At 41.1% G+C, this 1,153,433-nt stretch overlaps 47 protein-coding genes and 3 long non-coding RNA genes across 124 annotated transcripts in view; 27 read left to right on the top strand and 23 right to left on the bottom strand.

The window, feature by feature from the left end:
- LOC141772547 (microphthalmia-associated transcription factor-like) overlaps nt 1-31,043 on the bottom strand; it is a 38,178-nt gene extending 7,135 nt beyond the window's left edge. The window contains exons 1-9 of one of the 3 annotated variants that reach the window (XM_074643631.1): nt 30,729-31,043; nt 13,795-14,035; nt 3,465-3,680; nt 3,263-3,358; nt 2,302-2,410; nt 1,925-2,017; nt 1,791-1,841; nt 1,513-1,588; nt 837-893 (exon numbers count right to left, since the gene is read on the bottom strand). In XM_074643631.1, coding sequence (XP_074499732.1) covers nt 837-893; nt 1,513-1,588; nt 1,791-1,841; nt 1,925-2,017; nt 2,302-2,410; nt 3,263-3,358; nt 3,465-3,680; nt 13,795-14,035; nt 30,729-30,832 — 1,043 coding nt within the window. In that variant the 5' untranslated portion in view covers nt 30,833-31,043. The remainder of the gene's footprint in view (nt 1-836; nt 894-1,512; nt 1,589-1,790; nt 1,842-1,924; nt 2,018-2,301; nt 2,411-3,262; nt 3,359-3,464; nt 3,681-13,794; nt 14,036-30,728) is intronic. The other 2 variants (XM_074643633.1, XM_074643632.1) reach the window with 2 other exon arrangements.
- LOC141772554 (serine/threonine-protein phosphatase 4 regulatory subunit 2-like) overlaps nt 1-98,544 on the bottom strand; it is a 146,785-nt gene extending 48,241 nt beyond the window's left edge. The window contains exon 1 of the mRNA XM_074643653.1: nt 98,539-98,544. The gene's annotated coding sequence lies outside the window, so the exon portion shown is untranslated. The remainder of the gene's footprint in view (nt 1-98,538) is intronic.
- Nucleotides 38,743-65,487, top strand: frmd4bb (FERM domain containing 4Bb). 2 transcript variants are annotated; one of them, XM_074643628.1, is made up of 24 exons: nt 38,743-38,903; nt 48,090-48,155; nt 50,455-50,549; nt 50,664-50,756; nt 51,088-51,172; nt 51,520-51,576; nt 51,679-51,701; nt 53,589-53,672; nt 54,259-54,324; nt 54,596-54,653; nt 54,746-54,832; nt 56,347-56,423; nt 56,610-56,748; nt 56,847-56,988; nt 57,691-57,824; nt 58,000-58,116; nt 59,454-59,682; nt 59,760-59,813; nt 59,919-60,063; nt 60,269-60,436; nt 60,621-61,399; nt 62,832-62,970; nt 63,366-63,485; nt 64,598-65,487. In XM_074643628.1, the coding sequence occupies exons 2-23, from the start codon at nt 48,090-48,092 to the stop codon at nt 63,481-63,483; spliced, it is 2,955 nt and encodes a 984-aa protein (XP_074499729.1). In that variant the 5' UTR covers nt 38,743-38,903; the 3' UTR covers nt 63,484-63,485; nt 64,598-65,487. The 2 variants fall into 2 exon arrangements, with proteins under 2 accessions (XP_074499729.1, XP_074499731.1); XM_074643630.1 differs by lacking the exon at nt 63,366-63,485.
- On the top strand, nt 67,135-70,231 carry lmod3 (leiomodin 3 (fetal)). The gene is made up of 3 exons (XM_074643627.1): nt 67,135-67,556; nt 67,700-69,301; nt 70,093-70,231. Exons 1-3 carry the CDS (start codon nt 67,269-67,271, stop codon nt 70,138-70,140), a joined length of 1,938 nt encoding a protein of 645 aa, XP_074499728.1. The 5' UTR covers nt 67,135-67,268; the 3' UTR covers nt 70,141-70,231.
- LOC141772544 (PRA1 family protein 3-like) lies at nt 70,884-75,660 on the bottom strand. Its single transcript, XM_074643626.1, has 3 exons — nt 75,368-75,660; nt 73,737-73,954; nt 70,884-72,255 (listed from the first exon to the last, which is right to left on the bottom strand). Exons 1-3 carry the CDS (start codon nt 75,547-75,549, stop codon nt 72,080-72,082), a joined length of 576 nt encoding a protein of 191 aa, XP_074499727.1. The 5' UTR covers nt 75,550-75,660; the 3' UTR covers nt 70,884-72,079.
- On the top strand, nt 78,443-87,836 carry LOC141772541 (NEDD8-activating enzyme E1 catalytic subunit-like). Of its 3 annotated transcripts, none has more exons than XM_074643622.1 (18): nt 78,443-78,529; nt 78,633-78,671; nt 81,452-81,575; nt 81,729-81,809; nt 81,918-82,000; nt 82,940-83,020; nt 83,119-83,162; nt 83,251-83,315; nt 83,400-83,555; nt 84,114-84,216; nt 84,323-84,433; nt 84,600-84,653; nt 86,611-86,647; nt 86,733-86,814; nt 86,934-87,034; nt 87,118-87,181; nt 87,271-87,325; nt 87,432-87,836. In XM_074643622.1, exons 1-18 carry the CDS (start codon nt 78,510-78,512, stop codon nt 87,518-87,520), a joined length of 1,389 nt encoding a protein of 462 aa, XP_074499723.1. In that variant the 5' UTR covers nt 78,443-78,509; the 3' UTR covers nt 87,521-87,836. The 3 variants fall into 3 exon arrangements, with proteins under 3 accessions (XP_074499723.1, XP_074499724.1, XP_074499725.1); XM_074643623.1 differs by having other exon boundaries at nt 78,466-78,529; nt 78,633-78,700; XM_074643624.1 differs by lacking the exons at nt 78,443-78,529; nt 78,633-78,671 and adding an exon at nt 78,708-78,814.
- LOC141772542 (chemokine-like protein TAFA-2) lies at nt 90,518-93,442 on the top strand. Its single transcript, XM_074643625.1, has 3 exons — nt 90,518-90,724; nt 92,846-93,001; nt 93,247-93,442. The coding sequence occupies exons 1-3, from the start codon at nt 90,577-90,579 to the stop codon at nt 93,390-93,392; spliced, it is 450 nt and encodes a 149-aa protein (XP_074499726.1). The 5' UTR covers nt 90,518-90,576; the 3' UTR covers nt 93,393-93,442.
- A 2,999-nt stretch (nt 98,545-101,543) lies between the features above and the next one.
- LOC141772556 (uncharacterized) lies at nt 101,544-179,360 on the top strand. The gene is made up of 4 exons (XM_074643655.1): nt 101,544-101,787; nt 174,431-174,476; nt 178,843-179,031; nt 179,108-179,360. The coding sequence occupies exons 1-4, from the start codon at nt 101,621-101,623 to the stop codon at nt 179,300-179,302; spliced, it is 597 nt and encodes a 198-aa protein (XP_074499756.1). The 5' UTR covers nt 101,544-101,620; the 3' UTR covers nt 179,303-179,360.
- Nucleotides 111,036-141,173, bottom strand: LOC141772559 (chemokine-like protein TAFA-1). 4 transcript variants are annotated; one of them, XM_074643658.1, is made up of 6 exons: nt 140,673-141,169; nt 139,340-139,484; nt 113,560-113,700; nt 112,354-112,478; nt 112,094-112,180; nt 111,036-111,932 (listed from the first exon to the last, which is right to left on the bottom strand). In XM_074643658.1, the coding sequence occupies exons 2-5, from the start codon at nt 139,479-139,481 to the stop codon at nt 112,148-112,150; spliced, it is 441 nt and encodes a 146-aa protein (XP_074499759.1). In that variant the 5' UTR covers nt 139,482-139,484; nt 140,673-141,169; the 3' UTR covers nt 111,036-111,932; nt 112,094-112,147. The 4 variants fall into 4 exon arrangements, with proteins under 4 accessions (XP_074499759.1, XP_074499760.1, XP_074499758.1 ...); XM_074643659.1 differs by having other exon boundaries at nt 112,060-112,180; nt 139,340-139,481; XM_074643657.1 differs by having other exon boundaries at nt 139,340-139,481; nt 140,673-141,167.
- LOC141772551 (monocarboxylate transporter 2-like) lies at nt 162,708-176,136 on the bottom strand. 4 transcript variants are annotated; one of them, XM_074643648.1, is made up of 6 exons: nt 172,204-172,887; nt 171,849-172,079; nt 171,495-171,638; nt 164,907-165,770; nt 164,608-164,802; nt 162,708-164,396 (listed from the first exon to the last, which is right to left on the bottom strand). In XM_074643648.1, exons 2-6 carry the CDS (start codon nt 172,063-172,065, stop codon nt 164,386-164,388), a joined length of 1,431 nt encoding a protein of 476 aa, XP_074499749.1. In that variant the 5' UTR covers nt 172,066-172,079; nt 172,204-172,887; the 3' UTR covers nt 162,708-164,385. The 4 variants fall into 4 exon arrangements, with proteins under 4 accessions (XP_074499749.1, XP_074499747.1, XP_074499748.1 ...); XM_074643646.1 differs by lacking the exon at nt 172,204-172,887 and adding an exon at nt 176,002-176,136 and having other exon boundaries at nt 162,708-164,802; XM_074643647.1 differs by lacking the exon at nt 172,204-172,887 and adding an exon at nt 175,980-176,115 and having other exon boundaries at nt 162,708-164,802.
- Nucleotides 179,361-188,302: 8,942 nt separating the features above from the next.
- Nucleotides 188,303-198,731, top strand: LOC141772540 (calcium-independent phospholipase A2-gamma-like). The gene is made up of 9 exons (XM_074643621.1): nt 188,303-188,445; nt 190,319-191,857; nt 192,134-192,286; nt 192,830-192,987; nt 193,551-193,645; nt 193,760-193,931; nt 194,214-194,271; nt 194,480-194,674; nt 196,343-198,731. The coding sequence occupies exons 2-9, from the start codon at nt 190,415-190,417 to the stop codon at nt 196,799-196,801; spliced, it is 2,733 nt and encodes a 910-aa protein (XP_074499722.1). The 5' UTR covers nt 188,303-188,445; nt 190,319-190,414; the 3' UTR covers nt 196,802-198,731.
- A 234-nt stretch (nt 198,732-198,965) lies between these two features.
- nfascb (neurofascin homolog (chicken) b) lies at nt 198,966-222,012 on the top strand. 3 transcript variants are annotated; one of them, XM_074643618.1, is made up of 28 exons: nt 198,966-199,012; nt 199,255-199,464; nt 205,562-205,698; nt 205,796-205,901; nt 206,011-206,201; nt 206,433-206,555; nt 206,707-206,925; nt 208,046-208,157; nt 208,322-208,509; nt 208,583-208,714; nt 208,792-208,935; nt 209,755-209,866; nt 209,951-210,114; nt 210,197-210,344; nt 210,470-210,594; nt 210,679-210,780; nt 210,905-211,102; nt 212,459-212,529; nt 212,632-212,854; nt 213,638-213,753; nt 214,388-214,598; nt 214,728-214,850; nt 215,173-215,346; nt 216,077-216,208; nt 216,294-216,363; nt 217,872-217,883; nt 218,129-218,164; nt 218,283-222,012. In XM_074643618.1, exons 3-28 carry the CDS (start codon nt 205,608-205,610, stop codon nt 218,512-218,514), a joined length of 3,555 nt encoding a protein of 1,184 aa, XP_074499719.1. In that variant the 5' UTR covers nt 198,966-199,012; nt 199,255-199,464; nt 205,562-205,607; the 3' UTR covers nt 218,515-222,012. The 3 variants fall into 3 exon arrangements, with proteins under 3 accessions (XP_074499719.1, XP_074499721.1, XP_074499720.1); XM_074643620.1 differs by lacking the exon at nt 198,966-199,012 and having other exon boundaries at nt 199,040-199,464; nt 212,465-212,529; XM_074643619.1 differs by lacking the exons at nt 198,966-199,012; nt 199,255-199,464 and adding an exon at nt 203,475-203,732.
- A 710-nt stretch (nt 222,013-222,722) lies between these two features.
- Nucleotides 222,723-230,236, top strand: LOC141772553 (acidic mammalian chitinase-like). The gene is made up of 12 exons (XM_074643649.1): nt 222,723-222,812; nt 222,960-223,014; nt 223,099-223,128; nt 223,236-223,440; nt 225,409-225,465; nt 225,582-225,747; nt 226,602-226,726; nt 226,818-226,941; nt 227,425-227,607; nt 227,775-227,891; nt 229,689-229,821; nt 229,942-230,236. The coding sequence occupies exons 2-12, from the start codon at nt 222,990-222,992 to the stop codon at nt 230,208-230,210; spliced, it is 1,434 nt and encodes a 477-aa protein (XP_074499750.1). The 5' UTR covers nt 222,723-222,812; nt 222,960-222,989; the 3' UTR covers nt 230,211-230,236.
- Nucleotides 230,237-230,886: 650 nt separating this feature from the next.
- LOC141772538 (chitotriosidase-1-like) lies at nt 230,887-235,716 on the top strand. The gene is made up of 11 exons (XM_074643617.1): nt 230,887-231,020; nt 231,101-231,127; nt 231,229-231,433; nt 231,518-231,574; nt 231,667-231,832; nt 232,334-232,458; nt 232,543-232,666; nt 234,421-234,603; nt 234,735-234,851; nt 234,965-235,097; nt 235,214-235,716. The coding sequence occupies exons 1-11, from the start codon at nt 230,912-230,914 to the stop codon at nt 235,492-235,494; spliced, it is 1,527 nt and encodes a 508-aa protein (XP_074499718.1). The 5' UTR covers nt 230,887-230,911; the 3' UTR covers nt 235,495-235,716.
- A 20,947-nt stretch (nt 235,717-256,663) lies between these two features.
- LOC141772537 (uncharacterized) lies at nt 256,664-263,688 on the top strand. Its single transcript, XM_074643615.1, has 11 exons — nt 256,664-256,744; nt 257,062-257,093; nt 257,536-257,562; nt 257,694-257,922; nt 258,762-258,818; nt 259,341-259,491; nt 259,619-259,867; nt 259,961-260,140; nt 260,279-260,395; nt 260,530-260,662; nt 260,822-263,688. The coding sequence occupies exons 2-11, from the start codon at nt 257,069-257,071 to the stop codon at nt 263,089-263,091; spliced, it is 3,438 nt and encodes a 1,145-aa protein (XP_074499716.1). The 5' UTR covers nt 256,664-256,744; nt 257,062-257,068; the 3' UTR covers nt 263,092-263,688.
- A 17,485-nt stretch (nt 263,689-281,173) lies between these two features.
- LOC141772536 (uncharacterized) lies at nt 281,174-288,198 on the top strand. Its single transcript, XM_074643614.1, has 11 exons — nt 281,174-281,254; nt 281,572-281,603; nt 282,046-282,072; nt 282,204-282,432; nt 283,272-283,328; nt 283,851-284,001; nt 284,129-284,377; nt 284,471-284,650; nt 284,789-284,905; nt 285,040-285,172; nt 285,332-288,198. The coding sequence occupies exons 2-11, from the start codon at nt 281,579-281,581 to the stop codon at nt 287,599-287,601; spliced, it is 3,438 nt and encodes a 1,145-aa protein (XP_074499715.1). The 5' UTR covers nt 281,174-281,254; nt 281,572-281,578; the 3' UTR covers nt 287,602-288,198.
- Nucleotides 288,199-305,683: 17,485 nt separating this feature from the next.
- On the top strand, nt 305,684-321,356 carry LOC141771970 (chitinase-3-like protein 1). Its single transcript, XM_074642521.1, has 12 exons — nt 305,684-305,764; nt 306,082-306,113; nt 306,556-306,582; nt 306,714-306,942; nt 318,548-318,604; nt 319,472-319,622; nt 319,750-319,874; nt 319,966-320,089; nt 320,183-320,365; nt 320,502-320,618; nt 320,753-320,885; nt 321,163-321,356. Exons 2-12 carry the CDS (start codon nt 306,089-306,091, stop codon nt 321,354-321,356), a joined length of 1,365 nt encoding a protein of 454 aa, XP_074498622.1. The 5' UTR covers nt 305,684-305,764; nt 306,082-306,088.
- A 10,476-nt stretch (nt 321,357-331,832) lies between these two features.
- Nucleotides 331,833-339,205, top strand: LOC141771969 (uncharacterized). The gene is made up of 18 exons (XM_074642520.1): nt 331,833-331,843; nt 332,519-332,675; nt 332,810-332,934; nt 333,020-333,143; nt 333,622-333,804; nt 333,947-334,063; nt 334,198-334,588; nt 335,846-336,040; nt 336,179-336,281; nt 336,414-336,508; nt 336,899-336,979; nt 337,124-337,202; nt 337,341-337,450; nt 337,589-337,675; nt 337,814-337,916; nt 338,064-338,161; nt 338,321-338,397; nt 338,885-339,205. The coding sequence occupies exons 1-18, from the start codon at nt 331,833-331,835 to the stop codon at nt 339,203-339,205; spliced, it is 2,457 nt and encodes an 818-aa protein (XP_074498621.1).
- A 37,507-nt stretch (nt 339,206-376,712) lies between these two features.
- Nucleotides 376,713-392,987, bottom strand: LOC141772550 (N-fatty-acyl-amino acid synthase/hydrolase PM20D1.2-like). Of its 2 annotated transcripts, none has more exons than XM_074643644.1 (13): nt 392,706-392,987; nt 392,505-392,591; nt 390,321-390,556; nt 390,123-390,209; nt 389,897-390,030; nt 389,566-389,685; nt 388,471-388,546; nt 388,313-388,374; nt 388,149-388,227; nt 387,969-388,040; nt 387,710-387,875; nt 387,519-387,618; nt 376,713-376,938 (listed from the first exon to the last, which is right to left on the bottom strand). In XM_074643644.1, exons 1-13 carry the CDS (start codon nt 392,923-392,925, stop codon nt 376,848-376,850), a joined length of 1,530 nt encoding a protein of 509 aa, XP_074499745.1. In that variant the 5' UTR covers nt 392,926-392,987; the 3' UTR covers nt 376,713-376,847. The 2 variants fall into 2 exon arrangements, with proteins under 2 accessions (XP_074499745.1, XP_074499744.1); XM_074643643.1 differs by lacking the exon at nt 376,713-376,938 and adding an exon at nt 383,606-387,164.
- Nucleotides 378,881-381,224, top strand: LOC141772555 (uncharacterized). Its single transcript, XM_074643654.1, has one exon. It carries the CDS (start codon nt 379,181-379,183, stop codon nt 380,195-380,197), a length of 1,017 nt encoding a protein of 338 aa, XP_074499755.1. The 5' UTR covers nt 378,881-379,180; the 3' UTR covers nt 380,198-381,224.
- A 2,914-nt stretch (nt 392,988-395,901) lies between the features above and the next one.
- lemd1 (LEM domain containing 1) lies at nt 395,902-410,026 on the bottom strand. 5 transcript variants are annotated; one of them, XM_074643611.1, is made up of 11 exons: nt 409,888-410,026; nt 400,427-400,523; nt 400,101-400,244; nt 398,665-398,729; nt 398,324-398,371; nt 398,050-398,205; nt 397,750-397,834; nt 397,511-397,605; nt 397,280-397,369; nt 396,865-396,938; nt 395,902-396,647 (listed from the first exon to the last, which is right to left on the bottom strand). In XM_074643611.1, the coding sequence occupies exons 1-11, from the start codon at nt 409,930-409,932 to the stop codon at nt 396,335-396,337; spliced, it is 1,212 nt and encodes a 403-aa protein (XP_074499712.1). In that variant the 5' UTR covers nt 409,933-410,026; the 3' UTR covers nt 395,902-396,334. The 5 variants fall into 5 exon arrangements, with proteins under 5 accessions (XP_074499712.1, XP_074499714.1, XP_074499711.1 ...); XM_074643613.1 differs by having other exon boundaries at nt 400,427-400,520; nt 409,888-409,947; XM_074643610.1 differs by lacking the exon at nt 409,888-410,026 and adding an exon at nt 403,138-404,219 and having other exon boundaries at nt 400,427-400,520.
- A 14,592-nt stretch (nt 410,027-424,618) lies between these two features.
- On the top strand, nt 424,619-429,825 carry mfsd4ab (major facilitator superfamily domain containing 4Ab). The gene is made up of 10 exons (XM_074643597.1): nt 424,619-424,994; nt 425,104-425,302; nt 425,504-425,746; nt 426,652-426,814; nt 426,964-427,079; nt 427,210-427,383; nt 427,482-427,629; nt 427,710-427,780; nt 427,908-428,028; nt 428,113-429,825. Exons 1-10 carry the CDS (start codon nt 424,765-424,767, stop codon nt 428,205-428,207), a joined length of 1,560 nt encoding a protein of 519 aa, XP_074499698.1. The 5' UTR covers nt 424,619-424,764; the 3' UTR covers nt 428,208-429,825.
- On the bottom strand, nt 428,742-721,938 carry LOC141772528 (acidic mammalian chitinase-like). Its single transcript, XM_074643598.1, has 12 exons — nt 721,934-721,938; nt 433,769-433,806; nt 433,568-433,597; nt 433,243-433,444; nt 433,048-433,104; nt 432,792-432,957; nt 431,814-431,938; nt 431,132-431,255; nt 430,812-430,997; nt 430,516-430,635; nt 430,052-430,193; nt 428,742-429,237 (listed from the first exon to the last, which is right to left on the bottom strand). Exons 2-12 carry the CDS (start codon nt 433,791-433,793, stop codon nt 428,927-428,929), a joined length of 1,488 nt encoding a protein of 495 aa, XP_074499699.1. The 5' UTR covers nt 433,794-433,806; nt 721,934-721,938; the 3' UTR covers nt 428,742-428,926.
- On the top strand, nt 437,383-439,708 carry LOC141772523 (CMRF35-like molecule 1). The gene is made up of 4 exons (XM_074643579.1): nt 437,383-437,500; nt 437,600-437,959; nt 439,205-439,259; nt 439,422-439,708. Exons 1-4 carry the CDS (start codon nt 437,392-437,394, stop codon nt 439,567-439,569), a joined length of 672 nt encoding a protein of 223 aa, XP_074499680.1. The 5' UTR covers nt 437,383-437,391; the 3' UTR covers nt 439,570-439,708.
- On the top strand, nt 442,304-449,404 carry LOC141772532 (cell division control protein 42 homolog). Of its 5 annotated transcripts, none has more exons than XM_074643607.1 (6): nt 442,304-442,451; nt 444,811-444,933; nt 445,061-445,133; nt 445,236-445,345; nt 446,964-447,161; nt 447,997-449,404. In XM_074643607.1, the coding sequence occupies exons 2-6, from the start codon at nt 444,829-444,831 to the stop codon at nt 448,084-448,086; spliced, it is 576 nt and encodes a 191-aa protein (XP_074499708.1). In that variant the 5' UTR covers nt 442,304-442,451; nt 444,811-444,828; the 3' UTR covers nt 448,087-449,404. The 5 variants fall into 5 exon arrangements, with proteins under 5 accessions (XP_074499708.1, XP_074499706.1, XP_074499705.1 ...); XM_074643605.1 differs by having other exon boundaries at nt 447,330-449,404; XM_074643604.1 differs by having other exon boundaries at nt 444,788-444,933.
- LOC141772530 (F-box only protein 6-like) lies at nt 449,278-455,664 on the bottom strand. Its single transcript, XM_074643600.1, has 6 exons — nt 454,994-455,664; nt 453,656-453,905; nt 453,420-453,534; nt 453,227-453,322; nt 451,925-452,060; nt 449,278-451,828 (listed from the first exon to the last, which is right to left on the bottom strand). Exons 1-6 carry the CDS (start codon nt 455,099-455,101, stop codon nt 451,682-451,684), a joined length of 852 nt encoding a protein of 283 aa, XP_074499701.1. The 5' UTR covers nt 455,102-455,664; the 3' UTR covers nt 449,278-451,681.
- On the bottom strand, nt 456,842-462,252 carry LOC141772531 (F-box only protein 6-like). Its single transcript, XM_074643601.1, has 6 exons — nt 461,907-462,252; nt 460,561-460,810; nt 460,207-460,321; nt 460,014-460,109; nt 458,809-458,944; nt 456,842-458,711 (listed from the first exon to the last, which is right to left on the bottom strand). Exons 1-6 carry the CDS (start codon nt 461,985-461,987, stop codon nt 458,565-458,567), a joined length of 825 nt encoding a protein of 274 aa, XP_074499702.1. The 5' UTR covers nt 461,988-462,252; the 3' UTR covers nt 456,842-458,564.
- dnajc11a (DnaJ (Hsp40) homolog, subfamily C, member 11a) lies at nt 465,114-475,727 on the bottom strand. The gene is made up of 16 exons (XM_074643578.1): nt 475,584-475,727; nt 473,827-473,956; nt 473,626-473,699; nt 472,444-472,545; nt 472,209-472,337; nt 471,917-472,039; nt 471,262-471,335; nt 470,977-471,166; nt 470,778-470,863; nt 470,537-470,653; nt 469,090-469,245; nt 468,897-468,966; nt 468,619-468,676; nt 466,176-466,318; nt 465,898-466,027; nt 465,114-465,561 (listed from the first exon to the last, which is right to left on the bottom strand). Exons 1-16 carry the CDS (start codon nt 475,653-475,655, stop codon nt 465,536-465,538), a joined length of 1,680 nt encoding a protein of 559 aa, XP_074499679.1. The 5' UTR covers nt 475,656-475,727; the 3' UTR covers nt 465,114-465,535.
- On the top strand, nt 480,982-827,081 carry camta1a (calmodulin binding transcription activator 1a). 14 transcript variants are annotated; one of them, XR_012594914.1, is made up of 25 exons: nt 480,982-481,201; nt 484,880-484,981; nt 497,292-497,395; nt 638,124-638,191; nt 680,178-680,313; nt 750,803-750,874; nt 778,884-779,037; nt 784,931-785,071; nt 785,598-787,909; nt 791,525-791,651; nt 792,359-792,493; nt 808,070-808,260; nt 808,382-808,578; nt 808,686-808,764; nt 809,889-810,237; nt 810,325-810,800; nt 812,465-812,643; nt 813,855-814,098; nt 814,918-814,989; nt 815,220-815,240; nt 815,385-815,584; nt 817,000-817,074; nt 817,441-817,471; nt 821,122-823,623; nt 823,928-826,877. XR_012594914.1 is itself a non-coding variant. In XM_074643590.1 (25 exons), the coding sequence occupies exons 3-25, from the start codon at nt 497,391-497,393 to the stop codon at nt 821,152-821,154; spliced, it is 5,379 nt and encodes a 1,792-aa protein (XP_074499691.1). In that variant the 5' UTR covers nt 480,982-481,201; nt 484,880-484,981; nt 497,292-497,390; the 3' UTR covers nt 821,155-826,877. The 14 variants fall into 14 exon arrangements, 13 of the variants coding, with proteins under 13 accessions (XP_074499691.1, XP_074499692.1, XP_074499684.1 ...); XM_074643590.1 differs by adding an exon at nt 540,843-540,924 and having other exon boundaries at nt 821,122-826,877; XM_074643591.1 differs by lacking the exon at nt 484,880-484,981 and adding an exon at nt 540,843-540,924 and having other exon boundaries at nt 821,122-826,877.
- A 90-nt stretch (nt 827,082-827,171) lies between these two features.
- On the bottom strand, nt 827,172-830,669 carry LOC141772533 (urotensin-2-like). Its single transcript, XM_074643608.1, has 4 exons — nt 829,630-830,669; nt 828,831-828,956; nt 828,015-828,055; nt 827,172-827,920 (listed from the first exon to the last, which is right to left on the bottom strand). The coding sequence occupies exons 1-4, from the start codon at nt 829,733-829,735 to the stop codon at nt 827,807-827,809; spliced, it is 387 nt and encodes a 128-aa protein (XP_074499709.1). The 5' UTR covers nt 829,736-830,669; the 3' UTR covers nt 827,172-827,806.
- Nucleotides 830,670-834,802: 4,133 nt separating this feature from the next.
- Nucleotides 834,803-855,537, top strand: ccdc187 (coiled-coil domain containing 187). Of its 2 annotated transcripts, XM_074643594.1 has the most exons (13): nt 834,803-835,326; nt 835,868-835,960; nt 842,346-842,408; nt 842,949-843,087; nt 843,274-843,364; nt 848,778-848,856; nt 850,649-851,992; nt 852,437-852,558; nt 852,661-852,732; nt 852,827-852,961; nt 853,115-853,209; nt 853,296-853,390; nt 853,473-855,537. In XM_074643594.1, the coding sequence occupies exons 2-13, from the start codon at nt 835,909-835,911 to the stop codon at nt 853,619-853,621; spliced, it is 2,436 nt and encodes an 811-aa protein (XP_074499695.1). In that variant the 5' UTR covers nt 834,803-835,326; nt 835,868-835,908; the 3' UTR covers nt 853,622-855,537. The 2 variants fall into 2 exon arrangements, with proteins under 2 accessions (XP_074499695.1, XP_074499697.1); XM_074643596.1 differs by lacking the exon at nt 850,649-851,992 and having other exon boundaries at nt 834,995-835,326.
- A 974-nt stretch (nt 855,538-856,511) lies between these two features.
- tnfrsf9a (tumor necrosis factor receptor superfamily, member 9a) lies at nt 856,512-860,015 on the bottom strand. Its single transcript, XM_074643599.1, has 7 exons — nt 859,593-860,015; nt 858,560-858,679; nt 858,315-858,452; nt 858,162-858,234; nt 857,969-858,072; nt 857,692-857,877; nt 856,512-857,585 (listed from the first exon to the last, which is right to left on the bottom strand). The coding sequence occupies exons 1-7, from the start codon at nt 859,726-859,728 to the stop codon at nt 857,464-857,466; spliced, it is 879 nt and encodes a 292-aa protein (XP_074499700.1). The 5' UTR covers nt 859,729-860,015; the 3' UTR covers nt 856,512-857,463.
- A 4,536-nt stretch (nt 860,016-864,551) lies between these two features.
- On the top strand, nt 864,552-877,324 carry LOC141772521 (uncharacterized). Its single transcript, XR_012594913.1, has 3 exons — nt 864,552-864,683; nt 875,621-875,754; nt 877,201-877,324. It is a non-coding gene; the product is annotated as an uncharacterized LOC141772521 (long non-coding RNA).
- Nucleotides 867,887-897,998, bottom strand: LOC141772520 (segment polarity protein dishevelled homolog DVL-1-like). Of its 6 annotated transcripts, none has more exons than XR_012594912.1 (17): nt 897,526-897,998; nt 890,136-890,205; nt 887,025-887,146; nt 883,469-883,587; nt 878,724-878,862; nt 877,230-877,323; nt 877,006-877,075; nt 876,724-876,863; nt 874,978-875,054; nt 874,351-874,418; nt 874,098-874,175; nt 873,827-873,961; nt 872,902-873,069; nt 872,569-872,784; nt 872,287-872,336; nt 871,591-871,629; nt 867,887-869,921 (listed from the first exon to the last, which is right to left on the bottom strand). XR_012594912.1 is itself a non-coding variant. In XM_074643577.1 (16 exons), the coding sequence occupies exons 1-15, from the start codon at nt 897,693-897,695 to the stop codon at nt 871,625-871,627; spliced, it is 1,725 nt and encodes a 574-aa protein (XP_074499678.1). In that variant the 5' UTR covers nt 897,696-897,997; the 3' UTR covers nt 869,781-869,921; nt 871,591-871,624. The 6 variants fall into 6 exon arrangements, 4 of the variants coding, with proteins under 4 accessions (XP_074499675.1, XP_074499676.1, XP_074499678.1 ...); XR_012594911.1 differs by having other exon boundaries at nt 869,781-869,921; nt 874,044-874,175; nt 897,526-897,997; XM_074643577.1 differs by lacking the exon at nt 872,287-872,336 and having other exon boundaries at nt 869,781-869,921; nt 874,044-874,175; nt 897,526-897,997.
- A 1,739-nt stretch (nt 897,999-899,737) lies between these two features.
- Nucleotides 899,738-914,013, bottom strand: LOC141772519 (matrix remodeling-associated protein 8-like). The gene is made up of 10 exons (XM_074643572.1): nt 913,860-914,013; nt 907,505-907,531; nt 906,371-906,682; nt 906,183-906,284; nt 905,625-906,086; nt 902,298-902,456; nt 902,115-902,145; nt 901,085-901,164; nt 900,936-900,989; nt 899,738-900,839 (listed from the first exon to the last, which is right to left on the bottom strand). The coding sequence occupies exons 1-10, from the start codon at nt 913,885-913,887 to the stop codon at nt 900,814-900,816; spliced, it is 1,281 nt and encodes a 426-aa protein (XP_074499673.1). The 5' UTR covers nt 913,888-914,013; the 3' UTR covers nt 899,738-900,813.
- Nucleotides 914,014-914,768: 755 nt separating this feature from the next.
- Nucleotides 914,769-917,362, bottom strand: aurkaip1 (aurora kinase A interacting protein 1). Of its 3 annotated transcripts, XM_074643571.1 has the most exons (5): nt 917,234-917,284; nt 917,067-917,136; nt 916,640-916,745; nt 915,420-915,883; nt 914,769-915,098 (listed from the first exon to the last, which is right to left on the bottom strand). In XM_074643571.1, the coding sequence occupies exons 3-5, from the start codon at nt 916,689-916,691 to the stop codon at nt 914,982-914,984; spliced, it is 633 nt and encodes a 210-aa protein (XP_074499672.1). In that variant the 5' UTR covers nt 916,692-916,745; nt 917,067-917,136; nt 917,234-917,284; the 3' UTR covers nt 914,769-914,981. The 3 variants fall into 3 exon arrangements, with proteins under 3 accessions (XP_074499672.1, XP_074499670.1, XP_074499671.1); XM_074643569.1 differs by lacking the exon at nt 917,067-917,136 and having other exon boundaries at nt 917,234-917,362; XM_074643570.1 differs by lacking the exon at nt 917,234-917,284 and having other exon boundaries at nt 917,067-917,225.
- A 2,442-nt stretch (nt 917,363-919,804) lies between these two features.
- Nucleotides 919,805-981,024, bottom strand: rap1gapa (RAP1 GTPase activating protein a). 16 transcript variants are annotated; one of them, XM_074643557.1, is made up of 26 exons: nt 980,800-981,017; nt 967,692-967,727; nt 949,340-949,433; nt 940,746-940,781; nt 939,626-939,673; nt 939,152-939,190; nt 938,855-939,046; nt 937,065-937,168; nt 935,539-935,617; nt 935,385-935,438; nt 934,384-934,467; nt 933,284-933,384; nt 932,978-933,107; nt 931,079-931,234; nt 930,928-930,999; nt 930,728-930,814; nt 930,479-930,619; nt 928,562-928,693; nt 926,618-926,695; nt 924,693-924,802; nt 924,386-924,505; nt 924,082-924,217; nt 923,852-923,972; nt 922,393-922,472; nt 922,175-922,222; nt 919,805-921,512 (listed from the first exon to the last, which is right to left on the bottom strand). In XM_074643557.1, the coding sequence occupies exons 1-25, from the start codon at nt 980,841-980,843 to the stop codon at nt 922,214-922,216; spliced, it is 2,283 nt and encodes a 760-aa protein (XP_074499658.1). In that variant the 5' UTR covers nt 980,844-981,017; the 3' UTR covers nt 919,805-921,512; nt 922,175-922,213. The 16 variants fall into 16 exon arrangements, with proteins under 16 accessions (XP_074499658.1, XP_074499652.1, XP_074499656.1 ...); XM_074643551.1 differs by lacking the exon at nt 922,175-922,222 and having other exon boundaries at nt 980,800-981,020; XM_074643555.1 differs by lacking the exons at nt 922,175-922,222; nt 926,618-926,695 and having other exon boundaries at nt 980,800-981,019.
- Nucleotides 981,025-999,095: 18,071 nt separating this feature from the next.
- nt5dc2 (5'-nucleotidase domain containing 2) lies at nt 999,096-1,011,475 on the bottom strand. Its single transcript, XM_074643568.1, has 14 exons — nt 1,010,961-1,011,475; nt 1,007,081-1,007,265; nt 1,006,910-1,006,984; nt 1,006,772-1,006,827; nt 1,006,527-1,006,620; nt 1,004,626-1,004,754; nt 1,003,241-1,003,301; nt 1,003,035-1,003,137; nt 1,002,837-1,002,938; nt 1,002,666-1,002,747; nt 1,002,349-1,002,435; nt 1,000,654-1,000,794; nt 1,000,223-1,000,287; nt 999,096-999,676 (listed from the first exon to the last, which is right to left on the bottom strand). The coding sequence occupies exons 1-14, from the start codon at nt 1,011,358-1,011,360 to the stop codon at nt 999,415-999,417; spliced, it is 1,842 nt and encodes a 613-aa protein (XP_074499669.1). The 5' UTR covers nt 1,011,361-1,011,475; the 3' UTR covers nt 999,096-999,414.
- A 4,690-nt stretch (nt 1,011,476-1,016,165) lies between these two features.
- LOC141772512 (protein bicaudal D homolog 2) lies at nt 1,016,166-1,038,086 on the bottom strand. 2 transcript variants are annotated; one of them, XM_074643548.1, is made up of 11 exons: nt 1,037,630-1,038,086; nt 1,035,118-1,035,450; nt 1,032,438-1,032,650; nt 1,032,061-1,032,213; nt 1,029,691-1,030,200; nt 1,025,984-1,026,862; nt 1,024,571-1,024,750; nt 1,024,301-1,024,351; nt 1,022,898-1,023,049; nt 1,020,761-1,021,115; nt 1,016,166-1,019,300 (listed from the first exon to the last, which is right to left on the bottom strand). In XM_074643548.1, exons 2-11 carry the CDS (start codon nt 1,035,367-1,035,369, stop codon nt 1,019,295-1,019,297), a joined length of 2,751 nt encoding a protein of 916 aa, XP_074499649.1. In that variant the 5' UTR covers nt 1,035,370-1,035,450; nt 1,037,630-1,038,086; the 3' UTR covers nt 1,016,166-1,019,294. The 2 variants fall into 2 exon arrangements, with proteins under 2 accessions (XP_074499649.1, XP_074499651.1); XM_074643550.1 differs by lacking the exon at nt 1,024,301-1,024,351 and having other exon boundaries at nt 1,037,630-1,038,084.
- LOC141772515 (uncharacterized) lies at nt 1,024,685-1,027,415 on the top strand. The gene is made up of 2 exons (XR_012594910.1): nt 1,024,685-1,024,774; nt 1,025,970-1,027,415. It is a non-coding gene; the product is annotated as an uncharacterized LOC141772515 (long non-coding RNA).
- Nucleotides 1,038,087-1,039,529: 1,443 nt separating the features above from the next.
- apex2 (APEX nuclease (apurinic/apyrimidinic endonuclease) 2) lies at nt 1,039,530-1,045,418 on the top strand. The gene is made up of 6 exons (XM_074643543.1): nt 1,039,530-1,039,726; nt 1,039,824-1,039,907; nt 1,040,872-1,041,052; nt 1,042,065-1,042,208; nt 1,042,541-1,042,610; nt 1,043,609-1,045,418. Exons 1-6 carry the CDS (start codon nt 1,039,612-1,039,614, stop codon nt 1,044,737-1,044,739), a joined length of 1,725 nt encoding a protein of 574 aa, XP_074499644.1. The 5' UTR covers nt 1,039,530-1,039,611; the 3' UTR covers nt 1,044,740-1,045,418.
- Nucleotides 1,045,419-1,046,286: 868 nt separating this feature from the next.
- Nucleotides 1,046,287-1,060,111, top strand: LOC141772511 (sodium-coupled neutral amino acid transporter 3-like). Of its 2 annotated transcripts, XM_074643546.1 has the most exons (17): nt 1,046,287-1,046,711; nt 1,048,216-1,048,340; nt 1,050,034-1,050,149; nt 1,050,302-1,050,386; nt 1,050,525-1,050,640; nt 1,053,134-1,053,207; nt 1,053,313-1,053,405; nt 1,053,495-1,053,576; nt 1,053,685-1,053,767; nt 1,053,935-1,053,993; nt 1,054,093-1,054,230; nt 1,054,421-1,054,500; nt 1,054,607-1,054,707; nt 1,054,849-1,054,973; nt 1,056,959-1,057,103; nt 1,057,256-1,057,359; nt 1,058,759-1,060,111. In XM_074643546.1, exons 3-17 carry the CDS (start codon nt 1,050,109-1,050,111, stop codon nt 1,058,861-1,058,863), a joined length of 1,431 nt encoding a protein of 476 aa, XP_074499647.1. In that variant the 5' UTR covers nt 1,046,287-1,046,711; nt 1,048,216-1,048,340; nt 1,050,034-1,050,108; the 3' UTR covers nt 1,058,864-1,060,111. The 2 variants fall into 2 exon arrangements, with proteins under 2 accessions (XP_074499647.1, XP_074499648.1); XM_074643547.1 differs by lacking the exon at nt 1,048,216-1,048,340 and having other exon boundaries at nt 1,046,570-1,046,711.
- Nucleotides 1,060,112-1,060,282: 171 nt separating this feature from the next.
- wasb (WASP actin nucleation promoting factor b) lies at nt 1,060,283-1,065,268 on the top strand. 2 transcript variants are annotated; one of them, XM_074643544.1, is made up of 11 exons: nt 1,060,283-1,060,527; nt 1,061,290-1,061,430; nt 1,062,465-1,062,551; nt 1,062,682-1,062,778; nt 1,063,438-1,063,467; nt 1,063,566-1,063,601; nt 1,063,696-1,063,888; nt 1,063,986-1,064,161; nt 1,064,252-1,064,805; nt 1,064,919-1,065,021; nt 1,065,108-1,065,268. In XM_074643544.1, the coding sequence occupies exons 1-11, from the start codon at nt 1,060,426-1,060,428 to the stop codon at nt 1,065,164-1,065,166; spliced, it is 1,578 nt and encodes a 525-aa protein (XP_074499645.1). In that variant the 5' UTR covers nt 1,060,283-1,060,425; the 3' UTR covers nt 1,065,167-1,065,268. The 2 variants fall into 2 exon arrangements, with proteins under 2 accessions (XP_074499645.1, XP_074499646.1); XM_074643545.1 differs by having other exon boundaries at nt 1,060,304-1,060,520.
- Nucleotides 1,065,269-1,066,812: 1,544 nt separating this feature from the next.
- Nucleotides 1,066,813-1,079,427, bottom strand: sema3ga (sema domain, immunoglobulin domain (Ig), short basic domain, secreted, (semaphorin) 3Ga). 3 transcript variants are annotated; one of them, XM_074643542.1, is made up of 18 exons: nt 1,079,262-1,079,427; nt 1,076,341-1,076,478; nt 1,073,412-1,073,572; nt 1,072,318-1,072,380; nt 1,072,106-1,072,225; nt 1,071,822-1,071,915; nt 1,071,590-1,071,709; nt 1,071,323-1,071,468; nt 1,071,099-1,071,213; nt 1,070,931-1,071,000; nt 1,070,102-1,070,246; nt 1,069,789-1,070,011; nt 1,069,617-1,069,705; nt 1,069,476-1,069,517; nt 1,069,234-1,069,391; nt 1,069,077-1,069,144; nt 1,068,857-1,068,984; nt 1,066,813-1,067,412 (listed from the first exon to the last, which is right to left on the bottom strand). In XM_074643542.1, exons 2-18 carry the CDS (start codon nt 1,076,450-1,076,452, stop codon nt 1,067,005-1,067,007), a joined length of 2,262 nt encoding a protein of 753 aa, XP_074499643.1. In that variant the 5' UTR covers nt 1,076,453-1,076,478; nt 1,079,262-1,079,427; the 3' UTR covers nt 1,066,813-1,067,004. The 3 variants fall into 3 exon arrangements, with proteins under 3 accessions (XP_074499643.1, XP_074499642.1, XP_074499640.1); XM_074643541.1 differs by having other exon boundaries at nt 1,066,813-1,067,382; nt 1,079,262-1,079,395; XM_074643539.1 differs by lacking the exon at nt 1,079,262-1,079,427 and adding an exon at nt 1,079,145-1,079,164 and having other exon boundaries at nt 1,076,341-1,076,477.
- Nucleotides 1,079,428-1,086,515: 7,088 nt separating this feature from the next.
- Nucleotides 1,086,516-1,093,345, bottom strand: tspy (testis specific protein Y-linked). 2 transcript variants are annotated; one of them, XM_074643537.1, is made up of 8 exons: nt 1,091,895-1,093,345; nt 1,091,702-1,091,779; nt 1,091,501-1,091,612; nt 1,090,055-1,090,209; nt 1,089,481-1,089,557; nt 1,089,039-1,089,220; nt 1,088,185-1,088,232; nt 1,086,516-1,087,957 (listed from the first exon to the last, which is right to left on the bottom strand). In XM_074643537.1, the coding sequence occupies exons 1-8, from the start codon at nt 1,092,879-1,092,881 to the stop codon at nt 1,087,920-1,087,922; spliced, it is 1,677 nt and encodes a 558-aa protein (XP_074499638.1). In that variant the 5' UTR covers nt 1,092,882-1,093,345; the 3' UTR covers nt 1,086,516-1,087,919. The 2 variants fall into 2 exon arrangements, with proteins under 2 accessions (XP_074499638.1, XP_074499639.1); XM_074643538.1 differs by lacking the exon at nt 1,088,185-1,088,232 and having other exon boundaries at nt 1,091,895-1,093,341.
- A 2,633-nt stretch (nt 1,093,346-1,095,978) lies between these two features.
- On the top strand, nt 1,095,979-1,107,399 carry LOC141772506 (protein phosphatase 1 regulatory subunit 3A). Of its 7 annotated transcripts, none has more exons than XR_012594909.1 (5): nt 1,095,979-1,097,168; nt 1,102,263-1,102,315; nt 1,102,722-1,102,810; nt 1,103,139-1,104,082; nt 1,105,585-1,105,690. XR_012594909.1 is itself a non-coding variant. In XM_074643535.1 (5 exons), the coding sequence occupies exons 1-4, from the start codon at nt 1,096,300-1,096,302 to the stop codon at nt 1,104,060-1,104,062; spliced, it is 1,035 nt and encodes a 344-aa protein (XP_074499636.1). In that variant the 5' UTR covers nt 1,095,979-1,096,299; the 3' UTR covers nt 1,104,063-1,104,082; nt 1,105,585-1,105,724. The 7 variants fall into 7 exon arrangements, 6 of the variants coding, with proteins under 6 accessions (XP_074499636.1, XP_074499634.1, XP_074499637.1 ...); XM_074643535.1 differs by having other exon boundaries at nt 1,104,039-1,104,082; nt 1,105,585-1,105,724; XM_074643533.1 differs by having other exon boundaries at nt 1,103,139-1,103,165; nt 1,105,585-1,105,723.
- A 5,605-nt stretch (nt 1,107,400-1,113,004) lies between these two features.
- Nucleotides 1,113,005-1,118,120, top strand: LOC141772505 (putative G-protein coupled receptor 173). Its single transcript, XM_074643529.1, has 3 exons — nt 1,113,005-1,113,339; nt 1,113,930-1,114,002; nt 1,114,988-1,118,120. Exon 3 carries the CDS (start codon nt 1,115,156-1,115,158, stop codon nt 1,116,371-1,116,373), a length of 1,218 nt encoding a protein of 405 aa, XP_074499630.1. The 5' UTR covers nt 1,113,005-1,113,339; nt 1,113,930-1,114,002; nt 1,114,988-1,115,155; the 3' UTR covers nt 1,116,374-1,118,120.
- Nucleotides 1,118,121-1,122,823: 4,703 nt separating this feature from the next.
- On the bottom strand, nt 1,122,824-1,131,820 carry wdr13 (WD repeat domain 13). 2 transcript variants are annotated; one of them, XR_012594908.1, is made up of 11 exons: nt 1,131,691-1,131,820; nt 1,130,675-1,130,762; nt 1,130,304-1,130,535; nt 1,129,776-1,129,885; nt 1,129,387-1,129,517; nt 1,128,996-1,129,303; nt 1,126,330-1,126,510; nt 1,126,034-1,126,175; nt 1,125,757-1,125,875; nt 1,123,435-1,123,769; nt 1,122,824-1,123,299 (listed from the first exon to the last, which is right to left on the bottom strand). XR_012594908.1 is itself a non-coding variant. In XM_074643528.1 (10 exons), the coding sequence occupies exons 2-10, from the start codon at nt 1,130,713-1,130,715 to the stop codon at nt 1,123,585-1,123,587; spliced, it is 1,449 nt and encodes a 482-aa protein (XP_074499629.1). In that variant the 5' UTR covers nt 1,130,716-1,130,762; nt 1,131,691-1,131,820; the 3' UTR covers nt 1,122,824-1,123,584. The 2 variants fall into 2 exon arrangements, 1 of the variants encoding a protein (XP_074499629.1); XM_074643528.1 differs by having other exon boundaries at nt 1,122,824-1,123,769.
- Nucleotides 1,131,821-1,134,496: 2,676 nt separating this feature from the next.
- LOC141772073 (uncharacterized) lies at nt 1,134,497-1,135,570 on the top strand. The gene is made up of 4 exons (XR_012594842.1): nt 1,134,497-1,134,556; nt 1,134,724-1,134,755; nt 1,134,844-1,134,913; nt 1,135,115-1,135,570. It is a non-coding gene; the product is annotated as an uncharacterized LOC141772073 (long non-coding RNA).
- Nucleotides 1,135,571-1,136,767: 1,197 nt separating this feature from the next.
- LOC141772502 (protein-serine O-palmitoleoyltransferase porcupine-like) lies at nt 1,136,768-1,153,071 on the bottom strand. 4 transcript variants are annotated; one of them, XM_074643527.1, is made up of 18 exons: nt 1,152,785-1,152,980; nt 1,152,531-1,152,618; nt 1,150,874-1,151,033; nt 1,150,652-1,150,735; nt 1,145,765-1,146,140; nt 1,144,127-1,144,269; nt 1,143,840-1,144,032; nt 1,143,651-1,143,694; nt 1,143,319-1,143,500; nt 1,143,060-1,143,190; nt 1,141,518-1,141,538; nt 1,141,001-1,141,126; nt 1,140,815-1,140,915; nt 1,140,602-1,140,678; nt 1,140,428-1,140,491; nt 1,140,135-1,140,220; nt 1,138,399-1,138,509; nt 1,136,768-1,138,068 (listed from the first exon to the last, which is right to left on the bottom strand). In XM_074643527.1, exons 6-18 carry the CDS (start codon nt 1,144,260-1,144,262, stop codon nt 1,137,967-1,137,969), a joined length of 1,374 nt encoding a protein of 457 aa, XP_074499628.1. In that variant the 5' UTR covers nt 1,144,263-1,144,269; nt 1,145,765-1,146,140; nt 1,150,652-1,150,735; nt 1,150,874-1,151,033; nt 1,152,531-1,152,618; nt 1,152,785-1,152,980; the 3' UTR covers nt 1,136,768-1,137,966. The 4 variants fall into 4 exon arrangements, with proteins under 4 accessions (XP_074499628.1, XP_074499627.1, XP_074499625.1 ...); XM_074643526.1 differs by lacking the exons at nt 1,150,652-1,150,735; nt 1,150,874-1,151,033; nt 1,152,531-1,152,618; nt 1,152,785-1,152,980 and adding an exon at nt 1,141,219-1,141,233 and having other exon boundaries at nt 1,144,127-1,144,264; nt 1,145,765-1,145,895; XM_074643524.1 differs by lacking the exons at nt 1,136,768-1,138,068; nt 1,138,399-1,138,509; nt 1,140,135-1,140,220; ... (9 more) ...; nt 1,144,127-1,144,269; nt 1,145,765-1,146,140 and having other exon boundaries at nt 1,149,251-1,150,735; nt 1,152,760-1,153,071.
- Between the last annotated feature and the right edge of the window lie 362 nt (nt 1,153,072-1,153,433).

Raw genomic sequence — 1,153,433 nt, 5'->3', positions numbered from 1 at the left:
ATCAGACTATAATAGACCGCTCGCTACCATTTAGCTCTGCTCAGTTAGAAAAACAAGAGAATAATGAGGAGGAGCAGAGCTGCTCCGGAAGGTCACAGAGGTGACCAGCAGTTAAAAGTCTGCATCATAAATGTGTACAGGGGAGGTCACTGAGATCACAAGCCGTCATAAGGATGACCCCGAGCTCCCTGAAGAATTGAGGGTCGCAGCGGAAGTTTTGCAGGGTTTAAAATCGATCTTTACGAGACTAAACAGGAAAAATCTACATTATAGATCCAACAATTATGCTGAGAGGTGTTTTAGTTTTGAAGTGGTTGGAGGGAACAGAGAGATGTTTTTGTTTAATGATTGTATTGATTAAATTCAAATTTAAAGTAGTTCTAATGCTAACAAGTACATGAACAGCATGTTTTGTTATTCATTGTGTGTTTATCTATAATAAGAATTATGTTAAGCCAGGTCTGTTTGTGAAAGGCAGTCTCTGAGTTTGTGTGTATGTATATGTGTGCTGGGATTTAGCAAAACAACCCTGGGTGGATAGCCGCAATAAAAAGGGGGCTGCTGGGATTTTCCCACGCCCAAAGCAAGGTCAAAGGGCAGAGGAAAAGAAGAGTGAGCTCAAAGTAGTCAATACGTACAGAAAATACGATCAATATACCCATAATCTGATCATTTTGTGTATAATTTATATTGTATGTGTGTATCAGAGTTTATTCCTTTAACCACTTTGTGATTGATTTAACAAATTCAAATTATGTAAAAACCAACAGATCTGTGTAGCCAAATAGGTCCATTGATTAAAGGATAGGTTCACTCTTTTTTAAAAATATACTCACATGGAATAGGAGATGGGGGATAAAATCGACAAATCCTCTTTGTGTTCCCTTGATTGGCTGTGTTGGAGGCATAGTAACACAAAGAGGGGAATTTGTACTAAGAAGATGGCAACTTTGGTAAAATGTTGAATTGATTTGTCCAACTCAGAATACTGAAGCCTCATATGAACTTTAGTTGAACTTTAGAATACACTTTTACACAGAACAGGGTCCGTGTATTACAATAAAATCACATTAGGAAGGGATCTCTTTGCGGAGGAATGATTACAGTGACTAGTAACTCTTTCAATGAACATATACAGTATGGGCATGTCAGTATAGTTTGAAGACACTCTTTCAATACTCTATTTGGTTGTCTCTGAGCTAAAACATAATTGTTGGAATAATCTCCTCTACCCCAGCCTATTTTGCCATTATGATCATGACTAATAATGTAATAATTAATCATTTCTTGCAGACAGGCTACTCATCTTATGTTAGATTGATGGCTGAACTGGGTGTTCATGGTAGCCAGTAACTGTAGTACAACTACAGGGTGAATTACTCAACTGTATATAAGCATTTCACTTTTTAAGTGACAAATGGTGAGTCTTGTTGTCAAGGAACGTTACTAATTATGTTTTAAATAAGAACTAAAGTTTAATAATCATGAGAGTGAATAAAATAAGTAACTTACGGGTCGTTGGATTTAGGAATTAAAGTGCCCAATTCCTTGATTCGATCATTGATGTTAAACCGTCGTCTTCTCTCAACTACAGAATAAAAACAGAAGAGAAAAAAAATCAATGTTTAGCTGACAAAACACCATCTTAAAATGTATTTTCATATTTTTTTGTATAGAGTAACAAAGAGGATGAGACTATTGCAACCATAACCACATCGAAGTATTTAAAACATTCACATTTACAGAGTATATATAAAATTAAGAACAATTAAAATGCAATTAAAACTCACTCAAATTATGATTATCCTTCTTCTGCCTTTCCTTTGCCATCGCTCTTACCTCTGCGAAAAAAAAAAGTTTTGATTGATCAATATAATCAATAGTGTACGGTAAATATGCTTGAAGCTAAATTAACCCTACGTACCCACAGGGAACCCTTCAGGTCTTTGATAGTTGTCAAACTTGCCGCAGGATCCAGACTTATCCAGCATGTGCATGATGGCCGGGGATTGTGAAACTGTGATAAATAATGTTGTTTTCAATATCAAAATGTGCAGAATGGATAGAAATACATTGAAAAACATGTCAGTGGTGCACACAGAGGAGGATTACAAGATTATTTATAAAACGCTACATTAGTTGTAAAGCTTCATGTGTGGGTGTTTTCCACGCAATAGAGAAGCTGAATGGATATTACTGTTTATTTTAACAGCTCACAGATCTGTATTAACATTTGATATATTTTGAGGACAGAAGCCAAGCGTTTGTACGTCTCTTGCTGTGACAGATTGCGCTGCTTACCGGAGTATTCCCTTTTGATGTTGGCAGGGCAGGAGTTGCTGATGGGCAGACACTGCTGGGACATCCCCTGATTACCGTACATGTCCATGAGGTTAGCATTCAGAGGGTTCTGAGGGGACAAGGCAAAGACATTAAGCAAGAATCACACCCCCATGTATAGATGAGCATGATAGGTAGGGTGGTGACATAAAACAAGCCTATTATGCAGAGAGAAAAGATGTTATAATATACAAATATTTGTGATGTCACTGTTAAAGGAATAGTTCTACATTTTGGGAAATTTGTTTATTTGCCTTCACCATAATGTGTAATAAAAAAATGAATTCAACCGGCTAAACCGATCCCATACCAGTGTTTAATTAATAAGCTGTATGCCTCACTGTGTGGAAGTGACTGGATCAGGCTTGATTTAAACATTACTTTTCTAACTTTGTAAAACAAAATGTAACAAATAAATACATAGATAACATTTTTACTGAATTTTATTAAAATAATAAAATCGTACACCAGCAACTTAGTAAAAAATAAATTATAATTCAATTGTAAAGCTTTTTAATGCAGCAACAAATTAGTCAAAACTTAAAAATTCCAGTATATAATGTATATTGTATACAAACATAGAATTTAACTGAATAAATCGGGCCCCATACCACCGATACCCGATCCAGCTATTTGAGTAATCGGCCCAATATCAGATCTAGTATCGGTATTGGTGCTTCTCTAATTTCTTTAAATGTGGGCAGCTACAGATTGTTGGTCTTCCAGGTAGTAGAGCAGCGGTTAGCTTTAACATTCAAATAACTGTAGCCACAGGATTGAGATTTTATTTTTTCACAAGTTTCATAGAATTATTTTTTTTTACCTCAAAACACACCAAACGAGACGCCCTAATTAAATATGGTGACCCTTTAAAAGAAGTGCCTGGTCTGATGCAGGCTAAGCACACATCACACATACATACCGTGTTAGCCATCTGAAGCCCTGGGTCCATCAGGCCGAGGATTTCATCACTGTAACTGGACTCCAGACTAATAATGTCATCGATGACATCATCCATCTAAAACAAGGCGACATGATGGGAAAGGACATTCAGATGAAGCCTGATTAAATGAGAGAAAGATCACAAAAAGGCATATTCCATGTGTCAAGTCACAAGCAGTCACCTCTTTCTCGCAGTTAGCGTTGAGGGTCAGTAAGGCCATAGGGCTGTTGGGGGCGCTGTTGCCCGGCCCTGGCGGCATGCCCCCGTGGTCAGAGGACTGGTTGTGGCAGGGCAAGCTCAACACCTGAGAGCCGAGCTTTCCCAGGTATCGCTTCACCTGCTGCTGCTGGGAGTGCTGGATGTGGTACTTGGTTGGGTTCTCCAGGTGAGTCTGGACCTATTGGTGGGAGCAGAGAAGGACGATGGGAAAATGAGAAGACAAAACCAATAAAAGATGTGTATTGGACAGATATTGTTGGATGGTTACAGGTGCAACATGGGAAATAAATCACATAAATGTTCATTTCAAATAATTCCCCTTTAAACAGAAACTATATTATTCTTGTAGTCTTTTATTAGATTAAAAAGACTAAATATTTTTAGATATATACCGAATAAAAACACTAAATATACCTCAAAGACTAGTACTGCACTGAACAGACTGCAATATTAAAATAAACTTGGCACAAAGTTCAAATCAGAAAATGCATTATGCATTTTTCCTTTGAGCTGTCAAGTGCTGTTATCTCAAAGAGCCTCAGTAGAAAACTATTTCTACATATTTTTCTTGCGTTCTGCTTTTTTTTTTTTTTTTACATTTTACAGCCCGTATATTTTAAGTAACAAAAATTACACGCACGCCCGTCTCTGCACTCCACCGGTTACGGATGCATTTGATTTCTGTGGATCATTAATCCTCACACGCAGCATTAATGATCCAGAAAAAGCTACTGCAGAGGCACATAAACAAACTTCAGAGGCTGTGTTTGTCAGGCTGTAACACATTTTAAATGGAGCAGTGCTGCTGCATTCCAGCTGACATTTGGAGTCTATATTTAAACCTTCTGTCTGTCTATTGCCTGAATGTTTTGACGGGTTCTGTGGTTTATGAAATAACGACACAATAGATACATAACACATGCAGTAACGTGTAGATAGAGAATTTACTCTCATACTGTCATGCTATTTTCCAAATACCCCTCAAAAGTTAACTTTCATTTTAAAACATACCTCATAAGGTTGGTATCCAAGCAGCTCAAGCATCATTTACAGTAAACTGATACGTCCAATTTAAAAAAAACTTCTGTGTTTAACTTCTATCTAATCTAAGAAGTGCTGCAGTTGCTTCCCTCTTGCTTGCACCAGAAGACTACTAAGGAGAGACACATCCAGCTTGTCTTTTAAAAAGACAAGAAAAGTGATTAGTTATGCACATCAGTGAAGCACAATGAGCTTTTTCAAATTTGTGTTGTTTTATGTAAAATCTGAATTTATCACTTGATGTCAGGATGTGCTGCTATAACAGTTAGTGCCTTTGTATTGCAAGGCCACCCTCTTTTACTGAGACTCGCCCGGGGCTGTTGCTTTGCCGCATCCACTTTTTCTTTTTTTGTATTAACCCTGTGGATGCTAGCCTGAGAGTTCCCAGTTCAACACAGCACAAAGAGTAGAGTCTCTTACATCCGTGTGTGTGTGTGTCTGCATCTTGCCTCGCCTCTCCTCGTGTCTCTAAAAGACATTTTTAATTGGCAACAACAGGCATACCGTGTCTCAAAAGCAACGGATAACAGCCATTGCTACTTCATTTTATAAATTTGTGTATTTGTTCTGCTTAAGCGCAGAGGTTCATTATTAAAAGAGCTGAGGAGGGCACAGACTCCAGACAAACTCTAAGCTACCTCTGACATTTCCTCTGCTCCTGTGAAAACCCCCGTAGTCTGCACACTGCACTCGACAGTTTAGATGATATGGTTATTATTACACATGGAGAAAATGAACAAAAAGGCATTGACATGCTGTATTGCTGAGAATGGATACTCAATATCTGTGACTGCGAATTAAACTTAGCGATGATTACAATAACATAATGTGACTAAACTAGGGATGTACAGGTCCGGCTTTTTTAGTCCCGATAGTGATACCTGGGCCTTGGGTATCGTACCGATCCGAAAATTAACAGGAATTACAATTCAAGTGTAAACCTTTTTAATGCAGCAACGAATTGGTCAAAACTTAAACAGGAATGAATGAATAAATATAAATATAAAGTCTATAATGTATATAGTATATAAACATAGAACTGAATTTAATAGATCTGCCCCATTGTCACCGATACCCGATCCAGCTATTTGAGTCAGTATTGGCCCGATATCCAATCCGGTATCAGTGCACCCCTAGACTAAACACAATCATGCATCTGTCTAGTTCATCACCTGTCACACCTGCCATCTCTTTGATTGTACTTCTTATATATTAATATTAGAATCAGTCAGGTTAAGTTGTCTTTCTGTGACTATTCCATTTCTCCCCTCCTCACCAGAACAGACACTCTTTGACAGTCTCTTCTCCATGCTAAGAGATAGTAACATTGTTCTACGGGGGGATGCTCATGTGAGAGGTGCATTAACATTCATCACGCAGGTATGACGTCATTACAGGGTTGTAAAGCCGGCATATTTAACTCAATTAACTCATTGAGAAGAGCCGCGTCACGCTTTGGGCTAAAGGGCAAAACAATGACATTCATTAATGTCAGTCACTACAGTCTGTCAGTCTTTACTTTGCTCTCATTATGGTGTTTAACTCAACTGTGGTGTCGTTACTCATGATTATGTCTTGAGGAGCGTTTCCATCGTTGTCAGATCATCAACAATAAATCAACTCCTCTGCAAATCCACAGTCATCACCATCCGGCACGCAGGCATTACTTTATCCAAAATGATACGCTTTATACATTACGGAGCACACAATGACGTTGATCCTGAAAATAGACTGAATGCTTGTAATGAGTATTTAGAAACCTAATCCAGATGGATAATACTTAAGCCATGAATGAGCGGTTCAGGTTGTTTGCACTCACATGCGTAAACAATGGCTAAACAAACCATGACTACTAGTTAACTATTACTATAGACCCACTGATTCTGATACACAAGTTGGCACAATACTCTGAGTCTAATAAATCGTAACGTATTTTTAGCATCATTTTTTGTTAGGTGTACACCGATACTGATTTACTGACTCAAATAGTTGGATCGGGTATCGGTGACAATGGGGCTGATCTATTCAATTCAATTCTAAGTTGATATACTATAAACATTATAGACTGTGATTTTTTATTTCTGTTTAAATTTTGAAATCAATGTTGAAGTCAAGCGTGATGTTGCCTTGCACATAAAAGAATGATCCCAGTCACTTTCAAAGTGAGAAATACAGCTTATTAATTGAAAAATTCAGATCGGTGCATCCCTACTTTTTTCACAATTTTCATTTTCATTTCTCTCTCTTATATCTCTGTGTTTTAGGTCTGTTGATTTTTTTCATTAATCTGTTGATTATCTTTTCGATTAATTGATTAATCATCTGGTCCATAAAATGTCAGAAAAGTTGACATTTAAATTGCTTGTTTTGTTCGACCCACAGTCCAACCCCCACATACTGTAAATTAGGATTAATATCAAAGAAGACAAAGAAAAGCAGCAAATATTCACATTTGAGAAGCTGGACGGAGTGAATTTTTGTCATTTTTTATTTAATAATAAAATGAAATAAAAATGAAATAATAATTTCAATATTTTGTTGAAAGCCAATTGAAAGTCCAACTTAAATAGATTGAATAAGGGCTTTGAAATGATTCATGTTGAATAAGGATATTTGAAAAAGTAAAGTGCTGTTGAACTTCAAGTCTAGAGTGAATACCAAAAACAATATGCATATATTATGTGGTTGAATTGTGTGTTAATAGTTTATTTTATTTTATTTGATATGGACATCACAGTAGCATTAGAATTGTAACATACATGTATGCACAAGGACGAGATGCACTGTGTTTAGTATTTGTAGAGTAATGCTAATTTATAGCACCTGTCCACCGGAGGCTTTTTAAAAATAATATAATATAATAATAATAATAATAATAATAGTGTTAAAATAGAAATGTTTTGAATGTCATTTCATTTATTTTTTCCAACAAAAGCTTTCTTTCCTTCAGTCTAAGTGGCATCTTTTAATTAGCGGTCAGTCAGCTACTGTCATAATATTGAAATTTAATATTTAGCTTGCAGGAAAATGTACATAAGAAAATAGTTAATCCTGTCCGTCTCATCGGTTGGTTCCCGCCAACACTTGAGGTGTTCCCACTGAGTCTGCTGCCCTTCTCTGTGTGGGAACAATTGCTATTTTATAGCAGCTGCTGTAGCAGAAAAACAGTGACCAGAGCAACGGCAACTTTTGTTATTTATCCTGCAAACACGCAGACAAGGGCAATTAGTAGTATTGTGTAGTATATACAAATATTAAAGTATGCTTTTTCCTACTTCCACATCCTGTTAATCACCTTATGACTCTTCAGATTTATTTTAGGACCACCAGGTTGGATACTTCTGCTATATGCATTCATGTTGCCTACAGCAAGATTTTTGTTACAAGGACCCAATGACCCTGTATCTCTCTCTCGGTATGTTCACGTGCACTTACAGAGAAGTTCACACATCCACAGAACTGATAGCTGTTACTGTCTAAAAATAGAAACAACCCCGATGTATAAAGGATTACTGCAGGAGCCCCGTACAACCATCTTTCTCTCCGTCTCTCACTGAGATTAGAAACAACCAGGTCATTAAGGACATTACAGGTGTCCCCAGTATGACTATATGAAACTAGTATTTCAGTAGATGCAACAGTGTCAGTCTGTAAAGTCTTCTCTTTATGATTTCCTCACTGCAGAAGTTATGTTTATGTCTAAAATTATTAATCAAACGATTTGTCTACTGATGGAAAATGAAAATGCTACTCTATTTTATCAATTAATCATTTAAGTCAAGGCTTAGGAAATCATGAAGGGCATTTTTCACAATTATCTAACATTTTACAGACTGAGCGATTATTCGCTAAATCCAGAGAACAATCAGCAGATTCATCGATGAAGGGAATTGTGGGTTACAGCCCTAAATGGATTCATCATTCAAGCATGTTTCTTTGCTGGTTTCAGCTTCTCAAATGTGAGGATTTGCTGCTTTTCTTTATCGCATATGGACTGAATAGCTTTGGGTTTTGGACAGTTGGTCGAACAAAACAAGCTGAATTGCATCAACTTGGGTGCACATTTTCCTTTATTTTCTAAATCTATAAAGACCAAATGATTAATCAATTTGTTTAGAAAATAATAAGCAGATCAATCAATTATGAAAATATAAAAGCCCTAAAATCTGTATGTCATTGATATAGTAAATCGCAGCCTACAGTAGACCTCTTATATTTACTTAAAGCTAAAGTTTGAACTTCTTCAAAAAATGTTTTTTGATATATTTGTTGAAATTCTCTTTAAATCCCAACAGCCATCAATAAATCAAATGCGCTGACAAAAAAAAAAGAAAAAACGGTATCTGTGGCTGTCACCGGACTGTAATAAATCCGTCCAATCATTTCATTCAGCCTTCCTGCGTGCACGGAGGCCTGAAGCGACAGGCTGCCAGTGTTTCTGAATTGGCAATTTTCTCGCTATATTTAGTGACTTTTGGAGCTGCTGCTGCTGCTAGCTACTTTTATTGGAAAAGAGTTGGCACCACTGGGCTCGGTTTTTCAGTTGGATAATTAATCAAATTCAGTGTACCCTTGATAGTTTCTTAGGATTACCAACCCCAGCTTTAACTAGCTGAGGCAGTTAGTTTTATCTTTACGTTCATGTGCAATTGTTATTTTTTCAGAATGTTTTTGTCCGGAGGGATTTCCTAAATTATCACAGATAATTCATTCGAGCCCCCTGGGGGTCACAGACCTCAGGATGGACCATCAGTATGCTGTAACTTTTGTCAGGATGAACTGGTCTGAGGGTGAAAAAATATCTGTTTTTAAAGACCTGGGAGGAGGATCCGTTTCTTGGTGTGTTTACAAAGTTGTCACAGTATATAAAGTATGCATAAGGAGTCTAAACACGGTGGTGTGCATATAATAAGCCTTGGTTTAAGTCTGAGATACACTGCGATACATCTGTAATAATGCTAATCATTCAGTTTGTCAGCTTGGTTAAGAGCCAATGAGCTGAACAATGGATTATAGAGAGATCTTAGCGCCAGCGGGACTTGAACTTTCCTTCGCCCAACTTCACTTAATGTACTCTTTCCCAAAATACACAGTTTGGAAACGTGACGTCAACTGCTAACTAACGGCAACTGCAACCACAGCAAACAAGCCAGCTTGTTGTTTATCAGCTCGTTTTTTAGCCTGCGACAGCGCCGAGGGCATCGGCAACATCAACCCTCAAAGAGTCCGAAAACACTCCGCAGAAACGCACACAAAGCGCCCCGCTGTACTGAGAGAGGACGCAGGGTGAAAGCTGACAAACACTGATCTGTGTTTTATTTTATGACTTGCATGCTTTGGGCATTCCATGATGGGCCTACCAGGATACATTAACAAGAATGCCCCCATTTGCTCTGCAGCCTAGAAGAATAGGCCACTTTGTCTCACAGTTAAGCTGCTAACGTGCTCTGTGAAACTTGCAGACAACAACTGTGATGCTAATGTGAAGCAGCTACATCAGTGCAACCTGTGGTCACCTGCACCTCTGATGTTTTGTCATGCTGTTATGCAAATTACCCACGGAACGCAAACCTGGTGTCCTTCAATGGTAGATGTTAAAACCTTAGAAAATATGTCTTGACTGTGTGGTTTGCTGTTTTAAACACTCATAATGCACAGCTGTAACATTTAGAAGGCTAATAATAAATTGCTAGGGGTAGGGGAAAAAATCTATACGGCATAGTATCGCGAAATGTGTGCGTGGGAATATTGTACTGACACATGGACGTCTTGCGATATCCAAGTGTGATATTCTGTCTTTCAGAGGTTGTAGCGGGCTCAGTCTTAAAGAAGAGTGAAAGTACTGACATCATATGAATCTAGAAATCCTAAGAAATCCTAAAATCGCAACAAGATCGTATTGTGACTTAAGTATCGTGATAATATCGTATCGTGATAATATCGTATCGTGATGATATCGTATCGTGATAATATCGTATCGTGATAATATCGTATCGTGATGATATTGTATCGTGATAATATCGTATCGTGATGATATCGTATCGTGATGATATCGTATCGTGATAATATCGTATCGTGATGATATCGTATCGTGATAATATCGTATCGTGATGATATCGTATCGTGATGATATCGTATCGTGATAATATCGTATCGTGATGATATCGTATCGTGATAATATCGTATCGTGATGATATCGTATCGTGATGATATTGTATCGTGGGGCCTCTAGTGATTCCCACCCCTTTAAATAACAGTGACTAAATTTATTAAGCAATATTGTAGACAACAATGCACGTAAGGTTTTATTTCATGAAATGATTACACTGCACAATACACACTACATATTTTTACACCAGTGTTTTACCAAATAAAAAGTTTGTTTTAGATTTATAGGTCCAGGTTGTAGGATCTGGCGGTATCTAGCTCTGAGGTGAGGAGATTACAACCAACTGAAGTCTCTCCTGTGTGCCAGGCGTGTTGGAGAGCTACGATGGCCGACGCGAAAACGTGTATGGCCTTCTCTGGAGCCATTTGGAGCAGAGACAGTGCATAGAGTGTGTGTGGGAAGTGAGTGGTGAACTGCGATGCACTGTGTGTTCTGACACCTTTCTATCGGAACCAGCATTAACTTTTTCAGCAATTTGAGCTACAGTAGCTCTTCTATTGGATCGGACAACACGGGCCAGCCTTCGCTGGTTCCCCGGTTTTCCTTCCTTGGACCACTTTTGGTAGGTCCTGACCATTGTAGACCGGGAACATCCCACAAGAGCTGCAGTTTTGTAGATGCTCTGACCCAGTCGTCTAGCCATCACAATTTCACAACACAATCCTTACGCTTGACCATTTTTTCTGCTTCCAACACAAAGTTCAAAGTTCAAAATGTTCACTTACTGCCTAATATATCCCACCGACTGCCAGGTAGCATTGTAACAAGATAATCAATGTTATTCACTCAGTGGTCTTAATATTATGGCTGATCGGTGTAAACGGCTCATTCTAAGGTAACAAAAAACACGACGGTTCCTATAAGGTGATTATACACTAAAGAAAACATACCTGTTAATATTCCATTTTGCCAATAGATCCCCTAATTGTTGCACACTGGTCCTTTAAGATTACAAAATGTGCATTTTCTGTCAAATGTCCTGTTGCATTAGCTCACAAATCAACCGAAATGAGACAAAGTGTGGCATCTTTTGCAAACTTTCTGATGCGTACTGGTCACGAGCTGCACCGATTTTATAATCCAAAAGAAATGTACATTTTGTACAGGGTTGAAGAATACTTTGTTCTTTTCATGGCACCATAAATCCTTTGAAAAAGAAATCATTTTTTAACCCTTTTAGGAAGTTATCCTACATACATTTCAAAGCAGTGTTTTTTTTTTTCTTCTCTTAAATATGCCAAGGAATGAAGGCTAATTACGAGCATTCTTTGCTGAATTAGCGTTCGGTGTGTGGTAAGGCTGTGCTCGCCTTTGTCTTGATCCCTAAACTGATCCCTTACTTAGTCCCTGGGGGGTCAGAGGTCACTTGGTTAATTAAGGGTCCAATCAGTCTTTAGATAAACTCATCTGAGCTTAATGTTTGCACTTTTTGAGGTCCAGCAGCTCTGCCTGGTACCCCTGAGCTTTTTGTGGACTCTGCTAATCTACCCACAGACAGGGGAGTAGGTTAACCCAGCTCAACAGCGCCAAGCTGGAACGGCCTTTTCATTTGACGACTTCAGTCAATGAAGAATGTCTGTAAGCTCTCGCCAAAGCGGAGAAATTACTCTAACTTGATGTATTGTACGCGGGGCGAGGGTTCGGGGGGTGGGGGGGTGCCCTAAACCTCTCAAAGAGCTCCTGCAGATTATGGGGAGTAAGTAATGTTTATGCTGCGTGTTTTTCAATGGATACACTGTATTTGTCCGTCGCTGCTGGCTCATGCCACACACATCCAGGGTGATGAAAGTGTGGCTGAGCAAGTAACCATGAAATCTCTGGCTGTGTTGTGGATGGATTTAGTTCAACAGTGATTACTCAATGGCCCCTAGCAGTACTTTATACAACACCTAATGTGAGGTTATACAATTAAAACTTTGATGATAATTAAAGCTCCTCTTTTCCATCGAGGGGTCTAAACAACTGCTTATGAGTTTAAGTCGTTATAATCATCATCTTGGAAAGTCAAATGCACAAACACAACTATATATTTGTGCAAAGATTTCCCTAAAGTGTCACAATATTTTCATCTATAATAGCACAGCCTTTAAAAAATCAATGTAGTGGAACAACACATGTAATTCTCTCACAAAACCAAAGCTTAATTTGTGTCTTTCTTAGAGATATGGGAAGTCTAAAACACATGGAAAAGCAAATACATAGACTATACAGGTATGCATAAACTCCACAAACATTTCCATCACCTTCACAATCACAAAATACTTAAAAAAAGTACAAACACAAAACTGAAATTGAAGCGACTCACTAAACTGTTTTGTCAGAAACACACAAAAAAAATCCTTAAAATCTTTGTATTGTGCAAATCTTTCCAAATCACAATCACACACCAAGTTTTAAATCCCATCAATCGCTTAAATTAAAGAAAAATGTGCGAGAAAAAAAAGTAAGGAAGTGACCACAAAATAGAAATAACACATAAATTCTCATACACATGTTCGCCGCCACACAACACAGCCAAACACATTTCTATTGATATTTTAAAAAAAGGCTACTAACTCTAAGAGAAGACAAACTTACCAAACTGCCTCGTTAAAATGATCCCTCAAACAAAACAGTCTCTACTCGTACAGAAAATCTCCACGGTCTCCTGTCCCTCGGACTGCCAGGGAATCAAAGCTATGAAAAGATGTGAATCTAGCTGAGCAAATAGGATTAAAGATGGCTAAATCCAAATGGCTGGAAGCACAGCATGCATTAAAGAGGAATTCTCTCAGGAAAGATAATCCCCATATACGCATTTTAACACACTTCACTCACTCCTGTGTTTTTTTTTTGTTTTTTTTTTACACACTCATAGTAAAACCACGATTGCCTGACTGTCCACACACACACGAGTCAATAAAATCTATAAATACAGCGGCGCTGCCTGGACTGTTCAGACTGCAACCATGACACATGCGTCCTCTAATTCCAGAGGTGGAAACTTTATATGTACACTGTTTGACAGCATGCTAATATTACATCTTGCCATATATAAAGTATATTATTCTCCTACCATGACAAACTAGAACAAAGGTTTTACCTTGAGCACCTCCATTGGCACCTGGGAAGTCGGCTGTAAACTGACTGGGACGCTGACATTGATGGCAGGGGTCTGGGCCGCTGTGGTTTGTGGGTACTGGGAGGCCTGTTGTCTCTGCTGTTCCCGCCGCTCCTGCTCTTGAAGCTGCTCCCGCATCAGCTGCTGCCGCAGCAGGATGCGTGATGTCATGGCCGAGGAGCTCAGCGGGGGCTTGGAGGAGCCGTGCTGGTCCGTCGGGCTGCTGCACGGGGAAGAAAAGATACCAGATGAATGAGCAGAGACGGCGAGAGATGTGAAGATAGCGAGAGAAAGGTGAAGAGAGCCGAAAAGACAGAGAGTGATAACAGAGAGGGTAGAGAGAGGTCAGACAGGGAGGGAGAGGTTAAGCAAAAGAGACGAGAGAGGAGGAAGATTAGAGAGCAGGAACGATAGAAGAAGATGAAGGGAAAGTAGATGGGATAAAAGGTTAATATGAAGATGACTGAAGGGGCAATGATCAAAAGAAACATCTTAACTGTAGAGCTGCAACAACTAGTCCATTAATTTGAAAAGAAAATTAATCTAGGGCTGCAACTAACGATTATTTTCATTGTTGATTAATCTGACGATTATTTTCTTGAATAATCGATTAGTTGTTTGGTCTATAAAAAGTCAGAATATGGTGAAAAATGTCGATCAGTGTTTCCCAAAGCCCAAGATGACGTCCTCAAATGTCTTGTTTTGTCAACAACTCAAAGATATTCAGTTTACTGTGATAAAGGAGTAAAGAAACCAGAAAATATTCACATTTATGAAGCTTTAATCAGAGAATTATTTTTTTTTTCCTTATAAAATGACTCAAACCGATTAATCGATTATCAAAATAGTTGGCGATCGTTTAATCGTTGCAACTCTTAATTAATCCGCAACTATTTATATAATCTTCTAGTCATGTTTAAAGCACAAATGTCAAACATTTGTAGGTTCCAGCTTCTCAAATTTAAGGATTTTTATAGCTTTTCTTTGTCAGTTATGAAAGTAAATTAATTGTTTTGGGGTTTTGGACTGTTAGTCGGACCAAACAACAGTTTGAAGATGTAGCTTTGGGCTCTAGGACATTGTGATCTGTATTTTTTAAATGTCTTTTGACATTTCATAGATAATTAAGAAAATAATTGGTGAATTAAATTAATTAGTTGCAGCCCAGTATTTCTTAGAAAGACAAATACTACAAATTAAACCACTTTAGCGTCAAATTTCAAACAGCTGAACCGTCTGATTCGGATGATTTTGGAGAGCAACAAGCTTCCAGCTGAACACTCGCTTTATATTAGCAGAATTAAACTCAGCAGAAAAGAGGAACAGTTCTTCTCATAAAAAGGTTGCTTCAGTTTTCCCACTCTCTTAAATTTAGACGGCGACTCCCCAGACAGAGCCCTGCACTCCTAAAATAGAGCGACTCTGCTGAAGCAGAAGTGGTCGGGACGAAGCCTTCATCGAGTGAGTGATCCCTTTGACAAAACTCAGTAAAACGTCTGGCCAATCCAGCTGTGCAGTAATCGCACTAATTAGCCAGCGGAGTCAAACACAGCTTCGGTCTGCAGCGTATTCACTGGGTGTTGAGCCCTCAACATACCATAATTCTCCCCCCAGCGCTGCATATAATCTCATTGTCTGATACCACACCCACTGAACCCTGCACAAGAGCAATACTACTGTAAACTAAGGTATAACATGATGAAGCCACATTATCAGATCATTATCTACAAGATTACACCAAGGACTTTAACATAGATAATGCTGATGTTGATAAACAGATTATTGATCCTGGATAAATCAATTGATAAGTAGATTTAATGGCTGAATTACAGCAGAACAACGACTCTGAAAGTACTGCAGCAGTTTAGATCTCAAACTTGTTTTTGGTCAAGTTTCTTTGTACTTCACCCAGTACATAGAATCAGTGTTTATATGCATAATAATTCATTTGTCTGTGTGACTTTGGCTGATTGTGTTTCCTTTCATCCACTAAAAATAGTCACTGGATGTAATGTTAAAATAGCTTTATTTGTTAATTTCCATTCCAGACCTTTGATTTTTCTTTCTTTAATCTGCTTCACTGTTTGAGTGGTTGAATTTCAAGAGAACAGTAGTTTCATTTCTTTCTCCTGCTCGTATCTAGTTAGAATAAACTGAGAAAAAAAGTCAATTTCTTTCAAAATCAAAAATTTTGAAATACAGATGACATTAAAAATATTGAATATATGCTGATCAGCTTTATGATCTTTACCATATTACGTCTTAAATAGTGTCTTGTAATGTCAAATGTAACAAAGGACAAGTACAGTGAGGTACTTTACTTGAGTATTTCCATTTCATACTTTATACTTCTTCATTACAATTGTGAGGAAAATAAAGTAGTTTTTACTCCACTACATTTATCTGACAACTACTTTGCAGATTCTGATTAAACTTTCTATTTTATTTATTTATTTTTAAAACTTTTTATTTATACAAATACAAGCAACAAATAAATTATGATGTATTATTACAGAATATAAATTAGGTTTTCAAGCAGTATATAAATTAGTTAAAATAGGCAGCTGCCACATTAAAGTGATGCTTACACATTAATGCATCAATAATTATAATCCAATGATATAATATATATTATTCTGAAATAATAGGTACTTTTACTTTGAATATATTTTGATGCTAATATTTGTGTATTTTTACTTAAAGGTACCCTATAGAGTTTTTACAAGTGGGTCCTCGTTTTGTTTGTGTCGCTCAAGCATGCGGGCATCGCGATTAACATCCTGTCTTTGGTTTCGCGCTATTCTGCTGATGAGGAGTTGCCGGCGATAATGCACCAACAAAAACAGTGAAGAAGAAGAAGACTGCAAGTCAGCATACATGTATACAAACACTGCACAATTTCAAATATTCAAAAATATTGGCTTTGCAAATGTTTTATGAGGAAGGAAATACATCCAACATGCCGGTTATACCTCAAAGATACACACAATGTGCTCTGGTGAGAAACACTCAATGTAAACACAACTTTTGTTTGTTTACGATAAAACTCCACAGGGTGTCTTTGAGTAGTAGCCGCCGCTAACAATCTGTCTGTCCTCTGTTTGAACATGAGGAAGTTTATTTTTATCAAGGTGGATAAAAGTGTAGTAAAAATATAAAAATGTAATGTTTACACACTTCACTGACAGGCTATGCCTGATACAGTTTGAGTTTTAATAGTTTTGTTATTGACTCATCTGATTACCCTTAGGCAATCTGAGCGAAAACAACTTCTCCGTCACCTAAACAACAACCTGAAAGCGTAGTAGTGCTTCCAGGCACAAGAGACGATACACCAGTTTCTGTCTCCACAGACACACAACTGCTGTCTTTCACCACATGGACCCCAACGTCTCTTTAAAATCAGACTATACAGATTCCCACACTGCTGCGCAAAATTATATATATTGCAAATATAACACACATCCGTTTTATCCACTACATTTAAATTGAGCTACGTAAACAAATCCAAGAGAGCGTTCTTACTAGCTGCACCCTGACCTGTCATTTCACACATTTCCTTTCACCTTGACTTTGGAATGATAATATAATAATTATAAATAATAAAGTGGAAATTTTAAAGGGAGTAAATGACAGTATTGTGAGGCTTGGGAAGGCAGACATCGTGACATTAACCCAACAGACACAAGATTTTTTTTTAAGGCAAACTCTGATATTTACCGTAATTAAAGCTTAAAACATACTGTATGTGAAATAATGCACAGCTCAATGCTAACACCAGCACCAACATGTTTAGCAGTTGTAATGTTTACCACCTTCCCCATTTTAGTTTAGCATGGTAGCATGCTAACATTTACTAATTGTCACTAAACAAAAAGTACATCTAAGGGGAATATTGTTAGCTTTGGATGTAGTTGGTCATAGACCAAAGCATGATCTGGTGGCGCTAGAGAAAAAGTGAGGGGATCACCGAAGTTATTAGGACTCATCGTGTGGCCACTATGTATATCTGTACAGTATTTCATAGTATGGTGTAGCATGTACTGAGCGGGACATGATTTTACAGTTATAATATCAACTTATCAGCACTCTCTGGTGGACAAAAATGGCGACACTGTTTTCTAATCTTTGTTTTTTCTGAATTTTCTTATTTCTTGTTGTTATCAGCCAGCACATACTGTACATCAATATCAATATATCTGTGATAAGCTAATATCAGCCGATAAAATCAGCCATGTCAACGAACCAGTCAGGTTAAATGTCACAAAGTTTACAATATCAACCCCATCAAAGGTCTGAATAGCTACACTTGGATGATTACTGGAATTCAATCCCAACCTGTTTCCAAATAGAGGAGATCTATTGAGAGTTGTAGCCACCTCATGATTTTCTTTAATACATTCCTGATTATCAGATTGACTTGTGTGTGTTTGTGTGTGTTTGTGTGTGAGCATGAATGACCAGAAATCCTCTCTACAAAGCAAAGCTCCACTTTTCTCTCTTTCTGTTTCTTCTTTTTCGACTGTTTGGTGGCTTTTTTTGCCAAACACTGAACACATAAAAAGCTCTTTTGTCCTTTTTAACCTTTTCACTCTTGTGTGTGTGTGTGTGTGTGTGTGTGTGTGTGTGTGTGTGTGTGTGTGTGTGTGTTTGTGTGTGTGTGTGTGCACTTCCTCTCATGTTTATGTGTATCTCAAAGGAAAAAAAAACAACAAAAAAACAATGGCTGTACAGTGCTGAAGAGCCCCACCCACCCAACTCATGATTCCTCTGATTCTGCTCACTATGCTACTCCATCATCCTCCATCATTGGTCAAACAGTCAGAGCTGCTGCGTCTTTGATACAGGTTTTAGTGACACACAGCAAACAGGGAAATTAAGTAACTCTGCATCAAGAGAGAAGAGATGGCAAGCGACAATATTCAGTGCAGCGACAGAGGTGGGATCAGAGTCAAAACACTGAACTGTTAAAGGAAAACTAATGTGCAGAACAGACACACTGCAACACTAATACTGCTGATGGTATTACTGTAGTTAGTGCTGGAGCTAATAGCTCTGCATAATAAACAATAATGGCAAAACAGCATCCTTATCTAAAAACTAATGGCATTATATTAAGAACTTATTAATTTTACTGTTACAAACGTATACTGTATATAAGAAGTGGACGTAGTCACCATGACGTCACCCCATTGGTTTGTGGACTGCCGTTTTGAAGCCTTGAGTTTGGCATTTTAGCCGTCGCCATCTTGGTTTTTTGCAACCAGAAGTGACATGAGAGGTTGAAGCTAAGTACAACCAAACGCTGCAAGGCCTCGATCAGACAGAGACGTGTCGCCTCAAAAACACCCCTTGGCCAAATGAGTCGGGTTAAACAGCTCATTAACCTGGCTATCAAATGTGAATAACAGAAATGTGCGCTCTCTTTCTCTCAAAGACAGCAGTGAAACTATCACGACATGAGGTATGAATTCGCCCTTCCCTCTCACATACTAAGCAACTCTACTACAGTCCAACAGCTAACTAGCTAGCTAGCTGTTAAGGAATTCCCACAAGTTTTGACGCCATCTACTGGAATCAAAACAAGAGGAAGGAAGTGGTAAAGTAGTAAAGCCCGCCTCTTGCTTGATTTGATTGGCTGCCTGGATCAAGTGTGACATTGACGAGCGGTGCGGAGCGTTGAAAAGTTGAGAATATTTTAACTTTTATTCCCATCTAAAAACCACTAGAAAAAGCGGCGCAAGAAAAGAGTGCATGCCAGGCGTGCCGTACCACAGGAAAACAATGGTTTTGCGAGCGATGGGTCTCAGTGAGATCAGGGCCTAAGACACAAAAACATGGACAACTCCCAGACCGGACAACACCGTGGTAGCGAACCTGTCAATCAGAAAGTAGCCCTAAATCATACCCTGCTTTATGGTGTATTTGACTCTAAATGGGACCATAATTTACTAAATGAACATCATGCTGTATTGAAGAAGACTTGAAACTAGCGATTGAGACCATAAACTCATGTTTACAATGTTTACTGAGGTAATAAATCAAGTGAGAAGTAGGGTCATTTTCTCATAGACTTCTATATAATTAGACTTCTTTTTGCAACCAGAGGAGTCGCCCCCTGCTGGCTGTTAGAAAGAATGCAAGTTTAAGGCACTTCAGCATTGGCTTCACTTCTCAGACCCGGTGGTAGCCCACTGGTTACAAACATCTTCAAACTCCTTTTGTGGGCACTCAAAAAGGGTGAGTATTATTTGTCGCACAAAATCATTATAGGTATTAAAAATCAATAACCAACTTTAATCAAGTCTATGCTTGTTTGACAAACAACTAATTATGATGTTGACTATTAACCAGAACCAGTTTAAGCCCAAACTATTTGACACAAAACACACAAGGAGAACCGTGCTAAAGCTGTGATTGTATATACTTCCCACACATAGCTCTGTGCATGTCCTTCATGTGTACATAATAGCATTGTACACACACCAAAACACTCCAAAATCCTGCCTTAACACACGCCAGCATGCCGAGGCACCATACTCACAAACGGTCAAATGAGCAGGGTCTGTACACTTGCACTCCTACGGCCTCCATATTTGTTTGTTTTTTCCTGAAGGTGCACCACCCGCCCTTGGAGAGCAATGAAAGTCATGCTGGTGGCGCAGCGCTGAAAGTGTGTCAGAGGGGGGAGGCTCCGGGGCCCGGCCTGAAATCTCCAATCGCCACACAGAGTCCCAGGCAGAGGACCAGCCCCGTCCAGTGCAACAGCAGAGGACAAGGCATGCTCCCACTGTAAACACACTGCCCATCAACACGCTGCTTGAAAACCACACAGATACTGTTTCATTTGGAGACATGTGTCGTCACCGTTCAGTGGAAGGCCTGCAGACAACTTTTAGCCACTGCATGTATCCAAAATGTCAACTTTTTCAGCGCTGTTTTCACCTTTGTGATGCATTTCTCAGATAATACAATTGTTTTTAAATTAGCTTAAAGTTCAGCTCCTCTCAAAAATGTGTTTTGCTTCACTGTGCAGAATGATGTTTGTGCAGATGTTGATGCTAGAGGGCTGTTTTTACACTTATCTGCGGAAGGGGGAAAGTTTCTCTGTGCTCACCTTAACCTACGTACATGCATGATTTGTGCCATCTCAACTATTTAGTGGAAACCAGGGTTATTTTAGTAAACTAAAACTAAAACTAAAATAAAAATAAGCAGTGAAAAATATTTTTAATAAACTGAAACTAAATAAAAACAAAATCCTTTAAGAAAAAAACTAAAACTAAATTAAAATTATATTTCCTGGTTAAGAACTATTGAAAATAAAATTAAAATGAACGTAAATTCATTTCAGTTTTAGTTTTTTTTAGCTATAAGATATTCACTACCTAAAAAAAGGAGATGGCATGAATTAACTAAATACATAAAAACTAAAACTAATCCTTTCTGAAAAACTGAAAGTAAACTAAAACTATCAGACACGCTCTGAAAACTGAACTGAACTTGAAAAGTCAAAACTAAAATAAAATAAAAAAATGAAAATTCAAAACTATTTTGGTGGAAACTTGAAGCCTCCAGTATACATACACTGACTGGGGATGGACTTTTCAGTGAAGTATGAGACATCTTGTGTCCAGTAGAGCTGCAACAATTAGTCGTTTCATGAATTTACTTACTGATTTACTTACTGATTTACTGCTTAGTCATTTTTTAAGCAAAAAAAGCCAAACATTTGCTGGTTCCAGCCTCTCAAATGTGAGGATTTGAGTGTGAGTACCTCACTTACACACACGCATGCTTACTTTTAGCATAATACATGGTGATATACAAAGTATAAATATAACGGTATAAAAACTTGAACAGCACACTGTGATTGATTTAAATATCTTCAAATTAGTTTTACATATCTCAGAAAAAAATACCCCAAATTATATAAATAACAACCCCTGAAATCCAGACATAAAACGCCATTTAAGCCCTTAACTGCTCTCCCACCAGGGGGCTGCTCTTTCATCTCTTAGCTCAGTGCAATTTCACTCACATATCATTCTGTAATTGTGTACTGTGGGGGGAAAAAAGTGGCAATACACAATAACTTGTGAATATCACATAGCTATGAAGGGAATGCAGTGTAAAAACAATGAGAAAGGACAAACCAATCTCATGTTAGACTGTAGCCAAGAAATGGCACACTGCTAAAACACCGTCCTGCAACAAGCTGCGCTACTCCTTTTGCTCGTCTCTACCAGTCTGCAGGTGCAGAGTGGATCAGGCCCTCCCGGCTGACTACACTACACAACCTCTCAGCTGGAACACAGCTCGGTGATTACGACCCTACATGACAGCACATTGATCCGCTCGCACTCCCCTGCTGATCACAACACCCCCGCGTGCTGCAGCTGGCATCACCCCCCAGGAGATACTAGCAAGCAAATCAGTGATAATGGGAAGCATCTGTATGCAGGTGTCAAGTCTAAACCGTCAATTATGTAGGCTTTGCAGCCAGGGGGAGGTGAGAGAGAGGGAAGAAAATAACAGTACAAACAACTACAGCGAGGTACAATAGTTGAACCGAGTAAACTACTCTGAGTACAAGCTCTGTATTTACATATAGTAAGTGAGACTAGTTAAATACACAGTTTCACACAGTCAACATCACCAAATAAACCAACGCAGCATAGTGTCAAATGATAAAACATGTGCATCCTTCAGCTGACAGGCCAAACCAATATAGCCTTGCATCTAGAGTTGAGATAATTTGTCCATCAATGAATTAATTCACTGACAGAAAATCATATTTCAAGCAAAAAATTATAGAAATGTATCTGAAGTGATAATAAATTGAGTATATTTGGGTTTTTAACCAATTTTGGAGACGTCACTCTGGGCTTTAGGAAATGGTAATGCACATTTTTCACAAAATGTCCAACATTTTAAACAATTACTCAAGAAAATAATTGGCAGATTAATCAATGAAATATTAATATTGTCAGTTGAAGCCATGCATATTTGCATAACACGTTATTGTTTAGTGCAATTTACTGTGAAGTTCATAATAATATCAAACAGACATGGACAAATCTATAATTAGGTGGGTTTTTTGTGACAATTATTTATCTGTATGAAGTATAAAGGATATAGATACAAAGTCATATAATTAAGAGATTCACAATAATAAATCCTATTGCTTAACACATCTAAATGTAGATATTTCCCTATCTGTTTGAAGTCATATGTAATGTGCATACATCACACGACACAAAAGTGTGTGATGCAAGTATGGCAGCAGTTTATGATTATTTTCATCACTGATTAATCTGCCAATTATTTTCTCAATTATTAGTATATTAGTATAAAATGTCAGAAAATGGTAAAACAAAATATGCCTATCACAATTTCCTAGAACCTAAGGTGACATCTTTAAATATAGATATGTCCAACCCAGCATAAAATCAGTTTGAGAAAGTCTTAATTCCTCCAAGAGAAGTAGCTCAACCTGCCCCTCTGGTAAAGAGCAAAACAAAGCAGGGTGAGCTGTTAAAGCATCCAAAGAGATAATCAGGTCCTTTCCAGGAATCCAGGAGCGGTTGGGATAACTTGAACTTGCCGGGTCTTATTTCTGTAATTACGTTATGTGCCCTGCTTCATAATTCCCTTTCCAGTAGGACGGCCCTTTGCTTGCTCCTATACTCCCATCTCATCCCTCTGTGCTTCAGTACGGATAAAACAGAGCATCCAAGGACAGTTCATACACTTTCCATAAGGTTTCCAGGTTCATTCAAATAAGGACGTCGTTCAAACACAACAAAGCAGCTTTTTCCCAAAACTCTTAAGGCTGATTTTTCCTTGATTTTCCTTGAATGTGACAATAACAGACAACCAACACATCCTCACATTGTAAAGGAAACAGTTCACATCTGAAAAATGTGCTTAAGCCCCCATTTTGCACACACAATAACCATGAAAAAAAACACATGTAACTGATTGTGATTTTCTTGACCTTTTGTGAAAATGACTAAAGTGCGTCTGAAAGAGTTTTTTAGAGTTGTGACCACCACAACTGTGAGGGGAAGAGTATATAAATTAGATGGTTTAATACTAAAAGCCCTGGTAAGGTTAAACTATCCTTGTCATCCATGCTTTTACTTGTTTGCCATGTATAGTTTCCAGTGGCTAACTCTGGTCAGGTGGTCTGTTGCTCACAGGTGTGAAGGGGCGTGGCGTGGAGAACAAAGGGAAGAGAATTGTTTGGGGCAGGGAGAAGGAAACATGCTTTTGGAGGTAAACAGAGGAGTTATATGAGATTCATGGCTGCCTACAAGGGAGATGGGAAAATGCATTCAGCTCTTTATTTAAAATGGTTCCTCATCCATGTGAAGAAAAAAGGGATCCTGTGAGATGTGAGGACTGGAGATCAACTCTAGGCCGGACTACTTATTCCCAGTTCTACGTCTGGTAAGTTTGATTCTTTCGTAATTTCCACAAGGTTAGTTAAAAAAACAAAAATTGTATATATGTTCATCTTTCAAAATGCACCCAAACTCTTTAAATTTCCTCATTTGACCAGATCTTAATAAATAGATCACACTATGGCTCTCAAATTAGAATTGTAACTGGGTTTAAAACTTCAGCTGGTTGTTAGAGAGTTGTTGACTGATATCTTTATTTTTCTAAATGCTGAGCAGTGGAGGACGTGCAAGGCTGCAGGCTCTCACAGAAGCTCGCAGAAAGCAATGGGTCATTGTACTCATAGTCACATCATTTTAGAGCTAAAGCGATGAATTAATGGTCTCAGCTTCTCAAATGTGAGGATTTTCTGCTTTTGAGTGTCTTTGGGCTTCTGGGTTGGCCAAAACGAGCAATTTGAAAACGTCGCATTGGATCTCTGGGATGTTTTGCTCGTCATTTATCACTATTTTTCAGACCAATTTCATTAGATCATTCTGCAGACGGACCAGTTCAGAAAATAATAGTTACAGCTCTACAATATTTAGCATCAGGCAGGATGTGACCTAGGAAGTGTTTTCAGTGATGACGCAGTCCCTACTGGTCACCAACAGAGGCTGACAAAGATCACATATTGCTATTATTAATACTCATGAAGCAACACCTGTCTCTCTTAGATCATGGATGAAACCCTTCACCCTCAGGCATCTCTGTCTGGGACTCCCCCATGGGAACAGGCCGTTCCCAACGCTGACTTTCATAGCCCTCCAGCTCTGACTCAGCTTTCTGACACAGGCAGATTTAAATGTCATTATTTTTCTATGGCCAATTTCATAGACAAATCTTGACACAGGTTTATAGACAAACTGCAGCCTACTATAAAGGTACAATAACCATGTATGTCATATTGCAACATTTTAGTATTAAGTGATACGTCTTCTACAAAGGCAGCCATATTGAAATATGAGTATTTAACCTCAATGCTCTCGACATACTGACTGATTTTCATCTATAGCAACCTGTCAAGTACCTAAAGTTGTCAATGAATGTTTGATGACATTATCAGTCTTGTTTGTCTATTCTCTGATCAAATATTTCCCGACTTAAATCCGAATTTTGTTATATTTCAAACTGAATATTTTTAGGCAAAGCTATTGCACGGGTCATTGTGTTTATACGGTATTAACCTTTTCCACTTTCCACCTTTTTTTCATAGACCCGTTTTTGTCTTTTTTTTAGGGGGGTACAGGGTGTCTATAAGGGGAGATAGCAAGTCAGCAGTAGATGTCACATAGAAGTGGTGTGCACCATCTGAAAGCTGGGAACCTGAAGATTAATTTGAGATGCAGCTCAGCACTGTGTAGTTGTTCTAGTCATAAATCCTAAATAAAAAATAATTCATTCATTCATTTAAAAAAATGTTGAAAGTGTATAAGAGCGTAGAATATTATGATAGAAGTATATGATGGTCATTCCCATGCTCACTTATGTCTCATAAGTTGTTGCAGCAATTTTGGGGTTGAAACCATTTGTTACACAGATTTGGTGCTAAATTTAAACATTTTTTACCACTTGAGAATTAATAAAAATGATCACTAATCCCTCCAAAATACCACATTAAGACACCAAGACCTTGAGGGACACCATAGAAAAAGTCATGCTGTGATTTGGTATCAAAAACTTCTGACATTTGGAGATTTCTACAAGAAGTGCATTTTTTGGCGATTGGATGGCGAGCACTGGAAACTGCTCAGAAACCCCCTTATTGTCAATCTACCTAGGAAAGCCATACCTCCTCTGAATGCCCTTAGTCTGTAGTTTGTGGTTGTAAAGTTCCATGAGGCTGTGATTATCCTAGAGGTCACCACAGGTCATTTTATACAGTGAGGTCAAGTTTCAGAAAATAGTCTCACTATATGAAATGGCTACTATGGGGATTAACATCATCACACATGAATACAGTTGGGCTCATTGGATCCACAAGAGTCTCAGCTTTACAGTGATACCCAATTCATGTAATTCCAAGACTGTTTAAGGACCCCAGTATGCAAAAATATTAAAATTCACCATTTTCGAATATAGGCGAAAATAACACATTTATACTGCATTAAAGAAACCACATGGTTTTTGCCCCAAACTGCATGTGACTATCATAAGTGGGCATGTCTGTAAATGGAAGACTCGTGGGTACCAATAGAACCCATTTTTATTCACATATCTTGAGGTCAGAGGTCATGGGACCCCTTTGAAAATGGCCATGCCTGTTATTCCTCGCCAAAATTAGCATAACTTTGGAGCGTTATTTATCTATTTATGATTCCAGTATCTTCACTCTAGCTCTAAAACTGAGCCAGCTACAGCCTCTGGAAAAAGTTAAGTCGGCCGAGGGCACCGGCGCGGTTAAACAATATTACACATCAAAGGTTTGGCCTCGTATGAAGTAAGTAAGTAAGTAAGAAATAGGCAAGTTCAGCATAGTAAATAATCTCTTTTTGATGCTGCTGATGCAAAAACTCTGAGATAATATCTGGATTATGACCATTTAAAAAAATATCCAGCTTCTGTCATAATTTTGCCGCATTGCTATAGAGAGCCTAAGACTTTCAGCCTCAATTTCACTTTGCATGCCAAGTAAGCCTGCACATAATGATCCACCGACTCCCAGTTTCACACATCCCCTGCTAAATTTACACAGCTTATTTACACTGCATAGAAGACGAGTTTCACCGTCTGTCTCGCGTCTATGTTTGGCTCATAATGTCTGGCACGTCGTCTGAGCGCTCTGTCACACTGATAAATGAATATCTTCAAAAAGCTAAAATGACATTTTGTCACACTTCATATTTTATACTTAGAAAACAGCATGGGAGTAGACATGACGAGACATCACACACCTCAATAATCAATCAAACTATAATTATATCCGTTTTGCGCAACAAAGTCCCACATCGAAACACAGTCATCGTGACTATTTTTGTGAAGCATCATCCTCATGTGATGGGAAGAGGAAGTGGGATACCTTCAATCGAAACAAGACAACTTCACATATTCCAAAGTAAATGGCACGACATGAAATAATCTGTGATACTTCACTTAAACAGAGAGACTGACTTGCTCTGCTGCTCTGCCAGCAGCAACACAACACAGCTCAGATTCAGTGTAACAGTATAATGACATTTCACTAATGAAGAAATTAGTTTAAAAAATGCAGAAGTGGGTTAAAGGTTAGGACTGTGCAAGATGACAGCTTTCTTTTTTCCTCCCTGAACTGGTGTTTTGGTTGAATTTAGAGAAAAAGGAGATAAACTTCCAATCTGCAACAAAATGCCCAGAGGGGGAAAAAATAACCGGAGTCTAAGCAAACGTCTGCAATAAGAGCTCTGTCTGTCTGAACACAGAGGCGTACTGTCTTCTGTATGTCTCGCCCTGACAATGAAGCCATGTATTACTACCGCTGAACGACATAACGGAGACGCGTGGACACAAAATACAGATAATGAGACACCATTCTGTTAATAGATGTATTGTCGTCATCGTCGCCGTCATCGGCATCGCAGAGGCAAAGTGTTGAGTTTCGCAACTTCCCAGCTCTCAGCATCACAGCTGAAAAGTGTTGCATAATGTATTAAAAACACCCAGCATAGGGGGTCATATTTTTTCATCATAACTAAAAATAAACCTGGTTATACTTTGTTAGTCAATAACTCAAAATATTCCGATATTTATCTATATTTAGCACTAACTGAGGTCACAATGCATCCATTACATGATGAGCGTATATTACAGGTCTGTGCCAGCTAGTAAGGAGAGCATTGACTAAGTTTATACTCTTTTCCCTAAAGAAACAGTTTGACATTTTGGGTAATACTTTTTCTGCTTTCTTACACATAGTTAGATGAAAAAATTGATATCACTCAGGTCTGTCCATTTAATATGAAGCTACAGCTAGTTAGCTTAGCCCCCCGACTCGACTGTTATCAGGCCATTAAATAGGTGTTATCAGTCACTATAAGCACCATAGATGTGGGTCATTAGGGGCCTACTACGCCTACTACGTTGTAAAAGTGAAAGTGAAACTTCCAACACACTATAAAACTGCATGAAATGTTACGTTTAGAACACAAACAAAAGGGCTTCTTTAGGTTTAGACAAAAATAATACAACTTCTTTAGGTTTAGACAAAAAGACTACAACTTCTTTAGGTTTAGGCAACAAAACTGCAACTTTAGGTTTAGACAAAAAGACTACAACTTCTTTGGTTTTAGGCAATAAAACTACAACTTCTTTAGGTTTAGGCAAAAAAAACTACAACTTCTTTAGGTTTAGGCAATAAAACTACAACTTCTTTAGGTTTAGGCAACCAAACTACAACTTCTTAAGGTTTAGGCAACAAAAAATACTTAGTTAAGTTTAGGGAAAAACACAGTGTTTTGGGTTAAAATAACTACGAACACAAAGACAACTATATATTGTTGGTTTCACACAGGATGCAAACTCCGGTCTGCTGGGTGAAAACCCTGTGTTTTGTGGCTGTTGTGTTCTTTTATACCTTCTTACGGGGATCTACCATGTGACTAAATGATAAGACCTACTGGTGGGTGTAGCTGGCCCCTACAGTATTGACCCACATCAATTGGGCTTATAGCAACTGATAACGCCTATTTAATAGCCTGACAACAGTCTAATCGGCTAGCATAGCATAAATCCTCTTTATGACAGCCCTAAAGCTCTCTAATTAACACATTATATCTTGTTTGTTTAAGTTGTACAAAAACTGAAGTGTTAAAATTATATGTTGGGGTTTTTATGGGAGTCTTGTCTCCAGCTTCACATTCAACAGACAGACAAAAGAGCGTTATCAATCTTCTTCTAATAACTCTCTGCAAGGAAGCAAATAAGCGTATCGCCCCAAAATGTCAAACTGTTCCCTCAGTGAATTCCAAAGATCCCGGGACAGATTACGACTGCACTGATAGCCTATGGATATGACATCAAACAGACATATCAGACAACACACAGTACTTCCAGAGGAAAGGGTGAAAGGTCAAATCAGACCACATAGACCTGACTCAGCTCAGTGCTGACTGTTAGGAGAGGCCTCGACATGTCAAAGCTGAAAATAGCTTTCTGATAAGTCGGTGTGTGTGTTCATGTCCACAGACACCTTCATGTTTGCAACATTTATTCTAGGTTTGTTTCATCTGTAATACTATGATAATTAATATAAATGCACACAATAGGCCAACATTTGATTCAAAAAGAAGATTGTCTGTTTACACTATTAGAGCTCTAACCAGCTATCAAATAGTTGATATTAACTGCATTTTTTTGCAGTGTATTTCAGGAAAAGTTATTCCACTGTAGATGGATTTTAGGTATTCAACCACACAATATTGTTTGACTAATCAAACCAACCTGTGGGGTGATCGCGCTTTTGCTGTCGCTGCTCCTAAACTATGGAACAAGTTACCCCCAGATATACGCACTGTCACTGACCTAGTGCTTTTTAAATCTAAGCTCAAACTTTTTTATTTAGATTGGCTTTTAATATCTAGTAGCGCTGTGACATTTTTCCTATGCTTTTTATGTACCTTTTTATGATTTTATGATATGTTATGTTTTTATTCCTGTTATTTCTTGATATTGATGTAAAGCACTTTGGGTAACTTTTGGTTATTGTAAAGGTCTATACAAATAAATGTTGATTGATTGATTGCTATTCTGCAGATTGCATTTTTTTTTCTATGCACATTGCCACACAGAGATAGCCTATAATGTCCACAGACACCTTAAATGTTTGCAACATTTATTCTAGGTTTGTTTTCATCTGTAATACTATAATAATTAATATAAATGCACAAATAGGCCAACATTTGATTCAAAAGATTGAAGATTGTCTGTTTCCACTATTAGAGCTCTAACCAGCTTTCAACTAGTTTTTTTGCAGTGTATTTCAGGAAAAGCTCCACTACAAGAAGCATATATTATATATTCCACTGTAGATGGATTTTAAGTACTCAACCACACAATATTGTTTGACTAATCAAACCAGTTATTGCTATCCTGCAGATTGCATTTTTTCCATGCACAGAGATAGCCTATAAAAAGTATTTTTTAGGAGAATCCATCAGCTTTAGCAGCACACCAGAGTGTATGGCATCAAAGTGACCTGTCTGCTCCTCTACAAGCTAATATTTGAAGTTCATGTTGACAAGACAACACCCAAGTGTTGCATAACCATCATGCCAGCAGCAGCAGCAGCAGCAGGAGGAGGAGGATAACCAGAAGGAATGCCGGGCAAGTTGGATCCCAGTACAGAGAGCTCAGCACCAGCAGCTCCAGTAACATCAGTGCAGAAAAGCCTCATACATGCTGAACAACTCCTCAAGTCTGCAGCCTAATTATCACCTCAACACCAAAAGCGCTCCGGCTGTGGGAAATAACTGTCCTCAGCTACTAAAACAACTGACCTGTTTTTCAAGGGTTGACTCTTCAACTCGTAATATGTTTTCGGCTCCTCTTGAAACTCCTCTCCGACCTCGAAGTCAGGAACTATTCCCGACTCGGACTGCATACTTGCAGATGTGCAACTTTTTGGTAAAAAAACCCAAAACCCAGCAGCAGACGGACGATATTTGTGCTCGTACTTCGCCTCAGTACCAACCGCTGTCAACGCTGTGAGCCGCCTCTGTGTCCAGGACCCGGAGCTGTGTAGTTCCTCTAGGGCGGAGGACACAGCGCTGCTAACGGGCTGCAGGCGGAGAACGGACTACGACTCCCAGGATGCACCTGGGCTGTCAATGTCAGCATGGTTCTCATTGGCTGCAGCCTTTATTTGCTCTGCACTGTGAAACTCGACCGTCATAAAGTTTAATTTCCTTCAATGATAACTATTAATAAAAGTGAACAGCTGTTTTTTTTTATTTTATGTATTAAATCTAAACATTTTTTAGTTAGAAAAAAGAGGTTGATAACACTGATGACACTTTATTAGCCTATACCTTTTACAGACAATAACCTCACATAACACCTGACTGCACTGTAATAAATAGGCTACATATTTTTTTTAAATATTGATATCAAAAACGTATACAATCTGAATTAAGGTGAATTATCCTGCATTATATCCCTGGGCAATTTCACAAACAAATGGAGGGAATTAAAGCACATTTGCATGAGAGGACAAAATCAATAAATGGTCAATTATTATAATTTTGTTATGCTCAAGGGACCAAACTCCCAGCATATGTATAGAGTGACCTTGAAAAAGCACTACACACCCAAAGTATGAATCAGCCACTGATGATGATGTCATGCTCAATAGATTTCTCTTAATAGAAAAAAAACCAGATTGCAGTTCGCCGCTGCATCTATTCTGATTAAAAGCAACAACAAATTTCCACTTTTGCGTCCAAAACAACACACAATCATCACTCCATTGTTAATAAAATATAGCCTGGATCTTGCATTTCTCTTATCAGCAGCTCAATTATGCAGGTATTACACCCAAATCACAACAAACCTGGAGACTCTGTCGACCCTCATGTTTCCCCTCCGTTTCCTGTGCAGACAGACTGACCTGACTTTGCTGCTCGTCTCCTCGCGCAGCTCCTCACTCCTTCCTCTCTCTGCTCACCAAGTTTGGTCTCCTCACTGATCTCCTCTCCTATGATCCACCACGTGGTGGCAGTATATAGCTGGAGAAGACCAGTGTTGTGGGCTCACTGGGGGGGCACTTTCTATTACAAAATGGAAATTCAACTTCAATATTTGCATTCGCCTCATCCTGCTGAACTGGTTTCAGTCTGCTTTTTACTTATGCAAAATATCATGCAAATGTGCTTCTGCATGGAAAGCACAGACTTAAAAAACACCTTAAATGACACGATCATGGATGAAGACAGTCATATCTAGAATAGGAAACAGAATTTGCCAGAGGTTTTGTGACAGAGAAAATGAGCAAATACAGAGTCCTATATTGAAAGCAAACTGAGTTACAGTCAGAACAGGAGATGTGATGCAGGACCTGCAGGGCTTCACGTTCAGTCAAAGAGAGCCAGACGCACAATAGACGAGACAACACATATTATTCTTGTGTTGTTGGTGGGTGAATGGCAGCGCTGATTACAAAAGGCCTCCAGCTGAGGGAGGCCCCCAGAGTTTGTAGACTACAATGCCCTTTGTAATTCCTCAAGTGGGTATAGTGTATAAATATTTAATACTTCAGTTCAAATTGTTCGGTCTTTTGAAGCATGATGTGGTTGAAACCTATAAGAATATCATTCTGGGTTTCTTTTCAACCCTAATGGGCTGTTTTGACCCACGTGTTAGTGTTCTAACTAAAATATGGTTTGGTGTGTTATTATCTACTCAAGTTCTTTTTAAACTTACATATTACTGTTTGTCACCGATTGTTAATAGTGATGCAAAATGGGAGGGATGGGATACTTTGAGTAAGGGTGAAGATTGGAGTTAAACAAAATAAATAATGTCGATAAAGGTCAACTAAAGGGATGTAAATATGTCCTTTTTTTGTCAGCTGAATGGAATAGATAATTCTGTAAGCGAATGTATCTAAGTGGATATTTATATGAACGCGTGTTTAGAAATAGACATATGTATATACTGTATGTATATGTATCTATATATGAGGTTGGTTGTATGTAATATGAATATGTATGTATATTAATATGAACTTATCTCTTGACACTGCACTATTACAACGGGTAGTACTATTTTTTCTTTTCCTTTTTTATGTTTTTTTTGTTTATATATGTTGCTGCTGCTGCTGTCTGTATGTCCCTTTACATGTATGTGTATGTATTCCTTTAACCTTAAATAATAATTTAAAAAAAATAGTGGTGCAAAACTGAACCATAAAAAAACGAGCCATTCAATGACCGTACAAACCGAGCTGTGGGCTTAATGAACCGTTGCACCACTATTAAATACAGGCCTGCTAATTATCTGACGAGGTGCTGGAGACATTGAAGAGGAAACCAATAAGTAGCCTGCCTTATTTCATGTATAAAATTAGTCTTATGGCTTCATATAATGTAGAAATATCATTCATTACTATATCTATTTATATATTTTGGAGTTCATACACATTGGAAATGGTTGTTTTTCTTCTCCTTAATGTGCAAAACAAACTGAACCAAAACCGTGATACAAAAACCGCAATACAAACCGAGCACTGGGATTGTTGAACGGTAGCACCACCAAGTAAGGGATAATGTACACAGCTAGCTTATTACACGGCTACTTACTTAAGAAATCAATAATTTGACACAAAAATGGTCCTCCAGAGTCCGAGATCATAACTGCGCCCATAGCAACGGCCTTTTATACATAGCAACGGCCTGCTATAATGAAATAACAGACCGTAGAAAGCCGTGATTGACTTATCAGAGTTGAGTATTCAACAAAGTTGTGTAATAGGTGTTAATAAGACATATCCTTTGCAGTTTGGAATGTCATGTTCACACTGTTTTGTTCAACTAACAATAAATCTTTTTTAAGGTAAAATCTGAGCTTGTTGTGTCTAACACAGGGTCAAAATAACCAAATTGTAGTTTGGGTAAATAAGAAAACAGTAATATTAAAAAAACTATCACTAAAACTGGATCAAAACAGCACACTGTTTTAAGATTGACTGGTGACCCAGTGGTTTCCTAACTTTGAATAATGAGATAACGTATTGTGTCGCTGCTATATTGACCCAAATTGAATTAGATTATAGCATTATAGCAAAACTGACATATTCTGAACCAGGGACTGATTACCTTTGACAGACAAAACGTACAATCAGGGTTATATCAAACCCAAGAAATTCAACAGGTTACATACAGTATGTGATAACTGATTAAGCCCCTTATTGTGTGCAATCATTTCAAAACCTCTCCCTCCTGCGTCCACATCACACATTCTACCATTACAACATGTGCATGAAGGCTGTAGCACACAAATGCAGTGGTGGAGACTGACATACTGACATACACATGAGATGACTGAACACATGGATGTAATTACAAGCAAGATTATTACATCATCGTTTACACACTGTTGTGCAGATTTAATAAGCTGCCGCAGCCAGTGCAAACACTGCCGGCTAATGAGACAGAGCATGACCTGAAATGTAGGCTAACAACATCAGAGAAAGGTGTGAGACAAGACAGTTCTCTTTACCTTTTTTGTGTTCATGGGAGACAGCCGTCAGCCAATCATCAGACAAAGAGCTCTTCCTGTTTATTGCAGTCAAAACAAGATCCTGGAGCCAAAGGTGTCCGGGTGCTCCAGGATATAAGTGAAGTTTCATGTTGACTGTCATCTACTGATCTGTTTGTCCTGGAAGGGAAACTGAAAAACGGCCAGGAAGCAGAGCCAACAGCCAGTACGGATAACAAATAAAGACTATGATAGAAAATGAATTGGTCCATACAACTGCAGTGTTTCACTTGCATTTTAAGTTTGTTTCTCTTGGGAAAGTTTAAATATATAATACACATTATTTAAAATTATCTATGCAAGCTAAAGTTAAACCTGAAATTCCTCTATGCTTCTTCCAAATCTCAGTTATAATATGCAGCATTTCCAAAACCAGACACATTTATACAATTCTGGTGGGCATCATTGCTCGCTCTGTAACTATTTCAAAATGTTGATCCCACATGTCGCACCGTATTTGCTGATGGAGACGCGTCCAACTTTCCAAAACTCTCTGATCACGTAAATGAGATTATTTTCCACTCATTGCAAATGTTTTTAGACTTTTTGTACATAACATTGGCAGCACTCTTATTCAAAGTATTTCTGTATGCGACCACAGATAGTTATGTTGTTGTTCAGCTCCTTCAGTTTCTATTGTTGTTATGGGTGTGGTTGCGTTTGCATAAAGCATTTGCCAGGCAACATTTGACTATACTTAAATGGGGACTGAAAAGTAATTACACACAGTGAAATTATGCATAAAAATACATCCACACATCACACACAGCACATTTTGCATTTTTTTTGTTGCAAAATGATGAAAATATACAATATCCTGCAGATTCAAACTAACTTGGCATACAAATGAAGAGCAACCAACAGTGTTAAATGCATACGTTCCTTCTGACTTAAGCTTGTACTATAACATGTACAGGATCTGGTGAGAGTTTTACATGCCAGTTACAACAACAAAAGCACTGTCTTGGATGTATTCCCTGCATTTATTAAAAGTCCAGCTTGCCATTGATGATATAATTAAATTCCTAATGAGGGTAACGAGGGAATCCTACTCTTTTGTTTATGGGAAGATTTTCCTGTAAGGAGGCGACTCAATGGACAGATGGTTTTGGGGGATCTTAATGAGATACTTATTCATGTCTGATGTCAGAAATCCAAAAGGGGGGGTGGGGAAGCCTCGCTCTGCTCTGCTGACAGCATTTACTGTAGAGACTGTGAGGACGTACTGTAGCAATACAGCTCCTTTATCATTTATTTGAATTGTTAGGTGCTGATTGTCAGAGTATCCATCATATATACTATCTCAATATTTACTTGTGTAACAGAATTATATTTTGGGGACTTTAACAAGGCCGCTGTGCTTTGCGTCTTTGGGAATTTACCAGCGGAGTAAAGAATAAAGACGGCGATGAATATTTCAGAGGCACCGTCACTCCTGAGCTGAAATGAATATCACATGTGAAACACACACCAGTAGTCTGGTTCAACAGTATTGTGTCTTTCGAATCGGACGTGTCAAAGATGTTATCTGATGTGTAAAGTGACATAACTTAATAACAGCGACCAAACTGGTTTTATTGTAAATTTGCTCAGCATACACAGTATATATCTTCTGCACAACATGAAGCAAACAGGGACATTCAGTTTTTCCTATTGAACAACATGTAAACTTTCTTCTGCTGAATGTTGACTTTGACCCATATTTCAATGTAGGTCAACTTAGGTTAAAGCTGTAAAGTCCTTTTAAAATATGGCGGTGGTTTTTGACTATTAAATATGCTGAAAACAAACCTCAGAGTCAGGGGCATACATCACAGTGCCAGTGTTCATCAGAGAATAGTCATTTCTTGAAGCTAGTGTTGATGGTTATACACATTGTGATAAAAATGATGTGTGAACTGTCAATGGTTACCATTTCCTGTGTTTTGTTAGTTAAATAATCCTTCTCAGTAGCTCACGTTTGTTTTACCTCTTAGATCCTGTTTTATAGCCACGGGTCAATGTAAGTAAGGAAAAAAAAGTCCTTTGTGCAAATAGTGCATCCAAGCAGACTAAAACATACATAAAAACCTGTTAGCTTGATTGTTGGGAATCCCCTTTAGTCACATTTACTAAAAGACAGAAACAGCACGATACATATTTAAAAGAAATGTGTTAAAATACCACAGGGATGCAGTAAAACATGATTATTTTCTGGAGGTGCCCACAGTTATTGAACAAGGCAGGTGAGGAGAGGTCACATTATGCTACCTCAACCACAGACTAATGCAATAAAACACACAAGGGTAACAAATGTGCATTTAGGGGGATATAGAACGATAATACACTGTAAGTACTTTAATTACCCAGTACATATTGAATAGTTACAAGGTACAAACAGGGTCCTTTTCACAACAGCTGCGTCATGAAAAGGAGATAAACTATACTGCACTTAAACTCAGCTAAAAAGAACAACAGACAAACTTTACAAAATATACTTTAATGTAATGTAATTTCCAGTCAGGTATTTGATCATTAAAAAAAAAGAGAAAATTAACCTATAAAAGAGAAATTTGACATGCAATTTCCCAAAGTAATTTAGTAAACATATTATTTTGGAAAAGAAAGATAATATAAATAATTTCACTTCAATATCAGTGTTACCCCACATTGTTCCTGCCTCGTTCTAATAATTATAGTACTGTACCCTGTAATTGTTAAATAGTCATTTTAAAAAAGAAATACTTGCAATGTAATTTATTTCTAGGTCCCTCTTAAAGGGACAGTGTGTAACATTTCGGGGGACCTATTAGCAGAGATGGAATATAATATTCATAACTATGTTTTCATTAGTGTATAATCACTAGAAACTAAGAATCGTTGTGTTTTCGTGAGCTTAGAATGAGCCCTTCATATCTACATAGCGAGCGGGTCCTCTTTACGGAGTCCGCCGTGTTTCTGAGGGGAGGGGAGGGGTATTCAGTCGGTTGCAATCTGCAACCACACCACTATTCCGCCAAATCCTACTCATTGTACCTTTAAACATAAAGTCTTTACACTCTTTGTTCCCCAACCCTTTGTCTTCTTTACTTACAGTACACACAGCTACCCAATAATTAAAAGTATTTTATTGATACTCTGTATACACGAAATAATTACACAGTAATTTGCTAACTGTAATCTAAAGCCTTACCTGATTTATTGTTACGGTTTATTGTCATGTTTTATTTGTTTGCCTGTCATATATTTGGTTTTGATATCATGTTATTGGGTAGGGTGTAATGGTAACAGTGTAATTATTTGTTAATTACAGTATAGTTTTTAATATGGACCCTAGGATGAGTAGCTGTTGTCATGGAAACAACTAGTGAGCAAACCTAATAAACAATAAACTGATGTTATATGATACAATAAGGACTCTTGTAATTAAATATTGAGTGTTATAGACATAAGGTATCACCATATGAACATTGTGAGAATTTTTTTTTTTTTTTGCTCAAAGTCTTTTTATTGGTATTCTGTACAAAATCCAATAAATAATTATATAAACAAATTATACCCACCCCCCATCCCTAAAACAAAATTACTGCACCATTAGATAAGCAGAGTTAATTTCATAAACAATTACATTTATACATATAAATTAATTAAATCCAAACCAACATAAATGAAACATATATCAAACAAGAACTAAAAAAAAAGAAAAAAGAAAAAAGAAAGAAAAAAGAAAAAGAAAAAAAAGAAAAAGAAAAAAAGGAAAAGACCAAAAAAATACAGAAAAATAAGTAAATTAAAAATAATAATAATAATAATAAATAAATAATAATAATAAAAAAAACTAAATAAAAAAAACTAAGTAAGGGTTGTGAATTATGGGATCAGCAGTTTAAAACTTCAATGTCAATTGTATCCATTTTTTCATTGTGAGAATTTTGAACACAAAATCCACTTATGAGGTCACTATTGATCAGAATAAATAGGGAATACATATTCAGCTTTAAAGGCCTGTCATAAGACATAATAAAAAGTGTAATATACAATAATGTATGTATGTATTTACTGTATGTATAGGCTATAATATGATATAGGGGTGCAGCCTTGAGGCCATATTTGCTTCATTATTATGAGGATTGAGTGTGAATCAGACCGGCCGGCAGCTGCTGGATGAGAGGAGGAGGGAGGAGGGAGTAAGGGAGGAGGATGGAGGAGGAGGAGGGATGCTGGGCTTGTTCACATAATAGCCGGCGGGTGAAGGCGTGGTGAGTGTGGCTCAATACGAGGCTGGTGTGTGTGTGTGTGAGCTACAGTATAGTACCGGAGGATGAACATGGACAGCGGCTGCAAGGAGCCTCCCTTCCAGAGCTGATCAGGGAGGGTGAAGTGATCAATATGCAGCGATACCTTATCGATACCTAAACGGGGATACAAGGAGAGCGAAGGTAAGGCGATATATATACATGATGATGTGATGGGAGGCAGACTGAAACCGCCTCAGTGGAGCTGTGAGGAGACAAAGTAGACCGAGTCATGGACGCATGTGTGATCATCAATGAGAATTACAAACAGCATGGGTTTGGCTCTCTGCAGTGTTTCCTCCTCAGTGAAATAAGGGAGGAGTGAGCTTTTTATTTGGCACATCTGTCTTAGTCATGCACGGGGCTCAGGTGGAAACCACCCATCTAACAGTATACAGTATAGCCCACGGTATAGCTCATTCATTGTTCTCCTCTGCACAGTGGAAACCGGCCCTGAGGTGGGCTATAGTCTCATTAAAGGAGGATGCTGTGGACAATACTGCTATGTGTAGTAGTGGATGTGAGACGGTTTTATTAAAGGGGTTTGAGTAAGAAAAAAAAAAAAAAAAGTAGTTTTATAATAAGATATTTGTCTGGTTTGATTGAAGCTAATAAGGAGATGCAGGGTGTATAATACATTGGTTTTAGGTATAGGGTATGTATTGGCAGGAATCTGGCAATACGTACCACAATACGGAGTTACAATTCAATATATCGCAATACTGTAAGCAAGGCGATATATTGCGATAAAAAAAAAGAAAAGAAATCGGAGTAAAGTTTACTTTTTTAATGCAATCAGAACAGTGGGATCTGTGATTGCATTCATCACATCCAGCATCATACTACTACACACCACTTTGAGAGGGCACAAACACTGAAAGGACGCATATCTTTGCAAATGAAATGTCTGAGTTGAAGGTTCAGTAGGCAACAATTTTTCAGCGTTATTGTAATACAAGTGTTCTGAGAGACTTCTGCACCTCCTCGTGGCTCTGTTTTCAGGCTTTAAAAAATTTCCAGCTGGTGGGCGGTGCTTGGTATTTCCTCAGCAGATCTCAACATGGCTGCCGGGTCACAAACGTTCTCATGTTACAGCTAAACAGTACACTACAAGATGTTTCTGAAAACATTTGAGGAGAGAAATAGTTACCGTAACAGAATATTGATTCATATTTGATCAGCGCTGCCTAGTTTGATCGGAGTTTGCGAGTGATTGACTCGTGGCTCTCATAAACAGCAGCTTGACAGCAGACCTCAGATCAGCTCTGACTGGTTGTTTTCTTCCGGTCTGTGAAATCCTGCAGATGCCTTTAGGAGCACCGGAGGACACCAGAGGCACATGATTTTTTTTTTCAGATTATCTGTCTTATGTACTACTGTCAGGATATGAAGCGCTTTGAGTGGTCGGAAGACTAGAAAAAACTGTAAGGACGTTGATACTTGAAAACTGTATCAAGTCCATATAGTGACCGTTTTATAAGAAAAACCTTTTTTTATCATATTGGCTCCATTTCTACCCACTGCTGCTTTAATCTTTGCATGTAAACTACTAATTAAAAATCTATACAGCATTTTGGTGAATCGATACAGTATCACAAAACATAATATCGCGATATTCAATTTTTTTAAAAATATTTTCTTACACCCCTATTAGGTAGTATTTAAAAAAAAAAATGCTTGTCCAAAGCATTGCCTAATTTTTAGAGTTTTTTTGTGCATTATTTTGTGCCTAATTATCATTTTCTATTTCGAAGCGTATGCGATTTGTGACTATGGTGACTACTGGTGAACCAGGTCAAGCTTACAAGGACAATAGTTATTATACTTTTGGTGCAGGTTGGCCTCCTTGGTACCTTTGTGATTTTTCCATGTAAATGTCTTGTTCTGGCAGATTCTGGATCTCTATTTTTACTCCACTGGTAAAAACACGGATGAGCCCCGCAAAGACTGACACTGACCTACTGATATTATCTCAGAGTTGAAGGAAGAGACGCACACGTCTGTGTGTATTTAAAGCGCCATACGTTGTAAACAGGAATTGTTGCTGTGGTGGTTGCGTCTGCACATGTCCAGTGTGAAACTTTGTTGCTCTTCCTTGTTGGACAGGATGTCCTGTGTCATTTGTCACACCTTGTCAACTTTTTGAGGGGCAAGGGTCACTAAAGTTCTTGTTAACTCCTTCAATACATCTTCAACAGAAATTTTTCTTGAGCATCCTCACTTGTTTGTCAGTCTGAGAGCCTAAAGAGGCAGGTGTTTGATGCTGCTGCTGAGAAATGTCTCAGCGCTGTCGGTTGGCAACCGTCCATTTATGAATCAAAGCCTCCTGAGACTTTCTGAGAAATGTGCTAAAGACAGAGAGAGGGGGGGGGGAATCTATTTTTGGACAGGCAAATAATCTTGTACTCATACACTTCACACAGATGGAATGAATCTGATATACTATATTATAATAAGGTGCAAGCATAGCAGCATCGCTGAGGTGAAACAGGTTGTCAGGTGAGGATTTGGGGTAAGAAAGCATGTAGCTCTCCTGAAAATCCAAACTGATTAATCCAGTTTCAACATATCATAGCTGATCTTTGACATTTAGTTAAGGTTAAATCAATAAATATAACTTGATTACATCCCTATTATTCCTATGATAATGATGATTTTCACTGGGCTGCAGACACTCTGGTTCTTCGTCCAGATCTGGATATTTGGTCATGTTCCATTTTCTCCGCCCGTTCGTTCAACGTTATGCCTCAGTGCCTCGTCCCTGAGCTCTGCAGAAAGTCACCGCAGTTCTCTGTAATGAAACTCTGCAGTTTTGTGATAGCAGGAGTGTCAGTGGGGACAGCAGAGAATGACGGCAACTGGTGGTAAAGCTCTCATGATTGCTTTAGACTAGTCAGTGTTTTGAATCAGTCCTATATGCACTACTGTGTGCTTTTAAGGTATTTCGATTTTACACTGAGACACTGCAGTTAGACAGTTTGGGGCTTTTGAAATATTTTTGACTTGAGCATCTTCACTATGATCAATAAAAGTGGAGAGATCCAAAAAACAAATGTATCTAGGATCCAGGAATAAATATATAAAAATGAAATTCTACATGTTAGAGTCTTTTGTTTAAACTCAAGATATCCCAACAAACGCACTCATGTTCCTCAGATGATGAACCCACTGAATAATTTTGGAAACTTCATGAGCTTTTTAGCACTACCTTTAGACCAAAGTAGAATCTTTGCACACAGATAATAGTACATAGTAACATTATAGATGGTTCCCCATGAACTGCTGAGCACTTTTATATTTCCTTGGATAAAAACTGTAAGGCTGCCCCCTCTTAGTTGACTGATCGGTCGTTTTGGTGTTAGTCGGCTAAGATTTCTTTAGTCAATTAGTCCTTTTTTATGCTTTTTCATGCTGAATGACTTATTTCTAAGAAACTTATGAGCACACTTCAAGGTTAAGCATCGACCTTGAACAATTAAGGTTAAGATAAGTCGTTGGGCAATGAGTCTCGCTAGAGTTTTTGCCAGTTTTCGCAATTTGCGGGTTACCTTCTAGACACGACTCTTGGACAAATGCTAAATGAAATTCCCCTCAGCAGCAACTAGCAAATGTTGGCATGCAAACATGCTAAACTAAGGTGGTAAATATACCTGCATTTAGCTCAAAGCACTGCTGTGTCTACGTACAGCCTCACAGATACGCTAGAATGGCTGTAGACTATTAGTCTTGTTTATTTAAAAAATACTTTTTAAGTGTTTGTTGTGTTTAAGTGCCGAATCATCATTTTGAATTTCTCTGCAAATGCTATTACAGGTTTGTCGTGATCTAACAGACACTGAGCAGGTGTTTAAGTCGCATTGTTGCCTAACAGCACAGATGAAAGCCTTTCTTTGATTATGTGGCTTTTCTTCGTTTTAACACGCAGTCACAAAGGCTCAAGGTCGGTTCTTACGACAGCAGCTGAAACTATGTGCCTTCGAGCAGGACGCTCTGGAGAAAACACATGGTGATGGAAACTTTAATCTTATAATATATATCTTGTACATCTGTAAAATGAAAATATCTTTAAGGCTAACTTGAATATTTCGCTCCTACTGCTAGCATTACAGTCCTACAGACTGATAGAAGCAGATTTGACCACTACCGTCAGCCTTGAGTAAATATATCACAATGTCCTACTGCCTTTGTAGACGTCCTTTTCTGGGTGAGAATAAGAACTTGTACTGCATGATGACATCATTCATATGAATCACTCCTCTGTGATCCCCCGCCCTTGTAGCCCATTACAAGAGGTGCTGTGATTTATAAAAACAAAATGCATATTTCTTCTTCCAGGTTCTAATTTCTCCATAATATCCTGAGCCTCATTGTGCTCATGAATTTCCCGGATATCACAAACAGCCAGACTGGTGTTCTTTGGGAGATGCTGCTAGACAGATTACCTTTTGACCGCTGACAACATGAGTCATGATGAGATATCAGATGAGGTTTCAGATAATCCTGCGCTGTATCCTTCAGCCCTCAGCTTCTGTAACCATGCAGGGCTTCTTGCTGCAGACTGTTGAGTGTTTCATTTATTATTTTTCACTGCCAATACGCCTACTAATTAAGCATCCTGTCAGTGAGATTTCTTTAGGAGAGCTGAGACTTTCTTGCCATAATGTAAGACCAAAAATAATATAAATAAAATAAGAAGAGTGAAGTAATCATTAATCATGCAGGTCTCTCTGTTGTCAGGGTCAGAGGTCAGCTACATCAGCTACAGCTATTGTCCTAACATTATAGAGGAACTGTGTAAAATATCATGTACTCAAAACACAGAACTTAGCGTGTTTCCCTTTACCGTCACCAGTGTATTGGGTGTCACATCCTTGATTTCACAGCTTTTATTTTGATTTCTGTCTTTGTTTGTTTAACCCATTTGTGCCCAAAGACTAGTATGATGAAGGAAAAATGCCACAACATTTGTTTTGATTGGTTAAAAGTCTATGTTATGGACATACTTTGTATATAAGTATCTAACAGTACAACTTTGACATTTTTAGATTAAATAAAAAATCTAAGTTTTATTAACGGTCAAAGAAAATAACACAAAATAACACTTACATTGTGTTTATTGATTATTTTACACTGCATATGTGTGCATATATTTGATATTCAACTTGTTATGAGTTCATAGATATTAAATACTTGATTGCGCTTCTTGTCGTTTATGAGATACTGCCATTTTATTATCATACTATATTTAGTATTTGGGCCGATGGGACGACTGTTTCTATTGCAAAAAAACAGTAGTTCCATGTGCTCAAAGACTAGACATAGTATGATGGAAAAATTCATTTTTTCAGCCAAACAGTTTGACCGAGTTTGGAAATTTCTTCACATTTGTGCTTATGCAAGCCCGGAGAACACTGAACACGAAACACATTTTTAAAATTCACTGGCAAGCACAAATGGATCAATGGGCGTAGCCAGTCACTAGTTTCTTTATTGTGGTACTGGTGTTCTCAAAAACAAATCTAAAGTAAAAATTTTTGTGAATGTGTAAACTATAATAATTTCCGGCTTTGTCTGATTGCAGTGGGCGTCTACATAAGAACATGTAACCATAGAGAGCAGACACCGACTTGTGCGTGATACAATCCTTCATCAATAATGCATGAAAACGGGAAACTGAGATAAGAAGGGCTGCAGTCTGGACATGACATTTAACCAGTGTGACGTCTTAAACACTGACAGCCAGGTTACTCGGAAGACGGAGAACTTCTCCTGTTAGCTTATTGTACAACTTTCAGGTGTGATATGGTGTTATTTTGTTATAATTTCCATGTATTGAGGGATTTACATGTCTACATCTTACCAGGCTGTGTCTTATTATAATGAACATGGCTATTCTTTGTTTCTTTGTGAAGGAGGCCACATCTGCACATTCTCCAAGTCTCCACCGGGATATTTCACTGTAGCACAATATATAACAAGCTGTCTATATGCCAACCTCAGGCTCCAGTCTCGAGCCAAACCCGCACCCTGCAGCGTCTCTGGAGAGACGAACACAAAGACTGACAGCTCTTTCATCTCTTCCCTCCGTGTCTCTTTTACATGAAGGTTCAGTGCTTGTTTTAACCCCACAGGGTCCAAGGCTGGCCTTTTTTACCGAGGTTGAATAGGTTGTGTTTGGTTGACTAAGCAGCGCCGTCTGCTGTGCTGTGACGAATACATCATGAGATGACAAATGATGAATGATTAGTCGTTTTAATCGATCAACAGAAAATGAATCTGCAACTATTTAGGTCACTTTTCAAGCGATTGGCTGCTTTTCTTTGTCTTATGCGAGTGTAAACTTGTTGTCTTTGAGTTTTGGACAGCTAGACTGACAAAACAAGCCATTTGAAGATGTCAAGTTGGGCTTCCAGCATATTGTGATGTGCATTCTTTACTATATTTGGACATTTAAATGTTATATTAATAACATTTTTATGTAGGCGAATAATAATAATAAAGAAAATACATCCACAGAGCTTTTAGAAAGGCAAATAAAGGCATCACTTTTCCTAAAAAAAATATTAGGATTTTAATCATTTAAAAGATTTTGGAACAAAATTAATGTTTTGTTTATCTCTGTAGATATCTAACGTTTGGTTCCCACTTCTAACAAGGCTTGTGAGACAATAGCAAAACAACATTGGTATCATGTGCCTGAGTCTCACTCCACTTGACCATAAAATATGCCAGTTGTGCCTAAATGTAATCAATAGCACCTTTAATCAGTGAAGAACATAATCACAAGCTGCCGCTCCAGTTGCTCATGTGCATTGTTGATTATTATTGTGTTTCCACCATAGTTTTAAATCCCAGCCTGTTACTGGTGACTTCTGTGTGTTGTGACAGAGAAACTGTTGTGCCGTCAGATATATAAATAGCGGGTCTTGTAATGATTATATAGCTCTCAGATGATTAATAGTGTAGATTCCTCCAACTCGCGGCTCCTCCTCCCACTCTCTTCATCTATATTGCATAAGCACAAGTCATCCCAGCTGAGTTTGACTCTCGTCTGCTGAGCTAATAACTGCTTATGAAAATTCCTCAGCGGCTTGTTTAAGAAGCCATTTTCTCCATATGAACTTCTTCTTCTTCTCCATATAGAAAAATAATAATCCCTGCACCATCTAGTGGCCAGTGCCTTTACTGTACACGCTTATTCCAGAGACATTGTGTGACCCCACCACGATGCAGTCATAACTTCAAGCTCAAATCAATGCAATAATATTCCTCCACGCTCCACAAATTAATTGAATTGATTGAATGTGCACTTTTAATTTAGATCATGAAAGAGAATTTATGAGTGTGGCGAAAAAGACAGACGCATTATTCGGAGGCAATAATTGACAAAGTGCTCGTTAAAACATTACAGACGGCGTAATTTAAAGAAGTGACCACGGGTGTGTCCCCATCCTGACCCATTCAGGAAGCAGGGCAGTTTGTTTAATCATTTATTAGTGCAGCAGTGTGAATGAGAAGTGTGTAGAGTAAAGCCTCCTTTGAGTTGTTTCAATCACTTTAGTGGCTCTTTTATCAAATCACTCAGTTAAAATGTACACGAAAAGGAAGTATAGGAGAAACCTGATATCCAAGATCCACAGAGCAGCACACAAAGTGAGATAAGCATTCAGCAGACAATATAGACATTAACCACCTCATATCGACCTCTTGTGTTTCCTGTCTGACCCCAATTGTTGGTATTAAGAAGCAGTAAACCCCAAAGTGTGGTTAGGATTCTGCCCCAGCCTTCAGTCAGCTGTTGATTTCTCATAAACTGGCTACGCTGTATATAAGCCGTCGCTGCACACAGCTCAGGCCCGGCTGCTCAGTCAATAACCTGGAACCTGGAACAAGTTGCCGGTTAATCCTGACAGTCTGTTACTGCTCACTCCAAGCCAACAATTTCATGGTCTGGATCCGTAATAAGAGTCTCTTATTAAAGGATGAGGTCTGGTCAGGGATGCATCCACACCTGCACGCTCCCCGGAGAGGTTTACCAGGTACAGCAGCAGCTGCACGGTTCACTGTTCAAGTGTTAGAAGTTGTGATCAGCCTCATTCTGTCAGGAGAGGAAAGGCTTTTGAATCTGTCTGAAGTGTTGCCTTTTTTTTCAGTTTGTGAGAAGGTTTTGTTGTGAAACTGGTTAACCTCAATCTGTCATTTTTACCAGCTATTTGATTTATCGGGCGTACAGACAGTTTCTCTCAGTGTGTCTTAGTAGGCCGAGCTGATTCTGTGATCTAAGAATCGTTGTTTGGAGAGCATTGTGGTCCAAAATGATCTTGCACAAGGAAACATGATTTAGGTACGAATACCAGAGAACTGGATTCAATGGATGCAGAGTTTAGTCAGAATCTGATATGAGGTTGCAGGTTATGGCTATAAACAGTTGCATGCTGGTTGGAACTTGATGCATAAATGTTTTATTGAACAACAGGGTGCAAAGCTTGCCACATATTCCAATTATGAAGATATTAGCAGTGGTGAAAGACACATTCAGATCTTTTACTTAAGTGGAAGTAGCAATACAACAGCGCAAAATACTCCATTACATGTTAAAGTCCTGTTTTCCACATATTTCTTATGTAAAAGTACATAAGTATTACTGACAAAATGTACTTAAAGCATCAAAAGTAAATGTACTCATTATGCAGGAAGTTTCCCCTTATATTAGTACATATTATGTTATATTATTATGTTTGCATTCATGTCTGAACAGCATTTTAATGTTGTGGCTAGTGGAGGTGAAACTAATTTTAATTACTTTATATATTGTTGGGTAGTTTCATCTGTAGAAATGCATCATATTTTATATACTGATCATGTGTTTTGTGTGTGAGTTAAAAGTACAATATCTCCCACTGAAATGTATTGGAGTAGAAGTATAAAGTAGTAGAAGTACAGTAGTAAATGCTGTAAAGGCTGAGAGACTGAAAGAGCAAAAGTTAAATGTGAAAGGTTCAAAGTGGTACAAATCCTTCCTTTGGTTGCTAAGGCAACAAATCCTTGAGACAAGGTTTTTATTGTCCTCGACAACGTCAGTGTTTATTTTTTATGTATTTACCACCGAGGCTTTTGCTCAGTTTGGCTACTGATAGTTTATATAGTAACTCTTTAAGACACTTTAGATATTTTAGTGTTCCAAGACTTTATTATCAGGCCTTATGTGTGCAGTATGGCTGTAAAAACATCACCAATACACGGGACCTGATGTTATTGTTCCTCGTGATGATGAACAGCTTGCAATCTGTTGTCACAAGCTCTGAACTTCCTCTTTTCTTCTCCCTGCAGATGACTGAGGGCAGACTGTGCCAAGTGCAGCTGCTGGACGACAGGAAGCTAGAGCTGCTGGTTCAGGTATGAATGCTCCCGACGTAAAGCGCCTATAATCAATGTTTTTACAACAACAATTGATCGAATGGCTATGTGTAATGTGAAAGGGGCTGCTGGTAATAATGGACCCACACAAAATGATCACCCTCAGCAGCTCGAATAAGCATCTTTCAGCTCATTGTTTTGTGTTTTTGGTTGCACCTGTACTGTTTTAACTCACTCCCACTGCGTTGTTTTTGCCATTGTTTTTAGCGAAAAGGCTCTAAACACCAACTTTACACTACATGCTACGTACCAAACATCAGACAGACAGTCAGCAACTAGCTGGTGAACATAGTGGGGCATTTAGTAGCTAAAGAGCCAGATATTTCCCTCAGGAGTTGGTGGAGACCAAACCAGAGCTAAAAGGAGAGTGAATATTGAACTTTATTTATCAGGGGGTCAGAAATTATGACTCCAAATAAATGCTGATGTTGCTCCGTATAGATCTGGACGTGTAAATATAAGCAGGTGTTTTGCTAAGACGTTCGCCAACTTAAAATATGATGTCAGTGTTGTGGTTTGTTTCCTCTCCCCGCAACTGGCCAAGTGACCTGTTTTTGCAAGTTTAAAGGTGCGCTATACAATATTCAGAGCATTAATACAGCATCAAACAACTATTTGCTATGTAAAGATATAGAGGAGTAATGTCTACCTGAGCGGAGAATGAAGCCACTCTCATTCTGTGTGTGAGCTTCTCCTTGCTTTGTTGCCTTTTAGTGTATGTTCGTGCATGTGAGATAGATAGATAGATAGATAGATAGATAGATAGACTTTATTGTCATTGTCATTGAAAACAACGAAAAACAGTTTAGCAGCTCTTTGCAGTGAAAAAACCCATTAAAAACATTCAGTCACAAAGTAGAACAATAAATAAGTGGATCATCATAAAGTGCAGGTGCCACGATTATGGTTCAGCAGCTAGTGTCCTCAGCCTTTGAGGGCGGGCTGGGGGGGGTTCTACACACTTGACAGCCTGTGGGTAAAAGCTGTTTCGTAGTCTGTTTGTGTGTGTTTTAATTGTCCTGTATCTCCTTCCGGATGGAAGGGGAGTAAACAGTACATGTCCAGGATGGGTGGGGTCTTTGGAGATACAGCTGGCTTTCTTACAGAGCCGGCCAGCGTATAGGTCACTGAGGGGGGGTAATGTGGTCCCAATCACCCTTTCCGCCATCCTCACCACCCGCTGCAGGTCCCTCCTGTTCTCCACTGTGCAGCTAGCAAACCACACAGTGCAGCAGTAGGTCAGGAGGCTCTCAATGGTTGCCCGATAGAAATTGATCAGCAGGTGTTGAGGAAGGTGAGCCTGCTTCAGCTTCCTGAGGAAGTAGAGTCTCTGCTGGGCCTTCCTCACCTGATGAGAGATGTTTTTGGACCAGGTGAGGTCTGATGAAGTGTGGACTCCGAGGTACGTGAAGCAGTCCACCCTCTCTACCTCCTCTCCACGTACGCAGAGGGCAGAGTGCTCCACCCGCCTGGCTCTCCTGAAGTCTATTATCATTTATTTTGTTTTAGTTGTGTTTAAATCCAGGTTGTTATGGGAACACCATTGTGTCAGATGTTGGATCTCCTCCTTGTAGGCTGTCTCGTTGTTGTTTGTTATCAGTCCTACTACAGCAGTGTCGTCTGCAAATTTGACCATGGTGTTGGTGGGGTGAGCGTGCCCTACTGGCCGCCGCTCTGCACTGCTCACATACGGCGGTTACAGCTGATAACGCTGTCCCAACCGACGGTGCCGTGGTGGAAGCGTGGCACCCACCCTCCGGTTACCCTCAGGTTAACACAGTTAGCTCAGCCAGCAATAGAAATGCTCCCAATCTCGCATTTAGCACCTTTAGAAATAATAATGTCATAGAGATGTTTCTGTAATGTAATGATATAATGTGTGTGGCATATTTTCAGTGGGAACATACTACAAACATTTGTAAAAATGTTTAGAAGGGAGGTATATTTCCTCCATCCCATTCCCCCAAAATATATATGATTAGGCAGCATGTTGGTGAGTAGGAATACCAGCCTCCAGCAGCATGACCTGGGTTAAATCCCTGAATATGAGTGCTGTTGAAGTGTCCTGGAGCACAACACTAAATCCTCATTCCAGTGCTACTGTCTGCTCTCTAGTTGCTCTTTCAGTCTTACGTCTCTTTGGAGGGAAGGAGGCAACAGAAAAAACAATTTACTGAAGTATCTGTGACACATTTATCAATTATTGTACAAGGTTTTTTTCTGCTACTATTTTGAATTCCAGTTGGTTTACAGCTAAATCTGAAATCTTCCTCCACAGCCTAAGCTGCTGTCGTATGAACTCCTCGACTTGGTTTCCTCCCACTTCAACCTCAAAGAGAAGGAATTCTTTGGACTCGCATTTTGTGATGACAAGTATGTAAATTGTTGAGTTTATTTCTTTTCAGTGGTTTGAATATTCACAGATTTCCATAAATGTGTGTTCAAAAGGCAACTTTTTCTGAGGCTTCAGCCTGTTTGCTTTTGCAGTGGTCAACGTAAGTGGTTGCAGATGGACCGCAGAGTTCTTGAACATGACTTTTCAAAGAAGTCCGCGCCCATCGCCCTCAACTTCCTGGTCAGGTAATAATTCATTTTTCCCATGCAAGTCACAAGATCTCCAGCAGGGAGCACCACTTTGTTGACTTGGAAGTATTAAAGCTGTTAGCTGTCAAACAAAATGTCCAGGGTAGTTCCTATCCTGATGTCTTCAACTGGTGGCTGAAAAAGCTTTGACTTTAAAGTGTCTTTTGGTAGTGTTCACCCTCACTCTCACCTACACTTCACACTTCTAACATTCACTAGGCAGAGAAAAGTGCTTTGAGGATGTCCTATAATAAGCAGCAATAACCCAGTTCAGTTATCTTCATTTAACCTTAAAATTGTTGTGTGCATCTGCTTTTATCCTCCATAGGTTTTATGTAGAAAACATAACAATGCTTAAGGACATCATAACAGTCGAGTTATTCTTCCTGAATGCAAAATCTGCTGTCTACAACGTAAGTGTTTTTCTCCTGGTTTTTGAAGCAATGAAAAATGATGCGGCTAGTTGTTTTTGTTCTCCGCAGCTCCCCGATGATTCACTGTCTCTGGACCCCTTGCAGCTCAGCAAACAATGGCTGCAGGGCACAGTTTCCCTACTCTGCCGGCTGGAATGTAAAGTAGACAGTCTAAGAAAATAGAAAAAAAAACACAAGGCTTCATTTCATCCTGAGAAAAAGCAGAGGTTATTAGGGCAACGCAGAGATTATTCTATGTTTGGATCTAGAAAGCTTTCTCCACATGGACCACATTTTCTGCATCTTGCTCATTTTGTTTCCTAATATTGATTTATTATGTCTCTCAGGGGATTATAGAAGTGGAAAGTGAGAACGTCTTCAAATTAGCTGCAAATGCTTTGCAGGTTAGTGCCTTTTAATTGCCTCATATACACACGTTAATTACTGCATCTAAAATCCCTTTAAAGTATGTAATCTAATAAAATGCATTTCCCTTTTATAACTAGGAGGCGAAGGGAGACTACACGAGGTAAGTGCATATTATCAGCTGGGTATTAAGAAGTATTTAACAGCAGTCGGACAAGTTAATAGTAAGCTTTTAGCGAAGGCATTCAATAGGTCAAAGCAAAAATCAATGGCAGTGTTATGTGAGGTTTACCACAGACTGCTGAGAAGCTTGCACCATGCAACTAATGAATCTCATAGTGCTGATAGAGGCCAAGTATTGCAAAGCAGAGACATTGCAGAGGGTTAGAGACTGTGATCTGCGTTTAACAGGACTGTCTTTTGATATTACACATGTAGTGATCAGAGGGAACAGTGCAGGTCTTTGTGCAGGTCGCCACCTGGCTCTGACTGGTGAAGTGAGATGGTCTAGGGCAGGGGTCAGCAACCTGTACTATCAAAAGAGCCTTTTTAAGCCAAAAGAAAAAAAAATCTGTCTGGAGCTTTAAAACATTAAAGCATTGTAATGAAGGTGGTAAGTCTAATGTGTGAGGGCCTAAGTGCAAATGAGCGGCAGGACATTGAAGAAATATTCTCAGGACATTTGGCTGGAAGCTGTCGCTGGCTTTTCAGCAAATCTAGTGTGCTTGTTCTGGAAATGTCTTTAAATTTCGGAGCCGCAGGTTGCTGACCCCTGGTCTAGGCTTACAGACATCTATGTTTATATGAGTAAATTCTTTATTATGGTAGCTGTTAGGGTTGTAACTACCAGTGAGGGCACTGAGGTCATGTCCTCTGTATTTCTTCTGGGATTTTGGGGGGGATTTAAGCAACTTCAGGAGTAATCTACAATTTAAAACCTACTCATTTATAGGCTGATTCCAGAGTTTTTTTTTTAATATATTCAATATATTTACATTTGAGTGCTGGTAGGCCAAAGAATAAAGGATTAAGTATTCCTGGAAATGTGAAGAATACAATTTACACAGATTGACAGTGCTGGGAGAAGTATTCAGATCAATTACTTAAAAGTACAGCGTATGGGATTCGGCGGCATCTAGTGGTGTGATTGCAGATTGCAACCAACTGAGTACCCCTCAGCTCTCTCCTCCCTTTCCAAGACTGAGGTAACGTGAGCCGCCGAGTGCAAAACTGTGGTAACGCTGTTTGCCTCACTCAGTGGCCATTCTTAACCCATAATAACACTACTTTGGAGCAACAGAAGTCCGACGGTGGCTGGCAGTACCACGGTTTTACACTCTGCGGGTCACATTACCACAGTTTCACAAGCGTGTCTGCGAACTACGGTGGCCTTCAGGTAACGTCAAAACATGAAAGGCTCTCTCTAGAGCCAGTGTTTGGTTTGTCCGTTCTGAGCTACTGTGAAAACATGGTGGACTCCGTGAAGAGGACCTGCTCCCTGTGTAGATATGAAGGGCTCATTCTAAGCTAACGAAAACACGATTCATAGTTTCAGGTGATTATACACAAATTAAAACATAGTTGTGAATATTATATTCCATTTCTGCTAATAGATGCTACACACTTTTCCTTTAAATAAAAGTTGCAATACCACAGTGTAAAAAAGTACTTGTTATGCAGAATGGGCCCTTTAATGTTAGCGCAGCTGTTAGAGCTCATTTTAACTTCTTTATTTACTGTTGGGCAGTTATTCTTATCACTTCATATGATTCAAAGTAACTCCAGCTGTCAGATAAATGTACTGAAGGCCAACTGTTCACAATGTGCTTCTGAAATGTAGTGGAGTAGAAGTTGTAGAGTATCAAAATACTCAAAAACATCAAAATTGTGCTTAAAGCCAATAATTGAGTGAATGTACTAGGTTACATTCAACCACTGGTAATAATTAGCTGACAAAAAATATGAAAAATCCAAGAAGTGCAGTTAAGAGGGAGATTGCCCACTCCTCTTCCAAAAGTGTTCTCATAGCTATGTTTCTTCTCTGTTTCAGTGATGAAAACACCAGAGCTGACTTGAAGAAACTACCAACTCTTCCCACCAAAGTACTCAAGGAACACCCATCACTTGCATACTGGTACGCTTACAGGAAAATGCCTATACTTGTGTCTTAAAGAAGACCTATTATGCTCATTTTCAGGTGTATACTTGTATTTTGAGTTTCTACTAGAACATGTTTACATGCTTTAATGTTCAAAAAACGCTTTAATTTTCACATACCACCTTATTTCACCCTCTGTCTGAAATGCTCTGTTTGAGCCCCTCCCCCTCCTTCCAAAAAGCCCTGTCTGCTCTGATTGGTCAGCTGGCCCACTGTTGTGATTGGTCAACCGAACCAAACTCGTCAGACTCTGCTCCAGCTCCGCTCTAACTAGCTTTGTTTGAGGGCGCGCCAAACTAGAAGCCAGGCAGGTATTATGTAAATGTGTTACTTGGTGACATCACTACATTACGGAAGAAAAGACTTCAAGCAAGGCGTTTTAGGCAGTTCAAGAGCAGTGTTACTGTGGGGGAAAAAAGCACAATAGGTCCTCTTTAAAAAACACCTTAAAAACATTCACTGATTTTAGTTTTTACATGCAGCTAAAATACATTCATACAGAATGGTTTGGTCTTATACTGTCCATCAGTTTAAACGGTGTCTTCTTTGTGTGACATTGCAGTGAGGATCGCGTCATTGAACATTACAAGCCGCTGAAAGGAGTCTCCCGAGGACAGGCCATTGTGCAGTAAGTACTGAAGAAAATGGTTCGACCCCAGTAATGAGACGATGAATGCTATTAAGCTTTAAGTTCATTAATCTTCCTCTCACCTCTATTAGCCCTCCCTTCTCTCCGTCTCTCTCTGGCACTCCTTTTCTCATCATCTGATAGAAATCAATAGCTCCCCTTCAGTTGCCGTCCAGTGAATCACCCTGATTCACACGTCTATCTTTTCACATTTCCAAGGTAAACCACAAAAAGCAGCTGGTGGTTTTAATAAAGGTTGTTTTTGTTCTAGGTATTTGACGTTGGTGGAATCGTTGCCCACGTATGGCGTGCACTATTTTGAAGTAAAGGTAAGGTTTTCTGCTGTGATTTAATGGGAAGTGACAGCTGTTGCTCCTGAAACTGAGTCCAACCATCAAGCTGTGTTCTTGGCTCACTGCAGGATAAACAAGGGATCCCGTGGTGGCTTGGAATCAGCTATAAGGGCATCGGCCAGTACGACCTGCAGGATAAATTAAAACCTCGAAAGGTAAATATTTCCTGCTGCACTGTCTCCAGAATGGCTGCTGCTATTTCTCTATTTCACTAAACCGACAGTTGGACATGATAGCACAGGGTTAAGGATTGCTGCTGTGATGATTCACCACCTCAGAATCATGCATCATCTAATTCACTCCAGCAAAAGGCTGGGCTTCAGCTGCTGCAGCAGACGAGGCCAGACTTGACTTGACAAAATTGGAGCGAAATCTCAGTCTAGAGAGTTTAATGAGGCTGGAGAGTTTTCTATAAAGTCTGTGCCAATCGCACATGCAGTGTGAACCTGCTTTTCTTGTTTCATTGGTGTTGTTTTAGCGTATGGGTTGATGGGAGAAACACCCATGTGAGTGATCCATCAGCTATGTCGTCCAGTCAGGTATATCTACAGGGTGCAGAGGTGCAGCGCAGGAGGACGAAAGTTCAAAACAATTCACATTAATTTATTGGCTCTGTCTTCCTGTTCGAGCCTGGCAATCGCTCGACGTGGTGCAATCCATCTTTGGCTGCGGAGTTCCAAAGATTGTGCAAGCAGCAGCAGCCGGCTGTGCAGGGCAGGCAGCTGTGTGTTTTTGGGAGTGGAGAGGAGGGAGTGAGCTGGTGATGTCAAAGAGAAAGGGGGCTGGATTTGGGGCGTTATAGTGCATGTTCTCTGAGAATACCTGAGGAGACAAGATAGGAGCTGACGGAAGAAGGAACAAAGTGTTTTTTGTTGACGGCAAAGTAAAGGAGGATTTAAAAACTTAAGAAACGGGACCTGTGAACATACATTAAACTGGTAAGACTGCATCTCTTTGTCTGGTTGGAAGTGTTTACTGCAAGTAGACTGAGATTTTGTTCTTTAAATAACATTGACTAACATTTAAAATATTCAATCAACAATCAATCTTTAAAATTATGTATATTTTTTATAGTAAAACTGGGTGTTTTCCTCTTCATTCTTGTTACCGAGTGATATAAAAAATACCCCCCAAAGCAGCCACATGTTGGATCGTTTTCCGTGCCTCATTCAGATCTTGTCCAGACACACAGTGAGTCACTGACCCAAATAGATCGTTCATTTGTCAGTGAGCACCTGGGTGATAACAGGGATGGACGTGATGAGCCATGGAAAGTGTTGTGTATATTGCGATGAGTCTGTGCGTAATGTACCCTTGTGGCATTTCTTAGCTTTCCAACACCTGCGTTATTGCAGACTTGGCATCCCAGACTGTAAATGACAGCTCATGTTACAGTCTGGCTTTATTTTAATGACAGGCTAGCCAAAACACCTGCACTGATAATCTTTTTTTTTTCTAATAGTTTATGTGATGTCAGTCATGATGGTCGTGGCAGTAATGCTACAGATGGTTTTGGTAATAAAACGTGAATTTTCACCAGGACTAAAGGCTCAAATGGACACATTTTAAAGCCATTATCCCTGACGCTCGTCTCTCTGCATATCAGGTTGTGGATTACAGAGCATAATATCCATTTCCCTTATCAGATATTTCTTATTTCTACCCACAGCTTTACCAGTGGAAGCAGCTGGAAAACTTGTACTTCCGGGAGAAGAAATTTGCTGTAGAAGTTAATGATCCACACAGGTGAGCAGCAGGAGAGATTCTTCTTTGTAAACCGCCTATAAGTTGATTATTTTGTTGATTATTTTTGTGTTTTCTAGCCTCTAATTGAGTCTCTCTCTCTTCAGTATTTATCTAAAGAGATCATTCATAGATCACTGTTGCTTTTATTTGAATTGTGATTTAAAAACCTCTGATTTCTTGCAACAGGAGAGCAGTAACAAAGCGCACCTTTGGGCAGACGGGCCTACTCATCCACACGTGGTATGCCAGCCATTCTCTGATCAAAACCATCTGGGTCATGGCCATCAGCCAGCATCAGTTCTACCTGGACAGAAAGCAAACCAAAGTAAGTGTCAGTCATCAGCCAGTACATTACTTTTAATACTTTACTTTTTTAACACCATCCACTAATCTTTGTTGTACATTTCTTTTGAATTCTTTTAGACTAAATTAGGAACAGCAAGAAGTGTGGAGGAAATCGCCATGGATCTCACGGAGCACGGAGGAGCCAAAATAAACCGACTGGGAGACGCAGGCCTGAAGAATAACTTCATAACAGCCAGCAACGGGAGCCTGGTGTCTACAGGTATGACAGTTCATGAAGCAAGTATCTATTAAGCAGTGGTGGAATGTAACTAAGTACATTTACTCAAGTACTGTACTTAAGTACAATTTTGAGATACTTGTACTTTACTTGAGTTCCACTTTATGCTACTTTATACTTCTCCTCCACTACATTTCGGAGGCAAATGTAGTTTATACTCCACTACAATTACTTGATAGCTTTAGTTACTAGTTACTTTGCAGATTCAGATTAATAATAACAAATAAAAATAAACTAATACAATTATGATATATTATTTAAGATTAAGCTACCCAGAAGTATATACAGTCATTGAAATGAGTTCCACCTTTACCAGCTGCAACATTAAAGTAATGAGCACATTGATTGACCCAGTTATATAATATAAATTTTTCTGAAATGGACCATTCTGCATAATGACTACTTCTGGTAACTAAAGTATATTTTGGCGCTAATACTTTATTAATTTTGAGTACAGGACTTTTACTTTTTTAACTCTACTGATCTGAATACTTCCTCCACCACTGCTATGAAGTTTTTTTTGTTGTTGTATTTTTAACAACATTCTTCATTTCAGATCTGATAAACTCTGAGCTGTTTGTGAATTGAAAAGTAAAGGTGACATGTTGAAAAGTCAGCTCCCAGTATCATAACTTGGATGTCATTTTTAGATGCATGTTGGCAGTAAGAACATTGTGTTCACAGGTTCTGCCGACTCTGAAATGAGTGAAGAACAGAAGAAAGAGAAACTCTCTGAGCTGAGAAAGAAAGAGCAGGAGATCCAAGATATCCTGGCCAAGAAAACAAAAGAACTGAAGAAGATTTGCCTGAGAGAGGCGGTGAGAAATCATTTTTAATTAACACTTCTTCTGCTCTGGTGCTATGTTTTGCACGGCACATGTACATTTTTTTCCAGTCAGCTGAACTGTTATTAAGATTGATGGTTTCTGCTGCTACGTTCGGTTCAAAGCCTTCTAGGTATTTTAAAGGGCTTGTTTTTTTTTGTGCTTTCAGGAGCTTACTGGCAAGCTGCCAAAAGAGTATCCCCTCTCCTCAGGTGAAAGACCGCCGCACGTCAGACGGCGAGTTGGCACCACTTTCAAGTTAGATGACCTTTTCCCCTACAATGAGGTCTGTATTTAACGGTTTGTCTGTAGCATGCATGTTAAAGTTCATATGTTTCACTCTTTGGCTTTAAACAACAACAAATCCCACAAAAAGATCACAACCAACAATGAACTGATCCTACTAACAAATATATTTTGTGTAGCCATAGAATGGAGCATTGGTACATTTTTCTGTATAAGGCCATATTACAGGATCTGCCTCCGTGTCTGTGTTCTCTACTGAAGCCTAAAACTATCAGTAGCTGCAACCTTCAGTCATGTGGACAAATTATGTACGGCATTCCTTGAACCTGTGCCATTTTTGGTGAATGTGCTCTTCAATTTTTTGCACCCTCATCATAGTGTGAGCTACAGAGACGTTTTAAACTAGATTATTTTATAAGCATGCACGATTGTAAAAACAGGATTAAGGACTTGTCCTGTTACCGAACGACAGACACTGCTAAATCATTGGTTGATGCAATTTGCTGTTTGTTTTAAGTCTGTTACTTGTCTCTTTTATGTGAATTTTTCTATGTTGTTTTTAACTTTTTGCTGTTTTATTTTTAAGTATGTTATTTGTGTTTTTATGTGGGAAATTGTCATGCTTCTCTTTTGGCCAGTACTCCCTCGGAAATAAGATTCTAAATCAAGATTAGAAAAACTTCGTCTATCACATAAAATTGTCTTAAATTAGGGGCTTACAAACAACATATAAACATACACCCACGAAAGACACAAAAAAATGCATTAAAAACACAAACAATTCCATATATAAATAAGAGCCGGTGTGCAAAGCTGCATTAAAAATGCAATGGGACTAAAAATCGTATACCCCTGTGCAATTAGAGCTCCGTTGTTTTCCGAAAAAGTATTAAAACTACATCAATGAGCCACACTGTTGCGCTGGGTGACTGTTTGTTCCTTCATTACAATCAACATGAGCACTGTAGTTAATCCCACATTTTGTTAGTGCTACAAATACTTGCTGAATCCGCAGCTAAAAATAGTCCCCAACTAATATAAACTACTTACTCTTGTTTGAGTAACATTTGCTGAAGAGTGCAGTGTTTTAGGAAAGTATCCAGCCTTTTAAAAAAAATTAAACTATATCCATTTTTAAAGATTTACCACTACAGTAGGAACCAACTGTCTACTGCAACAGAGTAGGGAAGTCAGAAAGTATTGAGAGTGCTGTTGGTTTCAGTCTTTTCATGGAATTTGTTCACAATATCTAAAATACAGAACATCGTCAGCCTTTTCCTGTACAGTACGTACACTCAGATATCATGAAGACCTGATGATATACTTATTGTTATCTCTGATATACTTATTGTTATCTCTGCTTGTGTTTGGCTGCAGGATCCCTTCCTGAGGAACCTGGAGAGCAGGTTCGCCCTGCAGCAAAAGATCGTGGAGGCGGCTAAGAAGCTCGCAAATGAGTCCGAACTGTGCAAAACCGTCAAGAAGAAGAGGAGGAGAAACTGTTTGGACGCCATGCACAAACTCCAGCAGATAGAGGACGAGATGAACCAGTACAGGATCAAGAAGGGGAAAAAACCCACACAGCGGGCCTCGGTGATCATTGCAGGTACGGTGCAGCTTAATCTGGGATTATCATTTTAGTCATATTCAAAGTAAACATGGATATATTTCCTCTTTCTCCAGATGAACTTATCCGTTCAGACTGTAGCTCTCTGTCTAGTCTCCCACTGGATGACGGTGAGTCAGACATCTGACCTGTTAATGACCTGCATAATAATGATCATTATGACTACTTTTTAAAAGATCATCAGTATTGTTACTGTGTATTTTCTGTGTATTCAGATGACTCAGACGGTGCCAGTCAGAGGCCACGGTCACGGTCTGTCCAAGGCTCCCCTCAGCTCAGTCCGATGCGATCGCTGGGAGCTGAATATGATGAAAGACAGGGATCTCCGCGGGAAAATCACCATAACAAGAACCACAGCAGGTGGGGAAACAGATTTCCTGTCTATAGTCTAGTATAACTTGTTTCACAACTTTGGATTTTATTGAAAAGCTTTCCTTGGAATGAAGCAATTATTTCATGATTTGGCAGAGAGTCTGTAATATTTGTCGTGTCATGAAACCTCATTCCTTTCCTCACATCTCATCCCTTCCCTTTTTAATTTTTGATCCTCTCCGCACCCTTTTAGATTAGCTTTTGAAGGCCAGGATGCTTCCCACTACTACCAGAATCCGAGAGAGGTCTCCTCCACCCACAGTAGTCCCTATAAAACCCTTCCCAGACCTCCTAGAGATCCACGCAGCATGCCTCCCACCCCGGTTATGACCCGCAATGCCTACAGCAGCAGCCAGCTCAGGTGTGATCCGCTGCATTACCAACACTCCTTCTCCTCAACAATAACTTCACTTTAACCTAACCCTCACTTCTCTCAACCCCCAAACTTTTCACCATACAAATCCCTAACCTTTATTTGAACTGATAAATCCGGAAATATTATTGTTCTTTTAGGAGACAGTTTAAAAGTTGTGTCCCTTCTCCAGGTCGGAGGGGTCTCCTCATTGCTTCAGGCATCGCAGCGGAAGTCTGGAGTCGCAGCCCCGGCTAAGAAAAGATGGTGACTCCGAGAAGCCCGTCTTTATCTTGTCGCCGGCCCACCGCAGCAACAGCACAGAGGTGTTAGAGGACTGCTCGTCCTACACCAGCCAGTCCAGTCTGGACTACTACGGGGCTGCCAACACCCACTACAGCACGCTGGACTCCCGATCCTCAACCATGCATCGCCTCCACAGGAAGGTGGAAGTGTATGGAAATACCGGGAGCATGCCCAACTTGGTCCAGCATCATTCTTCTGGTTGTAGTTATTCATGCGACACCTCACCACACTATGCACCCAGTGCCTACTACGTCGCCGGCTACCCCTGCCCCGACATGGAGCCTTACGCTAACGGTGCCTACGTGTATGAGAATGAAGTAGAAGGCCACTACAACGTCAACCCTTCCTACCAAATAAATGGCTACCACGGACACGACAGGTTCAGGAATTACAGCAGTGACCGGGCGGATAGTCTTTCCCAGAATCCGTACGCGACAGTGAGGCCGCCGCGGAACAGAGAGGGGCCCAGGAACGAGCTGTTGGCCAAGAACATGCAGAAGGCGCTGGTGGCGGAGCATCTGAAAGGCTGGTACCAACGGAGCAGGGGCGGAGGGAGGGGGATGCTGGCTGGATACGACTTTGACAGCGGCTCCCAACTCAGCCTGGGCTACCAGACCATGCCGGCGGCCTTCAGCCACTCCAGCAGAACCACCTCCTTTTCATCAGGTGAGATGACATCCCTGGGCAGTGTGAAAAAGTCTTGGCGTTGGCAGGAAAATATAATAAATAACATTACAACCCCCAACATGCCTCAAAGAGCTGCCAACCCACCCAATGTAATTTAATTTATGTAGGTTTCAGTGGAGAGCTGTGTCCAAAGCTTTTCCAGGCTGCCAATAATAGAAGAGAAAATTAGCCCCAGTTTGTGCCTCTAATGTCATTACAGTCACAGAGCAAAGCATCTCTGTTTTCTGAAAGATAAACGCTTGGTGGTTGACTTACTGCTGATCAAAAGGTGTTACCAGAATCTCCAAAGACTCTTCTAACCATCTGGATTTATGAAAAAATGTTGTGTTCTGCACATTAAAAAGGATGTTTAAGTTCAATTCAGACATGTTGGCAAAGGGGTTGAAAGTCTTTTTTATTGTATGTAATAGTGAGATATGAGATGTATAAACTGGTACTAGTAATGTATTAAAATGGTATTAAAAGGTATACATTAGGGCTGTCAATCAATTGGAATATTTAATCATGATTAATTGCATGATTAGCCATGATTAATTGCGATAATCACAAATTTTTTATCTGTTCAAAATGTATCTTAAAGGGAGTTTTGTCAAGTATTTAATACTCTTATCAACATGGGAGTGGGCAAATATGTTGCTTTATGCAAATGTCTGTATATATTCATCACTGAAAATCAGTTAACAACACAAAACAATGACAAATATTGTCCTGAAACCCTCACAGGTACTGTATTTAGCATTAAAAAAAATGCTCAAATCATAACATAGCAAACACATGGCATTTGATTATCATAAAGTGGGCATGTCTGTAAAGAGGAGACTCGTGGGTACCCTTAGAACCCATTTCCATTCACATATCTTGAGGTCAGAGGTCAAGGGACCTCTTTGAAAATGGCCATGACAGTTTTTTCTCATCAAAATGTAGTGCAAGTTTGGAGCATTATTTTCCCTTCTTCACGACAAGCTAGTATGACATGGTTGGTACCAATGGATTCCTTAGGTTTTCTAGTTTCATGTGATGTCAGTATCTTCACTTCACTAGCTTTAAAATTGAGCCCGCTACAACCAACGAAAGGTCGATTGCATTAACGTGTTAAATCAGTGGCATTAGAACGAATTTGCGTTAACGCGTTATCATTGACAGCGCCAGCGTGATTACATGTTAACTTAGATATTGGTCCAAAAAACAAACAAAAAAAGGTTTAGCATGTCTATATCCCAAAATTATGAGTTTTTTTGTAAAGTGGCAGCAACAGCGCTGTAATAACACATTGCCATATCATGTGAAGGGTAATTGTTTGTTTTGGCAATAGTGAAGTTAAGCAGTACTTAAGAGTGTTTCCAATAACAACAATTATTTTGAGTTCGACTCCAACATTAGCTGAGTGTTTTTGCTTTTGTCTTGTTTGCAGTGTCCTCAGTGGAAAGTGCAGGTAACTGGCGCAACCAGCTGGCAGTCGGCCTGACAGAGTACGATACGCCCGACACACCTCAGTACCCGCACCCTGCAGCGCCTGCTTCTCCGTACAACCGCAGTCCCTCGCACAGCAGGTGAGTGCTGCAGATCACTAAATCTCCACACTGAGCCGTGGATGTCAAGTCAATTACAGACAATTGGGGGTTGTTCTTTCAGTTTAATTATTAGTGGAATTTTAGATAAAATCCTGCTTGCTATCTTAAGGCTACAATAATTCGATGCTCAGTGGCAAGATATCAGTGCCACTATTGTTTCCTGTAATGCACGTTGCGATTTAAGGCCTTTGTTTTGTGTGCTGCTCTGCCTCTGGATAAAACATCACATTGTATTTCTGTGCCAAGAGGTTTTATCTTGTGTGACCTGAATCTATTGAGCTAGTAAAAAAACCTAACCTCAAGGACCTTCTCTCTCTTTCTTCCTGCCTTTCCTCTTTCCTTTCTTGACTTATGATTAACGTTCATGTGTGCAGATTGCCTCCAGAAAACAAAGTGTCTGACACAATGCCTAAACAATCAGAGTCAGTAGAGGTGGTTGGCTCTGAGGCCACTAGTACAGATGAACCGTCAGACAACCATTCTAGCACTTAAGGGTGAGACCAATCACAGCGGGCTGCTTTGTGTCGTGGTGCCAGTCATCTCCATTTTGACATCCCATCTTCATTCGTGTCCTGTAGCTTTAGTCAATTCATGCACATTTTCGTATTGTGATCCGTCGATCTTTTTTTACAGCACCGCCTTCTGTATTTGCACAAAAATGTTTCACTCATTATCTTGATGATCTTGCACCTGACATACAGCGAGGAGAGGACATACCTGATTGTGGTTCATCGCAATGGCAATGCAATGGATGGCAATCCATCTTACAGTATCTTATAGATATTTCAGTCTGTACCAAAGTAGTGGACCGACCAAACGACATTGCTATCCCTAGAAACGTCCAACTTTTTAGCCGCTAGCATGACTTAAATGTAAGTTAACATTACTCCATGTAGCCAAAGTCATATTTCATGTCTTTTTCTCAGATGTGTGGACTCGAGTCACAAATTTGAAGACTTTAGAATTGACAAAGTCAAAAAAGACTTGCAACTCAACTTGGACTTTAACACCAATGACTCGTGACTTCTCTTGGACTTGAGCCTTTTGACATGAAAATACTTGATACTTTAGCCCGAAGATTAAAAAGTATGTTATTTAAAAAGTGTGATGGTTCATTTCCTGAACCGTTAACGCTATTAATTCCCAGCAGGTCAACACTTAATTCCCCAAATCCACTTTGTTTGAACCAATCCGACAGCATCCAATCAAGTTGCAGGAGAGAACAATGAAGAACTAATGTTACGTTACAGAGCGCCAGTTGGAAAAAGTAATACCAAAGATGGCATACAAAAACTATACGGTGGTCAAAAGAAAACGCAGTATGCAAAAGTGCGGGTCGAAAATGGCATTAAATCTGATGAAGAGTGCATTATGACTTCTTTAGGACTTGAAACTCAAAGTTTAGGACTTGGGACTTGAGTGCAAAGACTTGAGACTTACTTGTGACTTGCAAAACAATGACTTGGTCCCATCTTTGCTTTTTGGTGTATTGCATTTCCATTTCCATCCCTCAGTTTTTCCCCAAAAGGTTCAGTCATTTGTTCCTTGTTCTCAAACAGTTGAACTACGGTAGATTTGACATACTCTTGTCTCACTATGTGTACAGATTCCACCTGGACGGAAGCTACATGAGCATCCGCTGAAGAGGACCAAACCAAACTTTGGCACAAATAAAGCCATGGCCAGCAGCACATGAAGGGGGTGAAGTTGAAACAATAGGCTGTGCGCACCAACTTTTGTTGCTGCCAGACAAGACAGGGCCTTGGGAGATGTTCTGTCTGCAGAGTCTATGTGTACGCTGTCCTCTGAACACAGTGATGATGACACTCTTGAATGACTTTCCCATGTGCCTTGGATTGGATGAATTGTACAGGCAGATGAGAATGTGTCTAGGAACTTTAAGGTGTTGCACAACCACACTGGATTCAAACCCTACTGTGTTTTAAAGAAGAAAAAAGAGGCAACGTGTGTTTTACTGCGTGTATTTTAACAGGAACTGGCTACTGCCTTATACAAAAACAGTAGGTTATAGAATAAAAATGATTTTCACCACTTTCATCTCAGTACAGTATGATAAAATCGTCTTAAATATGACATTCAAATTGAAAACAAAGCTTGAACATGTTCACAATGTGACATTACATGAACTGAATTGATCATTCATTAGAGCAGACTGTGTATTTGATGAATTTCCATTTCTTCCTTTAGTTCAACTTTTAATCAGAATCTATCATGTCAATATTGTTTATAGAACCATTTGTCTTTGTTGGTGGCGTAATGTGTTTTAAATGCATGGTAAGGATATTGGTTTTTTTTTATAACAACTTCTTTTTATAGCCTATTAACAGAAGACCACTGCCGTAAAAAACATATTCATATCTTGTTTGTTTTCTCACATATTTGTACAGTCAGTGTGTAGTTATATGTTGTTAGATGTTGTCATAAAATATTTTCCACTGGGAACAAGGATGTGAATAAATACATGTGTGACATAGACGGCTGTTGTCACTTTATTTGATAGGCTTGCGTGGCTGGTAAACAGCCGGTTCAGGTTCTGTTATTGAGTACGTGAGTAAGCCTTAAAGGAGGAGTTCAACTTTTTGGTATTCGTATTTGCTTTCTTGCTGCGAGTTAGATGAGAAGATTGACACCACTCTCATATCCAATACGTTCTCATCCCAACTCGTCACTTTATTTTTGGCATCAAAACTACTGTAGTTCCCCTTGGTGTCACTTTAGGATTAGGCAACAAAACCACTTAGTTCGGTTTAAGGAAAAAAACTACATGGTTGGGCTTAAAACTACTATGTTTGTTAAGTTAAAATTAAACTGAACATTGTGAACACGGGATACGAACGAACAGCTGGTTGCAAAGTGAAAAGTGAAACAGCAGTCTCCTGGATGAAAGTCCTGTGTTTTTTGGACCATCCACCAGGGCTGCACAATTAAAGTGTCTGTAGGCAGAATATTTTTGGCATCATTGGGCAAAAATTCCATAATAACCTTTTAGTATATTGTTATTCAAGTGTTCTGAGAGAAAACTAGACTTTCGCACCTCCTCATGGCTCTGTTTTCAGGCTTAAAAAAATATAGTCTGTGACGGGAGACTTTGGCCAATAACAAGTCATTTCAGAGAGAGAGCGTTCCTATTGGCTGTTCATTCAACGGAGGCAGCTGTCAATCACGTGCAAACTGATAAAACGGTCAAACTAGGCAGCGCTGATCAAATATGAATCAATATTCTGTTACTGGAATGCCTATTTCTCGCCTCAAATGTTTTCAGAAACATCTTGTAGCGTACTGTTTAGCTGTAAAATGAGAGTTTGCTCCGGCTGGTGGGCGGTGCATGGTATTTCCTCAACTGATCTCAACATGGCGGCCGGGTCACAAATGTTCTCATTTTACAGCTAAACAAACCGAGCACACTTTCTATTCTGTGCGTTTACTATTGCCCCTGATGGGTTTACATTGTAGTTAATAGAATGCCCAGTGCGTCTCATGCTTGCGCTACAGTAAAGGGTGCCTTGTGCAGCGGTATCATACACCGATGGACGTGAAAAGGAGTTGCTATTTGATGCCCTGAAGTGAGAACGAGGTGTCATATCTGTCTATAGCTGTTAGCTTAGCTTAGCATAAAGACTATAAAAAGGGGGAAGCATCTAGCCTGGCTCTGTCCAAAGGTAAGCACATTTCTTCTATAAATAAAACCTGAATTTTCAAGGCACCAAGAAATTCCTGCGACAGTAGCTATGTATCAAACTGGGCTTTGATGGTGATCTAAAAAAACATATAACTGTTAATATCTATTCCCCTAATGACAAATGACTTCTTAATTACCTCTTCTGGCTCGATCTCATGTGTTTATTGTGCAGCACTTCAGAGACTATGAGCTGCGGGAGACTGGGAGGAGCTCTGTGTGCAGTGGAGACTTTACACGCCCCCCACCCCGCCAGCCCAGTGAAAATAGTCCACCTGCTGCTGTCAGTCCTCCACTTCCCTTTGCCTGAAGCAACTGTCATCCCCAAAAGATCCTGACAGCAAGGCCAGCTGGGAGCCGGCGCTTAAAAGAAGAATGTTAGCATGTCTCCTTGCCTGCAACTTAAATATCTTCCATGCAGTTCACAGGGTTTAATTTTAGACTCCACATGCGGCCGGAGCAATTGGTTCCTGGCTGTAGTCAAAGCCAGAAGCTTCTCAGTGTGCTCTCTCCTGAGTCATAAATTGGACAGAAGTTGTCCTTCCTTTTGATATCAGCAGAAGAAAGAAGTTACGCAAACATGTCAGACAGTAAAGACCTCGAGGATCTCAATGAAGAGGATATCGACGAGGATGAACTCCTTGCTATGCTTTCACCGGAGGAGCTTAAGGAGCTCCAGAGTGAGATGGATGTTATTATTGCCCCAGATGAGAGGGTACCGGTGGGACAGAGACAAAAGGACCAGACGGAGAAGGCTCCGACAGGGACGTTCGACCACAGATCCCTGGTTGGTTACCTCTACTGGGAGAAAGAGTCGAACCGTATGCTGGAGGAAGAAAGAGTGCCTGCTACGCTGCTGCCCAGTGAGGTAAGAGGTCAAACTCTCAAATGTTTGGGTACAGATCAATTTAAAGTATTAATATTTCTTTAGAAACTATGTGAACCTTCTACTTGTGAGATGTTAAAAGGCAGAATAGCACAGTTCTAACCTTGGCCTGATGTTTTCATCAGAAAATTTTGAGGGAGGAAATTGAACAGGACAAAGAGGAAGAAGATGTGGAATATGAAGTGATAGAGGAAATCATCGAGGAAGAAGCTGTAGATGGTACGGATGGAGAGGAAATTATAGAGGAGATCATTGAGGAAATTGTTGAAGAGGTTGATGAAACAGATGAAAAGGACAAAGGAGTGTATGTGAAAGAAGAAGAAGAAGAAGAAGAGGTGAAGTCACCTGTGAATACAGACAAACAAGAAGATCTTCTAGAAACTAACACAGAAAAAGTATCAGAAAACAATACAGATGACAATCCGCCTTTTTCAGACACAAAGGAGAAGAGTGAGAGCGTAGCCCCAAAACACAGCCCATCACAAGTTGAAGAGAAGGAGGAAGTTAAACCTACTGACTCTTCGCTTCCCAAAGAGGCTCCAGAGGAGCCAGAGATAAATGAACCCAATGAAAAGCTCCCGCAAAAAGAAGAGAGAAAAATTAACAAATTAAATATTCCAAAGCTGGCATTCAATAACATAAAAATGACATCAAGACCCTCGGGAAATGAGACGAACTTGGAGTCGACTCTTGACAAAATACGCAACAACAACCCCTCCATCACGGAGGTGAACCTCAACAACATAGAAAACATCCCCAAAGAAATGCTCTTAGAATACGTCAACGCCTTGAAGAAGAACAAACATGTGAAAACCTTCAGTATAGCCAACACGGGTGTCGATGAAAACATAGCTTATAACCTGGCCAACATGTTACGAGAGAATCGCGGCATCACGACTTTGAATATCGAGTCCAACTTCGTAACCGGGAAGGGCATCGTCGCCATCATCCGCTGCCTCCAGTTCAACGAGACTCTCACGGAGCTGCGTTTCCACAACCAGAGGCACATGTTGGGTCACCACTCAGAGATGGAGATCTCGCGCCTGCTCAAAGCCAACAATACCCTCCTGAAGATGGGCTACCATTTCGAGCAGCCGGGGCCCAGGATGGTGGTGACCAACCTTTTGACCCGGAATCTCGACCGCCAGAGGCAGCTGAGGAAGGAGGAGCAGCGGCAGCAGCAGGTGAAGGAGCAGAGAGAGCTCATGCAGATGTACGAGAACAGTCTGAACCTGCCTCCTGGTTTACTGGAGATGCTCGGCTACATACCGCCTCTAGAACTCCTGCAGGAGCACGGGCTTGTCCCACCCTCGTCAGAACTGAATGCTGTACCACAAATGCAACAGCACATGGAACAGCACACGGAACAGCCACAGCATCAGAAGAAGCTCAAACACAAGAGTGCTCCCACACAAGCCAGCACCGAACCAGCAAGCACAGTGAAGGAAGTCCAGCTGAAGAGAACTCCCAAGAAACGCGACCCTTTTCTGGACCTGGACCCAAGAGATAACAAGGGACCAGAGAGAGCAAGTTTCCAACTGAGGAAGACTCCCAAAGGGAAAGATGTAGGCAGTGGAGCGGCGATGGATGGAAAAGCAAACCTGACTGACGTGATTAAGACTTTGAAGCCCGTCCCTCGCAGACGATTGCCAGCTAAGGTTGACCTCACGCCACGTGATGAACTTCTAACTGAGATCCAAAAGAGCAACGTGGCCTATCTCAAATCTGTGAGTATCCACAAAGTTGTACTGTGAAATCAATCAAGTTGGGATCCTGTGTTTAGGAGAACTTATAACATTTGACAAGTTGTTTTTTTTTAACTGATAAAAAAGGGTAACTGTTGATGGTGTTAAAGGAACAGTGTATAACATTTCCAGGGATCTATTAGCAGAAAAGGAATATAGTATACATTACTATATCCTTCATATCTACATAGGTAGTCCTTCATATCTACATAAGGAGCAGGTCCTCTTCACAGAGTCCGCCATGTTGCTCCACCATGTTTCTACAGTAGCCCAGAATGGACAAACCAAATACTGGCTCTAGCGAGAACCTTTCATGTTTTTACGTTACCTGAAGGCCACCATAGTTCTCCGACACGCTTGTGAAATTGCGGTAACATGAGTCTTAGATTGCAAAACTGTGGTAGCGCCAGCCGCCGTCTGACTTCAGTTGCTCCTAAAGTAGTGTTATTATGGTAAGAATGGCTTCTGAGCGAGGTGAATGGCTTTACCAAGGTTTTGCACTTGGCGGCTAACGTTACCTCAGTCTTGGAAAGGGAGGAGTAAGCAGAGCGGTACTCAGTTGGTTGCAATCTGCAACCACACCAATAGATACCACTGAACCCTACACACTGTACCTTTAAAGCTCTCAAAACAAAAGAGCATTTATCGCATGTGACTGTATTAAATTATCATACTTGTTTTACAGTTTATAAGGTGTTAACTATTAGGATTTTACACCGCTGTCCTAGAAATCTAAGTCATCTTTTAATTTTTTCCTTTGTTGCTGCTTGCAGGTGCCGCTCCCTAAAGAGCTGGAATCAAGTGAAACGAGTCTCCTCTGAGGCGGCAACTTCAGCTCTTTGTTTTTCTCACAATACTGTATGTTTATTTTACACCTATTCTCAAATGAATTATGCTAAAAAAATGAGTGAACCGTACTTTCATTACACAAAAAAAATATTGTCTGGTTGTTGTTCCACTCTTGTGTTGTTAACACTCTAAATGCTGTTGTCTTTAGGAAGTCGTAACAATAAAGGTATAAAAATGAAGAACACCCTATGTTCAATTTACATTTAAATGTATAACCTTTGATCATTTGCATATTTCTTAATATTTTGTGCTAAAAAATAGATTTTTAAAGTAGGTTTGTTTGATTAAATGTTAGATATTTGCATTTTGCTATTAAACAATCTTCCACTCTTTAACCAGGGATTCTTTTTCCTTCTTTTTTAAAAATGGAATAGCTCTATGTCAAACTACATGGATCCCCAGTGACTCATTGCAGCTACTCCCAGTTGCTTTTTGTTGTTTTTCTGATTCTTAAAAGGTGCAGATATGACAAAAAGACAAATTAATTTAAGGGAGAGAAGTCAGAATCCTGAAAAACGAATGTGATGCGGATAATTAGTCAAACGGAATTGTGTACAATCCTGGAGGGGATATTCGTTAGTTCACATTCAGTGGTGTTATAAATAGCTTTTCATTTCACTACTTTGTTTCACAGAAAGATTAAATATAAATAAGATGAGAAACACTTCATTTTGTGATAAATAATTATCTATATATTCACACTGAGACTGCAACATAAATCAGGTTCTCTTTATTTATTTATTTTTATAGAGGACAGCCATATTTTACTTCTAGTTCTGTGATTTCATCATCACTTTTAAAGAATGAAAAAGTCACATAAAAACATAGAGAATATATAATATAGCATCCGTATAACATAAACAGTCGTTCTGAACTGCCATTTTGTGAAGGTAGCATGCACAAACTGCAGTCAAAGTGCACGTGTGGAGAAGCAACAGCAAAACAACTGCTCCTACTATCAGGAGTAACGGTATAAAATGAACACTAAACATTACAGATGACAGATTTAATTTAGATTTTTAATTTTCAAGAAAAAGGCCCAACAAAGAATAGGGAAAATAGCATGGGAGGTTAATCAATTTAATATATATATATATTTTTCTCAATGAAAGTTATGTTCTTTGTATCCTGTAGCCATTTTATACATTTCCACATGCTATATCGTGAAAATAAAGACACCAGAATTAACAACAAACATGTACATATCATGACATAATATTGAAACAATAAAGCTGCACTTGCCATTCATTTTTTTTTTTTTATATTGCATAGCTGTGATCAGAAGGGATACGCTCAGGCCAGCCTGTATGGTCAGGAATATTTAAACTCCAGAGTTAGGCCATATAACCATGTCTACACAAGAAGCAAACTGGTCTCAGATCAGTATTCATAAAGATCCAGAGGAGTGACAAGATGGAATTTATTGCTGTTTAATAAGCAGTTAACAGTTCACTGTGTGTTGGGTAAATTAAACATGCTTGTTTTGAGGTAGCAAACTGAAAGGATCAGATTTTTTTTTCTACAATTGGTATCTAATAACAGCACATTCTGATTTGTTTTTGCTGAAATAAATAACCGTCATGTGGAACAAAGTGCGTCGTCGACAAAGATACGATTTGCTTTTGGAACATTTTTTTGACACAGGAATGACCTTTGGTAACATTTGGTGCCTTTCAACATCCAATCCACGCTGTGATTGTGTTATAATGTTACTATCTGTGAGTAAAGTCACACTAAAGTATGAGAGAATAAAGTAAACCAAATGAATAAAAAGAGTGGGAATGCAAACATCAGTAACTTTTACATGTATAGGGGGGGTTAAAAACTCAACACATGGGACAATATGCTATGGAAATTTTAAATCCATACTGTATGACACTGACTTCCCTTGGCACGCGTTTGGCTAGAGCCTTATTCCTTCAGCTTGCTCTCAATGAAATCCCGAACCTTGTTCATTTTCTCCTCCTGCTGATCCAGGAGATCCATGATGACGCCCATGGGGGTCTTCTTCAGCCCGGCGCCCTCGATATTGTTCTCCAGTCTGTTCTTCATGTTGCGCAGTCTCAGAGAGGCGTGGATCAGAATTACTACAAGAGAAAAACAAGAAGTTATTTATATTATGTGAGAATAAAAACAGAAATGTTTGTGTCTGGGTGATTTTTCTCTGAAAGACATCTTAGGAAATAAGAAAACATAATGTGATACTGTTGCAACTCAGACTGTAAAGCAGGTGGAAGGATCGGCGTGTCCTTTATTCCCATGGCAGGCAGATACTGAATGCATGACATCAGCCAGCAAATGGAGTTCTGTCCAAATCAACAACCCATAGCAACCCGTCAACACAGGCAAAAGTGGGCAGGCCTCCTGGGAAGCGATCACACTGCCTCATCTATCCGCCATGACGTTAGAACTGTAACGATCCAACCCATCAATTATCTAAAAACCACTCTGCTGACTGCCTCCCTGACTCAAAACGTATTTAGAGAGCCGTAACAAATCCCAAACTACACCTCTGAACTACAGTATAGTTTGCCCTGTAATGCTGACTTTATTTTGCAATGTGTGTCATCTGTGACTGTGAATGCATGTCAGTAGTTCTGTACACGCTGTCCAATCCCTGCACTGACTCAGAATGACAGAGTGGGCTTGGAAAAACTTGTTCACCCACAGAAAAAAACCTCAATTATGCATCGCTGTGTGACTCACCATCCCCCTTAACGGTTTATCATATAACATTAGCCAAAGAGTGTTTGCAATATACTGTAGGGAACACAAGTTACAATTCTAATTAGACTAGGCCAAGCCCTAACTATAAATATACGTAAAGTATACGTAGTACCCAGAGAGAATACATATATCACATCATTTAAGTTTAAAGGTTGTGAAGTCGCAAGTAAAACAACTGGTGCTAACCAGGGAACTTATCTGATGCCTCAAAATTAGCAGATGTTTTGCATTTTGGTGTCAAAAACACAGCGTTGTATAAGATGCAGGCAGAGAGTGAGGAATGTGTGTGTGTGTTTTCTCGTAACTAAATGTAATTTAACAAGGGCCACGCCCTTAAATTACATGTGGGAGTGTGTGGGGACCTAAAGAATACAATGAAGAATAACTGACAGCTCAGTTTTTTCTATTATGTTCTATTATGTGATGTAAGTGTCTTTAATTTACCAGGGCAAGCACCTACTGGAGAGGTAATAGCAACATTGACTATAATAAATAAATAATAAATAGAAAAACAGAACAATGTCGAACTTGAATGTTCATTATTGATCTTGGAAACAGCAGTTTCATGTTATCACATGACCAAAATTCCTTATTCATGTGGTAACAATTAAAAACCATCTGAAAAAAAAACAGTTGACAAACTTTTTTCATTCCATTGAGGGAATTTTTTAGGGCACTGTATAGTGCAGAAATGTCACACTTAGAAATAATTCAGACACTCAAATAAAATGTGTGTGGGGGGAGACCGTAAATGTAGTGCACTATATGACAGCCTAAATATAATTTCATAACTGAATTCTCCATTCCCTTTTATTAACGTAAACAGAACCCTGTGACTTACACAGCAAAGGGAAGGTGATTCCAAAGATGAAGACCATGACGCCGCCACACAGCGACAGCAGAAAGTAACTGGTGCCCATGACCACGATGATAAACAGAGTGGGGTTCTTCCTTTTGAAGCTCTTCACCATGGCCTGGTTCTCTCCTGCCCACACCGAACCCATGAAGACCAGAGTCACCACAGATCCTCCCAGGAGCATGCCAAGTGGGTTCAGGAACCTGGATATTGGGGAAAATGAAAGTGGCATATTGTATGTACATGATGAGCTTCAGTGGGTGTGGGCCAGGCATTGTTTTAAATAGCACAACCTGGTGGTGGTAATAAACAATAGCTGATATCCTGGCCTGCTGGTGTACACTATAAGAGGGCCTGCAGTAAGGCCTATACTCATCATGACTACATCATGACCTATTCAAAGTAAACTACCAAACCAGCTTCATATTATGCAAAATCACCACCAGCTAGCAGCAGTGATGTGTGACTGTAGTCCTCTTGTCACCACAAACTGTCTCCTTACTCTTTATTATAGTCTAATTTATCCCTATCTTTCATATTGTAATATAGTTTGGGCGAGTACTTTTCCTCCATTTAAGAAACTCCAGATTCTTACTATTTATGATATCAATATTTCTCAAATATGTGTTTTTATTTATAAGATACTTTCTGGTGAAGGGAATATTCCTGAGCAGTTCTATTTTTAAAACAAATTATCAGGTCCATTCTTACTCAACCCGTCAATCTCTAGATCTTCATCCTCCTAAATTCCTCACTAGTAGAGGTCAATTTTCGATAAGATTTAGGGGAACCAAATTATGGAGTAGCTTTTCACATCTATCAATAAACTGTTCATCTGTCAAATGTTTCAAAAGTCGCTTAAAGGGTCATTTAATTGCTGTTTTGTAATTGCTTTTCCCCATGTTGTCCGTGTATGTTTTTATGTTTTTTTTCCCCACTCACAATGTTGTTTGAAGAAGTCTTTATAGATATTTAAACCAATATCCTCCTCACAAACACTAACCATACACTTCCATACTTCTTTTTTTGATATATTTACTGTACTGTTATTGTTATTATTATATATAATTGTTTTGTTATCACTAATATGTAGTCATATTATTTCTTTATATTAATCCTGTCTCTAAAGGTGGAGGCTTCAGATAAGCCCAGTGGGGTTTTTGCCTCTTCCTGCACTGTATATTATTCTTTTTTTTTTTTTGTTATGTTGTATAGTCTTAAATTGTGCAAAACAAATAAACAATAAACAAACTGTGGGAGCTCCAGATCCAATGTAGCATCACTGGCTCTCAGAAACACAAAAAAACAACCTGGTAAAGTAACATAAGTAACGTTTTAAAGTAAAGAGGATGTGTGGTTGACCGTATATGAAGCACTTGCACATATTTTAAGCTATAGCTACAGCGTTATTGCTGCTAAAGGAAACAAAACGTGTAGCTTAACTGCTAACGTCATAGGCCACGCTAGGTAAAGAGGCTCCACAGTGTAAAGGTTAGCACAACAGTACAGGAATAGCCTGTGTGGTCATGTTGGGTGTGGATGTGAAGGTATGCAGGCTGATTAAACACACAACCAGATGATGGTAGCTCGCTTCCGTTAGCATGCTGACGACTCACCCTACGATGAGGAAAACCACCACAGCCACGGCGAAGTAATTGGTCTGGTAGTAGAGCAAGTTACTGATCACTCTGTTGTTCCACTTGGTTAAATCTCCGAACTCCGGTTTGGAGAACCGGTCGGTACCGGGGTAGAAATCATCCCACGGTCTGAGGGGAGCGAGCTCCATCTTGGCTGCCATGTCTAGTTCAACGTGGAGTGAAGAGACAACACGGACACAAACATTACCCACACACACATGCGCGTAATGCTGCGTAATATTATGACAGGCCAGCTGATCAGCGTCCTCTGAGCGTGGAGGAGGAAGAGGAGGAGACGTCCAACAACTAGTGAGAACGAGTCGGTTCAAAGAGCCGGCTCTTTTAAGTGAACGATAGGAGCCGGCTCTTTTTTTAATTATTATTATTAATTCAAGGCAGAATGATAGGACGATTTTCTCCGCGCCACGGGCACTCCATGCACGAGTGATGTTACGTGCTGTGCCGAGGCTTCGGAGCGTGTGTCGAGTAATCCAGGAAGTTTTCCGCGATGCGCGTATCGAGGCTTGTATCGTTTTAGACCAATGACGTCATTGATGACGTCCCAAGCCCTGCTGACCGGCCATACCACGTGACTGGTTCAGGAAGTGGTTCAGATCTTCACTGGTTAAACCAATGCCACTTTCCAGAAGTGACACAGAACACTAATATTACCCCTCCTGCCATTATTATATTATATTACACTACACTACAATACAATTATTGACCAAAGGATTGGTTTACACACATAAGATGCATTACTCATAAAACAATTACATTTTATTATACATGTATTTTATATACTCATAATATACTTACTAGAAAATAGACATTATATTATATATTATATAGATATAAATTGATTACATGGTAATATGTATATTTTTCAACAGCCTTTACTGGCGCAAAATACAGCATATCACAGATCACATGGTTAAGATCATATCTGCCTGTTTGACACTCTTTGACCACCAGGTGGTTTCATGTGCACATGAAGCCTCGAGAAATGAACCCTTTTCCGAACCAATTTGCTGGAAAGCTTCAATGCTTTATGAAGCTTCAGCTCGCCATCACTACCATGCACCGACTGTGACTGAATGTTGAGTTAATGACGTCCGTGCGACCAATCAGGTGATGACAGACAAGGATCATACCATCAAGCAGGGAGGGGCAGGGATTTGCGGCGTGCTGGCAGTCTACAGGTACAGAGCAGGAGGGAGAGGAGGAGAGAAAGAGAGAGAGAGGAGTGCGGTGCACGATAGCAGACAAGATGAGTGATGGTCGGAAACTAAGCAGCATGTAAAATTATGGTATTTTGGAAATTATAAGGTTTAGTATAATTGTATTGAATAATTTAAGTGATACATGTGCACACATACTAATCAAAGGTCAAAATAGCGCTACATGTGGCTGAATTATAAAAGGCAGAATTGATAAAATGAAGAGCCGTTTGGGAGCTGAAAGAGCCGGCTCTTTTCTTGGTGAGCTGAGCCAAATGATCTGGCTCACTAAAAAGAGCCTGAATTCCCATCACTGCCAACAACAAAGCCGTACTCTCGCTCAAGATCTCGCGCGAGAGAGTCAGATTCTCGGATAAGTGTTTGGAGTGTTACACTTGCGTTCTAGAATGCGCAGCAGCACCAATCAGTGTGAAGATTCCAGTGAAAAACAATAGTATATATATAATAAATAATATAAATCAACATCTAAAAGAAACAAATAACCCATGACAGTTATTTAAATAACAATGTAGAGCGTAAAAAAAAAACTCCAGAGCGGTTGTTGATTCAGACAAATTAAATAAAGAATTTACTAATGCTACATACATGGAATTTTTTGTTGTTGAAAGAAGAGCTCGATTTCCTTTCAGGAATTAAAAAAAGTGCTATATAAATAAAGTTATTTATTTATTTATTTGTACATATTTAAAACTGCACAAAATCCAGTCAATGAAAAAAAACAAGAAATGTGTCAGGAGAGGTCAAGAAGCCACAGGCTTATACAAAGGACCTCCCCCAAACCCCAGGAGGAAAAAAAACAATAACAAAAAAGAAAAGAAAGATCTAAACTAACATAATTTTAAAAATACAACAAAAGTTAAACAACAACAAGAAGTACACAAAATGTGCAGAAAAAACTAACCAAACAGTGGAAAACAATCCAATAAAAACAATGAAAGTTAATTTCTATTATTAAATCACTACAAATATTATCAATAGTAAATACAGCAATCTCGCACATATATAAATATCAGTAAATAAAAAATAAATGTAGCAGTGTTTTTTAGATGTGCATTCCAATATCCGATTTAAATGTGCTATTGATAACATTCAGCCACTAGATTTGCATTCTCCCTCCCTGGTTCCATTGCATTTACTTCACAACAAGTGGTTGCCAGGCACTTATATCGTCAATCTCAGCCATTTATCAGTTTTTTTTCCCCACACGAACTGATACCAACGTTGTTTTACTATTGGCTCACAAGCCTTGTTAGAAGTGGGAACCAAATGTCATATATATTCTACAGAGATAAACAAAACAAAAAATGTAGGACCTGCCAAATGTTTTTTAAAATGATTAATTCACATCAACATTTTTTTTTCAGGAAAAGCTATATATTTGTATACATCAAAATGTTATCAATAAGACCTTTAAGCTTTCTATCATATATATATATATATATATATATATAGAGAGAGATATATATACATATATACATACATACATACATACATATATATGTGTTTATATATATACATATACATACATACATATATATAAACATATATATACATATATATGTATATATATGTATATATATATTTATACATACACATAAATATATATATATATATATATATATATATATATATATATTTATACATACACATAAATATATATATATATGTATATATATATATAAACACATATATATATATATATGATACGGCACTTCTATTTTAATCATGGCCATTTTTTTAAGGCCAGTATAAATTGTATTATACATGTATAATAATATACAATAAAAGTATATTTTCCCTATATGGTTACTTGGCGCTGCTGTGCGCAGCTTTGACTCTCAGAAACACAGCAGACACAATCGGGGACATGGGACCGTGAAAGTATGGCGGATGCCGAGGAGCCGTAAGTCTCAATGGACGAAAAATATGCATTTTAATCGTAGTTACCTCTCGACTTCTGTCTCTTACCCGGCATGCTTGAACCCTGTTTCACTTTGTGCTTCCAGGGAGAAGAAAAGAAGGCGAATAGAGGACGTGACTGAGAAGTTAGTGACGAATGACTGGCAGAATAAAGGTCTCTGACTGGCAGCAGGTTTGCGTTGCAGCTCTGAGCAGCGACTGCTGGTTCCAGGAGACACCAAAATAAACCTTTCAGCAATAAGGGACATCCTGAATAACCCAGTTAGCTGTTTGTACAATGCATCCGTTTACATAGTTTATCCATTCACAGTATATAAAACATACAGCAGAGAGCCTGCACTGCACCAAAAGGTGTCTTCCAGCACATTATAGCTGTGTACCAATTCCATACTATACATACTAATCATAACATGGTTGTATATAGTGTTTTCAAACTGGAAGACTGACAACAAGTAAACAAGTCAAGTAATGCAACCTAATAAACATTTCACTCCTGAGTGTGATGTGCACTAATGTCCCACAATGCAATGCACACAATAAAAGGAGGAGCTTCTTACAGCTGCGCATGCAGCAGGTACAGTGGCATTCCAGATGTGCATATTGATGTGTGATGGGGCATTTATTGTAAAATTCCCTTGTTTGTATAAAACAGTATTGATTTCTTGTATTCTAACAGCAAAAACAGTATACTGTAAAGCAGGGGTTCTCAACCTTTAGTAACTTGAGGCCCACTTCTCATTGTTAAAACATTTCTGAGGACCACTTTACCAAATAAATGACAAACAGGGCTATAAATATGTGTTATGCCACCATCAGGTGTAATGACCCACATAAATATTCAGCTTACCCTCAGCCATCACTGCCTTCCATTATGAATCTAAACTATTCAGGGTCATGCTTCCTCACCACACGCTTTGGAGCTTTTACTGGTGCAGGGTTGTCTCCAACATCACTTTTCGTTTCAGAAAATACTCCATTTTGTGTCACTGCATCCGAGACATGTATGTCAGTAAAGGGGAGACTCGAGGGTACCTATAGAACCCATTTACATTCACATATCTGGAGGTCAGAGGTCAAGGGACCCCTTTGAAAATGACCATGCCAGTTTTTCCTCGCCAAAAATTTAGCGTAACTTTGAAGTGTTATTTAGCCTCCTTCCCGAAAAGCTAGCATGGCATGGTTGGAACGGATGGATTCATTAGGTTTTTTCAGTTTCATATCATTCCAGTGTCCTTCCTCTAGCTTTAAAACCTAACCATTTGTCAGTACCTCCGCGGCCCTCTAGGTGGCGCTCTGAGGCCCACCAGGGGGCCCCGGCCCAGTGGTTGAGAATAGCTGCTGTAAAGTATACCTGTATACCAGTGATTCTCAAAGCGGGGTCTGTGGACCCCCAGGGGTCCGTGGCACTCTGTCAGTGGGTCCGCGAAATGATTTGCTCTAAATAATAAAATTGTGCTGTATCCTTTAAAAAGTGCATATCTGCAGATGGGGACCATTTGCACCAATAAAACAAGCATATTGTGTCCATTACTCCCACCCCATGTTAGCTTCGAGCCAATAGAAACTCTGATATGCTTGTGACACGCAGCAATAAGTTCATTATTTTTAAGTTGAAGCTCTTACTGAAAGTCAGTTTTAGACTGGTAAGTTTAAATATCTGGATTTATTAGGACTACATGTACTGTATGCCAGTCTTGCTACTGTTCATTTTCTGAAAGCTTTTGAGATCAATTACTTGAAATGTAGGCTATTAATGCTGTCAAGTTTAGTCAAAATGCAATTTGAATAACACCCCCCTCTATTTAAAGGTACATAAGTGGTTTTAACATTCAATAACATTGCAAATTTCGCTGCTGTGGTACTAATAAAGTATCATCTTATTTTAACTTAACATGATTCAAACTGAAATGTGTTTCTGTTTATCACTGTGAAACAGGTCTGAAGTATTTAGGTTGAAATGTTTTAGAATACAAATAGTTCCAATAACATCTAAGAGTATAAACGGTAGTAAGCATTATGTTTAATCGGCGTTACGATTAAGAGGGGATCCTTGGAAAATGTTCTCTGGCCCCAAAAAGTTTGAGAATCCCAGCTGTATACAATTAATATGTAGTATGGAATTGAAACAAGGCACGTGTTTATGAAGATTCTCTGGAAAATTTGGTTTTACGATGAACTTGCTACACTGTTGTCAGTTAGTCACATCTCTTAGTCCAGTGGTTCTCAGCTTTTTGTCATTTCTGCTGTGTGTCTCCTGAGTGCATGTCTGTGAGATATGAGACATTTAACTGAAGAGGGATTTTCTCCTCACACTGTTTATTATCTTTTTTTTAGAGATCACAAGAATAACAGATTACAGGAATCAGAAAACAAACCATTTTGTTCCATTTGTTGCAGAATTGTATTATTTCCTACGTAGGTAATCATCTCGTGGTCGCTTAAATCCACCTCTTAACCCCTTATGGGGGTCCTGACTCACAGGTTTGGAACCACGATCCCTAGCAGACAGTCAAAGACAACTAGGCTGTTGTAATCTCAAGAGATTAGTATACATGCACCATTTTCATCTAAATAACACGATTTTTCACATCAAGTCCAGGTGATGTTGACTCATATGACCAAATTAGGGTATTTCCATAAATCAGTGATCAATAGTAGTTTAATAAGCTGGTTTAGTTGCTGTAATTTTTTGCACAGCAGATAAAATCTAGTATGGTAGCCTGTTAATCCCTATGACTGTTATCAAAACTGCTTTTTTCCACTGCCTTCATACCAGTTTCAGGAAATTTCTCCCTTGGAATATTTAAAAATGCATGTAATAAGGGTTAAATGGCTTTATTAGAGGGATAAGTAGGGAGGAAGTGGTGGTACAAGTTCAGTATATGATGGTGTGTTGTGTGTCCAGAATGGCTGTAGATGGTGTACACAGGGATGGTGGTTGCGACTGGGATGGCCGGTGGAATCATGTGAGGAAGTTTTTGGAGAGACCTGGCCCGTTCACCCATCCGGACTTTGAGCCAAGCACTGAGGTGACGTAGAAATATACTTTCATGGAAACGGAGAGCATCCTTTTCATATGTTAAACTGAAGTCTGTAGCTTCACACTATCCAGTGACAGTGACATTTCAAATCACAGTACATTTTTATTCTTTAAATAATGTGGTGTTTTTCTCTCATCTCAGTCTCTACAGTTCTTGTTGGAGACATGCAAGATTCTGGTCATTGGAGCCGGAGGGCTCGGATGTGAACTCCTCAAAAATCTGGTATAAAATAACTTTAATTTATGTTAAATTATTGAACTACTGAAGTGTAAGCTGAGCAAACACAAGCTTTATTTAGAGAAGTTCTTACGCAGTCTTGTTGTGCTTTAGGCCCTGTCTGGGTTTCGACTTATTCATGTGGTTGACATGGACACAATTGATGTTTCCAACCTCAACAGGCAGTTTCTTTTCAGGTAGGTCTTCACCTCTGTTTGTCCTCCTCTTTATAGTTTTCACAGTAATTTAAAGGTCTATATGATATCCAGAGCATTAATGTAGCATCAAACACCTATTTGCTATGTAAAGATATAGAGGAGTAATGTCTACCTGAGCAGAGAACATAGACTATATATAAGTTAACACTGCAACGTTCAGCTGTAACGTTACTGCTAACTTTACTCTCCCCCTCTCTCCCGCACACTCGCTAACGTTACGGGCCGTCGGGCTTGCAATACACTGGCTGGCAGAAACCAGTGTACTTTGTCACCCCGAAAAACACATGCACTTTAAAGTAAACAAACACAACGTGCCCCTCGGCTTGGCACAGATTGCTGATGTAGGCTACATTTTAATTAATCATAATGACACCGGTTCAGCCGCTTGGCATAAAAATCTAACCGGTGTAAGATCGTACACCGAACCGGCAAAACTGGAAATCGACCCAACTCTAGCGGTTACAGGTGATAATGTCATCGCGGAAGCATAGCGCCCTCCCTCCAGTCCAGGCTAACACTGTTAGCTCTGCCAGCACTGTCGATGCTGTTAGCACCGTTAGCTGCGAGCCGTCACCATGTTGAGAGCCGTGTGGAGGCAATAGATATGCTCTGAATTTCACATTGAGCACCTTTAATATTTGAGTAATACAGTAAGTGGTGAGAAAAAATAAAAAAAAAGATATATATATACACCGATCAGCCATAACATTAAGACCACTGAGAGGTGAAGTGAATAACATTGACTATCTTGTTACAAGGGCACCTGGCAGTGGGTGGGATATATTAGACAGCAAGTGAACATTTTGAACTTTGAACTTTGTGACAGTAGTACTGTAACAATACCAGTGTGATAAAATCAGATTAAATTCAGCATCTCATATGTCTTAAAATGAATAACTGTTACATGCCTCCATTTAGGCCCAAAGATGTTGGACGACCAAAGGCAGAAGTGGCTGCTGACTTCATCAACAGTCGTATCCCTGGATGTAAAGTTGTCCCGTATCCTTTGCAGCAACAGTTTTTACAGCTGGGTTTAGTTTACAGTGTATAACATATCTTGACCATGATGATTTTGATTCCTTATTAATAACATGCAGTCACTTTAAAAAGATCCAAGACTTTGATGACTCTTTCTACAGGCGTAAGTGTTTTTTCTTACAACATCTGTGCGTTAGCGGAGCTTATAGCGAGCACCTCAGAGGTTTAAAACACTTTACATCTCTTTGCAGAGTTCCACATCATTGTGTGTGGACTGGACTCCATCATTGCCAGACGCTGGATGAACGGGATGTTGGTAGGAAAGAGAGATTTGAGTGTTCACTTGACACACTTTTGCTTATTAGTGTAATCTGTGATGAGTTATAATTGCCTTCTCTAGATATCCCTCCTGAGCTATGACGACGGAGTCCTGGACCCCAGCTCCATCATCCCTCTCATTGATGGAGGAACGGAGGGCTTTAAAGGAAACGCTCGCGTCATTCTCCCCGGCATGACTGCATGCATCGACTGCACATTGGAGCTCTACCCGCCACAGGTGTTTTTTTCAATTTATCTTCCAGTTTCACTTTAAAAGATTCATATAAACACGGTAACAGGCAGTTCTTTCTGTTATTAAAAGATGAATAATATGACAGATAGTTAATCAACCTATTAACTTTTAATAAAGCGTTTCACATCTGCTGTTCGGCTTGTCTTTTGGGTGGGAGAAAGCATCTGTGGTGCACAGAAGGTGATGTTTCACATTTCCATCTGCACCAACAGCTGTTCGCTTAGGGGGAAAAAAGGAAAAGATTTGGGTCATAAACGTAAGCAGTGATAGCTACCAGACTGAACAGGCAAAGAAATGGCACCAGAAAATTAGAGAAAACGAGTCACATACAGACAGAGAGGTGAAGTGCAAAACCAGCACAGCGGTGACTATTTTGATAAAAACACTCAAAAACTGAATTATTAAAATATGTAAGAATTTGATGATTCAACTTTTTCATGCAGTTATTTTATAGTTTTGATATTATAGCTGTCCGGTTTTTCTGTGCAGAGCAGAAAAAAATAATTAAAATTAAATTAAATTCATAATTTTTCCTATCCACAGATTAATTTCCCCATGTGCACCATTGCGTCAATGCCTAGGCTACCAGAACATTGCATTGAATATGCCAGAATCTTACAGTGGCCCAAAGAAAAGCCATTTGGAGGTAAGCAATTTTTTTTTTTTTTACTTTAACTCATCTAATCACATTACTTAACCTTCTGCCTGTATACATTATTTAGGCTAACTACAAGGGTCTTTTTCTCGCCTAGATACCAGCTTAGACGGAGACAGTCCAGAGCACATCCAGTGGGTGTTTGAAAGAGCCCAAGAAAGAGCTGCAGAGTTTAACATTACAGCAGTGACATACAGACTCACTCAAGGTGAAGTTGTGAATTGAAACACAATCATTTATCCAACACTAATCACAATCACAGTCAGTCTTTTTTTCTGACAACTTTCTCATTATAATTGACAGCCCTCGAGTTCACAAGTATCTATAAATGTGTGCTGGAGTGAAACCGATAACCGTTTTTTGTTGTGCCACAGGAGTTGTGAAGAGGATCATTCCCGCTGTGGCATCAACTAATGCTGTTATTGCTGGTATGTTTTTGAGCCAGTAGCTGTTGCTCTTGACGGAAAGAAAATATTTGAAGACATTTTTTGTTATATCTTTGCTGAAATGTCAAAAGAAATAGACCGTTGTCTGAGCCCCCTGCAGCTACTGTTGACTGTCCTGTCAAGCTAGCTGAAAATTCGTTTTTAAAGTCACTATGAGGAACTTTTAACTGGTTATGAAACAGTCTCAATTCAATACTGATGCCTCTATACGACCTACATAAGTAAAGCATCAGCGACCAGCCCGCTGTGGACTGACCCAGATCCGGTTTCGCTGCCGCCTGCGATCTGCAATCGGAACTCCAGCGGGAGGTGATGAGCTCCACGCTTGGACGAGGCAGCTCCTCCTCCGGCCAGGAGCAGAGCTTCAGCTCGCTGCTCCGCTGGTCCTCGCAGGGAGCCAACACCGACCCCACGCTGCTGGAGACCCCGGCCATATTGCTGGGCAGGGAGGTGGGAGTTGGGAAGGGAGGCACGGGAGAACCAGAACCAGGACTGAGCGGGGAAGACTGTCAGACCCTGCTGCAGTACTAAAGGGACTCTGGTGCTTGAAAACACTACCGCTTCTGTCCACAGGGACCGCCAAAATCAACACAAAATGGAAATTCCTCATAGTAGCTTTAAACTATGGGTCCTCAATTACACAGACTTAAACAAGAGCAGGCCTCTTACATCTAGCAAACGAGCGGGATTTTGTTGGTTAAAATGATTTCATCAGCTACAGCTAGCTGGCTAGTTATTGCTATTTCCATTACTTGAACACTCTGTCTCTAGTTGAGGTTTTAATGCTACCCACTACTGTAGGTAGTAAGCTAGTTAACATCATTAGCTGGTCAACAAATACAATGTTTAAAGCTGCAGTTGGTAACCTTGAACAAATATGATTAAAAGTTATTTTTATAAAACTGTCACTATATCCTTAATGGCATTTGTAAGATTTCACCACGTTCGAATGAAAAACAACCAATCAGAGCCGAGCAGTCTCTGAGCAGCTGTCAATCACTGCTTGCGAAACTCGATCAAACTCGCAAACTAGACAGCGCTGATCAAATATGGATCAAGATTCTGTTACTGTAATGCCTATTCCTTTTCCTCAGATGTTTTGAGAAATATTTTAGTGTACTGTTTAGCAATAAAATGAGAAAGGGTTGTTAGGCATTGATGTTGAATGGTTAAGGTTAGGATAGGTCGCTGGGCAGCAAGTATCAGAAGAGTTTTCACATGTTTTCACAACTTGCGGGTTAGCTTCTAGACACGACCATGAAAAAGTTTGTGACACGGCCACAGTCGAGCCAAAACCAAGCACCCTCCACCGGCCGGAGCAAACTTTCGCATTTTACAGCTAAACAGTACACTACAAGATGTTTCTGAAAACATTTGAGGCGAGATATAGGCGTTACAGTAACAGAATATTGATTCATATTTGATCAGTGCTGCCTAGTTTGACAGTTTGATCGGAGTTTGCGAGTTTCGTGAGCAGTGATTGACAGCTGCTTAGAGACTCCTCGGCTCTGATTGGTTGTTTTCCTTCGGGCACGTTGCAAATGCCATTAGGAGCACAGGACGAGGCAGAGGAACATGACTTTTTTTCACAGATTATCTATCTCATGCACTACTGTCAGGATATAGTGACAGTTTTTCAAAATTACTTTTTTTATTATATTTGCTCAAAAGTTACTAACTGCAGCTTTAATCCATTCCAGACTGTTGGCCTTGGAAAGGCAAAAAAAGAGACCATCCTACTATCGCTCTTACTGCAGCACCATGCACACTGACTCAGCATGTGGAGAAATCCAAAGCTTGACAGGGCTGCTGTGCCTAGTTACGGTTGCTAAGATATGATTGGACAATGGCTGTTTGGAGGATGGGTTTATGATATATTGTACTTAAATAATTGTATAATTCACAAAACCAGACTTAATTTTGCCTTTGTTCTCCATAGCTGCCTGTGCCACTGAAGTTTTTAAAATTGCTACAAGGTTAGGAGCAGAAAACAATTCTTAATCTCTCATCCCAATTGATTTGTCAAATGAACATTACCTAACATCCGATTTTATTTTGCAGTGCGTATATTCCTTTAAATAATTACCTGGTCTTCAATGACGTGGATGGACTGTACACCTACACTTTTGAAGCTGAACGAAAGGTTTGTCATGCCCTAATTGTCCGTAACCATAACCATAGCAACTGTCTTGTCAGCAGTGTAATGTACATTCATCCATATAGGGAATAACCAGTGTACTCTGCATCATCTTTTATTGGCAGGAAAATTGTTCGGCCTGCAGCCAGGTACCTCAGGATCTCCAGTTTCCTCCTTCTGCCAAATTACAGGAGGTTTTAGAGTACCTTACAGAGAACGCCTCTCTGTGAGTATGCAGAAGAAAACATTTTGTAATGCTTCTTTAGGAAAAATAACATCAGGTTAAAATTGTGTATAACTTTTTTCCAGACAAATGAAATCCCCGACTATCACCACAACTCTGGAAGGGAAGAATAAGACGCTGTATTTGCAGGTAATATACAGTTTTTGATATTTGAGAATGCTGCATTGTGTTTGGTCACCTACATTTTCTTATAAACTACAATTCCATTTTTATTCCAGTCTGTTAAGTCCATTGAGGAACGAACAAGGCCAAACCTCTGCAAGACTTTGAAAGGTAATAAGAAACGCTACTCCAGTCTGTCCAAAGTTGCCTGTAGCTGCACAACTTTCATGATAACATAATATATAATAAAATGTGTTTTTTTTTCCTCTTGATTCAGAGCTGGGCTTGTCGGATGGACAGGAACTAGCCGTAGCCGACGTCACCACGCCCCAGACGGTTCTCTTCAAGCTCAATTTCACCAACTGAACATTCATTACAGCACTGACGTCAGATCGACCGCATCTGAATGCAAACTGGGTCTTGCATCTTCACTCTGTGATGTTGCAGTAGCACATTTGACATGATAATGTAAATAAGACGAGTGAGGTCTCGCTTGTGGGATTGGATCGGTTGTCATACGAACATGGAATCATTTAACGGAATTGTTTTCTATTAGTACAATAAGTTTACTTCTTGATGTACTTGTCCTGTTTTTGACTGCTATTGTAGCGATTTCCCTGTCAATCATATGAGAATAATGATGTGCACTATTCTCTAATAAAGTTTTATTATTATGGTTGTAGAGGAAGCCCCTGTTGCCAGACTTTTTTTTGTCATCTTAGAAGCAACAGGGCAGCTTTACTGTCTATCTTAAATAACTTTAACTGTATTAAAATATTAAAACTAGATTACATCCACACCACATAAATCTGTTGTTAAGATTAAAATTGATGTTTTATTTATTGAAATAAATGTTTTATGTGACAGTCTTAAAGGAGTGGTATCAGTCAGTGGGTTACCTCCGGGTCTGAAAAGAAGCCAATGCGGAAGTACCTTTAACTTGCATTATTTCTAACAGCCAGCAGGGGGCGACTCCTCTGGTTGCAAAAAGAAGTCTGATTGTATAGAAGTCTATGAGAAAATGAACCTACTTCCTACTTGATTTATTACCTCAGTAAACATTGTAAACATGAGTTTATGATCTCAATTGCTAGTTTCAAGTCTTCTTCAATACAGCATGATGTTCATTTAGTAAATCATGGTCCCATTTAGAGTTAAATAGACCATAAAGAGAGTATGCTTTGGGGTGTGGCTGCTTTGTGATTGACAGGTCGCTACCACGGAGTTCCGGTCTGGGAGTTGTCCATGTTTTCGTTTTAGAAATTTAAACCTTTCACGGTGTGTTTTCAGTTCATGAAAGTTAATATTAACATTTTCGTCACCTAAAAATCTTTCATTCAGCTTTCGGTTGTACTTATCTCTGTCCTCTCGTCACTTCTGGTTGCAAAAAAACAAGATGGCGATGGCCGAAATGCCGAACTCAAGGCTTCAAAACAGCTGTCCAACAAAAAGCAACGGGTGACTCCACTTCTCATAAACAGTCCATCTCATCTACCTCTCGCTTAATGAGCGAATTTCCCCATAACGTCAAACTTTTAATTTAATATGAATCACTGAGCTATTAAAATATTTTTGTGGGTTTTTTTTTGTGAGAATGAAACTGTTACTTATATACCTCAGTTTGACATTTTACTTTGAGTGGTGTGATATGCTTCATTAGTGGATTGCAAATATTAATAATTTGCATCCCCAGGAGGCTATGAAGCAAAACAAACAGGTGTGAGATCTCACCTTTTGCTGTTTGGCAAAGTGACAGCAAAAATAAATAAATAAATCTGTTATCAAATATGAGCTTAAAGCAAATATGTGGTGAGAAGAGAGGGCAGAGCAGAGCAGGGCCTTCAGATGCAGTTTCTATCCTCTGTCTGTCTGCTGTGCTGACAGGACGTCGATACTCACTTTAAGCTTCTTAGGGCTCTAATGAAAGTGGCCGCGTATTGTCCGGGGATGGACAGATGGTTTCTGTCTTGATTAAGTTTTAATTTTCCTGACGAGGGGGAAAAAGCTGGTAGGATGTGAATAATCCCCGCTGTGCTCACAGAAACAACACATCTCTCACATCACATCCTGCCTTCTGAAAGGTATACTATAGTAACTCCAGGTGGAGGAGCTGGAGTGTGAAGCTGCAGGTTTCCACTGAGTCGACGTGTTGACTGTTATCTCAGCCGTGGGTCGTTATTCAGCAGCGGACTGGAGGGAGGTCTCACGCCTTTTCTCTCTCTCTGAATATTCTGATTTGAGGCAGAAAACTTGTGAAACTGGAGGATCATATCTTGCTGCAAACTTTTGCATCCTTGCTTGAAACGATTGCTATAGTATGCATAGCATACTGAGGCAGACACTGATGGAGACTCCTGTAGCAGCTTATCATGCATATCAATAACCTGAGCAGAGGTAAGTGGTGGAATATTCATAAATTCATCAATCACAGGCAACAGTCTGGAAAACTTCTTTTATTTTGAAATATGATTTTGTTTATTCTGTAGTTAAATTTTAAAAGGCAGGCAGATTATTTGTTATTGATGATGGTAATATTATACAAAAGTATGCTACATGTGTGTAACAATGTAATGTACTGGCATAGTGTTTTGGCAAAAATATGAATAATAATAAATAAGTTAAAAGTTAAAAAGATAAAGGAATGACACCTTTATTACTGAATATAAATTAATATATTATATAATGTATAAATGTAAAAAAAATAAATAGATTACTTGAGTAGCCCATCAACAAAAAATGAATGGCCTACTATTTTGATAATCGATTAATTTAAAAATTGATTAGAAATCAATCAAAATTGCATTTTAAAGCTTTTTCTCTGTTTTACATGATTGTAAATTGAATGTTTTTAAGCTTTGGACTCTAGACTTTGGGTTCTGGGAAAATTGCGAAGGACATTTATATTATTGACTGAACGATTAATCGAGAAAAAGAATTGACAGGTTAATCAATAATGAAAATAATCTTAAATTGCTGCCCTAAACTGTAGCCTATGGGGTTCAGTTGTGAATGAAAACGCCTCAAGCAAACTTGTGAATTAAGCAGTGATGTCTCACTTTGTCCTGCATTAGTTATTGCTGCGATTTGACATTAAAGTCCACGTCCCAGTTTTTCTGTGACTCATGTGGAATACAACTTGTTTTAGAAGGAGAATTTAGCTTTCAATGCAGACTTGTTTGCAGCTGAAGGGTCAATATGAGTCAGAAATGAGTGCAAGGAACCACTCTCATCTGCCTCCAAAGATCGGGCCTCTGATCCAGCTTTTATTGGCATTTCTTTGATTTGCCTTGGCTTAGCTCATGTGAGAGTCACAATTGTGCAAATAGATGCAATGATCTCATGAACCACATATCAGGAGATGTTATGAATTTACGATACGATCATACACTTTAGGGGAAAACTATTGACCTAATTCTGATTAAATGTGCATCAACCTCTTTGTCTGTGCAGGCAAGATGATGCTGAACATATTGGGTGGGTCATTGCACCAGGGACTTCTGCTTCTTTGTATAGTAGGCCTCTGCAGCCAGCTTGTGTCCACTGGCAACCAAAGCTCCCGAGGACAGACAGGTAGGTGTCAGACCCAACCAGACCAGTCACACTCCCTGAGGAACTCATGGCCCCTGGTCACCAGTCTGGTCGCCTGGTAGAGAGTTCAAGCAACAAGAGCCTGAAACTCACTTATATGCTTCTCATTAGAAACAGAAATGAATATGGATAATGTAGTTTTTCATGTTTAATGTTATATGACTGAACATTTAACCTCTGCAGTATCACATGAGAGACTGATTGTTTAATTACTGCAGTGAGGAAGAAGCATCAAAATCTTTTACTTTGATAAAAGTAGAGATAAAATAATGGAAAAGTACTATTAAGTCATTGATTTAAAAAAAAAAATGCAGACGTATCATCATAAAAATCAATCTCAGATCCCATTGGCTGTCTGAGCCTCTGGGGGCAAAGGGTCGTGTCTAGAAGGTAACCCTCAAATTGCGAAAACTTGCAAAAAACTCTTGCGAGACTCACTACCCGATGATCTATCCTGACCCTAACCATTCAAGATCAATGCCTAACCTTTCTCGCAAGAGTTTACGCAATTTGCGTGTTACCTTCTAGACACGACCGGGGAACGGGCTATATTTCTGGGGTTCCGGTGTAGCCAGCGGATATCCGGGTCAAGACTTCCTTTTTTCTGTGCGCTGCTCATTGTTTACTGTCCGATTAGCAACTCGAGATGCGAGACTGGAGTTGATTTTGAGAGACGACGCGGATTGTTTCACAAGTAGCCAGTTAACAAGCTAATTTTGAACCAATAAAAAGCTGAATCATCGTCAAGCGATAGTCGGTGGCGGCGGGTTCCCAGATTGCATTATGACCAATGCATACCGCGTCTTTTGCTCTGCACATTGACTGTTTACCTGCATTCAACCAAAGCCTGCTCGAACGTGATTGGTCAATACTACTCAGACTACAAACGGAAACCCGAACGCTTCCAACACCAAAATGATGTCCCGTTGCCTCCAGATTCTACATGTGAATGCAGAATCTGTTTATAGAGAATACATGAAAATTGACTTAAAAACTGCTGAATCAATACATGAGCAGTATTTTACTTTAGATCGTTCAATTCAGCAGTTTCCAAACTAGGGGTCTTGGCCCATATACAGTCTATAGTCAGGCTCCCTCCAAGGAGGGATTGTGAGATAATGCAACCCAAATTTATAATCAGTTGCTTTTTTGTAAGGGGTCACAAGCTGAAAATGTTGGGAACCGTTGGTTTAATCCATTAGATTTCAATGTATTGTATAAGCCTATCCAGTGTTTTGTAAAAAGTAGAATATTTAGAAATGTAGAAGCATAAAGTGGCATGAAATGGAAGTACCTCTAAATTGAAGTTAAGTCCAGAACTTGAGTAAATGTAGTAACTTTCCACCCATGCCACGCATGGATAACTCCAAACTGAAACCTGAGATTTGTCTTTGTTTTGTATAATTACGTGTTTCATCTTTTGATCTCTGCTTTGATTGTATAGTCCAATTTCAAACCCCACTTTAATTATGAATTAACCTTCCTCTCCTGCAGCTGTCGTCGGTCATGCAGCCACACAGACGCCTCAGAGATAAATTAGCAATATGCATGCATGGGGTTTTCTCTTTATCTTTTTACTTCTGCTTTGTTGCACCCTCTTCTATTGCAAGTTCAGTTTAAGTGTATCAGCATGAATCATCAGAGGTGTAATAATCACCAATTAGCTGTGTTAAATTCCCTTTTTTTGTGTGAAATGATGCAGAAGAAGCAGGTGTGGGGCATATTTCTGTTCATGCTTTTTATTCAGGTCATTTGTATTTATTCACGCAAATGACATTTTAAATTAGGTAGCTGAACATGTTGATTGCTGCTAATATGTTTTGACACTTGAATGTGTTTTTGCATGACTGTGGCATAAGTGCTGATGCTTTTTATCCACTTGGTGGTGCTGTAGCTTTAGATACATCCAAATTAGGGTTGAAGTATTTTATAACTTTGCTTATTTGGTCATCTGAATGAGTGTAACAAAACTGTATTTAACTAAATTTAACATCTAATTAAGCCAAGAAATAATTACAATTCGACTATAATACTGCCATCTGTAAAGGCTGAAGTCACAAAACACAGCATAAAAATCCTTTTCCTCTAAATTCTCTTCCTCAGGGTCATCGCAGGAGAGGACAGGGACTTGTGAAGTGGTCGCCGCTCATCGTTGCTGCAATAAGAACAAGATTGAGGAACGCTCTCAAACAGTCAAGTGCTCCTGTTTCCCAGGACAGGTGGCGGGGACAACAAGGGCTCTGCCCTCTTGTGTTGAAGGTAATATTATTGGGACCCTCTTCTACCTCTCTTAATCAGAAACATTCTGACATGACAGGAATATATTATTTTTAAAAGTAGAATCGGGTTAGTCAGTTTCACCAGAGTCCTCTGATTCCGAGGCTGTCAAGGACCAGAGAGTGTGACATCTGATGAATGTTTTTTTTCCAAACAAGGCTTTTTTCTTAAGTCTTTCCGTCTAAAAAGTGACCTTCGGCTGTGCGTGGTGTGTTTTTTTTCTCCAGCCTCCATTGTTCGTCAGAAGTGGTGGTGTAAAATGGAGCCGTGTCTGGAGGGGGAAGAGTGCCGAGTTCTCCCTGACCTCACCGGTTGGTCATGCATCTCTGGAAACAAAGTAAAGACCACAAAGGTAGGGCCTGCATTAGTCTGAGTCACAGTGGCACCAATACTGTACAAAAGACATAACACAAAATGGCTTCAATTTAAGGCACAGTATTTATAGACGCTTAAATGCAGTCATACGGTAAATCTTCTCCCTTTTTTATTGTGTTGCTCTTATGCAAAACAGGGGCCGACAGACTTGTGAATACTCATCATAAAGCTTTATTTTAGTAAGCCCTCCTTTGATGCTCAAAGATTCCACAATCGAGCATAATCACCGCTCCCATTGGCCGTATCAGCCCTCTTGCTCTGTGCCAGGCACAGTTGGCTCACAAAACCCAATTCTATAATCTGGTGAATGATGGGGCCAAGAGGACAAACATGAAATAAGCTGTAAACTAATGCTGAACAGTAAAACCCATGTAATTAAATCTGACGGCCAAAGGAATCCCCGCTGCGTTTAGAAATGCACTTTCTCATAAGTTGCCTTGTTGTCGAGCTCTTCTATGTGTACGATTCCTGGGGGAAACATTTACAGTGAAGCAGGGGCAAGTTGGCACTGGCAGCCTGCAGTGATCAAAAGATACCCAGTAGTTATGTGGTCCATCCGATTTTACTATTGAACAATACAATAAAACAGAAGACAACAGTGATGGAAGAAATACTCTATGACTACTATGAGGAACTCTTAACTGGTTATAAAACAGTCTCAATGTAATACTCATGCCCTTATATGACCTACATAAGTAAACAAGACCATCAGCAAGAAGATTGGCTATTTCGTTATAGTTATTCTTAATGCTTGTCATTGGTGCCACCGGGTCCAATTCTGGTGAAATCAGACAAAATCATGCAGCTCAGACTCTAGCGGGGCTAGAGCTACCAGCCCGCCGAAGACGGATCCAGATCCAGCATTGCTTCATCTTCAAACCTGCAGTTGGAGCTCCGGTGGAAAGTGGAGAGCTCCGCGCCTGATTGAAGCAGCTCCTCCTACGGCCAGGAGCAGAGCTTTGCCTCGCTGCTCCATCGGTCCCTGCTGGGAGCCAACACCGCCACCACGCTGCTGGAGGCCCGGGCCCGTTAGAGGGACAGGAGGCACGGGAAAACCAGAACCAGGACAATGCGGGGCAGACTGTCCCTGCTGCAGAAACATGAGAGGTTTTCTAAAGGGACTTTTGTCCACAGGGACCGCCAAAATGAAAATTCCTCGTAGTATCTTTAAAGGTTCTCTAAACGATATCCAAAGCATTAATATAGCAGCAAATAACTATTTGCTATGTAAAGATATAGAGGAGTAATGTCTACCTGAGCAGAGACGAGCTTCTCCGTTCTTTGTTGACATAGCCGGGCCGGCCGCGTGTGCTTTTAGTGCATGTTCATGCATGTGAGCGTGCCCCACAATTTCACCGTTATCTCCATCAGCAGTGTTACCTTTGCTTTCACTGTTAGCGCTGTTAGCACCGTTAGCTACGAGCCGCTGGCTCACCTGTCACCGCTTTGAGAGCCGTACGGAGGCGATAGAAATGCTCCCAATCTCACGTTTAGCACCTTTAAGTGAATGCAGTAGTACTTCAGTGTATACTGTTCTAACTTACACAGGCCCCGCCCTCTACTGGACTCTATGGAGGGCTCCGGCTGTGCTTATAGAACTAGGGTTACAATATCGTAACCTTTGTTACAAGTAAAAGTCCTGCATTCAAAATTTTAATAAAGTAAAAAAGTACAAGCTTCAAAATATACTTAAAGTACCAAAAGGAAAAGTACTTATTATGCAGAATGGCCCATTTCAGAATAATGTCTATTATTGGATTATAATTACGGATGCATTCTGGGGCTAATTACTTTATATACTGAATATAATACACATTTATCATATCCCTCAGTTTTATATTGTGTAAAATACATTGAAATAATTGTGATGGAAATGAACAAAACCAGAGTTGTGAATGTTTGTACTTTCATATGTTTTTAGGTGGCGCGGTAGCAAGACAGAAGCTCCATTTAATCAGTACAAGCCTGTCCCGGCCTGCTGCAGTCACCTTAACTAACACTGGACTCTGAGGACAGTGAACGCCCCGTCAGATAGAGCAAAGAACAATATAGATTTAATTAGATATCTACTGGCTCAGCTTTAAACCGCAGGAACTCATTATTTTAATTTCCTTTTTGCTTGAACACAATTTTAGTTGGGGTTAATCCCATGGAGTGGACAATCTATTAGCAACTGACTTAAGATAAAATGAAGCAGACCTTCCTTTCCACAGTCCAAACAGGCAGCTACTGCAAACGTCTGTATCATTGTCTCAGTGCTTGATATGCTGGGCACATTGTGATGCACTCAATCAAAGTTTGGATGGGCCTGCTGGCAGTCACTTAAAAAGAGATTTTGTGGATTTTCAGGAGGCAGAATGTGAATCCAGTCAGTTACTTGTGACTGTCTCCGCCGATCAAAGCAGAAAACCACAAATACTGAGAAATTTATGATTATGTAGCATGTGTAACAATGCCGTCCCGTAGACTCACTCTGAGCTTTGCAAAGAGGTCAGATCCCTTTGGACTACTTCTTACCACGAAGAGGCACTCTTCCAAACACGCCTGCACGCACACACACACACACACACACACACATACACAAGCTGCTTTTCGACTCCACTGCTTGGACAGGCCACCACCTGCAAGGCTGCGGTGGCATGCACACAAGCATGAAGCTCTGATGCAAAACAAGGACTGTTTGAAATGCTAATCATGGGGAGAAAGGGGAGAGAGAAGAGAAGAGGAGAGGAGCTCCTTCACTGCTGAGAGTATTTACACCATGCTTTTGTTTGTCTCTCTAAACTGAGTACTCATGTGGAGGGAACTCTGCTTATAGTAATAATTGGAAATATTGGAGATTCTCTGCCTTGAAGCAAATTGTAGCCACTAACAGAACAGAATATTTACCGTTATTACCGTTTCATCAGTTGTCCTCTTCATATGAATAATATTCCTTCTGGACCCGCCCCGATTGCCTCTCTTTTATCTCTCGAGTTCAGTCAGACATTTTTGCATTTTACCTTAGCAATGAAGAGGCATTTTATAATAACACTTACACGGCGACTGCTAAATCATCCCATCTGAGGCAGCAGACTTGTATGAATGCCACATGCTGTGCCAGTTGAAAGCGGCTGAATTCTAAGCAGTTTGCTCAACATTTACTTAATGCAATTATGCATTATGGTTGTCTCGGCGGTGACAAGATTCTTCACTGAGCTGTCATGCAGTCCGAGGCACTTTATGCATGGCTTTGCTTTGTAAACATTCAATTTCTGATTGCTATCTAATGTTTACAGTGCTGCGAATGTCATCAAAATCCTGTAATTTCAAGATAATGATATTGAATATGTCGGATATTTCTGGAAAACCCCTCCTCTAAATCATCCACTTGTAGATGATAGATTAATATCCCTTTGGTGAAGCTTATCACATAACAAATTCTGTTCATGGGTGTCTCCAACATAACTGTGTCATATCGTAGCTGCTTTTATAAACCCATCAGAAGCTTGTGATGCAGCCGACAACAGTATTATAAAAACGATCTGACAAGATCAGTCAGGAAGATGGTGGATCAACATATTGTTTACAGAAGAGTGTATTTAATTCAGCCCGTTTGCACGAAAAGGCGTATGAATACCACGATAATGCGCAAGGCTTTTAGCGTGCCATACGGACGCCTTTCTTGCTTTTGGTGTGTCATTTGTACGCTATGTAGTCTGTATGTAAAGGCACCAATGTAAATATAGCCTAGAACTTTTCACCAGGAGACTGGTGTTTTGTTTTGTTAGTTACGTTAGTGACGTTTGTCACATGTTTTTTAGTGATTTATTTTTTTGTGATGATTTTTTAGTGGTTTTCCGTGCTTATGTTACGTTGTTTCCGTACGTATTTTACTTAGATAACATACTTATTTTAAGCCCAACCATGACGTTTTTACTAAACCTAACTGAGTGGTTTTGTTGCCTTAACCTAACGTTACTGTAGTTTTGTTCGAGAAAAGTGGCGCACAAATGACACGTAAAAAGGCTAAAATGCATCTATGACACGCGGAATGTCCGTGTATTGTCATGCTCTTTATACGTCATCCCGTGAGACCGGGTTGATTTAATTTAAGTGCTGACTGTAAAATTTAATACTATACAAATGGTGGATGCAATAACAGAAACTCTTTACAATATAATGCAATCCACTCCAACCATTCCACAAACTGCAGTATGGCATCAGAGCGACCTTAGATTTGAATCAACATCTCTGTGGCACAATATCAGCTTGACAAAGGCACAGCTGTTGTATTGTATTGTTCCCTGGTTAAGATTTCAAGGAGTGCTACAATGACCTATGCTTAAACTGCAGTTATTCAGTATTATTTCAGAATATAATACCAGATGAATTACTCAACATATAACTCCACCTTTTAACTGTGTGAATCGTTTTTCAATGCCAAATGTCACATGGTTCCAGCATCTCGATTATGATTTGCTGCTTTTCTTTGTCTTATGTGGTTGTTAATTCAATATTTCTGGGTCAGTGTTTCCCAAATGTTTTTTCTAGGGACCAAATTTTTAAAAATGACAAACCATTGCCACCGACAATAGTCTATAAATCAAATTAAATGAATGTTCATGACCATTTTCACCGCCATTTCTGCATCAACTTATATTATCTTGAATCGGTAAACCAGCCATGTTGAAGAGATACGTTTGATAAATCAAATAAATGCATTTTGGAGTTAACAGGCTTTCGTTTTTTCCCTCTCAGCAGTAAAACAAACAGAATGTACGCTAGCCTTTCATATTAGATTCAATGTTATAAGTAGGCTACAATTATCAGAATCATTCGAACATTCAGGCTCCTTCATGTGGCTCAAAGGTGTACTGCAGATATAAATGTTGAATAAAAGATTATGGAAGAAATTCTGCAAATTTATTTGGCGACACTAATAAAATCTCCTGTGACCCACCTGTGGGTCCTGACCCAGTCTTTGGGAAAGGCTGCTCTAGGAGGTAATTCTTAAGGAAATCGGGAATTGACTTACCAATGAATGCTATATTAATTATGCTATATAGTTTTTTGTGTATGTAAAAGTTCTGCAAAGTTAAAAGCCCGAAGTCCACGCCAAAGGGAGTTACTCTCCCCCACAGAAACACTGCTCCTGAACTGCTTGAAACGCCTCACTTGAAGTCCCACATTTTGTTCCGTAACATGATGATGTCACCAAGTAACACATTTACATAACGGCTAGTTTGGCATGCCCTCAAACAACGCTAGTTATAGCGGAGCTGGAGCGGGGTCCGAAGAGTTTGGTTCAGGTGACCAGTCACAACAGAGAGGGCCAGCTGACCAATCAGAGCAGACTGGGCTTTTCGGGAGCTCAAACAGAGCGTTTCAGACAAAGGGTGAAAAGAGATGCTTCAGCACAGCCGGTATGAGAAAAAATAAAGCGTTTTTTTGAACATTAAAGCCTGTAAACATGTTGTAGTAGAAACCCAAAATACAAGTATGGCCTGAAAATAAGCATTATACTGTATAGGTCCTCTTTAATCGAGGACCGGCAGATTAAGCAATAATGAGAATAATCGTTTGTTGTTTTTCATAATTTATCATATTTGATTTTGTTCAGTTTTGGCAACTGAAGCTTCTCTTGAATGCAGACAGAATCTTGTTAATGATGTAACTCTGGGAATAAACCAATAAATACAATCAAGTATTCGTAACGTCTTCATGCAAGTGGGTTGAGATTGCTATATTGTTAAAGATGCTTTTCAGTGACTGATTTAACTTCTCAGGCTTGAAAATGAGGTTTACACAGAGGAGTTAGATTTCATATATTACTACTGCAAGTTAAACTCAAGAGCTGGTTGGGCTTCTCTAGGAGTCCAACAGTAGTCTTATCCCATATTCCTACTCATTGAACCATTTCCCATCTCGTATTTATGTATTCACATTGTACAGAAATGCAAAGCTCATTGAAGTTAAAGGTCCCCAGATTCCCCTCACTGTTCTTCAAATCTGAGTAGATCTGGACAAGAAAGCTTCGGAAAGATCAGGAACTCACGGAGCTACATTTTCTCACCGACTCGACAGAAGCTGCAGAAGAGATGAATCCACGGGGAATTGAGCAGAATAAGTTGATGTGTGACTTCCATATTATTACCATCCTTACACTCACTTCTGTGTTTACTTTTTCACATATTGAGATTTTTTTTTTTGATTCCTGTATACTGTACACAGTATATATTATAGCTACTGTCATGTTTGCATATTGTTTATAACCTTTATGGCCGTATTTGTTCATAACAGATTTTGTTTTTCAAATTCTCAAAAACTTTTTGGAATAGAAGTTTGAAATAAGGTAAAAATCCTCTATGCCCCAGTGGGCTTTATGTCGACGCTGACAGCACGCATCTTCAAATTTGTGCCTATATTCCTAAAATACCAGAAGCGCTCATAACTTTCTTTTTCTGATTTGTTTTCAAAGGAGCCGGTGTGACATTCATTAGGTGACTTTCAGATGTGTCTTCGATAAACTCTGTGATTCATACGCACTCGCGCGGGTTCTTACAAAAGTTTAAGGAATCTTTCCGTGCTGCTTGATTACCTTTTATCTTTAAAATAACCTTAAAGCCAGTCAAAAGAGCTTTATCTCCGTTAGTCTGGAGAAATTGAGTAGAAACCCTCTGAGCGCCTGTCATAATGCGTGGCTTTAAAATCACATCCTGATTTCTAAATGAAAGCAGCCAAAATAAGGTAATTAAGGTAGGAGTTATGGGATCCTCAATCTCAGCTGGAAAATGCTTTACAGATGAGGCAACAGCAGATGAACAGAAGATTAAGTAAGTTCACAATTTTATCCATTTCATCCACAAAATGAGACAGAAATCACCTCAATTTCGAGTTGTTATTTACAAAGGTCTGAGCAATTATTGGGATTTGAGTCTCGTACTTCAAACCGCCCACAAATAACACGTTTCTGGCAGCTTCTTTGATATCAGTTTGCAGGTGATATAAGGCAGAGAAACCTCCCCTCTCTTGTGACCCTCTGTTGGGGACAGTAGTTCATGTTCACTAATAGAAAATCAACTGTCCTGGGGCACATGAAAAACATAATGGAAACACTGTTCTATTCCCCGTTAACAACTTTTTCCTCATATGGAGTTGACACTTGTAATAAAAAATGTAAACACAAATCTCCTTGTCTCTCTCGCTTTGTGTATAATGTGTGTGTGTGTGAACTAAATTAGCCTTCTTTTACTGCAGGCAACTATATAGGAGACTCAGAGCAATAGACTGAAAGTAGTTTGGTCACAGCTCAGGGGTTTCATCTATTCGCTTTGGCATTATACATACATACTATCTGGAGCAGAGATTACAGTTTTGTGCTTAATTAAAATAGAGAGCTGAACAATTACACTTTAACGAACAAACATTAATTGGACGATATTAATGTTATCAGCCGCGTGCGATGTATTCATATGCATTCACGCCTCATGGCTGCATGTTACGCTAATGAAACAGACAGTGTTATGCACCCGTACAGGGAGCCTGGAGATACAACTGCACGGAGAATCTTTCTATATGTGAAGCTTTTTGACATTTATTGTTTGAAATGTTTTTCGTTTATTTCTGCAACAGGGTAAAAGAAAATGTAATGGATCTCATTTTATCATTTCTCTCTTCACCCAAGTGATAATAAGGTTTCATTTAACTGGTTTATGTGTAAATCATTCCATTTTTTTCATCAAACTGGTGATATTATGAGAAAAGAGGTCATTTTAATTCTGTTTAATAAAAATGTAATGGCAGGAGATGAAACTGAACAGCTTTTGAAGATCAAGGTTTTTGCAATGTGGTTTTAGAACCAGCAAACTAAAGTCACTCTGCCTGAAAGTAAGTACAACGCAATGGATTTTCTGGAGGTTCTACTAGGCACATGTTTTTTCCAGATTATCTGTCTCATGCACTACTGTCAGGATATAGTGACCGTTTTATAAAAACAACTTTTTAAAATCATATTTGCTCCATTTCTACCTTTCCTTTAAACACCACCCGCCAAGCATGCTAAGTGACTCAAATCAAACGCACCCATGATCATTTGAGTCACCAACAGGTAGCAACACCCAGCATGCACCATGCTTAAATGCTATCCTCCAGGTGATTTCTAACTCCAGTGAGGCATGTGAGGACTTTCTTCTGTTTGTGACTGATAATTCCTGATGTGACCTTCAGAGCCTCATTCAGCTCAAAATGTTTGAAAACTTTGAGGAGCACAGCGGGACAGAGAAGCTGAGTAGTTTATATACTGGGACAGAGAGGATTCATGGACTGGTTATCTTCAAAGATGAAGGAGCAGAGAAGTTGAAGCTTGAGCAGATGGAGGACTACACAAGACTCACAATGTGCTGTTCAGACAGGTGAGTACAATAACAAACTGAGCTGTTGTTACTCACTGCTGGCTACAGATGAGAGCGTTGCCTAGTAACTTTGTCTATGTCTCTCCTTTGCTGTGATGCAGTTGCCATGGAGTTTATATTGTTGATCCATCTCTGTGTTGTGTCTGCCTTGGTGATGTTTTATTCTGTTGTTGATTATAAGAAGTGTCAGGCTAATTTATGTAGCTTAATAATGCTTGCCCTCCATGGTGTCCAGTGCTCCTTTTATTTATTGCCTGTCATTTTTGTTTAATCGTCTGAGTTTTGTGCTAATTTCTGGTTAATTCTAGAAAGGCTGCTGCACTGAGGAACGTTATAATTGATAATCGGCTGAATGCACAGGCTGCAAAGTGCAGTATATCTTAGAAAATAATGGAACTTATTGTTGGTTAGGACATAAATGCTCTTGTTGCTGATGTTGTTCCACTTGTGTGTACTTAACATTTATTGAAATTTATCTTGCAGCCTTAAGCTGTTCTTTTATTTTACAGTATTTTCATATATCATCATGTTTCTTTACCCTGAGTACATTTTTACACAAGTACTTTTACTTCAGTATAATATTCTAGGACTCTTTCTGCACTCTTTCAATAGAAATAGTGCTGTATTTCTTTCTTTCTATTCATATTCACAGTTGAATATTTCTGTTAGCAACATCTCTCCATATGAGACTCCTTCAGAGAGTGTCGAAGAGTCCTTGAGCAAGAACCTCTAGCGTCTGCCATCAGTGTATAGATGTGCGTGTGAATGTTGGCATGTGTTGTAAAATGCTTTGAGTGGTCAGTAGACTAGGAAAGCAGTCCATTTACCATTTAAATTATATTCTGGAATTTACAGGGACCCGGCGCAGAGAGCCAATATGGGAAAAATATGATCTCTTTTTGTAGTTCTTGTCGGTACATTTGCGGCAGCAATCTGAATCAGCTGGAGAGTTTTAAAGGTCCAGTGTGGAGCAGAAATGAAAATATATTCACAGCTATGTTTTCATTAGTGTATAATCACCTGAAACTAAGAATCGTTGTGTTTTCGTTAGCTTAGAATGAGCCCTTCATATCTACATAGGGAGCGGGTCATTTTCACGGAGTCCGCCATGTTGCTCCGCCATGTTGCTATGGAAGCCCAGAACGGACAGCCCAAACATGTTTTTACGTTACCTGAAGGCTACCGTAGTTCTCCAAAACTGCGATAACGTGAGCCGCAGAGTGCAAAATTGTGGTACTGCCAGCCGCCGTCTGACTTCTGTTAAGTAGCGTTATTATGGTAAGGATGTCCTCCGAGTGAGGCAAACGGCTTTACCATGGTTTTGCATTTTGCCACTCATGTTACCGCAGTCTTGGAAAGGGAAGAGTGAGCGGAGGGGTACTCGGTTTGTTGCAATCTGCAACCACACCACTAGATGTTGCCAAATCCTACACACTGTACCTTTAAGGGACTTGTTGGGGCAGCCTGATAATAAGGTTTTTGCAATAATCCAGCCTAGAAGTAACACATGTATGGACTAGTTTTTCTGCATTGTTTTGAGACAGGATGTGCCTGATTTATTTTCAACGTTGCGTAGTTGAAAAATCCTGGTGGTCATCCAGGTTTTTATGTCCTTAAGGCATGCTTGAAGTTTAGCTAACTTACGGACTTCCTTATAAATGGAAGGGGAAATTAAACAGAAGAGTAAATAAATAAGAGAATTAATAAAAAGATAAATGAATAAATAAGCAAATTAAAACAAAAAATATAAATTTGTCACATTTTATCAATGAATTAATGTCTACATTTATTTTTAATATTTTTGCTACATTTAATGACACATTTATTTATTTAGTCATTTATTTTTGATTTTGTCAGGTTCCGTCCTCCATGTAAATGAGTGTCCACTGAACTTTCAACTTTCATATGACGTGTCCGCCCCTTACAGAACGCCGTTTGGCGAGGGCCATGTGTTCATGTGTTCACCCTTCGGATTAGGGCAGCCTAATTTCCTAAACTATTTTTAAAGTGTCTTGTATGGGTAATTGTGATTTACCGTCAGTCTCCATTAAAGTCAAGTGTAAGGGTGAGGCCAGAGTGGTGAGGAAGAAAATAACCTACAGCAAGACACCACGGTCGGGGTGAAGGATTGGACATGAGTCGGTCGCTGCTCATTTCACGTCCTTCGCCTCAGAAGATGACGCTCACATTATGTCATTATCTGCCATGAAACTTACAAACTAATTAAAATCTAAGATAGACAGTTTCTTGGTGATAAACACAATAGTATCCCCATCTGATAAAATGTTTTAAGGATAGATATTGTGAAAAGGTGGATCTTAGAAGACATTTCAGTCCCTTGTAAGCCACAAACCTTTTTATGAAGACAATGGAGAAAAAGCGCTGCTGGGTCTTTGTGGTAATCAAATACAGGTGCTCTTTGGATCCACCAGGTGTATTGTCCTCATTCAATCTTGTGAAAGGTTCATTGCATGGGTGGAATATGCTCTCAAAAAAGTACAAAATATAAGTCTCCCTCAAAAATAATCCAAGGCACACTGTAGTGTTTGAACAAAATTAAAATGCCTTTATTTTACATGGCAATAATTGTTTAAAATGATCAACGCATTGCGACCAACATAGGTCTTCATCTGGGTCTCAGTACCCTGATGAAGGTCGCAACATTGGTCGCAATGTGTTGGTCTTTTTAAACAAATATAGCCATGTAAAATAAAAGGACAAACCTTTTTATTTCCAAGGCTGAGACATTAGAAACCCAATCTACTGGCCTCGTTAAAGTTGTTAATATTCATTTGCAGCGCAACTCATTTTTGTTTTTTTCAGAGACAAAATTTTCAGCCAGCAATTCCAATATACCAATAATAAGAGCACACAGCCCACTTACTCAGCCTTGAGGCACTTCCATGTCACGGTAAGTCTGTTCAGCTTCTCCACAAAGCTCAACTATTATACCAAACCTATTTTTGCATACCTGTAGTTATTGTGTACTATATGCTGTGTTGTTCACAATAGCCCGACAAAATGCAGGGGTAGCTCATCTTTAATTCAAGGGAGTCTTTCTCGCAGAGATAAATCCTCTTCGCACTTATAAAAAGAAGAAGGAAAAAAGCCTCCAAGTATTCATTTTTGTATTCGGCAATTATTTAGCCTACCTGTGTCGTCTGCAATTTCGGAGAAGGATTCAATTTTCTGTTTCCGTTTAGCTGATGCTCTTACCCAGAGCGACACCCGAGTTGCTTAAACTGATCCTCTTCCACAATGCCAGAGTTCCAGCCCGCAACATATGGCCGACACACACTTGTCACGTTCATTTCCAAACAATCACTTCAGGTTCACAGCAGGTCTCGCCCTATTCAAATTACCACACCGGGAAACTTAACATTTTGTTGTATTTTGTCTTCACGGCGCAGTGTGATTCTATTAGAAACCCATTTTTAGCCCTCTGATTAAATTTCCTCTCTCATATTTGTCAGCATGAATATCTGTAAAAACGTCCCTGCAAAAACACAACATGTCAGCTGAGTGCCTCGGCATTGGCCTGACATAACTTGATATAAGTCGGTGCAACAGACACTGTGCCGGTGTCATTGTAAATCTGTCTATGTTTGCTTTGTGTGATCAAGTTGTTATTCCTTTGCGAGGACCTAACGGCATGAAAGGCCTGGTGTTCTCTGCATGAATCATTTAGATGAAAGCCCGAGGAGGAGGGGGGGAGGGAAGGAGCATGAGGCACCTGATGTCAACTTTAATTAGAATCCAGTTTGGTCGGCATTACCTTGACTTTAAAATCTCAGAATCCTGCAGGGGCAGTGGAGACAGTTCTCGGTTACAGGATGTGATTAGACTGGGTAATCGTGGCGATTGCTTGATGCCACAGAAAACAACTGGAAAGAGGAGTTAATGACTTTTATCTTGTTAAATGCTGTGTGTACACTGTATGTGCATACCTTGCAGTTTCTTGTACAGATCTATTGTTCGAAACAGCCACGCAGTTAATTTCACACGCTACTAATAAAAAAAGCATCTTCAGCATTGATCTTCTCTCAAGCAGATTATTACCAGTGTGTGGGGATTTTGTCTCGATAGGAGTTATTCCACTCTTAACACCTTATCATCATATCCTGTTGCTTTAAGTTGCACCTTGATATTCATGGAAACAGAGCAGCGACTTCCAAGTGCGGAGAATGGAGCATGACTAGACTGTCTGAGTGTTTTGAATGAAATGTGTCTTCAGAACAAACCCATGGGAGCCTCAATTCCCAGGATGTCCCTGGTGCATCATAAAAAGAAGTCAGGGCACATCACCATCACTTGTGTCTTATTTCTCACTGTTTTGCAGCTTGATGTGAGACATCAGAGCCTACAGCGGCAGCCCAGGGAGCCACTCCGCAGACTGACAGAAAATGAGATGCTTCTCGCTGCCATCTTGCACATATTATGCCCATTTAGCAATCCCATGTTGGACAGGAAGCATTATTTCAAAGGCGAGTTTGAATTGCGATAGCCTGAAGCAAATAAAACGCAACCTAAACAGCATCTTCATGTATTCGTGCAGCCATGTGTTTACATTGAACGGCAGCTGGATTCTCGAGATGTAACGAAAAACAAAAATCCATCTTGTCAGGCTTCAAGTAGTGCGTTTGCATCTGGCAAGTCAGTGAACAGACCAGTCGGCGTCCTGTAAGGAGCTACTGGCAGCTACGGGAATGGTTTAGGTGTTTGAGATGACACGGAGAGGCGACTGTTCGTCCTAAACAACAATGGCGACCATACATGCCAACCCTCCCGATTTTCCTGGGAGACTCACGTTTTTTATTGCCCCCTCCCAGTTTCCTCCTGGGGTAACAATTCTCCCGATTTATCGCAAATTATCATACTTTTTTTTTTTTCGTTATTTGAACCTGTTTCTTGCACTGTACAGCATCTATAAGCTCTACTGTTTCCACCCGAACGACAATAGAGCTACACCAATTGTTTACCGGCGGAAGAGAGCAGTCTATGCCCGCGTCACCGCGCAGTTTGAGCTTATGTTTGATGATGTGCCGCTGGGTTCAGTGCACATCACAGCCTGCAGCGCCCGAAGTGGGGCTTTGCTCGACTCAGTGAAAAGCCGGCGTGGAGCGACGCAAGCCATTGGAAATAATGGGATTGTTGGGATGGTGCCGCTGTCGCGTTGTGGCTGAAAGGGCCTTCAGTGAGTGAGAGACAGAGAGAGAAATTGTGAGTACTATCTGAAATAAATACTCAAGCATGTGCAAAAAATCTATAAAAACTGATGAATATTAGTTTATGCTAGAGATTCACACAAGTTTACACCAAAGGGGTGAATTATTCAGTAAAATTAAAAGTTTCACCTAAAAATGCTGCTGCAGCGTACTCATTAGTTTGTTATTTTCATTCTTTTAAAGTCCTCCTGAAGAGGTTATTGTAGCTGCAATAGCATCAGTTACTGTATATCAGAACTGGAGGGTATTTCTTCATTGAAAGATGAGAAAAGAACGGCACTGAAGGCTTTTCTCGATGGAAAAGGTGTTTGCTCTTCTCCCGACTGGCTTCGGCAAGAGTTTGATTGACAGATGGTTCATCGCATCACTTGCCATGTATTTTTTTGAACGTGCCTGCCCTTTTTCCAAACACTTTCCAATGACGGCATCTCAGATGGTTCTGTGTAACAAACCATCTGGCGGGTCAGGTTAGCCATGTTTAGCAGTCACTGCAGCCTTGGACAACTGTTGTATTTTCAGTACAATGGATGATGGACAGTGTGTGCTGTAATTTGGCATCTGTGTTTATTCTGCACGATCCACAGCACAGATGGAGCCAACAGACAACATGTGCAGTGGCAGACACCCAGCAGGGAAACAGTGAATACACATGCCTATTCATTTACCATTGATCACTAATATAAGTACACCTGGATTTACAGTCCATTGTCCTCCTTCTCATTACAGCCGAACATGGTTGTCTCTCCTCATTAAAGTTTATAATTGAGTTAAATCCACAGTCTGCATGGTAATGAATGGGGCCGACAACTGCTAGTATGACAAGTACTGTAGCAACTGTGCAAGTTGACTCTAGTTGCCATGCAAATAACATTAGCATGTGTTTCATTTAGAGCCAAAGTGTCACCCCACTTCCAGGTTAGCTTCTGCTCCGCTTGCTTTTGCTACTGTATTTTTTGCACAATGGGTTTCTTTCACAAGTCTTTCTAGAAAGCTAAAATTTATAGTTTGGTTTGGGGTTTTGATTTGTGATCTCAGCGCCATACTCCATACGTCACTCTGTGATTCTGTCACATACTGTACAAGAGCACAACTTATGGGAAAAGTCAAACCGTATTTTTTTTTTTAACAGTTATACAGCGGCAGGTTCTATCCTCAGAGGTATTTTCCTGACCCCACAGATTTTCTACTGTCAGCCCAGAAAGATAGAATATTTGCTCTGGGGCAAAACCAACGTTTAAATCCTATATTTCCACAGACTGCCACAGTCTGTGCAATGGACTTAACGCATGTTCTTGCAAAGAGCAGAACAACACAGTCTGAAAATATTGGATTCAAACATTGGTTTTGCCACGGGTAACCATTTTATCTCTCCGAGCACGGCAGTAAGTGGACATCTGTGAGATCAGGACAATGCATTTGAAGATGCAGTCTGCCTCTGGATAACAGGCACAAAATAACGTTTTGACTTTCCCCCTAAGGTCTGCATAATGCAGTGTGACCGAATCACAAAGTCCCAAAAATGCAACCAGGGTTTTGAGAGACTCGTGGGAGCTGTCATTGTTGAAGGCTACCAAAAATAATCACTGTTTTATCTTGGTTGAAATGACAAGATGATCAAGTGTCACTCACAGGTTCAATGGTAGCTACCTAGCATCATATCAGAAAAAAATGATCAAAGGAACCTCTTGAATGCATAAATAAACTGTGCAAGAGGCTATTGAAACAGAGGCTCTCTATTCCTGTCAACACTGTTGATGTCGGCAGATCATTGGTCAGATGGCTGTGGCAAATTTATTTTTAAGTTTAAAAGCAGATGACAAAAAATCAAGCATTTATATTTTTATCTCATGAATGGGAGATGCAGCGCGTTTGAATGAACAGACAAACAGTTCTTTTAAACACAGCTGAATATAGCCAGGTGGACAGTGGGAAATAATGAAACAAGTGGAAGGTCCAGGAAAAACTTTCATTTTTCCAGAAGATGGATGACCCACAGCGCCAGCAGTCACCCCGAGTTCCTCCTGGAATAATTCCCGAGGGGCAGAGGCTGTGAAAGCAATGGCCAGCATCCCACTGTGATAATGCATCAAAGTGTTGTAAATACAGGAGCGAATCCTGTTTCCCATTCATCTGCTGTATGTGTGTAATCGTTCTTAGCTTTCTATACCTGTGTGTACAGAGAGCAAGAGTAACTCCGGTTGATAATCTGGGTGTCTGGTTTAAAGATGCAAGTCTATAGGGGTGATTGAGATGTTTTCGGTTGAGATAATTATGATTAAAGGTAGTTTGACATTTTCATTCGCTTTCTTGCTGAGAGTTGGACGAGACGATTGATACCACTCTCATATCTTTCTATTAGATATAAAACTATAGTCACATTATCCACTACATGCTATTAGAAATTGCAACCTGCGTGATTTTAATAAACTCCAACCGCAATTACTTTAGCCATGTTTCCACTGCATGGTACGGCTCTGCTCGACTCACTTTTGGTACCATTCCTTTTGTCTATGCTGTATTAGTGTACAGCTGATCGCCGTTGTGACGGCTTGTGAAACTGCCGTGACATCATCTTCAACGAGACACTCGCTGCATCATTTCAACGGCAACCAAACTGCACTTTGTCAATTGTACGGCGTAGTGTACGTAGTGTGTCCAGCGTAGTGTACGTAGTGTACGGTGCAGTTTTGCGAGCTGCCATTTTTCAAAATCTGGGTTGAGTGAATTAAAAATTGCGGTCGCTATTGACGGTAGCTTGGGTATTTAAAAACGGTGGGTTTGTGCAGGATGTCCCATGTCCGTGACGCGCTAGTGGTGATACTCTCTGACCAATCAGTGATCTGCAGTGTTTTATCACCACCTTCTAGTATTGGCTCAGCTTGCTTGGAACCTCGACTGAGGTGAAAACGCAAAAATAGCCTTTCTAATGTGCCACAAACTGGACTCGACTGGGGCTGCCTGGTGAAATTGTGTGCCATTTGTGAACATACAAAAACTCCAGCTCCTGTGGAAATTTCCCAGCATGGTTCCTGGGAAACGTGTTCGTTAAAGTCCTCTAAAAACAGAAATATTGAATAAACAATATTTACCAGGCGCGACAGCGACACTGATATTGTTTTCACCTTGTGAGTCAGTATGTGAGTCATCATGGAAAAATGTGTTCCTGGAGACACCTACTGTAGCGTGAACTACTACAGAGGTGGTTTTGAGCACTTTGCCAGGTGTTTATATTTCTGTCTCTGTCTGTGGACAGAATTTGTCACTGCGATAGCGTCACAACCGTGCAAGATGCAGTCACGAAACTTTACAGATGTGTAGTTTAGATCAAAATGAAGGCAGAGTTTGAAGATGGGTGTGGTTTGAGCAAGGACGGCGGAAGCAGGGAGGTAGGAAGTGAAGGGGCCCACCCAATTTACACCCCTGGTCCGATTTGGCGTCGCGACTGGTGTGATCCCATTGCAAGATGGTCTCTAGTGTATCTTGCTATTTTCTTATCCACATGACATACTGTTGAGTCGGGCTGGATTTTTAGTTATTTGTAAGTTATTTACAGGATTTTGAATGAGGTTTACCTCAGATCCCTGAAGTTCCGGTTTCACTTCGGCTCCCTATAATCCGACCGATTATTAAAACAACAATTTGTCATTTTTACAGTTTGGTTTTAGTCGGATTAAACAAATGAGAGATGTGCTAATTAGTGAGCTTTAGAGGTGCTGGTTGGCAGATTTTGTTACCTTTGGAAAGAGCCAGGCTTGCTGTTTCCACCTGTTCCAGTCTTTATGCTAAGTTAAGCTAAATCTTCCTGATCTTCATATTTACCATACAGACATGAATGGTGTTAATCTCCTCATGTAGCTCTCAGTAAGAGGTATTTTGGGAAAATGTATTTCCCAAAATGTCAAACTCTCCCTTTAAAGCAGTGGTTTGGCTACTTTAGCATCAAGGTGTAATCAGATTAATATGACTGAATGCTGGTAACTGACCTGACCTGTGAGGGCAGCGGCAAGGATGCACTCACGTTAGTTACAGGAACAATGACTTTAATGAAATTTCAGCACATATCAATAGATGGCTTCATATATACAATATCATCTTTGAATGATTTGACACAAATAAGGCATTTCAAGTATCGAAAAACAACCTACTGGTATCACATTTTTGGGTGAATCGATCAGTTTCAGGGTAGCTGACGCGTTACCAAGTTCGACTGGTAGAGCCATTTAAGAGGTGATCAAAGGCATACAAGTACCATACAAACAAAATGGTAAAATGTACAGTATCAAGACACACAAGCTTAAAACATCTCCCTCACAATGTCCTCTCTTTTATCTTAACATCACATCCTTGAACTGGTCCAACTTTGGCTGTGTTGGGTTTTGTGGGTAACAAGAGGGAAGATCAGGACTGCATTCAGGGACTCGAATGATCGTTTTTTCCATAAACCACCATAAATAAAGCTCATGTACACAAGAAAAGGACAAACAATTTATGTACAATATTTTTCCTCTTACAGTATTTAAAAAAAAAGAAAAAAAGAAGAAAAACCTGAGGGCTGTCAACTACTGTACTTGCTCATCCCGCGTCCTTTGATGTATTCCTCTCCCATTTGGTGCTTCGTAGTGAACATCTGTCTTAACTGATGTCTGAGGAGGGACGTCGGATGCTCTTCAGAGATTAATTCAAATGCACAGACATTCACGTTCCATCTCAAAGTCGGAAAGAAACGATGAAAATATATTCATTACAAGGTTATGATGAAGTTCCCCGCAGGCATCTTGGAGCGTCAGTATTTTCAGTAGCCTTGAGCGGGATGTGCTTTATGTATTCTACATCTTTTTACACTTTAATCTGAGAAGTGTTCACATTTCTGAGAGCAACAATAGGTTCATTGTCTTTGTGATAATTGGTCCTGTGACGGCGCTGAAAACAAGAAGGAAAAGGCTTACTTAGGATGATGTGGTTATCACAGAAATGAATACAACTTGTGTGTTTTGCCCTCCACAAAGCTCAGCAACTGAGACAGTTTGAGAGAAATTAATTAGCATACCGGTGTGTGTCCCGGTATAAATGAAGAGGCTGACCTGCAGATTAACCTTTCCACCAGAGGCGTTCCCTTGCATCCTTCCCGCCAAGTGTTAATATGTTGATGTTGTGTATGGCTGAGTGTTCTGACAAGAAAAAGAAGGAGGAAATTGAGGGGTTAGACGGTGTTGTTAACAAGTCAATTTGCAGTGAAATGCAATCCCGATAACTATGCTGTGTTGTCGCGGCGCTGTGCCTTTCTCTCCCACTGTTCTGCTGTAACGTCTCGTTTACCCGCGGTCAAGATAGATTATCTTACCCTTGTGGTTTTGATCTTGTTGCCGGCGTAACACATCCAGCCCGAGTTGTCAGGGAGCGTCTTGCATTCCTCCCCCTCCAGGCAAGGCTCCATCTCACACCACCACTTCCCAATTACTATGGATGCTACAGGCAACAAAGACAAGAGAAATGGTGATGCAGGTGCCTTTCACCATTAACAGAGTGCAAAACCAGATAGCACACACCAGCAATTTGCAGATAGATGGCCATTAGGTGGGGGGGCAGCTAATCCTAATTATCAAATGTGTCGTGGCAGTAAGTAAGTTGGCATGTATGTGCTTCAGACAACTTGTTACAGTGCAAAACTGTTGCCTATTACAATGCGGTTTCTTTATTAGATGCAGTTATAGGCTGCACCAAAGCGGTGGGTGGAACTGGGGCTTTTCATTGAGTGAGTGGATCGGTAGATGTGACTTGACTTTAATGCACGCCACATTTCCGGCATCGGGAGAGAAAATTGCCTTAAATACAGGGTAAGTAGACAGTAAATGGTTTGTAATGTGTGACAGAGGAAAGGAATCTGTCAGAGCTGACATCGAGCAACCTCATATTCCCCCAGTCCGCTCAGAGATTTCAGTAATATTTGCAAAAGGATTTAAGATAAAAGCTGCAGGTGAGAGGTTTTCTGAAAAGCCAATATGTGTTTTTAGTTGTGCTAGACCTGAGCACCAAATCCATTTCTTACAAGGGATTGAGCCTGTGTAGCAGACATTTGTCAAAGTAAAAAAAAAAACATCATGAAATATCTGCGAGGTACCTATGTAATCAACCACCGCTTTCCTCTGCATCTCCTTGCTTTATGCTGTTCTTTATTTCTTTACTCTTCCCCGAGGTGTGCTACATTCAGCAGTTGTGTTTGACTGTTGGAGTAAAGCTTACCCCTGCAGATACCTTCTGCTGTCTGTCAGCAACAGAATCTGGATGTGACATTATCCCCGGTAATGTTAATCTTATCTGGGACAAGGCATTGCATGGGTGACTTAGGCTTTTATTTGAACAGATCTCTGTATCTTTACAAAACATAGCAGGTTTTGTCTGTCAGGACTTTTTGTATGATACCGTGCATGTTTAGTTGAATGGAAACCTTTCTTTTCCTGCACTGTGGCTTGCATTCAAATCAAATATTTGTGTTCCTCGTGCAACCTTTGGACGGCTTCGTAGTAAAACCTGATATTAAAATACTCACCGTCGACACATGAGGGTCTGTTTCTGGTGGTTCCAGCCACCTTCCCCGGGAGACAAGAACACTTGACCGTCTGTGACCGCTCCTCAATACGATTCTTATTACAGCACCGGTGAGCAGCGATTACTTCACATGTGCCCCCCTCTGATAAGAGAAAAAAAAAAAAAACTACATGAAGTCAGCATCTCAAGGTTGATCAAACAGCTCACTGTGTGGACATTAGACTGTCATCAGTGGTGGAAAGTAACTAAGTACATTTAGTCAAGTACTAATTACCATTTTGAGGTATTTTACACTACTTTATACTTCACTACATTACAGGAGGAAACGTTGTACTTTTTACTCCTCTAAATTAGAGCTGTCCAGATTAGTCGATTTATGAGAAAATTAATCACAACTGCAAGGTTTTCTCTGATTTCCTCTTTTCTATATCGTTGAACGCTAAATATCTTTGAGTTTTGGATTGCTGGACATTTGAAGATGTCTCAATTTTTGAGAAACTCGATTTTTCACAGTTTTGACACCAAACAATGAATTGAAAAAATAACTGACAGATTAATTGTTACACCTGCAGTAGGCAGAATATTTCTGGCATCATTGGGCAAACATTTCATAATAACCTTTCAGCATATTGTAATTCAAGTGCTCTAAGAGAAAACTAGACTTCAGCACCTCCTCGTGGCTCTGTTTTCAGGCTGTAAAAAATCTAGCCAGTGACGGGAGACTTTGGCCAATTACAGGTAATTTCAGAGAGAGAGCGTTCCTATTGGCTGTTCATTCAACAGAGGCAGCTGTCAATCAGCAAACTCCGATCAAACCGTCAAACTAAGCAGCGCTGATCAAATATGAATGCCTATTCTGTTACTGCAATGACTATTTCTCACCTCAGATGTTTTCAGAAACATCTTGTAGTGTACTGTTTAGCTGTAAAATTAGAAAGTTTGCTCCAGCTGGTGGGTGGTGCTTGGTATTTCCTCAACTGATCTCAACATGGCTGCCGGGTCACAAACTTTCTCATTTTACAGTTAAACAGTACACTACAAGATGTTTCTGAAAACATTTTATGCCAGAAATAGGCATTACAGTAACAGAATATTGATTCGTATTTGATCAGCGCTGCCTAGTTTGACCATTTGGTCGGAGTTTGTGAGTGATTGACAGTTGCTCAGAGATGGCAAGGCTCCAGATCGGCTCTGATTGGTTGTTTTCTTTCGGTGTGTGAAATCTTGCAGATGCCATCAGGAGCACCGGAGGACACAGAGGCACATGTTTTCTTTTCAGATTACCTGTCTCATGCACTACTGTCAGGATATAGTGACAGTTTTATTAAAAATAACTTTTAAAATCATATTTGCTCCATTTCTACCCATTGTTGGTTTAATTGCAGACCTACATGAAATTAATCCGACAACTGTAGTTACTAGTTACTTTTCAGATTAAGATTTAACATACGGTAACCTTATAAAATGCATTGTTAAAGATTAAACCAGTGGTTTTCCAAGCTTGTTGGCTTGAAACCCTTCATTAAAAAGCAGTGCCTGGTTGTGGCCCCTCGTTTTGTTTCAGATGTGAGTTGTTAGCAGTTCCACCAAAGACACAATTCCCCTCGAAAATACTCTAAGGTTTTAATATAAAGGGCGAGTGCAGTATTATTTCTTTTAGGTTTTTATATCATTCTGTAGTTTCCCAGTAGTGTTCATTATGTATTCAAATCAGAACATTCAAATTTTGGTCAAAGTATGTACGTTTTGGCATCAAAATGCCATTTTCACAAGCTCTTTTAAAATCTTTTTCCCACGTGACCTGATGATACTACATATACAGTATCCATGCATCACAATAGTCGGTGTATTAAGGTTACAGTAACTTAGACGGCTGTCGGCACGCTACCAGTTTTGAGAAGCAGACAGGATTACTGGCATGGAAGCTAAACAATGTACTGCCGTGGACGCCATGTTAGTTCAGATCCAAAAGTCACAAAATAACACAAAAAAAACGAATCGATCTTTGCAGCGGTAGACCAGCAACTCCTGTGTTCTGCGAGGTAAAATGACTGTTTTTGTGAATGTAGTCTGGTGGTTATGAAGACTGTGATATAACTGCTTAATTTCCCTGTCGAAAAAGGGCTGTCTGATGGCAAAGTGAAGTGGTGAAAGTATTCAAAATGTAACATAGCTACACTTAATGGGACTGTTTGTAACTTCTTACACATATAAATCATTGCGGGTCAGTGTCCCATGCGCGCTCGCGTGTGGCTACGCTGTTCAGACGAGACTCCAACACAAACTACACGGAAGCACCAAAACTGCAAAGTTATATCTAGTGAAGCCCGTCTTGCAAAACAGTGTTGGCCGCGGTCGCACTTCACACACCACGCTCGTTCTCACTCTTTCGCTCCACCTCTCACGTGCATGCGCGCACACTACACACTGCAGAAGAGTTAGTTTAACTCTGAGAATATGTAGTGAATGTACAGTGGACGTTTGTGCAGAAATAACTGCTGCAGCTCCTCCAGACCAACAGAGGTTTCCCGTGTCTTGTGAAGTGACGGGGCTCTGCAGCGAGAAATGTTATCGTCTACGACCAAAACTCCGGTGTCTCCCCTGTTCCCTCCGGCCGCGGTCGGGAGGCTGAGGCAGGAAAAGCCAACACTAGGATCAGCAGTGATTCATGGAGAGACCTTCGTCTGGTCAGCTAACATTACTGCCAAGCAGGTGAAATATAGAGTGATATTGTGGTTTTAGCTGACGTGTGTCGCCTCACTGTTTTGAGCGATACTCGTTCATGTCTATGTAGAGCGAGCACAAGCGCGAGCAACAGGACGCTGACTTTCGTTGACTTAACGGCCACAGGTGTCGCTGTTAACAAGCAATTTCTGATTCTTACAAACAGTCCCTTTAAACTGATATTGATTTATTTTTTTAGGTGGCTGAAATCCGTTTTACTGCTGCTCCCATCCACAGCCGCTTTACCTCGCCGTCAGACAGCCCTTTCCAACATTGTATCGCTCTCTTCAAAGCCACCAGACTACATTCACAGAAGCAGCAATTTTACCTCGCAGAACACAAGAGCATTCATACAACCCCACTTCCAAAAATCCAAACTAACCCCTTCAATTATTTCCAAGGTTCGATTAGCTTAGTACGGCCTTTAAATAACTGCTCATATTATCCAATATGTGATGCAAAAAGTGAAGATTAGATTAGGTAAATATTAGGTATAATAGCTGTGAAACATTACACAAGTGTGCTGTAAACAAGAATAATTGTGCTTTACACTCTTTGAGTGAGCGAGACCCCTGCAGCTTGTTGAATGTTGATGAAGAGGTGTGAAAGCGGGCAGGAAAAAAAAGACATCTATTCGCAGGAGGAGAGGCCTGCTTCAGGGTTATCATGAATATGAACACTGGCTCCACCATGCAATTATCACCGAGCTACTGGCTTTGCCCCGAAGGCTAAGAGGACTGGACCGAACGGACTCGACCCACCTCAACCGCTGGCCTCTGCCACCCACTGTGCTCAGACTCTCCACATATGAGAGCTGTGCAGCAAAGGACCATCTGACAATTACACCCGTCAGCATGACACAAGATCAAGGAGGTTGTAGAGAGAAAGAGCCGAGAGAGAGGGGAAAAAGTAGCTAGTATTTTGGCAGCAAAGTGATTTGAAGTAATGTTTGACAATGAGCCGTGGGTTTGTGAAATGTGTCATGGCCAGATTTGCATATATCGCTTTACTACATTTGAATATTTTGGTTTGTGAGGCCCTCCCGATGCCGAGCAGTTTTCTTAGAGGCAGGAATGCAGCATCTTGGAAGAAAACCTGCCGTAATTAGGACAGCAAGCATGCCACTGCAGCTCAGTCAATCATAATTCAATCAATATAAAAGCCAAGTGGTGACATTAAACAGTCCTTATTTCAACATCTCCTCATTAGCATTTAGAAGCAGTATAAACACACTTAATAACACACAATAATAACGTAGTTGCAAGCAGATATAAAGACATTCTTATTTGTAAATAACTATAACGCCTCCTTTACACCTCGTTCTATGAAGCATCCATAGCTGGTATATAAATGGATAATTACTGCTAGGAAACACAATAGTGGTCAATTAATTGATAATTCGACTGAGAGAAAATTAATCTGCAACAATGTTGATACTAAATCATTAATAAAAATATTTTCTTGTTCCAGCTTCTTAAATGTGTGGATTTGTGACTTTTCTGTGTGTTAATGTTATATAAATTAAATATCTTTGGGTTACGAGTCACACTTAACTTGAGCACCCCATATTTAGCATTTATTAGCAATTTATAAACATTTAACAAATGGTTTATAACACACTCTAGAGGTGTTTTTTTTAATGTATTGGTCAAACGATATAACTCCTCCTGTGGGCACTCATAAGTGGGAGAAGTTATAATTGTTAACAGATTCTGTATAATAATGAACGATTGTCCTTATATCTGCGTACAACTACATTATAAACCATTTATTAAATGTTTGTATACTGCTTGCAAATGCTAAATAAGGGGGTTAAATTGAAGTGTTACAGGGGTTGGTGACTGTTGGTCGGACATTTGAAGATGTCATCTTGGATTCTCAGAACTTGTGATGGTTTAATCGAAAATAGTTCTTAATTCAAGCCCTAATGATTATGTCCTCATGGATTTTAAACACCCTAACACTTTATAAACATTTTGAAACTGGCATGTGAATGATTTGTACAAGTGTATGAACAGTTAACAAAAGTTTTATAACACAGGGTGAGATTTGGTTCATATATTGTCATATATGATTACAGCTACGCTATTCATTAACTGATTGATCACCAGTTATGGATGCTTCATACGATGAGTTAAAAGAATGTTTTAAAGCGGGAACTATTTAACTATAACTATTTATTATACCTCCGCACCAGCCGTGGCCAGACACATTTTGTTTTCAGGTTGTCCGTCCGTCCGTACCATTCTCGTTAACACGATATCTCAGGAATGTCTTGGGGGAATTTCTTCAAATTTGGCACAAACATCTACTTGGATTCAAGGATGAACTGATTCGATTTTGGTGGTCAACTGTCAAAGGTCACTGTGACCTCAAAAACACATTTTTGGCCATAACTGACAATTTTACCCAAATGTCTAATAAGATGAAATTATGAAGTGATGACATTTTGGACTGACATGGATGTAAACTGCAACTTGACTGGTTGGCGGAGGCATCCAACCGTGAGGCGGTAATTCTAGTTTTCATTATGCATTAATTTGCAGCTGATTCTATCAAACCATTAATCGTTATGTCTATAATATGTAAAAAAAAATTGCCGTTACAAAAAACAATTTCACCCGAGGTAATGCACATTATTCAGATTACTTGTTTTATTGAACAAACAGTCCAGAACCCAAGGAGCTTACTATGATATATGACAAAGAAAATGATTAAAGCAATGAGTCATGTATCAAAATGTTCTGTCAATCGACTAACTGATTAATCTATTAATCATTTATTTACTGCCTATAAATGCTAAATGGGGGCTAAAATGAAGTGTTATCATTTAGCTTTGAATCTCTGAATCTCAACAAGTCATTTGGGATTACAAGAGTGTGGACGCATCAATTTTGAGATTGTTGCGTTACATAGAACATTTGTTCAGACCACAGTTTTAAAACAGCCAAACTAAGCCATAAAGTAGCTTAAAGTCAGAGAGGACGGAGAAAGAGAGAGAGAGAGAGAGAGTTGAGTGTCAGTTTCTGGGTATAATTGAACCATCATGTGAGCTCCTGTGGGGATTAACCAACAGGGCCCCACTTGACCTGCTGGATAGAAGTAGATCAGTTGGCTTCTCTCACACTTGATTCTCTCATTTCTACCGCATTGTATTACAAAAAACATCTTCCCTTATGTCCATAAAACTTGATAAACTTGATTGCAGTTCATTTGGGAGTCAGTGTTTCTCGAGAAGAGTGGCAGAATATATGCAGCGCCTGGTTGTAAATCTGCTCGCGCAGAGGTAAATGACAAGTAATAATAAACAGAGCTGGTGTCAAGGTGTTGATTGGATAAGGTGGTTTTAAATATCAAAATTAATAGTCAAATTTCAATACAGGAGGAGGAAAAGAATTAAGAAAGCATGTCTTGTTCCTGCTTGTTGCCAAGCCTGTTGAGTTTCTTGGGGTTATCATGACTCCTGGCTCTGTATTTGAGAAAACATCAACAGCCTTTGGTTTAACTGAAAAATATCCAGATCTTGTATCTGGTCTAGGAGAATGTTGCCTGCTGTCTGATGCACTCAACAAAAGGGCATGTCTGCACAACGTTAATCGTGATGTACCAGTGGAAGCAGTGGGGCATCATTTGAAAACAACAGCCCACAGGGGTTTGTTCTTCTTAATGCATCTCCTTAATTGCATAAGACAGCCCTAGATTTCCTCTTTGATCTATTAAAAACACACTACGCAACTGAATTAACTTGCATTGCTCGTTGCTAGCAAACAGAGCAAAGAATCGGGATACTCTATATTTGGAAATCATCACCTCCGAAGAATACATTAAAATCAAATAAAAATGCAAATCGGTGTGGTGTTGCCAGCTGGCAGGTGTACTGGGTACCTTTTAAACAAAAGCAATGCAACACGGATGAGCACGCCTCAAGTTCGCCCATGGTTTCAGCCTGCGACTACAACGCGCTGCATGCTCCGAGACCCCATCTTTGCATTATAAATATTTCAGAGGGAGACGGAGAACAACATGGCTGGGGATGAGCGCTCTCATCAGGTGGAGGCTGGAGCCATGCAAGGGTATAATTGTTTTCTGTATTTCCATTTTCCCCCATTATCAGAGACAAAGTCAGTCTCCCAGATGACAGCTTCAGAGTGCGAGCGTGAGTGTGTGTGCGCTTGTGTTGCGTCTCCAGCAACATTTTTGATCGACAGCGAACAAGGGTCACACAGAAATTGTCATCCGTGGGGGTCAGAGGTCACACAGAAGCAGAGGGTCTCAACTGGAACTGCCCTGTTTTTGTTGCCATGCTCTGTGCTCCTGCCTCTTTATTACTCTGAGAAGGAAAAAAAGAGGCTGTCAGGAAACAAGGTGACCACCTAAGACCTGCGGCCAACAGGGCACGGCTCATTCTCAGTCCTAAAAAGGAGCTGAAAGAGTCCTAACTTTGTGCTGTATGAGTGGAGGTTCTGTCGTGGTTTCTGGGTTGATTTGTTCCTGGTGTATGTTTCTTATGTTGATTCATTTCTTGTGCTGAGATTTCTTTTGTGGGTCTGTTCTGGCTGTGGAAAACTAAAATTACCGCCTCACAGTTGTATGCCTCCGCCAGCCCGTCAAGTTGCAGTTTACATCCATGTCTGTCCAAAATGTCATCAATTTATCCTATTAGATATTTGTGTAAAATTGTCATAATTAGCATAGGAATTCTTGAGTTATGGCCAATAACATGTTTTGTGCGGTCACAGTGACCTTAACCTTTGACCTTTGACCACCAAAATCGAATCAGTTCATCCTTGAGTCCAAGTGGACGTTTGTAACAAATTTGAAGAAATTCCCTCAAGGCGTACACGGCTGTCGCCGGCGCGGAGGCATGAAAAAAGTAATCCTCCTCCACCCACTGTATTTAGTTTTGCAGTGCATGGTCCAAATTTCTGTTCTCAGTCTCGTCTGTACTCATCTTGACTTGGTCTCGGATTAAAGTGACTTGACCAAGTGGACTATTGGCCTTTTCATGAATTGCACGCTGTACGGATGTCATGTCTCATTTTTATTCCTCCGTGCCGGGGATAGCCGTGGCCGAAGGCATTAAGTTTCCGGGTTGTCTATCTGTCTGTCCGGTCCATTCTAGTGAACCCAAATGCCTGGAGGGAATTTCTTCAAATTTGGCACAAATGTCCACTTGGACGCAAAGATGAACTGATTCGAATTTGTTGGTCCAAGGTCAAAGCTCACAAATCATGTCATAACTCAAGAATTTATACGCTAACTAGAATGGCACTCAAAACAGATCACAGCTCACAGCTGGCGGTACCGTGAGGTGGCCGGCTTATTATTACCACGGTGTGTTTCTGTGTAACGTATCGGCGGATGCCTCTCTCATTCAGCAGCCTTGTTATGTCTGTATAACGTTACACTACGTTGTCTCTCATCCTGTCATGTAATGCTTTTTTCTTTCTCACCGCGGACGGCCAGCAGCTCCACACATCCACACACGTATCTCTCTGCTCGAAGAAGGAGGCGGGGTCATGCGTCATCAACGTGTCATCAGTTACACTACGCATGTGTTATACCCAGAGGTCTTAATGTTCTGGCTGAACATACAGAATCCGTAAAAAAAATCCTGAATCCGGATCATGATCCCGATCGCCACCAAAATTGAATGGATTGTTCATTGTGCCACACCACACCCCTCCAAAACATTTCATTCAAATCCATCGCGAACCTTTGGAGTAATCCTGCTAACAGACAGACAGACAGACAGACAGACAGACAGACAGACAAACCAACGCCGGTGAAAACATAACCCCCTTCCTAGGCCTTTGGCATTGGCGGAAGTAATTATGACAATTTCACACACGTCTAATAGGCTGAAATGATGAAGTGATATAATTTTGAACAGACATGTAAACTGCAACTTGACTGGTTGGCGGAGGCATCCAACCATGAGGCGGTAATTCTAGTTATGAATTAAAATGAATTCAACATCCGTGCCAAATATTTAGCCAAATTAAATTGAATTGGAAAGCACTTTTCTGCAATTGCATGTTCATTCAAGAATTGCTAAAGTACATGCAAAATGACATAATTGCTTTGTTAATTTGTTTTCTGCAGCATTTCAATTTACACAGAGGTGGAAAGGGGTTAATGATAAGGATACTATCGTGACTTTTAGTCCCCAATATGGGTTAAACTCCAAAAACACTGGATCTTACATTTCCCATAATGCAATTTGATAGCATCTTTCATTAGATCCCCCACTGCCTAGTCATTTTAATGAAAGACAAAGAATAGAATAGAAAGGACCCACACAGACTGAAAAATGGGCTCAAAATTAGTGCAGAATTAATCTTAATCAATCTTTTTTAACATTTCTTTTGGTGTGATATTAAAGTTGGGGCTCAAATATGATACATTTCACATCATTATAGAAGTGACAAAATTATTTACACATTTTGGAAAACTCAAGTCGTCATACACCCTTTGTTTCTATACGGAAGACGTATAAGTCAATCAATCCCTGTTATGTGAAACTCTGTGAGAATGTTTTTCTAACTTTGGAAAAGCTCCAGAGTTGTTTCAGTGAGACAGAAGAGTCTGACAGCTTGCTATAGCATTAGACAGGTCTGCTATTCAAGTAAGTTATTCATTGTTGACCTTGGAAACAGCAGTTGAGAAAACACCACAAGGTTTATTCGTGATATTTCTACTTTTTCTTTCTGAGTGCTTCTTCCAAGTCTGCATTTACAATTTAAATGATATTTCATTATTATTATAAGTAAGATACATACAGCAGTGATGGAGTTATAAAAACAATCTCACCACTATAGCTCCATTTTGTAAGTCTTCTGGGGCTTTCGATCATGTCACATGGTCTTCATCAGCAGAGAGCAGCCAATTTTTGTTCACAGCGGTGTAATGTATATTTACTGTACTTAAGTACAAGTGTGAGGAACTTGTACTTTACTTGAATGTTTCCATTTCATGGTAGATTGCACTTATACTTCACTACATTTCAGAGGGAAATGTCATACGTTTTACACCACTGCATTTATTTTAGAGCTTTGTACTTTACTATATACAATTGTTTTTATAGAAAACATATGATCACCTTTCAAAGTTATTTTAAAGGTTTGTTCTGTGCAAAACTCTCCTTCTTATCAAGCCATTTTAGTCTATATTGAGTTTTTTTTTATAAATCTACCGCAACGATATGCGTTGTGCGCTCTTGTTTAAACATACAGTCAGTTCTTTAGACATGTTAATTGAATAAAAAAAACAGTTGCAATACTGAAATCTTCCTACACTAACAGATTTATTTACTTGTTTTATGAAAATACAGTTTTTAGGACCTAATTATGCCCAGAATTGTCTTTTAAAGATTAGTTTAAAGATGGAGCTGCCCAACAGTATATAACGTAAAATGCTACTTGTATAATTTATGCAACACTATGAAATGGGCCATTCTACAGTACATTTACTTTAATGCGTACTTATTTACTTTTACTTATTTACGAGTACTTGTAACAGAGTATTTTTTTTTTTACATAATTGTAATAGTAGTTTTTTACTTAAGTAAATGATCAGAATATGTCTTTCACCACTGAAAGCACTTTGAGGACATTCTTCTTTTTAAACTGGGCAGAATCCATTTGCTGATGAAGACAATGTGATATGATCGAAAGTTCCAGAGCTCCTGCTACTAAGCGGACATAGTGGCGAGATTGATTTGATAACTACATCCCTGCTGTATATATTACTAAGTCACTATCTCTCGAAGATCTCCGTTTTGTCCTCTTTGGCGGCACCTAGGGCGATAAGCGGTAATTGCATGTGTGTTTTTAGATCTCACTTCCCAGATATCCAAACTGTGTCGCCGATGGTTGTTTTTCCTGGTAATGTTGCCACATACGATCACTTCGTAATACTGCAAATGCAAGGGCTTTCGTCAGTGGGCCATAGGCTCAATCTCAATTCATTCAGTGATAGATTGTGACTTAAGGGTAGGGTTGGTAAAGATTTTAGAAACATGTTTTGTTAGTTGAAATTCTCATTACATCCCGACAGCAATCAATAAATCAAATGTTCCGACAACAAAAAGTAAAACAAATGGTATCTGTGGCTGTCACAGGACTGTAATAAACCCGTCGGGTCATTTGGCCCCGATGAAATGATTGGACGGACTACCTGTCTATCTGTCTACCTGTGTGCACTCTGCCCCTGCACTCATTGCGTGTCACCGGAGTCTTCCACAAGCTGCTAGCTTGACAGCTGTGAGTACTAACAATAACCATGTTTGCAGTTCACGTTCATTATGATATGTTTATGTTCATAATGATGATAGTGGGGGAGTGGCTTTGGAAGGAGGCCTGATGGGACAGACTGTCCGTGTTGCCGACTTGGTGAATTTCTCCTGGTGCTGCTAGCTACTTTTATTGGAAAATAGTTGACAACACTGGACTTGGTTTTTTGGTTGGATCATTTTTAAAAATCTAGTGTACTCTTGCTAGTTTCTCAAGATTGCCAACCCAGCTTCTAACAGACATTTATATAAATAAAAATCTTGGAGATTAGTACTTTAACTTGTAGAATATCATTTAAATTGTAAATGCAGACTTGGAAGAAGCGCTCGGCAAGTAAAAGTAGAAATATCACGAATAAACCTTGTGGTGTTTTCTCAACTGTTGTTTCCAAGGTCAACAATGAATAACTTTCCTCAATAGCAGACCTGTCTAATGATTTTCTCATCATCTGACGCGATAGCAAGCTGTCAGACTCTCCTGTCTTACTGAACCAACTCTGGAGCTTTTCCAAAGTTAGAAAAACATTCTCACATCAAAGGATTGATTGCTTTGCTGTATAGGAACGTGAGTTGTTTGTCTACTTGTGTTTTCCAAAATGTGTAAATATTTTTGTATATAATAACGTGAAGTTCATTACATTTGATATCCAACCAGTAGGCAACCTCAGGGTCTGAAATGTGAATGCAGAAATGCCTTAAACCTGCATTGTTTCTAATAGCCAGCAAGGAGCGACTCCTCTGGTTGCAAAAAGAAGTCTGATTGTATAGAAGTCTATGAGAAAATGACCCTACTTCTCATTGTAAACATTGTAAACATGAGTTTATTGTCTCAATCGCTAGTTTCAAGTCTTCTTCAATACAGCATGATGTTTATTTAGTAAATTATGGTCCCATTTAGAGTCAAATAGACCATAAAGCAAGGTATGCTTCCGTGTTTTCGTCTCACAACTTTAACCCTTTCACAGTGTGTTTTCAGTTCATGAAAATTAATTATAACCCTTGAAAATGTCTTATTCAGCATTCGGTTGTACTTAGATCCTCCCTCTGGAGTCACTTCTGGTTGCAAACACACCAAGATGGCGACGGGCAAAAACCAAGATTGTGACGGCCAAAACGCCAAATTTGAGGCTTCAAAACGGCAGTCCATAACGTCGACGTCATGGTGACTACGTCCACTTCTTATATACAGTCTATTATCACACCAAAAGAAATATGAAAAAAGCTCAATTAAGTTTAAGATTAATTCTGAACTCATCTTGACCTCATTTTTCCGTCTGTCTGGGTCTTCTCTTCTATTTTATTCTATTCTGTTCTTTGCCTGTCACAAAGTGGCATCTTTTATATTCTGCAAATCAAGATGTAACAGTGTGTTGACACAGTTACTGTAAAAATAAATTGAATAGTGAGAGTAAAAAATGACTTTTGTGAAACCTAACAAACCCTCTGGCACGCTCCACAACTTCTCACAGAGGGATCTGCTTTTGTTGGAGTCCGCCGCGTGGAATTCTGTCAGGGCACTTATCTGTAATGCTATTATCTACACAAATGACAACACCTGGCATCAGCAGTGTCTCAGCTGCCGGCTGGAGAGCGAGTGCCACTGAGTCGACGCCGGTCTCTGGCACAATGAGTCAACACTGCATCAGAATCGGATGAGTTATGGACAGCAAAGCCTGGGTGAAGGCGAATGCTGTCAAATCATGCGTGACATGAACGCGTACAGCGCCGATTCAGAATTTGTGTGGATCTGCGGTTCTGCCTGCCTAATGAATGTGAGCGCAGTTCACGTGGGACCAGTAAATGGTTCTTCAAACGTGATGTAACAGCCATTGCGCAGAGGCATATAGTCGGTCCATCTCAATAGAAATGTCAGAATGCAATAAGTATGCAATGACTCGCTGTCTACTGTAATGAGCCCAGACTGTGGTTGTCTCCGGAGGACGCTGATAGCAAGTATATCGTCTGAATGGCAACACTCCTCTGCCATCTGTTCTGTTCGTTCGACACATGCAGAATACTATATGTGCAATTTATAGAGGGATTCGGACATCTATCATTTGGGTAAAACCTAATAATACAAGTGGCATATGGATTTAATGAATACATTGTGTGAGTGAAAGGATAGCAATGAGAGTAGTCACTGTTACACTCCATATACAAACCAAATGGAAAGCCTGAGGGACTCAATTTAGCAGGTAACCTGTCTCTCTGGGGCTTTTGGATGCCGGTGATTGGCAGCCAGTGGCACTATTTGTACAACCTTTGCTGAATGTGCACGCACACATATTTAAGTGGCGATAGAACTGATAACTGTGTGACATCTGAATACCTGTAGCTCACTACAAGCTCCGTCCATGTCACATGTAAGTCCTCATAACACGCGGTAATTGTTCTGATGCTTAAAAGTCATTTACAAGCGACAGCAGGCCCTGATTTCCAAAACACAGCAGTTTGTGTTTTGGAGCAGCATGCCTGTCACCTTTTAATGGGAAATTCATCCAAGGTGACCCATAATAGGCTCCTCTTCCTCCGTGCATGCTCTCCGCAGACATCCAAGCCAGCAGGCTACGGCAGTTCTGCCGCTGACAGCAAATGGGAGCGCCAGATTAGAGAATGTCAAATTAATGCAGATGGAAGACAGTGAGAGGTACAAAACATGTGACTGCATGGTGTCAAATTGAGTGACTATTTTTTTCTCCCCGTGCCTTCTGTGAAAACATCTGAAGCCCCAGTAGTACTGTTGTTATTCCAGACATAAATGCTGGGGTGAGAGTGAGTGACATATTGCTCGATAAACTCCGAGGCAAATTTGTTTTTCGAGGCTGAAGAAAAATGCAGAGGACGCGTGTGAACGATTGCAAAACGCTTGAGTAAACTTGAGAATTTGAAATGTTTCGAGAATTAACGGGGGGGAAACGCTTCAGATGGCAAAACACGTGAGGGTATTTTTTTCCTTAAACTAGATTTCCTTTTTTTTTATGCATGTGTGTGTTTTAAGTTTACGTGAGGAGAGGAGTGCATGTGCTTGCTGGAGAGAATCAAAACAATTTACAAAGCGTACCACTTGCTACTCTAAAAAAAAATCCCTGTCCATGACAATAAAAGCATAGACAGTCTTGAAATATGGCTGGCGGTTTTGACAGCGTGTCACACGAGGAGGCCGTGAGATTGGTCCTGTGCAGCGGGCCAAAGACGGGTGATACTTTATTGAAATGCAAAATGACTACTCGCAGAGCAGAGCTGGTGTTGTTTTTAAGATGCATGAAAACTGCATGGAACAGAGGAAGCAGCGAGTAGTAAAGGGAATGGGTTCTGCATCTGCATGTGCAGCCTCAAAGGCTGTCGTCTCTGTTGTCACACACACACACGCGCAACACAGGCCCAGGACACACCACCGCGAGTCTGGTCCTGATCAAGGGCATTAAATACTATTCAGATTCACACAGGAAAAAAAACGCCCGTGGTTATTTGGTTTTTATGGTGGCTTGTTGAGCATGACAGCGATTTACTGTACAACAGCAATCACACAGCAGCTTTCATGTCCATTAAACACATATAAACACTCCATCTACGTTATCCTCTTCTAACACACATTCACATTCTGAGATTTTAGAAAAAAATAACAATGCAAAAACACGTCTTCTGTCAGCGAGATGTCATTCCTTTTTAAATGTCAAGCTGTCCCCGTCCTGCGTCCCCCCGCACCCCACAACTGGCAAACGTCCAGAACTGGTATTTCATATTTTTAGATCGCCGGCGCTGATGAAAGAGTTACATTCAGAGGGAAGAAAAGGAAACCGAGATAGAGTCAAGTCAGAGAGCCTTTAGAGAACAGCTGCTAGCCTCTGATGTGACTGCTGGCCTTCTCGCTGTCAGCCAGACAATCGACGCAGGACGCCAATGCGCCTGCAACATGTAAAGCCGTGTATTAATCCATAATACAAAGGCGAAATGACCTTTCGTGCTGTATGATGTGCTCCGAAGGGGTCGGCGGTGACGATTACGCAACACCTGCTAGCTGATAACGGGAGAAATTGGCGGGGAGGGTTCTTCACTTATTCAGCATGATGCAACAGAGCAGAGGGTGTCACATGATCAACATTTTGATCACATCTTACTGCAGTTAAGGGATGGTATAGAACACGTGTTGCTGTGTGGTGTGATATTTTCAGCACCTATGCAACATGTTTTATATTCTAGATATGTTTATTTTACTGTGTCATTTTTGTTAAATTACAGGATACAGCATCAAATCATAATAGGAAGCTATAAAAAATTATGACATATACATGTTTTTTTTTATTGTAGGACATAAAATCTTTCAGTCAATCCTGCCATCATGTTGTTCATATTTGACAAAATATATTTCCCCACTTTTCCCCCCCGTTTTTACACATGAACACCCCGGTCTCTCCAGGAAAGGTAATTGGATCTGTTCTGTGTAAATATGCCAGATGACTTATGGCACACGAAGGAGATATTAGAGCAGAGAAATCTGCAATAGAGCCTGATAAACCCAATATTAATTACTTTGCTTATTTCTCCTACTACCCTCCCCCTTGGAACCAATTAGTAAGTTGAGATGCTTCTTTTCAGTTTAATGAGGTCTAAGTAGTGATAATGAATTTCATATTCCTGCCAAGCATTTAAAATAGGCTCGTGGAGCCACAAAGGCAATTCCATATGAAATGATCTCTCAAGCATAATTCCCATTCTGCAAGAAGTATATTTCTTTCATTGAGAAACTAAAAAAATTAGGAAATTAGGTCCCATTTTCACCACAAATGCAGAGGATGAATTAATATAAGTACTTTTTTCCCTCACGCTGATGCCGTTTGGGGACGATAGAGCATTAGTCACATCAGAATTTACAGACCCGGTTTTAATTAGATCTTAATAAACGATGTGTCTCACAAGTGGGTCACCAAATCTTCAAAAATCACATCTAAATCTCACCACGAATGGCCAACAGTGAAGTGACAAAAACCCTGTTCATCATCTAAAGAGCAGGGAGAGCCCGAGGACCGCCACACCTTGAAAAATCCTCCACAAAGGCAAAAAGCAAAGAGAGGAACAAAAGCGCCCTGTGACAAACTTGTTATGTCGCTCTATATAATGTGGGTTAGCAGGAAAAGTAGGCAGCGGGGTAGCCTTTTACCTCGGCAGGGGTCATATTTGCAGGACTAATCCTCAGTGCACATAAGACAAGAAGGTCTGATCCGCCTGATATAATATTTACAAACAGTGGGGACACAAAGCTCTCATTAATTTTACAGTAGCTTTTGTTTCATGGGGAAAATGTTGAATTAAAGAGGAGCAGCGCTCACACATGAACCCGCACAGGCTTGTGCAGCCACTGACATCAGCAATTACTGTGAAGTGTGGTGATGATGGGATCCTTTCCATTGTGAGGGCTTGTTTTGATTCTCTGGCATGGGAACAAAAGAGAAAAGAGGTTGGATTGAATTTTTTTTTGTTATTAATCAAGAGAAGTGCTATCATTGTGGCGGGCACAATATTTACTGTAGTCTGTCATCCTGTAACTCAGTGCTGTAAAGTGCTTCGGATTTGTGGTGTTCTCTTTCCTATCATTTTTTAAAGGGGAACTATGCCAATTTTAAAAATTCCAAACAGTCGAAAGAAATATTAGTAAACATGAACAACTCCCGCTCAAATCCAAAAACTAGAGTGCTTAAATCAAATTTGTGATGTCATAGAGTATAGGAGCTGCTCCATAGACAATGAATTGGGAGAGGTGTTCTAGATGACCGAATGTGTCCTGGGCCACATAAAGGACTGACTACTCTACTGATGTCCTGCTGGGATCCACCGGGTCTCACTGCGCTCTTCAGGTGAACAGACAGGCAGACGGTTGTTTTTTGTTGATTCCTGTAATATTACGTCACCACGTCTGTGTTTACTGCGTGTTTATTTGCATATAGAGCAGGGAAGTGAGATCCGATCACAAGATGTCACTCAAGAATTCTAATGCCAGGTGTGAACAGACGTACTTAAAACTGTCCACTTGTGATCCGATCACTCAGGGCGCATGTTAATACCAGGTCTGAACAGGGCCTGAGACTCTACATTTTCTGTTTCACAGCTGAGAACACTACAATAGAATAAAGCTAATTTGGGTATAAAACAGAAAACAAACATCTTGTGTGTCTACGAAATCAGTCTCCCATTCATTGTCTATGGAGCAGCTCCAGATATTATACCCTATGACATCACAAGTTTGAGACTTACAGTACATCTCTGGTTTCTGGCTTTGAGAGAGAGAGTAGCACATGCTCACACACATTGATTGAATTTTCCTAGTGCATGGAAATAACTTAATTTGGGTGGTGTTCCCCTTTTAATGAAAGGACTTTTTTTCAGTAACACGATGACTTCTTGCTTCTGCACAGAATATTTTGTCTGTACGCCCCCAGGCGTTCGGAGAATACTGCAGCGGAGAACGCGTCGAGCATAAAAAGCCTCTGTGTGCGCTCGTAGCTCACGCACCATCTGTGGTCGCCCCGGCCACAGTGTATTGCATAGCGAGCATAAACAATCTTTAGTATCATGGATGTATTACTGAACGGGCCTACCCGATACAGGCTCAGGGAACCTGGACCAGAACCTCTGTATGAAGTGACTGTTAACAGTTCTTCTTGGAAAGTCACTCAAACTCACTGCAAAGAGACCCAGATCTGGTCCTACTCTACCCACATATGGTCCTTTTCTACCCAGATCCGCTCCTATTCCACCTAAATCTGGTCCTATTCTACCCAGATATGGTCCTTTTCTACACAGATCTGGTCCTTTTCTACGCAGATTTGGTTCTACTCTACCCAGATCTGGTCCTACCCTACCCAGATCTGGTCCTACCCTACCCAGATCTGGTCCTTTTCTACCCAGATCTGGTCCTATTCAACCTAAATCTGGTCCTATTTTACCCAGATATGGTCCTTTTCTACACAGATCTGGTCCTTTTCTATGCAGATCTGGTCCTACTCTACCCAGATCTGGTCCTACTCTACTCAGATCTGGTGCTTTTCTACGCAGATCTGGTCCTACCCTACCCAGATCTGGTCCTACCCTACCCAGATCTGGTCCTACTCTACCCAGATCTGGTCCTACCCTACCCAGATCTGGTCCTACCCTACCCAGATCTGGTCCTACTCTACCCAGATCTGGTCCTACCCTACCCAGATCTGGTCCTACTCTACCCAGATCTGGTCCTACCCTACCCAGATCTGTGAAACAACTACAAAGAGAAGCAAAGACACCCCCATGTAACGCAAAGGGGCCCATTGACTCATAATCTGTCTACAGTATGGTTGTGAACTATTTGGAGTTGCAAATAGCAGCTATTTATTAATATTAATTCAACCAATATTTTAATTTTAATCTAATACAATGAATAGACAATGTAACTATTAATAATGTACCATTTATTATCGCCCAGAACCAGGACTTCATGTGAATCTTAACACATTTGTATTCTAATTTTACAAATGTACCCCCACACCCCTCTTTAAAACTGTGTCCCAGTCTACCCTCCCCCCTTTCAAATGTTTCTAAACCCCTGATCTAATGCAGAGGCACGATTCACAGAAGTCGAAGTTTAACACTAATTACACATTAACATCATCATTACACATTTATCAATATGAAAAATTAATGAAATACATAAACTCTGTTAAGAAGCCGCTAATTTATTTATTTTTATAGTTCTAAGTGCTCTTCAGGCTCAATAAGTTTCCAGAACATTGTTTAATATCAGCAAAAGCACTTATTTGGTTTGTCGTTTGCACACACAACAAAAAGAATAGTGTCTGTAATAGCTTGGCTTTGTTTTGGACTATTTCTGGATTAAAGCAAGCGGAGCGCTTTTATCAGGACTCAGGGTTTCAGAGTCAACTATCCTTCAGCTATGTCAGCTGTCACAACAACATATTTAGAAAACCGCTGCTAACTACTAAACAAAACAAGGCTCTTAAAATCTTGCTAATGACCCTAAGAGGATGCTCTGCTACTTGGAGCAAAGTGGTTTGAAACGATCAACTAATAATGCCATTCTGAGGCAAAATGTGTTTTGCAGTTATTAAAAAGCAAACGTCTCTTAACTACAAGCCTCCTTTATGTGCAGTCATGATTATTTTTTCTGGCCAGGGGCTGCAATTCATGCAGCAGTGCTCTAACATAAATGTGCTTCTTAATTTGGGTTGCAACAGTATATTCCCCATTAGCTGGAACAGGACATTTGGTTTAGTACACAAAGTGTTTCAGTTCACTCTATCCTGCAATCCAAATAATTACATACTTATTAGTATAATACAACCTACTTACAGTTCACATCTTACAAATTGTCCCACAAATAAAACGTTGGTGTCAGTGTGTCGACTAGCCCAGTTCATATACGGCTGTTTAATGTTGACATTTTTTTCAGGTCAGTGTTCCACCCTGTCTTATTGATTCAATTAAGTCCCAACTGTTTGTTTCTAACAATTCTCTTGTGTCAGAATCATAGACTGTATATAAAGATGGACGATGTGTCTCAAGTGAAGCCAAAATATCCAAGATATGGGAGCTGCCATCTTGAGATTTTGACGTCATTTGGAGCCTGCGCAGTAGTGATGGGGGCGGCGGAGCCGTGGTATCGAGGTCACCCGCCCGAACCAATCGTGAGCCGAGCACGGCTGCAGCTTGTCAGCGGGAGAGAATCACAGCTGCCAATCATGATGTTTCACCCCCTTTTTATAGTATCAAATAACTAAATAAAACCAAACTTATCCGAAAAATTAACACTTGAACATACATCAGCGTGATAAGAATTACCTAAAATGATAGAAACCATCTTTGGGAAAATTGTATTTGACGTGAACTTTGACTTTTTAGTTTGGCCCATGTCGCATCCGCTAACATGGAGGAGGTGGGATTTATGACCTATACTGCTGCCAGCCACCAGGGGGCAATCTAGATGTTTTGGCTTCACTGTTGGGAGCTATCATTTGGTCCATCTTTATATACAGTCTATGGTCAGAACGCTGAAGTTGTTGGAAATCCATTTTTCTGTAGCTTTGCTAGCAGCGAGGCTTCGTGGATGGCAATGTCAATTTGTCGGTTGGTCGGTCCACCACTTTGGTCCAGACAGAAATATCTCAACAACTATTGGATCGATTGCCATAATATTTTGTAAAGACAGTGATGGTGTCTGGAGACTTGGTCCATTTCCTCTATTGCCACCATGAGGCTGACACACACACATATATGACTGGGGTATAGTTAATGCATCGAATGCGCTAATAACATTCCCATCAGCCTCAGCTGTACTTTGTTTTTAGTGCTAATTGGAAAGTATGATGGTGAACATGTCCCTGATTTTAGCATTTAGCTCAAAGCACAGCTGTGCATACACTAAGTACAGCCTCGTCGTTGTAGACACTATATCCTGGTATGGTAGTACCAGGTAATGTTATGTTTTCTATTCTTGTTGGGCCTCACTTTGTATAACTGGTACTGTGAATTAACGCAAACACAAGAATGAAGAAGTTGTTACCTTTCACAGTAACATAATGGGGACAGGAATCAAGCACTTGTAGGGTTTTGATGACCGTAAATATAAAAAAAGATGACGTGCCTGATGATGAGGATCATATTTGTGGACACAAATAAATGGTAACTACAATTACTGTCTCGCAGTTGTATGCCTCCGCCAACCAGACAAGTTGCAGTTTACATCCATGTCTGTCCAAAATATCCTCACTTCATCATTTTTCCTGTTAGACATTTGTGTGAAATTGTCATAATTAGCATATGATTTCTTGAATTATGGCCAAAAATGTTTTTTGTGAGGTCACAGTGACCTTGACCTTTGACCACTAAAATCTAATCAGCTCATCCTTGAGTCCGAGTGGACATTTGTGCCAAATTTAAAGAAATTCGATCAAGGCGTTCCCAAGATATCAAAAGAATGGGATGGGCGTGAGGTCACAGTGACCTTTGACAACCAAAATCAAATTGGTTGATCTTTGAGTCCAAGTGGACATTTGTGCCAAATTTGAAGAAATTTCCTGAAGGCATGGAGGACAGACAACCCGAAAACCATCGCTCCCATGCATGAACATGCAATAAAGCAGGCACGGCCGGCCTGGCAATCGCAACAAAGCACGGAGAAGCTCAGATTACGACACACAGAGGGAGAGTGACTTCATTTTCTGCTCAAATAGACATTGCACCTCTATATCTTTACAAAGCAAATAGTTGTTTGCTGCTATATTTATGCTCTGGATATCATATAGAGTCATATATATGTAGGAATTTTGGAAAAACACAACACTCACTCAAATGGAAAAGAAATTCATAATTCCCACTGCACCAAAAACAACTGTGACCTCAACACAGCGATATGTATCGAGCCGTGAACGTTGTCTGCCGTTAACACCCCTTTTATTAATGCTTGGGGATTCTGGCTAAGACAAGAAACAGCTGGTGTAGTGTTAAGAGAGAACGCTGGCTAATTAATTAAGCTGTGGGCCACAGAAATTCATTTTGCATATAAGCATTGTGACCACAAACCATAGCCCCTGCACAGAATTGGCTGAAAGACCTCAATTAAACATGCTGTTTAAACAAATATCTACAAGCTTAGAGGAGCTCTCTCTTATGAATAATTCAAAGCCTGGAAGAGGAAATAAATGGGAAATACTGAAATATGTAAAACCTATTTGTAGCTGTGAGCATACAGTAATAATTATGGCGCTGATTGTCCTTAGATTCATTTACTTAAATATGTATTTTTCTTTCAGGCCTAAGCAATTCATTTATTTCTGGGAAAATATATGATACAACACCGGCAAAGTAAACAAGCTTACTACAGAGCCAATAAAGCAAAGGAAATCTTCACTTTGAAGGCTATATAGGGGAAGTTTGTGGTGTTTTACAGAGTGGTCCTTCGATGTCACAGTGGCATGTGCAACAACATCAGGACAGAGTGGGTTTACTGAGCTCCAGATGTGGCGAGGCCTCGGGCTGAGGCTGCACGCCACTTCCCATTGGCGCTGCAGTGGAGCAGCGATGACACTAGTGAGAGCACGGTTGAGAGGAGGTCTAAGGGAGGGGTGGAGGAAGATGTATGTCAAAATAATGTGCCTCCAGGACGCATTATATAAGGCTATTAAATTGTCAGTGTCTAAAACCGCGCATAGAGGATACAACCTTTGTTTGTGACAGCCGAAAATCAATTTTTCATGTTTGTTTCATTGTGAGCTTTGCCAGCGAGTGGTTTCTTTTGTTGGAGCGCACTGAGGAAAAAAAAAAAGCCCTGATCCTCTACTCCTCATTAAAGCTCCTGAAGGGGAGACATGAGGGATTTAAATGATATTTTCACTCTGGAAAGAAATGAAACTATAGGAGCACTCCATATTCTGGATATTAAAGTTGCTTAACATTGAAATGACATCCATGTTGAAAAGGATCAGCTGACAGGGTCGAGGAGGAAGGGCAGCTATAGCTGCTATAATGGACTATCATTGTAGGTAACAGTGTGAGGTGAGAGGACGACAGTGAAACGGATATTACACAGAGTAAAGTATTTATGACTTAAGTCTGAATAAATTATAATATACAGTGGATACTTACAAGTGAGTTGCTTCTGCTTGTATCCCCGCTTCTGCTGCTCTGAATATCTTATCTGCTTCTCGTTCCCTGGCAGCTGCACATTTTACAGCAAACCACTAGGTAAGAGATTATCCGCACAGCGTTGAGAATAGATGACCTTTCATTTATGAGCAGGTTGACCCCGCAGAGCCGACTGTTGGTGGGAGTAAGTTCACGAGGGAGCAAGGCCACCTCCGGCAGCCTCTATCTGCTTTTTGTCTCCGTTATCACCTGATGCACTGCATCACCAGTGGTATGATTTCCTCCACAGGAAACAGACTGCTGCTCGACACATTCAATGCACCTTTGTTCTCACTGCGGTGAGCGTATGTTTCAGTCGAATATCATACAAGAGCTGAGATGTTACTCCTGAAAAAGACGTGATTTGTCACACCTGCAAAGCATATTTTCATGTTTTCAGTAGCCGGATTAAGTTTGAAAAATCAATGTAAGCAGGAGGTTAGTTTTTCTTTAGCAAGTCAAGAAGAATTTCTGTGGTTTCCTCTGGACATGTTCAGGGGTCGAGAAATGCGTGACCCCAAAAGCAACATCTCTGCCCGGCACTTTACAGATGCACGAAAAAATAGGTTCTCTTTTGTGCACGCTCTTTGCACCAAATGAATACAGCACCTTATCATACCGCAGAGAGCAACGCTGCCTGTACAAGGGAGGCAGAGAACAGCCGTGAGCATATCCAAGAGAGTGGCAGGCAGCAATCTGTAAGTAGAGCTGCAGGGTGCGAAGCAGGCTGCCTTGTCCGAATCACTCAGCACACACAAGCACCTACTCAAGGGTCATCCGGCTAATGGACCTCTGGACACACATTCGTTGCAATAAGGCTGTCAATATCTGGGTGCACGAGTGGAACAGTTGCTTATATGCTGTCAAAAGAAATGATTGCGTTCGGAGAGAGCCAAAATCTGTAATCTTCCTGTCTCGTATGCCTTTTCACGCTGCAGGTGTTCTTATTCACAGCTAATAATTTATCTAGAGTTTGAGTGTGTCTGAACATCAGGTCAACATTTTCCCAAATGTGGTTGACTTGTTTTCCTAAACAAAATCCCCTCAATAGATCTAAATTTCTATCGGCAAGGACACAACTGATCTCTCGGCCTCAGTAATCTCGATTTCCGCTGGCAATACCAGTCACCGTGAACTTGTGGCATTTCGCTGCCTTTAATGATTGGCCCGATGGTCTGCAACCAATGGCCTCCTTGCCACCAATTCATGACCCGTCAACCCCAATCCTCCCACCAATCCAACAGGCACACGACACGCAGCGCAGAACAAATGTCCCAGTGTCAGAATCAATCCAGACAGGCTTCCCATCTTCCTCTCATAAAACTGGCATCTCATTTATCCAGGAGTGAGGACTAGCCAAATGGAATGACAGGGCATTTACACTTTTAGTGGCAAAGGGGTCCTGAAGGATTCGAATTGTTCGCTTTGAACTCGTCTGAGGCGCCCGAATGCACGTTTGAAATATTAATTCCATTTCCCTTTTGTTGACATGAGACCACTTCCTAGAAGATATCTTATTTGTGAGTGCATTTTTTTCTCATTTTAAACATTTTTTCTCCTCCAATACACACGTGAGTAATGAAATAAAGGTGTTGGAACAGAAAGTCTCCTGACTCGCAATATTGAGAATATTGAAAAGACCCCTTGCTGATATGCTTGAGGTGCACCGGCGCATAGAGGAAATAACGCTCATGCAGCTACTTCTCCCTTTGAAGTTCTTCTGACAGCATTCGGCTTCCTCTCCTCTGCTGAATCCCGGGATCATAATTATTTACCATAACAGTGACGCGCATCCGCCTGATGAAAACAAAAGTTCGACCGCAGTGATTCGGTCGTATTCTATTCAGTGCAATTTCACAGGGGCCCGCAATCGCACAGATCAAATTGAGAAGGAGCAGTGTAGCATGAATATCAACTGTAATAGCTCAAGAAGGAAAGCAGCAAAGGCGTTCATTGTCTGCCTTTGTGATCTTCAGTACAGAAATTCTCGTGCTATCAAGAGCAAATCTTAATGAAAAACAGCCTCTGTAAAATGTGCTCGCTGAATAATTGGTTGTTAGTCCAAGCTTAACCAATAATATATCAATGAAGGTAATGAAATCAAGATGGAAATATAAACCCAGAATGAAATAAAGGGTTATTTTCTTTGACAATCTAAACACAACCACACCCAGGATAACAAGTGGCGATGGTATCAACTGAAAAGGTGACACTTAAAGCTGCAGTGGGTAGAATTGAAGCAAATATGAATATAAAAAGGTTATTATATATTATAAAACGGTCACTATATCCTGACAGTAGTGCATGAGACAGGTAATCTGAAAAAAATCATGTGCCTCTTTGTCCTCCGGTGCTCCTAATGGCATCTACAAGATTTCACAGACCGGAAGAAAACAACCAATCTGGAGTCTTGCCGTCTCTGAGCAGCTATCAATCACTCGCAAACTCTGATCAAACGGTCAAACTAGACAGCACTGATCAAGTATGAATCAATATTCTGTTACTGTAATGCCTATTTCCTGCCTCAAATGTTTTCAGAAACATCTTGTAGTGTACTGTTTAGCTGTAAAATGGGAACATTTTGACCCGACAGTCGTGTTGAGATCAGTTGAGGAGATACAAAGCACCGCCCACCAGCCGGAGCAAACTTTCTCATTTTACAGCTAAACAGTACACTACAAGATGTTTCTTACAACATTTGAGGAAAGAAATAGGCCTTACAGTAACAGAATATTGATTCATATTTGATCAGCGCTGCCTAGTTTGACTGTTTGATCGGAATTCGTGAATGATTGATAGCTGCTTGTTGAATGAACAGCCAATAGGAACACTCTCTCTCTGAAATGACCTGTGATTGGCCAAAGTCTCCCGTCACAGGCTAGATTTTTTAAAGCCTGAAAACAGAGCCATGAGGAGGTGCAGAAGTCTAGTTTTCTCTCAGAACACTTGAATTGCAGTATGCTGGAAGGTTATTATGGGATTTTTTTCCCAATGATGCCAAAAACGTTCTGCCTACTGCAGAAAAGGAAACATTTTGATGCTTTCAAGAGATCTGTAGCACCCAGAGCGGGAGAGAAAAAATCTCAGAGGGACTCACCGATCGTGTGGATGGTGGTCCGTCCGGGCCTCGTCCCATGATGCTGTTGGATGGTGTCGTAGAAAGTGGCCTGACACAGCTGAATAGCAGTCACGCTGACCCAGAGGCACAGGCAGAGCAGCCAGGACATGACAGGACACATCTGCTAAGGACCGGCAGAGGTGGAGTCAAAGCAAAATACATCATGTTCTCAACCTATGACCTCAACCACCCTCCCCTCCCCAACAAGCGCACACACACTTCATGAGTCGTGTGCAAAATAAATACAAATAAATACATTTTGCACAAGCACTCTGGTCTATAATTGGCCTTAACGCTCCTCAGCGTTCGTCTTTTAGTCATCGGAATTTATCATTAGCATGATTATATAAGTATGACTTCTTCACTGTTTCGTCTTCCTAGTTTGCCCTGTCTTGTCCCTGAGCCACATCGCTGCAAATGTGGAGTGATCCCTGGGGAGTTTTTCCCATGCAGCAGAGATTTCCCCTGACAGGCCGACTCCCTTCAACTCCTGAGCTGTGCTCCTGCCTTCCGAACCTAAATCAAACTTAAAGAAAGATACGATTTTTGCAAGCAGCTGGCTGCCGAGGCTTTTCTGTATCTGTCAGAATAATGTGACAGTGACACAGCAGTAATGGGAATCAAAAGCCTTGTAATGTTTCACCATGCTGTTCAGAAAAAAAGAAAGAAATAGAACAACAGCGAGGAATGCTCCTGGTCATAGGAGAAGGGTTGCTGTGAAGGAAATCTATGCAGGAGAAAATAATAGAAAATGTTTCATCAGGTTAATTCACAGCAGCATCAAACTGCCAAGCATTAGATTATTAACCATCTCGTTAAATGCATTAATTCAGCCTAAAATTTATGATTGGATTTAATTCTTCAGGATATGATTTCAACATTTTTTCAAGTGCATACAAACTTTTATCAAGCCTTAGGAAGACAAAAATATGTATTGCATCCATTTGTACTATTAAGGTCATAAAAGAAGTGCATTCTCCTGATTCTACTCATGAGTGCAGAATACTTTACAGCCCTTTCACATGTATACTGTGCTTTTAAGCATCTAAATATACAATTGTTCAAAAAATGGCTTAATTAACATCTTAAATGAAATTGAAATTCTCTGTATAGTCAATATTAAGTCATATCATGGAATAAGATAACAGAAAAAATGCATCTCAACAATTAATGTGGTCAGATTTCACATTTAAATACAAACTGATTTTATGGAAAACGTATGATTTGCCAGTTTTATGCAAAAAGCTAAATCTCTTGACAATGCCATGATTTATTTTTTTTGCCCCAGAGAGGAGAAAGAAGAAAATCTTACCTGAGCAACCCAACAAAGAGTATATAAATATCTCAACAGAATGACATAAATCCATCCATAATGCCGCTCATGTTGATCCCATCCAATAACTCTGAATTTAGCTCGAGGAGGGAACTCCAGTGACTCTGCCTCCCCGCTCCGCACTTTGATAGCAACAGTCCAGTGATTCAGAAATGACCGTCAAGCCGGAGTCAGGAAATAGATTTACAGCTCTTTCAATTCCACCTTTGAAATATCACTGCTTCCCCTTGAGGAGCTGCTCCCACTGACACTGAATTCATTTGCCCCTTCGCGTTTATAGGCACGTGCGGAGTGCTCCTTAATTAACTGTAGTGGAATCTCTCCTTTCACCGTCTGCATCCTTCCAGTGAGAGGCAGCCTCTGAGCGGCGGGCTCTCGCCGAGTCCCCCCCCACCTCAGCGAGCACCAAGAAACAAATGTTCCCGTGCAGCCTCGCTGTGTGTAAAGACTGTATCACATGTCTTAAAGCCAGACTGCCTCTGGATTAGATGGCATGGTGGGACTCCACCTGATCATATGCTTCTGACAAATGCAAATCAGGGAAAACTGGCAGCACTCACGTCACTGTGACCACATGATTAACAATTATTTACATTTAGAATGGATTTCTTTTTTTCTCCTGAGGGAACATATCCTTTTATTCTTTTCCTTGTTTTGCTGTTGTCAGTTTCTACTCTGCTCCGACATAAAGAGAACATCTTTTAAGTGATTTAAAAGTTATTCCGAGACATAACGAGAAAGTCAGGATGTGATATTACCAGAGAAATGGAGTAAATCCTCGGCCCTGAGCTTACCTTTTTGTTTGTTAGAGGAAAAAAAGATTAGGAAAGAACATGTTTTAACAAGCTGAGCAGATTGTGACGAGATATAACAATGCCCATTCAGCTGAAGGTAATCTTCACCTACAGTGGGGGAGTTCTCCAGTGTATGATGGAGATGTAATGGTGATCGTAGGGGAGGCGAGTGCTGTTATTTGGAGTAAATCAGTGCCAATCTGTGTATGTGTGGGGAAACGGCTCCATCCTCCCCGCTCCTCGCCACCTTCACTATACGTGGTGAGCTCTACTTTTGCATTGTGTCTGGATTTTTTATCGCTGGCATGCAGAACATGCCCAAGGCCTGCAACTCACACTGCCATCTCTACGGCATAAAGACTTCACATTTTTTATTTTGATGCTTGCTCAGGAAGACAGGGTGCATTCCCAGTTCAGGAAGGAGTGAAGAATACGCAGAGTGAGAGGAACAGCGAGAAACTGCCTGAGATGTAGGCGCACGGAAACGCCGCATTAATGTGTGAGGCTTTGGCAGAGTCAACTCTGTGCAGAGGGGATTTGGGACATATAGGAGGAAGCCAAATAGCATAAATTGCTGAGTTGTTCTGAACAGAACAATAGTTTCCGAAGACGGGGTGGTCATTAATTGTTCATAGGGATTTTCCCATGTTGACACTGTGCTTTGACACGCTAGGACTGGATTTCATCCGAGCCATCTGTTTCACAGGGAGTTTGTTCAGAAATATATCGAATTGTCGGAGCACGTCGGAGGTCGTTCCACAGGACCCATTAGAGCTGGAGTGTGGAGCTTTTGTCCCCCCCCTCTGGCGGCAAGAGGAATAACCATGGGAGAGACCATAGAGTGGTGCATCATTGAGCCCTAAAACCCGGAAATAAGTTAGCATTTTAGCACTTCCGGTTCCCTCATCTCGAAGTCAATGGGTTTTTTGAATATGTTTTTGATTAGATGCCTGAAATAAGGTCTGTGGTCAACACAAGCTGAAGAGATTTTAACGTTTTGTTCTACGATATAAAATACGTAAATACCCCACTTGTGAATTTTGAAGCTTTTAAAACTATTACAGTAAACGTCAACACACTGACACGTCCGCCTTTTCAGCAAACGTTAGCTTTTTACTTCTGGCGATCGCATTTACGCTACAAAAATCATAAAAGTCGTGTCCATTTGTGGAGATTATCTTGCTGAACAAAACGTGTAAGTATCATAAACATGTGTTTGCAACAGAGTTTATATTTGCAATAATCCAAAACCCAATGGAAAAAATCCCATTGGCTTTGTTTAGTGGGAACCCGTGCGATGCTAACGTCCTGGTTGGCCTACAAAAATACGTCATCCCTGGAAAACTCGCTTAGCCTTAAATGGTTCCATTTGTAGCGGGTTTAGACAGCTAACATTTGTTTCTTTGTATCTTTAATCTGTTCTGTGTTGGCGGATGTGATTACCCCCGTGACCCTGTTGCTAAGCAAACCTTGACAACACATTAAGCCATCCACACATGATCAGCTGTAAAATCGCTCTGCGCTGACTGTGCCATTGTTTCCTATGGGGAGAACGGTTCAACTTTGACCTCGGTTGCCGCTGACCTTTGAAAGCGCTTCCAATGAGAACAGATGCAACTGTTGTTGCCTAGAAACAGTGAATGGCGTTCCTTACGCTCTTTTTGTTGACATATTTTACCTGTTGCCTACGGAAGGCTCTGCGCCCGACCTCGCGGTGAGTGAGGAGCAAATGTCTTACGTGAAGGCAGCTTCAGTCTAATGTTTTTCTCAGACGCAGAGTGATACTGAAAGTGCTAAATAATTATTATATCACAGTAGGTGTTATTTCCATCTTAAATTAGTGATCTCCCAGTTCATGCGAAACTTACCCTGTCTGTGGCACAGCCCCGAGTACATTGGTTCCTACAGAAGACGTAAATCTTTAAAAACTGGCCACAGATTTTTTCTTTTTAAAAAGTGTTATGATTTCCTTAAACAGCTGGGCTCTGCAGTTCTTTTAAGCAAAAATGACTCAAACAGGAGTAAGTAGTATATAAATGTTGGACTATTTTCAGTGGCGGATGAATAAACACTTTGGTGCCCTAGTGCAGGAGTTCACTTCTGATTGTTAACACATTTCCAAGGACCACTTTCCAAATAGATGATAAAAACAACGACATAACATGACAAAAAGGGGAGAAAAATAAACTGGGCGTGTGTAAAACCAATGTCAGCCGTAGTGACCAAAATAATGATCTAATTACCCTCAGTGAGTGATTTTTGGTTGCAGCTGCCTCCCCCAGTAACTCCACAGCGCTAGGCAAGATAAGCTCCTCTGCGATCGTAAGCTACGAGCTACACGAGGAGCAACCATATAGCTAGCTTTCAAAGTGGCTTTTGACTGAGTTGTTAAGCTTGTGATGACTCTCTGCTGTCCCTTTTCTTCAGGAAATATTCATTTGGCTTCCCAAGGCATCCCGGGTGCTTTGTGTTTAAGTGTCTCTGGAGCTTCGATGGTTTTAGCGCCTCATTCAACAGGATTTCACCACATTTAACACACTGTGCTGTCGGCTCAGCATCACTGCCTGCCATCAGGAATCCAAATGTATTCAGGGCCATAGTTCCTCATCACACGATTTGGAGCTTTTACTGGTGCAGCGTTGTCTCCCACATCAATTTTCCGTTCCAAAATCCATTTTTGTGTCCCTGCATCTGAGGGAACGTTAGCTAGCTAACAGTGGCAAAACACGCTCGTCTCTACCGGATGATGTGTCGTGATTGTCGCGGTGATATTCAAACATAACTGGTCTTTAAAACTATGCATGTTATATTCAAATGTTTTTATTGTGTTTTTAAACATTTACACATTATACAGTATGGCAGCATTGAGTGAATCCCATAAAGGCACTTTAATTTGATGTTTTTCTTAAGCATGTTTGTATATAAAATTAACTGGCTTTGTAAGATAATAATAATTACATTTTAAATTGAATGTAACCATTTGGCAGTACCTCCGTACTGGTTGAGAATAGCTGCTCTAGTGTGTTTTTATGTGGGATTGAGTTCAAAATATACTACAGTGCCCATATTCATGGATGCATTCAGTGCAACGGCCCTGTCTGTCTCTCACCACCAGCCCTCTCTGTGTGCCTGTCATTCTCCTTGTGTGTTCCAGGACTGGGCTCACTGGCCAATCACAACCAAGTCAGTTAAACTTGAGCTTACGCCATAGGCTCCACCGTATAGCCTACTCCATTGTTGCGGCTGTAAAACGGTGGATAAATTGTTTTTTAAGCGTCACAACCTCCTGCGAAATGACTCGTTTCATCTCTTCGGCCCGATAAGATTTAGAAAATTAAGATCCGCATGATTGAATTATTTTATCCCCATTTAAGTTAGCATAGGGCTGAACCGGAAGTTAGCCGACTCAATCTGCACAAGTAGCAGATTTGTCAATAATTTAATACTCTTATCAACAAGGGAGTGGGAAAATATGCGGCTTTATGCAAATGTATGTACATATTTATTATTAAAAATCAATTAACAACATAAAACAATGACAGATATTGTCCAGAGACTCTCACAGGTACTGCATTTAGCATAAAGAAATATGCTCAAATCATAACATGGCAAACTGCAGCCCAACAGGCAACAACAGCTGTCAGTGTGTTAGTGTGCTGACTTGACTATGACTTGCCCCAAACTCCAGCATAAAGTGGGCATTTCTGTAAAGGGGAGACTCTTGGGTACCCATAGAACCCATTTTCATTCATATATCTTGAGGTCAAAGGTCAAGGGACCCCTTTGAAAATGTTAGTTTTTCCTGACCAAGAGAGTTATTTAGCCTCCTGCTTGAAAAGCTAGTTGGTACCAATGGATTCATTAGGTTTTCTAGTTTCACATGTGAGTATTTTCAGCTTTCAAACTGAGCCTGTGACAATCTAAAAATCGCAAATTGTTTTGTTATTGTAATTTTATATACCTGGTGATGTTTTTAATCAATCAAATTTGGCCCGGTGGTTAATAACACATTTTCCTGTGATGTGACAAACTCAGAACACATATTTATTTTTGCGTTACCCGGACTTTAACTTAAAACTGAAAAATTACCATGTAGATATAATCAATACAAATCAATCCTTCATTTGCTTGTTTTGTTTAAATGGTAATATGATTCTGCCCTTAAAGTGTGTTGAGTTGCATTAACAAGGCTGAGTATGCTTTCCTGTGACACCCCTTTACTTCAATGTCTAAAAATGGGTTAACAATTTCGAATCTAGTTTTCAGAAATGTACATTTCAATGACTCACAGTCACTTCGCCCACAACAAAACGCAAACTTTAATGTGAAATCATTCCAATTCTGAAAAAACACAAACGCCCCTGAATCTATGCCTATCATTCTTGCAGTGCAACAAACAAATCAAACAGACTTTTTCCTAACCTGCAGACCACCAGTTTCTGTCTGAAGAAGGTTCATGCACTGCTGATTCAATGGACTCCTCCCTGAAAGGTTCTGACGGCTGCTCTCTGAAAAGCAACCCTGAAAAAAAGAGAGACGACTTTTGCAAGAATGTTCACAAGAGTTGTCTCCTAAATCTAAAACGGTCGGTACAGATATGGCCAGGAAGCAGACAGCCCATAAGCTCCCACGGGCTTTTGGCCTGAATGTTACATACCTACAGTGATGAGATTCTCAGGGACGCGTCCGAGGCATCGCGCTCCTTCTTACATCTGCAGAAAGACAACAGAAAGTCATGTATTTTACAAATAATGGCAGCAATATGGGTCTACTCTTAACGCCTGTCTGATTCCATGTCAAATTCCCTTTCCAAATGGCATGCCCACGAGATAAGGTGTTGGTTGCTACTTTATGCCGAGGGTGGCTAAGCAGAGTAAAAATGTCAATAAATCGTTGTGTTTGGCTCAGGGTGGGAGAGCCGGAGATGTCTCGGGAAAAACTATGGAGCAGTTTTCTATTTCGCTCCCCCCTCAGCTGTGCCTACTCTTGTCATGACAGGAATCACTAAAGGTTTAGCTGCCCTAAAAAATACGTGACATTTTAAGATGATATTACTGTTGATTGCAGTAACTCCATTACCTGGAGGCCGATTTCTATTAGACATAGAGGTTATGCCATACTGTAGATCATGTCACGCATGAGCACACAATGCCTTTTGAAGAATAAAGGAGCAGGGGGGGAGTTCTTGTAGATAAAAGTCATATATTTCTACAGGCATTTTCCTGCTATAATTTCACACAAATCCTCACATGCACCTCCCGCTTGCACAGGCTGCATGGCTGTGACAAGAGGCGTTAAAACAGTTTCAAAGATTCAACAAAAGAAAGGAGATATTATCTCGCTGTTGGCTTAACAACTCAAATATCTTTTTCCTCTGAGATCAATAAATCACTGCCAGGAAATTACTTACAGTGGAACAGTGAGGGATCCCTTTCAAGTGATTCATTTGCATTTTCATTGAGTGTTTTTGTTTTCTGAAGCATTCTCTGCTCCTCTCTGGAAAGGTCAATGGGAAACTGTTGGTGTCTACTTTATCTGCATGAGCCAACTCACAAGTTCAGCCAAGTAAGAAATAAGATTATCTTTAGAGAAGGCAGTGTGAGAATCTGGCCTTTGAATCTTATTCAGTAGAGTATTAATGTCTTAGTGGGCAGAACCAGCCCAAACTGTTATTAAAATAACTGAAAGTCTTGAGCGGGATCTTTTTTCAATTCGCTGAGCCCCTCATGTTTAATGGAAATTGAGTGTCTCACCTTTTACATCAGCTGATCTCACCATTTAATAGATTCTTTTAAGGATATTAATCTTTTCCATTATATCTTTGTCGTGGATAGGAGTGAGGCATATTTCTCTCAGGCCAAACAACTCATTAATTTCCCAGACACAAACCTTTCTACACCTCAGGTGTGATGTGAGAAAACTCAGGTGAAAACGTAATGCATGCCTCGCTCTGTTATTTTTTAAAAAGCAGACCACTCAGAACTGGAAATGCCTCCATTATTTCCCCGAGTCCGATTGACATTTACTGAGAGCTACACTATTTGATCCCACCATTAAGCCAAATGTCATTGCATGCACATTATGAAAATTTCAAATTAACAAAGAGGGCTACGGTATTGCAGTGTCAGGAGGAAAAGAAAAAAATAGAGCTAGCATTTCAACATAAGTAGCCATTCTTTTAGCCCAAACTGCTGATGACAGTCTCCAGAGAGAGAGCAGATGTTGTTGCCTTCTGGCTTCGGGCTTCACCGTTCCATTCCAGTAACCGCTTCTGTGCCTCCTGAGATTTGCTACTGTAAAACCTGCTCCCTCTCTCATGGCAGGTGACGAAAAAACACTGATACAATAGGTGGCTTTTCTACCTGCCTTTTAAAAGTGTCATCACCCGTCGGCGGTTTATCTGGGTTAAGTGCCCGGGACCGTGCTAATAATTGAGATTAAACGTATATGTGTATCTTCAACTTCGTAGAATCAGATAAGAAAACATTAAACAGGCAGATTACAGCTTCTTCTTTGAGGGATTTTGAAAATCTTTTCCTTCCCTAAAGTCACACAATCAATCATTTCCGTCGCCTTTCGTGTCCTCCTCGTCTCATATGGTTGACATGGCGCATTGAAGTCATGTTGGCTCCATCGCATCACATGACAACCCCCGAAATTGTGGTAGCTCATGTAATTGAACTTGCCAGTCCTCCTCTGATGCCTGTATTCATCTCCTCCTGAGATGAAACCACATTTGCCCTCCAGATGTTTACATTAGCACATGAATGGCGTGAACATAATAATTTGGTCATGTTCCTGTAAACGCCGTATGTTATATGACAGGGATGCACGCGCCAGATCACACCTGCAAAGGCGTTGTGTCTGTGCTTATGCTGTTAGTTGATGCTGGATTGTGTAAATACATCCTCTTTTCTTTTTCTGCTGCCAAAAACTAGTCAGAAAACTGGTATAATGCAGAGAAACCCCCCTCTGACATTCATACAAGGACAGACAATTGTTTTGTGTTTTCTTTTTTGTGATATCAGGTGACTGCTACAGCAAGTTAAAGCTCCATAATTCAGGATGAAATCAGTGAGACACATGTCAAATCTCTGCCGGTTTTGAAGGGATTCAGCAGAAATCTCAGTGTGACCCTCCTGACAAGGTCAGAGTGCCTCGTGCAACCCTTTGTGGAAAGCACTCAGCACAACAAATGGACACCAAACGGTTTGATACCTGCTGTTTGCACTCTAAAGCTCAGCTCACTTGGGTCGACTATGGAGAGGCACCCCCGACACGCTCCGTCCGAGACTCGCAGTACTTTGAATTGAAATTCATTTTTGAATTGAATTTGAAAGAATTGGTGATTGGCGATATTAGAGAGGTTGATCATTTTTACATCATTATTCTCATTTTCAGTGAAAAACGTAAAACTTAAAATGATTTTTGCGGGGATCTGTACCAAAAAATATGTTTTTCTTAGGTCAGTAGAATATGATGTGCAGGCCAAGACATCTCTGCAGTACGACAATGTTTAATTTAAAATGGTATTTTGACTCACATTTCACATTTAATAAGTATTGCGCCTCCTGTGATTTGAAAATTGCAGTAGACCATATTGCGATTTTGATAAATATTCGATTAATTGTGCAGCACTAGAGTGAATTGACACTGTCAGTCAGTACTTTAATTTGACTAGTAATTTAGTATGATTTCTGTGTGGGCATTACAACACAAACAACTCACTACAACTCAATTAAAATCACACTGACATTTGTAAAAAACGCAAATAACAAAAACATCCAGCCTTATGTAAGTAATTACAAAACACAAATCTAATATAGTTATAATAGTCATAATTACCATTACAACAGCATGTGGCTGGTATTGTTTCACCTATTGAGTTTGTGTGTAAGTGACTCATCATAGCAAAATGTGTTCATGGGGATACCTACTGTAGCGGAAACTACCATGAGGCAGTTTATAGTGCTTTGCCAGGTGTTTATTTGTCTGTGGACAGATTTTGGCATCACAATTGCGTCACAACTGTGCAAGATGTAGTCAGGAAACTTGGTCACAGGTGTGTACTTGAGATCAAAATGAAGGCAGAGTTCGAAGATTACTTCCTGTGTGTTTTAGCCCACACAGTCCGTAAATATTTAAGCCCAGCCTGTTCCTGGCTTAGAACTTTTACAATTAAGAATCATTGCACCTTATTTATTATTATTTATTTATTGACAACTTCACTGAGGATGTCCCCTGTCCGTGCAATCAATGCAATTCTTAATGTGTTCTTCATATTCAAGACGGACAGATATGAGAGTGGTCTCAATCTACTCATGTAACTCTCAACAAGGAAGTGAATTTAGGATATTTCTTTAATATGACTTTGGTAAAGTTGAGAGAAACATCCTGACTTTATGTTACTGTAAAGACAATGCAATACTTTCTTGCCCAGGAAGAACAAAGAATTACCCATATTTGAAATAATAATACAAATGGTTAAATGGAAAGGTCCACTACAAAGCCGGTCTACAAAGCAGGCTGCACAGAAGGATTAGAAGATGGTCGAAGCGAAAGAATTACTGCAAGTCTTTTTTGAATATTTTCCCGAGCTGTTCAAGTGAACTTCATTCCGCCATTACTGCGCTCACCATTTCTCCCCACCTCCACAGGAATAATAGGAAAATAGCTAATATAAAAACTGAAATTGTATTCTTTCCTCTGTAAAGAGAGATGATTGCATATCAAGTTGGCTGGTTGAAGTACCTCCTGTGTATGACTCCTGTGTGGTGGGAGAGGAAGCATTTTTCTTCCAACCAATGGAAGAGTGAGTCAGGTTTATGACTATGGGGAGCAGAGGGTGGCCTTTATTTCCCTGAGAAGAGTCATTATTATTGCCCTGCAAATTTATGGCTTGCTTCTGGAGAGAGCCTACCAGCAGAGTGCCTGTCATTTCTCTCACTATCTTATGCATTATTGATAAGTCTATGGTCCCATCATCCATTGTGTGCTGTTGCCATAACTCAACAGCGGAAAACAACATATACAGTATACTGTAGGTGTGTAGAGCGAGTCTCTCTTTTGTTCTCTCTACTGTATTTTACACCACTATTTTATGAGGACTTTCAGCTGTTAAAGTTATGGTGAAACCAAGCATGATATTAACTTTGACCCCTCCTAAAGAAAATATCATCACTTGTCTCATAATAAAAATATAAATTTATAATAAAAATATAAATTTTTATTAGGGCTGTCAATCGATTAAAATATTTAATTGTGATTAATCACATCATTGTCCATAGTTCACAACTTAATCGCACATTTTTCATCTGTTCAAAATGTACCTTAAAGTGGCGGTAGGCAGTATATTTTTGGCATCATTGGGCAAAAATTCCATAATAGCCGTTCAGAATATTGTAATTCAAGTGTTCTGAGAGATAACTAGACTCCTGCACCTCCTCATGGCTCTGTTTTCAGGCTTTAAAAAAATCTAGCCAGTGACAGGAGACTTTGACCAATCACAGGTCATTTCAGAGAGAGAGCACTCATGTGACAGGAACTTGGCGTTCCTTCAAGAGATTTCCCCGAGATTTCACAATGGCTGCCGTGTCACAAACTTTCTCATTTTACAGCTAAACCGTGCACTACAAGATGATTTTGAAAACATTTGAGGCGAGAAATAGGCATTAACGTAACATAATATTGATTCATATTTGATCAGCGTTGCCTACTTTGACCGTTTGGTCGGAGTTCGCGAGTGATAGACAGCCGGCTCTCATAGACAGCAGATGGACAGTAGACCTCAGATCAGCTCTGACTGCTTTTTTTCCTCCAGTCTGTGAAATCTTGCAGATGCAGAGGCACATGGTTTTTTTTCAGGTAATCTGTCTCATGTACTACTGTCAGGATATAGTGACCGTTTTATAAAAATAACTTTTTTTAATCATATTTGCTCCAATCTCACCTACTTCAGCTTTAAAGGGAGATTTGTCAATACTTTTATCAACATGGGAGTGGGTAAATATGCTCGCTTTATGCAAATGTATGCATATATTTATTATTGGAAATCAATTAATAACACAAAACATTGACAAATATACCCTCACAGGTACAGCATTTAGCATAAAAAATATGCTCAAATCATAACTTGTCTCGTGGGTACCCATAGAACCCATTTTCATTCACATATCTTGAGGTCAGAGGTCAAGGGACCCCTTTGAATATGGCCATGCCAGTTTTAACTCGCCAAAATGTAGCGTAAGTTTGGAGCGTTATTTAACCTCCTTCGTGACAAGCTAGTATGAGATGGTTGGTACCAAAGGATTCCTTAAGTTTTCTAAGGAACTTCAACCTAAAAATCACATCAAATTAAAGTCAGTGTCATGAACCAGTTTACTTGGGTTTGACGCTCTGGTTCACATGAAGGTCAACGAGACACGGAATGATGGCTTTAAACAGAGTCGACGTGTGCTGTAATGAGCACGCTTATCCACAGCAAGAAGCTCTGGATAAGACACAAGGAACAACAGTAGTTTCTCCTTTCAATAATGCAGTTGAACTCGGCTAGAAAAACAGAATAAAGTTAGTCATTAAAACACTTATTATAAAACCAAAATGACATATTTAAATGTGATTACCACTGGCTATCATGTGGTTAGAAATGCTTTATTTGGCTGTGCAAAAGTAATGCGTCACGTCGCATGACAGTAGCCATAACAACTGATTAATCGTGGAAGTCTGCTTCAATTAATATGTCCTGATAAATGGTTGCTATTAGCCATATACGCAGCAGTTACATGGGGAGATAATTAGATCATCATGCTGTTAAAGGATAATAAGGATCAGCCTCTTGCAACAAAGGATGCCCTCCTTTGACTCTGTCCTTCACCTGGCCGTGAACGCTGCTCAAAGAAGAGAGAGGAGAAAAAAAGCGTCCATAGGCTCAAACATCTTTCATTTTCCTTTTATCAAAAGTGCCAGTAAGTCTGCAATCTTTAGACATGTGGACACGCACAAATTGTAGCTGTATGTATAGGCCACGAGGGCAACCACACACACACACACACACACACACTCGTACATCAAAATCACTGCTCAGTACTAAAGAAGTTAATCAGCGATGTTTTATTTGGCACATCCCACATGTGCTGCCTCTTTCTCTCTGTCTCTTTCCTACAAAGCTCCTCTCACTGAAGGACCCTTCAGACCTGCAGCAATCATCCTATTTAGACAGCTGAGAGGGCTGCTTTTCGAAACACGGTATTGTATAATGCGGCCTGCACTTGCAATCATGCTCTTCACTCTGTGATGATGAGGTTAATTTCGCTCTTTTGTGTATATTTTGTTGTTTTATATAAGCAGTTTAATTCAACTGCAAAACAAGCTTGTTTTTAATGTTTTCTCATGTCAGATTATGAATCGATCACATTGGCCTTGTTTTTAATTTGGGCTTTTTTTGTTGCCAAAGCATTGCTGTAACAATCATTCCCACCATATTTTATGTGCTTTCTTCTTGATTTGATAATAAAAATATGTCTGAGGGACATATTTAAAGCTTTTCGTGCGGTGATGCATCCTGAGCTGCATCAGTAAAGGAGGATAAAGACTTAACAAATTTGTTTATTAGCTTCCCACTTTCTGAAGCTCAGCCAATCCATCACCACCGAGCGACCTTATGAATACATTACAATACATTAAAGCTGATTGGCTGCACAGGAGTCAGTTTGTGAGTTATGTGGTTTGTCATTCTGTTGCATTAGCTCTTAACTCTTCTCCATTAAAAAGATAGATGCTGCGGTGGCGGCGGCTTGCTAAAAATCTCTGAAAATCTATGGCAAATAATTCGTTGAGGTGTAATTTTCCACATGAAAGAAATAAAGGAAATGATTTCTAATTCTTACTTTAGGCTTCAGTGGAGCCTAATATACATGGATTGCGGAACCAACAAATACTTGAAAAGGTTGATCATTGATTTGTGTTGCCTGGCAGTAACAGGAGTGACTGGGCTGATTTTAGAGGGGAAACAAAACAAAAGTTAGAGTTGAAATGACGTGGAAAATATACATATAGGTTATATAAATTAACCAAAGCAGCGTCTAAAGCAGCAATAATCTCTAATTATCACTGTTAACAGAAAGGTTTAGAAATGCAAACTGCTGCAGTTGAGCTGCCACTGAAGGCAGTTCAGTTACAGAATAAGTCCTCCTTTCCTGGTAAAGATCCAGTATCAAGAAAATACTTTTAAATCTTAGATGCACCCAAGCAAAATGTGATATTTTGACATTGTGACATCAGTTACAGCAGTAGTTCTCAACCTTTTTAGTGTCAATGACCCCTAAAGTGATGCACATTAGGTCATGGACCCCCATTTTTTAAAGTTCCGATTCAGGGACCTCCATCTGAAAAAGATTTTGGTTGTTAAAGACCAGAATTAGTTGTCAACTACAGTTGAGGAGATAACCGTAGAGGGAGTGAAACCTATTATCACAGTATGACTCTTACTCACATTGGGCTCACTTCTATATAGGGCTGTCATAATAATTGCAATATTGCAATACCGCGATATTATTGATAAGCCATCCCATTTTTTTATTTTTTTTATTTTTTGCAATGGGAGCACAGCGTTTTTACATGTTGCTACAAATGGCAGCAGTGCGACGAGATGCTGAGCATCTATTCTGCGCTGAGCGCTGCACATATGGTGTTTCTTTCCGGTCGCCAAGAGTTGAAAAATGTTCAACTTTGGGTAAAACTCCACGATGACCAACCGTCACATCCTACATGTAGGCTACAAGTGAGAAAATGAATACACATAGACCGGCGGGTCCATCCTCTCTCTTCAGCCTTCCCTTCATCCAGAGCAAGTACTCTACCTTGTGCTGACATTTTGATATTCCATATCATACTGTAGCAACCAAAGCGCAGCTGAAAAAAGTGCTGCGCCTCATTGCCCTTCTGTGTTCTGCATTTAACAATAAACAAGTTTTAAATTAGTTTTAAAACTTTCATCTGTCATTTAAAAAGCAACAATATACCTAATAATAGCCTAACGATAAAGCGTATTTATAGAGCACAAAAATCAGGATGAATAAAGTAATTTGCAAAAAAAAAAAAAAAGATTTGCAATAATACCATAATACCCGTATACCACGCTGTTGAGCCAGTCATTATCACCGCAGGGGAAATTCCATCACAGTGACAGCCTTACTTCTATAGTGAATTAAATATTGAAAATAAACTATTCATCAAGGACCCCTGGTTGAGTTACAGGGTCCGACAGACCTCAAATAACATAGCAACTATACTACAACCATAAGGAATGTCTTTTAAATTAATACATATTCATTTTAAAATTGAATTAAACAGCAAAATGTTTACCTAAATGTGTATTAGTTTGCAAAAGTAAACCAGCAATATGTTACTGTGTTTTCTCATATCTTATCAAACTGATGCAGAAAGAGATCTGTGACAAGGCAGAGCTGCTCTGTGTAATAAGTGCTAAAAGCTATTATGACGAGCTGTATTGAAAATCTTTGATTTACTGTTTTTAGTTTTCATTAGAAATGAACTGATCTTTTTCTTAACAATTTAATTGAAGCACTACTGGACAGATACATTAAACTGAGGCTTTATTACAGTAAAATATGTATTGCTTAAGAGAAAACCTGCCAATTAATTTTCATGGGAAATAGGAAGTCATTATAGTATTGTTTTTTATTCAGAAACGGTATGGGTTAAGACAAACAAAAGGTGTGAGAACTGACATCATCGACACAGCTGTGCTTCTGTTGCTTTGTTTCCCATACTGCTAAACCACAAATCTTCTGCTTTACACTGCACAAATACTTTAAATGATTACATGTGCACTAGGTGATGACAGTATGTTTATTTCTAACAGAGAATGTATAAATAATGTTTCTAATTAGGATTTTAATATTTCAAGCCATTTACTCAAGTCAACTTTCACACTTCGAGCTTAATATTCCCCTTCACAATAATACATATAAGCATCGGCTGGACAACATATTTCATATCAGTGAGTGTCATAGTTGCAAAATAAAACTTTTTTCTGATCTCACTGCTACGGTTAAGGTTTGGTTAGGTTTAGGTACAAAAACTGCTTGGTTACTGTTTGGGAAAGGTTGTGGTTTGGGTTGCAATAATCTCTTGAGTGAAGAAAGGAGGTTAAACACGCTTTCACAATTGGACTGTAAACGAGCAGCGCAGGAAACAGGAAGTCTTGGCCCGGATATCCGCTGGCTACACCAGAACCCCAGATATATATCCCGTTCCGAGATTGGGGTTACAATGACTTCTTGATTAAGGTTATGGAATGATGGCTGTCATGGTTAAAAGAAACCAATATTGACTGTCATTAGGAAATGGGAAGCGAACCGTAGAGTCCCATGTTACAGTACAACACTTTGTTGACCTATCTCTGTAACAACGTGACACCATTTCCTCCCTTGCTCCTGATGAACGACAATCATAATTTCCATTTAATAACAGTCTAATAAGTAAAGCAAGCAAGTTGAACAATGACAGCATCTGTTGTTTCCTCATTGCCCAAATACAACATCCCTATATACAATTTATTTAAATTCAAGTGACAAAACCCTCTAGCAGCTGTAAAAAGGTGATGATACTATAGTGAGACAAAGTCATAGGGAAGAGAATGGGGTGGGTGGATGGGTCAACAAAATATTGGACATGGGAGATTATACCCCCGCGACAACGTCCTTCCGTCTGTTCGTTTTCCGGAGCAGAACTCAGAAACTATTTAACTTAGGAACTTCAAATTTGGTATGATGGTTGACAGTGTGGTCTAGTTGTGCTTTTGGGTTTAGAAGTCCAGGGTGCCAAAATTTTTTAAAAAATTGGCCATCCTGGACTTGAGGAAGGTGAGATAATAACAAGCTAGATTGTGCTCAATAGACTAATTCCATTAGTTCCAAAATGGCAAAACCTTTGGGCCTACTTTAGTAGGGGTCAAGCGGTGAGCGGGGGTATGTGAGCCATGCTCACTTTGGCCTTGTTCTATGATTTGGTTATTTATTTCAGTTTCACCTTGAAGCTGAAATTTATCCTGCCACTTCTGTTAAAAAACAAAATGGAAAGCCTAATTGAGTCAGCAGGATTATGTTTAATTAAAGCAGCACAGTAATGGGAATTTTTCAAAATGACTCAAAGACAAAGCAAGATAATGAAATTCAATGAAGCTGTCCTTAAACGCATCTGCAGTTTAAGAAACCGTGACTCTCAAAGAGAGGTTGGAATTTACCATTGGATGTCACAGCACAATTAGCATGGTTTGGTTTTTCCATTATGCCAGTCATGTGTGACATGAAGAACTCAGGTTATAACATATATATATATATATATATATATATATATATGTAAACCATGCCCCTGCACCTAATCTGTCTTGTTAACAGAAACCATTATGTCAAACTGTAAATGATTTACTGGCTGAAGGACGGGAGGACGTTTTTACAACAAATCCATTGAAAGGTCTAAAACTAACAATGGATTAATCCATTTCTCAAGACTACTTCCGTATCATCTGTGTGGCACTTAATTCTCCCCTTTGGGCCTGTTAACAATACCAAAAATATGGAACAACAGCACAACAATCAACAGCTTTATCCTGTAATAGTGGTTTAATTCTAGTAGTTTTAGCATTGTGCTAGTCCTTGAAACAGTTTTTCAAAAATAATAAAGAATACTATTGAAACCTTCAAACAAGAAAATTAGGTTTTGAATGACTTTCTCTCGACCTGTGTCGCTATTGACAACTCCTTTTTAAGAACGGTTGCTCAACTACATGAAATGTGAAAAAAAACCATTGTGTTCATCCACACTGTGTGCTGCACACAAACGCATCCAGTTTCTATTGTCATTTCCTTCAGAGAGAACCTATAGGCTCTACTTTAAAGACACTTTATTGACTTGTCCATATGGTTTATAGGTTTCTAAATGGCTCCACTTCTCTTTAGGACAAGAATGGGAATTTAATCACACACCTTTGGGGGGGTTTAGCGAGGCAGCTGCGACAGTCAACAACCTCGTCATGTCAGCCTCAGACTCAGGAGAGACTGTCCTTGAAACACAAAGAACCCCTGATGACATTGATTCACTCCAGCTACTGTAGCGCTCATTCGCAGTTACAAAGGCCAGTGTGCTCAAAAACCTTTTCAGCTCAGACATGCGACAATAAAGGTTGTGTATCAAAATAAGTTAGTCATTAATGCCTCCCACATTCCCAGAGACGGCTGCCATCATCACGGCTTCCTGCTCATCAACAATTTTGGTTCAGTGTAATGATACATTTAATTATTCTGGGTCTTGGCCAGAAACGTGCAGATGACACAATTTGGTAACAGAATCTCGGTATTACAAGGTTCCTGATGTGTAATTACACAGATGTTATGAGTGAATCATCAGGTACTGTATTAAAGCTTGCAGTTGATTTGTGCCATCATGTTTCATCCTGCTTTTCATTTTGAGCCAAGGACAAGCCGATACGCCTCACTTGCTCTTATAATTATTTCTGCTCCTCTCCCTTTTCCATGCCCGGTCTCTCTGTCATGCTCTCAGTCTCAGCCCAGGCCTGGGTGTCGATCCCTGGGGACTTGACGCTGGAATGACTATCTCAGGCGTCTGCACATGGGGATTGGGAACGATCTCAGATTCAATACTATTTTCCAAATCAAGGCTGAGGAATTAAATGAAATCTTACAATGTTATCTCAGGTCGAATTGGTCACTCAAGTGTGCTGCCCTGATAGACTGATAACACAAGCCACTTACTTTTTATCATCCACATGCCACAGATTACATTAGAGGCTGCGTGTGTGCACAATGTGTAAATGCTACAGCGCTTCCGGGTAGTTTATGTCATGAACTCCTTACGCTCTTCAATCAAAATTGTTTATGTAGCAGTGCAATTCAGTGTGGTATTCAAAGGATAGATTATAATCCACAGGACAATCCTTGTATTCTTCCTGTAATATGCACACAACAGCACCACCGTCCCCCAGACATGCAAGCTTTAGTGGTTGTCTGTGTTCACCAGATAAAGACGAACAATGGTTCTAATAAGCAGCGGAGAGTCTCCACAACCAGTGTTTCAGCGGCGCACATTTGTTCTCACAAAGGCTAAATGTATTTTGAGTGGCAGATTAAGGATATTGGTCAGGGGTTCTGCATTGTCAGCTCTGAAAAGTGGGGTAAATGTGTGTTTGGATGATAATTCACACATTCTTAGGCTCGACGGCGAACAAAAAAGCCGTAGTGTCCTCGGTTTTGGGAAATGTGTTTCACAGATTGCTAATTATGGGAAACATAATCTCATTAAGTCCTTTTGCTTTGCGACTCAATTTCTTTTACAAGCATTAGTCATGATTGAGTAGTTTAGGGGTTTAAGTTCCTCTTTTGTTTGAGTTAAAAAAATGGCCGTCTTCATAAGGGCCTGTTTTGTCCAATTTGTATTCCACAAGGATGACTGGTGTCCAGCAGCAGCAACAGCACAGTTTGCCTGGTCGAGTGTCTGTAATACCAAACTGTCTTGGCCTGGTAAAGATATTCAAAAATGCTATTCATCCAAGGATTGTTGAGAGACACTTTTCCAGTATAGTTTTGGCATGTTTCAAACCTCTTGTACATTCTCAGTACAAAACAGCAGTGGTGGAAGAAGTATTCAGATCCTTTACTTAAAGCTATAATCTATATGTTAGGATACAAATGTATCAAATGAAAGACGACGCTCATAGTGATGAACCTACAGAGAGCTCCCCTCGGCATTAAAGGAGCATTGTGTAGGATTTGGCGGCATCTAGCGGTGAGGTTGCAGATTGCAACCAACTGAAACTTCTAACGTGTGCCAAGCATCTAGGAGAACTATGGTGGCCAACGTGCAAATGCGAAGAGTCAATGCTTGGTTTGTCCGTATGTAGATATAAACGACTCATTCTAAGCTAACGAAAACAACGGTTCTTAATTTCAGGTGATTATACAATAAAGAAAACATACTTATTCATATTATTCAGCAAAATAGCTTTAAAAACTCATAGTACACTTCCTGCTCAGCACCAACCAGCAGACAGACACCGTGAAAACTAGCTGGTGAACATAGTGGAGCATTTAGAAGCTAAAGAGACTGATTTCCCTCATGAGTTGGTGGAGACCAAAAACCGAGCTAAAAGAGAGTGAATTATTGGACTTACATTCATCAGTTAGTCAGAAACACGACTCCAAATGAATGATAATGTTGCTCTGTCACTGCTAGATAAGCAACTGTAAAACATACCGTTGGGATGAAACAATTAGTTTATTAATCGACTAATTCATAAACAGAAAAGTAATCAACAATTTTATAAAAAATATCCCAAAAATGTCAGTTTCCCCGCTGTAAGGATTTGCTGCTTTTCTATGTTTTATAATTATTGTTAACTGAATATCTTTAGTTTTTGGAATGTTGGTTGGACAAAACAAGATATTTGAACATTTGAATATGAAACCTTGGACTGGAGGAAACTGGGATGGAAATTTCACTTTTTGTTTTACTTTTTGAAGGCTAAACGATTAATGAAAAAACTGTCAACGGATTGCTAAATATGTATTACTCTCACCTCTAGTTTAGTCTTTAATAATGGATTGTATTTCGTAAGGTAAAATCCTATTTTGCAAAGTAACTCGTAACTACAGCAGCTAGATAAATGTAGTGAAGTAAAAAGTACATTACCTCTGAAATTTAGTTAAGTAGAAGTATAAAGTAGCAGCAAATTGAATACTGAAGTAACAGTCACATGCAAGTACCTCAAAATTGTACAGTACTAAATTTACTTAGTTTCCACCACAGCAATAGACAGCGCACTGTACATATATCTGTTTACAAATGTCCTTTCAAGATGAACATTAACGAGTATAATGAGCTATCTGAGTATTTTGTAGAACAGACATTTCTCATCTGATTCAGGCTTCCTTCCAGGGATTAGAGACACTGAAACAAAATCTACACTTTCTCTTTTTTTTTTTCCTTCTACACATTCAGATGTTGACTGCTTTGTGCTAGAGAGATTCTATTTTTCAAAAGATACCAGAGAAATAAAGATGATTTTACGCCACAAATATCGAGGTGACCATGATCGATGTTACGGTAGCTGTTTGCAAAGATTATTGATTTTGAGAGTAGGGTACTCTGTACATTGTTTTCACCAAATGATGTGTAAATCTTGTGTTTCGTCAGGGGCGACAGTCGGTTAAGGCACACTGCAGGACATGGTGTCTCTAGTCTCGGGAAGGTGTGATTGAGTCCATGAGAGCTCCTTGGATAGACTGACATGGTAATTGCTCCTCTGTCGACATGCCCTGTGTATCCGAGTTAGCTGCCCTGGCTATTGATGTTTATTTTAGATCAGCGATGTGTCATTAATAGCGCCGTCCACAGGGCTGATGAATAAACTCTTAAGTCTCTCGTATTCACATGACGTTGCCTTCCCTCCGAGTGCAAACATTGTGAAGACAGATTAGTTCTGCTGCTGTGGGTAAAGAAGATTAGCAGAGATTATTAACAAACATGTTGGATTAAATAGACAGTATCACTCCCTGTCTTTACAGACATCACAACCACGTGGTTAAAACAGAACCTCGGGTTCAGCATGGTTAAAACATCTTGTCTCAGCACGGTAGCAGTCATCACAGGGATTGGACGCAGAGCCGCCCTGGATTTAATCGTCTCGGTCCCAATTAAAGTCAGATTTACTGACATCAGTCACAGTTCATCACAGTGATTATGCTCAAGCTGTTCAGTGAGGAGTCGATACAGAGTATATGGGAACTGCCACTAATTGGAGGTCTCACTTTGTGTCGACTCATCAATATTTTCCATTGGAATAGATGAGAAATTTGTCACATATCTACATAATCGTATTTTTCTCTATTTTTTTTAAGACAGCTTTAAATAATTTGTTCATGTTTCACTTCACTAAAATATGATTTGGTTTGCAAACTGCATTTAATCCAGCCATTTTAAACTTTCATGTCACTAAGGGCTGTCAATTAATAAAATATTAATAATATTATATTATTAATAATATTATTATTAATTATATTAAAATATAATTAGGAATATTATTAATAGATTTTGGCTTCCCACATTTAAACCTGCAGTAGGCAGAACGTTTTTGGCATCATTGGGCAAAAAATAACCTTTCAGCATATTGTAATTCAAGTGTTCTGAGAGAAAACTAGACTTCTACATCTCCTCATGGCTCTGTTTTCAGACTTTGAAAAATCTAGCTCGTGACAGGAGACTTTGGCCAATTACAGGTCATTCCAGAGAGAGAGCATTCCTATTGGCTGTTCATTTAACTTCGGTAGCTGTCAATCAATCGGTCAAACTAGGCAGCACTGATCAAAAATGAATTAATACTCTGTTATGGTATTGCCTATTTCTTGCCTCAAATGTTTTTAGAAACATCTTGTAGTGTCCTGTTTAGCTGTAAAATGAGAAAGTTTGCTCCGGCTGGTGGGCGGTGCTTGGTATTTCCTCAATTTATTTCAACATGGCTGCCGGGTCATAAACTTTTTCATTTTACAGCTAAACAGGACACTACAAGATGTTTCTAAAAACATTTGAGGCAAGAAATAGGCAATACCGTAACAGAGTATTGATTCATATTTTTATCAACGCTGCCTAGTTTGACCGTTTGATCATAGTTTGCGAGTGATTGACAGCTGCTCATATAGACGGCCGGCTCCAGCTCGGCTCTGATTGGTTGTTTTCCTCCAGTCTGTGAGATCTTGCAGATGCCATTAGGAGCACCGGAGAACACAGAGGAACATGACTTTTTTTCAGATTACCTGTCTCATGCACTTCTGTCAGGATGTAGTGACCGTTTTATAAAAATAACATTTTTAATAATATTTGCTCCAATCTTGCCTACTGCTGCTTTAATCAAACACTCACTTTTTGATAATTCACTAATCATTCAAGTATAAATGCCAAAGAGTTGTTGGTGGTTTCAGCTTCCCAAATGAGACAATTTGCTGCCTTTCCTTGTATTAAATTAGAGTAAACTTAAATATCATTGAAGTTTGGACTGCTTGTCGGACAAAACAAGACATTTGTGGATGTCACTTTGAGCTCTGGGTAATTGTGATGGACATTTGTCACTATTGTCTTACATTTTACATAACACACAAGGAATTGACTGATCAAGAAAATAACCAGCAGATGAATCCAAAATGAAAATATTTATTAGTTTTAGCCTAATATAACATGGTTAACAATTAGCTCCACCTCAACCGAGAGTTTAATACCACTTACACATTAACACATGAGTAATACTAATACAATGTTGTATGTATAATAGCATATACAGTATATAGTACAGATTTATCGTTAGACAAGGGCTATTTCTCTGCAATGAATACTTCTGATACTTAAAACACATTTTTCTGATAATACTCTTTGTACTTTTACTACAGTCACATTATTAGTGTAGTGCAGAACATTTACTCATAATGGAGCTATTTTAGTGTGGTCTTGTGTGATATGTGATTTTGTACAACTGAAAATACATTAAAAACAGTTTTATAGTCAAACTTTAGCTTGTTGTGTCTAACATTGGATAACCACTTTGGGTAAACGGTAATATATTTTAGTTGATTTAAATTAAACCAGCATCCAAAGATAAGACCACCGACCCATAAGCCATGGATTTACACTGTTTATCTGATTTTCAAATAACGTTGTCTAAGGTTATAAATAAACTTATCGATTCCCTCACTTAAGCAATTTTCATCCGTCTGAAAAAGGAAGTCAATATGCACCTTGCAGGGACATGATAAGAATGGATCATTTAAGCATACATCTCTTATAATGGCATTGTTCTTTTCCTGAATGTCTCCACTGTGTATCTTTTTATTGCAGTTGCTTAAGGCCTGGCACTAAGAGGCTGCAATCAGGCTGTGTGTTAGAATATAAAGTTTGACCTGTGATGTGTTGATGTGACCTGGCATGGGATTTCAAATTTTGTCTGCTGTTAAATATGTTCTATGCGGTGTGCTAGATGAGGCAGAACCTTTGATTTATATGTATTATTAGGTTATTAGGTTCTTCACAACACACATAAGATAAATATGTATCGACTGAGAAACAACTAAAAATAGCACTTTAAAATACTGAAATATTTGGACGCTACAGTAACTACAGTATGATAAATGTGCGGGTGTTACATGCACAAAACATTTTTATGTCAGTGAGGGTAAGTAAAACATTTCAGTTTGTCACCTGCACATGCAAATGCAGTCTTTTTTATTAAAGGCACATAGGGTTCCCAAAACGTATTTAAAAGTTCAATGCTAAAACATTTCCAGAACCTAATACTGAATTTTTACGACTGTACTAAAGTGATGCCGCAGTGAAGCAACTTGTACAGATCCCCATGGCACTGAAAATGCTTTTTTACTGTCGACTAAAACTTGAAGAATGGATAAAGAATTTTAAAGAAAAAAAAGAGTGGGAGTTAAAGTTATGGGCAGCAGGAGGGGATTTCAGGGCAGGTATTTTAAGAGAGGAAGGGTGTAGTCTTTACAACAGACATTTCATTTTCTCATATTTAAATTGCTTCGCCCCATGCAACACATATTCATATTATTTGCCAGCCCATGGGTGGGGGGTCACGACCCAGACTTTGGAAAACAAATCTGTAAAGAACCAAACCACCAATGAAGATGTCTGTTGTTTTAATTTTAGTTTAATAGTTGAGATGTGTTGCACCTTGAGTTCTCACATGATGGTGTCCGGTGCCATCTAGTGGTGACAAGATGGCAGTAAAGAGTAGTGGTATGGCTCTGTGTTGTGGGGGTTCGACTCGTTATTTTATATCAGTCCCTCAGGAAAATTACTTTTTATTCAGCCACTGAAGAAACAAAGAGGAACCATATTAGTTTATAGAGCCATTATGAGAATTGCATTGGAAGGAACTGCAGCATTTCTGGATGATTTATGAACGAGGGCCAGTAGAGTTACAATGGACGTGTGCTGTAATACTAACATATATAAAATAAACCATTAAAATACCAAATGTTATAGTCAGCATGTTCATCCATCTGTTTCATGTGCTGTTTTACCATCTTGGCTCGTTTTGAGTTGGACTGCCTCTTCACAAGTCCTCATCTCCGCAGCCACACCCTGCCTCCGCTCCTCGTCCAGTTTCTTGTAGTTGTAGTAATGCATGAAGAAGAAATATATGCCAGGCACCAGCATGAACACTCCGCACGCGTAGTACATGTATTTGTAGTCCCCTAAAATATCAACTAGAAGTCCTGAAAGAGAAGACACACACTTCATTGGTTGTCATTTTATAAAAAATGTTGTTTATGCATTTATAATCTGAAATAAAATATCTTTGTCTCCAAAGTTCACAAACCTGACATTGGAGGTCCAAGAAGCACCGGTCCACATTCGACGATGGTGACGAGTCCGACTGCACTGGAGAAGCGCTGAGCTCCAACAAGGTCCATCAGAACTTCAAAAAGCAGTGAGCAAACCATCCCAAACGCCACACCAAAGATGATTGCATAAGTAACCAGACCCCAATATCCAGGTAACAGTGGGCATAAAAGGTGGCACACGCCATTGTATGCAACTGAAAAACTGAAAAAGTATTGGATCCGTGGCCGAATCCACTTGGTGTTGCCAATGAGGCCAGTTGCTGGTCTGACAATCATGTCCACCAGAGCAAAAATAGAAAGCAAGAAAGCTGCTGAATATTCATCAATCCCTTGATGTTTGGCGTACGGAGCCAGAAAGACCACAGGCGCGAAAAACCCAAAAAACATGAACACATTACCAATGAGATAAATGAGGAAGCCCCGGTGTTTGAAAAGTGAGAGATCTATGAATGTGTGCAAGCAGCCCTGACTCCTGCTCTCGTTTTGCTTTTCTTCAGTCAGAAGGTTAGCTGACTGTGCATTGGCGTCTGAAGTAGCAGCTTCCTCGGTGGCTGCCCTGTTACACTCCGGTGGTTCAGCCTTTAGTTTGGGTTGGGCATTTTTATTGACTGGTCTCATCAAAGCGCCAGCTACACAGCAGTTCAAAACAATGCCTCCCAGGATGAGGAAGCTCCCTCTCCAGCCAAAAGAATCAAAGAGAAACTGATTGAGAGGAGCCAGTGTGAACAGGAGAACTGGACTTCCTGTCATGGCGAGCCCGTTCGCCATTGGCCTTTTGACCTGGAAGTAGGTACCTATGATCGTCAGGGCCGGCTGTAGGTTGAAGGCGAGGCCAAAACCTGTTGAAATAATGAAATGGTTCATTAACATACCATAAATAATACAATATGTGATCATATAATACGATATACAGTAAAACTTGTGATGCTGATGTCTCATTTAAAAAAAAAAAGAAAATTTAAAGACAGACAGAGAGGCATGTGGATATCTAACAAAAGTCTTCTTCATCAGCAGCAGCTTTATCAAAATGTTAACATTCAGCGTCACACATTGTCCAGAGAGGAATTCAGATTTTAATTGCATCATAAAACTACACCATAAAACCATCACGTCCACCTTGAGGGGATTAGATAATGGCATTTTTAGCCGCTATAATAATTCAATATTATTATTTAATAATATTTGCAATAGCTGTGTAAAGGTTTCAAAAATGTACTAAAAAATCAATATACTGTATGCACTGTAGAGCGTTAATATGAATAGCAATTAGATTATGAATTAGTCCAAGGCTCGTCTGATACAAAACTACACATTTCTTCCTGATTCATTTCCAACAATTTCTATTATTAGTATTAGAGCTGAGACGATTAGTCAATTAGTTGACCAGTTGATCGACAAAATGCATCGGACGGTAAATATTTTGATAGTGGATTATTAGTTTGACACTCTGAGAGCAGTAGCAGTTTGTTTTAGAGCTAGAGTGAAGGTGCATATGCCATATGAAACTAGAAAAAAAACCAAGTAATCCATTGGTACCATCCATGTCATACTAGCATGTCACGAAGAAGGCTAAATAATGCTCCAAAGTTGGGCAAACTTTTGGCGAGGAAAGACTGGCATGGCCATTTTCAAAGGGGTCCCTTGAGCTCTGACCTTAAGATATGTGACTGAAAATGGGTTCTATGGGTACCCATGAGTCTTCCCTTTACAGACATGCCCACTTTATGATAATCACATGCAGTTTTGGGCAAAAAACATGCAGTTTTTTTTTCATGCAGTATAAATGTGTTATTTTCACCTATTCTAAAAATTGTGTATTTTTATATTTCTGCATACTGGGGTCCCTAAACAGTCTTGGAATTACATAAATTGGGTATCACTGTAATGCTGAGACTCTTGTGGATCCAATGAGCCCAATAGTATTCATGTGTGATGATGTTAGTCCCCATAGTAGCCATGTCATATAGTGAGGCCATTTTTTAAAATTTGACATCGTTGTATAACATGACCGGGAACCATCACCTTAACGTGGTGGAGAGGTTTGTGTGTCCCTATGACCCTGAGGGCTGTGTTGTCTGGAGCCTCGTGCTCCTGGTAGGGTCTCCCATGGCAAATTGGTCTTAGGTGAGGGGCCGGACTAAGAATGGTTCACAAAAAACCCAATGACGACACGAGGCAGAGGAGGAGTTACCCGGCCCGGAGGAAGCCCGGGGCCCACGTCTGGAGCCAGGCCCAGACGGAGGGCCCGTCAACGAGCGTCTGGTGGCCGGGCTTGCCACGGAGCCCGGCCGGGGATACCCCGAAAAAGGAACGTGGCACCCCCCTCCTCTCCATCCTGTGGGCTCACCACCTGCGGGAAAAACCGCTTGGGTCGGGTGCGCTGCCACACGGGTGGCAGTGAAGGCCAGGGACCTCGACGGACCGGACCCGGGCGGCAGAGGCTGGCTCTGGGGACGTGGAACGTCACCTCTCTGTGGGGGAAGGAGCCGGAGCTTGTGCGGGAGGTGGAGCGCTATCAGTTGGATCTGGTAGGGCTTACCTCTACGCACAGCCTCGGTTCTGGAACCGTACTCTTGGATAGGGGTTGGACCCTATTCTTCTCTGGAGTTGCCCATGGTGTGAGGCGCCGGGCGGGTGTGGGGATACTCACAAATCCCCGGCTGAGTGCCGCTACGTTGGAGTTTACCCCGGTGGACGAGAGGGTCGCCTCCCTACGCCTTTGGGTTATGGGGGGGAAAACTCTGACTGTTGTTTGTGCGTATGCACCAAACAGCAGTTCGGAGTATTCGGCCTTCTTGGAGACCCTGAATGGAGTCCTGTATGGGGCTCCAGTAGGGGACTCCTGGGAGACTTCAACGCGCACGTGGGCAACGATGGAGACACCTGGAGTGGCGTGATTGGGAGGAACGGCCTCCCTGATCTAAACCCGAGTGGTCGTTTGTTGTTGGACTTCTGTGCTAGTCATGGATTGTCCATAACGAACACCATGTTCGAACATAAGGATGCTCATAAGTGTACGTGGTACCAGAGCACCCTAGGCCGAAGGTCGATGATCGATTTTGTAATCGTATCATCTGATCTGAGGCCGCATGTTTTGGACACTCGGGTGAAGAGAGGGGCGGAGCTGTCAACTGATCACCATCTGGTGGTGAGTTGGGTCAGAGGGTGGGGGAAGACTCTGGACAGACCTGGTAAGCCCAAACGTGTAGTGAGGGTGAACTGGGAACGTCTGGAGGAGGCCCCTGTCCGAGAGATCTTCAACTCACACCTCCGGCGGAGCTTTTCTGGCATCCCTGTGGAGGTTGGGGGCATTGAACCCGAGTGGACGATGTTCAAAGCTTCTATTGCTGAAGCTGCGGCGGTGAGCTGTGGTTTTAAGGTCTTAGGTGCCTCAAGGGGCGGCAACCCTCGAACACCGTGGTGGACACCGGTGGTCAGGGAAGCCGTCCGACTGAAGAAGGAGGCCTTCCGGGATATGTTATCTCGGAGGTCTCCGGAGGCAGTTGCAGGGTACCGACGGGCCCGAAGAGCAGCAGCCACTGCCGTGACGGAGGCAAAGCAGCGGGTGTGGGAGGAGTTCGGAGCAGCCATGGAGAAGGACTTTCGGTCGGCACCAAAGTGCTTCTGGAAAACCATCCGGCACCTTAGGAGGGGGAAACGGGGAACCATCCAAGCTGTGTACAGTAAGGATGGGACACTGTTGACCTCAACTGAGGAGGTAATCGGGCGGTGGAAGGAGCACTTTGAGGAACTTCTGAATCCGACCAATACGCCCTCTATGGTAGAGGCAGAGCTGGAAGCTGATGGGGGACCATCATCAATTACCCTGGTGGAAGTCACTGAGGTAGTCAAACAACTCCACAGTGGCAAAGCCCCGGGGGTTGATGAGATCCGCCCTGAAATGCTGAAGGCTCTGGGTGGGGAGGGGCTGTCTTGGATGACACGTCTCTTCAACACCGCGTGGAAGTCGGTGACAGTGCCTAAGGAGTGGCAGACCGGGGTGGTGGTTCCCCTTTTCAAAAAGGGGGACCAGAGAGTGTGTGCCAATTACAGGGGTATCACACTGCTCAGCCTCCCTGGTAAAGTCTACTCCAAGGTGCTGGAAAGGAGGGTTCGGCCGATAGTCGAACCTCGGATCGAAGAGGAACAATGCGGATTCCGTCCTGGCCGTGGAACAACGGACCAGCTCTTCACTCTCGCAAGGATCCTGGAGGGGGCCTGGGAGTATGCCCATCCAGTCTACATGTGCTTTGTGGACTTTGAGAAGGCATATGACCGGGTCCCCCGGGAAATACTGTGGGGGGTGCTGCGGGAGTATGGGGTGAGGGGGGCACTTCTCAGGGCCATCCAATCCCTGTACGCCCAAAGCGAGAGCTGTGTTCGGATCCTCGGCAGTAAGTCGGACTCGTTTCCGGTGGGGGTTGGCCTCCGCCAGGGCTGCGCTTTGTCACCAATCCTGTTCGTGATATTCATGGACAGGATATCGAGGCGTAGTCGGGTGGAGGAGGGTTTGCAGATCGGTGTGCTGAGGATCTCATCGCTGCTTTTTGCAGATGATGTGGTCCTGTTGGCATCATCGGTCTGCGACCTCCAGCACTCACTGGATCGGTTCGCAGCCGAGTGTGACGCAGTCGGGATGAGAATCAGCACCTCTAAATCTGAGGCCATGGTTCTCAGCAGGAAACCGGTGGATTGCCTACTCCGGGTAGGGAATGAGTCCTTACCCCAAGTGAAGGAGTTTAAGTATCTCGGGGTCTTGTTCGCGAGTGAGGGGACGATGGAACGTGAGATTGGTCGGAGAATCGGAGCAGCATGGGCGGTATTGCATTCGCTTTACCGCACCGTTGTGACGAAAAGAGAGCTGAGCCGGAAGGCAAAGCTCTCGATCTACCGTTCAATCTTCGTTCCTACTCTCACCTATGGTCATGAGTGTTGGGTCATGACCGAAAAAACGAGGTCGCGGGTGCAAGCGGCCGAAATGGGTTTCCTCAGGAGGGTGGCTGGCGTCAACCTTAGAGATAGGGTAAGAAGCTCAGTCATCCGTGAGGAACTCGGAGTAGAGTCCTTGCTCCTTTGCGTCGAAAGGAGCCAGTTGAGGTGGTTCGGGCATCTAGCACGGATGCCTCCTGGGCGCCTCCCTTGGGAGGTGTTCCAGGCACGACCAGCTGGGAGGAGACCACGGGGAAGACCCAGGACTAGGTGGAGAGATTATATCTCTACTCTGGCCTGGGAACGCCTCGGGATCCCCCAGTCAGAGCTGGTTAATGTGGCCCGGGAAAGGGAAGTTTGGGGTCCCCTGCTGGAGCTGTTGCCCCCGCGACCCGATCCCGGATAAGCGGTTGAAGATGGATGTATAACATGACCTGTGGTGACCTCTAGGATAATCACAGCCTCAAGAAACTTTACAGCCACAAACTAGAGACATAGGGCATTCAGAGGATGGATGGCGTTCTTCTTATTCATTACTTTTTCTATGGTGTTCCTCAAGGTCTTGGTGTCCTAATGTGGTACTTTGGAGGGATTATTGATAATTTTTATCAATTCTCGAGTGGTAAAAAATTGTTAAATTTAGCACCAAATCTGTGTAACAAATGGTATCAATCCAAAAATTGCTACAACAACTTATGATACACAATAGAGTACTTCTATCATAATGTTCTAAACCTTTATACACTTTTAGAATGAATTTATAACATATAAATAATTAATTAATTTATGTTTACTTCTGATTTATTACTAGGAAAACTTGACACACAGTGCTGCATCTCAAATTAATCTTCAGGTTTCAGATGATGTACACCACTTCTATTTGACATCTACTGCTGACCTGCTATCTCCCCCTAAAGACCCCCTGTACCCCCCCTAAAAAAGACAAAAACGGGTCTATTGTGGGTCTCAGAGTGTTAAATAACTTTTGAAAAAGTTTGGTTTTGGACTGTTGGTCAATGATTAATTGATGAATCGATAAAGATATCTGCATATTAATCACTAATGAAAATAAGTTAGTTGCAGCCTTAATTACTATGTCCATAGTGGTCGAATACCTTTTCATTTCTAGATAAAATCCAGCAATTCACTCATGTACAGTTGTTTTCTGTGCCACAGTAGGTAGAGTATCTCCACGTGATTAAAAGCCTGAGAGGTTTGTTTTCTCGCTGGTATTAGCGTGATCATGTGGTCTGGCGTACATTCAGGCATGTGGGGATTTTCTAAATGCTTCTAAGTAAGTGAGGCATTTACAAAAACAAAAACAAGGTCCAACCTAAGCCTGTGTATTGTTCTGATAGCATTGTTTTAACAGGGCGTAATTATTTCATTGTGATTTGAGAAAATATTTACTGATTGCACACAATGGCCCAAGTTAACCCCCCACAGGGGCGCAAACGTGTCTAGTGGACTGACTCTGAGGATCAAAACACACCTGCATCCTCCTGAGTCAGCCGGTCACAACATAAAGCAAACATTACAAGAAACACCAGCAACCTTACTAGTAAAAGTCCTCAAAATCCAAATGAACTCTATCTTATCTATTATGATTGATAATGAAAAATATAAAAATGTACCTCCAATTACTCCAACGCAAAGATAAAGATGCATGATAGTCCTGCCAAAAGAAGCAAGCACCATGCCAGCGCTAACCATAACCCCGCCGACCATAACCACAGGTCTGCTGCCGTAGCGGTTGACAAGTACGCTGCTCACAGGTCCTGTACAGAGGAGAGAAATATCTAATTTTCTTGGTACAATCATTCCCTTAAGGTTTACAGCACTGAGGCTATATCTGTATTAGTTAAATAAAGGACAAAACATGTATGATAGAATAACTTTGCTCATTCAAAAATGTTAATGGGAAACATCAGAAACATTTTTCTAAATGCTTTTTGTCAAATTTTTGAAAAGGTATGATTGCCACTGACCTCCTGCATACATAGAAGCGAGCATGACTGAGGACAGCCAGGCAATCTCACTGTAGGAAACTGAAAAATATTCCTGAATCTCCTTAAAGTAGATGGTTAGGGACTTGGGAAAGGCATAGGAGAATCCTATGGAGAGGAAAGCGCCAAAGACGACAGCCCAGCCCCAGCCTCCATCGGGAGGTGTGTAGCCCAGTTTGGCAGCTGCTGGAGGGGGCATGATCGATCCGCCGGCTGGATAGTGGGAACAGGTAAAAGAAGTGAACAAAGTAAAAACATCTTTGCATTTTCAAAGCTGTGGCAATGCTCACACGATGCAGACCGTAAAACATACATTCTACATATCACAAGAGCTCACCTCTGCACAATCCTTGGAACAGTCAGGCTATGAACCCTGTTGTTGTACCAAGCTGTGTCTGCCTCAGAAGCATAGCTCAGAATAGAAAGACCCCGCTTTAAGGCTTTTGATCCCATCACGTGTGCTTGCATGACAAATAGGTGTGACCATATACAGAAAAAGCAACACCCCTCCTGGAGATGAAATTTATTTTGTTAGCGCTCAACACTAAAATGAGTTCCTGGAATCACAGCAATAGATGTGCCGTCAAAGCCTTGCGGGACTTGTGGTTGTTGAATAAAGAAAAGCTGTCTTTGCCGTCTTTTATCTTAATTAAAACGAGGAGGTGCTCAAATTTAATTAGACATTACAGTAGATACACATTTAGCTTAGAATATAACCAGAAAACCCCAGTATTGTGTTTCAGCTATTCAGAAAGAATTATTCAAAGTATGGAGTTATTTTTGTGCCTTTATTGTGCAAGCAAACAGAATAGGTTTAAGAACAAAACTGTCGACATGCAATCAAAACATGTTTTATTTCAAGTAAAATCAATTTTGTGTATCCACAAGTTTTGTTTGAATCCAAAAGTTTTGTTTAAGAATCCAAAAGTTTTGGTTGGGAATCCTAAAGTTTTGTTTGCAAATCTAAAAGTTTTGTTAACGAATCTAAAAGTTTTGGTTGGGAATCCAAAAGTTTTGTTTGCAAATCTAAAAGTTCTGTTAACGAATCTAAAAGTTTTGGTTGTGAATCCAAAAGTTTTGTTCGGGAATCCAAATGTTTTAGTTGGGAATCCAAAAGCTTTGGTTGCGAATCCTAAAGTTTTGTTTGCGAATCTAAAAGTTTTGGTTGCAAATCTCAATGTTTTGGTTGCGAATCCACAATTTTTTTTAGGGAATCCAAAAGTTTTGCTTGCAAATCCGACAGTTTAGTTTACGAATCTAAAAGTTTTGTTTGCGAGTCTAAAAGTTTTGTCTGTGAATCTTAAAGTTTTGGTTGCGAATCCAAAAGTTTTGCTTGCGTTGAGCTGAATCTCATGGGCGGGACCTACGCTGAAAGACGTAAGACTCATCTCTATTGGCCAGTCTAGATCGGAGTGATAGCTTGGCAACATCCACTGTTAGTAAACGAGAGAGGGAGTATTGAAGTCCATGTAGAAGACAGAGTAGGAATGGAGAAGACAGAAAATGAATGTGTTTATTTAATTAATTGCCCATAACTTACATCTTAGTAATGGGAAGCATGTTATGTTTGAACTGATACATGCAGATTTCTTTTGTTTGAAAACAAAACTTGTGGATTTGTAAACAAAACTTTTGGATTTGCATTAGTATATGTTTATTCACAATTTTATTTTAACTTGCAATAAAAACTTTTTTTATTGCAGTGTCGTTATTTTTGCTCTTTATTCTATTTTTTTTATTACAATGTGGAAATATTTACTTTCCACCACTGAGTACATGTTATACTGTTGTGTTTTTCTAAGCATTCTTTAATGCTCCTATTAGAATAAAATAATTGTTGGTTATTTAACTGAAAAGTAGTAATGTGTTTTTGAAATCATACCGGGATGTTTGCTGAAATTGATTGGATGTGGCACAGCCCTACCTAGAAAAAAATCCACCAGCCGCCATTGCTGCCTACTGAAGCTTTAATGTGTATTTAGTTAACGAGGACAAGTTAAATGAAACTAATACACTTAAAAGATGCTCATTTATCTCATCTATCTGCAAAAGCCCAATAAAATATCCCCCCCTATGAGAAACTGGGGTGTGAGTTCACCTTTGTTCCAGTAACATTTGTCTTGTTAAAAAGCAGCAGAGTGAGACCTCTCATAGCAGAGTTACACAATAACCACGCCCCCTTCAGTCAGGCTTCCGGTTAGCTGCAGGAGGATGAATGAATTTAACTTTCTCTGACTAAATTATGCCAATGTGAAGACGCGACTGTCGAGATAACGAGGTGTTCTGACCACCGTCAGCGGGTAACCTTTGCTTGTGTTACTCAACCGCTTGTGTAACACGTGTATAGTTGGCTGGCGTCCAACGTTATCTAATGTTTGCTGCACCGGTGATGTCATGTACAGCATGGATGTGGCTCACTAAACTATCTGTGTAGCTGTAGTTCACCGCTGTGGTAGTCAGGTTCAGTGTATTTATGAGATGTTTTCCCGAATTGGAGTATGTTTGGTTTCGGGTTTGACCAGATTTCCCTTAAACTCAATGAGAGTGGCACCTGTCCTCTGCAGACATCAGCATCGGACCTGCAGCAGCTCGGAGTCTGCAGATGTCAGGGTAAGCTTTTAAGCGTTTTCTCTGTTATATTATTGTCAGTAACATATAAACGTTGTGACTTTTATTAAAAGCTAATTGGCCGAATAAATAATAACATCAACAAGCATTGGTAGGCACTTTGAAAATGTCACTAACTTGAAAAATATTAGTGAAATCTCTTTGTAGAAGCTTGAAGTTGCTATTATTTAAAGGGGGTCTGTTTTTTTTTTTTTAAACTTTCCAATGATCTACAGTCTTGCAGTCTTAGGTTTGTTTTGGATATTTTCTCTGTAAACTGTAGCACATTCAGATCTTTTTGCTTTTATGCATTATTTAGTTTAGTAGCCAATTAATATTATTAATAATAAAATAAAAAATTAGAAGTATGATGGTATGAATCATATTGAAGTCATATTATTTCTTTATATTAATCTTGTCTCTAGGTGGAGGCTTCAGATAAACCCAGTGTTTTTTTTTGCCTCTTCCTGCACTGTATATTATTCATTTATCATTTATTAATTTATTTATTTTTGTTATGTTGTATAGTCTTAAATTGTGCCAAACAAATAAACAAACAAAAACAAAAAATTCCCCGCAAAGGGACAAATAAAGTACAGTATCAGTTGTAATCAGGGTCTAAAATTACATTTTTTCCAAACGTGTCACTGTGGCAGGTCATTGAACATGTTCTACTAGCCACACATTTTTTTGTCTGCCACTTCTGAAATCTATATACAACACTTTAGGTTAATTAAAAAAAATAAAATATATATATATATATATATATAAAAACTTTTTTATGCAATCATAATAGTAGGATCTGCATTTAAATTTATCACAGAGGATGCCTATCTTTGCAAATAAAATGAAGTATTGACTGAGTTAATCTTTGCATATAAACTGTTAATTAGTTTGCAATGTATTGCAATAATCAATATTTTAGATATTTTCTTCCACTCCTAGTAGACACTGAGTCAGTGGTAACAGACAGTAGAAATATGGATCATGTAACCTTAATCCCTGACTATTTTGTAATTTAGGAATTTCTTTTAAAAAAAAAATTCTTAATATAAGGAAAACCTGTCTGACCTGAAATGTTTACCTGCCACAGCCAACATTTACCTGTTATTTGGCAGGTTGCAGGTGCTAATTTCATTCCCTGGTTGCAAGTCTGGTAAACGTGCCTTATAAGCAGTCTGTGTTCAGCCAAAGATGTTTGCTAGAAAAAGACCACCACTCTGTCGTTTTAATAGAGTAGTAGAAGATAAGGGATTTAAGTGCGTGTACTGTTATTTTCTGTTATTGCAAAACACCAACGGAGTGGTACGTCTGTCTATAAGAAAACACCGTGACACACAGCGTGCAGTCGCGTGCAGTCACGTTCAGTCACGAGTTGATTTGTGCAAAGTGTGCTCGTCTTTTCAGAAAGTTAGCAGCTAACAGTTAGCTAGATGGCCAACAGCTAACACCAGCGGATAAAACAACAAGTTCTCCCAGTTAACTTCACTTTTATGCAAACATTACCTCAGTATCTGAAGCTTGTCACCTTTTTAAAGCTGTGAATCTGGAGCAGCAGAGTGTGTAGAGCCGAGCAGCAGCAGCAACAGCAGTGTGTCCTGTCCTGGGAAACTACAATGTCAACTTCGGCACAGCTGCAAAAGTTGAGACTGCATGAGAATACGATGTACCACATACTGGGAATGAGAGAGGTCCCATACCAAGCTTCAAATGTCAGAAGTGACAGCAGTTAGTCATCAATACCAGGTGGAAAATAATGCTAAATATAATGCAGGGATATACCAATCAAAATTATGATATACAGGTGCAGCTCAAACAATTTGAATATCACGAAAAAGTTCAATATTCTTCATCAGTTATTTAAGAAAGTGAAAATGTAATATATTATAGACTCATTGCACATAAACTAAAATGTTTCAAGCATTTTTTCATTTTAATTTCGATAATTACAGCCTAAAGCTCAAAAAAGGAAGAAAAAGGTATCTCAAAATATTTGAATATTTCATTTTGAGTTTCAGTAAATTGCTATTCATACAGAATAAATACCATATATCTCTCGGTCTAGTTTAGTACACGCGACCACAATCATGAGGAAGGCTGCTGACTTGACAGTTGTCCAGAAGACGATCATCGACACCCTCCACAAGGAGGGTCAGTCACAGAAGGTCATCGCTGAAAGGGCTGGCTGTTCGCAGAGTGCTGTATCGAAGCATGCTCACAGAAAGTTGCCTGGAAGGGAAAAGTGTGGTAGGAAAAGGTGCACAAGCAACAGGGTTGACCGCAGCTTTGAGAAGATTGTCAAGCAAAGCCGATTCAAGAACTTGGGAGAGCTTCACAAGGACTGGACTGATGCTGGAGTCAGTGCATCATGAGCCAGCACTCACAGATGTTTTCAGGAAATGGACACAGCTGTCGCATTCCTAGTATCAAGCCACTCCTGAACCAGAAATAACGTCAGAAGCATCTAACCTGGGCTAAGGAGAAGAAGAACTGGACCATTACTCAGTGGTCCAAAGTCCTCTTTTCAGATGAAAGTAAATTTTGCATTTCATTTGGAAATCAAGGTCCCAGAGTCTGGAGGAAGAGTAGAAAAGCACAGAATCCAAATAGCTTGAAGTCCAGTGTGACGTTTTGGGGTGATGATTTGGGGTGCCATGTCATCTGCTGGTGTTGGTCCACTGTGTTTTATCAAGTCCAAAGTCAACGCAGACGTCTACCAGGACATTTTTAGACCACTTCATTCTTCCGTCTGCTGACAAGCTTTATGGAGATGCATATTTCCTATTCCAGCAGGACTTAGCACCTGCCCATGGTGCCAAAACTACTGCCAACTGGTTTGCTGACTATGATATTACTCTGCTTGATTGGCCGGCCAACTCGCCTGACCTGAAGCCCATAGAGAATCTATGAGGTATTGTCAAGAGGAATATGAGAAACATCCAACCCAACAATACAGATGAGCTGAAGGCCGCTATCAAAGCAACCTGGGCTTCAATAACACCTCAGCAGTGCCACAGGCTGACCGCCTCCATGCCACGCCGCATTGATGCAGTAATTTTTGTATTTATACACTCAATACCAAGTATCTAGTGTATAAATGCACATACTTTAAAGAAGTTGGACATTTCTGTATTGTAAATCCTTTTTTTGATTGATCTTATGAAATATTCTAATATTTTGAGATACCTTTTTCTTTCTTTTTTGAGCTGTAGGCTGTAATTATCAAAATTAAAATGAAAAAATGCTTGAAATATTTTAGTTTGTGTGTAATGAGTATAATATATTACATTTTCACTTTCTTAAATAACTGATGAAGAATATTGAAATTGACTTACTATCCCACAATTTTTTTTTTTTTCCTTAAGAACTTTCCATCTATTTTGTTTTCTTTTCCTGGTAGTTCAAATTATTGTCTTTCAAGTTCTGATGAAAAAATAAACTGTTGCTTATAATAAAGGGTTTTAATTTTAATTTTATCCACATTTTGCAGTCATTCATTTAATTATGATGTACTAATTATCCAAATTATGACTTACTATCCCACAATTATTATTATTTTTTCCCTTAAGAACTTTCCATCTATTTTTTTCTTTTCCTGGTAGTTAAAATTATTTGCAGTTGTCTTTCAAGTACAGATGAAAAAATATACAGTTGCTTATCAATCAATCAATACTTTTATTGCCATGTCAACCCACAGTTGATTGGAATTTGTTTCGGTGCAGTGCTCATTAAAAAAAGACAAGCACACACATATAAAAAACATAGTGTACATAGGAGACAACCAACTACATTTATACAATCATTCAGACCAATAAAATGCTAAAATACTGTGAAGAGCCTTGTGCTATTGCAACTTTCCCTAAAGTGTCTATTGCAAAACATTCCTAAGTGCGTGTTGGCTGGAGCGCAATTCCTTCTGCAAAGAGCCCATTCATTAGAGTTTAGGTGCCTAATAGCATCATTATAACAAAGGGTAATTAAAATTTTATCCACATTTTGCATTCATTAATTTTTTCTAAAGGTTTTCATTTGATTATTAGCGCTATATAACTGTTATGTTCATAATATATCTAGCTCACATTTCATTTTGTGTACAGTATACAGTTTTCACAGTATCATTTATGGAGAGATGAAGTCCCTCCCCTTCCCTTGGACCCCATTGGACCTTATTTCGGAAAAAAATATGCATGGTAGTCAATAGGGGTGTAAAAGAATATCGCAATATTTTGTTTTGTGATACTGAATCGATTCTAAAAAATACTCCTTTTTATTATTTTTATTTTTTTTTTACATGCAAAGATTAACTCAGTCAATACTTATTTAATTTGAAAAGCAGTGGTGTTGTCATTTGTTCCGTGCTCTCTTTCAGGTGCTGTATGATGGGCGTTGTCCCATATGTGTGACGGAAATCCGGTTCCTCCAGTTTCTGCAGAGAAAGCAGCCAGGGAAAGTAGATTTTATAGATATTTCCCTGCCAGGCTATGATGGAGAGAAATACAAGGATGTCAGCTACGACATGGCCATGGAGGAAATGCATGTGATTGATGAGAAAGACAAGGTAAACTTACTTTTTTTGCAGATTTTAACCTAAATGTAGCATTATGCCTTCAGGCTAACCTCCTGTGTATTGGCAGGTTCACCGTGGGATCCCAGCATTTGCAGTCATGTACAGTGCAGTGGGGCTTGGCTGGTTGGGTCGCCTGATGATGTGGTCACCTGTGAGACCATTCATGGACAAGTCCTATGCCATCTTTGCCAGAAATCGCTTAAAGTGGACCGGACGTGGGGACGAGTGCACCACAGGATCCTGTGAAAAGAAAACACATTGACTCTTGACCACAGAAAAAAAAGTATGTTTAATAATCCATTAAAATATTTAATCGCAAATTACACATTTTTTTCATCTGTTCAAAATGTACCTTCAAAGGGAGATTTGTCAAGTATTTAATACTCTTATCAACATGGGAGTGGCAAATATGCTGCTTTATGCAAATGTATGTGTATATTTATTATTGAAAATCAATTAACAACACAAAACAATGATAAATATTGTCCAGAATCCATTTAGCATAAAAAATATGCTCAAATCATAACATGGCAAACTCGAGCCCAACAGGCAACAACAGCTGTCAGTGTGCTGACATGACCATGACATGGCATGTCTGTAGAGGGGAGACTCATGGGTACCCATAGAACCCATTTTCATTCAAATATCTTGAGGTCAGAGGTCAAGGTATCGCTGTGAAAATGGCCATGACCGTTTTTCCTCGCCAAAATTTAGCGTAAGTTTGGAGCGTTGTTTAACTTCCTTTCCGACAAGTTAGTATGACATGGTTGGTACCAATGGATTCCTCAGGTTTTCTAGTTTCATAAGTTCTCTGTACTTTCACTTTACCTACTAGCTTTAAAACTGAGCCCGCTACAACCTAAAAATCGCGTTAAAGAAATTAGTGGCGTTGAAACGATTTTGCGTTAATGTGTTATTATCGTGTTAAGTTATTTGAACGTGAAGAAATGTATACTGTAGATACCAAATGGTTTTCCCAGTTTAACCATCAGTTTATTGTGAACCTGTCTGATACGGTTTAAAGACTGTTCTTAGCTAAAGGGACATATTGCATGCCTTATTAAATGTGTATGTTTTGAAGCCATCATTTGATGCAGTATTTCTTTATTTGTAAGACTGTAAGTTTGATTAAACATACTTTAGTTAAAGTGAAGAAAACATCTACTAAAAAGTGATCCAAAAATGAAAATGATGACCGTAATAGAGATGTTGATATTGCAAGATTAAAGCAAAAGAAAAAGATGCTAAAAGTCATAGACTATTTAAAAAACTGCTCTCTCTGACTAATAACACAATTTTCTCAGGGTTTTTGTGATCATTAATTCAAACTTGTATTTTCATCATCTAGAACTCTGAGCTGTGTAACTCAGTCTGATGTTTCTTCTAACATGAACACTGGTTAGATGACAGATGGGCATACAACAGAGACATTGGATACCGGAAATAATACCGAGCCAAACCATAACAAACTTGACCGTGCAGAGAAAAGCTTTACTGCAAAAGACAAAGTAATGGTGTACTGTATACAAGACTGTCATACTATGACAAATATACAGAACAGAGAAAATTGCTGAAGCAAGATGCAGTCAATTTCCTGTCGCACACAGCGTCTCAGATTGAGGTTCATTCAAAAGCAGCTAAAGAACCAAACTGTCAGCAAACTGCCACTAGATGTCAATGTAAGTCTAAAATAATCAGCCGTGAGAGTGAAATTGTTCCTCGGGGATTGTGTTAAGCCTGGTGCACACATACGTCAGGAGCGCGTGGCGGCTGCGTGATCCACGCGTCTGGTATTCACACCAGCTGCGTGTCGGCTGTGATGTCTATCTGTAGAATATGTTATGGAGAAGAAAAAAAGTAAAGACTTATTTTTAAATCAACACTTCCTGCTTTCATTTAAAAATAAAAGCCCTCAAGCGTTTTTTCTGTGGACAGAATCCCTGCATTTGTTAACACGAGGCTTTTATTCTGAAATAGGTGCCGGACAGTGTTCTAGAACATGCTGTGACTTGGAGAGTTCCATGAATGAATATAGTACGGAGTTTTAATTGTGGATTATTACTATTATTTACAAATTACCACACGTTTCTGAACCTTTCTCTGTCTAAAATAAATATAAATCACATTTATCATGAAGTTAAATGGCCATTAAAAGGCAAACTCTATGTAGAAAGAAAGGGCTGGCAGCAGCAGCCAACACGCAGCTGGTGTGAACACCCGACGCGTGTATCACGCTGCCACCACGCTACGCAGCCACCACGCCACACAGCCACCACGCCACGCAGCTGCCACGCGCTCCTGACGTTGTATGTGTGCCCCAGGCTTTAAGGTTGTCCATGCTGCTTTTCATAAACGTTCTGTGGCTGCTTCTTCTTCTTTTTCATCTTCGTTGGTGTTTTGGCAAACAACTTTATAGTGCATTACCGCCACCTACTGGTATAAATGGAGTGTGGATTAGGATTCGCACTACTCACTATAAAGAAAGAAAGAAAGAATACTTTACTTACTTTACATTTCCAAATTAAATAAACCGTGGATTTGGAAGCTACCTGCAGGCCTTAGTCATGTGATGATTACGCCCTTGCTTCAGTAAGATTGCCACCTTTTAAAGCTCTGAATCTGTATAGGGCCGAGCAGCAGCTTCTTCTGTCCTGTGAAACTATGATGTTAACTTCAGTTTAGCTGCAAAGGTTGAGACCGAGAATGTAATGAATTTGGGGTCGACTCTTCAGATATCCTAAACCTAGCTTTAAATGTCAGAAGTGACAGCCTTAAGTCGGATAATATGTTACAGTATTCAGTAATTCTAAATAATGCAGCTTTTGAATGTATAAAATGTGTAATAGATCAGGGTAAAAAATTATGAGATAGGCCTACTAAATCCAAATTATGACATAAGTCAATTTTGACTTAAGTCTCGATTTGATGTCATAATTTTTTACTTAACGTGTCATAATTTAGCAGCCAAGAAATATGACAAAAAACATAGGTTAGGCTATTAAATAAAATAAAAAAAAAGTTTTAAAACAGCTCTGACTAATAACACCATTTTCTCAGGGATTTTATGATCAATAATTGTGATCAATAATTATTTTACAATTTAATCAAATAAAAGAACTCTGAGCTGTGTAACTCAGTCTGATGTTACTTCTAACATGAACACTGGTAAGATGACGGATGAGCAGACGAAAGAGACTTTGGATACCGGTGTTACACCGAAATCTGTGACCGCAGAGAGCCAGCAACACATGAGGTCACAATTTCTGATGGCCGTCATCAGAAATGATGACCCCACTGTACCTGTATAATAAATGAGGCAAATATGTGACAGAAAACACACAAAACTAAATTGTTAAAAAAACTAAATTTATTTTAATATTTTTTGTATTTAAAGATATAGTCACAAAACTGTAAAAGAAAGTAAAGATATGTACTGTGGGGTCACATTGTCTGACGACAGCCATCAAAAATGGTGACCTTATGTGTTGCTGGCTCGCTGCAGTCACAGATTTCGGTGTAACACCGGAAAAAATATTGAGCCTAACAAACATGACGGTGCAGAGAAAAAGCTTTACTGCAAAAAACAGAGAGCAATGGTGTACTGTATACAGTACAAGACTGTCATAATATGAGATATATGAAATATTCAGAACAGAGAAAATCGCTGAAGCAAGATGCAGTCAATTTCCTGTCGCACACAGCGTCTCAGATTGAGGTTCATTCAAAAGCAGCTAAAGAACCAAACTGTCAGCAAACTGCCACTAGATGTCAATGTAAGTCTAAAATAATCAGCCGTGAGAGTGAAATTGTTCCTCGGGGATTGTGTTAAGCCTGGTGCACACATACGTCAGGAGCGCGTGGCGGCTGCGTGATCCACGCGTCTGGTATTCACACCAGCTGCGTGTCGGCTGTGATGTCTATCTGTAGAATATGTTATGGAGAAGAAAAAAAGTAAAGACTTATTTTTAAATCAACACTTCCTGCTTTCATTTAAAAATAAAAGCCCTCAAGCGTTTTTTCTGTGGACAGAATCCCTGCATTTGTTAACACGAGGCTTTTATTCTGAAATAGGTGCCGGACAGTGTTCTAGAACATGCTGTGACTTGGAGAGTTCCATGAATGAATATAGTACGGAGTTTTAATTGTGGATTATTACTATTATTTACAAATTACCACACGTTTCTGAACCTTTCTCTGTCTAAAATAAATATAAATCACATTTATCATGAAGTTAAATGGCCATTAAAAGGCAAACTCTATGTAGAAAGAAAGGGCTGACAGCAACAGCCGACACGCAGCTGGTGTGAACACCAGACGCGTGTATCACGCAGCCACCATGCGCTCCCGACGTTGTATGTGTGTCCCAGGCTTTAAGGTTGTCCATGCTGCTTTTCATAAATGTTCTGTGGCTTCTTCTTCTTTTTCTTCTTCGTTGGTGTTTTGGCAAACAACTTTATAGTGCATTACCGCCACCTACTGGTATAAATGGAGTGTGGATTAGGATTCGCACTACTCACTATAAAGAAAGAAAGAAAGAATACTTTACTTACTTTACATTTCCAAATTAAATAAACCGTGGATTTGGAAGCTACCTGCAGGCCTTAGTCATGTGATGATTACGCCCTTGCTTCAGTAAGATTGTCACCTTTTGAAGCTCTTAATCTGTATAGGGCCGAGCAGCAGCTTCTTCTGTCCTGTGAAACTATGATGTTAACTTCAGTTTAGCTGCAAAGGTTGAGACCGAGAATGTAATGAATTTGGGGTCGACTCTTCAGATATCCTAAACCTAGCTTTAAATGTCAGAAGTGACAGCCTTAAGTCGGATAATATGTTACAGTATTCAGTAATTCTAAATAATGCAGCTTTTGAATGTATAAAATGTGTAATAGATCAGGGTAAAAAATTATGAGATGGGCCTACTAAATCCAAATTATGACATAAGTCAATTTTGACTTAAGTCTCGATTTGATGTCATAATTTTTTACTTAACGTGTCATAATTTAGCAGCCAAGAAATATGACAAAAAACATAGGTTAGGCTATTAAATAAAATAAAAAAAAAGTTTTAAAACAGCTCTGACTAATAACACCATTTTCTCAGGGATTTTATGATCAATAATTGTGATCAATAATTATTTTACAATTTAATCAAATAAAAGAACTCTGAGCTGTGTAACTCAGTCTGATGTTACTTCTAACATGAACACTGGTAAGATGACGGATGAGCAGACGAAAGAGACTTTGGATACCGGTGTTACACCGAAATCTGTGACCGCAGAGAGCCAGCAACACATGAGGTCACAATTTCTGATGGCCGTCATCAGAAATGATGACCCCACTGTACCTGTATAATAAATGAGGCAAATATGTGACAGAAAACACACAAAACTAAATTGTTAAAAAAACTAAATTTATTTTAATATTTTTTGTATTTAAAGATATAGTCACAAAACTGTAAAAGAAAGTAAAGATATGTACTGTGGGGTCACATTGTCTGACGACAGCCATCAAAAATGGTGACCTTATGTGTTGCTGGCTCGCTGCAGTCACAGATTTCGGTGTAACACCGGAAAAAATATTGAGCCTAACAAACATGACGGTGCAGAGAAAAAGCTTTACTGCAAAAAACAGAGAGCAATGGTGTACTGTATACAGTACAAGACTGTCATAATATGAGATATATGAAATATTCAGAACAGAGAAAATCGCTGAAGCAAAATGCAGTCAATTTCCTGTGGCACACAGCGTCTCAGATTGAGGTTCATTCAAAAGCAGCTAAAGAACCAAACTGTCAGCAAACTGCCACTAGATGTCAATGTAAGTCTAAAATAATCAGCCGTGAGAGTGAAATTGTTCCTCGGGGATTGTGTTAAGCCTGGTGCACACATACGTCAGGAGCGCGTGGCGGCTGCGTGATCCACGCGTCTGGTATTCACACCAGCTGCGTGTCGGCTGTGATGTCTATCTGTAGAATATGTTATGGAGAAGAAAAAAAGTAAAGACTTATTTTTAAATCAACACTTCCTGCTTTCATTTAAAAATAAAAGCCCTCAAGCGTTTTTTCTGTGGACAGAATCCCTGCATTTGTTAACACGAGGCTTTTATTCTGAAATAGGTGCCGGACAGTGTTCTAGAACATGCTGTGACTTGGAGAGTTCCATGAATGAATATAGTACGGAGTTTTAATTGTGGATTATTACTATTATTTACAAATTACCACACGTTTCTGAACCTTTCTCTGTCTAAAATAAATATAAATCACATTTATCATGAAGTTAAATGGCCATTAAAAGGCAAACTCTATGTAGAAAGAAAGGGCTGACAGCAGCAGCCGACACGCAGCTGGTGTGAACACCAGACGCGTGTATCACGCAGCCACCATGCGCTCCCGACGTTGTATGTGTGTCCCAGGCTTTAAGGTTGTCCATGCTGCTTTTCATAAATGTTCTGTGGCTTCTTCTTCTTTTTCTTCTTCGTTGGTGTTTTGGCAAACAACTTTATAGTGCATTACCGCCACCTACTGGTATAAATGGAGTGTGGATTAGGATTCGCACTACTCACTATAAAGAAAGAAAGAAAGAATACTTTACTTACTTTACATTTCCAAATTAAATAAACCGTGGATTTGGAAGCTACCTGCAGGCCTTAGTCATGTGATGATTACGCCCTTGCTTCAGTAAGATTGTCACCTTTTGAAGCTCTGAATCTGTATAGGGCCGAGCAGCAGCTTCTTCTGTCCTGTGAAACTATGATGTTAACTTCAGTTTAGCTGCAAAGGTTGAGACCGAGAATGTAATGAATTTGGGGTCGACTCTTCAGATATCCTAAACCTAGCTTTAAATGTCAGAAGTGACAGCCTTAAGTCGGATAATATGTTACAGTATTCAGTAATTCTAAATAATGCAGCTTTTGAATGTATAAAATGTGTAATAGATCAGGGTAAAAAATTATGAGATGGGCCTACTAAATCCAAATTATGACATAAGTCAATTTTGACTTAAGTCTCGATTTGATGTCATAATTTTTTACTTAACGTGTCATAATTTAGCAGCCAAGAAATATGACAAAAAACATAGGTTAGGCTATTAAATAAAATAAAAAAAAAGTTTTAAAACAGCTCTGACTAATAACACCATTTTCTCAGGGATTTTATGATCAATAATTGTGATCAATAATTATTTTACAATTTAATCAAATAAAAGAACTCTGAGCTGTGTAACTCAGTCTGATGTTACTTCTAACATGAACACTGGTAAGATGACGGATGAGCAGACGAAAGAGACTTTGGATACCGGTGTTACACCGAAATCTGTGACCGCAGAGAGCCAGCAACACATGAGGTCACAATTTCTGATGGCCGTCATCAGAAATGATGACCCCACTGTACCTGTATAATAAATGAGGCAAATATGTGACAGAAAACACACAAAACTAAATTGTTAAAAAAACTAAATTTATTTTAATATTTTTTGTATTTAAAGATATAGTCACAAAACTGTAAAAGAAAGTAAAGATATGTACTGTGGGGTCACATTGTCTGACGACAGCCATCAAAAATGGTGACCTTATGTGTTGCTGGCTCGCTGCAGTCACAGATTTCGGTGTAACACCGGAAAAAATATTGAGCCTAACAAACATGACGGTGCAGAGAAAAAGCTTTACTGCAAAAAACAGAGAGCAATGGTGTACTGTATACAGTACAAGACTGTCATAATATGAGATATATGAAATATTCAGAACAGAGAAAATCGCTGAAGCAAAATGCAGTCAATTTCCTGTGGCACACAGCGTCTCAGATTGAGGTTCATTCGAAAGAACCAAACTGTCAGGAAGCTGCCACTAGATGTCATTGTAACTTACAATATAAGTCTATAATAATCAGCCTTGAGAGTGCAATTGTTCCTCAGGAATTGTGTTATAAGGCAGTGCAACCCCTGCCTGATCATGATTCACCTGTCATTTAAAGTTGCCTACAGATATAAGCAGAAATTACAGGCTAGGTGAAATCAATATTTAGTGTTTCTCACAGTAAAGGAAACTCAAAAAGCAAAACTGACTGAAATGGCATGATATGTGTACTTTGAATTACTCTTTGTAAGTAATTTCTGTGCGCTGGCGGACAGATACAGACACAAGAGTTTTTGATCTCACATGGAGTCTCTCCTGTCGTGAGCATGTTTCATCAACATTGCAGTGCAGAACAGCGTGTGCTCGTCAAAGGTTATGAGTTGCGGCTGTACAGCTATGTTGACTAAACACACGTGTTATGAGGCAGATACATTTTTGATTTACATTATTTTTGTATTTTGCTTTTCTTTTCCACAACAGTAATCTAAATGACTGTAATGCATTTCAGGTTTGCTTTAGATTACAGCCTGTAAATTACTGGATAATTATTTATACACACAGTATCAGTAAAATACTTATTGGCTACGACAAATGTTAGGGAATAAGGGGGTGTTTGTGCATTTTGTGTTTAAGAATGACGTAGAAATAAAAGTATTTTTTTTTTTTTATTTTCAGTACCTATTAAGTAATTGCAGGGTACAGTTATGTTTTTACTGAGTAACAGGGTACAATGGGGTAACAGCGTTGGTATAGAAATAAAATAAAATAATGATTTATTTTAAAATTATGATATTTAGTATTTACAAAAAAGGACATACTATAAAATACCTTATAGTTTTATAGGTTATGATTTTTTTAAATTATAATTAAATACTAATATATTATGGCTGTAAGAAACTGTTGCATTGTTCACACCTTTTTCACTGCAATTAGTGACAGTATATATTCAAGTTTATTATCAAATGCCCTTTTCATGACATAGCTGTTGTGAAAGAACCTGTTGTAATTACTCAATATATACCAGGTAAATAAAAATATCCTACAGTATACGTACAGAAGTATAACTTGTAGGCTGAAATCGTAAGCATTACTGCAATTTATAATAAACTGTATATTAATAACTATAGACATTGTTTTGTATCACATGTTGTGGCCTGTGCACAGTTTCTACAAAGCCTGTTTGTTTAGGAGGGCGTTGTGTTTGTGTGTGTTCTGCTGTGACGTGAGAAGGAGTCTCACTGAGACCCTTGAGTTGTCACCCCCTCCCTAATTTTAGACGACTTGTGCTTCCAGTCCGGCAGTCAGCAGGGACAGCACATGACTTTAAGCCTGTGTTGTCTTACAAAGCATTGGTCATGCTTGTCCACCCCCAAGCCCAGCTGAACCAATGAGATTAAAGTACCGCATGTGAGAGGGGTTGAATTAAGGATCAAAACACAGAAGAAATAGTGCTTCTGACAGTTTGTCAAAAGTGGTGTACTGGATTTAAAAAAAAAAAAAACAGAGACTTGGTTGAAGAGGAATTGTGAAGACAGAAGAACTAGGTGTTGTGTTTCAGGTAAATCTTCTGTGTATGTTTGTACCTGACATGTCCTGTCAAGGTTAGAGTAGCTATAAGCTACTTTGGTTCATGACCTTCCCCCACCTAGATGTTTGACTATTACATAGCTAAGCTGTTTGCCTTTCTCTTTGTGAAGACACTGCAGAAAGTGTTAATGAATGCACTTTATTTTACATAGTAATTAAGAATACAAGTATTTTGTTAAGGATTTTAGAGCAACTAAGCACGAAGCTGTCCATGATCTCAAATTTCTATGTTGCATTGCAGACATAGCCAGATCTGTTGGCAGAATGTAGAGAGTTATTTACAGGTCATGTCACGAATGTATTTGCTATGAGGTTTCATGTTACATTTATGAGGAGACACAGTACTAGGAAAAGGTGGAAGTGTAAGGTTACTGTGAAACATAATGTTTGTACACTATCGGCTCAACCTGAAAGCCCACACTCTCTGTTAAGAGTGACAATGTGCCTCTGCTCTGAACAGAGGAAATATTGATATACCAAACTTACCTGATGCTTGGACACTTTTGTTTTTAAGTTTGTGCCATTTGTTTTGCAAGGTAATTCATTTGTTGAAATTGTATGCTTTGTATAAATGATTTGATTCAAAATAGTATAATTTGCATGTAGTGTTCTGTAGTGCAATGGTTCCCAATGTTCCTTAAAGGACCCCTTTTTCTATCATTGAGTAAACTGACGACCCTTAACTAAGTTGTCATATTTTATGGATATTTCATATTCTATTAATGCATAACAGTAACAGTACAGAACAAGTGATAAACTGTGCAATCAACTCAAATAGTGAGCGCAATACCTGCAGGACGTTTGTGTAAAGCGAGCGATTAATTTTGAGGAGATAATTTCCTGTAAATATTGCATCAGAGATTTTCCTGTTATTTTTAGGAACTTTGAAATACAATTCTCAGTATTATGTATTTTTCTTTATTTTTAACAACCATATACTTATTGTTGGACAAATGCAGTGTTTTCTTCTCCCTGATGCTTGGCCGTTAGCTCTTCAGTTGTCTAATTTTTAAGTTTATATCTTAAATAATAATCCATACTTTGAAAATAACAATTTAATTTAGTTGTCTTCACAGAAATGAATGAAATGCTGAGATATAGGCCAATTGTATATTTAAAAAAAAAAGTTGTCTGACGCCCTTAAAATCAAGAAGTCCTCGCAACCCCCCCATCAAGCTTTGGCGACCCCTAGTGGGGGTCAGGACCCCCAGGTTGGGAACCAGTGCTGTAGAGGATGAATTCTAATAACTTTGGTGTTCCCCTGACTTTTCCTCTAGCGCCACTAGCAGGTCAACATTTTCACTTATTCAGTGAAAGGCTTGTATCTTTTCATCTACCTGATAGATTGGCACAACATTTTGAACAGACATTTATGGTTTACAGATGATGTATCCTGCAGACTGGTGATTCCTTGACTTTTCCTCTAGTGCCACTAGCAGGATGACATTCTTTGTTGTTACTGAAATGTCTCTACAATTATTGGATAGATTGCCATGAAATGTAGTGCAGGCATTTTCATTTGGCGGCAGGTAAAATTTCAAATTGTCTAATATTTAGTTTACCTGCGATACCTCTCCTAATACCTGCAAAAATGACATTCCCATCAGCCTCAGCTGTACTATGTGCTACTTAGTGCTAATTAGAAAATGTTAGCATGCTTATATGCTAAACTAAGGCGGAGAACATGCTCAATATTATACCTTCTTAACATGAACATGCTTCATTGTCATTCTGAGCTTGTTAGCATGCTGATGTTAACATTTAGCTCAAAGCATCACTGTGCCAAAATACAGTGTCACAGAGCTGCTAGTGTTCTAATGTGTTTCTCTTGTGTATTTTCCTAGATTTCTTTTGAAAATGCGGCTGCGGCCTAAATCAATTTAATCTCAAGAGTGACATTTGGACTTTGACTGATTGCCGCTCACCACATCTGGTCAAACATGGGTCGCTACCTCAACACCAACTTGTGTTCAAGTTCTGTGAACAAGACTTTGAGATCATACTGCAAAATTAGGTACCTAATGAGCCTTCTCAGAAAGTGCCCTCGTCTGGCCAAAGCACCTCTCAGCCTGGACCTCCACAGATATTCACTGCTGTCACCGCCTCCTCATACGTCCAGATTCACAAGAAAAGCTACTTTTAAAAATTTAAACCACAGCGATACAGGCTCTACCTCTGATCACTTCCTCAGACATATCACCAAAGAACTACAACATCTCCAGGTGGTGCGTTTTTACTCGTCCTCCAATAGAAATACATTCAAACCTGAAGCTCCAATTGGGATCTTTGAGGAGGCTCAGAACAGTTTTCTTTTTAGTTCACTGGGAGGACGCCTTGGTCAGTCATTTAATAGATTGTCCAGACACATTAACATTTATTTTAAGAGAAAGTATGTTGCACCTCTGGCTGAAAACGCCAGCTTTGTTGTCACAACTCCAGAATATCTTGGCAGGTCACAGAGGCGTAGTCACAGTCAACGGGTGGCCAGAGAGCGAAATATATCCGAGGGCAAAGACACAAAGCAGACCTTGAAGTACAAAGACAAACCGGAGAGCTCAGGAATAAGTCCTTCAACACAGGACAACTCTGGACTGCAACTCTTTCACATCAGCTCTTTGGCGACAACATTCGGAGAGAGCTACAGTTACGTTGCTGGTCACATTAACTCAGTCTTCTCTCGCGGTTTTGCAAAAGTTCAAATGCAGGAGGATTTGGAAACCATGTCGTCCACCAGAGGGAAAAGCAAGAAGCAGACGAAGAGAAAAATGCTTAACACTTATATCATAAAGTCTAAAGAAGCTGATGTGTCCCAAGTAAAATTGGGTGCCGATCAGGCAACAGTGGAACCTAACAATATCTCCAGCAGCTGGGAGGAGGGCTACCTCCACTTTGCAAGACACATCAATAAATACTTTGGTGCCAAGGTTACCGAAGAGGTTGACCAAGATCCGAATAAGAGAGAACAACTCCCTGTGGGAAAGAACAGCCACTTTTCAACACAGTCTAGCTCACAAACTCAAGGTCCCATGTCCCAACTGAAGCAAGACAAACCTATCACCCATGGAACTGGAGGTCTTTTCCACAGCAGCCGTAATACGACTGACTTTGGGGAGAACCATTTCCAAATGGTGGGTCACATCAATCAGTATTTCAAGGGTCAAAGTGATTTGGATGAGGACATAGATGAAAATCTCCTATCAGAGATAGACCCTGGATCTGCTACCTCTGATAAACCGAAGCCTGCATCCTTTATGGACTACCTTCGCTACCCCACAAGCGCCATCCCTGACTTGCTGGGTGCTTATCTAAACCTGGGCCCCTTGACCCAGACTGGTAAGCCAAAACCTGCCATGACTTCACCAGAGGCAATGCTGAAGAAAAAGGTGAGTTGAGGGTTACATGTTCAGTGCTAATAAGCTGATCAAGAATATGAGAAACTGAAAATAAAAAAAGAAAGTGATTGTTAGTCTAGAAAGCTACACAGTGTGTCCCTTATAGCATAAACGGATATGTCTCATCATGCCTAATCTCATTCTTTAAGGTTGTACAGTCTTGCTGTTCAAAATGTAATTTTAATTTTAACTAGTGCGCAGATCCCCTACAGGTTACAATTTTTTTTTTTAAATGTTTACTCTTAATGTCTGGTTGTATGTTCTCAGCTTGTCTGGAGTCGGAGGGAGGCAGAGGAAATGACACGGCGGCTGATTAGTACTCTGTCACAGGCTTCGTCCCCAGAAGCTCTGACTGCCTGCGTGGAGGCACTCAATGAACACCTCATCCATTACCCATCATGCAAAGCTATAATGTGGCAGGTCTGTTGGACGTGAAACAATCACACTTACAAGCGTTTAAAGGACCAGTGTGTAACAATTAGGGGTATTTATTGGCAGAAATGGAATATAATATTAATAAGTGTTTTCTTTAGTGTATAATCACCTGATAACAAGAATCGTTTTCGTTACCTTAGAAGGAGCTGTTTATATCTACATAGGGAGCAGTTCCTCTCCACGGAGTCTGCCATGTTGCACGGCCATGTTTCTACTGTAGCCCAGAAGGGACAAACCAAACTCTTCCTGCTTGGGCCGGAGTCCATAACGTTACTTGCTCCCATCGCCGCCGCCTCTTTCTCTCTCTTGCTTCACCACTCACTTCCCACGTACACCCACACAATCTACGCAGTAGCTCTGCTCCAAATGACTCTAGAGAGGGCCATTTGCGTTTTCGCGTCACGGGAGAGGCTTCAGTTGGTTGCAATCTCCTCACTTTACTGCTAGATACTGCCAGATCCTACACACTGGACCTTTAACAAACCTGATGTGACCTCAGTAAATTCTTAAAGATGTTTCCGTTTCCAGGAGAAAACTGCAGTCACGTTGTTAAGAAAGCGACGAACCTGCAGAGATAACCAGGTGCTTCAGAGCGCCTTAAGAGAGAGCTTGGCTCAGATCGGCTACGTGGATCCAGTCAAAGGTCGTGGCATTAGAGTGCTCTCAATTGATGGTGGTGGCACAAGGTAACTGTAAGAAGATTGATCATTAATGAATGATGGCACTTCAACAATGCAGAGTGCATGAACTGCACTAGAGCGGCAACTCGTGATTATTACTTATTATAATTACTTACTAATACTATGCTATTACTTATTATTACTATCAATTAATCTCTAATTTATTTTCTCGACAATCGATTCGTTTTTTTGTATATAAAACGTCAGCAAATAGTAAAAAATGTCTATTAAGTCTTCAAATTATCTGACCAACAGTGCAAAACACAGAGATATTTAGTTTACTATCATATAGGAGAAAGAAAAGTAGCAATACCTCACATTTAAAAAGCTGGAAAGAGGGAATATTTGACATTTTTGCTTGAAAAATGACTCAAACGATCAATCGATTGTCAGAATAGTGTCCGGTTGATTTTCTGTCTATCGACTAATTGTTTCAACTCAACTCAGAACCCTGTTCACACGGTCTCTGTTCTGTGCTTTGCATACAAATACTTATTCAACTCATCATAATATGTTTATTCTTCATTTAATATTCATTATGTTCGATATTTTGTCTTTGCCTTTTCCAGAGGTGTGGTGCCTTTGCAGGTATTAAAGCTACTGGAAGCTGAGACAGGCAGGAAAATCCACCAGCTGTTTGACTACATCTGTGGAGTGAGCACAGGTGACAAACAACAGAACTAAGAGTTACTAAACATATACTGTACATATGTATTTCTGAAAACATCTCGATGCTTCTCAGTCTGAATCTGTCAGTCTCTACATGTGTTTATTAAAGGTGCCGTTCTAGCCTTCATGCTGGGTCTGGCCCATTTTTCTCTGGAGGAGTGTGCTGACATGTATCAACGTTTTGGCTCAGAAGTGTTTCGGCAGAACCCGCTGGTTGGCACCGTGAAGATGGGCTGGAATCACTCTTACTACAACACTGAGACCTGGGAGACAATACTACGGTATTCACAGTATATAGTCCAACACTATACAAGTACTCCAGTGAATGTAGTTAATTCTCAACATGTGAAAGGGGACCTATTATATAGGAGCTCAAACAGAGTGTTTCATATAGAGGGTGAAAAGAGTTGCTTTAGCACAGCCGGTATTAGAAAATTAAAGCATTTATTTTTTATGTTTCTAGTAGAAATCCAATATACAAATATGCACCTGGAAATAAGCATAATAGGGTCCTCTTTAATAAAACAGAAATACAATTTAATTTCTGTTTTCATCCTATTTAGAGAAAAGATGGGAAATAGAGTACTTATCAAAACAGCCGGAGATGAGTTAAGTCCCAAGGTAAGAACATTGCAATCACTGTGGTAGTTGATTTTATGAAATTTTACAAAATCACCATCAGGCTCAGGGCACTGATAAAATAATGTTGGACTGATGCTGTGGAATACAGAATACATATAGCAGCGTCTTTGTGTTTAAAGCTTTAAAATAGTAGTTTGCATTGTAGTTTTGAAGCATTTCACAGAGGGTATTTTTGGTATCTGCTCAGGTTTCAGCAGTCAGCGCAGTGGTAAACTGGGGCACCAGCCCAAAGGCCTTCGTCTTCCGCAACTACAACCACAAACCAGGCTCTCTCAGCCGCTACGCAGGAGGCTCAGTCTGCCAGATGTGGCAGGCCGTGCGAGCATCATCAGCTGCCCCGGGATACTTCAAGGAGTTCCCCTTACAAAGTGACATTCACCAGGTAGGAAACTCAAAATGATGCTACTAAAGACAGGGAAGAAAATGATTCATAAGGGCCTGTGCGAAAAATAATTTAAGTGGGGAGCAGGGCTGAACCTTATGTGTCACTTCATAAAAAACACAAGGCCCTCCCTAGCATCAGTACATTTTTCTTTGGCCCTTCCCATTAACTAAGAGAGAAAAAAATATAATTGTTAAGAAAATAGGCTTTCAGGCCCTGTTTGCCCATAATAGCTTAAGAGAAAGGTGGTGTAACCCAATTATAAGTTAATGGTACAATGATTTCCAAACAGCCACCCATTATTGAAATTATGAGAGGATTGTCATCATGGCCAAACACACCTTTATGACCTTCATGAGCTCAAAAACCATGTTTTTGATGTAACGTAAAAGAAAACAGGTAAGATCAGGGATGAGAATAAGTTTAAAGACCCTTGCCTGCTCTCCCTAAAAAATATATTTCTGCCCCCTCCCCACCACCTTATAATTTGTATACAGTATTACAATAGTGCAGTTATTAATGAAGCTGTTGAGTTACATTTTCTATATACAAGCTTTAAAGGGACTCAATGTAAGAATCAGAAATTGCTTGTAAACAGTGACACCTGTGGCCGTTAAGTCAACGACAGTCAGCGCCCTGTTGCTCGCGCTTGTGCTCGCACACCTGACTGAACGTGATCGACAGGCATCATGTTGATTAATGTTAGCAACATTAAACAGCTAAAACCACAAAATCACTATATATTTCACATGCTTGCCAGTAATGTTAGCTTACCAAACGAAGGTCCCTCCATGAATCGAAGGCCCGGCCGATGTTGATCCTAGTGTTAACTATTCCTGCTTCAGCCTCCTGACCGTGGTCAGAAGGCACAGGGGAGACAAAGTCGATAAATCGCTCTGGAATTAACCCCCGTCACTCCGCAGCAGGGAAACAACACACGGGAAACCTCTTTTGGTCTTGAGGAGCTGTAGCATTTATTTCTGCACAAACTACAACTTCCGCTGTATATTCACTCGATATTGTCAAGGCTAAACTAACTCTCTTCTGCTCCGCTGCTCGCTCGTTTTCTCACACACTCGCCGCTGCTCTCTCTCTCTTGCTTCACCACTCACTTCCCACATGAACACACTTTTCGCACTGGCTCTGCTATTCTCCCACAACACTAGTTTTCCCCCCCGACGTCGGTCACATTCCTGGGCTTCACTAGATGTAACTTTGCGTTTTTTGTGTTTCTTGTGTAGTCTGAGTTGTGGCGGAAGCTGGTCATTTGTTTGCGTTAGCGGACTCCATTTCTAACCAATCGTTGGCTATCGATAGCTATCCCTGTAGCTGCGCTGAAGAGAGAAGGCAAACGCGAGCGCACATGACGTCACGTCCGCTGGGACACCGGCCGAAGTTCTTCACATAAAAAAGCAGTCTACAGGCTAATAGAGGAAACACAGAAGGTCGTGAAAAGTCAAATTCTAGGTTAGGTTACAACCTATTCACACATTTGCAATAAAAAATGATTTATATGAGTAAAAAGTTACATACAGTCCCTTTAAGTTAAATACATAGAATCAGGATGTTGAAAGGGCTCCGTGTTTTGGCTCACACACATGGCTTTGAGTGGGTTAGAATTGAACAAAATAATTATCCTCTACACTTTTTGTTTCTGTGTCTTTGTAGGATGGAGGAATTATCCTGAACAATCCCTGTGCCTTGGCTGTCCATGAGAGCCGTCTATTGTGGCCCAACCAGCACTTCCAGTGTGTGCTGTCCCTTGGCACCGGTCGCTATGACAATGCCAAGAAGGGACCTGCCACTTCTACCAGCCTGAGGGCCAAAATCAGCAACCTGATCTGCAGTGCTACTGACACTGAAGGGGTCCACACCCTTTTGGACGATCTGCTGGCTCCAGACATCTACTTCCGATTCAACCCCATGCTGAGTGCTGTGGTGTCCCTGGATGAGAGCCGGCCACGGGCCATGGCCCAGCTGCAGAGAGACACCCAGAACTACCTGGAGAGAAACCGGCCTAAACTGGCCCGGCTCTGTTTGGTGCTCGGGGCGGAGCGCTCAGCTGCTTGCAGAACTAAGGACTGGATGAGTGAGCGGGCCTGGGAGATGAAGCAGAGATGGGTGTGAGTAGGTAGGCTACAGTGGGTATGTCTACATGAAGACCCCATAGGCTACCCCATGCACAGACGCACACCTATACAGGCTGTGGACAAAACAACAGAAACACCTTAAAATAGGCCTACAACAACCACCCTGATGTACTGATGCACCTTGGTTTGTTGGAAATGTGTCCTCTTTAGCTATGCTAGCGCCGTGGCTCTATGGATGGCAATGTCAGTCTGTCAGTTTGTCCACCACTTTGGTCCAGACTGATTTATCTCAACAACTATTGGATAGATTGTCATTCAATTTTATACAAACATAAATGGTCTCTAGAAGATAAAACCCATTGACTTTGGTGATCGCCTGGTGATTTCATTTAGCGCAACCATGAGGGGATTTGGAGTGAAATATCTCGTCAACTGTTGAATGGATTGCCCTAAAAGACCTCAGAATGAATTGCATTCACTTTAGTGATCCCTTCAGGTCAAAATGTGTATTTGAGTTAGCATTTTAGCACTTCCGGTTCCCTCATCTGGAAGTAAATGGTTTTTTTGAATGGCTTTTTAGTTAGATGCCTGAAATAAGGTCTGTGGTTAACACAAACTTAAGAGATACAACTTCGTTAAATTTGTCAGTAAATATCCCACTCGTGAATTTTGAAGCCTTTATGTGTTTTAAAAAAGGCGGTTGCTAACAAGTGGCTAATCATGCGACCGTGGAGTAGTTAGTTTATAGCCTCACGTTAGCTTTTTACTTCTGACGATTGCATTTACACTTCAAAAATCCTAGTGGTGTTGCTAATTTGTGAAGATTATCTTGCTAAACAAAACTTGTAACTATCATAAACATGTGTTTTCCAAACCCAATGGAAAAATCCCAATGGCTTTTTGTAGAGGGAACCCAGGGTGATGATAACTTCCTGGTTGGCCTAAAAAATACGTCATCCCTGGAGCACTGATACTACCTTCAAAACTAATGACATTCCCATCAGCCTCTTTGTTGTTGTATTTTAAGTTTAGTACTCATTAACAAATGTTATTTTGCTAACACGCTAAACTAAGATGGTGAATATTATGCCTGCTAAACATAAGCATGTTAGCAATGCTATTGTGAGCAGGTTAGCATCCCGCTGCTTAGCACTTAGCTCAAAGTAAGGTACAGTCTAACAGAGCCGCTAGTGTGAATTTTATGGCGTGTGTCTACACATTTCATGTGTAAATGAGACCAGAGCCATGTTTTTATGCCTCAAGCCTATTTTGTTCTGATTTACACGCTACAGCGATTGTGTGTTGGGCTCTGAGCACTGCCTAAACTGTTCTACAGTCAATAGGCCTACTGTTCCTGAAAACATCCTGTGTAGACAGTGAAGCTGCTGGTCTGCTAATGTATTGCTTTCACTACGCAGGCTGTGTAGACACATCAGGCTGTAGTTTGTAGTCTTATTAATCAAATATCTTGTTAAGGGTCTGTGTGACTACAGCTCTCTTTATTTATTACAATTTTCTGTCTTTGGCATCTGTTGTTGTGAAACTTGCCCCCCTGAAACTGACAGATAGTTGCTGCTAAGCTTCATCAAATTCATCAAGGTTAATATATTATACGGTGTTTCTGCTGTTTTGTCCACCTCCTGTTATACATGTACTGTATACCAAATCAATATGATGTTGTCAACATGCCTCAATTACATAATAGCATTTTGTTTTGATGACTTCTTGACATAGATGCACAGAACATTCATGAAATAAGCACTTTCAGGCACTTTATTAATAAAAGCATTGTGCACATGTGACCAGATTCACTATCAGATTATTAATGTTGCACTTCTCTGTGTTGTTGAATGTAATAATAAGCTATAAATCATACTTTCATGTGACATTACAGCTGATGTAGTATATTATTGTGCTATTGGGCATTGTATGAGTATTTGTTTTGAATAAATTCATATTTATGAAGACTCTTTTGTCATTGTCATTAAAACTTTGATATGTAGGCTATTGTCTCATTACCATTAAAACCACCACTATTTTTTTATATACCCAATAAATAAATCACAAGTGATGTAAGTCTTTATCAATGAAGTAAAAGCCATCCAGTCACTTGAATGCGACGGGTTAAATCCCCCCCATGTGTGTGGAAGCTGTGCCCTCCCTGCCCACAATAGACTTACTTTGTTCCAGACAGAAACGCTTTGTGTGGGAGAGCGTGCGTTCGTGCCAGCCAGAACGAAGATACAAGGTCAGTAACCCACCCCCCCATCTAACACACTGCAAATCAGCAGCACACATGAAAACGTACAAAAATGATTTGACTTTTAAGCAAGCTGCAGTTGATTGTTGCTAGATACGAGCTGGATGACACCTAAATCTAATCTACCAACGAGTGCATGGCATGACAATTGTGGTTAACTTTACTCTCCCATCACTGTGGAGATGACGTTATATTTATGTGAGGATTTCACAATGGATTTATTATAATAGGCTCTCAGGCCCTGTTTGACAGGCGTGGGACCCAGGCTCAGGATGGGCCACATGAGCCTCTGTTATCTTGCCTGTCACCTGCTTTAAGCTGATGGAGTGACAAATAGCACAAAAAACAGAGGCTGTGACAGGAAATGAGAGGAAAGTAGGAGTCCGCTTTCACTGCAACGAGGGGAAAAAGGGACCAAGGAGCAGAGAAAACACTCAAAGGTAGGACCCCTAACATTCACCACTTTGTACTTTGTTTAGCTCATTTGGAATATCAGTTTTTTGGATATTAAGCACACAGTATTGGAGCACATTTAGGCACTTTAGAGTAACATATGTGAGGGGAGTGTTTTAGTCCTTGCAGCTGTAGTTCAAGACAGCTATCAATGGAAGTCAAGGTTTTGATGATGTCATAGGCTGAGTTGAGAAGTGGGATGGGTCAACAGCTGCATCAGCAGATTTGTATAAGAGTGAACACAAGATTGTTCCGCACTCACACCTGCCATTGAGATGACTGGCAGGAATTTGCATCAGTTTTTATGTGGCAATGTTTCAGTGACAAATGTGATGTGCATTTGACTTTAAGATCTACATATCTTACTGTATAATGTTAGGAAAGTAACTAAGTTTACCATGATATTGCACATTTATTGCACTAAATATCCATCTGTCTTTATATTTTTTTAGGGCTGTCAAAGTTACCTCAATAATAAAGTGTTAATGCAAATTTGCTTTAACGTCACTAATTTCTTTAAAGCATTAATGCACCTTGCAATTTCTAGGCTATAATGGGCTCAGTTTTAAAGCTAGAGTGAAGATACTGACATTGTATGAAACTAGAAAACCTAAGGAAATCATTGATACCATGTCACGAAGGAGCACTCCAAAGTTACGCAAAATTTTGGTGAGGAAAAACTGGCATTGCCATTTTCAAAGGGGTCCCTTGACCTCTGACTTCAAGATATGTGAATGTAAATGGATTCTATGGGTAACCACGAGTCTCCCCTTCACAGACATGCCCACTTTATGATAATCACATGCAGTTTCGGGCAAATCATAGTCAAGTCAGCACACTGACACACTGACAGCTGTTGTTGCCTGTTGGGCTTGAGTTTGCCATGTAATGATTTGAGCATATTTCTTTATGCTAAATGCAGTACCTGTGAGGGTTTCTGGACAATATTTGTCATTGTTTTGTGTTGTTAATTGATTTCCAATAATAATATGTACATACATTTGCATAAAGCAGCATATTTTCCCACTCCCATGTGGATAAGAGTTTTAAATATTTGACAAATCTCCCTTTAAGGTGCACTTTGAACAGATGATTGATATGTGCAATTAATTTGCGATTAATCATGATTAAACATTTGAATCTATTGACAGCCCTTTTTTTTATTTAACAGTGTGGCTCTATAGATGGAAATGATGGTCTGTCGATTGGTCCACCACTTTGGTCCAGATATACTTTATAACACCAATTTAATGGATAGTCATGACATTTTGTACAGACATTCATGGTCCTCAGACGATAAATCTGATTTAGGTGATCACCTGACTTTCCTAAACAACTAGGTTGAATTGAACTTGGTTCAAACATTCATTTTCCCCACGGGATCGTTATAACTTTGGTGATCCCTTAACATTTCCTATAGTGCCACCATCATGTCAAGTTTTTTATTTAATTCATATTTAACCAATACTTCGGTTTATGACTATACCGGCTGTGGACAAAATGTCTCTATCTGCAAAACTCATGACAATTCTCTTCAGTTTCAGCTGCATTCTGTGTTTAGTGCCAATTGGCAAATGTTAGCATGCAAACACACTAATCTAAGATGGTGAACACGGTAAACATTATACCTGCTAAACATCAGCATGTTAGCATTGTTATTGTGGGCATGTAAGCTCAAAGCACTGTTGTCCCTACAAGAACAGCCTCACAAGTCCCTGGCATGGCTGTAGATTCCTGTTACAGGATGCTCTTGAGAAAAAGCGTTTGGTTTCTGTAGTTTACCTCACCATAAAGTCAGAATCACACTGCTCAAGCTTGTGAGACAATAATGTTTTGATAACTCAGTGGTGATGACTGAATGCAGTGCAGTGTCCTGGAGTTTCTCTCCGGCCTCTTTTTGTGCTCCCCCTGATGCAGTGACGTCAAAGTGTAAATGATAGGTGCTCCGAGTCTGAACAGGCAGCTTGTGCGGCCGAACGCTCCCTCCCACTTGCCATCTGCTTTTACACGAGTCCTGGGCACACGTGCCAAAGGAGACCCGTGAGCATAGAGACCTTTTTGTCGTCACTGAGCTGGCTCTGTCCGCCTCTCTGCCTCTTCACTGTGCAATCTGGTGCATGGCACTGATCACTGCTCACTGCCAGGCCTGCTTCAGTCCAATGTATGGGAGGGGAAAAAAGCCCATTCTGAGAGCCAAGAAGCTCAACATACCACTTCTGCTTTTGTTTTCTGTGTGAGGCAGGTCAGGTTGTGTTTCTCTTGTGAACACAGAGGAGGGGAAACCACGCCAGAGGATGCAGCGCGTCAGCTACAGAGCAATGGGTGTCTTAATGGTTTACGTCACAAGTGGTCTGATACGCTTTTCAAATGTGAATGAAAAGATGTTCAAATCCATTAAGATGAAGAATATATTCAGAACTTTTACACTTTTAAGTCATTTTTATTATAAGACTTCTAAATACAAATCCTAATCACAAGTTTAATTTCGTCTGTAGGTAGAGCCACCTCATTTGATCCCCCCCTCCCTCCCAAGCTATTGTTTAGCCCAGTCAGTGCTGGTTTGTATATGCAGCCCCGTGTGGATGCCTGAAAGCCTACACAGGTCAGGACTCTGTCGACATTCGTGAGATGGCTTTTGTTTAACACAAATACAGCTTCTCCTGCGACTTTGGCACCATTTCTAGAAAAGAAAATTGCTGCTTCCCCCCCGTAGGATTTTCTCAGCTGAATGGTAATGACCTTTCCCTCCTCTGAGGATATGCATGTGAATGGCTGAGTGTAGAAAAAAAAAGTCTTACAAAACAGACATTGTAATTGGTATTATGGGAAATGAGGAAAATTTAAAATACAGGAGGTGTGAAGAGGGAGTTTAAGATGTATTATTTCTACTTCTTATATTGTATGGCTCGATTAATCGCAAATTCATCACACGTTTTTGTATCTGTTCAAAATGTACCTTAAAACGAGATTTGCCAAGTATTTCATATTCTTATCAACATAGGAGTGGACAAATATGCTGCTTTATGCAAATGTATGTATATATTTATTATTGGAAATCAATTAACAACACAAAACAATGACAAATATTGTCCAGAAACCCTCACAGGTACTGCATTTAGCATAAAGAAATATGCTCAAATCATAACATGGCAAACTGAATCCCAACAGGCAACAACAGCTGTCAGTGTGTCAGTGTGCTGACTTGACTATGACTTGCCCCAAACTGCATATGATTATCATAAAGTGGGCATGTCTGCAAAGGGGAGACTTGTCTGTACCCATAGAACACATTTTCATTCACATATCTTTAGGTCAGAGGTCAAGGGACCCCTTTGAATATGGCCATGGCAGTTTTTCCTCACCAAAATTTAGCGCACGTTTGGAGCGTTATTTTAACCTCCTTTGCGGCAACCTAGTTGGTACTAATGGATTCCTTAGGTTTTTCTAGTTTCATATGATACCAGTATCTTCACTCTAACTTTAACACTGAGCCCGCAACAACCTAAAAATCGCAAGTTGCGTTAATACATTAAAGAAATTAGTGGCGTTATTATCACGTTAACTTTGACAGCCCTAATTATTTCATATCACAGAAGGTCAACAGTAGAAAGTAATAGTCAGATTGTTATTGAGAAAGATGTGAGTTGCATATTTCCATCCTTTGTCATGTGTCTTGACATGTAAAATTCATATGAGAGAAACAAACATTGCTTTCATACTCTGTTTCCCCGGTTCTCTCCAGTCAACAATAAAGCCCACATTTTGATGTCATCAAATCCAACAAGAATGCAAATAGTTGTTGCTTTGAGAAATAGAAATCAGGCTCCAAAAAGTAAAACCTGCCTTTCTCAGTCCAAATCACATAATAATAAATCCAAAAATATATTTAGTTTCTTGAGAACTTCCGTTTGTGTATTGTGTGAACAAACTTTGTGTTTGATTGAGGTCAGAATCATGAGAGCCTGGTCAGAACAGTGAAGTGATGTGGGTGAGGAGTAGGTGGTGTATGGCGCTCATTCATTATTCATGAGATGGGTGGGCAGAGTGTAAGTGGCTGTGACAGAGAAACTGTATTACTGGAGTGTATCAACTCCTCTAGGGTTCTTGACCTGATATTTGAAGGACTGAGGCTTTAATTGGTATACTGCACAAACAAGAATAATTTTGTTGAGAAGAGTCATTGGAATTATCGATGCATTGGGGAAGCCACAGAGATGGGGAGGATAGAGCCCTGATTTGACATTGCATGAGAGAGGTTGGTACTGACAACTTTTTGTTCTGATCAAACTAACATGACTCGTGGTTCATTGCATATTTACAGCAATAATGTGGTGAAAAGATTTGTCATCTGATGAAACATTTTCACTACAATCTACTCCTGTCGGACATTCAGGGGGATCATTTTCATGGCAGCTTGAGACACAGTTTAATCACCTGTTCTTTTATTTGTACTGTGTGACGATGATGATGATAAACTATTCAGTTAGAGATTGTGATGACATTCAATGTGATCTAAGTAGTGGAGATATCACTGGTGGGAATAACTAAATACATTTACTCAGGCATTGTACAATTTTGAGGTATTTTCAATTATTTCAAGATTAAGATTTTTCATTAAAATACATTGGAGAAGCTTATAAAATATAATACATTGTTATATTGAACCAGTTGTTCCCAACCGTTTTGGTTTACCATGTGTCAAATGTTTCAGAAGTCTATAAATTGTTAGGAGATTCACCCAAGAGGGACCTCCTCTGATTTCCTCTCTAAACTTTAAACTTTCATTTAAATTAGGGCTGTCAATCGATTAAAATATTTAATCGCGATTAATTTCATGATTGTCCAAAGTTAATCGGGATTAATCGCAAATGAATCGCACATTTTTTATCTGTTCAAAATGTACCTTAAAGGGAGATTTGTCAAGTTTTTAATACTCTTATCAACATGGGACTGGCAAATATGCTTACTTTATGCAAATGTATGTTTATATTTATTATTGGAAATCAATTACCAACACAAAACAATGACAAATATTGTCCAGAAACCCTCACAGGTACTGCATTTAGCATAAAAAATATGCTCAAATCTTAACATGGCAAACTCAAGTCCAGTAGGCAACAACAGCGTCAGTGTGTCAGTGTGCTGACTTGACTATGACTTGCCCAAAGAAAGATAAAATTTGTTAATGCGTTAAAGAAATTAGTGGTGTTAAAACTAATGTGTTAACCTGTTATTATCGCATTAACTTTGACAGCCTAATTTAAATATATGTTTGACACTCAAAGAGTTATCGAATTATCCAATAGGTTATTTTACAAAAAAATAAAGATTAGCAAGAAATCACAAAAAATGAATAAAAATGTATGCTGCAGAGCTTTTTTTTTTTTTTTTTTCTTCTCCCATTAATCATCTCAAAGTCCCTCAGATTTATCTATCGACCATTTGGAGGGGGCCTGACCCTAGGTTGAGAACCACTGACTAAACTACTGAACTACAGAAACTAGCTTCACCTTGACCTACAACAGTCATAAGCTACTTAAACATTAGTGCATGAGTTATAATGAGCTAGTTCTAAATAATATATAATAAAACAACAATCACAGGGGCCATTTTACTGTAGAATGAGTACTTTGATACTTTATGATGATATGATATATGATTTAAGTACATTCTGCTGATAATATTTATGTTTTTTTTTTTACTTAAAGGAACAGTGTGTAACATTTCGGGGGATCTATTAGCTGAAATGGAATATAATATTCAAAACTACCATAGTCTTGGAGGGGTGAGCAGAGGGGTACTCAGTTGGTTGCAACCTGCAACCACACCACTAGATGCCGCCAATTCCTACACACTGTACCTTTAAGTAGGATTTTGAATGAGGGACTTTTACTTACAATTTTGACATTGTGGTATCACTTTTTCCACCACTGTGAGATATTAGTTGCTGCATTGCAGATGCTTTTAGTGAAATCTGTAGTAAGACGTTTAAATTACAGTAATCTACTCTAGATTTTATCTGCATGACATGAATGTATCGTACAGTAGATATCGTCTATTTTTCTTCATTCAATTTGAAAACAGGAGAACTGGTGAAGATAAGAGTTGCTTGGTTCCATGCACTGTAACGATGGGGACACTGGTCAAACCAGCGCTGCTGCTGCTGCTGCTGCTGCTGCTTTTATGGCAGAGTGTTTGGGCTTTGGACATCCCTCTGGAAAGTGAGTCAGTAACTTAACTTGCATGTCATTTGTAATTTGTATTGTCTTACCATATATGTTTCTAATATACTAAACTGATTTATTTCTCTGCCTGCAGTCAGGCAGCCTCCAACCATCATAAAGCAGTCAATGAAGGAGCATATTGTTGACCCCAAAGACACCATGGTCATAGAATGTGAAGCCAAAGGAAACCCTCATCCCATGTAAGAGCTGATGTAGCCCAGTGAACAGTTTTGTCAAAGACATCATTGTCTGCAAACCACCTCACTGTTTTTTTTTCTTCTGTCTTTGTTTACACTTTTCATCATGAAGTTTCTCATGGAGGCGTAATGGGAAGTATCTCAACGTGGCACGTGACGCTCAAGCATCGATGCGAAGGCGCTCAGGGACGCTGGACATCTACGCCTGGAACAATCCAGAACAGTATGAGGCAGAGTATCAGTGCATTGCCTCCAATGAGTATGGATCTGCATACTCCAACAAGATCAGACTACAACTATACAGTAAGATCAATAAGAGCTTTATGGCTTTAGCTACACAGGCAATACATCATGGTAGTATCAATTGACTGCTTGTTTTGGTCTTTTTATGCGATTCAGAGTATCACCAGACCCGTCTTATCAGATAATATACTTATATGTGGAAGTTGATTAGCTCAGTATATAATATGTTGCTGTTCAGATTTGATTCATGTGCAAACCCTGACTTTGCTGCTCACATCTGTGTTTGTGTAGGAGCTCCTGTGTGGCCGAGGGAGGTTCAGGAGCCTGTGGTGGTCAGTGCTGGCTTGCCTCTGGTCCTGTCCTGTGACCCGCCACCAGGCCCGCCGAAACCTGAAACCTATTGGATGTCCAGCTGTAAGTGTCTTCTGGAGTTACCCCTCTAAATGTTTGGATCAATAAGCCTCAACAAGGAAGCATTTTAATGATCTGCTAAACAAACACGCTTTCAAGAATTCTAGCCGTTGAAATCCATCTCCTGAGAGCTGTGACTTTATTTTCATTGCAGGCTCATATGCGAGACCTTTCAACTGGCCCATTCAGACAGCTTTCCCTACCATGCAGCCTGTGCGGCCGGACCGCAGGGTATCCATGGGAGTAAACGGAGACCTGTACTTCTCTAACGTCCTGTACAATGACTCTGCTGCTGATTTCTGCTGTAATGCCCGCTTCCCCTACAAGAATGTCATCCAGCAGAAGATGCCCCAGGTTGTTAAAGTGCTTACAAGTGAGTATGATTGTGTGTTTACAGTGTCCAGTGTCTTTTGGGTGACATCTACTTTTTTTTAAACACATTTTTAAACACAAGTGTTTACACTTATAACCTGCAGTGGTGGTACATTTACTCTAGTACTGTACTTAAGTAAAATTTTGAGGTACTTGTACTTTACACTTCTACTCCACTACAATTCAGAGGGAAATATTGCACTTTTTTACATTACACTACATTACATTTACACTACATCTATTTGATTACTTTAGTTACTAGTTACTTTACAGATTCAGATTAATAATACAAAATATAATCAATAAACAAATTATCATGTATTATGTAAGGGATAATGTACAGCGAGCCGGTCTTTGTTGTGAAATAAACCCAGACAGGGCGATGCACGCTCCGCTTCGCGTCTCTCGCTGTACATTATCCTGCTTATTACACGGCTACTTTTTAAAGAAATTTATAATTTGACACAAAAATGGTCAGCCAGAGTCCAACATTAGAACTGCGCCCATATTAACGGTCTGTTATATATAGCAACGTTCTGCTATAAAGAAATAACAGACCGTAGAACGCAGAATAATAATAAAGTCAGAAAAGAGAAAATACAGGGAGAGGGTCTCTGCCGAAACAGACACCACCACACACTTTTAGTGGGGCATAAGTGATGATTGAGAAAGATTATTTTCAGTCTATACATTGTTTTTTAGTAAATTCTTGCATATTATACCTTTAATATACATGTAGCATTGGATACATACTATGGCATCACACAAGCAAAGGCTGGACTAGTGTAAGAATACGGACGGACGGGTTACACACTAACACTATCTGTTCTGTTCATCTTTGCTACCATGACTTTTTCTAACCACACTAATAACAATAAATTCTAATGTCTTTTTTCCATTAACTCCCTGTGCTTTTGCGATTATTATACCTCTAAACTGGACAATTTTGTTTTATTCCAGACTATACCCTAAAACGACTCCTCGTTTGCTCCAACTAAACTCACTAATTGTGGTGAGTGTGTGTTCTGCTTCAGTTCAGAGTTAACTTGTTTCATGGTCAGACAGGGTTTGTGAATGTTCGTGTGACTGGTGTGCGTGTTCTGGTTTTATTTCCTCGGCAGCTCGCACAGTGTCCGAGGCTGCCCCCACCTGGCTGTCTCCCACGGGCTCGACCAGCTCAATACTGGTTCTGCAAGGGGAAGAACTGCTCCTGGAGTGTATCGCTGCAGGAGTGTGAGTGTCAACTCAAAATCACAAGATATACTCAAACTGCAGGCCTTTTTAAAAAAAAAACCAATATTAAATGTTACAGTTTCAAAAAGCCTTCTGTTCAGTACAATTTTGACTTTGATTTCATGAAAGTCGTCCTGTGTAAAGCCTTGTTTATCATCATCAAGGCCAACTCCTCATATTACGTGGACCAAGAATGGTGATGACCTGGGGGTGACGCCGCGCATGAAAGTAAAGAACTTCAACAAGATGATTAAAATCCCAAAGGCGTCTTTTGATGATGTCGGTGAATACACTTGCTCTGCTACCAATAAGATTGGATATATTGAGCACACAATAACCGTCAGGGTCAAAGGTGAGAGACACTTTCAGAAACGTTTCTTAATGAACAATAGTGTTGAAACAACTAAAATATTTGTATTTGACAGCGGCTCCTTTCTGGCTGGAGAAACCCACTGATCTGGTCTTGGCCCCGGAGGAAAATGGACGGCTGGTGTGTCGTTCTGATGGCGCTCCTCGTCCCACAATCAGCTGGTTCATCAATGGGGAACCAATTGAAAGTACGTGTTTGGAGATCATGCCTACTAGCTGTAAAAGTGAATCTAAATAACTTCATTGTGTTTTTCTTTTTCTCTAGCTGCTACACCGCAGCCTAACAGACAGGTATCAGGAGACACGCTGACTTTACGCAGTGTGACCGCTGCAAACTCTGCAGTCTACCAGTGCAATGCTTCCAATCAGTATGGATACTTAATGGCCAATGCTTTTGTCAACGTGCTGCGTAAGTTACCACTTTGTCGTCCATGACAGTTACTGTGTAAAACATTGTTTCTCAATCAACCATGAGGTGTGGAAGATTTGGAATGGTTTGCCAAGGGGTCAACAATAAATATAAAATAATAATAATAATAATAATAATAATAATAATAATAATAATAATAATAATAATAATAATAGACAACTTTTTGCAAAATATTATTATGTAGATCAAGCAAGACCAGCCTATGTGTAAACTACTTAGATTTTTGTACGTAAAAAAATTATTTACGAGTAAAGCCAACTTAATTTTATTTTGTTAATCAAACAAAACAAGTATTTTGCAATGATTTTTAGCCATTTTTCTGAAAGCCAAGTTACTTGAGAAGATAATTGTTTCAAACCACACACCACACCTCCAGTTTCTATTAAGATAAGTTATACATTGGGACCAGTGCTGCCAGATCTCGTGAGAGAAACAAGCAACCAGATGGATAGAAACAAGCAACTCCCTCCCCCCAAAAAAGGCCAAAACAAGTGACCTTACCTACCTACCACAATATGAGAGAGAGAGGGAGCCACTTGATCACTTCATATATATGTATGAATTTGTTTTGGATTGCATGCATTGCATTGCATTTTTGCATCCATTTCTAGCTTGTAACTTTACATTTTTCAAGAAATTAGTGCCATTAAAACAAATTTGCATTAACACGTTATACATAAAAGAGATGAGGTAAAATATGTATCTGTTTCTAAAGTGGAAGTGCTGTACAGTTTTGTGCAGGAATGTGCAAAAATTCAAAGACTAAAGTAAAATGATTAATTGTCAATGTTTCTGTAGATGCAACGCCACGTATTCACGGGCCCAGGAATGAACTCATGAAGGTGGTAGAGGGCAGTCGTACCCTCGTAGACTGCCGCTACTTTGGTTCTCCAGTCCCTGAATTGCGATGGTGAGAACACACTGTTTGACATTTTAATTTCAAAGACATCAGCTCACAGTGTATGTGTGTGTGTTTCTGGGTCTGCTCACACAGGTCCAAATATGGACAGGGGAATCTTGAAGGAAATCGTTTTAAGACCCACGGTAACGGGACTCTGGAGATCAAACGCATACAGATAGAGGACCAGGGAACTTACTTATGTATAGTCAGCAACATCGCCGGAAGAGATGAGAGTCAAGTCCGAATAGAGGTCAAAGGTGATCACACTGCTTCATACTAAAAATATTTTACTTTATGTTTGTGTGATCCGTCATAGTTTTTTTCATCCACTCTTCTCAGAGCCTACTTTAATCGTCACAAGACCACAGAGTATGAAAGTCATCCGTGGGAGCGATGTGCGCTTTGAGTGTGGAGTAAAAGCAGATGTCACTACTCCTGTCACAACCATCTGGATGAAAGAAAAAAAGCACGTCAGTCTCGGCTGGAGGTACGTCCTATTTTGAATGAATTCTAAAGAGATATACACCAAAAATATACACTATTTTTATTATTGTTTTATTGTGAACCAATGAGCATCTTGATCTCACCAATTTCACTCGCTTCTATACTCAGAATCGCTCTGGATGAATCAAATCTGGTCATCACTAATGTAAACAGAGGCGATGAGGGCAATTATACCTGTGTCATCAAGAGCGAACTGGACCAAAAGTCTGCCTCAGCACGCCTAATGGTGATGGGTATGACACGTTTAAAATAAATGACATTTCATCAACAACACAACATGTTTGGCTTCTTAATTGTTCATGTGCGTTTGTGTGTAGACCGTCCAGATCCTCCCACTAAGTTGGTGTTGTCAGATCCATATGAACGTAGTGTAAGACTCAGTTGGGTCCCTGGAGAAAGCAACCACAACCCTATAACAGGTAAGGAGCCTGAATGAACTCTCAGAAATAAAACTATTTTGTAAGTGTTATTGTTTTTAGGGAATTCTTCTTGTATTTACCATACAGATTTGGCTATATTTCTCCATCTATTGCTCTGTTACAGAGTACTTGGTGCAGTATGATGATGATGACTGGTTGCCTGGGAAATGGAGAAATCTCTCGACGTACCCAGGGAACCTCAACTCTGTCATTCTGCATCTTTCACCTTTCACCTACTACGAGTTTCGGGTCATCGGTATCAATGAAATCGGAATGAGTCGCCCTAGTCGTCCATCTACGCGCTTCCAGAGCAGCGGCGCACGTGGGTTTGATGCTCCTGATATACATACTTATTGTCAGAGACACATTACAAGCTAGCAAACAACAGCCATATGTGTAACACATTTTTAAAGAACAGTTTGACATTTTGGAAAAACGCTAATTCTTTTTGTTTTGCCAAGAGTTAACCCTCTGAGACCCACAACAGACCCATTGTTGTCTTTTCTAGGGGAGTACAAGGGGGTCTTTAGGGGGAGATAGCAGGTCAGCAGTATACATCACATAGAAGTGGTGTATATCATCTGAAAGCTGGAAACCTGAAGATTAATTTGATATGCTGCTCAGCACTGTGTGTCAAGTTGTTCTGATCATGAGTCAGAAATAAACATGAATTAATTAATTAAATAATTAATTAAAATAAATTGTGAAAGTGTATAAGAGCTTAGAACAGTATGATGGAAGTATATGATGGCCATTCACATGCTCACTTATGTCTCATAAATTGTTGCAGCAATGTTTGGGTTGATACCATTTGTTACACAGATTTGGTGCTAAATTTAACCAATTTTTACCACTCAAGAATTGATAAAAATGATCAATTAGCTCTACAAAATACCACATTAAGACACCAAGCCCTTGAGGAACACCATAGAAAAAGCCATGTTGTGATTTGGTATCAAAAACTTTTGACATTTGGAGATTTCTGCAAGAATTGCATTTTTTACCAATTAGATGGCGAGCACTTCTGTTCTCGAAACTGCTCAGAAACCCCCTTATCGCCAATCTACCTAGGAAAGCCATCCATCCTCTGAATGCCCTAGGTCTCTAGGTTGTTGTTGTAAAGTTCCATGAGGCTGTGATTATCCTAGAGGTCCCCGTAGGTCATTTTATACAGTGATGTCAAGTTTAAAAAAATGGTCTTACTACAATGAAATGGTTACTTTTTTAATACAGTTGGGCTCATTGAATCCACAAGAGTATGTTATTCAAGACTGTTTAGGGGCACCAGTATGCAGAAATATTCAAACACTTCATTTTTAGAATAGGTCAAAATAATACATTCATATGGCATTCAAAAAACTGCATGTTTTTTTTGCCCCAAACTGCATGTGATTATCATAATGTGGGCATGTCTGTAAAGGGGAGACTCGTGGGTACCCATAGAATCCATTTTCATTCACATATCTTGAGGTCAGAGGTCAAGGGACCCCTTTGAAAATGGCCATGCCAGTTTTTATGCTAAGATATGCTAAGATCTCCTGGCTATAGCTTTATGTTTCACTGATATACACGAGTGGTATTAATCTTCTGCAAGAAAGCAAATAAGAGTATTTCCCAAAATGCTGAACTCGTCCTTTAAAGCTAATGATCCTACCATTGCATTGGTTTTCCTGCACAGCCCCAGATGTCATCCCAAAGAACGTAAAAGGTGTGGGTACATGGAGGAATAACATGGAGATCAGCTGGGAGGTAATGAACCCATCAAAAACTGTTTTATCTTGACAGTTGATTATTTTCATTTCCACCACAATGAAATCAAACTATGCCGGTTGCTGTTAACCATGCTTTCAGCCCCTGACCTGGAGAGAGTGGAACGGGCCCCACCTGAAGTACCTGGTGTGGTGGAGAAGGAGAGATTCCCGAGAGGAGTGGAAGAACGCAACCACTAAATGGCTGAGATACTACATCTACGATGCTGATACCTTCACTCCTTATGATATTAAAGTCCAGGCTGTCAACGACTTTGGGCTGGGTCCAGAGTCTCCTGTTATCGTTGGTTACTCTGGGGAAGACCGTAAGTACCTAAATCCTCTGCATTACAATATATGGATGAGTAACAAAGGAAGGACAAACTAACTTCATGTGTCTTGGGCATTAAGCATTTGCCACATGGTTTTTGTTCATTTGATGTTTGACTGGCACTCTTTTAATTGCATCATCTCATTGCACGCTCTTCTCCTGCAATGATTTGATGGCACCCGACGGGTGTTTATCTCAATGAACCCAACTCCTTGGCCTTACCTAACAATAGTGGATGACAATGCTCATTAATTTGCATCGTCCTTTGCCGATTTTCTGAAAATTTGTTTTAAATTAGTGTCTCCAAAGTGTAAAGGGAAAGACCTACAATACTTTCTTTGTATTACCTAATTGTTTTTTGTCCCATTTTCATATTGTCTAATTATAAATGAGAGAGAAAATATGTATTTAACTTTTTTTTCTCTTATTTACAGTACAGTCTCTCATAGCTCAGGTGAACCCTGTTAACGTGCACCTCTTCATATTTAGATTAACATTTTTTTATGTTTGTAGTTAGGGTCCCGTAGGTGTTCGATTAAGCAATTTGGTTGAGATCCGGTGACTGCAAATGCCAAAGCATAAGATTCACATTCAATGACCAGGTCTGACCTGAATGGATGCATCCAATGTTATGTTTCTCCACTAATTTAGTCCTTCGATTTGTTACCCCTCTCTGAATCTTAATTTTTTCCTCCTTCTTTTTAACATGTTGTCCTTCTCATCACCTCTATTTGTGTTCACTGATCAGCAAATATTAAGTCATCTCTGTTTTCCTTAGGTCCCTTAACTGCACCCTTGAACCTGAGATTGTCCGACATCGAGAGCACTCAGGTGACTTTGTACTGGGACTCTGTGACGCGCGGCTCTATGATGGGAGAACTGAAAGAATACAAGGTGTGTCTATCGTGGATTCAACATCGGATAATGCATTTTGATTACAGCTTACATTTATGTTGAGAAACAACAATAGAAACTGAGGGCATACTGTACTTCATGAGAGAGTCCACCAGTGATAGTGGTGTAGACTGGTGAGCTTCAGTTGATGTAATAGTGGGGAAAGTAGTAAGAATTTCTTGGTAAGGTGAATCCGTAGCCCAGAGATCTCCCTGCATCGTCTGTTGACTCCGCAATTGAAAAGAGACCTAAGGCAAAGAATGGGCCAGCACATGTCACTCAAAACCTTCCTTGGTTACAAGCATATAAGCACTCCTGACATTAGAGAGAAAACAATTAGGGAGTGTGAGCCAGACCAACTCCCAGAGGGAAAGCACCAAAACCGAAAGTTACCCAAGTAGTTATGTTGCTCCCTCTTCCTCTCAATACATAATAACATGTACACTCTCATACAGGCCAACTGAATAGAACGCAACGAAACAAAGTACAACATTATTATAAGTATATATACAGTATGTATGGATACCTGGAGCTGAACAGACAGTGTGCAGGAATTCAACCTTTTCTTGAAAAATAACAATCCAGTGCTTTCAGCATAATCAAAATGCTGGGTGTGTTGCTTCTCGTCTCACAGGCCTACTACTGGAGGGACAGCAGCCAGCTGAGGTGGCTGAGGGTCAATAGAGCGATGAAGTCTAAAGCATTTCCAGACAATGATCCAGAGCCCTCTGGGGTCCTCACTGGGCTCATCCCCTATAGCAACTACAAGTTGTATATAGTGGTGGCAAACAATCGATATGAAGGGCCGCCCAGTAATCATATACACTTCTCAACGCCTGAGGGAGGTAAGAAAAGCCACTAATTTACCATCCGAGGAACAAGAGAACATCGGTGTGTTCTACCAAGCACAAGCATTTCACAAATGAATGTTTGTTTCCAGAGCTTATTGTCTCCTGCTGTGTTTTTGTCTGTAGTACCATCTGTTCCCAGATCCTTCAGGATCCAACAGCGACATCTGGACAGTATTTATGTCGACTGGGACCTGCCAGCAGAACCCAATGGCGTCATTACTGGATATTCCCTCAAGTACCAGACAGGTACGCCAACCCAACATCTGAAACACTGTCAAATACTTCATAATGTAGTATTAGACTGCAGTCCTCCTAGGACAAACAACAAAGCTTTAATAACAGAGAAGAAAACCCTTTATTGCACTAAATCTGACAAAGATTTCTACATGACACTCAAGTCCACATCCCAGTAGCACATAATAGCACACTTAAATATGCACTCAAAGACCAAAATACCACTGAAGTATGCCCTTGAGAGGGTAATGAACGCTTGTGTAGGCTTACTTGTGTGCACTCAACCAGCATCAAGAGTCCTCCTAACACACTTGAATTTCCACTCTCTCCACAGTGAATGCCACCAGGGGAGAGGAGCTGCAAGTTGAGGAGTTCACTCCAAATGTAACAAGTTTCTCAGTCCGGCGATACGACCGCTACACTCGATACAGATTCTCCGTGGCGGCACGAACTCGGATCGGGATAGGGGAATGGCATACAGAGGAGTCACCCCACTACACCACTGAAAGTAATTTACGGCCTGCTCCATGCGTCAACACATTTGGTGGTCTACCAAATAAACTTTTTGATTGGATGGTAGGGGTGTCACGATTTCAATGCTAAATCGGAAACTGGACAAAATTAGCTTCCGATCTCAACTATCAAAATCAAATGCAGGACCATCGATTAATTTTACTTTCTCTCCGCCCCTTCTACACGCGTGTGAAAAATGGAAAAATACAGCTTTTGCATTTTGGAACATCAAACTTAAACTACTCATGGATGTATAAAGAGAACTGGATACAGCGTTGGAGGCGGGGCCCCGTTCATTCCTATGAAAGTTGCTCAGTGGCGCATGATGCCAAAATGGCCCGACTTCCTACTGTAAAAGTAGTAGAGCACAGCACACTTATAATGGTCTGCAGAAGGATTTATGTTTTTGTAATGATTATGTACTGAGGTGGGTCACACAGATACTGATATTGAAAAGATGCAGCTTTTTATATTGTAGACTGTTGTAGTCTAATTTTTGAAACACTTTCTAAACAAAAAGGGGAGTTCTCTTTGTATAGAATTTGAAAGTGTAAATGACTGTTGTCAGGGCATAAAAGCAATGAAATCGAAAATCAAATCAAATCGTGACCTTAAAATCGAAAGTCAAATCGAATCGTGGATTTGGAGAATCGTGACACCCCTAGTGGATGGTGATTTTGACGTGTGTGCTTACATGTGTGCTTACATGCTTGTGTGTGTCTTAGCGTATGCTCAGGACCAGGTGGACATCACCACTCAGGGCTGGTTCATTGGGATTATGTGTGCTGTGGCTCTCATCGTGCTCATCCTTCTCATAGTCTGCTTCATCAAGAGGAGCCGAGGGGGGAAATACCCAGGTACGGTGGTGCTTCCTCATATTCTATGATGTCTAATTACATCACGCTGTATCTGTTATTGCAGTGTAGCTTGTTTTAATTTCAGTTCGGGAAAAAAAAGACATTTCATTGGAGCCAGTGGATGACAAAGATCAGGAAGGATCGTTTGACTACCGGTAAGCATTAAGAGTGGACAGTTGGTGGAAAATACACGAATAAGGAAAACACACTCACTGCAAACTCCCCTGCTACCACCAGACAAAAGAAAAAAGATCTTATTGTCATGCTATCAGTCTGTAATGTCTTATCTACCAAACTGTTCAGGTTTCCAAGGTGTGTTACATCATGTATTATTATTCATATAATAGCATGGTAATAATACTCAACACTGAATCCATCATTATGTGACCCATAACACTGTTCAGCACAATCATTATTGAAAACTACATGTCTAACAACAGTAGCCATGTATTTACATTCATTTGCTCTGTAGCTGTGCATTAGCTTTCTGTCTGGTGATGTAAAGCGAGTTATCTTGTAAACAGACAAACCTGATGTTTGCATTCAGGAGTTACTTATCTCAACGCACTGATGGGAGCACTCACAAAGAATGGTTTGCGACCGCTGAGAGAACCATGAATTGCGCATGACTTGCAACCGCTATCTGCCGTCTCCATCCATCCATCCATTATCTGTAACCGCTTATCCCATTCAGGGTCGCGGGGGGGAGGGCTGGAGCCGATCCCAGCGGAGATTTGGTGATGGCGGGATACACCCTGGACAGGTCGCCAGACTATAATAGGGCTGGCACATAGAGACAGACATCCATTCACGCTCACATCCATACCTACGGGGAATTTAGAGTCAACAATTAACCTAACCTGCATGTCTTTGGACTGTGGGAGGAAACTGGGGAACTCTGAGAAGACCCACGCTAACACGGGGAGAACATGCAAACTCCACACAGAAGGGCCACTACACCACCGTGCCGCCCCTATATGCCTGTCTGCATTTTTATTAATCTAATTTCGTGGGTGCAATGGATAGAGTTAAAGCACCCCAAAATGGGGCTAATGAATGAATAACATTAGCAAGAAACTCTCTTTTAGATGCCTAGAACACAATCACTACGGTCTAATCCTTCCTACATCCTTTGTTTTGTGATCATTCTCGAACGAAAGCTGTTTTGCAATCACCTGCCACAATCTATCTTTAAATTCTGCATCACTGTATTCTTTTATTTCTTTATCATAGCTTTCTATCGGGAAATAAAGTGAACGTGGTGAATGTTTATTATGCCATGCTGGATGATGACGTTTGCATGGACGGTTGCTCTGAGTGATCAAACAACCCTCTTCTGCCTTTTGACGGATGTGAAAAGACGCAGAACATTTAACCTGCAATGTAAACTTCAATGATGCCTCTCTATACAAACAAAATGGAGACCCACTCATAAAAACATTGTTCCATAGCGCTACTAGTGGTCAAAGACTCCACAGGGTGCCTTTAGCATGGTGCTGCACAGCTACAAATCAAATCTGTTTACAATATTTATGGCCTTATTTATGATAACTCATACTTACATCATTTTCTGTTTTTTTTCCTATTTACTCTACCTTTTCTTTCTAAACCTTTATTCCCCCCAAAACCTCAACCCTGTTCTTTTCCCATTGAACCACTCAAGGTCTCTTGAAAGGTATGACAAGACTGAATATTCACACTATTGACATTTAAATTGAACAGCCCTACATGGGTTGTTATTTATTCATTTGTTTATACAGTATATAACTGACAGATGTTTGGAGCTATAAATAGTATATTCACAACAGAATATTGGAACTGTTACAAGCATTTTATGACTGGATGATCAATGAAATGTGATAAAACCATCTATTCATCATAGCAAATGATGATCTCATAAAAACTCTCTTCATATTTTAGGATAGCACGTGTCTCCACTCTGCCTTACCCCCGGCGGTAAGTACAGGACCATCTAAATGTATTGATACATCAGGTTGAGTTTTATCCTCCATCCTTCCTGTCTTCCAGTGCTGACATAATGCATCAAGTTTTTAGTTTTCATACTATTTTGCAGAGAGGAGGAAAGAGGGCTTCAAAGAGGCCAGCCGTCTATGGAGGCAATGATGAAGCGGTCAGACAGTGATGACAGTCTGGTGGACTACGGCGAAGGAGGCGAGATACCGTTCAACGAGGACGGCTCGTTCATCGGCCAGTACACAGGAACCAGGAGAGATGTCAGGGAGTTGGAATTTGGTGGAAGTCTGGAGCTCCACTCTCCAATGAATACCATCTACTCCCTGGCGTAAAACTCAAAATTCAAACTGCTTTCCTTGTCACGTGACTTTACCATGCTTGTACCCTCCACCTTCAATTAAGAACTTATGGTGCTTGTGGTTTGTCTGCAGGAGGGAACAGCTGGATGTAACCCTCTATGTCCATGCAGACAAAGCCACTTTCACGCATTTAAAGAAGAAAATGGTGGAATAATTGGGACAATACTAGAGATCAGATGCTTATTCATCTGATGAAAAGCAAGCTTTGCCTTTTGTGTTTCGTATAGGGAATGGGAATGTGACGTCACCGACAGCAAGTTGGCCATTTTTGGAGGCTGTTTAAGGCAAGTGTCAAAAGATGACACAAAACACTGCACAGTGAATGAGATTTAAAAGCCGACTTGTACATTATAGATAGTCAGACACTAAGGTCGGCTAACGTTATGGGTTTTATTTTGCAAGATACTGGAAGATTAAATATGCAGTATTAGCCAACGTTTTGTTAGTATTCAGTTAGCATAACATTATAGCTTATTTTTGTCCGTATGATTGTGTAGATAGCATTTGGCTTGTAGATCTTAATGTCATTTACCTACCCGTTTGTAAATTGGACATGGGCCTCCAAAGATTTACATATTTTGAATTGACAGGTTTTCACTAACGCCAAAACACATCAGTGACCGTAATGTGTGGCAAGCTGTCAAGGTCCTCCTAGCTCGTAAGGATCGATATCATTAACTAACTTAAATTTTGTAATATATCGCTCCTTTGCCTCTGTCAGCTTCTCTTTATACATCATGTGTATTTGTCTTTTGCCCATACTTTATACATTTCTGATGATGAACGATTGACAGATGACAGATTAATGGTCTGGTGACAAATGACTAGTCTACCGTAGCTCCATACGCTACACTCCAAAAATGGCAGCACACCCCAGAATGCTCTGCGATTCCCATTTCCTATTGCATTTCCTGTAAATAAAAATGCTGCGTGTTTGTGCATGTGCATACGCGTGAGTACATGTTCAGTTATCCTGTCAATGGAGGGACGCAGGCTGCACATCAGAGGAGACAGAAGTGGATCAGTTTATCATGTTGATAAAAGCAGTTGCACAGACTAACTTAACTACTGTTATTGCATCTTTTTCTTTCAGCTAATTTCAATAATGGCATTTGTGTTATTTTTGTGTGTTGGCCGCATACCATACTTTCACGATCAAGGGAGCCACAATGTACTCCCTGAACTTATTATTGCGTATATTTTGTTTTATACACTGGTGTTTATGGTGCAATGTGAGAATATAAAAGTGTTGATAGGTGAAGGATAATAAAATATCTCCAGGGACTAATGATTCATCTGCACGGTCAGTTTGCGAAATGTGCTCTGCTCCGAGGCAAGAGGTCAAACCATTTGGGGAATCAGCAAGCAGCCATAAACCAGCTGTAAAATCAGAAGTTGCTCATGTTTTTCTATACACTTGCCTTAACTGTCCCCATTTCTCTCACCATGGAGAGGGACAGAAATCATTAATCCAGACGTAACAGCTTTAGTTTATTTGACCCCTAACATCATCTGTGTATTACCCCAGTTATGTCCTAAATGTAAATAAAGTGGAAATATTTATTTCTAGCATGTTTGATATGCCTCTGAATGTTGAATTCAACTGCTCGGTTTCCTAATTATAAAGGGGTGATTTGTGGTTTTTGACTATGATTCTTAGAATTAGTTTTGAACCATTTGCAGATGTCTTTTGGTGACTTCAAATGGGGTCGTGTTTGCCATGTTTACAGGAAGAGTCCATATGAACGCCCCCCCCTCTTGTGGTATTCACGACCTCGTAAATGGAAAGTTTCTGAAAGCTCAGAGTTCACGACTTATGACATTTTTGTTGATGTCAGAAATGGCGGACGACATGGAAGTTCATTTTTTGGTGCATAATAAGTGAATATATTGTAATTTTAGTCATATATTGTTTTTTCTTCGTACTTTTATAATAGATCTGAAGAAAATGTTGATATTCTCAAGGGCCTCATCTTTTTCTTCTGTCATTATACCTTTGCACTTCCTGCATTATGTTTCCCGCTTGCTAGCTTGCTAAATTGTTAGCTTCTGTGGCTTCTAGACGCCGACAGTTACGTTAATATTGCTGTTGTTTATCAGAGGTGTTCTCATGACGCCAAGCATATCATGTACATGACTTCCCATATTGTAAACACAAGCTCACGAGTTTCATTTGAAGGCATTTGTTTAAACCATCAAGACAGTTTATATAATGCTTTTGAATCAAAGCATACCTGTGTACCTAATTTACTTTAAAAGGTTAAAGGAAACGTTCAAGACTTTGGGAAAAATGTTTATTTGCTTTCTTGCAGAAAGTTAGTTGAGATGAGATGATACATATCTGTATGCTACTTATGAAGCTACCACCAGAAGCTGGCTAACTTAGTTTAGCATAAAGACTAGAAATGAGGAAACAGCTAGCCTGGCTCTGTACAAAGGTAACAAAACCACCCACCAGCATGTGTAAGAAAGCGAATAAGCATATCACCCTAAGTGTTCCTTTTAAGTTAGCTGCATTAATTGGTCTTTCAAACAGTATAAAGTGAAACCTAAAAAATATTCATATCTAATTGAACTCTGGCCTTTTTGCTGCGATATGAGATAACTCATAGTTACATCATCAAGGGATCCTACAGCCTAATGGAAAAGAACATCTTATCTAACAACCTCTGACGTTTATCAGACCTCTGATATGATACCGTAGTCCCTGATATTGAGTTTTTATTATTGCACCCCTCTGATTACAGGATATGATGACTAAATCGTAAAGTATAGATTAACATACAAGGCTTTTCCTTTGTTGAGTTCCGAGTTGATGCAAAGTCAAGGAGGTCAAGACAAAGCAAACAATGATATTCCAGACTAAGACCTAAACAAGCCAAAGTGTCGTTCCAAATATGTTGCTCTTAGATTTGTTTGGTAAGGATCAACCTATATCAAATTGTAGTCCGGAAATTTTTCAATCATTCAAATTAAAATGCAAAACATTTGCTGGTTCCAGCTTCTCAAATGTGAACATTTGCATGCTTTTATTTGTCATATATATATATAAAAGTAAATTAAACATCTATGGGTTTTGGACTGTTGATGTGAAACAACCAATTTGAAGACATCACTATTTGGATGTGAGAAATGATGGGCATTGTCTCAGTTATAAAGCTAGAGTGAAGATACTGGTATCATATGAAACTAGAAAACTTAAGGAATCCATTGGTACCAACCATGCCATACTAACTTGTCGCAAAAGAGGATAAATTACGCTGCAAACTTGCACTACATTTTGGAAGGAAAAACTGTCATGGTCATTTTCAAAGGGGTCCCTTGACCTCTGACCTCAAGATATGTGAATGAAAATGGGTTCTATGGTACCCACGAGTCTCCCCTTTACAGACATGCCCACTTTATGATAATCAAATGCAGTTTGGGGCAAGTCATAGTCAAATCAGCTCACTGACACACTGACAGCTGTTGTTGACTGTTGGACTTGAGTTTGCCATGTTATGATTTGAGCATATTTCTTTATGATGAATGCAGTACCTGTGAGGGTTTCTGGACAATATTTGTCATTGTTTTGTGTTGGTAATTGATTTCCAATAATAAATATAAACATACATTTGCATATAGCAATCATATTTGCCCTACCCCATGCGGATAAGAGTATTGAATCATTAATCCGCGATTAATCTGGACAATCATGCGATTAAATATGTTAATCGATTGACAGCCCTAAGAGAAAGTTTTAGATGGATAAAAAGGCCAACAGTGGCCGAGCTGAAGATGAGTTCAACTCAAGAAGAGTTTTCTACAGCTTATAACGCAAACGACTTGCAACCACAAAGGTGAGTGTAAAATCTATTAATCTAAATGCTACTTTAGTTGTTGATACCATGAAAACCTTTTTGATCCTGAAGTTATATAAAATGCAGGGCATCAGTTCGTATGTTTATCAAGGGTCATCTTATCTGCATGAACTGGCAAGCTCTTCTGATCTGAGTGACTTTACAAAGGCAAGTTTGCATAACCCTGTGTGCTCTGATCCAGATTTATCTGGCAATAAAAACAGATATCATCTTCATGTCATGTCATCTTCAGCAGATCATTGTAGTTTACAGTATATGTGACCAATTTTTCACAGCAGCACTTAAAGTATGCTCTCCAGAGGAATCCATTACACCTCACTGTCATGCAGCCTTTGTCCCTGCCTTATCACGTCTATAAAAATGACTCCCCCCATGGATCATAGGCACATCCAGCCAATCACCTGGGAACAGGTAAGCCATCAGCACACAGAGGTTTTAGTAGCCTACGGTACATATTACAGGAATACAGCAGATTCTTGGTGGTAAAGTGGTTGCAGTTTACAAGAACTATAACGCAATCTTATAAAGATTCATAATACACTTTTTTTATCATTGCAGCTTTGAGGAAACGGCTCAGCTGACCACAACATGGCTCGGCTAACAATCTTGGCTGGTAAGTTACATTCTTTCAGTTAATTTATTCAAAGGCAGTGATCTTGTGAAAATAAATAAATAAAGAAAATGTTTTTTTTATTAGGACTGTCCCTTTTGATGTGTCTCCAGATGGGTATGCATTCATTATTTAACTTCTTTATATTACATTGCCATTTGCTTCTTAATCACCATGACCTAGAATGGAAACTTAATTCTAATCATTTCTCCCCTCTCTAAAAGTGTCTTCTACCAAACTGGTGTGCTACTTCACCAACTGGTCCCAGTATAGACCGGGTGTTGGCAGATATCTGCCTGACCATGTAGACCCCAACCTCTGTACACACCTGATCTACGCCTTTTCAATAGTCAGCCCTTCCAACGAGCTGGCGCCCTACGAGTGGAATGATGATGTTCTCTACAAATCCTTCAATGGATTGAAGAATCGGTGAGTTGTTCCTGCTTGCTGTATCAATCTATCTGCAGTCATATCCATGGTAATTTCACAACAACTAATCACATCAGCAGTTCAGAGGACGTTGGATGTTTTAGTGTGACCGGTTAAGTGGTATCACTCTGTTTTCCACATAGGGAGAGTGGGGTGATTTAAGCCTTGGTAAAAGTTTAGCCACCCCTTGTTTCTAGGCAACCATAGACAAAATCAGTCATGTGACCACACATTTTGAAGGGTCATCGAATTTATTGACCCTGTGATGGAGAGAGGTCCATGGAATAAGTGGTAACCACATTAGGGATGCTAATTTTGAAATACAATTTTAACCAATAACCGGCCCTCTAACCGATTATTAACAGTTAACCGACAAGATTAGTGCCTCGCATGCAGCGGTGTGTTTAGTAATTTGAGCCTAAAGGCCTGTGGGAAGTTGAGAGCCATTTAGATATAATTAGATTATAGTTTTAACTTGTTACGTAAATCTCAATGTAAACTGCAATGATTAAAAAAAGGAGAAATAAAAAGATGATAATATAGGCTAATAAACTTTTAACCTTTTCTAGGATGTGATTGTTCACGTTTTAGGGTGTGTCACCATCTGTCATGCCGCACTCCTGAAAACCTCTCTCTGAAGAGTCTTCACCTTTGATAGACAAGGCGTCCCAATATGGCTCAATTTATTCTCTCCTTAGGCTCAACTGACCCCCCATCAGGTGCAAGTTGAGCCAAGAGACCACTTTGTTTTGTAAAGTCACATGAAAACCGTTAATTTTAGATCCAAGTGATTATTCCCAAGGTTGCACCACACCTTGAAACATGTGTACATGTTTTAGTTGGAGACATTGCTGTCATGTCCTCACTTAAAAGCCCACTTGAAAAACCTTGATAATAAAATTAATTAAACTTTTAAAGAATAAAAATGGCAAAATAATAAGTATGCTACAACAGCATTTTTAATCTTCAATACTTAAAATTTTACTTTTAATTCTCAGGAAAGAATTAAAAGGCATGAACTTGTGTGAATCTCTGGCATAAACTAATCATCAGTTCATTCATGAATTTTTCGCCCCTGCTTGAGTATTTCTTTCTCTTATTACTCTCCATTACTCTCTCCGTCTCTCATTCACTGAGGGTCCTTTCAGACACAATGTGACAATGGCACCACTGCACTCTGAAACCTGTTATTTCTAGTGGCTTGCGCCGCGCCACAAACACTTTTTGCTGCATCGAGCAAAGCCCAACTTCGGGCACTGCGCGTTGTGATGTCTGGCGAGCACAGCTCAAACTGCGTTGTGTCGCGAGCAGCTCTCTTCTGCCAGTAAACAACATTAGGTGTAGCTGTATTATCGTCCGGGTAGAAACAGCAGGGCTTATACACGCTGTACAGTACCAGAAATAGGTTGAGATAATAAAAAGGTAAAAAAAATGTGAACATTTGTCATAAATCAGGAGAAATGCGGGAGAATTGTGACCCCGGAAGGAAACCGGGAGAGGGCAATGAAAAACGGGAAAATCAGGAGGGTTGGCAAGTATGCCTAAAAGTCGCCTCAAATAAAAACCGGCTCAACTCACCCCACTCTCCCCTAAGGAGATTGTAAAAATCACTTAACTGTTACATTAACTGCAGCGGTGGAATTTTAACTAAATAGAAAGAAGAGGTCACAAGAAAACACAGACCTATGCACGAAAGAAGAAAAAGATGAAAAAAAGCAACAAAAAAAAGGGAGAGATAAATATAAACAAAAATATACTATATAAAATTAAAAGAAATGTTTTGCAGGAGAAGCTGAGCGTGGGTAAACTATGAAATCAGGAAGATTTTTAGTAAGATTTTGCATGCAGGACTTTCACTTGTAATGGAGTAATCTTGCTTTGTGGGACTGTTACTTTTACAGTGGAAGTAAAGGATCTAACTTCTTCCTTCACTAGTTACTTGTTAATCTACATGTTTATCCTGCACAGAAACCCCCGGCTGAAGACTCTGCTGGCTGTTGGTGGGTGGAACTTTGGAACTACACAGTGAGTCCACAAGGATTCAACAGCAAGGAATCATGAGGCTGTTGAATGACATTATCTCACATAATAATGAGAGCATTATCAACGGTGTTGCTATAAAATGTATTACATGTTTACAGATTTACCATCATGGCTGCGTCCCCTGACAACCGCCAGACATTCATCCAGTCTTCTATCAGATTCTTGAGACTGCATGGCTTTGATGGGCTGGATCTGGACTGGGAGTATCCTGGAGCACGAGGAAGCCCACCAGAGGACAAGAAGAGGTTCACAGTCCTCTGCCAGGTCAGTTTGTAAAACCTATACCTCCCCTACTGCCACACCAACACAGCATCCAGATTTGAGATAATACAGTGATGAGACTTTAAATATTTTCACATCGTACACATACGTGGTTTCTGTCTTTGTTTTCTTATAGCCCCTCTCTCTATTATATTGTTGTCTTTTGGCATTTTGCACTTGAAAAATGTTGGATAAACATGTTTAGAAAAAGTTGCTCAAATAAATATGTACCTGCTGTATTTTTCATTCATTGTGATCTTTTGAACCAACTTGAGTAAGCTGTAGCACCAAGAAGGCATGCTATTGAGTTCATTAGACATAAAAAAAATGATGGCAACAAAGTGACATTCAATTTGATACCGAGGTAATATCATTTATTTTATTTAGTGAATCCAAATAATTTTTATCCAAATATTTAGTAAGATAATATCAATTCCACCCAGATAATTAGTAAATCTAAATAAATTCCACCCAGATAATTAGTAAATATAAAAAATTTAACCTGGCTTATTAGTAAATATAAATCAAATTAACTCAGATAATTAGTACATTTAAATCAATTAACCCAGACAATTGGTAAATATGAATCAATTTCACCCAGATATCTAAATTACTTTTGCTCAGTTTCTCAGTAAATATACATCAGTTAACCTTGTGAAATTGATTTGGATTTACTAATTATTTTTGTTTAAATTTAGTTAATTTATTCAATAATATATTTTTAATCAAAATTGCAGTACTTAAAAATCTATTCATTGTATTACGTGCCACTTTGTTAACATAGTTTTTTTAAGTAACCATTGGTCACAGTTTTTAGGGTGCCTGATTATCCTTGACTATTTCCCTGTTGCGTTTAGGAATTACTCACCGCCTTTGAAAAAGAAGCCGCTGAGACCAAAAAACCACGGTTGCTGCTCACAGCTGCAGTGGCTGGTGGGAAAGGAAACATCGACAATGGATATGAGATTGCTGACGTTTCAAAGTGAGTTCCTGTGACGGGGAGTTTCTTTAGCTTTAAAGGTGAAAAAAATATATGCTTTTTTTAATTTTGTGACATCATACTTATCTAACAGGTTCCTAGACTTTATAAATGTCATGACCTATGACTTCCATGGAGCATGGGACCCGTTCACTGGTCACAACAGCCCTCTGTATCGCAGCTCTTCTGATCAGGGTGACAACATCTACTACAATGTGGTGAGTAAAATCCTCAACAAACTCATCCTCGGTACCCAAGAAGCTGAATACCTAACATGTTTTTGTTTTTAAAGGCACAATGAGTAGGTTTTTTCTAAAACACAATAGACTAAAAAAAAAAAAAAACTTGCTCAATCATCACTTATGACTCGCTAGACGTGTGTAGTTCGGGACGTTTCTGGGCGTCAGCCTCTGTAAAAATGTATAGTGACCAGCTGCCAGATCATAAGCACGCATCGAAGAGGAAGCTATGAAAATGTTGGACACAGCGGTGAAAGAAATCCACCAAATATATATCTAGCGAGGCGAAATGCCAAGCGGACAAAGCTCGTTCTAAAATGAGAGCGAATCTAGGGCTGGCAAGCACCGTAACCCTCGTCGAGCCGGGGAGGAGGTGCCAACTTTGAATGTTGTGTTTGCAAACCGCAACTGACAAATCATTGTGCCTTTAATATTATTATTTTTGAAATTTTCTTTCCACAGGACTTTGCTATAAAATACTGGAGAGACAAAGGAGCTCCTCTTGAAAAGCTCATACTTGGTTTTACTACGTATGGACGCACATTTCGCACATCATCAGCAGCTAACGGTGTTGGAGCGCCAGCCAGCGGACCAGCCTCTGCTGGGCCCTACACCCGTGAAGCTGGGTTTTGGTCCTACTACGAGGTCAGTGAAGGTTCAACACAAGAGCAACACTGAGACACAATTTAATTCATAACTAAATTGAAGTCAGTGCATATTTAATTAAGCCCAACATAAATATAAAGTTTCAAACTAAGACATCACAAATCATGTCGAGGATGTTTAAGTATAATTTTCTTCCATTTCTACAGATTTGCACTTTCCTCCAAGGAGGCAGTGTCCACTGGATTGATGAGCAAATGGTGCCCTACGCCATTAAAGGAAATGAGTGGGTTGGGTTTGATAACAGGCAAAGCTTTGAAATCAAGGTAATGAATATCCTCCACATCTATGTTATATAAAGATAATATGAACAAGATAAAAGGAGCGTATCACTATCAGTACTTGCCAGCTATCAGTATCTTTGCTTCCTAAATTAGCACATGCAGTAAGTATAGATGATTAAATGAAGCTGCACAGGCAGCACAAACAGTTTTTAATACCTTACATTGAGCAGAAGGTGGCACTCTAACTTCAAACTGTTTGGCAAACATCACCTCTGGAATCGTATTGTGTGGTGATGACAGTGTTTTTTGCATTTTTGCTTTGTCATGTAAACACCCCAAAAAGCAGAGCAAACAATATTTAACCTACTTTAAAGTAGGCACAATATGCATGATTGAGTCAATCTACTCTCAGACTGGACCAATGACAGCAGAGCTGGATAACACTATCAGATACTCACATATAGGAAACAACATGCTTTTATGGGAAAAAAAGAGCATCGCATGATTGTCGAGGATTAATCGCAAATTAATAGCACATTTTTTACAAGTTCAAAATGTACCTTAAAGGGAGATTTGTTAAGTATTTAAAACTGTTATTAACATTGGAGTGGGAAAATATGCTTGCTTTATGCAAATGTATGTATATATATATATTATTGGAAATCAATTAACAACACAAAATAATGACAAATATTGTCCTGTCCTGTTGTGAGACTCGTCGGTACCCATAGAACCCATTGTCATTCACATATCTTGAGGTCAGAGGTCAAGGGACCCCTTTGAAAATGGCTACAACTGTTTTTCTTCGGCAAAATGTTATTTAGCCTCCTTCCCGACAAGCTAGTGTGACATGGTTGGTACGATTGGATTCTTTAGGTTTTATAGTTTTGTATGATGCCAGTATCTTCACTCTAGCTTTAAAATTGAGCCTGCTACAACCTCCGCAAGATCGTTAATGCGTTAATGAAATTAGTGGCGTTAAAACTATTTTGCGTTAATGACGTTTACATATATATGAGTGTAAAGGAAATGAGTGGATTGGGTTTGATAACAGGCAAATCTTTGAAATCAAGGTAATGAATAACATATCTTCCTCCACATCTACAGTATGTTATATAAAGATAATACGAACAAGATAAAAGGAATATCTATCAATACTTGCCAGCTATCAGTATCTTTGCTTCCTAAATTAGCACATGCAGTAGGTACAGCTGATTAAATGAAGCTGCACAGGCAGCACAAACAGTTTTTAATACCTTACATTGAGCAGAAGGTGGCACTCTAACTTCAAACTGTTTGGCAAACATCACCCCTGGAATCCTTTTTTTGTCGGGTCATGGCAGTGATTTTTACATTTTTGCTTTATCATGTAAACACCACAAAGCAGAGCAAACAATATATACCTTACTTTACAGTAGTATATATACATATATTTATTTATATATATATATATATATATATATATATATATATATATGTATATATAACACATGTATTAGATAAATTATGTTGTTGGATTATGATGTTTATTTGACAATGTCTGACAAAGATCTCTTTTCGTTAGAAACTTGCTTTGTTGCTTTGTTAAATTAAATCATATTCTGGCATGAGGCCATGCTAGACTATTCAGGGGCATAGTTTCTCCTTCAGCTGGATTGCAACTATATTCTTCCCTCTGGATGCAAACTTCTCCCACATGGGCTTTGACCCAACTAATCTCTAACCTCTGTATTTCCTATTTATGTTTAAATAATGTGTTACACTTGCACTGGTTATATGTATCAAAACAACACAACTTGCATTTAAACTGACGCAATCTCTATAACTTAAATCCCACAGGCACAGTACATGAAAGATAACAAATTTGGAGGAGCCTTCATCTGGTCTCTAGATCTGGATGATTTTGCTGGACAGTTCTGTGGCCAGGGAAACTATCCCCTCATTAGTTATCTGCGCTCTCTTCTGGATTCAGGTAAACAGAAATCAGACCTCAACACTGCACCTCATGTAAAACTTTAATCATCTCCACTTAACAAGTAAAAGCTTCCATAATCTCTTGAATTCAAATTGTTTTTTTCTTTTATCTTACTAGATTTTCCACCTCCACCTCCTGTAACCACACATCCACCAGGGATCAGCAGCACGACTACTGCCACTGCTCCTACAACTACCAATGCCAAAACGACCACCCCAGGTGTTGAGTCTGGAAGTGGTTTCTGTGCTGGGAAGGAGAACGGCCTCTACAAAAATGACAAGAACCCCAACTCCTTTTATCAGTGCGTCCACGGAATCACATACGTCCAGCTATGTCCAGCTTATCTTGTTTTCAGTGAAAGATGCAAATGCTGCGACTGGCCTTAAATAAATGTCTTCTTCGTGAAACAAAATAGTGTCTTTTATTTCTAAAAAAAATATTTCATTTAATTTAAATAATTAAATTAGTACAGACTATTCCAATGAATAAAAACATGATTACATCATTCTGACATGGAATTTAATTAAAATTGAATGGTAATGAGGACTTTAATTTGTTAACACATTTGAATGGTGCCTCTCTGTAGTTGGGGGTTGAGTAAGTGAATTGAATTTTAAGTCAAACATATATGTTTTATATTTTCTACTCTTGTGGGATAAGAACTTTGAAAATCAATAAAATATGTTTACAAAAAAAAGGAGTGGGATTCACTTCCCAGCAGGACACAGACCCTGAACAAACAACGCTGTGCCTGGTCTGTCTAAAGTCCAAAGAAACACAAAAAATGCAGTCATCTGACTTCAATGCCATTAATGCTGAAATACTGTAGATTGAAAGCTTGTGAAGAAATTGTTGAATTGATGCCAATCAAAGTGGGAGATGCATGATTAATATACATGTCAGACAAGCCAAATAATTAGAAATTATCAGCGACAGAATGACTCGGACTGTAAAGATGGTCACGCACAGGTTGTTTTCTGACTTGGATTGGCTTCTGTTATTTGACGAACTTGGATGACGCAACAGCTTAGTGTTCTAAACTTTGGAATGAACAACTTGTCAATTTGTTCCTGGTTAATGATTAATCATGGTTTGTGTAATTTATAAGCAGAAGAAAGCTATTCAGTTCCCTCTTTTTGACATGACAAGAGCCCATCCAAACACAACCACCATGAGCAGGTTAATTCTAATTGCAGGTAAGGCACAATGAAAATTAAATTGTTTTCACAAAATCTGTTTTATCCAATATTTACTAACTAAATATGTAACTTTGAAGGTCTCTGTCTTTCCTTTGGCAGTTTTGGTGAGCTCACAAGTTATATCAATAATTAATATTGAACAATCTTAGTAGCAACTGGACAAAGTCTAAATTGTTTAAAACAATTTCTGCTCTTCCATGAATAGTGTCATCCTCCAGACTGGTGTGTTATTTCACTAACTGGTCCCAATACCGACCTGGCAATGGGAAGTTTATGCCTCTAAATATTGATCCAAACCTGTGTACCCACCTGATCTATGCCTTTGCTGGTATTAACGAGGCCAATGAGTTGGTCACCATAGAATGGAATGATGATGAACTCTATAAAACCTTTAATGGACTCAAACAGAGGTCAGTCCGACGTTTCTAGCATTATCTCTCCAAGATGTGGTGCACAGTAGCAATTGAGGCAACTAAATGTATAAATTTCCACAGGAATCCGAATCTTAAAACACTGTTGGCTGTTGGAGGCTGGAACTTTGGAACACAAAAGTGAGTTATTTACCATAAAACAATTGATAAAGATCAATGTATTGTATTTATGTCTTCTTGAAAGCAGTTTCTTTTCTCAAAATTCTACCTAGATTCACAACAATGGTGTCAACACAAGCCAACCGAAATGCATTTATCCAGTCTTCTGTCAACCTACTGAGAAAATATAGTTTTGATGGACTTGATTTGGACTGGGAATACCCCGGTTCAAGGGGAAGTCCTCTGGAGGACAAGCAGAGATTCACGCTGTTATGCAAGGTCAGGTCAAATGACTGCTCAGGAGCCTCATTTATAAAACTCCTCACTAAATGTTTGCGTATGTACAAATGACAAAATTCACGTACGCCAAAAATATTCTGATTTATAAAACCAAGCCTGTCAGATATAAATCCCAAATCAACTTGGATTCGTCCACATGTGGATCGGCCTCATATCCCGCCCTATACACGCCCACACTCAACCATAAATGCTCAATGCATGTTGATACATACACTGTAAATGAGCCTGCTGATCAATGCTTCTTTACGGTGAAATCACAGCAACTACCGAGAGAAAGGAATTTTTCTGATTAGTTGACAGTTGAAGTTAATCGGTATCGGGAAGGAAAAAATGGTATTGGAACATTTTATTTGAAAATGGAATTTGCGCATTTCAAGCCCTTTTTTGTGTGTATGCATGGTTAGAAATGAGGCCCCTGGTGTTCACATGCTGTTTAACATGAATGACAAAGTGACTTTACCATGATTCCATGGTGTACAGGAACTCCTAGAGGCCTATCAGGCTGAGGGAACAGCAACTGGCCGGCCCAGATTAATGGTCTCTGCTGCTGTGGCGGCTGGCAAAGGAACTATTGATGCTGGTTATGAAATCGCAGAGATGGCAAAGTACACCAAAATGTTTCTCACATTATCCCCATTATTAGCTGTCATCACGTTTTGGTGAACATGATCTCACATGCATTTCATCAGGTACCTGGACTTTATTAACGTGATGACGTATGACTTTCATGGCACCTGGGAGAGCGTGACAGGACATCACAGCCCCTTATACAACGGATCCCATGACACCGGGGACCATGTCAACTTAAACACTGTGAGTATGGGGATTCATTTTTTAGCAGCATAACAAACGTTAAGACGTAGGCTACTTTACTCTCCTCTAATGTCAACTCTCTCTTTCTGTTTCTTTCTCAGTAAGTGCATTTCCATACACCTGTTTTTATGCACATTTTCAATTTGCATGTTTTGGAAATCCTGAAAATCTAAAAACAAAAGTTGAAACATTGCAAAAAGCTTTTAAGCTTGGCCGAGGTGGAAAAGTCCGGGCATCGATTAAAGCAAATTGGAAAACAACTTTGCAAATAAATCGCAATTCACATAAAGCATGTAACTTAAATGTCCACTGAAGCTTCCGCTCAACTGAGATGAAAAATAGCAGCAGACGAAAACATCAGATCTGTGAGGAGCGTTGAGGAGACTATAACAGTCCTCAAATTAAAAATGAATCAAACATAAATGCCATATTTCCATCTTGTCCATCTCTTTTATTTATGCCATCTCAAAGAGTGCTGCTAGAATGAATCCTAAAAAACGGAAATTAGTTAGCATTTTAGCACTTCCGGTTCCGTTGTCTCAAAGTCAGTGGTTTGTTTTGAATGGGTTTTTAGTTAGATGCCTGAAATAAGGTCTGTGATTAACACAAGCTTGAGAGATTTTAATGTTTTAATTATGATATAAAATATGTCAGTAAATATCCCACTTGTGAATTTTTAAGCTTTTACGTGTCTTAAAAAAGGTGGTTGCTAACAAGTGGCTAAATGACACTACAAAACGTCATCACGCCGACTCGTCCGCCTTTACAGCCTCGATGTGTATACTCGTGCTCATGCGACCGTAGTGTAGTTAGTTTATAGCCTAACGTTCTTTACTTTTTACTTCTAGCGATTACATTTTCGCTTCAAATAATAATAATTTACAAGATTATCTTGCTGAACAAAACGTATAAGTATCATAAACATTTGTTTGTCACAGAACTTATTTTCTGCAATAATCCAAAATCCTTTTTGTCGAGGGAGCCATGGCAATGCTAACTTCCAGGTTGGCCTACAAAAATACTTCATCCCTGCCGCACTCTATTGTCTTCTCCTGCAATGGTTTAATGGCGACCGGAGAATACGCGTTAGGAACTGATTTATCTCAATAGCCGTAGCCGTGTTTCCGTTTACATATCTTTATGCACATTTTGAAGTATGGCATTAGAAAATCTGTATGGAAATGGCAAAATTTCGATAAATCTCGTTCAATTGCGGAAAAAAAGTTTTCACGCTCGCATGAGGTGATCTTTGCCTTTGCCGGAAAAAAGTTGAAGCGCTAAATGGATTATGGAAACGCCTTTGCCGAATAAATTCTGACGTGGTGAACATGTAACTCACATGACCAATCAGCTGTTCTGGATATCCCCATAACGTGCAATTGCTTGTGTTCGTATCCAAACAGCATAAAACATGGCCAATGCTATCTGACATGAAAGAACAATTAAAACTTGCCCGATTTAATTTAATTGACTTCCGAGCAAACTATGCTGTAACCAAGTTTATGCGCCTCAAACCAGTTGATGGAAATGCGCGTAATTTGTGTTTCTTACTTTTTGCGACAAAAGTTTGCCTAAAATTCGCTTGACAATTGAATGGAAACACGGCTAATGAGCCCAACTTCTTATATTCACATAAAAATAGTAGATGGAAACACGCATTCATTTGCAATTTCTCCTGCAAAATTTGGTTAAAATTTGTGCTACATTTGGTTTGAAACTTGACTTCTGTCTGTCTCTTTTCATTCACATTTCAGGACTTTGCCATGAGATATTGGAGGGACAAGGGAACACCTGTAGAAAAGCTAAATATGGGCTTTGCTACATACGGGAGAACATTTCGACTGTCTACTCAATCCTGTGAGGTTGGAGCACCAACCAGTGGTGCCGCTGCTGCTGGTGTTTTTACAAGGGAGGCTGGCTTCTGGTCCTATTATGAGGTGAAACCTGCAACAACTCATTGAATTTAATGTTTTAATAATGTTACTGATGAAAATTAAATGGTATTTTATCATGAAGTCATCAGCTTTAATATATTAGTTTCAAATTTTGCATTTAACTCTCTTTTCAGATTTGCACTTTTCTTCAAGGGGCCAGTGTCCACCTGATTGAGGATCAGAAAGTTCCATATGCGATCAAACTAAATGAGTGGGTTGGATATGACAACAAAGAAAGTTTTGAGACGAAGGTAGTTATGTGTTTCTACAAAAATGTTGCTCATTTCTTTTGCTAGTTAACAAAACTTAAATACAATGATAAAGTGCATACATTGTTGAAGTGTTTCTATCATTATTTATTCAGGTCCGTTACCTAAAGGAGAATAGATTTGGAGGAGCTTTCGTCTGGGCTCTGGATCTGGATGACTTTAAGGGACAGTACTGCGGACAGGGGAACTACCCCCTCATCAGCTATCTCCGCTCTCTTGTAGCCCCAGGTGAATGGAAATTATATATTGCTGGTTGAAATAGTTTCTTTCATAATCCACACAGCATTCCTTTATTGACAGTTGTGAACTTGTAGACTACTGATAATTTACTATTATTTCTACAGATCTTCCTGCCCTTCCCACTACAGACACCACCCCAGATCAAGTGACTCCATCTACAAACATAGATCAACCTCACACCTCACCTCGCCCCAGACCAGTAATCACTACTTCATCCAATATCCCGGACAACTTCTGTGCTACAAAGGCTGGTGGCATTTATGCCAAACCTGATGCCCCAGGTTCCTTTTACAGTTGTGCCAACGGCATCACCTGGGTCCTAAACTGCCCAGCTAATTTGATCTTTCAAGATAGCTGCAAATGCTGTAACTGGCCTTATTTGTAGTTATCAACAGTGAGCAAAAGTAATTCTTGTTGATTTACAATTTTAAGTTAAAGGGGACCTATTATGCTTATTTTCAGGTGCATACTTCTTGTATTTGGGCTTTTCTTTTCTCATATCGGCTGTGCTGCAGTACCTCTTTTCACCCTCTGTTTGAAATGCTCTGTTTAAGCTCTATAATATATACTATAATAAAAATATACAAAGTTGACATTAAGAACTTCATCAGAGGCCTGAACTTTCATGGCTCACATCCTCTGAGACCTGATGATCTCACACATGTCGAAACAACACTGTGCCCTACGTTAAAAACACCATAAATAAGTTAACAAATATTGTCCACAGGTACTGCATTTAGCATAAAAAACATGCTCAAATCATAACATGGCAAACTCAAGCCCAACTGGCAACAACAGCTGTCAGTTCAACTCAAAGGACCCCTTTGAAAATGGCCATGCCAGTCTTCCTTCGCCAATATTTAGCATAAATTTGAAGCGTTATTTAACCGTCTTCGCGACAAGCTAGTATGACATGGTTGGTACAAATGGATTCCTTAGATTTTCTAGTCATTCCAGGTGCAAAATCTGGATCTTGGTCCTGAGCTCTGGAGTTGAGTTGAGGACGCACCTGCGCACATGAGGTATCATCCGTGTCTCTGTTATGAAGTATGCCGGTTGGGATCATATTATATTGTTTGAATGGAACATTATAACATAGATGTAACATAACAGTAACCTGGTTATCCATACACGATTTTAAAAAGCGGTGTGAGTAAATTAAATGTGGGGGTAGCAAAATAAGTGGCTGGTAGTATGACAGTGAGAGTCAGCCCCAGTCATCAAGTGTTTAGTGCTGTGTTTTTTTGTAATACGCCCATTGGAAGAAGTGACCTTTTAAAAGTAAATTGGGCATCTGAAATTAATTACAAAAGGTGAGCCTGCAGCTGGTGGCACCCTCGGCCACCGCCTAACTCCTAAGCCTACTTATGGGTGTGGATCTAGAGGCCTTAACCACATAAGATTATTTTCAAATTAGCCTGCAATGTCTGACACACCAATGAAGTAAATGGCACAGCTCATTTCAATGGGTGATTAGGCTGCCCTAACCTAACCTTGCTGTTCTACACCTCATTAGATTGTTTCCCGAGAGTACAAACTGTTTTCATTAGTCATATTCTCATGCTTTCGCTTTCAAAACAGGTACAACAGCACGTGTGTGCGTGACATGCACTTACAGGGAAGGGATTATGAATGTACAGATATCATTAACAGTTTGGGTATTTTTGGGTATTTCTTACAACGTATCTTTGAGTTTCAATCTGATCCACCACAACTAGATGGCGTAAGTGATATTATTAAACATAAAAAAAATACACCTCTGCTGACAAAGTTAGTAGGTTATTAGTTCTCTAAGAGGTCAAAAGTTATCCAAGTATATTCTGGAACCTCTTATATTACTCATATTTTGGAAGATCCATGGAGGCATTGTCGCTAAAGATCTTTTAAAGAGCTAAAATTATTATTATTATTTTTAAAATCTGGTGTTCCTAGTAACTCCAGGGGTTAGGGTTAGGGTTCTCTTCCTATATCTATTCTACCCTGCATACCTACTGTACATGGCGCTTTTACAACATGTTGATAAAATATACATAGCTATAAATGACACTAAAATGAGAATTAAATTAGAAAATTAAATTTGCACTTGGTATTTATTTGAACTTTCTAAAATTCTAAAACCATTAATCATGATAATTTGTTTGCAAAATTAAAACAAGAGATGTAAACAAGTCGTAAAACAGTAAGTAAAAGTGACAATACTGATGAGCTCAAGAGCTCAAAAGTCTTAAGGCCTGCGGGATGAATCTATCCCTGAGCCTGTTGGGACCAGATACTGCGGGACCAGATACCATGGTACTGTCTGACGGACGGCAGTAGGCAGAATCGTTTGTGGCTGGAGTGGTTGGGGTCCCTGATAATCCAGGTGGCCTTCACGTACTGCAAAAAGATTATTAAGAGTGCCAATAGATATTCATCAGATATGTGGGTTTACTTATAAATATATTTTCTTGCCACTTTCTCTCCCTTCACTTTTTTAGCAACTTCTTCAAATGTAGACCAATTCTCAAATTCATTGTCATAATGATACAGGCTGACCATCTTCCATCAAGTAATAACATTTAAAAAAAACAAAAAACTATCACATTTAATAAATGTCTGAATAAATCTGGGTTATATGTAATTCTTTCTTTTCTTTACTTCTATAGGCTACATGTATTTTCTTTCTTTTTATATGAATGTTGTCTGCTGATTTGGTGAACTCTTGTTCCTTTTGTGTGTTTCTTATTGCCATTTGTATGTTTTCTTGTTGACCAAGTCAGAACTTCACATGTATGCTAATGTCTACTACTGGGTCCATACAATCTAAAGTTAGTCATTGGTTAAAAAAAAAAAGGCGCACCGCTGGCCACAGCTAGCCACCAATGACGTAAATGCCACAGCTCATTCCAATGGGTTAATAGGCTGCATCTTTACTGTTCTACCCTCATTAGAATGTTTCCTGAGAGTACAAACTGTTTTCATTAGTCATGTTCTCATGAATTTGCTTTCGAAACAGGTACAACAGCACGTGTGTGCGTGGTATGCACTTACAGGGCAGGGATTGTGATGGTACCGATATCATGTGAAACTAGAAAACCTAAGGAATCCATTGATACCAAACAAGATACATTTTCGCGAGGAAAAACTGGTATGGCCATATTCAAAGTGGTCCCTTGACCTCTGACCTAAAGATAAATGACTGAAAATAGGTTCTATGGGTACCCACGAGTCTCACTTTTAGAGCCATGCACACTTTATGATAATTACACACAGTTTTGGGCAAAAATCATGCAGTATAAATGTGTTATTTTCACCTATTCTAAAATGGTGTGTTTGAATATTTCTGCATACTGGGGTCCCTAAACAGTCTTGAATTACATAAATTGGGTATCACTGTAAAGCTGAGACTCTTGTGGATCTAATGAGTTCAATTGTTTTCATGTGTGATGATGTTAGTTCCAATAGTAGCCATTTCATATAGTGAGACCTATTTTCGGGAATTTGAAATAGATTTGGAAATAGATTCACAATAAGGGGGTTTCTGAGCAGTTTCCAGAACAGAAGTGCCATTCAATTGCCAAAAAATGCAATTCTTGCTGAAATCTCCTCATTGTTTTTATACCAAATCCCAGCATGGCTTTTTCTTTGGTGTTCCTCAAGGTCTTGATGTCTTAATGTAGTATTTTGGAGAAATTATTGATAATTTTTATCAATTCTCTATTGGTATTATTATACTATTGAAGCTATGCTACCAAACCAGTATTCACAAAACGTTAACACTGAAACTAGGTTGACTATTTGGCCTGGGCTATACTATGCTATTAATTACACCTGTGCACTTCCTGCTCCGACATGTCAAAATGCCTGCCACAAAAAAGACCTGTTGTTTCTTCATGAAGCAGATTAAATGACGTAATAATATTGGGTTACAGCTGTTATGTGACTTTTCCTAATTTGTTTTGCTAATCTTGACGCTTCCCTCTCTAATAAAATTGATAACACTTTGGGTATTTCTTTAGATTTCTTATAACTTATCCTTGTGAGTTGCAATCTGATCCACCACAACTAGATGGCGTAATGATATTATTAAACATAAAAAACCTCCTCTGCTGACAAAGTTAGTAGGTTATTAAACATTATCCAAGTATATTCTGGAACCTCTTATATTGCTCATATTTTGGAAGATACATGGAGGCATTGTCGCTAAAGATCTTTTAAAGAGCTAAAATTATTATTATATATATTTTTTTTTTAATCTGGTGTTCCTAATAACTCCAGGGGTTAGGGTTAGGGTTCTCTTCCTATATCTATTCTACCCTGCATACCTACTGTACATGGCACTTTTACAACTTGTTGACAAAATACACATAGCTATAAATGACACTAAAATGAGAATTAAATTAGAAAGTTAAACTTGGTATTTATTTGAACTATTTATTTGAACTCAAAAAGATTCTTAAGAGTGCCAATAGATATTCATCAGATATGTGGGTTTACTTATAAATATATTTTCTTGCCACTTTCTCTCCCATCATTTTTTTAGCAACTTCTTCAAATGTAGACCAATTTTCAAATTCATTCTCATAATGATACATGCTGACCATCTTCCACCAAGTAATAACATTAAAAAAAAAAAAAAAACTGTCATCACATTTAATTCATGTCTGAATAAATCTTGATTATATGTAATTCTTTGTTTTCTTTACTTCTATAAGCTACATGTACTTTCTTTCTTTTTATATGATTATTGTCTGCTGATTTGGTGAATTCTTGTTCCTTTTGTGTGTTTCTTATTGCCATTTGTATTTTTTCTTGTTGACCAAGATGGAGCTTGCAGGCTCCTCCTGTTTGCATGTCGAAGTGTCCTTGGGCAAGATACTGAACCCCAAATTGCTCCCGAAGGCTGTGCCATTGGGGTGTGAATGAGCATTTAGATTAGATCCTGATGGGAAGGTTGGCACCTTGTATGGCAGCCTCTGTCATCAGTGTATGAGTGTGTGTGTGTGTGTGTGTGTGTGTGTGTGTGTGTGTGTGTGTGTGTGTGTGTGAATGGGTGAATGCTGACATGTAGTGTAAAGCGGTTTGAGTGGTCAAGAGACTAGAATGGTGCGATATAAATGCAGTCCATTTATTTAACCTAACCAAGTAGTTTTGTTTGAAATCACAACGTTAACCAAATGTTGAAGTCTATAGACTACCCTGCACGTTGAAAAATAACGCTAAAGTGGTACTCAGTCTGTCAAAAAGTGACGCCCTCACTGTGCCTTTGAGCTCTGCAGGGAGTTCTCTAGTTTGTTGCTCTGATAAACATTGTCAGCTGTGAGACCTTATATAGACAGGTGTGAGCCTTTCCTTATCATGTTCAATCAGTTAAAAAGTACTATAGGTGGACAACAATCAAGGTGTAGAAACAGCTCAGAGACGATGAGAAGAAATGGGTGTCATAGGGTCTGAATACTTGTGTGATTGTGATATCTTAGTTTTTCTTTTTAATACATTTGTTTTAACATTATGGGTATTCAGTTTAGATTGGTGAGGCGGAAAGGAATTAAAACGATATTAGTGAAAGTCTTTACCATAACAAAATGGGTCTGAATACTTTCTGAATTCACTGTATATGTAGCGCATACGAGGTTGAAATTCTTGTTTTGTTAAGCAATCATTGCCGAGTACGGAGCTCAGGAGTGGCCATGGAGAGAAGAAATATCCAGGCCACAATTTAGTAATTCATGCGCACAAGATATCATTTGTTTTCTCAATTTAATTAAAACGTTCCCACTTTTGATTAATTTGTGGGCACACATTAAATAATGTTGGCCATTTTTGATGTCCTTGATGGCGGGGGTGTGGCTACATACAAAAATGGCTTCTTAATTAGAGAAGGGAATGTCATAAATTACACTTCATCAAATGAATAGTGTTTGTACTAATGCTCACCTAATGAGCTGAATGTCCTAAATTAAGACTCCTGAGAACAACATGTTTGTCTGTATCACCTCACCCATAGGTGTGCTTATAATAGCAGCTGGAGAGGGATAAAAGGTAGCAAAAAATTAAAATAAACGCACAATGGGGCTCATGCAGTAACATTCTCTTAAATTTCTCTCATCCATCGATCCATTCATTATCTGTAACCGCTTATCCTATTCAGGGTCGCAGGGGGGTGGGGCAGCTGACATTGGGCGAAGGCGGGGTACACCCTGGACAGGCCGCCAGACTATCACAGGGCTGACACATAGAGACAGACAACCATTCACGCTCACATTCACACCTACGGGCAATTTAGAGTCAACAATTAACCTGCATGTCTTTGGACTGTGGGAGGAAACTGGAGAACTCTCAGAAAACCCACGCTAACACGGGGAAAACATACAAACTCCACACATACAGACGTAGGCAAAATTGTTGGTACTCTTCCGTTAAAGAAAGAAAAACCCACAAAGGTCACTGAAATAACTTGAAACTGAGAAAAGTAATAATAAATAAAAATTTATTGAAAATTAACTAATGAAAATGAGACATTGCTTTTGAATTTTGGTTCAACAGAATCATTTCAAAAAACAAACTAATGAAACTGGCCTGGAAAAAAATGATGGTACTCTTAACTTAATATTTAGTTGCACAACCTTTTGAGGCAATCACTGCAAACAAGTGATTTCTGTAACTCTCAATGAGACTTCTGCACCTGTCGACAGGTATTTTGGCCCACTCCTCGTGAGCAAACTGCTCCAGCTGTCTCAGGTTTGAAGGGTGCCTTCTCCAGACTGCATGTTTCAGCTCCTTCCACAGATGTTCAATAGGATTTAGATCAGGGCTCATAGAAGGCCACTTCATAACAGTCCAATGTTTAGTTCTTAGCCATTCTTGGGTGTTTTTAGCTGTGTTTTGGGTCATTATCCTGTTGGAGGACCCATGACCTGCAACTGAGACCAAGCTTTCTGACACTGGGCAGCACATTTCGCTCCAGAATGCCTTGATAGTCTTCAGATTTCATTGTACCCGGCACGGATTCAAGACACCCTGTGCCAGATGCAGCAAAGCAGCCCCATAACATAACCGAGCCTCCTCCATGTTTCATATTAGGTACAGTGTTCTTTTCTTTGGATGCTTCATTTTTGCGTCTGTGAACATAGAGCTGATGTGACTTGCCAAAAAGCTCCAGTTTTGTCTCATCTGTCCAAAGGACATTCTCCCAGAAGCTTTGTGGCTTGTCAATATGCATTTTGGAAATTTCCAGTCTCGCTTTTTTATGATTTGGTGTCCTCCTGGGTCGTCTTCCATTAAGTCCACTTTGGCTCAAACAGTGACGGATGGTGCGATCGGACACTGATGTACCTTGACCTTGGAGTTCACCTCTAATCTCTTTGGAAGTTGTTCTGGGCTCTTTGGTTACCATTCGTATTATCCGTCTCTTCGATTTGTCATCAATTTTCCTCTTGCGGCCACGTCCAGGGAGGTTGGCTACAGTCCCGTGGACCTTAAACTTCTGAATAAGGAGGGGGCGACGTTCCCTCACATGAGCTGACAGAACAACAGTCTAAAGCTATATAAGTAGAGTCTAAGGACACAACTAACAGCCTGGCTTCTGGAGGTGAAAGACGACGCGGAATATCTTTATTTAACACGAGCCAGCGTCAATGACAAAATCAGTTTGATTGTATTTTTTTCTATTAGAATAAACTAACTGGCCGTGAGAGACAAAGCGCTGCGCAGCATGCGTGTTTTGTCAGACAATTGTCCTGTTTCAATTTATTCCTTATTCCAAAAGATGAAGAAAGGCTCATTGATGAAATTGAAATGATATAAATATATATCAATGATGTTATCTGATACGATACCTCCTCATTTCACTACAAATACCCATCTTTTAAGTGGTTACGTCTCTAGTCTTGACTGCACAGCTGATAGGTACGTGGTTTGTGTACATGGCGTAACATAAGTGCATATTTGACGGTGTGTAGAGAGAGCGTCTGATGTTATTAGACTATAACTAAATAAAAAGACAAATCTATCTTCTTATCTTGTTTACTTAAAGACGTATTTGCAAATCGCCCTGTATTTTTGTGGATGTGACTTTACACAACACAAATACAAAAATACGTTTGTGGGTAGTGAAATATTTGCAGATCATAGTATATATTTGTGAATTGTCTTCTGTGGATTAGAACTATTATCTACAGGTCTGCTGGGGTACCAATTGGACGAAATTCTGTAAACAAACAGGAGGAAAGTTACAAATGTCATGTGGCCCATAAATCCACAGGAAACGATCTGCAAATGCGCAAATATCATTCCACGTGTAGAAATAGATGCACAAATGCGTATATATCACTTTACATGTAAACCTTAAAATACGTATTTACAGACTAAGTTATGCATATTTGCAAATCGCCCTTTATTTTTGTGGATGTGACTTTACACAACACAAATACAAAAATACATGTTTGTGGATAGGGAAATATTTGGAAATCATGGTACACATTTGTGGAATGTCTTCTGTGGATTACAACTAATAAAGTCCAAAAAAGACTTCCATATTCCTCAAGGTCTTGGTGTGTTAATGTGATATTTTGGACGGATTGTTGATCATTTTTATCGAGTGGTAAAAAATGGTCCTATCTCATTTCCTCTCACTTACTTATCACAAATAGAACATCTTTTCTGTTCAAACAAAAAATGTATTATGGTTCATCCTTGCAGCTTTGCCATTTAATTTAGGTCATATCTATTCTTAATTCTCATGGAACGCACTGTTGTGTTATGTAATAATGCGTCTATATAATTATAGATAACAATAATAACGAGAGCTGCACGCAGCTATGAAAGGGCCCTCGCCCCTGCTCACGGGTCGGGGTTGCTGGCGGGACGCCGACCGACGCGGCCGGGCACCGCGAAACCGAAACTCTGACGAGCGCCACGACGCCTGCCGCAAGGCTCTACGACAAGCGGTTCACGAGTTATGAAGGGGGGCGTGGCTAATGTGTAGGGGGCGGGCATAACATTCACCAATGAAACAGGAACTCTCTGCTGAGTTATATGACACTTCCCACAAGACTCTACGACAAACGGATCATGAGTTATGAAAGGGGGCGGGGCTAATGTGTAGGGGGCGGGGCTACCCTTAACAAATAAAACAGGAACTCTCTGCTGAGTGATATGACACCTCCCGCAAGACTCTACGACAAACGGTTCATGAGATATGAAAGGGGGCGGGGCTAATGTGTAGGGGGCGGGCATAACATTCACCAATGAAACAGGCACTCTCTGCTGAGTGATATGACACTTCCCACAAGACTCTACTACAAACGGATCATGAGTTATGAAAGGGGGTGGGGCTAATGTGTAGGGGGCGGGCATAACATTTACCAATGAAACAGGCACTCTCTGCTGAGTGATATGACACCTCCCGCAAGACTCTACGACAAACGGTTCATGAGTTATGAAAGGGGGCGGGGCTAATGTGTAGGGGGCGGGGCTACCCTTAACAAATAAAACAGGAACTCTCTGCTGAGTGATATGACACATCCCACAAGACTCTACTATAAACGGTTCATGAGATATGAAAGGGGGCGGGGCTAACGTCTTAGGGCGGGGCTATGAGTATAATTTTTCATATACTTGTCCTCAAGACTGTACCACCATCATACCTGAGAAATCTGGGGCAGATCGGACTATGTACAGTTGAGTTACAATAACTCCCTGTTTCATGGCGAATGGCTCAAAATGGCCGCCACGCCACGGTCCGCTCGTTAAGTGAACGCTCATCATTTTAATAACTTTTCATCCTCGAGGTCTTGAGATGGTCCTAACCAAATTTCAAATCGATATGATCAAATCTGTAGGAGGAGTTCGTTAAAGTACGCGGCCAATAAAACGCAAAAATTACATAAAAATCCAATATGGCCGACTTCTGGGTGGGCGGAGCTCATTGAGTATGAGTATATTTTTTCATATACATGTCATCAGTACTGGAGCAACATCATACCTGAGAGATTTGGGGCAGATCGGACTATGTACAGTTGAGTTATAATAACTGGCGAATGGCTCAAAATGGCCGCCACGCCACGGTCCGCTCGTTAAGTGAACACTCACCATTTTAATAACTTTTCATCCTCAAGGTCTTAAGATGGTCCTGACCAAATTTCAAATCGATATGATCAAATCTGTAGGAGGAGTTCGTTAAAGTACGCGGCCAATAAAACGCAAAAATGACATAAAAATCCAATATGGCCGACTTCTGGGTGGGCGGAGCTAATGAAACCCAATTTGGAATATGTTTCAAATGATGAGTGGGATATGCATACCAAATTTCATGAGTATCGGATGAACTTTGACAAAGTTACGATTTCAACGCGCTAGGGGGCGCTATGGAGCCAGCTGGCGACGAAACACTACAGAACATTGCAATTTTCGCCACTCCCGACGCATGTTCCAATTTTCGTGAGTTTTTGGGGATGGGAAAGGCCTCAAAAACGCGATCTCGCAGCAGAAAAATAATAATAATCTGCAGAAAAACAATAGGTTCCTTGCACTTCGTGCCAGGACACCGTTGGGTCCTGGCACTTTCGTGCTCGGGCCCTAATTATATACTACAAAAGTTGTTTAGCCAGACTGACTTATTAGGGCAGAGAGAGTATCATGGTGTTAACGCCTGAAAAAAAGAAAACAACAAGAGAGGAAAACACACTCGACCAGGTCTATACCAGCATTGCAGTTGCCTATAAAGCCACTCCACTCCCACATCTTGGACTGTCAGACCATCTGTCCCTGTCTTTGACTCCAGCATACAAACCTCTGATCTGCAGACAGAAACCATCTATTAAAACAGTTCAGGTGTGGACTGAGGAAGCCACTTCAGCTCTACAGGACTGTTTTGATGCCACAGACTGGTATGTATTTGCTGAGGGGACAGATCTGGAGGGACACACAACAGCTGTCCTCTCCTACATAAACCTTTGTTCTGAGGGTGTGGCTGGGTCAAAGAGCACCAAAGTGTTTCCAAATCAGAAACCGTGGCTCAACGGCGAGGTGCGGACCCTGCTCAGAGCACGGGACTCTGCCTTTAAATCTGGGACCTCGCAGGAATACAAAGAGGCGCAGACGAGACTGAGGAGGGGGATCAGGGAGGCCAAGCGCAGATACAAACAGCACATAAAGGAGCACTTTAACAACAACGAATACAAGTGCATGTGGCAATGGATAAAAGCCATCACTGGCTACAAAGACAACTGCACAGCCCTAAGTCCCACAGACAACACTCTTCCTGATACCCTGAATCAGTTCTTCGCTTGATTTGACCGGAAAAACAAAGAGACCAACATCCAGCCTGCACTACCAGAGAAGGACCACCCGATAAAGCTCAGCCACTACCAGGTCAGATCCGTCCTGCGCGGAGTCAACATCAAGAAAGCGGCAGGATCGGATGGGGTCTCCGGACGAATCCTTAAGGCCTGTGCAGACCAGCTAGCAGGGGTATTTACCAACATCTTCAACCTCTCGCTTGAACAGTCTGTTGTTCCCACATGCCTTAAGGCAACCACCATCGTCCCTGTACCCAAGAAAACCACAGTGAACTGCCTGAATGACTATCGGCCAGTTGCTCTAACCCCCATCATCACAAAATGTTTTGAGAGACTAGTTCTCTCCTACATAAAAGCTGCCATCCCTGCCGATCTTGATCAACACCAGTTTGCATATTGGACAAACAGATCGACAGATGATGCAATCATAACAGCTCTTCATGCAGCCTTTACACACCTGGATCACAACAACACATATGTAAGGATGCTGTTTGTTGATTTCAGTTCTGCATTCAATACAATAATTTCACACAAACTGGTTCAAAAACTGAGCAACTTGGGCTTAGGCAGTTCACTGAGAATATGGGTGCTGGACTTCCTCAGGAACAGACCCCAGTGTGTCAGGATGGGTGGCCACACCTCAGCCACTCTGACCCTGTGCACTGGAACACCACAGGGGTGCGTCCTCAGTCCTTTCCCCTACTCCCTCTTCACGTATGACTGCTCGACTATTCACCCCACTAACACCATTGTAAAATTTGCCGACGACACTGCCGTGGTAGGACTGATAACCAACAACAACAAGACAGCCTACAGGACAGAGATCCAACATCTGATACAATGGTGTTCCCATAACAACCTGGATTTAAACACAACCAAAACAAAATAAATGATTATAGACTTCAGGAGAGCCAGGCGGGTGGAGACTCTAACCATGCCAATTTAAAATCTGTCATGCCTAAGTTCTTTAAAAATGTAAACTTCCCTACAAGAGAGGAAAACACACTCGACCAGGTCTATACCAGCATTGCAGTTGCCTATAAAGCCACTCCACTCCCACATCTTGGACTGTCAGACCATCTGTCCCTGTCTTTGACTCCAGCATACAAACCTCTGATCTGCAGACAGAAACCATCTATTAAAACAGTTTAGGTGTGGACTGAGGAAGCCACCTAGAAATAATGAAGATACTAAATACATGCAATAGGAAAAAACAGTAATTACTCTACAGCAGAGGAAGGACCCTGAAAGGATTATTTGCTCCTAAGTCCATTTCATACCGCCGGGGATGGAGCTGAAAGAATAAGGCTAAAATAGTGTCACGCACGCCATAAGAATACATCTAAGCAACACATTCATTTAACGGAATACACAAATGCAACTATAGTCAGATCTATTGTGCTCTAGATGGGGCAGTGATAAGTCTATTAATTTACTCATTCACACAGTCTGCGTTTTTTTTGCCTATTCTCCTTCCTGTATTTGGCAGTTTAAACTGTGTTGCTCTTAGCCTGGATTATGACTTTAAAGGCAGGGTTGGCAATATTGAGAAACTAGCAAGAGTACACTAGATTTTTAAAAATGATCCATCGAAAAACCAAGCCCAGTGTTGTCAACTAGCTGCTTACTAGCTCCAAAAGTCCCTAAATCTAGCAAGAAAGTCACACACTGACAGTCCGTAGCTTCAGGCCTCTGTCCAAAGCTACTCCTCCACTTCTATCATGACAAACATAAACATATTATAAAGAATGTGAATGGGAAACATGGCTATTTTTAGTACTACAGCTGTCAAGCTAACAGCTTGTGGAGGACTCCGGTGACGAGCAATGAGTGCACAGGCAGAGAGCGTGCAGGTAGACAGCTAGATAGGTAGACAAGTAGTTCGACCAATCATTACATTCAGGCCGAGTTAAATGATTTTAAGGGTTTATTACAGTCCTGCGACAACCACACACACCGTATTTTTTTCTCTCTTTTTTGAGCATTTGATTTATTGATTGCTGCCGGGATGTAATGAACATTTCAACTAATATAACAAAAAGTATTTCTAAAATCTTTACCAATCCTGCCATTAACTTCTTCGTATTTGTGTAATATTGTCTTACCATCCGCACACCATTGGTCAGTTGGCGGTGCTTTTATATGAGCTGATCTGTTATCTCAAACATAACCTGCTCTGGAGCAGATTAGGTGTGCAGCATAAGTTATCATGTTGATCAACCCCGGTAAGAAGTGAACCACCATCCTAGGACTGAAAGTTACCTCACCAACCTCAAATTCTGCTTTGTAGTACATGGCCCAAAACTGGGTAGAATAAGACCAGATCTGGATAGAGCGAGTGTGTGTCTGACCATATGTATTTATATGACCAAGTATATTACTGAGTGTCTTCTATGTGTCATTCACAATCAGGGACAAAAATCTATATTGAGTGTGAACCTATTATCTTTTAATACTTAAATCTCAGGATTAAGTAACACATAAACTCTGGATTATATCCAACCCGGAAAAGTATTGTGTTTCTTTCCCGTCAGATAATTAACATTGGATCTCGTCCAAATTGGCACATTAGAGATTTCCTCGTACCTGAGGAGTGGCATTAGGTGTGTCTAAATTGTGACCTGCAGTAAATCATGTCCTTACACAAACACAAACACTTAAATAGAACTCTGCTCATTATGTCAAAATAGTCCAGAAATGTGACATTCCTGCTTATTCATGACTCTACAATGTGTCTCTCTGCTCTGACGCTAATGAATCTGTTAACCCTATGAGACCTGCGATCCCAACCGACTATACTGTCTTTCTGAGGCTGTAGCAGGTTCAGTTTTAGGGCTAGAGTGAAGGTACAGATGTCATATGAAACTAGGAACATATGAAAACCCAATGAATCCATTAGTACCAACCTTGCCATGCTAGCATGTCGGAAAGGAGGTTAAATATCTCCATAGTAGCCATTTCCTTCTAGTGAGACCATTTTTTTAAACAACCTCACTGTATAAAATGACCTGTGGTGACCTCTAGGATAATCACAGCCTCATGAAACTTTACAGCCACAAAACTACAGACCTAGGGCATTCAAAATATGGATGGCTTTCCTACGTAGATTGACAATAAAAGGGTTTCTGAGCAGTTTCCAGAACAGAAGTTCTTTGGAGAAAAATGCAATTCTTACAGAAATCTCCAAATGTCAAAAGTTTTTTATACCAAATCAGAGCATGGCTTTTTCTATGGCATTCCTCAAGGTCTTGGTGTCTTAATGTGGTATTTTGGAGAGATTATTGATCATTTTTATCAATTTTCGACAAGTAAAAAATGGTTAAATTTAGCACCAAATCTGTGTAATAAATGCTATCAACCCAAAAATTGCTGCAAAAACTTATGAGACATAATAGAGCATGGGAATGGCCATCATATACTTCCATCATAATGTTCTAAGCTCTTACACACTTTTACAATTTATTTTCAATAATTAATTAATTAATTAATTAATTCATGTTTATATCTGATTTAAGACTAAAACAACTTGACTCACAGAGCTGAGCTGCATCTCAAATGAATCTTCAAGTTTCCATCTTTCAGATGATGTACACCATTTCTTTGTGATGTATACTGCTGACCTGCTGTCTCCCCCTAAACACTCTCTGTACCCTCCAAAAAAAGACAAAACGGGTCTATTGTGGGTCTCAGGGGGTTTAATGCACTGTTTCCCAAACATATTTTTTTTAAATGACAAACCATTGCAATCCACAATGCCTTATCTATAAATTGTGAGATGAGCGAATATGTGCATAAATTATTGTTCTCGGCCATTTTTACTGCCATTTCCGTATCACCATATATGATCTTGAATATGTAAACCAGCCATTTTGAAGAGATATAGGTTTGATAAATCACAACTTCAATGTATGCATGTATAATAAATACTTCAAATGATACCAAATAATTAGGCAGAGTTAACGGGCTCTCGTTTTTTTTTTCCTCTCATCAGTAAAACAAACAGAATGTACATTAGCCTACATTCAATGTTATAAGTAGGCTACAATTATCAGAACGAACATTCAGGCTACCTCATGTGGCTCAAAGGTGTACTGTAGATAAAAATGTTAAATTAGGATGGGTGAAATTCTGCTAATTTATTTGGCGACCCGAATAAAACCTCCTGCGATCCACCTGTGGGTCCCGACCCAGTATTTGGGAAACACTAGCATTAATGCAGCATTTATCTCCATTCTCTTTCTCATTAAAGTTCAGTGTAGAAAACGTTCAGGTAGCAGCTTCTCATGAGTCAGTACTCACCGTCACTTTCACCGGTTCAAATGACAAACGCTGCCAGCGGCAACACCACTGTAGCCGATAGGCGGTTTGAGGGGGGAGTTCTATTACAGTGTGTATGTTTGTGTTCCGTCAACATTTGTAGCAAGTCAATTTAGACTGATGGCACACCTCATTCGACTTCTCAGGTACGCAACAAGGAAATCTTTAATGTGTCAGTTTTGACGAGCTCTAATGTTAATTATCTGACGGGAAAGACACACTAGGCTTTTCCTGTTTGGATATAATCCAGAGTTTATGTGTCACATAGTTCTGAGACTTCAGTATTCCTATGTTAATAGGGTCACACTCAAAGAAAATAAAAAAATCCACCATGCAGGTGCAAAGTAGTTTCTGATATATATATAGTGTGACAAAGACTCCGACCCTGATTGTGGATGACACATGGTAAAGAAGACAGTAATATACCAGCCCAGTCGCACAAAAAGGCGTGTGAATGACACCATAATGGGCAAGGTGAAATAAGAACGCCGTTCTTGCTCTAGGAGTGTCATTTGTAAGCCATGTGGTCTGTATGGACAGCAATGTAAATGCATCTGTGTAAATATGCTATGATATGACGTAGAATAAAAAATGAGAAAGACGGGCGGGCGACAGGGGAGGTGGATGGGTCCCACAATCGCAGGACTTCCAACAAAGAGACCGGTGTTCGACACCAGTGTTTTGTTTTGTAAGTTACGTCAGTGAGGTTTATGCCGTGTTAGTGACGTTTCTGACATGTTTTTCGTACGTGCTCGAATTGTTGTGATTGCAACTGTTTTGATGTTTACTAGCCATGGCTTGTCATAATATTCTGATTGTAAAACTTCCTTTAATACTTTACAACTACAATGTTATAGTTGTAGTTGACCAATCACACCGTGTTCTTCACTGGTTTTCTTTCTACCTGTTGTAAAGGAGCTGCTCTGTTTCAATTGGCCATTTTATTTCTGTTAAAAAAAAAGTTTATAAGGGTTCGTCCTCGCTTTGCCATTTCATTAATAAAGGGCAAATTTAATTCTTAATTATCATGGTACTCACACTGTTACGTTATGTAATAATGCATATATATAATTATAGATAATAGTAACAATTAAAATTATTATAGTAATTATAGTCATTTAGCAGTCCTTCAGTGACATATTGCCGAAATATTTAGTTAACCATCCAACGTCCAATCATAAATACACCACAAAAGTTGTAGGAGAGAGTATCATGGAGTTAGCGCCTGGCAAACCGAAAATATGAAAATTTGAGGTACAAGAATCAGCAATAATGAAGATACAAAATACATACAATAGGAAAAAACAGTACTTACTCTACAGCAGAGGAAGGACGCCTGAAAGGCTTATTCAGAGCAACAAACAAGCAACAAACGAACAACCAAAGAACACATAGCACAAACGCTGGCAAAAAAAGAGCTGTGTTAGTCAATCAAATACATGCAAACAAAACATTTCTTGTTATGTTACTTTGTTTGTTTGTTTGTTTGTTTGTTTGTTTACACAATACAAAATAGTGGAATAAAATATAAAAAGTCTGAGCAAAAATCGAACAGGTTAAAACACACGGAAGGAATCATGCGGTAACAACAGATGTGCAGGCAGAGTCAAAAAGCCAAAAGGCTTATTGTGGGAGGAGAATACATAACAATTCAGGAGCAAAATAACTACAACAATAATATTTTTTAGAAAAATATAAATGGTATAACAGCCTACTTTAAATTCTAAGTCCACTTTGTGCATGTTGAAAAGTGTATATATATGTATTTGTGTGTGTATGTATATGTGAAAGTGTATATGTATATATGTATTTGTGTGTGTATGTATATGTGTATGTGTATATATGTGTGCTTGTATGTGTATGTATATATATATATATATATATATTTGGGGGTTTATGAATATCTATATGGCTATGGGTATGTATATGTGTATGTATGAACATATGCGTCTTGAGATAACTTCTGTTGTGATTTGACGCTATACAAAAATAAATTGATTTGATTTGATGTGTATGTTTATATGTCTATATAAATGTAGAGGTATAAGTGTAGATATTGAAATGTATGTGTACATATATACGCCAGTATCCATGGTATATGTGAATTAATCTAATATACAAACTTGTGAACAGCATCCAACCTAGTTGTTATATCTCTGTCACCCCTTTATTTTATTTTATTTATGTCATCTATTTTGTTTCTATTTAGTTTTCTTCATGCTGATGTTGTTTTCTTTTGTGTACATCTTGTTTTGTCTCTGTTTGTTTCATTTTGACTTAAAAATGTGTTTAGTATTAACTGTAAATTGAAAATGTGAAAACTATCTCGAAAAGAAATAAAGTATATATATGTAAAAAAAAATTCTAAGTATTAACTATTACTGGCTGCTAAAATCCTATCACAAAAGTCAGGAAAAATAAGTAGGAGCTGCTCCTTTGTCTTGTGCTGTGGTGCTGAGTGGATGGCACTGGTAAAGTAACTTTATAATGCATCTTTCAATTGTTCGTTGTCCTTCTAGCTCACTCACTTTTTGGATCTGGCTATAAACTTTAAACTTTAACTTTATTGTCACCGAGGGGAACATTTTTTGGAGCCAGTTAAAGTAGAACATACACACTTGGACACATGGACTAGGGTAAATAAAACATGATAAAATACAGTATATAAAACATGAATGCATCAAGTAAAAAACAAAAAACTAAGTAGTATGTTTGGCCATCGTCATTCAATCCAACCAGTTATAAGGGAAACTAATCAGCTCAGTCATCATGAGTATTTAACAGTTCGGTGGCCTGAGAGATATTCACCCTGTTAGACCTGGCCTTTGGAAGTCTGGTCTCAGCCCGGAGGGAAGAAGCTCAAGCCCTCCTCAAGCTCCATACAGAGGATGAAGAGGACACTGTAAAATATCTCAAGCCTTTGAAACTGCTTTCTTACAGAAATGTGAGACAGATCAGGCAGTTTAACACCATTGATGATATGTTGCAACCTGTGGAGAGATTACCAAACAAATTAATAATAGAGAAGGTGATAACTAACTCTACCATGGAGCTGTAGCAGAGCGCCATTAACTAACTACACACCCCAAACCAGTTTACCAGTCGATAATGGGCTTTTTTTTACAAACTGCCACTACATTGAATGTCAGCTTATAATCATTTATGGTACCCACATATTTGTAACACTGAACCTGTTCAACGATCTGACCCTTAATGTATGAATGGGCGCGTAAGACTTGCTTCTAAAATTTACACACGTATCTTTAGGTTTGGTGTCATTCAGTTATAAAAAGCAGTTATCACTATAGAAAGTCATTAACCACTGGGCCGTGAGCATAATCACTCTCCTGTAACAGGCTCACTATGACGGGGTCATCTGCAAACTTCGAAATGTGTCTACCAGGATGGGAACTTCTACAGTCGTTAGTGTATAATATGTATAAAATAGGTGACAGGACACAGCCCTGGAACGATCCAGTGGAAAAGCACAACATATCAGACATAGTGCCATTTATCTGTCAACCAGAAAATGTAAAATCCATCCAACTATGCCAGAGTTCAAATTCAAATTAGACATTTATTGGCTAAAATGTGGGGCTGAATTGTGTTAAAAGCAGATTATAAATCTAAAAACAATAAACGTGTGTGTGTGTGTGTGTGCGTGTGTGTGTGTGTGTGTGTGTGTGTGTGTGTGTGTGTGTGTGTATGTGTGTACCTGGGCCTTGTTTAAAAATCCTATTAAGAAAGTAACAGCACCATCAACCCCTCTTTTGTTCCTATATGCAAACTGCAGAGGATCCAGTGAATCCTTAACAGCTCCACAGGTGGAATCTTGCAAATGCCATTAGGAGCACTAAAAGGAGGTAGAGGAACCTGATTCTTCAACAGATTATCTGCCTCTGGTACTACTGTGATGATATAGTGACAGTTTGAGCAAATATGATGAAAAAGTTATTTCTATTAAAGTTACCGACTGTAGCTTTAAGATGCTGACCATGTAACTGCACCATCCCCGGTTATGGATGGAGATCTTCGTTGCATGTCATTTCTAAGCTAAAAAAATACTCAAGTGCATTGCTATTATCTTATATTGGGCGAGTGTTTTTATTATTCTGGTCACTCAGTTTAAATATCAAGTATTACACAGGTAATATAAGCAACTGACATCTCCCCATATTAAATTATATTAATGATACAAAAAAGTTCTTTGCTGTTGTCCTTTTGTTGTTCTTTAACTACATACTTAATATTTCCACATCAACAATTTTTAATGATGATGATGATGATGATGATGATGATGTGATGATGATTATATTATTTTATTATTTTATTTGTTATTTATAAGTCTGAAATTTTTCTTGCAGGGTTCTCGAATATGACAGACAGAAATTTGACCATGGTGCTATTTCAGTGACTACATTTTTAATTCAATGTGACCTGGCATGAGGTGACTTTGTTCTGTTGTCCCAGATTCCATCAGAGGACAATTGCTCATAGGACATTGGAACATTACAGTAATTATCCATCCATCCATCCATCTGCAACCGCTTATCCCGTTAGGGGTCGCGGGGGGGCTGGAGCCGATCCCAGCCGACATTGGGCGAAGGCAGGGTACACCCTGGACAGGTCCATCGCAGGACACAGAGAGACAGACAACCATTCACGCTCACATTCACACCTACGGGCAATTTAGAGTCCACAATTAACCTAACCTGCATGTCTTTGGACTGTGGGAGGAAACCGGAGTACCCGGAGAAAACCCACGCTAACACAGGGAGAACATGCAAACTCCACACAGAAGGGTCCCAAGCCGGATTCGAACCTGCAACCCTCTAGCTGTGAGGCGCCAGTGCTAACCACTGCACCACCATTACAGTAATTATCCCCACCCTAATTAATTGCCACACCCTGTCCTTTATCTACGTATTTAAAAACAGCACAGCCTAATATCTGTCAGTCATCAGTCACAGTTTATGCTTGACTGTGTGTTGTAATACCTTATAAAGCAAAGTGAAAATAATAATATGGATCCAGGAAAAAGAGGAATATTTCTGAAGCTGGTGCTTGGGTTTGACTATGTGATGGTACGATTGTGTTTTTCAGCCATATTTCTCACAGTACTTTCAAATCAGCTTTGCCAAAGTAGATAATTAAACTATGCTGAGTAACAAACATCCTGCTATGCAACATTTTTTTCACAAGACAAATTATCTGCCCAAACTTGTGGTATGAGGACTCATCACAACTCAAGTGTCATCTTGGAGAATGTCACCTTGCTAATTGACAGTCAAGAAAGGCAGCTATCACAGGGGACAAGGTAACAATATCTAGGCCTCAACAAGTTACAGTCTCAACACTATAAAATAGTATTACAAAATAAATGTCCTAGTTATCCATACCTGGCTTTTTGGTTGAGAAATGGTGAAATAATGCAAAAAAATACCTCCTGAATCCAGCTCAGCACTATTGACTTTGTGTGCCTCATGAAACTTAATACAATGTTGTGTGCTCCTGTTTAAATGTTGTGTCTGATTTGTGCTAATTGTCCTGTTTTTCTGGTCACTTTGTATAGATATAAGGTTTAATGCTGGCAATTACAAGCAACTGACAGCCCACAATCTGTCCATTTGTTGTTCTTTAACTACATACTTGTCTTAATCAAAATCAACAGTTTTAAGTAGTCTGAATCAATCTCTGGTGCACAATAATACTGGTGACTACAAGGTTCTCAGTCCCCTTATTAGAGTGAAAACACCTCCTGAACAGACAGTAATGTGAACATGTTGGTATCATGCTGTTCCAGTGAATACAATTTTAATTAAAAGTTAATAGGGCCTGGCGTGAGGTGACCTTGTTTTGTTGTCATAAATTCCATCAGTGTACAATTGCTCATAGGACATTGGAACATTAAAGTAATTATCCCCACACCCTAATTCATTTCCAAACCCTGTCATCTATCTACTTATAAAAGCAGCGGGACAACTGTCAGTCATCAGTCACAGGGGAGAGACAGTATACACTTCTTTGACCATTAAAATTGTAAGTATCCATTTAACTCTGACTATTATTATTATTATTATTATTATTAGCAATTATTACCAATTATGTACATCTTGTGCTCATTTTAAGTCTTAAATTGGTGTTGTTGCATGACACAGGCAATTATTGATTATTGATCAAATGTGATTGATTTTGAGCATACAGTAATATTTTCAATTTTTTTGTGGGAACAATTTAATACTATTACTAATAGTAAGTACTACTACTACTAATAGTAGTAATAAAACATTAATATTATCTTTATATTTTTCAGCTGTATATTAATAAAATTGTTCTATTTCTGCTTATCCACATAGTAGCAAAATGGGCAAGCTGACTGTAACTGCAGGTAAGGCATGCTGGTCAAGTTCATGTTTCTTTAAAGGGTATCTTATCTTATCTTATCTTATCTCAAGTCGTATCTAGCCAAGCAGATTGTTTTTGTTTTGTTTACCCACAGCAAGAGTGAATATAATTTACTCTACACTCTGGATAACCAACACTGTGTGTGTTGTGTGGATTATTCAGAGTACAAAAATAAATTATATTCATCATCAATAAACTTTCCTCTTGAATTTTTTTAAATGTAAAACAAAATTACATTCACCTGCAATGTATTGGAGTGACTGCAGAAATCTCAGAGAGTAATATCTCATTAAACTAGACAAATACAATAAAACCTATCTGTAGAAGAGGAAATCTTTGGGGTTTTATAATATTTTGTAATTTGGGTGAATTTATCTGTTAAACTTTGTTTGTAACCTAATACTAACCAGTCTGTCACTTTGAAGGTCTCTGTTTGGTCATCGCCAGCTTGGGTAAGTCTTTAACATGCATTGATCATAATCAACAGTCTTACTTGCATATAAATAATGTCCTTAAATCAACAATTGTTATAAATAACGATGTCTTCAAAAACTAATTAAAGCCATCATGATTTTCTTCCAAGTCTCCGTCTCAACCGCATCCACAGCCCATTCCCCGAAGCTGGTGTGTCACTTTAACCTCGATGCTAAAAATAGAGCGCACTACGGCAGGTTCACGGTTTCAGATATCAATCCGAACCTGTGTACCCACCTGATCTTTGGCTCTGCTGACATTAACAACCTAAAGCATCTGGCCTACAACCATCAAAATGAAGAAGAACACTATTGGTCTTGTAATGCACTCAAAACCAGGTCAGTGCTTTAGCCTATACAGTGCATTTGAATGTATTCAGACTCACATTTTGTTATGTTGCAGCCTTATGCTAAAACAATTCAAATACATTTCCCCCCTCATCAATCTACACTCAATCTCTCAATGATGTTCAATTGGGTTCAAGTCCAGGCTACAAAGTCTGGGCCACTCATGGACATTCACAGAGTTAGTTGTCCCTTAGCCACTCTTGCATTATCTTGGTCGTGTGTATAGGGACATTGTCCTGTTGGAAGGCCAGCTGTAAGAAGAGCCCTGGTTGTTCTAAACTTCTTCCATTTAAGAATTATGGAGGCCACAGTGCTCTTGGGAACCTTCAATTCAGCAGATTATGTTGTAGTCTTCCCCAGATCTGTGCCTCAACAAAATCCTGTCTCTGAGCTCTGCAGGCAGTTCTTTCGACCTCATGGCTTGGTTTTTGCTCTGATAAGCATTGTCAGCTGTGAGACATTATATAGACAGGTGTGTGCCTTTCCCAATCATGTCCAATCAGTTAAAAAGTACTATAGGTGGACAACAATCAAGGTGTAGAAACAGCTCACAGCACAAGCTACATTTCAGTGTGTTAAGGGTCTGAATACTAATGTCAATGTGATAATTGTGTTTTTTTCTTTTTAATAATTTACCAAACATTTCTAAAATCCTGTTTTGGCTTTGTCATTATGAGGTGATTGAGTGAAGAATTTAGGCTGTAACAACAAAATGTGGAAAAAAGTGAAGGGGACTGACTACTTTCTGAATGCACTCTAAATATTGAGCAAATAAAGTTGAATATTGTGTTTTGTTAAACAATCATTAATGAACTTTTATGCTCCCACAGAAATACAGAGCTCAAAACAATGCTGGAGGTTGGTGGCTCGCCCTTTGACAACCTAAAGTAAGTTACTTACAAGAACATTTAGTTCTTTTTGTGTCAGCGCAAAAGTGTAAGCAGCACTTCAACAAGTTAGTATTTTCTTGACCATGAAACTTGCTTTCCCCATTCATGCTGTATTTTTATGCTTTGCACAACATGCATGGTGCATGGTTTCATACAAACGGGGTAGCAAAAGGTGAGATATTGGTATTTGATGACATAAATAAGTTAACTTCATCATTCCATCTGCACACGCAAACAAAATATGTGATGTCAATTTTTAGCAACAAAATATTAATGCAAATAAACACTTTTATAATAGTTCAGGGAGATATATTTATACCTGATACCTTCACTGCATTATGTGAAACTCAGTGAATAGCATGGTAACCAGACCATTTGCCTATGGCTGTTTATTTGTCTTTACACACATGACCTTGTGCTTTATGTTGCTCTTTGAGTTTGTGCTATTAAACCCGAACCCTTAAATGTAGTATGTGGAGTGACTTCTTGAGAACACTGTTTTGTTCAAATGTTTACCAGATTCACTACAATGGTGGCAACAGAAGCAAACAGAAAAACGTTCATCGAATCTGTTATCAGACTACTGAGATACTATGGGTTTGATGGGCTAAACGTTGACTGGAGGTACCCTGGAAGCGCGTACAAGGATAAATTCACACTGCTGTGCAAGGTCAGATCCTGAATTTCTCTTCTGTAACAGACACTGTCAAAAATATGTCATACTGTATATACTGTGTATGCAATTATTAGAGTTTAAATATTCAAAAGTGACTGAACCATGTTTCTGTGTTGTATAGGAGCTCAAAGAGGCCTTTTTGGCTGAGTCAAAACTAACTGGCCGTGACAGTTTAATCGTCACTGCGAGTGTCTCTGCTGTGAAAGCAACCATCGATGAAAGTTATGAAGTCGCACAGATTGCAGCGCAATTGGATTTCATTAATGTGATGACATATGACTTTGCTCACTCCTCGGGAGCTGTCACATTTCATCACAGCGGCTTATACCAGGCATCCCTACACAATGGAGCCGATATATACTTGAACGCTGTGAGTACTGGAATTCATATTTTACCTGCCTAAACACCTTTCTACCTAGAGATGTCCTTTCATCCTAATCGTTTATTTTTCACCACATTATAGGCCTTTGCAATGTCATACTGGAGTACCCAGGGAGCACCTAAATACAAGCTAAACTTGGGGATTGCGGCATTTGGGAAAACGTATGAGCTCTCCTCTGCACCCAGTCTCGGAGCATCAGTTAATGGTCCTGGTGAAGCAGGCCCATACACCAGTAAAGCCGGATTCTTGGCCTATTATGAGGTAAAACTGCAAGCTGTGAATATATTTAATTTCTATCAATAGCCTTATTATAGGCTAGCCACTTTTAACGCTGTAATAACTTTCTGTTTATTTTAACACATTAAATCTAAATGTGACATTTGACCCTTTTTTTTTCAGATTTGCCAGTTTCTTCCTGGTGCTACAATCCAGTTCATTCCTGATCAGAAAGTTCCATATGCCACTAAAGGAGATCAGTGGGTTGGATATGACAACCAAAACAGCCTTGCTTATAAGGTAATCATCTGTTTAATTCAAACTCCTGCTCAGTAATTCCTTTCCAAATGACTGGTTGTACACAAATCTGGTTAAATAGATATTTTGTAAACATGACTTCAGCTGCTGAAGTGTTTTGTTCTTCATCCTCTCAGGTCAAATACATTAAAGACAACGGCTTTGGAGGTGCCTTTCTCACGTCTTTGGACCTGGATGACTTTAGTGGATATTTCTGTAAGCATGGCAACTACCCCTTCACCAGCCACCTGCATTCTCTCCTGATTCCAGGTAACCAAAATGCTAAATGTTTATCCTGTCATGGGGTGGTGGTCATCTTTAATGTAATCACCCTTCATTTACATTATTACATTTTAATATGTAGAGTGTAAATGTGTACTCTTTCTATTAAGAAATCTCAGCAATTGACACAATATCTCATTCTTTTAGGTTTTCCTAACCTCTGTATTGGTAAGGCAAATGGGCTCTACTCCAACTCTCTTGATCCAAGCACTTATTTCAACTGTTGGGAAGGAGTGGGCCACATCCAAAAATGCCCAGCAGATTTGGTCTTTACACAATACAGTCAAAGCTGTGAACATCCAACAACCACCTCCACTGAAAACCCCTGTTATGGTAGGCTATATGGGCTCTACCCCCACCCTCATTACCCACATTGTTATTACAACTGTGGTCATGGAATAGCCCACCTCCAATGTTGCCCAGCAAATTTGGTCTTTAAAAGTTCCTGTCAATGCTGTGACTATGACACAACCACCTACAATGCAAACACCTGTTTTGGAAAGAACAATGTACTCGTCCCTAACCCACAAGACCCATATTCTTATTATAAATGTATAACTGGATATGCCCACCTCCTATATTGCCCATCATATTCAGTCTTTAAAACATCTTTGTGTGTCTATCCCACACCCATTGCAAACCCCTGTCATGGAAAGCCAAGTGGGGTCTACGCAAACCATAATGACCCATATTCTTTTTATCACTGTGATCATGGAATAACCTACCACAAATACTGTCCAACATATTCGGTCTTTAAACAATCCTGCCGTTGCTGTGCCCATCCCACAACCACCCACACTGGAATCCCCTGTAATAAATTGAGCAATGGGCTCTTACCTTACCCTGGGGACAACCATTGCTTTTACCACTGTTCTAATGGAATAGCCTACAAGAAACGGTGTCCTGCAAATTTGGTCTTTAATCCATCTTGCCATTGCTGTGACTATCCCACATCCACCCCCACTGTAAACCCCTGTATTGGAGTGAGCAATGGGTACTACGCCTACACACCTGACCCACATTGTTTTTACAAATGTGCTAGTGGAAATCACCACTTCCTAGTATGCCCAAAAAATTATGTCTATAAACATTCCAGCCATTGCTGTGTCTATGGCATAACCGGCCCCACTGGAAACCCTTGTCATAATAAGGCCTATGGGTACTTCCCCTTCCAATATGACCCACATTATTATTACAACTGTGCTCATGGAATAGCCTACCTCCAAAAATGCGCAGCAAATTTGGTCTGGGATTCATCTTGTACTTGCTGTAACTACCCCCCATCTACAAACACTGGATTTTGTTATGGAAAGCCAAGTGGGCACTACGCCCACCCTAGTGACCCACATGCTTTTTACCAATGTGATCATGGAATAACCCACCTAAAATATTGCTCAGACACGTTGGTCTGGGATTCATCCTGTACTTGCTGTAACCATCCCCCAGCAACAGGACCCTGTAGTGGAAAGGGAAATGGGCTCTACTACAACCCTTACGGCGCAAGCTATTATTACAACTGTTGGAATGGACATCACTACGCCCAAAAATGCCCAGGAAACTTGGTCTTCACACAATACCTTCAAAGCTGTGGACATCCCACAACCACGCCCCCTGCAAACCCCTGTCATGGAAAGGCACATGGGCTCTACCCCAACCCACATGACCCACATTGTTTTTACAACTGTGGTCATGGAATAGCCCACCCCCAATGTTGCCCAGCAAATTTGGTCTTTAAAAGTTCCTGTCAATGCTGTGACTATCACACAACCACCTACAATGCAAACCCCTGTTCTGGAAAGCACAATGTACTCGTCCCTAACCCACAAGACCCATATTCTTATTATAAATGTATTTATACAAATGCCCACCTCCTATATTGCCCATCATATTCAATCTTTAAAACATCTCTCTGTGTCGATCCCACACCAATTGCAAACCCCTGTCATGGAAAGTCAAATGGGTTCTACGCAAACTTTCATGACGCAAGTTCTTATTATTACTGTGATCATGGAATATCCCACAAAAAATACTGTGCTTCAGGTTCGGTCTTTAAACACACCTGCCATTGCTGTGCCCGTCCCACAACCACCCCCACTGGAATCCCCTGTAATGGACTGATCCATGGGCTCTTACCTTACCCTGGGGACAACCATTGGTTTTACCACTGTTCTAATGGAATAGCCTACAAGAAACAGTGTCCTGCAAATTTGATCTTTAATCCATCCTCCCATGTCTGTGACTATCCCACATCCACCCCCACTGGAAACCCCTGTAATGGAGTGAGCAATGGGTACTACCCCTACCAGCAGCATTCACGTCTGTTTTACCACTGTGTTGGGGGAAATCACATGATGGTATCCTGCCCAACAACTTATTACTTTAAACATAGCACCCATTGCTGTGTCTATGGCCCTTGAAAACCCTGTAATGGAAAAAGAGAAATGGGCTCTACCCCAACCTTCATGACCCACATTCGTATTACAACTGTGGTAATGGAATAGCCCACCTCCAACAATGCCCAACAAATTTGGTCTTTAAACAATCCTGCACTTGCTGTAACCAGTCTTTAAGGAGTTGCACATAAATCATTTCACTGTCTAAAAGGGGTTATATGTATTCTTATATAAATGGGGGGCATTGTCAAAAGCTGTTGTAGGTACAATTTCTTCTGATTCTTCACAGTTGTTATATGTGGAAAAAATATAGATAATGGTTAAGTACTGTATGTTCTTGGGTTTTTTTTCTTGCATAATTTAATCTGACATCCCTTACTTAATTATATGGTTGTTGCATATATAGGCCTATGTAATTGTTGGTGTATCTAATGGTATGGGTGTGTTCTTGGTGGTTGATATTTAGCTAATGGTGATTGGATTTGTCTTCCATAATGACACAGATGTTACATATTGCATAAACAGTATTTATGTGCTGTGTGTCTAAATGTAAACAAAAAAAATTACGTGAATAATAATGAAATAATGAATCAATAAAATACCACAAGTTTCAGAGACTAATATTGGCGCATTGTGTTTGGTTTTGTTCTATGCTTGGTTGTTCTATGTTTGTTGCTCTTTGTCTATCAGGTTTTTGTGAGATAAAAGACACAATATAGTGTGGAAACAAGCAGTGTAGTAACTCATAATGTAGTAACTGTGCATAATGTAATCATTTAAATGTAATAAAAGCTCATAATGTAATAATCAGCATATGATGTAAGAACACCATGAGCACATATCATTTGTGCATGTCATAAGTTATTACATCATGAGAAAAGTATGACATTATAAACTAAGGGCATAGTGTAATAATTAAAAAGATAAAAAAGATTACTCTCCTTGTCTTCTTAAAGTATAGGAGCCCTTCTAGTTTTACATGACAAGTAAATTAAGGCCTTAACCTCAACTGAACTTATCTATTTGGTCTAGAGGACATTATGATCAAACAGTTCCAAATTGATGAAGCCTCTTCGATGTGTGACAAAATTCAGGGCTACAAGATATCCAGATGAGAACCTTCACAGAGATGATGCTGAATTTAATACACTGGGTGATTCTTAGCATGTAAAATATTTTTTTCATACATAAGTAAACCAATTACCGCAAGTGGAAAACCATCCTCACAAAGGAGCATTGCTGCTCTACAAGTACACAGAACAATAGGCCTATCAGAGAACAGAAAAGCATCCTCACGAGGAAGCATTTCTGCTTTGCGTTCACAAATGCGGTGCGGCGAGCACTGGGCTGTAAGGAGCGCTCACTCGACCCTCCCTACCCGCTTGCAACTGCTCAGCACTCGCTCGCTCGATGACTTTTGAGACTTTGGAGACGGGGATGGAATATACAGTGGTTGATGTCTCCACTCCTTTGATTGGTCACTTTCAATACTGACCATGACCTTTGATTGACTATTTGTTTTCTTATAGCTAATCGTTTGTTTCTTATATAGCTAATGGTAGGTTAGAACCTAGCCTGACTAGTGGGGCTACAAACAAAGCGGAAACTTCCAGAGCTGAGAAATGAAGTCAACGTGGAAGTGCCAAGATCTACAGTTCTTCAAATGACCATTTGAAGCTGGCTCCAAAAGCGAGTCAATCCCCATAGACCTCCATGTCAAAATGCCCAACTTTACAGAAGAAATAAACATGTTTACAGCCTGGTACAAAAATGGTTTTAGTCACTATAGCTAATTTCCCTGTTCATGACAACTGTACGGGGGGACCTTATATTACATTAAAATTATTACATTATGCACAGTTATTACATTATGATTTGGTAAAAGCTGCCTAACTGCCACTAATGGAAAAGCCATTCAAATTAAGGTATGAATTAAAACAGCTATTCTCATCCAGTGGGCGATCCACTGTAGAAGGACTGCCAAATGGTTGGATTCAATTTTAAAAAATGTTTTGGTAATTAACAAAGGAGGTCATTTTTATATCTAAATGTGCTCAGGAATCAAAAAACGTCAAATTAAAATGCATAATTTCAATGACTTGTTACATTTGAATATCACCATGACGCATCATCAGGTAGAGACAAATGTGTTCTGCCACTGTTAGCTACTTAACGTTCCGTCAGATTCAGGAACACAAAATGGATTGTTTTTTCAAACGAAAAAGTGATGTAGGAAACAACACTGTGCCAATAATAGCTCCAAAGTGTGTGGTGAGGAAATATGACCCTACATGCATTCATTTTGGATTCACAATGGCAGGCGGTAAAGGGTGAGGGTTAGCAGCAGGGTCGGCTTAAGGCATAGGCCATATAAGCGGTCACCTAGAGCGCCACCTTATGGGGGGTGCTGGTTGCCCTCCAAAAAAAATAATAATAATAAGTTAAAGGGACTGTTTTTAACTTCTTACACGTATAAATCATCCACGCGCTCGCATATGCGCGCACGCGTGTGGCTACGCTGATCAGACAAGACTCCAACACAAACTACACGGAAGCACCAAAACCGCAAAGTTATATCTAGTGAAGCCCGTCTTGCGTAGCGAGAAACGTTATCGTCTCCTACCGGGTGTCGGTGTCTCCCCTGTTCCTGGTCGGGAGGCTGAAGCAGGAAAAGCCAACACTAGGATCAGCATTGATTCATGGAGAGACCTTCGTCTGGTCAGCTAACATTACTGCCAAGCTGGTGAAATACAGAGTGATATTGTGGTTTTAGCTGACGTGTGTCGCCTCACTGTTTTGAGCAATGCTCGTTCATGTCTATTTAGAGCGTGCACAAGCACGAGCCCGACGCTGACTTTCATTGACTTAATGGTTAACAAGCAATTCTGATTCTTACAAACAGTCCCTTTAAAAAAACGTTTTCATCTGCTTTTTTCCTGTCTTTTTCAAGAGCATGGTCTTTCAATTTGAGAGCATGACTTATTGGCCCTGTTCAGACCTGGTATTCACATGCGTCCTCAGTGATCGGATCACAAGTGGACAGCTTTAAGTACGTCTGTTCACACCTGGCATTAGAATGGGTCTCCACATGCGTCTTGAGTGGCCACTTATGATCCGGTCTCACTTCCCCACTCTATATGCAAATGAACACGCAGTAAACACATGGCTAATACAGCAGCCAGAAAACAAAAACACAAACAAATCTCCGACAGTATGATAATAATGCGCTTCCTGTTCCCAGTCTGACAGTCTGTAGACTATGTAGCCTATAGATAAGTTATATTTTAATAAAATACAGTTGTACTGACAGAATACAGTAGCAGGCCGTTTCCATGCTGTGAGGCAGACGAGCGCTCGCCTTGTCTGTTCACCTGAGGAGCGCAGAGATCCTGCGAATCCCAGCAGAACATCAGATGAGTAGGCGGACCTTAATGTGGCCAAGGACACATTCGGGTACACACTGCTAAAAGAATGTGACCATATGTGGCCCAGACACATATGAATGTGGTCTGAAAGATCCGATCTCAATGTTTCCTCAATGCGTTTTGAGTGCATTCACACCTGTACTTACAGCTGTCCACTTGTGATCCGATCACTGAGGACGCATGTTAATACTTGGTCTGAACAGGGCTTCAGACCACATTCAGAGGTGGTCTGAGCCACATACGGCCACATTCTTTTAGCAGTGTGTACGCGAATGTGTCCTTGGGATCCGTTGGGTCTCTGCGCTCCTCAGGTGAATAGACAGGCAGACGCGAGCGCCTGTCTGCCTCACGGCATGGAAACGGCCTCTGTGCTCTACTGTATTCTGTCGGTACAACTGTATTTTATTAAAATACATCTTATCTATGGGACACATATACAGACTATCAGGCTAGGCATGCAAAGTGCATTATTATCATATTGTCAGAGATGTATCTGTGTTTTTGTTCCTCTGTTTTGCAAGGAGCTGACACCCACCCGCCCGCTCGCCTGCCCGCCCTCTCTCATCCACGATTTCTGAAGCTCTGTACCCTGCTGTTGCCTGGCAAAGGCAGCAGTGCCGGCGGAGCGTGCAGAGGTCCTTGGGAACCGCCAGTACAATAACCTTTAATTTTGGTGTTAATAAAATTTACCCAAATTCATAAATATGTAGGATATTATGACTGACATTCATGTAATATTACGTAACAACATCTGCTGTATTAGCCATGTGTTTACTACGTGTTTATTTGCATATAGAGCGGGGAAGTGAGATAAGATCACAAGTGGCCACTCAAGACGCATGTGGAGACACATTCTAATGCCAGGGGTGAACAAATGTTTTCAGAAACATCTTGTAGTGCACTGTTTAGCTGTAAAATGAGAAAGTTTGTCACCCGGCAGCCATGTTGAGGTCAGTTGAGGAAATACAAAGCACCGTCCACCAGCCGGAGCAAACTTTCTCATTTTACAGCTAAACAGTACACTACAAGATGTTTCTGAGAACATATTAGGTGAGAAATAGGAATTACAGTAACTGAATATTCATTAATATTACTATAATAATATATATTTCTTTCTTTCTTTTTTTATAAATTAATAGATCAATAGGAATGCTCTCTTAATGAAATGACCTGTGATTGGTCAAAGTCTCCCTTCATGGGCCAGATTTTCTAAAGCCTGAAAACAGAGCCATGAGGAGGTGCAGCAGTCTAGTTTTCTCTCAGAACACTTGAATTACAATATGCTGAAAGGTTATTATGGAATTTTTGACCAATGATGCCAAAAACGTTCTGCCTACTGCAGGTTTAACAGACATATTTAAATGAAAATCTTTGAGATTGCCACTTTAAGTTACAAAAGTTTAAATCCCGAATTAGAAGATATAGGATCAAAACATATTTGTCAAACATTCTTGACATCATTGTAAGATGAACTACTCCACAATACATTCAAGAAAAAAAAACGTTGAGGTTTTAAGTCACTTGTGAAGAGATCTGAACCTGAGTGAGGGTTTATGTCCATCATCATTGTTTTTCCTACTGACACATAGGGCACATTAGGTGCTAGTTTAAAATGAATGTGAGAGACTAATTTGTATATACATGACTCCCTGTAATGTGAAAAAGCTGCTTACTGCCATTCTTAGAGAATTAATACCCCAGTCAGCTGCACTATGTTGTTTTCAACTGTTTTCAGGTCACTGTTTCAGTTTGCTCTACCAACAAACTAAAACAATGCTGGCTCATACAAAACAGCTACTAATGAGCTACTGTAAATCGTCTCTCTGAGTGTTCGTCAGAGGGGATAGAAGGTGTAAAACTTTTTCTTAATGGTATCTATTGATGGGACTTCATCATCCTGAGTGGTTTGATTTCATTTTTTTAATTTATTATTTTAATTTTTAGTTATCTTTGTGATGTTTTATCTGTAGCAGTTGATTCATTGATTTAGCACCTTAAAGACACTGACGGTACATATTTGGAAGTCAGTGCTCTAAAGAGATCTCCATCCAATTTAACTTTCATTACATGTCATGACATGATATACTGTATTTAGGAATCAATTTGTGTTGTCAACTAGTCCTGTAGTATTTGTTAAGGTGGGTTCACATATTGAAACGGAAGCGCCACTCTATGTTAATCGTCCTACAAGACAGAGGAACTTCGCATGTGTCTTGAGGAGTTGAGGCATTTATTCACCGACAGCCTAAACTGTACACACGCTGCACCGCTATGCTCACAGCTAGTTACAGCTGCCTTCATCTCACCGTCACTCCGTCACACACAGTACACTACAAAATGTTCTGAAAACAATTGAGGAGAGAATAGGCATTACAGTAACAGAATATGATTCATATTTGATCAGCACAGCCTAGTTTGAAAGTTCGGTTGGAGTTTGCAAGTATTGTCTCGTGGCTCTCATAGACGGCAGCAGGAGGCAGATTGCGACCTATGCTCGAAATAAATAAATAAAATTCTAATATCTTAGTAAATGAAAAAACGAGTGCCTCTCATACAAACACTAAAGCCTTAACGGTCAATATATAATACGATGGCTGCGACAAGCGTCGGTATTCAACGCCCTGGAATGAGAACGGGGCGAAATAATATGATCAAAATCTACGAGCTTAAAAGAAGGTTTGTCTGAATATATTGGACGCGGAAACAACGTCACCTTCTGGCGTCACCTCATAACCACGTTGCAGCTACGGCGTTCAACTGGAACCATGTTGGCCAGGGACACGTCACCTTCCGACATATGCTCGATCACACGGTCCACTTCAAACAGTGTTTAGTCATGGCTGACGTCATCACAACATCACACACAACTGTGCAGCGGCATAACGACATACATTATCCACAAGCAAGCGAATTCCTCCGACTCAAAGTTCCAACGGTTCATCCGTGTTTTTTTTGGGGGGAGTATATCACGGCATGAATCTCAGCACCAGCCTCCCTCTTACTCCAGTATTCATATTCGCTCGTTAAGCTACATGTCTGGGCCTTCATTGGAACACAATCACATTAGTTCATGTGACTATCATTCGTTGGCATCCCAATAGTACACACTTAAGATCGAAGGGAAGCATCACGCGATCATCTGCACACAAAGTCATCACAACCTGTCATAGTAACGACAACAAAATGCTAGCTCCTCTAATGGCGTTCAACAGATCCTCTATACTCATGCATATAACTGGTGGTGGTGTTTCAGCTTAGCGGCTACATTGCTGCTAATCGTCAATCTATTTTATCTGGCTCCGGTCACAGCTGACCTCAGCATTCATCAGGTCATCTGTTCAGATTAATTAGTTCAGATCATTACAAGCAATTCATAGCAAATTTTGGCTAATTGCTCAATTATGCGTCTATTAATTACTACGTGCGTACTCATTGTTTTATTTTGCAAATGTTTATATTCATCATACCTCAGTAAGTGCTTCATATCATCATATTCTAATCGTCGTGACCTCTCTATTGCTCTAGTCTATGGTGACCTCTCTATAGCTCTGGTCAAAGAGTGACCTCTCTATTGCTCTGGTCTAAATGTGACCTCTCTATTGCTCTGCTCTGGTCTATCGTGACCTCTCTATTGCTCTGGTCTGTCGTGACCTCTCTATTGCTTTGGTCTATGGTGACCTCTCCATAGCTCTGGTCCAAAAGTGACCTTTCTATTGCTCTGGTCTAAATGTAACCTCTCTATTGCTCTGCTTTAAAAACAAAAAAAAGGTTCAGATTGACCCTCGCATTACTCCGGTCAAAGACAGAAAGAAAAAAAAAAGCAGAATAACTATAACTGTTTTACTTTTGAAATTTTTCTTCCATGTCTAATTTCTAATTCTGCTTAGGAATTCACAACTGCAGTAAGGTAATGTATTTCCGTAGTGTAGAAAACACTCCTTTCTACACTAATTATTTTGGGGGAAGATACCTAATCTCATCACGGCACCACTACCCCCTTTGATATACTAAGTCACTATGGAGTCTAATCGGAAACATTATCAATGTTCCTATATGACATCTCTCATCGCACTGGTTAATGGGTCTTTGTTCATACATCATGGGGTCATGCCATCATAACTATAACTGTTTTACTTTGGAAACTTTTTTTCCATGTCTAATTTCTGAATCTGCCTAGGAATCCGCAAAGGCAGTAGGGTAATGTATTTTGTAGTGTAGAAAACACTCCTTTCTACACTACTTCTTTTGGGGGGAATATAGCTAATCTCAACACGGCATCACTACCCCTTTTTATATTCTATGTTACAATGGAGTCTAATTGCCAAAGAGATTGCACTATTCTTCTATCATGTACAATGTAATAAATTGTTGTTCTTTCGATACGGGGTCTTTCCTGATTGAAATCACAAGAACCCATATTTTCTCATTTGCCTCCAGTGGTATCTAGCCATGCAGATAGTTTTTGTTTTGTTCAGCCATGTTTTTGTCTCTCAGATTACAGTGAGAGTGAATGGAATTTGGTTTGTGTAGTTTAATGGCTAAAACATTGCGTTTAGAAAATTCACTGGCAACTCTTTGCAGAGACGATGTCCCCCTTTACTCTGGAAGATCCACACAACACACATGATTATCCAGAATCCATGTTGCTGTTGAATTTTTTAAAATGTAAAATGAAATTCCATTCACCTCCAATGTATTGGGGTGGCTGCAGAAATATAAGAGAGTAATACCTCATTAACCTGAATAAATAAAAGCAAGCCTAACTGTAATGCTAGAGACCAGTAGAAGAGAGTGAGAAAACTTTTTTTGCATTATTACATTTCAGCCCGTTCTCATTCCAAGAGCGTCAAACACTGAGGCTGGGTTCGATATCCCCGCACAAGGCACCCTTTACCGGTATGAAATGCACCGGGTGATCCATTAACTACAATGTAAACCCATCCGCGGCAACAGTAAACACTCCGAGAAAGTGCGCCGGGATTTACTATTGTGACGTGTCGTCAATGAGCTGTTTGTTTGTGTCCGTGTTCACAAGGTTCAGTTTCATTTTCACTGTACAAACGTAGTAGTTTTAAGCCCAACCATGTAGGTTTTTCGTGAACCTAACTGACGCCAAGGGTAACTATAGTGGTTTTGATGCCCAAAATAAAGTGACGCCAAAGGGCGGGACAACGTGAGAACGTTTTGCATATTTTGTAATTTGGGTGAACTGACATGTGAAGCTTAATTTTTAACCTAATACTAACCAGTTTCTCACTCTGAAGGTCTCTGTTTGATCATCGCCAGCTTGGATAAATTTATAACATGCATTAATCATAATCAACAGTCTTACTAACAGATCAATAATGTCCCTAACCAGTTGGAAACTCCGGGATCTGAGAAGTGAAGCCAATGCAAAGTGCCGTAAACTTGCATTCTTTCTAATTGCCAGCAGGGGGGCGACTCCTCTGGTTGCAAAAATAAGTCCGATTGTATAGAAGTAACCAAATAACCAAGATGGCGACGGACAAAAACCTAGATGGCAATGGAAAAAATGCCGAGCTCAGCTGATTACTGATCAGAAAGTTCCATATGCCACCACAGAAAACCAGTGGGTTGGATTTGACAACAACTACAGCCCTGGCATTAAGGTATTAATTCAAACTACTGCTCAGTAATTCCTTTACAAATTACTTCAGCTTTTGAATTGTTTTGTTCTTCATCCTCTCAGGTCAGTTACCTAAAAACGAATAACTTTGGAGGAGCCTTTGTCTGGTCTCTGGACCTGGATGACTTTGTTTAACAGTTCTGTAAAGAGGACAACTACTCCTTCATCAGCCACCTGCACTATCCTGGTTCTAGTTCATGAGCCTGACCCCCAAAATGTGGTCGCCGTGCCACTTTGGAGGGACCAAGTGCACTCCAAATGCCCTTATAACCAGCTTTAAAATTATATATTACATGAATAACAACAACTACATTTCTTATAAAAAAAAATTTACTTTGTGCAGATGGTATCTGATAGAATGATCAGAAGAACTTTACATTGAATTCTGTTATTGGGGCAGTTGAAAATGGCCTCTAAGCAGCAGAAATACAAAATAATACAAAAACTCAAAAAACTTTCCTAACAAATTAATTCTCTATCCATTATTTTACGTTATCCCACTCTTACCTCATTGTCAATTTAAACATGTTACAACTGATGAGGCCCCGATTCAGTAGCAATGGGTTATATTCCAGGTGATATGTGGAAATGATGTTCACTTTTTCACAAAGGCATGAAACTTTCAGATATGGAGCCATCACAAAAACGCCTCGTGGCGGCCATTTTACTTTCCACCATAACCAAATTATGTATTTTGCATCATATCTCCTGAGCAAAACATGATAACATAGAAAAGTTGATGTCTACCTCTATGTTTTGATGGGCATTGATACGATTCACAACATCATAAACTGTTCAGGTGAATAGTTAATGGTGAATTCAGTGATGAATGAAAGTTGTATGAGGCAAATCACAGTATCTGAGAACCTAGGTTAGACTAGGCTAAACTACGACGACTTAACTAGACTATAATATCATGTCTGTTATGTGCATTAATGTTGTATAAAGTTTTAAAAGCTTAATCCTTTTGTTCATTAACCCTGACAGTACAGTGACTGTAAAGAGTAGAGTAATATTCAATATGACCTTAACAACTTAAAGCTTAAAAAGAACGTGTCAAACACAAAAGATGAAAGATACATCCTGCAGATGTACCGGGACGCGTCATCAGTGATGGAACCTGGGTTCATCGGGTATTTTGGGTGTTTCAGCATCAGAAACCCTCGCCCAAGCAACCCAGCCAGGGTTGATCACAACTGCCACACCCTGTCATCTGTCTACCTTTATAAAAACAGTGCAGTCAGACATCTGTCAGTCATCAGTCACAGTATATGCTTCTTTCACCACTATATTAGTTTCCCTTTTACTCTGATTTTAATAAACCACATTTTTACTAATTTCTTTGTTGCAGATCAGATTAAAACACAAGATAAGAAAAGTATCCCCCCCCCCGTTCCCATTACACTGGTGCAGCACCTCAAAAGAGGTGGCACCAAAAATCTCTAGCAGACTGGGTTTGGATGGACCCTTTGTCCAAGACTGGAGTGTAACAGCACGCAATAAGAACCTTCTTGGACGACCTGACTGTCACTACTACATCTATCCCGGGCAGCATGTGGATACTCCAAGGCCTAGAGAAGTTCATAAATATTTGTGTTTCATATATTCTTTTTAAGCTAAGTTGTTATGGTCATATTGAAAATTGTTAAACTCTTCTGAGTCACTGTATTGTCAGGGTTAATGAACAAAAGGGTTAAACTTTTACATGCAACAGACACGATATTATAAAGTCTAGCCTAGGTTCTCAGATATTGTGATTTGCTTCATACAACATCACTGAATTCACCATTAACTATTCACCTGAACAGTTTATGATGTTGTGAATGGCATCATTGGCCATCAAAACATAGAGGTAGACATCACCTTTTCTGTGTTATCATGTTTGGTTCAGGAGATATGATGCAAAATACATAATTTGGTTATTGTGGAAAGTAAAATGGCCGCCACGAGGCGTTTTTGTGATGGCTCCATATCTGAACATTTTCAGGGCCCCAAACTGAAGTCAAAGGTCAAATTCTGTTGACCTCAGTTTCATGACAATGTGACCGATGGATAGATTATAGTCTAAGCTTTACAATGATATATGACTTCATGACATTGTGGGTTGGTTACTCTTTTTTATACTGGATCTATGTGTAAAATGGCCGAAGAAGCCGAATACTCCTCCGCCGGCCGCCTGTGTGCCGAGATCATCCAAACACCGTCCAGAAGAGTGAGTCCAGCCAGCCTCAACACAGTCTCTTCCACGCTCACCTTCCTCGCCCGAAAGGACAGGACGAGGCACGGACAGTCATCGCCGTCACCACAGTTCTACTCCCTCGCCTCCGTGGACAACTCTCAACTCAATAAGACAAGATAAGATAAGATATTCCTTTATTAGACCTGCAGTGGGGAAATGTGCAGTGTACAGCAGCAAAGGGGATAGTGCAAAAAACAAGATGCATCAGCTAACACAGTAAAAAAGAGCTAAACAAAGTGTAACAAAATATGAAACATTTAAATAGAAGGAAGTATAAAAATAGGAGCAGTATATATAGTATTGATAATAAACAGACTATTAACAAAATTGCACAAGTGGAAAATGATATTGCACAGTGAGAATGAAATGAAATTCCACCTGAAAATGTTGCACAGTATGAATTACACCTTAGTAGTATTAATGATAATGATATTGCACAGTCATTATACAGTATAGTGCAGTTATTGTCAGTTTTTGGTGTGTAAGTGTAAGTGGTCTACTGGGAGCAGTGCTGGTTGTGGAGTCTGACAGCTGCAGGAAGGAAGGACTTGCGATAGCTCTCCTTCACACACTTTGGGTGGAGCAGCCTGTCGCTGAAGGAGCTCTCCAGCGCTGAGATGGTGTCCTGCATGGGGTGGGAGTCATTCTCCATCATGGATGACAGCTTAGCCATCATCCTCCTCTCTCCCACCACCTCCACTGTGTCGAGGGGGCATCCCAGGACAGAGCTGGCCTTCCTGATCACTCTGTCTAGTCTCTTCCTCTCCACAGCCGAGATGCTGCTGCCCCAGCAGACCACTCCATAAAAAATGGCTGATGCTACCACAGTGTCATAAAAGGTCTTCAGGAGTGCCGCCTGCACTCCAAATGACCTCAGTCTCCTGAGCAGGTAGAGTCTGCTCTGGCCTTTCTTATAAAGTGCCGTTGAATTGACAGTCCAGTCCAGTTTATTGTTCAGGTGAACACCCAGGTACTTGTAAGATGTCACCATCTCAATGTCCATTCCCGGTGTCGGGGGGAGTGTGTGCGTCTGCGGAAATCCTCCACCAGCTCTTTTTTGTTTTCCCCGCGTTGAGCTGGAGGCAGTTCCGCTGGCACCAGTCCACAAAGTCCTGAGTGAGTACTCTGTACTCCCTGTCGTCCCCATCTGTGATGAGGCCGACGATTGCAGAGTCATCAGAGAACATCTGCAAATGACAGGTTGGTGAGTTGTGGGTGAAGTCTGCAGTGTAGATGGTGAAGAGGAACGGGGCCAGGACTGTTCCCTGCGGGGCCCCCGTACTGCAGAGTACCATATCGGACACACAGTCCTCTGTCCTCCCATACTGTGAACGGTTGGTGAGGTAGTCCAGTATCCAGGATGTGAGGTGAAGGTCCACTCCTGTGTTCTCCAGCTTGTCCCCCAGAAGTGCAGGCTGTATGGTGTTGAAAGCACTGGAGAAATCAAAGAACATGATTCTCAGTGCTCCCAGGCTTCTCCAGGTGAGAGAGAGCTCGGTGTTGGAGGAAGATGACGGCGTCGTTCACCCCGATGCCAGGTTGGTAGGCAAACTGTAGTGGGTCCATCGATGGGCTCACTAGGGGGCGGAGATGAGCAAGGACCAGCCGTTCCAGGGTCTTCATCCGGTGGGATGTAAGTGCCACCGGCCTGTAGCTGCTGAGGTCCTTTGGGTGCGGAGTCTTGGGCACTAGTACCACGCAGGAGGTCTTCCACAGCTGTGGCACTCTCCCCAGGCTCAGGTTGAACATGTGTACAACAATCCCACACATCTGGTCTGCGCAGGACTTCAAGAACCTGGAGCTGATGCCGTCAGGACCCGCAGCCTTCCTAGCCTTCATCTTCCTGAGCTGATTCCTCACCTGGAGTGTAACAATATTGTTTGTTTGTTTTTTTTGTTTTTTAAAGTTATTTTTTGGGGGGCATTTTCCATTTTTATTGAGAGGACAGTGGATAGAGTCTTGGAAAGGGGGGAGAGAGAGAGTGGATGCGGAAAGGGCCACAGGCCGGATTCGAACCCGGGCCGCCGCGGTCAGGACCAAGCCTTGTTACATGGGCACCCGCTCTACCAACTGAGCTAACCCAGGCGCCCTACAATATTGTTTTTATAGTTGAAACAAGGTAATAGCACAAAGGACTATTATAAAAGAATGATAATCTAACAAAAAGAAATGGAAACAAAATGTAAGTGTGTTAAGTAAAACAAACATCTTCCTGAAGATAGTTATAAACTGTACAGTACAGTATAGTACACAAAAAGGGGGATGTAGTGTTGTCAGTGTTGTGTTGTGATACGTTACTGCCACCTGCTGGAGACATACACAAACAGAAACCTGTAAAAGGTTTTGGGCAAAATAAATGTTACCGATTGGAATACCAGATGTGGGGTCCCGAGCTCTCATTCTACATTCCTTTCTCGCCATCCTAACATAACACAAAGGTGCTCAGGAAATTTGTTCTTTAAACAATCCTGCACTTCCTGTACCATTCCCTAAGGAGTTGCACATGAATCATTTCACTGTCCAACAGTGGTTATATGTATTCTTATCAACAACTGGGGGGCATTGTCAAAAGGTGTTGTAATGTACAATTTCTTCTTATTCTTCACAGTTGTTTTATGTGGAAAAATGGTTGATAATGGTTAAGTACTGTATGTTCTTGTTTTTCTTTTCATTTGTGCATTATTTAATCTGACATCCCTTACTTAATTATATGTTTGTTGCATTTATAGGCCAATGTAGTTGTTGGTGTATCTAATGGTATGCGTGTGCTCTTGGTTTATATTTAGCCATTGGAGATGGGATTTGTCCTCCATAATAAAAAATATTTAAAAAAAATAATATATCCAAAAAGTATTATGTTAATAATAATAAAAAAAATAAATCAACACGAAAATATATACTAAACGATAAATCAATAAAATACCACAAGTTTCCCAGACTAATATTGGCACATTTTGTTTGGTTTTTCTATATTGGTTGCTCTTTGACTATCAGGTTTGTCTATCAGATAAAACAAACAATATAGTGTGGAAACAAGCTGTGTAACAACTCATAATCTAATAACTGCTCAAAATGTAATAATTTAAAATGTCATAAAAGCTCATAATGTAATAATCAGTATAAACAGTAAGAGCACCATGATCGCATAACGTTTGTGCATGATGTAATATTATTATAATGTTATTACATGTAATGTTATTACATTATGAGAAAATTATAACATTATGAACTAAGCAAAAAAAAGTTTAATAATATAATAAATTCAGAGCAATAATTTTAGACTACTCTACCAGGATTGTAACTTCTGCAGTTGTTAGTGTACGATAGGCTCCGTATAAAATAGGTGAGAGGACACAGCCCTGCAGCGATTCAGTGGAAAAGCACAACATATCAGAGAGAGGGCCATTTATCTGTCAATCAGAAAATCTAAAATCTATCCTACAATGTCAGAGTGAAAATTAGACAGTCATTTATTGGCTAAAATAAATGGCTAGTGATTTTAGAGAATGTAATTAGATATGGCATACAAGTGTGGTACTCAGACGCCAATGAAGATCATAAGCAAAAAAGGACATCACTATCTTCAACCTTCAGGTAGACGGTTCTAAATGGTGATTTGCAGGCTACAGAAATTCATTCATTCCGTTGTCAATCAAAATATTAAACAGCAAAAAGTAGGTCTAATATTATATGATAGGATTTTATTGAGAACTAATTTATTGTAAATTGATTATTTATTATCTGGTATGATTATACATGGTTTTAGTATTTAAAACTACTGTCTTTTATTACCTTTTATTATTTTAAAGAACTGCTGTCTCACCCTCAACATTTGAATTTAAGCAAGTTCATGTATGCGTGTATGTATGATCTATGTTTAATGCGCGTATGTACATTGTGACTTTGGTATGTTGTGATGCAGTGGGTTGGAGCCCAGGACAAATTTCCATGCGGGACAATAAATCTTATCTTATCTTATCTTATCTTAAAATGCAGGGCTGAATTTTGTTAAAAGCAGAAGAGAAATTTAAAAACAATAAATGCATGTGTGTACCTGGGTCGTCAAGGTGTTTAAAAATCCAGTTTAAAAGGTAAAAGCACCATCAACCCCTCTTTTGTTACTATATGCAAACTGCAGAGGATCCAGTGAATCCTCAACAGCCTTAATTAAAATGAGTAAATGAGTAAAATGAGAAAGTTTGCTCCGTCCGGTGGGTGGTGCTTGGTTTTGGCTCAACTGTTTTCAATATGGCTGCCGGGTCACAAACTTTCTCCTTTTACAGTCAAACAGTAAACTAAGATATGTTTCTGAAAACATGTGAAGTGAGAAATAGGCATTACAGTAATTCATATTTGATCAGCACTGCCTAGTTGAACGTCTGATCAGAGTTGGAGCTTCGCGAGCAGTGACTGGCAGCTGCAAGAGAGACTCCTCGGCTCTGAGTGGTTGTTTTTTTTCAGGCGTGGTGGAATCTTGCAAATGTCATTAAGAGCACTAGAAGGAGGTGGCGGAACCTTATTTTTTCCCAGACTGTCTCATGTACTACTGTCAGCATATAGTGACGGTTTGAGAATATGACAAAAAGTATTGTCTATTAAAGTTACCGACTGTAGCTTTAAGATGCTGACCATGTAACAGCACCATCCCCGGTTATAGAAGGAGACCCTCGTTGCATGTCAATTTTCATAAAAAGATGCTTATATTATTATCTTATATTGGGCGAGTATTTTTATTATTCTGGTCACTCAGTTTAAATATTGAGTTTTACGCAGGCAATACAAGCAACTGAAAGCTCACAATGTGAAAGTATATTATGATAAAAAAGTTTGCTGCTGTGTTTTTGTTGTTCTTTAACTACATACTTAATACTTAATCTTTCAAAATCAACAGCTTTTAATTAGCCTGACTCAATCTCTGGTGCACAATAATACTGACGACTACAAGGTTCTCAGTCCCCATATTGGAGTGAAAACACCTCCTGAACAGACAGAAATTTGGACATGTTGGTATCATGCTGTTCCAGTGAATACAATTTTAATTAAAAGTGAATAGGACCTGGTATAGATGACTTTGTTATGTTGACCCATATTCCATACATTGCACAATTGCTTATGACATTACAGTAATTATTCCTACCTCTAGTTAACTGCCACACCCTGTCATCTGTCTACCTTTTTAATAACAGTGCAGTCAGACATCTGTCAGTCATCAGTCACAGTAGAGAGACAGTGTATGCTTCTTTCACCACTATATCAGTTTCCCTTTTACTCAGATTTTAATAAACCACATTTTTACTCACTTCTTTTGTTGCAGATCAGTTTAAAACACAAGATAAAAAAACATTCTGATATCCAAGCAAGAGCTTTACTGAAAATGCAGAGCTGTAACTAAGACCGAATATGCAGCAGTTGGCTCACACGTCTGGAGATGTTTACAAAACGAGTTCTTCTTCTATGTTGTCCAATTCATACCTTCATTTATACATCTGTGGTTACAGTGATTCTGTACTGTATGGGTGGGTGGCTGCAGCACCATGTCATTCCCACTCTATACCTACCTATTCATGTTCTTGTGTAAACGATATCTCAAGAAAGCCTGGGGGGAATTTCTTCAAATTTGGCGCAAACATTCAACTGGACTCAAGGATGAACTGATTTTGGTGCTGCTGGTTTTGGTGGTCAAAGGTCAAGGTCACCGTGAACTCACATCCGTACCATTCCCGTGATATCTCAGGAACGCATTGAGCAAATTTCTTCAAATTTAGCAAAAACGTCCACTTGGACTCAAAGATGACCTGGCGAGATTTTGGTGGTCACAGGTCAAAGTTCAAGGTACCTGTGACCTAACGTCCGTCCCCTTCTTGTGAAAGCGATACCTCAGGAACACGTGGAGGGAATTTTATTACATCTGACGCAAACATCCACGTTGACTCAACGATTAACTAATTAGAATTTAATTATCACAGGACAAAAGTCATTGTGACTAATTAAACTATGCTGAGTAACAAACATCCTGCTATGCAACATTTTTTTCACAAGACAAATTATCTGCCCAAACTTGTGGTATGAGGACTCATCACAACTCAAGTGTCATCTTGGAGAATGTCACCTTGCTAATTGACAGTCAAGAAAGGCAGCTATCACAGGGGACAAGGTAACAATATCTAGGCCTCAACAAGTTACAGTCTCAACACTATAAAATAGTATTACAAAATAAATGTCCTAGTTATCCATACCTGGCTTTTTGGTTGAGAAATGGTGAAATAATGCAAAAAAATACCTCCTGAATCCAGCTCAGCACTATTGACTTTGTGTGCCTCATGAAACTTAATACAATGTTGTGTGCTCCTGTTTAAATGTTGTGTCTGATTTGTGCTAATTGTCCTGTTTTTCTGGTCACTTTGTATAGATATAAGGTTTAATGCTGGCAATTACAAGCAACTGACAGCCCACAATCTGTCCATTTGTTGTTCTTTAACTACATACTTGTCTTAATCAAAATCAACAGTTTTAAGTAGTCTGAATCAATCTCTGGTGCACAATAATACTGGTGACTACAAGGTTCTCAGTCCCCCTATTAGAGTGAAAACACCTCCTGAACAGACAGTAATGTGAACATGTTGGTATCATGCTGTTCCAGTGAATACAATTTTAATTAAAAGTTAATAGGGCCTGGCGTGAGGTGACCTTGTTTTGTTGTCATAAATTCCATCAGTGTACAATTGCTCATAGGACATTGGAACATTAAAGTAATTATCCCCACACCCTAATTCATTTCCAAACCCTGTCATCTATCTACTTATAAAAGCAGCGGGACAACTGTCAGTCATCAGTCACAGGGGAGAGACAGTATACACTTCTTTGACCATTAAAATTGTAAGTATCCATTTAACTCTGACTATTATTATTATTATTATTATTATTAGCAATTATTACCAATTATGTACATCTTGTGCTCATTTTAAGTCTTAAATTGGTGTTGTTGCATGACACAGGCAATTATTGATTATTGATCAAATGTGATTGATTTTGAGCATACAGTAATATTTTCAATTTTTTTGTGGGAACAATTTAATACTATTACTAATAGTAAGTACTACTACTACTAATAGTAGTAATAAAACATTAATATTATCTTTATATTTTTCAGCTGTATATTAATAAAATTGTTCTATTTCTGCTTATCCACATAGTAGCAAAATGGGCAAGCTGACTGTAACTGCAGGTAAGGCATGCTGGTCAAGTTCATGTTTCTTTAAAGGGTATCTTATCTTATCTTATCTTATCTCAAGTCGTATCTAGCCAAGCAGATTGTTTTTGTTTTGTTTACCCACAGCAAGAGTGAATATAATTTACTCTACACTCTGGATAACCAACACTGTGTGTGTTGTGTGGATTATTCAGAGTACAAAAATAAATTATATTCATCATCAATAAACTTTCCTCTTGAATTTTTTTAAATGTAAAACAAAATTACATTCACCTGCAATGTATTGGAGTGACTGCAGAAATCTCAGAGAGTAATATCTCATTAAACTAGACAAATACAATAAAACCTATCTGTAGAAGAGGAAATCTTTGGGGTTTTATAATATTTTGTAATTTGGGTGAATTTATCTGTTAAACTTTGTTTGTAACCTAATACTAACCAGTCTGTCACTTTGAAGGTCTCTGTTTGGTCATCGCCAGCTTGGGTAAGTCTTTAACATGCATTGATCATAATCAACAGTCTTACTTGCATATAAATAATGTCCTTAAATCAACAATTGTTATAAATAACGATGTCTTCAAAAACTAATTAAAGCCATCATGATTTTCTTCCAAGTCTCCGTCTCAACCGCATCCACAGCCCATTCCCCGAAGCTGGTGTGTCACTTTAACCTCGATGCTAAAAATAGAGCGCACTACGGCAGGTTCACGGTTTCAGATATCAATCCGAACCTGTGTACCCACCTGATCTTTGGCTCTGCTGACATTAACAACCTAAAGCATCTGGCCTACAACCATCAAAATGAAGAAGAACACTATTGGTCTTGTAATGCACTCAAAACCAGGTCAGTGCTTTAGCCTATACAGTGCATTTGAATGTATTCAGACTCACATTTTGTTATGTTGCAGCCTTATGCTAAAACAATTCAAATACATTTTCCCCCTCATCAATCTACACTCAATCTCTCAATGATGTTCAATTGGGTTCAAGTCCAGGCTACAAAGTCTGGGCCACTCATGGACATTCACAGAGTTAGTTGTCCCTTAGCCACTCTTGCATTATCTTGGTCGTGTGTATAGGGACATTGTCCTGTTGGAAGGCCAGCTGTAAGAAGAGCCCTGGTTGTTCTAAACTTCTTCCATTTAAGAATTATGGAGGCCACAGTGCTCTTGGGAACCTTCAATTCAGCAGATTATGTTGTAGTCTTCCCCAGATCTGTGCCTCAACAAAATCCTGTCTCTGAGCTCTGCAGGCAGTTCTTTCGACCTCATGGCTTGGTTTTTGCTCTGATAAGCATTGTCAGCTGTGAGACATTATATAGACAGGTGTGTGCCTTTCCCAATCATGTCCAATCAGTTAAAAAGTACTATAGGTGGACAACAATCAAGGTGTAGAAACAGCTCACAGCACAAGCTACATTTCAGTGTGTTAAGGGTCTGAATACTAATGTCAATGTGATAATTGTGTTTTTTTCTTTTTAATAATTTACCAAACATTTCTAAAATCCTGTTTTGGCTTTGTCATTATGAGGTGATTGAGTGAAGAATTTAGGCTGTAACAACAAAATGTGGAAAAAAGTGAAGGGGACTGACTACTTTCTGAATGCACTCTAAATATTGAGCAAATAAAGTTGAATATTGTGTTTTGTTAAACAATCATTAATGAACTTTTATGCTCCCACAGAAATACAGAGCTCAAAACAATGCTGGAGGTTGGTGGCTCGCCCTTTGACAACCTAAAGTAAGTTACTTACAAGAACATTTAGTTCTTTTTGTGTCAGCGCAAAAGTGTAAGCAGCACTTCAACAAGTTAGTATTTTCTTGACCATGAAACTTGCTTTCCCCATTCATGCTGTATTTTTATGCTTTGCACAACATGCATGGTGCATGGTTTCATACAAACGGGGTAGCAAAAGGTGAGATATTGGTATTTGATGACATAAATAAGTTAACTTCATCATTCCATCTGCACACGCAAACAAAATATGTGATGTCAATTTTTAGCAACAAAATATTAATGCAAATAAACACTTTTATAATAGTTCAGGGAGATATATTTATACCTGATACCTTCACTGCATTATGTGAAACTCAGTGAATAGCATGGTAACCAGACCATTTGCCTATGGCTGTTTATTTGTCTTTACACACATGACCTTGTGCTTTAAGTTGCTCTTTGAGTTTGTGCTATTAAACCCGAACCCTTAAATGCAGTATGTGGAGTGACTTCTTGAGAACACTGTTTTGTTCAAATGTTTACCAGATTCACTACAATGGTGGCAACAGAAGCAAACAGAAAAACGTTCATCGAATCTGTTATCAGACTACTGAGATACTATGGGTTTGATGGGCTAAACGTTGACTGGAGGTACCCTGGAAGCGCGTACAAGGATAAATTCACACTGCTGTGCAAGGTCAGATCCTGAATTTCTCTTCTGGAACAGACACTGTCAAAAATATGTCATACTGTATGTACTGTGTATGCAATTATTAGAGTTTAAATATTCAAAAGTGACTGAACCATGTTTCTGTGTTGTATAGGAGCTCAAAGAGGCCTTTTTGGCTGAGTCAAAACTAACTGGCCGTGACAGTTTAATCGTCACTGCGAGTGTCTCTGCTGTGAAAGCAACCATCGATGAAAGTTATGAAGTCGCACAGATTGCAGCGCAATTGGATTTCATTAATGTGATGACATATGACTTTGCTCACTCCTCGGGAGCTGTCACATTTCATCACAGCGGCTTATACCAGGCATCCCTACACAATGGAGCCGATATATACTTGAACGCTGTGAGTACTGGAATTCATATTTTACCTGCCTAAACACCTTTCTACCTAGAGATGTCCTTTCATCCTAATCGTTTATTTTTCACCACATTATAGGCCTTTGCAATGTCATACTGGAGTACCCAGGGAGCACCTAAATACAAGCTAAACTTGGGGATTGCGGCATTTGGGAAAACGTATGAGCTCTCCTCTGCACCCAGTCTCGGAGCATCAGTTAATGGTCCTGGTGAAGCAGGCCCATACACCAGTAAAGCCGGATTCTTGGCCTATTATGAGGTAAAACTGCAAGCTGTGAATATATTTAATTTCTATCAATAGCCTTATTATAGGCTAGCCACTTTTAACGCTGTAATAACTTTCTGTTTATTTTAACACATTAAATCTAAATGTGACATTTGACCCTTTTTTTTTCAGATTTGCCAGTTTCTTCCTGGTGCTACAATCCAGTTCATTCCTGATCAGAAAGTTCCATATGCCACTAAAGGAGATCAGTGGGTTGGATATGACAACCAAAACAGCCTTGCTTATAAGGTAATCATCTGTTTAATTCAAACTCCTGCTCAGTAATTCCTTTCCAAATGACTGGTTGTACACAAATCTGGTTAAATAGATATTTTGTAAACATGACTTCAGCTGCTGAAGTGTTTTGTTCTTCATCCTCTCAGGTCAAATACATTAAAGACAACGGCTTTGGAGGTGCCTTTCTCACGTCTTTGGACCTGGATGACTTTAGTGGATATTTCTGTAAGCATGGCAACTACCCCTTCACCAGCCACCTGCATTCTCTCCTGATTCCAGGTAACCAAAATGCTAAATGTTTATCCTGTCATGGGGTGGTGGTCATCTTTAATGTAATCACCCTTCATTTACATTATTACATTTTAATATGTAGAGTGTAAATGTGTACTCTTTCTATTAAGAAATCTCAGCAATTGACACAATATCTCATTCTTTTAGGTTTTCCTAACCTCTGTATTGGTAAGGCAAATGGGCTCTACTCCAACCCTCTTGATCCAAGCACTTATTACAACTGTTGGGATGGAGCAGGCCACATCCAAAAATGCCCAGCAGATTTGGTCTTTACACAATACAGTCAAAGCTGTGAACATCCAACAACCACCTCCACTGAAAACCCCTGTTATGGTAGGCTATATGGGCTCTACCCCCACCCTCATTACCCACATTGTTATTACAACTGTGGTCATGGAATAGCCCACCTCCAATGTTGCCCAGCAAATTTGGTCTTTAAAAGTTCCTGTCAATGCTGTGACTATGACACAACCACCTACAATGCAAACACCTGTTTTGGAAAGAACAATGTACTCGTCCCTAACCCACAAGACCCATATTCTTATTATAAATGTATGACTGGATATGCCCACCTCCTATATTGCCCATCATATTCAGTCTTTAAAACATCTTTGTGTGTCTATCCCACACCCATTGCAAACCCCTGTCATGGAAAGCCAAGTGGGGTCTACGCAAACCATAATGACCCATATTCTTTTTATCACTGTGATCATGGAATAACCTACCACAAATACTGTCCAACATATTCGGTCTTTAAACAATCCTGCCGTTGCTGTGCCCATCCCACAACCACCCACACTGGAATCCCCTGTAATAAATTGAGCAATGGGCTCTTACCTTACCCTGGGGACAACCATTGCTTTTACCACTGTTCTAATGGAATAGCCTACAAGAAACGGTGTCCTGCAAATTTGGTCTTTAATCCATCTTGCCATTGCTGTGACTATCCCACATCCACCCCCACTGTAAACCCCTGTATTGGAGTGAGCAATGGGTACTACGCCTACACACCTGACCCACATTGTTTTTACAAATGTGCTAGTGGAAATCACCACTTCCTAGTATGCCCAAAAAATTATGTCTATAAACATTCCAGCCATTGCTGTGTCTATGGCATAACCGGCCCCACTGGAAACCCTTGTCATAATAAGGCCTATGGGTACTTCCCCTTCCAATATGACCCACATTATTATTACAACTGTGCTCATGGAATAGCCTACCTCCAAAAATGCGCAGCAAATTTGGTCTGGGATTCATCTTGTACTTGCTGTAACTACCCCCCATCTACAAACACTGGATTTTGTTATGGAAAGCCAAGTGGGCACTACGCCCACCCTAGTGACCCACATGCTTTTTACCAATGTGATCATGGAATAACCCACCTAAAATATTGCTCAGACACGTTGGTCTGGGATTCATCCTGTACTTGCTGTAACCATCCCCCAGCAACAGGACCCTGTAGTGGAAAGGGAAATGGGCTCTACTACAACCCTTACGGCGCAAGCTATTATTACAACTGTTGGAATGGACATCACTACGCCCAAAAATGCCCAGGAAACTTGGTCTTCACACAATACCTTCAAAGCTGTGGACATCCCACAACCACGCCCCCTGCAAACCCCTGTCATGGAAAGGCACATGGGCTCTACCCCAACCCACATGACCCACATTGTTTTTACAACTGTGGTCATGGAATAGCCCACCCCCAATGTTGCCCAGCAAATTTGGTCTTTAAAAGTTCCTGTCAATGCTGTGACTATCACACAACCACCTACAATGCAAACCCCTGTTCTGGAAAGCACAATGTACTCGTCCCTAACCCACAAGACCCATATTCTTATTATAAATGTATTTATACAAATGCCCACCTCCTATATTGCCCATCATATTCAATCTTTAAAACATCTCTCTGTGTCGATCCCACACCAATTGCAAACCCCTGTCATGGAAAGTCAAATGGGTTCTACGCAAACTTTCATGACGCAAGTTCTTATTATTACTGTGATCATGGAATATCCCACAAAAAATACTGTGCTTCAGGTTCGGTCTTTAAACACACCTGCCATTGCTGTGCCCGTCCCACAACCACCCCCACTGGAATCCCCTGTAATGGACTGATCCATGGGCTCTTACCTTACCCTGGGGACAACCATTGGTTTTACCACTGTTCTAATGGAATAGCCTACAAGAAACAGTGTCCTGCAAATTTGATCTTTAATCCATCCTCCCATGTCTGTGACTATCCCACATCCACCCCCACTGGAAACCCCTGTAATGGAGTGAGCAATGGGTACTACCCCTACCAGCAGCATTCACGTCTGTTTTACCACTGTGTTGGGGGAAATCACATGATGGTATCCTGCCCAACAACTTATTACTTTAAACATAGCACCCATTGCTGTGTCTATGGCCCTTGAAAACCCTGTAATGGAAAAAGAGAAATGGGCTCTACCCCAACCTTTATGACCCACATTCGTATTACAACTGTGGTAATGGAATAGCCCACCTCCAACAATGCCCAACAAATTTGGTCTTTAAACAATCCTGCACTTGCTGTAACCAGTCTTTAAGGAGTTGCACATAAATCATTTCACTGTCTAAAAGGGGTTATATGTATTCTTATATAAATGGGGGGCATTGTCAAAAGCTGTTGTAGGTACAATTTCTTCTGATTCTTCACAGTTGTTATATGTGGAAAAAATATAGATAATGGTTAAGTACTGTATGTTCTTGGGTTTTTTTTCTTGCATAATTTAATCTGACATCCCTTACTTAATTATATGGTTGTTGCATATATAGGCCTATGTAATTGTTGGTGTATCTAATGGTATGGGTGTGTTCTTGGTGGTTGATATTTAGCTAATGGTGATTGGATTTGTCTTCCATAATGACACAGATGTTACATATTGCATAAACAGTATTTATGTGCTGTGTGTCTAAATGTAAACAAAAAAAATTACGTGAATAATAATGAAATAATGAATCAATAAAATACCACAAGTTTCAGAGACTAATATTGGCGCATTGTGTTTGGTTTTGTTCTATGCTTGGTTGTTCTATGTTTGTTGCTCTTTGTCTATCAGGTTTTTGTGAGATAAAAGACACAATATAGTTTGGAAACAAGCAGTGTAGTAACTCATAATGTAGTAACTGTGCATAATGTAATCATTTAAATGTAATAAAAGCTCATAATGTAATAATCAGCATATGATGTAAGAACACCATGAGCACATATCATTTGTGCATGTCATAAGTTATTACATCATGAGAAAATTATGACATTATAAACTAAGGGCATAGTGTAATAATTAAAAAGATAAAAAAGATTACTCTCCTTGTCTTCTTAAAGTATAGGAGCCCTTCTAGTTTTACATGACAAGTAAATTAAGGCCTTAACCTCAACTGAACTTATCTATTTGGTCTAGAGGACATTATGATCAAACAGTTCCAAATTGATGAAGCCTCTTCGATGTGTGACAAAATTCAGGGCTACAAGATATCCAGATGAGAACCTTCACAGAGATGATGCTGAATTTAATACACTGGGTGATTCTTAGCATGTAAAATATTTTTTTCATACATAAGTAAACCAATTACCGCAAGTGGAAAACCATCCTCACAAAGGAGCATTGCTGCTCTACAAGTACACAGAACAATAGGCCTATCAGAGAACAGAAAAGCATCCTCACGAGGAAGCATTTCTGCTTTGCGTTCACAAATGCGGTGCGGCGAGCACTGGGCTGTGAGGAGCGCTCACTCGACCCTCCCTACCCGCTTGCAACTGCTCAGCACTCGCTCGCTCGATGACTTTTGAGACTTTGGAGACGGGGATGGAATATACAGTGGTTGATGTCTCCACTCCTTTGATTGGTCACTTTCAATACTGACCATGACCTTTGATTGACTATTTGTTTTCTTATAGCTAATCGTTTGTTTCTTATATAGCTAATGGTAGGTTAGAACCTAGCCTGACTAGTGGGGCTACAAACAAAGCGGAAACTTCCAGAGCTGAGAAATGAAGCCAACGTGGAAGTGCCAAGATCTACAGTTCTTCAAATGACCATTTGAAGCTGGCTCCAAAAGCGAGTCAATCCCCATAGACCTCCATGTCAAAATGCCCAACTTTACAGAAGAAATAAACATGTTTACAGCCTGGTACAAAAATGGTTTTAGTCACTATAGCTAATTTCCCTGTTCATGACAACTGTACGGGGGGACCTTATATTACATTAAAATTATTACATTATGCACAGTTATTACATTATGATTTGGTAAAAGCTGCCTAACTGCCACTAATGGAAAAGCCATTCAAATTAAGGTATGAATTAAAACAGCTATTCTCATCCAGTGGGCGATCCACTGTAGAAGGACTGCCAAATGGTTGGATTCAATTTTAAAAAATGTTTTGGTAATTAACAAAGGAGGTCATTTTTATATCTAAATGTGCTCAGGAATCAAAAAACGTCAAATTAAAATGCATAATTTCAATGACTTGTTACATTTGAATATCACCATGACGCATCATCAGGTAGAGACAAATGTGTTCTGCCACTGTTAGCTACTTAACGTTCCGTCAGATTCAGGAACACAAAATGGATTGTTTTTTCAAACGAAAAAGTGATGTAGGAAACAACACTGTGCCAATAATAGCTCCAAAGTGTGTGGTGAGGAAATATGACCCTACATGCATTCATTTTGGATTCACAATGGCAGGCGGTAAAGGGTGAGGGTTAGCAGCAGGGTCGGCTTAAGGCATAGGCCATATAAGCGGTCACCTAGAGCGCCACCTTATGGGGGGTGCTGGTTGCCCTCCAAAAAAAATAATAATAATAAGTTAAAGGGACTGTTTGTAACTTCTTACACGTATAAATCATCCACGCGCTCGCATATGCGCGCACGCGTGTGGCTACGCTGATCAGACAAGACTCCAACACAAACTACACGGAAGCACCAAAACCGCAAAGTTATATCTAGTGAAGCCCGTCTTGCGTAGCGAGAAACGTTATCGTCTCCTACCGGGTGTCGGTGTCTCCCCTGTTCCTGGTCGGGAGGCTGAAGCAGGAAAAGCCAACACTAGGATCAGCATTGATTCATGGAGAGACCTTCGTCTGGTCAGCTAACATTACTGCCAAGCTGGTGAAATACAGAGTGATATTGTGGTTTTAGCTGACGTGTGTCGCCTCACTGTTTTGAGCAATGCTCGTTCATGTCTATTTAGAGCGTGCACAAGCACGAGCCCGACGCTGACTTTCATTGACTTAATGGTTAACAAGCAATTCTGATTCTTACAAACAGTCCCTTTAAAAAAACGTTTTCATCTGCTTTTTTCCTGTCTTTTTCAAGAGCATGGTCTTTCAATTTGAGAGCATGACTTATTGGCCCTGTTCAGACCTGGTATTCACATGCGTTCTCAGTGATCGGATCACAAGTGGACAGCTTTAAGTACGTCTGTTCACACCTGGCATTAGAATGGGTCTCCACATGCGTCTTGAGTGGCCACTTATGATCCGGTCTCACTTCCCCACTCTATATGCAAATGAACACGCAGTAAACACATGGCTAATACAGCAGCCAGAAAACAAAAACACAAACAAATCTCCGACAGTATGATAATAATGCGCTTCCTGTTCCCAGTCTGACAGTCTGTAGACTATGTAGCCTATAGATAAGTTATATTTTAATAAAATACAGTTGTACTGACAGAATACAGTAGCAGGCCGTTTCCATGCTGTGAGGCAGACGAGCGCTCGCCTTGTCTGTTCACCTGAGGAGCGCAGAGATCCTGCGAATCCCAGCAGAACATCAGATGAGTAGGCGGACCTTAATGTGGCCAAGGACACATTCGGGTACACACTGCTAAAAGAATGTGACCATATGTGGCCCAGACACATATGAATGTGGTCTGAAAGATCCGATCTCAATGTTTCCTCAATGCGTTTTGAGTGCATTCACACCTGTACTTACAGCTGTCCACTTGTGATCCGATCACTGAGGACGCATGTTAATACTTGGTCTGAACAGGGCTTCAGACCACATTCAGAGGTGGTCTGAGCCACATACGGCCACATTCTTTTAGCAGTGTGTACGCGAATGTGTCCTTGGGATCCGTTGGGTCTCTGCGCTCCTCAGGTGAATAGACAGGCAGACGCGAGCGCCTGTCTGCCTCACGGCATGGAAACGGCCTCTGTGCTCTACTGTATTCTGTCGGTACAACTGTATTTTATTAAAATACATCTTATCTATGGGACACATATACAGACTATCAGGCTAGGCATGCAAAGTGCATTATTATCATATTGTCAGAGATGTATCTGTGTTTTTGTTCCTCTGTTTTGCAAGGAGCTGACACCCACCCGCCCGCTCGCCTGCCCGCCCTCTCTCATCCACGATTTCTGAAGCTCTGTACCCTGCTGTTGCCTGGCAAAGGCAGCAGTGCCGGCGGAGCGTGCAGAGGTCCTTGGGAACCGCCAGTACAATAACTTTTAATTTTGGTGTTAATAAAATTTACCCAAATTCATAAATATGTAGGATATTATGACTGACATTCATGTAATATTACGTAACAACATCTGCTGTATTAGCCATGTGTTTACTACGTGTTTATTTGCATATAGAGCGGGGAAGTGAGATAAGATCACAAGTGGCCACTCAAGACGCATGTGGAGACACATTCTAATGCCAGGGGTGAACAAATGTTTTCAGAAACATCTTGTAGTGCACTGTTTAGCTGTAAAATGAGAAAGTTTGTCACCCGGCAGCCATGTTGAGGTCAGTTGAGGAAATACAAAGCACCGTCCACCAGCCGGAGCAAACTTTCTCATTTTACAGCTAAACAGTACACTACAAGATGTTTCTGAGAACATATTAGGTGAGAAATAGGAATTACAGTAACTGAATATTCATTAATATTACTATAATAATATATATTTCTTTCTTTCTTTTTTTATAAATTAATAGATCAATAGGAATGCTCTCTTAATGAAATGACCTGTGATTGGTCAAAGTCTCCCTTCATGGGCCAGATTTTCTAAAGCCTGAAAACAGAGCCATGAGGAGGTGCAGCAGTCTAGTTTTCTCTCAGAACACTTGAATTACAATATGCTGAAAGGTTATTATGGAATTTTTGACCAATGATGCCAAAAACGTTCTGCCTACTGCAGGTTTAACAGACATATTTAAATGAAAATCTTTGAGATTGCCACTTTAAGTTACAAAAGTTTAAATCCCGAATTAGAAGATATAGGATCAAAACATATTTGTCAAACATTCTTGACATCATTGTAAGATGAACTACTCCACAATACATTCAAGAAAAAAAAACGTTGAGGTTTTAAGTCACTTGTGAAGAGATCTGAACCTGAGTGAGGGTTTATGTCCATCATCATTGTTTTTCCTACTGACACATAGGGCACATTAGGTGCTAGTTTAAAATGAATGTGAGAGACTAATTTGTATATACATGACTCCCTGTAATGTGAAAAAGCTGCTTACTGCCATTCTTAGAGAATTAATACCCCAGTCAGCTGCACTATGTTGTTTTCAACTGTTTTCAGGTCACTGTTTCAGTTTGCTCTACCAACAAACTAAAACAATGCTGGCTCATACAAAACAGCTACTAATGAGCTACTGTAAATCGTCTCTCTGAGTGTTCGTCAGAGGGGATAGAAGGTGTAAAACTTTTTCTTAATGGTATCTATTGATGGGACTTCATCATCCTGAGTGGTTTGATTTCATTTTTTTAATTTATTATTTTAATTTTTAGTTATCTTTGTGATGTTTTATCTGTAGCAGTTGATTCATTGATTTAGCACCTTAAAGACACTGACGGTACATATTTGGAAGTCAGTGCTCTAAAGAGATCTCCATCCAATTTAACTTTCATTACATGTCATGACATGATATACTGTATTTAGGAATCAATTTGTGTTGTCAACTAGTCCTGTAGTATTTGTTAAGGTGGGTTCACATATTGAAACGGAAGCGCCACTCTATGTTAATCGTCCTACAAGACAGAGGAACTTCGCATGTGTCTTGAGGAGTTGAGGCATTTATTCACCGACAGCCTAAACTGTACACACGCTGCACCGCTATGCTCACAGCTAGTTACAGCTGCCTTCATCTCACCGTCACTCCGTCACACACAGTACACTACAAAATGTTCTGAAAACAATTGAGGAGAGAATAGGCATTACAGTAACAGAATATGATTCATATTTGATCAGCACAGCCTAGTTTGAAAGTTCGGTTGGAGTTTGCAAGTATTGTCTCGTGGCTCTCATAGACGGCAGCAGGAGGCAGATTGCGACCTATGCTCGAAATAAATAAATAAAATTCTAATATCTTAGTAAATGAAAAAACGAGTGCCTCTCATACAAACACTAAAGCCTTAACGGTCAATATATAATACGATGGCTGCGACAAGCGTCGGTATTCAACGCCCTGGAATGAGAACGGGGCGAAATAATATGATCAAAATCTACGAGCTTAAAAGAAGGTTTGTCTGAATATATTGGACGCGGAAACAACGTCACCTTCTGGCGTCACCTCATAACCACGTTGCAGCTACGGCGTTCAACTGGAACCATGTTGGCCAGGGACACGTCACCTTCCGACATATGCTCGATCACACGGTCCACTTCAAACAGTGTTTAGTCATGGCTGACGTCATCACAACATCACACACAACTGTGCAGCGGCATAACGACATACATTATCCACAAGCAAGCGAATTCCTCCGACTCAAAGTTCCAACGGTTCATCCGTGTTTTTTTTGGGGGGAGTATATCACGGCATGAATCTCAGCACCAGCCTCCCTCTTACTCCAGTATTCATATTCGCTCGTTAAGCTACATGTCTGGGCCTTCATTGGAACACAATCACATTAGTTCATGTGACTATCATTCGTTGGCATCCCAATAGTACACACTTAAGATCGAAGGGAAGCATCACGCGATCATCTGCACACAAAGTCATCACAACCTGTCATAGTAACGACAACAAAATGCTAGCTCCTCTAATGGCGTTCAACAGATCCTCTATACTCATGCATATAACTGGTGGTGGTGTTTCAGCTTAGCGGCTACATTGCTGCTAATCGTCAATCTATTTTATCTGGCTCCGGTCACAGCTGACCTCAGCATTCATCAGGTCATCTGTTCAGATTAATTAGTTCAGATCATTACAAGCAATTCATAGCAAATTTTGGCTAATTGCTCAATTATGCGTCTATTAATTACTACGTGCGTACTCATTGTTTTATTTTGCAAATGTTTATATTCATCATACCTCAGTAAGTGCTTCATATCATCATATTCTAATCGTCGTGACCTCTCTATTGCTCTAGTCTATGGTGACCTCTCTATAGCTCTGGTCAAAGAGTGACCTCTCTATTGCTCTGGTCTAAATGTGACCTCTCTATTGCTCTGCTCTGGTCTATCGTGACCTCTCTATTGCTCTGGTCTGTCGTGACCTCTCTATTGCTTTGGTCTATGGTGACCTCTCCATAGCTCTGGTCCAAAAGTGACCTTTCTATTGCTCTGGTCTAAATGTAACCTCTCTATTGCTCTGCTTTAAAAACAAAAAAAAGGTTCAGATTGACCCTCGCATTACTGCGGTCAAAGACAGAAAGAAAAAAAAAAGCAGAATAACTATAACTGTTTTACTTTTGAAATTTTTCTTCCATGTCTAATTTCTAATTCTGCTTAGGAATTCACAACTGCAGTAAGGTAATGTATTTCCGTAGTGTAGAAAACACTCCTTTCTACACTAATTATTTTGGGGGAAGATACCTAATCTCATCACGGCACCACTACCCCCTTTGATATACTAAGTCACTATGGAGTCTAATCGGAAACATTATCAATGTTCCTATATGACATCTCTCATCGCACTGGTTAATGGGTCTTTGTTCATACATCATGGGGTCATGCCATCATAACTATAACTGTTTTACTTTGGAAACTTTTTTTCCATGTCTAATTTCTGAATCTGCCTAGGAATCCGCAAAGGCAGTAGGGTAATGTATTTTGTAGTGTAGAAAACACTCCTTTCTACACTACTTCTTTTGGGGGGAATATAGCTAATCTCAACACGGCATCACTACCCCTTTTTATATTCTATGTTACAATGGAGTCTAATTGCCAAAGAGATTGCACTATTCTTCTATCATGTACAATGTAATAAATTGTTGTTCTTTCGATACGGGGTCTTTCCTGATTGAAATCACAAGAACCCATATTTTCTCATTTGCCTCCAGTGGTATCTAGCCATGCAGATAGTTTTTGTTTTGTTCAGCCATGTTTTTGTCTCTCAGATTACAGTGAGAGTGAATGGAATTTGGTTTGTGTAGTTTAATGGCTAAAACATTGCGTTTAGAAAATTCACTGGCAACTCTTTGCAGAGACGATGTCCCCCTTTACTCTGGAAGATCCACACAACACACATGATTATCCAGAATCCATGTTGCTGTTGAATTTTTTAAAATGTAAAATGAAATTCCATTCACCTCCAATGTATTGGGGTGGCTGCAGAAATATAAGAGAGTAATACCTCATTAACCTGAATAAATAAAAGCAAGCCTAACTGTAATGCTAGAGACCAGTAGAAGAGAGTGAGAAAACTTTTTTTGCATTATTACATTTCAGCCCGTTCTCATTCCAAGAGCGTCAAACACTGAGGCTGGGTTCGATATCCCCGCACAAGGCACCCTTTACCGGTATGAAATGCACCGGGTGATCCATTAACTACAATGTAAACCCGTCCGCGGCAACAGTAAACACTCCGAGAAAGTGCGCCGGGATTTACTATTGTGACGTGTCGTCAATGAGCTGTTTGTTTGTGTCCGTGTTCACAAGGTTCAGTTTCATTTTCACTGTACAAACGTAGTAGTTTTAAGCCCAACCATGTAGGTTTTTCGTGAACCTAACTGACGCCAAGGGTAACTATAGTGGTTTTGATGCCCAAAATAAAGTGACGCCAAAGGGCGGGACAACGTGAGAACGTTTTGCATATTTTGTAATTTGGGTGAACTGACATGTGAAGCTTAATTTTTAACCTAATACTAACCAGTTTCTCACTCTGAAGGTCTCTGTTTGATCATCGCCAGCTTGGATAAATTTATAACATGCATTAATCATAATCAACAGTCTTACTAGCAGATCAATAATGTCCCTAACCAGTTGGAAACTCCGGGATCTGAGAAGTGAAGCCAATGCAAAGTGCCGTAAACTTGCATTCTTTCTAATTGCCAGCAGGGGGGCGACTCCTCTGGTTGCAAAAATAAGTCCGATTGTATAGAAGTAACCAAATAACCAAGATGGCGACGGACAAAAACCTAGATGGCAGTGGAAAAAATGCCGAGCTCAGCTGATTACTGATCAGAAAGTTCCATATGCCACCACAGAAAACCAGTGGGTTGGATTTGACAACAACTACAGCCCTGGCATTAAGGTATTAATTCAAACTACTGCTCAGTAATTCCTTTACAAATTACTTCAGCTTTTGAATTGTTTTGTTCTTCATCCTCTCAGGTCAGTTACCTAAAAACGAATAACTTTGGAGGAGCCTTTGTCTGGTCTCTGGACCTGGATGACTTTGTTTAACAGTTCTGTAAAGAGGACAACTACTCCTTCATCAGCCACCTGCACTATCCTGGTTCTAGTTCATGAGCCTGACCCCCAAAATGTGGTCGCCGTGCCACTTTGGAGGGACCAAGTGCACTCCAAATGCCCTTATAACCAGCTTTAAAATTATATATTACATGAATAACAACAACTACATTTCTTATAAAAAAAAATTTACTTTGTGCAGATGGTATCTGATAGAATGATCAGAAGAACTTTACATTGAATTCTGTTATTGGGGCAGTTGAAAATGGCCTCTAAGCAGCAGAAATACAAAATAATACAAAAACTCAAAAAACTTTCCTAACAAATTAATTCTCTATCCATTATTTTACGTTATCCCACTCTTACCTCATTGTCAATTTAAACATGTTACAACTGATGAGGCCCCGATTCAGTAGCAATGGGTTATATTCCAGGTGATATGTGGAAATGATGTTCACTTTTTCACAAAGGCATGAAACTTTCAGATATGGAGCCATCACAAAAACGCCTCGTGGCGGCCATTTTACTTTCCACCATAACCAAATTATGTATTTTGCATCATATCTCCTGAGCAAAACATGATAACATAGAAAAGTTGATGTCTACCTCTATGTTTTGATGGGCATTGATACGATTCACAACATCATAAACTGTTCAGGTGAATAGTTAATGGTGAATTCAGTGATGAATGAAAGTTGTATGAGGCAAATCACAGTATCTGAGAACCTAGGTTAGACTAGGCTAAACTACGACGACTTAACTAGACCATAATATCATGTCTGTTATGTGCATTAATGTTGTATAAAGTTTTAAAAGCTTAATCCTTTTGTTCATTAACCCTGACAGTACAGTGACTGTAAAGAGTAGAGTAATATTCAATATGACCTTAACAACTTAAAGCTTAAAAAGAACGTGTCAAACACAAAAGATGAAAGATACATCCTGCAGATGTACCGGGACGCGTCATCAGTGATGGAACCTGGGTTCATCGGGTATTTTGGGTGTTTCAGCATCAGAAACCCTCGCCCAAGCAACCCAGCCAGGGTTGATCACAACTGCCACACCCTGTCATCTGTCTACCTTTATAAAAACAGTGCAGTCAGACATCTGTCAGTCATCAGTCACAGTATATGCTTCTTTCACCACTATATTAGTTTCCCTTTTACTCTGATTTTAATAAACCACATTTTTACTAATTTCTTTGTTGCAGATCAGATTAAAACACAAGATAAGAAAAGTATCCCCCCCCCCTTTCCCATTACACTGGTGCAGCACCTCAAAAGAGGTGGCACCAAAAATCTCTAGCAGACTGGGTTTGGATGGACCCTTTGTCCAAGACTGGAGTGTAACAGCACGCAATAAGAACCTTCTTGGACGACCTGACTGTCACTACTACATCTATCCCGGGCAGCATGTGGATACTCCAAGGCCTAGAGAAGTTCATAAATATTTGTGTTTCATATATTCTTTTTAAGCTAAGTTGTTATGGTCATATCGAAAATTGTTAAACTCTTCTGAGTCACTGTATTGTCAGGGTTAATGAACAAAAGGGTTAAACTTTTACATGCAACAGACACGATATTATAAAGTCTAGCCTAGGTTCTCAGATATTGTGATTTGCTTCATACAACATCACTGAATTCACCATTAACTATTCACCTGAACAGTTTATGATGTTGTGAATGGCATCATTGGCCATCAAAACATAGAGGTAGACATCACCTTTTCTGTGTTATCATGTTTGGTTCAGGAGATATGATGCAAAATACATAATTTGGTTATTGTGGAAAGTAAAATGGCCGCCACGAGGCGTTTTTGTGATGGCTCCATATCTGAACATTTTCAGGGCCCCAAACTGAAGTCAAAGGTCAAATTCTGTTGACCTCAGTTTCATGACAATGTGACCGATGGATAGATTATAGTCTAAGCTTTACAATGATATATGACTTCATGACATTGTGGGTTGGTTACTCTTTTTTATACTGGATCTATGTGTAAAATGGCCGAAGAAGCCGAATACTCCTCCGCCGGCCGCCTGTGTGCCGAGATCATCCAAACACCGTCCAGAAGAGTGAGTCCAGCCAGCCTCAACACAGTCTCTTCCACGCTCACCTTCCTCGCCCGAAAGGACAGGACGAGGCACGGACAGTCATCGCCGTCACCACAGTTCTACTCCCTCGCCTCCGTGGACAACTCTCAACTCAATAAGACAAGATAAGATAAGATATTCCTTTATTAGACCTGCAGTGGGGAAATGTGCAGTGTACAGCAGCAAAGGGGATAGTGCAAAAAACAAGATGCATCAGCTAACACAGTAAAAAAGAGCTAAACAAAGTGTAACAAAATATGAAACATTTAAATAGAAGGAAGTATAAAAATAGGAGCAGTATATATAGTATTGATAATAAACAGACTATTAACAAAATTGCACAAGTGGAAAATGATATTGCACAGTGAGAATGAAATGAAATTCCACCTGAAAATGTTGCACAGTATGAATTACACCTTAGTAGTATTAATGATAATGATATTGCACAGTCATTATACAGTATAGTGCAGTTATTGTCAGTTTTTGGTGTGTAAGTGTAAGTGGTCTACTGGGAGCAGTGCTGGTTGTGGAGTCTGACAGCTGCAGGAAGGAAGGACTTGCGATAGCTCTCCTTCACACACTTTGGGTGGAGCAGCCTGTCGCTGAAGGAGCTCTCCAGCGCTGAGATGGTGTCCTGCATGGGGTGGGAGTCATTCTCCATCATGGATGACAGCTTAGCCATCATCCTCCTCTCTCCCACCACCTCCACTGTGTCGAGGGGGCATCCCAGGACAGAGCTGGCCTTCCTGATCACTCTGTCTAGTCTCTTCCTCTCCACAGCCGAGATGCTGCTGCCCCAGCAGACCACTCCATAAAAAATGGCTGATGCTACCACAGTGTCATAAAAGGTCTTCAGGAGTGCCGCCTGCACTCCAAATGACCTCAGTCTCCTGAGCAGGTAGAGTCTGCTCTGGCCTTTCTTATAAAGTGCCGTTGAATTGACAGTCCAGTCCAGTTTATTGTTCAGGTGAACACCCAGGTACTTGTAAGATGTCACCATCTCAATGTCCATTCCCGGTGTCGGGGGGAGTGTGTGCGTCTGCGGAAATCCTCCACCAGCTCTTTTTTGTTTTCCCCGCGTTGAGCTGGAGGCAGTTCCGCTGGCACCAGTCCACAAAGTCCTGAGTGAGTACTCTGTACTCCCTGTCGTCCCCATCTGTGATGAGGCCGACGATTGCAGAGTCATCAGAGAACATCTGCAAATGACAGGTTGGTGAGTTGTGGGTGAAGTCTGCAGTGTAGATGGTGAAGAGGAACGGGGCCAGGACTGTTCCCTGCGGGGCCCCCGTACTGCAGAGTACCATATCGGACACACAGTCCTCTGTCCTCCCATACTGTGAACGGTTGGTGAGGTAGTCCAGTATCCAGGATGTGAGGTGAAGGTCCACTCCTGTGTTCTCCAGCTTGTCCCCCAGAAGTGCAGGCTGTATGGTGTTGAAAGCACTGGAGAAATCAAAGAACATGATTCTCAGTGCTCCCAGGCTTCTCCAGGTGAGAGAGAGCTCGGTGTTGGAGGAAGATGACGGCGTCGTTCACCCCGATGCCAGGTTGGTAGGCAAACTGTAGTGGGTCCATCGATGGGCTCACTAGGGGGCGGAGATGAGCAAGGACCAGCCGTTCCAGGGTCTTCATCCGGTGGGATGTAAGTGCCACCGGCCTGTAGCTGCTGAGGTCCTTTGGGTGCGGAGTCTTGGGCACTAGTACCACGCAGGAGGTCTTCCACAGCTGTGGCACTCTCCCCAGGCTCAGGTTGAACATGTGTACAACAATCCCACACATCTGGTCTGCGCAGGACTTCAAGAACCTGGAGCTGATGCCGTCAGGACCCGCAGCCTTCCTAGCCTTCATCTTCCTGAGCTGATTCCTCACCTGGAGTGTAACAATATTGTTTGTTTGTTTTTTTTGTTTTTTAAAGTTATTTTTTGGGGGGCATTTTCCATTTTTATTGAGAGGACAGTGGATAGAGTCTTGGAAAGGGGGGAGAGAGAGAGTGGATGCGGAAAGGGCCACAGGCCGGATTCGAACCCGGGCCGCCGCGGTCAGGACCAAGCCTTGTTACATGGGCACCCGCTCTACCAACTGAGCTAACCCAGGCGCCCTACAATATTGTTTTTATAGTTGAAACAAGGTAATAGCACAAAGGACTATTATAAAAGAATGATAATCTAACAAAAAGAAATGGAAACAAAATGTAAGTGTGTTAAGTAAAACAAACATCTTCCTGAAGATAGTTATAAACTGTACAGTACAGTATAGTACACAAAAAGGGGGATGTAGTGTTGTCAGTGTTGTGTTGTGATACGTTACTGCCACCTGCTGGAGACATACACAAACAGAAACCTGTAAAAGGTTTTGGGCAAAATAAATGTTACCGATTGGAATACCAGATGTGGGGTCCCGAGCTCTCATTCTACATTCCTTTCTCGCCATCCTAACATAACACAAAGGTGCTCAGGAAATTTGTTCTTTAAACAATCCTGCACTTCCTGTACCATTCCCTAAGGAGTTGCACATGAATCATTTCACTGTCCAACAGTGGTTATATGTATTCTTATCAACAACTGGGGGGCATTGTCAAAAGGTGTTGTAATGTACAATTTCTTCTTATTCTTCACAGTTGTTTTATGTGGAAAAATGGTTGATAATGGTTAAGTACTGTATGTTCTTGTTTTTCTTTTCATTTGTGCATTATTTAATCTGACATCCCTTACTTAATTATATGTTTGTTGCATTTATAGGCCAATGTAGTTGTTGGTGTATCTAATGGTATGCGTGTGCTCTTGGTTTATATTTAGCCATTGGAGATGGGATTTGTCCTCCATAATAAAAAATATTTAAAAAAAATAATATATCCAAAAAGTATTATGTTAATAATAATAAAAAAAATAAATCAACACGAAAATATATACTAAACGATAAATCAATAAAATACCACAAGTTTCCCAGACTAATATTGGCACATTTTGTTTGGTTTTTCTATATTGGTTGCTCTTTGACTATCAGGTTTGTCTATCAGATAAAACAAACAATATAGTGTGGAAACAAGCTGTGTAACAACTCATAATCTAATAACTGCTCAAAATGTAATAATTTAAAATGTCATAAAAGCTCATAATGTAATAATCAGTATAAACAGTAAGAGCACCATGATCGCATAACGTTTGTGCATGATGTAATATTATTATAATGTTATTACATGTAATGTTATTACATTATGAGAAAATTATAACATTATGAACTAAGCAAAAAAAAGTTTAATAATATAATAAATTCAGAGCAATAATTTTAGACTACTCTACCAGGATTGTAACTTCTGCAGTTGTTAGTGTACGATAGGCTCCGTATAAAATAGGTGAGAGGACACAGCCCTGCAGCGATTCAGTGGAAAAGCACAACATATCAGAGAGAGGGCCATTTATCTGTCAATCAGAAAATCTAAAATCTATCCTACAATGTCAGAGTGAAAATTAGACAGTCATTTATTGGCTAAAATAAATGGCTAGTGATTTTAGAGAATGTAATTAGATATGGCATACAAGTGTGGTACTCAGACGCCAATGAAGATCATAAGCAAAAAAGGACATCACTATCTTCAACCTTCAGGTAGACGGTTCTAAATGGTGATTTGCAGGCTACAGAAATTCATTCATTCCGTTGTCAATCAAAATATTAAACAGCAAAAAGTAGGTCTAATATTATATGATAGGATTTTATTGAGAACTAATTTATTGTAAATTGATTATTTATTATCTGGTATGATTATACATGGTTTTAGTATTTAAAACTACTGTCTTTTATTACCTTTTATTATTTTAAAGAACTGCTGTCTCACCCTCAACATTTGAATTTAAGCAAGTTCATGTATGCGTGTATGTATGATCTATGTTTAATGCGCGTATGTACATTGTGACTTTGGTATGTTGTGATGCAGTGGGTTGGAGCCCAGGACAAATTTCCATGCGGGACAATAAATCTTATCTTATCTTATCTTATCTTAAAATGCAGGGCTGAATTTTGTTAAAAGCAGAAGAGAAATTTAAAAACAATAAATGCATGTGTGTACCTGGGTCGTCAAGGTGTTTAAAAATCCAGTTTAAAAGGTAAAAGCACCATCAACCCCTCTTTTGTTACTATATGCAAACTGCAGAGGATCCAGTGAATCCTCAACAGCCTTAATTAAAATGAGTAAATGAGTAAAATGAGAAAGTTTGCTCCGTCCGGTGGGTGGTGCTTGGTTTTGGCTCAACTGTTTTCAATATGGCTGCCGGGTCACAAACTTTCTCCTTTTACAGTCAAACAGTAAACTAAGATATGTTTCTGAAAACATGTGAAGTGAGAAATAGGCATTACAGTAATTCATATTTGATCAGCACTGCCTAGTTGAACGTCTGATCAGAGTTGGAGCTTCGCGAGCAGTGACTGGCAGCTGCAAGAGAGACTCCTCGGCTCTGAGTGGTTGTTTTTTTTCAGGCGTGGTGGAATCTTGCAAATGTCATTAAGAGCACTAGAAGGAGGTGGCGGAACCTTATTTTTTCCCAGACTGTCTCATGTACTACTGTCAGCATATAGTGACGGTTTGAGAATATGACAAAAAGTATTGTCTATTAAAGTTACCGACTGTAGCTTTAAGATGCTGACCATGTAACAGCACCATCCCCGGTTATAGAAGGAGACCCTCGTTGCATGTCAATTTTCATAAAAAGATGCTTATATTATTATCTTATATTGGGCGAGTATTTTTATTATTCTGGTCACTCAGTTTAAATATTGAGTTTTACGCAGGCAATACAAGCAACTGAAAGCTCACAATGTGAAAGTATATTATGATAAAAAAGTTTGCTGCTGTGTTTTTGTTGTTCTTTAACTACATACTTAATACTTAATCTTTCAAAATCAACAGCTTTTAATTAGCCTGGCTCAATCTCTGGTGCACAATAATACTGACGACTACAAGGTTCTCAGTCCCCATATTGGAGTGAAAACACCTCCTGAACAGACAGAAATTTGGACATGTTGGTATCATGCTGTTCCAGTGAATACAATTTTAATTAAAAGTGAATAGGACCTGGTATAGATGACTTTGTTATGTTGACCCATATTCCATACATTGCACAATTGCTTATGACATTACAGTAATTATTCCTACCTCTAGTTAACTGCCACACCCTGTCATCTGTCTACCTTTTTAATAACAGTGCAGTCAGACATCTGTCAGTCATCAGTCACAGTAGAGAGACAGTGTATGCTTCTTTCACCACTATATCAGTTTCCCTTTTACTCAGATTTTAATAAACCACATTTTTACTCACTTCTTTTGTTGCAGATCAGTTTAAAACACAAGATAAAAAAACATTCTGATATCCAAGCAAGAGCTTTACTGAAAATGCAGAGCTGTAACTAAGACCGAATATGCAGCAGTTGGCTCACACGTCTGGAGATGTTTACAAAACGAGTTCTTCTTCTATGTTGTCCAATTCATACCTTCATTTATACATCTGTGGTTACAGTGATTCTGTACTGTATGGGTGGGTGGCTGCAGCACCATGTCATTCCCACTCTATACCTACCTATTCATGTTCTTGTGTAAACGATATCTCAAGAAAGCCTGGGGGGAATTTCTTCAAATTTGGCGCAAACATTCAACTGGACTCAAGGATGAACTGATTTTGGTGCTGCTGGTTTTGGTGGTCAAAGGTCAAGGTCACCGTGAACTCACATCCGTACCATTCCCGTGATATCTCAGGAACGCATTGAGCAAATTTCTTCAAATTTAGCAAAAACGTCCACTTGGACTCAAAGATGACCTGGCGAGATTTTGGTGGTCACAGGTCAAAGTTCAAGGTACCTGTGACCTAACGTCCGTCCCCTTCTTGTGAAAGCGATACCTCAGGAACACGTGGAGGGAATTTTATTACATCTGACGCAAACATCCACGTTGACTCAACGATTAACTAATTAGAATTTAATTATCACAGGACAAAAGTCATTGTGACTAATTAAACTATGCTGAGTAACAAACATCCTGCTATGCAACATTTTTTTCACAAGACAAATTATCTGCCCAAACTTGTGGTATGAGGACTCATCACAACTCAAGTGTCATCTTGGAGAATGTCACCTTGCTAATTGACAGTCAAGAAAGGCAGCTATCACAGGGGACAAGGTAACAATATCTAGGCCTCAACAAGTTACAGTCTCAACACTATAAAATAGTATTACAAAATAAATGTCCTAGTTATCCATACCTGGCTTTTTGGTTGAGAAATGGTGAAATAATGCAAAAAAATACCTCCTGAATCCAGCTCAGCACTATTGACTTTGTGTGCCTCATGAAACTTAATACAATGTTGTGTGCTCCTGTTTAAATGTTGTGTCTGATTTGTGCTAATTGTCCTGTTTTTCTGGTCACTTTGTATAGATATAAGGTTTAATGCTGGCAATTACAAGCAACTGACAGCCCACAATCTGTCCATTTGTTGTTCTTTAACTACATACTTGTCTTAATCAAAATCAACAGTTTTAAGTAGTCTGAATCAATCTCTGGTGCACAATAATACTGGTGACTACAAGGTTCTCAGTCCCCCTATTAGAGTGAAAACACCTCCTGAACAGACAGTAATGTGAACATGTTGGTATCATGCTGTTCCAGTGAATACAATTTTAATTAAAAGTTAATAGGGCCTGGCGTGAGGTGACCTTGTTTTGTTGTCATAAATTCCATCAGTGTACAATTGCTCATAGGACATTGGAACATTAAAGTAATTATCCCCACACCCTAATTCATTTCCAAACCCTGTCATCTATCTACTTATAAAAGCAGCGGGACAACTGTCAGTCATCAGTCACAGGGGAGAGACAGTATACACTTCTTTGACCATTAAAATTGTAAGTATCCATTTAACTCTGACTATTATTATTATTATTATTATTATTAGCAATTATTACCAATTATGTACATCTTGTGCTCATTTTAAGTCTTAAATTGGTGTTGTTGCATGACACAGGCAATTATTGATTATTGATCAAATGTGATTGATTTTGAGCATACAGTAATATTTTCAATTTTTTTGTGGGAACAATTTAATACTATTACTAATAGTAAGTACTACTACTACTAATAGTAGTAATAAAACATTAATATTATCTTTATATTTTTCAGCTGTATATTAATAAAATTGTTCTATTTCTGCTTATCCACATAGTAGCAAAATGGGCAAGCTGACTGTAACTGCAGGTAAGGCATGCTGGTCAAGTTCATGTTTCTTTAAAGGGTATCTTATCTTATCTTATCTTATCTCAAGTCGTATCTAGCCAAGCAGATTGTTTTTGTTTTGTTTACCCACAGCAAGAGTGAATATAATTTACTCTACACTCTGGATAACCAACACTGTGTGTGTTGTGTGGATTATTCAGAGTACAAAAATAAATTATATTCATCATCAATAAACTTTCCTCTTGAATTTTTTTAAATGTAAAACAAAATTACATTCACCTGCAATGTATTGGAGTGACTGCAGAAATCTCAGAGAGTAATATCTCATTAAACTAGACAAATACAATAAAACCTATCTGTAGAAGAGGAAATCTTTGGGGTTTTATAATATTTTGTAATTTGGGTGAATTTATCTGTTAAACTTTGTTTGTAACCTAATACTAACCAGTCTGTCACTTTGAAGGTCTCTGTTTGGTCATCGCCAGCTTGGGTAAGTCTTTAACATGCATTGATCATAATCAACAGTCTTACTTGCATATAAATAATGTCCTTAAATCAACAATTGTTATAAATAACGATGTCTTCAAAAACTAATTAAAGCCATCATGATTTTCTTCCAAGTCTCCGTCTCAACCGCATCCACAGCCCATTCCCCGAAGCTGGTGTGTCACTTTAACCTCGATGCTAAAAATAGAGCGCACTACGGCAGGTTCACGGTTTCAGATATCAATCCGAACCTGTGTACCCACCTGATCTTTGGCTCTGCTGACATTAACAACCTAAAGCATCTGGCCTACAACCATCAAAATGAAGAAGAACACTATTGGTCTTGTAATGCACTCAAAACCAGGTCAGTGCTTTAGCCTATACAGTGCATTTGAATGTATTCAGACTCACATTTTGTTATGTTGCAGCCTTATGCTAAAACAATTCAAATACATTTTCCCCCTCATCAATCTACACTCAATCTCTCAATGATGTTCAATTGGGTTCAAGTCCAGGCTACAAAGTCTGGGCCACTCATGGACATTCACAGAGTTAGTTGTCCCTTAGCCACTCTTGCATTATCTTGGTCGTGTGTATAGGGACATTGTCCTGTTGGAAGGCCAGCTGTAAGAAGAGCCCTGGTTGTTCTAAACTTCTTCCATTTAAGAATTATGGAGGCCACAGTGCTCTTGGGAACCTTCAATTCAGCAGATTATGTTGTAGTCTTCCCCAGATCTGTGCCTCAACAAAATCCTGTCTCTGAGCTCTGCAGGCAGTTCTTTCGACCTCATGGCTTGGTTTTTGCTCTGATAAGCATTGTCAGCTGTGAGACATTATATAGACAGGTGTGTGCCTTTCCCAATCATGTCCAATCAGTTAAAAAGTACTATAGGTGGACAACAATCAAGGTGTAGAAACAGCTCACAGCACAAGCTACATTTCAGTGTGTTAAGGGTCTGAATACTAATGTCAATGTGATAATTGTGTTTTTTTCTTTTTAATAATTTACCAAACATTTCTAAAATCCTGTTTTGGCTTTGTCATTATGAGGTGATTGAGTGAAGAATTTAGGCTGTAACAACAAAATGTGGAAAAAAGTGAAGGGGACTGACTACTTTCTGAATGCACTCTAAATATTGAGCAAATAAAGTTGAATATTGTGTTTTGTTAAACAATCATTAATGAACTTTTATGCTCCCACAGAAATACAGAGCTCAAAACAATGCTGGAGGTTGGTGGCTCGCCCTTTGACAACCTAAAGTAAGTTACTTACAAGAACATTTAGTTCTTTTTGTGTCAGCGCAAAAGTGTAAGCAGCACTTCAACAAGTTAGTATTTTCTTGACCATGAAACTTGCTTTCCCCATTCATGCTGTATTTTTATGCTTTGCACAACATGCATGGTGCATGGTTTCATACAAACGGGGTAGCAAAAGGTGAGATATTGGTATTTGATGACATAAATAAGTTAACTTCATCATTCCATCTGCACACGCAAACAAAATATGTGATGTCAATTTTTAGCAACAAAATATTAATGCAAATAAACACTTTTATAATAGTTCAGGGAGATATATTTATACCTGATACCTTCACTGCATTATGTGAAACTCAGTGAATAGCATGGTAACCAGACCATTTGCCTATGGCTGTTTATTTGTCTTTACACACATGACCTTGTGCTTTAAGTTGCTCTTTGAGTTTGTGCTATTAAACCCGAACCCTTAAATGCAGTATGTGGAGTGACTTCTTGAGAACACTGTTTTGTTCAAATGTTTACCAGATTCACTACAATGGTGGCAACAGAAGCAAACAGAAAAACGTTCATCGAATCTGTTATCAGACTACTGAGATACTATGGGTTTGATGGGCTAAACGTTGACTGGAGGTACCCTGGAAGCGCGTACAAGGATAAATTCACACTGCTGTGCAAGGTCAGATCCTGAATTTCTCTTCTGGAACAGACACTGTCAAAAATATGTCATACTGTATGTACTGTGTATGCAATTATTAGAGTTTAAATATTCAAAAGTGACTGAACCATGTTTCTGTGTTGTATAGGAGCTCAAAGAGGCCTTTTTGGCTGAGTCAAAACTAACTGGCCGTGACAGTTTAATCGTCACTGCGAGTGTCTCTGCTGTGAAAGCAACCATCGATGAAAGTTATGAAGTCGCACAGATTGCAGCGCAATTGGATTTCATTAATGTGATGACATATGACTTTGCTCACTCCTCGGGAGCTGTCACATTTCATCACAGCGGCTTATACCAGGCATCCCTACACAATGGAGCCGATATATACTTGAACGCTGTGAGTACTGGAATTCATATTTTACCTGCCTAAACACCTTTCTACCTAGAGATGTCCTTTCATCCTAATCGTTTATTTTTCACCACATTATAGGCCTTTGCAATGTCATACTGGAGTACCCAGGGAGCACCTAAATACAAGCTAAACTTGGGGATTGCGGCATTTGGGAAAACGTATGAGCTCTCCTCTGCACCCAGTCTCGGAGCATCAGTTAATGGTCCTGGTGAAGCAGGCCCATACACCAGTAAAGCCGGATTCTTGGCCTATTATGAGGTAAAACTGCAAGCTGTGAATATATTTAATTTCTATCAATAGCCTTATTATAGGCTAGCCACTTTTAACGCTGTAATAACTTTCTGTTTATTTTAACACATTAAATCTAAATGTGACATTTGACCCTTTTTTTTTCAGATTTGCCAGTTTCTTCCTGGTGCTACAATCCAGTTCATTCCTGATCAGAAAGTTCCATATGCCACTAAAGGAGATCAGTGGGTTGGATATGACAACCAAAACAGCCTTGCTTATAAGGTAATCATCTGTTTAATTCAAACTCCTGCTCAGTAATTCCTTTCCAAATGACTGGTTGTACACAAATCTGGTTAAATAGATATTTTGTAAACATGACTTCAGCTGCTGAAGTGTTTTGTTCTTCATCCTCTCAGGTCAAATACATTAAAGACAACGGCTTTGGAGGTGCCTTTCTCACGTCTTTGGACCTGGATGACTTTAGTGGATATTTCTGTAAGCATGGCAACTACCCCTTCACCAGCCACCTGCATTCTCTCCTGATTCCAGGTAACCAAAATGCTAAATGTTTATCCTGTCATGGGGTGGTGGTCATCTTTAATGTAATCACCCTTCATTTACATTATTACATTTTAATATGTAGAGTGTAAATGTGTACTCTTTCTATTAAGAAATCTCAGCAATTGACACAATATCTCATTCTTTTAGGTTTTCCTAACCTCTGTATTGGTAAGGCAAATGGGCTCTACTCCAACCCTCTTGATCCAAGCACTTATTACAACTGTTGGGATGGAGCAGGCCACATCCAAAAATGCCCAGCAGATTTGGTCTTTACACAATACAGTCAAAGCTGTGAACATCCAACAACCACCTCCACTGAAAACCCCTGTTATGGTAGGCTATATGGGCTCTACCCCCACCCTCATTACCCACATTGTTATTACAACTGTGGTCATGGAATAGCCCACCTCCAATGTTGCCCAGCAAATTTGGTCTTTAAAAGTTCCTGTCAATGCTGTGACTATGACACAACCACCTACAATGCAAACACCTGTTTTGGAAAGAACAATGTACTCGTCCCTAACCCACAAGACCCATATTCTTATTATAAATGTATGACTGGATATGCCCACCTCCTATATTGCCCATCATATTCAGTCTTTAAAACATCTTTGTGTGTCTATCCCACACCCATTGCAAACCCCTGTCATGGAAAGCCAAGTGGGGTCTACGCAAACCATAATGACCCATATTCTTTTTATCACTGTGATCATGGAATAACCTACCACAAATACTGTCCAACATATTCGGTCTTTAAACAATCCTGCCGTTGCTGTGCCCATCCCACAACCACCCACACTGGAATCCCCTGTAATAAATTGAGCAATGGGCTCTTACCTTACCCTGGGGACAACCATTGCTTTTACCACTGTTCTAATGGAATAGCCTACAAGAAACGGTGTCCTGCAAATTTGGTCTTTAATCCATCTTGCCATTGCTGTGACTATCCCACATCCACCCCCACTGTAAACCCCTGTATTGGAGTGAGCAATGGGTACTACGCCTACACACCTGACCCACATTGTTTTTACAAATGTGCTAGTGGAAATCACCACTTCCTAGTATGCCCAAAAAATTATGTCTATAAACATTCCAGCCATTGCTGTGTCTATGGCATAACCGGCCCCACTGGAAACCCTTGTCATAATAAGGCCTATGGGTACTTCCCCTTCCAATATGACCCACATTATTATTACAACTGTGCTCATGGAATAGCCTACCTCCAAAAATGCGCAGCAAATTTGGTCTGGGATTCATCTTGTACTTGCTGTAACTACCCCCCATCTACAAACACTGGATTTTGTTATGGAAAGCCAAGTGGGCACTACGCCCACCCTAGTGACCCACATGCTTTTTACCAATGTGATCATGGAATAACCCACCTAAAATATTGCTCAGACACGTTGGTCTGGGATTCATCCTGTACTTGCTGTAACCATCCCCCAGCAACAGGACCCTGTAGTGGAAAGGGAAATGGGCTCTACTACAACCCTTACGGCGCAAGCTATTATTACAACTGTTGGAATGGACATCACTACGCCCAAAAATGCCCAGGAAACTTGGTCTTCACACAATACCTTCAAAGCTGTGGACATCCCACAACCACGCCCCCTGCAAACCCCTGTCATGGAAAGGCACATGGGCTCTACCCCAACCCACATGACCCACATTGTTTTTACAACTGTGGTCATGGAATAGCCCACCCCCAATGTTGCCCAGCAAATTTGGTCTTTAAAAGTTCCTGTCAATGCTGTGACTATCACACAACCACCTACAATGCAAACCCCTGTTCTGGAAAGCACAATGTACTCGTCCCTAACCCACAAGACCCATATTCTTATTATAAATGTATTTATACAAATGCCCACCTCCTATATTGCCCATCATATTCAATCTTTAAAACATCTCTCTGTGTCGATCCCACACCAATTGCAAACCCCTGTCATGGAAAGTCAAATGGGTTCTACGCAAACTTTCATGACGCAAGTTCTTATTATTACTGTGATCATGGAATATCCCACAAAAAATACTGTGCTTCAGGTTCGGTCTTTAAACACACCTGCCATTGCTGTGCCCGTCCCACAACCACCCCCACTGGAATCCCCTGTAATGGACTGATCCATGGGCTCTTACCTTACCCTGGGGACAACCATTGGTTTTACCACTGTTCTAATGGAATAGCCTACAAGAAACAGTGTCCTGCAAATTTGATCTTTAATCCATCCTCCCATGTCTGTGACTATCCCACATCCACCCCCACTGGAAACCCCTGTAATGGAGTGAGCAATGGGTACTACCCCTACCAGCAGCATTCACGTCTGTTTTACCACTGTGTTGGGGGAAATCACATGATGGTATCCTGCCCAACAACTTATTACTTTAAACATAGCACCCATTGCTGTGTCTATGGCCCTTGAAAACCCTGTAATGGAAAAAGAGAAATGGGCTCTACCCCAACCTTTATGACCCACATTCGTATTACAACTGTGGTAATGGAATAGCCCACCTCCAACAATGCCCAACACATTTGGTCTTTAAACAATCCTGCACTTGCTGTAACCAGTCTTTAAGGAGTTGCACATAAATCATTTCACTGTCTAAAAGGGGTTATATGTATTCTTATATAAATGGGGGGCATTGTCAAAAGCTGTTATAGGTACAATTTCTTCTGATTCTTCACAGTTGTTATATGTGGAAAAAATATAGATAATGGTTAAGTACTGTATGTTCTTGGGGTTTTTTTCTTGCATAATTTAATCTGACATCCCTTACTTAATTATATGGTTGTTGCATATATAGGCCTATGTAATTGTTGGTGTATCTAATGGCATGGGTGTGTTCTTGGTGGTTGATATTTAGCTAATGGTGATTGGATTTGTCTTCCATAATGACACAGATGTTACATATTGCATAAACAGTATTTATGTGCTGTGTGTCTAAATGTAAACAAAAAAAATTACGTGAATAATAATGAAATAATGAATCAATAAAATACCACAAGTTTCAGAGACTAATATTGGCGCATTGTGTTTGGTTTTGTTCTATGCTTGGTTGTTCTATGTTTGTTGCTCTTTGTCTATCAGGTTTTTGTGAGATAAAAGACACAATATAGTGTGGAAACAAGCAGTGTAGTAACTCATAATGTAGTAACTGTGCATAATGTAATCATTTAAATGTAATAAAAGCTCATAATGTAATAATCAGCATATGATGTAAGAACACCATGAGCACATATCATTTGTGCATGTCATAAGTTATTACATCATGAGAAAATTATGACATTATAAACTAAGGGCATAGTGTAATAATTAAAAAGATAAAAAAGATTACTCTCCTTGTCTTCTTAAAGTATAGGAGCCCTTCTAGTTTTACATGACAAGTAAATTAAGGCCTTAACCTCAACTGAACTTATCTATTTGGTCTAGAGGACATTATGATCAAACAGTTCCAAATTGATGAAGCCTCTTCGATGTGTGACAAAATTCAGGGCTACAAGATATCCAGATGAGAACCTTCACAGAGATGATGCTGAATTTAATACACTGGGTGATTCTTAGCATGTAAAATATTTTTTTCATACATAAGTAAACCAATTACCGCAAGTGGAAAACCATCCTCACAAAGGAGCATTGCTGCTCTACAAGTACACAGAACAATAGGCCTATCAGAGAACAGAAAAGCATCCTCACGAGGAAGCATTTCTGCTTTGCGTTCACAAATGCGGTGCGGCGAGCACTGGGCTGTGAGGAGCGCTCACTCGACCCTCCCTACCCGCTTGCAACTGCTCAGCACTCGCTCGCTCGATGACTTTTGAGACTTTGGAGACGGGGATGGAATATACAGTGGTTGATGTCTCCACTCCTTTGATTGGTCACTTTCAATACTGACCATGACCTTTGATTGACTATTTGTTTTCTTATAGCTAATCGTTTGTTTCTTATATAGCTAATGGTAGGTTAGAACCTAGCCTGACTAGTGGGGCTACAAACAAAGCGGAAACTTCCAGAGCTGAGAAATGAAGCCAACGTGGAAGTGCCAAGATCTACAGTTCTTCAAATGACCATTTGAAGCTGGCTCCAAAAGCGAGTCAATCCCCATAGACCTCCATGTCAAAATGCCCAACTTTACAGAAGAAATAAACATGTTTACAGCCTGGTACAAAAATGGTTTTAGTCACTATAGCTAATTTCCCTGTTCATGACAACTGTACGGGGGGACCTTATATTACATTAAAATTATTACATTATGCACAGTTATTACATTATGATTTGGTAAAAGCTGCCTAACTGCCACTAATGGAAAAGCCATTCAAATTAAGGTATGAATTAAAACAGCTATTCTCATCCAGTGGGCGATCCACTGTAGAAGGACTGCCAAATGGTTCGATTCAATTTTAAAAAATGTTTTGGTAATTAACAAAGGAGGTCATTTTTATATCTAAATGTGCTCAAGAATCAAAAAACGTCAAATTAAAATGCATAATTTCAATGACTTGTTACATTTGAATATCACCATGACGCATCATCAGGTAGAGACAAATGTGTTCTGCCACTGTTAGCTACTTAACGTTCCGTCAGATTCAGGAACACAAAATGGATTGTTTTTTCAAACGAAAAAGTGATGTAGGAAACAACACTGTGCCAATAATAGCTCCAAAGTGTGTGGTGAGGAAATATGACCCTACATGCATTCATTTTGGATTCACAATGGCAGGCGGTAAAGGGTGAGGGTTAGCAGCAGGGTCGGCTTAAGGCATAGGCCATATAAGCGGTCACCTAGAGCGCCACCTTATGGGGGGTGCTGGTTGCCCTCCAAAAAAAATAATAATAATAAGTTAAAGGGACTGTTTGTAACTTCTTACACGTATAAATCATCCACGCGCTCGCATATGCGCGCACGCGTGTGGCTACGCTGATCAGACAAGACTCCAACACAAACTACACGGAAGCACCAAAACCGCAAAGTTATATCTAGTGAAGCCCGTCTTGCGAAACAGTGTTGGCCGCGGTCGGAGACCGTAGCTTTGGTCTCCAGGGCCGGAGTCTCTGCTGTACTCTGCTCCTCGTGCAAAAGCACGAGCCCAACGCTGACTTTCATTGACTTCATGGTTAACAAACAATTCTGATTCTTACAAACAGTCCCTTTAAAAAAACGTTTTCATCTGCTTTTTTCCTGTCTTTTTCAAGAGCATGGTCTTTCAATTTGAGAGCATGACTTATTGGCCTTGTTCAGACCTGGTATTCACATGCGTCCTCAGTGATCGGATCACATGTGGACAGCTCTAAGTACAGGTGTGAACGCACTCAAGACGCACATTCAGAGGTGGTCTGAGCCACATACGGCCACATTCTTTTAGCAGTGTGTACGCGAATGTGTCCTTGGGATCCGTTGGGTCTCTGCACTCCTCAGGTGAAGTATTGTAAAACTGCTTTCGAATCAGCATTGCTAAAATAGATAATTAAACTATTCTGAGTAACAACCATCCTGCTATGCAACATTTTTTTTCACAAGACAAATTATCTGCCCAAACTTGTGGTATGAGGACTGATCATAACTCAAGTGTTTATCTAGGTTAATACCCGTTTTTGGTTGGGTGCCGACAACATCAGTGGCTGTTGCCTATACATCTTAAAAACAAAAAAACACCAGCTCTGTGGGACATCCAAATAATCGTTCCAATACTTTTAAGTAAACCCACAAACTGGCCCCAACTAGATTCGTAGTGGCACTGATGAACACACCACAGAATATAAAACTGACCTTCTGATGAAAGACGATGCTAATTGACATTCAAGAAAAGCAGCTGTCACAGGGACGAGGAGAAACTCATTGTTGAGGTAACAATATATATACCTGGCTTTTCGGGTGAGAAATGGTGAAATAATGCAATAAAACAAATAAAAACACTCCTGAATCCAGTGCAGCACTCGATATTGACTTTGTGTGCCCCATTAAACTTAAAGTGGCAGTAGGCAGAATATTTTGAGCATCATTGGGCAAACATTCCATAATAACCTTTCAGCATATTGTAATTCAAGTGTTCTGAGAGAAAACTAGACTTCTGCATCCCATCATGTTTTCAGGCTTTAGAAAATCTAGCCTGTGACGGAAGACTTTGACCAATCACAGGTTATTTCATTGAGAGAGCGTTCCTATTGGCTGTGCTCCGGCCATGTGACCAGAACTTGGTGTTCCTTCACCAGATTTAACAATGGCGGCGGCGTCACCAATTTTCTAATTTTACAGCTAAACCGTACACTACAAGATGATTCTGAAAACATTTGAGGAGAGAAATAGGCATTAACGTAACATAATATCGATTCATATTTGATCAGCGCTGCCTAGTTTGACCGCTTGGTCGGAGTTTGCGAGTGATGACAGCCGGCTCTCATAGACGGCAGCTGGACATTGGACCTCTGATCAGCTCTTACTGCTTGTTTTCCTCCAGTATGTGAAATCTTGCAGATGCTGTTAGGAACACCGGAGGACACAGAGGCACATGATTTTTTTCAGGTTACCTGTTTCATGTACTACTGTCAGGATATAGCGACCGTTTTATAAAAATAACTTTTTTTAATCATATTTGCTCCAATCTCGCCTACTTTAGCTTTAATACTATGTTGTGTGGTCCTGTTTAAAGGTCGTGTCTGATTTGTCTTTTTACCGGTCATTTTGTATAGATATAATGTTTTATGCTGGGAATTACAAGCAACTGACAGCTTGTTGTTCTTTACCCACATGCTCAGCTTAATCAAAATCAACAGTTTTAAGTAGTCTGAATCAATCTCTGGTGCACAATAATACTGGTGACTACAAGGTTCTCAGTCCCCCTATTAGAGTGAAAACACCTCCTGAACAGACAGTAATGTGAACATGTTGGTATCATGCTGTTCCAGTGAATACAATTATAATTAAAAGTTAATATGGCCTGGCGTGAGATGACCTTGTTTTGTTGTCCCAGATGTACAATTGCTCATAGGACATTGGAACATTACAGTAATTATCCCCACACCCTAATTAATTGCCAAACCCTGTCATCTATCTACTTATAAAAGCAGCCGGACAACTGTCAGTCATCAGTCACAGGGGAGAGACAGTATACGCTTCTTTGACCATTACAATTGTAAGTATCCCTTTTACTCTTGCTGATATTGATATACTGACTCCATCTCTTAAGTTCGCTAGTTCGCAACTGTATATTAATCAAATTCTTCTATTTCTGTTTATCCACGTAGTAGCAAAATGGGCAAGCTCACTGTAACTGCAGGTAAGGCATGCTGGTCAAGTACATATTTCCTTAAAGGGTATCTTATCTTATCTTACCTCAAGTCGTATCTAGCCAAGCAGATTGTTTTTGTTTTGTTTACCCACAGTGAGAGTGAATATAATTTACTCCACGCTCTGGACAACCAACACTGTATGTATTGTGTGGATTATCCAGAGTATAAAATAAATTATTCATCATCAATAAACTTTCCTCGAATTTTCATTGAATTGAATTTTTAAAATGGAAAACAAAATTCCATTCACCTGCAATCTGTAATGCTACAGACCAGTAGAAGAGAAAACCTGTGGGGTTTTATATTTTGTAATTTGGGTGAACTTATCTGTTAAACTTTGTTTTCAACATAACACTAAACAGTCTGTCACTTTGAAGGTCTCTGTTTGGTCATCGCCACCTTGGGTAAGTTTTTAACATGCATTGATCATAATCAACAGTCTTACTTGCAGATAAATAATGTCCCTAAATCAAAAATTGTTATAAATAATGATGTCTTCAACAACTAATTAAAGCCATCATGATTTTCTTCCAAGTCTCAGTCTCAACCGCATCCAAAGCCCATTCCTTGAGGCTGGTGTGTCACTTTAACCTCAATGCTAAAAATAGACCGACCTACGGGAAGTTCACGGTTTCAGATATCAATCCGAACCTGTGTACCCACCTGATCTTTGCCTCTGCTGACATTAACAACCTAAATCATCTGGCCTACAACCATCAAAATGACGAAGAACACTATTGGTCCTGTAATGGACTCAAAGCCAGGTCAGTGCTTTAGCCTATACAGTGCATTCGAATGTGTTCAGACCCACATTTTGTTATGTTGCAGCCTTATGCTAAAACAATTCAATACATTTTCCCCCTCATCAATCTATACTCAATACTCCTATAATGAAAAGGCGAAAAAAGGATTTTAGAATTTTAAGGAAGTTTACCAAAAAGAAAAAACTGAAATATTACATAGACGTAAGTATTCAGACCCTTTACTCAGTACTTACTTGAAACACCTTCGGCAGCAATTACAGACTTGAGTATTCTATGACACGACAGGCTTTGCACACCAGGATTTGGGGATTTCCTGCCATTCTTCTCTGTAGATCCTCTCAAGATCTGTCAGGTTGGATGTGTACCTTAAGTGGACGGCCATTTTCAGGTCTCTCAGTGATGTTCAGATGGGTTCAAGTCCGGGCTACAAAGTCTGGGCCACTCATGGACATTCACAGAGTTAGTTGTCCGTTAGCCACTCTTGCATTGTCTTGGTCGTGTGTAAAGGGACATTGTCCTGTTGGAAGACCAGCTGTAGGAAGAGCCCTGGTCACCGACCCGGGTGATTTATACGTGTAAGAAGTTACAAACAGTACCTTTAATAATTTACCAAACATTTCTAAAATCCTTGTCATTATGAGGTGATTGAGTGTAGATTGACGAGGGGACCAATTTAGGCTGTAACAACAAAATGGGGAAAAAAGTGAAGGGGACTGACTACTTTCTGAATGCTCTGTAAATATTGAGCAAATAAAGTTGAATATTGTGTTTCGTTAAACAATCATTAATGAACCTTTATGCTCCCACAGAAATCCAAAGCTCAAAACCCTGCTGGCGGTTGGTGGCTCGACCTTCCACACACAAAAGTAAGTTACTTGCAAGAACATTTAGTTATTTTTGTGTCAGCGCAAAAGTGTAAGCAGCACTTCAACATGTTAGTATTTTCTTGACCATGAAACTTGCTTTCCCCATTCATGCTGTATTTTTATGCTTTGCACAACATGCATGGTGCATGGTTTCATACAAATGGGGTAGCAAAAGGTGAGATGTTGGTATTCGATGACATAAATAAGTTAATTTCATCATTCCATCTGCACATGCAAACAAAATATGTGATGTCAATTTTTAGCAACAATATATTAATGCAAATAAACACTTTTATCATAGTTCAGGGACATATATTTATACCTGATACCTTCACTGCATTATGTGAAACCGACAGCAAGTTGCTGGGAAATAATCACACAAGTATGTGCATATAACAGTGGTCAGTAGTCTTGGTATCTGCAAACATCAAATAGATTTGTGTTTGTAAGATTAAACTTAACATATTTTCATTTTTATTTTCTTTATTTCACAAAATAACCCTAAAAAAGAAATGTTGAAATTAAATTCATTTCTTTATGTTGCAAACCATTTGGTGTCTTCATTAAATCTAGTGAAAACTGAATGCAACTCAATGAATCACTGAAGGCCCATAGAAAAACAAATTAACATGCATTTTTATTCCACTCCTACAGTTTTACTTTTACTACTTTACTGATACAAGATGTATTTTAACTCAGTGAATAGCATGTTAACCAGACCATTTGCCTATGGCTGTTTATTTGTCTTTACACACATGACCTTGTGCTTTATGTTGCTCTTTGAGTTTGTGCTATTAAACCCGAACCCTTAAATGCAGTATGTGGAGTGACTTCTTGAGAACACTGTTTTGTTCAAATGTTTACCAGATTCACTACAATGGTGGCAACAGAAGCAAACAGAAAAACGTTCATCGAATCTGTTATCAGACTACTGAGATACTATGGGTTTGATGGGCTAAACGTTGACTGGAGGTACCCTGGAAGCGCATACAAGCAGAAATTCACACTGCTGTGCAAGGTCAGATACTGAATTTCTCTTCTGGAACAGACACTGTCAAAAATATGTCATACTGTATATACTGTGTATGTAATTATTAGAGTTTAAATATTCAAAGTTGACTGAACCATGTTTCTGTGTTGTATAGGAGCTCAAAGAGGCCTTTTTGGCTGAGTCAAAACTAACTGGCCGTGACAGTTTAATCGTCACTGCGAGTGTCTCTGCTATGAAAGCAACCATCGATGCATGTTATGAAGTCACAGAGATTGCCAAGTAAAACAAATTGAATGTAATTCTTGACATTATACCCATCATTAGCTGTTTTCATTTTATAGTGAACGTGATCTCCTCTGCATTTTATCAGGCACTTGGATTTCATTAATGTCATGACATATGACTTTCATGACTCCTCGGGACGTTTCACAAGACATCACACCCCCTTATACAAGGGATTCCAAGACAATGGAGACAATATATACTTGAACGCTGTGAGTACTGGAATTCATATTTTACCTGCCTAAACACCTTTCTACCTAGAGATGTCCTTTCATCCTAATCGTTTATTTTTCACCACATTATAGGCTTATGCCATGTGGTACTGGAAGAACAGGGGAGCACCTAAATACAAGCTAAACTTGGGGATTGCGTTACATGGGAACACTTTTGCGCTCTCCTCTACATCCAGTCATCTTGGAGCATCAGTTAATGGTCCTGGTAAAGGAGGCTCATACACCAATACAGCCGGATTATTGGCCTATTATGAGGTAAAACTGCAAGCTGTGAATATATTTAATTTCTATCAATAGCCTTATTATAGGCTAGCCACTTTTATCGATGTAATAACTTTCTGTTTATTTTAACACATTAAATCTAAAAGTGACATTTGACCCTTCTTTTCAGATTTGCCATTTTCTTCCTGGTGCTACAGTCCAGTTCATTCCTGATCAGAAAGTTCCATATGCCACTAAAGGAGATCAGTGGGTTGGATATGACAACAACTACAGCCTTGTTCATAAGGTAATCATCTGTTTAATTCAAACTCCTGCTCAGTAATTCCTTTCCAATTGACTGGTTGTACACAAATCTGGTTGAATAGATATTTTGTCACCATGACTTCAGCTGCTGAAGTGTTTTGTTCTTCATCCTTTCAGGTCAAATTTATTAAAAACAACGGCTTTGGAGGTGCCTTTCTCACGTCTTTGGACCTGGATGACTTTAGTGGATATTTCTGTAAGCAGGGCAACTACCCCTTCACCAGCCACCTGCATTCTCTCCTGATTCCAGGTAACCAAAATGCAAAATGTTTATCCTGTCATGGGGTGGTGGTCATCTTTAATGTAATCACCTTTTATTTACATTATAATATTTTAATATGTAGAGTGCAAATGTGTACTCTTTCTGTTAAGACATCTCAGCAGTTATGCTCAGTGGTATGGAAATATGGAAAAAATATGATGTTATGATCAAATCGGCAATTGACACAATATCTCACTCTTTCAGGTTTTCCTAACCTCTGTACTGGAAAGGCAAATGGGCTCTACCCCAACTCTCTTGATTCAAGCACTTATTACAACTGTTGGGATGGAGCAGGCCACATCCAAAAATGCCCAGGAGATTTGGTCTTTAGACAATACAGTCAAAGCTGTGACTACCCAACAACCACCACCACTGAAAACCCCTGTTATGGAAGGCTATATGGGCTCTACCCCCACCCTCGTGACCCACATTGTTATTACAACTGTGGTCATGGAATAGCCCACCTCCAATGTTGCCCAGCAAATTTGGTCTTTAGAAGTTCCTGTCAATGCTGTGACTATCACACAACCACCCACACTGGAAAACCCTGTTTTGGAAAGCCAGATGGAATCATCCCCAACCCAAATAACAAATATTCTTTTTTTAAATGTGTTAATGGAAATGCCCACCTCCTATCATGCCCATCATATTCAATCTTTAAAACATCTTGTGTCTATCCCACACCCATTGCAAACCCCTGTGATGGAAAGCCAAGTGGGGTCTACCCAAACCATTATAACGCACATTCTTTTTACATCTGTGATCATGGAAAACCCAACCTCATATACTGTCCAAAAAATTTGGTCTTTAAACAATCCTGCCGTTGCTGTGCCCATCCCACCACCACCCACACTGGAATCCCCTGTAATAAATTGAGCAATGGGCTCTTACCTTACCCTGGGGACAACCATTGCTTTTACCACTGTTCTAATGGAATAGCCTACAAGAAACGGTGTCCTGCAAATTTGGTCTTTAATCCATCTTGCCATTGCTGTGACTATCCCACACCCACACCCACTGGAAACCCCTGTAATGGAGTGAGCAATGGGTACCACCCCTACACACCTGACCCACATTGTTTTTACAAATGTGCTAGTGGAAATTCCCACCTCCTATTTTGCCCAACAAACTTTGTCTATAAACATTCCAACAATTACTGTGTCTATGGCATAACCGGCCCCACTGGAAACCCTTGTCATAATAAGGCAAGTGGGCACTTAACCTACCCATATGACCCACATTATTTTTACAACTGTGCTCATGGAATAGCCTACCTCCAAAAATGTGCAGCAAATTTGGTCTGGGATTCATCTTGTACTTGCTGTAACTATCCCCCATCTACAAACACTGGATTTTGTTATGGAAAGGCAAATGGGCTCTTCCCCAACCCTTCTAGCTCACATTCTTTTTACCACTGTGATAATGGAAGAACCCATCTAAAACAATGCCCAGCATCTTTGGTCTTTGATTCATCCTGTACTTGCTGTAACCACTTCACATACATTGGCTACACTGGACCCTGTACTGGAAAGGCAAATGGGCTCTACCCCAACCCTTACGGCCCAAGCTATTATTACAATTGTTGGAATGGACGACACTACTCCCAAAAATGCCCAGGAAAGTTGGTCTTTAGACAATACTGTCAATGCTGTGACTTTCCCACAACCACGCCCCCTGCAAACCCCTGTCATGGAAAGGCCCATGGGCTCTACCCCAACCCTCAAGACCCACATTGTTATTACAACTGTGGTAATGGAATAGCCCACCTCCAATGTTGCCAAGCAAATTTGGTCTTTAGAAGTTCCTGTCAATGCTGTGACTATCCCACAACCACCTACAATGCAAACCCCTGTTTTGGAAAGCCAGATGGAATCATCAGAAACCCACAAAACCAATATTCATTTTTTAAATGTATTAATGGACATGCCCACCTCCTATCATGCCCATCATATGCAATCTTTAAAACATCCTGTGTCTATCCCACACCCATTGTAAGCCCCTGTTTTGGAAAGCAAAGTGGGGTCTACCCAAACCATTATAACGTGCATTCTTTTTACATCTGTGATCATGGAAAAGCCCACTCCATAAACTGTCCTAAAGGTTTGGTCTTTAAACAATCCTGCCGTTGCTGTGCCCATCCCACAACCACCCCCACTGGAATCCCCTGTAATGGACTGATCCATGGGCTCTTACCTTACCCTGGGGACAACCATTTTTTTTACCACTGTTCTAATGGAATAGCCTACAAGAAACAGTGTCCTGCAAATTTGGTCTTTAAACCATCCTGCCATTGCTGTGACTATCCCACACCCACCCCCACTGGAAACCCCTGTAATGGAATGAGCAATGGGTACTACCCTTACCTTTCGAACTCAAGTTTGTTTTACCATTGTGTTGATGGAGTTTCCCAAATCTTACAATGCCCATCAAAATATTACTATCAACATAGACAACATTGCTGTGTACATTAAGGCCCTTGAAAACCCTGTGATGGAAAGATAAATTGTTTCTACCACAACCTTCATGACCCACATTCTTATTACAACTGTGGTAATGGATCGTCCACCTCTTTGAATCATTTAATCTGACATCCCTTACTTAATTATATGGTTGTTGCATATATAGGCCTATGTAATTGTTGGTGTATCTAATGGTATGGGTGTGTTCTTGGTGGGTGATATTTAGCTATTGGTGATTGGATTTGACTTCTATAATGACACAGATGTTACATATTGCATATACAGTATTTATGTGCTGTGTTTTCTAAATGTAAACAAAAAAAAACAATTACACTCATAATAATGAAATATTAAATCAATAAAATACTTGAAATTTCCCAGACTAATATTGGCACATTTTGTTTGGTTTTGTTCTATGTTTGGTTGTTCTATATTGGTTGCTCTTTGTCTATCAGGTGTTTGTGAGATACAAGAAACAATATAGTGTGGAAACAAGCTGTGTAACAACTCATAATCTAATAACTGCTCAAAATTTTATAATTTAAATGTAATAAAATCTCATAATGTAATTATCAGTATATACAGTGAGAGCACCATGATTGCATAATGTTTGTGCATGATGTAATGTAATTATAATGTTATTACATGTAATGTTAATTAATCATGAGAAAATTATAACATTATGAACTAAGCAAAAAAAAGTTTAATAATATGATAAATTCAGAGCAATGGGACTAATAATTTTAAAAAAGAGTACTCCACCAGGTTTGGAACTTCTGCAGTTGTTAGTCTACGATAGGCTCCGTATAAAATAGGTGAGAGGACACAGTCCTGCAGTGATTCAGTGGAAAAGCACAACATATCAGAGAGAGGGACATTTATTTGTCAACCAGAAAATCTAAAATCCATCCAACAATGTCAGAGTTCAAATTAATTTCCAAATTTCCATGCGGAACAATAAATCTTATCTTATCTTATCTTATCTTATCTTAAAATGCAGGGCTGAATTTTGTTAAAAGCAGAAGAGAAAATTAAAAACAATAAATGCATGTGTGTACCTGGGTCGTCAAGGTGTTAAAAAATCCAGTTAAGAAGGTTACAGCACCATCAACCCCTCTTTTGTTACGATATGCAAACTGCAGAGGATCCAGTGAATCCTCAACAGCCTTAATTAAAATGAGTAAATGAGTAAAATGAGAAAGCTTGCTCCTTTCGGTGGGTGGTGCTTGGTTTTGGCTCAACTATTTTCAATATGGCTGCTGGGTCACAAACTTTCTCCTTTTACAGTCAAACAGTAAACTAAGATATGTTTCTGAAAACATGTGAGGTGAGAAATAGGCATTACAGTAACCAAATCTTGATTCATATTTGATCAGCACTGCCTAGTTGAACGTCTGATCAGAGTTGGAGCTTCGCGAGCAGTGACTGGCAGCTGCAAGAGAGAGTCCTCGGCTCTGAGTGGTTGTTTTTTTTCAGGCGTGGTGGAATCTTGCAAATGTCATTAAGAGCACTAGAAGGAGGTGGTGGAACCTGATTTTTTCACAGACTGTCTCATGTACTACTGTCAGCATATAGTGACGGTTTGAGAATATGACAAAAAGTATTGTCTATTAAAGTTACCGACTGTCATTTTAAGATGCTGACCATGTAACCGCACCATCCCCGGTTATGGAAGGAGACCCTCGTTGCATGTCATTTCACCTCTCTGCGCTAATTTCCAGAAAAAAATGCTTATCAGTGCATTGCTATTATCTTATATTGGGCGAGTATTTTTTAGAATTCTGGTCACTCAGTTTAAATATCGAGTTTTACACAGGCAATACAAGCAACTGACAGCTCACAATATGAAAGTATATTATGATAAAAAAGTTTGCTGCTGTCCTTTTGTTGTTCTTTAACTACATACTTTATACTTAATCTTCCAAAATCAACAGCTTTTAGGTAGTCTGAATCAATCTCTGGTGCACAATAATACGTCAGTATTACTACAAAGTTCTCAGTCCCCCTATTGGAGTGAAAACACCTTCTTAACAGACAGATATTTGAACGTGTTGGTATCATGCTGTTCCAGTGAACACAATTTTAGTTCAAAGTGAATAGGACCTGGCATAGATGACATTGTTATGTTGACCCAGATTCCATACATTGTACAATTGCTTATGGGACATTGAACATTGCAGTAATTATTCCAACCTATAGTTAACTGCCACACCCTGTCATCTGTCTAACTTTTTAATAAAAGTGCAGTCAGACATCTGTCAGTCATCAGTCACAGTTTATGATTCTTTCACCATTCTATTAGTATCCCTTTTACGCTGATCATAAAAAAATACATTTCCACTCATTCCTTTGTTGCTGCTATGTATATTGCTATACTGACTCCATCTCTCTAACTAGCTAAACTACACACATTTTTGGGAGGTCGATGAACCAGCAGACACTGTGCAGACTGTTTCTCTTTCAATTTAGTTGTATCTAATGTTATTATTGTGTGGTGTACCAATTATGTACATGTTGGGATCATTGTCAGCCTTAAATCAGTGTTGTTGCAATATTTCTTTTACAAGACAAATTATCTGTCCAAACTTGTGGTATGAGGACTGATCTCAACTCAAGTGTTTATCTAGGTTAATACTCTTGGAGAATGTCCCTTAAATGTTTTTGGTTGGGTGCTGACAACATCAGTGGCTGTTGCCTGCAACTTAAAAGCAAAAAATTACCAGCTGTGTGCAACATGCATCCAAATAATCGTTCCAATATTTTTAAGTAAACCCACAAACTGGCCACAACTAGATTTGTAGTGGCACTGATGAACACACCACAGAATATAAAACTGACCTTCTGACATAAGACAATGCTAATTGAGAGTCAAGAAACGCACCTGTTACAGGGACAAGGAGAAACTCATTGTTGAGGTAATAATATCTATGCCTCAACAAGTTACAGTCTCAACACTATAAAAATAATATTAAAAAAATGAATGTCCTAGTTATCCGTCCCTGGCTTTCCGGGTGAGAAATGGTAAAATAATGGAAAAAAAACACTCCTGAATCCAGTGCAGCACTCAATATTGATGTTGTGTGCCTCATGGAACTTAATGCTGTGTTGTGTGCTCCTGTTTAAATGTTGTGTCTGATTGGTGCTAATTGTCCTGTTTTTCTGGTCACTTTGTATAGATATAATGTTTTATGCTGGCAATTACAAGCAACTGACAGCTTTATATTATGATAAAAATGTTTGCTGCTCTCCTTTTGTTGTTCTTTAACTACATACTTAATACTTAATCTTTCAAAATCAACAGATTTTAAGTAGTCTGAATCGATCTCAGGTGCACAATAATACGTCAGTATTACTACAAAGTTCTCAGTCCCCCTATTGGAGTGAAAACACCTTCTTAACAGACAGAAATTTGGACATGTTGGTATCATGCTGTTCCAGTGAACACAATTTTAGTTCAAAGTGAATAGGACCTGGCATAGATGACATTGTTATGTTGACCCAGATTCCATACATTGTACAATTGCTTATGGGACATTGAACATTGCAGTAATTATTCCAACCTATAGTTAACTGCCACACCCTGTCATCTGTCTAACTTTTTAATAAAAGTGCAGTCAGACATCTGTCAGTCATCAGTCACAGTTTATGATTCTTTCACCATTCTATTAGTATCCCTTTTACGCTGATCATAAAAAAATACATTTCCACTCATTCCTTTGTTGCTGCTATGTATATTGCTATACTGACTCCATCTCTCTAACTAGCTAAACTACACACATTTTTGGGAGGTCGATGAACCAGCAGACACTGTGCAGACTGTTTCTCTTTCAATTTAGTTGTATCTAATGTTATTATTGTGTGGTGTACCAATTATGTACATGTTGGGATCATTGTCAGCCTTAAATCAGTGTTGTTGCAATATTTCTTTTACAAGACAAATTATCTGTCCAAACTTGTGGTATGAGGACTGATCTCAACTCAAGTGTTTATCTAGGTTAATACTCTTGGAGAATGTCCCTTAAATGTTTTTGGTTGGGTGCTGACAACATCAGTGGCTGTTGCCTGCAACTTAAAAGCAAAAAATTACCAGCTGTGTGCAACATGCATCCAAATAATCGTTCCAATATTTTTAAGTAAACCCACAAACTGGCCACAACTAGATTTGTAGTGGCACTGATGAACACACCACAGAATATAAAACTGACCTTCTGACATAAGACAATGCTAATTGAGAGTCAAGAAACGCACCTGTTACAGGGACGAGGAGAAACTCATTGTTGAGGTAATAATATCTATGCCTCAACAAGTTACAGTCTCAACACTATAAAAATAATATTAAAAAAATGAATGTCCTAGTTATCCGTCCCTGGCTTTCCGGGTGAGAAATGGTAAAATAATGGAAAAAAAACACTCCTGAATCCAGTGCAGCACTCAATATTGATGTTGTGTGCCTCATGGAACTTAATGCTGTGTTGTGTGCTCCTGTTTAAATGTTGTGTCTGATTGGTGCTAATTGTCCTGTTTTTCTGGTCACTTTGTATAGATATAATGTTTTATGCTGGCAATTACAAGCAACTGACAGCTTTATATTATGATAAAAATGTTTGCTGCTCTCCTTTTGTTGTTCTTTAACTACATACTTAATACTTAATCTTTCAAAATCAACAGATTTTAAGTAGTCTGAATCGATCTCAGGTGCACAATAATACGTCAGTATTACTACAAAGTTCTCAGTCCCCCTATTGGAGTGAAAACACCTTCTTAACAGACAGAAATTTGGACATGTTGGTATCATGCTGTTCCAGTGAACACAATTTTAGTTCAAAGTGAATAGGACCTGGCATAGATGACATTGTTATGTTGACCCAGATTCCATACATTGTACAATTGCTTATGGGACATTGAACATTGCAGTAATTATTCCTACCTATAATTAACTGCCACACCCTGTCATCTGTCTACCTTTATAAAAGCATCACAGCCATACATTTTGTCAGACATCAGTTACAGAGACAGTACATGCTTCTTTCACCATTATATTTGTAAGTATCCCTTTTACTCTTTTCATTGATTTTAACAAACCACTTTTTTACTGATTTCCTTGTTACTCACAGGTGTATTGATAAGCCTGCTCCATCTCTCTACTCGCTAGAATACACATTTTAGGAAGGAGGGGGGGCTGAACCAGCAGGCACTGAGAAGACTTTCTCTTTTAATTTTGATATACCTAATGTTATTATTATTATTGAATGTTGTACCAATTGTATAGATGTCGTGATCAGTCCTAAATCGATGCTGCTGCATGACACAGGCAATTAATTGATCAAACTCGATTGGTTATAAGCATACAGTATTGCACCTGTTGAGTCAGATCAGACCAGATCTGATCACGTCTTCTAGGGTTAAAAACACACCTTTACTGACAATGCAGAGCTGTAACTAAGACCGAAGACTGATTTACAATGCAGCAGTTGGCTCATAAGTTTGGAAATGTTTATGAGAGTAGTTCTTCTTCTGTGTCTTCCAATTCATACCTTCATTTATACATATGTGGTTAGAATGACACCGTGTGTGTGGCTGGCTGCAGCACCATGTCCTTCCCAGTGGACATCCTATACTTTTGGCATTTGAAAGCTGTATCATTACATTTTTCTCTAAAGCTTGATCACCTAATTTCTCTTTTAAAGTAATTGCTTACATGTATGAAAGGTTTTGAGTGTGTACTGTAATACCTGATGAAGGGAAGTGAAAATATCATGGGTCCAGGAAAAAGAGAAATATTTCTGAAGCAGGTGCTTGGGTTTGACTAGGTGATGGTGCAGCTGTGTTTTCCAGCCAGTATTCTCACAATTGCTAAAAAAGATAATTAAACTATGCTGAGTGACAACCATCCTGTTTTGCAAAATGTTTTGACCTACTAAAGACAATGCTAATTGACACTCAAGAAAATCAGCTGTCACCGGGGAGGAGTTTGTGCAGAAAGATGTGCAGTTTTCTGCCCTGAAATCCATTTTTTTGTGTGAACAATAAAATCATAATAATAGCTGTGTGAGGTTTTGTTTAATTAATAATTTTGTGTATATATATTTCCAGCTGTATATTAATCAAATTCCTCTTTTTCTGCTTATCCACATAGTAGCAAAATGTGCAAGCTCACTCTAACTGCAGGTAAGGCATGCTGGTCAAGTACATGTTTCCTTAAAGCGTATCTTATCTTATCTTATCTTACATCAAGTCGTATCAAGACAAGCAGATTGTTTTTGTTTTGTTTACAGTGAGAGTAAATATAATCTATACTCTGGATAACCAACACTGTGTGTGTTGTGTGGATTATCCAGAGTATATAATAAATTAGATTCATCATCAATAAACTTTCCTCTTGAATTTTGAAAATGTAAAACAAAATTCCATTCACCTGCAATGTATTGGGGTGACTGCAGAAATCTCAGGGAGTAATATCTCATTAAATACAATCAAACCTATCTGTAATGCTACAGACCAGTAGAAGAGAAAACCTGTGGGGATTTATATTTTGTAATTTGGGTGAACTGATCTGTTAAACTTTGTTTTTAACCTAATACTAACCAGTCTGTCACTTTGAAGGTCTCTGTTTGGTCATCGCCAGCTTGGGTAAGTTTATAACATGCATTGATCATAATCAACCATCTTACTAGCAAATTAACAATGCCCGTAATTTAGCAATTGTTGATGGAAAAGATCTTGATATAATTGATGTCTTCAAAAACGAATTAAAACCATCATGATTTTCTTCCATGTCTCAGCCTCAGCCTCAGCCTCAGCCTCAGCCTCAGCCTCAGCCTCAGCCTCTTCCTTGAGGCTGGTGTGTTACTATGCCAGTGGAGCTAAAGACAGGGACGGCGCGAAGGTCACGGTTTCAGATATCGATCCGAACTTGTGTACCCATCTGATCTATGCCTCTGCTCAGATTAACGAAAAATACAGGCTGGCCCCCACATATACAAAGGAACGAAAAAATTACCGGTCCTTTAATGCACTCAAAACCAGGTCAGTGCTTTAGCCTATGCAGTGCATTCAGAATGTGTTCAGACCCACATTTTGTTATGTTTCAGCCTTATGCTAAAACCATTCAAATACATTTTCCTCCTCATCAATCTACACTCAATACTCCTATAATGACAAGGCGAAAACAGGAATTTAGAAGGTTACTAAAAAGAAAAAACTGAAAAAATTACATAGACGTAAGTATTCAGACCTTTTACTCAGTACTTACTTGAAACACCTTCGGCAGCGATTACAGACTTGAGTTGTCTATGACACGACAGGCTTTGCACACCAGGATTTGTGGACTTTCTGACATTCTTCTCTGTAGATCCTCTCAAGCTCTGTCAGGTTGGATGTGTACCTTAAGTACACGGCCATTTTCAGGTATCTCAGTGATGTTCAATTGGGTTCAATTCCGGGCTACAAAGTCTGGGCCACTCAAGGACATTCACAGAGTTACAGTAGTTGTCCCTTAGCCATTCCTGCATTGTCTTGGTCGTGTATTTAGGGATATTGTCTTGTTGGAAAGTGAACCTTCAGGCCAGTCTGAGGTCCTGGGTGCTCCGGATCAGGTTTTCACCTGATCAGTCCCCACTGCCGGAAAACATCCCCATGATGCTACCACCAACATGCTTCACTTTTGGCATGGTATTACGCATGTGATGAGCGGCGCCAGACATGATGCTTAGAATTGATGCCAAACAGTTCAATCTTGGTTTCATCAGACCAGAGAATCTTGTTCCTCACAGTCACAGAGAGTCCTTGAGGGACTTGAGAATGTTTTTTTTTGCATTTTCCAAGCACCCTTTTATGTTTCTTTCACTGAGGAGAAGCTTCCATCTGGCCACCATAAAGCCCAGATCGTGTGTTGAAGTTATGGGTGTCCTTCTGGAAGTCTTCTCCACACAGGATTTCTGGAGTTCAGCCAGAGTGCCCATTGGGTACCTTGTCACCTCTCTTACCAAGGCCCTGGTTGTTCGAAACTTCTTCCATAAGAATTTTGGAGGCCACTGTGCTCTTGGGAACCTTCAATGCAGCAGATTTTTTTGTAGCCTTCCCCAGATCTTTGCCTCGACACAACCTGTCCCTGAGCTATTCAGGCGGTTCTCTTGACCTCATGGCTTAGTTTTTGATCTGATAAGCATTGTCAGCTGTGAGACCTTATATAGACAGGTGTGTGCCTTTCCAGATCATGTCCAATTCATTAAAAGTAGGTTACTACAGGTGGACAACAATTAAGTTGTAGAAACATCTCAAAGATGATAAAGAGAAATGGGAGGCACAAGCTAAATTTCAGAGTGTCAAGTGTCTGAATACTTATGTCAATGTTACTTATTTTTAATAAATTACCAAACATTTCTAAAATCTCGTTTTGGCTTTGTCATTATGAGGTGATAGATTGATAATGAAAAATTACTAAAACAATTTTAGCATAAGGCTGCAACATAACAACATGGGGAAAAGGTGAAGGGGGCTGAATATTTTCTGAATGCACTGTAAATATTGTGCAAATAAAGTAGAATTTTGTGTTTTGTTAAACAGTCATTAATGAACTTTAATGCTCCCACAGAAATACAATGCTCAAAACCCTGCTGAGCGTAACAGGGTAAGTTACTTACAAGAACATTTAGGGCTTTTTTTGTGTCAGTGCAAAAAAGACAACTGTAAGCAGCTCTTCAACATATTAGTATTTTCCTGACCATGAAACTTGCTATCATAGTTCAACAGGCATATGTACAGTATTTATAATAGATACTTTCATTACATTATGTGAAACCAACAGCAAGTTGCTAGAAAATAATCACACAAATGTGTTCACATAAAAGTGGTCAGTAGTCTCGGTATCTGAAAACACCAATTGGATTTGTGTTTGCAAGATGACTTAAGGCCCATAGAAACAAAATGTAACATACATTTGTATTTCCCTCCTACATTTTTACTAATACTACATTAATAATACTTAATATAAACTAATATATAATTTATTTTAGCTGAGTGAAAAGCATGGTATATTTGTCTTTGCATACATGATTTTGTCCTTTACGTTGCTCTTTCAGTTTGTGCTATTAAACAAGAACCCTTAAATGCAGTAGGTGGAGTGTCTTCTTGAGAACACTGTTTTGTTCAAATGTTTAGCAGATTCAGTGAAATGATGTCAAGACCACAAAGGAGAGCAAGGTTCATCAGGTCTGCTATGAGACTACTGAGAAACAATGGGTTCGATGGGCTAACCCTTGGAAATGAAGAAGCTGGAAGCCAACCACAGGACAAGCAGCGATTCACACTGCTGTGCAAGGTCAGATCCTGAATTTCTCTACTGGGACAGACACTGTCAGAAATATGCCATACTGTATACACCATGTATGAACATATGAAGTATGAAAAAGATGTTACTTAATGGAGACTGAACCATGTTTTTGTGTTGTATAGGAGCTCAAAGAGGCCTTCGTTGATGAGGGAATAGAAACTGGCCGTGACAGATTAATCGTCACTGCTGGTGTCTCTGCTGAGAAAGCAACCATCGATGCCAGTTATGAAGTCGCACAGATTGCCATGTAAAGCTAATTTACTGTAATTCATAACATTGTGATAAGATGTTGACATGTTTTGGTGACCTTGATCTCCTCTGCTTTTAATCAGGCACCTGGATTTCATTAATGTGATGACAAATTGCTTTGCTCACTCCTCGGGAGCTGTCACATTTCATCATAGCCCCTTATTCCGGGGATCCCAAGACACTGGAGACAATATCTACTTGAATGCTGTGAGTACAGGGATTCACATTTTAACTGCTTAAACACCTTTCTATTTAGAGATATCCTTATTTTTATGCCTCTACACCAACAATAGCCGTGACTGCAGGCATTATGTTTTTGGGTTGTCCATCCATCCATCCGTACGTCTGTACGTAGGTACGTCCGGTCCATTCTCGTGAACGTAATATCTCTGGAACGCCTTGAGAAATATCTTCAAATTTGGAACAAAGGTCCACCCTGACTCAAGGATGAACTGATTAGATTTTGGTGGTCAAAGGTCAAGGTCACTGTGACCTCACAAATCAAGCTTTTGGCCAGAACTGAAGAATTCATATGCTAATTATGACAATTTGAAAGAAATGTCTAATAGGATAAAATGATGACGTGATCACATTTTGGACAGACATGGATGTAAACTGCAAGGTGACTGGTTGGTGGAGGCATACAACCACAAGGCAGTAATTCTAGTTTTTTTCCACATTTTAGGACTATGCCATGCGGTACTGGCGGGACCAGGGAGCACCTACACAAAAGCTAAACTTGGGGTTAGCGGCATATGGGATCACTTTTGAGCTCTCCTCTGCATCCAGTGATGTTGGAGCACCAGTTAATGGTCCTGGTGAAAGAGGCCCATACACCAGAACAGCCGGACTCTTGGCCTATTATGAGGTAAAACTGCAAGCTTTGAATAAAATTAATTTATATCAATAGCCTTATTATAGGCTAACCACTTTTACTGTATTTGGTTTAATACATTTCTGTTTATGTTAACAAGTTAGGTCTAAATGTGACATTTGACCCTTCTTTTCAGATATGCCCTTTTCTTGCTGGTGCTACAATCCAGGTTATTACTGATCAAAATGTTCCATATGCCACTAAAGGAAATCAGTGGCTTGGATTTGAAAACAAATACAGCCTTGTTCATAAGGTAATCATCTGATTTATTCAAACTGCTGCTCAGTAATTCCTTTCCAAATGACCAATTTGACACAAATCTGGTTAAATAGATATTTTGTCAACATGACTTCAACTGTTGAAGTGTTTTGTTTCTCATCCTCTCAGGTCTGTTACCTAACAACTAACAAATTTGGAGGGGCCGCTGTCTTGACGTTGGACTTGGATGACTTTAGTGGACAGTCCTGTAAGCAGGGCAACTACCCCTTCATCAGCCACCTGCATACTCTTCTGAAAAAACCTTGTGAAAACCCCTGTATTGGAAACATTAATGGGCTCTTCCCCAACCCTCATGACCCAAATTCTTTTTACAACTGTGGTAATGGAATCGCCCACCTCCAACAATGCCCAACAAATTTGGTCTTTAAACAATCCTGCAAATGCTGTGATTATCCCACAACCACTCTCACTACCGTGATCCCTCCTACAAACCCCTGTGTTGGAGGGATCAATGGGCTCCATCCCAACCCTGATGATCCAAATTATTTTTACAACTGTGGTAATGGAATCGCCCACCTCCAACAATGCCCAACAGATTTGGTCTTTAAAGCATCCTGCAAATGCTGTGATTATCCCACAACCACTCTCACTACCATGATCCCTCCTAAAAACCCCTGTGTTGGAGGGATCAGTGGGCTCCATCCCAACCCTGATGACCCAACCACTTTTTACAACTGTGCCAACGGAATCGCCCACCTCCAACAATGCCCAACAAATTTGGTCTTTAAAACATCCTGCAAATGTTGTGACTATCCCACAACAACCGACTCCACAACAATGACCACTCCCACTACCATGACCACTACCACTACCACAACTAAACAACCTTCTGTAAACCCCTGTGTTGGAGGGATCAGTGGGCTCCATCCCAACCCTGATGACCCAACCACTTTTTACAACTGTGCCAACGGAATCGCCCACCTCCAACAATGCCCAACAAATTTGGTCTTTAAAACATCCTGCAAATGTTGTGACTATCCCACAACAACCGACTCCACAACAATGACCACTCCCACTACCATGACCACTACCACTACCACAACTAAACAACCTTCTGTAAACCCCTGTGTTGGAGGGATCAGTGGGCTCCATCCCAACCCTGATGACCCAACCACTTTTTACAACTGTGCCAACGGAATCGCCCACCTCCAACAATGCCCAACAAATTTGGTCTTTAAAACATCCTGCAAATGTTGTGACTATCCCACAACAACCGACTCCACAACAATGACCACTCCCACTACCATGACCACTACCACTACCACAACTAAACAACCTTCTGTAAACCCCTGTGTTGGAGGAATCAGTGGGCTCCAGCCCAACCCTGCTGACCCAACCACTTATTACAACTGTGCTAATGGAATTGCCCACCTCCAACAATGCCCAACAAATTTGGTCTTTAAAACATCCTGCAAATGTTGTGACTATCCCACAACAACCGACTCCACAACAATGACCACTCCCACTACCATGACCACTACCACTACCACAACTAAACAACCTTCTGTAAACCCCTGTGTTGGAGGGATCAGTGGGCTCCAGCCCAACCCTGCTGACCCAACCACTTTTTACAACTGTGCTAACGGAGTCGCCCACCTCCAACAATGCCCAACAAATTTGGTCTTTAAAACATCCTGCAAATGTTGTGACAATCCCAAAACAACCACTTCCACAAAAATTAACAATCCCACTACCACTACCATGACCACGCCTACTAAAACAGCTAAACAACCTTCTGTAAACCCCTGTGTTGGAGGAATCAGTGGGCTCCAGCCCAACCCTGCTGACCCAATCACTTATTACAACTGTGCTAATGGAATCGCCCACCTCCAACAATGCCCAACAAATTTGGTCTTTAAAACATCCTGCAAATGTTGTGACTATCCCACAACAACCGACTCCACAACAATGACCACTCCCACTACCATGACCACTACCACTACCACAACAAAACAACCTTCTGTAAACCCCTGTGTTGGAGGGATCAGTGGGCTCCAGCCCAACCCTGCTGACCAAACCACTTTTTATAACTGTGCTGACGGAATCGCCCACCTCCAACAATGCCCAACAAATTTGGTCTTTAAAACATCCTGCAAATGTTGTGACAATCCCACAACAACCACTTCCACAACAATGACCACTCCCACTACCATGACCACTCCCACTACCATGACCACCCCCACTACCACAACTAAACAACCTTCTGAAAACCCCTGTGTTGGAGGGATCAGTGGGCTCCAGCCCAACCCTGCTGACCCAGTCACTTATTACAACTGTGCCAACGGAATCGCCCACCTCCAACAATGCCCAACAAATTTGGTCTTTAAAACATCCTGCAAATGTTGTGACTATCCCACAACAACCGACTCCACAACAATGACCACTCCCACTACCATGACCACTACCACTACCACAACTAAACAACCTTCTGTAAACCCCTGTGTTGGAGGGATCAGTGGGCTCCAGCCCAACCCTGCTGACCCAACCACTTTTTACAACTGTGCTAACGGAGTCGCCCACCTCCAACAATGCCCAACAAATTTGGTCTTTAAAACATCCTGCAAATGTTGTGACAATCCCAAAACAACCACTTCCACAAAAATTAACAATCCCACTACCACTACCATGACCACGCCTACTAAAACAGCTAAACAACCTTCTGTAAACCCCTGTGTTGGAGGAATCAGTGGGCTCCAGCCCAACCCTGCTGACCCAATCACTTATTACAACTGTGCTAATGGAATCGCCCACCTCCAACAATGCCCAACAAATTTGGTCTTTAAAACATCCTGCAAATGTTGTGACTATCCCACAACAACCGACTCCACAACAATGACCACTCCCACTACCATGACCACTACCACTACCACAACAAAACAACCTTCTGTAAACCCCTGTGTTGGAGGGATCAGTGGGCTCCAGCCCAACCCTGCTGACCAAACCACTTTTTATAACTGTGCTGACGGAATCGCCCACCTCCAACAATGCCCAACAAATTTGGTCTTTAAAACATCCTGCAAATGTTGTGACAATCCCACAACAACCGACTCCACAACAATGAACAATCCCACTACCATGACCACTACCACTACCATGACCACGCCTACTAAAACAGCTAAACAACCTTCTGTAAACCCCTGTGTTGGAGGAATCAGTGGGCTCCAGCCCAACCCTGCTGACCCAACCACTTATTACAACTGTGCTAATGGAATTGCCCACCTCCAACAATGCCCAACAAATTTGGTCTTTAAAACATCCTGCAAATGTTGTGACAATCCCACAACAACCACTTCCACAACAATGACCACTCCCACTACCATGACCACTCCCACTACCATGACCACCCCCACTACCACAACTAAACAACCTTCTGAAAACCCCTGTGTTGGAGGGATCAGTGGGCTCCATCCCAACCCTGCTGACCCAGTCACTTATTACAACTGTGCCAACGGAATCGCCCACCTCCAACAATGCCCAACAAATTTGGTCTTTAAAACATCCTGCAAATGTTGTGACTATCCCACAACAACCGACTCCACAACAATGACCACTCCCACTACCATGACCACTACCACTACCACAACAAAACAACCTTCTGTAAACCCCTGTGTTGGAGGGATCAGTGGGCTCCAGCCCAACCCTGCTGACCAAACCACTTTTTATAACTGTGCTGACGGAATCGCCCACCTCCAACAATGCCCAACAAATTTGGTCTTTAAAACATCCTGCAAATGTTGTGACAATCCCACAACAACCGACTCCACAACAATGAACAATCCCACTACCATGACCACTACCACTACCATGACCACGCCTACTAAAACAGCTAAACAACCTTCTGTAAACCCCTGTGTTGGAGGAATCAGTGGGCTCCAGCCCAACCCTGCTGACCCAACCACTTATTACAACTGTGCTAATGGAATTGCCCACCTCCAACAATGCCCAACAAATTTGGTCTTTAAAACATCCTGCAAATGTTGTGACAATCCCACAACAACCACTTCCACAACAATGACCACTCCCACTACCATGACCACTCCCACTACCATGACCACCCCCACTACCACAACTAAACAACCTTCTGAAAACCCCTGTGTTGGAGGGATCAGTGGGCTCCATCCCAACCCTGCTGACCCAGTCACTTATTACAACTGTGCCAACGGAATCGCCCACCTCCAACAATGCCCAACAAATTTGGTCTTTAAAACATCCTGCAAATGTTGTGACTATCCCACAACAACCGACTCCACAACAATGACCACTCCCACTACCATGACCACTACCACTACCACAACAAAACAACCTTCTGTAAACCCCTGTGTTGGAGGGATCAGTGGGCTCCAGCCCAACCCTGCTGACCAAACCACTTTTTATAACTGTGCTGACGGAATCGCCCACCTCCAACAATGCCCAACAAATTTGGTCTTTAAAACATCCTGCAAATGTTGTGACAATCCCACAACAACCGACTCCACAACAATGAACAATCCCACTACCATGACCACTACCACTACCATGACCACGCCTACTAAAACAGCTAAACAACCTTCTGTAAACCCCTGTGTTGGAGGAATCAGTGGGCTCCAGCCCAACCCTGCTGACCCAACCACTTATTACAACTGTGCTAATGGAATTGCCCACCTCCAACAATGCCCAACAAATTTGGTCTTTAAAACATCCTGCAAATGTTGTGACAATCCCACAACAACCACTTCCACAACAATGACCACTCCCACTACCATGACCACTCCCACTACCACAACTGAAAAACCTTCTGAAAACCCCTGTGTTGGAGGGATCAGTGGGCTCCATCCCAACCCTGCTGAGCCAACCACTTATTACAACTGCGCTAATGGAATCGCCCACCTCCAACAATGCCCAACAAATTTGGTCTTTAGAACATCCTGCAAATGTTGTAACATCCCAAAACAACCGACTCCACAACAATGAACAATCCCACTACCACGACCACTCCCACTACCATGACCACTTCCACAACAATGACCACTCCCACTACCATGACCACTTCCACAACAATGACTACTCCCACTACCATGAAATATCCCACTACCATGACCACTCTCACTACCACGACCACTCCTACTACCACAACTAAACAACCTTCCGAAAACCCCTGTGTTGGAAGGATCAGTGGGCTCCATCCCAACCCTGCAGACCCAACCACTTATTACAACTGTGCTAATGGAATCGCCCACCTCCAACAATGCCCAACAAATTTGGCCTTTAAAACATCCTGCAAATGTTGTGACAATCCCACAACAACCACTTCTACAACAATGACCACTCCCACTACCATGACCACTCCCACTACCATGACCATTCCTACTATCACAACTGAAAAACCTTCTGAAAACCCCTGTGTTGGAGGGATCAGTGGGCTCCATCCCAACCCTGCTGACCCAAGCACTTATTACAACTGTGCTAACGGAATTGCACACCTCCAACAATGCCAAACAAATTTGGTCTATAAAGCATCCTGCAAATGTTGTGAAAATCCCACAACAACCACTTCCACAACAATGACCACACCCACTACCATGACCACTCCTACTACCACTACCATGACCACTCCTACTACCACAACTGAAAAAACCTTCTGTAAACCCCTGTGTTGGAGGGATCAGTGGGCTCCATCCCAACCCTGCTGACCCAAGCACTTATTACAACTGTGCTAACGGAATCGCCCACCTCCAACAATGCCCAACAAATTTGGTCTATTAATTGTTGAAGTATTTAATTTTATGTGGGTGTTCCTGTTGTGTTATATTTAGCTAATGATGATACATATGTTGTATGTTGCATATTGCATATATCTATGTGCTGTGTGTCTGTGAATAAATATAAAAAGAGTATGTTAATAATAATAAGATAATAAATCAATAAACGTTTCCCAGAGTAATAATGGCGCATTTTATTTGGTTTTGTTCTATGTTTGATAGTTCTGTGTTGGTTGCTCTTTGTCTATCAGGTTTTGTGAGATTAAAGACACAATATAGTGTGGAAACAAGCTGTATAGCAACTCATAATTTATTTATTTTATTTACTGTGCATAATGTAATAACTGGGCATGATATGATGTAATATATATGTAATAAAAGCTCATAATGTAAACATCAGCATATAAGAACACAATGAGCACATAACATTTGTGCAAAATAGTGTATATATGTATATATATATATATATATATATATATGTTTATCAGTGGCGGCTGGTGACTCAAAAAATTGGGGAAGACAGGAGGAAAACCAAACCATGGCATCATGTTATTTTACACTCGTTGGCTACTTATCTCTACATGCTTTATTTATGGATCAACATAAACATAAGAACATAATTCACATTCAGTATAACAATAACAAAAGAGCCAGGGATTTTCACTCAAACAAAAATATTAAAACCTACATATATTGAGCGTCTTAATAGCCTTTTTCTTAGTCAAATTAGAAAGTGGTTTCTCATATTGCTAATTTTATTGAGCAGTATTTATTGTTAAATTTATATTTATGAATAAAAGATTAAAAGTAAACATGTCAAATTTATTATGAGAAAATATTGTTTTGGGGTTTTTGAATAAACCAAACACCACATTATCCAATAATAATGTCTTTAAAGATATGATCAATGACAAATCTGCAAAGGTCTTTTAAATTTCTGCATGTAGTGACTGAGAGGGTAATATTTATTAATAGTTTTGAAAGACACTTCCTTAACCTTATTCACTATTAGGTAATTATGAAGAAGAATCCAGACCTTCTTCCAATAGTCTATATATATATATAAAGTTATCTGACACCCCTTAAAATCAAGGCCTTGTGACCCCCTGTGAAGCTTTGGCGACCCTTAATGGGGGTCGGGACCCCCAGGTTGGGAACCAGTGGTTTATATGTATCATAAATAGATTAAAATTACATTTAAATTAGGGCTGCCAATTGATTAAAATATTTAATTGTTATTAAACCCAAATGAATCGCACATTTTTTATCTGCTCAACAGGGAGATTTGTAAAGTATTTAATAATCTTATCAACATGGGAGTGGACAAATATGCTTGCTACAAGAAAATGTATGTTTATATTTATTATTGGAAATCAATTAACAACACAAACAATGACAAATATTGTCCAGAAACCCTCACAGGTACTGTATTTAGTATAAAAATATGCTCAAATCATAACATGGCAAACTGCAGCCCAACAGGCAACAACAGCTGTCAGTGTGTCAGTGTGCTGACTTGACTATACTTGCCCCAAACTGCATGTGATTATCACAAAGTGGGCATGTCTGTAAAGGGGAGACTCGTGGGTACCCAGAGAACACATTTTCATTCACATATCTTGAGGTCAGAGGTCAAGGGACCCCTTTGAAAATGGCCATGCCAGTTTTTCCTCGCCAAAATTTAGCGCAAGTTTGGAGCGTTATTTAACCTCCTTCCTGACAAGTTAGTACGACATAGTTGGTACCAATGGATTCATTAGGTTAGTTTCATATGATACCAGTATCTTCACTCTAGCTTTAAAACTGAGCCACAACAATCTAAAAATCGCAAGTTGCGTTAATGCGTTAAAGAATTTAGTGTTGGCAAAACAAATTTGCGTTAATGCATTATAAACGCGTTAATGACAGCCCAAATTTCGATTTAAAATATACGTTGTTAACGTGTTATTTATGTGTTATTAATGTGTTAACTTTGACAACCTTAATTTATATTTATGATGCATTAATTGTGGCCAAAAGGTTTCATACAAAACATCAACAAACCAGCAGATGCACATTCACCACCATATCTTGGTTGTTATGGATGCGCAAATCATAGCTTATTTATGCATCTAGCATACTTTGAGCAAGATTAACCTGGATTTGTAATGGTTTTCACCAAATCCTATTGTTTTTTGCTGCTAAATGCTTCAGTATATTCACAAGATGATTACAATTACAGTATCATTTCAATAAATAAAAAATAGTGCTTAATGCTAGATTAAGGGAATTTAACTACTCACCCCTCTTACATCACTTCTACATGTCATTTAATTGTGTTAATCTCTCTTCTATATTTTACAGTCGAAAATGATGTCTCTCTGGAGGATATTCTTGTTTTCTTCACTGGATGTGACAGCATTCCAGCCAGCACTGGGTTTTCTCTCCAAAGCCGAGCCTTGAGGTCATCATCCATTCCCGATTTCCAGTGGCCAATGCTAGCGAAAATATTCTTTGCATACCAGTTCATGCAGTATACACTGCTTTCAAATCTGACATGCTTTTTGGCATACACAATTCACCAGAATTTGGAAGAGCGTAAGAGGCAATGTTATGGAGGGCTTTACGAGCTGGAGTTACGTTGAGGAGTTTTAAGTTTTTTTTATTGATAGTGTTATTTATTTTTGTTATTCCCTGAGACAAAATTCAGCTTTTACTGTACTAAATAAAGAAATGTACAGTAAAATAATTGATGTTCTTTGTTACATTTCAAGATATATTGTGGTTTTCAGATTTAATAATGCAAACTTGGTGAATTTGTTTTGAATTGATAATGTGAGGCACTCTTCTTCCTCGTGTCCAGCCATCTTCTATATCTCGTCTTTCCAGGGGTTGCTTAGGCAAGCGCAGCGGCATTTGGTTGGGCCAGGTCATCTTTGGTACATTGTGGAGCTTGGCTACATCTCATGATTCAATTTCAATTCAATTCAATTCAATTTATTTTTGTATAGTGTCAAATCACAACAGAAGTTATCTCAAGACGCTTTATATATAGAGCAGGTCTATGACCGTACACCATAGTTTAGAGACCCAACATGATCCACCAAGCGCGCTGGTGTGTTCCATGGTTTGGGTTTCACCACACACATGCATTGGAAGTTGTTATTTTCCATTTCTTCATGGACACCTTGCAGTGTCCTTCGCCGGCCCTGTGAGGCACAACATTTTGCATTGTACTCAATTCTCCAGCCTGAACTACCATGTATATTTTTTGTCTCCACCCTCTGATAAAACCAGCGTTTGACTAATTAGCGCCCCTACAGGCAGCAGGAGAAAGTACACAATATACCACTGAATGTTAAAATGTACAAAATCACTGTTGCATTTGGGCTGTGACAATGCCATGGTTAAGGTTTGATTAGGTTTAGGTAAAAGAACAATTTGGTTACGGTTAGGAAAAGATCATGGTAAGGATTAAAATAAGAATGTTACGTGACAGTTGTCATCATGGTTACAATAATAAACACATATATTTGATTTGAAACGTGAGATGAACAATGGTCTCCTGTGTTGAAGTCCAACCAGGCCCTTGCTCAATTTGGGTGTTGAGTGCTAGATTTAGCTAAACGGTACGTAACTATGGGTCATAATAAACAGGTTGCTCAAACAACCTATGAGCATGTTTTTTACAAGAGGACAGGCTCATTGTAGTATATTGTGTTGCCCAGCCCCATTGCAATGATAGATTATTTCCTCTATAGATTTTGGTAAAGCCATCTAACAATAAAGTGTTCTATGTTCTGGTCTTTGATGCTGAGGAAGTTGGAGCATTCCAACTGTCCACAGTTGTAGTAGGGTTGTCCTTAAGCTGTGTTGGTTCCACTGGCTTACAAACTCATCCACAGATCTGTTTATTCTTGAAAGGTAAACATGGTGAAGAGCCCTAATGTGAAGTGGGTCAGTGCTATCTAAAATTTCAATGTTTTCCATAAAGAGGAAAAGGTCTTTGAAGTATGCTGACCCTGTTTACCTCTCCCCACAATCTTTCAATTCTTTGATTATGGACATTACGTCCAACCATAAAACTTCCTCTGTTTGCCCCTCAATTTTCAATAATATTGCGTGCAACATCAATATTCTCACTACCAGCATCACCCCTGACATGATGCGGGAGTTCAAATCGATGAACAGCACACTGGAAAAGTTGCACGGCAGTTGATGCTCTATTGTCAGTGCATCTCACGTAGGTAATGCAGCGACTTTGCCTGGAATAAGAAGAAATGTATTATTATTATTATTGTAAACCACACAGGATGTACATCAAAATGTCACTTCTTTGGCATTGCTGTCCTACTTTTTTTTCTATCGAGTAGGCTATTGTACTTCTTACAAAAGTATATAAGGTTGCATTTTACATTACAACTATATAATAACATGGTAATAGTGAAGTAATAGTTTGGTAATAAAGAGGTAATATGTAATACCATGTAATTAACAAAGTAATAACCAGATAATAGTTTGGCCTTAACAATGGGTATATCTGGGTATTATTAGACTGAAATTTATGTAACAGGGTAATAAGGGACCAAAAACAAAGGGTAATAATGGGGGAAACACAAAGATAGCAATGAGGCAAAACAATTTATTAATAGTAAAGTGAAATGAAAAAAAATGGTTATATCAGTGCAATATTTGGATTACAAAATGATAATATGGCGGCATTACTGGGTTAATAACCTGATAACAATGAGGTAATATAGGTTGATGTTTTCAAAATAGTATAGGCTATCAGCGTAATACCTAAATCACATGAAAATTACATCACCATAATGGCGTATTATTTATTTATTTACCATAGTTTTGGTCCTCAAAATTCTTACATCAATCTTCATTACTTGCCTCATTGACGAGCTAGGGAGTAATGACTGAAATGTTTATCAAATTTACAAAACAACACTTACCACACTTGATTTGGGACAGAGACATTGTAGACCCTCTGTTGAATTACCCTTCGTCTCTTCCCACTGGATCTACTGTTCTTAATCGCTCTCGCACTCGCACTCGCCATCGCTGAACTCTGATCCCTCTCAAACTGCCAGTGATGTAGGTCTCTCCTGAGCCAGGGGTTTGTTTAAGAACCTCCATAATAAGACGATCACGATCATCATTTGAAGTGTTGGTGAAACTCCCATAGTCAACTAAACCAAGTTGTGTCCTGTGGTTGTACAGTGTTTGAATGTTTACAGACAGCATTTGAACGCACATACAAATACTCTGTTCCATGTAAAAGTCCTGTAACTTGTGACCTGTAAATGCAACTTAAGTAAAAGTACAAAAGTATAAGCATCATAATATACTTTACCAAAAGTAAAAGTACTCATTATGCAGAATGGCCGATTTCATTATAACTATGCTTATAGGGCTATTATATTCAGAGGTGGACAGCAATGAAGTACATTTACTTGAGTACTGTACTGAAGTACATTTGGAAGCTTATGACTTTTACTCCACTACATTTGAAAGACAAATATTGTACTTTTGACTCCACTATATTTGTATAAAGGTTCCCTTTCCTAGAAATGTTATAGGTTTACATGTAAAATGATATATATATATGCATTTGTGGATGGGAAATGACTTTTGCACATTTGTGGATCGCTTCCTGTCGGTTTGTGGGCCATGTGACATTTGTGACTTAAAGGGACTATTCGTAACTTTCAGAAATGCTTCTTAACAGCGACACCTGTGGCCGTTAAGTCAATGAAAGTCAGCGTCGGGCTTGCGCTTGCTCGCTCTAAATATACCTGAACGAGCATCGCTCAAAACGATGACGTGCTTACGGTAAGCGTATTGCCTCATTTCCGGTTGCCTGTCTTTCTGTGTGCTGCTGTGTTCTGTAGCTGCTCTAGCACATCCAGGGCAATATAGTTATATACTCTTCATTACAGCGGCTAAATTACCCGCTACATTTATATCTACACTAGTTCTGCTTAAGCACTCACAACTCGCTCCTCTTTAGAGACTTAACCACACATTCAGCTCGGCTAACGCTAGCTGGGCTATCGTATCGTAGCATAACAGTAGCTTAGCAGTAGCTTAGCCGTTAGCGATGGCTTCTCCTCTCTCCTGCTCTCCTGTTCTCTCTCCTTCTCCTGCTCTCCCCTGCTCTGTGTGTCTTATGTTTAGTTATTCCTCTGCCTCCTTTAGAGCTAATGGTACATGTATTAGGTGTAGTGCATTCGCTGCATTGGAGGCGAGGGTTAGCGAGTTAGAAGCCCGGTTCTGCACTTTAGCTTTAGCTTCTTCTGTAGTTAGCCAGCCCCTAGCCGGTGCAGACCGGCCAAGCTTAGCTTCTGCTAGCCGTCCCCCGGCAACCCCCGAGCAGCCGGGAGGCTGGGTGACTGTCCGAAGGACGCATAGTCGTACCCTGAAGCCCACGGTTAACCACCAACCACTTCACGTTTCTAACAGATATTCCCCTCTCAGCGACACACCCGCTGAGAAACCAACTCTGGTTATCGGCAGCTCCATTTTGCGGAACGTGAAGTTAGCGAAGTCAGCTGCCATAGTTAATTGCATCCCGGGGGCCAGAGCGGGCGACATTGAATCATATTTGAAACTGCTGGCTAAGGATAAGCGTAAATACAGTAAGATTGTTATTCACGTCGGCGGTAATGACACCCGGTTACGTCGATCGGAGGTCACTAAAGTTAATGTTCAGTCGGTGTGTGTGTAGCCGGAACGGTCTGCAGGTCCCGACCACACTGCGTTGTGTTCTGGTGCACAATCAGACGCTGGACACTGGCATGTCTTGTTGAACTCAGGTTTATTCCTGTTTTGAGCCCAGAGAGAGCAAAATGCTGTCATATGGTTTTTATCCTCATAGAAACACACCTCTCGCAGTCAGGTTCAGTGCAGACTCATTATAAACATGAAAATAACTCAAAACATGTAAATCAAATAAGACACAATAAAATATAAATGAGTGTGTCATTACTTTGTGTCTCCAATTACATAACATTCAATTATATTATCAATAACAATTGGCTTTAGGCTTAGCCTACATCGCCATGACATGTGAAATAAATCATATAGATGTGTGTTTGTCATTAAATGACACACACACACAAAAAAAAATACATATTCAATAAAAAAAAGATTTTACAGACCCCTATGGCTGTCATGAAAATTACACTGTTCCACAATCACCTCACACAATATACTTAAAATGAATACTATAATTACTGAACACGGTAATGGGAGTACAACACATATACACATACCTGTTTTAAGCCCAGAGAGAGCAAAATGCTGTCATATGGTTTTTATCCTCATAGAAACACACCTAACATGAGAAAAGGACAAGATTAAATGTGGATCCCACGGGAAGATAAAACGGCGACACCAGCACACACACATGTTTAGCTAGTTAGCTTAGCCTCTCAAAACTCACTTTACAAGTAAAAAGCACGACAGAAAATTACCCAGTTCGTCTGTCCTAATGATACTATGAAAGAGTAAACTGCTCTGTGTAATTAAATCAACATTAAAACATTAGAATTCACACTTTACATCGCGCCACTTTAGATACATACCTCTCGCAGTCAGGTTCAGTGCAGACTGACGAGAGAGCGGAGGAGACGCAGTACGTCTGCTAACAACCACTAGAGGGCGCTGTAGCACAAACTAAAACAACCACTAGAGGGCGCTGTAGCACAAACTAAAACAACCACTAGAGGGCGCTGTAGCACAAACTAAAACAACCACTAGAGGGCGCTGTAGCACAAACTAAAACAACCACTAGAGGGCGCTGTAGCACAAACTAAAACAGTACTCCCAATACCAAGGATAAACTTAGGAACAACACAACAAGTGAGGGATTTTGGTGAAATTAATACATATTGCAATAAAACACATAACATAAGAAATAAAAATTACAAATATTATTTACTGTCACTTCTTCTATCTGTTACATGTGCATATGCAAAAACAATGTCGGACTCCGTAGTTTTCTCTGGTCCCCTCCCCAATTTGACCAGTGACGACATGTATAGCCGCATGAAGTCATTCCACAGCTGGCTGTCGTGGTGGTGTCCAGCAAACGATGTGGGCTTCATTGACAATTGGAACCCTTTCTGGGGAATTCCTGGTCTGATTAGGAGAGACGGCATTCATCCTACTTTGGATGGTGCGGCTCTCTTATCCAGAAATCTGACCAAGATTGTTGGTGGAACAAATCCATGACAAACCAGGGGTCATTCCAGGACGCAGAGCTGTAGTCTTACACACTTCTCTGCTCTTCCATTAGAGCAGTTACCCACCCATAGCTTAACCCCAAACCTAACTGAGACTGTGTCTGCCCCACCTAAATTAATTAAATCAAAAGTAAACAGAAGAGGAGTTAAACATAACAATCTAATAAAATCTAACACTAGCACTGCAATAAAGCAACAAAACAGGAGAATTAAATGTGGACTCTTAAATATCAGATCTCTGTCATCTAAAGCTCTACTAGTAAATGATTTAATATCAGATAATCACATTGATTTATTTTGTCTTACTGAAACCTGGCTGTGTCAGGAAGAATATGTCAGCCTAAACGAATCCACTCCCCCGAGTCATATTAATACTCACATTCCTCGAGACACCGGCCGAGGAGGTGGAGTTGCAGCCATCTTCGACTCAAGCCTATTAATAAACCCTAAAACTAAACTAAATTATAACTCATTTGAAAGCCTTGTTCTTAGTCTTTCACACCCAACCTGGAAAGCACTACAGCCAATTTTATTTGTTATAGTGTACCGCGCTCCAGGCCCATATTCTGAATTTCTATCTGAATTCTCAGAGTTTCTATCAAGCTTAGTCCTGAAAACAGATAAAGTCATTATAGTAGGTGATTTTAATATTCATGTGGACGTTGATAATGATAGCCTCAGTACTGCGTTTATCTCTTTATTAGATTCAATTGGTTTCTCGCAGAACGTGCATAAACCCACTCACCGCTTTAACCACACCCTCGACCTTGTTATGTCATATGGCGTTGAAATTGAACATTTAATTGTTTTTCCACAGAACTCTCTTTTATCAGACCATTATTTAATCACTTTTGAATTCTTATTACTAGACTATACACCATCAGATAAAAGTGTGTACACTAGATGTCTATTCGATAGTGTTGTAGCTAAATTTAAGGAAGTGATTCCATCAGCATTAAATTCAATACCATGTCTCAATATAACAGAGGACTCGTATGTTAATTTTAGCCCTACCCAAATTGATCATCTTGTAGATAGTGCTACAGACTCACTGCGAGTCACACTTGATTCTGTTGCCCCTCTAAAAAAGAAGTTAGTAAAACAAAGGAAGTCAGCTCCATGGTATAACCCTCAAACACGCAAATTAAAGCAAGCATCGAGGAAACTGGAAAGGATATGGCGTACTGAGGAGAGATGCTGGACAGTGCTGGCTTTCCGATAGTTGTATTATCACTCTTTCCATCCACCACTATTGGTTTTGTGTTATCAGTCCTACTTGTATTAGCTATTACAGCTGCTAGACTGCTATTGTGTGTGTCTCTCTCTCTCTCTCTCTCTCTCTCTCTCTCTCTCTCTCTCTCTCTCTCTCTCTCTCTCTCTCTCTCTATCTATCTATCCCCCCAGCCGGTCTCGGCAAATGGCCGCCCGCCCTGCGCCCGGTTCTGCTCCAGGTTTCTTCCCAGTAATCGGGGAGTTTTTCCTGGCCACAGTGCGCTTGGTGGATCCTGTTGGGTCTCTAAACTATGGTGTACGGTCATAGACCTGCTCTATATATAAAGCGTCTTGAGATAACTTCTGTTGTGATTTGACGCTATACAAAAATAAATTGATTTGATTTGATTTGAAAACAGTGAGGCGGCACACGTCAGCTAAAACCACAATATCACTCTATATTTCACCTGCTTGGCAGTAATGTTAGCTGACCAGACAAAGGTTTCTCCATGAATCGCTGCTGGCTTTTCCTGCAGGGGAGACACCGGCACACGGTCGGAGGCGATAACGTGTCTCGCTGCGGAGCTCCGTCACTTCACAAGACACGGGAAACCTCTGTTGGTCTGGAGGAGCTGCAGCATTTATTTCTGCACAAACGTCCATTGTACATTCACTAGATATTCTCAGAGCTAAACTAACTCTTCTGCAGTGTGGAGTGAGCACGCGTTCACGTCTAGAGGTGGAGCGAGTACGCAAGAACGCGCGCGCTGTCTGAGTGAAGGCGAGCAGGCAGAGGAGGAGAGGCCACGCACGAGCATGCATATGCGAGCGCGCATGTGTCCCGACCCGGTACATTTATACACTTAAAAAGTTACAAACAGTCCCTTTAACTCAAATTTTATTAGAGTTGTACATATAGGTACATAACCTATTTTTTACTTCCACTCTAGTTAGTTCTTTTATTGACACAAAATGATAAAACATTTAATTCCAAACAATATACAAAACAAAGAAAAAGTATAATATACACAAAAAACCCGTTAGTAGAAATAAAGAAATATTAAAAGGTAATACAATTACCACCCCAAAATCCCATCAGTCAGTCAGAAGACACTTGCTGGTGCTCCAATAATGCAAGGCAAGTGTTTAACATAAATATAATTATTTTATCAGTGCCCACAAAGAGTGAGCTCAATTCAGTGAGTCATGTCCATATTTTACATGGATATCCTGTGTGCGAGGGCACACAAGTATGTGTTCTTCATTTCGTATGCCAGTCTAACAGCAACACACACGTTGCTCAAGTGGTGTACGGCTCTACCTCCCCATTTCCACTCGCAGTCTGTGAGATGACAACCGGAACCGTGTAAAGGTTATTCTCAAATGGTCTTCAATATACAATGCATTACTGGTGTAAAGTGGATGAACGGACATATCTGGGTTGATGGCTTGAGATTGTAATATCTCAATCATCTCCCTACGGTCACTCTCTATATGATTTTGTTTCTCCATTATCTCAGACAAATATGAATTCAAGGCTTGGTTCTCTTTTCTCGTTAATTCAAGAACATACCACAAGGATGTTATTGTGGTAGAGCCTAAGATACTTGTTGTCACATTGTACATTGACATCAGAGCCACAAGCATAATAGCTCCACACCCCAAACGTCTTAACATTTTAAACAGTTTTCCTCTCGGGACCCTGTCATAGCCTTTGGAGAAGTCTATAAAAACAAAAATGTAAAATTGGACCTTCTTTCTGCCACAATATTCCACTATAAGCTTAAGTGCCACAATATGTTCAATGCAGTCTCTTCAATCTCAGGCTCCTGCCTGCTTCTGGAATGGCTTATACCAGGACATCAGTCTATTGTTAAGCACATACTGTAGTCGTACATCACACTGTTGATCACACTTATCCCCCGGTAATTATCACAATCAAGGAGTTACCTTTCTTGAATAGCATGATCAATCTAGCAGGGGCCAAGCTCATTGGATAGCCAGTCACAAAGATTTAGTTTTACAAATGTGCATACAAATATTAACCATTCACTTGGCAGAAGTTTGAACAGGCCTGGGCTTACCCCATCAGGGCCCGCTCCTTTTCCTGGCTTTAGCTGGTGGTCAATCACATGTTGAACTTTTGCTATTGTGATAGGGTTATCTGTCAAGTCAGCAAACTGACAGCTGTTGTTGCCTGATGGGCTTGAGTTTGCCGTTTTATGATTTAAGCATATTTTTCATGCTAAATATAGTACCTGTAGGGGTTTCTGGACAATATTTGTCATTGTTTTGTGTTGTTAATTGATTTCCAATAATAAATATATAAATACATTTGCATAAAGCAAGCATATATGCCCACTCCCATGTTGATAGCATTAGACTCCATCGTGACGTAGTATATAAAAGGGGTTAGTGATGCCGTGATGAGATTAGGTATATTCCCCCTCTGGAGTCTAGACACTGGTGGTGGTGGTGAAGGGAGTACTGAAGATCCAATGAAAGGATGTGGAGCAGGCCTGGGCACTGAATATGATGAAGACTGGAGGTGATGGAGTGTAGGCGGGTTGCTTCGAGCCACACTGAAATGACGACTGACAGCAGCAGAGAGAAGAACAGTTTTAAAATCTGATTGCAACAATATGATTGGCTCAGAGAGAGCGTGGCAGAATCTGTTTGGTTATCTAAGAGTGAAGCACCCACAGTCAGCTGGAAGAGTAGGAGCCAGTAGATATAAGAGAGACAGAAAGATTGTGAATGAAAGCGTATGGAGAGGGTCTTCCTGTCTGAACTTTCGTCTAAGCTTCATTAAATACTTGACAAATCTCCCTTTGAGGTACATTTTGAAAAGATAAAAAATGTGCGTTTAATTTGCGAGTAATCGTGATTAATCATAGACAATCATGCAATTAATCGCAATGAAATATTTTAAATAGATTGACGGCCCTCCTTCAGTTCTTTGGAACACAAATTTATTCATCAATTCATTTTGCAAATTTGGTTTAGGTGACTATTTCTGTAAATCCATAAAAACACTCAAATTGTACTCAAATCATACTCAAATTGTAATTCTTCAATCAAACCTAAATATGGTACCTCACCCCTTTTTAAGTTATCTTGTGTTGTTCGTCAAGGCTGCCCAGTCTCTCCTTATTTATTTTTACTTGCTGCCCAACTCCTCTCCAAATCTTGAAAGTAATATTCAAGGTATCTCTATTGCTGACAGATTACCAAGTCAGGTGGCTGATGACACTACATTAAAAAAAAAAAATCCATGTAAATTCCTATTGCAATTAAACACATTCAAATATTGTTTGCAGCACCAGGTCAGTTAAAATATAAATACATGGGAACTGTTGCCCATTACACAGTGTAAGCATACATATTTATATGGCAATCCTGTGAAATCCCAGGTATCATACAGTATTTAGGTATTGATATTGGCATTGGTAGTGATAACCAAAACTGAAGATGAGTGATACAATTTGAACTTCAGCCCCATTATCAGTAAAACTTAGAAAAGATTCAATCTGTGGGACCAGAGAGATTTGTACTTAAGAGGTAGAACTCTATTAACAAAAGCTGAAGGTATATCCAGGTTGACATACACCACACTTGCTTTAAATGTTGATTCCTCTGTTTGTAAACCTATTGATAAGATGCTATTTAAAGTAGGCAGTGTATTTTTGGCATCATTGGTCAAAAATTCCATAATAACCTTTTAGCATATTGTAATTCAAGTGTTCTGAGAGAAAACTAGACTTCTGCAACTCCTCATGGCTCTGTTTTCAGGCTTTAAAAAATCTACTTTGAAAATCTATACTTTGACCAATCACAGGTCATTTCAGAGAGAGAGCGTTCCTATTTGCTGTGCTCCGCTCATGTAACTTGGCATTCCTTCAACAGATTCCACAAGGCGGCGGCGTCACAAACTTTCTAATTTTACAGCTAAACCGTGCACTACAAGATGATTCTGAAAACATTTGAGGCGAGAAAGAGGCATTAACGTAACATAATATGGATTCATATTTGATCAGCGCTGCCTAGTTTGACTGTTTGGTCTGAGTGATTGACAGCCGGCTCTCATAAACAGCAGCTGGACAGTAGACCTCAGATCAGCTCTTCACTGCTTGTTTTCCTCCGGTATGTGAAATCTTGCAGATGTGTTAGGAGTACTGGAGGACAGAGGCACATGATTTTCAGGTTACCTGTTTCATGTACTACTGTCACGGTATAGCGACCGTTTTATAAAATGAACATTGAGATTAACTAATTTCCACAAACAAATGCTTTTAGCTTGGTCTCTTATTTGCAAGCACTATTCTCTCCGCATAAATATCTAATTTGGAATAACCGGGACATACTATTCAAAAACAAATATAGATTTTTCCCTAATTGGCTTAACAATAATATTCGATTTGTAAAACAGTTATTTAATTCTGAGGGTCTTGTAATGAGTTATTCTTAATTTTCTGTCTATTTATAATATTATTGTCACCCCATTGCTATAGTAATGGATGCCATTCCCAAAGGTATGTTGATGTTATTTAAGGACAACACTGAACCACTTCTTTTTCTTTGTCCGTTAACCTCAAATGACACCATAATAGGAAAAATATGTCTCTTATCCAGCCCTTCATCTGGGAACAGAAGGATCAGATCCCTGTTTCAGAAAGACATTGTCACCATCCTATATGTAATCCATTACTGGGGAAGGTTTGTCTCAAATGTTCGGCCGAAAAAAGTTTGGACCTTATCTTCAAGATGCTTGATCACAAACCTCGAGATGTCTTTTTCAAACGTCTCCATCAATGCTATTCATCAAAGCGTTATTTGCGAAGAATACAAAATGACATTGACAGCTACCAATTGCTCTTTCTGTGGACTTGATAGTGAAATAACCATACACTTGTTTTGGAGTCCTTATATTGTTTTTTTTGGAAAGAATTTGCCCAATATATTCACTGTCACATTTCTGTTCATTTTCATTACTATAAAAATATTTTATTTTTGGTTTATATATATTGTCTGCAGCTCAGAACAAAAACAGTATTATTTTATAAATCTTTTTATCATTATTATTATTATTAAAATGTCACATTCACAGAAATATATTTTCTAACAGAAAACCTTTATTTTAAGTTTTTATAAATGAAATGCAACAATACATACTATCTATTCAGCACTCCACTCCAACGCTTTAAAGACCTTTGATTCATGTACATTTTATAATTGTCTGAACTGCTGAATTCTTTTTTTTTTATATAATTTTTTTTAACCCCCTGAACCCTGGTATACTGTATGTTGTAAATGACTATTGTTTGTTACTGTATTACAATTGTTTTGTATTGCACTTGTTTTGCAATAAAGTAAAAATAAAAAAGAAGATGTGTAGAAAAAATTCCACAAATATGAAGTGCAGTTACTAGCTACACCAGAAGGTGGCGATGATCCCTCACATGAGCTGATGGAACTACAGTCTGTTGGGTCGGCCACTAAAGCAGATACTGTGCGTGCTGGACTTTCAAATAAAAAAAAAAATACATGTATTTAAGGCTAATTGGCCTTGCTTTATATTTTCACTTTCTTACAAAATGTATGTTATTTTTATGAGCCTATATCAGTGTGAACAGAATCCTTAAACATGGGAAATCCATAATGATAACTAGATACTCAGACCTCCTGATCACCAAGGAGGCAGTTCACTGGGGAGTGATGGTTGGAATCTGTAATTACAGAAATGTAATTGCAGAATGCAATCTTATAATTCCTGAACTGAGTTTGCACTTGTTTATACTGTATAGGGCAGGCACCATCAGACAGACTAAAATGCACATGTAAAGGCACAGCGGGGCTCAGGCACTTTGATCATAAGTGTTAATCAGTGCTTGAAGTGGAAAAAAATAAGCGCTGGTACTCCCCTTATTCACGAGTTGGAGTGTGTATCGGCCGGTATCAGCAATCTCTTGTGACTTACTCCTATATATTAATTATTTCTTTAAGCGTGTTAACACTGTGTCAGTCATAATCAGTCGTGATTTCATTCCTATATTATTATAATACTTGGGTGGGCTACACATCTTGGCTTATAATATTCCTGGAACATTATAGGGTTAAGGTGGTGTGTTTGTATATAGTGTTAATACCTAAAGTGCTTTCCTGTGTTATTTGTAGTATTGTTCTATAATGTATTATAGGATGCATAGCCTGGAATCAACACCAGCCAGCCAGACAGGCAGGCAGGTATGCAAGCAGAGCTAAGGTGTTAGAGCTATTCATTCAGGTTTTAGTAGCAGTGTCCTAGTCAGGATGCTCCTACATATTATGCAGCAGGATAAAGTGACACATTCTGAATTTCGACAGTGAATAAAAGATACTAGGAGATATTGTGTTTGGGGGACCACCCCCGAGGAAATGTAACGGTTTTTGACTTGAAACTATGCAATTTTACATTATTATTACTAATTAAAAGATGTTTTACTTATCACAGCCTTCATCTGAACATTCAACTCTTCTGAAAGTGTTTGCCCTGTAAAACCATATTCTATAAATCAAAATAGCAGATTCAGAAAACTTTAGATTATTTTTCCTTAATTATATTTGTTCAAAATAAAAAAATGATGAACAGTTCACCAATTATTTTACAAAAAAGGACGTGAACATTGTATCGATAAAGTGCAGCACTCTCGTTCTCAACCCATAGTTTTTATGTTCGTAGGGCTTGTGAGGCGCGGCATAAAAATGCAGGCGCGGCGCCGTTATGAATTACCATTATGAATCTCCCAGAGAACCTGGAGAGGGCAAAGAAGAGTAGCGACAACTTGTGACTCCAGTAGGCAAGAAAAAGTCACGGTACACCAAGGAGTAAAATGTAGAAGTGCCAGTATTGTGTACCGGTGAGTACCGGCCCACTTTGAGCACTGGTTTTAATTTGATATTGTCTGCAATTAAGTGTGGTCACATACACAGCGTTGACCACTCTTATAGCAGTAGTTATTATTTTGGCAGAGTCTAAATCTGCAGTGGGAGGCTGCCTGAATGCTGTAGAGAGAAGGACTCGCCATCCAGTCTATTCCAGGGCTGTGGTCGAAAAGTCAAAAAATGACTTTTTCTTGACCTAAATGGAAAACGTCATGAGGACAAGGAAAGATGTGAATGAGAATTCTTAAGGACTACTGCAGCACTCAGAGAATCCGACTGCACTATTAAGCAGTTAACACATGATCAGCAGTAAAATCGCTCTTTGCTGGCTATGGTGCTGCCTGACCAGGCGCCACCATTGATAGCTTGATATTGTCACCGAGCGCTGAGCACAAAGTTCAAATTATATCAACTTTGACCTAGGCTGCCGCTGACCTTTCCAAGCCTAACCCATGAGAACAGCTGCATCTGATGTTGTTGCCTAGAAACAGTGAACGGTGCTCCATGCACTCTTTTTGGGGAGATATTTTACTTGCTGCCTCCTCAAGGCTCCCCACCCTACCTCACGGTGAGTGAGGAGCAAATTTCTAATCATGTGAAGGCAGCTTTAGGCTCGGCCACGCTGGGAACGTGAGCAGCATGTGACGGCTGCTTCGTTGAACTTGTGCGTCTCTCATGCGTATGGTGTCCACATTGGCAGTGAACTGCTGTTGCACTGCTACTGCTAGCTGTTTCTTTCTACATAGAGTTTACCCTTCATAATGGCTATTTCATTGCATTATAAATGTCATTTACATTTATTTTAGACAGAAAAACTTTAAGAAGCGTGTGCACATTTGTAATTATCCACAATTAAAAGCCGGTACTATTCATTTATGGAACCGTGCAAGTCACTGCATTTTCACCAACATTGTCCTGCAAATATTTCAGAATAAAAGCCTTGTGTTAACAAATGAAGGAATTCTGTCCACCAAAAAAAAAATGCTTAAAAAAAAGGGATTTTATTTTGGAACAGGAAAAGTTGAGTTCAAAATAAATGTTGACTTTTTTCATGTCTGTGACATATTCTACAGATATAGACATTGGAACTGTAGTAATGCTGCTGGTATGATGTTAGTATATGGCAAAGATGGGGTCCGTGACTTGGACTCAAGTCGCACACACAGTCACTTGAGACTCGACTTCAGACTCGTCCTCAAAAGACTTGAGACGTGTCTCGGATTCGAGATTTGGGATTCGTGAACAATCATTGATCATTACATCATTATGGATACACCAGTATCAGCTGCGATTTCTCATCCTCTCTCATCTCTCCGACAGCCAGCTGATACACCAACACAACCGCACACACCACTGCAGTGCCCACATAGCCCCGCAGTCCTCACTTACTCACAGTGCTGTCTTCTCGACACTCATCTCATTTGCTCCGGTGATAAAAATGTGTGGGTCGTAGTTATCATGTTTGACCTTCAGTGTTTCCCATATACAGTCTAAATAGACCCATCACAGTTTCATAATAAACCTAAAATATTTTTACACTTCAATCTCTTTGACAGCGCGCCTGAAACCGGCCCTGGATGACTTGTTGCTCCGACTGTGAGCTATACAGCATCCCTTCTCGTTTACCATTTACTTTGTGTATGACTTTTTTTTGCCATCACCATTCATATTTATACAACCACTGTGTTTATGATTACATTATTTACTAGATCACCAAAATTGCAAAAAAAAATTTGTAAGAGCACAAAGTTCTTCATAGCCTCTTAATTTTCATCTCAAACTGTACCAGATTGATGCATTTAACTTGGACTTGTTATATTTAGTTTTTAATAAAAATCCCAAATGTTATGCCCTTAATGTTGTTTTAATTGTCGGTGGTATCGAAAATGTAATCGAATTTCAATATTTTTCAAGGTATAGTATCAAAATTAGAAATTTCGGTATTGTGACAACACTAATACTGTCTATGCTAATAGATAAAGGAGTGATAACACAGGAAATGTTTAGAATTCCTTAGATATAGCTATGCAGTGTTCTAAGTAGACCGGATGGCATGCAGCGGATGACAGAACAGCAGCGGAATAGATATCGGTACCGAATGCCGATGGCCATGACAAAGCCTCAATATTTAAGGCCCTGGGAATGAGAAGGGCAGAATTTTTCTCCTTGCTCTGCCTAAGATTACTTTAAGATTGTTCTCTTTTCTATGAGCAGTTTTTTTCATCTTTAAGAGCATCTTAAAGCTTCAGTAGGCAAGATTTTTTGACATCATTGGGCAAAAATTACATAATAACCTTTCATCATATTGTAATTCAAGTGTTGTGAAAACTAGACTTCTGCACCTCCTCATGGCTCTGTTTTCAAGCTGTTTAAAAATCTAGCCTGTGATGGGAGACTTTGGCCAATCACAGGTAATTTCAGAGAGAGAGCGTTCCTATTGGCTACTCTGGCTGGTGGGCGGTGCTTGGTATTTCCAGAACAGATCTCAACATGTCTGCCAGGCAGGGTCTGAAATTAACTTTGTTCACTGCCTGCCACTGTGGCATGTAAGTATTTTTTTTTGTCTGCCAATCAGAAATTTTATCTGCCACTTTTGAAATCTATGCGCTAAATGAAGGAATAACATTTTTGATCTGGTGTAAGTCAATGTTCGATATATTTTACATGAAAAAACATTATAAATGGTAAATTACAGTGTTCAAATTACACCATAGCTTCCGGGGGAGCCCCGTTTTTGGGGGGTGGGAGGGTACTGTAGCCTACACAGTACTGTACTGTAGTTTGTTATTGCCATCTGTAGTGGTTATTCTCATAAAAACAGAATTATTCATTGTGATTATTTAAATATATTATTTATAATCAGGTCATAATTCCCTTTCTATTATCTATTTTATATTGCTGTGAAAAAAAATTGTATTCGGTCGAAAAACAAGATTTTGCATAGGGCCCCCAAAAATGTAGGACCGGCCCTGCTAGCTGCTCCTAAAGCTTGACGAGCTGCTGGACAAGATGCTGCTGTCATGAGGAGAGACGCAGCATGTTGGTACGGACAAAATTCATTCATTGCAGCCTTATTACCCAAAGGGGAGGAAGTAAGTAAATAAGTGGTTAACATTAGCAACATGATTTGAGCTGTTGCGGAGTTTTGACTCCTCATAGTTAACGTAACGTTATCATAAGCTCACTCACTGTAATTGCGAACGTCGGCTGCCAGCTCGTTAGCGAGCGTTAACTGTAACTTTATCGTAACATCAGACAGTCTAACGTTAGCTAACTGGTAACATTAATACTAGAAAGTTGACCTCATTTACTTGGGAATAATTCCCCGTTTCCGCTGCAGCTGTCCTGAGATCAGAGACAGGCGGTATATGTTGTGTGTGTGTGTACATGTGGGACGGATCGGGCGCATACCGTGTGTATGCGTGTGTGTTTATGTTGTCACAGAGGTTTAATGATAACGGTGCGCTACACAAAACGTGCAGTCATTTTCATCATCGTTCATTCTGATGTAACGGGTATTTTTCTTTCAACTCTCGTCCCAAATTCGTCCCAAAATTAATTTTCATCCTCCCCGATCATATTTATTTCAGCCCCGGGACGACGGGACGTCTTTAGCGTTTTTCCTTCCTAACAAAGTGGTAGGTTGCCTGATGATTTTATCTGCCACGGCCAACAATTTAACCGCATTTGGCAGGTGGCGGGTGCTAATTTCAGACCCTGCTGCCAGGTCACAAACATTCTCATTTTACAGCTAAACAGTACACTACAAGATGTTTCTGAAAACATTTGAGGTGAGAAATAGACATTACAGTAGCACATTGATTCATATTTGATCAGCGCTGTCTGGTTTGACCGTTTGATTGGAGTTTGCTAGTGATTGACAGCTGCTCACTAACGGCAGGCTCCAGCTTGGCTCTTATTGGTTGTTTTCCTCTGCTCTGTGAAATCTTGCACATGCCATTAGGAGCACCGGAGGACACCGGAGGACACGGGAGGACACCGGAGGACACGGGAGGACACCGGAGGACACAGGCACATGATTTTTTTCAGATTACCTGTCTTATGCACTATTGTCAGGATATAGTGATCATTTTATATAAATAACTTTTTGTTAATCATATTTGCTCCAATCTCGCCTACTGCTGCTTTAAGGTTCCCTGGACTTTCTAACTGTGACACTGATGGCACTTGGCTTCTTAATTTTTTGACATAGACATGTATTTGCATGCAGTGCTCTACATAGATCTCCATCCAATTTAACTTTCATTACATGCCATGATATATCAATTGGTGTTGTCAATTAGCCCTGTACTATTTGTTACAGTTTTACTATGTTTTGTCAAGGTCACTGTAAAAGTTAATTTGACTAACGATTTCAAAGAAAATCTTGGATCCCTGAGTTCTATGCTTCATTCATCATCAGCAGACCTAAGGAACTGCTTTGCTGCAATGTTTTTTTGTTGTTTTTTTATCACTGCTGTTGTTGTTATTGACATTTTTTTTACTCCTTTCTACTGCCTTTCTTACTTCTTCTCACTTTCACCTACTTTCTACAAATAGGACATCTAGATTAAACAAGCACAACTCTCACATAACAACCCACACCAACCCCACCGTTAACCATGCTCAAATTGTTGTGATTGCATCGGTTTTGATGTTTACTAGCCTTTTCATGGTTTGTCATAATATTCTGATTGATTTATTCTGTTTCCATTGGTCATTTTATTCTGTTCAAACAAAGCTGTTATTAGTGTTCGTCTTTAGAGCTTTGCTATTTAATTTATACAGTATATGCTCCCACTTCACAACAGTATGAGGAAACATAATATATCCTACCACTCATTGTGAATAATTCACAGTTGCACAATTATCTATCATATCTTATCATTCCTGTAAATGAGATAAACTGTATTTATAAATTACTAGATATTCAGACAACTGAATAAAGAAACGACTGAGATATTAGTCATTTTGGACATTGATCTTAAATTTGAAAGCTCCTTGAGTGACAGTTGTATATCACTTGAAACATCAAAAGTTAAGGATTCATATAGCTGATTCTGAGAAATTGTGTCATGCATTCATCTCAAACAGGTTAAACTACTCTAATGACCTCTTTGCTTGATTACCCAGACAAACAACAGAATGGCTCCAGCTCATTCAAGAAACAACAGCCATAGTCCTTAGTCATACACGCAAATGTGAACATATTATTCCAGTAATTAAATCATTACCCTTTCTCTTAGTGCAATACAGAATTTATTTTAAAATTCTTCTAAAAATGCTATCGAGCACCTAGTGGTTTCTGACCTGCTCAGACAAGAACCAAATCAAACCTCTCGGGTTATTAAAAATGGTGGTTTTCAAACTTTATAGAATAAGATCCAGTTCTGGTGAGTTGCTTTTGGTTTCTTTGGTTCTGCTATCTGAGTAAAACTGCCTGAAGACCTGAGGTGTGTCGTGTCTGTTGGTTGGATGAGGGGTTCATTAATTGGGTGTTTTTTCTTGTCTTCTTGTTTGGCATGAATGTGTCTATATAACCACATACAATCCCTCAGTGGCATATTAGCCTGTTAGCCAAAATATTTAGTTAATGATAGTTAGTTAGTTAGTTAATTAGTTAGTTAGTTAGTTAGTGTTACACAGTAGCATTCACTATAAACACTATGATACATTGCATTGGATATCTGTTTTCAGTTTGTCTATGTATTTTGTATCTGTCTCTACCAAATAAACCATACATAATAATAACAATCATCCAACTTCATAGACCAGTAACAAACATACTACATAGGTGTTATGAAAGACCCACCTGATAGGATAGGAGAAAGTATCACGGTGTTAGCGCCTGGCAAACCGAATATATGAAAAAGTGAGGTACAGGAAACAACCTTGCTGACTTGGGATTTGTTCAACCTGTCAATAGTGTTGCATTAAAAACACAGCCTCCTCATTACTCATTAATTTCACTAAGACCACTGAGTTGGCATAGCCCATCCAAAGGGCCTTGGCAATAAAGTTCAACTCAACTTTTGCGACAACAACGCCACGTCATCTGGCAAAAAAGAGCTGTGTTAGTCAATCAGATAACTGCAAACTAACATGACTTTGTTTGTTTACAAGATACAAAATATTGAGATAAAATATAAAAAGTCAGAGCGAAAAACAGGTTAAAACACATGCCCGAATCATACAGTAACAACAGATGTGCAGGCAGAGGCAAAAAGCCAAAAGGCTTATTGTATGTGTCTCCCTTTGAGGAGAAAACATTCCTCCAAAGACACAGTTCAAGAACAATATAACTACAACAACAATTATTTTTGTAAACATAAAAATTAAATAATGGCCTACTGAGGCCTACTTGAGGCTCCGCTTCGACAGATAATGGAGGGAGAGCTGGCTGCTGCAGGAGGAGGAGTCTTGGGTGTTGACTGGAGTCCTACTCTTTTACCAAACTACAATTACTCCTACCACGACAACAACAAGTCCCCCTACCATGACCACATCAATGCCCATTACCACAGCTACCTCTACCACAACCTTGACTATGCCCACCACCACAGTTTGCCCTTCCACAACTCCCGCAACTACAAAAACAACCGCACTAAAACCCATTACCACAACCAGCCTGACTACTATAATAACACCCACTACCACGACCACAACCACAACTCCCTCTACCACACCCACGACAACTTCTCCTACTACAACAACTCCCACTCCCACAACCACAATAACAACATTACGAAACTCACGACCACAAGAACAACCATTCCAACTGTCACAACAACTCTCCCTACCTCAACCACAACTGAGTGCTGTAAATTAATTTGGACATGAACTATTTCACTGTCCATAAGGTTTATTCGTATCAACGAATAGGGGTCATTGTCAAAATCTGTTATACAATGTCTTCTGATCTGTCACTGTTGAATTATATGTGGAACAATTTAAAAACACAATTTACGAATCAAACGGAAGTACTAATATTTTCAGATGGATTTCCATAAACTCCCTGTGCCCACTGAAATGTCAAAAACAATCAGAAAATAGTTAAATCTCTTTTACTTCCTCCTCTTTTCAGTTAGCAAACAACAAAAATGATGCATTTACACCATGACACCAAACCTTTATGCATTAAGTTAAATGTATTTTCATCAATTTGCGACTGCGTGTACATGTTAAGGGTGGCTATGACCTCCCATCCATGTCTGTCAATATACAATATTATTTATAAACACATACTACGGACAACTTGTACTGTGTATTCATGACTGTTGTTCTGTTGCTGTCTGTTAATTGCAGGTGTATCTAAACCAGTTGGATGAGTATGTTCTTGTTTTTTCACTGACATCATTTAATCTGACAGGCTTTAATTATATGGTTGTTGCATATCTATGTCATTGTTGGTGTATCTTACCCTATTGTGGGTGTGTTTTTGGTTTAACCGAGAACATGTGCATCGATTTCAGACGTCACCAACCAACTATAATTAAACACTATAATTAACGGACAAAATGTTGACATTGTTGAAAACAATTGACACTGAGTTAACCTTTGATAGGAATGCAGATATGCTGAGTAAGAAAAGCCAGCAACATTTTTTTATCTGGGGAAGCTAGCCAAATTCAAGGTTGACAGATCCCTGATGACATTGTTTCATAAGTCCGTTTACACTTTTCCTTTCATTTGCTACTGTGCATCCCTCAACCTCAAACAGAAAAACTCATTCTCATTTCACAAGGCTGAAAGTCAGCAGCAAAATCATTGTCACTCAGCAGAAATGTCTATCTTAACTGTACAACAAACAATTTTAAACAACCGCTCAAGTCATCAAAAATGGTGGCTTTTTCTTACTGTACATCAAATAGGATCCAGTTCTTTGTTTCGGCTATTTGAATAAAACTGCCTGATCGCCTCAGATGTGTCTTGCCTGTGTTTGTGCTTTGTGTCTGTTGGCTAGATGAGGGCTTCATGTCAGGTATTTTGGTGTTTTTTCTTGTATAGTTTTTATCTTTCGTTTTGTGAGCATTGAATTTACTTGTATTTTCATATTCTGCTTTTCATGTTATAATGTTGTGTGCATTTTAGTATAAAGCTGTGTATTGTTAGCCAAAATATTTAGTTAGCCATCCAACTTCACAGAACAATCACAAACACACAACAAAGTTGTTAAGCAGGAGAGAGTATCTTGGCATTAGCGCCTGCCAAACGTGAGGTACAGGAAACAGCCGTGCTCACTTAGGACTTGTTAAACCTGTCAATAGAGTTGCGTAAAAAAGCGCAGCCTCCTCATTTATTTCACAAAGACCACCGCATTGGCACAACCCAAAGGGTCCTGGCAAATGAGTTCAACTCAAGTTTTACAAGATACAACGCCACATCATTTGGCAAAAAAAAGAACTGTTAGTCAGTCAAACATGTGCTAACTCGCATTTCTTGTCAGATTACTTTGTTTGCACAACACAAATAGCGAGATCAAATATAAAAAGTCAGAGCAAAATCCTAAAAGGTTAAAACACATGGAGAGAATCACACAGCAACAACAGATGTGCAGGCAGAGCCAATAGGATTATTGTGTAGCTCCGCTTGAGGGGAAAACATACCAATTCAGAAGCAAATTAACTGCAACCCTGCAATCTTCAGTGAAATCCTCATTGTACAATCCTGCCACAATTCAAAACAGCACAGACAGACATCTGTCAGTCATCCATCAGCCATAGTAAATGCTTCTTTCACCATGATTATTGTTTGTATGTATCCCATTTACTTATTTTAATAAACCATGTGTTGTCCTAATGTTATGAATATTATATGTTGTACATACCAATTATGTACATGTTGCAACCATTCAATATAACAGTGATAAACCTATGGAAGTTTTTATTGGACTTTATTAGTTTTAATCCACAGAAGACAATCCACTAATGTGTACCATGATTTCCAAATATTTTACTATCCACAAACATGTATTTTTGTATTTGTGTTGTGTAAAGTCACATCCACAATTTGCAAATACACATAACTTACTCTGTAAATACGTATTTTAAGGTTTACATGTAAAGTAATATATCCGCATTTGTGCATCCATTTGCACACCTGGAATGATATTTGCACATTTGCAGATCACTTCCTGTGGATTTATGGGCCACGAGACATTTGTAAACTTCCTCCTGTTTGTTCTACGGAATTTTGTCCAATTCGTACCGCAGCAGATCTGTGGATAATAGTTGTAATCCACCGAAGACAATTCACAAATATGTACCATGATCTACAAATATTTCACTATCCGCAAAACGTATTTTTGAATTTGTGTTGTGTAAAGTCACATCCACAAAAATACGGGGCGATTTGCAAATACACATAACTTACTCTGTAAATACATATTTTAATGAATTCAGCGCGTGACAGCATGTGCTACGTAGCCTATAGATGGAAGGATGTGATTATGATTGTATAATCAGCCTGATTAATACGCTCAAGTGCCGGCATCAACTCTTGTGTTTACATTGGGCCCACTCACAGAAGTCAGATGCCCGGCCACGGATTTATGTCTACCGCTGGGTCCTAACGCGAGCTAGCTTGGACACAGCTAGCTAACGTTACCACCGCTTACACTAAGCTAGCTAACTGTAGGTAACGGCACTAAAGGCTAAGCAAGCACAGCACAGCACACTCACCTGGATATGATTAACCCAATCCCACATCACAACCGTTGGGTTAAATAAAGATGTTCCACGTCGTCTTTCACCTCCACAAGCCAGGCTGTTGGTTGTCCCCTGGTGGTGAGACTGACTCTTCTTCTAGCTTTCTGCCAGCAGTTGTAGACCGTAGATCCGTCAGCTCATGTGAGGGAATGTCTTCACCTCCTGGTGGAGCTAGTAAATGCACCTCATACTTACAGATTGTTTCTACAGATCTGCTGCAGTATGAATTAGACAAAATTCCGTAAACAAACAGGAGGAAAGTTACAAATGTCTTGTGGCCCATAAATCCACAGGAAGCAATCTGCAAATGTCATTCCACGTGTACAAATGGATGCACAAATGCGTATATATCACTTTACATGTAAACCTTAAATTACGTATTTACAGAGTAAGTTATGCTTATTTGCAAATCGTCCTTTATTTTTGTGGATGTGACTTTACACAACACAAATACAAAAATAATTTTATTTGTGGATAGGGAAATATTTGGAAATCATGGTGCACATTTGTGGATTGTCTTCTGTAGATTACAACTAATAAAGTCCAATAAAAACTTCCATATAAACTAGGCACTGTGGCTATTTGTATGAGTTTTCATTCAAGGGCGGCTGTGGCTCAGAGGGTAGAGCAGGTTGTCCACCAATCGGAAGGTCGGTGGTTCGATCCCCGGCTGCTCCGGGTCACATGTCGATGTGTCCTTGAGCAAGACACTTAACCCCAAATTGCTCCCGGAGGCATAGCCATCGGTGTGTGAATGAGTATTTAGATTAAATCCTGATGGGCAAAGTTGGCACCTTAGTAGCCTCTGCCATCAGTGTATGAATGTGTGTGTGAATGGGTGAATACTGACATGTAGTGTAAAGCGCTTTGAGTGGTCGGAAGACTAGAAAAGCGCTATATAAGTCCAAGTCCATTTACCATTCCCTCTTCCAATATTGTGCGCCTCTTAACAGGAATGCCTTAAAATACAAGATGCATTAGACCAAACATGCAATCTTTTAATAACAAAGGGATAAATGCAATTTCAATGTTGAAATAAAAGAGCTGCAAATCTTTAGCAAACATCCCCTTAAGAGTCTACAGCCATTCTAGTAGTTTGCACCTATTTGGTCATACACCAAAGTATTTGACAAATTCAATTGATTGATAAATTAAAATGATTCATAACCTGATTATGGTGCTAAATGAAAAGTTAGGGATCACCTAAGTTATTATAATTCAAACGGAGGTGAACATTAATATGCATCCAGTAGATGTTGAGATACTGTGTTGCAGTCAGGATCAAAGGGGAGGAGACCGGCAGAGAAACTGACAGACTGACTTGTCATCCATTGAGCATGGCTAAAAATACGACTGCAGTATGCATGCAGTACGTCATCTTACTTTATCAGATGTGGCATACTCCTCTTCTACAGTGCTTTGTGAGCCACTGTAAACACACGCCAGTTTATAAGAGGAATCACGGGAGTGGGCAACTTTAGCAGATTTAGCAGTATTTATGATCAGTCTGTCTAATCAGTTAAAGCAGTAAAGAAACAGAATGTTGTACTGGTCCATGTAGGAAAGCAGCAACTGCATTTCATTACAGCCAATGCTTGTCAATACACAGCAATGTTCAGTACTGTTTGTCAATAGAGAATAATAACAACAAGGTGGTAGGTAGGTGTTTCGAACCCAGTTGGGTGTGTGTGTTATTTGTTTGGTTGCAACGCTGTTTCAGGACATGCCTTATTTGATGATAGTGCTTCATTATGTCAATAATTGCTTTCCTTGTCATTGGAATGTCTTGTGTGGGTGTGTTCTTGTTGGTGAATTTGTATCCACTATGTAATTAGATGTGCCTTACATAACAATGCTTGTAAGGCAATGTCTTTTAGAGTAACTACAGGCGAAAACCAGACTTCAGGCCTTCATGACAGAGAAATGCCATAGAAGTAACTGGGCCATTCTACAGAATTGCTTCAGAGTTGGAAAAACCTTGAAATAAATGTGTTTATCCCCAGACTTTGTATATTTTATTTTATTTAAGCTTTATTTAACCAGGGGAGTCTCATTGAGATTAGAACATCTCTCCAGAAAATCATTCCAGCAACGCATGGATGTGTCCTTTACAATCCAAGGAGGCAGTTCACGATGATTATCAGTGGCTGAAATACATTTAATAGCTTTCCAGAATTTCCTAGGGTTGTTCAAATTTTCAGTTGTTGCAGACAAATACAATTCAGACTTGGCTGGTCTGGTAAAAGAAATTAAATGGTTGTGTAATTGCCTAAAATAAAGCCAATCAGCCTCAGTTCCCGTTTTCCTAGCCTTCGCCCTGACCAACTTTCTCTCATGGAGTAGCTTTGCCAAATCAGGGGAAAAACCAAGCGTTATCTTGTCCCTTCACTCTAAACCTTTGAACTGGAGCATGTTTATCCAAAACACACAATTCAAATGATTAGAAAATAAATGATTGTATTTTTATATAAATATTTGCTTTGATTAAAAAAAATCTTGGCATCAGTAGATTTAATTATGTATTAGTAGTTGCTTAGAGCTAGTGTTAGGAAGCTAAACAGGTCATAATTCTCTCTCTAATATGTATTTCATATTGCTGTGAAAACATCTCCTTCAAACTTAATTTATCCAAGTTTCTCAACAAAATCTAAATTTTACAAGATAACATTTGAACACATCATGACATTATATTTTACCTACGCTCAATACTGAATACTGAATAGAGCTCGAACAGATCATAATGTATCTCAATGGAACCACCATTAACAGCTGTTAGCTTCATTATTAAGCCAAGCAGGACTGTGTTGCCCAACGGGTGCAGCTAACGGCGACTAGAAATGCCGATCTCCCGATCGCATTCATAAAGATAACTCCTCATTTCTTCTTCACAAATCATCCTTTCCTCATCCATTGCGGGGCTTTCAAAGCTCTTTACAGGAATAAATAGAAACAGAGCATCCAATAAAAGCTCAGTCCCGCTGTGCAGCAATGTGACGCTCGCGGCCAAGACTCCAATAGAAAACAATGCAATTAATCAGATTTTGACACTGACGCTAGCTATACTTTTGTTGTTTTTTAAGGAACAGTGTGTAGGATCTAGCGCTGACGTTGCAGATTACTACTTCTCCCGTGTGCCAAGCATGTAGGATTGCTACAGTGGCCGGCACGAAAAAGCGAATGGCCCTCTGTAGAGCCAGTTGTTGTAAGAGTAGAGTGCTTAGAGTGTGTGTCTCTAGGGGGCGCCAGCGAGCCATTTTGCAACACCCAAGCCCGAGACCCTTAAAATACTAAAGATTTTCACCGCGTCTGATAAGTGTGCCAAGTTTAACAACTTTTTGAGCATCGTCGTCAAAAAGGCGATTAATTTTAAGAAAAAGAAAAAGAAGAAGAATTCCTACAGTTTCAATAAGGCCTTCGCTGGCCCGACGTTGTCGGTGCTCGGGCCCTAATTAAAAGTGAATAGGGCCTGGCATGAGGTGGCTTTGTTCTGTTGTCCCAGATTCATTGGAACATTACAGTAATTATCCCCAACCTAGTTAACTGCCACACCCTGTCATCTGTCGAGCTATTTTTAAAACAGCACAGCCAGACATGTCAGTCATCAGTCACAGTTTATGCTTCTTTCACCATTCTATTAGTATCCCTTGTACTCTGGTTGTAACAAACCACATTTTCACTCATTCCTTTGTTGCTGCTATGTATATTGCTATACTGACTCCATCTCTCTAACTAGCTAAACTACACACATTTTTGTGAGGGTGATGAACCAGCAGGCACTGTGCAGACTGTTTCCCTTTTAATTTAGTTGTATCTTATTTCATTATTGTGTTGTGTACCAATTTTGTACATCTTGTGATCATTTTCAGTCTTAATTCAGTGTTGTTACATGACACAGGCAATTAATTGGTCAAACATTATTGATCATATACATACAGTTACCAGCCTGTTCAGTCAAATTAGTCCTGGTCTGATCTTCTGTGGGATTAAAACACAAGATAAAAAAGTAATCTGATAACCAAGCAAGAGCTTTACTGAAAATGCAGAACTGTAAAGAAGACCGTCTGGCTCACACATCTGGAAATGTTGTGTTTTCCACCCGGTATTCTAAAACTACTTTTGAATCAGCATCGCTAAAGAAGATAATTAAACTATGCTGAGTAACAACCATCCTGCTTTGCAACATTTTTTTCACAAGACAAATTATCTGCCCAAACTTGTGGTATGACAGCCTGTTCTCATTCCCAGAATGTAAATTACCGACGCTTTGTCACGCCCATCGGTGTGTGATACCAAGGCACAAGGCACCCTTTAGTGCCTGTATGAAACACATTGGGTTTCAATTGACTATAATGTAAACCCATTTTGACGCAGTATTAAACGCTGAGAGAAAGTGCTGTGGTGATGTAGTTTAAAGAGCGCAAAGCCACACACAAGGCGGGCGGGAGGGGAGGTGGATGGGCCCAACAACACAGGGCTTTCATCCAGGAGACAGCTGTATGTGTCCCGTGCGTAAAGTTTAGCTTTCACCTTACAATCAGCTGTTCATTCCTTTCCCGTGTTCACAATGTTAAATCACATTGTCACTTTACAAACATAGTGATTTAAAGCACAACAATGTTGTTTTTTCCCAAACCTAAGCATTTTTGTTTAATTCACGTTAAGCATGTGTTCACTGTGACAGAAAAGTGACGCCAAGGGGTCTGGCAAAAGCGCAAGTATGTGACGAGTTGGGATGTCAATGTGTTGGGTATGAGGACTGATCTTAATTTGAGTATTTATCTAGGTAAGAGAATGTCCCTTAAATGTTTTTGGTTGGGTGCCGACAACATCAGTGGCTGTTGCCTACATCATAAAACAAAAAACACCAGCTGTGTGGGACATGCATCCAAATAATCGTTCCAATACTTTTAAGGAAACCTACAAACTGGCCACAGCTAGATTCGTAGTGGCACTGATGAACACACCACAGAATATAAAACTGACCTTCTGACGAAAGACGATTCTAATTGACAGTCAAGAAACGCAGCTGTCACAGGGGACCAGGGGAAATTTATTGTTGAGGTAAGAATATCTAGGCCTCAACAAGTTACAGTCTCAATGCTATAAAAATAATATAATGTATTATATAAATGTGTCCTGATTATCCACAACTGGCTATTCGGTTGAGAAATGGTAAAATAATGCAAAAAAACAAACAAACTCCTGAGTCCAATGCAGCTCCACAATATTGACTTTGTGTGCCCCATGAAACTTAATACTATGCTGTGTGGTCCTGTTGAAGTGTTGTGTCTGATTTGTGCTAATTGTCCTGTTTTTCTGGTCACTTTGTATGAATATCGCATTTTAAACTGGCAATTACAAGCAACTGATAGATAGCTCACAATTTGAAAGGATATTATGATAAAGAAAAAAAAAAAAACTTCAACTGTTGTTTGCCGCTGTCCTTTTGTTGTTCTTGAACTTCATACTCAGCTTAATCAAACTCAACAGTTTTTAAGTAGTCTGAATCAATCTCTGGTGCACATTAACACTGGTGACTGCAGAGCTCTCAGTTCCCTTATTAGAGTGAAAACACCTCCTTCTGGCATGAGGTTACTTTGTTTTGTTGTCCCAGATTCCATCAGTGTACAATTGCTTAGGACATTGGAACAGTACAGTAATTATCCCCACCCTTGTTAACTGCCACACCTGGTCCGCCTACATAGTCTACCTATTTTAAAACAGCGCAGCCAGACATCAGTCAGCCATCAGTCACAGTAGAGAGACAGTACATGCTTCTTTCACCATTCTATTTGTAAGTATCCCTTTTACTCTTACTCTCTTACCCTTAGATGTTTTGATTGGGTGCTGAAAACATCAGTGGCTGTTGGCTACATCTTACTGTGTTTCTAAATCGCTTTGGCTAATTTTTTTTGGAACAGTCTTAACATTCTCTAAACTGTATTCAAATTAATGCTTCAAAACCTACTTATTAAGTCAGTAAATTGGCCAACGCCACCAAAATGAAAAGTTGTTTTGTCATTGTGTGAGCCGTTCTTGTGAAAATGTTTAATGTTTTTTCACCATGGCAGTCAACCCTGGAAATGTTTCTTTTATACAAATCTCTGTTTTGTTGACACTGACTGCTTACTGTACGATACAAAAATGTCAGTTTTGTCTCGCTGAATGCTGTTGTGTATCGTTCGCACTGAGCTTTTTTGATTCCCATTTCAACAGTCGGTAAAAGTTTACTGGGAAAAGTCAATACTGTACAATACTATGGTACACAGAAAAAAGATATGTCTGTATAGGCCTACAGTAAATTGATTTGTGCAGCAATGTGATACATGTATGGTAAAGAGAAAATTAATCTTTGATCTTTCATGTGAAGTCATATGCAGTGAACAGAAAATCTGCCACAAAATGACATTTTGTGTGATAATGTCAGTCCCCATAGTAGCCATTTCATTGTAGTGAGAATGAAATTTGAAATTTGAAATTTGACCTCACTCTATAAAATGACCTGTGGTGACCTCTAGGATAATCACAGCTTCATGAAACTTTACAACCACAAACTAGAGACCTAGGGCATTCAGAGGATGGATGGCTTTTCTAGATATACTGAAAATGAGGGGGTTTCTGAGCAGTTTCCAGAACAGAAGTGCTCGTCATCCAATCTTTGAAAAATGCAATTCATGCAGAAATCGCCAAACGTCAAAAGTTTTTGATACCAAATCACAGCATGGCTTTCTCTGTGGTGTCTTTATGTGGTATTTTGGAGGGATTATTGATAATCTTCATAAATTCTCCATTGGTAAAAAATTTATAAATTTAGCACTAAATCTGTGTAACAAATTGCTGCAACAACTTATGAGACATAAGTGAGCATGGGAATGTCCATCCTATACTTCTATCATAATGTTCTGAGCTCTTATACACTTTCAAAAGTTATTTTAATAAATAAATTATTATTTTTTTATTTCTGATGTATGACTACAACGACTTGACACACAGTGCTGAGCTGTATCTCAAATTGATCGTCGGGTTTCCAGCTTTCAGATGATGTACACCACTTCTATGTGACGTATACTGGTGACCTGCTATCTCCCTCTAAAAAAAAAACGTCCCCCCCTAAAAAACACAAAAACGGGTAATGAAAAAAAGGGGTGGAGTGGAAATAGTTAAACTGCTAAAATACTCAGTGGACCATTCTGCAGCTACTTACTGATACTCTTTACTTTGGCCACTATTCTTTGAGAGTGAATAAACATAAACTATGCCTGTAAAATCTGAATTTTACCATCACAGGAATAGCAGACACCTGTTTTGAAACACTGAATGTATGTCCCTGATTTACTTGCTGTTAATGTTGAAAATGATCTGCACATACTATAAATTGTATTATTAAAGGAATGTGACTTATTTCAAAGATGAATTCAAAGCTTACTCTGTGACCCAATTTCACAAGGGTTGCAACAGACTCACTCATGCTGAATAAACATCTCAAAACGACATTTTAGACAGAACAAATAGACTTATTTAAAGATGTGCAGTTTTCTGACTAGAAATGCATTTTTTTGGTAACAGTTTGACAGCAGAGAGAGGATTTGTTTGAAAATTGTGTTGTTTTTTTCAGCGGTATATTAAACATTGTTTTCTATTTCTTCTGCTTATCCACAGTGGCAACATGTGCAAGCTCACTCTAACTGCAGGTAAGGCACGCTCATCAAGTTATTGTCTCCTTAAAGGGTCAGTTCATCCAAATCACAAAAAAACAAATTTTCTCACTTACCTCCAGTGGTATCTAGCCATGCAGACACTTTTTGTTTTCTTTACCCATGTTTTTGTCTCTCAGATTACAGTGAGAGTGAATGGCATTTGGTTTGTGGTGCCACTGAAAAATTGCATTGAGAAAATTCACTGGTAACTCTGGAAAGAGTTACCAGTGCTCCCCCTTACTCTGGATAATCCACACAACACATACAGTGTTGATTACCCAGAATTCACATTGCTGGTGAATTTTTTAAATGTAAAACTAAATTCACCTCCAATGTATTGGGGTGGCTGCAGAAAGAGAGTAATATATCATTAACCTGGACAAATAAAACCAAACCTAACTGTAATGCTAGGGACCAGTGGAAGGGAGTGAAAAAAACTGTGGATTTTTCTTTATTTTATTTTGTAATTGGATAAACTGACCTGTTAAGCTTTGTTTTTAACCCAATACTAACCAGTCTTTCACTTTGAAGGTCTCTGTTTGATCATCGCCAGCTTGGGTAAGTTTATAATATGCATCAATCCTAATCAACAGTCTTACTAACAGATAAATAAAGTCCCTGATCAACATTTTTTTGGCAAACAAGGATCTTGATATAATTGATGTCTTCAAAAACTAATAAAAACCATTATGATTTTCTTCCATGTCTCAGCCTCTTCCAACAGGCTAGTGTGTTACTATAACAGTGATGCTGAAGATAGAGCGGAGGACGGGAAGTTCACAGTTTCAGATATCAATCCGAACAAGTGCACCCATCTGATCTATGCCTTTGCTGACATTAATAACACAAATGAGCTGATCCCCAGTAGTCTAACTGACTTACAAAGCTATAAGTCGTTTAAAGAACTCAAAATCAGGTTAGTGCTTTAGCCTATAAATATTGTGGAAATGATGTTGAATTTTTTTTTTTTAAACAATCATTACTTAACTTTTATGCTCCCACAGCAATCCAATGCTCAAAACCCTGCTGGCGGTTGGTGGCTTGAAATTTAACAACCAAAAGTAAGTTACTTACAAGAAAATTTAGTCCTATTTTGTGTCAGTGCAAGAAAGACAACTGTAAGCAGTAATTCAACATGTTGGTATTTTGTTCCTGAACATGAAATTTGCTTTGTCCTATGACGCTGTAATTTTGTGCTTTGCACAGCATGCATGCATGGTGCACGGTTTCAAACAAATGAGGTAGCACAATGTGAGATGCTGGTATTTGATTACATATTTAAGTGCATTTCATGATTCCATCAGGGCACGCAAACAAAATAGCCTATCTGATGACAATATATTAATGCAAATACACACTTAAACATAGTTTAACAAGCAAACATATTTATACCTGATACTTTATTACATTATGTGAAACTAAAAGCAGGTTGATGGAAAAGAATCACACAAATAATATATAAAATATAAATATTCTTGGTATCTGCAAACATCAAATAGATTTGTGTTGGCATTCAAATTTTTAATCAAAATTATTTTCATTCAATTTTGTTTATGTGACGATGTCACTCTTAAAAAGAAATACAATAAAATAAAATGAAATAAATTTGTTTATGTTGAAAACTGGGTAATGTTGAAAATTGGGTGTTTGCATTAAATCTAATGCTAATTCCAACTCTTTACTAGAGATCAGGATTTCAAGGACTTTTCCAGGACATTAAAAAGATTTGCAGTCTATGGCTAAAACGTCCTGCACTAGACGTAACCTGCATGTACTACCATGTGACTTGACTTGGGGGTGTGTTCACAGCACTTCCACAACATAACCGAGAGCAGCCTACTAAAAAATACTCTCGTCCATAAACTACCTTTTGAACATTAATATAATCCTGGACGTAACTTAGCCCTTTCAGATGTCAATGTTATCCGTATTGGGGAGCTCTGATAGGCTAGTAACTCAGCTAAAGGAAAATAGGAGAATGCTGAAATAATTTTCCAAGCAAAGGACAAGATTTTCCCAGACATTTTACTTTTTCTCTCATTTTCCATGTGTTTTCAATGCCTGGAAAATTGGTCAACTTTTTTCAAGGTTTTCTGGGTTTTCCAGGGTGTGTGGGAATCCTGAAAACAATTTAACATGCATTTTTATTTTACCCCTATACTCTTTTACTAAACTTGTGCAAAATGTATTGCAGACTTATAATGAGGTTAGTAACTGCGCATTATAGGCACTTGGATCATTGCGTGGCTCATTTTCATTGTCATTCATAAGTACAAATGAAAAGCATGGTGACCAGACTATTTGCTTATGGCTGTATATTTGTCTTGGCACACGTGACCTTGTGCTTTGCGTTGCCCTTTGAGTTTGTGCTATTAAACCAGAACCCTTAAATGCAGTATGTGGAGTGCCTTCTTGAAAACAGTGTTTTGTTCAAATGTTTACCAGATTCAGTACAATGGTGTCAACACAACAAAACAGAAAAACGTTCATCGACTCTGCTATCACACTACTGAGAATGAATGGGTTTGATGGGCTGAACATTGACTGGAGGTACCCCGGAGGAGCTGGAAGCCAATCACAGGACAAGCAGAGATTCACAATGCTGTGCCAGGTCAGATCCTGAATTTATATTTTGGGACAGACACTATGAGAAATATGCCATACTGCACCATGTATGAAAATATTAGATTTTTTATTCAACAGAGACTGAACCATGTTTCTGTGTTGTATAGGAGCTCAAAGAGGCCTTTGAGAATGATGGAAAACAAAATGGCAATGACAGATTAATCGTCACTGCTAGTGTCTCTGCTGAGAAAGCAACCATCGATGCCAGTTATGAAGTCGGACAGATTGCCAAGTAAAACTAATTTTATGTAATTCTCAACAGTATACCCATGATTAGCTGTTGTCATGTTTTGTGTCAACGTGATCTCCTCTGCATTTTATCAGGTACCTGGATTTCATTAATGTGCTGACATTTGATTTTCACGGCCCCTGGGAAAATGTCACAGGACATCACAGCCCCTTATTCAACGGATCCCAAGACACTGGAGACAGACAATACTTGAACACTGTAAGTACTGGAATTCATATTTTACCTGCATTTTACATCTTTGTATTTAGAAATGTCCTTTCATCCTAATTGTTTATTTTTCACCACATTATAGGACTTTGCTATGATGCACTGGCAGAATAATGGAGCACCTTCACAAAAGCTAAACTTGGGGTTAGCGGCATACGGGCGAGCTTTTAACCTCTCCTCTGCATCCAGTGTTGTTGGAGCACCAGCCAATGGTCCTGGTGAAGAAGGCTGCTACACCGGTGAAGAAGGATTCTGGGCCTATTATGAGGTAAAAATGCAAGCTGTGAATATAATGTATTTATATCAATAGCCTTATTATAGGCTAGCCACTTTTACTGTATTTGGTGTGAAAAAGATTGACATTTGACCCTTCTTTTCAGACTTGCCTTTATCTTGAAGGGGTTAAAACCAATGTGATTACTGATCAGAAAGTTCCATATGCCACCACAGAAAATCAGTGGGTTGGATTTGACGACAAAGACAGCCTTGATATTAAGGTAGTCATCTATTTAATTCAAAATATTGTTCAATAATTCCTTTGCAAATGACAAATCTGGAAAAATACTTATTTAACAAATATTTTGTCAAAATGGCTTCAGCTATTGAAATGTTTTGTTCCTCATCCTCTCAGGTCCGTTACATAAAGACTAATAGCTTTGGAGGAGCCTTTGTCTGGTCTCTGGACCTGGACGATACTACTGGACAGTTCTGTAAAATGGGTAACAGCCCCTTCATCAGCCACCTGTATAATCTCCTGTTTCCTACGACAACCACAACAATTCCCCCTACCACAACAACCACAACAATGCCCACTACTACAACAACCATAACTATGCCCACTACTACAACAACTCCCCCTACACCAACCACAACAATGTCAACAACCACAACAACCACAACTCCCCCTACAACTACCACAACGACTCCCCCTACCACAACCACAACAATTCCCCCTACCACAACAATTCCCCCTACCACAACAACCACAACAATGCCCACTACTACAACAACTCCCCCTACACTAACCACAACAATGCCCACTACTACAACAACTCCCCCTACACCAACCACAACAATGCCCACTACTACAACAACTCCCCCTACACCAACCACAACAATGTCAACTACCATAACAACTCCCCCTACCACAACCACAACAATGTCAACTACCACAACAACCACAACTCCCCCTACAACTACCACAACGACTCCCCCTACCACAACCACAACAATTCCCCCTACCACAACAACCACAACAATGCCCACTACTACAACAACTCCCCCTACACCAACCACAACAATGCCCACTACTACAACAACTCCCCCTACACCAACCACAACAATGTCAACTACCATAACAACTCCCCCTACAACAACCACAACAACTCTCCCTACTACAACTACAACAATGTCGACTACAACAACAACTCGCCCTATAACAACCACAACAACCACAACTCCCCCTACAACTACCACAACGACTCCCCCTACCACAACCACAACAATGTCAACAACCACAACAACCACAACTCCCCCTACAACTACCACAACGACTCCCCCTACCACAACCACAACAATTCCCCCTACCACAACAACCACAACAATGCCCACTACTACAACAACTCCCCCTACACCAACCACAACAATGCCCACTACTACAACAACTCCCCCTACACCAACCACAACAATGTCAACTACCATAACAACTCCCCCTACAACAACCACAACAACTCTCCCTACTACAACTACAACAATGTCGACTACAACAACAACTCGCCCTATAACAACCGCAACAACCACAACTCCCCCTACAACTACCACAACGACTCCCCCTACCACAACCACAACAATGTCAACTACCACAACAACTTCCCCTACCACGATCACAACAACTTCCCCTACCACGACCACAACAACTTCTCCTACCACAACCACAACAACTTCTCCTACCACAACCACAATAACGCCAACTACCACAACAACTTCTCCCACCACGACCACAACAATGCCCACTACCACAACCACAACAACTTCTCCAACCACAACCACTTCCCCCACCACAGCCACAACAACTTCCCCTACCACGACTACAACACCTTCCCCTACCACAACCACAACAACTACCACAACAACTTCCCCTACCACGACAACAAAAACTTCCCCTACTGAAACCACAACAACTCCTACCACGACCACAAAACCTTCCCCTACCGAGCCAACAAAAATTACCTCTACCGAGCCCACAAAAAATCCTGACCCGCCAAAAACTACCCCTACTGAGCTCACAAAAATTCCCCAAACCGATCCGCCAAAAGTAGACCCTACGGAGCCCACAAAAAATTCCCAGACCACGACAACAAAAACTTCCCCTACTGAAACCACAACAACTTCCCCTACCACGACCACAACAACTTCTCCTACCACAACCACAACAACGCCCACTACCACGACCACAACAACGCCAACTACCACAACAACTTCCCCCACCACGACCACAACAATGCCCACTACCACAACAACTCTTACCACGACCACAACAACTTCCCCTACCACAACAACTCCTACCATGACAACAACAACTTCCCCTACCACAACCACAATAACGCCAACTACCACAACAACTTCCCCTACCACGACCACAACAACTTCTCCTACCACAACCACAACAACGCCCACTACCACGACCACAACAGCGCCAACTACCACAACAACTTCCCCCACCACGACCACAACAATGCCCACTACCACAACAACTCCTACCACGACCACAACAACTTCCCCTACCACAACAACTCCTACCACGACAACAACAACTTCCCCTACCACAACCACAATAACGCCAACTACCACAACAACTTCCCCTACCACGACAACAAAAACTTCCCCTACTGAAACCACAACAACTCCTACCACGACCACAAAACCTTCCCCTACCGAGCCAACAAAAATTACCTCTACCGAGCCCACAAAAAATCCTGACCCGCCAAAAACTACCCCTACTGAGCCCACAAAAATTCCCCAAACCGATCCGCCAAAAGTAGACCCTATGGAGCCCACAAAAAATTCCCCGACCACGACTACAAAAACTTCCCCTACTGAAACCACAACAACTTCCCCTACCACAATCACAACAACGCCAACGACCACAACAACTTCCCCCACCACGACCACAACAACGCCCACTACCACAACAACTCCTACCACAACCACAAAAACGCCAACTACCACAACAACTTCCCCCACCACGACCACAACAACGCCCACTACCACAACAACTTCCCCCACCACGACCACAACAACGCCCACTACCACAACTCCTACCACGAACACAGCAACTTCCCCTACCACAACAGCTTCAACTAACCAGAACTCTTGTGCAGGAAGGGTCGATGGGCACTTCCGCCATCCTACTGACCCAACACGATTTCTACAATGCGCCAATGGACAGACTTTCACTCTTAGATGCCCGGCCACTACGGTCTTTAAGGATAGCTGCAGGTGCTGTTCTTTCCCATAGGTGATAGTATTTATTCTCATTAACAAATGGCGGGGCATTGTCAAAAGCTATCATATGTAAAATTTCTTCTGATTCTTCACTGTTGAGTTATATAAATAAAATAAATGATTAATAATAGTCATGCTTGCCTTTTAGGCTTCACTAATCTACACTTAAGTGGAAAAATTTGAAAAAACAATTTACACATCAATTGTCAGCACTAACATTCTCAGATGGATTTCCATAAGCACCCTGTCTCCACTGAAATGCCAAAACAATGGCAAAAAAGTTAAATCTTCTTTTCAGTTAGCAAACAACAAAGCTATGTATTAACGTGATGACACCAAACCTTTCGGCATTTAGTTACATATACTTTCATCAATTTGCAACTGTATGTACATGTTAAGAATGGCAATGTCCTGCCATCCATGTCTGTCAATATAAAATATTATTTATATTATTTTATTTATCAATACAACTTACTGCGTATTCACAATTGTTGTCCTGTTGCTGTCTGTTAATTCAAGGTATATTTAAAGCAGTTGGGTGTGTATGTTCTTGTTTTTTGCCATCATTTATTCTGACATGCCTTACTTAATTGTATGGTTGTTGCATATCTTTGTTATTATTTGTGTATCTAACCCTGTATGGGGTTTGTTCTTGTTGGTTTAGATTTAGCTATTGCGGGATTTGTCCTACATAATGATACAGATGTTGCATATTGCATATATTTATATACTCTACATGTAAATACAAATACATATTACTAAATTTAAGTTGATGATGAATTAATAAAATACTACAAGTTTCCCTGACAAATTTCGGCACATTTTGTTTGGTTTTGTTCTATATTTGGTTGTTCTATGTTGGTTGTTCTTTGTATATCAGGTGTTTGTGAGATAAAAGACACATTATATCTTATATATGTGGAAACAAGCTGCCTAACTGGCACTTGTGGAAAAGCCATTCATATGAAATAATTCATTAGAAGACACGGGAGCAGCAGGGAGAAGACTTGCTTATCAAACATTTCTCGACATCAGAGCCACTTACTGCATTGTAAGATGAATAAAAAATCTTTGAGGTTTCAAGTCACTGACTTATGAAGAGTTCTGCATCTCTTGTGAGACTGTGCACGATGCTGAGTGAGGTTTATTCTGGGAATTAAAGGGACTGTTTGTAACTTTTTAAGCGTATAAATGTAGCGGGTCGCCACACATGCGCGTTCGCATATGCGCGCTCGCGTGTGGCCGGAGCCTCGTCTCCGCTGCCTGCTTACCTTCACTCAGACAGAGCGCACGTTCTCGCATACTCGCTCCGCCTCTACTAGACGTGAACGCGCGCTCATTCCACACTGCAGGAGAGGTAGTTTAGCTCTGAGAATATCTAGTGAATGTACAGGGGACGTTTGTGCAGAAATAAATGCTGCAGCTCCTCCAGACCAACAGAGGTTTTCCGTGTCTTGTGAAGTGACGGGGCTCCTCCACGTGTTACGTTGTCGTCTCGTTACCGACCGGGTGCCGGTGTCTCCCTGCGGCTGCCGACTGCGGTCGGGAGGCGATAACGTAACTCGTTGAGTAGCCCTGCTGCCTGAGCCTGCGCTGAGGCAGGAAAAGCCAACACTAGGATCAGCAGTGATTCATGCCAAGCAGCTGAAATATAGAGTGATATTGTGCTTTTAGCTGGCGTGTGTCGCCTCACTGTTTTGAGCGATGCTCATCCATGTCTATTTAGAGCGAGCAAGCGCAAGCTCGATGCTGACTTTCGTTGATTTCAAGGCCACAGGTGTCGCTGTTAACAAGCATTTCTGAAAGTTACAAATAGTCCCTTTAAAAAATAAAAATTAAAAAATAATTAAAGCTGCAAGCAGCTAAAGAGCCAACATGCCACGCCAAAACCCAATCATACCACCATATTCGAAGTAATTAGTAGTGTGAATATGCGTCTAAAGTTTCATGAGTTTTTGGGTATCCAAAAGTCCTCAAACATGTGTTCGTAAATTTTAAATTAACGCACAAAATCCAAGACGGCTGAATTCCTGTCGGCCGAAAAAATCTCAAAAATATTTAATACCCTATTGCAGATGTGAGCAATGACATACTCAAATATTGTCAAGATGGAACTTTTTCTCAGACCTGCCTGCATTTGGGGGCGCTATGGGAGCCCGCTGGCGACGCCCGAGCCCAATCACTACAGAACTTTGCAATTTTCGCCAGTTTTGATGCGTATTCCAGTTTTCGGGAGTTTTCGTGCATCCTAAGTGCCTCAAAAATGCCATCTTGCAGCAGAAAAATAATAATAATAATTAAAGCTGCAAGCAGCGCTGAACGGGCCCTTGCCCCTTTACGCACGTCAAGGGTACCCGCTGCTGTGCATTTCCATTAAAGTCAGATATTGCATGCAACAGTTAGAGGATATTTTCTGCGTGGAGCGCGTGACGCTGCAAATGACCTGATGAGAACCTGTGGGGCATCCTTAAAAGGCACTTCTATGAGGGTGGCTGGCAGTATACAACCATTTATTGTTGCGAGTAGGTGGCGCCATCACCATAACTCAATGATGGAACGTATATGTCTTCAGGCCAAGACTCTTATAAAACATGTCAAGTTTGGGGCAGATTGGAGAATGTATAGTCAATTTACAACAACTTCCTGTTTCCTGTAGTTGACGCTATGACTATCACTCACAATGGCACATATATGTCTTCAGGCCGGGACCCTTATAAAACATGTCAAGTTTGGGGCAGATTGGACAATGTATAGTCAATTTACACCGTTGGGTCCCTGGCACTTTCGTGCTCGGTCCCTAATTACAGCTGCAAGCGGCAGTTCGCAGGTTCAAGCCTTTTTTTTGCTCAAGGTACTCTTGTGGACATATCTTGCAAGTTTCCAGATGATGGGGCAAATGGTTGTTGACTTAAAGGTCACCTATTATGCAAAATGCCCTTTTCCATGTCTTTTAAACATCAATATCTGTCCCCAGTGTGTCTACAGGCCCCCTAGTATCATAAAAGACCATCCTCTCTCTTTTTCTCCTGCTCCATCTGTCCGAAAATGGGTCTGAAAAAATGTGAGCAGCACTTCCTTACTTTGGTGACGTTGGTAACGATTTTCAGGCCATATAAGGGTTTCCTGGTGGAACGGTTAGAACAACAGAGAACAACTCCTAGCTAGGTGACCCCGCCCACAGAGTGACTCTCTCGCTTCCGCCTCGTAACTATAAGCAAAGTATGCTCCTACTTCAGTTAGTCTGCAAGAACCAGCAGAAAAGGCTTCATGTACTCCCATCATCTAAATATAACATGTTATTTCACAAAGACTTTATGTAATTAAACTGTTTAAACAGGTGATATGAAAAATGTATTTTATGTCATGCATGTAAAAGGGTACAGGTAGTAAATAGTGACTGTAAGCAACACAACACATTTCTGTTTCACAGTCAAACTTTATTTGAGTAGACAGATGATAATATTAATTATACACAGCATTTTTAATTCCACCTGCAGTTATGTTGACATGGTACAGGATAAAGTCTTTCAGCTACGGTGAGTGTAACGTTACCCAGTCTGTAGTCATGATAACACAGAGACAGTAAATAATATACCATTACTCTGATTACTTTCATACGTTTATCAGGTGTCTTTTACCAGAAATAATAATAAAACCGTCAGGAAAACCTGGAATCTTGACCGCAGATGTTGTTCATTTCTCGCCGATTTCAGATCAGATTCCTCCGGTAACGTGCGCTGTGTGAAGTTTCTGGTTTATAAGCTTTTAAGTAGTTTATTTATGAAACTCTTCCTGCTGCTTCTCTCTCTGTAGCTCAGGGGAGCTGCTGCAGAGCGAGCTCAGGGGAGAAAGTGACACTGTGTTGAGGGCGTTTGATTGACAGCGTACAGCAGGAAACGCTGACCAATCAGAGCAGACTGGGAGGAGACGGGCTCTGAATCAGGGTTTTTCAGACAGAGGGTGAAAGTGGCTCTATGCAGGCAGATTGAGGCAGACAATATGAGAAGAATAAAGGTTTTTTTTTAACATTACAGCATGTAAACATGTTGAAGTACAACATTAAAATACATCTATGGACCTGGAAATGAGCATAATATGAGACCTTTAAGTCTGTTTATGTGCTTAGCCACGCCCTTTTGAAATTCATTGGTCAATATCTTCAAAATGCAATAATATATCAACAAGCCTTATGCAACTTTTGATAAGCTTGATCCAATAATGATCCACAGAAAATTTGGTAGAAATCGGATTTGTGGTTTAGGAGAAGATGTCAAAAATGTGTTTTTCAAAAAATTCAAAATGACGGAAAATCTAGTTGGCAGACTTTAGCGGTCCAAGAGGCTTTTTTGTAGAGCACATTCAGCAGCACATGTCTGTAAAATTTCAAATCAATGGGACTTATGGTATGAGGGGCTGGCCTTGAAAAAGTTATAGCGCCACCATGTGGCCAATTTGGATCATATTCTATGTGAAGCATTAGGATATCATGGCCAGTTATGGTACAAAGTGTCATGTCTCTAGGTCGTTCCAGCGCACAGCAAATTGAGCAAAGACATAATATAGCATATAATGCTCAGATCTTGGTTAATACTTGATTAATACCCCCAGAGCATGTGCACCACAGTTGGTCAAATTCTGTCTACCGGGTTTTAAGGTACACATTTTTGGTATTTGTGACGCTCCTATGGGTAGAGCTCAAAATGCTTTGGTACACCCATTCCCAATTATTCCCCTATTCCTATTCAATATCCACCAAAAATCCATGTATTTTAGTGTAGAAATTTCAAAGATGGACACAGGTATTGATGAAATATTTGCTTTATTGTATGCAATAACTGTCTGTGAACATCCAGTCCAAATTTGGTGATACATGTGAAAAGGCAGATGCTGTCCCTTTTGGAGAAGCCTACATTTTCATAATTTCAGTTTTGGGGAGGATCAAACATAATGCTTTGTGCTACCTTGGTTAGAGGTATCTAAATTTTTAGGAGCCTTAGTTCCTCTACTACTGAGGGAACATCAACTAACATTCCCAGATTGGTCATTACTGCTATGGCTGCTTCCATAGGAATACTAGGTTCCTTCAGTTATGAAGTCGCAGAGAGAAGTAAAAAGTAAAAAGTAAACTAAACATAAAAAAATTTATATAAATATATATATATATATAATTATTTTTTTACTTATTAGTTTCCTTTGGAAGTAAAAAAAAAAGTAAACTAAAAAAATATTAGCTGTCATCATGTGTTGGTGCTTGATCGTAACTGCATTTTTTAGGTATCTGTATTTCATTAATGTGATGGCATATGACCTTCATGGTACCTGGCATAGCGTCACACAGGACATCACAGTCCCTTGCACCAGAGATCCCAAGACACTAGATGGCACACATACTTAAGTATTGTGAGTACGCGATTTTATACTGTCATTTGTCAATTTTTAGGTATATTCAGATTACAACTAATATTTAGTCTATCCTCAATAAAAAATAGGGTGGACACCTAACAAAACCTGATTATAATATTCCTGAAGGTAGGATTTAGTTAAGTTTTATTTTGGTGTACCTTTGTTTGTAATATTGTTTTATTTGACATGAATTTCAGTTATTTCACTTTTTGAGGGATGTGTGACTGGTGTTATACTGGGTCAACTTTTTCCACATTTCAGGACTATGCAATGTGTTATTGGCGGGACCAGAGGGTACCTGCTGAAAAGCTCATTTTTGGGATTTGCTGTATATGGGCGAATCTTTATCCTGTCCTCTCAATCCAGTGAGGTTGGAGCACCAATCAGTGGTGTTGGTAATGCAGGCCACTACACCAGAAAGGCAGGCTTCTGGTCTGATTATGAGGTGAAAAATATTTTTAATTCAATGGTGTAATCACACATACATATTTTATTGTATGGTGTGTCAAATTTCTGATTCCACTAATATGTTGGATTAAATTTGGCATTTGACCCTTCCTTTCAGGTTTGCCTTTATCTTGAAGAAAAAAAACTGTCCATTGGATGAAGAACAGAAAGTGAGAGAACAGTGAAGAACAGTGTGTAACATTTAGGGGGATCTATTTGCAGAAATGGAATGTAATATTATGTTTTCTTTAGTGTATAATCACCTTTTTGTTACCATAGAATGAGCCGTTTATATCTACATACGAAGCGTGTCCTAATCACAGAGCTGTCATGTTTCTACAGTCCAGAACGGACTTTCAAAACACTGGCTCTCTAAATAGGGCCATTCGCATTATTACGTTTATGCGTCGGCCACCGTAGTTCTCCAACACACTTTGCACACAGGAGAATTTATAGTTGATTGCAATTTGCAACCTCACTGCACCTTTACTGCTCAGTAATTCTTTAGAAAATAAGTAGTTGTTATCTTGTGTTATGAGCAGCCAAAAACATTTTTATGTGGTCATTTTATTAAAGTTATATGTACTATCATAATATCAAGTACTACGATATTGTTAGCAGCCCAACAAAAATGTTATCAGTTATTTCATAAAATTATAACATCATGATTTTATATTCAAAAATCATTACAGCACTACTGTATACCCCAAAATCATAATCACAAATGCAAAGGAGTTATAGTATATAGTTATCCCCTGATCATTTCATCACAACAAGGTCAATACTGTATGTCATCAAACAGGATTCAAAATCCATTGTTTACTGTAAAGCTATGGAAAATGGAAAATTAAACCGTCTGGTTCTAAAATGCAGAATCACATAATTTTGTTTGAAATGTAGTGACTAATACAGTTAGTCAAGGTCCTGTTGGATACTATAATACTATAATTATTCAGACTAATGATAACACAGACTGCATTTTACTCATACTGTCTATTCCTTAGAGTTCATGGACAGAGCTGTGAGGCTCAGGGAGCTTCTGCATGTCACAGTTTTGAATCAGACTGAAGTAAAATACTACAATCTCCTCGTAGTTCTTTTTGGAAATCCGTTCATTGATGCCATGGAATCTAAGAAAGAGAAAAACAACGTATCTTAAAAGAAGAAAATAAAGTTTCCTTCATTTGATTTCCTTGTGCAGTTCTTGCAGGTTGGTGCTTTTTATTACCAAAGCTGAAGGGCAAACTGGGCTAAAGGTTGGTTCTATATATGAAACTCTTAGTACTATATTTGTTCAAGAGGAACTTTAAGTCTGAACAGTACAAGTAGGTCACATAAACGTGTGACCAACAGCACAAAGCTCTTTTGTTCAAGTTGCCTTCTAGTTTGCCAGATATTACTCTGTTCAAGCAGTGTATTATACTTACTGCAGCAGGCTTTGTTAAGACTATTTTTATTCTGTGTTATACAAACTAGATCCTTACCTCTGAGCATCACCTGGTTTAAACCATACAGGGGCGAAGCGATAAATATCATTCGTCAGGTCTTTGAAGTGTCGACTGTCTGTGTTCCCAATACAGATACCTGAACATTTAAACATTATATCAAAACACTTATGGAATACTTTGACTTTAATAACCAAATTTGTATACAATTAAATGTATCTGGATTCTACCTGGAGCAACTGTAACTGTTGGAAACATGTCCAACACGGTTTTCTTAATGATCTGGAAGCCGAAGGACTTTTCATCTGCAGAGCTCACAGGCAGAGGGTCAAACCCATCAACAAGCTCTATCTTCACTCGTTGGTCCCCCACTGTAGACTGGATTAGGTCCAGGATCTAGACAAGACAGCAAACATCTAATTCAACTCAAAATATTCATGGAGAGACACCAAGAATTGTCAAAAAGGAGAATAAAACTTCAGACTCTACCTCTTGTAACGACTGTGATGAGTGTATTCGTAGATTTACATAAGCTTCAGCGAGGGAAGGGATGATATTCACCTACATGATGGGAAAGAATTTAGGTTTGTACTAAGGAAAACTGACTTGCTTGCAATCTAATTTCCTGTGAATTACCCTCTATTTCATAACTGTCTCTCAGAACTGTACCTTAACTCCTGCATTAAACATGGTGACTGCTGTGGTTGTCCTTACAAAAGCATTAGTTTCTGGTTTTCTTTCAAGTACCCTGCAACATAAAACATGCTAACTGATTTATTCCAATGGGCACAATCAGTAGAAAACATTCTGAACGAATTTTAGGATGTAATTACCTGCCAAGGAGAGGGGCGAACAGCCACAAATTCGACATTATGAACTTCATTGGGAGCCCGAACTGAAGACAAAGAATGAGTAATTGAGTGACAACAGAGAGGGATCTAATATGCTATTAAATGTGATAAGTAGTGAATAAGTAGGTGGTTCTTCCTACCTTATGCGCCAGATGCTCAAATGTTTCACGTTCAGGCCCATGACCAAATAATCTCGGCATAGGGTTCTCTTCTAGTCTGAGGAAATAGCATGGCACAGTTTAAGGGCCCTATTTTAACGATCTATAGCGCATGGTCTAAATTGCATGGCGAATGTGCATTTAGGGCGTGTCCAACTCCGCTTTTGCAAGTTAAGTGGCGCATAATCTGGGTGCAAAGTAACGCGCAATGGGCAAAGGGGTTGTATTTAGTCTCTTAATTAATCATAGGTGTGTTTTGGGTGTAACAGGAATTTAACTAATCTCCCATTCCCTTTAAAAGCCAGGTGCGCCTGAACATTGGCGCATTGCTATTTAAAAGGCGGATTCGGCAGATTGGAGAAGCGAGCTGTTTTCTGCTGAGGAAACGGATCTGCTCGTGCGTAAAGTGAAAGTGTACAAGCAGATGTATGTGGTGTTTGGCCGGTGGACCCTCTGCCTCCCCTGGCTCCCAATCCTCTGTCCCGTCAACAACTCCATTTGACTGTATATAAGCAAATGCACCTACAGTATTTAACCGGTGCAGGCGGCACGGGGGAACAAAATTCCTTATATGATCATAAGCACTGGGCTAAATAAAAAAATCATGTATTGATAAATAATGGAAACTGTATTGCTTTCCGATGCAACCCTCCAGGGGCTCAGATCGGCTGAGCGGAATCCTCCGGATATACCATCGGATATACTTTCAACCAGGTTTTTGTTGGTCAATGGAGCAATAGATCTCTGCTGCCTCAAGATAGCAATGCGCCCACAAAGCACCTCACCACACCTCATTTGAAGACCAAAATGAGGTGCAAGTGCATTTGCTACTTACACAATGTGGGCGTGAAAATGACAACCGCGTCAGTCTGAAACTAGCAATGACAGTGCTAGTGCACCGCTGTGCACCACTGCTGTGTATCGTTGTGTAAGATAGGGCCCAAAGTCTTGTCTTTTTGTTCGAGTGATAAAAATGTAGTTAATCACATGGTACTGCATGAACACAAAGACTAGCCAGAATTCATACAGAAATTAAATGAGCTAAAAATCTCAATTTGAAGAAAATAAACCTCTCACCTTTTGACTGCTGCAGCCAAGATCCCAATGCTGGTCTCACTGGGAGGCATTGAGGAGTGACCAGGGACCATAGACGTACTAAGCTTTACAGTCGCCGAACCCTTTTCACTTATCCCAATTCTACAAAACAAGTACACACACAGAACACACAGAAATTACAAATGTCAATTCAATCACATATATTTTTCACATAATTTAATGGAGACATGCAATTTTAAGCTATGCCTGTGAGTTTGTTGTGATATCAGGCTCGGGCAAATTGTTTAGTTTTTAACATGGAAAAGCTGCTAACTAAATATATTGTTTACACTAAAGCAAGACAGGTTCTCACAGCGCAGCAGGTCCTTCAAGACCACTGATGACTCCATCAAGTACAGCCAGGCCCTCGTCCAGGACAAACGACAGCCGCACACCACGCTGCTTCATTAATCGCACTATGTTCATTGCCCCCTTGTAACCACTGACCTTTAAAAAGAAATATTGAAGGACATGCAATGATATTTTAAATCATATTTAAGTTCACAATTTCAAAAAGTAAGAGTTTAATGAATGTTTACTTCTTCATCATGACCAAGACCAATGTAAAATCCTCTGCGTGGAGCATAGCCTTTTATCAGCAAATACTCCAGTGCCTGAAGTATTCCCTGGAAGAAATAAAGCATATTGGTTTAGTCTGGACGGAACATGAAAGGTTAATAATTAAATTCACATCTGTTTAATGGCAAGATCACACAAAATATCACTTGTTCTCTCACCATTAATGGACTCTTGTCGTCTATGGTCCCTCGACCATAGATGAAGCCATCCATCTCCTTAGCAGAAAATGGTGGGGCCTCCCAGCCATCCGATTCTGAGGCAGGTACTACATCAATGTGGGCCAGCAGCAGGTATGGCACCAGGTCAGACTGTGATCCTTGCACCCAAAACAGATGGCTGTAGTTGGCCACCAATTCATGATGAACCAAGCTTGAAGAGAAAACTGTTGGGAAGGCTGACACAGGAAGAACAGTACAAGCTTAAAGGGAGAACTCCATTTATTTTACAAATTAAGGTCAGTTACAAAAAAGTTGTATAATGTCTTCTGTCACTCTAGAGGAGCTCTAGTGGAGCCCGAGTCTGTGGAAAATAACGCTCAGGATGCCATCAGGCCTGTGTGGCATGAAGGTTTAAACATGGGTCTAACAAAAAAAGATGCTATTGGTTGCATTATGGCAAATGGGTTTCAGCATTAGGGTGACCAGGTGTCCCACTTTACGAGGGACTGCACAGCATTTTAATACCTTGTCGCACGTCCCACTTATTGAGCCGATGTCCCACATTTTCATTGGCTCTAGTGTTCAAAAGTCAAACCACTGCAGGACAGACACTTTTTTTTTTTTTTTTTTTTTTTTAAACTTAGGCTAGGCTATCAGTTGACTTTAGTAGCTAACGTTATAAGAAGTCTGCTGACACACTTTTTGATTTTAAATTGTAGAAAACCTTCCTAAAAGATATATAATGGCATGAATTGGGCTATTATTGTGTGTTATAAACAAATTATCAGTCATGAAGGTAAAGCAGTTGACAGTAGTGATATGTCTGTCGCGAATGAGCCGGTTCAAAGAGCCGGCTCTTTTAAGTGAACAATAAGAGCCGGCTCCCGTCCGTTGTTCTTTAATTAATTCAAGGCAGAATGATAGGACGATCTTCTCCACACCACCGGCTGTGACTGAATGTTGTGTTAATGACGTCCGTGCGACCAATCAGGTGATGAACAGACAAGGATCATACCATCAAGCAAGGGGAGGGGCGGGGGTGCGCGGCGCGCTGATGGTCTACAGGTACAGAGCAGGAGGGAGAGGAGGAGAGAAAGAGAAAGGAGTGTGGTGCGCGAATAGCAGAAAAGATGAGTGACAGTCGGAAATGAAGCAGCATGTAAAATTATGGTATTCTGGAAATTATAAGGTTTCGTATAATTATATTGAATAATTTAAAGGGACTGTTTGTAACTTTTTAAGCGTATAAATGTACCGGGTCGGGACACATGCGCGCTCGCACATGCGCGCTCGCGTGTGTCTGAAGTCCACGCTCCTCTGCCTGCATGCCTTCACTAACACACCGCGCACGTTCTCGCTGTCTCGCTCCACCTCTAGACGTGAACGCGAGCTCACTACACACTGCAGGAGAGTTAGTTTAGCTCTGAGAATATCTAGTGAATGTACAGTGGACGTTTGTGTAGAAATAAATGCTGCAGCTCCTCCAGACCAACAGAGGTTTCCCGTGTCTTGTGAAGTGACGGGGCTCCGCAGCGAGAAATGTTATCAGCGGGGCTGAAGCAGGAAGAGAAACGTAATCGTCTCCGACCAAAACTCCGGTGTCTCCCTGCGGGCGCAGTCGGGAGGCGATAACATTTCTCTTCCTGCTTCAGCTGAGGCAGGAAAAGCCAACACTAGGATCAGCAGTGATTCATGGAGAGACCTTCGTCTGGTCAGCTAACATTACTGCCAAGCAGCTGAAATATAGAGTGATATTGTGGTTTTAGCTGGCATGTGTTGCCTCACTGTTTTGAGTGATGCTCATTCACCTCTATGTAGAGCGAGCAAGCACGTCGTTGACGTAACAGCCACAGGTGTCGCTGTTAACAAGCATTTCTGAAAGTTACAAATAGTCCCTTTAAGTGATATATGTGCAACACATACTAATCATAGGTCAAAACAGCGCTAAATGTGGCTGAATTATAAAAGGCAGAAGTGGTAAAAACGAAGAGCCGTTTGGGAGCCGAAAGAGCCGGCTCTTTTTTTGTGAGCTGAGGCCAAATGATCTGACTCACTAAAAAGAGCCTGAATTCCCATCACTAGTATACATGGTTAGCATCAACAACGAGCGTTAGGTTAATGGTTTAGTTAGTAGTGACTACTGTTACTTATAGAGGACAATTCAGCGTCTGTTTTTAAGTTTACCTTTTCGGAGGAGCCTGTGAAACTGAAGCAGCGCGGTGGTGTTGCTCTCCCTCTCGGAGAAGGACACTGTGGGGATCCGGATAGCCTCTGGATGGATAACACACATATAGCGTTATATATACATAACAGACAGCACAACTAGAGACTATACAACAACTGGTGCCTTCTCAGTTTCACACATTTTCTTTTTCACATTTCTACCTTTGAAATTCTCCAGCAGCTCCTCTCTCTGATGTTGGTCTATGACGAGCGATAGGTTGTTCGTCTTTTCCCAACGAGCCAGTTGAAGTCCGACATTTACGTCCAGAGAAAGAGTCCTGATGGATGTTATGGTGAATAACAGCACGACTGTGAGGAAGAAACTACTAATAATGATCTTTAAAAGCTTCAATATGTTGAACTTTGGCCCTGAGTCTGTCATGTTGTTGTGACAGCGGAACTCGTTCACTGTGACTGAATGAGCTGAGGGTGTGTTGAATGAGAGCCACCTGCTGGCCGCCCATATATATATATATATATATATATATATAAATATAAATATATATATATATATATATATAAATAAATATATATATATATATATATAAATATAAATATATATATATATATAAATAAATATATATATATATATATATATATAATTATATATATATATATTTATATATATATATTTATATATATATATATATTTATATGGTGGACGAATGAGGAAAAAGTACCAAGCAATAATAGATTTTAACAGGTCAAAGATAAGCACAGTTCATAGTATATTTGTGTAGGTATATAGAGCCTATATTGGATACCCTTTTCCTGCCTTTTAGTAAGAGATGTTGTGAATGAGGAAATAGAGTGATTTAATATGACATTTGTGTTTTTAAAAACTCATTAAATAACAATCATTGTCTCAGTTTTAAGATCACTGTTCGAGTGATCCAGTTATAACTTAAACAGTCAAAAGTCCATTTTAAAAATATCTGAAATGTTAGGCTCCTGTTAAGTCCCTCTAACCAGTGTCAGGATCATTGTTTCAGCCAACAGCTTGTATGCTTTGCACCTGTCTTACGCCATGCCAATTTACCCAACTAATCTGCACAACAGTGCCCTCTGCAGGCACAACTCAAACCAAACACTTTTTTTTCTTTGGACCCTTTTCACTGATCGCCCATTCCACACAAATCATATCAAAAAAGGGGAAATGTTTCAAGTGGAAACTCTGCATATATATCCTGCACTGTAATCCTCCTCCTCATGATATGGAGGCAAAGTGGGTGGATTTGCCTAAGCCAGGGGTCAGCAACCTTTACTATCAAAAGAGCCCTTTTAGGCAAAAACTATAAATAATAATCTGTCTGGAGCCGCAAAACATTTGAATAGAATAGAATAGAAAGCTTTATTGTCATTGTATTAAATACGAGATTCACAGTTGCCACTTCTGGTCAGTGCTTTAAACAAATACTTGACAAGACTAAATGAGGCAGATAAAACATATAACAGGTAAAACACACACACAGTTATAAAGCAATATAAAACAGGTAAAGTAGATGTAATAAATAAATATAAACAGAAGTGTTAAACTAGAAGTATAAAATGTAAAAATAGATGTAATGTAAACAGAGGTAATTGCACTTCTAAAATAGGTAGGGTAGATGTAATAAATAAATATAAACAGAAGTGTTACACTAGAAGTCTAAAATATAAAAATAGATGTAATGTAAACAGAGGTAATTGCACTTGTAAAATAGGTAGGGTAGATGTAATAAATAAAATGTAAACAAAGTTGCACTTGAGGTGTATATTGCATCAAGGATATATTGCACAGATAGAGGTATTCACATTCAGTGTATTAATATTGCACAGGTTTATTGTTTGTTAAATGTCCGTATGGCCCAGGGAAAGAAACTGGTCGCGAGGTGCGGGCTTTCATTGACCTGTAGCGCCTGCCAGAGGGCAGCAGGTCAAACAGGTAATGAGCTGGGTGGGAGGAGTCCCTGAGAATAGTTCTGGGCCTACTGAGGCAGTTTGAGCATTGTGATGAAGGTAACACAGTTTATAGTCTAAGTATATAGTATATAATCCATGCTGTACGTCATCATCCTGTCCCACATTGCAAAATCATATTTCCTAAAGTGGGACAGTGGAAAACTTGGTTGAAATAAGAAATATAGAGTATATTTACACCATATTTATATTTTTTGATGAACAAACATATAAACATATTCTGATAAAAACTAGCAGGATTATTTCATTAATGAGAAATGTATGCCCTTAACATTAAGTTTGTCTAAACATTATGTGATTAACCTTTGGGTGGTCTTCACACAGGGCGCTTCCTGATTGATGATTGCTCCACCCTAATCTCCATCCATCCATCATCTGCAACCCCTTATCCCGTTAGGGGTCGCGGGGGAGTTGGAGCCGATCCCAACTGACATTGGGCGAAGGCGGGGTACACCCTTGCAGGGTTGACATATAGAGACAGACAACCATTCACACCTACGGGCAATTTAGAGAGGACTGTGGGAGGAAGCTGGAGTACCCGGAGAAAACCCACGCTAACACGGGGAGAACATGCAAACTCCACACAGAAGGGCCCCGAGCCAGATTCGAAACCACGACCCTCCTGCTGTGAGGCGACAGTGCTAACCACCACCATGCAGCCCCCAATGAAATCTAATATTGGATATTTGTGATGTGATTTTCATCACTTGACACCACAGCTTGTGTTAACCAATAGTTGTATTGACTTTTATTTGTTTGAGGAAGACCTACACCTGCTGGAGCTTAGGAGTCCCACATACGGCAGTGTATACACCGATCAGCCATAACACTATGAAAGCATGGGGACCCTCACCGGTCTGCGGCTACGCAACAAACTGCGATGCACTGTGTGTTCTGACACCTTTCTATCGGAACCAGCATTAACTTTTTCAGCTATTTGAGCCACAGTAGCTTTTCTATTGGATCGGACAACAGCCTTCATTCCCCATGTGCATCAATGAGGCTTGGGTTTGACCCTGTCGCCGGTTCACCGGTTTTCCTTCCATAGACCACTTTTGGTAGGTCCTGACCACTGCAGACCGGGAACATCCCTCAAGAGCTGCAGTTCTGGAGATGCTCTGTCGTCTAGCCATCACAATTTGGCCCTTGTCAAAGTCGCTCACATCCTTACGCTTGCCCATTATTTCTGCTTCCAACACAAAGTTCAAAATGTTCACTTGCTGCCAAATATATCCCACCCACTGCCAGGTGCCATTGTAGCGAGTTAATCAATGTTACACTCATCGCCTCAGTGGTCTTAATGTTATGGCTGATCGGTGTATATACAGTATATATACAGTGTATATCCTTGCTGATTTTTATATCTGTATTTAGCTAGTATCAGTTGCACACAAAAAAGTATGAAGCAAAATATAATTTATTGAAATATGGTTCAAATTCAAATTTTAAAAAATACATACAAGTACAGTGACATTAATTCATTGAAAAGACACCATGGCATTAGACAATTTGGGTTAGGAAATAGAAAATAGTTATAGCAGTATCATTATTATTTATACTTTTGAGAAAATATTCAAAGTCTCAGCTTAATTTCCATGTTTTAGCAACTGTTTCAACTACACTGCCAAGAGTACTTTGGTAACACATCCATAAGCAAAACCAATAGAACAGTAAAACTAGACTTTGAGGTTTGCTCCCATAGACACTGAGTCAATAGTAAAGCAATATGTGCTCCCTGAAGATATCCCAGAACAAGGTCATTATGGCTTGCATCACCAAAATAAGCAACCCTCACATCTGTGAATCAATGTAGAGGATTAAATAAGCCAGAGTTACTCCTGTCCAGAGAATGCTGGTTTGTCCTGTATCTCAGCCTGAAGCAAAAGCCCCTCCTCACCATCTGACCCCTGGTTTAGACTGTCCAAAAAGACCACAAAGGGACTGAATGAGTTGTCCTCAACACAAACATAAATGATGTACAGGAGGCATGCCACAATGAGGAAGACCAAAATCTGTATCTGGATGGGCACAAGGCGGCGCTCCACCTCTCGCCTCTCCAGAGTCGTGGGACTGGTAGGAGTGTCTGGGTACGCGTACTGGACAGGTCTCCCCGCTGCACCCTTGATGGGTTTCCGACGAGTGGCACTGAAATACAACAGCATATATGTGCCGATAACCCAATCGCAAAACTCCTAGCATGTGTCAGTATGCGCTACTATGCAAGTTGTCCATGTGTCACCGACCACCAATTCAAAATTCATGTACATTTCTTGTGCTTCGGTGAACTCTTATTCTCATTTAACAACAACAACAACAACGTAAAAGCTGTGACGCACAGTAATAGTGTTGGTGTGGCACTTACTAGATCCTTGTGAGTGTGGCATCACTGTTTGGTAATATGTCCTTGAAAGTATCTTTCACAGGCTCCTGAGAAAGCTAGAAAAGAAAGCAGAAATGACAAAGTGGACCAGAGAAAAAGAGAAATATGTCCCAGACAGCAGAGTTCCACAGAGGCCCAGCAAGTAAGGTAGTGAAGAAGGGGGGAAAAAAAGTGATCGTTAATGTAATCACCAGAGATCTGAGACATATTGACAAAATGTTATAAAATAGCGCAACTGTTAAGTTTATTGTGTGTCGTTTTCTAGTTTGAGTTACGCATAGTACACTGACAAATGAAAGGAGTTACACCAAACAAAGAGTGTTTTTGGAGACAATGCACACACACCCCCATCAAGTGATATGGAATAAAAACAGGAAAAAAAGTATGATGGATGTGCCTTCATTTCCCATTCATAAGTGGATGCCTTGGGAGTGTAGTACAAAGACTGGTTCTTCGTGGTGTACTTGTCCACAATTGGCATGTCCAGCTAAGGAAAGGAGATGTAACAGTTTATGATTTCTGTAGTCTTGAATTTCCTCCTCCAGTCTCCACTGAACCTCTCCAACTATTCTAACCGCCACCAAAGTTTGAGCTTAAAGTGTGACTGAGCAATGTGAGCACTACTGACCCTGTTGGACCGCGACCAATGTTCCTGCACATTGCTCCCATTCAACTGTCTCTCAGTGTCTGAGCCTGTAGAGAGTGACCTCCAACTCTCCATCTGTTGTTTTAGAGTGAGAATGTACATGACTGAGTGAGCACTCTAGCGGTGATTATTCACAACCAAAAAATAAATAGAATTAAATGACAGGGTCATTTTTAAAGATGTGGAATGTGGGTTTAAAAACATGTAAGATTAACTTTCCTCCTCAACCATTTGAGTGATGCTGAAGGCCTGAGAGGACACTGATGAGTCACCATAGGACATAACCGATTGCAATCCAGATGGAAACTGCAAGGATTAATATTATCATCATGTTAACAGCAACACAAACATGTATCATTCGTCACACAATCTACACACCAGTGAGATGCCAATGCCCATTACCGTAAAACAGAAAAATATCCCATTGGTGGCTTGAGAAGGACACACAACACATTTGCAGTCTAAGCGAGGAATGCAGAGAATTTAAAATCTACAAGAGAAGTGAAATGAGACCAGCCTACCCCTGATCCTAATCCCGAGCGTTGATCTACAGAGGATGCTCTAGTAATTCCTACGGGACTCTGTGAGCAGTGAGGCCGACTCCGGTCCAATGATTTTATCGCATTCCCTGAATTCCACTTGGGACTAGCGTCCCCGTTTCTAGAAGCACGAGCATGCTACAAAAGGCCAACCCAATCAAACAAAGAGAAAAAAAAAAAACAATACATCAGTGTCCCCTGAGAATTCAGTTTGACAGAATTTGGTGCAAAAGATATGAATATCTATAGTATTTACCAGCCTTGATGAAGGTAAGAAACACTGCGGGTAAACATAAGCACCCTTCTGAAAACACAAGTGAAAAAAAAACACGCCAAAACTCAAAATGCAAGTCCTTTTTCCAACACTTAGTTAGAATGCAAGTTTTTCAGTTGCAATATGTAACCACTGAGTGGCACTACAGGGAAGATTTATTTCAACACAGCTGCAAAAAATGCAAGAACATCTATTACACAGCATAGCCAAAGTATACAGATTGTGTAAGCTCCTGAATTTCACATAATTCAAGTGGTGCTATTCATTAACACAGGAACTCTAAATAATTTAACCAAAGATATCAAGATATACAATTTTCTCACCTTACTACTCCCTTGTTGTGCCCAGTCTGACTGCTCAACTGTTTCTTCTTTTGCTCCTTCGGAACCTGTGCAAGTTACAGAAAATAATACAAAGCATATCAGGGTCATAACCACAAAAATGGCCAAGGCTATTGGGATATTAGGCAAAACCCATCACTCGATCAACACTTAGGTAGCCATTATGTTATACAGTATTACTGGCGTCCGGTACTCGCTTTCAGTCCAAAAAAGGTGGAAGCATAGCTTTTGCTGCTTGGCTCTGATGTTGCAATGGAACGAACAATTGACTTTCACTTCTTGGCAATATACGTTCTTTGACGATGGTCACTGACTGAGCACTATATACAGTACCATCATGCATTGCGCTGAAGGAAAAATGGAAGACGAGAGGAGAGAGAGCATCGCGATTGAGACACATCCATGAGTTGTGGCGTGAAAATAATGTATTTAATGTGTGCAGCGCATCACAACACAAACGGCCACAAAGTGTTTTGTATTTATTAACCTTAACCATGTCGGGAGAGTTTCCCCAATTTGCAGGTTCCTTTCCCTTACCTTAAAATGTTGTTTATTCAAGTGTGCTATTAGTATATTTCTTTTGAACTTAAAATAAGAGTATACTTTCAGTTTACTTTTTATGTACTTATCAGAGATATACTTCACAAAAGTAGACTTTGCTTATACTGACAAGTATACAGAAAAGTCTAAGCATACTTGGCTTATAGGCCTTCTTACTTAATCTTTTGATCAAGATATACCTAAGAAAAGTATAATTAAGTATTCTTGCCATATAGGCCTACAGAAAAGAATACTAGGCTTCTAGTTGTGCTTACTTTTTGATAGAATAGCCTATTAAAGTCTGTGACTGTTTGTAAAAGGATGTTTTGATATGAATTTACTTCAGTTCATCAAGTTTTTGGATTATCCGTTCACCGTAAAGGCATGCGAGAACACATTTTTTTTTTTTTTTTTAATCTCATCACAAATCATCTAGTCAAATAGCAAAAGGAGCAAGTCTCTTTATGTAATACATAAATCATTGGATAAGTTCTATAAGTTAAAGTATATAAAGTATACTTTCATGAACTGAAAAGCAGAGATACTTATAAGTCGATGAGCTCACTATATAGTCCTCTAGGACTCCCTGGATAGTGAGTATGGAGTAGTGAATGAGTGAATGATTTTGGATACAACCTACTCTGTTTTATACAATGTCTAAAATGATAAGATACATTGAAATTGTGTATATTACTGTAATTATTTCCTGCAATATGCTGCCTGGAGAATGCCACTTTTTTTTTCCTTCACATTCCCCCTTGCAATTTATACATTTTATCTTTTTTTATATATGTGTAAATACACAAACAGTAATGGTATTATCTGATACCATAAAAACAAAAAATAACTGGACCAAAAAAAACAATTTCTGGTCATACCTGACTCTTCGTCCTCCTCTTCTCCATTTTCCTCCTCTTCTTCACTGTCAGAGTACAATACACCTTTCTCTACTCCATTCAGACGGCCATGTCCATCAGACTGAAGTTTCCTAAGCTTCTTCTCATACAAGGCTCTGGTGGAGGCTAGCATAGACAAAAAATACTATAGCAATTTGTTTTTTTTAAGACAGGGGCAAACAGATAAAACAAATAGAGTGAAGGTGAACATTATGACTTCATTACAACACAAAACTGAATTATTGATGGCAGGAATCCTATTTCTACAACGAAAACCAATGTCAAGACAGTGATCAGTGTAACCTCACCGACTATGGGCCCAGCTTTAACCCCGTGTTCGAGCAGTGCGGCCTTCAGGTCATCATCTGTCAAAGCACTCGGGTCGAGCAGCTCTGCATCCTCCTCCTCGCCATATCAAAACACAATTTGCGTAATTTAGTGAATGCTGTTCGAGACACGACAAAGGCTGTAGCTTGAAAGCCAGCCATTTCCAGGTGTGGGATATATAGAGCATAAAAACCACTGGAGGCTGCAGTTCACAAATCTGTTCAATATTCATCTAATTTTGGTGCTGTATGAATCTTCTGCTTGTTACGTTTACCTATTGTGAACAACCACAGCAGAAGAGGTTATAAATTGATACCGGTTCATCAGATATCAACTGACAGATAACTACAAAAGGCTTATTGTTTGACTTTAAAACGCTCTACTTATCTTTCACACAGATGCTCTAACAACACTTGAATGATTCCTCCTTTAAAACACTCCACTTTCAGTAGGGCTGCAACTAACCATTATTATAATTATCGATTAATCTGCCAATGATTTTCTTTAATCTCCTAATACGAAATGTCGAAGAAATAGTGAATGAATGCCCATCAAAGTTTCCCAGAGCACAGGGTGACTTATCCAAATTGCTTGTTTTGTCTGATCAACAGTGGAAAAAACCCAAATATTCAAATTTACTTTTATATAAAACAGAAAAAAACAGCATATTAGATTTGAAAACCCCACAAAAAAGCCACAAAAAAAGCACTTCCTGTCCAGCAAATGTTTTACTTGAAAAAATGACTTAAACGCTTAATATAAAACTAGTTGCCAATTAATTTCCTTGACTCACAGATTCATTTGACTCATCATTTCAGGCCTAAATATCAGCATTGGGTCTAGAGAGCAAATTGTGCAGCAGTTTCTAAATGTGAATCTCTAGCATGACTTTACAGCACTGTTGATGTCATAGTGGAGGCTATTCCTAAATAGACTAAACACAGTCTGCCCAAACAGACAGCCTTTCTTCCCCATGACACAGCCCAGAAACAACTTCCAGACTTCAAGTGCTGGTGCTCTTGGCACACATAAATGAGTGTGACAGGTGGCAGAAGCCAACTACAGAAATGTCTCATGTAAATCTATACCAACTAGCTATACAGCTGGTGGCTCAGTGGTCAAGGACCTCAAATGCAACAGCAAGCTGAGAGGACTGTTTGTTAGCAGTGACCCAGATCTCCCCTCCACAGCTGCTGACTTTGCACAGCATCGGTTTAATTCAGTTCAGAGCAATTATTATTATTATGCTCAACAACCCCTCATTATCAAATACAATTGTTGATGTCCTTGAAGGCAGCATTGTTGACAAGTCTTTTACCAGGCAACATGCTAATAGGGTGAGTTGCCCTAATGTGGGACACTGCCTAAAGTGGGACACCTAAGCTCCAGCAGGTGTAGGTCTTCCTCAAACACATAAAAGTCAATAAAACTATTGGTTAACACAAGCTGTGGTGTTATGTGGTCAAAATAATATCACATCATAAATGTCCAATCATAGATAAGGGTGGAGCAATCATCAAACAGGAAGCACCCTGTGTGAAGACCGCCCAAAGGTCAGTGACATGACGTGTTTCGACAAGCTTAATGTTAAAGGTTTCTTGTAAAACAATCCTGCTAGTTTTTTCAATCAGGATATGTTCATGATATGTTTGTTCATCAAAAAAAATATGATATTGTGTGTATATATACATATAATATAGTGTAAATATACTCTATATTTGTTATTTCAATAAAAGGTTTCATTGTCCCACTTTACCCTATGCCCTGTATAGTGAAATAAAAATAAAAAAATAACGGTTTAACATTTCATGAATTTTTAATTATGCTTTCTTTGCATAACAGATATGGTAATATAGGCATTCTAACATGCCTAAATGCTTCAAAGCTATTATAGTCTATTGTTTGATGTTGTTCGATTCTTCATGTAACATCCACACCTATAAGCCTAGGTTTTGTAACAGCAAAAACATTGTAAATTACTGAACGTGGGATTGCACATTTAGCCTTGAGTGTTTCCTATATTAATTAAGGTGATCTAGGCCTTTTAACAGATGGTCTTTAAACTGACTTTTCAGTGTCCCACATTTCGGACATGACTGTCCCACATTAGGAAATAAAGATATATCGGAGACAACTTGGTACTAAGAGTACTGATATGTCTACCATTTCTTTTATGAGTGTGATATCTGCAGTTTCTTTTTTGGTTTGATTAGGACACATCCTGGGGATGTCGGAGTGGTACTGGATGTGGATTTAATGTATTGGCTTCAAATTGCAATATATTCCAGAAGTCTGAAGAAGTCCCACATTAGGCTAATTCACCCTACAGTTTGTTTTTCTTTGGGGGTGGTAATTTGTCAGATGTCAAGTAGGAAAACATTATTTTTAAAATTATGTTAGTTTAGATCTTTCTTCCTTTTTTGTTATTGTGTTTTTTTCTCCTGGGGTTCATGGGAGTAGACTTGTATAAGCCTGTGGCTTCTTGACCTCTCCTGACACATTTCTTGTTTGTTTTTTTCATTGACTGGATTTTTTGCAGTTTTATATATGTGCAAATAAATTAAAAAAAAATGTTTAAAAACACTCAGCAGTATAGCACCATGTTACAGCAAGTTGGAAGTTATGTTTGCAGAAGTAAATCAGCCAAAGAAAAAAAAAATATTCTGGCAAAACAAAAGTTTGATCAACTCACTGCCACGTCTTGTACTTGATCCTCCTCCTCCTCGTCGCTAGAAAAATCCGCTGCGTTTTTCTGATCGATGTGTTTTAAGTGCAACTCCACGTAAACCTCCTTCCTACTCTTAGCAGGTGGCAGCGCGACATTGTGGGCAACTAGATCTGACTTCAGTCTAGATTTAGAGAGGAGAGCTGGGTCCTCCACAAACAGCGACATGTGTCACACAAGGACGACGAGGAAATAGACTAAATAGTTAAGCTTTTAAGTGCTTAACTGTTCTTTATATTTGTATAAAACCTTCTTGTAAGTCAGGTGAACCCAGGCAGAGCTATAACGTTACTAGTAGAAACCCTCTGCTGCAGTCTGAGAGTCACTCTGGCTCAACTGAGAACAGCTGCAACTGAAGACTTGATTGACAGCAATGAGCAATTTAACTATTCTGTTACTGAGTAAGATACAAGCACTGCAGGCTTAAGCTTCGAAGTTCATTACCTTTTAAATTTAAGGCAAGACATTTTTTATTAAATAATGCTAAACATTAAAATAAATAAAACTGATGTGTGGCTTGGTTAACTCTTTATTTGACTGTTTTGTTTTTAAACCGGTGCTAACATTAGCTAGCTGGAAGTGTTACTTAAACCTGCAGTAGGCAGAATATTCTTTGGCATCATTGGGCAAAAAATCCATAAAAACCTTTCAGCATATTGTAATTCAAGTGTTCTGAGAGAAGACTAGACTTCTGCACCTCCTCATGGCTCTGTTTTCAGGCTTTACAAAATGAGAGAGAGCGTTCCTATTGGCTGTTCATTCAACGGAGCCAGCTGTCAATCACTCGCAAACTCCGATCAAACGGTCGAGGCAGCACTAATCAAATATGAGTCAATATTCTGCTAGCTGTAACATAAGAAAGTTTGTGTTGAGATCAGTTGAGGAAATACCAAGCACCGCCCACCAGCCGGAGCAAACTTTCTCATTTAACAGCTAAACGGTACACTACAAGATGTTTCTGAAAACATTTGAGGCGAGAAATAGGCATTACAGTAACAGTATGCACTTCCTCATGGCTCTGTTTTCAGGCTTTAAATCTTGACCAATCACAGGTAGAGAGAGCGTTCCTTTTGGTTGTGCTTCAGTCATGTGACCAGAACTTGGCGTTCCTTCAACAGATTTTACAATGGCGGGCGCGTCACAAACTTTCTCATTTTACGCATAAACCATGCACTACAAGATGATTCTGAAAACATCTGAGGAGAGAAATAAGCATTAACGTAACATAATATTGATTCATATTTGATCAGCGCTGCCTAATTTGACCGTTTGGTTGGAGTTCGCGAGTGATTGACAGACGGTCCTCATAGACAGCAGACCTCAGATCAGCTCTTACAGCTTGTTTTCCTCCGGTCTGTGAAATCTTGCAGGTGCTGTGAGGAGCACCGGAGGACACAGAAGCAGGTTACCTGTTTCATGTACTACTGTCACGATATAACGACCGTTTTATAAAAATAACTTTTTTGAATCATATTTGCTCCAATCTCGCCTTCTCCAGCTTTAAGTAACTATCACTGAGGTGAATGATGTTGCCCCATCATTTTATTGATAGGAAAACATAAAAGCATTTCATTGTATGTAAAAAATAATAATAATAATAATAACAGCAGCAGAAAATTATTTTCAATTTCAATCAGCATACACTTAAATACTGTTATTAATATTATTCATTTAGGTAAAGCTCTATGAGTTAGTAATGAAGCCATACAGCATAAAACTTAACACTGGTAGAACAGATGTCTTTAAAGCAGCAGTGGGTAGAATTGGAGTAAATATGATTTTAAAAGGTTATTTTTATAAAACATATCACTATATCCTGACAGTAGTGCATGAGACAGGTAATCTGAAAAAAATCATGTGCCTCTGTGTCCTTCGGTGCTTCTAATGGCGTCTACAAGATTTCACAGACCGAAGGAAAACAACCAATCAGAGACGAGCTGGAGCCGGCTGTCGATCACTCATGACTTCCGATCAAATATGAATAAATATTCTGTTACTGTAATTACCCACCAGCCGGAGCAAACTTTCCCATTTTACATTTTACTAGTTTGACCATTTGATTGGAGTTTGCGAGAGATTGACAGCTGCTTGTTGAATGATCAGCCAATAGAAACGCACTCTCTCTGAAATGACCTGTGATTGGCCAAAGTCTAGATGTTTTAAAGCCTGAAAACAGAGTCGTGAGGAGGAGCAGAATTCTAGTTATCTCTCAGAACACTTGAATTACAATATGCTGAAAGGTTATTATGGAATTCTTGCCAAATGATGCTAAAAATATATACTGCCTACCCCCATTTTAATGTCCTCACTGGGAGCCAATGAGTGATCAGCAGGATGGGCCTAAAAAAATCCTGAACTTCCACTTTTAAATAACAGCTGGTGTAGAATATCCCAGAGTCATTAAATTAAACACGTCTCTGAATGCACAGAGTTGTGACTTCCACAGTAAACTTCCCAGTAATGAGAGCTCTAAGCTGTTCATGGAAGTTGTAGAGCGGCTGTGAGCAGCAGGAAATAAACGGTTTAATTTCCAGGCAGTCGTTTCCCAAAAACAACTCCAGGAAAAAATCTAGCTCCAATTCAAAATATCTGTATTTGTCCCACAACTTCAAAAGTTTGATGCAATGAAAGGTGCATGATGTAGCTGCTACAGTTTTTGTTAATATCATTACATAAGATTTTAGATGCTACAAATAGCTGGGATAAACAAAATGACACAGAAGCTAAACTTTAAACACATTTAAAGGTGAGGGGATGAATAGCATTTGCAAATAGCAGAGAATTGTAGCAAAGACATCTTAAAAATAATGTCCAAAAAGTCTTCAAACACAGTTCCTCAGGTGATCGTCCACTGCGTATCCAATGGCTTTAACCCCTACGTGAAATGTTAGAACGAACTCACATAGGAATAGAAAGCCATAAGACACCGTTGTGGTTTGATTTGGTGATTGGTGCAGTTTGAGAAAGGCTGAAAGCTAGAAAACAAAAAGAAGAGGGGGAAAAAAGGAGCTAGCTGCAGAAAGCATTCAGGATTTAAAACTCACATCGGCATGAATAATTAACCAAAGAAACTGTAAGTATTCATCTGAGGCCCGGGGGAGCGAAATGAAACTGTCTTGTTAGTCTTTAGACAGAAGGAATTGTATTTTTTCACAGCACAGACTCAAATAAATTGACCCCTACCCGATGCTTGAATCATACAGCAAAACCCTGCAAGCTATTCAACTCCTCAGGGGGTTTTACAGAATAATCTTTGATTAAAAATGCCATTTTAAACCAATGTCTACGGGGAAAAGGTGCAATGTTAATCAAAAGGATTCTGTTTCTGAATTCAAAACGGATTACGTAAAGTGTTTCTATATTCTGTAGCAACCCTCTGCCTAACTTCCACAAGCACAAAGGAGATCATTACCTCAGCATTTTGATTCAACCACTGGGCACAGAGAGCCTTGCAGTTTTTATTATGTTGTTGTGTCTATTGTGACCAAAATATATCTGCAGATATAAAGTTCACATTTCCATGCAGCTCTTGTGCTTCTTTAGTCAAAGCCAGTAATCATACTGATGAGTCAAGCATCATTAATGTACATAAAAACTACTAATATGCTTGACTGATTTCATTATAAGTTAATTCATTTTCCTACACAACTCTTTAACCTTAAAGGTGCTGATTACAAAATTGGGAGCATTTCTATTGCCTCCGCGCATCTCTTAACACGGCGACGACCGAGCTGGCGGCTCGCGACTAGGCTGGCTGCAGCATAAGTCATAAAGTCCACCTCCTCCATGTTAGTGGATGGGACATGGGCCAAACTAAAAAGTCAAAATACACGTCAAATAAATGTTTCCCAAAGATGGCTTCAGTCATTTTAAGTAGTTCTTATCACGCTGATGAATGTTAAAGTGTTAATTTTTCTGGTAAGTTTGGTTTTAATAAGTTATTTGATGCTATGAAAAGGGGGTGAGACGTCATGATTGACAGCTGTGAGTCTCTCTCGCTGACAAGCTGCAGCCGTGCTCGGGTTGCGATTGGTTTGGGCGGGTGTCCTCGATACAGCGGCCCATCACTATTGCGCAGACTCTGGCTCCAATTTATGTCAAAATCTCATGTGCTATGCTTCTGCAATGGCGCCGTTGGTCGGGAAGGCGTTATCAGCTGTAATCACCATATGAGAGCAGCGCAGAGCAACGGCCATGAAAGTCAGTGGTGCATGCTCACATGCACTAAGAACAGCTAGCGCGTCTCGGATTACAATACACACAGAGGGAGAGCGACCTCATTCTCTGCTCAGGTAGACATTACTCCTCTATATATTTACATAGAAAATAGTTGTTTGCTGCCATATTAAAGCTGAAGTAGGCGAGATTGGAGCAAATATCTTTAAAAAAAGTCATTTTTATAAAACAGTCGCTAAATCCTGACAGTAGTACATGAAACAGGTAACCGGAAAAAAAATCATGTGTCTCTGTGTCCTCCGGTGTACTTCGGTGCTCCGAACGGCATCTGCAAGATTTTACAGACCGGAGGAAATACAAGCAGTAAGAGCTGATCTGAGATCTGCTGTCTATGAGAGCCGGCTGTCAATCACTTGCGAACTCCGACCAAACGGTCAAACTAGGCAGTGCTGATCAAATATGAATCAATATTATGTTACGTTTATGCCTATTTCTCGCCTCAAATGTTTTCAGAATCATTTTGTAGTGCACAGTTTGGCTGTAAAATTTGAAAGTTTGTGACCCAGCAGCCATGTTGGAAATCTCTTGAAGAAACGCCAAGTACCAGTCACATGACCGGAGCATAGCCAATAGGAATGCTCTCTCTCTCTGAAATGACCTGTGATTGGTCAAGGTCTGCCGTCACGGGCCACCTCAAATGTTTTCAGAAACATCTTGTAGTCTACCGTCTACCTGTTAAATGAGAAAGTTTGCTCCGGCTGGTGGGCGGTGCTTGCTTTTTCCTCAACTGATCTCAACACAAACTTTCTTATTTTTACAGCTAGCAGAATATTGACTCATATTTGATCAGCGCTGCCTCGACTGTTTGATCGGAGTTTGCGAGTGATTGACAGCTGCTCGTTGAATGAACAGCCAATAGGAATGCTCTCTCTCTCTCTGAAATGACCTGTGATTGGCCAAAGTCTCTCGTCACCAGCTAGATTTTTTAAAGCCTGAAAACAGAGCCATGAGGAGGTGCAGACGTCTAGTTATCTCTCAGAACACTTGAATTACAATATGCTGAAAGGTTATTATGGAATTTTTGCCCAATGATGCCAAAAATATACTGCCTACTGCCACTTTAATGGTCTGGATATCATATACAGCAACTTTTCTATAAACTGGACTGAAACAGCAGACTGTTTACCACTATTTTAAGCACTAAGCTGAAGTGCTTTGGACCATTTTCAACCCCTGAGTGAGTAGAGACTCAGCACTCGAGCTATGCAGGCCAAATCTGCTCACCCAGATGTCCGCTCAGAAAACAGTAGCCTTTATAAAAACATGAAAAAATCTTGTAGACAGAGAGGAAACAGGCTACTCTAGAGGACAGAGGAGGCATTTGTTGACATTGTATCAAGTGCAATGCTGAGATATTTGAGGCGCAGAGGGGCCAGGTATTTGTCAGTCAGTGTTTCTTGTGCTTTTGCTGTTTCCAACTCAAACAACAAAAGGCCCATTGAGACAGCCTCCTTTTTTTTCTCTCTGAACAAGCACACAAAGCTTCCTGTACCAGGCTGCAACTGTCCAGTACTGAGAACCATTTCTAGTCGTCTTTTTATGCACCTGTTTCAAGTTGTTCCGGCAGTGCAAGGAAGTAAAAACACTTTTTTTAGATAGTTTCACATCTTTTTTCAGAGCTTTGCTACATTTAACTTATATTTTTTTATTGCAAAATGTCCTCACTTTATCGTAAGACTTATAACTTTATTCTAAAGAGACAGAAACACAATGGAGCTGAGCAGCCTAACCAAACATTGAGCTGTTAAAAACACTTATATTAATATCTCATTGGCCTGACGTCTGCTGGATATTCACCTGACCTCTGACAGAGAACATTACCTACTTATTGGGGGAAAGTGTTTACTCAATCAGGCTTTTTTCCAGGTGCAAAAAAGACCACTGCGCTCCAGGGAGCCTGTTCTCATGCATGTCTCAGCATAAATTAGTAAAGCCCCTGTGTCAGACTCTGTCCAGACAAGAAGGTGAATCTCAGCCACAGGGAGGATTAGCTCTTATCCTTAAACATTATATTGCTCTCTGCTGGGAGCCAATTCTGGGAATCATCAGTATCCAGATGTTTTTATTGGCTTTAGATTATGTTTAATATAATTTTATACATCCTTATGTTCTTTTTTACAGAAGAGTATGAGCAATGTCTCTAAGAAATTGTAGATGCAAAGCCATAACAATACAGCAAGTGACTAATACCCCACAATTTGACATTTAGACACTGGTCTTGAATACAGGGTGATTTTTTTTATCTTATGCAGTACTACCTTTTCATATATTAAAAACACCTTCCACTGGCAGACAAGACAACCAAAACACATTGAAACACTGCATATGAAAGCCCCAGAGTATCAGTAAAAGCAGCTTTTCATCCTCACTGTCATTCTTGATGGCAAACAAGCAGCTATTTTTGCCCGGCACACTTCTGAGAGTAACAGTGGCGTGCATTTAGTGCCGGATGCATTCTTATGCTATAAATCTGACTCTTACCTCCGTCTCCCTCTCCTGCGTCCCTCGCTGGAACGAGTATGGCATCCCCTCAGCCTGATACTGTATGGAGAGACAATGGGTAGTGGGGGGGGGAGGAGTTACTATGTGAGCAGCAGCGAGAGTAGGGAGACAGAGGGAGTAAAAGCAGAATGAAAACTGTGAGAGAGAGAGAGAGGGGAAAGGGGGCTCAGAAGGGAGATCGCTCGCTCACAATACTCTCAAACCACCAATCTGACGAAACGTTACATGAATGGCAATTCTTGAACCCCCCCCCCGTAGAAGAGAAAACAGCAACCAGAAATCCCTCTTCACGTGGGAAATGTAAGGAAAAACAAGAGGCTGTGAGAGAAACAAGTCCCTTTCTTTGGCTTTCTCTGAATGAGTTCTTAAGATTCCAAGTTGGCAGAGTGCCCGTGGGTCCTGGATGGAAAAGGGATAAAAGAGGGGCTGAGGTAGGGGGGCTGTCTATTGTGTTTGTTCCCTTCCTTTCAGTCCTGGCACTCTGGTTGATCTTTGCAGCCAGTTGCTGAATATTCCAGTCACTTATCCCTCACTTGTATACAGGATCGATGCTCATGTTTGTCTCCAAAAACGACACAAACTTTTTTGTCATCCTGCACATACAGTACAGTGTTCGGTGTAAGGTTTAAAAAGAGAGGACCAAAATAATCACCAAATGAGTGGTGGGCTCAAGTCAGCACTGATCTGAAGATCCTTTACAGTCTCTTAGTCTTTGTTTGGGCCTATTTTTCTCCCTGCTTTGTCCAGTCCACTAGTAGAGGGAGAATGCTGTTTTGCCTGGTGAATCTGGGATGAAGACAGCAGGTGCTGTTGCCCCTCTCTGAGCCACATTCACTCACAGCTTTCTCCCCCTCCATCCGTTTCCTCTACTAATACACCCTCCCTTCTCCACCCCCTGTCTATGTGAGAGTAGGGAGAATGAGCTACTGTATAATGAAGCACAAGAAACACACCCAGAGAAAAAGATGCAGCGTGTTGAAGGTCTTAACGAGTGATGTGTTAATCGCATCGCCCCTGATCGAAATGGCTGATGAGCGGTGTGACCACGCAGAGTGATCACGTAGAGGCTGTAAAGGATTAATGCATCCGCATCTTCACCGCTGTGCTTCTCACCGCTGCATCAGTGCCGCAAGAGAAGCCCTGTTTTCACTCCCAGTCTACCCTCCTCCTCCTCCTTCCCCACTTCTCTACCCTCTCTCTCTGTCTTCTCTCTTGCCTTCCCTCAAATAGACACACAGGCTGGCTTCATTACTATTCACCAGGTTTCACTAAGACACACATCATTGCTCCGCTCTCTACAACTGTGTCGGGAGAGGCGGGGGGAGAGAGAGAGTACAGGGAAAAGCATCTTATGATAGAAAAGAATAAATCACCATTGTGTTTTTTTCCCTGTCCGGATGTGTGTACAAACATATATTACCAGACGGCTGCATGCATGAGTTGTCTCTGACAGAAAAAAAAAAAAAAGCTTCAGGGGAAGAAAGCTTGCTGTTTTCCTTTGTGTTTTTTTTTTAATTCATCACTTGCCTTTCATTAAATCCACTGAGGTTGTACACTCTATCACAGCACTGAAGCTATTATCTGTGCTGATATACTGACAAAGCATTTCATCCATGAAAATGGGCACGATGGTTGATTTCTATTCCTGTGTTGGCTAAGCCTTCTACACTCTTGTCACATCCATTTCAGGAAAACCGTATCACTATGAAACTAAGCCTTTGTTATGCTACCTTTGATTTTGACTGTTTAGTCAGCTGTTCTCAATAGATTACAATAATTCCTATAAGCAAAATCATAAGGAAGGAGACACTGTGCTGCAGTGGTAACTTCCACATGAAATCATGCTAATTTGATTGTTTGGATAAGGTAGACTCTGATAGATGATATCAAAAGCTGTGTGTCTGTGTGATTCGCCTCGGGCGTTGAGACCTTCAATAATTCTGCAACCTTTCTTTCCTCTTATATCATTTAGTGTTTTAAGGTACAGATGACTCCACTCTGTGGTGGAGTTTGTCATCAACAGCTTTCTCTTTCTCAAGGCTTCAAACAAGAAATTCATCATCTTTATGAACATTTTGCGAACACAGAGGATGCATTTCCTCTCTTCTTTCCTGCATAACATCAGCAGAGAAAGTTAAAGAAAAGATGACAGAAGGGTTATTTACTTTAAACTAGCGCTGTCAATCTATTAAAGTATTTAATCGCAATTATGATTGTCCATAGTTAATGGCAAATTAATCACACACCTTTTATCTGTCTTATCAACATGGGAGTGGGCAAATATGCTGCTTTATGCAAATGTATGTATATATTTAGTATTGGAAATCAATTAACAACACAAAGCAATGACAAATATTGTCCAGAAACCCTCAAAGGTACATTTAGCCTAGAAATATGCTCAAATCATAACATGGCAACATGTCCAACAGGCAACAACAGCTGTCAGTGTGTCAGTGTGCTGACTTGACTATGATTTGCCCCAAACTGCATGTGATTATCATAAAGTGGGCATGTCTGTAAATTGGAGACTTGTGGGTACCCATAGAACCCATTTTCATTCACATATCTAGAGGTCAAAGGTCAAGGGACCCCTTTTGAAAATGGCTATGCCAGTTTTTCTTCACCAAAATTTAGCGTATTTTTGGAGCGTTATTTAACGTCCTTCACAACAAGCTAGTATGACGTGATTGGTACCGATGGATTCTTTAGGTTTTTCTACTTTCATATAATGCCAGTATCTTCACTCTAGCTTGAAACTGAACCTGCTACAACCTGAAAATTGCAAGTTGCATTAATGCGTTAAAGAAATTAATGGCGTTAAAACAAATTTGCGTCAACGCGGCCCTACTTTAAACTAGAACCGAAACGGTTAGTCGATCGACAAAAGAAATGTCGGCAACTATTACTTTAATTACCTAGTCATTTGAGTCATTGTTTAAGGCAAAAATTACAAAGATGCACTTCTCACAGTGAATATTTGATTAGCTTTCTTCGTCTACTATGATATTAAACTAAATATCTTTAGTTTCTTGACCATTGTTTGAACAAACCAAACAATATGAGTTATTTAACTTAGGCTTTTGGAAATTGTGTTTTCACTATTTTCTGCCTTTTTTTGTTTAATCGAGAAAATAATCTTCAAATGAATCTATGATGAAAATAATCGCCAGTTGCAGCCCTACTACAGACATTGTGAGCTGGAACTTGAGTGGCACCTGATGAGTAATATTCACGGATTTGTTGTAACATGTTAAAGTAAAGCCCAACCTACACCCTTAAATCCCACTGAGAGGATTTAATGTCAGCTTTACTGCATCAAAAGAACCGATTAGAACAGTTTTCATACCAAAATCTGAAGATTAGCACAATTTGGTGTGAAATGCTGAGCCTTTAGAAGTGATGTACTGCAGATTAATATCAATTACATACATAATTCATGATGCAAAACAAAGTGTAGATAACCAATAATTAATTGGCCGCTAATAAACAATTCATGATAAGACCAATAATCATCAACAGCATTGAGCACTGGAGTATAATTAGCCAGGGATCAACAGAGTACAGAGTAGGGATTGGCTGACAGAAGCCATTATCTTCAGAGGGCTCCAGATGTGATCGGCTGCTGCGCTTTTAGGAATCCTGGCTGGGAATTCCTGATTTTTTTTATTTTTTATTTGACCTTTATTTAACCAGGTAAAATCAATTGAGAACCAATTCTCATTTACAATGATGACCTGGCCAAGAGGCAGTAGCACAGTCCACACAAGTGACACAAACAGCACAGATACAATACAGTATGACAAATACATGAGAAAATGGCTAAAAACAGCATAGGTAAATTAACAAACACTATGTTAAAAAAAAAAAAAAGGCGGATTACTGGATGTACTTTGTGAAAATGGAAGGGAGAGAGAGAAGTGAGGGCTGGTCAGCAAGTACAGCAGTCAACTATGACTTGTTGCAGCTTTTGTTTGAACATGTTGAGAGAGGTGAGAGCTGTTAGTTTGAGCGTGTTTTGTAGTGAGTTCCAGTCATTTGCAGCGGCAAAATGAAAGGAGTTATGACCAAACACAGTACGGACTTTTGGAATGATGAGCCTTATGAAGTCACTGGATCTTAAACGGCGATTGCTGTCGGAAATGTGCAGAAGATTGGAGAGGTAGCGAGGGGTCATTCCCAAAATGGATTTGTAGACCAAGAGCAGCCAGTGTTGTAGCCGCCTGGTGTGAAGGGAGGGCCAATCCACCAATCTGTAAAGATCACAGTGGTGGGTGGTGAAGGGTGCACATGTGGCAAAACGGATTGCTGAGTGGTGGAGTGTGTCCAGTTTTCTGAGGGTGGTCTTTGATGCCATTTTATAAATGATATCGCCGTAGTCAAATAGAGGAAGGATGGTCATTTTCACAAGGGTGAATTTGGCAGAGTGTGTGAAGGAGGCCTTGTTTCGATACAGGAAACCCAGTCTAGCTTTGACTTTAGCCAGAAGGTTATTGATGTGTGTGTTAAATGAGAGAGATGAGTCCAACCAGAAGCCAAGGTATTTGTAGGAGCTGACAAACTCCAGCTCCGAGCCATCAGCACTGTAGATCTTGGGAGGGCTGGGGATGATGAGGTTTTTCCGGTCAAACAGCATACATTTGGTCTTTTTGGAGTTGAGGAGCAGGTGGAGGTTGTGGAAAGACTGTTGGATGGAGGTGAGGCTTTGTTGAAGAGTGGACACAGCAGAGTGGAGTGAGGGACCAGCTGAATATATGATGGTGTCATCAGCATACAGATGAATCCTGGAATTTCCAGCAGCTTTGGCTACATCGTTAATATAAATGGAGAACAAAATAGGGCCTAAGATGGAGCCTTGAGGCACACCTTTAGAGATGGTAAGAGGTTCAGACATGATGTTTTCGGTCTTCACCCGCTGGACACGATCAGCCAGGTAGCTAGCAAACCAGTTGCAACATCTACTGGACAAGCCAATGCTGGTAAGTCTTTGCAGGAGAATGTTATGGTTGACCGAGTCAAAAGCCTTGGCTAGGTCTATAAAGGCAGCTACACAAGTCTGTTTGTTGTCCATGGCGGTGATGACATCATCAAGGACCTTCAGTGTAGCGGTGGTACATCCGTGGCCTTTCCTAAACCCAGACTGCAGGTCAGACAAAATATGATTTAAGTCAATGAAGTGAATTAGTTGTTTATGTACCAGTTTCTCTATGACTTTGGCCAGACAGGGCAAAATGGAAATCGGCCTGTAGCAGTTCGGGTCAGAGCCAGAGCCTCCTTTAAAGAGGGGGAGAATCGTAGCCGATTTCCAGTCAGGGGGGAAAACAGACAGATGAAATGACAGGTTGAACAGGCTTGTAATAGGGGAAGCAATAATATGAGCGGCTGATTTTAAAAACACAGGGTCAAGCCCATCAGATCCAGCTGACTTGTTTGAATCTAACTTAATGAGTTCATCCAGGACTTCCGAAACCTTAACAGGTTGAAGGGAGAAGCTGTTAACGCTGGGTGATGAAGTGGGAGTGTTAGATGAATCTGTTTCAGGGGCAGCTGCACCAAAGAAATTAGATGAGTTCACGAAATGTTGGTTGAAGTGTGTGGCCATGCGTTGTTTATCAGTAACAACAATGTCATCAAAAATCAAAGAAGTGGGTAGATGCGGAGAAGCAAGTTTGTTTTCCATGGATTTGACTGTTTTCCAAAATTTCTTGGCATCAGAGCCACTGGCTGAGAATTCTTCTTTGAAATGACTGATTTTAGCTTTCCTGATCGCCTGTGTTGTTTTGTTCCTGCATTGTCTGAAGGCCAGCCAGTCGGCAGCAGACTGAGAAGACCTCGCTCTCCGCCATGAGGTGTTTTTTAGGCGGATCAGAGCCGCCAAATCGTGACTGAACCAGCGGCTGTAGCGATTCTTCGTCCGGAATCGTTTCAATGGGGCGTGTTTCTCAATGATTAGGCTAAAGGTGTTTTTGAAATAAGACCAGGCATCTTCCACTGAGGGGATAAGATTGATTCTTTCCCAGTTTGCAGCTGCAACATCTTGCAGGAAGGCCTGATTGTCAAAGTTTTTCAGTGAGCGCTTGGTCACAATCACCGGTGGACGTTTGACAGAGAGGCCGGAGCGAACGCATGCAATGGCACAGTGGTCACTCAAGTCTTGACTGAAGACTCCAGATCGGTAGTTTGATGGAGTGTTAGTGAGAATAATATCGATCAGTGTGGCAGATGACGGTGATTTCAAATTATGTCTGGTTGGCTCAGATACAATTTGAAAGAGGTTTAAAGCATCAAATTGCTGTGTAACTAAATCAGGGGGGTTGATCATATTCCAGTTTAGGTCACCCAGAAGGACAAACTCAGAGGAAATGTGAGGGGCCAACAGTTCACCGAGAGCTCTTAATGTGCATGCTGGAGCAGAGGGTGGTCTATAGCAAACAGCAACAGACAGAGTGAAATTTGTTGACAGTTTAAGTTTTAACAGTAACAGTTCAAATTGCTTGGGGACTGATTTAGACAGCGTAACAGAACATTGCAAATGATCTTTTACAAATATAGCCACGCCGCCACCCTTGGTGGATCTATCCTGACGAAAGACGTTGTAACCCGGTATTCGAATTTCTAGATCCGAGACACCTTTCTTAAGCCATGATTCAGAGACAGCCAGAACATCAGGGTTTGCAGTGTGCACCCAGGCTTTTAAATAGTCATGTTTTGGCAACAAACTACAGATATTGACATGTAGAAAGCCCAATGATTTACGATCACAAAAATCATTAAACGACAGATTAGAGACAGTGGGACCATGAATAGCGGGCCCTGGGTTTGGGTGAACATTTCCAGAGATTAACAACATGAGAATGATTAACACACGTCTGAGGACAGTGCTAAAATGTTGCATATGTTTATCTTTCATTGACGGTTTGGTCAAAATTAAAGAGGAGGAATCGTGGAACTGCTGCAATAACATGTAAGAGTACAAAGGAATAAGATTTGTTACACACCAAGTAGAAAGTCCAAAAGTCTTTGTAATCCAGAAGGATGAAATGTCCCTGGTTGATAAACTGAAGTCCAATGTACCAACACCGTTAGAAATGATGGCAGTCTCCTGTGTGTACCTGCTAGAAAGGCAGGTTGTATGAGCTGATGTGATCCAGAAAATAGAAATGATTGTGAGCCAAAAAGGCCAGGAAGGTTTTAGTGGATGAAACATGTCCAAACCAATAACCAATAGGTCAGGCTGTAGCAGGTTGAAGAGGGCCAGGCTATAGCTAGCAGAGGAAGCCAGGCTGTAGCAGGTTGAAGAGGCCCAGGCTATAGCAGGTTGAAGAGGCTCAAGCTGTAGCAGGTTGAAGCAAGTTGAAGAGGCCCGGGCTACAGCTAGCAGAGGAAACCAGGCTGTAGCAGGTTGAAGAGGCCCAGGCTATAGCAGGTTGAAGAGGGCCAGGCTATAGCTAGCAGAGGAAGCCAGGCTGTAGCAGGTTGAAGAGGCCCAGGCTATAGCAGGTTGAAGAGGCTCAAGCTGTAGCAGGTTGAAGCAAGTTGAAGAGGCCCGGGCTACAGCTAGCAGAGGAAACCAGGCTGTAGCAGGTTGAAGAGGCCCAGGCTATAGCAGGTTGAAGAGGGTCAGGCTATAGCTAGCAGAGGAAGCCAGGCTGTAGCAGGTTGAAGAGGCCCAGGCTATAGCTAGCAGAGGAAACCAGGCTGTAGCAGGTTGAAGAGGCCCAGGCTATAGCAGGTTGAAGAGGCCCAAGCTGTAGCAGGTTGAAGCAAGTTGAAGAGGCCCGGGCTACAGCTAGCAGAGGAAGCTAGGCTGTAGCCAGCAAAGGGGGTCAGGCTGTAGCAGGTTGAAGAGGCCCAGGCTATAGCTAGCAGAGGAGGCTAGGCTGTAATTTATGGATTTTGTAAGAAACCAATAAATAGGCACTATGCTCTCAGTCCAGTACAAGCTGAAGACACTTTACACGTTACAACAGCCAAATCAGCAGACAAAATAAAACATAAATAAAACATAAATTCCGAGCTCACATGCAGACACACAAACACAGGACTGGTCTGGCGGCCATCTTGAAGCCTTTGGATATGCATCAACGCTCCACTGAACTTAAACTTCTATTCAACGTAATATTAAAGCCTGGACTGTTGGAGATTAAGGGTTTGCACTCAGTCCAATACACTACACTATACACTACAAAACTCAAGTGACATTGTGAAAGAACTAATGTGCACTCATCAGGATACAAGCGTATTCATGATGACTCTGGAGTCGTATCAAAAGGCCACTCCTGCAATGTCAGGCCTTTTTCTTCTCCTGCTGTCCAACCCTGTCTTCTAGAAATTATGTTTAAATAATGTGCAACAGGAAATACGTTTTGCTAGAAAACATAATAATACGGAAGCCCTGAAAGGCAAGTGCGAATTTTTTTTTTTAGGCAGATGTTTTCAAGTTACGTTTTGTTTGTTTTTTCCTCTTAGGGAAAACAAGTGAAAAAAAAAAATTTAGGCTGATTTTTCCAAGTTACTTATTTTTCTTTGCCTCCTAGGGAGTTTATGCAGATTTTTTTCTACAGGAAGTAAATATGGACAAGCTGTTGCCTAGCAACACAATGCCGTTGAAACAGTCTATATGTACCTTGTGTTTAAAGTGCATGGAGAAATTAAAACTCACCCGGATATATACGGATACTATAAATATTACGACAACAAACAATTAGAAAGAAAAAAAAAAGGAACTTAGAAAAACTACTTACAACTTAGAACATGGGTTAGTGGTGCACTCTGGTGGTCGAAATAAGTATTACAACAACAAACACAAACAAAGTTTGTGACCCAGCAGCCATGTTGAGATCAGTTGAGGAAATATAAAGCACCGCCCACCAGCCGGAGCAAACCTTCTCATTTTACAGCTAAACAGTACACTACAAGATGTTTCTGAGAACTTTGAGGCGAGAAATAGGCATTACAGTAACAGAATATTGATTCATATTTGATCAGCACTGCCTCTGTTGAATGAATAGAGATAAAATCTACAGTCCTCATTCTGTGCAAAAATACATTCCAATGTACAGCTGAAGCTAATATGATGCCTCTGCAGTCTGAGTTAGGGTGGTTATCTAGTCATACTACTTATCTCTAATAAGTTACAATCACTTTAGTACAAAATTCCCTCTTTGTGCTTCTGTCCCTCCACCATAGCTCAGCATAGAAAAACTGCCCGGGGAAACACAAAGGGGGAATTCTGTACCTAATTTTGGAGGATACCCTCTTGATTTACTAACTCGCTGCTTAGGCCTCATAATTGGCTTCAGTTAAACTTTAGTGTGCGCAGAATGAGGAGAGTGGATTTTGACTTTGACTCACATTGGATGCAGGGATCTCTTAGTTGCCAGTATGAACAGGATGAATGATTACACCAAGAAAAACTGTTGAATGTGAACGTATCCTTTAAAGTGACGGGAAGATCGTGGTCTTGGTTAGATATTCAACAGGTACTTGAACACACTCTTGACAGGACAAGTTTACTTTTTTGACAGAAAAACAGTGGTTAAGATGTTAGTCGTTTTTTTGTTAGTTTTTGTATTCATCTTATTTTAATTTTTTTTTTTTATTTATTTATTTATTTTATTGGTATTTTTTTTTCCCTTTCATGTGACCAAGATCAACATTGGGTGGGAGGGGGGATGGTTTTTATTTCATGTTAAGGACAATGTGTTACGTTCTACATTTGTTAAGATGACTTTTGCCATGTCTACAAAAAAAAAACACAAAAAAGATTTGAAAAAAAAAAAAAAAGACATCCATCCCCATTTTTAGCATCTTTGTATTGGTCTCTTCTTACTTTTAAAATGCAAATCCGAAAGAATGCTCCCTAATCACTTTAATGGAAATGATTTCACATGAGAGTAACACTTCATTTTCTCTCTCTCTCAAACTTCTCTGAATAATTAGATGACATTTTAATCTGCTCATGTACTAACTTCCACAAGTGCTTTATGTTTCACCTGCTCCACCGGTTTGAAAGCCCCACACCCTCGTAGAATAGCACTGTTTTGCCCTGCAGACATGTCTGTTTGCATACCACATATCCTTGGCTCTATTTCGGGCCTGAGGAGATGTGTAGGGGGTGCACTGCAGGGCATTTCCACCCAGGGCTGCGGGGACTGACTGCAGAAATGTGGATTATGTGACAGATACACTTCTTATTGCTTCAAGAGGAGCCTGTATCTTGTCAACTTTAGCTAATCCCCTCACTTGTGTCAATGCATATACTGACTGAATCATGTACTGTATGTCTGACTGACAAGTAATAATACACACATATTGTGAATTCCTCCTTCTCAAATGTTTATTTTGCTCTCTCACATTTAATTAAATATATACATCCATGGGCTTATGAAGATATATATTGGAGGTATTAGCATGTAATCCATGGCATTTACTCTACTTTTATCATATATGGCAGCATGTGCTTTTCTCTACTCTCCCTTAAGAAACATTGTATATATAGATAAAGCAAATAGTGGGGTTGAGGGAAGAGCAGAAAGAAAAATCAGATTATGATTCCTGTCATATTGTCCTGGCTCTGTCTCAGGCTTCTGATTGAGACTCGGCCAAATGTCGGCCTATGGAGATGAGACAGAGAGGAGCAAAGCAGTGCTGTTTTTGTCCACTTTAAACCCTGTTAGTGATGTCTCGTCTCTTTGTGTGGCTGCCATCGGCAAACCATGAGTCAGACTGAAAAAGAGATGCTGCATTCAGGGTGCGTTTTAGAGATAGAAGGGGCAACATTATCTTTCTATAGAGGCAAACCTGATTGATCTTCGCCTTGAACTGTGGATGAATGCAATGCTGTTACACCATCTAGTGTTGAAACTGTGTGTAGCAAATGCACATCTCTTCTAAAAAAAATGTGTTTTGTAACTTTTCCCTTGGGTGTTTGAGCTTTCACTGTGCAGAGTTCGACACTAGAAGGCTGTTTTACCATTCATCTGTTCAAGGGGAAAAGTGTCTCTGTGCTCATCTGAAATCTGATGTGGAAAGTTGAAGCCTCATGGTGCACATACACTGAGAGGTTTTCAGTGAAACATGAAGCATCTTATGACCAGCAGTTACTGAAAAGACAATAACAAGTTTTTGGTTAGCTTTTCAGTCACTAAATAGGCTATAACTTATTTAACTGTAGGCCTATCTGTGCTGGATTAGGATTGCATTCATTTATTGCTAGATTAAAATAATGGAAATGGCTAGTACAAACTCAAATAACGTTAGAGGTTATTATTGCCTATAATAACCTAAATGTAATTTGAAAAAGGACACAATTACACATAAAACAATGTGTCTTTTACTGTGACATGTCTCACAGTTTGAGGTTACTACTTACAACACAGCACAAATAGGCCTATCATACTGTTCTTGGACATCCCAAATGTTGATATTGTCTGCAAAGAATTTAAATAAAATATCAGTCTTGCATTGTCATATTTTTACTAGTCATGGTTCATGAGACATTTTATTCATTTGATATTGTTGCTCTGACTCCTGGTTGCTGCCAACTTTTCCTTAAAGTGTTCAATAGTTTAACTGTATTAGCAGAAACACAATATGTGTTTACAACTCCCTTTCCCAGCGGGTTGGAGAACTAGGGTGGCCTTCAGGTAAAGTAAAAACGCAAAAGGCTCTCTCTAGAGTCAGTGTTTTGTTTGTCTGTTCTGGGCTACTGTAGAAACATGGCGGAGCAACATGGCGGACTCCGTGAAGAGGACCCACTCCCTATGTAGATATGAAGGACTCATTCTAATCTAACGAAAACACAATGGCTCTTAGTTTTAGGTGATTATACACTAATAAAAACAGTTACTAATATTATATTCCATTGCTGCCAATAGATCCCCCGAAATGTTACACACTGGTCCTTTAATTAGCGAACACATACAGTACCTCTTCCTAATCTAACCTGTGTAAATAATAGGTTCATTCAAAAACAGATGTCCTACTTCAGTAACCAGAAGTTGCTGTTGATTTTTAACATCCCTGTTCACACCTCTGAGATCACGTTAGTTGACAATTACCTGGAGAAGTCACCTTGTGTTGCTGTATCTCCAGAAGAGGAAGCAGATGTTAATGAATGCCTTTTTGTATAAACACACAGATTTCTCTGGGTTTAGTACCTGACCAGCATCTCCACCTTGCAGGGCATGTTGGCAAATCAGTTACACAGCTCAGCTCGGTAGTCGGTGGGATCCTGGCATATGCTTCACTGGGTAGACAGATACAGTCATAAGAAAATGTGTCACGTTGTGTAACTTAACTCAGACAGCTAACATAGCATCATACTTGTTGTGTATTTAGAAACAAATAAACCTGCAAACACACTTTAATAGGCTAAAGTAAGGATAGCTACAAGCCATGTGTACCTTTCTGTAGGTCTATAAGGCAAGAATACTTTTGAAAGTATTATAATAAAAGTATACTTTTATTATACTTTTCTTAAGTATATCTCGATCAAAAGATTAAGTACAAGTGGCCCTATAAGCCTACGTATAAGTATACTTAGACTTTTCTGTATACTTGTCAGTATAAGCCAAGTATACTTAGACTTCTCTGTGTACTTCTCAGTATAAGCCAAGTATACTTAGACTTCTCTGTGTACTTGTCAGTATAAGCCAAGTATACTTAAACTTTTCTGTATTCTTGTCAGTATGAGCCAAGTATATTTATGGTTACTTTTGTTAAGGATATCTCTGATAAGTACATAAAAGGTCAACTGAAAGTATACTCTCTTATTTTAAGTTTAAAATAAGTGTACGAATAGCACACTTGAATAAACTTCTTTTTGGTAAGGGTAATTAGGTACCAAGAAAATAATGTATTCATTAACATAATTAATTGATTACTGAGAGCATGAAATCACACTTTTGAAAATGATACAGTAAATTAAACACATAAAGATTTGTGTCATCATCATGCAAATATATATACATCATACCCAGAGTGCCTATTACGGTGTCAGCGTCTTTCATAAAAAGTTTAAAGATGACTAAATTCACAGTTTAAATAAAAAGCCTGCATTGGGATTTCTTTAGTTTCCTTGGTTCAACCTTGCCGGAAGCCCATATTTGGCCACAATCAGTAGAGCTTTGCTTCTCCCATGCAATCATTACAGGGATTAGGTATTAAGTCCTTTCTTTTATTCAGGGCCAAGTAATACAACACATGTAAAATACACATGTTTTAATCCAAAGAACAGTTAAGTGCAAGACACAGCCTGACATCTGTTCTCAAATGGGGTCAAACGAAATATTGTAGTGTCATATCGTACATATTGTCCATCCTGAGTGGCCTTCCTGAACTTTAGACAGACCCACACACACACATCTGCTGGTCAGGAAAGAAATTCAATAACAAGAAGGTACAAGATGAAATTTGATAACAGTTATTATTGAAACTTCACTCCTTTACTCACATTAACTTCAGTTCAGACATCAGTCTACCATGCATCACCAAATGTCACAGTATAAAGACAGTATGCCAACATCACTATGACAATCTAGCAGGTATAATGTTTACCATGCAAATTTCCCCACTGCCAATAAGATTAGGGCTGTCACAGTTAACGCGATGATAATGTGTTAGAGTGAAGATCTGAAACTGTAAAACCTAAAGAATCCATTGGTACCAACCACGTCATACTAGCTTGTCGTGAAAGAGGCTAAATAACGCTGCAAACTTCTCGTCCACGCGAGGAAAAACTGGCATGGCCATTTTCAAAGGGGTCCCTTGGCCTCTGCCTTCAAGATATGTGAATGAAAATGGGTTCTATGGGTACCCACGAGTCTCCCCTTTACAGACATGCCCACTTTATGATAATCACATGCAGTTTGGGGCAAGTCATAGTCAAGTCAGCACACTGACACACTGACAGCTGTTGTTGCCTGTTGGGCTGCAGTTTGCCATGCTATGATTTGAGCATATCTTTTTATGCAGTACCTGTGAGGGTTTCTGGACAATATTTGTCATTGTTTTGTTTTTTTAATTGATTCCCAATAATAAATATATACATACGTTTGCATAAAGCAGCATATTTGCCCACTCCCATGTTGATAAGAGTATTAAATACTTGACAAATCTCCCTTTAAATTACATTTTGAACAGATAAAAAAATGTGCGATAAATTTGCGATTAACCAAGGACAATCATACGATTAATCGCGATAAAATATTTGAATCGATTGACAGCCCTACTGGATATATTCAGTACAGGATACTGAACAAAGGTCTATAAAAAGAATGAAAAAATACAGTACAATGAACATCTTGCTTTTCATATAGCATACTTTTATTTATTCATTATCCTTTATTTAACCAGAAAGGTCTCCTTGAGATACAATATCCCTTCTGCCAGAGAGTTTGCACATCATGCATTTCTTAGCATCTATGCTCCTTTTGTAATAAGTGCCGCAAGGTTGTCCAGGTATGAAAGAAAAGACAACCTGTGTGTCATTGCTTCCTGAATGATATATTTTCCATTGAAAGTGTTAGAAGTGCCATGACATATAAATGCACGATTTCTGGTAGCATTTCAACACAGACTGTTTTTCATTGCTAATCATTGACATGATTCAAATAGTCATATTATTGTTGGAAGAATCTCCACTTCACCCATTAACTCAAGAGGACATCCTTTTGAGTTAAGCAATCTGAAGAGGAGGGCGCTGAAAGCTTTAAAAAGAGATCTAGAAAGTCATTATACTACAAAAAAGCCATCCACAAAACCTCACAGAGCTGCTGTCACATATTGAGATTGTTGTAATAAAACAGGTTTTGGCAGTTGGTTTCACTAAGGTAGATCTATCTTACTGTGGTCGAGATGTTTGTGGACGAGCGGATCGTGACCCTGTTCAAAAGGAATGCCCATCACACACTGACCTACTGGAGCGTTTTCTTCAGCTTTGGACTCTGCATTGCTTTCCTTGGACCTACAATTTTGGACTTGCAATGTCAAACAAACTCAACGCTTAGCCAGATCACCTGGGTGTTCTTCTCCCAGCAGTTCTGCCTGTTGATTGGCAGCTCTATCGGTGGTGTTTTCAAGAGGACGTAAGTATCTTTCCCCCAGACTCTGCAGTGCAGGTGTTTGCCGCCCACGAGTAATCTGAAAGCAATTTACCGCCATTATAACCATATTTGTGTCTTTCCTTTCTTAAAGGTTGTTCAGTGCTCTAGCTGCCTTATTTGTCTCGGCTCTCATCATCTCTGTAATATTTGCCATCATCCCTTGGTGCCATAATGTCCTCCTGCTTGCCATCGCCATGGCTGTGTCTGGGTTCGCGATGGGCATTATTGACACCATCGCTAACATTCAACTGGTGACCATCTATCAGAAGGACTCGGCTGTTTTCTTACAGGTGAAAAAGCCCGTAGTACCTGTACCTAAGTTATCTGTAGAAATGCTGACATGACATTAGAGAGTGTGTGATTTGCTTTTATCCACAAATATTAACAAGTTAATTTTCTGTACGGGTTCAGTAGGTTCACTTTCTGAAGTTATGAGCCAAAAACACAATAAGTCATATCTCTGGCTTTTGTTTTCTTCTATATTTCCGCAGGCTCTTCATTTCTTCATTGGGTTTGGAGCCCTGGTGAGCCCACTGATTGCAGATCCTTTTCTCTCCGAGACGGGCTGTGGGAATCATACAGCGAACGGGACTGAGACCATGCATCATTTCAGGAACATGCTGGGAAACAGTCCGATTGCAGGGCACAACATAACTCAGAGCCACATGGCCCACGAGGGAGGGGAAGAGGAGTCCAGTGTGCACTACGCTTTCTGGATCATGGCGCTTATCAATGTGAGACGCTGAACAGATAGTACAGTAGTAGATGTGCAAGAGAGGAGTAACTTTTTTTTGTTAATCTAATATTTTAGTTAAAGAAGCAGTGGGTAGAATTGGAACAAATGTGATTAAAAAAAGTTATTTTTATAAAACGGTCACTATATCCTGAAAGTAGTGCATGAGACAGGAAAAAAATCATGTGCCTCTGTGTCCTTCGGTGCTCCTAATGGCATCTGCAAGATTTCACAGACCGGAGGAAAAGAACCAATCAGAGCCGAGCTGGAGCCTTGCCGTCTCTGAGCAGCTGTCAATCACTCGCAAACTCCGATCAAACGGTCAAACTAGGCAGCGCTGATCAAATATGAAACAATATTCTGTTACTGTAATGCCTATTTATCTCCTCAAATGCTTTCAGAAACATCTTGTAGTGTACTGTTTAGCTGTAAAATGAGAAAGTTTGTGATTCGGCAGCCATGTTGAGATCAGTTGAGGAAATACCAAGCACCGCCCACCAGCCCTAGCAAACTCTCTCATTTTACAGCTAAACAGTACACTACAAGATGTTTCTGAAACGGTATTACAGTAACAGAATTGATTCATATTTGATCAGCGTTGCCTAGTTTGACTGTTTGATCAGAGTTCACAAGTGATTGACAGCTACCTCCGTTGAATGAACAACCAATAGGAACGATCTCTCTCTGAAATGACCTGTGATTGGCCAAAGTCTCCGATCACCATTTTTTTAAAACCTGAAAACAGAGCCATGAGGAGGTGCAGAAGTCTAGTTTTCTCTCAGAACACTTGAATTACAATATGCTGAAAGGTTATTATGTTTTTTTTGCCAAATGATGCTAAAAATATACTGCCTACTGCCACTTTAATGGTTGAAAAGTGCAAAAACATTATTTGTGCACCCTCAGCTCCCCGTGCCCATCGCAGTCCTGTTCCTGATGTATCGGGAGCAGCTGATCCCATGTTGCCCCAGCGGCACTCCGCGTCTCCTGGATCAAGATGAACTAGCGATGGAGAACCAGCAGGGGGCCGAGGGCTCGGAGGTGGAGGAGACGAAACATGAAGCTGGAGGTAAAGACGTGAAAGAAGTGATTCTTACACGGGACTCCTATTATAAGATGAATAATACATACTTTCTTCAGTCGGTTTAGATGAAAAATACAATAAATGCCATTGTGTGAGCTACAATCTGTTATTTGTGACCTTTCGCTCTGTTACAGGTCATGGGGATATCTTTAGCTGCTGTCGGAATGATAACCTGCGCGGGCTGCCAGTATCCTTCTTTATGATTCATATCCTTGGCGGGATGGTGCTCTTCATGACAGATGGTATTGTGGTGAGTGAGGGGGCACGGATGAATAATATGACGTGCATTTCAACAAAAACTTTTATGAGTGCATACAAAATCTGCTTCACGTAAAACTCAGAAAGTAGAGCACATGAAAGAATCTGGCTTTTCCTTTCAGGGTGCGTACGCCGGCTTTGTGTACACTTACGGCGTGGCGCCACCTATGTCGTTGCCTCACAAGACGGCGGGTTACCTGGCCAGCATCTTTTGGGGAGCGATCACCGCTGGCCGCCTGTTGTCCATCCCTCTCTCGTACCGCTTCCAGCCTGTGAGACTGCTCATGTTCAACCTGGTGAGGCCAATCAAACATTCAGACATTATAGATTAGACATGCACAAAGAAACTTGAAGGTCAAACACTTCATTGATAATCTCTCTTTTGTTTTTACAGGCGGGTGCTATTGTCACTGTCTTGTTGCTGCTTATTTTCTACACCAGCAGCACGTTTCTGTACGTCGGGACCTGTTTATGTGGGCTCTTCCTCAGCAGCATATTCCCCTGTATGCTCGCTTATACTGAAGACATCCTTGATTATCAGGGTATAATGATTTACAGCAATATAACACAGTTATGGGATGAAAGCAAGGAGAGGAAATAAAGCATACTTCTCTTTTTGCAGGATGTGCAACGTCAGTCCTGGTGACAAGTGCAGGGATGGGGGAGATGGTGATGCAGGTTCTGGTTGGCTCAGTAAGTCTGATGGGTATCTATAGAAAGAGAGAGTGTGCAGAAGTGGAAAAAATAGGTTTATAATTGCAGCCCAGTGGAGGTTTAGGTTTTTGTGTTCAATAGTTTAATGTTGCCATCTCATCCCCAGATTATCCAGACGGAAGGCAGCTATAGCTTCCTGCTGTGCGGAATGATAATCGCCTGCCTAGGTTTTATCTTCTTCATTGGTCTCCTGCTGTTCCACCGAATGCACAGAAATTACCTCACAGGTACGGTATATCAGCCAACAGCCTAAGGTTTGTTTTCATTCATTTCACACTCCCCGCTTATTTGCTCCCTCCGCATCTCAACAGGGACGACGAAAAAGACAGCCATGGTGGAGGAACCGGCAGCGGAGCAGAATGGATCGGCCAAGACAAAACAGAAAGAGGAGGCAGAGAGCAGCTGAGAAGGGCGGCAGCTGTGTTTTGTCCTTTACTGGCTACTGTAGGGGATGAAGTATTACCACAATCTATCTTCAAAGATGTTTTACTAAAGCCTACCAATGTGCCGTTGTACTTTTATTGTTCTGGAAATTACATATTTGCAGAGTAGATAGTTTGCTTCTGTTAGAGGTTATAGTTCAAACTCTGTTTTTCTGTAAATCAGGGACGGCGTTAATCAAATTGTGGATTGGTGTCCCGTTTCATATTGCATCAGGGTTTGCAATTTACAATGCAAGGATTATGATTACCTGTCGGACACTTTTAAATACTTAAATTGCTGTATTAATTGTTTTCTGTTTGTAATTGTAATCTTTTGTTTTCATATTGTTTTATGTGTTTTTGCATATCTTTTGGCATATGTACATGGAATACTGTATAATATGTGTATTGAAACAATTATACTGATATGGTGGACATAGTGTAGTTTTGATTGCTGACACCGCATTTTATAATTGACAACAAGGAAAGGATGTGGATACGTACAACACACATGATGCAACAATTCAAATGTTTATTTTCTTTACTTTCAAAATGAACTAGTCAAGAGAGGACAGCCTCAGGTTTTACACGGTTACACATCCAGTGTGGAAGGAAGGACTTTGTACTCAGAGAAGTTGAGAACTGAGAACAAATGTAAAACAGAGTCATCCAGCCTTTGAACAGTAAATCTGTAACTTCAGCTTTAGGACCAGTTGCAACAAGAACAGGCAGTGTTAAAGACCAGACCCTCAGCACAGTGCTGGAAGTAGGTCCGGCCTTGGCTGCAGTTGTAGAATTGGTTCTTGTCTGTTGGGTCGGGGTACATGCCGCTGGCTTTCCCGACGCAGAACTTGCTGTCCATGCCGCTGGTGCCCGAGTCCCCGCCAGAGGAGCTGCCGCCACTGGAGCTGCCGCCGCTGGAGCCACCTCCACTGGAGCCGCCACCAGAGCTGCCTCCGGAGGTCGTGCTCGCTCCTGCGATTGGGGGAAGGCGAGTGGCAGGAGGGGCGCAGGCTGAAAAACGCAACAAATTAATAATTTAATAAGATTAGGGCTGTCACAGTTAACGCGAAAATAATGTGTTAATGCAACGATTTCTAGGTTGTTTCTAGGTTTCTAGATTGGGCTCAGTTTTAAAGATAGAGTGAAGTTATAAATTGAAAATTATTGAAATTATAAAACCTAAAGAATCCATTGGTACCAACCACGTCATACTAGCTTGTCGCAAAGGAGGCTAAATAACTCTGCAAACTTACTCTAAATTCTGGCGAGGAAAAACTGTCACGGCCATTTTCAAAAGGGTCCCTTGACCTCTGACTTCTAGATATGTAAATGAAAATGGGTTCTATGGGTACCCACGAGTCTCCCCTTTACAGGCATGCCCACTTTATGATAATCACATGCAGTTTGGGGCAAGTCATAGTCAAGTCAGCACACTGATACACTGACAGCTGTTGTTGCCTTTTGGGCTGCAGTTTGCCATGTTATGATTTGAGCATATTTCCTTTTTTCTTATCTGTGAGGGTTTCTGGACAATATTTGTCATTGTTTTGTGTTGTCAATTGATTTCCAATAATAAATATATACATGCATTTGCAAAAAGCAGCATATTTATCCAATCCCATGTTGATAAAAGTATTAAATACTTGACAAATCTCCCTTTAAAGTACATTTTGAACAGATAAAAATGTGCGATTAATTGTGATTAACTACGGACAATCAATCGATTAATCGCGATTAAAAAACGTAATTTACAGCCCTAAATATAACACATTTTGTCATCGTGTTTCACATTGATCACCAATGATAAAGGAACTCAAAGTCTTACATGCTTGTTCCAGATTAAGGCCCTTTTTGAGGACATTAATCAGTGGGTATTTTCCCTGGTTACAGAAAGTGCCCATGTAGTCATCCATGTCGAGGGTCCACACCATGGCACCTCCAAAGTTACTCTTTGTCAGCCAGTCAACCTACAGACAGCCGGACGGGGGCGTTGTAGAAAGCATTTTAAGGTCAAAAACAAAGCAGACCTTGACACAGTGTTTGCTGAAAACTGCAGCATGACCCCGCATTCAGAAAAAAAGGGGATCAAATAGAAAAATTCTAATACATTTGCTCCTGTCACATCCTGCTGTAGCACAGAGGGAAAACTTTCACATTTTATAGTGTTTAATATAAGTCTTGACAGTTTTATGTAGATTGGGAAAACATTTTTAGCTCAGAGCTCATTTACAACAGCCAACAGATCGGCCTGTCAAACGGTAAAACAAGCATTCAGCACAGTTCTGTTACCTTGATCTGGAAGCTCTTCATGTTGTCATAGCCCACCCACTGGTTTCCCTTGTAGGCATATGGCACATCCTGGGCCTTGTTCCAAACCTCGGTGGCTCCGTCTTTCAAAAAGCCGCAGATCTGTGATTTCACAAAGCGGTGCATTAATGACAGCCTATAGGAACTTCTTCATCCGGAGTCTGCAGTACTGCGATAAACCAACCTGCTCTGTTATCAAGCGTACAGAAGAATATTAACCGCCATCAACATTCAAGCTTATTCTCGATTACTTTATTAGAACAAGTAAGAGAGTGTACCTCAAAGTAAGCGAGCTCTCCAGCCTCTTGTGTGTACTTTCCTGGAGTTCCAGCACCAGCGATAGATGCTCCGACACCGTTGTTGGCAGGACTCCTAAGAGTGAATGTGTTGCCATATGTGGGGAAACCAACGATCAGCTTCTCGGCTGGGGCTCCCTGGCTCTTCCAGTAGTTCATGGCATAGTCCTGAAACGAAGGGATTGGACATATATACGTGGCTGTGGAACTACTGGATGCGTTATTTGCAGATAAAGCAGGTGTATTCTTTTACACAAACCCAGTTTTGGTGAATTAAAACTGGAGGATGTTCAAGTACTCACAACGTTGAAGTAGATGAGGCTACCCTGGTCCGCGGGGCCTCTGAACAGGGGACTGCACTCGCCAGTGATGGGGTCCCAAGAGCCGTGGAAGTCATATGTCATGATGTTCAACATATCCAGGGCCCTGGGGTGCGGAAAACACGGCGGTTACCACGGCAACACTGACAAGCTTACATTGATAATTTAGACTTAAAACTGCAGTAGGCAGACAGTTTTTGGTATCATTGGGCAAAAATTCTATAATAACCTTTCAGCATATTGTAATTCAAGTGTTCTGAGAGAAAACTAGACTTCTGCTCCTCCTCATGGCTCTGTTTTCAGAATTTAAAAAATATAGATCTTAATATAGATATATGATCAGCGCTGCCTAGTTTAACCGTTTGATCAGAGTTTGTGAGTGATTGACAGCTGCTCAGAGACGGCAAGGCTCCAGCTCGGCTCTGATTGGTTGTTTTCCTCCGGTCTGTGAAATCTTACAGATGCCATTAGGAGCACCGGAGGACACAGAGGCACATGCTTTTTCTCAGATTACCTGTCTCATGCACTACTGTCAGGATATAGTGACCGTATTATATCATATTTGCTCCATTTCTACCAACTGCAGCTTTAAAAGGGCGAGATTCAGAGTTGTTCCATTCAACTGTGACCCGGTTTGTTGCTGTGGATAAGATTGGGTGCTTACTGGCCAAGCTTGGGAATCTGATAAGCAGAATCAATGGTGCCCTTTCCGGCCGACAGGGCAGCAGACATCAGCAGACGAGCCCTGTTGCTCTGCTTGGCCTCATTCTCAAAGGCGGCTCTCATCTCCTGTTGAATGTCAACAGATATAAAATATTTAGTGTTAACTGAACTCCAGGATTCACAATCCATGATTTGTAACATGGTCTGGTTGTGAGGTTGTTTTGCTTTTACGTATATTTCACTCAGCTTGGCCCAAAAAATTGGAGCTTGAATAGTTATATTTGCAATCAGGTATGAAATTATTTTGTAACACTACCATAATTTCATGGTAATTAGGTGATAATAATACATTTCTTTGTAATTACTGCCAAATTACCCCAATATTTACCTCAAAATGTAGCGAAAATTACTTGATTAGAAAACATTGTTTAATAATTAGATGCTAAAATAGCATATAATGGTTAAAATAGGGCCCTTAGGCTTGAGAAGCGGCTGTGCGCTGCTCTTCATCAGAGGTGGAAAACCAAAACTAATAGAAGACACTTCTGATCAGGCACAAATCTCACCATTGTGTGACTTATTGTCTACACAAATGTAACCTGGTAGCTAATGTAACAATTCAGGGAGTTTTCTAAGAAATTTCAATAAAGTTATTTGCTAATTATCATTTATTTATCAGCAAACATGGAAATAAAGCATAACAATTAAATTTGTATTCTTTTCCTGGAAATGTATTAAATAAATTACCAGCTATTGGGAAATAGCGGAATATAATTATTAAATAATGTTTATAATAAAGTAACGTTCTATAAATTTTGAGGTAAACATTGGGGTAATTTGGCAGTAATTCCTAAGAAATTTCAAATAGGTTACTTGCTTATTATCACCTAATTACTATGAAATTTGCGGACCTGTAAAATTAAGTGTTACCAATTTAAAAAAAAAAATCAACTAGAAACTGAGCAATAAAATGACGAACCTCCAGGAAAACCGAGTAGTACTGCTTGTCCTGATAAGAGCCTCCTCTGTTGGCTGGATACTCCCAGTCAATGTCAAGTCCATCGAACTCATATCTCCTCAGGAATGAAATGACTGAGTTGATGAAGGTCTGACGGTTGGCAGAGCTCAACACCATTTGTGAAAACCTAATGTGGGAACAAAAAAAAAATGCATTAAAACAGACAATCTCCACTATGTAGAGTGCCAAGTGTGCAGATATCTGTAGATTATCTCACCCTGCAGAGCCAAAGTTCCACCCTCCAACAGACAGGAGAGTCTTCAGTTCGCCATTCCTGTCAAGGAGTCACATATTTTACACTGCAGCGACAACTGAAAAAAACTACTCTCCTAACTGTTGCTTTATTTTATTGTTCCTTGCAGGGGTTAATTCCTTTTATTCAAGAGGAAACAGACATCTTCCAGCAACTCACTTGTTCTTCAGGGCGTTGAACTGACTGTAGAGCTCCACATCGTTCCACTCATAGGTGGCCAGCTCATTGTTCTTGATGGTGGCAAAGGCGTACAGGAGATGGGTACACAGGCATGGGTCGATGTCAGTGGGCATATATATGGTCGGAGGTGGCCTGTACTGCGCCCAGTTTGTGAAGTAGCATGACAGTATGAAGGATGAGCCTTTGATTCAAAAGAAATGTATTATTTACACACCAAACACGTATTGCAAAATGCAATTTCTGACCATAAAAAGGAAATTAAACATGCACACTACATCCCGTAGCTATTCATAGATTGCCTTACCAAGCTGCGCGTGCAGCAGCAGGGCCAGAGCTGTAAAATTGAAAGTCACATGTTATCTTTGAGCAAAAATATATTTACTGGAAATAGTGCCCTCTAAAAATGGTTTTAATATACTGTATATCCAAATCCTGAAACTAGCAATTACCATGTGCTGCACATACAAGAGAAACATGTTTCAAAAATACAGCAGTTCTGACTTACCCGTCACAAACAGTACTTTGCCCATGTCTACCTTGTACAAGGAGGTCATCTAGCAGGTGCTCTCACTTTTATACACTCCTAGTTTTCTCAGACTTCAAACAACATCAGTGTTTATTTGCAAAAGATTGTTTCAGGGAAGATTATCAAATGTGCTGACATAATAAGGAGTAATGTGTGATTACTTATCACGCTCCCAGGCATACTTTCTCCTTGTGTGAAGGACTCGTTTATCCAAACCAAGCATAATCCAAAGCAAATACAATGCAGAAAATATGTTTTAAATGTTACAAAAAAAACACCAAAAGAAGAAGAAGAAGTTTGTTGTAATATTTTACCATTTATGCCTGACCTGCCAAAAGTGTAATAAATATTCTTAGCTCATATCAGAGAAAAAAAAACATGTAAATGCTTAAAGTGGATTGTCTATGCATGCACAGCACAACAAGAGGAAAGACAGATGTTTGTTAATTTGGCTACAGTGCATGAATCCATGATATCTTATCAAATATGCCTTTCATGTCGCGCAGTAAATTTACTGTCTCTGTTCAGCGGTGACATAAAGAATTAGAAGTCAACTCGCATAAACGCCGAGGCAAAATTGCCTTTGAAAAACTACTCAGACTGCAGATATGTGATGATAAATGTGTTTGACGACTCTAATCGTGCTGGAAAGAGGATCGTGATATGTCATGAAGAGGATTAAAATCAAAAGCATTCACATAGTAAATGGAGAACTTATCTAATCGTTTCTCTTCCATTATAATGCGGCCTTCTTTATCTTTAACAGCTTATGTAATATTGAAAGAAAGCTGTGCGGGTGTCAGCGGAAAACCAGAGCAGAGCAAGAAGTAATGCCATTTGCTTTTCCTTAGCAAACCTATCTGCTTTTCATGGCGTGTCTGAAAAATGTAAAAAGACGTCAAACAAATGGTGAGGGAACTGAGAGTGGGATGTTTCATTTATCCTCTGATTTTCTTACTTCAAAGTGAAAAACAGTCCAATTTAAGTTTTAACCAAGGTCATTTCATCATCTCAGGAAAGTTTCGATTTTTCCCCCCCAAGGTGCAAATCAATCTGTCACATGTCATAAATGTACTTAAATTATACATCTGCTCAACTAAAAGAAAAGACTGTTAACACTGTGACCTCATCAAATAGCAAGTTCAATATTCACAAACTTAAAATGAGTTTCATAATAACTGGGGCTTTATTTTTGTCAAAGTTAACGCGATAGTAACGCAAATTTGTTTTAACACCACTCATTTTTTTAACGCGTTAACCCAACTTTTTTTTAGGTTGTAGCAGGCTCAGTTTTAGAGTGAAGATACTGGCATCATATGAAACTACAAAAAAAACTATAAAACCTCAGGAGTCCATTGGTACCAACCATGTCATACTAGATGTCGCAAAGGAGGTTAAATAACGCTCCAAACTTACGATACAATTTAGGCGAGGAAAAACTGGCATGGCCATTTTCAAAAGGGTCCCTTGACCTCTGACCTCAAGATATGTGAATGAAAATGGGTTCTATGGGTACCCACGAGTCTCCCCTTTACAGACATGCCCACTTTATGATAATCACATCCAGTTTTGGGCAAGTCATAGTCAAGTCAGCACACTGACACACTGACAGCTGTTGTTGCCTGTTGGGCTTGTGTTTGCCATGTTACGATTTGAGCATATTTTTATGCTAAATGCAGTACCTGTGAGGGTTTCTGGACAATATTTGTCATTGTTTTATGTTGTTAATTGATTTCCAATAATAAATATATACATACATTTGCACAAAGCAGCATATTTGTCCAGTCACATGTTGATACGAGTATTAAATACTTGACAAATCTCCCTTTAAGGTACATTTTGAACAGATAAAACCAATTAATTTGCGATAAATGGTCATTTAATATTTGAATCGAATGACAGCCCTAGCTATTTTTTAGTATATGTTTCAAAAATTATCCTTTGAATAGGTTTTTATAGGTTAAATAAGCCGTAGTTATGCAGGAGGTTTTCCAAAACAGATTTGTGCCTGCGGTTGTTGTAACCTTCATGCTGCTTACTTACTCAGCACCCGTGCATGTGTCACCAGCACAGTTCTGTTTTTTCCTACGTGGGTTGACCTTAAAAGGACACTTAAGCGTCAATTCAGCTTCCTCCTAAACTCAACTGAATCTGTTCATCTATGTTGCTATAAATTAGTAAAAAAAATATAAATATACTGTAAATTTCCCAGATTAGTAAAAAGTAATGTTTTATGTAAAATATGATTCATGAAGTTCAGTATTATCCGGTTTGGAAAACAGGTGACATGAATGTGAACTGTGTTGTAATCTCTGCTCTCTGACACAATCAGCTCAGATTACACAACGATAATGCTTCTCGCCTTGTGGTAGTTGTTATATAAATATTGTCCTTATTGCAACATCTACATGTTTTTATGACCTTTTTTTGGCAAGGCCAATTCAATTTGGACTGAAACCATTTTACAGTTTTTCTCATTCACTTTGGCTCAACTCTCGAATGAAAATTATTTTTTCAAAACAATAACTTCAAATCTCTGAACAATTTTTGTTGTTCACAACAGATTTGATTCTCATTCATTCAAGCAAATTGCATTGTGTGCAAAAGAGTACAACTGTCTACAATGTGCACAACAACCACTTGTACATGTCTTGCTGATCAAAACTAATGAGTTGATTCTCAGTGAAACTGTCGTCCTCTTCACAACTTCTAAACATTCTTTCATTGTTTGAGCCATCATGTGCAAAACTATAAATATCTATCACATGGTGTTACGTACTGTGAGGAGGTACAAGTAGTTGTTTTTTTGCTTTACTTATTTTTGGCATAGGATTTTCTGTTCTCCGTAGATGACTTCACATAAAAGATCAAAAGTGAATTTTCTGTTTACAGTACATGTAACACATTGTCACACACATAAATGTACTGTATACATACAAATGTGCATATCCTTTTTCTGTGCACTACAGTAGGCCTATTGACTTTCAGTAAACCTTTACCTCTGTTGAATCTAATCTAAATAAAAACAGCTCAGTGCGATACACGATAGCATCCAGCTAGATACAACTGATATTCAGTAAGCAGTCAGTATCAACAAAAAGTACAACAAATGATGAAAAAACATGTTAACATTTTAACCAGTACGGTTCCCACGATGACAAAACAACTCTCAGCTTTGTGAAGCTTTCTCAAGAAATTGTCTGTTCAGCAATAGGAAGACTGCTGTAATGCATGATTGTGAAAAAAATGAAAACCCTGCAACATTCTTATTGATTTTCTTCATGTCATCTTACTTCATCTTCTTCCTTTCTAAAACACACAAAAGAAAAGGCTATATATCCCAAGATGATAGATACTGTACTACATATTATCTCCTCTGACAGTCTGGTCTTTAGTGCCACCTGCTGTTTAAGTAAATAAACTGGCCTTACAGTTCCCAGTCACTCTACAGCATCCCACACAGATTGACAAGAAGATACACCGGAGAAACATTTATGTGCTGTATAGGATCTCAACACAGTAACGACCATACAAACACAAGCCTACGTGAAATAAACATTGCTGAAACTCAACAAACCACCTGATTGCACAACCTTAACCACATGAGGAATAAGAGGAAGCATCCAAATGTTGCACACTTTGCTTCTGCTTCACATTGTTCATGCATTCCCACCATGAAGACCTCAGGGAAACTACTTGGCTTCTTTAATGGTAAGCAGCTTTTTAAAAAAAAAACAATAATAATAAATACCCTAGCTGTGTAATAGCAGAGAAACTTAATAATTAACTTGTGTTTTTTTGCAGCTCCAGTTCTCTGTCTCTTCTGGCTAACAAAGCATGCAGTGGACTCAGCCCAGTTGTCGGCTCCAGACGTGGTAACAGGAACGTATGGGGGGTCTGTGACGGTCCCTTGTCAGTACGACCATCAGTTCAGAGAATACACAAAGTACTGGTGCAAAGGGCCGATATATGAGCTGTGTAAAATCGTGGAGAAAACACCCGAGAGTCGACATAGTGACAGAAGCTCCATTGCAGATGATAAGGAGGCAGGAGTCTTCACTGTTACTATGATGTCTCTCAGAGAAAGTGATAAGGACATGTACTGGTGTGTCATCGCCAGACCTGGAAGGAACATCTTCACTGGTGTCAGGCTCCGCGTCTCCCAAGCAGGTACGCTTCAGACACTTCAAATATGTTTTTACTGACCCAGAGAGACAAAAGCTTATAAGTGACTCTAACTTATAGGGTAAACTCGACTAAACTTGACTAAAATGATGTTATTTGCCTTGAAATTGTGTTTTTGTTGTTGTTGTTGTTGTTGTTGTTGCTATGCTCTTAATGTCTGGCCTCAATGAATTGTCTTGTGATGTGTGGTAAAGCCAAAGACAATTTACCACATAATGGACCAAATTTCCTAACAAGAAGGACTTTAACATGGAGTGTTTTCAAGAACAACATATTTTTCACTCCAAAAAAAAGTAATTATTTCACCCGTATTTCTTCACAGGGTGTGAAACAATTTCAAACAGTATTAAAGCATTGGTAGGCAGAATATTTTTTGGCATCACTGGGCAAAAAATCCTATAATAACCTTTCAGCATATTGTAATTCAAGTGTTCTGGGAGAAAACTAGACTTCTGCACATACTCAACTAAATACTAAAGAAAGTTTGCTCTGGCTGGTGGGCAGTGCTTGGTATTTCCTCAACTGATCTCAACATGGCTGTCAGGGTCACGAATTTTCTCATTTTACAGCTAAACAGTACACTACAAGATGTTTCTGAAAACATTTGAGGTGAGAAATAGGCATTACAGTAACAGAATATTGATTCATATTTGATCGGCGCTGCCTAGTTTGACCATTTGATCAGAGTTTGCGAGTGATTGACAGCTGCTCAGAGACGGCAAGGCTCCAGCTCGGCTCTGATTGGTTGTTTTCCTCCGGTCTGTGAAATCCTGCAGATGCCATTTGGAGCACCGGAGGACACAGAGGCACATGGATATAGTGACCGTTTTATAAAAATAACTATTTTTAATAATATTTGCTCGAATCTTGCCAATCGCTGCTTTAAGAGCATCATACAAATAAATTCCAATAAAAACCCCAGACAAAATAAATTCTTATAACAGCAGGTTTTTCTTGTCACTCAATGGGACAGAAGGTTTGGGACCTTAATTACATAATTTACAAAAAAACATAGAATCATTTTATAACATCATTAAAATGTGCAAACAGCTTAATTTCATGTTCTCATGTAACATGATATGGCAGGCCAACATATGATATTTAGTCAAGGAATATTGGGCCCATATATGATGGTTAGTAGTATATTAATGTAACTTCTAGGAGACATTGTTCAGTCAGTAAATGTCATCTGTTGACTTTCTGACTTTTCATTTGTGTTCTTTTCCACAGTGATAACAACAACCGCCAGCACAACAGTCAGTCCATCACAACAAGATGAAATAAGGTGAGAAGAGTCTACAGGGACAATACTGCAATTTCCATATTGTCATTCAGTGAAATATTGATAAAACAGTTAATATAATTCAATAAATAAACGTATGAAATGATATGCCACAAACAAAAACTTACTCTAATCCCCCTTTTTTTTTTTTTTTTGGTTTGTTAGTTGGTGGGCGACTCTGCGTTGGATCCTCTTTATTTTAATGTTGTGTTGTTTGGTATCGACACACATCGCCGTGTGGAGGATAAAGGTGGCGAGGAAAACGCGGCTGGAACAACAATGTCAATATCAAAACTCAAACATCTATGATTGAATGTCAGGCAACACCACAATTTGAAATCATGGACGAATTATAAACTCGTTCATATGAGGCCACAAAAGGATTCTTCCAGTGCAGAGTCAGTCTGTCATGTGTGTGAATTAAACTGAGAAATAAACCAAGTGAAAAAGTGGCTTTCGGCTTCCTTTTTCTTAGTATCTAAATGATTAAAACCTAATTAATTTCGGTGCCACGGCCTGAGATAACTTTGGGCCCCACTTTTGAATATCCAATCATCTTATTATAAATTTTCAAGTCTGGAGAAGTGAGGCTTGGCTTTCATCTAATTTATTTGCAGATCTTATATGGACCGTCATAGATATTCTTTTTACGTTTAACCACCAGTTTCTATAGCGGTTTTATAATATCTGTCAGTGGTGTACTCCAAAGACCTGAAAGCCATGCAGAATGAAAATCCTGTCACGCATAAATGAAGGCCCAACTCTTGTGAAGACCTGCTTTTAAAACACAAATGTCGACAAATAATAAAGTTGAATGGCAGTGATCTCCTACTGTATGTATGTTTTTTGTCAATTTAAGAAAGGGTCCCAGATTAGACTTCCTTAGAAAGTCTTACAGGATACCTACAGCTGAGATGGAGTGTTTCTCTCTTTATGCAAACTGGTGGCTTCCAGTTACAATCTGGGGGGGGGTGTCTGCAGCCACCACCACGCAGAGGAAGGGCCGTCACAAATCAAAGCTAAATTATATTAAAATTCTCCAGAAAAAGGTGACATATATTCTCTAGAAGATGCAGTGGTGATTTGTGATCCCTGCAAAGCAGATTTCATTACCCTGCTGGTTGTAGCTGCATGATGTTGGCCTGTACAATTTAATGCAACAACCCTGCATTAAATCCTATTTTTGTGAAACATGTGCTTCAGAGAGGCACTGAAGTATTTAGTCTGTGGTATTTGATTGCATTATATGTTGGTTTTGTTTATATTCTGTCACCCTCATGCATGTAAAAGAGGGTGGATAAAACATCAGAAAACACCTTTGAGGTCTATTTCACTGCAGATTTGTTTGACTTTCCATAGCAGGAAAAGCACAGGTGTTACTAATAACATTAACAACGGCTCACTGAAGCAGCTTTATGCAATTCAGCCGTCATTAATTTTATTAGTTGCACCTGTGCATTTGCTGCTGTGACATGTAAAAATGTCTTCCACCAAAAGGCCTACAGCAAAGTAGCTGTGCCTTCAAAACACATCACAGGATTGAGTCAACATAAACAACAAAAGAGCATTTTAGTAATGTTTTCATTTCAATTGTATTCTACAGGGTTTCATATTTTTCTGTATGTATTGACCAGCTCAGCTAAATACATAAATATAATGCATAAATACAAAGAACATGTATTTATATAATGCAGAAATACATGTTCTTTGTATTTATGCATTATATTTATGTATAAATATAAATAATATTTATGCATTATATTTATGTATAAATATAATGTATATTTATACAGAACACTCTAAATACAAAGAAAGTGTTTGATACTCAAATCAGTTAATTTGTCATATCTAGCTCTGTCAAATCTAAATGTATCGGTCTTCTTGTAAAGATACAGAATGGCCTCCCTGTATATGTAGGGTGGAAGAGGTGAGCTCAGATTCAGGTAAGGATGCAAGGTGTGAGAGATTTAGGAGGTGATGTCACCACTTCTGCTGCAGGAACCTCTGGCATGAACTCGCGTCAAGACAGTGACCATAACCAGAGACAGGGAGCTTTCAAAGTAAAAGCACATGGGAGACAAGTGAAGACTTGCATGAATGAACAGTGTTGGAAGAAGCTAAACCACAGTGTAAAAGTACTCTGTTGCAAACAAATCATGCATTAAAAACCTTGCTTTAGTTGAAATACATGATTGTTAGCATCAAAATCTATAGCCTAAGTAGCCTACCAAGAGTAAAAGTACTCATTGTGCAGAATGGCTCATTTCAGAATAATACTTATAATATCACCAGATTATAATTAGTGATGCATTAATGTAAGCATCACTAATGTTGCAGCTGGTAATGTGGAGCTAATTTCAACTACTGTATATACTTCCAGGTATCTTAATCCATAATACTGCATCACCATTTATTAGTTGATTTATAGCCAATTTTGTATTCATAATCTGAATATGCAAAGTAACTAGTAGTCTAACAAATGTTGTTTTCTATCCTGATATTGGGCTAAATAAATCAAATTGGCTTGACTTAAAACTGCAGTGGGTAGTCCACTTACACTTACACACCAAAAACTGACAATAACTGCACTATACTGTGCAATATTGCACAGTCATTATACAGTGATATATGTCATTATCATTATTACTACTCAGGTGTAATTCATACTGTGCAAAATGTTCAGGTGGAATTTCATTTCATTCTCTCTGTGCATTATCATTTTCCACTTGTGCAATTTTGTTAAAAGTCTGTTTATTGTCAATACTTTAATGGTTCATATTTTGTGACACTTTGTTTAGCTCTTTTTACTGTGTTAGCTGATGCATCTTGTTTTTTGCACTATCCCCTTTGCTGCTGTACACTGCACATTTCCCCACTACAGGTCTAATAAAGCAATATCTTATCTTATCTTATCTTATCTTAAATTACATTCCACCACTAATCAAGTATATAAACTATATACAGGGACAAAGTAGCTCAAATACTAGCAACTGTAGATGTAATTACCACATTTGTATAGCTCTGTTTTACTGTGAAGGTGATCTATCCGGTGTTATCCTCAGCAGCTTGACAGTGTGAGTGTGGAGATCTCAGCTTCTTCTCTCTGACTGTTAGCTGCTGCTGATCTGCTGGTTGCCAACGCCCGGCGACATACACAGCTAACGTCAGCTAGCCGAGACATCCGGAGGCACATTGGTACGTAACGCAAACATTTCCTCACTGTCTCAGCCTGAAGTTACATTATTACAAATACAAGTTCTTACATTGTTTCCACGCTCCGTCTTGATAGCTGGGACTTTAGACAACCAGTTTTACGAGCTAACGTTAGCTAAGCTAGCTAGCATTGTCTAGCACTGCGTTAGCTGAGCTTGAAACACATTTTCACCATCGTTATTGTGTAAGTAGATATAGTGTCATATTGTGCGGTTAACACCAGCACTTTATTTTACAAATACTAGTAAATTAGCAGGGTAATCCAGTGATGCAGCTAGTGAGTAACGTCAATAGCTACCGTTAGCCTCCAGACAGTGTTGGTGATGGGTGTGACACTCTGCTCGCTCACGTTAGCTGATGAGACACAACCTTTCCCTTTACACCTCCTCTGGTTTAATCCAAGCTGTCATTTAGGAGTTGATCAGAGTAGACACAGATATCATGTCAGTGCATGTCACAGCCTGAGAGACAACCACAACAACAACACATAATAGATGTAACTCACACTCTGCCTTTTATTTACTCCTCCACTTCAGGGTTGTTGTTTTTTTTAATCTTTTGATATTGCAATATATTGTTATTGTTTTTTTATTTATTTGTTTGTTTTATTGACACACAAACATGAACTACTTTTTTGTTGTTTTCTTCCATTTACATGCATGTTCTTTTTTAATATCTATATATTGTATTTTGCTTAATGAATTGTATATATGTGTATATATGTATGTTTTTGTTTTTATTTTGTTCCTTTTTTTATTTTATTTATTATTGAATTGACGCTTTGGCAATATTGTTCACCTGAGCTTAATCCAAGCTGTCATTAGCAGTTGATCAGGGTAGACACACAGATAACCTGAATTGAGTTCAGGGCAAATGTTAATACAAGCAGTGTAGTCCATTAGTCGTTATTTATGCATTTTTCATGCTTTATACTTTATACTTTATTGTCAGACAGGTCTGAAATTTGTTTTGCATAACAGCAGCTCCGTTTGCAACATCACAGAAAGGACAAAGACAATAAACAAGGATACAAACATTTAAACATTACAATCACAGAAGACAATATTCAGGGCCCTTTAACACACATTTGATCTGGGATTAGGCTCCATATTTAGTTTAAGGATTGACTGATGCAAAAAAGAGTGCTTCAGTCTAACCTTATTAAATCGTGGAACCCTGTATCTCCCATTCGATTCGCTGAATGACTTATTGCCAAGAAACTTCTGAGCACATCTCTGGTAATCACAAGATTTAAAGTGGTGCTTTTGAGTGATTCTTTGTGGAGAAACTCAAGTTTCACAGATCTGTAGATTAAATCAACTAATAAACAAAGTCAACTAAGAATTTATTTGGTCGAGGACAGCCCTAATTTTTGTTTTTTCCAACAAAAACAAAACGGCAACCTTAACAACAAACTATTAGATTGTAGTCTTGTGATAATGTTTAGATTTGTAAAACAAAACATGAATGTTAAGTTTATGAATACTCAATCGTGCATGCTGATTTGCAATATTCAGAATATATTTCCTGAGGCATTTCAGATATATCTGGATAACTGGGGATCCTGTTTTCTTAATGGCCCTCTAGTCATAGGAAGTCTCTAGTCATAGGAAGTTCTGGTCATCATGGTGGTTAGAAATGTTTTTAAATATGTCTTTTTTTTAGGGCCGCCCTCTCTTAGTCGACTAATCAGTCGTTTTGGTCTTGGTCGACTGAGATTTCTTTAGTTCATTAGTCGTTATTTATGCATTTTTCATGCTGAATGACTTATTTCCAAGAAACCTATGAGCACATCTCTGGTAATCACAAGATGTAAAGTGGTGCTTTTGTGTGATTCTTTGTGGAGAAACTCAGTTTCAAAGATCTGTCGATTAAATCAACTAATAAACAAACTAAGAATTTATTTGGTCGAGGACAGCCCTAATGTTTTTGTGACAAAATTACATAGCATAACAGAAATCTATAAAGAAATAAATGAAACAAAATAATAATAATACAAGTGCAGACATACAGTATACACATATAGTAAGTAAGTAGAATGTATTTATATAGCGCTTTTCAGAGACATAAGTAACAAAGTGCTTAACAAGGGCATTATATACAGTATGTAAAGTTGTTCCTTCCCTTAAGAAGTTTGGCACCATGACAACAAAGGTTATATTAATGTAAAACAATCCTCCTTCCTTTTTAACTCCATCCAAAAACCGGTAACCCCACCTTCCTCCCCGTCACCTTATCTACCAATATCTCCTAACTTTTTTAGAACGATTATAGTAATATATAAATATCCTAACGAGTTATCACCTCTCTCTCAGCAGCTAACTAACTGTATCGCCAGCAGGAATCAGAAAACACAGCGATGCAGACTATCAAATGTGTGGTGGTGGGTGATGGAGCAGTGGGAAAAACCTGCCTGTTGATTTCATACACCACCAACAAATTCCCCTCTGAATATGTCCCAACAGTAAGTAAGTTTGGTGTGTGTTTCACAGTCAGGTGCATGCTGACAGACAGACAGACACATGTTGTTTATTAAAGTAAAACATACTTCTTGAACGGATTATAACATGCCATTCATTCTTCTATCACAGGTTTTTGACAACTATGCAGTAACTGTAATGATTGGGGGTGAACCATACACCCTTGGCTTATTTGATACAGCAGGTAAGATTTTTTTTTTTTTTACTCTTTTCAATTAAATTCCTAGTTGAATTAAGTACAGTTGTTATAGTCCACAGCTAATTTGTGGTGTGGTCCCTGTTCTAGGTCAGGAGGACTATGACAGGTTACGACCACTAAGCTACCCACAGACGGATGTCTTCTTAGTCTGTTTCTCAGTTGTTTCCCCTTCTTCGTTTGAGAATGTCAAAGAAAAGGTGAGTACAGAGGGTTTATCTAAATATAGCGGGGTTGCTCACCTGCAAATCTAATAACATCCTCTTTCCAAATATCTGAAATTAAACCGCTTTCACGGCATACTCCATATAATAGCACTCTGCTCTATGTTACGAAGTGATTGGAAAATCGTAAAGTAGTATATAGCAAGGAGTTAAGGTATGTAGATCGAGATTATAAACGGAGAAACAACTTACTGTTTAAAATAACAATTATGGATTTTTATTTATTTGTTATCAAACTACTGAAACAGACAGAAACTGAATCAAGCAGAAGGTAAGAGAAGTTTTAAAATACACCAACTGTATGTAATGGTAATGGTTCATCTGATGCACTTGATTTAAGCAGACAAAATACCAAAAGTTAATTTTCTTAGGGGATGTTGACTTTAAATGCAACACATTGTGCTGTTCAGTATTTCTCCTCCTTGCTGCCTCTGTCATAAAACACTGGAAGGTATTTTTTTTTTACTGTGAATCACACAGGATCCTATGATCACAGATAATGGTATAAATAAAAGTGTAAAGTAGGCGGTATTTATAAAAAAAAAAAAAAAAAACAGTAACCTTAACAACAAACTATTAGACTGTAGTCTTGTGATACTGTTTAAATTTGTAAAACAAAATATGAATGTTAAGTTTATGAATACTCAATCGTGCATGCTGATTTGCAATATTCAGAATATATTTCCTGAGGCATTTCAGATATATCTGGATAACTGGGGATCCTGTTTTCTTAATGGCCCTCTAGTCATAGGAAGTCTCTAGTCATAGGAAGTCTCTAGTCATAGGAAGTCTCTAGTCATAGGAAGTCTCTAATCATAGGAAGTTCTGGTCATCATGGTGGTTAGAAATGTTTTTAAATATGTCTTTTTTTTAGGGCTGCCCTCTCTTAGTCGACTAATCAGTCGTTTTGGTCTTGGTCGACTAAGATTTCTTTAGTTCATTAGTCGTTATTTATGCATTTTTCATGCTGAATGACTTATTTCCAAGAAACTTATGAGCATATCTCTGGTAAGCACAATATTTAAAGTGGTGCTTTTGTGTGATTCTTTGTGGAGAAACTCAGTTTCACAGATCTGTCGAATAAATCAACTAAGAATTTATTTGGTCGAGGACAGCCCTAATGTTTTTGTGACAAAATTACATAGCATAACAGAAATCTATAAAGAAATAAATGAAACAAAATAATAATAATACAAGTGCAGACATACAGTATACACATATAGTAAGTAAGTAGAATGTATTTATATAGCGCTTTTCAGAGACATAAGTAACAAAGTGCTTAACAAGGGCATTATATACAGTATGTAAAGTTGTTCCTTCCCTTAAGAAGTTTGGCACCATGACAACAAAGGTTATATTAATGTAATTTTGTGTGCAATGTAATTCCTTTTTTACTCCATCCAAAAAACAGTAACCCCACCTCCTCCTTGTCACCTTATCTGCCAATATCTCCTAACTTTTTTAGAACGATTATAGTCCTCAGAGTTGAGTTCATAGCATTTTTATACGTAATATCCTACATGTAGCATCATTATTTAAACAAGTGTAATCTGCCTTTTGGTGACGAGCGTTTTGTCTGTTTTTTTTTCTTTAGTGGGTTCCTGAAATAACTCACCACTGTCCCAAGACCCCGTTCCTGTTGGTCGGCACCCAGATCGACCTGCGTGATGACCCCTCCACAGTGGAGAAGCTAGCCAAGAACAAACAGAAGCCAATCACCCCCGAGACAGCAGAAAAGCTGGCCCGTGACCTTAAGGCAGTCAAATACGTCGAGTGCTCAGCCCTAACACAGGTAAGACCTCCCTTTAAACAATAAGCTTAAGGCATGTGCTTGAATGTCCGTTTTCCTAACGAGGGTGGAAATACGTCGCCTTGTCTTTTGCTAACAGCAGTCGGCTAAAACTCCATCTAACTCTGTGTCGTGTGCCTGTCTCTCTCCCTTCTTTTCCTCTTTCTGTAGCGGGGACTGAAGAACGTATTTGACGAGGCTATCCTCGCCGCTTTAGAGCCCCCTGAAACTCAAAGAAAGAGAAAATGCTGTTTGTTCTGATGTCTTCTCGCATCTTGCTTTGCCTCTCGATCGTCTGCTGCTTACTCATTGTAAAGAGATGTCTGTCACTAAAATAACCACAAACGCTCTTTTAAACTTTAAAACTTTGTGCCCATTAACTTTTTTTTCTCTCCCCCCTTCTGTTCATGCATGCTTTCTTTTCAACTTGGCCTAATCACAATTATCCACGCTGCCTGATATAACAAGAGTGCCAATCTTAAGTTTTTCTTTCTGTCGGCACCGCGTGTGCAAGTCTGTGAAACTGACATGACTGCGTTTGTTTGTGTTACTCAGTATCAGTTGTACCCTACAAAATCATTTATGCCACCATCTGTCTTAGACAGTAATAACCTTTTTTTTTTTCTACTGCAGCATCAAACATTTTCCATAAGCTTTTGTCTTTACTCAGACAACTTGATCATGAAGGAGTGTTGTATAATGTTATTTGAATAAAGGAAAATTGATCGCCCTGCTCCATTTCTACCCAGCCTTCTTTTGCAATTAGTTCCATGAAGATGCTTATTTGTATTTGGAACACACAGCCCTGTTTTTGAATATTAATATTTTATTTCCACAGAAAGGATTAAAGAATGTGTTTGATGAGGCAATACTGGCTGCCCTGGAGCCCCCTGAACCTAAGAAAAGGCGTAAATGTGTTCTGCTCTAAGGCTCGCCGCAGCCCTCTCCACACCAGTTTCCAAATGTAGGTTAACAGTACCGAAGAGGTTTGTTGCACAAGCACATTCCAACGTGAGTTAAAATATTGTGAAATATTTGCCTTCTGACTGACTTGACCTAAATACATACGCAATGTGTTAAAACATAATATTAAGATTGAGTAACATTTGATGCCGTTTGTGATGATTTGATGCCATTGAAATGGTCTTACAATGATGTGAACACTTAACGATATATCAACAAAGTTTAGGTGACATTATTAAATAACATGTCAGTTTGACCACATTATGTTTGGAGTGCAGACTATGAAATGGTATTTTAATAGAACTGTTTTATTGACAGCCCTGTAAAAAACACAAACAAGCTGATAATGTTTGCTTAGCGAGCTGCTCCAATTATGTCGAAGTACATCTGTTTTTTACTTTTCAAGTTTATCATTTATACTATATGTTCAACCCTGGTTTTCCCAACATTTTGTTAAGAATGATACATTTCTCAAAGTGTTCAGAAAAAGTTGCTGTATTTTACTTATTTTTGACATAATTTCATGTTCAACGTCAACATAGCCTCCAGCCGGATCTAAGAAATATTTGACGTAAAATGACATTTCTAGGCTATGCTCCGTCGTAGTTCTAGTTTGCCGAAACATAACCTGATAAATTGACACTTGTCAAAGTAAAGATCTGCAGAAGAAGCTGACAAAGAAATGTAAGAAATGTAACATTTTAATTGTCAATTTAAGTAACTACATGCAAGAAGTTGGAGCACAACAATTTCCCTGTTTACTTTCTGTGACAGAAGCGAGTTCACAAGAAGGTGATGAGTGTCCTGAATGCTTGTCAAAAAGTTGGACTTTGCAGGAGAATTCCAGCCTATAACCCCAGGCTAATTTTGTAAAATGAACATACTTGCTGCTGAAGTCAGTAACATATTGTGACAGTTCTTACAACATGCTATACTTAGTTTGAAACCCTGTGAAGATTTCTGAGTGACTGAACTAGCACTATTTGCATTTGTCTTTTGCTATAACCACGCCTGGATGATGGGCTTGAATTTGATTTGTAAATATAGTGAGAATAACTCACTAATAACTTATTGACTGAATACAACGTGTGCATTACTGATGCAGAGATTTAAGAGGGACTGAGATGACACTGAAATCCAAATAACCAGGAAAATGTTGGGAGAACGAGTTTCTTGGACTCTTTGGTTTTTATTCAATTTGACATCGAAGTTGTACTGTATCTCGCTTGTGATAAAGCACCACAATAAACCAGTATTATGAATAAACCTAACTTACAATACTACATGTTGTCGTCTGACTTTATGGTTACATAAACAATGTCATGAACTTTTTATACATTTTCCACAGATAATGTAGTTATTCAGTACAAATGTTCAGCATCACAACTTACACAGTACACAGCAGTGCAAAGAATATTATTAGTAATTCCATTAAGGCTGGTTTTTCTTAGTAGTGCTTCAATGTTATACAATATTTATAGACAGAATACCTTCTGATCTAAGAGATCAGCTTTTTTACTTTTTTTTTTTCTTGACATGTAGCCTTCATATAACATTACGTTATCACTCCACCTTTGAATATGACAGAAGCAAAAAAACATCAGAGCCAAATAGTTCACTTAAAGGGGAACTACGTCCATTTTCAAAATTCATAAATGTTATTCCTATGGTCTAAGACAGTCCAAAAAATATTAGTAAACATGAACAACTCTCCATCAATCCAAAAACTGGAGTGCTAAAACTCCAATTTGGGATGTCATTGGGTATAACGTGTGGAGCTGCTTCATAGATGATGAATTGGGAGAGAGGTTCTAGATGACACTGAGAGCACCCAGGGGGATGATCTGAGTATATGGGAACATTTTATGTTTCACAACGGACAACGCCCCAATAGAATAAAGCTCATTTGGGTATAAAAAAGAAAAACCTTCTGTGGGTCCACAAAATCAGCCTCCCATTCATTGTCTAAGGAGCAGCTCCAGACTTTACACCCGATGACATCACAAGTTTGAGACTTACTTCTCTGGTTTCTGGCTTTGAGAGAGAGTAGCTCATGTTCACTAATATTTACTGAAATTTCTGCAGCCATGGAAACGACATACTGGAATTCATAACTTGGATGGCGTTCCCCTTTAAAGAGCCTAATCTGCAAAGATGCCTTGTTACTCTTTACTGCATCTTGTCCTAACATTTCCATGACTAGTTGGCGTACAAAATGACTTAACATAAAACGATTTAATTCAGACTAAAGTGTACATTTTCATAAAAAATGAGGAATGTTGAATAAGGAAGGTGATGTACTAAAACTAATTGTGACATGGCTGCTTTCAAATTGACAAACCGCATTGTGTTCTCAGGGACTATATTGACTCTTTGGTACCGAAACAACTTACCTCACTGCAGAGATAAGTGTATCGGGCTCTTTGGGAAACATGGATAATGACCCATGATCCTCATTTTAGAAATTATCAACCAGATGCCATGAAAGGTAATAACATTTAAATTTAAAGAACCAGTGTGTAACATTTAGGGGGATCTATTGGCAGAAATGGAATATAATATGAATAAGTCTTTAGTGTATAATCACCTGAAAATAAGAATTGTGTTTTCGTTACCTTAGAATGAGTCGTTTATATCTACATAGGGAGCAGGTCCTCTTTAAGCTGGTCATCATTTTTCTACAGTAGCCCAGAACGGACAAACTACTGTGTTAACTTTTCCTGCTTGGGCTGGAATCGATAAGATTACTTTCTACGGAGTTAACCCCCCCGTCACTCCACTCAGCTGCCGGGAAACAAGACACGGGAAAGCTCTGTTGATCTTGAGGAGCTGCAGCATTTATTTCCGCACAAACTGCACCTTCCACTGTACATTCACTTGATGTTCTCAAAGCTGAACTAACTCTGTCTTCTGCTCCACTAGCTCACTTGCTCCTTCACGCATTTGCCGCCGCTCTCTCTCTCTTGCTTCACCACTCACTTCCCACGTACACACTGGAGCTGCTACTCTTACAACAGCTCTAGACCAGCGTAGTTCTTCTACACGCCTGGCACACGGGAGAGGTTGCGATTAGCAACCTCACCGCTAGATGCCACCAGATGTTACACACTGTACCTTTAAGTAAAATAAATTATATTTCGGTTAACTATTTCAAATGGTCTCTTAGAGTGATTTTACTTTAAACTAAGATTTGAATAATTTATATATTTTTTTAATATATTTTCAGTTCCACTTGTTAAGACAAATATGTCAATAAAATTTGCAGTTGTGCTGTACAGCACTACTTTAACTCACGAACCTTATAGCACCAAACTATGCTACTATAAATACGTGTATGTCTTCTTGAGGTGCGGCTTTGGGAGTGCTTTGAAAATGACATTTCATAACGAAAGTGACGCACATACATAGTATTCAGAGCCTTTTTGCCTGAAGAAATGTTCCTTCAACATGTAAAATGACTGTAGATTATATAATGAAAATAAGACAATTTCCAAAAAGAGGGTGCAATTTTGCAATTTCAGGAAAAGGCAGGAAGCAGGCATTAGATGAATCCCTAAAAGCTATGTGTCCATCGCTGGACATATCTCAACACAGCTGTCGGTAAGGCGAATTCCATACCATCCTGCCCAGAACTGCGTGTCTTTTCCTCCGTGGATAAAACGGATGTATCTCACTCCTGGTCCGTAGTTCTGGAATACGTGGGTCATCTGAAAAACACACATCAGGAAGTCTAGAGTTGCCCTTGAGCTTTGTACCTCCTCTGCATCGTATTAATGAATGCTTCATGCTTTGTATGTTCATACCTGATTCCATTTCTGATCGTTCCACTGCTCAAAGTAAACAGTCTCAGGAGCGAACGTCTGGACAGGATTCTTTCTCAGATTCAGCAACTCTACACGGATCTCATATTTACTGCCACAATCCCATCGTGGTGCATACCTAATATAACACAGATGCAAACACGTATGCACATGGATCAGGGGTCCAAAATTAGAATCAGCCATGGAAGCATTGTTCATTGGTGAACCAAATTACAGCCACAGTAGAAATACATTCCTATATGTTTTCTTTTTTATTTATTTTAGTTTAACAGTTGCACTATGAGATTAGGAAGCGGTCTTATTTTGAGTGTAAAATCACATACTGTCTCAGTACAAAAAAGGAATATTGCAGATGTAATTGATGCTGTAGGTTTTCTGACACATGACAAACAGTGGCCTCCTTCATTTATACTTAAATTAAAGTTCTGTTGACACAAATCTGTGTCAATCTTTTTCCTTAGAGGACCCTTTTTCTATCACTGAGTGAACTGACGACCCCTGACTAAGTGACATATTTTATGGATATTTCCTATTATATTCAATGCATAACACTAACAGTACAGAACAACGGATAAACTGTACAATTAACCCAAATATTGAACAAAATAACTGCAGGACGTTTGTGTAAAATTAGCAATTTGTATGAATTTTTAGCAGATTATTTCCTGTGAATGTTGCATCAGAGATGAGTTTTCCTGTTATTTTTAGGGACTTTTAATACAATTATGCATTATGGATAGGCCTATATTTTTTATTTTTAACAATAATACAAACTTAGGCTTCTTTTTTGACAGATTTAATGTTTTCTTCTCCCTGACGCTTGGTCATTGTTCTATTAGCTCTTTGGTTGTTTTAACTGCATACTTTTCTGGCTGTTTAGCAGTGTCTGTGAATATAGCTTATGTTCAGGTTACCAGGTCATATTTATTGAGCCTTTACATGAGCCTTGTGTCTACATTGTTATCTAAAGTAGATGTATGAAAATAATGTAAAAGTTTTAATGCAAACTATCAAAGGGAAGCCTGGACCACAGGCCGCTATTTGCCTACAACTGCACTAGACATTAATTTAGTTCGATTTTGGACAATCTTAAATATGGAACTGGTTAAATGTATTACATGTAATTTTCATAAATCTTTTAATACTTGTTTTTGTTACTTGCATGTTTTTTTTTAACACAGCAAAATAACTGACTGCAACATCTGGATTGTGTTTGACTGACTCAATTTGCAAAAAAGGAATTACTTTAGAGCTGTGAGAGTATTTCATGTGTGTCATTCTCACCAATCAGATATTTTAATGTCTGGCTGGAAGTGATCCATAAACGATGGGTTGTAACCTTCTGCCTCCAAATCAATCAGCTGCGACTTCCTGCACATTCTGCAGAAAACAGAAGATGTTTTAGCTGCTACATAACAGAAATGTAGCATATCATAAAATTGCCATATGTTCTGGAAAACTGCTGGTGAATACTTACCCGTAAGAGGTCACAAAGGTTTTCTTAACTGTCCCATTTGGATGTGGCACCATAACTTCCTCCACTTTCCACCTATCACCACCATTCTCCAATATCTGCCAGTTCTTCATTTTATCTATAAAAAAACAAAGAGGGTTGTTGTGCAATTATTTTGTGGAGCTAATGTGTTGTTCAGCAGCAGAATAATGGCCTTAACACCACAGCATGTTGAGTAAAGTTCTGTGGCTACTTCTTACTTTCTCCTCTTGGATTCTTGAGGAGATTTCTTCTCTTCTTGCACAAGAAGTAAAACAACCTCCAGTCTTTGGGTATTTTGGAAGCATCGCGGAGGCGATATCCTTCTCTTCTGCATCTCTCCCTCCACAGAGACTCGCTGTCAGCCACTTCTTTCCATTGATGGCACACTAACCGGCAAATCCGAACCACCTGTTTGGGAGGAAGATTCAGGAAGATCTCCTCCAGGATCTCCAGAGGAACAGGGAACAGCTGAAAAAAAAACAGACAGGACACATTAATTCCACAGGACACAGGACCAAATTACATTTGGAAACAGGCACATCTGGCTGTAGATGTTTTGAATGTTGATGAATGTTTTTTGATACCTTATGATTCTGTAATTTGCTCTTCGTCTTCGTTTTCAATTGTTATGTTTGTTTTATGTCTGCAACCGTGTAACTGTGCTGCTGCCTATCTTGGCCAGGACACTCGTGGAAAAGAAATTTTAAATCCCAATGAGTTTTTACTCCTGGTTAAATAAAGGTTAAATAAAATAAAGAAATTAAGATCAAACTCTACATAATCTGTTAAAATCAACTGACTTTGGACCAATGCCCCCCCACTGCTTACATAATCACAACATTATACGCTAACCTACATCAGCATTGTGTCTCTGTATTGCACACAGACAATTAAAACTAAAAGTTATAGAATTAAACAAAAGCTGTTAAAAACACATCATTTCGTTGTTCAGTTGTGTGTATTTTGTTTGTTTGTTTTGCTTGTCTAGCCCCACAATGCACCAACATGTGATGTCAACTCATATAAAGTCAAATATTCAATCAGGTTTATAACCAAACAGCCAAACAGTAGGGGGGGAATCCATGATTTTACAGACGGTGACAATTCAATTCAGTAATTGACAATTCAATTCAGTAATTGACAAGTCCACAACCAGCACTGCTCCCAGTAGACCACTTACACACCAAAAAACTGACAATAACCTGATATTTTCAGGTGGAATTTCATTTAATTCTCACTGTGTAATATCATTTTCCACTTGTGCAACTTTGTCAATGGTCTGTTTATTGTCAATACTGTATATACTGCTCCTATTTTTATACTTCCTTCTATCTAAATGGTTCATATTTTGTTACACTTTGTTGAGTTTTTTTTTTTTACTGTGTTAGCTGATGCATCTTGTTTTTGCATTATCCCCTTTGCTGCTGTACACTGCACATTTCCCCACTGAGGGACTAATAAAGGAATATCTGATCTTATAAAATGGTGCACCCTATATAATGTCTGAAACATTTAGACTGCATGGTCTAAATTCAAAGTTGTACTAGTTCACTTACATCCAGTGAGAGAGAGGCTGTCGGTCCTGCAGCTGAAGACACATCCCGACTTGAGGCTGAACCAGAGCTGTGAGTTGAACCCATAGCTTTCTTAGCTTTCCTCTTCATGCCCGGGAATACAGACACATAAACTCAATCACTATCGACCTCTTAGCAAAGACACACCAGTGTGTAACGTCTTATAGAGCTACAATATCACCAATATGGACACAGTTATTTATATCACACAACACGGAAGTGCGGATCGAGCTTAAGACACTTGATATATAAAGTGAGTTAAAAACAGCTGCAGTGTTTCCTATAACCTTAACTTTAGTAAATGACTGCTGAAATGAGTCACTTTCGGTTTACGCGTCTTCATATGTCTCATACTTATTCCCAGAAGACATTCTAGGCTACTATTCCTATCAGCTGACGAATGGAGCGCTCGTTATTGACCCCGGGACACTCGAGCGTCCTGGACGTAAAGTGACGTAGACGGAGCTAACCGCTAAATTAACGCTAGCTTACAGTCTGTGGTAGCTAGGTATGGTAGCCACTTTGTGGTAGGTAGCGATACGCTAAAAAAGCGGCTATTCACGTATTCCAACCGGTAACCGGGATACTGAAAAACGTCGGATTTGCTGCTGACTCCGCCTACCCGTGTGAGTTTCGGTGTACGCCGAGTAGAATTAATGACGAACCCTCTTGAATTCCTCCTTTAAGAAAACTTCCGGTATACGTCATCGCGATGGGCGGGGCTAAGAGCAACTGAATTAAAGCTTATTCTGGTCCTGTAAATATTTACATGTGAATTGTGGAAAGATGTCAATTATTTTATACTTGTTAACATTTTCTCAGATTTTGCACTGTTCTATAGAAATATTGTATTTGGTTGCTATGATTACAGTGACAAAGACAGCAATGCATTTTTTCTTATTAATTCAATTTTAATTCTCACAAAGTTACACATTCACAAGTTGTGAATTTATGAAAGAAATGGATCTATATCTGTCAACAAATTATTCCTCACAAAACAAAAAAGCAATGAAAACAATGAATGTATGCAATATCTTTAAAGTGTTTAAGTGAAATTATTGTCATACTCTCGCGTTGTCTTTTTTTTCTTCTTTTTTTAATTTTATGTTGTTTTTGTTTCATTTCTGTTGTCCTTTTATGTATGGCACAGCTCTTTGTTTTCTGTTTTCACTATGCTTCTTCTGTATGTAAATGTTTTTAATGTTTTCTGCTGTTACTATGTATATACTGTCATTTTGAAAAAAAAAAAAAAAAACTGAATTAAAGCTGAAAATTAACCAAAGGAAACAATATTGTGGATTTTCTATTACATTTTAAATATTTATTTGTTGAAATAAAAAAGTATAAATGAAAAATGCATTATACTCCTAGAGGATTTAACCTCTAACTGTATGATTTAACCAAAACTGGTCCAACAAGGTGTTTGACAGAACAGTATTTAGGAAGCAGGGATGGTGTGAATCAATTGCAAATTTAAAGTTACAGGAAATATGCGGAACTTTTTTATACATCACTATATAGATATTATACACTCCGTTAAAAGTAGGGTATTACAAATATAGTTAATGTAAATTAAAGTAACAATGTGTAAGGAGTCACACATTAATTAATTAGTTGCTGTAAAAACTTCTGAATACAGGAATAAGTACTATTTGGATTTATTCTATTATGTCCTGTATGACCTATAGGCCTACACTCATACTATAGTTGGTGGGTTTGAAGATGATATTTAAATATAATAAAAATGATATCACTTATTAAAATGTGTGCATTAATGATACTGAGATTTAGAGAAGCTGAGGTGAGGCTGAAATCAAATGATAGAACAAGTTATCTTGGAGTCTTTGGATTTTATTCAGTTTGACATCAAAGCTGTAATGTATTTCACTTGTGATAAAACAAAACAAAAAAATCGAGCATTAAAGGAGCAATATGTAGTACTGGCAGCTAGCGTTTAAAATGGGTAACAAACAAAGCCCAAATTCAAAATTGTTATATTATATTATATATAATATTTATTACAGTAAATATATTACATATTGGTCCTTTAAGATATTGAATCCTAATTTAAAGGGACTATTTGTAACTTTCAGAAATGACTGTTAACAGCGAACACCTGTGGCCGTTAAGTCAACGAAAGTCAGCATCGGGCTCGTGCTTGTGCTCGCTCTAAATATACCTGAACGAGCATCGCTCAAAACAGTGAGGCGACACACGTCAGCTAAAACCACAATATCACTCTATATTTCTGCTGCTTGGCAGTAATGTTAGCTGACCAGACGAAGGTCTCTCCATGAATCAGTGCTGATCCTAGTGTTGGCTTTTCCTGCCTCAGCTGCAGCAGGAAGAGAAACATTAACGCCTCCCGACTGCGCCCGCAGGGAGACATCGGAGTTTTGGTCGGACACAATAACGTTTCTCTCTGCGGAGCCCCGTCACTTCACGAGACACGGAAAACCTCTGTTGGTCTGGAGGAGCTGCAGCATTCATTTCTGCACAAACGTCCACTGCACATTCACTAGATATTCTCAGAGCTAAACTAACTCTTCTGTCTCACGTCTAGAGGTGGAGCGAGACAGCGAGAACGCGCGCTCTGTGTTAGTGAAGGCAGGCAGGCGGCGGAGCGGGGACTTCAGCCACATGCGAGCGCGCATGTGTCCCGACCCGGTACATTTATACGCTTAAAAAGTTACAAACAGTCCCTTTAAAATACAGTATGTTGGTTACTGACTTGGTTACATAGATGAGGTTAATGAAATACTGTATAAAATTCCAGAGAAGACACAGGACTGATCGGAACAAAAGATTTTAAACAGTGCAAAGCAGCAGTGCAAAGAAATACATAAATCAAGGCCAAACAGTAGCGCTGCACTGTTAAACTTTCCCAAAGAGAATCCCTTTCTCAACAGTCTAAATGAAATTCATTTGATGTTGACAACTTCCACAGGTCAGTAAAACTGAGGAGATGCATCCCTTCATCCCTCAACCCTCATCCCTAACCCCAATTCCTTCATGCTTCAACCTTCATCCCCTTCATCCTTTCACCCATCATCCCTCATCCCCCAATCACTCGACCCTCATCCCCTAATCCCTCATCCCCAAATCACTCGACCCTCATCCCCTAATCCCTCAACCCTCATTCTCTAATCTCTCAACCCCATCCCTTCATCCCTCATCTCCTCATCCCCTAATCTCTCAACCCCCATCCCTCACCCTTCATTCCTTCATCCCTTGACCCTCATCCCCTAATCCCTCAACCCCTATCCCCTCATCCCTTCATCCCTCATCCTCCTTCTTAACCCATTCCTCCTATATCATCATTGCTCCCCTCCATCTTCAATATGTGATAAACTATTCCAAACCCAAACCCTTATCGGCGTGGTCTTTGTTAGTGAAACATCAGCTAGGCTGTTTTGTAGTACGGCTGATCGATTGTCATGCAACAGCAGACACAGAAACATTCTTGTTACATGTCAAATTATTGCATATTATATAAGGCAACTAAGAGGTGCAATTTCAGGAAAAGGCAGGAAGCAGGATGAATCCCAAAGAGCTATGTGTCCATCGCTGGACATATCTCCACACAGCTGTCGGTAAGGCGAATTCCATACCATCCTGCCCAGAACAGAGAGTCCCTTCCTCCGTGGATAAAACAGATGTATCTCACTCCTGGTCCGTAGTTATGGAATACATGGGTCATCTGAAAAACACACATCAGGAAGTCTGGAGTTGTCTTTGAGCTTTGTACCTCCTCTGAACATCATCATAATAATAAACCACTCTTGCTCTGTTCATACCTGAGTCCATCTCTCTTCATTCCACTGCTCAAAGTGAACAGTCTCAGGAGCGAACGTCTGGACAGGCTGCTTTCTCACATTCATCAGCTCTACACGGATCACGTATTTACTGCCACAATCTGATCTTGGTGAATACCTGGTGTAACACACATAATCATGTACAGTACACACTGATGCTTAGTCTTTCAGTGATTTCATTTTGTCATACAGAGAATTGAATGTGGAATGTTTTAGATCCATTTTGATCAGTCAATTTGAAAACAAATCTTTAAAAAAAGTCATAAATTTAAGTTATTCTAGTTTTGTAGAACAGATTACGGTTACACTGCAAGTAAGGAAGGATAGCAAATGTAATTATTAGGGGTCGAAAAAATCAAATATTGCGATATATTTTGTGATACCGTATAGATTCTCAAAAACCCTGTATCAATTTTTATTGCACGGTTTTGTTGAATACTCGATTCTGATTGGTCAATTACGGCGTTCTATGGTCTGTTATTTCTTTATAGTAGACTGTTGCTATGTATAACAGACCGTTGCTATGGACGCAGTTCTGATGTCGGACTCTGGCGTACCGTTTTTGTGTCAAATTATTGATTTATTAAGTACATAGCCATGTAATAAGCAGGGTAATGTACAGCTAGCAGGTCAAGGCTCTTCACTTCAAGGTTTATTTCACAACAATGACCAGCTCGCTGTACATTATCCCTTACTTAATTAATCATTTACATGTAAAGATTAACTCAGACAATACTTAATTTCATTTGCAAAGAGATGCACCCTCTCAGTGTATGTGCCCTCTCAAAGTAGTGCTATGATGTTGGATGTTACAAAGACTGTGATAAATGCAGATCCCACTGTTCTGATTGCATAAAAACGTTTTTTTTACTCAGATTTTATACATATGGTTCTTTATGATGACAGTTTTCCTAAAATTAGATTTAAATAATCGCAATATATCGCCTTGCTTACAGTATCACAATATATCGCAATATATTGAATCGTTTCCCCTGTATCATGATACGTATCTTATCGCATCTGGCTTATTTTTAACGATGTTGCTACAATTACTAATCTCAGTAATTACCTTTGTGGTTTCAACGTGAAACCACAAAGAAATGATGGCCAATAATAATATATTAAATTGGAATTATCCTTTTATCAACAAGAATCAGTGAAAGCACTTCATGTGTATTTTTTCTCACCAATCAGATATTTTGATGTCTGGCTGGAAGTGATCCATAAACGATGGGTTGTAACCTTCTTTCTCCAAATCAATCAACTGCGACTTCTTGCACATTCTGCAGAAAACAGAAGATGTTTTAGCTGCTAAATAACAGAAATGTAGCATATCATAAAATTGCAAAATGTTCTGGAAAACTGCTGGTGAATACTCACCCGTAAGAGGTCACAAAGTTTCTCTGAACTGTCTCATTTGGATGCGGCACTCTAAGATCGTGTACTGCCCATCCATCACCACCACTCTCCAAAATCTGCCAGCCGCTCAGGTCTTCTGTAAAAACAAAGAAGAGGGTTGTGAGAGAAATCATGTTGTAGTGCAAACTGTATTTCAGGAAAATAATGGCCTTAAAAGGGACTATATGTACGTTTTTACACATATGAACATTTTTACTAACAGTCGTTGACTTAACGGCCACAGGTGTCACTGTTAACAAGCAATTGTCTGATTCTTACATCTAGCCCCTTTAACACCACAACATGTTGAGTAAAGTTAGTTCTATGGCTTCTTACGTTCTCCTCTTGGATTCTTGAGGAGATTTCTTCTCTTCTTGCACAAGAAGTAAAACAACCTCCAGTCTTTGGGTATTTTGGAAGCATCGCGGAGGCGATATCTTTCTCTTCTGCATCTGTGCCTCCACAGAGACTCGCTGTCAGCCACTTCTTTCCACGGATGGCACACTAACCGGCAAACAAGAACCACCTGATGGGGAGGAAGATTCAGGAAGATCTCCTCCAGGATCTCCAGAGGAACAGGGAAGGACTGACAAAGAACAAAAAGGACACAGGACAGCTTTATTTATCTCAAGAAGGGCATTTCATTTTGCAGCTTTACCCAGTCCATACACACAGCTTAAAAACTTGCAGGTAAGGTGTTATGTCAGAGGCAGATCAACATACATGGGTCAATACAAATGGACAGCGAGCAGCAGTAAATAAAATAAACCATTTTGCTATAGTTTAAATAGGCTAAGCTGAGTTTAAAAGAAGAACAGTTATTTAAAAATGACTGCTGACACACACAATGCCTATGCATGCGTATATACACATATGTACATACGCACATACACATACATATATACACGCATACACACACACACACAGCATAAGTGGATTCATTCAATTCACTTAAAATGACTACCATCGACTACCATCATTGAACCAGCAAATAAATGAGAAAGTTTGAGGACTTTCATCGAATGATTGATTAAAAATGACATAAAATAGCATCACAGACACAAAGAGTTGAGCTTCGCATTAAAGGTCCCATATTATAAAAAAGTGAGATTTTCATGTTATTATAAAGAAGGCTTAAGTCCTCAGGGAAATACACACAGCCCATATTCAGAAACTTTCAGCATTTGAAACAAGCCGTCAGGATTTCTGCCCGTTCGTGATGTCACGAATATACAATATTTAGACCCATGACACAATTTTAAACATAAACATTCTAAATGTGTCCCAGTCTATCCTGGTTGCAGTGTATGTGAATGTCATCAGCTGACAGGAAGTACACATGGACCCAAGCTGTTGCCTAGCAATGCAATTCTGTTGCAATTCCTTCAAAATGCACTAAAACGGAGCGTTTCAGACAGAGGGTGAATTCAGGCATATATGAGGAAAATGTATTTTTTTTTTTACATTAAAGCATGTAAACATGTTCTAGTAGAAACACAAAACACAAGTATGAACCTGAAATTGAGCACGATATGGGACCTTTAAGTGAATTCTTTGTTGTCCACGCTTGTCAACAGACTCTGTTTAACAGCTGGGTTACTTAACTTATCTCTACAGGCTGCAGTCATGTGAAGCTCTTTCATCAGTTACTTTGCATTGAGATGAATAAAGTGAACACTTACATCTCCCAGTGATCCCAGTGGTCCTGCAGCTGAAGACACATCCCGATTTGAGGCTGAACCAGAGCTGTGAGTTGCACCCATGAAGACTCACCTGTCTGTAACAGTTTATAGAGCTACAATACCACGATTATGGCCACAGTTGTTTATATATCCGATAACACACAACACGGAAGTGCGGATCGAGATTAAGACACTTGGTATAAAGTGAGGTAAAAACAGCTGCAGTGTTTCCTATAATCTTTAACTTAGTAAATGACTACTAAGTTCTCTGAAATGAAAAGTCACTTTCGGTTAACACGTCTTCATATGTCTCATACTTATTCCCAGAAGACATTCTAGGCTACTATTCCTATCAGCTGACGGAGGGAGCGCTCGCTATTGACACCCAGGACACTCGAGACAGAGGCGGAGCTATAGCCGCTAACTTCTCCTCCTCCGGACCTCCAGAGGAACAGGGAAGAACTGACAAACCCTTAAAAAAGGACACAGAGAAACTAAAACTCTGGATTATGTGCTTCCAGCAATGCCCCCGACTGATCACATAATAATATAATCTACAAGTTTAGCCTCACTACTATTGATCAGACAAAAAACATTTAACACAAAGTGTAGCTCAACATTTTTTTTTTTTTTAAATAAATAAATAAAAAAGTAAAACAATAATTTTCGGAGCTGGTTTTATTGCTCTGTGTATATTTATTAATTTGCTTTTGTTGAAAATGAAAGTGGGACTTCTCCCCATTTGAAAGTCTAGCCTTTACAGATAATCATCCAGGTGGTGTCCATGCTGTGGTTTATGTAGTAATTCTACTGTTCGTTTTACTTTTATATTTATTCTTTTTTATTTATTTATGTTTTAAATTTGTTCTTTATTTGTTTTGAAAAAAATGTATTTTTTTCCTGCGGGGGGGGGGGGGGGGGTATAAAAAACACGACATGTTGATATGCACACTACTATAGTTACATACAGTATGACATTATGTACATTTTAAGGCAAGACACTACAGACAAAAATATTGTTTTTTTCATGCACAGGTAAATTTTGAAATTTGGGGCTATTTGGCTTCTATAACAGAAGTCTGCTTTCAGACTAGTGGAGAGAAAACATCCAAAATACACATTCAGGGGTTTATTATACACTTTTCTATTGTGTCTGTAGATTTCTCCTAAATTCACAAAGATCTATCGTTAGATAATAATGCCTCTTTTGTATATTTAAACATAACATTTCAGAAAACTTGTAAAATAAATAAATAGCTACATAAATAAATAAATGGCCTACTTAGGCTATGCCATCTTGCATTTCACTACACATTTATTTGTGTGACAAATAAAACCTCTGCATTTTTTTTTCTATTTCTAGTTAATTCTATTTTCTTTTTTATTTCGCTGAGTGCAATATTGTTGTAATCCACAGATGCATATAGTCTGGCACTGACACTGTCTCCATTCCTCCAGTTAAAGAAATAGTACTTTTGCTTCCCTTACTCCTGTCAGTGGATCAAGGGTGCGCTCGTTATTAACACCGGGCCGTCCGGGCTGGATTTAAGAAGCGTGGGCGAAGCTAACCACCAAAAGAAGAAATATAATTTTGAAATGCATTTCCTCAGTGACATATCAGCAGCTGAGAGAGGGTCAAATATTGATTTGTATTAATTGTTAAAAAGGGGGCACACAGCTTATTGTTGAAATCTGTCTTGCTGTTAAATAATCATGTGTTCCTGATCAATAGTCTCCAAATAAGACTGTTTAAATTAATTGGTTTGATAATTGATTGGTGGATTCCAGTTGTCCTGTGAAACTTTAAACACATATAATGATCTGACAAAGGGTGCAATTGATTAACTTATAAATAATAAACATGGAGGAACTGACACAAACAAAACAATGACTGAGATAAGTTGAATAAATAACGTGTCTTTAACCGATCAGCTCAAGGAGCAGAGAGATGTCTCTCTCCAGGATAAGAAACTGATAAAAATAGATTAATTTGATTAAGAAAAACAATGTGAACACTCACAATTTCAAGTCATGTATCACAAATGCAGTTATTGTAAATTTGAGGAGTTTATCACAATGTTCTCTCTGGAGTTTACTGAGTTACTGGCGTGAGTTCACATGTTCAGGGTTCATGTGTGACTTTAATCAATACGGTATTGTACTATTTTGTAAAATGAACATACTAACTTGCTGCTACTCTGCAGTATCATGTCAGATACTTTTCAAAATGCTACAATACTGTTACGTACGTTGTTGAGATTTCGCTTTTTGAATAAAATTAAACAGATTAAAAACAAAAACATTTATATTATTTCACATATCTGGATTCAGCCTGTGTGATTTAACCACATTAAAAACACAATAGGCCAAAATTCTCACAGAGGTGGAATTTAAAACTCCTTTTCTTGTTGAGTTATTGCAGTATAGGGGGACATGGTAAATAGTGGAGCAGTTATTTCTTGATGAAATCTTTCCACTACTGTTACAATACTGTCATGTTGTCATTACTGTGAAAACTACTCTTCCGGTGAGGCAAATGTATTGTACCCCGATCCATATTGTCTTTAAAAACAATACTTTTTAATTATATTGATCACCAAACCATAACGTTCAGTTATCCCAGAGAAAATACTGATAATAAAAAATAGATTGGCCTGATGAAAAACTCGTCAAACTCAATTTGCTTTCAACAGAAGAATGATTGTAGAGATGTTGTTTTGGGTTTCAGGAAGCATTTGGTCAATATGTCGGCCCTCTTTGCATGATAAGCCCGTGAAAAGGCACGGTAGCATTTTCTAAAGGGAGTAAGGCAATCTTTGGTCCTGTAGTGGTTTCAGTTAATCCTCCCTTTTCTATTTATGGCACACACACTGGCAAACAAGGGATCATAGGGAGAAGACCGACAGTAAAACAAACATGTTGAACCATGTTGCGTAATTTTAAAATGTCAGCGATAAACTCTCTCTCCAAACTCTATCCAATCACAACATTTTCTATGCAGTTTCTACATTTGAAGCTGTGCCGTTTCACCTTTCACGTTCATATATTATCATTCAAATTCACACATTCACATCATTTCAGTAGTTTTCCTGAGTAAACGGACAAAAAAAATAATCAAAAACATTTCATCTTATGAAATATATACAAAAAAAAGAAACCCACAATTTTTTTTTTTTTTTTGAAAAATACCAAAATGGTTAAGCAACATGAGAGAGACTGATTTTAATAATATGGCAAATAAACAGAGGTGCATTCATGTCTTCAGATCACATAGGCACTGCAGTTTGTGTACAATCCAGTACATAGAACTCAATCATAAATTACAAGCTTCACCGAAAATAAATGGATACCAACGAGGCTCGATAAGATGGTAGCCACCGATTTTGGTGTCACACATTAGAATTTCAAGCAGGCCACACAACCCTGTCCATGCATCCTGAATCACGATCAATCCAGTCTGTGATGCTTTCACTCCGCTCTGCGTATTTAAATGAATATAAAGACAAAAAGGGTAAATGCACGATCTCTGAGTAACGAGGACTTTGATCCGTGTTGTATCTAAAACAGGTTTATCCGTCTTCTGTCAAGCAGCTGAGAGGTGAGTCTTTTTGGTCGGCGGAGAGGAGCTCCTATGTGTCTGCGTCGATCCTGTGAGCTGCACGGTGGAAAACGAGAGCAGAGGAGTCAGAAATAACGCCGCTGGCAGGTAACTTAGCTCAGTGGATTTTTAGGAAAAACATTCTCTGGAGTTGAGATACAATATTCTGAAATGTGTTGCATCACACGCGTCTACAAAGGCTTAGGGTTCAAGTAAATCCCCCCCTCTGCTGTCAGTAAGATCTGAAAACAGTGACGGGGTTAGACGGTTCAAGAGAGTATATATGATCTGCCAAATCATAAAGGAGCTAAATATTACATGAATGGGGGCAAAACAATGACACAATCCCCATATGAGATAGAGTCACTGTGCTGTGTAATACATTGGACTTACATTGCTTTGGTATCCTGAGTGGTTCGTTGTCTCCTGACAGGACTTGATGCATGACTCCGCGGAACTGATACAGCACCTTCAGGCTCTTCTCCTCCCCCACACAGGGGTCATAGAAACCAGGGAGTCCTGACTGGAGAGACAACACAAGGTCATGCACCAGCAGCAGCAGCAGCAGCAGACTGAATCCTCGGACAGCGAGTTGAGGACATCAGTTTGTAACACTGCAATAAAATAGATTCTGTGAGTTTAGAAATCTTGCACTGGATTACTGTACTTACCTTTGTGGCCTCAGTGAGGATGAGTTTAGAGTCCTTCACCAGACACTGCAGTGGCACGGTCACGTCGATGACCTTTGCCCTCTCGTGTTTCCTACTGTTGTCTGTCACAAACTTGCCGTACCAGGCGTTGAGGATGATGAGACCTGGTTAAATGAAGCAGCATCAGGGGATAGTGTGAATCAACTGGAAATGGAAATGTATTAATGCGTTTCAAAAGGTCAGCCACCAAAATGGCCTACTTAGTTTGATTTTAAAGAGGACCTATAATGCTTTTTTTTCAGGTTCATACTTGTATTTTAGGTTTCTACAAGAACATGTTTACATGCTTTAATGTTCAAAAAAACACTGTGCTCAGGCAGCTCAGGAGCAGTGTTTCTGTGGGGGAGAGTTACTTCCATTGGCGTGAACTTTGGGCTTTGTAAAGCATAAAAGCATAATATATCTCCTTTAAGAGTAGATATTTAAGGATGGTAGATATTTAAGGATGGCAGACAAAATAGATGCAGATTTTTGAATGAATTAACATTAAAAGTCCAACGTACTTCCACTCTAGAATTATTTGAATCTTGCATGCCAGCAATTTTAGCCACATATTTAATAACAGAACCCGTGTCATTTTTGAGACTTTGTTGTTTTGCAAGTATATAACAAAAAGACAGCAAAATTAATTTTAATTGCAAGCTGCATAAAAAATACCATAGCCATTTCATAGAGTGGTCCATTGAATAATGAAGAGGAGCCGTGTGTCTGTCATTATACACGGACACACACACACACAGTGCTATTAACAGTACTTTACAAGTGCAAAGTCTAGAGGACCTCTGATGCTACTAAAATTAAAGCAACCTCTACAGTGACAGGTGTCATAAGCCAATTATCACTCACCAAACTCCCCAAGGTGAAAATGATACTGTCTGCGGAGAGCTTTTTGTTAGTGTACTTATCAAAAGCAAACTAAAAAGTGCCAATTATCACTCGTTGAAACGAAAGCAGGAGGGTCATTAAAAAAATCCACTGAACTCAATTTCCTTTATTAACAACGTTAACCCTATTTTAAAAGCTCTCCACAAAATCACACTAGATACTATCATTTTCCACTAAGTAAGTCTCCTCATACTATAATGGATAGGCCCACACATACACTAGTCTGGCCTTTGCCAGGTGTACAGTCCCTTTAGATGTCAGTGAACTGCTCATGAAGATCACTAAAAACATGTATTCTGCTTTAGTTTAGCTTTTTTTTTGAGGTGTGAACTGTAGCAGAAAATTTAAAACGGACTAGTCTTGTTTCATATAGTGACTAGAATTATGGCGACACGGTTGTGTGCCTCCGCCAATAAGTCAAGTTGTAGTTTACATCCATGTCTGTCCAAAATGTCATCACTTCATCATTTTATCCAGTTCACACATTTGTGTGAAATTGTCATAATTAGCATATGAATCCTTGAGCTAAAAACGTGTTTTGTGAGGTCACAGTGACCTTTGACCCCCCAAAATCTAATCAGTTCATCCTTGAGTCCAAATGGATGTTTGTGCCAAATTTGAAGAAGTTCCCTCCAGGCGTTCCTGAGATATCGCGAGAATGGGACGGACATGAGGTCACAGTGACCTTGACCTTTGACCATCAAAAACTAATCAGTTCATCCGAAGCTTACAGCACCACCCATGCCGAGTTGACAGACAAGACGGTGGCGGAGGATTTGGTGTCAAAGTGAAAAGCAAAGGCGCCTATTTAGTAATATTTCGTATTTAGACCCAATGCTTTGAGGGAAACATGATGTTAATGAAGCACTTTGAGCGCTATATAAATGCAAGTCCATTTACCGTTACCATTAATGAGGCATTTGCTGTGCGGAGCACGGAGCGGTCACAGCCGGGTGGAAACCTGCGGCCCGGTAGCGAAAGCTCAACCGGAGAGGCCAGGCACACAGCCATCAAACGTTAAAGGCCAAAGTAAGCGCGCTCCACATATATTGAGCATTTTCTTGTAAAATGTAATACCGGTGTTGTCACAGGTTTATTAACCGGTGGGAAAATTTCCTCACCGTGGCATCCCTAGTTCATCCTTGAAATCCTGACATCCTTTGTGCCAAATTTGAAGAATTTCCCTCAAGGCGTTCCCAAGATATGACGAGAATGGAACGGACGTGAGGTCACAGTGACCTCGACCTTTGAACCACCAAAATTGAATCAGTTCGGACAAACAACTCGAAAACATAATGCTTCCGGCTAAGGCTGTCGCCGGCGTGGAGGCATAAAAAAGGGAACTGTATCTCAGGAATTACACTTTGAAGTTAGAAACATTGAACCAGGCATCAACAAAATTTCACCTAAAACGTATTAGAGTGGGTTCAGAATGTAAGAGAATCAAACAGTTTCACAACCTGCTTAAAAAAACATTATTCCCAGGATAAGCTCATGCCTTAAATATTACTGATCTTACCCATTCTAGACTCCTCACTTTCAATAATCCTGCGCACAGACTCCTGCATGAGCAAGACCTTTAGAGACGGAAAAGGCACACAGAGGGAGGGAAGACACAAACAATGAGATTTCGCATCACATGGATTTATACTAATGAATTTCACTAAGACTTTGCTGGATCTTTTCTAATCCCATCTTCGTCCGACTGGTGTGGGACTTGTAATATTTCATGACAAGTCATGCATATAACCTCAATGTAGGATTGGTAGCCACATTGTAAGCCTGTAAAACACTCACAGCAGCCTCCGCCTCCTGTTTCTTCTTGGCTATATTAGAGGCCGAGCTCTCCCGCTGCTTCTCCAAGTCTCTGGTGAGTTTGAAAGATAAATGGAGAAATGAAATGAGCTCATAAAATCTGGCCATAAGAATACATGCGGTGCTATTTCCAATAACATTTCTGGCATGAAACGGCCAGCTTAAAGTTTCTTACTCTTCCTTCTGGGCCCGCACGTAGGGTCGGATAATGAGCTGCTGGATGGCGAGGTAGAAAACCAGTGGTCCAACTGTGGCGTAAAATACAGCACTTGGCAGGAGTTGGTCGGTCAGGTGGATGGGGAAGAAATACGTCTGGCTGGCTCTGTTTAGTCTGCAGACAGAGAGTTGGTGTCATTATTTATATCTGAATGGCCACTAACTGGCTGCTAAATCGGTCACTCCATGTAATGTATTTGTGGGGATTTCTGTCTGAAAATGGCAGAGGGTCAAATTAAAAAATAATACGTATTCTCTCAGCTACATACAGTTATATGCCTAAAGATGACAAAATGAAAATGATGTGCCGTACTCTAGGTTAGACAGGACAGTGAGTATGCTGATTGTTCCTCAGATGTTTAAAAATTGTCCCAAAAACGTTATGCCCAAAATAGGGCTGTCAATTGATTAAAATATTTAATTGCGATTAATCATGATTGTCCATAGTTAATCACGATTAATTGCAAATTAAAACGCACATTTTTATTTATCTTTTCAAAATGTTTCTTAAAAGGGAGATTTGTCAAGTATTTAATACTCTTATCAACATGGGAGTGGGCAAATATGCAATGACAAATATTGTCCAGAAACCCTCACAGGTACTGCATTTAGCATAAAAGATATGCTCAAATCATAACATGGCAAACTGCAGCCCAACAGGCAACAACAGCTGTCAGTGTGTCAGTGTGCTGACTTGACTATGACTTGCCCAAAACTGCATGTGATAATCATAAAGTGGGCATGTCTGTAAAGGGGAGACTCGTCTGTACCATTAGAACCCATTTTCAATCACATATCTTGTGGTCAGAGGTCCAGGGACCTCTTTGAAAATAGCCATTACAGTTTTTCCTCGCCAAAATTTAGCGTACGTTTGGAGCGTTATTTAGTCCCCTTTGCGACAAATTAGTATGACATGGTTGGTACCAATGGATTCCTTAGGTTTTCTAGTTTCATATGATGCCACTATTTTCACTCTAGCTTTAAAACTGAGCCCGCTACAACCTACGAAATGTCGGCAGCCTGTCGGATTTTAAAAATTAGGTTATTTAAAAATTACAAGTTGCGTTAATGCGTTAAAGAAATTAGTGGCGTTAAAACAAATTCGCTATGTTTACTATCACGTTAACTTTGACAGCCCGAGTCCAAAACTAAGAAGAGATATACTGTACATGCTCAGTCTTTTAAACTCATATCCCAGGACCAACTAGCATCTCAGGGGGTCCAATCCTGTGGTTACATCCTCAAAGATGCACCCCCCGGTGCACACACAACTTGTAGGAAATCCACTGGACTGGCTGGCATGATGTCACGTCTTGATTCCTATGGGTGCCATGGCAACAGCGCTGCCAGGAAAACCCTCTGGAACCTGCATCAAACAGGAAACTGGAGAACAGAAAAGCCCTTACTTGATCTTAAGAGAGACACCTTGGGGCACTCCCACGCTGACGGTGGCCCCCAGGACGCTGTGTCGACTGATCTTCCTCTCTGCGCCGTACTCCACCACGGTCCCAAAGAAACCGGATCTGTAACATAAAGACACAGTCACTATCTCTCTATCGGCAGTCAAAGTTTACTTGAATTTGAGCTTGCAGTTCTTTGCACAAAAACTACTAACTATGTAGAGTATATTGCACTTTGACAACATACTTTACTGAGCCCTTAATCTTCGTCTGGTTATCATCCTGGAGCTTGTACTGGTAGCTCATCATCGCAAAAGTGTGAGGAATGCCAAGCTGCAGAGACAGAAAAACAGTAAATGATCATTTTGGCACAATCCTGACAAGCGATCGTTTGATGGTGTCTTCGGCTTTAACATTAAAGTTAAATATAACTGCTGGCTGCAAACCTGCATTGCGAAGGTGAAATGGCTGCTCTTGGTGTCCCTGACGATGCTGGTGTTCATAGAGGACTGGGTGCCCCAGCGCCACTGCAGGTAGCCCATGGTGTTCTTGTCTAAGTGACGGGCCAGCACCGTGGTAAACCCGGGACGCACGCCTCGGGATGAAAACTGGAGCCCGCACTGAGCGGTCAAGAAGCTGAGGCAAAAAAAAAAATAAGAAATAAAAATCACTGAATTGTTCATGTTGTAGTAAAAAAGAAATACAGATTTCTTTCCCATTTCAACACGTACCATCGAGGCGTCAAGTTTCGGAAAATCTTCATTCCTAAGAGAGGTCCATGGGTATCTCCAGCACCAAGCTCTACCTGTGTACACACACACACACACACACACACACACACACACACACACACACACACACACACACACACACACAACAGATCACGTTTAACATCTTAAAATGTCACTCCATGTTAGGGCTGCACGATTTTGAAAATATATATAATTGCGATCATTTTGACTGATATTGCAATTTAGATGGGAATGATATTTTTTTACATCATTATTCTCATTTTCATTGAAAAAAAAACATATTAAAATGATTCTGGTGTGATATTTGCAGGGATCTGTACCAAACAAAGATGTTTTCTTAAGTCTGTAGAATATGATGGGTAGGTCAGTACATCTCAGCAGCACAACAATATTTAATTTCAAATGGTATTTTGACGCACGTTTCACCTTTAACAAATATTTCCATTTCCTCTTCATCCTGCGATTTGAAAATTGCAGTAGGCAAAATTGCGATTTCGGTAAAAATCTCAATTAATTGTGCAGCCCTACTCCATGGTGTACCACACTGGCAGACGGGAGTGACAGAAAGAAAGTGTACCATTTATAGTATATATTACAAACTAAGTGTGTGGTGCCCAGTGAGAATACAGCATACCTCTCCCCAGCCCTTGGCTGAGGTGACTCTTCTCAAGGCCAAGTTAATGGTGCCACCTCCATTTCCGTTGTGGGTTGACAAGGAGCCAGATAAAATGGCTGTGTCTTTTGTGGTGAGAGGAGCCTGCAGCGGAACACAGAAAACAACACCTCCCTTGATAAGAATCAGCTCCAACAGCTTTCATAACGACTGTTACAAAATGTAATTGTGGTTACAACTCTTTCAATCCAAAAAATGTCATAGGAAATGCCACTTAAAAAAACCTCATGTAGAATCTGGAGCAACCCGTTACCTCTATGGATTGTGATATGTGCATCTTGTTGATTTCCACATGTGGGACTCCCCCTCCAGGTATATCCTCGTAGTCCTCCTCATACTGGTCAAAAAGGTCCGTGGCATCGATGCCCACACTAATCGTTCCCTGCAAATAACAGGTTCAGGAATCAATACTGTATATGTACAGTATATAATATGCACAAGATGCCTAATGACTATTTATGTTCAGTTCAACGTGAGGCTGAACGTACCTTTGGGTTGGTCCGTTGCTGAAGCCTTCTCTCCTCTCGCTCTTTCTGAAGACGCTCGTACTCTTCTCGAATCTCCGTAGGGGTTCTTTTTCTCTCTACCACCTGGAGTAAGAAGGTTGTGATTTGAATACAAAGCAAACAGTGGGATTGGCTGCTTCACATATGCTCCTATATGTTCTGTGTGTCATATTTTGTTCTGTCAAGCATCTATTGTTTTAGTAAACACAGGTGAAGTAAAACAAAAAAACTATTTCATGCAGATTAAATGAGGCGATGTCATATAGGACAAGTAGGTTTTGTGGTAATGCAGTCTTCACGCCGCGAGACTGCAATGCCAAAATATCATGCTTATGTACAGTGAGTTGATACTTGAAGATTAACTGTGTATTATTCCATGAGTAAATTATTCTAAGGTTAAGACCTTAAAAGGGGACCACAAATGGTGCAATACAAATGCAATTTCTTAACCACAACGGACAGGCATTTTTAAAAACATAATGACTATTAAGTATACACTTTATATCAAATGTGTTATACTGTCTTACAAACAACATGATCCAAAGTCCCGTGGTCAAAATGTAAATTTAGCTGAAAGTTTTTACATTTCTTTCCAAAGGCCACCAAACTTCCTACAGTAGAGATGTGTCTAATTCAAAACTACACGCATTCGCTAAAGTTGACAAGAAGGTGCCAAACCTAAATAAATGTTCCATCCAAACTACAGCTGGCTTAAAAGCATTCTAAAGAGAGCGAGATGCTAAGAAAGCGTATCCTACCATCCCGACGCTGATGAAGCCAAGATAGCCGACAACATTTGGTGAGGTGAATAAAGAAAATGGTGTACTGGAGTTGTGCGTTTTGATTTGTTTTTGTCACATGACATTTGGCCATGTTTACTCTTGGCTAGCAATACACATATCACATTAATAGTGAATTCAATATACAGTATTGTTTATGTATGAGTCTGACAATCATGCTGGTGAAATTCAGACCCTCTACTGAGCTGGTCCCATGAGGCAACAAGTCTCCTGCCTGTATTACGCCTCAGAGGTGCTTCATTGTATGTTTTGTTTTGGGCTTAATAAATAATGGACTGTCAATCAACACAATGGCTATTGTTTCTAACTGCATGCATTGGCTTGTTTAGGGATTACTGACCACTACGGTCACTGATGGACTTACCTCCCATCCTTCAACATCGAGTCCTCTCTTGCCATAGATATCATAGATGGCTCGTGCCTGTGGGTCACGAAGCACTAGAAAGACATGGATAATATTAACCATCAGAATAGTTTGTTTACATAGACACATTCCAGTCAACATCAGCTTCATATGTCGCTAAAAAGGGAGTTGACTACATGATGTAATCAAAGTCTTTCTTACCTTCATAGGCTTCATGTACGAGGTTAAAAAGCTGTTCTGCTTGACGCTTTAGTTCAAGGTCCCGGTGTTTGTCTGGGTGATACAGCATGCATAACCGCCTGTATGCCGCCTTCAGCTCATCCTGTGTCGCCTGAAGCACGACATTGAAAAGGGAGAAAATGTGAAACTTGTGGGGAAACTTGACGTACAAAACACACGGCAGGATGCCGCTAGAGCCGAACTCCCCTACTTTCAAATTAATTTACTGAACATCCGACACTTATTGAACTTCATAAAGTCTGACAACCGTGCTGTGAAGTCATGCAGGGTTCAGATGACTTATGACAAAACAGTCTGAACAGAAACATAATGCTTAAATTCAGGTTCTAATTATATTGTTGTGAGATAGACTGTAGTACAAAAGGTATTGCCCCAATCATCATAGTTAAGAGTACGTATTCACATTCATGCTATGTACTCTATTGTTAATTTAATTATTTAAATTACTGACATTTTACTGAACAACATACAATGGGATGAGTTAACATTTTCTAATTTATTCTTGAATAAAAGTATGTGATGTTAACTTTTTTCTTCTATATTCTCATTCATGCTATGTACTTTATTGTTATTTTAATTTTAATAATTACAGACATACTCATTGTACTGAACATACAATGGGATGAGTTAACATTTTCTAATTTATTCTTGAATAAAAGTATGTTATGTTAACTTTTTTCTTCTATATTGTCATTCATGCTATGTACTTTATTGTTAATTTAATTTTAATAATTACTGACATACTCATTTTACTGCACAACATACAATGGGATGAGTTTTCTAATTTACTCTTGAATAAAAGTATGTTATGTTAACTTTTTTTTCTTCTATATTCTCATTCATGCTATGTACTTTATTGTTAATTTAGTTATTTAAATTACTGACATTTTACTGCACAACATACAATGGGATGAGTTAACATTTTCTAATTTATTCTTGAATAAGTGTTAACTTTTTTTTTCTTCTGTATTCTTACTCATGCTGTGTACTTTATTGTTGATTAAATTATTTAAATTACTGACATTTTACTGCAAAACATACAAGAATGGGATGAGTTAACATTTTCTAATTTATTCTTGAATAAAAGTATGTTATGTTAACTTTATTTTCTCTTCTATATTCTACTTTGCTATGCTTGAAAAATAAGCAAACATATGAACTTTTAAAAAGTACAGCACATAGAGTCGCTCTGGAACAGCATGTCCCATGTGCCACCTGTTATTTCTGTGTTGTACAACGACTTGCAATATGAACATGCTGTTCTCTCACTTTATAAAACACAGTATCTAAAGTGTGTAAGATCCACCAGACATGACATAACCCATCTAATCTGATCAAGTGTACATGTTTCATAATGAAACCTTGAAGTTGTAGCATTAGCTCACTTAGATAGCTTACTGAGATAAACTCTAAATACCTGTCAGTGTGTTGTCATTAGCTTCCAGACTACCACAGTAACACACGACTCTTTACCTGACTTCATCACCTTGACACCCACTGTGGGTAAAGTCATAACCGCACCTGTTGTGTGTCAGGTAAAGTCTCAGCAGAGGAGTCAAAGCACACAAATCAATGTCGAGGGTCACAAGCTAGCTACCTAGCTCACTTCACATGTCATTATACTCATAAACACTACACATCAGCCAGAGTGAGTTCATAGAGTGACTAGTACATGCAACCGCACACACATCTAGTGTCATCACAGCTTCTTATTGTACCTCTCGTCTGACATTAAGCAGGGAATAATAGTCATCGTTGAGGATCTCATCATCGTCCAAGGCAGACGCCATGTTTACACCCGGTCATCTTCTTCTTCGAGGCATTTACGTCGCCTCTACTGACGTCACTACGCACTCTGACGCCACCTTGTGTTGGGGATGAACGACAGCACAGCAAACTGTATTGCATTTTCTCTCCGTTTTTTTTGCACTGTACAATATGAATATTATATTTGGCTGCTATGATTACAGTGACAAAGCATTTTTTTGTTATTAATTTAATTTTAATTCTCGCGAAGTTCCACATTCACAAGTGTAAATTTACAAAACAAAACGTAATTTCTTTGTATTTATGAAAGAAATGGATCTATATCTGTCAACAATTTTCTTCCTCACATAACTAAAAAGCAATGAAAATAATGAATGTTTGCAATATCTTTAATGTTTTTAAGTGAAATTATTGTCATACTCTCGCTTTTTTATTATTATCTACTTATTTCTTTTTTTTGTGTTTTTTTTTTATTTTATGTTTGTTTTGTTTAATTTATGTTGTCCTTTTATGTTTGACACAGCACTTTGTTTATGTTTTCGCTATGCTTCTTTTGTATGTAAATGTTTTTAATGTTTTCTGCTGTTACTATGTATACTGTAATTTTGAAATTAAAAAAAAAATTAAAAAAAGCACAGCAGCTGTATTCAAAGAGGCTTTGCTCATGTATTGACTATTGTGTGCTTTTCATTTTTAAGTTGACAGTTATTCATCATTATTGGGTTTTTTTTATGATGGATGGTGAGGAGACATGCTATGGGAATGCAATCTTTTTTCCAAAATAAAAAAAAGTAGGCTGGCATTTTTTTATACAGCAGCCAAAGATTGTTTTTATCTTAAATTGCTAAATAAAAAAAAAATGTATTTCTATTGTGTGCTTTTCATTTTTAAGTTTATTAAAATTGATAGTTATTCATCGTTATTGGAGATTTTTATAATGGATGGTGAGGAGACATGGAATGCAATCTTTACTGTCAAAAGAGCCACTTTAGGCAAAATTTAAAAAAAAAATGTCTGGAGCCGCAAAACATGTGAGCATTGTGATGAAGGTAACACAGTTTATAGTCTAAGTATATAGTATATAAGTCTAATGCAGTGAGGGCCAAAGAGCAAATGTACAATGGAGTGTTAGGGCCACATTGAGGGAAAAAACATCTGATTGTAGACTGGCATTTTTATACAGCAGCCAAAGATTGTTTTTACCTTAAATTACTAAAAAAATATATTTATTTTTTATTTTTTTACAACTAAGTCACTTCATTTTCCATTTAGAAAAAAACATTTGAATATAGTGTTCAATTTAAATGCAATAAAATGAATATTGTAGATAGGGTACATATAGGTCTAACTCTAAAAGAACATTATCTGCATCCTATCCACCTAGGAACAATTCAGGCTAAGGGGGTGAGAAAATCACTTCACTGCATTAGGTCTTTCATTAGTTCATTATTACTTTCCTTGCAATAACAACAAGCCCTTGACTATATAAGGCGCCCGAGCAGCAGCAGCAGCAGCAGCAGGCAGCAGAGGAGCTGTCCTTTCAGCACCACCACCTCATACTATACACTGCATTTCAGCACCGGCGGCCACCAGCCTGCTAATGTAGGACGAAGGCTGTCCTTAAGTGCTGGAGTTGACGCGAGTGCCAAAAGCACAGTCTATTAAGCACAATGATGTGTAATTAGATTGCCTGTAGTCATTTAACGTACAGCCATACGATTGTCAAGCCTATGTAAGCCTAACTGCGCCACAATGATGGAAGTTGAAAACCCTGACAGCATCGTGAACAGAGTTAAAGTTTAGATGGACTCCACAAGCAGTTTCCTCCTGGTTGGATCCACATCTCTCAGTAATCCCCACAGCCTTCCAGCATCATGGTGCCGCTATATCTGAAATCAGTTAGACATGTCTAAAGGGGAACATAAAATGTATGGAACAAACAGGCTTTCAAATGTAACCTGACATCTGGACACTTGATTGATGGACTTTGCAGACCATTACCACTGCTTGATATGTCTGCAATGTTTTATTGATTGTTTTAAATTGACTACATGTACCCAGGACTCCCTGAGTGGATTAAATATAGCAAAATGAACCTTAAAATCAAAACAAGACATGCAAAAATGAACACTTATTCGCTGTTATGGATGATTATCATTTAACACATAGCCATACTATTGTCAAGCCTATAGCTATAGGTTTAACTGCTCTACAATGATGGAAGTTGAAAACCTTGACAGCATAGTGAACAGTTAAAGTAACTGTGTTGGCAGTGGTCTTCAAATCTGTGCGTTACATCGACCCCAGAACTGTTTAGATGGACTCCAACAGCAACTACTGCTAGGATCCACATTTTCCAATAATCCCCGCAGCCTTACAGCATCATCTGACATCAGGTAGACATATCTAAAAGGGAACAAACCATAGACTGTATGAAACAAACAGGCTTTCAAATGTAACCTGACATCTGGACACTTGATTGATAGACCATTACTACAGTTTGATATGTCTGCAATGTTGTATTGATTGTTGTTAATAGACTACATGTAGCCAGGACTCCCTGAGTGGATTAAATATAGCATAATGAACCTTAAAATCAAAACAAGACACGCAAAAATGTTCGCTGTTATGGATGATTAAAGGGTGAGTTTAATGTGGGATAAAAAAAATGTTTTAATGGCCTTCATTAAGTTTCTTTTTAACATAGGGTGAGTTGAAGTAAAGTGGGACACTGCCTAATGTGGGACACCTATAAGCTCAAAAGGTCAATGGCATGACGTGTTTGGACTAACTTAATGTTAAGGGAAGAAATTTCGGTTTTTGGTTTTGAAAAGTGGGACAGGATGATTTGCCTAATGTGGGACAACATGGATTGTGAAATAGCAATGGTTATTTATAGGTTTTTAGTCTTCTAATGCATTATTGAAGATATTTAAGGTGAATTGCAAATTATATTCTATAATTGGGGGTGGCTGCATCTTTTTTTGGTTTGATTAGGACACATCCCGTGGATGTCGGAGTGGTACTGGGTGTGGATTTAATGTATTGGCTTATTATCGCAATATTCCAGAAGTCTGAAATGCAAAAAAATTTCCCACATTAGGCTAATTCACCCTATCTAAAAATGACAAATCTGTTTCTGCGGAGAGGTTTCCTGTTATCAGTTGTATGAAACTGAATGATCAGTTTAGATCAGTGGGCCTACTGTATCTCAGAAGATAGGTTGAATTAGCCTAATGTGGGACATTTTTTTGCCTTTTCAGATTTCTGGAATATATGGTAATATGAAACCAATACATTAAATCCAAACCCAGTACAACTCCGACATCCCCAGGATGTGTCCTATAATCAAACCAAAAAAAGAAAATGCAGATATCACACTCAAGGTGACATGAGTGTCATTGACCTTTGGGCGGTCTTCACACAGGGTGCTTCCTGATTCATGATTGCTCCACCCTAATCTATGATTGGACATTTGAGCTGTGATATTGTTTTGATCACATGGCACCACAGCTTGTGTTAACCAATAATTTGATTGACTTTTATTTGTTTGAGGAAGACCTACACCCACTGGAGCTTATAGGTGTCCCATTTTAGGCAGTGTCCCACTTTACTTGAACTCACCCTGTGTTAAAAAGAAACTTAATGAAGGCCATTAAAACAGTAATTTAGCCTAATATCAACAGCACTAACAGAGTTTTTTTTCCCCTTTGGAATGTCATTGTTTATTCAGTTGTGGGATGGCTAAAGAAAAGCTCCTTTTTCCTGGAATACACTGCAAGCTAAGTTGAAACTGGGAAATCTGAGTACTTTTGATGAATTTAAAACATTAATGAAGACCTAGAAGCAGAGTCAATCGGGAGCTGTCTGTGTTTCTGAATATTTTCACTTTAACGTTGGCTTCAAACACTTGATTTGAATGTGTTTTGTATGATATTATGCTATGTATTAATTTTGCATTTGTTCTATGTTGTGGCATCTGAAACTTTAATGTAAATGTTTAAATGCTGCTGTCTTGGGCCAGGTCTCTCTTGCAAAAGAGATTCTTAATCTCAATGAGTACTACCTGGTTAAATAAAGGTTAAATAAATAAAAATTAAAAAATTAAAATGAAGGATATCATGTAACTTCACCTCTACTGAGAATGAAGTTCTTTATTTTTACTTGGGATGCTGTTCATATATTTAATTTGGGATGTAAATAAATCTGGGATAGTTTACATATTATATTATATTAGCATTCTATGATATATGAGTTATTAGAGGAGAAGTGAGAAAGGGGTAGGGAAATACAAGTTTTACTTCTATACCTACTCCTTTTCGGACACTATTACTCTTGTTTTTGTTTGTTATTATTTTGTAACAGTTTTTATTTATTTTTTATGTTCAAAATAAAGTCTTTCATTCATTCATTCATTCATTCATTCATTGTTTATTCAGTGTAAAACAACTTTATAGTGGGACTGCTCAAAGACTAAAATATTCACAAATGAATTACTAAAAACTCACCCTATGTTAAAAAGAAACTTAATGAAGGCCATTGTTACATTTATTTATTGTAGATGCTACATTTATTTATTGACGGACTGTACACACTATGTTCACCCATTCACTCTGTATCTTTTATATCTCTATTGGTTTTTTTAAATAATTTTTGTATACCTTTACCTCTCCTGTGTTTCACTCTGTTTGCTGATGTTGCTGCTTTAACACCTAAATTTCCCTCTGGGGATTAATAAAGGTTCATCTTATCTTATCTTAAAACAGTAATTTAGCCTAATATCAACACACTAACAGAGATTTTTTTATCCCTCAGGAATGTCCCTACAGTAATGAACCCCCTACTGTATCCCTCTCTCTCCCCCTCTGGTACCTGATTGTTTATATCATGTTTATTTTTCCTTATAGCTTATTTTGTATATTGTATATTGGTAGAATTTCAATCTTTTTTTGTATTCTTATTTTATTCCAACGTTTTTATCTATTCTTTTGTTATTATACTGCTTATTTGCACCAACAAAACCAAAGCAAATTCCTAGTGTATACCTCTTACACCTGGCAATAAACACGATTCTGATTCTGATTCTGATTCTGATGTCATTGTTTATTCAGTTGTAAAACAACTTTATAGTGGTGACGACTCAAAGACAAAATATTCACAATTGAATTAGTCTAAATGAAGGATATCATGTAACTTCACTTATACTGAGAATGAAGTTCTTTATTTCTAATATAACAAAACACTTCACCATCTTTTAACAGAAGCGTCATCATGGCAGATCTGCAGCGCCTCTGAAACTGTATAAAAAAAAGAAAAGAAAAGAAAAAGCAAAGCAGGCTGGTGGTGTCAAGGTGAGGAGGAGATGTGTGTGTTTTCTCTCTCTCTCTCTTGTCAGTCACCTCCTCGCAGCCAATGGTAAGTTGTCCTCGCTCGGACCGACTCGCCTCCTCATCTCCTCCAGTCCCTCCTCGTGCTGTCCTCGCCGTGCACGCGCGTGGTACCCACGGTCGTGAGGAGGAGGAGGATGTTGCGCGTGAAGGGGAAATGGCTGCCGAAAACAAGCCGGAAGGTAAGAGAGAAATATAATGGGATTAATTTACTAGTATGACCCGCTGCTGCGTTGCTTTTTTAGAAACAGTTGCAACTCCTGCGCGGAGGAGACGACAACACGGAGACGGAGACATTTCCTCGGTTAGAAAAACGGCTCCGTTTGTTTTTCCTCCGATAGAGAGGCAGCTATAAAAACGTGGAGACATTCACCTAGCCCTGCTAATATTAGCTTGCTTTCTTAGCCCCAGCTACTATTCCCATCATAGCACCACATTTAAAAGCACAAACACAGCGTGGTGTATAAAAGTAACGCGTTTATTTCAGCCGAGATGCGTGTTAAATGTGGAGTAATTCAAGTAGTTAACAACAAGGCTAAGTTAATGACAACATGTCATTGGCGTCGACTAACTTCTTCTCCTTATTAACCCAGCTTTAAAGACGCTCGGTTAGTTTATCTGTCAATATACGGCTCTCTTTTGCAAGGTTGTTATATAAGCATTAGTATATTCATTTGACATCCTTTTTTTAAAATGTATTAATCTAGTTTTTTAGGCTCGTTCAGCTCCATCCTTTTGAAGCGCGAGCATTTTCTTTTTGGGCATATAGTGTTTGCGAGTTGAAATAAACGGATTTTTTTTTTCTCCAAATGCCAATTATAGCCTACTACTTGGCCTATATTCGGTTTGAGACATCTTAAACGTTGTAATGCCCCGCTCCAGCTTTTGCAATGCCCTATCGCACTTGAAAATGAAATGCCATCACAGCAAGAGGAAGCAGGAGGGAGGATGGAGATGGAGACAGAGTATAGGAGCTCCTCCAGCAGCAGCAGCATCCACTGCATGCTGCTCATTACACTACTTCACACATTGGACTACTAAATGATGACTTTTTTTTTATCCCCTCTGCTTATTTCATACGGCCCACTAACTTCAAATTTAAAACGCCACTAGACTTACTTATTTCCTGTTTAGTGGGATATTTTACTGCAAAACATATGCATAAGAGATCTGTTCTCATTCAGAGAGGCCCATGGAATTTTTTGGTGAGTAATTAAGCAATATATGAAAATATAGATATATTACATCAATGCTAAAGGGACTAGTTTTTCTACCCAGCAGTTAAGAGTATTTGAACCACGCTGGAATTAGTTATGTCTTTGCAAGACATTCTTAGATGATACAAACATAAAGCAACTTAAACATGTGTTTAATATATCATTGAAAATGAAGCTTATGTGCATGTTTATGTCAATTTTCCTGTTTATATATATATTTTTTGTTATGGTCTCATTTATGTCATACTTTTAACTGTTTTTCATTAGCAGAATTGAGTATAATGATCATTAATTCAGCATGTTCTTGCTTTTATTCCTAACTTGTGTTATTTTTATATACATTTATTGATTTATATTGAACCTTAAAGTGGAACAAAATACTCACGCTAGACTTTAAAAGTGGCTGCGTGATTTGAAAGCAAGAAGAAAAAACCCCAAGATTCATTAGGTGCAGCTGTTTCTGTTCATGACGTATTGTTGCAGGGCTTCGAAACCGAATACATCTCAGTCAGAGTTTGGTGTCAGTAACCTTCAACGTGAATTCTTCTTGTAGAATTTAATGTTTCAAATGAGAGTAAACAAATTGTCTATATGAGGGGAAATGATAGAAGACTGTTTGGATGTCAGTGTGCCAACCACTAACCAGAGTCCCACCAGGGGGTGCTATTGAGCTACAAAAGCCCACTACTTCCTATATGAGGGATCTGACTGTGGCTATGACAAAAAAAAATAAAGACATCTGGTTTTATGATAGTAATGACTTCACTGTGGTGTATAGGCCTAATGTATTCATCTACATAGCTGAACTTAACGAATAGGCTCCGCTTGTTAATCTCTCCAACACAGTGGAGCTCTCACTTGAAAACCCTGGCATGAAAGTCCCATTGCTGAGCAGGTTAAGTTATTTTCAGTGTTCCTGTGAGGCCGGTCAGTGGAAAAAGGAGGAGGAGGAGCAAGGGGAGCACACACAGAGAGAGAGCGAGAGAGAGAGATACCTTCACATAAATGTCGTCTCATGCAAACCTGGCCCTTAAAGCTTTTTACATAGAGCTGTCATGCTGGATCTTTACTTCTTCATCCAGTAATGTAGTTTTAAATTTGTGCATCACTATTACAGTGTTTACATGTCCCTGGATGTCGGGTAGCCACTGAGAGCTGAACGGCGTTACCTTAACCTTTTGTCCTTGTGGTGTATGTGGGCAGTGCTGATCTCGCTTACTTGTTTGGCAGGTCTTATGATGGCCCGTAACAACCGAGGGTTACATCTTGTGTTAAACCCAGGGGCCATGACCCAGTCTCACTCAGTAATGTAATGTTTACATCCTGGGGTATTTCTCTCCAGCCTAACTGATTGTCAGGGCCCTTGGGGGTGTTTTTTTTTCTCTTCTCTTCACACTTGTAAAAAGCACCGTGGGTCTGTTACTTTAAGTACAAGGCCTGGAGGGCACTGAAAAGTCAAGCTTGATACGTCTTACGCCGAGACTGCTCTGGATAAGCCAATGGTTTTATGAATCTAGCAGAGTAGATAGTCATAAAAATGTTGCTGCTCAAGAGCCAAATTTGAGAAAGGAAACAAGCACTTTTGTAAACACTACGCTTTTGTGGTGTGGGGATGCGTCATAAAAAGGAAACATTGTGTTAAAGTTAAATCTTGATGCTTTTAATGTGAAGTTGAATATTGATACTGCCAATTTTCTTTTGTGAACCTAGCACAACAGTGTAGCATATTCATTTAAAATTACATTAATGCAAGGCCAATGATGGAATTGTTTACTGACATAATGAATCTCACACAGGTGTGTTAAATACATATATAATGCAGTTTAGTGACAACAGAAAGGTCGCTTTCTAAAATGTGAAATTTGGTCCGTAACCTCAGCTGTGTTGGAAGCAACATTCCTCTTTTATTTCCGAGAGGATGCAGTTTAAAAAGTTCCATGATGTTATCATTTCACTCAAAGTTCAGGGCGAAGCAGTAGCAAAACATCAAGTAAGCACGCAGTCAGCCATTAACTTACAAAAGTGCTTGTGCAGCAATGGTATAAATATTTCCCCGCCGTTTTGTAAAGAAGGATGAATTTAACCTCCCCGCGATGTCGGACGACTCGCTCTCCACAGTTTTGTGTTGAATCAGGCGCTACATTTTTTTTCCCTCTCTCCAGCCTTTTTAATTGAATCAGTGAGGTGAGGATGGATGGGACCCGGGTCCGGTCTGTGGTTGCTGAGATGTATCATTCGTAATGCCTGCCTGTAATAGACCTTTACTGACTGCTTTGCACGGCCTCCGCTGATTGATTGTATTGATTCATCCAGTTTACTACTGATACAATAGGGAGTGTTATTGACCCGCATCAAACCAGGCCAGAGCTACAGTGACCCTCAGTACAGGCCATTTCTCTTACAAAGGTACAAAAATATCCAGTCAATGGAGAACTTCACTGTTTTAAATGACAAAAGACTAATTCACTGTGATTAATTATCCATATCATTAGCATTATTAGCATCATATTTTGCCCAACAGCTCTTGTGTGTTTTAAATGTATTTCAATATACTGTCTGTTGCTTACATGGGGTTAGCTATCACAGGCTGGGAGACTGCTTCTTTTCCTCGATTTTCTCTACTTTTCTCTTTGCCTCCTGAAGGACTGAAGAAAGTTCGTAATCCGGATCGAATGTACAGATCAGCAGTGTGTTATGCTGGCCACGGTCCACCTAAGAGTATCAGTGATGACACAGAGACGAACAGTAAGAGTCAGTTATTAATACTGCATTGCCGCTCCGAGAGGCCACTAGCCGGCCAATCTATTATTCATTCATTGATTCATTTATTTACTTCTTGATTTCATCCGTCCCCCCACCCTCATGCCCCCCCACCCCTCCTTCTTTTATTCTCCTCCAGCACAAACACCTCCTCCGGCTGCTCTGTTGATTGAAGTGTCTGCTTTACGGGATCACGCTGTCAATAGCTGAAGCGTTGTCGTTAACTAAGAGTGATTGTTTCAGGTTGAGGCCAGGGGATCAGGACCTGAGCAGACCCTCGGAGAGAAAGCTTACACGTTGAGCCATCAATTATGGCCCTGTACTTGGCTTTTCTCTGCTTGTCTTAAAGCTGCATTTGATGGGGGGGGGACATCTAACCAAATAGTCTACAGTATGACTTTAAAGGGGAGCTACGCCCATTTTTAAAATTCATACATGTTATTCCTATGGTCTTAGACAGTCCAAAAAATATTAGTAAACATGAACAACTCTCTCCCAAATCATAAATTAGCGTGCTAAACTCAAATTTGTGATGTCATCGGGTATAAAGTGTGAAACTGCTCCATAGACAATGAATTGGGAAAGATATTCTAGATGACACTGAGAGCACCCAGGGGAATGATCTGAGTATATGGGTACATCATCTGTTTCACAACTGACAACACTACAATAGAATAAAGCTCATTTGGGTATAAAAAAAGGAAACAAACATTCTGTGGGTCCACAAAATCAGCCTCCCATTCATTGTCTATGGAGCAGCTCCAGACTTTTGGTGCCTTCATATGGGGTCGTGTTTACCGTGTTCACGGGAGGAGTCCATATGAACGCCCCCCCTCTTGTGGTATTTTCTGAAAGCACCGAGTTCACGACTTGTGACGTGTTTGTTGACGTTATCAGAAATGGCGGAGGCCATGGAAGTTAATTTTTCGGTACATAATAAGTGAATATATTGTAATTTTAGTCGTACATTGTAATTCTTAGTGATTTTAATAATATGTCTGAGGAAAATGTTGATATTCCCAACGGCCTCATCTTTTTCCTCTGCCCTTATGCCTTTGCATTTCCTGCATTATGTTACCCACTTGCTAAATTGTTAGCCTTTGTGGCTTCTAGACGCCGACTGTAACGTTAATATTGCCGTTGCTTAGCAGCAACCACTTGAACGCCAAGCATATTGTGTATACGACTTCCCATGTTGTGAACACAAGCTCACGAGTTTCATTTGAAGGCACCATTTATACCCTATGACATCACAAGCTTGAGACTTACTTCTCTGGTTTCTGGCTTTGAGAGTGAGTAGCTCATGTTCACAAATATTAATGAATTAATCTTTCCTATGCAATGGAAATAACATTGGAATTCTTAATTTGGGTGGTGTTCCCCTTTAAAATCTTGCAAAACTAAATTATGACAAAATATGTATGCTTTTCTGTATCCTATGATATTTGTTTCCTTCAAATGTATTAGTCTTTGCCTTTGCCCCCCCCCTACTCTCTCATTATTTGTGCTCTATGAGAACTGTAGTCTAGGGGCAAAGAACAAAGACAACACAGCATCACAGCTGAGGTTTTTTTATGACTTGTAAAAACCAGCTTCTGTGGGAATTGCTTCAGTGCGCTTACAAGTCTGTGTACAAGTGCTATTTTCTGTCACAACCAAACAAAAAAGAAAAAAACAGAATCAGTCAGAAATATAGGCCAAAGTCTTAGTTTTATTTGTGGTGGATTTTCCCTTCATTCCTCTTTAGAAAATGTGTCTGATTTTAGCCTCTGTCTTCTTTACCCATTGAAAAAGCGCTCCTCTGTGAAGCAGATTGTTTCTCAGCAGAAAGGAGCCCCATCATTGTTAATAAATACACCAGTCTCTTCGCTGCTGGAAGACTAGATCCAGACTACAGACTGGGTAATTAAATGTGCTCATGTATTGTCATTTCTAAATAGAGAGTCTGAAATCAGCCCCAACCTCCTTGTTAGACTCCTCACTCGATGTCTGACACTGGGAGAGCTCTTCTGCACCAAATCTTTTTGGTATTTTTAAGGGATTTAATGGCACTGGACTGCTCGTGCACATCTATGAAACAGGGATGCAGACTGTAACGGGGACATTGTTGATAGACTTTTTTGCGTTACCCCCTCATGTGTGACAGCTGTGACTGACAATACGTTTTTTGCCAGTCTTGCTATTTCCCCTCATTGCGTGGTATTACAGTATCCTGTACCCATGTCAGACACCCTGTTTAATGCGTTCAGCCTGAGGGTTTTTTTCTGCCTCATCGGGACACTGTAGCAGAATACGGCAGCAGCTCAAACAGGCAGGTAGACCATTGATCTGAGTAATCGTCTGAGTAATTGTGGGAGTAGTTATGATACAGAAAGAAGGGGCTTTGTTTGTGTGCATGTGTAAGCAAGAGGGAGAAAGTGGAAGAGAACGAGAGAGAGAGAGAGAGAGAGAGAGAGAGAGAGAGAGAGAGAGAGAGAGAGAGAGAGAGAGAGACCTCACCTCTGCTCTCCTTGAGATGGGATTTTTATGGATGGGTGAGCTTGGTGAGGGCTGAGAACACATAAAGAGTCATTTTCAGTTTGTTGCAGGCAGTTAACCGTGTGTGCATGTTTGTTGAACTTCCAGTAATAGGCCTAGGCTTTTTTTTATTCAGCTGTTTGACTTTTTGACAGTCTTCCCTTATTATGCTTTATTATACTGTACTATTAGAACCACGTTAGTGCATACAGGGTATATATCACAATGTAATTCTGCCACCCTGCACATGTTGCATATTGTGTGGTCATTAGGGACAGGAAAAAAAATCGCAATTTTTTTTTTAACGATTTTGAAAGTTTTTAATGCCAGAATCAATATATCTGCTTCATTTGAGTCTATGTGGAGGTAGAGGGAAGTTACCGCTTTTATTGTTGTAGTCAGAGTAACGTGAAGTCATATCCGTTCCGTATCCGTTCCAAAACAACAAGCAGAAAGTAGAAGACAGCGGAGGGTCTGCATGGATACGACATTTATGGAAATAAGATTGATTGGATTATATTCACCATAAGTATAACACATTACATGTCCCTTATAAATTAAAAAAGAAAATACCACTAATTAGTGAGGGAAATGTCTTTATTCTTTGATTTTTGGGTTGCTGGAAAAAATGTAATAAATAATGCCTGACAATGACTGATATATTTGACTTCAGGGCATCTCTGAATACATACATGCTGAAATCAAACATTTTTACTGTATTAATTTAGACATTTTCCAAAATAAAAGTCCCTAGAAGTGTATGATTCAACTTTTTCCCAGGGTCTAGTGTTAAAAAAGTTAACAAAAATCGTAATATCGAATCGCAATACTTGTAGAATCGCAATACACCCAAGTATCGTGATCGTATCGAATCGGGAGATACGTGAATCGTCCCAGCCCTAGTGGTCATACTAGAGGTGCATAAGAAATGATGTCCAGCTAGTGTAATTCAAATCTCTTACTGGCGTTCAGTAAGTCTTTTTATCACTGGGAGGAAAAAAAAACACCTTTTGCGTCTTTTACAACAGCTGTTGTGTGTGTTGCAGGTCAAACACTCACCCTAGATGCTATAGCTAGAAGCCATGTGATGTTCTCTTTGTTTCACAGTAGTCTGTTGTAACATAGCAACGCTATAGTGAAGTTCAGGAAGTTTTGCGCTTGTGGGCGGTGAGTAATTTCACTGTATGTAAGAGTGTTATCGAACAGGCTATAGGGCAAATGATAAAGATAATTGGTTTCCCAGTCCTACACTAACATGTGGCTGTTTTAAGTCTACTTACTCCTTTCTATGTTCCCATCAGGTTGTGGGGAGATCTGTCACTGGACTGTGGGCCAATCATTGTTATTACTGCCAGGGACGCTGCCTAAATCGTCCTGTGTTGTAGTAAAGCTCAGAATCTCCCACAAGTAGCAGGCTATAGACTTACTTTGGTCTAATCAAGTGCTCTCTTCACTTGTGGCCAAGTACCACCAGTCTTCCTTGTAGATATAATGGGTGATGTAGAAACTCAAGGTCTGTGCAAATTATTTTGCAAAGTGACGTTCCAAGCCTCTTGAAATGAGGGATTTTGGACTATCATGTAAAATAGAAATGTGACAAAATGGAATACCATTCACTGTGCAAAAGGGAAATCGTTTTTTAAATTAGTTTTCCATATGTTTAAAACTTCTTTAAGTCAATCACATGATAATATGTAATCATTTTTAATGATTAATCTTTGCGTTAACATTTTAAATGAGCCTGGAAGTCATGACGTAAATGATTAGTGACGCATTTTGGGGGCTTAGCTGAATCACAGGTCCTAATCTGAAGGCTGCAGGGGTAATATCCCATTACTGTAAATGCCACGGCAATAGCCTCCTGCAGGTTAAACCCCCTCCACCCCTCCCTTTACCTTTCATTCTTCTTCTTCTTCTTCTTTCACGCCTCACAACCAGATTGATCGCTTTTAATTGACAGCATGTCATCAGTTGACCACTGAACCTTGGCTGTCCGAGTTCATCTCTGCTTCACACTTGACCACATTCTTTTTTTTTGCGTTCATCTGCCATCATCTTGTAACCGCTGTCACCATGTTAACCTGTCACTGCACCTTCACCTTTGGTCTGAGCTTCAAGTCCACTCTGTCATGGACTGGTTTGACACAAATTGCCTCCTGTAGATCTGATCTTTACTTTAGTGCATGTCGCATCCCGCACTCCTCCAGATGTGGATTGCATGAATTTAGATACTTGGATACATATCCATGCATTTCACTGACTGCATGCTGTGGAAACTGTTTCATTCAAATCCCCTGCTAGTGATGCAAGTACTGTACAATGATTTAAGTAATACGTGATGTTATACTGTTTGTGTCCCTCTCACTGTGACTGCATAAGTGTTATTCTGTGTCCATATAATGCAGGGATTAAAGCTGCAGTGGATAGAATTGGAGCAAATATGATTTAAAAAGTTATTTCATAAAATTCGCTATATCCTGACAGTAGTGCATGAGACAGGTAATCTGAAAAACAAATCATGTGCCTCTGTGTCCTCCGGTGTTCTCCGGTGCTCTTAATGGAATTTGCGAAAGTTTGTGACTGGGCATCCATGTTGAGATCAGTTGAGGAAATACCAAGCACCGCCCACCAGCTGGGGCAAACTTTCTCATTTTACAGCTAAACAGTACACTACAAGATGTTTCTGAAAACATTTTACTTGAGAGATAGGCATTACAGTAACAGAAAATGTATTCATATTTAATCAGTGCTCCCTAGATTGACCGTTCGATTGAAGTTTGCTGATTTACAGCTGCCTCTGTTGATAAACAGCCAATAGGAACGCTCTCTCTCTGAAATGACCTGTGATTGGCCAAAGTCACCCGTCACTGGCTAGTTTTTTTTAAAGCCTGAAAACAGAGCCATGAGGAGGTGCAGAAGTCTAGTTTTCTCTCAGAACACTTGAATTACAATACGCTGAAAGGTTATTATGGAATTTTTGCCCAAGGATGCCAAAAATATTCTGCCTACAGCAGGTTTAAGTGATAAAAATATCCGTTGCTTCTTCAAAAGTAATCTTTTGGAACAAACATTATTGTTAGGTGCAGGGTGTATAACAGACGAGGGTGCATCACAAGGTGACACAACACAGCTTATTTTATCTTTAAAAAGACTCGATGTTGGCAAATGAAGTAAGTTCCCTTAGGTGTAAATCACCATATTGGGAAATGTGCAAATTACTTTGTGATGTTAAAGTGATGGACCATCCTTAGGGTAGGATTTGACTCCCCTCTTTACATATATTGAAAGGTTTGCTATTTATTTGTTGTTATCTACATACAGTATCATTCACTGCCATTGATAACTTGTTGCTTGGCTACAGTTTATGTGCACCAGATGAAGAGGTTTCGGGTATCTTGGAATTTCTCCTCCCAGTTGATGAAATATGTCTGAGCTAAGCTTATTTGGCTGACTGGGCTAATTTTGGAGCTAAACTCTTAGGGGCATTTTTGGTCCGACCCAGTGGATGGCTGTCATCCAACCTAATGATAACAGACATTGCCATAGGCCTAATTCAGTTTCACAGCACTTCTTACTGAACAGAGATGAGCGAGCCAAATGTTTATCCACAGGACTGCTTGTTCGTCTGTGATTCACCTCCCTCGTGTTACAGGTATAGCAAACGAGCAGATATACCGTTACACTGATCCTTAAGCCATATTAGTCACTGAAATGTTTGCATTCAAACGGTTACTTTGGTTATGCACCGCCAGCAGCGATTTGTTGAATGATCTATAGCCAAAACATTAGCTTGCAATTTCTCCACAATGTGGGCACAGATTAAAAAGAAAAACTGTCACTCCCAGAGCGCTCTGAGACAGAGACGGAAGAGAGAGGGTTTTGCGTTCAGGGCTCGGATATTGATTAAAGATTTGTTTTTGTCAGCCTTTCCAGTCTCATGACCCTCGCTCTCGTCTCTGGGGTGGGGCTGGAGCAAGCTAGCATGACAGATACCCTTAAATTTGGCCCAAGTGTTTGCTTTAGCAGCCAGGATCAGTGATAATCCAAACATCAGCAGACAGAAATATATATCTTTATACCCGTTCGACAGAGGGGTGATGTGAATTATGAAGGGGGCACAGGCTGCCTCTGTTCAGCACACAAATGACCAGTGATGGCAACGTGAAAGCTGCAGACCTGTAGCCTCCGCGCTCCTCTCCCTGTTTAGCCTTTCGTATGTGAGCCCGCTCGTCAAGATCCAGAATGTAATTGGCTCCGGTGTGCCAGCTCTGCTCAGCACATCCTCTCATGTAACAAGCTCTGGTATCAGCCTGTCTTGCACTTTAGTGTTTTACAACCAAATAGTAGTTTTCTGTGTATCCCTTTTCTTGGCTAATGCACAAGCAGTCATTAAGCTTGCTGTTTCGACTCCACAATAAATATTAAACCTTGCAGGGGAGTCCACAGGAAATGCAAAGAGTTCCTTTCAGGCTTTGATCATCTCCTGGTTAAGAAAAAAAAGATGCATTTACATTTTCAAAGCCAAATTTCTGTGGGTAATTTGTTGTTTATGCACTGATCAAATCAGACAATTTGATTAGGAGGAGCTTGTCTACTATATTCTGTAAACCTATTCCAAATCCGGCATCCAAGCTATTCCCCTGTCGGTTGTTTTCAGCTGATGCGCAGACCGCAGTATATGTGAATTTTCATGCCACAGTGGACAGATCTTTAATTAGTAAGCAATACTTTGTTGGAGCGCTCACAGTTCCTCCTTCACATCTGTGGAAAATGCCCGGTGGAGGGAACAGTAGACATACAGCAGTTGAAATACTATTAGCGTTGTAGATAAATAGGAGCCGAAAGAACAAAACCGTTTATGAGAGCGTAATGCTGTAGAAAAAAGAAACCTCAGCACTCAACAGCAGTTATGTCGAGTTCACCTTTGTGTGCTTTGAGAGCCCCGTAAGAAAGGCTCTTGTGTAAAAACAAGGCCCCCTTCTCAAGTTAGACACGGACTCCCAGATTAGTGAAGGCCAACTCCGAACATCTGAAAAACAAGTGGCACATCTAAAGGACATGGTTTATTTAACAGCACAAAGCACAGTGCACTGTTTGAAACATGACAGTAGTAGTTTGCCTGTTCTTCAAAGAAATACAGTCATCCATATCCAAGATAGATAAAAAGCTTCGACAAAGACGGCCCTCTGTATAATCTAATGTTAATGTACTATAGGCAGTTAAAAGGCCTCCACTCTATGTGGACCGTGCGTATATGAGTCGACAAGCTGGACAGCTTCCTGGTTTGCCAGCTTTGCTTTTTTTCCTCTGCGTAGTTTAGTCTTAATTTAGCAGCGGAAATTAACATCCACACCAGCCTGTCTTGAATAAATAATGATTATGTCACAGCAAAAAATACCTCAAATAAATGCAGCACTAAGTGCTTTGTCCTGGTGATGCTGCAAACACCAGGGAAGCAGAATAGCTGGCTTAATTTGGATATTTTAAAATTACAGTGTTAAAATGCATATATCTTAATAAATATTTCATAGCTTATATCATATAGCCTACTGTTATTATATTAGATACTTCAAATCAAATCAAATCCTGTCTGAAATTCATAGACATCAACAGACACTTGGGAGTGTTCCCTGTTGGTGCTCTGCCAGGCCTGTGGCTGCAGCCATATTCATGTCTTGCTTGTTTTGGGGCCTTTTTGCCTTCAGTTTGGTCTTCAGCAAGTGAAACATATGCTCAGTTGGATTGTATTGAAGTCGGGTGACTTGACTTGACCGGTCAATAACATTCCACAGTTTGGCCATAAAAACAACTTGGTTGCCTTGTCTGTATGATTAGGAGGATCATTATCCTGCAGCATTGTCTTATATGGGACTATGGATATAAAAGGCTATGCAGTCTACACTGTTGTTCACCGGAAATGTGAACACCATCAAATACTGAAAGTTAGCAAATCCAGTGTTGGGGTTAGTGCTGGAGAAATTTTAGCTTTTGGATGAATCCCATTCCCAATCTGTAAATTGTATTTTTAAATATGTGCTACAGTCAGGGAAGGGGGTTTCAAATGTCGTGTCTAGAAGGTAACCTAGAAGTTGCGGATCTCTTGCGAGATGGTTAAGGTTAGGCATTGACCTCAAATGGTTAAGGTTAGGATAGGTCGTCGGGCAGCAAGTCTCCCGAGAGTTTCTGCAAGTTTTCGTTATGTGTTACCTGAACATGACAGTTTACAAACTGAGAGACGTGAGACTGCGTAGGTGAAAGTGACAGGTGTACGTCGGTGTTCTGAAAACAACGGGAACTCGGTTACTGTAGTTTGTCCCGTTCATTTGGCTTGCTCATCAACCTAGCCTAGCTAACGTAACGTTATTCCGACTCTCTGAGTCTTAACTCTATATGATACATATATGTGTAGACTCTGACCGTAACTTAGACTTTCCGAGGATATAATGTATCGACCGACTAAACGTCCAGAAATTCACTTAGAAATTATAGAAAAAAGACCCTCCTCATTACTCCAGAACTTGCCTGAGAATTATCACGTTTTCAAGTTTTCTTTAGTATCAAAGTAATTCAGAGATAGTTGTTTGTACATTCATTTGAACATTGCAAACAAGTAACTGCTAATAGTTAATTCGGCATACTTTTAACGGTGCTAATTTACCAAAATATAAACCAAATATAGGAACTAGTAACGGGGCTCACGTTGCCATGGCAACATTATAGTTCATGTTCCCCAAAAGCATCATCGAAACTGTAGTTTCAAAACTTGTCTCAATTTTGTCTATGAGAAACTACTGGTAGTTTATCTGGTAATAAAACAGGTAAATAAATAAAAAAAAAAGTTCTACTATCCAGTGATACTTTAGAATATAAAAGCTTATATTTTTTAAATATGCCTACATGTTTACAACAAAACGTTATCCAAAATGTGTCCAATGTAAATTACTCTGTCTGCTGTAAACATATAAATAACATCTGAATATATATTGAGGCTGTGTTCGTAACAGAGTTGTGTCTTATTCACATTCACTGTGTTAACATGCACATTAGTAATCAATCCCCAGTTTCAGCGGTAACCTGATTTCAGAAGCGTCCATGTAAAGTTAAGGGATTAAGAGAAACCCAGTTAACACCTTGTTAGTCCTAGGTTGCTCTGTTGCTTGAGGAGGGGGGGTTGTTAGCTGACAAATACAAGACTGGCATTTCAAAGTAAAATGCATGTTGCAGTTGTTGTGTCACCTTTTCACGTGCACAGCATACTGAACTGAGATATGTTTTGCATATTTCAGGGGTCTGTGGCGTGGAGATTTGTAGAGCCATCAACACTTTGCACAAAAACATGTCGTGCAATAATCGGTGTAATTATAAGATTGCAAAATTATTAAAGCCAAGTGAAAGATTTTATTGCATTTGTCAAGCATCCTCTATGCTGTATATTTTCATCCCAAGTATTTTAGCCCGCTGGCAGATTGAGCAGACATATTCCCCACGGTAGATTTCTATCTCGACTCTCCCTCGGTGAGAAAAATCCTCAACATACTTGAGACATATTCCAATTCAGCTCTGTCTCAATGGTGTCATAGGAGGGTGTGCCAGAGAGCAGCGCTGAATCCTGAATAATCTGTGCAGAGACAGACTTGCCATATGTATCTGCCGCTACTGCTGTCTGCCGGTTGCAAAAAGCAAATCTTCAGAGCACATTTTGTAGGATGGGACACGGCCAAGACTTTGTACTGACCCGTGCTGTATCTGAGTGTTCATCCAGTGAGATTTTGAATTTGTGAGTGGGCTTCAATATTGAAGGTTCTCTTGCTCTTCTGGAGCCTTTTAGTGAAAGATAACATATGTGGCACTGCATTAAAGCTAGACTACAGCTTCTTGCTCATTTTAAGTTGATGCTGTGTGATAATACGTCGAGTCTACACATAAAAAACAACTTCCTTTTTTCTTTGGTACCTCTCTGATCACTCAGTTGCAGCGTGTATTCCAGTTCTGACGGTGAAACCGCTCCGGTGGTACCTCGGAGCAGATGCTGTATGTGATTCTTAATTGGGCGAAGCGAATGATTACAGATACCTGTGCAGCTCATATAAAACAGTGTGTACATGCAGAATTATAGGTACAGATGGAAATTGCAAATGCTACAGATCTGCTCCTGCATTCCTCTGGGAGCGATGATGTTCCACCTTACGCATTACACTCAGAGGCTCCAAGCCAGCGCCATCTCTGTGGACCTACTGCGTTCATTCCCGTTGAATTTTCCATATGGGGGTTTCTGGGCAGTAGCACTCTGTTCTTTCTCGCTGTGATGTACAGCAGGCTACATGCACCCTTGTTATATCCTCGTAATCAAGTGCACTACTGGATTATTTGTACGGGGCTTCAAAGTGGTGTTTTGCTTCGGTTGAACTTTTTTCGCTTCTCTTTTTTTCCCCACAGTCAACTACTGATATCAGCCACCCCAGGGATCCATAGTCAGCACTCATATTCAGGCTTTTTCTCTGTCTCTCCCTTTACATGCCCATTCCCTAGTATCCTAACCCACACTTCTATAAATATGAAAGAATGTTTTCTAGCTGTAATGCATTTTCAAGCATTGCAAATGAATGCAGTATTTTGCGTTACCTTTTAGTGAATGAATTTACATTCAATCCACACACATTAAAACTGAATAATGTATTCATTTGCACATGCTTGAACATTACCTGGATTAAGTGACTCTGCATCCGAGATTTGCAGTGTTTCGGATCGTAAATGCTTTAGATGTGTGGTGTATGCAAAAGATTAGGTGCTCACAGTCCGTGTGAATGGGGGACAGGAATAACCTAAACTTTAGTGGCAACTAGAGACAAGAAAAGCTCATATTGTCGTCTTGCTGTGCTTTAGATGATACGCATGGTGAAATATTTCCTCAATGACACAGCCTTATATAAGTCTCTATCCCCCCCTTTGTGATGAACCATATACACCTTTTCCACACAGACTTTTCAGACTTCAAGGCAGCTGATATTACTTTATTTTTGACTAGTACTTTTGCATTGTCTTTTTTTGCATTTAAATGCATAAGATCCTTGCGTAGAGTATTCTAATTTTGTATGTAAATTACTATATCTCATATTCTAATAACAAAACACAAGACTATAATAGGATTTTACATGATATTATAATTGCAACATGCTTTTGTCTCCTTAAACAAATATAATATGTTCACATTTAAGCCATCTGCATATTTGAGGAGGAAAAGAATGCAAGAATGAAATACACATTTGAATGCATCCATGCGTGAGGGCGTCTTTAAAACCTTACTGTTTTTATAATGGTTGTGAAATGTAAATTATGGATTGAACAACATACTGTACATTATGATGTAAGCATTGGGCCTAGTAATTGTAATTATTTCCCTGAATAATATACCACATTCTGTCGTGCCGCACACACATTCCCATACTAAATCCCCATGCACTTTAAAATCACTCAAGGGTGTTTATTGTGTCTAAATAATAAATAGACACAGCCTTTACAAGTTGACAGTGAAAAATTTCTGGCCAACTCCCCTGATAGAATGCATTTCACAGTAAAATAATTTAGCCGAGCACAAAATAAGAATGTATGCAATACTCTCTTCTTAAATTAATTTTCCTAATTCAGTTTGGGGATAGTTATTTTACAGTCAGCGTTTTGCTGCAGAGAGACTGATGGGCTGATAAAGAGGGGAGATGAGCAAGTCAGTAAGGTATGAAGCCTGTGCTAAATATTCTGTTTTGTCTCGCTCTTGTTCCAGATGAACATGGACATTTGAAAATATACCTGCCCAAGAAGCTGCTTGAATGTCTACCAAAATGCACCTCGCTGCCAAAGGAGAGACACCGGTGGAACACTAATGAGGTAAGGCCACTGCTCCTTATCATAGCACTTTCTGCTCAATCCATCCCGTTAAAACAGCACCTTTTCCATAAGACACGTTGTTCTTTCAGGCCGTTTTCAGACGGAGGTATAAACCATGTCAAGTCTCATTAAAACAACATAACACCTTTCTTTTAGGTGCCACGATCCACCAAAATATCACTATGGAAAAAAAACGTTATAACTGCTCGCATTGGTTACATATTTAGATATGTCACATAATAAAAGTGAACCTGTTACTAGGGCTGGGATGATACACCTATCTCCTGATTCGATACTATCATGATACTTGGGTGCCGATTCAATATGTATTGCGATTTTTTAGTATTGCAATTCAATTTTATGATTTATTGCGATTTTTGTTAACTTTTTTAACACTAGACCATGGGAAAAAGTTCAGAATCATACACTTCTAGGGACTTTTACTTTGGGAAATATCTAAATTGATACATTAAAAATGGTTGATTTTCAGCATGTATGTAGTCCGAGATGTCCTGAAGTCAAATATATCAGTCATTGTCAAGCATTATTTATTACAATTTACAAAAATCAAAGAATATAGACATTTCCCTCACGAATTAATGATATTTTCTTTTTAATATATAATTGGCACGTAATGTTTTATACTTATGGTGAATATAATCCAATCAATCTTATTTCCATATATGTATTTTGTATTTACAGTATATACAGTTTCCTTTGTTAACACCTTATTTTGAAAACCGGACGTGTATATTTCCGCTAACTTTGCCAAAACCGTCGCTGGCTCTGAGCTCCCCCTGTCAGCTCCGTTTTATTCATACATCCAGGGTCAGCTCCATCGGGGCCGTTGGAATGCATTTAACATAAATGTCAGTATATGGGTGCATTACAGTTGTAGCGTCGGCTGGCTTGACCGCACGTTACTGAAATATGATAATGTCTCCCGTCCATGGCAGAGTTAGCATGCAGCTTTAGCCATGATGTCTAGCTCTGCTTTTCCTGACAATGTGTTGTATGTGTTGTGTTTACCACTTTGGATTTAAAATGTGAGGGTGCAGGTCGTATCCATGCAGACCCTCCGCCGTTTTCTGCTTTCTAGTTTCGGACAATTTTGGACAATTCAACATGCTTGTTTTAACTGTATGAAAGATTTTAAAAAGATTTATTATTATTTATTACTATATTTCTCATATTTTTATATTTATTATTCATTACGTTTAAAGTGAAACTTCAGAAATTATTTGCAATAATTTAAGTGTAATGATTTTAAAGTTTTTATATTTTAGTTGCATCATATTTTTTTCACCTAACATAGAGAATTCATTGCCACTGGGCTTTGCATGGATAGCCGGACTTTTTAATCGTGATACAGTATGTTCTTTGGTTGAATAAAAAAAATTAACCACAAAATAAACAAACATTTCTCTCCCTTTATCTTCACGTTTAAACTGAGACAGTTGTAAAATGTCTATCTCACCTTGCAGTTTATGTTTACTCTCAATTTGCCAATGCTCATTCTGCAAGGAAACCCTGTTTGGCATAAATCAAAGGATAAAGTCAATTGCACGTTCAGCTGTTATTTAGCAAGCATTATGAGGGGCTGTCGATGTAAACAGTGTTTAACATCGGTGCTGTGGAAGATCAAGGTGTCTCGCATTTCATCTTTGCATCACATTAGTGAAGATAGCGCACCACTTTACATTTTCTCTCTTGAAAATCAAATCCCCAAATGCTTTGCTTTTGTAAGAAGATGTCACAGATGCCTCCTGTTATGGTTTTTCTTTTTTCTTTTCCTAGGGACCTAAAGGATGTTTTTATTTTTTTATTTTTTAGCACTTAACTTAAAATACATTTTGTCTTGTGTGATGTTTGTGGAGTTGCACATGTTCAAAAGTATGTTTTATATAGGAATGTGAAGTCATAGTTAGTGCTGTCTAAATCTTAATCTACTACAGGTAGACAAAAATTGGAATACAGCCCAAAACAATCATCTTGATCCATACACAAATAGTATCTGATGTGCATTATTTCACTGCGTGGCAATTATATTCAAGTCTTAAACACTGTATTAAGACTGTATTTCCCTAACAGGGACTTCCTGTGTGTTGTTTCATTTGCCAACCTGCTCATTTTTCTCAGGGGACAGGTTGATGAGTTTATCTCTTTTGTTTGATAGATAGAAGATACTGGTTGTTCTTGTCTAAGAATAACTGGTTGTAATTAGCCCTAAATACACACCATGACACATCTTCAAACCAATATGCAAAAATCAGCCATCCATGCTTTTGATTAACACATTGTGACCATATAGATATAGTCATCTGCAGTGATGAAAGTTAATTGACTGAAAAACAACCAGATGATAAGGCACCAGACAGGCTCGTTTCTAAGGAACAGGATACTCGGAAAGACAATCTGTCATTGAAATACAGTTAAATATGATTTTATTTTGTGTAGTCAATATATTTTAGAAAATGGACGAAAGGAATTCATTTGTCTGTGGTAAAGATGCGGATCTGTGGAAGTAGACACAGTTACAGTGGCGATTACTGCAGCGAGAAAACACACATATCACTTGCAGTCTCCATCCAAGTCTCCATCTGTCATATCTTTGCTCACAAGCCCTGCCCTAAAAAATGTATAACGCTCTTGTGTTTCTAATTGGCTGATGTTGTAACTTGTTTGCCCTGTCTGACCTGCATTGTGCTGCTGGCAGTCTAAATTAATTAACACGGCTTTGAAATTGATCTCAAAATGTAAGTCTAAGCATTTGCTGGGGATAAATGCTGTCGGCTACAGTTTGTTAGCATGTCTTGTCATTTATTACCAAATTTAATCATAACAGACATTTTTCAGGAAGAGCAGTATGCTGTTGTGTTACTGGGCTGCAGATGCAGCTGTGGATGTTTTGGTGGGCCGATGCGACGTTGGAAAAAAATTATCAAAAAAAGACGGTTCCGGTGGTGTTTTGGTATGCATGCCAGTAGTGTTTTTCCAGGGTTGAAGAGAGCAAGGCGACCTTTCCTAAAATCAAGGACGTTTCTTTTTGTGCAGAACATGCAAATCCGAGTGTTTGTGCCTCATTGGTAGCAGACAGGCAGGAAGGGAGGGATCAGAGAGGCTCCTTGTCGGTGCAATAGTGTGACTCTTAGTGAAAGTGACACCTCATCAATTCTGTGCATATTTCTGGCACTAGCTCAGCATGCTTAATGCACTAATTTTCCACTTCTTACGTTTAAGGAATCTCAGTAGTCTGGTAGGTTAGAGCTGCTAATGTTCATCTGAAATCATATATTTTCCCCAGACAGTTTGGCCGCTTTATGTTTGAAAAAGATTGTTGTTGGTATGGCGGGCTTTCAGGTAATATAACATGGACTCTCCAGCAGACAGAGGTCTCCATTTTTATTTGCATATTTAGCTCAGGTGGTAATTAGCCAGTAATTGGTTTTCGTTGTTTTATGGTAAAGTTAACTGTTGGTCTAGGGACTGTAGCTTGGTAACAAACCAAAAAATATGAATTGATTATGTTAACTTAGGTGACTCACTGCAACTTGCACTGTTTTGGAGAAGACTCTTACAAAACAACAATTTGGAAAAAACTATTTGTTTATAGTAAATCACTTAGTTTGGATTATTTGAAGTGGGGTTGTATGAGATACTTATCCATAGTCAGTGTATTACCTACAGTGGATGACGGTTGGCACGCCCCCACCTTGGAGAAGCAGGCATGAGTTAACAACACGGGTACGAAGCAATATGCTGCTGTGGACGGGGCTGGCAGCAAAACATATTTTAGCCACCTAAAAGAAAGGCCCACCTAAAAAAAATGTGTATAAGTTTAAGTGTATACTATGTTTAAAATATTTTCACCGCTTTATCTTACCGTCAGACAGCCCTTTCAGATGGGGAACTGAAGCGGTTATTTATGCTGTTTTCAAAGCCACCAGACTCCATTGACAAAAACTGTAATTTTACCTTGCAGAACACAGGAGTTGCTGACCTACCGCTGCCTCGATCGATTAGTTAGTCTGTGTTATTGTGTGACTTACAGGTGGGCCTTTATTTTAGGTTGCTAAAATATGTTTTGCTGCCGGCCCCATTCACAGCAGTACATTACTTTGCTCCTGTGACAGTACTCATGTCTGTTTCTCCAAACTGGGGGCATGCCGATTGTCATCTACTGGATAATTACCTCATACAACCCCACTTCAAACAATCCAGACTAGCGCTTTAACACTCAGTATGCATGTATTCTTTATGTTTGCACATTCACGTATCCACTGGACCTCCAAGAAGGCATTATTTGTATTCCTGACATGACTGCAAAACCACTTTCAAGTCGCACGTACAGCATGAAGGAATAATCATAAAGTGTCTATTTCCCCTACCGCCCACTTTTTGCAGTTTTCCATTATTTGCACCTTGTTCAAATCGGGGATAATTCCGTTTCAGTTTCATTCAAGAAGAGGTACACACTTCATTTCATTTTTTACTTTTGGTGGAAATGATTGAGGACACAACTTTCTGCTTGGAAACTTTAATCTGGACGCAGAGCGAGTGGGGGCTGTGGTTTTTTGTCGGTGAGGTGAAGTGGAGCTAATGTAGAGCTATTCATTTCTATCTCATTCTCATGATTCCCCTGTGTAGTTTCACGAGGAGAAAGGTGTGCAGGAATACATTTCAAGCATTTACTGGAAAATTAGATAAACCAATCAAATCAAAATTCAAGGGAGGGGATGGGAGTTTAGAGGGTTGAATGGTGCTCTCGTCATTGAATCATGAGCGGCGTGCAAGGTACGGATATGCTATCAGCCTTCAAATTATCAATGGGAGAGAAGTACCTGTCAGTGCTTGAGAAGTTACAGAAAAAAACAACAAGTGAAAGAAAGACAGAAGGAGGTCATGATTGGAATAAAAAAAAGTGGAAATTATCTGACACTTCTGTGATTTCTCAACTGTTAAAATGAGACTTGTTATAGTTGGTAAGTTGCAAAATATAAATAATTCCAGTAAGTCTATATTTACCTTGTTTGTGTCGCTGCTCTTTCAGCCATTGATGTCCCCCACGTCTCTCAGGTGAGACACACAGGAACAAATCCTCACAGAATTCCTCTCAGGTCCGCAGCCAAGTGCTATTGTCTGCTCGGTGCTCTGGCACGATGACCTCTATTTTGCTAGACATTTCGGTCGAGATTAGAATCTTTTTAAAGAAGGACATCTCACACAGGGACGGCTTTAGGCTTATATCCCTTTCAAGATCAAACAGAGTCGGCCTGATGTTTGGTTACGCTGGCATCAAGCTCGCAGGACTTGAGATGTGCTGGAGAATTGCAATTTCACCAGTGCTATTTTCAAGATTTTTGCTCTTTGGTTCTCTTTAGAGCTCTGATTCGGGCTGTGTGTATTATTATAGGATTCAAAGCAAGTGTTGGGGAAACTACCAGTCAAAGAAAGGAGCTGATTTTATTCAGGCTAGACTTTTCTGCTATTCAGTTTGCCCCTTAACTATGTACTTCTGTAGCAGCTCTTATGGGCATAGAGTTTGAATGACAGCGTTTATGACTTGCTACTGGAGTCCTGAGGACAAAAGCGAGCGATATTTTTTCTCCGCCGCAGCATGCTGGATTAGACGCCTCTGTGTTGGCCTCCTTGCAGACATAAACCTTGCAGACTTTTAACAAGTGGTTCAAATCTGTGACATTATAAAGCATTGACAAACAGAGAGAAAATTCGCCAATTTCGGGAGAAGTGTCTCCTAGTCACTCAGTCTTAAAAAGCGGAGGCAGAGAGGAGTACAGCATGAAGCCTTGGTTGAGGGAGGACACTGGGCCTAAGCTGGTGTGACACCCTCCGCCTTTAATGAACGCCACAACGCTCTGAGTACTGTGAGCTCCCACTCAGCTTAGAGGGGACTGCTTCTGAACTGGTGCTGAACCAAAACAGACAAGAGAGCATCAGCTAAGGCCTCCACCGGCCTGCTACACATTTAATGCCCCTGTCGTTAGGAATAATCCTCCGCGCCTCACGCCACCGCCAGCAGCAGCACAGCGTGGTGCCTACATGCAATATGCCGCCGCGGGGAGCACCAGTAGAAACACTCACCGGGCAGAGGGGTCAGGGTGTAACAGGCAGGGAAGCCGCGATCCAAAACCACAGCAAATGAAATTAAAGGCGAGATCGGATAAACCTGAGAGACTGACAGTAACACTAGAAGATAGGTGCTGTAATGACAAGCACAATTGGATGCAGTGTGGTGCAATCATTCACTCCTTATCTCTGACTAAAACATAATTTGTGTTAACCTGCTCCGTGTCACTGTGTTATCTCGGATCCTGCTGTTAAGATTTTATGCAACAATACACACTCTTGAATACAATTATGGGGAGGGATGTTTTTTTTTTTTTAAGTCATTCATCTGTTCTTTGAAAACAGTAATGACTCTTTTTCAGTGTTTTCTTTTTTTACTAAAATATTTTTAATTTAAAATACGAAAAGATAACACAGAGATTTCTCCCACGGAAAAGGTCGTTCTTGACTACAATATTTATGAAATCCCAGTTCATCATGGTAATCTATTTAAATGTAACGCCACAACCATCCAGGTTTCTGCTTTTCTCAGTCCAGCAGTATGCTCTAAAATGAAATTAAATTTAGTGTGTGCACGGGAAGTGTGACAGGTTTGTTACCAAACCAAAGCTTCACTTTTGACTTGAACTTGAAATTTGGTGCATGTTCAGTGTTCATCCCCTATTACTCTGTCACCTGCAAATGGTCCAAAATGTCATGTGACTTTGCATTTTTTAAGTCCTTTGAGCCGCGTGACTCCAGTGCAGTTTACTTCTTTTTCAAACCTGATTATGTCTTCTCCAACTTGCAAATGTGTTTAGCCCAGGAAATTGATTAAAGGAGGTGGTAGCACTGCCCCTAGTCTGATCACAACCACTGATGATACAAGTCCAGCTGGTCATTAGGAACTTTGAGCTTAACAGCAAAGTGCTGCTCTGATTAATCACCGCAAAGCAAATGTACGATGCTGAGCTGAATCAGATCCTGACGCAACTAATCCTGTTATTAATGTAGTGACTACGCATTACTACATGTATTTTGAAGCAGGGTTATATGAGGCTCTTATCCATAGTCCGTGTATTACCTACAGTAGATGACTATCAGCATGCCCCCAGTGTGGAGAAGCAGACCACAGTTACTGCACCGAACCAAAGCATTGTACTGCTGTGGACAGCAAAACGTTAGCCACCTAAAAGAAAGGCCCACCTAAAAGAAAATCTAAATCAGTTTAAGTGTACTCTATATTTAGAATATTTTTGCTGGTTTACCTTTGCCTGTCAGACAGCCCTTTCTGACTGGGATCTGAAGCTGTTGTATCCATCTATGCTCTCGTTAATGCCACAAGTCTTCATTGAAGAAAACTGAATTTTACCTCGCAGAACACGGGATTGCTGGTCTACCTCTGCCTCGATCGGTTAGTTTATTTGTGCTATTGTGTGACTTTGGTGAATCTAAACTAACCAAAGTCACACAAATAAACAAATCAATCGAGGCAGAGGTAGACCAGCAAGTCCCCTGTTCGGAGTCTGGTGGCTTTGGCGAGAGCACAGATAACGGCTTCATCTCCCTGTCGGAAACATAGACTGCATAGCCGTCTCACGGCAAGATAAACTGACGAAAATATTCGAAATCATGCACTTACATTTTTTTTAGGTGAGCCTTTCCTCTAGGTGTCTAAAATATTTTTTTTTTTGCTGCCTGCTCCCGTTCAACGCATTTCATTGCTTTGGCTCTGTGCAGTAAATCCCGTATGCTCCAAGCTGGGGGCGTGCTGACCGCCATCTACTGTAGCCTACAGTCTGTAGGTAATACACTGACTATGGATAAGTACCTCATATAACCCCACTTCAAACACCCGAACTATCCGTTTAAAAACATGGCCTTTGCTGCCCTGTTTCCCTGAAGCTTAGTAAGCCTAATATTATATTTCATAAAATATAATCATTTCTTCTGGCATTAGCTGAGGTGCACTTTATCTAACGCAAGGCCTCCCCTACAAAACACTGCGGGAAACCCTGTGCAACCTCCTCCAGTCGGTGTGTGTGTTATTATAAAGACAGACCTCAAGTCGTAGTGAGTATGCCTGCATTTATTAATAGCACCATACTCAACACCGGCTCAGCCTTTTACAAACAAAACAAATTAGATCTTGTGTGGAGTGCACTGCAGGCCTTTAAGACTTTGGCTTGAAACTCCTGGTGCAAAAGCCGGAGCATCCCTTTTGGAATATCCTGACCTCATTAAAACACCGTCTGGGTAAAAAGCTTTCTCCTACGGATTAGAAGGACTCTTATTAGAGATATCTGGTTACCTTGGTCAAATTGCCAGGTATTTGACTCCTCGTTGCCACAGTTCTGATTCATTTCTGTCATTACGCTTCCAAAACCTGAGCTGTCAGTGTTGCTTTTGTGGACGTCCGTGCTCGGAGAATTGGCCTAATCGAACACAAGGTCATGCTTGATTAAATGTTTATCTTCATTTGAGCTCCTTGCCATGCATGGGGTTTTCTCTGTGGAGAGTAATTAAAATGGCTCCCACCAATTGCAAATGTTTACAGAAATGTTCATTAGCTTCTCTGGGGCAATCAGGGGAAATTAAAGGTAATGTTTGTCCATCTATCTGTTTGTTTGTTTGTTTATCTGTTTATTTGCTGCTTTACTTTTTTATTTTTTTGGGTGAGATACACACAATAAACATGTCGATGAAGAGAGTTCGAACAGATTTGGTGTGGATCTTTCTCAACCAAGGTTCAGATTTTATTTATATCGGCTCTTCATTGAACCACTCAGTTTGAGGTTTAGATGGCAAAATGCCTGAAACTATTTATTCCGTCTGCTCAGAGAGCACAGTTATTCAGCCACAGCGTTGCAGTGACAACTTTTCACTATTGCTTTTCAAAGTGTTTTTAATAGCAAACACCCGGGCTAATTTATGTCTGTGTGTTGGTCGGAGTGATCATATACTTTCATCTTAACTGTAGTTTCCACTCAATTACAGTTTACTTGATATATTTCACGGTGCTTTTTTTTTTCATCATTTGGCTGGTGAAAGTAGGAGACGGGAAGATAAGGAATCGGTAGAGTTTCTTTGGATGGCTGACTTCATAGTAACTTCCTGTGAGCTTGATAGCTTTACTGATTGCTAGTGTTGTAGCTTACTGTGAAGTGTCAATTGCGAGGCTCCGGTGTAGTCAGGCAGTTGTAATAGGAAGCCACCAGTCAGGTCATCGAGGGGGTCCCGCATGCTGCAGGGACCCTTTTGCTTTTTCCTCTGGATGTGCGCATCAAGGCAGGGGTCCTCAGTATCCACTGAAGACCGGGGTATCCACTCAAAATTGCATGACCTCTATTGTAGCAGATACAGGTCACTCTGTCTCCTGTGGGAAGCCTCTAAATTGAACCCAGCTTGTGTCTTCGATTTCTTTTTCCAGCTCTCTCTTCCTCTGGTCACCCTCCTTTTACTCTTATCTTCTGTCTCTTTCCCTTTTCCCTCATGTGTTCACTGAGCTGCAAAGCTATTCAGGTATAGACGGAAAGATTTCTACCCTTTTTTTTCCTCTCTGAATTGCTGGGTCAGGATTTTTCTGTGCGGAACCATTTTGTAATGGAGTTTAACTTTATTTACTAGATAAAGGAAAATGAGTTCTGCGTTTGATGTGTGCGTCTATGCTTCAATAAACTGTTATATTGTTCCTTATAGAAGATGTTCGTATGAGTGAATACCTCTGTTCTGCCAGCCATGAGTGGGATTGAATGGCAGGAGTTATCATATTCACTTCCGTGATCCACTCTGTAGCCTCTTGGAATTTTTTTAAGAGCATATTTGCAAGCTGATATGTTTTGTTTTTTTCACTGAATCTTTGTGTACAATCCAGGATGTTTTTCTACTGGTGGTGCTGGAGCTTCTAAACATGTCTGAGCTCTTTACCAGGTGGAGAGCTTGTCCATAACAATCTTTTTTTTGGAGGGGGGCAATGTAATTTTGGGATGATGCTTCAGTGGCATTCATTTATATAAACTTTCTTAATCAAGGAAAGTATCTCATCTTCTCTTTGGGATTCAGGAGAGCTGTTTAGCCTACGCCTGCTGCACTCATGACTTTGTTCATTCTTAAAATAAATTCATTAAATTACTCAGATAATATATTCAATTTAATTTATTATAAAAAAGACTTTATTCAATAAAGGCATAAATTAATTATATTTATTCTATTGACATTTTAGATATATTTCCAGTGAGAAATGCTTGAGTTTATGTAGTGACTTTGCTGTTTTTAAACATTACTGTATGTATTACTTCTATTTCAAATATAAATAAATTCTTATCCTGTTCTGACTTTATTCTTTTTTTTAAATAATATATTAAAAAGCAATTATTTAGTGATGAAAAAGAACCTATAACAGTATTGATAAAGAACCAAACCGACATGGAGTAGAAGAATAGCAGGCTAGTATCGATAAAACCCTAATAATCCTAATGATCATACCTACTTGTGTTATGAATACAATACGTAATGATGTTATTATGTTATTGCCAGTCTTTCCAGACCTCTGACCTTGAATAAAAATCAGATGATGACCTTTGAGTAATAAGTTTGAGAGCCCCTGCTTTATTGTATAAATAGAATCTAATTTGTGTGATTTTTTATTTTATTTTTTATCTCCACCTGCAATTAACAGATAGGAAATGAACAACAAGCAGCCTCAAACCATTTAGGCTAAATAGAGAACAAATTATAGGAAATTGACTAAAAATGGAAACAAAAAGAAAACCAAATTGGAGCTTGGAGGGAAATCTGCTGCTCACAGAGGAGGTACTTCAGAGAAAACATATAATAAAAGGGAAATTTAGTACCACATTGACAAGAGTAGACAAAAAAGATGCATGGAAAGAGATTGCAAACAAAATTAATGCCAAGTTTTACTCTTGTCGTTTGTACGCTGTGGAATACAAAAAAAAGTGGTTTAACATTCTGTCAGAAGGCTGTCAGGAGATTGCGGCATACAAGAAGGCCGCTGCTGCAACTGGTAAGCTATAAAATTACTCTATTCTGAATTATGCATATTACTTTGGATAACGTATTGTTCATCACTAGTGCTGTATTGTTCAGCGAGTGCGCTTAATGCTTTGGGACTGTCGCCCGTACAATCAAGTTTTTCAGGCTGACATCACATCTTAAAAAAACGATATGAGAGAAGAGCGAGACACAGTTTGATGCTCTGCAGGTGAAGTAGCCTTTGTAGGGCATAAAGTTTTATACCCCTACACCAGACTGTAAGGAGGCAACACTATAGATAATGTTAAGTGACTTAGACACGATAGATGGCACAGTGTAGTGGGAATGGTTGTGTGTTGGCTGATTATATGCTTATCCATCTGAATTCATCCTTTCATAAAATCTGCAACATGTGTTCCCACATTCATTTTTGAAATAACCCCAGATGGGACTCAGGATGCAAACCCTGATCTCTTGTGTTGACATCCTGAACTTATGTTATATGGCAGTAATATCTAATTATTAACATAACATAACAAGTTAAGAAAAGAAATGTGCATGGCAGCTTTTTTAAGAGAATAGTTTAATTGTTATAGTCAACTCAACAGATTTTGTATTAGTTTTGCACGGTATACCGATACTAGAAAAGTATCGCAATACCTTGCCGTTAAAAACGTTACAATACGAGCCATGAGTTGCGTTGTTGTGTGACCGCGGGGCAGTGTGTGTGTGCAGCGCTCTGCTTAGAGGACGGCATTAGGATTGGGATTCCGCGGGAGCAGGCGGTTATAACTTTGCTGCTGATGGGAGCAAGCGGTCAAAAAATAAACTGTAGCGATAACCAGAAGGATGGCGTCAACAAATGAAGTTTAAAAGAAGATTAAAGCAGGTCATGAAGCCCTGTTCTGAACTGGTGTCTCTATCAGCAGAACTCAGTCAGAAAAACAAGGACAATGACGGCGCGGCTGTAATTGCCGATCAAATTTACTGATACAATTGGATTCACCTTCTTTTCTGAATCAGTCCAAGCATCTCCTGTAATTCGGCAAACACATACTACACCAAAGAGCACGTGTTAAAGTATTATTATTTTACCGTGTTTCTCAGTAATGTGAAATTGATGAAAAGGAAAAGCAGTCCGTCGAGAGTGACTCTTTTCTCTCTTCACACCACTTTGACACAGCACAGCATTTTCTACAGTTAATGTAGTGTCTTCCTGATTTTAGCAGCTTTTCCCTCATCAACTTTTCACAGAACTTCACCGGAATTTATTATCATTTTGAACTGCCTGAGCTGTTACTGATGCGCCGGCGGGGGCGCTGTTTTACAAAAGAAGTCTGATTAAACGCTGTTTAATATCAGAATCAAAAATACTGAATTGATCCCCCCAGGGGGAAATTACAGTTGTTCCATTTTAGAATGAAAATATATATAAACATAGAGAAGTTATAAGAAAAACCGAAATAAGAATAGAGATGAAATGTAAATATGTGTGCATTATCAAATAGAAATGCAAAAAATAAATGCAAATATAAAGTTAGCTTTCAAATAGTGGACATCAGATTACTGCATTCTATTTAATTATTTTTTAATTAATACATTTTAACATTTTTAATTAATAAAAAAAATAATTTTAAGTTCCATGTTATGTCATCTATTATTCCATTACCTTTTAGATTTTTGCCGTGGTATCGTTTCAGTATTGGTATCGAGATGTTTAGGCAGGGTATGGTAAGACTATTTTGTATATTGTAAGATTTGGATCAACACCTCTGACAGTCTTTGTAACCTTTCATTATAAGGTTACAATGTATTTATTTCAAGGCTATAATTTTTGATTGCATTATATTGTATGTTATGATGTCCCTGGTATTTTGTCCATCCCCTGTGGTTTACTGACCAGACTGGATAAACATTTTAAGCACACCACATCCCCTCTTCATAGCTGTGATGGAGTACATCCATCTTAACAAACACCATCTCGGCTGAACTTGTTTTGGAAGTCTCCAATAAGATCGTTCCTTTGCCGGGCAGAGCTTGTACTGAGTTCATATTCGGGATGCCTGCCCTTTCGGTTATGTTTTTGTTGTCCATTTTTAGATGTTCTAAGTTGTTTCGTAACGCTTCATGTAGCTCAATATTTGTTCGGCTCTGCTGCTTGTCCCATTTTGTATTTCACCAAGGTTAAACAACAGCGCTGGCCGGCAGAAGAACACCATGTATCTTTTTATATTTGTTGAGAGAGTGAAAGCAGGGAGAGAGGCTACTTCAACGATTCCTCGGAGGAAAGAGGATCTTTTTTTAGAGTATCAAAGGAGCACATCATTTCCACACTGTAGCATGTTAGGATGGAGTTGAGGTCGGAAGATACTTCATCTAGCTCCGGATGGAGGAGGCTGCCCTGACTCAGAGTGGATGTTTCACAGACGTTCACCAGGAAATCCCTTTGATTGTTCTTTTGACTCAGTAAGAGGCCCGGCGTTTGGGTAATCACTGAAGGCCACATGGGTTCTTCTGAGTCGTGGCATCCTTCCTGCTTACCCCACTCACTTTCTTTGGTCCATCTCTCCCTATCACCGTCTCCCTCTTGCTGTCTCTCTTGTTGTGTGTTGGTCTTTGATCTCTAAAGGTCCTTGAGAATGAAGAGCCAGCAACAACAGCAGGCTGGGATTCTCTGTGGACCTGTTTGGATCCCAGCCCATCATGCCCTTTTCTATCTGATGGACAGCTCCAGGCATGGCAGTGCCTCTATAGCCCTGCTGCATTAGGCCTTCATCTGATTAAACCCTCTCTCATTGTCAAAGGCGGCGAACTAGAACTAGGGCTATCATTGACCTTGTTTGTAAGCAGCAGGGACGGCCTTAAAATGCCTGTATTTTCTTGCATTTATGCATCCTTTAATGTCTTTAATTTATTCTTTTTGCTTAACCAAAGAGGCTGTTAGATGCAGCTCTTCCCAGCTTTCGGGAAACCTGTGTTTAATGGAACCACATGCTGTCAATCTTATATTTAGTATTTTTAGCTCTCCTGCTGCATGTGTTAAAGCATTTATAAAATTCGCAGACGAGGAACCTGAGCATTTGGCAGGTTGACACAACTGTGGATGCACAGCTGACTGAGCTGTCATTTTCTCTTGCATAAAACCTGGCTCTTCCATCTAGAAGCAAGGGTGACTAAATAACAAGGTGTTTGCATCAAATAAGGGATGCTTATGAGTCCAGGCTTGAAACTTAAAGTAAGAATCTGAGTCAAGGAACCAAAATTATGATTATTTTAAAGCAGAATTCTTTTATAATACAGTAATCATTTTTTTTCGAGAGCAAATGATGCAGTTTGTAAACATCTGTTTTATCTAATAAGATACCGTTTTCACTGTGTTCATCAGTTTTCATTCACTTATCTTGAGGTGAGAGATCAAGGGATCCCCAGTTTTTCCTTGCCAAAATTTAGCGTAACTAAGCTAGTATGACATGGTTGGTACCAATCGATTTCTTAGGTTTTCTACTTCCATGTGATACCAGACTATTCACTCTAGCTGTAAGACTGAGCCCACTACAACATCTGAAAGACAGAATAGCATCCATCCTGATAGTTTATATAATAAAAGATCGATACTTGTCGTCCTTGTATTGATACAATATTGCCACACAAAATATCGAAATACTATGCTCTATTGTTTTTTCCCCCACCCCTACTGCACATGCAGACCTACAAATACAAAATACTTATTTGAACCTGAGGAATATAAGGGTTTGCCTTTTTTTTTTTTTATCAATGGTATGGTTAAAATATATATCTTTCTTTGTAACATTAATCCGGCATAGGTCGACCTGACCTTTTGGGTTGTATTTCAGTGAATCACAGTATCAAAGGTTATTCCCCATAAGTTAATTGTTTTTTTCTTATCAAAGCTGCCTATTCAGGCAGCTCGTAGGATCCTGGTCCGGCAGGATTCAGGCGTCCTTTTGGTTGGATGTCCTTGAGCCCTTTGTTCATCTGGGCAGCATGTGAAGTCCCTTTTCTCTTCGAGATGTTTACACATCAATAAAACCGGCTGAATTTGAAAAATAAAGCTGACAAGGACATAATGATCCATCCCACAGGTCCCAGATCCAGGGCTGAGCGAGTTCTTAAAAACCTTTTTAGCTCGGATAAAGTTGCAGAATAAGGAAGCTCTCAGTAGGTTTCTCTTCTGATGGCTGTTTCAAGTGATAGGTCATTTATTCTGTTATTTTTTCAACGATCCTTTCTCAAAGTCGTTCGCGGAACATAAATGTCAGAATCCACGTTGTGCTCCTCTTCTGTTTTTGCTCTAGTCACCTTAATGTGTAAAAGTTTGCAGAAGTCTCTCAAATCCTGCAAAGAAATGATTTCCAGAATAAGCTCGTAGCTAAAGGTTGAGGTTAAGGACAAAACAGTTTTGCAGAATGAATTATATTAAACTTGGAAGAAAGTGGACACTGGGGAGTGACAGCAGATGGAGGTGTTTATTTTATTGCTCAGCTCTCTACTTTGATTCTATTCTGTAGTAGTGCATTTTTCCATCTTCTGAGCGAGTGATCTGTGCTGCTCATTTGAAAAATATCTCTGGCAGGCGGAGTTTATGGAGTTGCTGCAGGGGAGCTGATTGTGAGCTACTCAGTAGCAGGTACTACAAAGAGGAGCAATAGTACAATTTGTAGTATATGATTCCTGCTGCTACTTGTGCTACGCTGGGAGCAAAATGGCACAGAATCAGAAACAGAGGCATTAAAAAAATAACATAAACCTTCCAATTGATATGAAAGAGTTTTTAATTAAAGAATTACATTGATACATGATTTTTACGTGAAGTATTTCCAGTGCAGTACCTCAAGATATGCAGCTTGTTTAATCCCCTATATTTCAGAGCTTGTAAAGCACTGAACCTGAAACTTAGCTGAATGAATGTACATTACAGATAGCCAATGTGTCTGACACAGCACTCTCATTCCCATGTGCTTAGCTGTGCCTTTTAGTACCTTCTCTGACCAGTGACATTAGTTTGAGCTGTCTTTTTCATTTATCTTTATAGTGGAGGATTTCCTTTGACATAATTGAATGTCCTCCATTTTTTGGAGACAGTTTGTGGATCAGAATAGTTTTAGATTTCAAACAGTGATGTGTGGGAGGTTGTCCTTTGACCCCTGCTGCTCCCGATTTGACTGTTATCAGGCAATTAAATAGGCGTTATCGGTTGCTATAAGCACCGTAGATGTGGGTCAGTAGGGGCCTACTACGTTGTGAAAGTGAAAGCGAAACTTAAAGGCAACACATTCTAACTCATTGTAAAATTGAAAGAAATGTTACGTTTTGAACATGAACAAAAAGGCTTCTTTAGGTTTAAGCAACAGAACTACACCTTCTTTAGGTTTAGGCAACAAAACCACTTAGTTAAACTTAACGCTTGTGAACACGTTGTTGATTCCACAAGGGATGCAATCCCCGGTCTCTTTGGGGAAAACCCCGTGTTTTCAAAACCACTTAGTTAAGTTTGGAGAAAAAACATTGTGTTTTGTCTTAAAATAACTACGTTTCAAAAGCGAAAGTGAAACTTAATGCTTGACATCCCCGGTCTCCTGGGGGAAAACCCAGTGTTTTGTGTCCCATCCATAGATGACCATAGACGACCTCCACCCCATATGGAATTTCACGCTGTCTATACTACAGCGCCTGATTTCAGCTTCTGCTCTTGTCATAATTCCTATGGTTGCTAGAGGTCGCTGTTGTGTTCTTTTTTATTTTCTTTAGGTGATCTACCATGTTAATAGATGATAACATCTAATATAGGGTTTAGCAGGCCCCTATTGACCCACATCTATGGTGCTCATAGCAACTGATAACGCCTATTTAATAGCCTGACAACATGCTGGTTGCCGTTGATTTTTCGGTGAAAGACAGCAGCGCTTGCTTTCCAGCCTGAGCCTAAAAGGTTGATGTGTCAACACGGTGTCTTTCGAGAGTCCATAAATACCTGTCCTTCCACCCCCATCCCTCCGCTGTCTTCCTCTCCCCCTAGCCCGTCCTTTAGCAGCACCTTGAAGCACCATTGAAATTCTGCACTGCCTTTTGAAAATCTCTGTTGATGAGGCAACATGGACCCACAGTGGCTCTGCTGTTCTCCCACTGCAGGATATTTTTCAAAGTCATGTTTATATACTGTAAGTAGAAAGGATTGAAAGTGCTTTGATGATATCTAACAATAAAAAAATACTTAGAAATCTCCTCTGGACTGGAGGCATGAATGCTTCAGCTGTGCCGCGTTTCCCCCCATGACACGTTCACTCTCTCAATAGGACATGCTGGCGATTGTTTTCTGTGCATTTCACGTGGTGACTCTTGGGTCATATTATATGTAACCAATGATGCATGACACACGGAAACAAAACATACTAATTGCAAATTTTGAATAGTAAAGTAAGCTGAGATATGGGCAATTGTGTCTTGCATGCATAATGTTTGTATTAAGGCTGGGCAATAGGATAATATAATTTATATCATCAAAACGATACAAAAATGTCTTGTATATATTTCTCCATATCGTTTCCATCACGATATAGGTTAGGTCTATATTTATGTATTTTTTTCTCTGTAGTTTCACTTCAAACTGTTCATTTTGCAGTCAAGTTCTATAAATAAGAAAATAACTTTTCATTTGTCAAGTATTCAATTCACATAGGAGTATACAAACATAGACTTTACCATGTGGTTATTTCATACAGAATATTTATTTATTGAATTACCAGAAAATATGCTATATAGTGATATATATTGTTATCAAGATATGAAATGATCTATATTGTTATAGAAGATTTTGGACATATTGCCCATCCCTAGTTTGTATTTATTTGCAGTTTGATTTAAGCTCTAATACAGAAAAAAGCCAAAAAGTTGCAGGGAGGATGGATGGATGGATGGATGGATGGATGGATGGATGGATGGATGGATGGATGGATGGATGGATGGATGGATGGATGGATGGATGGATGGATGGATGGATGGATGGATGGATGGATGGATGGATGGATGGATGGATGGATGGGCACACAGCTCGTGGTCATTGCCTGAATATTTTCACTTGCCTGTTTTATTATACTAAATACATTCGTTTCCGATACAAACACATTTTCATCACTTCAGTATTTTAGTGAAACACATTTTTCCTCCGCTACAAAATTGGTCTTATTCAAATTGGAAGACAGTTTTCTCTTAACTGAGGAGTGACTGATGTTTATGTTTGTGTTTCCTTGTGACAGCTTTTCTGATGCTTTTCATACATATCTCCGAACTGCAAAAATATCTTTAATGCAAATCTTTTTTTTTCTTCAAGTCTGTAGTTTGCTGCTATCTCTGAGAGATGATTGTGCTTTACAATGAAGTCAGCCGCACACATATCTTCATTAAATGCGGGTTGATAAACCATTAATCCATTCAAGCGCTGTTTTATTTCCATTTATTCTTGTCCGCCCACACAGTACAGCAAATAAAGAGAAAACTCCCTCCTGAGTATTTCTTGACCGAAAACAATCTCATCTTATACGGCTCTGATGTCTGATGATAAAGGGTGCTTTTTTTTGTTGCTGTGGACACGACTCTGTTTCTCTCTGTGTGTCCAGTCACTCCTATGACCTTTAAGACTGTATTGAGTTTCCAAGTATCGTGTATAGTATGTGAATTGATCATAAGAGGAAGAGATATGTTCCAGTAAGACTTTCCACAATGTGTGTATGCAGTATGTGTGTGTGTGCGTGTGTTTTAAGATGTGCCTCTATTGCCATTCATGTAGTGTTGGGGTTAGGTCAATATTATATTAGCACTGCCATCGCATTTTCCACAAACCCCATGAATAATGTAACAGTTATATATCCCTTCATATAAATACAGCCCATTATCGCTCTGTATCCTTGGTAGACGTAAGACACTTCATAGTTTCCTCCAACTGATTTGATTAACCTTATTGCATGGTATCGCCAAATGGTGGCCTAGAGTTGTTGCCACAAGAGATGGGCCCATTTCAGTGGGGAAAGAGACCTTATAGTGACCTTGTTGGAGACAATCAATGGCCTTTATCTCCCCCAATGCATAATAAATCCTACCAAAGAGTTGGTCCACGCACATCCCTGTAATGTATTGACCTGCACCGCCAACATTTATCAACTGGACTCGCTGGCTAAATAATTTAGCTTTTGAGCTTAGACCGTACTTAGTCAGTGGCGCCCAGACCAAGTTTGGCCTGCCACGTTAGATTGATGTGCTCCACAGAAAGTAAAGAACAGAGGGGGAATATAACTTTATTAACCCTACCAAGCAGAAAAACCTGACTTTTCATATCTCCTTTCTACACACACACACACACACACACACACACACACACCAAAATCAAAAACAGCATGCACACACAGGCCCAATTTAATTGGAAAGGTCAAACTGCAAGGTCGGTCACTGTGCATGTTGTTGTGGTCCGACTCTGCCACACAGACGTTGCAGCTAATATAACACCTGTGCAGTTTCCAGCTGGAAAACCAGCTCGTACCCAGAATCAAATCTTTCATCTTCTGGCTTCTGATTGTCCTTTTCTTATCTCGGAACCAAACTTCCTCCTCTCAGACAGACACAATATATCCCACTCTGCTTGAAGATAAGGAAACGCTCTCAGACAGCAGTTTGTCCTATATTAGACTGATTTTCTGAACTGTACATTTATGTTTGTCCTGCTCACTTCTTTACCGTTGTATCGCCACAGGGCCTCCGGTCATAGCCGCTTGTATCAACATAAGAGCTTAACGTACTGTTGTCGGCGGAAGCAGCAATCAACAGCGAAATTGCTTTCATTTACAAGAGCAAACTATAGATTTTTGCTAAGACTGTTACTGGCAGGCGTAACACCCGGAAGCTTGCTTTAGATCTGAAATCAGAGTAATTGAATAATAAAAAAACAAAACATTATATTCTCTCTCAGTGTCTGACAGTTTTTAAATATGCTGAATTTTGTTTGATGGTATGAGTAATACTTAAAGTTAGCCCTGCAGCCATTCATTTGTCAAACCTCTGTCAGATGTATTTGTGAAATATCGTTAGAAATGCCTTCAACAAAGGAAAAAAGAGCATCAAATTCTTAAAGGAGTTGTAAATTGGAGGACAACAGCAAGTTTAAATTCACATTTTCCATTTCTTCCTGTATTACTTCTTTGCTTCTTTTCCCGCACTCTTCACACTTCTGTTTTGCTCAGGCTCAACTCTCTCCTCTTGGATATTTGCCCTCTGTATTAATAAGAAATTGATGTTGCAGATGACTTTTAGTAAAGCAACACCAGATTACCATACTCAGCGTGAATACTAAACAAGAGCAAGGGACGTGCTCAGGCTCCGGCTGGACCTCGATCCAAAAACTCTCCCTTTAACCAAATCATATTCCTCCAAGATGAAAGAGGGAATTGTTCCGATAGGCTGATCAAAGCGGTGTATCGCTGTACTATAAAGGAACACCTGGAGACCTAATGGAGAATTCTGTTGTAGCAGCGAGGGCACTGGGCAATACATAATGTATTTGTACATAATGTTTATGTAAACATCTGCTCGGGGGTGTTTTAACTTATTTATCTGATTTGCTCCGCTCTCCCTGCTGGTGTGGCTGATGATGTGCTGATCTTAATGGCCAAATCCAGGGATGTGAAGACTGGTTTCCTGTTGTCCTTGGCTTTTTGAATGCTTGTTACATGCGGCATTTGGACGGGTGTGGCAGTATAAGCCGCATTTACCGATGGTCTTGGGCGCTCAAATGGCCTTAGATCACCTCCTCACTAAAAATTATCTTTTTGAATTAATTGTTTACTGGATTATTGAAGACAAATTTAATAACTTGCTTTTATTAATTTAGTCTTTACCTATTCTTTTTTTTCCATTCTTTCTTTCCTCCAGGCTTGCTAGATAAATATGTGTTTTAAAAAGCAATGTAATAAATGACCCTACCAACTTCACCATTCTTTAGAGAGCCACAGACAAATACCTCTTTGCTCTAAGCATTTATTAAGTCCAACCAGGTTGCCACATTTTAGAGGAAATTAAATCCTTTTTAACTGCTTTAAATTTTGAAATACAATGCAGTAAGAATATGGTGATACAAAACGTATCATGATACAGGGGTTAAAATTCAATATATTGCGATATATTGCAATTTTTAAAAATCTATTTTAAGGAAAACTGTCATAGTATAAAGAACACACCGCCATATGCATAAAATCTGAGTAAAAATAGTTTAGTTTTTATGCAATCAGAACAGTGGAATCTGCATTTGCATTTATCACAGTCCCTGTAACATCCAACACCATGGCACTACTTTGAGAGGGCACACACACTGAGAGGGCGCACGTGATGAAATAAAGTATTGACTGAGTTAATTTTTGCATGTAAACTATTGATTACAAATGTATACAGTATTTTTTTGGAAATCAATTAACTATCACAAAACATATATTATATATATATATATTATATATATTGCGATACTCTATATTTTTTATATTTTTTTACCCTACAATGCATTATCATTTTTGTAGATCATTTAAAGAATATTGAATATTTCTTGTATTTTGGCCCTATGCATTTACAGATCACAAATAGTCAAACCTTATCTAACGTCTGAATGTTGTAACTCATTTGAATAATGTGTTGCATGCTGTAACTAATGACACACAGAACAGTCACCTGAATCAAGCCCAACTCAACAATATATGTTTGGACATTTCACACACACAGATTATGTGATTTAAACGGAAGGGTGGCCAAATTGAATTCTGCATAAACACGATACTTTCTGCACTACTTCTTCAGTGTTTATCAAGATTGCATCACCACGTATAAGCCAATAATAACAAGTATGCTGATGGAAGCTTAAGATATCAGACTATGGCGAAAGCTAATGTCTGTATTAGATCGGAAAAAAAACACTGACATTTTAATACAGATGGTCTTGGTGCTGTGCAATAATGCATCAAATAAGGGATGTACATTGTCACCGCATAATGAAGTACATCGAGCTCATGCTAGTGGACTCCAAAAACCTGTTAGCACAACATGCTATCTGCTGCCAGTGTGCTGACATGATGGCTTTTCCAGTGAGTGAGCAGGGCTTCCAATATAGTGTCTGGGCTGGAATGGGCTCATGGCGTAGAAAGGAGGGGAGAGCGAGGCTCTATGCTGCTCTATAAATACCCCTGTCACGCTTATATCAAATCAGCCCTGCACACTAAAGGGCTGGCGTGAGTGTTCAGGCTGTTTTTCACACCCGTCTTGAGAGGTCCAGGGGGTCTGAAAAGGTCAGTGTTACGCTCAATAGCACATTCATATGAGTAGGTTCGGGCATTGATGTTTATCGTGATGGGTGTCGCAGATAAAAAGTATCATTAGAATTAATTATCCAGGGGGTTATGGGATAAGGCGGTGAAATTGCCGCATCCAATCGCTGTTACATTTATCATACTCCACGTGGCTGTGTGGATGCTAGATGAATGACTGATTTAGACATTAACAAACAAGCATTACTAGCCTATAGCTATTGCTTCCAAAACACAAATCCTCTGTCTGTTCTTCTCTCCTGGAAATAAATAGCAAGATGTTGTTTGAATTTAGAGCCTAAACAACACGCTTACCCTTTTCTTATTTTATAGTTTTAAGTCATACTCCCTTAAGTCCTTCTAATTAAGTGACATGTGTGGCATCATCTGGACTTATGCCACTCTGTCAGTGCCTTCCAAAACCGTTACAAATCAGTTTAGGTCAATCATGTTTACAGAAATAACCACTTGGTTAATGTAAGGGATCGAGCTGCAAAGATTAATCGATTAGTTGTCAACTATTAAATGAATCACCAACTATTTTGATAATCGATAAACCAATTAATCAGTTTGAGTATTTTTTTAAGAAAAGGAAGTTCAAATTCTCTGATTCCAGCTTATTAAATATGAATATTTTCTGGTTTCTTTACTCCTCTATGACAGTTAACTGAATATCTTTGATTTGTGGACAAAACAAGACATTTGAGGACATTGTCTTGGCCTTTGGGAAAACACTGATCGACACATTTTTCACCAATATCACACTACTTCCTCCTTTGCTCCTGATGGACAAGAATCATAATACACTTAGATGTTGTTTTTGGGGATTTGCTGAAACGAGTGACGCTGTTTTTCTTGGGAGGACTTCCTATAGGTAGCTATTCCCAAGACAGCCCTCAATGAGTGCTGTTAGTGTTAGCATTGTTACATTTGTTTCCTCGTTGTTCTCCAAAAAAAGGCTCCCTTGAGGCGCCAGTGTTGGGGAACCCTTGATTTTAAAAGGCTAACACGTCTGCCTGATGCCGCCGCCACAGCTGCTTGTGCCGATGATGATAAAGTTTCCGGGGAACGGATGATAATCCTGACACTGCATCCTCCCTAAGTCAGTGAGCCGTGCAGTATAGATATGGATATGTCGTTGGCAGATTGGGAGGTAGATTTCCCATCTACACCTCCTGCGGTGGCTGGTGCCTCAGGGGAGCAGCTATGTAAATAATGAATGCCTGTGGGTGTGAAACATGCACAGATAACCTTCAAGTCAGGCGTGGATCAGTGCCTTCACATTAGCTGATAGGATTAAGGTTAAAATCGACAGAAACCTCTCCATAAGAAAACACAAATCCAGCCACAGCAAATAGCAGGTTACATGGGTATGTAGTGTTCAACTGATAAGGACAGGTAGACGTAATCACAGGGGGACTGGTAATAGTTCTGCAATCTGATGATGGGAATGACAGAGCTACATATCTCTGCTTTCCTCCAGCTAAAAAACACAATGAGCAGTCTGACCATACTTTTAGAATCATTTCACTGAGCTAAATTCAAACTCGTTGGAATTGTTTGACAAAATGTAAAACTCATGAGTCTGGTTTAATGATGGTTGATGACATAGACTGTATAGATGGATGATGCGTCTCCTCTTCCTCCTGCTACTTTAACCCCATGGTAGCTTTTTGGCTAGAAAGACACAACAACAAAACATAATATCTCTATAAATACATTTATGATCAAATTGACACGTTTTATTCACCCAATTCGACTGTTATCAGGCCATTAAATAGGCGTTATCAGTCGCTATAAGCACCATAGATGTGGGTTAATAGGGGCCTGCTACGCCTACTATGGCTATGGCTATACTATGGCTACTATACTTCTTTTGGTGGTCTACCATGTGAATAGATGATAAAACCTACTAGTGGGTGTAGTAGGCCCCTATTGACCTACATCAATGGGCTTATGGCGACTGATAACACCTATTTAATGGTCTGATAACAATCTAATCGGCTGTTCTGTTACACAGACTCGTGACAGTTATGGAAAGTTAAAGTTAGTTATACAGTCTATGGTTGATAAGTCATAGAATACTTGTAAAAGTAGTGACCCGTGTCTTCAGATGACTGCTAGACTTGTCATGAAACATCAGGCTTTGAAAGGATGTACAACCTGCATCTTACTGCCAGTTACTGGTCCCAGTATTCAGATATGGCCAACAAAATCTCAGCGAGATCCTCCTGTGTCTGGGCTCTGTAGAGAGGAAAAACTCATTTGAGCATATGTTGGCATCCATAAGAGAGGGAAATACATAGGGAACAAAACTAGTTCTCTCTGTTGTCCCATCTGTCTGCAGAGGACTTTGTGCACCCAACAGCGTCCTGCTAGTTTCCCTTTCTCACAAGTCGGCTCTCGCTGTGCAACAAAAGATGCCCCACAATTCTCTCATCTCCGTCACGACGCTCCGCTCACAATCACTTCAGGTGAAAGTGACATCGCAGAGTTGGAGGCTTGAGGAAAGAGTGCGAATAGTAGACTGGATGAATAAATCTGGGAGAATGGATTCCACCATGAACCACATCCACCTCCAATTACATTAAGGCAGTGTTGTTTGGCTCTGATGAACGTTGTTAGATGGAAATAATGAGTGATAACTCCTTAATCTGGAGTAATTAGCATAAACAGCTGTAACACAATGACCCCTATTCGTCAAAGATATTGGGACCTGCATGTTTTATAATGTGTATCTATTAGGGCTGTCAATGGATTCAAATATTTAATCGTGATTAAACGCATGATTGTCCATAGTTAATCGCAAATTAATCGCACATTTTTTATCTGTTCAAAATGCACCTTAAAGGGAGATTTGTCAAATATTTAATACTCTTATCAACATGGGAGTGGGCAAATAGGCTTGCTCTATGCAAATGTATGTATATATTTATTATTGGAAATCAATTAACAACACAAAACAATGACAAATATTGTCCAGAAACCCTCACAGGTACTGCATTTAGCATAAAAAATATGCTCAAATCATAACATGGCAAACTCAAGCCCAACAGGCAAAACTCGCAAGTTGCATTAATTGTGTTAACGTGTTATTGTCTTGTTAACTTTGACAGCCCTAGTATCTATCTGTCCATCTGTCTATATACTATCTGTCTATGTGTTTAGTTCATCACCAGTATTACTACACTTTTAACAGCACAACACATTGCATTGCATGTTGAATTGGCATTGCCTGAAGGTCAGGGACTGATGATGTCCATCTGTCTTTGATTCTTACCCCCCCCGCCCCCCGCCGAAATGTTTATGGTCTGAGTTGGCATGTGGAAATAGAGGGTGAGTGAAAGAGAGACTGCAAGAGAGATGAAAGGTTTGGGCGTCATTGTTAAGCCGAGCTCCGGGCTGGTCCTGAAGGACAGTTAAACCTAAAGTCCAAACCGAGCTTAGAAAGAAGGGTGGAAGTTAATCCCTCATCCTCAGGCAGGTGTATCACAAAGGCTAAACATATACATAGGGAGACCGACCAGGGGAGAAAGTTGGGATAATTGAAGTCTGCTAAGAAATGAACATGTGCACCCTCAGGGTGAGTCGGCTCTGCTTTGTGGTATTACTTCTTAATGTTATCAAGGTAAAAGAGATGGTGGTTTCATTGCCCAACCTTTTTAACATTGTTTATTGCTACCCAGCTTGGGAATTTAAGAGAGTATTGAGGTGGGTGAGTGAACTGGCTTAGCTCCATGTTTACATTTTTGTAAATCTGCTTCAGTCAGGAGTGAGGAATAGCTGCGCCTCATGCCACTGGCACTGCGCGTTAGCCTATCAATCGCAGTAAACTTTCGGCTTAATATTTGTCGAATGAGAAGTTTTATCGATCAACATTGTCGGCTTACGTATCTATTGATTTAAAAAAAAAAGGCACGGCAACAATGCAAGCCTACGCTGACCCAGGGAGAGGGAGGATGGGGTGATCATTTTCTGTCCCACTAGCCTTAATCATTCATGACACCGCCCGTTGTCTCCACAAGGTGTCTTTGTCTTTGACCGTCCTGATTCCCCCTCAGCAGCAAAACAGCCAAAGTCAAATTGAATCCAGAAAGGGGGATTTTAAACGGAAAGATAAGGGGGCAGATATGCCTTAATCATCATTTGCTCTTGATTAGAAAATCAATGGCCTTTGATGCCAGAGTGCATGTCTGCCTTTGGAGTTAAGAGTGTGACAATGACAATGTGGACTGGAAAATTGGCCTTTTAAAACAGCTACCTTCTCTTTGTTGTTCGGAGCCTCCATTCTTTAATGCAGTGAAAAGTCTCCTCTATCACATAATGTCTGCCTGTCAAAGAAATTACTTTTTCCCTCGCTCCTGTGTGAAACTTTGTTAAAGAAATCCTTCGAAGCTTAGAAAGCACAGGGAATTTTCTTAGTTTGCGGAGCCGACTTTCACAGTATTTTTCTTGATTTATGTAACCGATGAGAAATAAAGTTGTCACTCAATTCTCCGTGGCAGTTTTGAGATATGCCAAAGAGAGACAATCTTTGATGCCTTCCCAGGTTTACCTGTCAAAAAGGTTTAAAGGCAGTGTGTCCCAAGTTATATTACAGCTAGACTGTTGCGGTTAAAAAAAATCTTTGCACCTATGAACTGCATCACAGTTTTTGCTCTGTGTTGATATAAAAAAGAAATACAGTGCGTCAAGAGTTAACTGTATTTTTCAAAAATGCCTTCTGGCATTGGAAGTAGTGAGGTTTTGCTTACTTACTTTTATAGCTTTCTTGAAAATGAATATTTGTACCTCTAAAACAAGCTGAGCAAACATGCTACACAATGAATAGAATAGTATATATGCCTTCCTTGTGCCTAGTCTATCATATGTACATTTCATGCCTCCTTTAACTATAACAGAAGATGGGGAAGCCTCACTTCCTCTCCTCTCATTAATATGCAGTGGGTGATGATTTTAAACTTGGCTTACCAGGCATCTTCCCCTCACTCTCCTGTCCTCTCTGTGCCATGCTGTTGTACTTGCTGTGTTTTTACCAGCTCTGCATATCGATCCTGCTTTATCACCAGCGGCTCCCCTTTGCAATAAGCCGGCAGGAATATGGATGAGGTCTGGTTGGCAGGGGATGCGTTGCTGATTAATATTCCCTGCGTGAGGATATGATGAAAATTCACATTTATATGTGTTATACGAACACTGATCTCTGTGTGGTAGAACGTCCGTGATGGTAAATGAGGGATCTTCTGTGAAATGGTGATAAAAGGGGGGGAGCCGCTTGTGGAAATCCTGAAACGCTAGTTGCGTTTACCAGCGGTTTGTCTTTGCCCATCACGTACACTGTGCACTAGTGTACATAATATATTGATTGCAATTCAAATAGAGGACTGACAGCTTCTAATCAGCGTAACGGTATTAGCTGTTGCTATCTGTGAATGGAAATGTCAGAATGCAGCTTCTGATCCATTCCTCCCAGAACTAACATGTATGCACAAGCCTGCTAGGATGACCTGGTTGACTTCATTATAGATAAACATGTTCTCATTTTACATGTAATTTCAATGCATTTTGTATACATGAAGTGTGCGTGCTGTGCCATTTCATAGACATGACTTGAAAGACTTAAAAATAAAATTATTATTATTATAATTAAGGCTGTCAAAGATGCGATAATAACGTGTTAATGCCACTAGTTTCTTTAACGCATTAACGCAACTTGCAATTTTTAATTAACCTCTTAAAGATCTGACACGGCCTGGCCACTATTTGATGTTTCGGAGGTTGTAGTGGGCTCAGTTTTAAAGCTAGAGTGAAGATTCGGGCATCTATGAAACTAGAACCTAAGTAATCCATTGGTACCAGCCATGTCATACTAGCTTTTTGCGATGAGGTTAAATAAAGCTCCAAACTTATGCTAAATTTTGGTGATGGAAAAACTAGCATGACGATTTTCAAAGGGCTCCCTTGACCTCTGACCTCAAGATATGTGAGTGAAAATGGGTTCTATGGGTACCCACGAGTCTCCCCTTTACAGACATGCCCACTTTATGATAATCACATGCAGTTTGGGGCAAGTCATAGTCAAGTCAGCACACTGACACACTGACAGCTGTTGTTGCCTGTTGGGCTGCAGTTTGCCATGTTATGATTTGAGCATATTTTGTAATGCTAAATACAGTACCTGTGAGGGTTTCTGGACAACATTTATCATTGTTTTGTGTTATTAATTGATTTCCAATAATACATATATACATACGTTTGCATAAAGCAAGAATATTTGGCAACTCCCATGTTAATAAGAGTATGAAATACTTGACAAAATCTCCCTTTAAGGTACATTTTGAACAGATAAAAAATGTGGAATTAATTTGTGATTAATCTCGATTAAATATTTGAATCGATTGACAGCCCTAATTATAAAACAAAAACTATGAAGATTAAATTGAAGGAAATCAGAGCACTTATTTGCATCATATTACTTTTGTAAATTTGTGACACGGTGAGGCTTTATTTCAGGAAGGGAGGCATTTTTGTCACCCATACACAGTGTAGTTTTTTTCTTGCATGCCCCTGTTTGATATCAAAGCAACAGCTGACATTTATTGTAATCCTGATATATTTTGGTTCTTTGAACTTGGGTGTGCCGACGTGGGAAGAGAGAGGTGTAGTAAAAGGGGTGTAGTGTGAATTGAACAACTACTCTTTTGCTACTTTGATGTCAGAAATTAAAGGTGTTCAGGGACACGGGGATAAAAGGACTGCAGAGCCCTGGATTAGAGTGCCACATGTGAACACAATTAGCAGTGTTTGCAGGTGCAGTCACGTCTTTGTCGCCACATTAGTAACTCCTGCTGGTTGCGCCGTGCGAAGTGGGTTGGGATCTTGGGGTGATAGACAAGAGTGAACCTCCGAATGTGTAATTCCTGCCCTGCTTGTAGGGGGGGTTGGGGAAGAAGAAATGACTGGCGTGACTCCATGTGTATTGGCGGGGACATGTTTTGGGCCTTAGCAGAGACAGGGACCACAGTGCAAGGGGCAAGTGGCCATTAAATAAATGTTTAACAAAATAAGAGGATTTACCAGGATTTGTCCTTGTGTGGCTGCTTATCGGTCCATCTTTGGATCACTCTCAACTGGGATAAAAGTAGAGCTGAAATGATATTCGATTAATCAATGATCTGAAAATGAATCGGCAACTGTTTTGATGATTGATAAATAGTTTAAAGTCATTTTTTGTAGCAAAAAAGCCAAACATTCTCTGGTTGAATTACTGATAAAATGATTAGTCACAGCTCTAGATAAAAATGAACAAATTACAAAAACTGAATACACCTTTTAAAAATGTGCCTAATTCCCCAGCACCGACGAATCCACATTAAATAAAAAACCTCAAACCAAACACAAATACACTTTCATCACGACTGCATATTACAAGAAAAGCCAGAGAACACGTTCAAAGCTGATATTTCTCCGAGCTGTGAAGGTAAATGATTTGGCAGCTCTGCCCTTGACTTGCTTCAGTTGCTTTTGCACTGAATAAAAGCATCATTTTAAGAGAATTACGTAGCCATAACAACCATCTCAGGTACAGTGCATTGTGTCAGCTGCAGTTGTTGAAAGTGAAGTAGTGGCTTATTCCCCCGGGGGAATAGCCGCATCAATCAAACGGTAGTGATACGTCTTTCATTTTCACCCATAATGGCCCTGTTTCCTCAGATCAGATTAGTGATTGAACACTTACAAACAGTGGACCACCTCCACATAAGTACTAACACTGGTAAAAGTCACTTCAGTGTAACCATGAAGAAACATGCTTGTACAGTACAGGTACACCAAACCTGTACTGTATATTATGCAAGACGTTGTTTGCCACATTGGTTTATCCAATTCTGAATGAATTCTACAGACATATACAGTATATTGTTCTTTCTATAAGATGAGGTAAGGTACAACAGCTGTGTTTGCCGAAGCATGTAAGTAATTACCTGCCATGGATTTTTCTGCTTGATTGCAATTTTACAATTGCTTTTCAAGGCTTTTACTGTAGTCTTATCATTGTCTCTTTCAATGCAGTTACATTTGAAGACTGTATGGCCACAGTATATACAGTATATACAGTACATGCAGGACATGAAGTATGTTTCTTTTTTGCTTAGGTGTAGCATGTATTCCAATCCAGCCTATGCCAATTTAGCTTTTGTTTTCCTTTTGGTCGACTCTGATCCATGCAACACACTATGCTCCCAGCGTGGCAGTGCGTTCCACTGTGGCAGTCCTGCTGTGTGAAGGTAATGATTGCAGGTGTGCATGGAAACCACTTGTTGAGATGACAAGATGCAAGTTGCAGACAAACAAACATCATGTTTTTGTTTTTTATTCTGAATGATGAATCTATCCCAGCCCCTCTGGAGTTTGATTCTTCAAATCCCACCTGCACTGATGTTTCGCCTCACTGGCACACTTCCTGTTGTTATATACAGACATCACATGTCAATATCATGATGTCTATATTTCTTTCTACAATTTGTAACACACATTTCTCTATGCTATTTTTTAGTAGAGTTTTTAGAAAACTCTTCAGACAGTTCTCTTCACCGACATGCAGCTCAGCACAATAGTTAATAATGCACATCCAAAAATGCACTAATGCAACCAAAACACTTGATGTATCAGAACACTGACATTTGTTTCCCAGCAGTAACACTTTGTCACTCATTACACAGTGACGGAAAAAAGACTAACAACAAGTAGTGTTACATTATGTATCACAGTTGATGTGTCTTTGTTTATTAAATTATTTTGCATAAACCAAGATTCCTTTACCACAAAACAAAGGGCACTTCTTTATTGGATGGAATGCATGTTGTGCGTAACTCCAACAGCACAAAATGAAACTAAAGTAATTCCAGTTATGCAATACAAGACTATTCATATTCACTATACATACAGTACTTGGCGACAGATATGGAAATACAACAGTGCTAGTCAACCCTGTCTTCTGCATTTGGCCACAAGTTCTCATAGACATCACACCTTTTTGTTCTCTCTTGCAATGCAATGCGGGGCTTTGCACACACAGAGAGACAGCAGTCAAACAGTCAGTCCGCTAATCGTTGCACTCGCTACCAATATAAGATGCTCTATTTTAACAATGTTAGGCTGCAAAAAAAGCTCAACCGGGGTGTTGTGTCGGGAGATCCAGTGACTTTTGTGGCATATTTGCATCATTCAACCATGTGAAATCTTTGTCCTCAAATAAACAAAAAACTACAAACTAGAAATACTATACCATACTATACTGTTTCACAATATACAGTATTTGACATTGGCCTACTGGTAGACAGATGTTTTCCAAGTAGTCTTTGTTAAGACGAGAACTCTTGCATTAAAGTAATGTAAGCCACCATATTGGATTCCACAGTTGAAATTAGACAGCAGTTGCATCATGCACTCTGCGTGTTTGCGAGCCCTCCTTGGCTCTAGTGTTTAATATGAGTACTTCTGTGACCAGAGATAAGGCCGTTATGGCCACGACAAGGCCTTGTCTTGCTCTGCCATGATGCTTCTATTACTCCTCGTGCCTGTTTGCTCCCAGGGCCAAAAACAATATGCTGTAAATTGCGCTACGGCCTCTTCAGGTTGATATGCTGCCTGAGAACGTGATGTGATTGGGTATCGATTCACACCACGACGCTAAAATTGCCTGCCTCATGGCCCCAGACACCGATAGTGACAGCTTCAGTACAGGACAGGAGGAGGAGTGCCATGACATGGATCTGTGTCTGGGAGAGGGTACCTTCTCTTCTGCTTTTCTGATCTCCACCCTCTCTTCCTCCGTAGAGAGGAAAGGATTAGAGCTTAAAAGGACAGATCCCCCCTACTGTGTGGACGTATCACAGCCTCACAAGCTAGCCTGCCCATTTTGTTGGCATTTTGCAATCCCATTACAAAAAAGAAAGAAAAAAAAACATGTAAACATCTTCTTTTCATTAAAATGCCAGTGATATTTGGACATGGACAGTTTTTCAATCTGTTCACGTTTTAACATTTGCAGCACTGAACAAAGATGGGCTAGCTTTCTGCTTTTTCACTCGAAAGAAGTGGTGACACAGCACTGTCAATCTGCATTCAGTATGATTAAAACATGCCCCGGATCCTGTTGGAAGATGAATAATGCAAGAGAAATTGCTTGTGTAATGAATAAATGGCAAATAATCCCACCACAATTAACTCCCCTACATACAGTATGCAAACCGGTCATGCTCCATCTCCTAGGACAAGGTGTCCAGCTGAGTAAATTCCAAACTAGCCTTGTACTGATGTATACACACTTTCAGATGAATTGAACATGGCCTTGTGCTATGCTATGCTATTTTAGTAGGAGGCATCATATTTTCATATTCATTATGAAACAAACCAACCTTGGAGATATTATATGAGTAAAAAAAAAAATGTAAGTTGGTAATATTGAAGAATGTATTGCTAAATTGTTAGTCAACCTAGAATTAAAATATCCTGCGGCCAAATACTTGTCTTTCTTTGAATGTTGGTTTTGCAGTAATCCAACAAACCCTAAATTACTCACAGGAGGTAAATGAGAGGCTGATTATATATCAGTGGGATATCTCTGGGTCTGAAATATGAAGCCAATGCGGAAGTGCCTTAAACTTGCATTCTTTCTAACAGCCAGCAGGGGGCGACTCCTCTGGTTGCAAAAAGATGTCTGATTGTATAGAAGTCTTTGAGAAAATGAGCCTACTTCTCACTTGATTTATTACCTCAGTTAACATTGTAAATATGAGTTTATGGTGTCAATCACTAGTTTCAAGCCTTCAATACAGCATGATGTTCATTTAGTAAATTATGGTCCCATTTAGAGTCAAATAGACCATAAAGCAGGGGATGTTTTAGGGCGTGGCTACCTTGTGATTGACAGGTCGCTACCAAGGCGTTGTCCGGTCTGGGAGTTGTCCGTGTTTTCGTCGTACACTTTCAGTTTGTGAAAGTTAATTATAACCGTTTTGGTCACGTAAAAATGCCTTATTCAGCGTTCCGTTGTTCTTAGCTCCACCTTCTCGTGTCACTTCTGGTTGCAAAGAGCCAAGGTGGCGACGGCCAAAAAACAAGGTGGCGACTGCTAAAATGCCAAACTTGAGGCTTCAAAAGGGCAGTCCGCAAACCAATGGGTGACGTCACGGTGACTACGTCCACTTCTTATATACAGTCTATTGGTATATGTACCCGTCATTAACATTTCTGTGCTAGTAACCACTTATGTTGGCTCATTACTGGCATTCCTAGCCTGCATACTGGCTCTCCTTAGTTGGCATCTACCAATGATAGACCATTTAGGGAAATGTATTTGTGCGGTAAACGACTCAGAGGATAGTGATGTATTTTTCCAGTCTCTTTTCAGACATTGAGTGGAGTGTGTGGCCTGTGATTTTCGCTGTAATAGCCTACATTTATCATAATGAGTCCTGATATCACCTACGAACTGTCACAGCACACTTAAGTCTAAAACCCTGTGAAAAGCTGTAGAGGACACAACAGAGCTGTAACCAGCTGCAAGCTGTTTGGATGGGCTCACTTATGATAATATCTACATCAAACACAATCATTAACCTCCTGTATTGAGGGAATTGCTTACTTTCGTAATGGGACTTTACCTCGGCAGAGTTAAAAAAAAAAATATCAGAAAAACATGTGAACTCATTATCTTGCTGTGTCAGACTTTGCACAAATACTCTAAATTTAAACTAGAATTTACCAACTCAACACCAAATTCATAAATGAGAAAGATATACTTTAATTGTTAAAGATGCTCTATACAACATTCAAAGCATTAATATAGCATCAAACACCTATTTGATATGTAAAGTTATAGAGGAGTAATGTCTACCTGAGCAGAGAATGAAGTCACTCTCCCTCTGTGTGTGTTGTAATCCAAGCATCTCGTTGCTTTGTTGACATCACCGGGCCGGCGGCAGGTGCTTTTAGTGTATGTTAGTGCATGTGAGCGTGCCCAACCGGCTAACTCATAGTCGCCACTCTGCACTGCACTCATACGGCGGTTGCAACTGATAATGCCGTCCAGACCGATGGTGCTATTGTGGAAGCGTAGCATCACCCTCAGGCTAACTCTGCCAGCAGTGTTGCTATGGTTTTCATTTTTAACCCTGCTAGAACCGTTAGCTACGAGCCGCCGGCTCGACCGTCGCCTTGTTGAGTATAGGGATGTCACGGTGAAGACATTTTCCCACCGGTGAATAAACTTGTGACAACACCAGTGTTACCGATTATGATGCTCAATATAAGTAGATTGCTTACTTTGATTTTAACGTTGGACGGCTGTGTGTGTGGCCTCTCGGATCAAGGTTTTGCTGCAGGGCTGCAGGTTTCCAGCTGGCGCCGCTGTGCCGCGCACACTGGCAGTGAATGCTCCGTCCTCTGCACTGCGATTGCCTCATTAACTTTATGGTTCCCTTATAGCATTTAAATCTGAAATATTGCCAAATAGGCGCTTTTGCTTTTCGCTTTGACACCAAATCCTCTGCCATCATCTTGTCTATCAACTCTCTCTCGTATCTGTATCTGTAACAACTGCTACTCTGTGCTTAGACTCCGTACGGAGCAGACACTTTCACTTTCAGGTAATAGCGTCCGTCGTCCGACTATGTATGATATGATTATACGGCGCTGATACGCGAAAATGAACTAAATGTTTTTTTATTTCTATAAAAAAAAAGAAAGACATCAGTGGTGGCGGTGGGAAAGTAATGTAATCGGTAGATGCCCGAACACTGTGAAACACCGGTAACACCGGTAATACCGACTACCGTGGCAAGTCTAGTTGAGAGCCGTGCGGAGGCAATAGAAATGCTCCCAATTGCGCATTTAACACCTTTAAAGATATTTAAATCCTAAAAAAAAACACTTTTTAATTGCTTTTCTTCCATTTCTGGAATTCAAACTGTGCAGCGCAACCGCCGAAGCACTCTTCATGCATCCCTCTCCTTCGGCTCAGTGGGTGTTAATGTCCAACGCTGAGGCAGTTTTCTTTCCACACAGCAGAACAAAGCGTGATTTAGGGAAGAGGGAGGGCAGCTGTAGTTGATATATGTGTGTTTTGCTTCATAGGTGAGAAGAATGATGAATGGATGAAGTCCACAGCCACCATAATGGTACCCTTGTGTACCATGGCAGAGGGAAAAGAGGAAGGGTGTACTTGAGAGAATAAAAGTCAGCCTCTTCAATCAGGACTACCCTAAAAGAATTCTTGACAATATATCCTTGTTGTGCTTTCATGATAAGCCTCGTGCTGGAGGATGGGGGTGCTGGGAGTATGAGAACAGAGGGGCGGAGGGTGTCGGGGGGGCATCAAATGAGACGTAAGTAAGGTAAACAGATTTTTATTTCTTCAGTTCTTCAATAGAAAAATCCCTGACCACAAATGCCTTAAATAACGAAGGCCGACGTGGGGGAAAGTCACAGAGGAGTTTGGTTACCATTCCACAACAAGACACTGTTAATAGAGGAGCCTTTGAAACACAGAAACATGTGCTTTCAAATGTCTTTCACTTTCACATGTTACCACTAGTGACATGCAGGCTGTGAGTATATCTTAACATCCTGTATTCTTAAGGAAACATTGCCCTGTGGTTTTGTGTTTTGAGAGTGTATGCATGTGTACCGGTGCCTTTGAGCGTGTATGTTTTCAAGCCTTTTTGTCTGTCTGTGTGTTTGCAGTCGTCCTGTCAGGTCATTTGTTGCCGAAGCTATTAATTCCCCCCAGCCCTCTGCTCCCGTTGTGCTCTCATTTGCTGATAGACTTGGTCCGTCATTAGTCTATGTGCCTACTCTGCATGTTGCGGAGAAATATTGACATTGTCAAAGAAGCAGCGCTCTTCTGAACGTAAGCAGCGCTTTTACATATCAGGTGTCGAACGCAAAAGGGTGAATTCATCAACGTGTTCACACCTTACTGATAGTGGCAATTGTACTCCCCTCGGACACAGATTGGGAGAAGAGGCACTTAAGAGGGAGAGAACAGAGCGGGCAGCAGGACGCTGGAGCTGACCCAGCCATTTTGATGCATATGTTGCACAGAAATATTGACCAGCTCTTTAGTCTGTGACTCCCTCAGGACTGGGTAATTGTCTGTCTGTGTTTCTATTGTTTAAACCAACTGCATTTTGGCAGTGTTCCTCCTCAAATCAACGATAGAAACAATGATGGAGGACAGTGATGCTGATCAGAGGAGGTAGCTTCACAAATCAATACCTTTTCATTTAATATTATACTGAAGATAAACACTATATTGCTCTTGAAACATCTTTAATTTAAGCAGAAAAAAGCGTTTTTTTCACGTTTGGATTTTAAATTGGCTCTAAAGGAACAGTTCGACATTTTGAGGAATATGCTTATTAGCTTTCTTGCAGCAAGTCAGATGAGAAAATCGATCTCACTCTCATATCTATATGCTAAATATGAAGCTATACAGCCTGAAGACAGTTAGCTTAGCTCAGTTTTAAGACTGGAAACAGTTTAAGCCATACAAAAAACTGAAGTGGAAAAACAAATTGTTGTTTTAAAGGTGTGGGGCTACTTCTTGGCCGTTCGCAGTGACTGAGTACAGAGAGCTGAGGACATTGTGTGAGAACGCTGTGCAGAGCAGCCTACAGCTTCAGGTTGCTGTCTTCAAACACATATTTGTCTAGAGGGGGGAACCTTTCTGTATATTTTCATTTTTACTGCACTGCTGCTGATGTTGCAACTGATGTGCTAAAGATGCAATTATTGCTCCCTATTGACAGCACTGTTCTACAAATCAACAGCACATTGATAATGTCCGCGCTGTACCGAATAAAGATCACCGGGCAAGCCTATAGTTAGCAAAAACATAAAATGAGTCATCGATGTGTTTATGATCTCAGTGGAAATTACATTATGCATATGCACTATAATATCTGCCGTTAGATGCTTTGCAAAGGAGAGAACAGTTTGTTGATATGTAATCAGCACTTTACAGAACAAAAGGAACTGGGAAATGCTTTTTGTTTTTGCATAGTGACTAAATTTAGATGTTCTTATGTTTTGTTTATTCTCAAGTGAGCATGTGCAGATAGAAAAATAGTTAGCGCAAATACTGTTTACACGACAAACTAATTCAAGAATAGATTACAGAAAACAAACAAAATGAGTCGTGTTTGCTGTGATAATGATACAAAAAGAATTAAGCTTCGAGGGTTAACAATAGTCCAGACTACTCTCATATATAAATAGATATTTTTAACTACAATGGTTGCAGCAATACCTTTTTTGCTCAACAACCAATCCCACCACAACAATCTAATTATAATCTGAATTTAACTGGGACATTGTTGGGGACCAAAGAAGTCAGACACAAGAGACTTCGGTGCAAATTCACTTTTATTTACCCAAACTTAAATGTCAATGGGAAACAAACCACTTGTGTATGGTTACATTTAACAGGAGAAGAAACATACTAATGCAGCTCTTTTTAGCCTCCTATAAAACTGAGGCCTAAAGCAGAAATTGAGCCACAGCTATGCACGCTGATTACACCGCGCTTACCGACACAAACAGACAATAGGGGGAAACAATTACTGTCTGCCTGTCTGGCCTCACAAAGAACACAAAGAAAGGATTAAGAACGTACATAGCATTATGCTTAAGTGAAAGGATGACATTGAAAATTAGATAGTGTCTCCACAATCGACAATACTTTTTCTCTATTTTCTTTCTCTTTTTCTGGAGGAATGCCATGTCTGGACACACATAACAAGACAAGTGAGGATCTAAGGCAGCCACAGAAATCTGAACTCATAACTAAATATGTCACAGTTTGACTCACAGATGACTGTGAATGTTGAAATCATCTAATCAAAAAACAGTAGGGCTGTGTTTTGGCAAGAATCTGGTGATATGATACGTATCATGATACAGGGGTAACGATTCAATATATTGTGTTCAATTGCGATATATTTCGGATTTTTTTTATCTAGTTTAGGGAAAACTGTCATAGTATGCAGAACACACCAACATATGCATACAATCGGAATAAAAAAAAGTCAATATGTGAAATGGCTACTATGGGGACTAACATCATCAGCATCATCAGAGTCTCAGTTTTACAGTGATACCCAATTTATGCAATTCCAAGACTGTTTAGTAGTAATACACCATTTTAGAACAGACAAAAATTTGCACTGCATGCAAAAAACTGTATGGTTTTTGCTCAAAACTGCACGTGATTATCATAAAGTGTCCATATCTGTAAAGGGGAGACTCGTGGGTACCCATAGAACCCATTTTTATTCACATATCTTGAGGTCAGAGGTCAAGGGACGCAATTGAAAAGGGCCATGCCAGAATTTCCTTGCCAAGATTTTGTGTAACTTTGGGGTGTTATTTAGCCTCCTTCGCAACAAGCTAGTATGACATGGTTGGTAGAAATGGATTCCTTAGGTTTTCTAGCTTTAAGACTGAGCCCACTACTCTACCTCTGAAAGATCGAATAGCAGGCCGTCGGATTTTGAAGACGTTAATTAAAGATCGATACAGTGTTTTGGGAAATCTATACAGTCACTTCACAAAACATGATATTGCAATACTCATGTGTATAGATTAAGGCTGTAACAGATAACGCATATACGCAAATTCGTTTTAACGCCACTAATTTCTATAATGCATTAATGCAATCGATCTTTCGGAGGTTGTAGCAGGCTCAGTTTTAAAGTTTTAGAGTGAAGATACTGGCATCATATGAAACTAGAAAACCTCAGGAATCCATTGGTACCCACCATGTCATACTAGCTTGTCGCGAAGGAGGTTAAATAACGCTCTGAACTTGTGCTAAATTTTGGTGAGGAAAAACTGGCCATTTTCAAAGGGGTCCCTTGACCTCTGACCTCAAGATATGTGAATGAAAATGGGTTCTATGGGTACAAACGAGTCTCCCCTTTACAGACATGTCCACTTTATGATAATCACATGCAGTTTGGGGTGAGTCATAGTCAAGTCAGCACACTGACACACTGACAGCTGTTGTTGCCTGTTGGGCTGCAGTTTGCCATGTTATGATTTGAGCATATTTTTTATGCTAAATGCAGTACCTGTGAGGGTTTCTGGACAATATTTGTCTTTGTTTTGTGTTGCTAATTGATTTCAAATAATAAATATATACATTAATTTGCATAAAGCAATCATATTTTCCCATGTTGATAAGAGTATTAAATACTTGACAAATCTCCCTTTAAGGTACATTACAATTGCAATTGAATATATTTATCGATTGACAGCCCTAGTATAGATATTTTCTTACACCCCAACAAAACATAGGTGTAATAAGGTGGTTTAGGGAGCACAATTCAACCTATCCACTTAAGAGACATTTGACTGGGCCTTCACATACTGTATGTCGTAGCCCATTTCCAACACTGTGGTGTTTTTATGGACGATGATCGACTGCTTTCACTAAAAAGAAAAATCTTGGATATCACTACCTCTACTTTCATCCACGATGTCACAAACTATGTAAAACACCACATCATTTTTTCTGTATTGAAGTGGGTCTTAATGTACATGTTGGCCCGGATGGGGTCCATGTTTTTATTTCATCCTATATAGGTATTACAACCTGTTCTTAAAGCAGACATTTTCAATTTGGACATGCAAAATATTGCAATGCTGATCTTTTGATGACTTGCATCTCATTTGGAATTAGCATATCCCAGTGAAGTGTACTGTAATTTGTCTTTGATGATTGGTTCGTCTGTAATAGATGGGGGATTGCCTGAGCTCCCCACTGCCCTGTCTCTCTCTCTCTCTCTCTCTCTCTCTCTTGCTTCTTCCCTCTGCTGGAGAGGCACACAGAATCTTTGAAATGTGCTTTGACCATCAGAGCAGTGAGAAAGCACTAATATTTTACTGACCTGAAATGAAAGGGATTAGGTGCAAAAACCCTCTGAAAAAGGCTATCTCGATTTACAGGTGATGTTTTGTTTGTTTGTTTTCTTTTTTTTCTTTCGTCCTTTAAAAAAGAGGAGACTTGGATATAATCAAAAGACATATTCCAAAGCGTGAGGCTTTGGGCTTTGAAGCTTTTCAAATGTTTTGTTGGCAGAGGCGAGACGGGTGGAATAGCATGTCTGCATTCAGAGCATCCATGAATCCCTGTCATCAGCCTCCCTCCCTTCTAGCATCTCCCTTCCACCCTCTCCTTTTTGCAAAATCTGGCTTTTACCACACAGCAGATACAAATGCTAGATAATAATTGAGTAGAAGACAGAAACCGGAGAAATAGGACTGTTTCAATTTCACAGCCAAGAGCCACATAGATTGCTTTTGTTTTATTGTGGGGTATATATGTGGCACAAGAACTTTGCAATTATTTTCCACAATTAGTTGTAATTATGGTATAAGCATTTATCTCGCGCGCCCAAGAAGTTCCAACGTGCATACTGCAGGGGAGAATGGGAAGAATTAATATAGATTGCTTTCTCCAGAAAGTGCTGCTTGTTTGGTTGACGGCAATTAGCAGCTAATACCTGTGAGATCTCCCGTCTGCTCAAACCCGTGCTGTTTTCTGTTCCACAATGATCAGACAATTAATGATGGGTGGAGAACACTGGCAGGACTATGGTTTACGCTAGGCGCTGTCACAGTGGTAGGCTATACCGTACAGCAGTTGTTGTTGTTTTCTGGTTGAGTGTTTCCATGCCTTTTGCGACGCATAGATTATGATGAGGTTACATTCGCTCTGCGTGCTTTATCTTAGGTGGTGGAACTAATCACACACAGATGCAGAAGCCTTCCGAAGTGTCTCCCCAACCCTTGGGCTTCTTTCTATACTTCATAGCACCAACAGAAGAATCTCAGAATGCATTTATTTGAGAGTTTGTGCATGATCTTCTTGAATTGCGAGACACTAATAAAACCCGGTGTTGTTTTTGAAAGGTGCTTCCCTCCTTGTTTCAATGCTGATATGTTGCCTGAGGGCCTAATGTGTAGTGTTGTCTTACATCTAATGGTGTTTGGATTCGATGCTCAGGCTGGGTCGAGGGCTGCACAACACGTTTCTTCTTTGTAAAAACCATTTATATTCTATATTATATTTGCTGATAAATGTGACATCTGGCCCCTTAGATGCTCCTCAGTGGGTTTTTAGGTTTAGAATTTAATAGTCGAGAAGTACAGTTTCTTGGGCTTCAATTAAAAAATGAGTCATCAGCCTATTATGCTGAAGACGAGATGGTGTTTTAGTAGGTGTTTTATTGGACTCCACTGTAAAATTTGCACTTCTGTGTTATTGCATCTTTTGCATGCTGGCATTTAACTGGACATGGACAATATCTTTCTTTCAACGTGTCAGGACCTGAAGTGCATTTGTGTCCTCTAGTGAAAAAGAGAAGGCTACATGTGGTGATGCTGTGTCACTGACCCCGTCGTCACTGATAGCACATGGATCACATTAGCGTCGTTGTGAGAGCAATAGGGATGTCACGATGTATACTCCTGTGTGAATTAATAATTACTTGACAAATGAAAAAAAAGTACAGATTTTTTCTCATTTTAAGAATCTGAGTGATAAATGAACATAACAGTTTTAAGTGAAGTTATAGAGAAAAAAAAATAACTATAGGCCCAGCTTACATCGCGATAGAAACGATATAGAAAAATATATATACAATAGACATTTTATTTCGTTTTGACGTACAGTACAGTACCGCAGGCACCGGGTATCAGTGCTTCAGACTAACAACATCCCGTCGACAAAGGGACGATGGAAAATTTCCCAGATAATGCTACATTGTGAACAAAAACAATCTGTGTTGAAACCAGCAGGAGGAGAGCTAGTAATGTTAGCTGTTAGCAGCCTACTTGGCTAAATAACAGAGCTAACAGCTAATGTGAGCTAACATTATGGTGCGTTCAAGCTCTATTCAGTAACAATTAGTATTGGGCGTAGGTAAATTCTAAAGTTGTCATGATATGTTCAAATGTAATCTTGTAAAATGTAGTTTTTGGGAAGGGAACTTGAAGCGGAGCATCAGGAATTAATACATTCATAAAAAACAGTATGCAAACGGTAATAAAGGAGTGTATGTTGAAGTACATGGCATTTGTTGTTTTGTTTTTGTTTTATACTGTGGTATCGAAATGGGTTTTGAGAATCATGTAATTTCACTGGTATTGGTATCAACTGCTAAATTCCTGGTATCGTGACATCCCTACATGGATCACATGAGCATCGTTGTGAGAGGAAAACTGTAGATTTGAATGATATTTGAAAGAATATCTTTAATTGGTGCATTTCTTATCCACTTCACACAAAAAAAAATCAAATAAATAAAAGTGAAGCTTAAATAGATTAATACTTTCTGCTTCGATTGCAGCCATTTGTGTAGTTTTTCTTTATTTGGCAAGGAGTAATGCCTTTGTTGTCCTCGGTGTGCTGGAGCCTCACAGACTCTTTTCTCGGCTACTATAGGATTCTTTTTTTTCTCCCTTTTTTTTTGGTTGAACAAAAAAATCAAACACATTCTTTGTCGTACTAGTGTCTACGCTGTGTGTAAGCTAAGAATTTGCTTTTTGGTGTGTAAGCGTAGGCGTGGGGGCGGGCATGAAAGCATGAAACATAAAGCATGAGTGATGCGTTAGCATTGCATTGGTGTCTTGCTTAGTCTACCTAATTTTGCTGAGAGGTTTTGAAATGAGCAAACGCTTAATTTATGGTTGCGACGCTGTTATGGGATGATAAAAAGATGCCTTCTATTGTTTTAAAGGACTGGGATATGTGTGTGTGTGTGTGTGATTCACTAAACCCTGAAATAGCCCACCACCACTTAAGGAAACCGAGCTTCTCTGGTTTGTGCACTGCTGTGAATCAGTGCTTACTACAGCATTGTGTCACATTAATGTTTGAGTGCTACATATTGTCAAGTAGATGTAGGACTTAAACAGCACTTACAGTGAAGTGTACTTACATCAACTCCTTGTTTATTTCTTTCCAGAGACATCCGTGCAGACGCCGTAATGGTTTCCGTGTTTATATTGAACTTGACCTCTGACCCCCTGACCTCCTGCATAAGCTTGGTAATCATTTCATTTTTTATTTGGTGCATTATGATTGATTTTACCCTTTTGCCATTAACCATTGCCATTATCTATCACAACTGTTATGTTCAACTGTCTTCTCGCCTTATTATTCTCCCTTTGTGTTTTCTAATTGTTTCTCTTTGTCACATTATAACTGTTGCACTCTCTTAATTTATCTGTGTCTTGTTTTATTTCACCCTCGTCTCTCTCTGTGCTCTGTTACCTCTATTGTCCTTGAGCTATTAGCATTACACAAATAATGTCAACTGTGTTTGCTAACATCTTTAATTTCTTTTTTATATTCTCTCATTTCTTTTCATCATCTTTATATGATAAACCATCCAACCATGTTTTCATTGATTTCTTCTATCTATTACCAAGGATTACAACTCCCTATTTCATACATTGTGTACTGCAGTACGTCTCTGTCACCTACCTCTCTCTTTTTTTCTCCTATGTGTGTGGGTGGAGGTAATGTTTGAAAATGACAACACAAGGAAACTAAAGACAGAGGGAAGAAATATGGCACAGCAATGTATTGCAGTATTACATCCCTTGTGTGTATTATGCTATTATTTCCTGAAATATCAACCTAACGCCCACCAGGCAGACGATACGCACACAAATGCATCATCCGTTTTTTTGCTAGATTTCCTCCAAAACCCCGGTCCTGGTAGATGGTAGGCATTTAGCATCAGCGATAGGCCAGTGAGCCCACGGAGTGGCAGGGCCGGGGCTAGACGTTAGGAGAGCTGGCAGCAGGAGGGAGAAGGAAGTCACAAGGTTGCAACCCAGAGCAGTAGACTTGCTTGTCTCAGCAGAGTAAACATCACCCCTCGTCTGCACACAGTAATGACTAACAGAGGAGGACGTGCACAGAAACACTATCAGGACTACTGGCTTGTCCTGCCAGACCCCACGCATGCCATTCCTATCATCTCCCAGCCTTTGCATGCCTAAAAACAAGCAGAGCGTTATCGCCCTGTGCAATGTTGTGGGCACAGGTATTATTAAAGGTGCTGCACCTCTTCTTACCTATGCCCTTGTTTGTTTAAGGTAACATTGTCTAGTTCTGAGGGCCGCCTTTCCTTTATTCAAAAACAAGATGGATAAGTGGAGTGTTTTGGTGGTGTAGTAGACTCACAGACTGTATACATAGATGGACGATGGGTCTCCACTTCCAACCCATTATAGAATAAGTGAAGCCAAAATATCCCGGATACGGGGAGCTGCCATCTTGAGATTTGGACGTTATTTGGAGCCAGAGTCTGCGCAGTAGTGATCAGGGAGCTGGAGCCACGGTATTGAGGTCCCGTCCACACACCCGCCCGAGCTAATCCCAGGCTGACTTGTTAGTGTGGGCCATCTAGCTGCTACGTTAGCACCACGGTAGCTGTTTGGCTAGAAAGACACAACAACTAACCATAATACCTCATTTATAATTACATTTATGATCAAATTTACACATGTTCCATTGCACAGACTTGTGACGGTTATGGAAAGTTTTAAAGTTACATCTCCTCTCTAGTACAATTTCCGGGCCTCCGACTCCGCAACTACTCCACTCAGAGCAGCTGTCAATCTCAGCTGTCAATCATGGCGTCTCATCCCCTTTTTATAGCACCAAACAACTCATTAAAACTAAACGTATCACCTGAAAATATATCAGCATGATAAGAACTATTTAAAATGACAGAAACCCTCTTTGGGAAAATTGTATTTGACGTGTACTTTGACTTTTTAGTTTGGCCCATGTCCCATCCGCTAACATGAAGGGGGCGGGCTTTATTAGCTATACTGCAGCCAGCCACCAGGGGGCGCTCGAGATGTTTTGGCTTCACTTTTTGGGAGCTGTCTTATCGTCCATCTTTATCTATGACAAGACTTCATTGGGGTTTATTTTTAATGAGCTACAGTTCCATACGCAGATGTACTGACCATTCTGCACACCAACTTATCAGACTCCAATCAGAAGCCGTGGAAAATGCAGCCTAACAACGGGAAATTATGAGTGATTGGGAGCATCTTGAGATCTGACCCCCAGTTGTTTGACTGATTTTCTTTTAATTGGTTGTCGTCTCCCACTTGACACCATCAAAGCTTCGCGCTGGAGGTGAGGCAGATGAAATGGTTCCATAATACCGTGAGTTATGATAAGACACACCGCTTTGGAAACATTTTTTGAAATGTGATTGCAATCACAAACTAGTCACCAGATTATTGTCCTAATGTTAATGAAGAAGTATGAAGATGCAGTGTAGATTGCACACAAGCTTTGCATGTTTACTCTCAACCAAAACAGGCCTTTTGTGAAATCGCTTTTTTGTTCACACCTAAATGTAGTAAATGTTTGGCATGTGCGAAACAAAACAGAATGACAAAGAGCACTTAAAACGTCAGTGATTAATTTATGTGCCCGAGCGTATGGTTATATCTTTATTTGTTCTTCACTGGTACTCATAACATATTCAGCACCTCTTTTAGTGGTTGTGGTGCAAATTTACTATATCAGAACCATCTGTTGTCTTAATGTTAACTTCGGCTTCAACTTCAACTTTATTGTGCCCAAAGGGAAATTTGTCGCACACAGACTCAAACACAAGATACATAAAACATAATGAAATACATAAAACATATGACATCAATATGTAGAGCATATGCTAGAACCTCCCACCTAACAAAAGTTGTTCCTATTTCATTATTAAAACAACAGATGAGCCGGCCAGTCAAAGATAAAACAGCCACCAGCAGCAACGACAAGAATCAAACCCTCTTCGAAATATACGTTCACCGCTGTGATCAGATCAAATGCATGTGGCAACTGTTCAGTTGACTAGTAAAGCACGAACTAAAGGCTTAGTAGCATCCATCTAAGGTGTTTCCAATTAAGAGGCTCTCTTTGCAGTTCTGCACATAGTGGAATATACAAACACAGACAAATTTGTCTTGGGTTTGCATTTTATTTATCCAGCAGATTTTACTGCAGAAACATTTGTTATACCCTGCTTAACAAAAGCATCTTTTTTTTTTCTTCTCGTAGCGAGGGCAGAGTTGCTCCAGGAGTGGGTGCGTTTGTTTAGACATTTAGAGAGCCTTAAATGTGTCTGAGAGAATTATTGTAATCTACGAGTTAAAGTCCATTTCCATCATAGTAAAATCCTCAATAAGAATGTAGGTATGTGTCAGGCTTGCCACTCGAGAGCACCGGATTCATCCTCCAGCTGAATGAAAGGCAGTGACTGGAAAAGGTTGAGGACATAGTTGTAATACAAAGAGCGACACGGCCTGGAAATTTGCATGGCGAGGAGGAGCGGATGCCTCCCCGAGACTCGGCGAAGACAAGTGTTTGCTATGCCCGGTGATGTGCGAGACAGAGCGAGCCGAAGATTATTGTTAGCATACTGAGAAAAGATCATGAATTCCAATGATTCCCCAAAGCGCGGGCTGAAGATTTACTGAGACTGTGCCTCTACCCACCTCTATATCCGCCACGTATGTCACTCCAGAGCGCTGTCAGCGCAGATGATATTAGGTCGAGGGGAGTTGATGGTGTCCCCCTGTGCACTGATTCAACATCTGATAATGAGGAAGAAATGTTATTTCAGTTAAAACCACAAGCCGTGTTTGAGGAAGAAAATAGCAGACAGCCCGAGCCCGGTGCACCAAGCAACAAGCTAAAAAAAAAAAAATAGATGACGGTGAAAAATTTCCTTTCGAGGCTGTTTAATATGTGTTAAGGCGTGAGCTTGTGAGACCTCTCAGCTCCAGTAATTTCAGCACATCAAAGACATGCCTCCTCCCCAAGCTGGTGTAGTCTTAAGAAGGGCTCATCATATCCCATCACACATTCACCCAAGGATCTTGTGAAGGAATACCTCCAACCCTGTAATTTAGTTCATTAAAACCGGACCAACGCGGCTCGGTCAACACCACGACTAAGCGCCGTGCTGCGACAGCGATTGCAGCTGCTAGTCCTTGTCCCTCGTTGACCTGTTTTGTTAACTCCACCGCTGTATTTCACCGCCTGATTAGATGTCACTCAATTAAAAGCACATTTCTGCGGGGAGAGCGGCCTCCCTAGTTGCCATGGATGCCGCGCGAAAAAAGGTAGCAGAGCCACGTAATGTGTGTCCCAGAGCACCATAATGAAATATCCACGCCGGTACAGCAGAAATACACAGACAAGCCAAACTTTCACACCCAATCAATGAGAGCTGTGCTGCTGACTTTTTTTTTTTTTCCTCAACGTTGAAAAATTAAAAAGGATGTGTCTGACAAGTCACAGAGGACTCTCACATTTTATAGTCAGCTATGAGAAGCTCCAGTATTAATAGACCTCTCCTAATATGCCTCGCATTGGTGGTCCCTGAACACCCTGATCAGGTAAGGCCCAGCGAAGCAAAGATCATTTATAAGTGGTTCATTATTTTACCTTCAGATTCCTCTGTCTGGCATTGATTTAATAAACACTGATGTATCTCCTTGTAGAAGAGAAGTGCCATTTTTCATTTTCCAGATTTGCTATCTTTGTTATCGCCGCTATCTGTCGTGCTCTGGCATTTCGGCGGTAATGCGCTCCCAATCTGTACGGGTAGCGGCGCCGGGGAAATAGTGCAATTCTTCTATGGCAGATATTCCTTTTAATGTTTACTGAGAGATTCTTTAAAAGGAAATATTGTCTTTTATCTGTCTGACTCTATGCACTATACACGTCCAGATATGGCTTTGTAAATGAACAGTTTGTCTAATAAAGTTCCGCCAAAGTGCCCTGATTATCCATGAAGGGATCCAACAACGTGTGACACCAACAGTGAGGTACAATAATTAATGATCTATCGGCGTGTTCTGATGATTAATGCATTTGTTTTTGCAGTTTGATGGACCCATAAACTGTGCGAAACAGACAATGAGCTTCGCCATCGTGTATTCCCTGTGGTGAATAGCAGCAACAGCGCTGAGGCGCACTATAAAAAGCACAGAGAAAGTGATGAAAAGAAAAAGGAAAAACAGCCTCTTTATTATTAAGGTTAACTGTCAGTAAAGGCTCATGCTCCCGTCCTATCGTTTCTGTGACTGAGGCGCTTGTTGAGCTTGTTGTATTTCCCTGCTCAAAGGATTCTCCTGTGAAGTGTTAAAAGCAGTTTGCTGGTCAGATTAGGTGTGTATGGCCGGCACATCAAATCGAGATGAAAATGAAATGGAATGATCAATTTGCCCTGCATTAATCCCCCCTCTCCAGCTGCATCCTATCGATTTTCTTGTTCAGCTTCCTTGATAACAAGAATCATTTAAAGGTCACATTTTGATGTCTGTCAAAAAGAAAACATTCCTAATGCACTGTGAGTGGCCTTTGAGGCTTACGGTTGTCAGAAAGCGCCGACTGAATCTTGGCACCGTCGGACAGATTAAACAGAAAACAGCACTAAATGGCCTAAGATGCGGCGGTTAGAAGTTTGCAGATAGCACTCTTACTGAACTATTAAAATCCTTTAGAAAGATAATTCTTATAAATAACCCTCGCTCGAAATGATATGGGTTTCCCTTTAAGGTAATAATTATGATGTATACCAAAATGATTTCCATCCAAGCATACATTTTTAATTCATCAGAGGACTGCAGACTTTGCAAAAACCCACTGGTGATGCATTTGCTTAAAATAGCTCCGCGCATGCTATCCTGATGGACATACGAAAATATTGCTAATGAGAGTGCCAGGCTCGCGTCGAGCTGCGTTGAGACACCAATATTCAGCTTTACTTTTATCGCGAGCAACACAGATAGATGTTACTTTTGCTCTCTCTTTCTTTCTGTTGTGAATGTCATTGTTAGTTGCTAGATGGTACACATATGCTACTGTGTGAATACAGTAACTGTTCAGAGATCAGCAGCTCCCCTGGTTTTTCACAAACATCCAGAGCTGACCTTTACTCGCTCCAGCTCCAGGATATGGAGCCGTGCATCATGGGCCACTGCCTTGGGCACTTAGGATTCTGGGAGGGAGATGTCTTCAGGGAGATTCTGATCAAACGGAGAGCATGCACAGTTATCAAAGCATCTGCACTTCTGTTTGTACAGTTTTGTTATAAAAGCCAACAATTATAGTCACTTCATTCACACAGTCTTTATTTAGTGTAACGGTACTTTTGCCAGGGACCAATAAAAGTTAGACATTGGATTAGAGAAAGAAATATTTGTAAAATATGCTCAAACCATTGCAAGATAAAATGCTACATTATGCCTATTCTCTCTTTTAAATGTATGCCTCTAATTTCGAGACAAGCCTATGTGGGGGTGAACAACATTTTTTTTTTTTTTGCAATTTTGTACCGTATAAGAGGATTAGGCAGCCAAAGAACATTAATACAATTCATATTAGCAGGTTGTAGAGGAATCCTTTTTCAGCAGGTGGAGTTGGTGCAGACTTCAGTAATGGCCAATCACATCAGCTCCTCTCATCTCCATTAAAATCAGCAGACAGTTTAATGGGCGGGGAGGAGCGTCCTCCTGGCTGGCTTCTCTGAGGAGGAACGGCCCCTCTCTGGAGGTGCACAGTCTCTATAGCAAAAATATGAATATAACAGACTTGCTTTCTCATATCAATTCACAGAAAAATTCCTGCTGTGGCAAATTAGTCCATGTTAATGTGATAGTATGATAATGTGAAGATAATAATGTGCATAAAATACTGTTTTTATAGAAATATTTTTGGAGAAGCCAAATAAACTTCTAAAAGTGCTGTTTAAAAATGAGAAAAAAAGACGTTGAGAGAAGCACAGTAGGTTGTAGAGATGTTCCAATACCATTTTTTCCTTCCCAATACCGCTTCAGATACCTGAATTTGCGGTATCGGTCGATACCGAGTACCGATTTAGTGTGCTAAAAGAAAAATATAGTAATTATTATTTAACAGCTGTGACAAACTACCTGCAATCAGTTCTTCTTTGCTGCTCTAAAACAGTTGTTGCCAGTGGGCAGCCATGATACATCCAGGGCGACTGCAGCACAGTGAAGGCTGCTGTTTTGGAGTGGCGAAGAAGAATTGATTTCCGGTTAAAAAAGTAGATTTTTTGGTGGGTTAATAAAGTATGGTATCGGATCAGTGCAAAGACTGGTGTACTCGCCAATACCTGATGGGAAGCATTTTCCGATATCGGTATCGGAACAACTCTAGTTGGTTGTGTTTATATATTTTTTTAGATCCTGGTGTTGGCTCAGAAGATTTAATAAATCACTTTGAGCTGCAACTAACAATTATTTTTTTTATTGATTCATCTGCCAATAAGTGTCTTGATTAATGGATTGATCGTTTGCGTTTTGAAATGTCATAATGTCATTTTGCAGAGCCCGAGGTGACATCTTCAAATGCTTTGTTTTGTCCCAGCAACAGTCCAAAACCAAGAGACATTCAGTTTACAAAGATATAAAACAGAGAAAAACGCAAGCAAACCATCACAGAGGCTGCAACCAGAGAACGTTTGGCATTTTTGTTAGAAAGAATTACTTATAGCTACTATTACTCGATTATCAAAATAGTTGGCCAACAATTTTCTTTCAATCGACAAATCGATTAATAGCCTAATTGGTCCAGCTCTAAATTAATTGGGTGATGCACAAAGTTTGACCAGTGCATAATAGTGTCATTACTGACTCTGCCTTAATCTCATTAAAAGTTGGATTTAAAGTTAAATCTATACTCAATGAAAATGTTATATCAAAGTAGGGCTGCTCAATTATGGCAAAAATCATAATCACAATTATTTTGGTCAATATTGAGATCACGATTATATAACACAATTACTCATTGACTTTCTAAATGCATGATGTTTCCAAAGAAGATGTTGTGTAGACGAGATGCCTTTCCAAGCCAACGTAGAGCCGATTGTGGCGCACCACTATGGAAGAGATATGCCAGCGCCGGGTGAGAGTTCCCACAAGGGGAGCGGTCATCCCTGACCCGCTGAGCCGCTGTAAAGGAAAAGGGTTGCACTGGATTTATAAAACAAGACAAAACAAGAGGGTCACTGCGAAATGGAATGCGGCATAATAATTGTTTTATCTTGATTATCTTGTTATTGTAATCGTTGGAAGCCAAAATTGTAATATAAAATTGAAATCCGATTAATTGCACAGCCCTGTATCGAAATGAAAGACGCAAGTAAGCACAACTTATGGAAGGGGTTTACATGATTTTGGGGAGGTCTGTGTGTGCACGTCCACCAAAAAAAGCCAAAGAAATTGCTGTCTGCGTTTAAGTTTGCGACAAGGCCCGTTTCATGCCGAGGAAGAAAATATGTTCCTTCTGTGCAAAGAGGGAAAAATGATTTATTTTCTCACAGTTTAAGGAAAAAGCAGCAGTATAATGGAGGTTTATGAATACTTGATGAGTGCCCCTCGTTTAGTTTGTGTGTGTGTGTTTTCGCTCCGCTACCTGTCTGAGCCCATACTGCTTGTTGTAGTGGGCGCCCCCAAATAGAGGGTGAGGAGAGCTGACTGAGTTTAGGAGAAGAGGAGCAGCGAGCCCTTCCACTCACTGTGCCTGGGTCAATATAAAACATCATTACTGGGGTGTCATAGAAAATTTGTGCACTTTCTGCTCCATCTAGCAGCAATTTTGCTGGATAAGCACTGCTCTCGTTTGGCCCGTTTTAAGCATTTTCGCTAAAGAAAGGCTTGCAAACAGGAAGCCATCGCTTCCCCACAGGGGGCCCTGGCAGCCCAAATCCCCCCAGCGCTGCCTCTGCTCTTATATGTGCAGTGTTTGTGTGCATGTGTGCGTGCCCATGTGCATGCATAGACACTCATCTTCTTTATCATGTCTATAGTTTGTGCGGGCTACATCTGTGAATTCCTGCAGAGCAACACGGCTTATGAAGTGTGGAGCGTGACAGGCTTGTGCACCACATTTCTATCTTTTTTTTCTTGCTTATATGTTTTGATAACTGAGAATAAAGACTTCTGTGGAAAGGTTTCCAACATGCAGATACTAGTTTGACATAATTAATCTCCTAGTAAGCCAGTATTATGCTTGTTATTCTGATTACTGATGTGCAAGCTCTTAACGCAACAGCTTTCCCATCATTTTTTTCTATCCTTTTCCAGCTGAAATATACATTTTACTCCCTGATGTCAAAAAGAACACCTCGGAGTAAAAAATACAGTTTCTATTCTATCCATTGAGTGGCTGACGGGGACATTGGCAAGCTATTCACATGTTGTTGTTAGAACGATTTTTCCCCTCCTCATCCGTGCAAAATAGAATTTTATGAAAGCAAACAGAATGACATGTTTATAAATATGTATGTCTGCCTTCTGGACAAGCTTCTCAGCCAGTGCCACGTTGGCCCCATCGCTTCATGGCGCAACCTTGTAATTTCACAGAGTAGGGGAGAGAAAAGGAATCAAAGGGAAATCATAAAGGATAAAAAGTGCCGTTTGGTCGTCCTGTAAAGTGTTTTTTCTTGTGTGTGTGCAGCAGCAGAGACAGGCTGAACAGAATGTACACAACAAAGATACTGAATAAAACATGATCAGATAAAAGCCAAACATGCAGAAAATACCGGAAAGGTCAGAAAGAACCCCGGCCATAATTATGGATGGAGAATTTGCCAGGAATGCACTAATTAAACCACAGACAAATCTCCAGTCTCGACCTCCCCCTTGTCCCCGCAGCTCCACCATAAGCCCGCATATTAATCATCGGGGAGGGGAGCGAAGACTTGGCTGCCCCGGTGCTGCTGCTGTACTAACAGAGTGTACTTTAAAAACACACATTCATATAAGCCACATTATAACGGAGAACAAACGAGATGCAGGGCTGGGGGAGGATCCAGATTAGATTAAGGAGTGAAAAGTTGGACTGAGTTGAAGGTTGAGTAGCTTCCTGCTGGAATAAGGAATGGTACCAATTAGGGATGTCACAGTGAAGAAGTTTTCCCACCGGTTAATAAACCTGTGACATCACCGGTGTGGCCGATTACACCGGATATTTCGCAAGAAAAGACGGCGCTCAGCATCTGTAGAACTGTACTTTGATTTTTACAGTCAGAGGGCTGTTTGTCTGGTCTCTCCGGTCCAGCTTTTCGCTGCGAGGCTGCAGGTTTCCACCTGGAGCCGCTGCGCCGTGCACACCGGTTGTGACCGATTGCCTCATTAATATTATGGTTCCCTTATTGCATTGGGTTTAAATCCGAAGTATTGCCAAATAGACATTTTTGCTTTTCGCTTCGACACCAAATCCTCCGCCATCGTCTTGTCTGTCAACTCTCTCTCGTCCCGTGTGTGTGAAATCGGACTCCTGCTACTCTGTGCTCCATATGGAGCAGACACTTTCACTTTCAGTTTGTAGCATCCGTCGTCCGACTATGTATTGATAACACGCCGCTCATACGCCAAAATGAACTAAATTTATTTCTGTAAAAAGCAAAACAATTGCAGGGGCGGTGGGCAAGTGACGTAATCGGTGTATGCCCGACCACCGTGTAACACCGGTAACACCTACTAGCAATCGTTGTCTCTATTTCAAGTGGAGTGGAAGACCTTTTTTTCAACACTAGGCCCTCTCGACTCAGAGTAAAGCAAACAAAGGCATCGGAGGTGGGCCGCGTGTTGTTGTCAGTATCTTAGGCAGCACCGCACAGGTTAAAGTTAAGGCTGGATCATGCTGCTTCCCACCTGCGGAGTGCCCTGTAAGTGTGTGTGTGTGTATCTGTGGTGTGTGCGCAGGACTGACTGTATCACGCTGTTCACCTCCAGTGGTGTGTCTGTAGGTGTCTTTCTTGTTAGTGCCGGATGGCTGGTGATGATCTGAGTGATCCCCTCTCTACTTTACAGAAGTGTACCACATACTGCCTGTGGGGAGAAAAAGGAAAAACATTTAAATGTCTTAAAATGTACCTAATATCACATGATCAACACATTACGTAAGCTGCATTTACAGCTGCTGCATTTATTCTTAATCATTACCTCTGTGGCAAAGCTGTCTGCGCGCAGGAACACGACACTTTTGGCTCAACTGCTGCTTACAGTCTGGTATCAGGGAGAATGTTCTACAGTTCCCCGGGATCCAGATGGCTAACTGTACACGACCTCCAGCACTGAATGATAAATGGCAGAAAAAGCACATTCCATCCATCGCCCCGGCTTACCTCTCGGCTGCACACTGATATTCCCGCTGAAAGTGTGGTGAAAGCCACAGTTGGATGTTCGGATTCGAGGCTGCACTGGAAATGATTTCATATAGAATTACAGCTGCTTAGAAGCTACCTGTGCTGCTTTTGGTGTTCACAGATGGAGGTTCAGATTGGACAAAATGCCGTCAACGAATATGTAATATTCTGATGGTAAGCTTCAGCTGCATTTTTGTCTCTCTGGCGTGAAAGAAAAAAAAATGCTTAATCGTCAAATGTAAGGACCCCCCGTTCTAGTTTTAAGATGCTGAGAGAGGAACAGGTGTGTTCCCCCAACACATCAGTGCCATGAGCATTGTTCAAGGAATTTACAGTGTTAATTGTGTGTTATACCGCACCCTGTGGGGCGCCCTATAAAAGCAAGCCATCCAGTGAATTAGCTTGTACATATTACAACACAGTCTGAATGCAGTATCTGAGGCTTGGGCTGTGTTTTGTTGTTGTGTTCTGTTGTGTTTGGGTCTCTCCAACGGCCTGTTCTGGGAGTGGAGCCCTGGGGCTCGCTGAGCCACACAACCGCCCCTGTCAAAGGAGGCCTGCTGGCTGGCTGGAGCAGCCACAGAGAGTATGTGGCCTTCACAGTTAATCATAACGCCGACTCACTCTCGCCTGATTGTATTGGCGGCTCCAGGGATCTGCCATAATTGGATCCTTGTAAGTGGGATGGAGGAGCTAAACAACCAGATTGCTGTTTGTTTATACCTTTTCATATATTAGTAACGTGCCGAGACTTCTCAAGCAGTCTGGGACTTGTCTCACTGCTTGCCGCTCTAATTAGTAATTCATTCTTAACATATGCCTCAATTGTGGCCCTATCCAGCTATTTGTGATTAACTCCGCTTTAATTAGAGTCGCTCATGCAGACTTTGGCTCTGCATGGACGTGTAGTGGGCACTTGAAAACCACCAGTAACCTGCGTGGGTTCATGTGACAGAGGTGCCCTTGATGGATAGGCAACTTTCTCAGCTTGGACTGGCAATTTCAGATACATTTAGAGAAAAGAAATAAGTACATATATGTATAAACTGACAAACAAAGCAAATAATAAATAAGATGAATGAATTAAAGGCGAAATAAGGTACATTTCTACACATTGTTGGTGGCGGCAAGCTGTCTGAAGCAATGTGGCGGAGCCGCTGTGTGGACGCCTGCTGTTTATGTGAATCAGCCAATGCAAAGCATGGCAAATGTGGCAGCTAGCGAAGTGTGATGCGACCGAGCTTATGCTTGATTTCGATGCATGGAAATACAAACGTGGTGTGAAATCGACGCTTCCAGTCCACTGGCTCCGTCTCGAAATGAATGATTTATTAACTAAAACATAACAGATACCAGTTTTAACTGGTTCCAAATATCAAAGCACTTGATATGAATCGGTGATACATTGTATTATTCGCTGCGAGCCCTTGACAGACGTAGAGAGACACACACTGGGCTTCATCTAACAATTTCTCACCTCTCTTAATACTTGTCACCACCACCCAGCGCTTTGACAACCTAACTTAATCAGCCAGGATTACATATTTCTTTTATCGGCTCCTTTGCGGTAATTAACTTACACGTTTTTGTCAGACAGCCCCCATCATGTCACCTTGGGGAGGCTGCGTTTGTGTACAATTTCACGGTAAGGAATTTCAATATGTCTCAAATTGACTGTCCTAGTGATATAAAAGCTGAAACTTCTCAAAATGAATCGGAAGGCTTTCACATTGGAGCACTCCAAAACCAAAAGCCAGTAATTAAAAGGCGACAGCTTTGCAGATTAACTGCGGAATGGAGTTTGTGGGGAAAGTCATGCAGGGAAGGGGGCATTTAGTCACATGGCCCCGAGTTCCCCCACAGATAAAGCTCATTTTCTCTAGCAGTGGGGTAGAAAGAGTGGAGAACACAGCCCATTTGGTTTTGGCCTCACATTGGGCCCACAGGGGTAGCCAGCATTTTATTTAAGGTCACCAGGAATAAATGGGATTCAGGCTGTGTCTGGCAGGTTGCAGTGGACAGGGCCCCGGCTGGGGCCTTCCACCCCTGCTGCCCCCAGGCGCCCTCTCCATCTCCTTTCGCAGGAGAGAGCGGGGTCTTTTCCTGCCTTCCATTTCACTGTCTGGAGCCCTGGCTAAATACCTCACAACTCTCCCTACTTCCAATACCGCCACTGTGTCAAAGGGTAATAGCATGTTAAAATCCCCCTCAGGTTGTTCAAAAGGGCGAGTGCAGGAAAAAAAGGATCCCAATAGAAAAGCTCTTAATTCCATTTAGCTCAATAATGAGAAACAAAGGGAGGGGAGAGACACGGGGAGGGCCCTGCATTGTTGGGTCTGCAGCGTGTTAACACATGAAACACAGTCAGGCACCCCGTGGTAGCCCACATCAGATGATCCTCTGTTGGGTGACACTTCGCTTGAGCCACTCTGTCATAAAGCCCACAATACGCTTTCAGGGGAATGAGTGGCCATCACAGTTTAAGGGCTTTTCTCTCAGGTGGAGGCAACAAAAAAAGCTACAGAGATGGATCTGGCTGCCAGTCAAGCTTTGTATCAGTGACTGTGCTTTTGAGGAAATATGAGAGGCTGGACCGCTGTCCCATCACAGCGTGATTCCGAATGAGAGGGATTGGAGCTCACGCTGAAGCCAAGCTGCTCTGCAGAGCTGTGAATATGTGAGTGGGCCGTGTATTGTGGCGAGGATAGCGGAGAGGGAGGGGGGGGAGGCGAGGAGGAAGCCCCCGTTTGCTCTACCTTCAGACTGAGACATACTGTTCAAGTGCTAAACGGGGACTGGCTGCATCTCTCATATCTGTCAAGCGCTCTGCCTAATCACTTCTCACCATTTCCAACTTGTTATCTCCTAATGTCTTATAAATGTCTTAAATGTGTGAGAAGGAAAAAAAAGCTTAGTGTGCATTGCAGTAGCGTATACACCACTGAGGTAATTGATACTGTGCTGTCTCAGTGTAGCAGATCCCATGCAAGCTGTTTCAGGACAGCAGCGATGTTCAAACTGTGAAACCCAAACATTGATATGAAATCCTTGTATAAATAGTTTTTTTATGTGTTTTTATTGGATATTATATTTCAGTGCCTACTGGAACATTCAATTCAAACTGCTCTTTATGCACAGGCACAATACCCAAGACACAGACGTGTTAATGTAAGCTGTGTTTGTATATAGGTCTTTCAGAAACAATATCAAATTGATTCCTTTTGTGTTTCTTTTTTTCTTAGTAGAATATAGAATAATACAAATATCAAAATAAAAAAAAAGAAAATACTTGCAATGCAATGCTTATGTCATGCTGCATTGTCTATGAATATTTCCAATCATAGTCATACAATACCTATAATTACTAATTCAAAGGCAACTTCATTATTATGATCAGCTCAACACTGTAAAGCCAAAATGGGTGTGAATGCCCTCAAACAGTACTCTCACATCATAGTCATTGTTTCATTTCAAATCCAATTTGTTCCAAAACCAAAACAATGAAAAATCTACATACCCCAATGCCAATGATGTAAACTGTAAATGCATTTGTACAAATTATTAATGACCTGAAAATTATCCATAGTATTGACACTGTTTGTCCTTTCAGAAAGTCCCATATTAAGGGGCTGCGATATTATTGTTGCCATCCCAGTCGAGCCAATGAACGGCCACTGCTGGGAAGCAATAACTGACAGTCTAAATGCCCCTTCAACAACTGAGCAAGTAACACTTGCAGGCTGTGTGCATCAAAGGTGATAAGTGGAGTATTGTGTAATGCCTTGAAGGTCTTAACGAGGGGTGGGAATCACCAGAGGCCCCACGACGATATGATATTATTAACATTTTTGTGAGTATTGCGATAAGACATATTGCGATTTATTACCTTTTTCAACTGCAAAACATGCAGTCTGTCAACATCTGTTTTATCTAACAAGATGCTGTTTTCAGTTCATTCACTGTTCATCTCAGAGTTTTCATTCACATATCTTGAGATCAGAAGTCAAGAGACCGTTCGAAAATGGCAACGCCAGTTTTTCCTCGCCAAAATGTAGCGCAACTTCGGAGCGTTATTTAGCGCTCTTCCCGACAAGCTAACATGACATTGTTTTCTGGTTCTAGTTGGGTTTTCTAATTCCTATGACACCAATATCTCACTTTAGCGTTAAGACTGAGCCCGCTACAACCTGTGAAAGATCGAATAGCGACTGGGCTGCCAGATTGGATTGTTGAGAGGTTAATAGTTTATATAATAAAAGATTGAAACTTGACGTCCGTGTATCGCGATACTATGCTGTATCGATTTTTTTCCCCCACTTCTAGTCTTAACACAATCTTTGATACCTTTGGTGTACAATACAGTATTATTATTATCGATTAATCTGCTGATCCTTTTTTGGATCAATCCAAAAACCAAAGATAGTCAGTTTACAATTATAGAAAGCAGAAAAGCAGCAAAGATTATCATGTGAGAAGCTGGAACCAAAGAATGTTTGCCATAGGGCTGCAACTAACGATTATTTTCACTGTCGATTAATCTGTTGATTGTTTTCTTGATTAATTGATTAGTTGTTTGGTCAATAAAACATCAGAAAATGGTAAAAAAAAATGTCGATCAGCGTTTCCCAAAAGCCCAAATGATGTCCTCAAATGTCTTGTTTTGTCCACAACTCAAAGATATTCAGTTCAGTTCAAGAAACCAGAAAATATTCACATTTAAGAAGCTGCTTTTTTTCTTAAAAAATTATTCAAACCGATCAGTCGCTTATCAAAATAGTTGGCGATTAATTTAATAGTTGACAACTAGACGTAGAGACAGTTGCAATTATCATAGAAAATAAAGAAATGCAACAAAGTTTCTCAGTTAAGAAGCTGGAATCAGAGAACGTTTGCCAAGTTTTCACAATTTTTGCTTGTAAAATGGCTGAAACAATTCATCGATGATCGAAATAGTTGCTGATTATTCTTCTGTCGATTGGCTGAAACAGCTAATTGACAAACCGTTTTGCCTCTAATATTGTGCACGCACTGTATTGTGGTATCTTTTTCCGACCGTGCCCACACCACAATCCAAAACATATGCATGGAAATTAGGCAGTAATGTGATTATGCAGATTGAGAGAGGAGCCATGGGTACCAAATGTCAGATGTCAGGTATGCATTTTCAGACCCTTGTGGGATGGAGATGATTATCATAGTAATTATTCAGCATTTGAACAATCCGTTTTACTGTGAGGAACACTGGGACGCACATCTGCCCAGGGACCTGATGTTGGTGTTTGTCTGCCACCACAAACATAGAGTGTGTTAGTCAGAGATATAGGATGAGACAGGGAGGCAAGGCGGGGTAAAGTGATGGAGAGAGTGCGATGTCTGCATTTCAACTGAGAGATACACTCGGTGGAGGGAGAGAGAGCCACTGCACCTTGTGCCCAATTCCCTCTCCTTTCTCTTAGCTCCTATCCTTGGCTCCTCTTAGCATTAAAGAGATTGGGCTGGAAATGGAGCAGATATCAGTCATCTTCATCTCCCAGCTGAGGGAGGGCTGGCTGGCTCAGGCCCGGGCTTTCCTCCCTTTATGGTTTCTTTCCCTCTTTTTGTTTTCCCTCCACGTTCTGTGCATCCTTTTATGCACTCTGTATATTCTGAGGCCAGCTTTTGTGGTTTAATATGCATGATAAATTTTATTCCTGTGTTCATACCCATTATCCGTTGGACTGAACCCCCCTCTGCTCCCCACCTCCACCCCCCTCAGACTTCTGCTCTGCTGACAGGGAAATGCCACGCTACGAATGGCCAGCAGGAGAGTGAGAAGGCCTCCCCCCATCCCTGTAGTCATTAACCCCGTGACTGGAGAGTGACCCTAACACCTACACACACACACCTCATGCTCATCATAATCCTTTGTCGTCACTCTTTGATGTCCCTTTCAGTCCTGATGTACTCTGCTGAGCACACAGACATGGCTCAGTTCCCTTATGGCTGCCTACTCACACAACACACTTCACACAACACTCTTGTACTCCACACAGACACCCGTTAACTGCCAAGGACATTGTTGATAATAGATTTTTAGCTCTTTTTTATAAAGTGATTTATCATACAGACCTTAAGTTCATGAAGGTTTGTGCTTAAAAAAGCTCATAAAGTACTGTGCTTAATGGTTACTTGACACCATAGACTGTATATAAGAAGTGGACGTAGTCACCGCAACGTCATTTTGGCCGTCGCCCAGGCCCGCCCATTAGAGGGGAAAAAGGGGAAAGCTTTCTGGGGCCCAGCCGCTTTAGGGGGATAATAGCAATAATCATATTCATCCTAAATATAAGCAATGATAATCAAATTGGATTTTTTAACCGAAATATTCACCATTACTTATTAAAACAACAAAAATAAACATTGTAATTATTGTTGCTTTAGTAAAACGTAGCCTGTTTCACAATGAAAACCCCCTCTCCTGAAAATGGTATGAGTCTTTTTTTTTTCTTGTATGCCGGGTCCCTCATATTTTGATCTAAACCAACTATTAGCTAATGTTGGAGTGCATTGTGTGTAGCTCCCATCATTGAGTAAGTCTCTCTCAGTTTGCATGTGTGCTTAGTAGGAGAAAGAGAGCACACGCATGCGTTGATATGAGTAAAGCAGATTTAGGGATGGGGGCCCAGCCATTTCTGTGGGCTGGCCTGCCGTCGCCACCTTGGTTTTTTGCAACCAGAAGTGAAACGAGGGTGGAGTTTAGTACAACCAAACGCTGAATAAGACATTTTTCGGCAACCAAAATATTACGATAAACTTTCATGAACTGAAAACACACTGTGAAAGGGTTAAAGTTCTAAGATGAAAAAGCGTACAACTCCCACACCGGACAACGCTGTGGTAGAGACCTGTCAATCAAGTTTGGCATTTTGTTTGTGGCCATCTTGGTTCTTTGCAACCAGAATGGAAATGAGAGGGTGGAGCTAAGTACAACCGAACGCTGAATAAGACATTTTTACGTGACCAAAACGGTTATAATTAATCAACTCCTGGACCGGACAACATCATGGTAGCGACCTGTCAATCACAAGGTAGCCGCACCCTAAAGCATCCCCTGCTTTATGGTCTATTTGACTCTAAATGGGACCATAATTTACTAAATGAACATCATGCTGTATTGAACAAGACTTGAAACTAGCGATTGAAACCATAAACTCATGTTTACAATGTTTAAAAGGTAATAAATCAAGTGTAAAGTAGGTTCATTTTCTCATAGACTTCTATACAATCAGACTTCTTTTTGCAACCAGAGGAGTCGCCCTCTGTTGGCTGTTAGAAATAATGTAAGTTTAAGGCACTACCTCATTGGCTTCAGACCTGGAGGTTGCCCACTTCTTAACCGGCATCTGTTTAATATTTTCTGCTGATAGATTTTAAAATATAGCTAGATTCCTATTGCACACACATTCATCTTCCTATAAATGCCACTTGTTCTTCAAAGTCTTACATGTTGGGACTCCTGACTTGTTCTGATGCTTAGGGGGGAGCTTTGGCCTGAAAACTCAGTGTTCCACATCTGTGGCACAGGGACCTTGACCTACAGGTCTCCTAACAGAAGGCAGACAGAAGGAGGAGGAGGCGATGAAGAGGACAACAGGAACAGACAGCCTAAAAGGGGGTTGAGTGCACCGAGACAGGCTGAAAGCCTATTGGCTCCAGATGATTTTTGTGCCAAGTACTGGCTGAAAGATAGAGAAACTTCCACCATGAATTGTAACTAGGGTCGACCCAGTGCAAGTCGAGCATGTAAACAGTCAAACTGGCCTTCTAACAAGCTTGACGCTTAATTTACATTCTTTCCCCACTCCCTCCGGCTTCCATTATACATGAATCCCCTTATGAAAAAGTCATAAATGTAGGAAAGTATCCAGGAAAATGGCACGCAGATTAATTACAGACAATCTAGTATCTGCTGTAGTTAGGTTTTCTACTGTACCACCAGTGGCTCTGTGTTTTCCTTACAGTTACTATTAGTATAGGCCTACAATGTTGTGCTATATTGTACTACTGTATAATATAGCTGCACAGCAATAAACTGAGAGATGATATATCCTTACCACTAACATAACATGTCTGGGCTTTTTTTTAGAATACCACTTAATGTGCATAGAGTATTTTACTTAAAGGGGAAGTGTGCCGATTTTACACATCAAAGTTTGTTTACAGGTCTCGGGGAGTACTACTGCATATCTGAAAAAAAGTTGTATAAAGCCTTTTGTGGCTCCAGAGGGAGCTGCCTGAAATCTGATCATTTCTGATAAAATTTGAGTTGGGGCAGAAGACTACAAGTTTGGAAAATGAAAAAAAATCCTGGGGGTGATGAGTTAGAAAGGAGGTGAGTTTAACAGACCTCTGTAGCTCGCTCCTCATCTCGGCTTGAGGCTAGCGGCTCAAGGCTACATTAGCTGCTGCTACGTAGCATAACACACCCAAATCACCATCTGAACTGTTGGCTGTAGTTTTGCATTGTGGGTAAAGTAGGTGCCTGACGAGGAAGAAGAATGCGCGGAGAAAAAACACAATGGCTACATCCCATACTTTTTCTTTTCACTTTAAGTACGTACTGCAGCTGCCCTTACAAAGTATGTACTGTTGCATGCAGTATGGATACAATTGGGACATGCTACTTCGTCATATTATTGCACCTTTAACTTTGACCCTCTTGCTTATATATCCGCTGTGCAGAGGCTTGTGGGTCAGAATAGCCAGAAAAACATGCTGGCTTGCATACTGCAAAATGCAACCGGATGTAGTAGGACATCCTGGTATTTTTGGCATACTGCATTTGACATACTATGTATTTGGACGTACTAAATCTTTTTCTGGCATACTAAATAGTATGGTAGTATGGGTATTGGAACACACAGGATATCTCCGGTTCTGATGCATCAATTTTGACACTGAGGCCACACAAAAACCTGTCCATCACGAGGGGAACACCAATACCTCCCCAACTTTTACGACAGTATCTTCCAATGCAAGTGCACATTTCATCTAGAATACCTTGTACCCTCTACGGTGTAGCATTGTGGTAATTACAAGGTTAACCACACAAGCATTGAGACAGCGGAGAAAAATGCTGCTGCCGTGATAACTTTCCAGAGTCGTAAAAGCAAACCGCTATGCAGTCTTTTGGCATTTGATAATCCTTCAAAGTGGACCGGCTCATTTTTCATCTTCTCAACAGTACATGTAGCAACACGGCCACACTCACACATTTTAATCCTATTTTTTTCTGAACGAGGTAGAAGAATGGTTTAGTCAGTGGTCGTCCCTCTTTCTTCAGCTCCGTTTTGAAACTCCCTGTCCTGGTTAGTGAGATATAATGATAACGGTAATATATTGATAGTAATAACAGTAAAATGAGATTTCTGCAGAGTAAGTGCTTTTTCGACATGATAAAGGGCTCAGTCTGTTCTGCCCTGTACTCAGTGTTTCCTTAGGTCTTGGGTGTGGTTTTAGAATCTAAGGGGTCATTTTTCACCACGTAATAAACTGATAGATGAGACAGAAGCAATATTTTTGGAACGTCGAAACATTTTCTGGTTGTAATTAAAAGTAAAAGACGAGATGCATTATGGTGTCTTCAGTTTTTTTTGGGTGATTTCTGAGTTTGCTGACTGTGCATCAGGAGAATAAAAGAGTTTTTTTTTTCTCTAATACATTAACTTTGAGGGGCTTTGCATCGTGTTATTTTTGTGACAGACACATTTCATTTCTGCTGCCTCCCCGTGCTTTATCTAATTTCTTTTGTTGTGGCATAAACATGGAATTTTTTGTGAAAACTCAATTACCGGGGCCTTTGGAGATTCTGCAAACACAGACGTATCGGTTGTGTATCTCCCTCTCCCTCGCCCTAAAATAAAGTGGAGAGAGCCAGTGGAGTTTCTAATTTATTCAAGCAAAACGTTGCTACCTCTGTTAATCATGCAGAGTGGGCTGAAAGGCCCAGATCAGCGCAGACTGGCACAGCCTGCAAACACACAGGCCTTATTTATTGAGGTTTGTGTTTTTGTATTCCGAGGTTGCGTAATGCATTCAAATGAGGGCGCAACAAGCCAAAGTCACAGCAAGTTGCTGAGGGAGTGCGTCGAGCGTTGTGTGGCGATGTTTTTATTCCTGTCTCCTTGCCTCTTCACTGCTCACCCTGCCATCAATAGATCTCATTCAGCCGAGGCTTCTCTTTCAGCGCGTGTTGCATTGTGGCAACAACCGATTCTTGACGGTGGATGGCTTGTCAAGGTCAGAGCTGAGCGCTAATTAGCGATCACCGCTGAACTGCTGGGGTTGACTCCTGTGCCCTTCACCCCGGAGGCCTCGCGGCATTATGTGTGTGTGTTGTGTTTTCTATCATGTTTGCCTCTGCCCTTTTGTCTTTCCGCTGCAGAGGCCAGCCATCTGAGACTGCCTATACAATGCATACCTCCTCTATCACGCCCCAGATTTGACTCAGATTGGGCAGTCATATGTGACAAGCAGGGAGAGGGAAATGAAAGGGAGATAGTAGTGGTGGTGGTGGTGCGGGGGGTGGAGGTGGCAGCCAGCATTAGCATCCCACTGGGCTTTGTGTGCTTGTTATAGCATGAGATCACACAGACAGGAGAGGGGAAAACGAGAGAGAAGGAGAAAAAAGGAATGATGCCACGATGGCCATCGGAGTCAGCGAGGATCCAATTGATAGCAACACAAACAAGAGGAACCACTGAATAATGATGGCAACAGAGAGAGAGTGCAATGGCAAAAGTTCAGCCGTATCTTAAGGGGTAATTTTAGGCCTTTCGCTTGGGAACAGCAATTTCCTCCAGCTCTGTCTCTGAGCGATATTACTGTGGAATCATTAGACTAATTCATCATCCTTGACTTCTTCGTGTTTTCCGCTGCACTAGCGGGAGAAAAAAAATGGTTGTTCTAATTGCGAGCCATAGAATTCAGATGTAAGCTCCGAGTCCTGCTCATTTCTCCTCCACAGCTCTGCTCGGAAACACTCGCAGAATTAGTCGCGATCAGTTGTTACCGGATAATACGAGGCCTTTGACATCTGCTAGATTGTCAAATTAGTGTTTGTGTTGCACAGTATGTTGAAGTATTTCCCTGTATATCAATGTTTCATTACGAGGTATTGAGTACTTGCTGTATATAGCCTGTACAGCACATTACAATAAGTGCTTTGCACTACATAGTAACAGCTGCCCAGAGATATTGATCCAATTTGGCATGAACATCATGCTTGGCAGGAATTCTTTTGCTGTATCATATTTTTATTTTTTTTTTTAAATCCCTCCCACATAGACTGGCATTGTTGTTATTAAACGTGGCTGATATGTATTCCATCTCTGTAACGCTTTGCTAGGAGCAGTGAAGGAGATATGTTAACAAGTCTGTTCTCTAAGCAGCATCCATATGGATGCCTCTGCCCTGCTCCAGTCACTGTAGTGGTAACTCACAGACCGATGAAACACATGCATGCCGCTCGCCTCCATTAATTTTTGTTTATTATGTATTTATGCTCTAAGCCCGAGATTTGCTGTGATCAAATGCATCTGTTTCGGTATGGATCAGTGGATAACTTTGGCACGCCACCACCTCCATCACATCCTGCTTTCCATCTATACCTCTCCTCTGTTTCTACTTTGATAACTCTCCCTTGTTTTTGCCCTCTCTCTCATCTTTTCCCTTTTCTCCTCCTCTTTTCTTTTTTGTTTCGTTTGTAGCCTCTAGTGCGTTTGAGCCTGCACGCTGTATGAATCACCAGTCTTTCTCTGAAAATAAGATCAGTTCACTTAATGGTCAAAGGCATTTTCAGCTTTATTAACTAAATCCGGGGACTTAAATAAGGAGGTCTTATAAGGGACACAGCACAGTCTTCTCTCACAACTATTTTAAATTACTTACAGAGCCTTTATTTGTATCTAGAAATTCCCTCTCCCTTTTGAATTCAAATTAACGTAATGAGTGTAGCATGTGTGTTATACAAACATAATTAAAATGTCCATCATAATCATTAGAATCTCAAATGCTGCTAGTTAAATTTTAACTCGTAAACATAAAGAAAGGATTACATTCAGTTGACAAATTGTTTCCTTAAATGGACAGTCGTGCGCTGTGGTTTCTGTAATTTGTTTCTAATTTTTTCGAGCAAACATGAGAACATTTTCTTGTCTTCACACTTAAACACTTTTATCTTTCGGTAAAAAAAACCATTCAAAACACTGTCCGAATTCATGCCCTTTACTGTATTTCACAATACAGCAACAGCTGTTAACTACTACATCAGCAACGAACAAATATGTCCTGAGCGCTTGCTGTCTGCCGAATGCATCTGAGATTCAGTCTAGCATGAAAATCCCATCAGCGTCTTGGCCCGGTGTAAGGGAGACATTTTTTACTCATTATGCCCTAATGCCATCTCTTCTTCAATACTCTCAGTGCATTGTGGTAAAAGAAAGGTATGCTGCCCTCTCAGCACTTCCTCCATGACATGCTGGCCAACAGTGGACAACTGCAGGTGCTTTTAGTGGGACTCAGTAATGAGCGAGTTGTAGACGTGCGATCCGGGCTGAATAACCAATGAGTGCTAAAATGACAAGCAGTGCCACAGCGATGGGAACATGTAGCTACACATCATTATTACGTGAAGCCAGACCAGGACATAAAATGTAACATATATAAGCCTACTGTAGTAGGTACAGTTAGTGTGGTATATGTTGTGTAGGGACCCACCGATCCGACTTTTTCAGACCCAATAGCTGGGCTTTGGGTATCGGCCGATACTGAGTACCAATTTGATACCAGTGTTTGATTAATAAGCTGTATACCTCACTGTGTGGAAGTGACTGGGGTCATTCTTTTATGTGTAAAGCAACAGGCTTTCCTAACTCTGTAAAACAAAATGTAACAAATAAATACATAGATATAAATTTACTGAAATGTTATTTAGCTATTATTAAAATAATAAATTGTACACCTGCAACTTTAAAACATATAAAAATCGTCAAAATTAACAGGAATTACAGTTCAAGTGTAAACCTTTTTAATGCAGCAACAAAAAGGTCAAAACTTAAACAGGAATTAAAATACCAGTATTAACGCAAATTTGTTTTAACGCCACTCATTTATTCAATGCATTAATACAAATAACGATTTTTAGGTTGTAGAAGGCTCAATCTTAAAGTTAGAGTGAAGATACTGGCATCATATGAAACTATAAAACCGAAGGAATCTATTTGTACCAACTATGTCATAGCAGCTTGTCGCAAAGGAGGCTAAATAATGCTCCAAACTTATACGAAATTTTGGCGAGGAAAAACTGGCATGGACATTTTCAAAGGGGTCCCTTGACCTCTGACCTCAAGATATGTGAATGTAAATGGGTTCTATGGGTACCCACGAGTCTCCCCTTTACAGACATGCCCACTTTATGATAATCACATGCAGTTTGGGGCAAGTCATAGTCAAGTCAGCACACTGACACACTGACAGCTGTTGTTGCCTGTTGGGCTGCAGTTTGCCATGTTATGATTTGAGCATATTTGTTATGATAAATGCAGTACCTGTGAGAGTTTCTGGACAATCTTTGTCATCGTTTTGTGTTGTTAATTGATTTCCAATAATAAATATATACATACATTTGCATAAAGCAAGCATATTTGCCCACTCCCATGTTGATAAGAGTTTTAAATACCTGACAAATCTCCCTTTAAGGTGCATTTTGATTAGATTAAAAATGTGTGATTAATTTGCAATTAATCACGGTTAAATATGGACAATCATGCGATTAATCGAGATTAGTTATTTTAATCGGTTGACAGCCTTAATAGAAACATTGAATAGATTGGCTCCATTGTCACCGATACCCGATCCAGCAATTTGTGTCAGTATCGGCCCGATATCTGATCCAGTATCGGTATCGGTGCATCCCTAATGCTGAGCATAAAAGTATGCAGAACATATACAATAATGTATATATTTTAGACTTCCAATAGCAGAACAAAGGCCTTTTTTATTTAGTTGAAAAAAACACAAAAGAAAACAAATTATAATTTAACTGCAATTTATTACCAATAGTCATTTTATTTATCATTATGAACAAAAAGTGCTAATTCAGAATATTCTGTATTGTTACCGTAAATTGGAATAAATCCTAGAAACCTGCAATAAAGATACATCATCTTAGTTTAGATGTGGCCTAAGAAGCAAAGATAAAGTTTGTGCCTGCTTAGGGAAACAGCCACTTAACCAGCTTCTTTTAGTACAGTCAGCGGTTGTGAGGTGCCAGAGCTCCACATTGCATTTTTAATCTCTTTGTTAGGTGAGGATGAAGCGCGGATCACGTCTGCCCTGCTCATTATTTCAAACAGTAGCTTTACGGTCTTTTTTTGGGGGGGTTTCAGATAATGTGTTTTCTAGTAATCTCATGACATTGTTAGCATGGAATAAACAATTTGTTTGTCACAGAGAGAGGGTAAATAGTGAAACTGTTTAGTAAACAGTGGAACATTTTTTTAATGTGAAGCTTTTAGAGGCAGTTTAGCTATGTGGAAATTAAGTTTTAATCAAAAAGACTTGCGAGGCATACCGCTGTGCAGCCGCTCTCCGGCTCTCCATGATCATCTCTCTGGAGACTCCGGTACATAGCAGGCATTTGTTTTATTCTTCTAGCGTGTGCCGCCATTAATTGACTCGGGATACTGAACGGAATGGCTGAAAAATTGAACCCTGGTGGAAGACATTTGTTTTAAATGGATGATGACTGCCCGGCCTGCTGTTTAAACAGCCTCGCAGGCTTCGGGCAGGTGGAGGAAGAAAGCTCTTATCCGTCTTCATCATAATATCAAGGTCATGGATGGGTAGCTGAGCTAATCTCCTTCTTCTCATATCTCGTACGGGGCGCAAGAGCTGGCAGGCCTGCCGCGTGCTAAGCCCTCTCCAGCCAAAGACAGAAAACGATGTCTGTTCCACACAAGGAAATATGATAAACTACACTGAAACCAAACTCAAGAACGCGGAGGGCCCCGGTATTCGCAAGTGATGTACTGTACACATCCGCACCGGGACACCAGCTGCTAAATCAAATAGGAGATAATCTATGCATATTCAAATTCTGTGCCAAACTATATAATCTTCGGCATCTGCTTCATTATGCATGGAATACACCATTTTTGAGCACATATTTCCGTTCAGACACCATATCCCTGTAAGTGTACATGGCGATTAAATATTGTTATATCGGGGGGCACGATCAAAGCATGTGTGTGTGTTGGTGTGTGAGTGCTTAATAATTATGGGGCCATGTTGACAGATGAGATGGGGGTATAGGCTCTGAAGTACTGTATCCGAAAGCGAGTTTGCTGCTCCTCTCCCACAAATAGATTTGCCCCGCACAAGGTTTTATCCCCATTGTTCATTAGACTTCTGAAGGAATAATTAACAAGGCTTTAAAACACAGCTTTATGGATCACCTGCTGTCCCCCCAATATCATTTTTGTGATTGCGCAGCAGAATGCAGCGAGAAGCATTGATGCTAACGTCTGGCACCCAAATGCCTTGCAGGATCAGTAACTCTCCAATTAAAGCAATATCTCTCAGTCTTGGTGCCTGGCGCCGGAGCACTGAGCTCGCCACAGGACTCGTCCGTACACAAACACCCGTATACAAACACCAAACTTCTTTATAATAGGACCGCGGCCCCAAGATAAGAATAAACTGCCTAAATGCACTAATGCAAACGCGCAGATACATTGTGTTTTATGAGGCTGAACCGTATTGTGCGGTGGTGAGCCAAGAGCACGGTGGAATAATGGGAGGCAAGGACATTGTTCGTTTAAAAGTAAGAAAAGGGAAACAAGAATATTCTTTCATTTTAAAGTTACAGATTAGACTGAGGACATTACCCCTTATCAGAGACTGGAGCTGTAGAGAGCACCGTCTCCTTTCAGCAGCACCCCCTCGTTACGTGAATCACAGCGCCTTCTCAAAATGCACAAATATATTCGTCATGTCTGGGGCCGCCAAATCGCGAGGTAAATATTATCATCCAACAAGCAAACAAACAGTCTTTTGTGCGGTAGATAAAGGTGAAGCGTGCGGCGAGGTTAATGGGACCGGGCTATTAGCATTGTCACTCAGTCTGCCAGGTCTGACAGTGCAGCTCAGTCTGAGGGCCTCTCCTCCCCTCGTCCACCTGCTTATCACCCAGATAAATTAACTCCGGCAGACAGGAGAGGCAGGTGGAGCGGCGGGGTGGGGGTGCAGATCCTCACCTATCACAAGACAGGAACACCAGGCACAGATCATTGCTCTGTTGACTCTAGTTAATAGCGTGGGGCCACAGTGTGTGTCAGATTTTTGGGGGTCCACGAGATTGACGTGCGGGGCAGGAGAGTAAACACTTGATAATTAAACACAACCGCATGTTTGTCAGAGGTGATGACAATGCCCACGAACCCTCCCTCTCCTTGCCTCGTCTCACTCAGTTCTTCCAACTTTGTGCGAAGCAACAATTCACCCTGCGAGAGTTCCTCAGACCTTAACGACGAAATGCGTCATTTGCCACCGCCTTCCAAAGAGACCCACGTGAGCGTTCTCTGATCTGACGGCGCTATCGTCAGGACAGCATTAGACAAGTTAGAACAGGATGCAAATAACGGTTTTTGATGTCAACGATCCGCCGCCTTCACCATCTTTCTGTGGGGTTTTCTGGCATTATAACATCATCACAATGACAGTATTTTTGTTTGCACAAGAACATAGGTAGATTTAAAGGTGCAACATGTAAGATCTGGCCAGAATTTTAGTTTGCAACATTCAAAAAATGAACTAACGTTGTCAAAAGAATGTGAAGAAGTAACAGTTTCGACGTTATGCCAAATACATCAATGTATTGTGCTGCAGAGATATCTACTGCCAGCCTGCAAGGTCCGGCCCATACTTTTTTGTAATACCACTTGTTATTCGAGAGGCGATAGTGAGTCACTGTAGCGCCAGTCTGCCCTCAGTCCATAAAATGAAGAATGAGAGCTGCACCGAAGGCTTGTCAATAACACATCCATGGTCTGTGTGCTTTTTGAGAATTTGTTTTTTTGGATTAAATCCAAAGTGGCAGAAATCGAAAAAAAAAAAACGACTCGCACCCTTCCCTCATTCTCCCCACCGCCGGGAGGCTGCTTCGCCGTGAGTCGAGCATGCGGCAGCTCCACCAGACGTACCCCCCATTCAGCAGTTAGTTTGAATTCAGCCAGCTCAAACCTCAACACCGGGGGTCTGATACCGGGGGACTGCCTGAATCCAGATCAGCAAACGTTCTGTTGCTGCTGTTACACTGGTTAGACCCAATGTTCTTCCAGCCCGCTGTGACCCCCGGCGCTGGGGTTCGTGCTGGCTGGACTCTAGTTTCTGCGGCCGCTGACTGGGCGTCCGTCTCCCGGACGTTGCACCTTTTAAAAGAATACTCTTGGAAGAAGTGCTCTCATTTGCCTTCTTGAGGGTTGAGAAAATTGATACCACTCTCATGTCTGTACTGTAAATATTAGCTACCACCAGCAGTTTGTTAGCTTAGCTTAGCATAAGACTGGAAATGGGGAAACCGATAGCCTGCCTCTGTCCAAAGGTAAATAATCTGCAGTACCTGTAAACTCACATTAAGTGTACAAAATGACACGTTGTGGTTTAACAGGGGATCATGTGTTGGGACTATTTCTGCTAGTTGCTGCACCTGACCAAGAAATAGTCAAACAAATAACCCCCTGTAATGTGTCCTTTAGAGATATGACATGTTAATCTGTGAACTTTAGAGGTGCTGGTAGGTGGATTTTGTCACCGTTGGATGGAGCCAGGCTAGCGGTTTCTCCCTGTCGGCTGCTGGTGGTAGCATAATGTTTATTGTACAGACGTGAATGTGGTATTAATCTTCTCCTCTAACTCTAGGCAGGAGGGTAAATAAGTGTATTTCCCAAACTTTACATATATCTGTTTGAACAAACGACCAATGCTTTTTTTTGAGGACAGGCTTGGGAATTCTCACGTCCAATAGGACAGGATGTTGTTTTTTTTAGATGGCACAAACATGGATTGTTGACTCAAGACTTCAGCGAAACTTCAAGATAACACCGTGTCAATTGGAAAGCGTTCACTTGGCTTCATTGGGCCTGGTGTGCCTTGTGGGTGCTCTCAGTTTAATTGAACACTCATTAGAGACTACACCGTTATACCCTCACAGTTTATAGTGACATTCCCCCAAATGTAACGTAATTAGGTTTAGGCAAAATGGCGGTGCTGAATGGATCCAGATCTGTTCTATTACTGCATGCAGTTTGTGCTCTCGCTGGCTGGTCATAAAAGAAATCATTTTGGGAAAAAGTGTGTGACACTGGCTGGCACCCAGAGCATATGACTGGAACAGGAAGATTACAGGCGCGGCTAAAAGGGAACAGTAATTGAATTCCAGAGATCCTGACGCACATTACACCCGACCAAGAGACAAGAGAAAGCTTTTCTGCTCGATGGGGGAAACTGGAGGGTAGAGAGAGGTGAGTCCTCTCACTACACAACCCCTCCCCCTGTTAGTGCCACTCAGCAATGCTGGAGCCATTGCTGTGTTAACAGTTTCTGTTCTCACGGGACGGGAGAGCCCTAACTGTCGCCCACCTCCAGTTGGCTGAGACCGGTGAAACCACTCCACTGTGTCTACTTTATATTGGTGGTTATACGACGGCGGCGCTGCCAAGAATTGTCTTTTCTGCCGCTGAACATTTAATAGAAACAAACTATCCATGAAAGACGAGCCAAAAGCTTTCATCAAACTACTTGCAAATCTGATAGAAGGGAAATCCATCACAATGTCCGAGGGTCATTGCACAAGTAGCAGCTGGAAAGTGTCGTAACAATCAGTATATAGCGTCGACATAACAAACTATTTTTGCCTTGGAACCGATCATATAAACATGTCATGTAGGTGTTTAAGTGATCCCATAAAACGGTGACAGAGGAGACAATGAAACTGACCATTTTAGAAGAAATGTAAAATGTGACACATGCTGCTGTATAGAGAGAGATCATCCCTATTCAGCCTCTAAAAAACATTGCACTGCTGCGCATTTCCATCTAAAAAAATAGCCACTTTTTGTTAGTTTGTTTGCTGTCTTTTTATTCAAATGACTCCCACACGTCTTGAAAAATGTTCAACCTTACAGACCCAGAAAGAGAGCTCGGAGCGCAGACTGAGTTGTAAATGAAATATGAGTAAACAGAAGACTTAAAATATGTTACATAAAGATATCCTCTCATCGTTCCAAGATTTTTTCAAATTTGTGAAAGCGAAGTATCATCCACTTTGCTGCAACTGAAAGACTTTTATTGTCTTAATGATTCAAGTCATACCAGAAAGCTATATAATGTTTAAACAGCTCCAAAACAAATTGCGGAGCAGTTATACATTAGCCACCTTATCAGATAGTTATGCATCACATCAGCATTTGTGCCTCTGTTTTGTTTACAACAACAAAGTAACGCCACGGAGATTTAGTTGAAATAGTATGCATAAAAAAAGAGTTCAGTAGACATCAAACACGCTTCGAGTCACAGTCGTGACAAATGCTGTAAGTGTAGATGTACAAAAAAGAAATTTTTCAAGCACCTAACTTCAGCTGAATCTGAATGATAGGAGGCACAAACCATTCTGCAAGTTCCTGTGTAATAAGCGCAGCAAAATGAAAGAAGTCAGGAGGAGAGATTTAAAATAGATATAACAACAGCGGAAAAAGGAGGGGAGATTGAATCTGTCGGTGGAGGCTCTGCTTGCTGGATCTCGCCGGTACCCTGGGTCTCATTTAGCCCTCGACTGATACCGCTGCAGCCCTGTTAATTGGCCGAGGCCGAAGAAATCACGTTAAAAACAAGCCGTGTTGCCTCTGCCTTTGATAGACTAAGACAAAAACTTAGATCAATACGGAGAAACGGAGGCAGATAAACGGGCAGAAAAGTGATCATTTGGCCGGTAAATGGTGCTATCAAACCGCTGACCTACTAATTTACCAGCTCACAGCCACCTTCCGTCTTGCAGCATAAGTAAAGATGACTATCCGATGCCGAGGAAAAAAAAGTTCCCCTCTCCTCTTTCGAAAGTTTTCTTGAGAGTGAGGAAGCACACAGTGTGGATATTGGAGGTGGGTGAGTGCGGTGGAGGTTGCGGGGTGCTTGAACTCTCGGTGGTGCACAGTCTTTATATTCAAGAGGGAGCAGATCAAAGAGCGTTCGTTTAAAGGGAGGAGGGGCGGTTTTAGAGTCTCTCCTCTGTTTGGGAGGCATCCAGGTATCTGTGGTGCGTATTGATGTGGAGCGCCGTCGCGAGACACACTTTCCCCCATCCTTATTTCCTCTTGTCCTGTTGAAGCTAAACGGGCTGCGCGCTTCAAAAACACTGCTTTATCAAAGACACCACTTAAATTGTCTCTCTCTTTTTTTTTTTTTCCCGCGCAGCTCCTCTGTTCTTCTGATAAATATTATGTGTCTTTTCTGGCTGAAGCGCTGCAGAGGAGCCTTCGGAGAGCGACTGGTTAGAAGTAATCCCAGAGAGAGGTCGAAAAAGGAAAGATGCTGGTTAGCATTTCTTCAGAGATGCGGCGCGGAATCGTGAACTGAAGTCAGATGCTATTTCAGCATGCATTGTGTGCTTTTCCCACAGCGTTTCTTTGTCTGACCCGCGCAGTCTTAATAAGACACTAGAGGAGGCTCTTTCAAGCTGCTCTACAAATGACTTTGCTCCGCAGTTCCACCTGTGTCCTCCTCTGGCCCGCAAAATAATCAAATCCAGAAATGGATTGTCGTTCAGAGCAACAGAATGTGTGAACTAGAAAGAGGCCTGTGGGGAGAAAAAAAGGGAACAGCTTCCTCTGTAAAAACTGTATGATCATTTACAAATACGGCACATTTCAATAAACTTGGACACTGTTTATTAGCCCAATTAAACCGCTACACGCTCGCTGCAATATGATGCCTGACATTGATGTTTAACTGCAAATCCTCTTTTACTAGATACCCCTCTCCACATTTATTGCCTTGTCACTATAATTATTGTACCTGTGATGCGAAAATCCACACCGTAATGGCGATGCAAGGCCCTGCAAACCTGCAGTCATGCGGATTAGTGTCTGTATTCCATACAGATTGTCAAAAAGAAAAGAAAGCAAACTAGAGCAGGGGTAAATAGGGTCTGGCAGAGATTATAACAGTGGATATAATAAGGCTGGTTTTCCACTCTAATTGTGACACCAAGCCAAAGCTTTGCAATTACGGTGCAACGAGCTGCACTCTAAGTCCACACACCAGTTGTGTGGGGGGGGGGATCAGAAAATCCTCAGCAACTTTAAGCTATAGTATCAGATTATGTCACTATTAATTAGGCGCTGCGTGAGAACAACCCTGTACTGCGTCCTCTCTTCCTCCCCGCATGTAGCCCAAGCAGGCAAGTAAACTTAGATCAATAATTACACAAGGACTGTCCTAGCTCCTCCGCGCTTCTGTCACCAAATTTCACACTAATTGGCCACACCAGCTGAGAAACCCAGAAACAGACTTTTATCGAGTCAGGGTGTGACTGCGCGTAGTCTGGAGGGACACTTACATTACCTAAAGTGGCTACCTTTGAAACTACAGGCACCCGTGCGTCAATATAGACGCAAACTGTAGCGTCCATTTCAAGTAAGGCTTGGCTGTGTATTAGGTACGCAAGCGTAGTAAGAATTGATCCGCATTCATACAGTACACAGCCTATAACATAATTATGTGATATATTCCCAACTAGCCAACCGTATATGTTCTCATAGTTGGTGGCGATATAAGTATGTAAGTTCCGTCGCACAGTTGTAATGTTTATGTGTATGTCCTCATTTGCCTCTTAATGCTGGCTGGTGTTATCCCACCTTATTGATTGAGTAGAGTAAGAGGCCCAGGAGTCCTCCGGTTTGATCTGTGTAACATCCTTTCCTTAATTCTCCTCTGTGAGTTTAATACCAAACACGCAGGGTCCCTCTTGACAAAAGCCCGATCGAGTTAAACATCGAGCCATCGAAACGAAAGAGGTGAGAAACAACAACACCTTGAAACAAAGGGCCGCTGAGACGGAGACGGGAAAGGCTTGTGTCTTTCAGCTGTCACGGATTTAGCGGAGATTGCCGTCCCTGCTCTGACTAACCCTTGCATCAAATGACACGATGCACATGGAAGAGTTCCACGGGGGTGGTGTTTATAATTGCTTAAGGTCGGGGGATGCGTATTCCCCGTGTCTCTGCTGTGTTTGTGGTGTATCAATGTCTGAGAAACTAAAAAATTCTTAACATAACAGCCTTTCTTTGATTGGCATATAGTTGGCTGTTAAGAGATGGTTGTGGAGAGGGGTTCTAGGGCCCAGCCCGACAGTCAGACAGCGAGCCGTCACATGAAAGTTTGCTCTCTGTAGCTGACAGGTCCAGTTTTTTTAGTGTGTTTTTCAAGCAGGTCTCATCCAGGTAAACGAATAGATCAAAAGCAAGGGGCTTGAGGTAGCATCTCTCTGTCTGTGAAATAAGGCCTGCTGTCCTTAGATCTTGGGCATTTCTTTTTTCTATTCCTTCACCTTGCCATATCTCTGATGGAATTTTAATGATAAGTTCACTAATAGGGGTGTAACGATAAGGGCCGTCAATCGATTGAAATATTTCATCGCAATTAGTTGCGTGATTGTCCATAGTGATTAATCGCAAATTAATCACACATTTCTTTTTCAAAATGTACCATAAAGGGAGATTTGTCAAGTATTTAATACTCTTAACAACATGGGAGTGGACAAATATGCTTGCTTTAGGCAAATGTATGTATATATTTATTACTGGAAATCAATTAACAGCACAACACTATAACAAATATTGTCCATAAACCCTCAAAGGTACTACATTTAGCATAATCGTAACATGGCAAACTGCAGCCCAACAGGCAACAACAGCTGTCAGTGTGTCAGTGTACTGACTTGACTATGACGTGACCTAAACTGCATGTGATTATCATAAAGTGGGCATGTCTGTAAAGGGGAGACTTGTGGGTACCCATAGAACCCATTTTCATCCACATATCTTAAAGTCAGAGGTCAAGGGACCCCTGTTTGGAGTTTGGAGCGTTACTTAGTCTTCTTCCAGACAAGCTAAAATGACATGGTTGGTATCAATGGATTCGTTTTTTCTAGTTTCATATGATGCCAGTATTTTCACTCCAGCTTTAAAAATGAGCCTGCTGCGATCAAAAAATTGCAACTTGCGTTAATGCATTAAATAAATTAGTGCAGATAAAACAAATTTGCGCTAACACGTTATTATCGCGTTAACTTTGACAGCCCTAATCGATCCATAGCACCACCTTTAAGATACACTTTTATTTCTGTGTCACCATTTCCGTCCTATAGCGCACCTCCTTCCTAAACATTCAAACAATGCTTAAACATGAGAAAATGTGGAACTTTATAGTAAACAACAGGAGGTCTATTTGATAGCTTGTTTTTCTTTAAATGTCTAGTAGAGCCCAGTAATTGTCAAAACATATTTTAGTTGCTTTTTATGAGTTGATATAAATGTAACTGGTTGTGTTAAATAGACATATGATATTGTCTCATATCGATCGCAGGCCCCTGAATTGAATCGAATCGAAATCGTATCGCGGCAGACTTTGTGATATCAGCAAATATCGTATCGTTATCCAAACAATTGATATAATATTGTATTGTGATGAAACTTGGGATTTACACGCCCACTCACTAACAGTGAGTTGTTATCTTGAATGCACTGCAACCATCTCATACCCATACCACACACTCCTCACCATGAATCCCTATAAGAGCAGAAAGACTGCATCACTCCTGAAAAAGTTTCTATTTGGACAGCTATCTTTTTTTTTGACAGTTGCATACTCTGCGGACATTGTATATCTGTTTGCAGGCCAGTTTTTCATTAGTGGCAGCACTGACGCCTGTAATACTGTAGAAAAAAAATCAGCTCTGGATCTGGTGCTAAGTGTTTTTTTAAGGTTGGGTGAAGTGCTGTAAAAAACACCATCTTCTTCCCTGAGGGGACACACCCACTCAGGATGGGAGAGAGAGGGGAAGAGAGAGAGAGCGGCTGTGTGATGGTCAGAGAAGCAGACATCTCTGGTGCTGAAATTGAATCTGGTCCCAAGTTTGTAGTGGAAAAGCCAAAGTGACAGAATAGTAGATAATAGGTTTGCTGTAACGTCACGCCTGAGTGTATGTCCACACTTGGGCATTTCTGGAACAGTCCAGCTTCTGACGTGCCTATGACAGGCCTCTTCCCATTTCTTCTCCCGTTACACGGCTGTGCAGCCACAGCCCATTTTACTTCAACACTTTTAGCATGCTCCACGGATTGCTCTGTTGCCTATTACTTTGAGTGCTGAGCTATCAAAAAAAATGCCTGATTTGTTACTGATAAAGTAATGTTAAGCTGGTCATAAAAATGAAACAAAGCCCATTTGTGTGTTTGCCCAGTAGGATACAGTGCCTGCCTTTTTATCCTCTTGTTGCATTGTTTTATTGTTGTAAAGCCCCATGTAATCCTCTGCACTTAAGAAGATAAGTGAACTGTGAAAATAAAGAATTATTTAGCAACTATTATATTGTAATTCCACGTCAGTGGCCACAATGCTTTAGTGTGCAGCACCGGCCCCAAACAAAGAGTACAGAAGAAGCCCATGTCTATAATGCATTATAAACATACTTATAATCTGCTTATAGCACTGTATCATTATAGTTATTAGCACTCCTAAATATCCATCGTGCTTCATAAGAATAATCATAACACATTATAAAGCATTTTATAATGACTTGTAAGGTCAAGTATCATAATACTTCATAATTGCAGGTCACTCACTGACTTTTTTTTGCAAGTATCATAGTGTATTATAATTCTCATAGTTGTTATACATTAAAATCGTTTATGATGCATTATAATCTTTTTGTAATGCATTGTAATGTGATTATGAGTTAGTTATAATTAGCAATTATTTGCTTTAATTAAAGTGGAAAAAATATCATTCTGTATCAAATATATGCAAAACGTCCTCAAATTAATTTTGACTTTACATAAAGGAACAGTCTGTAACATGTTTCATTCATTATCATCATTCATTCAACTATGTTTTCATTAGTGTATAATCACCTGAAACTAAGAATCGTGTTTTCGTTAGCTTAGAATGAGCGGGTCCTCTTCACGGAGTCCACTATGTTGCACCGCCATTGTTTCTACAGTAGTTAATAACGGACAAACCAAACACTGGCTCTAGAGAGAGCCTTTTGCATTTTACATTACCTGAAGGTTACCGTAGTTCTCCAACACACTTGTGAAACTGCGGTAATGTGATCTGCAGAGAGCATAACCATGGTACTGCCAGCCGCCATCTGACTTCCTCGCTCCTAAAGTAGTGTTATTATGGTAAGCATGGCCTCTGAGCGAGGTGAACGGCGTTACCGCGGTTTTGCACTCGGCGGCTCACGTTACCGCAGTCTTGGAAAGGAAGGAGTGATCAGAGGGGTACTCAGTTTGTTGCAATATGCAATCACACCACTAGATGCCGCCAAATCCTACACACTGTCCCTTTAAAACAAACAATGACCACTTAGAGCAACTTATAATCACATTATAATGCATTATAACAGTGATTATAATGCATTATAAAAAGATTATAATGTATTGCAACTATGACAATTATAATACACTATGATCAGTGAGTGACCAACAGTTATGAAGTATTATGATACTCGACCATATAAGTCATTATAAAATGCTTTATAATGTGTTTTAATTATTATGGATATTTAGGAGTGCTTATAACTATAATTATATAGTGCTATAAACAGATTATAACACATGGCCTTCATAGAAAGTTTTCTGTTTTTATTTTGTCTTTGAGCCCAAACTCCTGTTCTCATCATCTCTTCACTCGTCTCTTCAGCGTCTCCCCCTCCGTCTCTCAATCACTCTATCTCCCTCACTCACCCTCCTCTTTTTTTCTCTCTGACGGTGACCTTGAAGCTCTTCCTCCTGTGTTTGTTCAGACACACAGAACTCTGTTTCTTTTTCCTCTCCCTTCCCTTTCCTCTGTTTTCATTAGCGGGCTCAGTCAGCCTGCCTAGGGACGGCCCGGTGCTGCGCTCACGTTACAGGCCTATTGACTTCAGAAGAGAGAGGAAATACTGTGTGGACATGATTCACCATGCATGAACCTCATGATACCGGTTTTATCTGCACCTTCTTTTCAATGGGGAAGGGAGCAGATAAACCGCACGGCATCTTTATCACCCTCACTTCAGGCATGTCAGTAATCAGATACAAGGCTAATTAATATTTGGAGATACTGCCAATGCAGTCACACACTGGCACTGGTAAAAAGATGACATGGCGTTGACACAAAGTGCACATGATTCACCTTACTGGAGATGTTTGACTATTTGGTGCTACTGGTTTTGCTTCTCACTTCTTTTTTGTATTTTGCGACCTGAAATTGCAATGTGGTAATTATTTGTCAAGGCGATAATCAATGCAGCTTTTCAATGTTGAAAAATTGCCACAATCCAAAAGGTGAAGAAATAATGGAAAATATTTTTTGTGCTAATTGATTTGTTGTTTCATTCATTATGCATGCTGAGTTCTCATAGTGATGACAAAGCTTGTGAATGGAAACGGAGCCGGGCGCTCAAGCCTCACTAACTTCCACGGACTAATCTGGCACCATATTGGACATTAACCTTCAATAACCTTTGTATATAATATAAATCGTAAGCACTTTAAATCAGGTTGTTGTATCCAGGAGTTGTGCTTCTGCATATTCTCATGAGCTCTGAAAGCAACGACGGAGGCATTGGCAGAAAGTAATAGCCCTCAGAGGTGGATGGGTGTTTTATCATACTTGTACCCCAGTAATTAACCAGGACTGCCCTGGAATCCTCTCTCTTCTCCCGTCCCTCTCCGTCTCCCGTTATTCATCTCTTCTAATATGGAAGGGTGGGGTGGGGGGTTGTCTCTGTTCATATCTGCAGCTGTACAATCCAAGCTTTGAACTCTGCCACTGTGGCGTTATGGTAATCAAAAATTGAATACATTTTGAAGAACTGTTTAATGCAGCAGCACACTGAGCTCTCTCTATATACATACACACACACACACACACACAGTTTTTGACCCTATGTTTGTGGAAGGAGTTTGGGGATGGATTTTGTAGCAGCGGCTCACATCCCAGTGATGATGCACCTGATAGGTTGGCAGCCGCGCAGCAATCAGTTAAATGACAGACAGACAGGCTCAGAGCACAGCTGCACGGCGCAGTCTAAAGCCAATTGTGTGACAATCAGAGGCTTGCTATTTTAGGTTTCCCTCCCCCTTCAGAGAACAGATTTCAGCGAATCAGTCGGCCCTCGGGCATCGTAATTATGCAAAAAAAAGTTCAGCGGAGAGAAGTTGTTTGTTCCGACTATTGTTTTGACTTTCTTTTTTATCGCTTAATCATCTGAGGAAAGTGGTTGTGGTAATATATAGAGAGGTGCGAGCTTCTGTTGACTATGAGGCTTGAAAGCAATCTGAAAGTTAGATTAGAAATACATATATATGTACTGAAGTTGGTGGCATGCAAATGACTTTGAATGATTTTGCAATTCAAATCTTTCTTTCTTTTTCTAAATAAAGCCTCTGTTTGGACCTAGATTTTTGAAATACCCCAAAACTCATGATGTAAAAATCGCTGGAATTGCCCTCTGCCATGTGAACTTAAACCTGCAATGGGTAGAAATGGAGCAAATATAATTAAAAAATACATATATATTTTTATAAAATGGTCACTATATCCGGACAGTAGTGCATGAGGCAGGTAATCTGAATAAAATCATGTGCCTCTGTGTTCTAATTTTACAGCTAAACAGTACACTACAAGATGTTTCTGAAAATATTTGAGGCGAGAAATAGGCATTACAGTAACAGAATATTAATTCATATTTGATCGGCGCTGCCTAGTTTGATCGGAGTTTGGAGTGATTGACAGCTGCCTCCGGCAGCCAATAGGAACGTTTTCTCTCTGAAATGACCTGTGATTGGCAAAAGTCTCCCGTCACGGGCTAGATTTTTTAAAGAATGAAAACAGAGCCATGAGGAGAAGTCTAGTTTTCTCTCAGAACACTTGAATTACAGTATGCTGAAAGTTATTATGGATTTTTTGCCCAATGGTGCCCAAAATATTCTGCCGCTTTAAGTTATATGTCAAATATGCTTCAAGATGAAGGCCGATCGCTGAATTCAGCAACATTTTCCGATTGTTTAATAAGGCATAACATACAGCTGGAGCAATGTCACTCACCTGTAGCTCATGCCCAGGCGTCAGTTTGAAGGGCAGCTCGGCCCACTTGAAAGAGACCCGTGAGAGGAAAGGGCACACAGGCTGCCACTCTTTTGACCGGCTCTCCCCTGCGGTGAGTTGAAACAATTACAGGCCACCGTGAGGTCTTTCACACAGCGATGTCTGGAAATGTTAGACCCACGTAAACACTAAGGCTCACACGGCGGAGCCAAAGTTATTAAAACTAATTAACTTGAATTAACATTTAAAAAACTTCCCGGTGCCCTTTAGAGATTTAGGTTGACTGCTGTAAGTAACAACAAATCCATCCAGACCTCCAGGACGTGCGTGTTAAGCCCTCGGTCAGTCTATCAATGCAAAGTGAGAAAAGCTGTTTCACTCCCCTGTGCTGCATGCACTCCCCCCCACCTCCAAATGCACAGAACACTACTACAAGTCGCACCCATGAAGGTGGAAGACTTATGTGTTAATCCTGAAGCCCCCACCTAAGCCCCTGTAATAAAGCACGCTCTCAATCAGGACCTGTCCCCCTCCCTCCAGGCGAGGCAGCTTAGGCCTCGGCAATCACTAGCTGGTGAGCCGCAGGAAAGCTAATGAGCCCCTCGTCTAGACGCCCAGCACCTGCATTCATAGCCGCTCTAGCGGGGAGCTCTCTGGGGTGCAGGCAGACTGCAGGTGGAGATGATGGAGGTCTGCGAAAGGCCAGCAGTGATCCCCACCAGGGGGATCATCTGGTGACCAGCAGTTTGCGGCCTGAATACATAGTAGTCAAACACACTGCCGCCACGGCCCCGGCGGACGACTTGAACCCACGGCTAACCCGAAGCTGAGCGCTCACTCAAAGGCAAGGCTCGTGGACTTCAGCGTAAATTAATTAATGATGTCTAATTCCATGCAAAGGTCCAGTTGTTCAGCTTCCGCTCTCATTACAAAGTGTATGTGGACAGTTTCCCCGCTCCCCGTGGACTATACTGCTGAGCAAAATGCAGATAGGCTTTTCGTAAATGTTAAAGAGCACAATGCAGATGTTCTATTTAGAGTTTGTACATCTGTTGTGCCTGCGGAGAATTGGGGCTGTGCCTACACTTTAGAGCGGGTTCATGTGATACCTTGACTTTTTTTTTTTCTTCCGTCCCATCTGGATGAGGGAATATTTAGCAAGAGATTCAGGCTTGCATTTTGTGTATTTATGATACCTGTTAACCACGACAGAAAGACATTGAAGAAAATATGGGAAATAATCACGATTTATTACCTTTTATATTTGTTTACGTCGACATATGTTACCCGTCTCCGTAGCTTTTCAAACTTTTTTTTTTGAGTGGTTTTAAGGAATGAGCAAACTAAATAGTTCCGATGAACTGCAAGACCCAGAGCTTTAGTTACAACTAACCACGCTTCGGCCATGGATAACAGGACCTCATTTACGTTGGCTCGTAATTGTCCAGGCTCCAATTATATTCTCAACGCAGGAACAAATCCACTCTGATTGAGGGACCAACTAAAAGAGCAGCGAGTTGGTGTCCTGGATGTTTTCAGAATCCCGTTCAGGAGAGCCGAGCACTTGTGTAAGTGTTTGTTATTCAGGTTTAATTATGTCCACGGGGCCTGGGAGTGTAGGCCAATCTACACAGCGCCTCTTTAGCCCGAGCCACAGCGGACTGGCTTGATGTCTTCCTCTTCTTTCCTCTGCACTGAATGAGCAATTAAAGGTCATATCAATTAGAGCATGTTGTGGTCTCCAGACTCATTTTGAAACAGCTTGCTCCTGTAGCGCCGTCAAGAAGGAATAAGTATACAAATTGTAAAGCGTCGGGCCTTCCTCGGTTTAAATGTTATTTTTTAAATATTTTTGAATAAATCTCTGCTCCGGCGTTTTAGAGTTATGGTGGTAATGAGTTGCTTGGCTTGGGGCCTCACATGCCATAAAGTATACACACTGTACAGCATACAACAGTGTATGTATAACCCATTATTTTTATTCAATTAATCAAGCCAAAAGTAAAGCAGTATATGGTAGAGATAATCAATTATCAGCATAAAATCTCAATCTGTAACTACAGTTGTGACCTCCTTGCCAGCAAGTCATTTTGTTTGTGTGTATATGCTAATGTTTGAGGCGTAGTTTTCATAGGTCTAAGATTATTATATTCCTAGCGCCAAGGAATGCATGTTTAATTCAAGACTACAATACAACGGACATGAAACTGTGTTTGAACTGCACTCTGCCAGTCATTCACTGGTCAGATATATTACAGCCTCAGTACAAGAAGCAAAACAAAAAAATCTATTTAGTCTGAATATTGAGGGTCTATATTTTCATCTCCCGCGTACTGGTGTGCAAACAATCCTTCACACGGTGCCAAATGAGAGACAAAGAATTGTTTTCATTGATGATCCATGAATCCTAATGAAGAAGCATGCACAAAGAGACATATTGCAAAAAAGGTGCTACGTGCCGTTGCCATAGCGAACCACCCCCCCCCTTCCTCTTTGTGTACTCCGAGATTATATATGTTTGTTTGCGAGCGGAACAACTGACGGAGGTTCCTTGGCAGTCATGCAGCGCGATGGTATGTGTGTTTGTACGTGTGTGGGGGGGGATTCCTGAAGTATGATTAGATGAATTTTAATTCATTCATTTATTCATGAAATTCAATGGCTCTCCTGTCTTCTAAGAGACAGCGCACCAAATGCCCTTGCTGGTTTCATCATCACTCTTTGTATTATTTGTAAAGAAGAAACAAATTGTTTCCATCTCGTACAAATAAGAAAAAGGAGGGAACCAAAGAAAGCAATATTACAGCGCAGCGCAAACATGATCACGACGAGACAAGTGGTTTTGCATCGGTAGGCTACATTAATGGCGTGACACAGCTTTTAGTTTGTTTTTGTTGATGGCGAGCTGTTTGTGTTGATGACAGGTGGCGGCGGTGCGTCTGCATGCCCACAGAATGTACAAATGTAGCTGTAGACTATAGAGGGTCTCCTGTAGGGATAAGCCGTTAACTGGTGGGAGCATTGAATGAATAAATCAGAAGGTGCCCTAACATATATATATAGGATCGTTTTTTCCCCCCCAACATCCACAAGGAAAGTCAATTGGGACAGCTAGCTCATCAGTGGCTTCCCTGGTGATTATTATAATCAGACCAGACCACAACCCTTCCACCAACCCACAGGCCATTGGACCCTTCCCTTTCTCTGTGAGGACACTTAGTGAAGCATATTCTGTCTCGCTAGATAGATCCATAAATAGTCCTTCATTACAGCAAATGACAGTTTTGGGAATGTGGTGCACAGTTATTTTTATCTGATTAAATTTCATTTTATTTTTGCGGTGATTTTTCACTCCCCAGCCAGAGAAAAGTGCCGCGCTGCCCCTTCTGATTTATACTCCGTATATGACTAAGAGTGCAGCCGTGGGAAGTGCATGCATATATCAATACGTGTCAGCAGGTCTCATACAGCAAATTGGGTGGCTTGATCCAACATGCATCAGTGCGATCTTGACAGTGTCCTTGGGCAGGTAAAACCAAGGTCAATGCAGGAGTTACTTTATTAGGAGGTATTTTACATGAACAGTATGAAGGCATCTAATCAGTGAATGTAGAGTTACAGCCTTGGAGGAAGTCTATAAACCTGTGACCTGTTGTTCTCTCCGGATCAGTTTTTTGCCAAAAGTGACATGTTGTGACAGGGAGCACTCATCTCCTCATGCAGCAGCTAAAAAAAGAAAACTAATAGAAGAACACAGCTTTTTCTTTTTTAATCCCTTTGGATATATTGAATTAAAGGTGCTATTGATAACATTGATAACATTCCTCCCCTATTCCATTGAGTTCTCTTCACAACAAGTCATTGCCAGGCACTTACCGTCAATCTCAGCCATTTATCCGTTTTTTCCACACTTACTGACGACCCAGAGATACCACGTGATACCAACACTGTTGTACTATTGACTCACAAGCCTTGTTAGAAATGGGAACCAAACGTCAGATATGTTCCACAGAGATAAACAAAACATTCATTTTGGACCCACAAAATGTTTTTACTTACGCTAGTTACGCTTAAGTTACGCTACATTTTGTAGTGGAAAAACTGGCATGACCATTTTCAAAGTGGTCCTTTGACCTCTGACCTCAAGATATGTGCATGAAAACGGGTTCTATGGGTACCCACGAGTCTCCCCTTTACAGACATGCCCACTTTATAATAATCACATGCAGTTTGGGGCAAGTCATTTTCAAGTCAGCACACTGACACACTGACAGCTGTTGTTGCCTGTTGGGCTGCAGTTGTCCATGTTATGATTTGAGCATATATTTTATGCTAAATGCAGTACCTGTGAGGGTTTCTGGATCATATTTGTCATTGTTTTGTGTTGTTAATTGATTTCCAATAATAAATATATACATACATTTGCAAAAAGCAAGCATATTTGCCCACTCCCATGTTGATAAGAGTATTAAATACTTGACAAATCTCCCTTTAAGGTACATTTTGAACAGATAAAAATGTGTGATTAATTTGCAATTAATCACGATAAACTATGGACAATCATGCGATTAATTGCAATTAAATATTTTAATCGATTGACAGCCCTTACAAAATTTTTTTTTTTAGATTTAAAGTGTATTCTTCATTGTGTATAATCGTTGGCATGCATGGCACATACAGTATTGCCTCATCAAAGATATGGTACCCAAAGCTAACAAACTAATGGTTTCCTTCCTTTTTTTCCATGTCTATGGATCCTCCCGGGCCGTCACTTTCATCAACAGGTAAACGCACTCTTTTTTTCTACTCTGATATATCTAGTGTTATACACAGATGATAAAATACTCTGGGCACCTGAAATGGTCAGATTATTTTCCTGTCAAACTCCCCTTTGCCTCCCTTGACCAATCATATTTGATGTTTACCACTGAGTGCCTGAGTGCGGGTGGGGTCCCCTGCTGTCTAAACAAGCCCCCACCCCCCTCCGACTGTGCAGCCCTTTTCATGAGCGCTGTAGTGGAGAGAAAAGGGCAAAGAGAGCAGCGCTCAGGCGAAACAATAGCACCGCGAGGAGATGTCAGGCCCTGGGAGCTGCGAGGTGGATGATGATATGAGCCCACTGGTGTTGTTGTTTCTCACTCTGCTGAATGCTAACACATGGCCCCCCGTGGCTGGGCGTCGACCCACTGTGCGGTCAGGACCCTGGTGGTAGTGGTGGAAGAAGGGGGGGTGGGCGGGATGTAATGAGCCCAGTCTGTGCTGCTGGGCCGCGGTCTGTTGGAGCAGGTTTCGTGTGCATGTCTGTGCGTGCACATGCTCGCATGTGTGTTTTTAGTATGCCGCCGTGGATGCGGCGCCCTCCTTCTGTGCTCCCTGTTGGTGGATATCAAAGGCCTGTTGTAGTGTGACTCCACCCGTCTGCAGCCGCCTGCTGCTCGCCTCCGACACCGTCCATTAAATTTAAGGCTTGATTTCACTGCCTCAGGCTCACTCAAAAATATTTAGGCTGTCCTATTTTTAAAGGCGCTCTATACGAAATCCAGAGAGCATGAATATAGCAGCAAACAACTATTTCCTATGTAAAGATATAGAGGAGTAATGTCTACCTGAGCAGAGAGTGAAGTCGCTCTCCCTTTGTAAGGGTAATCCGAGCTCCGCGCTTTGTTGACATAGCTGGGCTGGCCACGTGTGCTTTTAGTGCAGGTTAGTTTATGTGATCGTGCCCCCCTGGCTAGCTCACGGCCGCCGTGCTGTACTGCTCTCATACGGCGGTTACAGCTGATAACACAGTCTCGACCGACATCGCCGTTGCGGAGATGTAGCATCCACCCTCAGGTTACCCACTCAGGTAAACACTGTAAGCTCTGTCAGCACTGTTAGCACCGTTGGCTGCAAGCAACCAGCTCAGCTATCGCCATGTTGAGAGCTGTGCAGAGGCAATAGAAATGTTCCCAATCTCACATTTACCACCTTTAATGTCTTATTAAACCATACTTACATTTGCTTAAATCAGGAAACTCAGTCGGAGATAACGTTTTTTAAAGCCAGCGTCTGGCCCAACGCAGTGGGGGCGGCTGTGGCTCACTGGTAGAGCGGATCGCCCACCAATCGAAAGGTCGGCGGTTTGATCGCCGGCTCCTCCAGTCCACACGTTGAAGTGTCCTTGAGCAAGATACTGAACCCCAAATTGCTCCCGAAGGCGGTGCCGTCGGTGTGTGAATGAGCATTTAGATTAGATCCTGATGGGCATGTTGGCACCTTGCATGGCGGCCTCTGCCATCAGTGTATGAATGTGTGTGTACGAATGAGTGAATGCAGAAATGTAGTGTTTGAGTGGTCGGAAGACTAGAAAAGCGCTATATAAATGCATTTACCTTATCAAGTAAACAATATCACAAAGCAATCCAGAAAATAATTACTAACTAAATCATCAGTGTTGTAATTGCCACTTTTATCATAATTGCTTGCAGCATTTTTCTTCAGTTTGCTTTTGTTTCAACGTTGAAGCAGGACACATTTTGAGAAAAACCTGGGTGTTAAAGCAAAGTGATCTTAAATAAATGACCCGTACGCTTATACGAGCTATAAAATCTTCACACCAAAAATATTATTTTTGAATTCATCCAATCTGAACGTCTGCCCATCTCTATCGCGTCGCATCACGGGTGAGTAAATATAAATGAAGGTGTTCGTAATCCCATTTGAAAGTTTATTTTACTGAGACGAGTACCAGTAGTGATATGATGTAGAGGTGGCTCTTCATCCTGTCTCCTCACTGTACAGTCAGGATACTTTTTTTTTCTGTTCCATTCTTTTTTTAAGTGAGCCTGGAGGACAGCCTGCTGGCAGGCAGGGATGCAGAGAGGTTTTTCTTTAGCAGTACATGAGTGAGGGAGACAGATGGAGCATGCCAGACAGTGGTTTGTGGATTTATCCAGATTTATGATGGGAGAAGGCGAGGCTGGATGTGAACGGGGAGGAAGGGAGGCGATGGGAGGCGCGAGGGCCGACTTTCGGTGCTGAAAGGCTGGAAGCCTCTGGGTGGGGGGGTCCCAACACAGTGGTGTTGCTGTTTGAATTGATTGTGTTTTACTTTAGCACACTGCTCTGTTTTGTTGTCTGCTGAGGAGAGCGTCCTTGCCTTCACATTGAACTCCATTACATCCCTCCCAGGACTCAGAGCTGTCTCTCAGATCGCTTGATTGGCATCCGCTTCGGCTTCGCTTCCACAAAGGCATCTTGTTTAATTTCCCCCTAATTTGGCTCTCTCCACTAATATTAACAATACAAGATTGTCATGTCATTTAAAGAGCCGAAAATCATGAATAACATCAAAACAATTGCGAGAATGCGATAAACATCGCTGTTTATCAAGATAACAGTACAATAAAAAAAAAACACAGGGAAATGGATGTAGTCACAGAAAACGGCTGTACGAATTGATCAAGAGATAAAAGATGACGATAGCTTATCACAGCAGATGTTTGCTTTCATAGGAAATATCCCTTTGATAATCTGCTTTTTATTCCACGTACCGTTGATGTTTACAAAGCTTCAAGGTTGTTAACTCCTCCTCAGGGGAGAGGGAAACATAACAGCCATTCTGGGATACAGGATGAAAGAGAGATAGAGATGTTCTTCCTTTTTTCACAACGTCAAAAAAGGTTGAACACATTCTTCGTAAAGGCACTCCATTATGCTACGCTGTCACAACATCTCGCAGGTTAATATAGCGGTCTATTTTGGGGGAAAGACTGAAAATCCAATTTAAAGAATATAGAGGGGGGGGACAAAGAAAGTGAAACCATGTTCCTTGCCCCTAAAAGTTTACCCCATTTCTCAGCGTAGCGGCTGGAGTTTTGAAGCGCGAAACTTGGATGACACATAACTGTGGCGTGTACATACAGGATTTTTATCCGTGTTCACAAACAATTTCTGTTCTTGTGAGTGGACCAGTGGGTTTCTGACAAATGATACCTTTCATCCTTCATCCATTGGTTGAGAATACATGGGGTTTGTTGCATCGGTGAGAATAAATCAATTTCCAAACAGCTAAAAGATATTGGGCAAGGCTCTCTCTCTCTCTGTCTCTCTCTAAGCCTGCCATTATTCCACTTGCTTGCATTCTCCGCTACCTAACCCTTCTCAGTCTGGTATCCCTGCTCATAGCCAATCACAGGGAGGCCTCTGTTTGAGTAAACTAAGGTATAATGGAGCGTCTCCCTGTAACGGAGTCACATACCAGCGGTTTTCATTCATTTCATTTGTAAACGTCGGTGGGGGGAATGGCCCCTCTCAAAAGGCCTTGAATGAAAAAGCGAGTAAAGGAAAAGAAAAAATGCCTCGCAGCAAACTGTGAAAAGATTCACAGTCAAAAAAGACATAGCAGGAAGGTATAATAATAAAGAAACAGGTGAATCCAGTGAACTGCAGAGAGAAAGAAAGGAGAGCAAAGGTTTCAGAGAATAGCTATGTAAAAATGGTTTGATTCACTCTTGTTGGTTTGGGAAAGCGAGCCTTTTATGTTTTTATGTTTTTTACATAGCAGAGATCTGAGGAGGTTCAGATTTCTCCAGAGACGCTCAGATTGGCCGTTTAGGGGCTGATCTCAGTTCAGCAGGGAATCAAAACAGCCCATAAGGTGTTTTTGAGGGGCATTTTGACCAACTCATTTTGTAGGCCAAGGCAATAATTGGACCACTTAAGTGTCCAGTAGCTTGGTGAAGGTCAAAGTCAAGGACATGATTTGTGAACTGAACTTCATGTGGCGGTGTTTTGGTGCCTTCAAATGGGGTCGTGTTTACCGTGTTCACGAGAAGAGTCTATATGAATGCCCCCCTAATGTGGTATTCACAACCTCGTAAGTGGAATGTTTCTGAAAGCTCAGAGTTCACGAGTTGTGACGTGTTTGTTAACGTTGTCAGAAATGGAGGAGGCCATGAAAGTAAATTTTTCAGTACATTATAAGTGAATATATTGTAATTTTAGACGTAAATTGTTTTTATTCATAATTTGATAATATGTCATTGGGAAAATGTTGATATACCCAATGACCTCATCTTTTTCCTCTGTCATTATGCCTTTGCATTTCCTGCATTATGTTACCCGTTTGCTAGCTTGCTAAATTGTGAGCCTCTGTGGCTTCTAGACGCAGACAGTAATGTTAATATTGTTGTTGCTTAGCAGCGGCGTTCTCACAAATTAACCACTTGAATGCCAAGCATATAGAGTGCGACAGGAATGAGTCCTAAAACCCAGAAATGAGTTTGCATTTCAGCACTTCCGGTTCCCTCATTGGGAAGTCAGTGGGTTTTTTGAATGGGTTTTTAGCTAGATGCCTGAAATAAGGTCTGTGGTTAACACAAGCTGAAGAGATTTTAACGCTTTGTTCTACGACATAAAGTACGTCAGTAAATACCCCACCCGTGAGGTGTGCCTTTGTGTGTCTTGAGAAAGTGGCTAAATGAGACTACTAAACGTCATCACGCCGACTCGTCTGCCTTTGCAGCCTCGTTGTGTACGCTCATGCGAACGTGGAGTTGTTCGTTTATAGCCTAACGTTAGCTTTTTACTTCTGGCGATTGCCTTCACACTTCAAAAATCATAAACGTGGTGTTCATTTGTGAAGATTATCTTGCTGAACAAAACTTGTAAGTATCATAAATGTTGGAAAACCCAATGGAAAAATCCCATTGGCTTTTTGTCGAGGGAACCAGGGAAATGCTAACTTCCTGGTTGACCTACAGAAATACGTCATCCCTAGAGCACTCTATTGTGTACACGACTTCCCATTTCGTAAACACGAGCTCACGAGTTTTATTTAAAGGCACCAATTGTCCGCTTTAAGCAATTTGAGCTGGAACGGATGACCCCAGTAACAGAGTGCATTTTGGGATAGGTTGCAATGCAGACCAGTGGGACCTGGCAGTATGCGGGATGCTTTACCTTGTCAACACCTTGATTAATACACCGACTCCCATTTTACAGTCGCTGTATGGACTGAAACCATCGGGGACAGCATATGCGGCACACCAATGAAAGAGAGAGAGAGAGAAAACAAATCACCTCGTTCTTTATTATAACATGAAGTACCCCAGAGTATAGCAGCTAAATAAATTAACCAACAAATAAATAAATGACACTCATCAGTGCCTGAAAAGAGGGGAGAAAAAAAGATGAAGGTGCAAATGTGAAGAGTAGATAGTTCCTAGTTTAAAAGACTTGTGCTGCGTAGTCCCCGTTTTCTCTTTTTTCCCTCGCTCCTTTTGATTCCATTTTCACAATGCAATTATGACAATCGCAGTCTGGAGGATTGGCAAACAAGAGACCATCGCAAAACCGTGAATGGAAAAACAAAGAAGCTTGATGAGAGAAAGGGGATCTTAATTACAAATCTGCATTAGGATAGTTAGATCCTAACAGCCTCAGGTAGGAATATCAAAAAAGGCGATAAAACAAAAGCCTGTTTGAAACTTCCACCGCCGCCCGTTCTTGTAACGTGAGCAGAAAAGTTTTTATAGGACCTGCTCGCATCGTTACAGTTCTGTCTCCGTGTGAGAAAACAGCTGGAGCGGCACACTGGCTTGATGAGCAGTGCTGCTGGTGAGAGAGGAGCTTTACTGTCAAAGCCCCCTCTGTCACAGCACCTCCCTGTGGCCTCTGCCTTTACCAGCAGCCAGGCAGTCTGGAACCCGGTGGTGGAGATGCTTCCCTGGGTACGGATTATTCTATCAAAGTCGTATGTCGCGCAGTACTTTACGCCGTTACTCTTAATTTCCCTCCTTCATAGACGAAGAGGCTCAAACAGAATTTCCCTCTCTCTCTTTCTACTCCACTTCCTTCTCCCACTCTTCTGCCCTCACAGGCAGATTGGCTTTTCTTCATCTCGCCTCCTTCACAACACAGGCTGTTTTCAATTCTCCTCGATTCTCCTTCAAAAGAGCCCCCCCTCCTCTGTCTGTTTCCTGCACCCCTCCCTCCCTCCCTCACCCACCCACCCCCTACCCTACGCCTTGTCTCTCTGGGGAGTTTGGAAGGGAGAAGGGGGCAGTCATAAAAGATAAAGATGAAAGCGAGCTGAGAGAAACAAACAGGCAAACAAATAAAACCCCTAAGTAAAGTAGCTTTTTCCATCTCAGTCGCGGCGGGGAAGACGCTGACAGGGAAACTCTGCTGACATGGGTGGGAATCAAAGCTAGTTACGGGAGGGTGCAGAGCGGCGTGGTGTGTGTGTGTGTGTGTATATGAGTGTGTGTGTTCTTAGCGGGCCCATTAGAGGACTAACCACCTAGATGCAGCGTGGATGAATCACTAGCGTGACACCTGGGTAAAAAGAGAGCGTTAATTTCCATACTGTGCACGGTTTCAAAAGACTAATATGTGTTGGGTGAACGCGTGATGTATTTCCTCGTGCGTTTCATTGTCTGTCTCCTCGCCCATTAGCGTGTGACGGTGTCTAGTAGCGTGTTGCTTCAGTCAGAGGGACTCTGTAGGATCTAATGAGGCTAGGCTCCCAGCCATCTCGGCAGCCCAGCCTTACTTACCGGAGAGGGCTGGATGAACACAGGGCCAGGGCAGGGAGGTAATTAGGCAGGGAGTGGTGGTCAATGACGGGCCGCCCCGCACCCCGGGCCTCCAGCCTCCAGCTGCTTTGTGCGCCGCGCCGCCCCGCACAAAAGGGCTGATGAGGAGGCAGGCTGACCTTCAGGCCTGGCACACGCTTCCAAGGGTGTCTACAAAAAAAAACCTGCTGAGCCATTGGAGGTTCAGCTTCCCCCGTACACACCTCTGCAGCACTACCTAATGCGCACGCTTCTCCTAAACTTTCAAAAATCTCCCAACCCCAAAGCTGCTCGGGGAGAATTCGTGGACTGGAGAGTGAATACAAATCAGGCTTCACCATTTGGCCTCAGCTGCTGGTAAAGTTTTCCCGAGCCACTCTTCCTTTTTTGTTACTGTTTTTTTTTTTATTTTCACATGCACCGGTCCATCCTCCGCTTTCTCTCCACAACGGGCAACGCTAGCAGACGTCAACTTTCTGTCCCCGACTGTGTGTGTGAAGAAGTCCAATACTATGCAGACAGAGAGTAATCACCACGTGGAGAGGGCACAAGATTTATTGCGCTGTTGTTTGTATTGCTTAAAAGTAAATTCTCATGCACAATCGCGGAATGAATCATTTGATCTTTAGCATCAAATAAGCCGTCGTTGGCCGTAGCTGTGACATTGGACAATTTATTCCCTCTTAGCCCATAAAGCTGGCCATGGGCGGACAAGTGTCTCTCTTAGATGGGCCACAAAAAAGCCACAAGACCCAATAAAAGGAATGTCACAGGAAGTGCACCGAATGTCATTAATAATAAATCACAATTGTCAAGAAACTGACCTGGCAGCGAGGATGGACGTAGTCGGAAAAAACCTCGGCGTGGCGGGAGAAGCACCTCTATTTATGTCAATCACAGCCTGGAATCTGGCCTTTTATTACTACGAGAAGCAATTAACCTTTCAGAAAACAGTGTCACTCAAGCGCAGACAAAAGAGCATTTTGGAGATGTTCAACAAGTCCTGAGACAAATGACTTTGATAAGGTTGGTGTTAATGGTCGACCTGCAAAAATGAGACTAAAGTTCACTTCTCTTTAACGGCGTTCCGGAAATATCCTTCCGTCACAGTCGACACAGCTCCCAGAGGCTCCTCCTGTCTTGAAACTTACATGGTTGGAAATTGTATTTAGTCGAATAGTAATTGTTTACAGTGGCAAATAACAATAATGTAGAAGATGGTTAATCATTTTGCATGGGATGTGTTCATTGAAGTGGGAACTTGGCTCAGCACTAGTATAGTTCTTAGCTCAGCAGGTACTCAACTTTCACCTCCATTTTTAAGAAGACAGCAGGATCCTGGGAGGCTGAAAATGAAACAATAAACACAGTCTTTGAGGGGGATCAAACAGGACAAATGGGGACATGCAAAGAGACACACACACACACACACATATACATAGTATAATTTTGTCACCAAACAACCGGGCCCAGATGAGAGTTGGGCTATTACACAGCTCACGTAAATAGATTTAAAACTTAGGCTACGTGGAGCAGCGGGAGGGACGGCTCTGAGAAGCAGGCGGTCGGTGTGTTTCCATCCAAGTGAATGTAATTCGTGTTTGCCGGCGAGGTCAGTGTGGAGGAATGTTTTCGGTTCTACTCTATGTGTCTTAATTGGAAGGCTTCCGGACCCCGGGGTTAGCACACCTGCTCCTCTATCTGCGGCTGCAGTGGGAGTCTCCTCTCCAAAAATCCCAAAATGAGCCTGGAGGGTATGAAAGTGTGTGTGTGAGAGAGAGAGAGAGAAATTGAGAAATAAGCCTGGGGTGTGTGTGTGTGTGTGTGTGTGTGTGTGTAACGCAGTGCGAGCAATTTGGGTGAGATGGTTGTGTTTGGCTGAGGATCAAAAGATAAGAAAAAGGCCCCGCACGCTGTCGGAAGCTCACAACATTTTATGAGCAAAGAGACAACATTTTGATCCCGCTAGTATTTTCCTCAGTTCTACAAACCAAATGATCTGCTTCTCTGTACATACCAGAGGTCACTTGATTAGTTAGCAGCTACAAATCAGAGCTGCATTCGAAGGATAATATATATTATCCAAAATAAAAAATACATCTATAATCTAATGAGAAGTGCTTCAGTGGTAATTGGACCAAAGCCGATTAAGAAAAGGTGAGTGAGCATTTAAATATACAAAAATAAGACTCATCTGTCTGGTTATGTTGTATTTATTGTCCCCTTTAGAGCTGTAACTATTAATCGATTAACCCATTAGTTATCAATTCTTAAATTAATCTGCAACTATTTTGATAATAAATTAATTGATTGGAGTAATTAAAAAAAAAAAAAAAAAGTCAAAATTCTCTGATTCCAGCTTCTTAAATGTGAATATTTTCTTTTTTCTTTACTCCTCTTTGACAGTAAACTGAATATCTTTGAGTTGTGGACAAAACAAGGCATTTGAGGACGTCATGTTGGGCTTTGGGAAACACTGATCGACATTTTCGGACATTTGTCCATACTAGAGCTGTCAATGTTAAGGTGATAATAACGTGTTAATGCAAAGTCATTTTAACGCCACTAATTTCTTTAATGCACTAATGCAAATGTTTAGGGTGTAGTAGAATCCATTGGTACCAACCATGTCATACAGGCTTGATGCAAAAAAAGCTAAATAACGCTCCAAAGCATGTTTTTTGATGCTAAATGCAGTACCTGTGAGAATTTCTGGACAATATTTGTCATTGTTTTGTTTGGTGATTGATTGATTGATTGATTGATTGTGTTGTTGACATACATTTGCATAAAGCAAGCATATTTGCCCACTCCCATGTTGATAAGAGTATTAAATACTTGGAAATCTCCCTTTAAGGTACATTTTGAAAAGAAAAAAAATGTGTGATTAATCGCAATTAAATATTTGAATCGATTAACAGCCTTAGTCCAAACCATTAAGAACATTTCATGGTGAATAAATTAATAATAACCCTAGATATTTCTTGCATATACCAACATCAGTGATGATGGTGATTTAGTCATTACATTAGTTTTAAACCTGGGATGAAACTCTTCCTTTCCAATGAATTTTGCCATGTACTCGGCATCTTTTATGCACAAGCACAATATTGAAAGTTTGACAATTATCTCCATTTGAAGTAAATCTATTTTTAGTCCCAACTCTAGTAGTTTATATATCGGCTTATTTGAAAAGTTATTTACCGTATTATAGTAAGAATATACTGAAGTGGTTTCATTACAGTGATTGCTGATGAGCTACATGTTTATGTTCCTCCCTTTGAATCATTTTGCAACAGAAACTCCAGTTCCTGTATGATATGTGGGCGATGCACGATGACGACCTCTCCTTTTCAAAAAAAGAAAGAGATACTGTAAAATAGCTTTAGTTTCTGACAGCGTCGATCCTTTGCCTCTTAAAAGGCTTTACCTTAGAGCCGATTGAGACCGAGAAGAATCTGCCACCTTCCAAAGAGTTTTAGAGAAAAGGCAGGTGGTATAAAAAACTGTTTTTAACAACAAGGTCATCGTATGAGCAATGGATAGAGGAGGCTTTTGAGCTAGCTCTGAATAAATACCATTGAACAATATTATTTATATATATATATATATATATATATATATATATATATATATATATATATATATATATATAAAAAAATACTTTTTAATTTTCAGTGACTTGTTTCTTCTTTTTTATCAAACTCTAAAATGATTAAAAACATTTTTTAATAAACACTGGCATATTTTATCCTCTGATTAACATTTTTATTCAAACATTCTCCACTGAAAAAACAAACTAAACCTTTGGAAACTGTTTGGTTAAGGCAGATTTTGCACAGATTTATTTCTTGTCATACTGTGATGGGTATTTATTTAGAATTCTTGCCTAATAAATGCTGTATCAGCTATTGCTTATTACCAATTATATAAGGAGGAGCTAATCTTTTTTCCTGCTGCTTTGTTTGGGACAGTTTCTTTTCTTATCTTTTGTCCTGACAGTGGTTTTTCATATATATGCACTTTGGGGCTGTCAATCGATTCAAATCAAATCAATCGCAATTAATCGCATGATTGTCCGTAGTTAATCACAATTAACTCAAATAAATCACACATTCTTTATCTGTTCAAAATGTACCTTAAAGGGAGACACATCAAGTATTTTATACTCTTACCAACATGGGAGTGGACAGATATGCTTGCTTTATGCAAATGTATGTATATATTTATTATTGAAAATCAATTAACAACACAAAACAATGATACATATTGTCTACTGCATTTAGCATAAAAAATATGCTCAAATCATAACATGGCAGACTCAAGCCCAACAGGCAACAACAGCTGTCAGTGTGTCAGTGTGCTGACTTGACTATAACTTGCCCCAAACTGCATGTGATTATCATAAAGAGGGCATGTCTGTAAACTGTAGACTCGGAGGTACCCATAGAACCCATTTACATTCACACATCTTGAGGTCAGAGGTCAAGGGACCTCTTTTGAAAATGGCCATGACCGTTTTTCCTCATCAAAATTTAGCGTAAATTTGGAGTGTTATTTAGCCTCGATCGCAATGCGATGATTGGTACCAATGGATTCCTTAGGTCTTCTAGTTTCATATGATACCATATCTTCCCTCTACCTATAATGCATAATGCCTTAAAGAAACGAACTTTCGTTAATGTGTCATCATTATTACAGCCCTAATGCACCTGTCCCTCAAGACTTTTAGAGTGCAGGGCAAATCTTAAATCTTAATCTTCTGCAGAGGGGGGCAAAAGTCTTTTTTTTTTCTGCTTTGACCCTGTCTTTGGAAACCCTGGATGCATTCATTGTTTTTGCTATGTTTGGCTGCAGACCGTGCTCTAGTGCAGGACCAACATGCTCTGATGCGTTAGCTGCTCCCTGCAGGTTTATGGATGTTTTGGCCCCGCAGTCACCACCACTCCCTTAAAGAGGCTGTACTCTGAGAGATTAAGACCGCCAAACCTTCACCTCTTTCCTTCTCCTTTTAGAGTAATTACGCAATTCTGCCTCTCTGAGCGAAGAGGGAGGAAAAAAGGCACTCGCATTCATTGAATGCTAATTCAAGCAGGAAATGCAAAAGGGATCTACATATTTCCACATTGTGTGTACAAGAAGGGGGTGAAGTAAAAAATAATAGCCAAATATTGTTCAGATATTGTTCACAAAGACTTCTCCCCAACAAAACAGCAAATAGGCGTTTGAGGTCAGGGGGGGACGTCATCGTGTCACAGGGCCTAGTTTTATTCCATCATATTTATAATGGATGAGAGAGGGGGGCATTGCGCTGCCCGGCTGAGCCCTGGCAAATATTTTGGCATGTGGACACTTAATATTTCATGAGATAAGATGATGGAGGCTAGGTAGCTGATGGACACCACGCAGAGTGCCGCTGGTATTTGTGTCTGCTTGTTATATATAGCCTGATTTACTCCTTGTTCTGTGCCACGGGCCTGTCATAAGACAATCCTCTGCTCCTTTTTGAGATGCATAGAGGGGCAGAGAGAGCTAGTGGGCTGACTGAGGCAATTAGGTCTATTATTAGTACGACAGTGGAAGGATTGATGCGCACAATAGTCAGTGTGTAAGCAGAAAACCGGGCTACGTGAAGGAAATTCTAATGGTGAGAATTTCCTAGATTATATGGGCCTTCATTAACATTTTCACACATGGCTGCCTAACAAATGAGAAAAGAGCCCTGGCATACCAGCAGATTTATCACGTGCGCACAACAGACCGGCTTCTTCCCCCTCTACGGCGCAGAACACACTCTGTACCGCTCTCACAGCAACATTAGCCATGGGCACTTTGGGTGTCTTTGGCTTTTGAATAATGGGGCAGCAGGACTATGATACTGCTCCGTGCTACATAATATATAAAGGTGCACATTGTATACCTGGCCATCAGTTCTGCGGTACGCTCCCCAGATAAGGCTGGTTAATGATGAGGGCCTGCGCTGTCACTGCTGTCTGTCAGATTTTTCCCAAATGAAGAGAGCAGGCTATCCAGCACAGTATCCTGGACATGTTCCTAAATTCTCTATTCCCTGCTTTAATTTGGCATGAATTGTCCCTGTTAAGAAGTGATACACAGGCAGGCCTCTTGCCTGCAGGGCAGGCCCACTTGAATTAACTGTGTAGCACACTTTACATTCTCTGCTCCCTGACATCTTGAGAAATGTTCCCTGGGATCTTTTTTTTTCCCACAGAGAAGTTCATTAGAATGACAAATAGCATCCTGCCATAAAGTGGAAAACATCAACACGGCACAACAAGAAACCGCGATCAGAGGGAAGTGACATGCAGGGAGGGAAATGAATTAGACTCCATTTGATTCTATGTGATATCGGTAGCTGCGGATCCTGTCGGTTTGAAGATTCTGCTGACTCACTCCTGTTTTCCTTTGTCGTTCCGCTCTCTCCGCGGTTTCTAGTTGGGGAGCTTTGTGTTCTTTCAAGTTGGGAAGCCCATGGGGCTTTTTCCCTTTAGTTTAGAACTAACATATTTGATTTAACTGATCGGCCGGATGATATTGAGAGGTTCTATTTGAAGAGTTGAGCCCGGCTCTCTCAGATTGGTCTAATCTCCTCGATCTTGCGGTAGGTGCCGTGTCAGCAGCAGCTCAGGTTGGTGGTAGAGTAGAGAGGTCAAAGTCGTTCTCTCCACTCAGCTTGTTTTGAGGATCGTTGCGTGAACGACCTGTTGCCACCAGAAAAAGAGCCAGCAGCTCAGAGAGCTCTTCTCCTCTTCATCCTCTTCATGGTCGCCCTGGCTGTCTGCCAGCCCAGCCCTCCGTATCAATAATGAACGTTTTAAAGAACAGCTTAGGCAAGTGCAAGCCTACCTAATGTCCTTAAGACAAAAGGAGATATTGCCACGGACAGGGGGGCTAGAAATCAATTTCCCATTTGCTGCTTTAATTTCAGCGAGATGGGCGGAGAGATTAGGGCCGAAGGCACCTGTAAGCCCCCCTCACTGATGAGCTTTACCTGGGCCCGCTGCACCGTCTGGCCTGACCCCCTGGCTAATTAAAGTTCTCAAATTGATCCACAAACAACGTGATACAGATCTGTCCTTTACCACCCTCAGCAACCGCCGCCTCATTGTGGAAACTGCCCCATAATGGCCTCATAAAACAACAGTTGTGGTTGTCTCCTGACATCTATGCTGCTGCCATCCATTAGATTGCCTTAGTTTTGATTATGGTGATGGTCACTTCCGTGGTTAATTGGATAACACAGCCGATAGTGGTGGCTGCGTCTTACGGCGTTTGTTTGTCTGTGTTTTTAGTGCACAAGTGATTTTTACAGTTTTATTCTTTTGGGTTTACTAAACTGACTTAATGCCAGGTGTGACTGGCAGAGACAGATCTTATTTCACTGTACTTCTGGGGTAGTAAAGCAGTATATGATTAGTTACTCCTAATCATATTAAGAAAAGTACAAACAATACTGCAGATATATGAACTGCTTTACCTTTTCATGATACAACATATGATGCAAACACGATAGGGCCTTCTTTAAAGCACCCCAAAAACTTGTTTTCTTAAAGCTGCAATAACCGATTTTTTGGCCAGTCGTGAACACAACGTTGACCTGTCATCACCTTTTAAGTTGACATGGCAAACTCATGAGCATAGAGTTGCTTATTTACACATCCAGCAGTTACAGAGCAACACTATCATTCATTTGGTAAGTCCAATATTCACTCTCTTTCAGCTCTTTTTTTTTTGTCTCTACCAACTCCTGAGGGAAATATCTGTCTCTTTAGCTGCTAAATGCTCTGCTATGTTCACAAGCTCCTCTCTAACTCTGTCTGTCTGCTGTTTGGCGCTGAGCAGGTTGTGCACAGTGGGTTTTTAGAGCTTTTTTAAAGCTAAAAATAGCTGCAAGTTACGCAATAAGAGTGAACCAAAACATTCAAGTTTGGGTCAGACAGCTAAACAACGAGCTGAAACCCGCTATAAAGCTCCGTTAAACATAGTGGATCTGCAGATTTAGATCTTAATGCTCTATAGCGACCTCTTTCACATTGTTGACATTTAATACATTGTTATATGAATATTGGTTACAGCCACTTTACTGTATTTGTGTCTCTATAGAATGACATACATGTCAGTAAACAATCAACAATCAGTGTTAACGTTTCCAAGTGGTGTTATTGTTGGCGCCGCTGTCGCAAAGATAACCAGATTGCTTTTGGTTTTCCTCAGACCCTACTACTAGCGACAAATTCAGCAACTTATTCAAACCATCAGATAAAAAGCAAGACATATATTCAAACACATTATATTGTAATTCATTTCCAATGCTTCTCAGAGTGTTCTTGCACCGTGCATGGGCAGTCTCTCCCTCGCTGCAACCGACGCAACCACTATGCTTTGTGTAAATGGTACATAATGACGTCACGGATATGCAAATGAGCATATGACGTAATCTGACGACCTTCAGCGGCTTTCGGAGCTAATGCTAGCTACTTTCATTGGAAAAGAGTTGGCAACATCGCACACTGCATCTCGTTTTCCACAGTTACTTCGTTTGTTCCACCATCTCCGCTACCGGGGAAAACAAAAGTGCTATCCTCTCCCTGTTTTGTTTGAGCAGTGGTTGATGCACTTCCTTTGTGCCATAAATTGAGCCTTCATTTTCCCGGGAGATCGTACTCATGGCAGAAATAATTGCATAGTGGAAGCGAGACTTAAAGGAACCAGTTTAAACACTGATGGTGTCATTTACATTGTGCAATCAACTTTTAATTCATAATGATAAGTTGAGGCAAAAAAAACTTGTTTATTGCCACTTTAAACAATTATTAAGAGTTTAACACTCAGCTCATCAACATTTTTTTTTTGGTTTTATCAGATTTGATTGAAAGTGGCGTCGCCCTGGAAACACAAGAAAACAACTGAACAACATAGTGATCAGATTGTAATATTGCTAAATTCTGACTGGTGCGAAGAGATATGAGGCATCTCCTCTTTCCAACATTACATTGCAATTAGTTACAGCAGCTTGCTCAAGGACTTGACAAATGGAACTGAGGGATCAAACCACCAACCTTGCGATTAATGGCCAACCCCCTTTACCATCTGAGCTACAGCAGTCTCTCCCCTTCACGCTTCAAATCAATGAGTTAAAAATACAAACACGGAACTGTTATATAATGAACAGTATCAATGTGACATTGATCAATGACATTTGATTATGATGGTTTCACACTATTGCTTAAGAAGCCGATTTAAAAAAAATGGTTTTCAGGTCCTTTAACAATACAAAAGGAAGGTTCAAGACATGGGCTGTAATCAAAACCGCATACTATACTAGTAGTATGAACTGATTTGGCCAAAATGTAGCATGTAGTATGCAGTATGCGAACAAAAGCAAAATCTACAGTATGCCAAAAGTACCCCGATGTCATACTGATTTGGAAAAATCTATGCATCGAACCAGTCTATCTCGTCTACTGTATCCCACAATGCAAAGCGCTGGAACGGGACAGGCTACGGTTACAACAACAGAATTTTTTTTACATTTTTCGTAGCTATTTCATCACTAAATTCCCTTCTGAAATTTTTTGAGGCGAGACATCAACTGTTTAGGATCTTAATGTTTACAGTTTTACAATATTAGATGGCGAATCGAACATTTGCTCCAAAGTTTAAGTTTTTGAGGCAGTCACGCTCAAAGACCTCGCTATGAGCTGGCTGGCGATCTCAAGAAACAGGTCTCGTAGACGAGGGGCTTTTATTTCCTTGTAGATGGATAGTTTGTTAAAATATCACAACACTAATGTCCATTATAAATTAACGGGAACCTGTGTTTATCTGCCTTTTTGGAGTTCAAAAGCTCCACAATCGCCCGTGGACGTAGCTCGCTCGCCAACCGGCCAGTGATGCTCACACACAGGATACAGAGCAGCAGAGTGGCGAGGGTAGAGGCGAGGGAAAGAGCTGCCTCTGATGGGGCAGAGAGATACCTGCTGAGACAACACGACCCTTTTTAACATTTCTCTAGTATTTGTAGGGATATCATTCGACTGTTTTGTTGCTGTAACTGAAAAAGCCGTTTGAGTTAATTTTGTCGAGCAATGTTTTTTTTATTTCCCGTCTCCTCTCGTTGATGATCCTGTTTGTCTTATTTCACTATGAGCTGTTAGAATAAATTGTTTAAACCTGCAGTATCTTATGAAGTAAACAAACATAACATCAACAACAAGATCTAAGTTGTATTTTTTGATAATATTGCAATAGTGGTACAAGTAGTTTTTTTGTCCAGTGCTTTAAAGCTGAAGAAGGCGAGATTGAAGCAAATATGATTTAAAAAAAAAGTTATTTTTATAAAAATGGTCACTATATCCTGACAGTAGCACATGAAACAAATAATGTGCCTCTGTGTCCTCCGGTGCTCCTAACGGCATCTGCAAGATTTCACAGATTGGAGGAAAACAAACAGTCAGAGCTAATCTGGGATCTGCTGTCCAACTGCTCTCTATGAGAGCCGGCTGTCAATCACTCGCAAACTCCGACCAAACGGTCAAACTAGGCAGCGCTGATCAAGTATGAATCAATATTATGTTACCTTAATGCCTCTTTTTCGCCTCAAATCATTTCAGAATCATCTTGTAGTGTACTGTTTAGCTGTAAAATGTGAAAGTTTGTGACCCGGCAGCCATGATGAGATGTCTTCAAAGAACGCCAAATACCGGTCACATGACCAGAGCACAGCCAATAGGAACGCGCTCTCTCTCTGAAATGCCCTGTGATTGGTCAAACTTCCGTCACGGGCTAGATTTTTTAAAGCCTGAAAACAGAGCCATGAGGAGATGCAGAAGACTAGTTTTCTCTCAGAACACTTGAACTACAATATGCTGAAATGTTATTATGGAATTTTTGCCCAATGATGCCAAAAATATCCTGCCTACTGCCACTTTAAGAGCTGCTTTAAAGGCCACAAATACATCAAAATACATCGCTTTAACCGTTGCATACTGCATACTACTCAGGAACGACTTCGTCAGTAGTATGTAGACGGTGGTTTTGAATACAGCCACGGTTTGATCATAACATCACTTGACATACAATCAGTCTGACTCCCCAAACCCCACAGCCTACAGTATGTCATATAGGCAATGAAAACATGGCTGTACTCCTGTAGGTGCTCTTCATGTCACACAGTCCTCCCTTCCCTCTGTACCTGTCTGTGTTTGGCCACTGCACCCTGTCCTTCTCTGAGGCAGCTGTGCTGAGGTAGCATTACGCTTCATGTCACACTAGAGTTTGAAAGTCCTCCACACATTGGTGGGCTTACAACCCTGTAGCCGGTGTCTACTCCTGCATTTCAGAGGAATCTCCTGAAAGTAGCACAGCTCTGTCCTTGTGACAGAGTCACAATTTAGAGTTAGAAAGCAGTATGCTTTTTTTTTTTTAATAGTAAATGTGGTAAAGTTAACATGCACTGAACTTACTCTAGTTTCCTAGCCAGCGAAATTACATAATGGCCCGTCTTAGTAGTCATGTGCTGCGCTTTAGAAGAGTTATTTTTAGCAACCTGCATGTTGCCCTTCCCTCTCGTACAATGGTTGTCGGCTCCATTGTGGTGAATTTTTAACAAGGGCCTTTTCCTAAGCCCCTCAGAGGAGTTAATTAAAGTGATAGAGGCTAGAGCTGATGAGCCACACCACCCTGACCTTGAGGCTCCGCTTTCCCCACCTCCCCACAATTATACCTGCATAATCAGGACACGCATGCACACACATGTACGCACGCATACACATCATCGAGACAGCCCAAAGGACCCCCGACCAGAGTCACCAGACACATTCCCACCGGTCCCTGAGCCAGTGAATCACCACGGAGAACATTATCGCGAGGGGTGGCTACATTGTTTTGTAGAGATGATTTTTATTTTCCAGCCTGATAATCACAGCAGTGTTCAGTGTTTGTGTATCGGATTTTTCCTGGTCCTGTTTGTGGACGTGATTCTCCCTCTGTGTCTTGCTTTTTCTTCTCTCTCTCACCTTTCCCCTCGTTTTCTCTACCTTCCTCTGTGTCGCCGTGTCTCACCGTCTCCAGTCTGACGGCATGGCCTCTGTGCAAAACAGGAGACGACTTGGTATTTGGTGATGTGGTGCATGCAAATGATCTCTCTGTCAAGGCTGCTTATTCTAATATGACAGCGTAGTGAGTTATCTGGTCCGCTCTATATTGGCAACCAGATCTGCAGCTGCCAGCTAGAGGAGCTCAAATGTTTGTGTGTGTGTGCGCGCGTCTGTGTCATCAAGCTAGACAGTCCGAGACAGAGAATAGATGAAGACATGCACAGCGAGAGAAGCCAGCCAAGACAGGCATCATATAAGCAAGAGATGGGAAGATGGCTATAAGCGAGAAAGAGAGAAAGAGAGAGAGAGAGAGAGTCTTCCCAGCACTGTCCCCTCCTCTTCTACAAGCCCCCCCCGCCCGTCCCACTCCTCCAGTGTTACTGCTGTTTAGTAGAGCTGTCTCTTTCAAGAACGCCACCGAGACATGAATAAAGAGAAAACGAGGAAAAAAATGTTTTGGCGAGAATGGGATGTCACAGCAGATAAGCATCACGAGCTGCTCCATATTTATTACGTGCAACAATTTGACTAACCAGAGAATTTAGATTAATAACGTCGGGCCCCGGGAAGTAATTTCCTCTTTGCGAAAGTGATTTACATGGCGCATCGCTAAGAGAACAGCTCTCGCAGGCCTTTTTTGTTGTGTCAGCTAAAAATAATGACATTTAAAGTACCAACCAAGGTTAATAGGCTTCCTCTATGGTTATGAACTTTTTTGCGCCTGCCCCCCTCCCGTCCCCTCCTCCCTTTTGTTCTCCCCCATACGAACCGACCCGCTGCTTTTATGGTTTCAACATAAACCACCTACCTCCTCATTTCCATCGCCTCCCTCGGACAACCTTTTTTAACCTGAAACCCACCCCTCGTGCAGAGAGACGTTCCCGTCGATTGGGAGGGAGTTACTATTACCGCGCGGTTGCTTGCTGCTTGGCTTTGCGATGGAAATTGGGAAGATTTTTGGACCATTACCTGAGATATTGGTGTAATCGCTGTGCCATGGTCCAGTTGAGCAAGTAATTACACATTCTCTGGGAATGAAACCTCCAAAGTAAATGTTTCTATAGGCAGCTGCCAGGGCAATTTATTTACAGCTTTTCATTGTAAAACACAACTTTGCCAGAGGAGTGGTAGAGTTATTTGAGAATGTGTTACCAAGACTCACCATCTCTGGCCTTTTTTTTTTGAGTCAGCAAAGCAGCCTCAAAGAATGGTATGGGGCGTACTGCACAGGTGGAAGCACTGGCATTATACTGTGTGTACTGTGACTGCAGCTCCTGCATCACTTTAGGCTGTGTTTGTGGGTTTGGACGGGGTAGTGGGCGGTTAGGTGCTGGGGGGCTGCTAAACCTCTCTATCTCCGGCGGTAAAGCTGCTGCCCCCTCTCATATTTTGGATAGATCTATTTTTGATGTCGGGTTCCTCCCCGCGTTGGGCAGGAGTTTTTTAATGAGGTGCGCCCGGCATCCTAGGCAGTCTGCAGGAGGGTAGAGTTATTGATAAATCATTAACGTTGGTGGAGGAGGTGTGGAGGAGTTGTAGCTCGCTCTCCTCCGGAGAGCTGTCTTACTGCTGAATATTTCATCGGCACACAGATGTGCTGCTGTCTGTGTAACTGCTCATGGCTCCTCAGCTCTCTGCCATTACGTAGCAGTGGATAGTAAGTAATCCCCACACCTTGTCCACTAGACAAAACAGGTTTTGATGAAAGAATCGCTGCACCCACCGTGTCCCAGCAGCCACTTCTCTCTGCTGTGCTTTCGAACCCCTCCCACACTTTGCTGGTAAAGAAGGGCAGCTGCCTACAACACATGCCCCTCGGTAGGCAGGAACGGCAAACAAATCTATGTCATAACAGAAAGAGGCGTATTGTGAGTTTTACCCAACCGTGGCGATGCGGCACTTCTAATGCTGCAATTCCATTAGACTTATCTCCAGTGTGGGGAGACAGAGAAACGACTGCTGAGTCAGACCAGAAGGGGCCGGGGATTACTTATTCCCCGTGTCATCTGTACAGAAGCGTGTAGTTCATGTGCTGTCCTTATCCCCCCGCTTCCCCTCTCACCAGCGCTCACTCTCCCGCGATGCCATCCCCGGTGCACCCATTTGTCTCGACTGTGTAACACTGCCACCTCCCGTCTGGGAGCCCCGGGGTGCCAGCAGGCACGGCCAAAGTGCGGGCAGCTTACAAGGAACGTGGGAGGAAGGAATATGAAAGAGGGAGGAGTAGGATTGATAGAAAAAGAGAGAGAGTGAAGGGAACAGGGAGGAATACGGGGGAAAGAGAGAGAGAGAGAGTGAAAGAGATCTCGGAGCTCACCCAGCCCTGATCAAAGAGCCGTCTCCCTAATCCTCCAGATTCAGCAGTCAGCCTGTCTCTGAGCATTTCCAGTTGCCGACAAAAAGGAAAGGAAAAACACTTGCGGCTAAACTGCCCTGAAGTGGTGCTATTTTTACTTTTTCAGAAAGGCAAAAAGTGAGACCCCCTGCTGCGGGTATGCACAATGACCGGGTGAAATTATAAGAACAAAGCACAGAGGAGTAGGAAGAGATAGAGCCATCCAAGCAGGAGAAGCCAGCCATATGTTTTAACCGCAACCAGTAAGAGAACGTTTGCAAACAGTATGTGGCGTTTTCCAGTGTGGCCAATATTTGGATCTGGAGGTAAAATGTAGTAGATGGTGTCTGTGGAAGATTACATAACTCTGAAAAGTTTCCACAGTAACAAAATGATATGCCACTTTTTGTTTTGCGATCGATAACCCAAACCACGCTGCTAACTCTGTTTAAATAGATTTGTGATTTTGGTTGTTGGTATCCGCTGGGGAGAACAGCCTACTTATGCCTCAAGGTTCAAGCACAAGGTCCTGTATTTTTCTCCAAGTTCATGTTTTTCCTTGGTGATACTTTCTCTAAATATGGTGTTTTGTTTCTTTGCCCTGTCAATGTGTTTTTTCTACTGTTAAGCTCTGCCGAAATATAAATGTTAATTGTTGGACCACCACAACGCACAGTGTGGGCGCTTCGACCTTCGGCTTCAAAGGTTGCATTATCTACCAGGTCCCTATTGTCAAAAATCCATTCTGTTTTTGTTGCTATGTTTCAAATAGGTGTAGGAAAATAATACTGTAGTATTATAGTAATAATGTCATATAAAAAGTATAGTAAAACAACAAATAAACCAACTAATTAACAAAGAAGATAACCTTTTGTATGTTTGACTAATGTTTCACCACTACAACAGTATTTTTTGATGTCTTCTAAGTCAGTGATTCTCAAAGTGGGGTGCGGGGACCACCAGGGGTCTTTGGCACTCTGTCAGGGGGTCTGCGAAATAATTTGCTTTAAATTATAAAATGTTGCTGCATCATTAAACGGTGCATATCTACAGATGGGGACCGTTTGCACCAATAAAACAAGCATATTGTGTATTGTGTTGTAGCTTTGGGCCAATAGAAGCTCTGGTATGATTGTGACACACAGCAATAAGTTCATTATTTTTAAGTAGCACTTACTGAAAGTCAGCTTGTGACTGGTCAATTTAAAAGTGGATTTATTAGGACTATACCAGTCTCGCTACTGTCCATTTTTTGAAAGCTTTTAAGATCAATTACCAAGTATAAATGCTGTCAAGTTGAGTCCATAATACAATTTGAATAATCCTCTTTAAAAGTATATAAATGGTGTTAACATGATTCAAATTGAAATGTTTTTCTGTTTATCACTATGAAAAAGCTCTGAAGTATTTAGGTTGAAAGGTTGAATACACATAATTCTAATGGCATCAAGGAGTACAAATGGTACTAGGCATATGTTTAATCGGTGTTACAACCAAGAGGGGTCCTCGGAAGATTGTCTCGCCTATAAGGGGTCCCTGGCCCCAAAAAGTCTGAGAACACCTGTACCATGTGGGCTGGGTACTTATTACACTATAAGTAGCGGCAACAACAACTAAAACACAACATGTTTTGTTAACTGTTGTGGAGCTTCGCTTGTATTATTATTATTTTAATATTGCGTCATAAATGTTAGATAATTCGTTTAATATTTATGTAGTGTGCAATTTGTTTTGATGAAGTTTCTCCTATAGCTATGCAGTTAACTTTACTGGCTACTCTTGGTGGACTCGCTGACCTGTTCTGAACAGACTGAAAATAGTAAATATACTTTTTCTGTAGTTACAATAATTCTATGCATCTCATGAATCCGGTCGGAATCCATTTCAACCCGAAGCCTTTAAACCCCAAAAAATGCTGTTCTGCTAGGTATCATATCAGCCTCCCAAAGACTGTGAATGAGAAGCCTCAAGGCCGCCGTGGCAACGCAGAAGACAATTGTGCACGAAGCAGAATTATAATGGCGAAGAGTTAATGGGAAAAAAAGAGACGAGGGCAGGATGAATGCATTCTCAGATGGAGATGGAAAAAAAAATAGGGGACTGGGTGAAAAGGAAATAATGAATGAATTGAGGAAAGGTGCAAGGAAAAGAGCGAGGAATGGGCCGAACGGGAGGCTGTAAATCAAAGGAGGGAGTCAGGATGGAGGGAGAGAGGTGAAGTCAGTCAGATGGAGAAAGAGAGGGAGGAGAGCTGGCCAGCAGCAGTGGAGGAGGAGGAGGAGGAGGAGGAGGATAAAAATGTGTGGTGAGGTAATGGCAGTGATGAATAGCCCGTGGCTGATCAGTAGAAGCCAGGTTGGTGTTTGAAGATTAGATTTTAATACAGCGCTTTGACTTCACTTCTGCTTGCAAAATAATCACAGCGAAAAAAAAGCAAATTAGGAATTATTTCATACAACACAAACTGATTATGCCAGTTTGCCCTTGACGAGGAGAGCCTGCACAATCTGCCATGTTCGGGCTGCTCAGGCCTCTGTTATAGTGGGAGGTGAGTCAATAATTCAAAAATAATTTAAAAGCGAGTTAGACAGTATTTGTGAATATTCCTCACAGCAAACGTGGCCTTAAGCCTCTTGCCAAGGTTTCTTGATTTATTGAGCACTTTTTAGACTTCTTTTTCTGGACAAATAAACAGAGAATCACAACAAAATGCATTGCATTAAATCCCATCCGTGTTCAGAATGATGGGAACATCGCAATACTTTGACAGTGAAATGGAGAACAGATTGACAGCCATCGCCTGAGATGTACTTTTGGTTTTGATATGCTAAGCTTTGTGTGGTTTGTGTTTACTTGCTTTGGTTTGTCATTGTCTAGTGGTTTTGTTGCTGAGAAGAACACATGAGGCATTAAACGACGTGTCACCATGGCTTAAAGCAACTTACACAGAGGCTTCAGTAGGGCTGTGTGTTGGCAAGAATCTGAAATTACAATATGTGTCATGATACTGGGGTTACGATCATAGTGGACGTAGTCACCATGACATCACCCATTGGCTAGTGGACTGCAGCTTTGAAGCCTTGAGTTCGGCATTTTGGCCATCACCATCTTGGTTGTAACCAGGTCTTTTGCAACCAGAAGTGACACAAGAGGGTGGAGCTAAGTATAATTGGACGCTGAATAAGACATATTTCAGGTGACCAAAAAGGTTATAATCAACTTTCATGAACTGAAAACTGCACGGACAACTCCCAGACTGGACAACGCCGTGGTAGTGACCTGACAATCCGAGGTAGCCACGCCCAAAAGCATACCCTGCTTTATGGTCTATTTGACTCTAAATGTCAACATAATTTACTAAATGAACATCATGCTGTATTGAAGAAGACTTGAAACTAGCGATTGAGACCATAAACTCAAATCAAGTGAGAAGTAGGGTCATTTTCTCATAGACTTCTATACAATCAGACTTCGTTTTGCAACCAGAGGAGTCGCCCCCTGCTGGCTGTTAGAAAGAATACAAGTTTAAGGCACTTCAGCATTGGCTTCACTTTTCAGACCCCGCAGTTGATCCCTGGTTATGATTCAATATATTGCGTTTTTTTAAATCTAATTTTAGATAAACTGTCATAGTATAAAGAACACAAAGCCATATGCATAACATCTGAGTAAAAGCATCCAATATCATAGCGCTACTTTGAGAGGATACATACACTGAGAGGGCACATCTCATAGCAAATTAAATAAAGTATCAACGGACTTAATCTTTACATGTAAACTATTAAATCAAAATTGATAAAGTGTTTTTGAGAATCACTACGGTATCACAAAACATAATATCGAGATACTCAATATTTTTCCCACCCCTAGGCTGCGGCATGTGTAGACATGACGCTGGGCTGTAATTAGATTAATGAGATCTTCATTTGTGTCCACTTAAGAACTGTGCTGTCATTTTACTTCTGTCTGGTCATTTCTGTTGACATGCTTGAGCTGTAAATGTGCTCAAGTATTGATAATTGAAGGTATGTGAAAAGGCTCAGGTACAGTAGGTAGACCTTTTAGTAAGTGTATATATGTGTGTGTGTGTGTGTGAACAATCCTGGCCATAATCAGAGAAGATTCGGCTCATCTCGCCGACCATTCCGGTGGCCAGTGGGGGGGACGAAAATAGTACTCTGTCTGTTGCCAAGGTTACAACATTGACAACATGACGCGGCCATTCATTCTCAATACTGTATCTCCCTGGCCTTCTGTGAGAAAGTGGCTGCTAATCTTAGCCCTCAATCTGCCCGCCTGTCAATGTGAAGAGGGAAACAGCCGAGGTATGGGATGAAGGGAGTCGGGTCAGCTCCGTCCCCTCGCATTGCACCCCCCTCCCTCCCGTTCCACTCATCAACAGCCCCTCCCCCATTCGCCGCCGCCGCCTCCGCCGCCACCCCACAGCTTCTCTCTCCAGGCGGCGCATGTTCCCCTCAGCTTGCAGATAAAAGCCATTGGCGGCTCGTGATGGGTGAAAAATCAGAGCTGTTTCTATGCGCACCCATGTGTCACTTTTCCTCTGTGCAGGTAGGGCGGCTTGAGGAGGAGAGAAGGCTTGAATGGCAACCGGATGGTAGTCACAATAAAACTGTAATTGAAAGATATGTTATCGTGACTATTTCAAGCTGAGGAAAGTCGGTATCAAAGAGATATTCCCGCAAAAAAAAAAAAAAAAGAGAAGAAAGGGAACCTCTTTTAATTAAAAAACTGTGCTCAAAGGGGCGACCAAAAGTTGAAACTGGAGGCATGTTTGGCATGAATAAGTTGCCCCTCTCCTTTGTGTGGTGACACTGACAAATAGAGCCCCGCGTGTGAAAAGGAGACTTATCTTTGATGGGTAATGAATTCAAAGTCATGGAGATGAACGTGCTCTTTGAGGTTCAGAAGGCTTTAGCTGGAGTCATATTATCTCACTCCGACAAATGGAAGCGGCGCTGTCACATGGCGCCATCCCCGCGACTTGATTCGTCATGAGGAGGCAGTGTGATGTCTCTCTAGGCACAGCTGTTGGTCCTGAGGTATTGTTATTGTGATGGCGGTACATGAGTACACGCTGGTGGTCAGCCTAGCTCGCTCTTCCAGTATGGTCAAGTTGTGTAATAGCCTGTGTAGCACACATAGCAGTCCCGGATAGACAGAGAATTGATTTTTTGGGGGTACACACACATTGCTAAAGCGAAGCTACAGTGCGGTGGGTGTGCTGCTCTGATGTTGTTCCAAGTCAACAGTTGCCCTAGCTGAGGACACCTGCAGGCTACCAGTGGCCAGACGCATGGATATTTAACCAGTTCTTTGTGCTGAACCTTTGTGTTTTTATGACAGACACAGTTTTCAAGATGTGCACAAACCCATTTCTGCTCAATTGCTCCCAGCGGCGGCTCCAAATAGATTTAGCAATGATACTGTGAGAGGGGAGATAGGGAGCAGGAGTGAGAGAGGAGAGGGGAGAGAGACCTAGGGAACAATGAAAAAGGCAGGAAAGGGAGAGTGAAAAAGAAGTGGGGAAAAAAATAGTCTGAAAATGAGCCAGAATGGGATTTTTGCAGTTCAGTTAAGAAAGGCTTTGAATGTATTTGAATCACAGACTTGATCTGCCACCAGCCTATTTTTATTAGCTGCTTGACAGTGCAGCATAGTGTTGGGATTACAACCAGCGCCCTGTGTTATTCAGAGTTCCTCGCAGCTAAATTTGTATTTGAGCATTCCTAGCACGCCTCTGCTTCCTCCTAGCACACACTTTAATGCCTTCCCAGTTTCCTTTTTTGTTTTCAAACTGCACAGTTTTACCGTCGCGGGTCACATATTAGGAAACAAACACGGTGGCAATTAGAAATGCTTATCTTGTTCCCTCTCTTCTCCTCATTTTTTAACGAGCGATTCCTCATCCTAATATCTTGAGAGAATGGAGCAGATATTCAAATGAGTTCTTTCATTATGGGCAATATTAAAGCTAGGCTTTGACGTTGTTCAAATCCTTAATTGAAAAGAAATGTATCGTATCCTCTCGAGTGGTGTAAATCATATCCCTCCTCCATCCCCTGTGCGCTAGTTTATGTTATCTGTGGCTAATTCATGCCACACTTAATTTGGCCTTGATTGTAAATGTCCGGGATGAGATGAGAGCCTTGTCGCTATTGTGCCTGCGCCTGAGTCGTACATGGTCTCGCAGGATTAGATGATTTTGAATTTCGACTGCGGTTCTAAAATGAGCGTCTCTCTCCTCGGATGAAAACCTCTTTATTGTCGTGACAGTTGCACCCATCTGCCCTTTTTTTCCCCTCCGAGTAGAATCAGAAACGGGGAGTTTTTTTAGTGTTAACACCCAGAGTAAAACCTTAATATTTTACAGGAAAGCAGAGATGTCTCCCTCGCCATTGCTGTTGACAGGAGTTGCTTTGAGCAATTTTCTTTTAAGCATCCTTCATTACTGGCAAACATGGCGAACACATGCGGTGGATTTGTCATAATTAAACCAGGGCTTGGCTCGGACTTGGAGAAAGATGCAATAAAGACGAGAGTTTATTTAGGATAAACTCCCCAGCTCCTAGGAGCTTCGCAGGGGGAACCTCCACACTCTAAATCTAGTTGCACGAACATATGAAGGGATAAAGTGGCTCTATTGCATTTGTTGACTCCAAAGATCCTCTCTGAAGCTGCAGCGTATTGCATTTGTTGGCTCTTCCATCCCTGCTAGTCTTCTCCACGGCTCCTAGGATTGAATCAGACAGTGCCCAGATCCTCACCATTGCATGGGATGAACACTATTGAATTACTTGGCTTGTAGATCCACAATTCTAACTTCTTTAGACTATATTGAATTTACCATCCAGGGCAATCAATAATACTAAGTTTTGCAGGCAGTATTGAACTCTATCCTCACACATCTACTCTGTGGTTGGTTTCTCCCCAATTGCTTTGGAATCTGCAGGCTGTCACGCACAAAAGAACTGATTCTGAGCTGGCTTTTTAAAACAAGGTTCATAAAGCCATGGGAATTGTGCAGGCCGGGCCACATAGTAAAACAAAAGGAGTGTTCGCCGGCCTGGCATGGAGTCAGATAAAATGTGAGTAGAATCATGTTGCGGCTGAGGATAGGTAGGATCATATTCTTTAAAGGAACAGTGTGTAGCATTTAGAGGGAACTATTGGCAGAAAAGGAATATAATAGGGATGTCACAATACCAGAAATTTAGTAGTTGATACCAATACCAGTGAAATTCCACGATTCTCGATACCCAATTCGATACCACGGTAAAAAAAGACCAACTAAATAAACACTTTGAGCTAATGTTAGGTAGTAAAGTAAGTAAAGTAAGTAAAACAGGTCATTATTCCCTCTCTAATATTTATAATGCTGTGAAAACATCTTCAAACAACTGTATTCATACAGTTTTGTTGCCAAAAAAAAATTTTGTAAAAATTTTACAAGATTACACATCATAATGACATAATTATTTATCTTCATCTAATGCTAATTTTTGCTGAATAGACCTTGAACGTGAACTTGCATCATAATGAAACTCAATGCAACTTCCATTTACGTTAGCTGTTAGCAACTGGCAGACAGTCCTGCGGAGCTAACATCATTATGATGTGTTCAAGCTCTATTCAGTAAAATATGAGTATTAGACGAAGGTAAATTATTAACTAGCTCTCCTCCTGCCGATTTCAACACAGATTTGTTGTTCAAAATGTAGCATTATCAGGGAAAAAATAAGGTGCGTTCCCTGGACGCGTCGATAGTGAGTTTACTGCGTCTTTTTGAATTTTAGACGCCGTTAGTGTCGAGCCCCCTGAGCCTTGAGCCCCCTCTACGGTACCTGCGGTACTGTAGATAAACGAGTACCGTCATGTTTTCAGAATTTTGGCATTGACTTGGTATCGGTTCTTGTGACATCCCTATGATATAATATTAATGTTTTCTTTATTGTATAATCCCCTGAAAATCAAAATCGTCGTGTTTTTGTTACCTCGGAATGAGCCGTTATACGGAGCGGGTCCTCTTCACGGAGCTGGCCGCCATGTTCGTACTGTAGCCCAGAACGGACAAACCCAGATAGGTCCATTCACGTTTTCGTGTCTGCCTCCGTGGTTCTCCTACAAGCTTGGCACATAGGAGACGTTAAGTCGGTTGCAATCTGCAACCTCACCACTAGATGCCTTCAGATCCTACACACTGCACCTTTAAGGTCTGTTGCATTGCAGCTATAGAGAAACAAGAACAAATGATCTTCTGTGTCCAGGTTTCATACGTTAAATTACTCATTTAATTTGGTAATCCAAATTAGTGTCTAATTAGCCACTGTCCAGAAGATTACTCTGTCCTCTGAAAGCCCCGTCCATGATAGCAGTAGGCCTAGAGGGCGACAGCATAGCTGTGCGTTTCCGTGGCATTCAGTTGCATTGCGATTCACCATTGGCCCCCTGGGTAATGAAAGGCCTAATAAATGAATCCATCAGAGTGTCTGTGTGTTGCTCTCTGTGTGTATCTGGGATGCAGTCGGGCCCAGACGTGCCCAGTCTCCGGGCACACGGAGGAAAGGGATGCCATCGCTGGCAGGCCTGATGAATGGGTGGCACGCCGCGCCGTGACAAAGACGAATGTGACAGCCCCCGTCCCGCAAAAGGGGGGCGGCGCTCAACCACCGGGGGGAGATCACGTGATGCTGACCACCTCCCCTTCCTAGTTACATCCCCTACTGGCTGAGCCCAAGGTGGTGGGAGGACCGGAGAAGGAGAGACGAATATCAGATCATCCTTCTCCCCTCATATTCTTTCCATCAACACACAGCAACACTACAGAGGGGGCTCAAACTATACGGCATATATCTATTCCTGTGAAGTATATGATGGGAAATAACAAACACTTCTTTAAACTGAGAGCAGTATTTAATAAAGGCACTCGACAAAATAACAGGCTTAAGCAAACACAAAGGAATTCATCAATAGATCTTCTTCGACCAGAATTAATGCGGTAATCTGTGCAAGATGGTAAATAGTGGAAGGGCCCGGAGCTCTATTTGGTTTTCAACGGTATTAGAGGTGGGAGGAAATTAAAGACTGCAGATCAATAGCAATATTTGTTTTATATGACTCAGGTGTCCTTTGATTGTCTGCATGAGTGAGCGACTGGAGTCTGATTTTGGTGGCTGTCTCTATCAGATAACTCCATACTATGGTCTATTTGGCAGATTACTTACACTTAAGATGAAGATGCTCTTGTACTTGTCCAAGTGCCTATCAGTAATCAGTCCTGTTATGGGGCAGCTTATTATCATCAGAGCCGAATAATGTGGAGAGGGTCATTTCTTCAAATCACTCAATTTTAATGATTAAGATAATGTGGTGTTCTACACAGGTACGACTGTACATAGGATGCTCGAATATATCAGCCCGGACTGGAATTATGTTGCAGTGCAAGTGAAGAAAACCTCCTTGACCTCAAATCCAAACTCCTCAATAGAAAGAGTCATCTTCTCTGTGGCGAGGAGGAGGGGGTGCGGTGGGGGTCGGTTAACTATCCCCTCTAAGATAGGCCTTCGGTGAGAGGGAGAGAAGCACCGAGGGGGAAGTCAATGGGAAACTGAGATGATTAAGAGGCTTTCACTGTTAACAGAAAAGCGAGGATTGGTTTCTATTGCACCCTCTTTCTTTTCACGGCCCGGTCTAGTGGACAGGCTGGTGCTGTAGTCTGAACAGAGCCAAGACTTGCCTATTAATAGACTATTGAGTGCTATTGATCCCTGGCTCGTGTGACACATAAGATACAATGAGCCATAGATCCCAGTAAAGAGCCATGTCTTTCTTTTCACTTTACCACAATTGCATATGATTATAGGAGTCTGAAGATGAGTCGGAGAGGCCCATCTCTCCGTAACGATGACCAGGAGTGAGATGGTGCCCCGACTGCAATTTGGAAACTTTTGTCATAAACACAAAAGCTCTTGAACAAAATGGCCTCAATGGAGTCTTGGCTTTGCCTTGGCTGAATGCTGCCCCGCCATAATTTGACGGATTTGTGCAAACTACCCAAACACGGATATGTTTCAAAAAGTGAAGATGCTTCCCCTTTGCATCCAAGGTGAGAATAACTCCGAAAAAGCTGCTATACAATTACGGATGAATTAGAGGGATAATGACGAGAGGGAATGGTGGTTATATCAATAACCCCTCTAATGGTCAATTCCAGAATGCTGTCTGCTGTGTGCTAGATTTAGTGTAATGGATAAGGTGCCTGTTTAGCAGAGGCTTACTTGTCGCCAAACGAGGGAACAAACCTCAAATAGCCAAATTAAAAACTGAATAATAGATGAGCGATGCCAGGATGAGAGAGAGGAGAGGAGACAGCTGTAATTTCTACTCTTGGAAAAAAAAAAAAAAGAAGCCTTGGCATGTAATTGTCGAGAATTTATAAGGGCACAGGAGAGAAATAGAGACAAGGAGGAGATGCACATCCCACTGTGAGAATCACCTTTACTGAAAGACACTTAATGCTGATGGTTATAACAGGTGAAAGTCTACAAAACCTTCAAAACATTGTAAATGCTGCTGTTATTAGGGTTGATTGCCTGTCTGTGTGAAAGAGTGCCTCTCTACCGCGGGTTTTATCCTCTTTGCAGAAAACAGTCTTAAAATGATAAGAAGTTTTGAATTATGTTGGAATGACAGGAAGTTTATTTTGGCAGAGAATTGCGTCAGAGTGTTGTTGAATGCTTAACAAGAGGTCCATGGGGCATTATTCTCAATCTGCATATGAGAAGGATGCTTGAGCGTCTGTCTGCGAGACATGTTCAGCACCACCACCCACTTCCCAGAAGGCCGTGCCCATGGGTGCCGGAAGTAGGGGGGCCAAGGGTTCCCACTTTACGTTCCTGTCCCACTTTCTTTTTAAGGTTGCAAATCACCCGCAAACACCCTTATATTGCAACACAGTAAAAAGACGTTTCAATCATTCCGTGCATGTCAAGACTGGAAGGCGTCAGAAGTGTTTTTTACTATACAGATACGCTCTCTTTGTAATCTGTACAGGAGCTGTCTGTGCAGCTCCGTCTCAGCCATGTCTCACGTAACCGCTAACTGAACTGCAGCGTTTATTTACGCTTCAAGTCTATTTTTTCTCGACAATACGCACGTAAACGAGAGGTTGATGCCCAATAAAAAAACACTGAATAATATCTTTATCCACATTTTGCTACCGGCAGAGCAGTGTGTGCTCTAGTGATGCACGGGACAGGGTTTTGTAATACTCACCTGACCCGTTATGAGAGCCAATACGCACCGCCTGACCCGCAAAAATATGTGTTAATCAACCACCAACCGCCAACTTTATGCATTATAGTAGCATAATTGTCAGAACTAAGTGACGCGGCACTCTCCAAGGGGCTGATCCTGCTGCTGGGAGCACATCTTAGCTGTGAATTTTAACAAAATAGTAGCCCCATATGTCGGTCTATACTGTCTGTTTTAGCCTAGGTTTTGGCTGCAGTGTGTAGAGAATGGATGAAGTCCACAGTTCCAAGGTTTAACCTATTTCGACGCGCTTTGAGCGCCGACCAGCTGAGCTTAAACCACGCTCACTCGATGCTTGTTGCTGGATGTACCGCTCTAGATAGGCTAGCATGTGTGTAGCGATGGACCACATTTCCCATCATGCAGTGCTCGTCTGAGTATTGTGTTAAGTTTGCTGTTTTATATTGCAAAATGCAAATGTTACTTTTTGTTCAGAACATGATGGTTTATGCTGGTAATTGTCATTGGTTTATTATAGTTTTTTTCATCATTAGTGAGGTTGCGCATTCACTTATATGCGCCTCCCCCCCTCCGTTCCCCAAAGTGACGCTCTGACCCATTCTGTGTGGAGAGGCCTGAAACCTATGAGAATGTTTGATGATACGCAAGAGGGCTGGATCTGCCACACAACCTGCCAGAAAAACATATTAACTCTGAGTGATGCAAACATGTTTCGGATGAGTATAAAAATAGATGCATCTGGGTCTGCACAGAGGAACGACTAGTTTGCTAACAATAGCGTTATGAATAATGAGGGTGAAATTGGTTCACACGGCAGAATATTCTGAGCCCCAGTTATTGTCATCAGCTCCTGCAGACTGGCTAATAACAGGAGTCTGACTCATTCTGTGTTTTTAGCTTGCTGGGTTTCCACTGCTGCTGCTGCTGCTTTTTTTCTCTGTGCACCTGAGAGAAAAAAAGGACTTCCCTGCTTGGCGGCTGGTGATGCAATCTGATATGAGTGGGGGCTATGTGATCACAGAATAGCCTCTCTGGTGAAGAGGTGAAGCTATTACTGCATCATTGAGTGCAGGTCATTTGCCACAGCCACCTGGCCCTCTGATCGCTGCTTGGAAAGGGCTGGAGCTGCTGGTCTGGTCTCTGCCCCTCTGTTATAATGTGTGCCTCTGCAAGGAAGTCAATCTTCACAAGCAACTTGGTCTCATAGGGTTTCAGATGTTAATTTTCTTAAGGGCACAGTGTGTAGCATTTTGAGGGATCTATCAGCAACATGGAATATATTATCAATAAGTATGTTTTCATTAGTGTATAATCACCTGAAAGTAAGAATCTATTTTAGAATGAGCCCTTCATATCTACATAGGGAGCGGGTCCTCTTCACGGAGTCCGCCGTGTTGCCCCGCCATGTTTCTACAGTAGCCCGGAACGGACAAACCAAACACGGGCTCTAGAGAGAGCTTTTCGCGTTTTTACGTTACCTGAAGGCCACCGTAGTTCTCCAACATGCTTGTGAAACTGCAGTAACGTGAGCCGCCGATTGCAAAACGGTGGTACCGCCAGCTACCGTCTGACTTCTATTGCTCCTAAAGTAGTGTTATTATGGTAAGGGTAAAGAACGTCATTAGATTTGTCATTTATGAAATTTAAAAAAGGTTATTAGAGGGTAGAACAAGGCTATACACTATGGTTTACACAATTAAAATGTGCAGTTGTGAATGTCATTTAATCATCTTTGAGCATTCACATTTTTATTTTTTGATAGTATTTTGACTAATTAAGATATAGATTTAATTACTGGTATTTTCTTCTTTTTTATTAGATGGATATAGTTGAGAGAGACAGATATGACAATGGTTTCTAACCAGGGACATTGTGGTGCCTTAACCCCTTAGCTATGGGGGTGTACCAAAGATGGATATTCGGTGAGTTAGCCAAGTTAGACATTTTTTTTTCAGTCCAGCTTGGTGCTTTTCTTCAGGGATGTTCTACATGGTGTTCTTCCTTCAAGCATACATTTTCTAATACGCACCACAACATTTCACAGGTTGTACATGGTAGACCGCGGAGGGAGAAGAGGTAGCGTGTAAGAGACGATTGTTTCGTACCCTTATCCTCCATAGCATGTTAACATCATGTCCTGCCAAATGGGGCGCTAGTACTATCTCATCAAAGTTTCAGTGCTGTTTGGAAAGCCTGCGAGGAAAGGTTTGTAATGGAGAGACATTGAGGAGGGATCTCGACGGCGTGCTGATGAAGAAACAGGCCTGCTGTCTTGCCAGCTCACAACGCACAGATGGACGGTGTGTCAAGGGAATCTCACACACGCTGATCAGAGGCTCCCCTCCCGTCCTGCAGTGGGAGGAAATGGGACTGAACGAGAGGAGGAAGAGCGGGAGAAGGAGTTAATCACCGCGCTAATGCTGCACTTCATCATCGTTTCCTGAGCCCGCCTGCTCACCCTCGCCGCCTGTACTTGACTGTCTACACAGCGCCCCCCTGCTCCTAGTTTTAGCTACGGCACTGTTGACTCGCCCACAATGAGCTTATCACTCGGTCGGACTAGCTAGAACTCAAGTAGCACAACATGTTTATAGACATAAACAACGCACAATGAAAGTTGTTGATCCTTGAAGGTGATTCAAGAGAGGATTCGGACTGACCTTGGCTGTCGTGCATCAGATATGTATGCGGGGCAAAGTGCTTTTTGTGCTTTTTCATGCATGCCTATTTGACACTGGTCCTTTGAGGAGGACTATTTATTTTTGCAAAGGCCCCCACATGTGGTGTGCTGACCCCATGTGCTATGTTTGCACACAGCTTGCGTGAGACATGTGTGTGTGTGTGTGTGTGTGTGTGCTAGTATTTTCTTTTTTTGTACTTAGTTGTTAGTGCATGTGTGAATAGGTAAATGTAGAATGCGTGCCGTGTGCACAGAGACGGATCTGGGGCCGGCAATGAAGGTGAGTGAGTTTAAGCAGGCTCCTCCCTCGGGCTCTCTCGTTCCACAGACAGTTACAAAACAGGATCTTAGGAAGTGCTGTGTGTGACGCCGTGCGTGGCCAACCGTTAGCCCTGGCCTCAAAAATATGAGTCCATGTGCGACGCGCATAACTCACGGGCCTCGCTGCCACGCCCGCCCCACTGCCCTGGCAGGCACTCCCTCAGACCATAACAGCTCCCACAGCCTCTTAAACCCATTTTGGTCTCCCGGATTAAATACAGTGAGGTGCCATTCATGCCGAGGTTAGTGTACAAACCCCCGTCTCTGTCTCTGACAAATGCACCTGCTCACACATAGTACACCCCTGTCGAGATCCTTGTGCAATGCACGCAGAGCTAATGCCAGCTTTATGGATTTTATGTTTGAATAGCTGAAATGTTTTCCGCTACCTTCACAATTTGTGAGAAATAGCTATCGTCGAAAATGAACTGACATGGGCTTTTTACACAAGGTTGTCGGCACACTCATAACCTCTATCGCTTCTAGGCATTTTGATGATGTCTCACGTAGAAAATGGTTTCCCTGTTGTTTTCTTGTTTTCCATGCACAGCAGGTTACCTGACTGGTATTGTCCCTGTTGCTAATTCAGGGCATCGGGTACGTGCAAAAGGGTAACAGTCTGCTTTTTCTAATTACACCTCAAGTGCCCTATAATCTACAAAGGAACAAAGAGCGTCTTTTAAGACGGGACCGCAGAGTGTCAGGCGTTAGCGCGGCTGCGGCGTGGTGTGGTGTGTGTGACTGTGAGTGATAGAGTGACAGCCGCATGACAGGACTGAGCTGTGATCACAGCTCTGTTGAGGAGACAACGATGGCAGCGCTTGGCTGGATGCCCATCAGTTTGTCTATCTGTCTGCCTTTCCGGTCATACTGTAGATACACACAGAGAGACACTCGAACGTACCTGGCTCAGTGCTTATTAATGGCTGCCTGTCTGTCGTACACATATGCCCGCACGCACACAGTCAACAAACTGTCGGCGGAGACGCCACGGTGCAGCGATTCCAGCTTTGGTTCCACATCACCTCCTGCTAATGGTGGTAATTAATTGATGAATGAGGTCAAATCGGAGATATCCATGCACGTCTCAATTCGGATACAACCCCATCTCATCCCGGCGCTCACCTCTCTGCCACCCCCCCAAGTTGTTTTCTTAATGCGCAGTGCACCACATTCCCTCTGTGCTCATCTGCATAAGACCTTGGGATGAATGTTAACGATGTTTAATTAGACAAGACGTGGGATGGATGAGTGGGTGGAGGCGGCGAGGCCAGGGTGGTGCTGCCCCCCGCTGGGGGGGAGAGAACACATAAAACACACACATAGCATTCACACACGTGCACACACACACTCACGTACACACACTTGATGAACAATAAATGACCATTAACAGGCCAAAAGCTCGAGCCGAACGTGACCTTACATGTGAATGGTGCGTTCTGACTTAGCGCTATGAACTCCACATTCCATATTTCACCAGCACCAAGGGCACAGGCCCCTCATTGTTAATGCAAGATCAATTAAACATTTTTAAATGCAATAAATTTGTAGAATATTATGTAGTTATTACTAACTGCCCTTGATTGTAAATCTAATTAACCAAACATTTATTTCCCACAAGCTCTCTGTTTGAAATCAACAGTTTTATCGTGAAATTAATTGGCCCAAAATTAGAGCATTTCATGAAAGCAAATTCATCCTCCAGGCTCAAGCCCCTTGTTTATATTTTAGAGAGTTTGTAGAGTGTTGTGCTACCACTACCTGGATATAGGGCTGTGTGTTGGAAAGAATCTGGCGATATGATATGTATCATGATACAGGGGTTACGATTCAATATATTGTGATATATAGCAAGGCGATATATTGTCATTTTGTTTTTAAATCTAATTTTAGGGAAACTGTCATAGTGTAAAGCACACACCTCCATATGCATAAAATCTGAATAAAGAAGAGTTTACTTTTTAATGCAATCAGAACATTAGGATCTGCATTTGCATTTATCAAAGTCCCTGTAACATCCAACCTCATAGCGCTACTTTGAGAGGGCGCATCTCAATGAAATAAAGTATGGACTGAGTTAATCTTTGCATGTAGACTGTTAAGAGCTGTCAAAGTTAAGACGATAATATCAATAATAATATAATAACGCCTTAACGCAAATTTGTTTTAACGCCACTAATTTCTTTAATGCATTAATGCAACTTGCGATTTTTAGGTTGTAGCGGGCTCAGTTTTAAAGCTTTCTTTCTAAACCCTGTCATACTAGCTTGTTGCAAAGGAGGCTAAATAATGCTCCAAACTTGCGCAAACGTTTGGCGAGGAAAAACTAGCATGGTCATTTTCAAAAGGGTCCCTTGACCTCTGGCCTCAAGATATGTGAATGAAAATTGGGTTCTATGGGTACCCACGAATCTCCCCTTTACAGACATGCCCACTTTTGATAATCACATTCAGTTTTGGGGCAAGTCATAGTCAAGTCAGCACACTGACACACTGACAGCTGTTGTTGACTGTTGGGCTGCAGTTTGCCATGTTGTGATTTGAGCATATTGTTATGCTAAATGCAGTACCTGTGAGGGTTTCTGGACAATATTTGTCATTGTTTTGTGTGCATATTTGCCCACTCCGATGTTGATAAGTGTATTAAATACTTGACAGATCTCTCTTTAAGGTTCATTTTGAACGGATAAAAAATGTGTGATTAGTTTGCAATTAAATATTTTAACCAATTGACGGCCCTACTATTAATTAAATATAGTTACAGTGTTTTTGAGAATCGATACAGTATCACAAGATATAATATCACAATACTTGATATTTTCAATATTTTCTTACACCCCTACATGAGTACTGGATGAATGTATTAACATTAAAACATCTCATCATCACTTTTTGGCTTAATCAAACTCCAGCTTATTACATTTTCTGCTCCACACTCGGTTGACTGAACATTGCGACTGGGATCAATGCCAGGTGAGTGCACCGCGATCCGTGCCCGAGGCCGCCACGTTGGCTCTACATGCTTATCTAAGACATTGAGACAACTTTCCCGTCCCCAGCTTGCCCTGTGTAAACATTTCCACTACACTGATCTGTGAAGGAACATCAGGCAGCAGCTTACTGTAGGGTAATCCAGCAAATGATCTGCGTGTCGTTTCGACAGCGCAGCCATAGCAGAGATAAGGGGATGCAGATGTTCCTCGCTAGCCGCTCCCAGATGAGGCGTCATTATCCAGGCTCGGTCTCAGACCTGCTGTTTTCAGCCCATCTCCTAAACTGGGTGACTGACTGTGGACCGGATGCAAAGACACACTCAAATGTGCACTTTGTGTCTATTGCTCGCCACCGTCTCCTCCAGGCTCGGGCTTATCTCGTGGTCACGGCCAGGCAGAGACACCTGCGAATGCTGTGGATTAGCAGGCTGCCTGGGGTAAGGCGTTTAAAGCAGCGCCCCGAGGATCCCAGGGCTGAAGTAAAGGCTGAGTTGCGAGGCTGAAGCAAGCTCAACGGAGGCATCTCGGCGCCCAGATTGAGATCAGCGGCTCCTCAAAGCTGCCATATAAAACATTCAATGAAAGAGTCATTTGAGAGACACGGGTAAACAGGCTTTGATTACAATAGAGAAAAGGAGAAGTGTTTGTTCTCTTAAAAGTCTCGCCGCAGCAACAACAAGGCGGCTCGTTCTCCTTTTGTGCTGGAGATGCCATGTTGAATCTCCGCTCTTAATTAATTTGGCGAGCAGCACAGAGAGGGAACGTTTGTCACCCCTGCTCTCGCCTGTTAGTGCTATTTGTCTCCGGGTGACCTTTGATTTCACACTGCATTGGTTTTCTCCCGTTATGGACAAGAGGCGGTTTTTGCTGACAACAGAGGAAACCTTATCTTTTAAATAAGTAATTCCTCAACTGCTCAGTGAGTTCACCAGCAGCAAAATATTGGGATTGCTGAAAAGGCAGGCACAGAGGCACACTGGGGAAAAGATCTCCTCTCTCTCTCTCTATATATATGCTACACCACCTTCGCCCGGCTCTCATTAAAAATTCCACAACGCAGTGTTTGAACAAGGCTTTCTACACAATATATTCTATACTACAATACTGCTTTTGTTTGTTGACATGATAAACTTGTAAAGGTTTTTTTTTAAGCCTTAGTGTATAGGTAGGGAAAAACTGGATTTACATTACACGCAGTATTGTTTGACTGGAGGCCCCGTGGTTAAGAGGTCTCCGTGCGAGTCTACACGGACAGCTCTCGGTTTGGCATCGGTTCTGTGTGTGACTTAGGAGGCACAGAGGGGGCAGGTTTATCGTTGTATTGTGGAGAGGGTTTATGCAGTGACACAATAGCACCAGCCAGGCCTCCTTGGCACCAGCTGGGGCCCAGAGCTTTAGGTTTTTTTTCGGGAAGGGAGCATTGATTGGGGGTGATGGCTGGAGTGACTGAGAGGTGGGACGGATGAGGGAATTGCAAAGGGGATGGATGTGTTGGCACCTGGCTCCGTGGGTTCCGGCTGGATGCTGGAGCAGTCTCCAGTAACACTGATGCATCGCTGGGAATTATATTACGCCTTGGCAACCGCTTGCACCTAGATTCATCTTAGCAGTCATTGGGTTATTTGTTTATTTGCTTTCGCAATTTGTCAAAAGAGTTCCTGTGTAAAAAAATAGCTAGCTAATTTTTAAAAAATAAGGCAGATTTAAAGTATTTTACCGAATCTAGCAGCTGATTGAGCGCTTCGTTTCCGCCCAAATGTCATCGGGTGAAGAAAAAAGATGGCGTGGCAAAGTCCAAGGCGCTTTTTCTCCGAACACCTCTTAAACACCTGTCTGGAAACCTGCCGGGATAACACCTCATTCAATGGCTGCCCGCGAGCTGTAGCACCTCGGGCTTCTCGCAGATAGAAGTGATGCCTCGGGCCCTTTGTTCAACTCTGACACGGCTGTTCGGACACCTTTTGTTCTGGAAGGAGAGGGCCATTCACAGCGTGCCCGGGGAACAAATTGAATCTGGTTGACAATTAATAGCCGTGCGGCATGTTTAATTAAGAGCATGTAGCCAGCGAGCGACGTGGAGGGAGATAAACAGAGGAGCCGCGCCGAGCCAGACTGGGCTCACAAAAGGGGAGCAGGCCATTGGAGCGTCTGGCTGATCGATTCCCCGCCGTCTGCAGAGAGCAGCCTTCACAAAGCGCAACCCCCACCTCTCTCGACGGGCCAAACTTTTATAGAGGGGGAGAGATGCGAGACTGATAATGCACACAAGGCAGATGGGAGTATGCAGATAGAAGCAGAAAAGTTCAGGAAAAAGTTAGCAAAAAACAACACAAAGTGCAGGTGAAAACCTATACAGCTGCACGGATGCACTTCAGGATTTGGGAGATTGGTGAAAACGACCTTGAACGTGATGACTGCTGGTGTTGCATTGACTGTAGCTCATGTGGATGGTTAGTGTTACATAGATGTCTGGTGTTGGGGTCTGCTGTTGGGAGGCAAAACATGCATGCTGGCGAGCTGCTTCCACTTCGGGCGTCTGTGACCTTCACAGTCCCACATTCCCGTTATTGTAACATAAAGCGGCGGAGAGCCAAGAGAAAGAGAGAGAGAGAGAGAGAGAGAGAGAGGGAGAGCACTTGACAGCTTGTCTGATAGGCCAAACAATAGCAGCCATGGCCAGGCAATGCTCTGGACACACACACACACACATACACACACATGCACTCACACACACACTCGCTTCAATTAAAGAGAGCCCTCCTCCAGAACTAACAATCACATCAGTCAGCGAGATGGCAGGAGCTGAGAGGGGATCAAATGAGAGCGGTTCATGTGAGGATTTGACTGATACTCTTTATGTGTGCGCGCGTTTAACAGTCAGCATTCGTGTGTGTGTGTGCTGCCCGGACATGTGTGTGTGCTGACAGGCGTACAGAGAGATGACAGGAACAGAAAAGGGAGTTGCAGGACTTGTTCATGTAAGAATTAAAAGGGTGTGTGTGTGTGTGTGTGTGTGTGTGTGTGTGTGTGTGTGTGTGTGTGTGTGTGTGTGTGTGTGTGTGTGTGTGTGTGTGTGTGTGTGTGTGTGTGTGTGTGTGTGTGTGTGTGTGTGTGTGTGTGTGTGTGTGTGTGTGTGTGTGTGTGTGTGTGTGTGTGTGTGCGCCATACAGACTGTGTATATTAGGAAGTAGCAATAGAGGATAAAGGCATGAGTCTGACAGACAAAGGGTGATCCTTTCATGCTGACGAGTAGTTGGGGGGGAGAAAAAAAAGAGTTTCTGCTGGCTAATTGGCCTGAGCTGGAGATCTGGCCATCCCTTTGGTGAATTTTCAGACTTGTCTTGTCTTAATGTCTTTTCTGTCCGTCTCTAGAGCAGAGCGTGTCGCTTTCTGCAGATGGACAGGACAGTGTGGGCTCAATATTTCATCCTGTTTCTCTTCCCGACGTGTACTGTAGTCGATTAAAGACGTAACCTTTTTGACCTTTAACACATAATCTGTTTCTTTGCCTCTTTCTCTCCTCCTCTTCCTCCTCCTCCTCCTCCTCCTCCTCCTCCTCCTCCTCCTCCTCCTCTTGTCTTCCTGTCTTTTAACACGGTGAGCAGGCTTCATTTCGTGCGTCACAGTTTGCTCTCCTGTCGGAACATTCTGAAATTTTCTTTTTTCGCTCTTTCTCTATAGCTGCATAGAGGCTGAACCAAAACACTATAAACTTTACATAACCCCCACGTATTCTCAGCACAGCATGCTACTTATACGAGCGCGCACACGCACATAATTTGCACCACATGCTCACAGGCGCACATGCATGACTGCATGGTCAAATATAGCTGCGATTTTTTTTTTTGAAGGAAGACCTGCAGGTGGTTCTTCTGGGGTGTGTCTCGGATTGAAAGTTAGAAATTGGTTTCATGCAAGGGTGCCCCAGTCGTTTGGCCGCACTGAATAGGGGGAATTCAGAGGATAATGCAGGCATTAATTGATTCTGGAGCCTGAAATAAATAGGCTTTCAGGCTCACATGAGACAGAGCTCTGCTCATTTGTGCCCTCCTTCCGCTCTTTGGATAGGTCCAGCAGGAGCCTTAAAATGCAAGTCGACATCAGCTGATTGATATGAAGTGAACGGTGACCTTCTGGATTAGACTGTCACTTCATTTATGCATGAAACCACTACTTGACTTCTGGGAAAATTTGGGTGATATTTGAGGATATAGTGCTTGGATTCTTACAATGTCTCCGCAGAGAGAAATCACACCTCAATTATATTTAGATGACATTTTATGCCCTCTCAGTGGATTTTCCCTGCAATATCTTTCGCACACAAAGCATAAGAAGGCAACAAATGTAGCATTTATGTCTGCACTCTATATCAAATCCTGAAATTACATTTGGAGTCAAACAGACCCGGCGGCTGTCGGGTGTACATTATGACATGGCACTTTCAATATCTGCTGTCTACCAAAACAAGAGCATCTGTCAAATAGAAGACCGTACAGTAAAGAATTAGAGGAGAGGAGACACAGAGAGAACCAACCTCCTGCTAGTTCTTTCCCCTCTTTTGGTGGACAGAAGTTGGGTTTGATGGGGGAGAAAAAGTTCAGCAGCAGAGTGGGGTAACAGCCTGGAGTCTCGGCGGTGGGGCTGGGGTAAGGTCGGCGTCATGGAGGCGCCGCCACTCTCCGTTCTCCTTGGTTGGGCTGTCAGCGGGGGGGGGCGGGAAACAGACATCCTGCTGCATAGATGATGAAGAGGACGTGCGGCGTGGACGCCAGAGGTCAGACAGCCACGGGGTGCCAGGAAGTGAACCTGGCCGCTTCCCGCCGCGCCCTGCAACGCGTGCACACACACATATTTTTCGCCCTGTTTACTAATGTAGTGCTACCGTGTTTCCGCCGAGCCTCCGACACGTCTTAAAGTCTTGCCAGAAGTTAGAGCCCGAGGGAAAGAGAGATGGAAGAAGAGAGAGGTGTAAAAGAATCATTACACGAGACACATCTCTCAAGGGTACAGCAGTAGGCGGTCCCATATGGGCTTTAGATCAGCAGGCACACACACACACACACACATCCATAGCAACAACCACAGGATCACAATGCTGCCTAATTATGGCTGACAAAGATGGATGCATTTCATCTCGGTCAACTTTATGTCCAATTCTCATTGTGTGTCCCTAACACACCACATGCCGTAGATCCGTTCCCACATAAACCTTTCTCATGCGCTCAATTGTACACCAATCTCTCCGCGTTCCTCTTCCTCTCATCTGTTCTGTCTTTGCTGCCACTTCTCCGCTATCTCCCTCGTCCTGTTCTAACATAGACACAAGTGTACCACCATGCAAATGCTTAGAAATGCAGACAGGATGTGTACGCACAGGTGTGGGAGGCAGTGGCTGACCATTGTCGTCCTTCAAGGCCAAATCATTACATCCTCTCAACGAACATCTGAGACAGCAGCCATGGCACCAAAAGCCCAAACAATCCTGCTTCATGCCAGCTCCCTCTTCCTCGTCTCTCTCTTTCTGTGCTGTTTTCCCCTCAGCATATGGCTGTAGCTTCTCATACTTAGGCAGAGGAGGTGGGAAGGGAGGCAGAGCATTCTCTCACCCACTAGAAAAGAACAATAATAAGGAGAATTCATATATGATTTTGCGTGTAGATAGTTAAAATATATCACAAATAGTGTGCAGTTCATTACCAGAATGACTTTCTGAGGTCTTCATCAGAACCCATTAGCTGGGCCCTACTTTAACTGGCCCAGCAGAGCAGTGGGAATCAGCACTGGGAAGGAAGAGGGAATATATTTTGTGTGATTATGATATTAGTTTCATTTTAATTGTTTTTAATTTGTAAATTATGTCTTTTGTAAAATTATGTTGCAATTTAGGAATATTAATTAAAAAATATTTATTTGTCTCTCAGTCCCCCCACTGTCCCTCAACAAAACGTGACTTCTCTTTTAGCTAGTGGTTAACTCAGTTAATTGATAAAGCGGCTGCAGCTAATCCTAATTAAGTAACTGTTTTCTTCTGCTGTGGTGGTGCTGTTGTATTTGTCTAATTGGTGCTTGTAGTATTGTGCCTTGTTCTGGATTTTAATTGTTTTTGCAATTGACTGTTTCTTAAAGCTGACAAACTTTAAGAATCGTAGAATGGGAGCCGGCTGCTTAATTGGTTGCCGAACACTTGTTCTGTCTTTACAATACACAGATGTGTGACACATGTTGAGCCTCACCAACCCACTGGAAAAGCTTCAGTACACCTTGTCATAGATTCTCCATGTCTCTGAAACTCTACTGGAGGGATGAAACACCATTCTTCCAAAACTATATACTATAATTTGGTGTTGTGGAGATTGTGTGTTAAGTGAGGTTGAGATCTGGTAACTATGAAGGCGTATTAACATATGATTCAAATGAGTATCATACTCATTCATCTACCCCTCGTGTCCTGTATGGAAACATCTGCATACGTTATATTTCTTAGCTCTCATTTATTCTGGTTTCGCCTTTGATTTGTCAGTAGAAATAATAGACTATGTATAAGTAGTGGACGTAGTCAGAGTGACGTCTCCCATTGGTTGGTGAACTGCCGTTTTCAAGCCACGAGTTTGACATTTTGGCCGTCGCGATCTTGTTTTTCTGCAACCAGAAGTGACACGAGAGGGTGGAGCTAAGTACAACCGAATACTGAATAAGACATTTTTAGGAGATCAAAATGTTACAATAACTTTCAATCAAGGGTTTTAAGTTCTAAGATAAAAACACGGACAACTCTCAGACCAGACAACGCCGTGGTAGCGACCTGTCAATCACAAGGTAGCCACGCCCTAAAGCATACCCTGCTTTATGGTCTATTTGACTCTAAATGGGACCATAATTTACTAAATGAACATCATGCTGTATTGAAGAAGACTTGAAACTAGCGATTGAGACCATAAACTCATGTTTACAATGTTTACTGAGGTAATAAATCAAAGTGAGAAGTAGGGTCATTTTCCCACAGACTTCTATACAATCAAACTTCTTTTTGCAACCAGAGGAGTCGCCCCCTGCTGGTTATTAGAAAGAATGCAATTTTAAGGCACTTTTCAGACCCCGAGGTCTGCCCCCTGGATGAAACACCATTCCTCCAAAAAGATATTCCCTAATTTGGTGTTTTAGATATTGTGGTAGAGAGTGCTTTCTAAAATCTACCATAGGTGTACAGTTTGGTGGAAATCTGGTGACTATGGAGTAGGGATGCACCGATACCGATACCAGTACCTGGTCAACAGTCGCATCGGGAACAGGGGACCCTGTCCCTCCCCGGCGGGGAGAGAGGGCGCAGCGAGCTTTGTCCACGTTGTGGCGAGGTCCGGGCGGGGAGCACTGTAAAGTTGCGGCCGCGAGCCACCTTCGCCCCGACCCTTTACAAGCCAACCTAGAGCCGGTCGCGGTGCACCGTCTCATATGCAGGAGTCCCCAGCCTGCCGCGTGTCGTTCAGACCCCCCAGCTGGCTGTTAACGAGGGTCTTTTGGCACAGAGAAGTACTCGTGTCAGTACTCGGTATCGGCGAGTACCCAAATGTTGTACTTGTACTTGTACTTGGTCTGTAAAAAAAGTGGTATCGGTGCATCCCTACTATGAAGGCTGCAGAATATGATTTAAATGAGTTTCAGACTTAACAATGCATTCAGTACCCTGCATGGAAACAACTGCATTCGTTATTTTTCTTAGTTCTCTTTTATTTCGGTTTCACTTTTGATTTGTCACCCCTCTGTAGAAACCCAGGTGCAAATGTGTGTGTGCGGGCTCTGTTGCATGCACACCAATAATATTTCATATTGCGTTGATAAATTAAAGTTACATTGTTAGTGGATACGGGCCCATTGTAAAAATGTCACCCCCCCTGTAGCAAAACCCCCTCCTCTGCCGCTGTTCCTCCTTATTGCTAAGTCTTCTGTTTGTATAGAGTGTATAGAAGTGATATAGTAAACAAAAAAAGGAGAGTGCTGGCGGAGCAGCTGCTGCGGGTTACATTGATTGTGGGAGCAGGGAGGCGTGCAGCGTCGAGGCGCGTGAGGAGGCTTCCCAAGAGAATGCCTCCCTTTTTTTTCAGAACAGTCTTATATGACCAGCATGCCAAGCAGAAATGCGAAGAGAAGGCATTGACCAACTACTGGAAAACATCTAAGCTGTCCAGGATCAATGGCAAATTGATCCTAGAACTATGTATAATGTAGGGCAGTGGATGGCTCGCCTCGCTCTTCTCGCCTCCTGTACGGCAAGAGAGAGCTGAACCACAGGAGCCACATAGCGAGCTAGATGGAGAAACAGAAGAGCGTTTCTTGAGGTGTGTTTTAAACATGCGCTAAAGGTGTGTGCTGAGCAATGCGATGCATTTGTGGGAGCTCTCTGAATTGTGTTCGGCCATGAGGATGCACTTTCTCTTTTTCAAATCGATCAGATGTCGAAACATGGGGCGGTTTGTGGTCGTGGTATAAGGTAGGGGTGGGGGAAAAAATAGATTCACCTATGTATCACGAAATTTTTTACGATTGTGAAAAGGATTTTTTGATGCCAGAATCAATATATTTGCTTCATTGGAGTCCATGTAGAGGTAGAAGGAAGTTACCGCTTTTATTGCCATAGTCTGAGTAACGTCACGTCATATCAGTTCTGTGTCCGTCACTCAAAATAAACAGTAGCCGATACAACAGAGCAGAAAACGGTGGCGGGTCTGCGTGGATATGACCTGCACCCTCACATGTTAAATCCAAAGTGGTAAACACTACACATACAGTTAAGTATGGATACACTTTGCCAGGAAAAGCAGAGCTAGACATCATGGCTAAAGTTTCATGCTAACTCTGTCATAGAAATGTTATCGTATTGCAGTGACGTGCACCCATATACTGACATATACCCATGATCTAGTGTTAAAAAAAGTTAACAAAAATCACAATAAATCCTGGTATCAAATCGCAATACATATTGAATCGGCACCCAAGTATCGTGATAGTATTGAATCGGGAGATAGGTGAATCATCCCAGCCCTAGTATAAGATATAGAGCAGAACAACTCTGTTGCTTCTTCACAGTGGCGCAACAGAGTGGACACAGTGTGACGTCCACCCCTCCCTTCTAGCAATGGGCCATCCCTGGGAAGCCCCATGCAGGTCCTAATGAGCAGTATGCTGGAGAGGGCATCTTTTTTAACCCAGCACAGGGACTCGTAGAACAGCCTCACTCCTCTTCGGCAGATGCCAAGTGCAGCTGTCAACAGCTCCATACTCCGTTGTTGCTTACTTTCACTTTCCCAACTCTCTCACTGTCTCCGTCTCACCCATCTCACTTCCTCCCTCTCCCTCTGTCCTGACCATTCGCCTCGATAGCAAGCAGATCCACTGCATCCCACTTTATTATGAGCCGTGCTCAGACAATCTTAAAGGCTAGCTAGAGGTTACAGCTTCTTGCTAAAATAGATTCACTACCTCGCTACTCTCCCCCAGCTTAAAAGAGTAATATGGCCATATGAGATTACATAGATACAGTGTGTGATACATTATTGCTAGTGCATTAAGAATTCATGAAGTATAAACAAAAAAAAGGCTCAAAATGATTCAGCAAAGGCGCTTTTGCTTGCAGAATCGAACCGAAGCACTCTGTTTTAATCACCATACCTTCACGCTTCTCCTGTTTTAAATGCATTTATCATTGTCATGGGGGGGGGAAAAAAAACTTTAAACTTTGTTCCTCCTCTCTCCTTTTTGATTATCCTTTCCCTTTTCAGTAAGTCTCCCACCCTCCTCCCTCTCCATCCAGCCCTTTCTTTAGTGCCAGTCTCTATCTCGTCTGTGTCTAATTGCATTTGAATTTTTTCTGGTGTAATCTCGTGATAGCCTGGAGCTTCAGCAACCCCCCCCCACACACACACACACACACACAAAAATCCCTGCCAGTCCATTTGCGCCCGGCCCCGGGCAGGTTGGTTTCCCGGGCTGCCCTGGAGGAAATATCAGATGACCTGGCACTCCACAGCAAAAACCCAGGTCATCAGGGAGGGCTCCTCTCACCGTATCCATCCCTCGGCCCCCCTCTCATCCACTTCCTGCTTTCAAGTGCAGGGCAAGGTCAAAGCTTTGAGGATGCATTCCCCAGACTTCACCACGAGGCAGGCTGGAGGCGCTGCACTCCTCTCTCTCTTCTTCCCAGACTTTTGCTCCATCTATTTTTTCGCATCTTCCTGCTCCCTCATATTCATTTCATTAGCTCGAGCTTTTACTGCAATCAATACCGTTGCTAAAGTTAGTTTTTCTAATACAGCGATTCATTAAGTGCCTTTTCATTAGTGTCACTAGAGCACCAGTATAACTGGAATAATACTGTAATGGACAAACATCTGCTGTAATTGTTGAATCCTCTTTTTTTTGGGGAGGGTGATGAAGATTTAAATGGCTGAGCTCAGAGAGATGTTTTTACATAATGTGTCTAGTAAATGTTTAAAGATTAAATTCTCAGACAATGATGTAACTGTTGGTATTTTAATGTAGGGGAATGTGCCTCAGGGTTTCTGTCCTCGCAGCTCTGCATCGTTCCCCTCCTCTCATTTTCTGTCAGCCCAAATGGATGCAGAAGGAGAGGAGAGACATTATGGATGGTGTTTAGAGACAGGTGTCTGATGCGTCCTGAGATAATGCCAAAAGACTGCTATCTCTCCTTCTAATGGAACAGCGACAGTTGTTGCAAGTGATCAGGTCTGTCAGCCAAACGCTGGAGCGTTGGTCCTCTCAACGGCGCTCTATTCTCCCATAAATCAAAGTTGCTAGCGAGAGAGAGAATCGGAGGGAGCAGCAAAAACAATCTAGCCTCGGGTCATCCCGGGACAGTGAGAATATCTCCATCAAAATGCTGGCTTCATGTTTGACTGGCTTTAGTGCAGCAAGAGAGGGTGAGGGTCTAATGAAATCCATCTGATCTGGTCTACAAACAGTTGCTCCTGTTGCAACTAGCTTCGGGACAATCAGAATACGGGACAAGTCAAATGGTGTTTATTTTCTGAGAGTTTACTGCTCCCGCGTCCCGTCCCCCCCTCCTCCCTTGATGCGAAGAAGCGAAATGGGATGAATATGTTAGTGTCATCTCCAATTTCAAATAGGTAGACATTTCAAAAAGCTGATTCTCTCTGGAGGAAATGTTGTACCTCCAGAGTGAAAATATCATCTGAAAGGCGAGACAGTAAAAGCCAGTCATCTCAAGATGAACATTTTCTTACGGTGGCTTTTCCTTTTCACCTCGGCGGTTATGGAAAAAAAGAAATGAGAGTGAGTGAGAGTCAGATTGGAGAAGGTGTGTGGAGAGAGGATATGAGAAGAGAGAACTAAAGGAGGGGGGGGGGAGACACGCTGATGAGTACGCGAGTGACACCTCCTGAAGAGCATGTTAATAACGTGCCAGGCCCGGGCAGGTAACCAGTAATCAGGCCCTCTGATTGTAACACAAGAGGAAGACAGAAACACACACAAACACTCTCGGCTCTCCATCTCCATCAGCCCTGAAAGTGCTAGACTGCTCCGTCATGTTCCGGGGCGGCCCCCTGTGCTAACAGTGTGTCACAGCTTTTTGCAGAGACAAAAGAAACAAATGAGATGGCTGGGTTACAACAAACAGCTCCGGGTTGTTCTTTCCCCTGGAAAATGAAAGGCCCCACCCCCACCTTTTATTTATTTTTTTCTGCAACCACCGCGTCAATTAGAGGAGGTGTTGCTCATACTCACTCTCTGGTTCACCGGTAGCTTGCGCTGATTGTTATTTATTTAGATCAGGCTCAGAAGGAAGGGAGTTTGCCTTCAATTTACGCTGTGCAGAATACAGCTCGTACTGGTACGGCATACTACAGCAAGCACCTGGAGATAAAACCGCAGCTAAGATCATGTCAATGGGGGGAGGCTGAGGCATAAAGGAAGGAAGTACAAACAGTCTTTCCACAAGCAGGTTCTGACCTAGCAGGTAGGAGCTGTGTGTACAGAGGGGCCTCTTCTGAATATTTCCCCAGCGAGGCAGAGCAGGCCAGAGGCACCGAGGTCAGCAGATAGAGTCCAGAGCCCATTGACAGCTGCTGGTTTGACTTTGATGCACCATCAGCGCACCGCTTTTCCCCCCTCTTGCACTAACCCGCGAGCGTGTTTGCTCAACCCGAACACACGCTAGCCTCTCATTATGCCGCCCATGCAAACTTTGTCTCTTTTGCAGCTGTTTAATGGCCGCACGTCTGTTTTTGTTTGTTTCCTCGCCATAAGATTATTGCACCTTTATGGTTGGTCGGGGGGTTGGAATAATCCCTGGCATCTGTTCAGAGAGGGAGGGGTGCGCAAAGTGCCAGAGGTAGAGGCTCGCTGCTATTTTTTTAATTTATTTTTTTAAATACGAGACCATGCGGCCCCCTATTTCATCCGTTGCCACTGAGGCTGGTTTTTTAAAGACTAGAGTGATGGAAGGGGCTATGAGCTGCTAACAGGCACAGAGGTCACTGAAGGAGCTTCCCGCTGCCGTTTATCCCTCCCGAAATGAGCACAGAATAGCAGGGATTAATCGAATCACTGCCGTGTTAGTCTAATTTACTTACAAATGTATGCAGAGAAGTAACTTTATTGTGACCCTTGTGGCGAAGCCTTCTTTCTCTGTGAACATGGTAGTTGTTGTCGGCACAGCTAACATTACACTTTCTCCCTAGAACAAGATGTTTTTTGCTCATTCCATCCACAAGGTTGTGAACTGTGGCTATTGTTATACTTTTCATTGCTTCTTTTTTTTTTCTTTTCTGTCATACAGCAGAAGTTATAAAGGAGAGGAGTAGCCCTGAGCTCCTCTTGACAGCCTCATCCCCTTTTTCCTATCTTTTTTTTTCTCGATTCAAGACTCCCATCTTGTCATGGCTTCACTGCCTCCGGTCATTATGGCAGGAGAACAGGAAGTTAATCAACGCAGCATTATCTCCCAGCCTGCACCTGGAGGCGAGGGTGCCAGTCATGCTACCGCCCTCCCTCTCTGTTGGGACCCCCGCCAGCCCTGGGAACCCCTCACGCCGCAGCGCCCTGTAGCGGCCCCATGGGCCACCGCCAGTGTGTCTCGGTGCCAGGTCACACTTGTGACACGGCCTTGATGAGCCAATGGGGAGCCTTCTAGTTGCAGTGGTGCATACAAGGAGAAAAGGAGGAAAGGAAAAAAAAACAACTGGCTGAGTTTTTGCGATCGCTTTGTGCTGCCACACACGTCTCATATTTTTCCAGTTTCTCGCTGTAGAGAAAGCTGCTGCTTTCCGAGCGTTATTGCCCCATGTGGACAGGCGAAGTAACAACACAAAGCCCCGGAGGAGGCTTTTTTTTCAAGCACAGACCAAACAAGACAATATTTGAGCAACATATTCACACTTAAAGGTTTGTTGACACTCCAACACGAGGAGAGATGCACATCCTTAGAAACTGAAAAGATATTTTTGTGGAGGATGGCAGCAGGTGTGTCCTTGTGTCTCGCTCTCTCTTAACAGTCTGAGAAGCTGACAAATGTTGTTGCTGAGGAGCGAATTGCCGGCTGTCGCTGGTAATCATTAGGTTGTCTACCAGCATCCAAAGTGCTTTTATTTCTGCCCATTAGTTTGGTGAGAAAATGGCCGGGTATGGTCTAGCGTGTTACCCCCTTCCACTCAGACTGATGCAGTAGGCAGGGCGAGCATGGGAAACATGAAAGTGTTTGAAGTATCTCTATTTATACCAGTGGCAGTTTTTCACTTCAGTGTCTATAGCATCTCTTTGTACACAACTGACTCCGAAAGATCGACACCCTTTTTTGTGAAGCAGCAGTGCACACGCATGTCAATAATGTGAGACTGGCGTGTAATTATTATTCAAAGGTTAAAGAGTGGATTGATCCATAGAGGAGTGTCAAGGGCAGATCAAAGGGATTTGGGGGAGGATCGGACCAAAAATGTTAAAAGCCGCTCACTCTCAAACACAGAGACATCAATCTTCCTGAGAGCACCTTGATGTCCTCGGAGGAGAACTTGATCAAAGCGTTCGTAACAAAGATGGTCTCAGAAGATGATCTGACCTCAGCTGCATTCCACTTCTGTCTCTCACTTTACTTTTCACCGGCCTCCGTTTACCTGCCTGAGCTCCCCGGCGCTGCCCCCGTTTCCGTCTCTGCCCGTGTTTGTGCTGCTGGTTAGACCGTCTGAATATCAATGAAGCAGTCTCAGCGATGTATTACAAACACAAGAGAACAGTGATTAAAGATGACATATCTTAAGCCTCACTCCCTTCTCCTCTCTTCTCTTTTTCACAGGAGATCGCAGCTTACTTGATAACATTTGAAAAGCATGAAGAATGGCTAACGACATCCCCTAAAACAAGGTAAGACAATTACACTTCTGCCCTCTTTTTAAAAAAAACATAAGTTAAGATTCATAACCCTGAAAGTATTACATTCAAGGAGCCAAAATTTAATTTTTTTTAGTTTTGCATATTTTTTTTTTCTTCAAGATCATTTCCCCGTATGCACAGCTCCTTCAAGTTCAGTGTGGGATGTTTTAATATTACGGGCCGCTGATAGCTGTTTCGGAAAAGTTTGCAGATAAATGATGGAATATTAATATTGACTAATAATTGCCTTTTAGCAAGCCAATTAACATAACATGCTCCGGTGCAGCATCTGCTTTGAATGCTATGGTAATGTGTTCCTATCTGTCTGCACACTCACCACTCAACTAATAACACTGTTGAGGCTGGAGGTGTTTGTCTGGGTCAGACGTTAACACCCACACGTGGAACAAAACGCCAAGAGCTGCTGTAATATTTGAAATAGAATAGGGGGGGAAAGGGGGGGGGGGGGGGGGGGGGTGTGCCAGCAGTGCAATTAGTTTATTTTGTTAATATATGCAGATACATATAGGGCCAATTTTGCAAATGAAGAACACATTCTCCTTGGCTTTTGGGCAAACATTTAATGTCAGCAAATGAGTGGGTTTCGTGGCAGCACTGGCTGCGATGTAATTATATAATTCATGTGGTATAATAATTAATAATGCATGTGGCTTTGTAATAGCATGTCTCCACATTTGACAGTAGTGGACAGCTCTTTGTTTGAGCAGCTTCGGATAATCTCTTCGTCATGGGCAGCTCTGGGATGGACACCCTTGGTCCTCTTTTGGACTGTCTCGACCGCACGATCACGTCAGCGCTACAGCAACCCCGTTAACACAACGTCCCCTTTTACTAGAGTTTACATTTTCATGCATTTGGAATCAGCTCGATATGTTAAAATCCTTTCTTTCTCTTTTTCTGCAAGCTGGACCCGGCTATGCTGGCATTATTAGCAGTCCTCATCCATGTGTAAATGGACCCTGGGCTCACTGACATAGAACCCATTCCTCTCGTCCCCCTCCCGCCCGCGCCCACCCCTCCTCTCTTCCGCTGCCTCGGAGGGACATTGATAATAGTTCTGCATAAAGACACTGCCAATTAGAATACATTCGCTGGTGTAATTATGGAGCGCGGGCCAAAAGAGCACCAAGCTCACCTGCTTTTTTATCAAGAATGTCCTCTAGTCTCCAACTCACCGAAAATGAAACCAGTGTTATGCTGGGTACACACTACACGAGAATCAAGCCGGTTTTGGGCCCGATTCCCCCCCTCCCGACAACCGTCGGTAAAGCCCTGATTTTTTTATGGTTGTAAAGTTTATCTTGCCAGATATTCTTGTGGTGTGAGGTATGTTAAGAGTGTTTTTTGTGTTTTTTATTAGTGTTTTCTAATGCTTGAGCTAATGCAGAGTGCGAAGCATCAAGTAGTAGTAAGATGGAACCAACTTTTTGATTTGTGACAACAAGACTTCATCCATTATTTTAATTTTTATTCGGGAATTTTCAGTATAAAGTAGTTCAAAAATAATTCTTCCTGCCCGTCATCCGCCATGTGTGTTTACACTAAAGTCACCTTTGATCGCAAGAGATTTTGTGCGATTTACGTTTATGAGAGTTGGGACTCTTGTTGTTCATGAATGGAATCTGTTAGCGTGTGGTGTGCCGTTTTGGCCAAATCGTTGCTCATCACACACCATAAGAACAAAACTGTTAAATTTAACATAATGGTGGTGCGGTGGTTAGCAATGCCGCCTTACAGCATGAGGGTCGCAGGTTCAAACCTGGCTTGGGGCCCTTCTGAGTGGAGTTTGTATGTTCTCCCCGTGTTGGCGTGCGACATGCAGGTTAGGTTAATTGTTCACTCTAAATGTGAATGGTTGTCTGTCTCTATGTGTTAGTCTGGCATCCAAGGTGTTACCCGCCTTCGCCGAATGTCAGCTGGGATCAGCTCCAGCCCCCCCGCGACCCTGAATAGGATAAGTGGTTACAGATAACGGATGGATGTATGTTAAGATTTGAAAAATCTTTTAGGGTAAGCCAGTCCTTAGGCATATTTGGTATTATACTCAGCTTTAGTACTCTCTCCAGAACATACATGTGCTGTAATCTTGCTGTAGTATGGTAAATGACATTAAGGAACAAATATAAAATAGGTTGAGATGAAACTGTGAGACTGTGAAGGGTGCTAAAGCATTACAAATGTCAGAGCGCTGGCATCCTCCAGCACAAGACAGCCTAAAAAATGACACTTGTGGTGAGATGTGAGAGACTTTTGATCCAGTGTCTTTCCAGTCAAATGGTCCTCAGGATGCTCATGGCCACAGTCTGTCACCGCTGGCTGTCTGTCACGCCGTGGTCTCAGCTGCCGCTGTGCACAGGGATTTCAACCCCATGTCATGTCTCAGAGCAGGTGCTGATATCTCAGCAAATGTGTCACCAGGGAGCAGCCCCCAGTGTATACCTGAGATCACCTGACAACACGTTCCATGTTTTAGAGGAGCCGTCATTGCAGGACAGGATGTGTGCGTTCACTCTTATGTGTGTGTTTCCAGACAAGAGAGGCAGGTTGTGAAGTGTTTGTGTTTTCCCAGATGTCAGAGAAAGGGTACAGCGTGGTGATGGATGTTGGGGCCAGGAGAGGTTGTGGGGGAGAGAAAGGGTGCGGCATATACGTGTGATTGATGGGACATGATTGATGGCTGGCCTCTATATGAAAAGCTTTCCGCTCAAGGTCACGGGTGAAAGGTCAAACTCGGGACACCTGTGGTTAAGTGCTGCCTTATCATTTGTCATCACACATCTCCGGGTGCGCGTCGGTGGGTGGGTGTGTTGTGGGTGTTCCGTCTGCACGTCTGTGTGTGTGGGTTGACCCCTGTGGGGAATAGGCTAAGTAGGCTAATTCTCCCCCTGCCAGCGCCTGTAGACAGGGTCAGCGGGGCATGATGGGAGGCAGAGATAAGCAGCGGGGTCGTACACGGAGAGGCACCGCGCTGCATGGCTGCACCGCATGCGTGTAACAACTCTGACACATGCAGGTCGTAAACATGGGAGTGGGCCGCAGCCAGAGCTCAAGGAGCTGACGCTAGCTGTTTGACCAAGGTGACACGCGATGCAGGACATGCCCTGAATAGAGATGGCATCCTGTCAAACGCCAGGAAGATGAGATGAAGTGGAGCAATTACTGTAAATGCATGCACAGATGTGTTGTTACTAATGCACATCAGCTAGGCTCATACAGTAGCAGTAGCTTTTGTTTGGGTCTGTTTCTGTTTGTTTATCATTTTAAAATCCGGAGCATGCCAGGGGAGAGTGGTGGAATGCTGAGTGATTGATGTGCCCGGCTCTGGTAATACACATTCCCTTTCAGATAGGAAGTGCAACAGTGCTTAAAATCAATACCAGTGTTCTCCCACTGACTGCTTGAACAGCACTACAGCTAATTCAGGCCGCACCTGTCAGAGCTTGGGAAATCTTTCCCTGCCCGGGCCTTACACTTTAATTTACACCCACAGCCTCGCTGGCTTCCATTTCCATTAAAGGGAGAGCCTGGCATTATGGCTTTAATGAAGGCCGCGGCCAGGCTGTGATTTAAGATGGCCGTTACCCCCGCACCTTCACTCCGCGGGAGGGAACACACTTAAAGGGGACAATTAGGATTTTCCTCTCCTACATCCTTCCAGGTAGCCACTCTTTCCATTTTTACCTTTTTAAAGATGGGCCCATGATGCTCCAGCTGATGGGATCTGAAAGGTGCCTGTGGGAGGAGGGGGATGGCGCAGAAGCATGGCGGCTCCAAATCCAGACAATAACGTTTGATTTGACCTCGTCACGGGCGTTACGTCGTGCTCCTGTTGAGAGCGGGCATTCGTTGTCCATCACAAATGACACAAATGTCTCCTCGAGGGGCTTTTTCCGAGGTGTTTGTATGCTGACAGATGGAGAAGCGATTGACTAGAGGGTGTCACAGACTGGTCAGCCCAAAGAGGTAATGGACACCTGTGTGTCGTATAGAGATGGCTCGTTATCCTGAGCATCCCCCCTAAATGGCACACGGTTTTCATGAGTGGAGCAGTCGCACATTAGTGTTTCTTTCCTCCCTCCACTGTTTGTTTTATAGCGCCGGTGAATGGCAACCCATCTCAAAACAGAGAGAGTGCTTCTACGCCTGCCATCCACATCGCTCTGCATGTGTGTGGGTTTATTTGCGTACTAATCTCCTGTCTTGCATAAAATACAAACATACAGTAGACATGTTAAGGCAACGTAAGCCATTTGCTTCGACTTCTACGCAGGTTTGGAACATTTAGACACGTGCTTACGTGACCACACACACACACACACACACACACATTGTATATTGAAACTATCAAACAATAAGCACTAGTCCTTGGAGGGCCCCGCAGTGACACTGAACCTAGCCGCCCCCACGTCCCAGCGCAATAGCCCTCTCTCCTCCCACATTCACATCCACGGCAGCAGCAGCAGCAGCACTCCAAAATGAAACCGAGTCCCTTTAGACAGCTTCCAAAGACAATGCTTTTATTAAAACCTACAGCAGCGGCGCCACCCCAGAGGCGCGGGCACACCAACAACAGGGTAGAGCAGAACTGAGAGGCAGCCTGAAATCTACTAATGACTGTTTGTTTGCTATTGTGTATGTACCCTGTGAATTTGTGCGGATCTGTGTGTGTGTTTGTGTGTGTGTGTTTGTGTGACTGAGGGAGAAATAGATAGAGGGGATTGTGTTTAGGCACGTGTACACATACGTAAATGCACTCTTGCGTATGCGTGACGAGACGACGCATTGTGGATGAACATATGCGGGCGTTCATGAATGTATTTAGATGGCATGCGTGTGCGTAATTACCGGGGAAACTGTGTGGATGTGTTTTGAATTAGAAATACAGTGTTTGTGTATAAGAGAGGTAGTATCTGGGTGAGTATGCCACTGTGAATAAGACCTCCCTAGGCCTATGTGTAAACTCTGCTTCTGTCACCTAGCCTGGCACATGGTGTGAGGAAGTGCTGGGCTTTCTGTGTGTGTGCGTATAAGTGGGGGTCGGGGCCAATGTGTAGGATGTGCCTGAGAAGGGCGTCTGATAGTGTTTGGTCCTAATGCTTTGTGGCACTCGTTGGCTGGCAGAGTTTCAGAGGAGAGTGGAAAAGGACAGGAACAGCAGGAGAAAGAGAGAGAGAGAGAGAGAGAGGGGAAGGCACAAAGAAAGAGGTACAGAAACCGAAACAAAGGCATAAAAGATAAAGAGGTATTAGATAAGATCACATTGAAATGAAGACGGTAGGACTTATGGCACTGAATCAAGCCAGAGTTATGACAAAAAGCCAACATGTCATGCAAATGTGAAGTGAGGTGATCTCCTTCATCTCCTCCCTCTGCATGTACTTCTTCTCTCTTGTTGTTTTTCATCCCAACTCATCACGGGTAAAAGTTTAGTTTGTCGCGTAGTGACACTTCTCCCCTGGCTGCCCCGTTCCGTCGTGCCCCGGAGGACGCCGTCCCACGCTGCTTCCACCCAGTCAACAGCCCTGACAAGGACAGCTATGCCCACCTGGGGCCTCGCGGTGCTGGGTGAAATAAAGCCCACCGGGGGGAAAAGCAGAGAGGACAGGAGGAGGAGCGAGGTGAACCCAGAGAGTGCGAACGAAAGAGATAAAATGAAAAATAGCCATCGAAGGAAGAGTGAATATGATGGAGCGAGAGCAGTTTAGAAAATGGAAACATGTCGATAAGAGAAGCGAATGGACGAGATGGAGATGGGAGGAATAGTGATGGATGGGGTGAGGAGAAGGAGAAGTAGCGAGGAGAGAGGGAGGGGGGGGTTACGCAAACAGACGAAAGAGCGGCAGAAAGATGGAATAGAGGGGGATTGAGCTGACATAGGGCGAGGGAGAGAAAAAAGAGAAAAATAGAGTGGGTAAACAGCAGATAGAGATGGAGGGAGGTGAGCAATGGATTCAACTGACAGATAGAGAAAAGTCCTGTGGTTTTGGGGCATGGGAGGGAGAATGCAAACGGTCAATAGATTACAGCTAGTGCTGGGCCGAGTGCCTGGGCCTCAGACTGCTAGCCAACTTAATAGTGCCTCTTGTTTGTCTGTCCTCTAAAGTAATGCCCAAGCCGAGCCCTGGGAAGCAGCCTGAGCCTGAGGCTAGTAGAAATGGACAGGGGACTAGATATATGTTAGTTCTCATCCCAGCTGCTGTATATTACCCTGGCCAGCTTGCCCACCGGAGACTATTCAATAGAACATAGAACATCATCTAGCTTTATCGCCTTTATTCCCACTACGCTCACCAGGACTGCTGCTGAAGGCCAGGCAGGGCACGGTCAGCTCTAAGAATTAATCCTTTTCATTATGTGTCTTTTGTATGGTAATATACATTCAAGTGTAGGGTGTGTTTTAGGGATGTGATGGTGAGGAAGTTTTCCCACCGGTTAATACATTTATGACAACACCAGTGTTACCGATTACACCGGATATTTTAGAGTAGTATTTTAGAAGAAAAGATGACGGTCACTGTGTTTAGCAAGCTTACTTTCATGTTTAACGTTGGGCGGCTGTGTGTCTGGCCTCTCCGGTAGAGCTTTCGCTGCGAGGCTGCAGGTTTCCACCCGGCGCTGCTCCACCGCGCACACCGACTGCGACCGCTCCGTCCTCCTCGCGGCGATTACCTCATTATGGTTCTCAGATAGCATTTGGTTTTAATCTGAAATACTTCCAAATAGGCGCTTTTGCTTTTCGCTTCAACACCAAATCCTCCGCCATCGTCTTGTCTGTCTACTCTCTCTTGTCCCGTGTGTGAAATATGACACCTGCTACTCTGAGCTGAGACACCATACGGAGCAGACACTTTCACTTTCAGTTTGTAGCGTCCGTCGTCTGACTATGTATTGATAACACGCCACGACCACCGTATAACACCGGTAACACCAACTGCCCCGGCAAGCCTAGTGTGTTTTTACCTGTTTAGCTTTTTAAAAAAGAGCACAAAGGTAAAGGATACTTAGTTTGTGTGATGCTGAGGTTATACAAGTATTGCGCAGCACACATAAAAGAAGCAGCATGCAAAAACAAGCAGGCCCAGCCTCGCTTTGTATGCCAATATGGAGTAGGAGGAGGAGGAGGACTAAGGAGGAGTGCAGCCAGTGGCTGGCCACAGGAGAGAGGGGATAAATAAATAGAGGAGGAAGTTGATGTCAAGCAGGTGTTCAAGGAGAAAGTGTCAGCCAAGCGGGCCGAGATGGGGAGAAGTGCTGCCTCTGCAGCCTGATAATAAAGACTTAATTCAATTAGCGCTTCTGCACCGGTGAGCAGCGTGCAGGCTGGCTGTCATGGAGCGGGCCACAGACACAGCAGAGCACACCCTCAGCCACCTAGACGACCAGCCTATACACCGACCCGGCACTTCACTGTGCTCTCCGTTTCCCTGGCTCTCTCTCTCTCTCTCTCTCTCTCTCACACACACACACGCACACGCACACGCACACACACACACACACACACACACACACACACACACACTAACGTAGTATTCACACCTGAATCACTGAGCAGTCCAGACACTAAACCCTGCTTACACATCTCTCCTACACACACACACTCTCAACACACAGACACACTGCCTCATTTCTCATCCCTCCCTACAAACTAAACTCCCTTCACCTCCTTGATTTTCTATTTTCAACCCCCCTCTGCTCTCCACCCCCTCTTGTACCGTCCTCTTCCACCTCGCCACTCTGCGCTGTTGGTGCCCAAGTGGCCTTATGTTGGCCGGTACTGCGTGGATTGTGACTGCGAGTCCCTATTTTCAGCACCGTCACGCCCCGGTACCCAGTTGGGTGCTGTCCTGTAGGCATATGGTGTAGCAGATCCCGGATCCTGGGCCTTTAGAAAGCTCTGGGGGGCATTTCAGTCAGCCTCTCGTCCCACGCACATCCCCACGCCACACCCTGGAATCTGCTCTACCGCTCTGCGATTTGGGCGTGGTCCGAGAATGCCTGTTTCCGGACCGGTCACTTCTTCGCAGTCCCATGGGTGGCACAGTAGCACCTGGGAGAGACGCACAGTTATAGGTCTTAAAAGCTCCCACACAAAGTGGAGGATTGGGGGGGAGGAAGAACAGGAAGTGGCAGGGGAACAAGAGGAGGAGGAGGAGGAGGAGGAGGAGGAGGAGGAGGAGGTGAAATGACAGGACACACGGCTTCAGTGATACCGTTTGCTGTTATGTAAAGAGAAGGAGAAAATAGGTCCTGGACGGCTGCCAGAGAGCTGGGTGAATCACCAGCAAAGAACAGGCACGACATGGGCGTGCGCACACACACACACACACACACACACACACGTACACGTACACATACACGTACACACACATTGGCACACATTCTGTCCCATTTCTTCGCCCCAGCTGAGCTTCACAGTACAGGAAGTACAACGGATGATGAGTTGCCACGTGGCACCATTCAGTGTGTAAAAACGGCAAATAGCAGGACCCTCATCATTTAGCAGCCTGGCCTGCTATAGACGGGTTTCTTGTATACTAACATTACTGGGTGGGTTGCGCATTCAGGGGGCAAAACCGATTTGGCAGCTGTTGTAATAAACATAGATTTGGCATTGATGGTACATTATTGTTGACTATATTAGACCCCTGATCATCTCCTGTTATGAAACGTCAGATCAGACATAAGTGTGGTTTGACTTGGGGATCCAGGGCCTGTTTGGTTGACAATCCGGTTGGAGTTCAAGTTACGTGGGCCCCTCCAAATGCCGCCGGACACTTTTTCCTTAGCGATTCCTCAACAGGTATAACGTCAATGTAAAACTTAGATTTTGGTCTTGTTATTAGTACAACCAATCACACGGCAGCTCTTTGTTTGTCAGGAAGGTGAACATTAACTTAAGACCCCTGACTGCTCTCTATTAAATAGCGTGTTGCTGGTTGCTAGCTAACGTTAGCCCTCAGTCGGAAATGTAACACCAAAAGTCGAAACAATATTGCTGATATGTCCGATTCATATTTAAACGAACGTTAGCTAACGTTAGCTTCCACAGCTTCGGCTTGTTGTGATGGGGGGGGGGAGGAGAAGCGGCTTCCCCGGTAGAGTACCAGACGTCTTCCCTTCCGAATGTAACGTTACGGCACACCAAAGTGAGCTTTCCCCCGTCGTAGTTGCCTAACGTTACAGCAATTTAGAGCCGTAACAAAGTCTTGCATCACTTTTAAGTTTTAAAGCATACTTGTTAAATATATATATACTGTATATATACATATATGGGATGCACCCGCTCTACCAGGTGAGTTACCGGGGCGCCCCAACTTGCTAAATATATATAAATATTTCCTTATAGTGTGGATGGATCACTCTGTTGTTGATCGCCATGACTACCCCCTACTTTGCTAGCACTGTTTGACTAGAATGCTTTTGCCCACCAGGCCTGGATCCATAACCGCCTTCTGTTTTTAGTAAAGGCATATGATCCCCTCGGAATATTAAACATTATCTATCAATCTTTTCTATCCGTGCTTTCTGCCCCTTAGCCGCGCACGCATCTCTGTGATGACGTTGCACAGAAATCCATCTATATGCCTTTTACAACTGCTTTGTGGATCACACACACACACACACTTATTTACTTGACCTTTGCCCTTCACCCATCTGGTTGAACTGCACATTTTGTTTCCATCCCTCCCTTTATGTCTTTCATGCCTATTTGATTATTTTTTTTGTTACCTAGCGACACAGGTAGCTGATTCTTAAAGAGCGCTGGCTCACAAGGCATGAAACACTGTGGGTATTTCTTCCCTCTCTTATTCTGGAAGATAGTTAGCCTGTTGATTTGGATGAGACATCTTCATTACTGTAGATTTGTATTAGCACCTCTGCACCCCCCCTGCTCACTTCGTCAGTCAGTACTTTACCCCAGGCAAGAAGACCCTTACTACTTTAACCGCTTCATTAAAGATGGGAGAGGATGGAGTGGGTGGAATGTGGAGGATAGCCATGTATTAATTTTGCATCAGTGAATTAATCAATTCAAATATAAGTCAATTGATAAATTATTCAAACCTTTTTTTTTTGTCGTGTTTGAGAGGAGTGCCCAGGAGGAAAGGTGAGAACCATTTCAGATTGGATAATTAATATTTAAAAAATGAAGTAAGAAAAACAGCTATCAATTCCAAGTTTTTTTAAACACTGGTATAATTAAAAGTCTTTGAGGGAGACTATTCCCACGATGGTACAATTCCCTACAATTAAAAGCAAAGGGTTTGATTCCTCTCGTCCTCCTTGTCTCCCTCAGCTCATTGTAATAGATACAACCATCCAAATCGTGCAGCCTTTTTTTATATATCACTGCTTGACTGATGGAACTCTGACAGAGATGAATGAATAAGAAGATGATGAATCTCCCTGATCCACATCATAAGCAAAGATAATTAACAAGCCGGTGCAAAATACGTGCCCTCCACCTGCAACCCGCCGCCGCCTTGCTGAGAAGTCTTGTATTTGTTTACTTTATTTTCAATTTTTCATCATTTCTCAGTGCAATCCTTCATCTTTATTTTTTTTTCTGTTTGCCAGAGGGTGGTCCACGGGAGAGTTATGGAGACAGGTCAGCCAAGATTTAAAGTAGTCCTGCGCCTGACCCAAAGGAAAGCACTGCTGGAAACATTAACATGATAGCGATATGATTGTGTCGGAATGGACATGAAGGGTTTCAATTATTTACAGGTGATGTGCCCGTTGAATTGGCAATGAAGTGGCTCGTAAATTACCCCCTCTGTCTAATCAAGCCTCCAGCAGAATAATGGAGCAAGTGCTGCCAAGGAGGAAGCTTTCTCCCTCTCTCTCTTTCTTTATTTCTCTCTCCGGTGTTTTGGGTGGGGAGTGGGGGGTTGTCTACTTTCACAGTGGGATGATGACACTCTCCCCAAATGACATTGGTTGAAAGGCAAGAAATGTGCCAGTGAGCGCAGGTTTAAAACCTCTCCACTTCATCACTGCTCAGTGCTTTACTGCGCTTTATGTCACCAGACAATGATACAGTGACAGCCAAGCATCAAAATGTGCAGCACCAGCACCTAATGTGCGCCTTGGTTTTGTGCCTGAAAGAGAGGAGAGTATGAGACAGACATATAGACACATTGAGTGAGGGAGAGAGAGAGAAAACCAGACAGGAAAATAGAGGGCTGCTGTAAAGGTTGGCATGGCTCCGCTCCAATGCAGCCATCCCAACAGAAGCAACACTGTTCAGACAAAACACAGCCAGCCACCAGTCGCTGGCTCCTTTCTAGCATCTTCTTCTGAGGCCTGTGGCATAGACCGTGGAAGTGTGTTTGTGCGGGGGAGGGGGGGGCTGTGTTTTTTCTCAAAGCTTGTACTTTAAACAAGCCAAATGATATTGGTCACTGTCACCCACTCCCACGGACTGCTGCATGCAATTTGACTTTTACCCATCACCTCACCTGCATTGTTTATCAAGGACTGTGTTTCAGAACCATGGACAGCGCTGTTGGTTGAGTTTAGTGGGTGCCTGTGTGGGTACGGAGCTGTCCGTAGTACTGAAATGGAGCGGAAGCGATCGATAGACAGAACACGGTTTCTTTGTTCGGTTTCTTAGCCTACGTGCCGCAAACAGCTGTTTCTACGTGCCTCCCCGTGCCAAATGCACAAAGAATCGTTCATAAATACAAAATATAGGTAGCGCTCTGGTAGTGCTACGTTCTTATGAGTGCTCTGAATAATAAATGTATTCCTTGATTTTGAAACAGTAGCCTTAAGGCCTTTACACACTGGGACCTGATGAATAAACAACACGAAAATGCGAAATACTCGCCTGTGAATATCGGGCTTTTATTGTGAAAGGTAAGAACGGAAGTAGTGGATCTGGTCTGCGCTGCCTTTGTCAAGGTTGAAAGGAGTAAAACAGTTTGCTGTTCTGGTTCGGACTACGGGGCCTCTGTGTTGTCGTTTCACAAATATAGGCACCACTCTACTCGTTCCACAAAACGTGATTGGTTGATGCCTTTATTCGGTGCGAAAGCTCAGAAAATCGATCTTGTTCCAAAAAAAATGATGTTGCTTTTTTGCCGTGTAATATTCACGTTCTGTGTGAAAGTACTCATGACAAAAACAACAGTTCGTAAAAATATACTGACGTGCGAATTAATCACACGAAAACCTGTCCTGTCCTGGGTGTCAGACTAAAAAAGTGTTCTGTAACTACTTAATACTCATACATCAGTAATATAGGCCTACGCTCGTTTCAATGCATATCCCCCCCCCACTTCCTACGCGTGGCTTGAAAGTATGCCTCCCCTTGATCCGCTCTGTGGTCCTGTGGTGTGGGATTCTTCTCAGTTGACTGATGGCCTCTTTTATTAAAAGATATCAAATGCCAAAGAGTTTAATAGCCTGTTTAATGTGTCTCCAGTGAGTGTGTGTGATTTCTTGCATATCCTGCTGATATGCAGACCTGGCACAATTGATGCAATCTGCCAGTTTCTAACCACCAAGGAGAGAAGCCCGCCAGTCAACGCATCCTCATACAGCGGTTCGTTTGATATCTTACGAAAAGTTGTTCCTCAATTTTGGTGCATTTTCCTACGAATGTCTAGCAACACATGACACATGTTTCAAATTCCGCTCCAGTCTTTTCTAAATAAACTTCTGACTTCACAGGAAATTACTTAGTTAGGTTTAGGAAATGATCGACTCGGTTAGGTTTAGGTAACAAAACTATTGGTTTGGGAAAAGATTGTGGTTTGGGTTGAAATAACTACGAAAGTGGCGTAACTTAAAGGTCCAGTGTGCAGGATCGGGCGGTATCTAGCGGTGAGGTGAGGAGATTGCAACCAACTGAAGCCTCTCCTGTGTGTCAAGCGTGTTTAAGAGCTACAGTGGCCGACGCAAAAATGCGAATGGTCCTCTCTAGAGCCATTTGTTGTCAGAGTAGTGTAGGTAATTTGGAGCAGAGCCAGTGCGTAGAGTGTGTGTGTATGTGGGAAGTGTTGGTGAAGCAAGAGAGAGAGAGCGGCGGCGACAGGAGCGAGAAATGTTATCGACTCCAACCCAAGCAGGGGTGTTTGGTTTGTCTGTTCTGGGGTACTGTTGAAACATGGCGGACTCCATGGAGAGGACCGGCTCCCTATATAGATATAAATGGCTCTTCGTAAGGTAATGAAAACACAATGACTCTTATTTTCAGGTGATTATACACTAAAGAAAACATACTTATTGATATTATATTCCACCTCTGCCAATAGATCCCCCTAAATGTTACACACTGGTCAAACGTTTGGTGTCTTTTGGCCCACTCGTCCATCCCGACCTAGTTCCTATGTGGCATTTTTCGCTCTTTATACTTCCTGGTTCACAATCACGTGGATTACTTACGAATTGATTTCATGGGATATATACAAATTACAGTACATTGCTTTTTGTAGGTATAGCTACAAACAGTTTATACGAACAGCCTGGCTGCTTTCTCTGACTCTAATGGAGAACACCATGTTTACCTCTGTGTTGTGTGAGGTTTTTTTTTTGCACCCCAACCTGTTGTAACAATCACACAGAGATTTTCAACTGTGTTGGGTAATTGTATATTAAACCTATTTTAAGGAAACAAAGACGGGGATTGGCCTTCCCCGCCCACCACCACCATCACAATCCATAATCACCTTAGGCAGTTTACAGTAGAAAGAGGAGCGGGAGAGAGAAGAGAGCTAGAAATGACAGGAAGATGGAGCGGCAAAGGGGAAGTGAGATAAAAGTGAAATGTAATGGAGAGAGAGTACCACCTACCGTTCTGGTGTCCTCTGGCAGAGAGAATCATTTTTAGGGGGAAGACAGGGTGGTCTGTTCTCAGCCAGAGCCTCAGCTCTCTTCCTCTCTCTCTCTATTTCCCCAAAGACGTGAATCTGGGGTGACTGCGCCCACAATTAGGGCATGAGAGGATTAGCGGCGAGTGGGAAGGTGGTTGGGGGCTGTTTTTTGTTTGTGTGCTTACTATTCCTCTGCTATGCATTGTGGCAGTGGATCTGCACATTTCTTTTTTTCAATCCCCATGTTTTCAAAAATAGAAACATCACAAACAACATAACAAGCTAATGTGCAAGAGGAGAGAAGAGGGCAAAATAAAGAGTCCAATGTGCGCTGTGCTACTCTCTAACTTTTCCCCGTCACCACGTAACGCGTCCTGGGAGCCTGTTTACTCTCCTGTTCCTCTTCCTAATGCCTTCGCAGACGCCAAATCCCCAGAAAACCCCCCTCAATGTCTGAGCATCCCCCATCTTTACATCTATTTCAATTGCATTTAATTTTCCTACAGACAAACAGCGCCACACAGGAGACTAAGCATTAGGGTTATTATGAGTTTAAAGCACTTAAAAGCTTTTGGCCGTCCTGACACCAGCAAATGCAAGGGTCCAGAGGAGCATCACGTACCAGTTTTTTAGAGAGCACCTAGTCCCAGATGTGTGTGCTTGAGTGTTTGTAAGTGTGCATGTGTAGGTCGGCGTTCTGTATGCACATATATGCATGCGTGGATTGGCTTCTTCTCTCCAGGAGCCTTGTGTCATGCCTGTAGCACTCCTCCATGTGGCTTGTGGCAGACTGTATTAGCTCACTGCTCTGGAACAGTCAGATTCTGTATCATGGCATCTTAGGCTGACTCTTTAGAGCTCCCTCCCTTAGGTCACACATGGAATTTAAGAGCTTTTCTGAGGCAAAGAGGTGTGACTCGCCCTGAGACTCCCCTCTCGCTCTTTCCCTGCCTCTGTCTCTCTCCTCTCTCTCTCTCTCTTACTTATTTCTCCTCACTTTATTTCCCCCTGCTACACTTGAGAGTCATGGGGCGCACGCTCAGCGGTAAACCAATTTCATTTAGTATGTTTTCACATTTTTATCCAATCATGGCGTGCTCAGAGGTTTTCAAAAGCCACATGATGCTTTTATTGGGGCCTAATTAAGGATCTCTGATTTAATCCATGTAATTTAATAGAGATCAGTCATGGGTGTGAGGCTCTTGCTTTGTGCATAGGGAAGTGACGTTGATGCATCGTAACCCCTGCCTTCTGCCGCAGCAGGTCAGGGTTAAAGGGATTTGCATTAGGGCTACTGTAGTATAAATGTATGGTGTCCACACTCCACCTGTTGGGCAATGAGGGTACACAATGAGGGCGAAACAAAGGGTTTCGGGAAATTTAGACTTGCACTCTGTGGCTTCTCTCGCATGCACACCTGTTTTTAAAGAGGACCTATTATGCTTATTTTCAGATGCATACTTGTATTTTGGGTTTCTACTAAAACATGTTTACATGCTTTAATGTTCAAAAAACGCTTTACTTTTCTCATACCGGCTGGGCTGCAGCACCTCTTTTCACCCTCTGTACTCTGCCCCCCCTTCCCGAAAAGCCCAGTTTGCTCTGATTGGTCAGCTTCCCCTCTGTTGTGATTGGTCAACCGAACCAAACTCTTCAGACTCCGCTCCAGCTTTGCCCTGGCGTCGTTTGAGGGTGTGCCAAATTAGCCGTTATGCAAATGTGTTACTTGGTGACATCACCACGTTACGGAAGAAAAGGCGGGACTTAAAGTGAGGCGTTTCAGGCAGTTCAGGAGCAGTGTTTCTGTGGGGGAGAGTAACTCCTTTTGGTGTGCACTTTGGACTTTGTAACTTTGCAGACCTTTTTCATGCACAAAAAACTATATAACACACAAAAGGAAATGGAAAAAGCTCAAATAGCACAATAGGTCCCCTTTAACTGACTACAGCCTGAGCTTCAGAACGCAGGCACTCAGGTGGTTTCACCGCCACCAGCAGATCAGTCTGCACCCGAAGCCATCCGCTCTGCAATTGCCTCTTGGCTCACTCATTGTTCTCATTCATTTGCCTCTCCGCCATACAAAAAGTGGCTGAAGTACTTTCAATTGTTATTTTGGTTTTTCAGAGGTGTGTCTACATCGCTGAAAGATTGGCGCCGGCTGCCTCATTACAATTGTTTCGCAATTACAGTCAAACCCTCAAGACGGTCCGATAACTTTTAGCTAAGTCTCGGATTGTGATAATTTCAGTCGCTCTCGCCGCAGGAGGATTGAAACGCAATGAAGAGCAGCGTTTTCTGAGCATTCCAGTGAATGAGATTGAGAGAGAGAGAGAACTGCCTGGCATTGTTCTGTCCTATCCTTTTCAGCAGCCCTCCAGCCAGCCAGTGTTGTGACGCAGTGTAGAGCGGAGAGAAAGCAGAAGAGCTGAGAACAGCCCGGGTCGGCTGGGGTGAGGGATCACGTGCTGGGAGATGTCTAGACGGTCAGGGATAGCAGGCCAGACAGAGAGAGGGAAGGAGTCTGGGCCAGAGGGAGGCTATGTCGAGGGCATGGCTAGATGGGCACCTTATCTGTAATCACCTCTAGTCGCTGTGGACTCCAGCTTCTGGACACTAACGGCATTGACAGTTGACAGGAAGAGCGACCACTTCCTAGCCCAACACACCATCACTCATCACTCCTGCCTCAGTCAGTGGCATCCCTCTCTGCTTCCACCCTGACTGTCTGCCACTTGACTCCATGTTGTGACGCGTGTAAAATGCAGCCAAACCACCAAACCAGTCAACCAGCAAATTTTAATTGTTCTATGTATCTGCAAGAACTCACATTGTTTCATAAAGCCAATGCCTGTGGCAGCCATCCTAGATATGCACTCTCTCAGAGACTTCCTGTCTGGCTCTGCCATGCTAAACTACATGGCTTTCTTCTGTAAAGTCACAAATTCATGGGATCTCTTGACTCTTATATGAGGTAAGAGAGTTTTTTCCTCCCCTTTTTCCTCGCTGATCTGTGGCAGATGAGGGAAAGTGTGATGACTAATGTCTCCTATGTGTAGGACTCGGGCTCGTCTCTCTACCGCTCATTAAGCCTGAGCCCTACGACAGTTTGGAGGGCGTCGGAGGCATCGCCACGTCGGCCATATGCTTTTCCGCGGCTCCTATCTGTCAGAATGTCAGGACGTGGCGGGGGTGCGCTTTTCTGCACCAACAGAGGAGTGGAGCGCCGCACTACAGGAGGGCCTCATTACCTACACACCCTGCAAGAGAGAGACTCTGGGACGGGCTAGCAGGCATACTGAGCGTTGTGTTTAGAACCAGAGGGTGAGCCATTTAAAAGGCACTCAACCCAACCGACCGCCCCTCCCTCCCCTATAGCGCCATTATCCCAGCAGAAAATGTGACACTGGATTTTTTAGAAGTAAATGTTTTTCGCAAATTAACAAAGTAATTAAGGCAAACAAATCGATTCCCTCAACATTTTAATTGAAATTTTGCTTTTGTGTTCTCCATCTGTCCAATCCCCTCTCACCCACAACGTCACCTCTTTATCTGGATTATCACTGGGGAACTGATATTGTGGCTCGCACTCTCCTATGGAGAGATGAGACAAAGCCAAGATTGACATTTATTCTTCTTCTGGCATTTGAGGATATGTCACAGTGCTTGCTTTTTGGGTAACAAGTAACTCTGCGTCTGTGTTTATGGTAGAGTGTTTGCGAAGTGTTTGCACTAGTTTTAACCAGTGGTTCCCAACCGTTTTGGCTGGACCACAGGGGGATTTAACATTATAGACATGACCACTGATTATTTGTATAACAATTTAGCCACAAAGTCACAGACCTCTACTTGTATCTAAGACAAGCTGAGGCTTTTTATTGTGGTTAAATAAATGTAATTTATGGTGTTGTTAGGTTGGTGCTAGACTGCCCCGTTGATACAGGTGTGTGCCTCCCTTTGTGTGCGTCAATCGGTAGAGCAAATAGTTTTTTAACCGCAGTGAAAATGTTGTTTTTGAAAGGCTAAACGCCAACAAATATGTTTTGAAGCAGAATATTCTGTTAGAATTTGCTACTAAGTAGCAAAAAAATATATATTACAGACAAATCTTGGCACATCCCCTGTGATCTTTGGTGCCCTTCTAAGAGGGGCCTGGACCCCAGGTTGGGAAACACTGGTCTAAACGCCTGAAATGTTTTCTTTTTAGGCTGTGCATAGATCATTTAGCTTTTAGTAAGGGTCCACAGACCACACTGATCCCAGTTGTGCACGGTAATCCACGATAGAAAGTGGTAAGGCCCCTCACAATTCTCTGCCCTCCATCAGCATCGATCCGTTAAACTTATATCGGGAGCCTGCTTCCACATGGTCAGGGCAAAAAATCAAACTTTTGCCCTTGACGATCTGTAATCCATACTGTCTGAATTAGGATGCATTAGCGATCCGCTCCCTTCTCACTCAGGTAGTTGAATGCTCAGCAGAGGGAGGCTCTGTTAGAAATCAGGGGCAACTTTAAAAGCGATTTTTTCTTTATGACTTTTCAAGGGAGACATTATTGTTCAAAAAGTTATCTCAGCTGGGGGAAAGTCACTTCTCGGTTGACTAATGGCTATCAAAGCAGCTCATCTAGATCTCGACTTCATTTTCGTGGTATTTTTTGCTATGCATTTCTGTGAAATTGCTCTAGCCTTTGAATGGGTTCATTTTCAACACGTATTCATGGAGAAAATGTATCCCACATAGACAAGATGGTCACAAATGCCTCATTATTAATATATTTTGCTGCATCCAGCAGCAATATTCTGTTATAATAACATCATTATGGGCCATGGGTATAGCTATATCTAAAATATTCATGATGTTTAACATTGTCACATAATCATGGAGGGTAAAATGTGGAAATCTTGATATTTTGTACCATTTAGAAATATAAATTGGAAGGCTGATACAAACTATCTGCTTGTCTGTATAATCACTTCCATGGAAGTACTTTGTGACGCAGTGTTGTGACTTTAATGACACAGTCGATACAAACTTTTCAACTGTTGTCCGAGTGCATACTGGATACTGTAATCCAGTATGCACCCTACACTTCCAGAGATCAGAAGGGATCAGGTTGGGATAGAGAGGGGTGCGGCTCATTGCAGCACAACGCAACAGAATCCCATGTCCCCTAATTAAATCGCCCAGTCCCATGTAGCGTGGAAGCTAGCGGCTCGGCAGATGTAGCGCCATGTTAAACTTTATGTTGCTTGAAAATGGCTTCCGCTCCAAGTGCATTGGAGACAGAGATGGTTTGACTGTAAAATGATGTGTTTTATGGCACCGTTATCGGGGCGATATTCCTTAAAGATGCAGCGCCGCACGCTGTGGCATTCTCCGTCTGCAGGAGGGGAGCAAATTGATATGAACAGATCAACAGAGCTGTGCCCTTCTGGACGTCCTTGGCACCATACTTGGCCCTGAAATTGATTTCTCTCTCCATATCTCCTATGCCAAAAAACTCTCATTCAGAGATTTTATACTCCCACTGCTGACACATTTTGTTCAGGTTTGGAGAGGATGTACTGTTGGAATGTCATTCATTTCCTCCCACATTTCTTTCCACACTCTCAAAGTAACCTAATATGAATGCAGTGTGTTGGATGGCGGTATTTGTCAGTTGTGTGTGTGTGTGTGTGTGTGTGTGTGGAATGTACAGGTACATGCATAGTGTGAGAGCACTCCGAGTATGAATTGCCAGGAGCGGAGAGATTGCTTTTGATTTAATGGCTATTGTGCTTGACTTTGTGTGTGTTCCACTGTAGTGGTGTGTCCTTCCCTTGCCTCCGCTGTAGCGGGTAAACTCTCTCAGTCCAACGTTGTTTCACACATACACGCTCTTACACACACAAACACACATATCGTGCCTTGGCTACGCTCCATTAGGTGGGCTGTGTCTTAAACAGGAGGCTGACGTCACCACTTGGCCAGGGGAATATAGGACGGGTTGTGTGTGTGTGTGTTTCTCTGTTTGTGTGTCTCCGGCCTCTGTTTTATTCTCAATGTCCTTATTGTCTCTCCCATGGGACCCCCCCCCACCCCATCCACACACCCTCTTCTCTGTATTTGTGGCCTGCTGGATTCTATTGATCAGCCTGTGAACGCTTGAATGTCTGAAGAGGAGGACACAGAGAGAGAAAGAGTATAAGAAAGGGAGGGTGGAGAGTGCCATTTGTGTGCCCATATGTGTTTTTCAATTTATGTTTGTGGGTGTGATTGGTGATCAAATAAAAATAGAAATAAGTGTCTGGCTCCACGTCCCTTTCAGGTTGAAACTTTAGCTCTTGCATTTATTAGACTCACTATAATATTGTTGCTATGAATACTTAAAGTTTGTGTGAGCTGCCTCTGTGTGTTGCTCTTTTAACAGAAGCCGTGAATGAAGATTTACAACCAGGCCGTAACACGTTAGGACCTATTTCATAAACTTTGCAGTCAACTATCAGACTGTAACAAAGACACACACACAGTGCATGAGCACAAGGAACCGAAGAGAAACTGCAGGGGAAAAGGTCACAGGCGTCGTTGTTGTTGCAAATGGCGAACCGCAGTTGAATTTTATAATTTTGCAATATTGCCGCGCATAGCTTTTAAAGATCGAAAAACTGGTAGAAGTGTAAATTTCAGCGGATGGCAAGTGTGTGCACGGGGAGGCGTGAACGGAGGTTGCCTCCCACAGAGACAGACTGCCACTGTTCAGACCCTCCCTCAGGGCCACACCACCATCAACTATAAGCTTCTAGTAACACAACACAATGTCGGTACTATCAACATGGTTGGATCGGTTGTTGTTGTTGTTGTCGTGTGGGAGGTTGGAATTCCTCCCATAGATTCAATGGATTTTCTGCATAAATCTGGCTAAACTCCTAAACCTTGAGGATATTTTTTCTTTTGCATAAAATGTAGAATAAAAATAGAGAAAAAGCAGCACGAAGCAGCTGAAAATTGTGTTGACTGGATGTGTTGTGGTGACAATAAGACTTCAAGGGGAGCTGTGTTTTTAAATACACACATTGTATTGTATTGTATTCTATATACCGGCCACATCCTGGCTCTGTAGACACGGGGTGCTGTTTCTGGCATTGTTTCAGACCACTCACCTCGTGGAGGGCAAGGTCAACGCTAATCACTGCTTACATAATGAATCTGCATGATCATATGGGCCTTCCATCTTAATGACGCCAGTGGAAAATGCCATCTCATACTTGTGCTTCAGAATATCCCATCAATGCACAAATGGCATCCTCGCTGGTGATTAAGGAAGCCTTGACACATGGCTAATGTTGTTATCACGCTGTTCAAACCGCTGGGTGACCATTTGTGCCCTGTTGATAGGGACATTGACATCCTGGAAGGCATTGTTCCAATCAAGAACGAGATGCATTATGAGATAAAGGCAATTGCTGAATATTAATATATTATATCAGGGTAGATTTTGCCTGACTGACGAAGAGATGCTGTAACCTAAATCGTGACAGAAACTTTACTTCAGTACAGAGCCAGCCTATCTGCTTTTCATGTTCATGTTTTGACCCCTTTGCATAAAACATGCAAGCAAAAACACAAGTCTTCTGACTTGGCCGTTATGTTTGTTCAGCCCGGTCGCACGGAAAGGCGTGCAAATGAAATGAGAGGTGTGTCATTTTCATGCCATGAAGTCTGTACTGACTGCAGTGTAAATGCTTCCACATGGATGGGTCCAACAAACACAGGACTTTCATCCAGGAGGCCGGTGTTCGAGACCGGTGTTTTCTTTTGTAAGTTACATTAGTGACGTTTTCCACGTGTTTTGTAGTGACATTTTTTACGTGTTTTTTCGAACTTGTGTCACATTGTTTCCGTACATATTTTACTTATTTACATATTTATTTTTAAGCCCAACCATGACGTTTTTCCCAGTGGGCAAGTCCGGGGTCTGAAAACTGAAGCCAATGCTTAAGTGCCTTAAACTTTCTTTCTATCTAACAGCCAGCAGGGGGCGATTCCGCTGATCGCAAAAAGAAGTCCGATTGTATAGAAGTCTATGAGAAAATGACCCTACTACTCACTTGATGTATTACATCAGTAAAAATTGTAAATGAAGGGTTGGAAATTAGGACCAGCCACCAGCCAAATGCTGATAAAATATGCAAGTTGCTGCTAGATTTGCTTCACACACCAGCCAAAAAAATTATGGTAATCTCTTGAGTGGCTGATAGATTTTTCACAGTGTGTTTTCAGTTCATGAAAGTTAATTATACCCTTTTCGGTCACCTAAAAATGTCTTATTCAGCATTTGAGGGCACTTAGCTCCACCCTCTCGTGTCAAAATGCCGAACTCAAGGCTTTCAAAACGGCAGTCCACAAACCAATTGGTGACGTCACAGTGACTACGTCCACTTCTTATATGCAGTCTGTTTTTTCCTAAACCTAACTAAATGGTTTTGTTGTCCCTGCTGGTACTATACCTTTGTACATGTGTGTAATATTCCCACCTCGGCGAGACAAAACGTGACCCTGACACGCTGTCGTCTGGTGGACAGGTGGGTCTATTACACACTTGTGCATCATATCAGACTGGTTTGTTATATGTGACACAGGGACATCCTCTCAGGCTTTTTTTAAGGCCACACATTCTGTCTCCTCTCTACTGTACGCCCTATCAACTGGTGAATGAGGCACAAAACAAAGAGGTCTTTGAAGAACAAAGTGAAGCTGCCACATACAACAACCGGCTAGAGACGAATCCCATCCCAAAGATTGCGTGCTTTCAAGACAGGGGAGGGAAAAGCATCCCTAACAACAAAATGATATAAATTACCACTGTTATGGTCTATACGGTTCAATTTAATGTGCTTGTAATGATAAATTATTTTGGTTATGAATCTAAAGTGGACCTGAGTGCAGTCGGAGCAGCAGGACTGTTAGAACAATTGCAGCTGTCTCCCAGGGCTGTGGCCATTAGTCAATAAATTAGAAAGTAATTAGTTTCTGCTTCTGTGGCTCTATTTGAAGCGCTTCACACAGGTGTAATGAAAATTTATTGGAGCTGTTGATCCGGAGGAGGGAAGAAAAGTAGAGGATTTGTAGCGTGTGATTGTAATGCAGGATTTCCATCTTCCTCTCTCCTTTTTAGCTCGCAGCGACAGGTAAAGTTAGCCACGGTGACCAGTGTAGTGAGATTTGGCTCCGGTGCACAGAGCTTTGTCAACAGGCCAGTTAGCCAGTAGCTATGAATATTTCATGTGTGGATGCTTAATAAGAAGACTTCCTTTTTTTAGAATATCTTGAATTCCTGACTTCAAATGATTTAACTTCAACACTAATGACAAGACTCTTGCTGAGAAGAGCTTAATGAACATGACCAAAGTCATTCTCTGCTCTCATTTACGGTTGGAATATTCACATACAACATACAGCATCACATAAAGTCAAATGCATGCATACAATCTCAGAGAGGACATGTTTTCTTGGCTGTAATTTAACAATGTCTAGCATGTTCACACAAGCCAATGAGGAAGACAGCTTGCTCCCTGCTCTCTCTGTTTCATCCTGATTCTGTGTGCTTTTTGGCCAGCGGGCATCTTATCACCCTTTGTTCTTCATACAGCACGCTATTTTTTTTTTTTTCAGTGTCATTTGACGCCTGTGTCTTCTCACTCCTCCATAAAAAAAGAGGGAGAACATCAGACTTCAGCCATCAGGTTTACCTAATTGAACAGCTTCACATTTCTCTTTCATGCCATTGTGTGCGGATCAAGGCGGCCACACAGAGCTTTTTGTTGGCAGACAACATCAAGGCTATTTGTTTTGTCTGGCGGAATGTGAGGGTCAACAGGAGAGGAAGAACAGAAATTGGAAAGCGCTCGCACAACCGTGATGTCAGTGAGCGGCATGAAAGACAGGCGGGGAGAGGGAGCCGCGGCGGCAGCGTATGGGTAAAAAAGGAAAAATTAGAGGTGAAAGAGAGATGAGGCGGAGAGAGGAGGAGGCAGACGGAGAAACAAGCACGGGCGTGGAGTTGTGAAGGCAGCGAGACAGAGGAGGAGCAGAGAGGACGGGGAGTGGAACAGTGATGGGATGGACGGACGGATGAGGACAATGAGGCAGATCGGTCCCAGCCCAGGCTATGGCCAATTAGAATAAAATTAGCTGGACCTTGGCAAAGGCTAGGGCGCACAGTAGGGCACGAAGAGAGGGGAGGAGAGGTGGGGGAGGGGCAACGGGTGGAGAATATCCCGGTGATTAAAACCAAATGATTAGTGGTGTGCGAGGCAGAGGGCTAGAGAGCTGGGGTCACCTGAGCCTGCAGGGAGAGAGAAGGTCTAATAGTAATGAGACCAACCTTCCCACTCCTCCTCTTCGTCGTCGCCCTCCTCCTCTCACCCTTTCGCCACCCCTTTCCCTTCCATTTCTCTTCTTCAGACTCCATTTTTCTCCTCTAACCATTTTCTCTCCATCTCCCACTGCTCTTTATTTACACACTCTCCCTTCTTCTGTCTGTCAGTGTGCCTTTTCCCCGTCTGCGCCTCCTGCCTTCCTGTGGTAAACCCTATTACTATCTATTACTGTCTCTTGCCTTTGGCCAAAACGCGCACTAATGCTATTGTTGTGGGAGACAGTTTAGCTTTTGGAGATAAGCAGAGATATATGAGAGTAGTTTGTTTATCTTTTTTAATCACGAGTGTAGATCTGCGGATGTATGGTAATAGATGGATTGAGCTGTAACAAAAACTCAACACAATACTGGCATCTGTTGCAGACTCCCCATGCACTGCTGCTGCTGCTGCTGCTGCCTCAGTTTTTCCTAATGAAGCTAGAATTTGGTCAGAGTGGTGCTCGTTCCTGTCTAAAGCAACAGTCATCTGTGATCTAAAGTATAGAGTTGTTTAGGATGGCAAAGATTTTCCACACGGGTGTTTCACAGAGGCAGGAGGCCAGATAATAATAGTAGACATAGTAATCCCCAGAAAGTCCAATTGGGTGTTGAGTTTCCTCACATGGTTGCTGTAACACACAGATTTGCTCTTGTAGGCCTCCTCTGTAATGTGCATATGCCATTTCTTGATGTGAGTACATGCTTGTGCATATGTGAGAATGTAAGCGTGTGTCTCTATCTATCAATAATGAGGTCGGCCCTTGACATGTTTAATGGCCAGAGGCATGCTAATGGCCAGAAACAGCATCACTGATGCTCTTGAGGCATCAAAGCACAGCTCTCTACTGCTTCCAACACCCTTTCAAGCACCCTATTCACTGCAGTGACGGGCAGGGATAGACGCTGATTTATTTAAGCACTGGCCCTACGAGCCACCAACCCCCTGAGGCCAAAGTACATTATTAGTGTCCCTAACGTAAATGTATGTAAAAACAATACAGAAAAGGCAATTTAACCCGACTTAACACAGCCTTCCTAACTGTGACATTAACAGAATGACAATGTGTAATTAATTATTTATATTATAAACTCAAATTCTTTGTTTGTCTCTTAGTGTACAAACTACAAAAGATACAGTCCATTTATTTTTTAGTGCAAAAAGAATAATCCAAATGATTAGGAAATAAATGATGGTATTTTTATTTAAATATTTGTTTTGATTTGCTAGGAATTAGTGGTTTTAATTATGTATTATAAGCCGTGTGTTAGGAAGTTAAACAGGTCATACTCCCTCTCTAATATATTTTTTGTATTGCTGTAAAAACATCTTCTTCAAACTGTATTTATTCAAGTTTCTGTATTTATTCAAAGTTTACATTTAAACGCATCATGATAGCGTTATAATTTCCATTCACTGAATAGTCATTTTTACTGAATAGAGCTTGAACGTATCATAATGGAACTTTAACTTTAGCTGTTAGTTCTGTTATTTAGCCAAGCTTAACTGTGCTGCTCATCGGCTGCTAACAGCTAACAACTAACGTTAAGGGATCAATGACTAGAAAGCATTAATGCCCTTATTTCAACTTTACAAATCAGCCGTTCCTCTACCATTGCAGCACTTTCAAAGCGAGCTACAGGAATATATAGAAACAGGGCATCCAACAAAAGTTCAGTCGCTCTCTGCAGTGCTGTGGCCACCTAAAGGGGATGTTTGGTGGCCACGGGCCAATGTTAATGTCACACCCTGATGGGCCACCTGTTGGAACCCACCAAACAACATTTTTAAAACCAAATTTCATTTATTCTATCAATTCTAACTTCTGTTTTATTTGATTTATTCACCAATCCTCTTTTCACTTATATTGCATCTTACCTCATCTTTAATCATTCATTTGTTATTTTTTTCCAATAATGTGATGCAATATCTTCCATCCGGGCACTCGCGGTGTCCTGGCTCATCTCGGCTATATCTTGGGAAGAAGCCCTCATGTCCTTCTCAACTTTTTACAACTGAGAAAAGCTTAAGAGGCGCAGCAGAGCAGTTATTCAGGTTCGCCTTGTGATAGGTAGAGATATCATTATGTCTTTTTTCAGGGAGGCAGCCAGGGTAACACCAATATGCTGCGAATCAACAGGCAATCATGCAGAACATGCAGAGAGCTCTGATCGCCTGAGAGGACAGAAATCCAGCTCCTAGATGCTACTCCAAGCTCCAACCCGCCTTAATTACAAACCTTTGCAAGCTTCCCTAAATTCGATTTGCCTTACTGTGGGCACACTATTTTCTGGCAAGTCAGTATTTTTCTTGCAAGACACTTTCTGCAAGAGCAAAGACCCGATGTTTCTCTTTATCTTAAGTGTCCTCTGTCTCTCCGCGCCCCCTTTCCCTCCACCTCCCAAATCCCCTTCTGTCTGTCTCAGTCTGTCTCTCAGCAGAGTAAAATTTCCTCTGCAGAGAAGTAGAGTACAGTGGGCCTGTCAGCCCTGGAGGACTGTTGGAGATCACAAGACATGTCAGAAGTCTGGTGGGTCTTCTCCACACAGACCCCCACTCGGTTATGCGGGTGAAGCCCATGGAGAAAGTGCAAACACAGCCTTGGGTCCAGGCCACAGGTCTGCAGCCATGGGAGACGGGGATGGGCCTGACTGCAGTCAGACAGACAGCCCCGAATAAAGAGATCTATCCACAGGGTGGATTGGTTGGCGAGAGAATGTAATTCTGTGTGTGTTCCACTCTACAATGGCAAGAAACGCAGGCAGCTGCATGCACAGAGGGAGAGAGAGAGAGAGAGAAGTGACAAATAGACAGTGCACTATATGTGACCATTGTTTGAGTTGCCAAATTGCTCTGTTGTTGGCCAGCGATTATCTGTGCTACAGAACACCATGATGAGTTTTCAGTTTGGAGAACATCGGAGAGGAGGAAAAAGGGGAGCAAATAAAGGCCTTCCCTGTTGGCTACCTGTGATGACTTAGCCAAGCCAGGAGACTTATAGCACAAGTCTGACACATAAGGCCCGGCGGCTTGTATCACTTTAAAAACAAGAAATGGAGAAACAGAGTGAAACTGCCAACGTCTGCTGCAGAATCCTCGGATGTATTGTACTGTATTACAGTGCCCCGGAGTGGCCTCCGGTCGGGGGTGAGCGGCGGCAGTTTCAGCCGGCCGTAGGGACGGTGGACAGGAGGCCTGGTCAACTGGACGACAGCGAGGGTCACAGGGTCCCCCAGGGAGGAGGTATCCCAAAGGGGGTGCGCAGATGGGGTCTGGAATGAGAGTGTTCTCAGACAGGTGGATGCCTGTCACCCTCATTTCGCCACCGCCAGCAAGCAGGTGGCCTCTCCCTCCTCCTCTTCCCCTCATGGGTCACCTTCACATGGCACTGCTTCCCCCTGGGTCCCATCCCATCATATATACATGTACACTGTATTCACACACACTCACACACAGCGATGGTTCTCATGCTGCACGACTCTCAGTCAACCCCGGCACCTGGGGACTGGGCGCGTAAACAGTCGCTCTCAAGGTTGAACCCAGGTGTTTCATTTCCATTAAGGCCCTCATCACATTCGCAGCCTCCTCCCTCTGACTTTGGTCATAACACAGACGGAATAGTCATTAAATTTCAGATTACCTTCTCTTTGCCTTTGTAGATGTTAAGATGCACGGGGTCTATTTTCGATGTCTGTCTATGAAATAATTATCTCCCAACTCTCTGCCCCCGACATCTTCAAAAGAGGATGTTCCATTGATGATATTTGCCCTACATCATAGCTTTGCTCTTGCCGCGACTCTAAAACCCAATATAGCGTAATTAAACTAACAAAGTGACATCAATAAAGACAGAAGTGCTCTGTAATTACAGTCTGTGCTAGGACATCATAAGCAGGCAGTGTCATCACCCTAACGAAGGAAATAAATCGATGGCAGACAGACAAAGGCCCGCTTTACGATCCCCTTCTCCTCTGACACACAAAACCAACCATAAACACGAGTAAGGCGAGAGTTTAATGGCAATCTTAAAGTTGCAGAGGCCACTAGCTTGTCTTTACTGCTCCTGCCCAGCAATACAATGGGTGCCTTGACACTTTCACCACTCCCTTCCTCTCCTTCATTAGTTGTGCTTCTCTCTGTTTCTCCCTTTCCCCTTCTCCTTGCCTGCTATATGGTGTCTGGTCTCCTCGCCCCTCCGGAGACTCGTGAGTGGCAGGCCTCCCCCCTCCTTAATAACTGTGTATTCCAATCCTGACACGGTTGCACAAAAACACACAGATAGACACACACACAAAAATAATATGTTGCAAGATTGGCATTCCCACGTTGCCTCCTTCCTGCAGAGCGCCATGTGGACAGCAAGGCTAAATGTCAGGGAAAGAGATTTAATTCCACGTGCGCACACACACATGCATGCACTCAAAAAAAAACCCTAACACAGACAAGACACCCCACACTGATAGTGTGTGGGGTGTGAGGCTAAATGTCAAGGGATGATGTAAATTCGCATGATTGCTTCTCGAAGTAGTTCATCACAATGCCAACGCCGGCCACAGCAGTGTCTCATTGTCCTCCCAAGCAGGACAGTGGGGCTCCGGCAAGAGCAGCAGACCATGTTTATGTGTGTGTGTGTGTGGGCGAGGGCATGACCGGGTCCTCTAAATATATAAAACCCACTGTCTCTCTTAACTCTGTGTTTTATCAGGGCTGACCCAGTTTCCTGAGAGACACATAAAAGTATAAGCTCACAGAGGAAAAACATTCAGTAATCTACATAGTTATTTCCCCACACTGTCTGTACTGTACATGAGATTAGCTCTGGGTATATCCAAGCCTGTCACGCGCTGTAACACGAGGGAGACTTACATCAGAAATAGGGATGTGTGTCATGTTTTAGTTTTGTATAACATTCTTTACATATTCAACACGGTCTCGCGGCGACAGTAGTGGATCCCCTCTCCCCCCTACACATCCTTCGATCAAAGAAAATCCTGCAGAATATGATATTTGAAAAGAAATACGAGCAACGGATGAGTTGTAAAGTCGCGTGTACTACTGCACTAACTGTACGCACCACATTGATTTCATTCAAGAGCACGCCTCCCTTTTGCCGGGCCCTGTATGCGGCACAGAGCCAGAAGCAAAGTCTTTGCCATGCTGTGGCTGTTGCCTTGACTCCCCCCTCCCTCCCCCTCCTCCGCCTCCTCCACACCTCCAATTCTCACAGCCTGCTTGCTGAGGTGACTGATGAGCAGACTCACTGGTGTGTCAAATATGGGGGAAATAGTCAATCAGCTAGGCCGGTGTGGCAGGGCCTGCGTGCTGCTGTAGTTTGGAAATGCTGCTGCAGGAAGTGTGTAAAAGTCATGCTCTGTGCCAGACTGAGGATAAACATTTTATGGTTTTTGGAATAGGGAGGGGGTCAGACCTTTTCCGTCTCTGGAAGGCATGGCTAGATGCTCATTGCATCTGTGTTTAGTCCACCCCAAGCTGCGTGGGATTTATTACGCCATGCCTACTATCATGCTGGCCGTGCTCAAGTGCGTCTCTGTCTGTATATTTATGTGTGTGTGTGTATGTTTTTAAGAAACTAAAAGGAGGAAGGGAGGACAGAGAGGATGTTTGTGTGCAGATCATTTATGGAGGGGAGAGCGTTGATGTGATTTAGTGTGTGGCAGCTCAATGGGCCAGTGAACTTGGAAAATGAAAAGGCAGAGGTGGCCATGATTAGAGGTGTGCCTCGCTGACTACTTTATGAGAGTATTCAGATGCGTGTGTGTGTGTGTACATGTAGAGTCAGTAGCTGGACGGCAGTAGATAAACACAGCGGGACACACACAGTCTATCATCTTCATTGTCTGGGTAAAGCCCATCGGTGTTATTGTGTATAACCAGGAGAAGTAGAGTTGACTTATCCTCCGCTTGGCTCAGTCACGCTCTGCGTGTGTGTGTGTGTGTGTGTGTGAGGTCCTGGCCCCAGCTGATGCATCAGAGGCGCAGCGGAGTGATCTCAGACATGTGCCAGGGGCCAAGGTCAAAGGTCATAATATACAAACATACCCAGAGAAATTGAGTGTGAGAGAGCGTCGGGGGCCTGTGGGACCACTTGACTAACACTCTCACCCATAACATCACACACTACCCACACCCTCTCGGTTTCATCTCTCCTCTCAAGTCAAACTCCAGAAACACTTCTTTTTTTTTGCCTCCATTCTGATATTGGAAACAATAATGTTAGAAATATATGCGATTTTCCAATGTAGTCGGTGTCATGATGAGCCCCAATAGACATACTCGTTTTAAAAAAACAGTTAAAAAAAAAAAAAAAAAAAGTCTCCTCTACAGTTTAACAATAGACAGTAGACAAGAATAAAAGCCAAAATGCCAGGGTTCATGAAGGAAAAAAAGTTTTGTATTTATATTCTTTGTGTTTTGACATACAGCCCTCCACTTACTGTATTGTCTGTGACAAATAATGTCAAGTTCAGAAACCTAACATCTGTGCTTTATGTTCAGCAGTGTTCAGTGTTACCCAGCATAGTCATGCACTTCGTAAGAGTGCTGCAGGGATGAGGTATTTTTTGTAGGCCAACTCGGAAGTTAGGAGCAACGGGTGTCGGACGGCAGCTGGCAGCACCACGGTTTTGCATTCTGCGGCTCACGTTACCGCAGTTTCACAAGCGTGTCGTAGAACTACGGTGGTCTACAGGTAACATAAAAATACGAAAGCCTCTCTGTAGAGCCAGTGTTCAGTTTGTCCGTTCTGGGCTACTGTAGAAACATGGCGGAGCAACATAGCGGACTCCGTGAATTCTTAATTTCAGTTAATTATACACTAATGAAAACATAGTTATGAATATTTTACTCCATTTCTGATACTAAATCCACTGAAATGTTACACACTGTTCCTTGAAGACAGTTCAAAATCCACAAGTTGGATATTGGCTGATATTACGTCGGCGAATAAAGCGTCATTATTTCTTAAGCTTGTGTAAACCATAGACCTTATGTCAGGCATCTGAAAGAAAACATTGACTTTGAGACGAGGAAGTGCAAAAATGTCAACTCATTTCCAGGTTTTAGTACTCATTCCTGCAGCACTCTATAAGGATTGTCTGTGCATTAGGTCATGCCTGGATGGGCATCCCTCCATCCATCGCCAAAGTAACTCTGCAACATGTCTGTTCACAGCACCGCTTTACAGTCAGTGGTCAGAGAATCCACAGTGACTCCAGAAACAGCATGGTCTACTTTTAATTGTCAACGAGTAAACAGGGCTAGCCATCGTGTTTCTCTTCAGTCTATTTTTTTTCTTCTTTACTTTGTTAAACCAGTAGATTTTCTTTTGAATGCCCTGCATCCACACTGACAGTTGCACACATTCACAGCTGAAAGCTTCCCAACAGTCTGATCTTTTGGCCAGCTGAGCAGCTCTAATCTGTTTTGCAGAGAATTGGATCATACTGATTGTGCCACACACTGCTCTGTTGCAGCAGTGCAGCGGCTAGTCAAAGCTCCTCTTGATGATCGATAAATTAACTGATTGCAGAAGCAGCCACTGCATTTATAAAAATATTTCCAGTTGAAACCACTTTTAATTGCCATCAATTTAACATGAGTGACCCAGCATGTATTATCATTTCATTTAGCGGTTGTGGGAAAGAAATGCCGTCATACTGGAATAACATTTTCATTGGCATCCGGTACACCGCTGCTCAGCCTTTTAATATTATGAGTTTAGCTACTGACAGCTTCACTTTTTTCAAGCTTCTAATTATCTTTATGCTGTTTATTTCTGGTGGACAGCGCCCATTAATCAACAGCAGTCCCTAGTCAAATGTTAAAAAGTTTGTTTGTTCAACCACTGATTTTGCTGTGAAACATGACTCATCCACACCTGTCATATTTCCTTTTATCTCTTATCAAGACCATACACGACACAGTGGGCTCCCCCTCTGTCGACGCTCTGTATAACTGAACGTTCTGGCACAGGTTGTGTTTACGGAGGCGAATCACAGTGTGTCAGTGTTTGTGTTTAAATCCCCACACCACACACAGGGATCAGAGAAGAAAAACGAACGTTATGCCGTGAACTTCATCCTGGAATCCAATCCGAGCATTACTGCGGAGGTGGCTTGGGCTCCAATACGGTTTAGTGCTATACCTCAAGACCGTATCATCTCGGCAATGCAAGCAATGCCTGAAATTTGATTTGATCTGCATGGCCGCCATCATTTGACCATGGCTGATGTCCGTCCTTCTCCCCCCTCGCTCTCTATCTGCGCCTGAGCTGCCGCTGAGCCCTGGGCTCCAATTAATCCCATGATGCCTGGCTGTGGTTGGTATGGTGACCAGACAGGGCACAGAGAGAGCTGTGATTCCCAGGTGAAAGGTGGGATAGACTTTCTGATTCGCTCCAGCACACAGATAGAGTTACAGCTCAATTTCAACCTCTCGCCCTCACTGGTCTATCCTCGTGACTAAAATAGGACCAAGGAATAGGAGACGGGAGAGGAAGAATAGCTCCTTCTCTTCTTTCTCTCTGTTTTCCTGTCTGTCTCGTTCCCTTTTCTCACTCTTCTTTTTTATTACTCCCTCTTTTCAACCCCCCTCCCCTTCCCGTCACTGTGCTGATGGTTTTTCTGTGACAGAAGGGACTCTGAGATGTGCTTTATAGCTTGGTCAGCTTGTAAAGCAGCACTTCAAACTCCGTAGTTCTGTCTCACTTTAAAAAGTGGAGGGTTTTTTTGACCTCGCTGGCTCTTTATCCGTCCTCTTTTCACTTGTTCCTACTGCTTGTGCTTTGTTCTTTTACCTTTTTTGTGGACAAGGCAGGATTTGTGAATTAATCATACGTGGTTCAATAGCTGGCCTTAGCTGTGCTCCGTCACTGGGGGGATCAATAGGGGAAGGTCAGTGGCACTGTGGTGGCTCTGGAGGAGAGACAAGGAGGGCCATGCCCAGGTGATCCATAAGCCATAAGTCTGGCATGAGGCATGATGGGGAGGAGAGCCTGTCCTTGCCCCATCCAGTCTCTGTCCTGGACTCTGGTGAGACGGACAACTCGCCCCACCTCAGGTGGATTTCAATGTCCTTTTGTCATCCCCATGACATCTAGGAGGAAACCATACGTTTAAAGAATTTGAGTGTAATATCTTTAGATATTTTATACAGATGAAGAATAATAGTAATATGCACATTCATTCATATAAACATTTGCTAGCACAGACAGGCACAAGGTTTAAAGGGATAGTTCAGATTTTTTTAAGTGGGGTTGAGTGAAGTACTTATCTATAGTCAGTGTATTACTACAGTAGATGACGGTCGGCATGCCCCCAGTTTGGAGAAACAGACAGGAGTTACTGCACGGAAGCAAAGTGATGTACTGCTGTGGACGGGGCCGGCAGCAAAACGTAGTTTAGCCACCTAATAGAAAGACCGTCCCAAAAAAATCAATATCAGTTTAAGTGTACACTGTATTTAGAATGTTTTTGCTGGTTTACCTTGCCGTGGGAAGTGGCTATACAGTCTATGTTTCTGATGGAGAATGGAAGCCAGTATCTGTGCTCTCTCCTATGCATCCAGACTCCATTGAAAAATCCTTTAATTTTACCTAGCAGAACACGGGAGTTGCTGGTCTACTGCTGTCTCGATCGGTTTGTTTGTTTGTGTTATGGTGTGACTTTGGTTAGTTCGGATTCACCAAAGTCGTGTTCTCCGAGGTAAAATTAAATTTTTTTTTAATGGAGTCTGGTGGCTTTGGTGAGAGCATTGATAGATACAATGGCTTCAGTTTCCCACTGGAGAGGTCTGCCTGACGATAAGGTAAAGTGGTAAAAATATTCTAAATATAGAGTTACACTTAGGCCTACCTAAAAAAAAATCAATATCAGTTTTTCTCTTATGTGGCTAAAATACATTTTGCTGCCGGCCCCGTCCACAGCATTACATAGTTTTGCTTCCGTGCGGTAACTCCTGTCTGCTTCTCCAAACTGGAGGAATGTTGACTGTCATCTACTGTAGGTAATACACTGACTATGGATGAGTACCTCATACAACACCACTTCAAAACACCGAACTATCCTTTTAAGGTTGTACAGTTTGTGGTCCAGCGTTATAATGTAGGTTATATCATCTGTCTTTTACTGTTCTTCTTCTGATCGATCTTGCTTTTTATTCCATACTTTTATCATAAATACTGCCAATGACACAACACAACTTCATGTTACTTGTTGCATATAGCATTAATTGGAAGTCAGTAAAGATAAATAAAAATCTTTGATCCTCCGTTCTGAATTTGGCTCTTAAAAGTACACGACCACATCATTAACTTTGTGGCTGAATTCTCCTGCTCCTCGTTTTAATAGAAAGCAAGGTTGTTGTTGCTAATAATGAAAACCTGACCTTTTTCTTGCTGCAGTCTAGTTCGACTTAGGTTTAATTGCATTAGTATTTCTTACCATGGGAGAGCTTAAGCTGCTAAAACAGCAACTCTTACCCCATGACATAAAATAAGGCTGTATGCAATTCCCAGCTGCCCATGCATTATTGAGAGTACAAAAGCATCCTCTTTACAAAGTGTCATAATAAGGCAGTGCTACAGGACTTAAGTCCGCACGTGCACGATGCACACAGCATGCAGTTGTCAGCAGGAGTCGGGGCCGCGGAGGAGCTCCATTCTGATGGCACCTTTTATTTACAACGCACTGAGACACACCACGGATGATTTGTGGAGATTAGCGGAGAGGATGCGAGGTATGAATCATCGTCTCTGTAGCCGCTATTTCCAAGTGAGCATATGCATACTGACTAAAGGCTGAAAATAGCATTCACCGCAAATGTGATGTGGAAGCCTTTTGAGCAAACAGTTGAAAGTCATCAACATCTCAACGCAGTTAAACATATTATATGCGCGCGCACGCACACATATACGGCGACAGTGTGCATTTCAAGTGAATAAGAAATGTCTTCACAGTCAAAATCTTACAAGCACTGAAATTCAAATTCCATGTCACCTAAGCTGTACATCAAAGCCGCACATTTAGCCCTAACTTGCTATGTGTGTATGTGTTGACACGGAGAAAGGAGCGGTGTAACCAGTGTATGACATGGCTATTTGTAAATAACGTCCCAACCTCATCCACTGGCGGGAGCTGAGAGCTTTAAGTCTGAGTAGTGATGGTAGCCTCCCTGAAATGTGCATGAAACCGGCTTAGCGCTATCAGCGCAGCATCACCGCCAGTCACCAGCCTCCCCTCTCATTCTGCTGGGCTGCTGTGGACCAGATAAGAGCAACACCACCACCCCCCGCCACCCCTCCCCTACTGCTTCCATCCGCCTTATGTTGTCTCCAAACAATCCACCCACCCTCCCACACCAATTCACCCTTATCCTCTTTACAAGGTCTTACAGGGACAGGGACGCTGATGTGTAGCTACGACCGTAATTTATATTCTTTGTAAATTGTCTGTGATTTTTTCATTGAGATAAGTGCGGGGGGAACATCTGTTTTGTGCTGGAGGGCAGTCGGCCGGGGCCCGAGTTCTGTGGCAGTCATTGGCAGTATAGATAGAGAGGAAGAGGGGAGGCACGCGATCTGTCTCCCTACCCTGAATTACAACTCCAGGGGCCCAGCCACCCTCTCATCATTACTGTTGTATTTAGTCGAACACATTGGGTAAACAAAACATTGCGCTCCATCTGTACAGCCTTGGAGATACGTGATATCATATTTGGGAAACTTAACTTCATCTCAGTCTAATTCAGTTAGTTGCTGCTGTCACCGTTTTCTCTCTCAATTATCCTTAATTCGTTTTAACCCTCTGAGACCCGCAATAGAACTGTTTTTGTCTTTTTTTAGCGGGGGACAGGGGGTGATAGCAGGTCAACAGTAAATGTCACATAGAAGTGGTGTACATCATCTGAAAGCTGGGAACCTGAAGATTAATTTGAGATGCAGAAATAAAATCAATGATAATCAATAATTGTTTAATTCATTAAAATATATTGTGAAAGTGTATAAGAGCTTAGAACATTATAATAGAAGTATATGATGGCAATTTCCATGCTCTATTATGCATCAAGTTGTGGCAGCAATTAGATTACACAGATTTGGTGCTAAATTTAACCATTTTTTACCACTAAAGAATTCATAAAAATGATCAATAATCCCTCCAAAATACCACATTAAGACACAAAGACCTTGAGGAACACCATAGAAAAAAAGTCATGCTGTGATTTGGTATCAAAAACTTTTGACATTTGGAGATTTCTGCAAGAATTGCATTTTTCAAAGATTGGATGGCGAGCACTTCTGTTCTGGAAAAACTGCTCAGAAACCCCCTTATTGTCAATCTAGCTAGGAAAGCCATCCATCCTCTGAATGCTCTAGGTCTCTAGGTTTTGTTTTTAAAGTTTAATGAGGCTGTGATTATCCTAGAGGTCACAACAGGTCATTTTATACAGTGAGGTCAAGTTTTAAAACGTGGTTTCACTACAATGAAATGGCTACTATGGGGAATACTATTGGGCTCATTGGATTGACAAGAGTCTCAGCTTTACGGTGATACCCAATTTATGTAATTGCAAGATTGTTTAGGGACCCCACTGTGCAGAAATATTAAAATCTGCCATTGTAGAATAGGCGAAAATAACACATTTATACTGCATGCAAAAAACTGCATCGTTTTTGTACAAAACTGCATGTGATTATCATAACATGGGCATGTCTGTAAAGGGGAGACTCGTGGGTACCCGTAGAACCCATTTTCATTCACTTGTCTTGAGGTCAGAGGTCAAGGGACCCCTTTGAAAATGGCTATGCCAATTTGTCTTAGCCAACATTTAGCCTAAATTTACAGCATTATTTAGCCTCCTTCCCTACAAACTACCATGACATGGTTGGTACCAATGGATATAGGTTTTCCAGTTTCATTTGATATCTGTACCTCTTCTCTAGCTCTAAAACTGAACCTGCTACAGCCTCTGAAAGACAGTAAAGTCTGTCAGCATTGCCCGCAGGTCTCAGAGGGTTAAAGATGACCATTTATCAGACAGAGAGAAAGAACATTAACATGTTACGGAGAAAAAGAGATGATGCGATATGATTTAAAAGATGTTGTGCAACTTGTTCCAGCTGACTGACCCACCAACCCCTTCATTACCAGGCAGTATATAATTAAGCATTCATGGTTGAAGGCTGAGGCCACTCAGGACTTAAACGAGTAAGAACTGCGGGCATCACAGTGACCAGGCGCCGAGGCCTCATTGGCAGTCAAAGAGGTGCGCGACCTGCGGCGTCTCGACATACGAACACTAGCGGGGGAGCTGGAGGGGTTCGGAGCAGCGCAGACAATGAATCTCAATCCTGAGGCCGTGGCAGATTTACATTTAAAGTAGTTTTAGCGAACGCCCCACTTCCTGATGCATTCTTTGGCAGGGCTGAAGGGAGCGGCTTATCTGCGAGTCATCAATTGCACGTGATGCGTCCAGATAGGAGCTCCCGACGCGGCGCCAGCACCTTTTTCTGCTCACACATCCGGCTCGAAGATGATGTGCCATCTAATAGAGCGCCGTTGCTTGAAGTCTAATTACATTATGCGTGGAAACACCTCTGCTCGGCGTCGACAGCTCCAGATGTGCGAGTGTGTGTTTGCAGGCACAGGTGCTTTAACACATGTGACCTATGTTTTACCTGTGACTGACAGAACCAGTAATGACCAGCATCAGTGTGCTATTGACGTTTGTCACTCGTCTTGCTATTAATGCTATCCCGAGATGGAGCAACAAGGTTACCACAAACTTGGTGTGTATGTGTAAATGTGTGAGTGCTCGGGGGCATATTTGTGCCTCATATTTACACTTAATAGGGCTTGTGTGTGTGTGTGTGTGTGTGTGTGTGTGTGTGTGTGTGTGTGTGTGTGTGTGTGTGTGTGTGTGTGGGGTTGTGATACCAAATGTATGTGTGTGTAGATGTGTTTGGATGAGTAGTAGGTGAGAGTGTGTTGTTGACACAGTGGGGTAAAGGCTATGATGGCTGAAGGCTCTGATGGGTAATTGAGAACAGCAGGTGTCGCCTCCCTCCTGAGCAACTTCAGGCCCCGACCAGCTCGCCCTCCGATCTTCAAAGCCTCTCCGGCCCATTTCTCCTCTCCTTTCTTTTCCTTTCCTTTCCTTTCTTTTCCTTTCCTTTCCTTTTCTCTCCTCTCCTCTCCTCTTCTCTCTAGTTCTCCTCTCCTCTCCTTTCCTTTCCCCTCCTCTCCTCTCCTCTCCTCTCTAGTTCTCCTTTCCTTTCCTTTCCTTTCCTTTCCTTTCCTTTCCTTTCCTTTCCTTTCCTTTCCTACCCTCTTCTCTCCTCTCCTCTCCTCTCCAGGCTGCACTGCCAGTTGAGCTTGCTGGGGAGAAAAACAGCATGTATGGTATTAATCAAACCCAGGGCATCATGGGAAATAGGAAAGGGGCTCGAGCACAGCTATTACTGCTACACCGGTTCACCAAGACCGAAATCTTTCATTCTCTGTAACCCTTTTGACAAGAGTACACTTGATACAGTTGAGTAGTTCAGAGACCGGTAGTACAGTAATAGTTGTAGTATAGTTATTCCTTGTATTATAAGTACTATGATTTGTTTGTTTTGATTTTCTATGAATAGCTAAAAGTTGCTCAAAACCGTGTCTGCACACTGTTTGTTTTCTATAAAAATATGTTTATTCAAGTCAGTACATTTCAAAGTTCCATCGCTGTGTTTTCACAGAACATTTTAGGATTTTCGGATGATTCACCAGAGCTGTGGATTCTCTCCACTGATCCCTGTTGGAACAGGAGAATCTCTCATACAGATTTGTCTCTTTCTGTCTGTCTATTTCAGCTCCTTCCTCCTTCCTCTTTTAGCACCTATCGGCCTTTAGACGGTGAAGCTGAGCCTGTGAGCTGTGTTCTGCCTGTGGGCCAGGGCTCCCCTGCTCTGGCGTTGTTACCGATGCCGAACACGTCACCAACCTCATAAACCCCCCCACCCTCCCCTGACTTTTTCAAATGAACAAATCTGATTGAGCGAATGCCATTACCTGGGTAAATGAATGATTCCTAAAGGACTGGACAAGGCCTAACACCGCCCTGAGGGTAAAGCTTGTTATCGCTGCAAACTCCAAAGAGGAGAGAGGCGGCTGTGGAGCTTGTGTGCACTTTGTCAGAGGCCTGTATTTCCATATTAATCTGCCACATTTAGGCATCTGAGACAGAGAGCCTCCTGTCACGCTTCTTTGATAACAGAGCAGTTAGCTTTTTCCCCCTCATGTATAAATATGTATAATTCTGATAAGATTAATTGAAACGCCTAAGTATACAGTGGTAGGAGATGAGTGGGAGGGAGAGAGAGGGAGACAGCAGGAGGGACATTATATTGCCAAAGCATGCATTTTAGACTGGCCTCTGCCTCAGACCTCCTTCAGAGCGGGTGCCTAGTCTCTCTCCTCCGGGTCCAAAGTGCCTTGAATTGAAAATAGCATCTACCTAACCGTCCCTCAAAAATAGCTGAGCGAATAAGTTTTTGCGCAGAGCCGATAAATACGGCGTGGAGCCTCTGACACCGAAGCCTCACCCCAATTTCCAGTGCTCTGGAGGAGATCAGATAGCCCCGTGTCATTTGATTTTCTGCCTTATCTCATCCGCGCCCATCTTTTTGTCTCAAGCAGAGCTACATTTTAAGAAGCACACACTCCTGGTATCTTTTTGAAGGACAAAACCCCGGGATGATATCGAAACAAATAATCGGATCGCGCCGTTGGAGAGGGCCGTTCTGCCGTTTGATTGATACCGAGTGCTGACGCAGGCATGTCAAATGAGTGTCCTTCAAGTGACATTTGGGATGCAAATCCGCAGAAGTACACGTCGAGATTGCAGCAGTCCTTAGTTCACGAGTGCCATTTATGATCGCGCCTCCGCGATGGCTGACATTACGGATGCTGTAAACTAGAGCACAATTTATACTTTGTGTATAATCCCACGCAGCCGTTGAGCAGTTCCACTTTTCAAACTGACCAATAAAAATGTCTGTTTAATAGTTGTTTTCTGCAAAGTATGCTGAGTGCTAAACAAGAGAGGGCAGTGAGCGAGGAGGAGGAAACAGCAGGGGAGAGGGAGGTGTGGGAGAGTGGAGGTGAGGGATCCTGAGACAGATGAAACAAGAGGGAGCGAGAAAAGCGAGGGAGGAGACAAAGACGGTCCCCGGTGCGCCGCTCGAGTTGACTGACGGCGAGAAGAGAGGGCTGTAGTGAGAGGAAGGGAGGAGGAAAGGGAAGAAGGGAGCGAGCACGTCGGTGTGTGAGTGGCGTCTCTCATTAGAAGGTGCTGTCAGGGGCCACAGAGGGGGGACTGCAGGGACCCCACCTACCCCCTTCTCCTCCCTTCTCCGCTGGCCCCTGAGATCCGGCCGGGAAAATGATTGATGAGTGATACCAAGATAAACACGCGCCTTGGCCCCCAAAGGCAGCCCTGCAAAATGATGCATGCAGCGTTATAAATAAACCTTATGGAAAAAAAACAACTTTACAATAAACAACAAAACAATGCAAAGCAACCGTTGGGTTTTCTTATTTTGAATATTGTTAGAGAAACCCAGCTTTTGTTCTTCACTTTGATGAGTTTGCGTCTGTGTCGCGCCGACGCATGTGAGCAGCGAGCACACGGCTAACAAGGCTCGCCAGCTGACTGGATGGTTAAGCCCCCCTCAACAGTCACGCTGCCTCCTCAGCAGATCGGGCAGGCGGCTTTCCCGCTCACTCACTGCGAGGCCCCAAACACCGTTCTAATTTTGGTAGAGCTCCAAATCATAGCAGCTGTGTGTGTGTGTGTGTGTGTGTGTGTGTGTGTGTGTGTGTGTGTGTGTGTGTGTGTGTGTGTGTGTGTGTGTGTGTGTGTGTGTGTGTGTGTGTGTGTGTGTGTGTGTGTGTGTGTGTGTGTGTGTGTGTGTGTGTGTGTGTGTGTGTGTTGGAGGAGTGCAAAAGTGCGTGGGAAACTGATGTGCAGTGCGGCATATGTATGGATTAATTCGGCCACTCCACAATACACACAAATACAAATACACCCACACAAAAAAAAAACTCTGCTCACTAATTGTTGAGTAAGCCATAAATGTTTTATGCCACACTTTCTGTTAATGTTTAACACTGAGCGCCAAATGCCTCTGTTACAAATCGAAGTGGAAAGGCAGATTATCATCAAATAGTTACATTATATCATTATGAGCCTACGGGCTGTGGTCTGGTGGAGGGAGAATGAATTATGAATGGAGTGTGAGGGAGGATCTTCGCTTCCCCCGAGGGACTTCCAACACCACAACTCATTTAAGTTGGATGAATGAGAGATAAGGAAAGGAAGTCCCCCCCCCCACCCCCTCCCTCCTCCACTCCCACCACCCATGCTGCTCGCCTTACACACTGCCCTTCATGTAATTTACTCCGTGAGAAGAAGTGTCACTTCAGCACACACTTCTCATTGGGAGAAATGTATGCTGAAGGGAGCTTTGTTCATTGTCAAACTGCATACCAATGCTGAAAAACACCATAAAGAAGTCTTGTCATCTAAGTCACTGGTGCATTTTCTGCCTGGCGCGGACTCGTGTCGGGCCTCTTTGTACATCTCTGAAATGAGTCCCCGAGCTGTGCTGTAGCTTTGCCTAAAAAATCCTTCTCATCTCATCTTTCTCTCTTTTGCTCTCCCTCTGTCCTGTCTCCACGGATCCAGGCCGCAGAATGGGTCGATGATATTGTACAATAGGAAGAAGGTGAAGTACAGAAAGGATGGCTACTGCTGGAAGAAGAGGAAAGACGGGAAGACCACACGGGAGGATCACATGAAGTTGAAAGTGCAGGGAGTCGAGGTGAGTGCGCTTACGAGAATTTGGACTTAGCGGGAGTGTGTGGGGGGATCTGGCGGGGAGGGGATGGGCGAGAGCCAGCCTTCACCCTGACACAGACAAACACAGGTCTACAGTGAGCTCTCCCCTGGCTGTAATGGAGACAGTCACATGCTGCAGTCGGCCCGTGTCTCTGAGGAGCCTTACCAAGAAACAATGCGGCACAACAATAGTTTTCCCTGGGAAGCCAGTGGAGTGGAACCGATTGTTTGTACCTTATTAAGGCTCTGGATGTTGCCTTTGCTCCAGAGAGCCTACATTAATCTTGCTGGCTCGAAGCAGCGCTGTGGAGCTAGCGTTCCCTCACCTCACTCCACGTCACTCCGCATACCAGCCGCCGCCATAAAAGGCCCAGATGTATCTGTCCTTGGCTCACCCAGGCTCAATTTTGCTCAACCTGAGGTGGCGGCAATGCAGCTTATCAGCAGTCCCGTATATGAGACCAGGCAGCCCCAGACTCCTTCACTTCCTTTGCTTTCAGTCTCTTTCACGTATTTAGCCACAAGCACACATACTAGAAGTACAGGAGTTGAGAGAGAGTAGAGTTAGAGGTGTCCTATTCGTGTGTGTGCTCACATACACACACACAAACACAGTCCCGTAGTTCACATACACATAACCACACACCTCAGGGAGTGGTGCTGTGAGTCTGTGTCACACAGCGCGACAAAGACAAAGCTCAGGCATTCTCCCAACAGGGGCTCTGTTCTCTGTTTGTACTCCTCCAGATATTTGTCACTCCAAGAAAATGGCCTCTTCCTTGGCCTTGCCAGCTCAGTGTCATCTCTGGTCCTGCAGTGGTGTGATAACCTGTTGGGACTACACACATCCATCCTTTTGGACGGTTATATATTGTTTCCAGTTTCTGACAGTCCTGGCTTTACAGAAGGTTTACAGCCGACTTGCATTGATACTGTTGTATTAACATGTGAATACAGATTATGTGCAGTGATGTTTAGCATGTAGGCTCTGATTTTGTCAATCCCCGCAGAATTGTTAGCGCTGTTCACGCCGTTAGCACCATTAGCTGCTAGCCGCCGGCTCAGACATCTCCGTGTTCAGGCAGGTAATCCCGGCTGTATGGGTTTCAGATGCTGCAGTAGTGGGGCAATCACACGTTGCATTAAATCGAAGAACATTTGGCTGCGAGCAGAACCATAGAAAAAGTAATTTTTTTCTAGATCTGGGCACAAAAAGGATGGATTGCAGGTAAAGTTTGACTGGAGAAGTTTTGATACTACTTGGTACTGAGTTATTTCGGTCGATACCTTACAGGTATCGAGTATCAATACCCAGCCCTAAGTACAGTATTTTAATGTAGTTCCAACCTCTCAGTCAAACTAATACAAAGTATGCTTTTTTGTTTCAACAACAGAATTGGGTCACAGTTGCCAATTTCCCCTTGTATTTCGGGATGAGTTTACCTTTACTGACGGATCTTTTAGGCCATCAAACCAGCTTCATCTCTACCCAGGTTCCACCCCCATTGTACATTGTGGATTTCCTGCCTCCAGTAATAAAGAAAGATGGTGTTATGACTGACCCCTAATTTCTGTCCTCAAAATGTTCCTTCAAGAAGGGGTGGGTATGATATGGTAGGAGTAGTACCTGCTCTCCTCTGGTAAACATGGCTTGTACAGTTATTACAAGAGCCAGCTGTTCCCCTATAGCAGTCCTAAAGCATGCACAAACGATATTAATAAAAGTATATCTAAAGTTAGTGGCACCAGATGTCAGATGAAAATGTACCCACATCTACCTCACATCTGCTGTCTTGTATATCATCGCGGCCCACTTCAGCACACGTGGAAGCGCTGCCCCCACCCAACAGACTCCTGTACTGTATGCCACTGTCCTATTTTCCAGCATCAACGCTGGTCAATGCTCCAGAAAAAAACAGCCGTTTTTCTCTTTAAAGCAACTCTCTCAACTCTCTCAACTGGCACATCACAGCCTCTGTATCTCCGGTACTTCTCTTGGCCAGCGATAGCGTGTGTTCTTCTGTGGTCTTGTAGCTGTCACACAGTGGACAAGGAGAAACATTCTGTTACGGTATAAAAATATCCAGACCTCTGTGACCAGCAGTCCCTGCTTTATAAAAATTATATTTAAAAAAAGACATTTCCTGGCAAGCCATAGCTGAAGAGATTGGCTCCTAAGGTGAGGAATCGCGTGAAAAAACACACACAAAAGACTCTTGAATCCAGGGCAGATTCACTTTATGTGCTACATATTGTGCTGTATAATATGCTGTGTGGTCCTGATGACTCGCCACGGTGTGTCCGATGTGTCCTTGGGGCACCAAATGGCGCACATCATATGATGCATTATTGCGCCGTGGTGCTGGTGGTGTGGTTTGGATTTTAACCAGACTGAAACGGAAGCAGTACGTACTGGAAACAGAAAGGGGGCAGATTATATCCCATTAATAAACCCTCTAGTGTTTGAAGAGTGAGCTTTTCTTTACATCCCAGTCGACACTTGACGTGGACGTTGGTGACTATTACAGTATTTTATGTCCATCAGTAGCAATAAGCAGTCAGCGGCTGAATAGCAGTTGTAACCTGAAGTGTACAGTGTGCAACGACGTAAGATAAAGGATGTACTAAAGCAAAGTCATCATGACTCACATACATCTATACTGACGTCTGTTCACTGAGTGTAACTCTGTGTCCTGTGTTGTTGCTCTGTGAGCTCCGATATGTTGTAAGCAGTCTAATTTACCAGAGCTAATTGCAATGTTAGCAGCAGTGCAAGGTGTGAAGGTGAGCTTAGTGTAGAGAGAGAGAGAGGTAGAAACTGACTCAGGGCTGCAAAGCCACATGGGATCTCATAGAAATTGGACCATAACTACTGCGATTTCACATACTGCGCACTCATTGTCTATGCTGAGTTACACTGCTTAGACTGTGTGGTGCGTTTCTGTGTGTTTGTGTACACATCTTGCAGCCTTGGAAGGCCTGAGTCACGTCCTTTAAACCCCTCACCCCTCAAGACTGACAGTGAGAGGTGATCCATCACTGCTGTAACCAGCCTATGATGGGAACCATGACCCGTAATGCACCGTCATGTTTACTGTAAGCACATCCAAATGACTTGACCTTTGCCTTCCGCGCAGCGAAAGTACGAGACCACAGGAGAGGATAAAGAGCTAAGATCTATTTCTGCTTACTACTCTATTTAGAAGGAGAAGAGAACGATCCATTTAAATACATAATTCATGTCATACCTTCACAAGGCGGAACGCAAAGAGTTGATACAACTTCACTTGTTTTACAGGGGAGTCTTTACATCACTCACACTGTGCTGTAGCTGCCCCGATTCCCCAGCCATCCAGTGCTTAATAGAGGTTGTGTGGTTATTACATGGGCCAGGTTTAGTGCACAGAGAGGACAAGTGTTGTGGGTGGTTCCGGCCAGTGATGTTCAGTGGCTCCGGCGAGAGAAAGGCTGCGAGTCCGGGAGCGATGGGCCTTCTGGGGCCTGCAGGAGGCAGCCTAGCGTGGCAGGAGTAGATGTCAGTGCGTGCTGCTGCTGTCCTGTCTGCTCCGCAGTGCTGGCTCAGCAGCCCGTGTAAACCAGGATCTACTCTCTTTCTCCCTCTATGTCTTTCTCTCTTCCACCCATCTTTCTCTTTCATTTCCCTGTCTTTTTAATTCTTTCTCTAGATTTTACATTGCCCAGCTCTACTCCCCACCTCTCTTTCTCCTAACTGCCCCAAATCCTCCTTCCACTACCTTCCAAGTCCACAGTCCAGACGGACAGAACCTTGAGTTGGGCGGTAATGCTCCCTGTTCCCTAAAATTGGAGCGCAGGGCATGTTGCGGCATTAGCGCTTAACAGGCCGTGAAATAGCAGCCTGCCTTCCTGACGTCTCCCCCATCACTCCAGGTGAGTTGGCCAGACGGCTGGATAAATGAGCGTGCAGCACCCCCAGCAAACCAGCATGCCTTTGGGGCACCTGAGGAGAGATGTCCATCAGCGATTATCTCACCACACCCTGCTCTTACCAACTCACCAGCTCCTGGACATATAGCCAAACTTCCGCGGGGATCCTTGCATCCACTCTAATGAGGATGTCTAGTGGCTGTCTATCAGTCAGGATCTTTGGTTACACCAGGTTTTGATTCTCCCACAGAGTGATGTCATCTTAATTCAGGCTGTAGGTCTCATAGTATGCATAGCTCTAGCATCCCCTGGCTTCTCGCTGTGAAATAGCAGAGACCTCAAGCACATCTGCTTTGACAAACTCCACCTGATCTCCATTCTGCTTCTTGTCAAGCTCCTACCCCCCAATGCTAGCACCTCTTCTTATCTGATTAGCTGTTAACGTCGGCTTAACCCCCCCATCTCCTCCACCTCTTCTATCCTTTCTCCCCATTATTCCTAAGCTTTAATAAACTCCCTAAAATGCAGATCGATTTTCTCTTAAGTGAAGGTGGCAGTGCCTCTGACTTATTTCATTACCACAGGCTAATTATACCGATTGAAATGAGCTTCTCCTCTTAAGGTGTGCTGTGCTGCTCTGCTCTGCGCCCCCGCGCTCCCTAGACTTTAATGCCAATACAGTTCTCTACCAATTCCCTGAATCCCATCCCTGCCTCAGCCTCCACCCCGCCATCCCTTCACCCAGCCCTCTCACCCCTCCACCACCTAAATAATCAGCTGGTGCGTCCTTAGGCCCCGTAACTTGTCATTTCATGTTGGATCCACCCTAATGTGTGATTTCAACTGTGCAACTGTGCAATGAAGGAAGGTAATGGAGCATGCTGGTGGCTCAATCGCCTCTGTTCATTGATAATAATGAAGACAAATGTCAAAACATTAGTTGCTAATGTTGTAATGGAGTGGATGCTAGTGGATGCGCGCTGGATGCTACACTGCATTGGCTTTCAATATCACATGACCTTCAACGTTTAACTCATCTTTTTTGCTGGTAGTCTAGCCCTTCCTTTCGCAGCAAATCAAACATTGAAGTTCTTTTGTCCATCCAAGCACATTTATATCTGAATTCAAATGACTCTCTGGAGGCACAGCTTCATACTTGGACTTTTTTGTCTGCTTGTTAAAACATGATGGGAAAAAAATTTAAACCCGCTGCCCCTCCTTTGTCCCCCGTGTTCGAAAGAAATGCAGCAAAAGTGCCCTCTTGGATTCCCCAATGTAGATAAAACACAATAAAATGCCCTCTAGGGTGCCCTTCTAGTAGAGGAATGTGATTAAGTGCCCTCTAGGGTGCCCCTCTAGTTGAGGAAACATGATAAAGTGTCCTTTAGGGTGCCTTCCAGCAGAGAAAACGTGATAAAGTGTCCTTTAGGGTGCCTTCCAGCAGAGAAAACGTGATAAAGTGTCCTTTAGGGTGCCTTCCAGTGGAGAAAACGTGATAAAGTGCTCTCTTGGGTGCCTTCCAGTGGAGAAAACGTGATAAAGTGCTCTCTAGGGTGCCTTCCAGTGGAGAAAACATGATAAAGTGCTCTCTTGGGTGCCTTCCAGTGGAGAAAAAGTGATAAAGTGCTCTTATGGGGTGCCTTCCAGTGGAGAAAACGTGATAAAGTGGCCGTATGGTGGAGAAAATCTGATGAAGTACCCTTTGGGGTGCCCTTCTAGTAGAGAAAACGTGATTAAGTGCCCTCCAGGGTGCCCTTCCAGTGGAGAAGCATGATAAAGTTCCCCCTTGCATGGCCGTCCAGTGGAGAAAACATGAAAAAGTGTCCTCTAGGGTGCCCTTCCAGTGGAGAAAATGTGATGCAGTGCCGTATAGGCTGCCCTACATGCTAGAAACATTTTGCGTGCTCGTGCCCCACTCGTGCCCTTTTATTTTTTTCGCCCCTGCCCCTCAGACAGCCCGAGTCCGCCACTTGGTAAGTTACAATCACACTAGCTGCATATCTGTGAAATAGAGTTGCTTTGGGTGGCTGTGTGTGTTTTCAGCAGCAGCAGTAGCACTGATTTACAGATGCAGCGGCTGATACCGCCAGATTGCGAGGCCAGATGTGAGAGGGCACTAAACAAACCCCTGTTTCTGAGAGGAGGTGACACCGTGCATGCTCTCCCTCCTGCCCCTGCTCCAAGTCAACTGTGAAATTAAGATCAGATTACTGATACAGGCAATGCCCCAAAGCCCGAATAAAAGTTTGTATTTTCCATTTTTATTCCAACTTATAGGCTGTCTTTTAGACAACAGTCAGCTGCCTGCGCTGTAAAGACAGTAAATCGATTACTGTTTCCATTGTCTCCTCTTTTCTCCCGGAGCCTGCTTTGTTATTCACTATTTCTTCCTCTTTGCCTTGGAGCTCACACAGCTAGTTCTTCCTTTTTGAATTACCTGATTGTGGAGGAGTTAAGACCAATCTGTGTGTGATATTTCAAAGAGCGGTTACCATGGTTATAACTCCTAACCCTTCTGCTCTCACATACAGTAGAGTAATAGTCAATGAGCGGTTGCATAGGCACAGGAAGCATATGGTTTAGTGACTGCAGGTCCTCTCATTTATTCATGCTAATACAAGGTAAACATAACCTTGGGAAGAGAGAAAAGAAAATGCTTCATGGTATAATAATGAACAAATACACAGTGGATACAAATGCAATTATTGCCTTATTGCAAAATATAGCTTTAGATGTTGCCATGCACGGGAGGTAGGTGATGGAGCCAGATATCCATTTTAGTTATTGTGTGATTCTTTTTTTACCCAGCACAGTAGATTAAAGCAGTAATCCCCTCTCCAGCATAATGGCTTAATGGGGGTTGTTATGTTGTTATTAGCGACTGAACCAAAGCCTTCCCACATGAACGCCTTACCCCTAGCATTTGGGAGCGTCCACTTTACCCATGCTTTTCCTTTAAGACCCCAGTAATTAGTTTTCCTCTCTTGCCTCTTACAATTGCCGAATCACTCAGCAGCAGTTAAGCCCTCAGTCTGCCTTTCACCTTTCGCCTTATCGCCAATTCAATCCAGCACGTCGGATTTGAAGGGGGCTAATTTTGGAAAGGTTGCTGTAGGGAGAGAATGTATAAGGGGCCCGTCAAAATACTAGTAATTTAGTTCACCACTTGTTGCCGCATGTTGTAGTGTTGTCATACTGAGGTGTCTCCATGGGGGTCCCCTTCTTTATTGTGAACGGTTAGGAGGAAATGCCTGAGAAATATTTTAATTTGTCGCAAAGCTTGAGGATTTCCATACATCAAACCGGCAAAACGCCATCCAGAGTAGGCTCGCCACTGTTTTGGGGGGAAACAATCATGTGTCCGTCATAAACGGTAACAGCGTAAGCAGAAGAAGTTGTCTCCAACATGTCTCCAATCCTCTACTTTAAACAAACCGGTGATAGGAATAACGGTATGCCGACGAATTGCTGTGTAGTTGGTTTGCACCAACAATAAATCCAAAAACGCTGATCTCCAGTTTGTTCCCCTGCCATGTCCTAAAAAAGATATAATAGACCAGACCAGCATGGCATCATCGCCGAGGCTACACTTCCGTTTGGGGGGAAAGAAACTCGCTGTCACAGGAGAGAAAAATTATGAAAAGCTGTTAGTTTTAGCGGGTTAACCGAGCCTTTCACACTGAGGTTTGAGGCACATGCGATACGTGACTTTTCACTGTCAGTGTGGTAACTGGCTAAATGATGTTGGTGACAGCTAATGTTAGCTTGAGTGGGAGGCTGCTGCAGTAGTACAGTAATACAATAATGTTATAGCAGCATCAGACTGTCATCTCCAACTAAATCTCAGCCTATAGATCAAACAGCTGGCTATTAACACATTGGTTATGTACAGACGACACTTAGACTAACGTGATTCAATCAAATATGTATATATGTCTAGATAAGTAATATCCAGCCACTGTATTGGACAGGGGAACACTGAAGGAACAACCTTCATTCATTAAGGTATTACGAAAGCTTAGGTTCAGGCAGGATTGTAAAATAATTATAGAAATGTGTATAAAACAAACGTTTTATCAATCAAACGTCAAATTGCATTGAAGTCAATGGGATCTTCGGTTTTCTTTCACCCCAGAAGGGGGAGCGGCCTTGACTTTTTGCGAAGTAACCGTATGTGCTGGTCTGGTGTATTTAAAGACTGGCTTTATCAAGGCTCCCCAATGCAGCTCCCCACCTACCTCTTGGGTTCTAGTGAAAAAAAAGAGAGAACTGTCCAGCAGCTACACAAACACCTTCTCCATTGCTGTAAAAAAACAATTCAGAAGAATAATGGAGCACAGTGAAATGCAGGAATGGAGATGACGAAGAGTCATACGATCCATTCTTCTTCTCTTCTTCTCTTCAGAGACGTAAACAGGGATGCTTCCCAGCGCTTCGCATGTCACTCGTTATGCTTATTAATACTGTTGGTGCACCAAATCGAGTGAGTTTGCCAGCGTTTTGATATATGTAACCCCCTTGGGGAGCAGCAGAGCAGAACCAACTCCAGATATGCAAAGTAGGGGCAAGAGGTTTGCGGAGAGGGTGAAGAAAACAGAGCACTGCAGGCAGCGAGCAGGCTTTGCATGACTCTGTGGTTTGTGAATTCTCCTTTTTGTTTGGTCTCGTGAGCAAAGCGCGGATCCCTGGGCAACACACACGGCCTGGGTTTTATGTTAATGAGCGACTTTCGCCGAGGCTTCTCCTTTCTACCGTTTCTCAGATGCGGGCCAAAATACTCTTCAGAGATTCAGAAAACACCACCAACCGAGCGATACACTGCGCAGTGTTATGCACTGAGAGGCCCACTCCGGTCTAGACCTCAAACCATTGCTGGAATCAGTTGATTCACTTGAATTCAAAAGGTGGGAGTTCAAAGGAAAGCAAGTAGTTTCAGCATCAGCTCACCTCCCTTGCAGTGTGTTAGGGTGCAAGTTCTTTGGCAAAATCTCTGTTTAATGATCTACAACCGGCTTCTGCCTGGTCCGCACATTTTTCTCGGGCATTTCTGCCTACAGGTCAGGGTCAGCCGAGGTCTGGAGTATTGAGTAGAATCAAAGAGTGGTTTTCTATTCCTGAAAACCCGTAAAATGCATTATATGGATTGCTCGAAATGCCTTGGATAGCTCTTCAGGACGTGCCTTTTACTGAATCTGCGAGTTTCCCTTTTCTCCCCATCTGTCTTTATCTTGTTCCCTTCCCTCCATCCCTCTCTCCCTCTCTCTCACCCTCTCTATTTCTTACCTCCATCTGCTTCTTCCCTTTGAAAAAAGCAGCTTACCCCAATGCTCTCCGTTAATATGAGGCCATTCCTGTAGCGAAGGCAGACCCCCATGTCAAGAGCAGCAGTTTTCTTCGGATGCTGTAAAGGCCTTGGCAGAAGCATCTCTTCTTTCCCCTGCTGGCTCTGGAACACTTGGTTCTTTTAATATCCTTCAGATAGGGGAGCGCAGCACCGGTGTTTAGGAGGCTACTATACACCGAGGGGGCAAGGGCTTTGAGGAGGAATCATCCAGCGACATTATCTCCTCTTTACTCAAAAACGGCAGTACAGCATGGCCCCGAGATTCCACAGGAGCTTTTCTGCCTCATCTGCAGAAAAGAAATATTTGTGTATTGACGTTTGCAGAGAGATGAATTTGTTATACTCGAGCATCCTGCTCATCGGCTACCTTTATCTTCCTCTTTTTTCGCTTGGCTATTTATTCTGCTGGCTTTCTGCACATGCGGCCTATGTATTATTAACCACGCAGCAACACACGGAGGTTTAGATGCACCGTAATGTGCCGCTGTGTTACATTTAATAGCTGCAAAATCAAAATGTAGCATTGCTCCGGCATTCACTCTTCAAAGGAGGTATAATGAGTGGAGCTGCAAAGTTCAAAGAGAATGGTTAAGTGTTTGTATAGAATTATACGGGGCGAGCAACTGTGCTTTTCCTCACAGTGATATTGAAAGGTTTGATATTTTACATGAAAGGGTGCTAAAGAGGAGTTTAACACAGGAAACAGGTTTAACCCTTCTGCTCTGGGCAACAGTGGATCTACTAATGCAGATAAAAGTCCCCTCATTAACGTCTTGTTAAGTTTTGTTAGTCATAACTTTGTGTCTTCTTCCCGTCATCTCGCCTCGCACATCTCTCTGATTCCCCTCCTGGCGCTTACATCACTGTTAACCTTGTTCTTTTCAAAGTAATCTGAATAGATGTTCGCTTCTATGTCCTGCGTGCACCGCGTGCATCTACTGTATGTCGCCGCTGTTGATTTTCAATTGCTGCTTTCTTTTGTTTGTTGTTGTTTTTGATATGTATTTCTTGTTGATGGCGCCGAAATGAAAGGCAACAACAGACATTTGTGGAATTCTATTGCACACTTAAACGCGGAGAGAGAATGAGTCATTTGTTTAAGCCCAAGGGGGTGCTGAGCTTGTTCTGCATTGTGTGTCGACACCGGTCCCCCGTTAATGTCACTGTCGCTAAATAATGATGCATGCATGTAGACAGCTGCACTCACACAAATTATTCCATCTATGTGCATGTGTTCAGTTTCACTGACAGAATCTCAGGGGAAGAAACCTTGTTATTGTATGTATATATGTATGTGTGCCACACACTGCATGCGAGTGAATTTCCACACTGAACGCACACATAAGCCGATAAAGTAAAACCTCAATTCATAAATGGAGCTTGTTATTGCTAGAAAATTACGTTTAAAGATACCCCCCAAAAAAATCTCCTAGGTGATAGATGAAAATGGGAGAGATAAAAATGAATCAAAAAGACTGTGGACTGTGGAAAATAAAAGACTGATGAAAGGGAGAGGAGGGAGCAAGAGAGGCTTAGAAGGTGGATGGATGGTGAGGGAGGAGGGAGGAGGGAGGGAGAGGCGAGCGCCGAGCGGAGAGGAGAGAGAAAGCCGGAATGAACGATATATAGCCCCTGGCAAACAGAAAACAATTGTTACACTGCCTCCCATAACCCACTTCAACCTTAAACAGCAGATTTTTTTCACTCAATTAATTTCTACACATTGGAGCAGGGGCCTTGGCTGAAGCTGGGCTTTTATGTGCTCCTGCAGCTGCAAGGCCTATACACATCTCTGTCTCTCTCTCCTCTCTGCTCTCTCTCTCTCTTTGTCTGTCTCTAGCTTTCTTTTATTTTTTTTTCGAAAAATGAACATACTGCATTTCAATGGACTGGAACACTTTGAGAGATGAAGCCTGAATAAACAGGGAAATAGTATATATTGTAGCAATGGCGTACACACACACAAACAATTGATGGAAACTGTCCTTTGATTCTTGGAAATAGGATTTAAAAGTTATTTATACATTCAGCTGGATGTATTCCGGTATATGAGTGATTTTCATCATACATCATATGTAAGTCAGTAAGACAGACAATCCAGAAAGACCACTAATGGAATGACAATATTTTCATTAGGGCTGTCAATCGATTTAAATATTTATTAATTGCATGATTGTCCATAGTTAATCACGATTAATCACAAATTAAATCACATTTTTTCATCTGTTCAAAATGTGCCTTAAAGGGAGATTTGTCAAGTATTAAATACTCTTATCAACATAGGAGTGGACAAATATGATTGCTTTATGCAAATGTATGGATATATTTATTATAAGAAATCAATTAACAACACAAAACAATGACAAATATTGTCCGGAAACCCTCACAGGTACTGCATCAAACATAAAAAATATGCTCAAATCATAACATGGCAAACTGCAGCCCAACAGGCAACAACAGCTGTCAGTGTGTCAGTGTGCTGACTTGACTATGACTTGCCCCAAACTGCATGTGATCATCATAAAGTGGGCTAGTCTGTAGACTCGTGGGTACCCATAGAACGCATTTTCATTCACATATCTTGAGGTCAGAGGTCAAGGGGACCCCTTTGAAAATGGCCATGACAATTTTTCCTCGCCAAAATTTAGCGACAGTTTGGAGCGTTATTCAACCTCCTTCGCAACAAGCTAGTATGACATGGTTGGTACCAATGGATTCCTTAGGTTTTCTAGTTGTATATGATGCGAGTATCTTCACTTTAGCTTTAAAAGCCCGCTACAATCTCCGAAAGATTGATACGCAAGTTGCGTTAATGCTTTAAAGAAATTAGTGGCGTTAAAACAAATTTGCGTTAACGCGTTATTATCGCGTTAACTTTAACAGCCCTGATTTTCATACAAAGGACTAATAATAATAATAAAATAATGACAATACTGATGAATGATCCGACACAGGAGCAAACGGGGCCACGGCGGCCCTGTGTGCGGACAGCAGGTTGATTTGCCGGAGGGCTGAGAGAGAGGGAGAGCAGGCAGAGACAGATGGACAGATAGATAGGGGAGGGCATGACTGAGCTGTGTCTGTGTGTGGTGAGTGAGGGCCAGTCGGAACAACATGAATCATGGCTCCAGTTGAGAGAGGAGGAGATCAGATCAATAACAGCCCAGAGGAGGGAGAAGAGCAAGAGAGAGAGAGAGAGGATGAAGGGAGGACACAGGAGGTGTTCATCACTGGACCACCCCGGCTCCCAGCATGCTTACTTTTTTTCTTCCTTTCTCAGGCTGTACAGTTAATGTATCGAGCGAAGCGCCGGTTCATTTTCTCTCGCTGAAAACTGAAACATAGATACACGTAGATACAGACAATGTGCTAAAGTGTTATTGATTATTCAAATGAAGACGTGTAACAGGCTATTCGTGGTCATCCTTTGCAAAGAAATGTAAGGATGCTCTTGTGCTCGTCGGCAAAGCGTTGACCTACACTTCATCTAATGAGACGTTCTTAAAGTGCATTTTTAAAATATTACAGTCCAATTTTGAGTGTGCAGTTTTATCAGTTGAAAGGAAAACTATTAATTAATCACGCTTTACTCTTGAAGCCAGTATTGAGGAGCTTTTTTGATTGTGCAAATTTAGTTGCTTGTGTGAAGCTGTGTGTGTGTGTTTTTGTCTAGTGCAAAGGGAGTGTGAAGGCTCAGCAGTGGTCATTTCTCATTAAGTGACCAGTGTGCCTAGGGAGAGGCCTGTTTTTACTGTGTGTGTGTGAGTGTGTTTGTCAGTGTGTGTGCTACAGGAGCAGCTACAGAGGTAGTGAACAGGGTTGGAGTGGCCGTCTGGGTGTTTAAGCATGCTATGCACACAAGTGTAAGATGGCCCAAGCTCCCCTCCATTGTACTGTGGAACAGGCAAGCAATTTTTCTCATCCCTCCCTTTTTTTTATATAATTTGGTCGATAAAGGTGAAGGACGTTTCATCGCTATTTCTCCCTCCCCTCCCCGACTCCCTCCTCCTCCTCCTCTGCTCTGTCTCAGAGTGAAATCCCGAGATAAAGCTCGCCGGCGCTCCATGTTTAATGGAGCTTAATCCCACAGATTTGAGATACGGAGCTGTGAGGTAATTCCCTCATGCCCATCTTCACTAACACAGAATGGTCATGTGACCATCTAATTCTGCCCCTTTTGCTCGATAACAGACAGGTGGACAACAAAAAGAGCCTGCCAAGGACAAATGTGTTTGCTTTTTTAAAAGGATTCATCAGGAAAAACAGGTTTCTCAGGGATCACAAAATGCTCACCGTCTCGTCTGCGCTTATTTTCTGCCATGCTTTTCCCTTCGACTGCGCCTCAGTAAAATTTGGCCGTCTGTACTTTGGCTGGTCAGTCAACCTCCCCTCTTGATGGGGGGATTTATGAATTAATCTGCAACACAGAGGCGAATGTGAGCCAAAGTTTGGAGAGTCACAACTGAAAGCTTAGCGTCCACAGACAGGACTCCAGCCGGGGCATCACGTCAGAGTTAAGAGGGGCTGAGTCTATTTGGAGAAGCCATGTGCTGGGGGAAGTATTACACCCACCAACAATCCTCCTCCTTAAGTGATGAGCTGACAATTTACTATTCACCCCGCCAGTGAAAATATTTTCAATCCGAGCGCATAGAGCTCCCCGTGGCAGGCAATACGCCAAGCCCTCTCCTTCCATCTGACACTTTTTGTTTCAGAATAGCCACTGTGTGGTTCAATTTACCCCGAGACATGCTTGTCAGGCCCGCTTGACATGAGCTGCGTTGTCAGTGTGTAAAACAGTCCGCATGGATGATTGCAGAGCAGCGCTGGTTGTTAGTGGAGTTTGAGAGAAAGGAAATGTTCATGTTCCCTAATATGTCTGCTTTTAATATACGCTAAAAAGGGTGCTGAAAGCAAAAAGGAAACAAGCAGCTCCACTTATTTAATCAGTATGAAGACTCTCTGGAGTACATGCAGCTCCCTACAGATTTACCTGTCCGCTTACCCATTGTTTCCTCACTACCATGTACAATGTTCTCCCGTCTCCTTCCTTTGTTGCCTCTCAGGTATAAGACACCTAATTGTCACGGGAGTAGAGGCGAACCGCAGAGCGAAAAAACACAGAAACACCGTATAGTTATTGTCCAAAACAAAAACAGCAGGCTCGAGCACTCAGAAAAGCCATATACACCTAGGACGTCAGGATGTCAGGGCAGAAGCTGAATGTTCGAAGCTGTGTTTGTGCTTGTTTATGTGTGTGAGTGTATGTTTTTGGCAGGTGAGGGGGCACATCGTCCTTTATAGCTGCACTCTCTCTGGCACTGTCACTTCAAGGTCTCAATCGCTTGCCATTCCCGGGCCCCGACCACTGCCAACGCAGACCGATCCACCTCTGCCAAGGTCCTCCTCATCCCTCCGCTACTGCTCTTCTCTCTCCTCCTTTGCATAATTACCCAGGTAATTGTGGAGTAATTGACTGCATCACCTGCTCCTAGGAAGCTCTGGCATTGTTTAATAAACAGCTGGAATATGCGCCACATGTTGTTGGAGAGCGAGGAAGAACATATTGGGGCAGAGGAGGAGGGGGAGGAAGGGATGGAGATGGAGATGGGGAAAGAAGGTAGGAGGAGGACCGGAGAGAGTTGGGTGGTGGAGTCGGGGAGTGTACACATGCTAATTTCCCAAACACAGACGCCACAGATATAACATTCTCCAGGCAAGTCCTGAACTTGTTATGCAAGGTGAACATATTATTGCCTGTGGGAAGATTAGCGAGGGAGAGGGTAATGAGAGTGGGAGATGGATAGATTCAGAGAAGAGGCAACACAAAGTGAGTGAGAGAAAGTTTTAGGCATGAGAGAATGAGATGGATAGACGGAAAAGGGGGGGGGAGCGAGGGGTGAAGCGAGCCTCTCAGGGCTAATGACATTAAGGAGGTCTGATGAATCGACACCCGCTGAGTGTTATTGACGTCCCCTGAGCCTGCCCAGGCAGAGCCAGCCTCCCAGCCCGGGTATTGGCTAGCCCCGCTCCTCAATTAGACTGCCTGATTAGATTCCCTCGGTTGTGCCCTCTCGCGGGGTGAGCGGGGTGGCATGATGGATGTGATGGGCAGGATTATCAGAGAGGGAGGGGGGGTGTTTCACCCATGCCCCGCCTGGAGGGCACCAGACGATGGGTTTGACCAGTCGTCGCAGGGGCCCGTAGGCGGAGGGCAGGGGGGGGGGCGCGGCGCGGCGCGAGGCTCTTATTGAGGCTGTCAATCATTGGCGCTTACAAGACAGAGGCTGCGTCTCTGTGCAGAGATGCACAGGGGTAATTACTATTCCATCTCACTTGGCATCTAGATATATGAGGCCGTTCACGACCACTGACCTCATGCGGCAACCCTTCACCATCTTTGAAATTGTTAGAAAATGCTCAATTTGCATATTCTGTCCTTCATTCACTAATCCTTCAAAGAGGGACTCGGAATGTAACTGTGCTTAGATACTGCAGATTCTGCGGTTTTTATTTTCTTGGGTTTAGTTTTGCTATCATCTGTGTCCCTACAATAGTCCGTAATGTTGAGGAGTTTGGGCAGGATGTGTCCTTAACCCTATTCTCTCCATTCTCCGGTAGTGACAGTTTCTTACAACCATTCATCAACATCTTGGCTCTCGTGGTGCAAAAAAATGGGGCAAGTCAGGTAAGTGTCCCAATTCAGCAGTTTTGAAAGGCAGTAACTAATGATATCTCAGGAACGGGGGCTGCTGCTGTTTCCCTGAGAACTTTCCCTTCCCGTTCCATTGTGTGTTTGTGTGGCTGGATAGCTGGCTAATGGCCTGTCTCTGATGAATTAGGGGGTCTGACACCTTGCAAACACACTCTCCCAAGGTCAGAGCAGCCCACAGATTACCATATTCGGAGGTTTTTTAACAATCCAACACAGCCTCAAGTCAGTCGGATGACAATTGAGCAGAGCACACAAGAAGATAAGGGAGTTGGAGGATGTGTGGGGAGGGAGGGGGGTTTTGGATCCAGAGGAAGAAATTGCTTTTAAAGTGGAGAAAACCTGCAGTGATCTCTGCCGCTGATGTCCCCCAACAGTGGCTGTGATGCCGAGTGTCCGTTTGTGCATCCCTCTCAGTTAAGGCGCCCTCGCGGTTGTTCACTCAACAATGTTATCCCTTTTCTTTATTGAAAGCTGATACTCAACCCTCCAGTCCGTGTTAAAGAGTCCTTTTACGCCCAGGAAAGTGCTTGGCGAATGTGCTCTGCTGAAGCACTTCCATATTTCTTCACAATAGCACCAAGTTGTTTTGGCATAGTGCTCCATTATGCAGCGTATAATGCGCTACATTGATTTATAACTGACTGTGGTCAGTGTGTCGGCCTCGCTGTCAGGTGGACGCTGTCACAAAGAGGCACATGAAATAATCAGATAGAGGACAGGTTTGTAGGAACATTTAGATTACAAATATATGCGCAAACATTGACTCATATATCTAAACAAGGCGTGCAAACGCACACGCATGCATGCTCACGGAAGCAAATTGTAACACATAAGGGCATACACACATCCACCCACTCACTTGCCATATGTGTCTGCAGGGAGCTGGCTAAAATGTCAAGCTATGTGCATGGCTGCCTCCTGTCGACGCCTCTCTCCTTATTTCACAGCAGCACCTGGTGGTGACAAAGAGCACAGAGGAGAGAGGACTCCCCAGGAGAGGAAAGGAGAGTAGAGGATAGGAGTCCACCCCTTCCCTAGACAACAACCCGCCCTGTCCCATCATGTTCTACTTGCCTGTCAATCCAACTCAGGGCTGCTTCATTTTACTTTGAATTGATAATGTTCGAGCCCCCTGCCAAAGTTTGAGGGATTTTAGACACAGCACCAAAGCCAAGGAGCATAATGAATGAAAAGCCCCTTCCCAAATTGATTTCAAACTAAATCAAACCCTGGTATTCAATTATCTGCCAGAGCTGCCACTGAGAAACTTTAAAGTTGTATAGGCAGAGTTGAGAGAGAGAGAGAGAAAGAGAGAAGGAGGCTGAGAAAGTGAGGAGAGGGAAAGAGAGGACGGTCGGAGCAGAATGCAAATGACTCCCGTCCCTGTGTGGTGTCAGAACAGGTGGCCCAGTGGTAGCGCTGGGGCTGATGAATGAGCTGTTGAAGTGGAGCCCATTGCTACCTCTAGCTAGTGGCAGCTCCAATTCTGCCTAGTTAAGCATTTGGCCTCCTCTGCCAGGAAGGCTTAATTGAAGAAATCATCACAGGGACCGGGACAGATCTGGTGTTACTGGGACCAAATTGTCTGCCTGCCTAACCTGACTGTAACATCATAATAGTGTGATACTATCCATCCACTAATCTCAAAGAAAGTGTTTCATTACAGGATACCAGACCAGGACTAAATTCCTTTTAAATTATGTTGTGTGAATTGCTTAAATTCTGTCATAACGCTGGTATCATTTTTGTTTCCCCTGTTTGCAGTTTTTCCTATTAAAAGTCTAAACCCAAACAATGTGTTTGCTTCAGTCAGAAGCTGCTCATTTATGATCTGTTCATGTAGATTACCGGCTCCCACTGTTGTTTTTAAAAATCCATTAAAAAAACAGCTCACAAAGACATACTGCTGCTTTGACTAATGCAATACATCATGTTGAACAGCACCGCCGGTGTATCGCCGCTTCTCCTAACACGCCTTTATCACTCAGGTAATTACTGTTTTAGTATCATTTAATATAGTATTACACCTGCACCAGGAAGACAAAATGTCCTGTTCTTTTGTGACATTTGCTTCATTTTTTTTTTTTCTTTAATACAGTCTTAACACAGACCGCTGGACATTATTCACACACCAGACAGGCAGACCGCGAGGCAGAGAGCAGAAGGAACATACTCCCGATTGGTTTATCTTAGCAGAGAGCAGGAACTTGTTTTTATTGTATCAGAGAGCGAGGGTAATTATTGGTAAATTACAAAAACCTGTCCTGTCAGCGATATCAAGCAGAAACCAATCAAGCCATTGACACCGCAATTGCGTTCCAAAAAACAAGTAGCCTTTGGCCCCCCGCCGCACCTGCGCACAGTGTATCGAATGTTTGGGCGAGCTAATGAACGGCTGAATGCAATTATAACGTACTATCTCTGAAATTAGGCCTGCCACGGTGTTAATTACATAATTACTGAAGATGTCAGTGCTATGCGGGAGGGTGGAGTGTCAGCGGAGAGAGTAGAGCACACGGGAAGGGAAGTTGCTTTGCTTTCAGGGATGAACTATAGACGCTTCTTTGATTCATGATGCCGGCTTTGTGGAAAATATCGCCTTTGCCAAGTTAATTTTGAAAAGGCCAGCATATTTGGGCAGAGACAATCAGCCTGACCTTTCTGAAAACAACCCCAGTTTTCACTCTTTCACCTATTTTTTTGTTCTTTTCTTTTTTCTGTTTTTCTTCCTCTCTGCTTTCTCTCCTCCTTCTGTTCGGCGGGGGCTGACACGCACGTCCTCGACAGCAGCGTCTGCTAATAGAGACCGCCACTGTTTATCAACGCATCCCCGCTGATGAAGCGGCCTTCCCGTTTCTGTTGGAATATTTGTACAAATTTATTGGAGGTCGCCTCTATTAGATGCGGGCCCTTTGCTGGGAAACAAGTATGCCTCTAGTGCAGACTGACAATTGTATTCTCCCGCTTGTGTACTTCACTAATCAAGGCGGCACAGATGACTTTGCCGTTGTTCTGTGTGCAGTTATATCATGCAGATGATTGGAATATCAATTCATTCCACACTCGCAGCCTCGTGGCTAATTTGCAATGGCCGTATATCAAATGTGTCATGAGAGTGGGGAGCCATATTTCCCTTACAGAGAATATGGAACAGCATTTGTCATTTGCCTTTCAATGCGTACCTCTCCCCGGTGCCATTTGGTATGGAAAGTGAGGCTGTGCGTGTGTGTGTGTAAAAGAGTGAGTGAGAGTGTTAATGTATTTATGTTGAGTGTATTCGAGAGTGTTTGCCACTAGGATCTGGGGCTGCAGACATATGATGGGACCAGGGCGTCCCAAACGAGATGCAGATGAGGAGCCGTGCTGAATAATCGCGTACTGTCGCCGCTCTGCCACAGACAGGGAGGGGGTCTCCATCACAGCTGTTTCCGCCCAGACACAACCCCGCCACCGCCCTTCCCATGCCTCCATCCCCCTGCCTCTCTCCCCCGTCCACCTGTCCCACGTCAGTACTGCCAGCAGAACAAACTCTGACGAGACTTTTCCAGGAACTGAAAATAGTTTACCTCCTCCCGGCTCGCTGTTATACCTCCGCCCGCTGCCTCCTGCCTCGGTAGTCTGCTGTTTTCACAGGAAATTAGCCAGACGTCCCCTGAGGTGGATCTCGTGCATAGCAAGATATCTGCCTGTCAAGGTGTTCTACGGCTCCTGCATTCATTTGCCGCTCACTGTCTCTCTCACTCTCTGCACCCCCCTTCTTCTACCTCTCCGTCTGACCCCTGCCACTGCACTCTCAAAAAGGGTTTTAGAGCCCCCGTCTGAATCACAGTATCACAAAACAAGTATTCTAATTTCCCACCTAATGAAAGGCCCACCTAAAAAAATCAATATCTGTTTAACTGTATGCTACATTTAGAATATTTTCACCAGTTTCTCCTTGCCGTCAGACAGCTATACCGATCTATGTTCTCACCAAAGCTACCAGATTCCATTGAAAAAAAACTGTAATTTGACCTCACAGCACACAGGGATTGTTGGTCTACTGTTGCCTAGATCGGTTAGTTTGTCTGTGCTATTGTTTGACTTTGGTGAATCCGTACTAACCAAAGTCACACAATAACACAAACAAACTAACCGATCGGCAGCGGTAGACCAGTAACTCCTGTGTTGTGCGTGGTAAAATTACAGTTTTATCAATAGAGTCTGGTTGCTTTGGCGAGAGCCTAGACAGCTTCAGTTCCCCATCTGAAACATAGACTGTATAGCTACCTCACGGCAAGGTAAACAGGCGAAAATATTCTAAATATAGCTTACACTTTTACTCATATTGATTTTTTTAGGTGGGCTTTTCTTTTAGGTGTCTAAAATACGTTTTGCTGCCAGCTCCGTTTTGCTGCGTGCCGACCGTCATCTACTGTAGGTAATACACTGACTATAGATAAGTACCTCATACAATCCCACTTCAAAACACCCAAACTCTTCCTATAAACTACTGTATATTAAGATATCAAAAGTGAGTTGTTTCCCCCTCACATAATTCTTGTCACTCTAAACAGTTTGTTGGTGCCGTTCTCTGCAGTTTTAAGGTGCTGCCTTTAATCCCCGCCTGCATTTTGAGTGTTATGCTCCAACCCTGACATCACTCTCGAGAGGAATAATTGCTCTGCCTTAAGCTGGTCCTGCCCAGTCCCTGGCCTCACCACGGGTATCAGAACTTAACAACTCTTTGACCTGAGGCACTGTATTTATCACACCTTGTTTTACGACCCCATAAAATAGTCCCTTGATGAATTTGATAGACTTATGAAAACATTTCCATCCAGACGGTCTTTAAAGGTTTCTGAGGGACAGACCTATACAGTAACTTTCTCCATCAACACATTCTGCCTGAGGGGCCAGCCTGTAAACCAGTCGCAGCACTTCATGCCGTTCTTGTTCTGCAAATTTTGCGTGCGCTCCCACTCGAAGAACGGTATGACGAACGACTGCGAAGCTGAGTAGTGACTGATCGTGTAGCAATGTTGTTCTGCTTCCACGTACCACTTCTTTTCTGTATTATGTTTGCACTGGTGTGCTCATTTTTCCCCGAGTGGTTATAGGTGACCTCTCCTATCATCACTTCAGGCTTTTAAGGACAGTTGTGTTCAGGTAGCGGAGTGAGTCATTGAAATGGGTCAGATAGTGGCCCATATTTGCCCCTCTCTACATGAGAACAGAAGGTGGACGTCAGTCACGCCGGGGGAGCCCAGGGAGAAAGAAGCACCTCTCGGGATCTGTCCCCCAGTAAAGAATCGCTGAAACAGGGAATTCAGTGGCCCAAGACTTCTGCAACACAAAGGACTGTCCTCCTGCTCTGGCACTCAGGGGACGCAGTCAGCAAAGTGCCTCTTACAGCCAAAGACCAGAGCACTGGCTTCATTGTGTGTCTTTTGTGCTCTTAGAGGCTCTGCCCCGCTTTTGCTTCTTCTTTTTTTCTGTTCAACTCATACAGACACTTGAGAGGTGCCAATGAAGGATGGTACCCATTTGTGGATGCCTGACACAGCATCTTACACTTGCCCATTAAAGGTTCATGATTGGCTTAAAAGGAAAAAAAGTCTGTTGTCTCATTTTGGTGCAGTGGACAAAGGACTCGTCTGCGACATCAAGGCTTTTAAGATGCAATGATCTCCAGTTTACGGTGATGTCTGCCTATTTGTTGTCTAACTTGATCACAGGAAAGTGTTTTCTTATGCAAGATAATGTGGAACCCTAACAGGGTGGATATCACGGCAGCCGTATCGTGTGCTTTAGCGGCGGACAGGTAGATCACACCGCTGGGATAAATAAGCCCTCTCTGCAGCACTACACCTCCTCAGTTCAAGGATACAGGCTACCATCACTAATCCACTGAATGAGTGCATTGACCACTCAGCCTTGCTCTTCAATGCATTTACTCCACATTGTCAGACGAATGGGAGAAAGAGACACCCGCGGAAGAGTAGAGCGGCGCACACGCTGATACACGTATGATCCAATGACAAACACACAATGCTTGTGCGACAGGACACATTTGAAGCCTGACTGCCAGAGCGAGAGGGGGGAAATGAGGAGGGGGGGATTGGAGTCTCCCGTGTGCTTACACCTCCTTATACTGTTGGTTGGCCCATGAAATATTAACAGTGGCTGCATCCCCTCTGAATAAACCAATAGAGTAGTAAAGGGTAAGGTCTGCCTCACACGGTGTTTAATGCATGCCCCTTAGGGCCTCAGCTTGGTCTGAAAAATAGGGCCTTTTTTCTAGCTCTTACCTTCACTCTTATTTTGTCTTTCCTTTTTCCTTATTTTTTCTGTCTTTCTGTCTGGCTTTTTCATTTTTTTATTCGCCCTAATGTCTTCTGCTCAATCTTTCAAGCTTTCTCATTTCTTGCCTCATCTGCTAAAAGGAGAGAGAAAAACAGAAAGCAAGAAAAAGTGTAGAAGAGAGCAAGAAAAGTGGGATTCAGTGGGCTTATCAGATGGCCAGTGTGTTGGCTCCTCCGCCTCAGCCTGTTGTCTGTCCCCTAGCTGTGTTTTTTTTACCATGTGTTGAGAGGAAATGGTTGTTCTATGGCGATCCCTGTTTTATGAGGCATGCAGGTGCTTTCTCATCTGTTCGTTGCTTTTCACCCAACGCCATCGCAGTCTTTTTCCTCCCACGGCAGAACAGCAGACCACCCATTAAAAGGTGACTGTAAGAGAAACAACAGAAAGCATGAATAAATTGAACAGATGCTTAGGTATTGCTTTTTAATGGTGGCAGTTGTACAGTTTGCAATATTATCTGTTTCATCAGCCGATTAGACTGTTGTCAGGCTATTAAATAGGCTTTATCAGTCGCTATAAGCACCATAGATGTGGGTCAGTAGGGGCCTACTACACCCACTGGGAAGTTTGTATCATCTATTCAAATGGTAGATATAAAATAACACAACAGCGACCTCTAGTGACAGTAGTAATCATGACAAGAGCAGAAGTAAAAAAACAGGGCTTTCACCCAGTGAAGTGAAGTTTGCTTCCCTTGTGAAACCAACAATGTGTAGTTGTCTTTGTGTTCATAGTTATTTTAACCCAAAAGATGATGTTTTTTCCTTCAACTTGTGATTTTCTTGCCTAAACCTAAAGAAGTTGTAGTTTTATTGCCTAAACGAAGTTGTAGTTTTGTTGTCTAAACCTAAAGAAGTCTTTTTGCTTGTGTTCAAAACGTGACGTTTCATTCAGTTGTACATGTTAGAACGTGTTGCTTTTAAGTTTCACTTTCACTTTTACAACGTAGTAGGCCCCTAATGACCCACATCTATTGTGCTTATAGTGAATGATAACGCTTATTTAATGGCCTGATAACAGTCAAATCTGGTGGTTTCACAGCCTTCAAAGCCACCACATTGGTCAAAAGGACGCAGAAATCTTATGATCCTTTCGACAATGTGTTACACCCCGACTGGGAGTTCTGACAGTGACATTAACGTAGTCTAGGTGCTTCCCCATTTCCATCCAACCCACATGAATTTGCACACCAGTTATTTCTTAATCCACCACCATCTGGCTGTCGATGATTGAGCGCCTTTCCAGAGCGTCTTGCAGTACGTTCACTTGTACCACAGAGTACAAAAAAAAAATCCCATTCCAATTTAATTAAACTGAAAGTATATCATTAGGCGTCTTAATGATGATTAATGTCTAAATAATAATAACATTTATGAAGTATTAGGGTATTAGAGTTCTAGTTGGATGTGAAATTATTCTTTCTGTTCAGGTACAGGACATTGTTATAACAAATAGCGACCCTCATTACTCATATCATTGGCTCCCTGGTTAGAGATTCAGACACATTGGGAATCCATTTTATCTCCCAAGTTTACTCTCCACTGGATTCTTTCTTCTTGGTAAACTATAGAACATTCGGCCATCCACTCAGCCCTGAAAGCCGCTGACAACAAACTCTTTGTGGTTTTCTTCCTGTTGACTTATTTCCGTACTTTCCTCCCCGTGTTAAAACAAATGGCAACTGCAGGAAGCGAAAAGAAGAAGAAAAAAAAGAGCTGAAAAGTTGACATTTAGCTTAAATGGAGGTGGAATGGGCCGCGGGGATGCAGCTGTAACGATGCAGGGGAGACAAGGGCTTCTTCTCTCTTCCCGTCCCGCTAAAACAAGATTTATGACCTCACGAATGCCATCATATTTTAGCAGCTGATGTACACTGTGGGTGGTTTATCTGGGATTGAGGGCTTTGCTGTTGAGCCCGTCACTGTGGGGCATCTGTGACTTACAGAGGCGACATGCAACAAGAGGTATCAAAAAAGGAGACTGTTATTGGTCTACCACATGACACATTTTCCCCGCAAACATGAGCATTTTCTATGCAAATTTCCTAAAGAAACAACAATGAAGGGTACAAAATAACAACTTAAAAGTCTCTGGAGGAGCGCGGGGAGTCATTGAATGAGAGATCTTATATTATTCATCTCTGCCCCCTGCTTTGCGTGTCATTGCTATACCCTCTTGCTCTTCCCTCACCACTTTCCTCTGGCAGTGTAATTGACAGACCTCAGCAGTTAAGACCTCCAACAGCTCTTTCTTCATTTGGAGACACTTTGTCGGTTTTAATCAGGCTTTTAATTGGCAGGCTGGCGGTGGGTGAGTGGCACCAGGGGCTGGGGCATAGAGGCGACACTGACTTTCCCAAGATACCATTCGTGGGTTTTTTTTCCCCTTCGCTCTCTCTCTCTTTCTTTCTTTTTCTTTCCTTCTTAGTTTCTTTCTTCCTGTCTTTCTCTCACTCCCCCACTCGCCCCAGCTCCTATTTACTATAGGTTCACAAATATTAAGTCATAAATCAATGTTTATCCTCCTGTCTGTCTATCTGCTAACTCACAGAAACAGCCAAGCACACTGTCACACACAGATTAAACGAGTGTGCTGATGGCATTACTGAGATACCAAACATAGAATAATCCGAACCGTAACACATTGCATTCTCTTTATCATGAGCTGTAAGTGTGTGTTTGTGTGTGTGTGTGTGTGTGTGGGACTTGGGGGGGGGAGTCCTGTGGGCTTCTTCTGTACTGTGTTTGAACTGGGCCGCTTTGTGTGGCTGATTTTTGAGTCCTACAGTATGTGGCAGCTAGTACGACGGGCCAGTATGTGCCGTGCTCCTGCCAGTGCTGCTGAATCTAGGACACCAGGACTCTTGTCTGTGATTCTCCCTCCTGCTGAGGTGTTAGTAATGCCAGGGGACAAGCTGGAGCGGATTGAAAAAGAGCGAAAAATAGGTGGCGGGAGATGGAGAGAAGCGTAGATGGGCTGAAGAAAAGAGAATATGTCCCAGAATTCTTTGTCGGGATCCTTTTGTTGACAGCCGAAGCCCCGCTTTTGAACCTGGCACAGCAAAGCCCCGTCATTTTTGATGACATGGTGGTTATTGTCAGTATTGCCCGCGCTACGGCACGCCTCTCTGCTAGTTTATCTTGCTGTGTAGACTTTGTGCATTTCTGCATCTGTGTCGGAGTACAAGCACTGGCTGAAAAAAAAGCCTCCCTATAATCAACAAGCATCCTGTGTATTTGCCAGGCCAATTAAGAGTCATTCATTTGCTAATGAAGGCCCTGTCGAGGTCTAAACTGCTCCTGGGGGCATGCAGACATGCAGTCAGCACACACGCAGCCCTCAGCAAAGCTCAGCGCCACCAACGTAGTCATCAGTCTGTGCCCGCCGCCGTGCGCGCGTCTCGCGTTGCCCACTCAGCACATCTCACCAGCAGCCCCTAAACACTAAAAAGTATAATTGAATTCATTATTTCCTGTTTTATGACTTGTTCCGCTGTGGTTTTAATTTGTCCTGTAAAAGATGAGGCAGGCAGGCAGTTCTTCTGCCTTGAATTCCCTCCAGTTCCCTCCTCTCCCAGGCTCCCTCGTTCTTCCGCCGAGCTCGGGATTTTATGAGGCGGGGGTCTCCCGTGTCGTGGGAGCCGTCTCCGCCGCTAATCAACTCCTCAAGGTTGCTCCCTCCGTGGCGCGCAGGAGGAGGAGGAAGGGGATGTGCTGCCAAAGCGCGCGCCTAGCTACCTCCTTAACGGGCTAACTGCTTGACCTTCACGATGACTCCGTTCCTAACTCCGCTCTGAGGAGATGGCCCATCTGTGTATTGATTTAGTCATGAGAATATAATCTGAAAACATTTCTGTCAATATTTCCTCCCTGCCTTCAGCTTCCTGGGGAGAGATGATGTTCAGCGCGAGTGCAAGGTTATCAACAGCATCTTTGTGTTCATTGGAGACGCACTGTATTTTTTTGCGATAAGAAGCCTTTATTTTAGAGTCTCTCAGACACAGACTTGGCAGAGCCGTTGTGCAGTCGGTGCCTCTGGGCTCCTCACTTTGGCCCCAGTGAGTGAAGACGACTGCTCTGCTGCCAACAGCGGCTGCCTCACCTGTTCGCCTGACTCCAGAGACTTCCTACATGCTCCCCTCCCTTTCTCTGCCTCCCACCATCCCTTTCTAGCTTATTTTCTCGTGTCAATACATCAGTTTATTCATCATTTTGTGCCTTTGGAGTAAGCTCAAGGTTTCTGCCGGGTAGGTTTGAGAAAGCCTCTGTGGGAGGGCCGACCCCTTGAACTCTGGTGGATTCAAAGCAATTCTGGCGGGACCACGTCACGCTATTATCAAAGAACAGAAAAGAGCTCCGTGCTAGCATTTCATGCAACCTTGACAACTCAATGACTGTCAGATGACTTTGCATGACCTTGAGTGTGAATAAGATCTTACCTTCTTTGTCGGTCATTCTCATATTTATCATCGGCATGGATGTGTATTGCAGCTTTAGTCGATGTGATTTCTTTGCTTTTCACAAGCATTACAAAAAAAGCAGCCTCGTTTCTGACTGTTGGTACAGTTTGCTTCTATGACGGGGGTGGACACTGGTACCGAGTTATCCACACATACACGCGCTGTGACACTCGGAGCGAAATGTGGTTTGTGTTTTAACATCGGTGGGATGTAACAGTTTAATTTCATGGTGTCAACATAGAATTGTAATCAGATCATAAAGCATGATGGCACTTATACAGAGAGGAACGGCGCCGTAAATCGGCAGAGTGCACATCTGGCTCAGATGGAGTCACATCCATTGTGCGTTTTTAGCACATATGTGTTAAGTGGTCGGGGCGAGCGTCAGCGATGACGATAATGATAATAACAGGCAATGTACCATGTATTCATCTGTTTGTTTTAAGAACTCAATTTGGCAGAAGAGAGAGACATTTTGAGATGCGTGAAGAATGCAGCATTAGCGAAGGACAAGAAAAGATTCCTGTATCTTATGCAATTTTGGAATGTAGGCCACCTGGTTGGTAAGGGGGTAAATGTAGGTCTCCCTTTGTTCCTGCCGTGTGTGGGTCGAGCTCTGATGATGTCATGAGCAGCTGTTTCTATAGCGGGATCCACCGTGGGCGGCTGGGCCTGGCACAGAGGTACAGGAGGATTTGTGGAGAAAGGGACTCCAGACCCTATCTCCACAGCGCTAAAGAAAGGACTGGCTCCACACATTATCATTCTGCTATAAGGGGAAAAAAAGAACGCTCTGACTTGTTTGTATTTCTTTAAACCAATCACAAGTGACCCTTCCGAAGTCCCCATCCTTTTTGCTCTGTACTCCAATAACAGTTGAGCAAGCTTGGAAACCTGGCAGAACCTAGGTCAACGCTTTCCTGTTATACTTAGATATGTTATGTCTGTTCAAAGGTAACATTACTATATAAGTCACATTACATTTGTGTTACAATCTTCATGTACACATTACATTGTATATAGTAACAGTTACTAGGAGGAACTTTCAACTTATGTTGATTTTGGCGGTCCCCGTGGACAAAAGCGGTTGGGTTTTCCGAGCACCAGACTCCCTTTAGAAAACCTCTCATTTTACTGCAGCGGGGTCTGACAGTCTGCCCCGTGCCATCCTAGTTCTGGTTCTTCTGTGCCTCTCTTCCTTACAGCGGACCCAGCAATACGTCCTGGGCCTCCAGCAGCATGGAGGAGGAGCTGCTGCTGGAGTTCTGATCTGAAGGAGTTCTTGGTGAACATGCATGATCTGATTTTGTTATAATTTATTACCTCTGCTTTGTGCTGCCCGAAGTATGTTGAAGTGTTTCTTTTTTTCAAGCTTGTTTGACCTAGCAGCAGTAACTAAAGGGGGGCGTGACTTAGGATCGGTCAATTGTCTTTGGCGGTGCTAAGCCCAGGGTACAGCGACAGTGCCCCTGCAAAATGAGAATATGCAGCCAATGGCAGGCTTATTCCCACAGTCTATATCCGGTGAATCAGACTAGTGCCGTGAGATCCAGCAAAGCCTTAAATACCGACTGAGATAAGCGTTGTGTCAGAACGCAAAGTGACAAAAATCTAGAGATAGAAGACATTTGCGGAAGAAAGAAGGAAAAGGAAGAATGTGGGCTTTTGCTAAACCAACTGAAAGCACCTCATTGCATTACTGAGTAAAATACCGTGGCGGTGTCTATAAATCAGAGCTGCACTCGGTGACACTCCCTTATACTATAAGCGCGGGGTTAAATTTGCATTGTGTGACATGTAAGCACTGTCAGCACCTGCCTTAAGGTCCTTAGTACCGTTGGACAGGCTGTATTAAGAGACAGCGAAATGAAAGGAAATAAGATAAGCTGTATGCAATGTGCATTTGAGTAGCTTGGGGGAGCGGGGAGGTGTTTTGAACACATGCCTGGCACGTACGACTCAGCCGAGCAAAAGAGCTTTGTATCCTCCTCACCAGGGGAAATAAAGAGAAGGTGAGACAAAAAAACTTTTCCATTGCTCCAGGCTACTGTTACCTGGCAGCCGCCAAGGAATTTAAAATATCATTCTGCAGCTGCATATATTCGAGATCTCTGTGTGAGAGACACACACACACACACACACATAGGCACGCACGTCAAACCTTCAGGAATACACTACAGAGAGGAGAGAGAGAGGGAGACTCCTGCCAGGCCTCAGGCAGCGAGAGGTGGCGGCTTTTGTTTTGGACGTTGTTTCCGTCTACGTCTTTAAAAAAAAAAAAATGATGTTAGTTTCTCACTGTCACCGAGGCTGCTCCTTTGACTCCCAGCCATTTGCATAGGCAGCGTTATTCCACCAGGAAATATGGGGCAGTTTTAAGAAAACTCCACTTTGGAGAGGCGGGCGGAGGAGAGGCGGGTGGAGGAGAGTAAGTGATAGTGATGGACGGTGTGATATAAATAGAAGTGGTGATGGCAGGATAATGCATGGCTCTTTCTGCCGGGCCGAGGTTCAGGCCTGTCAGTGAGACGAGGAAGAAGGGAGGAGGAGAGGGAGGAAGGAAAAGAGGTCCGAGTGTCTTTTCCAGGTCACCGTGGGCTCCTATAGGGGCAGGAAGAACCCTTGATTAATTATGATCATTATTATCATCATCTTGGCCAGGGGCATTAATCACAACCATGTCAGAACGAGGACCGGACAGGAGGGGAGTGAGAGGGGGGGAGCGGTGCCTTATAGTGGACATGAGATCGTTGGCATGTTAGACACACCCCTATCCCAGCGCCCCTCGCGTGTGTCAGCGCTCAACATCCATATGTCCGCTGTCAGCCCCGGCATCTATCAAGGGTAGGCCTGTTGTCAATTCGGTCAGCTCCCACTGCTCCCAAACAAACGGACTAAACGCAGGGTGATCAATGATGGCCCTTTACTTGAACTACATGCCAATAAAGCCAGCCAAGTATGAATTGACTGCAGCTAAGTTGACAGCCAGTCGGCTATCCGGCAGAAAACACCGTTTGTCAGGACATCCGTCTTTAAACCGTAATGAGTGGTTATGACAAGTTGCGTTAGCGTCTCGAATCAGTGTGGGGTGCAGGTACTGTCCTCACTAATAATTGTCAAATACTCACACAAGCTTATACTCCTCTAAAGATCTGTATTGATCATTTTTAAGTTAGATTTGGCCATCTCTTGTTTCAAGTTTTAGTTAGATAAGGACAGGTTTATTTTGTTTTTGTTTTTAACAACGGCAATAGCTGAACCTTTTTTATTAACATTGTTTTTATTGTGCTACTTGCAAAATAAAAACTCTCAACATGAGAGGCCGTACAAAGTATAAGAATATAATTATATTTTCGTAATAAAAAATCTGTCATAATACAAATATACAGTTCACAGGAGTGTGTATTGCCTTACCAACAGAGAAAAATAAAAAAGTAATAATTAAATAAAATAACTAAATAAACATAAAAAAGGGGGGTGGATGCCTATTACCTTTGTTAGCAAAACAATTGATGTCTCTGCAGAGGGTTTGTCCGAATTCTGTTTCTATAATCAAGTGTGACTAAAGAGTAAGTGGGAAACTCGTAATGAAGATGGTGCTATTCATATTTGTTAATGTTTCAGTTTCTAGTAATTTATAAAAGACGACCATATTTTGTAGAACTTACCCTCCTGTCTTTTTAATGATAATTTCATTAATTTATTTTTATCCTCTAAATCTAAATGCGTCATCACTTCTCTCATCCAATTTTCATGAGTAGGGGCTGCTGCTTGCTTCCAGTAAAGTAGTATTAATCTGCGTGCCAGCAGAAACTAATAAATATTATCATATTGCACTCTTGACTAGATTTCCACACCTTAAGATCTATAAATCAATTCAAATCAACATTTCTATTCTATACCTTAGACAAAGTTTGAAAAAAAAACGTCTCCGATAGTTCAACAAACTAGGACAGCTCCAAGACATGTGTGTCAGTGATGCTGGCACATGCCTGCAACGTTCGCATGAGGGATCAATATTTGTAGTTATTTTTTGTTTAACAATAGCTAAACTTTTTAACAGATTCCCCTTGTGTGTCCGATAAAAACACAGTTGACAGTTTTAAAAAATCATTTAACTAACCTTTAAATATTATCAAATATGCACAAATGTGTTGTTTTATATGTCAAAATCTTCAGTAGCTTCCTCGGCACTCTAATATGATTTGTGTGGCACCTTGTATGTCTGTTTTGAAAGGTGCTGTATGTAAAGAAAAATATCATGATGTAAAAAAAACAATTGACTTGCGTGTTGCCCTTTCATCATCTTTTGCTTTTTACTCTCAATTTTCCTCAACTGACTTTCTTCCCTGCCGTCTATTTTTCACCTTCACATCTCCCACATCCTCTCTGCGTGTTACACATAATGATGGACAGCTCCACGCAGCCATGACAACCGTGAGCTAGGATGTGTTCGCTGCCAGCCAGCCAGCCGGCCTGCGACGCTGGGCGCTCCGCTCTGTCGAGACGTCTCTCTGACTTTTATGAATACATGTACACAGCTCAGAGCGGCGGCGGATTTGTCTTTATAAGTCTGGGTGACACGTCCGCAGCGGCCCCACTTCATTTATTCCACTTGCGTAGATTAAGGCTGGCATTACAAGTAAGGTCACACCATGCATCAATGTTACCACGACACCGCCGCGCTGCTGAGCGTGCTCAGGCGTTACCATTACTCCATCCCAGCTTCTCCGCGGGAAATTTCCATCAATTTCTTTTGTTTTTGCATCTTCCTCTCTCCCCCCCGATTTCCCCGATCCTCGGCCCCCTCTCATTCTTCCCCCCGTCACTGTGTGTTGCTGGTGAGGCTGGGAGGACAGGTGTAAACACTGCTCCAGGAACGGCTCCGAGCCTCACACTGTGTCAGAAACAGGTGCTGCTTCTGGACAGGAGGTGCGAGGCAGGTGTTAGATGAAGCCTCGGCTCACGAGTGTAACTGTCAAAATGTCTGTGTTCCCCCTTCTGTGATGACATGTTAATCCCTAACACTTGGTCTCCACCGGGAGCTCCTGCGCTGATAATAAACAGAAAGTCAAGGAGCATCCTTTACTGGCACCTCAAAACTAATTAGATTTTTAGCTGGTGTGCACCCTCTTTCCGAGCCATTTAATTTCTTGTCATATTTTCTGCCTCAGTCAAAACCCTCAATGTTACTATACCTGTGTAAAGTAGGTTATCTCAAGCTAAAAACGCATCCCTGCTTAGGTTTCTCATGAGAGGAGAAGTTTGACTTTGTAAATGCAGCTTTGTGGCGCTCGGTGGGCTGAGGTCCCCTTAACCTTAACCCGGCCTCTTTTAGCACAGGGACTCAGGGACAGCATCAGGGACGGTCATTTGTCCTTGCAGGTCTGGGTCCTTGTGAGGCAGAGAAGAGTTCTTAGCCGTGTTGGTATTTATATCAGCGTGCTCCTTGTCTGTCCACGACTTTACGCGAGCTCCCGCAGCCTCTTAAGTAGGGAATATCTCCTTGAAAAATAAACTTGACAAAGGAGAGTGTGACAGTCTTCGGGGCTACTCCTTTGCCTCTTTTCAGCGCTGTCACTGCGGTGGGTAAAATATAAAAAAGTTGTTTTGAAGTGGCGTGGCAGTTTGATGTGTGTTTTTTGCTGTTTACTATATCTGCTGTTGATTTGTGGTTAGATTTTCTGGCATTACTGTATGTATGTCAGCCGCCAGTGCGTCTCAGTCTGTTGTCTTGTATGAGTCTCCGTCACAAGCCTGAGGTTGTATTTTTTTTTCACAGGCTGTTGGGGAGGATTTATTCGTCTTTTACTACATCACTGAAACAGACTCGTAACTCATGAATGAACTCCATTCCACTCCGACGCCCCGGCTCGGTGCGCTTCGAGCTCCATCCTTAGCATCTTATAGCCGTCAATCAGGCTAATCTGCTCCCCCTCACGTAGCCGCAAAAAGGCTTTGGCTTTTCTCGTTGACATCAAAGAATGGCAGGCCTGCCTTCTAACCGCACTACCCAGCGCTGATCTGTCCGAGCAACATCTGCTCAATCTAACACCGGCCCCAAAAGAAGAGTCCAAAACAATCTGGCTGTTATATGATTTCTGCAAATTATTTTTTTTTTGTTAGCGTTGTCTTTTTATAAACAGTAACTGATATGTTGTTATCATTGTTCAATAAAATAGATCTGAGACGCAGCACTTCCACTTCAAAATATTTTTTTTCATTATCATGGTTGACTTGGTTTTGAATGTTCACAAAGAACGATTGCTCCATATTTTATAGCCTCTATTGATTGTGTTGTCACACAGCGTTTTCTCTTGGTAGTCACTCAGGTGATGAGATTTCTTTTTTTCCCGTCGCCAGCCTTTTGTGCTGCGACGGCGGGAGTCTATAGGAAGTAAGGGGCCATCACTGTCACCCCGGCGTATCTAAAAATGACACATGGATGACTGCGTCATGTAAAGGTGACATAGACATGTAACGTTGCCAGTGCAATGTTTGCAGCGTCGAGGTGACCTCCTCTGCTCTCATCCCAGCTTTTATCCTGCCTGCCTCACCTTTGCCAAACGCCAGAGCTGTTTGTCATGGATGATTTGGTAATAAAATGAGAAAGGTGTTGAGTCAGCGACAGAAGTCTCCGTTCCACCTGGCCCTCTGTCATCCCTTTCCCCTTTCACACACACACACTCGCGCATGCACAAGTGCACACACTCAAACTCTCTCAAAATCGTATGCACGCATGCACAAGCTTACAGTCCGTGCATGTGATTCTTTAACACACACGTACAAAAATGCATACAGGCAACACACACACACACACACACACACACACACACACACACTGTACTCTGCTTCTTCTCTCTTCCTTGTTCTTTTTCCTACCCTACCTCATACCAGATGTTTCATCTTCCCTCGCGTGAAGTTGGCCCCAAAGACATTTTGTGGTGCTGATTACAGCACTCATAAATTTGCTGTTAAACACTTTTTATACACCCAAGTTATGGCGCCGGTACACACTATGCATTGCACCGGCGTGTCTTTCCCGAACGCGGAAATATTAAAATATCAATGTCAAAAGTCCCAGCGCAGTATAACACTCTGCATTTATCATAACTCACTTGATTTGGCTGGGTCAAATGACTCAGCAAGCCAAATAATTGTCCTAATGAAGTGCAAAAAGGAGTCTGTCAGAGTTCTTTTTTTTTTTTTTTGCTGCACAAGATACACATTAGTTCACCCTACTGTAGCTACCATTACTGACTGACTGAGGGGAGAGTATGGTAATGGAGAACATGAGCCGGATGGGCTCTCGGGAGCTTCGGCTGACACGGAAGGGCTGCTCACCGATGTTCTGCCAACTCGAATACTTATAACGGAGGAATTACATTGCGCATGAGTAGCTTGAGTGGTACAGTTATAAACTTTGCATGGAGTGCACACATCCTAGATGACAGGCTTGATGCAGATTTAAAACTGGAATAAAAGAGTGATATGATATTACTGTTAATCTTATGTTATTCTAAAAAAAAAATGTTACTTCACAGTAGGGGTTTATGCAAAGTAGTGACCTAACAATGTTTTGTGCAGCCGAATATTGAGTGCCTTATGATAATCCGTGGCACCAATATAGTGCTTGAGGATCATACATTATGCAGACTTTAGGATATAAAACACTATAGTAGGACACTCGGTGGACCTAACCACCCTCTGTTCCTCACACACACACGCATGCATACAAAATCACAGTTATTCACATATCACACTTACTCTACCATCCCGCTGTCTCACCTAAGCAGTGCTGATTTTGTCCAAGTGCGCGGCGCAAGTAAACAAGTTACCAAGCAGCAGCTCCTCAGATGAATATTGTATACACCTAGTCTGGCTAAGTGTTGTTGTTTATGTCAGGGACAGTGTTTATGGTGCTTGGTGGGCCTCTTAGTGCAGTTAAGTTTCCACAGCATCCCACTATGGCCATCAATTTCAGCACAAGATCGTCTAGGTTTGTGTTTTTTCCCCTCTCTCCTCTCGCTCTCTCCTTCTCCTCCCTTCCTCCGTGCTCGGCTGGTGTTGCCTGCCTTCTCCCTCGTCTCCGCTCGCCCATCTCACCTTCCTTCCTTCCAGATGGCGCATTTCACAACCTGCTAGGCACGATCAATCAAGCCCAGATGCAGACTGGGCTATTAAGGTCAGTAATGATCGGCCTTTGAGCGTTATGGGCCCGGCTCCTGTTGTAAAGCCATGCATCAAACTCTGTTCCAGCACTCAGCTCGCCTGCCCTTAACAAGCCAGCTTAAAATATCGGCCGGAGGATACAAAATGAAAAGGGTACAACCTTATCTCTCCAAAGACAGGCCGCTGTAGCCCCAAGGTGTAATAAAACTACAGAACTTGGCCGTCGCCTGGAGTCATCTCTTTTATAAGCAATATCTTTCAAAGATCAGCTAAGCGGTGGGCTATGGGTGCTGGGTTGAGAGATGTAATGCATCACACCATATTCCCCTGCCCTGCACAGGAGAAAAAAAAAACTCTGTTCACTATTCAAGCCTTTTTCACGGGAGCCAGGTTCTTCCATCTTCGCCTCATACCACACGCGGGATTTAGATTTAATTGTGTGAGAATCCCAGGGTTTGAGGGAGGATTTGACAGGGTCCTGAACCCTGCCCCCCTGAGGGCGCCCCGACCAGGTTCACATGCATGAAGAGGAGCTGATCCAAATCACGCACAAGGGAGGGAGACACCTGCAGGACAGCTGCTCCTTCACCGCGGGGCTGGGTCACTACAAGCCACCATCTACCAGTTGCTTTAAATCCTCTTTATTGAGTTACCTTCCCATCAACCTTGTATTTACGCCCGGTTCGAAGACTTTCAATCCACGTAATGATTCGATTTGGATCCATGGAGCGCAAAGAGGCAGCAGACGCAAGTGAGACTGCAGCCAGGGGAGATGGAGGGTCGTGGGAAATGTGTGCTTATTGGATGATGGATGCCCGCGGGAGGCAACACCTGTTATTTATTTGGTCATCCCATCCCTATTCCATATCTCCAATCCAACAACATAGTTTCTTTGCAAATAGACTTCATGTGCTCAGAGGAGAAAATAAATCATACCTGGGTTGTGCTGTAAGCGGCGGCGGCTGTCCATAATTTTACTATGACATACATTGTATATTTAGATGTCAGACAGGGTTTTTATTGGATCAGGTCTCTTCCATAGACTGTACATACAGTATATAGATGGACAACGTGTCTCCACTTCCTCCTAATGTACAGAAGTGAAGCCAAAATATCCCCGTGTTCGGAAGCTGCGATATTGAAATTTTGACATCATTTAAAGCCAGAGTCTGCGCAGTGGTGATCAGGGAGCTGAAGCCACAGTATTGAGGTCCTGCTTGAGCCAATCACGAGCCGAGCGTGGCTGCAGCTTGCTGGCGTGAGCCCCACCTAACTGCTATGTTAGCACCATGGTAGCAGTTTGGCTAGAAAGACACAACAACTAACCATAATATCTCTATAACTACATTTATGATCAAATTGACACATGTTCTATCACACAGACTCGTGACGGTTAAGGACAGTTAAAGTTACATCTCCTCTCTGGTACATTTCCCGAGCCTCCGGCTTTGCGACTACTTCACTCAGAGCAGCTGTCAATCAAAGCTGCCAATCATTACTTCTCTCCCCCTTTTTATAGCATCAAATAACTAATTAAAACGAAACTAATCAGAAAAATCAACACTTGAACATACATCAGCGTGATAAGAACTACCTAAAATGACAGAAACATCTTTGATGAACAAAGTTTTATTTCACGTGTACTTTTGAGTTTTTTAGTTTGGCCCATGTCCCATCTGCTAACATGGAGGGGGCGGGATTTATGACATAAACTGCAGCCAGCCACCAGGGGGCGATCCAGATGTTTTGGCTTCACTTTTGGGTAGCTGTCATGTCGTCCATCTAGTCTATGGTCTTTTCAGTGGCCACACAGAATGCACTGACCACAAACACCAATGATAAGTCACTGATGTAACAGTCATTTAGAGCTAATGCTAAGATGAAGCTTAATTAATGCATGAATAGAAGCAGGACATTCAGAGAGAAAGATGTGGCTTGTGTTCCTCATGAACTGTAACATAAAAGCAGAGTCAGAGCATCGGGGCTCCTCCCTGATGCTCTGACTGTACAGTTTTACTTATTCCATCCATCTGTCTGTACAGGTAATTACACTTTTTGAGCCTGGTTTAGAAGGGAATTTCATTTCCCTTTCAGCTTTGCATAACCCATTTTCACAAGAACTGGAACAAAAACAAAGACGGGCTCCGACTCTTTGACTGCGCCAATGGAAATCTGCTTTTTGTTCAGAGCAAAGGATGGGCCTTATAAAGAGGCATAATATTCAGGACCAAAGCGACCGTCACCCCCAGGCTGGCGCTGTGTGTTATGATTACTCTTTGTATGCAAGAGCACCACCGCATGTGTTGCCAGCGCGTGCGGAACATGATGTCTTCCTGTGTATCTGTGTATGGATGGATGGGGGGGGGGTGTTGCCTGTGTGTTCTGCGGTTGGCTGACGATGCCGCGCATGCAGCCCCGTCCCTGGTTGGCCGGTGGCCTTGATGTCACCCCCAACCGCGGCGTATGCACCGACAGCCTGGGAGTCCAGGTCAGCCCCAGCCAGTCAGTCTGGAACCTTTGCACAGGCCCATAAAACACAGAAGCACAGAGCAGAAAATTGAAAGCATCGCGGAGGTGCCATGCCTGTGCTGGGGAGGAAGATAAAAGTCTTTGGCCAGGGTTGGAAGCATCTTAGCTGGAGATGCATGCTGGGGGCTGTAGGATTTAATAACCTAAGACCGAGGGGTTGTGGGGCTGCAAGCACACACTGGCAGAGCACAGTAATAGTTTACAGTTGTATGACAGTAAGCTGCAAACCCCTATGATTAATAATATAGCTGTAAGGCATGACATGGTAGTGGTGTCCTCTGTATCTGTTTTACTATTCTATCTATTATAGATAGACTTGGCGCACCGTGTCTTGTCATTCACCGTCTTAGATACGAGACTAGTTGTCATGTTATGGCCTGTCATGAGCCTGTCTCCCAGGATCAAATAATGCTTGCCCAGAGTGACACGGGGGTGTTTGTAGTGCTGTGTGTGTGTGACATTTGGATGAAGTCATCACAGCTCCTGTTTGATCACCACATCCCCTTTGTGGACGTCACTGTGACTAAAGCTGTCACCGAGGCAGAGGCAACATGATTTATCCTTAGAGCCACTCCTTCCTGCCACCTTTGGCATTCCGTTATAACATCACGAGGCAATAAGCTGATGGATTTTCTCCAATTTGGTCCAAGCGTGAGCCCCGTTCCTCTTCCTCTTCCTCTTCCTTCCTTCCTTCCCTGCAAATGATTCTCTTCCATGCTGTGCTGTCCACCACTCTTCCTCTGTCTTAGCAATGCCCGTTATTCTTCCATTTTTTAACTGCGTGTACTCGTAAAGCCGCTGTGGGTTTTATCAGCGGAATAAAAGCCCGAAATGTTAGCCTTAGTGCGCCGGGCCATTCCTTCAACTCACCAGCCTGACAAATGAGTTGTGACCTTGAGTAATATTTGCCCATTATTCAGAAGGCACCCAAGCAGATATTAAAAATAGCCCTCATTTCACAAGCCGCGGTGGAAGAGAAGGTGGAGGTTGGCTGTTATCAGAGGTAGTTATACATATGTTTTGTTCCTTCCTACTTTCCTAGAAATATGCTGTATTTTGTACATTTCCGATGGCCATGAGCTGAGATACAAGAGATGAATTGTGTTCTGGCTCAGTATATTGGTTCACTGCAGATATTAGTCACCACAATAGCAGTATAGAATACTTTTGTATTGTTTACGTCCAGCTTGCATTCACCTTCAACCATGTTATTTCCCATTGCGGGTATGCCGTGCAGTTGCACTGGCCTTTCTGTTTTTTCCCCTGGTTTGTCTCCCTCCACGTCACAAACACACCGGTCGGCGCCGGAAGCAGCGTTAGTAAACGGTGACAATGTTACGGTATTCACTTCTTTTTTTCTTATTCAATCTCTCTTTCAAACTCTCAAACGAGAGTTGGTGATTGTTGGAACATTGGAAAGACTAACAAAGACAGTTTTGGTGAGTTTTATTTTGTTTCTGTCGAGTTCGAAAGAAGTCTGTTTTTTACAAACGATCAACAAGGTAAAATTATTTTCTGACTGGAGTCTGGTGGCTTTGAGGAGAGCATATTATTTGTATGTTTTGCATGTTAAAAAATCATAATAATTGTCCAAATTACCGTTAGTTTTAATTAATAAATATTCTCTTCAACCCGCGTCACATGAGCGTGTCCACCCGGGTGTCGTGTTTACATCACTGTCGATCGGAGCTGGAGCCGATAAATATCCGCGAATAGCCATTTGTCCCGGGAATGAATACCGATTGTAACCTTTCCCACTAAAGACAAAAGACAAATGTCAGTGGGTGTTAGTGTGTTTTTTTTGTCCAGTGGAAAAGGGGCTATACCGTCTCACTATCTGATGTGAGGAATGATGACGCTCAGAGTTGAGCTCTACCATATGACAAAATATGAAATCACATCTGGAACCAGTGTTTATTTTGCCACCTGATTTTGATTCAGTTTGTGTCATTATGCAAGACAATATTAAAGCTAGGGGTGGTAATCTTGAGAAACTAGCAAGAGTACACTAGATTTATAATTATCCAACCAAAAAAACAGGCCAGTGTTGCCAACTCTTTTACAATGAGAGTAGCTAGAATCACTAGCTCAAAAAGTACCTAAACTTTGCAAGAAAGTCGCCAAGTCGGCAACACTGACAACTCGTCCTTTCAGGCCTCCCTCCAAAGCCACTCCACCAAAATTGTCATTATGGACATAAACATATCATAATGAACGTAAACAACGAGTCCAAATGAAATGATTGGTCGGGTTTTTTACAGTCCTGCGACACAGATATCTTTTTTTTTTGTCAGAGCATTTGTTTATTGATTGCTGTTGGGATGTAATGAGAATTTCAACAAATATAACAAAAAATAGTTTTAATGATTACCAACCCTAGTAACCATTAATCATCTAATTTTGTAATTTTTTATATTCAACAAATGTCGAACTTTAATCAATTAAAGGGGTATTTCATTGATTCACATCCATAAAGTTTGTGTAAAAACGTTTAATCCTAAACTGATATAAGCTGATGACATCACCCAGGTTATTTGTTCATACTTTATGAGGCTCCCTCCAGAGCCACAGGAGACATGTTCAATACAATTATTTTCTGAGGCTGAGTAGTACGCCTAATGATAAGAAAACTAATCTGAATTTGTGAAATTAGTGGAATGCCACTTCAATTAATTCCTGTCAAATTGTACTGTTATCTAAAATCTCTACTGTCACCATTTAATTCAGACCCAGCCAACAACCAACATTTGACAGTTCATTTAATAGTACAGTGATATCCAGAAAGGTGAATCATTCATATGAGGGTATATGAAAAGTCAAACCAGGTGAAACACATCCATCTTTAGAGCGACTATGATCAATATGTTTATATTTACACTGTGCCAAATGTGAAAGTAAAAACAATGTGAAAGCGGTCACTCATAATGATGAACCTACAGAGAATTACCAACCGAATCTGCAGCTACTCTCAACTTTATGGAGCTTTATAGTGAGTTTCAGCTCATTGTTTAGCTCTTCGGCCGCAACTTTACTGTTTTGGTTCACTCTCACCGCCTCTAAAGTTGTTTTCGACTGCAGTAAGCAGCTGTTTTCAGAGGAAAAGCTCTAAAAACCCACTGTGCACTACCTGCTCAGCACCAAACAGCAGACACACACAGTTATCGGCTAGCTGGTGAACACAGTGGAGCATTTAGCAGACGAAGAGCAAGATATTTAATAGGGGACCAAAAGCAGAGCTAAAACACTTTCTAAGGCGACTGCAGTCACAATCTTTTTATGTGTACTCTCACTATGATTACATGTTATTCTCATCAGTCAAGAGATTAGCCAAGGGGGCTGGCTTTGTTTACTTGTTAATACAACTGACTACCCATTTTTCCATCTTTCGTAGTATTGTTTTCATTTATTAGCAGAAATTGTGCTGCAAATTTCTCCGTTTTTGTTTACAAAGCTCGTCGTTCTGTGGTGGTTTTCGCTGGCAGGAACGTCTGGCAGTAGGTTCGATCCAGCTTGGACTGACCCACGGTATCTCTGGATCCAGCTCTGCTTATTCTGAAAGCCTCTGACCGCATCACGGTGTCCGAAACGCTTATGCATCCCCCCCACCCGTATCCGTTCTTCCTGTCCTCCCACTCCGTCCCCTCTGCCCTTCAGCCCGCAGAGGGCTGTTTAGCTTCCCAGGGGCCGGAGCATGACCGCTTGGCCACTCTGCTGAAAGGCATGATGGGTAATAAGTGGAAATGGCAGTGATCCGGCTCACGGCTCTCGCTGCTCCTGCTGCTCCCGCTCCCCCAGCTCACAAATGCCAGTGGATGAAGATGGATCCATCCCCGGTTTGACCCCAGTAAGGGCTCCGGCCGTCACACCCTGTCTGTCCGCCTTCCTTATCTCTCACTCCTGCTCTCTCGTTCTGACCCCAAAACACCACCTTCTCTCCCTCTCTCGCCCTGTAACCTTACTTATCTCCCTCTGATCGCGTATCCTCTCTTGGCCTCCTTTACAGTTCCACTATCAGCCAGTCTCCTCCCTCTCATTTTCATCCCTATTATATTTTTTTGGTCACTCCTTCCCTCATTTCCCATGGCTTATTACCTGCTACACCTCCGCTGCCCTCATTGTGGTTTCACTCCCCTCCATCTCCTGTTTTCTTCTTTCTCAGACACACTTTCCCTCTCACTCTTCCTTTTCCCTCACCCATGCTTTTTCCTCTTTCGCTCTCCGTTACGTTTATTCCATAACCCTCCTCACCCTTCCCGCTCCCTGACCCGCTCCCTCCCTCCTATCCTCCCCCTCTCTCTCTCTCTCTCTCTCTCTCTGAACTGGGTGTGCAGGCAGCTCCTGAGTGGCAAGGTGACATTGTGTGTCATATCAGCATTCCACGGCAGTCCCCCTTTCTCTCCAGAGAGTAATTATTTCTTTCAGAGTGAAAGGTTCAATTTGCTATAAAAGAACAAGAGCCTCAGGTATAGAGGGAGTGTGAGGGTGGGAGTGCGAGGAGGAGGGGAAGGAAGGAAGGAAGGAGAATGGAAGTGATAGGGTGGCAGAGAGAGAGAGAGAAAAGTGGGGGAGAATGGGGACGCAAGTGGGAAAGAATGAGAGGGTGGGACGGGGAAGCAAAGAGAAAAAAAAACTGCGAGTGAGGAGAGGACAAGCCAAAACGTTCCCCTCTGTGTACTGGACACACTGTTCTCAGAGGAGAGCTTATGTGTGTGTGTGGTGGGGGAATGTTAGCGAGGTGCTAGAGGCGCTTGGTGACGTCACAGCCCCCTTGTCTCCCTCTCTGGTCCAGGATTACGTCACCTATCTTGGGCCACCTGAGCGCGGCTCACACCACAGCCTGGCAGAGACACAGAGGCCACAGAGCACAAGTAGAAAACACTGACTCTAGGTATTTCGGCCTTGTTGCAGCCTCCTGGACTGTTTTTTTATTTCTCTGTGCTGGTATTTTCAGCCCTTTTCTGTTTTGAGCATTTGCACCGGAGTGCCCCTTAAGGATGTATTTAGAGGGTGCGGGCACTGAGGTATTTGTAGGTAAGCTGTCTCATTTCCATTCCGTGTATATTCCCTTTCCACTTCTCCACACACCCCCAACCCCCCCGCCCCATGCCGCTCCCTCTATCTCGCCCTGCCGGTGAATCCTGCTTCCCACCGTCACCTGCTGTAAATTGTTCCAGTCTCTCTGGTGCGGGAGTGTTTTTTTTCAACCCCAGCGTCTTCCTGTTGGAGTGTCTCTCACCACTGGGATTAAGGAGCCTCTCCAGACAGGCTGAGGCGCTTATTTAAAGCAGCAGGCTTGTCACCAGGACTATTTTAAGTGGGAGCTTGAAAGCAATTGCTGCCGCGTTCCAGCACGATGTTGGCTTGAGTTATTATGCACTGCTTCAGTGGCGAGGAGCGGCGGAACCGAAAAAAGGCTTACCCTGTTGCTTTCCGACTGGAGCCCATAGATGAATAGGAGAATGAGGGGATGGGAGGATGGGCGAGGGGAGACTTTAACCACCAAGTGTTGCCATTTGTTAGTCTTTGTAATATAGCCTTTAGCAGATTCCTGCTATAATTTAATGACTCTCCCTTCCAGCCAGTATCTGTCAAGCCACTCGCCTTTGGGGACAATAAGAGGCATTCAAAATTGGTTCACTGATCATTTAATTTCATGAATTCTTAAAGCGAATTGCACTGATTGGTCATAAGTACCATGCCTTAGGCCAGTAACCTCTACATCATATCCAAAAAGTGTTTTGTTCTGTTCGTACTGAATATTGTCTCATCTCCACCGAATGAAACACACAGGCTTTCCTCTGAGGTGTGTGCCCAGCGTTGCCTGCTGAATATTTGGAGTCGGTCCCATCATCAACAGAGAGCTGCAGAGAATCTTTCTGGGCGAAAGAGCTGCTGGATGCAGCCGGGTTTTGCTCTGTTGACTGAAGCGATTTTAATGTTTTATTGATTTTTTGATTTATTTTTTTTGCTGCTCCAGCCTCCATATGCACACTCTCACTCTATCTTCGTCATGAGGAACAGCCAAACGGGCAGAAACGCCACCCCTCAGCGGGCTTCAGTCCTGGTCGCATGTATCCACATCCGGACTTGCCAGAACAAGGGTGCATAACAAGAGTGCTAACGGTGACAGTTGGAGGGGTTTGATTTTTGACTCACCTTCAATGATCAATGGTTTTCCCCTAGGTTAAGCTAGAAATCTAGAGTGAAGACACTGGCTTCATATGAATCTAAAAAAAACCTAAGGAATCCATTGATACCAAGCCTGTCATACTAGCTTGTCAGGGTGGAGGATAAGTAACGCTCCAAAGTCGCACTGAATTTTGACGAGGAAAAACCGCCATGGCCATTTTCAAAGGGCTCCCTTGAACTCTGACTTCAAGATATGTGAATGAAAATGGGTTCTATGGGTACCCACGAGTCTCCCCTTTACAGACATGCCACTTTATGATAATCACATGCAGTTTGGGGCAAGTCATAGTCAAGTCAGCACACTGACGCACTGACAGCTGCCGTTGCCTGTTGGGCTGCAGTTTGCCATGTTATGATTTGAGCATATTTTTTATGCTAAATGCAGTATATATATTATCATTATATATTTGCCCACTCCCATGTTGATAAGAGTGTTAAATACTTGACAAATGTCCCTTTAAGGTACATTTTGAACAGATACTAAATGTGTGATTAATCGTGATTAACTTTTGACAATCAAGTGATTAATCGCAAATAAATACTTTAATCCACTGACAGCCCTACAATAAACGCAACGAAAGAAGACGCGATGACAGAGAGGAGAGTAAAAACGAATTTTCATACCATAGTGGGAGGCAGACTGGAAAGAGGGGAGAGAAGAGGGTGATGAGTGGAGGGCAGGAAGGAACAGAGAGTGTTTTACAAGGGAGCTAAAGCAGCATCTGACGCCACTGGATGTTGTTCTCCTCTCACAGGCATTAGAGCAAACCACACCGCTCCATCTCTCATACATGCATGCATCAACATCTCCAAGGTTGTATAAATCAAACCTCTCCCGCTACTGAACCAGCATATCCTGCCCACCACGAACAATTACCACCCCACCCCTCGCTCGGATAACAAAGCATCCTATCTTAATAAGCATCCCACAATGGGGAGCTAATGGTCTCGCCGCTCCTTTTAATTTTATTCATACCTAACTATGAGATATTAATAATGAATGCAGAGTAAACAACAGTTTAAGATGCCGGCCACGCCATTGTGGACTAATTGGCTCATTAAATGTAACATTAGGTGGGAGAGGGGGCCCTTGATTGGGAGCTGTAGGCTCCAGTCAATGCTAACACTCAGAGATCATTGATCTTTACCCAGCCTGCACTGCTCTGATTAAAGAGCAATAAAGATGGGGCTGGTTCCCCTCGGCTCCATAACGCTGCCGCGGTTCCCTTAAAGTGCATCAGATGCTGCCCAAACACAGACTGATATTTCATGATCCTCCTGCCATGTGTGCGCCGGGGTGAAGCTGGCACAATATAGGACCACACAGACACAGCTGTGGCCGCAGCCACCCCACCCCCACGCCCCCAGAGTAGCAGAGGTGCTAAACGGTCCGAGGAGGAGATCGATGAGAAAGGGGACTGGCTGCGTCCATCAGATCCTAAGCACCCCAGCATTCTCACCTCACTGCCTACATCTTGGCGTGACCTGTGTTTGTTTTCGTGTGTGTTTCCGCCAGGCTCGCGTTGCTGCAGGGGTCTCTAAAGTGCCTCTGGCCAGTGCTTTGGTTCCCCCTTTAAAAATTCAAGAAGCCCAAAATAAATAGGGGGAGAGGATCACGGAATCCACCGCCCCGGCCAGGCTGTTGTAGTTCGGCGCTGCTGAATTTGGATAGCCATTATTCTTCTGTGTGCTAGCTCACACATGCACCGGTGTTTATACAGTCTGTGCCGTAAGCATTCATTAAGCTACCAGTGTGTGCCGGAAGAGGCCGCATATTACAGTAAACAAAAGCAGACATCCCCTCTGTGTGCACGACTCATCCACCTTTCCAGGGTGACCTAGTGGTGATGGGGATTAGGGGACAGAAGTGCTCCTAGCAGCCCAGTGGCATCTGGCCTGAGCAGGCTAGCAGCCCAGTCGACTGCCTCTCCAGACCAGCTATAGAGGGGAGTTTTATAGCAGCACTCTGGCCTGGGCATTGACTCCAGGTCTAATAAACATCCAATATGTTATCCCACCCTCGCACAACAAGCAGAGATGATACTCTGTAAAAACACAACAAGATTGGCCTGCGAATAAAACCCTTTTTACACACTATGCGAACCTGTAAAGGCCTCGCACGGCATGTGCAAACAGACCCTGACCAGTTGTATAGGGACTAAAGGTGCTACTGGTAAGATAGACTGCTGAAGAAAATTACCACACCTCGCTGAAATGTCAGCGGCTGCGTTGCAATTCAAAACAGATTCAAGCAAGCGTCACTGTGGTACTTCTGAATGATATTATTACCAAGCTTATAATACGGGTTATTCAAAGGGGCAGCGTATTGTGCGGAGTGAAATAAAGAAAGTGAAAAGACCAGTTTCATGTATGCTCTCTGGTATGAAGTATATTTTCTCTTCTATATCACAAGGTCAATACACTATTATGTTAAACAGAATGATTCATATAGGCCTTTCATCTACCTGGTGGTTGGTGGTGAAAAACGCTCCGAGTTGTGTAAATGCTGAAAGGCGTCCATATCTGGTTTGAGGAAAAGACCTTGTTGCGTGTCTGCTATTATTGTCAGCGCTGTTTAATATGTTGTGATTTACTGATCGTGGCATTTCACATCAGGGAGGCCACGACTTTACATGCATCATGTTGATGTTTCTTTCAACCTGACTACACCGTGGGTATCTTTTTTTTAAATGTAGGAAGTGGATTTTTCCCCTCAGGGATTAGATTGATATTATTTCCAGGTTTGCCTTGGATGTTCATTTTGATAAATATGCTAAAAGCCCAGCACTTGAAAATAAACATCTTCCCTTCTTTAAATGGCTAATCCCTTTGACTTGCCGCCGCCACGTCCGTGTTCACGCCCAACAGCCATTACAATGAGCCGAGCATGTGGAGCAGCATAGCAAGAAATCAAACCGTGATAACGAGTGCCTGGAGCGTGGTTTAAGGCGCGGGGCTGATATCTTCCGTGCACAGCCCTCCTCCTTCCCCATCTCTCTTCTGCACCCTCATCTGCCTCTCTTTTCCCGCTCGGAGCATGCCTGCGCTGCACCCTTCCTTTGCCCTCCACTGCCCCACCTTCCTGATCTCATCTGGAGAGGAGCAGGTGCTGTGGAGAGATAGAGGATGGCTGAGGAAGGCATCTCCACCCAGGCTAATGACGCCTCGGCTTCGCTATGCTAGAAACAGCTTCTCTGCAGCAGCCGGGGCTGAAGCAGATGAGAGCAGGAAACATCACAGGAGTCGAGGCAGACTGGAGATGGTCTCCGGCAGATGAGGAGGAGATTGTTTCGAGTGTGTGCAGTCGCATAACAAGACGCTCGCCCTCCCATCCGTATACGCATCTAGATGTGAATATGTGTACGCGCACTCAAAAACTGACTCATATCTCCCAACTCATCAACTCTCAAAGTTGCATATCACACTATATACAGCATCACCCACACTGAAGAAAGGCTTTTTAGGCCTCTGCGTCGGCGACAGCCATGGCCAGAGGTGTTATGTTGACGGGTTATCCGTCCGTCCATACCATTCTTGTTAGTAATTTCTAAAACTTTTGCACAAACGTCCACTTGGACTCAAGGATGAACTGATTTGATTTTGATGGTCAAAGGTCAAAGGGTCACTGTGACCTCATGTCCATCCCAATCTCGAACGCAATATCTCAGGAAGGCCTTGAAGGAATTTCTTCAAATTTGGTGGTCAAAGGTCAAGGTCACTGTGACCTCACGTCCGTCCCATTCTCATGAACACAATATCTCAGGAACGCCTAAAGCGTCCACTTGGAGTCAAGGATGAACTGATATGATTTTGGTGGTCAAAGGTCAAAGGTCACTGCAACCTTACAAAAGATGTTTTTGGCCATAACTCAAGAATGAATATGCTAATTACGACAATTTCACACAAATGTCTAACAGGATAAAATATTGAAATGATGACATTTCGGACAGACATGGATGTGAACTGCAACTTGGCTGAACGGCGGAGGCATACGACCGCAAGGTGCTAATTCGACTTTTCTCTGTTTTTATCTTCCTCATTGTCTCCCTCACTCACACACTAATGGACACACAACATACACACTGTACTGCGGACAGGCAGCATTTTCCATTGACCTCTGGTTCGCCAGGCTGTGATATTCAGCCAAGGTCGGCAGTCATCAGCAGGAAGCCCGGGGAGGGGAGAGGCGGTTGAAAAGTTCAAACAGCATGCACGTAAACACACACGGATGCGGACGCACATACATGCGCTTACATACACAAAGTACAGCGGGGAGGATAATGGGCTGCGCTCTGGTCAGGGATGCCACAGGTCACAGCAAGTGACTGTCAAAGAACACACCCTATGACTTACGCACTCTTGGTACACACACACACACACACTAATAGCAAGACAAAATCTAATATGAAATCTAATGTGATTATTGAAATATATACGCTCAAACTATGAATGTAAAATATTTAAATTGCTCTGCTTGCTGTGTGCATCAGTTTTTACAAGGCTGAGTTAAACTAACTTTGCGTACTTCTCCAATATTGTGAACACACACATACAGATACATACACACACACACTCCGAAGGAGAGACAAAAAGGGGATGGCGGGATTAACGGATCAGTTCCCAATTTCCCCCAGCCACCCAGAAGTAATCAGATCATCTTGCACCTGACGTGAGGCCTGAATTCCATTAGGCTTTATTAGCAGTAATTATCCCCTGCTTCCACCCCATGCTGTTCACTCACTCCACATCCTCCATTCTTCCTCCGGATCCTGACATTGCCCTCCCCTTCTGCCATCCTCTTCACTCTTCCCCCATCAGTTGTTCTCCACTTGCCCCCTCGCTGTGAGTTTCATCCCACCTCTAAACTGCCTGGATGGCTCATTCATGAAGTGGCGGAAAGTAACACAGTACATTCACTCAAGAACTGTACTTAAGAACAATTTTGAGGTACTTATACTTCACTTGAGTATTTCCATTTTATGCTACTTTATACTTCTACTCCACTACATTCTAGAAGCAACACTTTAGTTACTTTACAGATTCAGATTATCAATATCAAATATTAGAGTTGAAACTGTTAGACCATTAATCAATAAGTCAATCGACAGAAAAATAATTAGCAACTATAGTATTTTGATAATCAATTAACCATTTCAGTCATTTTTCGAGCAGGAATAGCGAAACACTTCCAATATTCTCTTTTCTGTCATATATCATTGTAAACAAAATAATTTTTGGTATTTGGACTTTTGGTCAAACAAAACGACATTTAAAGAAGTCACAATTTTTTTATGTTTCTTAGACCAAATAATTATCAGCTTATTGAAAAAAAATGATCAGCAGATTAATCTATAATGAAAATAATTGTTAAAAGTTATGATATATTATCATAGGTTAAAGGCAGGGTTGACGATGTTATCCAGTATACACTATTTGTTATGTTGGTTGAAATGGTCTTTACACCCCGACAGCGATCCATTACTTATTCTTGAGGTCAGATGTCAAGGGACCCCTTTGAAAATGACCATGCCAGTTTTTCTCGCCAAACATTAGCGCAAGTTTTGAGCGTTATTTAGCCTTCTTCCCAACAAGCTAGTACCAATGGAAGGTTTTCTAGTTTCATATGATACCAGAATCTTCACTCTAGCTTTAAAGCCGGCTACAATCTAAAAATCGCAAGTTGTGTTAATGCATTAAAGAAATTAGTAGCGTTAAAATGTGCGTTAACATGTTATTATTGCGTTAACTTTGACAGCCGTAGCAACGGAGTATTTTTACACTTTAGTATTACTACTTTTACTCAAGTAAAAGATTTGAGTATTTCTTTCACCTCTGCATTCATGTTCATGATTGTAATTCTTCTGTCTCGATCTGTCTCATATTGCCCACATGTAAACCCACGTATTCCTGCTGAAGGTCATTCTTACATTCACACTTGCACACATTTTGCTTTTACTCTTAGCAGACCTAAGAAATGAAAAGGCCACTTCAGTTGCTCTCCAATAGCGCTTACGGATACATCAGACAATCTCCCCTCTTTTCTTTTCTTTTCGTAAAACACTTGTTTCTTTTTGCAGCGGGGCCAGAGATGAGATGGACAATTGTGGGCTCTCTCAAATAGTGTTTCCCACTCAAGCAGGAAGGAGCATGAGGACTACAGAAAAAGGCAAAATCCTCCTGGGAGCAGCTTTTTACTCCCAGTTTGTGTTCATTTGTCCCCCCGCTCCCCTCGGCTGCCTTTGGGAGCGAGTCAGCACTTGTTTTATTGGCCGTTACTGTGTGTCAGGGAGCAAATCGGTTTTTACTCACAGGTGCGAGTGGAGGACAAGTGTGAGTGTTCCATTACTTTTTTGTATCAGGTTGGAATTATCTAGGTGGGTTCGTCCACGTCTCTCTGTGTTGGTGCAGGACTGAATAGAGGGTGTGTGTATTTGTTAAAAAAGCGAGAACTATGTTTTTATATTTACTTGTTTGCACATGAGAAAATGAGTATATGTGTATATATGCGGTGTAGCAAAGTAGATGATGGAGCTGATTCCCTCTGTGCTGTTTATTATCACATTTTGTGTAATTATATAATTACTGCTAATCACCCACCTGAGGTGGCAGTGCTCTGCGGCAACACACTATTACAGAACAAACACAGCGACCTCAGCACATCTTACACTCATTAACACACTCCTCCCTCCCTCATTCTCTCTCTCCCCTCCCACCCCCCGCTCGCCCCCTCTCTATACATATCTCCCTCTTGCTCCCATTCTCTATGCTCATTATCTCTTGTCTTTATTTACATGCATGAAAACACACATGCACGCACACGCTTGTGCGCACTCTCTAATGTAATGAGGATCCCAATCACCCGTAATGAGATGAATAGCGTTTCGGCGGCAGATAGGGGGAAATTTATAGAGAGAAAATCTTCCCAGCAGGTACGTTTCTGATGTGAAACGGAAACGAGAAGAAAGCGTCCCCGGATCGCATCTGATGTTCCCGTCCTTTTTTTTTCGACGGGCAGTTGAGAGGACGGGGTAATAGCGCAGCAACGCCATACACTGCACATTAGTTAACTGAATGTGCCAGTCTCCAAATGAGAGAGAATCAGGGGTGGGGGGGGGGGTGAGAGCTATTCACAGGCAAGAGACAAATCTCACATTTCAGACTCCATTTCAAAGAACATGAAATTCAATATACCACACCAATCTAGTGCACGCTGTCATTGCTTATGCCAGTAATAGCAATCAGAGATATTGTATTCACTCCCCTCAGCCTTCCCGGTGTCAATTTATGTTTATGTTTGCCAGTAAATATATTAAGTGTTATTTAAGCCTTTTCAAGAAGTTGATTGTTTTTGCTTTTGTTTTGTGCCGTCTGGCTCTCGCTTGTTTGTCATCCGGTGGATCTTGACACAGGCTTTTATTAATCTGCAGGCTGAATGGCAACTCTCACTAGCGCTCCCCAACGCCCCGCTGTCATCTGCTCGTGTAAATCTCCCTACTTAATTAAATGTTACTGTCAGCACATTGAAAACACACGCAGACAAATCTAGGTGTTGTATCTGCACCGGTCAGTTGAGTGACATTTGAGTGGACACCCTCTGGACTGTAATAGCCAACCCCTTCCTTCTGTTATTTTTCAGCAGTAGAGGAATTCTGTGGATGAGTAGATCATCCACACACTGACAGACACACACAGAAACAAACTGTGTGCTGCAGCAGCCAGGCGCCCACTGAGAGGCATTATGCTAGCTGACAGTGCGACAGGACAGCACAGAGAGACCCCCAAACATCTCGCCCACATAATGAGACGGGGCAGGAGCACCGGGGCCTCTTGAGGAAGAGGGGGAGGTGGGGCTGGGAGGAGCCGTTGCAACATGTCAGTCCTTGTGTGGCCCACAGAGGATGTGCTGGACCCCTCTGTCACCAAGTGCATGTGAAGGATGGCAGCTGCAGACAGAGGCTGACATGCAACTGGCTCATATCTGGCAGCCGGAAGGAATTTATCACAAAGCAGAGACAGACAACACAGCGCACAGCCATGTTCATCAGATGGAAAAGGGAACTTTAATTTAGTCTGTGAGTGACTGTGTGTGTGTGTGTTGATAAGAGTGCATCTCTCAGCTCTCCCCGACAGATAACAACCCGCATTAGACTTAAAGAAGACTTGAGACACAGCCTCTAGTTTGCACAGATTTTTTTTTCATCTCCTCCCAGATTCACCCTTTTACGAACTCTGTAGCGCTGCAATTCTACCCACTCTAAAAAATGCAGTCGCAGCACTTTGCGGGGGCCTCGACGAAGCCTATTACTGTACAGCACAACTAGTGCTGGAGGCCTGTTTGTAGGTACTGTATACACACAGATGTATGGCCATCTTCATTCTCGTCAAGTATCACTTAGGGATACACCTTGTCTAATGGGTTGTAGCAATCCCTCTCAAAACTGTGACATCTTTAGAGTAACTTTTAGCTCCAGGAGGAGGTTGTCTCCATTACTGTCATCATCAGCTGGAGGATGAATCATCTAAAACTCTGCGTGCAGGATTCATCATCGTGGGTCATGAAATCAGCAGTTGGGTAAATGTTAGTCCGAAGGCCTTTCCCATTTTCCGAGTTTGCACCCCCTCGATTCCTCTCCTCGCGTCTTAGTCCCGCCCACGGGAGATGCAAGCGGAAGAGGCGAGAAAGAGACGAGGGGACAGACGAGTCGAGGCAACAGGCATTTAACAAATGAGACATCCTTGCCTCAGAGCCGTCGTTTTAAAAGCGATATGACATGTGGCACATCTTCATCAGCTGTCCATTGTTTTGTTAAAAGCCTACTGCTGTATTTGACAACTTATAGGCTATATTTACTATTACTTATTCAATTCACAATGTGGCACAATGTGACAAAAATTAACGGATGTCGGATTTTCTTTAAAACACATTACAGCCTTTATATATTTTATTGTGTAAAGCACTACAGACGTATGTATGAAAAGTACTATACTATACAAATAAAGAGAATAGTATATATAGTATATATATATATATATATATATATATATACTATATATATAGCTGTCAAAGTTAACGTGTTAACGCCACTAATTTCTTCAACGTATTAGTAATTCTGAATGACTACGTTAGCCAGCCAGCTCACGTAGTCATTCACTAACCAAGATATGCTAACGTTGTACTCATATAACTCAATTGACATGTTTAGCTATGCTAAAATTACAACTTACTCGCTCTACGGTGGCGAAATGTTCAGCATGATGATTGTGACTATGCAGCATGTTTGAAGTATTTGGCTAATACTGTAGCCCCACATTCCCTGCACATTGGAGCAGTATCAAGAAGGAGTTAGTTTTTCTTGTGCAACCGAAGAATTCCCACACTGCAGAGTTAACGTTTTTAGCAGGGCGATAAAGTATCTCCTTTTCATTCGTCGTCATTTTGACAGAATCACGAATACAAGACGTGCGCTTGCTTGTGGTGTGTTTACTTTATAGTCTGTTTGTGACATCATGTCTGCGACAAGCTTTCATTTGCTGCGTGCGGGAGAACGCAAAAGAGAAATACCTAAACCAAGGGCTAAATGCCATTGTTGTTGTTAAACACGATATATCGTGACTGGATTATTTACATGATATTACTATTTTCATGTTTTTAATACCGCGATTACCGCAAAACCGGTATATCGCGACACCCCTACCTCTGACCTCAAGATATGTGAATGAAAATCGGTACTATGGGTAACCACGAGTATCCCCCTTTACAGACATGCACACTTTATGATAATCTCAAGGTCAAGTCATAGTCAAGTCAGCACACTGACACACTGACAGCTGTTGTTGCCTGTTGGGGTTCAGTATGCCATGTAATGATTTGAGCACATTCTTTACACTAAATGCAGTACCTGTGAGGGTTTCCGAACAATATTTGTCATTGTTTTGTGTTATTAATTGATTTCCAATAATAAATATATACATACATTTGTATAAAGCAAGCATATTTTCCCACACCCATATTGATACAAGTATTAAATACCTTACAAATCTCCCTTTAAGGTACATTTTGAACAGATAAAAGATGTGTGATTAATTTGCGATTAATTAACTATGGACAATCATGCAGTTAATCATGATTCAATATTGTAATCGATTGACAGCCTAATATACAGTATATTGTCCTACACACAACACCCTCCTGTCTATCCATATGACAACATGAAATACAGCAAATTAGAATGTAAGAGAATGTTCTTATTGATGTAATAATCAGCAGCTGTTTGCACTTTTAAACATCATGTCACGATTGTAACAGTTGAATTGTATGTAGCCTACATTCAAGATAAAAACATAAGTAATATCAAGCTGAAATGTCATTAAGGAATGCGGTTAGAACACCGCCTTACGAGATGCTACACAAACGGTGAAGGGCAGAGTTTGATCATATTAAATAACTACAACTGATGAATACAAAAGGAACAGTTACTATTCGTAGAGTCCTGCCATGGTTTGAGATTATTCCAGCTGTGTGTCACACCTCTTATACCTTGCGGGTGCCAAAAAACACTCGCTGATAGCTCCTCTGGCAAGCCTTCTTGATCCTCGCTCCTTGAGATGCATTTTAAAAATTGGGATGTCCTTCAAGAGGGAGCGCTGAGATCGATTTCCGGGTCACAAGCCGGAGGAGGCACAAAATCTGGAGATGAGAAGCAGCTTGAGTCTCTTGACTAAAGGCCTGTCTCTCTCCCTCTCTTTCTGTCTGTCTTTCTTGCTGACCTCTATATATCTTGCTCCAGTGTCTGTCTGTGTGCTCCCTTTGGAAAAGCAAGGGGAGGTGTGCACACAGAGCTGAGGGGGGGGGGGGGACTCCAGCCCAATCTCATGTAGGCAGGGAGAGGGCAGAGAGCCACCAGGAACCTCCACTCGGTTACACCTGAGGGGCCCCTGCTACGGAAGGAGGATATGCAGCTTTGCATGCAAATCTATGCCGGGAGCCGTCCGCCCTGCCGCCTTAACACAGAAACACTGGCGCCTGATTAACACGAAGGGGATGTTGAACTCTGCTCTGCAAACATGTGTTAAAGGCTGTTGTATCCATCACATGTGCTCCGGCGAACATAGAGATGGCATTTGGTGGCATTTCATGTGTCATAAAGCCGACACAGAGGTTGACGCACAGCTTACTCGGCGATGGATCGGCTGTCATAAACATTGATGGCACCACATAACAAACGATGCTAAATTTTCACGGCACTGTCGTGACATTGAACAATGTCGCCTCGGCGATCGAACACGGAGCTCATTTTCCGAGCGCTGACCTAAATCTCCGTAATGACACTTCGACCAACATGTTATGATTGAGTGACTCCGCGGCCGCACGCTATTTGTCACGAGACGTCATTATACTGGCGCAAAATATCATAATCAAACTGTTATTTGTGAAGCCGCTGTCCGTGCATTGAGGTCTGAGGACATCTTTCAGCGTCTTTAGGATCCAATTTGCTCGCAACAACTTGTGTTTGCTCAGGTGTGTGCATATGTGTGTGTGTAGGCCAGAGGCTTAGGGCGAGCCAAGGAGAGATTGGCCTCCGTCCTCATCCGTATGCACGGCTCGGGCTCCTCCTGAAACTCTTTTTGTTTTTAATGATAACTGGTCTCATGCATTGTTTACTCAGATGACAGGTCTATTTTCTTCTGATTTATAGCACTGTGGCATTCAAGGAGATACTGTACTTATTACCTTAAATGCAGTATGCAAAAACAAGTCAAAGAGACAGGCAGAAGGGGAGAGGAGGGAGGGAGGAGCGCTGTGGACATAAATTAAGGGTCATTGTTCCCCTTCTGCTCCAGACCGAGCAGCTGTTTGTTGAGGTCTAGACAGAGAGCTGAGAGCTGATCACCTTAGGAGGTCACCGCTGCTCTCACTTGGCTGCCAGGACTCTAGAGCGGAGGCGTTGTCAGATTACGCTGTCAACTACATCTTTATTTTTGTTTTGTGTATTTGGGCAAGAGGCCGGGCTTCCTCTCTGGATCCCTGTACATGCACAGTCAGGGGGGAACTCCCTCTGGTGGTTGAACACCAGTGTCACACACTGATAAAACAGCACTCCAACTAACCCTAACCCTTCCTTTCCCCCCAATTCTTCTGTGAAAACTGTGTACTAGATGTATTTGTTTTAGAAAAACTCAAGGTATGAGAAGGTTGTGGCGAGGTAAAGAGGAAGTAAAGGGATAGAGAAGGAGGTGGTGGGGGTGTCATTGTTTTTGACGGATTTAGTTACAGTAGCACGGAGATCAATTATTCAGCAGAGGCATGCATGGTCGCAGGATTAATGGCGCGTGCGGCAGATAAATCAACCATCGGTCTCGAACCTCTCCGGGAGTGGTGTACAAGACAAACATAGAAACGCGTTTGACGGCGGCAAGTCACATCCGTCCTTTACCATTAGTAACCTTGAGATTTTAAGAGAGAGAATGGGGACGGAGAGCACATCCAGCCACAAATAACCGTCCAGATTTGGGGATATGATGTCAAAAAATGAGCACATTATATCATCTTGAATGCCGATTTCGCTCGCGAAGGACAGAAGTATCTCTCTGTCCTCAGACGGAGTGTGGAAGGATATGAAAAAGGAGGGCTGTAGTTGCTGTTGAGAGATTGAAACGATGCTATATATTACAACCTCTGGAGACCTGTCGGCACTCCGACTTACTATACCCCCCCACCACCACCACCATCTCTGTGTCTGTCTCTCTCCCTCATCCTCACTTTGACTTTGCTCTGGGTCCTTTTTCCCTTTCTGCGTTACATTTCTCATCACACCCCCTTTGTGCATTCATACATGCACCTATCCATGTTCCTGTCTGTCTGGCTGTACTCGTATTTGTATATGTGTGTGTGTGCATCTCTCCGCCTGATTGAATTTGCTACATTCAGACCCAGTCGCCCCTCCACCTCCTCCTCCTCCTCCTCCTCCACCACCATCCTTGTCTGTTTTGGCTGCCAGGTTGTACCTGTCTGGTACTTCAGGTATGTTTTTAGCCTGGGTATCTGTGCGTGCCTATAATTCCCTTCCTCTATTTGTCTGCCTCCTTTATCTGTCTGTCTCCTTTATCTGTCTGCTCCCTAGCTGCCGCCTCGGCCCAAAACAGCCCTCGTGGCCTCCCCTCTCCTCCTACAGTTGAAATCACATACCCTGGTCAGGCTCTCATCTTCAAACACCAAGCCTCGCCTGGCCGGAATGTCAAATCATTTCAGCCTCAGTTCCATTTTTGCTCTCACTTTGTGTTTGTTTTTATACGGGCCTCTCGTTCTCGCTCCTTTCTACATCTCTTTGCGTTCTCTCCGTTTAATGTAATTCCTCTCTCCTCTCTGCGGTTATCTTCCCATGTAGCACTAGCACACCGCTGTGTCCAGAAGTGCTCCTGTGAAGCCAAAGCTAACCTTCTCCTTGCAGATTAGAGTCGTCGCAATTAATTAAGAGTGGAGGGAGTGTGGAGGACTTTGGCCATATCAAAGCAGCAACAGGACACAGACATTTTGCATAAGAGCGATGGTGGTGGAGGAGGAGGATGGAATGAGGGAGGGAGGAAGTGGGGGGGAGAAGGCAGCCATGGTTGGAAGTGGGAGGATCAAAGCGGAGGATGGTGGCAGAGTGCTGTCCCCTGCTGTGCAGCTCAGATAAAGACAGGTTAGCGCCACAGGTCTCCTCAGTGAGAGGGGAGCCAGGCACGAGGCCAGGGGAGATGCATGAACAAGCCAGCTTACAAACATCTCATAATAACTCAGGCAGAAGAAGCCCTCTGAATTAAAGTGTCACTTTTCATTTGCTTTCCTTTCCCTCTTTTTGGCTCACTGGCTGATTTCTCTCTCTCTCTCTGTCTCTCTCTCTCATTCTCTCTTGTCTGCCTCCCCCCACCCCCCATAACCAAACCGCCACCCCTTCCTTCTCCTCATCGCAATCCGAACATAACATGGACTCCCTCGGTTGCCTTCCCCACTGTCTTCATCACAGGGCTGCCCGGGGGCTCTCAGGCTCCTCCATCTGCCTGCTGTGTGTCTGTGGCTCTCCCTCTCTCTTTCTTTCTCTGCTCGTCTCTCTCTGTCTGTTTGTGGCACTCTCCGTCTCTCCAAATCTGTCTTTTGTGTGTTTGGCTTTGTGTCTGTCTGCAGGGCTCTCCGTCTCCCCACACACGTAGTGTACAGTCAGAAGTCTGAGCGTTGGCAAAGTGAAAGTTTGTTGGCTATGTGCTCATCTAAAGCGGAGAACAGAAAGAATAATATTCCACAAAGGACACGTTGTCTTGGGTCAACACTTGTTGAAAACATGGCAGCAACAAACAAGGTATAAAGTTAGCTTATAGCACTCCAGCAGCATTTAAAGGGGACCTATTATGCTTTTTGTTATTTTGCATGTAAAAGGTTTGCAAAGTTACAAAGCCCAACGTCCAGGCCAAAAGGAGTTACTCTCCTCCACAGAAACACTGCTGCTGAACTGCCTGAAACACCTTGCTTGAAGTCCTGCCTTTTTTTCCGTAACATGGTGATGTCACCAAGTAACATATATTGTTAGCATTCATTCTATCCTCTCCTCTCTCTCACTAGCTCAAACAAAGCTAGTTTGAGTGGAGCTGGAGTGGAGTCTTAAAACTTAAGTTCGGTTGACCAATCAGAGCAGGCTGGGCTTTTCGACAGGGCGGGGCAGGAGCTCAAACGGAGCGTTTCAGACAGACGGTGAAAAGAGGTGCTGCAGCACAGCCCGTATGAGAAAAGTAAAGCGTTTTTTGAACATTAAAGCATGTAAACATGTTCTAGTAGAACCCCGCAATACAAGTATGAACCTGAAAATAAGCATAATAGGTCATCTTTAAGTCAGTTTGCTTATCTCTGTAGCTGACAGCTCCAGAACACTCTTTAGTTTTCAGTATGATGCTGTTGACCTTTTATAAACCTTGATAAGCCCAAACTCAAGGGTATGTGTGTTAACGGAGAAATGGCTCCACAGCCAGGTTTATTATTATTATTATTATGATTATTGTTTTGAATCCAATAGCTTGATTTGTTGTTAAAGTCCCGGCTGTGCACAGGGGATATGACACACAACACGAAACATAACACACCGTCTGGGTGAGCTTTGCTGCCGTTTCCATGGCACCTCCATGATCGATGTCATTACCGCCATTGTTCTCAATCCTGCTAATCCCGCCGCTGAGCCGGGGCTGTCTAAATTGGGTGTGCTAGGTGCTGCCGGGTACTGAGGAGGGGCAAGGATAGAAGCAAAGTGCACAGAAGCTGATGAAGGTTGTTGCCACGCTTCTGAAGTGGAGCACCATCTTCCCCCCACAGTGTTGGGAGTGGATCGGGCAGCTATCAGTCTTTAATTGGGCACTGTGGGCCATAATAAAGAGACTCCAGACTGAGTATGGAAGAATAGAATGAGAGGGAGATACGGAGCGATATGGAGGGCCGAAGAGCGGGGCGAACCCAGCGCGCTTTAATGCAATGCGTAATGGCAGGTGTCGCTCTGCCTAATTTCACGCCTCCGTGAGCGAATGTGCACCCAGACGATCGCCACTTCCAAGCCCCCTCTCCCTCTCTCCATTTCAGCATCTCTTCTTTTAACGTATAGTCGCTCGCAGTGATGTGTTTGTCCTTCCATTTGGCCTGTGCAGAACTTTGGTTCCCCTGAAGCCTGGAAGTGCACGCCTGTACGAGCTCCATGAGAGGCTAAATGTGCAGCATAAGCACTAAATAGAGGCATGGGGACAGTTAAGGAAGCACGAGGGCCCGCCTCGTCCATCTGTCACATCCAGGCCGTATGATGAGGAATGAGGAACGCTCGTTCTTTTGCTTCTGTCAGTAATCCGGCCTGTTGGATTCTGGGCCAGCGGGTAGAAACGACAGGAGGGGAATGGGTCAGCCAATGGTGTGTGTGTGTGTGTGTTTGTACGTCACATAGTGGGGACTTTCAGAGTTTGACACGGGGGGCATCCTGTGTCAGCCGAGACGGAAACGAGTTCTGATCCCCGATGCCCTGCCCAGCTTCTTATGTGACCCTCCACAAACCTCCCCCTCACATCCTCACCCTCTTACCCTTCCTCACCCTCCTTCTCACTCCCCCCTTCGTCGCTGTTCTCCCCTCCTCACCCTTTCCTCGCCCCTCCTTCCTGTAGTCTGTGTTTGTGTTGGGAAGATTAAGCTGCTCTGACAAAGCTGTGTTTACAAATATGCAGGCAGAGAAACAGGCCAAGCGACGCTGAATAGGAATAGAATACAAATTGCTTTTTTATCTCTCTTAGGGCCGGGGCGAGAGAAAATGTGTTTGCGATTGTTGCTCCTCCGCCTGTGAAGGATAAAGCCTCAGTACTGGGTTTGGGCTCCCTGTTAGCATTCATTCTATCCTCTCCTCTCTCTGTCTCTCTCTCTCTCTCTCTCTCTCTCTCTCTCTCTCTCTCTCTCTCTGTGTCTCTCTCTGTGTCCTCCCACTCCCTTTCTTCCCCCCATGCTCTTTTTCCTCTTTGTCTGCTCCACACTCTCTGTCTCTTTCTCCCCGGCGGGAATTTTTTTCTTGCTGTTTTCTTGGTAATCATATCTCCTCTCCTCTCCTCTTTCCTCCCCAACTCTCTCATGTCTCCCTGATGTGTGCTCCTCTCTCCTCTATATGTGTGCACCACTCCGTCTCCCATCACCTCGTTCCCACAATAATTTTCTCCATTCCTCTTCCCCCTTCATGTTTCCATACAAGCTGAATATCTCTCTCCGTTGCTCACTCCCTCTCTCTCCCCCTCTCCCTCCCTCTCCCTCCATCCATCCTTTTTCCTCTCTCCTCCGCTCAGTAGGACTTGTCATGATTTACAGTCTCTCTCAGCTCTTCCTTGCTCACACCGGAGATATTGGAAATTTGGAGTGCCTATAGATCACGGCAGGGGGAGAAGCCGTGAGCCTCCGCTAATCAGCCCTAACAGAACTGTGGAGCATTACAAATCTGAGCTCTCTCTTACAATTAGGCAGCATGTCTGCCTGGCATAACCCACGGCAGGGAGGCTGAGCCTGTGATGTCATCTTCAGCAGGTCTCCGCCGCGTGTGAGTGTGTGTTTTAGGGGGAAACAGTGGGTTGGATGGTTTGCTCTCTCATTAATGCAGAGGACGTGCTCCCCTTCTCCACACAGTGGCACTTTTATCCTTACCTCAGCTAACACAAGGGAAGGTTAATGGGCGGTCATACACACTCAAACAATGCCATCTATGTTTATTAAGCAGCAGCAGTCTCACCATGTGACGCTTGTATTAATTCATTATTAATTTCAAATACGGGACATGCCTTGAGGGCCGGATAGGAGCCCAGCTTTTGAGGACAATGTCAAGAAAAGGAACTGAAGAAGTATTTTTTTCTTGAGTTGTTTTTTTTACTTCTCACCTAGTTCATACTGTAGTGGCATCTGTACCTGCAGCCGATTAGATTGTTATCAGACTATTAAATAGGTATTATCAGTCACTATAAGCACCATAGATGGGGGTCAGTGGGGCCCTGCTACACCCAATAGTAGGTTTTATCATCTATTCACATGGTAGATCACTGAAACGAGGTCTAAAAGAACACGACAGCGACCTCTGGCGACCGTAGTAATTATGGCAGGAGCAGAAGCGGAATTCAAGTGCCATGTGGGACAGAGGTCGGGGCTGATTGATGGGACACAAAACACTTTCACTTTTGAAACATAGTTATTTTAAGCCAAAGCGTGATGTTTTTTCCCTAAACTTAACTAATTGGTTGCCTAAACCTAAAGAAGTTGTAGTTTTGTTGCTAAACCTAACTGTTTTTTTGTTGCCTTAACCTGAAGAAGTTGTAGTTTGTTGCCTAAACCTAAAGAAGTTGTTCTTTTGTTGCTAAACCTAACTAAGTGTTTTTGTTGCTTAAACCTGAAGTTGTTGTAGTTTTGTTGCCAAACCTAAAGAAGCTTTTTTGTTTGTGTTCAAAACGTAACATTTCATTCAGTTTTATGTGTCTTTTAAGTTTCACTTTCACTTTTACAAAGTATTAGGTGTAGTAGACCCCTAATGACCCACATCTATGGTGCTTATAGTGACTGATATTGCCTATTTAGTGGCCTGATAACAGTCAAATCTGGTGGTACCTGCAACTCTCTTCCCCATCCGTGCCCGTTTCCATCCTACTATAGGTGCAGGTGAATTCATGTTCTGTGTTGATATCCCTTTGGCCATCTTCCAGCACATGCATTTGGGTTTGACTAAAGTGCAATGGAGACACCAGCTACAGGAAAGTCTTCTTAGACTCAGCTGTTTCCCACCCACTAAAAATGACAGCTAAGAACCTGACCTTTGACCTCTTGTCTTTAAACCGTGGCACACTAACCTGATTGCTGTGTCCATTACTCCCATCTTTTAATGGAATGAAGTGCCTTGTCGTGGTTGATAGCCCCAGGCACGTAATGCAAACAGATGCACATTACTCTTTTTACTGCTAGACATTTTTTACATATCTATCCTAGAGACAGGCAATCTAGAGGTCAGCTCAAAGGTTGGGTGATAAGGAAGTGGTGTGTCGAGATAATGACTGGTTTCCATTTTACCTTTTACACATATACTTAACATCCATTTGTAAGCTGTCATCCCTCACATTAGGATAATTTGTTGATCTCCTCACATGGACTTTTAACTAAAGCTGTTTTGTGTTATCAAGATGCAGTGAGTCGAAACACACATTTGCCAGACAGCCTATTAGCATTTCAAAAACAAAGACTTGACTTGAGCTAATTTAATATGTATACGTCTCCAAAGTGAGGCCACTTTCTTATGTGTCGAGCAAAGTCAGTAGAGGAGACGAGCAAGATAAGAAAAAATGAAGGAAAGTGGAAAGAGAACATTTGCTTCCGTTGCTGTTGAGGCCTCCGTCATCGTGTGGGTACTATAGAAACACAGTTTGACTTTGACAGAAGCGCTGCAAGGTTTCCTCGGCTCTCCTTTGTCGACAGGCATCAATGTGTTGACTACTGTTGTAGGCTGAGGTCAAGGCAAGGCCTCTACTGGCTCTTTGTGAAGTATAAAAAACAGCCTGATATATTCACTCGTCCAGCCGTTTCACCTCTCTTTTTGTGTTAAGGTTTTCAACAGTCATGCTAGTGAATAGGCCTTTATGCAGTGCTACATTCAGAACAGATGTAACTACTGTACAGTAACATAAATCTCGTCAGGTTTGTTTATTTGAGGTGTGTATGTGTTTTTATACTCTAAATCAATTTGTCAGAGAATCCTGTTAACTGTATATATCTGATAAGAAGTCTGATTTGTCTATGCAGACGCAGATAGTTAATTATATAGAGCCCAGCCTATTTATAGCTTGTGATGTCAAGATACCAGTTAACTAAAGGCAAAACTATACATACATATATTATATACGTATGTATAGTCATATACGTACATAGTTAGTGAAGCGATGTTTGAAAGAAAGAAAGGCAGCAAAAATGCCCTCTTGGATTCCCATATGATAGATAAAACAAGATAAAGTGCCCTCTACAGTGCCCTTCCAGTGGACAAAACAGGATAAACTGTCCTTTACGTTGCTCTTCCAGCGGAGAAAACAAGATAAAGTGCCTTCTACGGTGTCCTTCGAGTGGAGAAAATAAGATTAAGTGCCCTCTACAGAGCCTTTCCAGTGGAGAAAACAAGATAAAATTGCCTTTACAGTGCCCTTTCAGTGGAGAAGACAATATAAAGTGCCCTCTTGGGTCCCCTTCCAGTAGAGAAAATGGTATAAATTGCCCTCTTGAATTCCCCTATGGTAGATAAAACAGGATAAAGTGCCCTCTACGGTGCCCTTCTAGTGGAGAAAACGAGATGCAGTGCACTAATAGGTGCCCTCAAATGGAGAAAACATGATAAAATGCCCTCTAGTGTGAGAATGCATGTATGGATGCATTATTCTCTTACTGTCATATTTGGATGCACATGTACAGTCACAAACAGGTAAAATTGTATCTATATTTCTGTAGGTGTATGTGCATTATTGTTATTTGCAGGTGTGACTTGGCATACATACACTAAAGCGTGTAGCTGTATTTGTGCCTCTGTGTGTGTGTGTGTGTGTGTGTGTGTGTGTGTGTGTGTGTGTGTGTGTGTTGGTGTACGGTGGCATGCCGTAGGCCCCATGCCACCCTTCCATCCCATTAGCTGAGCCCAGCCCCTGCCGGTGTCTGCTTTAACCTTGGCCAGCGGGCTGGAGGAGAGGGAGAGTAATTCTAACCTTAAAAACCTGCTGATTAAAGCTAGTTTGGTGGAATTCGATTCCACTTAATGCCTTTGGCCGTGAGCCCGGCTGGCTAGCATTAGCATCAACAGACACCGCGTCTTCAGTCAGGGAGACAGACGTGCACGGGCATGTGCATTAGCTTCCCTCTGGCACGTGCAAGAGCGCGGCTGTGAACCCCACATCCCCTCGTCTATCTTTCTGTCTCTATTCTTCTTCTCCGTCCTCTGTCTCTCGTTCCACTCTCCTCTCTCCCTCTGACCAATATATAACCCATGGACCCAACTTCATCACCACACCTCTCCTCCCTGAAATGTCTCTCCTCTCTCAGGGCTTTTGGTGTGGCAAGCGGTCAGGGGTTTTCTGCCTCAGCCCTGTTATTGTTTTCCTCTTGAACTTGATGTATAGCTGTGTTTACGCGTCCAGCGCGGCTAATTAATTCTCCTCTTCGGGGCCTGTTTATCAACTGTTTTGTGTTTATTTCACAATGAGTAGGCTATTTTTAGAGCCGGTCATTTCCATAACACATGCAGGTTTTTTTTTTTTTTTCCAGAGCGTCATTTGTTTTGCTTTGTTGAGGAATTTAGGTTTGTTTTCCATTTTTTCCTTCAGCTCGGATGCAGCCTGCCAATGCGTTTTATAGCCCGCTCAGTTTTGACTGATTTAGAGGCTGCAGCTGGTCCGACGGAGAGGACCGAAGGAGATAAATCTAAGCCTCTTTTGATTTATTATGTATAATGTCTCATCAACCGTTGCTTAAGTCTTCAGATGCACTGAAGAAGTTACAACTTCACAAGTAGTGGCTTATTTAAAAGGGTATAAGGGAGAAGAATCCTAACAGAGAAAGCAGTCGCTGGCATAAAAAAGCCACATTGTCATTGTGCCAGCAACATGCAGGAGCTGCGCATTTCTCTCTGAATCCAAAAAATGCAAGAGCGCTACTGTATATTATGGGCATTCTGGGCATTCTGCCACCCTACCAGACACTACAGATAATTTGATTCCCGCTGAACGATTGGGAGAGAGCGGAGCAGAGCAGAGCGGCTGACTATAAAGACAGCAGGTGAAATGCAGAACACTACGGCATCAGTCAAAAAATGAGCTCATCCTCCAAACTGGAAGTGGCACTTTTCAGCCGTGAGTCTTCTAATCACGTCTGTATAGAGCCAGAAATCGTTGGCTGATCAATAGTCATCATGGATGCTGTCAATGGCCAGAGTAGCTTGAATCTTGCATGGTCCATGAATCTCTATTGAGTATGGATTTTCGCGCTCCCCTCCACGGATAGGGTTTGATAGTGCTGCCTGATTGGCTGCCGCCTGAGCTCTATTTATGCTGCTGCGCCCCGGGCTGAATCACCTGCCCCAGGCATCCAGTGAACAGACATATGCAAACATGCACACACACAGACATACACACATAGAAAATGATACATTCCCTGTAATGAAGCAGTGAGCCAGAAGTGACTTTACCAGGTGAACGTCCGTGTCAGCTGTATAATAAAGCAAAGCGAGTCACTCAATACAACGAGAGATAGGAAATTTATGTTAAATCCGACTATAGATTATGCACATCCAGAGTGATGATATGTGAAAACAAAATGTTGAGGCCACAGGAAACATTAGAGGATGCACCAGTCATACATGAGTCAATTGTAAAACTATCCTTGGAAGAGTTGGATGATATGATGATAGAAACTGGGAGCTGGACAGGAAGATGTAATTTAAACAAGACTTGTTCAAAACAGAGTATATGTCTGGACCGTGTACGGTCAGTCTGTGACTTTGTGGCTAAATTGTTTTACAAATAGTCAGTGGTCATGTCTATAATGTTAAATCCAGCAGTACAAGTCCACCAGGTCCGGCAAGGACACTAGGGGACGCGCTGCTCCACTCAACTGGCCGTTCAAGCAGTGACCAACTCTCCAGTGGAATGCACCTGATTGGTCCCTGGTTTTCTGCTTGCCGTTTCAAACAGGAAACAACTTGGCAGCCTGCTCTTAAACTTTATGTTATTCCGTCGAAACAATCCAACAAAATCTACTTCTGAAAACATTTTAAGCGAGAAATAGGCTATGCCACTGCTGAATCACATTTCATTTTAGAACTAGATCGCCTAGTTTGACAACTTGGTCCTAGTTTCGTGAGCTGGACACGTCGCTCTGGGTGGCTCATTTGCATAAAGGACTGTTCTCGCCTGTTCATTTTGAAAGAGCAACGGCCAATGAGGAAACTACAACACTCGGCTGACCAATCGTGTAACTTCCTCACTAACTCAGTCACTCAGTGACAGACTTTTGCGTTTGTAGGGCTGGCCCCTCTGCAGTCCAACCAAAAATCCAACCTTTTCACTCCCAACTCGTCAAATACCGCTGTTCGATAAGTGCCCCTCGGCATCGGAAACTGACGCTTTCAACTATCTCCAATGAAAACCCACCAGCGCCCATATTATCAGTAGCGTGAGAGTCCGTTCAGGGTGGGTTGGAGGGGTGGTGGAATGGTCAAACAAACACAAGACTTTCAACCAGGAGGCCAGTGTTTGTGTCCTGTGTGAAACTAAAAGTAACGTGTACCTATTTTGTCACGTCTGTCTTTAGTCACGTGACTTGTCGGTATCGTCAGTCCCGTGAAGTTAACGTCAACCACAACCTAACTAAGTGGTTGTGTTGCCTAAACCTAACTGTGAAAACGGAAATTGAATTTTGAAAGGATGCTATGCATGTAACGAGTATATATTGACACGCCGTCCCCGGTCCGTCCAAAAGTAATGCAAGAGGGGTACCCTGTGCGTCGATCTCCGATACTGAGGGGCACTGACCAAGCGGCGGTATGTGAAGAGATGGGATTGAGAATATGTTGAAATGCCAGTCATGTTGTCCATAAATGCACCATATTGCTGTGTGTGTGCATGTGTGTTAACCTGACAGACACCAGACGGACAAAACGTGTGGCAGCCCCTGACAGTAAGACGTTTGCATCACGGCAGGAAAACAGCAAATTGCCAACATAAATAAGGTGCCACGCTCTGATTAGGACTGTCTTCACACATCATTATGGTCTAATGAGAGAGTTTCCCTCCCCTCTCTATCTCAGTCTCGCTATGTCTGCTTGCCAGTTTTGCCACCGCAGACTTTGCATTTTGCTATCCCCGTCCCTAGCTGAGCCTGACACCTGTCAGCCATGATGGATGAATGTAAGTGAGGTGTCGCCAGGGCAACAGGCAGGCCAGGGGCGGCGGCGGGCCTCCAGAGGCAGGACATGTAACCGGTGGTGGCCCTGCCTTTATATCTGAAGGCTTTATTTAGGCCCAACTGTTTATCACCGGGCTGTCTGGCCTGCGTGAACTGTGATCCTGCTCCACTCAGGACCGCTTTAACACCCCAAGGAGGAAGTGGGGGTGGGGGGGAGGGCGTGTTCAGATCAGGCAATAATACCCTCTCATTGGGTTTCATCGCCTTGAGTGACAACACCAAATGATTTTGCTGCATCAGTGTCTGACTTTGGAGGACACACGTCGCTGTAACTCTTTTTTCCCCTGCTGTCTGCAGTGACAGCACATGAATACATTATGGACACGCTGCTGCTGAATACTTCTATAAACTGTCTCATTTGCACACCCCAACATAACAGCAAACCAATAATACGCTCACATGTGTGTGCATACGAGGCCCACCTATGTGTTTGTTTTTTGTGTCGGCGTTGCGAAAGCTCTTCAAAATTACACGCCGGGAAACTGCACTTTTAATGAGAGGGATATGTGTGTATGTGTGTGTATAATTACGGTTTAATTGCTTGCCCCTGTGATGTGCTGTCATCTGTCACAGCCCAAAGACAGCAAATAATGGCTCTTGCTGCCGTCACTTTGTCACCCAGACGCTCGGCATGCAGAGAGCAGCAGAAACACCAGTAACTGATATGCGTCTTGAATTACTGATAAGCGCTCGAGTGTGATGAGCTCTGTGTACGTGGGCGTGCTCGCGCTCTCAAAAGTATCTTGGCCAGCCTTTCTGTCTTGGTCTATTGTGATTGTATGTGTGCATGAGGGTGTAACAGCATGTCTGCGCTTCTTTGAATATTTCTGTGTTTATGAGTGGGTGTAGTTTTGTGCTTAAGAAGTCATTGTCTAATTCTGTGTGTGTGTGAGTGAGTGGGCGGGAGGGCGAGGGTGCACACAAGCTTACGTGCGTGTGTGCAAAAATGTGTTTGATGCCTCCTGTATATCGGTACTGACAGGTGCAACAGTTGTGTTATGCTTTAAGCTGCTTGTTTGTCTGGCACGCTGCTTTGTGTGGTTGAGAAATGGAGTAAACAGAGGGAGAGGAAAGCAGCCTGGGGGCTAATTTATTCACTCCCCAGTCGCCCTAGTCACAGAGGCCTGTTGCACCGGCCCACCTGTCAATCCCGAGGAGCGTGCCACAGCCTCATCCAACCGCACACAGCCACCCACAGCCCGCTCTCAGCGGGCCAAGCGCTTCAGGCTAGAGCAGCATTAACCATGATATATCAATAAACTTTCCGTAATCGGAATTAACAAGACAGCAAGTTTATTTAGCACATGAGTGGCATGTAAAAAAATGCCATTTTCTGTCTGCAGTGGAAATCAATGCAGAGTTTCAGACGTAACTGTGTTTAAATTTCAAGTCAAATATTGAAGAGACAGAATGGTAGCATTTCTGTTTGTAAGCACCTTTCACAAAAGTATTGCAACACACGACTGTAGTGAAATGCATAAACAGTTTAATGCCGCCTTATAGCACCAATGTTGCATCACAACTGCCTAATCCCTGAAAAGAGCACAGTTTATGACATAAATACTTACAAAACTGCACAGCAGAAATGTGTGAGCCGCTATCAGTTTGTAGTCGACTGTGGTAATGCGATGTTCAATGCACTGTGGGAGTGGGAGGAAGCGTCTGTCCGTTGCCAGCGTGGAGTAATGGATGGCAGAGCTATGGGAGTGGGAGGAGGCATACATCCTATTTCAGACAGCTGTAATGGATGAGAGTACGGCAAGAAAAAAAAGTAAAAGAAGAAGAACAGGAGGAGGAAGTCTGCGTGTGTGCCTTCACTATCTCAAACACTTGCACGCAGAGTTCGGTAGTATTGAAATCAGTTCACAATAGATGTGATTGGAACAATGGAACACCTGGAGAAAAGAGTCGAGGCTGATTGTTGTTTGTGAATTGGTCACAGGACGTCTGCGTGCGTGAATGTGTTGGACACACACAGCCACACACACACTGTGTTTTTGTAGTGATGTAATGTGTCTCTCACCATGTGCCCGGTCTGTGTAGCTGTGCAGTGGTATAATTAATCAGACGGTTTGATGTTAGCAAATGAGTGTTTGCAGACTTCCTCTGCAGGCCCTGCTCTTTTTAACTAGGTTTTAGTTAAACAAGACGAGCACGCAGCACATCTCAAGGCACCTATTTATCACACGGTCCTCCAAGCAATGTAACCCGACGCCCCCGTGCCCCCACCGCCACCTTCCCTCCCCGCACCCTTCCTTACCGCCTACCCATTCACATCTACAGAGCCCGAGGAAACCCGCCTTAACTTATTGAACGCGCAGATTCTGAATAATGAAGCTGGGTCATGTCTGTGTATGCACACACACTCTCGCTAACAGTGTGTGTGTGTGTGTGTGTGTGTATCACCCTAGCTGTGATTTCTAAACAAAGAGTTATACCAAAGTGGATCGGAGTGAAGCTCAACCCTCCCGACCCGCTTGTTTGATTTATTCCTGCAAGAGCCAAGCTCCCTGTCTTAAGTGCAATCCACCCTACCCTCACCTTTCACAAATATTGTATCGCGCAAAATCACAGCCTATTTCCGAGCTGGTAACTGCTGTAGACTCGTGTTGCTGCTGTAAACAAGCAAAAGAAGGCAAGCCGTCCCTCCGAGTCACCCGGGAGCCGGGGGTCTCTCCCAGAGAAGGATTGAGGAGGGGAGCGAGGACGGGAGAGGAGGATAAGTGCTGCCTGGCTCCTGTTCCTTCACCGCGCGGTGCTTCGTTGCGTTTGCCTCTGCTGCTGCTGCCGGCTGCTGAAAAATGTCTCCTGGCCCCCTCTGCCAGATACCGGGAGGCGTTATCAGCCCTGCCTAGCTCTCTCCACGGTAACGAGCCCCCAGGCACGGTATTATCTGTTTACGATAAGGATATTAATAACGCTGTGCTTTAGTTATGTGCCGGGGTGCCCTGTGGGGGTGATAGAGGGGGGTTTGGAGTAAGGAGCACCTGAATCATCCTGTCAGGGGTGCTCTCCAAGCAGGACAGGGTACGAGTGAAAGAGAGGGAAGGAAAGGAAGGAAGGAAGGAAGGAAGGAAGGAAGGAAGGAAGGAGTCGTGTGCTGAGGTGTTCACCGGTTAACCCCGTCCACTTTCTCCTTCCAGGTCACAGTCTTTGTTTTCCGAGAACAATAGCTTGACCATCTGCCAGCAGGTCCATGTGGGAGTTACTGTAAGGAGGGATTAGGGTCAAAGGTCATAGCTGTCATGGTCAGCCTACTTTACTGTAGTGTAACATCCTCTCTTCCTCTCCTTTCTGTTCTTTCCAGTGTCTGTATGGCTGCTACGTCCACTCCTCCATCATCCCCACCTTCCACCGTAGGTGCTACTGGCTGCTCCAGGTAAGAACCCCTCTTCTTCTCCTCCTCTACAGTTTGCCACACTTTAGTTTCCAACTCTCCCAGCCTATCCACAAGAACTTGAATGCATCGCACGATATCAGTTTCCATTTAACAGAAGCATTTTACTTTGACAGCCGGCAGGCAGACATCAACCTCTACCCCCCCCCCACCCCTCGTCCTCCTCCACCGCCTCCCTCTCCCTCTCTTTCGCTCTTCTCTTTTCTCTCCCCAACCTCCATTTCCCTTATCTTTCCCAGTCATTCACTTTTCTGATGGCGTTGCCCATACACGCCGTCCGGCACGAGGGCGGTATCTCAGTCTGCTAAAAGCTTTGCCATCTCCTCTGTCTAACAGCTGCAGTGATGGGCAGTAAAAGCATGATGGAAGACGTTCCCCCGTACAGTATAGTGTGCTTACAGTGGGTCGTCAAGTCCGCAGGCTGAGAGTGGTTGTAAATAGTAGTCCTTTGATCACCTCCCCACTACATCTCATCATTCTCGTTTAGCATGGCAGCCATTATTGTTGGAAGGTGCCTGATACGTACAGCCATTCACACAGACAATTTTAAGGGAGCATAAAGCACACACGCAGGGAATATGGGTGTGTTGAGCTGCTGCTATTTTTGTCTACCAATCTGTGTGGAGAAAAAGCATCTTTGGGATAGAGACACTTTGGCTCCGATGCCGCCACTTCAATTTCTCTAAGTTGTATTTTCTGAAGACAAGAATTGTCGAGTCACAACATCTTTGCTGTACTGAATAGACCCAGCAGACAAATGCATTTATAGCATGCACCCAGCCCCCTTTTACAATGTCTGTTAGCAAAAGAGGAGAGCAGACTGGCTGGGAAAAGACAAAAGGGAGAAAAAAAACTGGCCTCAACAATGCTTAAATACTAATCAAAATAATTAGAGTGTTCCCACAGCAAACAAAAGCTTTCAAACAACAACAGTTTATTCCTCTCTCGCTGCCTCTGTGTGCGTCGCAGGCAGTAATAACAACACAAACAGACAAAAAGCATGTCTCTTCATGTCTCTTCTCAGTTCAGTCAGCAAAGCCACTCAGGTTATTTTCACTTCAATATGTTTTGCAAATAATTAGAGGTACAGTGCACTATTAAAGAGTCTAAGTAATGAAAGCAAAAACGACTAGAGATTATCTTGTGATGGGATTACACAAGTTACGATGCCAAATTGGGCCAGGGGAGTAAATTGGGGGGCCTTTTGCCCTGCCTACCCCGCCTACTTCTAGCGCCCTTGCTCGGACCACACCCATCTTCACACTCAGACGTCATTTTGATTTCAACTACACGCCTGTACAGTTTCGTGACTGCATCTTGCACGGTTGTGATGCCACCACTGTGACAAAATAATACCAATAGATGTAAACACCTGGCAAAGTACGCATAACCGCTTGTGTGGTAGATCCCGTTACAGTAGGTGGCTCCAGGACCACATTTTGCCATGATGACACAAACACAGACACACAAGGTGAAGCAATACCAGCCACACGCTGTCGTGCCTGGTAACAATGAAATAATGGTTTATGGAATCTAATATTCTGTCTGAAAATAATACAAGACAGTGGTATATGGAGACTGGAGCTCCCAAAGCGGCAACAGGGAAAGGTCACCAGTGATTGAAGGTGTGTAGTTGAGATAAAAATGAAGGCCGAGTGAAGATGGGTGTGGTCCGAGCAAGGGCGCCGGAAATAGGGGGTTAGGATGTGGGCAAGGGGCTATTGGTCTGATTTGGCGTTGCAACTGGTGCGATCCCATCCCAAGATGGTCTCTAGTCTTTAATCCGCTTCCATTTGCAAACTGTCATGGAAAGCCTAGACAAGCACCGCCCACCAGCCGGAGCACAGCCAATAGGAACGCTCTCTCTGAAATGACCTGTGATTGGCCAAAGTCTCACGTCACGGGCTCGATTTTTTAAAGCCGAAAACAGAGCCATGAGGAGGAGCAGAAGTCTAGTTTACTCTCAGAACACTTGAATTACAATATGCTGGAAGGTTATTATGGGTTTTTTGCCCAATGATGCCAAAAACGTTCTGCCTACTGAAGCTTTAAATTATACATACATATTTTCCCAGCTATCCTAATAGAATACTGACTCTCCCATATGTGCATTAATACTGGCCGCTGTAATCCTTCCTCCTGTCCGTAATGGCCAAAAAATATCCCCTCCTAACAGCATTTCAATGTAAGTGATGGTGGACAAATCCACAGTCTTTGTTCTATGCAAAAATATATTCCAAACTTCAGTTAGTTAAGAGGTTAACGTCCAAAGTTACAGTCTTTTCTGGTATGATATCCTCTCTTTTCATACTGAACACTATAAATATGGACGATACCCACTTGATTTGACTAATTCAGGCTGCTGAATCCTCTTATTAGCTTCAGCTGAACTTCAAAATGCATTTTAGCACAGACGGGGGAATGTGGATTTTGTCTCCCATCTCTCACATTGTAATTTCATTAGTAAAAGATCTCTTCACAGCCAGTACGGAGAGGAAGAACATTTGCAGCGATCGACAACTCTTAAAACTTACATATGGGCACGTGGGTATTGTTTTAAGACAGGCTTTTAGAACAAAAGTGAACCTATCCTTTAAGCTGAAATCAGGCCTAAAAGGAGCACTATTGGGAGATGAAAGCATGCGTACACACAGAAGGAGAATCATGCAGAGAGCTGGAGTCAACCTGGGTCACTCGCTTTTTAAAACTACAGCCTTCATTTTCACCGTCTCTCTCTCAGACAGTTTCAGCATACACATGTAAACAGTCATGAAACTTTGAGGAGTTTACTGACTCAACTTTTCTTCCCTGTTGCTGCTGAGGGTTAGTGAATCCCTGGCCCTCACCTCTCCTCCTCTCACACTGCTGCTCACTAGATCTCCTTACATGACTCACAGGGCCCTGGTGTGCAGCTAACACATCCACTCATTCAACAAAAAAAACTTCTGCCGCACAACAAACAAACATTTATTTACAACCAAGTATTTTCTTTGACACTGAGCATTCCCTGGATGCCCAGATTTTCATCTCCTTTCAGGCAGTTTATTGCCGACCATCTGTGCTGACAGGAAACCACAATCACTATGACACTAGAGGTAAAAGATTAGACCACTTCAGTCCATATCTCTGCAGATGCAGATAGACCTTCGGCACCCCTGTCTCTTCAAGCCACTTTCAGTCAGACAGCTGACAGTCAGCCCCGGTTACAACCTTCTCTCTCTCTCTCTCTCTTCCCACCTGTCTTCAGTCTCTGAACCCTCTGTCCTCCCCGCCGACTCCCTCTGTACCATTTGCTGTGTCCATATGAGATTTGCAGGCAGTAGTCTGTCAACAGCAGAGCAGCAAGGAGACTGGAGCTCCCAGAGCGGCAACAGGGAAAGGTCACCAGTGAGTGAAAAATGTAAATATTCAGCCATCCAGCGGCCACAGTCACGGAGAGACAGGGATGAAAATAACTCCTATTACACAGCACCGACAGGGAGGGAACACAGAGGACAGAGAGGGTAGAGACAGACTGTGAATGAGAGAGAGCGAGTGAGATGGACACAACTTTTTAAAAGTTAGGCTACAAAAAAAAGAAGGGAGAGCTGGAGAGAAAGATAGATTTAAAGATTTGAAGCAAAAAAAACACAGCAGAATGGAAGGGGAGAAAGAGGACGGTGTGTATTTTTGGATATGTGTGAAAAAAAGAAAGCCAGACAGAGTGAGGTTGGTTAAAGGTGTTTTAAAGAGGGGGGGTTTAGCCTGTGGGTGTGTGCCTCTTTATCCACTCTTTATCCACTCTTTATTGAGTCAAAGCCCGGGTAATGAGACAGGGGACGGGAACGAAAACCAGCGAGGGGGGTCCTCCCTCGCTCCGTTCATTTTCTTTTGTTCTTTTCACCTCTCACTCTCAATCTGCTCATCCCCGCCGCACTACCGCCACCTCTCTGTGGCATTAGACCACTTTGAAATGTCTGGCCCGTCCCCGCAAATGGCTGAGACTGGAGAAAAGTACCACCGCAGTTATCTGGGGTTGCAAACAATGAATCCAAATTGCTGCTGAGACAGAGAGCTGCCCAGAGCAGACTGTGTGGTTTGTCACTCAGAAAAAAAGTTCCCCTCTTATTGGATTTGTTAAAAAAATGGGGCTCTGTGACGGTATATTTTTAAAGGGTTCTATATTGTAAAAAGTGAGATTATCATGTCTCTTTTAATTATAAAGCAGGTTTAAGTGCTATATAAATACTATGAAAGTATCGAAACGCTCAATCCATGGAGAAATACACACAACCTGTATTCAGAAACTGTGCCTTTAAAAGAGCTTTCTGTAACTTTGTGATGTCACAACTATACATACGTGTAATATATAATATTTAGACCATTACACAGTTTTAAATGTAAACATTCTAAATGTGTCCCAGTTGATTTACTGTTTTAGTGTATGCGAATGACATCAGCTGACAGGAAGTAAACATGGACCCAAGCTGTTGCCTGGCAACTAGGGCTGTCAAAGTTAACTACTATTAACTACAATATTAACGCGGTAACTCACATTTGTTGTAACGGCACTAATTTCTTTATCGCATTAAAGCAAGAAATCTTTCAGAGGTTGTAGCGGGCTCGGTTTTAAAGATGGCGTGAACACACCGGCACCATGTCATACTAGCCTGTCGCGAAGAAGGTTAAATAACCCTCCAAACTTACGCTAAATTTTGGCGAGGAAAAACTGGCATAGCCATTTTCAAAGGGGTCCCTTGACCTCTGACCTCAAGATGTGTGAATTAAAATGGGATCTATGGGTACCCACGAGTCTCCCCTTTACAGACATACCCACTGTATGATAATCACATGCAGTTTTGGGGCAAGTCATAGTCAAGTCAGCACACTGACACACTGACAGCTGTTGTTGCCTGTTGGGCTGCAGTTTGCCATGTTATGATTTGAGCATATTTGTTATGCTAAATGCAGTACCTGTGAGGGTTTCTGGACAATATTTGTCATTGTTTTGTGTTGTTAATTGATTTCCAATATTAAATATAAACATACATAAAGCAGCATATTTTGTCCACTGCTGATAAGAGTGTTAAATACATGACAAATCGATCGACTGACAGCCCTAGCAACGCAATTACGTTGCAATTCCATTGAAATGCACTAAAACGGAGCGTTTCAGACAGAGGGTAAATACAGGCATATTCAGGCAGACAGTATGAGAAAAATAAAGTGTTTTTTTTAACATTACAACATGTTCCACTAGAAAAATAAAATATAAGTATGAACCTGAAAATGAGCACAATATGGGACCTTTAATGCTACCGACAAAAACCACACAAGTCCCCCAAATCATCATGACCATCATAACAGTACAGTATGTATCTACAGCTGGAGTGTCCATACCCAGATACCTCTATGAGTGTAGTACTACGCAGTCTTTCCATCCACAAGCCGTTCTGACACACAGACAGACAGACACACGCTCATTGACGCCGAGGATCTCTCCCATCCTGGTGGCACTGATTGATTCTATTGCTCGGCGTCCCCTTCTCTTGTTTAGTGCTAATCGAATGTAATTCCCCGCTTGCGCCTCTCCATCAAACCCGACAGCGAAGTTTGCGCCGGCCGACGGGGGCACAGAGGTGGGGATAATTATGATATTAATGCGGAGGGGGGTCTGAGGGGAAACTTCATTTGTCCCGCCGCCTGCCACGAACACAGAGAGGGGTCAATAGCCTCTCCCGCTTTTCCCCGCTTTAAAGAGGAGGAGAGAGGGACGAGATAATGAAATGACTAGTAAGGCAGGAGGGAATGCTGACGACCTTGTTTCTTCACAGCTATCACTTTCTCCCTCTTACCTTCCTCAGCTCGGGCCACTGCGCTCTATAGTCTCTGTCTCACATGAATACATTATTAATATCACCATTCACTGCAGTTACATTTTTCTTATTACATTAGTCCTTCAGAGCATAATGACTTTGGAACCACTTGAATTAGTGTTATGTAGGGAAAATGAGTTGTCACTGTTGTCCCTGTGATCATTCCAGCACTATTAGACGGTATTTCAGCTATTTTAATTTATGGAATAATTCAAAGGTTACTTAATTGGACAGGCAGAGTGATAACTCAGTGATTTAAGAGAAACCTGAGCGGCAGTGTGGGCTCTGCAGCGCTGTCCATGGTGCTGAACCACTCCGTTCTAACCTCTCTAACTGTTCACCACATCAGAGTGTTTTTTTTTTGGCTGATTTATCAAAAACCAGCCGTCCTCTTTGAAGTCCCAGGCTATTCACCTCTCATAACAAGCTCACCAATCTCCAAAGATCAACACACCTGGCCAACGCTGTCAGCCGATCATGAGCAAGGCCCAACACATGTACTCCACGTCGCCAACCGGGCCAGAGGCCTCTCCAACTAATTGAATGGGAAAAGTTGAGTAGCTCCTTTGCTGCAGTGATCCGTCACAGGTCGGTGTGCGAGCACAGGATCCAGCAGACACCAGAGCCACATGCCTGCAGGCTAAAGGCAGACAGATGGATTCTTTATATCTACCAGAGTCCTCTATTCATTCGGTTCAGTTTAGTTGCCTCTGTGCTGAGCGCTGGGAGACAGGTGCCGGAGTCAGACTGGCTCAGGTGATGTGTGATGACGGAGCAGAGCTGTCAGGTCCAGATCCACATCAGATGCGTCCAGACTATGCAAGGCTACATAATGAATATTTCACCGAGATAAATCATGGATGAGCCCGGGCACCGTTCTGTTGATTTCACTGAGAGGGTAGAGAGGCAGGAAAACCTGGCGAGGTTTTGACTGGCTGTCTACAACCTCGGGGCAAATGGAGGCAGTAGAAATATAATTGCCTTTAGCTATGCAGGCTGTTGTTTGTATCAAGTGGAAATGCACCTCTACAGAGTATGAGATCAGATTTATAGCATATGAATTTGACTCCCATCGTCTGACGTTACCGTTCAACTCTCAGCGCCGGACTGGCAGGAGAACGGGTGGCGGCGTACGCAGTGCGAGTGTGTGTCCGTGCATCTGTCAGTGTGTGCACATGTGTGTGTGTCAGACTTTGCCGTTCTGTTCCCGCACTATGGCGGGAGACCGCGATGCTCTCAGCAGCATGCTGCTGCTGGCAGGCCCCCACTCTCTCCGCCATGAGGAGAACAGCTGCTTCATGAGCATGTCGGGGTGTGAGCCATGTCCCCGTGGCTCCCCTCATCCTCCTTCAGCTTCTCCTCCTCCTTGTGTGCAGTCACACAGAATCAGTGCGTCTGACATTAACCCTCTACGTCCTGTCCGTGTCTCTGCTATCACCCTCTGTTTCCACTCAGAGAGAAAAATGTACTAAGTTGGTCTCTTCTCAAAACAGTGACACTGGGGCTTCTGACCTCTAAACAAATTGAAGGTTACTTTGTTGCTTAATTAATGGCCCCTGCTGGAGCCCTCCCTCCCCATATGAAGAAACAGAGAGAGAGAAGTTGAGCTCAACCCCCCAGAGGCACACAGAAACTCCTCTCCTCCTGGCAGACTGATCTGTTTCTCAGCGCTTGCGACCTTTTCTCTAGGCCCGTCGCCTAGCCCACCAGCACGGCCAATTATCACAAATCCCCCGCCGCATTTGTCTTGCCATTTTCACTCTGCGGCCAAAGAGGCGTGCATGGCCATAGACTCGTGCCGCCTCCCTAACCAAGCCTCAGCCCAGACGGGGAAACAGAGGCCCACAACAGGTATGTGGTGCTTAAATAATTCAGTTACCCTGAAAGGTTAAGGCTCTGCCAGTGAGGCGAATTGACATTCATCTTGCTCCGGAGTCATGCACCCCACTTTCGGAAGGAGCAGCCATCGACATGTTTGCATTTTGTGACTTCCAAGATTGTTATTGACTCCAATACTTTACATGTTATTCTACTATTTCCTGCCTTTGTTTCTTCACTGGCAAGCTCAAAAGAGCTATTGAGGTTAAAATAGCTCTAATACTGTAAGCTTTTTGAGTATTATGACACACCTTAATTCAATATCAAACCCAATGAATTCTATCTCCAGGAGTCTTTTGCTGCCCCTCCCATATTAGACAAAAGTGGCAATTTTAGACTCTTTTTAGGGGTGCTCAAGCACACCTAAATTTCATCTCAGCACCCCTAAAAAAATATTATTAAACCCCCTGAAATTCACAGGATTGCCAGCGAAAAGACATTACTGTCTTTAAGAGGCTGTAACGGGCTCAGTCTTAAAGCTACAAAAACCTAAGAAATCCATTGGTATCAACCATGTCATGTTAGCTTGTCGGGAGAGAGGCTAAATAACGCTCCAAAGTTAGGCTAAATTTTGGCAAGGAAAAACTGGCATGGCCATATGGGGTCCCTTGACCTCAAGATATGTGAATGAAAATGGGTCCTATGGGTACCCACATGTCTCCCCTTTACAGACATGCCCACTTTATGATAATCCCATGCAGTTTTTTGCATGCAGTACAAATGTGTTATTTTTATTTTTATTCTAAAAATGGTGTATTTGAATATTTCAGCATACTTGGGTCCCTAAACAGTCTTGGAATTGCATTAATTAGATATGACTGGAAAACTAAGATTATTGTGGATCCAATGAATTAAATTGTCAACTGGTGCCTGAATTTTGTGTTTTCCTTTATATAAATAAAGATTTCCACCATAACTTGATACAGAAAAGGCAGAAATTGTTGCAAACAAATCACCAGAATGCAGGAAATGAAGTGTTTGACACTCAAAACACAGAGAGTCCCTGTGCATAGTGTCACCAGCCAGGCTTATTTGTGTTTACGTCCCGCCTGTGTGTGTTAGAAAGCAGAGGAGATCAATGGCTCCACACTAAGTCTGCTCTGTGCTGTGCCACAATCTCTGCGTTCCTGCTCGTGTCGAGCCACAGATCCGCCCGTGTCACTACGCAGGCTCGGGCGTGATGGCAGGAAGCGTGCGCGCATCTCCCAGCTTCCCAGAGAACACTGGTCACAGCTAATGACCAGAACTGTCCGATTTGTCCTGCCCTGATTACTCCTCTGAGCCCCAATTAGCCGTGGATGAGGGCTGACATCCCGACACGATCACTTGGATGTGTCATAGAGGGAGAGACAGGGAAGGGAAGGACAGAGGTAAGAGGGAAGACGGGGAATGTGTGTGCTAAAGACCGAGGAGGAGAGCAAAGGGGAGTGGGTGTGAGAGTCGTAGTAATAGAGGGCCAGTCATTCACTCTGCATTCAGATATCGATCTCAATTCCCCTTTAACCAGCTACCATCAACATACAGACCAACAGCTCTGATTGCAATTTCTATAATTGGCAATTTTCATTGTGAAAATCTGTCTATCTGAGGGCGTTAGCTGCATCTGGTCTGAGACAAGCTGATTTCTCTGTGGGTTAGGGATGAAGAGGCTAAGGACTGTTTGTGGAAAAGATATAAGATAAAGATAAAGTATTGGGGCAATGTGGTCGAATCAATTTATTAGTGGAAGCCTCAACGGTATTTCATTATGGATAAAAACGATGCCATTTGTTTCCCTAATTGTCAATAACAATCTCCGTTATGAACATTGTTTTCATCTGTGTTGCTTCTCCTTCATTTTTCTTTCCCTTTCTCTTCTGCTTGGTGTTCTGTTCTGACCCACACCTCCCCATCCCACCGCTCTATCTGTCTTTATTTCTCTCTGCCACTGTGTCTCCCCAGGATTGCTGAGCTTTCTCCCCTCTGAATGTTTTGAGAGAAAATCTGGCTTTTTTTTTGGGGCTTGCTCTCATTCTCTCTCAGTAGGGGGCAGTGGAAAAGTAACTACAAGGGCACATAAAGCCTTCAGAGTCGAACCAGACTTCTTTTAGTCTTTTTTTGATCTGGATAGATGTCATATTGAGCACACATGCGCACACACACCGTTGAGTGGGATGGCTCGACTCCCGTCTCTGTCTTGCTCCCCCATCTCAAAACTCGCCCACGCAAAAACCCGAGAAGACACAGAGATTGAGAGGAGGAGGATGAGGAGGGAGGGAGGAGGAGAGAGAAAGCAAAATGTAGAAATGTAGGAGAGGAGGAATGGCGAGAGGGAGGGAAGGAAACAAGAGGTGGGAGGGGCGGAGGTGCTTTGAGAATGGGGGATTAGAGTTAGAAGATTAGAGGTAGAAGATGATATCATTTGGTAGAGATGAGCGGGAGCAAACGAGCAGCGCAAATCACCCGACGTTAACGAGCTAGCTCGTAAATTACTGCAGCCGAGTGTACGCTTGAAGCTGGATCTGGATGGGGCTGCGTATAGTGCAAGGGAGGCATAACGGCTTGTCTTAATATTATTTACTGCCCCCTCCCAATTTATATGGGTTGTCTCCCATAGCCCAATATTGGCCTCCTGTGGCAGCATCAGAGGATGTTTCCTTGTAAATAGCGGGAGGTTTTAGTCAGCCTGAGTGCCCCCTGTGTGGCTCATCTTAACCCTCATAGAGTTGCAAGAGATAGACTCCCCTCCTCTTGTACACCAACTGGGGACTACAACTACAACTACAAAAAAAAAAAACTAAACTTCCCCAGTGGCCCCCTCAGATAACTCCGATTTGACAGGCTCTTCCTCATCTCCCTGTAGTGTTTATAATGTTTACCTCCTAATCATAGACTGTATATAAGAAGTGGACGTAGTCACTGTAATGACACCCATTGGTTTGTCGACCGCCGTTTTGAAGCCTCGACTACGACATTTTGGCCGTCGCCATCTCGGTTTTTGCAACTAGAAGTGTCACGAGAGGGTGGAGCTAAGTACAACCAAATGCTGAATAAGATGTTTTTAGGCGACCAAAAAGGTTATAATTAAAGCAGCAGTGGGTAGAAATGGAGCAAATATGATTCAAAATAGTTATTTTTATAAAACGGTCACTATATCCTGACAGAGGTGCATGAGACAGGTAATCTGAAAAAAAATCATGTGCCTCTGTGTCCTCCGGTGCTCCTAATGGCATCTGCAAGATTTCACAGACCGGAGGAAAACAACCAATCAGAGCCGAGCATGAGCCTGCCGTCTCTTAGCAGCTGTCAATCACTCGCAAACTCCGATCAAACGGTCAAACTAGGCAGCGTTGATCAAATATGAATCAATATTGTGTTACTGTATGAATGAACAGCCAATAGGAACGCTCTCTCTCTGAAATGACCTGTGATTGGCCAAAGTCTCCCGTCATGGGCTAGATTTTTTAAAGCTTGAAAACAGAGCCATGAGGTAGTGCAGGAGTCAAGATAATAGGGGGTTAGGATGTGGGCAAGGGGCTATTGGTCTGATTTGGCGTTGCAACTGGTGCGATCCCATCCAAGATGGTCTCTAGTCTTTAATCCGCTTCCATTTGCAAACTGTCATGGAAAGCCTAGACAAGCACCGCCCACCAGCCAGAGCACAGCCAATAGGAACGCTCTCTCTGAAATGACCTGTGATTGGCCAAAGTCTCACGTCACGGGCTAGATTTTTTAAAGCCGAAAACAGAGCCATGAGGAGGAGCAGAAGTCTAGTTTACTCTCAGAACACTTGAATTACAATGTGCTGAAAGGTTATTATGTAATCTTTGCCCAATGATGCCTAAAACGTTCTGCCTACTGCAGGTTTAATTTTCATGTACTGAAAACACACTGTGAAAGGGTTCTACAATGAAAGCACAGACAACTCCCAGACCGTCACAGAACATCATGCTGTATTGAAGAAGACTTTAAACTAGTGATTGAGACCATAAACTCATGTTTACAATGTTTACTGATGTAATAAATCAAGTGAGAAGAAGGGTCATTTTCTCATAGACTTCCACATTGGCTTCACTTTTCAGACCCCGGAGTTACCCACTGCTCCTAATACAGAAACTGTAGCAAAGCAGGACTAGGTTAGTTATTAAATTATATTAAAATGTTGATTTCCAATGAAATGTTTTTTTCTTGGGTCTGCTAAAATTCCTTAAACCACTTAGACAAATCCAGCAGGGATTACAGCAATTCAGTAGGAATGAACATGCGTATAAACCTGCATGTTTCAGACTGTTCTCCAGGGGAGGCAGCCCAAGAGAGAGACAGAGTCAGAGAGCTGGAGTCTCTCTCTTCTTGTGCTCTTAGGGCGTGAGGGAGGGTAGGGCAGATGGGGAAATATACATTCCTATTTTAGCCATGAGCCCAGCAGCAGGAGAATGACTTTCATTGGCTGGAGTCTAAATATTACATGACTTCCTGATGGCAGTGTGCTGTCTGAGGCGCTGTCTGGCCTCGTATTAACCTGTCCGGATAAATCAGCCGTTTACCCAACTCTGTTCCTCCATCCAAAAAAGTACTGTTTCCTCCCTTCTTACCTCGGTTTCCCCTCTCTTTTTTTTTCCTGTGACCCTCCAGCTTCACCTGTTTCTCATGCACCATTTCTGCCTCTGTGGCGCAACCCACTTTGTGTGTGTATATATGTGGAGTTACTCTGTGGTCCTCTGCCAAGGCCCCCTAACGTCATACGCAGCCTGGCAGGTGACAAATAGTTTTTTAATTGCTTGCACCAGGAAAATCATTAGTCTCTTCCCTTTCCTTGGTGGGACCAGGCAGGACGTGTGCGCAATAATAATAGCCTCAGTCCCGTTTCCCGCTTCCCGCCTGCTATTTTTAGAACAGGTATTTTAAAGGCCCTCTCTGTGCGTGTGTAAATGTATATGTATGTGTGTGTGCGTGTGTGTGTACGTGCAAGTGTGTGTGAGTCCACAGCGAGGGTGGGCTAAATGGTCCAGGGGTGCTTTTCCTTGTTTGTGAGGGAGGAGAGAGTGTGTTTGTCAACCCTGTTCCTGCCTCATGAGAGTTTTTCTCATTGCTGTTGCTATTCCCCGGCCTTTGGGAGCGTGCTGTTTGTCTCTGTGTATGTGTGTGAGTGTGTGTGTGTGTGTGTGTGTGTGTGTGTGCCTCTGTGTCTGGCAGGCTCTGGCCTAGGCCATTGTGCTGTAGTGCATTACTGTAGCAATCCACCGACACAGCGGCCAGCCAGATGAAGCCGTCCAGTTTATGGAGCAACCTGCAAACTCCAGCTGCTTTTGGTTGGGATTGTGCTTAGTGGTGAGATATAGTATTGATTTTCTCTCCTCGGTGCCCTTGCCATCCCTGCGTAGATATGCACCAGTGCTCAGCATCCATTCACTGAGAAAGGCGAGAGGGGTGGCGGTGGGGGAAGAGAGCAGAGGATGATGTTTATGTGACGATACTGACCCCATTCGTTCGCACGGGAAAGGCATCGGGAACGTGAGGCGGCTAGACGGCAGAGGGGGAATTGAGTTTGCGAGGCTCAGATTGCAAAGATGAACCCTGAATTTGATTTCTGTGTTATACAAGCATTTGTTATTATATATCTGAGCGTCTGAGGGGTGTCTGTGTGTCTGCATTCTTGTATGGGCCTATTATGTGCGGATTTGTGTGGATTTATGAGGGTGGATGTGTGTGGCACATGTGTGTGTTTGTGTGTGTTAGCAAGCAATTTGGATCTGTGTGTGGTGGATGTTTGCCTGCATTTTTTCCCCTTTTTTTTTGCCCTTGGTTTGACTCCCAGTGGGGAGCCATGTTCCAAAGCCGTTCAGATCCCTCCACTCCCTGCCCCCCCTTCATCCCTCTCCCGACCTCCTTTCCTTTAACAACATTGTAAAATCAAATACATGGTCAGTCCTTATTTGAATCATTTCTGTGGAACCCCCACTAGCCGCATTGTCAGCGGTTAATGTAAGCGCCTCATTACACAAAGTATTTCATACATAACTGACACAGCTTAAAAATCGTATTAAGTATTGTATGAAAAATATTAGTGCATGACCTTTCTGTGAATTTTAAGTGTGGCACTCATAAAATCTTTAAGCAATGAAAACTGAAATGAACCTTCTGGATTGTCAGTGTTAATAATACCTTTAGGTGTGCAGTACATCAAACATCACAGTAACCAGTAACCATGGGTCTCTTGTCTGACACACACACACACAGAGACACACTCACACAGCTTCTCCAAATCATTAAACTCTGCGGTCTTCAAAAGAAAAAATATAATTATATAATCAATATCCACAATAATCTTCTCCCCTGTTCACTTCTCCTGCCCAACGTCCCCTCAACTAACACACAGCATGTAACTCAACATTTATTTTTTCATGTCTGACAAAATGTATGATTTGTAATGACTAAGACTAGGGCTGACCGATCCATTACATGTGTGCCCTTTAGCCCTTAAAGACCCACATAGACCCATTGTTGTCTTTTCTAGGGGGGTACAGGGGGTCTTTTGGGCGGAGATAACAGGTCAGCAGCAGTATATGTCACATAGAAGTGGTGTACATCATCTGAAAGCTGGGAACCTGAAGATTAATTTGAGATGCAGCTCAGCACTGTGAAGTTGTTTTAGTCATGAATCAATTAATTAAAAATGAATTAATACATTGATTACTAAATTAGAATCAATTCTGAATGTGTACAAGGGATTAGAACATTATTACACATTATACACAGATTTGGTGCTAAATTTAACCATTTTTTACCACTCGAGAATTCATAACAATGATCAATAATCCCTCCATAATACAACATTAAGACATCAAGACCTTGAGGAACACCAATAGAAAAAGCCATGCTGTGATTTGATATGAAAAACTTTTGAGATTTGGAGATTTTTGGAGATTTTTGCAAGAATTGCATTTTTCTGCAATTGAATGGCGAGCACTTCTCCTCTTGAAACTGTTCAGAAACCCTCTTATTTTCAATATATTGTACCTAGGAAAGCCATCCATTGGTTTGGTCAATAAGTGATGATTACCCCCTAGAAAGATTGCAAAATTATTTCACTGTGTTTCAAGTTTATTGGGAAAGACTACTTAAACGTATTGCTCAGTTTTAAATCCTTGAACAAATTAACATGTTGCACTTTCTACCAACGATTAATCAAAGCGAATCAAAGTGAAAGCGTCTAGCCCATAAAGAGATTATAAAAACCTCTCTCGTATCGCAGTTCATCACGCAGTAGAGTGTTGTATGGTGGCCCACATCAGAAGTGTCACAAATTTAGTGGGTTGGCTCGCCAAACAGCTGAAAGCCACTACTCTGTGTGTGTGTGTGTGTGTGTGTGTGTGTGTGTGTGTGTGTGTGTGTGTGTGTGTGTGTGTGTGTGTGTGTGTGTGTGTGTGTGTGTGTGTGTGTGTGTGTGTGTGTGTGTGTGTGTGTGTGTGTGTGTGTGTGTGTGTGTGTGTGTGTGTGTGTGTGTGTGTGTGTGTGTGTGTGTGTGTGTGTGTGTGTGTGTGTATAATCAGGCTGTGTTATCCAAGCCAAGCAGCCCTACCCTGGCAGTGCTGAGACTGGGGAGACCCCGTCCGTCTCTTTCCAGATTCATCTCTCCAGCTTTGTTTGACTAAGTAGTGCCATGGTGTTGGTGTTGGAGAGGGCTGGAGTGGCAGCAGTGCAGCGTATGCGTGGGTTGCCTGAGCCAGTGGGGCTTGGCACGGAGAGGCAGCATATGTTCATGGCCAGCTTCCTTCCTCCTCTACCATCTTTCTCTCTCTCTCTCTCTCGCTAAGCTCACTCTTGATAACCCTCATCTTTTCCTCCCCTCTGTTTCCCCACCACTTCTTATGGCTTTGCGCGTCCTGGTATGGCCTGTGGGAGACGGCATCAAAGGGGTGGTGGGGATCCCAGCGTCCCCCTAAAGGACAGCCCACCATGTCTCACTAATGCCACATCCCCATCTTCTAACAGAGACACACATATGCACTCCTCTTTGTCATTTTGTCATCTGGCATACGATCAGAGAATATTCGGGGCAGCAGGTGTTAACTTGTGGCTGTGTGGGGCTTCATTTCTGATGCCTTTCCAAGGGTTGGTCACCAGCACTTTGGCCTCTCTGCGCCCTACATAAACACTGGCTGTTATCCAAGCATGTCAGAAGCAACCGTTTCTGAATACTACTGACTAGATATGGACCACCGTCCTGCTGCCTAGCAAAGGGTTAACCGTGTCCCAGATAGCCCCCAACCAGCTGTTTCAGCCTTTCACACCTTCTCTCCTGCTGCCTGCTCTCCTCCCTGCCTCTTGGACCAGTAAATGAACACTCATTTGCAAGTTAGATAAATCCTTTGAATGTATTATTGATGCAAACAAATTAGCCTGTAGGCCCCAGACAATACCTAATGGAGCCTTGGCTTATGGGTGAGGTAGTTTCCAGCGAGGGCACTGTCGGTGTTCCAGGATTGATGCCTGCTCTTCTGCCCCGTAATTATTTCCCCTACAAATTATTCAGCTGTTCTGATGCAGTTTGGGGTTTAAAGCAGCGCTACTTATTGCTGCCTATGTGATTCCAGGCCTCAACCCAGCCACATTCATTAGTTTATTAAAGAAGAAAAAAAGGACACAGGCAATTAGATAACTGGGATAAAGCCACCGAAATGAGGGGACGTGTTATTATTCAAGTTTATGCATGCTGCTCATAATTCACTGGGGTTTATGTTGGTGTTGCTTTTTCAAGGATATTCTCTTATCTTGTTGTACACAGACACATGCACACATTTTTAACAGCCTTGTATAAGCCTGTTCACGTATTTACAGAGACTCAAACTGACTCCCTTTCACAAATATGCGTGGCGGAATGTGTGTGGCTCAAACACGCAAAGGTGTGGGACACGTACACACACACATGCATATAATTTATGCTAGTTGGCCAAAGCATGGCGGAGGCCGAGGTTGTAAAACCAGGAGGAGAGAAAGTGAGAGAGGAGATGAGAGAAAGAGAGGACTACCGTGCTGTCCTCAGTGATTAGGAGCCAGTATTGATCAGAGGAGGGAGGGGAAGGCAGGCTGAGAAGGGGAGGGAAAGAACAGGCCCCGGGGCTCGGGCCCCAACTCTCTGGTGGCTTCCACTCTGTTCCTCTCCTGCAAGCTGGCCAGGGCCGTCGGGAGACACATCAAAGGGTCTTATCCTTCCATCCGTCCCATATGCACACACACAAATACACTTATTAATGCATGCACACACATTCCTCTGGCCTTTGAAAAACGCTCAATCCGATGACATCATTTCGCCTTTTTTTTTTTCTCCGCTGTTAGACATCATAAATCAGAGCTGATGCATTATGTTATCGCCAGGGTGTTAAAGAGAGCCAGGGCCTCCTATTCTCCCATTAAGTCCTATTTTGATGGTGTGCCAGTGTCTAGTCAACGTTTCCTCATACAACAGTTTGTATGATATCTTACAAAACATTATTCCTCATTTTTTGTGCGTTTCCTATGAATGTCCAGCAACATGTGACGCCCGTGTCAATTTCTGTTTCAGTCTTTTCAAAATAAACTTTGTGTTCACAGGAAACAACTTGGTTAGGTTTAGGCAACAAAACTACTTAGTTAGGTTTCGGAAAAGTTTGTGGTTCGGGTTAAAATAACGCTGGAAGTGGCGTAACTTAAGTACGGAAGTTACGTGTCAAAAACTACTTAGTTAGGTTACGGTAAAGATCGTGGTTTGGGTTAAAATGACACCGGAAGTAGCGTAAATTAAGTACGGAAGTTACGTGATGAAAACTACTTAGGTTTAGGAAAAGATCATGGTTTGGGTTAAAATGACACCGGAAGTAGCGTAAATTAAGTACGGAAGTTACGTGACAAAAACTACTTAGGTTTAGGTAAAGATCGTGGTTTGGGTTAAAATGACACCGGAAGTAGCGTAAATTAAGTACGGAAGTTACGTGACAAAAACTACTTAGGTCATGGAAAAGTTCATGGTTTGGGTTAAAATAACTCTGGGAGTGGAGTAACTTAAGTACGAAAGTTCTGTGACAAAAGCTACTTAGTTAGGTTTAGGAAAAGATCGTGGTTTGGGTTAAAATAACACCGGAAGTGGCATAACTTAAGTACGGAAGTTACATGACAAAAACTACTTATTTAGCTTTAGGAAAAGATCATGGTTTGTATTGAAATAATACTGGAAGTGGTGTAACTTATGTACGGAAGTTACGTGACAAAATGACTTAGTTAGGTTTAGGAAAAGATTTTGGTTTGTATTAAAGTAACACCGGAAGTGGCGTAACTTAAGTATGGAAGTTACGTGACAAATAAATCAACATTTACTTCTGGTTTGACCCACCCATCCACCCTGACGTCCTCCCTATGTGTCGTGCTTTACATTTCGTAGGTATAGCTACGAATGGTATATGAGAACAGCCTGGGCTAGTAGTTACCAAGTGTCACTTTCTTTAACATGTTTTCACATGATAACCTCATATATAGTACCTTCCCAAACTACATATAGTCAAACTTATGAATTCGAAATCTCCGCCAGCAAATAGCCTGAATGTACCTGCTGTTTTTTTGATAGCATCATTAGGTGTGCCCAGCCTTTCAAACACATCCCGGAACAAGGATAGTGTCAGTCGTCTCAAGCATGGCAGCAATCAGGCCAACGGATCAAACACAGTCACACACTCACACGGTCGCGGCATCAATCAGCTGGTCATGATGGTGTGTCCATATTCTCTCCCCAGCATTCAGCGTGTGTCGAGGAAGCACTCATTACTCTGCGCACTCTCAGGGCCAGACCTCTGTTAATGCATTTTCTCCCCTTACTCTCTTTTTCTTTCCCCCTCTGCTCCCCTCTGCGTGCTTTTCAGCTGACTCTGGGCTTTGCCAATCTTATTTGCCTTTCAATCCAGATCAATCTCCATCTTATCTACAGCTCCTCCTGAATCATAAACATTTCTCAACCTTGACACTGACAGACATGAGGTGGTGGAGGTTTTGGTTTAAAGTGCCCATGGAGGCTAGTTGATGGCTGGTCTTCGCTCAGTCTGAAGAAAGCGTTAGGAATATCGCCCTGCCGAACTCCGCCGTACGCTACAGCACTCACCCCCCATCCTGCACAGCTGCCGAACCGTCTCAGCAAGAGACGCACACGCTGTTGCATGCGCTCACATGCACATATATATAAAGTATGTGTCTGGTTTTGTATGCGTGTGATGTATTATTCATAAGAAGAAGAAGCATTCATCTCAGTGAGACACCTCAAACAATTTGGAGACGTGGTGTGCTTAACGGCTTAATGTAGTTGCTGCAATTTGGCTCTCCTCTGGCTGATTAACACCGGCACTCCAGTCCTCACTGTGCTTTGCCTCACGAAGGATTAGGTGTTATAAGAAACATGGCTTCCAAGGGAGTTGATGAATATTTCCCCAAATTTACCTGTCATTTTTCTGATTTGAACATCTTTTTCGGAATACGCACTTATTCAATTTCCGCCTTGCTATCGGAGGGAGCTCGGAAAGAGGTGAACTCTTTCTAGGCAAAACAAGAGTGACCTTGGGTTGCTGTGTATAAAAACTGACCCACTGTGCTTCCATGTGTTTGAATGGAGGACTTTCCTTTTTCTCATTTCCCTTTGTCTCTACTTCTCCCTTTTTGTCCCCACCTACATTTTTGCAAAAACAGCAGGTCAAACTTTTACTGTGTGTGTGTGTGTGTGTGTGTGTATGTGTGAGTGCTGCCAACAGCGGAGCAGTCAGCAAAGCGCCACCTCAGCACCTGCGCTTTAATGATTAATACCATATTGATGGTCTCAATTAATTTCCTATTACACCACCAGAAGGCTGCGGTCGCTCTGTCTCTGTCATGGCCCTGCGCTTGTTTTTGGGAAGCCTCTTTGTGGCAGCTGCTGGATGGAGATAGTAATGCTTCTCACTACCTCACACACACACACACACATTTTTTACATACAGATGTACCAAACATGCACACACACAATGACACACACGTTAGTATCTTATAGAAACACACACGCACGCTATTACACGCCGCTCCGCTCCTCGCATTTCGCATGCTCGCATACAGATAAACAACTTTTTGTTGTATCTCTTTTTAAAGGGGACTTTTGCTGTGTTTTAGTTACAATGTTCTGCAATGATCAGAGATTCTGCTACGCCTCTTTGTACTGCAGCAATTTTACAAACCACTACTCTCACCTACCTGATCATGTGTGCCTTTGGTATATAGCACAACGCTGCCCCGTGTTTTGCATTTTGAACCTGGTGCGATATGCAGTGCTGCGTTTTCGTCCGTTTTCCCAAAGCCTATGCTTTGCTTCTTGCATAATCCCCTCCCCTGCAGCGCTGCTACATATTTTGTAACAGTGTGTAAGATACTGATTTATTCCCATGATGATCCCTCTCTCTCTCTGAGCTGTGATTTGATTCCCAGCCATGACCTTAACTGTCTGCGGACCTGCTCCGCGGATCAACTCGCAGTCAACACTGCCCCCGCGGAGAGGCCGGGGAAATGCTTGTTGTGCCTGCCAATCAGATTGGCACTCTTCTGATGGCGCCTTTTTCTCTTTCTCTCTTCATTACCTTTTTCATATCCCCATTCGCAACTTCTTATCTCTGACCACTCTGCACTTCACCCCATAAACCCCTCTATCTCTCCCTAATACGCACTGTTAATCTCAACCTCGTTCTTTTCATTCTGTCTCACTAAAACACACACTGTCTTTATTTCTAATTTTTCATGTGGAGCCAATACACACCATCGGTTGCTAGGAAACCATTTGAGCATTTTTTTTTTTCCCCAGGGGCAGACGTTTGATTATCCATTTGTATGGTGTGTGTGCACGTGTGTGTATGTGTGTATAGAGGCCAGTGTGTGTGTGTCTCCAGAGAGAGGTCTTGCCAAGCTGAGCTCTGGGGCTGCTCCAGTATCCAGCCCAGTAATAATAATGAGCCCCTCACCATGCTTGACAGAGCACACAGGCTCAGCAGTCCTGTGGCCGTTGCTGTTGTCACTGTGTGTAAGTCTCTTGACGCATGTGTGGTGTAGTACATATCTACATATATGTGCATTTATGCTCTGCTAGTTTGTGCTCGACCGGGTTTGTTTTCTGTCGCAACCTCAACAGTTGTTGTCGATGCTGACAACCAGCGGCGGCGTTATCTATTGTTGTTCAGCGGGCCATTGCAGGAGCAGATAGTGGCCAGGTTTGGACTGTCTTGCTGCTGGACACACATTAGTCCTCCCGGTGACTCCCTGTTTAGAAATGCACCAGCACATCTCCCCCTGGCTGCTCCTGTGAAGTCCCGATTCGCTCACACACGGGCAGAGGCACATAAATAGCACGCCTTGTCGACTGACACGGGGGGCGCGGGGGGGTTTGGGAGACGACGCACACAAACAAATCAGACTCGGCGCTGATATGAAAGGGAGCGAGAGCAGAAGAGAGAGAGATGGCATTAGCTGTGTTTTCCTCCTCCAAATGAATTGCGCCGTGCCCCTAGGAGGAAATGATGAAAATGAGAGACTCAGAGGAAGACAGAGAGGTTATTTTGAGGTGGGGGACAAAAGGAAAGTGAGTGGTTAAATCCTCCCTGTGTGTCTGAGCTCAGTAACTTCCTTTACCTCCTTTTATTCCAGTGTGACTTGTGTCACCTGGATGGCCGCTGAATATTAGGATCAGCGCCACAGGCTCAGCCGAGGCCATTATGGCAGCAGGATGGGATCCTGATGGCCCTTTCTCAGCTTGCCCCTGGGCGGCGTGGCCTCTCACTTGGGACCACCACAACTAATGGAGAGGGTAGTGTGCTCTGAAAAGGGCCTTAGGAAGAATAAGTAGGCTGTAAACTGTGAGTTGAGTTGTGGCAGCTAAAGGGGCTTCAATGCCTCAGTGCCCGGCTTACCGCCTGACTTACTGCCTGCCTGCCTGCTTTGGCATCCAGTACGCTCCTCCATATTCAGCCTCTGAATTCTGGCCTTTTGCACTTTTATTGTAATGCATGCAGATGCTTGGCACAGCAACAAACACACTCCACCTTTTTTTTTACCTGGTGCACTGCACAAATAAAATATTTCAAAGCGGGGAGGAGCCCCACTCGCAAAAATAGAGGAGCACTCTCTTGCGTACTCCCCTCTCAGACATGTGGAAATGCACTCACATATCTGCACAATTACACACACAGGCGCACAAACACGTGCACGCATACAGTACACACAGACTCGCGTTCCCCCACCCAGAGTGAAGCAGTTCTGCCCCTCTAAGCTGAGTTATTTAAAGCCCCGCTCTCAACTCCATCGGAGTGATTATGTGCTCCTGAATTAAACATCACAGGCCTCAGCCCCTGGCTTCCTCTAAAACACGCTCAAACATGCTGGCCTCTTCCTGTTCCTCAAAAGTTTCGAGTTCTGCCTTTCATATCTCCCAGTCAGGTAGTGGAGGTAAAGAGGTGGAGTGTGAATCTTCCCCCTAAATCAGGATCCCCTGCTGGGCTGTGCTCTGTCATCCCCTCTCACAGACCTTGGACGAAGGCAATTCGTATTAAGAAACCCTCTGTAAACTGGCTCTTACCCCTGGATTGGTACCCACCCCCGGGCATCGTTTTAGTCTGGCACTCAGGCAGCGTTGTAGTTGGTGGAGAGCCGGGTGCATTAGAGGGTGAACTGTAGCAGTTAAGTTGAGCGTTGACTCCAGACACCCCTATTAGGGTGTCTGTATTCTAAACTGGGAACATTTAAACAACGAGTTTGTCATGGAGGACCCAGAGAGAGAGAGAGCGAGAGGAGAGGAAAGCAGGTTCACATGGGGAATTGCTCCGCTACCTAGACAGGAGCTTCGGGCTGTTTGCTGCCTTTTTTGGGAGAGTTTGACGTGGGGTTTTGTTTACCTCGGTGTGTGTGTGTGTGTGTGTGTGTGTTCATGTACTGCACCGTGTGTGTCTGTGCTTTCTGCACGAGGCAAGGCACCAGCCAGCCCACCCCCACATTCCAAAACACGCCCATCGGCAGTGAGCCATAAAGGTTTCCAAACAAAAAAGCAAGAAGTCGTGTGCCTCGTGGAGGTGAACTCGCAGCACCACAGAGGCAGTTGACCTTGAAATGAGCAGCGGTGTTTGGGGACAGGCGGGGGAGGTCGGTGTTTAAGAGTGCAACCTCGGTGCCAGAGGCCAGGAGGCTGCCTAATGACTGGCACCCCATGCCATCCATCACTATGCCACCGCCAGGGCAACTGCCCCCGCATAGCCGAGAGGGCACAGCCTTAATAACCCTGCGCGCCCGCTCGGTGGACCGCAGCACGCGACATGAAACACACATATAGTACACAGGCAATTCTGTAGCTATGTTCACGAAGTTACACAGACATATGCGGAGATGCACACCATATTCTAAAACGCATTGTGAGCACAGACAGCATGAATATGCAGTCAAAATATAGCAGATCCACTCAGACTCACAGCTCATTGCACTGCTCATTCCGCATGCATACTGATGTACGTACGCCAACCGACGTACAGAACAGAAATATGCCTCTAGACACACATTCACACACTATTTATAATTTAATGTAGGCAGACGCAAATACATAAAGGCACGGATACATCCACAAATACACCACCACACGCACCTCCCCTCTGTATTTATGCCTTGATGCTGAATGTTTGTGACAAAACAATTGACTGTTCCTGCTTTCATGATGTTTTGTATTGAAACGGATATCCCCGTAGCCCGCTAGTTCAATTCTCCCATGAAGGACTGTCTCATTCCTTTCCTCCTTTTGCTTATTTTCCCCTTCCTCGGAGTAAAAGTCCCATACCTGAGTCCCTGCTCTTTCCTTCAGTGTGACAGTAGGCTTTGAAGCCCCCAGTTCCTGGGTGTGGGTTATTTTATCAGAGAGGAACAAGGTTTCCTCCCGCACTCCGCGGCTCATCCGCGTCGCACGGAGCATCCCCTCTCAATTAAGATCCTTTCATGTTAATGGTGTTCTTATCGCTCCTGTGCACGGGGTTGTGAAAGCGAGGCCTACTATAGTAGAGTACAACCGCGGAGCAGAGCCGCCTGCCTGGCTATGTAAGAGCCGTTGCTCTCATCCTTCTCTGTCTTTCCATGTATCTCTTTGTCGAGCTCGGCCTCTTCCCCTCGCTCTCCGTCTCCTAATGAGCTATGGCGGGCTGCTGGAGTAGCGGCTAGATGGAGGTGTTCCAAGAGAGCGGCGGAGGGTCACGGGGACTTAACGAGACAGCGGACACATTACTTGACCACTCGTACCGGACTCCACCAATAGATGTGCTGCTTTGTACTCAAGTCTCAGTTAGTTATATCTCAGCATTCACTACCTCACATTCAGCACAAAGTAGAAGGTCATTGTATCCGTCTCCGCCGACATCCAGCTCCGTCTCTGTGTCTTCAGCTCCATTAGCGACTCTCTCTCTCTCTCTCTCATCCTCTCCCTCCTCGTGTTTTGGAGTAGAACAGGGTGTATGACTTCAGGACGAGGTAGGCAGTCACTGAGAGATCGTAGGAGCACTGGCTGCCTCGGAGTGCGTGGGTGCCAGAGAAACCTGTTGCCTGGCTACAACAGCACCTTTATCCTCCGGTTGCGATGGCGATGTCCTGCGTATGCGTGTATGCGTGTGCGTACGATTTTGGCACACCAACTTTTTCATGCGTGGCTCGTGAACGCGTGTGCACGACTAGTGTGTTCTTTTCTATGTGCATGCATGCCTTTGTATGCTGATGTGTTTGTGCGAGAGAGAGAGAGAGAGAGAGAGAGAGAGAGAGAGCGGTGGAAGGAGGGGTATGAAGGCGCTCCGCCACCCACTCAGCAGGCCTTCCGCCCCCATGGCTGACTCCCCAAGACTCTGCTAGTAATTAGCTCAACATCTATCCATCTGTTCTAGGGAGGCGCAGTAAACATTAACACAACACAGCAACATCAAAATGCTGGCTGGAGACACGCTACGTTTTACGTATGCATGATACGCTTTAAGAGGCTTTAACGTGGGGATGGTTGGCACACATGCTGACATGTATGTATTTATAGGCTTGAGCTCATGGTATCATACAAACAGAGCGTCCTCACCCACATGCACACCACAGGCTCATGCAACAGTATCCCAGTCTTCCACTTCCACTGTGGAAGCGAGGCTGGAAAGCCGCCCCGAGACCGGAGTGGGAAACCGGAGTGGAAACACAACCAAAAGACTACATTACACAATTAATCAATAAGTTAATGAGATCTCGTTTTCTCCTGGAAAATAGTATCCTGGCACAAAAAAAAAGTTCCCCCCTCAGCCGTCCCCCCTCCTCTCCCCCCTTTACTCCCAACTCCTGATATTACACTGTGGAGAAAAAAAAAAAGAAAGCCAGCCAGCAGGAAACTAAATTAAATTACCATCCTGATAGATTTATGTGATGCTTTACATTTTCATTGTGTTGTTTTTCCCTCTCAGAGTGGAAGTGTGGGCCCGGGTTGGGGGAGAGAGAAGTGTTGTAAAGTTAGAAAGAGAGAAAGAAGCAAAACAAGATTGGGGAGGAAAAGAGAAGCAAAGGTTCCAGACAGACAGACAGATAGCAGATTATTGATAGTAAAAGCACAGAGACACAGATTACTTGTGTTTGGGGGAGCTCTAAGGCGGCCACATGGTGTCTTTCTTTGTGTGTGTGTGCGTGCATATATGTGTGAATAGGTAGGAAACAGCTGGAAATGTGGGCGCTGGAAGGAGGAGATGTTCGTAATCAACGTGTATGATTGTGTGTCTTGTGAGGATATATGTGTCTGTTACAGTATGCTAATGAGTTTGTCCTTGCTTAGTCTGTTTGTGTGTCTGTGCACATTCCCTCCCGCGTGCACTCCCATGCATCCACATACAGTACGTTTACGCGTGATCATAATTGAATGAAGCCGTCTCCATTTGGCGCTCTCGTTCCAAGCGAAGATTGAGGGCATCTCTTAGCTATTGACACAGCTGGTGATGCCATCTGGGAGCATCATCACACGCCGCCCCGTGCCATCTCCATCCAAACAGGGCAGCAGTCGTCGCCTAGTGTCCATACCAATGACAGGGGACAAGGAAAGCAGCGAGGTAACATACTGCGGTGTCCAGCTCCAGCTTCTGGCGGAAGCGTTGAAGGGGGGAGGTCATCTGTGTCCTCTCTGCTTTACATCCGCTTTGTTCCTGTTCCACTACGGGAGATAGATGTGGCTGCTATAAACACATTGAGATGCTAGTGTAGTTGTTGTTGGTATGGTTTCCAAAAGAAGTGATTGTTTCTTTGGATGTGTTTTGCCCCCAACCACACCCCTGTCTGATGAAAGGGGAGAAGGAGAGAGGGAGGGAGACGGGGGTGGGGGGGCTGTAGTCGTAGATTAATGGTACACACTGAGAGGGAGCACAGACCTACAGTAGCAGCGCCCTGATTTATTTGCCACTTAGTACTGATGAAGCTTCAAACTGCAGTCACACACACGTGTTGTCACGGCATTTTTCTCCATCAAGGTCTTTGTTGGTTCGTCGATTCTTTGCGTCTTGTTTAGCTGCGAGTGCATGCGTGTGAGTTTTCAGACATCTGATGACAATTTTTCTTCCATATACTGTATACCTGCTTATATCTGTGCTGCCTACAGGTCAGTTATAATCGGTGCAGCTTTTACTTGTATCCCATGTGTAACGGAGGGATATTGTCATATATTTGTGTGTGAAGTGGTCGGGTCTAGAAGGTAACCCGCAAACTGCGAAATCTGATCTGAGATCTGAGAAAACTCCTGCGAGACTCACTGCCCAACGACCTATCCTAACCTTAACAATTCAACATCAATGCCTTACCTTAACTATTCAACATCAATGCCATACCTTAACAATTCAACATCAATGCCATACCTTAACTATTCAACATCAATGCCATACCTTAACAATTCAACATCAATGCCTTACCTTAACTATTCAACATCAATGCCTTACCTTAACTATTCAACATCAATGACTTACCTTAACAATTCAACATCAATGCCTTACCTTAACTATTCAACATCAATGCCTTACCTTAACTATTCAACATCAATGCCTTACCTTAACTATTCAACAACAATGCCTTCCTTAACTATTCAAGATCAATGTCTAACTTTAACTATTTGAGATCAATGCCTAACCTTAACTATTCAACATCAATGCCTTACCTTAACTATTTGAGAGCAATGCCTTACCTTAACTATTCAAGGTCAATGCCTAACCTTAACTATTCAAGGTCAATGCCTAACCTTAACTATTCAAGACTAATGCCTTACCTTAACTATTCAAGGTCAATGCCTAACCTTAACTATTCAAGACTAATGCCTTACCTTAACTATTCAACATCAATGCCTTACCTTTACAATTCAAGATCAATGCCTTACCTTAACTATTCAACATCAATGCCTAACTTGAACTATTCAAGGTCAATGCCTTACCTTAACCATCCTGCGAGAGTTTCCCCAACTTGCGGGTTTCCTTCTACACACTGCCGTGTTAAGTTTGTGTGGGCTTCGTGGCACCCGGATGTTTGTAATAAATTGGAAGCAATAAGGACTGAAACGGGGAGCATTCCTCATGTGAGCCCTCTTCGTGCTCAGTAATCAAAGCTTTTCATTATTACAGAAGCGAATTGATGTTTATTCACACCAGCACCAGCATTCCTTTAAACGCCACCTATTATTCATAAGCTGTCAATTTAGGGAATTTGCCGAGGTAACCCGGTAACAATTTGCGGGCGGCAAATTGTTGAGTTTTGACTTGGTAAATACAGGCGGAGTTAATTGAGGGCATCAGCTCACCATGTGGGAGGACTTGACAAAATGCCATAAGTGTGTTACACGAGCACACGTTGTAATTATCGCACATATGTATACACATCCAAGCACACACACACATTTGGCGATACAGTTCTGTCACATAATGAGTGAGATTATTGCAGATCTCTGCAGATTTTTTTTTTCTGCTCCCTGGTTGTTCATTTACTCCTCTGTTCTTAGGCTCTGTTGTGTGAATGGGAGGGTTACCATCCAGTGTTCAGCGACATTTTGCTTCTCACCAACCAGCTGTCATGTTCCACACAAAAGCCCTCACAGCTGAGCCCCAGTATCTATGTGTCACTACCACTCATTTACAGTATATCTTCAAGAAACCACGCTCTTATCCCTGAAGTCATCTCGTCTAACCTCCCCCATCCCTCTCTCTCTCTCTCTCTCTCTCTCTCTCTCTCTGCGTCCCCCACAGAACCCTGATATCGTGCTCGTCCATTATTTGAATGTTCCAGCCATCGAGGATTGCGGTAAACCATGTGGTCCGATCCTGTGCTCCATCAACACAGACAAGAAGGAGTGGGCCAAGTGGACGAAGGAGGAGCTGATCGGCCAGCTCAAGCCCATGTGTGAGTATTCAGAACTCTGCGTTCATCAGTCTCCACTTTGATTCACAACCTTTAATATAAACAGTCGCTGTCTCCCTTCTAAAAAGGCCTTAATGGTCTTTATATGTCTACATGCATGGGGAGGCTAAACATAGTGCTTGTTGTTTTCGTCTGAGGATGTAATGTCGGGTCCTATTTGCTGACGGCTGGCACACTAAGTGCCTTCAGCACCTCAGTCAGAGAGCATCTTCGGCCACACTGTTACATGAGTGTGTGTGCCTCTTCCTGGAGCCGTCTGCTAGTGAGGGGTCAAAGTTCAGCTCTTCCCCGAGACCTCTGGCACCACTCTGTCCGGGTTGAGAGCGTGCCTCCTCTCTGGCCCAGGAAGGAAGTCAAGGCAGAGGTGGGCAACAAGCTGGTTATTGATTCATGTTAGTGCGTGGGAGCAAGAATGTCTGACTCACCAGTAATTCCCCCCCTCCACCCTTTCTCTCTCTTTCTTTCTGCCCCTTCAATGGATTGATCCCTCCCTGTTGTTATCAGCTTTACTAATGCTCTGCGAGGTGCACTATGTGTTTTTTTACGAGTCTCCAGACCTGCCCAAAGATTGAGGTAATGTTTTGGAAAAAGTCAGGGTTTGTCTGATGATGATAATAGCCAAATGGGGACCTTGTGGGAGCATTGAAAATCTTTCAGACAGCTGTTAAGATACCTTTTAACAACCACGCTGTGATACGGGGTGTGTGCCTGGCAGGGGCCAGCAAGCAGGGCTGTGACTGATATTCCGATGGCCAATTATTGGAGATGTGGCCAGGTAAAGAGGAACGTGTCAGCAGCTTTACAAGCACACACACGCGTGCTGGCTGCATACTGACAAGGCAGACCATCATCACTGAGGTCTTCTTGGCTATATTGTTATCCTCCTCGCTGCTCTGCTCACCATCACTTTCAGGACATATTTAAACATAAAGCCTTACCTCAGGACAGTCACTGAACAACTATAGTATTCATTAGATCTGTGGCTTAATGTAAAAAAAAAAAAAAAAAACACCATTTGCAGTAATGCGTAAAGTCATTAACTTTGGGAGTTGTTGGGACAAAGAGGGTGAGAGTGTGAGATGCCTCCTAGCTGTCAGGCTACATGAGGGGGCTACATAAAGAGAGAAAAAAACTCTCCTGCTTTCTGTCTTTTTGCTTTCTATCTTTCTTCTACCCTCTATTCTTTCTCTCTTTCTCCTGGAGCTGCACGCATGTCAACACAAGCTCAGCGATGGAGCAACATTGCCACCTAGTGGTCGTGTGAGATAGCAGCACCCCATCCCATAGTAGGGAGCGATGAAGCCATGCTGTATTATCCATGCATTATTTAATTGTAAATTATACATTAGCTCTTAATATACAGTGCATCTATTCCCAGACTGACCTATATCTTAGAAAACTTGCATCTCTTACAGGTATGTTTTTTTGCATTGCACAGGAATGTTATCATGTGTGCAGTGCAATGGATTTTTTTTTTTTTTGCAACAGCAGAACTTCCTCAGAGGTTGTATAGATAAACTATCAGGACATATTTCCATTTCTCCTTTATCGGGAATGTGCAAAAGCATCAAACTTTGTAGTTTGAGTACAGAATGCAAGATTGCAGGAGTGTGCAGCACACTCTGTTTGACACTGGGTCATGTGCGGTAGGTATGTGTGGCTGTATGTTAGGAGATTGTTCTTATAGATATATGTAATGATGATGGTTGCTATTTCACAAGCAGATTTTTCGTCAGCGCGCAAACCCTTTAGTTTAATGTCAAATAGTTATTTTTCCAGAGAATTGGCAACTTTTGCGATATAATTGCCCTCTTCCGTCTTCCCTTTTGTTATTCTCCTCACGATATTTCAGCGTGCAAACCGTTTGACACCTCTAATGATACGGAAAAAAAACAACAAAGGAAAAATGTGGATTTCATGGATCAGTTGAGCTTATTCTGTCTCTCCCCACGACAAAAACACACACACACTCGTGCTCTCAGTGGCAAAAACTTTCACGTGCACGGACGCTCGCAGTTAAAATATAAGCCCTGTGAAACGTGGCCTTGTCTGACCTCGTGCTCCTTAACGCCCCGCGGTGTTTGATGAGAAAGCGAGGGAGTGAAGACGGGGGGGTAAGGGAGTGGCATCACTACTCAGTCACGCTACACTTCCATAGACAAGGCAGCCAGCTTGATTCACTCTTTTGGTCTAATGCTATAAGCGCGCGGCACTCTCCCCGGCTATGCCCCCAGCCTGCTGACAGATAGCGCATGAGCGGCTTTAACAAACACTCAGACAGACAGAGGGCCTGTCTCCAGGCTAGACAGATAGAGCCAGAGCCAGACAGGGCTGGCCATCATGTAAACTATTGTACCCCACTGTCCCATATAGCGCCCGATGGTGCAGGCAGAGGCAACCAGATGGGATGTGCGTGTGTCCTACAGATCAACTGTGTTTGTCATTACGGCTGCGTGATGCCGCTCCGTGACAGGACGCAGTCATCGGGATGATGATGTGACTGGGTTGCCGTTTGGTGTCTCTGCTTGTTGGTGCCACTGGGATTAAACCCAGTGGCGCTGCTCCTGTCATGTCTACTTTGGAACATAACCCTCAGTGAGAAGAGAGAGCAGACAAGGCAGGCAACTGTACGTCAACAACCCCAGAGCCTCCGGGGGTGACGCCCCGTCTCCATGAAGAGGGCTGAGGCACGGAGGGATCAGGGCGGAGGGGGAGACGAGATTGTTTGGACAAATAGGGATGGTACTGCATGGTGGATGTAAGCTGTTGCGTTAGGCTCTCGCTCTTTTGCTCTGTCACCGGTTTCTGAGTCAGATCAGCAGAACGGATGCTCTTCTGTTCTGTCCTGCAGCCTCCCTACTGGCTCTGTCACAGAAGGGGATTCATGGCAGCGTTTTTAGTATTCCTGTGGCCCCTATCATCTCTGTGTCAGTATTACTAGCATCATCTAATTTACACTGTTTGCATCACACACCATCAGGAGGTGAAACGGTGACTCGAGCCACGCTCTCTAATGGGATCTCCAGACAGACACAATTATTTGCGCGGTAATTACATCAGATGAAATGTCACATTTGGAGTCTTTTTTTTTCTTCGGCTCACTCACTCTTAACGCAGCAGTGGGTAGAAATGGAGCAAATGTGATTTGAAATAGTTATTTTTATAAAACCGTCACTATATCCTGACAGTAGTGCATGAGACAGGTAATCTGAAAAAAATCATGTGCCTCTGTGTCATTCAGTGTCCTCACAGACCGGAGGGAAACAACTAATCAGAGCCGAGCTGGAATCTGCTGTCTCTGAGCAGTTGTCAATCACTTGCAAACTCCGATCAAACGGTCAAACTAGGCAGCGCTGATCAAATATGAATCATCTTGTAGAAACATCTTGTAGTGTACTGTTTAGCTGTAAAATGAGAACATTTGTGACCCTGCAGCCATGTTGAGATCAGGTGAGGAAATACCAAGCACCGCCCACCAGCCGGAGCAAACTTTCTCATTTTACAGTTAAACGGTGCACTACAAGATGTTTCTGAAAACATTTGAGGCGAGAAATAGGCATTACAGTGACAGAATATTGATTCATATTTGATTAGCGCTGCCTAGTTTGACCATTTCATCGGAGTTCGGGAGTCATTGACAGCTGCCTTTGTTGAATGAACAGCCAATAGGAACTCTCTCTCTCTCTGAAATGACCTGTGATTGTCCAAAGTCTCCCGTCACAAGCTAGATTTTTTTAAAGCCTGAAAACAGCCATGAGGAGGTACAGAAGTCTATTTTTCTCACAGAACACTTGAATTACAATATGCTGAAAGGTTATTTTTATTTTTGCCCAATGATGCCAAAAACATTCTGCCTACTGCCGCTTTAACAGCTGAACAAATCGGACTTCATAACAGATCAAAAATGAAAACTGTTTGAGTTTCCATAACCTGCCACAGTGAGTTGTCTGTGTGAGCGTCTGATCTCGGCGTGATCACAGCGGTTCTGCTGACATCTGCTGGTGACCGGCCTCTAATCTGCCACAAGATCTTAAAGCTTTCAAGTTAGATCCCTATCACAGTCATCCAATCATGTTTCCCAGCTTTTTTCTCCACTTCGCCTCGACTAGCTCTGTCTTTAATCTGCATTACCCTCGCCCTCTTGCGCTGTTTTCATCTCCTTTTATCTCATACGCAAACAGACACGCACTAAGCAAATTCTCGCTGTTTTCTAAACCTGACTCTCTTTATCTCTCTCTCTCTCCTCTCTCTCTCTCTCTCTGTTGCATATTTAACCAAAGGAGGTACTGAAGTGAATGGAACTTGAATTAAAGCAGGCTTGATTTTGTTTGATAGTCTAAATATGCGCCGCTTCTCAAATATTACCTTTTTTCCCCGGTTGAGAGCCCCGAGCGTAGCAGCACTCAGCGGCGTCTCCCACCACCTTTCAGCCACTAAAACCACTATCTGTCTCATCAGAAAGTGGCGGCTGGTTAGCAAGTGGAGCGATGAAAAGTATTAGGAGTTGCTAGCGAGGTGTGACTGAAGCAGGGAGTGGAGCTTTACAGAAGAAAGCCTCTCCTTTTTTTTCTCCTTGGTGCAGATCTAGCAGCAGCAGCAGCTAGGTGACGTTCCTCCCTAGAGGCTTTCCCTGTCAGAACAGAGTCATAGGTCGGGGTAAGAGTGGTGGGTGGAAGGATTGGGCTTGCTGTAACCTTCATCAGCACTCACAGAGGGGAGGCCACCGAGTGGCAACAGACACTGACACATGGGAGGCACAATAGAGAATGAGCAGTGCAGTACAGAGGGCACACAGTGTGGAGAGACTAGAGAAAAGCAGCTGCTCAATTCTAGAATAAGGAAACAGGACACACAGAAAAGATATTGGAACTATTATATACAGTATAGTTATATTGCAATTAGGGCTGTCATATTAAATATTTAATCGTATTGATAGCATTTAATACTCTTATCAGCATGGGAGTGGGCAAATATGCTTGCTTTATGCAAATGTATGTATATATTTATTATTAGAAATCAATTTTACAACATAGAACAATGAAAAATATTGTCCAGAAACCCTCACCGGTACTGCAGTTAGCAAAAAAAATATATATAAGATGAGAAGACCCACACCTATCCGACATCCAACATACATAACATGGCAAATTCAAGTCCAACAGGCAACAACAGCTGTCAGTGTGTCAGTGTGCTGACTTGACTATGACTTGCCCCAAATCTGTATGTGATTATTATAAAGTGGGCATGTCTGTAAAGGGGAGACTCGTGGTTACCCATAGAACCCATTTTCATTCACATATCTTGAGGTCAGAGGTCAAGGGACCCCTTTGAGAGTGGTCATTGCAGTTTTTCCTCGCCCAATCTGGAGCGTTATTTATCCTCCTTGGCAAAAAGCTACTATGACATGGTTGGTACCAATGGAATCCTTATGTTTTCTAGTTTCATATGATGTCGATATCTTCGCTAGCTTCAAAACTGAGCCCTCTACAACCTAAAAATCACAAGTTGCGTTAATGCGTTATTATCGAGTTAACTTTGACAGCCCTGATTTCAATATGAATGGGAAGACATGATAGAGAGCGTGGTACGTAAACATAATCAGAACCAAAGGTAGTGCCACTCTTCTACTAATGAAACTACTATATCATTTTACCGAGGCCGGTCATTGGTTTGTTTGTTTTGCTTCAGGAAAAAACAAAAATATGAATTTCTCTCTTGTACCATGGTTACTTTGACATGTTAGCGAGGTGACCGGTGAGCAGCATGATGTATCCTGGCAGACAGGGAGGGAGGGCAGAGGGTGGGGCGGGGGGCTGGCGTGGCTGGTGGTCTGTTGGGCTGGCTGACGTCTCTGTCTCCTCCTCTCTCCCGGCAGTTCATGGCATCAAGTGGACTTGCAGCAACGGGAACAGCAGCTCTGGCTTCTCAGTGGAGCAGCTAGTGCAACAGATTCTGGACAGCCACCAAACTAAGCCACCTCCCCGGACTCACAACTGCCTCTGCACGGGCACCCTGGGTAAGGGCTAGTGGGTGGGAGGGAGGGGAAAATTCAGCGAGGGAAACAAAAAAGGCCATAAAGATTTCTGTTTGTTATACGGCAGATCAGAGAAGGTGGTTGAGAGCTTTTATTGGTATGCGATTTATAGTGAAATTGAGTTTCAGGGTTATTGGCTTATTATTTTTGTTTAGTGATAACTGTGTCGGGGGCCGTATCTGAAAGAGCCCAGCTGTTCCTGAATGTTATGCTAATCAATCAAATGTTTTCAGCTGTGTAATTTCACTATAAGCTGTCGCTCAGGAAAATAATGTAGAGCACTAATTTCTAAAACAAATTACACCCAGTTGCGGCAAAACTTCCCATACGTTTTACTCACTGTGTACTAAAAGAAAGGCTAGTTTTATCATCCCAGGAGAAAATCGTCTCACAAATACGAAAACAAACAGATCATCCATCTTCAAGTATATGGAAAGCATTGTCTTTTCTTTTTCCCACTTTCCCATCCAAATCCCCAACCTCTTTTTCTCTATTTGTCCTCCTATAGGTGCAGGGAGCAGCGTGCACCACAAATGCAACAGCGCCAAACACCGCATCATCTCCCCCAAGGTAGACCCCCGCTCGGGTGGCTACAGCAGCGCTCACTCTGAGGTGCAAAACAACGACGTGTCGGAGGGAAAGACCGAGCACAGCGCACATGGCGGAGGCAAAAGCTCCGGGGGAGGAGGCGGCGGGGGCAGCGCCAGGGAGAAACGCAACGGCAAAGTCCACAAGCCCGTCCTGCTGCACCAGAACAGCACGGAGGTGTCTTCCACCAACCAGGTCGAGGTCCCCGACACCACGCAGAACTCCCCCGTGTCCATCAGCAGCGGCCTCAACAGTGACCCGGACATGGCCGACAGTCCTGTGGTGACGGGGATGAGCCACGTGGCCTCCGTCATGTCTGGCCTGTCCCAGAGTGTCTTTATGTCTGAGGTCACCGGAGACCCCGTTTACAGCATGTCTCCCACCGGGGGTCCCAACGCTCACCTGATGGGTGCGGATGCCACCTCACAGGGCATGGTGCTGTCTGTGGCCTCTGATCGTCACAAATTTGCCTTCCCCGGCGGAGGAGTAGGGGAGCCTGGGACTACCGTGGCAGGAGACAGCCTGTCCATGCTGTCTTCAGCGGGGGTGTCTGAGGAACTGGTGCTCTCCAGCAGTCTGGACGCTGGGAGTCTCAAGATCCCAGAGACCAATATGAACTTTGACCCCGACTGCTTCCTGAACAACCCCAAACAGGGCCAGACCTACGGAGGCAGTGCAATGAAGACAGAGGGCAACTCCTCCTCGACCTCATCTTCCTCCGGCGGCAGTGGCTGCACCAACGGCAACATGCAGCGCTCCCCCACCATGACAGATAACGGCTACACCTTCAACTCAGCTTTGATAAAGAACATCAAGATAGAAGACACGTCCTTTGAGCAGCAGCTGGCTAAGGAGAGCGGCTACCAGGTGGGGCCGGTAGTAAACTGTGCCAGCGGGGTGTCTGTGTCATCTGGTGCTGGTTCAGGCCCGGGCAACCTTACTCTGACCGCAGCAGGCGCCCTGCTTCCATCTGGTGGGGGTCTGAGTCCCAGCACCACCCTGGAGCAGATGGATTTCAGTGCTATTGATGCCAAGCAGGACTATACTTCCAACGCCACCGCAGTGAGCTACGGTCAGGCCATGTCCAGTCCTCACATGCAACACCAGAGTCGTTCGCCCAGCTTCTTCCTCCAGGATTCTTCTCAGAGCGGCCAGGCTCAGCAGGGGAGGCCCGGCATGGGCCAGAAAACACATATGATGGAGCACAACTCACACGACTCTGGAGCTTATATGGGGCTGCAAGTGGTGAAGACGGACTCCCCCGGCAGCAACGGCCACCTCCACCATCACCACCAGGCCCACCAGAACCAGCACAGGGCCAACTGCAATGGAGGCTCGCCCACAGAGGGGCCCGGCCAGGCTGGCTCGCTCCAGCTGCTACAGTACCAGGGGGGCTTTCCCGGGATGGGTGCAGAGCACGAGGAGGTGGTGGGTCTAGAGCAACCGGGCAACGTGAATTCAGCTCAGGGTGGAGCCACTGAGAATGGAGCCGAGAATCTACTCAAGCCAGGAGACCACATTCAGGCGTGTGGGGCGGGAAACGGAGAGGGCGCCGAGCACTACCTGCAGCAGGCCTCGGATGGTGGCGGAGGAGGGGCTGGAGGCGCGGGAGAAGGAGTAGCAATTCATAACGGCAACAACAACAGTGATGGCAGCAACCGCTCCCAGCAGCAACAGCAGCTGCAGCCTCTCCTCCAGGGCACGAGTATGGTCCAGGGGCTCTACAACGCCGTCGGGGCCCACCAAGGCCTCGGTGGAGCGGCAAGTAACGGAGGAGCAGGAGGGAACGGCATGGAGATCAGTCTGGATCACTTTGACATCTCTTTTGGTAACCAGTTCTCCGACCTCATCAATGACTTCATCTCAGTGGACGGCAGTGGAACCGCCATGTCAGCCGGAGGGGCAATGTATGCTCACCAGCTAGTCACATCCCACAGCTCCGATAGTCAAAACACAGCCGGCGGGGCCCCCCAGCAAGGCCAGGAAGACGGAGGGGCCAGGGGGTCTGGCTACAGCCCCTCAGAGCTCTGCCTTCAACCCTGCTGCAGCCCCCAGTCTCTGAGTGGAGGGGCCGTAGCAGGGGGGAACACGGGAGAGCCAGGCTCACTGTCCTACATGAATGTAGCAGAGGTGGTTTCTGCAGCTGTAGCCCAGGGGGCTCTGGGGATGCTTCAGGCCACAGGTCGGCTCTTCATGGTCACCGACTACTCACCTGAGTGGTCCTATCCTGAGGTGAGTGACAGGGCTCTTTTATTTTGTTTGGTTTTTGGGGGGGATCACCACAACTCCACTCAACAGATTTTAAGAGTCAATTCCGCCTTTCGAACTAGAAACCGTGTTTTAAATAGGTTAAAGGGTAACTTCAGTATTTTTCAACCCTGGGCCCTATTTCCCCATGTTTTTGTTTCTAAGTGACTAATGGGGACGACAATTTTTGAAGTTGGTCCAGTATTGAGGGAGAGCGCTGCAGCAGGCGCCGTTAGACTGCACTATTAAGTGCTTGTTTTTGCCACTGACAGGCTCAGATTGTTATTATGTGTATTATACATAGACTGCATATAAGAAGTGAACGTAGTCACTGTCACGCCACCCATTGCTTTGTGGACTGCCGTTTTGAAGCCTTGAGTTCTGCATTTTGGCCGTCGCCATCTTGGTATTTGCCATCTTGTTTTTTTACAACCAGAAATGACACAAGAGGTTGGAGCTAAGTACAACCGAACGCTGAATAAGACATCTTCAGGCTACCAAAAAGGTTATAATTAACTTTCATGAGCTGAAAACACACTGTGAAAGGGTTAAAGTTGTAAGATGAAAACACGGACATCTCCCAGACCGGATATCAACGCGGTAGCGACCTGTCAATCACAAGGTAGCCACGACCTAAAGCAAACCCTGCTTTGTGGTCTGTTTGACTCTAAATGTCACCATAATTTACTAAATGAACATCATGCTGTATTGAAGAAGACTTGAAACTAGCAATTCAGACCATAAACTCATATTTATAATGTTTACTGAGCTAATAAATCAAGTGAGAAGTAGGTTCATTTTCTCATAGACTTCTATACAATCAGACTTCTTTTTGCAACCAGAGGAGTCGCCCCCTGCTGGCTATTAGAAAGAATGCAAGTTTAAGGCACTTCAGCATTGGCTTCACTTTTCAGACTCTGGAGTTTCCCACTGGTATTACAGTATACGTATTAAGTGTCTGACAACATTATGGAAAGGACCCTACAGAGAAATGAAACATTTTTCTTACCTTTCCCTTGATCCAATCTGTTTGTTATTGTGTGTCTCGCTCTGAGAAGTCTTGCACTGAAATCTTGCGTCGCATCCACATTGTCGAAATCAGCTAAGTCACTTAGACACCAGGTTGAAAAATACTGAAGTTATTCTTTAAGTTTAGCCCAATTATGTAAACCTCTTATTTAAAAACAAAAACAAAGGTGAATGTATAACTAAACTGCTCTTGTAAATGTCCATTAGATTCTCAAGACTTTTCAGTGATTTTAATGGACAGTTCAGGGACCTTCTCCGTTTTTTTATGTGTGTATAGTCAGTCCTTTTGGATGCGTGGGGACATTAAATACTGATGGAAATCATTTTTAATTGTTCTATTTGTCTGTATGAAGTGAAAATGATTGGCCTTATTTAAGGGTGATTCATGCATAAACAGTTTATTTTCAACAATTTGAGAAACATTTTGTTTTAGTTTCCCCAAATTAGGAAATTGAACTCTTACAAGAAAAATTTTAATTTATCACAGAGAAAGGTGACAAGGCAGGTGGCAAACTGAAGTGTTAGCTCAAATATATACACACTAGTCAAAAAACTATTTACAAGCTTCATTGATGAAAAGGCCTAAAAACAAGAACTTGAGAACAACTGACCTTGCTGCTGCATACTTGGATTAATCAATCTTCTGATCATTTGATTCTCAAACACTCACCCCTGCTTCAAAGCTGGCTGTAAATAGTTTGTTCTTTGCCTATGAAACAACTGCAGCTATGTTCAGCTTGAATTCATGTCATTTATACTAGGGCATACAGTAATTTCCTCTGGGGATAGAGGGACATGTCCCCCTTACTTTTCAAAAGCTATTTTCAGACAGTCTGTCCTGGAAGGCATTCAAAATGTTGCACTGATACTAAAAGTGCCACAAATAGTTGCGTAACGAAGGATAACAGAGAAGTAGAGAGAGAAGTTCCAGGCTAAAGAGAACTGAATATTAACCAGATTAGGCAGAAAAGAACAGTGAGCTTTTTAGTAAAGATGCAAATACAACATTATCTATCATAGAATGTCAGATCTCTATCAATGAAACCAAATGTGATTTAGGGTTGGTGCATTAATAACACATAACTTTACACAGCCTTTTTTGTTGATCATAATATTTAATTTGCCATTGCATAAATGAACATAAATTCAGGAGATAGCATTCACATAGTTTTTTCTTCACTCTGTGTTTCAATAGCAAGTATTCCCAGAGGCTAAAAACATACCAAAAGAGGTCCCTTGACCTTTGACCTCAAGATGTGAAGAAAATGGGTTCTATAGGTACCCACGAGTCTCCTCTTTACAGACATGCCCACTTTATGATAATCACATGCAGTTTGGGGGGGGGGGGAAACATGCAAGTTTTTGAGAAGCAGTATAAATGTGTTATTTTGGCCTATTCTAAAAAAAAAAAAAGAAGGTGTATTTGAATATTTCTGCATACTGGGGTCCCTAAACAGTTGCATAAATTGGGTATGACTGGAAAGCTGAGACTTTTGTGGATCCAATGAGCCCAATTGTATTCATGTGTGATGATGTCAGTCCCCATAGTAGCTATTTCATTCTAGTGAGACCATTTTTTTTAAACTTGACATCACTGTATAAAATGACCTGTGGTGACCTCTAGGATAATCACAGCCTCATGAAACTTCATAGCCACAAACTACAGACCTAGAGCATTCAGAGGATGAATGGCTTTCCTAGCTATATTGCCAATTAAGGGGGTTTCTGAGCAGTTTCCAGAACAGAAGTGCTCGCCATCCAATCACCGAAAAGTGCAATTCTTGCAGAAATCTCTAAATGTCAAAAGTTTTTGATACCAAATCACAGCATGGCTTTTTTCTATGGTGTTCCTCAAGGTCTTGGTGTCTTAATGTTGTATTTTGGAGGGATTATTGCTAATTTTGATCAATTCTTAAATTTAGCATCAAATCTGTGTAACAAATGGTATCAACCCAAGAAATTGCGACATTGAGACATAATAGAGCATGCAAGCCATCATATACTTTCATCATAATGTTCTAAGCCCTTATAGATTTTCACAATTTATTTTAATTAATTAAGTTAATTAATTAATTGAGCTGCATCTCAAATTAATCTTCAGGTTTCCAGCTGTCAGATGATGTACATCACTTCTATGTGACATATACTGTTGACCTGCTATCTCCCCCTGAAGACCCCCAGTTCCCCCCTTAGAAAATACAAAAAAAATGGGTCTAAGTGGGTCTCTTATTTTGTGCATCAAATTCCCCTTTTCCATCACTCAATGATTATGTAATGCACAATCTTGTCAGTATTATGTTGTCAGCAGTAATACCCTCCTCAAACCTCTGGAGGGCAGCACAATATTTTAGTGTCAGTTGAGTCCTTTAGAAAAAAACGGTGTAGTCAAATGACGTTGGTTGTCCACATGATGGCAGCAGAGATCAGTGTCAGAGTTATTTTCTGTTCCTCACTGTCATTCTTATCTTTGCACGCTAGATGGCAGGGTAACAACAAATAATGGAAGTAGGGAAACCTGACCTGGCAGTTGTGTTATGACTTTGTTTAATCCATGTGTCCTGTTTGTTTCAGGGTGGAGTTAAGGTGCTGATCACTGGGCCCTGGCAGGAGGCCAGCTCCAACTACAGCTGCTTGTTTGACCAGATCTCAGTCCCAGCCTCGCTCATCCAACCAGGGGTGTTGCGCTGCTACTGCCCAGGTAAGACACATCAAAGAAGAAAAAGGGATGTTTATGAGGAGGTTATTAATGAACCATAAGAGGAGCCGACTTTACTACTACTGGTTTTTCAGCAGTAAGCCAATTTCTATCATCAAAATAAACTTTACATTCCTTTTATGATTTCTATGTTGTTGTTTTCAGGTCTATGGGTTTGGAGGGTTGTGGTGCTTAGTTTAAACAAGATATTTTATTAATCACATATTTATATTAGTGTTATTATGGTAAGGATGGCCTCTGAGTGAGGAGAACAGCGTTACCATGGTTTTGCACTCAGAGGCTCACGTTACTGCAGTCTTGGAAAGGGAGGAGTGAGTGGAGGGGTACTCAAATTGGTTGCAATCTGCAACCACACCACTAGATGCCGCCAAATCCGACACACTGGCCTTTTAAAATCCTGTATCAAAAGCTACTGTATGTCTATCAAACAGTCAAAAAAGCATCCAAACAAATAAATGAAATATGTAGCAGGTTAAGCCACCTGATGTGGCAGCATGTGAGTTGCTGTAATAATGTTATAGTATTATAATAAAGCCATGTGATTTAAGCCCTAAATTATTTTATTTTTTTTGTTTACGCTGACTGTACTCGTGCATGGAAAGCTGAGCCAGTCAAATCTGACTGCGTAATAGTAACATTGTGTAGACACTTCATATGTACCGACTTCTGATCATCCTCTCCCTCTCCAGCTCATGACACAGGTCTGGTGACGCTGCAGGTGGCCGTCAGTAACCAGATCATCTCCAACTCGGTGGTGTTTGAGTACAAAGCCCGCGCTCTTCCTTCACTGCCATCATCTCAGCACGACTGGCTCTCGCTGGATGGTAGGTCTCTGCTCAGATTTACGTTCGCTTCGGTCCCTTGCCCTGACTCTTCCTATCTGTCCTCCCTCATTTTTTCCTCTCTGATTCTTCTATCAGGCTCTCCAAATCTCCCTTATTGATTTTGTTAATTTTGATTAATGACCTGCCGGACCATCATGCATTATAAATCCTCTCTCTAGCTCTGCTTTAAACCAATTTGTCACAGCTTACTCCTTCACATGCATTAGCTTTCCCTGGAGACAGACAAGTCTGCAGGATATTGTTAAATGCTTAGGAAATGCCAAAAAAATAAATTGTGACATTAAATTTTTTTTATCCACGTACGTAGTAAAGGCATGCGATACATACACATTGTATGTTTGTTGTTGTTGCTAAATGCTGCAGATATTCAGCTGGGGTTGAGTTTTGGTCGGGATTAATGTTGCTACATCTCATATCAGACAGGGGCACGAAGCTAGAACGATAAAAAGGAGATAATGAGTTGAATATAAAATCTTGTGTTTCTAATAATAAAACAAGCTGGTTCTTTGGTCCTCGGCCAAACATGATAAAGGACATGAAAAAAATCCTTGAGTTGGCTTCTGTTACACCGTATGTGTAGAGATTGTGTAGGAATCTTGTTATCAGAGTTGTGCGAGGGCACCTTTTGTTGGTAATAGGGCTGGACAATAGTTTGTTGTATTGGAATTGTATTGTTATAATATAAAATTCTGCTGTCCAAATTAATGAATTGGAGAAAACTGCATTTAAAGCTGCAGTCGGTAATAAAAATAGTGTTTTGTTATATTTGCTCAAACTGGCAAACTGGTACTATATTCTGACAGTAGTGACTGAGACAGATAATCTGTGGAAAAAATCAGGTTCCTCTACCTCCTCCTAATTATCCTAATGGCATTTGCAAGATTCCACCGCGCCCAAACCAAAACAACCAATCAGAGCCGAGGAGTCTCTAAAGCAGGTGTCAATCACCGCTCGCGAAGCTCATGAACTCCGATCAAACTGTCAAACTAGGCAGCGCCGATTAAAAATGATTCAATATTCTGTTACTGTAATGCATATCTCAAATGTTTTCGGAAACATCTTGTAATGTACTGTTTAGCTGTAAAATGAAAAAGTTTGTGACCCGGCAGCCATGTTGAAAAAAGTCGAGCCAAAACCAAGCAGCGCCCACCGGCCGGAGCAAACATTCTCATTTTACAGCTAAACATTTGAGGCGAGAAATATCGGTACAAGAAACATATATGTGGGTCATTAGGGGCCTACTACGCTAGAACTACTACTTCTTTAAGTTTAGGCAACAAAAATAATTACATATCAAATGTTAAAGTGAAACTTAACGCTTGTGAACACCTGTGTTTGGTGTCCCAACCCATATGGAGTTTCATGCTGTCTATTCTACAGCGCCTGACTTCCGCTTCTGCTCCAGTAATAATTGATAAGGTCGCTAGAGGTCGCTGTCGTGTTCTTTTATACCACCTTTCAGTGATCTACCATGTGAATAGACGATCAAACCTAATATTGGGTGTACTAGGCCCCTAATGACTCACATCTAGTTCACGAGCTTCGCGAGCAGCGATAGATTGCTCTTATAGGTTGTTTTTCTTCGGCCGTGGTGGACTATTGCAAATGCCTTTAGGAGCTCTAAAAGGAGGCAGAGGAACAGGATTTTTTCACAGGTTATCTGTATCATGCCGTACTGTCAGGATATAGTGACAGTTTCAGCAAATATTACAAAATGTTATTTTCTGCAACTGTAGCTTTGAAGACTATATTAATAAAAATGTATTTGAGAGTTGTTCCTGATGTAATGCAGTGGAACAGTCCATTATAATGAATGAATCATTTGGATATATTATTATTAGACTGTCACAGATGTGACTTTGCGTGATATTGCTGTACTATTAAGTATGTTAATTTCTGAAAAAGATTCTTGTGTTGTTGATTTTAACCATACCGTCCATCCCCACTTGGTATTACCCAAGAGCAATGGTTCTCAGTTAACTTTGTTGTTGTGTCGTGTTAATGTGTGTTGAATGAGATGTTTTTTCGCAGTCTGTTGTTCTGAGATGTGCAAGTTAAATACCACAAATCATATTTAAAGTGTAATTTTAAGGTCAGTGCCGTGAGAACGCCTCGTTGTCTCATCTTGCCTTTACAATCAGCCAATAGGAAAGCTATAAGAGTTATAAGAGACAAATTTGGACATTGTTTTTTTATGAGTCTTTGCAAATAGTTTTGTTTGATCCTCTTTCAGTAAAACAGCTTTAGTAGATCAGCATTGTAGATGTCTTCTACATACAACAACAACAGATGCTGCAGGGTTGGCAAATTTCCATTCTGTTTAAATTCAAATGAAGTCTGTGATTCAGAAGACCTACGCACGTTCACCAGAATCTAATGAGTATGTTGCCTGTTTCTATATGCGTGTGTGTGTGTGTGTGTGTGTGTGTGTGTGTGTGTGTGTGTGTGTGTGTGTGTGTGTGTGTGTGTGTGTGTGTGTGTGTGTGTGTGTGTGTGTGTGTGTGTGTGTGTGTGTGTGTGTGTGTGTGCGCGTGTGTTTGTGTGAATGTGTGTGTGCTGCTGGGGGAAGCATTGCTGCAGTGCTCGAGCATTGACAGGATAAAGTAGGGCACGGCGAAGCACCGGCTCACAGGACAGCTGCATTGCAGACGGCCCTTGAGGGAGTGGGAGTGAGTAATGGAGAGCTGGCGGCTCCCATACACGGCAGCACCAGTGGATCCCTCCGCCATTCATACCCTACTGCCTCACTGGCCCATTCACAGAACCAGTTAAGGAGGAGCTGACTGTCTCAGGGAAAAACACAGCCCACCCTATTACCTTACTTATATTAACCCCTTGCCTGCCATCGCTCACTATTTTTGTTGTTGTGTGCCGATCTGTGGTCTCCTGTTCGAGGATGAAGATGGCATGGCAGTGAACCACAAAAGATTGTTGGGATTTTCATTTGTAAGGTTTTGTGGCATTTCAGCTGAATTTTTCTCTTTTGCGTCCAAATATCCAGCCATTTGTCCCTAAAATTGTTAGAGAAAGATGGTTCATGTAGAAAAGGGCATTTGCAGTAGCGTCAAAACAGCACAAAATAAGTTGAAAACCACTGAGATTGTGTGATACTTCAACAGACATATACATACACATGTGTGTGCATTGTTCCACACCTGTGTCTACAAGTTATGTAACATTATGTCAAGCTGATGTGGCACCCCATGTGAGTTCCTGTGTGTACCTGCTGTGTGATAGAGAGAGGAGAGTGTTAGTAAAAGCAAAATGGAAGGATTGTTTCTGTGTGCCAATCACACACATGATGGATTGTTACTACAAGAAATGAGTTCTCCTCCGGGGTCCATCATGGTATAAAGCAAGAGGTGACCAGCAGCTTCAGCACTAGCACACTGTTGACAGCGACACTGGCGCAGAGCGCATGTTAAACTCTGCACTGGTTGTCTTTTTTTCTCGGGAAAGGAAAATGCCATGATGGTAAATGGATTTGCATTATATAGCGCTTTTCTAGTCTTCTGACCACTCAAAGCGCTTTACACTACATGTCAGCATTCACACACTGATGGCAGAGGCTGTTAAGCTGCCAACTCTGCCCAGCAGAGGCTATGCCTTCAGGAGCAATTTGGGGTTAAGTGTCTTGCTCAAGGACACATCAAGATGTGATCTGGAGCAGCTGGGGATCGAACCACCGACCTTCCGATTGGTGGACGACCTGCTCTAAGTGATGTGTTTACCCCTTGCAATCACAGAGAAATTCAATTTCCACTGTCATATCTAGACCATTTATAACTTATTTCAGAAGTAGGGCAGGATGTAATCACTTGGCCACGTGCATCATCATCACATCGATAAATGTCTTGAAGCACAACAGGAGAAGCTCTTCTCATCTGGCCATCTCCCTACTTTCAAAATGTGACCACATTCTTGTCACCTATAGTGTGACTGTGTACAGACACTTCTAACTTAACCCTTACGAACCAGTCACCTGATTAACTATAGGCTGCTGACATTACGCGCCATTACGCGCAATATGTTTGTGAGCTGCACAGCTTTTGCGAGTTTAGTTCTCCCACGGAAGCCTCACTGTGCTATGATGTGCTAATGGCACAGCTGCCTGCCTGCCTGCCTTGATTTGTCATAATGCAGAGTGGGGGAAGGGGCGCTTTTTCCTCTGCAGCACTGCAGGTATACGGAGCCATGGGCAGGACACAAACGCTGTCGGAGCTGCAGAGCGCTCCTCGTCCGCCACAATAAGTCCCTCATAAGCCTCAGTCAGATCCCCATGGCACGGCACGGCACGGCACGGCACGACACGACCCGAGCCGGTTGGTAAGGTTCGCTGGGAGCTGCCCAGAAATCACAGCCCCGCATAGCCGCATATATAGTGACTGTTAGTGTTCAGAGAGGAGCGTATTGACAGTGAGCCTCACTACACCGGCGTGACAAACAATGCAGGAGCGGAGGAGTGGGCGTGTTTGGGTAAACATGGTAAACTACCGCAAAACAGAAAAAAGATTTAGTTTCAGACGGGCGAAAAAAAAATCCAGTCGTGTTTTTGTTGTGAAACGACTTTCTCCGGTGATGGAGAGAGACTCCGTGAAGAGGCGCCCACAGGGAACCGAATTACGCGTCGAGCAGATTTGACAATTCTTATTCTTATTCTACTGGCCGAATAAGTAATGATAATAAGATAAGGGGTTAGCTTTTAGGAGCAGGACCACGGCTCGAGGAGGAGGAGGAGGAGGAGGAGGAGGAGGCAGATTAGGGCGTCTGTTTACCGGCGGCACGTGCGCGTAAAACGTCTCCAAAGCAGCGGTATTTGGTCGTTTTTACTGCAGGCAGCGACTACTAGAAACACAAGGAAAGTGTGTATGTGTGTGAGGTGAAACAAGTGAAGAGGAGGAGGAGGAGGAGGAGGGGGCTAATAGAGGAAGAACAGTAGTGAGCGCTCTTTCTCTCTCTCTCTCTCCATCTCTCTCTCTCTCTCTCTCTCTCTCTCTCTCTCTCTCTCCTCACGTCGCTCTCTTCCCTCACTTTGTTCTATTGTTGACGAGTGCTCTGTTGAGATTGAGATACACCAAAAGGATATTTCTTTTTTTTCTTCTTATTGTTGCTTTCTCCGTGTTAACACCATGCGGTTGGTCCGACCGCCAGGCTGTGTGTGTGTTGGGGGGCAATTTGAGTGAAATCATGCAGCTTTTGGTTTTGGACTTCTCTGGGTCTCAGGATGCCCGTGAATGACACCTGCTTTTCCTAAAACAAAAAGACAAAAGAAGCTGTTTTTTTTTTTGCTTTGGGGTGGACTCTACCAATGGAAAATAAGATAGAAGGTTAGAAGTGTTAAGTTCAAACCTATATGGCTGTATAGTGCTGTGCTGTGTTTTGCTTGTGTTGTTTTCATTATTCTGTGCCTCTCTCGTGTAAGAAGAAGTTGACGTTTACACGTTTTTCCTCGAATATTGAGCATGCAAGCAAGCAAGTTCTTATTTCATAGTTCTGTGCGGAGTTTTAAAGAAGTAGTCTGGTTTTAGCCACATGCTTTTCTTCAAGTGTTTCATGTGACTCTGCCTCATTGCAGAGCACCGGAGAGTTGACGTTGATAGTATAGCCAACTCCTGACTCACGACTAGTGCCTGCATGGGCATATTAAAGACTCCTCAAGACACCGTCATCGTCAAAGACAGAAAAAAACAGTAGGATATTTGCTTTCTTGGCACATTTTGAAGAAGTTTGTGCACATGTTTTTTTGTTTTTGTTTTCGAAGTCTGGTACTTTTTGGCAAAAACCTGCCTCTTACATTTGCACGGTCTTGCCAGTTTTTAGTGTGTTTTGGTCTGTTGGAGCTATCACATCGTGTCTCAGTCTGGTTGTCCTTATAAAGCACCAGCTGCTACTAGAGCTGCTTCACGTGTTCAAAGTGTGCTAGTTGCTCTAGCGCATTTGAGGCTTGTCGCATCCCTGTGAGTGCTGCTCAGGTTAACGGGGCCATGCAGCGAGTCGTCGGTGAGATGCTGTTGTTTCAGGAGTTCAGATCACATCCGAGGCTGATGTTATCATTAACAACAGCACGGAGTGATTAAAGAGATAAAATAGGGCGAGATAAAAAAAAAAAAAAATGAAAAAAAACTCCACGTTGCTCCAGTACAGTATCCATCGTGCCTCTGAGCGTTTCAGCACCACACATCTGTGGACAGCGACTTCACTTTAACCCCCTTTTATTAGTCCTCAAACTTTCCAACTTTCCTTTTTACTATTCAAAGTGAGACATATACATTGAGATATACATTTATCTACCTGTTGCTCGTCTGTGAAGTCTTCCTATATTCAATGCACATGGCACAAGATGCATAGCACCACATTGTAGTAAAAGAACTGAAAGACACAATACAACAGAACCGAAGTTGCAAAGTCTTGTGGAATATGTTTTACATAGGTCTAATGCATATGAATTCATTGTAGTAATACCAAGTATGCAAAGTATAATTTGCAGCAGTCGGAACAGTTTATATCTTGGTCCTACTAGTAGCACTATTAGTTGTGTGCTTGTTGCAGAAGCATGAGTAGCAATATTAATATTGACAATATCACTTTGGCAGGAGTTTTGCCCCCCTTTGCCATAACCCCACATAAAATAAACCAATAAAATACTGTAAAGATATGTGTGGGTGTGTGGATATGTGTATGCAAGTATACGTTTCTAGGGACATGAATGTAGACGTGTGTGTATATATGACGTTATGTGAACTGTATGCATTTTTCATGGGGGCATGAACATGTGTAGGCTGTAAAAATGGATTTCCTCCCTCGGGACATTAAAGACTGACTATCTATCTTCCTGCCTAAAGATATCTTATAATATCAAATATAACAGCAGGATTCATGTCATTTTAGTAAATATGTTACTGCTACTGTGTATAGCTCTTGTAGTAATAACAGAAGCAATAGTAGTAGTAGTAACAGCAGCAGTGACTGCTCACATCGAAAGGTGTTGGATCACCCCAGACAGGAGGTTTTAAAGAGGTATGTTTAAAGAGAGAGCGCATCATTTCTTACAGTGATGCTACTTTATTTATTTATTTATTTAACCTTATAGTTCATCCATCCATTTAAGTAGGGCTGGGTGATATAACCACACATAACCACCATGGTAAAGCTTATTTTTTTTATAAATTAAATACTCAACAAATGAAAAGTATTGAGTATTTTCTCAATTAATTAATAACAATAGTGCAAAAAATGAACATAAACAGTTTCAAGTGAAATTATAGAGAAAAAACAAATGAATATTTCCATATATACACCGTTTGTTAATCGATTGAAGTCTTCAAATGATATTCCCTCAAAACATTTCACATCAGTATGTGCTTATTATCAATTTAGACGATGTAATTGTGTATAATGATATCTCGATATATGATTTCATCATGATACGATTCCATTAAAAGACAATATATTATCCTATTGAATTATCGCCTAGCCCTAAATTTAAGTCTAGTAGGCATAAAGACAGTAACACCTTGTCTATGTAATGCAATTATTCATTAATTTTGCCATCATGAAGCTTATAGTATCACGTGTTGTTTGTGGTGTGACTGTCAAATAGATGTCAAGTCAAGCTAAGTTGGTAAGTTTTAAATCTATAGCTTGTGGTTTGCATTGGGTTACATTATATTATGCATCCAAATCTGTCTTCGCTGTGATTTGAAATATGCATGATATTGTCCACCTCTGTGCTAACAGGCTCCTGTCTGCTTATATAGCACAAGGGGATCATTTATTGTTCTGGATTCTTAGCTAACTGTACAGTATATTAATAACTATAATCTAGGGGAAAGTGCTTCTTTACGTTATGTTGTAAGTTTTGTTTTTCTGTAGTGGGACAGTCTGCTAATGCACTTATTAAACTCAGGTTCACTCCCTGTTCATGCTGTGCAGTTGTATCCCTCTGAGTTGTCATAAAACCAAATTAGAACAGAGGGGGTAATAATAATGGTCTCAAACCAAGCATGCATTATATCACATTCAAGATAAAATGGCTCATAGTCTCAGGTATATAGCTCTGTTCGGTCTACTGTCTGCCTTCACTAGAATACACCCTAGATAGGATTCCAGTATGTGACAAAAGAAAGAAGTACAATGTACAAAAAGATTTGGAGTAAAATGGAGGATAGGCTGAGAGATCATTTAGCCTAACTGTGTTGTCTTACTATTAATGGAAAGCTTTGGAGACGTCCTGTCCCTTGGGTTGTGGTGTTCTTATATCAGATTGATTCATCTTTGAAATGATTTCTCCACTCATCGTCTCTCATTTGCACTCCTGCCTGCAGTGGATGTGTCAAGCAGTATATAGTTGTTTATGCAAATTGGGAAGCTAATGATATGTACTTGTTACTGCATCAATCTATAAAAAATCAAACTACTACTACTTTCCAAGACAAAAAGCCAATACGGTGTTACTCTATTAGTGGGATAGTGGATGACAGTAAATCCCCGCGGCGTGCACTCTTGGCATTTTACCTTCAATATGACACAATGTATCTATTCAGCGTTCAGACTATCATATTGACCTATATAGCTGGACAAATGCCAGTAGGTTAAGAGCTGCTTCACCTTTATGGCGGAACAGAAAAGTATCATTCAAGCGTTGTGACCTTTGTTTGCGGTCATTAAGCTGCTGTATATGGTTGAGAATAAATCCTCTGTTGAAAGAGGGGTGAGACAGAATAGTCTGACAGGACGTAATGCCTCAGAATATTGCATTTTTTTCCACCTTTTGCTGTTGTAATTTGGCGCTACACAGTAAGAGAATAATTCCAGGCGTCTTGCTGACTTAACTTGTGTTTTTAGGCGTTAAATCTAAATGTTGATTGACCGGTATGTGAAGGACTTCTGCTATTGCGTGCAGGTTGCACATTGTTGTATGCGAGATAGGGCTGTTTGTTGGCAAGAATCTGGCGATACAATACGTATCATGATACAGGGGTTACCATTCAATATATTGCAATATTTTATATTGCAATACTTTAAGCAAGGTGATACATCTTGATTTTTTATTTTTTTTTAATTTTAGGAAAAACTGTCATAGTATTAATGGTGCCTTCAAATGAAACTCGTGAGCTTGTGGTTACATGGGAAGTCGTGTACACAATATGCTTGGCATTCAGCTGGTTAAGTCGTGAGAACACCGCTGCTAAGCAACAGCAATAATAACGTTACTGTCAGCGTCTAGAAGCCACAGAGGCTAACAATTTAGTAAGCAAGCAAGTGGGTAACATAATGCAGGAAATGCAAAGGCATAATGACAGAGGATAAAGATTAGGCAGTTGGGAATATCAACATTGTCCTCAGACCTATTATAAAATTCTGAAGAAAAATAATATACGACTAAAATTACAATATATTAACTTATTATGTATCGAAAATTAACTTCCATGGCCTCCGCCATTTCTGACGTCAACAAACACGTCACAACTCGTGAACTCGGAGCTTTCAGAAACTTTCCACTTACAAGGTTTTGAATACCACATCAGAGTTCATATGAATGCCCGTTCATATGGACTCTTCTCTTGAAGACGGTAAACACGACCCCATTTGAAGGCACATAAAAACCACACCACCATATGCATAAAATCTGAGTAAAAAAGTCAACTGTTTTATGCAATCAGAACAGTGGGATCTGTATTTGCATTTATGACAGACCCACAATCCAATATCATAGCACTACTTGTTGTGCAATCTGAGCCACTGTCTGCCACAAATCTTTGCATGTAAACTATTCAAGACCAGTAAAGCCATAAGAACATTTGCCCATGTGACAACTGATGGCTTGAGGGACAGGGCATACAAAACATGGACGATCACCTAACAGAGAGGGGCGGCTGTGGCTCAGGTTTGTCCGCCAATCAGAAGGTCGGCGGTTCAATCCCCGGCTCCTCCAGTCCACATGTCGAAGTGTCCTTGGGCAAGATACTTAACCCCAAATTGCTCCCGAAAGGCTGTGCCACTGGTGTGTGAATGTGTATCTAGATTAGATCCTGATGGGCAGGTTGGCACCTTGCATGGCAGCCTCCGCCATCAGTGTCTGAACGTGTGAGTGTGAATGGGTGAATGCTGACATGTAGTGTAAATGTGCCTTGAGTGGTCAGAAGACTAGAAAGGCGCTATATAAATGCAAGTCCATTTACCATTTAGAAAACAGCAAACATGTTTAAAGGCAAAAAGCACAACTAAATCTGTATGAATCTTTAGTAGTCATTTTATTTGCTTTTATGGAGTCTATATGGTCCTCCAGGGGATCCAGTTTCCTACAACACACCAAAGCCATACAGGTTAGGTGAATTTAGGGTTGGACGATATGGAGAAAAGCAAATATCGCAATATTTTTGATCAAATATCTCTATTGATATTGCGACAATATTGTAGGGTTGACTATTGGTGCTTTCTCTGAATATTTACACAGTGACATTTTTGATAAATAATCATCAGTAATGTGGATGTAATGACTAAATGGCAAATAATAGAACAGCTAGAACAGTCTGGTAAGTTCAGAAAATCACATCACTTTACTGTAATGCAGCCTTTAAAACAAGGAAAAGACAACACGTATACACCATATTATGATATTACAATATTCAAAATCCAAGATATCTAATCTCACATCACGATATCGATAAAATATCAATACATTGCCCAGCCCTAGGTGAACTGGAAAGTCAAAATGATGTCTAGGTGTGGATGTGAATGAATGTATCTGTTTATGTGTGGATGGATTGACGACCTGTCCATGCTGGACCTTTCCTCTCACCGCGACCCTGAACAGGTTAAGCCATATAAAGCAGACTGATGGATGGATTGATTTGATGCCACAGCAACAGATTGTACAAAAGAAAGATGTCTCTATCGCAAACAATGAACAAATTAAATCCTTTGTTATCACTCTGCTAACGAGAATAAAACAAAAGAAAAACCACAACCACTCGTTCCACTATGTGAAAGTAAAGTCAGCCTATGATCAACAGACAGCCATGTGTTCCAGCTGCGAGGGGCTGTTGCCAGATGGCCCGGCCCCTTCCCCTGCACGGTCACAAATACCAGCCCCTGTCAGTCAGCTCACACAGAGAGCCAGAGGGAGGCTGGCCTCCGGTCTTCCTGCCGGCTTACATGTGAGGAGTTGACTGGCTGCGGGGCGATAATGAGGTCCAGCGTTAAACTTGATTGGCGTGAACACAAGCAGAGGTTTAGAAGGGAGGATTAAAGATGTCCTCCCACACTCTGTCAGAAGTTCACTATATGAATAACCCTACTCCTGTCTTCTCATCTCACTTCGCCCTTGTACTTTCTTTAACTGTAATCTCTCCTGCTGTCTTCTTCTTCCTCCTTCTTTCAGCCTGTTCTCACTCCCACTGTGCTCCTCAATGAACAGCCCCATCCTTCCTTCCACCCCATCTGTCTGTATGTCAACCTGTCTCACGAGGAGCTGCTGCCACGTCCCAGAGATGAGACAGATGACATGGGGCAGGGTCCTCCTCTCTCTGCTTCTCTCAGAGGACATGAGTGTCCTCTGAGAGAAGCTAATGAGAAGCATCCGCAGATCCACAGAGATCAGGCGCAGAAATTATACTTATGCTATAGATTTTATGCAGAACCAGATGCAGGACTTTCCCCTCATGTTTGTAGCCTATAGCATCTTAATCTGTATGATGGGACCGGGTCACGGGCCAGTGTCTGGTCGGTCTCATGATGACAACACTGGTAATTTATTATAATGAGCATCGCTCCCAAGGCAAGCGATAAAATTACTCATTTGGGTTATCGGTCATGAAAGTTCAAGACCTCTTGTCACAGAGTATTACGTGGGTGTTTTTTCACACTCCAACGTTCCCTTTTTTAGCCGAGGCAAGTGTCGCTCTATTAAAAGACCCGAAGTGTGGAGTTTTCCCGTCCTCTCCAGGCTTTCGTCCCAGAGGTGAGAGGTTTTCCTCTCGCTTCGAAGGGGGAGACAAGTCAGGTCATTATTTAGCAGCACTGTAATTTCAAAACACACACTTTAATTGTTATGTAACAGACTGTACAGAAAAAAATACCTCATTCTCTTAGCTCTTGTCATTAACTCTCACTTGATAACACTTACCGTAACACTCCACGGTATAACAGATAGGAGTTCAGGCAGATAGGAGTGTGAGAGAATTGATGGAGCATGAAAGTCAGTGTGATTTAGGATGAGTTCTCTCGCCTTTTCTATTTTTCATATCTAATTTGGATGGGGAAAGTTAGCAATGGTCCAAGTCCTGCAGGGGAATGCATCACCAAAAGCAAGGGGAAGATGAAGAAGAAGAATCTCCACAAGCGAGTGAACTCATTTGCAGAAACTTTGCTTTGCTTTGGAAGGCATATGTGTGTCATGACAGCTGTAAGTTTACACCTCAGCTGACGAATATTCAAGTGTTAAGAGAGCGGTTGTCTGCCTCGTTTTTGCGCCCAACTGCTTTTTTAAAATAGCGTGTCACAGTCTGCCCCAAATGTGCGAGAGTGACCACGTCTGCCGCCACACGCCGTCACAAGGGAGTAAACCGGAGAGTGGGAGGGCGTCGACGACGTCACGGTGTTGTTCCAGTTCTGTGTGGCTGCTCGCCTTCCGCGTCTCCTCCCTCTCCCACCCTCCCACTCGTCTCAGCCCCCATCCTCCCTCTGCAGTGGACGTGCATCGCATTTGGAGCAGCAGGCAGCAGGTGGAGATGACATCATCTGCACTGCAGCACACTGCAGCACTGGGTCTGAACAAAGACATGTCAGCCTACCGCTAACTATCCCCTCTCTCTCTCTCTCTCTCTCTCTCCATCTCTCTCTCTCCCTCTCCATCTCTCCGTCTACGTCCCCCCCACCCCCTCTCCATGTCAGCCAGAGGGAGAGGGAGTGCATAGCCTTGTACCAAGTCAGGTTGTAGTGCTGTGACCTATCTCAACCCTCTGACTCCCCTCCTGACATCAACACTCAGTCTTGAACAGGCTCTCAAATCTTCACCTGTTTCCACAAGTCACCATGTGGATAGGTGAAGATGGATCCCACACAGGAAGAAGCACTTCGAGCGTTTTTCCTGCTTGATAAGACAGTGATCGACTCACGTAGACGATGTACAGCACACACACACATACACACAGAGACCTCAGGGTTGTCCTCCAAGTGCATTATTCACAGTGCAGCATGTTGTCACCAAGAGCACTAATTTACCAGCCAGTGACATTATGTTTTTCTGTCCAATGATAGCAGTTACTTGACCTCTTTTACGCCGGCTTATAGGAGGTCTGACTGTGACATTAGCTCCCCACGGAGCCCTGAGCCGTGACTGCCAAGATACCGTAAAGCGCAAATGTCACCAGGTCGTGCTGCGCGGGCTCCCCCACTTAGAGTCATTAGGTCCCTACCTACGGCGTCTACACGGAGAAAAGAGAGTAGGCCAGGTACACAAAAGCACAGCAAAGAAGATTTATAGACTCTATTTTTTTCATTGTTTGCCTTTCTCTCTCCATTTTTTTTTTTTTTTTTTTTTGCCTGAGTCCTTCCCCTCCCCTTCATCAATAAGCCAATAGCACGCAGGCAGACCATACACACACAGCCATGTTCCTGTCGCCTAGTTACCGCTCGGCAGCAGGTTGCCACAGAAACGGCCTCATAGTGGCTAAATGGGGAATGCTAATGCAGTCTTCTATACTCCCTGCTGCAGTGGGCTCTCTGTGCCCATCCCATTCCACTGTCTGTACACAGCATACTTTGTGTGTGTGTGTGTGTGTGCGTGTGCGTGTGTGTGTTTGTTGTTTATTTGTGTGTGTAGGTGAGTGTTTATGGAGTGGTTTCCTAAATGTCTCAGTGAACTTTGTGTCTTGTAATCCTACATAAATGTATTGCAACAGGTTTAAATTGTAGTGTTTACTTAAACGTGCAGTAGGCAGAATGTTTTTGGCATCATTTGGAAAAAATTCCATAATAACCTTTCAGCATATTGTAATTCAAGTGTTCTGAGAGAAAAACTAGACTTCTGCACCTCCTCATGGCTCTGTTTTCAGGCTTTGAAAAATCTAGAGAGAGAGAGGCTGTTGGCTGTTCATTCAACAGAGGCAGCTGTCAATCACTCGCAAACTCCGATCAAAAGGTCAAACTATGCAGCGCTGATCAAATATGAATCAATATTCTGTTACTGTAATGCCTATTTCTCACTTCATATGTTTTCAGAAACATCTTGTATTGTACTGTTTAGCTGTAAAATGAGAAAGTTTGCTTCGGCTGGTGGGCGGTGCTTGGTATTTCCTCAACTTATCTCAACATTGCTCTGATTGGTTGTTTTTCTCCTCTGTATGAAATCTTGCAGATAGCATTAGGAGCACCGGAGGACACATGATTTTTTTTTCAGACCACCTGTCTCATGCACTACTGTCAGGATATAGTGACCATTTTATTAATATAACTTTTTTTAATCATATTCGCTCCAATTCTACCCACTGCTGCTTTAAGTGTGTGGATTTTTTACTATCAGTAAAATGCATTTTGTGTAGTGATCAAAACAGCAGTCACAGTCTGCTTCATTTTTCAGTTACACCCTGTTTTTTTGTGTCTGTTTCACTAATTAAAATACATGTTAGTCTTTAAAAGTCACTTGCCCTGCCCTCTCCTCTCCTCACTTACGTATTGAATTATGCAGTGTGTTCTATATTTCTGACAAGGCTGTAAACCTGAGCAGAGACAACCCGCAAAACTACACTGACTGACACAGGTTGCAAAGCAGTAGTTGCCTCCTAAGAAGCATACGAACACTCTGAAGTCTTATACTATACACTTCCATCCGTCTCGACGTATGGAAAGGCTGGATTGATTCTGTACTGTCGGCATCTTGGTCCCCCTACCATCCATGCTCATGGAACGGGGGCCAAAATAGGGTGTACTTAATCAGCTGGAGAGGGCCTTCAGCTGTACACTCCCCCCTCCAGAGCGTGTCTGAAGCCCTTTGTGAAAAGGTGGACACATTCAACATGCCCCCGCTCATTGGCCAATCGTTCAACCTGTATTACTCTGCCGGGGCTCCTGCGTTTGAGTGGCGCAGAAGAGATGGCGGCAGGAGTTTAGTGACGGCATCCATTAGCGGATGATTGATGGGCTTTAAAGGTTATTTTAGTAAAGCCAATGTTTTGATGAAGTTGATGATTGATGCTATTGTTTTCACTCACACTCTGGGGAGATTAATAATGATTATAAGGTTTTTTTTATGTTACAGCTGAAAGTAGGATATTAACTTCATCAGCTTTGCAGTATCTCAGAAATAGGCTAATGCATTTGATTGTGTGCCTCATGATGTTAAGCCCCAAGAAGTCACTGCGACAGTCTGCTCAGAGCAACATATTTGGTGCAGCTTGTGGTGCATACTGTGTGATCATTTGTCTTGTCAGGACACACGGGGTTGTTTGTGCTGGTAATAGCAAAAGACAGCCATTTTTTTCTTCTTTTTTTGCACACTGGATGCTCCTAGTGTGCTGACGTGTTTCTTCTTCTTGTGTCCCACTGCTCACCTAGATAACCAGTTCAGAATGTCTATCCTGGAGCGCTTGGAGCAGATGGAGAGGAGGATGGCGGAGATGGCCAGCCACCAGCAGTCGAGCAGTGCAGGGAGTGGCGGAGCTGGGGGAGGAACAGGGGGAGGGGGAGGAGGAGGAGGAGGGGGAGGAGGCGGAGGAGGAGGTGGAGGCAACAACAGCCAGTCACAGGTAAAAATGCCACGTTACGCCACTCATGTGTTGTGCGTAAAGACGTACGTGTGACAGGACACAGCAAGCACATTTTGTATAGACAACAACCAATAATGATGCGCCCTTTTGTGTATGTAAGTGTTTATCTGGTCAGACGCAGGCCAGCAGCTCCTTCGAGAGTCGTGTCGTCGTGGTCTGTGAGAAGATGATGAGCAGAGCTTGCTGGGCCAAGTCCAAACATTTAATCCACTCCAAGACCTTCAGAGGCATGACACTCCTTCACCTGGCTGCAGGCCAGGGCTACGCCACCCTCATCCAGACACTCATCAAGTGGCGGTGAGAACAAAATCCTCTGTAAAATACTGTGGCGCTTTTGGTTTGTAACTGGTGTGCATCGCACTGAATAGCAGCGAGATACTAATTGTTTCCTCTCTTCCGTCCAGCACCAAACACGCTGATAGTATTGATTTGGAGTTAGAAGTGGACCCTCTCAATGTAGATCACTTCTCCTGCACGCCTCTGGTAAGAGAGCTGAAGTCATTTAGAACAGTGTGAGCAAGAAAATCTGAGTTTGTGTGATGTGTCCTGAGTAGGGCTGTCAATCAATTAAAATATTTAATCGCATGATTGTCCATAGTTAATTGCGATTAATCGCAAATTAATCGCACGTTTTCTATCTGTTCAAAATGTACCTTAAAGGGGGCGCCTGGGTTAGCTCAGTTGGTAGAGCGGGCGTCCATGTATTAAGGCTTGGTCCTGACCGCGGTGGCCCGGGTTCAAATCCGGCCTGTGGCCCTTTCCGCATCCACTCTCTCTCTCTCCCCCCTTTCAAGACTCTATCCACTGTCCTGTCATAAAAATGGAAAAATGCCCCCAAAAAAATAACTTTTAAAAAAAAAAATTTACCTTAAAGGGAGATTTGTCAAGTATTTAATACTCTTGTCAACATGGGAGTGGGCAAATATGCTTGCTTTATGCAAATGTATGTATATATTTATTATTGGAAATCAATTAACAACACAAAAGTACCTCTCAGGTACTGCATTCAACATAAAAAATATGCTCAAATCATAACATGACAAACTGCAGCCCAACAGGCAACAACAGCTGTCAGTGTGTCAGTGTGCTGACTTGACTCTGACTTGCCCCAAACTGCATCTGATTATCATAAAGTGGGCATGTCTGTAAAGGGGAGACTCGTGGGTACCCATAGAACCCATTTTCATTCACACATCTTGAAGTCAGAGGTCAACGGACCAATTTGAAAATGGCCATTAATTTAGCATAAGTCTGGAGCGTTATTTAGCCTCCTCTGCGACAAGCTAGTATGACATGGTTGGTACCAACGGATTACTTAGGTTTTACAGTTTCATATGATATCTGTATCTTCACTTCTTTTAGCTTTAAAACTAAGCCTGCTACAACCTCCAAAAGATTGATTGCGTTACTGCGTTGAAGAAATTAGTGGCATTAAAAGGAATTTGAATTAGCGCGTTATTATTGTCTTAACTTTGACAGCCCTAGTCCTGACAGAAGCCTGTAGTTGGTGTAGATTGATGCTTTTATTTAAACAGTCTGGTGTAATGAAGCCCATTAACTCTGTTTCCCTTTGCTACATTTTCTACACCTTTCATTTTCCCATCCAGATGTGGGCTTGTGCGCTGGGTCACCTGGAAGCAGCAGTGGTCCTGTATAAGTGGGACAGACGTGCCCTAGCTATCCCGGACTCTCTGGGTCGCTTACCCCTCTCCATCGCCCGATCTCGTGGTCATACCAAATTGGCTGAATGTCTGGAGCAGCTACAAAGGGAAGAGCAGCAGTCACCAGCACCTCTACCGCCCGCAACTCGCATGTCTTTCTCCCCGGCCCCCGACACCCCCACCACAGACAGCTGGATGGTCAGCTGGGCGAACAACAGCGGAGTAGCACCCGGCAGCAAGAAAGGGGGTCCTGCCACCACGACAACCACATCCTGCACCACGAGCCTCAATCCAGGCCAGTACAGTTCTCTTACTGTACACTAGTTAAGCTCACTCTCTCTTTTAATGTATTATGCAACTAATTGTTATATGTTTTTTGCAGACTTGAGAAGGCCCAGGTCGGAGCCCTCCAACTACTACAGCAGCGAGGGCCAACGAGACCTCCCGCTAGCTAAAAAACACAAACCCAACCCAGAACTGTTCCAGACTCGGCCTGACAAGGCCATGTCTGTTCCTCTGAGCCTGGAGCAGCAACAGCTCCACAAGCTGTCCTCTAGCCCCAAGAGCCTGTCCTCGGAGGGCCTGAGCTCAGACAAGGGCCTGTCTACGGGAGGCAGCACGGGGACCACCAGATGGACCTCCAGAGAGGGTTTCTCCAGCAGCGGCATGGGGAGGAAGTCGCTGGGGGTCAGTGGAAGCAGCAGCCTGGGGAAGGAGAAGCTGGTCAGCCGGTTGCGTCAGCGGGAACAGCTCGGCATGCTGGTGATGGCTGACAGAGAAATGGCTGACGCAGAACTGTTATCCTATCGGGAAGATCTGGAGAACCAGGACTGTCTGACGCAGATGGATGACCTGCAGGTGAGAATAAACAGCTGTGTACTCGGTCAGCTGAATGTGTGGAAAATGCACTAGTACAGATGAAAGGTTCAAAAATAATTCGGACAAAGGACATTTTGCTGTTCATTTAAATGCCTGTATCACAGAAATAGCATAGCATATATAGCATAATATGTTTTTAGGCCAACCCGGAAGTCAGAATCGCACAGGTTCCCCTCAACAAAAAGCCGATGGGATTTTACCATTGGATTTTCGATTATTGCAGAAATTAAACTCTGTGGCAAACAAACGTTTATGATACTTTCACATTTTGTTCAGCAAGATAATCTCCACGAATGAACACCACTTTTATGATTTTTTAAGCGTGAATGCAATCGTCAGAAGTAAAAAGCTAACGTTAGGCTATAAACAAACTACACCAAGGTCGCACGACTTCACTTCAACACCACTAAGCTAACGGCGGACTAGTGTTCAGTGTGATGATGTTTAGCAGTCTCTTTTAGCCATTTGTTAGCAACCACCTTTTTGAAGACAAGGCTTCAAAAAGAGTGGGATATTTTCTGGCGTATTTTATATTGTTGAACAAAACGCTAAAACGTTAAGCTTGTGTTAACCACAGACCTTATTTCAAGCATCTAACCAAAAACCCATTCATTTCCAGATGGGGGAACCAGAAGTGCTAAAATGCTAACTCATTTCAGGGTTTTAGGACTAATTCCTGCACCACTCATCATGAGCGTTCTAGGTCTTCTAGGTCTTATATTACATACACTGTACTATCAGAGGGAGCTTGCAGTATGGATATTTAATGGTGCTTTCGCAAGCCAACATTTATTCAGTCTTAATCGAACTCTAGTGCAGACCAAAACAACCAGTCCGAGACGCTATCGAGAGGTGGTCTCGGACCGGTTGTGTTGGTCGTTTGTTGATATGGACACAGGTAAATGGCAGGTAAACATGAGTGGGAGAGGACTGACCTGGACTGCAGAAGTTTGCTTGACATCTGGGCCGAAGAGAACGTACAGAATATGCTAAATAAAGTCTACAAAAACAATGACGTTTATAAAGTGATTTGATATCAACTGGAGGAGAAGGGATTCGTGAGCACAGTGCGAAGTCAAAGTGAAAACACTGCTTTGTGCACTGTGAAACTGAACCAGACTAAATAGAAAACAAAAGTATCAATGTGACTCTGATTCGGACTAGCCAAACAGACCATGGCTTGTGAAAGAGCCCTTAATTGGACCACTTTGGAAAGTGGCATTCACATGAATTACATTGCCACCAGTGAAGAGAGCATGGCGAGATGAGATTTAAATTGGACACAACCGCACCGTGCCACCTCTTTTATGTCCGCCTTCTGCATTGGGTAGGCGGCATGCGGCAGGCCAACCTGGCACTCTGTCGATGACCATCACTGCATAATAAACTCTCTATTGATCCACTTCCATAGCCAAGGGATTCTTCCAGCCATCCATCTCAGTCTAACTACTCCTCCAACAGATGAAGTGCTGGATTAGGAATTCCAGCCTCTAACAGTATCGCTCTCCTCTTTATTCCACTCTATTGGCATTAAAGATTATGTACAGTTCACTAAAAAAGGTTGACACTCGACTATATGTAGTGATAAACATCGACAAGGTGGATCCTCCCCTCAGTCATCTCTGTTTGTCCCAACAAAACAGGCCAATATGATGACTCTGGCAGAGCACATCATTGAAGCAACGCCAGAGAGAATCAAAAGGGAGAACTTCACGGCAGCGGACTCGGTGCCCTTAGACACGTCAGGGGTCAGCAACACCATGAACTGGCTCGCCAACTACCTAGGAGACGTGGAACAGCTGCCAAGCATCATACACCTACGGTAAGGAGCGCCGTGGGGCAGGGAGTAGCAGATATGCATATTGCATTACCAGTGTGTGGGTGTGTGTGCAGAATGTGTGTCCTCCCCACTGCATTCATCTTTTTTTCTATGCTTTGTTACACCCTGCTATTGTCCAGAAAGGTTACTACTTTGTGGGAGTAAAATGGGTGGACAGTAACAAAGAACACGTTTATAAATGCAGCACATACTGTACATTATATTGCCAATTTAAAGTCAGAGTGAAACTGCATTTTGGTGTACAGTATATCCTGTTGAAACAGGGTATTTGTATTAAGCATAATGCCACAATGGCTCGTTCAAAAGTATAAACACATGAGATGTCTATTTGAAAAGAGAGGCCGTTTTATTTGTTGGAGGGGGCAGTGGCTCGGAATTGCTTATTATCTGTGTCGACTTTTTTGGAAGTTTAATTTACACCCACTAGAGTTTTGATGAAGTTTGTAGGCAGTCAAAGAAATAAACTAAAAATAAACTATTTATATTATCAGCTGTTAAATTGCTTTACGTGGCATGGAAAGATAAGCATTTTTAATTTGTTGTGACTTTGATTCCTACATCCGCCACTACTGTACTAAAGAACAAAACAGTATAAGTTAGATGTACAAGTTGATCATAAGTGGAAGTCTTAGATAGCCTGCTTCATTCTTACACTAAGGTTGCGTCCGAAATTCCACACTAACATGCTATTTAGTACGCTAAAACAGAAACGATTTTTTCCGTATATCAGAAACCTTAGTATGAAACCAATAGTGCGCGTAATTGCATACTATTTCCCGATGAAATTTTACAGTATGCAAACACCGGACACAATGTGATAGTGACGACAATGTTCATAACAGACGGACAGCTCTGTAACGTCAATAACATGACAAATTTAACTGTAAGTGTAAGATTTCACTTTGCTAGGGTTAATATATGTTTTAAATTAATTCAGACTTTGATTCTCACAAATCATTGCTTGGGTCACATGAGGTTGGCACAGGTTGCCATGGTTACACCAACTGGCAACGAGGCTCACAGGAAGCAACGACATAAATTACTGCTCAGTGCTTGTTGACTTCCTGTCAGTTGATGTCATTCACATACACTGCAACAGGAAATACACCGGTACACATTTGGAACTGTGAAATGGTCTATAAGAAAAAAAAAGAGGTCTGAAATAAAGTGAAAATGTAATTTTCTTTCCTCAGATCTCTGTATAATGAACCCCTGACCCCGTCGTCCAACCCCAGCCTCAGTCCTGGGGGGTCTCCGCTGAGAGAGGGGCCCCTGGAGAGGTCTACCCTCCCGTCCCCGGCTGACTGGAGTGAGTTCATCAACGCCTCCAACAGCAAGGTGGAGCGAGACCTGGCCCAGCTGACTCTGTCAGACCCAGAGCAGAGAGAGTTGTACGAGGCCGCCCGCCTAGTCCAAACTGCCTTCCGCAAGTACAAGGTACAGGCCCGGCGCTCTGATGCCATATGCTGTGTGTACTGCAGCCCGCAGTGACAGGGCTCTACTGTTAGGACTGGTATTTGTTAGATGGTTTTGGAGAGATGTTGAAGGGTTCACTTTTATTTGGTTCCAAGCTCTGATTTTTGTATACGGTTCATTAGTATCTTTCATCTGGGGATATACTGTTTCTAATCATGCTTAATATTATTCACATTTTTCTATCTCTACCTCTGTCTCATTCTCTGTTCCTCTGCTCATATACACACGACAACATAAACAGAAATATATCCAAAATATGTCCCTGTGGTTTCAGCATGGGAAGGTGCCTTGAGCAGAGCATGGCCTTGCTTAGAGGAACGACTGCACTGTCCCCCGTACCCCTGCTCCAGTTAGACACAATTAAGCTTATGTTCCCCTCCTCTCTCTCACTCTTTCTCTTTCTCTCTCTCTTAGTTAGGTGTATGGAGCCTGCTACTGCCTGTTTTTTAACTAGCTTTCCACACACCAGTCCTTTCCCCCCCTGCCCGATCCCATTCTTCTACTCGCTACCCTGCCCCCCAGCTACTTTTAATGAGTTTTCATATGACAAACTGTTCGCTGTCGTTTACAGTCATCTTTTATGCCCGTCTACCAGCTGATACTGAGGTGGACCTGTCACTCAACAGTTCACCTCCTCCTCCTCCTCCTCATGCCAGGATGGCATTCACATGCCGGCCACCAGGAGACCTCAGCGAGACTTGACAGAGTACACAATATCCTTTGTGGCAAAATGCATGTTCAACTGTGACCTCTGACCTATCCCACTTTACTCTCCAACAGGGGCGGCCGCTCAGAGAGCAACAGGAAGTAGCTGCTGCTGTTATTCAACGTTGTTACAAGAAATACAAACAGGTAGGCACCACCGAAGCATTGACGTCTTCCTGATACGGTCGCATCTAATAAGAGCTTTTGTTTACAGGTTCCACTGTAATTAGTGTACATCGTAGTCTTTTGGAAGATGGATATCTACATGAGTTAACTATCTAAATACTTTTAAATACATTTTTTATCTCAACAGAGTTTTTGAGAATAGAGTATGTTAGTGCATCATTTACGACATTTCCCTTTTTTCTGTTTGCAAGCTAACATGGATAGCCTTGAAGGTAAAACATTTACACTACCAGCAGCTGAATTCATTGCCAAACTTCAGCTTGTGTTCCTCGACTGCAGCGTGAACCCATACAGTAGCACTATTGCAGCATTCACACACAGCCAAGCGTGACATGTCGTTTTGTTCTCGTTGGCAGTATGCACTTTATAAGAAGATGACGCAGGCCGCCATCCTTATCCAGAGTAAATTCCGCAGCTACCACGAGCAGAAGAAGTTTCAGCAGAGCAGGAGGGCTGCTGTGCTCATTCAGCAATACTACCGCAGCTACAAGGAGTTTGGCAGGCTGAAGCCCCACCACCGCGGGGCTGCTGCTGCCCTGGTGCAGCACAAACTGAGGTAGACACTCAGCCACATACTGTAGGCCGAATAATGGAATATATACTAATGCTGCTAAATCCAGCAGGATAATGAAGACACCACTGTGTCATAATTCAAAATGATGTGCAATAGTTAGGAGTTGTTGAAGGATAACTAGAATCCATAAGTCATTAATGGACAGGCACATGCTTTATGACAATAATCATAAACCATTATAAAACAATTTATAATGACTTATAAGGTCAAGTAAGTTTGCAAGGATCAGCAAGGAGGGATTTATGATTCTCATAGTTGTAATGCATTATAATCTTTTTATAATGCATTATAATCACTGTTGTAAATAAGGGATATTTTACAGTGAGCCGCATGGACGCGGCGGAGGACACGCTAGCTGTATGTTATCCCGCTTACTACACGGCTACTTACTTAAGAAATCAATGATTTGACACAAAAAGCCAGAGTCCGACATCAGAACTGTGCAAAAGTACCGGTCTGTTATACATAGCAACGGTCTGTTATACATAGCAACGGTCTGCTATAAAGAAATAACAGACCCGGGGTGCCCTAGTAGCTCATCTGGTAAAGTGGGCGACCCATGTATTAAGGCTCAGTCTTTACTGCAGTGGCCCAGGGTTTGAATCTGACCCGCGGCCCTTTGCTGCATGTCATCCCCTCTCTCTCTCCCCCTTGCAGAACTATCAATGTCATTGTCAATTAAAGGCAAAAAGCCCCCCAAAATATGAATCTTTAACCGACCGTAGAACGCCGTGATTGACCAATCAGAGTCGAGTATTCAACAAATCTGTGTCATAACACATTATAATGTGATTATAAGTAACTATAAGTGGTCATTGTTTGCTATAAGTAAAATAAAAGTTAATTTGACAACACATTGTGTGTTCTTGAAAAGATTTAATGATATTTTTTTCCACTTTACTTAAAGCACACAATGACCGCTTTGAGTAACTTATAATAATATTATAATGCATTATCATACAAATATTATAATGTATTACAACTATGGGAAGTATAATACAGTATGATCCTTGAAAAAGCAATGTCAGTGAATGACCAACAATTATGAAGAATTATGATACATGACCTTATAAGTTGTTATAAAATGCTTTATAATGTGTTATGATTATTGTTAAAGAGCATTATGAATATTTATGAGTGCTTATTACTATAATTATACAGTGCTATAAGCAGATTATGAGTAAGTTTATAATGCATTATAGACATGGGCATCATAGAAAGTGTTACCATGAAGGGTAAAGTTTTTTGCTCAGTAATTCTATTATGTTTTATGAATAGAACTCTGCACATTTTCACTGAAAGTTGACTCAAAGTCATATTACCAGATTAATGTATGCCAGCGTTCAGCTGTTGCTCTACAAACAGTGACACTCTATTCTCTCTCTGGTGTTTCACAGAGGTAGTCTGCTCACAAAGAGGCAGGATCAGGCTGCCAGGAAGATCATGAGGTTCCTACGTCGCTGCCGCCACAGGTAGACCCCCGACACTTACACTCACACACATACTAACTCATTTATAGAGATACAGCTTCACATTCAGATTAACTGCACGGGTTTGGTTCGTGGTCTAAAAGAATAAAATCCCATTGAGCTAATCAGTAAGACACAGTAGTTTCACAATCTTCATAATCTCTCAACTATTATTTTTACTTGGTGTTATGTGTATTTTTTTGTCAGACAAATTGGGTGGTTAGAAAATGTCTCCAACACCTAAGCTCCACCCCCCCCCCCGCCCCCCCTCACTGTATTTGGCCCCCACCTGTCCTCGCCCCCTCCCTCCCTCACAGTGCCTACTGTGTGCTAATAGCTGTCTGGTATTGTTTTGCTGTTTATGCCAAGCCCCTTGATGGACCATAGACTGTTCAAGCGGGTGAGTGCAGCCTCAGCAACTCAGTTCGTGCCTCTCTCTCTCTCTCTTTCTCCCTCTTATCTCCCTCTCTGTCTCTCACTCTGTAATAATACAGTTATCTCCTCCTGAGGTCTCTGCCTTTGCATTCTCTCCCTCCTTCCCTCACTCTCATTTTCTCTTTTTTGCTCTCTCTCTCATCCCTCCACCCACCCTACCTCCTTCTCCATCACTGTTGCTTGATGCCTGCTTGCATGAAGGCTGCCGACTGGAGCCACAGGTGGACTGAGAAGCTCAGATTTAGAGCAGAAAACTTGAACTAACAAAAATGCTTATGAATGACAATATCACTGCAACACTTAACAGGCACTCCTCTGACTCTCTTTATCTCTGTCTTTCTCTCCTTGGGAATTACTTTTTGTTCATATTTCTTTTTATTTATTTTAGCTTTGTGTGGTTATGCGGATAGCCGGTTTGAGAGAACGGGGAGCTTTTTTTCGATCATGTTTTATTCTGCTGCATGTCGAGTGGTGACAACTTTGAGCCTTGCTCTTCTACCTTTAGGCATGCTATGGGCCTGCTGTTTCTCGAGTAGCTGTCTGTCTGTTCTGACTGGCTGTGTGTCCTGTTTCTAGCCACTTCGACAGACTGAGAGGGCGACGTAACCCCTCTGATTTCCATTCACTCAAACTGTGTCAAACTGTTGAATGTATTATCCCCACTGGTTCATCAAAAACATTATATTTAAAGGTACAGTGTGTAGGATTTGGCGGCATCTAGTGGTGTGGTTGCAGATTGCAACCAACTGAGTACCCTTCTGTTCACTCCTCCCTTTCTAAAGCTGGGGACACACCAACCCGACATCAGAGAACTAGCGGCGACAAAGGCCGCCTGTTGCGTCGCCTTTGTTTTGGTCGGCAGGTTGCACCCGAACACACTGCAAAGACTACGGCTGATGGCCAGTTAGCACGGACGTTCTGCGCCTGCCTGAGATGAAAAAACTCTCCACACCAGCAGGTCGCGGTAGTCTGTATTCGTCATTCAAAAAGGGAATCCGGAAGACCGAGGACTGCGGATATACAAGCCGTTGTTATGATACGTACATGAAACAAAGCAGCGTTTGCCGACCATTTTCACACCACTCTCACTCACCACTTAGCTTAGTTCCTGAAAATATCCGTGTATTGGAATAATCAGATGAGATGAAGATGAGAAATGAGAAGAGCCTTCTGTGTGTGCACTCTCGACTTTACTCATTGGCTTGCTTTCCTCACTTCTGTTTCTTGCACTGATTTGTTTTAGCTGAACAGCCAATCAGAGTGATTTCTCTCACCAACGGGCGCCGCCGCCGATTCAACATGCTGAATCAGCCGAAAAAACTCCAACACGGGCAGACTAGAGCTGACGGTGCGGGAACTGTCCGACGGCCGACCATCGGCTTGGTGTGTCAGGGCCTTAAGTCTGCGGTAAAGTGAGCCGCCGACTGCGAAACCGTGGTAACGCCGTTTGCCTCGCTCAGAGGCCATCCTTATCATAATAACACAACTTTAGCAGCAACAGAAGTCAGACGGCAGCTGGCGGTACCACGGTTTTGCAATCTGTGGCTCACGTTACCTCTCTTTTGGGCCAGTATTTGGTTTGTCCGTTCTGGGCTACTGTAGGAACATGGCGAAGCAACATGGTGGACTCCGTGAAGAGGACCCCCCTCCTATGTAGATATGAAGGTCTCATTCTAAGCTAACAAAAACACGATTCTTAGTTTCAGGTGATATATATATATGTATATATATATATATTCCATTTCTACTAATAGATTCCCCAAAGTGTTACACACTGTTCCTTTGAAAAACATACAGTACAAAAAGATACACCTGAAAAGGAAAAAGCACAGAACGTCATATATACAGTAGTAAATGTAGAAGTTTGATTCTTTTCACAAACCTTTAACCTCCTTGCTGTTGACATTCATGTTTTTACTCTTTACCATATCTGCTGTCCTAAAATAGGGCGCCATGCTTTTAGAGCAGGTGAGATTGTTGATGTAACCGCCTCTTATGGCAGGTTTGTCTGCTATACTGTGATATAGGTTATGGGAGCCGGATAGCATATAGGTCACAGAATGAAAACAAACAATGGGTTCCTCCACCCTTTGGGACTAAAACAGTAATGGATTCATACCTCCAGGGAGCAGTCCAGCTCAGCCTGAGAGGATGTAGCACACGCACACACACACACACACACACACACACACACACACTGCATCTAACCATGTATCTATCTAGTCTGTCAGTAGTTACTTTCTGCTGAGAAAAAGATTAGGGCTACATCCGTTACTTGATGTTGGTTGATGTGTTAAAATCAATTGTACCATGTAAAAGAATGCTGAGTACTTGACAGGCTGACCGCTTTTTGCTCATACACTTGAGACTCGTGTCTCTTCCATGAACCCATGCCAGCTTCTGGTGGTATCCTTCTGTGAACTGCCAGACAATGCATTTATGAAGATTTTAAATTTTAGTTTTTTTCCCCACTCAAATGGAGCATTTCTTCTCAGCTTTGACCAGTGTGATTAGAAATACGTCTTGTAGTCTTCTAAGTGACCTCGATCTATAGAGTGCTCCAGGGATGACGTATTTTTTTAAGCCAACCATGAAGTTAGTATCGCCCTGGGTTCCCTCGACAAAAAGCCAATGGGATTTTTCCATTGGCTTTTGGATTATTGCAGAAAATAAGCTCTGTGTCAAACACATGTTTATGATATTTGATACTTGTGTTAATGCAACTGCCAGAGGTTAACGCAACAAGGCTGTAACGGGAGACGAGTCGGCGTGATGATGTTTAATAGTCTCATTTAGCCACTTGTTAAGACACATAAAGGCTTAAAAATTCACAATTGGGTATTTATTGATGTATTTTATGTCGTAGAACAAAACATTAAAATCTCTTTAGCTTGTGTTAACCACTATTTCAGGCATCTAACTAAAAACCCATTCAAAAAACCCATTGACTTTGAGACGAGGGAACCGGAAGTGCTAAATGGCTAACTCATTTCTGGGTTTTAGGACTCATTCCTGTAGCTCTCTACAGACCATGAACATTTTTTGCGTAATGATTCACGCTTTTCATCACTGACTAAATAGATTTAAAGTGAAGGAGGACAGTTCTACATTACACTCTAATCTTTATTTGCAATAATCAAAGGAGTAGTCACCTCATGCTGTGAGGCACCAGTGCTGCATTTTGAGGAAAATAAGTGTTTCCGGGTGCCAAGTGTCACTTTGAAATGAGTAATATGAATATATTGTAATTATAGTAATTATGATATCATTACCATATTGTGTTGGGACACTTCAAAATGAAAGATTTCTTGTGTCACAAAAGTGCATTTTATCCCAAATGTAATAGATTAATATGGTAATGATTCTGTAATTGTGCTATAATTATCCTCTCTTGTTCGTTCCAAAGTTCAATTCAACCCTGACCAACGTTTCCTTTCACAGGCCGGCCGTATAGTTCCTGATGATCTGGGCTGACTTGATGTTGTGCTGTGGTAGTTGTGACTGAACAGTGTGATGCCGTCAGGCCCGTGCGTGTCTTGATGAGCTTGTTGCTACAGTAGAAACGTGAGTCGTGGATGTCGTACTCACGGACGCTTGTCTGTCTCTGTGTTCCAGGGTGAAAGAATTGAAAAGGGCCAGGGAACATGAGACCCCTCAGAAGAGCCCCCTCGCGATGTGACATCACTCCCCTGACTCCTCTTTTTTCTTTTTTCGTTTGTACCCGAGACATTTTACAAGAGAAATGGGAAAAAAAAGAAAAAACATCAATGCAAGCACTGCGATTATTACTACTACTGCGGTGTTACCGGTTCGACTACTATTACATGTACGACAGCATTTTTTCACATATCTATTCTTTCCACTGACTTGATTTTTGGTCGAAGAGTGGCAACTTCTACTACGGGATTATAAACTAAAAAGGGTCGGGGCGGGGGGGTGCAGAACATTTGCTTCGTGGCATTTTTTGCACTTTTTCATGGATTGCTTTGTCTTTTTTGAATACGGCGAAAGGAAGCGAACGCGGGACATGCCTGAGGAGGTTCTGTCGAACGCGAGGACCTTGAGAGACGTGAATTGAGACTGCTGCAGGAGATCTCAGAGGATAGGGAGACCACGCAGAAACACTCTGGGCTCTTAATTGTGTTTCATAATTTTTTAAGTGACCAATCGATTCATTTGAAGAAGGATTTTTTATTTTTAACCAAATATATTGGTCACCCACACGCCCACTTCTGTCCACTGCTGTAGATGATGTTCAATTTAGCTCAACAACTCCAGCTGTCCCACTGTGCTCTACCCCACCAGTCAGAGCTACAAATGAATGTAGTCCGGGGTTTAACCATGCAGAAGCAGATGGGGGGATAAAATATTTCCGTTTTTGCCATTTCTTAAAAAAAAAACTATGCTTTATCGTATATATTGTCACTTTATTACTTGAATTTGTTCCATACTGTCCAATGTATTTGTTCCATCATGTCCGATGTATTGGTGATCTGTATCTTCAGACTCTATGTTGTTGAATCCTACCAAGAAAAAGATGCATGACTTCTTGGCAAGAAAAGTCTTTGCTTGTGTGCTTACGGTCTAGTCTTTCAGCCTATCCTCTGGTTTTTCTTTTTGTTTCCATCTTCTCCCCCATTAAGTTCTGTCATCTCGGTAATGAAGCTATCCCCGTATTGTCCGGTTTCCTTTTTCATTTTGCTTTGTTGATCCTCTGAAACCTAACACGTGAAAAGAACTTGCCTATTTTGTGTTGTAATGGTTCTGGTCATGCAGGTTATTACTGTTCTTTTTAAACGAACTTCATAGCCTGTGAAGGCTCTTGAGGGGAAGATCACATACATTGCCTTGACGTCTTAGAGATTCTTTGAGGGGTCCCTAAGCTTGTCCCAAAATAGGGGTTTGACAAATCCATATTTTTGACAATTGAGCGATTTCTGTATATAAAGAAGGCTGAAAGTACGTAGGAAAAAAAAAACATTTACCCAAAAGGGGATTGTATTTTAGAAATATATTATTTTATTCATTAAAAATGGGTCAAAAACAGGTACGAGACAAAAACAGAATATTTGTATAGTTTTGTTTGAATGCCTAAGAAGTATGGTTGTATTGTTTGTAAATAGTGTAAATACCTGGGATAAAAATGAGCTATGTGCATGAAAAGTATGAACAGAGTCAAAAAGGGAAAAAAAAAAACAAAAGCAGTAGTGGCTATGCTCTGTAAAATGAAAACTATTTCACTATTAGAGTATTTTATTTTATTTTGATTGTTCTTGAGAAGAACATTTTGCTAAAGCATGATATTATTGCAATATAAAAATTTTAAAAAAAATACTGTATTTAGAGTTAGGAGAAGTCTGCAAAATTATCTTAAAACAAGTATGTTTACTTTTTTTAATTTGTTTTGTTTTGGGCTACCAAGAATCTTTTGCCAATGGTGCCAAGGTATGTGAATGCTATATAGCTTAAGAAGAGAATTAAGTTAATTTTTGCAGAACAGATAATCATACAGTGAAATACACACTAGCACTGAAGACCATGAGATCACAAGTGGTCGAGGATCACTGGAACAATAAGGTACACAGTTTGCAGACGGAGTCGTATTTAAGCAGGAAGCATTAAAGTCTCTCATGTCTCCACCGTCCCCACAGAAGCATTTGACCATCACTGAATAGCAGAGTTTGCATTTTATTTTTGTTGTCATTGCTAATGGAATGTGTTACTGAGGTATCTCACCTGATCTTAAAGACTGGCAGCCTTGCCCATGGTGTTCCTATAAAGCGATCCGTGTAATTACTCTCTGTCACCGAGGGAGATTTAATTCACCTCTTTAAATTAACACTACGCTGCAGCGAGCATTGATTTATCAATTCTTGGCTGATCCCTGTAATAAACTGGTGACAGGATTTTCCTAGTACAATGTGTTTTAATAAAAGAAAAAGACACTGTGATCAAGGCTGCCAGGGTCTAAATAGCAGTGTTGTAGTGAAGACCACCTAAACCGAGACCAAGTCATGACCAAGACCAGAGTGTATTGACACCAAGACCAAGACTTTGAGGGGTTGAGACCAAATCAAGACCAAAACAATGGAAGGGCGAGACCGAGTCAAGACCAAGGCAGGGCGAGACCGAATCAAGACAAGACAGGGCAAAACCAAGTCAAGACCAAGACCGAGGCAGGGCAAGACAGAGTCAAGACCAAAACCAAGGCAGGGCAAGACCGAGTGAAGACCGAGGCAGGGCGAGACATAGTCAAGACAAGACAGGGCAAAACCGAGTCAAGACCAAGACCGAGGCAGGGCGAGACAGAGTCAAGACCAAGACCGAGGCAGGGTGAAACCGAGTCAACACCAAGACCGAGGCAGGGCAAAACCGGGTCATGACCAAGACCAAGGCAGGGCGAGACCAAGTCAAGACCAAGACCAAGGCAGGGCAAAACCGAGTCAAGACCAAGACCAGACCAGTGCAAGTCCCATCGGTCTGACCACAAATAAGCCTCTGGGGTCATGGGTCTCTGAGTGAAGATAACTCTTCATTCATCTCTTTTATTGCCATAGATATATAACAATTTAGTGATATGCCCGCAATTGTGGCCTTGACCGGTCTTGAAATAAAATCCTGAGTCCACTTTGTCCGAGACAAAACCGAGTAAAAATGCGGTCGACTCCGAGACGAGACCTTCAAGACCGATCTTGAGTACTACAACACTGCTAAATAGACCTTCTATTCCATGTCCAAAAAGAACAAAGATGTCTGGTTGAAAAACATGTGTAGCACTCTGTACATGACTGGATTTCTTTGTCAAGCAGCTGAAAACTAAACAAACTGTTCCAACAGTCAAAGGTGCTAAACCGATCCTATCCGAAAGTTGTCGCTTGCCTCGATGCGGGGTCAATGAGCCAAAATGACTGTAGTAACTAATGTGTAAAACAGTGCACTGGTGCCATTATAATTATGAGGCATACGATGTGTCTTATACAATGGATAATATATCCGAATATATATGATTTGATTGGGCTGTAGGAACAATCTGAGAGAGAACTGCTGGTTTTAGAGGTGCCTGTTGGTTGCTGCCTAATTTATGTAATATATTCCTACCAGAACTACCAGAAAGTGTATTCTGTATCAAAGTGATGACATTTGATTATTCAGCCAAGTGCCACTGAAAAACTAAGTTTTTGTTTTATTGAAAGTGTTGTCATGTTTGTTTAAAGCAGTATTAGGCTATATTTCTCCCATTTATTTCTGTTGTTTTTTTTTGTTGTTGTTTTCCACACGCCCGATATGTAAACTTGATTTTCCGAGTGTTTATGTAGAAAGTGCCTATTCATATCCCGATCACACAAACCCAGTGTGTGAATGCATACGGTGTACCTGAGGAATGTGAGAAACCATGGTCGCCCCACAGACAGTGCTATCCTCTACATGATCACCATCACCTTACACTCACCAAAGCCACAATATGATAATTCACACAGCGCTCCAGCTTGTCGACATGCTAAGCTTTATTTATTTTATTTGTACGCCTTCTTTTCTGTTTTCTAATGGGACAGCTTTGTTAAAATCACACTTAGAAAACGCCACTACTGGGGTTTGTTGCCTTGCATTCATCCTCCCGGTCCGTGGTTCGAATGCATAGCCGATGCAAATGTTCGTGGCAAAAAGGGAGAAGGATTTATTATGCTTGCATGGGTAAAATAGTTAACTGGGTGACCGAACTGCACCTAAAGCATGCTTATTTTCCTAGAATCTGTAGTCAGGTAGACTTGTTAAAAAGACTTACTGTTCTGTAAAACGATGACCGTTTGGTTTGACGCGTCACAGAACTCAGAAAGACAGAGGGCATGTGACCGGAGGGCTGACGGGAAAACCTACAAACGAGCCAGCGATCAAAAGCATGAGGACGGGATTGTTTTTTAAGACCAAGCTCAAAACTTTTTAGACTTTTTCCTTTTCGTTTTTTTTTTTATTCTTTTAGATTTAATCAGTGTGCTCCCAACTTCAAATAGAACAAATGGTTGGAGACCATTGTGACAGTATGTATAGCAAGTATTAACTATAAGTGACACACGGTACACTCAAAACACATGCACAAGACACAGCACAGCAGCACACATGGAAGGTGTCAGTTTCATTTGAGCGTCATTGCTCTTCTCCAGGCTGAGGGACTGGTTCACCTCCCTTCTGTATTTTACTCAGGGTGCCAAAAAATGGGGAGGAGGAAGCAGAGCGGGACACGTGATTCACGGCAGAAGAAGCTGAAATTGAAAAACCTTTTAGAAGTCTTTAAAATGAATGAATATCAAATATAATCCATTTTACTGCAGAAGCCGTCGGAGCCCTGGAATAAAGTCCTGTTATATATAGCTCATTAAGATAAATGATTTGACTTTCTGTCATAGAAGCCTGTCAAGTCATAGCATTATTCCGGCCGGTTCTTTAGGCCTTTAATTTATCTAAGTGACAAAGTGTAGAGGGTGTTTAAGATTAAGAGTGTAGTTATGTGAAAGGTTCACCTGCAAATCTTGTTTTTACTGCCATTTATGAATGGGATGACAGGTTAGCTGATAGGCACTCTTCACATACAGTATTATTATCAATCTCAAGACGTTCTGTGAATTGACCTGGGAATCTGCCTTTCCTCCTCTTCTTTTTCCCCAAAGCACCCAAACCAGAGAAAGGTAGGCACATCAGGACAACAGAACAGAAAAACAGTTTTACAACATATTTCCACTTGTGGACACAGAGCAATAAAGAACTATTTTGTGGAGACCTATAGACCTAGTGAAGTTTAAAATGATTGGACACATGTAGTCGACTTACTCTTATGCAAATGCCAGTATTGCAAGACAAAGCATTCAGTAGTTTATGGACAGCAATTATATGGCACCCTTTACCGAACTGCACGTTTTCATCAATTCCAAACCGAGAAGAAAAAAAAAGGCCCTGCTTTGATAGAAAGTCACGGGTCCTCGACACTTTGCATGTGAACTAGTGTTAGATCTATTTTCCTCTCCTCTATAGCTGTCTTTCTCTCTGTCTTTCCCTGTTATGTGACCCAATTTTTCTCTCCGCTCCCGACCCCTACCTATCCCTTAAAAGTTTCATCTCCTCTTGGTTCTCCTACTGTGTTTTTGCTTTCCCTCCTTTTTCTTCCCTTCTCTCGTTTGTAAGTTTTATTTTTGTAATTGTGCATGTACAAGCGTCACTGACTCGATGGATATGTTTAAAAATAAAAAAAGAGATTTCAGCTGCTGAAGCCATGCAAAACGTTTTGAATTGCCCTTAAAATATGGAAGATGTTTTTCTGAATGCTTTATATTCTTTCTGCTGTAAAATAATAAAAAAAGGAAAAAATGAAGAAAACTCGAGAACAAAGTTTGCTCCGTTTTTTTGTTTCTCCTTTTAGTTTTAAAGGTGCAGTGTGTCGGATTTGGCGCCATCTAGTGGCATGGTTGCAGATTGAAACCAACTGAGTACCCCTCCGCTCATTCCTCCCTTTCCAAGACTGGTAACATGAGCCGCCAAGAGCAAAACCATGAAGCAAAGGAAGACGCCGGCTGGCGGTACCGCCGTTTTGCACTCTGCGGCTCACGTTACCGCAGTTTCACAAGCGTGTCGGAGAACTACGGTGGCCTTCAGGTAACGGTTTGTCCACTCTGGGCTACTGTAGAAACATGGCGGACTCTGTGAAGAGGACCAGCTCCCTAGATATGAAGGGCTCATTCTAAGCTAACGAAAACACGATTCTTAGTTTCAGGTGATTATACACTAAAGAAAACATAGTTATGAATATTATATTCCATTTCTGCTAATAGATCCCCCAAAATGCTACACACTGTACCTTTAAGAAAGGGATACTGGTTTCTTCTGCTGCCTGTTTGTTTCACCTTTTATCAAGAAAAGACAATTAGCAGAGACAGAATATAGTTTTTATTTCTATTCAACATACAGTACTGTATAACCTTTGACTTTCACATTTAAAAGACGTTTGGTCATACATCAGACAACCAAGGACTTTTAACAAATGTTCACACATAAATACAGTTTCACACAACATACAAGTAATTTAAATAAATCATCTTAAAGTCCCCAATCAACTTATCTCAATCATACCCATTGTTCTTTTTGTGAACAAATACTGTGAGTGTGTATGTGTGTGTACACACATGTATACAGTACATGCATGCACGATGTTTCTTAGTTTGTCTGCATGTACTTATGTGAGTTCAAGATAGGGATTTTTGTTTTAGTGCAAGCCCTGTCTCTTGTGTGTAGCATCGACGCCTGTCGACAGTTTTTAGACACAGTATTTCCAGAAACACTCAGAATTCCCCGCTCTCTTCCTGTACTGCTTCTGGATGCCCAGCATGTGGCTGAAAGGATTTAGGAGACTTTGTTTCTCCAGTAGTACCTGAAAGACAGGATAAAGTAGTAGTGGTAAACATTTTATTTACAGCTTTACTTTTCTTTGCCGTTTTAAGCGTAACATTTGTAAGAAAACCCACCTCTCTTTTCATCCCCCTGGGAAGCAGGCCTGTTCTGACACCTGAGAGAAAATAAAACATGAGATTATTCTGGTATTCGAGATAACTCATGTCAACTAGGGGTGTAGGAAAATATTGAGTATTGCAATAGTATGTTTTGTGATACTGAATCAATTCTAAAAAAAACACTTGATTTTTAATAAATCATTTACATGCAAAGATTAACTCAGTACTTCATTTAATTTGCAAATATATGTGCCATCTCAAAGTAGTGCTGTTGGATGTTACAGGGACTGTGATAAATGCAAATGCAGATCCCACTGTTCTGAATGCATGAAAATTATTTTACTCAGATTTTATGCATATGGTGGTGTGTTCTTTATACTATGACTGTTTTCCTAAAATTAGATTTGAATGAAAATCGCAATATATGGCCTTGCTTACTGTATCGCAATATATTGAATCGTAAACCCCTGAATCATGATACGTATCCTATCACCAGATTCTTGCCCATACACAGCCCTAATGTCAGCTTCTTGCATTAGCCATGTTTCTGTGCATGTCAGGCTTTTTGGTCCTTGCAGAGTAAAGCACCTCCATCAACAACTACACACTACCCGGTCTTGATCAACACCTCCAACTGCCCGGCTCTCCAGTGGTGTTGCTTGGTATCCAACCATAGAAAAATGATGGTTGCACTGGTATAATTGTATGTATTAATTCAAATTTCATGCACAATGTTTCTGCAAAAAGAAAGTGGATGATTTTCCCTGGATAAAGTATCTGTCTGCAGTGAGTATGAGCACTTTGTCATAAGATGAGCTGTGTGTTTCTTACCATCTCTGTTAAAATCCCCAGATATCAGAGTGGTATATCTGAGACCAGCACCGTCCTGAGGAGGGAAGGTTTGCTCAGCGAGAGACAGATCATCCAGAGCGCCGACTCCTCGGTCCTCCGCTGATACTGAGGATAACCACACAAAGTTGGTACAACACAATTGACAGGTATGGATTCACACAGGGTACATTTTTCTAGGCATTTATTTTTGATTCATTGTGTAGTTTATGCCAAATATTTTCACATTCACATATTCTACAGCAAATAAGGGTGACTTTTTTAAGTATTTCAGCTACTGCCATCGGGGCAAAGGTACAGAGTCTCCTGTGCAAAGAAAAACATATACTGTATATAAAAAATGATTTGTCCCTGTTGCCACAAAGTAGTATTTTAATGTAGCTTCTATTGGTGTATTGTGTTTTTATGTGAATGTGTTTTTTAATATGTGTTTTAATGTGTCTTGTCTGGATGTGATATGTTGTTTTAATGTGCCAGCAGTTTTTGCACATGTGAACCAAAGACAGGCTTCTGATTTTTGTACGCGAAAAGCAGGCAATAAAGCATTTTCTATTCTATTCTTGAACAGAAAACTGAATATATCCTCTGACAGCAGAGAAATCCTCCATCACAGTGTGTGAACTTTGGCAGAACAATCAGTGTTCAACACTACGACTATATGAATTACTTCAAGTCCTGAGGACATGACTTAACGTTTTATTCCTAAAAATGCTAATCAAGGTAGCGAATTAGTGAATTTCTGTCAATAACAGCCACAATGGAGATAGAACTTTCCACTCACCTGGTCCTGGATAGGGCATCTCCGCAGATTCTGTAATAGGGTGGGCCAGCAGTGGGCCAGAGGCCAGGAGCAGGAAAGCCCAGGATAGGAGATGGTTACTCTTCATCACTACAGGACGCTGTTGTTTGCACGGTGGTCCTCAGGTGGAAAGACTTGTACATGCTCTGTTGGACCCGACCGGGTTATATACTTCCAGCTGTAGCCTATCCCCCCTCCTGCATGTCACACAGCACACACGCGCACACTTTTGCTGGCCACAACAGCCATCAGCAATATCCCCAGTCCCATCCCTTCAAACTGTAATAAATCAACAGGCAGTCGCAGGTGAATTATAGCGCCGTGGCCCCGTGCTTCAAGGTCACACTCATGTTTTACCAGCTCTTCGGCCTGTTTGACTGTTTTACTGACTTTGTAAATGGGATCGTAGCAGGTGTTCCAGATGTCATTCTCAACAACATCCCGTAGGGGAGCAGGTGGAGAAACTGGGCAGCCAAATGACTAATGCTTTTATGCTACCAGCTCATTAAACTCTCGGGCCATTTGAATCCTCTTGACTCGAAGCCCACCGAGATAAAAAAAAACTCCACAATTGGAGCTGCATACAAAGCAGTGAGGATTCATAATAAAACTAAATAATTACTTGCACAGCGGGAATGCTAAAACGTCCGAGGCCTCGTGGCCTATAAGGCATCTGACATTTGAAGTCAATTTAAGACAGCTGAGAATTTTCCACGGGTCGCTGGGTCAGATTGATTCGTGCACAATGTTTAGTGTTAAATTTGTGCTTCCACTTCCTCTTGGTCGTGCAATAAAACTCAACTTTATTAGTATACGTCCAGCATTGATGGACAGAGTCAGAAAACCTTTCCCGAGGGACAGGCGGAGACAGCTACTTGCAGAGTCACATTTTGCACCTCTGAATGTAATCTGTATATTTATTAGAAGTGTGTGACGTCAACGTTTACTCTCTTGTATGATAATGAGGGTCGACGGAGCGACAGTGACATTTAATTTTATAGTCAGAAGGACAGACACTCCATTAGGTGCAAGCGGCCGAAATGGGTTTCCTCAGGAGGGTGGCTGGCGTCTCCCTTAGAGATAGGGTAAGAAGCTCAGTCATCCGTGAGGAACTCGGAGTAGAGTCCTTGCTCCTTTGCGTCGAAAGGAGCCAGTTGAGGTGGTTCGGGCATCTAGCACGGATGCCTCCTGGGCGCCTCCCTTGGGAGGTGTTCCAGGCACGACCAGCTGGGAGGAGACCACGGGGAAGACCCAGGACTAGGTGGAGAGATTATATCTCTACTCTGGCCTGGGAACGCCTCGGGATCCCCCAGTCAGAGCTGGTTAATGTGGCCCGGGAAAGGGAAGTTTGGGGTCCCCTGCTGGAGCTGTTGCCCCCGCGACCCGATCCCGGATAAGCGGTTGAAGATGGATGGATGGATGGATTTATATCATAAAAAGCTATTAGGATTTATATCCTGTATTAGTCAAGGCCCTGCTGCCAATCCCAGTTTATTCCAGCCTCTAAAATAAATGTTGTTTCCTCCCTATACTTGAGGTTTGAGGTTGACCCTGCTATATATGGGGTCCTCTTTACAATTGTAAGAGAAATCTAAAATGTCTTCAAGTTATACATACTGCACTTTCTTGAGATTCATACAATATAATGTGAACAGAATGGAATTAACAGTAAATAGATTAAGAGCAGCTGCAACAGATTAAAAAAACGTTATTGCGTTACATAGAGAGAATGGTTGTCGACATCTTAACCATTCACCACAGACAAAGATAAACTTATCTCTAACAACCATGTTCTTGTTAAGAATTCCTATGGAAACACTTGACATTTGAACCCTTTCCCTGAAGTAATACTTAAATGAATACCTTTACTAAGAGGAAGTCTTGGTATCGCTCGGTATACGTAGCAATATCTCAATGGAAAATATTACATTACAAATAAAGTCCTGCTTTCAAAATGTTAAATATGAATGTGAACAAGTATTTGCAGTAACATGTTTGCTGATGTTGCTGCTTTGACATCTGAATTTCCCTCCGGGGATTAATAATGGTTCATCTTATCTTATCTTATCTTATATACACTGAAATAGCAAAAGTATTGCAAAATGTGACAATATTCCTTTTAGAGTTTAGAGGTCAATTCAGAGGTTTCTCAGCCTTTTCCATGTCAAGGACCCCTAAATTGATACACAGGTCACGGATCCTCATTTGATGAGATTTCGCTTCAGGGACCTCCATCTGAAAATATTTTGGTTGTTAGATATGATTAAATAAGACCAGAATTCTATAGTTGTCGCCTAAAGTTGAGGAGATAACCATATAGGAAGTGAATCCAAAGATCAGAGTAGTCACTCGTATGACTCTTACTCACAATAGGCTCACTTCTATAGTGAATTAAATAGTGAAAGTAAACCATTTCACATTTTTCTGGGAATACCCTGGAACTCCCCCAAGGACCCCTGGTGGAGAACCACTGGTTTAGAGTACTGCTGCATTACGTCAAGTCAAGTCAATTTATTTGTACAGCCCTAAATCACAAATCACAAATTTGCCTCAGGGGGCTTTACAATCTGTACAGGATACGACACCATCTGTCCTTGATAGTAAGATCCTCTCATCGGATAAGGAAAAACTCCCCACAAAAAAACTTTTAACTGTGAAAAAAAGGAGGAAACCTGAGGAAGAGCAACAGAGGGGGAATCCTTCTTCCAGGACGGACAGACGTGCAATAGATGTTGTGTGTACACAACATAATGAAAATACAACATAGACAATCCATATGACAACAAATTATACGTATAATGTGAAAATATACGAAAAGATGGATCCAGGAGATGTCAAGCAGCTTCCAAGCGTCACCAATACAATACATTACTTAAGCATGTAAGCAGCATTGTTGTGTAGTTCTGGCCAAAGTGGTGCTTGGTCTGATTAGGTCTCACCTGGTGGGTGGTTTAAAACACCAATGTTTGCCAGAAAAAAATATACATAGGCCAAATTAACTACATCTTCATAATTTACTGAAGTAAAAACACAAATATCTTCCCTGGAATACATCTAGTAACAGCAAAAATGATGGTTCCATTAATAAATTATCATGTATTATCATTTGCTTCACCACTGAAATATCCCCCACAGGCACACCAGATATGATTCAGTATTTTATCAACGTTTGATTTTACACTAACATTGCCTGGCTGGAGATTATTACTGAAAATACCTGATATGTAGATAGTCTAAATCTGCTGAAGGATCAGGAAGCTACACGTCACACCAAAGCTATGTGACCTAGCAGGTTTGTATGACTTGTTGACATTATTCGACCTCGTGGATATCTGACTGACATATGTACAGCCAGCAGAGGGCAACATTACGTCTAGAAAACCCCATTAACTATGTAATATACCACTTTTGCACATTTTCCAGCAAATTAGCCTCTCAGATTGACAGAGTGCAAATTGAAAACCTGTAGCCTTCAAAACCTAAAATAGCCTATAAATCTTCATCATCATTGACATTTACAAGACACTTTTTAAAAGCAGCATGTCATCCTCCTCAGAAATGACAATTTTGATATTATATTTTTGACATAGTTCATCAGTTTTTTCAGAATATTTTCCTGCCTATCTGAAACCAGCAAGTTCCCGCTCCATGTTTTAGATGCACACTGGACGAAAAGTTGAAAATGGGAATTATTTTTCTTAAATTAAGTCGTCTTCAGTCTTTTCTTGCACCACAAGTCAACTGAAATGTTTTGCCACATTATGAGGATGTGCTTTAACACTTTTAGAGTTGCCAAAATGGTCCCTAAGCAGTTTTTCCCCAACAATATTTACACTTTTTTATCCATCTTTAATTAATCTAAATAATAAATACACAATATTTAACACACTTCTGCTCTGGAAACTCCATGACTGATTGGTTCAGTGTTGCCTTCATTAACTGTTGGAAATATTGTAACTCAGAGAGCACACACACGAAAGTGGGTGCGTGGGGCCTGTATGATATTCGAGTTGTAGGCGGTTGTAAGCCTATTATCGTGAGGGATGGGTGTCACTAACTTTAATGTGAAAGCCTATGGTTGTTGTTGTCTGATAGCATAAACATTATGCTCTCTCTTTAGGGCTACTTAACCTTTTGGCCTGAGTTGGCTGGTATTTTACCCAGATAATCAGCCTTACAAGTCTCTCTACATTGATCTGTCTCTGTTCCAAAAAGGGTTAGAATAAATGTTCCTTTTCCCATATTGAATAAAACTGCTAAGCAACAAAACACTCGTTTTATTGGCGAACATCGTGACTGGTAAGAGATAAATCTGAGTTTGAGGAAGCACCTGAAGGCAGCAGCTGCCGTTAACCGCCCCCAACTGCTGCCGAACAGGAGCTGTGAAGAATAGTGATGTGTCATCACGAACGAGCCGGTTCAAAGAGCCGGCTCTTTTAAGTGAACTATAATGGTACGTGTCTACAGGGGCGTTTTTTATCGCTAGTGGACGCGACGCTTCCCAGCACTAGACGCTTGGTGGGCTGTCACTAGACACCACCTGATTGGACGAACGCTAAACAGCGTAAACAGTATGGAGGCTCGTTTAGAAACGTTCTTCTCTTATTTCACGAAAATAGTTCACCGAAATGTATTTCTGAAAACATTTGAGTCGAAAAATAATCCATGCAGTTCTGAATCTGTCTTTATTTTGGATCAACAACGTTTATTTTAAAAGATTCTCGGGAGTTTTGAGAGGCGGCGAGTCGCGTCGGAGGCCCGTGATTTGCATAAAGTAAACTAGCCCTCAACTTTATGCAAATGAGGAGCGGCGTCGTGACACTCCGTTTCTCGAGTCGCGACGCTACGCTACCAGAATGCGTTGCGTGGCTGCTTACATAGACAATGAATGGGGAGTGTGGAAAGCACGGAGCCTGTGGACACGTATCATGACTGTGACTGAATGTTGTATTAATGACGTCCATGCGACCAGTCAGGTGATGACAGACAAGGATCATACCATCGAGCAGGGAGGGGCGGGTATGCGCGGCACACTGACAGTCTACAGGTAAACAGCAGGAGGGAGAGGAGGAGAGAAAGAGAGAGAGGGGTGCGGTGCGGTGCACAAATAGCAGACAAGATGAGTGACAGTCGGAAACGAAGCGCCTTATAAAATTACGTCATTCTGGAAATTATAAGGTTTAGTATAACTAAATTGAATAATTTAAGTGATATATGTGCACACATACTAATCATAGGCCAAAACAGCGCTAAATTTGGCTGAATTATAAAAAAGCAGAAGTGGTAAAATGTAGAACCGTTTGGTGAGCTGAGGCCAAATGATCCGGCTCACTAAAAAGAGACGAAATTCCCATCACCAGTGAAGAAGCAGCCTGAGAGCGACAGGCTGTTGTGGGTCTAAGTTTGTCCGCCCTCGCTTCCCATCAGGGGCTTTGTTTCATTCATGAACAACCACCGTCGGCTTCGTCTATAATTCACACCAACAAGTAGAAACGTTCGTGACATTTGTGGATAGTTTGTAGAGACACATAAGAGACGAGAGACACAGAGGGAGAGGGGAAAGTGCGACGGAGCGGACTAAAGTTGTCACTTGGCTGTCATGTCTGGTACTTGTTGAATCGGCGGTGTGTTCATGAACAACACTGGAGCCTGAGAGAGAGGACAGCGTGCTGGAGACAGGTAGGTTACAACAACTATCACTCTTTTGGTACATGTTTGTCTGGTTATTCTTTCACTTTGCTCGACAAACAAGTGGTCTGCTGCAATGCAGATACTGGTTTACCTGTCAGGCTCTAATAATAGTGAGCTGATGTGAACACACTAGCACTGTGGTAGTGTTAACTAGGTTGCTGTCAAACATGCTGCAGAGTTTGGTAGTAATTAACTTTTTGCATTAACCAAACTGAGATAAACCAGTAATCTGTTGTTAGTCTGTTTATTGTCAATACTGTATAAACTGCTCCTATTTTTATACTTCCTTCTATTATAATGGTTCATATTTTGTTACACTTTGTTTAGCTCTTTTTTACTGTGTTAGCTGATGCATCTTGTTTTTTGCACTATCCCCTTTGCTGCTGTACACTGCAAAATCCCCCACTTAATACACTAATGTTAATCCAAATGTCTCTCTTTGTGTAAGTTTGGAGGTTTAATTCCCTTCTGATCCATTTCTTTATATGTCATTTATCCAGATGTTAACTCTCCTTTTTCTGGCTGTCAGGCTCTTCCCTATCACCATGAGGCTGTGACAGGACAGGGACAATGATGGCAGAGCTGGAAATTGACCAGTCCAACCTTCCACGTGTCCAAGAAGGTAAGAAGAACATACTCCCACACTTTAGAAGAAGCATCTATAAAAAACTTTGAGGATGGAAAAGTGTGTGCACAATGTATGCAATGGTTCATGGTCTGTCCTGGAGAAAAGTTGTTTTGTTTCGCCCCCCCCATCGAGGAGGGCAGAGGTCAGGGTCAGCTACTGAACTGCAGACATGGAGCCAGAAGGGATAAAGTGTTTGATTCACTTCTTCAGCACAGCGAATACTAAGGACAGACTTGTCTAGCCGTCTGCTGCATGCTTTAGAGAGAATATGACAACTTCCTGTGGTCTCTTTTTTTTTTGCGTTATGAATAACTGGCCTTGGCACCAAATGGCAGCTTCTCTTCTCTCCTTGTGTGTGTCTGTGCTTTATTTCTGTGGCATCAATACTCCATCTCAGATAAGAAGCTGCTTGGCATATGTTTTTACTAAATGCAGCAGACACCGGTTCACTCAAACAGTAGATTTCATCATAGATAGGTCTGGTGTGCTGGGTGCAGATAAGAGCAAGGAATGAGATGAGTTTGGATATTTTATTTCTGGAGGAAGAAAGTGCACTATCGTGAACACAAGAGATGTTTAACTTTTTTAAGTTGACACATTCTGACTTGCAATACAAAGAGTGTCTTGTGCAGAATATACATTTCCAAACTTCCAAAAACATTATAAATTAAATAGAAATTTGATTTATAAGCCCAAACAGAGCAATCATAATTGATCACAATATGTTTGGTCTCTCTGGACTATAGACTACAAATATATGAATTGGCTGTTCAGCATATAGACATTCAAATACTGAGAAACAACAAGTTGGAGTGAGAATTATAGTGAAGTTTAGCATGTAAATGTAAATCAGCTTTTATTTTCACATATTGTTTTTGTACACAGCACACAGTGAAATTTACTCTCTGCATTTAACTCATCCTAGTATTAGGAGCAGTGGGCAGCTACTATAGAGTGCCCGGGGAGCAGGTTGGGGGTCCATTGCCCTGCTCAAGGGTCCGTGCGAGGATCCTCTGGTTCCCAAGCCGAGTCCCTACGGACTGAGCTCCTGCTGCCCCAAACAACAACATATAACATATTAGCATATAGTGAAAAAAAAATACAGCTGTTTAAATGTTTTGTTTTGTTTTTAAGGAAACATTCACATACACAACAACATAATTTGTCTTTGTCATAACTCTTATGAACTAACATAGTTGTCTCTGCTTGCATGTAAGTACGAAAACATTCACAGGTAAGGAATGTCTGAGCCTGGATGTAGAGCGGTGACTCAGTCTTTGGCATGTCCACACTAGTGAATGGGATAGAAATAGGTCTGCATGTCTTTTATCAAGGGAGATAATTCAGCACTGCGCTCTTGTTTCTGTACACAAAGGGCACACTGTGCAGCTTTGCATTTTTATGCTTTATCGAGCAGGGGCCAGTGCGCAAACAAAGCCAATAATAGCGGCAATAAACGGCTCACTGGGACAACAGCAGTGTGCAAATCAGATGTCTGGTCAGTGTAATCTTTTACGCTCATCACCTACTTTCACCAGACAGATCTGTCAAACTGTGCTGTTGTCCCCTCTCTGTGGCACTGAGGTCGTTTACTCAGTCTCCCGTTGAGGGTGTTTACGCTTCAATTTCCCTAAGAGCCGTAGTTCCCCGTGTCCCACTTCTCCTTCACTTTCCTCCCCATCCGCCAAGTCGACTTTCTTTGTTTTCACTGCCCCCCCTTATCAGTTCCTGTTTCGTCCCTCCTCCGGCTGCTCCTGATATAGCCTGATGTGCAGAGGGAATGCAGCTCCCAGAGGAATTCCCCCCACCTCCCCCCGTTCCTAATTTCACTCTCACCAACTGACCCAGAGTAGTCGCCCTCACCTCTTTGTTCAACCTGGTCCAGTTCATGAGCTGGCTGGCCCAGTTCACTTAGTTTATAACACCGCACACAGCGCTTTGGGACGAAACAGACAGTTCATGGTGAAATTTTGTTCAAAAAAGCAGCGAGCAGGAGAACAGAACAGCCCAGTGAGAAGGAGGAGAGCGAGAGCGAGAGAGGGAGACGGCGCGTGGGTGGTTGGTGGGGGATTTTGGCTGAAAATAGAACCCATGTCATTTTCTCCTTTCGCCGGTTTCTTTGTTTGGCAGGCACTGCACTTGCCACTGCTGCTATCCAAGTGGCTGCGAAGATGAAAGCGAAATATCTCTGTCAGCGTTTGATCCGCTGCTCCCTCGAGCTGGATGCCTGAGATAATCTGCTTAATATTATTTTAGATGATCGGCTGTCACTTCTCTAATGTTGGCTGACAATAAGACAAAGTGCACGCATACACCCATGATGGTACTTAGTTACATCAGCAAAAAGGAAGAAATTGTTATAATTTTTCTATTTTAAACCAGCAGTAATGTGGAATTCTTTTTAAGGGACAAGAGGCATTTGAATAGGAAATAAGTCACTTTGTTTTGACTGTTTTGGCTTTGAGGTCATGCAGGTCGGGGTTTCCTGCTTTATGATATCCTCTTCTCCCACAGTCTCACTGTAGAGACAGTCTGTCCACACTGTCGGGGAACATACTGGGCATTTCAGCGGGTGGCTGCTAATATTTTGAAATCTTATCTTCTTGTTGTTTTTCTGAGACAATCTTACTGCTCAGTGGATCTTAGCCTCTGGTGTTCAAACGCCACAGACAATTTCTGTTGTAGGATCTTTGATTTACTATCCTCTTAAACTGACACGGCCTAACAGGGTGCTCTGAGTGCCCTTATTAAGAAGCTTACAGTCTCTGTGCAATTTTGAAAACACACCCAACGTGGACTCACACTGAACGTGCGTCTTCGTGTGCACACCCTGTCTGTCAAAAAACCTGTTTAGCATAACAGTCATAATAACAACGTCTCCTTGTACCTCCCCTTGGAGGGTAATGCGACAGTAGTTTAGAGGAGTTTGGAAAAACAAGTTAACCCACAATGCAGACACACCCACACCCGCCTGCACACATATACAAGACTGTCATTTTTCCTCCATCTTTCCGTCCTTTCTCTTGTTCCGCTGTGCGTCGGGCTTAAAAGTAAACTCGTGTTTTGAACTGTCAATTTGTCGCGTCGGATTAAAACCAAGCCTTCGACTTAATCCCTCCTCACTGACAGACTGGACACATAAGGGCAGGTTGGAGATCCATTTAGCGGATAGTCTCTTAAGCTCCTCGACAGGTGTAAGTTGTAATGAATGTCTGTCCTGGTATGGGTTAACTCGCAGTGTAGACTTATGTGGTCATTTATGGTGTAAACTGACCCTTTCGATGGCTTAGTGCTGTCTGGGTGATTTCTATGAACTTTGACTGTCGGGCCCCTGTAGACTGAAACATACCCAGACACTGATTCTCAGCAAGAAGTTTTTTTTCCTTTCCATTTTTAGAAAGTAGAGTTTGACTAAATTTTACCACAAGAATGTTACAGAAGCCAGTCCTCACTTCCCTATTTACAGAACTGGACAAAAAGGGGACATCCCCAGTTGGACTTGTTATATCAACTCAGAAGCAGTTGTATAAATGTTGAAATTGAACATTGCATTGTTAGAGCAGGCTCTAGTAGTTCATGTAAGGTGCAGCAGTAGTTAAAGAGAAGAGGACTCTGTACATGTAGGTCAGTAGTAGAATGTAGTCTACGTGTCTTTGGAGAACTAAACATACCACGTTGTCTTTGAGAGTCCAAACTTGGCAAGAGAGTGAACACATAGAAGCAGTCTTAAAGTGTGGGATGGGTCGAATGCTTTATGTTTCATGTGTTTTCAATTAGCCACACAGGTGGTCACAACCGTATCATAGACTGTAGGCTCGATGTCACTCTTGCAATGAATCTTGAGGCCTCCCATTCACTCTTGTCTTCCATGACACCATCCAGCAAATCTTCAGCTAGTAAGTAAACTTCCAGAGTCTCTGCTTGTCTTCTGTTCATTCATTTCTTTGTTTTTAGATTTGTACTTATTCTGACAAATGGATCAAAAAAAGCACAATTGAAGCCTTGAGTAAACAAAGTGAGAATGAATGTCTTAGCTTTGACATCTCCCTTAGGCTGCATTCACACCAGATGAGGAGGTACAGCAAAAACACAAGTCCTCCCATTCATTTTGAAGGGGGGTAGTGCGTTGCGGCTGCAAGGGGGTGCTGAAAAAAACGCAGCGGCCTGCGACAGAAAAGTAGAAACTGGATCAACGAATCGGCAATCCAGAGCTGTACAACACAGCCATTACGGAACAAAAGACGTTAATTGTTGTGCATAATGGGCCATTAGGGTGACTCTCCAACGGTCGCCTCTAGAAGGTAACCCGCAAAGTGCAAAAACTTGCAAAAACTCTTGCGAGACAGAGCAACACGGCGAACTCCGGCTCATTCTAAGCTAACAAAAACACAATGATTGTTAGTTTCAGGTGATTATACACTAACGAAAACGAAAACAATAATTATGAATATTATATTCTATTTCTGCTAATGGATCCCCTGAAATGTTACACACTGTTCCTTTATTGCGAGAGTTTCACAATTTGCGTGTACCAGATACTGGATCATACAGTATTTACACCTCAACTGTTATAGGAGTATAAAATGTATCCCGTTTTTCTATAGCTGGGTTAAGAGCTTAAACCGGGTAATATAGACAACATTATGGCATTTATGTGCTTCAACTCAGCTCATAAACTAAATGCTCTGGTATCCTAAGCATTAAGCGGACGGATGTAAACGTAGCCGTTGTCTCCACAGAAGCGTCCCTGCCTGCTCTTATAGGCTCAGTGGAGGGATTAGTGGCAGGACAGGTGTTTTTAATTGGCCCTGCCTCTGGCTCAGGCTGGGGGCTTTTCCCTCTGCACCGAGCTAAGTCTCTTCTTAAACACCGTCTTCTGTCTTCCTGGCATTTGAAAGCACCATTGTAGAAATAGACCATTCTAGGGTCCCTGATGAAAATCAGTGAGATAGCAATAAAGCGATTTTTGTCTGTTCCCAGTGAGCTGCGTGTCTGCAAAGACGGAGGCAGCGGAGAAAACAGCTGGGCCTCAGTGCTGCTGCTGACTGTCTGTGTTTATTTTCTCCCGAGTAACTTTTTGAGTTTGTTTGACAGATTTTAAACACCCTTGGGCTTCGGCGAATAGAAGCTATCGAGACTCATTAAAGACTACTGTAAACACTTGGCATGGCTATAGATGAGAATAACAGTCCACAGATGTTGAAGCTATTAAAACCAATGCACAGACCAAAGAGCCGTGCAAAGCTGTGGGTACTCATAACCTTATTTTTGGAGTCCTAAAATGTATTTAGGTCAAAACAGAGCAGTTAGCCGTCTCTCTGGCTGACTATCCCTTTGTTTGACCAAATTTCGTTTGCATTGTGTCTACATTAAAGTCTCCATAAAGTCTTTTGTCAGCTTTCTGACAAAAACAGGACAAGGCTAGAGAACGTTAATGACATGAAACCGATATGTTTTATTACCGTATCCAGCAGCAGGTGGCCAGACTATAGGATCACGGGATACTAGGAAAGGCTCAGTTTGCCACGGAGTGGCTCGATACGGAGAACCAGCCAGATTTGGTGTACAGACTAGAGAGCTCTTGGCTAAAGCCTTGGGATTTACGACAACCTTACAGATTTCACTCAACATACTTCTGTACCATCTGCGCTGGCTTCCTAGAATAAATGGTTGCAGTTGGTAGTTCCTAAACTTTGCATATTCATTTGGTAGTCATAGTGAGCACATTGGTAAACAGAAGAACATGCATCTTCCTCCTTAAGATCTTTTCAACCACAAATTTAAAGATGAGATCTTTCGTCCACTGTGACACACACACACAAAAAGAGCAAGTCAAATTATTGCTTTTGTTAGAATGGGGTGGACCAGTTCCTCTGCTGCTGCTAAACACAGTAACTTTGGGAGGACAGCAATAATTGTGGCCACTTGGTGGGTGTTGCTCTGGAACACTGGCACCCTGTTATGATGGGGATTTTATGAGAGCCTTTTATATATTTAACACTAGGGAATTCATGCCAGAGTGGAGGATGGTTGCTGTTTTTTTTTATAAAGTTTTGAGGGACACTCTCCTCCTCCTTTTTGTCTGTCGATTAAACAGCCATCCTGAAACACACAGCACTCGTATCCTATTTCCCTTTAGACAAAGTGCTGAAGCAAAAGCTCCAATATATATTTTCTCTTTTCAAGCCATCCAAATGCTCAACGCTTATTCTTATACAAACGGAGCCATTCAAAATTGTTGTCATTTTTCTGTTGTTTTAGTAATCCTCAAGCTGAGAGAACTGCCCACTTTATAACACTTATATCCCCCCCCACCCCTCCATTCATGTTTGAACACTTTTCTATGATACTGAAGTGTTGCTGTCCTCTGTTGTTTCAGTGTGCCAATGTTTTGCTGTGCTGGAGGATGGAGTGTTGGCACACAACCTGCAGGAACAGGAGAGTAAGTGCAATGTCAAGCTGCCATGTGGCAGCAGCACAGCTGCACACTACAAAAATCTGTTGTAATTTGTATTATGTGGGCTTCTCTCAGTGAATCACTTTTTTCTGTGCTGTGGGGCTTCATCTTTATTATCCTGTTAAGGAATCTAGCTAATGATTACACTTAGCTGCTGTAAATTGTAAATGACTGATTTACAGTAAAACATATTTGAGTAAAATGCTGTAGGGCTTATCAAGGCTTCTGGGATGTTGAACTTCTTTTTGTCTACGTTATGTCTGTAACAGTCGTCTTGCTATGTCTTTGCAACTTTGCACAGTAAACAAAAGTAGCGTGTAATTTGCTGTCGGTTTGTAGGAAAGTACAATGAGGGTCTGGCATGCCACAAACCATGTTTCAAATAAACAACACAGTATAAATACTAAAAAATCAACAGATTAAGACTAGAAGTATTTAATTATTTATAATATATGATAGATCACATATGGTCCTTCATTGCCACACTGTCTTACCCTCTGCCTGTTTTTCTGTTTGCCCTCATAGTCGAGCAATACTATACCACCAACATCCAGAAGAACCAGCTGGTGCAGAACGACATCCGTGTAGCGAAAAAGATGCAGAATGAGGAGGAAGAGGAGCAAGCCCAGCAGAGCACACTCCACAGACAGGCCTCCAGACAACTGTAGGTGACCCCTGCTCACACTGCTGCACTATTCAGATATCAGTGTCCTCATGTCCTGCATGTACCCTGACCCTTCTGTGTGTAGATTTACTATGCAGATTTATATTCTTCTTCGTGATGTATTGGTAGTTTTGCCACATAAGTCACGAGTGTAAGAAGACGTTTTCATCCCTGACTGTTCTGTAGAGAGGAGGAAGACTTTGAGTACGCCCGTGTAATTCAGGAGGAGATCCAGCGTTGCGCTGAGGAGGCCCAGAGGAGGGAGCAGGAAGATGAGGTGAGCACAAACCGTTGATTTAATTCTGTCTGCATCTAGTTTATATTTCTCCAATGATTGTATTAAAGATCCAGCAATATTTTCAAAAGAAAACTTCACTTTCAGTTATGTGGACAGTCAGTCTGCGCTGGTGGTCATGTGGTCTGCAACTATACTTGTACATCAATTGCATTGATAGGAGTTAGTATTCACAGCCTTACCCACAGTGTATACATGCACCATTTAGATTCATGCAAAAGTTTTCAACTTTAAAAGCTTTGACCAGTATAAAGGTCAGTTCTGACGTCACATGAAATTGCACCTACTAGTCAATTATCCACTCGCCACCCACTTCATTATGATAAATCTTTTCAGTTTGGAGATCTGCACCCATCAGTGTCTGCATAAAACCATTATCTCTGTCAGTGGGCTGGTACACACCGGCTACTATCTGTTACTTTAGCTCTTTAAATGAATATACTTTGTACTTGGCACGCTGACAGTAGGCTTACTAAAACATTCCAGACAAAAATGAAGCCTCAGTGATGCATTAAGTCGTTTTTCTTTAATATAAAATGCTGCATTCAGTTTTACTCTCCTCTCTTCCTGAAATTACAAATCAACCTGTGCATAAATGCAACAAACCCAATATTCATTTCTTCCTCTTTTACAGTGCACAACAATCAAACAGTAGCTACTTTTTGTATGGACGAGACGGTGCAGGTGAAATGGCTAACATCCACTATAATAGCACGACATACTATCTACCATAAGAATTAGCCACATTTAACAGTCAAAACATTATCCAATCATCATTTAGGCCAACAAGAGGGGCTTGAATCTATACCAACATGCATTGCACCAAATGCAGAGAAACTCCTTGAAGAGGTCAACTTGCCCGACCATCAGAGTTAACACATAAGACAGAAAAGCAGGTCTATGGAAGGAAACTTGCACCAAGCAGTTTCCTCACTTCAGTTAATCATATATGATTGATGGAAAACAAATCTTTACTTCGGCCACAGCAATATAGAGAATATTGTGCCCCTCGGGTGACTGATATATTGAAAGGTTGAACGTCAGCGTTCCTTTACCAGTCACTCATTTTGTCACTTTTTAAATTAAAACTTATATGGTGTTAAGCTTAGCTCGAAACCCAAAGTTGTTCCAGCTAATAAGAAGACACAAACGTGACAGCGAAGTTTGTAAAGCGAAATATTTTGAGGGATTTGCTCCTGAAAGAGGAACAAATCCTTTTCCTGCGGGTGTCAAGTTGCTGTCAGCAACCGGAGCAGAGCGAGACTGTATGGACAAGTTCAACTTGGCACAATGCAGTGATAAAACAGAAACTTGGACAAAACAAAAAAGTAAGACTTAAAGTGAAACTCCAGCAGCAAATATATCTTTTGGGTATCAAACGCTCACCCACTGTTGCTGTGAAAGTTGGCTGTTAAAAGTTGGTAGTTTTCTTCTTCAGCTTGAATTCCTGTCGGTTACAATTAATTCCAGAGGGAAGACGTTTTGTCAAAGTGCCCGTTAAAAACTTCTCAAACCACTATCTAGTTTGAGCCACAATAGACTGTGTTAATGGTTAATGCTGTAATGGATTATCTGACTCATAGGAGGTGGAGCACAAAGCAGAACATTGCTGCATGAAGGTAGATTAATGATTCCTTGTATCTCAAACTACAGAACTGTGTGCAGACAGAACTCGGTCTAATCTAGAGGAGCAACTATGACAGTTTGCACAAACTTAAAATAGCACCATCATTATCCGTAAACTTCAGCACATTCAGCACAGGGACTAATAGACTTATATGGCACTCGGGACATACTTGTATATCACTTAATTATCTCCCTGTTACCAGCAGGTCAGGGAGTATCATATGGTTCACTTTGCTCCCTCTCAGGACTAACTGAATCCATAATGAATGGCGGTTGCGGCAAAGTGCTGCTCTGGGCCTCTGCTGTATCCACTGTGCCGTGTAAGAGGGCCGTATGAGCAAAGTCAGCTGTTAAACAGAGACGCAACCTGTCAGCTACCCATCTGGATGATGGCTCAAGCAATTTCTCTGGTGGTTGATTCCAGACATGGACCATCGACCTTTTCATACACTCATGTGTGCTCATTTAGCCTCACTGGATGTGCACACTGGACATGTGTAAAATCTTAACTGTGCAGGTTGAGGAAGAGGCAGGTTAAGTTAATACATTATCAAAGTGCAGTGTTTATTCAAGAGAGTAACTCAGCCTTCATTTGTTATCCATTAAATGATTTAACATTGTTACTGGGTTCCCAAACAGGTTTGTCTAAACGCTGGAATTCTGTTTTTAAAGTTAGTTTTTTCTTTCTTAGTTAAATGTCGTCCTAATTTGAAGTTTGATTAAAGGATAATTTTTTTACATTTATGGTTACAGCTAAGAAAGTATTCCATACATTGTTCTTAAGCTGGATTTATGCTTGTCGCCAAAGTGACGTCACGCCATCAGACACGTCACTTCACGGGGGTTCCGTGCAGCAGGTGTTCGCCCATCTGCGCATATCCAAATTGTTCTAACTACAAAGACGGGAATGGCCGGGCAAAATGGAGAACTTTGAGGAGCTTTGAGAATGTCTGTTTGTAGAAACCCGCATGGAGTATAAAAGATTCAAACGTTTCCCCGTCACGATTCCACGTCAGCTCATGTCCATGCGGAAAGTATAACCGAAGCTACAGTCTCAATATTTAATTTTTTTTTTTTACAAAATTCTCAAATCTCAGTGTTGTTCACACTTCTCATGTCTAAATAAATAAGTGTAACATCTAAAAATGTTACTTCTAAAATATCTGTCCCCGTGGCGCAGCTGTAATATCGGTAAGTCGGTCCATCATCTTTGGTCCAGACTGAAAAATCTCAACAAATATTGGATAGATAGCCAGAAATTTGGAACAGACATAAATGTCCCCCAACGGATAAAATGCAATAACATTGTTGATCCCATCACTTTCCATCTAGCACCATCATTAGGTCAAAAAAGTAATTTGTCCAATACTTTATGACCAAATATCTGCAAAATTATTCTTAAACACCACAACTGTACTTTGTTTTTACTGCTAATTAGCAAACGTTATCATGTTTAATTAAGATCATGAACATGGTAAAAGTTATACATTCTTAAAAATCTGCATTTTCAGTCATTGTGAGCATGTTAGCATGCTGACGCTCAGAGTACCACTAAGTAGCATGGCTATTAGTCTTGTTTTAGTGGTAGACAACATGAGTTTAATTTTTGACCATCTGATTTTGAATACAAATATAATATCTCGATGTTGTTGTGATGGTTGACATTTGTTTTCCATTTTCTCTCGTCCTAATTTGTGGTGCAGCGTTAGATCTCCAAAATTGTGTAAATACAAAAACGATTCATCTTGCAACCCAAACACGACGGGGCAACCAGATGGTTCCCATCAATCACCTCTCCCCTGTTGTTCCAGACAGTGTTCACACAGAAGCCCAGCCCCTCAAAAACATCTTTATGGCTATGTATTTTAACAGCAGGCATGTGCATTGGTTGTTTTACAAAAAAAAAAAAAAATCTGACTGCCCACCAATAGAAATGAAGAGTTGAGCTTTGTAAGAAAAAGAGCATTGTGGGGGGAAGAAAGCCAACTCTGCCACGAACCTCCCCAGCTGGTCCAGTGGAGGGATCTGCGTCACAAGGCCGCTCCAGCATAATATTTTCCTTTACCCTGCAGTTTCCTTTTTAGAGGAGGCTGCCTTGGACGGGCTTATAAAAGCTCCTTGTTTGGAGGATGTGAGGTCAGAGACTGTGGGGGTTCATTCATCATTATTAAAGGGTTTGGGTTTGAACTCTGTTGGGACCAACATGAGGTGTCTAAACTCCCAGTTAAATGGGCTTTTACCCACTGGGTTAAAAGTCATGCTCGGTTATGCAGAGAATACATCTATTCCTGTGTGGATGTAATCATTTCTTTTTACGAGTGTTGATGTTGGGACCAAATGATGAACACTCCCGTTATCTTACCTTCCTTAATGATCAGAGGTGTTGATTAAATATTGGCCTCCCTGTAGATTGTGTCTTTAATTAAGGAACAGAAGGCGCCAGGCTGTGCAGCTTTAAATGCCAGATCCCCGTGGCACTCCACGCCTAACCTGCCATGGCAAGCTGCTAATTGTCTGCTGATGCTGGCAAAGTGGCTGACACACATGCCCCGATTGCAAAACAAAAAGGAGCTGCGTTAGCTTTTAGTTATGATTTATGTTGCAAACGCGGCCTACAGAGAGAGATTTCATAGAATTCACTGGTAGGATTTGTTGATATTGAGAGAACATTATTACTTTCCAAAGTAAAGTAACAGAGAGGCATGGTTGGGAGGAGGGGGGGTTCTCCTTCAGAGAGCAGTCAAGTATAGCAGCTCTGGCATTCCCCAGTGACAAGGTGTTACTTCAAGTGAAACAGTTCTGTTGACCTGTTTCTGTTAAAGTGTTTCTGGTCCAGAGTTCAGCCTCAAGGAGATTAAAAGTTTGTGTGTCTCTCATGTGGTCTCCTCGTTTCCATCGAGTCAGCCACAGCCACGCCTGAAATAATTAGTTTGGCCACCTAGAGCTGAGATGTCAGATCAGCTCACAGTGGCTCTACGTCACCCAACATGCCTCTACATTTAGTGTACCCTCCTCTGTAGACACGCCAGATGTAGATGGATTAGATGTCAACTCAGCCAACTCCAAACGGGGTCGAGACTTTGGTCCATGTAATATTCGTGTTGTTACTTGAACACTTATATTATATAGATCACATCAATGGGAACTGAGAAGGTTTAAGGCAAAAAGTGGTGTGAGGGTAAACAGACAAGAGTGTTTGTTTTTTTTACATTGTGGAAAGAAGATAACATAAAAGCAAACATCAGACATTCAAAAGTTTCCTTTTAGATTTTCATTTGAGTCGGAAGGGGAAAACAGTTGTCACCTTGCTTCCTTTTTACACAGTCTATGTTATGCTGCCATCTGCTGGTTGAAAACAGCACAGTATAACTGATGTCAGAGAAAATTCTGCAGTCGAGCAGCAAAACTCACTGTTGCACACAAGTTAACCACAACCTGACTGTTCTCAGTGAGTGGGAGCTTGTCTTGATATTTTGTGATGCTTTTATCCAGCTCATTTCATTATAAGCTTTGCTTTATTTATGACCTTATTATTGTCAAATGATACAGGTTAGGATTAAAAGGTTGTAACAGAGTCACTGAAATCTAGTTGGAAATTATTCTCAAAGCCTAAAAAGGACTGAACAATTTGTATCTGTGTTTATTTGCTTATTTGACAGAACAGCTCAATTTATCTGTGATCCTCATTTAGCCTAAATTCCTAATGGGTTACTCATTATGGTTTATAATGCAAAGTAATATAATGCAAATTATGTCTGTGTCTCCACAGGAAATAGCTAAAAAAATGCAGGAAGAGGAGGAGCAGAGAATCACGAGGAGGAGCAGAGGGCAGGAGGGCCATCGTGAAGGTACAGTTTACGTTTTGCCATTTTGTTTAGTGTTTATTGGCTGTATTTATATGTGCATTAGTCAGAGCAAACCTATCATACTGCCAAATCATTTTAAAGAAAAAGATCATTTGTTTAAGTTTTCAGAATTTGGCATCTTGAACTAAATCTAAGTTATATGTGTATTTGCTGAGATTTTGTTACACTTGAAGTAGGACAAACCCCGGAGCTTGCTTAGCTTCTCTCTAACCATGCTGTGCTTATTATTGTTATATTTAAGTCATTCTCCACATATTACAACAGCACGGACATAACATACCCAACATGGCTATATGGTACTGTGAATGTCATTTTCTTACATTCAAAGCTTCTATTTAGGTTTTGGAATGAAGCTTTGAATGTCTGTCGTAATATTTTATGACTTCATCACCCTAAACAAAAAAGGAAAAATAATCCTTGAACAAAATCCTCAATTTGAATGAAATGATTAATTGGATTAAATGAGTTAGTTTTTTTTTATTAAATCATCTTTCTTTAATGAATATAACTGAAGTGCGGCAAGTGGATGAGAAACAGTTTTTGACCGCAGTGAAAAATCTTGTTTTTGAAAGGCTAAACGCCAATAAATGTGGATTGAAGCAGAATATTTCGTGAGATAAAAATATGTTGTAGTGTTGTCGCGATACTGGAATGTCCATCTTCGATACGATACCTTGAAAAACATTGATATTAGATACCATTATTGATACCACGGGCAATTTTAGATTTTTATTAAAAGATCAATATGTGTGTCAACTCGCTGTCTGAGAGAAGAGAGAGCAGAAAGCACAGCTGGTACCCGTGTATCCACACTGCAGAAAATTAGATATTGAATACTGAAATATTCAGTATAGATATGTATCAAATTTTGGAAATGATTACATCTACTTTTTTTCAATACATTTTATACTTTTGGACTTCACAACATTCTGGAGTTATTGGAAATGTGTGGATCACACGAGTTGTAAACAATCCTACGCGGCCACCACTGAAATCTAATTCTACAAATAGTTAACACGCATAGATATAAAACATCTGTATGTATCTGTATTGATAGAAAAATACGAAGATAAGCCTTTTTCACCATACAGTAGGTTCCAATTACATCAAGTTTAAAACTGGACCCAGGTTAGATGGACACCATATGGTTCCATCCTGAAATGGCAAGTCATTAGAACGCATCACAGCTACTGTTTTATATCTATGATAATACTATTCACTACCAAGCCTGTTTATAACCAGTACTGCCAATATTTTCTTCACTTCACCGGCCTCTTCTGCTCCACTCTGTGTGTGTCAGAAGAATGAATATAGGGGAAACACGGATTAGTGTAGCATGACCTTTATCTGCAAATGTGCAGAAATATCAGGTTTAAACAGAATGAATAGACATAAAGAAAATGTTTTTTTAAATGTTGATTTAGAATTCAAATGTCGACGTTATGAATGAAGCTTCTAACTATTCGGTACCGTCCTGTAGCTACCGCACCACAGTATATTATTATCTCCATAATATATTGTGTTCTGAATCAGTAACATGCATGTAACATTTTGTCTTTAATATTGTCATTTACGCATGAGTGTAATATCTGTATTTCGAATGCCTCAGTTGTGTTGAAAACATTTATATAAATTGTGTAACAACTACTCATGTGACATGCTATTTTTAGTGCATTGTGTTACCTCATAATTAACTGCACTTCTCTAATAGTACCCGCTAACAGCCTCACCCATCCTCCCTGCTTTTGTGTTTGCATGTTTGGCATTACTAAAGGCAGCGCCAGCGATCCTGCACTGCCATCCCCACACCAGCACACACTCAGCAGCCGTCACCAAGGCGAGGAGCAGTACTCGTCTACCGCCACCAGGTGGCAATATCCTACCTCTCACAACCATTCAGACTTAACTGGGCCTCAGGCTGACTCCCCCAGGGGGGTAGCAGCTCAGAAAAACACAACTTCATGGTCAAATCAAGGACACACAGATTCCATAAGGGAAACCAGGAGTGAATTGAGAGAGCGTTTGAGCGAGGATTCGGAGGACTCGGACACAGTTTTCCATGAACAGCTCTCTGTCTGGTCCCAGAGACTGAGTGAAAGATTCAACACGGCGCCTCCTCGAAGGCAGGCATCTTTACATCAGCCGCCTGAGAGAAACTACAGAAGTCTTTGCTCTCGCAGCATCACAGAGGAGGAGAGAGGAGAGTGGAATGAGGACCATTATGAAAATGGTGACCTAGAGGAGAGGAGGCCTAAGAATAGGGATCAGGAAAGGAACCATAGAGAGGAGTATGAGGGTTTACACCAGAGCAGAGATCAGGATAGAGACTGTAGGTTAGTCGAAGCAAGAGAAAGGCGATGCAGTCGCAGTGAATCTGTCAGACTACCTGACAGGAGTAAACACAGCAACAGAGACTTAGCGAGAACCTGGAGTTGTAAGGACAACCCTGACAAACATGTCCGTTTTCAGGACAACACCAGGAGCTCTCACAGGCGGCAGGATGAAACCGGAGTCTGGGAGATGCTGGGCCAGGTGCTCAGAGAGAGGGGCGTGCCTGTGAGGTTAGGCGGCAACGGGGCGCCACTACAAATAAGGCCTCAAAGCAGAGACAGCCAGGTGCTTCACGGGAGCGAGGTCTCCTGTGGCGACTCCCAACCACATCAGAGAGTCTTCCAGAGAGCTGCTGCCACCAGGCACAGTTTCCATGGAGATATCAGGGAGAGGAGGAGATCGTCATACCAAGAGAACAGCGGGAGAGATCACAGAGAAGACCGGCAGCGTAGAAATGTGGAGCATGACGGAAAGGTTCATGAGATTAGTAGTAGAGACTCCTATTTTGCTGAGAGAGAAAGGGGAGGCAGTACAAGGTGGAAAGAGCACCGATATAATAACGATGACGAGAGGGAGAGGAATGCAAACGATCGCAGGGTCAAGAGGACAACGAGCCAACGCAAGCATTGGCACAGGACCACGGAAGAAAGGTTAAGCTCAGAGGAGGAGCAGGAGCAGGAGGTGGAGAGGAGAGTAGAGCGGCCCCGTCGAAGACTCTCACAGCGTAGCCAAAGCCTCACCAGCAGCGGGGCTTCAACCAGCGATAGGTCGAGGAACGTGGCAGCAGGTAAAACCCAGAACTGCGGCCAACTCCAATCTGCAGAGGGAAAGCTTCCAAAGCTATCTCTCTGTGTACATCTGCTCCTCTCATCTTACCTCAATCATCGTCTAATCTGGACAAATTTGGGTTTTACTGGTGACTTTTGGGTCTCTTACTGAAGTTTTCCTGTTCGTATCTATAACTCCAGTAGTCCTGAACATCTTCAACGTGTGCTTTCATCTTCATCTTCATTCTTTGTTTTGATCTAGTGAGGCAACATGCCGCATCCTCTCATCTCTTGGTGTGATTCAAATGGCATCGGTCCTTGTGTCTTTCAGCCTCTGTTTCAGTACACTTGTATGATTCATCACTGATTTTCATATTATGTTTTTTTTACTACTTGCATGCTCGTTGCCATCGTAGTCACTTCAGTTCCTTTGAATTTGACACTGTCATACTTCACCCTTTTAGGAGAGTCACTGCAACCAGAGCGTGGCGAGGCAAGCCTGGACCTGGGGGAGCTGCGGCAGGTCCTACAGGATGAAGAACTGGCTCACAAGCTGCAGGATGAGGAAGAACAGCTGTTGAGGAGGGTGAGTGATTCACGAGTGTATCATGACAAGCTTGTGATTCAGGAGTCAAGGACACATGATCTGTTTCTCATTTCATTCCTTTTACGGTCTTGTTTTTTGCAGACTTCCCAGCCCTCTCCGCGTATTTCTTACCCAGAGGGAGACTTCAGAGTAGCACAAGTGGCACAGGATGAGGTACGATGAATTGACACACCTTCAGTACCCATGTATCTCATGATTAATACTCCCCAGTGAAATGATCTATTGTGTTTTGTTTTTTTTGTGCTAGGAAATTGCGCGCTTTATGCAGAAGCAGGAGGTGAAGTCAAAGCGAAGATCGCGTGAGCTAGAAGGGCCGGCGTCGTGGCGCGAGCACAGAGCGATGATCAGTCACCATGACAGACGGGCTGCGAGAGACAGACCGGTAAGTGTGTGGTAGATATTGAGAAACAGTTTCAGCATCCAAAGACGGTAAAATGTCATTGTCATGCATGTCTTTCGCTTTACAATTTGACGCTTCAATTCTTGCACTTGCCTTGCTACAATCTGGGTCAGACTCCTTTGTCCACTGCCTTAGGTCCAACGAGAGAGGCTTGACTCGGAGGGCCTTCCTTCCCCCACTGAGGACTGCTCCCCAGACAACCAGCCACCCAGCCCCTTCTCCACTATACCGTAATTGTCTCTACATGAATATAAACTGATGAATGTCTGTATTGTCATCTTCTTTACGTGCTGACTTATAACTGCTGCGTTCACAGACAAACCCAGCAGATCAGAAACATTGCAGAAGAGCTGGACCCGACCTTCCAGGCCAGGAGACAGGGTACAGAGAGTCTCAGAGTGGGACAAGCAGGTACCGTAAACGGGACAGTACACTCAAAGTGAAACCCTTAAAACAATGGGTGGACACTCATATCCTATTTCCTTCAATGCAGGGCCAGCCTGTCAGTCACTTCCCGTGCCACATTCTGGCTTACACGACTCACTCGAGGAGCCTACTTTCATCCCACCCACAAAACGGCAAACAGACAAATCAGGACGGACTAAACCCAAAGAGAAGAAAGAAAATTGCAAGCAGCAATAGTTTTCAACACATTGTGATGTTGGAGTGCATTTATATATACTGTATATATTTTATAACACTAAATATCAGCTGCAGAGCTCTCGTTACTTATTGTATTACTTTAAGGTTGAAGATTACAAGAATGAAGTTCTCTCTACCAGCCACCCCTACTAGCACTTTAGACCAGTGGAAGAATGAAGAGAGAGAATTGAGAGACATTTTGCAATATTTCTTGATTGAGTGAATAATGACATCACTTTGGACTGGTGCTTTTTTTTATAATTTTTAAAGGGAAAATGTAGGTTTATTGAAGTATTGCATGAATTCTTCAGTGTTAATGATACACTACCTTTTTTGTAAATTATATTTGTAACTTTTATTTGTTTTTATTTAGTTAAACAGTGAGCATCCATCCATTTTCTTTAACCGCTTTGTGTTGTCATGTTGTTTGGTGGGGGCACGGTGGTGCAGTGGTTAGACTGTTGCCTCACAGGCACAGAGGGTTCTGGGTTCGAACCCACCAGCCAGCTTGGGTTTTCTTCCTTAATTTGCAACCCTGATAGATTGATTTAGAGTCAGTTTAGAGGTGCCAATGAAGGGATAAATTCAAAGCTGGCTGTTGGGTTTCAACCCAGGATCTGTGGCGCCACCGAAGAACATCCAAAATGTCAAACGACAAAACAATAATTACTCTGATTACTATAATTACTAAGACTTCCTCTTTCGGAGTGTCTGCCAACTTTGTGTCACAGCAGCTTGGCAGGGCTCTAGCCATGTTTACAAGAGTACAATGACAATCAAAAGAACTTATTTAACCCTTATTAAATGGGAAAACCCGTTTTAAAGGACGCTAACAAAAAAAAACATGTTACAACAATCATCAAAGTATGTGTAGGGATGCACCGATCTGACTTCTTCAGTCCAGATACCGATACCTTGGCTTTGGGTATCGGCCGATACAGAGTACCGATCCGATACCAGTTTTTAATTAATAAGCTGTATGCCTCACTGTGTGGAAGAGACTGGGGTCATTTTTTTATGTGTAAGGCAACATCAGGCTTGACTTAAACATTGCTTTCCTGACTTTGTAAAACAAAATTTGACCAATAAATACATAGATATAAATTTATTTCATCGTTCTTTATATCAAAAGAATAAATGGTACACCAGAAACAGAAACTTTAACAGGAATTAAAATGAGTATATAATGTATATAATCATTGAATTGAATAGATCACCGATATCCGATCTAGCTATTTGAGTCGGTATCGGCCTGACATCCGATCGGTATCGGTGCATCCCTAAATATGTGAAACTATTTTGTAATATCCAGATGTTGCTATATCCTTTGGGGACAGTATCTGTAGCAAAGTAATCCAAGATCAAAGATCCATTGACTGTACTAGCTTTTTCAACTGCATCACACGGTCATTCACATCAGACACCATCCTTGAAGTGAGACTGGTTATACTTGTTATCACATGACTTTACACACATAGTTCACATGGGGACACCTGAGCAAGCATCTTTCGCTGAGTGAAGACAGATGCTGTTGAAAAGCTCCAAAAAAAACCTGTAAGTGGACCTTTTTAAGCTTAAATTACTTGGAACATATCCAACTCATGTTTTTGTATATTTTGCCAGGTGGGTTTTTATCAGTCCAGAGACAATTATGATGTCAGTTAACATTATTCATTATACAGAATACTCTCTAACAAAAGTTTGTATTTTTACGCACATATAACCAGTCATTGGTCTCAGTTTCTGTTTTGTTTGTTTTTGTATGTTCTTATTATTCCTACATTTAAAACACTCTTTTTTTTGTTGCATTTTGTTTGTTTTTTACAAATGAAAAATGACACTGCTTAGGTGGACCACTATGAATGCAATTGTTCTGTATGAAAGAGCAACAAATAAAATACAAATTCACATTTTTATTGGCTGTTTTTTTTTTAAAATATACAACAGACTGCACACTGCAGTGTAATGGACGGTTCTGACGACAGATATAAACAATTCTTGTAAAAAAATATATGATAAGGCAGAAAGATACAAATTCACATACCAAACATAGCAGAAGTGCGTGACATTAATCAGATAACAGTTGACAGATAAAGTGCTACAGCTCTTGTTACTGTATGACGTACATTAGACTGTACTGTGGTTGTCAAGGCAGCGCATGTGAACTTTGCGGTCTGTCAGCAGACATCACTACACTCAAGTTGTGGACTAACGTTTTAACCCTCAGCCCACATAGCACACTTCTCAAATGTTCCATTTCAGATAAAGATATACGCCTGCTACAGTTCAGAAAAGACACGCGTTTATGAAAAAAAAGTTCCACTTGGTCTGATCTAGCTGCCCACTCCATTGTGCAAGAAGGATAAGCAAAAGCAATGAGAAGTACAGCACTGACTGGGGGGGGGTTTCCACATGACCCTTGAGCTTCATTTTGACACCATGTATCCTTTATATATTAGCCAAGTATGTCCTGAGGATTTCCCACATGACGCACCTATTGGGAATTTCAAAGATCCACATGCAGCACATGACTAATCACATCTGACATTTAATCAGGGTAAATATTGTTGCCCAACACTTGCTCAAGGGGCATGCCTAAGCTTGCTCAGGAAGTGTTGTAACCAAATCTCTACCTCATATAAAAAAAAAAACATAAGATATTGTAGATATGCAAACTGTGTACTGTACTGTAGATCCCCCATAACATATTATAGGATTGCCTAACGACAAAAAGGGAAACTCCCTTCACTGGACTTTTTGTCACCAATGAAGTAGGAAAGTCCAAATAGTTCCAGGTAATGTTAAGTAGGCTGGAGGAGGCTTTATTATATCATCAACGCGATTGCTTTGTTTGACCTACAATAGTACGCTAAAGCTATCATCTTCTGTGTTCTATAGACATATTTAAATACGTTGTTGCTTTTTGTCTGTTTTTGGTTTATTACCGCGCGGTAATAAACCAAAAACAGACAAAAAGCAACAAACTATCCCCTGATATATCATAAATGTTTCACCACAGAAAACCCTGATAGACGTGGCCTTCTTCTAGCTTGGCTGCTGCAGCATAACCGGGGTTAGATAATTTACAAATTCAGCAGTAAACTGTAGGTAACTAGGTTGGCTACTGGAGCCTAACTCAAACAAAACACCTATTTTAGGAGGCACATGTTTGTTAAGCCTCAGGCGTGACTAAAACCTGTCTGCTGTCAGACTTTTACACCCACCTACACTGTACATTCACACAGAGCAACACTCAGCAGCTTTACCGCTCACACATGCAAATACCAGAGTAGCGAAACTCACGCACACTCATTGAAATGCTACAGTATTATACTTCATAATCCACTGGTCCAGTGACTTTATAAGGTATGCTGTTTTACCATTATCAGCTGCCAAACTCATTCCCATTATTCAAAACCTTTCACAGCTATTTTACGACTATGTTATCTTTCAAATGTAACTGAAAGGGAAAAACACACCCTCATTGTCTGCTACAGTTAACATGATGAATAGATGACTTGTAAGTCCACTTTGTTTTTTCCCCTCCCAGAATTCCCCTTCCTCCCCTGAGTATATATTTATTGTATTATCAAAAGATCACTGTACTTGTATCCTGGTGTCATGGTAGAGCGATAACCTGACCTTCAAATGTTCACAGTAGCTTCGGTTATTCTGGTAAAAGGAAAATAAATAAAAGGCAGCTGGGTAAACGAGACGGCCCCTTCAAACCTGTGGCTCAGTATTACAAAGAAGGGCCCCGTTCTTTTGAGGATATCCTGTTTCCTTTCACCAAATTCAGCAAAAACACAACCTTCAGTTTGGCGATCTGATCCCGGTTCCATTCATGCAATGAGCTGGTCTGAGGAGTCCTTGGAGTCAAGCGACTCTGAGCTGCTGCCCTGCTCTTGCTGGGCCTCGTGGAAGCTGCATTCAATTGCTATTAAAGTCCTTGGATCATCTTCATCTAAAGAAGAGAAACATTACAAATCAAATACTTTTTCACTGTATTTGTGATTGGCTTGATAAACATCCTGTTTAATATCATGCGTGTAGTATACGGTAGCCATTACCTGTAGGGGGTCTGATTATCGGTGTCTTTGTGGTTGGCTTTTGTCCTTCTTCTTCTTCGTCCTTTCTTTTCTGGGAGACTTTCTTGGTGATGATGATGATGATGATGATGCCGATGCCAAAGGCCATCAGCACTACTATACTGATGGCCGCAAATAAGGCGAATGGCGATGCCTGCTCTGTGGGATCTGACACAAAACAGCAAGAAATTATTGCTGGCTTTAAATAGAAACAAGAATTAATGCGCAAGTACACTCTAGGAATAGAATCAAGTCCTACCAGGTTTCTCTGGCTTGGTCACTGGGGCAGGTGAGGTATTAGCACACTTAATGTCAGTAAATGCATCTCCATTGTCCACAATATGTTGAGCTGGATTGGGACACCTTTGAGAAAGATAACATCAGTTGTCAGTACAACAACAAAACATGGCTACAGTGGCAGATGCTGTCTTTAGAGCAGGGTAATATCTCACTTGGTACTCCAGGGTTTACACATCTGGTGAATCTGGTCATTGAAGCGTCCATCTGGACACGTCCTGCATGAACCTGTGCAGACAAATCATTCAGTTGACTTGCCAGTCACATGTAAATCCAATGTGTATGTGCAAAAGCTCATTTTTACTTACGTTTCTCTGCGGGTTCTTGACCTTTGTCACACTTTTTAACGCAGAAGGTGCAGCGGTCATCACCACAGGTGAATCCTTCTTTACAGCCACACTGTGTGTCAGTTGAGGTTGTGCACCGTTTCACATACACTTGAGCACCTGCACATACAAAGATATGGAAAGGGAGTTGTAAAAATCTTGTATTTTAAAACATTTCAGCTTGTAGTACACTACTGAAGTTGCAGTTTTAGGATCGGCTTACATACCTACACACTGTGTACACGGGAAACACCTCTTGCTTTCAGGGTCCTCTAAAAATTGACCATCCTTACAAGGAGTACAAAGTTCTTTCGGGTTTGGGCCACATTCTGTAACCACACGGTGTCCTACAATACAAACAGGATTCAAGATTAATTTATTTGCCATTTTACAACACAGGGTTGCACAATGAAATGTAAGTTGTATCCCTTTCACGGTACATTACACACATAGAACATTTATATTATGTTATACACATATACAAGAGACACACATAAAAACAGTTACCAAAAGATATGCTGTAAACTTAATTAGCTGACATCAGTGTCAGTGAGATTTCAATAATGTAAAAGGTTTTCATACACAAGGTAATATGACTTTACCCCTCAAAGCTTTAAAAGTTGTAAAGCAGAGATAAAAATCTTGTAAAAAAAAACTTACTGTTAAAAACAGAAAAGTTTGGGGAAAACAGCTCCAGCAACCTACAGTTACCAAAACTATACTGTTTGGGAATTGCGATGAGATATTAAGTATATACTGTATTACCGCTCCAAATTATTTGATTTATCAGTTGCACCATCTACACTATTTCTCTTTGTTGTGGTATTAGCTGTAAAACCACTGAAACTATATTTGGTTACAACGAGCAACCACCACGGAAGAAGTCTGGAATATCATTTTTTTTTTTTACATCCACAGACAACATCACATACAACTCATACGGCTTTTTGCTTTTATTAGATACTACATGGAATAACTTGACCTCTTGAGGTCTGGGAAAGGATTAATTAACATATTTGTATAACAAAATGAGTTTATGTGGAAAAAGGGCATTTCTCCTTATCTTCATAAATATATATTTTTTTATTTTGATACTTCTAAAACTTTATCAGCCCATAATAACACTATCAACCTCAGGATATGAATGATACATACAGTATATTGACCTGTAAAGCCAAAATTGCTGTTCTGAAGTAATGGCACGTTTCATCAATTCAAAATCATAGAGTTGTAATACTCATTACTTCCTTTATTACTTACCAGGATGACAGGCTTCACAGCAAACATTGTCTCCTTTTGATGTCCATTTCATGCAGCCTCTGTCAGTCTCTCCAACATTGCACAAATAGCCCTGCATGAGCAGAGAGAGAACCATCGCCAATAAGATCCCAGCCATCCTGTTGTCAGCTTTCCAGTCCTGTGGGTAAGGATGACACAGCCACCTCAGGGAAGACGTGAGGTAATCCAATCCAAGAAATATATCCCAGGTACCTAGTTTTTTTTTTTTTAAAAGGCACTTAATTTGTTTTGTTTCTTTAAGTCTGTAACTTTAATCTAAAATACATGGAAATGTACTTTTCTTAATTGAAATGTACTTTTCTTAATTTAAAGCCACTCTGCTGTAATGTCATGGGTTGGAAAAATGACTGTGCTGTGACCTCAGTGCACTCAAAACACAAATGAACCCACGGCCAGCTGAGCATGCTAGTCATACCCAGGGGGTGTGTCTAAAGTGTGTAAAAGTGTGGATGACTCATGAATGAAAAAAATACTATGACTCATAGTCTAAACTTTAACCTTTAAAAATTACTTATTGCTTCTATATTTTTATTAAGTTTTTTTTATATATATATTGGCTCATATTGTAACTATTAAGTAATTTCCCCTTTTTAAAAATACTTCAACTCAGTCTGGTCAAAACTTTAACCCCTACAAATTTCAAACTATGTTTCATTTTGATCATTTTATAAAGATAGCTTGAGCTTATTTCCCTTGGTGAAAATCAATATACAGCAAGACTAGAAATGTATCAAGATGCAAGAGTTATGTAAGTGGTAAAAAAAAAGAAAAAGAAAAAAAACGTATCAACAGATCAGGTTGCAATGCAAAATTGTTTTCCTCTACATCACTGCTTTCAGTGCTACGCCTTTCTGCCTCCGGCGGTGCCTGAATAGGCTGCCTGACATGTTTTTGTATGCGGATCACTGCCTTCCTTGCTTGGCTCATATTGCTGCTCTCAAATCAGTTGTACTTTGTTCATTTAAATGATGACTAACACATCTCAATTATCTGTCTCGTTCTCGTAAACGTAATATCTCAGGAATTCCTAGAGGGATTTTTCTTCTTCCGGATTTGAGTCAACTCGAGGAAGAACAGATTCGATTTTCGTGGTCAAAGGTCAAGGTCACTGTGACATATTTTTGGCCATAACTCAAGAATGCATATGACAATTATGGCAATTTTACACAAATGTCTAAAAAGATAAAATTATAAAGTGATAGCATATTGGACAGACATGGATGTAAACTTCAACTTGATTGTTTGGCGGAGGAATACAACCGCAAGGCAGTAATTCTAGTTTATGACATAGTGTACTATGATTTTTCTTTTCTTTTTTTTAAGATCATTTTTTGGGCTTCTTTTTTTTATTGATGGTGAGAGAGATAGTTGTGAAAGGGGGAGAGAGAGAGAGGTGATAACATGCAGCAAAGGGCCACTGGTCTGATTTGGAACGCTGCAGTAAGGAGTCAGTCTTATACTCCTTTCACACTGAGGACTCAACCAGGGTTGAACCAGGGTTGGTTGCGTGTATGAAAAGTTAACCCGCGTTGATCGGCTCGCCTTTGCGAGTTACATTACATTACATTATCAAGCTATTAGCGAACTAAATAAAATATAAACTCATTTTATTATGTTTGGACAAGCTCTTATATCATCCAACAGTTGCCACATGTCCAGCTGAACAACTTTAATAGGTCTACTATATGAAGCCAATCTTTGCTGGGATGGTGGAGTGAGTGAAATATACATTTCAGTCTTCAGAAGTGTCTAATCCGTTTGTAAATGTAGCCTATATGATCATATTAGATAACACAATGTAGTCTAATATATGATAAATGGGTGCTGTAGATAGACAGAGGAAAAAAGGTTCATATTGATGAATAGATGCTGTAAATCTGTACAGTTTGTTGTCTGTATGTGTTTGCATACGATACAGCTCCATACACACAACATAATTCAACATTTTATAAAGCTAAAAATGCTGTGTTCTAAATTGACACTGTATCCCAAAAACATTCATCGTTCTGTGACATTTAATGTTTTTGCACACATTGAAGATGCCACTATCATCCCCTCTCTCTATAATCCTCCAGAGGTGTAACCCCCCCGCACATTTCTAACACCTGAGCTAATTTGTATGCATTGCTACAAGGTCTGACCCAGGTCGTATCTGAATTGTCCATGACCAGGGTTCAACCCAGGTTGACTGGCTTGGTTTGAATTGACAAAAGGAGGGTTGGACCAGGGTAGGTTAACCCTGGTCCAACCCTGGTCATTGGTGTGAAAGTAGTATTAGTACATTGGGCGACTGCTCTACCAGGTGAGCTACTGCGGTGCACTAATTTTTCTTTTATGTTATGCATTTTTTATAGTATACTGTACTATATATTTGTTATGACATCCTATAGTGTGACATTTTATGGCATGCTATACTATGACTTTTTTATGATATAAATTTCATGATGTTTTTTTATGGTATAGTAATACCACCAGTCAGACTTTTTTATCACTTTCTTCAACATACTATACTGTGAATTTTTACAATTATTTTGACATACTATACTATGACGTTTTAATCACTTTTTTGAACGTACTATCCTATGACTTTTTTTGACATACTATACTATGATTTATTTATCACTTATCGACACACTATTCTATGACTTTATTTCACTTTTCTCGACATACTGTACTATCACTTTTTTTGACATACGATGACTTTTATATTTTTTGGACATACTTAAGTATGACTTTTTTATTACTTTTTCGACATACTACACTGACTTTTTTTCACTTTTCTCGTCATACTATACTATGACTTTTTTTCACTTTTTTTGACATACAATACTATGACTTTCAAATTTTTTGAGATACTATAGTATGCTTTTTTAGCACTTTTTTCGACATACTATACGATGAAATTTTTTGACATCCTATACTATGACTTTTTTATAACTTTTTTTGACATGCAATACTATGACTTTTCGCTTTTTATGACATACTATACTATGACTTTTTATCACTTTTTTCGACATACTATACCATGACTTTTTTCGACATACTATACTATGTCTTTTTTTATACATTTTTTCGACACTTTCACTTTTTCCCCCATATTATACTATGACTTTTTTTCACTTTTCTTGACATACTATACTATCACTTTTATTTCGACATACTATGACTTTTTTATTACTTTTTTTCGACATGCAATACTATGACATTTTTTTCACTTTGACATACTATACTATGACTTTGATATTTTTTCGACATTCTATACTAGGACTTTTTTTTACTTATTCCGACATACTATTGTATGATTTTTTTGCAATATACTATTCCGACTTTTTTTTTACATACTATACTAGGACTTTTTTCAACGTACTATTCCATGACTTTTTAGTCTACTTTTTTCGACATTCTATACCATAATTTTTTATCGACATACTATACTAGGGTTTTTTTTCTACATACTATACTATAACTTTTTTTCGACTATTTTTTTACATACTATACTATGACTTTTTCTTTGACATACTGTAATATGACTTTTTTTCAACATACTATTCCATTTACTTTTTCCGACATACTATATTATGACTTTTTTTTCGACATACTTTTCGACATACTATACTATGACTTTTTAATCGACATACTATGCTATGACTTTTTTTTTCGACATACTATACTATGACCTTTTTCAACGTACTATTCTATGACTTTTTAGACTACTTTTTTTAACATACCATATTGTGACTTTTTGGACATACTATACTATGACTTTTTTTTCGGAATACTATACTATGACTTTTTTCGACATACTAGACTATGACTGTTTTTCGACATACTATACTTGACCTTTTTTCGACATAATATACTATAACGTATTTTTTCGAGTTTTGGACATACTATACTATGACTTTTCTTTTACTTTTTCTGACATTCTATACTGTGACTTTTTTTCGACATACTATACAATGACTCTTTATCACTTTTTCGACTTGCTATACAATTACCTTTTCCATGACTTTTTTCGACATATTGTACTATGACTTTTTTATCACTTTTTTAGACATACAATAATATGACATCACTTCTTTTGATATACTTGTTGGGGACGCAGATAGGCGCTGGTCTAGTTATTAGAAAATATTAAAGGTAATTATCAATATTAATAAAATTAATATTAATAAATTATCAATATATATTAATAATAACAGGGCACCAAATTAAATTGGTACATAAGCTCAAAATGCATTAATGGCTATCAAAAGTAAATAATAATTATCAGAATAATTATTAATTATATTGAATAATATGATTTAATGTATATTAAATCATCCTCGGGGCACCACTCTTTGAATCAAAGAGAAAATGATAGCACATTAATGTAGTCTCATAGATAAGTCTCATAAAATATTATAAACTATCAATTTAGAAATCTGATTAATAATTAAATTAATAACTATAACCAAAATAGATAGTAACGGTTGAAGGATATTGTGGAGTTCTTGACACAGCAGCGGTTGGCATTATTCACTCTTGTACAATATTAAACAGACCAGCATGTATAATCCACAAACATTTATTTACAAGATAATAAAGGTTTGAAACACAATATTAATCTAACTAAATAACTAAACTAAACAACAAGATGTTGTCCTTGCTGTGCTCAAATCCAGTCGTGCAGATTGGAGGGAAACTGGTCCAGTCCCGTTTCTGCAGCTTGGTGCTAACTTCCTTGCTCTTGTTGCTTGAAGTTAGCTGGTCAAAATGCAGGCTCTCGCGTCTTCTGCCTTAGAAGAAAGTTCCTTGTGTTTCTATGTCTGTTTTCTAACAGGCCATAGATCAGAGCAGAGCTTAGGTGAGGCGAGCAGCAGCTCACCTCCAGCATGGCCAAAGGGAAAGAAGAAAGAGGAAGCCCAGGGGAAAGAGAGGGAACAAAAGGAGTGTCCTTTGGTTTTGTCCTGGGTGAATTTCAACATGCTACAGTAGCTAATGGCTACTGAGCTGAGTCCGTGGATCAAGGATTGTGATTCTTGGTGTGGTCTCTTGCCAACCTCTTGAATGGTGAGTCCCAACATACTATACTATGACTTTTTTAAATCATATTTTTCAACATACTATACTCTGACTTTCTAAATTACTTTTTCAACATACTATACGATGACTTTTCATCACTTTTTTGGCCACATGGTGCACAAATACCAACCACAGTCTATCAACATACATATTATTTTAAGGAAATTACTTTGATGTGTAAAATTCACTGTAGTTTAATTATATTTAATTTTATTAGGTTTGAACTGCATGTTTTGTTAAACAAAATTAAGCTGATGTCATTGTCAGGGGGGACTTTTCCTGCTTGTTTTCTACTATCATTGTCTCAGGGGGATACCCTATAATATTTATTTAATATTTGTATTTTTACATAGAAGAGAAGGGAAAAGTATCATTGTTATTAAGTCCATGAAGGAAATGAAAGCCCGTCACGAATGGGATTACTGATGAGTCATGTTAGGCAAAACATATGGGCTACTCATGTAAACAGCCACATTTAGTGAGAGGGGCAGTGAATAGTTAAAAAAATTCCACTGTGTGCTCTTATCATCGTTATGTGTCTGGTGATTAACGGTGACCTAATTCCCTATGATCGAAACCACAATAATGATATGGCCCCTAAAGGAAACTGAAACAAAAAGTGCAGCATGAAGGTTACTACTCCACTGTGCTAAAAATGAAAGTGGGGTTTTCAAAAGGGTTTTCATTTAATGAGCAGCTTTAGTTGGAGGATTTGCAGTGCGTCCATTCCCAAAACAAGTTCACAGTGTTTATTTCCTTTGAAAAGTGAACTGGTGTTTCCTAACAGTAAATGCTTTGACGTTTGGAGAATGGGAAATTTGCTGACTAATGATGAGATAGTAGGTGACTGCATATTTGAGGATGGTGTATCTTATCCTCATGACTCATGACTTCAACTGACACAGAAAATAAGAGCAAAAAAAACCCCACAACACAATAGCACAAGATCTGCCTGCTGCATCATGTTTATAGTGTCATGATCATAGTGTCATGATCATAAGATACTTGAATGACATTTCGAATGTTGGCCTCTGACATTCTAATGCATCACCCTCAGCCTACCATGGTACGCATGTTACCTAAGACTGTGATGTCAAACGTCATCTCATCCGCCTACGCATCCTTGGCCAAGAAACGCCTCCCACACTTACCCATCAACCTCCCCCCTAAATTCAGCTATGAAGCCCAGTAAACCCCAGTAGCTCAATTAACATACACTGACTTGGGAAATACTTTTGAGTTGTTCGGTAAGTAGAGTAGTAATGATATTCATTCTGCTGGTAAATGCCTGCGTGTGAGTGTGTGTATTTGCATGTAGGCCTCAGGGAGAGTCAAACTGTAACTATGTCAGCTGTGAGAGAAGTCAGTGTCAATCTGGGACTACATGTTTTCATTTGACATAATGCTCCGTATTATGAACATCATGCAGGCGATCACAGATCATTGTGCTCTTCTGGGGGCTGCTTCATAAGCATTGTACTTCTTAATCTGCCTCTGCAAGGCTCTGACGTCACTTCCTTCCTGACAAGCGTCTCATAGCACAACCTCTCGTGTGGGAGAGTGTGGCGTCACCTTCAAACAGCTGTGGTTGGTGGGTCAAGCAGACAGCGGGGTCTATAGTGGGTTCGTACACATTTGAAGCCTTTTGAGAGTAACGTCAGCCCACTGGGAAAGTACAGCAGCGCCGGTGCTCGGAAGTTCCACTCAGGGGTGTCAACTGTTATGTGTCACTTAAATGTTGTATGGGTGACACATGTTGTGTTGTGCGTCTTACAGTATTTCATCGTCATGGTCATCTTGGTGACCATTGATAAGTCTTGAAAAAAATACTTAATTGTGTCAATAAAACATTTCAAATGCTTGTGCCTAATTCAAGTTGGCAATTATTACCTGCAGTTATTTCCAAAATACATTTTACATATCAAAGCTTAAAAATGAAAGTGGCAGTAGGCAGAACATTTTTGTCATCACTGGGCAAAAGTTCCATGATAACCTTTCAGCATATTGTAATTCAAGTGTTCTGAGAGAAAACTAGACTTCTGCACCTCCTCATGGCTCTGTTTTCAGACTTTAGAAAATCAAGCCCGTGACGGGAGACTTTGGCCAATCACAGGTCATTTCAGAGAGAGCGTTCCTATTGGTTGTTCATTCAGTGGAGGCAGCTGTCATCCCTCCCGAACTCCGATCAAGCGGTCAAACTAAGGAGCACTGAACATCCATCCATTCATTATCTGTAACCGCTTGTCCTATATAAGGTCGCGGGGGGGCTGGGGCCAATCCCAGCTGACATTTGGCAAAGGCGGGGTCATCATATATAGGGCTGACACATAGAGACAGACAACCATTCACGCTCACATACACACCTTCAGGCAATGTAGAGTCAACAATTAACCTGCATGTCTTTGGACTGTGGGAGGAAGCCGGAGAACCCGGAGAAAACCCCACGCTAACACGGAGAGAACATGCAAATTCCACACAGAAAGGCCCAAAGCCGGATTAGAACCTGCAATCCTCTTGCTGTGAGGCGACAGTGCTAACCACTGCACCACCATGCAGACCGATAACTGATCAAATGTGAATTAATATTCTGTTTCTGTAATACCTATTTCTAAATATATTTTAGTGTACTGTTTAGCTGTAAAATGAGAAAAGTTTGCAACTGATCAACTGATCTCAACATGGCTGTCGGGTCACAAACGTTCTCCTTTTACAGCTAAACAGTACACTAAAATACATTTCTGCGAGAAATAGGCATTACAGTAACAGAATATTGATTCACCCGTGATGAGTAGTTTGACCGTTTGGTCTGAGTTTGCGAGTGATTGACAGCTGCTCAGATATGGCAGGCTCCAGCTCGGCTCCGATTGGTTGTTTTCCTCCGGTCTGTGAAATCTTGCAGATGCCGTTAGGAGCACCGGAGGACACAGAGGCACATGATTTTTTTCAGATTACCCGTCTCATCTACTACTGTCAGGATGTAGAGACCATTTCATAAAAATAACCTTTTTTTAATCATATTTGCTTCATTTCTACCCACTGCAGCTTTAAGTGGGGTAAGTAGGAGTACATTACACACTGGTTGGCTCCCTCTAGTGGCCCTACAAAAAAACACAAAGGTATATTTTAGGTTGAGAAATTCCACTTAATTAATAAAACGTTACATGTGATTATCATGGAAAATGCAGACAGAGTTTTGAACATATATACTTTTTTATTCATATATATAATAAATTTCTATGTACAATTTATTCTTCTTTTGTAAAGAAACAAAATTAAAGAGAAAGCTTTGATTGCAAACAGTGTTTCATACTAAAGGAAGGGAGAGACAAAATGGAAAAGTGCACATAAAACTAGTGTCTGTGTGTCATTTCCCTCTTGTAGCTATGTTTTAGGTAGATACAACAGGGGTTTGCCATTGTTTTGCAAGGAGATCAGACTCTGAAGGCCAGGATTCCCCTTGAAGTCACTTTGAAGTGGCAAAATGAGAAGTGTCAGATGATGATAATCATAAAGAGATTTACATCACAGACAGCTCCTGCATCATAAAGAAATACCCACCACAAAATTGTGAGGCTTTGGCTTTTATCGCAGCTCACTCGCTACGAAGGAGACAACGTGATGCTTTTAGCAAACTCGTTTATATCCTGTCAACACTTTTGCTTTCACGGCTGTGGTGGCTGTCCACTGTTTGCAATCCTGTTTGTAAGTTGATTTGCTTACTTATCAACGTGTTATGAATGTCAGTGTTTAATCACTGACCGGAATAATGATACATTCGACAAAGCACAGCTAGGACAGTCGAAACTGGCCACTGATTCACAAAGGGTGATGTCTGATTGTCTGTCAGTCAGCCTTAGTAGACAAAGTATGACACCATCAATGCAACATGATCACATAAATAACATCACAAAAATCATCCAGTGTACGGATTCTTCCTTTAGAACGTTGGCAAGAGGTAACCCCTCCCCCCCCAATAATGGTAATACTTTAAACAAAATGTATTAATAAAATTTCTTTTCTTTAAAGCAGTTGAGACAGTCATGCAATATGCAGCCTAGTTAAACCAACGGCTGGCTACGGGGCCTCCCTTATGAGGGTTTTAGTAGTTGGCAGGTAAGAGCTTAAATAAGCCGGGGGCAATGCCACAGCGTAAAGGAAATGGGGCCAGGGGTTTGGTGTAACGTGCTAAATTTGATCTGTAACCACAGATGCGAGTCAAGAGATCAATTCCAAGTTCATGGCCCAGAGAAAATGTTCCTAAGTGCGGGCTGTAGGTGTCGGCCTGGGTCTGGGGGATTGAGATCCAGGCCCAGCCAGCTTAAAGGTCTTGCAGAACGGAAAAATATCCCAGGTAGAGTACACACTCCCAAGAATGTCTGCGTGGCAGCTTTAAAGAATCACCACATTGAATACCACTTCACAAACTGTACACGTCACGTCAATACAAAAGGGGGTTTTCAGCCACAGAGGATCCGTGCTTGTGTGAGTGAGAGGCCTCCCTCCTGTTGTGCTCTTGCTGCCTGTATTCCTTTGCTTCGACATCAGAGGGATAGACAGATAGCGGGGGGTGGGGGAGTCAGTCAGTGTTTACATTCTGAACTTCCAGACGAGACGGTCCGAGGCAAAAGAGCGAGAGGAAGGAGAGAAGGGGCAATTCGGGGAGAATTGTTTTGTGCTCGATGAGTTTTTTGAAGGCACTGTCCTGTCACATGATGTCAACAAAGAACTCACAGGGATTGCCCATAGCATGCTGGAAGGACTGGCGACTGGCGGTGAGTTCAGGAGGAACGGCTGCTAACTCTCTCCCAGGAGGGGCTCCAGGAGGCGTGCTGCTGCTGACTGAGGTCTTGGGGGCGAGACGGGCCAGACAATAAGGGGGAGGCAAGCCTGGGGGTCCGTAGGAGGAGGCGTGGCTTCGCTCGCTGTGGGCACACGAGCCTGGCCCCGGCTGGGTGAAGGGGGCGTGGCTGTAGGTGAAGGAGGGGTGGCTGTTCTGTGAGTGAGGGTGACTCCTGTGTGACTGACTGTGACTGAGACTTGATCGGGCGTGACTGTGACTGGAGACGGCGTGGCTGTGATGGCTCATTTGGCTGGCGGACCTGTCGGCGCGCCTCCCTCCACGGCCGCGGGGCTCTGATTCGCTGCATGTTGACTTTTGACCCTTCTCCTGTGGGGAGGAGCGTCTACCTTTGCCTGCGCTGGGGTTGGATCCACTGCTTCGGCTTCCTGTTGAGGAAAAAAAATGCAGACATTTTAGCATGGCCTTCTACCTGTACATCTACACCTAACAATAATTACAGTCAGTAGCTCCAACTCATCAGCTACAGCTGATTTAGCTACTAATTAATATTGAGGCAGAAGGTCACACATTAAACAAGATACTGTATATTATAAAGCTTATTGCAGACTTCATGAGCTGCAACAGACACTAAGAGAAGGATCGCCGCTTATCAAATACTCATTAAATTGCATTTATGCTATTAAAGCAGTGGTAGACAGTATATTTTTGGCATCATTGGGCAAAAATTCCATAATAACCTTTCAGCATATTGTAATTCAAGTGTTCTGAGAGCAAACTACACTTCTGCACCTCCTCATGGCTCTGTTTTCAGGCTTTAAAAAATCTACAGGTCACAGGTCATTTCAGAGAGAGAGCGATCCTATTGGCTGTGCTCCGGCTGTCGGGCGGTGTTTGGTATTTCCTCAACTGTTCTCAACTGCCAGGTCACAAACTTTTTCATTTTACAGCTAAACAGGACACTACAATATGTTTCTGAAAACATTTGAGGCGAGAAATAGGCATTACGGTAACGGAATATTGATTCATATTTGATCAGCGCTGCCTAGTTTGACCGTTTGATCAGAGTTCGCGAGTGATTGACAGCTGCTCAGAGACGGCAGACTCCAGCTCAGCTCTGATTGGTTCTTTTCCTCCGGTCTGTGAAATCTTGCAGATGCCGTTAGGAGCACCGGAGGACACAGAGGCACATGATTTTTGTCAGATTACCTGTCTCATGCACTACTGTCAGGATATAGTGACCGTTTTATAAAAATAACTTTTTTTTAATCATATTTGCTCCATTTCTACCCACTGCTGCTTTGAATACATTATACTGCACTTTGTTTAAGGTGTGACAAGATATTTTCTTACGCAATCTAGGAAGAGTCAACAGTCAAGGGCAAACATGATTATCTCAAAGGTTTCTTCCCCAAGTTCCACCTGCAGCAACTACTACCACGGGCTTCATCTGCTATTCATACAAAACACCGAAACATTCACAGATTATAAATGTAAACATGATACACCTGAATCAGAAAGACACTACTACAGAGCAATCGGTGGATTATACAGAAAACCAAAAAAGGTTGATGAAATCATATATTCATTTATAGTCACTTTTGGTTTAAAAGTAGGTTGGTGTCAGCTCTCAATGCCGTCAATACCTCAAAACTGGTGGCGTCATACTGATAGAGGTGTACCACGCTGTAGCAAAAAATCACACATTCCACGCCTCCCCTTCCGCAATGAGCCCAACAGTACTGGGTAAAGTGGTGCATGATCGCCCCCTATCAGTGAGAATGATAGCACAAGCCTCGGAGTGATCATCCTGCATCATGCACCTCCCAGCACATTACGAATGCATGCCCAGAGGTGCAGAGAGGGAGAATGGACTGTCAGGAGAGTCACACACAGGATACACACGGACGGAGGAGGACGCATGGGACGGGCGGAGGGGGAAAAAAAAAACCTTAAAGCCACAGTGTGATAGGTGGAGAATGCTGAGTACAAGAGAAAGAGAGGAGGGATAGAATAAGATGAAGAGGATGAATGGTGAAACAGAGAGAGTAAAAAGAAAGAGAGCAGCAGAGGAGGAGAGGGGGTTAGCAGGCTTACCGGTTCCCCCAGTGTCCTGGGACTACCTCCTCCTTCAGTCTACCGTTGCCCAGCAGAAACAGAGGGAACAACAGAATTACACACACCTCCCGCACTACCTAATGTACCCTACTACTGTGCATCTGTCCCATATGGTCATATGGCTGTTTTTGGTCCTTTACTTGTCATCCAACTAAAAAAAAATCTCTTCAAGTTGTGGAGAAATTGCTCCTCAAAAATGCAAACATGCACTTATTCAAACAAGCAGGCAAACACATAGTTACCTACGAACACTTGTTTGGAAGCGCCAAAAGAAACAAAACTACATATAAAATACAACACATGACTATTGTCATCTCTGTCCCTCTATGTTTCAAAAGGTTGCAGATAAACCAACTGAAAGAGTGACAACCGGCGGAAAGCAAGACATGACGATGTCTGGATGAATCACTTAAAACAATGAAAATTAGACTGATAGATGCCTGGATTAAAGTGTATACGACAACCACACTATGTACAACCCCCCTGGCTCTCCACTCTCCCTCGATGCAGATATCAAAAACCATGCAGAAGCAACACAAAGCACTATCACGTTTTTGATTTAAAATGGAAACAAAAGAGCATTCGAGAAACTGATGAAGAGGGATGGACTCGGCGTTGATTTCAAGCTGGCGATTTGTAATCACATGGTTGATTTTCTCTTTTGTGTGTACACACCCAGTACTGCAGAGCTGTCCGCTGCGTGACTCAAGATGCTCATGATTGACCTTGACAATACAGGACGCGTTTTAGAATACACAGATTTGATTAATAAAGATGCAATCTGATGTTAACTTCCTGCCCGAGAGAGGCAGAAGAGCTAACAGAATCAGACACTTGTTAATACTGACATCATATGTCAGGTAAACTTCGATTAGGGAGAATGTCATGTTGCATGTTGAGTCAAATTATCACATGAATTAATGAAAGCCCGTTTTGCCCCTCCTTTTCATTGCTCACCCTCGCTGTTCTGGCTGCCTGCGCTCCCACTGTGGAAACTGTGGCATGGGTCTGAGTATCCTGGCGGGAAGCTGGGGGGCGCGGAGGGAAATGGAGGGTAGGGGAATGGCTGCCCGCCCAGGGGCCAGGGGTTGCTGGTGGGAGGGAGCGGTGCCAGAGTGTCCTGCTCAGAGCCTCCGCCACTGGATCCCTCGTTTAAATTGAGCGATGCCATGTCTTATTGGAGTTAAAACAGAAACAGAGAGGAAAAAGAATTAGTACAAGCCTTCTATTCATAATTAAAAAAAGCCATACACATGTAGTTGCATTATTGACATGCTGAGAGAGAAGTACTTTGGCAGAGGTCCCCGAAGGTATAGTAGCACTGCTCGGAGAAGGTGATCTTGTTGACTGTGTGTCTCAGGTAGCCATGTTTCAGCAGACTGCTCGCGTACTTCCTCGCATCCCGCCGGTCCTTGAATCCTTCCACTCTGGAGTAAAGCCAGTCCACCACGTCAGCACCTGACACAGCAACAAACACACACACACACACACACACACAGACATGTAGGCTCCTGCTCTAATGTGTTGAACAGATGCTAAAAAATACTCTTCATGCATAACAGCCACAGTGGCTACATGTAGACAAGCAGCACAATGTTGCAAGAATTTTGAATAACGTTGGTTTAGGTAATGCCAAAACTATGCACGATACTTTTCAGGCCTCAAACTTTGATTTTGTTGTTAAAAAAACAACAACTAAAAACCGACTTTACTGTCTTTCAGAGGCTGTAGCAGGTTCAGATTTGGAGCTAGAGGGAAAGTACAGATATCATATGAAACTAGAAAATCTAAAGAATCCATGGTAACCATGTCATCACAACATGGCTTTCTCTGAGGTGTTCCTCAAGGTCTTGGTGTCTTAATGTTGTATTTTGGATTATTTTTCAATTCTCGAGTGGTACATTTTTTTTAAATTTAGCACCAAATCTGTATAACGAATAGTATCAACCTAAAAATATGCTTCAACAACTCATAGACATAATAGAATATGGGAATGGGCATCATATACGTCTATCATAATGTTCTAAGCCCTTATACACTTTAACAATTTATTTTAATAGTGTTTATGACTTATGACACACAACTTGAACTTGAAACTTGACACACAGCGCTGAGCCGCTTACAGTAAATTACTTTCAGAAAACTCCAAATCTTAGTCTACAAGAAACAACGGTTTGCTTTTAGTTTTGTGTGCCCACAGCTCTGCTTTTCTCACCAATGACGGCATTGGCGATGGTGATCTTCAACCACATCCTGTCTCGTATCTCTAGGCCAGAGTCAGGCAGCTGCATCACTTTGACGATGGTTGCCATGTCTGTTTTGCTCGCAGATAGGGGCAAGTCGTCAAACTCTGAGATGGGAGAGGAGCGATAAAATATATTGACGAGTGGAACTTTTCAAATGTTTAAATGTTGTAAGGTGATCATAATTACCACAGAATGGATGCTTCATAGAGTGTGATGGAGGTGGTGGTTGGTTGTTTTTACCATAGTGCGGGTACGGTCCTGTCAGGGCGGTGGTATGTGAAATCCAGGCTGCTGGGTCAATGGGTCTCACTGGCTCAGCTGGACAAATGAAATGAATAACTTTGATGCAAGATATAGTTTAAACATTGTCCAGTTCAAACCAGTTACATTGCTCCAAATGTAGAAGAAGTTTGATTTGGTATAATATGCAGATGCTAAGGAAAATTTTATATGTATCCATGTGATTGTGATACAGCAGTAGTGGCTGTCTTACCACGAGGGATAGTGAAGTAACTTCTCGGAGACGGGTCCCAACATTTGGCAACAGTAAGACTAATAGGACTGGATAGGAAGCAAATAGAAAATCAGTTTAAACAGAGGTCTTTTACAGACCAAAGACGCAGCAGCAAAGTTTGATTAAACCAAATAATACAACAGATTATTGTCTACATTTAACAGTTGTTCTGTTTCAATCTTAAGCTCAGAGATCAAGTCAGTGGAAAGTACCTAACTCAAGTCACTACACCACACGATAATCTGCATATTCATACTATAGAGTATTAGTGTGTGTACTGTATTGCATATACTGTATAAGCTGGCTCTAAACTCATATATAGAGCAGGAGAGCGAGGCAGGAAAGTACATGATACCAGCTTAGAAAGTCTCCTTTAGGAAAAAGTCACAAAAGAGGGTTTGAAAAGTTTCTCAGTAGGCTTTCCTTTAATTCTTTAAATCCTTTGAATACCCAAACAGCACCATATGTGATTAACACGTTAGTCTGAAGTGGAAGATTACACTTGACATACAGGAAGTTATGCTCTCAATGTGATAATCTTCTGCAGCAGAGTGTTAAAAAATCACAACGCTCAGCGGTTGGTCTGAGCGAGCTGCATGTTCTTACCCAGTTTTAGAAACAATCTCTCTGAGGATCCTCACGGCGTCGTCATTGCTCATGTTCTCAAAGTTTACGTCATTCACCTGGTTGGCAGACAACAAAATACATAATTAACTAATTACATAAATATACAATGTGTTTCCATGACTGAAATATTATTTTGAAGCTCTGCAGAGGGCTCAGATGTATTTATGCACTTGTACTCTGCACATTAATCTCTGCAGTGCTCTTAGGCCTTCAGATGCCTGCAAATCCTAAGCTGCTTTCTATGGGATACTCAGTCAAAATAATATATTGTACAGCAAATTGTAGTCAGCCATCGGGTGTGTTTTATGGAGGGTGTAGCTGTATGTAGAGCTCTGCCGCACAGAGATCAAAAGAGAGACATTAACAGGAAGGAAAAGGAGAGGCAGAATCACAGCTTTTACAAAAGAGACTCGTAACGGAAGTGAATGCAACATTGTGGTGGATAATATAGGCCACAAAATCTCAGACAGAAATACAGTAACAGACAGTCTCCCTTTCTCTGTCCTGACTGCCGTCGCCTCATATTCCACATCTGGATCTTCATCAAGATTCAAACTCTCCTCTTGTCTCTCCCTCTGTGTGTTTCTTTCTTTCTCCTATATGTGTGAATGATGTGCTTCAGTTTGGCTTCTTGTGTGTCTATGTATCCTGTCCTCTTTCCAGGTTACATGGTGATGAGGAGGTTGTGTGGCTCGGACTCTAGCTGTTTGGTGACACATGGAAGATGCTCGACGTCCTCCTGGATCCATTCTCTTAGTATATGTTCACATTCTATGCATCATTATTGTCATATGGATTGTCTATTCTGTAATTTTATGATGTTGGTTATTCTGTACACACAACATCTATTACACTTCTGTCTGTCCCGGGAGAGGGATCCCTCCTCGGTGGCTCTTTCTGAGGTCGCTTCCATTTTTTCCCTGTTAAAGGTTTTTAAAGGTTAAAGGGAGGTTTTCCTTATCCGAATCAAGGGTCAAAGGACAGAGGGTGTCGTATGCTGTACAGATTGTAAAGGCTCCTGAGGCAAATTTGTGATTCGTGATTTTGGGCTACATTAATAATATTGACTTGACTTGACTGTACAAAGAGCAGCAGCAGAGGTGTTTTCATTACACCAAAAACACTGATATTTACCACAAAAATGTGTGATGATGAAAACTCCAGGGTTGCGTCTGAAATTCCATACTAAACATGCTATTTAGTACGCTGAAACAGTAGGTGAGATTTTTTAGTAAGTCTGAAACCTTAATTTGAAACCAATTGTACACAAATTGCATATTATTTCTGGTGAAATATTACAGTATGCGTACCCTGGACTCTACGGCGGCATAAATATCCCACAATGCAATGCGATAGTAACGACAACATTCATTAAAAACGTTGACGGACAGTTCTGTAACATCAATATTGCTTAAACTTAACTGTAAGTGTAAGATTTCACTTTGATAATAATATGTATTTTAAATTAATTCAGACTTTGATTGTCAGAAATCGTCTTTTTGGTCACATGAGGTTAACACGGGTTACCATGGTTACACATATCCAACCGGCAAGACGTAAATTATTGCTCAGTGAGTCTGAAAAGATACATACTACTGTTTATTCACACAAAAGTATGTTGAACGATAGCACACATATAGGGTATGTAGTGCATAGTATGTGATTTCGGACGCAGCCCAAACGTTTAATAATATTTTGTAAAACTGGAGGTATCTGCTAGAGTACCTGAAGGAGCATGTCTCCAGGTTCTATTCTTCCATCAGCAGCCACAGCGCCTCCTTTCATTATGGAGCCGATGTAGATGCCGCCGTCTCCCCGGTCATTACTCTGACCAACAATACTGATACCTAGAAAGTTGTACTTCTCTGTCAGGGAGAAAGCAGGGGACACACAGTGTTAGGGCTGAAAGACATTATAATAGTTGTGCTTGTACATTCAAACTTATATATCTATATTTATATATATATAAATAAAGTTAAATCGTAGCTATGGAAGTGTCAGGTTTACCCATGTTGAGCGTGACGGTGATGATGTTGAGGCTCATGGTGGAGTCTGTGATACTGCTGAAGGATGAAGACTGGAAAGGCAGGAAGAGAATACAATAAGTAAAGCCCATCAGAAATAGTTAAAGTGGCATAAAGTCTATATCAATCAGCCCTCTCATCTGTTTCTCGTGCTTAATGTCAATTTCAATTTCATCAGGGGCAGTGATGTGTCTCCGAGATGCTCACCCGGTCTATTTTGGCCACTTTGTGCCTCCGTCGGCGGCGCTTGTGTCTGCGCATCAGCTGTGAAGAGGAACTCTGTTCTGTGGAGCTACTGAGCCTGAAACACAGAAGAAGAGAGGGGAAATAATGATGTGGAGAGGAAGGAAGAAGAGACAAAAATAGGATATGAGAATAAGACAGAAATAGTAGATCATGGTATACCTACTATGTACAGAAATGACCTGACACGTTAACAACAATTTGGTTTACAGTGTAATCCATGTATAGATGTATATACATAGGTAGATAAAATGAAAGAAAACATTTGCAGTAAAATACAATAGCACTTTACATAACAACAATCCAAATCAATTGTCACTTTGTAAACTGAAGTTAGTAGTCCTGTTAAACCTTTACCCCCTTACATGTTGCACCCACAACACAACGTCTGTAAGTTGCCATGAAAGAAGCTGACACACACCACATATACGGTGTTGCTAATTGGTATTTAACTTAAAGGTGCAGTGTGTAGGCGACATCTAGCGATGAGGTTGCAGATTGCCACCAACTGAAACTTCTTCCGTGTGTAGGTGTGTATGAATGACGGTGGCTGATGCAAAAAAATTTAATGGCCCTATAGAGCCAGTGTTTGGTTTGTCCGTTCTGGACTACTGTAGAAACATGGCGGCCAGCTCCGTGGAGAGGACCCGCTCCCTATGTAGATATAAACGTCTCATTCTAAGGTAACGAAAACACAATGATTCTTATTTTCAGGTGATTATACACTAAAGAAAACATACTTACTAATATTCCATTCCCGCCGATAGATCCCACTAAATGTTACACACTGTTCCTTTAATATGACTGACTTCTGTAGCTGATTGTGATTTAAAGTAGTCGCAGCCTGAACTGGTTGTGGATCAGGCATAATTAGAGCTGAAACGAATCAATCAATTAAATTAGTTGAAATAAAATTAACTATTTTGATAATAGATAAATCATTAAAGTAATTTATCAAGAAAAAAAATGCCAATTATATGCTAATTCCTGCTTCACAAATGTGAGATTTTTATGCTTTTTATGTGTTTTATATTTGTTGTTAATTGGGTTTTGGACTGTTGGACAGGTAAAACAAGCAATATGAATACATCACCTTGGGCACTGGGAAATTGTGACAGGTATTTTTCACTAATTTCTGACATTTTGTGATAATTCAATAACTAAAAATAGATTAATTGATAATTAAAATAATTGTAAGTTGCAGCCCTAGCCACAACCCATATGAAAATGTGAATGAAAAGCACAGAGAGTCTCGAGATAAAACAAACATTATGAGCTTTACAGAAATTGAATGCAATAATATTGTTTATTAAGGTGTTTCTCTCTTTCTGTGTTTTTTTTATGAACTACTTTTTATGAACAACAATAGATAGTTTCAGAAACAAATGAAAAGCTCCTGATGTTAGTGTCTGGACTTGAACAGAAAGACATTTTGATGTGAAGCAGTATGCTGCCTACCTGCTGGCATCCTCGTCTTCCTCACTGTCCACAAATGAGCTGGACTCCAACTCGCTGCTCATTACTGAGGCGCTGTCGTAACCCATGGCTGAGTCCCTTGCGGTGCGCTCTGATTTGGAGTGACCGTTGATGCGAGGGACTGGAGGGAGAGAAAGAGCAGAGCAGAGCGGCGGTGAGTCAGACGGGAGGTCACGTCGCTCATCGCGGGGTCAGATCAGAAAGAGAGGGAGCCACCAGGATGGGAGGAGAGATTGTTAGTGAGAGTGGAGGAATTGGAAAAACAGCAGAAGGGCTTTCATCTCTGATACTTGGAAGATTTTAGCATTATTGAAAATATGAACTGAGAAGCAGAACTTGGATTTCAGTCAGACTTTTACAGTAGAGTACAGGAAAGTGAATGGAATAAAGCATCAACACATTGGCTTCTGTACAATATTGAAAAGGTAGAAATAATCATACAAAGTTGAAAATATAATACAGCTACTTAATGCAGCACCTTACTGTGCTCTCAAAACTCCCAGCAGTGTACAACTACCCTGTCTGTCTCCATACGTACATTGCCAGTGAGGCGGCGCTGTCTCAGGGTGACAGCGGATTGGCCAGAGAGGTCTCATAAGGCGAAGAGGGCGCGGCAGCCAGCGTGTTCGCCGAGAGCGAGCAAAACATTCCAGCAATGTGGTAGTTCCCATTGCTAGCTCCTCCCTTCTCTGAAAGCTGAGCTACTGCACACACTCAATCAGCAGAGGGACATGACATGATCCACTGTCAGGATTCACAGAACCATATTTCCTCCCACGCTCACACGACTGTCACACCAGAGAAAACAAGAGTGCAGGTTCACCAAGCCAGACTGTAATCTGTGTCTTTGTGCTCCGTCTGTGCTAGCCCGCTCTCTAAAAACCCAGCCTGAGAGCCCCAGACGGTCAGTCTCTGCCCACCGGCTGGCTGCTGAGAGGCTTCACAGCTTATCTACAACAGAGGCAGTGACAAAAATAGGGAATAATAAGCATAAAGGTGCTCTGTGAAGAGCAGCAAGTAAGAAAACAAGATGTGAGTGAGTCACTTTTTGGCTAGAAATTTTGGACACAATGTAATCATGACCTTTTCAAAAAGTTGTGACACTTTAAAGGATAAGATGCTCGTGAAAAAAAAGAAGCATATATTGTTTAATTTTTCTGATCCATAAATCAATAAATAATGCACCCAACAGAAAAAAGTGTGTGACAATTTGGTGGGTTAACATTACATAAACAGCATCACACTATAAATGCTCAAAACAAGTAAATCTCTCTCCTTACTGCAAAACAAGAACCCTCCTATTTTAACTAACTTTCACACTGGAATGATAGAAAAAATACCTGAATTAAACTAACCATAAAAATTAAAACAAATGTATCATATAACATATTTAACTTCTGAATATCATCAACGGACATATCAATAACAAATCACTCTCACCACAGCCGTCAGTGTGCCTCCGTCCGCCACACAGAGAAACTGAGCTGAGAGTCAGGAGAAAGTATTGCCTCCTCCCTCCCTCCCGTGGCACGCAACTATAGAATGACTGCTAATCTGCCTCCGACCAATCGGATGATGGTATTCTCCGAATCGGAGATAACATGGGATTTGAGATGATGTGCTGTCCTGCCCCATCTCCGCCTCAGGTGAAAACACCATCAGGTTATTAAAATGCTTTTCGCATCACCGAAAAAATCATTTGAAGATAACTGAGGACAGTCTCACCAGCTGTTTTTGTGCTTTGCGTTATAATACTTTACAAACATAAGTGCTTTGGCTCAGCCACGTCTTCTTTGACCTCAACCCTGAAATCCCAGCATTAATCCAAGAGTGGTGCTTTTTTTTCTTTTTCAGGGTATTAAATGTTCTCTCTAAGTGAACATTAGAGTCGCGTCTCACGACAGGTTAAAATGCAGAGCACCTGGCGGCGTTGAGGCAGATCATATACTCCATCCTACACCTGTTCACCAAAGTTCCTAAAGCTGCTGCCTTATACACCCTTTCATTCTCAAACGCCACGGCACAGACAGAAAACAAGAAGGGATACGTTTACCAAGGCTGAGCACTTTAACCGATCACTGTCAAAAAGCAAGCATTCACTCTGAGACAAAAATCACTTGGATCATGTGTATAAGGTGACAGGGGAATTCCTGCTGCTGATGCTGCAGGCTGCGAGGTAAAGAGGCGGGGCTACCAGCTCCTTATTTACATCAAGGCGATGTGACTATGACAGAGACCACTGAACTAAATTGAAGCACATTATCTGGGGTCTTTCTTGCTAGATTTTTCGATATCAGTCAACACAGAGAGGAGGATGGAGGAGAGACACAGTGTTGACTGGGCTTGAGGTATTTCCGCATCAGCCACAGAACAACAGATGTGCAGTTGGCAGCAGTGGATCTGACATGGAGAGTGCCAACGATATGTCTTCAGCAAACACTGTCAGAGTTGGGCTGCACCGATCCAACTTTTTCAGTCCAGATACCGATACCTGGGCTTTTGTGTTTCCGATACCAGTGTTTGATTAACAAGTTGTATGCCTCACTGTGTGGAAGTGACTGGGATCATTCTTTTATGTGTAAGGCAACACCAGGCCTGACTTACACATCGCTTTACTAACTTTGAAAAACAAAATGTAACGAATAAATACATAGATATAGATTTACTGAATTGTATTGAAATAATAAATCTTACCTCAGTAACTTGGTAAAGACATTTTTAATATTAACAGGAATTATAATTCAAGTGTAAACATTTTTAATGCAAAAACAAATTAGTCAAAACTTAAACAGGAATAAAAAGTCCAATATGTAATGTAAAAAGTATATACAGTACATATAGAATTGAATTGATTAGATCGGCACCATTATAACCGATACCCGATCCAGCTATTTGAGTCAGTATCAGCCTGATATCCGATCCGGTATCTGTGCATCCCTACATGAGAATGCTGAAATCAATGGATGATTGTGCGTTTATTCTGTTAGGATAAAGTTTCCGGCATGCAAGAGAGTTAAATCTTTTCCTGCAGCCTCACCCTAATGCTGTACTCTGCGCTACTAATTGCATAATGCAGGATGCAAAGAGCCAGGCGTGCTGTGAAGAGACGACCAGAGGAGGATAGACAGGGAGACAACTGGCTTTGCTGTTTGAGTAAAACAGCAGACTCTGTGAGCATCACAAGCTGCTCATTTATCACTTCCTGCCATAAAAAACAACTAATTCTGCCAAAATGTCTGTGTGGCGAGAACAGGAACAGAACGAAGCGGATACCTCAAAATATCGCAGGTATGATTATACTGATAACAGAACACACCTTTTCCTGCAGCACCAGCACACTCTACCACCCTGTTCTCTGTTTGTTGTGGACAGAGCAGGCATGTGATGAACGCCTGGCAGGCTCTCATATTAAAAACACTGAGCCTGTAAAAGGAGAGCATTTGTTTTGACGGAGCAGAAAGAAAGCTGTCCTTATCTTACAGAAATTGTGGTCAAATGGCAAAGCAATAAAGCAGATGTGTTCACACTAGGGCTGTCAAAGTTAACGCGATAACAGGTTAATGCAAATTCGTTTTAACGCCACTAATTTATTTAACGCATTAACGCAATTGACCCCTTTCAGAGGGCTCAGCGGGCTAAGTTATAAAGCTACTACTACTGACGATACTGGCATCATATGAAACTAGAAAACCTAAGGAATCCTCTGGTACCATGTCATACTAGCTTGCCGTGAAGGAGGCTAAATAACGCTCCAAACTTACACTAAATTTTGGCGAGGAAAAACTGGCATGGCCAATTTCACAGGGGTCCCTTGACCTCTGACCTCAAGATATGTGAATGAAAATGGGTTCTATGGGTACCCACGAGTCTCCCCTTTACAGACATGCCCACTTTATGATAATCACATGCAGTTTGGGGCAAGTCATAGTCAAGTCTGCACACTGACAGCTGTTGTTGCCAGTTGGGCTTGAGTTTGCCATGTTATGATTTGAGCATATTTTTTATGCTTTATGTACCTGTGAGGGTTTCTGGACAATATTTGTCATTGTTTTGTGTTGTTAATTGATTTCCAATGATAAATATATACATACATTTGCATAAAACAAGCATATTTGCCCACTCCCATGTTGATAAGAGTAATAAATACTTGACAAATCTTCCTCTAAGGTACATTTTGAACAGATAAAAAATGCGCAATTAATCGTGATTCAATATTTTAATCGATTGACAGCCCTAGTTCACACTTGTTCTCAGGGGCTTTTAAAAGCAAGGCTCTAACCATTTATTCTCCAGGTAGACTGTAACATTGGTTGCATTTATATATCAACAATAGCTGCAAAAGCACTTTCCTGTGATATTTCACAAAACACTAGTGTGTCCTGACAGGGTGTAATCATCGTACAAGACTGGAGTGTGACTGCCGAGTGGAAAACAGCCTCTGACCATAAACTTGAGCCACACAGGAAACAGAAGAAGGGCAATCATTGGGAAAGACAGTTTTGACATACAGTGAACTTATTCACTCTTCTGAGAATTTGGATATCTGTGTGTTTCTTAGCTAAAGTTCATTACACCCCATGTGATCCCCGAGGGCGTCTTTTCATACGTGTCTGCTGTCTGTCCACTTTTTAAGGAAGTTGAGTGTTGAGTACTGAAATGCAATAACTCCAAAATGACAAGATAATTGCATTTTTAGGATCCATCTGTTCCTGGCTGATAGTACTCACGCTCGGTTTCTCGTGCTCTCCTCCGCGCCCGCTCCCTCTCTCGCTCTCTGCGGTGGCTCAGGAGAGATTCCGTTCCCGTCTCGGTATCCAGGCCATCTCGGCTGCTCACCGCGTTGGCACTGCAACACACACATCGGAAAACTTCAGTCAGATTCATAACGATGTACAAAACACGCGCACTCTCACAGAATAGTCTTTCAAATGAAGTCTCTAGCCAGCCTGTGACTCCTGAACATAATCCCCAGCTACAATACACTTATGTCTGTTATAATATCTGTTAGCCTGCCATTCAGCCTTAGGGGAAGATGCAACACATATTATGACTCTGTTTCAAATTCAATCCCTCTGGCAAAAAAATAGCAGTTTCATTGTTCTGCGGTATGTGATGTGTCTTTCACTAAGTGTCATTAATGACCAGATACCCTGAGAGGGAGACATTCTGGACAATACTGGCATTAATGAGACCTATTGAAAGCCCAGATGGTGCCTGAAGTGTTATCGGGAGAGAGGCAGAGATGGGAGAATGACAGATTGCATAAAAAAAAGCGAGAAGTGGTAGATCAGGTGTGGACTGAGCTTGTGTACTTGGGGTCTGGGAGGAGTCTGGGGGTTCTGGAGGGCAGATTGTTATTCTGTCAGAGGGCTGGAGAGATGCCGTGGCCTCAGGCACCGGGGTTAAGGGACCTACACAGCCACCGGGCAACCAGGAAACCTGAAGCTGGTGAGAACTCCACTCAACCCTGTCAGCCTGTCACACACACTTAGGCATGTGTGCAACATGTACTTTACACCTGCATGAATAATTTCATGCAGGCGCATTCATGCACGCTCAGACGGCAGCGCTCATGTACAAACAGTGTCATATTCATAGTGTACAAACAGATTAAAAAAAGACACAAATACACAAACGTCATCCCGCAACGGTTTTAAAAGCAATCACCTCGGTGGCAGCGCGTGAATGATCAATGCAAATTAAAAACACAAGAGTAGACAAGATGCTGTGCCTGCTGTGTTCACTCGGCGGGATAAAGCGCTCAATGAGGCGTGCTTACACGCTTCTGCGACGGGGTGCTAATGGGTGCACCTGGGCCGGGCTTCACCAGCACAGGTCAGTGCATCATGTATGCAAATATCACTGTAGACGCATTTCTATTGGTGGTGATTGGAAAGCTGCGTGACGTTTGATGTGGTGGTGACTGCTCGTCTGTGAGGCCGACGATGGCTGCTGACCAGCCGCGCGGCAGGTCCGCTGATCCGAGGGGAGATTATCCAAGGCGCTGGGCTGCAGCTGTGAACAAATGCCACCTCCTTTCAACCCCCCACCCCACACACCAGCGCCCCTCCCACCCCTCTCTGCTGCCAATCGCCACCCCCACCTCTTGGGAAATGGAGATGGGTGCTTTTAATGTCCGTTAATCCGGATTACCAGGCAGAAGCACATCAGCTGTTTGCATTCTCAGCCCAAAACACCTATTCTGCGCATTCATCAAATAGAGCCATTCACGCCGACAAACACATGAAACGCATGAATAAAGCACAAGAGAAAATGAAGTGTTAATAATATTCTAGCTGTTTACAGAGCGAGGTAAAAGGGTGGAACAACTGGGTTCATTTCAGAAAGAGAGGGGAGGTTCGCTATAGGGAATTTACCACGCTGTTTCTCTGAGAGAAAGGCCTGCCTGTCTGACTCAAAGAGAAAGGGAGAGAAGGAGGGAGGGAGGGAAATGACGTGGGGTAAAGGGGGCCGACACATTGGCGCTTTCCTCCACAAGGTGGCGGTAGTCCTGGTGAAAGCTGGCCGGGAACAATAAAATCATCAGGACAGCTGACAGCCAAACGGCAGGGGGCAGCCCATAGAGGGCAAAAGCGAGCTGAGATGTCAAACACTGGATAAAGAGATACACTGAGACATGACAGATTGCATGTTCCCAATATAGAGCCTCAGCCATATTGCTCTAGCGCTGTAATGGTAACAACCCTCGCCCCCACTGCCCCCAAGCCCTTCCAGCTATATTTAGCACGGGACTTCTCCTCAGCAAGTGCAGCGATATTCTCCAATCTGCCAGTTTGAAGTCTGAGATCAGGTAACGTTCATCAGGCTGTCGAGAAAATCTCCATTTCTGAATGTGTTTTGGGGCCACATATGGCTTTATAGGCCGAGTATGGATGAATGCTCCGAGTGACTGAATAATACAATGGGCCTCACTGAGTGCCAGTATTCGCCTGAAGATGTTTATGCTGTGAAGGCTATTTCAAGAATCAGCGGCTCTGGCGGAATACGCATCATGTTTACATCGATGAGCGCCTTACTCCACGGTTGAGGGGGCGGGGAGGGAACGTACACACGAGTGGGAGAAACACTCACACCCATGCATGTTCCCACACTCAAGCTTTAGCACATACTTCATGCCGCATTCACACATAGACCACCTACATATGAGCCTGATATGACAAATCTCTCTGATGAGCTTTCCACATTCTGATCAGCACATATGGCACGCTGTGAAATAAAAGGGTCACCCAGTGCACAGGATTGTGTGCTTTAATACTTCTGCCTACATGCCCCGTGTGTGAGATAAATTGTGCATATATGATAGGGCTGGGACGATACACCTATCTCCCGATTCGATACTATCACAATACTCGATATGTATTGCTAAGTATTCGATTTTTATTATTTATTATTGCAATTTTTGTTAACTTTTTTAACGCTAGACCATGGAAAAAAGTTGAATCATACACTTCTAGGGACTTTTACTTTTGAAAATATCTAAATTGATTCAGTAAAAATGTTTGATTTTCAGCATGTATGTAGTCAGAGATGTCCTGAAGTCAAATATATCAGTCATTGTCAAGAATTATTAATTACCTTTTTTTTTTCAGCAACCCAGAAATCAAAGGATAAAGACTTTTCCCTCACAAATTAGTGGTGTTTTCTTTTTAATTTATAAGGGACATGTAATGTTTTATACTTCTGGTGAATATAATCCAATCAATCTTATTTCCATAAATGTATTTTGTAGATAGTCCTCTTTGTTAACATCTTATTTTGACCAGACAAAGTCACACATATATACTTCCGCTAACTTCTCCAAGTCCGTCGCTAGCTCCCCCCGTCAGCTCCGTTTTGTTTAAACATCCATGTTCCGCTCCATCGGGGCCGTTTGAATGCATTTAACATAAATGTCAGTATATGGGTGCTCTACAGTTGTAGCGTCGACCGATTTGACCACGGAGATGTAAGCGACGGCTGACTTGACCGCACGTTACCGCAATACAATAACGTTTCCTGTCCATGACAGAGTTATTAGCATGCAGCTTTAGCCATCATGTCTAGCACGGCTTTTCCTGGCAATGTCTGAAACCCAAAGTATTTCCATACTTTACTGTAAATGTAGCATTTACCACTTTGGATTTAAAATGTGAAGTGAAATGAAGCAAATATATCGATTCTGGCATTAAAAAATGTATTTCAAAATCGAAATTTTAAAAAATCCCGATACATAGTTGAATCGATTTTTTTTCCCACCCCTAATATATGACAGGCAGTACTTACTGGAAGGAGGGGGGCCGCGAGTCTCCGATGCCCCCAGTTCTCTCGAGAGGAGGGGGCAGCTCCGGGTGGCTCTCTGTGCACTGAGATCCTCCATCAGAGTGGGCACTCTCTGCCAGGACCAACTGAGAGAGAGAAAGTTGGGGCAAAGGAAAGATACATATTCATCTCTGAGAGAAAACACAGACAATAATAAATATTCTGTTGAATGATATGGGCCCCATAGTGAGGAGAGAGGAGATCAAAAAGCAACCTCAACAGACTTTGCGACACTCTGAGATAAACAAACAGTGATGCTGGCACCAGAGACAAGCACATCTTATGTACAAGTGCGCATGAGGAAAGGCGAGATGCTGCAGAGAGGCTGTAGAGATGCCTGGTGGCGACGCATAAACAACTTGAGAAACACGACGTAGGAACTTAAAAGACCACAGTTGAGTGTCAGTACAAAGGATGATGTACAACGACACACAGATGCTACTACTCTCCTTTCATCTGAGCCGGAATAATGACAGTTAAAGCAGGCAGCCGAGGAAAGAATAACAACTGTATGATGGACTGCGATTATTCTAATGCAAGCTTAGGGATTCACAGGTGTCACTACGGTGTTGCCAGATACTTAAATGAGTCCTGTGGGCTACTTTTTATTTGCTCCATTTCAAAGACTCAAAGCATGTGTCTGTGTGCTGTGTCTGGTGTGTGCTGACTGGCTTTGTCTGAAAGGATGAGCCGATTTCGCTCTTTTATGGAAAACTGCTTCATAAAAATATCTTCTTTCTGTGTTTGACAGTATCGTTAAGCAAAAAATACCTCCATACTTTTATGGATGCACTGATGTGACTTTTTCTCTCCCGATACCGATTCCTGACCTCATATCAGGGCCCCCTTTTCCCCAAACGTATGGAGTACATTGGGATTATTTTAAGCAAGGTAACATGAGGCCAGGGATTGCTGTAGAGTAGTGGATGACCTGATGTGACTTAAAGGAACAGTGTGTAACATTTCGGGGGATCTATTAGCAGAAATGGAATAAAATATTCATTACTATGTTTTCATTATAGTGTATAATCTGAGTCTGCCATGTTGCTCTGCCATGTTTCTACAGTAGCCCAGAACAGACAAACCAAACATTGGCTCTAGAGAGAGCCTTTCGTGTTTTTACGTTACCTGAAGGCCACCATAGCTCTCCGATACGCTTGTGAAACTGTGGTAACGTGAGCCGCAGAGTGCAAAACCGCGGTACCGCCAGCCGCCGCCTGACTTCTGTTGCTCCTAAAGTAGTGTTATTATGGTAAGGATGGTCTCTGAACGGCGTTACCACGGTTTTGCACTCGGCAGCTCTCGGAAAGGAAGGAGTGAGCGGAGGGGTACTCAGTTGGTTGCAATCTGCAACCACACTGCCGCTAAATCCTACACACTGTACCTTTAATGACTGTAACTGATAGTGGAAACACTAAATCATATAATGACATTGATGATCGGTTTATACGTATACACAGTATCAGCCCCGATACTGATACAGCCTATCAGATCGGTGCATCCCTACACACTTTACATAGGGTACATTTGCAAAAATATCACATCAGGCACATAAGCAATAGAATATTTCTTGTGTTTCTCTAGTCTGTTTATAGTAAGAAGAATTGGCCTAAGTTCCATTTTAATTGAAAACAAGGTTAAGTTTTGAATTTAACAATCATTAGAGGTAGTAGTGTATCTAAGTAGTGCCTTAAGGTTGGGCAAAGGGTATCCCAAGATTTGTTCATTTCCACTTTTAACTGTTAATTTTTAAGATAAAAGCAATACACATCGAAAACACCATAATAACAAAAGCCCTGTTAATAAATATGTATTTATGCTGCAGCTTAGATTGATGAAATAATGGCTCACACTTGCCATAACTTTTAAGCAGTCAGAAATAAGGACTGTCGGAGCAAGTGATGTAAAGATTTGTCACTGTAAATGGAGCCTAAAGGATCCTCTGATATTCTGGTTTATATTATTTGAAGTAGCCAAAATACACATAGAATCACACAACAGCACACTTCCACTAATTACATTACAGGTTGCTGATATAAGGTTATTTAACAATGTTATATACTGGGCACTTGGTGTGCAAAATTAATGTTAAATGTATTTAATTTGTTAATTTAATGAATAAAAAAAACTTCATCAGTACCTTTGAAGACCTAAAGTGAAAGGGTTGGGCCATAAAATAAATCTCTTTATGAAAGGGGTGCCCTGGTTTAAAGCAAACTCGGAATCACTGGCGTAGTGTATGGAGTAATTCCGGTAAATCAAATGTGAATGAGTCATGAAGATGCATCAATTTGGTCTAACTGGTTGTTGAGCAGCATTCTGGTATAGTGACACCACATTTAAGTACAGACTTCAAGTCCTGATGTTAGTATCGACACTGTGTAAGTGATATTGAGCAAGACGGTCCCTAACAACTGATTCTGACCTCTGACCTCCCTGTGGAGCAAACTAATGAATCTCCCCACAGAGATCAATAAAGTACAATATTCTTATACTGGATTGTTAAAAGAAACTGACAAAAAGCCACCAAGTAGATTAAACATGTCAGACTAATTCATACATCTTTGCTCTTAGTCTTCCATCAATATTTAAAGCCAGAGCTTTGTCTTCTGTTCTGTACGACAGAGCAATGATTAAGATGTAAATCCTCCTTTAACATGACAGATTGATTTGATTTATCAGACTTTATTATCCCTGTAGGGATACTCGGGCTCACAGCGCTGCCTATCTTCCATAATTACAAATCACTATAAAGCTACACAAGTCAATAGAGTAACTGACCATCAGATATGTTACAGTAGATGGCATGATGTTTCTTGTTTTAGCAGTCAAACTCAGCTACTTCTGATTGTATTATGTAACAGTCGCTAAGTTTAATACCTAATGGAATCACCCTACATCTATAAAACGCAGCTCAACAGTGAGATCAAGGTGAAGAGTGTTCAAAAAGCTCTGTGGAGGCGTTACATGGCTACATTTACATGATCCACGAGTGCTCCACATATCTTTGTTTTGAGCTGAGGCTGCACAGCCTGCTGAGAGGGGCAGCACGGGGGCACCATCCGTCTCACTTACCCAGGACACTACTCTCCCGTTGAAGCAGGGCAGCTTGGCGTTGTCGTCGGAAATCTCTTCTTTGACAACCCTGGGGAACGAGCAGACAGATGCAGTCAGGCAGGAGAAGGACACAGACTCAGCTCAACAACACGGTGCACGGTCTGGAGGAGACACTTCCCTTCCTTCTCTGACTAGTTGATACACACTGAGAGACTTTCACGCTTTGTAAGTCATATTTTCCACATGGCTTTCAACCAGCTTTGCACCCTCACTAGCACGGGGGAGCTCAATGAGCAGCAGCGATGACACTCTCAGTCTGAGCCTCTGTTTATTGATTTCATCATCAACATCATGGCTGTCCATCCAGTAACACCAAGCACAACAATGTCCTTTGTCCCCCGAGCCGTCAAACTGTACAACACCTCTCTAGGGAGGGGGGGGTGGACAAAGGAGGACGGTCTGCAGGACAGATAATAATGCACACAGTGCACTTTCATAGACTAAGCTACTGGAGTTACCCTGCACTATATTCATTTTTAACAGTTTTCTTCATCTCCTTGTATTTTTATATCTGGTATATTTCTTTGTACTTTGCACTACTAACTTTTTTACTGCCTTTTTACTAACATGTTTTTGCAGTATGGAACTGTGATGCTGGAAACTTGAATTTCCCTCGGGATCAATAAAGTTACTATCTATCTATCTATCTAATGTGATAAGGGCCGGTCAAACTGGCAAGGATAGGGCCATACATCTGTAATGAATGGGTCTTATACTGTATATAGATATATATCTATTTATTACACAACTTTGTTGAATACTCAATTCTCATCGGTACAATTCTACGGTCTGTTATTTCTTTATAGCACACCGCTGCTATGTATAACAGACCATTGATATGTATATAAGGAATCCATTGGTACCAACCATGTCATACAAGCTTCTCGTGAAGGAGGCTAAATAACGCTCCAAACTTGCACTAAATTTTGGCGACGAAAAACTGGCATGGCCATTTTCAAAGGAGTCCCTTGACCTCTGACATCAAGATATGTGAATGAAAATGGGTTCTATGGGTACCCACGAGTCTCCCCTTTACAGACATGCCCACCTTATGATAATCACATGCAGTTTGGGGCAAGTCATAGTCAAGTCAAGACACTGACACACTGACAGCTGTTGTTGCCTGTTGGGCTGCAGTTTGCCATGTTATGATTTGAACATGTTTTTTATGCTAAATGCAGTACCTGTGAGGGTTTCTGGACAACATTTGTCATTGTTTTGTGTTGTTAATTGATTTCCAATAATAAATATATACATACGTTTGCATAAAGCAGCATATTTGCCCACTCCCATGTTGATAAGACTATTAAATACTTGACAAATCTCCCTTTAAGGTGCATTTTTAACAGATAAAAAAATGTGTGATTAATTTGCGATTAATCATGATTAACTAATGACAGATTAGACAGATAGATAGATATATAGATAGATAGATGAGTGTGCGTTAATAGAGTGATCTGGTGTGTGAGCCTCCCTCAGTGTGTTTGTCTTTGGCTGTAAATTCCCAACAAAAATACCTCCCAGTTACCCTTTGACCTGCTGGGACACAGTTCAGCAGCAACCGGCCACCACACCTGCTTGGCTCGTGTCACATGGATCAAGCCTGGAGCTAGCCAAGAGGTACAGGAGATGAGCTGGCAAACACCTCACATACACACATTACACACACACTGACACACACACAGGGCTAAAACACCCTGATGTATCTACACATTTTCCATTATAACCCCTGTATGTCTTTGTGCATATTGTTTGTTTGTTTTCGCAAAGGATTTTCCCAGAATTTGGTCCGACCAAACATTTCTGAGGCTCTGTGGAGATCTCACATTAGCTTCTTGGCTTTGAACGCAGAACATGAAAAGGGTGAGGCACGATTTGAGAGCAGCAGGAAAGCCTAAGAAGATTTTATGCAGGGGTGTCTCTGACAGCGACTTTACAGCTTTATTTTCTCCACTTCTTGTTTGCCAGAACTTCCCCGCTACTGAAATGATTAGCCAGAAGCCGGTTGTGTTTTTTTTTTGCGTGCACTGCTGTTGCTGCTGCTGCTGTGGGAGCTGCATTGCTGGGAGTGGTGGACGGAGATAACGTAGCCTTGTGGCTGGAAGTGACGACCACAGACTGTGCCGCTGTGGCCTGTTCCACCTCGGGGAGGAAAAGGGAGGGAGGCGAGTGCTGGCTTTGCCGGCTGCTTGTTAGGTAGGAAGTGTTTGCATCCTCTCTCTCGAGCTGCGCGACCAGCTGTAAGGTGACTTGTGAGGATGTGGGAGTGGCCCTGTACAAATAAAACGTCAGCTTCTTCTTCCTAATGGTTGACAGGAATAAGGTCGCCTGTTCCAATTGCACAATTCACCAGTGTAACTGTATTTTAAGGTTTCTGAAAGAACTGGCATGCAAAACAAATCTCCTAAACACATCTCCGTCTGTCCCAAGAACTAAAACCAGAAGAACCCGAGAAACAATTCCAATCATAACAGATGACGTCGTTATCATGCGGTAAAATACCCATGACCTGCATTCTTTTCATTTCCATCTGATATCAGCAGCAGTGTTAGTTCCACCCTGAACAATTAACAAGTACAGACACTCACACACTAACAGTAGCCCCTGTTTAGAGAAGCATATGTCTGGTCCGGGCTGCTGTCACACATTTGATTTCTTAGAGCTGACAGCTTTAATAGGTCTTAACAGATTTCACAGGATAATGACACAAGATTTATCCTGGTGATCGCTGAATATTCCACTGCTGGGGATATTTGTGTAGCTGGGGAAGATTAAACGTGTTTGTTTATGCGTTGAGAGACAGAGGAGGGCTGGGTAGTTACAGCCTAAACCAGAAACCAGGAGAAGCCAGACACCGGCCAGCAGTCCAAGGACTTTGGTGGGCTGATGCTAATGATACTCTAAACAGGGAAGCAAAATATTTGTAGTCAAACAAGATTGTGAATATACTGACTTCACTATGACACCGAATATAGCTCACTAAACAGCTCAATTCAATTTAGAAAGCTGTTAAAATTCCATAATAACCCTTTCAGCATATTGTAATTCAAGTGTTCTGAGAGAAAATTAGAGTTCTGATCAAAATCGAAATCCATGACGGAGACTTTGGCCAATCACAGATGATTTCAGAGAGAGAGCGTTCCTATTGGCTGTTCATTCACGGAGGTAGCTGTCAATCACTCCTGAACTCTGATCAAACGGTCAAACTAGGCAGCGCTGATCAAATATGAATCAATATTCTGTGACTGTAATGACTATTTTTATACACAAATGTTTTCAGAAACATCTTGTAGTGTACCGTTTAGCTGTAAAATGAGAAAGTTTGCCCCGGCTGGTGGGCGGTGCTTGGTATTTCCTCAACTGATCTCAACATGGCTGCCGGACCACAAACCTTCTCATCTTACAGCTAAACAGTACACTACAAGATGTTTCTGAAAACATTTGTGTATAAAAATAGTCATTACAGTAACAGAATATTGATTCATATTTGATCAGCGCTGCCTAGTTTGACCGTTTGATCTGAGTTTGTGAGTGATTGACAGCTGCTCAGAGACGGCAGGCTCCAGCTTGGCTCTGATTGGTTGTTTTCTTTCGGTCTGTGAAATCTTGCAGATGCCATTAGAAGCACCGGAGGACACAGAGGCACATGATTTTTTTCAGATTACCTGTCTCATGCTCTACTTATAAAAATATATTTTAATAATATTTGCTCCAATTCTACCTACTTCAGCTTTAATAGCAGCACAACATTTAGCAGTGTAACCGTGTGATTTTCACAGCATCATAATGACAAAGTTCAGGTGTTCTCGGTCCTTTTCTATTCATAATGTCACTATCTGACACATATTGTATCGTCACTATCACAGTAAGAGCGTTGTCGTTAATGCTGCGACACACAAATGCAGCATAACCTTCGAAATCTGTCACTATCCTCAAACAGGCGAGGTGAGGCAGGGGTGCATTTGTGCAGAAAGCTGCAGATTTTTTTGTCCTCTAACTACAGGGGCTCTGCACCCCTACCTCAGCAGAAGAAAGATTCCCCTACCACCAGCGCTCCCCCCCCACCTCCCCTATTTTTTTTCTAAGGCACAAACAAGACTGTTTCTTTCAGAGCTTCGGCTTGGCTGCTTCCTCAGCTCCAGAGTGCCTCTGTGACTTGCATTATAGTGAGGTCTCAAACCCACTCACCACCACCACCAGTGGCAATGACAAAACGCCATATCATCACCTTGAAGTCTCCGAAAAAGAAGCCAAGTGGGTTGCTTGAAAACAACACAGCCTCGCTAAGCTTCCTGTCTTATGAATATTGATGAATGAATGAATATTACGGGGGGGGTGGGGGGGGGGGGGAGAACTGAGGTATGAAATGTGCACAAAGAAACGTTCATCGTTTAATTTGCTGTGCTCTGTTGCGTGGACAGAAACGCCACAGACCATGCTTACATGTATTCCATGCGATTCCATGGGGAAACCGAAATGGCATGTTCGCTGCGGCAAGCTCAGGCATTTTGGGGGGAAAAAGGACCATTTATCAAATTTGTGTGGACATTGCTTGAAGAGCTGATATTGCCTGCACAAATGTAGTTCAGCAATCCCATAAGAGAATGGCTGGTTTTTCCGGCACAGCAGGGGGTCTACTACAGAGGACCTTGCACTGGCTGCTCATTTACATTTCAAACACCGTCTATAACTGCAAGGGATTTGATGTTTTCCCTCTCTGCTCAGCAGTCTTATTCCTCCCTTGCTAATTCTCCAGCAGCCATACTGTCTGTGTGTATGCAGTACAGCCAGTATGGCTACCACAAAGCGCTGCTATCCTCTGTGTGCCTTTGACTGGGTTTTGCTTCCATACTGTGCCAGTACCATACGGCACTCGCAGAGCCGGAATATTCAACCTTAACTCAAAAGGCTGGGATGCTGATGGAGACGCCTTTATAAGCGGTGTATAACAGCTCTGGGTGAAAACATGTCCAATTCACGACATTATTTAACATGCCTCGTGGATGCACACACGCAGGAGCCGGCGTTCGGCAACACACGTCTCCATGTGAAGAAAGCAAACACGCTTTGTTTGTTTCCATAATCTGCTTGTCGATCACCTGAGGCCCAGCGAGCAGCCCGGGCCTGCAGTGCAACAGAGGCAGGAAGCCGGGGCTGGGGGGGGGGACAAAGCGGCGCATCGAGCCGAGCCCGCCACCAGGAAGAGCCAGCTTCCCTCACAAGGTCAGGCTGCAGTGGAAATGCATGACGTTTGGCTCTAAAGACACTGGCTGCCTCTGCATTTCCTCCAATCGTGTGTGTGATTACAGTGCTAGATATTAATGTGTGTGTGTGGGCCCCATGTATGACTGTTCAGACTGGAATGAGAAACGGGCGCTGACACAAATATGTCATCCTCAGCAGAGGCCTGAGACAAGTAGATCACGCTGACCGAGGGAGACGGAGAGCTTTCGTAGAGCTGCGGCAACTCCTGAGAATCAGGATGGGGGTTACAAAGAGAGAAAACAAAAAGGGGGGAAATGAATATTTCTAATATTCATGAAGTCCAGCATCCAGTGGGTAGAGGAAGTGGCTTTCTGGGGTATAGTTCACCGTAAAAAAGAATACAATTGAGTTACAGAAAAGACAAATTCTACTAAATTAGTCCACAGTTCAATCATTTGCTAATGTTATGTGTTCTGAAATCTTCTCTTTTGTTCCATAACTAATGCTACACTGTAGGTTTAATCATTCATTTAATGTCTCTCTCTCTGCTGACTACAGTAAATGACAATACTGCAAGAATCTGGCAATACGATATGTATCATGATACTGGGGTAACGATTCAATATATTGCGATATACATAATTGTGATAATGTAAACAAGGCGATATATTGCCATTTTTTAAATTTAATATTAGGAAAACTGTTATAGTATATAGAACACACCGGGAAATAAACTATTTTAGATCAGCCAAAAATAACACATTTACTGTAAACTGCATGCAAAAAACTGCAAAGTTTTTGCCCAAAACTGCATGTGATTATCATAAAGTGGGCATGTCTGTAAAGGGGAGACTCGTGGGTACCCATAGAACCCATTTTCATTCACATATCTTGAGGTCAGAGATCAAGGGACCCCTGTGAAAATCGCCATGCCAGTTTTTCCTCGCCAAAATGATGCCTATAACTGGAGCGTTATTTAGCCTTCTTCTCTACAAGGTAGTATGACACGGTTGGTACCAATGGATTCCGTAGGTTTTGTAGTTTCATATGGTGCCTATAGCTTCACAACTGAGCCGGCTACAACCTCCGAAAGATCGAATATTGGCCCGGCCCAACAGTGGGGCGGTCAGATTTTTAAGAGGTTATTTAAAAATAGATAGTGTTTTGGAGAATCGATACAGTATCGCACAACATAATATCGCGATACTCATGTGTATTGATATTTTCTTACACCCCTAGTATATATTATATTTATGTCTAAATACCTGACCAAATTGATAAAGAGATGGAAAATAAATTGCTCATTCACAGTGCATTATTTTTTAACTACATGCATTCACACCAGGAAAACAAACACACATTACTGTAATAACACGGCTTATAATACAATATTTGTGAAAAAAAAAAAAAGGTTATGAGTAGTACTGTTTGGACAGATCTCCTCCTCTGGGGGCAAATAAATGCAAAAGGTGGTTACATGGTTGCAGAGCTAATAGTCATAATAATAGTGGTTGCCATATTCCCTTAGGATTCACCTGCAGTCCATTGTGTGTAAAAAAAAAGGAAAAAAAAGACAACTCCCTAGGCTATTATTTATAAGTGAATGTAAATAAAATATATATTTTTTAAATGGTCATCTCTTATAGTGCAAATCACATGCTACAATAAGCATGCTCAGGGCTCAACCAAAAACAAAACATGAAACCTGAGAGCTTGGAACATGTGGACGCTTTTGTCAACATCCCTCTCACATTTATATTCCACATGGTTGATAATAGAATATAATATGGGTTATAATATATGTTGACATTAATAAGGATGACTGGCTAGGGGTCTGGCTCTGTGTAATCCACGCAGGTCTGCGTCATTAGGTGCTCTGGACAGATCTGGTATCACTTCAAACACTCTGTCTGTGTGTGTGTCTCCTCCACTGCGCACAGGATAGTAATAATGAGCAGGTGCCAGGAGCATGGAGACAGACATGGCACTGTAGTTCACACATACACACACACACACACAAACGTAGCACCGTCGGATCAAGGCTTTTTTTATATATATAAATATATATATAAACACTCTGCATAATAAATAGCAAGTGAGCCAGACGATCAGGCTAATAATAATAATAATGGTGGCCACTTACCCAAAATCCTGGTCCATGGATTTGAAGAAGAATTTGTAGCTGTTGACCGGCCGATTGTTGAGGACATTTTTAAAATCCGCTAAGGTGACTTTGTCCGGAGAGACGGACAGTTTGACCAGATAAGGAGTCTCCTCCTCGTCTATGTGATATATGATTTTAGTCTCCGCCATTGAGAGAGTGAGGGTTGAGGACAATCATTGACACAGGAAAGGAACAAGGGTTGTGCAGCGCAATAAAACAGGCCTGCTATGTTACCAGCTACCCGGACAATAATAACAACATAATAACAGCATTCCCACTAATTACAGAAACACCCGGCGGTGGTAGAAGCTGCTCGGTGCGTTGGAGGAACACGGTGGAGATCCAGACATAATACTCTCGTTATGAGCGCCTGTATTCCTGCTCCAGTGTGAGTCGGTACGGTGGCTCTCTCGGCACTAAAACAGGAAGGGACAGTCCACATCCTTGCTGATATGGAGTTGGGAATATTGCTATTTTTTTACGGGCTAATTGGTGAGACAGTGCTGTCATCTAGTGGTGAGTCTGGTGCTGTGCGCAGAGGCCTGGATGTCTGCGTCTTATACAACAACACTCATACACCGTATGAGCTGCAGGCTGCTGGGCTATAATACAGGCTGCACTGGAACAAAGAGGAAGTGGACTGGCTTTATTATGGAGACGCCTGGGTTGCTTTCTTAATTATTAACTCTGATATATAACAGTGGGATAGATTACTGTGTGACGCGGTAGCAATTCAACTCAATTAAATGAAAAAACAATTAAATATATTTAAAATGATATTCTAATAAAAAAATATATATATATTTTGTAGTAGTAGTTTGAAAGACATGACGACCTATTTTTGGGATAACAGACAAATACCCAAGGAATAGAAAAATATCCTAAAATTAAAATCCTATAAAATAATCAAAAAATATAATATGAAATATAACATTAATATAACATTTTATTTTAAAATTAAAAGAATATTATTATAAGTATGAAAAAGTAAGATATACATATATATGTATATATATGTGCTACTGTATTTTCTTTATTTTTAAAATAAAAAATATATATATATACATATTAAAAAAATTATATATATATATATACACATATACACATATATACACATTTTAAAATTATGTTAGTTTAGATCTTTCTTCCTTTTTGTTATTGTTTTTTTTTCTCCTGGGGTTGGGGGGAGGTCCTTTGTATAAACCTGTGGCTTTTTGACCTCTCCTGACACATTTCTTTTTTTTTCATTGACTGGATTTTGTGCAGTTTTATATGTGTGCAAATGAATAAATAAAAAATATACATATATATTTAAATTTAAAAATAAATTTAAAGAAATACAGCAGTAGCACTGAGAGATTTGGGGAGGAAGAAGGAGAAAAGCTGAAGCTGCACTCTAATGATTGCATAGGCTAATTACACCATTAATAGGCTTATTAAATATTATTTATGTCCATAACAATAATTACAAATAACAGTAATAATAATTAGACATTAATTGTAACTGCTTAATTATCACTGCATGTGACTGATCACCCCAGTGGTGAAAATAGGTGGAAGCTTTGTACAGCACAGCTGGTTACAATTAGGGCTGCAATGATTATTTTCATCTTTGATTAACCCGTTTATTATTTTATTGATTAATATATTAGTTGTTTGTTCTATAAAATATCATAAAATGGTGAAAAATGTCGATCAGTGTTTCCTCTAATGTCTTGTTTTGTCCACAACTCAAAGATATTCAGTTTACTGTCATAGAAGAGTAAAGAAACCAGAAAATATTCACATTTAAGAAGCTGAAATCAGAGAACTTTGAGATTTTTTTTCTTAAAAAAATTCCTCAAACAGATTAAGCAATTATCAAAATATTTGGAGATTAATTAAATAGTGACAACTGATGACAAATGACAACTTATTGATTAATCGATTAATAGTTGCAGCTTTAGTTACAATGTCACATGAACTACAGGATGTCAATGTCACACAAGTATTCAGTTCTCATCCCAGCTCTCTACAATTTAAAACAATGGTAAATGACTTACCTCAAATGTTCCTTCTCTCATACTCCTAATCCTAAAGTCTTCAGAGGCTATCAATACATTATAAATTCATATCACAGTTTCCTATTCACCCAAACACCAGATATGTGATCTGTGGAAACCCTCAGAACAAATAGTGATGAGTCTGTGGCCACCATTGTGAATCTTTAATAGAAGAAATCTTTTCTTAGAAGAGACTGACATCAGAGAGTGTGCAAGTGAGCAAGAGACCCAAAAAAAACAAGGGGTTAGGATTACAGTTTGGTATTTAGCATTACTGAGATAGTAGACAGTAAACCTCATAGTGCTACAGCCGCACATTTTATACCTGCGTCATTGACTAGCAGATTTAGTAATGAAAATTCAGTGTTTTATAAACCAGGGTGCTTTATACGTGCTTGATGCAAACAAGTAGTGCACAGCCCATTAAAAACCAAATAAATGGTTAAAAGATTTTTCTTTTACCTGAGTTTTGTTAGACTGAGCCTTTAGTCCATGGTCCTACAATTTCACTATTTTTCATTTGATAAGTTATCAATGAACAGACATATCCATTTGGGGAAAAATGGATACGAATTTAAGTCAGACAGTCTGCATTTCTGAAATACATAAAATGCACGCATAAAAATAATTAATGTAGTCATTTTTCTCACCAGAGCTGAGTTTTGTTGAAAAAAATCTGTTTAAAATGGCTTATTATAAAGCTAGAAAAATTTAAAATGTGTGGTTTCCAAACACTGTCTGAAACTGTCTACCCACAGTAACTTTGCATGATGAAAATCCTTTACAAATTACAGCAGAATTTGTGCAAAAAAGAAAATCTGAAGAATGGAGAACAGCTGTGAGCTTGCAGCTCAGTAAGCATGCAAAGTACACATAAAACATACTTCAATAAACAGCATGCATTTTTGTAAAGATTTTTTTTCTTTTTAAAGAGTGATTAAAAAATACCTAATATTCAACATATACCAACCAACAAACACAAAGAGTAGGGATCAAATATATGTTTAACCATATTGTTATAACAGGTGATGAAATATGCAAGTTATATAAAAAAAATGGCATGTAAAAATGATGGCTTTTAGTAAAAAATGAAAGCTTAGTGTGTTAGAGTTACAGCAGAGGGAGCATTCCTCCTGTCCTCTCCTGGGTTTCCCTTCTCTCCACGGTCATTTACTCTTCCGGTGTTTGCCCTGGACCTGCCAGCAGCATCTCAGAAATATCACACTCACTTCCACAGTTTCCCATCAAAGTCTGAATGAAGAGGTGGGAGACAGACGTCATATTAATCAAATGTAATGTTTCTGATCTTTGGCTGTAAGGATGTTTATTTACTGAAACTCTATTCACCCCTATTGCAGTCTTTGGCCATATCTCTCTCTTTCAGTAGGTTGTTTTTGAAGTCTGTGGATCGTAGTAGACATACAGGTTATGAGAAAGCACTTCTTTAAGTTAGAAAATGTGTGTTTACTGTATGTGTGGGATGAGATTTACTGTACCTGAATTCAGAGATTCTTGGTTACAGGGCCTCAGCTCTGTGAGGTCTAATGACGTTTCACCACCATCGATCACATGTCCCCTGCACAGAGACAGGCAAAAACATTGTCTTTCATGCACAGGTCAATTTTGAGATTTTGGGCTATTTTGCTTACATGACATGTCTTCTTTCAGACTAATGGAGAGAAAACATCCAAAACACACATTGAGATGTTTATTTTACTACACTTTTTTTATTTGAGTCTTTAGATTTCTCCTAAATTCACCAAAGGTTAGCATTAAATAATGCCTCATTTGCGTATTTGAACATTTCAGAAAATTTGTAATACAAAAAAAGAATTGTCTTAATGTAATAATCAACTGGGGAAGTCTATTAGTTGCATTTGGTTTTACCCTATTCACCTGCATTGTCTTGCAAAATACACATCTTTAAAAGGCAGTTTTCTCAAAATTAGTTTTTTTCTCATACTCTGAGCCAGAAATCTCCACTTCAGTAACACTTATGCACCCCAGTTTTATTCCTATCTATATTCTGAAGGTTTTTACAGAAGGGTTTATTCATATATCATCCATAGCCTGATTTACACTAAATTCTATTTCTAAAAACATGGTGAAAATTGATTTTTTTTAAATAGCTGTTGACAGTATTTCTGATTTATGGAGTGATACAAGGAGATCCAAAATCCCATCTGTAAAAACCTTTGACTCTATTATGTCAAAAAAATAAAACAAGAATTTTTAACCTGGCTTTATCCAGTTTTCAAATTTCTGTTCTGGAAATGTATGCAAATTAGCACATTATTTATAAGATAAGGACTCATTTGCATATTTGAACATACATTTTCAAAAAACTTGTAATATAAAAAATAATTATCTTAATATAAGTAATCAACTGGGGAAGTTTCATGATGATATCTATTAGTTAAAAGTTTTACCCTATTCCTGTCTCCCCAAAAGTATTGATCTGCTTACAATTGGATTCAATTTAAAGGAAAAAAATGGCACACAATTAATTGTATAGTAATGTCTTACCGATCAGATCGGCGCAGGTCATACTCCAGACCTGAAAAAGAAAAAGATTTATCACACAATCTCAAACACAGTGTGTCCACAAAATGTGCTATCTATGAATATGACTTTTATAATGATAAAATATAAGCTGGCTATCAGATACAAGCCATGAACAAGATGTGAGTTAATGGGTTAAACACACACCTCTCTTTTTACGTCGTCGAGTCAACACGACAACGGCGACAACGATGAACGCCAGCAGTATGAATGTTGCCAGAAAGTAGCCCAAATGCTGCACGAAGTACCCACGATGCTCAGGGAGGATGACATTCACCACACGTGGACCCTCCACAACTTCAGTCCCTAAAGACAGAACATGGATTAAATCATATGTTTCCTATAATAAAAAACTCTCTCATAAATAGACAGAGCTCATAGGTGATGGAGTAAATATATTCCACATGGTAAATATCAAGAGAACTCAATGTACTTTCAAACAATGGGAACTGTGATGTATTGGATTGTTACATTAGATTAATGTAATGGCAATAAACAGATCAAAATGAAATGTATTTCCACATAACTAAAAATTTGTATTCCTCCCGAGGCTTCTTCTTTTTCATTTGTTTCCAAAAGCCAGAGAGGGAGAGCAGGAGTTAAATGTCTGTTCGGTGGTAATGACTTCCAGACCTGATGTCATGCAGCTGTTATTTTTTTTTCTTTTTGCCTCAGAAAAAAAAACACACAGGCTGACCAGAAAAGAGGGGGAGAAGTGTGAGGAAAGAGAGACAGATTCTGTTATGTGGTCTGTCTGCATGTCTGTATTAGTTTTCCATTTGGGCCTTTTCACATCTTCTCACAAACACAGAAGTCTAGTTGCTGCATGCATGGAAAATAAACGTGTGACACCTTCAGCAGATTCTAAATCCATATCTGACAACACTGCAGGCAGCTCCAGGTCTCACAGGGACCTGGGATGTTTGTGTAACGATAATTATTAAAAACACCAAAGACAGAAAATATACGCTTGATCATAACAACGTCTGTCTATTATAAACAGTGTTATACAGTACAGTGTACTGTACCACAGAATAATCCTTCAATGCATGTTTACAGAGCAGCTTGTTAGTCTTTTAAACTTCTCCCTAAATTCAAATACAGCCTGATCTCAGAAGAAAAAAGGATCATGAAACTCATTCTAAGCTAACGAAAACACAGCAATTCTTATTTTCAGGTGATTATACACTAAAGAAAACATACTTATTGCAACGTATTCTCATACAACAGTTCGTATGATATCTTACAAAAAGTTATTTATTTATTATTATTTTTCCTTATTTTTCATGTGTTTTCCTACAAATGTCCATTTGTAAATTTCCGCCCCAGTCTTTTCAAAATAGACTTCTGTCTTCACAGGAAACAACTTCATTAGGTTTAGGCAACAAAACTATTTAGTTTGGTTTAGGAAAAGATTGTGATTTGGATTAAAATAACACAGGAAGTGGCGTAACTTAAGTACGTAAGTTACGTGACAAAAGCGACTTAGTTAGGTTTAGGAAAAATGGTGGTTTGGGTTAAAATAACACCAGAAATGGTTTAACTTTAGTATGGAATTAACTTGACAAAAACAATTTACTTAGGTTTCAGAAAAGATCGCGGTTTGGGTTAAAATAACTACGGAAGTGGTATAATTTAAGTATGGAATTTACCTGACAAATGAATCAACGTTGACTTCTGGTTTCACACAGGATACAAACACCAGTCTCCTGGGTGAAAGTTCAGTGTTTTACCCATCCACCCCGACCTCGTCCCTATGTGTAGTTTGTTGCTCTTTATACTTCCTGGTTCACAATTTCGTGGATCACATATAAATTGATTTTGTGGGATATATACAAATAACAATGCATTTTGTAGGTATAGCAACAAATGGTGTATCAGACCAGCCTGCTTATTCATATTATATTCCATTTCAGCCAATAGATCCCCCTAAATGCTATACACTGTTCCTTTAAGTATGGCATTACTCTATGGTCTCTCATTAAAGCAGACAAGTTAGACGCTAGTAAAACTAGGCGCCACTGAGGGACTAATGAGGAGAACATGCAACGTACCATCTTCCTGACCATGCTTTTGAAACCAGCCAATTATGAATAAGAAAGCTTATTCTGACTTAATCAGCCACCTCCTAACCGGGAGCTTAGTTGGCAATTATCACCTGTCATTGTTTAATGTGCATGAAACTGCAAAGACACGTCCAAGGTCATCGTCTCTAGAGCTCAACTGTCACAACCGGAGCTGCAGCCGCGTCCCCCAGCAGTAGCCCATTTCCATTTTCTTGACAGATCTGACAAGTGTGTACGTGTTAACGGCTATTTCACATATGCTGCACAGAGGCTACCCCGTGTTTTTGTTCCTGTGGGATGTGCGTCATTTGCAAGTCAATGAACTGAAGGAAAACGTCTTCATTTTCAAAAGATAGAGATTTCTGTTGGACAGCTCACACAACGCCCTCTTCGTGATCACAAAGAAATAAATTTGCCACAGAGAATTAGAGCATTAAAGTGAAAAGCTCTCGTGACATCTGTAATTTCAGATGATTGCCGGTGCCTGCGTGAGCACAAACAACTTACTTTTAAATTAACAGTCAAGAGCAGCGGTGCGTAAAGAAGAATTCCTAGATGAGGCAGGATGTCATCTATCCACGTGGGCATTTCTTCAACACCATTATGGAGCTAATAGGGCTGCCATTTCTTTACAGGAGGGGAGGATCTGTAGTATAACACAAACCTGCATCCCCTCCCCTTACATTGCTCTTTCATGTCACAGCTGGCCCAGATGTTGAACAGATGTATCAGACTTCCTTTAACTGCTGGTAAACACGCCTGAACCCGAGGCCGATACACATCAGCAGATAGAGAGGGAATTAACAAAAACTGGAGATACAGTGTAACCAGTCTAGACGTGTGGTTGGGACTTTTTGGAAAATGGGGTCAAGTGAAGGAAAAAACACGAGATAGGAGCGTCCACTCCCTCAATTATTGGCTGTTGGTGCCTACTCCTCTGCTCAGCACAGTTAAAATGTCTCCAGCTGTAAATGAAAAAGCTGTAAAAATGGGGAAAGAAAAGTCAGCGAGGAAAATGAGCCACTTCCGTTGCAGCCAATTTAAAGCTGTTTACTGTAGACAGCTTCTCAAGCCAGAGCTGCAAATAGTTGACTCCTTAAAAAACCTGAATTTGATACATCTAACAGAAAGATTTCTTTCTTTCTTACTCAACTAGCTCCAACATTCTTTCTACCTCCTCCCTCCCTCTTCAGCTCAAACACAAAAACAGAGAGGTCTGAGGAGAAAGTTGGCAGTGGCGAAGAAGAGGAACTGATTCAACTGACCAACTATGCCTATAATTATAACAAAGAGCCCAGGAGCTCTGTTGTCACTCTATGCACGAGAAACCATATGGGGAAAAACATTAACCATTACTAGTGTCTGGAAAGTTTTAGTGTTGTGTCGCTTGTTGTTTTGAGTGACTTACTTGGCTCTGGCACGTCATTCTGGAAAACTTTGGGTGCCGTGGTGGGGGCGGACGGAAGTGGAGGTCCCACAGTGAGCCTGAAGATGCGTCTCTCGTGCAGACCGCAGTAGTGGTGATGCAGGTGGCAGGAGTACAGGCCTTTATCAACAGGCTTCAAGTTAGAAATGGACAGCGAGAAGTCGCCTAAAGTAAAAGCGTCCTCCTCCACGCTCATCTTGTTCTCTCCAAAGCGTGGTCCGTAATCTCGACGCTCTCCGGAGGCGTAGAGGTCCACCAGGCGGCCGGCCCTGTCGGGACGCACTCCGGGGGCCTGGAAGTCCCAGTGAGCCACCTGCTGCTGGTCCTCCTGGAGACCGTCTCTCCACAGGGGACGTCGGTTCACACAAGGCAATACCACCGACTTGCCGAGCAAGACCACGAACACGGTCTTCTCTCCATCCCAGTAACGTTTCTCTTTCCGAGCTGGAAACACATGAGAGTGAAATACATACATTAATCTGTTTCATGCATCATGACTCATGAAATAGCATTAGGCTGTATGACCGCAGTAAACCTCACCTGATTTAGTGACATTGAGCTGGATTTGAATGGACTGGTGAATCTGGCAGTAGTGATGGTGCAGATTACAGGTGTAAACTCCCTTGTCAGTTGTGACCACACCTGAAAAAATAAGCATAAATTGATATTATAAATGGAAGAGTGCAATGTTGATGGTGCGAAATGTGGGAAATGTGGGGAAGTCTCACTGTTGATGATGAGGGAGAAGTTGCCGTCATCGAAAGCAGAGTCTGGGACGGAAATGCGTCCCTTGTTAAAGCCATTGTAGACCCTCAGGCGGGCTCCAGGGGACATGTCCAGGACTCGCTCCACAGAATACTCCGGGCTGCTGCGCACCAAGTCCCAGTGCACCACCCTCTGACGGTCCTTCAGCCTGTCCTGGGTCCACACCATGCGGGGGCTGTGGCAGGCAAGGATGGCCTTTGACCCCTGAGGGAGGGTGATGTTCTTAGCCTCCACCACAACACCGAGTGTGCTGCTGCTGCCGCTCTGACCCCATGCTGACATAGAGAAATAAACACATGGGTTCAAACATGAGCTACTATACATTAGTGCAGGGGTTCTTAAACTTTGTGGGGCCATTGACCCCTTTCACGAGAGAACATTTTCCAAGGACCCCCCATAATCCTAATTCTGATTAAGTATGCTTACTACCATTTATACTCTAGATGCCATTGGATCTATTAGTAAGCTAAAACTTTTCAACCTAAATACTTCAGACCTGTTTGATAGTGATAAACAGAAACACAATTCAATTTGAATCATGTTAACACCACCTTGGTTTGACCTGATATTCCAGTTGCTTTGTAATCAGATGTCACTTTAGCTTGGTGAAGCTTCATGGTTTCGTTCGCCATCACCTGAAGATACATGACGTATTTTGGTCTCCTGTCGCTGTTCTCAATAAAACCAAGCTCGATATCACTGTCGCCATATTTTCTCAATTTAGCTAGTTTGGTTTTAGTGACAAAATCACTTGACAATGTGGACTGACTCAAATATTTCTAGCAAGCTGGCTCAAAGCCAACCTAAGCAGCAGCAGGAACAATTCGTTGCGCCCTGAGTGAAGTGACTGATTCATTACATATTGACATGATGTGTCACGATCATATCAGAGTTTCTATCAGCCCAAAGCTGACATGGGTGGGTTGGGAGTAATGGACAAAATATGCTTGTTTTATTGGTGCAAATGTCTGTAGATATGCACTTTTTAATGCGCAATTAAATAATTTATAGTAAATCATTTCGCGGACCACCAGACAGAAACCCCCCTTTGAGAATCACTGCATTGAGGTATGCATTGAGAAACAAAAATGTCTTACCTCCTGGCAGGATGAGCACAGCAACAACTGAAACAGACAAACACATGAGTGATTAGAGTTACTGAAACACATAATTCATACTAGCTGAGGTTTTACAGATATCACCCTGTTGACTAACTAAGTCTTGAGAAATATTTATAAGACTCAGATAAATGTGGTGGTGACCTGGACTGACCCAACAGTGGAAGATTTCAGCATTGGAACAGATGTGGGTTCAGTGAGAGGACTGTTTAAAATAACAGAGGATTACTGAAGAAAGAAGGACACGGTAAAAAGCAACGTTTTAAAAACAGAAAAGTTCCACACAAAATATACCGGATGTCAACAATATTCTCTGGAAATATATGTTGCTGTTTGTGTTTTTTTCACTCTATAGATAGGAAAGTTTCCTACAGCTATTTCTAATGCCTTTTTTCCCACAGTGCTTTTTCATCGTCTGTTTACTTGAAGGGCCAGCGGAGCCGCATGCAGCCAAAGCATACAGAGCCTCTATTCATGCTGGCTGCCGCTGGCCTGTTGCAAGGCCGTGATCCTGAGGGGATGAAGAACCAGGCTGCTATTCAGCTCACACCAAACACCTGTATGTTTTTACTGTCCTTGTAAAGGGTACTGAGAACTATAGAGTCTGGAGGTGCAGAGCTTTTTACATGTGGATACATTCACTACATAAATACTGTTTATATACAGTATGTGAATAAAGAGTGGATTATTTTCAATGCACAGTTATTACTGGCATTACAGTTATTATTACTGGGGTGGCAGTAGCTCAGTGGGTAAAACGGGTCGTCCTTTAACCACAAAGTTGATGGTTTGATCCCCGGCTTCTACTCTCTGCATGTCAAAGTGTCCTTGAGTGAGACACTGAACCCCAAGTTAATCCCTGGGCGCTTCACCACAGCCCAGTGCTCCTAAATGCTGAGGGTGGATCAGATTTCATGTATGTATGTATGTGATGATGAAGTTACCAATTTGGAAAATGCCACGATTAATCAGCACTTTCGAAAACACAAATGCTTCAGTAAATTAAAACCAACAAATTATAAAATAATTAGATTTTTATGATAAAAGAGATTTAAAAAAAAATAAAAAATTCCACAAATGTAAGATAAAAAGGAAAAAGACAATTGAAGTAAAATAAAAAACTTTAAAAAACTCAAGTAAAATCGGGTCGAGCGCCCCAATAAAAGTATGTTTTAAGAAGAGATTTAAAAGATGTTACAGACTCAGCGAACCTGATTTCCTCAGGCATTGAGGCCCCGACTATAAATTCTCTGTCCCCTTTAGTTTTATGCCAGGCCTCTGGAACAGTTAAAAGGCCTCTAGCCGAGGAAATCAAACTACGCACAGGCTCGTACTAAGAGGTCAAAATATTGCAGGAAGAAAAGAGGCCAAGAAGAGCCTTAAAAGTAATCAATAAAATCATAAAATCAATTATATAGCATGCTTTGATCCAGTGTAAGGAAGCAAAACAAAAACACTGGTGCGATGTGGTCACAGATGTTGGTTCTGGTTAAAGGCCTGACAGGCAGCCGAGTTCTGTTTTGTAGTCCATCAAAAGATTTTTTGTCTTGAGAAGTTATAAATCTGGTAACTACTGAAGCTTTTGCAATGAAACTTCACAACTAGTTTGATTAGCAAATAATCAATGACAACTATATATATATATATATATATATATATATATATATATATATATATATATATATATATAACTGTCAAACAAATGTAATGTATGTATATATATACATACATTACATTTGTTTGACAGTTATTGTTATTTTAGAGATTAATTTTTACCTATAAAACATATGAGTTTATGAAATAAAATGATAAAATATATTGCATTGCTATAGATATCTACACAATAGTATATAAAGTAGTTAAATTAGCTCCACCTTGACCAACTACAACATTAAAATGTTGCTTACACTTTAATGCCTCAGTAATATTAATATAATGATATAATATATGAAATTATAATATAATGTATGTATAATACTCACAGGTAACATGTTTCTGAATCATGAATACTTTTACTATTGATAATTTCAGTATTTTTTTCTAATGATACTTATATGTTTATGTAAGTGACATTTCCAAAGCAGGACTTAATGGAGTATGTATTAGATCTTTTAGACCTTAGGATGCTGTCCAAGCTATGTGTCATCTTGAACAATGTCTCACACCCACTCCATGATGTGCTGCTCAAACACAGGAGTACATTCAGTGCTACACTCATTCCACTAAGATCCACTACAGAGCGCTACAGGAAGTCATTCTGCCTGTGGCCATCAAACTTTTTATCTCCACCCTGAGTGTCAGACACTCCGAGTCAATAGAATGGACCTGGACTTATTTCACACGTCAGCAGTTAGTACCCCATAATTTTATTATTATTCTCATATGCAATCTGGATTAAACTGTATAACAATCCATCATTAATACTGTATTTACACTGTAAATTTCAAGAAATATTCTTATTTAAATTCGTATTTATACTATTTTTGCTTTTATATTCAACACACTAAATATATCCCACTTCTCGCATTTTGTATTTACTTATTTACACTGTGGTTATGTGTTTGATGTACATAGATTTCTAATTTGTTATTCTTATTTGCATTGTTATTTATATTCTCTACAAATATTGTGTTATATACTGTAGCCTTATGTACATTATGTACATGTTACATACAAAATACAACCTTTATTTCTCTTTTCTTACATTTCTTTATGCTTTTATTTAAGAGGAACTGTAACGCCCCATTTTTCCCTCGGGGATCAAAAAGTATTTTTGATTCAGATTCTTTGTCATTCTGTTGCTAGGGCAACAGCTTTGGTCCAAGTTTACTTCTTGTCAGCTATTGCATTAACAAACATTGCAATAGGAAAATAAAAAGGTCCCATTTAGAATGTTTGTGTTGTCGAGTTTGAAAAGGTATATTGCTACTTTTACTTAAATTAAAGATCTGAATACTTCCTCCACCACTGTCTAAGAGCAGCAAAATAACAAAACGGCTCAATCAAGTGCATTTTCATCATCAACACTGGTGGCCTGACACCAAAAAACAAGCAGCGCAACATCTGTTTGATCCGGGTTTACAAGACCAAAAAGTGTGTTCTCCATCCAGGTGTTTTTCTAATCATGCCTGCAGGTGGTTGATTCACAGGCAACACACACGTTCCATTTCACCACATCCAAACAATACTTGCGCTGCTACTGTGCTTTAATGCAGTGATATGAACCCAGCAGAGCGTGCTGTGATTTTGTAAGTATTCACCAGTATGTAATAATACTGAGCAAAATGATTTCAGCACACACACTGGCATCGGAGAGGAGACCTCATGCTGGAAAACGTGGGTTTTCTAATGAAGGCTATAAACTTTCCTGCAGAAGGTAAAACAAAGTGTCCCAACCCCTGTAATTTTCTCTCATCTCTCCTCCAGACACACACGCAGGCTGGTGACTCACGAGGCTGGTTTAACACTAAAGACTTAACAATATGCTATTATTGCGAAACCAGCTATAATAACGGGCATTTAGCAAATGACCTGCCAAATCACTGTTGTCATTCGTAACCCCAGGATCACATGGAGAATCACTTAACAGAATGTCACCCCTGAAGGTAAAACAAAAAAGGTTTCAACTCAGACATAAAGCATGCGTTCACTCAGCACAATCCATGTGATTCATGAGTTCACTCACAGCCCAGTCACAGGTTGAGAATCAAACACATGTGTCCAGCTGCAGATTCAGCTAAACATGAAAAGATACACTCAGAGTGTGTGGCGTGCCTATTGACTCTCCTGTGGATACACTCACTTTAAATGGAAGATTTTCAAGTATTTTTAGTCATATTGATTTGCTTCCAAGTACTTTCTATTGTGTTGGCCATCATAATTATATACTATACCATTATATACCATTTTCTTCTAAGTTTGAAGCTTGTTGATTATGTGTTTATGCATGAAATGCTTTCTATAGATTTATTTGATGCTCATTAATAACTTTACTAAGTATATTATTGTAAATGTATATATTTATCTTCATGTAACTTATGGTAGAGCTCAATTTGGGACTACATCTGTGCATGGATCAGGTGATGTCTATACTATACAGTATCTTCAGTGGTGCAATAAGTACTCACATATTTTACAAAGTAAAAGTAACAATAAAATATAGTGTAGAAATACTCTGTTAAAAGTAAAAGTCTTGCATTCAAAATGTTACCTTGAGTACAAAAGTCTTAACATCAAAAGATACTTACACAGTACAAAAAGTAAAAGTACTCATTATGCAGAATGGCCCATTTCAGCATAATGAATATTATATTATTGAATTCTAATTATTGATGCATTAATGTGTACATCACTTTAATGTCACATCCGGGTGGGGCAATTTTTTTTCTATATAGACTTTGGCTGGGTAGCTGTGAATTTCAACCTGGCATCGATAAAGTCTCATCTTTAATAAAACATAAATATTGATTTGTTGATAATATTTTGTATTATTATTGTGAAACTGCAAAGTAACAAACTAAAGTTATCAAATAAATGTAGTGGAGTAAAAAAGTACAATATTTCCCTCTGAAATGTAGTGGAGTAAATAATATAAATAAGCAGAAAAAGGAAATACTCAAGCAAAGTACAAGTACCTCAAAATTGTTCTTAAGTACTGGACTTGAGTAAATGTAATATAACTTTACTTTTTATCTATCAATGTTATGTAACGTTACTTTTAATGTATAAAGTATCATGGTGTCAATAAAGTCTCATCTTTAGTAACACAGTATTTATCTGTTGATCATATGTTGTAATCTGAACCTGCAAAGTAACTAAAGTTATCAAATAAGTACATTTACTCAAGTACAATACTTAAGAACAAATTTGACGTACTTGTACTTAGTTGTACTTGAGTATTTCCATTTTCTGCTATACTTTATACATTTCAGAGGGAAATATTGTACTTTTAACTCCACTATAAAAGTATTATACTGGAGTAAATGTACTTAATACTTTCCAAAACTGCTTCTTGGTCACGTTTTGTGTATACTGTATATCTGATCATGCACATGTCTTTAAAGCTGTAAAGACAACTTAGTAACAATATTACTGGGAGCATCATCTCAGTATGTGATCCCTTTTACTCCACTATAAATATCTCTTTCTGCTAAACAAAGTCGAGGGATTGTTCACTGTATAGTTGTACACAGAACATAAAACAACCTTACTGTGACCATGTCATTTTCTGCCTTGAATGCGCAGCTAGATGTTTATTATAAGCTTATTTGATTCAAAACAGCCATCCTAGTTGTTTTTTCCCATGCCGTGTAGTCAGTCGGTGGCCGGTAATTAAGACAGAAGCCATCATAAACATGGTTGGAGCGGTAATCCCCTCCTCCTCCTCCTCCTCCTCCTCCACGTCGCCCGGACGGACTCAAAGCAGCCCACTCGCGGTGAAACACTCATTACTGACACATATAATGACTGGCTGCAGGATTGTGCTGACTCCTCGACTCAGACCGCAGTTAACTAGAAACACATTGGGCTGAGGCCACAAAAAAAACCCACATACACACCATCAACAAGGGGCAGGCCGAGGCTAGTCACAAACAGCCCTGCAGCTACAGGACTGTGTAAATGCAACCTACGTTTCACTTTAAAGTCCATGAGGATCAATGCATTTTATTTTCGAAACGCAGGATATTTAAAAAATAAAAGCTGTCGATAGAAAAATGTAATTCTGGCATCTTGAGTATAGCATCACTTAGGCTACACAGAAAATATAGATTGAGGTAGATAAATTGCCTAAATATAGCCTATAGCCTATTTAAAGCTTGGTTTTGATAAAAACAAATAACAAAAAAAAGTTACAATAAAAATAATAAATTATAGTGAATTATGTTAACTGTTGGTTCAGCAATAAATAAACATATAAATAAATGACAGAAAATGAACACAATTTGTAGAACTTCCTCTATTAAAACTAGTTGTAAAAAAGATCATTGCACGAATTGTTGTACAATAAATAAACAAATGAGGCTATACACTCAGAAAACGGAAGTTAAGTTGTTTTTATAGCAAACACCAGTTTAAAAAAAAATATTAAATAAGCAGACTGTTATGTCAATCTTACACATTGCAAAGACATTCAGATAAAAGTACTTTATATAATAAAAATAATCTATTTTAAATAAGGTTATTTACAGTGCTGCTGCAGAGTCAACCTGAGGACTGAAGAGAGTTTCTGCTTTTGTTCCCGGCGGGTGATTCTAACCTGGATCCAATTATGGAACAAAGAAAGTTTCCTCAGTCATTTTGTCTTTTTTAAAAGCAAGAAAAGTGAAGAACTTACTCTGAAGGAGAGTCATGTCGAGGTGCATCTTTGTCACAGTGCTGCCAGCCAGCCAGAGGAGGTATAAAGTCTGTCAGGAGACGGTGTGTGTGTGTGAGCGGCGCGGAAAGAGATAAAACACAAGAAGTCTTGCGGCTCAGCTGTGTTTTGGTGTGTTCCTGCAGTCTGGAGCCTTCAGTCGCTCCGCCTCCACCAGCAGATGAAATCCAACACTTTGGTGCTGCAGTCTTGACGAAAAACATGTGTTGTAGAGGGACACTAGAATAAACGCTGAAAGGTTTTGAAGGAAATTATAATATACTGACTATTATGAAAAATGCACTGAAGGTACAATCCTCCAAATGTGAACAAAAGGATGGCCTCAAAACATTGGATTATAACTTTGTTAATCCGAAATTGACAGGTTTTATAATAAACTACTAAACAATTATGAAAAAAAAATTACAGAAAAAAAGCTTTTTATACGTCGAACTCTTCAGTTATATGTGAAGATATCAGTGATTTATATAGTTGAAGAAATTGTAAACCAGTCATTTGGGTAAACTGCCACATAAGGAATTGATTATAAAAGATCCTTCCTCATTTCCCCTTTTTTGATCTTAGAAAAGCCACTTTGTGAATTAACGCCCTCAAAAGGAAACCATTTTTCTTTAAAGACTATTATCAAAAGTTTTATTGTACAAGCTGATTTCATTTAAAAATGGTCACACAGTCAACTGGTGTTTTGGTGCTTTTATTTCTGTTTTAGCTGTGCTAGAAAGTAAACTAAATAACCACTCTTTTCAGGGTGAATGCATTTTTTTCCCAGACTTTGCTCAATGCTGCCACCCACAGTAAAACAAATGTAAGATGTCCTGTAATTCTACCATCAGCCTAAATTAAAGCAAACAGAAAATGACACACCATGCCTCGGGCTTGACAGAGAAAGATCTTTATTAGATTATGTACACGTTGTTAAAAATAAATTGTACACATAATGAAGATGTCCTTGTCACTGAATATGCTTCAATTAAAGCACATAAAGTTGTTTTAACTGCAGAGTGTGAAGTGTTGTGAGCAGACAGAGACATCCAGTGTGAGGGATCATGTGACACAAACTTGAATCATTGTTGTCTGTGTTTTTCAGTCTCTTTTGTTTCCATGCTGCTTAATGAAGATCTTAGGTGTGTTCCACCCCTCTGGAGCCTTCTTCAGTCCAGCTCGTGTCCAAATCCTCCTCAGATCCTCCTCAAATCGTTTCTGCTCAGGACAAACACGCACATATGGCCGTTTAAGAAAAGTCTTTTGTAATTGGAGCACACCAGGCATTCAAGATTTACAACAATCCTACACAAATTAATCATGTTTCAAGTTCAGTCAATACTTTATAATACATATATCATGATAAACTTAACATACTACCATTAGTATTCATTTCCATGTCAAATTATCACATCATATTGATATTAATTGGCTGAATGTAACAGAAAAATCTGTCAAAACAGTTAGAAATCGTCTGTCTAGTCAGTATCACAGGATCCTTTTTTTTTTTTTTATCTCTAACAAAGAGGAAACGCTCACCTGCTTCTTCTTCCCCCTGCCCTCCAGCACTCTTCTCCTCAAGAATTTAGTCCGTTTTAGCAGCTTCTTGTATTTATGCCGGTTCATCTTCCGCCGTCGGATCTTCAGAACATTCTTACAGCTAAGAGGTGTTGCTGAACCCTCCCCATCCTCCAGAACAGGGACGGAGACGGGAGGCAGCATCTTCTCTTCCAGCGGCCCTACGTCCTCCTGCGGCTGAGCGCACTCCTGCAGGGGAGGAAGGGAGTAGCGCAGGGAGAGCCAGCTCTCCAGAGGACTCACCGACAGTTTACGCGGCACGAGAGCTTCGTCCAGTTCTGGCTCAAGTTGTACCCATCGGGGAGGAGGTGTGTTGTCTGCTGCTGTTGAGTAGTTCCTCTGTTTTTGTTGTAGTGAAGAGCAGTAAGCAGGAAGAAGCGGTTGCACACGTCCATTCAAAACTTCTCCATGGGCCTGAAGAGCACCTGGTCATTAAGGAAAAATTAATTATGTCATCTTGAGTAACAACACTTAAACTGGAATTATAGCTTAAAAAGGGACTGTTTGTAACTTCTTACACGTATAAATCTACCGGGTCGGTGTCCCATGCGCGCTCACATATGCGCGGTCGCGTGTGGCTACGCTGTTCAGACGAGACTCCAAGACAAACTACACGGAAGCACCAAAACCGCAAAGTTACATCTAGTGAAGCCCGTCTTGCAAAGCAGTGTTTGCCGCGGTGGAAGGACGCGGGGAGACCGTAGCTTTGGTCTCCAGGGCCGGAGTCTCTGCTGTACTCTGCTCCTCTGCCTGCCTTCACTCAGCTCGCTCGACCTCACGTGTATGCGCGCACACTACACACTGCAGAAGAGTTAGTTTAGCTCTGAGAATATCTAGTGGACATTTGTGCAGAAATAACTGCTGCAGCTCCTCCAGACCAACAGAGGTTTCCCGTGTCTCGTGAAATGACGGGGCTCCGCAGCGAGAAACGTTATCATCTCTGATCGGGTGCCGGTGTCTCCCTCCGACCGCGGTCGTGAGGCTGAAGCAGGAAAAGCCAACACGTGACATACATGTTCGTTCATGTCTATGTAGAACGAGCACAACCGCGAGCCCGACGCTGACTTTCGTTGACTTAACGGCCACAGGTGTCGCTGTTAACAAGCATTTCTGATTCTTACAAACAGTCCCTTTAAGATGAATCAAATGGGTAGACAGATAAGACATGTGGTCATACTTACATGTTGCTCTACGTAACAGATTGAGACGGGGGACAACCTTTGAGGTAAACATTGTTAATGATCATCCAAATCAAGTCATCAGGAAGGAGTTGACTGGTCTCTGGTCCTGTGGGCAAGAAGCAAAGTACTGTGTATGAGAATTAACTGATTAATCAGTGGACAGGAAATGAATGGGCAACACGTTTGATAGTCATTCGTTTAAATCATTTATAAGAGACGAATGTAAACTCTGGGAATCTTTTACTATAAAATGATGAAAGTGACTTTTGGAGGTAATTTAACATAATATACTGTATGTCAACATGTCCAACCTTAACGTTAACTGATCTCCTTGAACACAACGTTACATTAATACAACATATGAATGCACTGACGTTACCAGGTGAATGTAAAATAATATAAATAATCAATATGAACATAAACTGACCCTTCAGCTTGTTGCTAATGCTAGCTAGCAGTGAGGCTCCACTCTGGACGAGAAAGTCTCGATATTATCACTAAAACAGATCACAACTAACAGAGTTTCAGCCATCAGCTGTCTGACAACATGAAGACATTAGTTTAGCAGTGGTTTGATGAACATTGTTTTGTTACCTGAAGCTGCTTTGACCCAGCTGCTCGTCTTCAATGTGACTCTAGAAGCCTACTTCCGGCTAGAGCAACACAGATATAGTGCGTTTCCTGTTTCTCAGAGCGGACAAAGGTTCCGCCAGAGACAGTTACATCACAGAGCCTCTGAGTTTGACAACCAATTTGGATTATTATAGTATAATAATAATAATGATAATAATAATAATAATAATAATAATAATAATAATAATAATAATAATAATAATAATAATAATAATAATGATAATAGTAATAATAATAATAATGATAATAATGATAATAATAATAATAATGATAATGATAATAATAATAATGATAATGATAATAGTAATAATAATAATAATAATAATAATAATAATGATAATAATGATAATAATAATAATAATAATGATAATAATAATAATGATAATGATAATAGTAATAATAATAATAATAATAATAATGATAATGATAATGATAATAGTAATAATAATAATAATAATAATAATGATAATGATAATAGTAATAATAATAATAATAATAATAATGATAATAATAATAATAATAATGATAATGATAATAATAATAATAATAATAATGATAATGATAATAGTAATAATAATAATGATAATGATAATAGTAATAATAATAATAATAATAATAATAATAATAATAATAATAATGATAATGATAATAGTAATAATAATAATAATAATAATAATGATAATGATAATAGTAATAATAATAATAATAATAATAATAATAATAATAATGATAATGATAATAGTAATATAATGATAATAATAATAATAATAATAATAATAATAATAATAATAATAATGATAATGATAATAGTAATATAATGATAATAATAATAATACTGATAATAATATTAATATTAATAATGATAATGATGATGATGATGGTGATGGTGATGATAATAATAATCATAATCATAATCATAATAATGAGTTCTTTTAAATCAAAGCTTAAAACTTTCCTGTTTGCTGCTGCCTTTTATTAAACCAGATAACGATCTTATACTGCACTATAACTTTTTACTCTTGTGTGTTATATTCCATTTTAGCTTCTATCCTAGCTTTTTTTTTTTTTACTCCACTGGAGGGCACTAACAATAAAGTAGCAATGGTAGGTGCAAATGAACTATCAGCTGTTGCCATGAAGACTATCAGTAAGTTCTGACTCCTCAGTTTGCCTGAATACAGCGCAGTGATGAATTACACATGTAGGATAATAATTGAGAGAGAACATGTTTGAGCGAGTTGAACAATAAATATATATACACACATGTCTGGGATCATTTGCATTGGTGTCGCTCTCTTACTCTTTGTGACTTACAGTAAGCCTACTTACCTTCTTCAGTTTTAGTCTTATATCATCTTTTTAAGCTGTCCTTGGCGACTGAGCAGCAAGCAGTTTTGTAGGCTACTGGGATGGATGGGGCTGTCTGTTGTCTTTAGTAAATTTACAACAGACCACATACCTCTAACTTAAACATCTGTTGGAAAAACATATAACCAGTATTTATATAGACATTTGAAAATAATTTCAATCTGCAGCCCAGAGGAAATAAATGAGGCAAAAAATTCTCCTTGTGGCAAGTGGTGTTCCTCCTAATGGGGTCATGACTTGTATAAACACTAGATGAGTAAAGGAGGGTGTGGAGTGTAAACAGTTTTATGCAAAAAAGAAAAAGAAAACCCATTTAATTTGGAAATGACAGCTAAGACATACCAAAGAGCTTACATTAATGCTGTTCAGAATAAACAACCGCAGCTGCCGATAGCAAAAGAAATATTGAAAACATCATATTTTATGCTACTAAGATTCCCAAATTCTAGGTTTCATCTGTGGTACCAGTATTACCAGTTTATATATTAACATTCAAGGGGTGTGCCGAGTGTTTTGACTGTATTTCAAACATCTGCTGGCAGGCTAACAAAAACCCAGCATGCCCCAGAGGTCTTAAAGCACAGAGCAGCAAGCTACTGCTGTTGTTTACGCACAAAAACTGACCTTCACTTTGAAGAGCGACCTTTTTTACTTTACTTACAGTATGAATGTTTTTGCATATATTTGAGCGCTTATTTGCATAAAAACAGAAATGCCCAAAGTATTCAGGACAGAGTAGCATAGAGAGTATTTACTTTGTCGTATGTGTTGTTTTCACTTTGTAAAATTGCATACTTCTAAATCCATTTATTTATTGTTTTGTGAGCACATACATGTGGAAAGCCCATTTCAGTCATAATTCAGTTTTGAGTCTTTCCTCCATTTGGCACAGTTGCATAAGAGGGGAAGCCTCCACTTTTAGATTGCTCTAGATTTACATACTTGTGGGCAGCCACATCAAATCATTTATTCATGGGGCTTTCTCTCTTAGCTTTCATTAAGACAGTGGGAAGTGGAACATCTACCGTTTTTAGTCATTTCACAGCAGGAATTTTCACGATGTGGCATTCAGGATATTGTATTTGTGTGTAAAAAAAAACACAGAATACAGAGTTTTCATTGAGTGACGTGTAAAACACAAAAGAGTGTGTGTACAATAGACTGTAAAGTTCTCAGGGCATTTATTTACAATAAAAACAACAACAACAAAACATTCATTTCATTGTAAATCCTGCTGCCTTTTCACTTCACTATCTATACTTACACCATCAGTTTGTAATGATAAGGCAACTGAAATGATCAGCAGGATGAGATTTCCCTTTTACAGAACAGTCTGAACAGCTTTTTAAAATATTTCTCTTCTACAAAACTCTCTGCTCAAAATAATATTTATAAGTATAGGGTACGAGAAATAAAACAACAATAAATTGTTAACTTGGCAGTAATTTCAAGATGTCGGTCAATCCCATTTTAAATCAATGGCCTTTACTGTACATTATACACTCTGACTAAATATCTATTTACAAAAAAATCAGTAGTTTTGTTTTGAGTTGTTTTCTCACTTTAAAAGCAAATAAATATTCACCGTTTTATTATAATTGCATTGCAAATTTACTGCACTGAAAGAGATGTGACCCTTGAAAGAGACTTTACAGATGACAACATTATAATTTACTCCAAAGCAACACATACAGTATATGGCAGGATGCTGAACAGTAGTCACCATGGAGGTACAGTATAACAGATGTACGCTATAAATGCCACTTCGACAGGAACCAAGTCAATAAATAAAAACATACATTAGAGAGAAAAACTCAGAACATAATGTAGAGACTGGTAGGGACCAACAGACAAGACGGTCAAAGCAGTTAGATCAGTCATTGATGGATAAATCCATACATCAACAGACACACAGACAACGCTGAAGTAGAACTGCATTGCAACACCATTTTTTTAAAGAAACTAGTGTGCTTATAAATGATTCTGAATATATTAGTTTTACAGTTAATCTAATACTGCAATCCCATTATTGGCTGCAGTACACGCGAGTCAAAACAGTGAGGTAAAATAAATCTGAGGGACAAAGAAATTGCAAGTTTTAAGGCCATTTCATCACGTTATCTACGATACATTGCTCTCTTCACTGTAAATCTAATCTTGTGGAGATTTGGGTCATAAAGGAAAGAGCACAATTGTTTCGCTGCAGCTACACACAGTCCTTCTATTTGTATTTTACCCAGAAAATAATCACATTTAACAGCATCCGTGAGAACAATTCTATATCACATTAGAGGTTTTGTTAGAAAATACCCATTTTTGAAGCTGAATATTTGGTGTTATGTATACATTAAAGATCTTTATTGAGCCGAAAACCTTTGTTGATTTGGTAAAACCATCCAGGCAGTTATCTTCTCTATGTTGCAGCAAAAAGTTCTTCTCAATGTCTTTACTAAGAGCTCAATGGCACTGTCTTTACCCTGTATAGCCAGCACACAATGGGCTCAACAAGAAACCAAAGTTATATATTTTTTTCAAATAAAACTATTACATTTGTAGATAGAAATGTGCGCTTTTGAGACAAAAGGTGGGGTAAAAAAAATCACAGATAGGCAACAGATTTGTGAACAGGCAAAGAAAAGAGTGGAAGGAAACAACACTGTGCAAAAGCTGGCCCCTCTTTGGCTCCTCTCCCAGTGTCCTCCGGGTTTCTGGATATGCTGCACCGTGGCGCTCACTGAGCAGCAGACTGGGCAGGCTCCACCTGCCTTTTCTCTTCCTTGTCACCGTCCTCGTCTTCGTCCTTCTCATCACTGGTCATGGCGAACGCCTGCACTTGTCTCACCTCCCAGAGGGATTGTGACTTATGGGAATGCTTTGGGAATAAAAGAGATGTCATGGTCAAACCTCAAAAACTTAAGAATGAACATCTATTTTAGTTTTGAATATTTCTCACCGAAGCTCTGAAGCCCAAAAAATGATATTCGAAAAAGCCCAAATCTATTCATATCATGTGTTATGGTGTGACTTTGGTGAATCCGAACTAAACAAAGTCACACAATAACAAGAACAAACTAACCGATCGAGACAGCAGTAGACCAGCAACTCCCGTGTTCTGCAAGGTAAAATTACTGTTTTTTTCAATGGAGTCTGGTTGCTTTGGCGAGAGCATAGATAACAGCTTCAGTTCCCCGTCGGAAACATAGACTGAATAGCTGTCTCACGGCAAGGTAAACTGGCAAAAATATTCTAAATATAGCGTACACTTAAACTGATATTGATATTTTTAGGTGGGCCTTTCTTTTAGGTGGCTAAAATACGTTTGGCTGCTGGCCCTGTCCACAGCAGTACATTGCTTTGGTTCCATGTTAGTAACTCCTGTCTCTTTCTCCAAACTGGGAGTGTGCCGACCGTCATCTATTATAAGTAATACACTGACTATGGATATGTACCTCATACAACCCCACTTCAAAAATCCCAAACTATCCCTTTAATCCATGAATTGAGACTATGAGAGGGTACTGAGGAAAGTCTAACCTGAAGATGGAGATCCAGGATACAACCAGATGGGTGGAGCTAACAGTTCTGCACACAAAGATTCACAAACAGCAATAAAAAAAACAACCACGAAACATCAGCAACAGCACACGAGAAGCAATTAAAAAACAAACATGCAGAGCAACAAAGGTGATTTAAAGGTAACTGATAATAGAGAAGTAAGATTTCAGTTTAGTCCAGGGTGGTGGTTGACTCACCGATGAGGACTGATGATCGTGTGGTCGTTCCAGTTTGATACGGACGTCTGTCCCCTTCCCTCGCTCAGGTTTACCAGGCCCTGAAGGATAGGTCAGAAGTGTATCAAACCAGTCATACGTGTCCATCACAGATTGACATTGAAACGGCTTATCCATAAATCTTAAAGGTGCAGTGTGTAGGATTTGGCGGCATCTAGCGGCGAGGTTGCAGATTGCAGCCAACTGAAACCTCCCGTGTGCCAAGCGTGTAGGAGAACTACGGTGGCTGGTGTGAAAATGTGAATGACTCTCTCTAGAGCCAGTGTTTGGTTTGTCCCTTCTGGGCTACTGTAGAAACATGGCAACTGGCTCCGTGAAGAGGACCCGCTCCCTATGTTGATATAAACGGTTCATTCTTAGCCAATAAAAACACAACAATTCTTATTTTCAGGTGATATACACTAAAGAAAACATATCCTTATTAATATTATATTCCATTTCTGCCAATAGATTCCCCTAAATGTTACACACTGGTCCTTTAAGAGTTTCTATTGGCCCAAAGCAATCGTGGGTGGGAGTAATGGACCAAAAATGCTTGTTTTATTGGCGCAAATGGTCCCCATCTGTAGATATGCACTTTTTAACGAAACAGCACAGTTTTATAATTTATATCAAATTATTTTGTGGACCCCCTGATAGAGTTCCATAGACCCCACTTTGAGAATCACAGATTGATAATGAAACTGTAAATAGCCTCAGACACCCTGATGAAGGCAAGATAGTCAAAAATGTCTGGTGAGGTGAACAAAGCATGATGTAGCGGCTAAGAGTTGTGTGACTCATTTTCATTTTCGATGGTCTGCGCCTCGCTGTGTGTGCATTCTCAAAGAAAGAAATTAAAGCCAGTCACATATGCTATAACCTGTTCATTTCCTCGTGACAATCATGAATCTAGAATGAGCTCAAATATTTAATCGTGTTGTTAGACCACAGAAATACTTCTAAAATTACATTTTTGTTCAATTCTATCACCGTTGTCCTACTGCCTTGTTCTCTGAAAGCCTTACTAATAATATCCTGTTCATTCTGTGATGGCCCCTCAAGGAGGATGTTGACTTGTGAATTAACATTCATTTATTGATGATCCATTAGGTGTTAACTAATCACATACATTTATAATGGCTTAATCATTTCTTAATGGTAAGCGAGCAACAGGAATTCATAATGCATCCTGCATTCATTCATGCATTAAATCATCATGAGTCATTGCACACATGTGTTTTTTTTTTATTAATTAAGTGTTTCCTCCCCTTATTATAAAGTATTTATGTAAGTAAATGAATAAATCAACAAATATACAAATGAGCAAGCAAGTAGTTACTTAAAATATCCATTATTTGCTTTACAAACCTCTTGGGACTCTTAAATGTTTTAAGTGGTTTTAAAATTTTTCAACATGCTGGACCTGCTTCTCTCTCACCTGGGGAGCTGCCGCGACTGGGGGTGCTGGCGTTGTTGGCGCTGTTGGCGCTGTCCTCCAGCCAGGTGCTGTATGTGAGGGAGTCTCGCTTGTGTGGCGTCCCGGCAGACGACAGACTCTCCTGAAGAGTGCCGAGGTGAGGCGATCCAGCAAAACATACATGTTATATTATAAGACTTAAAGACAAACCGATATGTCTTGTTTTGTTACAGGATGAACGTAGCACTCACCATGCCTGTGTCATAGTCCTCCGTGGCCTCTGTCTCGTGCTCCTCCACCACACTGGCGAAGCTGCTAGCGTTGGAGGAGGAGCGGGAGAGGTCATGACCCTCGGGGATGGACGGGGCCCTGCCACCGAGATAAGAACTACACCCTGGGTTATCACTCTCCAGCACAGCCCAACCTGATTTTATCTTATGTATAAGACACAGTCACTCAACATGCTGCCACGGCTGAGGATCGCCCAGCGGTTACACAAACACAGGTACGGCAGACACAAGGTGTGAATCCTGTGATGTAACATATTATACACACCTGTTCTTGGCGGTTGTGAGCACCTCGGGAGAGCTCTGATTGGACGAGTTGTCAGATTTGGGGTCTTGCGAGACGTGACCGCTGTCGGGGGTCTTCTGGGTATTTGGGGAGCTCTCTCTACTGTTACATGAGACGTGTGGTGCAAAATATCAGGAAAAGAAAAAAGGGTGCAACATAGACATAATCAATAAATGTACAAGCACAGATAACAAGTGAAAGGTAGTGAAGTATGAACCTTAGTTAGCGATTACAAGGCTTGTATTGGTACACATAAGAATAAATACAGCATCAATGTGTCTTTTCTCACCTCTTCTCATGGACTTCTTGAATGTTTTCAATACCAATGGCACTGCTTCGCCTGGAGCTGAAAGGACCAGACTTTTTCCTGGTCGGGCTTCTCCCCGGGATTATCAAAGACTGCCAGGGAGAGAGGAAAGACAGTCAGAGTCAAAATACTACTAACACCTTACATATCTTAGAGTAATATGAAGTTTATCTATAAATGTATTTATTACTGAGGGGAGTTTGTGGTTATTTTGACTTAACCATTACAAAAACCACAGGAAAAAAAGAGGCTGAACAGTAACATTGCTCCCTTCGAGTTATTAAGTTAAAATATGCACTCAGAGGCTTAATGTCAAGCCCCGGTGCCAGTCTTTCAGCCAGTGCAGGGCACACTAAGGAGGGAGATGAAAGATGGATTTAAAGGCTCCGGGGCCTACCACTAAATATGCTTTCTCAGCGACTGCTTTGTTCATTCAATCTCATTTTTAAAGCTCTCAAAATAAGAACTTGAAAAGCCTTTTTAACTCAATGTGGCTTCAAAGAGCCAGAGGAGGATTTTTTTTTTTTTTTAAATAATATTTCTGTAAGGGGGTCATTAAATCATTAATATTCATCATTTTTAAACAAAATAGATACTGGAATTAAAATACAGAATGGTGATAAAAGACTACAGAAGGTGAACATATATTGCAGCAGAGCAGATAAGACAGTGAGAATAGAAGAAAATCTACAATATTAGTCATTCAGGAGCCAAAGGTGGACCCTTCAGATGTGACTTTTACTGTCTATTTGCTACAGTCATATGACTGAGCTGCTTATCTTTTACTACTTTAAAGGGGAAATACTGCCATTTTCAAAATTCATACATGTTATTCCTATGGTCTACGACAGTCCAAAATTATTAGTGCGCATGAACAACTCTCTCCCAAATCCGAAAATGTGAGCTTGTGTTTACAACATGGGAAGTCGTGTACACAATATGCTTGGCGTTCAAGTGGTTTAAGTCGCGAGAACACCGCTGTTAAGCAACGGCAATATTAACGTTACTGTCGGCGTCTAGAAGCCACAGAGGCTAACAATTTAGCAAGCTAGCAAGTGGGTAACATAATGCAGGAAATGCAAAGTAATGACAGAGGAAAAAGATGAGGCCGTTGGTAATATCAACATTTTCCTCAGACATATTAACTTATTATGCGGCAAAAAAATTACTTCCATGGCCTACGCCATTTCTGACAATGTCAACAAACACATCACAACTTGTGAACTTGGAGATTTTGGAAACTTTCCACTTATGAAGTTATGAATAGCACATTATGGGGGCGTTCATATGGACTCTTCTCGTGAACACGGTAAACACAACCCCATTTGTAGGCACCAACTGAGAGCAACCAGGTGGGCTGTTCTGAGTATATGGGAAGGGGAACATTTTCTGTTTCACAACTGAGAACACTACAATAGAATAAAGCTCATTTGGGTATAAAAAAGAAAACTATGGCGCAGTTCCACACTTTAAACCCCATGACATCACAAGTTTGAGACTTACTTCTCTGGTTTCTGGCTTTGAGAGAGAGAGTAGCTCATCTTCACTAATATTTATTAACTTTATCAAGCCACGGAAATAACATATTGAATTTCTAAATTTCGGTGGTGTTCCCCTTTAAACGATTTCTAGATGGTAGTCTTTGTAAAAATCCCAAATATTGGAATTGACAAACCAATTAATTAATGAGAGAATGTGAAGGAGAATATCTATACCTGCTTTTGTTTTATCACACATTGAGATAATGCTCTGTATACGATAAATCCTGTCTGTAACACACACTAATGCACACTATGTTAAATACAGAGCACTGAAATGTAACGAGAAAAGTGTTTAATGCAGTGGAGCCATGCAGACAACAAAAGGGAGCAAAGAGGAGAAACGAGTAGTTAGAATTAGACATGAACCTCTTCTACTGTTCCTATCCCTATGGCACTGCCTCGACGTCCATATTTACTGGGACTTTTGCCTGGGACAAGCAATGACTGAGCCACACAGGAAGAGGAGAGACAGAGAGAGACAGAGAGAGAGAGAAATGTGATGAGGACAGATGAAAAAAATAAGAGAGGAGGGTTAGAGGGGTAGGGGGGGAGAGAAAATATGAGATTTATACAAATATATATGAGATTACATGCAATCAGTCATAAACAAAATACAAAGCATGTGTTATACAAAGAGTGACATTTTGGCTCCGTGGTTGCAACGCTGAATGGGAGAGAGAAGTGATGAGTCAGTTATGTGAGCCATATGCCTGCAAGGAAGAGGACGAAGAGATTAAAAAACAGCAGACATGTTATACTTTCAGAGCAAGACAGAGTCATGGGCAAAAAGCAAGCTTGAGTTATATTCATTAATATAACATGTTGGTTAATAATAATGGTTAGTTACTTATGATCTTAAATGTGATCTAGAAATACAGTAGGTTATTAATATGGGTGTCTGTTTCATAAAGAGTTTTACTTCCATACAAATCAGAGAATTTCCATTAAAAAATAACAAACCCTTAGCCGCCCAAAATATACAGTTTATATACAGTTTATATACAGTATATATACAGTATGTATACAGTATGTATACAGTATTTATACAGTATATATACAGTATATATACAGTATATATACAGTATGTATACAGTATGTATACAGTATTTGAGGGGTGAGAACCAGAGGGCCTAAGTGACATTATGGTGTGTTTGAGAACTACGGTGGCCTTAAAAACGTGAAAGGCTCTCTCTAGAGCCAGTGTTTGGTTTGTCCGTTATGGGCTACTGTAGACACATGGCGTACTCCATGAAGAGGACCCGCTCCCTATGTAGATATGAAGGGCTCATTCTAAGCTAACGAAAACACGGTTCTCAGTTTCAGGTGATTATACACAAATGACAACATAGTCATGAATATTATATTCCATTTCTGCTAATAGATCCCCCGAAATGTTACACACTGTTACTTTAAGAAAAAAGGAAAATATATTTTTGAATGAATGTAAAAATATTGTTCATTAAGTACATTGTCATCCACATGTTTATGACGTTTTAATATTAAAGATTGAATTGAATAAACAATGTCGGGACAGAGTATGGTCATTTTTCTTTTGGCTCTGCTGTAAAGTGTGTCAAAGGTCAATTATGCCTCTCTGGTTCTCACCATATATAGATTAGACAAGCAACCATATGCAAGTGCATGTTTTACTCTCAACTGAAAGATGAAAAGCTCCTCTATGACTTGAAAAAATATTGTGTAACACTCAACTTTTTGCAGTGTTTACAGAGCCAGTTATATAAACAAAAAAGTTGCCATTTGGAGAAACAAGGTTTTCACCTGATGACAGAAATAATCATTTGTTCATATCACAATCAAAAATAGCTGGCATGCGCGCGCTCACACACACACACACACACACACACACACACACACACGCACACACACACACACACACACACACACACACACACACACACACACAAACAGCAGTCAACCCACATTCATTAGAATTCAAGTGAGAACAATGCAGATGCATGGGGATTTAAATAATGAGGACACAGGTAAAAACAGTTACGTATTAAAAGCGGCTTTGACCCCCCGGGGAGAAATTCACCTTGTGTCCTACAGAAGCATTCAAGTCTACGAGTGTCCAGTCACTCCATCTCGTGGTGGCAGACAACGTGCAACCGTTGCAATGTGAGAGCCAAGTTTAAAAAGACCAACTCGAGCCCTTCTCTGTGAGAAGTTAGTGCAGCAGGCAAGTGAGGGAGGAAGGGGGCATGAACTGTAGTAGAACTGCTGGGGGGGAGGCAGAGGGAGCGAGACTCAAGCCTCGCTCAAGACCAGGAGGATTGGGGCTGTACTTACTATCCCTGGGAATTTGGGGCTCTCTGCGGGCTCGTTGTTAAAGCTGCTGCTGAAGCTAGTGGAGAATGTGTGCTGCTTCTTCAAAGCAAGACCCATGGTGTCCATAGACTGGCTCCTGCTGCGCATCACCCGCTACGGAGAAAGACGAGGAGGAGGAGATACATTCAGATGGCGCCGACCCCTGTGACCCCCCCAACATCGCTGTACGACGTTACGGGCCGAGAGGAGCCTCGGGGCTGTCCCTGAACGCTGACCACTACAGGCGGAGAGCGCCGGCCTGATGCTAATCCTGACAGACAAGGAAGCGACAGAGAGCACGGCTAAGCTTTAAAGCCCGGAGGGGGGTTCAAATGAGTCATTATGTTAGGTAGGTGGTAAGAGAAGAGAGGGGAAGTAGAAGCACCAAGTGGCTCACAGATGTCTGACCACACTGAGTTTAAACACAGCCAGGAGAGGTTTTAAAGCCCAGCGCACCTCTTTTGCAGACATGGAACAGAGTGAAGAGGCGAAGGCATCTTATAGTGAAAGAAATCTATCCATCCACTTTGATATTAGGACATACAAAGACATGACAGAATCATATAAATAAGGGACTAGTGACTGAACACTGGAGCATGTGGAGAGCACAGCAGCATGAAACAGCAAGGCATGAGGAAGAAAAGCTGGGAAGCCAAGAGTGGTGTGTTCCAGCAGGACAGAGCAGCAGAGCTTCTCCTCAGTCAAATTACTGTAATAGAGATTGAGGGAGATTGATAAACCCTTACAGCCCACAGCTTGCATGAACAACAACCATTCGAGACTGCCAGAGAGAAGACTTTACATTCAAGGAAGAAACATCGGACAGCTGGCACAAAAACTGGTTACTGTATTATTGTAGATGTCAATTTTATACGGTTCCTGTGCAGTAACAATGATCTCATAGTCTTATAATGACACTTAAAGGTATAGTTCGACATTTAGGGAAATGCGCATGTTTGCTTTCTTGACGAGAGTTAAGGCCTTTACACACCGGGGGCATGACGAATAAACAACACAAAAATGCGAATGCATCTACGAATCTTAGATGTCTAAGGCTTTTATTGTGAAAGGTAAGAACAGATGGAGAGGATCTGATCTGCGCTGCCTTTGTCACGGTGTAATAAAGTAATAAAGTTTGCCGTCATGGTTCAGACTACGGAGCCTCAGTGTTGTTGTTTTGCTCAGAAAAATCAGCCTTGTTCCGAAAAAAAAGTACGTAGCTTTTTCGCCACGAAATATTTGCATCTGTGTGAAAGTATTCATGACAAAAAGAACAGTTTCAAAAAAATATATTGATGTGTGAATTAATTGCACGAAAAAAACACCCCTGTTGTGTGACAGGTGGAAAGAGCTAGCCTAACTAAGGTACCGGCGCAGGGCCGGGCACTTCTAACCACCACACTGGGGCCAGTCATATATCTTACGCCACCTTACGAATGTGGGTTCTTTGGTCTCAAAAATCGTCTGGCTGAGCTAGGCTAGCTGGTTCCCCCTGTTTCCAGTCTTTATGCTAGGCTAAGTTAAGCTAACAGCTTCGAATTTAGCAGACACACACGAGAGTGGTATCAATCTTCTCATCTAACCCTCGGCAAAAAAAAAGTCAATATACGTAATTCCCAAAATGCCAGACTACTGCTTTGACATGGCATGGAGAAGCTCGGATTACAACACAAACAGAGGGAGAGTGACTTCACTCTCTGCTCAGGTAGACATTACTCCTCTATATCTATACATAATGCTCTGAATATTGTATAGAGCACCTTTAAAATTGCCATCAATGTAAATAACAGTGTTTTTATCTCAATGCTAGCATAACTAAAATGTTTTTGAAGCAGAGAGTTGCAGGAAGTGAAGCTGTCAGTTTGGTGCCCCAGCCTCAGCTGCTGCCTCTCCAGTTACCTTGAAGGACTCAAAGAAGCCCCCTCCTCCCGCACTCCCGTTTTCCAGCTTGTCGTCGTCTCCTCCAATACCCATCATGGCCTGGCTGTTCACATGGAGCTCCTCATAAAGGGTCTCTAACAAGGCGCACCTCGTTCGCTCCTTACACACACACACACACACACACACACATAAATGCAAAAAGAGGGAAATTAAACAGGATATTTTCAAAATGCCACAAATGTTTGAAATGCTTTGCAACAAACTCACCTCTAATTTGGCAAATTTCTCAGCTTTGTAGCAGGCGTACTCTGCATTGATGAGCTTAGTAAAAAGGAATTCATGGAATTCAGGGCTCTGGGAAGAGAGGAGAAAAGAGACAAGACGTCATGTTGTAAGCTAATTGATGACCACGAGGAGGAAAATGCACCGGCTCAGAGATGCAGTTCTCAGGTTGTTCTTTCTCTTACTTTTTTAAAGACAGCGGGGTTTGGGAGGGCCGGGCCAAAGAAAGGTACATCATCCCGCGCTGTCACTGACACCTAAGGATTAAGAGTACATTTGATCAAGTGTTTACCACAGGAGGCAAAGTCAGCCCATATAGTGATGGAGATAAGTTACCTTGTAGAGAACATTGTCAGTGCAGGGGTTGACCACTTGGACCACAATGTAGGCGTGAAGGAAGTTGGAGGCGATCATGTCAGGTACAAAGGGAGTGTTTTCCTCTTGGAATAAGATGGCCACGATGTCGTTCCCTATGTGCCTCTTTCTCTGCAACTGTAACACACCGGCCACATATGGCAAATTAATTTAGAGGTAAATGAATGCAAGTTATTGTAGGATGAGATAAAGCATTGGATGATATGTATGAATGTTATTTGTTATCTGCGGTTTTCAGAAAGGCAAAATTATGAGAACAGTTTTAAAGGGAGTACCCTCCGCTCACTCCTCCCTTTGCAAGACTGCGGTAATGTGAGGCACTGAGTGCAAAACCTTGGTAACTTCGTTCGCCTCGCTCAGAGGCCATCCTTACCATAGTAATACTATTTTAGGAGCAACCAAAGTCAGACGGCGGCTGGTGATACCACAGTTTTACACTCTGCGGCTCACAAGCGCGTTGGAGAACGACGGTGGCCTTCAGGTAACATAAAAACACAAAAGGCTCTCTCTAGAGCCAGAGTTTGGTTTGTCCGTTCTGGGCTACTGTAGAAACATGGCGATGCAACATGACGGACTCTGTGAAGAGGACCTGCTCCATATGTAGATATGAAGGGCTCATTCTAAGCTAACAAAAACACAACGATTCTCAGTTTCAGGTGATTATACACTAATGAAAACATAGTTATGAATACTATATTCCATTTCTGCTAATTGATCCCCAAAAATGTTACACACTGTTGCTTTAATGCTCCCTGGAATTGAATTTGGAAGACAATAAGTAAGAGACAATTTTGTTGCCATTCCTACTAATTGTTGATGAAGCCCAGTCTAATTCAGTCAATAAATCAAACTTTATTTATATAGCACCTTTAGAACAAATCAAACATACTTTACAAGTGATTGGCAAATAAATTGACAAATGTCATCATGATCAACAGTTACTCAAAGTGGTGAAATATTGATAAAAGAAACGAGTAAAATAGATTAAAAAATAGTATAAATAATAAAACCACTAAAATTGTAAAACACTACATGAAAGCCAGACTATATAGATGGGTTTTTAGTTTACGCTTCTCAGATCCTCTGGAAGGCTGTTCCAGCAGCTTGGACGCTACTAAAAGAATACTTTTTGAACACCAATGACAACACAAAGCTAACAGGCATATTGTCAACTAAACACAGCTAATATGTGTATGAAACATATACATGTGTGAAACTACTGAGGAAAAGATAATAAGTATACAGTATTTGTGTTTAATAAAGAAGATTAAATGACAATTGTTTTCCTTATTGTATAACCCAACCCTGATATGTGCAGCATACAGACTACAGGCATTATAAATAATTACAAAGAAGTGCTTACTCCGCATTTTTCCTTCTCCCTCTTGCATAACTGCATGCATGTGAATTTGTGAAACACCACCAGGGGTTGCTGATTCTCCTGATGACGGCATGTACAAGCACCGATTGGCTCAAAAGAGACAATGCCTGACTACTGCTGAACATATAGACTTGGCCTCATCTGTGTTTATACAAACCAAGACAGCAAATGGTGTGAGAGCGTGTGTTAATGAATCAGTGTTTGTGTGAATATATGAGGTGTAGAAGGAGGAGGACTTGGCCGTGTGAGCAATGTGCTTTAATTCACTGTGAGGGTTCTCACATATGCACACACACTAAAGCATAATTTTAAAGTGATTTGTGTTTACTACCATGTTTTTTTTTGCAAATATGCTGCAGGTGTTTGGCACAACAGGGAGGAACATGCAAAATATGGCACTACAATAACCAGAGGGAACCTGTCTGACTGCTCGCAGTGAATCATGAAAGGTGGGTTAGTCTGGTATTGTATTACAGTACCTGCTGGGTGTCCCCGTCCGTGAAAGGCAGCTTCGTGGACACATGGAACATGACCTCTTTGTTGCGGTAGTTGCAGTAGACGGATTCAGTGCCAGTCTGGCCGTGAGTCACATCCAACCCTCCGCGGAAACTGCAAGCACATAGAAACCATGTCTAACAAGATACTCTGCGCCATCACTGCAGCACCGTGACCATCATTCCTGACTGTAGCTAGCCTGATGTTATGTAAATTGCAGTTGGCATAATGTTATGAAATGTATGCTAGAGTATATATATAGTGCCTTCGAACCAGAATTAGATCCTCACCCTTTAAAGTTGTGCAGCTCAATTTTCTCTCCTAGAAACTCCAGGAATTCTACAAAGGCAGGACTCTCGTCACTGTTGCCAAACAGCTCTTCCTCTGAAGTCTGCAACCAGTAAAAAAAAAAAAGCTCATAAACATCAAGGCTCGGAGGACAAAATGATTTCAGCAGCAGCAGCGCTGGGGAGGATTTGTACGGTAGACTGTGTACAATGTTAGTGTCCAATAATAACAGCACTTGTGTCTGCTTTACAAATAAACAGGAAGTAAGGACAATGTCTGAGACGCAAAATGATCACAAGAGGTAAGATTTGCACGGTCGAGTGCCGGCAATGACACGATGAGTATTTCTGTGAGGTGTGTTTTTTACTTTAACAGATCATTAGGATCAATAACTGGAAGCAGGGGAGTGAAGTGTATCCGGCACTCTTGTTCAAACACATTTGCATTTCAGATCAATTAGGATGTAGAACAGAAGGCTTAAAGATTGTCTTTGTGCAATAATGATCAGCTGTGACGGACAGTTGATCATCTATTGACAACACAAACACAGAAACAACGCCTGAGAAGAAGCTTCTGTTGCTTATTCTGTTTTGCTTCCTGTATGCCTACTCAACCATCATGCCTTTCTCCACTTAGCATCCCTCCTGAATAGAAAATGCCCGGAAGGATGAGCAGAGGGCCCTTACTGACTTTGTATTATGGCCCTCGGCTCATTTACAATGTATTTAACAATGTATTAAAACTACGGCAGGCTTTAAGGAATCGCCGGTGCAGATCTCTCTACACCAAGGTCTCCTTTCAAAGGTACAAGAGCCCTCAGCAAAGCATTCAATAGCTCCTCTGCCCCCCCCCCACATGGTAAACAAGAGGCTGTGATTGCCTCAGAATATGAGAGGGGGTGTTGAAGACAGCCACGGTTACTGGGCTGGACTGAGAGCCGTAATTAAGACGGAGGAAGACTGAGCATAATCAGCTTCCTTGAAGAAATCAGAAATTACAATGTGTGGTACATTGTCATCCTTCACGGACTGATTACAATGAATATAAAGGATGCATGCACATCTACAGAGCATCTCGTTTACATCCAGATTTTATAGCTCACCTGACCAAACTTTTGATAAACGACCCCAAACTTGAAATTGTTGCTAATCACATGTTCATCGAAGGTGACAATAAGTCTTGAAGCCTGTAAAAAAAAAAAAAAAAAAAAAGATGTAACGAGAAACATTAAAGGATAGGTTCACAGTTTTTAGTATAATGAATAAGCCAGCATATTTTCACAAATAACTCAGTTAAATAAGGGTTAATTTCGACCAAATCAGAGTTCGTGATTGTTGGAAAGACTAACCAAGACGGTTTTGGAGAGATTTATTTTGTTTCTGTCAAGTTTGAATGAAGTGTGTTTTACGATGCTCCTCTGCAAATACAGTATATCTGCAATCGCTGGTTATTGGGCTGACGATGGCCGGTTGGAATTTTTTTTACATATGACCCAACCCTAGTGGGTATCTTCCAAAGTTATCTTGTTTTTGTTATAAAATTCCCATTTGTTTCCCTGGATAGTGTCTCCTATGGGCGCCTATTGTTTTAAAGGGGACATATCCTGCTCATTTTCAAGTTTATACTTGTATTTTTGGGTTTATACTTGAAGATGTTTACATGAATTAATGTTAAAAAAACACATAATTTTTCTCATACTGTCTGTCTGAATATACCTGTATTCACCCTCTGTCTGAAACGCTCCGTTTTAGCGCGTCTGCTCTGATTGGCTTGCGAGAAAAAATATGGTTTCCCTTTGCAAAGGGGTCGGTATATTCTAATGAGCCTGCATGTGACATAGAAAGGGGAGCCTAATCTGAATGGCTTGTTGAATCCAATGTTTTTCTGATCTAGGCAGCCCACAAAACTGACTGGGTTGTTTTATTTCACAGTTTGTGGGTTGGTAGTACTCCAGATATCCAAATGTATGAGCACAAGCACTGACAACTTTTCATGATATTTCCCCTTTAAGACAGATTTGAAAAATTGCAACCCTATCCTTTAAATCATCAGATGCGTGGGACTGGAAAGGACATATACTATACAAACCAAAGCAGATCTTACTTTTGGATAAAGGACAGGAAAAAAGCGGTCCACATTGACCTCTTCGAAGACAAGCTTGGATTAAAAAAAGAGAGAGAAAAAAAAAATGTTTACGATGTGTTTCGATACGATCACAGCAGATTAATCTCTGCATAGTAAAAACAGCTCTTTTTACCTTGGCCATTTGGACCACATTGGGAAACTCTGTCAGACAGGAAATGGGGATCACATCATGGTGGGTTTTCAGCTTGGTCCTGGTGAAGTCATAAAACAATCAGTGTGGTTTCAAAGCCATATAATGTGACGCAACATTTCTCAGAACCTATCAGATGGGAAAGAGATGATCTGGTATATGGACCATCATCAAACTTCCCCTCCCTCTCTCCCTCCCCACCCACCCGCTGGCCTAAATAGTCCATCTGTTACTCTGCAGTGGAAATGACAGTGCTGTTGACACTCTCTCTAGCTTTATGACTCTAAAGATAACACCCGTGCTGGGAGGATGTGTTTATCCAGTCAATACTGGGCATTTAGGAACAAAGAAAGTGGATCATTCTGCATATATTTCCTGTTGATGGTGAAAGCGCTGACATTTTGTCTAAGCCTACATGTTCATTACTTCAGATGCTGATGTGCAGAACACAGATTTATAGATTTTCCTGTGTAAATTAGATTAGCAATTATATCCAAAGCTGTTACATCAAGTGCACCACTCTTGTTGACTATTATTTCACATCAACATTCTCCAAACCTGAAACCTGTACATTTGTCTTTAACCTCTTCCACTCCTTGAGGGCGCCTGCACCCTCGACTGACTTTACTGTCTTTCAAAGGCTGTAGCAGGCTCAGTTTTAGAGCTAGATTGAACGTATCACATGAAAACTGGTACCAACCATGTCATGGTAGCATGTCGGGAACGAGGCTAAATAACGTTCAGACGTTAGGGAACATTTTGGCGAGGAAAAATTGGCATGGACATTTTCAAAGGGAGCTGCACGGTGGTGCGACCCCTAACGGGATAAGCGGTTGCAGATGATGGATGGATTTTCAAAGGGGTCCCTTGACCTCTGACCTCAAGATATGTGAATGAAAATAGGTTCTACGGGTACCCACGAGTCTCCCCTTTACAGATATGCCCACTTTATGATAATCACATGCAGTTTTTTGCATGCAGTATAAATGTGTTATTTTCACCTATTCTAAAATGGTGTTTTTGAATATTTCTGCATACTGGGGTCCCTAAACAGTCTTGGAATTACATAAATTGGGTATGACTGGAAAGTTGAGACTCTTGTAGATACAATGAGCCCAGTTGTATTCATGTGTGATGACGTTAGTCCCCATAGTAGCCACTTCCTTGTAGTCTCTGTTTGTTTGTCTTTCCGTATGTCCTTCACATATCTCGAGAACCGATCATCTGATCTATTTCACACTTGGTGGGTGTATTACTGGTGACCCAATGGAGTGCTTTGTCGAATGTGGTGCAACTTGGCCAGATGGTGGCGCAATAACAACAAACTTAACGTTTTTGCCTGTAACTTTTGAACCGTAAGTCTCAAAAACAAAAATCTAAATATTTCCATTCCAATATTTACAATACTTTATATTTCTTTCATGTGATTCGACTTTAATGTTTTTATATGTGTGAAACAAATCAAATAGATTAAATTGCGACATTGTAATCCCCCATGTATGCATTACCTGAGCATTAGTCGGAGATGTTCCTGGTCACCAATCACATCGTATTTTAGAGAGAACACCAGATGTCCAAGGGCGCTGTCCACTGAATAGTAATTAAAGTGCTCCTGAGGGCACAGTACAAGGATACGGCCATTAGTATCTGTCATAAACAGACACACACACACGCATGACACACATGCATGCGCTCCAGTCATTACCCATATCCTCCCAATCCGAGTACCATTTCTTCTTCTGTTGCTCTTCTACTACAGGCTGATCAAATTTGTTCATATTATGCGTGTGTAAGAGCAGGTGGCAAAGCCTCATGCATCTTCATTAGCAACAGTGTACGAGGTGCCAAACAGTGAGGCTGGTCGCTGTTAGTGGTTTATTCTACTGGGATACGCTCATTGCTTATTCATTTCATTACTATAATGAGCCAGAAGTGAAATTGATTGTGAAATATTGTATGAGAGTAATGAGGAGGAAGGAAGCTGTTACAGTATAATGAATATGGCTTCAGTAATATCACTTTGAAAGAACACACCTTTTTAAACACGTGTAGAACTGACTTTACTGCTAAACAAACGTGACTGTTTGTTGTTTCCTGTCATTATATTTAATTGCATGATAGCAAACATTGGAATTGAACATGGGGAAAAACTATGAACTCATCTGAAAAATCGAATTAAAAGGTGGGACAAGATGAAGATTAGATCGACTCTTGTTTTGGATGTAGAATTTGTATTACCAACAGAAATTAAGTTTAACAAAGAATGATTTATATTGACATAAATTATGTTTAATATTTTTTTTACATATAATTTGTATTTCTGCATTGAAACTTATGAATGAATGGGTTCAGAAATCATGCCCATGCCCATGCATCTGGAAACTGGAAAGAAATAATAGGGAAAATTCAATCCATGGAGGAAACTACACTTAAGTTAAGAGGGAATTTACGACTACATGAAAGAAGGACTGTCAGTGTTGCAGACTTGGCGACTTTCTCTCTACATTTAGCAACTTTTTAAATACTTTTTAATACTCTAGCTAGTTTCTTAAGATTACCAACCCTAGCTTTAATGTTGTTCTCTATTCTTTTTATATTTTGGCTACGTTCCAAATCGCTTACTTTTTCTTTCTACTTATACTGAAGCTGCCCTTACAAAGCACGTACTGTTGCAGGCAGTATGCATACAATTGGGACATGCTACTTCATAATAAAATTGCACCTTGAACTTTTTCCCTCTTGCTCATATATCCACTGTGCAGAGGATTGTGGGTCAGAATAGCCAGAACAGCATGCTGGCTTGCATACTGCAAAATGTGACCAGATGTAGTAGGACATCCTGGTATTTTTTGGCATACTACATTTGACATACTATGTATTGGGACATACTAGTTTGGGTTAGTATGTGTATTGGAACGCACAGTAAATGTCTTGCCTGAGTTGTCTATTCTTTGTTTTCGTCTTAAAGGTGCAGAGTGTAGGATCTGGCGGCATCTGGCGGTGAGGTTGCAGATTGCAACCAACTGGTGCAGGAGAACTACAGTGGCCAACGCGAAAATGTGAAAATCCAAATGGCCTATTTTCAGATGATTATAAACTAAAGAAAGCATACTTATTAATATTAATCCGACAGATCCCCCCAAATGTTACACACTGTTCCTTTTGTGTTTTCATAAAAGGTTGTCTTTGAGCTTGCTTCAATTGTAACAAATATTGTTCTTTCAGTCTATTGTTTGCTTTTTCAAGATGACAATAAAAAAGAAAAAATATTTAAAAAGTGATGTGTGTTGTGGCTAACCTTGCCCAGGAAGTGTTTGCGGAAGAGTATAGCCGTTGGGTTACATTCCAGCTTGGTGCGGGTGTTCGGAGACAGAGGCTGCGGTGGTTCTGTTTCCGCCGCATCACTCATCTCATGGTTCATCCCTTCAATCCAAAAACCCCCGAACTGTGGCAGGAGGATGAGAGGAAATGGACTTTTTCTGCCCAACACCTGTCCCAAAAAAAATGCAAAATAACAAGGGTTGAGAGACGGCGTAAATGTGGGTCATTTCAGGACACGAATGAAAAGTGTTACTGCAGTACATCATCATCCTACCTCATGGACACTTGGGTATGGAATGTAGTCCTCCTCTGTCTGAAAAAAGTAGGAAAAAAAGCTTTGTTTTCTCATCAAAGAATAAAAATAACCACGCTGTCCAACTCTATAATCCCAAAGGACACTGATTCAGAGAAATTGCATAACTGTTATGCAATGAAAATCAGTTTGTCAACAACATAGGAATCAATGCATTGCTTGATCAAAGTATTAAAAATTAAAAAAATACCGCATTACATTATTGTCTGTTAAACTCTTTTCACCATTTCTGACTGCAAGAGCATCAGAGGATCCTGAATCCCAACTAACTCTATTGGTATAAAAATGATGGCAAGGCTTGAGAGCATTATGAATAATACTGCGTGCTGAAGTAATCAGCATGTCTGGCAGAGCAAGATATGGCGAAGGAGCCGTCGTGAGACAATGACAGCGGCATGTGAATAACAGCGTGTCTCTACACACGGAGAGTCGTACCTTGAGAGGGGGAGGAAAAGTGCATCGCTGCTCATCCATCCTGTTGCCCTACAAGAGGAGAGGGTGAGATAAGAGAGAGAATAAGGGTCACGCTCAGTCATCAACAAGGCGACTGCAAATACAAATATCTAAAATTCAAACACTTGTCGTTGATTAGACATACAAAACAATTTACATAATAATCATGTCTTAAAAGACCACAACAAAACAAACCTGATTACATAATGACAGTTTTCCCAAGAGATGCATATGCAGCAGGCAACCAAGCAAAGTCAGTGAGGGACGGATTAAAAGATAGAGACAGAGATACATTACGTACAGCGAGAGAAAGACAATTAAAGGATGCTAAAGAGCCGGCATTTGGGAGTGACTGAAACGTCTGTTAGCACACAGAGGAAGTGCGGTAATAAGACCCCATGGATTAAAAAAGATGCCGAGCTAAGTGACAACTCCTACACTGGACCTGAGGTGTGTGAAAGAGAGGAACAACACAGAGAAAGAGATGCAGCGATACTAAATCAGGTCTCGGCGTCACGTAAGACGATACATCACATCGATATGTTGTCTGACTGTGGAAAAAAACACAGTCCTGCATCACACCCCCTGCTGCAGAGGAATATTTCTTTTTTTAAATATTCAGTTATGCCAACAGATGCAGCCACTGAAAGTTGTTATGACTGTAATTAACTTTTGAAAACAATAACCAATATGTGCTCCATCACTGATGCACACACATGCACAAAACCAGTATGAGTTTTGATACGCTCTATCATACTGTAACTCCTGTTTCGCATGGGATCGCGTGATTAAAATAAACATCCTTTCAGAGCCGTCAGAAACCAGGAGACAGTCTTTGAGGTGAGATAATAAGCTTATACAGCGCTGTCAGCCAGTGTTACAACCAGAATGTTAACAAGCTGAAAAACACATATAATTCTCTGAGGCCACCAGACTCAATATCCTTCTCATGTACAGAGTGTACACATGTATGGTAGCTCGAGAAGGAGAGGGTCAAAGTAGTACTGCAGAGTTAGGAAGAGACACACTCTCAGACTGGTTAGTTGCTTGGTGAGTACACAGCTTATAGAGACAAAACGGGAAGATCGACTCGTCATCTTACCTGCATCTTTTCAATCATTTCAAATAAATCTGGGGTCTAGAGAGAGGAGAGTGAGATGACATGTTTTGAGTTCATTTGTTGGGTATATTCACAGCAGTGAATATGATTGTTAGAGTTCAACCCTGTTTAGCACTTGTTATGTGTTATTGTTTGGGGTCCCACAGACTCCACTGCTGTGTAAATAATGATAATTGCAAAAGTATGTTTATCTTTTCCTCTGACCAAATTAAAACTTAATATGTAAACTAGGGCTGGCAAAGTTAACGCGATAATAACACATATAACACAATAACACATTAACGCAACTTGTGATTTTTAGGTTGTAGCGGGCTGAGTTTTAAAGCTAGAGTGAAGACACGAAAAGGAGGCTAAATAACGCTTCAAACTTACTCCAAATTTTTGGTGAGGAAACTGGCATGGCCATTTTCAAAGGGGTCCCTTGACCTCTGACCTCAAGATATGTGAATGAAAATGGGTTCTATGGGTACCCACGAGTCTCCCCTTTACAGAGATGCCCACTTTATGATAATCACATGCAGTTTGGGGCAAGTCATAGTCAAGTCAGCACACTGACACACTGACAGCTGTCGTTGCTTGTTGGGCTGCAGTTTGCCATGTTATGATTTGAGCTTATTTTTTATGCTAAATGCAGTACCTGTGAGGGTTTCTGGACAATATTTGTCATTGTTTTGTGTAGTTAATTGATTTCCAATAATAAATATATACATACATTTGCATAAAAAGCATAGATAAATAAAGCATATGTGTACACTCCAATGTTGATAAGAGTATTAAATACTTGACAAATCTCCCTTTAAGGTACATTTGGAACAGATAAAAAATGTGCCATTAATTTGCGATGAATCGCGATTAACTATGGACAATCATACGATTAATCACGATTACATATTTGAATCGATTGACAGCCCTAATATAAAAAAGTATTGAAATGGTAACCCCTTCCTTTGCCACAAACTGGGCTTGGACATTTCATGGAGATGACATGGAGTGACCATAAAGCATTGTTATTACACCAAATAAGGACACATTTCATGGATTATTCATAGGTTATGCATGAACAAAATGTAATATCCCTTGTGATTACACACAAGGAAATGTGCTGTATATCATTCTACATCGCAGTGTTGTAGTCAAGACCACCTAAACCAAGACCGAGTCATTATGACTAAGACCAGCGTGTATGGACACAATTACAAGACCAAGACTTTGAGGGGTTGAGATCAAGACAAGACAATAAAATGTACGATAAAGTGTGGAACATGCAAAACACTCCTCAAATTGATCTGAAATATCCACATTCCCATGAAAACACCCACGGAAAACAAATGAAGATTCCTCTTCATTCACCTCTTTCATTGCCATATATACAGTATATGTGTGTATTTATAAATGTACCATGAGAAATGTCTTGATAAAATAATCAAAAGACATTGCAGAGGTGAATTTTATGTGTGGGAATTTTCCTTTCTTTTCTATGACCAATCATAGTAATGATGTTAACAAATAAATCAGACAATGCACAGGCAGTTTAGTGAGATCACCGCAGTTGTGGTCTTGAAATAAAATCCAGAGTCCTCTTTGTCTGAGGCCAAGACAAGACCGAGTTAAAATACGGTCGATTCCGAGAAGAGACCAAGACCTTCAAAAAGTTTCGAGACTGGTCTCGGGACTAATACCGATCTTGACTACAACATTGCTACATAGTGGCATGACTTGCTTGGGGTCAATTTGACCCCAGAGAGGTGTAACTCCCTGTTAGACTTCATGAACAAGTTATAAAACTCCAAAGACACAAATCCAAATAGACTTATTTGGGAGTTTGGAAGGATAGTGACGCATAAAAAGTACTGTCAACACTAATCACAGATATATATACTGTATATATATACACAGTTCACTCTTATATTTACTTATAATTATTTTAATCATCATTTTACCTGACTGCAGCATGTGATCTCCTGCCTCTCCCTTGTGGTTTGTCACACTATTACACAGCCATGTGTGTATGTGACAGACTGGCTTCTCCACGTTAAATACCTGCTTAATTCTTTAGATCCCAAACACAGCTGTTGGGGTATTGTCCTTTAAATTTTCAAAATTTACACGCATCAGTGGAGCATGACGACTCTGACCACAGTGAATTACAACAGTCCGTGGAAACGTCGGCCCGGAGTACTCAAGTGAAGCCTGAAAGGTTCAGCCAGTAAAGCCTGACAGAGTCAAACAGTTTGTGTACAGAGCAATCTCGCCTTAGCTTTCCGTGTGAGTATGAGTAAAGTCCTCCACCATGTGCAAACAATAGTCTGCCACGAACCCTGAAAGCAAATAACTCCAGCTTCCAACAACATTAACTAGCGATTAGGACAAGAGGAGCTGAGCTGCATATTGTATTTGGACTTAAACAACAACTGCATTAATCATGAAACCGTAAGTCATGATACACAGAACCAAAAAGCATGGGTGTTTCTGACCAAATCCTGTAATGTTATCTGTTTGTTTACACCAAAAGAAACACCTAGAATAGAACTAGAAATGTTCCCCTAGAAACATACATCTTTCTTCAGCTCAGCACTTCAATAAACAAGCAACATGAACTGTCAGCTTTGCATTTGCAACTTTAATCTCAATTTGGCGAGCCAGTTGTCCAAGCCTCTGCTGAAAATGCTGACAAATTCCCTCCAAACTTTGCCATCTAGTGATGTTTACCATCCAGCATGTTTCTAAAGTAAAGCTACTTACATAGCTGGGTTTGTTCCAGCGCGTCTTTGTCACCATTGGAGCATTGAAGTGATTTTTAGCCATTTTTGACTTCCCTCAAACCGGCGTCCTGCAGCAGCTTCAAAAGATGTTTCTCGACCGACTTCAACAGGTTGGGATTAAACTGTTGTGCCTTTGTCAAATTGTAGACAGTTGACTGTGTCCCACTGTGCCACCCGAGGTACAGCTGCATCCCCGCTGACTGCCACTATGACTGACAAAGACTCAGATCAGACAAAGTTAAAGACAAGATCCTGGGCCTCTCCCAGTATGTGCTCTGAACATACAACATTATCAGCAAGTGCATGTCTCAGGTTGCATGCAAAGGCTGCTGCTTGAAGTTTAGAGCAGTAATCCTCTGACTGTCTTGTCCTCTGCTGATCCCTCTTTGGAAGAAATCCAAACCACATATCATCCAACTCTGTCTTTATCACCTTATCTTGACTGAGGCTGACAGGTGGCCACTGGTGGAGTCCAACTCTAAACACTCTCATAGACAATCTCCTGTTCACAGGGGAGCTATATGGGCCATCCCACCAAAAAATATAGAATGGGTGCAAATGTTAAGAAATGAGAAGATCATCAGCTGTGAACAAAATGATGTGTAAAATAAGGAGGTGGGTAAAGTAAAAAAGCAACAGAAGGCTTAAAAAGATTCTAGATAAACACACAAACTGCAGTGGAACCAAAGTGGAGACAAACAGCCAGTGGTGGAACAAGTATTCAGATCCTTTACTTAAGGAAAAGTACTAATACCACACTGTGAAATCGCTCCACTACAAGTAAAAGTCCTGCATTCAAAACCTTACTTAAGTAAAAGTATGTACTGTAGGTATAATCAGCAGAATGTACTTAAAGGCAGGGTCAGTGAGATTGAGAAATGAGCAAGTGTACACTAGATTTTTAAAAATGATCCAAACAAAAAACCCAGCCCAGTGTTGTCAACTCTTTTCCGATGAAAGTAGCAGCAGCAGCTCCAAAGGCTGCTAAATCTAGTGAGAAAGTCGCCAAGTCGGCAACACTGACAGTACGTCCCTTCAGGCCAAAAATGATCATTATGAACATAACGAACATGGCTATTGTTAGTACTCACAGCTGTCAAGCTAGCAGCTTTCGGAAGACTCTGGTGATGCACAATGAGTGCACGGGCAGAGTGAATGCAGACAATCAGGCAGGTAGTCAATCATTACATTCAGGTCGAATGAAATGAATGGACGGGTTTATTACAGTCCTGCGACAGTCACAGATAACAGAATTTTTTTCTTTTTTCTTTTTGTCAGAGCATTTGATTAATTGATTGCTGTCGGGATGTAAAGAGAATTTCAGATACTATAACAAAACAAATTCAAAAATCTTTACCAACCCTACCTTTAAAGTACAAAAAGTACATGCAATGTTCCCTGTCAGTGTTTTACTATTATAGATGACGTTTCTGGATTAACATAACTGCTGCATTAATGGGTATGTTGCATTTTACTTTGTATTATGCTAATTGTAACTTCTTTATAGACTGTTGGGTAGTTTAATCTACAGCAATGCATCATAGTCCATAAGATCATCTCATGTTTGTAGCGTCGCTGTCCTGAGAGAACCACGTATCTCTAAAAAGTCAGCTTTTCATGGTGTCAGAAAAACAGCCCTGTTTTCAGCTTTGTGATGATGCATTTTCTAGCTGATCCAAGAGGTTTTTCAAATAGCTTAATTAGAACAATTCATCCTTCAGTTTGTCAGAAACATTTGGAGATGAGTGATGATGAGTACAACATTTACCTAGTAGTGGAGTAGAAGTAGAAAGATAGCAGAAAATGGAAATACTGAAGTAAAGTACAAGTACCTCAAATTTGTGCTTAAGGACAGTATTTGAGCAAAACGCACTTAGTTACTTTCCACCACAGCAACCAAACATCTCATTTTAGAAGAAACTAGAATTATCATCTCATGATTGTATGCAACCGCCAGCCATTCAAGTTGCAGTTTACATCCATGTCTGTCCAAAATGTCATCACTTCATCATTTTATCCTGTTAGACATTGTATGAAATTGTCACGATAGCATATGAATTCTTGAGTTATGGCCAAAAACGTGTTTCGTGAGGTAACAGTGATCTTTAACCTTTGACGACCAAATTCTAATCAGAATCAAAGTGGACGTTTGTGCCAAATTTGAAGAAAGTCCCTCAAGGCGTTTCAGAAATATCGCGTTCACAAGAATGGTACGGACGTACGATGGACGGACGGACAACCTAAATATACAATGCCTCCAGCTATGGCTGTTGCCGAGTGGAGGAGGTGTGGGGCTCCACAGGGAGCCTGGCTAACAGTGCATGTGTTAATGCTCAGACCTTTAATTATGAGAGCAATTAGGCTCTTCATTATGACAAGAGGCAAATTAAATGCACAAGACCTTCTCTCTCCTTCAGACTTCTGAGCGTCCTCACAGAGCTCATTATAACGTTGATCAGCTCCAAAAAACTGAAGAATATCAGAAGGATATAGTAGCTTATATATGTTTGTCTTTTTCTTTGATGATCAGTACGTCTGGTTCTTAGTTCTGCTTTTGGTTTCCAGCTAATTTGCGGTTGTTTAGGGATCCCACTGTCATCACAAGTTTATGGAGCGTGTAGGACTTCTGAGAAAAACAGATTGTATGGTAACACTAAAATATACATTGTGAGGCAGCACTGGACAGTGTGTGTGTACGTGTACTTGGTGTGTATCCTGAAGATGTTGTTTTAAGTGAGTTATTTTAAGCACAGGGTTACTATCATCTCAGGATTGTCTCGTCTTGTCTTGAGATATATTCATTGTTTATTTTTATTAGCTTGTGATCAGGAACTGTGAAGCAAACTCTGAAAATGGTGACTATTTTGAGTGTGTGTTTGTGTAATATCTCTCAGAAATATGCAACATTAATAATATGACAGTATAGCCAGTGATGGAAGTACTCAGATCTTTTACGGAATTAAAAGTATCAATACCTAAATGTAAAAATACTCTGTTACAAGTAAAAGTCCTGCATTCACAAGCTTACTTAAGTAAAAGTACAGAGGTGTGAGCATTAAAATATGATTAAAGTACCAAAAGTAAAAGTATTCATTATGCAGAATGGCCCATTTCAGAATAATATATATTATATCACTGGATTGTAATTAGTGATGCATTAATGTGGAAGCATCTGAATCTGCAACTAATAAATCTAGTTGAGTATAAACTAGCACAAAATGGAAATACTCAAGTAAAGTACAAGTTAAGGGTGTCGCTATATGCCCGATGACCAGTATTGACGATAACTGAGATATTTAAAGAAATTAAATATTGATATAATGTTCATAATAAATAAATAATAATATCTTGTAATAATTTACAAAAAAAGACAAAACGCACAGTAAACAAAGTTAAAGGTTAATATGATTGATAACATTATTTTTTTGTTAAAATTTTCTATAGATATCGCGATAATATTGTTATTCTGAGTTCTTTTGGCCACGGCAATCCTGTAGAGAAAATCTGATATTGTGACAAGTGCAAGTACATCAAAATTGAACCAAAGTACAGTACTTGAGTAAATGTACTTAGTTACATTCCACTACTAAGTATAGCAGTGTTGTTAGAATTAGGCAGTGACCATAAGACCTGGTGGGGTTAATTGCAGATTGACCTGGTTTTCACAGGGCTCTGATTAAAGTGATACACTCCTCTCAGTCTTGCCCACTAAGCCCTTATTATTATACTACACACATTAGTACATCACATTACCATGCTGTCCCTCAATACGCTCATCAAATATGCTCCTTCATGACTTCCAAATCAAAAAGGGATGAATAAAATGGGGTTACAGAGATCAAATATTAAATATTACTGCAGTTTAACTGCTGCTGAGTGAAACCCTTTAGAGTGTAAGTGTTTTCTTCTGTCCAATTAGGAACCAATTCTGCTGTTTCTCCTCTATGATGTGACGACAAGTGGAGGAAATACTGCAATACCTTCCTCTGTGCTTTTAGTGGATGTATTTGGCTCCCATGTCACGCAGATGCACAGAAGTTCCCAAAATCCTCTCCTCATGTCTGACTAATCGTAACCAGTGAGTCTGCGGCACCTACAGATGGTGCGTGCGTTGCAGGGATCAGGAGTGACTATTTAACAACCCAACCTCCAAATTCTCCTTTAATCCCTTACTCTCCCCGCTCCCGCTGCTCTACTCAGATCAAGTCAGATTGCGAGAAGCGTATAAGCTCCATCCAAAGTGTGAGAGACCTTATGAAAGCAATCTGATGTGAGTGAGATTGTATCCATTTTTAATCACCACCCAGCTCAGCTTTGTTCAGTTTCGTAGTTCCCAAAATATCCCTGGCACGTTTTTCACGTCAGTCAGTCGCTTGTTATAGCGATAAGACGTGCCAGAAGGTTGGCATGAAGATTCTGACAGCAGGATGGATATGATGGGTACTGTGACGATCTAAATGGATTTATTGAAATCATTTCCTCACGTTCTGCTCTTTATAAATCTCCTCATATAGTTTCCTCTGAAATGAAGCACGATAGATCAGGCTAAGCTGATTTATCAATGCTAAAAAATCCTTTTTGAATGAGAACGAGACTCTCTTGCAGTAAAAGTATATGGCAGAAAATGTATTGCAGGCTAAAAAACACACTTTGGAAGAGCCGAAATCTGCACATTTTGGATTATCCGTATAAAAAGCCCACAAAAATTGATGATTATTTTTAATTGACGCTCAAGTAAAACTCGCTTATTGCTTAAGATGGCATAAAAAATAACTAATAGAATACTTCAGAAATTACATATTTTTAGGCCAACCAGGAAGTTAGCATCGCCCTGGGTTCCCTCGACAAAAAGCCAATGGGATTAAACCATTAGGTTTTGGATTATTGCAGAAAATAAGCTCTGTGACAAACAAACGTTTATGATACTTACACGTTTTGTTCGGGAAGATAATCTCCACAATTGAACACCACTTTTATGATTTTTGAAGTGTGAATCCAATCACCAGAAGTAAAAAGCTAACGCGACAGTCGCATAAACGAGTATACACAACGAGGCTGTAACGGCAGACGAGTCGGCATGATGACGTTTTGTAGACTAATTTAGCCACTTGTTAGCAACAGCCTTTTTTAAGACACATAAAGGCTTCAAAATTCACAAGTGGGATATTTATTGACATTTTATATCGTAGAATAAAACATTAAAATCTCTTCAGCTTGTGTGAACCACAGACCTTTTTCAAAAAGACCATTGACTTCCATACGAGGGAACCGGAAGTGCTAAAATGCGAACTCATTTCTGGGTTTTAGGATTCATTCCTGTAGCACTCTATTGAACTCCACACAAAGACAGATTAAACATTACTCACTTTCCAATTCAGTGACATCCTACATGATGGTGGGGGAGAAGAAGTTCGTCTTTTGATTTAAAAAATGAAAATTGCTCAGACAGGCCGTACTTTGTTTGCTTTGACGGCATGAAACTTATTAGGCTTTGGATTGAGAAACTGTCGTCATCAAGCTGACAATTTCCTGCTTAAAATAGATTTATATTAATTGAATGAGGCGAACATAATCATGCCAGACACGCAGCTCCCTGCTCCCTAATTACATAAGTTAAACAAAAGAAGACAAGAATAAAAATCAAAGTAACACTGCAAACAGAAAGTCTCATGACAGATCTAATACAGACAGAACCCCGAGCCAGTGTATCCAGACAGAAGCAGGTGTGGAGACGAGATGAGCAGAGACGCCTAACAAAGTTCACACAGAGGACCATCTGATAAGGTCAGGGGTCAAAGTGCAAACTCCTCCTACCTTGTGGATTGGCGAGGTGGTGTATGGGACTGTGGGCTGGAACAGCTGGGGCTCTAGTGTTGCAGAGATTCGAGGGTCACTCCCATCTTGTTTCCTACAATCAGACAGATGCAGGAGAACACTCGGTCAGAAAAGGTCACTCAGTTTGAGATCAAGCAGGAGGACAACAAAAGGCAACGCCTCGGGGAAATGTTGCTGGTCTCGTTTAGCAGCAGAGTGCATGTGTATGGACTGGTGGTCTGAGGCACTGCAATGACCTTTAGCCCACAGGGGTTCTTGTTATTGAGATTTTTATATTAACCCATTTGTGCCCACAACAGATTTTTTTTCTTCCTTTGATGAAAGTGTTCTCTGGGTTTGCCTATGTGAAGAAATTCTCAAAATCGGTCAAGCTCTTTGGCTGAAAAGTGAGTTTCTCTTATCATACTATATCTAGTCTTTGGGCACATGGAACAACTGTTTTTTCAATAGACTCCATTATATTTTAGGATAAAACAGTATAATCCCATGTGCCCAAAGACTAGATATAGTAAGATAAGAAAATAGATGTATCTCAGAAACTACAAGGAGCACAATCAAGTATTTGGTATCTATGAATTCATAAGAGGTTGAATATTAAACCTGCAGTAAGCAGAATATTTTTGGCATCACTGGGCAAAAATTCCATGATAACCTTTCAGCATATTGTAATTCAAGTGTTCTGAGAGAAAACTAAACGTCTGCACCTCCTCATGGCTCTGTTTTCAGACAGTAAAACATCTAGCCCGTGATGGGAGACTTTGACCATTTACAGGTCATTTCAGAGAGAGAGCGTTTCTATTGGCTGTTCCTTCAACAGAGGCAGCTGTCATCACTTGCGAATTCCGATCAAACGGTATAATGAATCAAATATAAATCAACATTCTGTTACTGTAATGCCTATCTCTCACCTCAAATGTTTTCAGAAACATCTTGTAGTGTAATGAGAAAGTTTGCTCCGGCTGATGGGCGGTGCTTGGAATTTGGTATTGATCAGCACTGCCTAGCTTGACCATTGATCGAAGTTCGCGAGTGATTGACAGCTGCTCAGAGACGGCAAGGCTCATGCTCGGCTCTGATTGGTTGTTTTCTTGCATCTTGCAGGTGCCATTAGGAGCACCGGCTGGACACAGACACACATGATTTTTTTCAGATTACCTGTCTCATGCACTTCTGTCAGGATATAGTGCCTTTTTATAAAAAATATATATTTGCAGTGTCATATGTACAGTGTAAAAAAATATTTCATATGGAAAACATTTAATAAACACAATGTTATCGTTTTTCCTCATTTTTCAAAATCCTGACTTTGACTATCAATAAAGGTGTGATTTTTCATGTGATCTAAAAATTTAAAAGTTGTACTGTTAGAAATTGCCCAAGACTTTTGACTAATCAGAACAAATGTTGTGGCATTTTTCCTTCATCATTCTAGTCTTTGGACATAAATGGGTTAAATAATCTGAATTATCTTCTGTGTTACTGATCCCTTCTTTTTTATTTATTTTCTAGAAAGTGAAGCCCATAAATGAGTCAAATCTGCCCTGGTTGCATTTTAAGACAAAAATTAAGACCTCTAATTTATAGCACAAAAAAATAAATAAATAGCTGCAATTCAAGTTAAGACCTCTATGAATCAATTCAAGAACTGTAGCTATCCTTTATTTTCTCACATTCTCAACAGAATCATCTGTTTTGTCTAATATGCATAGATATACATGTTTTAGAGGGTTAAACCTGGTGCCCAGATGCATTCCTCACCCTTAAATACATTCAATTTTAGTCTAAAATGTCTAAGAAATAGCTCTCATAAGTTATGTCCGACACACAAAAGGTCAATATATGATTTCTTCGCTTTATTTATAAAAAAAAGAAAACATCATTCCCAAAAGATATCTATCCCTCTGCGTAGACACTTCATCTCTTTTAGTGCATAAGCTGCTATTCACAAACACTTCAGGGATCTGGGGACACAATGCCCACATTTATTCAAACAGAGCAATCTCTCTTCTCAAACCCAGGAGAGTAGCACACTACTAATGCAAAACCCAGCAATACTACTGTCACGCATCCTTTGCTCTAAACTCAATATCTCTACCAGCTAGGGCGACTTTATCCCCACAGGACCACTGATCAATACCCCCGCTGGATACGGCGCCCTATTGACACTGACAGCAGTTGGCACCGCAGGCTTTCAATTTGTTTGATTAATTCAATCTATTTGAAAACGCACAATGTGATCGATCGGCATGAAAGTGGATCTGAAATGCTCATGAAAGCAGGGATAATGCAAAGTGAAAAATGTATATTGATGTCTGTGATGATCAAAGGAGGCTTACAGCAGCCACAATAAAAATATGCACCATATTTCTGTATCTACAAAAGTGATCTCCACCAAGCAAAAGGCACCAAGCTGAGAAATATCATTCAATAACTCAATGAGCTGGAAAAACGAATCATTTTTCAAGTAGATAGTGTTGCTGACACAGTAATTGGTTATGTGGGTGAATGTATGGAGCTGTGTTGATTTCTGTTGCTGCTGAGGATGTAGATAAGACAAACAGCTGCTCAAGAGGGACAGTGACCGAGATGGAAATCCGTTCACACTTTCACAGAATCAGAATCGAAAGAAAAAGAGAGTGTGAATCATTAACACACAGCAGCGCTGCCTGCCTGCTATATTACACAACCAGTGAATCTTGAAGCAAAAGCAAAAATCCTGCAAATGAAATGGGAACAATTCCGAAAGTGAACCTTTTCTCAGCAGGCTCAATAAACATGAAGGAGGAGAGGAGCCCCAGCAGCGGCTATCCCTCTGGGAGAACAGGATACGACGGGGCATCAGCTGCCCTCGACTCTTAATTAGACCTGATGCACAATAGATGAATGCAGGACACACACACACACATACACACATACATACATATGGATGTGAAAGAAAATGGTTTCATTTCTAGCAGCTGTTTTAAAAATAGATATTTTATTATTAGGGCTGTCAAAGTTAACGCAATAACGCGTTAACGTTTTAACGCCACTAATTTCTTTTAACGCATTAAGGCAAACAATATTTCTTAAAGCTAGAGTGAAGATACTTGTATCATCTGAAACTAGTTAACCTCAGGAATCCAACCAATGTTATACTAGTTTGTCACAAAGGAAGTTAAATGATGATTCAAATTTTTCAATAAATCCTGGCGAGGAAAAACTGTCATGGCCATTTTCAAAGGGGCCCTTTACCTCTGACCTCTGAAATGGGTTCTATGGGTACCCACGAGTCTCCCCTTTACAGACATGCCCACTTTATGATAATCACATGCAGTTTGGGGCAAGTCATAGTCAAGTCAGCACACTGACACACTGACAGCTGTTGTTGCCTGTTGGGCTTGAGTTTGCCATGTTATGATTAGAGCATATTTATTATGCTAAATGCAGTACCTGTGAGGGTTTCTGGACAATATTTGTCATTGTTTTGTGTTGTTGATTGATTTCCAGTAATAAATATACATATATTTGCATAAAGCAGCATATTTATCCACTCCCATGTTGATAAGAGTATTAAATACTTGACAAATCTCCCTTTAAGGTACATTTTGAACAGATAAAAAATGTGCAATTAATCATGATTAATTATGGACAATCATGCGATTAATCACGATTAAATATTTTAATCGACTGACAGCCCTTTTTTTATATTTTAAAAAAATAGAAGTAATACTTTGTATGCATCTGTCTGTCTAAAACACACAGTACATAATAACTATATAGCCTCACATACACTGACATACATCTATATTCCACTCTGGCAGCATCAAAACACACATCAGAGTAAATGAAATGTCCATCACAAACTCATCCCTTCATCACAAGCATGTTGTGCCTGCACACATGACATGCTGCTGTTCACACACACCTGCCTGTTCTGCAGCGTGGCATTACCACGTAAGCCCTCCTGCGGATCAGTTTGCATCACTAAGCCACGGCTTCATCCCAACACCACAACAAATTACATAACACACCCCAGCTGGTTTAGCAACGCACCGCAGAAATCAGCCGTGTGAAGAAGTCACAGCGTGTCATCCGAGGGGGGAACCTGATGTCCTGTCGTGGAGCGGAGCAGCAAACTTATACTCACACAGTGGCAGCTGGGCGCTTCTCCCTGGGAAGTCCGGACACTAGTGACCAGCAGCACTCTGGCAGATGACTCACTGTCTACGCTTTCTCTTCTAGTTAAGCTCCCTCCCTCTCTGTCACAGTTATCTGCTGTCTCCCTCTCTCTCTCTCTCTTTCTGCATTTACTCTTCTCTCTCTCCAGCTTCACATGCTGCTCTCCATCAGTCGTTTACCTGCTGGCCTCACTCTCACACACTCCCAGTGAGCATCCTCTTCTGACTCTCCTCCCTCGTTCTCTCTCTCTCCTCCCACACTGTCTCTCACACACACATATGCGCCTTCCACTTGTCACTTCCTCTCATCTCCCCACCCTCTTTGTCTGCTCTCAAAGCTCACACACAAGCATGACATGGTGCTTGTCCGGAATCCCGTACTCTAAACACCCACCCCCAATCAGCACAGTTCAAAGCGGGGAGACCCTCCTCCCCTAACAATCCATTTAGGGGACAACTGAAGTGTGCCGCTCAAAGAGAAAGGAAAGCTTAGGGTAACGGGGGTTGCCTTCAATCCCCACACTGCCTCTCGAGCCAGCTAGGGCTGTTGCTGTGGCAACCACATCAGCCACACGTGAAAAAAAAAACACAACACCCACATTCAAATTCATGTTCATTATGATACGACTCGAACAAGGCGATTATGTCCAACATTAAGCTCCCCAAAGGTGAGCAGACGTTGCAGCCTCGCATAATGCTCAGGATGAGAAAGTGTGTGTGGAAATGTTTTTAATTACTGTAATGAGTCTCGTTCAATCCCCAGTGAACATGTGCGTTTCCTCCACTAAGCTGAAAGCCACAGCTCCCAGCAGACCTGTGACTAATGTCACCAATACCGCTTTCTCCTGCTAAACCCCTGCTAGACAATATTCTATGCAGCAAGAGTGTCGACTCATCTGTCCAGCTTCTCAATGCACAAGTATGGACCTTTAACTAAAGTGTGTGTGTGTCTGTGTGCGTGTATTGTTCACATTGTGGAGACATAAACCTGTTCACACAGTCACATTGTGGGGACTCGCCTTCCAAATGGGGACAAAATGCACGTCCTCATAACGTAAATCATTATATATTAGGGTGAGGACTTGGTTTAGGGTTAGAGTAAGGTTAGGCTAGGGTAAGGGTTAGGATTAGGCAAGTAGCAGCTTTAGGGTAAATCTTCAGGAAATGAATGTAAGTCAATGTCCTCAAAAGTCATGAAAACATGACTGCGTGTGTGTGTGTGTGTGTGTGTGTGTGTGTGTGTGTGTGTGTGTGTGTGTGTGTGTGTCTCTGTGTGTGTCTGCGTGTGTGTGTGTCTGTGTGTGTGTGTGTTGTACGTGTCGGACATGAAGAGATAACAAGGGATTACAGCACAGTCCTCATACTGTGCTCCATTAAGAGCTGTGTATTGTAACAAACAAAACAAATAATCCTCTCACTGTCCAAAGCTTACTGGTAAAAAGAGAAAAGCTGTATTATATCACTGGACAAAACTTTAATATTGTCCAGATTAGAGGCGTCCTGCTGTGTAGTACAGTAATCTCTCTCTATCTCTCTTTTAAACCCTCGAGCAAAGACTGCAGATATTATGTATATATATTTTTTTTGGGGGGGGGAAGAGATCAGGCCCAGGGGGTGTGGTATTTAAAAAATGAAATTGTTTTCCGTGAGGGCTTTTGTCAATAGTGTAGATAAAAACACATTATCGGATAATAGCGGGCACAGTGATGTTTTAATGGGGATCATTGTAGCTGGTTCCTATCAAATCAAAACCACATGCAATTGGCGATCTGGGACCTCGCTGAGGACTCAACACCCATGTATGCTGACGAAATAATAAATAATGGAAGAAGAAGAAAATCCTAAACCACGTGGAGCTTTATTTTTATCTCCTGTGAAGAAAGATGGTTGGTTTTAAATTGAGAGTATCCCTCCCTTGCTCCAATATCCCTTGCAGAAGCCCACAGTAAATCCCTCCCAACCGGCCCCCGCCACCACCGCCACCGCCAGGGATTCCCATCCCATTAGGCTGGTGAAATGGCCTGTGGTCACTCCGCTCTCCTGCCCCCCCCCCCCCCCCCCCCCCCAACCCCCCACCCCTTATCCTCTTGAGAATTGCTGCTCTCCTGAAATGTCCCCATCTCCCAGTCCACCCTCACTCACCGCCTCTCTTACTTTCAGCTCTTTAGCAGGTATTCCTCAACCACGACGAGTTAGATAACAATACAAGACACAAGCTGAAATAATGGCTAGAGTAGCTGGATCCTATAATTCCCAACGGATTAGAGCCAAATCAAGAGTCAGCAACTGTGTGTTCATTAATATATTCAAATTAAGACCAATTAAAATGAAAGTTCCTTCTGATTTGAAGTCATGTTGTTATGCTGAACCAAATAAATGTAATCTGTGTGTGGGAGGGTGTGTGTGACCAGCCAGCGACCCCGAAGGGCACTTAAAGGTTTAGGACTCCAATCACACACACATTATATAAATTATACCAGCAACATGTCAGAGGTCTACAGCAGGCAAGATGGCTGCTGTTCTGAAATATGAATGAATGGTTATTTATGCATAACCATCGAGTGTCTCCCACAGGTGGAGATTTAATTAGCGGTGGTCGACCTCAGGGGGACAAGGGGACAGGGACAGGGGGCGAATTGGGGGGGCGGGGGAATTGCAAACAGCACTGAGCCGCAAGAGTCAGCTGAAAAATAGCACTGACTGCACATGAATGCATCATTCCAGCTGAGTTCACTGCCCCTCGCTTTCAACTTAATTTCTGCATAGAAATAATAAATATAATAAATATAAGAATACAAAAGAATAGTATTTTAGTGCCAGTTTAGGGTTAAATATATACATATTTTGAGTCACTGTTACAGTCTGTGACTGGAGACTGAAGTCAATCAAAGATTCTCATTGTTAGTGCAGCAACATGTTGGATGTAGGAGGACTGAGGGTTCTCCTGCTGTTTCTAGATTTGTTAAAACCCGCCTCCAGTCGCTCTTAAACAAATCCGCTGTGTTAATCAAGCCCACAGTCTGTTTGCAAGGCAAAGTAGGAGTGCCAACTGCTTCCTAACTTCTGAAGAAACTTTACATCCCCACCATGACTTCTCTGCAGTACGCCTGAGCCCCACTGTGACTGTGATTGTGACTTGTTTGATAATCATGCAGCATTTCTTGTTTTGAACTGAGTAATTGGCCTACAACATTAGGGTGGCAGATATGGAAGCATGATCCCGATGATGTTAACTATGACCTCTTTTCCTCACAGTAGATTCTCTCCTGTTTAAATGGCCCAGTTGGGTCAGGTAGTGACTGACAACAGAGGCACAAAGTAAACCGTAAATACAGTAAATAATGTCCATGATAGTTGTACCAGCCCCAAGTCTTTAATCTTTTGATTTCTAATTTTTTAACTGTATTTATTGTCTTCCTCTACACACATGTACTGTACATATATGTAAAGACAAGGTATAATAACGAAATAATAAAAAAATAGCATACTTTAAAAATAAAAATAAAAAAGGCCATAGCATGTTTATATATGATATAAACTGGTCCAAAAGAAAATGTGAAAAATGATCAAGTTTAATCTTGTTTTTCTTAAAGGTGCTCTATATGATATCCAGAGCATTAATATAGCATCAAACATCTATTTGCTGTGTAAAGATATAGCGGAGTAATGTCTACCTGAGCAGAGAATAAAGTCGCTCTCCCTCTGTGTGTGTTGTAAACTGAGCTTCTCCTTGCTTTGTTGACATAGTCGGGCGAGTGCTTTCAGTGCTTTCTGGCGCCGTTGCTGAAGCGTATAGCTCCCGCTCTCCGGTTCCTCCCAGGTTAACACTCTTAGATCTGTCAGCAGTGCTTTCACTGTTAGCGCTGTTAGCATTGTTAGCTATGAAACCACCTGCTCAGCTGTCGCCATGTTGAGAGCCATACGGAGGCAATAGAAATGCTCCCAATCTGGGATTTAGCACCTTTAACATAGTGGAAGTTTTAATTATTCCACAAATACACTGAGCATTGTGTGTTTACAAAGTCTACAGCCATGCTAGCAGCTCTGTGAGGCTGTGCTACAACGCTATTATGCTGATGTTTAGCAGGTCTAATGTTTACCACGTTCCCCATCTTAGTTTTGCTCGTCAGCATACTAACCTTTTTGTTATTGGCACTAAACATAAAGTAAAGCTGGGGCTGTTGGGGCTGTCATTCGTTTTGCAAGAATTTGGTCATAAATCAAAGTATCGATTAAATTACATTTTGACCTGATGGTGGTACAAGAGTAAAAGTCAAGGGATCACCAAAGTCAGTAGGATTCATCCTTTGTCTGAACACATTTTCATGGTAATCGATCCAGTAAGATCTTTCAGTCAGGAGGAAAGTGGTGACCAACATTGCCATCCCTAGAGCCCTGCTGGCTTAATATGGGTTCAATTCTGTATTTGAAGAAACTTAAAATTGATATTTCTCATGGTCTCTGAGTAATGTGACTCTAATATCACGCCTCCTCGTCAGCATCTACCTACTGAACCAGAGGCTTGACCTCAATTAATTTATAAGCACTGTCGACAATCCCCAAACACAAATCATTTAACAGGCGAGCTGTTTATTATAATGTGTGTGAAAGTGTACTTCAGAGGTCAGACATCAACACGTTCAGCTGTGCTGCTCAGTGATCCTGTTTCCCCTGTGTCATCATATATTACGGTGATGAAACTGAAGAGCTCATATATTAGGAGCCGACCTCCCTGTTCGATTCTTTTTCAAATTCGCCATGAAGTAACACCTGCTGCCTCGCCTACCATCAGTCCTCCAACAGCCAGAGACAAGAAGGGCCCATGTGCAATGAATTACCACACAAATAGACCCTGGAATTGTCCCGTTTCCAGGGTCATCCTTCCCAACCCCCCCTTAGACGGGCCTGAAGCACTCGAACAAATGGGAGGATGATTGTCTCTGGTGTGAAACCATTTCTCTGAGCGGTGCTTATATATGAGTTATTTGTCTTGTGTGTGTGTATGTGGCTTCGCTATGAGCCTCAGAGGCAATCTTTCCAGATGAAAAGATCTGATTTCCACTCAAAAACAAAGTTTTATTTTGGTGGAAGTTCAGCTACATAAATATACTGTGTCTGTAACATAACATTTTATAGGATCTTCTGAGCAGGATTATTATAGTAAACTAAAACTGAAACTAAACAATATTGCCTGGTTAAAAAACCAATAAAAATAAAATAAAAAGGAACGTAAATTCAGTTCAGTTTTAGTTTTTTTTTAGCTATAATGTATCACTAGTGAAAAAAGGAGACCTCGTGGACTTCCGTCACCTCTCGTGAGATTGATTCACAGATATTGAACGGACTTGCTTCACTATAGCACAGAGATTAAAAATCAACAATTATGGCCATTCCTACCACTGGGCTACATCCGTGGTCTGAAAAAGGGAAGCCAATGAGGAAGTGCCTTAAACTTGCATTCTTTCTAATAGCCAGCAGGGGGCGACTCCTCTGGTTGCAAAAAGAAGTCTGATTGTATAGAAATCTATGAGAAAATGAGCCTACTTCTCACTTGATTTATTACCTCAGTAAACATTGTAAACGTGAGTTTATGGTCTCAATCGCTAGTTTCAAGTCTTCTGCAATACAACGTGATGTTCATTTAGTAAATTATGGTCCTATTTAGAGTAAAATAGACCATAAAGCAGGGTATGCTTTCGAAAGTGACTACCTTGTGATTGACAGGTCACCACCACGGCATTGTCTGGTCTGAGAGTCGTTTTTGTCTTACAACTTTAATTGTTTCACAGTGTGTTTTCAGTTCATGTAAGTTAATTATAAACTTTTTGGTCACCTAAAAATGCCTATTCAGCATTCAGTTGTATTTAGCTCCACCCTCTCGAGTCACTTCTGGTTGCAAAAAACCAAGATGGCGACGGCCAAAAACCAAGATGGCAATGGCTAAAATATGGAACTTGAGGCTTCAAGACGGTAGTCCACAAAACAATGGGTGACGTCACAGTGACTATTTCCACTTATAATATACAGTCTATGATTCCACCACAGTTCTCCAACCATGTATTTTATATGTATATGTAGCTACATACTTCCGAGACATTATACCAGGTTCTACCAATAACAAACTAAAACTACTGTAAAACTAAAACTAAATATGTCAAAACTAAACCTTTCTTAAAATCTGAAAATAAACTAAAACTAGCAAAAGCACTCTGAACACTAAAATTAAACTAAAAGGAAATCGAAAAGTCAAAACTAAATAAAATGAAAACGAATTGAAAAGTCAAAAATGTATAACCTTGCTTCTGAGTCAGTTTTATGTAGGTATCTTATTCTGTGTGTGAGAAGGAAGAGGAAGTAACACAAAAACAACTCTGCCAGGACTTTCCCCAATCTATTTTGGAAAATGCCAAACTTCCTGGGTCTTTCTGTCCGATAGCTGTAAAAGTCACCGCTGCCATAATCAGACGAAAGCAAATATTGGACAAAATTCCACAAGTCTGAGAAGCTGTTTGTTCCCCAGGGAACCATACCTCTAAAAGTCCTTTTAGACAAACAGCCAGATATGGAAATCCTACTCAGTAGTTCTTATCAAGACATGAAGGTACTTGAGCAAATTTTTTATAAATTACCACTGTATTCCTGGGAAGAATAGAAAACTGCCCTAACAAATGGCTGCACAGTCAAATGCTACATGAATGGAATTATAAATAATAAAACATCTTTGGGATGGGATGCCTGACGAGACTCCTTGATGGATTCTCCCCTGACAGCTGGCCATATTCAGTATGCATTAAAAGAGCAGGTACAGCAGGTGTTTTTGAATAAAGCATGTTCTCTCTACCAGTAGGTCCAGCTTGCTTATCTCTCTCAATGTCACTGTCCAGATTTCCTTGGAAACATGTCCCCCTGGGGAAATCACAGCCAATGCAGATGTTGCCTTTTCAACGCCTGGAGGTCACCGCGGGAGCATTTTCTGCTCTTTTGTCCTTTTGTGATATTATAGCTACTAGTGTATTCATTCAATGATATTAAACTTCATGGAGTTTGATCTGTGAAGCGTACATCCTTCCCCTCAGTCAAGACAAGAACGATAAGATGATGCGATCATTTCCTTTCCAATGGGAGGGAAAAACCAGGAGGAAAGCAGGGAATCAGAAGTCCCCTTCCTCCCACTGGCTTATCGCACCATCTTCAGCGTGACGGGTGTCAATAAACAGGCCCCAAGAGGGATATACGCATCCAAAAAAACAAGGAATAAAGATGCTGGCTGTCTCCTCAACACCTGAAGCCATGTCTCCTGAACATACTGCAGCTGCAACAGACTGACTGAAGGCAAAGATGTGAACTTTAAACAAGCTGGCAGAACAACTTTGCCGCTGGAAATCTACAAGAATCAGATAAAGCAAAGGAGAAATGTCCTGTTGAAGATGCCCGGCGCTCATCTCCACCTTCAACAGCCTGCTGTCATCGGAGCTTTTTTTTTTTTAAGACATCTTGTGCTGATGCTGGATGGTGGATGACATGTTAGGATTTGGATTATTGAGACGGGGAGAACCATGGGCGAGCTTGTCACTTCGTTGCTATATTCGGTGAGACAGCAGGAGACTCACACAGAGACAGTCTAGTCTGATCTGCCGTGACAGTTTGCTCTCCCACTATGTCCGCTCTTCCAGACAACTCATCCTGACACACACAGACGAACGTGCACAAGCAAACTGACACCCGGCCCGGCTTGGCGGCGCGGCGCATGCGCAGAGGAGACACACGGGGGATGATGATGCAGAGTGACATCTCATGGGAAATCAGTGAACACAAACAGAGGAGCGTGTACAGTGACGCCTGTTAAGTGTTTATGGGCAGACACAAGACACAAAGGATGAAATAGGCCCAGAATTTAGAAAGGATCATAAAAATAGAACGACGTATTGCATCACACAATTGGGAATAAATAGCAAGGTCATTCAGCAGCGTTAAAATAACCTGTTTTTGGAACGCCATTACCCGCTGAGTAAAACAGTAGATATTTGATCACTCTAAAAAAAGAGACACACACACTTTGTCCCTGTCAAAACTGCCACATGAGGAAAAGTCTGAAGTTTAACCAACTGGAGGACAAATTTATAATTTTTAAAGATTATTTTGTTCTCCCTTAAATGATAGTGACAGTGATAGTTATGAAAGGGGGAGAGAGAGGGGATGACATGCAGCAAAGGGCCACAGGTTGGATTCAAACCCCGGGCAGCTGCGGTAAGGTCTCAGCCTTGATACATGGGGCTCCTGCTCTGCCAGGTAGACTACCGCGATGCGACCAAATTCATAATTTTGAATCATTAATAATGGGACTATTGCAGACTGCACCTGTACTATGCATGTTCTCAACTTTCTACCACTAGAGGGCAGAGGGCAGGGCAACCAAAACCAACACAAGCATCAGACACTGCTGCACTCTGCTGCTCAAACTTAAAGACAGACAACTAAACACCTACAGATCTTTCAGTACCCAATTAAAACAATGGATGATTAATACATACACCTGTCAGTACTAAACTCTCTTTTTGCTGCTTCTATCTATATGTATAAATGTAACTACTGTTTCTACTGCTTGTTTTTGTTGTTGTTGTTGTTGTTGTTCTGATGTAATTTAGGATGCCTTCTGTAACACCTTGGCCAGGGACAACAGATGAAAAATAGCCTTTTGGTGAATTCTGGCATTTTTATACCATGTGTATTTATTAATATTTGCACTTTCCCTTCACAAATAAAATAACTAAACTAATCCCCTCCACAAACATTTTAAAACATGTGAACATACCTGTTACCTGGCCAAAAAAAAAATCTGAAAATTAAATCTACTTTCTCTCCTGATTGAAATGTTCAGAATCTATGAATAAATAATTTCATTTCAAAGTTTAACTACTGAACACTAAACTCAAACCCTTAATTTAAAAAAAAGAAAAGAAAAGGAGGTTTCAAGTTTCCACTTTCCACTTCTGCAAGTTGCATGTTGGACCCATAAACTGTAAGAGGTGGACGTATTCATTTTGACGTCACCCATTGGTTTGTGGACTGCCTTTTTGAAGCCTCGAGTTTGACATTTTGGCCGTGGCCATCTTGGTTCTTTGCAACCAGAAGTGACATGAGAGGGTGGAGCTAAGTACAACCGGACACTGAATAAGACTAAAAGAACATCATGCCGTATTGACGAAGACTTGAAACTAGCGATTGAGACCATAAACTCATGTTTACAATGTTTACTGAGGTAATAAATCAAGTGAGAAGTAGGCTCATTTTCTCAAAGACTTCTATACAATCAGATTTCTTTTTGCAACCGGCGGAGTCGCCCCCTGCTGGCTATTAGGAAGAATGCAAGTTTAAGGCACTTCAGCTTTGGCTTCACTTTTCAGACCCGCAGGTTGCCCACTGGATGGACCATGATTGGTTTCCAAAATAGCCGCAATGTCACAAAATCATCTCTACCACAGATCTAAGGTGAGCACAGATAAACTTTCCTTTGCACTGTGAAGCTCAAACATCGCCTGAATTGCTAGCAAAAGTAGCACCTAAAGGTGGTTCAAATGCGCAGACTTGTCCTGAATGAAGGTTGGGTGATCTGAAGCATGGAAAGACAGTGGATAGGATCGGTGGCCAAGTTGTTTTAAAGAATGGACCGGAAGTTATACAATAGACAACCTGCCACAGTAATCCATCATGCTCCAGGGACAGAGAGGCAGAGTGCACTTTGTGTCTGGATATTTGTTCGTACTGTATGTGTGTAGGAGAGAGAGAAAGACAGAAGCTCTTATACAACATCTCAGAATATAGCCATTATCCACACTAACCCTCCTCTCCCATTTCCTCCCATCAGGGGAGCTTAGCAAGACAGGATTACAACCAATTACAGACCCCCATGAGAGCGTGGAGACGAGGCTTGAGGATCATCTGTTTATTGTGTATGACCGGATGGAAGATGGTCATTTGACGTTTAATCAACGACAAAAGTCGATGGATCAAAACCAAACAATTCTTGACATTAAATGGTGTAACAGATTAGGTGTCAGCGCTCATTAAGTACACATGCATTGTTCAGAGAGCTTATTATCTCTATAGGATCGAGGAAAGAATCAATGCAAGAGTGGTAAGATGACATAATCGACGTTGCCTTCGATTCAGAACTTTAGGGCTCACCTGAGGAATGTCACCTAATCTGCTTTTAATATATCTCAAGTGCACAGAGACTAATGCACACTTTTATATCCAGCACACCAGATTGATGTAATACTCTCCTATCTGCTCTCCGCAAAAAAAATCTGTTCAAATTGATTCAGAACTCTGCAGCTCAAAAGCTGAAAGAACACATTGCGCCTGTTTTAAAATCCTTACATTGGTTGCCTTCAGTTTGATAGATTTATAATCCTTTTACTTGTTAAAGCACTTGGTGGTGGTTGGTGCACTAACCAACTTGTCTGACGTGCTTCCAATCCAGCCAATTAGACTGTTGTCAGGCTATTAAATAGGTGTTATCAGTCACTATAAGCACCATAGATGTAGGTCAATATGGGCCTAATACACCCACAAGTAGGTTTTATCATCTATTCACATGGTAGATCACCGAATGAAGGTATAAAAGAAAAAAAACGCAACCTCTAGCAACCATAGTAACAAAACACAGAGCTTTCACCCAGGAGACCAGGGTTGGCATCCCGTGTGAAACCAACAAGGTGTAGTTGTTTTTGTGTTCACAAGTGTAAAGTGTCTCTTTCACCTTTGAAAGGTAGTTATTTTAAGCCAAAACAAAATGTTTTTCCCTAAATTTAACTTTTAACTTTTGTTGCCTAAACCTAAAGAAGTTATAGTTTTGTTGACTAAACCTAAATAAGCCTTTCAGTTTTACAACATGTTAAAACATGTTGCTTTTATGTTTCACTTTCACTTTCACAATGTAAGCTAGTAGCACTAGTCTTTTAGTTGCTCCAAAGTGCAGGACAAAAATGTTTAAAGATGTAAAATTAATGTTTTATGGCCATTATTGATTTTTATTCAATCGTTTATTTTATTGTATTCATGTTTTTTATTTTATTCCACCTTATTTGTTTTTTATTTTAATCTATTTTATTGGTTGAATTATTATATTTTCATCCTTCTTCATTTCTTGTGTGCATTAGTCTCAAATTTATTATTTATCATGTATTTATTATTTAATTATTTGTATTAAATATTCTTTATTATCAGCTTGTCAGTCAATTTGTAAAGCACTTCGAATTGCACCAAAAGATACAAATAAAGTTTGAATGCTTGATTGATATAAAATCTACATCAATCAATCAAACTTTATTTGTTTGATTATCTATATCATAGAAAATCCTTAGAACATTGCTGTCTTTCATAAGGAATACACAGGTTGTTTTCATTAATCATTTCCTCAGTGTTGGTCTGGAGGAATGCATGCATGCATCAGGCAGGTACTTTGAATTCTTCAGTACTATTCGATTGAGGAGTCATGCGATTATCATCCAAATCTTCAGGCAGTGAAAGAGAAAACTCACCAGAATTTTCTTGGCCTTCCAATTCGGAAAGGTGAGCACGGCATTTTGCTGGCTTGTGCTGTTACAGTTCTGCCGTCGGAGGATTTCGCTTGCTGTTCTAATTTCCAGTCACATCCTGTCCAACATACAGTACCTGGAGGAAGATTTTGACTCTGGCTCTCCCAGTTATTCCTCTTTTTAAATCTAAACTTTGTCCTTAGGCTCAACAGAGTGAAGAATCCTCTCTAAAAGCACCAACAGGGTTTGTTGTTAGAAATCGGTCTGTCCTGCTGGGTATGAACACTGATGATTATGTGATATAGGTCAAGTTCTATTAACACAGTGGGAAGGATCCTCCACATTCATTCAGCAGTGTTCGTTGAATTCCTCCTCGATTTGAAGACTCTGACACAGGAACAAGGCTGAGAGGACCAAGTGTGACTCTGCTGAACTCTGACTATATTTTGTGAGAACATCACACTGTTCTCTTCTTTCTCTTCCTGTCATCCACTCACTTCCTTTGTCCTTCTTCCTCCTCTTCACGCCCACAAGTCTTTTATCTCCTGTGTTGTTTTGTATCTTCTTTTAGATTCCCCAGTGCTCTCTCCTCTTCGCTTTTAGTGCCGTGCAGTTGTTCTGTTACAGTCTGACGCAGTGGTAGCCCGACGGCCAGACTGCAGTGCCTGCAAGCAAGCCCAGCCACTGCTGAGTAATGCAGCAGCAGGCCTAGCTGGTAGGAGAGAGATCCTCCTGTGTCTGTATATTCCAGAGGGAAGGAGTGATGATACTGCGGCGAGGCACTGTTTAACCTGCTGCAGTCAGATAGAGAGGGGGTTGAGGGCCAGACACTCGTGCCACCACACCTAAAGCATTCAGGAGTGGAGCGGTCTATCTGCAGTGGCAAGAGGTGTGCATGCTCAGCTCCCTGCCTGCCGCCACGTGCCACTCACAGCAGCACTCCAGCCCTGCCAGCACTGCGGAGATAGCAGCAGACTGGGTATCTGTTTCCCCCCGCTGCTGCCCATCTGCTCTACCTTTCACTGGCTCATTCATCTTACTTTCACTCTACTCGGTGGACTGATTCACACATTCACAACTTACAAGGCCGTTCTGAGTCACTGACATTGAACACAACTCCAGAGAGCTTTAAAGGAAAAGTGTGTGACATTTCGGGGATCTAATATATTAGCAGAAATGGAATATAATATTCATAACCATGTTTCCATTAGTGTATAATCATCTGAAACTAAGAATCGTTGTGTTTTCGTTAGCTTAGAATGAGCCGTTTATATCTACATAGGGAGCGGGTCCTCTTCACAGAGTCCACCATGTTGCACCATCATGTTTCTACAGTAGCCCAGAACGGACAAACCAAACACTGGCTTCAGAGAGAGCCTTTCACATTTTTACGTTACCTGGAGGCCACCCTAGCTCTCGGACATGCATGTCAAACTGTGGTAACGTGAACCGCAGTGTGCAAAACCGTGGTACCGTCTGACTTCCTTTGCACCTATAGTTGTGTTATTATGGTAAGGATGAGCAAGGCGGATGGCGAGCAGAGGGGTACAATCTGCAACCATACCACTGGATGCCTCAAAATCCTACACACTGTACCTTTAAAGGAGCTCTATACAGAATTCAGAGCAAATCTATAATTGAGGGATTGCCTCCACACTAGCAGCTATCAGTGGTAACTGCACGAACAGTGCAAACAACAGCTAACAGTGTTTACCTGAGGGGGAACCGGAAGGTTGGCGCTACACTTCCGCAACAACGCCATCGGTCAGGACAGCATTATCAGCGGTAACCGCCGTATGAGCGCAGTGCAGAGCGACGGTCATTAGCTAACCAGTGGGGCACACACACAGGGACTTACATGCACAAACATGGACGCATGGAATACAACCAGTGGGCAACAGTTCTGAAAAGTGAAGCCAATTTGGAAGTGTCTTAAACTTGCATTGTTTCCAATAGCCAGCAGGGGGCGACTCCTCTGGTTGCAAAAAAAGTCTGATTGTACAGAAGTCCCGTGCCCTTGAGCAAGGCACCAAACCCCCAACTGCTTGGGGCGCCTGTCAGGGGCAGCCCCCTCGCTCTGACGTCTCTCCATTAATGCATGTATATAGTGTAGGTCTTGTTTGTGCATTTGTGTGTATTTCGGGCCTGTGTGTACTATATATGTGTAAAAATAACAGAGTGAAAAAATTTAATTTCCCTTCGGGGATCAATGAAGTGCCTTTCTTCTTCTTCTCTACTTAGCTCCATCCTCTCGTGTCACTTCTGGTTGCAAAAGAACAAGATGGTGACGGTCAAAATGACGAACTCGAGACTTCAAAACGTCAGTCCACAAAACAAAGGGTGACGTTACAGTGACTACTCTACGTCCACTTCTTATATACAGTCTATGGTTGCGATTCACACAGAGGGAGAATGACTTCATTCTCTGCTCAGGTAGACATTACTCCAATATATCTTTACCTTGCAAATAGTTGTTTGCCGCTATTTTAATGCTCCAAATGTCGAATACAGAACCTTTAAAAATTTGCAATTTACTGTGTTTGTTTATCAAAATGAAAAACTCATTGTATCAACGTGCCGTCGAAGTTTACCACATTTATTGACAAAAATAAAAAGAGAAGAAAAACTCACCATAAGCCTCTGGCTTTGGAGAATGTCTTGTCCACTCTAAAAAACAACAACAACAACAACAAAGTACAGTTGTTACAAAAGTTATAACCCATTTTATGACATTCTGGTTGTCTTTGTTCAGTGTTAATCTGTGTCAAAAACAACAACAATTGACCTATAAACCAATGAAAACAACAAGGTGAAGAAGTCAGTTATACTCATAAGAAAACTGAATAATTCATGACAGATTAGAATACATTAGCACCAGGTGGCATATAACTGAATCCTAATAGTTTCATGCATCTAAATTTACCCCGGACTAATTTTTTAGTACAGAGGGATATCGGAGCATCCTTTCCATTTACAAGAAAGTCCACTGCACTGAGAGAGGTTGGCTCTGCAGTGGGCTGGGTTACCCTGAAATAACTCCTGCCATCTGTTGAAGCAGCATCTCCGAGGATGAAAGGATGATTACTAGCTTGGTGTTGCTTGAGACAAAATGAGTCCTTGTCCTGGTTTGAAATTGCACTATGAGGCTCATTACTCAGTGTCAGTCAAGAATAAACTATCATCTGTCCTTAAATCTCCCTGGATAAACAGATTTGAGCAGTAATCCGTGTAAACAATAACCGGATGATGCAGTGTGGAAACTCCTCAGTTTAGGATGCAGAGTGCTGTTGCTGCCAGTAGATGGCACTGTGTGTGCAGCAGAACCCTCATCATGTCTGACAGGTGTAATTCTGCTTTCCCTCTGCTCATCATCCAGAAAGTCATACATCATATTTAAGTCCATAAAGTAAACTTTTTACCAACCTGACACACAAAAAAGGACCAAATACTTTTTCTCTGCTTCTAATCGCAAAACATCACAATCATGAACACACACTATAACTTCTCTTGGGATGCAACTTCACTGGCAACAACAAAGTGGGTATTTTATACTGATATCTGTTGCACTATGGCCCAGTGAATGACTCATGTCTCTTGTGATCGCTGGTGGTGGTGACACAGGGGGAATAGGAATGTTTAGTACTACTCTCAGGTCCGTCCTCATGCAGCTGCCTCCGGTGCCATATATTGACCCTTCAGAAATTCTCATGATGATACACCACAAAACAGCACAAAGGCAACACATAATACAAATAATCCCCAAGCTGTAAGGTTGATTTAACGTTGCTCTCATGTTCGGCTTCATCCCTCAAGCTAAAGCTGCTGACTTGCTGTCCACCCTGCGTATTTCCTGGTAAAGCCACCAGAGTTCAGACCTCTTACTCATCTTTCCCTGGACATGATCCGCTTGCATGACACAGCAACACCCCCCAACGGATCAAAACAACTGATTCTGGAAAAAGGAATGACTCTTGCTGTATCAGAAATAAGGGTAAAAACTAAGACTTAAGAGTTTCCAGGCATGCCAGTATAGCTCTGTGAGGCTGCACAGTGGTGCTCTGAGCTGAGTGATAACATCAGCATGCTAACACGCTCACAATGACAATATTAACATGCTGATGTTTAACAGGTAGTATATAATGTTTATCATGGTCACCATTTTAGTTTATATGTGTGAAAAATTCCAGCCAATCCATCCAGTAGTTGTTGAGACATTTCATTCAAAACCACAATTGTCAACTTTATGGAGGCGATGGCGGAAAGTGATTAGGATATAGCATCTGGGAACAATTGAAGGGATAGCTCGGGTTGTATGAGGTACTTATCAATAGTCGGTGTATTACCTACAGTAGATGACGGTCGGCACACCCCCAGTTTGGAGGAACAAATAGGAGTTACCACATGGAATAAAAGCAATGTACTGCTGTGGACGGAGCTGGCAGCAAGGTCCACCTAAACAAAATCAATATCAGTTGTGGTAAGTGGACGGTATATTTAGAATTTTTTCCTATGAGGAACTGAACTGAAAGTGAAACTTATCTATACTGTTTTTGTCAACGAAGTCAGCTGGCTTTGAAGAGAGACAACACGTTCTCATCCCAATCTTTTCGGCATCAAAACCACTAAAATTACCCTTGGCGTCACTATAGTTAGGTTTAGGAAAGAAAAACATGGTTGAGCTTAAAACTACTACGTTTGTACAGTGAAAATTAAACTGTGAGCCTTTCTTTTAGGTGGCTAAAAAAGGTTTTGCTGCCGGCCCCCTTCCACAGCATCGCTTTGCTCCCGTGTCGGAACTCTTGTCTGCTTTAGCGTGCCGACCGTCATCTACTGTAGGTAATACACTGATTATGGATAAGTACCTCGAAGAACCCCACTTTAAAACACCCAAACTATCCCTTTAATGTCTGTACAAAATTCTGGACATTGTTGAGATATTTCACGTTTCAAAAATGAAATATTGATATCAAGTTAATAACACATGATAATATCATGTAAATCTCTGTCCCCTGCTCCCCATGAGTGACTTTGTTTCAGTTGAAAATGACATTTTGTTGATGGCAGATGTTTGACCTTGTGGATTTTTAGTTTATCAGTTTATCTGGTTGCCTTTTCACTATCCACTAGTGTAATCATTCTGCTGATAGCATTTATTTTTTTTAATTTTCTTTAGATACACAATATCAGATTATTCACGATAACGATATTATCGTGAATAATCTGATATTTAGACAGCCCTAAAACTTAAAATATTTATATGTATAAATATATTTCAGTCAGGACCGAAATAGTGGACTGATCAACACAGCCATCCCTAAAGTCATGATACTCGAATGGCTAATAATTATAAATATAAGCCTACGATTCAAGTTACAGAAGGAGCTCCTGTTTGCATTCATATAAAAAGAAAGCACATAGAAGAAGTTTCATTGATTGCAAGAAAAGAAGTAACAAAAGTAAAAGAAAACTTTGCACTTCTTCTTTTGTTGTGAGAAATTCTCAAAAGATAAATGAAAGCTTGAAGCTTCCTCCTTCTCAGAAAATGGTGTTAGTGAGAGGAAACAGGCCCTGTGAGTTCTGTTTGCTCACGATACTGTGGAGTCAAGAATCAACACACTTGTGTTGTTACAGTAGGACATCGCCTGCCTGCGTCCCCTCAGAGTAGAAGGTCGCTCATCATTTTCAACCCCAGGTCTCCACGTGACATGTGCTGACATTGAGATGTATTATGTTTTATCTCAAATCTACCACCAGCAATGATTTCACTGAGCCTGACAGAAACGTGTACGCGTGTGCAGATAAATCAGAGCTCCATCTAAAGGGGAATGCATACTGGTCCTTGGGAGAGAGCCAACATACTTATGGGCTGTCAGCTCTGCTCTCGAGAAGCTGAGTGCGAGGAGAGGTAAGCTGTTTTCATATGCGCTGCATCACTAAGAATAACATTTTCTAAACCTCATCCTGTGCTGCTCACCCATTCTCAGGTTTCATGGAATTCCCATAAAATGAAATCAAGCAGGGCGTGTCGAGATGATTGGATAAAGGCTGCAAACTGAAATACCAAACCCAATACAGGAAATTTGCAATAAAACGCACCCTTAGCTACAAAACAGATACCAAAGATATAAGAGCTGAGGCCTCATATCAACATACTGGGAGAGATAAAGATAATTTTGTCCCTGACTATGATGCTGACTCTGACATCTTGCTGCAAGCTATAGAAGGGCTATGTTAGCTGTATGATGACAGAAAATAAGGTACAAGTAAGCTACAGCTGCTTACATTCATTCCTATCAGTAACTTAACATTTAACAATTTATCTGAATTGTGAGTTTGGTTTGAAATACAGAAACTGTAGTTCCAATAATAATTACAATATTGTTACTTTTTATTTTTTTTTAGGCAAAAGAATCGCTAAATAAATGTGTGATACACCAAAAAATCATTCAATTACCACTTTTCCAATCAAAACAAAACTTAAACCTGGGGTAAGCAGGTTGTAGCAAATATGATTAAATAACGTTATTTTTATAAAACAGTCACTATATTCTGACAGCAGTGCATGAGACAGGTAATCTGAAAAAAATCAAGTGCCTCTATGTTCTCCGGTGTCCTCTGGTGCTCCTTAATGGCATCTGCAAGATTTCACAGACCGGAGGAAGACAACCAATCAGAGCCGAGCTAGAGCCTTGCTGTCTCTGAGCAGCTGTCAATCACTCACAAACTCTGATCAAACGGTCAAACTAGACAGCGCTGATCAAATATGAATCAATATTCTGTTACTGCAATGCCTATTTCTCACCTCAAATGTTTTCAGAAACATCTTGTAGTGTACTGTTTAGCTGTAAAATGAGAAAGTTTTGTGACCTGGCAGCCATGTTGAGATCTCTTGAGGAAATACCAAGCACCGCCCACCAGCCAGAGCAAACTTTCTCATTTTACGTCATTACAGTAACAGAATATTGATTCATATTTGATCAGTGCTGCCTAGTTTGACCATTTGATCAGAATTCACGAGTGACTGACAGCTGCCTCCGTTGACTGAACAGCCAATAGGAACGCTCTCTTTCTGAAATGATGTGTGATTGGCCAAAGTTTCCTGTCAGGGGGTCGATTTTTTAAAGCCTGAAAACAGAGCCATGAGGAGGTGCAGAAGTCTAGTTTTCTCTCAGAACACTTGAATTACAATACGCTGAAAGGTTATTATGGAATGTTTGCCCAATGATGCAAAAAATATACAGCCTGCTGCAGGTTTAACTCGTCCCTGAGAGACATAAAGACAGAAAGCAAACCTGGCCTGAGCAGGACGGCGCACAGATAAAGAAGAAGCAGCCGAGACACAAAAAAACTCTCAGCCTCATCAGCAAAACAAAGAATATTCTGTCCGTCTCTGAGAGAACAACCGTTGGAGTGTACAAGAGTATATTAAATGTGCCTGCACTAATGCATTTGTGGGCTATGAGTCATATTTGCACATTCAAATCTCTCGGTGAAAGCACAGATAGCCTAGTTTTTATTTAAAGAAAGACTAGATGAACCAGCGCAGGAGGAGGTAGCCAAATCCTGGCAAACTGTTTTTCATGCTTCTTCTACGGTCTCAGCTAGGTATCAACCATGAGCTGGTTTCCATGGAAACAAATATAAGCGAGGGATGAGAAGGCTCAAGGCGGAAACCCTAGAAATGCCTAGGCCATCACCGTGTCAGGCAGCAGCAGCCATGACAATTAGTTCATTCAACTTAATCTGACTTTAAGTGCAACTCCAAATTTCCTAATTTCTTCCCTGCTCAACTTTTAAACATCTTCTTCACTTCAGGAATTAGCTGAGGCCCGCAGTATGTATCAACTCAGCAATGCTGCTCGTGGCAAGTAGGTCACCAGACAGGGCTGAGGAGTCAGCCCGGAGGAAATCCACTTTAAAGTAAAGAAGTTTGTTGTTCAGCTACCAAATCTGCTGCAGTAACAAGTTCTTGCAGTGCTAATTCTATATCTGAAATGTAAGAGGCACTCTAAATTTAGAAATAATCCAGATGGAGACAAACACATCTCTAACCAAATGATTTTAAAAGGTCCGGGACTATACCTGAACGATCACACCAGCCGTTCAACACAGACTTGCTGAATTTAGCTTTTCAGATGAATGCTGTTTGTTCAAGCTGTCATCCTGAATTATCTCTTTCCAGTAGAGAGAAACACTGAAAGAGTGTAAAGACGCTGGAAAATAATCCTTTGACATTAATATTCATGAAAAAAAAGAGGTATAACACCCAAGTCATTGCTGTTAGTCGGCATACTATGTTCACGAGTTAGAGAGACATTTGTATTAACTGCTGTTGTGAAACTATTTCTAGGAACATGATCCCAGTGAACCCAGCTTGCACAGAAATTATTCCTCTTCCCTACGGCTACAATAAATTGTGGTGGAGTCACGATCAGTGTTACACCCAGTTCACCCAGCACGAGTTCAGAGCATGCTGACTAAAGTCCAGTTTTGGACTTAATACTCCAAAACAGGAGTGAAAAAGTCACGTAGGATACCTGTGGTCCACCCAATAAAGAATACAGTCTAGCATAGCTATAGGCAAATAACCATTATTATGGGTTGGGTTTTATAAGGGTTAGAGTTTTATTATAGCCCCACCTAGGTTCAACCAGTGGGCAACCTCCGGGTCTGAAACGTGAAGCAAATGTGGAAGTGTCTTAAACTTGCCTAGCCAGCAGGGGGCGACTCCTCCGGTTGCAGAAAGAAGTCTGACAGTATAGAAGTTTATGAGAAAAACTCAATTGTTAGTTTCAAGTCTTCTTCAATACAGCATGATGTTCATTTAGTAAATTATGGTCCCATTTAGAGTCAAATAGACCATAAAGCAGGGTATGCTTTACGGCGTTGCTATCTTGTGATTGACAGGTCACTACCACGGCGTTGTCCGGTCTGGGAGTTGTCCGTGTTTTCGTCTTACAACTTTAACTCTTTCACAGTGTGTTTTCAGTTCATGAAAGTTAATTATAACCTTTTTGGATGCCTAAAAATGTCTGTTTGGTTGTAATTAGCTCGACCCTCTCGTGTCACTTCTGGTTGCAAAGAACCAAGATGGCAACGGCCAAAAACCAAGATAGTGACGGCCAAAAACCAAGATTGTGACGGCCAAAAACCAAGATGGCAATGGCCAAAATGTCGAACTCAAGGCTTCAAAACGTCAGTCCACAAACCAGTGGATGACGTCATGGTGACTACGTCCACTTCTTATGTACAATCTAAGAGTTGCTACAGTAGCAACCCTGTGAGGCTGTACTTTGAGGCACTTTTGATCACCAAAGTAATTAAAATTCATCCTATGGGGCTATAAATGTGCGAAACAAATGTCATGGCAATCCATCCAACAGCTGTCAAGATATTTCACTAAAAGCCAAAAATGTCAACCTGCCAGTGTTGAGAGGAAAAAGTCAGAGGGGTCACCATTGTCAGTAGGATTCATCCTCTGGGGACCATGAATGTCTGTGCAAAAGTTCATGACAATCCGTCAAATAGTTGTTGAGATATTTCAGCCTGGATCAAAGTGGTGGTCTGACTAACAGGCTGACATCAGCAAAAACAAGACAGGTGGATGCCTGCATGAATACAATAAGTGAGCCTATTCAGTTTATTCTGAATGAGGTCTCTCTCTCACATTAACACCTATATCCAGTAAACATATAGTATCACACTCTACAGTTATCCATTCACTGTGCTTCAGCATAGCAACTGGATACTGTGAAAAATAGATTCACAGAGAGACACACAAGGCCTGGAGCAATGCTAAACAATATCTTTATATACTGTTCAACGCTCAGGGGAGTAATGAGAAACATTGTCAAACAGCACATGACCGGATCTAGACTGTATACTGTATCTCAACCCAGCGTGGACTGAATGAGCCCATTGAAATGAGCGTATGAAGTGGGTGAATGTCCTCATTTAGCTACAGTACAGTAGGATACAGTGTATATGAACACACACACACACATACACACACACACTAGTACCACAGCTATGCTGACTGCTGGTAGGCACTGCGATATCTATCACATCCACCATTGTCATGATTAGTGTCGGCGTTTAACTCAGATTCACATAGTTTAATTTAATCATCTTATTATCATTTTAATGTTATTTTCTTACAAGACACTGTGTTATTAATGGTGATATAATGACCATTTTCAAAATACATGTTAGTTCAGGTGTTCTTTAGCTCCTAACGTGGGAGTTTCCCTCCTTGTTTCCTTTTATCCAGGAACATTATAATGTGCTCTCCTAATGAAGTCCATTACTGTGTTAATATATACAAACTGCTCAGCTGCTTTACACAAAAAGCTATTCATCGGCGAACCACTGCAGGGCTTTTATTACAGCTACAGGACATTGTTGACGTTGTTAGGTTAATGACTCAATGTGACCTGCTAGTGTGATGAAATCTGGTGTACATCAAGATAATAGATATGTTTGACAAACTGTTTCAGAAGAGAGAATGGAATGAAAAAGATGCAGCTACAGGTGAACTGGTTAGATGAAGAAGAGCCTTCAAATCTACACACCCATGCAAACTGTAAGCGCTCTATTTACTGCTATCTGGGTCCATATTATCAATGTCCTTTTAAAGCTCCAGCAGGCAGAATGTTTTGGTATCATTGGGAAAAAATTCCACAATAACCGTTCAGCACATTGTAATTCAAGTGTTCTGAGAGAAAACTAGACTTCTGCACCTCCTCACGGCTCTGTTTTCAGGCTTTACAAAATGTAACCCATGATGGGAGGGTTTGGCCAATCACAGGTCATTTCAGAGAGAGTTTTCCTATTGGCTGTTCATTAAACGGAGCCAGCTGTCAATCACTCATGAACTCAAACGGTTAAACTACGCAGAGCTGATCAAATATGAATCAATATTCTGTTACTGTAATGCCTATTTCTCACATAAAATGTTTCCAGAAACATCTTGTAGTGTACTGTATAGCTGTAAAATGAGAAAGTTTGCTCTGGCTGGTGGGCGGTGCTTGGTATTTCCTCAACTCTCCTCAACATGGCTGCCGGGTCACAAACTCTCTCATTTTACAGCTAAACAGTACACTAAAAAAATGTTTCTAAAAACATTTCATGTGAGAAATAGGCATTACAGTAACAGAATATTGATTCATATTTGATCAGCGCTGCCTAGTTTGTTGGAGTTCGCGATTGATTGACAGCTACGGTAGACTCCAGCTCGGCTCTGATTGGTTGTTTTCCTCCGGTCTGTGAAATCTTGCAGATGCCATTGGGAGCACCGGAGGACACAGAGACACATGATTTTTTTTCAGATTACCTGTCTCATGCACCACTGACAGAATATAGTGACCGTTTTATAAAAAATACTTTTTTCAATCGTAAATTTGCTCCAATCTTGCATACTGCAGTTTTAAATTACTATCTCCTGCAATAGTCAACCACTTTTTGCTCTCTTGTTGGTGTTCTTTTGCAATCAGAACTACACCATTTGTTGAGTTTTTAACTGCGTCAAGAAGCATAAAATTGCAGTAAAATCTGACATGACTGCAGCAACACACCTGTTTGGAGCAGGCCAATCTGGACGTATGGGGGCACAGAGGGACTTACAAAGTACAAGAATATAATATAAATCTTTTTATATTCTTATCAGAGCAAAAATATTGTATTGGTAGCCCTGTGAGCATTAGATAATTAACTGCAGCTCACCCATTCTCTTCTGTGGATGGCTTTCCATTGTGAATATGAATGTGAATGTCAAAGTAAATATGCAAGGCGGACTGGCTGAGTAGGCAATGAAGAGCCCCCCGGTTGCTCTCCATCTCCTGTTTGTTTTGCCGCTGCCCTTGGATGGGTACTTGAGTGGCCTCCTGTTCTCAAGTAGCCCTGCCTTGAGGTTTAATCATCTTTTATCATGCAAACATTTGCTTTTGACAAATAAAAAGCCCCTCTCTGTGTTGTCTTCCTGTTGTCCACGCTACAATATTCAATACAATAGGCCTTATACACTAGATAATCAAAAATCAGCGACAGAAGCCTCATGCACTGGGTAAAAATGAACAAAGTATTTCATCAAAGTAAAACCCAAAAAGTCTTGCTTTGTCTTGTCTTCTTAAAAAGTGGACCTTTTTAACATAAAAATGCTGTTGCGGTGTACTTAATATTTTGCTATTTTCTTTCTTTAAAAGTCACCAGAATGTAGGAAACAAAGTCTCTGAAACTCAAATTTTTATGGGGGACAAACCCCAGACCCCCCACTTTGGTTTTCAAATCCTCCCTATGTTTGAGATCTCAAGGTTAGCAAGTATGGTTATATCTACTTACGGAGCGGGTCCTCTTCACGGAGCTGGTTGACATGTTTCTACAGTAGCCCAGAAGGGACAAACCAAACAATGGATCTAGATAGGGCCATTCGCATTTTCACGTTTTTGCGTCGGCCACCATAGTTCTCCTATACGCATGGCACACGGGAGAAAAGTCAGTTGGTTTCAATCTGAAACCTCACCGCTAGATGCTGCCAAGTCCTACACACTGCACCTTTAAGACAGCAGACATAAGTGTTTATTTCATGATTTAATATTTTATGAGGAGAAAGTCACGATGAGCTACGGAGCAGACTAGACAAACACAAATACATATAGTAGCAGGGTATTTCATGTGACATACGAGCAGATCCAAAGGAAAGGAAATAAAAGGATATGAAAGCTCAGTGTCGCAACATCATGGTCACACTTGACTCAGGAAGCTGCCAAATCCAGTAAAAAGTATTCCTATAATAAAAAAAAAAGGAATAACCTGCTCAAAGTGAAACAAAAACGTAACTACTAAAATTAAGTGGCAGCTCCATTAAAATTTAATGCCAAAATGATAGAGCATGCTGTGTCAGAGAAAAGACGGATCCACAGAGAACAGAGGGGCTGCGTTCTGTTCACTGAATGCCAATGGGATGCAGAGGGCACAGTGGATTAGATCACTCACTGATGTAAGCAATCGGACTGACCTATCGAAATGCCAGGTGCAATGGCATTCAAGGCCGCTGCTAAACCCAAAACAGAAAAGCAAGTATTTTGCTTTATATATACTGTATGCTGTGCACTGGCTAAAGGACGCTCTAGAATACACAAACAAATGACTAGAATTAATCGTATAATTCGGGGGCCGCTAAGGGGCATCTAATGGAGTAAACAAGTCTATCATGAGGTCTTAACACTTAATGATAAATCAAGTACAAGCCTGCTATTTATTATTTCAACTTTATAGTAATGTTTGTGTTATATTTGGCCTATTTTAAGATGTTTGAGGTTTTACTTGTAGTTAGGCTATCTAGCTCCGTTCCGAACCGTCTCCCACACAGTGACTGGCTATTTAGAAAAGCTCAGGGCAGCGGCTGTGCGCTGCTCTTTAACAGAGTAGGGCAGTTAACCAAACATATATTTTCCACAAAAAACAGTCTTCCACCAAGTCTTCATCCTTGAAGTTTTGTCCCTTGTAAAACTGAAAAACGCTGTTTGAAAATAGTTCAGATAAGGAGTAAATCTCAGCTTTGTCATCTTCCTTGCCTCACTGTGGTACGCAAAAAAGCCATAATGGGCTCATTACTGCCCCTCTGAGGCCCAGGGACGGTAAACATCCACCGGTGCTTGACTGTTGGCGAGAACAACAGCTGTAGTGGGTGTTTTCCCAACCCCAACGGCCACATGGGGCAACAATGATCCCATTCTATACTTGAAAACAAACTTCGACAAGCAACACAAAGATGAGATTATGCTTTATCAGAAGTGTTTTCAAACAGTATTTTTCGCTTTTAAAAACTTCAAAAGGACGAAGACTAACTGATTGTTTTGGCAAATGTGAGTCTAAAGAGAAGTGTGAAACCGCTTCCCTTTGATTTTCTATGGAACCACCCGGGGCTGCCTCCCACACAGTGGATGTGTTATCATGCCCCCAGAAACCGAACAAAGCAACTGCTAACTTAAAGGTAGAAAGTGTAGGATTTGGCGACATCACGTTACATCACTACGGTGGCCTTCAGCCAACGTAAAAACGCGAATGGCTCTCTCCAGAGCCAGTGTTTGGTTTGTCCATTCTGGGCTATGTTAGAGACATGGTGGTGCAACACGGCGGACTCCGTGAAGAGGACCCGCTCCCTATGTAGATATGAAGGACTCATTCTAAGCTAACCAAAACACAACAATTCTTAGTTTCTATGAATATTATATTCCATTTCTGCTAATAGATCCCCCAAAATGTTACACACTGTTCCTTTAAGCGGTTACACCAACAAAGCTAATGCCCAACTGTAAGAGCCATATTGTATTATTTTACAGTTTTTTGCATTTAATTATCATTTAAAAAGTACATTGTGTTAATGCGATCAAAAATGTTTGACATACATTAGAATTTAGGTCAGTTAGTCATGTAATTGAATGGGCTTTGATCTATATAGACTCAATGATGCGTGTTTTTCCCTGTTAAGATGTGCTCCTCTAGTCGTCCTGCTATTGGACAATGTGGGCGTGTCCCTTTAAGTATGGTTAATGCTAGTTATGTTTCAGTGGAGCAGGATGGGGAGCAACAATTTTTCTGACCACACAGATCACAGATTCAGTTATTTTCCAGCGGAATTGGTCCGTTTTTGATAGTTCAAGATTTGTCATGTGGATATATTGTTGTCTGTTTTAATTTTCGTGGAATAAACCTTTCACTCACAATACGAGTTTCATCTTTGAAGCTGATCAAGGGGTGAGTGTCTGTAGAAGGCAAGTGGAAGTTGGACATGGTAGTCTACGTGAGTCAGAAACCTTTACATCCTGCTAGAAGTGGCGAGGACGCTTTACAGCAAGCTGCCACTACACCAACGTAACATGCTGGAAGACATCCGCAAAATTGTGAAGAAATTGGAAATCAGGTTAAAACACTGTCTCTATTTTCTACATCATTAGTACCAAATTATAGCCGATAGTTCTTTCCAGGAAACTTCCAAGGAAATTATTACCAAACTAAGAACCTGTGAAACAAAGCGTTCTTCTGCAAAGCGCTTCCTACCACACTGCTAATAATGCATGTGTATTACTGTCTCTGCCCCACACACAGACCAGCCTAACTACAACTAAGGTCTCCAATAGATGTTAATGGTATTCCAGACGCTACCTTCAACACATGCACACACAAAAATATGACAGTGGGCAGTAAGGCATGCGGTTGCATTGGGGCACCTGTTCACCTTTTGACCATTGAGTAGCTCTTTGCTGACTGTGCGTCTGCTGCCCAGTATCCTGTAAAGTCTGAAGTGGGCCACATAAAAAAGACACAAGCGGACATGAGTGCCTCCTGACAACATACAATTCACATCCATCAGCTCTGTCAGGGACCTCTGTGATACTTTTCCTGTAACCTGAACCTACTTTTCTCGCCCTGTTGTTTATGACATCTGATGCCTCACCAATACTGTACAGAATCAAATGATTCATCCTCAAGCAGAAACCGCGGTATTATTAGGTCCAATATATGATAGAAAGCCATAAAAATGAGACATTTCAGACACAAGCTGTTATCATCATGGCATTCCAGTGCAAACGGCACAAACATGCAGACACAAATACAGACACCGAATCTGCACAGTCATCAAACAGGGAGACAGACACACACACATAGACACACATACTCACAATGGAATAAATGAGAAGAAGAAGAGGTTTCTGCAAATTATTAGGATATTCATTCTTACCCTCCGTAGGCTCCAAAAGTGAAACTCCTTTTTCTCTGCGGCATGCCGGCTAATGGATAGCAGTGAGTCAGTCAAACTCACTGCTGAATGGAGCCAGCACTTGTGTCACTTACGCTGACTGAGCATGTGTGTGTGTGTTTGTATGCTCTGCCTGCCGTCTGAGTTCCACTCCCGCAGCCTCGGATAACGTGCCCTGCCTCTTCCTAGCTCACACGCCTCCTTCACAAGCAAGGGGGAAGAGGATGAGGGAGGGAGGGAGATAGGGGGAGGGGGCATGCTGACCATGCCAGTCTCCCAGGGAACCAGGAGTGTAGTGGCAGCCTTTAAGGCTCTACATCCTCTCCCTCATGCACCAAGATCACAGAGAACACAATGGGAGGTGTTTTTTTTTTTTTAAATCCCTAAAACCACACAAACCGATACCGGTTACTTGATCGTTTTAAAAAAAAAATGTCTGCAGGCAAAACAGAGAGGAGTTCTTGGCATTGTGAGAGTTAGCTCAGAAACAAGTCTTGCAACCCTCCCTCTCTCCGTCACTGGAGGACAGCTGGTTGAACAGGGTGTAGACAAACAGTTCGTCATTCCTCACAAATGTCCCAATCACGGGGCTTACATACTGTAGTAGGTGACCTCTGTGAACAAGTTTCTAATCTGTTCATTCATCGCCTTCCTAATTCTTTCTTTTGTAAACCCATCACCTCTGGTATGCACACAAAAAGGAGAGTTAATGTAGCACAGAGTCATCCTGCACTACTATTAGCCGCATTGATTAAACGGAGTAAATGTCTGGACACAGAGACTCTCCTTTAGCCGGCTGTTGAGTTTGACAAACTGGCAGGCAGCAGTGACAACATTAAGGCTGCCATGGATTATTGAATAAGGGAGGATTGCAGTCTATCGCATCAGCCGGCTATCTGATAGGCATTCGCTCCCAAAGCATTTGCACTATGTCAGATGACTCAGTGTTAGGCGGGACAGAGGCAGCGGTGTCCGATGGGAAAAGCAACGGTCTTAGTTTGACAACAGTTAATTTGACCTTAAATCATGAATAAATAAAACCTCACCAATCCAGGACCTCAATCTCCCCAAGGACCAATGATGTCTTCATCACATTAACTGCAAAGCACTCGTAGTAACTGAGCACTTAATTAATCAATGCGCCTACCAAACAAGCACAATCCCGCTGATAGACAATTACATCATCTCTCCGCAATTACATCACTTCCTTTCCTATGAGACTGCAATTTTCTAACAACATTTCACCACAGCGTCACGGTCCTTGGCTGAGTTTGTTGGCAACGGACCTCACTTTGTCTCTTTGCCATGTGAATCTGACTGGACAGATCTGTGGCTGATAGAGAGGCTTCATTGATTATAACTGGCTCTAGGGATGCCAAAGTCCGTCTGTCTGTCAGTTGGTCCACCATTTTTGAAATTTTTTCAAAAACTACTGGGTCGATTGCTGTGAGGTTCAGTACAGACATTCATGGTTCCCAGAGGATGACGCCTACTGACTTTGGTGATCCCTGACTTTTCCTCTAGTTACACCATGAGGTTGACATTTGAGTGAAATGTCTCAACAAGTATTGCCAACCTATTTGGTACAGACAAAAAAAAATACCCCCCTCATGACAAATTGTAATAACTTTGTTGATACCTTAACCATCGTTAGGTCAATTTTTTTATTTATCCAGCTTTTGCTGCGCTTTGTGTGAAGTGCTTATTAGCAAATGGTAGCAGGTTAACACTGTGAACTAAGATGGTGACCATAGCCTGTTAAACACAGTGGGCTTCCTTGGGGTTTGAGAAGTGAAGTCAATGCTGAAGTGCCTTAAACTTGCATTCTTTCCAATAGCCAGCAGGGGGCAACTCCTCTGGTTGCAAAAAGAAGTCTGATTGTATAGAAGTCTATGAGAAAATGAGCCTACTTCTCACTTGATTTATTACCTCAGTAAACATTGTAAACATGAGTTTATGCTCTCAATCGCTAGTTTCAAGTCTTCTTCAATACAGCAAGATGTTCATTTAGTAAATTATGTTCCCATTTAGAGTCAAATAGACCATAAAGCAGAGTACGCTTCAGGGCGGGGCTACCTTGTGATTGGCAGGTCGCTACCACGGCATTGTTCGGTCTGGGAGTAGTTTGTGTTTTCGTCTTACAACTTTAACCCTTTTGCTGTGTTTTTAATTCATGACTTAATTAGAACCTTTTTGGTCGCCTGAAATTGTCTTTTTCAGTGTACGATTGTGCTTAGTTCTACCCTCTCGTGTCACTTCTGGTTGCAAAAAAACCCCAAGATGGTGACTGCCAAAAAGCAAGACGGCAACAGCCAAAATGACGTCTGCCAAACAAACCAAAAACCAATGGGTGATGTGTTTTATCTATTTTATTAATTTTTTATTTGACAGTGACCATACCTATTGGTCAACAGGAGAAAGGGACTATAAACAAGTTATAAAGGCACCCTAATAATATAATAAAACAATATGTCTTGTGAAAATCACATATAGAACATAATAAATATAAAGATTGCACAGTTCACATCCACCTATAAATAATGCCAAAGTATAGCACACGGTAGTTAACTAGAATCCATCCAGTAAGCACAAACAAAGGAGAGGTAGGGGAATGATTAAGAATTTCAATAGAACTATGTGAAGTTGTGAATATGTTTTAAATACTGTACAAACACTGTTTGTATCCAACATGAAAATAAATCTTGTATAAATAAATCTAAATACAGGATTCAGAGCATTTATATTGCCTTTCAACGGCTCTCAACATGGCGACGGCTGAGGGCGACAGGTAACCAGAGGCTGGGCGCTACGCTTCTGCGGCGACGGCATCAGTCGGAACGGCGTTATCAGCTGTAACCGCCGTATGAGAGCAGTGCAGAGTGGCGACCGTGAGCTAGCCAGTGGGGCACACTCACATGCACTAAAATACGTTCACGGCCGGCCCAGGTAGGTCAACAAAGCACAGAGAAGCTCGGATAACAACATACACAGAGTGAAAGTGACTTCATTCTCTGCTCAGATAGACATTACGCCACTATATCTTTACATAGCAAATAGCTGTTTGCTGCCATATATTAATGCTTCGAGTCCTGTATAGAGCACCTTTAACCAAACCACGAGCTCAGTTACTTTTAATCAGCTGAAACAATCAGAAACCACTTGCTCCATTCCAACAAACAGCCAGCTGCTCTTTCCATCCCTGGCACAGCCCAACTTTATTTAAGTGCCACTCTATTGATTCAGTGCCTCGGTCTTGGTGCTACCTTCAGTCCTGTCTGCTTTCCTGACAATTCAATTAACTAAAGCAGCTGTGGCGTGTGCGAGGCATCTGAATGGGTGCAGCCCAGACAGACAGAGGCCTTTAATCAGATCACCTCAGGGAACAAAGCCCAGTCCTCCGAGCTCCCAGCTCTGGCTCCTCTTTTGTCTTAAAAGGAAGTGGACGGCCAGGAAGACCCTCAAGAGGACAAAAGAAATGAGAGATCGCTCCCCGATATCCACGTCGCCAGACTCACAGAAACTACTGATACCGCAACACCGACAACACACCGACCCAGACAAAAACAAAACACATTACATTATTCCATAAACCAGCACTGATACATGCTATCGGTTCTACAGGTGTAAACAGATGTGGGGTGTTTCCTCCCACTTGAATCTGTGAATGGGAAGCTGCCGTCCCATGAACTCAATAATTTATTCCCAGTGTGGAAAGGGAAGCAACAGTAGTAGAAGTAGGGCAGATGTGGAGGCAGAGTTGGCGTGTGATATACGAGGAGCGAGGAGTGGACAGAGCCGAGGCAAAGATCATTCATTCAGCCTCAGCTCTGCTTTCACGGGGCAGGAAATTTGCTCCCGTGGAATAAATGAGCGTTGTGGCTGTCCAAAGAGAAGCAGACGCTGATTAAACAGGCAACTTGTGCAAAGGCCTTTTGTTAAGGAGGTGCATCGTAATTTATCATTCGGTTCTTTTAAAAAGAAAATCTAATTTTCTATGTGCAGGAGGTTTAATGTGTTTGAGGCTGGACAAACATCATAAATCAACTGTGATACAAAGCAACGTGAGGTTCAGGGCAAAGTATAGCTGGCTCAACAAAAGCATTATTCAAATAGAAAGCATTAAAACTATTTGGCTTTATGCTCTATGTTTATTCTCATTAATATTTGATTTTTCTCTAATGTAAGAGCGGTTTATTCTCCTGGTCTTTCTCTGGTTTCAAAGCAGGGCAAATTGTATTAATATAACTTTATCGCACTTTTCAAGATAAAACTGAGCCAAGGAGCCAGTATGGCAATATCAAATTTTAGTTTTCAACCAGCAGTCTGGAACAGAAGATCAGAAGTGACCGACTAGAGAGGCGTCTGAGAAGACCTTGTAACATCAGTGCGCTTGTGTCCGGCAAGCCAGAGCGAGAAGAGGTTCGGCATAGATGCTGCAATAGCATCAGTTATATCAGAACCAGGGCTGTCAACCGATTCAAATATTTAATCGCGATTAATCGCAACTTGATCACACATTTTTTATCTGTTCAAAATGCACCTTAAAAGGGAGATTTGTCAAGTATTTAATACTCTTATCAACATGGGAGTGGGAAAATATGTTGCTTTATGCAAATGTATGTATATATTAATTGGAAATCAATTAACAACATAAAACAATGACAAATAATGTCCAGAAACCCTCACAGGTACTGCATTTAGCAAAAAAAATATGCTCAAATCATAACATGGCAAACTGCAGCCCAACAGGCAACAACAGCTGTCAGTGTGTCAGTGTGCTGACTTGACTATGACTTGCCCCAAACTGCATGTGATTATCATAAAGTGGGCATGTCTGTAAAGGGAGACTCGTGGGTACCCATAGAACCCATTTTCATTCCTTGTCAACAAGCTAGTATGAATGACATGGAACCAATAGATTCCTTAGGTTTTCTAGTTTCATATGATGTCTGTATCTTCACTCCACCTTTAAAACTGAGCCCACTACAACCTTAAAAATCCCAAGTTGCGTTAATGCGTTAAAGAAACAGTGGCGTTAAAACGAGTTTGCGTATAATGCGTTATTATCGCGTTGACTTTGACAGCCCTAATCTGAACTGGGGAGTATTTCTTCATTGAAAAAAGAGCAAACAACGACACTGAAGGCGTTTCTCGACGTAAAAGATGTTTTCGCTCTTCTCCTGACTGGATACGGCAAGAGTTTGATTGACAGATAATTCATCCAATCACCTGCCAAGTATTTTTTTGAAAGTCCCTGCCCTTTTCCAAATAATTTCCAATGACGGCTTCTAAGACGGTTCTGTGTAACAAACAATCTGGCGGGTCAGGTTAAGGGCTTGCTAGCATTGAAGGGAAATTGCTGTTGGTTCACGCCAGTCAGGTACATTTAGTTAAGAATATTTCCCTTGAATCAAGATACTGTTAAATTGCAACATGCTTTGTTGCATGGATTCAGGATGGTGGATCGCAGTGGCTCTGTTGTTTTAGGGGTTTAATGCGATCCCTGCTAATACTTATTAAGCAGGGAGCAATAATTAGCTCTCTCTCAGCAGAATCCTCGTCTCTGCCTGAATTCATTGAAGCTCCCCGAAACAGCAGGAACAAATTTAACTGTATAACCATTTGCTATATATGGTCAATTCCTTTACGATGATTGAACTCATTTCTTTATAATTTATGTTCCTCCAGGCTCAAACCGCTATCAAAAATAACACCCACATTATTAAAATCATTTTGACCGAGTAGAGGTTATTGTTATTGTTATTTGGGGTGAGGGGGTGTGCAGTCGATGTTTTCGTTTAGAGAGGACCTCTACTCTAAAAAAGGTCGAAGCTGAGCTAGTGAACGGCCCCTTAAAGAACCGGGTTAATCATTTAACAATATTTAAACTGTATATCGTCATGAACACACTGCCTATGGCCCGTGTATATATTCTAAATATTTTCCAGATACTTGGCTGAACAAGGACTACACATACACTTGGATGTTTGGAGAGGCTGAGTTTGCGGAAGAAGGGGTGCCATACAAATATTTGAAGGGAGCGAATATATTCAAAGGGCAATTGTGCTTTGAAGCATGAGGAAACGAGCCGAGCCTTCGAGCATTTCAATTTCATTACACTTTTAAAATTTAAGAGTGCACAACTGAAGCCGCGGCAGATGTAATTATTTAAAGCTGTTTGTTAGTTTTGGATGGTTCAAAATTGCATATCGAGTCACATTGAACAGAGGGAGGTCTATCACTTCACTTGACTTAACTTTAGTCACTTCAAGGGGTATTTAATATTATATTCAGCCCTCCTTCTCACTTCTTCAGTTCTATGTAGAGTTTACATCAGTTCGTCATCCTCTGCAGGATTTGTACACAGACTTTGAGAGTAGACTCCTCAAGCAGACGGCTGAAAATAACACAGTTGAAAAGAAGTTACAGTACGGGTTGTTGACTGTCTGACTGGGAGGAGTGGAGCAAGCCCACTGAACCATCCTCCTCCCAGTGAGGTCACGAGTCCCTCGGGGCCCCTGGGGGCCGCTACAAACAGCCTCACGCACACACTGCGGCCTTTTATAGCTTCTCATTAGAGGGCCAGGATATTACGGTGGACGCGGCTGAAGAAAAGAGGTGTTGTTGCACCGTCCTCCAATCGAACCAGCCCTATATCCCACTTTACATTCCCCTCTTTTGAGGTTTGAATGCAATTATCAGTTCCCTATATTGTTCCCATTCTTATCCCTCATTGGCGAGAGACTGGCTATAATGAGTAGGTGACAACCGAGTGATTATGTGTGTTTTTGTTTTCATCAATTGACCTCATTTTTGAATTGCAAATGGCATCATTTTAGCATTTTTAACCATAACGTAATAACGGAGGGACTTCTTTAAAGTGTCAGCCTCGAGATCAATGACTCATACTGTAGCAGTTCATCTTTTTCAGACAATGATGATCCAATACAGGATGAGGGTAACAGCTATAGGGACATGTTGCTCATTGATCTTTGCTGCAGTAAAGGATCTATTTCAGTTCTAATGGCTCCTCAGTGCCATGCTATCTCTCCGCCGTGTCCCGGGCAGCTCCGTGATGGATGCGTCTCTGTGACTGAGAGGGACTTTGTCTTCATGCCAGGTGATCAATAGGTGACTCGCCACAGCAGAAACAGACTTTGCCTTCAACTCAAGGTGGGAATAGTACATCGGATAGCTTTCATTTCCCCTGACCACTATACTGCAGTATTGACCAATCCAATATTAGCTGTTTGTGGATTCCAGAGTCATTTGCACTGGAAAGATCACTGAAAAAGTTGGTTAAGAAAGTAGATATTATTATGTTGTGAGTGTCTTTAAAGTTTTGGAAAGAGTGCGTGTGTGCCTGTATTTCTGAGTTGGTAGTGATGCTGATGAGAATGCAGGGTAACGGCGCCCTCTCGTGGACACTGTGAATCACATTATACTGACATCAGGAATAACACTTTCCCCAGGACAATTCGGTCCTCCTGTCTTGTAATTTGCTGAATAACTTAAGTCGACAAGAAACGTAAGGAAAAGCTGAATTTCAGAAGTATTTTTAAACGTTTAATCTATTTTGCTTCCTACAAATGACAATAATTAAAAGGGATTTTGATAATAAAATATCAAATTTGGCAAATTATTCTTTACAATAAGCTTCTGAAGCAAATAGTAGTAGTAGTAGTAGTATTTTTATACAAATTACCTTGTTTAATAATATTTAATTTGTAGGCTCATATACATATATATGTATATATATACACTGTATATACTGTATATATATATATATATATATACTGTATATACTGTATATACTGTATAGACCGTATATATACTGTATATATATACAGTATATACTGTATATATACACTGTATATACTGTATATATATATATATACAGTATATATACACTGTATATACTGTATATAATATATATATATATATATACACATACAGTATATACATACACACATATATACAGTATATACACCCATATACATATACACACACATATACGTATATACACACACACACTGCACCTACATACATACATACATACATACATACATATACACACACACACATATTTACATACAGTATATACACATATATACAGATATATACGCATATATTTTTTCAGTGTATATTTTACTGTTTTAATATTTATTTGGTCTTCAAGGTTGTGCTAGGATTTCCATTTTCATACAACATATACATATACATATTTCATACACAACATATATTAGTACTGCTGGCAGACGGAGTGCTATAATGTCATCGAACATGCTTATTTAAATTATTGAACATACATTTTTTGCTCCATCCATGCGTGATTTCATTGCGGTTTTTAGGTCAGGCCCATTTAACAGGCTCTCAGAGACCAGGAGAAGATTGCAAGGTTGAGGGTAATCTTTAAAAAGACACTAAACGTAATTGCACAAAAAAGCGTTCAAGGGAAAATCCTAAAACATCTTGTTAGGTAACTTCTGTTCTCTGATGCATCAGACAGGCTGGATTAAACCAAGTCATCTGAACCCCGACACTGTGCTCATGTCTGCTGTCAGGTTTCATGTCTACTTTTTGTCCTCAGCTAGATATAGATCTAATGGAGTGAAGTGTGTGTGGGGGGGTCAGAGCGTCTGCATGGCAAGAGCAGCAGGTGTCTCTGAAAATAGAGAGAAAGTTCTGCACCAGACTGTGCGTTGTCTCCTCCGCTGTATCTATCCTCCATCTATCTGTCATACGGCTCAGTGGTGTAGAGAGGAAACAATATGAAATCATTAAAGAGCGGAAGAGCACGTAGCGTTTGTCATTTATATTGGCTTCATGCTTAATCGAGAATAACCTTTTCATCATCCGTGGGAACCATTTGTTCCGGATGATGATTGAATGTTAAATTGCAACAAGTTTTATTAATTACCAAACATAGCATGCCTTAAGTGCTACATGTGATTATGGAGAAACTATAAATTAAGTTCTGTGTTAAAAAGAGATGGTGGCATTTATTTAGCAGTTTGGTGTTTGGTGATGTAAGACGAGGTGAGTAATCCAATCCAATATTTTCTTTGAAATAAGAAAGCATGGACAAAGAGACTTAACAGAGCCAGTTAGGAGGATAAATCAATGGTTGGGTGTCATGTCAGCCGTGTTCATACAGACCCTGTACTGCAGTAAAGCTGCAGGGCTGCCTACTTTCACAGCACTCCGCTACATGACATGCATTTTTAAATTTGGCCATTAAATATTATAGTGTACCAATTATTCTTATCCAAACGCTTCCCAGCCTGCAACTTAACATGAAACAGTCACAATGATGTTCAAACTAAAACCTAATTATTGTATATGTTTGGGTCTATCTAGTGAAGAGCTGTGACCAGGGCCAGCTCTAGCCCTTTTGGTGCCCTAAGCCAGATTCGGATTTGGAGGGTTATTAGGGTTCATCCCCCAGAACCCAAACCCTAGCCCCGAAAACGGCGACACACATCAGACATCACAATGGTTTTAAGACAAAAATTAAGATTTGAATTTACATAAATAACTGTATTTATTATAATATAAGTAAACAATTGGTTATTGATGTTGTTGGCTTCAAAGTGTTTAGTCAGTTTCACTACAATTTACAATTTTAACAAATGAGTGCGGCCGGGCAGATGAAAAAGTGTGAGAAAGGGAGATGCAGGGGTGAAAAGTGTATTTTCTTTCTTTCTTTCTTTCTTTATTTATTTATTTATCTATTTATTTATTAATTTATTACCTCAATGCAGAAAATGAGGAAGGGTGCCCAATGGTATTTTTTTTTAATAATTATTAATTTTAAATTATTTATTTATCTTCAATTAATTATTTATATGTATTTATTATTTATTATTATTATTATTTTAATTAATTTATTTTATTTTATTTATTTATTTTTAGAGAGAGAGCGAACAGCGCCCCCCCAGAAGGTGGCGCCCTAGGCGACCGCTTATATGGCCTATGCCTTAAGCCGGCCCTGGCTGTGACACACTGAACCTTTCAGTGATGGTTCTTTTTCAGGATCGGTGGTTCTCCCGTCACCTCAATCAAGCGAGATGGCAGTGATGAGGGTTGACTTTCTACTAATGTGAAAGTAAACAGGCTCAGGTTACTACAGCTATGACAAGACACTTTTCTGAACATTAATAAGGCTGACATCAAAGAGCGTGGATGTGAGGTACAGCCGCACTGAGTAAACCAGTTCAAATACAACCCAGTGATTACCTAGATACACTCTGGTAGGTACTGAAACTGAATGGGCAACAGTACAAAGGCAACTTGTGATGAAAACCGAGCAAAAATAAATATAGAAGCCGAGAGGCAGAGAGTGGGTGACTCATTCAAAGCCCATCAAAGAGACGGTGCACTTTCGTTCTAATAAGCTGTTTGCAGTGGTCCGGCTGACATCCTCCTCTGAGCAGAGGATGCACACAAATGCAGTTTGCAGATGAATAATTCAACAGGGAGGAAAATGATGCATCCAATTTCTAAAAAAATACTTTCATGAGGTTTTAAATATTGTTTGTTTGGCTGTGCCCGGGACAGCTCTTATAATTAGGATGTCACCTAAGAAAATACAGTGACTTTTAATATAATAAAAAAGAAAAAGGGGAGGGGGTTTATGATTAAAAAAATCAAACTAATGAGCAGAATCTATTTGCTTATAAAATTTCACAGCTGTCCAATCATTCTCTCTCTCCGTGTTACCATCAGTCAGGTTTCTCCAGCTTCACAATACGCCTTCATTTAATGCAGACTCTCATCCCCAGGCCCCCTGACTATGTTAATTATAGCACGGGCTTGTATTTCAGACATCACAGACAGAGCTGTAATTTACAAAAGGGTTCAATAACATATTAGACATATAACTATAGCATGAGAGCAGCAAGGAGAGAGTGAGAGAGAGTATAAATTACACAGCTAAAGCATTGTGCATCTCCACAGATTTGCATGTTTGATGCAGTGCCAAAGGGGCATCCATCCTACATGTATGATGATGATGAAAGAGCGGCGGAGCGTCTCAGGAGCAGCCCATGGCCTCACATAAACCAGCATATAAATAATCCATGTGAAATCTGGAAAAGCTTGTGTGGAAACTGGCTGGGTGAAGCTCTGAGGCTTCCGCTGCTTCCTTTAATATACAATAGAGGCTCATGAGTGGAGAAACTGCACGGTTCTCCGCACCTTTAATAGGCTATTGAGGTGAATAAAAAGCAGCTAAAGGTCCAAGTCAGAGGAATAAAACAACTGGATGAAACAGAGGGAGTAATAGGACTACAGAGGATATAAGACGTGCAATTATCCTGAATATAAGGAAGGTCAAAGGAACCCTGCTCATACAGCAAATGACCAAGAGTCCAGATAGATTAGCCCAGTGAGATCACTTCTGAAGCAAAGAGGCTTCCAGTGAGGGTAATGGTCTTGTCTGTTAGTTTTGGTTAGCAGCCTTGTTGCAGCATTTCAGCACAGCTCAGCTATAATTCTTCATAATAAAAGCAGAATAACAGCAAAAGTGAAGGTAATGAAAGATTGTGCGAAATGTGTCAGTATGCTGTAGAAGTGAAGCTCAGGTCAACTAGGATTGTTTCTGAAAACAGGCTTAAAGGGGACCTCTACCGATCTTACACATCAATGTCTGTTTACAGGTCTTGGGAATACTACTGCATATGTGAAATTAGAATTACCGCCTAGCGGTTGTATGCCTCCGCCAACCAGTCAAGTTGCAGTTTACATCCATATCTGTCAAAAAGGTCATCACTTCATCATCTTAACCTGTTAGACATTTGTGTGAAATGATTAGCATATACATTCTTGAGTTATGAGGTCACAATGACCTCAGCCTTTGACCACCAAAATGTAATCAGGTCATCTTTGAGTCCAAGTGGACGTTTGTGCCAAATTTGAAGAAATTCCCTCTAGGCGTTCCTGAGATATCACAAGAATGGGACAGATGTGAGGTCACAATGACCTTGACCTTTATCTACCAAAATGTAATCAGTTCATCCTTGGGTCCAAATGGATGTTTGTGCCAAATTTGAAGGCATTGTATAGATATCGTGTTCATGAGAATGGGTCGAACGGGCGTACGTACAGACGGACGGACAACCCGAAAGCAATATGCCTCTGGCCATGGTTGTCGCCAGTGTGGAGGCATAAAAAGTTGTATTAAAGTCTTTTGTGGCTACAGAGGGAACTGTGCAAAGTCTTTAATGTCCTCAAGTGATGTAACTTGAGTCGGTGTCGGTTGGGGCTGAAATGAAAAAACTAAAAATCGGGAGTTTGGAGTTAGAAAGAAGCTTACCAGATCTCTGTAGACGCACCTGATTTGACTGTTATCAGGCCATTAAATGTGCGTTATCGCTCGCTATAAGCATCATAGATGTGGGTCATTAGGGGCATATTACCCCTACTATGTTATAAAACAGAAAGCAAAACTTAAAAGCAACACGTGCTAACATGTTGTAAAACTGAATGAAACGTCACGTTTATGAACACAAACAAAACAACTTCTTTAGGTTTAGGCAACAAAACCACTTAGTTAAGTTTAGGGAAAACATTGTGTTTTTCAAAGTGAAAGTGAAACTTAAGATTGTGAACACAAAGACAACTACACGTTTTTGGTTTCACACAGGATGCAAACCCCAGTCTCCTGGGTGACAGCCCTGTGTCACAAGAGATCACTGTCGTCTACTTTTATTCTTTCTGTGGGTGATCGACCATGTGAATAGATGACAAAACCTATTAGTGGGTGTAGCAAGGCCCTACTGACCCATATCTGAGCCTTATAACCACTTACGCCCCATTTAATGACCTGATAATCGTCTAATCGGGTGGTAGACCGCTCCTCGGCTCGAGGCCGCTAGCTACTAGCATAACACACTTGTATCTCCAACCAAACTGTCAGAGGCCGAGTTGCGTTGTGGGTAATGTAGGCCCCAGGTTTTGACAAGAAATCATTTTAAAACTGTACATTGTGAGTCTGACAATGTTATAGGAGTGCTATGATGAATGTTTGCTTTACAATGATTTGATATGCACACAAAAATGTTGTTGTTTTTTTGTTTTGTTTTTTACTAATTGTCATCATACAAATCATATTGTTTTACACCATTTACACTATTTTGTGTATTTTTGCACATGTGCTTTTAAGTCCTTGCATGGATGCAAAGTTTGGGATATAGTGCAAATGTCAACTAAATTGTACAGATTGGATTTGATTGCAGTCATTGTTGTAATGTGAAAAATAAGCTACAAAAACAATTTGGGCTCATGGTGATTTTACTGCAGGACACAGAGGAGGTCTGCACACTGTTAGGCTCCAAATAAATAGTTGTTTTCTCTTTTCAAGGTAAGGTTTCAATCTACAAGATCTTCCTCAGGCTAAACAAGTCCCTCTTCTAATGGTGATTTTAACCTTGTTCATTACAGACTAATTGCCTATCATGCAAGATCTGATTAATGATTACACAACAGTGAATTCAAACTGCCCCACTCCGGGACATTGGCAGGGGCCAATTAGTGTCTCTGCCCTGAAGCCTCTCTCCTCCGCTCATCCTCCCTGACTCTGTGTGTTACAGCCCAAACTAAGATTACCAGTCAAGCCGAGCCCATCTGCTTTTTCTCTGTTGTTCGGCCAAAAAGGAATACAAACCTCATGAATTATCAAAGATGTTGTTTTATAATGATTTTGCAGAAGAGCAAAAATGATAATACAGTAAAACAAACAGTGTCTGTGTTTTCTCTGTGGTGCTTCTGTGTTGTTTTAAGGAGGATGAAGGAATATCATCCTACACTGAGCCAAGAACGTTGCTCAGCTGTAAAAGTAAAGGTCCCGTTACATTGAATAATAGAAGAGGCTGCTGTGTGGAGGGACTTGCTGCCAGAGCACACAAACCTCTGGGTGCGCAGCCTCCCACGGCCTGCATAGCGACAGGCACGGAGGCACTCAACTGGAAGCATGAAGATATGAAGGAAGGGAGGGTTAGTACATGGAAAGGAACTGGGAGATTTAGAGGTGAGGAAATGAAGGGAGGATGGAAAAGGGAAAAGTGGAGGGATAGAAAGATAAAGGATGAAGAAATGGAACTGTGAATGCTGTAAATCCAGGACGGAGGCACTGGAGGATGAAGGGTTGCCAGGACAGGGTGGGTAAAGCTCATTTTGGAAAACTAAAATCACGTCTATATTACAGTATAAAAAACTGGATTTGTTAAATGTATTCATTCCTAAACACTTGTTTTTCAGTAAATTGAGGCTTTCTTGACAAATACATTAACACATTTAAAGAGGTCAGTGCATGTGGAAAAAAAATAAGTGAGTCCTGGCAGCTCCTGCTGCTCAGGTGCAGGAATATTCACTGAAGGCAGGCAACCATGAAATAGACTGAGACACCAGTCAGCCTTGCAAATGCACAGATGCGCCACTAAAATAAAATAAACAAACATCATATAGGGAAAAACACCTCTCCTACAGCATTCATCTTTATGGTGTATTTTGTTCAAAACTATGTTGAATGATCACCAGGCACCAGAAATCAATACCAGCATCCTGTATCCAATTACTAAAATCGAACTCCAAGAGATATACTGTAACTATAAAAAAAAGACAAAAATATGAGCCGATATATCTCATTAATAACCGCAATTAATCATCCCTTTCAATTACCTCAAATAAATATTCAGTATTGTAAGTATAAAAAAAAGGTACAGTATATTTGGTACTCCAAGCTGAGAAAAGAAAACTGGTAATCTTCACTTTTCCTCACAATTTAATTTTACACAACCTAAAATACAACCTATAATAGTATGTTTCTTGATACTAATGTGATTTTGTTATTGCATTTCAATGCATTTTCAGTGAATAAACCAGTCTCATTTTTCCAAGTCCACGGAAGTTATATATACAAACAGTGAAGATTGTGTTTCATTCACCCAAAGAGAATTTAACACTGGATGCAATATGCAGCCAACAAGCACAGTGCCAAAAGATGTGTTGATGTGCAAAAAAAAGATGGAGAGTGAAGCAACACACACACACTCACTGAGGAAACAGGAAGTCCTGCAACTCCTAAATGGAGATGTGGTCTCAGTTAACCACAAATGGATCAATAGCCTGCATGACTGAGAGAAAATGATTCTGTCATCAAATGTCACATCATTCTACAAAACCTTGAGCAGGAATTTTGAGGTGCAATCAATCACTGAATTGGCATTCAATTGTGTCAAAAGGTGTTTAAAATAATGCAATCCGTCCTACATAGAGGGCATAGCTGCACAACAGCATGAAAAGAAAGAGACATTATGGAATAAAATGTCAGCAGAAAAAATGCCATTACGCAACAAAACAGACTATTGATAAAGGGCAAATTATATAAAACAGTGTATTATTTCATAATGTCTTATTTATTCAATATTGAACACTTTGGGGCTTCATATTTAAAAAAAATAATAAATTAAAAAGTATAATTTTTAGGGATGCACCGATTCGACTTTTTCAGTCCCAATACCGATACCTAGGCTTTGGGTATCGGCCGATACTGCGTACCGATAGCAGTGTTTAATTAATAAACTGTATGCCTCACTGTGTGAAAGTGACTGGGATCGTTCTTTTATGTGTAAGGAAACATCAGGCTTGACTTAAACATAACTTTGCAAAACAAAACAAAAACTTTAATGCAGCAACAAATTTGTCAAAACTCAAACAGGAATAGAAATTAGAGTATATAATGTACCGTATATACGGTAATATATATACATACATTTTAATTGAACTGATCGGCCCCATTGTCACCGATGTCCGATCCAGCTATTTGAATCAATATCGGCTGATATCCGATTCAGTATCGGATATCATATATTTTGTATTGACAAACATCTGCAGTGATGGAAAACACAAGCTGAGTATTTTTGCTTTCAGGTCAACAAAAAAAGAATAATCAAGCATGTTGTCCCAGAACGCTGGAAAGGGATTTCTATTAAAGGAAATAGTTGAGAAAATATCTTCAAAAATAAACCAGTCTAAATGTCTCAAGATGCATGCAACGGTGAGGTCAGCAAACAAACAATATGTGATAAGTCTAATTATATTTTTTTTAAACTTGCATCTCTCTTGAAAGCAAACTTTTGGCTCTTACAGTCTGGTAACCGAGCAATGACATTATGGAATAAAATGTGATGGAGAAAATGCCATTATGCAATGAAAACAGACTTTTGAAAAAGGGCAATTTATATATAAAAAAAAAAAACGAAGTCCAACTGGTTATTTTAAATATTTATTTATTTACCTATAGGCCTGAGCATTATTTCATAATGTCGTATTTAATATTTAACGCTTCGGGTTTCATATCTTTAAGAAGCCTATAATTTTCAGAAAACAGACCTATTTAATACAAAAAGACGGTTATTTATCGTGCCATCAATCATTGGAATAGCTGCCCTCTGTACATCCGTCAATCCCCTAACAAATCCTCATTCAAATACCATCTAAGAATACATTACTTAAGCAGCTGATAGTCCAGTGTTGGTCATGTATGGTTTTTCTTTTGTTCCTTTTCCCCCCGATGATGGACCTTGAGGCTAAATGAATGAATGTGAAATTTATATATGTTTGGAAAATTTGAATGTTATTAGTGTAGCACAAATATGATGTTGTATATAATATGTATGTGATAAATGTAATGTACTTGATTTCAGACCCCAGGAAGACTAGCTGGTGCCATTGGTATCAGCTAATGGGGATCCTTTTTAAATAAATAAATACATTTAAGATTTTTCACTTAGAAATAAGAAAGAGGATAACCAAATACTCCCTCAGGAAATATTTGCCAAAATATCCCATCTTCAAAATGAACCAGGCTTAAGGTCTTACACAAATCTCAACTTCACATTAGACATGCAACAATGATACCAGAGAACAAACAATATGCCATAAGTCTATATCTATATCTATATTAAACTGGCGTCTCTTTAAACCAAACTTTTGGCTGGACTTACTGGTACTCGAGCAAAGAAAAAGACATGAAAACCGGATGCATCAAAGATTTCTGCCACGTTAACAATCAACACAACGTCCTGTGTAGCGACACAGTCCCGAACAACAACAAAGCTCAGTAGCAGCCACAGAGATGATTCCTGCAACGGGACAGCGGCACAAAACTTGACCAAACAGCGCTATAAACGCTCCTCCAGCTGTTTGAATCCAGCTGCAGCTACTGTACACAAAACACGTTACTTAATACCAACAATGTGTGTCCAACCCTCGTGTTACAGCCTGCAGAGAGAGTACAGTAGCTTACCTTAGCTGTTGTCTTCTGGCAGCCGGCTGAGAGTGAATGAGTTAGTGATGCTGAGTACAGTGGTGATGAATGGAGGCTGCGCTGCCTAGCAACCAAACGACCAATCAGATAAATGGGAGACAGATTAGACTACATGCACAAATGTATTTAATAGACCCCTTTCACCCCATCCATTTTGACACGTCATTGCAGGGTAAACACAGGTGTAATTAATAACATTCATTGTGGCTATGTTCCATTTAGGTGGACCAGGGCCCTGGTATTGTGCATGCTGGCTCACTGCAATGACTGACACACTAAAGAGAATGGGACCATAAATTACACCCGTTTACCTTGCCATGACATATAGAAATGGCTGCTTTGAAAAGGGCCTATTAACTAGAGGTCATGGTGCCTTCAAATGGGGTTGTGTTTACCATGTTCATGAGAAGAGGCCATATGAACGTCCCTCTCCTGTGGTATTCACGACATCATAAGTGGAAAGTTTCTGAAAGCTCAGAGTTCATGAGTTGTGACGCGTTTGTTGACGTCAGAAATGGTGGAGGCCATGGAAGTTACTTTTTCGGCTCATAAGTTAATATTGTAATTTCAGTTTTATATTGTTTTTCTTCGTAATTTTAATAATATGTCTGAGAAAAATGTTAATATTCCCAACGGCATCATCTTTTTCCTCTGTCATTATGCCTTTGCATTTCCTGCATTATGTTACCCACTTGCTAAATTATTAGCCTCCGTGGCTTCTAGATGCCTTAACAGCTGTGTTATCACGACTTAACCACTTGAACGCCAAGCATAGTGTACATGACTTCCCATGTTGTAAACACAAGCTTCATTTGAAGGCACCATTAGTCTCAATGCTAGGCTGTACTAATTCTGTTCATAATAATCTTAAGGTAACTTGCCTATTATTACATGAAAATGGGATGTGTTCCGTGTAAGAGGGTTACAAAGAGATCAACACAAATTATGTCAGATTTGACTCATTTATTTGTTGTAATTGTGCATTGGCAGCTATGTATTCACATTTTTACATCACAAGCAGCAACTAAAGTGGCTGACAATCTTGAATTGCATGCTCTCCAAGACAGCACCCTCTAGTGAATTCATTGGGGAAGTGGGTCACTGTGTAGAACAGCAATGCTTTGCCATTTGGAGAGAGTTATGTGGCATGTTCTTGACTTAAAAAAACAAAAACAAAAACCTTGCAACATAAATGAACTCAAAAGAAAATTACCCGCTGGGCCTAAAAGACAAATTTAAAAAAATGTCAGTGAGGAGAGCACCAGATCTCATCGTATGTGAGACATCTCCTCCAGAAAAGGTGTCTTCATGCAGCCTGTGCAAAGTTGGTCCATCCACAGGGGAGCCTCGTGCTGCAGAGGGGTGCGGCGGGGGTAGAACGTGTACTCCAGGTCGTAATTCAGGAGGCAGCTGATGGAGGCCATGTAGACGTCGGAGAAACGAGACAGGCGTCTGGAGAAGTACGTGGGGTTGTGACACGTACGGAAGATGCTGCCGAACTGAGGGTTGAACAAGTTCTTTGTCATCGCCCTGCAGCATAAAAGTTTAGGGTATAAGTTAAAATTATTTCAAGCATCATGAATTCATGTGTAGTGGTGGAAGAAGTGGAGTATTCAGATATAAAAGTAGCAATACTACAAAGTAGAAATACCCAATTACAACTGAAAGTCTTGCATTCAAAATGAAGTGAATTGTCCTTAAAAGTATAAAAAAATAAAAAAATATTGATTATGCAAGCAGGTTTCCCTCTGGCAGTGTTATAATATAATATTATTACTGAAGCATTAAATTAGATAAAAAAAAAAATTGCAATATATCGCCTTGCTTACAGTATCACAATAAATTGAATAGTAACCCATGTATCATGATATGCATCATATCGCCAGATTCTTGCCAATAAATAATAAAGTACCATAAAACTGAAATACTAAAGTTACGTGCAAGCACCTCAGAACTGAACTCAAGTCCAACGCTTTAATTATTGCACCACAGTATACATGAATACTGTATGTGATGAATGCAGGGTCATTGGGAAGTGCATAAGATTGCATGAAGGATTAAGATAATGGCACCCACCTGAGTTCTTCTCTCTCCTTCTGCCATTCTTCAAAAATCAGTCTAGACTCTGGGTCCCGATGGATCTAAGATAATAAAGAAACACCATGAGTAAATTGAAGTCTGTTTAAAAAAAATAAATAACTTGGAAAACCTAATATTTACACATACAAAAGCAAAGAATTATCTGATCCTCAGTTCAAGGGTGAGAACAGTTATATTTTGACATCCTGTTTGTCAACATGTCATCAAACCAGTTCAGAACAAATGACAAACCACTGGAAATGAGTGTCAGTGAAGATTGTGGTTTACCGTCCATTAAGTTGGCAATGTGATGCTTACATGTTTGGATTGGAGTTGGTTAAGACTGAGACTTGCATTATTAGGTGTGTCAGCACTGTTATTCGGTGAGTCCATAAAAGCTCCAAACACTCCTGGGATTGACATCTCACCTGCAGGCGCTCCATCAGGCCGGTCAAAGCCTGGAGCCAGGTGAGGCTCAGAGCGTACCGGTCTGTGCTCACCACTTTGGTCTCCTGCTCCAGCTCAGGTACTATGGCTGCTGTACGCCAGCCGTGTCTCAACATCAGGTCCTACCACAACAAGAGAAAGTGCTTGGTCAAACTCCAGCCTGTAAATAATGAATTGTAGCATCCTGCAAGAGTGCACCAAGTTGTAACTTTATCGAGAGAGAAGCAGTAGAATACTACGTGGGAATTTAATCCACAGCAAGATATTTGATTCTTGAAGCAGTAAAACCCTTTCAAACCACATATTTACTCATCTTTCAATATATCTGAGCAGAAACACCAAATATACTCAGCAGGAACATGTTTGGTCACCAGGTGTCTTTAGTTTCAGCCATTCTTGATGTTTTTGTTTTAGGAGTGAATCAGCAGCTTCCAGTTAGTTACACAATATGTTTTTAAGTGTTGCTGCTGGTTTAGAAATTACTTTACAACCTTGGGCCAAAATACATTTCTCAGTAGTAGAAGTGGCAGTAGTGCCTCAAGTCAAAACCAAAGGGTTTTAGATACTCTGCTGCACACAGACAGAACCAAATAGCACACCAACTTTAGCCAACTTCAAATCTAATTTTAAAACTCTGATAACATAAGTTTCTTTTAACATGTTTGTGTACTTTCTACACAGAAATCCATGCCATTGATTGTACATTTTTTAAACAATCGGGCAGTCTGTACTGCCATCTAGTGTTTGAAATCTTCACTTTGCAGCCCCCTCTGGCCCCACCCAAATGTTAAATTGGAAATTTTCCGAATTGTGCAACAAGTGGAGACAGTGGGCATCTGGCAGTGTGTATGTCTGTGTTTGCTAGGGACCGATCTGACTTTTCAGTCCCAATACCAGTGTTTAATTAATAAGCTGTACGCTTCGCTGAGTGGAAGTGACTGGGATCATTTTTTGATGTGTAAAGCAACATCAGGCTCGACTTAAACATTGCTTTCCTAATTTTGTAAAACAAAACGTAACAAATAAATGCAAAGATTTAAATTGACTGAATTGGTATTTATTATTAAAGCAAGCAAGGGTCAAATACCTCCAAAAGGCTGGCATGTTTGTGGTTATCCCCCTCAGCTATGCAGTCTACCGGCGTGCTGCTGACGGGAGGACATATACACCAACATCCCGCGTGTCGTGAGGACGCATTTTAGCCTTTTCGCGTGTCATTTTTTACACCACGCAACAAAACGGTAACATCCGCAGCTAGGTTTAGGAAAAATTTTATGGTTGGGCTTGAAATAAGTACGTAAATTAAATTAAAATGCGTACAAAAACGGAATATAACTACGTAAAACACGGCACAAACATCACCAACGTAACTTACAAAACAAAAACACCGGTCTTCTGGTTAAAAGTTGTGTTTGTTGCTCCAGTATTGGCCCGATATCGGATCGGTGCATCCCTAGTGTTCAACAGGGCCTGGACTATGAATAATTGGATTTTTTAAATCCTGAAATATTACATTTCTCGTAAAATTCCCACTTTGATAGGAAATTCTGCAGACCTAGGATATGTGCATTAAATACATAGAAAAAAAGCATCCTAATTACAATAACAGTTGTCATACTGTGGATCCTTAACACAGTGATTCATCAGTGATGGCGTCACCGTGCTTTGATACTCACAGCCAAGTCACTGTAGAGATGGTCTCCAAAGTAAAGAACCTTTGAACCTCTCCAGCCTGTCAGTCTGAGGAAGTCAAACAGGTTTCCCTGAAACACAAACCACATGATTCCATTCTCTTTAGTTCATTAAGACACACAGAAAGCAACAAGTAAAAACATGCAACATTTACCACATGTAAAAATACAGCTCCTAAATAGAGAGATGATATAAGCCTAATGATTACAGGGACAGGGACAGCTCAAACATGAAACATTTGGCTTGCAGAGAAGAAGAACAGAGAAGAGAAGTCAAACATGTAGCCAAAAGTAATACAGACCTGTTTGTAGATCTGTCCTTTGTCCAAACTGTTTATCTTGTCCCACTGAAGGTCTCCGTTACCATCCAAGCGCCTGAAGGGTCTGTTATGCGAGATAAACAATTTTTAAGAACATCTCTGAACCAGATGATAAACGTTCTGTTCCCCACTTTCTCCAAAACATTTACTCACTTGATACAATCAGTGAAGAAGTGAGGTTTGTCCGCCTGGACGATGACAACATCAAAGAAGTCTCTCCAGTTTTTTCCCACCATGTGTGTCATTCCTTTGTCCCTGCACACAGGAGAGAAAAAAGCATTAGAATAACAGATTGCAACAGAACATTAGGAGTCAGAGTGGACTCATAACGGACGGATAGCCAACACTTACACAAAGCTGAAAGGACTGTTGGTAATGAGGAACAGTTTCTTTCCCTGACTGACCAATCGCTGCAAAACAGCATCCGTCTCCTCTCCACTTAGAATGAACTTATCTATGGAGCGGAAAGAAGACAGCACAAAATGTTCCTGTAATGTTATTTTATGTGCAGTAATGTGCCGTTTGATACAAACTTAGGGGGAAAAAACAAATCTTACCGAGATCTTCCATAACCCATTTGTACATGTAGCCTTTCAGGTGAACCATGCCAATTGCTTCCTGAGAATTAAATAAGAGACAGAGGCAACATATCTTCACAATGCTAGATCTACAGATTTCATGGTGCAGAGAGATAGCTCCTAACTACACTCCTTCAGAAAGAAATGGCCCATTATATGAATATGATGAAAGTTACTACAAGGAACTTTCATTCTGTGTTTATTTTGAGAGCGGTAGGACCGGTGGAGCAGCGAGGCAAAGCTCTGCGAGAAAGAGCCACTGATGCCGGGCACGGAGCTCTCCATCTCCCGCCAAATTCTGAAAATGCGATTTGTCATTTCTCTACAGTTCCGCAGGTACCGTAGATTAGGGCTCGAGGTTAACGGCGTCCCGTCGGCCTGGGAACGAAATAAAATTTCCCTGATAATGTTACATTGTTGACAACAAATCCATGTTGAAATTGACAGGAGGAAAGCTAGTAACGCTAGCTGTTAGCAGCCAGTAAGCAGCACAGTCCTGCGTGGCTAAATAACGGAGCTAACAGCTGACGTTAACGGAGGTTTCTTTAAATTACAATTATGATATGTTCCAGTATTCAGTAAAAATGAGTATTAGGCAAAGGTAAATTATAACTTTATGTGTTCAAATGTAATCTTGTCAAATTCAGTTTTTGGTGACAAACTTGAAGTGGATCATCAGGGATTAATAATAAGTTTGCAAAACCCAGTATGCCGGCGGTAATAAAGGAGTGTATGTTGATGTACATGGGATTTACTGTGGTATTGAATTGGGTATAGAGGATCGTGGAATTTCACTGGTATCGACTACTAAATTTCTGGCATCATGACATCCCTGGCTCCGAATGCAGGTCGAAGGCAGTAACGAAACCTGATCTGGGTCTGTCCGCTGCAGTCTGAGTTTCTGGTAAACCTGCAGGATTTTGTCTGATTTCGCCAGAATCGGACACAGTGGCAAGCATTAAGAATAACTATATAGAAATAGCCAATCCTCTCGCTGATGGTCTTGTTCGTTTATGCATCTGTACTAAATTGACAGTTCCAAAACCAGTTAAAAACTCCTTGTAGTAACTTTAAAAACCTGACATTTTGCGTTTTTTTAAGGCAAAGCCAATATTAAGCTGCAGTGTCCTGTAACTAAAAACCCTGGCATCCCAGGACCAAGAGGAAAAGCAGTTATTGTTCTTCCCGAGAGTCCATTGCACACTTTAACTGAGCTCGGCAGATTCCTGAGCCTCCAGCTGTAGAATCACAGTGTGTGAAAACGGTCAATTACACTGGCGTCAGTATGCTTCTCAGTGTGAGGCCATAACTTGAAACATTAGGGCGTAATATTCAACACGGCGTGAGTCAGGGGGCATACTCACCGAGACGTCCTTGAAGAGGTGAACTGGATCGTATTCGATGTCGTTGGTGATGAAAAAATCATTTGCAGCGGCCAACAGGGTCATCTCGGGAATAGAGAAGATGTCCATGAACTGCTTCAGCTTTGGTCCCTGTGATAGAAAATATGCTTCATAATTACTTGGGCTGCAGTAAATGTTTTGAACTTGTAAAATCAACACTTTCTATTCACATAAGGAAGTGGAACCAGTTTCACTACAACCAATGCCCACTGAGAGGCTACCCTGAAAACAGTACCAAAATTAGATAAGAGTCACAGCAAAACTATTCTGGATAGGAATGTTTTCGGGGAGAATTAGACGGGAGAGGCATACTTCCTGCTGCAGGAAAACACTTAAAAGCACAGAAAAACAGTTTGAGCCCGATTCAAAACATCAGTCCAAATTGCTCCTAATTAGCACACAAGTCAGGTTAACCTTTGTGGCTGTCAGACTCAATAGAGATTTCTACTTTCCGTGACTGAGTGCAGCTTCCAAATCTAAAAACAAATTGTTCCGTTGGACACAGAGTTCTTGAGTCATGTCATGACGACAACGGAACAAATGAGATTACAAAATGCAACATTGGGGCTTATGTAACAGTTAAGCCACGCAAAGCCTGACACTTGAAATATCTGTGGACAGATTTAATCCCAAACTACATCCCTGTACGGGAGTGGCAGGATGAGATTAGATCAGATGTGTTGAGCCCACAAAGTTAAGAACCTAAATCCAAACCAAAACATGTTTCACAGAGAAGACACATTCTGAAAATATCTGAATACTAAGGGCAATAACTTAGAAATGGCAGGCAGCTCTCTCAACACAACAGTTAAAGCCAACTGAAGTACCTGATAGAGATTATCTACTTGTATTCATATTACTGTACACTACTATACTTAAAACTAGATCTACTGCCTCATGATTGTGTGCCTCCACCACCCAGTCAAGTTGCAGTTTACATCCTTGTCTGTCCAAAATGTCATCAATTCATCGTCTTATACTGTTAAACATTGTGTGAAATTTGTATAATTAGCATATGTATTCTTGAGTTCTGTCCAAATACACATTTTGTGAGGTCACAGTGACCTTTGACCACCAAAATCTAATCAGTTCATACTTGAGAAATATGAACAACAAATTTGAAGAAATTCCCTACAGGCGTTCCTCAGATATTGCGTTCACAAGAATGGACTGTCTGGACGGACATGCATATGTACGTACTAGGGCTGTCAAAGATAACGCTATAATAATGCAAATTTGTTTGAATACCATTAAGTTATTTAACGCATTAATGCAACTTGCGATTGTAGGTTGTAGCAGGCTCAGTTTTAAAGCGGGAGTGAAGATACTGGCATCATATGAAACTAGAAAACCCTAAGGAAACTACTGGACCCAACCAGCTTGCCACAAAGGAGGCTAATTAAGGCTCCAAACTTGCTAAAATTTGGCAAGGAAAGACTTTTCAAAAGGGGTCCCTTGACCTGAAAATGGATTCTATGGGTATAACATATAAGCCTCCCCTTTACAGAAATACCCACTTTATGATAGTCGCATGCAGTTTGGAGCAAGTCAGCACACCGACAACTGTTGTTGGGCTTCAGTTTGCCATATTATGATTTCAGCATATTTTTATGCTAAATGCAGTACCTGTGGGGGTTTCTGGACAATATTTGTCATTGTTTTGTGTTGTTAATGGATTTCCAATAATAAAGATATACATACATTTGCATAAACATATTTTGAACAGATAAAAAAAATGTGCGATTTACTATGGACAATCACGCGATTAAATATTTTAATCGATTGACAGCCCTAGTACATACAGACGAACCCGAAAACCTCGGGCAACAGCTGTCACCGACGTATAAAAACATCCTCCTCACCTTTCCATAGAAGCCACTGTCCTGCTCCAGGGGTACATGGTAAGTCCCCCCATAGAGCTGAAGAACCTCCTCGTCTGGCACTGGGCTCAGTCCCCTGGGAACATCAAACATAAATAAATGCAAACATTATCATACAAAAGATAGATGATTTTGCCTTCAGCAGCAGGGATGTAGATAAAGTAACTAGAAAAAACAATGTGGCATAAGAGTAACTTAACATACTCAAAACAGCATCAAGCCCTTACCGATACACTGTTCCTGACTGAATGTAATGGAAGGCATCTATCTTCATCAGAAGACCCTACAGAGGGGGAAACTTGTTATTATCTGTACAGAGAAATGTAAGCATTACTCTTCCTGCAACAGGATTTAAAAGAACTTACCTTTTGGATGTCATAGTGCAGACCCCGAACGGTGAAGTTGGGAATGTAATCATATTTGCGGATGCCTTCAGGGTACTGTCAAGAAGGAGGACAAAAGGGACAAAGCTTAACCTGAATCTAAAAGCAGTTGCGATGTCGATATACTTGATGCAACTATACAGTAAAACACACCTTGAAGTGTTCGATTAGGAAGTCTCTTGCTGTGCTGAAGATCATTGTGTTGAGCGTGTTTGAGTACAGAGCCAGCGTGTAGTCATAGTCAAAGCCGTAGATGTCCACTGCGGCCAGACCAACCTCATTGTTGGCGTAGATGGTGGAGGAGTTGAGGAGGTTGCACGCACCCGGTGGGATCAGGTCTGAGAGCAGATGGGATACCCGCATTCAAATAAAACAAGTCAAAAGCAGATCAAGTCAGACAACGACAGAGCAAGATAAGGGAACAAAACACAAGTCACCATTTTCATTTGAGGAAGGGTAGGATTAGGCATTCACAATGCAAAATAAAAACAAAATCTGTAATATTCTCTGCAGATTATGGACTTCTACAGAGACGAAAGCAGTAATTCCACGTCCGTTTTCAATCCAGTGAGGCTGGCAAGCTCATCGGAGGTTGCGTAATGTGCGCTTCTAGGATGTCAACTGATGCCACAGAACTAAGTCCATCCAAAAAAATACATTTTGTACAGCCTTACAAATTAAGGGCATTTTATTTATCTCCGAGTGCGAGCACAGCATCCATTTCCCCTTGTAATGGAGGTTCTTTTCATTATCATTATTGTATGAGTTTTGCTAGCCACTGTTGCACACTTTGATAAGTACAACAGACACACAGCTAACACATGGGCACAGAATAAACAGTTTGGAGTACGAGCACAGGACTGGGTCAAATAGGTGAAAGTGGACCATGGCCTTCTGTCCTTGGACAGTTCAATGGGGGCGGCAACTGGGCAGCAGACATGCCCAGTCACTCTACTAATGAAAATGTCTCTACTTCCACACCGAGTCACATTTCAAAACATTAGATCTATGAAATTATTTGTCAATCTGAGAGTGCATGATCAGCTTTAATCAAAACACATCATGTTTAGAATACATGCTTTGCAACAGAACAAATGTACATTGATTACACATTAAAGATAAAACAGCACATAGTATATTTATGCAAGTACTGCACTAATACAACATTTAGATACCTGTACTTTACATGAGTATTTTCCATTTTATACTTCTACTCCAACACATTTCAGAGACAAATATTGTACTTTATACTCCACATTTATCTGACAGCTAAAAACTACTTATACATTTTAAAATTGTACAAATAAAAAAAATTACTGTCAGTTAATAAATTATGCGACATTCTCATAAATTTAACAATCCTACAGTTCATGTTGATTGCATGTTAATGCATCAGTAATACTAATATATCATAATAACTTTGCAGGGGGGCATTATAATTTATGCTGCATGATGAGTACTTTCACTGTTGATACTCTTGACATTCATTTGGCATGTGCACTTTTACTTATGTAAGATTTTGAATGCAGGGCTTTTAGTTGTAGAGTATTTTTACAAAGTAATGTAACTCATAAAGTCATTATCTGATTACTGACTGATATTGTTACAAGACTTAATATTTATTCTCCCACAGTAATAGCACACTAAGAGCAGGGCTGGAGCCCATGGAGAGAATAACAACTCTGAAAACTAAATATTATTGGTAACTTTGCAATATTATATGTTAAATAAACAAACTCACTCAAAGTAACCTCATGGTGTTCTAAAGTTGAATCACTCAAATTTCATTTTGCTCTATGTTGATCCTTTGACTTTATACATTTATGCACCACCTAACAATAAGTTAGCTGTTATGTTTCTATGAGCCAACCCTTTAACTTGCTGTCAAATGTAACATTAGCTAGATGACATGATACTAAATTAGCGTCTGCTTTACCCTGAACAACCATTTTTGGCTGGATCGCAGAGTCACTGACAGTGATGAAGTTACACGACTGGTAGCTGAGTGTTGGAGTTTCCTCATTGGCCGTTGCTCTTTCAAAATGAAAAGGCGAGAACAGTCCTTTATGCAAATGAGCCTGTTCGGTGCAACGCGTCCGGCTCACGAATCTTATACCATGCTGTCAAACTAGGCGATCTAGTTCTAAAATGAAACTAGATTCAGCAGTGGCATTGCCCATTTCTCTCTAAAATGTTTTCAGAAGTAGATTCTGGTGGATTGTTTGGACAGAATAACAGAAAGTTTACGAGCAGGCCGCCATGTTGTTTCCCGTTTGAAACGGCAAGCAGAAAACCAAGGACCAATCACATGCCATGATGGGGTACATTATAGACATGACCACTGACTATTTGTGTAACAATTTAGCCACAAATTCACAGGCTGACCACACAAAGTCTAACCATATCCTCTGTTTTGACGAGTCTTGTTTTCACCATTAGCCTAAAGTAGCCAATTGCTGACTACTTTAACGTATAAGAGAATGTAACCTATAGGCTAGATAGTGTTTTTCATTAGCCAATGTTAGGCCTGTTTTAAAATCAGATAAGAGGAACTATGGGAAAATTGTTATCGACTTGTAATTTTATTTAAAAACACACAGTAGGTCCTTTTCACAGCAGACATTTAGACATGAAATTGCAGGTGTAATTGATAAAAATTAATCATGGTCCTGCTCTATTTAGTGTCAGAGCCATTCCAGTGAGCCAGCATGCACAATACCAGGGCCCTGGCCCATCTAAATAGAACTGGGCCATAATTAATCTTATTAGTTACACCTGTGTTTACCCTGCAATGATGTGTGAAAAGGGCCAATTAGCTTAAAGTAGCTCATTTCTCACTACAATAAAGTATAACAAAATGTAACCTATAGGCTAGCTAGGGTTTTTCTTTAGCCAACGTTAGGGTTGTTTTTAAAAAACACATAAGAGGAACTATGGGAAAACTCATCAACTTTTTTTAAAATTTAAATCACAGCAGCTATTTTGACATGTGATTGCAGGGTAGACAGGTGTAATTGATCAAATTAATTATGATCCTGTTTCATTTAGTGTCACAGCCACTCCAGTGAGCCAGCATGCATAATTAATGTGATTAATTACACCTGTGTTTACCCTGCAATGACATGTCAAAATGGCCAATTAGCCTAAAGGTAGCTAATTGCTGACTACTTTAAAGTATATGAAAATGAAACCTATGCTGCTGGAGGAACTGTGGCTCCCAGGTAGCTCACCACTATCACCTGTTTTGGGCCTGTCCAAAAGTACATTCTTTTTGGCTTAAGATTTACACAGAATTAGATACTCCTGTTTGGTCTTCTACTTTCAACATCTACAAATATTAAAACAAAATACTTATTTGGAATATTGAGTGTAGCTGCTAGAAAAGAAATTACTAAGAAATGGCTTAAACCAGATACCCCATCATTAGAGAACTGGTATGATGTAATTTATGAAATATTTGTAATGGAAAGAATTACTTTCATCAATGAAGCTTCAATAAAACTAAATTTGAGGACATTTGGAAGAAGTGGAAAAAGTATATTTCCCCAAAACGCCCTTCTTTTGTTTATTTTTTATAAATGTAATTTTTTTAATTATTATTTATTTTATCTTATTTCACGTGAAAATCACCCATGCTCTATTTGTGTGTTCTACAATTTCATTGTAAAAAAAAGTGGAAATGTTGGTTCACTTCATATTTGTATCTAATTAAGTATGTTTATGTAACTGTTTGAGTAAAAACAAATAAAGTAAAAAGAATGTAACCTATTGTCTAGCTAGTTTTTTTGTTATATAAACTTGTTAACTTTATTTTAAAACAGAACACAGTTGTTTAAACTTTATGATAACATGCGTTTGGAGTGGAGGAACCAGCAGCATGGTTGTGCCATCTGTCTGTTGGCTAACGCTACTCTGAAAGAGGATGAAAACAACACCGAGGGAACAAAATGTCTGAGCAGAGAGAGCCATGGTGACGTGGATGGCAGTATTTCGGGGTGACTTTGTGGACTAAATGAGGGACCCTCTTGCTTACCGTGAACCAGCCGCTTGGTGTCATTGTACCGTGCCCACAGGTAGGTGCTCTTCTTCGCTGGAGCCGCGGTGGAGGTGTATGACCGTCTCTTCACACCAGTAACACCGGGAGCACCCACGGGCTCCTTGGGTCGCTTCTTGTCACCACTGTGAGGAGGAGGAGGAGGCTCCTTGCTGGAGGAGGATGAGGATGGCAGCACGTCGCCACTCGGCTTGTCCGACTCAGAGCTGCAGCTTTGTTCCTGACTTCTCTCACTGCTTTGCTTTCCTCCGGCAGACAGCCTGCTGCATGTTGTTGTAGACAGTCTGTTTACTTTGTGGGACCGCGCAACAGGAGGAGTCCTGCTGTGTCCTCTAGTCCACAGAGTGCGTGTTAAAGTGCCCACTACTTTAAAAGACATTTTTCACTGTGCAAGTATAAAAACGTTTAAAAAAACACTGCTTCGGCTGCTGCAGGCTGGAACTGGCAAGCACATGAAAGCATCTGTGTTGAGGCCTTTCCACTGGATAAACACGCCTCTTTATTTAAAGGAAAGGGGCGGGTCTCTAGTCGCTGCAGCCAATCACAACCACAGACCTGACTGATCATAACAAACACCTGCTCACATGAGAGAAGAGATAGTAATCCTAGGAGACTATTTTGTGATTTTTTTCTTTTCTTCAGAATGCATGCAGGATCTTCCCTTCCTTCTTCACTCAAGAAGAATATCTTACATATTTTTTTTACTTTAGGTTAGTTGACATTATAAGCAGTGATGAAAGTAGCATTTTGCATCTATTTTGACAGGTAATTGCAGGGTAAACACAGGTGTAATCAATAACATTAATTATGGCCCTGTTCCATTTAGGTGGGTCAGGGCTGTATTGTGCATGCTGGCTCACTGGAATGGCTGTGACTCACTAAATACTATGACCAGGGCTGTGTATTGGCAAGAATCTGGCAATACTATACATATCAGGTTACGATTAACGATTCAATTTATTGCAAAATATTGCGATACTGTAAGTAAGGTGATATATTGCGATTTGTTTTCAAATCTAATTTTAGGAAACCTGTCATAGTATAAAGATACACCATATGTATAATATCTATTTTCATTCACATATCTTGAGGTCAGAGGTCAAGGAACCCCTTTCAAAGTGGCCATGCCAGTTTTTCCTCGCCAAAATTTAGCGTAACTTTGGAGAGTTATTTAGCCTCCTTTGCAACATGCAAGTCTGATATGGTTGGTACCAATGGATTAGCCTGCTACAACCTCTGAAAGACAGAATTGCGTCACCGGCGGGCCGGGGGACTTTTAAGAGGTTAATTAAAAAATCTATACAGCGTTTTGGAGAATCGTTACAGTATCGCAAAACATAATATCGTGATACTCATGTGTATCGATATTTTTATACACCCCTAGCTATGACATGTCCAAATGGCTGCTGTGAAAAAGGCCCTTACCACAGTGTAAAAATACTCCGTTACAAGTAAAAGGGTCCGTGCATTTATTTTAATTCATCTGTAGCTAGTTTTTCACGTTGTAGCCTGTAATGAAAAATGGCAGTTTAGGGTATCGCCTAATTTCATTGTCTTACTTGTGCTAATGTATGTTAGTATTCATTTTGCAAAATGGTCAATTTCAGAATTATATATTATATATATATTGGATTATGATTAGGATGCATTAATGTGTGAGAATCACTAATGTTGCAGCTGGTAAAAGTGGGGTTCATTTTAATGTAGGGTAAGTAAAAATACATATTAATGTATAGGCTGATTAGAGTTACTATTTGACTCTGTATCAGTAACTGATCATGTGCTGGAGTAAAAAGAACAATATTTCCCTCCAACATGTAGTGGAGTACAAGTATAAAGTAGCATAACAGTCACAGCTGTACAGTCAAAAAAAACACACACATCTATTCTGGACATGAAAACTTTGTCCTGCAGCTCTAGTTCAAAACTCCAATAGAAAAATAACACATTTTAGAAGAAGACTGTGCAGTTTTTAAGTCTTTCGTTAGCATAAATACATAATTTATTTGTACTTAAATTTACAATTTAAGTATTAATAGTCTGTGTCAGAGTTACAGTTGTTAGGTCTAGTTCAAGTGCACCTTATAGTTCAACTGAATTAATTAGATCAGTAAACCAGCTCTTAGTGATGCAGCCTGGTAGACAGGTGACACCATTGCAGCTTATCTTTTAAAAGCAGACTAAAAACACATTGTTTTTTGCAAGCTTTTAGTTGTGTTTAGTGTGTGGTTAACAGATGAAACTTATATTTTAAACTCAGTATTATTAGTGATTTTATTTTTTTATTATTATTATTATTATTATTATTATTAATAATAATAATAATAATTATACCATCTTATCTTATATGTTCTTATTTTATATTTTTTTTGTCATATATGATCTTTGCCTATTTTTTGTTTTTATTTGAATCACATTGAGTCTACGCCTGTCGTATGAAATGTGCTATATAAATAAAATTTGATTGATTGTCTGATAATAATCGAAACACGTACACCTTACATAAAATGTGTTGTTATATTGCAGGTGTCTGTTATTTATCTACCAAGATGCCAGCATGAATATTATTATAATAAGTCTTTTTTTTAATGGCTAAAATGTATAACACAGCACAGACGAGGATGCATTTCACCCCATTATTCTGCTTACTTTACTTTACAGAAGACCAGCAGGACGATCGTCCATATAAGAAGCCGCCAAATGCCTTCATGCTGTTCATGAAGGAGCAGAGGCCAAATGTTGTGGCTGGATTGGCCATGAGAGGGAGTGTGGTAGTAAACACCATCCTGGGCCAGAGGGGTAGGTGTGTTTGCTCTGTAAGACACTCAGTGTTACACAACCTTCATGACAGTTTGGCAAAAGATTCTGCAGACACGCTTTTTCTTTATTGATCAGCGTCCAAGAAAACTCTTTCCTCTTCACATCTTTACAGTCATTTTTGAGGATTTTCAGTTATTGTCACATGACCAGATAACACATCTAAATTCAAACTGAGGATTTTCAGCATTTGTACAACACAAATGCAGTGTGGGAGCCTGCCATCATTAATGTGCATCTGTGTACATATTAATGCATCTGCGAATATGTTTCTATGTATAGGCTATGTTTAAATTTGTTTCAATAAAGTCACATTTATACAGATCAGTAGTTTCCAACTTTGTTTTTCCTTGTAAACCATCGTAACTGGGTGCATGTACGAGTTGTAATCTCAGTCTAAGAGTGATTTTCCCTTTTCAGACTTTTCCATTTGAGTAATCTTAAATGGTGAAATTATATGATATTAAACAAAAAGAAAGCAAATATTTGACAACAGCCTAATATCACTAGATAATGTGGACCACTCTGCTATTAGATGCATAATCTGGAAATTGTATGGTACACTTTCGATAACAGCACGGCCTTTCTTTTCTTTCTGTGTAAGAACCCATGCGTCATTGCTTCGTGTTTTCTTATAAAGGTTTTCTAAATAGACTACTGTTTTCTTTATCTTAACTCCTCACAAGGAGATCTGGCGCTTATCAAACTTATTCTGCAGACTGGTTTTAAAAAACAAGTTCCAGCGGTGAGTACTAATCCTGGAAAGTCGGCTCTACAATATGCTGATCCATGCTCACAGAAAGAAATAATCCATCACAGATTAAGAAATCTGAGAGTCTGATGAATCTAAGTAGTTTTGAGGAACTCATTTAAAGCTTTAATCTTTGTTGTACATGTTTTAGACTAGAAGTTATGCTTTGGGTGATACTGTATTAACTTTGTTTTTTAATGCCCTTGGTTTTTAAATTGTAAACTTTTGTAAAAGAGGGATTTTGTTCTTGAAAGTATCAATTTTGAAAAAAAAAATTCATTAGCTCTGGGAACTGTCTTCATCAGACGATCTGCAGTAGATTTATTTTGTTTACTTAACAAATCCCAGAAGATTTGCTCATGATTACTCATGTCCTAACCCACATCTGTGCCTGTGTTTGCACGTCACCCGAGATGGAAATTCTGTTATTAGTCAAACATCTCGGCTGAGTCACTTCTATGACTTCAGACTCAATTGAAGTGTATTTCATATGTAGACTAAAGTTGAATATGCAGCATATTCCAGATGTTTACTTTATCTCATTTTCCTCCTACTAGGAAAAACATCCAGTAAGATTGTAGAATGAGTGCTTTTACCATATTAATAATATATTTAATTTATTTAGTGCTTTTCATGACACTTTACACAGTTAAAATGATCATAAATAAGAACATCATAATATATAAAACACAACATTAATCACACATTAAAAGCAGTTCTAAAAAGGTGAGTTTTGATTAGTGATTTTAATTTGGACAGGTTGGTGCAGTCTCTGATGTGTTTGGGGAGTGAGTTCCAAAGGGAGGGGGCAGCTATGGCGAAAGACTTTGAATTGGAATGCGGTGTGGGAGAGATCCAGTGGAAGTTCTGGAGGACGGGGCTAATGTGATCACGGGAGCGGAAATGGGTGAGCAGAGTTCTGGATGTACTGGAGTTTATTTAGGACTTTTGATGATGAGCCGTAAAAAAATGCTATTGCAGTAGTCAATTCTGGATGTGATGAAGGCGTGCATCAGAGTTTCGGCAGCAGAGAAGGAGAGTGATGGGTGGAGACAGGCAATGTTTTTAAGGTGGAAAAAGGCGGTCTTAGCGATGTGATCGATGTAGTGTTCGAACGAGAGGTTGTTGTCGAAAATGACTCCGAAGGTTGCGGATGTGAGGGGAGGGAGACAAGAGTGGAGTTGTCGATGGTGAGGGAGAAGTTCTGAGGGATTTGGGACCGATGATGATCACGTCTGATTTATCACAGCTGAGTTTGAGGAAGTTGATTTGCATCCATGATTTGATTTCAGTGAGGGAGTTGGTCAGAGTGGATTGTGTAGCAGTGGTGATAGATTTAGTGGAAATGTAGAAGTGGAGGCCATGGCGGCGTGTGATGTTACCAAGGGGTTGATGAACTGTTGTCTGTTTGTGAGATATGACCTTAGCCAGGAGAGGGCAGTACCATCACATGCTACGGACAGACCACATGTATTTATTTTGTATTATATAATGTATTATTTATTATTGTACATAAAACAATAATAGCCTGCTGTATAATCCCATATAATAAGAAACTGAAAGCCTCTCAGTATGCCAATATTGCATAACGCAAAAGACCACGATCAACAGACATCCAGTGTTGGCTTGTTTTTATTTTCTTCATGACAAAAGTGGTTCACAGGTCGAGGAAAGGAAAACTGCATACACATCAAAAGTTGAGGACCATCAAATGTGTTATGCGGAGTGAGTGCATGTCGTCCTCCGGAACAAATTTACACAGAACGCAGACCACATAAATACAGTTAAAATATTATACAACAATGGTAAATTAAATTATACACACATCTGCACAGAGTGAATTAAATAGATTAAGAAATCCATTTACAACCTTCGTAGCAATATGACATGATGTTAAAGCATTTCCACTTTTTAGCGAGAGACTTTAACCTTCCATCTTATAATGTTATACATTATGTTCTTGATTTTTGAATTCATTAGTTAATACTAATGTGTTCATATAAGGCATGCTCAGCTAAAAAGTGAAAAGATTTTTACCAAAATGAGACATCGCTTTGTTCAGTGCTAACACTGCTTAATGAGTTTCCTCAAAAGTAAATAAAACATTCCTTCAAAAAAAGAAAAATCACTACTACAGTGTTGAATAGTAGCCTCCGTTTAGAAAATGTGATGTAGTCTAAAAACGACAGACAGGAACAAAACCAAGGCACTAAAAATAAAAACAAATCAGCAGGATGTGGCCTCTTTTACTAAACCACAGGACAGTTGAGCTTAAAAAAAACAACATGGAAGTCAACATTTTTCTTGAATTCGCTTCTTGTTTTTCAAACAGCCGTTTCCAAACGTGGTGTCAAAGATCATGATTGGTCTCGTCGGGGCAATTCAATTTGAATTTTAACTGCATTCAATGAGACCGGTGTGCCACTGTTAACATAAGTGCTGCTGTCCTCAAATCACAGCCCTGGCATCAAACTACTCTATAAGCAACCCGTGTTGGGTTATTGGACGATACATGGTTTTGTTTTTTATTTGCTCTTGCATGTGGAGCTCTGCCTAGCAAAGCAGACATATTCAGTTTTTTAAATTCATTTATTCTTCATTTTAATTCATAATTTGCTACTAGATGCAAATCAGTGTAATGCCTTTCAAAATTATGTGACAATATTACTTCATTTTTCTACAACTCTAACAGCAGCCTGCTAGCACTATTAGCATTCCTAACTGAAAACAACGGATGCCGTAGCCACTAGAGAAGAAAGCTAGCCCGTTGTGGGTAATACTGGCTCATTGCAACACATGCTTACTTTGGTAGCAGACAAAAAGCATGGTGACATTAAAATGATGGAATGCAAAACATGAGTATCGTTGCTTAGCTGTTCAAAAGGAGTGAGAACAAGCAGAGGCTGAATGGGAAACTGTTATTATGATTATGTAACTAAGAGAAATGTGCATGGCCCAACGTGTTAGTATTAGTTTTAGGGTAAACCAAGCCACTTGAATTTGTGAGTGATGTGAGTCGGTGTCTTTTTAAACCGACAGGAATAACATGATCAGCCAATGGGATGCTTAGCACGTCCAGATGACTTCCAAAATCTGCTTATTGTGAGAGATGCTAAATGGCTGTTGTATAACAGTTGCAGCCAGCCACTATTTACTGAAAGTGAAGGCGAGTTTCAAAACTCACCCTGGCGCTAAACAACAGCAGGAAGTATACAAGCACTGTCCTGACTTGGTCTGCATAGTTTGCAAAGTAAAGATCTCCCAAATCATGTATCTGATTACTTCATTTTGACCTGAGGTGGTGACCTTATGGCTGATCTATTTCCATCAATGAAACAGCATGTTTACTGACCTCTAGTCTAAAGGGTGTGGCTGATGGGCAAAAGCCGAAGAGCCAGACATGTAATAGGTTTTAAAAAAGGGCATGTAACTATATCACCGGTGAAAGAGAGGAACCTCAAGACAATAGCAAGCTTGTGGAATAGCGGTTATATTAGTAAGGCTGCATTGTTCTACAAATACAACTACCTGGGAGAGTTATCACAGATGATCTAAAAGCTTAAGCTAAGTTCACACTACATGACTTTAAAGTTCGTCAGATCGCAGTACTGCCAAGTACAACTTGCCGTCTTGTAATCGGGAGTCTTTAAGTTGTGGTTTTCACACCACATGACTGACCGGCGTCAGGGGGGTCACACACTACGAGATCTTTCAAGTGGAGGAATCCCCAATGAGGTCTCCAAACTATGTTTTGTCATGAAAACACTCGCGAGAAATACAGTAAATGATGTGATACCATACGCGAGACACATTGCTGATGTTATCGTTGGCACGTGTTCACAAAATGTGCTGTTTCCACACTCTTTTTTTTTACTATTTATTCCTTTAGGTGCAACAATAACTTTGCTCTGTGCTTCAAATGCAACACATACAGTAAGCAACCCGTGTCTCTCGCTCTCATTGGCTGTAGCTCGTAGCCGGAGTCCCCCGACAGGTCCAGATATTTAGCATGCTAGATATCTGGAATGTGACAGCGAGTGACAGCGGGCCTCTCGGCTCCGCTCGGTTCAAGTCTTTGAGCAGCTCACGCATGATGCTCGAGCGCCGATGTGCGAACGGCGAGCCAACGCCGATTTGCCTCTGATCTGGGGCTTTTGTCGGGGAGCTCCAAAAACTTGTAGAGGAGCGGAAAATCTGAACTAAAGTCGTGTAGTGTGAACTAGGCATTAGACACTAACAGACGCCAGACTAAAGGCAAGAGTGTAAAGACGTACAGCCTTAAAACAGATTAGAGCCTTGAATCAAAGTCTGAGGACAGTAAATAGTAAATACTGCACATGAAACATCCCTCCTTCTGGAATAAATACTGTCAATGGTTCACCACAACACACAGCAGCCTTGAACAAGACCAGATGGGAGTCGGATCCACTCGGGACAAGACACAGTCAATGACTTCACAGAGCAATGAGCAGCACATTAGTCTCTTCATCCTTCTCCAGGCTGCATGCAGGTTTCTCTACTCCGAGCAGAGAAAACCAAGAGGGTGGGATGAGAGACTCTTTTTTTTTTTTTTTCTCAACTTTTTTTTAACTCCATGGTGCGTGTGGGTAGACGGGGGAATGTTGCGTCATATCTGGGATGGAGAGGATGTCTCGAGTCAGGATAGGAGGAGGAGGGAGCCGGGAGTCAACATGAAGACAGGTCCTTATGGAGAAGAGGGGGTTTGGAGTAATGGAAAGAGTGTTTCAGCGCTACAGAGACAGGGTGAGACAGAGACAAACAAAAACATATTTAGTACAAATAAAAGTGAAAAAGATGAAGGTAATTGATAAGGGTAAATGGATCAATACAAAATATAAAGGATCAGCAAATTAGGGTCTCCAAAACAGCAACATGAGATGTATAAAAGCAAATAATTCTTTTCCATAATAAGCATTAGTTCTAACAAAATCTATTGCTAATTTAATATTTTATAGCATAAAGTATGGCTTATTTGTTTTCTTTATAACTAGAGGTGTTCCAATACCATTTTTACCTTTCCAATACCTGAACTTGTGGTATTGGTATAAAAAAATATATAGTTATTATTATTATTATTATTATTATTATTTAACAGCTATGACAAACTACCTGCTATCAGTTCTTCTTCGCTGCTCTAAAACAGTATTTGCCAGTGGCAGCCATGAGACATCCAGGGCAGCAACAGCACAGTGAAGGCTACTGTTTTGGAGCGGCAAAGAAGAATTGATTTGCGGTTAAACCAGTTGATTTTATTCTGGGTTAATAAATGATGGTATCGGATCGGTGCATAGACTGGCGTACTCGCCGACACCCGGACGCATTTCTGATAGTGGTATCGATACAACTCTATTCATAACATAATGTACAGCTATACATAAAATAGCTTAGTATAGAGCATAAATCTGCTGGCTACTTTATTTCATCGCCTGCGAGATGATTTAGAGTGTGCGCTCCGGGGCCTTGCAGGTGTGCCCTGAGGTTTATTACCAGAGCTCTTACTGACAATAATGAGCGACTCCTCAGTGCTTCTACTTGTAGAGGCGGATAATTTACGCCTAGACTCTCTACAGATCCCCGTCATCCTGGTCTTACCACCAGGTGGAACGGGAACAGGGAGGGACGTGGTTGTCGGGGCCCCTAAAGATTTAGTGTTCGACTGAGAAGTGTTTGACTGAAGTGTGTTACGGCATGTAGCTGCTACCTGTACAGAATTAGACCTGTAACTCAACTGTTTTCTTCTTACCGAAGTATCCGAGTTTGCTTTTAGATCAGGCTTTTGTTTACTTTCACCCCATGCTTCAGATGTGTTAGGATACACACACATAGCTTTAGAAGAGGTTAGGTTATCTACGGATGAAGAAAACAAAGAAGACTTCCGCCTAGTGGAAGCGGCAGGTACAACGCGGGTTGTAATGAAGGTGTCCTGACGTACGGGGACTGAAGCTCTCCGACCGGACGTACCTTTTCTTGAATCACTGACTTGTGTTGTTTTTACCATGAACTCGCTGTTCACAGAACTAGTGGAGCTTTTACGTGTTGGGGAGTAGCCCGAACTCGACTCTGTGTTAAACATATCACTGACACTATGACTTCTGATGAAGGTGGCGTCCCGTGGGAGACCGTTGTCTCTGCGAGACCGGCTGATTGTCTCGACGGGGTTGTCAGAAGAAATTGAGAGAGAGGTTCTTACGGGGCTTGTGTGGAGACTTCGGGTTAAACCTCGCAGGTGGTGCGTAGCCATCGCGGAAACGCCGAGGACGGGGCTGGCCCGTGGACTGCTTCTCAGCGGGGGGCGCGCAGGGCTGCTTCGGGGGCTCCGTGGAGCCCGGCCTGACTTGACGGCGAGCTCTTTGGCCCGGGAGCGGCGGGGGCTGCTGTTCAAGCTGTGGGGAGACAGTGGGACCTCCAGGTCCTCCAGACGCTGAGTGAGAGCCAGCTTCTGCTGTATGGCCATACGCAGCAGAGAATTCAGTGTCTTCTTCTCGTCCTCGGCTGCTGCCAGCTGCCTCTGCATCTCATCCAACTGGGTGACATACTGGTCACACCTGAGAGATTGCACACAGTGAAAAGATGCAGCATGCACAAGCAGGCAAAAACAAATTAATGCACAAAGCCAGAGATACACAACACATATGCTAAACTTGACTTATAGTGTGGCAGACACAAACTTTAAACACCAGCTGTGACTTAATCATTAATGATTAATCTAGCAGTTTTTTGGATTAATGAATTTCTTGTTAAATCTACAAAACATCAAATGATCACCAGCTACCAAAGCACAAAGTGATGTCTTCACACTGGTTATGTTTTTTGGAAGTTATTGAATTTACTAGTGGTGTAATGGATCGTAGTCAATATCATTCAAAATGAGTATTGGGCAAAGGTAAATTCTAACGTTATCATGATGCATTCAAATGTAATCTTGTAAAATGTAGTTTTTGACGAGATTATTATGACCTATTTAACTTCCTAACACTAGCTCAAAGCAGCTTATAGTACATCATTAAAACTACTAATGCCAAGATTTTTAAATCAATAAAAATACAATCTTTTATTTACTAATCATTTGAATTGTGTTTTTATGCAAATAACCACTATTGATGACTATAACAAAGTAAAAAGATAACATTTAAATCTAAAAACGACAAAAACGATCTGTATCGGCCGATGTGGCTCATCAAAGATCGGCAATCTGCGGCAAAAAAACGTGATCTGGGCATCTCTCAAAGTTATATTTTCTCCCTTGACACAACCATGACACAATCTGAACCGAGAGTTTTGTGATCCGTTGCACCCCTATATTAAACATAGGGGTTTATTAAACAAATAAAATCTGCGAATCCTCAAGGTTTGAGAAGCTGGTGCAAAAACAAATCTTACTTGTTAAATAACACAGGTGTATGCGCAATTAATTAATCATATGTTGGTCGGCTAATAATAATAATTTCCAGAGAAGGAAATGAGGGTGCATGATTTGACTGGATACTGAATACTCCCTTGTCATCATATACTGTAGAAATGCAGACACTCCAGCTATCCACATGATGGCACCACATAACTTAATTATAAACAAGAGGATTTTCTAAGCTGTAATCTTTAGCCTGTTGCAACAGACAGTAGTAGTCCTTGTCCACTGTCTGTTCTCCAATCCTTCTTAAGGTTAATCAAAAGCCAGCTCATAACTGTCTGGAGACGGCCTAGACAGGTGATAAACTTCTCTGACAATCAATAACAAATAATGAAAACATTCCTGCTGTCCATTACAAAACCAGAAAACGCCAGGGCATTAGTTAGGATTAGTTAGCTCACTCAACCCAATACAAAAACACTCCTCCAAACAATTATCCATGCCAACAGATTCTAAGAAGAGGTTAGTGAGTGAAGTGTTGTGATCTGTAAGTTTAACCCTTGACAGCACCTTCCCATCCTATCCAACGTCCCACCCGTCTCCCACCAACATTTAGGCCTCTCCCTCCCTAAGGTGACCTGGCTTGATGGGACAAATCTGTCCTTGCCTCCTCCCCCATCGGCACAGGGCAGAGCATGTGGCTCATAATCTTCACGTGAACCGGTAGATTGTCCACAGGCGTAATAAGCATGGTAAGCTTATTACATGAGTGGTAGCAGACGCTGTACCACAACAGGAGCACCATTACTAAGCATGAAAAACAGCAGCAAAGAGCAGACAATCAGAACCAATTGACATGTTTCAGCTAAAATACATTCTCAAACTTTGTCACAGGCGAAAAATAATTAGTTATTTTTTTCCTTTTATAACACTGCTGAATATAATGCTTATTTTTCTCATACATAAAAGGAACACTTACCGACTGGCAAACATGACTCGCAGTGAAGAGAATGTGGCGGCGTCCTCCTTCAAGGCTTTGAGCTCGTTCCGCAGTTTCGTCATGGTTTCTGACACCATGCTCTTCTCCGTCTCGTACTTGGTTTTCAAATTGGACAGGGCCAACTCTGCAGTCTGCATGGACCAGAAAGACAATTGTACCATTATATGCTACTTTTTGCACCATATTTCCCCTTTAAAAGTAGTGTGTTAAATTGCTTATTATCATGCATGATTTGAATAGAATAGACAAAATATGTTAATAATAAAAATCAAACTGACCACCATCATCAGGCATGTGATTGGCAAATTGACCAAAAAGTAGGAAACTATACGGTCGGCACCCACCACACAAATTACCACCATGTCCTGATTATATATCATATATTATTTGGGTGCGGGGAAAAATAATAAAGAATAGTGTCGCAATATTTTGTTTGGCAATATTGCATCGATACACAGACGTCACGTATCGATCGTTTATTATATTAACTATTAGCCTCTTAACAATCCGACAGCGGGCCCGGTCGTTATTCTGTATTCCAGAGGTTGTGGCGGGCTCAGTATTAAAGCTAGAGTGAATGTACTGGTATCATATGAAACTAGAATTCCTGAAGAATAGATTGGTACCAAAGAGCTTTTAGAAGCGGCGTAAAAGTCCTTAGGTGTTGCACCTAAGCAGTTGAAGTTCAGCGATTGTCAACAGTGTTTTGATATCCCGCAGTGTGCTCTGTTATGTGGGTGTGCTGGGCTGTACTATCAAAACAATCCAATTGGCTGGAGAGGTTGACAGTTTGCGGACAACAACATCTGATTGGACAGAAGCCGATCGCTCTCCCAGGTTGTTGTTTTTTTTTTTAACACTAGGCCTGCAACGATATGAGGTTGTCTTTAAATTCAGAACAGCACTAGAACTGAATATTTCAAAAATATAACTAGGATAAATGTTGTTTCTAGAGCAGCAACAGCAAAGTCACCATATAAACTCATTAATATCTCACTGGAAAGAAATCTGAAATGCCAATATCTCAGCCGGCAGACACTGTAAGTTTAAGAATTTTCCAAATTCTAAGATATGCAGCAAACTAAGCAAAAGTAGGAAGGAAGTCATAGATTGCGTGTTCACAGTTAACCATGTTTACAGTTAGCCTAGTCTAAAGCCCAGCCAAACAGATCACCTTGAGTGTTTGTGTGTGTGTGAAAGGGAGAGTGACAGCTGAGGGAATGACAGAAGCAGGTCACGCAGTTCTTGAGCCAGAGGAAAGGGGAGGGGGAGGAGAGTTCAACCTCTGAGGAGTGAAACATCCTACTGTACTCAAGGTGCATACCCATGTGAGCCCAAGGGAATGTCTAGACAAGACACTGATGATACAGGTCAATGCTTACGTCAAGATTATGTGTGGATAATAGTGTAGAACTCCTCTCTTTGGTTAGGACCTTATCCAGAATAGGTACAAAAAAAAATGGTAACAGAGGAAAGACTACATTTCACGTCAATCACGACATTAGAGGATTGATTTTAAGGGAAAGTCCGTGATGGGTCAGATTGTGGAATTAGTGAAATATTAGCATGTTACTAGACTAAAACTGTATTAAAACAGAGCAAGGAGCTAAAAAGGGAACACTGTAGTGTAGCTAGGGCTTGCTGTGACCTACCTGTTTGTTAGCCTTGAGGACAGTCCTGAGGGTAGCAATCTGCTCTCTCTTGGTGCTGAGAAGGGACTTGAGTTTTAGTACTTCTTCCATGAGGTTTTCAGCATCCCGCTCTGACTCCCCGCTGCTGCTGAACCCTGAGTAAGGCATCGCGCCCCTCTGACGACACAGGTCCACCGCCACCTGAGAGAACAGTTATTCAGAAAAGTGAGTTAAATGTGTTTGTTTCACTGGCAAAGTAAATATTTAGCATAAGAGAACTATTATATAGGGCACCCCCCTCTTGTTTGATTAATCAACTAATCGGTCGTTTTGGTCTTAAATGACGATTTCTTTAGTCGATTAGTCGTTTTCCTTCTTATGCTGACTTATTTCCAAGAAATTGATGAGCACATCTTTGGTAAACACAAGATCTAAAGTGGTGCTTTTGTGTGATTGTTTGTGGAGAAAGTCAGTTTCACAGATCTGTCGATTAAATCAACTAATTGATTAGTTGACAAAATTGTAGGGCTGCAACTAATGATTATTTTCATTGTCGATTAATCTGTCTACATTACATCTCTATATCTGGTCTATAAAATATCAGTAAATGATGAAAAATGTCGATCAGTGTTTCCCAAAGCCCAAAATGACGTCCTCAAATGTCTAGTTTTGTCCACAACTCAAAGATATTCAGGTTCCGGTCATGGAGGAGTAAAGGAACCAGAAAATATTCACATTTAAGAAGCTGGATTCAGAGAATTTTGAGTTACTCAAATCGATTATCAAAATAGTTGGCGATTAATTTAATAGTTGACAACTAATCAATTAATCGACTACTTATACTATATTCAATATACAGTATATCCAAATATCACAATACCAACAATGGCCAAAACCAAACAAACAATCTGTTTAAAATGTATATATTTCATCTAAGATTTCTTAACGATACTATTATACACCTGTGAAACGAATCCGAAATAAAAGAGCAACAATATGCGTTTCAAACTGTGTGTTTCACTACTTAGAAACACAAGTTCCCAGTGTTCCAGACACTGCTGTTTTCTGAAAGGATTCTCTGTAGAAGAAGCCACGAGCCTCATCTTTGACCCCTGATAATCCAATCCATTCAAACCCACACACACACAGACGTGTCAACAAGTCCCACACCAGGCGTTGGATTTAAACTGTCTGACACGGGAGCTGCTCAACTACATTTAACAGTCAGAGCTGAGCATTAGTTTCAGCTAATTTCTCCTCCTCCACATTTGTGAAGGAGGAATGGCCTTCAGCCAGAACAAAAGCCTGGCTTTCAGTGATCGAGCCACAATGAAGGAATTTGCACTGGTTATAACTTTCAGTTCACAAACAATCAAGTCCTGGCATTCTAATAAATGTTTGACATACTGTGTGTGATCAGCAGTGCCGTCTTACCCGGAGGTGTTTGATCTGGCAACGGATGACTGCTACCAAGTTGCGGACGTTTGAAGGGTCCCTGAAATCCAGGGTGGGGGATCCCGGGCTAGTAGGAGAGTCTCCGCTGGGTCCTGCACTGTCCACCTCCCCCATAAACTGCAACGCTGAAGCTTTGGAGCTGAACATGTCATTGGCCCGCGGCTTCTTCTGGGAGTTGTGCTGCGGGTAGACGTAGTGGGATCTTCGTGCACTACCTCCTCCGATGCTTGCCCTGGCGCCATCGCGGTAATAGTCCAGGGTGACTCGTTTGGGTGTCAGGTTGTTGCATACGCAGATGTGGTGATAGAGGTTGGACAGCTCCTCAGAGAAAGCCAGCAGCTCTTCCTGAGCGACGCTCAAGTGCCCTTCTGAATCTATGGCCACTTTCCGCGTGGCTCCGATCTCTTTCTCCAGCTCGCTGATGCGCTCCTGGTCCTGCTTGCTGGACTTGATGCATTGGCGGATCTTGTCAGCCAGCTCCTGGGCCTCTGCCCTCCACCGATCCTTCTCCTGCTTGTATCTGTGCTCCAGGGTGTTATAACGAGCTCCTGCCTGGGACAGTTCATCTCGCAGCTTCAGAAGCTCTTCGCTGGCTGAACGCATGCGTGCCTCCAGCACCTCCTTGCTCTTGGTATCCACCTCATAGTCAAAGACTGCACTGCCACCGTCTCCATTCCTCGTCTCATCTCCCCTGTCGTCTGCCTCCTGGTTTTGCTGCAGGCTGCCTTGCACGGCTTCTAGCTGTTGGGTGAGAGATCCAACCTTGTCCTGTTGCTGACTGAAGGCCTGTTTGGACATCACCAGCTGCATCTGCAGTTCCTCCACCTTGCTAACCAGACCGGACTTCTCTCGTTCTGCCTGGACACACACACACACACACACACACACGAAAGATGAAAATCTTGGCAGATATGAACATATATTTGGGCTGCACAATTAATCACATATTAATGGCTACCCCGATTTTGGCTTCCCACAATTAAATTAACTTGATTGGCTGAGATATTGATGTTTAAAATGTGTGCTACGCTCAAAGAAAACTCTCCTGCATATCAAATCATGCGCTTCCTAAACTAACAGCCAGCCACCAGGGGGCAAGCGATTTTGGCTTCTCTTTTGGGGAGATGTTAAGCCATAATATTTTGATGCAAAGATTTGTTAATTAACAGTAATGTAGCACAATGTGAAAGTGGAAGCAGTGCTCTGTTGATATATTTTGTTTTGGTACAATTTAAGGCTGCACAATTAATCAAAATGTTATCCAAATTGCAATATGGCGCAATATTTGTTTAGGGTGAAATGTGTCAAAATACCATTTTAAATTAAATATTGTCATATTGCGGAGATGTCCTGGCCTACACATCATAGTCTACCGACTTAAGAAAATATCATTGTTTGGTATAGATCCCAGCGGAAATCACACCATAATCATTTTAATATGTTTTTCAATAAAAATAAGAACAATGATGTAAAAATTCCCTCCCCTCATTCCATCTAATATCACAAATCATATCGCAGTTGCAATATCAGTCAAAATAATCGCAATTACATATTTTTTCAAAATCGTTCATCCCTAGTACAATTTTATTTTGCTTTTAGGTGATTCACTGTGAATGAGGACAAGTCTTATTTTGATGCAAATAATTGTACATTAGCAGGAATGTAGCACAACGTGGAAGTGAAAGCAGTGTTCTCTCTATTTAAATGTGAAAGTGCAATACAAATATGTTGTCCCTAAAATCAATAAATAATTGTGATAAGTAATCGTGATTGTTTGTGATTACCATTTTGGCCATAACCCTAACATAATATGTCTTAAATTTGCTAAAATTACTGCTGTTCATTAGTTGAATAATCATACGTCTCTGTTCGCCAATCATCTTCCGAAAAACAAAAGGACAGTTGTCTGTAACACAAATTTCTCCCCCCACCACCTTTACAGTCAATGCATTTTTTATGTAAGACAGTGGCTGACCCCATTCAGCTCCACACCCAACATCTGGTGGGTAGAAGCCTGCTAACCCAACCCCCCCGTTTAAGTGCATCATGAATAATAAATAATTTCCCCTCAGAGGGATGACAGTTCAAGACATTTTTATTTTCTTAAGTACCCTTTATTTGTGAGGCATAACTGTATCAGATGGGGGTTCACTACATTGCTCGGTGAAGTAGCGGATGCAACGTGGTGCCAGGTGTTTTTTATTAATATAGAAAGACTCACGCCTTCACCAACATACAAGGGATGTGGTCTAAGGCAGGAAGCGGCAGATATCCCTGTCTACGGCTTAGACACACAAACCAACCAGTATGACATCCGCACTGCTCAGCCTGATCAGAACCGATACTTTCATCTAAATATAAATGCAGTTCTGTGAATCACAGAAGAATTTCAATACACACTGTGTTCACAGTTAATGAGAGCACAGTGTTAGCAGTAGAGTACAGGCTATTAATAAGTTCTCACAAAATAGCATTACTTATTTTGGCATTGTATTTACTCCTGATTTAAATAATATAACATAAGTAGAGCTGTCAGTCGATTAAAATATTTAAATCGCAATTAATCAGACATTTTGTATCTGTTCAAAATGTACCTTAAAGGGAGATTTGTCATGTATTTAATACTGTTATCAACATGGGAGTGGGCAAATAGGCTTGCTTTGTGCAAATGTTTGTATATATTTATGATAGAAAATCAATAAACAACACAAAACAAAGACAAATATTGTCCAGAAACCCTCACGGGTACTGCATTTAGCATAACAAATATGCTGAAATCATAACATTGCAAACTGCAGCCCAACAGGCAACAACAGCTGTCAGTGTGTCAGTGTACTGACTTGACTATGACTTGCCCCAAACTGCATATGATTATCATAAAGTGGGCACATCTGTAAAGGGGAGACCCATTTGAAAATGGCCATACCAGTTTTTCCTTGTCAAAATGTTGCATTATTTAGCCTCCTTTGCGTCAAACCAGCATGACATGGTTGTTACCAATGGATTTTCTAGTTTCATATGGTGGCAGTATCTTCACTTTAGCTTTACAACTGATCCTGCTACAACCTAAAAATTGCAAGTTGCGTTAATGCTTTAAAGAAATTAGTGGCGTTAAAACTAATTTGCGTTAATGCGTTATTATCGCGTTAGCTTTGACAGCCCTAAACACAATTAAATACTGCCCCTGTATCTTTTTCTGGCAATCATTTTTCACTGAAGAAAGGAGGTTAAACGCACTTCAACCGTTTCACAAGGAATAGTAGGCTATACTGCCCCTGTATCTTTTTGTGGCAGTCATTTTTCACTGAGGAGAGGAGGTTAAACGCGCTTCAACAGTTTCAAAAGGAATAGTAGGCCAGTCTGGTGCTCATAGAATAGGGCAATCTTGTAACAGGAGAGACTTCAGAGATAATGTCCATAGCACACTGGAGCACGCGGATTTAGGGCAATCAACTTTATTACAGACTAACGTTTCGACGCCAACTGCGATTTCCTCAGACTCTGATGAAGATGCAGTTGGCATCAAAGTTGATTGCCTTAAATCTGTGTGCTCCAGTGTGCTTTGGACCTGATCTCTGAAGTCTCTCCTGTTACAATCATTTTTCACTATTTTTCTTTGGAGCGCTTCCATAATTTAACCATATGAATACATTTAATAGAGTGACACATATTGTCCTGTTGCCTACCTGTAGGAGTTGCTGTTTTAGTTTCTGGCTGTCTGAAAAGTGCAGCTCACTCAGCAGGTCCGACACCAGCCCAGAGGCTGGAGCGCGCAGGAACATGTCACTGCTGCGTGGAGTGGAGTAGCGATGGATGAGGCCGTTACTTTTGGAGCCCCCCAAGTGAGGAGGGCGAGCAGAACCGGGAGCAGATCCAGGACCATTATTAATGCCGCTGTCCTGATCCTCTCCCTCGCCTTCTCCCTCTCCCCCCTGGCCCTCTTCCTGGCTGTCATCCAGCTGATCCAAGTGGAGCTCCAGGTTTGCCACAGAATCAAAGGGGTTAAGGGTCAGGGCGGAGAGCTCTCGCCGCAGACAGTTCTTCTGCTCCCTCTCCTCCTTCAGGGCTTCCAGGGCCTCATCCAGCTGCTTCTCTGCTATCTCCCTGAGCCTCTCTGCCTCGTCCATCTGAGCTCGCACATCCTCCTGCTCCTCGTTCTTGTGGGTCAGCTCCAGCTTTATCGATTCGAACTCAACCTGAAATTTGAAAAGGAGCACAACCAGAGGGCTTTTTTTTTTAATATGTCTTTCTTTGTTGTTTTATGCAACACGTATGGGTGCACATTCTATCCTAGACAGGCAAACATATCTATCACTGCATTCATTCAATTTTCATGTAAAACAACACCAGAGGATTTCTGACAGGATATCAGAGACTGTAGAGGCCAGACTAGATGTTATCTAAAAGTCCACTAAAGGATCACGGACACACTAACAAGCCTCGGCTACATTTAGAGCTAGTCATGGACAGTTTGTCTTGGCAGAGCTGCAAAACACACAGATGGCACATCTGCATACAGTCATACTGTCTTGAATGATACAAATCATAAATTGAATTTAACAGTATGTGCATATTTCCATTTTTGCCTGAAACTTTGTGTTTGCTAAATTAACTTTCATGATTTCAGGAAGAAAAAAAACAATCACCCATCCAATTAGAAATTCAGGGATAGGTTATTTCTATTAAGTTGACCCTTCTCCTGTTATTTCGAGATATCACCATCATCATATAATTTAACAAACGCCTTCATTGTAGACTTGAAATACCAGTTTTACATGCCTACCTGAAAGCATTAGTCAACAATAATAACATTGAATTTAATCTGTGGGTGTGGTGTTGTTGTTGGCTTTAAATTGTTTCTGTACTCTGTTAAGTGCTGCTCTTCTCCATGGGCAAGCCATCATAACACGCATGTTACATGTATCTAGTAAATCACAACAGTGTGGAGAATTTTCTTACATAACTAAAAAACTAAATAATCTCACCCATTAAAAGCATTTGAGAATTATCTGTTCTGTCAGATGCTGGCTGTTACATGATTTCTGCCACTTTGTTCTCAGCTAAGAGTAACACATTTCCAGGACAACGCATAAGTTCTCAGAGTCATCCAGGAATTGAAAAATACTCTGAAATTGAGGGTCCCACAATAACTTGTAAATCCTGAAATTGCTACACTGGAGCCTGGTTGCCATAGCGCTTCTTAGAACTATAATTATCTCTTTATTTCCTGCTGCATATCGCCAGTGAAATGTTTCATTGAACGTGACGTCTGGCTCTCAGGGGGAGCAGCCAAACTGGAAATTCACTGACAAAAAGAGCAGGTGATCAAGAGAAAAACAGGAATAACAGCCATAAACACCCCGCAACTGGCTCTTTAACATTTGTGTCCCAGTTGTGAAGTTGTGTCAACAAACATGTGACGGAGATTAGAAGTTTGTTGCATACAAAGCAATTTTGCTCTCATGCAGGAAAAGTACATGTAGTGCACTACTAACTACATGCTCTTCACAAACAAGTAGTATTCAAGTTCAACTAGAATTACCGCCTCAAGGTTGTATGCCTTTGCCAAACAGTCCAGTTGCAGTTTACATCCATGTCTGTCCAAAATGTCATCATTACATCACTTTATCCTGTTAGACATATGTGTGAAATTGTCATAATTAGCAAGTTAATTCTTGATATATGGCCAAAAACGTGTTTTGTGAGGACCTTTGACTACCAAATTTAAATCAGTTCATCCTTCAGTCCAAGTGGACGTTTTAGCCAAATTTAAAGAAATTCCTTCAAGGCGTTCCTGAAATATCGCTTTGACAAGAATGGGACGGAAGGACAGACGGACAACCCGAAAACATGCTGCATCTAGCCATGGCTGTCGCCAGCGCGGAGGCATAAAAACAAACTTAGAAAAATAAATAGGAAAAAACAATAGTATAATGTGTTCATATAAATGTTTTTTCCACTTAATTGCATATTTCTACACAACAGATATGTTCATCAATAATACCATTCTGGATATCTACAGTTGTAAAGTGGTAAAGTTGAAGCTTGAAACTGACCTGGTTTTCCTTGAGCACAGACACCTGCTTTTGCAGAGATATGTTCTCTTCTTCTAGCTCGGCATTGTCCTGCAACTGCCGCACCTCACGTACTTTGTATTCCTTCATCTCGTCCCTCTGATGGCCCTTTTCGGCGTCCAGACACTCACACTCCTGTAGAAAACAACCCACTGTCAAATCAGTGCAGAGCACAATGTTTAAACTGCGCAATTACCAATTTCATGTCATGCACAGTTCATTTTACTTTGGGAATTAAGCCACAAAGCTAATTTATGCTCCAGTGGATCAGAGTTCCATCGTATGTATCATGACAAGACAGGAACTGGTAGTATACAGTATAACACCAGTATACAGGAGTACTGAGTGAGCCGCCATACCTTCTTCAGCTGGTTGGAGACCGACCCCAGTCTATCGATCTCTGCATGGGCATTGCTCAGAGCAAGGCGTGCTTGCTTGAGCTCTGCCTGGACTTCCTCAATGCGGGTTGCCATGGCAGCCTCCTTACTGGCAGTCTCCTGTAGCAGGTTCTCCTCCCGGCACTCTCCATCAGCAGCTGCACGCTTCTGGCTGTTCACAGAATCTGCAAATGCCTTTACACAAACAAAAAAGGGTCAAAGGAAAGGGCAAAACCTGCAGTATCTAGCAAGCTACAGTATGTTACACATTGGAAGAACATTCGCAGTGCTGAAAGACAAATTAATTCATGCTGTGCTGCTCATATCAAGGCAAAAAATGTAGACATCTATAACAAAGGAAGGGAAAAAGGACTTCACAGACAACCATCACATTAAACCTGATTACAGTGAGGAAATGGCTGCTGTGGTTTGGTAACAAGACACCTCAGACCTTCCCAGCGGCTTCCACACTGCTTCACAGTATTTGTATCTAGCCGATAAGCATTACACTTAGCACTGTAATAACAGGCGTTTCTTCACAGCTTACCATAATCAGAAGCCATGACACATTATGCATCAATGACTGCAGATGCAAGAACTATCAAATAAGGTGTTAAATTAAATGAACATGCTACTAAACACGCTCAACTGATCATTGGTGTGTGCTTATATAATGATGCTAATTCACAACACACAAGTCCACTCTGCTTTGTTAAAACCCTGCCAAAGCCTAGGTAGGTAAACAGCCAAGACATGAGGTTTATGCAGATTATAAAAAATAGCTGTACCACTACGTCCCTTAAGGCATAAAGAGCTTTGACTGGTTTTAATGTTGTTCTGGCACATATTTATCGCTAAATATCCAACTGCTTAAGAGCAGGATTTTAAACACCTCAATTTAAATAAGTGGATGGAACAATCGCAGGACCAGAAATCTGCCCACATGACAGGATTGAATTTTATGGGATTACCTTCTTATATAAACCAGTTCTTAAAAGCCTGTTTCAATACTAACTACATTCATGGCCCATCTGGTGCATTTGTGACAAAGTTAACATCAAGAAACAATATTAACCCCTCACACAACAGTTATTCAGCAATATTAGCTCTAGGGCTGTGTATTGGCAAGAATCTGGCGACACGATTCATATCATGATACAGGGGTAATGATTCAATATACTGCGATATATTGCGATTTTTTTTATTTAGTTTTAGGAAAACTGACATGAGAAAGAACAAGCCAGAAATAAACCATCTTAGAACTGGAAAAAATAACATTTATACTGCATGCAAAACACTGCATGGTTTTTGCCCAAAACTGCATGTGATTATCATAAAGTGGGCATGTCTGTAAAGGGGAAAGTCGTGGGTATCCATAGAATCCATTTTCATTCACATAGCTTGAGATCAGATGCCAAGGGACCCCTGTGAAAACAGCCATGCCAGTTGTTCCTCGCCAAATTTAGCGTAACTTTGGAGCGTTATTTTTGCCTCCTTCTCCACAAGCTAGACATGGCATGCTTGGTACCAATGAATTCCTTAGGGTTTTAGTGTTAGATTCCAGTAACTTCACTCTAGCTTTAAAACCCTCTAGCTTTGAGCCCGCTACAAGCTCCGAAAGATCGAATAGCGGCAGGGCCCGACGGCGGGCCATCAGATTTTTAAGAGGGTAATTTTAAAAAATCAATACAGTGTTTTGGAGAATCGATACAGTATCGCAGAACATAATATCGAGATACTCATGTGTATAGATTCTTTTTTTCACCCCTAATCAGCACAAGCATGAGCATAAGGATCTCACAAATATTTTCAAAAAATGAACGGTTCATCTGCTATACTTCACTTGTACAAACACAGTTAATGGAGATGTCAAATTTACTGTGCAATGGTCAATTATTTAAAAAGGTACAGAGGGAGAAAATTAAAACAGAATACTGGAAGCACAATGAGAAGCATATGTCACAATTTGTCTGTGAAAGATATGGATTACATTGGTAATCTGAGTTTTACCATATTGGTCTAATCTTTTTCATCTTGAATATCCGGCACTAATTCAATCCTTAATGCTATGCAGTTAAGTGTCAAAATCAGTTTAAGATGAACAGAGAAAATGTAACACTTTAAAAGCGCCGGATGTGCTGATTAATTGGTTGTTGACGTCCTGATCACTTAACAGTGTTCTCCCTCCGATGCCATCCTCATCAGATGACATACGAGAGCAAAACTGACTCAGCATGCGATCACAAGCCTCTCCATTGAAAGTATGACATGAGCTCACAGCTGTGACAGAACTGTTATTGTGGTAGCAGAAAGAAGGAGTTACCAAAATGCATGAAGGGATGAGCAATCAAATTCATGTCATAGGTCACACTGGTACAAAATAAAAGACAACAATGGTATCTTTATAGGACTACTAGGTACACTGCCAGGCAGCTCCTCAGCTGTTAAATGAAAATGAGCAGCATCAATACACAGCATTTAGATTTTGACTGCATTTACATTTTGCCATCAGTGTCACGTTACAGCAAGTAATTCTTCAAAAAAAAAGGGTCATAAAGCAGTAGTTTGTTATTGGAAAATAACACCTGAAATGCTGGGGGAATAAGAACTTCACAAGCCTAATGTTGTCTAAATATAAGTAGAAGGCCTTGGGCGTTCCTACCTCTCTTAGCTGCTGTAGCTCCCCTCTGAGGGCTTCATGCTCCTCTTCCAGCTGCCTGTGTTTCATCTTGAGAGCTGCACTTTCCTCCAGCACCACCAGGCCATAGCGGGCTGCCTGTAGCTTCTCCTCTGTGGCCTCCTGGAGCTCCAGAGACAGCCGCACCATCTCAGTCTTCAAGTCTCCGCTCCCCATCTCAGCCTCCCCTTCTCTCTCTACTGCTGCACCTGCTGGGTCTGCATCCGCCTCCAGCATTCTTGCTTGGCCTCCCACTTGTCTGCCAATGGTCTACTGGGACACCTGCCTCCTTCACTCCCCCACTCTCATTACTCCACTCTACAAAAGGCAAAACACAAAGACGCAATTACGTAAACTTCTTAGGACAATGGCCAGGATGGAAAAGAGGTTTTGTATAAATCATATTCTGACAACAATAGAGCACACTGCATAGGGCAAGATTAACTTGAGGATTGGTTGAATGGGAAAACTCCTTTACTTTCAGCTCAAACAAACAAATGGCCACTAGACAAATCCATGCCATAAATTACCTACTGCTGCAGTTTGTAAATATGTAGTCAGCAGTTATAACTAACTAGCATATTGCTGAAACCTTTGTTTGAGTTTCTTGGACATCAGGAGGCACAGTCAAATTGAAACTTCTGTGTGTTGCTGAGTTGTTGTTTTTTTGTTCTTCTTCTTTGAGGTATTTATTTGTTTCGTCTTATCTTTTATTTTATTTGTTACATACAGTATGTGAAATACATGAAATCTCATGTCTCTCTTTCTTTGATTACTGTGGAAATTCTGACTAAACATTTAATTGTATAATTTGATTATTAATACTGTTAGTCTGTCTGTATGTGTATATATGTTTATATGTAAAATTCAATACAAAATATTGTTTAAAAAAAACAAAACTAGCATATTGCTGCTATTCAACTTTTTAAATAGGCACTTATTATCTGAAGATCGTTACTGATAATTCCTCAACTCCCTGCAGTTAAAAAGGCTGTCACTATTAAACTGGGATGCAACATCCTTCAACATCAGCAACGTTACATCTCTTCAGAATAAGCTCATTGCAAATGTTAGTTGTTGAAGGGTCGTATCCAGAGTCTGAAATTAAGCTTTTTCCTCTCCTGCCACAGTTGCAGGTCACTGAACATTTCTACCGGCCACTCAGTTTTTTTGTCTGCCACTTCTGAAATCTACAGTAGGTAGAACACTTTAAAATTGTAAACACTGAGTCAGTGGTACCAGACCATAGAATTATGGAATATATCATGTAACCTTAATGCATGACTATATTTGGTAACACTTCATTTTACAGGTCCGCAAATTTCATGGTAATTAGATGATAATTAGCAAGTTACCTGTTTGAAATTTCTTTGGAATTACCCCAATATTTACCAAATATTTACCTCCAAAACCAAAACTAATAGAAGACACTTCTGATCAGCACAAATCTCACCATAGTGTGACTTATTGTCTACACAGATGTAACCTGGTAGCTAATGTCATGATTCAGGGAGTTTTTAAAGAAGTTATTTGCCAATTATTATCGATTTACCAGCAGACATGGAAATAAGGAATATCAATTAACTTTATATTAATTTTCCTGTAAATGTATTAGATAAATTACCAGCTATTGGGAAATAGCGGAATATAATTATTAAATAATGTTTAGAGTAAAGTAATTTTCAATAAATGTATAGGTAAATATTGGCAGTAATTCCAAAGAAATTTCAAATAGGTTACTTGCTAATTATCACCTATTTACCATTACATTTGTGGATCTGTAAAATGACGTGTTACCACATATTTAATTTAGGCTTTAGAATTGCTTTGTAAAAATGATATTTCTTAATATAAGGAAAACCTGTCTGCCATGGTGGCAGGTGACCTGACATTTTCACCCCCCTTTCATTCCCTGGTCGTATCCCTTAGTGTCCTTCACAAATTAAGCCTTAGAAACACTATGTATTAAGGTTACTTTCACCACCCTTATGGACTGGGTGTGGCGGACTTCCTCCCACTTCCTCGTGTACTCTCCTTTTGACCGAAGATGGAAACAAGCAGCAGCAGCCGGTTGTCCGGTTGCCAAATGATGCATCCCATAAGCATCTGTTCCTCCTAACCCATTAAACCAGCTCCACGTTGCATACACTAAAGAGTATATTTAAGGGGGTACATATGTTGGTATTCTTCCCTAATTCCAAAGTAAGCATCCTAAATTAGATGAGTAATATATTGACAGGGATACAAAACCTAACACGACACCGGGACTGCGAACCGGACACGGCCGGACAAGCTAGCTATAGCGAGAGTGGTTTTAGCCTGATGCGTTTAGTTAGCAAACGACACCTAAATGACTGTATCCAGCTGGCTTCTTATCTTTCTAAGTCATTTACACAAGCTCAATATGAAAAGACGACATCACATTACCCGGCTCACGGCGGTAACATCCTGTCAGACGAGCTAATTAGCATTAACATTAGCCACACTAGCTACTCACCCTCTGGTGCTGTCGTCAAAGATGGAGCTCGCCACTAGCAAGCGAACCTTCCACTGTGTACGTCCTCCGGCAACTGTGTCCGCGGCAACGGTTGCTAGTCGCGATAGTATCCAGGGGTAACCAGCCCAGCTAGGTTACTGAGCAGCCTCTTCTCTTCCTCTTCCTCTCTTCCTCCCAGCCGGGTCTCTGGTTTCACTGAGAGAGAAGTCTCTGGTGGCAAAAGCGCGCCGAACAACGTGAAGCACAATCACCCCCTCTAGCTCTCTAGCTAGGCAACGGCGCGATGCAATTACACACCAAATGCAATTGTCTTTATTTTCAGTATTTGGGTGGGAAGAGCCTTTGCTGTCTATTAAACATTAATGCAATAAATACAACCATTTTTAGGTTAACAACAAACACGAAATAATGAGAGGAATATATTGAAAAGATTAGTGAAGAAACTTCTTCTTCTTCTTCTTCTTTGTGTTTTATTGGAGGTTGGCAAACCAGCTTATAGGTGCATTACAGCCACCTACTGGACTGGAGTGTGGAGCAGGAGATTGTCTGGAGAAATAAATATAAGAAAAGAAAAGAACAATAAAATAAAAATTAATAATTAATAATAATAATAATAATTAAATTATCTCCATTATTCCTGTTGCCCCTCAGTAATTAATTAGAAGATTAGACTGCACCAACCTGTCCACATTCAAATCACAAATCAAAACTCACCTTTTTAGAACTGATTTTAATGTGTAATTAATATTGTGTGTTTTATATCTCTTTTATGATGTCCTTGTTTTATGATATTTTTATCTATGTAAAGTATCTGAGTTTTTAGAAAAGCGCTATATAAATAAAATGTATTATTATTATTATTTTTATTATTATTATTGTGTACTTTCTTAGATGTATTTCCTAGCAGATTCCTCATTGTAATATTTCCATCATCTACTCCTGATAGCAATTCCCTTCTTTCTTTGTCATATTTTTTTTTTTTTTTTTATTATTTCAAAATGACAGTATACATAGTAACAGCAGAAAACATTAAAAAACATTTACATACAAAACATCCATAACATCACATAGCGAAAACATAAACAAAGAGCTGTGCCAAACATAAAAGGACAACAGAAATGAAACAAAACCAACATAAAATTAAAAAAAAAAACACACAATAAAAATAAATAAATAAATAATAATAATAATAATAATAATAATAATAATAATAATAATAATAAAAAGACCACGCGAGAGTATGACAATAATTTCACTTAAAAACTTTAAAGACATTGCAATACATTCATTGTTTTCATTGCTTTTTTGTTTTGTTAGGAAGAAATTGTTGACAGATATAGATCCATTTCTTTCATAAATACAAAGAAATTAGGTTTTTTTTGGTAAATTTACACTTGTGAATGTGGAACTTCGCTAGAATTAAAATTAAATTAATAAGAAAAAATGCATTACTGTCTTTGTCACTGTAATCATAGCAACCAGTTTCTTTGTCATATTTGTTGCACTCTATAAGAACATGCTTGACAGTTTCTGGTTTATTACAGGGCGTGCATATAGTCCAGTTGGGTGCTTGCCTATACTATGGAGTGTTGGGATTAATCCTGTATGTCCTAATGACCATCTCTTTAAGTGGAATTATTGTCATACTCTCGCTTTTTTATTATTATTTATTTACTTTATTTTTTTATTGTGTTTTTTTTTTTTCATTATTTTATGTTGGTTTTGTTTCATTTCTGTTGTCCTTTTATGTTTGGCACATCTCTTTGTTTATGTTTTTGCTATGCTTCTTTTGTATGTAAATGTTTTTAATGTTTTCCGCTGTTACTATGTATGCTGTCATTTTGAAATAATAATACAAAAAAAAAAAAAAAAAATTTAGTGAAGAAACACTTCCGCTCGTACACTCTCTTTGCTTCCGGTTTACCTCCGGCTGTGTAAACTGTCGTCTGTCTGCAGCTGCAGACTAACATTAGTTTTACACAATGAAGGTCGTTTCCTGGAACATAAATGGCATAAGGACTTTCAGAGGCGGCATTAAAAAGGCTCTGGATTCCCTGGACGCAGATATTATCTGTGTTCAAGAGACAAAAGTGACGAGTAAGTGGTGTGTTTGTTGTAAAACGTGGAGGCTGTCATGTAGTTGTTACTGTTAACCAGTCAGAAGTTAAACCCAACATGTGTTTCTCCTCCACAGGAGACCTGCTGGATGAGAGAACTGCTATTGTTGACGGATACAACTCATATTTCAGCTTCAGTCGAGGACGCAGCGGCTATTCAGGTTCATTACATTGTCTTAAAGTTTATTTTATTTTATAACTTTTTTTTGCACAATTTAACACTATACAACATAACAAAAGAAATAAATTAATAATATAAAGCGCAGGAAGAGGCAAAAAAACACTGGGCTTATCTGAAGCCTCTACCTAGAGACAAGATTAATATTGCACAGATTTGAACAAAAAAAAACAAATCCGTGCAATATTAATTAATAGTGTATTAATTCAGTGTTAATTCAGTGTATTAATACAGTGAATGTGAATACATTTATCTGTGCAATATATGCTTGATGCAATATACACCTCAAGTGCAACTTTGTTTACATTTTATTTTATTACATCTACCCTACCTATTTTACAAGTACAATTACCTCTGTTTACATTACATCTATTTTTATATTTTAAACTTCTAGTGTAACACTTCTGTTTATATTTATTTATTACATCTACTTTACCTCTTTTATTTGCTTCATAACTGTGTGTATTTTACCTGTTATATGTTTTATCTGCCTCATTTAGTCTTGTCAAGTATTTGTTTAAAGCACTGACCAGAAGTGGCAACTGTGAATCTCGTATTTAATACAATGACAATAAAGCTTTCTATTCTATTCTATAAAGAAATAATATGACTACATAATAGTGATTAAAAAAAACAATTAGGACAAGATATATATATATATAATAACAATAAAAATACAGTAAAACAATTCATTTTGTGTCTTTAGATCAAAGCTGTTTTTCTTTTCAATTGTAGGATATTTAGTTTACCTTGAGGATAACACACACACTTCTAGAATAAAAGATGCCAGAATTAACTTCACTGAATGTGCACTTAGTTATCAATGCAACAGAAGATCCCTGTTAATGCCACTGCCCATTGTTACACATGCTTTATAGCTGCTGCTGCTGCTGACACACTGCACTAAACAAACTAAATCATTCCTAAACCATTCCTGGCATGCACAGGGGTTGCCACTTACTGTAAAGACGTTGCCACTCCATTTGCTGCTGAGGAGGGTCTCACGGGTCTGCTGACCAACCATGAAGGGGCTGTTGGGTGCTACGGGGACCAGAGTGAGTTCAGCAGCGAGGAGCTGCAGCTTTTGGACAATGAAGGGCGAGCTGTTATCACACAGCACAAAATCACGTAAGAGCAAAATATTAGGTTTCGTTTATAACATGCGTCTTGCATATTATAAAGGATGTTATATGTGCTGTATTGGGTACTTGTCTCTGTTAATGCACTCACATCATTTTAAAAATGGCAACTATATATGCACTATAATATCTAGGACTGCCCCCTCTTAGTTGATTAGTCAACTAATCAGTAATTTTGGTCTTAGTTGACTAAGATTTCTTTAGTCGATTAGTCATTTTTTATGCTGAATGACTTATTTCTATGAGCACATATCTGATTTAAAGTGGTACTTTTGTGTGACTCTTTATGAAGAAACTCAGTTTTACAGATCTGTCGACTAAATCAACTAATCAAATAGTCGACAAAATCATATGATTGTTAGTCGACTTCTAAAGAAAATAATTTTCTTTGGTCGAGGACAGCCCCAATAATATCCATTACAATCTCTACTGAACCGTTCATTCTGTTCTGCTCCTGCAATAATCTTGCACATGTTGAATTTTGCACATCTAAATTTACACATTTACTACCTCATTTATTTTTTATTTAAGAACAAACATTGTAACGTGCACACTTTGCTAATGTATATAGTAGGTTATTCTATCCTTATAATTTAGATTTTTTTTTATGCTAGTTGTAGTAGTCGGGTATATTTATAGTGTATTCCAATATCCTTTATATTGTGTATTCTATGGATATATTTCTCTAGTTGTGATATGTACATTTTATTTACTCTTCCGGTGCATTGCCTGGATAAACTGCTGCTGTAGCACAATAATTTCCCAATTCTGGATCAATAAATTACACCTACCTATCTAAATATCTACCAGCAGCTAGATTTTGATCAATTTAAAGTTTCCTCGAACAAAATCATGCAAGTCGTTGATCAAAATGTAACGTTGTAACGTAATGTAACGTGTAATGTTGATAAAGACCACAAGGGAGATTTCAATGCATGTGTTATTCATTTTGTAAAGTAGTTGTAAACTATAGATGTCCATTCCTCTTTTTGACTCTACAGGTGCCAGGACAAAGAGCAAACTGTTACTGTGATCAATGTATACTGTCCACGGGCTGACCCTGAAAAGCCGGAGAGAAAGCAGTTCAAACTGCAGTTCTACAAGCTGCTCCAGAGTCGGGCTGAATCTATACTGAAAGATGGGAGGTGAGAGTTTCCACAGACTGAAAATAAAGATTGTAGTTACAGCTATATTCTACTTTTACCACATTTTAACTATGGAACTGTTTTAATTTCTAACAATGCAGCCTTTTACCAGTTTACAGCTGTTGCGAATTTGACCTTGAGCACTGTCTATGTTTCATGTCATGTCAATAACAACTTAAAGCAGTTTACAATGTGGTAAAAAGAAGCCGTATATAGTTAATTCTTGCATTTACAGTCTTTATTTTGGACAGTGTACCATGAGAGTGTTTGCAACTTATCTCCACACCTCTTTAAAAATTCTGAGTTAATGGTTTTTCTGTTCTATTTTTCAGCCACGTGATTGTTTTGGGAGATGTAAATACATCTCACCGGCAAATAGACCACTGTGACCCCAGTGATATTGTAAGTAAAATGCTTGAATACTGTCATATGAATGTTTTGCTTGTCTCTTTTGGGAAGTATGCTTATTCGATATCCTGCCGAGAGTCAGAGGAGAAGATTGATACCAATCATGACTGTAAGGTAAATATGAAGTTACAGCCAGCAGCCGGTCAATTTAGCTTAGCATTAAAGACTGGAAACAGGAGTCATTTCTTTTTATTTTATTTCACCTTTATTTTACAGGGAATATTTCTCATTGAGATTCAGAGTCTCTTTTTCAAAAGAGTCCTGTCTAAGACAGCAGCATAAAAAGTTTCACATAAAATAAACACACAACAGATTTAAAACAAAACATCAGAAATGTTTAAAATGACATCAAAAAATGAATTAGCAGTGATCAGTAACAGGACATGTGCATTCAGTGGTCAAATAGTCCTTTATTCTGTTTTTATAATCTTCCATGCTTATAAAATGATGTAGGTGACTCTGTAGCTCACACCAAGATGGGGGTGAAAAAACTTTTACCAAAGACAGTGTGGGTACGAGGATTGACGTATATAATTTGTCCGCTTGACCGAAGGTTGCAGCTACTGATAGGAGTCAGTTGAGAACATAAATAAGGAGACAGTTTGTGTAATAATGGCCTTATAAAGAAAAAAATGTACTAGTAAACAGTTAGCATGGCTCTGACCAAAGCAAACCAAATCCACGCACCAGCAGCTTTAAATGGCACATTTCATGCGTGTAATCCGCACAAAAACAGAAGTGAAAAAACGACGAGTTTCAGTGTATACTGGCCAGCTGTTTCCCCAATGCTTCCGATCGTTATGCTAAGCTAACTGTCTCCTGGCTATGGCTTCACATGAGTGGTATCAATCTCAGCAAGGAAGCAAATCAACATGTTTTACCAAAAGGTCAAACCATTCCTTTTATATAATATTACATGAAAATGTGCCTGTGAACGGTGTGCTTATTCATAATAATGAAACTCTACCTACTTTTTTTTTCTCATTACTTAGGATGATTTTGGTGAAAACCCAGGGAGGAAATGGCTAAATGGCTTTTTGCACAGTGAGGAGGAGGCGATTGAGGATGAACCCAGTGAAGAATCTGAGGTAACTTCATCGAATCCCATCCACAGTGGGAAATTTGTGGATACCTTTCGCTACTTCCACCCAACTCGCACCTGCGCCTTCACATGCTGGTCCACTATGACTGGAGCGCGGCAGACCAACTACGGCACGCGCATCGACTACATATTCGCCGACTGCCAGCTAGCCAGGGAGCAGTTTGTGGCAGTAGACATCAGGCCAGAGGTGGAGGGGTCCGACCACTGCCCCGTGTGGGGGCAACTGAGCTGCTCCCTCCAGCCCAGCTCCAAGCCTCCTCCCCTCTGTACTCGCTACCTGCCAGAGTTTGCCGGCAAGCAGCAGAAACTCTCCCGCTTCCTTGTTAAGGTGGACCAAAAATCAATTAATTCTGAGCCGAGGGATGCTCTACCTGGATCTCAAGAGGAGGAGGAAAAGAGGGAGAATTTAAACCCATCCGGAGCTGGAAATGTCTCTGGTAAAAAACGGTTATTAACATCAGACTGTGTTGCCCCGAAGGGGAAAAAGACTAAGACAGTAAAGACTTCTTCAAAGCCGCAGGGCAGCCTCCTTTCCTTTTTCAAGCCCAAACTCACAAATGTCGTTCCCTCTACTGAAGCCCCTGAAAAAACACTCAGCGTGGACCAAGTTACCTCATCACAAAACTCCCAAGAAGCGTCCACAACTAGCGAGGACGCATCCTCGTTCACAAGCAGCACACCTGAAAATACTGAGCTTTTCTGTGAAGGGTCACCACAGCTGTGCACCAGCAGCACCACAGAGGAAAATGACAAAAAGACAAAACATTTAACCTTACAGCCCGCTGTGGGACACTCAGATGCCAAGAAAGGGGCGTCGTCGGTGTTTTGGAAGTCGGTGCTTCGTGGACCGCCCCCGCCGCCCTCCTGTAAGGTCCACGGGGAACCCTGCGTGCTTCGTACTGTGAAAAAGGAGGGGCCGACCATGGGCAAACAGTTCTTTGTGTGTGCCCGTCCTCAGGGACACGCCTCCAACCCCCAGGCTCGCTGTAATTTCTTTACATGGGTTGACAAGGGGAAGTGATGTGTTTACTGTTCAGACCACAGAAGTTGTTTTTTCCTGACCCGTCAGTAAAACCTCTTGCTCAAACAAGTACTGTAAAGCTACTACATAGATGTCTCATCATTTCACAGACTTTAATTATTGACTGTGTTTTGTTCTTTGCTAATAATAATGGTATTAAAAGACAGTTTTCTATTACTTTGAGTTTGAGCTTTTATTTGTTCTTGGAGTTGAAACAATCAGTAAATTAACAGACAATGAATGTGCAACCATTTTTATAATAATTTTTCAAACAAAAATGCGAAATATAATCAATGTTTTGCAACATTTTTCTGTTTTATATCATTGTAAATTGAATATCTTTGAGTTCTGGACTGCTGGTTGCACAAAACATGCAATGCTGAAGATGTCACTTTGGGAACTGTGCTATGCATTTCCCACGATCTCCTGACATTTTACAAACTAAATGATGTATCAGTTAATTGTGAACGTAATCAGCAGATGAATCAATTATTCAAATAATACTTTGCAGTCACACTTGTTCGCATTACCTGAAACATATGAAACTGGCCTGTGTAGGGACGATTGAGTTAAAGGGAACATATCATGCTCATTTTCAGATTCATATTTGTATTTTGGGTTTCTACTAGAACATGTTTACATGCTTTAATGTTAAAAAGAAAACACATTATTTTTCTCTTACTGTCTGTTTGTCGAGTCTGCTCTGATTGGCTTGTGAGAAAAATATGGTGCACCTTTGCAAAGGTAGTTCTCATGCTGAGGGCGGTATATTCTAATGAGCCTGCAGGTGACATAGGAAGCGGAGCCAAATCTGAATGGCTTGTTGAATCACGGCTGTGTTCCAAATTGCATACTTTTTCTTTTTACTTTTAGTACATACTGCAGCTGCCCTTACAAAGGACGCACTGTTGCATGCAGGATTCATACAATTGGGACATTCTACTTTGACCCTCTTGCTCATATATCCGCTGCTGCATGGAGGATTGTGGGTCAGAATAGCCAGAACAGCATGCTGGCTTGCATACTGCACAATACAACCGAATGTAGTAGGACATCCTGGTATTTTTCGCATACTCCATTTAACATACTAAATCTTTTTCTGGCAAACTAAATGGTATGGTAGTTTGGGTATTTGAATGCACATGTTTTCTGATCTAGGCAGCCCACAAAAAACGGACTGGGTTGTCTTATTTCACACGTGGGTTGGAAGGCACTCCAGATACCTAAATGTATGTACACAAGCTCTGAAAAAGTGAGTTCTTCATGATATGTCCCCTTCAAAGTGGCTCACATCATAAGGATTCTGATGGTCTAATTGATGTCAGTTATTTTAAAAACAGATTAAATATTTAATTTTCACATCTGGATGCCGTTGTTGGTCATTGTGTTGTGTATTAGTTGCTGATCAGTGATTTTCTTTGGTACCTTGGTGTCCACTAGATGGCAATGGTAGTGAGCTGATGGCTCAAAGCTGAAGCTCAAACAAGAAATGAAAAGTAACTCTCCACAGCAGCACATGTTGCTGACACTATACCAGCTGCACAGCCACAGTACAACCGCTGTAATGTGGGCCAGTAAGTGTAAGAGTATTGTAACCAGGATGTAGTTTTTATTTGCTTTAGGCATTTACATTTCATTAGAAACACTGCTTGAATATTCCAAAAATGCTCCTGGAGTATAAGATAAAATGCTTATAGTGTCCAAATATAGTTTACAGTATTTAATAAAGTAAAAGAGCCCCACGTGTGACCCAATCTGCCTGGAAGAGGGAGTGGCTCTGGCAGGATAATTCTTAAAGCGCGCAATTACTACCTCCCTCCCTCCTTCCCCCATCTTTTCTCTCTCCTCTTACAGCTGCAGGGAACTTCGTGGCCTCGGTGAAAAGCAGCATTTCTGACGTGAACAATCCAACAAGTCTGAACTTTTACCCTGTTACATCCGTCCAGAGTGAGGACATCCATCTGTCTGAGAGGTGAGTACAGGAAGAAGGCCTGCACTCTACAGCTGCTCCACCATGTGGGCCACGACACAACTTCCCACGTTTACACGTGGGGAGATACTTAAGAAAAGAGTTATCATTAACTCCACTGATAATGGACTGACAGTAGAGATAAGGATTCTTTCCAGCTGGTTTATGCTTTAACCCCATCAGCCGAGAATCTATTAATGCCGTCCCTTTTTTTGACATGCTGGCAGTTAGTTCAGCAAAGAGGTGGGATTTTAAATGACTCACTGTAATGGGAGATCATCTTGGCTGCATGTGCTGGTATCACTAAGGTACAAAAATAACATTTAATGCTTGATACGTGGTGGATTTAACAAGACGAGATGTCTCCTGATGAGCTTTGCGATTGAGATATGAGATTTTATATGTGAGTTGCTTTGTCCTGGATTTTTCTAAATCATTAACTGGTGGGGTCATTTAAGGTGACCGAGGTAGCCATGGTGTTCTTTTCATTATTTAAATTCACCCAGTCTGTACAGACCTTGATCTTGACTGCTCCAAATACCCTGACAAAATTGTTGAAATGTTGAAGTTTGCTTTTCATGCCTTTCATTATGATGTCCAGCTTTCTAAAAATGTAACTATAAAAAAATCTTTAAGAGCTATAAATACAAAATAAAAATCTGCCATCTGTGTACACTGCCACTTAGATGAGATCTTAAAAACACAAAAAAACAAAACATTTTCCAGTAAAGGATCTGTGTCATGCCGAGATAAAGAAAATGTGGGTGTTTCTCGGGTGTTCAGACAAAAAAGCCTGTATCTCAGTTAAGTTGAACTTTATCAGCCAACTGTAATGTCGTCTCTGAGAAGTGGATGACATTTTAATCTTGATGAACGAGCAACAGGTTGAACATGAGTTTGTGTTGCTGTGTTAGGGAAGTATACACGGCATCTCTTTATATGATGTAGAACTATGGCAGTGTGTTCTGTCATTGACAAAATGTTGTAAAACTTGAGTTTTCTGAGATGCTTGAACTGTGCAGGAACATTTATAGGATGTTTGTTTTGGATCAAGCGTATGATAAGTGTGCACAATGTTTCCACTCCTAAGCACAATCACATGTGGGCAATCCTAAAAAAGCACTTATCTCCTAAGCTAATTACCATCACTGCGACTTCCAGCAGGATGCCAACTGTCAGAGAGTATCCGCCCGTGCTGTGACAAAGCCCCCTCGGTTGCCACCCGCCTCGTCCCTCCTTTATAGTCTGTAATGACATGATAATTTGTCTCCAGTATGAACACCCTGTTGATTCCTGGGATTACCCGTGGCCTTGAACTGCTCTGAAAACTACATACTACTTTTGTTTAAACACTATAGTGTTGACACCTTTTCCAGTGTAGACACCTGGTGAGAGGAACTGCAACTCTACCTGGTTTAACAAAGGGTTAAAGTATGGGTGTTCCCATTTCCAACTCACTCCTCCCAGCCTCTAATCTCTCTCACTCTCTCCTCTCTTCACTACCAAGGAGCTTTGGAGAGACTCCTAAGAACAAAGCTACACATAAACATTGGAAGAGTCTGAACACAGAGTGAACTTCCACAAGGATATAGCCGTCAAATAATCAGAAAAGAAATCCAGCCTTGTTCTTGGGTAAGTTGCTGGAAAATGTGTGTGTGAGTGTGTGTCCTTGTGTTTTAGACCATGAGGAAGAAGAGGGGAAGGGCTAACTGTCAATAGTGAGCTGGTCTTGCGTCAGACAAGAGCCATGTGGTGCACAATGCTGGATAGAAAAACTACTGCAAGATCTACTGTGTTGAAATGTCACTGTTATATAGATCATTTATTATGTCATATTTAGATGTATTTTCTAATTACAACTCTTTGTAAAAGCGCATGAGGTAGGTTGTTTGAAGAGATGTTAGGATTAGTAAGTGCAGAAGCACTTTTTATTGCTTTTTTCCACCCTTTTATTGCTTCCACTGTGTAAGAGAGCTGTCGTCATGCTCAATGATTGATCTATACATGGAACAAGTTTCTAGTCAACCAGGTTTGTCTTGTTTCTCCATCTCCCCCACATGAAAATGCAAAGCATGGCCAATTTGTAGAAATCTGCCTTTTTACAATGTGAGAGTGGTAATTTAATCCATCAAAACTGGCTATTTTGTCAAAGTTAAATGACAAAGTAGTGCTGACGTTTAGTCTATAATTTGTTGGTTGTGTGTTTATTGGCTGTGGACCATGGGAAAGTCATCGGGTATGTAGCTAACCGAGCTTGACCTGAGGCCGGTATGCAGTGAAAAGGCTACTCTGTATTTAAACTAAATGGCACGGTTCACACTGTGGCCCAACCACCAAACTTGATGGATTATTGTGCATCCAGAGGCCTGTTCATTGATGAGCGTATAGCATTATAAATGTGTGAAACTCTGAAGGAATGGCACAATGTGGTGCAAGTGTGTCCTTAGGGGTCAGATGTGAAAATCCAGAGGGCAGTCTGACCCACAGAGAAGTATCCCATGACCCCCGTGGCAGCAGCAGAACAGACCTACGCTCATTCCCAGAGTCCGTCCATGCCAAGCTTTGTGTGGCCCACAACAGATTAGAGCAACATAAGTCCTCTGACAACATTTGTTATTTAAAGCCTTTCATGTCACACAAGCTTTAAATGGACTTACATCCCCAAGTGTCCCTTTTATTTTGTTCACAACTCCAAAAATAAAGCAGAGTCAAAGAATTTTTTGCAACGCCAAAAGAGAGAAGCAACATTCTTGTTGTCTTTAGCAACAGGGAAAAATTACAGTGGCGTGTGTCTCAAGACTTTTATAAATAGATCCTGCCCTTTGGAAGCCACATAGCATTTTCTGTTTGTATTACATTAGTGATATTCAGTGTTTCTTGAGTGCTGTGGCTTCCTGCTGTTCAAGTGCAAATAACTGGTATTTACCTTTAAAAGGTTATTTAAAGACCTTTGCTAGCCTGTCACTGTAACGTTACTATATATCAATATGTATATTATACATATTGATATATTGTATCGTAGACCAGAGGCTTACATCTATCTCATAAAATTATTCTGTACATACATCACAATTCTCCCTCAGACTCGTTTTGAGATCTTGTTTGAACTTGTTGGGTGATGCATACAGACGCTATGCAAGGTAAAGACACGTGCCGAGCTCACCCTGCTCGCAGTTTTCTTCACGCATGATGAAAGTTTGAATGTTATGTAAATCCCAGCTGACAATAAACCTTCCCCGTGCATATATATTTTCCAAAATGTGTAGGAGATTTGTGTAAGTATGGCTACCATAAATGAAACAATGTTTTTGCTCTTTACCTCCAGCCAGGTGACGGCTTGAAGAGGATTCTTTCAGTCCAGCAGAAGTAGATCTCTCAAGTCACAACCGCAGCAGCCAGGATGGAGCTCCAGAAGCTGAATGGACACAGCAGGGAAGATGGGTAAGACTCACAAATGAACAGCATTTACTGATACATGTACGACACGTCACAGCAAAGGTTGGAAGTTTAAATGTGTCTGTAAACGTGTATTTTTTAAAAAGTTGCAGTATTTTGGCGGCTCCCTCAAACCCATGATTTTTATTCCATTGTAGGTTTGATGAGCTGGGCGCCTTGGCTGAACAGGAGAAGTTTCTCCCTAATAAAACTGGTGTCAAGAAAGAAAACCAGTTTACAGATGTGAGTGCTTTTGCTCAGTTCATACAAATGTAGAAGTCACATTGGTTTGCTGCAGTAAAATCAGATACAGTAAATACAATTAATGTGATGTTTGTTTATTAATCGATTTGTCGGTGTAACATCCTCTTGTTGCTGCAGTTCGAAGGAAAGACCTCATTTGGCATGTCCATCTTTAACCTCAGTAACGCCATCATGGGCAGTGGAATTCTGGGATTGGCTTTTGCGATGTCCAACACCGGAATCGTTCTTTTTCTGTGAGTATATACAAGCCTAGCGCAGCCCTCATGTTGGCTAAACAGGCTGTATTAGTCAGAGTGTTGGTGTGTGTTTCCACCTATGTAGGTGCATGTATTTGCTCACAGCACAGTAGTTGAAGTTGTAATAATGTCCCATCTTGTCCAAAGAGGACAATAGTATATTGATTTCGGCTTCTTGGGATTTATATTTAGTATATTTTCTGGTAAAGCCAAATGTGCACACAATGCTGTTTGTTGTGTGTGTTTGAGTTTATGTGTTGTAGACTGACGCAGTGGAGTGCCTACCAACCCACAAACTGTGAAATAAGACAACCCAGTCAGTTTTTTGTGGGCTGCCTAGATCAGAAAACATGTGATTCAACAAGCCATTGAGATTTGGCTCCACTTCCTATGTCACATGCAGGCTCATTAGAATATACCCATGGATGTGTAAAGAGAACAGGATACAGCGTCGAAGGCGGGCTCCCGTTCATTCTTATGAGAGTTGTTCAGTGGCGCACAAAGCCAAAATGGCTCGACTGCCGAGTGACAAAGTACCCGTATCTTCCAACGATTTTCCCCATTCATTGGGCCCATTGAGTAGCGTTTTCTTAAAACCTAGGTATATTCAGACAGACAGTATGAGACAAATAATGTGTTTTTTGAACATTTAAAGCATGTAAACATATTCTAGAGGAAACTCAAAATACAAGTATGAACCTGAAAATGAGCATGATATGTCTCCTTTAAGTCACTTTGGCTGGTCCTCACTTTTTAAAGCATATTTCTTAATGGCTTTTCTTAAAAACTAATCATTTTATATTGAGATATCTTTTACATAGCTAATTTCTGTATGTATGGCTTTTACTCATGTTATATCTTTTACTATATTGTATAAATGTTTGCCACTTGTATCTCAGTCTTTTAGCTTCCTAATGCTGTAAAGGTATTTGTGCTTCTTGCTTGAAAAGTGCACTATAAATTAATTATAATTGATCATTTGTTTAGGTTAGAATTCAAAGTTGACAATAGAATCAGGATTAAGCTCATGTTGGTGGTCCTTATAAGGCTCGGAGTAGGGCCACAGGGGTGTGTGTGTATCATCTGACTGTAAGTGTATTTGTGTTTTGGACAGGTATGTGTGGTAGCATGGTGATGGGCTCTGTGTTTGTTTATGTTTGTGTTTCTGTCTGTCTACCTGTGTGTGAGTTGTCGGCATAATACTGTATATACACACAGTGGCTAGCATACGAGGCCTGATCTGTCAGAATGTACATTAGAGCTCATACACACGCAGCTTCCCTAAATCAGATTTGAGTGGTTAAAAATAGCCGGTAGTGATCAGATCCAAGACACGCCTGCCTGGATCAGCCCTGTGCTATGTGGCAGGGGGGAGGTGGAGGACGGCTGGAGAGCCGGTCTCTCAAGGCCAAACACACATGTGTGGGTGGAAAAAAAAGAAGAAAAGATAACAATTACAAGAATTTCTTGTTAGAATTTAGTTTCTGAAGAAGCTTCTAAAGAATAGTGTTATTTCTCTGTCTCTCTCTTTCTTTCTTTCTGTCTGTCTGTCTTTATTTATTTATTTATTAAAGGAACAGTGTGTAAGATTTCAGGGGATCTATTAGCAGAAATGGAATACAATATTCATAACTATGTTTTCACGTAAGGGATAATGTAAAGCGAGCCGGTCATTGCTGTGAAATAAACTTAAATAAACTGAAAGACCCTGAACCCCTGAAGGGGTTTATTTCACAACAATGACCTGCTAGCTGTACATTATCCTGCTTATTACACGGCTACTTACTTAAGAAATCCATAATTTGACATAAAAACGGTCCTCCAGAGTCCGACATCAGAACTGCGCCCATAGCAACAGTCTGTTATACATAGCAACGGTCTGCTATAAAGAAATAACAGACCCTAGAATGCCGTTATTGACCAATCAGAATCAAGTATTCAACAAAGCCGTGTAATAATGGTGTATAATCACCTAAAACTAAGAATCGTTGTGTTTTCGTTAGCTTAGAATGAGCCCTTCATATCTACATAGAGAGTGGGTCCTCTTCATGGAGTACAAACCAAACACTGGCTCTAGCGAGAACCTTTTTTTACGTTACCTGAAGGCCACCGTAGTTTTCCGACATGCTTGTGAAATTGCAGTAACGTGAGCCGCAGAGTGCAAAACTGTGGTAGCGCCAGTCTGACTTACGTTGCTCCTAAAGTTGTGTTATTATGGTAAGGATGACCTCTAGTGGCGTTACCACGGTTTTGCTCTCAGCGGCTCACATTACCGCCGTCTTGGAATGGAGGAATGAGCGGGGGTACTCAGTTGGTTGCAATCTGCAACCACACCACTAGATGCCACCAAATCCTACACACTGTATCTTTAAGATAATAGCACAGTTTTAGCTCCAATAAGAATTTGTGAGACCATTGATACATTTCTGCCATGTCATTTCTAGACATGAATAACATTTCCCAACACATCTCTATGGTTGTGTGTTTCAGAGTCCTGTTGGTGTCCATCGCAATTCTGTCTGCATATTCCATTCACCTCCTGCTGAGAAGTGCTGGAGTTGTCGGTAAGCCAGAGCAAAACTCAACACACACAACCCAGCAGATGTAGCCATATAATCGATCCTGCATTCGTAACTTATCACAGTCATATGTGTATAATGTTTTCTCAGGCATCCGGGCTTATGAGCAGCTTGGGAATCGGGCTTTTGGTACACCGGGAAAAATAGTGGCCGGATGCATCATTACAGTACACAACATTGGAGGTATAATTGTCACTCCATTTCCTCCTGCCTTTGATGCTTATGTTTGATCTGTAAGTATGCTAAGATCGACTGTTTTCACTTCCTTTTAGCAATGTCCAGCTACCTCTTCATCGTCAAGTCTGAGCTCCCGCTGGTTATTCTAGCTTTCCTCGGTAAATACGAAAACACAGGGTGAGTGTCAAAGTGCTATTCTGACTAGGATATTTGTGTATAGTTTCAGTTTTTCGTTTTGGTGATGTACTGATTTTTTTCTCATCTGTTTGTCTGGTTGTCTCTTAGAGAGTGGTTCATGAATGGAAACTACTTGATCATGATTGTTAGTGCTCTCGTCATCCTTCCTCTTTCACTCATGAAACGACTCGGTATGTTTTTCATTCTGTCATCACATTTTCTTTTTAAATTTCCTCCATATTCTCCCATGTTGCATCATGTATCCACTACCTGTTTTTTGTGGTGTCTACTTTCATGTGTTGTACTGAAATTAAAGTACTTCCAGAATCCATAAATCATTGTAATCATTGCAACACAGGTTACCTGGGCTATACCAGTGGCTTCTCCCTCTCCTGCATGGTGTTTTTCCTCATTTCGGTGAGTCAACTAGTGAGCCAGCAAAGATAAATACAATACCACCACCTGTTCCTCCGTTAAATATTTATCTTGGATTAACCGATGGGTGTGTCTCCCCAGGTTATCTACAAGAAATTCAACATTGAATGTCCACTGGAGGATATAAATCATAACATTACTCCTTCTGCTCACGTCCACAATGCCGTTAATGTGACGGACGACTTCTGCGAGGCCAAAATGTTTACCATGAACTCACAGGTCAGAGGAAAAACATTTTGTCTAGTTTCCTGTATCGTCCGCTGCATATTTATTTCTTCAGATTCACTGCCACATGTTCTGCGCTAGAGCTCGTTATGTTAACAGCGGGTATAAAACAAGCATTTGATTGTGTTCCTCAAGCCATGTTTGGTAGGTAACTCACTGACCTTTTGGCACGTTTGGCTTTTAGACTGTGTACACTATTCCAATCCTGGCTTTCGCTTTCGTCTGCCACCCAGAGGTGCTACCAATCTACACTGAGCTCCGAGAGTAAGTCTTCTATTTCACAAAATCCAAACGTGGTACTTTTATTGGCATACAGAGAGCAAACATTTCAGTAAAAGTAACGTCATTTTTCTGCTTGCCTTTACCTTAGCGCCACCAAGAAACGTATGCAGACTGTCGCCAACATCTCCATCCTGGCCATGTTCGTCATGTACCTGTTAACGGCTCTCTTTGGTTACCTCACCTTCTATGGTAATACACTGTTTACTCACGAGAGTCAAAGGTCACCTTGTTCTGAAGTTATGAATGAGTCGCTTGTCCATATGCATTTTCCAGTGTTGTGAAAGAGGGAATAGACCACGTGAGATGTGTAAAGAGCTTCTCTGTGTGTAGGTGCTGTGGAGTCAGAGCTGTTACACACCTACAGTCGAGTGGACAACCTGGACGTCCTGGTTCTCTGTGTGCGTGTGGCTGTGCTGGTGGCCGTCACTCTCACTGTCCCTGTGGTTCTTTTCCCGGTAAGACATGTATCCAACAAGAATAATGACTATTTGTTATGATTTCCTCACACACATTAAAATTCAACACACTTTACTTAATAACAAAAGTTGTTTCAGATAAAATCAATAAAACCAAGTGACGCAAAAGAGGAGATCAAAAGAATATAGAGTTGGAACAATTGATAATTGATTTGTTGAAGTGTATGAGCTATTTTGCTCAACAGATAATTCTTTAAGAAATGTTTAAAGCCAAAATGGTTCCAGCTTCTCAAATGTGAATATTTCAGTTTTTCTTTGGGTTTTGGACCAAAAAATACGTGGGTTGTGTGAACATGTAATAGATATTTTTTTCAAATTTGGTGGCATTTTAGTGACCCAATAATGAATTGATTAATCAAAAAAATAATCAGTAGTTGACATATTAAAACACATATAAAAACTTAAATGTGCAAGAATACATGTATAAAAATACATGTTGCACATAAATACTGTATATAAAAGAACCTCGCTGCATTATAGCCAAGCCTCCACATGACAAATGCAATGACAAGTTTCTCTAAAGAAAAGGTCTAGATAAGTCTTTAAGATAGAATGTAGTAATCATATTATTTAAATGAGCTAATCACACATTTATATCTCAAATTAAAAGAGTACACCATTGTGGAAGATACAATCTGTGTAACAATTAAAATCAACATTATGAATAATGAGCCCTAGTGGTAGCTAGTAGTAGACAAATAAGTGCAGTAGGCCCATAATAGAGCCATGTGGCACTCCAAATGCAAAGTTTATTGTTTTTAATGAGTCTTTACTTAAAAAGTCTTAATTTGTCGATAGGCCTGAGGCCAATTTAAAACATTTCACTTTTTAAAAAATATTTCCAAAATACCTCCTAACAATGCTGTCTAGGGAGATCCTGAACTTACAAACTGTACATCATAATCCAAAATACTGCTGACGTGGCCTCTACACCACATAACTGATGCTGCCAAAGGACGCATGTATGTCTCAGAAAATAAGGCACTGAAACTGTCATACTGTTTCAGTGCCGTGCCTTCCAGACTGTAACATCTGAAACCAGCTGGGGCTTTTTTTTTTAAAACACCTTAATATAACTTCAGAATGATCTGTAGCCTAAAAGGAATTATTAAGAACACACAGCAGATCAGCCCACACATACTGTAGTCATAAACCTTTTACAGGCTATATTAAAGAAATAGTTCAACATTTTGGGAAATAAGCATATTCACTTTCTTGCAGAGAGGTCAGATGAGGTGACTGCAACCACTCTTATGTCTGTCCATTCAATAAGAAGCTGAAGCCAGGAGACAGACAAGCTTAGCATAAAGACTGGAACCAGGGAGAAACAGCTAGCCTGGCTCTGTCCAAAAGTCAAAAGAAACCTCTAAAGCTCACTAATTTGCACGTTGTTCCTCATTTGTTTAATCCATACAAACATTTTTCTAAAGCATAGGGTTGTGGTTTTACAAGGGGGTTATTTACTTGGAGTCTCCCCTGGTTGCCTATGTTGACTTTAGAGCTGCTGGCAGGCTTTGAAGAGAGCCAGGCTAGCTATTTGCAGTCCTTATGCTAAGCTAACCAGCTGCAGCTACATATTGAACTGACAGATATGAAAGTGGTATCAATCTTCTCATCTAACTCTCACCAAGGAAGCAAATGAGCAAATTTTCCCAAATTGTTGAACTCATCCTTTAACATCATATTACTGTACAGAGAGCAGACGCTGCTGCTGAATGTCTCTCTGTAGGTTGAAACTTTCAAATATGTTGCACTTCTGGTCTCACTCATCAGCATATCAAAGCAGCCATTTTGCCTTTAACACGTGACAGAAACTACCTGCTAAAATGTCAGTTATTTGGAATGGAGTTGACGCCTATAGGAGCTTTGCTGCCTGTGGTTTATATTGTTTCTAAATCTTGAAGCCTAACCTATTTGTAGATAAAAGCATGACTTTCTCCCTCTTTCGTTCCTTCCCTCTGTAGATCCGCAGGGCCTTGCTCCAGATCTTGTTCCCTGACAAGCCTTTCAACTGGATCATACACATCTGTATCGCAATTTGTCTCATCTTCGTGGTCAACCTGCTGGTTATCTTCGTGCCCTCCATCCGCGACATCTTTGGCCTGATCGGTACGTTTGCACAGGAAGAATGGCCGTCTGGTCTGAGCTTCACTGTGGATTTTGTGATGTGAACTATATCATCTGTAAACTGTGTAATCACTTACTGTGTAGGACATTCAATTAAACTCACTTCTTCTCTGTTCTCCTTCCTTCACCTTCAGGAGCCACATCTGCCCCCAGCCTCATCTTCATCCTACCTGGAATCTTCTACGTCCGTATCGTTCCTGAAGACCAGGAGCCTTTTCTGTCCAGACCCAAGATTCAGGTACAACTCAGTTCCTTCTGCTATCAAGGATACTTTGAATTTAACTTGGTCATTTAAAGCTACGGTCAGGAACTTTGATCAAATGATATAAAGTTATATTTATAAAATGGTCACTATATCCTGACAGTAGTGCATGAGACAGTTTATATGTGAACAAAATATATATTCCTCTGCCTCCTCCTAGTGCTACTAATGGCATTTGCAAGTTTCCACTTCGCCCTAACCAAAACAACCAATCAGAGGCGAGCAGTCTCTAAGGCAGCTGTCAATCACTGCTCACGAAACTCACTAATTCTAATGAAGCGGTCAAACTAGGCAGCGCTGATCAAATATGAATCAATATTCTGTTACTGTAATGCCTATTCACAACCTGTCCATTAAAACGTAAGTTCCAATATAACTAAATTGTATTCTCAATTATGTTTGGAAGGAAACAGATTTTGTCACGGGTTACTTTGTCTTTTACATACAGTGACGTAGTGCATGAGCGATGAGCAGAGCAGGTGACGTTGTATATTTACTGACCGTAATAAAAATATGTTGAATAAAGACATTATTGAATTATAACATGTATAACGGGAGAGAAAGTCCACTACTGGTGGTCGGGAGGGGAGGTGGATGGGTCCAACGAACACCGGACTTACCCCCAGGAGACCGCTGTTTGCGTCCCGTGTGAAACGTAGTCATTTGTTGCATTTTTGTTTTGTTTTTAAGTCATTTTAAGACAAACTATGTTTTTTTTACTAAACGTAAGTAGTTTTGTTGTGTTTTAATTTTGTTTTGTTTTAATTTACAACGTTAATCACGTGTTTTAAACTTTTTAAAACTGCAACAGTAATCCAGGAGAAAATAAGATTCCCTCAAAACGTATTTTGGTTATGCAGTTTAGTTGTATGGGGAGGTAATTCTGTGGGAAACAGGGTTGTTTCACAAACATATTTTAGTGTACTGTTTAGCTGTGAAATGAGACCGTTTTTGACGCAGCCGCTATGTTGAAAATAGCAGAACCAAAACCAAGCACCACTCACCGACCGGGGCAAATGTTCGGGGCGAGAAATAGGCATTACCGTAACAGAGTCTTGATTAATATTTGATCAGCTCTGCCTAGTTTGACTGTTTGATCGGAGTTCACGAGCTGCTGTAGAGACTGCTCAGTTCTGATTGGTTGTTTTCCTCCAGTGAAATCTTGCAAATGCCATTAACAGACACAGGAGGACACAAACTGACATGTTTTTTTTCGCAGATTACCTGTCTCATGCACTACTGTCAGGATACAGTGACCGTTTTATAACTTCTTTTCATCATATTTGCTCAAGGTTACTGACTGCAGCTTTAAATTTCAATGTATTTTTCAATGTGTTGTTGACACAGATGTAATTTTTTCCTTCCTGTCCTGTAGGCCGCATGCTTTGCTGCACTGGGATTCATCTTCATGATCATGAGTTTGTCGTTCATCATCATTGACTGGTCGACGGGGGAGTCGAGAAGCGGAGGCGGGCACTAGCAGTCGTCACTGAACAGAGATAATAATACAAACAGAATGCCAACCAAAGCGCTCCCTGTCAGTAAATTACCCCTCATCTTTTCCTCCAAAAGCCAAACAAGAAAGTTTGGCCGTGCAAGACGAAGGATATGTGAAGAACCTTCGCTTGCAACACAAAAAAAAAAGAAGCGCTTCGCCATGTGATGGGGCAGACAAAAGGCCCAGTAATGGAGGAGACGCATGAGAATACAAAGCAATGTGTTCTGACTGAATAAAACCCATGTCACACCTCGCAGTAAGGATGTCGTTCGGAGGCATGTGTAGAAATGCAAAAGGATGAATGGGAACAGCATGAGTCAAATGGAAATCCCATTTTAGAGTGTGGATGCGTACAGTTCCGTGGAATAGCTCAGTCACTGCCAAAATCCTTACTTCCCTACCATCTCAGATTTTACAGGACAGGAATTTGATAGTGTCGTAAGGCAGTCGTTTACTTTTTTTCATACCAAAAAAACATTTCAGTTTGTTCATCCAGAAGTTGCTGTATCATTACACATTGAAGACTGTAAAATCTGCTGGTACTGTGTTGTCCAAATTTCCTCAAACCTCACAGATTCAGCTAAATGTGACACGCGAGGGTTAGTCTGCAGCTCCACGCTAACCATTCCAATCTACCTACATACAAGTTTCAATGACTGTTACATTAATTAATGTTTTTAATGTGATATTAATGGGACACTTAACATGACTGTTGTAGAGCTGATCACCTTCAAAGCTGAGCCTGAGGTGATCTTTTACAAATATACAGATATGGTGCAATTTGTGGTGTTCGGCTGCTATCCATGAAGGTCAAACAGACAGTTACTGGCAATCCCAAGTGAATCAACAGACACAGAGAGGTGGTTTGTACAGTTTTTATGTATTCCTGGAAAAAAAAGTTCCCTTGTTGCAAACCAAAGAATATAATATTGTGTCACGCTGAAATAGGGAGGGTCACACTATTTTTTATATTAATGTTCAGCAAAGGCCAATTAAAAATTGTACATGAAACAATTTCAGTGTTAAAAATGCGTCTGTTTTAGCGGTCCCAGAAACTGTCCAGTATGGTGAATAATGTCCTTTATGGGTTTTAAATTAAAATGGAGTCTGTTCTCTTTTTTTCGTCTTTAAAAAATTTGACTAAAATATTTTTTGACTTTGCTATTCTTCGTGTACATTTTTAAATTAATTTGAATGTTGTTATCCGTCAATAAAATGTTTGTATAAAAAGTCTGAAGTTGCTTTTTAATAAAACTAAATGCTCATCTGTGTGGCTGTAAAATGGATGTACTCACGGCAGGAGAAGAGCAACAGTGCACTGCCTCCCTCCGTAAATGGAAGTATAGCACATTCATCTGCGTCTGAGAGAGAGAAGAAAAAGTGGGGGTTAGAGAGAAGTGCGGTTGTCCGTTTCCTGCTTTCAGTTGATGTGTGCGCAGAACACAGAAGAGAAACTTCCTTGACTGAAGAGCCTCAGACGGCGTAGAGGGGAACGCCGTACCAAATGCTGTGCACATAAAGAGGGAGATTTATTAAAAAGGACTATGAGCCGTGGATCTAAAGGTAAAACGGAGGGCATCCGGAGCTCTCTGCTGAGCCCACAGGAGAATGAGAGGCTGGACGAGCTGCTGGGCAGAAGGTGTGCTGTAAGTTCAAGAAGAAGGGGGGGGGGGGGGTGATGATAACCTGCTGTATTTGTCCTGACTTGTACCCTTTTCTGACGGAAGAGTTTGCAGTTAAAAGTGAAAGGAGATGGCATCCAAGATAATACAGGTTATTCCGGTTGTTACACAAAAATGTAAATAGTCTCAGCCGCTCGAGACTTCTCTCTCTCTCGCCTTGGTGGTTAAACATCATATCCTGAATGTGATGATACTCAACTTTACTAACAACAACGTGGTAATTTGACTCTTTTTCTGAGCTGCTTTTTGTTAGTTTATTGTCTTACTTTTTATTTCAATTTTTTTTGAATTACTTTGACATATTTGCTACTGTGCTGTTCATGCCAGTGCAGTTTAAACTGAAGTGCTGACATTAGGTCATCAAAAAAAAGGAGGTAGCTGTAACAGGAAACGGTGGCTGAACCATTTCCTCCTCTGGTGTCAGAATTAGACACTGCTGTTGACTTTAGTCTTACAGTAGAGCAGAAGTTGCTTTGTTCCTGACTTTCTTTAAGCACTCTGCCTATACAGCTGTCTCCATCTAGATAAAAACAGATATACCATGATAACTGATGAAATCAAGAGCATCACAGCACTTTAAAGTTGTCATCTGAACAAATGAAAGCACATGAGGAAGTGAATCCACCTAACCATAAAACTGCACATTTACATGTTGAACTGCAATAAAAGCGCTTTCAGGTGTGCCCGTTGGCGCTGAACTGTTTTATCTGTGTGTGTGTGTTTTAGTCCATGGCCACTGCAGTAGCACAGCTGTTCATGGCTCTGCCTCACAGTCCCTCCACGTGGAGCCTGCAGCACACTGGAGTGGTGTGCTTCATCAAAGACAACCCTCAGCGCTCCTACTTCATACGGATGTTTGATTTGAAGGTAACAATGCTGCCATTATACCAAGAGTCTGAGTATTTAGGCCCTCTTTAGCAGTGGTGTAGTGGTCATTGATAAAGTGGGTATACTGTAAACCACCAGAAGAAGAGGGGAGAACGGGGTCGGTTGGGACACTTTTGTATCGACACCAAATAACCTTCACTTACAGACTACTTACGACTTGAACAGTAATGAAAATAATTTGATCCCTGAACAGATGCAGGTGTCTGCTAACAATTAAAGCTGAAGTAGTCACATTGGAACAAATATGATTTTAAAAAAAATAAGTTATTTCTATAAAACGTAACTATATCCTGACAGTAGTGCATGAGACAGGTAATCTGAAAAAATAATGTGCCTCTGTGTCCTCCCGTGCCCTGCAAGATTTCACAGACAACCAAAAGGAAAACAACCAATCAGAGCCGAGCTGGAGCCTTGCCGTCTCTGAGCAGCTGTCAATCACTCGTGAACTCCGATCAAACGGTCAAACCAGGCAGCGTTGATCAAATATGAATCAATATTATGTTACGTTAATGCCTATTTCTCGCCTCAAATGTTTTTCAGAAACATTTTGTAGCTGTAAAATGAGAGAAAGTTTGTGACCCGACAGCCATGTTGAGATCTCTTGAGGGAATACCACCAAGCACCGCTCAGATTGCCGGAGCACAGCCAATAGGAAATGACCTGTGATTGGTCAAAGTCTCCATCACAGGCTAGATTTTTTTTAAAGCCTGAAAACAGAGCCATGAGGAGGTGCAGAAGTCTAGTTTTCTCTCAGAACACTTGAATTACAATATGCTGAAAGGTTATTATGGAATTTTTGCCCAATGATGCCCAAAAAGTGTCTGCCTACTGAAGCTTTAATGAATGTAGTTGCTTTACTTGCTAAAAAATATGTGTACCAACTGACCCCGCTCTCCCCTATATACCCTCCACTACTTTAGACTGATGATCTAATCACTGTGTGTGTGACTTATTAAACTAGATTACTCACATCTAACATGACATGTGGCATGTTTACCATGTTGTTTCCACAGACAGGAAGGCATGTGTGGGAACAGGAGCTCTACAACCAGATCATTTACTCCTCTCCTCAGCCCTTCTTTCATACCTTCGCTGCAGATGTAAGCACACCTTCATCTGACCTCTTCCTCCTCCTGTCGAGTTGTTATGATGTGATGAGCTGCATGTATTACCGTTCAAACTATAAACTGTCGTTGAAACACTGTGATTCACTCCCTCCACTGGACGCAGGACTGTCAGGTCGGACTGAACTTTGCGGCGCAACAGGAAGCAGACGCTTTCCAATATGCTGTCGAGGATAAAATCAGGCAGAGACACACCCGGCAAGGTCAGTGAGGTCACAGACACACAACACTTTAGATGCGTATTTTTAACACGAAATAATAAAATTATTCATTTTTTGCAACAATATTTTTTATATGTTATTGTGCTATTTTTTTGTTATAAGATCCTGGGAAAAAAATAATTTTAATTATTTAAATTAGGTAAATATTTGCCGAAATATCAAATATTTTACAAGTGAGTTCTTATTCATTTTCGCAACAACAATATTTTTTTATATGCTATTGAGCTATTTTTTTGTAATAAGATCCTGAAAAAAAAATAATTTTAATAAATTTAAATTAAGTACATTTTTACCGAAATATTAAATATTTTACAAGTGAGTTCTTATTCATTTTCGCAACAACAATATTTTTATATGTTATTTGATTATTTTTTTTAAATAATTTTAATCAATTTAAATTAGGTAAATCTTTGCGGAAATATATACATATATATAATATATATAATAAGTGAGTTCTATAATGTAATAAATAGTATTCTTTGAAAATATATAGAGAATACTAATTAATCAATAAATGCTAGTTGATAAATAATTTCTTTCATCCACTTTTAAGCAATATTTAATTGTTTTTAAGGCTATTTTGTATTAATGGTGTGGTAATGTGTCTCAAAATGGTTTCTCTCACTCCTTGTTATTGACAGATAAGAAACAGCGCCCCCTTCCGCCCAGTGGTAAGATAGCACTGCACTTCATGACTGTATAAATGCATTTACATACTGTATGTAGCAAACTGTACAAGTATTTCTCTCCTCTTTTCCTGTCACTGCAGATAGAAGTTCCCTGCCTCGAGTCCCACACGATAAAGGTACACAACATGTCACCTCTGTAACTTTTACCACCACCAGTGATGCATGAAATGAAGAAATAATAATAATAATACTCTGTATCTCCTCCAACAGCGTCACCTGGCGGCCCTGGTTCTCTTCACATTGCCACGGTGGACATCCAAAACCCAGACATCCATTCGTCGCGCTACCGCGTCGCGCCAGCTGCTGCCTCCTTTCTGTCCGGCAAAGGGAAGAAGGATAAGAAGAAAGGGAAAAAGGGCCCCAAGTTCTCCAAAGCAGACATAGGGGCACCCAGTGGGTTTAAGTGAGTAGATGAATGTGTGAAGAGAAGTTTGGTTAATAATCTAGAGGAGGATATAGTTTAACAATATTTGTGTCTCTTTTCGTTTCCTTCCCGTCAGGCATGTGAGTCATGTCGGCTGGGATCCCAACAACCTTGACCCTGACCTGTTGAATCTGCTCTCCCAGGCTGGGATCAGTAAAGACCAACTGAAGGATGAGCAGACTTCCCAGGACCTTTTTAATGTCATCGAGCAGTCTGGAGGCATGGAGGAGGTCAGGAGGTTGGCGAACAGAGGTGGGATTCATTATTAATCTCGCTGCTCCTCAGAGTCTAATGTCATTTTCTAAAGCTTGGACTGAATTATCTTGTTCCGTTGCATTACAGGAGGTGCACCTCCACCACCACCTGGCAGACAGGGGCCTCTGCCTCCTTTGCCGGGCTCCGGTGGCTCTGCTCCGACCCCTCCGCCTCCGCGAAGCCGCTCCAGCCCCCTACCTCCCGTCCCGGGCCACTCACCTCGAGGGAGCCCGTCCTCCCACCCGCCTCCTCCTGGACGTGGAGGCTTGCCACCTCCGCCTCCTGCAACAAGCAGAGGCGGCCCTCCTCCACCGCCGCCACCTGCACACTCCGCACATTCTCAGTTCCCCCAACCGCCATCCTCAAAGTCCCACAACCTGCCTCCTGCCCCACCGCCGTCCAGCCAACAGCGCTCCATGGGGTTCGCACCTCCTCCTGTTCCGTCTATGCCCAGCAGAGGAGGAGGTGGAGGGCCTCCTCCTCCTCCTCCTCCGCCCCCTCCACCTTCCCAAACCTCTTCAAGTTTCCCACCTCCTCCTCTTCTTTCTGGTGGCCCTTCACCACCACCTGCCCCTGCAGGTGGAGGAGACGGCAGAGGAGCTCTGCTGGATCAGATCCGAGGGGGGATGAGGCTCAAAAATGTAAATTTCCTTTTCTCAAAAACATTTTATACACTACTTGTTTAATACTTGTTTGACATGCTGCAATGTGTCATGATTCAAATGCTGTCCTCTTGTCCTGGTGTGTGGTTTAGGTGATAGACGACGGTCCAGGTACTCCACCAGAGTCAGGCGAGGGCATCGTTGGTGCTCTCATGATGGTCATGCAGAAGAGGAGTAAAGCCATCCACTCCTCTGGTAAATATCACATTAATTATAACGGAAGAGTGGAACCAAAAGGGCCACAAAAAAAGTCTCATATCTTCCTATTTGTCCTCTTTCAGATGAAAGTGAAGATGAAGGCGGAGATGAAGACGAGGATGACGATGAATGGGACGACTGAAGTTGAAATTCTTGTTTCTGTGGATTTTATAAACCTCTGAATTGTATTACTGGTACATGTTGGATTTCAGGTTCAATAATTGATAATAAAACTGGAATATGGCTTGAGTTGAATTTATAAATAATTTCAATATAAAGGATGTGAAAGAGAAAGAAAACAAGTTTAAGAGAATTCTGAAATGTTTATATATTTGTTCGAACATTTCCAGTGTAGGTTCGACAGCATGACAGCACTGTGTTACTCACAATGACGGTGAATGGCGGCTCGGACCGGAAAACAAATCTTGTTCCTTACCGCTTCCACTAAAAAGAGCCATTTTAAAAACCTGTAAATACAGCATATGACAGAACACCAACAATCAATACTAAATCTGAGCCAGTTCCATTCCCATTTTTATAATAACATACTGTACATTAAAAAAACAAAAGTTTCATTTTCTCATACATCTGTGCAAAGATCCCAAATTCCCTCGAATACCACCACCGACAAAGTGCATAACTGGAAGAACACTGTATGCTATACATATCTTGAACACCCACATACTGCAGGTCACTAGAGCACGGGACAGTACGGGAGTCATTATATGACAACATCCAATGGAATTAGCTTAACAGAATACTTTACACCTTACAAACATCATGACACGCCAGGTAAAATGTACAACTTGCAACAAGCAACAACAGTTATGCATGCAACGTGTGCATTCATATCATCATAATATCTTCATACAATACAAGAGTAATCCAACGACCATATATATTATATTCACAATCAATATATTACATTTCTGTTTCAAGATACTTGACAGGACCATACCTGTGGTTCTGCACGTCGAAGCCTATTAACTACATGATGCGTATACTTTACATCACAGTCTACCAGTTTCCAAAACACCAACAAACTTGTGTGAAATATGTGGTCCATCAGAAAAAGCAGAAAACTCTTCTTTGTTGGTGCATTCAAGGACAATCCAAAATGTAAGAATCAGGTGCTGAAAATCTCTCACAAGTTATGTTGTGGATATTGTGCAGGGTCTTTTTGCTCTACTCTGTTGAAACGTTGATCTTCCACAGTGACTCTCAAGTCACAGATGCTGGGGTTTCCCACAAGCACCTGAACATACCGACGAGAAATGTTTAAAACAATCCCTTTGATAGGTGATCAATCTTGAAATACGGAAGAGTATTAGAGCCAGGCATAAGGGGAACAAATGAGAGGAGGAGGATTTTTTTTAATCTAGCATCTCGAGAAGTCCAAAATGTCGAGAATGAAGTCAAAATTTCAGTACATGTGCTCATGCTTGTAGTTTGATTTATTCTCAAAAGTTTGACGTTTATTCTCGACATATCGACTTTATTCTCAAAATGCAAAATCCAGGGCTGCCCCCTCTTAGTCGATTAATCTGTCGTTTTGGTTTCAGTTGACTAAGATTTCTTTAGTCGATTAGCAATTTTTAATGTTTTTTTTCATGCTGAATAACTTAGTTCCCGAAATACAAAATAAATAAAAAATGTCCTCTTCTCAATTTTTTCCTTATGCCTGGCACCAATGATCTTCCATACCAAAAGTTTCAAGTCTGTAAGTTGATTTAAATGTGGCCTGAAAGATGTAAATCTAAAAATGTCCTGTGTTCTTTGTGGTCACAGGTGATGTAAAATATACACAATTTGTATTTTCTAGGCTGACACTTGCAAAACCACAAATATCGAACTTTAACGACAGCATGACAGCGTCACCTGCCCAACGAATGGAGGTGACACACAAACATGCATGTCAAACATAAAAGTCCACCATAATAGTCCACACAGGCCAGTGTTGGACAGCGTCCGTCCCGTCCTCTAGCCGAGGCCTTGGTCCTGGCCCTCTGTGTGCCTGCGGCTGGTGCGCTTGCGCTGCTGCTGCTGTTTAGGACTGAGTTGTTCCCAGTAGGACTGGCAGTACTGGTTGATCAGTCTAATCTCAGGCGGGAAGGGCGTGGGGACGAGGGACGACTGCGGGTTATGTCCCGCTTGGCGAGTTTTTGGCTCTTCGTCCTCATCTTGAGCGGTGAGAGCTAAAACGATGTCTCGGTCCAGGATGCGCAGCGCCACGCGGGCCACCGTGTGTTTGAAGTTGTTCTCCGTGGCGAGGCAGTGGTAGAGCCCCGCGTCTGATTGGTTGAGAGACTTCAGGAGGATACCGTGGTTGGTCTTCAGGATACCTCCCACACGGTTGAGCTGCAGAAAAGGGAACGAAACAGCAGGAGTCTAAGAGAGGGAACAACGTATTTGAATTTGCATACAGATTACAAATTCTGTGTTTTTCTTATTGGGACATACATTGATTCACTTTCTTGCTGAGAATTAGATGAGAAAATTGATACAACTCTCATATCTGTCCTGTAAATATGAAGCCAGTAGCCAGTTAGATTGGAAAAGGTGGGACACAGATAGCCTTCCAGCACCTCTAAATCTCACTTAATAACCACTTAATGTTCTGCTCGGCTGTTTGGTAGAGCACATTTCTAGTAACTATATCCTATTGAAAAATGGGTTGACCTTAACTCAACCTGATCTACCACTCGGTTTAGGCATGTTGTGCTAAAAAAAATCCACTGGATGTCGCTGTGTCTTTAAATAGCATGCCTTTATAGTTGCCTTCCTACAGGAAGTTAAAAAGTGACAAAAAAGGTGACATGAGGACTCGGTAGGTAGGCATATTTTTGTTCAACATATCATAGTTTCAGATGCCTTACTGAACAGAATTATGTAACTTGATACTAAAATATAAGGGTCAAATAATTTACTAAAAACATGCTCTGACAAACGGTTCAGTTGTCTTTTTATATTTAGTAAAGCTAGAAAAGTTAATAATGTAATTAAAATTGACTATTTGCTACGAAATTAAAAAAAAACTTCTAATCATTCATTGTTGTTAATATGATACATTTCATGTTATTCCATTATATATATTCTGAAATAATTTAATAAGTATGATTTTTTTACTGTCAAAAAACATGCTCTACCAAACAGTTGAATTGTCCTTTACTGGTAAAAGTAGTGATGCTAAGATAATATATTTACATTTTTTATGAAGAAAAAAAATATATTAGCTTTCACTGTTGTGAATTTAATTATTTAATATCATATATTTAATGTTATTCCATTATATATTTGATGAAAAAAATACATCAGTATGATTTTTCACCATTTCTGAGATGTTTTCAAAGTAGCATACTGTAAATATGATAAATATCTACAATAAATACGTGGAAATAATACTAGTTCTGGTAATACTACTAATTCCATGGTAACAAATTGACATATGTTGGTATATTAACCTATTGCTGCACAATAACAGTAAATGGTTTGTATTTTTCTTTTACTATGAAGCAAATTTAGCTAGAGGCCTATATTAAAAACTGTGGGGTCTGTTTTAAAAAGAATTGATTGTTGTCACATTTCCATTGCTTTTTTCTTAGTGAGAACATTAAAGGGTTAACATGGTATATCTCATTTGTTTAATTTATACACAAACCAAAGTGCAAAAAACAATTTGTTGGCGTTTTAAAAGGAGGTTATTTGGCTTGCTATTTATTTTTACCGGACAGATGCAAGAGTGACATCGATATTCTCATCTAACTTTCTGCAAGAAAGCAAATGGTCGTATTTCCCAAAATGTCAAACTATTCCTTTAACTGTTCTTCCTCACCACTTTTCTCTTTCCTTCCCTCTGGAAGAGCCACTTGACGGAGGCCTGGGGAGAGCGAGGCTGACACTCCAAGAAGGTGCTGCTGCCCTCCACCCCGAACTGCACTGTTTCCCTCAGACGTTTCTCCACTGCACACAGACAGAGAGAAGAGAAATAGTGAGAAACGGGCCAAAACTAAATCTGATGTGTGCATGAAAAAAAAAAAAGAAAGTTGCCACACCTTTGGCGTTAAAGCCCCTGCACTGCCTCAGTGGGTCCCCATGTTTAACATCCTGTCTTCTGCTCCTCCTGAGGCAAAGATCAGAATTAAGTTGACACACACAAACTGTATAGTTCAGAAATAGTGAAAACCATAGAGACATGCGCCGCCCACTGACCTCTTGGTGGACGGGGTGAAGGCAGAGCAGCTCTCTCCATCCCAGGCACAGTAGGGGTCTCGAGCCAGACAACAGTCAGAGCACGCCCTGCCGTACACGCCGCAGCGGTGCAGCGACACCTGGGTCAGCCCCGCGTCTGATGACACGTACAGCTGTTGCTGTGGTTACACAAGAAACAGAAATTAAAACTCAATGTAGTTTGGTTTATGCACTGAAATGTGAATTTGTCTTAATTATCTTACTCTTTTAGAGGATATCTTCATTGTCTTGACTGGAGCTCTGGACTGTAAATTATTAAACCACAAGGAGATCAATTATTATAACTGTTCATTTTTTTAATTAGATTATTTTTGTCTTTTTCAGGACCATGTATTTAGACATACCCGGAACACCTCCACTTCCTCTAGCGTCAGTTCCTCCATGCTGGTTGGGTCCTTTGGCAAAACTATAACTTTTTGGACAGTGCCCCGATCTAGAAGTGAGAGAAATTATATTTAAGATCTACATTTTCTTGCCAAACTAATCCTAGTGGCGTCGGCCCAGCAGCTGTCTCACCAGTCCCCAGGAAGAGCACCTCGTAGCGTGCATCCACAGCGTCCACCTGATCCACCACCAGGGCAGTGAACCGGTAGTCCACTCCAGTCCTCACCACCAGGGGGCGGCGGTGGATTGGATAAACCGGGTGGATCATGAGGGGATGGGCTCGGATGAAATTCACAGTCTCATCTGAGAAGTTCTTGGAGGAGCGGATACCAGGAGTGAAGGTTCCTCCTGGACACTGAATGGGAAGAAAGAAGAGGTGGAAAAAAACGTTTCTTGTGATGCAGATTTAGATGGTTTATTTGATTGTGTCAGTTTTGAAACATACTGATCCAGGCCGTGGGTAGGGAATCTTGCCGGTGTACTCTGTCCATTGGTAGTTGTGGCCATGTTTGTGGGCGAACGGTCCGTTGAAGACATTGCGGATATCAGCCATCGAGTACACGCAGACTGCTGAGCCCTTGAACACAGAGCTTGAGCAGAAACAGACAATTAAGGTTAAGAGGGAGAGGTAGGAGACAGCTTGCACCCTATCCCTGAAATTAAAGAGGACCTATTATGTTTTTTTTCCTTTCCTTTAGTGTTACATAGTTTTTTGTGCATGTAAAAGGTCTACAAAGTTACAAAGTCCACGCCAAAGAGAGTTACTCTCCCCCACAGAAACACTGCTCCTGAACTGCCTGAAGCGCCTCGCTTGAAGTCCCGCCTTTTCCGCCATAATGTGGTGATGTCACCAAGTAACACATTTGCATAACAGCCAGTCTGGCACGTCCTCAAACAAAGCTAGTTAGAGCGGAGCTGGAGTGGAATCCGAAGAGTTTGGTTCGGTTGGCCAATCACAACAGAGTGGGCCAGGTGACCAATCAGAGCAGACTGGGCTTTTGGGGGGGCAGGGCAGGAGCTCAAACAGAGCGTTTCAGACGGAGGGTGAAAAGAGGTGCTGCAACACACCCGGTATGAGAAAAATAAAGTGTTTTTTTGAACATTAAAGCATGTAAACATGTTCAAGTAGAAACCCCAAATACAAGTATGCACCGAAAAATAAGCACAATAGGTCCTCTTTAAAGCATGAACCGTCCACAAAAATGTGTGAAGGAAAAAACAATGAAGTTGGGTGAGGTGAGAATTTATCAAACAAGCCTCCAAAAACAACTCACCCCGCTGTAGTGAAGAGAGCGTACACCGTGGGGTTTCGTTCATCCTGTGTAGGCTGGATAAACACGTCCCCTGGAAGATGACACCAAATCAATAACATAACATTAAAAGCAGTCGCAATGAAAATACAATCAGGTTAAACACGGTGCTTATTTTTATTGTGGCCTCACGTAGTTCATCAAATCGTGTCTCCACTCCATCTTCTCCTATCACCGAACAGATAAGGCGAGCCTTCAGGAACGTCGTCCAGCGGTTCACCAGGGACTTCTGGCCTCCTTCATCATTCTAGACAGGAAGGAAATTAGGTCACGGCTCAATAGGCCTTAATGCGTTTCATATTACAAGATAAGCTGTGTATACTTTCACTATATTATACGACGTGGTTTTGGCTCACCAGACACACTCTTCCCACCCGGGCTAAGACGCTGGGGCTCGCCCCGCCGCTCGAGTCTAGACTCTTCTCGCGGAAGAAGAAGTAAAGCTTATCGTCGTTCCTTTCTGCGCTGTCAGGGATCTTCTGGATCTGAACAAACACGGGCTCTGGAGGATAAAAACAGATAAGCGGAGAGGGGATTGAGGCAAGTGGTTGTCAAATAAAACGAGAGGAGCCATAACCTGTAATCAGCAGCGTTTTACCACCTCACACCCACACTTTACCCACCGTTGAGCCACCTGGAGTCGTACTGCTCCGTCCTGATTGCCGTTCTCCCTCCCATGGTCCTAAACAGAGCTGCATCTGTACTCATGAAGTCAATATGGACCCCTGCGTATAGGTTACCATCTGCAGAAGTAAGAGACAATAAGAGAATAGAAAAATTAGACTTTTTGATTCAGTGGCGTAAGGAATTTTTCAGATTTTTAAAGATTTTTTCAGTAAATGGAGCATGTCTTACTGATCAGAACTGCAATGTTCTCCTGTTTGGGATCATAGGAACACTTTCCCTTCCCTGAATCCACATACCCAGGGACCAGCCTAAACAGGTAGTCCTGCAGGGAGAGAGCATGCATTAAAAATAGACCCGCTAAAACGTCACATGGGAGCATGGAGAAAATCACAAACAAATCAGTGTCCCAGTTTGTAGTCCTGAAATATTTATCAGGACAACGCTTTCCAGGCCTACTGCTGAGGCTGTAAATCCCGCTCGGGGGGGAAGCTGTAAGTGTCTTTTGTGTTCACCTCTGCCCTCCAGCCTCTGTTGATGAATGTGCAGATGGGCTGGTACGCCCCCGTTCCACAGGTGTAGAGGTGGGTGCGGTTCCACGGCTCGATCAGACGCACAAAGTTGGCACACTCGCCCTGGACAAAGAGGAGTAAGACGGATGGAATTCAAACACCGTCATTGAAAGGAGACGTTTTTGAAAGAACAGGATGTAAATACGTGATCCCACCTGTCTTCCCTTTCCCGTCATCTGGCATTCTCCCTTTCTCTTCGCAGATGCCGGCCAGTGGATCTGTGTTTTCGAAAACAACATATTTAGAGACTTAAAGCGGCAGTAGGCAGAATGTTTTTGGCATCATTGGGCAAACATTCCATAATAACCTTTCAGTATATTGTAATTCAAGTGTTTTGAAAGAAAACTAGACTTCTGCACCTCCTCATGGCTCTGTTTTCAGGCTTTAGGCTTTAAGAAATCTACCCCATGATGGGAGACTTTGGCCAATCACAGGTCAGAGAGAGAGAGCGTTCCTATTGGCTGTTTATTCAACTGAGGCAGCTGTCCATCACTCACGAACTCCGATCAAACGGTCAACCTAGGCAGTGCTGATCAAATATGAATTAATATTCTGTTACTGTAACAATTTCTCACATTAAATGTTTTCAGAAACATCTTGTAGTGTCCTTTTCAGCTGTAAAATGAGAAAGTTTGCTCCAGCTGGTGGGCGGTGCTTGGTATTTCCTCAACTGATCTCAACATGGCTGCCGGGTCACAAACTTTCTCATTTTACAGCTAAACAGTACACTACAAGATGTTTCTGAAAACATTTGAGGCGAGAAATAGGCATTACAGTAACAGGATATTGATTCATATTTGATCAGCGCTGCCTAGTTTGGGCCTGCACGGTGGTGATTAGCACTGTCGCCTCACAGCAAGAGGGTCTCAGGTTCGGCTTGGATTCGATACAAGCTTTGCATGTTCTCCCCGTGTTTGCGTGGGTTTTTCTCCGGGTACTCCGGTTTCCTCCCACAGTCCACAGTCTGACTGTTTGATCGGAGTTTGCAAGTGATTGACAGCTGCTCAGAGACGGCAAGGCTCCAGCTCGGCTCTGATTGGTTGTTTTCCTCCAGTCTGTGAAATCCTACAGATGCCATTTGGAGCACTTTTTCAGATTACCTGTCTCATGCACTACTGTCAGGACATAGTGACCATTTTATAAAAATAACTTTTTTTAATCATATTTTTTCCATTTTCTACCCACTGCAGCTTTAAAGCGACATACCAAATAGCAGACTGGATTTAAGAAAAAGCAAGCTGGTACACACTATGAGCGGCTCCTTGTTGACGTTGTGCATGTCCAGAGCCACCAAGTACTCCCGGCTGCCAAGGTACAGCCGGCCCTGATCCTGGTCCATCAGGAGGATGCGGTAGTCGCTGGTGTTGAAGGAGAAACTGAAGGGCCGCGCTGCCCTCGTGTCCATCAGCTCTGTGTTTAAAAAAAAACACACCATTTGTAAAGCCAACAGCAGGGGGAGCAAAGGTTACCTCGCAAAAATCTAGGCCCATTATTCCTTCTTTATGCCTCTAACATGTTTCATTACTGACTTGGATGAACTCGGTCCCTTGTGCAACACCCCTCTCCCTGCTTTTCTGGAAAATGTGTGTCACTGATTAAATATAACTCACTGTCGGAGCATTTTTGAGAAACATATTCGCTTTTAAGATCTCAATATTTTATGTGTCCTGACCGGCTGATTGAGTTTCAGGCGCCACACGCCATGCGGATTTAGATGAAAAAAAGCAGGTCCCTTAGGAAACACGGTCAGTGGAACTCTCGGTGCTAATTCTTAAGATCAGGATTGTGCTCAGCAGAGCGTGACCTGTTAAGACACGCCGCGGTGGAAAAGGTTGCTCCTTTTCATTTTTTTGTTCTCCTGAAAGCTTTGATTGAACAATTTTCATCTGCTCTGTGCTGCACATTCTTCTATCCAACAATCCATTTTAAAAAACCACATAGAAATCACACATCTGTGGCATGTATTGACCCCCATATGTGTGTGTGGACACAGCGGTGGCATGTTAAAGACAGCAGGCTTACATATTGACAAATGTTCCCAGGGACTTTCAGAAGCCAGCTTACAGGGATTCAGGAGGAAGCGCAATCTTTATTTACATCAAAGCGCCTGCCATCTTCCTTTGTGAGGTCAATGTTAACAGGATGCAGTCAAGGTGCCTCACTAAAATAAGCTATACGCAATCGGATCTCCGGTAGACACGGGACGGAGCCTCGGCGGTGGAGACGAAGGTCCGGTTCTGCTCCCTGAGAGGTAAACACAGGATAACTAGCCTCTACTCCACTGGGCCATAGTGGATCCACTGGACCACTGGCTAAATGTGGAAACACCACACCCCTATACATGTCTCCATTCTCCCAAAATAGCAAACAATGTACTGCCATCATCTGGTAAACATTCAGCAAACACTTATCCCCTGACAGCATTCTGACACCGATAGGGAAACACTGGGAAGGACACACGATTCATGTAAGCTACTACAAGCCGCTATCGTGTTACAACTGGACAACATATTGTCACTGAGGCACTAATGAGCGCTGCTGTTTAGTCAAATCTCAAGCATGAACAGACTGGTGACAGTGCTGAGAGGGCATGAGATCCTGAAACACGGCTCCGGTTACACGGCGTATTTTGCTCTCTAGCAATGCTGACTAATTCTGTCAAACGAGACACGGTGAGTCTCTTTGAAGTGTGTAGAACTTCCCAGCGACAGAGGAAACAATACTATCCTCTACAGGCCTCCCGGACCCCAGAGTGTCGCTCGGGCCGGCTCATTCGCCCACAAGAGTCACATGTCCTCCAGCCGAAGCCTCCTCCAGAGGCGCCTCGGGGAACAAAGAGCCTCGGTGTCACAAACAATGAACAATAAATCCTTGGAGTGGCAGAAAACAGTTGAGGGAGTAAATCCAACTTTGCCCCTTTTTGGTTTGGTATTAGGGGGAGGGGGGTGTGTGTGTGTGTGGCTGCTTTATCTTCAAAACCTCACCAACAATCTAAGAATTCGGCAGCTGCTCCAAAACAAGAGCATGAATTTATCATGGAGAGCTCTACAGATGTGAATTCCTGTATCTTACACTGGGAGGAGGAACGTGATCAAGTTCAAGACCAAACTTGTGTAATTGGTCAGACTGCTACTTTGTGCACCACAAAAAAAAACACACACACTGGTGTGTATAAGCTGTTTACTGCGAAGGGGATTAGTGTTAAAGGTCATGTAAAAATGCACGGCAATCATTCTCTCAAGATTCAAATGGAAGCGTTGATGTATATACGACAACCACGTACACAGCTGTTTTCAGTGACAAATTCAAAACAACTCCCAAGTTCATCAACCGCAGATCTCGCGATTAGCTCACCTCTAATCTGCGTCAGATGTCTCGTGTTGACATCGTGCAAAAAATCATAAATGTTTCTCAGTGAGTCACTGCAGTTGAACAAGATAAAACACCAAAACTCGCTGCCTGGACCTGAGCTTGGAGCAGGACATTTTTTCGACTCCACATGAAAGCACTAAAGAATGCTATAAATCCGATTCACACCTCTAATTCCCACATACAGGTGTGACGCTTGTGTGTTTGTGTGTGCAGGTGCATTTGAAGTGGCGACATGCTACAGGGATGAAAAGATAACTGTAATCACGGAGCACTGTTTGGATCAAAGGTGTCACACGAATATTTGTAACATGAATCTCTGCCATTGGAGTAAATGGGGATGAGGAGAAAATGGGAAAATCCCAAGTGGTTGTATTTAAAACCACTATCCACCCCTTTCTTGAATTCACACCTCGCGGCCAAAACAGTTCAACTCTCTGAAATATCATTTCAGCTCTTTTGTGATCAAATTTCAGGTGTTTCCTTCTTGTGTCATCGTGTCAGACATCAAAAACAAAGAAGAAATGACAGGTCAGACTGCAGTAACAGTTCGTGTGGGTATTAGGGTGTGGGGAGAAACTTTTGTCGAAGGGCACTACCAGTAAACCACACGTAATATCCACCTTTTGTTTCCAGTGTTGGGCTGTTTGACATGTGGCAGGAAATAGGTTCTTTACATATGCATAAAGAGGAAACATAACCACGGGTGTGTGCGCATGAGTTTGCAGACTTAGTGGGAGAAAGCAGACAAGTAAGAGAAACTTTTAACATTGTTAGAGGACTTTTTTAGTTAATCTGTAGGAGCTCACCTTTGAAGGAGAGGCGAATCCGCGGGGCAGACTGCTGCAGGGCCCAGCCTCTGTAAACACACAGGGCCAACAGGAGGAGCTGGGCTCCAGATGCTGTCATGGTAACAGTCATGCAGGTAGCCCACAGAGATCTAAATCTGGACGAAAAAAAAAAAAGAAACAGGAATGAAGTGTTATTATAGAGTGCCCCATGAGAAATAGGAGACAGAAAAAGGACAGGAAGAGACTCTCTCTCTCTCTCTCTTTCTTTTTCTCTGATGTCTGTGATCAGAAGTTTGGCCTGCAGCCTTCCAGACGTATAGTTTGGCAGGAGAGAACAACGTCCAAATCTTCACACCTGCTCTGGAAAATCTGACAGCCCTATTATTTATTTAAAGTGTAAATGTAGTGAGGTATGTGTTAAGACTGTATAATGGTATTTGGAAGCACAGTCACATGGAAAATGTCTAAAAAAAGGAGGTTAGTCGTATTGTCTTCATCTTCTTAAACATATTTTCTTTAACATACATTTTCCTAGAAAGCTGAATAAATAACAAGACTCTGATAATCATCAGCGATTCCCTCTGTCTCCGTCTGAGTCTCTCAACAAAGCCCGTCCACGTACTTTCCAGGAGCTGACGAGTGAAACGCATGACAGTTCAAAGAAACAGGTAGTCCTCACTGAAACAATTTCTGACAGTTTAGGGGTGTTGGAACGTAGTCTAAACTGGTAGACCTTAACTCAGGCATTCATTATGCATCTGCACTTTGCTTGGAGAGGATCCCGTATAAATTATGAATACTAAAAGCTGAGTCCACAACATCCATTAAATTGTCTCCCTGAAGGTGTGCTTTGCTCGGGATATAAGCCACCCCCAAGGGCTTTTCTTTTTCTCATGGCATCCATGTAGCACAAGGCCCCCACTGGAACACGCCACAAGCCTCCAAATGAAGGCTTTTAGTGCGAGTTATCCATGGAAAGATTTCACAAAAAAAACACATTAATACACTGTGTTTCACAATAAGGCATTAATTTATGTATCACAAATATGCTCCCATGTAAAATAGGAACAGGCTGATGAAACTGAAATGACTGGCACGCCGAACATTTAGAAATTAAAAACAGAAGCCACTGGGAACGCCTTCCTGGCACAGTCACACAGTTGCCATATATCTGCTCACCAGGGGAGCTTGATCTCTATTCCTCCTATCAAACACTCTATATTCACTGATAATAATAATAATAATAATACATATGCAGCATGAGATTGGTCATCAAAATGATGTAGACACACATTTTATGTCAAGAAGAGTCAGGTATTTGTCACCTAAAGATTAAAACATCATTGGATCACTTTGACTTTATATATCATAAGTCAAATGCATAAATAATCAATAAACACTGTCACCAAAAATGTTATTAGTCAAGTAATCATAGACAAATTTGCATAATGATATGGACATTACAGTCACATTTTTAAGTCTTTAGTTGAATATTATTTTAAAGAAAAATGGTTAAAGGCAACAGGACAAAATGGCTCAGTGATTATCTAAATACATGTCTAAATGTCTATTATTAAGGCTGCAACAATTAATCGATTAGTTGTCAACTATTAAATTAATCACCAACAATTTTAATTATCAATTAATTGGTTTGAGTATTTTTTTAAAGAAAAAAATGTAAAAATTCTCTGATTCCAGCTTCTTAAATGTGAATATTTTCTGTATTTCTTTACTCATCTTTGACAGTAAACTGAATGTTTTTGAGTTGTGGACAAAACAAGACATTTGAGGACGTCATCTTGGTCTTTGGGAAACACTGATCGACATTTTTCACCATTTTCTGATATTTTATAGACCAAACAACTAATCGACTAATCGCTTTCAATCTTTTTTTAAGAAAAAAAGTACAAATTCTCTGATTCCAGCTTCTTAAATGTGAATATTTTCAGTTTTTTTTTACTCCTCTTTAACAGTAAACTGAATATCTGACATCATCGTGGCATTTGGGAATCACTGACCAACATTTTCTGACATTTGATACACCAAACAACTAAACGATTAATCGGTTTGAGTATTTTTTTAAAGAAAAAAAGTCAAAATTCTGCGATTCTCTGAAGCTGGCTTCTTTAATGTGAATATTTACTGGTATCTTTACTCCTCTCGGACAGTAACCAAACAGACCAAACAACTAATAGATTATTCGAAAAAGATAATTGACAATAAAAAATAATCGTTAGTTGCAACCCTATCTAATATTTAAATGAGGATAGAAAAAGAAGAGTTAATATTAATACATTAAAATAATTTAAAAAGCACCAATCAGGAATAATGTGCCTTCTATGTCTTCCTCTATGACAGTAAACTGAATATCTGACATCATCGTGGGCCTTGGGAAACACTGGTCAACATTTTCTGACATTTGATAGACCAAACAACTAAACGATTAATCGGTCTGAGTATTTATATCGAAATTCTGTGTTTCTCTGAAGCTGGCTTCTTAAATGTGAATATTTTCTGGTATCTTTACTCCTCATTTTCTGGTATCTTTACTCCTCTCTGACAGTAACCTGTATCAATACATTAAAATAATGTACAAAGCACCAATGAGGAGTAATGTGCCTGTGTGGCTCCATGTACTGTATGATGGCCTGGTTGAACCTCGAGGTATACTTGGATGATATTTTCTACTGCTTTTCTGTGCTGACTGGTAATTAAAGTTCAGCTGTAATAATATATGGTTTCTCTTTAAATAAAAATAATTATAGGATTCCCAATAACCTAGTTCCCTTTCCCTGGGAGGAGGAGGAGGAGTGCGCACTTACCTGTTAACTCAACATCCAGAAATAGGAACCGAACAAATGGGAGTTCTTCTACTTCTACCATACAGAGTAACCCAACAGGAGTTAAAAGTTAAACCAGAGACAAGTTAAAGGTCCTACCTTTTTTTGCTTTCTTTGCTTTCTGACTTTCTCCAACGCCTCTGAGATCCAAAAAGAGAAAATAGTTGCGGGATGTTACCGCTGCATTCCCCGCGTTATGTGCCTCGGAGCTGGGCTGGAAAAATCTCCTCTCAGCAGCAGCAGCAGCAGCGTCTCTGCGCAGGCATGAAACAATCCGATAGGTTTACAAATTCCCCTTCAGAGAGAGAGAGAGAGAGAGACAGAGAGAGAGAGAGAGGAGAGAGAGAAAGAGAGAGAGAGAGTGAAAGAGAGAGAGAGAGAGAGTGAGAGAAAGAGAGAGAGAGAGTGAGAGAGAGAGAGAGAGAGAGAGAGAGAGAGAGAGAGCTACCTATCAGTCCCTGTTAACCAATGTTTTTTCCCTCCATGCAACATATATTTTAAAAAAGAAAGAAAGAAAAACGCACAGCTGATCCCTGAACACAACTCTTTCCAAAAACAAAAGTTGAACCCTGGATGGCAGCAAACATCAGCGAGATGTGAACAAGAGGTTAATGTTCCATTGGTTCTGTATTAGAGGGGGGATAGTTGGAGTGTGAGTCTATAGTGGACCAGGTGCAGGTGTTGGACTGGAAGACTGAGCGTCCTGCTGTCCTCTCCCTTCTGTTCTGCCCCCCACACCCTGTTGGCCCACAGCAGCATTGGACCAAACCTCTTGGTACACCATATGGGTATGATTAACCCTCTCACTGCTGCTGAGTTTGCTCCACTCTATACTGTAAACTGTTATTATTAATCTGTGTCAGCTCAAAGTTTATTTAAGCTGAATAACTCACGGTGACAGGATGGCCTGTATAAATGTTTTTCTCATGCACCAGGAGGGCCACTACTAGACTATTCTTATACATGATTCAGGGGCTGAAATCCACTATTAAAGAGGAGCCCCGGCTCTGCCACTCGGACAATGTCACCATTACTCTTCAGCTCCTCTACATCAGAGCCAGGTCAGCCGAAAAAAAAAAAAAGAAAGATTCCTGGGATTCCTCTCGGGTTGGCTCTGAAGCTCATGACAACGGTGACAAAGCAGCCAGAAGGAGGGAGTGTGGGGGTGGGACTGGACGTAAAGGACATCCATCCTGTTAACAGAGCCTTGAGCTTGAAAATTAAAAGGGCGCCTCTCATCATTACCGGCTTTGTGGCGAGCTCTGACGCAGTATGGTGCAGCGAAGGCACAAAAGCAAGAGAGTGAATGTGTTCGGAGCAAGACAGTAAAATAGAATAAACACACGACAGACAATGTGGTGCGTCAGTGTGTGAAAGGCCACAGAGGAGGTCACAGCTCCTGGCAAGCGTCTGAAAGTTTTAATTCTAACTTATTGAAACTATCTATAACGCACGTTCTCGGTTTTTGGATTCGTCGTCACGCAGTATGTAAGCGGTGACCTTATCTCAGGTTGGGTATCAGCCAGATGTGATGGTGTGTCAAGATGTGTCCAGGAGGGAGTCTTTGTTTCCTGCCCCACAGGAGGCATCACGGTGTTTCCAGCTAAAGGAAGTGAATCACTAGTGTGTGCCGAGTTCAGGTTTCCGTGTAATCTCAATTTTGGCCATGGATGCCGGTAAACTGTCCAGCTCCCACTCTCAACGTCCTCCGTATCTCTGACTGGACTATCCTGCGTCTCCTTATCTGACCAGCATGCTGCCTCTACATGCTAAAGAGATAGCAACAACTCCTCACTCGCCAGCCGCGAGGGTATTTTTGCTCTGTCTACGTGACGGACGAGGACAGGGGCGATTCTAGGATCACAACTTTAGGGGGAAGATACATATTAAATGAGGAGTCTGGGTGTCCTCCCCCAAGGACATTTTGAGCGTCAAACTCTTCATTTCCTGCATTCTGGTGAATTTTATGCACCAATTTCTGCCTTTTTCTGCGTCAAGTTATGCTGGAAATGTCTTTATTTATGTAAAAAGAAAACACAAAATTCAGGCACCAGCTGACAATTCAAAGTATTAACATAAATATAATGGAATATAATGCAGTAAGGCTCTCAGTCATTCTGTATTGCTTTCAAATAGTTATTCTCCTGTAGATAAACGTTTCTCATTTAATGTTATCTCATTATATATTATACTGCATGCAAATAACTGCATGGTTTTCCCCCCAATTGGTATGGGATTATCATGTCTGTAAAGGGGAGACTTGTGGGAACCCATTTTCATTCACATATCTTGAGGTCAGAGGTCAAGGGACCCCTTTGTAAATGGCCATTCCAGTTTGTCGTCGTCAAAGTTTAGCGTAAATTTGGAGCGTTATTTAGCCTCCTTCTCGACATGGATTCCTTATGTTTTCTAGTTTCATATGATACCAATAGTAATATAACTGAGCCAGCTACAGTCTCTTAAAGACAGTAATGTCAGTTGGGATTGCCGGTAATCCTGCGGTGCTCAGAGTGTTACCGCCCATAAAAGTGTCTAAAGTCGTCCCGGGATGAGGAGCAGGAAATTGTTGCTGAACAGGCCTCCAGCATGATGGATGGATTTTGGTGACAGACAGCATGGATTAGAAAACAAACAAAAGTTTTTTTCTGGTCCACAAAAAGCTCTGTCAAGAGGATCTTCTCATCTAATGGATAGGTAATGTGCAGGTAGACATTCATCCCTGCAGGCTCCGGATAAATCCTCAACACATCAATCATGACAATTCTAGGGGCAGACCATTGTCCCCTCGGGGGAAAACAACCCATTTGACCCACTGATGGTCTCTTCCTACAAGTATATTGATGAATTGAGGAGTGTCTGAACATGCCTGCTACAGAGAGGCAGGTCCAGGGCGTCACCGATGCATGCTGGGATGGAGTACCGCGACCCTGAGAGGAAATTATAGGGTAGAGAAAATAAAGGTACGATATTCAGCAGGATTACTTGCTCTACTTCCAACCACAAGACTCCTCACTTAGTCTTCTAATTATTATCTTACAGGTCAGGAAAAAATGCAAACATTGAAACGATAAAGGGAGCAGGTGCTGCGTGACGTCCGTGAACTTCACACATCAGCGATTATCAAAGGAGAGCAACTTTGGAAAACATCTCTGACATGAAGGGTGCATACGTGGCGCGCATTCCAGTCGCAGCCTGCTCGCCTATTGAAAGTGAGGTGATTGCAGGTTTTTCACAGAGAACACTGTACAGGCGTACTGTAGCTGAGATGGAGCGCCGTGTGCAGTCGTCCCAACGTGCCACGTGTCCACCGGGCCAACCAGCCAGCCAGCCAGCCACCATCTGCCTCGAAGACAAGACTGGCACTCTCACTCGCTATAAAATGCAGCTGGGAGAATCAACAGCTGTTGAAGAAGAGCTCTTTCCAAATAACAAGGGGTGTGTGTGTTAGGGAGGGAGGGAGGGAGGGTTACTGTACATGAAAAGGAGGACAGTGAGGATGGGATGAGTGAAAGCGCAGTGTCTTAAAAGGTAAATCTGTCAGCACTCGTGCAAAAGCATTTGGTAATAGTCGGATAAGTGTCACTGTGCAAAAACAATCCAATTCTTGTTTTGAGTACGTGTGACTTCAGCTCCATCTTAACCTCTTCGACAGACATTGTTTGTGCTCAGAGAGTCAGTGAAAAAATCTGTCATGCTGGAAAAGAAAGTGAGAATAGAGTGCATGTGGCTCTCTCTTTGGCAGACACATTTGTACATGTATAGTATGTGCATGCAGACATGGGATGCACACACACGCACACACACACACACATACATGTACTTGCTCTGCCGCTTCAATTAAAATAGAAACGATTTCTCTTATCTCGCCCCGCACCCTTCCCTTCTCCCCCTCTCTGCACACATCCCGGAGACACCGGACTCCAGGTGAATTTCAATGTCAAAGACATGAAGGTAACGCAAGCGCCGCAATCTGTTCATTCTGTCAAGTGGTTGTGTAGGTGTGCGCGTGCACTCGTGTGCGTACTGTATGTGCAATGTGATTGGTGGGGGGCAGGCCTATTCATCTGTCTGGTGTGATCGTGGCTCTCTGAAACTGGGCCTAGGCGTGAGTGTGCACTCTGTGATCTCCCAGATAAGAGTCATCCATCTGCTGTGTGTATCTGTCAGGGGCCCAGGCAGCTCCGCTTATCGCCGCACTCATCCATTTCCCTCAATCATACTCAGTCTATTCTCTTTTTCTCATCCCTCTCTGTTCCCCCCCCCCCCCTCTGCACAGTTCAAATGCTGCGCTTAATCTTGATTAGCCGACAAGCGGACGACGATCACGCGTATACACGCACCGCCACGGTGTTGAAAACCTTGCAAATGTGTATGTGACGTGTGGCTTCTGCAAATATGCATGCATGCATGGAGGTGCATAGAAGAATGCAAGCTTTCACAAACAAGCCTACGAGCATGTAGTTATGTGCAGAAACACACATACAAACACACACCCACACAAACAGATTTATGCCCCCACAGCATGAGTAATACAAGGCCACACACACACACACACACACACACACACACACAAACACACAGTTGTGTTTCCATCACTTTAGAAGACATTACATTGACTCATTTCCTGGGGACTTAACCTAACTCTAACCGCTACTTGCCTAACCTTAACCCTAACCTTAAGCCATGTCTTCACCAGGGGGCTAACTCCGGGTCTGAAAAGTGAAGCCAATGCAGAAGTGCCTTAAACTTGCATTCTTTTAATAGCCAGCAGGGGGCGACTCCTCTGGTTGCAAAAAGAAGTCAGATTGTATAGAAGTCCAAGGCCAAAGGCCAAATATGGCGACGGCCAAAAACCAAGATAGTGACGGCTAAATACCAAGATGGCGATGGCCAAAATGCCGAACTCAAGGCTTCAAAACAGCAGTCCACAAACCAATGGGTGTCATAGCAGTGACTACGTCTACTTCTTATATACAGTCTACGGTCTTCTAATGATTTACGTTATGGGAACTTGCATTTTGTCCCAAAAAGGAAGGCGAGTCCCCACAATATGATCGTGTAAACAGATTTAGTAGTTAGTATTCAGGGGCCCTACCTCCACCTATCAGATCACCCACTATAGATGTGCCCTAGAGAGCAGCAAAAGCCCTTCTTCTTGAACATTTTACAGGAGAAAACACCCTCCCTTCCCAACATCAATCACACAGGTGAAGCCGATGAGCTTCTGTGTGTTATCTTTTCATTCTTCAGTCTATCAGTCTGAGTAGCAGATTCCTCCCGACTCCTTTGTGAAACGTGAGAGCATGAAGCGGCATGACAAGATGATTTGTGTACAGTAGCAACACCAGCTCAACCCAGGGGAGTGGAGTTTACACTGGGGAATCCATTTAGGCGTTTGCCACCCCATACATAACAAAGGCTTCACAGGCAACCGTCAGACCGCAAAGCAGCCCGAGGACGGCTTTGTTGTCCCAGCAATCTGTACTTAGTTTGTCGCGATCAATATTGTAGGAACCAACCCCATTATTAATTCATAGTCATAAAAACACGTTGCGCTGCGCGGTGGGCTGAATAAAGCTGCTTCAAAGAGGAGACAAACACTGTGTTTCACATGGGATCATTACACGGGGTATAACGTGTTTCCATCATCAGTATTAATAGTATATGCCCATCCGAGACCGCATACCCCGGGTGCTGCTGGGCCTGCAGCAGGACAGGTTTTTGCTAGTGGAATATTTATAGCTGTGCATTAAAAGTGGAATCAAGGGTTTAAGTGTACCGTTGCAACACTGCTGCTGCTCCTTTGTCTGGGCCTGTCCAAAAATGTCTTGCCCGGGGCTATTTGCGGTGCTACATTCGAAATGTCAGATATCACACACTGCTGTCATATCAAACGCTGGAATACATTAAAGAACAGCTGTATCTCAGTGGGTTTCGTTTGATTCTCCTCTCCAAGAAGAACATGTTGCGGCCAAGCATATCAAAGAGGTGACGTTCATGCAAATAAATCCCACATGTACGCTTTGTTATTAGGAGTGCTTAGGATTGCAGACAGTTGTGTATAGACAAGACTTAATTATTTCTTGTTTAAGCACATCTGAAAGCTTAAATACCGGCATTAAAGTAATAAATTATATACTGGATTCACTCATAATCAAAATTAACACCTACAGCCCAGCATGACATGTGATATAATCTGCGCAACACTGCCATCTTGTGGTTCTGTTATGAACAAATCCCAGTTAAGGCAAAAACATTGTTTTATCGTGCACTGGTCAATTAAGATTTTGCTTCCATAATATGCCTTCTTTCTGAGTAGTGGAAATAAAACATCCAAAATGCACATTTAGGTGTTTATTTTACTACTTTGTCATTTTGCATCTGTAGATTTCTCCAAATTTCCCCAAAAGTTAGCATTAGATAATACTTAATTTGCATATCAGAATCAGAAATACTTTATTGATCCCCGGGGGAAAATTGGGGCGTTACAGTTGTACTAAAATTAAATATAAGAAAATAAGAATATAAGGCATATAAAATATGTACAAATATTTGCATTAAGAGCATTAAGACATGCATTATATAAAAAATAACCACAGTGCAAATAAGTAAATACAAAATGCTGAGAAGTGGTATCTATAAAGTGTGTTAAATATAAACGCCAGAATGGTATAAATAAGAAATGAATATTTCTTGAAAATATTTAAACATTACATTTCAGAAAATTTGTGATACAAACAAATAATTGTCTTAACGTTAGTAATAAACTGGGGAAATTTAATGTTGATATCTATTAGTTTTTACCCTATTCACCTGTAGTGTCTTGCAAAATGTATGGCATTTTAAAATACATATCTTTAAAAGTATTTTCTCAAAATAAGTTGTTTTTTTCTGACGGAGCTAGAAATCTCCACTTCAGTAGCACTTACATCAACCAGACTTTCCGGTTTCATTCCTATCTATATTTCGAAGATTTCTACACAGGGATTTGTTTATATATCATTCGTAGACTGATTCATAATAACATTTTATTCCTAAAAACATGGCAAAAATGGATTTATGGAGTGATACAAAGAAATAACCAAAAAAAAGCTTTAACTCTAATGTCAACAAAATAAAACAAGAATTTTGAACCTGGCTTCATCCAATGTTCAGATTTCTGTTCTGGATATGTATGCAGATTAGCACATATTTAATAAGATAATGTCTCATTTGCATATTTAAACATACATTTTCAGTTACCAACTGGGTTATATCTATCTAGTTACATGTTTTACCCTATTCACCTGGGGAGTTTCCTGTTAAGTGGCAAATTGTGCACAAAATTCAGAAATGCAGTCAAGAGACAGCGAGGTGAAACAACTGCCTATTTTATTAGGTCTGAGTCAAAAGGTGGACATTTATCTTTAAGCAAACAAAATGAACCAAAGCAACAAACGAGTAGGTATCTTTAAACTAGTGTTCTATAAAACACAGCACACAAAATATAACTTTCTGATCATGTTTATGAAAAAACTCCAGATTATTTGATAAATTCACCCATGGATTAAACACATGTACTTTGTCTTATCCAAAAGACAATGCTGAAATATTTATTTACAGGTCATTGCTAAGAAAAGTAAGCAAATACAAATACTAGTTTCGTTACAGTGCGCCCCATAATGTTGCTGTGAATTTAACGACATTTAACGACACTGTGCACAGAAAAAGCCTCGTAAGTAATGTAATCATCCTGTCTTACATTTCATGCTCACAGGCATGCCAAAATGTGGACGTGTAGAAAAACAATGTAATAAATACCATGTTTTTTTTTTTTTAAAAAGAAGATAAAACACATTACATGAAAACAAAACCTTAAATGATTTAGAAAGCAAATTAAGTTAAATTCTAAGGAAAGAAATACAAAACTCACCTATTTATTGTAGAAATGTAGGAATCCACAGAAACGTTGGTCAAACTACGTCATGATTTTAAACATCAGAGATGGTTTACAGGTTGTTAACGGGGGTGTAGGTTGGTGTGTAACAAGACTGAACATATAGATGAAGAAGGAAAAACACAGGTAGCATATTAAAACAATAGTTGTTCCTATTTACTACAGTAGAGTACACGTTTCCTTATACACAGCCAACAATAACCAGAGAGTGTAAATGTCTGAAAATCACTAAGGTTCTTTCAATAAAACTACCGCCATGATCATCCCTGAGAACAAATTTTGGTTCGGTACTCATTATCAATTTAGCTCGCGACAGGTTTGTCTTGTCAATTCTAAAAACAGCCAAAACGTTGCATGGAAATGACCAATAAATAATGCCGCTGAACCTTTCTGCATTATTTGTTTGAAGAATTTGCAATGCAAAATTGAATGCCGACGAGAAGTGGCGATCAAGATCTCGCCTGCTTGCGTGCAGGCTGTTGTACGATGTTCCTCGGTAAATAGAAGAACACTGCTTGAATAGAAGTATGAAGTGACGGGCATAATAATGCCTAAGAACCGGTTTAGAAAATAACATTTTGCAAAAAGTGAGTACAGAGTGTATAAAATAGAGGGGAAACCATGCTGCCTTGGCTTTATTATTACAGTTAACCCTGATTTAAAATGCTCCTATGTATTTTAGGTATAAAATAACAAAAAACTGATATTCTGTGCATAAAAATGACATTGCTCTGGTACTCTTCGTCAACCTCTTCATCTTCCTGGTCTCTGGTCCCTCGATGACTCGCCATCTTCATTGACATCTTCCTCTTGATGCCTCTTCAGGCCTCCTCCTCTTCCTGCTCGCTGTCATCGGAGCCTACGGGACAAAAGTAAGACGGTTATGATTTCAAATGATCCCTGCCAATATGAAATATGATAATTACACCCCAAACTCTTTAGTTAGTATTAATGCAAAGCAGTCAGACCGTAAAATAACAAAGCATCATAATCAAACAGTAGAAAATATGTAGAACAGGATGAGCAGTGACCCCCACAGGTTGCCAACCACCCCATCTGATTTGTTTGTTGTGATAGTGGTCTTACCGTCAATCACAATTTCTCCACCATCATCCTCCTCCTCTGGACTCTCATCTGAGGAGGAGATATTTCCTGTCTATTTATTTATTCTATTCAGTTTAGTCTGCATTACCCAGACATTTATATTTACAGCTACAACGCAAGAACTTGATGCTAACAAGCCCTTGGCCTCTCATTCACAACATGAGCAACAGCAAACACTGTGGATTTTAAACACAGGATAATTTTACAACAGCTACCTGTCGACATACATTTTTAAGAAGCTTAAAGGTGATAAATTTGATAGCCAGAGCATCAATATAGCACCAAACAACTATCTGCTATGTAAAGATATAGAGGAGTAACGTCTACCTGAGCAGATAATGAAGTCGCTCTCCCTGTGTGTGTTGTAGTCTGAGCTTCTTCTCGCTTTGTTGACATCGCCGGGTCGGCCGCGCATGCTTTTAGTGCTTGTTAGTGCACGAGTGTGCCTCACTGGCACAGCTGTGCCAGTTACAGCTGTAAGCTGTGGTTACAACGACGACGACGGCGTTGTCGTAGGAGCGTAATACCCACCCTCCGGTTGCCCCTTAGGTAAATACTGTTTGTCTCTGTCAGCACTTTTGCTGTTGTTTGCAGTTAGCGTTGTTAGCACCGTTAGTTGCGAGCCGCCGGCGCACCGTCGCCATGTTGAGAGCCATTGAGAGGCAATAGAAATACTCCCAATCCCATAATTAGCACCTTTAAAAATGCAAATATATCTATATAAAACAAAAAAAATCTGCATCTGCACTATTTCTATTCATAAATAACTGGTCTCTATACCAGCTGTGTGGACCAGTAGGGTTTTAGCTGTATTTATAAGTAACATTAGCACTGACCAGCACTTGGCGCCCGCTCCTCCTCTTCGTCTTCCTCCTCTTCTTCATCCTCCTCTTCCTCCTCCCTACTGTGGCCTTGTTCAGCCTCGCCAGCTTCCTCGCCAGGCTCATCGTCTGAGTCGGAGATCACCACACAATCGTCTCCATTACCGTTGTCAGCTGCTCTGGCCCCGCTGCCAGCACTGTAGAGACACACACACAACATTTGTGTTAACAGTACACACACACATTGTTCCGGTATGCATCCCACCTGGTCTCACCAGCCGGAAGTAAAGGGAGGAAGGGGGGGGGATCAGGAAACTGTTAAAGTTTACACATGAACTATAATTTCAAGGACCTGGGGCAGAGAATATTTCTAGAATTTATAGCTTAATAAGTGGTTTGTCCACTGACTCCACATTACATCCTGTGGCTTGAATACACGTGAGAATCTTCGTTTTACCTGCCGTTCTCCCTCGGTTCCCAGAGCGGAGTGAGGTAGTATCTCAGAGGATCTCTGTACAGGTCGTCCTTGAGTATCTAAAACACCAGAACAGAGGTCATTTCAATTTAATATGTTCGGATATATGTGCTTAAATACATCATACACAGTCCTGCTAATCTGAGACAAACGTTTGAGTATCATGTAGCAAATGTACACATGGTAGTAAAAGCATCATGATTTTAGTGCTTCAAAATTATTTCTGGCAGCAAAAATCTGAATGTGCGCATATCCCTGAATCATTATAGTTAATCATGAACTGCCAAGAAAGATGATTAAATGAAGAAATTACATTGTGTCAAACCATTCAGACTTTAACCCTCTTTCAGCACATCATGATTGCAATTAATGGTTGTCTAGTGGGATAAAATGTAACAAAGGTATCATCCATGTCACCAGAGTAGTGTACTTTTAAAAACGGGTGACCCTTGTGAACAAATCTAGAAGGATTGCAGTGTTAATGCCACGCTCAGCTTGCCAATCTCTGTGTGCCATAATCATGACCCTGTCAGTATGAGGGTGCAGTGGTCTTTACCTGTGCTACATCATCTTGTCCTGGGTTGCTATGGTCACTGAACCAGCTGAAAAAGGTCTGGTAGACTCCACGCGACGACTTCCTGGGCTCGCTGTGGGCCGTCAGGTTTTGTCCACGATGCCACAGGATGGGGTTGGAGAATGACATGGGAGATCCTAAAACACACGCAGCCAGGATTAGAAGGAGATCCAGAATTGAATGGCCATGTAGACTTTAGGTAGCCTCAAAATACTATCAACACTCATCTTCAGATATTATCAGTGTTAATTTTGTTAACGAAAAACTATGACGAAACATGTTCGTCAATTACTTTTTTCTCATTGACTAAGATGAGACGATGACGAGACGGCACCGACGTCACTTATGGTGACGATATCAAACATGTAATATCGTTTACGAAACAAATACTACTAAAATGTAGTTTATCTACCTGTCTCTTGATTTTTGTCACCTTCCACCTTCTTTTCCCCTCCCTTTGTCACTCTCTCTCTCTCTGTCTCAAACACACACACACAACACGCGCTCAGTCCAACTCTGTCCTTGTCTCACACTTCAGTCCTGACAATTGTGCTACTATTATGCACAAAGTAGGCGGTGTGCGGGTCGGGTCAGGTCGGGTTGTTGAGTAACGCATATTTTTATATTTTGGGTAGGCAGATTGACTCCCAGACCGGTGATTTAACTGCACAGCATTAATAATTAGTGCAGTCGGGAGGACTCAAACTAACTGCAAAGCTGCATTCTTAATCATTTAATCTGTGTTTTTCATCAGATAATAAGATAACATTTTATGTGAAATAAGTTTGACTAAAATGACAGAAATACTATCAGAGAACACACGCGTCATTCTGAGAGATATAGGTGCTTGATATGATGTTTGTGTGATAGGAATCTTCCAAATCTTCGAATGTGCTGCAACGGCCCTGCCACGCTAAGTTTGTGAAATATTATCAATTTGATATTCTGCCCATCCATATTTACATAGAGAACACAATAATTGCAATAAAATCACAGTTTATTGTAGCATTAACTGCACGGCTGCTGTGTTTGGTCATTTTAGGTGTGAAGTTGACAAGCTTCTTGGACTTTGTCTGTGTTTTTTTTTTCTTTCTTCAGGCAATGTACTTGTCACTCAGCACTTTTTGGCAGGTGTTTCTAGAGAACGAGTTGTTCTTTTAATCCTAACATATGACTGAAGGTACTCTGGTTAAAATGTAATTTTTTTTAATGGGTTTGCCATTTTCCTGCACCAAATGAAAAGCAAAATGTACATGGCAAATAACAATATTTGTTTTTTGTATTGGTACAATATAATATACATTTTATCACTTGGCTCTACAGTATACCTGACCTTTACAGTGCCGTGAAGCAAAGTCTAACTAACACTGTGCATTCATTATGTATGCCAACACTGCCATGACTTAATTCCCACATGCTTATGTTTACCTCCCATCCCGAGGTGCAGCTCCTTCATGATGATGTTGTTCTGGAAGTACGGGTTCCGTCTGAAGTGGAAGCGGATCCTGTAGCCCAGTTTATTATTCTTGAAGGACTCGATCTGAAAAACACATGAGGAAATGTCTGAATGAATTTCGCTACTAGGCATATACATGGGCCAAACTGTAAGAACACACCAACACTTCCTACCTCAAGATCAGTCATGTAGCTGAGAGCGTCTTCATCAGTCTCGTCGATGTGAGCCGAGAGATGAGGATGGTTCAACAGCTGGCACATTGAAGTTAAGTAAAAACAACAACATATGTTTATTTCAATTACTCAAGCACAACATAGGAATGGACAAAAGAGGGATGTTTTTGTTTTTTTTGCATTTTAAGGATACAGCTGTCACCCAGAAGCCAGGGATAGTTTTTGTGATGGAGCTGCGCTGATCCAGATGTGGGCGCCGCTGGCGACTGATCTTCAGCTCCAGCCGCTGGTGAAGCCGGGCACTTTTCTTCTCAAGAGCTTCCAGCCTCATCTGTACCTGCGCCAGGAGAGCCACCGACTGTCTCATCTCTGGGGCCATCTTAACCGACACGATGGCGCACTCCCCATCGTCATTGTCCTCATTGTCTGACGGGAAAGAAGAGGAGCTTGGGGTGGAGGAAGATCCAGATATGGATTCATCACCTTCATCTGCTTCTGGCATCTCATCAGCATCTTCTCTGTCAGTGCTGTGCACAGATGTGGAGCTATCTGCAGCAGCCGCCTGCGTCTTGGAGCCAGTTCTTGAGGACTGGTGGCCCCCACGTTGTTTGAATTTGCTCCCCTGTTTCACCTGTTTAGCCTTTTCAGATGAACAAGGAGTCTCTCGGCTGTCTTCTCCATCTCTTCCTGTGAGACTGGCCAGTGCTTCAGCAGCTGCTATGGCTGCTGAGTCGGTCTGGTCCAGAGAAGCAGAGGGACGCTGCTTTGCTCCTGCTGGCTTCTCTGTGACTTCCTTTGATCCCTCAGCAGATCCATGTGCATCTGAGGACTGTGGCTTATCTGAGGACTGTGGCTTCTCTGTGTTGCTTGCATTGTGACCATCTGCTCTGGAGTTGTTGATAGGCACTGTTGCTTTGGTGCCATCCGTGCTGTCTAAACCTTTCTCTGCTTTCAGTGCAGCTGGTTTTCCCTCACTCTCCTTTGACTGGCCTATCTCTTTACTCTCAGCTTCACTGTCTCTGCAACTTTCCGACGCTTCATTGCATGCGTCACTTACTTTCGCAGACTTGCTGGGGATCGCGTTGTTGCCCTCATCGCGGTCTGGTGATGGAGATGGTGATGCACACCGTTTCCTCGATGCAGAGTCAGCGGACTGTTTGCAGCCCTGCAGCTCACTCATGCTAAAAGAGAGCTAACAAGCTAGTTAGCACCCGCAAAAGCACAACTAAAAACAAACTTAAACGCAGTCGCAGTACGCACCACTATACGTATCCACTTAGATAACACGCTGTGATTGTTGAATGTAACCTACATTCTTCAATGGAGCCAGAAACAGGAAGCAGCTTCTCGTATTCCTCCGCGGCCTAGCTTCAACAACTAGCAGGCTAATGCTAACTATGCTAGTTAGCTCACGTTACCCACTTCTCCGTGTGAACTCGCTGTTATGGCAAAACCACATTATCCACGAGTATATAGAAGTCCATACAAGAAAGACTCGGTACCAAGTAAACAAACCTGTTCCCGTGCTGTACCTGTACACCTTTTAGCAAGAAGCCTCGTTGTTTGTAACACTTTACTGTTTGCGGTATATCCGTTAGCTTACTCTCCGTGCACCCGACGTGAGAGAAAAACAATCCTCTGATTGGCTGCGGCGCGCCGCGCTAAAACCTCTCGACCAATCAGATTCAAGGGTGTGTTTAGATGTAATCTGTAGCAGTGGTATAATATAATAACCTATATGGGTTTATTAACTCATGGATGTTAGGTTTAACTGCGCATTTAACAAAATATAATGTATATATTTACCCGACCATAAGACTACAGTCTAATCAGGCTGTATATTACGTGACGTTATAAAACACTTGCCCGTGTGATGATTAGATAACAGCAGGAAGTGTTTATTATGGGACACACATAGATAGCCCCCTATAATAAGATTTATACATTTTGGTTGTTTTCCCTCTTTGGAAATAAGATTATAGGCCCTATAAAATAGGATTATAATAGTGTCATTTTTATTTTGTTTATAGCTTATTTTGTATATTGTATATTGGTAGAATTTCAATTTTTTTATTCTTATTTTATTCTATAGGCTAATATTAGTGTCAATTAATGACTATATGTTCAGCTGGGATTTGATTTTTTTTGGTCCCCACAAAAGAGTAGACTATAGGCTTATATATGTGTCATCCATGTATTATTGTGTTGCATAATAATAGTCAAAGCATTCAAATTGCTGTCAGTGCTCAGATGAATGAACAGTAATGTATTGGATGACACAACTTGCACACTAAATAAACATTATTTATACATTTTGGTTGTTTTCCCTCTTTGGCAATAAGATTAGGCCCTATAAAATAGGCTAATATTAGTGTCATTTTTATTTTGTTTATAGCTTATTTTGTATATTGTATATTGGTAGAATTTCATTTTTTTAATTCTTTTTTTATTCTATAGGCTAATATTAGTGTCAATTAATGACTATATGTTCAGCTGGGATTTGATTTTTTTTGGTCCCCACAAAAGAGTAGACTATAGGCTTATATATGTGTCATCCATGTATTATTGTATTGCATAATAATAGTCAAAGCATTCAAATCGCTGTCAGTGCTCAGATGAATGAACAGTAATGTATTGGATGACACAACTTGCACACTAAATAAACATTATTTATACATTTTGGTTGTTTTCCCTCTTTAGCAAAAGATTAGGCCCTATAAAATAGGATTATAATAGTGTCATTTTTATTTTGTTTATAGCTTATTTTGTATATTGTATATTGGTAGAATTTCAATTTTTTTATTCTTATTTTATTTTATAGGCTAATATTAGTGTCAATTAATGACTATATGTTCAGCTGGATTTGATTTTTTTTGGTCCCCACAAAAGAGTAGACTATAGGCTTATATATGTGTCATCCATATATTATTGTGTTGCATAATAATAGTCAACGCATTCAAATTGCTGTCAGTGCTCAGATGAATGAACAGTAATGTATTGGATGACACAACTTGCACACTAAATAAACATTATTTATACATTTTGCTTGTTTTCCCTCTTTGGCAATAAGATTAGGCCCTATAAAATAGGCTAATATTGGTGTCATTTTTATTTTGTTTATATCTTATTTTGTATATTGTATATTGGTAGAATTTCACTTTTTTTTAATTCTTATTTTATTCTAACGATTTTATCTATTTTTTTTTGTTATTATACTGCTTACTTGCACTAACAAAACCAAAGCAAATTCCTAGTGTATACCTCTTACACCTGGCAATAAACACCATTCTGATTCTGATTCTGATTCTGAATTATTGACTATATGTTCAGCTGGGATTTAGGATTTGGGATTTTTTGGTCCCCACAAAAGAGTAGGCTCCATAAGTTGTATTGCATAACAGTCACAGCATTTAAAATGGCTGTCAGTGCTCAGATGAATGATCAGTAATGTATTGGATGACACAACTTGCAAACTAAATAAACATTATTTATAACATAAAACTGTGAATAATTTAGGGCTTGCAGCAGGTGCATGTTATAACACATACATTTAATAAAATATGAATACAATTAATGAGCATATTAATTAGATAAATGAACAGTAATGTATTGGATGACACAACTTTCACACTAAATAAACATTATTTATAACATAAAACTGTGAATAATTTAGGGCTTGCAGCAGGTGCATGTTATAACACATATACATTTAATAAAATATGAATACAATTAATGAGTATATTAATTATTTAATTTTCTTGTAAGGATGGTGATGAAATAGACTCCATCCTGAAATAATAATAATTTCCACCCTGATGGTGTCTGCAAAAGGTTTTAATATTTACTGTTTAAAAATGTGTCATAATAAAACTGGCATTGGCTGATGTGATATTTATTTTAATATCCCATTTCCAGTAGTGGGAAATGGGATATTAAAATAATATCATATCAGCCAATGCCAGTCTTATTATGACACATTTTGTATTCATATTTTATTGAATGTATATGTTATAATACATATACATTTAATAAAATATGAATACAATTAATGAGTATATTAATTATTTAATTTACTTTTAACGATGGTGATGAAATAGACTCCATCCTGAAATAATAATAATTTCCACCTGATAGTTTCTGCAAAAGGTTTTAATATTTAAAAATGTGTCATAATAAGACAGGCATTAAGCTGATATGATATTATTTTAACATCCTATTTCCAGTAGTGGGCGTTTAGCCAGCCCAAACCAAACAGAAGAAGGGGGAGTCGAAGGATTATACCAACTTTTAAAGACACATTTGGAGCATGGAGAGAGTCTGTCCTGTAGGTCAGAGCTAAAATTAGAGGCTGTTCCCTTCCGCGACAGCAGCCAAACAGCGATGCGTAAAGTCATGTAAAACCAGGGGGATACACTATCACAAGGGGCTGGCAGTGGAGGCATGTTTCCATGGGTGACATTTAACGCCACACGCTGACTAAAGAGGCTCTGGATGGATGTTACACTGAGTGTTTGGTAGTGTGTTTTTTTGGAGACGCCATATGTGTCCTCTCTCCAGCGCGCTGCTGCTTCCATGAGAGTGTACACTTCTGCAAAAACATGTCTTTTTTATCCATACCGACTCAAGAGGGCCTTTTTACCACCATTAAAAACGGCAAATCAGCCGAGGATGCAGACAGGTACCGCATGTACGACGTGGACAACAATAATGATGATGATGATGAAGAAGAGGATGACATCGATAGCGTCCGCCTCATCCCGAGATGCTCTCCGGTGCCCAGAAAGCGAGGCCACTCCATCCACGACGAGACAGCCGAATATATGCGCATCCAGTCGGCGCTGCCTGCAGGAAAGAGAGTGCTATTCGCCGACACAACAGGTGGGGATCTGGTGGATGTGAAGGAATTTGTTGCCTTTGATTCGGATGATGAAGAGGAGAGGGCAAGGTGGGAGGAAGAGGAGGCAAAGTATCGCAAACCAGCGAGAGAGCCCACCTATCATGTGCAGCCTGAGTTTAATGCACCCAGCAGCAATGCACTGCTGCAGAAGGTGCAATCTAATAAAGTGGAGGTCGAGCAGATGTGTCCAGCAGAGAATGAGCCACTTGCATTCAATGGGCTGATACGAGTCCAGAACATCTCCTTCCACAAAGCAGTCTACATCAGATCCACCATGGACAGCTGGGTGACTTACTTTGATCACCCAGCAGAGTATGTCCATGGGTCTCATGATGGGGCCACAGATCAGTTCTCCTTCAAGCTGTCTTTTGCACCACCTTACATCACACATGGCTCTCGCATTGAGTTTGTCGTCCGCTATGAAACCTCTGATGGTGACTACTGGGCTAATAACTCCCATATGAACTATGTGGTCACTCTGCTCCTGTCCTACGAAGATGATGTGGCGAAGACAAACGACAACGACATGCAGCAAGTAAGAGGTATCCTGAGACCTCCAAAAGATTACAGGTAAATCTCTCTGTCACCTGTATATGACATGCTTTCATTTGTCAGACCAAATGGATGCATATTTAACAGACCATTTGTTGTGTGCCTGAGATTCCTTTGACCTCTGACCTCCACAGATCTGATCACTATTTATTAGGGCTGTCAATCGATTAAAATAGTTAAGCGTGATTAATCTGTTCAAAATGTACCTTTAAAGGGAGATTTGTCAAGTATTTAATACTCTTGTCAACATGGGAGTGGGTAAATATGCTGCTCTATGCAAATGTATGTATATATTTATTATTGGAAATCAATTACCAACACAAAACAATGACAAATATTGTCCAGAAACCCTCACAGGTACTGCATTTAGCATACAAAATATGCTCAAATCATAACATGGCAGACTGCAGCCCAACAGGCAACAACAGCTGTCAGTGTGTCAGTGTGCTGACTTGACTATGACTTGCCCCAAAACTGCATGTGATTATCATAAAGTGGGCATGTCTGTAAAGGGGAGACTCGTGGGTACCCATAGAACCCATTTTCATTCACATATCTAGAGGTCAGAGGTCAAGGGACCCTTTTGAAAATGGCCATGACAGTTTTTCCTCGCCAAACTGTATCGCACGTTTGGAGCGTTATTTAATGTACTTCGCGACATGCTAGTATGACATGGTTGGTACAAATGGATTCCTTAGGTTTTGTTGTTTCATAGGATACCAGTATCTTCACTCTAGCCTGCTACGACATCCGAAAATAGATAAAGTGTTTAAAAAAAAATAGTGGCGTTAAAACAAATTTGCGTTATTATCGCATTAACTTTGACAGCCCTACTATTTATTATTGTTGGTAAAACCTCAGTCTGCGTAAAGGCGTTGCAAGGTGTCCAAAGGGAAAATTAAGACGCTCAAAGGCACAATCATTTCTGATTGATAATACTTTCAGACCCCGTTATCAAATAAATAGCCTTAACTTTGGCATAGGTTCCATATTAGACGTCAAATCATAAAGACATAAGTCACAAAAAGCGCTTGACATTGGGGTTGTGCAACAGCTGCAGAGCTCCAGTTGCCTACTAATTCCCTGCAAGGTTTTGTGGCGGAAATGAGCATTCAGCTTTATTCAGTTGCTCTGCCTGGAGACTGCATTTAGTACAGAAGCAGAATCTTAATAAACACAGTTGCACAGTCTGTGGCATAATGAGAGCACAAGGGTGAGAATCAAAGGTATCAAGTTAAGGTAGTTTATGGCTGGTGTCTTTGGTGTCTCCAGTGAAAGAGTTTTGGAGAGAGTACACGCCTCCCTCAGAATGCCAACCGTCCAGTGGTGTGTGAGGGCGATCAAAATAGTCAAAAGGGCAGGTGTCGTTTTCAGGCCTGACGTTTTCCCTGCATTAAATTTACCTCTGACCTTTTCTATCAGAGTCACAGAAGAGCAGAGCAATTTCAATGGAGCAGATTGGCTTCTTTCCCTTGAGTAGTTGGCGACTGGCACTCAAAACCACTTCTCTTCCTTATTTACTCCACTTAAATCAGCTAATCCCTGAGAGGAAGAATTAAACGCCTGCTTTATTGTTACATCGACATGAAAGTGTGTGATGAATCTCACAATGTACGCAGCGATGGAGACAGAAGGCAGCAGGAAAAAAGTCCCCCGAGCTCATAGGGACCCATAAAAGGAGCAAACAGGGTGTACACTGATGTAGTTGTCATGTAGGTCTGTTTGGACGCTGGAACGGGCCAGATGGGTTGTTAGGGATGGATGAGTCACTGATTGAAAAAGAAGGGAGTTTGGGGAGCAGAAAACCGAACCGGCGTCCCCACCGTAGCAACCATTATAGATTCATTAGATGCTTTGAAGTTCACTGATAATTAGATTTGGACACATTAACAAGGCAGCCAGTGGGAGGAAAGGTTACTATGGGACGTCTAGACACTGGAATGTTTTACTTACTGTATGTTAATATGAATTACACATACAGTAGGTTCAGTTTGGTTTAGTTTACATTTAACTGAAGTGTACCCACCTCAGGTAAATATAGATATCACACATTAATGTAGCTGATAGTGAATACTGTCTGAGACCAGAGCAGGAAGGATGCGGTTTTTCCATATATATTTGTTTTGCCTCAGTCTTAAAGGGCCAGTGTGTAACATTTCAAGGGATCTATTAGCAAAAATGGAATATAATAATCATAAAAAATGTTGTCATTAGTGTATACTCACCTTAAACTAAGAATGGTTGTGTTTTCATTAGCTTAAAATGGGCCGTTTCTATCTACATAGGGAGCGGGTCGTCTTCACAGAGTCCGCCATGTTTCTACAGTAGCACATGGATGTATAAAGAGAACTGGATACAGCGTTGGAGGCAGGCTCCTGTTCATTCCTATGAGAGTTGCTCAGTGGCGCATGAAACCAATATGGATCAACTGCCAAGTGATAAAGTAGCCGGGTCATTCGGCGATCTTCCGCATCCATTGGGCCCATAGAGCAGGCGCAGTAGCGTTTTCTTTAACCCCGCCTCCCAGCTCTCACTGCAGCCACGATCTGGGTCTCATTCACACGAACGGAGGAAGGGAAATAACTCTGGATTCAGCTTTTAGAGCATTTTACAACGTTTAGGACCTAATGATTTACATAAGGGCTATTCAAGTGTTCATACTGGGAGGTTTATTTATCTAAAAAAAAATTATCCGCTGAGTTACAGCCTTGTCTTTCCCAATGTAAGTCTATGGGAAAAAGTCTTTTTGTAGGAGAGGAAAACATGCACATTCTCAAAATTGTTTTTGGTGCTGGGAGTAGATCCCCTCCAATATGTACTTTTTCAAAAAAAATGACTTGCTCGCGCACACACTTTTCTCTGCTTTATTAGTCAACGTTTCGGTCAACCGTTGACTAATAAAGCAGAGAAAAGTGTGTGCAAGTAATTTTTTTGAAAAAGTATTTTTGTACCACCGTTTGGCCACTACAAAAATTAGCTTCACAGCCTGCGCTCTTCCTGGGGGCTTGCAGTATACCAGAACGGACAAACCAAACACTGGTTGTAGTAGACCCTTTCGTGTCGTTACCTAAAGGCCACCGCAGGTTCTCTAAACGCTTGGAAAGGGAGGAGTGAGCAGAGGGTTATTTTTTTTTTTTACATCAACTCGCTGCCTGGGCCTTGAGTAGAGCTCAGGAAAATTAAAAGTTAGTTAATGTTAACTGTATCTATCACACACCTGCCCACACAATCGCACCAAACCCTGTTTGGACCAAACATGTGCCTGAGTGTCTCGGGCCAGAGTAAGGCTATGTCTACCTAACACCTTCAAATGCATAATCAAAGTCTGCTTCTTTCAGCGATTCAGTTGATTTTTTTCAAAAATGACATTATCATCCTGTTGTAATTATTGCTGAGGATGCCATGCTTGCCACAATAGAGCTTGAAAACGTGTTTACAGCGTGTGCCGGACTTAAAGTATTTGGTGACCTCACATCACCAGGCATGCATAATGCAAATATCTTTGTCATATCTCTATCAGATTATAAATCTATCCAGCTGGAAGCGCAATAAGCACAAGGAGTATTAACAGCCCCTGTCACATGCTGCTCACACTTCTTGACCTTTAGTTCCTTTGGCATCCTCTGCAAGACTCGAGGCAATGCTGCAACACCCCCTCCTTCAATAGAAGAGCCTTCTTATAGAAAACATTTTCGCGCCATTATTTTTGCAGATTATTATCCCATCATTTATATGATTTATATGAAAACACCTGTCATGGGTGTTAGAAGGACATGGATTATATGTCAGTGGGCAGCCAAAGAGAGGCATTTAGCTGAAATATCCCAGTGTCAACAGGTCACCACAATTACATTTGATACATAAACTTCAGTATAAAAATATGACTTCTGCTGGCTTATATTGCACTTGTACGTTTCAGTGACCCTCACCCTCACCCAACCCTTACCTCAGTCAGTAATTTCCCACCTCGCCCTGTACTTTAACAAACACTAATGATGTGTCATCACTGAGGCGTTAAAACAGCCGGTGCAGCAGTTCAGAGAGAAGAACCTTACAAAGTGTACAGTCCAATACAATAATAAGAGATACCCAGCCACATTCGATTAAAATGGCTAATTCAGCACATTAACAGCCAAACTGCGTCAGCAAATATTAAGCCTAATTATCCATAACAGGTGTTAATGATGGTGTATGACCACCTTCCTCTGCCATTTAAAATTATTTATTTTCAGTCATGGCCACTACATTTGTCAGCTGATTCAGATGCTGCTTTTACAACCCAAGATGAATCTTAAATACAAAACTGTCTGAGTAACCTTGTGGAGGACTTGACTACAAAGCCATAGTAAGACAAATGGACATTTTCTTGTCTCACTGTATATCCAAATCTTTTTATTTCAAAGGTCTCACCTACTGCGTCTGCCCACACATCAACCAGTATGACACTGTATAAAGATGACGCTATACATTGTGTATTTTAAAGGGATAGTTCCGGTGTTTTGAAGTGGGGTTGCAAGAGGTACTTATCCATAGTCAGTTTGTTACCTTCAGTAGATGACGGTCGGCACGCCCCCAGTTTGGAGAAACAGACAGGAGTTACCGCACGGAACCAAAGCAATGTACTGCTGTGGACGGGGCCGTCAGCAAAACATATTTTAGCCACCTAAAAAAGATCAATATCAGTTTAAGTGTAAGCTATATTTAGAATATTTTCACCGCTTCACTTTGCCGTCAGACTGCCCTTTCCGATGGGGAACTGAAGCCGTTGAATCCATCTATGCTCTCACCAAAGCCACCAGACTCCATTGAAAAAAACTGTAATTTAACCTCACAGAAAACGGTTACTGCTGGTCTACCGCTGCCTCGATCAGTGGGTTTGTTTGCGCTATTGTGTGCCTTTGGTGAATCCGAACTAACCAAAGTTTCACAATCACATAAACAAACTTGAACACTTAAACTATCCTTTTAATACATAATTATTATTAGGCTTGTGTTTTGCATTAATACAATGTTGGTTTCTAGGCACTAGATCTGTGTGTAAAGTGTAAAATCCTGTAGATACATATTTGATATGTATTGTTTAATAACCCAGATGTCTCTCTTTTTTTTCAGTATGGATGATTATGATGATTTCGATTCAGAGGAGGAGCTGGAAAAGTATCAAGGTACAGCATGAATGTTGTCGTCCAAAATCACTATTGACATATTAATTCACTATCTGAGACAGCTGAGACATAAATGATTAAACATTAATATAATGGATAATTATATATGATTGTATTGCATAGGATGTAAGGTGATCAGTTTACTTAAAGTGGCAGGCTACTCCGCAAGTATTGCACTTCCATGAAGTTAGAGATTAAAAATGCTGAATCCTACATTTCCCATAATGCCTCCTACTGTAAATGGCAAGTATGTAATGAATGCAGCCTTTCTGTGATAAGATTTAAGTCTCAAACCCGAGATCCGATTTGAGGCACAAAAGACACGACGTAAATGTTTTCATCTGTGGAGTGCCTCTTTAATTAGACTACTCAGGCTCTCACAGCGTAATCATCTATTTTACATCAGCAGAAGAAGCAGCAGGGACCTCCAGGTCAGGACTTGTCAGACCTACAGCTGTCTGCCCAGACATCGTACAGCCGGAGATCGACATAGAGGTAAGTGTCAAATCAGAAGAACAGGAAAGAAAGGAGCTGCTTTTAACAGAATAAATTCATCTCTGTTATTTTCTTTATGAACTGTCTATGACCTGCAAAAGTCAAAATAGTCCACCACATGTACTGACTTGCCAACAGAGGACACATATTTAGCAACTTACTTGTTGGATTAGGTTCAAATTAACTTGATTTGCATGCAGTTGTTGACACATTCCCTTTTAACAGGTAAGCAGGCTAAGTGCTTTTTCCCTTTAGTCTAATAAAAAATAACAAAAAATTCTGTTCAACGCTCATCATCTTTGGCGCTGGTTGTTTATATTGTTCACAGCTCATTGAAGCTTCAGCAACAACTTAGGTAACGTCTCGCTTCTCACCGCTGTAGCACGAGTCCTTTCCTTGTCCACTTCTTATTGTATTTATATCATGACGCATGCTCTTCATGTTTTTGCACCTTTTGATTTTGTCCACATTTAATTTGAATTCATGCTCTTTTCAGTGCACTAATATTCATTCACACCAGGTGTAATCATGTCCATATGTTCACATTATTTGTGATTATGACCGAAAATGTACCATCAGTACGAGGTGTTTATATTGAATTATTTGTTATTAAATGTAACTGAAACTTATTTCAGACCACACACAGGGTTGCACAATCACAGTGACGCTGTTGCTATTTTAAAGGAATAGTTCAACATTTTTGGAAATACATTTATTGCTTTATTACTGAGAGTTAGAAGAGAAGCTAGATACATACTCATATGACATGGGAGTGGTATCAATCTTCTGTTGGCAAGAAAGCAAATAAATACATTTCCCTAAAATGTCGAACTATTCCTTTAAATGTAGAGTTGCCACATGAGTGCTTTGTTTCAGCGATGCTCAATATGGTGGAAAAGAGCTGCTTAAAACTAGGATTACCTGGGGGCTTACATTAGCATTTTGGCAAAACAAAAGTTGATTTTGGAACGGTTCCATACATAAAACATATCAGACTGGAAGAAATTTGTTTTTCAGAAGAAAAGGAAGTTGCAGTCTGTCGTTTCAACATTCAGCCCACAGTCAGTCAAATAGATGTATGTCATTCCACCTCTTAACAGAGTAACACGCGATCTGGTATTAATGTCTCACTGATACTACACATATATCTTTTAGGCATGTACTCATCAAGTTCATATTAATGTTTGTTTTACATCAGTATTCACATGCATGTTGTTTCCCTTTCGAGATGAACCAGTCAACTACTGTATGAACATCAGCTCCATCCAATTGGTTTTTCCTTATATGTCATCCACTATATTTCAGGGGTCAAACATTCAGACTCTATCATTCCTGACAAAGTTTTGTTTTATATCTCTCAAGTTAAATTGTTGTCAGTATAATTGCCAGAATCGACCGTTTTAATGGCTCACTTGCTGAGCATTCAGTTGTGTGCAAAAGTTGGGTTTCCCTTTAGCTTTTCGCTCAATTTGTGGGGCTATAAAGATCATTTTTGAATAGGTTTCTCACTGAGAAAGTGTTCTCTTGGGACAAAGAACGTATTTGGTGTAAGTTTATGAAACATGGCGTTCCAACGACAAAAATGGCAGCATACAAAATTATACATGTATGTTTCACTCAATATTGTTGTAATTTTCTCTGCCAGGAGATTATGTATTTGGTCGTGTTTGTGTGTGCATCTCTGTGTCTGTCTGCCTGTCCACGGCTAATCTCGCTGGATAATGATGAATCCATCAGCCTAATATTTTTTGTGCTCATTTATGACTGTATGCTAACGAGGCTAGTACAGCTAACAGAGCTAAGTGCTAACGGAACTAAACACAGCAAGACTGACAGTTTCTGTTTAGAGGAAGCGTTAAACAGTCAGTGTGTGTTACGCTGTCAACTGCAGTTTAACAGCTGCGTGGATTAAAATGAGAGCGCATCTGATACGCTTGCGGTCTACATGGGGGGCAATTGTGGTTTGTATTCATCCAATCAAACATTACAGCAGTGGTCGTTGGAGACACACCTGGCGGAGATCTGCTCTCTACTGAGTTTCATCAGAATAACATGGTGTTAAGTCGTAACATTTTTATCTATACACATGCTCTATCTTAGCCCTTCTGTTATTTGTGTTGTATGCGTCTTGGTCTTGCACTTGTTCTTCTGGGTGCTGTTTTTGTTATCTGTCTTTTGCTTTTATATTGTCGTGATTTCATCTTGATTCGACCTTGGATGTTTGTCACAGCAGCCTCTCAGTTGGCAAAGCTCTATATTATTAACTATTTTCCCTTTTTTGATAAAAAATCAAGTGCAAATGAAAATAAGGGTATTTTAGGGATGGCAGTAGTTCAAGTTCCTGGTGTTCAAAGGAAAAAAACAATCACCAACCAATGTACATTGGGTAAATTTGGGATAACATAATGAAAAATTGCATTGAGCTCTTTTCCTTCTCCCTTGGATGCCCTTGAGCTGAAAAAATAAATATCTTTGGACTATCTCTTTACACCATTTATTCTTATGAAAAGGGAAGTCAAAGCATTCAAATGTACATTTTTGCCAATAATTTTGAAAAGCAATGTCAGTCAATCCCATCATACTGCACCTGTTTTGTTTGCATTTGCTCACAATTACTTTGTCAGCATGGGATCCATTTCACAGAAAAGCATTAGTATGCAGTAAAATGCTTTTCCTCTCTCTGCGTGCAATGTTAATGTGGAATACAAATATTTCCCCTTTGTCTTTATACTCTCCTAGCTGTCACCGTTGTTTCGCTGTTTTACTTTTAACAGATTGCTGTTCACCCATCTGGTCCGTGTGTCCCACCCAACCAAGACCTTCCATCTGTTGATGGCACACTGTCCGCTCACACTGTATCCCCAGGTGAACGATTCCCTTACATGTCTTCCGAAACCGCACTTCAAACTAATTCATCCTTTGTACACTATGCCAGCGAATCGGTCCAGCCAAATAAGTCACAGCCTTTACCCAGACTCCACTGTGAATTAACGTCAGAGCAGCCCATAGACAGTAGTCCCTGTGCACCGCTGCCGGCTTCAACTCCCTCTCTGCAAGAGTCAAGGCCGAGATCAGACAGTTCCCAGATTGGCAGAGAGGAAATCCCTCCCTCTGAGGCCTCATGCGTGCATCTTCCTACCACATATCCGTGGCCAACAACAGGAGAGGACGGATCGACCGACAGCCCTGTCGGTCGTCCTTGTCTTGAACTGCCCGCTGAGTGCGTCTCTGCTCCCAGTGTGACTCCGGGCTCTGAGCGAGAGGTCGCAGTGGGATTGAGTGAACTTGTTGCAGGATTATCAGAGGGTTCCACCAGGTCCGCAGCAAATCATGAAGGCAGTACGCCTTCGTCTCCTGTGGCAGAGAGCGAGTCATCTCTGGGAGCAGAAGTTGAAGCTCCACCATCACCTGAACGCACAGAGAACGCAAGCCAAAACGTAGCTCTTCAGTCTGCCTCAGCCTGGGAAGAGAAGGAAGATGCTCCCCAGATTTGCCCCGACACGTTATTAGAGAATCTACCAAACACAGAGGAGCTCCAGGCTGAGCATGACGCAAACAGGTATCTGATGCCATCCATCATCTTTCTGAGTGGAGTTGTCTCCCTCTCGATAGTGTTGCAGGAACCAAGCGCCCTCTTCTTCATCGGACTGCTTTTGGTCCTGCGCCGTTTGTGATTCTGCCACAAAAGTTCATTCTGATCTGAAGTGCCTTTTCATGATTCCAAAATATGCCAACAAGTTAAAAAACAAAACAAAACACACTCTAGTCTCCTGTTGACGTTGTGTATCACTGTGTGAGTTTTTAGATTACATTTTCATGAAATGAAAGGGTACAATTTGTGAGTGTTTCCATGTAAAATCCAATGCAAGGAGAAAGTAATTACACAAAATGTTGGTGGTATTTTCATCCTGTGAAACAAGTGTTATAGAAAGTAATAGAATAGTAGTCAACTACTGTAATACCCCATTTCTACAACAACATTGTGATCACTCTAATACTAAAGCACATCATTGATGTTTTGTACTGTAAGTGGTCTGTAATTACTTTTTTCTTGTCATGTGGAGATGTGGTGTTATATTCTGATTTATTCAATCAGTCCTATGATGCACTTGGTTTTTCATTGTCGTTGTGAGCGTAGATAAGGTTGTCGTCCAACCCCACTGCCATGAATTTAACTTGTGTGAATTCCATGTGTTGTTATGTCTTTAATGAAGGACAAAAAACAGTACCGTAGTGGAACGCTAAAGAGATTTGTTATACAAATGTTGTTTACAAAATGCAAAAGTGAAACGTTGTTATGTGAAGTATTTTTGCCTTAATGCCTAAAAAACGACCTATAGTAAGTTTGAAATGCTGCTTGAGGGACGAAAGTGGAAAACTGTCCAGTGTGACATATTTATTCCTCTCTATTGCACATTTCATTTGATAAGTCTTCCTGTTGGTTCTCTCTAGTAAACCCACATTGTTGTTGTTGCACAACACAAAGTTTTGTAGCACTACTCCGACAACCTCACAGACAGACTGAAGCACTGAATGACGTGTTTGAAGTGATGAAAGTTTTTGCAGTGTATTGCCATTAAACGTGGTCCTATATCCTGTACCACTGTGTTTATTTTGTTGTTTTTTCATCGGCTCTGCAAAAAAATTATGTGTGCATGACAGCTTCATGCACAGTAATGACACTGCAGCGCAGAGAGACTGACACAGAAATAACATCAGAGCCTTTAGCGTCTCTGTCTCTCTGGAGCGCGGTCGGCTTTGCTTGAAGTGGAAATACACAGACGGTAACATGACCTGCAGAGAGAAGCCAAAGGTCATGCATTGCACTGAAGCCAGGGTGTCATAGAGTATAGAGCACACTGGCTATTGTAAGCTGAGATCAGTGTTTCAAAGCTGACGATTCCCAGGAAACCCCCTCCGATGCTACATGATGAAATGCCACAGACTATTTCTGATAATAGTCATGATAGGCTGATGAGATATCATCTTTATTTTTGATCACAGGAGCCTTTAAGAGTCTTATAAACTACTCCAGTGTCTCCTGCTGAATCAATTTACTGTATTAACTTTATTAACTTCAAACCCACAAACCTGTCCTTGAATGTCAGGTATCCTTTGGATTATGTGGATTATGTATTTGGCCTTAAAAAACAATTATTAATCAGAGCACACTCTCATTTCATAGACTTGTGCAGGCAAAAGGGTGGGAGTGATTAATTAGTGTGATGGTCACATAGCTTGAATGTGGAATGTATTAAAAATTTAAGCAGATTTAAAACTGACCCAAGGAGGATAATCAGCGTGAAGTCTACAACAGACATTCACTTTGAAATAATTAATGCCTTTTCAAGCAATACACCGCTGAAAGAAGTGTTAAGCGGTGATTTCAAAAGAGGTTCTGTGAGTGTTGTGACATTATTGCTAAACAGCAGTTTAACAGGGTATTTTCTCACTCTTACTTCATGAGGGTCGGTTTAGTTGGTTTCAGTGGAGCTGTTTCATCATAAGAAACAGTTGAAACAGTTGAAACAGTGAGGAATACCAGCTTTTACTTAAATAATATATTTGACAGAAGGAAAACGTGAAGAAGAATGAAAACATTCCACTTTCAACATTGAAAAAAAGCCTTTAAAACATTAACTTTTAAACTAAAAATAAATGTAGGCCTGCTTCTTATCAGACCAGCCATCTTCTCAGTGGAAATCATCTTATATAGAATAAATGCTTGCCCCTTTTGGGGACTTTTGTTGCATCCCTCACATCCTGTCACCTCCCTTCTGTTTGGTATCAAATAAAGGCAAAATGCCCCCAAAATTATACAGAAATATATCACTTTTACCACTGGGTATGCCCATCTCCAGAGGACAAGATAAAACTGTATTCATCCCGAACAACCCTGTCTCCTACAAAATTGCGTTCCTTCCCATACATCTGAACTGCATTCTCAATTTTTTGCGGGAAACATGTTTTCTCCCGGATTACGGTCGCAGTTTAAAACGCGTGGTTACCTTTGTTAATTGAAACAAAAGAAAACTCAAAAACACTACTATGTTAGGTTTACCAAAACTACTTGGGCATGCTAACATGCTCACAATGATAATGCTAACATGCTTAGCAGGTACAGTATTATGGTCACAATCTTAGTTCAGTTTTTAGCATCTGCACCAAATACAAAGTACAGCTGAGGCTGATGGGAGAGTCATGTTGTGACCTGATGATGGCGCTTTATGACAAGTTATTGGTTAACCAAAGATGTTCATCCTGAGGGGGTCATGAAGATGTTAAATTTCCAAACCACAAATGTCAACCTCATGGTGGCGCTATAGAGGAAAAGTCTGAGGAATCATCAAAATATTTAGGCTTTATCCTTTGGGGGACCATGAATGTCTGTACAAACTGTCATTTCAATCCATAGTTGTTGAGATATTTCAGATATGAACAAAGTAACAATGCCATACCTTTAGCGACACCACCAGCATGGCTAATACAGCATAAATAGGCTACATACTTAAAAGTACTCAATATGAAATTTGGGGCTAATGTCCCAGGTTTTCAACATTCGCTACCAAATTATCCCGGTTTTCATCATAATTAAAATATCATTATTATTATACTTGTTTTCAGTGCTTACATAGACGCTTACCATGTTCTGTCAAACTCATTAATACCTAACCCAATATAAAAACATGAACAATGCACCACACGTCTGAATTCAGCACAGTCTGTAGCCTATGTGTGTCAATCAATCTGTGTCGTTGTCAGGACTGTTGCTATGACATTTGTGACTCTTTCTGACAGAACCTGTCAGTACGCTAACGGTTAGCTGTCATGCCGAAGAGAAAGTCGGCCTTTTCTAAAGAGCTCCAAGAGACTCCTTCATTCGTGAATTATACCGGCATTGAAAATGCTGCATTCTGCACACATTTTCAGTCGCGCACGGGTGGAAATGATATAAAAGATCATATTAAGACGGCCAGATAGCAATATAAAATAGCTGGCAGAGAATGTGTCACAGTTGGCCACTTAGCAGGCAGCCTGTGCTTGGGCACACTGACAAATACCTCCTGTAGGTAAGGTATCTGACAATCAATAAATATGTTATATTACACCAATACAATCATAGTATTTTGGGTTTACTAGTGTTATTACACAGTTTTCAAATAAACTATGTCTTTGTTGATTCTGGGAGACAAAACATAATTTTTCGTCAGCTGTGGCACTGTCCATGGTGCTGAAAGCTGCGTTCTTTATGTGTGCGCTAAGCGCTGAAATAATTGTCCCCCATCCTGATTAAAACGCCTATGGTACGTGCATAAGCGTACGTATACTGTATATGCGCATGCACGTGTATCGATGTGTGGTAGGCTACACTTAAGGGTCCCAGTTTGGGGGGTGGGGGGGGGGGGGGTTGTTTTACTCACATGCACTTAAAGGCATGTAAGGCAGGTCCAGCTATGTCAACAAAGCACAGGGAAGCTCAGATTACAACACATATATAGGTAGAGCAACTTCATTCTCTGCTCAGGTAGACATTACTCCTCTATATCTTTACATAGCAAATACTTGTTTGATGATATATTAATGCTCCGAATATCGTATAGAGTACGTATAGGATAAAATAAAAGTTCAAAAAATAAAATAAAAGGGATGGTGCAAGGTACAATGCTAGAATTTAAAAGCAATAAATTAACAATACAAACGTGAAATTCAGGGCTGTCGATCGATTCAAATATTTAATCGTGATTAATCACATGATTGTCCATAGTTAATCGTGATTAATCGCAAATTAATAGCAAATTTTTTATCTGTTCAAAATGTACATCAACGTGGGAGTGGGCCAATATGCTTGTATGTATATATTTATTATTGGAAATCAATTAACAACACAAAACAATGACAAATATTGTCCAGAAACCCTCACAGGTGCTGCATTTAGCATAAAGAAATATGCTCAAATCATAACATGACAAACTCAAGCCCAACAACATAAAGTGGGCCTGTCTGTAAAGGGGAGACTGGTGGGTACCCATAGAACCCATTTACATTCACATATCTTGAGGTCAGAGGTCAAGGGACCCGTTTGAATATGGCCATGACAGTTTTCCCTCGCCAAAATTTGGAGCGTTATTTAACCTCCTTTGCGACAAGCTACTATAACTATATATATAACATCTTCAATGTGGGGACATACAAGTTCATCCAAAATGCTTGGTACTAATGGATTCCATTCATTTTTTAGTTTCATATGACACCAATATCTTCACTCTACCTTTAAAACTGAGCCCGCAACCTAAAAATCCCAAGTTGTGTTAATGCGTTAAAGAAATTGTGGCGTCATAATGAATTTGCGTTAATGCGTTATTATCACGTTAGCTTTGACAGCCCTAATTAAAATATAAAGCAGAAACAGAAAATTAAAACACTGTATTCTGTATGGGATGATGGTTTTGGTGACGTTTAAAGGTCCCATATTATTAAAAAGTGAGATTTTCATGTCTTTTATATTATAAAGTAGGTTTAAGTGCTATATAATTACTGTTAAACTATCAAAACGCTCAATTAACGGAGAAATACACACAGCCCGTATTCAGAAATTGTGCGTTTGAAACAAGCCATTAGGATTTCTGTCCATTTGTGATGTCACAAATATACAATATTTAGACCATCACACGGTTTTAAATGTAAACATTCTAAATGTGTCCCAGTTTATTTCCTGTTGCATTGTATGTAAATAACATCAGCTGACAGGAAGTAAACATGGAACAAACTGTTGCCTAGCAATGCAATTCCGTTGCAATTCCATTGAAATTCCATTGAAATGCACTAAAACGGCGCGTTTCAGACAGAGGGTAAATACAGGTATATTCAGGCAGAGTATGAGGAAAATAAAGTTTTTTTGAATATTACAGCATGTAAACATGTTCTAGTAGAAACACAAAATACAAGTATGAACCTGAAAATGAACACGACATGGAACCTTTAAGGTCCCCCTGGAAATTCAAGTATTATTATGCTATTCTTAAAAAAAGGAGACTCGGAGCACTGTTGTAGCCGAGTGGTTGCGGTGAGTGCCACATTACCACAATGTCCTGGGTTCGATTCAAGCCTTGGGACCTTTGTTGCATGTCATACCCCTATGTCTCTCTCTCTAACCATTTCCAGTCTCTGTCTCTATCAAATAAAGGCAAAAATGCCCCCAAAAAACATAATCTAAAAATAAATAAAAAGGAGGCCCAATATTCTTCCAGAGGACCCAGAATTCCTTGCTGCCGCCCTGTCAGGCCTGTCTGTGTCATTCTGGGTCACCAAAGGGCAGCAGGAGACTGATGATGGACGCAGTTTGTTTATAGCTGTGTGAGACAAACACACACAGCGTCATGTAGGCTCTGATGCCAGAGAGACGGTTAGAATAAAACATCACTTTCAAATAGATCACAATAGCCTACTGCTGCACAGGTCTCTCTCCATCTCTCTCTCTCTCCCTCTCCCTCTCTCTCTCTCTCTCCCTCCCTCTCTCTCCTTCCATCTCACTCTCTCTCTCTCTCTCTCCATCTCTCTCCCTCTCTCTGTCTCTCTCTCTCTCTCTCTCCCTCTCTCGCTCTATCTCTCTCTCTCTCCATCTCTCTCTCTCTATCTCTCTCTCTCTCTCTCCATCTCTCTCTCCCTCTCTCTCTCTCCCTCCCTCCCTCTCTCTCCTTCCATCTCTCTCTCTCTCTCTCTCTCTCCATCTCTCTCTCTCTCTGTCTCTCTCTCTCTCTCTCCCTCTCTCTCTCTGTCTCTCTCTTCATCTCTCTCTCTCTCCATCTCTCTCTCTCTATCTCTCTCTCTCTCTCTCCATCTCTCTCCCTCTCTCTCTCTCTCTCTCTCTCTCTCTCTCTCCATCTCTCTCTCTCTCTGTCTCTCTCTCTCTCTCTCTCTCTCTCTCCCTCTCTCGCTCTATCTCTCTCTCTCTCTCTCTCTTCATCTCTCTCTCTCTCCATCTCTCTCTCTCTATCTCTCTCTCTCTCTCCATCTCTCTCTCCCTCTCTCTCTCTCTCTCTACCTCCCTCTCTCTCCTTCCATCTCACTCTCTCTCTCTCTCTCTCTCTCTCCATATCTCTCTCTCCATCTCTCTCTCTCTCTGTCTCTCTCTCCCTCTCCCTCGCTCTGTCTCTCTGTCTCCGTCTCTCTGTCTCTCTCTCTCTCTCTCTCCATCTCTCTCTCTCTCTCTCTCCGGATAAAACCGAGTGTTTCCGTGGATGTGCGAGCTGCCTGCCTGCAAGCAGCCATAATTGGGATTATTCAGGAATAATTCGCCTAATCCAGCCGCGGTTGTTTTTCTTTCCTCCTTTTTCCTTCTTCTTTTCCAGTCGTGATTTATTTCGACACCGTTTTTTGCTGACGTGAATCCCATCGTGACATCGAGCTGGATCTGTCACAAATGTATTTGTTCTGTCACGGAGGCTTTTTTTTTTTACTGTGGACTATTAAAATGTAGTCCACCTTCGGCTGGACAGCAAAACAAAGACTGCATATTGAACAGTTCGAGGGTAAATACAATGAAAGATGGGAAAGAGAGCTGTATCGAGGCTGTTGTCTGTGGACTAATTGTTCCAGTATACATGATACAAGACGATTCATTTAGGGGATGATGCGCGATCTGTTTTTTTTTCCTCTCCTCTCTCTCTATCGTTTGTGGGTGGGTTATTATAAGCATTGAAAATCTGACATCATTTGGATATATGTGAACAGAAGATGTGTTTTTTTGATCATCGCGTCTGTTTCTAGCAGCCTCCTGGAGATCCATCTTTTGACGTGATGCAACATAAAAAATCTGTTTTTGTCGGATGATATTCAGACACAAATGAACACATCCCTCTGTGTGATGCTGTAGAAGAAGAAGGGTGGCGGTGGATGGATGTGTTTTTCTCCATACATATCTCTCCTAAACCCACGGATCGTCTGATCAGCTGTTGATTATTATTATTATTATCATCACATAGAGCACCCCGTCTTATGTTTATTATATGTTCGATCTCCTCGCGATGGATTTTTATGCATAACAGGTGTTGTTTGAGCCCGAGAGCACAGCACGAGCATGAGGCTTTGTTATGTGTTTTTCTCTCGGTTTGACAAACAGTGAAACAAAGCGACTGGGAGCATTTTTTGCCTTGAGAGAAAAGCAGATCCAAAAAAAGATGAGGGGATGAAAGGTAGGTTATCATCTCTGTCTCTCTTTCTCTCACACACACACACATACATTGACGCACACACACACATCAGAGGTGATTTTGACACCTGTTCATCTGTTTTTCACCCCAGCCTTCTGTGTTTCAGGCCTAGCTGACATGGCAGCCATCTAATCAGGTGAAATGATATTTGTCAAGGTGGCAGAGAGGCTGTTATGTATGGGAGGAAGAAAAATAAGCCCACAGTTACAGCAGATCATATTGTGTTTCATGGCCTACATAGACAAGGCCCACCCAGACTATAGCACAGCTATGTGTTATTATCACCTGACGCCGCCTAGAAATGTGGTTTTGAATTAGGGCTGCATCTTGAATTTTAATTGGATTTTGGTGTTTTTATTCACGTCTTCCTTGAGGCCTAACACAATTTTCTCCTCCTGTTGAGTCAAATTCACACACACACATATAGGCCTGTGGTAAAAAAAATAAAATACAAATGGCTGCCTGCTCTGCCATTATATTCTCACATTTGTTATGTGCTGTGAATGGTACAGATTACGCCCTCTGCTCTGTCACGCACATACACATGCACAGAGCAGCCGAGAGAAAGCATAACATGTTCTTTTGCTCATTTACAACATCTCTGTTTGTTGGACATGCCCAGTGTTGGTTGTACTGTGTCTGCTCCATCACCACCCCCCCCCCCCTCCTGTACACCCCCATGCATTCACTCAAACACCCACACTTGCACAAAGTATGTGAGCTGTTGTATCTTAGCAACGGGCAAGGTAATTACTGAGAGAGCCAAGGAGCTGGCATGCTGTAGAGCTGCTGATCTGATCCCAGCCTTAGAGAAACAGGAAGGCAAAAGATTTCCACTGTGTTGCCCGACACGCCACTTCTACGTCCACGCTGATACATGTTAAGTTTGGTTTCCGTTTCAGAGCTAACAAGTACGTCAGACATCTTGTTTTTTCCATTCCTCAAAATGTGTGTCTCTGTTTCGCAGGTGGTGAGGTTGTGGACAAAGAAGAAAGATGAGTCTGTCATGTAGAAAAGATCCTTACGGCCTCTCCTTGTAAAGACGAGAGAGCCGTGGGAGACGACGGCTGTAGGAGGATCAGTAGCGTTCATAAAAAGGGCCCGAACCAGGCAGGCTCTTGTGGAAGGTGATAGAATGAGTAACCAGACCTTTGCCATCGATGGGCCGGGCAGTTTGCTGGCCGTGCTGGCTTCGCAGGGCGGAATGGCGAGAGCCAATGGCGGCGGCGGCGGCGGCAGCAGCAGCAACAGCGGCAGCAACAGTGGAGGAATCTCTGCCACAGATGTGTCTGCCTACTTTAAGCTGGTCTTCTTGGGTTTGATCATCTGTGTCAGCCTCGTGGGCAACCTCTTGGTCTCCCTGCTGGTCCTACGAGACCGGACACTTCACAAGGCTCCCTACTTCTTTCTCCTGGACCTGTGCCTGGCCGACGCGGTCCGCTCCGCCGCCTGCTTCCCCTTCGTGCTGGTTTCCGTCCACAACAGCTCAGCCTGGACTTACAGCGCCTTGAGTTGTAAAGTTGTGGCTTTCATGGCTGTGCTGTTTTGTTTTCACGCTGCCTTCATGCTGTTCTGCGTGGCTGTCACCCGCTACCTTGCCATCGCCCACCACCGATTCTACGCCAAGCGCATGACCATCTGGACCTGCGCCGCCATCATTTGCATGGTGTGGACTCTGGCCGTCGCCATGGCGTTCCCGCCCGTCTTCGACGTGGGGACGTACAAGTTCATCCGTGACGAGGATCAGTGCATTTTTGAACACCGCTACCTGAAGACCAACGACACCCTGGGCTTCATGCTCATGCTGGCCGTGGTGGTCCTGGCCACGCACGGTTTCTACGCCAAGCTGCTGCTGTTTGAGTACAGGCACCGCAAGATGAAACCTGTCCAGCTGGTGCCGGCCATCAGCCAGAACTGGACCTTCCACGGTCCCGGGGCCACGGGTCAAGCCGCGGCCAACTGGATCGCAGGGTTCGGTCGTGGCCCCATGCCGCCCACTCTGTTGGGCATCAGGCAAAATTTACACAATCAACACCGGCGGCTGCTCGGGATGGAGGAGGTGAGGTCAGAGCGGAGGCTGGGCAGGATGTTCTACACCATCACCCTGCTCTTCCTGGTCCTCTGGGCTCCGTACATCGTGGCGTGCTTCTGGAGGGTGTTCGTCAAGTCCTGCACCATACCTCACAGGTACCTCTCCATCACGGTGTGGATGAGCTTCGCCCAAGCCGGGGTCAACCCTATCTTCTGTCTCCTGCTCAACGAGGACCTGAGGAAAGTGCTGCGAGCTCACCTGCCCACCTACTGTAGGACTAAACAACACCTGCCCCAGGACGAGGCCTACTGCATTATGTGATACGATACGAGCTCAATGAAGAGTTTCAGGTTTTAAAGGGAGAATTTGGAGAATAGAAGTGATGTAACGCACCTTGGTTAAGTGTCTGTTTTGTTGTTTTGCACAACAAAATCAAATTTTCGCCAACAAATGCAGACACAGTGCCATTTTATTGAGAATGTTGATGTTTGACTAAGTGTGTGCGGTGCAGAGGTTTGAACCGGGCAATAGAGAAGCCCCTGGTTTGTATTTCTGATGATGTACTGTATGATTAGGAAAGATCACAACTATCACCGCTCCAACTAAGTGTGACAGATGCCATTTTAAAATAATGTTGCCTTATTTCAATGGGACACGCCCCAGAGCTTTCAAACTGAGAACGAGTTTCTGTGTCACACGAGGCACAAAACAGACACACGGAGGTTTGAAATCCTTGAAGAAAATGTGCGAATAGAAAGTGTTGATCAGAGCGTTACTAACTCTGAAACACATCAAGGAACTCAAAGGGTCTGAACGGATTGATAGACCACCCCGGACGCCTTTTCATGTAATTCAAAAGGAGACTGCTGAGTATCGAATGGACCCAATAACCTTGGATACATTTAAATAGCCGTTGTGAACCCAAGAAGCCCCTAACATGCTTGATTTTTTTGGACTTGATTTTAGGGCGTGTCAGGTTTCTTTGTATCATAAAAAAATTGCCTGTTTTTCCTTTATTTGTAAAACTATACATGTTAAGCAGATGACACTATTTTGAAATATGACTTGATTTCATATTGTACAGACTGTACAGGAATGTGTATTCCTGCTTGTGTGTTTTTATATAGCATTTGTGTGTATGTGTGTGTGAGAGAGAGGAAGAAGAGGTAGACAGAAGAGGAGAGGAGGAAGGGAGAACGATAAGAGAGAGAAATAATGATGATAGAATAGGTTCCAGTAATATTGAGTCAATATGAAAGCAGCCTCATCTTGGTGTCTCAAAATCATGCAAAATTGAACATATGGAAATGTATCCTTTAAATGGATTTAACAGAAAATGTCGTTTTTCAATGTACAAGCTAATGTGAAGTGCAGATGGATTATGAAAAAGGGGGACAGAATAATTAGGAAACAACACTTGTGCATTGCAAACAGGCTGGAGGATTTAATGACTTGAATGATGATGTAAATTACGTCGTTTTAAAAAACCATTAGCAAACGATGATCTTGGGAATGTTTTTAAAGTACTGTTATGCTCTGAATACAAAAAAAATGAAGAAATTAAGTGGCTCTTAATGGGAAGAAAACTTGAATGTTACCAGGTCTTCTTATATTTACCCCCCCAACATAATGTCACCATTTGAGTGTCCTGTCCTGGATCACAGTATAAGTTTAAAATCAAAACGTCTTCAGGGTGGAAACGACCCCAGAGATGTTTGGTGCGAGGAAACCGGCTGAAGTTGTCTCTCCAAATTAAGATTCATGTAATACAAATGTCAGACCTACAGTATGTTAGGCATAGATACTGTATATTTGTGCAGTCAATTTTCTAAATGTGGACACTTGCACAGCATACTGTATTAGCATGCATCCCACTGCATTTCATTGATTCAAGACTGGGGATTACAACTTGTACAGATGTTGATGTGGAGAGACGAAGTGAGACGGGAACTGAGGTCCATAATTTTTACGTCTGGCATTCCTTCGCGAGATGATATTCTGTAACTGTACAGTTTAACTGAGGTGGTTCTTTTGCCCACTCATCAATAAAGACTCTACTTTTGATGCATTCTGAGTTATGACCTGTCTTGGATGTTAACATGGCTGTGGAGAACACTTAACAGGAAATAGACCACTTTACAGCGCATGCAGCACAAATTACATCCGGTGTGCCGGTAGTTTCTGAACATGTATACAAAAAAAGGTATATTTGTGACCAATCAGTCTAGCTTTGTACACTTCACTGCATAAAATTAAAAAGTCTCCTTGACACTTTCCTCTCCACTGAACACTGGCCAACAACCACTGTAGAGTCAAAGTGATTTGTGATTTCTTACTCAAGTACTAACCTTTCAAATCTGTGGTGACAGGTGTACAAATACACAAAAAAAAACGAACTAAATGGGGACAAAATATGTAGTTGGATCTAACAAATCAATTTCTTAAGCTAGTGGTTGAATATACTTAAACTTTCCTGCAATAAAATGAAACTATGTAACTTTTGCTAACCAGCAGCCAGTATGGTTATGAATTAAATTTACAGGATAAATGCAAATGTAGCACAATCAGAGAATAGTCATAAAGTTAAGAACATGACTAAAAGCCGTTTCACACCAAGCACAGATTTTCCTCCGAAAAATTGGCGCAGACATTTATGAAAAATATTTTTATGGGTTCTTATGAATGCTTGCAAACCCCTGCAGAACAATTGTGCGGGGAAAAAAATATTTGTTTTAGGGCTGTCAATCAATTAAAGTATTTAATCGAAATGAAGCGCATGATTGTCCATAATTAATTGCAAATTAATCACACATTTTTTATCTGTTCAAAATGTACCTTAAAGCAAGATTTGTCAAGTATTTAATACTCTCATCAACATGGGAGTGGGCAAATATGCTTGCTTAATGCAAATGTATGTATACATTTATTATTGGAAATCATTTTACAACACAAAACAATGACAAATATAAAACGTCACAGGTCATGACTTGCCCCAAACTGCATGTGATTATCATAAAGTGGGCATGTCTGTAAAGGGGACTCGTGGGTACCCATAGAACCGATTTTCATTCACATATCTTGAGGTCAGAGGTCAAGGGACCCCTTTGAAAATGGCCATGCCAGTTTTTCCTCGCCAAAATTTAGCTCAAGTTTGGAGCGTTATTTAACCTCCTTTGTGACAAGCTAGCATGACATGGTTGGTACCAATGGACTCCTTAGGTTTTATAGTTTTTAGTATATATTTCTATTTGATATAATACCAGTATCGTTCACTCTAGCTCTTAAACTGAGCTCGCTACAACCTAAACATTGCAAGCTGCGTTAACAAATTTGCGTTAACTTTGGTAGCCCTAATTTGTTTGTTTTCAGGGTAACGGGTTGTCAGACAAATGGGCTTTTTCAGTCCAATGGGACTATTGCTGTTTCGGAATAACAATGGGCCGTCCCCCTTCTCAACACCTAATAATGTACTCACACTACTATCTCAACAACCAAATAAAAGACAATATATGGCTTGAGGTCGCCCAGCATCTGGGATACAATGAAGATGGTCATGTAGATGATATGCACTTGCGAACGTTATATGTTGGTCACGGAACAGGGTTAGCAAACAGCAGCTCACTGTACTGTTAGCATCAAAATTTGGGTTCTATTAGTTTATGTATTGTGTAGTTAACGTTAAAGCCCTTTAGACATTCTCTGTCTGTGTTTTTGTTGTGTGAAGTGGACACAAGCACTATTTAGGAGCACTACTCATTTGGCCTCATTGACGAAGATGGAACACAGCAACGCGGATAATTCGCACCGGAAACAGTGTGCACAGTTGTCATGTGTTGTCACGTATTCTTGCACCCCATTTTTGCATCGCACTGCTGAGAAACTGTTTTAAGCAATGTTATACAATGTTATGCAGCAATACCTCTTTAAAGTTTGCTAACATTAGCCACCAGGAGCTACTGGTCATACCAGACCAAGCGAGGCTGTAGCAGCAAAACCTCTGACTGTATTGAATTGAGCAAGGATGCATTTTATTTCTGTTAAGAATCTGTTATTTCTACGTTCAAAAGTGACCTCGTCGCACTTTAAACAATGCAAAAACAAAGAGGACTCAAGCATAAACATAGCTAACTTCATTAGCTTTTATACTTAAAACTAGCATTTGATAACGATGTTCCCAAGCAGAACCATGCAATTCATTCTTACCACAGCATGCGGCATAATAAATGAGATTTGATACAACGCAAAATCCAGAAATAGTGACTGTAAAATGAAACAATAATAAAAATAACTGCCGCTGTGTACCAGGCTTTTCAAGCGGCAGCTGTGGAATCTTTTGTGTAAACCGAGAAATGGGTTTAAGGCAGTATCCAATCGCTCAGTAGACCAGAAAAACGAATTTCATTCATTAAAACTTGCATATACTTGTGGTACAATATCTGGATGAATAAAAGTTGATTTAACACGTATCATGATTACACTCTAACAGAAGAACAAATGACCAAATCTTAAACATGATTTTAAATGTTGTTGTTGAGGATTACTCCTCCGCATGATAAGGGACATAAATACTTTATGGACTGAATCTCATACAGATCCCACCCTTAAAGCAAACCTTAAGCAGCCAACCATACTACATAATTATGCTTCTGACATTATGAAATAAAATGGAAAGGCTGGGGAGAATGTAATATGTTTCAATCTTAATTAGGCCCTGATTGAAATCCAGCCATCATGTGATTGTGTATTTTCTCGATAAACAATTTGACTATATTTTGAATTTGAATGAGAGATAATTTCCATTGTCTTTATTTGCGCGCCTAGACTGCGGTTGATGAAAAAGATGTTTCCATAGTGAGCATCCTCTAAATAGTCCAGGTTTAACAGGTTGTATCAGACTGAGCATCTCTGTCTCACCAGAACTGATGTTGCAGATTCATCTAAAGCGCTTATTTTTAGTTTTCTTCCCACTTCCCTCCAAGATACACCACAACAAAGGCCGTCTTACTCATTTGTGAAAACTTATCCTCGCCCACTGTGTGTTGTGAAGATGCAGGGTTGTTGCATTGTCCTATCAGAGCAGCTGGGTTCACACAGGAGAAGTGTTGTGTTGCTCTCTTGGATAGAAATCCTTGTTTTTTTATCAGCACCTTTGCTGCCTGTTTCACACAGCCTCGTCCTGACCTTCCCAGACAGCAACCATTCATTGTGCCTTCACACCCACACAGACACGTTTCTACGTCACAATACCCTCACCAACCTTGGGAGGAAAACAATCGCAAGTCTGAAAGCACTGCATTTGTGAAATTAATCAAACATATTGGGGTTAAATTCTTACACACACACACATTGTTACTTTTTCCACCGTTTCCACAAATTCTAGAAATTATGTGTAAGTATGTTTCTCATATGCTGAGATGGTTCAAATGGTGCAGAGATTGCCATGATACATTAGTCTGACAATGTAACACTAATATCATTTTTATTGCTTGTCCAGGCTTAGAAAACAGACACTTCTAGGAGCTTCAATGTGTGGGTGTGATCTACCATCAGTGGTTCCCAAACTGGGGCCCCGTCAAAAGGGTTCAAAGAAATATTTGCGGGGTCACCGGGCACCTCCGCTTAACAAAATCATGTATATTTCTTTCAGATTTTGACATTTTTCTTGTGAAATACAAGACACTTTTAACTCTTTGGCCTCTAAAAATAATATTGGAAAAGGAAAAAAATCCATCTATGGTTGAACTCATAACACGCTACAAGTCAACATTACTTTACTCTACCTGATAGTTTATGGGTATTTACTGTATAGTGTACCTGCAACTAACTACGTTTCGTTGATGTTGACAAAATCCAGTATTACGATATATTTGACCTAAAACCTCAATATTGATAGAGTGAAGACATTTTGGGGTTTTGAAGAGACACTTGCACACAAATCGTTGAACAAGACTACACAGCAATGCTTTGGGCGTTCACCATCTTAGTTTAAGGTCGTGTCTAGATGGTAACCCACAATTTGGGAACCTCTCGCGAGATAGTTGAGGTTAGGCATTGACCTTGAATTTCGCAATTTGCTGGTTACCTTCTAGACACAACCTTAATTTAGCGTATTATTATTGTAACAGTTGCTAATTAGCACTAAACACAGTTGAGGTTGATGTGAATGTCATTAGTTTTGCAGGTATTTGGTCATAAACCAAAGTATTGGGCAAATTTACATTCATGTACGTGAACCTCAATGTAGCACTGGATGAAAAGACAGGGGATCACCAAAGTCAGGAGGATTTATCCTCTTGGGAACATACATGTCTGTCAAAAATGCCATGTCAGTACATCCAACAGTTTTTGAGATATTTCAGACAGGACCAAAGTGGTGGACCAACAAACCCAACGACATTGCCGAAAAACATCATTATCAATATGATTATGATTGATGGCCAAATAGGCAAAGGAATTGACTATTTTTCATTAACACTCAAAAGGTCAAAAGTCCTAATAAACACTTTCACAATACTAAAACAATATCTTATCTCATAACACAATATTATAGATTGATCGCCCCAGCTCCAAACGCAATAGTACATTTTTACATGACTTTTATTCATTGATGGAGGGGGAATCCTGTGTAGATCTTGAAGACCCACACAATGACTAACACTCTCCTACACTGTAGGTTTGACCACCCTACTGCATTAAGCTGTTATTACCATTCCACTATTGTTAAATTCTATTGTTTCAAATATATATGGTGAAAAAAGATACAAAGACAGCTGACAGTTACAGTAGTTTATTCTGTATGTGCGTTAAATAAATTATATGAATCCGCAACCAGCTTGAGCTGAATACACAAACACAGATAAGTACAAACACATACTGAAAAACACACTCATTTGTCTTTTGTGGTGATCAATTTGATATATGCCTACAGACTGATTCAGAGTTCAATGTCATGCACATGGTCTCAAATGCAAACAGGCAATTGCAGAACAGAAAGCAAATAAGGCGGTTTTACTACACTTGATTACACTGCTTGAGTAACAGTTACATAAATAGTGAACTAGATCTACGCCAGGGGGGCCGTCAGTGAGATACAAAGTGTTGGACCAGTTTGCTCTGGAAGATTACGTTGTATCCTCATCACATGAATTCAGTCATATCCGTACAAGTCAGAGGTAAGCCATGACACATGCATGGGAGTAGTGCTCTTTCTTTCTTTGTTAAAAAGATATTTCTCAGCTGCAGGAGTACTGACACGCACACACACACACACACACACGCACACACACACACACACACACACACACACACATACATACATACATACAACCCCCACAACCCCTTGAATTTTTAGACATCCCTTTCACCTACACAGCATGGTGAGCTTTCTGATTGCACTCGAGTTATCATTACATTAAACGTTTAATGCAGCCTGTTACATTCCAGTGAAAATCTACACACTTTGTTATTGGACGGTTAAGAAGCGGCAGGGCCGTTTGTACGCGCTGGATGGAAGCATTTTATTGGTGGATCAGTCACTTTTGCTCCCGCCTCCAGATGATGACCATGCCGGTGGAGTCGGCGGATGCCAGCAAACTCTCGTCACAGTTGAAGCTGACGTCCAGCACCGGTCCGCCGTGACCCTGTAACTTGTTCACTATCGCCTTGGTGTTGCGTTCGACGTCGAAGAAGTAGACGCAGGTGTCCTCGCTGCCGGTCACTGTGTCAGAGGGAAAATCAGAAGATCGAGAAGTTGAATGGTGTAGAGAATTTACAAGGAGAAATGGATAAATAAGAGTCCTAGGAAGGAATGAGTCCTAGAACCCGGAAATGAGTTAGCATTTAAGCACTTCCGGTTCCCTTGTCTCAAAGTAAATGCCTGAAATAAGATCTGTGGTTAACACAAGCTGAAGAGATTTTTACATTTTGTTCTACCATATAAAATACATCAATAAATATCCCACTTGGGAATTTTGAGGCCTTTACATGTCTTCAAAAAGGCAGTTGCTAACAACTAAATGAGACTACAAAACGTCATCACGCCGACTCATCCGCCTTCACAGCCTCTTTGTGTTTACCTGCGTTCATGAGACTGTGGTGTAGTTTCGTTTATAGCCTAACGTTAGCTTTTTATTTCGGCTTGGATTGCATCAAAGTGGTGTTAATTTGTGAAGAATCATAAATGTTTGTTTGCCACGGAGTTTATTTTCTGCAATAATCCAAAAACCCAATGGAAAAATCCCATTGTTTTTTTGTCAAAGGAACCCAGGGCGATGCTAATTTCCTGGTTGGCCTACAAAAATACATTATCGCTGCACCACTCTATAAATGATGGATGGCTTACACAAACAATTCATTTTGGATTGAAAATAGGTATCACAATAGTTTACCCTGCTTCTAAACAATCTCAAGAGACAGTATTAAAAATCACTTGTATGCACAGTACAGCTTTAAAGGCCTAGACACACCAAACTGACATCAAAGAACTAGCGGTGACGAAGGCAAACTGTTGCGGCGCCTCATATCCACTGTGTCTTGGCCAAAAAGTCACACTTAAACATACCATAAGGACTACAACCAACGGACAACTAGCACCTATGTTCTGCATCTGCGTGAGGGGAAATAACTCTCCATACCAGCAGGTGGCGGTAGTCTGTATTAATCATTCAAAAAGGGAAACAAGAAAACCTAGAAACAAAGCAGCGTTTTCCTACCTTTCGCATCACTCTCACTTAGCTTCATTCCAGATGATGTTGTGAAAATATCCGCATATCGGAATGTTCAGATGAGATGAAGATGAAAAATGAAAGCCTTCTTGACTTTACTCGTTCACTTTCCTCACTTCCGTTTCTCTTCTCGTGCACTGACTTTGCATAAGATGAACAGCTAATCCGAGTGATTCCTCCCACCGACGGGCTCCGCCACCGATTCAACATGCTCCATCGGCCAAAAAGCCGCCGACATGGACAGACTAGTGCCAACGATGCAGGACACACTACAAAAACTAGAGCCACAGACGCTCACGGATGGCCCGACATTGGCCAACCATCGGCCTGGTGTGTCAGGGCCTTTATGTTTCTAGCAGGAGCTGTTCAACTATCCAGAGATACAGATATGAGGCCACTTCTCAGGTGTCAGTTTGTCAGGTCGTGTCCTTATTGAAATAATGTAAGCAACCATGTTGCAAAACTTCAATGGCTTTTGTAACAATTAAATTACAACACTTCCCTAACTGAAGGGTATTTTTATGAGTGAGATGCTTCTGCTAATTGGAGACACAAAGCTGTCAATTTAAACACTGACAAGCCTCGAGGGAAATGAACTGTTGATTGGTAGGAAATAATTAAAGGTGAGGAAAAGTCAAATAAGGTGAAGCTCTGAGGTAGAGTGCTGTCAAATATTACTCATGCAAACAACATGTTGTATAACTTTTGAACTATTGGTTATATACTAATATGAAATTCTACAACCCTTTGGGAGATGAACGTTTTAAAAAGCCATTAAAGTTCATTCAAATATGCATACGAGCTAACAACAAGGTGAATTACTTAATTGCTGAAATGTTGCTATTTGGGGTTTTCTTTGTATCCAAAAGCAGCTATTTTTTGCATATATTTTGTTCACACTATATAGCCTGCAGCATATAATGAACTGTGGTCTAATTTTCTATTCAAATATCAGAGCAGGAACACAGAGAGTCTTCTTACCCACACAGGCCCCTTGTCTGAAAGACATGAGGGGGCAGAAGATGCTGTGAACGTGCTGGGAACCGTGCTGGATAGGGAAGCTTCTCTTCAGTTGTAGTGTACCATCGTTGTCCACCACCCTGCCAACGCAAACGTGCCATCAATCAGACTCAATGTAACGATGTAAATACATCTTCACATACATGCCACACCAATAAGGAAGGCTTTAAATTATATCTCAGCGCAGCAAAGACAAAACTGCCTATTAATAACTAGTGACTCTCCCTCACAGACTGACCTGTACAGCAGCAGCTTATTGACACATGCGTTGATCAGCAGGGAGGGGTCTCTGGCCTCTCGGCTAATCCAGGACCGAGCAGATATGCTGCAGATGGAGCTGCCTTCACTCACCACCAGACGCTTGGCTTTGGTCAGCTTCCCTGTGGGGGGGGGGCGGGCAGAAACAGCAGAGACCGGCAGAGACACATCAATCCTCTCAACCAGAGACGACATTCAGTGCATGATTCAAAAACTAATTATAATTTGTGATTCAGTTACCGCACACGCTGCCAAACAGAAACGTTGCGAGTGTACCTGTGGCCATGTCGAAGAGAAAGGAGAAGATGCTCCCCCTGTCATCGCCAGCCCAAAGGATCCTCCCCGGAGCATCAAAGGAAAGAGACAGCACGCGGCCTGTCAGCTTACTGGAGCCCCCCTTCACCTTCTTCCCAGTGGAGATGTTCACCACCTGCAGGTGGTGCTTGCTGTTTCCCACCTGCAACACAGAACTGGGAGTGAGGACCTTCATTATGTCCACAAGGCAGCACTGATAAACTGACTGGGAAAAGCACTGGTTGTTGTGTTTTTGCTGGTTAGACTGGTGAAAACCAGCGCAGATTGATCTTTGTAAAATATTAAATATTTCTTTGAGGTAGAAGAAATGGTGTAATCCAACAGAAAGCATCTACTGTCATCTTGTGTTCAGGCAGATTAGACCAATACAGGGCTGCTCTGGCAGACGGACCAGTTAAACCAGCACAAACCAGAAAAACACATTTCTTCCTTTCATAATGTTATTGCTTGTTGTTGGTACTGACTGTCGGTTATAAACAAATATTCATCTCACTCATGCTCCGTTTAATGAGCCGTAAATGGACTTTCATTTTACATTCTGCTCATCAATTCAAGTATTTGCCACTGAAAAAGCAGCGTATAAAATAGATTATCCAAGACACTTACCACTTTTGTTTTGGTGACAAAAGATGACATTCAATTCTAAAATTTGAATCAGTGTCTGCACAGTGCATGCAGTTATTGTGAAGGAGGTGAAAAGCTATTATTGAGACTTTATTGTTTTGTGAATAACCGTCACTCCCAAAAAATGAGACTGAGTGTTTTGAGTAAAATAAAGATACATGAGGATTCATTAATTTTACAGCATGTTATGTACGCTGAAGAGGAAATATAAGCTGCAAAAGTCCCCGTCATTGATTTGGGGTTGGTTTATGGGTACACCAGTACTGGAGCAAAGCAAAATTTAAAATTTTTCCCAAATTCTGAAAAAGCCTTCAAGTATTAAAAAAAAACAATAAAAGTGTGGCGGTAACAGATACATGACAAGAAAGGTATTAATGGTATTAATTGTATTTTTCAGGTTTAACCACTGCCTTGCCTCACTAGGTGTTCACACTATCTTTAAAGCGGAGGTAGGCAGTTTATTTTTGGCATCATTGGGCAAAAATTCCATAATAACCTTTCAGCATATTGTAATTCAAGTGTTCTGAGAGAAAACTAGACTTCTTCACCTCCTCATGGCTCTGTTTTCAGGCTTTAAAAAATCTGGCCAATCACAGAAAACTGCCTACCCTGGGGTACCACTAGAATTACAATATGCTGAAAAGTTATTAGGAATTATTGCCCAATGATGCCAAAAATAATTTGCCCACCCAGCTTTAATAAAGTCCTTTTCCCATGTGACACAAACTAAATAGTGACACACAACTGTCATAAGAGAAAAATCTGCAAACACAGTTTCAAGCTGCACCGTGTCGTCTGGGATCTAAATTCAGACATTTGAAATATGACGCATACGTTTGCATATTCACACTTTATATTTAGTGCTCAATTACAGAATGAGAGTGTCTTGTGAACAGCGTCATATGGCTTATTATCACAGTAATGCATGCAGCTATGTGACGTGTTTCAAGGCTGTTAAGTATATTATTAAGCATTGCTGAAAATATTTCTAGAATTTTACTTTTTAGAAGAAATGATCACTGATTTACTGTGACATCAATATCAAAGTATCACAGCTGATATTGAACTCAAACATTTAGTCCAGAAACAATGGTTATTACCTCCACCAAAGGCCTTCGGCCACAGAGGTTATGTTTTCACCGGTGTTGGTTTGTTTGTTTGTTTGTCTGTCTGTTTGCAGGATTACTCCAAAAGTTTGCAATGGATTTGAAGGAACTTTTGGAGGGGTGGAGTGTGGCACAATGAACAATCCATTAGATCATGATCCGGATTCAGGATTTTTTTTAAGAATTCCGATCAGCCTGAGCATTAAGACAACAGGGTATAACATATGCGCAGTGTGACTGATGATGCATGACCCCGCCTTCTTCCTTCTTAGAGCAGAGATACGTGTGTGGATGTGTGTGTGGGAGCTGCTGGCCGTCCGCAGTGAGAAAGAAAAAAAACGTAGATGACGGGATGACAGACAACTTAGTGTAACGTTATACAGACATAACAAGACTGCTGAATGAGAGAGGCATCTGCCGATACGTTACACGGAAACACACCGTGTTAATAATAAGCCGACCACCTCACGGTACCACCAGCTGTGAGCTGTGATCTGTTTTTAAAGTCAGGCACCTTGGCGGAGATTTACGAGTGCCATTCTAGTTGTCATTTGTGTTGAGTTGACGAAAACAAACATCAACATGATTTTGTTCCTGCAAACATATTAGGACCGTATAGTTGGGGCCCTAAAAGTAGATCATACAAAACTGCAGGTGAGATGGAAAATATTTAAAATCTATTAAAATATTAGAAGTATAATACTGTAACACAAAAATGAAAAGTAGGTTGAACAAGGACATTAAAAAATACTAACAGCCAATTAGACAGGGGTCTTTTATTGTTCTATTCTTAAGTGTTTCTCAATTACCTGCAACTGAGTAACTCCTTTGTGCAAGTTTTTGTGGTACTAGGGAATTAGTAAAAAAAAATGATAACCTGTTTCAAATGAGACTCACCACAGTAAGGTTGTTATTCATGGGCTGGAAGGTGCAGCAGAGCAACTCGCTGGATTCTGGGTCTCTGACCTCTCGGATGCACCGACCGTCCTCCGTGTTCCAGATACGCAGAGTCCCATCTAGTGATGTCGACACGATGATGTCGTTGCTCAGAGACCAAGCAAAGTCTGTGACAGGACCTCCATGACCTTTCAGGGTCACTTTCACACTGGGAGGAGACGGGGACAACGTCATGATGGACAGGGTGCCGTCCAAGGAGCAGCAAGCAAGGAGGTGCTTGTCGTCGTTGGCAAACTGCAACCGTGGAACTAAAAGAACAAGGAGAGGAAGATGAAGAGAAATAAATGTTGCGTACAAATGGATTATCATAAATTAAAAACGATTTACTTACCAGCAGAGTCTACATGTTGGTCAAATATGTGGTGCATGCCAGCAAAAGCATAGTTTTCACTCAAAGTTGTGTCCCCTGCCATGGCACGACTGGCCTCTGCCACTGAGGTGGGCACCAAACTGCCCGGAGGCCTGCGGCCAGAAATAAAAACCACCACGTAAGCATATAATCAATACAACACACCTCACAACCCTTGCCTACAGCTGACAACTCAATATAAGAGATCAGATCATTACTGAGTGCAACCAAACCAGAATTATAGCCAGCAAATCCAACAAAACGCAATGGCTCAAAGGAGGAATAAATCAAAGAGAATTCAATTGCTCAAGGCGATGAGACAAGAAGCTGAATGCAAGTTGAGGATCTCTGTGTGGTGTTCTTGTGAGTACCTCTCATCATAGACGGCTCTGTTCATCTGGGCCTGTAGCTGGTAGGAGCCTCTGCTGACGGACCGGCGGTGACCACGAGCCCCTTGGGCGCGGGGGTCCTCCTCGAAGTCCTGCCCGAGAGGAGAGGGATGGGGAGAACCTCGTAGGAGTGAGTGCAAGTAAAGACCACAAATAATCATCAAAATAACCATCAATAATTCTTGAAAACTTATTGAAATTACCATGCATTTTTATGTTAATGATATTGCCAATATACATGGGCAATGCCAGCCATTTCAACCAAGCTGCTCAGCTTAATATGTATGGGCAACCAAAGTGTTGCTTGGCTATCACTGCTGATTGATGAAAACTAAGGTCTAGCTATCCAGATGGCTCTCATATGTTGTTTCCTATATTATCATTCCAACTCTCAGATATTTTTATATCTCATTTCCCAAATTAGTATAGACACCCCCCCACCGCCACCCACCCACCCTCCTATTCTCTCTCTTCTACGTTCCCTGCCCTTTCTGTTTCTTTGGGTCTGACCTCCATGCGGTCCAGTGTGGTGCGGGAGCTGCGCACACTGCTGGCCCTGAAGCTGCTCTGCTCAGACAGGGGCCCGTAGCGCAGGGCCAGCAGCTGACTGCGCAGCCTCAGGTACTGCCTGCGCAGCCCCGGCTCAAAGCCACACTTGGCGTTCTCTCTGAGCAGCTGGCTGCGTCGGCGGATGTACTGAGTTCGGAACTGTGGGAACGTAGGCGTGCGGTAAGCATTGTACCTGGGGTTGGGAAAAAGAAGTGACAAGGCACACACACACACACACAATAACTCACAAGTTATCCATAAGCAATTACACGTCTGAATAGCTTCTTCATCAGTTTAGATTATTAAAAGCCTGCTGCATGATTGAGTCTCACCTTGCGTCCACTGCCAAAACCTGCTGCCAAACTGCTGCCATTCCACAAGCACTCTGGGTCGAGAGGAAGCCACTGCCAGGGCAGATTCCTGTCAAATACACAACACACACTTTTTTAGATACTTTAACTAATAAACTTATGTCACTGTGTGAGAATGCAGCTTAGCTAACATGAGTATTACATTCACAGAAGAGAGATATCTCTACCTTCAGGCCGAAATGTGCCCTTAAGGAGAACAAATCGTTACTCCAAGTCCTTTATCCCTTTTCTGCTGTTAAGCTGCTGAACACAGACCATACCCATTTTAAATGACTGTTATTTAGAGGAACTTTAACACATGTTGTTCTTATATATTGTTTCTTTTTTTTGGGCTTTTATTGCCATAATCCTATGTATTTATATGGTTCTCTTGTAACTTGTCCCTTCAAGTTTCCCCATGCCTTTAATATGTTTCCTTTGACTTAACTAAATTATTGGTTGTCTGTTGTATGTATGGACGTATGGACTGGGAATGCTACAAATGAATTGCCCCCTTGGGGATAAACAAAGTTGTCTGAACTGAACTGAAGAGAGATATCCACCTCACCATCCTCACATCCTCCCATCCACAGCATTGAATCAGGTGATGATGCAGCATCTAATGGCACCACAGGGACTGACATTGAGCTGTGTTTTGCTAGTTTGACACCAGACAATAATTAAGTGAACTGAAATAGTCATATGGATGCTAAATAATGAACGTATAGGGCATGTTTTTAGCGAATAAGAAGCAAAAGCACCAAAAGCAGACGAGCAAAATTGACAGCTCAGCTAGCTAACGTCGCCTAGCTACCTGACGTTGCCTAGCAATTAGCAAGTTAGCCACAACATCATATGCGATGTCCTCGCGTATAACTCACTCATTCTTCAATGTACACAGATAGTCTATCAGTTAGCTAGTTTATACAGAGAATGAGGCGTTGCAGTGTTATAATGCAGCACGGAAACACAGAGAAATAGGTGTGTAAACGACTCACCTTCCTTAGCTTTTCTCCATCGCTGCTTTCACTGTCAGGTCACATGACGCGGTGTCACATGACGCGGTGTCACATGACGCGCTGTCACCAGCCCTCTGACACACTGATGTGGAGCTGCACGAGTCCAGATGATGATTCACAGCATTTACATGATTTATTATTATATTATATATTATTATTTTGGAAAATGTTTGATTTGCAACAGCATGGTTTCATAGGATACTAATGAAATTTTTTTTAAACATTAACAAGCACAAAGTAATAATGGTAGTAGGCCTAATTCCTCCTAACATTTGTGGTGCCTTGAGGGACCACAGGTGTCCTCCTCAGTTAGGCCTTATTAATATTAGCAATATTTTACTATACCAGTGTTGGACGAACAACTTTTACTTAAGTTAAAGTAGCAAATACCACAGATGAGGAGCTACAGGAGTCCGAAGTTAAAGAGTGACAAAGATGTAAATTGTTCCTTCTGCGGATCACATCCTGAAACTTGCTCTCATTTATTCTGGTCCTGTAAATTTACATGTGAATTGTGGAAAGATGTCAATAATTTTATACTTGTTAACATTTTCTCAGATTTTGCACTGTACTATAGAAATATTATATTTAGGTTGCTATGATTTTACAGTGACAAAGACAGTTATGCATTTTTTCTTATTAATTTAATTTTAATTCTCGCGAAGTTCCACATTCACAAGTGTAAATTTACCCAAAAGAAAAGCCTAATTTCTTTGTATTTATGAAAGAAATGGAATTATATCTGTCAACAATTTCTTCCTCACAAAACAAAAAAGAAATGAAAACAATGAATGTATGCAATATCTTTAATGTTTTTTAGTGAAATTAGTATCATACTCTCGCGTGGTCTTCTTTTTACATTTTATGTTGGTTTTGTTTAATTTCTGTTGTCCTTTTATGTTTGGCATAGCTCTTTGTTTATGTTTTCGCTATGCTTCTTCTGTATGTAAATGTTTTTAATGTTTTCTGCTGTTACTATGGATACTGTCATTTTGAAATTAAAAGTAAAGCTACATGAGTCCAAATGATGATTCACAGCATTTCCATGATCTATTGTTTTGATCCAATAATGATGAAGCCACCACAGCTTGATTGGATTAGAAAATGTTTGATTTCCAAACAGCATGGTTTCATAGGATATTAATTACATTTTTTAAAAACATTAACAAGCACAAAGTAATAATGGTATAGGCCTAATTCCTCCTAACATTTGCATATAAGGAGTGGTGCCTTGAGGGACCACAGGTGTCCTCCTCAGTTAGGCCTAATTAATATTAGCAATATTTTACTATCCCAGTGTACTCAGAACTTTTACTTAAATTAAAGTAGCAATAGCACAGTATAAAAACACTCTGTTACAAATAAAATCCTGCATTCAAAACCTTACACAAATATGAGCATCCAAACATATTTAAAGTACCAAAAAGCAAAAATACAATATACATTATTCTGAATTGAGCAATTCAGAATAATGTATATTGTATTTTTGGATTTAATTAGTGATGCATTCATATGTAAAGGTGGAGCTAATTATTATATATTAAGCTGCCTGGCAGTATAATAATAATAATTATAAAATATGTTAATTCATCTGAATAATCCACTCCAATTAATTTATTGCTTTTATTGGCCTTTTCTTGACTGTATTTATTACCTGTTTACGTGTCTTATTCCTCATTTGTTTGTTTTGTAGTGTTTTTAGCTTGACAGCTCTGTGCTTGCTTATTATTGTAAAGCACTTTGTGATTTTGTATCTGTGAAAGGTGCTATACATATAAACTTTACTTACTTACTTACTTATTTACTACTACTACTACTACTAATAATAATAATAATAATGATGATAATAATAATAATAAAGTTTATTTATATAGCACTCATCAAAACTCACGTTACAAAGTGCTTTACAACAAACACAAAAAACACAACAATAATCACAATCCATTAATAAAAAAGATGGATAAACGTAAAACAATGAATGACTACACGGCACCCTACTCTTAACATCAAGAACAACGTACAGAATCCTTAAAAAAATTATAGGAAAGCCTTTCGATATAGATACGTCTTTAAGCGTGACATATATATAGTATATTAAGTAATTACAATTATCTATATATAACTAGCAACAAATGTTGTCTAATAAATGTAGAGTAAAAAGTACAATATTGGCTTCCAAAATGGTCTCAAAAGTAACATAAAATGGAAATACTCAAGTAAAGTACAAGTACCTCAAAATTGTACTTAAGTGCAGTACTAGAATAAATGTACTTCCACCACTAAAAAGTTCACACAATGAAGAATGACAAGGATGGCAAATGTGAGCCTCACTTAATGACCCCTGCTATTCTCCTCCACTCCTACAGTGCTGACAGTACTGTAGACTAATTTAGTGTAATCACATTTAATCTCACTTAGGTTTCTGGGGACAAAATCCTAATCCTCTCTCCAGTGTCTAATGTGGCTGGTCATCATGAAAAAAAGTGATTTGTGACCTAGTAGACTATTTAAAAAAAGGTACTCTCATGTTGCCGGTAACACGGTGAAAAGGCTTTCTTGTCGTGGACAATAGGTGGGACACAGTTCCAGTGGGTTCACAATGGCAGTATGACAAGGTCAGCTCTGAGGTTTCGCCTGGCTCAGCAAAGACCTGCCGAGCTGTGGGGCGTGCTGCTCAGCTGACGGGGCTCTTTGCTTGTTCGTGGTGCTCTTTCTCGAAGGGGCCCCAGTGACAGAGCCATTCAGGAGCACGGGCCATAAATGACCGAGTTGAACACCACATTAAGCACTGCATTCTCAGAAATCACAAGTGACTGGAGCACAGCCAAAATGCCGGGAACAAAAGGTAAGCTATAGTGAAACAAAGATGTAGGTCTACAAAATATATATGTTTTTTAATTTATCTGAAAACCAGAAGAGCTGTTCAATGACATAATTAAAAATTAGATGCCTCATTCAGTGATCTTGTTTCCAAATGTTTGACATACATCTGAATGTTTCCGCTATTTTCAGGTAATAAGTCGGACAAGAAGTCAGCTACCAAGGTAAAAATAAATCATTAAATACTCATTTTCTTCTCAATCTGTAATTCTTTGTTGTTTCCCTTTAATTACATTTGCTTTCATTTCACAGCAACCTCAGAGTCCTAAAGAGCAGCCGAAGAAAGTTGATCAGAAAGGAGATGATAACAAGAAGCAAGGAGGTAAGCATTTACATGAGGCTACATTTTGTCAACAGGATATTTTAACCCAAATCTGTGCACAGACAGCAGAAAAAAAGATTGATATAGGCCTTCAGTGGTTTGGGACCCTATACAGGATGTCTGGCACACAGTGTGGAAATGAGATGCTGTGATTGCCGTGTCCCCAGTAAAGGTATCTGTCTGTGTCTCTACCCCTCGCAGGACAGCCGAAGGGAGAGAAGCAATAACTTCCAGGCGTTTGTGAAGATGGCTTTGGAGACACTGCTGGGGTCCTGCCGTCGTAAACACGGGAGCACCCGGGGCAAACAGGGCTGAGTGCACCTCCCCTTCGCACTTTTATCAACCACCACCCCTTGAGCCTGCAGTATGGCCTGTTCTGCTGCCTTCCAATAAAGCATCTGCTCATCTCTCACAGAGGCAGAAAGTGAACCTGATCTCCATCCATCACCATCTGTTGTTGGCCCTCCCCTCCTTCTCCACAATGTCCACTCAGCTTAGAAATAGACTCCAGGTTAAACCGGACCATCGCCTTGAGCATTAAAAACATTTTGTCATCCCCTTGCAATCATTCCTAATTCACCCTCAAAACATGATCGACTGTCTAACAGTCTTCTTCTTGTAAATAATAATTCAAATAAACAACTATTTCTTACAGCAGTCCACGTGTATCTGGCTTGTATTATTCATTATTCACATCTTCTCAGACTGTTTTTCCACAATGAATTAAACACACAGCAATCCGGGTTTGATGTAAAATTTTATAAAAATATCACAGATGTATCAGTGCCTTCACATTTACAGGGAGAAAAGTCGGATAAAAGTAAATGTCAGAATAATATTTAAAACACTGTACTTATCGGATTGAGTGGTATTAGGTCTGAAGAGGCTGAGCACTTGTTCTCAGACATGAACAAACATTCAGGCTCTAATCTAAAACACTACATCTTAAAAAGAAAATCCTTTGACTTTCTAGATTTAAGAAAGATAGAGAGAACGTGAACACAATCTGATACAGACGCTCATTGGATTCTTTCATCAATTACAATACAGTAAATGCACCGTTAAAAGCAGCAGTGTAATAAAAATCTGTAAGGATAGATATTTAATATAGTGTACTGTATAATTTCATCTACTATTAAATTAGAAGGAAAGTTTAAACATTTCCCCCCACAGTAACATGTGTGAAATACCCTGATCTAACCCTTTATTTTCAATACTGAAGAGTGAAATCAAATGTTCACAAATACTAAGGATATCTTCTCTAAGCAAATGCAGATAATTCAATTTGAAGGAAATTATCAAAATAACACAAAACAAAATACAAACACCATTAGGAAATTTCACCACAAAAAAATGTGTTCATAGTCTTACTGATTAATTTTCTTCATCTAAAATTCACAAAAGGGGAAATCATTATACATTATAAGTGCTGCTCATAAACTGTGCTCTTTTTTCATTCAAAAGTGAACTCTTTGTTGTCTAACACATGCTCAAGAGACAAGCTCTGTTGAAGGATAAGTCTGCTGATGTTCTATATTTTTCCTGTTGCCAACTCATCCCATTAAAAGACCAAAACCATCTATTAATTAGTGTTGACTCTGTAGCCAAAGCCTAATGTAGCTTCTTTGTCATTGACCTCCATTGTTGTCCAAAATGTATCAGTGAGCCACACTGTTACACTGAGTGACATGCTCCTTCATTGCAGTGAACGTGGGTACTTTCTCTATTCATCACGTGACTGGGACGGGAATTTAGAATTAATTTATCAGCATTTAGCATAAACAATACGCTCAAATTATTAACTTAACATGGCAAACTCAAGCCCAACAGGCAACAACAGCTGTCAGTGTGTCAGTGTGCTGACGTGACTATAACTTGCCCCAAACTGCATGTGATTATCATAAAGTGGGCATGTCTGTAAAAGGGAGACTCGTGGGTACCCAGAGAACCCAGTTTCATTCACATATGTTGAGGTCAAAGGTCAAGGGACCCCTTTGAAAATGGACATACCAGTTTTTCCTCGCCAAAATTTAGCATAAGTTTGGAGCGTTATTAAACTTCCTTTGCAACAAGCTAGTATGACATGGTTGGTCCTGATGGAGTCCTTAGGTTTTTTTAGTTTCATTAAAACTTTTTAATGCGTTAAAGAAATTGGTGGCGTTAAAACTAATTAGCGTTATGGCGTTATTATCACGTTAACTTTAACAGCCCTAGTTTTTATATATAAATATGCAGGTCTAATATGAATAAATACAGGTAAGGGATGGGACAGGAGTCAAAATCCACTCTTGTGTCACCCTCTACTGAGTATAGCATGAAATGTGTATTAATCTGCTGCTGAAAATAGTTCCCTACAAATTTACTCTTTCTGAGAAACGTTTGCTAAAAACTACAGTGCCCATGTGCTTAAGAAAGACATTCAGCCTAAAAATGTACACATATAGAAAGGGTTGAGAGCTACAGTGATAAAGTATTCAGAGATGGGCTTACTGACATATTGTTTTTTTCTTTTTATGGGATTTGTTCAAAATAAGACAATAAACCATAGAATATCACCAGCCTTATCCTTCAAACCTCAAAATACGATTGTAAAAACACGTGTGGCGAGGGGGGAAACCACATCTGGAGGACATCTGCTGCAGTCGACGCTGAAACCTAGATAATGGGCTCTATCGTGTGTCCACAGAGAGGAGCAGCCGATCTCCACCATGCTGATAGGTATTGATTGCGACTCACAGTGAGACATCGGTAACTGCTGTCACAACATGAGGGCTTGACAACTGCGGCTCAGATAAAAAGGATGCGATACGGAAGGGAAGGGGGAGGAAGGAGCGGGCTATCATTTCATGGATATCAAAACTAGTCCCCAGCAGGTGAGATTAATAGATTACCCAGCACACATGCGGCGCAACCCCAACACTACTCGTTGGTTTATTGTCGTATACAGGTTGATTCGGTTCTCTTCGGTCTGATGCAGAATAAAGTCACAGTGCAGAAGTGGAGAACCAGCCTTACATCTCTCATTATTGCTTCACTTTCTCCGTCTCTTATTATTAGAGGATGAGGCGGTACAATATCCAGCATCCAAATGTGAGCCAGTGGCTCGTCCAGCTCAGCTCTGACCACTTCTGAATGGTATGATGTGTTATATCGTCCTGTAGGGGGCAGCACACACTATGTAAGCTCAATGGGACAATGCATATACACAAACCTTTACTTATTTATACCTTTCATTAAAACATTTTTACAAAAAAATGTGATTCATCATTAATATCTTCTTACTTTATGAACAGAATCTAAAACCACTATAAATGATTATGCAGCAGTACATTTCTCTCCTTTGAACTATAAATACCACAGCTATGGTTACATTCCTATACAGCGCTTCACATGTTCATAAGTCACATAGTGTGCTGTACACTTTATGAGTGCAGGGTGTATTAATAAAGTTGCATACATTCCTCTAATCGTGTTTTTGACCTCACCTCATCCTCCTCCATGTAGTCCACGCTGGAGCTGAACACAGAGCCCAGGTACGTCAGGTGGAGGATTGCCAATGCGCTGAATGCAATGTTAATCATATACACCCATAGCTTCTATAGGGGGAGAAACAATGTAAGAACAAAGGACTTAAAATCAATATTTCAGACACTTTGATCCATATATTTTTCATTGTTGTATGTGGGTTTTTCTCTAAAAAGGTCCTATTCTCTCAATCAGCTTCTCACACAGTCGTGATAAAGAAGAATAGCTAACTGTTTGACTGTTAAACGCCTAAAAAAATAATAACTTCTTCTACCAAAAGTAGAAGTAGTTGATTGTTGCTCATGAATATCTAATGTTATGGAGAAATCATTTGAAACCACATTTCCTGGGACTTTAATGTATCATTGCCTAAATTGATGGAACAATCAGCAGTATATGTTGCAGCCCATGCAGGCTGCATTTCCTTGGCATAAATCATTATCCCCCCCCGCCGCAATTGATCTGTGTAACCAATATAACATAAGGGATTTTTGCTGGGCACCTCGCCAGTAAACTCCCGAAATATATCAACTGACGGCAGCACGGCAGACCACGAGGGCTGCTGTATTTTAACTGCCGCAGTTGTGCTTTTCTTCTGGCATTGAAACCCGATGTACACAGTACTTTAGTAATACATTAGGTATATCTTTTTGATGATTAGACTATTTCTTATGTTTTTTCTAATATGAATTGCATGCTGAGGGAGTGTATTATTATTATTATTACAGGTGAAAACAAAGGGGAAAAATTATAAGGGGCTTAGTTTTCATATTTTTAAGTATATGCAGAGTAAAAATAGAGAACCCATTTTTTTGTGAATGCTAACTAGGCCAGAAGATCTGCTAGGTAGGCCCCCTTTGAGCACCTCCTGCTCTGAGAGGAAGTGCCAGCAATGCCAGAGCAATGGCCATTTGCACAAATTAAAATAGTTGGAAGAAAATCAGGATATGTGCAAAACATGCACAAAACACCACAGGCCTGTGGTAGGAATAGAGATGTATATTTGTGCAGCATAAAACATCAATTGAACATGTAGTAAACAAATAAATAAAAACATAGAAACCCTACGATTAAATATAACTAAACAAAAATTAAAAATAAGAAACACAAAAAAACATGCTACTGTAAAAAAAAAAGAGTATAGGTTACATTTAGAGCTCAATTTTTTCCCCTCAAAGGAATAGTTTGACATTTTATTCGCTTTCTTCTCTACGCTACTCTAAATGTGAAGCTAGAGCCAGGAGACTGTTAGCATAGCTTAACTGGCGGTACCACGGTTTTGCACTCTGCGGCTCACGTTACCACCGTTTTACAAGCGGAGAACTACGGTGGCCTTCAGGTAATGTAAAAATGTGAAAGGCTCTCTCTAGAGTCAGTGTTTGGTTTGTCCGTTCTGGGCTACTGTAGAAACATGGCGGAGCAACGTTGCGGACTCCGTGAAGAGGACAAGCTCCCTATGTAGATATGAAGGGCTCATTCTAAACTAACGAAAACACAGCGATTCTTAGTTTGAGGTGATTATACACAAATTAAAACATAGTTATGAATATTATATTCCATTTCTGCTAATAGATCCCTCGAAATGTTACACACTGTTCCTTTAAATAAAACTTTCTGAAGAGCCCACTGCTAATCTTAAATGACCAGTAACAAAGGACCCCCTTTCCCTGAAAAGGAAGAGAAATGTGCATATTACCTTTTTGTTCCGGTGAGTGCAGTTTGGCTGACACTTCTTTGACAGTATACAGGCATTAAAAATGGCTGCAAGCCTTTTCCGCAACACTGAAACACAAAAACGAGACCAAAGCATTAAAAGGAGGCCAGACGAAGAGCTCCTTTTTAGCCATAAGAGGTAAATTACCAGCACTGCAGTGAAACAGAAACAGTGTGTAATAGCGGGTGCAATTAACCATTACTGCAAAGCTAAGCACCTTCTGTAAATGGAAAGGTTCTAATGTGGAAAAGAGACAACATTAGGCAGACGCTCACCATGCTCAATGTACGTGATGAACCCGAGAGATATGAGCACTGCACCCAGATGAAAACTCAAACCCTGCCAGACACAAGAGGTAGAGTCTAAACAATCCACTTGTTGAACACAGACACACAACAGCAGCCTACAGAGGTATAATTGCTTATGTAAGATGCCCACGTTGTACTCACATGCAGAAGGGCGCTGGCCGTATACGTCACCATGACGGCGGAGAATGTCCCGAATTTGAGAGCACTCTTAAAAACATCTGTGAGACGAGAGCATCAGCTTGCTTGAGAGCGTCTGTTTAAATGAGCCATTACCATGCCGCTCATAATGAGAATGAAAAGCGAAAAAAAAACAGCTGCTGCCATCAAGCAATCACTGCCAACATTATAACTCACAGGTGTGCAGAAAGCGAGACATGGGCAGATTCCACGACGTCACCACCTCCACCATCGACCGGGGAAACTCTATACTCAGTGGCTTGGATACGGTCATATCCCTGCAAAACAACAAGGTAAAGGGATGTTTTATAATGTGAATAAAGACAACATACACTTTGTTAATGCCGCACATGCAATTCTGACCATTTGAGGTTGTCTTTCTCTTCCGTGAAGCCTGCTCCAGCCAGAGTTGTGGTCGTCTCGCTCAAATAACCAACAAAATAATTGCTGAAGTGGAAAGACATTGTGTTCTCATACGCCAGCAACCACCTGATGACAATAAAAGAGGAAGAAGTAGATGAATATTGCATGCCAATTTCAGGTTAACCTAATTAATCATTACACAACACTAAAATACATACTTTGCCGGTGTACCTCTGAGAAGCAACAGAATAAAGAGAGAAGGTGAATGTTAGTGACAAGTTATTGACTTGCCATGTGACAATCTACGTCTCACCGCGTTTTTTCAAGACGGTGAAACAGTTGTGGTGCACATCAGGCTGCACCGAGAGGGGGTAATGATGTGGATACATGCGTGCAGGTAAAAGTGTTGCACAAATGGTAAACAAGAAAAACAAGCATGCATTAAGGAATACAAAATATGTAGAAGGCATGCCTACAATGTTGAGTATCCGAATCACTGAGGTGGACAGTTAATTACCTGATCTTCCTCCTCTTTTTGCTGTAAACAAAGCAGGTAATAGAAGAAAAGAATTAAAGGTACAGTGTGTAACATCTGGCGGCATCTAGCAGTGAGGTTGCAGATTGCAACATCTCCCGTGTGCCAAGCGTGTAGAAGGATTACGGTGGCCGATGTGAAAACGCAAATGGCCCTATCTTGAGCTGTTTTAAGAGTAGGTCATTTGGAGTACGTGGGAAGTGAGTGGTGAAACAAGAGAGAGAGAGAGGAGCGGCGAATGTGTGTGAGTGAACAAGTGAGCTAGTGGAGCAGAAGACAAAGTTAATTTAGCTCTGAGAATATCAAGTGAATGTAAAGTAGAAGTTGCAGTTTGTGCAGAAATAAATGCTGTAGCTCCTCAAGACCAACCGAGGTTTCCTGTGTCTTGTTTCCCGACGGCTGAGCCAAGTGACGGAGGTTAACACTGGAGCGACTAAAGTTATCAACTCCAGTCCAAGCAGGAAAAGTTAACACAGTGGTTTGTCCGTTCTGGGCTAATGTAGAAACATGGCGGCCGGTGTTATGTTGAAGTCTGTTATCCCTTTGATTAGTTTTTTCCCTCTAGGGCTGTCGCGGTGAAGGAATTTACCCTGCAATAATAATAATTGGCTCAACAGCGCAGTATGCGGTATTATTGCAATTTCTTTTGCAAATTACTTTTTTTGCTATATAAATAAACTTGATTGTTCGGATATTATTAGGTATATTGTTGCTTTGTAAATGACAAAGACAACAGTTAAAACTGAAATACTTGTTTTTTTGTTAAATGCAGAACACCGAAGGGCAATGAGGCACTGTGTTTTTTTCAGCTGAGGCGCTTTGGTTGCGTCTGGTTGCTATGATACGGAATATCCACAGAAGTAAAAATGTCAGCACAAAGTAGAGTACTTGCTCCAGATGAAGGGAAGTCTGAAGCACGTAGGGAGAGAGGATGCGTACTAATTTCTCCTCCATTGTTGTTGTTAAGCACTCGTACATGTAGGAGGTGACAGTGACAAGCGCAGCGTTTTACCCAAAGTTGAACTTTTTCAACCCTTGGCGACCAGAAAAAAAAACACCAAACGTGCAGCGCTCAGCGCAGAATAGACGCTCGACTACAAAGAATTCAAAACAGAAAAACGTGAACACGGCGGTTGTGCCGGTTGCTTGTCATCCTCTGCAGTTGGCTTGTCAATAACGCGGTATTGCAATATTGTGGTTATTGCGACAGCCCTATTTCCCTCCTGTTAAAATGACAGGGTTAGGGATAAGGGTTGGTTCAGGTTTAGGTAGGGGGAAACACATATCGGTAGGGAAACAGTATTCGACCAACGGCTCAATGAAGAGAACCCGCTCATTCTACGGTAACGAAAACACAACAACTCTTAATTTCAGGTGATTATACACTAAAGAAAACATACTTATTAATATTATATTACATTTCTGCCAATATATCCACCTAATTGTTACACACTGGTCCTTTAAGTCGTAAGCAATCCGAGCCAGAGAATAAACAGGGATTTTGATTTGTCTATCTCTACTCACCCTCGTAGTAGCTTGTCTCCGTAGACCGGTATGAAATAAGGGAAGAGGTAGGGTGCCACGCAGTTGGAAACAACAAGGCAGACCTGGCTCTTCACCCAGCTAACAGACACTTTTGAAAGCCACGAAAAGCTCTTAGGAGATGAAAGAACCAAAGATTTGAACAGTTAAAGCAGCTCGTCTCAGGATAAATCTTTTGAATAATCCCCCCCCCCACCCTTCCACCCTCTTCTATTCTTAAGAGACACTGTATCACACTTACCAGCTTATGTCCTTCCAAAGCGTCTTTGTAGCTGTTGAAGCTGATCCAGGGACCAAAGATGACTGTGCCCACAAAGTAAATATAGCCCATGAACTCGATGGGTGACGGCACGCTGGTCACGACACCTCTGTCCAGATCGAAGGCCAGAGAGATGGCTTTCATGGCGACCACCATCTGTGAACCTGGACAACGGCAACTTAAAGAGTCACTAGATTCCAACTTTAAACCATTATCAATGCTGAATATGAAGGTAAAACTAGAACAATCACACGCTTTCATCCATCACAAATGTGTCAAATGTTGCTGCCTACAGAAAAACATCCCTGACCTACCTCTCATCTTGTGCCAGTTGGTGGTGTCCATCATGTGCAGCTCTCTGATCAAATCAGATAAGAATAGCTTCAGTTTTTTTATGTCAAATTAAACTTCACTGCAACGCTGACTTTGCACACTTCAAACACAGACTTGATGTGTGCTGCTGAGCCGAGCTGTCAGGTGTCAGAGGGAGGACTCTCTCTTACCCCAGCAGCAGGTAGATGAGCACAGTGATGGAGAGGAAGGTGCCTCGGATGGTGGAGTGGCGGCACAGGAAGAGGAAGAGGTAGCAGAGAAGGCTGAGGAGGACCACCCAGATCATGTGAAGCTCAAAGAACAGGTAGAGGGTGTAGAAACCTCCTGCTACTGTGCCCAGGTGTTTCACAAAAGCAGGAAGGCCTGACGTAGTGAGATAAACAAGAGGAGGTGATTATGGTGACGCAAGCTAAAAGGTGAGTAAGACTGAGTGGGTACAAAATAACTGCATACTCACCCAACATCCAGAGAAGCCGACACAGCAGGCAGATAACCAGCAGCTGCCATACTTGCTCCAGGCCCTGCTGAGCTGTCGGCAGCAGGCAGCCATGAGCAAGCTCCTGGAAAAACTTCTGCCGGCTGAACGCTCCCATCGCTAGACTTAAAAAAGCAGAGGGTGGCCATTTTTCAGCAGCAAAAATGGTTTCTGTATCACCACTGTGAGCATATACTGTATCTGTATGGCTATAATGCACCAAAACAACACTGTATGTGTACTGCACGTAACTTAAGCTCACGTATGCAAACCTGCAGGCGAGCATAGACTGCCCACTAAACCACTCACTCACTGTCAACAGACACACACACACACACCATTTAAAGTTGCAGTAGGCAGAATGTTTTGGCATCATTGGGCAAAAATTGCATAATAACCTTTCAGCATGGCTCTGTTTTCAGGCTTTAGAAAATCTAGCCTGTGATGGAAGACTTTGGTCAATAAAAGGTCATTTCAGAGAGACAGAGCGTTCCAATTGGCTGTGCTCCGGCTGGTGGGCGGTGCTTGGTATTTCCTCAACAGATCTCAACGTGGCTGCCGGGTCACAAACATTCTCAATTTACAGCTAAACAGTACACTACAAGATGTTTCTGATAACATTTGAGGCCAAAAATAGGCATTACAGTAACAGAATATTGATTCATATTTGATCAACGCTGCCTAATTTGACCGTTTGAGCGGAGTTCGCGAGTGATGATAGCTGCTCAGAGACGGCAAGGCTCTAGCTTTGGCTCTGATTGGTTGTTTTCCTCTGGTCTGTGAAATCTTGCAGATGCCATTAGGAGCACCAGAGGACACCAGAGGCACAAGATTTCTTTCAGATTACGTTTTACGTTTTATAAAAAATAAATTTGGTTAAATTAATTAAACGACGCCTGCCGGGCTTGAGGTCGCCACGTCATGACCTGAGAACATTTTCTATGCCAAATGCAGTACCTGTGAGGGTTTCTGGACAATATCTGTCACCGTACCATGCCGCCAATTGATTTCCAATAAGAAAAATTAATAACTTTTAATTAATAACTTTTTAATCATATTTGCTCCATTTCTACCCACTGCAGCTTTAAAAAACTTCAAATCCCAGCATGCACAGCACCTCACTACAAATCTGTGCAAATCCATGCCATAGATGTCAAAGTTTCCTAGACATATATATGCTATTTTTGGTATCTAAACATATATTAATTCACATTTTAATGGTGTAACAAATACATCAAACTGGAAATCTCAACATGCACAATAACATGCTGAATTATTCAGTGCTGTATTTGGTGTGTTGGAAGACTTATTTGCAAGGGCAGTATGATGAATAGTAGCTATTCTGTAAGGCATGCTCTCTCCGCAATGCAGTCGACCAATGTGATGAGTTGACTCACAGCTGCATTCCTACAACCGCTGCACTAACAGCACAGTATGTCCAGATGCTGCCAGAAAGCAAAGCATCTATTATAGCTTGTAAAGGTTGCTAACCTTTGCTTCACCTAGCCTTTGCAGTTTTGCTACCAACCGTACTTAAGAGCAGCTCCCCAGCCCCCCACGTCAAGCACAGCTAACTGGACGCCCCAGGCATGTCACTTTGTTTTCCAGGGGTTAACTTACCCTGTCGGAGCAGCAGCTGGAGCTTCCTCCTCGTGTTTCTACCCAGCTGCTTTCCTTTCCCTTTAGTTAACGCGTTGTGTGCTGCCGCTTGTGTTTTTAAGCACACTCGGTCCAGATGATGCTTATCTGGATGACTCCCATTGTCACAGCATCAGCACCACTCGGCCTGTCACCTAGGCAGCCAGGCGGAGACGTATCAACCAATCGGCTGCGGAGGTCCGGGAGACGTCCGCCAATCGTTGCTGTCGTCGGCTTTGAGCGACAGCCGAGACAGCCAATCAGAATCACCGCCCATCAACACCCGGTGCCGTCTGACCAATAGGATGTGTACAGCGTGCAGATGGAAGGAGACGTGAGACAGGGAGCTCGCATCTGGCTGGGAGATGTGGTACAAGAGGGTTTTGGAGGGATGAACTGTGGGTATGACTAATAAAATCAATATACACTTAACCTACTTTTTCTTTTCTTTTGGGAACATTGTTTAGCCAAATAACAGAAATTTATATTTTAAAGTGATATTGAAAGTTTATATGACTTCAGGATGAAATGTAGAGCTGCAGAAAAATCAATGAGACTAAGCAAATATTGTTCCGTAGCAATGTGACAGTTAGCCGTTGCTGTCATTTTCACAGTTAAATACCACAAAATACCAAATAAATCCAGGAAAACCTGGCGTAAAAAACATTTTTACAGTTAGTTACTGTAATTTTGCATATCATCATCAATGGGTATAATGTAGGAATGCACCGATACCGGATCGGATACCGAGCAGATACTGACTCAAACAGCTGGATCGGATATCGGTGACAATGGGCAGATCGATTCAATTCAGTTCTATGTTTATATACTACATACATTATATACTGGAATTTAAATTCCTGTTTAGGTTTTGACCAATTTGTTGCTGCATTAAAAAGGTTTACACTTGAATTGTAATTTTTTGTTGATTTTGAATATTTTTTACCAAGTTGCTGGTGTACAATTCATTATTTTAATAATAAATTACAATTAAATAAATGCATATCCATGTATTTACTGGTTACATGTTGTTTTACAAAGTTAAGAAAGCATTTTTTAAGTAAGGCCTGATGTTTTCTTACACATAAAAGAATGATCCCAGTCACTTTTATTAATACACTGGTATCGGATCAGTACTGGGTGTCGACCCAAAGCCCAGGTATCGATATCGGGACTGAAAAAGTCTGATTGGTGCATCCCTAGTATAATTCAGACGTTATATGTCATTTACAGTTACATATATAATTTACGTATATGTCACGGAGACCAATGTGGAAAATTATTTCAGTCAAGGAACATTTAATTACAACTTATAAACAACAACTTGATAAAGGGCATCTTATTAGAAAGTGGTACAAGGAGTGCTGTGGCAGTGAATGCCACATTACCACTGTTCAAGTTTTTTTTCTTCTTCACTTTAAAATAGTCATTATGACCTGTGCAAACCACATACACAGTCTATGGTGCAAACAAATAAGCCTTTTACTAAATACATTGGTTACAAGTAAGTTGTACTATTGAGCAGCAGTCTCATTTTGTGTAACTTCTAAAGCATGCTATAGAAGTTGAAATAAAAGTATCCTTTGGGAACCACAAGCAAATACTGTGTAGTGACAAAAAGGCCCAACGAATGAAGGCGTGAAGGCACCTTATAGTTATTGTACTGTGGGCTTTTTTCCTGCAATGGGATTGTATCGCAGCTCACAGAACAAGCTGGCCGTTTTAATGCACTATGACACACTGATAAAGAAGGCGAAGCCGAGACAAGCAGCCCGACAGTTTGGGGTCAATTTAACATTCTCTCTAGTGCCACCACAAGGACAAATCTGAAGACAAGTCCAGCAAACATAGTATTATGGTCATTTTATTTCTGCATATATGGTTAAGTACAGACAGATATTTCAGTTTAGACAGTTTATTTTTTTCATCTCTTGTTCATGTGTCCAAGTGAGACAAGGCCTCATATGGACATAGTGTAGTTTGGATGTTATTTGAGTTTTAATGTCAGTATAATAAGGCCAAAATGACAGTGCTTGTCACGGCATGAGGCGAAGAAAACATTTATTGTTATAAAATAGTCATCCATTGACTTTAGTGACTGAAACAAATATAAAGTTGATTAAATACACAAAAAACAAGATTACCAGCAAGCTGAAAAGTTAACGACCGTTTTAAAACCTGTAGCTTCAGAGTGAGAGAGTGTGTTGCATCCACAGTAAAGTGAATATAAGGCAATATGTTTAACTTCAGTGTCAGCTACAGAACAGCAGTCCTGCAGCAGGTAGGGAAGCAGTGTCTCTCTCACTTACAGTTTAGCAGGTTAGGTGCTGTTATGGGAAAAAACAAGTCTCTGAAAGGTAGGTAACACCTCCCTGCTTTCTGCCACCTCCAGATATTGGTACACACAAGCCAACTCAAAACTGTGTGTGTCCTAAATACTGGAATTGCTACAGTGTGGGGAAAAATTTAGCTTCATGTTCAAACACATTTCTATAAACTTTCTATTTCCCAGTGGCTGAGGTAGATGGGGAAACTGAATTCATTGAGAATTCTTGTCAGATATGATGCTAGATAATATGTCTTAACAATATATAATGTGCATTTGCTCAGACTAAACTGGTTATTACCCTACAGACTGCTAAATACAGAACATAGCCTACAGTCCAAATGCGACCTGGTACACAGTTTTGCAATCCAGGTCAGGTACAGATTCTTTTTACATACAGGACAGTGTTATTTACCAACAACAGTGGAAAAACTAAAATAGACTCTTAAGAACTAAATAAAATAGCAGCATTATGAGTTCAGACGTTCAAATATATCAATGTGCTGAACCAGATTAGGCCCAACTGCCAAAGAAAATAGATGTTGAAGAGAAACTAGCAGCAATACATTCACAGTACACATACAGTATATCATAGAAACACTGAACAAAACGTGACCACTTCATGCCATACACAAAAGTGTGGCTTACTGGCAAAAAACAAGCTCAAATGAGCTCATGTTTTAGCTGTAGTATCTGCTAGAGATGTTCCGATAATTTTTTTTCTTATCGATTCTGATACCTGAACTTGCGGTACTGATCCGATACCGGAGTGATAACAAAAATATATAGATAATATTCGTATTATTTAACAGCTGTTTACTACACTACTATGTTTTCCTCGCTCTGACTACCATTAACGTTACACTCTCCACTAGTATCGCACTGTGCTATCGTCACGTGACAAACTACCTGCAATCAGTTCTTCTTCGCTGCTCTAAAACAGTAGTTGCCAGTGGAAGTCATGATAAATCCAGGGCAACACCACAGTGAAGGCTACTGTTTTGGAGCGGCGAAGAATAACTGATTTCCAGTTAAACAAGTGTATTTCTTTGCGGGTTAGTAAGTTATGGTGTCGGATTGGTGCATAGATTGGTGTAGCATCTGCTATTAGCTTTATGATACGAAGTCATGGTATAAGTAGTAGGGAAATGTGAAACATTACGGCCAAGACAAACGGGCCAGTTTGACAACTTAAGGATAAATTGTAGTGAAACAAAGTAAATGATTCATTCAGTTTTTTTTTTTTTAAAGTGATACATTCCTCCCCCCCCCCACCGTTTAAATCAGAGCTTAATCTCCAGGTCGTAAGCAGTTCTTTCCTTTTTGACATGCTCAACGCTTCGCTCATCTGGAGGAATCAGAGGCAGCTCGCATTGTTCCTCCTTCACAATTTTCTTCTCAACCTTTATTGGTTTGCTTAAAATATATTCATAATTTCTCTTAACCTCAAGAAACGCTGAGGTGAGGTACTGTGGTGAGAATAGCTTTAGTGAGGGTGGGAGTTCTAGATGCTGGGGGGGAAGGGGCTGAACGGGATAGTCGGGCAAGGGGTCGCTTAAGATCCTGGTTACTGGCGGAGGTAGATGTGACAAAGGGGGAGGTTCTAGATACACCGGTTCAGGGAATTCTGATGAGATCCTTGTATATGAGACTGGAGACGGGGACTTATGGGTCTTAGATAAAGGTCCAGGCTTTGGGGGTAGCGGCGAAACAGCCATGTTGCTCGGAGCATCATCATCCAGGTCAGATAAAGGACCAGGCTTTGGGGGTAGCGGCGAAACAGCCATGTTGCTCGGAGCATCATCATCCAGGTCAGATAAAGGACCAGGCTTTGGGGGTAGCGGCGAAACAGCCATGTTGCTCGGAGCATCATCATCCAGGTCAGATAAAGGACCAGGCTTTGGGGGTAGCGGCGAAACAGCCATGTTGCTCGGAGCATCATCATCCAGGTCAGATAAAGGACCAGGCTTTGGGGGTAGCGGCGAAACAGCCATGTTGCTCGGAGCATCATCATCCAGGTCAGCAGCCTGACTCGGCTCAGGCTTCTCCGGCTGATGGTTTTCTGGCATCACATTATTGTATAACTGACGCTCAAAGGTGGTGGAATCCTCCTCTTCATACTCTGTTACAGTTTCGGCCAACGGCAGGAATAAAACATGGTTATGACGTTGACAGAACAGTACGCCACACGTGTGGCACTTCCTGCCATCTTTGACGTGCAGCAGTTTGTGACGCTTGAGGTTATGACTCGTAGTGAAAGATCGATCGCACATGTTGCACGGAAAGGAAGGCTCATGGACACACTGGTGCTCAGTGAGGTCATCCTGACTTGTGAAAATCTTTCCACACATTTCACAGATTGAGCAGCTTTCTTCTTCATGCAGCCGTTTGTGTTTTAAAAGCTGCGATACATTGGTGAAGCTCTGATTGCAATGCTCACACTGATATCCCCCTCCTGGTACATATATACGTTTTAGGAGCAAAATGGGAGTCCTTTTGTGTAGTTCTGTGAAGCCTGCTGGTACTTTAAATGATGGCGATACCTTGTTTGGGCTGGATGTTGTTTGTGATTTGATTGTTGCGGTTTCAGTTTCAGTCTCAGCTTCTTCAGTCAGTGTTTCTCCTTCCTAAGAAGCACACACAGAAGAGACCTCAAAGTAAACTATTATGCCTTCTAAACACAATAACAACAATCGTAAACACTTAAACACAAAATTAGATATACTGACTTTTTAAAAGCAGAAAGAACAACTAGTGGCTGCTACCTTTGGCATTGATGGAGTTGATCGTGTCTGCATTTTTTCCTCCATCAAAACAGGACTGGAGGACTGGAGGTCCACAGGAGAATCAACTCTAGGTGGAGTTGTTTTTTCTTCTGTTTCCACATTGGCTGTACGACGCTGCTTTTTTCTACGACCGTAGGACCTTTGAAAAAATAAAAGAGAAAACTATTTGATCCGAATACACAATAAACATCTCACATACATCTACTCGTCAAAGTGGAGTAGGAAAACTTTGCACTTTTCAAATGCAATAAAGGTGGTGAGCATTTACAGATTGTGGTGCAAGAGACATTAGTGCAGCAAGGCTCAATGCACTAAAAAGTTGAAGCAATTAAGTATTAATGTTGTCAAAAATATCTAAGTATCGATACATATCGATTTCAATATTCATTTTTCACAGTAGCGATACACGGGTACCAGCAGCAGTCTCTGCTCTCTCTTCTCTTACAGCGAGTTGACACACACACACACACACCGCTATTTATGTTTTAATAAAAATCAAACATTTTATGCCGAAAATGGTATTGAATATCGATATTTTTCAAGGTATTGCATCCAAGTTAGAAATTCCAGTATTGTGACAACACTATTAGGTACTGCACTGCATAGTTATCTATAAACAGCAAGTTCATCCATCAACAGTTTACAGGGGCACATATGTAATGTTAAGACATATAAATAACAATGTTTACTTATTTTTTATGGCAGAAAACCTCAAATTGTAGTGGATAAATGACTGAGAATCATGGTATTTCTACTTTATGACATGTCATCTACAAGCATGTACCATGAAAATAGGGCTGCAACTAACAACTGTCATCATCCATTGATCAATTTTGTATCAACCTGTTGTGAAATATGACTGTTATAATTCCCTATGGCAACATTTTTAAAAGTGCTTGATTTGCCTGACTAGCAGTTAAAAAACCCCAAAAAGATAAAATTTTATAATCATAAATGAAGAAAAGAAGTAAACCATCTAATTTGAGAAGCTGAAACCATACAATGTTGGCACTGGAATTGATGCGACTAATCAATCAATGTTGTTTGAAGAAGTCTTTATAGATATTTAAATCAATATCCTCCTCACAAACACTAACCATACACTTCCATGCAACACACACACACTTGTCTTTTTTTTATATATTTACTGTATTGTTATTGTTGTTATTATATATATATATATATTGTCCTACTTGTTTGTTATCACTATTATGTAGTCATATTATTTCTTTATATTAATGTTGTCTCTAAGTGGAGGCTTCAGATAAGCCCAGTGTTTGTTTTTTTTGCCTCTTCCTGCACTGTATATTATTCATTTATTTTTTGTTATGTTGTATTAAATTGTGCAAAACAAATAAACAAATACAATTAACATTTCAGTTCCACATGAAAACCTTGCATTTGTGTGGAAGTCAAATTACCTCCCCAACCAAAAAGACAAGGAGCAAGACTTAGGTATTAACACATAAGGGGAAAATGTGAAATTACAGAAGCGTAGAGTTACACTTTGTCATGTTTTGTTGTTGCTGGTTTGCTAGCCAGCACATTAGCGATCAGTATCACTGAGAGGCACAAACTGGAACTTACAACAACTTCACTACAGCTATCTACCTAAACATTCATTTACATGTCTCACCATTTCCCTTTCTTCTTGGAGCTTTGTTTAGTGCAGGTAAACACAGAAGGCACAAAGTCAGGACTCTCACTGTCCGTGGACGCTTCCTCTAGAAACACATAAACAAACACAAAGAGGGTTTTAGTCAACTTCAGAGCTAAAGTCACAGCCTCCACAAAACCTCCCTTAACAGATGAGTTAACTATATCTGTTATAACATGTAGTGAAATGAAAGCATGGTTAATCTTACTGGACTTAAAATGCGCGCCACAGACCCGGGCGGTTCCTCTGAGCGGCTCGGTGCTGCCGGTCTCTCTCTGGATCGCTGTGAGCCATAACCGTCTCCGGTTGGCCTGAAACGGTATACGGTAAAACTTCAGTTTGCGGGTTGAGGACTGTCGGTTTTTACAGCCAGACACGCAGCACGCCGACATGTTGCTGTGATAACACGTGTTCTGGTTTGTTTCTTCTGTTGTTTATTAGCTTCGGTTATAGGAAGTTAACGACAACAACAATGTTCAACTTCCGTTGCCAAGATGCGCGCGCACCCTCATGCATACTAGGTTCGTTACCATGGTTACAGGACGGTTCATGTTTTAGTGATGGGAATTTGGGCTCTTTTTAGTGAGCCGGATCATTTGGCTTCAGCTCATCAAGAAGAAGATCCGGATCTTTCGGCTCCCAAACGGCTCTTCGTTTTACCACCTCTGCCTTTTTACAATTAAGCCAAATTTAGCGATGTTTTGACCTATGATTAGTATGTGTGCACATATATCACTTAAAGGGACTATTTGTAACTTCTTACACGTATAAATCAATCCGGGTCGGTGTCCCATGCGCGCTCGCGTGTGGCTACACTGTTCAGACTCAGACTCCAACACAAACTACACGGAAGCACCAAAACCGCAAAGTTATATCTAGTGA

Source organism: Sebastes fasciatus, chromosome 8, assembly GCF_043250625.1.
Source record: "Sebastes fasciatus isolate fSebFas1 chromosome 8, fSebFas1.pri, whole genome shotgun sequence".
NCBI lineage: Eukaryota > Metazoa > Chordata > Actinopteri > Perciformes > Sebastidae > Sebastes > Sebastes fasciatus.
Note: the sequence above shows the minus strand (reverse complement) of the source record. Positions and strands in the feature narration are given on the sequence as shown.

What these genes read in the sequence shown, in the direction of transcription:
- rap1gapa (XM_074643551.1), bottom strand. Translation starts at nt 980,843, where the DNA reads ATGCCGCAGAGAAAAAGGAGTTTCACTTTTGGAGCCTACGGAGG. An exon ending in GAGCTGCACAACTTTAAAGG is followed by an intron (nt 933,108 to 933,283) that starts GTGAGGATCTAA and finishes ATGTGCTTGCAG; the next exon opens with TTTCCGCGGAGGGTTGGATG. An exon ending in CGGACGGGGACACCCAGCAG is followed by an intron (nt 931,235 to 932,977) that starts GTACTGTAATAC and finishes GGTGTGTTACAG; the next exon opens with TTGCAGAGAAAGAGGCACAT.
- lmod3 (XM_074643627.1), top strand. Translation starts at nt 67,269, where the DNA reads ATGTCAGACAGTAAAGACCTCGAGGATCTCAATGAAGAGGATATCGAC. An exon ending in CTACGCTGCTGCCCAGTGAG is followed by an intron (nt 67,557 to 67,699) that starts GTAAGAGGTCAA and finishes TGTTTTCATCAG; the next exon opens with AAAATTTTGAGGGAGGAAAT. An exon ending in ACGTGGCCTATCTCAAATCT is followed by an intron (nt 69,302 to 70,092) that starts GTGAGTATCCAC and finishes TGCTGCTTGCAG; the next exon opens with GTGCCGCTCCCTAAAGAGCT.
- tspy (XM_074643537.1), bottom strand. Translation starts at nt 1,092,881, where the DNA reads ATGAGTGAGCTGCAGGGCTGCAAACAGTCCGCTGACTCTGCATCGAGG. An exon ending in GCTGCACCTCGGGATGGGAG is followed by an intron (nt 1,090,210 to 1,091,500) that starts GTAAACATAAGC and finishes CGTGTGTTTTAG; the next exon opens with GATCTCCCATGTCATTCTCC. An exon ending in TGGAGAAATTGTGATTGACG is followed by an intron (nt 1,087,958 to 1,088,184) that starts GTAAGACCACTA and finishes TTTGTCCCGTAG; the next exon opens with GCTCCGATGACAGCGAGCAG.
- lemd1 (XM_074643609.1), bottom strand. Translation starts at nt 403,338, where the DNA reads ATGTCGCTGTTTGTGGAGGACCCAGCTCTCCTCTCTAAATCTAGACTG. An exon ending in GCTCGGGATTAGGATCAGGG is followed by an intron (nt 397,835 to 398,049) that starts GTAGGCTGGTCT and finishes TAATCCTTGCAG; the next exon opens with TTTCCATCTGGATTGCAATC. An exon ending in GCCACACTCACAAGGATCTA is followed by an intron (nt 396,648 to 396,864) that starts GTAAGTGCCACA and finishes GTTGTATTTCAG; the next exon opens with TGCCACTCGTCGGAAACCCA.
- LOC141772542 (XM_074643625.1), top strand. Translation starts at nt 90,577, where the DNA reads ATGTGCATCAACCTCTTTGTCTGTGCAGGCAAGATGATGCTGAACATA. An exon ending in AAGCTCCCGAGGACAGACAG is followed by an intron (nt 90,725 to 92,845) that starts GTAGGTGTCAGA and finishes TCTCTTCCTCAG; the next exon opens with GGTCATCGCAGGAGAGGACA. An exon ending in TCTGCCCTCTTGTGTTGAAG is followed by an intron (nt 93,002 to 93,246) that starts GTAATATTATTG and finishes TTTTTTCTCCAG; the next exon opens with CCTCCATTGTTCGTCAGAAG.
- LOC141772531 (XM_074643601.1), bottom strand. Translation starts at nt 461,987, where the DNA reads ATGGGTGCAACTCACAGCTCTGGTTCAGCCTCAAATCGGGATGTGTCT. An exon ending in AACTTTGTGACCTCTTACGG is followed by an intron (nt 460,110 to 460,206) that starts GTGAGTATTCAC and finishes TGTTTTCTGCAG; the next exon opens with AATGTGCAAGAAGTCGCAGT. An exon ending in ATGAAGAGAGATGGACTCAG is followed by an intron (nt 458,712 to 458,808) that starts GTATGAACAGAG and finishes TGTGTTTTTCAG; the next exon opens with ATGACCCATGTATTCCATAA.
- LOC141771970 (XM_074642521.1), top strand. Translation starts at nt 306,089, where the DNA reads ATGGGCAAGCTGACTGTAACTGCAG. An exon ending in CAAGCTGACTGTAACTGCAG is followed by an intron (nt 306,114 to 306,555) that starts GTAAGGCATGCT and finishes GTCACTTTGAAG; the next exon opens with GTCTCTGTTTGGTCATCGCC. An exon ending in ACAATATATACTTGAACGCT is followed by an intron (nt 320,090 to 320,182) that starts GTGAGTACTGGA and finishes ACCACATTATAG; the next exon opens with GCTTATGCCATGTGGTACTG.
- LOC141772532 (XM_074643607.1), top strand. Translation starts at nt 444,829, where the DNA reads ATGCAGACTATCAAATGTGTGGTGGTGGGTGATGGAGCAGTGGGAAAA. An exon ending in CCTCTGAATATGTCCCAACA is followed by an intron (nt 444,934 to 445,060) that starts GTAAGTAAGTTT and finishes CTTCTATCACAG; the next exon opens with GTTTTTGACAACTATGCAGT. An exon ending in TTGAGAATGTCAAAGAAAAG is followed by an intron (nt 445,346 to 446,963) that starts GTGAGTACAGAG and finishes TTTTTTCTTTAG; the next exon opens with TGGGTTCCTGAAATAACTCA.
- LOC141772544 (XM_074643626.1), bottom strand. Translation starts at nt 75,549, where the DNA reads ATGGCAGCCAAGATGGAGCTCGCTCCCCTCAGACCGTGGGATGATTTC. An exon ending in GTGGTTTTCCTCATCGTAGG is followed by an intron (nt 73,955 to 75,367) that starts GTGAGTCGTCAG and finishes CCCAATATCCAG; the next exon opens with GTTCCTGAACCCACTTGGCA. An exon ending in AATCACCTTCCCTTTGCTGT is followed by an intron (nt 72,256 to 73,736) that starts GTAAGTCACAGG and finishes TTTCTCTTGTAG; the next exon opens with TAATTCTGATCCACGCCTCT.
- LOC141772538 (XM_074643617.1), top strand. Translation starts at nt 230,912, where the DNA reads ATGGTTTGTGTAATTTATAAGCAGAAGAAAGCTATTCAGTTCCCTCTT. An exon ending in TTTAATGGACTCAAACAGAG is followed by an intron (nt 231,434 to 231,517) that starts GTCAGTCCGACG and finishes AAATTTCCACAG; the next exon opens with GAATCCGAATCTTAAAACAC. An exon ending in GAAATCGCAGAGATGGCAAA is followed by an intron (nt 232,459 to 232,542) that starts GTACACCAAAAT and finishes GCATTTCATCAG; the next exon opens with GTACCTGGACTTTATTAACG.
- wasb (XM_074643544.1), top strand. Translation starts at nt 1,060,426, where the DNA reads ATGAGCCGTGGATCTAAAGGTAAAACGGAGGGCATCCGGAGCTCTCTG. An exon ending in GCAGAGACACACCCGGCAAG is followed by an intron (nt 1,062,779 to 1,063,437) that starts GTCAGTGAGGTC and finishes TGTTATTGACAG; the next exon opens with ATAAGAAACAGCGCCCCCTT. An exon ending in TAAAGCCATCCACTCCTCTG is followed by an intron (nt 1,065,022 to 1,065,107) that starts GTAAATATCACA and finishes GTCCTCTTTCAG; the next exon opens with ATGAAAGTGAAGATGAAGGC.
- LOC141772556 (XM_074643655.1), top strand. Translation starts at nt 101,621, where the DNA reads ATGTTTGAAAACTTTGAGGAGCACAGCGGGACAGAGAAGCTGAGTAGT. An exon ending in ACAATGTGCTGTTCAGACAG is followed by an intron (nt 101,788 to 174,430) that starts GTGAGTACAATA and finishes TGTCCTCTGCAG; the next exon opens with ACATCAGCATCGGACCTGCA. An exon ending in CGGAGTCTGCAGATGTCAGG is followed by an intron (nt 174,477 to 178,842) that starts GTAAGCTTTTAA and finishes GCTCTCTTTCAG; the next exon opens with GTGCTGTATGATGGGCGTTG.
- LOC141772540 (XM_074643621.1), top strand. Translation starts at nt 190,415, where the DNA reads ATGGGTCGCTACCTCAACACCAACTTGTGTTCAAGTTCTGTGAACAAG. An exon ending in GCAAAGCTATAATGTGGCAG is followed by an intron (nt 192,287 to 192,829) that starts GTCTGTTGGACG and finishes TTCCGTTTCCAG; the next exon opens with GAGAAAACTGCAGTCACGTT. An exon ending in ACCTGGGAGACAATACTACG is followed by an intron (nt 193,932 to 194,213) that starts GTATTCACAGTA and finishes CATCCTATTTAG; the next exon opens with AGAAAAGATGGGAAATAGAG.
- LOC141772553 (XM_074643649.1), top strand. Translation starts at nt 222,990, where the DNA reads ATGGCTCGGCTAACAATCTTGGCTG. An exon ending in TTTGATGTGTCTCCAGATGG is followed by an intron (nt 223,129 to 223,235) that starts GTATGCATTCAT and finishes CCTCTCTAAAAG; the next exon opens with TGTCTTCTACCAAACTGGTG. An exon ending in GGCAAAGCTTTGAAATCAAG is followed by an intron (nt 227,892 to 229,688) that starts GTAATGAATATC and finishes TAAATCCCACAG; the next exon opens with GCACAGTACATGAAAGATAA.
- tnfrsf9a (XM_074643599.1), bottom strand. Translation starts at nt 859,728, where the DNA reads ATGGCTGGGATCTTATTGGCGATGGTTCTCTCTCTGCTCATGCAGGGC. An exon ending in CTGTGAAGCCTGTCATCCTG is followed by an intron (nt 858,680 to 859,592) that starts GTAAGTAATAAA and finishes TTTGTATTGTAG; the next exon opens with GACACCGTGTGGTTACAGAA. An exon ending in TGTAAACCCTGGAGTACCAA is followed by an intron (nt 858,073 to 858,161) that starts GTGAGATATTAC and finishes TCTTTCTCAAAG; the next exon opens with GTGTCCCAATCCAGCTCAAC.
- nt5dc2 (XM_074643568.1), bottom strand. Translation starts at nt 1,011,360, where the DNA reads ATGTCTTTTAAAGTAGTGGGCACTTTAACACGCACTCTGTGGACTAGA. An exon ending in ATGGGTTATGGAAGATCTCG is followed by an intron (nt 1,003,138 to 1,003,240) that starts GTAAGATTTGTT and finishes TCCGCTCCATAG; the next exon opens with ATAAGTTCATTCTAAGTGGA. An exon ending in TTCTTCACTGATTGTATCAA is followed by an intron (nt 1,002,748 to 1,002,836) that starts GTGAGTAAATGT and finishes CTCGCATAACAG; the next exon opens with ACCCTTCAGGCGCTTGGATG.
- LOC141772506 (XM_074643531.1), top strand. Translation starts at nt 1,096,300, where the DNA reads ATGTCTTTTTTATCCATACCGACTCAAGAGGGCCTTTTTACCACCATT. An exon ending in AGACCTCCAAAAGATTACAG is followed by an intron (nt 1,097,169 to 1,102,262) that starts GTAAATCTCTCT and finishes CTTTTTTTTCAG; the next exon opens with TATGGATGATTATGATGATT. An exon ending in GGAGCTGGAAAAGTATCAAG is followed by an intron (nt 1,102,316 to 1,102,721) that starts GTACAGCATGAA and finishes ATTTTACATCAG; the next exon opens with CAGAAGAAGCAGCAGGGACC.
- wdr13 (XM_074643528.1), bottom strand. Translation starts at nt 1,130,715, where the DNA reads ATGGCAGCAGTTTGGCAGCAGGTTTTGGCAGTGGACGCAAG. An exon ending in TGAATAACAACCTTACTGTG is followed by an intron (nt 1,126,511 to 1,128,995) that starts GTGAGTCTCATT and finishes TCTGTGTTGCAG; the next exon opens with GTGGGAAACAGCAAGCACCA. An exon ending in CAGACAAGGGGCCTGTGTGG is followed by an intron (nt 1,123,770 to 1,125,756) that starts GTAAGAAGACTC and finishes CCTCTGACACAG; the next exon opens with TGACCGGCAGCGAGGACACC.
- LOC141772530 (XM_074643600.1), bottom strand. Translation starts at nt 455,101, where the DNA reads ATGAAGAGGAAAGCTAAGAAAGCTATGGGTTCAACTCACAGCTCTGGT. An exon ending in CAGCCTCTCTCTCACTGGAT is followed by an intron (nt 453,906 to 454,993) that starts GTAAGTGAACTA and finishes TTTTTTTTTCAG; the next exon opens with CTGTTCCCTGTTCCTCTGGA. An exon ending in ACGATCAGAAATGGAATCAG is followed by an intron (nt 451,829 to 451,924) that starts GTATGAACATAC and finishes TGTGTTTTTCAG; the next exon opens with ATGACCCACGTATTCCAGAA.
- ccdc187 (XM_074643594.1), top strand. Translation starts at nt 835,909, where the DNA reads ATGATGGCAGAGCTGGAAATTGACCAGTCCAACCTTCCACGTGTCCAA. An exon ending in CCTTCCACGTGTCCAAGAAG is followed by an intron (nt 835,961 to 842,345) that starts GTAAGAAGAACA and finishes CTGTTGTTTCAG; the next exon opens with TGTGCCAATGTTTTGCTGTG. An exon ending in GTCGAGGAACGTGGCAGCAG is followed by an intron (nt 851,993 to 852,436) that starts GTAAAACCCAGA and finishes TCACCCTTTTAG; the next exon opens with GAGAGTCACTGCAACCAGAG.
- apex2 (XM_074643543.1), top strand. Translation starts at nt 1,039,612, where the DNA reads ATGAAGGTCGTTTCCTGGAACATAAATGGCATAAGGACTTTCAGAGGC. An exon ending in TCAAGAGACAAAAGTGACGA is followed by an intron (nt 1,039,727 to 1,039,823) that starts GTAAGTGGTGTG and finishes TCTCCTCCACAG; the next exon opens with GAGACCTGCTGGATGAGAGA. An exon ending in AGGACGCAGCGGCTATTCAG is followed by an intron (nt 1,039,908 to 1,040,871) that starts GTTCATTACATT and finishes TGGCATGCACAG; the next exon opens with GGGTTGCCACTTACTGTAAA.
- LOC141772551 (XM_074643646.1), bottom strand. Translation starts at nt 172,065, where the DNA reads ATGCCCCCTCCAGCAGCTGCCAAACTGGGCTACACACCTCCCGATGGA. An exon ending in CGCTTCTATGTATGCAGGAG is followed by an intron (nt 171,639 to 171,848) that starts GTCAGTGGCAAT and finishes TCCTCTGTACAG; the next exon opens with GACCTGTGAGCAGCGTACTT. An exon ending in TCTTGGACCTCCAATGTCAG is followed by an intron (nt 164,803 to 164,906) that starts GTTTGTGAACTT and finishes CTTCTCTTTCAG; the next exon opens with GACTTCTAGTTGATATTTTA.
- LOC141772533 (XM_074643608.1), bottom strand. Translation starts at nt 829,735, where the DNA reads ATGAAGAGTAACCATCTCCTATCCTGGGCTTTCCTGCTCCTGGCCTCT. An exon ending in GATGCCCTATCCAGGACCAG is followed by an intron (nt 828,957 to 829,629) that starts GTGAGTGGAAAG and finishes GGTTATCCTCAG; the next exon opens with TATCAGCGGAGGACCGAGGA. An exon ending in TGGGGATTTTAACAGAGATG is followed by an intron (nt 828,056 to 828,830) that starts GTAAGAAACACA and finishes ATTTTCTCTCAG; the next exon opens with GTGTCAGAACAGGCCTGCTT.
- LOC141772536 (XM_074643614.1), top strand. Translation starts at nt 281,579, where the DNA reads ATGGGCAAGCTGACTGTAACTGCAG. An exon ending in TTTGGTCATCGCCAGCTTGG is followed by an intron (nt 282,073 to 282,203) that starts GTAAGTCTTTAA and finishes TTTTCTTCCAAG; the next exon opens with TCTCCGTCTCAACCGCATCC. An exon ending in GATTCTTGGCCTATTATGAG is followed by an intron (nt 284,651 to 284,788) that starts GTAAAACTGCAA and finishes TTTTTTTTTCAG; the next exon opens with ATTTGCCAGTTTCTTCCTGG.
- LOC141772520 (XM_074643574.1), bottom strand. Translation starts at nt 897,695, where the DNA reads ATGGCGGAGACTAAAATCATATATCACATAGACGAGGAGGAGACTCCT. An exon ending in ACGGGAGAGTAGTGTCCTGG is followed by an intron (nt 887,147 to 890,135) that starts GTAAGTGAGACG and finishes TCTCTCTCTCAG; the next exon opens with TTGGTCCTGGCAGAGAGTGC. An exon ending in CTTCGGGGACCTCTGCCAAA is followed by an intron (nt 872,785 to 872,901) that starts GTACTTCTCTCT and finishes AACTCCAATAAG; the next exon opens with ACATGGCATCGCTCAATTTA.
- aurkaip1 (XM_074643569.1), bottom strand. Translation starts at nt 916,691, where the DNA reads ATGTTTACCTCAAAGGTTGTCCCCCGTCTCAATCTGTTACGTAGAGCA. An exon ending in TCTGTTACGTAGAGCAACAT is followed by an intron (nt 915,884 to 916,639) that starts GTAAGTATGACC and finishes CTTAATGACCAG; the next exon opens with GTGCTCTTCAGGCCCATGGA. An exon ending in GCAGGGGGAAGAAGAAGCAG is followed by an intron (nt 915,099 to 915,419) that starts GTGAGCGTTTCC and finishes TGTCCTGAGCAG; the next exon opens with AAACGATTTGAGGAGGATCT.
- camta1a (XM_074643581.1), top strand. Translation starts at nt 481,045, where the DNA reads ATGGTAAGTTGTCCTCGCTCGGACCGACTCGCCTCCTCATCTCCTCCA. An exon ending in ACGACATCCCCTAAAACAAG is followed by an intron (nt 638,192 to 680,177) that starts GTAAGACAATTA and finishes CCACGGATCCAG; the next exon opens with GCCGCAGAATGGGTCGATGA. An exon ending in TGAAAGTGCAGGGAGTCGAG is followed by an intron (nt 680,314 to 750,802) that starts GTGAGTGCGCTT and finishes TGTTCTTTCCAG; the next exon opens with TGTCTGTATGGCTGCTACGT.
- frmd4bb (XM_074643628.1), top strand. Translation starts at nt 48,090, where the DNA reads ATGACTGAGGGCAGACTGTGCCAAGTGCAGCTGCTGGACGACAGGAAG. An exon ending in CACCCATCACTTGCATACTG is followed by an intron (nt 53,673 to 54,258) that starts GTACGCTTACAG and finishes GTGACATTGCAG; the next exon opens with TGAGGATCGCGTCATTGAAC. An exon ending in ATAAATTAAAACCTCGAAAG is followed by an intron (nt 54,833 to 56,346) that starts GTAAATATTTCC and finishes TTCTACCCACAG; the next exon opens with CTTTACCAGTGGAAGCAGCT.
- LOC141772528 (XM_074643598.1), bottom strand. Translation starts at nt 433,793, where the DNA reads ATGGGCAAAGTACTGTTTGTGACGG. An exon ending in ACTACTCGGTTTTCCTGGAG is followed by an intron (nt 431,939 to 432,791) that starts GTTCGTCATTTT and finishes GACATTCAACAG; the next exon opens with GAGATGAGAGCCGCCTTTGA. An exon ending in CCTTAATCTGGAACAAGCAT is followed by an intron (nt 429,238 to 430,051) that starts GTAAGACTTTGA and finishes TGCGTTTTTCAG; the next exon opens with CCTGCGCCCCTCCTGCCACT.
- LOC141772505 (XM_074643529.1), top strand. Translation starts at nt 1,115,156, where the DNA reads ATGAGTAACCAGACCTTTGCCATCGATGGGCCGGGCAGTTTGCTGGCC.
- LOC141772550 (XM_074643643.1), bottom strand. Translation starts at nt 392,925, where the DNA reads ATGACAGACTCAGGGCCAAAGTTCAACATATTGAAGCTTTTAAAGATC. An exon ending in GTCTTGGTCATGATGAAGAA is followed by an intron (nt 390,031 to 390,122) that starts GTAAACATTCAT and finishes TTCTTTTTAAAG; the next exon opens with GTCAGTGGTTACAAGGGGGC. An exon ending in TTGAGCATCTGGCGCATAAG is followed by an intron (nt 388,375 to 388,470) that starts GTAGGAAGAACC and finishes CTTTGTCTTCAG; the next exon opens with TTCGGGCTCCCAATGAAGTT.
- LOC141772512 (XM_074643548.1), bottom strand. Translation starts at nt 1,035,369, where the DNA reads ATGCTGGAGGCGGATGCAGACCCAGCAGGTGCAGCAGTAGAGAGAGAA. An exon ending in GCCAGATCAAACACCTCCGG is followed by an intron (nt 1,024,751 to 1,025,983) that starts GTAAGACGGCAC and finishes CTGTTCTCTCAG; the next exon opens with GTGGCGGTGGACCTGTGTCG. An exon ending in TATCCACACATAATCTTGAC is followed by an intron (nt 1,023,050 to 1,024,300) that starts GTAAGCATTGAC and finishes TGGTCCATGCAG; the next exon opens with ACTGCAGAGTTGGCCCTGTC.
- LOC141771969 (XM_074642520.1), top strand. An exon ending in GAAGTCGCACAGATTGCCAT is followed by an intron (nt 332,935 to 333,019) that starts GTAAAGCTAATT and finishes GCTTTTAATCAG; the next exon opens with GCACCTGGATTTCATTAATG. An exon ending in CACCCCCACTACCACAACTA is followed by an intron (nt 338,162 to 338,320) that starts AACAACCTTCTG and finishes GTTGTGACTATC; the next exon opens with CCACAACAACCGACTCCACA.
- sema3ga (XM_074643542.1), bottom strand. Translation starts at nt 1,076,452, where the DNA reads ATGACTGTTACCATGACAGCATCTGGAGCCCAGCTCCTCCTGTTGGCC. An exon ending in CCTACCCACGGCCTGGATCA is followed by an intron (nt 1,070,012 to 1,070,101) that starts GTATGTTTCAAA and finishes CTTCCCATTCAG; the next exon opens with TGTCCAGGAGGAACCTTCAC. An exon ending in AGGAAGTGGAGGTGTTCCGG is followed by an intron (nt 1,069,518 to 1,069,616) that starts GTATGTCTAAAT and finishes AATAATTTACAG; the next exon opens with TCCAGAGCTCCAGTCAAGAC.
- LOC141772541 (XM_074643622.1), top strand. Translation starts at nt 78,510, where the DNA reads ATGGCGGATGCCGAGGAGCC. An exon ending in GTGAACTCCTCAAAAATCTG is followed by an intron (nt 81,810 to 81,917) that starts GTATAAAATAAC and finishes GTTGTGCTTTAG; the next exon opens with GCCCTGTCTGGGTTTCGACT. An exon ending in TGGAGCTCTACCCGCCACAG is followed by an intron (nt 83,556 to 84,113) that starts GTGTTTTTTTCA and finishes TCCTATCCACAG; the next exon opens with ATTAATTTCCCCATGTGCAC.
- LOC141772523 (XM_074643579.1), top strand. Translation starts at nt 437,392, where the DNA reads ATGAGGAATAAGAGGAAGCATCCAAATGTTGCACACTTTGCTTCTGCT. An exon ending in GCTCCGCGTCTCCCAAGCAG is followed by an intron (nt 437,960 to 439,204) that starts GTACGCTTCAGA and finishes TCTTTTCCACAG; the next exon opens with TGATAACAACAACCGCCAGC. An exon ending in TCACAACAAGATGAAATAAG is followed by an intron (nt 439,260 to 439,421) that starts GTGAGAAGAGTC and finishes TTGGTTTGTTAG; the next exon opens with TTGGTGGGCGACTCTGCGTT.
- mfsd4ab (XM_074643597.1), top strand. Translation starts at nt 424,765, where the DNA reads ATGTTTGTGGACGAGCGGATCGTGACCCTGTTCAAAAGGAATGCCCAT. An exon ending in ACTCGGCTGTTTTCTTACAG is followed by an intron (nt 425,303 to 425,503) that starts GTGAAAAAGCCC and finishes ATATTTCCGCAG; the next exon opens with GCTCTTCATTTCTTCATTGG. An exon ending in TGCAGGTTCTGGTTGGCTCA is followed by an intron (nt 427,781 to 427,907) that starts GTAAGTCTGATG and finishes TCTCATCCCCAG; the next exon opens with ATTATCCAGACGGAAGGCAG.
- dnajc11a (XM_074643578.1), bottom strand. Translation starts at nt 475,655, where the DNA reads ATGGCGTCTGCCTTGGACGATGATGAGATCCTCAACGATGACTATTAT. An exon ending in CGTACATGAAGCCTATGAAG is followed by an intron (nt 473,700 to 473,826) that starts GTAAGAAAGACT and finishes ATGTCTTTCTAG; the next exon opens with TGCTTCGTGACCCACAGGCA. An exon ending in TCGATGTTGAAGGATGGGAG is followed by an intron (nt 472,546 to 473,625) that starts GTAAGTCCATCA and finishes TTCTTACTCCAG; the next exon opens with GTGGTAGAGAGAAAAAGAAC.
- LOC141772559 (XM_074643658.1), bottom strand. Translation starts at nt 139,481, where the DNA reads ATGTGTCCTGTCATGTCCTGGCTGCTCTGCCTGTGCCTCTGGGTCAGC. An exon ending in CAGACCCTCATGTGTCGACG is followed by an intron (nt 112,479 to 113,559) that starts GTGAGTATTTTA and finishes TGTTGCCTGTAG; the next exon opens with CATCCATAGTAATTGGGAAG. An exon ending in ACAAGATCAAAACCACAAGG is followed by an intron (nt 112,181 to 112,353) that starts GTAAGATAATCT and finishes TTTTCTTGTCAG; the next exon opens with AACACTCAGCCATACACAAC.
- nfascb (XM_074643618.1), top strand. Translation starts at nt 205,608, where the DNA reads ATGGGGACACTGGTCAAACCAGCGCTGCTGCTGCTGCTGCTGCTGCTG. An exon ending in AACCTATTGGATGTCCAGCT is followed by an intron (nt 206,556 to 206,706) that starts GTAAGTGTCTTC and finishes TTTTCATTGCAG; the next exon opens with GCTCATATGCGAGACCTTTC. An exon ending in ACCCCACTACACCACTGAAA is followed by an intron (nt 215,347 to 216,076) that starts GTAATTTACGGC and finishes TGTGTGTCTTAG; the next exon opens with CGTATGCTCAGGACCAGGTG.
- LOC141772519 (XM_074643572.1), bottom strand. Translation starts at nt 913,887, where the DNA reads ATGCACCTCGACATGACTCTCCTTCAGA. An exon ending in CCAAGAATCTCTGAATTCAG is followed by an intron (nt 900,990 to 901,084) that starts GTACAGTAAATC and finishes TACGATCCACAG; the next exon opens with ACTTCAAAAACAACCTACTG. An exon ending in GGCCAAAGACTGCAATAGGG is followed by an intron (nt 900,840 to 900,935) that starts GTGAATAGAGTT and finishes CTCTTCATTCAG; the next exon opens with ACTTTGATGGGAAACTGTGG.
- LOC141772537 (XM_074643615.1), top strand. Translation starts at nt 257,069, where the DNA reads ATGGGCAAGCTGACTGTAACTGCAG. An exon ending in GATTCTTGGCCTATTATGAG is followed by an intron (nt 260,141 to 260,278) that starts GTAAAACTGCAA and finishes TTTTTTTTTCAG; the next exon opens with ATTTGCCAGTTTCTTCCTGG. An exon ending in GCATTCTCTCCTGATTCCAG is followed by an intron (nt 260,663 to 260,821) that starts GTAACCAAAATG and finishes TCATTCTTTTAG; the next exon opens with GTTTTCCTAACCTCTGTATT.
- LOC141772511 (XM_074643546.1), top strand. Translation starts at nt 1,050,109, where the DNA reads ATGGAGCTCCAGAAGCTGAATGGACACAGCAGGGAAGATGG. An exon ending in TTCACTCATGAAACGACTCG is followed by an intron (nt 1,053,768 to 1,053,934) that starts GTATGTTTTTCA and finishes ATTGCAACACAG; the next exon opens with GTTACCTGGGCTATACCAGT. An exon ending in TCCCTGTGGTTCTTTTCCCG is followed by an intron (nt 1,054,974 to 1,056,958) that starts GTAAGACATGTA and finishes TTCCCTCTGTAG; the next exon opens with ATCCGCAGGGCCTTGCTCCA.
- LOC141772502 (XM_074643524.1), bottom strand. Translation starts at nt 1,152,943, where the DNA reads ATGTCGGCGTGCTGCGTGTCTGGCTGTAAAAACCGACAGTCCTCAACC. An exon ending in TCCAAGAAGAAAGGGAAATG is followed by an intron (nt 1,151,034 to 1,152,530) that starts GTGAGACATGTA and finishes ATTTTTTCAAAG; the next exon opens with GTCCTACGGTCGTAGAAAAA. An exon ending in CAACTCCATCAATGCCAAAG is followed by an intron (nt 1,150,736 to 1,150,873) that starts GTAGCAGCCACT and finishes TGTGCTTCTTAG; the next exon opens with GAAGGAGAAACACTGACTGA.
- LOC141772555 (XM_074643654.1), top strand. Translation starts at nt 379,181, where the DNA reads ATGCCCACTACCACAACAACTCTTACCACGACCACAACAACTTCCCCT.